Source organism: Aythya ferina (genome assembly GCF_964211825.1).
Source record: "Aythya ferina genome assembly, chromosome: 2".
Classification (NCBI taxonomy): domain Eukaryota; kingdom Metazoa; phylum Chordata; class Aves; order Anseriformes; family Anatidae; genus Aythya; species Aythya ferina.
Genome location: NC_140297.1, coordinates 61,560,369 through 62,638,038, shown reverse-complemented (window position 1 = coordinate 62,638,038; position 1,077,670 = coordinate 61,560,369). Strand labels below are relative to the sequence as shown.

The window sequence follows — 1,077,670 nt, the reverse complement described above, 5'->3', positions numbered from 1 at the left end:
CTTCCACACCATTAATATTCTTTCCTGGAAAAGCAGAGTTCTAGAAAAAGTTGTTTTGGGCACATTTGAAAGTTTGGTCCTGCTGTTTGGGGGATGTCACCCAAAAGAAACCCTGAGGCTGAATTCTGAGAGCAAAGGTGGCTATTGTAATTCTGTAAGATAGAATTTGGGATTGTTGAATTTTTTTGTGATTATAAATCTGTTTGTGCTGTGGGCTATCTACAGTGGATATATGGAGAAGTAATCTTTTAGAAGAGCTCTTAGCGGGAGGCCATGTTTTTGATATACTGCTGGCTAAAGCAGTATTTAGGGACTTTTAGAAGATCTGCTGTACATACATGTACATATACTTCCAATGAGTAAACAAGTCACTGTTTTTCATAATAGTATGTAATGGAATAAGATGGCTGAATATTTGCAGAGCTTTTTTTTTTTTTTTTTTTTCAAAGGAACAGTATTCAATTTTCTTTGGCTACAGCTGGCAAAGGAGCCTTTTTCAGAGTATTCACAATTACCACAGCTATGAAAAAAGTGTCCATTCAACTTAATGTCTTGGATGGACCCATTAGCTACTGATGTCTTTTTGCATAAATGCACAGAGTTGTAAAAGTGACACGGGTTTTTAATGCAGGACATCGTAATCCATTGTGATAGCTATGGGGCTTCTCCTTCAAAACACAGAGGGGAGACTGTGCAGTCAAGGGTATCTTAATTCCATGCCTAAAGTTCAGCAAATGGAAGAGCGAGCATTGAAAGACTTAAATAAACCACGATGTGATAAATCATAACAAAGTACAAAATGAAAACATTCAGTTTATTTAGGGAATGTTCACAAAGAAAGGAATACATCAGTCTTGGACCAAGGCATACATTTATCCAGACTGCTGTTAATTCAGTTTATTTATAAAATGATTCCATTTCTGATAACATCTGTGTATGGCAAGATGCCTAACCTCTGGGGCACAATGGGGAGAAGCTATTAAGCTAGCGTCCTCCTTTCTCTTTATCTACAGAGAAAGAAGTTGGAAGGAACCACAGTGTTAGGCTGCTGACTCAATTTCGGCAGTAACACCAGGTGGGTCCGACTGCTTTACACCCATCAGAGGAAAGAGAGAGCTCTTCTGAAATGGAGAGGGAAGGAAATTGGGATGGGAGATTCTCAGAACAGCCAGCCAAAGCAAGCTGGACGACCTATTCTGATACAAGTCAACACTTTAATTTCTCTCATGGAGGAAATCAAACAAAAGCAATTGCAATAAGAGACTAAATCCAATCAGAAACTACCTGGTATGTTTTTTGTCAGTTTGCAATGAAAACTCCAGCTGTCTCCAGGCGGTACAAAAATTTGTGATTATTACAATTCTGCTTTTCTGATTGCTGACTGGGAAAACACTAACGCCTAATTTCTATTTGTGCACATTTTTGAAAGAGCAGTGTGCGCTAGTGACTAATGCACCTCTCAGGCAAAGTACTGATCCGAAACAACGTTCTTGTAATGCATTTTTGTGTACAGAAATTCCTGTTGCTGCCTATCACCGCCAAATTTATTATGGCTAAAAAAAATAAATCGGATTGGCCACAAAATGTCTTTCTCTAATAGTAATGACCTAAAATATATTTTTAATAATGGAAAAAATAACATATTGGTCATTTCGTCTGACAGATTTTACCACTTCCTGCCTGATTATTGAGGAATTCAGAATGCCTTTTGGCCAACAATAAGTATGTCTACACTAGGGAATTTCTTGTTCTTTTTTTCAGGAAACACAGCTACATTAGGGCTATTAATGCAGGCTTTCTCACCACCATTTATCTAATGCTGTCTGGGCTCTGTCACTTTTCTAGATCCCTTTTATCTGCTCCACAGTGGGCCCCAATCCTGCAATTAATTCCTCTTGGTACAGAGGTTGGCAGCACTCGCCGCAGGGTCCCAGCCATTAGAGATATCTTGATGTAAACACGAAGGCAATAGCAGCACCTGAGCTGGCAAACACCAGGCCGGCAGCTTGCATGCAGAGCAAATTGGGCTCGTTGAGATATGTGGCCACAAAGCCACCATTTACCCTTCTGTGCACATCTTGCTGGGGCAGGAGCTGCGTGCTGTGGGGTCCATGCCCTCCGCGGGGCACTCAATGTCCAGTGCAATCAGCTAGAAAATGAGAATGGGACTGGGTCAATCTGCTTCCCCTTTTATCTCCTCCCAGTGTGAGCCGAGGAGCTATTTCGCTTTGGTGTTTCACTTTTCTGGAGTTTTCCTGCTCATCTCTTTCCTCCCCTCCTCTTTTTAAAATTATTTTAATTTTAATAAAACTTCAATTTGCTACAACAGATCACTTTTATTTAATAAGAACTAACATGTCAGCAAACGGAAGGGTGTCTTTCAGACTTCGGCGCACTAGCTTTCACTGAACACCACACATGTCCCTGGTAAATAAATTCAGAAATAAAGAGCACTAAACTGATAAAACAATGGCTGTGTTTTGCTGACGGCTGGCATCCCTGCACTACAGCTGCTTCTCCCAGCCCTTTGGGAGCTGAGAAGGGGACAACAACAGCGAGCTGTGCGATGTGGCTGGCATCTCTTCCACTCCACCAACCTAAAGGCACGCACCTACGTGTACCCGCCCTCACCATCACTCCAGAGGCATTTCTACAGATTTTGTAGCATCTTAACAGATTTTTAAGACACTGTGAAAGATTTTTAAGACACTACTTTTTGGGGGAGCTTCTCTAGAGCATCCATTTGTGAAAGTCCTGTAGGGGTGGTCACGCAGGAGGTCACACGGGATGACATTAATGAACTCTTTTAAGCATTCAGTCTGTCTCTGAGGAGACAACCTGACCGTGTCCCTCAGAGCAAGCCTTTTTATTTCATTAAGCATTTAGCCCAACAGGTGCAGCTATGCCTGCAAGCAGCCCAAAGCAGCCAGCTGTATTTCTAATGAAATATTAAAATCTGCAGTCATCAGGGGAGAGGACTCCTCACCAAAGACTGTAAATAAGAGAAGAATAGAAGATAAACCTTGACTTCTGTCTGCTTTCCTGAGAAGCCCTGAGTGCTGTTCCTGATTGGAGGGGAAAGAAGTCTTCTGCTGTGACCATCGGGACTGGAGGTGGCTGTTCCAGGCTGAAGCTGATGCTGTAGGCCAGCAGTGCCAGGGCTGAACCTGCAGTGTGGCTCCCCGCTGCAGGCAGTGCCCAGTGCTGCTGTCTAAATGCAGCCCCTGGTTGCTCCAGCCTAGTCCCACACATTTCCTCCTCCGCTGCTGATTTATGACGGCTTTTCCTCAGTCACACCCTGCTTGCCAGTGTCTGAGTCCTGTGAGGAGCCCTCTGTTTTAAAGTGGGTGTTGAAAAGGCGAGAGGGAACAGGAAGGTAGTAAGTAACTGGGTGATGGTTAATTAAGTTAGCCTTCCAGGAGCTAAAAGACAAGAAATCTCACACACTGTAAGAAGAAGTCACTCCTCAGGAAATCCTTGTTCCAATGGGGCAGGAAAACAAACCTCTCACAATAGAAAATATCTTCCCATCAGCAGCATTAGAAAATGATAAAGCAACCAAACTGTGGTAGAGTGAGTCACCACTCAACAATTTGTCTTCAGTGCTTTCCCAGCGATTGCTTGCAAAGGCCGTGGGTTGCTGAGCCAGACTTCGGAGGCTCTAAGATGGGGAAGGCCATTGGAAAGTCCTGATGTAGTAAAGGCGCTGACTTCTAAATTTCAGATGAGCTCAGAAGCAGAGCATCAGCAGGAAGATCCACCTTCCTTTTTCTAAATTAAAGCCGTGCATTTTAGCAAATCTGAGGGAAGTGTTGTGGTTGCTATGGATAAAATACATGCAGGGTCCAAAACTCTGAATTCACTCTCTTTGCAGACAGAGAGCAAAGAAGGCAGAAGAAGTTAAAGGAGCCTGGTGCTGTCACATCCTCTGCAGAGATGCAGAGTTGGCTCCAGCCTATGCCATGGAAAATAGCTTTGAGTGCAGAGTTCCACTGCCCACCATGGTACCTGGCCCCAGCAGCCGTCTAGTCCACTGGAGTGACTGAAGTACGGAAGGTCTTCAAGCCATCATTCAGCTCCCTCTTCGTTACCCGTTTGGATTGTCCAAGGAATTCATTTACCACTTGTAATTCTGTCACAGTAGGAGGACTTGAGCTTAAAAACGGAAAGCCACTGGATCCTGCTGCATTTGTTTTAAAACTGACATCCTACAGAGGTGTCACATTCTCTTCCCTGCAGATGTAGGCTTGTCTAAAATATCCACCCTCCTTTGCCATTCAGTTATCTCTGGTGTAGCACCGTTGCCTGTAGGAGCACCGAGAACAATTAAGATAAGACGTCAGTGTTTTATCACTGTGTGGTCTAACCTTACTACTTAGCGCAAGTCTGGCTGATGTAATAAAAAAAAAAAAAAAACTGATGCCTAACAGTACGTTTCCTGCCCTAAGGCTCATGTTATTGCTATCGACAATCCAGCCACAAGGGATGTCTCAGTGATGGAAAATGTAATGAAGGGGAGGCTGGTGGAGAGCAAGGTTTGGGGAGTTACACTGGGGCAGTAGGCATAAGGACAGGAAAAAAATGCAGCGAGGTTTCATGTCCATTGTGCTTTTGTAACGACAAGAGCAGTATTCTTGGGGAAAATGGTAGAAAAATGCTTAGGCAGTGTTAATCAACCTAATGGTTAGTGACCTCCTGAGCTCAAGGGAATTTACAGCTTCCACGGAGCTCCCTTCAGTTCTGTTTTTTTCAAGACTGCGGAGATATTGTTTCATTTCTGTGTTTTGTGTTGGTTTGATTTGCTGTGACTCCCCCCCCAAGAACGATAAGCTGTGCTGTGCTCCTGTCCTGAGAATGTCCAGACGTGCTCCATACCCTTAATGGGATTATTTTTACTCTGTCTTAAGGGTATTTTAGGTCTTCAGAGATACTGGGTTTTAGCTGCATACCTTGCAGGCATGTTAGATGTATAGAGACTGATGTCAGCTGCATACACTACTGAGTAAAGTATTTCAGAAATGTGTAATGTATGATAAACAGAAAGATGTGCTTGGGGTTTCCACCATCTTTCTTCGTAGCGAGGTATTTCAGGACTTCAACTAAATGCATGTCTTACATTAGAGAAGCTTAGCGGGCTCAGAATATGTATATCCCCATTTCCCTTCAGCCTGTGAAGCTGCCTTACTACCAAAGCTGAGTAAAGTATCTTTATTGAGTCACTGTAAACAGCTCCTATTCAGCTCTCACCCCTGCAATCACACTACTGAGTGTTGTTGTTTGTTTTTTTTTTTTCCCTTGCAGCTTTTTTTTCTTTTTCGGAAATAAGAACCTTCTCATGCCCATTGATTTCATCATTCAGGAATTTAATTCAGCAGTCACCTTAAAAGGCCATTCATTTCGAGTTTAGGGAGGAGTGCATTTGCTTCCTTTGCAAAATGTGATGTCAAGGTTTATAGATTTTTTTTTCCACCCTCAATTCATCTTGAAATAGGAAACACAGAAAGCGCAGGGCCTGTAGTAGAACACAGCACACATTTATACAGGGTCGGTTAAATGAGCAAAGCTGAAGGGCTTGCAGGGGACACCTTGAGCACACTGGGTACTCTTTCTGAGGGTTACAGATACAGAGAAAGACATGGCCTGTTTTGGCAAGGTGCTGATTCAGGCTTCGTAATTAGCCAGCTAATGAGATCAAAGAGAGAAAAAAAAAGTCAGATGAAAGCTAGGTGCTGGTGTGGCTGCAATTCCTCTCTGAAATATCTGGTTCCCAGATTACAGTGATGTCAGGCTGTGTCTGTCACAATTCCTGTGGGGAGGAGAAGGATAAAACAAAGGCCTGCAGGCTTCACCAAAGCACTTTTTGTATAGATTTCTCCACATTGGACCAGTGGCTGTAGATGAGCCTGGTGGCTCCACGGGTTATTAAAGTTGTCTGCACATCTCATTATAAAGCCCTGTGTCCAGCCTCTTGTCACTTTTTTGGAGTTCAGCTTCTGGAACTGGGCCGCTTTTGGCTGCTCTCACCACCTGAACATACACATGGGTATGTGACGGCACCGTTCAGATACAGGATAAAAAGCCAACAGATCTCACGCAGGTCAAAGGCTTCTGGAATGAATATTTGGCATTTGGTACTGGGAGGTGTGGAGGGGGGAAGTGGGCTTTCTGAAAGGGCTCTGTCTTTTACGGTCCTTGAGCAAATTGAGCCAGAGTTAGCTAAGACAGAAGCCTTTCAATGTCTGCAGCTCACACGTGTTCAACAGAAACCTTTAAAATTTTAGCAGCTAACCTCCCCAATGATTTTGCCTGCCTTGTGCACAGTCTGGTCCAAATTTAAGATTTTTTTTTTTCTTGGAGGGGTGGAGGGGGGTACATTTGTTACAAGGCTCTGTGGCAGGCCGTGCTTATGTTTAGATCTGAACTCAGTGCCAGGCACTGCCTGATTTCCAGCCAGCAACCCGGGGCTGGTAATCCTGGGCAATTCCCCTGGGCAAGCTGCTGGGGATAAGGAGCCTGAGAGCGGCACAAACTGGACCCAGAGGGGGCAGGAGGGAGGGCAGGAGGTTTAAAACAGGAGCAGAGATGGGGCACAATGCTGATGCAGACTGCAAGCCAGAAGCCAGAGGGAACTGGGAAGGGAGCAGTGTGTACACCAGAGCTGGGGGACCTGGGAAGTCCCCATGAGCAGAGCCTGGGGCTGAACCCCATGAAGTGGCACAGGAGGAAGGCAGCATTATCTTGGATTTGCCAGGGCCAAGGATTTGCTAGGGCCAAGGATTTGCTGAGCAAGAAGATTAGGAATGTGTGGGAAGTTTAAGGAGCAGAGGCCAGGACTGGCTAAATCTGAAGTCCAGGACTGAAAGCTGAAGGCAAGAAAATGGGGCAGTGGTGCAGATAAATCACCCCTGGTTGCTGCCTGGGATTTGGTCATGATGCTATAGAACTTGCACACGGGGCAAACTGTGGCTAATGTTACCCAGATGCTCCTCACTTCCTTTGTGATCAATATGATGCCTAACATGAAAAAGTGCTGAGTGCTCAGAGCTATAACTAAAGTCTATGAGGACTAGGTTTCTGCATATACAAAAACATATAATGTGAAGTGTTTGGAAAGGTCAGGTTTTAATATTCCTAATTGGATGCCAAAACTGAATGTATCTTTCATCTGCCCACCTTAGTTTTACAAAGAAATCATCAATATTTGTGCAGTACTCAAATTTTATAATACTGAGTGTCAGTAAAAAACCTACTTTGGGCAACAAATGATTCTTTCTTCAGAGTGAAGTAAAAGAATGCAGCCCAGTAAAGTCTTACGCCACAGTGAACAACCAGGAGAACACCAATCATGCAGTCATGCTCATTATATGGCCACCTCTCGTTCTGTGTGCTGGCTGAAGCAGGGCTACTCTGAAAAAAGTTATGTAGCATGTCAATAGGAGCTGAGTCACAGTACATCCATGGAAGTGCTAATTGGAAAAACACCATCCTTTTCCTTTCATGTAGTAGTAATTGTGTAAAAGCAGTGTTTTTCCAAACAGTCCCCACTTATATATCCCTATAAACTTTGCAGGAGGGATGCAGGCCATTGGATAAGGGCAAGATAATGGCTTCTTCCTTAGTTACCTCTTCTGCAGCCCTTGGAAGTCCTCCGTGGATCCCTAGAAATCTGTAGGCCACATGTTGTAAACCAGTGTCACTGACTGTATAGCTCACAAAGGAAAAAAAAAGTTAAGTCAAAAGTCATTTTCTTGGTCTTTCTAGTAACATATGCTGCGTAATAAGGAAGTGCATGAAACATCCAACGCCCTTGCTGCTAGCAGTAATCTTGCAAGGAGGAAATGAGTTTGTTCTGGACTCTTCCATATCAGACGGTCTGCCTAAAACTTTGTCCCCCCATTTACTTTATTTGTTTTCTCTCCCTCAATTACCACTGGCATACTGGCTCTGGTTGACCACCATTATTGCAGCCCCAGCCTGAGTTAGGGTTTCAGTGTGCTGCCTTACCTCTGCCCACTTAGTGTGCTCCTACCCTGCCCCAGCCTGTGCCACCATCTGGTTGAAGTGCTCACATACTTGAGTGTTTCCATTCCATTGCAAATTGGGAGATTTGTTTGATTCTGCAAAAACAAACATTATGGAGGTGTTTGGTGCTTGGGAACTTCTGACACGGATGCATAAGGACCTGTAATTACAGCAATGTTCCCCTCCATCCACCACAGCTGTCTCCAGCAATGTTCCCCCTCATTAGAAAGCTATCCTATAATTTCAGATTAGAACTGGAACATAAAGCAGTAATTGCCCCTTTCTGTTTGAGTCTTTGAGGAATTTACATTGTCAAGCTGAGACGTTTGCTGTGCTTAAACCTTTCCACCCCTCAGCAATAGGTCTTTACTTGAACTTCACTTCACTTTGCTTCATTTGCATTGTCAGTTCCCCTGGTTCAAATGCTGTGAGACCTGGTTGCTGACAGCATTTGCTTCAGGAAGTGCAAGCCTCTGATTCTCCCTATAATATTACAATCACCGATCTACTTATTTTTTTCTTACTGCTTGACATTCACATTTGTGTGTGTGTGTGTGTTGATGACCTGTGTCGCTTTCCCATTAAGTTATTCTGGCTGTGAAAATTATAGAATTGAAAGTGATGTGAAGCAATAGGCTCATTCAGTCCCCTGTTCTGAATACCTTCTCCTTTATGGGATATAGATCAAGAAATATATATTGTTATTTGTTACCCTTTAAATGACAAATCTGTAAAATGTTTGGTTGTTCCATGTGTCAGAGAGAAATATGAAAGACTTCCTCAAGCTCAGAATACGTCACTGCTGCCTCAACATTGCTGAGGCCGCACCTGGAGAACTGGGTCCAATTCTGGGACCCCCAGTACAAGAGAGACCTGGACATACTGGGGAGAGTTGTATGGAGGGTCGCTGAGATGCTCAATGGACTAGAGCATCTCTCCTAGGAACCTCAGCCCTTCTGTGATTCCGTATGAAAGATTCTGTATGAATTAGATGCTTGAGCTGGAGGCATCGGCTGGAGCTCCCTTCTTTCTTATTTCTGCTGCTTTGTTCTTCTAAGCCCTGAGTCTTGGCTGCTCCCCTCTGAAAAACTCTGTGCTTGCTAGCAGAACTATAACAGCACATAGATAATGTACATTTGCCAGTGAGTTCCTTTTTGCTATTTATTTATTTTGATTGCAATTTGAGAAATATAAAAAAAAAATATGTTTCTTTTCCCAGCCTCTGAGCACATCTAACAACAGATTAAAAAAGCAGACCAACCCCCTAAGAGCTTTAGCAAACCACTAGCTTTTTCCCATGTGCCAGGATGCATGGTCAGATTTTTCAAAAGTAGCAACATAGACAAAAAGGGCTTTGTGTGGGTGGGCTAAAAGAAGTCTAATGTGTGAACAGGGGGCTGGAGCACTTAGGATGCTTTCTTCTCCTGTCTTCCTGCCTCTTGCCTATGATTCTACATAGCAGAGGTATGCACATACATATGCATATATGTACATGTGTACGTGTTTGCTCCAGATACATCTATAACATCCATGTATCGGGATTTGTGCTTTGACTGGCTGCACACCACATTAGCTGTTCCTGACATTTCCTGTTCCAGCTTTCCCCTCTTGAACCACCAGCACTGAGTTTCTTCCGCTTTATTGCTGTCAGCACATAATACAATGCTAAAGATAAGTTTCTAAGTAAGTTCCACGGGTAATTTGTAACGCTTTCTTCCTTTCTAATTACCCACAGTTAGTGGGAATAAATTTTTCCTCAGAAGACACAGCACTAAACCAACACTCCAGTACTCGCCTTGACTTTCTGCAGAGGATGACTTTGAAAAAGTGATCTTCCTAGCGGGAAGCAGAAAATTGTCCTCAGAAGTGCTTCTGAAAATCAAGCCTTTCTTTCTGGAGAAAAGCACGCAGTTTGCATTTGCTGACTCTCTTCATGTGTTGCCAACGAGTGGGGATGGCCCTAGCCTGACTTTTCCTTCCTCATTATACTCGGTGTGTGTTTGCTTCCCTCGTGGGCTGTGTTTTGAATGTGTTTGTTTAGTTTCTCACTGTTTGCCATACTAACTTCTTTATTCTTTTCCTTGGGAGCTTGCTGCATATTTTAGTTCTGTCCTGAATCTGCACACTGCTTTGCTTTGGTTGGCTGGGTCTAGTATGCTGAGTGTATGAGGATGTCATTTTAACCTCTTGAGGGTTACTGCGCTGTTGAAGAGAGAGGAATTCCAAAAACTAAAACTTTAAAATAAAGCCCTACTGACAGCAAAAGGAAAATAAAGAGCCAAAAAAAAAAAAAAAAAAAAAAAAAAAGTATATGCAAAAGAAAAATTAATAAAACGGGCATGGGATAAAAAAAAACACAACTGCATAATTTCTTCACACAGACGTAATCCAGATGTTATTCAATAAATGAATCACATTTAAATATAAAAGAATCATATTTGTTGCATTGTATAATCACTTCTTTTTTTTGAGTAAGAAAAAAATATGAATAATCCAGTTTTAGTAATTCCCCCCCATTCACAAGAATCCAATTTTTTCTTAGCATGGTTGAAGGCCATTGTGGAATATGATCCTGTTATCTCTGGTAAAAGTCTGTGAGGTCTATCAGCAGCTTTTGACACAAATGAACTTAGGATATTGCTGCTTCTCCACAGAAGCTCTCAGGGATCAGTGGGGTCATTCTGAAGATGGAAACTATCTGCACTCCCTGCAGAAACATCGGAGAGGGCCATAGTGGTTATCCGCCTCGCTCCACGTCCCCTCATGGAAAGCCAGTTGTCAATACTGGTGTTGGTGGGATGTCACTTGGTGAGATACCTCAGACCTCAGAGGTGAACAGCTACATGCACCTGGTGATTTGTACTGAACAGCATACTCACCAGGCTATAGCCAAGCCTGGGAAGAGCGAGTGTCAGAAGGAGAGAAAAAGCTAACTCAAAATAAGTTTGAAGAAAGGATGAGTAGTGCTGACAGATGGTACAGCCCGTTTAGGAAATCACGACTTTCCCCTCCTTCCATCAGTTGCTAAGGAGAGATTATGGATGAGAGACAACCACGGGTATCAGCATTCAGGGCGTGCTTCATGCTGACTGCTGCTCGGACACCCTTAAAGCCGTCTGACACAACTCTCATCTTACCAACCTCCTTCCTGGGACCGTGGCATCCATCCCCGCAGCTCTTTATTTCCAGGTGGAAGATAGGGATGCTCTACGTTTTAAACTGGCCAGAAAGCTGCTCAGAAGTGTTACCCGTTCCCCCGTGCAGCTGTGCATCTCTGGAGCTGCAAAGGCAAATGGGACAGCGTCAGAATATTTCCCCGCAGCTTAGTGACTCCACATGCTGTAGCTGCTCTCAGCCAGAACAATGATCTTTCTCTGTGCAGCCTTTCACGGGACAGGCTGCAGCCCCATTAAGGACTGCATTTCCCTCCCTGCCACTCCAAGGGTACTTGCTGAGAGGAGATGATGTAATGGTCACGACTGAAATGAAACTCAGATGAGTGGAGGAGAATGCGTGTGAAGAACATGCATTTGCGACAGAAATTCATCTGGCAAAGAAATAAAAAGAAAAAAATAGCAGAAGATCACTGCTTGATTTAAAAAAAAAAAAAAAAAAAGTTGCAAAATGCATATTGTTTACTCGAGCCTTCCTTCAACAGAAGCAGTGACATATTGCCTGCTAAACTATCACCCTCATCCCCCACTTTAACTATATTATATCCGCTAATTCCTCTAAGGAGAAGAGCTGTGGTAGGTGCATGCCAGCCATCCAGTCCTCAGAACTGTTGAAAGCCATATTTTCAGCAGGCTCCTCTCAAATCACATACAACATACTGCAAAGGGGTGACAGGGTGGCCCCAGCCTTTCTCCTCTCCTGTCTGGGATATAACTGGCCCTTGTTTTAGTGAAGCAATGCAGAAAACTCTGTCTTTTATTTGTTGGCCATGCACAACAATGACATTTATGATAGGAAGGCGTATGAATTAGCGATGAGCTTACTAATGAAATCTCTACATAAGAACTGAGACCTGCCAGGTGCATAGGATGCAGCCCCTCACCATTGCAGTTACATGCTGCAAACCAGTATTTCATGAAAGGCCTTCAAGGAAGCTCAAAATGACCAGACTTCAAATTTTTTTTTGCAGCAAAAAGCACAAAAGAGAACCCGAGTCACCTTTAATGTTACTGGGAGAACCCCTTCGGCTGGGGTGGAGGTATGGTTTAGGTGACTGGCAGCAAAACATGCTGCAGATTAAATGCAGGAGGCTATAACACCCGAGATGGAAGGCACAGAAAAAACAGAAGGCTGGGAGAGCTGACAAGGAAGACAGGACCAGTGGTGGTAGCTAGGGAATATACATAGATGTTATGTCTGGAGAGGAAGATAATGCAAAGCAAAGCCTGTAAAAGTGACTGATACAGTTTTAAGGCCACTAGGGAGAGGGAGCAGAGCTGAATGAATGCAGCTGTCACGGTAGGCATGCTTTTGGGTTAGAGCACAGCAATGAGGCTGCGGACAAACATCACTCAGGTTTGTTTCCCAGGACTTCCTCAAGACACACTGCCTCCCCTACTCCCCATAACACAGACTTTCCTTCCTAACACTCCTTTCCTTTTTTTTTTTTTTTTTTTTTTTTTGTCTTGACTCTGACTTGACAGTAGTGATCTGACTTTCAGGCTGGCATTATTTGGCCTTGGTCTTTCTCTTGGGTTTTGCTGCATGGTCTGTAACTTTCGCAGCCAGGCTGCAAGCTCCATAGCGTGCTCGCTGCTCCACCTGAATTTTTATACCTAGCTCTCTGTACTGTGCTGTGCAGACCAACCATTATAGCATGAAGTATAAAGCCCAGAGTATTACAGCACCTACACAATATCGAAAGCACACCAAGGATGTTGCACATATAATAACCTACCCAGCTGTAAAAAAGAGTCGCATACATCTATTACAAAAGGGTGTAATATATAACTTGTATGTAAAGAACAACTCTTGCAACAGGGTTGAAATGCCAGCATAGCAGTCTTCTGGGAAAAAGTAATGATAAAAGAAAGTTTATTTTAATGTTCGGAGGATCTCCTGTGCAACAAGAACACTGTGTTGTGAGCATGCGGAGGAGAGCGGTGCCACCAAAAGAATACAACGACCCAGATGCACTCGAGCTCTGGTCAAATTCAGATGCAGTCAAGAATTTTAAACATCAAGCTACACTTTTTTTTTTTTTTTTTTTTTTTTTTTTCCCTAAAACATTTGTTAGCACACAGAAAGCCTCTTCACTTGGTGAGAAGCTGTGACATATTTCTAAAGCAAGAAATATCACAGGCAGAGCTGTCACCAGTGAAAAACAATTTGGACCCAAGTAAAAGAAATGGTAAAAAAGATGTAATAGGAAGCCATTATAGGGCACTGGGGGAGGATGAGAAAGCAGGACAGGAAATGTTTATGCAGATAAAGGAAGCCTGCAAAACAACTACAACAGGGATCATAGGAATTTCAATCTGCCTGTCACTGAGTGGAATCGTAATTAGGAAATATCAAGTAAGTGTGAAAAGCTGAAGACTTAACATAGCCCTGAATCACCTTTAGGATGAATGTACAGCTATAGCTAGAAAAGTAACTGCCCCATAAAGCTCACAGCCTGGAGGTCCCTTCTTTTACCTCTGACTCCAAAGCAGTGTGGGTCCGACAGCATCAGTTCACTGACCTTCTGGGTTACGCTACCGCCTCTGTTTTCTCAGGCCTTCTGCAGATGGCTGGGGGCCAGTATATTCACAGAGGATGTGGTTCGTTTAACTTGTGGGGATTGACTCTTGTCATGTTTGTGGGGTGAATGAACTATAAATTGTTGGGCAGATGACTCGGTGAGGAATGAGACAGTTGAATCTTCATCCTTCTGGATGCAGAAGTGGGTATGGCTTTTCTACCTCCTGAGTTATTCTTAAAGTTGGAATATATGATAGGTTATAACCATCACTCTGGAAACTACAGCATACACTAAAAAAAGTTTAGTTCTATTTGCAGTTAAGAAAAATTAGTGACAAACAAAAAATATTTTGCACCATGTTGGCTTTTCTGAAGTGGAAACTCTCCACTGCAAAAGTGCATTAAAGGACATGAGGCTTTGGCAAAATTTTTATGTGATTCAGTCATAAGCACGTATAGCTAAGTGAAAATTACTAGATGTTACTCATGTGATGTTAAAGCACTAGGTCTGGCACTATTGGTTTTCTGCCCATCCCTAGCTTTTGCTTCCCTTCTGCTCAGGCTGTGTGTATCCTCTGCAGGGCTACAGGCCTGCCTATTTCCACCTGGTCCAGCCCTTTGCCACTCACAAGTCCTTAATGCTTGCCTCATCAAAAAAAAAAGTGTTCTACCATTGGGCTGGCATAAATCAGGCAGAAGTCTCCTCTGATGCTGGACTTGAACAGACTCAAGGAACACCATCCCATACTTAAAGGTCTCCTGCCAGGAAATAAGAAGAGTTGCAAGAGTAACCACCAAATATTTATGGGCAGTAGTTCAAAGCATGCTCTTCTGAGAAGCTGAAGCTGTAAAATTCACTGTGCTAGACTTCATTTTTACAAAGATGCATCTGAACAAGCATCTGGTATGTTCCGATTCACAGCACACGTCTGCTAGCGCATCATTCTGCACAGCAGTAATGGCTTTAAGATTCGTCCTGACTTTGGTCAATATTCCTACTATCATGCAGAATTTTCCTTGGCATCTGCTAAAATGGATAACACGTTTTTATAGTCTTTTATCTTTCCTGGTCTCCATTTGTCCTGGGGAAAGATGATCTGGTCTGATATTTCTCAAGACATAATTGTTGTGTCTGAAATCACGCTTGTTTGTGTAACAGGGATTGTACTCGAGAGCCTTGCAGGGAATTACAATGAGCACTGATTTTACAAACAGGCTGGAATTCAATAAGGTTTTGATGAAACAGTGGGAGAAGAGTGCAGATAGTAAATCCGCTTCCCTCTGGTTGTGTGTATACACCGGTTTCCAAAAGCTCTGCAGAAAGGTTTTCAGGAACAAACTTTCTCCTAGGAAACTCTCATTAGCAGTCAGCAGAAATGCCCGCTTTATTTTAATGAGGCCTTTCAGCAGTATCCCACAACAGTTTTCATAATCTCAAAGCTCATCTTTAAATAGCTGTGACAATCAAGTCAATTATTCTCCCATGGACCAGTTTTTAGTTATCTTTGGTTGGCTTCCACTAAAAACATATTTGTGTCCCTTTGCTGTCAGCTGAAACATATATATTTTTTTAAATTCAGTATTATTTATCTCACTAATTACCCTTTAACTTGTTTTTGCTTATTTTTACAAATTTCCTTTTTTCCTCCTACTAGATTATTATTTTTTTTTTTTTAGGCTTACTACTTTTTGTTCTACTGACCTTTTGATCCCTGAGCCTATGAGGCTCTGGCATATTTTTCCTATTTAAAATACAAAAGGAGGCATTTCACTTTCCTTTTTTTTTTTTTTTTTTTTTCCCAAATATTTTCTGCCAGCAATTCTCTTTTGTACAATCGCTTAATTTGGTTTCCCCAACTCATAGAAATTTATGTAATGGGAGTAGAAGAGATTCTTTTGGCAGCCTGCCTGCTGAACTCTAGAAATGCCACTTCACATAGTCCATGCTTTGGATGGTTGAATGACTTCCAGGGGATATTGCTGGGAAGACAAACCTGATGACTGAAGCCTTTTAATCTGAGGAGAGGGGAAGCCATCACAAACTGCTTCATCCTAACCATCACGTCTGCTTTATTCAGAGTGCTTCATCTTGGCAAAGCAATTCATTCCCTTTGCCACTTAATTTGCTGATAACTGTGATAACTCAGCTAGAAGGTACTAACAGTGCCAGTGGATTTTGGGATTCTGACACGCAGACTACTAAACATAGTAAGCTATGCCATACAGACAACTAGACAGTTATTAGATAGTAATAACTTTAAACCTGTGCTTACCGGGAACTCCTTTAAGACGGGAATCTGGCAGCAAAAGGATGACCCTGCTGTCACTTCGTGATCATGTCCCAGACAAGATGATCCTAATTACGCATCTGAGAAGTCCTGAAAGCATTTAGTCTTTCCAAGGGGAAAATAAGCTGCAGGTTTACACTCAATCTTTGTATGGAAAATGTTAAAATTCACAGCAGATTTCCAGGCGTCTGCTTCCCAACTGTTTTTAAAATCTAGGTCATTATATATAGGTGGCATCAGATAAGTCTCCATGGAAGTTCCAGAATGTTTTAAACAGCAAAATGGGTCAGCATTCATTAAGGCCTGTAACTGTCTAACACATGTTTTTCATGTGTGTCCAGTCCAAGGAAGGTTAAATAACTCTCTTGACCTCCCATTTAATGTGAATTTTTAATTTCCCATGCTCTCACAGCTGTGTAAGGTGGCATTTTGTAGGTAAATTCCCTTGCTATTTCAATCTGTTTGCAGTCTGCTTACCATCCAGTGTGAAACCTACACTAAACTAAATCCACCTGTCTTGTTCCAGACCTTGGCCATTCACATGCAGTGCAGTCACTCCTTGATTGTCTGTGAGCTGAAACGTTAGATGTTCCTCACACAGTGTTGCTTCTTTGATTCTGTTACTATTATTCTCCTCTACGATGACCCAGCCTGGGGCTGAAAGAGCGCTTCCAAAACGCGCTCCGCTCCCTCTGAGCTCTCTTATGCAAAAAACTTCCTGCGCTCACATGCCTGCCTGCAAACAATTTTCAGATTAGCGAGCAGGACACATTAATCTAAGCCATGCAGGAGCAGGAGTGCAGGACAGTGCAATCCTGGAGAGGGTCCCGGCCAGGTGCTGAAGGGGACTGATGGAGAGGTGTGCTTGTTGAGCCTGCCAGAACCAACACCAGGGAATCAGAGAGCCCCCAGAGGCAAGTATGTAGGTGATTTCAGAGGTTGCTTCATGGGTAAGGCATTGCTGCATGGGGAGAGCAGTGGATGCTCTCAGTCTTGGACTTTCTACAAGTAAAAGTTATTTTACTGGTGGAGGAAAATGTTGGAGGTATGTTGGAAAATGCTGCTGTAACTGGCTGCAGACATCATCTTGGGAACCTTTATCCTGGTTCCTTTGGCCTGGATCGGGTCCACTGCTTCTGGGCATACTGCAGTTACAAGGAGGACTTGATTACCTGCCTCAGGGGCAGAGCCACAGGGGCCCCCAACAGCCCCAAGACAGCACTGCAAGCCAAAAGCCTGCCACATTTTCCCACCGCTGAGTGCCTGAGGATCCAGCTGAGAGCCAGGCCAGCATGAGAAGGTCCCTGCTAGCTTCAGTAAAATGCGTGACATTTGGCAGCTCCATCACTCCACAGCCTATTGAAACCCATAACAAAGTTCCCAGCGCCTTCAGAGGACTGCAGATCCATCCTGCGGCTGCTTTCCTTGTGCCATGACAGCACTCCAACAGCTCAGGTCATGTCACCACCTTCTGAATGTAAATCCACCTGCAACTGAAAATCTGAAACTTTTTTTTTTTTTTTTTTTTTGTCTTTTCCTGAGCTTTTTACATCTGAGGCTTTTTTTGCAAGTACTTGCCCACAATTGCCAAAGAATAAATGTGACTCTTTTTTCAGTTCTTTCCACTGTGGCCAATACAATCTCCTTGTGTCCGCCACAAATTCCTCTACCACTGAGCTCTTCTGGCATCATGCTGCCTTGTGTTTTTAGGGCAGAGGGGAGAGTTTTTTTTGTGTGGCCATTTAATGCATGAGAAAACTCATGAATAGACTTTCTTGGTTACTGAAATGCTGTTTTTTTATCCACAGAATAGAGAGAGCTTAACACTGCAAGCTTCCTCCTGCTGCCCAGGCAGTTGCCTACAATTCCAATTTGGCTTGGCTGCTTTTTTGGGAAGGAAAGAATAGTTACAACTCGTTGCTGGGGCTAATCAATGAAACAATTGTATTTTGGTGGTGTGAGCACCGGTGTGTGTTAAACTGTCAGGAAGCCACACACACGTATTATCGCTAGGCCAGCAGGTGAGAAGCGGAAGGAATGAGGACAGTGACTGTGAATATGGACCAGATCTAAGCTCACAGCATTGCTGAAAAAACTCACAGCTCATTTTGAAGCAGTGGTAATACCCAACTCTTCCACAATGGCATATCTGTGATTTTGCAACCTGTTGCTGTGAAATTAAGTTAGATGTCAAGAGCAGGTGGTAATTCCTTCAGCTAAGGCATACGAAACAGCAACAGGTAGACAGCTCAACCAGAGCATTAAAAAGATTTTGTGCAACTAACAAATAACTAGATAAAAATAAATAGAGGAATGATATTGTGTGCAAGTTGAACCACTTTAAAACAACCAAGTGCAAAGGTCTGCAGGCACTGTTAGTGGCTCCTTAAATCTCCGGGAAGCAGCTCTCTCTTTCCTGGCCGTGGAAGTGGAATTTTCTTCCCCGAAGATGGCTAGAAGCAATACAGCCATCTACTGACTGACAAGGTTAACCACAGCATGTTTATGTGCTTGTCATTTAACTCCGTCTCTTATTTCCATCCTAAAATTGTGGCCTGTGGAAAACTGGTTTTCGGCAGAAGCTAATTACTGCAGCACACAGTTATTAGCTGATTAGTAACTTGCTGGCTCTCCTTATTACTCACTGCTTTGACATCTGGTTAGGTAGCTGTGTGCATAAACACCTCTCTACAAGCTAAGATGGCTTCACATCATGCAGTTGACATGACACTCCCACTGCCTCTGCTGCTGTGTAGGGACAAGAGGCAATCCTAATCACAACACACATTTCCGTGGAAGAATGAGACAATACTCCCTGGTGTCTGTGGCTTTCCTGTTCCACTTTTGACACCGCAGCGTGGTGTTTGATGAACCGTGATCCCATTGTAGGTGTCAGGGTGTCACTCCGGACACTGGTGACTGAGAAAGGCCAACACAATGCTGATGGAGCAAGCTGGCAAAATAAGCGTTTGACTCAGGTATTATGCAGGATATTTAAACTGCGTTTATCTGAGAGCTGGTCATAGGTTGGGTGATTGATTCAGGTGCTTGAAAATGGAGGCTGACGTATGAAACCCTGTATGTTACTTGATGTGTAGCCTTGCAGATCCTAAGACCCTGCAATCTTGCAGAAAGTGCATGTCCTGCCACAGACTATTAAAACAAACAACTGATGAAGAACATTTTGAGTTCATACGACTATAACGAAAGACATGAAAATGGAAATTGAATGTAAGTGGATGAAATAACACTCTCAAAGACAGTTTATATTGCACATAGATCCTGGATGGATGTCAGGACATTCCCCTTTGCCAAAAGATTTTTCTAGTCCTTAAGGACTAGAACTAAAGTTTTGGTTTATAATCTTGTAAGGCTCAGCAGGAACAGTGTCTGTGTCAGCAATCTGACAAAAAATACCTGGCACACTTGGGGCACAAGTAGCTGGTTGAGCAGTCCAAAAGGCATTCAAAAAAAAAAAAAGGGTGAGACAGCACACTGTGTAAATATAAAAACAGTCTTACATTGCTATGAAATGACTGCAGGGATCAAGGCTGACCAGAGTCATCAGCTCTGCACAATGAGCCTCACAACAGCTTATAGAACGTGTTTTTTACAAAAGGTGAATGAAGTCCTATAATCCTCCCTACGTTTAGGAGGAGCCGAGCAACCTCCAGCATGTCTGAGAAAGCTCAAAGCGCTCTGCAGGCAGAAGTGGCAGGAGTTCACTGACCTACATAGGCACATATGGCTCCTACCCTTGCTGGAACTGGAGCATCCAGATTTATACAACTAACGCTTCTCTTTGATGTGTCACTCTGAGGAAATTTTAACTATGTTTAATCCCTATCACTTACACAACATATAAGCTGAAATCCCCTTTCACAATTTGTAGAACAACCAAAAGCCAAGGCGTCAGGAATTACAGCTAAAAGATCACTTCTAGATTATTTTATTCTGTCTTGCTATTGCATATGATGTGTTACTATAGAAATTCAGAACAAAGTGTGAAGCTCCATACATATAAGCAACAAGCATTTGAGACTTTAACAGACTTGAGACTCTCCTTATGATACTCGTGAACTTGTAAAACTTTAAATAAGGGCATGATACTTAATGGATGGAGATAAACATCGTGCTATTCTAAAATCTTCTATAACTACACGAATAGCATTTCAGGCTGAGAAGGCTGTATTTTCCAGGGGACAGATGTCAGGGTGACACCTAAAAAGACAAACAAGCATAGAGAAGCATTTGGAAACAAAATATTTGGAAGCATTTGGAAGCAAAACCTAAAACAGCTTGTTTCCACTCAGAAATAAATGAGAGTGTCATCACAACAGACGAGACAATGGCTCAGACAGAACAAATTATAAATATTCAAAATATATGGATTTCCGGAACAATTGGATCTTGACTCTGTAGATACTTAAACACAAGTGGATGCACTGAGTTTCCTGCAATTGTTCATGCATTAAGTTAATTGTTTGAGTCTGTAAGTCCCTAGTCATGTGCAGTGAGATTTGCAAACTTGTAGGACTGGAACTTCAAAAATCATGAATTCTTCTGAAGAGCCATGGTTCCTTTTCTATGGTCTGGATGGCACTTAGCATGCATTTGGTCATTTCTGCTATAAATAATGAGCCATATATGTAAAGCTATAATGCATAAGCTAAGACATTTCATAATCATGAGAAATGGCAGTTCTCAAAAGATTTTCCTCTTCACCCTCACTAAGGCACATTCTGCAATTTGTATTCTCTCTCAACAAGTAGTGTTGAGATAACAACACCATTATTTATGGGGTTATTTTCAACCCCATTATTTATGGGGTTATTTTCAACCTGTGGAACATTGACACATGGTGTACAGTAGCACGGGAGACAGAAATGTGAAGGGCGGAGCTAGGAGGGATACTGCCATGAAGCAATGACTACACCAGAGCTGTGAGCAGTTGCCTTGCTAATTCCAAGCATTTTCACTGCTCTGCTTCCCCTACCCCATCCCCACCTGGACACTTCTGTAATCCCACACCTAACTCCATCTCCTGTCCTTCATACGCTGCTGGAAGAAGGCTCTCATGCTGGGCCACACTGAGCATGGATCATGGCAAAGAAAGCTTGGTAGTAGCAATGCTGCTCTGCTCTGCCCTGGCCCTTTCCTTCACGCCATGTCCCAGGAGATGGGAAAGCTCCTGGGGACAAATGGTGCTCGGGCAGTTAGTGGAAGAGCTGTTCTGTAATAAAAAAGCTGGGTATTTACTTACATATTTTAATTCTTTCCATGCATGTCATTTCCTGCTCTCACCCCCTAAATTTTGTGCAAACTGAAAAACGGGAATTTGGCCTCATGTCTGGGATTTCTGGATAGCTAGCAACCTGACTGGATCTGCAATGGTGCAGATCAAATGATGCCTGTCCTGATAAATGGCAAGCACACAGCTACTGATCAACTACACTTTAAGTGAATATAAATCTAAGGCATCCGGAGCATGTCATGCTTACTGCACAGGTGCTAGTTATCTGGCTTTGTGCCACCACATGCCTGTATCTGTGTTTTGGCCCTGTTTTGGAGCTGAAATTAGAGATGCTGGCACAAACTTTATGCAAGATAAGATAAAACCATTTCAAAATATGTGACAGAGGCCTTGTAATGTACATCAGCAACCTATCAGGTTGCAGAACTTTTCCTTGGAGCATGGAAAACTCTGGCCACCATTAAGTTGCTCACTTTCCTTCCTAAGTTTTTAAGCCTGAACACAGTCAAAAGGGAGATGTCTCTCCAATGACAGTAACTGGTATGTTGCCACTGGTCCAGGCGAGTCCATCACTGCTTCCTGGAGGTGGAAGGGATGATACCCTCATAGGCAATGCTTCAGCTTGGTTTGTTGTATATCACGGAGAATAAAACTGGTATCTTTTCTGCTGTGCACTTCCTAGATGAGGGAGAAGTTGCTTCATTCCCCTGTAAGCTGTGCCCTTCCCTAACCAATTTCTTCCTTTTACTGCTCCCATGATAGGACTTGGCAGTATCTTGAGGTAACAAGTTTCATGGACTAACTAGAACCTATTGTAAAAAGAGCTAAGAAAAAGGGCCCCAATTTATGAGATATCCCTCGGGATTTTTTATTTCTGTAGTTATGGGACCCAGAACTCTGGGGCAGCACATGCTGTGCAAGGATGTTATGCACAAATGAACGCAGAGTCTGCAGGCTGTTCTGCACCTACCTCATTTCATACTTGTCTGTGGAGCACAACGGGCTAGTTACCTGGTCTACAGCTAGGCGCTGTGGAGCATGGTCTCTGCCCCAAAGGGCTTGTAACCTCAAAAGTAAGCCAAGCAAATAACAGAAAACAAGGAAATATTTAGAGAGTAGCATTTGGGAGTAGTATTTCAGGTCTCGGTGTCACTTTATCATAGATTACCCTATCAGTGGCTGTGTAGCATCTGACTGCAATTTCTTTAATGTGGGCAGCCTGCTGGGTCCCTTAACGTTACCTGGGCATCAGATGAATAAAGATGCTGTGGATGAAAGGAGCAGTTGGATCAGAGCACTGATCTCCTTAGCAGCCTCTGATGGGCAATAAGGTCAAAGGCTTTTTTAAAGTTAAAAATCAATTATGTTACTAGATTTTCTTTTATTCACTGCCCTGCAGAAGAGATCACCTTTTGTAGCAATGCTGACTTGCCTCCAAAGCAGGTTTAATTTGAGCCTGTGCAGTAGGAAGAAATAATAGCAAAAAAAAAAAAAAAATCCAAATAAAACTCCATACTAGATTTGTAAGTAAAAAGTTGTTCTACACAACAATACTCCACGTGTGAGATCAAATCAGAGATCTGATCTGAGACACTGATACACAATGGTCTAGCTCTTTCATTCTGCAATATTGAGGGTACAGAAGGGTCCATTCAAGCTCTGTCTCAGAAAGCTACTGCTCACTTCAATCTTCCCTATCCCTGCAGCTATTTAAGCAGCATATTTTCTCTTTGATTTTTCTTGAAACAATAAAATATCAAGACATTTTCTTACCTTGTGTCTTTTGAAGCACCTCACATGTAAGAGCGAGTGAAAATTTACAGATAGCTGCTGTTCCTCTTCGAATCTTGAAGCTATCAGCAGGACAAAAATATCCACAGATGAATCACATATTTGTTTAACCTTTTCAAGAAGTTATTCCTTATATGTTTGTCCCCAACTGGACCGCCTGTGTTAGTGACACTGCACCCAGTAAGACATGTTTTCAGAATTAGTCAGTGAAAACGTCTTCATGTCCCCGCTGGAAACCAGGCACCCGGTCCTGCAGCATTTTCTTCCCTAAGTTACCTGTTGAAACCGTACAGCCCAGCTGAACTCATTGGAAGTGAACATCCATGTTGCAGTCCATTACCAGCCACCTATTGCAGACTGGTGTCATTGTCTTTGCAGGTGATTTGCAAGTGAAAGTGAGAGTAGCTCCCTCAGCATGCTCCATTTGAATTCTCTGATGGCTAGAATGGAGAAAGCTCATTAGCTTTCTCATCAGCACAGAGCCTGTAAGGTCTCTCTCTCTCTCTCTCACTCACTACCCACTGAGTCCTTGAAGCCCTACTCCTTGAAGCCCTTGTCCTTCAAGTCCTAGTATTTTAATATCTACCACTGCTACCCCTTCTGAAATTTGACAGAAATTGGCCACTGTGCTCAAAGGTTGGTGGGAGGATTGACTGCTCCAAATAGAAAGCATTGCTGTGTAAGTCCTGACAAACAACTGAGAAGCCCATTATTATGTTTAAATACATATGTTTTTTGGCTTGTTTACTTACAGAAATATCAGGACTGACAAATTGTATACCACTTGGTGAAAGACTCAAGCATGTAGTCAAACCTGTCTGTCAGTGTTGCTAATATGGCAACAAATGACTTCCAGAGACACTTTTGCTCATGGAAATCCATTATGGAAATTCCTACTGTACTGCTGGGAATTAGCAAAATTTCTAGTTCAGAGGGGCTGAACACTTACACTTCCAGCGTAAGAAAACCCATGTGAATATGACCTTTCCCTTAGTTTTCTTAAGGAATAAACCTCTCTGGCTTCGTATATACACCTGAAAGGAGTAAACCAGCACAAACCCACTCTTTCCTCCTTGTACATCAGGTTTTCCAGATCATAAAGCAAAATGTAAATCCTGAGATTTAGAACAGAAAAACCTGGCAGGGTCTGAAATGCTGATTTCCTCAAAGCTGTTTGTTCTGCAGAAAGAATGTGGGAATCCTTGTCATCTTTTCATCGTAAGGCAGGTTTTTTAAAAAGTCTTATTGGAGGAAACTAATGTTTCTGAGCATACAGATTCTCAAGTTCCTTCTGGTTGTGATCCCACTTACAGGTCAGTAATTTCACATGACCCCAACTCTTAGTATAAATAGTATAAGAAGCTGAACTTGATAGTTACAATGCAGCTTGTAACTGCTATGGTTTTGCTTCATGTTACAGCTCCTAGGCTGAACCCTACTGGTTTGTTTAGGGTAGTGAAGGAAAAATGTGGTCCAAAGTTTTTAGACTGCACACTCATCACTCTAATAAAAAAAAAAAAAAGATATTTTACTGGCAGTAACCTGAGGTTTTGGTCTACTTCAACTTGATAAATGGATATCGACATAGATTAATGATAGTCTAAAGGCTGCATGAGAAACCTAAACTCTCAAATCAGGTACCTGTTCAAAGCACTTAAGTCAGAAGATGTTCCCTCAGTCTCTCATAACATTTTAATGTATGAATTAATTTATTAAAAAAAAATGTCTTGGCATTCACCTTCTGGAAGATGATTTGCTGTAATTTTTTTCTCTGAACTACAGAGATTGCAAAGATAACATAAATGCAAAAAGGTTTTTGTGGTTTTGTCATGGTGTGTCAAGTCAGACAAGTAGTAAGAATAATGACTTATCTTGTATGTTAAAATACAAAATGCTTTCTTGGTGTGATTCTTTATAATGCCACACAATGTATATTCAAAAAATGTTTTCTGGAATGTAAATTAATGTCAGACTCTTTTTACTAGCTTTGAAATTTTAGTCCTACAATGAGATCACCACAACTGTATTTCTGGCCCCGAGAGCCTGTGCAAGGTACAGGGACATACTCCTGGAACTAGCATATCGTGCAGTTTCTAAAATGCACCATGTAAGAGAGCTTATTGTTCTTAGGTTGTGGCTCAGGAGATTTCTTGGTCATCCCAAGACTCGTGTATTTCATAGTAGGCAATGTGCTACGGAAACACTCTCTGTATGTAGAGAAGTGAATTGTCAAGCAATACAAATACAACCATCCTAAACGTAAAACTTATAACTTGCCTTGATTTTTGTGTATTAATCCTTGCAAGTGCTCGCCTAGACAATCCATTTTGGTGCAACACCATATGTACAAATATTTGACTAGTGCTTGGAAATTCTATTCTATTCCTGGAAATTCTTGGGAATTCAAGTTGCATGCCCTGGTAATGACAGTATGTTCAGAATTTCAAATGCAAATAATTGTTCTTCTATAACAAGGGAGGGTACTGGGAAACTGATAAGAGCATGTTAAATAATGTATCTGAAGGTGTTGTCAAGTACCAGTTGTCCACATTTATGATTTGATAAGCCATCTCAGGAATAACAGCTGCTATAGAAACACAGAGGTCCCATGCTCCATCTCGAACATGAGGTTTGTGAAGGAGGGCTTGTAGGGACATTTAATTACAAGTCAATAAACACAAAGATTAAGACTTATTTTCTCTTCTTTCACGAATTCTCTCATTAGCTGTTGTCTGCATCCTGTTTTTATTTAAAAGAAAGAATTAGGTCCTGCGTGGTAATGATACTCCTTCAGGCTCTTTTCATCTTTCCCTCCAGACATCGGAGTTCCTTGGGGCTCCCTCTTTATCAGCAACCTTTTCTGTGCCTGTTGTTCATACTGCTGAGATTAAAAAACGCTTTGATTCCTTGGCATTAAAGGGACACGATCGACTTGGATTGTTCAGCCTGGAGAAGAGGAGACTGAGGGGAGACCTCATCATTGTCTACAGCTCCCTCACGAGGGGCACGGAGAGACAGGCACTGAGCTCTGCTCTCTGGGAACCAGAGAGAGGACCCGAGGGAACAGCTTGAAGCTGTGAAAGGGGAGGGTCAGGATGGGTATCTGGAAAAGATTTTTCACCAAAAGGGTGGTCAGGAACTGGAACTGGCTGCTCAGGGCAATGATAACAGTACCGAGCCTGACAGAGTTCAAGAAGCATTTGGACAATGCTCTCAGACATATCTTCCCTTCCCTTCCCTTCCCTTCCCTTCCCTTCCCTTCCCTTCCCTTCCCTTCCCTTCCCTTCCCTTCCCTTCCCTTCCCTTCCCTTCCCTTCCCTTCCCTTCCCTTCCCTTCCCTTCCCTTCCCTTCCCTTCCCTTCCCTTCCCTTCCCTTCCCTTCCCTTCCCTTCCCTTCCCTTCCCTTCTTTCTTGTTGGGTGGTCCTTTGGGGACCAAGGAGTGGGACTAGATGGTCCTTGTGGGTCCCTTCCAACTTGGATATTCTGTGATTATGTGATTCTTCTTGAAAAATTAAACCTGACAGAAAGTCTTGTGCTTTCTGTCATTACATCTGAAGATTGAAGGAAATAGAAGGAAAGCTTTGTTTCTTGGTTTAATGGATACTTCAAAGTATTTTTATAATCAAGTTATTGTTTAGATCTAGTTAACGAGAACAGCTTTTACTGCAGGGATCACCTGCAGAAACACCAACTTTCCCTTCCTCGTTGTCATTTTGTCTGTCAGATTTGAAGGTTACTCTTTAACAGATTTTCTTCTCAGAAGCTGAAAATCATGTGGGTGATGACAAGTTTTGCAGCGCTAAACCTCTACTCCAGAAACCCGCTTTATGATTGTACACAGGCCTCTTGTGTGACATCAGGCAGGCACCCCCCACCCCCGCCATCCAGGCTTGTGACACGGCTGGTTGGCGACCCCGCTAGGTCGCCATTTCCTACACACCCCGCCTCGACCCCCCCCACCCTCCCGGCCGCCATTTTGTGTCCCCCTCCCCGCCCGGCGCCTGCGCTCTGCGCCCCCCAGCGGCGTGCGGGGGCAGCGGCGGCAGGAGGAGGAGGAGAAGGAGGAAGGCCGCGCTTCCGGCCTCCATTTTGCGAGAGGAAGGGAGCGAGCTTGGCCATGGGCGTCCTCGGCTGCTTCAGGGAGCTGGGCCCCGGCTGCTGAGCCCGCCCCGAGCTCCCGCATCTTCCAGCGGCTTGGCGTGGCCCCGGGGGGTGGGGAGGGGGAGAGCTGAGGGGCAGGGTCGGCATGGAGCAGGGCGTCGTGGGCCCGCCGGTCACCCTGATCATCAAGGCCCCCAACCAGAAGTACACCGACCAGACCATCAGCTGCTTCCTGGACTGGACCGTGGGCAGGCTGAAGTCGCACCTCTCCAAGGTGTACCCCAGCAAGCCGGTGAGCTGTGGGGGCGGCTGTGGCGGGGGTGCCGCGGGGTCTGGACTGCGGGCCAGGGGTTAGGCTGGGCGATCCTCAACGAGCACCGGACCCGATTCCCCAGAACCCTGTCTGGGGGAGCAGCGGCTGGCTCTCTGCTTTAAACAAGAGCAGGCTAGCTGCCCTTCTGCACCATCAAAACAATATTCTGAAAGGTGGTAGCGCTGGAGATGTTTATTAACGCTCTGCTTCCATAGGAGCTGGGATGTAGCTATTTTGCACACACATTTCTGTAAATATAGCAGCTCTCTCTAAACTGATTCCAGTGGTATAGCTAAAATGACCCCCTCAGGTTCACTAGGTGGTGGCGGAACAGGTAGGTGATTATTGATGATGTTGTTTAAAACATGCAGTTGGGCAATCCTTCCAGAATTCTGCCCTTTTTCCTTTGGGGTGATGCTTTTCGAGTCAGGGCTGGAAACAGTTTCCTCAGTTGTTTACAAACTTGTACGGAGGTTGTGGCTGTTTTGAAACTGCGTAAAAATCTACAGCTCTTTAGTCCCCGAGGAAAACGCAGTTTATTTTGAAGTTCTGTAAGTTCTGAATCGAGCAGTTATGAAAAACTAGTGTTGCTAAACGGCAGTGCTACAGAACAGTGCATTTGATTTTATGAAGATTTGTTCCAGAAAACCATATAAAGGCAGCGCTGACTCTCCCTCTACCTTGCAGCAGCATGTAGGGGCTAGACCTTGCTGTGCAAAACATCAGGCAAAGCTTCCATTTATATGGTAAATGATTCTTTTGTTGAAATAGGTGAATACTAACTATTGGCATTGTTAGTTTCTTTTTTTGGGGGTGGGGAGGAGGGTAGAAGGGGAAGTAAACAATATCTTTGTGTCTGAAAAGGATTTCTTCCTTCTGGATAAAGCAGGAGAACAGCAGTTATCAATTTAGGCAGTATCGCTGATAGATTGAGTTCTGTGAAGTGATATTTAAGAACTTGTGGATTTAGTTGTTGTTGCTCTCGGTAATTCTCCTCTGAGAGCAGATCCACAGTAAACGAAACAAATAAGTGACTTCAGTTGGCTGCTGCTTCCTTGCCAGAATGCCCTCCTGTGATGTATTTGTGTTTAAACGCTATTTTTCTGACTCATCCAGTGATCTTGGTGAATTGGGCTTTAAGGAAGAATCCTTAATGAACAAGAGGTTTTTATGTTGCATTGCTTTAACCAGAGTTACAATATTAAATTTTGGTTGCTTGAAATGTCTTTTCTTCTGTTGATAGTGGATTCCTCAGCATGCCTCTCTGTATTAAAATTCACAAGAGTAGTTCATAATACTCCCCAAACTATTCTGGATTAAAGAACGGAAGAGTTTCTTTAACGAAAGCTATCTCTAATTCAATTTAATTTGGATTTATTGTACTTACTAGCTTTACTTGTAACTAAACACAGGATTATTATTTCATAGATCTGTTCCAATTGATCTAATATGGGAGGTGAAGAAAGTTGTCTTCTCCGTATGGTAAAATTGAAAAAATTATCTTTGTCTTGATAGGTTTTTTGACATAATCTTATTACTTTTTCAGATTTATTTAAGACTTTGTGCTTTTAAGAGCACTTCTTTTTTTTTGAGCAGTGTCAAAAGCATATCAGTCAGATTTCTACTTTCCATGAATGTGGCAGTTACTGGAAATAACTTATATTACTGCGCTATTTTAAAGTGCTAGAGTACATCAGAACGCAGATGCTTCGTACATGTATTGCAGTGTTCTTGAAATTAAGAACCCTTGAAAATAGGAATCAGCTGTTATTGCTGGTGTACAGTCTCATGTGTGACTTGTACCTTATTCTCCTGTACACATTGGTAAATTAGTGTTTTTTCTAATTGGTAAACCGATGGTAACTGTAAATACTTTTACTGAATTCAGTATCTATTAAGAGTGTATTATTATAAAATGAGATAGTTGACATAGGCAAGGGAGAAGTTAGGCTTTGAGGCAGTGTTGTTTGTGATTTTACTAGATTAATTTGTGTGGATGACTTAAGTATGTACAAATGCCAAGTATAGGCAGATTTAAATTGGGTTAATCATTGTTAAAGCTGGCATACTTAATTTAGTAAGTCACTGAATAGGCTAGATGGGTTTAAATCAGTGTTAAATTAGTCTGCAGGCCTATAATAAAGTTGATATTTGTAATTCCCACCCTCCCCCCACCATTTTTTTTGTAGAGTACTCCAGTTACAACTTCCCTAAAATAAATCTTTATTTAAGAAAAGAAAACTTAGAAAACAAACCTGTATGTCTCAGATCTGGCAGATCTTGCATTCAGCACATTGACTGTATTGATTATGCCAGAATCGTTGATTTAACGTTGTTTCTTGTCCCATGTACCTGTCAGCTAGCATGTGTTTTGCCCACAGATCTAACCAAATGCGGTTCTTTGGAGTTTTATTCCCTGTGGCAGAGGGGCTGAGTGACCAAAGTAGCAGATGTTTTGTAACTGAAAGTGGGGATAGATGAGAGACTGTATGCTAAAGCAAGCTGTTGCATCATCTTAGGCTTGGTTGTTTTGATAATGTTCTTGGTGTATTTAACTTGGACCAAACACTGCAGAAAGAATCCTGCTTGAAAAATGGAAGAAGGAAAAAAAAAAAGCTGATGAATTGTTGATTTTAAATTCATAATTTTGGGATTATGATCAGGAAACCATCTCTTTCTATCCATCTCAGGTATGAGCCTTGAACCTGTAGGTTCTAGAATCATTTCATCTGATGTTCTGAGTTTTCTTCTGAAAATGAGGCCACTACTATAATTATTTTTGAAATCTTTTTCTGTCATGGTTCAGAATTTGGTCTAGCAGTGAAAATGTTGTTCTTCGAAGCAGGAGCCGTGGTAGTGAATCTCTGGCAGAGGATGAGTTGAATGCCTATTCCATTTGCTTTGGCATATATGTGAATGTCTGTGTGTTCTTGTTTATCACAAGAATTATTTATTCTATTACTAAACAATTATTGTTTATTTTTCTTCCATTGGCATTAAAAACAAACCCATGCTTCAGAATTCCAGGATGGCTTTAACCCTGAGAATTGCAAGTGGTAATTCCTGCGATGCATGGTTAGCTATTTACGTTAGGTAAGGAGGAGCATAGGGTTTAAGACCTCATCTTCCTGCATTAGTGTCCCTGGCTTAATATTTATCAGTATTCAACATAAGTAAACTTTTCTTTTTCTTTTTTTTTCTTTTTTTTTTAAGGGACGTGAAATGCACTGCTCAGGATTATGTAGTAGATATGCAGGGCCATTTTAACCTGATTAGGAAGCTGCATTATTAGTGGGACAGGCAAAAATAGTGTGGCCATATCCTTACTGGATGATGATACAAAGTATTTGGGTTAGGGCTTCTTGTTTGTTTTGTTTCAACTGCTTCCTTGTTCTAATTAATTTCTCTCAGGATCCAGAAATGGGGTTTCTGAGGCTTTTCTTCTGGTTCTGCTGATCAAAGCAGCAAGCTTCTAACCTAGGAAATTAAAGTTTTGTGTTCTTGATACATGCAGCAAATTCTAGTTTATCTAAGAAGGCCTTTCCAAGATACAAAATGCAAGTAAACTTGTATCCTGTTACCAGCCTGTTCTTGCTTGAAAGGAGCAAGCAACAAAATGGCGTAGTTCAAAAGAACTTAGTTTGGTATGAGAGAGTGGCTTCTTTTGATTTTTTTTTTTTTTTATTATTTTATTTTTTTAAATAATATAAATAGTGCAGTGATGACTTTCAATTTGTTGCACTATTTATCCATTGGAGCTGCAAATTAACAATTCTGTGTTGTGAGACTTATAAAATGGTTTATTATGTCACTAATTAAAATAGAGAAAAATGCAGAATGAAGAAAATGATTCTTTGGTATAAAGGATGGCAGCTAACTTGCCACATATAGTATTGAACCTTTTCTCCCTATTTAAAGGTGTGTGTTCAGTCGTGAACATCTAATGTGAATTTGGATTTTTTAAAAGCAAAAACTTCTCATCCAATGTATGCTTACAGTTTTTGTTTAGAGCATTTTGTGATATGACCAGAGAATCTTGTGATATGACTAGAATATTTAAGGCAAAATCACATTCTATAACTCTCCTGTTTTCTGCTGGATTAGGTTACAGCAAGAAAAAATGTCAAGACTTCTGGGAAAGTTTTTTTTGTTGTTGTTTTTGTTTTTTTTTTTGATTTTATAGGTCTGATTTTCAGCAATTTGGGTCATAGTATTAGCATGCCTGTTACTGCAGAATCGGTAACAAAAGGATGCAAGAGAAAGGGGAGAGGTGCTGTAAGACTAGCTGGATGTATGGTGGGGAAATTCTTCAAATATTTCATGCTGATAATGCATATCCGTTCCACTGATGGTAGGCCAGATTTCTTCATCTAGCATTTGGTTAGGTTAGCACTTCGTCAAGTGATAAAAAGATGTTGGATTATTTTTTTTAATGCAAGAAAGTAGTTAAAATGAACTTGCATTGGTAATAATTGGATTTTCTTTAAAGTTCTTTCAATACATTTTTTTAAATAACTGTTCATTCACAAAGTTACAGCATGCTATTTAGATGCTTTGCTGTACTGGGCACCTTCCTGTAGATAGGAAAACTCCCAAATGCAGTTTCCATGTAACAAGAACTTTGTTATGATCTTCTCAGCTGAGAATAGTTAAACGTTACTGCTGTGCGAGTAGCATACCATTTTAAAAAAATAAACTTTTTCACTAAGCAATATTAAAGTGTAGAAGGGTAAGACCAGGCAAGAAAAAAGCTTTCCAAAGCTTGAAGACTCCCTTTTAAAAATAAGTCCTTTTGCTGCTTGTTTCTTCTCGTTTTTTCCTTTTTTTTTTTTTTTTTTTTTTGATGGGTGGGGTAGGTGTGGGAGAAAGGGTTTGGGAATGGTCAGAAATTCCTTACAGAAAGAGATTGAAACTTAGGCCCATCTCCTGTACGTTTTAATTATCATTCTACTAAATATTTGTTTTTATTTTCCTTGCCCCAGCAACATTTCCATCTACTTTCCCAAGAAGTGTGTGGGAATGAGAGCAGGGTGAAGAGCAAAAGAAAGGAATTTTCAAATATACGTAATAGTTTTCTTGAGGAGCATTTGCCAGTTAAATGATGTTAACTGTTAACGGCACTCTTGCTGAGTGCATAATAGGAGAGCATTTTTCAGATGTAATTTGTTAGTTGGAGTTGCAAGGCCTCTGAAGTGTTTTAAAGGCTGTCCATTGGTGGTTGGAATTATAAGGGATTTTACTCATCTGCAAATGTTATCTCCAGCTGTATATCTGTACAGCTGGAAAAAGCTAAATTCCTTTCTTTGTCCCATCTCCTAGTCTACAAAGGATCAGAGACTGGTGTATTCTGGCAGACTGCTTCCTGATCACCTGCAGCTGAAAGATGTTCTCAGAAAAGTAAGCTTTATATCAACACCATATGATTTTTTTTTTTTTTGAGCAAAAACACTTTTTGGGAAATAGGAGTTTAGATTTGTATTGTTTAACTTCAATTTTTTATTGATAAGGTAGAATGTGACCAACCATATAATGCTGATATATTCTGGAAAATGTGTTTTCAAGTATCCCTTGTTTGTAGGATTATACTTGTGGATTGAGGGATGTTTCCAACTGGTGAGAGTGATTAGCCTATCCAAGTACCAAACAGTTAATATGCAATGTACAATGACTTTTTTTGGACAGTTCCTGCTTTGACTCAAGTGGGATCATTTAACAGAATTCTGTTAGTTTGGGACATGGTTTTATTTCCTGTACTTACTTAAATCCAAGAACTTGCATTTAAAACACAAAAACCAAGCAGTGCTTGTGTAAGCAAAATCAGGGTAAAGTATCCATATGCAAGAAAAGACTTCTAAATTGAATGGTTTTGTTGGGAAATCTATTTACTGTCCTGGCTTTGTGATGTATTAGCTGTTCCTGCTAATGTTTACAAACTTGATCTTGCCTTTTTTCTTTTTGTAACTTCTTTTCCTTTATTTTGCTGGCTTATCATGGAAACCAATAGTTTTAGTAGTCTGACATAGCGTGTTACCTAAAGAATCCAAATGAAAACCAAGTCCTGAGTACACATGGAATCTTATGTAGGAAATGTTGAAATACATGCACTTGGTTCTCTGATGGGGTTAAATAGCTTGGTTGGATGCTACAAAATAATAGGGACTTGATTAAGTTAAAGTTTTTAATGTATAAAACAATGATACTTAAGTCGATATGATATTTAAGATTGTCAAGAAGTTTGTGTGTTTTGATTTTGGTGGTAACAGAAAACATAGTGCAATGTTGACTGTTCTTTAAATTTCCTGTAAACAGGCCAGGATCAATAGCTCTATTTAGAAAATATATTCATTAAACCGTTATTACAATTTTTAATATTAAACATATAAGCTTTGTAGTACAGTACATGAGTGTTGGTAATAATATTTCTTTTGGCAAACTTCTAAAGTTTAAAATCAGTGTGCAAACTGCAGAGTCAGTTACGTTTTTATGTTAATACAGAGGAAGGTCTCCAAAAGAGAATAATGCTTTAGTAAAAGCGTCTAACTGAATTTCTATGTGAAATGTAAAGAAAAAGATGCAGAGGAACATTGAGTGTTGCTTGAACAGGCTAATGCTGTTGTTTCTTCGCAGTCTAGATGGTGAAAGAAACTTTACAAAGTTTGATTTATCTGTTTACCCCCCAACATACTAAAACTTACTGTGTGTAGTTTATTACAGAACTGCACCTGAAATACTGCCATCCAGTCTATATCCTGTAATGCTTAAATGTCATGAAAATGTCTATCTAACATAGCTCACAGCATGGCTGTGCTAATGAAGGGCAAAATGCAGTCTGAATCCCTTAAATTCACTTGGCCTGTCTACAGCAGACTGATTTTAGGCAACAAACAACTTCAAGCCTTGTTTTACGTGCTAGAGGAGAGACTTCTGACTAATGTGTGCCTTTAATATTCAGGGGGTATGTTTGATTTTAAAGGCACTTGAATAGGTACAGGCCCTGGGTTTAGTTACAGAAACTTATTCATTAATCATAAGTACAAAGTTAAAAACTTTTGTTGGAAGAAAAGTTGTTCTTTGTGCTTGAGTTTTTGTACAAAAATGTGTGATTGCTCTGAATTTAAACATAATTCTCTGCTGTATTCTTCCGAATTGTCTAGCTCTAAGTTCCTGATATTATCAGAGGGTTTACGAAGTCTTTCAAATTAGTTTTGTTACTTGCTTTTTGATACTGAGTGGTGTCATTTTGCTGATTTAGAAAAAAAAAAAAAAAAAAAACAAACCAAAAAACAAAACAACAACAACAAAAAAAAACATATGGAGGCTGGATGTTGTGGGACTCTTTAAGCATAGCGATATCAGACATGTTGTATATGGAATAAAAACATGTTACATTAAATTGTCCTATTTAATAAAGCTGTACACTGTAAGCTTGTCAATATTTCTGCCTTCCTTTACTTCTCCAAGTGGCGTAAGGCCTTTTGGAGAAAGAAGGTAAGTAGTTAGGTGAAAGGCTTGGTCACAAAGCTGATGGCTGGTGTTCAGTGCTCTCTGATGACTGCGTGCTGTCACCGGCTGGTAGGAAGGGGCTGTGTGACAGCAAGGCTGTGCTTGCCACTAGGAGCTGCTATATATAGAGGGGCTGAAAAGTCTGGCTGTGGATAGGCTGTGCCAGCTGGGCTGCACTATGATGTACAAAAGCAGTTATCTAGTTTTTTGTTCCTAAAGATTAAACCTTTAAAAATGTGGAAAGCACACTTATTTTTTTAGTTGAAAACAAGCAGTATTTCTAAATGCCATCACGTTAAATACTGCAGCTTGACTGCACCACGCTGATTTCAGAAGGGGATGTTTTTTCTAGTATTTTTGTACATAAAATGTCGTTACTAGGAAGCTATAGCATGCAATTTAAATACAGTCATAACTGTTCTTGTTGCTATGGCCATATGAGCGTCAGGCATGCTGATATAATGGGCTGGTTTCATTTGACATAGTAGAATAGCTTTGGGTTGAAGTTGTTACAGCATCCATATTCGATGTGGGAGCATATTCATGAAGAATTGGTGTAGGCTGATTACTTGCATTGCTGATGTGGCTTGAAGTGGTGCCACTTGTTCCCTTCCTTGCTGTCAAGCATTTAGAAATACCGAAGCCCTGTTTAACACTTCGAATAGTGTTCCTTGGGCGTAGAATATCTGCAGGGACTTTTTGAATGGGTGGTGCCTGCAGGATAGGCTTGAGTTGAGCTTAGACTACAGTGAGGCACAGGCAGTAGCTGGTATTTTTTTCTTATCTTGGACTGCTCATAGAATTCCAGCTCCTACATTTCTCATTTACCATGAATTTTATTGAATAATGCTCCTTATTAAATCTCAACGCAAATGGAGGCATTCTTAACTTTGAGCACTGTAAACAGTGAGGTTTTCCCAAAATAAAAGTCAAAGCCTCATCTGTGCTTTCTCATGTTTCTCTGTGTGGTTTTCTGTTGGTTCTGCTATACTGCAATTTCAGAGGAAACTGGGGGTAAGTGAATGCTTAGTATGTGATTGTGGACAGCTACTAAGAAAACTTTAGTTGAGAAACAGGAAGCCTCTCTTGTTCTAGGCTCAACTTTTGCTTTGTGGTGTCCGTTTTGTTTAATGTATGTATACTGAATACAAGGGAAACTTTGAAGGTGGATATTAAAACACAGTTTTTGCTTGTAAATTTTGCAAATATTGTTACTTTAGCTCTTCAATCTCTTTGATTTTTAGCAAGATGAATATCATATGGTTCATCTGGTATGTACTTCCCGGACACCACCAAGTTCTCCAAAACCCAGCACCAGTAGAGGTGGTCACGGAGCTTCAACCTCCAGCAGTAGCTCAGTGAGTTTTTTTTCATACACAGGACATAAATTTCTTCTACAGCAAGGAAGCTTTCCAGCAAGTTCTTTTCTCATTCCTAAAATCTGACTGTAAAAATGTGTGGTGAAAGTAGAGTATGTCATATGAATTTGTAGAATTAGACTTGATTGTTTAAGGATGTAATTTTAAACAAATATGACCTTTCAAATAGTAACACCATCATGTTTATTAGATTATATAGCTTAGAAAAAGTAGTGCTTTTCTTTCTTTTCCACATTTTCTTTATGGAACAGGGATATGGAGAGAAAGAAAAATGGACTGTATCTTTGCCAGAAATTGACCAGTGTATTTAGACTTTAAACTGAGTTCTGATTAGTTGTGCAAATATCTCTTCTGCTGAAGAGAGACCAGTCAATTTAGTGCCCTTGTTTTAAGAGAGGTGGTATTTGGCCTGTGTTAATTCTGCTTGACAAGAATTGGACTGTACTTACTCAGTTTCAAGGTAGTCATAGTGTTGATAGTCTGTAAGGTGATGAGGTGTAGAAAGTTGTCATTTTCAATTTATTTTTTTAGTTAATTGTTCAAAGAACCCTTTTCTTGGTGTGTTTGCAGTTCTTCTGTTCACCCTTCCCTTATTTCTGTTTGGAATTGGGAAATGGTGGTGTTCTTTAGTTGTACTTGTTTTTAACAGAAGTGAAGGTAATATTTCAGTTGATGACTTGGTCATCATCATTGTAATTCTCCTGGCTTTTTCCAGAGCTGGTAGTATCAGTAAAAGATTTGTGAAGGTTAGTTAGAAAAGACAGCGTACACTGTCTTTGACAGTGGTGGGTTGATTAGCTTTTCAATAATAAGCTTGGTTCTTCTATAGATGGGGTACTGTTTCTGATTGCTGTGCAACAGACAGATAAAGTAGCACTTTAAACAGTTGAAGAGAGTGAATAGTACTTACGTTGTCCATGCTTGCAAACAGCAATGGAAATACAGAGAGGGCTTCCTTTATTTTGTTGCTACATTGTTGTAAATAATGAATTTAAATAACTTCTAGTGACTGCTCAAAGCAGCCAGTGTGCACGGCATCGAATTTGTAATACTTTGAAAGACACATTGATCCCAAAGCTTGAATGCCCTTTATTCTTGCATTTGTTTTTTTTCTCCCCCTGTCTAGTGGTAAATTTTTCTTGTTTTCCTTTGTAGGGCAAATGTGATATGGATGTCTTTACATAATTGCAGCTTCTCACTTCCTGGGTTGTCAAAGTTGAAGAGGATTTTTTACTGAGTAAACATTAAAATAATGCTTAGTAATAGGGTATGGGGAATTATAATAAAACTAAATTAATGATCTCCATGGCCAAATTGCAGTCTTGCTCTGGTGACATGTAACCTAGGAGAGCCAGCTGTTTGTTCTTTTTCTAGGATTAAGTATTTATCTTGGAAAGCATTGAAGTCCTGACACCCTATTTAGGTGGGTTTCTTGGAGCTGAAGTAGCTCCCAGCTACTCTTCTGTTATTCACTCTTCCAACCCAAGCAGTTGGCACAGTAATTTGGATTGTGCAGCTGACACAGTGAAGAGGTTGATAAGAAAAATAGAAGAGGAAACTGAAAACAAGGATAGAGGGAGGGGTATTTTATTATACAGCAGGAACTTGTCTGTGATATTCATAACCTGAGCTTGTAGTTACTTTTGTTAACGATAGCCTCTAAAATTTGTTGCTGCTAAGTACTCTTTTTCTGAATTAAGCTTTAGTTCAGTGCAGCTTTTTGAAACTTCACTTTTTTTATACGTGCACCTGAGTGCATTTTTTTTTTTTTTTTTTTTTTTTTTTTTTTTTTTACTAAAAGCTTGCCAGATTCAATAAAACCCCGGTAGGCTTGTCTGTTGTTTATATGCACAATAAAAGTTTTCTTAAGACATGGTTGTAAACTCTTGTTACTGTAGTGAAAATATCCCCAGCATCAATTTTATTTATTTTAAAGAATATGGACCGTTCTGGATCAACTGCTGCCTCATCCAACCAAGAAGCTTCATCTACATCTTCGAACACTAGTGCAGATGGAGTGAGGCATCGTAATCTTCCACAAGCACAAAGCAATCCCATACCAAGCCACCAGTTCCCTTATTTAATGCAAGGGTAAGTGAGATTAAAACAATCCTTATCTTTTCCGTACTCTTTTTAAATGTTCTGTTACAACTGATTCCTGCATACTCTGCAAAATGATTTGGCTAATTCATCTTGAAGCATAAGTCACAATTATAAATCTCTATGAATAGTAATGTTTTAAGACAGAAATCATTCAAAGAGTAAGTGTTCTTGGTGCTCCCCTTCAAACTGTTCTTTCACTTCATGCTTTCTGCTTTCAACTTTCTGTTGATGAGGGCAGTTTTAATGTTTATCTAGTGGATGTAGTTAGCAATGTAAGTGATCAAATGATTGTCTGGTTGCTTTTTCTAGTCCTCTATTGTAATAATCGAGACTAAAATGTTACCAGATGTGATGGTTCTTATTTTTTGACTTTTTAATGGGATGCAACTCTTCACTTGTCCATTTTGGATTCAGTTATTTTTAGAGGTATTTTGAGTACCTGCAAGTGCTTGTGAATGTACAAAGTTAAAATATTTTCATACATAACAAGTGTGTATACTTCTTGATTAGATCTGGTATTTAACTTCCAAAATTCCTTTTTTTTCCCCCACTTAAAAAGCATCTTTAAGATTCTTTTAGCCTGCATGACCTGTACAGCTTTACAAACCCCTTTAAAGATTTTTCTTCCTAGGGTGGATAGTGCGTTCTGATATGATAATTTTCATTTCCTCAGGGAACTCTTTTCAAGACTTTCTTCTCACAAGGCATTCTACTATAGTGCTGTTTATTTTCCAGGGATTTTGAAGAATGTGGCAGGGGACACCCACAAAGACGATCTATGAATCTACTAACAGTAGCAATTGTTTCTGTCACTGGGAAGAAAACATGTTAAGAACTGTTAATTTAACTGAAGTTAAATGCATTTTCAGTTACTCTCCTGTTAGAATTTGTGTAGATTTTGCTAGTCTTACTGCTAGTTTTCATGTATTCTGCTGGGAAGATAGTGCTTTTGCAATGGGTGGAGTACTCTGTTATTCTGACCACATTAATCTTTGCGGAAGTAGTTATGCTTACCTTTGTGACAAACCTGGGTGATGCTAAGTTAACTGCAGTTCAGTGTACTGTAAATTAATTCTGGAAGCAATTTTTGTGCATATTGCATTATTCATCTCTAAGGAGGTTTAATTTTTTTAATTAGCTTTTCACAAAAATGTACCCTGAGCATGAGTTCAAGTATTCATGACGAGCTGGATAGCCTTTGGACTTGAGAAAGACAACAGAACTGTTGTTCAGCCTTTTAGCTGGAGTAACTCAGTCAAATACACAGAGGAGGAATCAGTTCAGAAGACATGACTGTTTAAAAGGGCATATTTATTTATTAAGTTATTCTAAGGCTATGTCTCTGGCAAGTGATGTGGACTAAGAGGAGTGGCTCTGTAGATTGAAGGAGGTGCAGAGAACCTGACATCAGCACTGTGTGTATTTCAGGGCTTTCTGTCTTACTTGGACTAGGTCCAATTTGATCAGCTGACACAGTTGCATGCTTGCTGTTGAAGTGCATTAGTGGAATGTCTGAATCATATCTTTCAACGTAGTGTAATTTAAAAGGAATCCAGGTGGTGATCTGAGAGCGTTCTGTGGTGCAACCAAAAAAATTAGTGAGAGGAAATGACTGGGAGACTAGTTTCAAGAGCACAGACCTGATCTGAACAGAAATCAGAAATGCCAGAGGAGATGCACCCTAAATAATCTTAGTGTGTGTGGTTGTTTTTGTTTGTTTGTTTGTTTTTTTGTAAAAGCAATTTAGTTGAATAGTATCAGACCCTTAAGTATATCCTTGCTTTGGACTACCAGGCACTGGCTCTACCCTAAACACGTAAGTCTGGGCTAGAACCTGTTGTAGTCCACTGTCTTTTTGAAATGTCCTCCTTAGTGCTGTCGGTAGTCTTCTCAGATAGATGCATCTGTTCTTGCTTCAGCATGCTACTACCTGTATTCCAGCAACAAGAAATGCCTTCTGTTTTTTCAGCCACTCTTAAACGTGATTTGGGGCAATGAAATTCAGTATTAATGTAATTTATACACAGACCGAGGCTTGTTAAGAACGATGAAGATCTGTAGCTGAAACTTGCATTGCCTAACGGATTTTTTTTGGTTTCATGACTAAACACAGTTTTATTCTAGCTGTGTGATGAATTATAGACTCTTCTGATGGATGGGAAAGTGTCTCCAGACACTGGAAGATGTATGTGAGAGTCCAATTCCTTGGGTGTCTTGCAACACTTTCATTAGTAAAGTAGCTAATACAAATAAGAAATATAAACTTTGGGTAGCTAAGTGATGGTTTTGATGTGTCTTGGTTTCTGGTGCAAGACTTCAGTGTCCAAGTTGAATACCCTTTGAGAAAACAGCTAAATCAGATTTTTAAAATGTACTGTTTTAAAGTCTTTGTAAATGGTATTTTCTAAACATCTACATTTGAGATGGGACTGAACAAGTAGTCTATACCAAGTCAATTTTGTGCTGTGGAGAGTAAGCATGGTGTTGTTTGCTCCTATGGACTTAGTTCAAGGCCCTACTGTTCTGTGCAGGTACAATCTGAACAGATAGACTCAGTCCTGAAATGGCTTGCATTTCAGATTAGGGAGTACTTGGAAGCAATAAACAGATAAGAAACATGAAGACAGGGAAATTGTTTGTCAAGTTGAGTAGCCCACCTAATAAAATGTTTTCATATTGTTTACATAATAATGTTTGAAAGCAGACAACAAAATGATATACTGACAGCATACAAAATGTTCCAGCACACAAATGCCAGCTTTCAGTAGCACTTGCTCACTCTGTATTTTCTAAAAGTAGCAAATATACAATGGAAGATATTGAAATAGCACTTGAAGTTGATACTCAGCCTCATGTGAGGCTGATAGTAAATGAGGCATCTTTGTGGGTTAAAGGATGTTAAACAAATGCGGTTATTGTCAGTGGTGCAAGATGATAAAGACTGAGCTTCTAAGTTTGAAGTTACAACTTTCAGTTATATTTTTTTCCACTGGTGGTGAGCAATAGCTTCATGATGACACCACCTAAGTAACTGCAAAATGTTAATGTGTTCTGAAACATTACCTTTAAAATATATTCCAATTAGATCATTTTAGTTTTCTTCCAAATACCAAAAAGTGGTAATTCTGGGCTTTATAGTCACTTAAAGAGCAGTGTGCCTCTTCAGAATGTTCTGAAGCTACTTCTGCATTTGAATCTAAAACCTGTTTTTTTGACGTACCTAACTATTCTTCTGCAGTCTGCTGTGTTATATTTTTGAAACATCTGTGCCTATGCAATTTTGCTTCCCTGCTCTTGTGCTGTTGTTGCCAATCTCTTGAAATACTGCATTTTTCTCCTCCTTTCAGAAGAAGATGAGGAGAAAGCATGTGCTACTTCCCTTTTTCTTCTAAGAGCTAGCCAGCTTGCTTGGCTGGGAAGAGCATCTTCCTTTGGAGACGTTCTTCTCACTGGAATACTCTGCATTGTGTTTGGAGTTTTCCTTAATTTCTTAAATTAACTTGATAGTCTGCCAGTTGTAATAGCTAGGTCACTGACAAAATCTGCCTTTGTTTTTTTGATGCAGAAACCAGTTTTTGAGTATTGATGTTACTTCTCCACATTAATGTTATCAGAACTTGAAAAGTTGGCATGCTTCTCAGAAAGCCACATCTTCTAGAAAAGCAGTCTTAAAAAAACAAAACAACAAAAACAAACAAAAATCACCAAAATGCTAAAATACATTAATGAGGGAGGAAAGAACATTACTGGAGTCTTCTGTGGTTTGTCTTGCTTGGCTAGCTTCTTTTTTTTGCAACCTCTTCTTAAGCTTTAAGATACTGAGAAAGCAACTTGAGAAAGTTTGGAAGAAAATAGAGGCTCAAATTCTGTATTCCTAGAACACGTTTGTTTGGAGCTATTAATTTAAGACCTCACAATTTCTGTTGAGCTCCATTCAGTACATTTAAAGAGAACTCTTGGGGGCGGGGAGGGGAAGGTGAATTCCTGCAGAACTTACTGCTGCGTTCTGAGGTAGCACTGTTTTTTGGTGACTGAGCTAGGGAGATAAGTGTGGTCACACAGTGGTTCTTCTTGCTTTCATCCCCATACGGAATTCTTCCTGCTTGTAATGGAGATATTGCTCTGTGATTTGTCATGACGCAGAACTTAGGATACCCATGTAGAAGACTATCTTTACATTTTGAGAGTCGTTATTTCCTGAATTTTGGAGGAATCTTGATTATCAAAGTGCTTGTCAATTCAAGGGCTAGCAAAACATTCTTAAATTTTGCAACCATAAAGACAAAAGTATGATTGTTTTTTTTGTATAGGAGCTTGAAAGCTCTGCTGTTATATTACATGAATTTTTCAGAAACTCCTCATGGAGTTTCTTTAAACATGGAGGGCTACCAGTTCACCCTTTCAGTTGCTCAAAGAAGCAGAGTACTGTATATATCTCCGTGGTATCAGGAGCATAGCTTTTGCTTTATCACTACTTCTTTTTTTCCAAACTACTGTCAAAACAAGCAGTGACTGAATTCAAAAATAACGAACAGTTTTAGCAGAGATCATGCATGGAGTTGCATAGCAGGCTCTTGTCCAGAATTAGTGAAATATTCTTTCATGTATAAGATGGAAAAAGATTTTAATGTCTTCCCCCCACCTTTCTTTCTGGGCATGTCTTGTATATCTGAATGCCTGGTAGACTAATGAAATCTCTCGGTGATATCTTTGCAGGGAGTGCCTTACTTAGGGAACAGGTGCAGTCCGCAGTACAATTACAGCAGTCTCAGCTTTTGCTACCTGCAGTCTGAATAAACTTTTCATGCTTTGTACTCTCATGCTGTCCTGAAAGATGTCCTGGTATACTACAGTTTACTACATCAAAATCTTCGGGGAAAGAGTTGGAAATCTTGCCAAAACATGCTATATGGTCTAGGAGGTAAGAGAGGCTAAGAAGTTTAAAAGCAGACAAAACCAAACCTAAAATTGATGTATAGGAGCTTTGTATCTCTTGCCTGTAAAACAGAATTAAAAGCCTGTAGGAGAATCCCTTATAATTAAAGTATTAAGGGGTAAGAGTTATTTATGGTGTTCTCTTTGTTGTGGTCTTCAGATGCTGTATCTGGAAAATTAGTTCTGCTGTCTTTGCTTTTGTGTAGTTCTTTGTGTCTGTGATCAGTGATATTTAAGGTTTCATTTATAAAAGAAAGCTATAGGGATAGTAAGTTTTGTATTTACAGTTCCTGTAAGGCTGACCTGAACTTAAAAGGAATTAAATGAATACATTTCTGTTGTTAACGTGTTGTTTATCCCAGAGACGCAGCTAGTGACAAGACATCTAAGTACAAAATCATAAGTCTTCTTTCTATAGAAATAACTTCACTTACTAATTTATTCCATGCTCTTTTGGAATGGGTTGGATGATCTTGCTACATGTTTGTGTTATTTCAGTGTGTCATTTTAGGGGGAAAAATGAAGAATGCTACTTCTAGCATTAAGTGCATTTTAGAGTATATTGAACTGAATATGTGTCTTTTACTCCTTTTACAGCAATATAGGCAACCAGTTTCCAGGCCAAGGTGTACCTGCTGGAGGATTACCTATGTATCCTGCATTCAGTCCCTTACAGATGATATGGTGGCAACAAATGTATGCACGTCAGTACTACATGCAATAGTAAGTTTGCGTTATGTTGGGTAGTGTGAGTTACACTACGGAAAATATTAAATATTGTTTGCAGCATCAAAGTATTTGTGCTTGTCTGGATGTGCTGTTTTTATAGTGATAAATTTTGTGCAACAGAATACAAAATCCAGTTTTGAATTGGAATTAAATAGTTGTATGAAGTAAAGATTTAAGGAAAAAAAAGTGCTTTTTGTTTTGATTTGTATTGTCTGAAACTTTCTTTTCAGTAGTGTAGGAAAGAAGGCAAGAATAGGTTTAGACATTTTGGTGCATGTTTTTTGACAAAAGTTTTATTTGATTTTTTTTTAGCCAAGCTGCTGTTTCAGCCCAAGTGACTTCCAGAACCGAATCAGTGAGATCTTCAGTTGCTCAGGCTGTAAATTCACAACATGCTCCTGCAAATGAGCCTGCAGCAGTGCCAAATGTAGCTGTCCAAGAGAATAGGCCTGTGAACCCAAATGTTCAGATGAATGCACAGGGAGGCCCAGTAGTTAATGAGGAGGACTTCAACCGGGACTGGCTGGACTGGATGTACACATTCTCTAGAGCGGCTATTCTTCTGAGCATTGTATACTTCTATTCTTCCTTCAGTCGGTTTGTCATGGTAATGGGAGCCATGCTACTGGTTTATTTGTGAGTACAACAGTTAAGTACAGCTGCAGAGCAGATACACGGGTATATATACACAGCTAGCGTATAATCTCTTTTAAACTTTGAAAAATGTTTTAAATGTGAAAGTTTAGGCTCTGCTCCTCTTGTATGGTGTATACAAACCTGGATTTCAAATGAGCAGAGAAGCCTTTTTTTTTTTTTTTTATTAAAAAAAAAAATTCTTGGAACTTTCTACACTAACTTGGTTACCACCTAAAACACAGTGTGCTTAAATATTGGTGATATTTACAGGTCAATATTGTAGAAATGTAGAATTTAGGGATGAAAATTAAGGATGTTGGGATGAGGAGGGAATTTCATGTAATAACTGAAGTGTATGCTTGTGTAAACTTTAAAAAAAACAACACTTCACTGCTTGAATATGCAGGGAAAACTGCAGAGCTGTTACTCATTTATACATTAAATGTATAGAATTTTGCAGTAAATTGTGTTAAGCAGAGATAAGGTTACTTTAACAGTGGATGTCATATCTGGCAGAATTACAAGGACATCTTAAAAAAAAAAAAAAGTTAATGATGTATCATGAAGACCATTTTATTAAGATGTATCAGTACTGTAGTCATCAGTTCCTTTACAGAATCACAGAATTTTCTAGGTTGGAAGAGACCTCAAGATCATCGAGTCCAACCTCTGACCTAACACTAACAAGTCCTCCACTAAAACAGGTTTTGTTTCACTATTTAGTGAAACAAAATACTTTAATGATGTAAAAAGTGAAAACTGACAGTAATGTGATGTTTTGGACTATTGTCATTCATTGACAGTTTACTTATGTGTAGTCTGATCTTTGTGACTTTAAGAGCATACTTGCATGGATTGTTCTGTTTCTGATGCAGGAATGGTAGTTGAAACTCAAATACAGACATCTGAAGATGTAGGAGAGGCTTACTTAGTTTAAAATGGTAATGTGGTTCAAGCCTTAGCTCAAGTTTAAATTGAAAATCAGCTTTGAACTATGAAAATTAAAGCTACCTTTAAAAATATTAAAATGTAAATACTTCAAAATGGGAAAGAGAAGCCCCGAGTATTCTAAACATTTCATCAGCTAATTGTGGTAAACTATGCATCTCTGGCACAGGGTGCTACAAACAGTGCTGCTGAAACCTAGCAAAACTTTTCTTAACCCAGGTATCAAAGAACATCCGTTCTATCTAGAAGTTAAACATTTGGAAAAATGCAAGGAGCTTCATCCATTTACAAGCACTTGAAGAACTTACTGCAGTAGGTAGGAGAAAATAACTCTTCCTTTCAAAAGAAAGGTTTTTCAGCTGTTCTATTTTCTTATGTAGACACCAGGCTGGATGGTTCCCCTTTAGGCAAGAGGGAGGCCAGCAACAGGCAGCCAATAATGTGGAAGGGAACCGTGATGGGCAAAATGCAAATAATCCTGATCTTGAAGAGATGGTAAGAGCAGACGTATCTTTTTAAGACTTCTGTGTATTATATTGTAAAGTATATGTAACTACCTGTAGCACAAATCTCGAATTGGTAAATTAAGCTGGAAAATGTTATTTCATTTTTTTCCTCGTAATAGTTGAGTATTGATGTCTGGACAGAAATACTTTCTTTGTGAAATATAGCTGGTTCAACCAGAAAGCTTTCAGCATTATCCTCTGCTACGCAGGCTGCTTAAATTTGGTATCTTTCCAGTGTGAAATAGAGACGATCACTAACTGTCAATCACACATTCTCTGTGCTAGTTATTCTTCAGGAGACTATTTTGAAAAAAATTAATGTAGGGCAATTCTGCTCTTAACTCCTGTCAGAGCTCTGAAAAGAAGCAGTTGAATTGTTCAATTTCTGTTTTTAAAGGAACGACTTATGGATGATGGGATTGATGAAGACAGTGGAGAAGATGCAGGTGAAGATGCCAATATAGAGCAGCAGCCTGGATTCATGGCTTCTGCTTGGTCCTTTATTACAACTTTCTTCACGTCACTCATCCCTGAAGGGCCTCCGCAGGTTGGCAATTGAAACGGAAAAGGAACTGTCAGGCAGTCTCTGTAGCCATATGCAGACGTGGAGCAGATTGTAGACGGTTTTAAATACAGTGCAATTTCAGAAAATTTATATTGTTATCTTTTTGATCATGGTGTACAAAAATGTGTATTTTTTTCTTTCGGCTTTCTCATGCATCGCATATTTTAAGCACAAGTGGACTACTAAATGCTTTCCTGAAGATTCTTCTTTTTCTGAAGAATGAAATGTAAAAATATTGGTCTTCCATGTTTTGTTTTTTAATTTCAGATGTGTATTACGCTGAGGCAAAAACCTTGTACTTAGTCTGCACCATTACCTCTTTAAAGAGCTGTGAAAAATATGAATGTTGACAGACTTTTCCAAATGCTGTCTATTCATCTGAATAACTTCAGTGTATCTTGTGTTAGTTTTATGCAGGGTATGACTTATCATTTGGGATTTGGAGTTTATATCATTCCCAAAAGAATGCTGTAAACAGCAGGATTACTTGCTAATGGCATGTTGTCTTCATGCCACAAAATACTAAGCCTCTTCTCATATCTTTAGAAAGCTAAAAGCTTTGTCTTGAGGCTATACTGAAGTTTATTAAACTTTGAGATGGTTGACAGCTCTTCAAAGAGAATCAGCAGTGATGGGATAAACCTTAAATGTTTGATACATACAGTACTTTTTAAAAAAAACACATAGATGTACTGGGGGAAAACATGTAAATTAGTTTTTTTAATAAAAACTGTTATGGTAACTTTTGGATGTTTATATGCATATCTGAATGCAAACAAATAGTGCATTGTGAAGGATGAGGATATGATTGAGAGTGGAATAAAGTTAATCATGGTGGCATTACTAATATTGACTACAGTGTTATGTTTGTAGCAGTGCGTATGCAATTATGAGTAGGAAGAATCTCAACATCAGGATACCTGTTTTCTTATTTTTCTGTTCCTTATAAAATAAGACTTAAAAAAAAAAAGAAAATTGTACGTGAGAATAGTATAGTGCTTCTGTCAGTTTTCAATTGCTATTTTTAAATTGTAATCAGTCAAGAAGTTTCACTTATTTTTTTGTCCCTAGTTCTGAAGAGACTGTGTCCTACCGAACTTCAAAATACCTGTAAAGATACGGTTAAACTTACCAATAGAAAACCTGAGTAGTCTTTTAATTTTCAGGTACAAGGCGAGGCTCTTAAATAGGTCTGAACAGCTGACAAATAAGGTTTTGTTTTCTGCTTTCATGACGAACTGCTGAAGTTGTGCAATAAAGATTTAAACTTAAAGTAACCCTTTTAGTTTTATACTCTGAAACATTTGTCAGGATTTCCAGGCCTCATTGAGAACTGAATTTAAGCTGGAAAAAACAAACTTGAACAATGATTTTAGGCAGTTTAAAGAGAATATGTTGTACCTCAGAAAACAATTCTACTGAAATCTTTCAAAAGGAAAAATAGAGATGTTTTTAAAGCATTTTATTTGTTGAATAGGCAGAAATGATGAATAAATCATGTTTGATATGTTTTATTCCCTTGTGTCTGTGGGGAGCTGCTCTCAATTTAGGTTCTTTCATCCTTTTAACTTGGATGGTTCTAACTTGACCAGTATTTTAGAACTATTATAAGAACTTAAGTTTTTAAAGGGATGGCACATAGTGACACTCCAGGATGTCATAAGACCTGCTATTTCTGGAATGCATTGACAAGCTTTTGTCTATTTGGTATATGGATTCTTCCTACTACTTTTCCCAAAAGCTTGGTTTTTGTCTTGTCTTGCAGTTAGTGTCTGTATAACCTGTGCAGTTATGACCTACTGGTGTCCAGCTACTAACGGGTGTTAGCTGCTTCTTGCTGTCATTGTAATTGTTCAGGTATCTGTTCGCTTTCCATGCTCTGGCAGTAAGCTTCTATTATTAGCAGACTAGATTAAGAAAGTGGCTCTTAAACTGCCAACCCCAACTTGCTTAAAAAGAGCAAAATGGTTATTGTTTGGTTGTCTTGAGGCAAGGAGAGGGTTGATTATAGGTTACACAGAGTTGAGACAGTGAAATGGCAAATCCTGATAGTTGGTTAGGTATTGAGGGAGGTTGGTCTGAGTGATTTAACCAGATTGTGGTGCTGGAGTGATGACGTAAAGAAGCCTGATTTCAGTGAGAACATCTTAACGTCATTGCACTTATGCTTCCAGACTCTTACTGAGATCTAAGTGAGGAAAAGTGAGAAGATGGTTACTGAGAGAAATGAGTAAGAAATGAGGAAAAAGAGATGAAGCATTAGCAGAAAGTAGTGGAAGTTGAAAGCAGAGGAGGGAGGATGTGATTGTGAATAATTATTCACAAGCATTAAAGAGCAGGCTAAGGTAAGAGGTACTTTTTTCTTCTCAGTAAACAAAAGAGCTTGATGAAAATTGGTTGGCTCGGGGCTTTGTGTTTATGGGTTTTTGAGTGACTTAGGCGTAGAGTTGAACAGCATTGAATATGTAATAAATCATGGTAGAGAAGAAAACCCTAGGAAAACAGTTATATCTGTATAGCCTTGTAGAAAGTCCTATAGCGTAAAACAAAATAATTACATAGTGCATGGCACAGGCAAAGCGAGATGTTGAATGGTTGCGAATCTGTAGCATGGGATGAAACGAGGCAGGAGGATTTGGGCAGCACAGGATGTGCCTTAGTATTAATGGTTCCGTAACATGCCTGTGCACCACCCACCATCTTGGAATACAGAAAGTGACTGAAATTCATTCTTTCCTTCACTTTACAGAAAGACATGAAATGTCAGATACTCAACATTTAAAAGATATCTGTGCATCTAGCATGTCTATACCAGCATATTCAATATCTTCACAATTTGTTAAGGTAGAGAGAGAAGCACTAGATCAAAGCGTATTCCATCCATAACACTTGTTAATACTGTGAAGAGGCAGATAAGATCATTAGTACTAATGCAGGAGGTCTGCATGATTTCTTGGGATCTTGGAATTGTGCTTCCTCTAAAAATACTTTGCAACTGATGTGTGTCTACATTCTTGCAATAACTTCTTGATCACAATTTACGTGGTATTTAGCAATACCACTGTATAGCAAACGAATATAGCATAAACTAGGGTAATTTTGGGTGTAAAATAATGGCTAAAGATCCTTTTTCTCCTGTAACTTAATTATGAGCTTGTAAGCTCCTCTCATGCTACTCATACATTGTTTTGGAGACCCTTATGGGCAGGTATTCCAGTACTCCCTGTGGCTCTTCGGTTCATGTAACACACAGAGCAGCTCTTTAGGAAGAGGTGGCTCCTGTTTCAGATGTACTCCACTGCCTTCTTACCATTGCTGCAGAAGAGGGAAAACATATCATTGCACGTGAGGTTGGTAATGGTAGCAGGTGATGTGGAATCACTTAGTTCTCTCGTATGGTATGAATAATCATGTTTCTGTACAATCTAAAAGCTTTCTAGCACAAGCCTTTTCTTTATCAGCCTTTGATACTGCAGGGAACTTCAAAATTACCTCAGCATAATGATTGTGAACTCAGGGGACTTTTCTGGGTATGTTCGGATGGGCAATCAGAGGTACAATTGCAGCAAACTAGATGTGCCCTTGTTCATTAAGTTGCAGGACTGTATTTATTCTGGTGCAAGCTAGGTGCCAAAGTATCCAGGCTGGTGCTATATTACTTCTGTTGGGTAACTTTTGGTGCTTTATTTGAGAATTAACTGCAAATTAATGTCTGTGTAGCCCTACATATGGATAATTTCTTTCAGATTGCAGTGTAAGTATGGGCAGGATGATGCAAACTGGGACACAAGTTACTTTATCACAACCCTTGTTTGTTTCAAAGCTGCTGCTCATTTGAGTAACAAGATAACAGGTAATAAAAACATCTTATGTGTCCCATTCCAAACCCAGGATTCAGCTGTTCTGCATGGCAGTGGTCTTGCGTGAGTGTGGGCCTCTGAAGTGCCTGTTCAGCTGGTTGGGGAGGAGGGAAGCATATACTGAATCTGGAAGAACTGTACCAAAAAAAGGCTGGAACTGGTAAACTTTTTTCCCCCTTAAAATTTAAAGAGGCAAGTAGCATTCTGTGGGAGAACGTCCCAACTACATATTTTCACTTTGTTTACCAAGACACTAATTTGTACTTGTTTTGAAGCTTTATGGTTTGTTTAAACAACATAGAGAAGTGTTGCTGTATAACAGTTTGTTTTTTCTTTCTTTTTTTTTTTTTTTTGGTAAAGAAACTGTATCCATGATACTGATGTAATTTCTCTGCTAGGATTATTGTTAGGGTCTGGGATAGGGAAGCTGAAGACTGTGGTCATTCTGCTGATCTTTGTGTAACCTTTCACTTGATGTTTTGGTCTGCAGGCCCCCCTGTAATAAAACTTCTCAGAGCCGTGGCAGGGAAAGAGGGATTATAATCCGATGATTTTTTTTAAACTGTTTTTTCATAAATTACTGATGATTGTTTTTTTTGTCCTTTATATAGTTTAGCTGCCCTGGGGGAAAAAAATAATGCACAACTAGTAGTCATTTTTGGAGTAGGCAGCTTATACCAGGGCAGCTGCAATTTGTAGTTTAAATCTCACAGTGGCTAGGTATAAGTATGGGAGTAGCAGAAAATATCCAGAAAGACCAATGGTGATTTTTCTTAGCCTCATAGAAATCCTTTGAGGGAGAATATACATTGAGGGGTTAGGGACAGAAGTAAACAGAGTTGTGGGTATGTTCATTTATAAAAGCTGGGGTTTGTGTGTGTGTTTTCTTTTTCTTCAGAAAGACTGTACTGACCTTCACTGCTGGTTAGAAAGGAAAGCCAGAACCTGGTATTTGTGTTAAAGTTAGCATGTTTGTGTGGCTTTTGTGAAGTGTTTTGGTTAGTAACCTGATGCAAGGTTAAATTGTAGTGATAAAATAACCACAGTGATGTGAAAATACACTGCTGTAAAAATAAATGAGCAATTTGTCTAGCCTGTGAGAACTTGATACTCTAATTTGTTAACCAGAGATAATTAAGGAAATGAGTAATAGACAAAATAAGAAAACATGTTACATATGATAGGATAATTCTCAGGAGCCTTTCCTGAGGGAGGTGTTAAGGTCACCCCTTTCTTTAAGGGTATGCTGGATACAACCAGAACAGAAACCTGGCCGGGATGGTAAACTGCGCTCACCGATTGAGGACAGCCAGGCAGCAGCACTTCTCAAATACCCCACTAGATGGTGGCACAATACAGCCCCTGCTGCTGCAGCTGCCTGTCTTCAGACTGTGTGGTACCAAATAAGCATGCTCCTTAGAAAGCATTATTTTTTATCACGATTTCTTGACTCCTGGGAAAACAAAACAAAACAAAAAAATTTAGCCTGTGCAAGCACCCTTCCCGCCAGCAGGAAGGTATGGCATGGCAGCTGAATCTGGCCTTGGATGTCAGACAGCAAGAGTGGTTCTAATGTGTGTAGAGAGTGTGATGTTCTGGAGCAAACTGATACAGAGTTGTACTGGCCTAATGCATTGCAGAAGGTGGAACTTGCCCAGGGAGAAGTTTGTCTTTTGATATCAAAGGCTTTGGTAGTTTATGCTAGGAGCACACGTCCTTTGTACAAATCCATGTCCCAGGTTCAGTGTGACTACATCCTTTTATAGAAGGAAAGCCTGGTAAGGGCTTGTCCTCCTGCATCAGTGAGGCGCTGATGTTAGTAAACATACTGGGTGGACATTGTGTGTTTCAAAATACTTTTTGTCACTTCTACCAAGTATTCTAGCTAGCAGTGGGCATAGCACTCATCTTTGTGAGATAGCTCGTACGTAATGGAGGGCTGTGTGGCTTCCCTTTCCTCCAAAACAAAAACCAGCAGCAACAAAAAAGAACAACTGCCAACCAAACCCTTCTGGGGTTCTGTCAGCAGAAGTAAGTCCTGCTTGAAATAAGTGGATAAAGTATTGCAAGGGAACTGTGAAATTGCTCCCATTGTTGCATCTCTTTTCTGGCTTAAGGGCTTCGTATTCAAGGCTGTTTCTGAACAGTTTCTAGCTTGTCTGTTTCTGAGTAGCTGGGTTCTCACATTCAGATGCATGTTGTAATGCTCCTGCTTGGTGAAGTATTGCTGTAGCAAGTTAGACACCCTGCTGTCTTCATGTGGCTGAAGAAAACCATCCTCCTGATTGTGACATAGAGCTGTCTCTGGGAAATGTGGAATCACCAGTTTATTGGGCTGTATGCTATTCTTTTAATGCTGATTTTTATTTTTTTTTTATGTCACACAGAAGTAGGATGTTAGACACAAGTTATAGTAACAAGTTATAGAATTAATATTAATTAGCATGGTTGACTTGATCTTGATGTGCCTTAAGTTAGTCTTCCTACATCTTAATTATAATGCCAAAGATGGCACCAGTTTTCCTAGCACACTGCTCTTGAGAACAACTATTTTTAATTGCTGAAGCAAAGATTCATCTTAAGTCATCCAAGTAAAAGTGGTGGCTGATGGATGATAGCAGTTACCTTTTTAATGTTATTTTGCTAACTGCATTTCTTTGAGAGCTGGAATTCAAATTGAGTGCTTGAGGTCCATTGCAGAGTGAGGTGACAGTATCTCCAGAGATCTGGTGCTGTGCTATATAATACTGGTAACATTATTAAGTGCTACAACATGGCACCAGGCAGGGATGGAGATCTGTAGAGGCTGTCATTTTTATGGTGTTTACAAAGGCTGTGACAATTACTTGGTCTGATACACAGAATCATCTAGGTTGGAAGAGACCTCCAAGATCAGAGTCCAACCTCTGACCTAACACTAACAGACCTCCACTAAACCATATCCCTAAGCTCTACATCTAAATGTCTTTTAAAGACCTCCAGGGATGGTGACTCCACCACTTCCCTGGGCAGCCCATTCCAAAGCCTAACAACCCTCTCAGTAAAGAAGTTCTTCCTAACGTCCAATCTAAACTTCCCCTGGTGCAACTCTAGCCCATTCCCCCTCGTCCTGTCACCAGGCACGTGGGAGAATAGACCAACCCCCACCTCGCTACACCCTCCTTTAAGGTACCTGCAGAGGGCAATAAGGTCACCCCTGAGCCTCTTCTCCAGGCTGAACAAGCCCAGCTCCCTCAGCTGCTCCTCATAAGACTTGCTCTCCAGACCCCTCACCAGCTTCACTGCCCTTCTCTGGACTCGCTTGAGCACCTCAATGTCCTTCTTGTTGTGAGGGGTCCAAAACTGAACACAGCACTGGAGGTGTGGCCTCACCAGAGCCGAGTGCAGGGGGAATTCCCAGCTTGGGCACATGAGCAGATCTTCTGATCCAATGGAGGTGGGTAGCATGTCATGGCATCAGCACTGCTTAGCAGCAGAAACATCTTCAAAGGATGTTGCTGTCAAAGATGCTGTTTTATGAAACTAACCATTGTTCCAAAGTCCAATTTAGGAACAAGGAAAGTGCATTTTTAAGGCACTAAACTGGTGTAGACAACATCTTAGTTTTGCATTTCAAATGAAATATGTGTAAGTAAACTGTAGGCAGAATCCTGATACTGTTTGCCCTCTTCATCTGGTGGGTGTGCATTATATGATGCCAATTAATAAGCTATGTGGATTTGGGCTTGCTTGTACTGTGCAAATATCTGGCCCCCAAATGTTAAGCTTAGATGAACTAATACAGTCTAAGCATGAGACACGTACATAACTTTGTATATATAGGAAATATTATATCCTTTGGTTTCTCTCTGCCTTGGACTGCTTGTGTCTAGAGTTGGGCTTTATGTCCTCTTACAGGTGACTACAAGCACCCAAAAGATGGGAAACGGGAAATTTTCTTCTGCCACCCTCTACTGGCCTAGTTTCCCTTTTTGTGACTGCAGGTTAAGGACCTTCTGTGTGTAAAATGGGAGGCATAGATTGCAGTGATAACGATACAGTTGAGGTTTGTTTTTCTTGTCCTTTGATTTTTTTTTTTTTTAATTTTTGTTAGGCTGGTGCAGCTTGAACATCGGCAGCTGTGGAAAAACTGTTTCAGATGTCAATGCTTAGGGAATATTAGGGAATAGTGAGGAGGAACTGTTTCTTGGGAGGGTATTTTCCTTTTTGCTGTGTTTAGAGATCTTTGTTTTGAAGCAGAACTGCAGTATTTATTGAAGGAAAACAGCAAACTGAAGAACTTGTGGAAAAAAAAAAGTAGGCTTAACGGTAGTTATTTTTTTTTCTGTGTGATAAAGAGAAAATAATCAATAGCTGTCTTTGCATTTCCATTCCATTGCATGTATCCAGGGTGACTTCTCTTTGGCTAGCACAGTGTTTCATACTGCTGTTGGGGCCTCTGTTACTGTGGACAAAGATCCTGGCTTCTTTTGTGTGTTCAGAGCTGTTGTTGAAAAGTTGGGAGTTGGCTCTTGTGATGTATGAAAGCACTGAATGATCTCTTGGAAAAATCTGTGCTTTTCCCTCTGCTCTCCACTTCTCTCCCAGCAATTCTGTGTCAGTTCAAGAACTGGGCTTGCCAGTGATTCTAAATTGTATCAGGGCTATTGTGAAGGGTTTGGCAATATGAAATACCACTGATTGAGAGGGAGATTGTGAAAGCACCTCCCATAAGATATCAGGTTAAATTCCATTTCTATTCCATTTCTGTGTTTCTTGGTGAGGGTATTCCAGTTCATATGGTATAATTGCCCATCACTGAGTATCTGAAATGTGTCAACAGTACCAAGAATAACAAGGTCATAGATGCAATTAATTTTATTTTTAAATCAGGTGTCTGAGAGCAAGTAGTAGCATCATTGAAACAAGTTTGTAGGTCTTTATTGACTCCATAGAAGTACCATGGAATTTATTTTGTCCTTAATCTGAGAGCTTGCTTCTTTAGCGTACACATCACAGATCATGGAATGGTTTGGGTTGGGAGGGACCTTAGAGGTCCCCTAGTTCCAACCCCCTGCCATGGGCAGGGACACCTCCCACCAGACCAGGTTGCTCAAAGCCCCATCCAACCTGGCCTTGAGCACCTCCAGGGATGGGGCAGCCACAGCTTCTTTGGGCAACGTGTGCCAGTGCCTCACCACCTTTCTACAGTGAAGAATTTCTTCCTAACCTCTAATCTAAATCTCCTGTCTCTTAGTTTAAAATCATCCCCCCTTGCCCTGCCATTATCTGACTGAGGAAAAAGTTGCTCTCCATTTCTTTTATAAGCCCCCTTTAAGTACTGAAAAGCTGCAATGAGGTCACCCCGGAGTCTTTAGGCTGAACAGCCCCACCTCTCAGCCTTTCTTAATAGGCGATGCTGCAGCTTAATATTCTCTGGCTCTTGTGATGCTAAAAGACAAAGAAATTAGGTCAAGGAGCATTAATGGTGTTTTCTTGTTTTTAAGTTTAACAGAAAAATTCCAGTTTACTGCACTATGTTTCTGTCTGTATAGGATTTTCCATTTTTAAGAGGGAAAAATTGTAATTGCAAATATGGATAACGATCATCTCTAAAAATCAATTTGGTTTTGATTTTTAATGGCTACATTAATGTTTTTCTCCATTGTAATTTAATAGCTATGGTGACCTTCCTTGTAGGGATAAGAGACTGACTCACTCTGTACAGTCACATACGCTCACATTGAGTTGCACATACATCGAAGCAGCTACTGTTCAGTTCGGTACAGTCTGCTTGCATACATCAGCAGAATCTGCTGTGACTTTCTGTAGGGGTCTACACTGAGATTTTTTTTTTTTTTAACCTTTAATTGCAGTAAGTGAGCAGTCAGTTGCTTGGTTTCAATGAAGATATGAAGCTGACCTTGGCACAAAAAACATAAAGACAAGTTATTCCAGATTAGGGGGGGGGGGCAGCAACCAGAGTAATGAATTTTGTATGAGGGTGACTGGACACTAAACCTGTGGTGTCTTTATTATCCTTATGTTGTTTGTCTGTTAAATATTGCTTGACATTCTAGATACCTCATGGTATAGAGATGTAGTTCAGGCATGGATTGGATGAAGTGGTGGGCACTCAAAATTTGCAGGTTCCATTTCATGCCCATTCCCCAGCAGAATGGACCAAGGTGACTTCTGGAGTATGGAGTGTTATGGGTACTGAGCTCAAGGACTTGGCTGTAGAGGAGTACTGAAACTTGACATCAGAAGTGCGGAACCTCTCTTGACTTTGAACAAAAGAGCTTTATAGGGAAGTGTTACAGAGACAGCTGGAACATGAAATGTCATGTCTGGCAGAGTGGATTTTATGGTGCTTTGAGAGAATTTATTGGTTTAGATGGATAAGATAGGGATGAACACAACAGCTAGATAAAGAAGAGATAACAAGAAGTTTTGTTGACAGGGGGATCACAAGGCTGGAGACATGTTTTGAAACATAGCCTTGAGGAATAAAATCATATTGAATAGTTCAATTCATGATCTTGCATAAAAACTAGCAGCGTCTTTAAGGACAGATTAACATGGGCAGTCAGGGGATAATGGGGTAACGTCTCCTTCGCTTTTCCAGTGCTAGGTTGTATGCTGTGGTTAGGGTTGTCCTAGCCAGAACATGTCTGTGGCCAGGCTTGAGTGCCAATGAAACTTGCTCCTGACATGATGTTACGAGGCATCAGCAACATGAAAAAGCTGGTGATACTCTTCAGTGAGGACTGGGCTAGAGAACAGGGGATGAAAAGCAGCAATGCCAAGAGTTAAGTGAAGAATTGAGTGGATAATTTCAAGAATTGCTGTTACAAACAGAAAGTGTATCAGCTTGGAACCGTCAAAAAATGCTGGGCGTGTTAGGTGATCAGAGGCTTGCAAGGAATCATAGGTGTGAAGTAACCATGAAAAAAGTATCCGTGGTCCTGATATTTTAGATACCTGAGATGAAATACTGACAGAAGGGCAGGAATTATTAACCCCACTATTAATTTGATGTTAATTTGCAGTGCATACAGTTCCCATAACCCGCTTTCACCATAGGTGATCTCAAAACTGGAATGAGACTTAGGATGGGGCACTTGGATGACCAGGAGAATTTTGAGAACTAACCATGAGAGACTTAAGGAGTTTAAATCATCTAATATGAATGTTGAGAAATGACACAGTTGTTGCCTGTGAATACATCAACAGAATAAACTCCAGCAGGGAAAACAGCCTGTAGTGTAAAGGGCAAACCTGTCATGAAGAGAAATGGATATAAACTCAAAGATGAAAATTTGAGCCAGAAGATGATTCTTAACTATGAAAGTGGTGTCATCCTAAAAAGAGTGATGGGGATGAAGGTTACAGGTACATTTAGCATGATTCTTGAGAAATCCTGTGACAGAGCAGAAGTCCCTTTCAGTTCTCTGGTCTGGTGCCCTGTTACTGGTGTGTGCTTACAGAGTTTGCGACGAATCATACCAGTGATACCATATCCCACTGATATGTCACATATTTCATGTGAGAGGTGAAGTGTCAGACTTGGAATCTATCCTCAGTACTAAAAGTAAGTAAGACTTCTCTGAAAAATCCAATTAGAGTCCTGAAGAATCTCAATTTTCTCTATTTTATTTTATTTTTATGCATCTTCAAAAAGACTAATAATAGTTGCTTTGGGGACTTCAGGGAACTTTCATTCCTCAAACTATTGTCCCTATCAAAAGAATATTTTGGGCTGGCACTGGATTTTTCTGGACTGTTGAAGACTCGAGAAAAAAATTATTAGGTGCCAGCAGTTTAAGTTGGATTGTGTTTACATGGATATATATATATATATTTTTTTTTTTTTTTGCATGTAACAAAGTCTATTATTAATGATACTGTGAATGACTGCTCTTTAAAACAGTTTTTCATTTCTGGATAAATGAAGCTCTGAGTGTCTTTGAAATTTTGCCTGCTGAAATGATGTTAGACAAATCAGTTCCTGTGTGCAGTAGATTTGACCCTCTATCCTTAGCTCAGCTGTTAGCCTTTTTACTCTGAGGCTTAAAATGCTGGCTTAAAAAAAAAAAAAAAAAAAAAAAGATACATGGTTATTAATATCAATATGGCAATGCTCTTTAACCTCCTATCACTTAAAACATGGAAAATTCTTTTAACAAAGATTTTGCACAAAACTTGAAATGTGCTCCTTAAACTATTCAAGGCAAGAGCTATTAGCAGAGGGTAAAGCTTGAGTTCTTGAACTCTGGGAAGCGGAGTGCCCAGTGAACTGCCTACCTCACTAGGCTGCCTGTAAGCCACAGTCACAATTGCTGTCCCAGCCCTGCTGCTGTGTGCCTGTGGCTGTACAGGAGACCTCTCCCCTGGTCATTGGCACATCGGTTTGGAGGCTACCGAGGTGATGGAGTCTTGGGTCTCAGACACAAAAAAAGAAAAGGCACAGATAAAGAAAGACAAAGAAATGTTAGAGACAAGAAGGATGTAAAAATGGTATAATGAACTCGTGTGTCTTGAAAAAAACTCTAATCTAATGAGAATGGATTTTGTTTGAGAGATTGTACTAGAACAATTAATTATTCATGGCAGCGACATCATTAGGATTTCATTTTATTTAAAGGCCTCTAAGTGACTTGGAAAATTGGGTTAAGCTGAAGAGGAGTTTCAGGAGAGAGAGCAAAGCTTTTCATTTTATTGGCTTTGTCTAACATTTTCTAGAGAGCTATTAGAAATACAAACAAATTGTACTCTAGCTCTAAAATTCCTGCGTTAAATATGGGCATAAATTTGAACCACGTAAATACAAGATCTGGGCCAAATTGGAAACTAGATGGCTTTTCGTGGAACCAGCTAGACACCCTTTAAGTGGCCTACTGGTCACTAGGTGGGGAATTGCTATGTTTCAGCACTGCACATTAACATCAACCAGTGAGCAGTGGCTCTTTCTGTTTCTGAACTTCGATTTCTAATGTCTCCTGTTGTGGAATCCGGGACTGTAGAGCCTGCCTTCTTGTCTTGCAGTAGCTTAAGTCTGGGCACAAACAGAACCATGGGGCTGTTCCCCTAAAACCAGAAAGTCTTTAGGTTAGGCACGTCCAGAACCAAGTTCATTGCATCTTTGCCTTAGTAGAAAGGAAGGGCAGAACTGTTTCTAGAAACCAGTAGTGGATAGACCTCTCATTCACGTACAGTAGCGCAAGCTCTTTGTATTTGACTAAACCACCATGTCTACTGCCCCTACTGACAGACAAAAGCTCTTTCCTAGACATCTTCTCCCTTCCCTGGAGAGAACAAGCACTATGCCAGCCCCAGCAGGAGGGCTCATGTGCCCACAGGGAGCAGTGTCCTGTCACCTGATAACACAAAGCACAGGGGATGGGCATGTGGCAGGGTTTACCCTTCTCTTCTATCCTGGAAAATTTATACCTGATTCATAGACTAGACAGCTAGCTAACACTTCAGTGCTGCTGAGTTTTTTTTTTTTTTTTTTTTTTTTTTTAAACACATGGACGCTAGCCTGGGAACTGTCCAGGCCTCTGAGTGTTTAAAAAATCTGGTTTTCTTTTTCTTTTCATAATGTTTATTTGTTCCTTTCCTTGTAATTCTCCCTGTTAACTCATGGACATCATTCAGGGACAGATTTAAATCGAAGCAGACAGACTCCAGTTCTGCTCGGTCCTCTGAACAGTGGAGATTTGTTTAAAAGTGCTGTCGGGAGAGCAGTTGGTATGACTGGAATGCACATGGCTTTATTTTTCATTTCATATCATGTGCGAAGTAACCCAGCTATAACTTCAGATGGCTCTTCACATGGCTGTGGTGGTACCCTCTCTGCTGTGTTTGGCTGAGGGTTGTGTAAATTATTTACAACAGCTTACTGGAGACATTCACAAACAATGGACTGGCCGCTGAGAGGAACATGGGGGACGAAGCTCATGTGAACCTAGACTTGAGGCCTTGAGAAATTACATTGGGCAATGGCTCTTAAAAATGAAAGAATATGTGTCTAACTACTGGTCTGGATCCAGTTTCAGGCCTTGCCTTGCCTGAAACTGAGAAACAATCACTCTCGCTTTGATGTCTGGAAGGGTTTGTTTCACAATGTTTATATCTAGCTGACACTAGGAGGGAAAAATCCTATTGAAATTTTCTAATTAAGAAGATGTTTCTGTAAGACAATTGCCATTTGCCTTGTCTTACATGAAAATCTACGGCAGCCTGCAAGCTGCAAAGCTCATTCTCACCTGGATGATAAGCAGGGTCACTGCAAGGTTTGGCTGGTGTGATTGCTGTCACCTGGGTCAATCCTCAGTCAGAAGAAAAAGCAGCAGTTCTTGATGATTTGCTGAAGCTGGGACTTGCAAGTGGCATCTCCCAGGTGGTATCTTGGGCATCTTGCTGTAGCTGCAGTCCAGCCATGCTTTTAATGGTGTACATCACACAAGGGCAGGGGATGGATGTTCCTCTTCCTTCTGGTGGTGTACTTGACACTGCTTATTTTTCTCCAGCTCCAGCCAGGGAAGTTTGGGATTGTCTTCCCACAGCGTCCCATCTTAATCAGCCTGAAAAGGTGATTCTCTGGGGCCCTGAAATCTCTCCTGGGGCCCTGCTTCTGGTGCACACCAGAACAAAAACTTTGGTACTTTAAATATGTGGGCTTACAACCTCCCCTAGCTTCTAATAGATGGAATGTGGCTGCAGTCTGAGTGTTTATTTAGGTTTCAAGAAGAAAGAACCACAAAAAGAAAAAAAAATCTATCCAAATAATAAAACATTTTCTCCTGATGACTTTTTGATGACATTATTTTGGTGGCTAGACACTCGACTTTACAATATGTAAATACTCATTTGTTTTCCCATATGAGGAGAAAATTAAAGTCAAATAAATTTGAGTCCCAGTACTTCCATTTCTCACCTTTTCAAAATTCCCTATTATTTTTGCAGCTAAGTAATGTATTTGACTAAACATTCTTTTTTTCCCATGAATGACCTTGGGTAAACACAATAATTTAAGAAATATAGGTGAAAAGTAACTTCTCTGTATGGTGATCCTAGCACAGAACAATTCTTTTATCATTTGTGGTCTGTCATGGCAAATGTAAAGCTTAATCCTGTACATGAAAGTTGACTGGATGATTCTTAACTCACGAAAATGGTTTTCCTTTGGTACCGGCTCACACAGAACTGAATTACTCTTCCTGGGAATGTAATGGCACTATTTTAGCTGTTGAAGTGCTGTGTTGTTTTTCTAATCATCCACTATAAAATCTCAGTCATCCAGACCCTTTCAAAGCAACACTTCTGAGGATTTCCTTCAGCTCCGACCCAATTTTTATCCAAATTTTATCAAAACCCCTCTTCATGTTGTTAGAGCAGTGTTTTAGTAGCCGGACAGCAGCCTGGCTGAAACAGGGCTGTGCAAGTATGTAAACACAGGTTCAAATTCTGCCACTGGGTATGCAAAGGTTTGTGTTTGTGGGCTCAGTCTCCTCAATGCTCTGCTTCAGAGATACTTGCGCACTTTGATCCTATTGACTTCAGTGAGAACGAGTATCTCCTTTGTGTAAGATTAACAGTTTTCCTCAGTTGGGGTGGGTGTTGATACGTTCTGACCTTAGAGTATTTATTTAGCAAGTCAACCCATCCTTTTGGGAAGAGGAGAGATTTTGGAGTCTTTCTCTGTTCTTTGTAAGGAGGAGCAGTAGTTCCCCTCTCAGGGTAATACGGAGGACTGTGGTGTAGTCTTAGGACAGGAATTAGTGCTTGCTTTGGTTCCTTTAAGGGTCCCAATACAGGATAGTAAACCAGAGAAAATCCTAAAGAAGGATGACACCATATGTTTTCCCTCATAAGAAGAAACATATTAGTCAGAAGTGCTAATGGCATCTCCTAAGCTCTGTTATCTCAGGATGAGATGACTTGAAAAAAGCATCAGCTGGGAGAAAGCTGGTTCCCAGCTACAGCTGATATGAATTAGCACAGCCCTGGCAGGAGCCTATAGGAAGGCTAGGAGCCAGGGGGCTGTGGGTTTTGTGCAGCTGGCAGGAGAGGATTTAATGCTGCTGGGTCTGCAAGGGGTGGTGGGTGGTGGGGTTGGTTGGGTAAGCTTGGGTTGAGTTAGTGCTAGGAAACTTCTAGGCCTCAAGGGCTGTGCTGATAGGTACAACTTTTGGGGTGCTAGAGCTCCCTGGACTAGGGGCAAAATGCTGTATGTGGGTGTAAGCAGAAATGGCAGCTCTAGAAAGTTTGTAAAAGAAAAAAAATATATATATAGGTGAGGAGAGTTAGGTGTTATCTTCTGATGGATGCCATTCCTTTGTTAGGGCAGACTGGCATGACTGTGCGAAGCCATCTGGGGCTATGAGGTAAGTGGAAAACTGACTGGCTCTGGTGGAGACTGGTAAGAGAGGGGAGCAAACGCTTTCCTGAAAAGGAGGGGGGGTAAAAATATTGGGCAACTAACAATTTTGAGACAGAGCAGGGAAATACAAAGCACAAGGAAGTAAATCAGTAATATGAAGCCTGAAGTCACTTGCTAGGACTTCTCAAAGGCACCTGGATGTCTAGCTCCCATCCCACCATGATGCCTTCAGTAGCTAGGAAACGCTTCAGTAATTCAGACTTGAACAGAGCTGAAGTGAAAAGGGACAGCTGACAAAGCTGTGCTGGAGGCCATTCAGTTTAGTTCAGCAGAGCTGGCTGCTAAAAAAAAAAAAAAAATAAATGCCTCTAGTGAGCTCTGTCTTGGCTGTCTCCTCCCCTGGGAGTTGTGTTGCTTGTGCTGGACTTGTTGCATGGTTCCTCCCTTGCTCCTTCCCCTTGGTGTTTGCAGGCTTGGACTTTCCCCCAGAACTGGCTGGTGTTAGTTTGACATCACACCCCTGCAGTGATAAGCATGCGGCTGCTTTCTTTTTGAACTGGAGGTTGTTTAAATACATAGGTGAGACACCGTGTACTGGGAAGCAGGAATAATAAACTTTTGAGGACTCTAGGCTCCTGGCTGGTGCCAGGAGAATGAGTGATGAAGGCTTTTGCCTGCAAGTCCTAGTGTCAGCAGGGTCTTTCCTTTTGGTCCAGTGAGCCTCTGTATGTGGGTGCTGGATAAGGTGGCAGCCTTGTACATACATAAAATGACTTGTTCTGTTTGACCCATCACATGTTCCAGAACACTGGGAACAGAAATCTTCCCTATTTGAAGGTGAGGGGGGGAAAAAACATGTAGATTTAATGAAAGTGTGAGCTTTATTTTTTGTCCAGCCCTTTGTTTGCTTAGCTCAGTTAACACCAGGGAAAACTAAGAGCTATTCAGTTTGGTGCCTGATTCTCAAAAACTATAAATGTGAATTCCCCTTACTGGGAATAAATTCCCCTTATTGAAAATAAGTGTTCCTTATTGGTTCCTTATAGGAACTGGAAGTTGAGACCCATTTATAATGTTCTTATAATTGTTGCTGCATTTCAAGTACGCTATGGCCGTGCTTGAACTGTAAACTGCCTACCCAGGTACCTGCAGGAATAATTAGGTCGGAGCTCAGCAAAGACTGAATGCTGAAATCCTGTTACTGAGCTGAATTCTGAATTAGAGTACTGCTGCAATTATGGTAGTGACCGTAGTATAGGCATAACACAATTAGACATTCCCCAATATCCCATTAGGCACCTAATACTCTCCAAGTTCTGGTTTTAAGTTGTCTGGGTGCTCTTTGTGTTACAGCTGTGGCACTTTAAATTCCCCCCAAAATTTTAAAATCGTTGTAAGTCTTTAAATTCACTGTGTGTTCTCCTTCTAAAGTGAAAAGCCTGTGTATCGCAGAAAGGCTAAGGTAGGAAGGAGCGTCTGAAGGTCATGTGGTCCAACTCTTTTTCTGGAGGTCCCATAATAGGACCCATCATTCCAGGTGTGACCTCTCCAGCCCTGAGTAGAGGTGAAGGATCACTTCTCTTGACCTGCTGCTGATGCTTTGTCTAATGCAGCCAACACTATTGTTAGCCTTCTTAGCAGTGAGGGCATGTTGCTGAGTTGTGTTCAACTTGGTGTCTTCCAGGGCTGCTAGGTCCTCTCCTGCAGAGCTGCTTTCCTGCTAGGTGGTCCCCAAAGGTAGGAGAAATGGGTACTTTGAGGCTGTCTTCTGTGTTCTAGTGTTGTGTTTTTTTTTTTTTTTTTTTTTTTTTTTTTTTTTTTTGTTTGTTTTTTTTTTTGTTTTTTTTTTTGTTTTTTTCCCTGGTAACTGGGACATGTGCAAAAACATCCTGTATGTGAAGGAAGAACACTAAATGCTCTTCTAGCTGCTATGACTTTTGTCATGGTGGTCAGATGGGGTCGTGCAGCCATGGGTAGCCACAAGGTTACGTGAATGTGCTCTGTGTTGCAATGACGTGGAGGTGCCATATATTGCCTGTGGGCGATCTTATCTGAGCACTGAATGCTATCTTTGTTTTGTAGTAAGGGCATTAAACCAGACCTCTTTGAGTATGTCCCATATCTTTACAAAATCTGATGCCTGTTTTGTAATTCAGCACAGACTTGTGCATGTCTGTTCCACAGCAGAACTGCTATCCAGAAGTATGGCTACTTGGATAGATTTGAGTAGTGTACCAAGGCAAAAGTAAACAAATGTATATACACTTCATCAGATCTGAATTGCTCTGTTAAAATATGGGCCTTTTTTTTTTTTTTTTTTAAATGTTACTAAATTGCTACTCTTCTTTAACTTTGTTAAGAAAAGTAATTACAATATAATGAGGGAAATTGTGTTATTCCTCTAGTTAAATACATCGTTCTGGTTAAAGTCCTCTACACAGTTTATACCCTAAACAGCTAAATGTTTAGTCCTTAAAAATAGTCTTCCCTCTTGGAGCCAAATGCTTTCCTTTCAACACTGTTTCCTTCATACCAGGGTGAGGGTGGGATTCCCAGCCTTGGGCTGATCTGCAGCTCTAGGCTGAAACTAAATACAATGCCCTGGGACCAAGTCCCATCATCTGCAGAAGTTGGGCAAGAGGAAATGTTTCTTGTGTTAGCTCAGCTTGTGGCCACACTGGGAGAATTTGTTTTCACACCAAACAGTTGGCTGACTCTGCTGTTTAGGGAGAGAAGAATGAAGGACTGGTCTCAGAGAAAAGCCCTTACCTTAGCAACAGCCCTTTCCAGAGACACACTGTTATTTTTTGTTAGTAGTGTGTATGCAGCACAATTTGCTTCTGAATTGCATGCGTAAAAACTTCACCAATTTTGCACTTCTGTGTAACAACACTGGAGTTCAGGAAGCTTACTTATGTTTGCTTCTTGTTGCCTTTAAGCCATCAGACAAGTGGGGTAGGGCTCGTGCTGCATGACTCTCGCCTGGCTTTTATTCCCAGGGCTTTAATTTTGATGGATCAGTGACAGGGGTGGCTCGTGTTGTGAAGCCTGAGGCTATTTGCATAGTGTTGCTCAGCATGCACTTCTGTTTCAGGTTGACCTTCAAGTTCAAAGAACAGCATATTTAAAACGCTGGTTTGAAAATACCAAGAACCCTCTTGATATATAGAATTTTTAACCTATTTCTCCCATGTGGCTCAGTGGTATCTTGCTAGGGACATCTTTGGTTTGTTATTTGACCTCCCATTGTGCAGGGAACTGAGAGCCCTCTTGGGGTCCTGGAGCTGAGCCTGGCACAAGTCTAAATGCTGAGCCTGTCTCTGTGTGTGGTAAATAGGACGGTCGCTCTGGGCTTGTAAATCACCACTGGTCAGGAACAGAAGGTGAATGCTCTTGTCATCATTGAGGCAAAGATTGCGAGTGGACTTTTCACATCCCTCTCTTTAGTGATGAGAGAGGACATTACAGAGATGTTTGGTTTACTTTTTTTTTTTGTTTGCGCGCGTTCATGTTGGTAGACTGTGTGCCTATGAATGTGCTGAGCATATTCTTCAGCCTTTATGTCCTAAACATCTATGCCAGCCAGAAAGCAGTAGTTTGTGGGACTTTATACCCTTTATTCAGAGCAGCAACAATTCCTGATTACTTATGTTCCAGGCAAAACATTGGGGTGGGAAAGGTAGCATCTGCAGATGAATGGGTTACTTGCTAATACATGGCTCTTTGTGTGAGGATGGAGAAAAAGAAACAGGATGATTGGGAAAAAGTGACAATACTTTCATTACTATGCATAACACCTCCCTCAAACTCCTGCAGAGTGTTTTTTTTTTTTTTTTTTTTTTAACCTTTCACATAGAAAAAAGATTTATACTGCATTAGAAGAGAAGATGTATAGTGAGTAGAGACTTTTTTTTTCTTTTTTCTTTTTTTTTTCAGATTATCCCACCTTGTTAGAGATGATAGAGGAGCTGTTGGGTCTAATTCTAGCATGTAACTTCCAGTAGCTACTTTCCACTTAGTTGCTATGTTGGACTATCTTGTTGATGACTGATGGACAGCATAACTGCTCCCAAACTCTAGACAACATCCTTAAAGAAGAAAACAATCCTGCCTTGTAAAACCCACTCTGAGTTGATCATGGTTCTTGAGGTCTGGCATACTGAACCACAGTTCAATGCCAAGGTACTGGCCTTCAGCATAATGACTTAAAAGAAAAACCTACACAGTCAAGAGTAGCCAGGAGCCATACATATGAAAGCTGGCAAATAGTTACTGCTGTGCTTCTTCCAGGCAGGTAAAATGCCTCTGAATGGCAAAACATCTCTCTTGAGATGCTCTGAGTTGAATGCAGGTTCTGCAGACTTGTCTGTTTTTCCCTTTTAGGGTTGTATTATTTTTTTTCTAGTTGGTATGTGTTCAATTGCTTTTATTTCTCTTCTGAAGTCCCCTCAAGAAGACCACAAAATACTGTGTTGTAAGAAAAGGTAGGTTAAGTTGGTAGTTAACATTAAATGCCTGCTGTTTGATATAATTGAGCTTATTGCCTAATCTGCATGTATGCTGATTTTAGAGAAGAGGGTTTGTGAAGGCTGAGGGGAATAAAATGAAGGCCTCCCTGGAAATAAGGCTTAGCTTTGTTCTGGCTGAGGAGAAAAAAAAATGTGGAAAATATTTCTGCTCCTCAATCATTGTCTTAGCTTATCTTGTCCATCTTTTTTTTTTTTTTTTTTTTTTTTTTTTTTTTTTCTTCTTTCTCCTCATTGCAACGGTGTCACCTGAAGCAAGTATTTTCTGATTAAATCCATGTTTTGCCAGTGGCTGACAGAATAAGGCAGAGCCTGGAATGCCGGTGGCATGTGGCCAGTTCTTTGGTAGCACTGGTGGCTGAACATCTCCTGGCAGGCTTGGGTCTTGCTGCAGCACAGCAGAGTAGCTCCCTGAGAGAGCAGCGTGCTTTTGTAAAAACAATAGTCCTTTTGGGGATGTGTAGAAAGAGTCTATATTTAAGCCAGCATCTAACCTGGAATAACGTTAGGCTTTCTGAGCACCTATTTGCCTACTCTGTTCTGCAGGCTCAATAGCTTGGAAATCTAGCCTAGAGTATCCTGAACTCTGCCCTGGCTAAGAGAAGCCAAAGACAGCACTACAGTGTTCATTTTCTGTATATTTCTAAACTTAACCAAATAAAACTCAAGCTAGATAGATCATCGGTTCACTGGCTTACAGCAAAATGTAATAAAGTGAATAACTGTAGGCTTTAATATAATCTTACACAATTGTATTACTGCCCAATTACTTTTTTGACCTCTTTAGAGCCATGCTTTCCTTATAAAAAAAAAAAAAAAAAAAAAAAAGCACATGGTCTGCAGTTCTGACTGTCCTCTCAGCATCTTCTGTGTTGAGCAAATTGATAGATAAACTGGAGTACCGCTTCTCTTCAGTCTACTGTTTGTGGGAGCATGGCAATGCGCAAGGTGCTGTGTGTGTTGGAGCTCCTGTAATTGATGGCTGCTCATACTCCCTCATTTTCTCAGATCCTAGAGCACTCAGGACAACTATTTATTTTCTTGAAATTGTTAAACAAATAAGGCAATTATCCTGCTGTCAGTGTCTGAGCTTCTTGAAGTCAGTAGGCTTTTCCTCCTGATAATAAAACCTACTTATCTAATTGTATCACCTCCTTTAATAGTAAATCCAGCCAGCAGTGTTGCAGGTACCTTCACTGGTTGTAAACAAGTGTAGTGGGATGTTCTTTGGCTATGATTTAGGAAATGACTTCAGCATCTTCCTAGTTGTTTTCCTTCATAAAAATGTTTTGGGTGGATCAGTGCTTGTAAGGGAGAGACTTTGAGGCTGCAGCTGATGCTGGAGAGAGAGCCTGGAAAGGACACTGAAGAGTTTTAAACTCTAACTGGTAAGAAGTATGTTGTAGCATCTTAGACAGTCTTTCATCCTCTGCAGTCTAACAATCTTTTAAGTTCTTCTATTATGCTTGTAGGAATATGGTCTCATTTTGTGCAACTGAACAAGGGGCTATGAAGAGGAAATGCAGGTAGCTTATATGGCATCCTACTTTAACATCCCAAGAGTAAAATGCTCATACAACAACTTAAAGGTGTGTGGGATCAGACTTGCTGTGATGAATACCTACTAATCTTGCTGAAGTTATTGTACTGTGAAAGCAGAAAAGGTGTGAGGGGAAACAGCAGCTTGCTGAATCACACCTGGGAAAAAGCAAACAAAGGAAAAAAAAAAAAAAAAACCAAAAACAAACAGAAACCAACTGTATAAAGGTGAGTAGAAACCACAATGCAAAGTCCAGAAGTCTGAGAACTGCCATGTGGTGTGAGAGCTGTCATATCTCAAATACTGTTTTCTGATGAAAACTTGTCTCCTAAAGTCAAGTTCCAGAATGTTCTAGACAGTTTTAAAATTGTAATGGAGTGAGAACTTTTTAAACTAAGAGGAATATTTAAATATTCCTATGCTGTCTTGCATGGGATAATGCAAGATTTTTAGGGGTGGGAGGGAGGTCAGTGGGTATATAACAGCACTCTTTCATTTACAAAATGAGGGAACAACTACTACATCAGGTTTTAGTGGGGTTTCTCTACATGTATGTGAAAGGAGAGATTAGACAGGAGAACCAGACATGGATGTGGTCCTTCTAGACTAAAGTTGTTGTGAGATGCTGAAGATGAGAGCAAGGCATGAGGGCTGTGAATATCCCTTCTGGTTTTAGCACTTTCCCTAATGATTAATAATGGAAGGGGCAAAATTTGGGGTGTAAAAATACTTTGTATCTCTTAAAATGGCATGCCCCAAAACTTGCTCATTTTTCCCAGCTATGAGAGTTAGTCTCTTACAGTATAGTGGAGAAAAAAAGAGATTTAAAAAGAAATCAGTAGGGATGATTGCAGTGAAAGAGAAATATTGAATGTAGTTTGGAACTGGGAGGAACCTTTGTTTTGCAGATTATTTTCTGGCTTTCAGCCTGATCCAGGAAACCACTTCTATCAAGGGAATGAAAGATTAAAGCCAGAAATTTAATTGCTTAAGAAAAAAGATTTACTGCCCATGAGGTTCACTGGAATCCAAAATAAGGTCTATTCTGTAGTGTACGCTACATCTCAACCATGCTGAAAACTATTGCAGAGAAAAAGAAATCTTTGCATCTCCAAGAGCAGGCTTCTAGCTGCACCACAAGAAAGTAATTTCTCAATACCACTGGAATGTGGTTTCTAGTACAGAATTTCTGCTTACAATATTCTCCTGTCATCTGTTGAATTTAAATAATGAAATTAAAGGAGGAAATATTTTGTTATTATAGATCAAATAAATTAAGTACCAGTTAGATGAATAGCTTGTTGAGTTATCCATAAGACACTTTATTTTTCTTCGCATCTCATTCATACAAAGTAGTATAAATGTTGCTCTTCTGGCTATTAGCATGTGATGCAATGCATACTATGTCTCCGTAGGGCAGTGCCAAAAAGATAGCTGCTCTAGAGAAAAGCGGCACAGCCAAGAGGCTTTAGAAATGCCAATTCAGTATTTTCTGAGCTGTGCTCTTATTACTGTGACTCTTAGGAAAAAAGAAAGGGGGAGGAGGAGGGGAAACTGATGTGGATTTAGCCATTGCAGGAAAAAAGCCTATCCCAGTATGCAGTAACTACATGTGTTAATCTTTGTACTGCAAGTGAAGAAGTTACCTTGCTATGCAACATCAGCCTAACATAGTGAGGATTTTGTTTACCCAAAGGGCAGTATCAAAGGCAATGGAGTAAAACTCCTGACTTGTTCTGTGGTTTACTAATTGTTTTTTGCATCACCAAAACAACCAGAGCCTCTGGCAGAAACCATGTTTGCTTGAGGTTTTTGGTGTAATAGAGGGCACAGATGGAAACTAGAAAGGAAAACTGCGGCATAGAGCAACAATGTGGGTGCTTGTGTTGTTCAGTAGTCTGAAGATCAACTTAGCACTAAAAAGCGAGTGTCTGTACTCCCAGTTCAAAACTGTATGACCTCAGCTACATTGCATCCACCTGAAGAAAAAGGGGAAGGGTCTGTGCTCAGAGATGTTTTGGCTCCCGTGCCCATGGTTTGATCCTGTTGGGGAGTGAGGGGGGCAACAGTGCTGAGGAGGACCCCCATATACCTTTAATCAATGGAGAACATCATCCTAAGGATGGTGTCCTGCATTTTGGAGTGTAGTCCACTTCTCTTGCTGTAGTGCAATCGCAAACATCTGCTTGGTCACAGCCTTTACTGGAAGTGGGAAACTTGTGAAAAACCTGAAATTGGTACCAAGCCAAAGCATCTGTTTTGCTTCCACATGTCAAACACACATAATACCTTTAAAGCTATCTGTAGACGTGTAAAATACAAAAATATACTAAGTGATATAGCCGGAAAAGCGGTTGCCAAGAAATAATGACAGTAATTATTTTCACTTGCTCTTTCTTTTTTTTGGCATCCCCACATCTGTGAGCCTGGAGACAAGTCAGACCTAGAAAATGTGTTGGAATTTGAATTTCAGATTAACCACCTTCTCAGCAGCCCTCTAGCAACGGGTTGGCTCCAATAGCTGATATAAATTGTGGTTTTGCTATGGACCACACGAGTCAGGAGCTACAGCAGAAGTTACCTTCCTGAAATTAACTTTAGAGTAAGACTTCCCTGGATGGGAAGATGGAGGACTATGATCCAATTTTAAAATCTAGCATAAGAGAAAAATATTCTTGAAGTATGCCTACTTGCCAAATCTGTTTCAGTATTCATTAGCACAAGCGGTTGCTTCCTCCCTTCTCCCAACTCAGCCAGACAAGCTCATCTGCTTTGTAATTAAGTCTGGTGTCTGGTGGCTGAAAAAAAATCTACTCATCTCACCAGTTTAGTGTTTCATGCTTAAATCTGAAAAGAGCAAAAGCATCTGTGTTGCATTCTATGGGTATCCTCACATATCCTGAACAGAGAAGTAGTATGTTGGATAAGCTGGCATCTGAAGGCTTAAAGACTTCTGATTAGTGCTATGAAAGATATAGCATGGCATTTTTTGGCAATTCTCACAGAACATATTTACTTCTGGGCTGCATTTTCCTTCCTTTCTTCTTTTGAAGCTTTTTTTTTTTTTTTTTTTTTTTTACTTTTTATTTTTTGATATTGTTATGATGTAACTAGAGACTAGTCTAATTTTTTAATATGCATAGACTTTATGCCTACAAGTAGAGCTTGGGCATTTAAGTTAAAGAATCATATTCTTGAGAAGATGTTTTTCTGCAGCCTGTTAGTCCTTTCACCAAGAATAAGGTGGTATCTGAAGCATCCTTCTGAAGTTGTAATGAGGACCAGTATAACTGCAAGGTGGTCTTCTGTGCCTTCTAAATCACTTTGCTTTTTATGTAGCAGAGGAGTAGCAGGGTCCTGTGCTGTGTATGTCATGTGAAGATGCTGGTGTGATTTTTGTCAGGATCTGTGGTAAAATGTCATACCGCCCTCAGAAGCACTTGGTAAAAACAGGAGCAAAGAGCACCTCAAAATGCCTCCACATACAAGGTGCATACAAAGCTATCTGGGGTATGGTAGCAAGGTCTCAGTGCTGCAGCATGCTGCTCCTAGCTTCTCTGCAGTCTGTTCGTGCTGGGAGATGTGTAGTTTCTTGATGTATTCAAGAAAATCAGTTTCCTGGCCCCTCCTCCCTGCCTAAAAACATGTATTCCCCAGCACTTTTGTAAGTGTAACCTTGCCCTTTGTGTTGTCAAGTGAAAGCATTGCATCCTCCAACGAAGTCCCATTGGATTTATAGTCACTGTAAGGGTAGTACTTTAGTGGGTAACCTTGGTGGTAAGGGGATGTTTGGACCAGATGATTTTGGAGGCCTTTTCCAACCTTAATGATTCTATGATACTCTCAGTGTTGTAATAATACACCATTCCTGGTATAAAGAACAAGGTAATCAAATTAACAGGAGGAAAACATCAGCACAGAGTAGTCAAGAAGATCAAGCCAAGGCTACCAATGCTTACTCTGGTGGCATGGTCACTGTGACTGATGAGAGTTGCAAGGATACTTACCAGCAGGTATCAAAAATAAGTTTTAAAAAGAAGGCCTTTAAATGTGTCATGTGAAGGTCTGTTGAAAAGTCTCCTGATTTTCCATAGAATTAAAATAACATGCAGCTGACACCTTTATTTAAGACCCAATAGACTGGGTGTCTGCTAAGTCCCACCTTTGCTGAGATATCTTTAAAAAAGCCACCAAGGTTTCCCACTGTTTGATCTACTACTGAAATGAAAACTTACTACCTTGCTGGTAGCACCTATGGGGGTGCAAGCCTGGCCAAAAGCAGCCCTGAGAGAAAAATAATGAAAAATTAGCAGGATTTTCTTTTTGACATGCTATATCAAAGTGGTTAGTTTTTACACTGGAGGAAGTAAACACTACTGAAATGTCAGCCTTTGCAGGGAATGGAAATGCTGACTGATCTGTGGTAATGTTTTGGGAGACAGTGATACCACATAGGCCCTAAAACAGGCTTCAGCCAGATACATGCTCATGCTTCCCTTTGGAGGAGAGACCATTGCTTTCTTAAACCTTCACAGACAGAAGGTTTTAAGGCTTTCCCAAAGACCTTCCCTTTTTTGGGCTCTTACCAGAGAGGTTCCTTAAGGCTGGAGGATGCAAAGGGGACTATCATAGTTCTTGGTTGTCTTTAAATCACGGCTTGCAGTCATCAGCAGTCCTCTGTAGAAAATGTTAGGAGCAGTGCTGACCACTGCTGTGAGAAATGCCTGTGATGACTGTTCAGCTGTCATTATGCAGCACCTGCAAGATGCAAAGATAGGAGAGACTGGGGAGTTGTTTGGACAGTCTGAGGCATGAAGAAGAGATTTTCTAAGAGCAGATAAAATCGAAGGGCTTGACTTCCCAGCCACATATGTTTTTACTTATACCTGTGCAGTATATGTTTTTTTTTTTTTTTTATAAAATTTGTAATACCTTACTTTGACCACTGTTTAATCAACCCAATCTTTACAAAGCAAAAAGGAAACAGGCCTTGCGTAGGAACTAGAGCAAAGCTAAGGAAATTGCTTTTAGGTGGCTCACTTATGGAATCTAACTGTAGCACTGTGAGGTTCAATATATTGAATATCTTATTTGCTAACAGTGCTCTCTCACTATCTGCGGTATTGCTTCTAGCTTGTGTAGTTGATTAGACGCTTGTTGCTTCTGCTCTTTTAGTGAGGAACAAGGGTGGGGGGAGGACAGCTAAAACAAGAAGCCTTCCTGCTCTTTGAGTGTATGTCACCTGGCATCCTCTGATCAGCCCAAAATGGACATCAGAGGTGGGCAGGTGGAAAGCTGTCACAGATCTGAACACAGTAGGGGAAACTGGAGCAGCTTCTGCATTTCAGAAAGAACATTTTTTTTCATGAAAACCATCCCTGGCCTAAGTGTGAACTAAAAGGAGCTGCCCTCTGGACTGTGATGTATTAATCTCTTGCTGTCTGAAGTTCTGCTTGTAGAGTAGCTGATGTTACCAGCTAAGGCCCCGTTGAGCTCAAGTGGAACAAGATAGCACCCAAGAGACAGATGGAACATGAGAAACCTTTCCTATACAAAGCTCTGGATATCAATGCCTTGCAGATGCTGTGAAAGAATTATGCACAAGGCTGTAGATGGAAAAGCAGAAAGATCATGATGTAAATACTGCTGGACTGAAAAGCCTTACCTATAACAACAACAACAAAAAGGCACAGTCAATGTTGCCAACCTGAGCTAGACAGCTCTTGAGTAGAGGAGAGCTGTGAGATGAACACCTGGCTAGAAGAAAAAGCTTCCAACAAGATGACTGTTGGCTGAGCTCCAGCATGGAGATAAAGGCTATAAATCAGGAAACTTCCTTGCTAATATGAGCTACTGGTTAGGGCCTCAGTGGTGTTTGTCTTCCTGGATCATGCAAGGATAGTTGATCTCTGGGTAGGTGGTCTGAAACTATTATTGTTCCTCTGACTCCAGTTGCCTTCAACCTCCTGACAAGCAAATTGGGGATTTATGTTGGGAGAGTGGCTCAAAATCTCTGCTAAACCAGTGGGAAAGCTTTCCTAGGTGCATAATCTTCCAAGTAACAAAGTGTGGATATTTGGTGGTGAGGCGTCCTGACTGTAGCTTGGGATGCATCTGTGTTTCCCAGCCCCGTGGCACCAGGCCATGTCCATCATGTTACAGGACCTTGTTTGTCCTTCCTTGTCTCTGTAGGAACATCCATCAGAGCTGCTCTCCTGTGGCACCACTCAAAGGCCTCTTGGGCACTGAAGAAAAAGGGATGTGCTGCACCAGTGACGCCTCCGTTCCCCATCCCCTCTTAAGGGTTTCAACTACTATCTGCTGTGTTCCTGCTCTCATCTTACACTGATGCACTGAAGGGAAAGGGTGAAATCTAGATGTCCTGCTGTGGCTGCTTTCTCAGCAGGACCTGTTCTTTGGACTATTTTATTTTAAATGGCAAAGACATGTAGAAGACATGTAGAAATGTGTAGTTGAATCACAAATAGGCAAAGGGTGAGTAAACAGAGCTTGCACACAGGACTGGGGCTTTATAGGTCAACACCCTGGCTTGGAGACTCTGCTTAACTTTGGAAAAGTAAAATCTTTACAGTATATCCACATACACTTTGTAAACACAAGTATGCATTTACTAAAATGTGAAAGTATGCACCATCATCAAAACCAACCTTGTACAACTATACATCATACCAGTACTTAGATATTTGTTTTTTACCTATGCTGTTTGCAGAATGAATAGGCTTTTGCAAGACTGACTACATTTCCATTCTGGATGATTGGTGTGTTCTTTCTTAGGAAGGAAATAATTAATCTCCAATCAAGCAGTGGTGTCCATATGCTTCAGAGCCTGGTACCTGAAACTAGGGAGAAACAAAGTGCAAATCTTCAGCTCACATCCACTGATCGAAGACAATCAAATATCCAGAGGAAAAAGCTAAGCAAGCCCTTCCATTTCTACTGAATCTTATGAAATTTTTGCTTGATTCCATAGGACCATGACCAAAAAAATCATTTTTACAGTGGAAGACTTTTACCTTTAATGCTTCATTTAATATTTTTTTTAAATATCCTTATTTCTTAGGCTTTCCACATTCACTTCTTTTCTTCTAAGAAGTATTCTGAAAGATATGCATGGCTATGCTAAGATTTCCTGCCCTACAGGAGGAAAGACTGTGCGAGTTTGCAACTTCAGTTTTTATAGTCACTCTGACTGTTAACAAAAGTGGTTAAAATGGCTGCATGGAAATATTAAGTTTTCAAGTATGGTGAAGGCAGATGGGGATTTATTCTTCTTTCTCCTATGTGGAAATTGGGCACAAAGTTTATAGAGGTAACTGCAGTTCTGGGAAAATGATCGTTTTCTTTAATGGCACAGTTCCCACCTGCAGGCAAACAAAATAATGATTTATCTGCAAACAGGATGCAAGCAATCTGCATTGTTTCCATGAGTTAGTCAGCTAAAATACTCCTAGCAAATCCTATCCCTTTATCACCCTAATCCTCTGAGTCTGGAAGGAAAATGCAGAAGCAAGCTCCAAATGGAGAAGCATGCTCAGCCCCTCTCCTTGTTAATAACAGGCTTTTCAACATTGCATTGTCTCAGGGCATTATTTGACTTAACATTTGAGTTCTCATTAGTATATGCAGAACAGACAATTCAATTTACCAGCTCTAGGGTCTTGGCTGACAATTATGTCTTGACACAAAACATGCATTATGCCTTGACACAAAACATGGTTTGGCTTTGTGCATGTGTGTGCGGAGTCTTCCTACCACTGTACTCCCAGGGTGTCACTTGGTTCGTCTTTGTTCTGGAAATACTGATTTTTCTGAATCTGTGAAATTAAACCACCAGGGCAGTGTGTTGTCTCAAGTCACAGGCTGTATATCTGGAACACAAGCGCATTTTTATTTTTATTTATTTTTTTTTTTTTTTGTAGAGTGCAGCAGTGTAAACTGTATTCTTGCTCACTCATTTGCTTTACTAGTTGCATGTACATGTATCTGGTGCTCTTCTCACTGAAAAAAGGCACAAGAATCAAAATTATGGGATACTGTTTATCAGCAACTAACTTACTATATTTGCACCCTGGGACACAAAACTCTTGTGCATCTTCAGCAAAATGCGGCACTGCAGCTCAGTGCTTGGTATATTATCACACCTCAGGTCTGGTGGGCAGGCATGGGAAAGATTTTGAGAGGAACAAGCACCAAGGCAGAGGCTCCTTCATGCTAAACTTTGGCCTGGGATCCTGCAGGAGGATAAGCAAAAAGCAAGACTCGTGCACTGTGTGGGGGTTTTGCAGAGAGAGTTATCAGTCAACAGCTGTAAGCCCAGACTCCTTGCAGCTGATAACAGATCTGCTCATTCAGCCTAACCACTCATGCATGGAAAATCAAAGAAGATTAGGATCTGTTTAGAGACAGACAGGAGAAAAAAAAAAAAGCCTCAGTAAACTCCAGACTACCAGTAAACTCAAGACAGCCTGTGTAGGATAGGAAGATTCATGGTCTGCTATTGTTCTGTGACATAAAGTCCACTCACCTCTTGCAGCATGAAACTAGAAATATCTGTATTTGGGTGTCATGATTTGAATTCTAAGTCAGTAGCGGTTAATAGAAGTGTTGATGTTTCTTGACCTGTAGTTATTTGGGACTACAGATTCCCTTCAAACTGGGGAAGGATGCAATTCCAACATACCTTTCTTTGGTTAACAATGCTCTCAGTCACAATATTGCAAATACAAGGAAGCTCCCTAGTCTATAAACCTACAAGCAGCAATACAACTGTGCACATAAGACTTCATAGGATATATGTTTTTTAAAATGGATTTATGCATTTATTGTCTAAATTATTAAAGATGTATGATTCAACCTGGCTTTCTTTTGGCTACCAAGTTCACCTATGCTTAGAGGTATATTGATGCATAATCTGGCTGCAGCTGCTGAGCGGTGAGGGTGTTTCACAGGAGCCAAAAGCCTCAAAAAGCTCTTTCTGCGAGAAAGATTTTCTGCGATGTCATACCCACATCCTAAACACAACCCTTACAGAGCCTCCTCCAACTGATTAACTCCTTGTTTAGAGAAGTCTCTCAACAGCATCCTTATGCTGGAGTTTAGTATCTCCTGGCCTGGGAGTTTATAAAGTCCAGAGAGCACTTTCTGGCTGAAGGGCACTAACAATGCAAATGCAGCGTGAGTCATTATTGTTATGGTCCTTTCATGTTCTTACTGAAATCACTGATGCACCTTCTGTGTCCAGCTGACCCAGCAGTATTTCTTGCATTATAGGATTCTGATTCCACTTCCATTGTTAATGTTCATTACTTTCTTGGAGAGCTGCAATTTCATTATTAATACATCAGTGTAACAGAGCACAGACTATATAAATGCATTTCTGAGCATTAGTTAAATATCAGTTTTAAGAACAAAATAGGCTTCCTCTGCCAACAGTGTGCTCCTTGTACAAATGCTTTATGGCTACAATTGCAAAAGTACATGGGAAAGGCTTTTATTGTCTTCAGAAAATATAGCAAGGTAAATATTTGCTTGCTCTCTCCTATTGCTGAGGAAGATCAGCATTGCAAGTTTGAAAAGTGGTCATGATGGCTGCTTGAATCCATCCAATAATAATACTAGGAAATTTTGAACAATGCTTGATTGTAGCCTTTCTGTGAGAACAAAAGGGTGAGATCCAAATTTCTGATACCTTTCAGTTGTGTGACCTGTGGTTACAGTCTGGTCAACTCGGACTCCAGTGGTCTTAGTGGCACTGTCTGAGGAGCTGATGTTGGAGCAAGGAGAGCTCACCCATTCCCCTGTCACTGATGTCCACAGCCAAGCAGTGAGTGAGATGAGAGCAGGGTGATGGCCCACTGTAGGCCAAGTGGCCCCAGTTTTGGCGTCAAAGTTGGGCCAACAGCTGATGTGGTCACTAGGGCTCTGTTGCTATACGTGGATTCCTGGTGCCCTTTGTTTCACTCCATTTGGATCACGGACCACATCTTTAGCTGGTTACAGCATCTCACCTCTTGAAACACAGTGGAAGGACTGGACTGCTTCAGAGAAAAGCTCTGGTGCTATAGTGCTCCCACTTCACCCTGTGCTTTCATGGTTTTGCCTTATAATTAAACTCTGGGGTTATTCAGAGATACTCTGAGCAGGAGTCCTCTCAGTCCAGCCAGGAAAGCTTTGATGCCTGTACTGCAGTGCTCATTCATTTTAGCACATTGTTTCAGGACCTCTTTAAAATGCAAGCTAGTTATGCTATCTTCTTCGTAGATATTTGTGAGACTCAGTACTTTTGGATTGAATTATTTTATACACTAAACCTTAGGCTGGTGGAACTGAAGTGCTGAGGTCCTTTTTTAATCAGAGGCACCAGATTAACTCGCTTTTAGTCTTTCAGAAACTCACTTACTCTTAATGAGTTTACCGTGATATAGGTCCACAAATTTCCTGTCTAGCTTCTTTTGTCACTCTCAGATAAAAATGCCATCTGGGAAGGAGATTTATTGGTTTTGAGATGATGTCCCTGCCTTATCACCTTGTTTTGCTGGCCCTGAGCTCATCCCAAGATAGTGGTACTTACCTAGACAGCATCAGTTTCTGTCAGACACAAATTGTGGAAAAATTAGTTTAAAATACCTTGCCCTTTCTACCCCAGTAAGATAGGACTTTTTTTTTTTTTTTTTTTTTTTTTTTCCTATAGTGAAACCTCTTGCTAATGTAAAACACTCGTATACATACATATAAATATATATATATAATAGATAAAATATATACGAATACAAATAAAATCCTTTTTCTTGTAGCATTTTGTTGTGCCTCTACTGTAAATTACATCTCAGTTTTCTTGTGGAGGGATTTATATTTTATATCTGTGTTTGCTTCTGCAGAAATTAATTTGGAGCTTTGAACAGCATCTGTTGTGCACTAAAGTGCCAATGGCAGCCAGGGGGGAATCTGTGGAATGATGGTCTTTTATTTTAAGACTGTTCAGCTCAGCACACTTTTAACTATTAAGCTGTGTATGGCTGCCCCAGACAGGGGGATGGGTGCTGATGCTGGGCAAAGCACCACAGGTACTTCCCAGCGCATCAGGATGCATGGGGTGCAGCATTGACTAAGCACCTGGAAATACAAGGATCCAGACATTGCTGCCCAGTGGGGAGCAGTGTCCAACTCAAAGGGCTAACACTACATTTGCAGAAGTATCCCTGATCCTATTGATCAAGACTGACTGGGGCAGAAAAGCTGGTTTATTTCCAGCTCATTTATCTCATCCCAGTGAGGAGGGTGTTGGTACCTGCATGGCTGCCCGACCTCCAGTGCTCCTAAGGGGCAGCACCTGGGCTTTCCCTTGGAAGCTGAGCACTAGCTGTGGGGAAGGATGCAGGCCAAGCGGGTGTTGGTGTAGTCTGGAGAAATGGGGTTGCTCTGTCAAGATGGTATCACGGTGTGGTTTGGGGCCTCTGCTTTGCTTCTGGCAACCAACATACCTGAGCAACAGCTGGATCTGTGCCTGCCCTTCCCACTTCCCTCTGCGTGTCTCGTGGCTGCGGTCTCCTGGCATTTCACACCTTCTGCAGACCAGCAAGGAGCTCAGGTCTAAATGTGGGTGGAGAGACAGGACTGAAGGTTTATGGATGAGAGGAGCCTGGGCTCCTTGGAGGCAACACTGGGCTGTTCTGCTGTGCTGCCAACCCACCTGGACATGCTCAGGGTCTTGTGAAGGGAAACCTTAGAGTTTCCAGGGAAACAAGATGCTCCCAAAAGAGAAACAAAACTTGGTGAGGCTTAGATGGAGGTGAGTTCGGTCAGTTCACTTTGTAAGCAGTTAAGATCCTTGTCTGAGCAAGACAACGGAGCTGGGAGGGAGTTGAGGGAAGGACTGTGCAAGCCCGTTTGTCTTGGAGGACCTTCAGGCATCTCAGCCTGAGCCAAAGGTATTTCATTGTCCTAGGCTATCTTACAGGTCGTGGTTAGCTTTGTGCACTTGAGCTCTAGGAATAGCTCTTGAAATCTATTCAAGACCTTTACAAATCAAAATAATACTGTATGCTTTCTTTTTTTCCTTTATACAAACTTTCTACAGGAATGAGTCCAGCCAGTAATTGCATAGAAAAGTCAAAATAGCTTTCTTGCTCTCTCTCTCTCTCTCTGAGCTCTAGGAAGGTTATCCCTTTGTACTCAAACTTCTGTATTGAGGGGTGAGGTTTTCCTGGTTTAAATTACCTGAACTGCATTCCTGTTTGGATTGTGGCTGTGGCTGCAGAGGTGTTGTTCCTTCAGTGAGCAAAGAAACCCTACAAAAATTAAATGGGTCCACATTTTCTGAAACATGTGGAGAAATGGTTCTTCTGGAGTTGTTTCTTTAAAAAAACACATGACAAGACTTGCCTTTGTGTTTTCTTCCTCTCCTCAGGACACTTCCTTTTCTGGGAGATATTTCTGTATATACCCCACTGGAGCTGATGAGGTATGCAGGGCTGGGACAGAATGGTTCCTTGCCTCACCTGTGTGATACAGGTGGGCCTGGTCCCTTGTGTTCAGGAGATGACATTAGGATGACTTCTCTTTCCTCTGAGACCTCATAGCTGGAGGCAAGGAAGGTGGCATACAAACAAAGCTCATTTTTACTTTACCGCTCTGTAACGTTTGTGTGCTTAGTGATCTCGTCTTTTCCTTCCTGCTGTGTTTTTACCACCAATATCCTAATTCAATCACTGACCCTGCTTTCACTTAGTGTCTGAGCTCTGACGAGCTGTCAGTGCTTGATGCTGTCCCTGTCCACTCCGCAGCCTCCCTTTAAGAATATTAGACTCTATTGGCGGCTCTAGACATTGGCTAGTGAGAGAGAGTGATTTTTACAGGACTCTTTGATGAGTATTTTGTATTTGTTACCCTGCTAATGGAAGATGTGAGAGCCACATTGCCCCTGCCCCAGCCTTCACAAGGGGAATTATCATCATGTCAAATTACAGCTGCTGACTTCTGCCAGACGATCCCCTCTGCCTTATCTTATCTATCTACATTTTTTAATGCCATGCTCATCCTCATGGCATCTAAGTGCCTTAAAAGTTTTCCATTGCTCCCAAGAAAAGATACATTTATGGGTGTGTTAGTGGAAAACTTTCTCTGGTTCTGGTTATTCAATCTGAGCGAACATGGGTGATAAAGGTTAAAGTGAAATAGCACTGAAAATGCGCACCAACCTTTTACTTGACAAACATGATCCTTGTTGATAGTTTATCCAAAATGTGTGGCTTGGCTTTTCCTTCTGGTTATGTTTAGGGATTAGCTGGGTCCTGCAATGCTTCTGGCACCCACAGTGGAGCAAGTTAGCAAGGACTGACATAAAACCACATTCTGCCTCAGTTTGTGCTCTTGCGGTATTAAACTGTTGTCTTCAGCTGACAGTGATCTTGGGTCTGCTTTGAAGCATTTGAGGCTTTTTGGTTGCCAATGGATGACATGTTCATTGGAAACACGAGTTTGGCTTCTGCATTCAAGCTTCACTTTGCAGTATGCATCGTAAGAAATCTGGATGCAAAGGCTGGTGCATGTTAAGTAAGGCAATTTAAACTGGGAATTGCTGAGATGGCAAGAATCCCTCAAGGAATTTCTTCTTCCTTAATCACATTTCTGAGCAAGACCATCATTTATGTCTCATAAATGTTCTGGAATGTCACTTGTACCTGACTGCTGCCTATTTTTCAACCTGCACCAAAAACCATGAAAATTTAATATAAGAATAGATAGGTATGTGTGCATATAGGCGTGCATTTCTATTTGCGTTGAGTGCTGCCAGCGCACTTCACAAAGCAGATCTGAATTGCTAGATATTGTACCGTCCTCAGCTGATCCCCAGTCCTCAGTCTGAGTACAGCCACCCCACTGATGATGGATACCAGAGCATCATTTCCCAAGTGCTGCTGCCATACGTGTGACATCTCAGCTTTCAGGTCCCTTGTACAGCTTCTGGGAGATCAGGTCTTGCCTGTAAGCTGGCTGTAGCTGCTTCTCTGCCTTTCCTAGAGGTTTATCCCGTTGAGTTGTTCTATGCATATTTGCTGCTCAGCCCAGCAGTAGGTAGCAGGCTGTGGGCGCTTTGATCCTCTCCCCAAGTCACAGCTGATCCACTGAGATCCCAACATGATCTGACAGCTCTACATGTTTTCACCCTTGACCTGGAGCTGTGTTTGCAAAGCTAGCAGGCCAAAAGCAAGCTTTTATTATTTGCAGACATCTATGCCTAAGCCCATTTTCACGTGACTGTGACGCTGTTGTTCAAGCTTCTCTATTAGCTAGGAAGGGTGACACTTGCAGCTTCAGTGATAATTTGGATGGGGGCAGGTCAGAAGGGGAAGATATTTCAGAGGTGTTTTGTCCTTCAGTTTTCCCGGTGTAGAGATTTCAAAGCAAACAGTAGTACTAAAAGTAGACTCCCAAGTCAAAAAGAATCACCATCTGGCAGTTCGTTCTTCCATCTTGCTAAATCTCAGGGCGGGGGATCATAGGTGTCTTGGTGCCAATGAAAATATTATTCTAACTCACTTAACATCTCACTTAGCCCTATTTCAGATTGTAGTACTAAAATACTGAAATGACAGCAATTTGCAAACTATTCCAGCATTTCATCTGCAAATCTGCACTGTCAAAAGACAATTTGTTCTGCTGGCATACTCAAAAAAAAAAATCACAGGAGGGAGGGAGCTTAGTTTGGCTCTCAGACTAGACTTCAACCCACTCAAATGTAGTTAGTGTAAAGCAAATAAACTGCAGCCATGTGTATTTGGTGGTAGGAGCTAGCATGCTACCTTTGATCTTGAAGAAAGTATGAATTTTTGGATCTGACACAGCAAGGTTCTCACTTATACACCTAATAAAAAACATGTAAGCCATCCTGATGAAGACAGTAAGGTTACCTGTATGCCTGAATTGAATCATGTGCTTGAGTGTCCTGAACTGTTAATGAGGGAGGCTTCTACTTAGAGTTGCTTGGACTTCCACTGAGCTGTGCTGCAGCAGTAGCAGAAGTTGAGAGGAGAAGAGAGAGATTTTTAATCCAGGTGCTGCTGCAACAGCTAATTTTCTTGCTAAAGGCACAGTTGCTAAAGAGTGCATGATTGGTTTTGCTGTGTGCTGAAAGATTGCTTCCTCTGAGCTCGTGCTCTATTTTCCTGTCTTGTAATTAGCTCTTCCACATGGTTACCCCGATGTGCACAGCGTGCAGTCATATGATGAACTTATCCCACAGGGCATCCTTGCTGGGCAGAATCACAAGGCAGGATCTGTCGGACCGTAACGTGGGCTGACAACAGCAGGGGGGCTCACCTTGGAGAAACAGCTCCTGAGCCACACCATCATGCTGCTGGGGGTTTCTGCGGCAATTGGGGCCTCCAATCTTGGGGGAGACTGAGATGGGTCCCATGCTCAGGAGTGGAGTCTGAGCAACCTGGCTCCCTTGTGGCAGTTTGTTCTCTGCAGAAATGCAGAGATGATGCTGGTTCCTCATGGGCAGCTCCAGCCCTGGGCAGGGACCACCACCTCCAGGTGTCCCACCAGCTGCTCAGCCACTTGCATGGCCAGCCTACAGCTCCTAAAGGCCTAAAGGGTAGCACCTGCTTTTGTGTGCCTCTCAATTGTGCCTTTAGGGCCAGGTTTTCCTATGGTGCCAGCTGGCATCTCTGTTAGTTTGTATGGATAGTGTTGGAGCAGGAGAAATAATGAGGGATAGTCCATGAATTTGTCAGATCTGACTTGGGCTGGGTTACACAGATTTCTCTGCTCTGAGGGACACTGGATGAAACAGTCTGACTTCAACTCCAGCTTTCCCTAAACAAGACTTTTCCTTTGAGTAACTGATTTGTCCAACTAAAATCTTAACCTGAGGTATAATTTTGGTGAAATCTCTTCCTTCAGATCCCAAGGATTACTTTTGCACTATTTTCTATTTTGTAAGATTTTACTTCCAAGCTCCTTTTTTTTTTCCCCCCCTTTTTTTTTTTTCTTTTTTTTTTTTTTTTCTTCTTCCCAAAACAGCATTTGGTGTCTTGTTGCTTTTGTGTCAAAACAACTGGGAACGAAGTGACCTGAACTCTTTTCCAGAGCCATGGTAACAGCAGAGCTGATAAAATAGAAACAAGGTTAATTCCAAACTTGCAAATGTCGTCAGATCAGCCTCTTGATGAGAAAAAGGATGAGGTGAGAGAAGAGTCCACTTGAAGGCACTGACCTGGATATGGTAAAGCATCTCATACAATATTATAAAAATATTTAAAATTCTTCCAGTGTATTATACAGAATATTGTTTGAAGACTAAATATTTGTAGAAGGATGAAAGTTATTTATAAGGATTTTTCCATGGCAGGACATTTGCGCTGCAGCAAGTCTGCTCTACTGGCCGTTCAAAGGAGCCTGGAGTCTTTCTGTGTCACGATTATTCACAAGTTGTTGGAGATCTAAAGTAATGCATCCATTGATGGCAAACAGCTTTTTTTGAATGTTGATTACTGAGAAGGTGGGCTGTGAAACACAGCCCATGCCTTTCTCCTTTTCTTCCTGCGTTGTGCAGCTTCCAGGGCTGTCCGTGGGCCCCCAGCAGGTACGAGCACTGCGCCATGGGGTGAGGATAGGCGCTGGGGTTTTCAGCTCCCCCTGCCTTGCTCAGCTGGAGAACACCCTCCACGAGCTTTGTGGCTGGTGAGGAAGGGTCTGAGCAGGCATCCCATAGGGGTGCTGGTGGGGGATTTAGGCTGGACCTGGTCCTGCTTATTTCCCTGATCCCTGAATGGGGTGATGTTCACCTCTTCCTGAGGGTTGCCTGTGTTCATGGGTATCTGTTGGTTAGTGGGAATGAGTCCTGGAGGCACGCTGTCTTACAGGATGGGGGCAGCTCTTGGCTAGCAAGCAGCAGCAATCTTCCCCTTCCTCTGCTTTTCCCCATTCACAAGAGCTAAAACCAGGGTGTGAGGACTGCTCCTTCCCTGCCTGTCCTCCCAGTCCTTGTCACTTAGCTCTGTGCATGCCTTGGGTGAGTGCGGCACTTGTGATGACACCCCAGAGGTGACAGTGGCGAAAGGAGCCCCCCATCTGCTGCTCTTGGGTTGTCTGCACGGAGTATTTGTTTGCAGAGAGCTTGCATTAACACTCTGTACTGCCTTAGACTAAGCAGTCTAATAGACTCTTTCACCACCTCTGTAGCACTGCCTGCTGGGGTAATCATTCACCGGTCATGGCTCTCTGCAAACAGCAGCACTGAACTTGCCTTTCAATTACTGGTTTATGAGTCTAAGATGTCTGGGGAGCGGAGTGGTGATAGCCATATGCCAATATGGCTGTGGGCTGCTTGTGAAGCTCCTCGTGGGACACGGAAAGCAAAGCCCGGGGTCCAAGCAGTTCTGTCAGCCTGGTGACTGACAGCATCTGACATGGGCTTAAAATAACCCACCTCAGAAAAGAAAACACAGCCACCTCCACATGAAGGGTTCCTGGTAAGTGGCAGCTGAGCTTGGAGGACAGAGCTTGGGTACCCTCCTTGGCTGGGTTAGGAGTCAAGGTGTTAACCCACCAGGAAACCCTACTTTTGGTGGTGCTGGTTCAGCATCTGGGCTTGCAGACATGTCCATACGCTACTTTGGAACAGGTGACTTCAGGGTTCTGTTAAGCCACCATAAAACAACCAATTTTTTTGCTAAAATCCAGAACCGGTGTGAGAACCAACCCTCACCTGGGGCTAGTGAAAGCAGGTGATGACACGGCTGCATCTGGCCAGAGTGGCTCTCATGCTGCAGCTCTCATGCAGCACTTATTCTGGGCTAGTCCCCACAGTGGTTCTTGGAGGAAAGCTGGGCCACAGAGACTGAAATAACAAGAACCCATCATTACAAAAGCACATCTGCTGGGTTTGGAGTGTGTGACTGCTATTACAGGCTCTTAAAGAAAGCTCAAACCCTTCTACAGTGCTGGAAAACCAAGCTCCCTTGAAGTTTTCAGTTACACCAAGAAAAAAATAAAGTCATAGTGTATTTCTCTGTGTCTTCAGAAATTTGAGGAGCAGTCTCCAAAAACGTGATTCACTCCTACCAAAATGCTCATGCAAAAAAACTTAGCTGTGTACGACTGGATTTTCACACAAAAATTGCTTCTAAATGTTTTCCATTCACTAAGTAACTTTTCATAACTATGTTTTTTTTTTTTTTTTTTTTCCTCTTTGCTTCTAATCTCTGATTGATCTCTTCCTCCTTGGAGAAATTCAAAAGCCAACTGGATACGGTCCTGTGCTACCAGATCTAGGTTACCCTGCTTGAGCAGAGGGGTTGGACCAGAGGGCTTCCAGAGGTCTCTTCCAACATCAGCCATTCTGTGATCTCTTATCTTCAGCATTTTCTGAATGATTGCTTGTTAGGTTAGCTAGTGGCAGGTCATGTTGGAAATTGCCTTCTGAGCTGGTCAATTCCAAAGCAAAATGTTGTCACTGCTACTGGCCAAGATGCAGAATCATTTCTCCTGTTACCAGGAAGGCATCCAAGAGATAAGAAAGTTAAATCTGTGTGCATTTTTAGCATCTCCGAAATCTTGCTTATGCTATTATGCCTCATTCTTTGTCATTGCCAACTTGTCGAAAGGATAAATCGACAGATGGTAAAATCCCACTGGTAGCTTGCTTATTGCAAATTTCTCTCCTGTGCAGCATAAACATTAGAAGTAATTAGCACATAGGACAATTTGGCATCAGAATCTTTATTTTGTATAATGGAAGTCAGGACTGGTTCCTGGGTGTACCAAGCCAGTTGGTAACACATGTATGCTTTATCTGTTAAGGAATGCATTGCTAGGTTTGGGATAGTTAGAAAAACAAATGAACAAGAAACAAAAAAAAAGACAGCTTTGAGTTGCAGAATCAGTTGGAGGATTTGAATGCCTTTTGATCTTTTGATCTTCCAAAAATATGAATTTGATGATGCCAAGATTTTGTTTTGGGTAAGAATTGGCTTGGTACGGTAGAGGTGCAGTGCCAAACAGGGGCAAGGTGGAAGAGTGAGCGGTGGCAGGAGGAAGGGCAGGTGAGGAGTGACTCTGACAGGTGACAGAGGGCAGTGGAGGCTCTGCCAATGGCAGGAGTCTGCGGCCAACCAGCTGACTTGGAGGGACTGGGGGATGACAAAAAGGAGGTGAAAGAAAGGCCTATGGAAAGGACAGAGATTTATTTAGTGTTGTCTGAGCAAAAGGAAGAAAATGAGAGCATGGGGACAGATAAAGACGAGCAGAAAGCAGTATCTAAAGATCTTCAGGGTATGCAGAATCCAGGCTTTCTCAGTGCTTTTGGACCCTGTTCTGCCATGGGTGGTGCTGGGGGTACCTGGTAGCCCCTGGGATACCCCAGGTGGTGCAGCACAGGGCTTGTTCCTGACTAATTGTCTGATGTGGGCTGAGACAGGCTGCTTGGCCAACATCACCAGGCTGTCCTTGGTGCTGTCTGATGGTGGGAAGCCGTGTGGTGGATGGTGCCTCAAGACAAGGAGATTAGCTTGGAGACAGGGGCCATAGTACTGGTGTAATTCAGAGTACCCCAGATCCTCTTTACCAGAATAAAGGACCTTAATGCTAACTCCTGCTTGTTCTCCCTCAAGCCATTTGCCAATCGCTTATCCTTCCTTTGCTGGGGAAGCTGTTCAGCACTGCCTTACTCATTCAGATCATCTGAAGGACCAGGCTTGTGCACAAACTGCTTCCTTTCCTGGCGGTCTGTGGACACCAGTGCAAGAGATCTATGTCCACTGCAGCTCAAGACAAGTGCATGTCCCAGCGAAGTGGATGGGCTCCTCTCCTTTACCATCCTCCCCTGTCCCACACAGAGCTACAGTGGAAGTCACAAGGTCAGCTAATCTGAAGTGCTGACCTATTGTAATATATTCTGACACCTTGTCTTGTGGTTTCTAGTTGCATAAAATCCATCTTTTTTTTTTTTGCGGTAGAAACAGCCATGGGACAGTTGCTTTGAGTTTCTTCACCCAACTTCCTATCTTCACCTGGAGACTGAAATGAAACACATCATCAGAATTTACTTCTGACTATAAATTAATAAAACAATGCAACAAACAATTTTCCTTAGCTCTCAGCTGTAGGTTGTATAAGTGTTCTTTGGTTCTTGTTACAGATGTAGCAGCAGCTGCATGGTTCAAAGCAGTGACACCTGATGCAATTTCTGGTTGTGCAAATCTAGGTATAAACTAGGCAGCATGAATGGCAGTGAGAAAATTTTCCACTTAGGCTAAAGCATTTCTGCATTTGGAGGTTTTTGTGTCATATCTCCAAGAAAATACAAGTCTGATCTTCAGATCTCTTTATGTATGTGTTTTAGATATTTCCACAAAGAAAAAGCCCAAAAATATTACAGAAATAAAACACTACTTATTAATTCATGCTTGTTCTTAAAAAGCTACTGAAAAACACAATATTGTTAAGCATCCCATTCTTGTTTAGTTTCAGAAGAACTTGGCTTTGTGAATAGCTTTGGAGATGTCAGGAAGATGATGTGCTTGCGTGGCATTTCCTACATCAGAAAACAGAATGGATATCCATCCAGAATTAATGTTTTGTTTTGCAAATCTTGAAAAAAACAAATTTCCTTGTTACACAACAAGCCAGTAATAATGTGTCTGTAATGGAAAATGTCTGTTAATATTTTCATTAAATCTGCTAATGTGCACACATTTAGGCATTTATGTCATCTTATTAACACATTTAAAAGAGGGTACACAGAAGCATATGTAGAAGTGGCTTTAATGCAGAAACGTACTTCCCATGACTTCAGGAAGAGGGATGAAGCTGGGTGTGCTGAGTGAACTCTTTGGGAACTGCAGCAGCAGTGATACTTTCTGCTCTGCCAGCAGAGATGGAAACCAGCAGGAACTAATGCAGCTCGCTGGTTTGAACTGTGAATGTCACCAAGATACCCTGGCTCCATTTGTTCAGTGGTGCTGCCTAATAGCACGGTGTACATTAAGTAATGCGTCTTCCTTGTAGGGCTCTGGCAGGGGCTTGGTGCTTTGTGCACTGCATTTCTGACTCCCGTTTCCATTATTTTACGTGGAACAGCGCTGGAGTCCCAGATTGCTCCTGGCATGACAGGGAAGTAAAACGCAGAGGAAGAGGTTCGGTCTGTACTTGGGAGGTATAGGGCATAATCTGCAATTTTATCCCTTTTGTTTGTGTTTCACTCTGTGGTTTGGATGGCCGATATTGGGGAGGTACCTTCAAGAATTACAGTGTGACCATCCAAATTGCTTTTTCACCTTGCGCCATTTAGGAGACTGAAGCACAATTCCAGTGCCCAGCCTTCACCCTCTCTTTCTCCTCCCCATGCAGGCACTCCTATTTGTGCAAGAAGCAGCCAGTGCGGCGGCACTGTGTGCTCACCTCCCTCCTCTTTGGTGGAACTGCATCCGGGGATGAATTTGGCTCATTGCACTTGCTTCCAAGGACCCAAAGGGTAGCTCCTATTGCATCTTGCAGCTACTGCTTTCGGCCAATGCTAATAGCAACTCCTGCGTGGTCAGCGAATTCTTTGGGAGGATAGAAGCCGCCCTTAGTCCACATGCATATTACAAAAGATATTTTCAGCTGTGTGCAGCTGTAATCAACAGAGCTCAGCTTGGCAATTTTAATCCCCTGCCATCTAGTTTGGGGTTGCTTGTTATGCAGCCGGCATTCACTCAACATAATGGTTGCTACCTGCCAATGTGCTTTGAGGGATATTGTTAGCATTAAATTTGCCATTTACATTTTCATGTTTGACATAATTGAGGAATGAATGCTCTTATGAAAATTAAACTTGTGGTCCTCCTGGACTACTGTAACCCTGTTAAAATGTAATGCGATTCTTGATGCGTCTTCTTTAGGTTTTTATTAAATAGAATATCCGTATGACTAATTTCCCTGGCCTAAATGTAGGCTGGGAAGGAGCATTATTGATAGGGCTGAGCACAAATGGCCCTCTATACTCAGCCTCTAATGGCCTAATAATGCATTATACTTGAATCAGAAATACTTTGAGTTGTAGTGCTTATTGCCATTATTGAAAACACCTGGATGCTCCATTCATCAAGGTTACATCAAAATGGGCCCATTTGTTTATTAGTCTGTCAGTAAACATCTTTATTTAGTTTCATGTTCCTCTGCTCTCAGTAACATCGGGGAGGACGAGACCATGTAGTGTATCTTTCTGTGGTTTCCCGTTATTAGTTTTCCCTGGAAAAGAAAGATAATGAAAAGTTTGGATGGCTTCATAAAGAAAACGTTTTTCTTGGACTTTTTTTTTTTCTGTTTTCTTTCCCTTTTAGAAGGGGAGGTTAAAGTAAAGCTACTGGATATATAGTCAGGATGTTCTGTATAATCAGGTTGCTCAAACAGGCAGATTTGCCAGATTGAGATTTTAAAGCAGTAACTACAAAAAAGATTTGTAATGGCAGGTAGCCCCTGGAGCATTTTGCTCCCTCTGCTACAGCTCTTCTCTGGTGGGTGGGGTTTGCTATAGGGGGGAACAAGGGTGCTAAGGGACAGGACCAGCTGCCAGGCATCACTGGCATTCATGGCCAGGCCCCTTGCAGCAAAGGCACCTGTGCCCACATTCAGGCAGATCTCTTTTAGGAGTGAACACAGGGAGCATTGCTTAGCTCTGTTGACAGACCTCCTACTCCCTAATAAGTGTGTTGCTTTTTCCCATTTTCCTTCCCCCACTGGCAAAAGGGTGAATTAATGTGTTTTTGCCTGGTGCTTTCAGGCTCACTAGGGCTGAGGGAAGGTGGTTCCAGTTTCCGGCTGTAGAGGAAAGAGTTGTTGAAATATTTTGGCTATGCAAGGTCCCATCTCTTAGGCTAGCTGGAATATTTTTTCTTCGTCAGCAAATGTTAGCTTTGACTATTTATTCAGGTTTTCTTTTGAAAGGGGAGACTTCAAGTATGACAGTTTTGATTGTCATTTTGAAACAGTGGAAAAAACAACATTTGAAACTCAAATGTTTATTTTATTAATTGAAAAATATTGCAACACTTTGTTTTGATATTTCCTAATCAAAATCCTTCAGAATCTGTAATTCTGTGGAGATGATAGCTGGAAATCTGCTACAGAGCAGATGCTTTGGAAGTGAATTGAGCTCCAGCTGAACCAGGGCTTTCCTTATTTCAGGCTGGACACCAAGGTATTTTTCACTAGGATATAGTGTTACCCAATACCTGATGCCAGCCACAAACAGTTTGTAGCTTGGTTTTAAATACAGGCACCCCTATGTACTTTATTGGTGCTTAAGTCAATGTGTATTTTTCCTGTTCTGAAGAAGGAAATGGAGAACTGGCAGTACTGGAGGGAGAAATTGAGGATTTTTTCCTATCGTGCTCTGAGGAAGAAAGAAAGAAATACTGCAAGGGTTTCTCAAAAAATATTTCAGTTCTCAGGCACAGATGGATTTTAGTAGTGGTATCTCAGCTCTGTTATTTCAAGGTTATTTAATAGTGTGCTTAAAAGTAAATTTCCAGTTGTCACACAGTGGTAGAAAAGGATATGAGCCAACCCATACTGCCTCAACCTCGGTCACCACTGCCTAAATAGTACGTTGCTTATGGCAGATCTTGAGAAATCTAGTAATTTCCCCAGACCTATGGTTGCACTATGACTGGTGCAACATTGCTGTAACATCTGTGGTCATATCACCACAGGGGTAATTCTGGGGCAGGGGAATGGAGAAGGTGCCTCTTGTTATAGCGTATATGAGTCAGTAGATGACATGAAACATAAGAAGGTAGAGCTCCTGTGAGTTTATCTGGGTTTGTTTTCCAAGTAACTTGAAGAATATGGATGACCTAAATGGGGGGTCACACAGGGATTGGCTAGAAGATAACTGAGTTTGAATTTCTGAATTTGTCGTCCTTGCCATCCTAGATGACCCACAAGGAAAACAGCAAATATTTCAGTGGTCTGCTTTCACAGGGCTTGTTACTGACACAGCTCGGTGTGAGAACAACAGTTCTAAATCATATGCCTGATGCTGGTAGTAATTAATGACTGTAGTGGTGGTCTGGTGTATTTATTATGCGCAGGGCATTTCAGTTATTTCTGATGAAAATCAGAAGCAGAGAAAAGTCTCTTTTTCGGAGACTTTTTAAGAGAAAAGTCTCTGCAAAATCGCAGAATCATAGAATGGTTTGAGTTAGAAGAGACCTTAAATCCCATGGCATTCCAACCCATCCTACCACGGACAGGGACTGTGCTGCTTCCACCAGACCAGGTTGTCCAAAGCCCCATCCAACCTGGCCTTGAACGCTTCCAGGGATGGGGCATCCACAGCTTCTCCGGCAGCCTGTGCCAGTGCCTCACTACCTTCATAGTAAAGAATTTCTTCCTAATGTCTAATCTAAATCTACCCTCTTTTACCTTAAAACCATTACTCCTTGTCCTATCACTACCCTCCATGATAAAGAGGCCCTCTCTAGCTTTTCTGTAGGCTCTCTTTAGGTACTGGAAGACCACTATAAGGTCTCTCCAGACCTTTCTCTTCTTTAGGTTGAAGAACCCCAACTCTCTAAGCCTGTCTTCACAGGACAAGTGCTCCAGCCCTTTTATTATCTTTGTGACCCTCCTCTGGACAAGTTTCAACAGGTCTATGTCCTTCTTGTGCAGGGGAACCTCAGTAATGAACACAGCACTCCAGGTGGGGTCTCACGAGAGTGGATAGAGGGAGAGAATTGCCTCCTTTGACCTGTTGGTCACGCTTTGTTTGATGAAGCGCAGGATGCGGTTGGCTTTATGGGCTGCAAGCACACCTTGCTGACTCTTATTGAGCTTCTCATCAACCAATGCCTCCGGGTCCCTCTCCTCAGGCTGCTCTCAATCCATTTTTTACCCAGCTTGATTTTGGCTTGGCATTGCCTTGACCCAGGTGCAGGACCTTGTACTTACTCTTGTTGAACTTCATGAGGTTCACACAGGCCCACCTCTCAAGCCTATTCAGGTCCCTCTGGATGGCATTCCTTCCCTCCAGTGTGTTGACGGCACCACACAGCTTGGTGTTGTTGATAACTTCCCCTAAGGAACACCACTCGTCACTGATCTCCACCTGGCCATTGAGCTGTTGACAACAACTCTTTTAGTGCAATCATCCAGACAGCTCCTCTCCCACTGAGTGGTCCTTCTGTCACATCCACGTCTCTCCAATTTAGAAAAAAGGATGTCATGGGGGACAGTGACAAATGCTTTGCACAAATCCAGGTAGATGATGTCAGTTGCTCTTTCCCTATCCACAAGCGCTGTAACCCTGTTTTAGGAGGCCATCCAATTTGTCAGACACAATTTGCCCTTAGTAAAACCATGTTGGCTGTCACCAATCACCTTATTTTCCACATGTTATAGCATAGCTTCCAGAAGGATCTGCTCTATGATCTTGCTGGGCACAGAGCTGAGACTGACTGGCCTGTAGTTCCCCAGGTCTTTCCTTTTTAGAAATTACATTTCTGTAGGTTATATTTCCATTTTTCCAGTTAGTGGAAGCGTCACTGGACTGTTACAACTTCTCAAATATGATTAATAGTGACTTGCTAACTTCATCTTCCAGTTCCCTCAGGACCTGTGGATGCATCTCATTGGGTCCCATGGACTTGTGCACTTTCAGGTTCCTTAGATGGTCTAGAACCTAATCTTTTCCTACAGTGGCTGGTTCATCATTCTCCCAGTCCCTGCTTTTGCCTTCTGCAACTTGTGCAGTGTGTTTAGAACACTTTCTAGTAAAGGCTGAAGAAAAAAAGCTGTTGAGTACCTCAACTTTCTCCATATCTTTGTGCCCAGATTTCTTGTTTCCTTCTACAGAAGGCTTACAATTTCCTTAGTCTTCCTTTTATCCCTTATGTAGAACTTTTTGTTGTTGCCCTTGGTATCTCTGGACAGGTTTAATTCTATCAGGGCTTTAGCCTTCCTAACTTTATCCCTGGCTGCTCAGACAATTTATCTGTATTCTTCCCAGGCTATTTGTCTTTGCTTCCACCTTCAGTAAGCTTCCTTTTTCTGCTTAAAATTTTCTAGGAGCTCCTTGTTCATCCATTCAGGCCTCTTGGTGTTTTTTTCCTGACTTCTTTGTTGGGATGTATCACTCCTGTGTTTGGAGGAGGTGATCCTTGAATATTAACCATCTTTCTTGGGTCCCACTTCCCTCCAGGGCTTTATCCCATTGTACACTACCAAACAGATCCCTGAAGAGGCCAAAGTTTTCTCTTCTAAAGTCCAGGATGGTGAATTTGCTGGGTGCCCTCCTTGTTGCCCTAAGGGTCTTGAATGCCATAACTTTGTGGTCACTACAGCTAAAGCTGCTCTTGAACTTCACTTTCCCCACCAGCCCTTCCTTGTTAGTGAGAATGAGGTCCAGCATAGCACATCTCCTTGTTGTTTTCTCTATCAATTGGAGAAGGACTTTATCATCAATACTTTCCAGGAACCTTCTGGATTGCCTCTGCCCTGTTGTGCTGTCCCTACAACAGATATCAGGGTGGTTAAAGTCCCCCATGAGGACCAGGGCTTGTGAATATGAGACTGCTCCTTTCCATCTAAAGAGGGCCTCATATACTGGGTCTTCCTGATCAGATAGCCTGTAGCAGACCCCACCTGTAATGTTACCTGTCCCTCTCCTCTCTTTAATCCTGACCCATAAGATTCTGCACTGGACAGGGTTTGGAAACAAACCTGTTGTCCAAACAGATTTTAAACAGGTTCTGTCAGGTCTGCAGAGGGAAAGGTTTTTTCCTCCACCCATGTCTCTGTTACATTAACAATTGTGGAGTAGAGGTCAAGTCTGAGGAATCTCCACTCTGCCCAGCCTGACAAAAAACACCTTGCAACAAGCTTCTTCAGTGGCTGCTATAAAACCCAACATCTTCATGAACAGGTAGCAGAGGCTAAGAGCATTGCATACCCAATGCAATTAGTATAGGAAATATAGACTTTTGTGGCCTTTGGAGGAGATCATGAGCCATGTTACATGGGAGAGGCACATTGCACCCTCTACATCCTGCCAGCCTCCCTGGGAAGTGTTTTTCCCTCCCCCCACCATCTCACCTAAAATTTGGAGGTTGAATTAATCTGAAAACAAATTAAAAGGGTAGTGGGGTTGCTTACTGCTATGAGGATCTCATCTTTGGCACCTGACTCATATATTTCAGGAAAAGGGGAACAACAAAGAGATGGAGCAAACTGGAAAACAAATTTCATATCAGTGAATGTTTTTTTTTCTCTTCTCAGTCTATAAAGGCAAGCATCAAAAACCCTGAAGCATCAAATCTTTTTCTCAAAAGACTAAAATTGCTTTGATCAGTCTTATGCTGTCCCAGATGTAACAATAGTATCCAGATCTGGTCCTTTGCAGTATTTTTTTTTTACCAGAGTCATGTTTACTTTAAAATAAGATCCAAAGATCAACTCAGATGACTTTTAGTCTAAAATGCTACCAACTGGTGGAAATGTTTCCACTGCCACGGGATTCATCCTGAGAGAAACCTGGTTCCCTTGTGTGACTGTCGTGTCTCTGGATGATAACCGTGAAGAGAGCAACCCTTTAAAACAGCCTGGTATGTAGAGGCTTGTGGTATATTCACTGGTAAGAGACTGGGGACCAGCCTTGCAGCAGTCTGTGACTTACATGGAAATATTCCATGTTATGGTCCTCTGATGACTTGGGTTGTGGCTTTCTAAAGGAGGACATTGTCAGTTAGCATAATTATTTGGCAATTTTTACAAAATCTCTTTGTATTTTTCCCTTCCTGTTAAGATAAATTGTATTTCTCTTCATGGGGAAAGTATTCCTGTGTTTGTCGCTGCAAATAAGAGAGATGCTGAGCAGGGAAAGACCAACACATACAGGATTTGGAGTTGCACATGAGCTTGAACACAGTTCAGGGGACAAAAGAAAGATGGTGTTTGCATGCTCGGTGAAGAATAGGTATAGAGCTGTGTAACCCAGATTAGATTTTATGAATATGGAACAATTTCACTCTGAAGTAGGGCGTGCTTGTGACCTGGATGGTGTTGTCTGCAATAGTTTTAGAGGAACGTGTGGTGTACAGGAAGGAACCTTGCCCACCATGTGTCCTACCAGAATGCTGTAAATGCTTTTGGGCAAATTTGAAAGCAGCCCCCTGTAGGTGCTTGGATTGTTAACTAGCAGAAGGTCAAAATGAATAGGAATTACGTCTTACACCTTCTTGAACTTGCTGCACAGGGCTTCTGGAGGGAGACCTAATTCCTCTCCCCAGACTCCTCCTGCTTCATGTCCATCCAACTCAAATTCCTCCAGTTTCTGGCTTGACGCATTTCCTGGAGGTTCTCAGTCTTTTCTTGTTGTATGCTTTATTTTTCCCTAAGCATAGAGGGGTGCAGCACAGAGCCGGCTGAACAGCAAGACAGCTTATATATTATGGAATAATTTGGACAATCTACAACTGATTTTAGTACATTTGGGCTATTGTTTTATTTTGCAATATGCATGGTTTTGTTCAGAGCATGGGAAGAGAATTAGAAATTGAAACACTGTAATCCTTAGAATTTATTGAAAGGAAAGAAAAACCTTGCTCTGAACTCTAGCAGAAAAATTATATTAGTATTGGCTTCCTCAATGCTCACATCCATTGAGTCCTTCGATTATTAAGAGAAGCAGTGAATACTTGCAAACTAATCCATCTCTAAATCAATCTTCTTGTACAGCTGTTCAGGATCAGTGAATATAAGTTCATGATGTTGGAATAGAGAGTGATATGGCAAGATACGAGGCAAGCGGTGCCACAGAGCAGTAAACACGTCTCAAGCACCTGCTATCAGTTACTGCTATTTGTAGCCATCAGTTCAATGGAAAGGTTTTGGAGACAGGAACAAAGGAGATTAGGGATCTTCAACCACAAATGGGAGAACATAGCTTGTGGGTAAATTAGCATTCATATTTAGAAAGAGATTGGATGTTAATATAAAATGAGCCCAAAGATCTCAGATTTAGAACTGACCTTGCAACTCTATAGTATGAGCAGGAGAGCTAGCATTTGTGTCCTACCCCAGGTTTGACTTAGGCAGGCTCTGCTTAGACACTTAGGTATGAAAGAGGACTCCAGTACTTCCACATGCAGACTCCTGACTGCTTCTCCTCTAATTTGAAGGTACTGAAAATCTGTAAGAGCCACAGGTTTTAATGCAGAAGTTTGCAGATATTTGAAAATTGCTTCTGGACATGTGCAAGTGCACATCAGTCTGGTAGCTAGGAACAACCCCAGCCTTAACAGAACAGGAAAATTATTTTTTTCCCCCATGCATACACCTAATCAGGGAAGGCTACTTATAGTTTAATGTCTTTCAAAAGAATCTGGTCTTACTGAAGCTAGCAGTGAAGCATTCAGCTGAGTAGCAGGAGGTCAGAGATTTTTAACTCAGGGCTGCTTTCCACTCTGGCTTCCCAGCCTGGCACTGCTCCTTGAGAGTCAGTGCCTGTGTGATAGGTGTGAAAAAGCTTTTTTTCAGCTTTGCTTGCTGGCCTGTCTGGTAATAAGGCTCCAGCCTGCTGGCATGTTCCTCCTCCCCCCCATCCCACACCCCAGGCAGCAGGACCCTCACCAGCTTTTTCTGCTCAATTCAGATCCATGCGTAAGGAGAAGGTTATAACCTGCAGCTCGTAAGGTTTCTAGGGTCTGTTGTCCCCTGCTTTTGGAGTGCAGAAGAGCACCCCCACTGAACTGGAGGGAAAGCAGGGCCATGACCTAGTGGTCAGAGACTTAATCCTGCCCTGTGCTGACTGCTGAGGACTCCTTTTATTAAACAAGTGCTGGATGAAAACCAGACACCTTGCTGCCACCTCCCTGATGGTTGTGCTCTGAGAGAAGGCCATGACATGGGCTGCAAGTGGGCAGAGGGAAAAAGGCATCCACTGTTTCTCAGAGTTGGGGCGGAGGAAGCCAAGCTGCCCTTCCCCTGGGGGTTTCAGGCAGAAGAGTGAGTTACAGTATGTCTTGAGCCGTGCTGAAGTGCTAAGCCTAAGGGAAGCGTAGGACAAGCAGTCTGGCTTAAGTCTCACTGATGGAGGTTAAAGCTAATGGATGTCTGACCTGTCGCTTGGGATGGGCTCTGCAACCACCTTTGATCCATGACCTCAGCTCAAGTGGTGTGAGATAATCTGGGAAAGAGCCAGGATAGATGCTCCAGGAGGGTGAAGTTGCATTTCAGATGTGCTGTTTTGGCACCTGGCTTCTGCTATGTCTTTTCATAGACCGTCATGGTGTAACATCCCTGCTTTGATATCCCCCGTGCTCTTAAAACCACTTGCAACTTCCCCATCAGCAGCCAGCGCAGGGCCAGCACAACGCCTGATGCTCCAGGCGCTTCGGAGCTGCGGGTGGGAGCCTCTAAGGAGGGGCAAGCCAAACTGCAGGAGTGTGCTGGGAACGGCTCCAACTCACCAAGAAGCCGAAGGCATCTCTCTGTAGCAGCAGGATGGTGGCATTTCCCTGCCGGTTGCTGACATTTTGCTGCCAACAGCACTAGGTGGTGCTAACACACAGGCGGAGGTCCCGCCGCTGCCCGGGGACCTCTCCGAGCAAATCTGGGGGCCCGTCTGGGCCGGTGTTGGGGTGAGGGTGCAGGGGAAGGGGGCATCTGCCAGGTTTTCCCAGGGAAAACAGCTCTCGTGTTACGCAATGGGATCAAACTCGACTAAATGAGAGTTTTGAAAATTGCTTTCCCTTCACTTATCTCAGGACTAGAAGGCATCTGGTTTGGCACAGGCAATTGTAGTGAATACAATTAAAATTGATTGAGTGCAAATGTTTTAATTGTATAATGTTTTTCATTGATGATCTCAATAAACTAATTAAATTAGGGATAATGGGAATGTGTTTGGGGACATTTAGGACCCGTTCAGCTATAATGGGTTCAAAACATCTGAACAGAACCAAATTGCATGGGTTCATTGGCAATACTTCCCCAGCAGTAAAGCCTTAAAGGTTCTTTGCTTGCAGTCTCCCTGTTTCTTTCCCTTGGTTGCTAGAGCATAGGAAAGCCAGGCTGCCAGCAGAGGATTTGGGACAGCACTGCCATACAGGAGCTCAGAGACTTCTCCATTCATTTTGTTGTTGTGGTGCTGGGGATGTGGTAGGAGGACCTGAGAGTGGTAAGACTGAGACAGATGCAGTGGTCTGAGATTTGTGTGTTTGGGAAGCTCCTGGCCAGAAAAATGGCTTGAGTACCCTGACCCCAAGACAAAGGTGAAGAGGAAGTCGGGTGTAGCACCTCCTTTGCCTCCTCTCTGAACATAGGTCAAGCATGGGGCATACCTGCAAGGGGAAAAGAGCTGCAGGTGCATCCTACCCCAGTCCTGTGCGCAGGTGTGAACAAATAAATGCAGGTGTGTTACACCCAGAGGTGTCCTTGTGGCGCAGTAATGTGCCAAGAGGGAGACCGACCTGTGTCTGTAATTCAAGGGCAATGGTGACAGGCCATCTTCCAGTTCCTTGAAAACTTCACTGAGGTTCAGCTGTGTTTTTCTCCATACCATTTTATACCCCCTTTGCCTTCTCCCTTGCAGTCTGTGGCCCCAACAAGTCATGGGGACTTTCTGGCTGACCTCCATTTCTTCCTGCCCTGGGCCATCCACAGCACAGGGAGACAAGTGGGGGTGGGGGCTGGTCTGGTAACTAGGGGACCCATTTCCATCCTCTCATCTGGAAATGATTTTTAGTATGGAAAGACTGACACTTCTTCCAAATTCTGTCCCAGATTCCAACTATTACGACTTACTTTTTTTTTGTTTTGTTTTGTTTTGTTTAACAAAAAAAAAAGTTGGCTCATATTTCTGTGCATATCATAATCAGTGGTGATATTATTTTTTTTCGGTATATGTGAGGATGAAACTATTATAGCTTCATAATAATTTCCAGGAGAGGTTCTTTCCATAGTTCAAGGTGATAAATCTACCTTGGGTGCCATTCTCTATAAGAAGGACTGAGGCCAGACAGGGAAAAGCAAGGCATTAGAATATTGAGTCCTGTTGCTAAGGATTTTCTATAATCTTATTGGAAATCGTATACTGGATCCTTGTAGTAAAATTGTGTGGAACATTGCTCTCAGAGGACAAATCATTTTGCAGCCCTCATTTTCTTTTGGTAGCCCCCTTCCAGCCCAACTCAAACTGTAACTCTGGGATTTCTCTCTCTTAGCTTTGACGTTAACCTTAGCCATAAACTGACTCCTTGGCTAGTGTCTCCACCCCACCCACAGGTTCATCATACCTTGTGGCAACTTGCAGTATTTAGTTCTCTTTGGAGAATCCTTCCAAGTCTTCCTGGAGTAGTGCTCATGGGTCTTCTCTTTTAGTCTTTCAAACGCTCACCCAAAAGTTTGGTTTCATTTTGGACAGCCCAGTCTCTCTTGCTTTGGCTACCTTTGGCTTCCTGTGGTAGCACCTTCCAGCTCAGGTCCTGCAGACCTGGACTTTCTGTGAGCTCCAACCCTAATTCTGGGTTGTTTCACAAGCTAGGACCCTACTCCACTAAGTCAGAGGAGAATGCCAGTGTGAGCCCTTCATTTTATTTTGGAGATTCATCTACAGATGCTCCAATACTTTTGCTGATGGCTTTCTCACTATGAACCCTAACCCTAAATTGTCCCATAGGCCAGGGACTTCACTAACCTCAGCTCTTCCTTTCTTTTGTGCATCCCTTACACTCCCTCCACTCCCTCCCATCTTTTCCCCAGACCATGGATGCAGGTTTTATAATTCCCTTCACATTCACCTAACCCAAAGTTGGTTTATTTAGTGAGATTTCATGAGATCCCAATGAAATATACTGGTGCCTTTTTTTTTTTTTTTTTTTTTTTTTTTTTTTTTTTTTTTTTCCCCCAGGAAAGTATAATGAAAAAACAAAAAAGCAATCAGTGGTACCCAGTTTGGAGATACCTTGCTAAACAAGTGGGGTCTCGCTAATCTGTATCTTGGTGAAGACCCTAACTTTTCTAAAGCAGATTTTTTGTTTGGTTACATCGCATTTAATCTAACAACTAAGATGAAAATTGGTTAGAGTCAGAATTAACAGAACTAGCCAGCAAATAAATATGGCATGAATAAGTCAAGTTGTCCTCCATGAGGAGCAAAGTGTCCAGTAGAGTCTTGGATGGCCTGAGGCATTCAGGAGATGCATGTGACCCGGTGTTGGTCAGCAGCAGGTGGCTTCCAGCAGTGGCAATTCAGCAGCATGATTTCTGGTTTCAACTCCTCCAGGTCAGCCATAAATCTTAGTGACCTGTGAGGAGAAAACTAGAGAGAAGTGCACCACATTAGCAGCTGAGGACAGAAAATCAATATAAAGTCCTACTATACTGGCAATCGAGTAACTGGCTAGAAATGTAATATTTTTCCCTTCTGCTCTCTGGAAATGTTGAGGTTACAATAAAGTCTGAGAGCAGACCACGAAAACAATGGGGGAGATGAGCTTCAGCCTGAAGCCTCAGCAGACAAAGCGGTACTGTGATTTGGATTTTGGATTTATCTACTCTGATTTGAATGTATCTAGTTTTATTGTCTGCTGTCAATATGACTTACATGTCTGGCCAATAAATTGCATGGTTTTCTGTATTAATTAAGACTGTATTCACTGGAGATGAACACAGAAAACATGAATTGCCTCAGAAAACTCCTCAAACTTTTCCATTTTCATCAAAGAACAGTGTAGTTAATTCTATATAATCTATTGTTTAAGAGTTACATGTGTTTCTATATCCATAATTTATACTTGTTCTGGAAGTGCTTTTATTTTTCTCTTGTACCTGTGCAGAATCCTTAAGTCTTTGAACAAAAACAGGGCTCTTGATAGATCTACATGAAAGCTTTGATAGCTTTGACAGAATTGATATTTACTGATCACATTGAACAAAATTTCAGGAGGAATAGACCCTGATTTGGAAGAGAGACCAGTCCAAACAGATCAAGGACTAGTACTTGCATACATAGGCATTATTTGCTTCTACTCATAGGAATTATTTCAGCTTAGTCCTAGAGTCAATATTGAGGGCTCCCATGTAAACCGATTCTACATAAACAGGAGACAAATCCTCCCCTTTCACTTGAAGTGAGGGTTTTTGATTCGAGGCAGCTGGGGAACAGAGAAAAAAAATAAAAGAAAGCTTGTTCTGTAAATCTGCTATCAAAGTAATGTGAATCAACCCTAAAACAAAATAAGAAATTTCTGTCCTGTCTGGCAGGTGTATACTCAAGTGTGAAATAACCAAGTGCTTGATTACTGCAGCTTGCCCGGACATGGTGTGGGACAGGGCAGTGGGGTAGTGCATCTCTGTCCCAAAGCCTGAGCTGTGGTGTTAGCAAGTAAACTACCACAACCAGACCCACATATTTTGTTGAAGCCACGCTGATTTATCCCAGCTGAGTTTCTGTCCTTTTAAGTGTGTTTAGCTATAAGCATTTTTTCCTATGCTTCTTGACTCCACAGATGCCCACCCAGCACAGTAATAGGCGCGGTGAGGAAAGTGCCTTGTGGCCAAGTTTTATGCATGTGGCTTCTTACTGTCCTACTTTGCATTAACATACTTGGAAGAGGGGAATCCACTTGTGAGGACTCATGGAGAAATTCTCTCTTGAGAGTCTGTTAGGACTCATTTTCTTTTGCCTCACAAATTGCCAATGATCTGTTGCAATCCTGCTCATCTTGCATCAAATTTACATATGCTGCAATTCCTCTCCCTCACCTTTCTTTACTGGTGCTGAGGGGAATATTTGGGAGGTGGAGTCTCACAAACTCCATACACAAAGATGGTCAGCATGTGTGGAGTCAGCCATGAGCTCAGGCTGTGATACAGCAGCATCTTCTCAGAGTTTTGCAGTGCAATTAGCAATCATGGAATGGTTTGGCTTGGAACGGCCCCATAAGGATCACGTAGTTCTAACCCCCTGCCATGGACAGGGAGAGGGACTGCTTGTCAGGGAGTGTAGTGATAGGGGTGAAATGGCTTTAAACTAAAAGAGGGGAATTTTAGATTAGAAGTTAGGAGGAAAATCTTCATTCGGAAGGTGGTGAGGCACTGGCACAGGTTGCCCAGAGAAGCTGTGGCTGCCCCATCCCTGGAGGTGCTCAAGGCCAGGCTGGATGGGGCTTTGGGCAACCTGGTCTGGTGGGAGGTGTCCCTGCCCATGGCAGGGGGTTGGAATTAGGTGATCATTAAGGTCCCTTCCAATACCAGCCATTTTATGATTCTGTAAAGCCATCATGAGCTCATGTTTTCCCCCTACTTTTACATAAAGCAAAGCACGAATGGGGAGAACACTATGTGGGCTTGCTGAGGTCGGGGGAGGAAGCATGGTGGTTTAGAGTGGGAGAGGGACTGCCCTGCAGACCTCTTTCCCACAGATTTCCCCATCTACTCCTACTCTTCATATTGGAAGAGCCTGGGAGAACATTTTATATGAGGTAAATATCCATTTTTGCCCTGTCCATGGGCTCCACTATGTTTTCTTGGAGATGAGCTGTTAATAGGCATGGGAGTTCATCCAATCGCTTTTATCTGGTTCAGATAATCCCTTAGATTACTTCTTCCCTCTCTTCCTTTTACTGGAAAGTAAATATCTTTGAGAGAAAACCCTTGTCCTTCATTTATTGCAAATATACAAGTATGTTCTCATAAAAACAACATGTCTACCATGTGACTAACTTCCAGTTTTACGTTTTTCTTCTTTGTTTTCTAATTTAGCGGATTAACTAGATACTTTTTTAGAAAATGGTTCTATCACCCCATTACCTGAAGGAGTTGCTTGCTCTTTTTACAGAAAATCAGAGGCAAATATCAAGCCTATCTACTGTGAGTTTGTCCCTGAAGGAATATTTTACAGTGAGCTAAAAATCACACAGCATCCTATAAAAAATAGAAAGAAACATATCTTAGATTTATGATTATCCCTTAAGGAAAAAAAGTAACAGTCCAGGGAACTTGTATGTTTTAACCAAATTCAGGATGTTGAGTGAAACAAGCTGTTGATATTTAATATCGTTTTCTCTGCATCTTTCACACATTTGTGCCTTTGGAACTCAATTGACATTTTTTTCAGTGGAGACTTCTGGGAATGAAGCACTGTCGTGGTGGTTAAAATAGCTGCTGCCCACTTCTATCACAGAATGGGGACAAAAATGGCATAAATGCATGTGCAGAAATCTAAGCGATGATCCCATTTGTGAAACTTTAACTACCAAATGCCTTTTGTTTAGCCATGATTTTTTCTGTGGGCTTTCTGCATGATCTGATTTTGTCCTACATTTCAACAAAATGTTTGTTCTAGACTATTTTGACACACCTTGAAAAGGAAGACAGGAGAAGATCTAACCCTTTAGGTATGCAGCTAGTTGGAAACAGGATTATTTTCAGTGAGTAACTGCTGAGCTGGAAATTGGTATCAAAGGGCTCTCTTCTGTTTTGGGTGGTACTTGGTATTTTCATTAGTGATTTGTGTGTGACAGAGTAGAAAGTGCACTCAATTGGGGGCTGGGAATGGCTGTAGACATGCTGGCAGAAGGATTTGACAGAAATGAAAATCTGACCTGCCTGAAGACGAAGCTCTAGAGATGTCACCTTTCTTTCCAGGTCCAGCCTCCCTTTTTGAGCTGCTTGTTTGACTGCTACCATCTGCAACTCCCTTGCTTTGGATGACTTGTGCTTCTGCTTGGGGTTGGCCCCTGGAGATCAACGCTCCACCTCACCAGCTCAGCCTCTTTCTTGGGCATCCCAGTGGCTCTGTTCCCCCAGGTGGACTGATTTTAACCAAGCAGGGTGGTAGCAGGAATGTATAAATGCCATCCTGACAGAAGAGATTTTCCTTCTGCCTGCTGAGGTGATTAGTGACCAGGGACAGAGGGTGGGTGGATGGCAAGACAAGGAGACAGGGTTAAAACAGCTCTTTTGCTTGTATGAGGCCATGTATAAATATGAGTCAGTACAAAACTTTTCCATAGCCCTAAGATATACATCACCAAAGATAGATGGGGTGGATTTATTTGAAGGGCTTTCTGCAAGGATTTCAGCGGAAGCCTGGACAACTGCTTTGGACAAGACACAAGTCCTAGATAGTTGAAATTAACAGCAGCATATCTCACCCTGTATGTATACACAAAAAGAACAGCCCTTGTCTGGGAGAGCTTACAGTCCACATCTAATTGATTGCAATGTGTTTTTCATTAAAACTCATTGTTAAAACAGAAAAAAAGGAGCAGTCTAGCAGCAGAAAAAATCCTTTCAAAAAGAGTTCAAAATATCTTTCCCTAGTTTTTGTCTTCAGACCAAATTGGCCAGGGAGAGTGGTGAACCCAAGTTGTCCTGTGCTAGCAAGGCTCTAGACAAGCCATACACAGGACCCTCCTTCCTAACCCTCCCAAGCTCCCACCGAAGCCAATAGCCATATCATGAGGGTCATTGTTTGATATCTGTTTGCGCGATATCTGAACCAGATGGAAGCCATAAAGTATAAGGCACACCCATTGTTCTTTTTGACACAGAACTTGAGACTATCTAGGCCAGGGGAAATCTTTTCTACCCACAAAAGTCCTAGTTTCCTATATTATGACCTATATCAACAATATCAAAGCTCAAAGCTATACTGTTACACTGATGACTTTGTTCCATTGACTGTACAGCTAAGTCACTACATATAAAATTGCAGGATGCATTTAATGTAATTCAATTAGATTTAATCGAATTAAAACTATTATTAAATTCAACCAAAGGTAAGTCTATGGAATTTTTTTCTAATAACTCAAAAAGCTCAAGTCTGGATGAATTTAAAATTATAATCCTACAAGAGAATACGATATAATAAGTAAGAACATACAAACTGGCTGGATATGAAGCTGAACTTTATATATCACATAAATCAGTCATTACAGAAATGGAAATCAATTTGGGAGGGTTCTCTCAACCTAATTTTTGCTCTGCTTTTAAGTATTTAAAGAAAGATTGATTTCGTGCCATTTTAATTGGCTTAATTTAGCTAAGTATGGAGGCCCCTGTGTTAATGTAACAAAACATCCTTTATCATTTGGCCATGGGGAAACTCTTAGAGCTCTTTCCCTAAGTTGTAGCAGCCCCTGACACTGAAAACCTTACATCTGTTATTTCCTAACATGGCACTTTAAGCAGCAGCTAAAGTTTTAAACACAGCTTTTTAAGTTTTGAAGATATGCTGGATAAAACAGTCACCATTTCCAACTAACAGTTCTTTACCTTCCTTCCCCTGTTCTTCAATTTCTTCTCTGCTGAAGATGTGTATTGTAACACTCAAACAATACAAAAATGAATTAATGAGACTTTTCTGAGGAGGCAGAAGAACAATTAGAAATTATTCCATTTGCCATTGCTGAGACTGCATATATTCAGCCACTGGTTGATAGTCACCAGTGGGGAATTAAATATCCCCACGTCCTCCCCCAGAAAAGTGTCAGACATTGCCTTTAAATTTAAAGGAGTACTTCCATTGCATGGCAGGTAGGATGAGTTGTTTTATGTTTTTTAGCCAACTGTATTAGGTACAGCTTGCTCACCAGCTTGTGTGTCCCCAGTAACACATGGGCATGCCCATACAACCAGGGGGCAGAGGGTTTATGGTAGGAACCCAGGTACAAAGGGGTGGGATGGGACCGCAGCCTGGAATGGAGCACGTTTCCTGGGTACTGTATGAGGGGTGTACCAATGACTGGGTCTTCCAGCAGTTACTCATAGCTAATGTGGATATTTGATATTTGATAATGTGGTTGTGACTTTGGTTGAAAGGTAATGGAAAAAGTTTGTCAAACCTGACAGAAAAGAGCCTGCGAGAGGCTGAACCAGATTCACAGGACTTCAGTTATGCAGTATGTGCTTGTGCAACCCCCAGCACTGTGCAGGTAACACAGTGTTTGGCTGGTCCTTCCCTTGTGCTGGTGGGTGGCACAGAATCATGCATTGCTTCCTCCGATCCTTTTCCTTGCCAAGCCAAAATAGTTTCCCCTGTAGATGGCTCTGTTTTCCTACACAATTTCGGGAATGCTGTTGCTTTAGAAACACCGTATAAACAAGACATTCAGAAAGTGATCGTTGGAATTCAATGTTTTTTAACACACCAGCTCTGAAGATAGCTGCACTGCAACTTGTTGACTACTTTCTACAAAATCTGTTTTTTCAGTGTTTGGCTTTGGACAAAAAAAAATCAGAGAAAAAGATCAGCCTGAGTGGGTAAGAAAAGCCGACTGAGATGCCCTGCTGCAGCAAAGACATCAAGGTACTGACAAGAAAGATGAGGGTCTCCCGTAGCTTCTGCCTTGTCTCTCCCAACTGCTCTTTGTTTCTGTGCTGCCTATAGCATCTCCGGTGGTACAAAGGCAACTGGAACGAACCTGAAGTTTTGACTTTTTTTTTTTTTTTTTTTTTTTTTTATGTGTGTGTGTGTATCTGTAAAAAGGATGTGTTTCTGTTTAAGAAAAAGAAGAGAGGGGAAATTTTCTGGCTGCCAGTTTTCAGCTGAAACTTTTTAATTTGTGTATATCAGGTTCAAAACACTTAGAAACCTTTTCCCATTTTTAAGTGTTTCTTGCAACTCCCTCTCTGCTCTGTTGAATGAGATTTTTAACATACCTTGCAGCAGGGTCCCACCCAAAGTTACCCTACCTTGAGTTATTTTTGGGCATCTTTCCTTGTCCTTAGAACTGTACATCAGTTTTGACTGCAGTTGTTCAAAGCCAGGATGCAACCATTCACTCATAGCACCTGCAGTCCCAAAGCTGTTAGTGTGGAATGAACTGTCATCAGGATGGCTCACCTTTAGCAAAACTGAAATATCCAGTGGGATGCTGCATCCTTCTCTGGATCTATCAGCGTGGATGCCCTGGCAGGGCATAGCTCAAAGGTGGGTCCCTGTTGTTGAGCTTTAAGGAAGAAGATTGAGAGCAATCTCCTATGTAAACCCATCAGACAGAGGGATTATTATGTTTGAACTGTGTTCAGGAATAAAATCTGAACCCATGAATAAATGCAATGATGCAATAAATCCTTTCTTGGGTGCGGAACAGTGACTGTGTAAATGCAAATATCAGAACATCTTCATTTTGTGCTGTTGTGTGCTGGTGTTAGAAAGTATGATATGCTAAGGCGAGCAATCCACCTAAGTGTATCTAGTCTCCTCGCTTGCTAGAAAAAACACAAGACCTGTGAAGCCAAAAGTATCTGAGAGAGATGACAAAGCTCTGACATCTCTTAAAGTCATGGACCATGCGCTGTATTTTGGCACTGACACCACACCAAATTCAACCTATCCATTTGGTGCTTGCATAAATTTTTATCTGTACAGCAAACGTGTTAAATCAGAGATACTGATGCTGGATATTATCTCTTCTAGTTTCCATCGACAGCAGGAGAACCAGCTGGGAGCGCTGGTTGAGCGACGCGTGCTGACTACCAGGGCTCCCCTCAGTGAACTGTTGACTGAGATCCACCTCCATGAGGAGGAAATGAAATATATCACACAGATTACATACCCTGTGATTTTGCAATCACACAGATATTCTAATCTCTCCTTTTGTTTTTCATTTCTGCATGTTTAAAACATGGATACTCCTTTTGTTAAACAACATTCTGTCATGCTCATTTACCATACTAATATGAGGAAATGAGAACTTACCATGTGAATGTAGTGTTGTAGCCCCAAGTAGAAATAGAAATAAGTTTAACAAAGAAGTGTCTGGGATTTTCTATAGGCGCTGGAGGGACTTAGGCACTTAGCTCATTCTTACTCTTTGAAATTCCAGATAAAATGTTATTGGCACGTGAGTGATTAGCTAGATATTTTTAGTGACTCTATCGTATATTATATTTAGTAATTCTGGACTCAGCATAGGGAAGGTCTTTGCAGATCATGAGGTCCAGACTCCTGATATTTCAGGCAGTCACATCATATATTCCTCTTCATTTATCAGGCTCAGTTTTAAAACTAGTTAGGAATTTTGCTCCCTGCCCCGTCAGAGGAGTTGTGTCTGTTCCAGAATCTGGCTCTTCTGGTGGCTGGAAACTCTCCTGAAGCATGATGTAGAGGACAAACTGTGGTGTCAATTAGTGACTAACTGGATTACTTATGAATTGTTACTTATGTGACAGCCTGTAAAAATGAAAAACATAAAGGAAATATAGCTTAGGATCATATCAGGTGATTAATTTCCAGCAGAGGACAGAAAACCATGGGCCCTGTGCAAAGCAACAATGCAACCTCATAAGAAATATGGCCCTAGACACCCCTGTGCACAGAAGGACCAGACAGAGAGTATGCCCAGACCAATGAAACCCCCTTTGAGAAGATTGCAAGAGCAATATTTACCTGGTCTAGCAAAAAGGCAGTTGCAAATATGCTATAATAGCTATCAGTATACGTGAGGGCAACAATAGGCAAGGAAGAAAATGTGTTGTTTACCCTAAAACAAAGCATTGCCATGAGAACAATTGACCATAAAAGAGTTTGGCTAGAAACTGGAAGAAAGTGTTGAAAGTGAGGAGCTCTGGCATGGCTTTCCAATATGAGCAGGGACATCAGCAAACCTACCTGCTCTTGAGATTGTCCTTAGTCTCCAAAAAAACAAATTTGCAACATTTGATGATGACAGCCTCAGTGATCCAGAAGATCTCTACTGATGTAATTCCTAAAGTAAATGTACATAAATTCCACTGCAACTTCATACAAAGCTGGGTTTTGTATACTATACTGACACACTTCGGCATCCTCTCTTCTAGCCCATAGTGTTCTGCTGTAGTTACAGAGAGGAACAAGAACCTCCCCTATTCATCTTTCTCATTCTGTCCAGATTACAAGCAGCACTATTTACCAGATAAGCTTTCAATATCCAAACTGTCTGTTCTGTGAATTGGGCTAGTTTTAATGGTTATTTCATGGCCATTTGAGTAGCCAGAACAATTTTCTTTTGCCCATACTTGGAGCACAGTTTTTTGTTGTTTTGGTTTGTATCTACCCTCATTTCAGTCCTCTGAATGTAAGTAAGTTGAGGTCAAATTAAATTAAAAATATAATTAAGGAATGTGAGTTGATACATTGTGTGCTGAGGCTGGCTCTAACACAAGGGACAATTACAGCCTAATTCTAGCTTATCTTCAGTACTCGGGCTTGTAATGGAAATGACAGACCTCTGGCAGTGCTGATGGGTGCTCTAATAATATATATTTCACCAATTATCTCTTTAAGATAAGAAACTTTCACAATTAGGAGAGACTTGTCATATCTCTGAAATACTTGGGGGTTTAGGGAGGCAAAGCAATGTGTTTAGGATTTGAACACAGCCAGTGAAAAAAGAAATAACTCATTTCAATAGTCCTAAAAACCTGTCCCTCTCATAGACGGGTGGTGGCTTTCATGATCCACAGCATGCAGGTGACATGAACAAGCCAGCTGCTACTGTTCTAGAGAGCAGCTCTGGGAGAGGTGGGAAGGATGTGCTTTGTTAAGGACCATGCCCCAGCTTGCCTAGGTTTTACTGGTAGGGCACAATGCTGAGTCTCTGTGACCAATGCTGGGGATATGTATCTGCACCAGGAAAACAAACCCGAGGGACCCACATCCTGAGACAGAAGCCTTGTTGCTAAGAGGAAAGGGGCAGAATTTGAAGTTCTCTTTCACAAAGACTTGGGTTCTGCAAGGACATGCTATGGAAATAGATGTTTTCCTACAAATAAGAGCTATTCTGGTATTGTTTCTGTGGAAAATACATGGCTGGCCCACACAGTATTAAATCTGCCAAGGTCTGTCTCTCTTTGGTGTGGGATGAGTCGTGGTGTAGTTTGATAATTGATGTCAGTGCTGCTCTGACAATACACATGGGAAATGCATGAAGATTGGAAGTGGGTGATGTTGCACTGCGTGGTCATGGGCTCTCCATAAGCACCCACGTGGTTTTGACCTTCTGAGGTTGATAGGATTTGGGATTTAGGTCTACAGCTTGGACGTAAAGGCAGGGGAGAAGGCAAAGGGAAATCAAACAGAAGAATTCAGGATCTTTTATTTCTCATGAGTTTCCCAGCACACATGAGAGAGGATGGATGCTCATGCATTGTGACTGAGTACAAGATAAGGACCATACCTCTAGGAAATCCCATCCCCAAATCTTGCTGTATGCTTGCATGCCTGATAGAAACTTGAGGCAAAGCTCTTAGTGGAACACTATGCAGTTTAAGGTCACTGAGTATCATCAGAATTTCTTGTGATATGTTTGTAAAATATTTTAAGAAGGCTGTAGGCAGGTAGAAGGTATGTAAAGCCAGAAACAGTTATACCTGAGGTTCCTGATCTTCTGGAGAGAGGATGAAATGCTGCTGTTCCTTGCAGAGATTCCCCAAAACCTAATTAGAGAGCATGAGGGGTGTATCAAGAGAATGAGAGAGGAAAGAAGTGTTCAGTCCTTGGGCTAGGAAGGGAGCAGATTGTCCAAAATGATACATTAGGTTGTGTTTAACAGTAAGAGTGGGAACCCTGTATCCACAGATGTCCAGGAAAGGAGTGGAAGTTGTCAGCTCCCTCGCGAGGGAGCTGAGATGCTGGAATTACTAAGAAGAGTCCTTCCTGGTAAGTAAAGCCATAATAATCCAAACAGTGTTGTTTGGCCATCTCTGTAACTTTGTTTTATTTTGGGGAATCTATTTTAAGCTCCTGAGTAAATCTTGTCTAGTGATCAAGCTGGCTGAGTGCCTTGATGCACACCCAAGCACTGTGCTCCTTACAATCAGGATCTTGGATTTCCTTCTTTCCATGCCCCCATCCCTGCAACAGGTTTAGAGCATTTGCTGCCTCTCCATCGAGCTGCGTGAGCCTATGCAGGCTGTACTGACAGAGGGATGTGTGTGGAAGACACGTTTTTGGTGACCATCAGGAGGATCTCTGCAGGAGAATACTGCAATGAGGGCACAGCAAACCTACAGCTGCCTGCACGTGAAAGCACATACCTGCTCCTGACGTGGGTTACAGAAACCTTCTCTGATTTCCCAGCCCATGTAGAGCTTTTTCAGCCCATAAACATTCCCACTGACAGCCCTAAAGGTACTGCAGACCGACAGAGAGAAATTACAGTTCTGCGCTCTTTTGTCTTGGGATTTTTCTCTCTCCTTTTTCTTGCTGACTTGTTCTGATCGGGAAGACTTTTTTCCCCATCGTTCTGAAAGGTGATCTTTCTTTGTAAAGGATCATGAGAGCAAAGGGTCAAATCCTTGCCTTGTTTTTGTTTTCCCCTTTGTATGTTGGATGCGTTTGCTGGCTTCTGTTCAGGAGTTGTGATTGGCATCAAAGCTGGCAGTGACAATTGTCTCTACTGATCTCTAGACTTCATTAAATTAGATAGTTAACATTCAGAAAAAGGCTTTGCTATTTTCTGCCAAAGTGAATTTCCTTGATTTCCTCTCCAGTCTTTTTCCCCCCTGCCTAGCCTGTTGCAGTTTTCTGAGCTGACACAAAACAGTAATGGCTTTTTTTTTTTTTTTTTTTTTGAGTTTCCTGCAGGTCACCTTCCAGCTCTGGGCTGGTGCAAAAGAGTGAAGAGAGGCAGCAGGCAGGTGGGACTGCGGAGACAAATCCCAAGCCAACGAGTGCAGTGGTGCTCTGAGATGCCCCATCACCATGCTGAGGGGTCAGGATCCCTTTTCCATCTTGACTCCTACACCTGGAGAAGGAGAGGTTGTTTGCATCCTCTATTTTCCAGAGATTCTGCAGGTAGACACATAGCAACTAATGCCTACCATTGGTAGGGAGTGAGAAGTGAATCAGCTTTGCTCTGTACAGATAGGAACTTGCTGCTTTTGTGATAAATCTCTTCTTAAAAATCCATGTTGATTTTTTTTTTTTTTTCCTTAGCATCCCATTAAATTTCCACCAGTGTCCAGACAACCACAATCCAACATTGAGCTCCTGTCAGGCAGCAGGCTTTCTTTGATGCAGAGATGGGTAATATTTATTCTGTGAAATATTTGGGGTTGGTGATGATACGGAGGGTTTCATTCCTGTCACCTCAAAGCACATTTATGGACCTGACCCACAGGGAAAGGAATTTAACGCTTTAAAATTTTGTGTGTGTTTGAGAAATCATTGAGAAATAACTGTGTAACTTCTGTTATGAAAGCAAAGGGATTATGGTGCTTTTTCTGAAGCATGTGGAAAAGCCATCAAAATAAAACCACCCCTGACGTTGCACTTGAAACTTCCCCATGCACAGGAGAATACATGTATAAGCTAGACTTCTGTCCTGGGTCTCAGTTTAGCATTGCAAATCTGGGTAACAAGTAATAAAAACACTTCTTGAAAAATGTGCATAGATTGTGGCTTGCAGTATGGTAACTAAAAACATACTATTTTTGCTGTATACCATTTTGAATGGGTTTGGATATTGACTAGTAAAAGATAGAAATGCTGATAATGGGAAAATAGGAGATGTGGATCTTCCAAACAGGTCTCCACATTCTCCAACACCTGCTTCAATTTGCAAGGCTGCAGTCATTTGTGCTTATAATTGAAAGGTTTTGAAGATTATTGGTCAGTATTTCATGCTAATTAGTGTAATTTTTTTTTTTTTAAAAAAAGGTGTCCTTTTACAGAACAGAAACCCTCCCACCCAGCAAGGTGAGGTATTGTTTGAGGTACTGCTCATCCCTTATTCCCTCTGCAGATGCCGCATGAGCTCTGTGTTGTTTCTGCTCCACCTCTGTTTACAAACTGTAAGTGCACAGCAAAGATGTATGCACACATTGACTGGGTAACATAAAAGTGACCTCCAAATTGTAGCTGGCCTGCCTGTGTTGCCAAAGTGTAGTTTGATCTTTACATACGATTTGGCATCTTAGCTATGGTTGTGTTTTTTCTAGCATTGTGCTGGTAGCCTGGAACACATTAGACAAGGATTACATCTAGCACAGATGTGCCAGAGGGCCAAAATGTGTGTGAAACTGAGCTGGCAACTGAGCAACTGAAGTAGGTTTTACGATTATTTTTAGCCTAATTTCCTATGGAAATAAAGCATAAGTCATCCCACTTCCTTTGGGTGTACATATGTGTCTGCCTTCCTGCTCCTCAGCTGCTTTCTGAACCCACCAGCCCAGTCTGACAGTGAAGTGGCATTATCTCCAGCTTAATTAAGCCCTTTTGATATTACTGCGTTTGCACAGCAAGGACAGCGTTGGTTACTTTCCGAAGTGCGTTGACATCCATATGTCTGACATTTTTATCCTGAGGCAGGAGAAAGGCACTGCAAGCCCGACTTGACTTCGGGGAGGAATGGTTGGGGTTAGACTGGTGTTGAATGTGCTGACAGCTGCCATTCCAGCAAGGTTGTGGCAACCTTCTTCCTTCAAAAATGTCAAGTGTTGTGATCAGGCAGGAAAGCAAGGATGAGCGATGCTGTGGAGCAGCACAGTAACATGTCTGTTCCACCTGCTGAATGACCAGTGCCATGCTACCCAATGCAGAGTGCAGTTTTTAGTTATGAAGACTTATTCTGGTAGCTTTGATTTTGTTTGATATGAAACATGTCTTGCCTCTCCAATATTACGGTGATCTTTTTTTTTAATATTATTTTATTTTTTTTCTCAAAGAAATTGAAGGTGTCTCTTTACCTAAAAAGAAAAAGGAAAAAAAAAATAATCTTCCCATGAGAGTATCTGAGGATCAATTTTTCAGCATGGGATTATAGAGTTTGGCTGTATAGGCTTAAGGTTTTTAATTTGCTTACACATAGATAGACTTACTTGAGCTCTATACATCACCAGATCAATGTAAATCTATTTACTAGAAACTTGGGTCAATATTAAAAGAATTCCATTAACCAGCAATAAGGACCCTGGATTAATATGATTACTATAGGCTTCCAAGTGCACAGAAAGGATCAAGAAATTTTATTTCATCACAATCTTAAACAATACCATTGTGGAAATCCCTCATCTGCTCCCTGTCTCCTGGAATGCAAGAAGGGAAAAGGATAGAAGAGGCTGTGAAGACAGATTTATTTATTTCACTAATACTGTCTCTTTAGGTTAGCACCTCTGATACACGCTAACAGTGGATGCTTCTGCAGCTTCTGGTAGAAAAAAATGTGGGCAGAAAGGTTTTGTGCAATTACTCCAGGGGAGGAAGAAAGAAATCAATGGATTCTGAAGGACACAAAGCAAATGTGACATTTCCAGAAGATAAAGTAATTTTTTTTCTTTTAAACTGTGGTAACTATGGAAAATAAGTAATGTTTATGTTATTGTCTACAAGAAGTCCTGTATTGTGGTCCTACTGGATTAACTTTTGAAAGATAATTTTCATATGACTGCAGGTCACAAATATGAAATCTGCAGTGCAGAATATAATCCTGAGACCCATAGTTTGGTACTAGAAATTCAAGGAGATTTTGCCCTGGAGAAACTTCCACTGGTTTATTTGGCCTGATTGGTTTCTTCACTTGTAAAAGGCAAAGAGTCCATCAGCTGAATGTAATCTAATCCTTAGATTAGATATAAGGAAGAAATTCTTCATTCACAGGGTGGTGAGGTACTGGAACAGGCTGCCCAGAGGAGCTGTGGATGCCCCGTCCCTGGAGGTGTTCAAGGCCGGGCTGGATGAGGCTTTGGGCAACCTGGTCTGGTGGGAGGTGACCCTGCCCATGGCAGGGGTGTTGGAATTAGGTGATCTTTAAGGTCTATGATTCTGAAGTGACCCTTTTATGAATAGATGTCCTGGTTTCAGTTAGAACAGAATTAATTTTCTTCCTAGTAGCTGGTGGAATGCTGTGTTTTGGCTTAGGATGAGAAGAGTGCTGATAACACCCCGATGTTTTAATTGTTGCAGAGCAGTGCTTATACCAAGCCAAGGACATCTCACCCTTTTGCTCTGTCCTGCCAACAGGCAGGCTGGGGGTGCAGTAAGAGCTGGAAGGGGACAGACCCAGGACAGGTGACTCAAACTAGCCAAAGGGGTATTCCATACCATCTGACGTCATGCTAAACAATATATAGGGGTGGCTAAGCGGGGGGAGGGGGCCGGACTGCTCGGGGTTAGGCTGGGCATCGGTCAGCGGGTGGTGAGCAATTGCATTGTGCATCACTTGTTTGTACATATTATTAGTAGTACTATTATCATCATTGTATAATTATTATTATTATTATTATTGTTATTATTATTTTCCTGTCTTATTAAACTGTCTTTATCTCAACTCATGGGCTTCACTTTCCATTTCTCTCCCCCGTCCCAGAGAGGGAGGGGGGAGGGTGAGCGAACGGCTGCGTGGTGTTTAGCTGCCGGCCAGGTTAAACCATGACAATAGATTAAGACTTTAAATTTGCAAACAAATTGCAAACAGTGTGTATTAATAGACTAAAATGGGGACTTGGATGCCTAACTGACTTAGGCTATCTTCGACATTCTCAACGATGGAAACAGAAAATGAGAATTGGCAAAAATAGAGGATTGGAAATGGTGGCACAAATCTGGAAAATGTAAATTCATGAGGCTGAATTGCAGAAGTAGTCCCCTGTTGTCCCAAAGGTGCTGAGCTAACTGGGTGAAGGGAATTTGGAAGGGCTTTGGAGCCTCAAAGTTAGTATTTGAGACAGAGCACCTGTGAATTGGGGGGAGAAGCAGGAGGGGAAACAGGGTAATTTGCACCTGGGCCCTCTTCTGACAGGCTAGAGAGGGCTTCAAATCCTTCCATGCCAAGGGACAGAAGGCCAGTTTCTGCTTTCCCCCCAGTTTTCCAGGGATCTCTGCTTCCTTCTGGATATTTATTCTTTTACAGCTAACCAAGTTTCTTTCTCAACTTTGAGTTTAAAGGAGGGTGTGTAGGAATCCCAAATGCTGCCACCCATGACATCACATTGATTCAAGAAGTGTATGAAACTTACAACTGGGCTTGTGCGCAAAAATGCTGGGGGTAGTTTTAAATGCCAAGATTTTATGTTTTACCAGCAAAGCCAGCACTGTTCCCCATCAGGCACAGGTATATGGCTCAGCAGTGGCTGAACTCTCACCAGCTTGGCTTATTTGCCTGAGGGAATTGTGTTGGGCTATACCAGCCAAAAACTCATTTTTCCTAATATAAGGTTGGGCTTCCAGTAGGGCAGTTTACTGGTAGGTTTGTAGTTTTTGCTTTTCCAGCAAGCCCTTTCTAGTATAGGCAAGGCTGAGATAGATGGACTTCCCCAGGCTAATTTAAGCATTTTACTCTTCTTGCACTTTAATTTTCAGTCTATATTTTGCTACTTGGTCTGCATTTCTTTTAAGAGAAACCTACTACTTTAGCCTTGTCCCCAACTGCTGTTCACTCAGAGCATCTTGGATTTGACCATAGGAGATAAAATAACTTCCTTTGACTCAACCCTTTCTTTTTTGAAAGCAAGAATTTCTACCTTTCTCCTTCCACTGGGATACATGATCCCATTATTTTCATTACCCAGTACTTTTAAAAGGAAGGTCCACTGAACAAGAACATGCAGTAAACATGTCATCTTCTTCTTTGTTTTTCAAACCAGTGGCTGATATGTGCTGTTCCAGAGGAAGTTGAAAGAGCTAGATTTTATGTGGATTTAGGGAACAGGGTGTCTGAGAATAATGGTTCAAATAAAAAGTAATTTTATTAGGGGTTTAAAGGCTTATGCATATATTTATTCTGTGAGTAACTTCTCATTCCTTTGACTACTAAATTATAATATGGGGTAGTATGATGATAGGACTCTCTTTGGGTTTCATGGTGAGCTATCTGTCAGGCTGTGAGAAAAAAGAAAGCATATTCTGGAGGTTTTTCACACCCCTTTAGCCCCATTGGTGCTGGGAATCAGGGTCTCTTCATGTGAAGTGCTAATGCAAAATGCATTGGCACTTGTCAGTAAGAGAGTTGGGCCCACTGGTACGGGTCACTCAGTCTTTTTCAGCCTGTGGGACACAGATCAAGCCTCTCATTACACAGAGAGAGATGGGCAATTATCTACATGCTTGCATTCATGATGCTTCACAATAACAGTATTGTTTTAAGCTATTTCTCTTTTGCTTCCCCCATCTTTCGCTTGTCAGTGTGGATATCATTCCAGTCTCACATCAGAAATTGATCTCTATAAATAATAACTAGAGCTAATCTGTGCTGTACAATGGAGTTAAAATCTTAGTATTCAAAATTGATGTCTATTGATAACGTTAAGTACAAAGATTTTAACAGCATTTGCACAGCAGGAACCATCTCCTTAACGTGTTCAGGCCCTGATGTAGTTTGCTTGCAGTGACAATGAAGACTTTTACCTTGCCCTATAACATGTTGTGAATAGCTACGAGGATGACCTAGCTGTTCCATTTTCCTTTTTTTCCTTAGTGATATGCCTTAACTTGACTTTTAACTAGAACGGTCTTACTTTTATACATTTTAAAATCAAACTACTTTATTCAGGTTCCTCAACAAGGGTCTAGATAGATAGCTCAGTGGGTAGCCTCACATACCTGTCCTTATTCTCCTCATCCTGCAGTCACCTATAAACCATAGCCTTCCAGAATTTGTGGGCCTTATCTATCTGAGGAGGAGGGATAGCCTTCAATAGGCAAGTCAAAGAAAGTTATTAGTTAGCCTTCAAAAAGGCTAGCATTGGTTCAAAACGCGTAAGAGAGCAGTTGTCTGCTGAATAACACTGTTTTAACACAGTCTAACATCGTTCTTCGAGCAGCAACCTAAAAAAGACAGAGACTTAAAGGCATTTTTGAAACTTTGCAGCCTGGTGGAGACTCCGCCATTTTGCTCTGTAAAATAAATCACAATATTTGAAAACTTTTCTCTCAAAGCTGTAGCACAGCCTGCTTTATCTAATGTAACCTCTAATGGAGCTCCCACTGGTTCCTTAAGGACAGTGTTCCTCACGTCAAACTATGTGTCATTGCTTGGGAATGTGTCCTGATAAATAGTGCAAATGTTACTATGCTTAATTTCATTCCTTTATTTGTAATTTTGTCCCTTTGGACCACCTACACCCTTTCCATAAAGCCCCAAAAGGCTGTGGGAGATGAAGACTTTCACGAACGCATTATTCCAGATGTACTCTCTGGTTATTTCTGGTGCATGGTCAGAGCACTCCAGTACAGCTCTTTGGATGTTTACCTCCCAGTTTAGATTTTCAAGGGGCTCTGGAAGAGTAATTGCCATTTTGACATCACCTATCTGGGAATGCTGATTACTTAAACACTGTCATTGTTGACTTCACTCTTTTTAGCAGTTTACTATCTCAAAAAGCTTTGCTTTTTCTTTGTATATGTCTCAGAGAGAGGGCAGGCTTCTTTAAAAATACGTATTTTCTCATTTATTAAAACCTCATGATCTCCTGTGGCAAGAGACATGTCTAGCAGGAAAAAGAGAATATACAGTTTTCTGAAAAACAGGGTGACAATGTGTGGGAGTGACTCCTTATGGTGGTAGGCATTCTGGATTGATTTAAAAGCATTTTCTCACCTTAGGTAAAACTTTTTTTTATCATCCTAAAATAGAGTTTATATGTAACTTTTTTTTTTTTTTTAATAAAAAGAAACATTGCTCAGATCCCAAAGAAATGTATTGCCAAAATGGTGAAGTGTAGTAAAGTATAGCAAATGAAAAGCTGTGGTTTGAGAAGAAAATAGAGGATGGTCAGTGCCTGCCCCAGGTTTGTATGGGGACACCTCTGTAGTAGCTGAGAAGAAAAAGAATATTCCTGTTGCTATCAAAGCTGGTAATTCTTGCAATATTTACTTTGGCTGTTTTTTTTTTTTTTTTTTTTTTTTTTTTTTTTTTTTTAACCTCCTGCAAATAGATTATGTTTTGACTCAAGTACTTTGTTAACACTTGAATAATAAACAGCATGTCTTTTATGTGTCAGGGTACCTGTGGGGCTTAGCCACACCGAGAAGAAAATGGCTAAGATGTGCTCAGGCTGAATGTAAACACTGGGAAGGAAAATGTTCTTTGCTAAGTGCTTTGTGCTTCTGGCTAAGCAAAGTGCATGCCACTAACCACTTGCCACTGTTTGTAGTGCTGCCTGCAGAGATGTTGAAGGCCAACAGGTTTTCACGCACAGCTATGTTAAGCCTATAGATGTATCATGACTGAAAGCCATACTCACATTCATGAATGCAACTGGTGAAAGCCTATTAACAAATAACAGTATGTGTAGTTACAAACAGACTGAGAAATTCAGTCATTTCTGATCACTTTTCACTACATGAGCCCTTCGTTCATGCATGAAAGACTTTGTTTCCTTGCCTTCTGCTTATCTGGTGGGGAAACACTGGTCAATCTGGGTGCCCCAAATAGCTCCACTGCCGATGCCCCAGTGCAGACCCTTCCTTCCAGTCCTTTTCGCCTGATCACCAGCAGATGTAGCGGGGCTCTTGGTCTTCTGTGGGGCTACTACTGTCTGCCAGGAAGTTCAGGCACCCCTCCGCTACTCTTCTCTGTCCTTTACCAGCAGGCTTCAGTAGTGAGCTGCCTGCTAGTGGCAGGTAGACACACCGCAATGGGGAGTGCACCTTCCACCTCTAACAGTACCTTTGCAGATTGTATTCTTCTTGTCTGCTGTCAGTTTGTTTGTCACTCTATTAAATACTTTTTAGCATATATTTTTGTAGCAGAGTTCCATATGCTACGATTGGTCTTTGGTGATCAACTCTTACTTTACAAATCAGCCAAGACTAAAAGCCAAATGCTAGAAATAAAAGAAAAAAAATAAATTATCATTATTATTATTATTTGAGTGTAGACAGGGAAATACCAGTTTCCTTTTGTCACTGTGTGGTGACATCTGGTTTTACATTTGTTGGCTGTGCAGATGATGACATGATGTTGGTGCTTTGAAAAGCTTTTGATTTGAAATTTCAAGCAAACTTTTTGGTGTCTCATTTTTGGAGTGTGCTACTAAAAATATCTTCATGAGATCTGATGTCTCACTAAGTGCTGGGCACTCTCCCTTTCAACATTAGGCCTCGAGGGAGATGGTCATTCTTGTGTTCCTGGGTGGTAATCATCAGAGTGTGATCATCATAATGTCCTTTTTGGGTGCATGCCACTCATTACTTTTATTTTGCTGTTAATCTTTTCATGTGACTCACCAAATTAATCACAGTATTCAGTTTTCCCCCCACGTCCCAGTATTTTCCTAGCTTTTCTGCACAAAGTTTAGCACAAGCTGGAGAGACGCTGTAAGGGCAAAGCTTGCTCATGAGTCTCCTGTTGTAAATCCAGGCTAATTTAATTGAAGTTAGTGTTGTTCCAGACATGCCACAAGCAGAACTGAGGCTCTGTTTTACTGATTTTTAGAGTCTGGAGTAAAAGAGCAATAGACTTTCCTTGTATGTGCAAATAAATTAATACTGATAAAGCTTGTTAAAAGGGAAGACAAACATTTATGGTGGTTGCTTGAACTTCTCTTCATGATATCGGATACTGCAAGCTTATACTGGATGGGTAAACCACTACAAAGCCACATCAGCACTTGTGGATTTATGAAATGAAACAAGTGAAAGCTTCTCATACAGTAAAACCACAGCACTGACAGTATTTAAGCAAACAGCTGCTTAATTTTTTATCAACAGGCAGAGCAGGGTACAACCGATACCCAGCTGGAATAAACTGGTAGATCTCCATTTGCTTGAGAGGAACCAGTGCCGCTGCACTTGAGCTGGGGGTTCAGGTTTGGTCCCACTGAATGCAGCATGAGGGCAAATGTGTGTCCCTGGCTGTGGTGCAAACCAGGGTGCTGCTCGTGGGCACCCTCCTTCGGGAGCTTGCATCCGAAGCCTTTTCTTCTGCTCTGACCCAGAACACATCCATCCTCTGTAAGAGCTCTGTGCCCTGGGGAGGCTGCTGCTGATTTGTTTTACGGGATTCCAGGTCTCAATAGACCTGTGCTGTCCTGTTTTTACCACTCCGACACCAGTGCCAGCAGTTCTGTCACAGATAGGGCGCCTGATAAGAAGGAGTGAAGCCTTTCTCTCTGCCCTGCCAGCTTTTGCGATGAGGCAGTGGCTACTGCTGGTTACCATGTGCCTACATTTGTCTCCAGCTCCTGTGCTGAGGTGGAAGGAGAAAGAAAGACTGAGTTCCTCCATAAAATAACCTTTCTTTTCAGACTAATGTTAATCAGAGGGGGGTGTTTTTTTTTTTTTTTTTTTTTTTTTTTTTTTTTTTTTCCTTCTGCCTTTTCCCAATGCCAGCAATCTTTGTGCATAACCTCAGGCCTTCCTCTCTCTCCAAATTTTTGTCACTCAGCCAACTTTCCACTCCTACTTTTCTCTTCTTTTCTAAAATTTCTCCTAGCTTGACTTTGCCTTGCAAGTCCTCCTTATTCAGTCTCTGTAAATGGACACAGGCACCACATCTGGATAGAAGTCACTGTACCACAATGGGATCAAAGTTTGGTGCTGGGACCACCTTTGGTGACCACCTCTGACCTCCTGCCAGTGCAACCAGGGACCTTCAGCAGAGCTTGACAGGGACTAGATGAACCTGGGATGAGTTAATGCCAGGAGCACAGTGTGAATGATTTTGATGCCAGCTACAAGAAGTTTCAGAGGCATACCTCTGCTTTAGGGCTTCATCTGGTCAACCCTGGGGCAACCCATCCTGCAGTGGCTTTTGCTGGTTGTCCTCACTCCGTGGTACTGTCTTCTATGAACATTTGCTGTGCTCTGGCTAGCTCTCCATGACAAGCACAGTCATTGCAGTGCCTTCAGCACCACCCTAAATAACTTTCTAGGCAGGAAGTTCAGGGTGCAGAGTTAAAATCAGGTTGGAGGGAGACTAAGCTGGGCACAGACTGCCAAATACTCTGTATCTGCAGGTAAGCTGAAGGATGCTTTTCTACACCACTGCCAGTTCCACCACCGATCCTACTTCCCCCGGAGATAGTTAGTATGAAATATGTGGCAGATTTAAAAATGAGCTCTCTTGGGGGGAAAGGGGAAGCCTATGTTTTTTCATACCTACCTTCCCAACATTACAGTTTTCTGAGACAGCCTGAAAAGGACTGGCTAGCAGGTATGCCCTTGTGCCTCCTGTCCATCAGCGCACCCAGCAGGAGGGCAGGAGCTGCCAGGTAGGCATACAAGAGCCATCTCTCTTCCTCCTTCTCCTGCCCTCCTCCTCCCCTCCCTTTCTCCCTCCCCACACTTCTCTTGATCTGCTGTTGGCTCCTAAAAGGATTAATTAGAAAGATGTGAGCAGGGGTTGGAACGTCAAAAAACAATCGTCACTTTCATATCTGACCCCTATCACCAGCTGCAGAATTAACAAATTGAATGTCGTCAGCAAACAGGAGTTGCAGATGATATGAAGTTCATTACTAGCAGCACAGGGCTTGTGTTCAAAGCCCAGTTTAAACAACTCTTGCTGATTAAATTCCTTGCAGGGGCTCCTGCCAGACACGTTTAGAAAATACGGACATCTAACAACTCTCCCTCGCTTTTTCTCCTCGCCTTCTTTTCTTCCCCCTCCCCTCTATTTTTTTTCTTTTTTTTTTTCTTTTTTCTTTTTCTTTTTATTCTTTGTTGTTGTTGTTGTTAATTTTATTTTTTGTTTGTTTGTCTCTTAATGTGTGCCAATTATTTGTCTCCTATCTGCAGGTACTGGCAAGTATCAGTGCTCTGGCCCTGCTGTCTACAGCCTTATCCATTTGGCGCCTGCTCCAGCCCTCTCACATTACCAGCAGTGGGGTCTGTTTTCAGCTGTGAAAAGCTGTGAGCATAGCTCCTTCCTCCCCTCCTCCCACCACAGCCTCTCTCCCCCCTTTTCCTTTTTCCCTCTCACCCTTCTGCTCCCACAGCCCCCTCCAAGGGCCAGGAAGCAAGAAAAAAAACACAAACAAGAAAGCATGATAACCAAACACGATGACCTTCTACATGATGGCACTGGGGATTCCCAACCTGCCCCCCACACTGGTGGTTGTGGCCACTTTTGCTGCACAGCCCACGTGTACTGGCCCTGCTCCCGGGGAAGATCTCTGGCTTGTTGTGACTCTTAGCGTGCCCCATGCACAGGAGCATCCAGAAGTCCACCAAGGCAGGTTGCTGGGAGGGCTGGATGGGGAAGCAGGAGCTGTAAGCAAGTGCATAGGAGAGCTGTGGGGATAAAATTCAGTTGCTAGCCCAACTTCTGTCTAGTTAAGCCACCTTGAGTTCAGTCTGAGCTTCACATTCAAAACACTTTTCTTCCCTTTCCTAAAGAATTATTTTTTTCCTGCAGTATTTAGTCATTCCATGTTCCTCCCTCTCATGCCTTCGGGATCTTTCTCCACCATTTCCCTGGGATGTAAGGATGGAGTGACTGGCTGTTCCTGCCCACCCCCACAGTAACTCCTGGACACGACAGTTTGGGTGGAAACCCAGCTACAAGAAACAAAATCTCAGAGGTAGGCTGCTTCTGCAACTTTTGTGAAATGAGGCAGCTCTGGAGAGGGGAGAGGCATCTCTAGGGATATTCCTGGGAGAAGGAGCTGCTGGAGAGCAGAGCTATGAGGGTCCAGGTGAGGCTTTCCTGGGGTACACACCAAAGGAGGTACCTTGGCACCTGACTATGAGCCATGCATTTGCAGGTTGTGTTTGCTCTGCTGAGATTCTCTTTTAAGCTGAATATCACAGATTAAAATGTTGAGCCAGACCAGGAGAGCTTTCAAAGGTGCCCAGGAGACAGTGTGGAAAATAACTGTCCTTTGCAGGCCATGTTGTACTAGACCCCTGCTGGTCAGCTCTTTGGCAATCTTGCTCAGTAGGAAAATGTCAGGAATTATACAAGAAAAGTAGTCTCTGACTCTCACTTTGGAAGCAAAATGATGGTATCAGGAGCAGGAATGTGTCATAATCTTCAAGGAATTTTGTAACTTTTTGTTGGGCCATTGCTGTATTATTTGGTTTCTCATATGGGAAGTATTTTATTTTCCAGACATCCTTTACACAAGCCAGAGCAGTTTAGTCCCTGAAATGTTTGCTGAAGTCTTTCTGCACAGGTGAAACTTTCACAGGTATTTGCATGTACTGTTAGATGACATTTTGGATCATGGGGTATTTCATGCAAGAAATAGCCCAGCAACAAAGTTTTCCTTTCAAATTTTTTTTTTCTTCTTTTTTTTTTTTTTTTTTTGGTCCTTTACAGGCCATCTTTCTCTGTCACGGAACCATTGACAGTTAGTCACAAGACGTAGAGCCCCCCAACATCTCCCTTCCTCTGTATGACCATCTCTAATGAGAGAGTTACAGACAACAGCTAATCCATAGCAGCATGTCTAATTTTTATGCTCCTCATACCTATGCCTCTTGTGTTTCCTATGCTTGCTCTGGTATTTTTTGTTTTAAAAAAGAAAAACTAGCTTCCAAAATGAATTAGTGAGACAGGCCTCTTTTTGTTTTATTGAATTCACTGGATTATAATGAGAATGACACCTGGCCAACATTTTCTACTTCCAAAGTTCCTACTGATTTTTTATTATTATTTTTTTTTATTCTAACTATAAAAACAAAGGTTTTGCAAATATCTGTCATTGCCTAAATCTCATTGTTTCTTTAAGCATTACGTACCTGCAACATGTTCATCCAAAGCCTGTGTTTCAAGTTCAGTGATGTACACAGGCTGTAATCTTCCCTTACATGTGCTTGCACTGATTACTACTGATCAGCAATTGAATGAGCAAATGCAAAAAGTGTTTGTAGCAGAGAGAAATTATTTTTGGAAGAGTGTCCACCACAACATGAGTTTGTTGTACTGCTGAGCAACCAGCATGGGATGTCTACAGTGCAGGAGGCAAATCTACTAATAACATGGCATGCATGGATGTATGTATGAGTAATATGAGCCTATGGGAACACTTGCTTTTAAATCTAGCTAAGCCTAGAACAGCATGTATTTTCCAGATACTGGAAATTCCCAGATGGTTGGATTATACTGACTCAGTATTTTGTGCCCACATTCATTCAATTCCAGCAAAACGGGAGGGTGAGATTGGTGCAGAGTGCCTGGGAAGAGAGGGCCCCTGTGATGTCCAGTTGGTAGAAGAAGGGCTGTAATAAATTTCAGCAAGGATTACAGCTGAAGAGGCTGTTCCCTGCCCAGGCCAGCTGGATCTAGAGTATCTGCTGTCTGTTCTGTGCAGAATGGATATTTTTCATCCTCTCATCCATGCCATCACCATTTTGCAAAAACATTTTCATAAGGTTGGCATGCTGACCCCAGGCTGTGCCCTGGGGCACTGCACGAGACTGTTTATCTGCACATATCCTACTCATGGCTCTTGGGAGAGCTCAGTTCAGTTGCTGTCGAAAAGGGGTTCAGACAACTTGCAAGCTGTCACCCGCCTCAGGGACCAGCCTATATCTTTGGCTCGTTCTTGCTCTTCTAAAGCATCTTGTGAGCTCTTGCTGGCACCCAGCACCTCTAGGTGTTTATTGGTCTCAGACAAATCAGCTGTTGATCTTTTTTTTTTTTTTTTTTTCTCTGATTTTATAGCCTGTAGTGATGTAGCTGGAACTTCTGGACCAAGCTATTTACATCTCACTAGTAGCCCGTGTTAAAGGACCTTGCATTAAAAATAAGTTAATGAGAATCCTCCTCCTCCCTATGCTTCTAATCTGCTATAGGTTGTAAAGAAAAGTACTTGCAAGGAAATGCATTAGGCAGTCTTTATGAGCTGTGGCACAGAGTGCAGTAAAACCCATGGTTCGGCCCCTGGGCCTCCAGCAGGACATCTCTTTATTGGAAGGGACACCACAGAAGTACCATGTTCTGAGGCTACGCGAAATACAGTAATAAGGTTAGCTCACAGTAAAAGTGTAATTAATGTCATATAATATAAAGATTTACCATTTTCTCTAAGGACTTATCCCCCAGGCAGCTCTCTTGCATCACGTGGTAATCTAAATTAAAATGTCCCTGACAATTCCCCATCTTTTTACCCATTTTCTGCCTGTATGCTTGCTCCCAAAGATGTTTATCATGGGGTGCCACTTCAGCAGAGGGGGATTAGGAGATCATTGTGCAACAATAGTGGTGCTGCCTTCTTTGCCTGTTGGGTGAAAAATGAAACAATGCTCAGCTTGTCTGGGGTTTCTCTTTCTCTCCCTCTAAATCTTCTGCTGTGCATTTTCACACAAGACTGCTGTGTCTCCCACGTTCCTTATCACTGTGAGATTGTTGCAGCTTGCTCTTGGAGATTGCTGAGGCAACAAGTACCCATGCTTCCTTCATCTACTTCACAAACAGGACTTCTGCTTGAAGGAGGAATGGCAGGATGGTTTTCTTGACCAAAGGGTCACAAGTGTCCTCTAAAGGGTCCTCACCGGGGCTATGCCTAATTCTTGTTTGGACCATGGCACTGGGTGGTGTTTGCCTCCAATAACTGAAGTGGGGAAAAGCTGTGAGTGCTGAGTGACCACAGTGCTGAGTGACCACCTGGCATTTCCCCCTTTCTCCTTTCCTCTCTCTCACCTTGAGCGTGAGGTTATTTGTGCTGGATTATTTGAGCTCTGTTGATGAGAATTCTCTCTGAAGCTCCCTGCAGGCAGGGAGAGACTTTTATATGGTTTTCTGCTGGGACCGTTTCTGTAGTGACCTGAGATTTGTACTACTTAGCTGAAGTAGAGTAAGGGCTGCTCTTCACAGAGGTTACAGGAGCCACCCTTACTTTGTGCTGAAGGCTGGGCTGTCAGGAAGCCCAGCAAAATTCAGTTAAGTGAGTCCTGCTGTCTACAGACAAGTCCCCAGTGGAAATGTCCCAAATGAACAGCTAGAGACATTCGATGCCTGTGTGTTGAAATCCAAACTCCTGCAGATCCTAGATGGAGCCATGTCGGCCTTTTGTTTTGAAGCCTTAACCCAGGCAAAAGCTACCCACACCAGCACGCAGAGGAGCCGGGATGTGCTTTCCTCCACTCTCACCACCACTACCCTTGAAATCTGGTTTTGCGGTGGGTAGCTCCTCTTTATAGCTGCTTCCTCCCATTTCCTCACTTTCCCTGCCATATGCCAAGCAGGAAAAGTTCTTCCAGACCAAAATCATTCCTCATCCTTTGATTCCCTGTGTTGGCCAAGATGCATTGCTACAGAGAACACGCTTCGCTGCAGTGTAACCAGAGAAGGAGGAAAGGCTGGTTTGCACCATCAGCCTTGAAGGAGGTGTTCGAGTTCAGCTCATGACTGATTAAATCATGACAAGGCTTTTTTTTTTTTTTTAATCCTCTTTTGTCACTTCTGCCCTCTCCAGGAAACCAGGGTGCCCTGGGCAGTCACTTGCAGGTGTTTTAGTTCTGCCCCTTTGATTGCAGCCACATGAAGGGCAGTTTGTGCAGGTGACTGAAGGGAGGTAGCAGTCCTCCTGTTATCACATAACAGGAAACCCAGAAGTGGCAGATCAACCAAGCACATGGCAGGGCCTAGACATACAGCCTGGCAATGCTGTCGCGCTGTTGCAGGCTATCAAATTAATACGGAGTTTGATTTTTCCATCTTGCTGTATATTGCCTTGCACTGACCTGGCAAGAGGCAGCTGCAAATGGCCATTTGCATCAAAAGCTCCCCAGTCACTCTCGATTAGAGCGACCACATCTTTTCCCAGCTAATGAATTGCTCCCATCTGTGAAATTACAGCTACTCACTTTTGTTTTGCTTAAATAAGACCTGCAGGGCTCACGTGGCAGGCAGTCTGCTGCCTCCAGGTACCTGCTTGGGAGGCTCGATCGCCACGGCTGTCGTTCTGTCACGGGGCTGTTTGTCTGGCCTTTGACAAGGAGCAAACACAGAGCAGCCCTGGCCTTGCCTGAACTGCCCGGGCGCTGCAGAGACCTCCTGGAGACCTGGGGCTGCGCCGAGGCCGCCAAGATGCTCTGTGCATAATGCTGCTCCAGGAGCCCGACCTATTGATCGCCGGGAGTCTCAATAAATTTAGATGGCGGGTCTGTATCCACGCTCCATGCATGGGGTAGAGCGATGATGAGCTGCAAAGATCAATAGAGGGGAGTCTTTTAATCGAACATGTAAAACATGTTCTTCATCACTGATGGTGTGTTAATTGGGATTTAATTCTTGAGGGGGCATTCACCTGTCCCTTCCAGCTGTTTTCTCTCTGATCTTGTTGAGAAATCCAGAGTAGCTTGAAATATGAGTTAGAAAGATGAAGAAATATGAATCAGGGCTCTACTGTTCTTGTAGTATTATTTCCAGCATATCCTGCCAGTCCCCAGCTTGCTGAAACCCCCGTCTTTCAGTGGTGTTCACATCAGCAGTAAATCTGTCCCACTATACTCCTGCACTCCTCAGCCCAGGGCTGAGGAGCAGGGGGAGCCTTGGTGCCTGGCTCAACCCCCCACAGGCTGCCGGGTACCCAGAGAGATGGTGACCCGGGACACTGAGCTGTTCTGGCTCTTCCATGGCCCGTGTATCCCACAGAGACGCTTACAGCCATTCCCACCACTGATCTTCTGCCTCTTGCTGATGCTTTTGCTTCCTTTGCTTTCACCTGCTGCTCTGCATTTAGGCGAGGAAGTAGTGACAAGCTCTTATCCCACCTGCCAGGCTCAGCCTGGGAGAGGTTTTGGGGGTAAGTTGCCTTGATCAGAAGCACAGCCTTAAGGAGAAGCGTTTTCACTTTAGCCCATAAAGGCTGCAGGGCTACCATCAAAAAATGGATATCTGAAGGTAGGGAGCTAGCTTTTTATATAGTATGTAAGATGCAAGGATTGTTTGTATTTGTTATTCTATAAATTATTATTTTTTTTTTCTTTTTTTTTTTTTTTTTCTTTTTTTTTTTTTTTTTGTAAAGTACCATGGGAACAGGCCTCCTTGTCCTAGGAGGGACATAGTTTCTCCATGGGTGCCTCCCCCGGACTCCACCTTCTTTCCTTGTGCTGCAGCAAGCACCGAGGTCGGGCACTGGCCACCTTTGGAGGCTTGTCCTGGCAATCAAACAGCTCTTCCAGAGCAAATCTTACTGAGGCTGGATGATAGGAATGAAACTACATGTGTGAAGAGAAGGATATTTTGACATACAAAAAAAGACTGACCTTCACTTTACCCTAAATCCCACCGTGTTGTAATAGCAGGCAACTAAATTGTACTATGTCATCCCCTCCATTAAAGACCATCCCTGCATCTGTCTGTTCCTCATGAACAAATTTAGGATTGTTGTTTGCCCTTGCAGTCCCCCACCCTCATAAGGAAAAACCTTAAAATCTTTGGTTTCCTTTGGGACTTTTCAGTTCAAGCCTTAGCAAAACAAATTGTGTCACTGGCTGGAAAATGGAAGCAGCAGCATCCCAGCTAAGAGCTCAGACATTTTTTCTTATTGTAAATTCTTTAATCTCTTTTAACAGATGACCTCTCTAGGGCTATTGTATTACCTTCCTGCTAGTTTTCTGGCAGGTCTTCTATTTAACTAAACCAATAAATATGTATATTTGCAGCATGTATTTCAGTTATCCAGTATAACTGTACAGGGTATTCATTACTCAATAACCAGCTTATATTTAATATTGAAAGGTTATTGCAAACTATATGACTGTATGCATGAATACAATTTATGAATACAACATCCATGAAATTTCCTTGCTGTAATTTAACTGACTAATTGATAAATACTCAAGCATATCCCCAATTCCTTCATGCTGTAAAGTATTTTGATAGCAGTATTTCAGGGGGCAGACGAGTGAAACAAAGCAGTAAAAGGAATCTCTGCCAGCCCAAACACAGTTACATCTTCTGTGAGCTCAAGGAAGATTTTGTAGCATGAGGTGGTGACCTCACAGAATGTGGAACTAACTCTGTGGGTCCAGCAGAGATGGCAGGTGTAAGGCAAACAGAGGTGACTGCACCAGTGGCTCCATAAGTAGTGCCACATCTATGCAAGGGACCAGAAGCTCAGGGGGAGATGTCTGCTGGAGACACAGAAGTGTCTTCACATTTCTGGAGCTTGGAAGCTACATGTGGAGGGGCAGCAGATGAAGGGAGAAAAAGAAACTGAGGGGCATTGGACAATTGTGTGGGATGAAGGGAGCAGGTTGTCCTCATGTTTCTGGAGAAGGTGTTTCTCCTTGTCAGCCTCATGTGTAAGATGCTCGTCATCTTGATGCTGCTTTTGTGTCCTCTGATGTGAAGGGGAGTGGTTGGTGTGGTCCTTGGACAGGCTTGTTCACTGCACAGCTATTGCATGTTGTTCATCAAAGAGAAGTTTCTCTTGTCTACTGCTTTCTCTAAGCGTGGGGAAAGAGCTGGGGGTGGGGGGGAGCAGTTGAGTCCTCTAATGGTTTCTTCCATGATGGGATTAAGCAGGACCTGCTCCTTTAAAAAGTGTCCCCTTCCCCATCATCCTCCCTCCTTCCAATTACAGCACTAATTTCAGTAATGGAGCATTAATGGAGTAATGGACTGCTGAAGCTGGCCTGAAGGAACTGTAGTGCTCAGCACAAATTGAGTAAATAAACCATATATTAGATTTCTAAACAATACTTTTAGTCTAGTCCCCAGGGAAAGAGAGTTGTCAAGACTTACTTAAGTAAACCCAGCAAAAACGTATGCAAAAGATCCATCCATTCGTACCCTGGAAAATGGCACCAGTGGCCCGAAGTATCAGTGAATCTCTTACATAAATCTCTGTGGTCCTGACGGAGAGAGCTTTGTGTTGTTTCCTTCTTCCAGTTCCCCTCCTTTGATTTATTTACCAATAAGCAGCGTTGTGCCTGTTTCTATTTGTGTCTTGCTCAAAAGCTGTCTGTGTGGAGGGGAGCTGTATGCTGATGGAGAATGACTTGCAATTGCAAGGAATGAGTTATCACAGAGCTGAACGAAGTGATGGATGTCAGTAGTGCTCTAAACAGTTTTCAGTCTGGGAAAGTCCTGATTATTTTTTCTTCCAAAAGCAGCAGCCCTCTATCAACATTTTTATTACTGTAAATTAAAAATAGGCTTTGCAACTACCTCAGCCAAATAAATAGAAACGAGTAATGAAGTACTGACTATCCAGAGCTACTCTGCTGGCATCAGGGTGACTAATTGTAATTCAGTTGCCCTTGAATGCATGGGCTGCGGTCGAGGTTTTCCTAGGCAGCTTGAGAGCCAAATGCAGAAGATGGGGACAATGAAGCGAGGCAAAGGCACCCAGCAGCAAAATGACTTTTTCACGTCATTCTCCAGGTCAGGGGGAGGACCAGGGCAAAATCCAGGGCTCAGCCCACCACCATGTCTACGAGCAAACCTTTTGTGTCCTTAAGAGGCAATCATGAAAAGCCATAATTTCTAGAGGGCAGCAACTTGTGGGTGTTCAACATCCCACAAGATGATTATTTACTTTTTATGAGCTTCAGTGTGATCTGAGAGAAATCTTTTGAGCCTTTATGGCAGATATATATACATATATTTCCTCTTAGCACACACATTCAAGAAAGAGTGAAGAGTGTTCTAGCTCTTCTTGTTCATAAATTTCATTGAACTGTGCCATTACTAAGAATAAGTTAAACAACAGCAGTTTAACTTGAATCAAAAGAATGAAGATTGCTTTAGTCCTGTGATCAGGCTAAAGATGAGGTCTGCACCACAGTATTTTATCAGAGGGAGTTTTATGCAGACATCATTAATCTGCTTCAAATGTCTGACACCTAAAGTTTGGGTACACAAAATCACTCCCTCACTTGACCTCCGGATATAACACGTGAAAGAATCAAATACCGCTGATGTATACCAGACCTAGATGATGTAGTGTCTCTCAGGGTGTAATGCAGTCCTGGTTGTGATTCCTGTTTTTATTAGGGGTATTTTTGAAATATATACAGAGAGAAAGTGAGAAAGAATTCATACTGTGCTGGTTTTAATAATCTGGAGAATTTAGCAATTAGCTTCTGGAATCTGGTTTTACAGCTGACTGGGACAGGTAAATTGGGCATGCTCTGCCTCTGGGTATGTAGAGGAACTACAGTATTTTATCAGTGTGGGAAGATTAATGCATTACTCTATGAGTAATTTGTCAGGCATAAAAACAAGTAGGTCTCCAAGAGTGATGAGTTTATTACTGAATGCTTGCACCCAAGAGTATGGATCAGAAATCTGGGAAGAAGTCTGTGCACAATTTGAAACTGCATGTCAAAATCTCATTTTAAGAAATGTTTTTTAATAATACTTCCACTGAACTCATAAGTTTACTTCTTTCCCCACAGCTTTAATGCTCTTGAACCCAGTCTTCAGGCTGCTGAGCTCTTCCTTTGATACCATTCTCTTCCTGAAGGACCATCTCTGATTTATCCAGCTTGACCAGATCCTACACCTACAAATTTCAGATCCTCTCATCACCTGGCCTTTATTTCTCTCCTTCCTTGTCATGACTTCCTGGAGTGTGATGGTGGTGCATGGCTCTCCATCCCTCCTTGATGCATTTGTTCTTTCTGCAGTTCCCCCCCTCATTTTTCCCTGCCACAGAGCCCAAAGTTTCAAAACTCCATTTCCCTTCTCCATATCTCCCACTTCCACCACTGCATCCAGGTACTTCTCTGAGCTTCTTCACATCCCACCACTTTTCTCTTTAGCATATCACTCTCATCTGGCTGCTTATCCATTCGTCATCCCATGAAATTAAATGAAAACCTCACCCTGATGAGCCCCTGCCCTGGGTACCACTTGATCCTGACTTGTTTTCCCTGTTTTTGACTCTGACCTCACTAAATGCACAGTTTACAAACAGTTTCCTTCTCCCAGATTTCAATCTACTTCTTCAAAGGCTGCAGACCTTAAAGCTGCACCATACCTGAGTTAGTATAGCACATATATCTTTTCTGCTATGGCACATACAACATACATATTTTTGCAAAAGGAACAAGGACCATCTTGATGGGAATTTATAGCAAATACCACGTGTTTGGTCTCGGACAGCTGCCATGGGAACTTCATCCTGAAGCTTTGCAAAGCAGATGAAAATAAAATTTTGTAATGAAAAATGTCAGGGAACCTAAATAGCAGACTGTTGCTTGGTGGTTAGTCCCTTGGCAATGGGAAAGCACAGAGCTGCCAGCTCTTCAGCCTCATGCACAGAAATCAGAGTATATGAGACTAACGACCTGATTAAATGAACGTGATTTAGGTTTTAGAGTGAACAGGATTCCAGAAAAGCTATACAACGTACACCTTTAAATACAGAACTATTAAATGTCACCTCTGTTTTCCATACCTTTGTGATGCACTTACACACGCTGATGAAAGGGTGAAATGATGGCCCAGGAGCCTAGAGCTACCTGCATTCCCACCCTGCCATACTAGGGAAGGAAAGGCAGTGGGGCTGGGAAGAAGAGCCAGCTGTACTGCTGATGTACAGAGGATGCTCTTCTGACACAGCCGCTTGTTTGGTGGGCCTGATCTAGAGCCATCTGACATAATTATGATCCGAGAAAGCACACCGCTCTGTCCCTTCTCCATGAAACTGTGTTTGCATTCTAATATTGAGTTGGAATATGTCTTCTTGTCTTTTTTTTTTTTTTTTCTCCTCCTTTATGATATGAGCCATTTTACAATTTTCAGTATAAATAGAGACATATCTTAAGATTGTGCATGTGTGTGTGTTTGAAATCCTAGCCATTTTGTGCAACTCCCTGGGTGCTGGGGGAGTCTCTCCTTTCCACCGCTCCATTGCTCAATACTCTTACAGCTTTGTTCATTCCTTTTTGCATATCTACATTCTGTTTTGGATAATCTTTGTCTCTTATCCAAATCCATGTTGTCATTCTGTGCTGAAATCCTGCTGTCCTCCAAGACAACAACTGTATATCAGTCGCATTGTGCATTGGTATCGTTTTCCTTCTGCTGAGAGTTTCTCTCCAGTGGATAATGGCAAAAAGCAAATTATTTTTATGTATGATGAGTGCTTTTTAATGTCTCTCTAGGGTATCTGGGACAGGAGACCAAGAGTTAGATACCCAATATGCCTGATATGGTGCAAATGAACCATTCTTGATGCATGAAGGGCATAATTCTATACATACCTTGTGGGAGCTCTTTTGCCCAAACTCTTGGGGAATCTCTTACTCCTGTAGGAAAGCTTGAATGGAAAAAGAAATTGTTGATAGATATGCGCATGTAATTATCTTTACAATTTTTGTACGCCCAAAACCTGAAAATTTGTTCAGAAATAGATATTCCCCTAGAAGAAATCAACTGGAATTGCAAAGAAGCCACCACAAAATTTTTCAAGAAAACTTTGATGGGATCAAATCAAACTTAGATTTACTGGTGTGACTGGGAGAGTCCCTGGGGTTGTGTCTGCCTCTAAGATTTATTCTGAAATTATTTTTTTTTGCTGTTGTTGTTCTAGAAGGATATTTGTTTCTCGAAGACCACATGACCCAAGTGAAGTCCATAGTGGTGACCCCTGTCAGGAGGAGGCCTCCCAAAGAGATGCTTGGTGTCACTGCTGGCTGCCAACCGGAGAAACACCCTGGTCCTTGCCAGCTCCGCTGGCCACCTGCCCCCTCTCCCCCCGCCCCCACAACCTCTGGTCCCTGCCAAACAGGCGGTTAAGACCAGGAAAAAAAAACATGGGGTAGATGACGAGCCAAAGAATTCACTGAATGTGTCAGGCCTGATAGTGGCCGCCGCTGGTGGGTGGCATTCCTCTGCCACAGGGCGGATGCACAGAGTATGTTCCTCCTGGGGGGAGATAAGCCCTGGAGCCCTCCGCCGAGTGGGGCCATGGGCATCCTTTTCCCCCATGTGGTGTGAAATTGGCTCTTCTGCCTATGACTACATGCAGGTGATGTATTTTATTTTATTTTATTTTATTTTATTTTATTTTATTTTATTTTATTTTATTTTATTTTATTTTATTTTATTTTATTTTATTTTATTTTATTTTATTTTATTTTATTTTTACATTAAAGACTCTCCTATCAACTTGCACTTGGGCTTGGTTGTCCTGCAGGTAGCACAGACCTTCAGGGATGTAGCCCCTCGCCTGGCTCCACTGCTGAGGTATGGGGCAGAAAACGGGCTTGTGGCAAAGGAAAAGGAGGGCGTTAAGGCACACAGTCCCACAAAGAGTACCATGCAGCTCTCCCCATCCCAGATGGCTGCATGGCACGGGGCCAGGGTAGGTGCAAACCCCAGAGGAGAAAGGCGATGCTGAGGAATGTGCCGCTATGTATTTCCTCAGGTTTCCCCTTCTTGGCAGAGCTGCACTAGGGCCACAGACTTGGCAGGCGTGATGGAAAAGCTGTCTTTCCCCGCAGCTCCCTGGGGACCTTCCCTGGCACTTTGCCTGGCTCTGGGCACTGGGCGCTGTGGTGGGGAGAGGAGCTCACACAATGAAACATTGGATGAATGTTTGCAGTCCCATGGAGGGCAATGCAAACTCACCACGCTGAAAATGAAGGCAAGAAGCAGCTCTGCAGATAATGCAACCTCCTCTTATCACCACTAATTAGGCTGGGCACAGCACTGCACCCAGGGAAATATAATTGCTTCCAGGGCTGGAGTGAGGGCCCCTGTGCTCTGTAGAGCCCCCAGATATGTGTGACACCTCTGTGTTGTGCTGTGGAGATGCTCAGATTTCACACAAAATAGGCAGGTGTGAACCCTAAAGTAAAGGCATAGCAAGGTATTGCCATTGTGCTTGCAAATGGTGTTTCTGGAATCATGGTTTTGGAGTTTCACTGAGATTTTGAGCATCATTTCTAGTTTGTGTGAAAATAACCCTAAAAAATATGTACAGGGTGAGTTTCCAAAATATTGTGAACCAGAAGAAATATGAAATTATTTCTCAGCTGCTGTTATGTTTCCTTATGCAAGACATGGTGTAAGCCCAACTCCCAATGGAGTCCCATGGTGCAGTTTGTATGGCTCTGCCTCAAAATTAACTTTCAAAATCATTGGGCAACACCAACCAAACAATTCTAAGATGTTTAATCCTTACAGATTTCATGGAAGTAAATATCTGAGACAGAAAGTGCATGAATAGCTCCCACTGAAGGAAATGGTGAACTCAACCATCCATGGACACCAAAGAATCCAAAAATGCAACCCCCACCCCCACTCCCTCTGACTTTAGGAATAGTTTCAGTCAAAAATTTCAGTTTAGTAAAGTTCAGTTCGGTTTAGGTTTAGACACATACACAAAATCCAACTGCAAGACCATAGGAAACCCATTCTCATTGACCCCAGTACTTGCAGAGCTATGATTTCATAGGAGTATGGCTCCCAGAAACCCTTGCACAGTTTGATCCTTTGGTATCACCTATAAATTTGCATCTCCTTTTTGGATTCAGTCGTGAATGGGGCTGTGTCCATACTCTGAAGAAATTGTTGTGCAAGAGGATCCCTCTTAAAGGGGTTTTCTTGATGTATCACCCTTCTGCATTGAATAAGCATAGAGGTCTGTGATTTTTTTCTTTATGGAGGTCCATGTATTGTTCGCAAGTTGAATATAATTCAGATGTATGGATCATTGTGTCTTGGAAAAAAATAGGCCAAGATTTAGCTGGAAAAGATGGGTACTTGGAAAGCAGAAATAAAAAGGCTAATGGGGAGCTGAAAGGAGGCAATTGAGGCAGAAGGAGCCCTTGAACAAAGGAGGAGACCCCAAACCTTATTTGTCTTTGATGCTGGCTGAGTTATACAAGCTCTACAGGAAGCTCTGCACTGCTGGAGATCTGCTTTCAGTTGAGACACTGAACCCAGGTCCTGTTGTTTCTGGCTCTGGTGGCTGTCCAGGAGGAAGTGAGAGATCCTATGACACTTGTTGGAAGACAAGGACATGATCCCAGTGCTGTGGATAAAGTTTTCTGTCTGGCAATTAAATACATTCAGCTCTGTGGATGGTATTAACAGGTGCCAACATCAGGCTCTACAGACTGTTTGTTAAAGCTGCATAGTCCTCAGCTGGTGTAAGACTTAGGTGGTAGAGCTATAGACTTTTTTCCCTGTTCCTTTATTGGGGAACTATTTCTTTCCTCTTCATTTCTAATGTAAATTTGGATGAGAGTGGAAAATGGATTATATCACCCCAAATTGCTTTTTAATGGTAATGATTGGAATGGAATTCGGTACAAAAAACATTACGTGAAAGCAGTTGAACATGGGTTGTCTGGCAATATACATTTCTAGGAAGATAATGTAGACCACCTAAAGCTAAGAAAATCCCTGGTGCACCAACAAGTAAGTCCTCTAAACTGGCAGCAGTGAATACCTTGAGAACCAAGATACTCACAGTTGGCCTTGAAAGGCAGCGTGAAAGAGAGGGGAGGTCTGTGCCTAGGCAAGATGATTTGTTGATTATCATTTAGGGCATTTTGAAGTCTAAGGTGAAGGTCAGTCCTTTGTTGTGTTACTCCTTTTATGCAGTTGGCTACAGATGTTTGGTATAGAGTACAAAATATGAACAGCATCTCTTAAAATTAATACTGAGATGGGTGGAAAGGATGAGCAAGAGAAATAAGCAAAAACTTATTTAAGAGACTGGTTGCTGAATGGTAGCAATACAACTGGACTCAAAGCATTACTGCTCTTAGTGTGATTTATTGCTAATGCCCCTTCCTATGGCTGCCCTTCAGCCTCCGACGTCAATCAGCTCTGAATTCATTACTTTGTAATGCAAAGTGTAAGTGCAGCAGGTTTTTATTCCCTGCTCCTTCCTGAGACTGCTGTGTTAACTTGCCTCTTCAGCGATGGCTTGCCCTCCCCGCGAAACACCTTCTTGTCCGTGAAGTTACACAAGCTGGAGTTTGTGCGCGTGTGCACACGGTATTGTCTTGCAATAAATGGAGCCTTTTAGCCAGGGCAAGCGAGACTGATGTAGGAATGTAGGAGATCGTATCTGGGGGAAAAATCAATATTAAGATGTACAATTGCTCCCATGGTATTGAAAGAATTAGTTGATCTGCATGCCAAATGACAGCCCCCTTGATAGCAGGGATTATGTGTCCTGTCTTTCTAGGCTGTGTTCTGTTGGGGCTGTTCTCCGGCTCCCTGAGGCAGAGATAATCTAATTAGTACAACAAAGACCAGGGCAATTTAAAGAAAAAGGGAGGGGAGGTTGGCAAGAGGGGCTGCGGGGAGGTGGATGCCAGAGTGTAACGGCAGAAACATGCTCTGGAAAAAGTTGCAGAGGAGGAGGGAAAACCTGGGAGCACAATGTAATCATCGGTTTGGCTCCACAAACATTGGAAACGCAGAGCCACCAGGCTATTACCAGACAAGTCCCAAATTAGCAAGTGCTTACAGCCTTCATTCAAACACACCCTTGGAAAAGAGGAAGCTGAGGAAAAGGCACGGTGGTGTCAGTTGGAGTGGACAGGAGGTGGCTTGAACCTGGATCTGCATTTCCACTGCAAAGTTGCAGGCACCTGCTGCAACAGGTGCTTGCCAACTATTAAAATTAATTATTAAGTATCAGCATCGCTACTGGGCCTTATATATAGTACGTGTTAGCTGGAAAGAGAGCTGTATTTCCCTCCTGGGTACAACCACGACACTCTGAAAGGTTTTGCAGGTGTTGTGCCTGCTCTGTCAGTGCATGCTATCAGCCCCATCAGCACCAGGTTCCCTGAGAGCTGTGACCACTTTCAGTGAGACCCAGATGGATGGGGCTGGGGGAAACATCCTCAGTGGGTGCAAACTGACCCAAGGGCAGAATAAATGCCCTCTGAATAAATGATGATGTCATAGAATAGAGTCATTGAGGCCCAGCTCTGGGCTTGTGCATGATATTTTTTGTCTGACTTTCTGGCAATTTATATTAATACCTGAATATTTTCAGTCTTGCTTTCACTGTCAGTTTTCCCTATGCAAGATGTACACCGCAGCCCTAGGCGTTTGCAGTTCATTCCCAATCTTTTCTGAAGTGGAGATCCTGGATTTATCCTTTGCTTTATAAACATGTCCCTGAAGTTTAAATCTGAACTTAAATTCAACTTTATTTCAATACCAATTGCCTGAGGTGCTTTGGTGGTTGTGTCTAGGATTTTGGTCCAGTTCTCCCTCCAAGGCAAATATTGCAATTGCTCTACCATGCAAATGAATGCAGACAGTTTCAGGCTGTATAATCTGGTAGATTTAAGGGACTGAGTGGTGAAGGAAGGATCTTTCACATCTGGAAGTTGCCTTTTCTCTTCCAAAGGATCACGAGCACAAGGAGTTCAAGCATTTTTGCACAGCTCCCCACTGACCCTTAAGTTCATGTCATCAGACCCAATCTTGTTGTCTTGGCAAGTACTCACACAAATAAGAGCATGTAACAATGGGGTCTTTCTTCTAGCAGCTTTCCTCTCCCTCTCCCCTTGTCCCTTGCTGCTTCCCTCTCCTACACTGGAGATACAAAATTTGGAGACAGCAAGGATGAGATCACTGCTTTGCAAGAAGTGACAAGAAAACTGGCCGCACGGCTCGGGGCTCTGCGGAGCCTTTTCCCAGGGAGGAGATCTGATATTATTTCCCCATCTGCAACTGCATGGAGACATCAGCACTTTGGAGACGGTGCTTGCCAGCCACTCTAGTAAGAGTGCAGATAAGGTGTGGAGACGAGGAGCCATCAAAACATGAATGTCTAGCACAGACTTCGCATTCCTGGCTTTGCTGTATTTGCTTACTTCAATCACATGCGCTTATAAAGTGTAATTAGCAAGGCATGGTCTTGGCCCATTTTGGGGAAGAGAGCAGTCTGATTTGGGGATGCTGTGCGGGTCCGTATTGTCCTTCACTTCAGTTGTGAATACAGATATGAATTTATAAACAGGTTTTAGATTTGCGCAATGCTTTAGAAATAAATAAAACTAACTTATTCTGTGAGCAATGGAACTGAGGACTCCAGATTTTCTATGCATTTCTGTGCCAAGACGGCCTCAAAGCCGCAACTTCAGGTTATTATTCCCCATGTGCATTTGCTAGGGCTTTCTGCATCCCTGCACAGTGCTGTTGCATTCACCTGAGACACCAGGTAAAAACCCTCACCCCAGCTGGTGGCACAGACCCAAAATGGCCAAGCATCTCTTGGATTTGTGCTGTCACCTTTCCTTCAGCAGAGATGTTGAATATGTACTCCCCTCCTCCCTCCAGTCCCAGTTTTCACCAGAACTGTAGGAATTTCCTGCACTGACCGTCTGGACTGAGACGTATTTTTGCAAGTGTGTGTTCTTTGTTTTCACTGAAATAGAATAAAAACAAACCAGCAGAAGGAAATTCAATAAAAATTGCATTTGATAGACCCAGAAAAAAATTGATTTTTTTTAAAGAAAGACTACTGTTTAAAAGCCAAGATGCAGACATTCCTTACCATCCTGCTCCCATTGAAAGTTCAGATTGAAATTACTTAGAACTCAGCTCTTCATACCTGTGTGGTTCCTTTCACTTGATTAAAATCAGCAACAAGAAGACTGTCAGGGGTTTTCTCAAGCATCCTGCAAATGGGTAGTAACTTCTTCACAGTTTACTTTCTAGTACTGTGCTTTTATGTTCTGGTTCATTAAGGTTTGGAAAGCTTTTTTTTTTTTTTTTTTTTTTTTTTTTTGAACTTTTGTCCACCACATGCAATAGACTGCTGCTCTCTAGCTGGGGATTCAATGTACCATCACTAAAACCCAAGAAGTCACCCTGATGCAGGACTCTGTGGCATTTATGTCAGTTGGAGAACCATCATCCTTTGTGCAACCACTGCAGCAAAATGTGGGCTGCTGCTTATACTAGTAAGCTTTTGTATCAGTCAAGGGCAGAAAGCTGACATTCTTCTCCCTGTAAAACCTAGCAGTTTGTTATACTTTTCTAATGAGGAGTTTTGCATCGAGTGACAATTGCTGGAACAGCTCCGGCTCACTGTAAGCAGCATGTTCCAAGTGCAGCTCCTTGGTTTGGCAGATGGTGCAATTCTTGATAGAAACCATAGTTAAGTGCCTTGGGATATTGTGCATTCTGCCTAATTGCAGTTTAAACAAAAATGTATTGCAGTCATTATGCCATTATGTTCTGAGAGTATAAGGAATAAAACAGAGCAAATCAGATAAAGCTGGGCGAGACTTGAGCTGTCTGCATCGGAATGTTGGCAACTGGGTCTCTCACCCGTGCAGGCCACAAAGATAATTTCCTGACTACTAAGTAGTAGTTGGTTTAAAATAAAATCTATTAGCTTTTCCACACTCAGGGGAAATGTCTATCAGCAAAACTGATTAGAGATAAGGGTAAGCAGATGTCAAAACAGAAGACCACCAAAGAACTGAGGTCCTGAAGTGAATGAGGAGAGATCCAGCAGGTAGTAAAAGTGGGGTGGATTGTTATGGCCTGATCCAGGGCCAAGGGATGGTAAGATTGGACTCTGTATCTTGTATGTGAGGAAAAGTCTGCCTTCCACAACCCTTTTTTTTTTTTTTTTTTTCTGAGTGAATTCGTGTGTGCAAGAGTTTGTTTCACAAACTCTTTCTTTCACCTAATGATTGAATGGAAATTAAACTAATAGGGAGAACTAAGAGTCCTGGGAGGATGTTCCACACAATTTCTTGCTTTTCCTGTAATCACAGGGAAGCTGATTTCAAACAGTCTTCCTCTGCAGAAAGAGCTTCTCTGTAGGACTCCAATCTGTCACAGACTTCAGCTTAACTAAGTCCTTAGTTTATGGGACCACATAAGGTCTAAAATAGGAAATTATGTTTTGATGGAATTTCCATTGCAGGAGCTGATCCAGAAACTTCATTATGTTGTAAGAATATGTAGGCTTTATCAATGATTTACAGGTTAAATTATTTTTAACCTGATTTACAGGATAAATTATTTTGTGATGTCAAGTGATTTCTGTGGGGTTGGGATGACATTTTTCACCTTGTTTATCCTTAACTTCATATCAAAAGATGTAAAATCTCAGGTTTTGTGCTCAGCCCTCTTCTCTTGCTTTCCTTTGCGAGCTAGAAGACAGTCAAGCTGCCTTGGCACTGTTTTTGGAGAGATGCCATGGAAAGAGGCTTCATGGAACCTTCCCCAGCTTGCTGAATTTTGGCATCACTGTACAAGGCTTGTGTGAGAGGTATTAACTCATGCCTAACCACAGTTTTACTTCTCAGCTTTGCTTCTTGGCCAAAGATGAGATGCTGGTGGCCAGGAGGTGTGGAGACCAGGGCACAAATCTCCTGCCCTCCCTGTCAGCCTGTTGTCATGCCAGAGCACAGGGAGCTCAAAAGGGAGCTCAGTCTCTCCCTTGCATTTTTGCTCACCTTAATCCTGAAACTGTCACATGAGGATGCAAGAGAAAGCTTTTCCAGGTGTGGAGCACTTTTGGCACCAGCTTTGACACCACACATTGCAGGTTAAGCTCTGAATTTCACACAGTTTTCCCATTCCTACAGCTATTGAGGGTGCTCCTCTCTGAGGCTCCCAGCAAAAAACTGACATTGCTTAGGCTGGGTCCAGACTCATCTGTGCTTATTTGAAACCAAGGAAGTTTTTTTTTTTTTTTTTTTTTTTTTTTTTTTTTTTTTTTTTTTTTTTTCCTGACTCATAGAGCTCCTCTGTTTCTGTTTGGGTTTCCCTGATTATCTGTGGCAGCTCCACATCCATACCAGGAGGCATGGCCAGGGCCGGATCATAGCCCATTAGATGTGGGGCCACCCTTGATGCATGCAGGTCGTGCTGCGACCGCATAGGACCTGCAGACATAAGATCTGCTGGGGTGGGGGGAATAGGGAGAAGGATGTGGTCCAAGGAAAACCAGGGGCAGGGAAGCACTGGATTAAAAATATGTTATGTGATAAGATTGTTACAGGATGAATCCTTATCGAGGCAAAGGCCACTCACAGGGATCTGTTCCATTACCAATTTGCAAGTACCTTGTAATAGCATCATCAGAGAGAGCATTCTCCCTGGGCGGGGGAGTTAACATGGTTGGCTTCCATGCCTGGTTGTTTCCACTCCTCTTTGTGCCAGCCCTGATTTTGTTATCTGATGTGGGGGGTCAGGATAACAGTGGGGTCAGGACCCATTGTTCATTGCCCCCATTCTACTCCCACACCCTACCAGGACAACTGCTGCCCCCACAAGAGACAGTAACTGAATATGCAATGGCTTTTCTGCTCAGCCATTGCATGAAAGGAGCTGGAAAAGGCCAGACAAATCCCAGGAGGATGCTCTGCATGTTTTTACAGCAGCTTCCAGCCTCCAGCAGGAAAACCTGCCTTGTTTTGCTGAAGGCCAGTCTAGACCAAAGCAGCAGCAGCAGCAGATGATGATAATGATGATTATCATTATTATAATTCTGAAACGCATGTCTCCTCTCCATCATTGCAGCAGACAGGGACAAGGTGAACCACAGTGATAGCCCTTCTCAGCTCAGCTTGTCCCTAGGTTTTGCAGCAGTTGCGCCTGCACCCATTTGAAGATGTCAAACCCTTCAGACCCTTCAGCTGCCATCCAAGAGCTGGGCCTGGGTTTCAACATGCCCATACCAGCCAGACTCCTCCAGCCTTCCCACCTCAGAGCGGCCACACAACTGCAAGAGAAGATTTACCTGGTCTTCACAAACCATTGTAGAATACTGCTGTTCAGCACCCCTGTGCACATGATGTGAAGGCAGAGGGAAGCTGTACTGTTCCCAGGCACAACCTTCATCCTTGGCTATCACCATTCCTTTCAAGGAAAAATGTGAATGCCAACAAGGACATTAGGAAAAAAAAAAGGTACAAACTACTGTTTTCAAAATTTTCTTAACGTGTTTTCTTTAAAAAATGCAGAGCTTCATCCTTACTGCTGTTAGTATGAAGAAGAGAAACTGATGAAAGCCACAGTAGATTTGCTTCATTGGATAACATAATACATCATTCAAAAGGTAAGTTGCAAACAGTGGTCCTAATCTAATAACATTAACCATAACCTCTGCTCCTCCCCCCAAATCCCAGCCACTTTGAAAAAAATCTGTCTTCTTGTCCAGTGATAAGTGATTTTTTTATTGATGTGATATATCCAATAGTGAAATGGATTTTCCTTTTTACAAGGTATGACACTTTTTGCTACGGAGTATTTCCATTACAAGAGGCTTTGATTGATTCAAGAAGAGTCCTAGATAATAGCAGGCTGATCAAGAATAAATCAGCGTGAATGTTGATGTAGAGTTCCCACTGTTTCTAAGTGGGTTAAATACCATTCCTACTAAGAATGTGTAATATTTGGAAAGGTTGCTGCTTGTAAAAGAACTACAACCTTATATCATTTGCTTTCCCTCAGCTTGGCAAATACTCATATTTTTCACTTTTCCTTCAGGTAGAGATTGTCCATATGACCTGAAAAACTTTACTCTTTTGTAACGACTAAAGTTGAAGGCAAACAATAGTGGCCTATGCCAAATATTGATCTGATCCTCAAAAGGGATGGCCAGCTGCAAGCTACTTTAAATGGAAGCTGTATGTGGTTCAGGCTGCCTTTTGATCAGACTGCATCACTTTCTGTCTTATTTCTGTGTTGAAAAACAGATATCTGTCTTCCTCAGGGAAAGCTGAACCATGTCACCCTGCTCCTTTTTCCCCTCCCTCCCTTAATTCTTCCTTATTTACCTGCTCTCACACCAGTTGCTGGATAATGAATATATCACTTAGTCTACATTTTTTTTTTTTTTTTTTTTTTTTTTTTTGTGAAAGCAGAGAAAAACATGCATTTCTGGAGACAGAGCTTCTCTGACTCACATGATACAGGGTGCTTCACCAACAGATATCATCACTGTGCTGAACTGCAGCATGCCCCTTTTTTGGTGCAATGCCTGCTCAGGCGGAGCATGGGCATGGTGGGGAAGGGCTGCCAGAGCATGTTCACAAAGACACTTATTGGAGGGTTTTGGTCATTTATAAATAGCTAATGGATGTATTTTTCTGTCTCATGCTGTTGCTGGAAAGCCATTTGGCCTTTGTGAACTTTGTGAAGAAGAGTGGGCACTCTTCTCTCTGTGTTTCTGCCCAGAATGAGCAGCTATTTATCCTCCAGCACAAGTGTACTTGCCATAATATTTTTAACTTGCCTATTGTAGAGTCAAGTCACATGCAGACCTGTTACACCTCTTCATGTCCAGACATCTAAAAATATGGGATGGAAGTAGCACTTCTCAAGGCCTCTCGTGCCTCATGGACACCCCATGAGGAACATGGTTTATTCCCCATTATGCCAAGGGAGACAGACCCACCATGAGCTGGTACTGAATAGATGGACTCTGTTTCAGGCATGCTCATCACCTCTGTGTTTTGGTGGAACAGTCTTTGGTGTAAGCAGCTCATTGATGATTGAACTGGAATTAGTGCGTGCAGCACAGAGCCAAGCTCGGCTCTGCCTCCAGCTCTTCACTGTCAGCCAACCTTGCCGTGACCACAGGCTGGGACCAGTACCAGTCCAGAATTGCTTGTCTTAATCACAGCTATTTTAGTGGAGACTACAGCTTCCGTGGGAGTAAATTGTCAGGATTTGGGAAATGCCAAACAGAATCAACTGAAAAAGTAAAAATCTTTTTGTTGGCATTCCTACACCACAATTTTGATGTTTGAGAAGCCTTTTCCTCTCACTTACACCCAAAGACAGTCAATACATTAAAAGCACAGCTTTGCTCCAAAATGGTCCATTCTGGATTTGCATGGGACTTTATTATTTTTAAGAGAAACTGGCTTACTTCCAAATTAATACGCCAGAGGCTGAATGAGCTAAATTTAAATACCAAAGTATTTTGACTGGATATTTAACATTAACAGCAATCTCATTTATTTTAGTTAGCATTTTCACTTATTTTTTCAAAGTTAAGCTAGACCTACTGCGTAAGAATGAGTGTTTCATTAATTTTTATAAGAGTTATAAGAAGCATATGTTTTAAAGCTCTACTTTGTAACATAGCAAAGTATATTTTAGACATATTTATTTACATAATAGCCACATTAAAAGAAATTTTCATATGGAAAAATATAGCGATACCAAGCAACAGTTCCCACAAAGTTTAAAAAAATATATTAATGATATGGAGTGAAAAGAAACAGGAAAAATTTTAAAAATGAAATGAGAGGATGTGATTTTTTTGAAGTGTTCAAAGTGAGCACATTTCCACTCCTATCACAAAGCCAGTGGAAGCAGAGCAGTCTACAGCAAACTAAGAGAAATCATGAAAAAAAAAGCCCTTTGAAAGAATTGAAATATCTCACTTGGAAATGAGATTTTCATCTTGAAAAGGTGAGAAATGTTGGTTTTGGCATTGATGTTCTGACAGGTTTTGGATCAACTAACATTTTGTTAAGTGCAGTATGCAATATATATAAAATATGTAAAATAAATTATCTTATTATAGTATATCAATAACTGAAAAACATATCAAGTTTTGACAATATCAACAAAAGAGTTAACACAAAATGGCCAAACCTCTTCTGATGAACAATTTTGTGAGATATTTTAGATTTTGACAAAAAATCACACTTTTCTATGGGAAAAAAACAAAACAAAACAAAACAAAAACAACAACAACAAAAACAAACAAACAAACAAAAAAACAAACACAACAAACAAACAAACAAACAAACAAACCACAAACAAACCAAACCAACCAAACAAAAAAACTCACCGACCTCTCCAGCATTTTATCAGCTCAAAGGTACTATAAGTATCATTGAAAAGTGTTACGGCTAATAAACATACTACATCAGCACATCATTCTACAAGAGTTAAAGACCAGCTACTGTAACCTCCATTTGTCTAGGAAAATTTAGAACAAATCAACAAAACAATTTGTTTTTACAGGCTCTCAGAGCTTAGAAACTGTAAGTCTGGCCTTACCAAGAATTTGAATTATCTTCTAAAATAATTTGTACAAGATGCACTAAAGATAGCATACATATATAAAAGATGTATTTTTTGCACTGCTTTGACTGACATACTGTTGCTTCTGTAAGCATGCCTATTAAATATTTGAGGCTATTTTCATAATCTAAGATTTTTCATTGAGGATGTGGCTTTTTTTGCATCAGGTACATTTTTTGAGGTGAGCACAAGTGATTAATTTTTTCTATGAATGCTGGGAGAACATCACTAAGGTCAACAGGAATTTTGCTTTCAAAAAACCTACAAGACTGGACCGATTATGTCCAAGACCTAATGGACCTATTACAGAGCTTGAACCCATTAGGCTTGAAAACCACTAAGTGTGAGCCAAAACCCAAATAAATTGGCAAGTATATCAGGAAAGCAACAAAATCATCACTGCCCTGTTATTCCAGGGGTTTATTTCCTTGTGAAGTAACAGTGCTCGTAACATGTTCCTGCAGAAAGTTGTGTAACATCCTGCTGCATGAAGGCATGCATTCCTGGAAGATCGGAGGTCCTGAGAATGTCAAAAGCTCTTGAAAACAGGTCCAGCTTCTACTTTGCCAGACACTATGGCAAAGACTACTCTGGGAGCTAATTTTGGATAATGAGCAATCAGCAGGAGCAGAACATCCTGTAAGTATCTACAGCTGAACCCTCTTAAACAAGATTGGGATCACCCAAAGCTTTTCTCATGGGTGTTAATATAGGGATTAAAGTTCACAAGAAGCTCATGGTTTTATTTTTGTCTTGTCACGTGCAATGGCAACTAGGCAGGAAAGTTGTCTTAATGCATTGATGTTGAGGGTCATATGCACAGAATGCAAGATCTGCTTATGTTGCAATAACGGCTATATAAATTTAGTCATGGCTGTTGTATAAATGGACTTGGGCAAAGATATGGCAGCATACTGAGAAATATTGTTTGGATAAACTTACTTTCATTGGAACATCTGCTTTAGTTTGCCAGAATGCCTTGAAGTACTAGTTATATGTAAAACAGATATTTTCATGGATATTTGTAACCTGCAAATGTGCACTCTATCGCTGTGAGAGATGCCTCTTCTGAGTTGGCAATGGCTACTGATAGCATTGTATACTGGCAGATTCTGTCATCTTCAGTTTTGTATGCTTTTCCCCACAAAAGCCAGTCTGAGACTTCCTACACATATAAATATATATATATATATATATATATTTTGTGCAACTTTTTGTGGGGAAGAAGGGAGCGGCAGGAATCACCAATGTTTGGAAGGTTATCTACTCAATAAAATATGTAGGGGTGTTTCTTCCACTTTCTGTTCCTGTTCTTTCTCACCTTTGTATTTAAAAGACTGTCTCAAACAGATAGGATCCTAAGTGAATCTTATCAAGGTCAGAGCTTGCTGTTCTGGCACAGATTTGAATACGAGACTTTGTAGATATCTGATTCCCAAACATCTTTGGAAGCCATGTTTACCACCAGTAGTTTGCCTGTAATTGTGGTTAAATTTCTGCTTCGTTTCATTTCCATTTTTAGGAGATGCATCCAATTTAGTTTAATCTAATAAAAAGCTAATTTAATTTATTCTAATCTAAATTTAAAAGGGTTGTGTGAACAATTTTTTTGTTTTGGATTTTGTGTTCTTGGCTAGCAAGCCAAACGCTGAGAACAATTGAAGTTTTCAGGTGATTAATTTAAATATTTCAATTTTTCAATTTTTCTCTCTTAAAACCAAGTTACTTGCTTTACAAGTTACTTGCTTTAGAAGAAATTAATCTTTTTTTTTTTTTTTTTTTTTTTTTTTTTTTTTTTTTTGGCTGCCTACAATTTGGTGATTTGAACTTAAATCACTCAAATGTGCTCAAGTAACAGAATAGATACTAAAGAGTGTTTTCTTTAAAACCACTTGGTGAACTTACAGGAATTAGTTCTTTGCACACATTGCTAGCTACATGCAGCTTTGAGATTACAAGCTGTGATTTGGTAGCTCAGCAATAGACATGCTGTTTGATACACCTCCATACCTGGGTCTCCTATATATTTATATCATATCTACTAGCCTTGTCCTGATGTCCCATGTGCCCTGGGATGTGTGAGTTGGGTGCCTATGCAAGGGAAATTGATTTCAGCCACTTCTGTCCATTTAGTCTTGAAAACAACTATCTCCATGTTTGAATGCTGAGGAGCATTAGGGCCTGACAGCCTTGTTCTTTCTCATTGTTTTATCACGAGCAATACAACAACCAAATATTTGTCTAAAATATTTTTAATAGTTTTTGTATGTATGCAGAATATACGTAAAGGGTTGAGACTACATAATTTGAGGCAGGAATTCCTTAACAAATCTGCAAGAAAACGCAAACTAGAAAGAATTTGTTATGCAATTTGTCCCAAACTATTTTACAGTTGTAAATACGTAGATTTTATATACTAACTGCTGAAATTCTTTATGTAAATATAGGGTGATGTGACAAGGAAGAAAAGCAATAAAGAAACTCAGTTTTATAAATAGTTTCAGCAGATGTTCTTGAAGAATGTTCATGTGTTTTTGAGTCCTTGTATGATAGCTACACACAACAAAAGTTATAAATGGTCTAGAATGGCACATAGTAAAAGCATGAAAAGTGAACCCAGAGGGAAGTCAACCATTAACTTCAGAAGAAGAAAAGCTTTTGAAGTTGGAAATTTGCTAGCTATGGAAGCTTTATCAATGCCTTACCATTTATGGTTTGCTCTCCAAATGTGATGCTGGGTTAAGGGCAGAACAGCTGGAAAGAGAACAACTTTATTGTCAGCTTCATGGGCCTCTGATTACAAACACATGAGTGCATGGCACACTTAAGTGGCAGTCAGACCTGCAAGTAGGCTATGCTGAAGGTACGTCACCAGTCATGCAGTTCTGCAGGATGACAACACTTGCAAGTAACTAGGACTGCAGCAATGTTTGAAGAGCCAATCTTTGTAGTTTATTTTACATAGAAAGGAAACAGCATGTCACATTCTTCCCTCATAGTATTATGAATAAAAAGTTTTAATATTGCAAAATGAAATATATGATACACATGGGTTTGTGTGTATACACACAAAGTATGTGTATATACATACAAGTATATATAAATATACGCGTGTACACATACATACATCTGTATGCATTTATATGGTGCCAGTGCATTCAGAAGGCTATAGCCAAACTGCCTAAATAGTGTCCTGGACTTAGTCCAAATTGTCCTGCCTGTGTGAAGAAATCCTTTAGAATATATTAAATAACTAATGAGAAAAAGAAGCTAATTAATTGAAAGCCAAGGAAATGTGGCAAGATTCATACACTTTTTAGACTACATCCCTTTTTCAGAAAGTGCAGCATATGTGACTGTTAGCTATCTGATATTTTTTCCTAAATATAAACCCTATATAATTCAGACTATTGTTTTCATGTTTACCCTTTAAAAACCAATCAAATTGTAATAAGCAAATAATAATTTGCTGTGTGACACAGTAACAAATACTGTGTTACTGCTTTGTGTTGTGTCAAGGTGTGTGGTGAAGCATAGCCTGGTGTCCAGCTTCCACTCTGCCCCACAAACAAAATCCATGCAGAAGTTAGTGGGTACAATAGCTTCACTGCAACTGATCTGACGGACAAAAAGATACGTATTTTTTCTGTAATTTCACACATCTTAAATAATACCAGGCATAACAGACTTACATACTCCCCATTAACTATAAATTTCAGATTTTGAAGGCAGAAGAGTTTCTGCTTGATATTTATTCTGAATCTTTTATCATTGTTACTCTGCTTAAAACTAATATTATCTCTTTTTGACTCTTATGTTACAAAATCATTTTAATAACTTCAGCTATATATTGGTGTTCAATTTGTCTGAAACCAAATGGGAATGATCTATGCCCTCAATTGTCTCCAAAAATTCAGCCATAGCTAATAAAGATATTGTAATGAATTGGTGCTTAATTCAATAGCAATTTTAGCTACAGCACTAAATTCCTTTTTAGGTACTGTTTAACCAAAGAGCAAATGGCAGTAGCAGAGTTGCCTCTTTAGGTTATAAATACACATAGCAAAATTATTGACAAGCCAATGAGATAACAAGAAAGCCTATCAAGGATCTGTGGAATCAGATATGGAAGAATCCAACTTTTATCTCCCACTGCTCCTTGTTGATCATCACTGCTCTCCATTTCTGTACCTTTCCTGCATATTTAGCAAGTGCGAGGTCAATATTAGCCCAGGATTTTTCCACTAACATCTATTCTAGCTGACAGGGATGGCGACAGCCTGTTATCTTGGTTGCCACAACCCCTGAGGAGCCTCAGACAGGGATCCTGTAGCACTCAGGGTGATACAAAATATAGAGACTGTCTCTTGGTCTGCCTCAAAGCAACCGCAGCCTAAATACATGTCACAGATCCCACCCTGCAGATAGCTGTAACAAATGAATCACCCCGGCACTTGCATACTCAACACCCACCGCTGGCACAGGTAGTGCTCCAGGCAGTGGGATGCAATGCTGATGCAATGGGTTGCGTGCCTAAATGGACGTTGATTTCTCAGTCTTAAAGCAGCACTAGCGATACTTCGCCGCTGGCATTACCTTTCAGCTAGGATTTGAGTTAAACTATCAAACCTGATGCTTTCTGGTGATGCTTTCTGAGTTGCTCTCTTTTTATTTTATTTTATTTTATTTTATTTTATTTTATTTTATTTTATTTTATTTTATTTTATTTTATTTTTTATTTTTATTTTTTTTATTTTTATTTATTTTTAATTTTTATTTTTTTTTTTTTTTATTATTATTGGTTTATATTGCCACATCCTTTAAAAATGTATACAAGAGACAAAACACCCTCCCCATGGAAGTCATTTATTTTCCCTCCATATGCACATCCCCACACTTACTCACACATCTATTTAATGTAAATAGAGTAGGTAGGGAGATAGCTGTAAGGGAGAATGTTGTGTTTTAAAATCATTGGAGACAGCAAAGTTATGCTCCCTCTCTTTAATAATAACAAACCAGTGCTTATAACTCTTATCAAGCAGTCTGCGCAACGTCTGCATCCTTTCACTAATTTCAACAAACTGTCCTTGGGAGTCGGAAGATTAGCTGTGGGGTTGTTTATTCTCAATGGAATTATGTCCATGTTCTCCTCAAGTGAGAGAGATAGGAAAATAAAATCTTGTTTGTATCTCATCTTTCCTGTGTTCCTGCAGTGGGAGAGAATAACGCCAAGTGAGTTAAAATGCAAGCAGATGTGGGGCTCTTCCATCTTAGACGGCTTTGCAGCCTGCTCATGTACCCGAGTGGGCATGGCTGAGGCTGAGCGGGTCCTTCTTCAGAACAACCCACACTGCATCAACAGCCAAAACATTCCCCTCTTGCTAAAATAAGATAAATTTAATTGATTAGTAAAATAATTGTTGCTTGCATGCAGATTGCCTACAGCAGCTCAAGCCTGAGCTCTGGTTTCATTTCTCACTCTTGTAACAAGGCAAGAGAAATATGTTGGTAATGAAAAGATGGAGTCCGTGGTGCAAAGTGCTTCACTCCAAATCCAGAGAAATTGTAGGATAAAGAATGTCACAGTGACTGAGAATACCCCATAGTGTACTATGTTAGTAGGCATTGATTACATGATTGGCATTAACAGAAGAGAACCTTTTTTTTTTTTTTTTTTTTTTGGCTGAAAAATTTACTGTTTCCTCTGCTTCATAAATGCAGATTTAGATCTCAGAGTTTGAATGTTCATTGTGGTTTACTTCAGCAAGAGAGGAAGCAAAAGATATCGTGCGCAAGCATTACAAGTGAATAGCCGACATTTTTGTTGTTGTTGTTATTATTATTATTATTATTTGATGTCTAAGAAGCCAGAAAGAAAAGTCGTTTGGGGTTAGCTTTGACCTAAATAACAAGGAGCTAATTTTCTTTGCAGTTTCTCTCTCACTTTCTCTGTTTCTCCCTCTACATACTTAAGTTTATGTGTGTCCGTATATGCATGCAAATATACATATCTTTGGGTTATATTGTGTGATTTGTTTAGGCAATTCTTTTATAAATTAAAAAGTGTGCTTGATTTTGAAACAAAAATGGTTATTTGGATCAAACACCAACATTTTTGTTTTTAAATCCTTTTGAAAAAATAGAAAAGAAAACTGTTCAGATATTTGAATCTATTTTTTTTTTCTGACTTTCTTTTCTAAATTGCACAGGATTTTAGAGATAAATTCGTTCAGTGTATATTGCATGTTTCAGCAATTACACTTGTATGAAAACTTTGCTGAGCCCCGAAGCCCCAATGTGGGTCTGTAGCAATAATAAGGAATTCACAGTTATCTCTCTTTTATTTTTTATTTTTTTATTTTTTTGGTGTGTGTAGGGGGAACAGATCCATGGAGTAGGTAGTAAGGGATAACTTTGCACTCATCTTTCAAATCCCAGGGGAGGCTACACTCTATAGCGTATACTCTCTTAGAGTAAACTCTACGTCAAATGGGACTATGCTGGGAGGCAATAAATTAAAAAAAAAAACAAAACACAAAACTAACAATAAAATAAGAGCTTGGCTTTATTAATGTCAAGCTTATTTGCACACGTTTTTCTCTGTGTGCAACCTTGTCTTCCAGTTTTGCATTCAGTGAGGCACGCCGTAAGCCCCACTTCCAAACTTGCAGCCCTGCAAACCAAGCGACGCCAGATTTTTTCCTGCAGAAAGCTGTGCTATTATTTTTCTCCAGCATTGCTGAGGGAGTTCGCCTCCGCTGCGTTTATCTGGGGTGGAAGAGGAAGCCTGCAGGCAGCATGATGCATGGGCGGTAAGGGCCGGCATGATGTCATGGCAAGGGGGAACAGAGCCCGGCTGTGTCGCACACACTGGGCAGGGAGCAGCCACCTTATCAATTAGGTAACGTCTGGGGGAGATTGGGAGAGAATTTCGTGACAGTGCCCTGGGCCGTGTCGCTGATGGAACCTTGCAGTTTCTCGGTGAGTGCTGAGATCACACCGACATGACCGAACAGGGGGAAAGGATGGGGAAGGGGTGAGAGCGAAGTGATAACTTCCCTCCAAAAAAAACCTCCATGAGGGCTTTGCACTCATTGGGCTTCCCATTGAGATGTGGCAGCAATGCTGCTCTGTGTGCTGTGTGGCTGGGGTGGAGGGATGAAACGCTGTTTGCATTTGCCCAGCTACCCCAGGGCTGGCAGCAGAGCAGCAAAAGGCCATGAGTCCCGCTGGGGAAGCTTGTTGGGGTCCCTCACAGGGAAATTTTCCCTCTGCTCATCATTCTAAAGACCTAAAAGCAAAGATCTGTGAGACCTAAAAGACCTAAAAGCAAAGGTCTGTGTGAGCAACAGTACGGAAAGTTCCGGCCTCTCCTTTATCAAGAGAAGGTTGGGGAGAAAGAAAATGTATTTGTAAGGAACAGCACAGCAGTCTGGTCTCTCTCCTACAAGAAGCTCAAAGCCACCAGGGATGAGCAGCCTTGTCCTGTCAGTGCCCTGTCAGGAAGGTGTGCCAGCAGCACCAGGCATCCTGTACAAAATGGTGTGTCCCAGCGCTACCTCACCGCCACATACCGTGCCCAGTAGCTGTTTAAGGCCAGGACTGCTTCAAAATGGTGGATGTTGTCATGCCCTAACCTCAAGGCACACAGCACAGGGGCTGAGCTCACACCCGGTGATTACTGCTAGGCCTTGTGACTTATCCTCGCTCCCTGAGCTTCTTGCCATACTCATGGAGACCTGGCAGCGTTCAACGATGCTTTGCAAACACATAGGGAGAAATGTGCCCCGACCTGAGAGGCTGGGAAGCAGTTACAGCCATGAGTTTTGCTCCTGCCAGTGTGGGGAGACCATGGCCTTCCTCCCTGCGAGTGCTGTCCCTGTGCCAGGGGGGTTCCACGGGGGCTGCTCCCGCTCCTGCTCCCACCGAAACCCGGCATAAATCAGGATTAGTGCTGTGGCATCTGGGGAACTGCGCCAGCGGTGCGTCGACGCGAGAGGGAAATCAGGCCCTGCTGAGCAGGCTCCCCAATGACATGTTTATTCCTGCCGAACTCCCATTCTTTATCCCCGTGCAGAGCAGCCCAGTAAGCCCCTCTAAGTCCCTGGTATGTTAAACTGATACGGCAGCTCTGCTCTCACTGTGCTGGGAGGGAAGGCAACGAGAAGAAACTGGTGCTGCATCCTTCAGCCTTGATGACCTGGGCCCTGCTGTAGGACTGACCCTTTATTTGGGCCAGGGTACAGCCTGCAACCTGCTGACGGGGCAGGAGGGAGCAATAGGAAAATGCTGAACAGAGCAACAGCAGGCCTCCTGACCTCCCTCCTCCCTCCCTTGCCTGGCAGCAATTGATTTAGGAGCTTTTCTTAAGTAAAATTTTCATCATGAAAGAGCTTTCTAGAGCTTTCTCCCCAGAGCTGCTGAGAAATTGTCGTCCCTCTCCCCCTTATTAATGTGTATATCTATCTATATCTATATCTATATCTATATCTATATCTATATCTATATCTATATCTATATCTATATCTATATCTATATCTATATCTATATATGTGTGTGTGTGTTTGTATATAGGAGTATACAGCTTTCCTGACCTGAGTTGCAGGTACTTGAACTAATGGATTTATTTGCCCTCCTTGACTGGAAAGCCATATGCAGTAGTAGGGCTTAAGGTGGCACAAAAGATTGAAGCATCATTGCTAAATGTTTGAAAATTCCTCATGATGGATTACGAGGGATAATAACCTTGACCTTTCCTCTAAGGCTGGGAAGAGCGCTTAGGAGATGGCAAGTGGGTTTCCTAATGTATTTAACATTAGAATTTCAATAAAAATCAAGTACATCCACAGTCTAAGGGATACTCTTAAGAGCTGTGGTATTAGGGAGATAGGTTTTGGGTTGTTTCTGAGTCCTTATGAAGGATGCTTATCCTTCTAGAGGTTGGACACAGGACATAAGAGCTGTGTCCTGAGACTTGCTGTTACGTGCCAACGTCTGAGCAGGCCCTTCTGAAGCACCCAGGTGTGTCACCAAGGTATCAGGGATCTCTGCATCCCCTTCCGTGGTCTGTCATAGGGTGAAGGCCTCAATACTCTGTGTTCCACCATGATATTTAAAATATATATATTAAAAATCCCTTAGAAAGGAAAAGTGAATTGTATTTGATTAGAACATATCACACCCGTAAGTGTATTCAGGTCCACAAAATGTGAAAATGTCCAAAATTTCTTCAGTGAAAGAAAGTTCTTTCTTTCTCCTCTCTTCTTAGGGAGGTCTTGTCACATATAGAAAACTACCTGCTGGGACATGAGCGGAGGCACTCAGTATTCAAAATTGTAATAACAAGTGACAGGGACCCCACACTGGACTAGATCCAGTAACACTGAAAAAAAAAAAAACCCAACACAGGAATTTTCATTAGAAAAAAAAAGCATTTAGAATGTTTGAAAAAATGAGCATTTTTCTCACAGGAAAAGTAAGACAATTTAGACTATGGAAAATTCTGCTTTCCCTTACTTTCTTATTGTTTTCCAACACTCACCTATCAGAGTAAAGAAGAACAAAAATATTTTTCCCTATTTCATTTTATTATATTGTTCTTTTCCAGCTTGAAAAAAAAGTTTCAAGCTATTAATTCTTATTCGCCTTAGAAAAAATGCTTTAATTGTTTAAAGAAGCTGTTTAAACAAGAGATGTTAGTGTCTATGTTAAAACCTTACATTAGCAATTTATGCAATTACCTGCTTTCCTAGACAAAAGAAGGAAACAGAGCAAAAACATGAAGAAGAGGGAGCTTATTATCAATATTGTGGAACGTTCATCTTCCAAAATACCAAGTAATTTTAGAGCTTTTAGAAAACTAACTGTTTGACTGAACAAAGATTTTGTTTCCTGAACGAATCCATTGTCACTTCAGCAAGACATGCAGTGAAAGCATGCCATTGTAAATGGTTTACTTCCAAGGTCTTAGCACAAAATGTAGAAAATGCACTGCTTTGTAAGTAATTGCTAGTTTAAACAAAACAACGGCACCTAGTTTATCCAATCATTCTGCCTTTGCAGATGATCTTGTAAGCGTATGCTCTTTGGACTTCATGACCCTTGTGGGGCCCTTCCACCTTGGGATATTCTATGATTCTGTATTCTATGATTCTGCTTTTTAAGAGTGTTTTAAGGAAGATGTGATTTAAATCCACAGGTAACATGTGCAAGTACCTTGTAACCAGCAGCTCTACCAGAGAATGAACTATTAATAGCTCTTTAAAGATATTTGGATATTGATACCACAATGTAGCTGGGCCTAAAAAGGAGCATCCCTGAATAACAAGCAGAGATTTCCTGAGGCTTGGAGCCCTTCTTTCCTTCAGCCAGCACAGAAATAGAGGCAGCAATAGTGCAGCAGCTGCAGCCACCCCCCTGCATAGCTCTTTGCCTGCTGGGATGAACACTTGCAGGATTCGAGGGCACTTAGTGACTATTTACTTAGTGAACATTTATTTAAAATCAGCAGGTTTTGTAAACTTTCCTGGCAGTAAATTCATTATTTGAGTTAATTGAGAAGATTAAACATAAAAGGATTGTGATACAGAAATTCACTAATGAAGATTCGTGTTTGGGGAAGAGTCTGATCTTCTTTCATGGTAAAGTATCAACTCTGCAGGTTATCATCTCCTACCAAACAAACCAAAAGGGACTCACCCAGCCAGATGTTGACTGAGACTCTGGGGACCGTCAGCACCAGAAACAGGCACGTTAGAGGGCAAAAATAGTATATGGAAATGGCAGTTCATTATGTATCTCAGAAGAGAAGGATGATGGTCTGAGAGACTACCTAAAAACCATACAGGAGAAGATATATGTGACCTTGGCGTGTCTGCATGGGCAGAGAAAGGGACTGACCTGAGGAGAAAACTGTAATTTATTTTTTCCCCCCCAAAGAATTACCCTCTGTCCTATCAAATTCACAATCAGTATTGATAATTGGATTCAAATACTAGTTTCAAAACTTGAAATGCATGCAAATGTGGAATATTTTTAAAGCTGTAGAAAGAAAAAAAAAATATGAAGCAGAGAAATGGAGGATTTATACATTTTTCCAGTTGACAGAGCAAGAGTCTGTCTGGTTCTCAATAAAATTGGTTCTGTTTGATTCTTCCCTATCTAAAAAGCCCTGTCAGTAAACCAGAATCAGTAAGATTTTCCCTTTGTCTGCCCTCTTGGGACCTGGTTTTCCTAATGAATGTGTTCCACTTGAAGAGTTAAAAGTTGCAACTCCAAACTCTCATGTTCATGCTTTCCTCAAAGACCACAGGAGCTGCCTTGACTTCAGGAATGCTGCTCATAATAATAAAGCTGAGCCATAGAAGTGTTTCCAGAATCTGAATCACAATTAGCTGGGCTCTTGGTTTAAGAACAGTTATTATGGGCATCTCAGAATAAATATTTCTTAATCTTATTACACAACATTCAATATGTAAACAGCTTGCACACACATAAAGAAAGGAGCAGCTGATAAACAGTCCCTTCCTGTTCACAGTGAGGGAAGAGCTTGCAAAAACCCAAAGAACTTCCCAGCATGACTTTCTTGATATAATTGCCCTGTCCCAACACAGTACTGCTCATTAGGGAGCAGACTGAGATTCAGCTCTGGCTTGAACTATGAGCCATAAGGTGCTGAAACATAACACCAAATCCCTATCCCACCTGATGAAGGACAAAAAGTATCTGCTCCAGACGTGTGATCACATCAATGCACATCACCTGTAAGAAAACTCACACTCAAGGAGGAGGGGAGAGCCTTCTCCCCCACAGCTGACCAGGACCAAAGTGAGGCTGTAAGAAGGTTGTGGTGACCAGTATTTATTTTGGCCTTTACTCAGGAAATCTTTTGGGGGTGCTATGTGCTGAGGTGAGGGGTGTTGCCTACTGTGTGCAGGGTTGTGGTGTGGCGAGGTCGCTTGCTGCTCTCGGGTATTAGCATGGTGAGGGATGGCAGTGTGCTGGATCTTCCTCTTGCACAGACTACTTAAGGGTTGTTGCATGCATGCCTGGTGTGTATCTTTGTACTGTGCTCTTACCATAGCTGGACACAAATCGCAACAGCAAGCTATTGTTTTCTTTGGTGCTTGTACTAAAGCCAGGGCCAATGGCTACACAGAAGGTGTAGAGAAATGCTGACTGAACTGTGAAATGTTACTTGTCTGATGCTTTCAGGGTTGGGGATATGTCTTGACTATGTCTGTTTAATCAATGTACTATTGAGTACTTGGGTTATGCTGGTCCTTTGTCAGCCTTACATTATTTGGAGCTAGACTTTTTTCCTTTAAATTATATTTTATGCAATGTGGGCCTGCAGCTGTGACTGGCCACTTGTAACTTGTGTGCAGCTTATTAATGGTTAGGAGAACAGCTATAAGCTTATTTATTTTTCAGTTTTTTTTTTTTTAACCTTTAGAAAGCTAAACTTGGGAAAGAGGCTAAGAAAAATTTCCCTTATTTTCTTCCTCTTCCCGAATTTCCAGAAGTCCATTGCCTTCCTGGCCGTATCTGCTCCATGCCTTGAAATGCTTTTGCCTACTGGATTGTGTGTGCATGTGCACACATGCCTGCTGCAAATTTTTGTGTGTGCATATTTATATCTTGGTGGCTGTGTTGCCAAGGAGCTCTGAAAGAAAGCAGAACTGAGATAACTTCTAATCCACCTTTCTGTGATAATGTGGCGCAAGTGAAAAAAGCCAGGGGTCTTTCTCCACTCTAGCTATGCTGTAGGCTTGGTAGATTGGGGCCTTTAATAGGCATTTGGGACTTGCTCTCTCTCTGTCTCAGGCTAGCGTGTGGCAAGGGAGAAAACAAATACCTGGGTGATTGGAAACTGTAGGCTTGAGGAAGACTTAGAAATGAAGTGAATGCTTCTGGTTGGATGCATGCAGATAGCCACTGGGCCGAGCCATCCGTGTTTGCCATTGGTGCTCTGTGTAGTTTTCCTCTTGTGTCCTTGTGGAAAAGGGGCCATGGAACTGGGGTGTGGGAGCCTGGTCTGAGCTGCTTTCCTGGTTAGGAATATAGATGGACATGAAATGACTGTACCATCCAGCAGCAATTAAAGACGCGTGAAAGACCCTCTTGTTGGTTTCTGTCCCCTGGATGAGGGTCTCTGGACTGTTTACAGAGAGCAGGAATCTAAAACAGCCAATGGTCCCTCCTTTCAGTGCAGATTTGGTTGCTTTTATTCAAAGTAGAGCCTGTGCTTTCCCCAGCTGGGAAAGTGCCTGGGCTGCTGGGCTGCCTTGTAGCTCTGTGGTGACCCTTTCTGCCTCCCAGCAACTTCCCTCTGGAGTCAAGGTAGCCACATTCAAACAGCAACGTCTGATGCTTTTGCCATACCTTTCCCAAATAATTTTGGTTTTGGAGTAGATGTTTTCTGACAAGTGTTCTTCATCACACAGTTCCTGACCTGGCTCCTTCCGCATTCTTTACTTGTACATAATATATTTGCTGGTAGTGGGGACTTGCAAAGCTATTTTGCTGATGTTGCCCCTGTGTGGCAAATAGAAAGAGACAGTTTGACAGAGAATCTTTGGAGGATAATTAATTTTTCAGTTTGACAAGGCTTTCAATTAACTGTGTTACTCTTTTTCTTCTGGATATTATGAATAATGGGCCAAATGTTCCCATGGTGTAACTGCATTAACGTCTTCAAGCAAGATGTAAACATATGCAATATCTTTTGAAGTTTTGTCATACATAGGCTTCCCAGGATGCTCCATGATTTTTTCTTTTTTATCTGCATTCCGTATCCAGTGGAGCTGGCTTGGCTTATTAGTATTATAACTGCATTAGACTCCAGAGGTAGACTCCATCCATCTGCAATATTGATGGGCAACTTGGCATCGAACTTGTGATGTTACTGAAGGGCTTATATTCTGTAATTTTACTTCTATGAATATTTTTGAATGGATGGATGCCAATACAGAAGCAAATAACCTGTTACTGGTCAGTTTGTTCTCAGAAAAGTTGCAAAGGAATGGACAAGCAGAGGTGGTATTGTCATTGCAAGGGCTTTTAAGAGGCTTAGACCAAAAGATCTCACCAAGACATGGAAGGGATTCCCTATTTTGCTGTTATATAGTATTACGCTATATGGAAACAAAGGTTATCTCTTTCTGGAAAACAGGACTGCTTCAGATTGAGAGAGAATGGGGTTATTTGCCATAAAAGTGGGTGACTTCTTAATTCTGCGCCTTTCTAACATGAAATTTTTAATATTAAAGCTTGGCTTTACAGTCTTTTCTTTCTTCCAGTACGTCATACCTGTTCTTTCCTACTAATATAGCATTTAAACCATGGTTGAGAATGGTAAAATGTGATGATGTACGATTGTACTGGTTTCCCCACCTTTTCCCTACAGCAGCAGTGGGAGCTGTGAGCCTGTGCAGTGGTTCTTGCACTGGCTGAGCTCATGGTGTAAATTACAAGAGGTCAGAGCTCTGTTACTGCTCTTACATTGCTAAGGGCAGGAAGATGTTCACAGGCATCCTCTGGCAGGGGAGGAAAGGCAATATTTTGGGGGTACTGACTGGAGCAGGGCAGTGTGGCTGCTCTGTACCCCCTCCTGTTCCAACATTGTCCTTCTTAGATGCTGCCCTTCCTGCCTCTGAGTCCACATCTGTTCCTGTATTCCTCGTGTCTCCTTTCCTATGTACTTCCCTCATTCATCTGAGCTTCATCTTCCCCTCTCTTTCTGCCCCTCAGCCTGTTCACCCCTCTGCACCTTTGTCAGGCTGCTCTCATTCTTCTCTGCCAGAACATTAACAAGGGAAGCGGAGAGCACAGCAAAGGCGGTTTTCCTGCTGTCAGCTCTTCTGTCTGGCTCCACGGAGGCCCCAGATAGACAGGAGAAAAGACTGCAGGAAGAATGATTGCAAGAAACATTTTGTTTGGCCCTTTAGCCCTGGGATGTTCTGTGGAGACAGCATAATCTGGTTGAATGCAAGAACTGAGGGAGGTTAGAGCAAGGGACCATCAGGGATCTTTGCAGACAAACTAATAAGTTCCAGCTGAGCATTTGTGAACAATAATTTATTTTTGCAGAGGCTTCAAACTTGGCCAAAAGCAGCCAGCACAGCCCTGATGATGACGACAAGGTACTTCTGAAATGCTAGGCCTGTGCTCCCAGGAACAGGAGATGTCAGAGCTCTGCATGAGGCAGAGAGGTACCCCCTTATTGCCTCTCCCTGAACCAAACTACTAAGTTAAGGGAAATCTTACCTGAAGTGAGTGCCCAGAAACATTTCAGGGTGGCAAAAATGAGTCAAAACTGCCAGCAAAAGCAGCCCCCACTGGAAAGGTAGCTTATGCACACCTGTTATTTCCTATGGAAAAAATAGGAGAGTTATACTCCCTTTGTTTCAATTCTGTCTGTATGGTTCTAGCAGCAGTCCCTTCTCCATCATACATACTTCTTGAGTTTTTTACTTGTTTCATTTTGCAGCACATTTCGCTTTTAGACCTAGATGGGAAGAAAAGAGTTCTGATCTTCCCAGTCAATTCTCAGCTTCCTTAGGTTGTGTGGTTGCATTACCAGTTACAGAGCTCTTCCTTGTCTATGTACAGTCAGGGGTGCACATGCATCTATCTCAGAAGCAAAAAGCTCCTTAAAGAAAGGAGCTATCAAAGCTTGCTTAGTCTTGAATGTGTCCTGCCTCCATGCTGCCGTTTCCCCTGTAACTTCCATTCCTCAAAATACCTCAATTTCTCCAGTCCTCTACTCCAACCTTTGTTACAGTCGTGTGTTCTGTACTGCTGCCTTGGCTGTGGCCCGTTTGGGGCTCCTTGCACGATGATCTTGCTGTGCCAGTTGGCTGGTGCCAGGTCAGCGCTCTCCCAGTTCCCACCGTTGCCCGTTCTGTAAAGAAAAGTGTTTGTGTCCACCCCTTGTGGAGCAGACGTGACTCCCTTAGGAAACCAGATAAAAAGATTTCAACTTAGAGGTGTTCTGTTGACTGGATGGTGAGGTTTCAGTGATGTACAGAAACAAGAAAGGGCCTTTGAAAAATGTTTTGACCTAAAAAAATTACTGTCTTTCACATACTGGCTGTGTGGATTCAACATGTTCCAGTGATGATGTCCACAGAGCGTTAAAATGGATAGCTTAATCCTTGCCCCTAACCAACACACCCCCAAAGCAAGACACGTAGAATTCAGGAGAACTTGTGGATGTGCAAGGTGCAGAAAACTGGTGGAGCCTAGTTTTTAGAGTGGTTGCGTGCTGGAACAGGCTCCTCAGGGATGTTGTCATGGTTCCAAGCCTGTCGGAGTTTAAAAAGCATTTAGACTATGCTCACAGTCATGTGGTCTGAATTTTGGGATAGACCTGTGTGGTGCCAGGAGTCGGACTCGATGGTACTTGTGGGTCCCTTCCAACTCAGGATATTCTATTCTATGATTCTATTCTATATTTCTAAGACACCTGAATGAATATCCCCCATTTTCAGGCCTTCACACACACGGTCAGTAATACAACTGCTTTTCTGCCCCTTCACAAGACTGCAGTGCTGCTTGCCTGCAGGATGTTGGGCTTTCTTTCTCCTATGGCTGGCACGTAGCTCTTGGTACGTGACCACTCTCTGCTTGGTTGTTTTAGAGCCCTGCTCCCAGATAAAGCAGCTGTGTCAGTGGTGTCCAGTCCTACCCTGATGCTCCCCCAGGCTCTTGTGTCTCATGGTCAAGTCTGGTACCCAAACTGTCTGTGATGCTTATTGCTCTGTCAGTTGTGTTCACAGGAAGTGGTAGTAAGTAACTCTGGTGGATATTATGGGGTAAAGGGAAAAGTTCTCATGGATATCTGAAGTCATCACTGTCACGTGAATCATTTGTCATGGCTGTGAATTCACATGGGCTTCACTCAGATATCCAAGTAGATAAAGCTGTGACACTGGAGGGTCAGATCTAGAACCAGGGTTCTCCCCCAGCATCTTTCTCCAAATCTGTTCACTTTGCTTATGGTTTATGGAACTGTAGACCACAAAAACGTTCTGAATGGAAACACCAAATGTATGGTTCTTGATTGTTATGTTACGAAGCCTGAAAGTTGCGAATTACTGGATTCATGTCCAGGTGTACTCTGTGCCAGTTGGGGTGGATGGAGTTCAAAGGTTGAGTCAATTGTCTCCAAGATCTGTCTTCAGCAAATAGAAATAAACAAGTGTAGAGTTAACAGGGGAATCAATGTTGAATGTGGCATGCTGGTTATTGCTAGAGGAAGCATAGGGCCATATAGAATGCCATATTACTATGAAAAGTAAGATGTTCAAATATTAAAAATAAAAACAGTGGGGGAGTTGTATTAGACTTTTCTCTGCTTCACAATACAGTTAGGGTACATGAAACACTCATTGAGCATAAAAGCTTTAATGCACAGAGACTTTGCCTTTTGCTGAGTGATGCTCAAGTTCACTGGCGAGGCAAAACTCTCAGATGTGTGGGAATGAAAAAATTAGTGTGTGGCTATATAATAAATTTTCTTGCAATTGAGTAAGGGTATCATGGAACATTTTCTCAGTTTGCTACTTCATGTTTTAGACTAGGATGGGACAGCAGTGTAATATTTATTAGAAAGGTTGGACACTGGATCTATATAGGGGGAAAAAAAGAAAAAGGCTCTCACTGGAGTTTGACATCTGCCTGGTAGCTGGATCCTTTCCTGCTTTAACAGCCCACACAGAGTGACACTCTGCAAACACAACATTGTCACCTGAACAATTCACTCAACAGCTTGCTGTGCTGTCAATCAGAGCAGATTCATTTCTTTTCTAAAAAAAAAAATAATTATACCCCCTTATTTTTTCTTTTGTCTCCAAGCCTTTGTTGATGTTGACAGCTCATCCTTTGGCCATCATTCATCCTGGCTACTGCAAACTTTGGAGAAAATAAAAACCCTGCTCCCCTAATCAGATTAGAGGGCCTGCAAATTGAATTCAGCCCCTCTCAGTGTCCCCTCAGCTGGCTGTCATTAGGAGCAAAGGCTGGCCCTTGGCGGAGGTCCAAACCCCAGCTAACTGAATTTGAGATGCTGGAGTCCTGACAGGCCAGCGAAGGTAATTGAAGAGCCTTAGGGATCTTGTAAAATTGCAGCCATTGGGGATTACACTGGGGGGATCTTTGGGACTCATCTGTAGAAGGGACTGGGCACCAAAAAGCTACTCTGTGCTCTTGCTTCCCTTCAATGTGAAGACTGAATAGAGGAAAAATGGTGAAATGCAAACATAAAGTTTTCAGCAATCTGACTATTCTCTGCCTCTATCTTGACTGAATGCCCAAATCCAGCTATCGTCAGTTCTAGTCCAGAAGCATCCAGAGGCCTCAGGCATTATATAAACATGCTGAATTAGTAAGTGTTGTTTGAAGATTGCTAGTTAAAATATAAAGAACTGAAAAACAAGGCTACAAACTTGTGTTTGGATCTATTTTTTGGAGTATCTTATCTGCAAGTCTTTGCAACTCTTCCCTCCTTATAACTTAAGGTTTCTGTTCAAGTCTTGCTACAACTTTCTCAGTGAAATTCTGTATTGTTTTGGTTGATGTCTCCTACCATCACAATTTATTTACTAAATATATTAAGGCAGAGGGAAACGCTCTTTAGTAAGGCTTCCAGCACTTGTAAATACTTAGCTTGGTATATATACATACTTGGCATATATATATATATACACATATATACATTATATATATATATGTGTATATATATATGCACACACATATATTTTGGGTTTTATCCACATGCAAAGAGGTTCTTATAGGGAGAAATGTTCATATTGTGATCTGGCAGTACTTGTGGATTTGGGGTGCCCCAAATTGCCCCCTCAGAAGATAGATAACACATCTCTTGAAGATACGACCAAGAAATACGCACATTGAAATTGAGCTTGCGCTGAGGAAATAACGCACAGGAATGCAATTGTTGCAAGGGACAAATCTTCACAAAGGAGTCTGACACCTGATTCAAGCTTCAGGAAAGACAGGCTGATTTTGCAAGATCAAAGATGGACCTAACTGGGCTCCTGAGCCTTTTTTGTCTAGGTGCAGCATGCAGAGCGTGGCAGGGAGGAATCCCATTGTTAAAACCTCTGTCACAGCTCTTTTAAAAAAAAGACCTAAATTCCTGCTGAAATGATTGGTGGGCTTGCCCTTGGCATAGAGAAGTACCATGAAGTGGGGAAGCAGATGCCCTCCCCACTTGCCCAGCTTCCCCTGCCACAAAGGAGCAGGCTGATCTGATTGCAAGTACCTAATTCGTGTCACTTCAGTTATTTATATAATAATTTCATCCTTCGTTAAGTCATAACTTCTAGTTATCTTCTTTACTGAAAGGGTTGTGAGGCATTGGAACAGGCTGCCCAGGGAAGTGGTGGAGTCACCATCCCTGGAAGTCTTCAAAAGATGTTTAGATGTAGAGCTTAGGGATATGGTTTAGTGGGGACTGCTAGCGTTAGGTCAGAGGTTGGACTCGATGATCCTGAGGTCTCTTCCAACCTAGAAATTCTGTGATTCTGTGATAATGTTCATAGCTTTTAAAAAAGTCCTCCCTTCTCTCTCTACCCCTTCCCCATGGAAAATCTGTTTTACAAAAGGGAACTGTTTCTAGGACACTGGGGTTGACACACTCTTGGGACACTTCATCTATTTCTCAGCCCAAACCCATCTCTATGCCAGCTACATGATTTCAGCTGAGCTGCTGGTACATATTTGTTCTCTCACCATTTAGCATTGTTATCAGCTGCTTCAGCCTCCCATCTATCATTCAAAGTACAGTTTAGAAAACCAGAATAACACAACATACATTATAGGCAGTCTTCAGCTTCTGTAGACTTGCATAGCCCTAGGGAAGGGAAAGGAACTATGATGACTTCCTATATTTTTTTTCCTAAGATCTTGTTCTGTTCATGCAGCAACAGTATTGTAAGTAGGACCAGAAGTGTAACCTTTTCCTGAAGTTGTTGACCAAGGTCTGATTCCCAGTTGCCCATTGGTTTGTTAGATTATATCCCCTTCCAGTACTAAATGTTTCCTTTGGACTGACTTAATATGATAATGGGGATCTAAAACTTTTAGCCCTTCTGACCATCTGTGTAGAAGACTGCACGATGTCACCTGATAGCCCCGATGTGCCTTTTCTCAGTTCTTCCTGTGATTTGTAAAAAATAAAAATAAATTATTAGTGTTCTTCTATCAATGACTGCTGCATATACCCCTATAGCTGAGTGTGTACCCTAGGTACTGAACGGTATCTGTGCAATTGCATGGTTAAAGGCGACGTGATGTATCAACACCTATGGCCTGATCTAAGGGCTGCTGGGAAGCCATGGTTCTGGCACTTCCCAACTTGTGAATGCTTACCTCTGGTCCTCCTTGTATGCTTTTCTGCTTTTCATCTCCTTACTTTAAGATATGGGGTAATTCGTTGTAGTGAGGGGCTGAAGGGAAGAAATAAATGATTATCAGGATTGTTAAATACAAACAGTTGGAAGTGAAGTTATTCCCTTTCAATGAGGGAAAATTAATCTTTCTGCATCAACATCTTTTGTAGGATGACTGAATATTTTAGGTAAAATTGAGCTTTCTGGATAGATTTTTATTCTACTTAAATTCTGAATCTACTCTCTTAGCTTCCTCAGAGAACAGTAATGAAGGGAAATTAATTAAAAATAAGAAGCTCGGTTTTCTTTTTTCTTTTTTCTTTTTTTTTTCTTTCTTCTTTATTCCTTTCGTAGTAGTGCAGAAGATTCTGGCTCTTTTGCAGAGGTTTTGCTTTGGAAGCAACAGCTTTAACATTATATATACAGAAGCCTACGACCTTCATTGTTAGAAGAAAGCAAGGAGAATTTCAGGCATCTTTAATGATGTTAGAGTCTAAATATTTGCTTATATGGTACATATGGGTATGATTCATGTGGGTAAGTTGAATTCTGCTAAACACTTTCAGTGTGGATGGTCCCAGAAAATCATTGATGCCTCTTTGTTCTAATGGTTCTGAAATCACTTCAAGATAACCACAAAGGTCTCAAAATTAGGTCAGGCAATCCCTTCTGGTGAAGGACAGCAGTGTCCTTAAGTATGCTAGATCTGTAAGCTTAAGATATAGAGATGCGCTGAGTGCTTTCAATACTCAGACAGGACAGCTCTCTCCCAGATAGCAGCAGGCAACATCCCAAGTCTTATCCCTATGCTTGAACGTGCTGTATTCACAAAAAGCAATAAAATACAGCTTTAAAAACCTCTGGTGTTCACTGAGAGACTTCTGATAAATTAAACATAGTTACAGTACCCTTTTGAGCTGGTGACACCAGACTGTGACTTCACACTGTTAAACCATCTACCCCCATGTTCTCTGCAACTGTGCCTCCTGCAGATTGCAGTGTCTGGATGAGCACTGTGCATCTATTGCACCATGTAGTTTGTGCTTCCTTAAAAGAAATAAAAGAAATCTATCAGTCACTATTGATTTTTTTTTTTCTTATGTAGCAAGCTGCCATATACAAGTAAGATAGTATTTCAGAAGATCAGTACTCAGTGCATAGAGGAAAAGATTTTTTTTTTTTTTTGGTAAACCTCAATGTTTTTCTCCCTTCAACCTAAATTTTGGTCTACAGCCTGAAGAGCAACAGCCCTTTGTACAATATGGAGCTCTCTACTCACCTGCTCTATTACCACACACAAAAGAAAGAGCTTTCTAAGGTGAAACTTGGTCAGCGATGGCCAAACTTGAAACATGTGCATGGAGGATATAAACACGTAGAATCACAGAATATCCTGAGTTGGAAGGGACCCACAAGAATCGTTGAGTCCAGCTCCTGGCTCCACACAGGACCACCCCAAAATCAAACCCTACATCTGAGAGCGTTGTCCAAACACTTCTTGAACTCTGACAGGCTCTGTGCCATGGCCACTGCCCTGGGGAACCTGTCCCAGTGCCCGACCACCCTCTGGGTGCAGAACCTTTCCCTAACCCCCAGCCTGACCCTCCCCTGTCCCAGCTCCATGCTGTTCCCTCGGGTCCTGTTGCTGTCCCCAGAGAGAAGAGATCAGCATGTGTAGGGTGTAAATGAACTCTGTAAGGATGGTGGGTTGGGTGCAGTTGCAGTACCCCTGTAAAGCAAAGGGATTCTGTCAATCAGAATATAAATATAGTACCAGTCTGCCCACTGTTTGTCCAAGTCAACATATTGACATGTACTGATTGGTGCACATATATATATATATCTTTATATATCATATATATATATATATATCTTTATTTGGACTGGTTGTGATATATGAGGTCTCTAGATCAGATGAAGTCAGTGTATTGGGTGTGGGGATTTCTGTGCTTCTGACTGCTCATTGTCCTGATGTGCTCCAAAAAGACTTGTCAGGAAACTAATTTGTCGTTAAACTACCTTCACAAAAAAACTATTCCAAAGATGAAAACAAAAGCTGTTTATTTAAGGGTTGCCTGTGCTTTTCAATCCTTTTTTAAGCTCACAGCTTCTGTCTGCACCATTGCATTTTTCATCTTCTAAAATTTGGGAATACCTCATTTTATTATCCCACATTTGAGTAAGCAACCTCTCCAAAGTGGCCTTGTATGTTTGCTGTACAGCTGAGAGTGAGGCCTCACTTTGTGTAATGGTTTAATTATAATGTCAATGTGGATTCATTAGCATGACAGCTGTCACTGTAAATGGGTGAGTGGGGAGGCTCTTGGACCCCATGGGGTCAGGGTAATTGATGTAGTGAACAGAATACTGTATTCACTGAACAATGGAATGGGTCTCCATTCTGACCTGGGAAGGGCAATCAGAGTAAGCGGGGAATCGATAGCAGCTGAATTTTCATCCGTGATCAGATTGATTCAACCATGTTAACCTCCACGTGCAGATTATGTTCTGCTGGAGCCTGGATGACTCTAGCACACCCCGAAGGAGGACAGGCAAATGCTGATGCTTTCATTTCTAATATAAATCTTGAGCAGACACAGGAGCAGCTGCAGTTCTGCTCCACAACTGTTCGGAGAAAAAGAGGATCTGCCCAAACATCTGGAGGCAGTTCTTTATATTTGTTTTGCCATTGCTTCCCTGGCTCTTACTCTTCTTGACATCTACTCCACAGCTAGCCTTCCCTTGCCAAGCTTTCCTCTGGAAAATGAGCTAATAGCATGGTATTGCTTGTTTTCCTTAAAGGATTTTACCCCAATTTCTGCTGCTTTTATAGGAGTGCTGCTAAATGTTTGTGATTTTTTGTTATCTACTACAGGCTTGTTCCTCAGCAGGCCCCTCACAGATCTTCTGTTGATGTTTCTCCAAATGGAGTCCAAGTCATCAGGCTGATGATTGTTTCCTGTAATATTTGCTTATCTAATTTGTTCTTGTCTTTTTCAGTGTGCTTGTCTTTTCAGCCTATGTAAAATTTATAAGCAAAGACATTGTTGGAGGCCACATAGGTTCAGAAAAACAAGATGTAGCTATAGAATAAAATTGTGTTGTATCTGTAATATCTGGAAGATAATTTGAATAGCAAATTAACTCCTCTGTGGTGGTGGAAAACATTTGGGTTTGTAAAAAGTTAGTTGAAGGAATTATTTTATGTTAAAGGCTGCAGTGACATTATTGATTTGCTGTATCTTTTCTTTCGTCTGTGATGGGATAAGAAACATTCTCTACTATCCTTTCTTTTACTGAGAGCAGGTAGAGGTGTATGCACGAGAGGCATACAGACACTTTCTCTCTCTCTTTTTTTTTTTCTTTCTTTAAATAGAACAATAAATCCATGGTTTCCATGAAAATGAAATTCTTGTTTGAAGTCATGCTGAAAAATAACAAGAAAGGTTAGGAGAACCATGGCAAGACTCAAACATCTTAGCATCTCCTTTGCCCTCCAGCAGCCACGGCTCCTGTTGCAGTAGGGATGTCACATGCATTCAGGGCAAAAGCACACCTTGGTGTGTGCAATTCACTTCCATTACTGTATGCCAGCTCAGCTTGTAATTGAATGAGAGTTTTCCTCTTGTAAGGCTCAGTCTTTCACAACTAGCCAGAAGCCTGGTGTTGGCAGCCCTGCCCTTGCTGCCCCCAGCACCGCTCCCTGCCTCCGTGGGGCCTGGGAAACTCAGAGGTACTTAATGTAGCCCAGACTAAATGTCTGGAAATAGAGAACATGGTCACTGAGGAAAAAAGGAAGCCTGATGAAGCTTGGGGATACAAGTAGACAATGAATACCAGTAGTGGGGAGGGCTGGTTGGAGTAGAAATGCTGAGCCCAGCAAAGCAGAGCACAACAGGACGCAGCGGGGAGCAGCTGTTAGCACTTAATGGGCTCCAAAGTGCGTAATGGGAGGGGAAGGGGAGTATTGATGCTAGGGTGTGCTGAATGATGACTGTCAGTGGCTCCTCTCTTGCACTTAAGGTTACTGCAGCCATCAACTAGCCAAAGGCTCTTGGAAGAGCACTGCTCGATATCCTCAGAGGGGATCATGCTCTCCACTCAGTGCAGAGGCTGGCCACGAGCCCTGTCCCAGGGCTGCAAAGCAGAACAAAGGAGGGAGGAGAGATTTGTTATATTAGCCTCTGTAGAGTCCTTCCAGCACCTTGCTTCCAAGCACACCTGAAAGCAGGAATTGCATGAGGGATCAGTATAATTAAACGCATCATTTTCCGTTGTCCACTGAAAGTGACAAGAAACTTTAACATCCCCAATCTTAACTTTGTGTCGTTTGTGTTTTCAAGCTAGCTTTATTCCCTAGCCTGAAGAAGCTCAAGTATTATTGAATACTAAGATACACAGTACACAGCTCTTTGCCCTCTTTCAGTGGTGGCATCGGGTGCCAAGATGTTTCTTTTCTGCAGGGGAATAAGGCTTAAGATTAGGGGACTTTCTTAAGTGGAGAGAGGAGGAGGATAGCAGAGTTCTTCCTTTCCATAGCCCATCAGACACAGGTGGGATTGCTGAATGTGACAGTTTGCCTTTCTGCCTGTCAAGCTGTTCCTGCCAAGCCTGCACATTTAAGTACAGCTGTTTCTAATGTAGGAAAGGCTGCCTGGATATCTACAAATAATTTCCTTCCCAAAGCTGGGATCATTTGCTTGACAGAAGTCTCACCAAGAAGGGTCAAAAACCCCCAGAGCCTCTCTTACCCATGGGATGCTTAGCTCTTCAGGGGGCAGCAGAGAAAATGGACTCAGATATCAGATATGGACTTAGATAATCACGTGTGGCAGTAGGAGTGCTGTGTCTAGGATGACAGTCTCAGTCCAGTCTCTCTCTGGTAGATTGCCCTGGCTCAGTGACATGGAGGGGGTCACTTTGTTTCTGTCGTCATTGTCTCTGAGTGGGACACTATTATGCTGCCTTTCAGAGCAAATAGGGCATGGGTAGCTGTTTTTGTTAGTTGGAGGTTTGCTACTGGATTTTAGAAATAAGTCACTGATGAACAAGAAGATAAATAGCTCCAGAAGGAAGCGCTGGTATGCGAGGGGTGCTGAGTTTAAACCTGAGATACAGTGAGTTAAATTGGCCTTTAGTTGGGGGCAGTGAGGATCTCAGTCTCAACCTGACACTTCAAAAATCAACCAAAAATCACCAACCCAAATCAACAAACACTTTTTCCAAAAACTGGGAAGAAGTGACAGTACAGAATTAGTTCCTTACATGGTCGGGGAACCACTCAGATCCCTAAGCATGCACAGGGGAAGGGATGTGTAGGTTGAATCCAGCAGTCAGAGGAACAGATCTGTTAAAACGAAGTAACTTCTATGGTAAAGCCAGACTTATATCAAGTCATCATTCTCCATGCCCTGTCCACCTAAGGTAGAAACTCACATTTAAGATCTATACAGTGGATATAACCCCGTGCCTATTTAAAATGTAAAAGAAAGTGATTAATATTGATAAAGGATAGAGAGAGGAGAAAGTAGGGACAGGGCACAATCACTGATGCTTGGGGATGCTTGTGTATGCACACGCACACGGTGTCGGCTCTGTTGGTTGCATAAGTGCTTTTAAAATAATGAAATTACTTCCATCAGAAAGAGGAGAGAGATGCTTGCAAGATACGGGTTTTGGGGAAGAGGGAGGGGGAGTAGGAAGGGTTGCTTCTGTGATTTAAAAATGTCTATGGCTGTATTTATACCAGCCAGGGAAGTTGTGTTGCCAAGTCTTTTAAGGCTTACAGAGGAAATGCACCACAAAGCAAGAAAAATAACTGTGGGAACACTTTAGAATGAGCTCCAGAGACAAAAAATGAATAAATAAATAAATAAATAAAAATCCAAATGCTTCATACTGTGTGGTCTTCGGAGGACTGCTTTGAGGAAAGGAAGAAGAAAGCCTATATAAATTAAGAATGAACATACCTATGCCTCCTGGTAAACTGGCCTGAGTGTTGTGACCAAAAGTGAGAAGTTTTTGAACTTCTCATTTTATTCGCTTCTGGAAAGAAAGGAGAAGGTCTGCTGCAATGAGCCTTTTCCTATGTTTCTGTTGTGAATAGTGTCAGGTTTAAAGAGAGCATCACAGCAGGAGGAGATGTTTCACTTGAAAGAACGGGGAGGAAGGGAGAACCCTCCTGTGAGTAATTTCCAATGTAATTTGTCTTTGATGAGCAAGGTACTAAAAAGTCTGGGAACAGGTGCAGGGGGTTTGGTGACAATAGAGCTCTCATAAATACAGTTAACAGGAGCAGCCCAGAATTGGGTTAGGGATGTCTGCAGATTAACTGCTTACCTGGTGGCATGAGTCACAAGGAGAGAAAGCAGAAGGGTACTTATGAAGTGTAGCTACCTCCAGCTTCCAGCTATCAGTCTAGGAAATGTGGGGCCATGCATCCAGGTGGACAGGGACTCGTGGGCTCTGTGTGGCTTTGGCTGTGCCAACTGGGCAGGACTAATGGGGGAAAGTGCCTCCAACAGCCCTTCTGCCTTTGCTAGCCCCACTAAACCCCTTTTTGATACATAACCACTGTCTTCTGGTTTTGATACCACTCTAGTGAATGGTCTGGCTATGGATGAGCCGTACTGCACTTCAGGGTATGACAGAAGATTCATGTGTTCGAGAACAGCAACCCTCTACACAGACAAGAATTGTTCAAGTAAAACTTCTGTGATAGATGATCCTAACTTACCTAAAACTTTTTTTTTTTTTCTTTTTTCTCCACAACAGAATAAGGTTCCGCCTGTAATAACTAGGTGTGAGCATGCAGTATTTTTGTACCCACCTGAGAAACTGTAGTGGAATACTTTATTTCATTAATGACACATGCTTGCATATAAACGTGAGCTACAATAAAGAAGTAAGTGAGTCCTGCCTCAGCTTACATCTGTTCATGGACTAGCACCTCTCCTGTCACCTTCCATCCAGCTAGCTATTTAAAATAGAGCCAGCCACAGCTGACAGCTAAGGGAGTTGTGGTGTGACAGCATTTGGCTATCCAGGGCTCTGCTGTACCACTGGAGAGGTTAACGTGAGCAGTGTCAAAGCTCAGAAGCATTCCTAGCAAACTAGTCTTGTGGACCGGCCGCCCCCGTCCTATTGCTTTGGTATTTGAACACTTGAATGTACAGCTAACACTTACCCTGTTATCCGTTTTATTCTGACAAGCTGTGGATATAATGTACTACATGACTGGTTTGCTACACAAAGTGTCTGGGAATATGTCTCCATCAGTAAGATTGCCAGTGAGATTGTGCACAGTGCACAAGCAGGTTAGGAAAAAAAACTGATTAAAAGAAAAAAAAAAAAAGGTATTCCAGTAACTACTGTAGAGTACAAAAAATAAACTGACCTTCCTTTCTCTGCACGCTTCTTCCACTGCTGACCTTTACATAAGGGACTCTTGCAACAGCAAAATCTGTTGAAAATAAAGCGATGACCTTCTCTCCTAAAGGCCCTCATTCTTCCTTAAGAGTCATGTTTTCATTTTCCCCCTTCCTCCTGTGACTGCTAAGCAATCTCCCTGCAATCCTGGGGACTGTCAAGAGAAATGATGACATGTCTTCTCTTGCAAGTAGACCAGAAGTCTGCAGTGGCAGAGTCAGAGCTGATTGCCTATCTTATCTCAAGTTGCTAGTCTCTAATTCAGGCTTTTACAAACAACTACCAGTCCTGTGTTTTTCTGGAGCTACAGGTTAGTATTTTACTTTTCTGGGACTTTGCCTATCAAGTCTAAGAGAAAAAGCCTTTTGCCTTTTTGATTCTGGTTGGAAAGGAACTCAAATCTAAATTCAAGGTCCAGAGAGCCCTGAAGGGGAAAAGGTGAAGGACAGGGGATGTCTGTCACCCAGGACCTCTTTTTCTTGAAACCATCCCAGAAGCACAACAGGCTGAATACTAGGTACACTGCATATCAAACAGAAGTAAAGTAAACTAACTTAGGACATTCACTTTATTCTTGACGAGTAAGCTGGTGGTCATAATTTTAAAATATTCTTGGTTTTGGACATATAAAAGTTGAAGCAGTATCTAGTCTGTGGGGGCAGGTAGGTTGAGATAATACTAAAGAAAATGAAGCTGTTTTGAAATAAACTCCCCCATCACTGGGTTAGGAGAGAGGTTTCAGAGCAGTTTGGTGTGAAGGCTTATCCCTCCTCAGTGACCCACAGCCTACCCTCTATTTGCAGGTGCAAATAGAGTAGGTCTGCATGCCAGTACCGCCTTACAGACATTCAGATGGTTTAGCAGAGTATTAAATCTTCTCAGTGCCATGGGACTAGCAAATTGCTCTAAAACTTGTAAGAGAGCTGAGTGTAGCTTGCATGGTCTCATTTTCAGCAGTTCTGGGGTATGGGTTTAGACTTCTGGGTGTGCTAACAGTCTGGCTGCTTAGGGGAAATGGTGTGAAATGGTGCTGCCTTGTCTGGTAGCATCTACGTGAAATGTAGAAACTGGTATGAAATAACAGACTGCTACAATCCTATTAAAGAACCTGTAGGCTGCAAGTTGCAAAGTTTGGCCCAGTGCTTCTTTAAAACTACTTCTCACTCAAAAAGTGTCCCTCTTTAGGAAAAAAAAAAAAAAAAAAAAAAAAAAAAAAAGGTGTGTGAGGTGTGTGTGTGGGGGGGAGACGTGACTTCTAGTAGAGTGAAATAATTTTGCTTGCCATGAGGTGATCACAGATATTTCCTGTTACTGGTTTTGGATGATTTCCTTGTGTTTTATTTCAAAGATGCCATGAAAATGGCAAACCAGTGCAGGTGCTCTGGTTAGCATGATGGGCAAACCTCTGTGTGTGTGTTTGGTAGGAAGAATGCTCTGAGCTCTGGGTGGTAAATCTTGGGTGTGTGCATCCGTGCTGTGCGGCAGCTTGGTTTGTCCTGTCTGCCTGGGTTGTGCACCAGTCCAGCTCCCAGATGTGCTGAAATTGAGTGATTATGTCTTTTTTTCTGAAAGATGTAATGATAGAATCTGCTCTCTCCAGCTTGTTTGACTTGGGTATTGTTGTGAAGATTAACACCAAGGTGATTTTTTTGTAGTATCTATTGTAGAATACTGTGATCCATACAATCTTTAAGAGAAGATACATTGGAGAAAGAAAAATGTCATGTTATGAAATGTGAATAGAGAATTTCTCTAATGCAGGTATACTTCTAGACAAGCTAGGCTGCATCTACATTAGCACGTTAGTGTGGGGCAGAAGTGCTTTTGAAGTCCTTCTCCCATGTGTCCCCACTTAGCACACTTTGGTTTGTGTTGTGGGGCAATCCAGAAGGTCACAAAGCATTTCTTCTGGGTGGAAAGGAAGCTGAAGATGTGCCTGATGCCCTCCAGCTGATGGGTGTTGACCCTGGGAAAGCAGGTTGAAGCACCCCCTAAGCCACACGTGGTGTGGAAATTGGGCTCTCTCCACCCCTTGCTAGGCTCTGCAGATCCCTTTCTATTGCAGTGTTACCACCTGCTAATGCAGAGCTGTCCTTAATTTTCTGCAGGATTTTTACTTGTGGTCCATGTTCTTTTCACTTGCTTCCATTTCATTGCTTTGGTAATTTCACAGATCATTGAAACTCAGCTGTCTCCATCCAGCTGGTTGGGTTTGGTTGGTTGCTTAAGGCTGTCAATGGGTTCTGGCGGTTTGGCTGTTTTTTCTTTGCTGTACTTTTACCAGAAACTGGACATCTTCTAAAGCTTGTTTTGGAAGAACATCAATCTGCTGCTTCTACCGCGATGCAAACACTTTAATAGCTGCTTATATGTTGTAGTATATGTTAATCGGTCAAATCTGCTCTACATATCTAGCGTAACATTTTTGTCTGCAGGCCTGTCACGTGCCTGATTGTGCAGGAAACTTGCCCAAGGCAAAATCTCTGGTCAGGCAAAGCCACAAAGTAACTTAATGGCACATTTATCTGCCTTTTTTTTTTTTTTTAATTCATATAGAAAAAGCAAGGCCTCTTCCACACAGACTGGTTTTGTAATGCTAATAGTATCAGTTTTGTGGCTTCTGAGGAAAGCTCTGTTGCGATCTCAATTAAGTACATTTTCTGCTTAACGCCAGACTTAAAGCTCATAATGATGCATGATACAAGATTTATTGCTGTTTGTGTCATTATTTGATTTATTTTGATTTGACTGTCGCGGTCGCTAATTCACTATTAGTGTATGCATAATGGGTGGCATTTTCAATAGGGCCCTCTATTAACCTAACCCATTTTCTGTTGAAGCTTAAGTAGGCTTAAATTTTCTCCTAATACACTGGATAAGTGTTACTACTGATGATGAGGAAACAGTTTTACCAGTGGTCAAACTTTCTCAAAATCTTTCTTGTTATAAACAAACACAGACTTCTCCTGTTCTCAACCCCAAAGAAGGTATGTATACATCTGCACTCTTGGGACAATCTTCTACCCCTGTACTGGCCTACTTTCCAGCTAGTACCTGTGTGTGCTGCCCGGGAACACATACTTAACGCTTCACGTGCATGTAGTTCTAGCCATGTTATTTCAAGCAAACAAGCTAAAGCCTACAACTTTTGGCTGAAATGCTCTTTTGCCCATGCTGGCACATGTGCAATATTTTACAAGCAGGCTTCTAATCAGCTCCCCCTTTAATTTATGTTTCATTATCCAGTGAGCTGAAATGGTTTAGATAATTCATGAGTGAGATACTGATGCTTTCTGTTAGTAATATAAAAAAGTAAGATCTATCAGCATGTAATATGACCATAAAATTAAGCACATCCCAAAACAGAGTGACTGAATCATTGCAAAAATGCCTTCAAAATCATCCTTTCGCTTCCAATTCCTGTGGTACAGCAGGGAAACTTCCAGCTGCTCTCTGGTAACAGTAGCATCAGCTCCTGCTGAATGGGTGGGGAGAAGGAGAGGAGCTTTTGTGTTTTCGTGTTTGGATGAAAGAAATGTGACTTCCTATAACCAAAACTAGCTGCTGACCCTTGGGCTGTACCCAGGACAGCTTTTGCCTGGGCTCTCTTTCCATCATACCACACCGTCCTCACTGCACACTGCTGATTTGGGGCTTTGTGACTGCAACATTAAATTTTGTGTTTTATGACAGCACCTACTAAACTCAGAGAGGCACCCACCCATGCCTGAAATACAGGCAGCTAATACCTTGCCTCTGCAATAAGCCCAAGCCGCTCAGTGCATTGCAGGAGCCTTCCCCGGACCAGGAGATCAGCACTTTCCACCACTCTGCCTCGCTGCTGCTGACAGGCGCCTGTCACTCGGAGGGCAGATAATGGGCTGGGGATGACAGGTTGCTGTCCCCTTGCTCTGAGCATGCCAGCATCACCCTGGGGGCTGGGCGTACAGCATCTCCTGCCTGGCTCTATCCCTCGCTCTGGCACAGCGCTGCAGGGAGGCTGCCAAGGCTGACTGTGAGATCGGATGACTGGGGTGCTTCCAGGCAGAGGGAAGAATGTTGCCATGTTACTTGGGTAGTCCCACTCGGGTCTGGGCTAGCAAGATCCTTCAGGTGGCCTGGTTATCCTTAGAATGGGCTTATTAGTTGGCCTATAAGCTCATTGTGTCTGCTTGAGGACCTAAAGACCAGTTCTTGTTTCAGTCAGCTAGAACACAGGTCTTGATCCAACCCAAGCAGTCAAATTGTAACGGTGTTTGCAGGCTATGACCTTGAGATATCAGGGGTTTAAGAACCAGTGTGAAACAATCTTTCTGATTGCACTTCTCCCCTTAAAAATGAAATAAAAGAAAATTAAAAAAACTCTCTTGAATATAGCCTGTCTTGCTCTACCTGTGAAAATATTTGGAAGCTTCCTCATAAAAATGCATAACTTTCAACCATAATCTTACAGATGCTAATACAGTCGTTATCAAAGAATTTAGCTGGTTAATTTGTTAGACTTCAAGATTTCTGTTGGAGTGCAAGAGCCAAGGTTTAGATCTTGGATGACGAATGTAGATGACTGAAAATGGATAAACTTGTGTCTTGTTAAGCTATATTAAACCTTTCAGACTTTGATGAGCTTGGGTTTGAGAACATGGTAGAAGGACCATGCATGGAGTGAAGGCCCTTCTTGCAGCATCATGTCAAGGTGTCTGTGTGCCGTAGAAGACGATGTATTTAGTACACAGGGCCAGATTTCATGAATGCTCTTCAGAGTGAAAAATCTTGTAATGTAAGTCAAGAATAACTCCAAATATACGCTGATCTGAAGACAAATGATCCTTCAGATACTTATCCCTGTGTGGGATAAGTGAAAACCCACCAGCCACTATATGCCTACAACTCTGAGGATGATGCACAAATTCAAGCTACACAAATGAAGACATGGAAAGATACAGTCACTAGGAAAAAGGCAAATTGGAAATTTGCAGGAAAGTACAGGGTTGCACATGCTCACACTTAATGCACATTCCTGATGGAAAGAGGTAGGAATATTCTTTTGGCTGAGAAGCAATATATTCAAATGTAAAACTAAATTGTGACAACATGTTTTAGAAAATTCACCCTATATGTCCATCTGCCCATGTTTTCTTACTTTTTCTGAGGACTGTACAAACTCTACTAGTAGATGCTAGCAGATCAGGAGAAATCCAAGTGCCATTCAATTCAGACTATAGAAAATATTGTTTGTAAGCACACTTGTGAGGCAAATATTCTGGTCAGTGCCCAGCCAAGCAGTGCGTTTAGCTGCACTGTTACAGAGACTGGGGTGAACTGTAATGGTGTGGAGGCCACTGAAGGGTTTCTGCCCTTGCAAAATGGTGTGCTCTTGAAATGATGGTGCTGTGATGGGAGAGAGTTGTCAAGAAAACCCATCTTGTCTGCTTGGGTTTGGATGTGGGTTGCTGAGGTGAAGGCCTGAGAAGTATGTGAACTTGGACCTCAGTGTGGAGAAACACCTGGGGTGTAGACCTTTGATTTCTGTCTCAGCTGGAGGAGATAAACATAGGTTTTGAAGGTGTGTGTGTAACTGTGCTCTGAATGAGATGATGTAGTTTGCTCACTCAAAAGTTCAGTCTGCTATAGCAACACAGGTAGAAGTCAGTTCCAGTTATTGCACGTGTAACTGAGGTCTGCAGCTGTTGAGCCCAAATTGCTTAACTCCTTGCATCACTTGGTGCATTGTGATCCTTCTGACCTTACCAGTGCAAGCAGTCCCTTTGATGAGTACATCTGTGATTTTCTTCCCTTTTCTTCTAGCTAAAAACAACTGAAAATATTTTGGCACTTCCTCCACCGCAGTGAGAGTTTGGCCAGGGTCTCCTTGGGAATAACTATCAGTCATTTGCAAAAGAGTCCAACCTCTCTGAGCCTGCTTGTGAGCCAAAGCTTTTATCAGGGAAAGTTTAATTCTCTGTGGCTCTGCTGTGAATCCTTTTCCCTCTTATTGCCTGTGATGGGCTTGATGGTGTTATTTAGGCTGGGGAAGGTCAGGGTGAAGGCATCTTCCCTGGGGGAAATGGGCAGCCAGGGTATGCAGTAATTCTGTGTTATTGCCATAAATCTTTGAGTGCGAATCCCTCTCCATGGGCAGCCCCTGCTGTGGGGTCCGAACACAGCCGTGCATTTCAGGGTGCAATGGCTCGTGTGTGAGGCAAATCTGCCCCAAGCAGCCTTGAGCGGGATGACTGTGGCATCAAAGAAAGCTTGTCATGGCTATCGTGACAAGGGCTGGATTAGCACCCAAACTGAGGCTTGAAAAACAAGCCGACCTCGAACAATGACTTTCTTTTTCAGTGCAGAGAGGGAGCAGGAAATAGCAGCTTTCTATTTACATGCTGAAAGGATATTCTGGAGAATCATTTACTGGGAAACCAAGGCTGGCTGCTGGAGAAATACAGCCAGGAGCTTGGAAGAGCAGGGGTACCCTTACCTCTGCCCTCCCAGCTATTGAGGAGCCCAGCTCCTGCCCTGCCGGGGCTGCCCCTTCCCCAGACTTTGGCTCCCCCTCCCCAAAACTGGTCTCCAAAGTTCTTTGTGCAGTTGCACACAGAAAGCTGTAAATCTGTACCCTTGTTTAGTGTGGCATGTACTCTGCCTCTAATCCAATTTCCCTTCTGTTTGTTCTCTGTACAGCCTCATTTGGCCTGACAGCTATTTAATAAACCTATTTGCTTTTCTTTGACATGAGGCAGAAGTTGTGGGTGTTGAAGAGCCATAAGGCCCTAGTGGACAATGAAACCCTTTCCCACTCAACACTCTTCCAGCTCAGCACAGATAAATTGTGTAGAACTGGGAAATTAACCCATCCTATCTTTAAAAAAAAAAAAAAAAAAAAAAAAAGTCAGCATTTGCAGGCTGATCCACAATCAATTCGAGTTGGTTTCGTCCTTCTCCAAAGTGAGAAATTTCCTGTCTGTTTATGCAGATCAACGAGGTTATAAATTGACCAGAGATGATCATTTATGCACCTTTTTGCTATGTCACCTACAAGAAGGCAAGCCGTTCAGGAATACTTGCATTAAGAAATAATAATAATAATTAAAAAATCCCACCTAAGGTGTTACTGGCAACAAAATTACTCTGAAAAGCTCAGAGAAGTTTACCTCTTAATTTATCCACTATGAAAATATATTATGAAATGTTCAGAGTAGAAGCCTTTCCATTGGGTTTTCATGTGCACTGCTTGTGTGCTAATGTTTCTCTGCATGCTTCTCTCAGTAATGTTAGCATGTGGAGCACTGCAGCAGATGTCTTTCATGCAAACCCAATTGCATGTATGTCCTCATCTTGGGGAAGGAAGGAGAAAAAATAGTTGTATCTCCTATGGTACAACTGGAAGACATGACTCTGTAGTAGTGAAGGTGGCAAAAGTTTAGTATTTAGCTATATAGCTGCAGTTAGAAATGGGAAGGAGTTTTAGTTTGCTGAACATACTATATATATATATTTAAACAGCAAAAAAAAAAATATTTAGCTTACTAGCTGTTTGCATGTTAGCTGAGGCTTTTTGGTAGATCTTTATCTCTTTGAATGATCTGGCATATGTGTATGTATAAAGCTCAAATGCCAACTGCCTAAATTCCAGGGTAATGGAAAAAAGCAAATGTGGATTTTTGAGGCTGCTTTTCTTTTGAGTCTTGAACATTATGTAGACTTAGTGATGCTCAAATGACAGATGAAGCAAGTAGAATGTTGCCTGCAAATTATTGCAGCTATTTTAAGCTAGCTAGCTTTTCTTAAGTGGTCTTCCATACTGTTGCCTGCAGACTTTCATTTTGGATCAGGGTCTTACTGAATTAGGTGCTGTACAGAGACACAGTAAAAGGAGGTCTTTCCCAAAGAAACAAGACTGAATATCCATAAGGAGCCATTCTGCTGACAACCCAACATGAAACCAATATATGTTATAGTCACAAGCTTATTAGGAATCTGAGTAATGTATGGATTTAGTTGCCATTCTTCTTTTTTGTATTTAATCTATTTCATCAATTCTGATAAGCAATGAGAAAATTAAATATCCCTTTTCTGTGTCTCTTTAAACCTAGACAGCAGATGTTTTGATTCCTTTGACCTTTTCTTCAAAGCCATGTTTTCTAGCCCCTGCTGATACCTCTGTGCCCTCTTGTAGAGTCCTCAGTCCCCATCTCTTCTTGGAGCAGACTGCTAGCCTCCCCCTGAACTGCAGCAGGGGCAGCAGAGGAACACGTTGGTCCAGAAAGAAGAAGGTGCACTAGGAAAGGAAGGTATGCGGAAGTGTCTAAAGGCAGAAGAGTTTTAAGAGAATGACCTTCAGCATGCCTTTCCCCATCCTGGACCCCTTTTCTCCTTCATTCAAGCAGTTTTGTAACTGTAAATATATTTTGCCTGCAGAGCTGTGAAGTCTTGAGATAGTTGAGCCTTGTAGCGAGTACAAGCACTTGAGTAATGCTGTACTCCAAACAGGGATGTCTCAGCAGGAGCGTGCAGCACTGCTTTCTAAGTAGCCCATGGTCAGCTGTAAGCCCCAGCTCCTTCTCCTTCAGGCTGCCCTAGTGACTGCTTTCCATCTTGTATTTGCTTTGGTTTTGAGTGCAATGCAAGTGTCTCCTACTGAGGTATCCTAACACCACTATTGATTTCAAGAAAATAATAATTTTAAAAGCTAGAGTGTTGCAATTGTTCTTGACAATGAATGCCCATAGAGGTGGGTTCAATGAAACAGCGATATTTTTCAATGACATTGTCTCTGATGTTTCTTTTTTACAACTGCTCTCAGTCCCAAGGAGGATTTGAAGACACAGGAAAAGTATTCACTTCCAAATCCACATCTTCTATGGCTATTGCAGGATGCCATCGTTTTTGAAGTTGCTGTCTTGCTTCATTTTTATTGCCAAGGGGGAAGGTCAGCACCAGCTGAAAGAGGTAGCACTGCTCCCTGATGTCATGCAGAAGCTATATCAGCTGTGGCAGCACCTATCCACAGTGAAAGGCCAAGTGGCAAGCTGAAATATGTTAAAGACTTGCTGGCAGATTGATGGAGAACGCTGATATATTTCTGTAAACCACAATACGAAGGGAGTTAATCAAGATCAGGAGGAGTGTCCGTCTTCTTGAGAAGTCGTTTCCCACCTCAATTAGCTGGTAGTTTTGGCACACACACACAATGGTGAGGCCCCAGCAGTCCGAGTGATGCTTTCTTGAGCAACTCTTATGCTACCGACTTCGCTGTCTCTCTGTGATTGTGCTGCTGGCAATTGGTAGACTTTGTCAGCAAGCCAGTGAATCTTTGTTGACAGGCTGAGCTTAATGTTTTGCTCAATGTCCCTTCTTAAGGCAGAGAGGAAGAAGAGGAAATATCCAGGCATGGCATGTACAACATCTATCAGAGGGCTGGCAGGAATTTAATTTTTGTTATATTGATTGTCACATTTTATGAGGGAGCCTGTGCACGTCTCTGTTGCTGGAGTGGTCTCATTGGGACTTTTTTCCACTCACACTGTTTGCATATTCATTTGGAATTTTGTCTCCTGGAGTGACCAACATCTTCATTCTGCACTGAAGTCCACTTCAGCTCTTTGAAGAAAAACAACATCTTGTACCAAATGATGACAAAAAATCCCCCAAACTACTGATCAAGAGGAAAAAAAATGAGCCCTTAGGCTTTTAAGTCTAAACAAAGGCAAGCAATAAATATGTGGTAGGAAGGGATGATTTCTTTTAACCTTTTTTTTTTACTATAGTTTCTGATATTATCCAGTATAGGTTACAGTCCTTTTGTTTTTCACTCTGAAATTGGCAGACCTCTGCTACAAGGCTGCATTAATGTGTTTTTTTTCCACTGTCTGTTCTCCAGTTTTCTTTTTTTTTCTCTCTCTCTCTTTTTTTTTTTTTTTTTTTTTTGGTGTCCCTCAACATAATGAAACTCTGGATTTTCTTCCTGCCTGACAAATACCCTGTTATTGTTTTGGACCACACTGGAGGCTCTTTATAGTGAAAGCTCTCAGCAGTAGTATGCTGACAAATTAAAGTAGCATGTCTTGAGGCTTAGTTTCTTTACCTTGCAAAGCATGAATTGAACAGCTTTTTTTAAATTGTTTTATTATTTTTTTTTCTTCCCCTGGGCCACCCTTTGATGTTCCAGAGATTAAACCAGAACAGAATAATATATTTCTTCCTTTTTGATTAATAATGGGAATTAATCTAGCTGTGGTAGGTGAATATTCCATGTGAATATTGCACTTAGGCATATGGGCTGAACTGGGTGACAGCAGTAGGCACTGAGATCGCTCTGCTGGCCATGATGTAGAAGAGGTTTTCTGAATTGCTCCTACCACCTGTGAACTGAGATGCTTCAACTCTCCGAGGCCTAATTCAGGCAGCTATCCCAGGCACAATGCCTACATTTCTTATGCAGCTACCTTTTATAATTGCTAGGACAGTTGTCAGATTAAGATCTGTAGAAAGTGGCATGAATTTAGTCTAAGTCTTCCTCTTTCCTGCAGCCTATGTTTTGAGCTATTTCATTATCAGGTATAAGATAGGAATTAGGAAAATCTCTGGGGTAGAAAAAACTGGCTTGTAGGATAACGTGGTTTTGTGTTGGGGAAGGGGTTTGCAGGCCTGTTGTAAGAGAAGCTGGTGCCGATCTCTTATCTCTGTCACTGAAATGCTGCACAAGGACATCATCGAGGCACTGCAAGGAATAGCACCTGGTGGATTTCTATTTGCAGAGGGAAAACCTCAGGAATGCCATTTTCTGGCATCTGCAGGGAGCAGGAGATGCAGCAACTCAGCCGTATGGGTGCCTCATTTATTGCCTATACTAAGGAGGACTGGGAGCCTGTAGGCTTGTTTTCCCCTTCTTTGCAGCACAGGGGTCAGGAGCTACTTCACTGTGGCTACCAGGGGTACAAACATAAGTTACCCTGAGGGGATAACAGGCACCAAGTTTCGTCTTCTTTCATGTATTCCTGACTGCTAGATCAGGGAATATTGTCTGCCTCCAATGCTGGGGTGGCATGCAGCAGAGCAAGCGTGCCGCTCTGCTGATCCACCGGGAAAAGACACCAAAAACACCAAATTAATTCTGTTGTCCCCAAAGAGCAGCTCCCTACCAATGAGATTAAAATATCACTGGCACTAGAGGTTAGTCCCATGTATATTTCTTTTCTGTCAGCAAAATATTCCGCTCTTGCCCTCTCTTATCTCCCAGCTTCAACTCGTTCCAGCCCCAGCGCCTTGTTACTGCTGGGAGCACAGTGGCCGAGCCACCTCTGTTCCCCTCATCTCTCCTCTGCCCCCCGACAGCCCTTTTGGGAGGTCTCAGCGCTAATTAGAAGCATTATCACTTTGCCGAGGAGGAGCATGTCTCTGTGAAATGTCTCAAGCATCATGGGGTGAAGCTGCCTCAGCTACGGTTGGTGCCAGCCCGGGAGGATGCTGGCAGCATCCCGTGGTGCCTGCCTGAGCAGGAGAAGCCCGTTTTGGGGCTGTAAGGCTATGTGGAAAGCACTGGGCTCCTGCACGGGAGGAAAACAGAAATAATCCCATTTTCCCCTCCCTTTGTGGGCTGGAGGCCTGCAGAGGGCAGGCAAGCAAGCCGGAAGGAGGGAGTGATGCCAAAAAGCAGGGCCAAACCCAATTTACAAAACCCCAAGTGCTTGGTTTCATTTGGTCTTTGCTGCCAAAGCAGTGCTATTTTCTGGTATCCATCAAGGCTGCCTTGTGCCTGGCGCTGTGTGAGCCCCGTGCAAGCACATTTTCTGCCACACAGAAACACATCACTTCAGGGCGTACTGAAGGAGGCAGATGCTGAGAAGCTCAGAGATAACCAAAAAATCAATCCATTAATGATGAGTTCACCCCCCACACCTTGCTGGGCATGGGTGGCTCATACCTTTCCCAGGGCTGTGGTTTTGCCCCAACACTTGCCAGGATGCTGAGGGCAGCAGCAGGGAGCCACGCATCTGCGGCAGCGCTTTGGTGAGGGAGAGCATTTTGTAAGGAGGGTGAACAACGTGAACACCTTTGTCATGTTTGTCCTGACACGGGAAGGAAAACAGAGGGAAACAGGCAGTGGAGTGGGCAGCAGGTCTCCGTTCAGGCCTTGTGCTGGGGACTGGCAACAACTGTGCATCAGCAAGGCAAAATGGACACAGCAACTTGCAGGAAGAGGAGCTCTGCTTAAAGGTGTTTGATTCAGGCTTTCATGAATTGGAAGATATCAACACTTGCTTGCAACAGAGGTATGCAGGCAGCTTGAAAATGTAGGTCTTGGGCTCCAGGGATAGTTTGGATGGAGAATGAAACTTTTGAAATCCTTTTCCCCCCCTTCAGTCACTTCCTTATTAACATCATGCCCCCAAAATGCTGGCAGCACTCAAAAGGGTTGGCAGAGCAGCACTCAAATACGGGATTCTTTATTATTTCACATTTCTGCCTTAGAGCAGCAAAGATTTAGCTGAATCTTTGAAACATCACGTAGTCTTTTTCTCAAATCTTTCTTGTGTTTGGAGGCTCTTTGGAGGAAGGCAGTAATGAGGACATCTTGTTTAAATGCTGACAGGAGCTGACATGATGTTGCAGTTTGTGGAGTTTTTCTCTCAGAAACCTTCCTGCCTGCCTGATGCAAAATCACTGCAGTCAACTAGGATGTCAGATTTACAGTTATTGTGTATTGTTATGTGCTAATGACAATGTCCCAAGGGGAACACCCAACAGAAATATAAGCAAGTAACATGAGGTGACTCTGGTCACCGTCAGAAGTTGAGGGTAAAATGTGTTAACCTATCTGTACGTCTGCAGCCCTGGAAAGGTGTGACGGGGATAACGCTCTGCTGTGCCTCTAGCAATTGCAAGGAGGTCAAACATTCAGAGCAAGATTTGCAGATGAAGATACAGCAACCTCCGACATCAGCTCGAGCCCCCCCATGGAGTTTCCTCGCGTTATCTCCCCTGAACGCCAACCTCGGCCGCTGCCTATTTGCATTTCTCATGGTATCTAAAGAAACAGCCCGGGGAGCGAGGGATGGGGCTGCTCTGTCCTGGAGCTGGGCCTCGTGTGTCACTTCCCAGTGGTGTGAAGATATCGGCCGTGCCTCAGCACCCAGCCCTAAAAGAGTCGCTCGCAGTTTGGCAAAAGGTTAATTTGGCAAGAATGCCTTTTCCCTTGGGGAGGTGAGGGAGGTTGAAAAATTTTCACAGCCCTGTGTAGCTGAGGTGTTTGGTATCAACTGGCAGAGCTTGCAGCCTTTTCCTGCCTGGCAGTTGCAGGCAGCGAATTACTGATAGCCTGTCTGAAATCTGTCTCTTGCTCGGAGCTGACTCCATAGCTACCTTGTCTGGCGCAGCCGTAAGCTGGGGGAGATTTATATATTTAAATGGGGAAAAAAATATATGAAAGTCAGGCCTAACCTCAGATTCCTCCGGGACTGTGAGAGGAAGGTAACTGGAACCCATTTTCCTATTTCTTTCTCAACCTTATCCGAGAGCAGCTGGCCTATCTGTAAGTGGCAACTGTGGAAAATGTGCTCTGGCCACTTGGTGTGAAAGATAGGCAAGACTCCTAAAAAATCTTCTCCGCAGCTTATCACCTTTCTGCTGGCTCCACAGCTAACTAGTGCCCCAGCACAGAAGGAAACTGGCTGTCTGTAAGGCTGGACAGGGCCTCATCAACAACTGATAAGCTCCCCTGTGAACATTCAGGCTCTTCAGGGTTTACTGTCCTTTCAAATACCACAGAAGCTCCAGCTGGGCATGTTCATACACACACACATGTAGGGTAGGGCAGTGCAGTCAATATGCGGGGCTGTGCATCTGCTTCTCCCTCACCCTTTCTGCTATTTCAGGGATGCTGCTCCTGATTGCTGCAGATGTAAATGCGTCAGGCTTGTGTTTTATGTGTTTAAAGGTAATTGTCCCTCACCTTCCCTGGTCCTAGACTGCAAAAACTCATGGTGCCACTACAACAGGAGCAGGAATAGGAGAATTGGAGGAGTGCTCCCTGTGGAAAAGAAAGCAGCACCCACAGAATGATGCCTGGATGTGGTTCTGCCAGTGTAGGTGCAAAGGCTCTCGTTTATTTTCAGCGGGGCCAGGGAAAATGTGCCATCACCTTAGTGTCTTTTTCTGTTGTAGTTTCTGTAAAAGCAGAAAAGTAGCACTAGGAAGAGTTACTCTTCAGTGGAACATTCCCACCCAGTCTGGGGAGGGCAGTTTTACGGTGAGTAGGTAAAGAGCAGACTAAACCATGCTGTTATGCGAAAGGAGCAGAGAGGTGCAAGAAGATAGCCAAAAGGCAGCACACAGAACTTCTGATCTGTGTTTTGAAGAATAATGCTGTGAGGAAAGCCTGATTTAGTCATCCTGAAACTTTAAGTGAGAGAAGAAGCAGCCCTGTTGCTTTGGCAGTATTTTATTTTCCCAGTTTTTGGAGTCACCTCGTTCAAACCGCAGCTCTCTTTGTGCAAAAAGTTTTACACAGGCACACTGAGCTGGTAACTTCAAGTTATTGTTTGAGATGTGTACAACCACCACTCCCATGGTTCACTGAAGCAGGCTGGATTATAGTGAGCAAGAGGGTTGGGTGTGTTTGGGGGAGTTTGCTGGCTGCGCTTTGATCAAATGCTCTAAAACAGTTAATGCAAAACTGATCTAATCTCACCAAAGCCCAGCTCCTCAGGGTTTCTCTCTGCCATTTGGCTAGGGAATTATTTATATCAGTGTAACTTATAAATCTGAATAGCTAACAATTAAACTAATTCTGTTCAATAAACAAGTAAACAAAGCTACAGTAAAAGAAATAAGTTCCCCATGGGGCATTTTCAATGTTAGATTGCAACCACAAAGCATCAGACAGCAGAAATTTTATGCATTCAAATCCAGAAAAGACTAGCTGGGATAACCAGGTACATGACTTTGTGCCAAAATATGAATATTTCTGTGTTTGAGAGAGTGCAGATACTGGGTGTGATTACTTGTTAATGAGGAGAACAAAAAAAAAATGGAAAAAGGGAACAGAGCTAAAGATCATTATGTGAGATGGAAACCCTGTTGGGCAAAGTTTAATCCAGCAGTTAGCATGCACCAAGAATAACAACGTGCAGAAAAAAGGGTATGGCTGCTGGTAATTGCTGGTATTGCAACACCAGTTGTTTTTGTGTGGCTCAGGTAAGGAAAGTAAGTAGTGATCCTTTTCTGGTTTGAGGTTTTTGTTTTAAAACCTGTAGGAAAAGGGAATAAAATGTAAGTGACAGTGTATTTATCCAGCAGGACATGTATTAAAAAAGCTGGAAGAAACACAATATAATCACTGGATAGAATGGGTCTGAAATTATACCATTAGGTCACTTCCAGGTGGTTGTGCAAAGCTGCTGTTACTGTCCACTGGAAACTGCTGTTAGGAAGAAGATAAAATTTTAGTAAAAAGTGTTCATGCTCCCAGTATAACAGAAGCTAGCACAACTGTATATACTTTTCAGTGGAATACAATCATGTGAAATGGGGAGAGTGAAGAAGGAGCTGGCATGTTAAGCTGACATGAATGGCTGTATACCTGTTATGCGAAAAGTTGATTTAATGTTTTTGTATTGAAAAGTAAGATGGTCAGTTTTAACAGGTGATCTTTTTACTACTTTTAGAAACTTAGTTTGTGCTGTTTTGTGTTTATAGAGAAACAGGACCAGAATCGCAGCTGTAGCTGTATTTGCATTTTGGCTTGCTTTTTTTTTTTTTTTTTTTTAATCTGTGATTTTTGTTTTAAAAATGTCAAAATCCCTCTAGCCATCAAGGTATACAGGTGGTCCTGTCCTGCATAAATGTAAAATAATGTCATACTGAAGGTCTATATTCCATGTGTTTCTCTGCAGTTTTAATTCAGAATAAGGCTTGGCATCCTGGCATGCTTTCCTTCTGATGACAAGTTTAGTTTTATGCTAATATCTCAGTAACGGGCAAAATACCCATCAAATGAGGGCAATACAGGGAATACTCTGTAACCTCATGTTAAATAAGCACCTTCCATACATTTTCTAGCTGCCAGTGGGTCAATCGATGTTCCTTGTCTCCACCATTTCAGCAGTGCGTTAGTTTTCCTTGGTCACCACAAAAACTACCTGAGAGCCGCAGTCACCTGCTGGAATTAGCAATAGAGTGGAAGTTGGGGTTCAGCCCCATCACTAGGACATTTCTGAGCTTGGAGCCCCACCAGAAACCTCTGGGAAGGCACAGGGAGAAAGACCCCATCTGTGCTTGGGGTGTGGGGGAGCTGCTCACCCCACACACACACTTTGTGGGTGCATGGTGATGCTGTGATCCAGCTGCTTGTACATGCAGCTAAAATGGTTTGGATCCTGCCTGTCACAGATGTGCATCCATCTTTCCAGGATTTGATGTGCTAATCAGGGCACATGCATTTATTTCCAGCAAATGCCTGCTGGCTAAACGCTAGGGAAGGTGTTTTGTGGGTGCCTCACCACCACCAGTGACATTCAGAGCTGGCTACATGGCCCGTTCCTATGGACACAGCAGCATGAAGAGCATGCTTGAGACTCAAGAGGGAGGGAATAGCCAAAAAATTGGCAATGGCTGTCAGGTGGGTGAGGGGAAGACAAGTTATAATGTATCTGTAAATTAAAATAATAATGTATTGGATCTACAAACTGTCTGTGTGCTTCCGAATTAACAGAGGAATATTTTATATTCTGACCCAGAATTATCATCTGGCCTTGATCAAAGGTGGAAGAGAAAGTGGATACTGGAATTAAAATGTTTCAAATGGTTCAAGGTATGGTGGGAATTGAAAAAAAAAAAAAAATATATATATATATATAATGATTGGTAACTGTTATTTTGTCTCTTTTGTGTGATTTAAGTCACCTGATCATTCATCTCCATGCATTATTTTGCGTAAAGTCAAGAGAGGACAAACTTGTCTTGTCATATCAACCCCCAACTTAAATTGTGAATAAGAATAACTCATCATTTAGTAACTCTGGAATTAATTTTCCTTTCTTTTCTGAAGACTGAAATGATTTCAATCAATCAGAAATCCTTTTTAATAGAACCTCAACTTCTGCTTCACTCTGCAGAGAATAAACCTGTCTGCAGGCTGCAGGGCAGCAACAGAGCAAGCAGACAACCCTACTTCTTTTGATTCAACATTCCTTTAAAAATACACCCTGTGCTTGCTCTGCAGTTTCGTTTCCTCATCTGTGGGCTGGAGAGGATAGCACATGATGGTGCTCAGTTATCTGCTGTGTTACTGTGACACTTCAGCAGCACAAGCAGGACCAAACCACCATGCTGCACGGTGCCGCCAAATGAGTGCCCACACTCAAAGCCAGAGCCCTGGCTTTGCATCTCCGCTCTTTTTTTTTTTTTTCCTGTGCATCCCCAGCTTGGCCCCAACAGGCAGCTCCATGGTCTACTTTAAAGCAACAAGGTAGGGAAAAGGATTGGGTCTGCCAAGCAGCTCTGAGGTTACTCGTTAATGCGTCCACTGAGAGCTGCACTTCTTGCAGATGTTATTATGGAAGTGTATTGCCACTCCGTATAAACAAACATATCCAAGTCACTCTCAGAGATGGCTCCATCAAATCTATCCCCGTGAAGAGCCTGCCTGATCTCGTGGCAGCAAAATAAAACATAATTAAAAAGTGAATTAAGCCAAGAAGTCTTATAATACAGGTTGCAGCTTGCCAAGCTGGGGTCCTGGCAGGTTGTTAGGGGCAGTGAATTTTAAAGGCTGGAGCTTTGGCTGAGGGTGTTTTGCCATGAGTTTGGAAAGCAAGCTGAACTGATGTGTTCAGTCCAGCTGCTGGGAGGAAAGTTACCCTCCAGCAGTCCTCTGCTCAGCAGCAAGAGTGCTGCTCTCAAAAGGCAAGCAAGAAAAAGAAGTTCAGCAAATATCCCTCCGCTCTCATTTGTCCCCCAGTTGGGCAACAGCATATGGGGAAGCTGTGAATTTGTCCTCTGGCTACTAAACTACTCCACTTCTCCCTTTGGAGCAGTTACAGCATTTATGAAGGCTGAAGTTTTACAGAAGAAAATTGCCCTTCTTCCTTAATGAGGGTGATCGGTGTGTCTGCTGCTTTTTAAGAGGACAATAACTTATTATGTTGAGTCTGTGGGATGGGTATTTGGCTGGAGAGAGACGTTCAGTGCAGACATCTGATTGTTTGCTATGGTGTCCTGCCTGGTGTCAGGAATGATGGGGATCTGCTGTTTTGGGGAGAAAAGCACTGCTTAGGCTTCACTGATCTGTCAACATTGAAACCCTGTAAACCAGAGCTTTGTCCAGAATCCACTGAATAGTCCCGCTGGTTTTAATCATACTCAGAGGTCTGTATCTAACATCCTTTGAAGTAGATAACTCTTCCTACTTAACGCATGCATTGTTTTATTTGTAATAGACTAAAGTGTGCCTATGTGGTTGAAAGTGAAGCAAAGGGGCACGTGCATCTCTGTTACACCTCAAAAACAAATGTAGAAATAGGAATAAGCAATGTTAATGTCTAAATGGTACTTAGCTCATAAAAATGGCTGGGGCAGGGAACATTGCTTTCCTCTGCATCTGTACAGCCCCTGCACAATGAGTGCCAGCTCCAACAGGCAGGCCTACGTGTTCCTGTTCTTCTGAGGGCAGAAGGGGTGCTTTGGTCAGGAAGCAAGAAAAACAAGAAATCTGAATTCTGCATTTCTTCCATCGCCTCTCTGGTTTCCCATCAGCTAGGTTAGAAGAAAGTCACAGGCTTTGATTGCTGAGTATATTCCATTTATGTTGTTATGGGAGTGTGTTTACATGTGGGAGCATTCAAGATTTTTATTTTTATTTTCTTATTTCTCCAGATAAAACGTTAAGTTTTTGAAAGAACATTTTTTTTTTCTTTTTTAGGGGGGGAGGAGGGGAGGTGGTTGGGAAGGGGTGCAGAGAAGCCAACTGAGGCTCAGCTTGCTGTCTCTTAGCAGACCCTTTCTCTGGGATGCAACAACATGATGTTCTACAGCTGATTGGCTCTGTTTGCTAGTTTTTGCTAGTGAAAGACACTGGTCTATTCTTGGTGTGCTACATTAAGCAGAGAGCAGCTAAAAACATCCGGTGATGGAAGGAGTGAAGGTAGCTGGTCCAGCTGAATGGTGAACTCAAATTTTGGACATTGCTGCGTTCAAGAAGAGTGTAGATCTGGAGGCACAATATTAGGATTAGTGCAACCTCATTGTAGCTGAACACAGGCAGGTGACCTCCTCTGCCTGCCCCTGGCACGCTGAGGTGGTGATATTTATTCATTGCTGATGGGTTTGGCTAACCGTAGCTTATCTGCAAAGGGCAAGCTGAACTAGGGTGAACTGCACCTTGCCCTGGTACCTATGGCTCCTGGAAAATAAGTGCAGGTAGGACATCAGTGTAGTTGCAGAGCAAGCAAGTGACTGAATGCACAGGGTCCTGGACAGCAGTTTAGGGAAATCCAGCATTTTACTCCATCTGCTGCCAATCTTGTAATGATCCTGTAAGAAGTTCAGCTGTTTCCTCCCTCCTCCCACCTTTCCTCTCTTTTGCCTGTTCAAAGCATGAGGCAGGAACCAGAATAAGGAAGTCTTGACCCTGCCAGAGCTAATAATAATAGCAGTGATGATAGCCTAGCCCAGCTGACACTCTGTATGATTTAAGGTAAGTGCAAAGCCTTGGTACGTAGGAGTTGGACCAGGAGAGGCATCCTCCACAATGATACATCTTTTTTAAAATACCTGGTGCTGGAAGGAATATGATGTACTCTGAAGGCAACATGCTTTGGCTGCTCTGAAACATTTTTACGAGGCCTGGGATAAATCAGCTCTGGAAAGTATGAGTTAGCAGTAATCAGAGGAGGGAGGGAGTTTTATCCAGGATGTGGGAACCACTGCAGCTTGCTCGTATGGCAATAACGCACCAGAAGAGATTTTTGGGGACCCATAGCAGCGGTCCTTTGCCCCATTTGCAGAGCAGAGGAAGCTCATGGCCCTGGTGCTGTGGAGAGATGATGGAGGTCTGGATCTGCCCGTGCCTAGCTGGTAGCACAGCTGCCCCATTGAGGAGGAGAGCTCATTTGGGTTTGGCTGCAGGCTGTGTGGCTCCTGCACTGTGTGCACAGGGCTTGTCACCTCATGGTCATAGGGCCAGTATCAAAGGTCAGATGGAAGTGAGGGGAAGGAGAGGCAGCAGAAGGAGAGGAGCCATGGAAAGTGTCCAAATTCTGACTGTAAAATCAGCTGCGTTCACACAAACCACCAAAATGATATGTTCCTAGCACGCTGGGCAAATATTCAAAATATAATTGTGCTGTCTAGGCTCTGCTGGATGATTGAATGGCTGGGCTAAGTAGATGGGGCTCTGTGGGGTACCTTGATTTACATTTTTAAAGGTATTTGGGTGCTGCCCAGCTTGGCAAAACCTGCCCCCCTGGTTTGGGCACCTCATCTCTCTTGTGTCCCAAAATACAGGTGGTGCTCACTGCAGAGGGCAGCAACCTGTCTGGCAGGGTGTCCACACTAGCTGGGGGCACGGGGAGCAAGAGCCCCCTTTCTGGAGTAGCCCAGGACTTGATGCCAGGGACTACGGTCTAGCAGCTGATGGGAGAGACTACCCACCAGGAGGAAAAGGTTGCCCCCAGCAAGCCTCGCATCCCCCTAGGAAATGTAAAAGAGAGAAAATGCAGCCCTGATGCCTAAGTGACAGCCCCGATGGCACGTTTGCAACACACTGTGCTAAACTGCAGCCCAGGCCCCTGGGAAATAAGGTGTCCATCTACAAGGGGCGCTATCAGGGAAAGCGAGCCATGACAGTAATATTTGTAAGCCACTCAGGGATGAAAGACATGCTGCAGATTAAGTATCTAATCAATCTACATTTCCACACAGAGACCATCATCTCAGGCCCCAGTTTCTAGTCAAGTTAGAAGACCAGTGAACATTTCAGGTAATTCCCCAGCTTCTCTTCCTTGCCATAGCCCTGTAGACATTATTTTCATTTAGTTACTTTTTAGCAGCAAGCAAAGCCATATTAATTCTATCTACATGGTGCCGAACCAGATTCTCAGTGAGACAAATTTCTTTGGCTTCCCTGATTCAGGCCAGGTGAGGATTTGGTCTGTTGTTTAGCAACATATTCTATAAAAATATTATTTGGAAGTGCCCCTTGATATTTCCCCTGGTGCTGAGCATATTATATAGCAGGAGTTATCTGAAGATTAGAGTTGAAGTCAGGATCTCTGTGCAACTCATACAGCTGTGTTCTTTCTGGTATAGTAAAAAACACATCTGCATCATTTTAGTTTTGGAGCAAATATAGGCTTTATCAGACCATGTTGCGCATGCTGAAGGGGAAACTATCAGAGACAATGAGATTTCTGCTTACGTAACAATTTTGACATGTAAAAATTGCAGCTCTATCAGTTTTGGCATGTGTGACTCAGACCCGTGGTGACTGGAAGTGGAATGTGATAATTTTAAGGAAAAGGCCTGGAACCCAACAAGATACTGCGGGGCAATAGGCAGCCCTGCAGGATGGGGATGGGGATGGGGATGCAGTCCCTGCTGGCATGTGGGACTCTCAAGTGAGAGAAGTCCAGCGTGGATCCGCCACTTGGGGCTGCCAGCGTTAGAATGAATGACAAAATAAACATTTCAGCATGTGCATGTGTCTTTCTGGCCTGAAGATACCCCACAGTGCATTTAACTCACTTGGGGTAATGTCATTAGGGTTTCTCTAAACATACAAACTCCCATGCACAAAAAGCATCTTCAGGTATACGCGCGGTCACATTTGCTCAGTGGCCATTTCTCATGCAAAATGACTGAAGGATTTAAGTGTTCTCAAGTGAGGATAAGCTACACTTGTACTAATCTTGCAGCATCACCTTACTGCTTTCAAAGTCCTCTGGTTTTGGTTCGTGTGGCTTTTAATAAGTGTGCTTCAAGGCTTTTCTTGCTAAAGACCCATGAATTACTTAAGCAAGGCCACATGAATGTGGTTCTTTGCATGCTCAAGTGGTTGCAAAATATAAGCATTTTTAGACCATAAGTATGTGAGCTTAGGCTCATCTTGTCTGAATTTTTGACCACAGAAGACCTGGGACACTCTGTAAAACTACCAATATTTACATATTAAATAGACAATAGCCATAAAGAGTAAGTGGGATAACTTAAACCCAGTTAAAATCATGAATCAATTTCTACAAGGCTCTGTTATTCAAGTATTCAAGTACAGAAAAAGAATTAATATCAGTTCTTGGATCAAAGTTGATGACTTTCTCTGCTGGAATTGCAAAGTTTATTGCTAAAAGAAGTAAAACAGTTTTATAGGTCATCAGACATGCTACTTTGTGTGTGTTATTTTTCCTAAATAAGTTAGCATTACATATTGTTACAAAAGTATATGTTAGACTAAATCTTGAAAGAGTTGGAAGTAAATGCAGAATTTTAATTGAAGGTGGAGGTTTTTTGCTTGCCTGAGTGGCAATTCGTATTTGACCTGGCAGTTCAGCATCTTCATTTGTGATTTGAAGTAAAATAATAACCTGGAGATCAGGCAAGGACTGCATGAATGGTTAACGTCTTCAGGAAGACTAAACAGTGATATGAATGGGTCCGAATGACTTGGTAAGCATAACCCAGTGAAATGGGGTGATACAATTGAAATGCAAGTTTGTATACCTTAGAATAAAAAATACAAACCTCATCTACAAGGGGGGCTGCACCCTTGAAAACAAACTGGTTGTATTGGTTATATTGGACCAGAAAGCAAGCAGAGGATTGCAGTGTAATCATCTAGTTCTCTTTGCCGGTAACACTTGAATGAATAAAAGTACATGTATTTCTGACCACATCTGTAGCTGGGACATGTGATAACGATGCTGAAATGCTTCAGGTTCAGCAGGTTCTGCTTGTAAGTTGTATACCCAGAGAGCACAGAAAGAGCTGTAAAACAAAATCACGGGTTAGAGAGAATGACTTAGATGGAGCTTCTTATTCTTTTACTCTATAAAGGTACTCCAGAGAGGCATCTTTGCGGGAGGAGAAGGCTGAACAACAAAGGGCTTTAAAGTCCAGTGAAGTGAGGCATAACCAGAATCTGTGGCTGGAAGCTGGAGCTGGACAAATTAAGTTGAAAATAACACGTGTTTCTACTAGAGTGAGCCTAATCACTGGAACACACTAGGAAAGGGGTTGGGGGAGGGTGGATTCTCTGGCTCCTAAAGTCTTTACATCCAGACAGATGCCTTTCTGGAGATAGTCTTTAGCAAAACACAAGTTATTGGACTCGATGCAAAGGTAACTTGGTGAAATGTAATGACCTGTGATGTATAACAGGTCAGACTGGATGACAGAGTGGCCCCTCCTAGCCTGGAGCATTACAAATCTATGAACACTTAAACTTTAGGAAATTATGACAGCAAGCTGTAATATTTTTCTCTGCTGAGATTCTTCCAAAGCTTCCAAATAAATTAACTTACACTCAGCTCTGTGACCAGCATGGTATATAAGACTTTTTTCTTGAAGATATATATATATATATACACACACACACATATATATTATATATAATATATATATAATATCTATATAATATATATATATATAATATATATATATAATATATATATACACACACACACATATATATATATAAATCCTTTTTTGGATTTACAAAAAGGTTTGTATTTGTTTGTTTAAGCACAGTTAAGAGGCTCTAATTCTAAAGCTTTCCAAGAGCAGAGAGAATCCATATATTATGTACTAGGTCTCACCAGGCTATGTCATTTAAAAATGTTTCCCATACTAGTTTGCACTTTCCACGTGCCACCTGTATTGGCTGTACCTGTAACTTTACCGTGCTCTAGGCTGCCCATAGTCTATCTCAAATTTTATATAAAATATAATGTTTTAACAAAGCAGGCTGATAAGAGAACCACATTGGCATATTCAGAAAAGAGGGAGCTGTTTCATCTAAACACTTCTCACAACTGTGCCTGGGGTCGGGAATTGTCTACTGTGTACTTTCCCTCCTTGTTTGAAATGATTGATTTTGCTTTATCAGTAGAGCTGCTTTTCTGAGGCTCAGGAGGTGCTCTCCATGATAGATTTTCTTTGGAAGACTGTAGGGAAGAAGGGATGCTAGATATAACTAGAAAAGAAGGTATCTGAGGCTCTCATTGAGGAAGCAAGTGCTTAACTTTAAACAGGTGCTGAAGTCCACCAATATGACATAAATAATCTGAGAAACATTGCAGCATTTACTTAAACATGCCCCTGTGCTGCCAGCTCAAATGAGTTACGGCTTCAGCCTACTGGAGCACTTAAGCAATTGTGTAATTTGAAGTACAGGAGAAATCCCTTGACTTTAATGGGGTTGGTGTGCTCAAAACCATCTGCCTGCTTAAGTGCAGAACTGGAATAAAGCACTCTGAAAAGCAGAAGAAGGCAAACTGGGAGAGTGTGGTGAACATACTCCACTTGTTTTATTGTCTGATGTTTGCTGGCCACAGCAAATACATCTGCAGATCTTGGAAAGGATGGAGGAGTGCGAGGCCTTCAGATGGGCTTTTCTTTGGGAAGGGGCAGGGTGCTGTTAGAGGGGAAAAAAAAAAAAAATCATTAAAAAAAATTTACAGTGATTCCAGGGTAAATTAAACCCTGAATCTTAGGCTGGTAAACACAAGAGTTTTCCTGAGATACTCAATGATTTAGCAAAGAATGAACTCTTTCCGAACTCCTTAGGCAATAGATTGATGGATGTTTGGTTTGTTGCTGAAGAGGCAACAGCTGTTGATTCACTTCTTGTAATTCTTCCCTTGTTTCCCCTTTCTCCACCTTATAGATAATGTAATTAAAAAAAAAAAAAAAAAGTCAAAGAAAGTTTAGCTTTTTTTTTTTTTTTTTTTTTTTTTCCCAGAGATTATTACTCCTAACGCTGTGTTAACATAATCTCACAGCTGACAGAACACTACCCTCTGACCTTTCTTTCCTTGGGGACAAACTCAGGTTTAATTGACATTTGTGTCTGTGAGCTCTGTTGAGGAGAGATTAGCATTAGCTAATTAGTATTTAAATGTTCACTAATGTTCCAATAGATTTGTCAATTACAATCTTATTAAAAATTGATTCAAAGATTTCACGTTTAAGAAAAAAAGAAAAAAAGCAGAGATGTCAGAGCTGATTCAATTTCTCAAAAGGATTAAGGAAAAAATCAAATCTGCTATTACGATCTTTTTGGTCATACTCGAAGACAGGGAACATTGAATTGTAAATGGCCCATATGTTTCTTGAGGTGCAAATATATTTACTCCTCACTACTGCTTTGAAAAATTTAGGGATGCACAAGATATTAGTATAATTTGCAAATATTCACACTGCAGTTAATTGTGGCATTGTTCTACTATTCCAACAAAACCTTTACAGTTTGAAGTACTAGAAAAACCTTCCTGATAAATTTATCGGGTAACATTAAAATAATTATATTTTCTAACACAAGATATTGATTTATTTAGTGTTGCTTGTGTTGTAAATGGTAACACCTTCCATTCAGTGCACTGAGTGCTATCTATAACAGTTTTTAGCCAAAGGGTTTCAATTTCAAACTCAGTCCACAGTTTATACAGTAAGCAATGAAGGCAGCTTCTGGCTGTGGAAAATCTTGGCTAATCAAAACAGGTGCAGCTTGTTATAAGCTGAAAACACTTCTGACTTGGTTGATGAGGGAAGGTAATATAATAGGACGACTTAGTTTGAACTGACCCTCTTTCAACCAATTTCTACTAATGCATTTCAACACACAAAGCAAATAGGCAAATACACTGTAGAATAAAGTTCGGAATTTGGTGCCCTAAAGGCAGTATTTAAAGCCATCTCAGAAACCATCCATGTACCCTAAATTCCCCATGTTTATTATTTATTTTAATTTTTTCCCCAAAGATGCTGCAGTTTTACAATGACCCAGGAGGCTCAGTGGGAGTTTCAGCTACATAGGGGATAGACATGCCTTCTGAAAAAGAATTTAGTTTATTTGGAAACGTAGCTGTGGATTTAGGAACTCAGGAATTGTAAGGAAATATTGTCATGTGCATTCAGGAATGCTGGCATGACTGGAAAGCCCAAGTTCATTGACCTTCCATGAAGGCAATATTGCATCTAACTTGAGCAGCAAGAATGCATGGTTATTTGGTGCGGTTTTTTTTGGCTCATGATTTAAAAAGGAGCCAATCCATATCAGCACAGAATTACTTTGTTTACTGCCTGATGAACAACCAAGAAAAGATGCTTTGGATTAAACTAGTGAAGAGTGGTTTTAGTTTAATCTGAAACAAACTGACATTTCATTCTCAGATGCTTTGTTTAAACCTAAGCAAAGAAGATGTAGTCCAAAATGTCATGAAAAAAAAGACATAATTTTAGTATACTTTTATTTTCCTAAAGTACTTGGAAACTAATAGCAATTTCAGAATTGTTATAATTTTCCAGATATTTCTACTCCAGTACTTTTTTTCTTGCTGACCTCTGCTTCCAAGAACCTGAGCTGCTTTTGGAAAGGGGTGGTAAATTCAGAAGCATCTATGTGATCTCCAGTCCTCCCTGCTAACCCCAAAGTCTGGTGCAGACTCTCCAATTCTTTTGGGTCCTTCTCACACCTGAGCAATGGTTCTGTCTCCCTCTCCCTCTTCTCCCACCCACCACCCTTTGGGTGTCCTCTACACCCCTATTTCATGGCCTTCTTCAGAAAGAGCAGTATGCTTAGGCTCGTGGGACGTGTCAGTAGTGGTGCAAGCAGCACGTGAGGCACACAGACCCAAGGACATAAAATCCCAGATCACTAAAACTCTCTGTAGTCCCTGAACCAGTGAGATACTCTGCTGTAACCTTTCCAAAACATTCCCCTGGATCCGAAAAGCCATTAATTACAGTTATCAGGGAAAGAGTTTGGTGCTGAGTTCAAGATATTGAACCAGAGACATGGGGAGAGCGATTTTGGAGGGAAAATCACCTCTGCATCCTACAGCACTGTCTGGCATCAAAAGGCCCCTGCCCTCATGCTGGAAAATGGATGTCCAAGGTAGTCCTGGGACATAGCCCGGCCTCCCCCAAACCCTGATACTGTGGGTATTAGAAAAAAGCCTTGATAGGGGGAAATGTAAACAGAGAAAGACATCTGGGGACTGTAGCCAACAACTATGTTTTGGCACTGAGAGCCAAACCGCAGCCTCGGTGCTGCAAGATATCTGCTGGGGTCACTGCTCGCTGGGAGGAACCAAATGGGGACAGATACATCCCATCCCCAGGGGCTGACAAGGGATGGGAGCAAGGCAGTGGTATCGCAAAACAGCCCAGCTGGGTTTTGTGGAGGGAGAGGGCACCGACACCAGGCTATGGTTCTGATTGGAGTCACCAGAGAAATACGTGCCACCCCAAAATTCACATACCACCTCCTGCAACAGGGAACATCTGGGCAGGGAGCCCTACCTGCTGCTGCTGTGTGCCTGCAGGAGCAGTGGAGCTGGTGGAACATCACATCTCACTCGTGTGCCTTGCCCAGAACCTGCTCAGCTCATCAACAGGCCAGAGTCAGGTGGCAAATGTGGCGCCAGTGGGTGGGGAGCAGCTGTAACTAGCCAAAGTGGAAATAAAAATGAGATAGCTTTCTGTAGTAAATTGGCATGCCTTGTGGATAGGTAGGAAAGAAGGACCTAGACTGACTTTGTTTCGCTATTGCTTTTATAGAAAACATTTGCTGACAGTGGCAGAGCAACTGATAATAGAGAAATGTTTGTCTCTACTGTATTTTTGTGTGTTATTCTCCCCACCTTACAAAAATCATGCATACTTGTGATAAATTATCTTAACTCTTTTAATTGAGAGGCCAACGTGGCCTTGCTGAGAAGACAGATGTCCTATTTCGTTAGAAGTGTACGTTGAGAAAAATGAATTATGAAAGTAGGGTCTCACTTGTTAAAAGCTAGATAGTTTTTTGTATCATTTTGTCACTTTTGTTAGACCAAATACTTATAGTATAGCAAGAGCCAGTCCACTTTCTGGCTTCTTGCATGAAGTAATGTATTACTCCTAACGCTTCAGCTGATAAGAGATGATTAGTTGGAGTTCATAACACTCCTGCAAAAAATGGGTCAGCCTATCCCAAGACTGGGTGGGAGGGAGATGAGGCAGTTCATCTGCATGACCAGAGGAAATTCATAAGGCTGTATAGATAAATTTATTCCTAAGGAATAATAACAGTTGGTATCCATACAGTCTGAGTCAGAGCTAGTAAAGCACCAGATTTCAAAAAGGGAAATGCAGTAAGAATGTATTGAATTAAGTGCCAAATTGTGTGTAGTATTGGTTAGCTAATTTAACTGGCACGTCATCAAGCTTACTGCCTGCCCCATCTTATTTTTTTTACAACTGAAAGCTTTAATTTTCAGTTCCACCAGGTTATGGCACAGGGCCCTGCTGCCCAGGTCAATCTCTGCTTCCAGCAGCTAGCAAGCAATACGTGCAATGAAAAATTAATTCTGTGGAATTAAAGGGAAAATGTGAAAAACAAAATATCCCTTACTACACTTCAGTGAAGTGCTGTATATTTTTTTATTAATTGCTTTTAGATACAAAGGCTAGCGCACTTTATTTTGTGAAGGCAGCAGGAAGGGAGAAAACAGGAAGGCTAGAAAAGGTAACTAATGGACAGAAATCACCATCCTCTTCATTTTTGAATGAATAATAATTGTAAATGACATTGAAGTAAACCTGAGGTCACTTTTATTCACTGAAAGCCCAGCCTAAAGAACACTGAAGTTATAAACTCCCGTTGAATTAAATTGCCTCTCAATTGAAGCGGGCTTCCTACATGACTTTAAATGGAACTTAAAAAAAGTCATCCTGAACTTGAAATTTGACCTGGCATGTTTCAGCCCATTACAAGGGGTGAGTGCTCGAGCAGTGGTCTTCTGCACATGAGAACCAGGCAGCCTCACCTCCGTGTGCTCCTGCGCATCGCTGTACGTGCGTGTGTCGATCTGCTTGAGGGTAGGAAAGCTCTGCAGGAGGATCTGGATAGGCTGGACCGATGGGCTGAGATCAACTGCATGAAGTTTAACAAGGCCAAGTGCCGGGTCCTGCACCTGGGGCGCAATAACCCCAAGCAGAGCTACAGGCTGGGAGAGGAATGGTTGGAAAGCTGCCAGGCAGAGAAGGACCTGGGAGTGATGGTGGACAGTCGGCTGAATATGAGCCAGCAGTGTGCTCAGGTGGCCAAGAAGGCCAACGGCATCCTGGCTTGTATTAGGAACAGCGTGACCAGCAGGGCTAGGGAGGTGATCGTCCCCCTGTACTCAGCTCTGGTGAGGCCGCACCTCGAGTACTGTGTTCAGTTTTGGGCCCCTCGCTACAAGAAGGACATTGAGGTGCTTGAGCGGGTGCAGAGAAGGGCGACGAAGCTGGTGAGGGGCCTGGAGAACAAGTCCTACGAGGAGCGGCTGAGGGAGCTGGGCTTGTTCAGCCTGGAGAAGAGGAGGCTCAGGGGCGACCTTATCGCTCTTTTTAGGTACCTCAAGGGAGGCTGTAGTGAGGTGGGGGTTGGCCTGTTCTCCCACGTGCCTGGTGACAGGACGAGGGGGAATGGGTTTAAGTTGAGCCAGGGGAGTTTTAGGCTAGATGTTAGGAAGAACTTCTTCACTGAAAGGGTTGTGAGGCACTGGAACAGGCTGCCCAGGGAAGTGGTGGAGTCACCATCCTTGGAAGTCTTCAAAAGACGTTTAGATGTAGAGCTTAGGGATATGGTTTAGTGGAGGGCTGTTAGCGTTAGGTTGGAGGTTGGACTCGATGACCTTGAGGTCTCTTCCAACCTAGAAAATTCTGTGATTCTGTGATTCTGTGATTCTGTGTGCGCCGAGCGCAGGGCCCTACATGGAAACAGCGTCAGGCAGCTGAAGCCATATGGTGTGGGGATGAAAGCTCATAAAGGATGCCATTATTTTAGACAATTTCACAGCAATTTTCTGCTTGGCTGGAGGTACAAGGAAGCTCTCTTGCTCACTGTTTTGCACAGCCAAGTGTTAAATCACTTCATATCGGAGCTGAACCTCAACCTCATCACTGTTAATCTTCTTGATTGGCTAAGTCCTTGCTTTCTGTCAGAAGAGCTAAAATCTGATTGTCACCGATCAGCACATAAAGATTTTCCAGCAGAGAAGAATGCTTCCCCTTTTCCACCCCCTTTCCTCTGTTGCTGAGGGGAGGGAGCATCCTCTTGACCCCTTCTTCTCAATGTCTCTGTTATTTGCACTCCACTGTTTGCTGACTATACAGCAAGCATGGGCTGCAGGTACATGTATATCCTTCTAATGCTCACCCCATGACTCAAGGAGGCTTTTAATCATGTAGTTCTTGTCAATGACTTATGCTAATTAATACCAGGAAAACTTCAGACTTGGGTGCATGAAGGTGTCAGCCCAGGGATTTGGACATCCTTGTCAAATGAAAGTGGTGCTCTGAGGAAAAAATATGTTTTAATATCAAAAAACGATTTCTGCCCTTATATATATGTCATTGACAGAACTGACTTTACTCAACAAAGGCTAAATGCTGGTCTTTAATGAACAGGACCCAGTCTTGGTTCCTAGACTGGCCACCCCTGTGGGTAAGAGATCTCCTCCCCAGGCTGTGGAGCCAGTGCTACAGCTGTCCTAGGAGTCGCTCCATAGGTCTGCAAGCTGAAAGGCTCCTCCCTGCTGACCCTACAGTGGCCACCCATCCTTAAAGTAATCCTCACAGGGCACCCAGGTTGCCTCCAGATAGCATAACCACTGCAGACATCTCCCATTTGTGTGTCTTGCTTCCCAATGACAAGGGAGGTGATATTCAATGAAGCACAAAGGTGTTTCCTTTTTATGTCTAACTTCGTGCCTTGTCCATCAAATCTCTCAGCTAGCCACTTTGTCACTTTGGCATGCTGTCTGGCTGGCACCTTAGTCACAAGTTATTTTTCCTGTTTTCTAACTGAATGACTGAAAGGTATATAAAACGAATGAGGAATAAGGTACAGTGATGCATGAACAAGCTAATGAATATGGACATTAGGATGATTAATAGACATGTCTCAAATACTCAAAAAAACTTTGGTGGTGTAAACAGACCATTAGCAAATAAAAGCAAGATGCTAAAAAGGTTAAAGAGGACAACTGCTCGGGAACCAAATGAACGTTTGAAAGCAAGGTTTTGCAGTCTGGTCAAATAGACTACTGAGAAGAAAGGTCAACTCCAACACTCAGCAAGACTTTCTGGACCTCTTTTTGTGGTGCGCAGCCGTGAGAGAGTCACCGAATGGAGAAGTTCATCTCTGCAGTTACCATGCCTAGGGATGATCCTTCTTTCAGCCACAGTCACTCCACAGGATGCCTTGGTGAATAAGGCTGCCAAAAGCCTTGCTTACACAGTGTGTGGAGTTCCGTTTCCCTCTATGTGCTCTTTCTTGCTTCTTATCCTCACAGATGTAATGGAACCACAGCAGAGCTTTTGCAGAGCAGCTTCAGATGAATTTGGAAGGCATGCTTCTGGTTAAAGCTGGGATATTTCACACGGAGGATAATGTTTGCACCGAATGTCAATGCACGTTTTGGTTTGGTCAGGATAATGCCTAGCCAGTGACCTTATACAGCCCCAATTAGCTGATAATTGCCAGGGAGTCCCATTCCTTATTGTTAGGAGTGAACAAGGCAATCATGGGAGGTAGGTAGCAATAATAAGAACAGCTAATTAGACTGTGCATGGTGCACAAGGCAAAGAAAATAGAAAGATGTGACAGCCTCTTGATGATCTGGCTGCCAGCTGAAGATGAAGTTAGGATCTGGAGCCCAGGACATAAGCATGTGTCTCAAGTTAGAGTTCATTTCCCTCTACTTCTACAGTCTTCTCTTTGGGCACGTTTACACTTTGCGGCACAGCATCCTTGCAGCAGTGCTCAGACCCCACTGCTCCACTCCTGGAGAGGGCAGTGGTCCTTCTCTACTTGCAGCAGCCTGGTGCTCTCCCACAAAAAACAGAAGCACCCTTTTCCTTGTACACCAATGGCATGTGAGGATCAGTACCACAGGGAGAGCTGGACCTTGGGTGTTTGGGGGAAATACTAGGAAAATTACATGTTTTTGGGGAAGCCCATTTCAGCAACATCGAGAGGTGTGGAATTCCCTTGTGGACATTGTGTCCTGTGGCATATTAATATTGGCAGCACTGGTATTCCTCAGAACATCAGAAAAGAAAAAAAAAAAAAAAAAAGAAAAAAAAAATCTTTATGAAATATGCTTTTTAAAGTATTTTTCTGTGTTAAGTATATAGATCTGTAGGGCAAAGCATCATTTGGGGAATCTGAGGGAATTGTTGATACTGCCAAGATTTCTAGATGAGAGGAAATATTTTGGTCTAATCCTATTCCCACAGTCATACCTGATACTTCAATTTGCTGTACGTCACTCAAGAGAGAAATGTATACTTATTCAAGCCTAATTGTGCCTACAGAAATACCCAGTCACAGCAGTATAATTCCAATTGTGAGGTTACTGGAATGACCCTTCTACAACTGTAACACCTACTGTTTTTTTTGTTTGTTTGTTTGTTTCTTTTTTTTTTTTGTATGCTTGTACCAGCACAGCATTTTATTATTATTATTATTATTAAAATATTTGCTGTGGGCTATAGCCTCCTCTGACTAATCCTCATAAAATCCAGTAGTTTCCATTAATATTGCTAAAGCTGACCTGGAATTGCATCCAGGCTGGATAATGGAATTTGACTGCATATATCTGTAGGAAATGTAGTCTTCTGCATACCACTTCAGATGAACCATATTTCCTGAATTGCAGGGTGGCTGTAATTGGAGGGGCCCCTGATTTTAACTGAGGACTCCGGGCATTACCGTGAGACAGATACAATAAAGTGTAACTTGTTAGGCAACGAAGATAAAGCGCCACTTAAGAGAACCACTGACAGATGCGAGTGTGGCTCTGCAGCTCTGAGCAGAGAGAGGGCTGGGTGCTTGCCCCTTCTGCTGCTAAACCTCCTCACAATGCTTTGAGAATAAAAGCCTCATGGCATAATGGTGGCGGTGATGACAAGGGTAATAAGGCTCATGATAATAAGGACAAGCAGGGTTTCCATTTCCATTACCAGAGCAATCGATTGGGGTTTAAATTTTTTTTCCTGTGTCATCTAAAGCAAGTTCTATAAGGGCCATGAGATAAAATCCTGAAAAAGGGCTCTAAAAAGGTCTTTGGAAGCAGTGTGGAATTTTAAAATCTAATCTGTAATTTAAAAAATGAAAACTAATATAATTGGTGCACTGTCTATTTCCATTAGAAGTAGGGTACTGCTCAATTGATTCATCTCAGCATAGGCTAGATTAAGCATACAGGTGAATGCTTTCCTTTCTGTAATTCCCCTCTCTAGGGAATCTGTGTTTGCAGGGTAACAGATGTGGCTTTTGACCTGTTGCACACACGCATGCATATGTTTCGCTCTCCAGGGTGGAGAGAAAGAGTTATTCATTCAGTGGAGGTAAAAAGTCACTCTGGTCTTAAAGCTGCTGACCTGCTTCAGGAGGTGAGGCACCTCAGAGCTCCCCCAGGACGTGGGCACAAGCACCAAGCACAGCAGGCTGGCACAAATTAATGCAGTTCCCCTACAACCTAGTCCCACGTTGCTCTCTTTTGCCATCACCTGCAACTAGCAGTCCTCGCAGGGAGCTCAGTCTTCCTGGAGGAAGACCAGCTAGCAGCAGAGCTCTGTGCTGCAGCCGCCAGCATGATCTGTCCCCAGCTGGGTGCCATGTAAGCAAGGCAAGGGCAGAGAGGTGACGGGAGCGGGGCTCTTGTGGAGGGGCTGCTGGCAGGACAGTCAGTGTGAGCTGGGGGTCAGGGAATAACCTGTTTACCAGTCGAGGTAAAATCATGGTTTTCCTCTCCAGAAGCTTGGAGCCAAGGCTGAAACTGAAGTGCTGTAGAGATAATCCTTGCCCAGAGCAGTTGGCTTTGTTTCAGGGTTGCATCTGTGAGTCAAAGATGCTTTTATGTCAAGACTTGCTTGAAATCACTCACTGTGGTCCGTTTGTTTCAGCCTGTGGATGGGAGGAGCTCTGTTCAGATGGGTGATGATATTTGGGAGCTCCAGGATGAACTTTGCTTCCAGACTGAAAAGTCTTCTCTGTGCTTTGATACCCGTCGCTCGTGGCCGCGAGGTGTCCCCGGTGATGTCTGTGTATGTTGCAATGCTCTGACCTTGTGTCACGCAGAAAACAGTTGCAATACGTATCCTGTGTCACTTTGTTAACAGCACAGTTTACTGTTTGCTCAAAAAAGTGATATCCATGTGCATCAGTTAGATTTCCAGGTGGATAACATTGCATCTGCAGGAGGCAACTAGCAACTATTACTTATTTTTCCCCCCTCCACACTATTGACTGACCAGGTTGTAGCTGAAAGAGCAAAACTCAAGCAGGTGAAATGAAGGAGAGAGAGGAAATTATTTGCTAAGTAGACAACATGTTAAAATAACCATCTTTCTTCACTACAGTAAACAAAAGACAACCTTTGTTAAGGTCTGTAGTTCAAGCAGGACTGGACAGAATTAACAAAAATTGGCAGTGTGGGATTTTTCCAAGACACAGTGAGCTTTTATCAGCTGAGAGAGGAAAGCTGAAAGCAAAGGATATGGTGGGGATCTCACATGGAAAAATAAAAACTTGTCCCTTAAAAAAGGAGAGTTTACATGAAAAAAAGAAACAGCTCTGAAATAAACTTTGACTCTGAAGGTGTCAATAGGTATAAAACTTATGGCACCTTAATACTCACTGCAGAAAGGGAGGCTCAGAAACCAGGCACTTTTTTGGGGGAAGAGCTATACACTATACCTATAGACACAACCCCCCATTAAACATACATCCCTCCCCATGAGCCCTTTACACACATAGCAGACAGCCTTGCTGTCATCCAGAAGATTGGAAAGAAAACGTGCAACATCTTAAACAAAAAGTTTAGAGGCTGTGATTTCAAAAGAGCCCTGGGAAACTGGAAGCCTTGCTTCCATTAAATTTCAGTAGGATTGTTTTGCCTCCTTCAGCCAGACGCCTCTGGAAATCTCAGTCCACAGCATTTTACTGAAACCTCCTACACAAATCAACAATATGTTTTCTTGCAATGCTCATTAAGCCTGTGCTTTTACAACAGGTTATTTTTCCCCCTCTCTGAAACTGTGACTTAATGCATAGTAATGGCATGTCAAAGACAGTATTACTGCCCTGCTCTTGAATGCAATGCTGAGTCTCCTGTCATGCATGGAATGTAATTACCATTAAGGTTGAAAAATGAGGGAGATGAACAGTAGTGGCAGTTTTTCTCAAGTTTACATAAACACTGACTGCAAGAAGAGGGCAGGAACATTAAAATCAAAGAGTTCCTGTCACATCAGTGCTTTAAATCTCTAAGCGGCTCCTTGAAAATCATCTGGCCTCGGTGAACACAACCGATAAAAGCCTCAGTTAAGGTCTGCTCTTATCTGCTAATTTCAGGGCAGTCTTGCCCTTTACCCACTGTCCCTAGGAAAGTAGCGATTTTGGCACTTTCTGTTGGCTCAGTAAACTCTCTGCTGTAACAATGAAAACTGGCTGGAAAAGCAGTCAAAATGGGGATGGAGGTGTTTGAGCAGCAAGTCTCTGTATCGCTCACGGAGGAGTTGTGGGGAAACACTGCCAAGGCTTTGCCTCAGCATCCCAGTGGGTAAAGACTGGGCAATAGAAAGTGCTGCTCTGCCTGTCTGCAGTACTGGTGGACACCTCTTGGGCATGGTGTACCAAAGTCAAACCCCAAAGCTCTCAGAAATGCGGGCAGCACCCCTCTGCCACCAGCTCCTGGCGGCAGAGCTGGTCACCTGCTGGGAGCACTAGAAAACGAGTGTCTTAGGAAAGAAGACGTCACAGAGAAGATTTTTTTTCTTCTTTTTCCCTGTATGTTGAGTTGGTTTGGTTTGGTTTGTTTGTTTTCCTGAGTCATTGGTGTAGTGTTTTCCTTTTCTTGTGCCTAGTTAACAGCCAAAACCCAAAACCACAGGTTTCAGGTTTCATTATGGATGTGAAACTCTGATTGGATTTGCTACCAGACGATGTTTTAAAGGTAACTTTTCTGCATGAAGCTGAGCTGATTTATTATCTCTGAGCATTTTATTGAGCGTTTTTGGCTTCTGTTTTTTTTTTTTTTTTTTTTTTTTTTTTTTTTTTTTTTTCTTCCTCTCTCTTTTTTTTAAATGTGAAACCTGATGGCTTAAGCTGGGATTTGTTTTGTGGCTTTGATGAATTGAAGTCTCCTCGTCATGCCGCTTTTAATGGACCAGAGTTGTAAAGCACTTTAGGTTCAAACCTCCCACAAAATTCAGTGCCAGTAGAAAAGGCAGATTGCTCATGTCTTCTGGATTATCCACATTGCTTTCCATCTCCAAAATCCTATAAGGGCTTCATGGGAGAGGTAAAATGCTGATCTTCTACCTGACAGCCATTTCCCACTACCCATGCAGTCACTTGTTTCAGTGTTTGCCTGGCCTTTTATGAAAATTGTTCTTTTGGGTTAGAATGGGTTCTCATCTTCCAAATTGGATCAGTTTGGTTTAGTCTGTGTGGAAATTGTAGAGAGCTGCAAATGCTTTATCTGTCTGGTGACAGATGAAATAAGCAAAACAAAAAATAGAGAAATTTAATGCAATTTCACATGCAGGTCTTGAAAGCAGTACTTATTTGCCACAAAATAATCTTGTGTTTTTATCAGTTATAAAACCATTACTTTCTGTGGCACAAACATTTTTCTTGGGAAAAACAAACAAACAAACAAACAAAAACCTCTCTACTCAGCATACATTTCAGTAGAAATCTGTAAGGCTCAAATATTTTGGGGAGAAAAGATGATTTTTTTCCTTCTAGATTTTCCAGCTAGGTACTAGATGAAGTCAAAATGAAGATTTCTTATAATATAGCTAGGCCTTTAAATATTTCCATGCTCTTCTTTGTGTATCACAATTTGCATCTCCACATGGGCTAGAGATTCTTGTTTGCAGAAATCCTGTTTGCAAAGCATATAGACACGGGGGATTTCTTACTCTAAAAATGCTTCTAAGCCCTTAGTTAATAACCCTTTTGGGGTCTGTCCCATGGTACCAAGATGCAGCAGGCAGTGCCAGCCTGGGGATTGTCACCAGGCTGAGCCAAGAGCCCAGGTGAGTCCATGGTGCTGAAGGTCCTCAGCCAGGCGAGGACTCCAAGTCCAGGGTTAGGGGCAGGGATGTGCAAGACCCAACACGTGCGTGCCAGCAGTGTAGCTCTAGCAGAGACCAGAGCATTGGTCATGAGCTTGACCCTCAGGACAGCTCAGCAGCAAAGGAGAGGCTTGTGAAGTCTTCCCAGGGACAGATTCCTGGGATCTGTATCCCCAGGGCAATATATCCTGGGCCCTAGCATGGATACACTCGCCCTTTAACATTGCAGACTGGTAATTGCAGTCCTAAACCCCAGAGAGTAGTGCCAGTACTATAAACCATTCAGGTATTTGTGTTCTTCAGTGACAGCAATCAATATGAATAACAGCTTTCACTGCTGATGCTCAGGCAGGTCTTCATCTAACTTTAACCCCAGGCAGGTGGGGGAAAATGCCATACATTAAATATTAACTTAATGACATAGTTGGAATAAATGTATAAATGTAAAAACCACAGCACTCAAGTGGAGTAAAAAACACCCCAGTGGGCTAGTATTCTTCGGTACAAGTGAGACAAAAATTGGATACCTCAGAAATGGTGAGAATGTTCTTGAGTGTACAATCCTTTTTGCAGTGTCACACAACTAAGCTAGACTTTTATCAAACCAGTCTAGTGATAAAAGCCTGGAATTGAGAAAATCAAATGGAAAAACTAAAGGTGGGAGGAGGGTGTTAATAAAGTCTAATGTGCTGTATATTAGTTTTTAATCAAGTCCTATCTGTATGTGACTGCAGTAAAGAAATATGACGAGCTTCCTCTGTTAATACTTCACATTCTTTTTAGTGGTCTTATTTATTCATGCTGTGCTTCCTGGAAAAAGAAAAAAAAGTAAAAAAAAAAAGAAAAAAAAAAAAAAAAGAACTGGGGGTGGTGTGAAGAAGTGGGAAAAGCAGGAAGTAAAAAGCAGAGACCACACTGAAAACACAAATATTCCTCTGAGTATTCATTTTTATGGAGCTCATTCTGTTTTTCATTCCATGTGTGAAAATGAAATGCAGTCCTCCTGTTCCCAAAAGTATCAGTGGACAAAGTGGCCTTGACTCCTTTAAATATAATGGAACAGGATCATTCAGGTTTTTCCTCTTTTACCAACTTTTTTGCTTTACTTGTGCACAGGTTCATTTATACCTCTGTTTAGTTTGCAGACCATTTGATCATTCGGTTTTAATCATTATATAAACCTTTGATTGTTAAGTCTGATTGAGTATGTTTAAAGGGACATGGTTTATCACCTAGAGAAGGTGTTATTTTAATTAACACATATATATGTTAGGGAAGTTCAGAACATATACATATATGCATATATAAATAGAAATATAAATATATACATATATAAAGTTCTGAACTTTCCTAGAATAACAGTTGCAAGATTTGGACCACTGCTTCTCAGTTAGCTTGACCAGCTAACAGTGTAATGCAAACAGAAGGATTCATTTCGCTAGCTAGCTCAACCAGAAAGGGATAAACTCCAAACTAAGAGGAAATCATTATTCTGGCAATGATTTTTACAGTCTTAAGAACAACAAATGAGAAGAAGCTGCACTCAGTAGCTCGAAAAATAGGCTTTACAGCTTTGGTGAGAAAGAGACAGAAGAGAGTGCAAAAAAGAGAGATTATGGGCTTTTGTGTCTTTCTTTCTTTCTCTGAGTGAATTATCTCCTGCCACATTAGGTCCTTTCTGGATAGCTTCTTGCATATGTTTGAGTGATGGAGCTTTATTGGTATGCATACTCAAAAAAGCCAGTTTATGAATGACTTTGACATGACTAAAAGGAAAATCCCTTACATGTGAATTGTATGAAGTGCTTGCATATTCATTGTACCAATAAGTAGAACTGGTGCCATGTGGCCTGTCTGAACAAATTAACCCAAAAGCTTATCATTTCTTCCACTTTCATTGGTCTGATAAAAGATAATAGTCCCCATTATGAAGACTGCCAAATTAGTACAGTTCAGACACTGAATATAAAATGGTGGCTATGGACTTTGTGTTAACTGGGAGAGGTAACCTTCTGGAAATAAAGACAGCAACACAATTTTTTTTTATTTTATTTTATTTTATTTTTTTTAAGGAAGAGATATTTTGAAGGAAATTATAAATTTCAGGCAAAATTAAACTCTTTCTTCTCTATGTTTCATTTGGTTTTATTTCTCTGTTAATTTGTATGATGTTTTAAAGAAAGAACATTGAAGAATATAGTGGTCTATAATACCACCTATAGATAAAACCACAGAACAGCCCTTTTGCTGCTCTGTGACCTTGCTTCACTATTGTCTAGCATGTTAAATGCCATGTCACATGCATGAGATTGTTTGTGGCACAGGGCACTCAGCTGCAGCATTTTTTTTTTTCATACACTATCCAAAATTATCTTTTTTTTTTTTTTTTTTTTTTTTTGAATTTGACTATGATATTGCACAGGTAAGATACTTCATCATTCACAAGAGCTAAAAGTTGTTATTAAAAGGTTTTTACCCAAGTGTACGTTATTTGTCATTTTATCTAATGGTGACTGAAACATAAATTATACAGAAACTTAGAGAAGATTCTCTCTCTCCCTGAAAGCAATTTGCACAAGTGTGTATGTTCTCAGTTTCCTGGGAGGTCATCCCTATCTCACCATTTAGAGAGGTGAAATAAGTGCAGATCCCATAGAAGAAAGAAATAAAGCCAGATTTTTCAGTTCCACAGACAAGTGTCCTCAATTAACACTGGCAGCTATTTAATTTCATTTAAAGTAAGCTGATTTAAAATATGATTCTTATCTCCACCACAGGATGGACTAAGTCTCTCTTTTAAAGTCACCCAGCAATGGGTATTAGGGGAACTTGGTTACATTTCTTTCTATGGAAACCTGAGCTCCATTAGCAAAATATAGATTTAAGCAGATACGGACCCAGCATCTGGCCTTTTAGAAACAAGATAAAACTGTGAGGAGGGAATTAGAGAAGTTCCAAAGCCCACTTAAATCAATAGGGAGGCTCCATAACCTTCAGCAGGTTTTGGATCCTGCTCTGAGAGAATAGAAGAACTTGTTTACCATAAAGCAAAAAATCATTGTCAGTTCACCAAGGCCTTGATTTTGCATTTTTTTTTACTTCTTTCTGTAAAATCACTTATCTCTCTCTGACTGTAACTGTCTGTTTTAAAGAAAATGGACCACAAATGATGCCATGGTTGAGAGAAGTGGATATTGTCCCCCATGAGAGGGATGTGCCTAATGCTTAATGTAGTGGTCCCACTCCAAACGTTGCTTGACTTTTGATTACACAGTGTGCTGCAAAACATCTAGAGTTGGTAACATCATAAAGCTAACTACTGCAAAAAAGCATCTGTTTTGAACATGTCTTTTCAAAGTAGAGATTTTTACATGCAGCCTTTTTGTTAATCCAGCTTTGTGGGCTTTTCATTTCTCAAGCAAAAATGATGTATGTGTTCTCAAAAATACACTGATACTATTGGGGAGACTTTTTGTTAAAGCAAGAAAAAGATCTGGAGAAGTATGGTGTGGAAAGAATTAGAAACACCTTTCCCAGTTAGCTCCAGACACTTCTTTAAAAAGCTTTAATTTAATGAACTGAGAACAGCTGATGTTGAACTGGTTGCTAAGAAGGTGTCATGTAGCATATTGGCTTATATAAACTCTTTGTGGTGATTACAAAATAGCTTCTTATCTCTGTGGATGTGCAACTCCTGAAACATAAAGCTTGAGGGCACATGTACTAACTTAATGTTAGTTGAAGACTTCTTGTCAATTTTATTAAGCTATACTCAACCAAAAGAAGTACCTAGGTCACTGACCGTTCATGGTATGCTGATAGCTTCAAGACATGACTGGTCAGGGAGCTAGATATTCTCATCTAGGCACCCTTTTCCATGAAAGGTTGAACCAGATGATCTTTTCAGATCCATTCCAGCTGGGACTGTTCTGTGATTCATAGCAGCCCCCTAGGAAATGAGGAAAGCTATGAGAAACAGTATCGATTTCTACTGAGATGTGGGCATTAATAGTGAGGGTTCCAGCAAGGGAAATCTACTGAGCAGTTTACATCTAGACCACACTTTACCATTCAAGTAGCCAAATTCTAAATGACAAAAAGTTTCCTGTTGTTTTTTCTCTTACATTAATGAAGATACAGAAGAACAGCTGCAGTGCTGCTTCAGCTCTTCTGGCTAGGTGACTATGGTGAAGGTGTCTGTCCCCATTAAGGAACAGGGTTTACACACAGATTAAAATTTACTTAAAATCATGTCCCTCCACCAGGTGTGGAGCTACCACTCTTCTATACAAAGGCAGACATCACTACACAGGAGAGCTGCACAGAGAGTGTGTCTGGGAGTAAGCACCCTCCTCCTCAGGTACTCCTGATTTTCTTCTAAGCATTCTTGGGCAGTTGCTGACCTTGCTACAAAAATATCAGCAAGTGCTAACTCAGTTGAATGATCTTCTTTGCTTCCCTCTCTTAAAAAAAAAAAAAAAAAAAAAAAGTGTGTATTTCCTTTTGAGTGTGTGGGTTGTTTTGCTTCTCTTCATCTGAAGGTCATTAGGCTGAGAAGCATCTATGTTGTCAGTGGGTTAACAGTGCCAAAGAGGGAAGGAACTGCAACTTGTTTTTTGAAGCTTGTAGTAGTGGATGAAGTGAGGAGATTCCTGGAATAGCGGGAGGGGAAGAAGAATATAACACTAATAAATCAGTGAAATATCTAGCTTTTCTTTGAGTGCTTATCTGATACATTCATGCTTCTTGTATGCAACAGGCACCAGCATACAGATACTGCTGCAACACAGATGTCTGTGCAGAGCATCTCCAAGGACAGCTATGAGCAGGTAACCAATCTTTGCTATGGTGTTTTATTTTAAGACGGTGCGATGTTGTCCTTTTATCACACAAGGTGTCTGTAAACAGTGAGATTACAGTTTTTATAGTTGTGGTTAACAGGCCGTCCTGTGCTGCTGAGAAATGCTGGTTAAAACTCAATTTGATGCAGTAGGTTTTAACGTAGGCTCCTCTTAGTTATACTGAATTGTGTGCAGCAATCTTTCGATATTTCAGATTAATTGAGGTTTAAGAAGAGGTTGTTGTTAACTGATGAATAATTGCTTTTCCAGACCACGCAGTTAGAACTTTAATTTATTGGGGGTGATAAAATCATGTACCATTTGAGGTGTCTACTTTCTACTCAGGGTGTCGGTGTCACCAAATCTCTTCTTCCATATTCCTTTGTTGTAACTTTTTTTCAGGATATGTCTTTACCTGAAAGAAACACTAATGAAGATACTCCTAAAAATATGTTATTCCTGGGTTTTGGTCTCATTTTTATTTGTGAATTCTTAATTTAAAAACAAAACAAACAACAACAAAAACCAAAGCCTGAAACTACTAGTGGTATTAAACTATTTTCAAATGATAGTACTAGAAGAGAGGGTGACAAACAAACTCTAAAGGAGTGTGGCTGAATTAATATGCTATAGACTTATATGTTGTACCGAGTTTTGAAGATGGTGATGGCTTTCCTTGCAATCAGTTTTTATACTTTTTTTCGTGCATTCAGTAAACATGAATATAGACAGTGGGTCACTTTCAACAGACTTTAATATCATTAGATCTAAATAGTAAGGAGCAGGGTGAAAAAGTGGAAAAATATGTTGTGAATGAAGGATATAAAAGACTTCCTTGGCTCCCACCATGGTAAGCACTGCTGTGGTGGATCAGACCTGATGATCCACATAGACTCATAAGTAGCAGCTGTTCTGCTTCAGGCTGACTGGACAAAGAGAGAGGGATCAGTCTGCTGGTATGTTTTCCCAACTTATACACATCAATGATATAAAGGACCAATGATTCTCTAGTATATGTTGATGGATATATCCTCTGTGAACTTACGCAATTCTTCTCTGAATCTCTTTTCATACTCATGGATTTCACAGCCTTCTGTGGCAGTATCCCAGAACATATCTGTTTCTGTAGAAAAGTGATTCCCTTTCTTTGCTCGTAAGGTTATTGCTGGACAATTTAATTGGGAACCTCTTTTTATTTATTTATTTATTTATTTATTTTTAAATGTTATTACCACTTAGTTTTTGTTATACCAGCCAGAATTTTTAAGCACAGTTATTCTTGAATTTTATTTAAATTTCCTCTTCACTGAAGAAAATTAATTTAATACATCTCCAATGAGTATTTACAGAAAAATTACTTTTACCTGGTTTATATATGCTTAAAGTCCAACTGCAACTACACAGTTTTGCAACTACATTCAGTCTGGTTTGTCCCTACTAACGTTGCTATTTTTTTTCTTTTAACATGGAATTCTCCTGTTTTCTTCTACCTTTACTTGTTTTTGAAACTTATTTTTCTATAAACATTTTGCACCCATGAAGGACAAGACAATTGTGTGGTGTCATTTGCCTTAGCACACTTTGTAATCATGAGGTATCTAACTCAATGAGGTTGAAGGTAAAATTATGGTAGAACATACTGGCAAGTATGTTCTCAATGCTCTGTGGGGGAAAAACTATTTTAAACTAGTGAAATTTACTTCTTGCACTCATAAAAATGAAATATCCCAGCTACCTCTAGGTAAATTAATCTGCTTGTTTTTACTTGTGCCCCCAAATAAATAATATTTAATGAATGCACGTTCTCAGTTTATTCTGTGGGGCAGCAATGCATGCAGGGGGTATATAGAAAGTTGTATGTCAAACGAGTTTTTGTGAGAGCTCATTTGGACCAGTTGTCACTATCATGCAGAAGCTCACAGAACACTAGTACTGGGTTTAATGGTGAAGAGTGAACAAACCTCCACCTCTCTGAAACTACTTCACTAACTCAGTACTGCGGGAGAGACAGGGCCAGGAAACCTGCTACCCTCTCTATTCTCATGTAGCAACAAAACAGCAAGACACCGATGGGAGAAACCTTGTTGTCCTCTTCCACCATCCCCAGCATCATCCATTAAGCCAGTTAGTCTGTTTAAATATAAGAAAATTTTCATCCTAAAACTTTTCCAGATTGAGATAGAAAATGTTATGGTACTACTTCTTGATTTGCTGTATGCAACTTCATCATCTGAAAAGTTAAATATATGCTTTCTACTATTTTTTATGTAGCACATACATGAATTATTTATTGTTCAGCATGATCTACTGTGAAATCTAAAATGAAATTAAAATGACTTTTAATTACACGCACCTCAAAACTCTCTTGACCTCCTGGAAAATGGTGCTCCTTGGTTAGCAGCTAGTTCAGTGCTGTGATTTGCTTGGCAATGCAAGATCCCAGGTTAAACATCCAATGCTTTCTAGAAATATCTTTTTATTGCTACATCACACTTGTATTTGGGACCGCCTAGTCTTCTCCGAACAACCCAAAACATCTGAGTAGTAGCTGAGACAGTTTGAAGGGTGAGGGGTTAGAGTGAAAGAATTAGATGGGTAGAGTAGTTGCTTGCCTGGAATTTTTGCAAGCTGTCATATTGATATAACTGAAACACATGCATCATCTGAGTTAGACTCATTAATGATGAAATGATAGAAGTTATTGGATAATGGGAAGAAGTTCTTTTAAAAGATGGAGAGCATAATATGGAAGATACCTGAAATTTGCTTGGGAAATTCTGACGTGCCTATGACTGAGAGGGGTTGGAAAAGCTAGAATATTTCCAGCTTGTTAGAGAGAGGGAGAGGGAGTGCCCTGATTTAGTTCAAGAAAAAAATAGATGGAGTTTTGTGTCCTGGACTCCTAATGAGGGTCTGCTTATGTCTGGCTAAAGATAATCCCATCTCATACTGATTTAGTATGAGAGACTGGATGACGGGAACTCAGTATTCCACTTCTCAACCCTCCTGTCCTAGAGTTCAAGTACCCGCAATGCTTCGAAGTTCTCTGACACTTTTCCAACACATCACTCCCGTTCTTCAAGCTCCATTCCCAAATAGCTTCTGTTCAGAGCTTTCCGTTCCTTCCCCCAGAACTACAACCTGTCATCACCATCTACCCAAAGTCTTCTCAGTCTTCCCAAATCCCTTGCCTTGCCTTGCCCATTTTGTACTGCAGCAACCTTTGAATAAAATTGTAGTAGCAGTCTGCTTGGTGAATTCTCCTTGTCTCTTTCCTTCTCTCCCACAGTGATTATATCTGATGACTAGATTTTCAAGTATTCGCTCCCATCTGTCTACAATGGGAGCTGTTATATGTTGAAATGTTCCCATAAACCTCATCCAAATAGGACCATATTCTAATGAACAAAGGAAAATGGCATGAATTCTTTCCAGTAGACAAGAGATTGAGAGTTTGGGTGTGTGTGCTTGTGAACATCTGGTAAAAAGTGATTTGGTGATGAAAGTTTCCTTCATGTGGTCAAGTGTCAACAATATCACCTACTGTTTAGTCTAAACTTATTTCACCAAGTGGCATGCTTCTGCTTTCAGTGACCTTGTACCTCGGCCAGAGGCTACGCCTCACACTGCTTTTTCCTCTCTGAATAAGGAGGCTGAAATTCAAAATTGCATTTTGGAGATTTTACCACCCTGATACTCTGTCCCTGTTGTTGTGCCCAAGCTTATTACTGTCATATCGTGATCGTTAAGTTGACAGACCAAGCATTGAACATACAATCTATGGCATACCTGGAATGCTAGTTTCATGAGACTTTTTTTCAGTAGGCATTTACAAATGGCCTGTAACTGCAGCCAAGACATCCTCCTCTTCTGTTTTGGTTGGTCTGCTTCTCATGTATACTATGCTGAAAAGCATTTCTTTTGCAGTGATCTTCAGTAAGCCTTGTTTGATGCATGTGTTCTGATGCAGCCCTAATGATAGGACCTAAACAGTTCTTCTCAAATATGTGTCAGGATTGCACTTTATTCCCCCTCACCTCACCTTGTTTTGCTTGATGCGTGAGGAAGAGGAAGGAAAAAACACCATGCTACCTATCCTCTGCTGTTTTTGTTAGAGCTGTTAAGTTGAATGCTGATACATGGAAAGTTGTTAGTACAGATACAGGAACTCTGGGGTGGGAGGATACTAGCATCCAGTCTTTTTGCGTGTGTGTATGTGGATATGTGTGTGTTTCTGATTGCTTGATGCTTTTACAACTACACAATTATGGCTGTGCTACTCATTGCTGCTGTCTGAACATTATCCAAACATATGGGAACAGGATGCAGGCAACTGTTCTTTCACAGATGGGTAGAATATTAATTCTGACTCTTAAAACTGCCTCAGGAAACCGGAGGGGGGAAAAAAAAATAAAGAAAACAACAAAAATACTTCCTTTTATATTTAAAGGGAAAAGGTGAGGCACCCTGATTTAAGGCTACATAAGGTGCCCTACAACAGGTTTTGGAGTAATGTCTTTGACCTAAACACACATTTGTTGTAGGACAGTGCCTTCTGGCATTCTGCAAGTTCTTGCTTTTGTTAGCAAGCACTTCTTGAGGACACATATTGACAAATGTCACAGCTGAACAGTCTACTGCTTTGGTTTTGAAAGATTACATGCCCAGAGAGAACTGAGATGGCAGGCATGACTTTGTGACCTCTCTTACAAATCTCTTAGTTTTATTGAAGAGTTTTCTGAAACTGATGCTAAGACATCTATTGATAAGGCTCTGCAAGAAAGTCTCTTACCACTCTGTGCTGATGTGAGTGTGAAGAAAGGTGTTGATGAGCTAGTATTCATCTATTTAGACAAGGTTGAGATCACAGAAGGTTGAAAAAACATCATTTAAATGAAAGTAAGGTCTACTGCAGACAAATGAGATCTAACCTGTTCTGTTGCTACTGTGCTAAAATAGAAATCCTGTACTGTCAAATTAAGAAAGCTAGGATGTTTTGTTATTTGTAGTGTCATGCATGAAAGGTGCCTGAGGTGAGTCTTGTGCTTTTGCTACTCCTTTTGTTCCAGACCAGGCAATCACCTCCAACAGAGCTAGTGATGGCAGGATAAGACAGACTGCATGGTCTGTTAAATGTCAGCCCTTAATCTATACACTCATAGTAAGCTTGAAAGAGTCTGCGGTTACCTCGAACCTAAAAATGCTGAAAGACTGAGATGACATTTTCTCTTGTGATAGAATAAGAAAGCTGGACTGGAACAGATAATCACCATCTTCGCTTGGTAGGTGTGAATAGACCAGTAAAATTGCACAGCAATGCAAAATTCTTTTGACCTGTTCAGGAAAAGTATTAAGAGAATTTTTATTTTCCCCCAATATATATTAGCTTCTACCTCTGTCATGATTCTTAAATTGGATTGGACCAGTGACAGTATTTTGCTTGTCTGGACTCTCTTGCCTTTTTCTGATTTCTCCTGCCTGTCAGTGAATTGCACTTTCTCCCTTACCTGGACATGCGTGATGAAAAGTGAAGCATATAAAGAGGGCCGGTCCTCTTTAATATCTTCATCGATGATCTGGACGAGGGCATCGAGTGCACCCTCAGTAAGTTCGCAGATGACACCAAGTTAGGTGCGTGTGTCGATCTGCTTGAGGGTAGGAAAGCTCTGCAGGAGGATATGGATAGGCTGCACCGATGGGCTGAGGTCAACTGCATGAAGTTCAACAAGGCCAAGTGCCGGGTCCTGCACCTGGGGCGCAATAACCCCAAGCAGAGCTACAGACTGGGAGAGGAATGGTTGGAAAGCTGCCAGGCAGAGAAGGACCTGGGAGTGATGGTTGATAGTCGGCTGAATATGAGCCAGCAGTGTGCTCAGGTGGCCAAGAAGGCCAACGGCATCCTGGCTTGTATCAGAAACAGTGTGACCAGCAGGGCTAGGGAGGTGATCGTCCCCCTGTACTCAGCTCTGGTGAGGCCGCACCTCGAGTACTGTGTTCAGTTTTGGGCCCCTCGCTACAAGAAGGACATGGAGGTGCTTGAGCGGGTGCAGAGAAGGGCGACGAAGCTGGTGAGGGGCCTGGAGAACAAGTCCTACGAGGAGCGGCTGAGGGAGCTGGGCTTGTTCAGCCTGGAGAAGAGGAGGCTCAGGGGTGACCTTATCGCTCTTTTTAGGTACCTCAAGGGAGGCTGTAGCGAGGTGGGGGTTGGCCTGTTCTCCCACGTGCCTGGTGACAGGACGAGGGGGAATGGGTTTAAGTTGAGCCAGGGGAGTTTTAGGTTAGATGTTAGGAAGAACTTCTTCACTGAAAGGGTTGTGAGGCACTGGAACAGGCTGCCCAGGGAAGTGGTGGAGTCACCATCCCTGGAAGTCTTCAAAAGACGTTTAGATGTAGAGCTTAGGGATATGGTTTAGTGGAGGGCTGTTAGCGTTAGGTTGGAGGTTGGACTCGATGACCTTGAGGTCTCTTCCAACCTAGGAAATTCTGTGATTCTGTGATTCTGATATCCCAAGCAGGAAAACTTTAAAGAGACAAATTTCAAAAGAAAACTTGGAAATCACATTGAGTGCTGTTGCTGTATAAAACCCAATGCACTTGCAATTTAGTAGTGACTTTTATCAGAAAGCTGATGTTGAGCATGCACTCATTAGTACCTGTTCTCTGCATATCTCAAAGACACTTCAAAGGCTGGAATTTCACAGATCTTCAGTAATTGCTTAGTTCTTGTCCAGCCAGCTGAACTTCTGCAGAATTAATTTCTTCAGAGTTTGAAATATTTTATCTGTAGTCCTCCTACTTGCTTACATGCACTAAGGTGGACAGAAATATTATCTGTGCTGTCTTCAGAAATAAGCTTTTCAGTTGTCCAAAATCTGTGCTGCAAAATAAGAATGGAAAGATATATAGGCGTATGCATATGTACCTGTGTGGAACATATTCAACTGAAGGAAATTGGACAACAAATAAGACAGCTGGGCCGATGATGGAGATCTTCCCATGGAGATTATTGCTTAGGATTTCTTTTTTCTTGCTGTTAATATCACAGATTCAGGTCTTGTTTGCTCTTTCTTTACCTCCAAGATACATTGGATAGCTGAAGTCCTGCTGAGACCATACCTGAAATCAGACCAAGAGTCTTTGTTTAGCTGAAAACTCTTCTGTTTCCCTCAGAGGACTACACGCAGCATGCCAACTTTTTCAAGTAAAGTCCTGAGGATGTACTTATACACACAGTAATTTCCAATCTGTCTGGCATTGAAATTGGAAAGCTATGGCTTTGCACTCCTGAACTCTTTTACTAAAATTAAAAGCATCAGAAAGAAAAGAGGGGGAAAAGCACAACCAAAAAAATATAAACAGTTTCCCCCTCTTCTGTAGAGTTGTCATGCCTTGATTGTAAATTAAAATTTCAGGACTTTATATGGGAACGGAGCATTTGGCTGCCTCATTTCATGCTAAACCAGGAAGAGCATAGGAGAGCATTTACTTTGTAAGGACCAGAATGGGGACCACTGCCCAGAAATCTGCCAGTTTTGTTTTGCCTCTGCAGCTAGGCTCTTGACCCCCTTTCATCTCAGACCCTGCTTTAGTTGTAACACCTGCTCTGGAGCTACACTGAGAGTTGAGCCGATAAAGGTAGTGCTTTGCAGACCTGAGCATGCTGGAGTGCCTTTACTTTTTGGATGGCCCTGCTTTTGCTGGCCTGGATCCAACACACCACTTAGACATCTGCTTAACTTTAAGCATGTGAGTATCCCCTTTGAAGTCGTATGTATATTGTTTTGGTGGACTGAGGTCAATGAGCTCAGTACCCTGCAGGATTGAGCTCCTGAATGTCAGATTTGATTAAATGCTCCCCTTTTCCCCCCTCCTCTCCTACCATGAATGCCTGATCAGAGCTGAAAGAGCCTCAGCACCAAATAAATAAATAAATAAACGACAAAAAAATAAAGGCAGCTGGTGGGAAGTAGCTCAGCTGTGCTAGCTTGGTCTTAAATTGTGGCAGATCTAACCAGATAAAAAGCAGAGCAAAAAAATCCGATGAGAGATCTAATTAAAAACTAAAGCTATCTTCACTTTTCTAAGGGAGCTGTGATCTCAGACAGAAGAGGATACTTATCAATCAAGCTGCCTCATCGTCCTCAAATTCTTTTTGTTGCATCAGGGGTGCAACTGCCGATTTCATCTAAGTGGTGACTACTCCCTGTTAATTGTGCTCCTGTTTCTTCCTGTGACTTGGCTTCAAAATGTGCACTCTACAAGTGGAATGAACTGCGTGCTCTCCCAGTCTGTTCCTTGTCAATTCACATCAGTTTAAGGTCAGGAAAGCTAACAGGGAACAAGGCACTGCAGCATTTGAACTCAACCTTGTTTTCCCAAGGAACAAACTGACAATTAGTACAGGGATCAGCATCAAAAAAGAGCAACCCAGCATGAAGCCTGTCTAATTAGTCATATGAACGGAGGGCTTCCCATCCACTTCCTCAAGAACACATGCCTGTCAGATCTTATACAAAGAGACTTCTCTCCCTAACATAATACCAAAATTAGGTTGAGAACAGGTAGCCCTGTCTGAAGGGCTCATTTAAGCAATGTTTAGTTTCATGTGTGTATCCACAGTTGCAGACTCTTTATGAACACTTGCTTTGCACGTGATTGCAGGACATTTCTTCCCTTGCAAAACACATTCAAAAAATGGCATTGATCTTGTTGCTAATCTTCTCGATTTAATAACGCTACTTGTTTAGATGGAAAAATGAGCAAAGGGAAAAATTAGAGATGAAAGCTGAGTGGCAGTCTCCTAATCCTAGAGAATTGTGCTGGTTGAGAGACTCCATATGTCTGACTTTTTTTTTTTTTTTTCTTTTTTATGAACCAAAAAATGTATTTTTCTCCTGCAGTCTGCAAGAGAAAATACGTTACACGTCAACTACTGATAATTTTGCCATAGTATCTGGATATGGCTAACAGCTTCAGCTGAAGTTACTATCCTGGTGTATTCAGCCTGTGAATGTAACAGACCAAAGCTCTTGAAGTCTAACGGCTTATCCACACAGGGACAGAAAGAAAAAGCAAGACGAATGACAAGTGTATGTTTTACTAGTTAAACTCAATCTGAATTCTTGACTCAAACTCCTAATTCAGTTTATCTTTTAGTGTGTTTTTGCTGAAGTTTTGTTTGCTGGAGTAGTAAACTTTAAACAGGCACTGTAACTTTTCTGACATGAGCTGCAAAATGTGTGCCACGATTGGAATTTAATTTTTTTTTTTTTCTCAAACATGAAGTATGTTTTAGGCTGGTATGAGTTCTGTTTTGTTTTGTTTTGTTTTTGTATTTTGTGTGCTTGTGTTTGTTTTTACTTGTGAGTTAAAAAGGAATAAACTGCCCATCCAGAGGAAAAACACCATCTGCCTAGGGGCTGCATGCATATAGTAAGTAGAGGAATAAAAAGCAACAAACAAAAAACCACTTCCACGGCTGCAGTAGTGTGTCTGCTGGCTCTTCATGATGGTGACATGTTGCAGGAAGTCCTGCAGCACTGGTTTCATTACAGATCCTAGCCTGGATTTATTGTTGTTGTAGCCAAAATGCAGTGTGCCTTGGTTTCTCTGTCACAACTGTCCCATCAGACAAATTCTGTTCCTTCTGTAAGGGCTGCCAGTCATCAGAGGAGTTTTGCATCTGTGAGGTACCTCACGCTGTTTGTTTACAGGAGGAGACCCACAGCTGTCTCTCCAGATGTGGATTCTTGGCAGGGCAGGATAATGCTTCTGCCAGCCTAAGCATCTGTGTTCAGGTAGCTCCTGTGGTTGTACACTGAAAAGGAACATAAATGTTTTCTGAGTGATGCTGTGGTAAGAATTGTGCTCACCTCTCCCAAGGCTCAGCTTACCATGGCATTTGCCGTCTGGGGGACAATGCTGGAACTGGATTGTGTAGTTGTTCCTCTCCTATCTACCTATGAGAATAATTTTCCATATTTTCAAAGCATTTGAATTATACCACCAAAAAGTGGTACAAAAAGCTTTTTTTGTCATTATTTATTGTTATTACAATTAGTGCAGAAGAATTGGCAATGGCAGCTAGAGATAAGCCTGTGCCCACAAGCAGTGATGCTGCACCTAAGCAGAAATGCCCAGGAAATGACTGTGTGATTGAGCTCTTGTTTCTCACATACCAGGCAGGGAGAGGAAAAATGGTTTCTCCAATATTCTGAGTGATATGAATGCAATACCACAAGCTTGGCAGTTAAGCTGTGTCTCTGTAGTACTTAGATGAGAACTCTGCTTCATTTATGCAGATTCTCCGTGTATGAATTAACTGAAATAAGATGGTGCCTTTAGCAGCTTGCATTGTGATAGACACTTGGTGGCACACTTTCTCTGAAGAGTGCTGTGGGATAAAGTGTCTGTTTTGCTAGTCCCTTCTTGTTATCTTCCCTTGTCCTTGGCATGGTATGTTCTTACAGGCTACCAGCCTTGTCCTTTGGCTTTTGCAGCTTACCTGCAGAGCATGGGGCGATGCTTTTAACAAACAAACAAAACATTTCCCTGCAGGTCTTTCTCAAGGAATAGATTTGTTAGCTACTGGAGATTTCAATGGCTAGCTGTGTCGTCCAATCTCAGCTGAATTTCACTGTATTCTGGGGATGCTGGAAAATCCCAAGTCCTTCTCATGAACTCCTTGGGCCTCCCTTCCTATTCCTGCATGGCTTGCTTTCTAGCAGGCATAGTATTATTCAGAATTTGTGTATACTCAACCAAACAGCCATCACCTTTTGCATCAGCTAGTCCCAATGACATACTCAGACCCATGGAAGAATCTAGTTGTATTTAAAGGGGGGGAAGGGGGGGGATATTTCTCCAAGAGGTAGGAAGATACATGCTATATGATTTTTTCATCAGCCTCATTCATGGCTCATGAGTGGTATTTACCCTGCTGCCCTTGTTACATGAATACTTGCCTAATACTATTGCTCAACCATAAAGCTTACATTTGCTTCCAGCAGAGTTCAGTGGAGTGAGCTGGCTAATACCAGCATGATCTCTCTGAATCTGTATTAATGAGTCATTAAAAGAAGAACTGTGCAAACATTGCCCCCAAATTTTTACTATTGGCACAATTGCACTTTCTTGCCTTTGTGGGCTGGTTGAAGATGTCAGTTGAAATGTGGTCAGAGTATGTGCAGTACTAAATATCTATTCAACCTGAAGCTCTGATCATCTTTTTTGCATTTTCTATTATCTAGTGCTTTAGCAATGCAATGGACTGCACAGGATTGCGCGCAGGGCTACTACTGACACTAATGGACACCACCTGCTAAAATCTACTGCCGTTAGAGCACAAATGTAGAGAAATGGCTACAGAGTGGAATCTTTCAAATAGTTAGCCATGAACATGAACGGAAGCACAGGGGAAGAGAAGAGTGGGACAGTAGTATGTTACATGTCAAAGATGTGTGTCATCTGATGATGAACTCATAACTGGTTCCCTTGTGCTTTTCCTACAGTTCTCCCAGCCCTACAGGTAATACTTCAATTAACAGACTGGTTGTCCCAAGCCATATTTGCTTTTCTGCTTGCTCTCCCCCAGCCCTCCCTAGTGTATTACAGCATTTGCTGTTCCACAAAGCTCTGAGGACTTCCATGAGGAGAAAAGAAAACAGCAGATTTGGTTCCCAAATGCTCTAAAACCTCATGAAAACAGAAAGCAAGCAAAGCCTCCCCATCATTCATATGGGAAGTTTTCAGATGATACAATAGTGTATTTTCAGCCTTTGCAGCTCTGGTTCAGGTCTGTTAGCCATTTCGTCAGTGTCCCTCTGAGGGAGCACTAGTGATGCTGCTGCTGCTGACTCACAAAAGGCTCCACTTCCTTGACACATAGCAGTGACTGCAAAGAATGCCTTTCTCCATGTGAGCCATGCTGTAGCTCAGCCTGGTTCTCATTACGTTCCTCTCAGTACCATTATACTTCTGCATAGATGCAATACCCACCCAACTGGGGTCACGTCTGCTGCTAACAATTTGCCGACATATTAGATAAGTTATATGGGTTTCTTCATTGTTGCCAAGGGCAAAATATTCCCACATCTACAGTATTTCATTATCTTTATTTTTTTTATTTTTATTTTTTTTTTAACCAGATGCTGGTCAAGCTGCATAAAGCTGGGAAAGTTCTTAGAGTATTGTGCTCTTACCTTATTAATGTTGTTTCTTTTTCCTCCCCAGAAGCACAGAATGTGAAACAATGGGGAAATTACAGTCAGAATTTCTCCACTTGGCCTGCCCAAAGGGTCTTTTGCTTTTTGCTCCTTTCTACATTCACCTGACATGGATGCTGTAATTTGCTTTTGGGCTCTCTTTTATTTGGGGAGGTCTAGCCTGATGAGTCACCTGCAGGTTCATCATCTTCAGTATTGAACACATGGCCTGTTTGCAAGACATCTTAATGTCTCTCCCAGAGTTTTTGACCCTAAAACGCTATATTTGTTTATATAACACAAAACAGATATACTTGGTGGTTGTGATATTACCATGAGGGAAATATGTTTATTGCCTGTTTTTTAAAACTGATTTCCTAAGGAAACAAGGCTGAAACAATTCTGTCTGTCCCTCCTCCGGAGGGACTGGGGGGCGGGGGGGTGGGAGGCGGAATTCTGAACCACAAGGGTAATTCCAATTAAATTTGAAAATAAAGACAGGATGTTAACAAAACTAAATGTATACATATTTTGTGAATATAGACAGCCTAATATAGGAGGTAGAGACTCTTTATGCCTTCGTTGATGGAAGAATTAAAGCATGACCTTGTTCTCTTTTGCATTAGTTAATCATCAGTGTAGAGAACTCTCGTCACAACGTATGAACTGATAAGTGACCAGCCTTCATAGATTCTGCTACTTAGGCGACGTATCTCTTTTTGATGCCCCCTTCAGGACATGCTCTTGAGGAATTGTACCTAAATTTGAACATACTGCTTGTTTTGTTGTGTCATAGCGTAATGTCCTCGGTAAACCCAGCATGAGTTGGATGTGTTAGTGAGCTTGTTCCATGAGCCCCAGAAGTGAGGCTAATTTCTCAACACAGATAGTTTTGTGGGACCTCACATGGTCTTCTTTGCTTTGATTACAAGGCTTTATACAGTTGTTTCATCTGTTATAATCTCCTGTTCTTTCTTTTTCATTTTTTTTCTAGTAATAATAATAAAAAAGGTAATTCTACCCCCTCTGGTATAATCTGAATTTAACTTTAATTGTGTTGCATGTGCTATAATCTCATATAATAGTTCATATGCATTATATATATACATATCTATGTGATGGTTTAAACCTCTTCCAGTCCCTGGCTCTTGGGTGACTACACAGGCCTGCTAGGAGGTTCACTGTAACCCTTCAGACAGGACCACTCCTAGACATGTCCAAAGCTCTTTGGTATCCTTGTGGCACACTAATATAAAGTCTGTTGAACAGATAGTCAGTCTGTTTTCTGTCTTTATCCTTAAGAAGGGAACCCAGCTTTTGTAAAATCTGGGTTCCATATGCAGAGCCAGCTATGAAGTCTTTCCTTTCACAGGAAAAGCCTGCATCAGTGTCCTCAAGTTTTATCGGTTCTGTTATGTCTCTCATGTCTCCTCCTCCCCCCTGGGAGATTCAAAGTACCAGCGCTTTGTCATGGCTGCCTCCTCTTCCCCAGACAATAATACAAAAGCTCCATGTCCCCGCTACCTGTTAACAAACAGAGGCTCAGGGATAAAAATGATGGGTGAGTTGTGAGAACTGAGGTAAACAGACTAGGGAATGACCACAGCTTCTGGTGTCAGCCGTAGGAGTCAACGGAGAAAATGTAACTGAGTTATGGACAGCTTATTAGTAGAGCTCACTTTTGCTGCAAAAGCATTTGTTGCAATCCTTCCCGCTTGATTTATAGCTCTGAGGAGGGGTTATTTTAAGATACCAAGAACTCAGGCCAAGGAATATGGCTAACTGCTGAAATGACCCTGTCTTTGCTAGGTCATGTATGGCATGTTTCCTGCGGATGGCTGAACTAAGTTCACCAGTGACTCGGGGTGTTAGTGAAGCTCCAGCTAAACAGTTGCTTGAGAAACTAACGTGGTGACATGCCACAGGCACAACAGTGCAGGATGATCACTGCTCGTTAACTCCTCTGGATCTGGAACTGAAAACAGTGATGTTTCAGCCTTACCCCTAAGCTTGCGTGCTCTGAGAGGGACCCGGCGTTCCACAGCAGAAATTGCTTTGCTCTTATAAAATAAAAGAAAAATAAATTTAAACGGGAAAGTGAGAACTGAAGTGGGTTACAGATGTCAAGGACTGTAGGCTTCCAGTGATGGCTGTGAGATAGCACTCAGATGACTTAGCCAGTCATCTTGAATAAACTGAGGACTGTTTTGTTTAGAGAAAGGCAAGAAAAAGATGACTTTTAAAAGGGCTAACCCTTCCCTTCTTTTGCTTCATGTATGACCTCTCTTCACTATTCTTGTAGCCCAAGTAGTTCTCAGTTGTGCTTCAGATGGACTCACAGTTTGTGTCTTTCTGATTCTCAATTTGCTGTCAAAGCTCTCTCATTCCCATGACAATTGGTGTTCCAGCCTTCAGCATGGTGCAGCTTTAACAACACACAGTCCTGCCAACAGAATAAATAATAAAAATAAAAACAAAAGAAAGAGGCATACAGAAGAAATCTTGCCTGGCAGTGTCTGCTTCACCAGCCCCCATCACTGGCATCTACTTTGTTATCAGTGGGACAGGTAAATTCCACCTGTAACTCCACCATCATTGGTATCGAAAGCACCAACCCACAACAGACACAAATTTGCCAGCCAAAGAGCACAGTCTAGAGGCAAGAAAAACCAAGGCTACATGTTATTCAAAGCTGTGTAAATTCAGCTGTTAGTGCAGGAGAGCAACAAAATACTGGTGACCATTGTGCTGTGCTTGTGACTGCAGTCTGTACCCATTCAGTCTTCCAGTGCTGAGGTCGCACATTAGAGATGAATCAGTCACTGTAGATTAGCACATGTCATCCATTTTAGTGACAGGAGAACTAAGTAATACTCCCTTTCCTGCAGCAGTCAGTGGCTTCTCTAAAGACATTTCCAAATTCAATTGTTGTTTGGTTAATTCCTCTTCTCTTATATCATACTGCAAACTGGACAGCTGCCTCAGCTGGTGTCTGAATCTTCAATAGAGAAGAGGTCAGAAAAACTATTTTTCAACATTTAGCAGAAATCTACTGAAACTGTCAATTTTAGAAAGCTGATGGCAAGTTGTTTGACAGATGCCAAGTGGTAAGAGCCCAAATATACTATTGGGAATGTTTATTTGTGGGCATGATCTACCCTGTCAAATTGAAGAAAAGGATGCCATGCAGGTTGAAAATATTAAGTGACAGATTTCATATGGCCTTTCTTTTGCTGAGAACTTGAGTGCACGTTAAAAGTATAAGTGCACTTCCCAGTCCTTAGAAACATAGCAGTGCAAAAGGCTTGGTACCTTGTAAAATGAACTTAAGATAGGGTTCAAATATTGGCTGCTTTGATAACAAAAATATTTAAAAAGCTCTCTTAAATCTGACCTAATTGAATACGAAAGTGTCATCAGCTTTTAGGGAGCACCAACACCAGCTTTAAGAATAGACTCTATCTTCTTCTTTGTGAAAGCTCAGACAGCCTACAAATCAAGCTGTCTTCTGAATGCCCTGTTTTGTAAGCACCACTAATACCAGCTCTCTGTATGGAGCTTTTAATCAGCGGGCTCCACAGCCCCTTATACAGCAGGCTGGTGGCATCGCGTGCATTTTTGGCAACAGGCAAAGCAAGGGAGCCGTTGCAAGCCTGGGCTAGAGCTGAAGACTGCTAAATCCCACTCTTCTGTTCTGGTTACCATCTCACACTGATCGAGAGTGAGCACAGCACTGCCAAAGAAGGGTGGAAACATTACCTGAGGTATGAAACTGTTACGATGGCTGTAAAAGTTAACTGCGCTTAAACCACTTTGTTCTCCCAGCAAGTAGTTCCAGCCCTGGGACTTAGCGCCAAATCTCCTCGCTCTCAGTCTTTTGGTCTTAATTTTCTTTTTGTTATGAAGTGCCAGGTATGCTTTTTTTTTTTTTTTTTTTTTTTTTCCCTAGGATTAACCTTGTTTTTCCCTTTTTGATATGAAATACCTGTTTCAAAATACTCACTAAATTAAGCTCAGGCTTTCCCCCACTCTATCTTCCTTTCAGTGCCAGCCTCGGTTTTACTCTCTGCTTAGTAAATCCTCATAATTTATTCTGGTAGGCTAAAGGGAATTTTTTTCTAAAGTCTTGTTTATTCTGTGCCTTTCTAATCCATGCTAATCATGGTGAACAGTTTTTAGTATTTTGTGTACAATATAAACAGTGCTTTCCATAGGATCATTTACATCCAAGTGTTTCAAACCTGAGAGACCAGGTTTATTTTAGGAAGTATGTACACCTATAGCATTCCTGGTTCTAGAAAGAAAAAAACATTAATGCACTCTTCCTTGCACTGTGCTTTGGCAGATGCCTTTAAAATTGAAAGATGCAAGATGAAGTTCTGTTCTCTATACTTGCTAAAGGACTTCTTTAAAAGAAAGAGGAATGTGTATAAGAAGGGGTTATGCCATGGGCTTTTAAACAACACTCATTTCACAATCTGCTAGACCTTAACTTTTGGTCAAGTCCTTAACTTGCTGAAAAGTGACAACATAAAACACATTTTTTAATTGAAATATGTTATTCCAATTTATTAAAAAGAAAGAAAGAAAGAAAAAGATTTCAGCTACTGGAAAAGGTTTCAATTAATAAGAGATCTATTACTTGATCATTTTTTTATTTTTTTTTCTTATTTTGATTTCCACATGCAGCTGGCATAACAACGCATGACTTTGTGCTGGTTTTCATTGTTCTCTTCCTCAAAAAAATATCTCTTCAAGAGGAGAGGGAAAAAAAAAATCAAGTACCTAACCCTGAATTTAAGAGGATACTGTGGAGTCAAAGTAGGAATTCACTGGGCTAGGTTTAGTAGTGGGTAGGGGTGAAATTGTACTCTGCTCTCTTGTCTGACAGGCAGAGAAGCTAATCAACAGTCAGGGCTGCTCTGGCTACTACTGAGCATCAGCTATGTTGTGGTGGGATTTGACTGTGCAAAGAAACCATTATACAAGCACGGAAAGGCTTGAAGTCTGCTTGGAGGCAGGCATAGGTGAGCAGTGGGAGCTCAGTGACATGGTTCTCGTCCCCTGAGGGTTCCTTCTGCCTGCAGTTCTCAAAAAGCTTCCCGGGTATCCTCATAATGGTGGCCCAAAAGACCACATCGGGCTGGTAATATAGTGCAATCGCTGTGCAACACTGCCATCAAAATATGTCTACAGCTGTGATTTTACTAATACCTGTGGTTTATAATAAATTATAATAAATGTTTTCTCTTTTTTTTTTTTTTTTTTTTTTTCTTTCTTACTGGAAGGGGGCTGTTTTCATACCTTTTTACTTCCTAGTGCTTTTTATCCCCAAAATATCCAATTTGCATTCTCTTCTATAATCTATGGTTATATTTATTGGTTATTTACTTAGGATGTACAGCAAGCTATTATTCTATCCACTGAATTACATTTGCTTCATTCATGTTTCACATGAATGTAACACCAGTCAGAAACTTGTCAACTTTTGCAAATCTTTCTAGTTTCTCAGGCAAACAAAAACAAAACAAAAAAAAACACTCAACTTTGTAACTTTGTATTCTGTAAGAAGGCTTGAGGCTAACACCTCCTTATTTACTCTTGTTTAGACATATTTTAAACTAACAAATTCAGGCACTAGAAAGATATAAATATTATTCCTTAGTAAAAAAAACACACATTCATCTATATTAAATACGAACCATCATAATCTCACGTCTGTCATAGCAAAATGTTGTATTAGTTTCTGGGTCACCCAGAAGTCAGATTTTCATTGCCGTGATCGTTCTTGCTAAAAGGTTTGATGTAGACGACAAATACAGTACTACAGTCAACAAGTTAAGCCTTAAATACCTGCATAAAAATCCCTGGCAGGCTTGGTGAAGTTGAATTGGAGTAATGGTTCATACTCTTCTCTTACCCACAATAAAGGAATTGTTCACTTTAACAGGGGTGGATTTTCACCTCTGTCTGCAAGTTGATGGGGACCTACCTGGTTTTTAGAAATGTTTTATGGTACAAATTACAGGTTGATTGGTTTTCTTGCTTTGATATAAGTAATGGAACCAAGCTGGATTGTTCTCCAGACCTGTATGGATGGGGCAGGAAGTGCTCAGCTTGTACACTTGTCTTCACACTACTGAAATGAAAACAGTTTTGGTGCCAAGCTTCCAGCAAAGCTTACGCTGAGAATTACACAAACTTGTGAATTGCTTTCCCCCAACATTATTTACGACCAAGTTATTTCAAATAAGCCCAGTTTACCCCTACAAGCTTAGCCATTGCCAGATAAATCAGCAGTGTGTTATGGGTACTGAAATATGTTTTTCAAGCCCTAATCCTAAATACTTTCAAAATCGCAGGCCTTAGCACTGTAAGCTTAAAAAAAGTATATATCATTTTAGTGCCAGAACACCCCAATCCTGTTCCCATACTACTAAAATAAGCAAAAAACGATGCCTTTCACTGCACCGTGGTGTGGGAGTGCTTTTCGCTGTGTCCTTACAGCATGGAAAGAAGCCAGAAATATCTGGCCATCCTGCCTGCTGTGCCCTATCGGCCTGGCACTGCAGCCCTATCTCTGTGCATTGGGTTTTTGCAACCATTGCAGTGGTGCTTCAGACAGCAGAAGGCTGCTGGAGCCATTCCTTGGTGACAGAAGTGCTGCTCCCAGCCCGTGCAATGCTTCATTACAACATGCTTCGTGTGATCTGTAAGAGTTGGAAATCACGACGCTTCTTCTCACTTTCTGAGTTCATTAGGCCAAAAAATGAAATCCATGTATCCTGTATTATCCAGTCATCTCCTTGTTTTATCATTCTTTATTCTTCAGAAACCAATGTTTTCTTTTACCTTTACCAGCACAAAATGAGCATGCCTCACTGGGCAAAAATTGAAAAGCTTATGCTAGTGAGGTTTTTTTTTTTGGAAAATGGCTGATAGTCTTTTTTTTAATTCTTTCTACAGCCAGCCCTCAAAGCAAAACTTGTTGTCTTTGGGAGTATTCCTACTGCTGTATATTCAAAGAGGGGAAATATGCAGAAGTCAGCACTTTCAAAGGCACTCTCTAATTTTAGGTTCTTAGCTTTAGATATTTTGGGACAAAACTTTGGACACAACAAGTGTGTCAAGGAGCTATAAATCTAGATGAAGTAAGTAGCACCCAAGACATCTCAAGCTAGAGACCCAAAATCAGAGACACTTCTATTTAGAAGAAAAGAAGAAGAGAAAAGAAGTTTGCCTTAAGATTTGCCAGAAAATGTTTTTCTTAATCCTTGAGGTTTCTATCCTTCCCCATGCTTCCCGCTATTCCTATTTTCATATCGCCATTACAGGCAACTCTAAAATTCTTCTACCAGTCCAAGGCCCGCAATAGTCAAGGGAAAAAAAATTACCAGTTCTCTTAATGTGTATGTGATCATTTTAAAATCGATTGCTGTGCAGTCTGAATTTTTAAACAAACAAAAAAAATAGGCTCCTCAAAACTTTATTTAGCTGAATTTGCTCTAAAGAATTTGAATTGGCAATATATTATTAGCATCTTGTAAACGTGCAGTTTTCACAAGAAAAAAAAAAAGGTGTAAAAAAACCAAACCTTTATATTCCCATTATATAGTAAGGTTATAAATATGCTCATTTATTAAATAATTCTGAAATTGAAAATTAAATATGAAACGTGAAAAAAAGCAAGATAACGGGAAAGAAAATGGAATGCAAAGTTTTGCATAAATCTGTCACCATTACGAAGATATACATGTGTGTTTGTATATGTGTATATATACATTATTTTTTCCAAGAGCTGGAGTACAGTTTCTGAGCAGTCCCGGTGTGCAGTCACATTGCTCAGTAGCCAGAGGTTTGCTTCAAGCCGTGAAGGGTTGCAGGGCCGCTCTCCTGGCGCCTGCAGAAGCTCGGTTTCTGAGAGGCCCCAGGAGCTGGTCGGAGAGGGAACCCTCGCAGCTTTCCAGGCTGCCGGGAGCTGCTTTTCCATCTCCTAGCGGAGAGTCGGCAGCGAGCTCAGTCCTCTCTCCGGGACGGACAGATAGATGTACATACATCGGTCAGGATATGGCAGCTTCAGTGAAACTTCACAAACTAGGAGAGATTTTCAGAAGCCCCAGCAAACAGCTTCCACATCACTGATGTACAGTTTAACGTCTTTAAGATGCACACAACCCAAAAGTCCTGTTTTCCAGTAAGATTTTGGCTGGTTTCAGCTTACGGTGAACTCGGGCTGTGGCAGAAGGCGGGCTGCGTGCAGCGCTGGGTGGAAAGCAGCTGAGGAAAGCATCGGCAGGCAAGTTCAAGTCTGGGGGCTGCACGCCTGTGCCTCTAGCTGTGTCTACCTGTGCACACGCATTTTGTATCCTGAATAATACTCCCACCCGCTAAGTAAGCGTTTTGTGATTGTGAAGAGAGTCGTGAAACGCTTTTCGTATAGTCATTGAAAAAGATTTTCGTGCACAGAAATCATGCGAGCATCCTTTTGCAAACCACTGAAATCTGCTCCTCCGCTGTGAAGTAGCTGGGCTGGAAAGAGAAAACTTTGCACTCTGATTTCGTATTTTGTTATTTTCATGTTCAAGGCGCGTAAAGGAGCTTCTCCGAGCCTCTCCATCCCTCCACCGCCAGCCTCTGGGCTCAGCCCTGCGGCGGAGCTCAAGGCGGTGTCCAGCCGACGGGGTACCCCTGCCGGGGGGGGAGGAACAATTTCCTCGGGTTGTCTCAGGCCGGGAAAACGGGTTTCAATTCGATTTTCCCCGCTTTCCCGGCGGCTGCGAGGTCCCGCAGCACCCGAGTCGGCTTCTGGGGGCTGTTCCAACCCGGACCCAAATCTACCTTGCTTTCGTCTGCGTGGAAATGTCACGCTCACAGCAAGGGCCAGGCTTACAGGGGAAGCCCACAGCAGGTTTTCGGGGGATGTGGAGCGGCAGGGGAAGGTCGTGAAAGTGTCACGGAGCCCGGCTCCCACGCGTGTGCCTGCGGTGGCAGCGTCGGTAAGTTTGCAGGGGAATCGGGTTTGCCTTATGGCTACTCCTTGGGGTTTAGGGGTGTTTGGTGATCCCCCTGGCCGGGGGACTCCGTGTGTCGCTCCGCCCGGCCGGTCGCGCTCTCCGCGGACAAAGCCGTCTCCCCCTCCGGAGTGCAGCAGCCCGCAAAGTGTGAATAATTTTCAGCGAGGAGTTACACTAAATGGGAAAGCTTTTAGCACATTATCCGCTGGCAATTGGACTATAATCTAATTGTCAGCCCTCGGATCTTAATAGAGCCTTTCTCTTTCCGCCGGCGGATTTGCATCTGGGAGATACCTAATGGGCTTAAAATGTCTGGCATTTTGCTCCGGTAAACCTTCTCGGGGCGGGTGACATTGAGATGTTTTTGCCCTGAGATGGGATCGCGGTTACCTGGGCATCCGAGGCTCCTTTCGTTGGGGACACGGCGAGAAGCGGCGCTGGCAAAGGGCTTGCTGCGGGGCCAGGGGGCGAGGAGCCGGGGAGAGTCCTGCGGGGGGAGCCCCGCACGCATCAAACTCGGGGGGCGAAGGAGGAGGCAGGGGGTGAGCCGGGAGCTGCCGGTGCCGCTGAGCCGGGCGGTCCCGCAGAAACTGCGCTCTTGCGACGGTGTCCGAGGGAATAAACGGTGTTTTTTTTTTTTTTTTTTTTTTTTTTTTTTTTTTTTTTTACCCAGACCGAGCTGTTTGCATGGAAAGGAAATGGGAAAAAGAAAAAATGAAAGGAAAAAAAAAGAAAGGAAAAAGGAAACCCAAGCATCAATAAAAAGGAGCTGCCCGACGCGTTGCCGGGCGGGTGCATGCGGGTCTCTGCTCCCCATGTCTCCTTCTCGCCGGGATTTTGGGAAGGGAGAAGGGAAAGGGCCGGCAGGAAGTGGTGCTCATCGTACCGACGGGCTGAGGTTGCCGCTTTTGCTTTCCAGGGATGAGGGAGACCTTTCGGGGGGGGGCTCCCCAAAACCCGGCGGTGGAAGCGAGTTCTCGCCCTGGCGAAAACCCCTCGCTAGGCGGGCGCAAAGAGGTGTGCAGTGACCTCCCGCTGATTTGGCGTTGCTTTGGGACTTTTTTGGTTTTGCTTTGTTTTGTTTGTTAGTTTGTTTTGCCAGAGCAAACGCAAAAGAGGGGGAAAAAAATGAAAAAAAAGCGCGTCCAAGAGACGGGATGCAACAGAGGGCGAGGGGCAGCGAAATGGCTCTGCCGTGCCACGCTGCCAAACACCTGCGTTTGCTGCGGAGAAAAGCAGCTCCCGCAATTAGAGCCAAGAAGCACCTCAATGAATGGGGTCCGCAGAGGGCTTGTACCTCGTCCCCCCTCGCGACCCCGGGTCCCCGCGTGTCCCTGCTCGTCCCTGGCCGGGAGGGGGGTGCCGGGGCCGAGCCCCTTGGGCTGCCCACGGGAGGGGGTCGGGGGGATGATCTGCACGTACCGACCAGGCTCATTTCCCTACCGGAGGCGGAGTGAGGGCAAAAGCAAGAAAATTAAGGTTCTCGTGGGGCAGAGGGAAAGCTTGCCCGAGGAAAAACAGCCGCTTTCTCTCCCTCGTGGATGGCCCCCGTTTAAAATAAAACAAAACGAAGCCCCCCGCGGGTTTTACTTGTAGGGTCCGAGCGGGGACCCGCCAGCCCCCCGGCCGGCCCTGTCCCGGGAGGGGGGGAAAGGCAGACTTTTGGCGTTTCTTTGTCGGGTGCTTGGCTGCGGGTTAGTGGGACAACCCAAGGGCAATGGGGCATCGCCCCGGCGGGCTGATGCGCACCCCATCCTGCCTTCCTCGGCAGCCCCGAGGGACGGGACCCGCGCGACCCCCGCCCGGAAGACGCCGGACAGCTGGAGGGCGGCTTTCTTTTCTCTTTTTTGGGGGGTTATTTTTATGAAATGGGTACTGGCGCCCCGCTTGCTGCAGGATATCTCTACAGCCAGCTGATTTCTGCGGGAACCGAGCGGGCTCCTCACTCCTTTCGGAGCACTCAGCGGCTGCCATCCCGGCCTGAACCCGAGGAGCTGCTCCTCCGCGCTCCCAATTTAAAGACAGAATTTGGGGGAACCGGAGCCGCGGAGCCCCGCCGTGCCCCAGCACCCCAAAACCCCTCGGGTTCTGCCCCTTTTGGGGCTGGGGAGGCACTCTGGGGACAGATTCTCTCTTGCTCTTGGGTCGTTTTAGAGGGCAAACCTTTTCGAAGCACTTCAGTTAAATTCCCCGGTTGTTTGTTGTTGGTTTTTTTTTTTTTTTTTTGGTTGTTGGGCTTCTGTCGTTATTTGCGGGTGGGTGCTTACAGGACGCGTTTAAAGGAGCACCGGGCTGCGGTGCGGGAAAACCAAAGTCAAGTGCGGGGGCTGGCAGCGGGGAGCGGGGCCGGCCGCCCCCTGCCCACCCCGCGGCGAGGCGGGCAGAGCCTTCCCCTCCCCTCCCTGCTCTTCCTCCTCCTCCTCCTCCTCCTCCTCCTCCTCCGCCCCCTCCGCCCCCAGCTCCGCGGCCGCGGCCCTTGACGTGTCCCGGCGCCGATTGGCCGCTGCCCGATAGGATCTCGGCGGCCCCCGCGTTAAGGCGGGGGAGAGCGGGGCCGGGGGCGCACAGAGCCACCGCTGCTGCGACGAGAGGACACCAGGGGACCCGACGGGACCCGACCCGACGGAGCCACCCGGCCGACCGCGGGCCATGGAGTACACGGCGCCCCCCAAACCGCAGCTCTCCTCGCGGGCCAACGCCTTCTCCATCGCTGCCCTCATGGCGAGCGGCAGCCCCAAGGAGAAGGAGCCGGCCGAGAGCACCATCAAGCCGCTGGGTGAGCAAGCGAGGCCGGGAGCAGGTGGGGAGCAGGCTGCGGAGCCCCGCATCCTGCCTGGGGGACCCGCCTCCCCGCGGCCGGCAGCCCGGAACCCCCTTCCCAAAGCTTCAGCAGCCCCGGGACGTTGTCCCAGCACCCCCAGCCCTGCTGCCCCCCTGCAGAAGCCTCCCTCCGCCCGAAAAGCGACCCACCGGCTCCGCGGGTTGTTCCTCAGCCCCCGCAGCTCGTACCGTAACCCCCATGGTAGCCGCGGTCCTCCTCGCTGCTATGAAACAGGGCTCTCCCACGTCTCCTGCAAGTAACCCACGCTTTTAAAAAGCCAGGTAGGAGGGACTGCTCTGTGCCCTGCTGCACAAAAACTTGCTGCTCGGTGTAGGCTCGGGGAGGCACTTTTAGGCTGTAACACCCTGGAGGATTTTTACTATAACTCCTCGCGCTTTTCGGGTAAGCGATTCGGCTTCAATTCCGTTTTCCTATTTCTATTTTTTTTTTTCCCAATTTTCTCTTTAAAAAAACGTTAGCATCTCCTCCCTCCTCCAATTTCTGCGGCTTGTGGTCCTTGCACGCATCCAAGAATTCGCAGAAAACTACCAAAAAAAAAAAAAGCAGCAACTTTTCAGGGCGCCAATGCCCAAGCTCACTTTCGGGCTTGAAGGAAGTTACGAAAAGCAAATCTCTGCGTGCCCGCTCCCCCTCACCATCTCGCTCGATAGACTTCGCATATTCTGGGGATTCATTGCAAACTTTTTTCTTTCGTCTAGGCGACAGTGTAGGCCGAACGTATTATAGTCTGCCTTTTTGACATATTAGCACGGTCTCGCGTTAAACGTGGCTACTTTTGCTCTTTTCTTTTCTCTCTCTCTCTCTCTTTCTCTCTCTCTTTTTCTTTTTTTGTGTTTTTAAACACTCGTTCAGTTACTTTTGGAAATAAAAACCCAACTAACTTCCCCGCGCTATTCAATTAGAAACCCAAGCGAAACCAGTGCTCAGCTACTATAAACTGGAGATTTGGGCAAAAATATTAAACTTTTGTGCGGCCGTTCGCGGAGCCGGCTCCCCCCAGCTCCCTGCGGTACTGCCCGGCTTCCCGCGGCGGGCTCTTCCCAGATGGTTTCTGGGGGGTGGATGGATGGATGCGGGGCTGGGGGACATCTCCCCAAATCACCACCCCAGTTTTAATCAGGAGCGCGGCTGTGCGGGCTCGCAGGGGACCCAGCCGAGCCATAAACGGCTTCTCGGTGGGAAAGAGCTCCTTGTCGGCATCCCCCGCTGAACGCCCTCCCTCTCCATCTCTTCCCCCCCGACTCCCGCAGAGCAATTCGTTGAGAAATCCTCCTGCGCCCAGCCTCTGAGCGACCTGTCCAGCCTGGACCCCCACGGGGATTTCAGCAGCAGCCCTTCCTCCCTGTGCACCGAGCCCCTCATCCCCACCACCCCCATCATCCCCAGCGAGGAGATGGCCAAAATCTCCTGCAGCCTGGAGACCAAGGAGCTGTGGGACAAGTTCCACGAGCTGGGCACCGAGATGATCATCACCAAGTCGGGGAGGTAAGGCTGGGCGAGCCCCCGGGCGGCTTTCCCAAAGCGGCGTCGCGGGGGGGGAAAGCTGAGAAAAAGTAATTATTATTATTTTTTTTAATAGTAATAGTGCGGGGGCAGAGAGGGGCAGGAAAAAGAAAGAAGCACCCCAAAGCGCGGTTTTGGTGGTGGATCAGGGGGGTGAAAGCGGTCGGCTCGACCCTGCGCCCGGCGTTTTACGCGGTGCAATGCCGCGGACCCCTCGGCAGGGACGAGACCGGCTCCTGGGAGAGCTGAGAGCCTAGTGAGGGTTCCCGGCGCCCGGGCAGAGGTTTGGGTTTGCCCAGATTTTGCAGGAACGCAGCCCGGGGCGGGCAGCAGCAGCGCAGAGGAGAAAAAACTCCGCTGTGCGGACACGGGAAATGCGGGGTGGAGGGGAAAGTCCTTCGGGTCTTTCCCCCTTTTCTCGTTTGCAAGAGATGTGCGAAAGATCCCCAGCCGGATTTCTCGGCAGCTCAAACCGTCCGGTTTCTCCAGCAAGGCTTTTTGGGGCTGCGGCAGCCAAACGCCGTCTGGAGGAGCCGGGCGGCTTGTCGGGTTTTGCAAGCCCCGAAGTTCCTTGTTCCGAAAGTACTTTCCGAGGATTTTTCTAACTAGCCGGCTACGACGGTATTTTTTAAAAAAGAAAACGAATAAAATCGGCAGTTTGAAGCTCGATTTTTAAAGCTGTTTAAAGTTGTGTAGCCTTAGTTCTGGTCTACGGCAAAATATTACGCTTTAAGAAATCTGAATTTCGTCAAAATTTAAGTGCCGAAGGGAAAGCTTTGTTTTGAAAATGCCTCTCAGAAACACTGTGAGCTGGCTAAAAGAAGGTGCATCTAAAATTGGTGAGAATGTTAATTGAAAGATTTCTCTAGCCCTAGTATGTGTCTCATAAAAAAATTGAAATCAGCTTTTCTTTGGTGCAACTGTTTTCTGAAGTCTTTGTGTGCTGATAACTAACAGGCAAAAATACATTTATCCTTTCCTTTTCCACTTTTACCATTTTTCCTTTTGCTTCAAAGAAATCGTTTTGATTTCAAGCTGCTCTTTCTGTGAGGGACTGAGGATGTGATTTCTATCACGCTAAAGCAGAATCAATAGATATTTTCATTTTTTCCAGGTGGTTTAAATAGAGAACTCTTATTTGTAGCAGCTTTTCTGAAGCCCTCTTATTTCAGTTCTCCTTCCACGTATTTATTTTGTGATTTGCCTTTATTTCAGGAGAATGTTTCCCACGATCAGGGTTTCTTTCTCGGGAGTGGATCCTGAAGCCAAGTACATTGTGCTAATGGATATAGTTCCTGTGGACAATAAAAGATATAGATATGCCTACCACAGGTCTTCCTGGTTAGTGGCTGGAAAAGCTGACCCTCCGCTCCCTGCAAGGTTTGTAGATTTTAAAGCTGGTCTTTCTTTTCTTTTCTTTTCTTTCTTTTTTTTTTTTTTTGTCCTTTCAAGAAATACCTTTTATTATTCTTTCCATGCTGCTTTTAAACAGTGCTCTGAGAACTGGAGTCTGTGTCCAACAAATTTGATTGCAAAACTCTGGTTAATTTCTGTGCTGCAGAATCGGGCCTCATCTCTGCTTGAGGTTTGATTTATACTGAATATTCAAAGGCATACAGGATTTGGCTAAAGGCTCTCTTATGCACGTATGTATTTTTAAATGAAGTTTGTCTCAAAAAAAAAAAAAAAAGAAAAAAGAAAACCAAACAAACACACATTGATTTGTCTCTTGGTTCTGCCCTCCCTGCTGCATTTTGACCTCATATAATTTAAAGCAATCCAAATCCAAGCAGAAATACTATGCTACAGTGCAGCACTGTTTATGCTTAAAATTATATTATTTCTTGGAAAATGTATCCAATGTTTAGTAACCAATAATTTGATTCTTACTTTTAGTCATCTCTTACACAACAGGCAAAGTATGGATCAGTTCTACAGCACAGAGGGTTTTTTTGTTGAGGAACCATGAAATTTTCTGAGACTTTAGGGAGGGGAAAAGAAAAACCCCAACAAGTAAGCTCTTTTTCTAGACAGAAACACTGTTTCTACACAGGAAGAAAATGTTGTAGAAAACTCATTTCCCAAATCATTTCCTTGCTGTCATTAAAGACTGACTCCTTTTGGCGTGGGGAAGCGGAGGCTTGCAGCACCAGGCTGCACGGCAGGAGGGCACTTCAGTGCAGACCCCCACTTCATCACGCTCAGCACAGCACTTCAATACGTACTTAAGTCCCCTAGCCCAGTAAGACTGAAGCACATGTCTCACGGCTTTGCTGAGTCAGAGCTGGAGATATGGAAATGTGGATGCCTCTCTGGCTTCAAAGAAACTTTTCTGGAGTGTGGAGGGCTCAGTGCAGGCACACAGATCAGCTCCAGGTGGCTTAGCCCGGGGTTAAGATCTTGCTTATTACGGAGACAGAAATTAGAAGTAAGAGAAGGAATGGCAGCATGGTTTATTTTTATTTTTATGCATGAGTGCAGGAACCAAATCCTGCATGTTTCCTCAGAGAAACAGCTCTACTGAAATCTTGCTGACTGCTGATCTCTGGAAGGCGACTCAGGGAAGTAAACAGAAAGTGCACACATAGAAGCTGTTATTAAAGACAGCAACCTAGGAGTTATGTCGGCTTTGTTTTCATGGCCAAAAACTTCTTCTTGAGATGTGGTTGACGTCTAAGGGCTTCATTTGAAGCATTATAATGGATACTGATCAAACCCCAAAGAATATAGATGGATCCTGCTCTGGAGGAGTCAGCATCAAAAGAGAAAATAAGGGAAGGACAGAAATAGTTTCAGGGCAGGGTTGTCCCTTTAGTATTTGTCTGTTCAAGTGCTTTTTTGGGTTACGCTTAGTAAGGTCGCTAATCTGCATGCTGCCTGGCATAGATTAATTCGATGGAGAAATATTCACAAGAACATAAGACAAGAGATTGATCCTTTGAAATAATTAGCAACTGCCCTACTAGCTGCTGTGGAGCTGGGGTCAAACCTTATTGGAACTGAATATTAATTATCACTGTGCTGTGGGAGCTCTGTAAGGTCCCTTTTGGGTCAGTGCCCCTCTGAGCAAATGTGAATCTCTGCTGTATATCCCCTTTCATTTTCAGGATGCTTAGCCAAAAGGCTATTGATCATGACACAGGCAGGGGTTATTTTTTTCTCTGTATGAATTACACTTACATAGGTGTATATGCACTTTCTCCCTCTTCTATTATTCAGTAAGAAAAGGTTGTCAAGAGGTAGAGTGCACCAGTGTTTGTGATACTGGTGTTGCTTCTGGAGTGTTAATGCCTCTTTTGAGGTGGGAGGCCTTGATCCTCCTCAAGCATCTTGAAAGGGGTTTGGTCCTGCTCCAGTGTCAGGAGCCCTTCGTGCGTTTATTGCTCACACTCTCTTCTCCGTGTACTTAGCGCCTGGCTGGCGGGACCGAGGTGCTTCCTCCCCACGCACGTCGCTGCCAACATCCACGTAGGCACAGTGGTGTCTGTGGAATTATCCAGGAGTCATGTTTTGCATGGGTGTAAGACTTTGCAGGATCAAACCCGTTAGCTGCTTTGCTCTTTCTATTATACAAATAACTTTCAACGCCAAGACAACTTTTCTCGAAATTAAAAAGTATTCTGTGATTCTGTTTGAAAGATTAGCCCTTCAGGGAACTCACTGCAAAAAGCGGTTTTATCCCTGTCTTCCTGCTGTCAACATTTCAGACAAGTTTGTGTTGCAATGAACACTCGAATAAAAATACTTTTCAGAGAGTCTTTTGTAAATCTTCTAAAGTGCTATCTGGAAATAGATTTCCTATGTGATATTTTATGTTTGTTCTTCCAAATTGCTAAGACTGTAAGAAAGAAATGTCAGTTTAATAAGTTTCAGCATGTACCTTTACTCACTCTTCATCCTTTTTTACCTCCTTTCTTTCACTCAAAGTGTTTTTTATTTTTTATTCTCCCCACTTTATTTGGCCTGCTTGTAATCATTTATTTAATGAAATGGCAGTGTTTGGATGCTTATGGAGCACTATAAGGAGAAAAGTTTTAAAAGGTATTAAATTTTGAAAATTATCTCTTTGAGATATTAAGGTAGTTAAAAGCAATATACTAAGCAGCTTTAGGGCTTGTAGGACCAGACCAGCTGCTAAACTAAAAAGGAGGAGAGTGATGCAGCATTCCAAAACTTGCAAGAGGGAAGCTGTACCCAAATACCCAAACCTGGGCTATATCATGAAACACGAAATACCATGGACCGAATTCACATCCAAATATGGCTCCTAAAGCCTTTGTGGATTCGATTGGGCAACCCTTTACATCTGGCTGGCTGTAGGCAGCAGAACTGGTGTTTGCTTCTGGGGTTGTTTCATGTGTGGTGCTGGAATGTGCACGTTTATTCCTCTGCTCCAGTCTCATCTGCTTCTTCTGCTTGGGAGGGCAATAGATTCAGTTTTGCACCCTCTTCTCCAAGGTGCTCGAGATCAGGCTGTAGGAGAAGTGCACAGGGAGTTGTACTTAGCCAGGTAGCATCACCCCTCACAGTGGGCAGGCAGCACGTTGGTACAGAAAGGCAAGGTCTATTAACACATTTATGTAACCAATATCCAGGTGCCAGTCTTTCAGTGACTTTCCTGTTAGCTCGCTGCCAGCATCCAGGCAATTTGTAGTTTGAAAGCAGTGCCAAGCATTAACTGCATATGGTGTAAAACAATTGTGCTCAGTTTTAGACACACAAAGATCTATACTCGCTCCCCAAGCGCATATTTGAAATAGTTTGGCTTTTTGGTCCCAATTAGCCAAACCTTGCTGAGCCTGACACTCTGTGATCACAGTAAACAGTATTAGCTATCCAGACATTCAAAATTAGGAGTCAGGCTCCAAAAAAAAAATAAAAAAAAAAAATATCACAAGGCTGGCTGAAAAGCTTCAGAGGCTGGAAGCAATACAGCTAGGATTGTTTTTTCTTTGCCTTCAGTAATTTGAGGCTTTAAAAATTCAAGTTTTTACAGTTTTCAACAGGAAGGCAAGGTTGATTTTCACAAAAGCTCTTAGGTTTTTGGATGCATCGTAATTTTTCGTGAGCCTTACACTATAATCGAGAGAGTCAGCAGCAGTGAGGTTCCCTGTATGTTAGGATCCCTGGCACAGCATCCCTCCTGTGGATCCAAAGCTGCACTTTGTATCAATAGAAGGAAAACATCCTGCCCATCTGAAGCGAGCTGTGCTGGTAAAACTTCAGTTTCATTAGCAGGACTGTGCCTTGGGGATTCTGCTGGCAGAAAGGAAGAGCCCAAGATCAAATCTCTTCCCTCTTTGAGCAACAGAGCTGTGCTCCTGGGGGACTTTAGCTGGGCCGTGCCTCGATTAGGGACCTGTGTGGTCTATCAGACAGTTACGCCTCATCATCTAGCAGTTTTTCCATTCTCCTTTTGCCTAACCAAAAACATACTTCAATCAAAACAAAACAAATAAATTCTCTCTCTAACCCGGCGTCTCAGCACTGCCCCACTGCCTGATGGAAGAAATCTCTCGGTGTGGCCAAATACATCACCCGGAGAGAGGAAGCCAGGCTCTCAATGGATGGTAATGCACACCGACAGAAGCAGAATGAGTCTAGTTCGCTCTAAGCTGGAACTCTACTTCAGCACTTAATTCACTATCTTGAAAGCACGTTTGAGTTGTATAATTTTCAGCAATACGTTATTCCTATAAAAACATTGTTCTTAAATATCCCAGTACTTTGTAATTAGTCTAGTCATAATGTATATATCATTCTATCTACATGTCTTCCAAGCTTCCTTTTCTTCTGCTTAATTTCCCAGGTTGTGGGTTGCTAATTACGGAGCTGCAATTAATTTTTTCATGTCAGACCACTGTGCTGGACTGCAGCCTTCCACCTCTTATAAACACACGTCACCACAGCCAACGTGTGATCGAGTGCAGGTTAAAATCATTATCACGGCTTAATGTTACATATAAAGAAAAATGCATTTTTATCTGCATTCCCCCATTATCTCTCTAATGACACCATGTTTTTTCTCTTGGAGCTGTAGTCATTGTTATTTTAAGTGCTTGTTAGTACAGCTGTAGGGAAGGACATGATCAATTTTTCATTTGGGAAAAGACACAACAGTGAATGTTAGTTAATGTCTCCATTTTAGATAACTAGATAAAATAATAGCTATGGTTAGAGAGCAATCTAGCACTTGGACACAGAATTCTTCATTATGTTCCAGTGAATTAAACAAGTCAAGTCATCTGCTTTACTGTCTTTCATTAATGGCCATATTTCAGGCGTTCATTCATTAGGGGAGATGGCATGTTTCTTGTTTGACTAGCAGAACTATATTATCCAGAACTCTCAGGAAATCCACTGCTGTGAAACCATTGCACATCCTGAGAGCAAAATCATACGGGCTTTGCTGCTTCGTGCGGAGGTGGTGCCTGCCCTCCAACCATGGGGAGAGGTTTTGATGTGCCGGCCTTTTCCCTGTGTCCTTCAGGCTGTACGTGCACCCAGACTCCCCATTCACGGGCGAGCAATTGCTGAAGCAGATGGTGTCGTTTGAAAAAGTGAAGCTCACGAACAACGAGCTGGATCAGCACGGCCACGTGAGTAACACTTCTGGTGGGAAAGGGTCAAGAGAAGCTGCAATCTACTGTCACATCCAGCAGGGAAAGGCTGCGGGTGGAGTTGAGCATCAAAGGGAGAGAGCGGAGGGAGGGGGGTGAACTTTGTGCTGTGCTTCTGCCTTCACTTTGCTGTGACTTGGCAGCATGCTTTGCCACACATGCTGGCTAGCAGGCTCGCATGCTTTTCCCTGTGTGCTTGGAAGCTCCCTCTCATTGCAGGCCACCTATTAGGGCTGGGCTCTTTGACTTCCAGACTCAATGCAGTGTGGGCATGGAGTCAGCAGAAAAGACTAATGGGACACCACAACAAGGGCTATGGGACGATAAAAAATGTGCCTCAGCAGCCCGTGAAATGACAGAGGGATGTCAGAAAGTCAAAGTGCCACAGGGTGGGCTTCGGCCCCTGCAGGAAACTGGTCCTAGCTCTCACTGGTACCAAGCTGGTGTCACAAGCCCCGGGGCTGGAGGCTGGTAAATGGGCTTGCAGGCTGAGGACGGGAGAGTTAAAAAGAAAGAGCGTAACTGCAGGGTCGGTAAATGAGGTGTCATGAAGGGAAGGCTCATTTTGAGCTCTGAAGCGTGGCAGGGGGGTAACTAACCTGTAAAGCAGAGTAATTATGGCATATGCGGTGTCAGCAAGCCCTCCTGTAGCGGGCTGCTTATTGTTTTTTCTGGCTGTTTGAGGCAGTGGCTGTTTGCCTAAGCTGGGTTTGGTGCAAAGGCTTCTCATCTGAGAGAGAATTGCTCATTTCAAGACCTAAAAATTGAACCATAGCCGTTTTCATTTAAAATACCTTCTAGAAATAAACAGTTAGTAAAAAAGAGGGGAAGAAAGAGAGAGAAGAAGAAAAAGGAAGGAAAGAAAGAGGAAAAAAAGGAGAAAGAGAAAGCCAGCTCAAACTAGATGTCTATCTGCTGTTCTTTTGTAAAGGTCTGTCTATGGATACATTTTTCTTGAATCCAGTTCCCACAACTGCTCCCTTCCTGACTAGCAAAGGCTGTCTTTTTTTTTTTTTCCCCTCTCTCTTATTTCATAATATGTAGAAGGGCAAAGCTGAAGATTTGTGGGCTCTATCACCGAGTGATGATAGAGCAGTATATGTGCGCATTTAAAAAGGAGCATTTTTCATCATAACAGGGGCCATGTGTGCCTCTAATAAAGGGCTTGCAGCAGTATATTGCACACTAGTTAGGAGCAGTGCAGTTCCCAGAAGCCCAGATGAACATAAAAAAGAAGTTGGTCTGAGAAGCTGTCGGGAACAGGGACAAGAACAAGATGTGAGTGTTTCACATGCAGGCAGTGGGAGAACACGGACGAGATGCGGGCCCCTCGGTTAACTTTCCAAAGTGGCGGAGGTGGAACACATTCTTTACACGGAGGCTTTGGATGGCTGAAATCAACGGAAAGTTTTGCATGTTCAGTTAAGAGTAAGCCCCGAAGACTTGATGCTGTGTTGAGATTTGTGTGACAGATGTTACACCATCGCAGAACACTCCTTTTTTAGTGATTTGCGGTGTTTTGTGTTCTGAATGAGAGTGTCAGGTTTTATGTGCTGCCTTAGTGTAGCTGTGTGAATATCACCACTGGGTGCTGTATAGAATGAAGGAGCAAATTCCTTCTCTGAAGCCTTTAAAGAGAGCTTGCAGCGGTATTGTCACCAGGGCTTCTGAGCTCCAGAGAGAAGGGGGGAATGGAAATGTCTCCTGAAACCTCTCCCTTCTGTTTGAAAGAGCCCTTCTTTGCTGATGAGATCTTTCTAATGGACCTGCTAAAATGTTAATTATGTTTGATAAGGCGTGTTGCTTCCTGAGGAAGTTTTAATGACCTAAAAGCCATCTTTAAATACTAGTTATGGGTACGGAAGTTGGAACCAGACTCATTCCAGTTTGTTCTAGTGGCTTGTTTTCTCCATCCTCCAGTAGACGTTTTGGGTTGTTAAGGTAATTGTGGTGTTTTATTTGTAGAGTTCATTTCCTGAAAAGGAATCTGAAGAAAAGAAAGGCATTTGTTTGCCTTAGCATTTGTTTGTTTTCCATTATTCTGAGACTTTTGGCGTTGGCAAGCATCTCTGCTCGTGTATCTTCAGCAGCATGCATAACCCCATAGCTATGTACATTTTCTCCCCAGGCATTAGGCAGAAGTCTTATCTCTGTGCTCATGACATACAGCTTGCTCCATGGAAACACTTGCAGATATCCTTTCCAGAGAAAGGAAATGGCTTCTGCCTCTGGATTTTTGCAGATGAGCGAGTAATTCCTATTCTTCTGGTTGTGGTACACTTACGAGCTTGATATATTTCAGATTTCTGGTGAGGTTTTTCACACAGGCTGTTTTTTTCTAGGACTTTCGGTTGCACTCAGCTGTGGTGGCATTATTTCTGGTTTATGGCGAGGTGAATCATGAGTGTATACATTATCATAATTGCTCTTCTGGCATTTATGATAGCAAAACTCAAACAGATTGATGTCTGCAAAAGCAAACACAGAGGTGTGAACATGGCCAACTGTGAAAGCCAGGGTTTCAGAATAGCCACCGGCAGTTACACCCAGTTTTTTCTTAAAGTTAGCCTGGCAGAAGTTGGGAACCCACACGCTTTTAAAAGGCAAACTTTGCCCGGTAACTCTCTTCCTCAGTGAATGTGGAAGCTGCATTCCCAGCACAGTTCCTGAATTCAAAGCCACCTTGGGGATTTTGCAGCTGGCATCCAGATTGCCTCTGGTGACTGTCAGTGGGAGCCAGCTGCCTACAAAACCCGCCCGACCTTGCTGCGAGCCGGATCCTGTACCGACGGATCCCGGTCATCCTCCCCTGCCTGGGGTTGTCAGCACGGAGGCAGATGGGAGGGCTGGGGGCCTGCGATCACGCTGCATGTCCAGTAAGCACATGCTGGGGAGCTGCCCTAAGTCGGTGCACATCTGATGCTTCCCTATGGGAATGGCAGCGCAAGCATCCCTGAGACAGCATCTGAGACTTTCTGATAGCTACGCCTCGCTGGTGGGGAGCTGCTTGGATGATGAGACCACCCTTGGGGGCTACTCTGAGAGGTACACCTGAGGCATCCAACTCCTGCAGGCTGTTTTGGTGGCCCTGACACACAGAGATGCATTAAGGAGTATCTGTGCAGTATCCTGCTGAATTTAATGTCAGTGGGTGCTGCGGCATTGGCAGCGTGTGCAGGAGGCAGAAGGAGCACTGCACGCAGAGACCCCAGTGAGAAGGAAACAGGTCCCTTAACCTTGGCCGTCGGTCTCCTGTGACCTACGGGCTGTATTTGACTATTTGGTACCTGACTATCCCCACCTGCCGCTGGTGGGAACCTGTCGGGTAGAAGATAGTAGCAGAGGACGTCACCTGTGTCTGCTTTGGGTTTCAGAAACCTTTCATAAAGGATTACATGGTGTTGTCTGACAAATGAGGTTTCTTTATCACAGTTTGCGTTCACAGAGCAGTGAGAGGAAGGGGCACGTGTGGGAGCTGCTGTGTCACAGCCCGTTCCTCCTTCCGTTCAGCTGCTGCTCAGATGTCATGCCAGAGCGTGGATGTAGTGGCCACCAGAGGCCATGGGAAGCGCCAAGGTCTGTGGGCCAGCCCCTCAGTAATCTCACCACCTTTCTAATATCTTTTCCAGCTGCTTAGAGCTGTCCAATGGCCCAGCTGGTAAGGCAAAATTTTACAGAGAGACAGAAATGTGCCGGAGATATTAGCAGCAAGGTTGATGATCATTGTGTGTGCATACATACAATGGTGGAGTGACCTGAGAAAGGACTTGGGCTGGCAGAGGCTGACATACAACACTTTCAGGACAATGGATGCTGCAATGACTTTCCTCTCACTGTGTGCAACCCCCAGAGTCACAGTGCAAGTCATAGCAATATTTGGCCCTGAAGGAAAAGCAAAGGCATGCAACCTTCCCTGTTTACTGAGTTAGCATGAAATACTGCCCCACTTCTGCTGTGTTTCAGCTGAAGTTAACGCTTCCTGAGGAATGTGCATTAGTTATTCCAGATGTACAGAGCTGGCTGCAGTGTCGTTATGGCCCCTGTAAAATAGAACCACCCACACCATTGCCAATTTAGTCTTGTGACTGTGATTATATCCAAAACAAGGACTGGTGCAAGCCGAGCTCTGTATTTAATTCTTATATTGTAATGCTGTGGTTAGAGGCAGCCAAAAAGGCCTCCATCCAGTGGTAATTGAAGCAAGTGGGAATCGCTCTTTGACGCCAGTGATCATTGGAATTGGTTAGTTGGTACTTTAGGTTTAGAGTTATTTTTGGGGCTCGTGAACAATAATTAATGAGAAAAAATGGAAAAAACTTGGTCATTTGGGAATTCTGTACCATTTTTTTCTCTTTGCTTTCATTTTTGGTAGTTTGCGGTGAAGCGCATCTATCAAGTCAGTTGCTTTAAATGTTTGCCACAATAAAAAGATTTGGGAAGTTTCATTTTTGGTCAACCAGTTTGTGCTGGTGGTGATGATATAAGTTTATATTTTGTTGTTATTGTTCGGTTTTCTTTCTCTCTCTCTCTCTCTCTCTTTTTTTTTTTTTTCTTTTTTTTTTTTTTTTTTCATGTGCACAATTTGCAAATGTCAATTCCTGGTTGTGCATTTTCAAGAGTAAAATATTTACCCTTGCAGGTGACACCTGCAAACTGGTTTACATGCAGGCAGTAACATCAGGTAGGTAGCACCTAACCTGTAGGAATGGGTAGGTGCTCACCAGTAGCATAGGAGAGAAAGGAATCCAGCTCTTGGACTGGTTCTGGCTACAGCTTCATCCTCTGAAGTGAAGAGCTACCCAGAGTATGTGGAGAGCTTGCTCATCACCAAGATCAGCCCCTGACCAGTTAGATTACAGATGTCTCCCCTGCAGTGTTGTTTTTGATATTTTTTAACCTGTTGTTTTATAGTCTTCAAGGGTACTGTTAATCTTCCTCTCAGAACAGTGCCTTGTAACTTTTTCTTGCAGATCATTTTAAACTCCATGCACAAGTACCAGCCAAGGGTCCACATCATTAAGAAGAAAGATCACACGGCTTCTTTGCTAAATCTGAAATCTGAAGAGTTCAGGACATTTATTTTTCCAGAGACAGTTTTTACAGCTGTCACTGCCTACCAGAATCAATTGGTGAGTACAGTTGTTAATTTCCAAAGATTGAACTAAATCCCATGCTGCTAAAAATTCCCCTTTTCCCCAGTCTTAGGGGAAGTTTCTGATATAACTTACCTTTCCACTCTAATGTATGTAGTGGTTTTGTTCAACCTAATTCATCTTCAGGAGTAATTCTTATGTATATGAGTACTTCTGCTAACTTCAAAGGGACATAAGGATTATTCATGTGAGTAAAGACAACATGAAAGAGGCTTTCATTTGTCTTCCCTTCTTTCTGTACAAGGCAGTTTACATATTATCATTTAGCCCTTTTCTAATTATAGTTCATTAAGGAACTGTTCTTATTTGCAGTGATCTTTTACGCCATGAGCTATGAGCTAAGTGATATTCTGGTTTGCACATGATGATTTCATGGGTTTGAGAAGTTGACTGATTAAGCTGTAAGGCTCAAATGTAAGGGAAATCACTCAGAGATACGCTTTTCAGACGCTGCCCAGATTACATCCAGATGTTTGAATTTCAATTTGCATGCCAGTGAATAATATATACAAAATGGAGGAGATCAAAACAATGGATTGCTAATGAGTAATTTTAGGAAGTATATAAACAATCAGAAAGCAGAGGCTTTGCTCAACAGTGGATAGAGCTTTAATATTTAAGTCAGTAGAAATATGTTGTTGGCTTCAGGATGATTCGGAATGTGTTTAAAGGGATTAATGTCTATTGCACTTCAAAACAGACAACCCTTTCTAATTCCTCCAAGTTAAGAAAAATGTAAAAAGCACTGTCCAAAGGTGTGGGTGGACAGCATCACAGAGTTAAAGAACCTGCTGGTTTATTTAAAGAAGCCTGCATTTCTTAATATGAAGCAAAACCATTTAATTTCTAAATGTTACAAGCAAAATAAAACCATGGCATAAGGGGCCAGATAAGCTGGGAATATAGCAGTAATAGTGTTAAGCTGATTCTTGCAACAGACACCACATCTAGTTTTAAGGCTTCAGCATCAGGACTTCTAGATTGTAGGCACAGGTTTGTATCTGAATGTTGCAGAAAATGCATTCAGCACATGGCAATCACAAGAACAAAAACCTTGGACATATGGTTATTTTTTTTTTTCCATTTAATTTTCTGTAGAAACTAGAACAGTAAGAGACACAAACCCAGCTAAACCTGACATTTATTTCTGTAGGATGGATTTATGTTTACTGATGATATTTACATCAGAGATGTTTCCAAACTAAGCTTCCCAAAGCACATGCAATGAGTCCTGGAAAATTTCTCAATGGAACATCTCCGGAACCCCTAGAGGTTGATGCTGTCATTTTATTTATGACTAATGAAAATGGAGCCTTTTTTCATTTTTGCCATTTCTTTCAGAACTGTTTTAAGGAGGGGTTGATTACATTTCTGGAGGTTATTAGATAAAAGCTAAATACATTACACTTTCAACAAACTATCTCATAATTTAAGATTTAAAGGGCATGCATTTATTTAAACAGTCAAACCACTGCCACAGAGTTGAATTGTAGGTCAGATTTCGTTTTAAAATGCTTTCTAGCAGATGTTCTCTGATTGTTTGTGAGACAGTCTCTCAGGAAAAATATGGCCATAAATGATTGTGAGTCTCATCTGGCTTTGGTGGATACAAAATTTTCTGTTGTGATGTCATACCAAATCTTTAATATTAGGAAAATGTAAGTTTGATTGGTGAAAATACACTCAAGAGATGAATAGAAATCCTTATGATTCTGCGGTACACTTGGCTTTGTGTGTTGGTGATCTAAGTCAATGGAACTAGTTAGAGCTTGCAAGGTAGTTTTCAAGCGCTGCCACAAAAATATTCCCTGTACGTGAGGCACTAACCCGCTGCTCTTCACATCATCACCAGTCCAGGAAACAGGTGTCTCAGGAAGCAGAGGAGACCATACCTGACTCATGCTGTTACACTGTTTGGAAGCAATAATGTCTCACATGAGTGGGTTCCTCCTGTTCTGGGTAACAGAAGGCTGAGCCCACCTTGCCCTTCAGTCCGTCCATTGCCATGTGTATACCACACCCTGCTTTGCCTCCCCTGCTTTGCAGCATCTTAAGAACAGCTCACACACGCAAGGAGCATGGATACAATTAGCAGAGAAATCAGGAGAATGGATAGGTTAACGCTTTGTACGCTGCTGTACCTAAACACTATATTCATGTTGTGTTGCTCTTTTCTGGGTTTCCAGATAACCAAGTTGAAAATTGACAGCAACCCTTTTGCCAAAGGATTCCGGGACTCTTCCAGACTCACTGATATCGAGAGGTAATGGGGACTTTCTGTTTACTTTCCATTCAGATAAGATAGTTTGTAGGAAAAGCATGCTTTCAACTCCTGAGAAGCTGTACGTTTTAAAGTTATCTTGTTGCATGTAGTAAGCCTCCTCTACCTCCTTTAAAAATACTTATAAACTTTATGAAGAAAGAGCTGTTTTGAGTTTTGACATCTGTTCCAGTTGGGGCCAATATATTCATCTTCCTGATGGGGCTTCTTGAAGGGAGAGAGGGTCAGTTTTACAACTTCAGAATGAAAAGCTTTTTTCTTATCATGCCATGTAATCCTATTGAGGGCTGTGAATTGGGTCACCAGGAAACAAGGGCAGTGGTCCTGTGAAAAACATCTTTATAGCTCCCCACTGCTCCACACAGTGGAAAAGAGAGAGGAGAGCTTCCCAAAATACACTTCAGCAGTCCCAGACGCTGAAGTCAGCAATTATTGCCATCAGGACAAATCCCATAACTCCCACTCTGACGACAAAGATGCCATTTTTGTTTCTCTAAAATTGTACCGCAGGCTTCATCAGGGGAAAGCTTTATCTTGAAACTACAGAGTTTTGTGTGTACAGCTCATTATAAGCAACTGCTGCCACAGGGACAGAAGCATTAACCCACAGCTGAGTCGGAAATAAACTTCGATCTCTTGGTCGCCCTCCAGCATATCACATTTCTATGATATCGTGTCAAATGGTTTGGCAAATGAAGCAAATTAAGCAGCCTGTGTTCTTTACGCTGGAAGAGAACTTGATGGAGATGCATATAGCACATCTAATTTTTCCTATGAGTATATGATCATGAAAGAAAATTTGGAGAGGCCAAAACCCTCCAAGCTCCTATGCGGAGATATACAGATGTAGCTGTGATTCATCTTTCATGGGTGCATATAGGGGACAAATTGAATATGACTTCAGTGAGTGTATATCTAGAAAAAACTCCTTACAGCACTGCTGTATGTCAATACCAGCAGATCTATGGCTGGGAAATGGTGGTATATATTATACTCCACTAGTGACTGGATCATTAGTGATCTGTTAAGTAGCTGGGTGAAAGAGTGGTAATTTAGAGAAAGAAATCTTGTGGACTACAGTGCATTCTTGCAAAACTGTTAAAAACTGCTTCTTAGGTGAAGGTCTTAGTTGAAAATTGCGAAAACCAAAGTAGATTTAATTAAAATAGCTAGTTTGGTATCTGGATAGAACACTATGGTAGACAATGTCCAAAGCTCAGGTTTGTATGCAGTAAATAGTCAAGAAAGGACCTTTAGAAAGAGCACAGACCTCAATTTTCACATTTCAGTTTCCTTGTTTAACAGACAGGCAACATCTAATGACACAGCTTTGAGAGAGTCTGAATAGATAAGCTGAGAGAAAAACTGAGTTAGCTCTGTGCTGATGAACCGACTATCGTGGTGCTGGATACGAAGGGAATTTTTCCAGAGGACATCTTATTATAACAGCACATGGCACGAAGTCAGAAATACTGAGCAGAAACCACAGTGCCCTTTTGTTTATTGATAAGAATAGAGCCTGAGACAGGCAGCCAACCCAGGCTTGAATGTTGCCATGAAAGATAAGGTATCCAAATGTGACACCTACAATAAATACAAGAAACAGAATATGGGAAAGTATTGAAGTCCCATCAAAACTCTGGATTTGAGAGTCCACGTTTGGATGAGGTCTTATTTTGACTTAAATGGTGACATTTAGCTCTTATTATGGGACAATGGTGTTTAAGAAACACAAACTGCTGCACAGTACATTAAGTAGTAAGGCAGTAGAAATGTGACAAACAAAAGCGAGTGATTGAGAATCTCCTAAATTATCAGATATGGTCCAAGCGTACCAAAAGTTTTATTAATTTCCATCGTTAAAATATTCAGGCACATAAATCATTTTCCAAGTGCATGCTGTTTCCATAGCTTTCATCTTAGCATGAGCAAAATTGCTTAAATCTGATGCGAAGCAAAAGAAATAGTAAAGTGAGGTTTGACAACAGGAGGAGTTTCCAGTCTTAACTTCTGTGGAGGTGTGCATTACAAGATGTAGGGGCTACATTGACTAGGACAGTGTGACTTCACTTGGTCGAGCTGTAAGCTTAGTAAATTCAATAAGATGACTGGTTAAAAAACATATTTGATGGAGAAAAGACTATGCAGTGGAGTTGCGTGTTTGCCCAGCTCATGAAACATGAGTATTTATCTAGAAGCTGTGAATATATACACCATGCAGTGCTTCCTGAGCTGGCTTACAGTATGTGCATGCATAATCTGCAATGTTCTGTGGTGATCTTAATGGTCTCCTGTAAAGCATCCTGTGATGTTAGGGCCAAAAGAGCACTCATTTATCGCAAGTTCCAGCTTTTCAGAATGACCTAAGTAGTGTGAAAGTGTACTGAGCTTTGTATTTCATTTCCAGGTATTTAAGCCTGCTTTTTCCTAAACAGCCTTTGGGGAGGGAAACAAATCAGATCAATTGATCTTTAGAGACCTAAAGAAATTAAATTAGCCTGGAGTCAGTTACTGCACTAAACCATCCGGTAATTGGATTGCTCCTTGTAACTGATTGAAAACAGCCCCTATCTGTAACAATGTAGGGAGCTTTTCTTTATAGTAGATCTGAGAGAAAAACACATCTTTTTATGACATGATGACAGAAATTGCGCTTTTTTAACCTAATTGAATATGATTTTATAAATATGCGACTTTAACGATTTCAGGCTTCCCATTCTAGATTTATGATCCCTATGTAGGAAATTCAAGCTGCAAATGCCTTTAGGATTAAATTTGTTTGCATTATATGTGTTGGAGTTAAAATAATATGTGTAAAGTTAGTCAAGTTTGTGAAATAGTAGAGGAGCTAAGCAAATGCAAAGCTATCAAAGTCCCTACATTTTCCTTTGTTCCTATTTAAATAACTTACACCAGTTTGCTTGTTCTCACAGCTGTCTATGCAAAGCTTTTAACTGTTGCAAAAATCTAATGTGAGTCTGATATATATTGAATTTTCAGTAGGATGTGAAATTCCTTCCACAATCAACTCCTCCCATACATTACTTGTGGTAATCTATTTATGGTACAGGACAGGCTTTATCTATGGCTACTGTGATTTAGATAGGTGGCTGATTTTGATCTTTTTATGTGGTATTTACTTCTATGTTATATATATATATATATATATATATAAAGCTCTTGTAGTGGTTGCGATTGAAAAACTGAACGGTTAGCAGCAATTATCAGATGTGGAACCTGATGTACTGTGGTGTTGACTACAGGATGCCAAACACAGTAATGTGGATGTGAGGAATCTTTTTTTTTTAATTATAACTTTTTATTTATTTATTTATTTTTTAAACAAAAGACTAATGCCGGTTTTATAACAAGCAGTTCACTCTGGGGATAAGATTTAAGGGAATGTCTTTATGCTTCTGCTTAAGAAAAACTGCCAATGCTATAACAGATACAAAATCAGAACCTAATATTTTTTTTTTCTTTTTTAATCTGGAGCCAAAATTTATCTTCTGGGTTGCGGTAAAGAGTTAGCCTTTAAAAGCAAGAAGGTAAATAAATAAAACCATAGCAATTAAATATGCAAACAATCCACAGAAAAAGGTGATCGTTTAAGAGAGTGTGAGTCAATGAAACTACTGAATCATAACATAATGATCAAATGAGAATTGACGGAACATTATAATGGCCTGAAATCACTTGTCTATTTGCTCCAGCATGTGATAGGCAAGTTCAGGGTGTGGACTCATGACTATTAAATCAACTAAGGGAGTATACCCAGCTGCATAAGTCCAGTAATGCTTCTGGGAGATAGATACGTACTTTGAGGGGCAATATCTTAGCTATTGGAAAACTACGGCTGCACACCCAAGTGATTTTTAGGCAGAGAAAGGAAGGACTGAGGGTTGGGAGAAGTAAGAGAACTGCATCCCAGTTAGATTTGTGTGGTAATCAGATTCTGAATTTTCCCTTGAGAAGCTTCATGTCTGAAATGTGGAGATACATTGTACTAAGGCTGCAAATGAGATAGAGCTAATGCCTGGATATGGGTACTGCTCTGCTGGAGGAGAAGTCAAAGCCATGTGCTTAATGATGTGCTGTGAGCAGCAGCCCTTGCTCCCATCCCTTACCTGTTCACCCCACAGAGGCTGCCTTCCTCCCAACTCCCACTGCTTACTGCTGGTCCAGAACAACTTTTCTGGGTGTTGAAAGTCCCCTACCAATAGCCAGAAATGCATACTTTCTGTGACCTACTCCCGTGTCCATTGTCAAGGAGGGCTTTGTCATAGTTCTCCAACAAGTCCAACTTGCCAGCTGATCTTTTGTGTTTGGTTAGTTCTTGGTTTGTGAATGTCAGTGACCAGCCATGTGTGATCATATCAGACATTTAGGTAGCAAGAAGTTAAGCCCTGAGTTTAAGGAGAGACATCAGGTACTCCAGTCCCTAAACTCCTGGTGTCTCATGCTGTTCCAGATGTGCTGAGGTTACATAAGCAGTCGTTATTCCAGAGAGGTGGATGGATTGTCTGTAGCTTCAGTATCAACCCTTTCAGACCCTTGCAGGAGGCTTGGATGGCTTAGGACATCTAGAAAGAACTACCTGCCTACATGTAGGTGTCTGAAATACATGAAACCTGAAACATTGCCTTCAGATATGGTTCTTTTAAACGTGCTTCCTGTTAACCAGGCAGTTATTCCTCTTCCCCAGCAGAAAACCTTCTATGACAGCTGAAACCTCTTCAGTTCCCAAGATTTTAAGCGCTCATACCTCAGCTTATTTTTACACTTGGGTCTGTTTTATTATCTCTCTCTTCACCTGTGCAAAGCAGTATAAAATGTTTATTTTCTAGTGTTTTCCACTCACCTAACATGTGGGTGCGGTGCATGCTAAGGGGACAGGATGATGTCAGACCAGACCCATGGTTTCCACCACAGGGGAAATTTTCCAGGGACTTTACCCAGACTCCTGTGGCACAGTGCTCCTTGGTCCTCGTCTCTCATCCTCTGCCTGACATTTGCAAATAACTGGTGGCATTCACTGGGTGAAATGGATCTTTGTAGGACTGTATTTGGAGTTAAGTGTGCCTCTCTCTCTCTCTCTCTCTCTCGATATATATATATATATTTTTTTTTTGGGGGGGGGAAGATGCGGAGAAAAAGCTTTAATTACATATACATTTAATATACATTAAAGTTAGTTTCTCCCTCTTACCTTTTTGTCCTCATTCCCTGTATAAAGATACCTGTTCTCCTTATTGCTATTTACAGTTGAAAGAAGTGAGGTGGATATATTTAATATCATACTCCTCCTTCAGACATCACTTTTACCTTGTTGTGGCTTCAGTCAGGCTACGTCATCTCCATATTATAGCCCTTCCAAAATTGCCATTGGTAGCCAGATGTTTATTATGAGGGTACTAGCAAACACCACTTTGGAGATGTACTCATCCTTTCTCCCTCAGTCACCTAAAGCTAGGTGTTTCATAAATTAATTCTCATTTCACTTTTTTTCTTAAGATTGTACGTATTCTTGATCCAATACTTGTTCAATAGTTTTGCAAAAGATTTTGGTGGCTCTATTACATTTTGAGCCAAATTAACCTTCAGCTCATGTAAGCCAACGTAGTTTGATGGGCCCTGATTCTTATGTGGCTGGAATTGGTTCAGCTCTAACCAAAGCAGTGGAACGGTGCTACTTTGTTCTGGTGGAGGATTGGGTCTGTACCCTTTCAGAGCTCAATTAGGTATTAGGTTCCTAGGGTCAGTCAACAATATTAGTTTACCAGTAGAATAACTATATGCACCAAATTAATCTGCGTCTTTATGTTTGTGCATGTGTAAAATAATAGCTATAAGCTACAGAAACATGAAGGCTCAGCGATATCTGAAAGTGGTTCTGACAGTTTTTGTTGTTAGCTCTTCTTCTGGTGTTATAGAAATGTATTTGTTCATCTTGTTGTTTTCCTTTTTTCTCTTTTCTTTTTTTCTGTTTTGTTTATTTTTTTAGGACTTGTTTTTAGCACTTGCGTCTTGGACAAATTAGTCATCTTTTCCCTTAAAAAAAATCTACTACAGTGCGACTTCCGACAAGTTTATTTTTGTGCTTTCTCAGCCCATTTATTCCATCTGTCTTCACCTCACCTCACTTCTGATGTCTTCTGTTATCTGGGCTTTCTTCCAAACATACTAACTGGCAGCTACGAAAAAAAGGAAACCTTTGAAATGCGGAACTAAAGAAGTCATTCAGGCTGCAAACTGATAATTCATACACTTTATATCCTGTTCTGTATTTTTCTTTGTGTTGAACTGAATAGCCAAGCAAAACATGGTTGTCAGTTTCTTTTTATTTTGTTATTTTCCTTCTATTATTTTTTTAACATTGCTTTTCTTGTAAAGAGAAAGACAAAAACCATGACACCAAGAATAGGGAGCAGATTCTGAGGATATCCATAATTTTTTGCTTACCTATCACTTGTATAATTAGGGCAAATAGACAAAATGCTAATGGGTTGCTTGACTGTGCCCTGAAATTTGTTGTCATCCTTTACCCCCCTCCACCATAGCCATTCCTGAGACAGTGACTTCTGTAGAGAATGAGTTTGGAGTGCCTGGATCTTCTACCTGCTCTTTGTTACTTCTGCAAGTTGTCTTCAACGGTTGTTAAAACCTATCTCCTAGTGGAAGGGGTGCCTGAGCATTGCATCAACTCCATCCTCTCCGGATCCATGGTACAGATCTAAGATGGATGCTAACCAAGGCCTGGCTCCAACAAACTCATTCTGGGTTAGCTTTTCTAATGCTTTCTGCCAAAACCAAGTATATCGCCTTAAGCCTCCCCATCTCAGAAGGAGAAGGTAGGCTTCCTGTCTCCTGGGTGCTCTCAGTGCCACATTCAGGAAAATCCATAGCTTCAGGTGCACATAGGCATGTGTCAGCACCTTTGTTGATGGGGCATTGTGGGATGGTGATCCCTCTTTGATAACAGCAGGGCTTGAGATCACATGCCTCAACATCACGGTCATGGTGATCAGGGGGCAGCTGCGGATGCACGGCTGAAGCAGAGTAATAGCAAAAGCAGAAGAAAAGTCGTATAAAGAAGCATCAGAGAGATGCCTGCTTACACCTACTAAGAAGAAGTGTTCTTTCACCTTGATTAAAGATCTTGCTCAGTGTAATCTGGGATGGTACTGTCTCCTGAGAGAACTTCTGTAAGTTGACAGCAAGAGGAAGTGAGTGTCCTCACACAGGGCCTTCTCAGCTGTTTCCCAAGTCTGTTTCCAGCAGTCTCCCAGTGAAAATCCAATACCACAGTAAGACCTTGGGTTTAGTCTGTGAAGTGCTAGTGAATGATTTGTCAGCTATATTGGGATCTGCCTATCTACTTTTGATCCTCTGTACATACAGCACAGTGTTAACTGAACATGGCCAAAGACCCAGCGTGTAGCTGCAAGACATAAAGCATCTCCAGCTGGAGATTAGCTTTGCCAGAAGAGACAAGAGCAAAATATTCAGCCAAGACATTAAAACCTGTAGAATGGCAAGGGACTGTTTATGCACCTCAAAATCTTACCAGCTGATAAATTCTCTCAGTCCTTCACTCACGTTTCTGGTCCAAACCTTCATGGTTTATTTCTTGCACAAAGGAAAGAGACACTTTGTTCATAATAAGCTACTGCTTATTAAAGGGCTGGGCTCAAGGTGTGCTTCTGTCAAAATGCAGATTGTTGGGATCAGCCTAAGCTCCTTTTCCATATTACCTCTCCTCACATTTGTCTTGCCTCATCATCTTCTCAGAGGGTGTGCTAGCCAGTAAGAGCTTTCTTTTCCTCTCTGTTTGGCATGTGGTTTCTTCTTTTTCTTGAACATCTCTAGCCCCTAACTTGCTCTTCTCCAGCTTGTCATCTGCTACTGTTATCCAGTTGTATATGTAACACAGCTTAATCATACTAATATATTACATGGGGGTGGGGTTTTTCTCCCATCTGGGTATTCACAAGGTAACTGTGAGATGAAGAGAATTCTGAAAAATTGAAATTCATTGGTAGGCCACACAAAAGGATGAGACAGAAAGAAGACATCTTTCTAGTATAGAGCTATTTTCTTTTAGTCTCTTAAAAACGAAGTTCATTGAGAAGAGAAGAAACTATAGCATTCTAAGATACATTAAAAGATTAAAAATGTTAGGTTGCAAGTATTAGCTAATGAGTGATCACAAACTGAATAACAGAAGTAAAGAAATAGAACATTGAGCAAGTGAAAATCACTTTCTTCATCAGGCAGATTAGAGTGGGTCAGGTCTGAAAAACCTGAAGAGAAGCTCTTACAAAAACAAACAAACAAAAACCCTCCACTGAATCCCATTTTTGTTCATACTCTTCACATTTTTTTTTTGAGCAGTCAAAATGGCAAACATTGATTTATTGTTCAGTACCTTAAAAATTATATCCATAAATCCATTGAACTATGCTGTGATACCTCAAGATGTTGCATAAAGAACTATAAAACCACAGCTTTAAATAAATGAGTCTTTCCTTATTGCTATTAGTATAACAATAGTTTAGGATTTCTAAAAAAAATTAAAAAATAAAAAAATTGTATATTGGCCCATTCTACAGAGCACCATATTCTGGACATTCTGAGCAGTTCAAACTTTCATAAACAGGATTTCCAGGAAGATTTTGACATTTAAGTCTTTTTGTTCCAGGTAGACAAAAAAAATGTGTAAGCAGGAACCCTTGGTCCAGATTGCCAGGTTTGTTTGTGCATTTTGAACTAGATTTCATGGGCATTTAAATTGTCTTGTTGAAGTTTTGCTTTCTCCTACATGTCTACTTTGGAGCAAGTCCAAAAGCACCTCTGTCTTCAAAGGCTGGAAGAGGTTCAGTTCCTTTTTCAAAACTATGTGGGAAACTCTATATGTTTCCATAGATTAGATGAGTTGCAGCCACTTTCTTCTCTGGGTGGTGTTCTCTGAGCATGAAATATTTGAGCAGGGTGCAGATGCCACCATCCCTTTCCTTTGAAACACAAAGAGAAGCAAAGATTATCCCTTGATGTGGTAGCTAGATTACTTGTATGAGACGGGGAAGACCTGAGTCCAGATTTCAGCTCTTGTTTTGCTAGGTGGAAGAAAAAACACTTGGTGGGAGAGCTTGGATACCCTTCATGTGTGGAAAAAATGCACAATGTATTACTTTCCTTTGTTTCCTCTTGCATGCTTAGGTGGCTTCCCGTTCAGCCTTTTGTATTTCATGGGTCTGTTTGGAGGTATTTTTGCAGCAGGTGTTGTATGAAAAAGGAGAGTGTCTATCTGAAGGCAGTGGAGTCCAGCTACCTATATCCTTGTGTGAACCTCAGCACTTTGCACCCATGATATGAATCACAGCCTCAACTTCCAAAATGAAAAGCTAGTAGGTGTGTTGTGATTATAGCTTAAAATTACCAGCGTAGTTAGGCTTGATAAGCATATAAAATTTTGAGCTTTAAATCCCAGCTGTACAAAAGGAACTGCTTTTGTGAAATGAGTTGCTTTCCCTGATCCAAGTTTTCTTGTTCAAACCATTCCTTCTGCCGTAAAAAAAAAAAAAAAAAGAAGGCTTCTTGTGTCAACGAATGAGATTAATCTTCTAAAGCTTTTAGCATACTACCTGCAACATTACAACATTAAAAATAAATAAATAAACCTACCACATAGTTCCCTGTTTTCAGACTTTGCAGATTCAGGGTTCACTAAGAAGTCATCTCTTTTTGTCCTTTAAAAGAAGACAACCATATAGAATAATAGAGTTCTCTGCCTAGCATACAGACCCATCTGGAAAGAATTTAGTCTGCAATAATTGTGGGCATTTGATTTAGCTTTAAATCCCTGTAGGTAATTGAAATGTAAATTTATTGGGGTGAATTTATCCCCAAATGCCTTTGGATCCAATGAGGTTAAGAGATGAACTTGGCCCATTGCACTAAAACTAGAGCCTACACTTTTTCTGTTGCATCAAGATATTATTACATGCACTAATGTCTGTCATTATAAGCCGAACTTTACTAGAAATAAACTCAATACAGACCATACAATCTCACCTGAATTACAGTTATTTTTCAGTCCTTTAAGGATTAGTCTTCTTTGGTTTTGCATATGTTTATAGACTACTATCTAAATCACTTAGGCAATACTGGTGTCATTCATTATTCAGTTATTCTGTACTCATCTGAGAAAATCTTTTTGGTTAAGTAAAATTCTTTGCATTTCAGTCTGACATTCTGCTGCTGAAAAAGAAAGTTTCAAGAGGCATTCAGTGCATAATGTAAACAATGCCATCTGTCTTTTTCTTTGTAAAATCTTCTTCGAGATAACCCTGATATGCCTACTGTTTTCAATCACTTAAAAGGCAGTAATTCAATTATATCATCCTCTGTGTAGGAACTGCTATTGCTTTCAGTCCACTTCCAATCCTGACACAAGTAAATCACTTTGATAAGATCCCTTTTTTATTTTATTTTATTTTTTTTCTGAGGAGACTAGCATAAGTAATGATGCCAGTGATAGACCAAGGACAAAATGACTATAATGGGCTTTTTGCAGGAAAGGAAAACATATGCCATTGTGATTTATCCTGTTACTTAGAAAATGTTTTTCCTTGAAATTTCTGCAATAGCCACACTCTCATAGTGAAGGGCATTAATGAATGTGAACAACCAAAGGGTGAATTTGAACAAAACTTTCACCAAGCAGCAGTTTTAAACAGCTATCACTACCTAAATTTATTAAATGGGAACAGAAGGTCAGATCCCTTTTGGAAATGTGCCGAGGTCAGATTCATCTTTGGTATTATGCCACCAACTTACATGGAAACGCGACGGGAATGTGTAAGGCTGGATCTTCCTTACAAACTGCTATGGCTTATCGGGCAGCTATGCCTTCCTTCTGTTTAAAAATTATTTGGGTGACTTCAGTGCTTTGTGCCACTGGTGAGGCATGGACCTGGCAGGCACTTCTACCCTCCCAGAATAGATGCTGCACGAGATCTGTAGTATCTGTAGACTTCCTGCTGCAAATTGGCCTGGGCCGTGATACAGAGAGAGTATGTTCAGAGGTGGGCTGTGTCTGGACACATCTTTCTCTTGCCCATAGTTTCAGGAAAATGGGAGAGTGCCAGACCAGATGGTCAAGTGTGACATGAAAGCTTGCTTGGAAAGATCTGGACTAGTTCAAGAAGCATTTGGACAATGTTCTCAGACATATGGTCTGATTTTTGGGTGGTCCTTTGTGGAGCCAGGAGCTAGGCTTGATGATCCTTGTAAGTCCCTTCCAACTCAAGATATTTTATGGTTCTGTATGTGTCTCTGAACATGGACTGGTCACTGAGCACAAATACCCCCTGAGCACTGGTTTTATTGCTTGCATTTTCAAATCTGTAAGGAGTGCTGGTCTTGTATTTGCTGTCTGAGATCACATTCAGGAAATGCAGTGAGAAGTTTACTCTAATTCGTCTGCTGGAGAAGCAGCACTACACAGGTAAGAGGTGATCAGGGATATTAGAACAGGCCAAGTATGGCTTTTCCAGAAACAAGCTGTGTGGTAATCCTTTTGCAAAATTATTTTAGAGAGTCTGTGTGAGAAAGCTGTGATCTGGGCAGGAAAAACAACAACAACAACAACAAAACAAAACAACAACAACAACAACAAAAAAAAAAACAGCATCTTTGTATTTTTTAACCTAATAAATTATTTTTTCATTCTGAGGTCCAAATGTCCACTGCCAGTCACAGGGTAATGTGAAACAGATAAGAGGCTGTTTAAGGTGTTATTGGTATAACATGCTGTTTCCTTTCACAGAGAAAGCGTGGAGAGCCTTATCCAAAAGCATTCCTATGCCCGATCCCCCATTCGAACCTATGGAGGAGAAGACGATCTGGGAGATGAGAGTCAGGCAACACAAAGCAGAGGTAGGAAAAAGTTCTCATGAGGTAAACTGTGCTTGAGAAAAGGAGGATTACAGCCAATGTTGTTGCACTCTGGTGTCTGTCTCTGCCATAAAATCCACAAAGAGGAATACATGTTCCCTTGTGGCTCCTCTGGACACCTGATATGCCAGTGGCACCGGAGCTGGGGGCTTGTTCAGGAGACAGCTCTAGAAATACGTACACAGACTTGGTCAGCAGAAGAAAACTATTGCTGTTTCCTCTTCAGGATGGCTGAACAACATACAACTTAATTGCCAAAGTGCTGAGTACAAGCTAAGAGTCCCCATCCCTTGGTAGGACTTTAAAGCTGTGGCTCAGCACCAATGGTAATGTAGACATGCCCTTTGCTGCCCCTACAGCCTTCTGCCAAGAGGACTTGGCTCTGATCACCTCCAGCCAGCCTGTGGTTAACCTGTTTTGCCTCTACAGGAAGAGAAGTCCATAGCTGCCTGGAAAATTGACATTTGTTTGTCTCGTGATCTCTAAAATGTGCTTTTTCTGCTTGGGCACTTCACCTCAAATGCTTTAGGTTTGTCTACTTTAGCAGCTGCAGAAGTAGTAGCAACGCAGAGTTGTTCTTTGTGGGGTGACTTGCTGGACAAATTGCATCTGACATAATTTGCCACTGGAAATAGATCCATCTTGTGAGATTGCTGACTAGCATAAACTTGTGTTGCATTATACTTTGCATGGTGACTTTGTGACCTGCCTGATATGAGACAGCCACTTGAGGTAAAGCAGTTCTATCCGCCGCCCGGCTGGCAGTGCCCTTGTCTTGTCCTCTAACTTCATATAGTGTTGCTAAGATAAGAGCATTATTTCTGGTCATAAGCTCTTTGGACTTGTGCAGGGAAAACACACTTATTTTTAACTACAAGTTGCTCCTCAACAAAATGTGATTAGTTGGGCATGTTCACACACATCTATTCTAAGAGCAGTTCCTCAGATTATGGAGTTTCTGGAGCAACTCCTTAGCTGGTAGGATGCCATTCTTGTGAATACTTTTGGAGATTACCTTACTTTACATCAGCTTAGATCCTAGGCCAGTTATTGTTGAAAATGGCGTTAAATTTTCCCTTGCCAGAAGTGCTCAGAGCAAGGCACCTTCCCTACAGGAATTGTATTTCTTCCTGGTATGATGTCCCTCTTTGGGAGTGACAAAGCAAACAAAGGTGAGTATCAGTGTGAGAACTGCCAGTCAGATCCTTTCTCTTTCTGAAGAAAATTCTGAGGGAAGGCATCTCTGGAGGAAAGAATATTTAATTAAGATTAATTTTATGTATATCAAATACAGGGTACACTTCTGCATTTACTTGCAACATGGCAAATAAGTGAGGAAGACAATGAGTTGTGGCAACAAACTTTTTTTCTAATCTGGGAGCCATATGCTAGCATAGGGTATGACTGTCCTGGGCAACCAGAGGAATGCACAAAGTTGCACGTTCTGTTCTTGGAGATGAGTAACTTGTACTGCCTTCGCTCTGTTAGGCTCTGGTGTCCTTAAATAATGAAAAGTTCTCTGAGATATAAAGAGAGTTTATTATTGAAACTGCTCAGACATTTTTATTTTTTCTGATGCATTTGAAAACAATGTGGCATGCAAAACTGAGGGGTGTCCTTCCTGGTATATGAGAATTGATAGCTAAATAAATACACACTGCTCAGTGGTGTGTGTAAGAAGCTCTCTGAGGCTTTGACTGTCCCGGAATTATTAGAATGCATTTCTTCGGATCCAGCAATTGTGATATGTGAGACTTTTTGGAGTACTAGGTTGTAATTAGAGACCACTGCAGTTGGAGGAGGAAAGGGTCTTTCTGGATGTTCCTCATGAGAAGTAATGGCATACTTTGTTCTGTGTAGAAAGAAGAAACTCTCACTGCTATTTATTTCAAATTACTTCAACAGCTATACAGAGCATTCTCATCTCAACCAATTTCAGCCATCTAAAGATAGAAGTAGCTAGCCTTCAACAGTATATTTATCACAACAAGTCTGTTTCCAAAGGAATTAACAGATAAGAAATAAATCAAACTATTCAGTGCATAATGTCTGGGAGCCTATGTTCCAGCATCAACATACAAGATTCATGGTAGCCACCTGGAACAGAGCCAAATGTACAACTTCTAGTAAGATCTGGATTTGTAGCCAGCTTTCACGATAGTGCAGTAATGCTCAGATATTCCTTGCTTTGTAAAGGCTTTTGCTCTGGTCTGTTAGTATGGTGTTATCCTTGCAGTTTGGCTCTGGATCCTAATTTCCCAGCAGTTAGGATTTGGTTCAGTGGTAGGGTCAAGATTTCATTCAAGTCAGTTTCTACTGCTGAATTATCACAATTTCTGCTTCCTGCTACTGCACTGGTTGACTTGTTTTATTAACCAGAGGAGGAATTAATCAAGAGTAGCTCTCTTTCTGATTTGAGAATCTATTCCTGAATAGAGTCTATTTGTTAATCCCTCCCCTCTCCTCCCCTCCCCTCCCCAATTATTTGAAAATGATCATCTATAGTTATCAAAACAAGTTATCCTTTGGTTTCCCCAAAAGTTTACTGTCAAAAAAAAAAAAAAAAAAAAAAAGAAAAAGAAAAAAGTTATTACATATATTTTGTATATAATAAATTAATTATATTTTAAAAATACAATTTTTCCTTTTTTCAAATTCTGCTGTCTTCAGAGAAAAAATGTTTTAAATAAGGACAGTTTATGAAAAGAGATTTTCTTTTGAACTTTTCAGATGGAAAAAATGGCAATGAAACTACTTATATTGAATCAAAAGTAGTTATTTATCTTCAGAGTAAGTTTAGAATATTTTTGTGTATTTCACTTAAAACCCAGCATCTCTTAATCTGATTTAGTATTGCCCTTGTTTCTTGTGGCATTATACACAGTTGGAAAAATAATAAGAATGTTTTGACATATAAGAGCTTTTTGCAAAAAAAAAAAAAAAAAAAAAAAAAAGTCAATTTGAGTGAAAAGATGCAGTGTTAACACACTTTCCTGGGATTAAAGAGAAAAAAAATTAAAAAAAATAAAAAAATAAACCAAGCCAAAACCACCACCAGCAGAACAAAATCCAGAACCTTGTAGTGTAAATGACTTTTTTCTATACTTTTGCCAGAGTGAAATTTTAGAAAAATTTAATCTGTTCTACTGAGAATCTGATATGGAGAGCTACAGCCATGCCTTCACCACAGGGACGTAATGCAGTGTCATTCCACATAACAGTAGATGCTTCAGTGTTTAGTGCCAGCATTGCAAGGTTTTAAGTGTCTAATATGAAAAATGTCCGATGAAAACAAACAAATTGATTTTACTGTTCAAACTAACTACAACCAGCTTCTTACAATTTAATTTTTTCTAAGATGTAGGGTTGAGGGAGACCAATTGGCAAATAATAATATAAAGATAGATACAATAGAGAGAGAAGCATTTGGAAAGAATTTCCAGTGACAACTTGTCATTAAAATCAGCCTTGCTGTAAAAGATTCTTTTCCTCCCCTTTTGCTATTTTACCAGCTTTGTGTGTTGTAGTGCAAACATCAGGCATTCTTTCTCTTTGTTTGCAGGATCAGCTTTTACAACATCTGATAACCTGTCCCTCAGTTCCTGGGTATCCTCCTCAACCAGTTTTCCTGGATTTCAGCATCCACAGTCATTGAGTGCCCTGGGTACCAGCACTGCATCCATAGCTACACCCATTCCTCATCCAATCCAAGGATCTCTGCCTCCATACAGCCGCTTGGGAATGCCTCTCACACCCTCTGCAATAGCGAGTTCCATGCAAGGTAGTGGCCCCACTTTCCCTTCCTTCCACATGCCTAGGTACCACCATTATTTTCAGCAGGGTCCTTATGCAGCTATCCAGGGACTGCGTCACTCCTCCACAGTGATGACGCCATTTGTATGACTGATGTAAGACAAGAGAAACGCGAGATTTTAAATGTGCAAGCTTGGTATGAAAAAATACAAGGGACCTTCCTGAAAGGCCTGTGGCAGGAGAGTTCTGAACTCGTAACAAACCAGCTAAGAAAATGCATAATGGAGATTGATTCCTCCCTTGAGGGATCACAAGAAGAGATCGTGCAGCTTGGAGCTGCTCACAGACCTATGTGTAACACAGTTGAAATGGATCCCAAAGTTCCCAGGATTTCTGGTCACATGCAGGTTGTTCCAAAGGTGCATTGTGCCTCGTGGAAGTATACATTTATGCAGCAGCGTACAAATTAATTGTGTATAGGTCTTTTTCCATATGCTAGAAGGATTCTGAAAAAGGCAATACTCTCACTCATCTCCATCTCTCCTTGTGACTAATGAGCGTCTAAACAGAAAAATGTGTCACTGTAATTTTGAGCATGTTTTGGGCTATCTCAACATACTTTTGCTGGGAATAGGACAAAGTGTCCTAGGCCACTGTCCTTTTTGAAAGTCTGTCTTATATTCACCAAGAGCAGTATTTCATAGTTGCTATATAGCCTCAAAGAGAAAATTATTAACAAGTTTTTTTTTCCTTCTTTTTTCTTTCTCTGTTTCTTTCATAAAACAATTATCAATTCCAAAAAGAACTGTGTTACAGGACTGTAGCAGTAATGATGTATTCTGTCCTTTGGTCTAAAAATAAGCTTGTCCCATGTCCTAGGAGGAGCAATTTAGCTGTCTATTAAGGTATCATGAAGGAAAACATTGATTTTTGGAAAATCTATTACTTAAACTTAGAGACCCAACACATAAAATCTTTAAATCAAAGCTTCTGTTTGCTGTTGTGCTTGCCACTAAAGATCTGTGTCCAGCTGCAAATGTGTACCATTAACAGAATTTCAGGATGGATCAGTCTCTATATAGATTCTAGATCAACCTACAATCAGTAATCATCATATAAGACGAATGGCATTGGAGTATCCTTCTACTTATTCTAATTTTCTTGCATTTGGTCATGCCTGTTGTTAGACATGTTGTTTGGTCAGGTAAATGAGGATTGTATTATCTGTTTTCTCATGTCCCAGTAGAATGGTGTGTTCTTGGGAAAATTTCAATGTCAAACTTTGCCTATATATTTTTTATACATATTTGCCTTTTTTAGTTAGCAATTAGAGTTCTTATTCAAAGTACTGTCGACTTTTTCTAGCACATTGTGTCCAATACAACTGTAGAGTCATAGGAAAAATTGACCTCTCTGCAGAGAGCTAGCACGAGTCTTTTGCACTGTTGAAAAATGAACCAGTATGATGCTGGTTTTCTGCATGGCGGGAACTGGGATTTCACTGTAAATAAGAAGTCAACACAGAGTTTCTGTGTACAGTTGCATCCAAGTTATAGATGATAAGACATCTACTGGTTAAAAACAAACAAACAAAAAAGAACTAGCAATCCAATCCCATATATCAAAGTTCTGTGCAGAAGTGGAACACATTGGAAAACAGTGCCAAAAGGACTGTTTTCCTCTGCTCTTGACTAGTGGGTGATGGCATCATATAGTGGGAAGTGGAGAGCAGTACAACAAGCCACCTACCTCCCCTCTCAGCAAAGTGCAAGGCAAGTCATGCTTTTTTTGTTGTTGTTCCATTGCCTTATCTTATATGCCCAGTCACACCAAGCAATGACAATCTCCCAGACTATTCCCAGTTTCTATTGTAGGCTGGGGCATGCATCTCACAGATAAGGGCCATCTTTATATATTTCCCAGTAGCTGAATTTAAAATCCCACAAATTGGCCTTTACAATCACCTCAGTTATCTGCAGTATCATCCTAATTTCCCTCTACTCACTGATGGACATTCTGATAAAAAAAATTACCTGGGGCAATTTACAGCTTTCGTTCTCTGCATGTGAATGAAAACAAACTTCTATTTACAGTATCTGGGTTCAGAGCTACCAAAAGGAGTTCCATAAAAGCATATAATGAGCAAAGCTCTGGTTTAGAATCAGACGTGGACTAAATTTGTCTTGATATGTCAAATATTAAGTTTTGCTCCAGGCTATCAGGTTCATCTGAAAGGTGCACACTACAAGATTGTGCCTACTCATGACCTGGGTTAATATAAAAGTACTCTTTGTCAGAAAATTAGATGATACTAGAAAAATCTAGATGATGCTAGAAAAGACCCACAAGAAAATACCTCTTCGAGTACATATAAAATTACACAATTGTGAGAATTTCAGGGGAGATTTGGAAGGAAATTTTAATACATCTCCTTCAATTGCTTGACTTCTGTAAGAAATACGCATAGTTGTATGCAGGTCCTATGATGATGTTCACTAAAGCCTGTGGGGAAGTTCTATTTCTTGTATCTGTTTCCTTCTGCAGCTCCATCAACTTATCTGGGGTTTCACGGAACATGGTTAGGTTAACAAGTCAAGCCAGTACCTTTAATGCTGATATCAGAAAGTGGTCAAGTAAGAAAGCAGCTTTTGCATGGCTCTGGAAACAAGTTTGGAACATTGATTGTTCCAACAAGTTTGGAACAAGATTTAGGCAAGCTTTTCAAGTTACATAAAGGCTGCTCATATATTGACCTGCCCTTCCTTCATGAAGCAAAGGTGGAGAAAAAAATGTACAATCTTTAGCCCTTTCTAAGTCCCTGTTCTAAGAATACCAATATTAGGCATGCACAAATTCCCCTGATAATGTGTCATAGAAAATTCTCCAGGCTCTTCCTGAAGGAAGGAAACTGGATGTTGACAAAGCCATTTACCAAAATATGAAGTGAAAGACAAGAGCTTTCCACTACAAGTAAAATGCAATGCATATCTGAAAAATATGGCGGTAGACTCTCCCTATATAAAAACATAAGGCCAATGCCTCCTCAAGAGTCTCTGTGATGAGGTCCACTTTGAAGATGATCAAGAAAGGTTTCTCCAGAATCTGTCAAATCCACACCCTGATTTTTCCAGTCAGGTCAAGGCTCACACCTCTCTCTCCACCTAATTTCTTCTCCCTGTCCCTATTACCTTCCTGTGGACAAGGGACAGCATGAGAGTAATTCCGAGATAAAATTCCTGCTTCTCTGAGGTCAGTAGTAAATTTCTTTTCTGTAATGGAGACAGGATTTCATTCAACATTCTTACCTAAAAATAAAGTCAAACTGCCTGGACAGTAACTGTGACAGCAACAATATAGGTACTCTGTATAAAAAGCTAAAAACCAACTATGAATCTGCTTCAGCATTGATTTCACAATAAAAAAGAAATAAAAAGTAATTAATTGGTTAGAGAGTGAGATTTCTTTGCCTTAAAAAACAAAAACAAACAAAAAAAAAAAACAAAAAAACAACACAACTCTACTACTTCACAACTCTACTACTTTGACGATAACTCATTTATTTAAGGAGCTGCTGTACTGCTGTCACAATTATATCACTTTCAGGATAGAAATCTGTTGCTCGTAGATGGTCTAGGAATGCCAAATATAATCTAGAGTTTATTTTCCAATATAATTCACATTTTATATCCCCTGAGAAGTGCTCTTCACCTTTATGAGCTATCTTGGCTGAGCAAACTGGTGCTTTTTTTTTTTTTTTTTTTTTTTTTTTTTAAGAAGGGTGGAGAGAACATGCCTGAATATGCTTTTCAAAGAGAATGATAAGATTATGCTCCAAGTGTTAAGAATGCTTTTGTGTGTTTTCTGGATTACCCTTTTATCCACAGATAGTCAACAGCCTTGGGTATTTTATCCAACAAAAGCATCCCAAACACTAACAAAACTGATGTGGATGCATTTGTCTATTTTATTTATTTATTTTCTAATTCAAGTTATGGAGCCTTGAGAGAAGCTAGACATCAAAAACAGTTTAAATTTGGCTGTTTGGTTTGCAGCATTGCTTTATATGTCCTGTGGAACACTCAAAGATTCAGTCTTACTGGTATCAGTGGTACTCTTCCAGGTATAAGCTGACAAACACCAAGTGGATAAAGGCTCAGAGATTTGAATGGAAATGCTTCTTTGCAAGTTCCAACATAGTATGTTGTGTGATAGCTAACATCCTTATAGTGCAGTCTAAAAAATGCAACAACAAATTTTTCACTAGAAGGCTTTATCAATGTGGGCTGTGTCACTGCATGAGCATATACACATATTAGGTTGTTGCAGCTTCCAACATCCAGCAAACACTAACCAGCATTTGTAAATGAACCTCTTTTAAATTGAAACAATTTGGGCTGGCACTTGTTTATGCACTACATCCTCTTTATTTGTGTGTCTATTATAGAGAAACGGAAATGTCAATAAGAATTATTGCAAAAATATGGGGAGCTTTCCAAAACTGGAAGTTAACACAAATTGTGGTAATTTACTCCTAGATAAGGGGTAACGCAAAAGTGAGATCAGTGTAACTTTTAGGGCTCATTATCTGGGAGGAAGTTTTGGCCTCAGAGCTTATGCTCATCATCTGCAGAGGGGTGATACTCACTCACTGCAAGATTATCTTTTGTTTTGGTGAGATCTTATTCTCACTACTCCTTACAGAGTGTTTTCGGCTGCAGAGGATGTGGTTTCTTTACTAACCACTTATGTGCTGGCCAGAGGATTTATGTATTACTCTGTGATAGACTGTCCTTGAATATAGTCTCTACTTTATAAAATAACAACTTCTTTTTCTTTATTTTATCTTTTCAAAAGAAAACTAAGCAGTGATTTAAGTAAACTGAAGTAACATTTTATGATAGATTAAGGACAAAAAATACAGTTTGCTGTATTTTAACTTTAGCACATTTAAACAATTTTATTTTTTTTTGTACCTTCAGAAACATGAGGAAAGATTTGGTTTAAAAATGAGGAAGGTAAAAACTGGATGTAACCTCTTTAACAGAATGTACCACAATTCTGCTGTTTGCTGTGTTGACTTTGTTGTTTATAATGCATTGCGTGAGCACATTCACCATGTACTGAAGTGTGTGTTTGTGTGTATGGGGTGGGGGTAGGGGGAAATCTTTTTATGGAAAAAGAAGTTATGAACATAAACTATGAAGCAACATCTAATGAAAAGTTTCTTTTTAAGTGCAATATATTTATTTCTGCTAGAAATATAATATCAACATTATGTAATATTTGAAGCATTAAATGTTATTTGTAAACAGCTTAAAATTATATATATATATATATCACAAAAATTGTACAGAAGTGCAAATGTGTGGATACTCAGTTTCTTTCATTAAAATATTGGGTGTTTTGATATATCATTCTTATTTAGCCAAAGCTTGCTGCCTCTGTTGTTTTTCCTCTCACCAAATCCCTGAGCACACTGGAGCCAACAGTGGATTTTTCTGTGAGCACACAAAATTTGGAAGGGCTGATCATATGCAAAAGGCAGTCTAAATCTTGAATTCAAGATATGGAGTGATACTTCTACAGTAGTTAAATGTCAGTGTAGTTTGCACATCATTACAAAAATGATTTTTCAAAATTCTCCATTATCATATTCAGAAATATTGGTGGTTTTGGCCACTAGAGCAGAACCAATGTGGCTGAAATGTGGGGTTCCCAAGATCCCCAAGACAATAAAAAGAGATCTAGGAAACATAGTCTAAGAAGGAATTGGAAAGGAATCAGGTCTGTTTAGGCTGGAGATGTGGAGATTATGGGAAGATGCAATAAGGTTTTCAAATGTGAGAAGAATGTAACAAGGAAGCAAGGAACAAATTATTCTCCCTATCTACTGCAGGCTTTTAATATCCTTTTATTTAATAGGATGTTATTTCTATTTAAATAACATATATTAAAGCATGGGAGAGTAACCTGAGACATCTAAGGTATTCAAAGAAGAGGGATAGTGAAGCAGGGGACCGGATTGCCTAGAGAAGATAAGGAGCAATGTCTATCACTGGAAGTCTTTAAGAACTGGTTGAACATGTGCTACTTGAGAACGATGTGACTAGAGCCAGTCTTGCCTTGGGACAACCGAAGTCTCTTGAAGTGCTTTCAAGCGTTCTGTGAGAGCCATGTCTTAAAACATCTTCTGACAAAATCCTGGTGTTGCTCCAAAGATTTACCATTACCATTAGTTGATTTTTTTCTTCAAATTGAGATCAGCTGAAGGGTCTTTATGCAGCTAGTTCACAGGTGTTGCTGGCTTACAGGGAAACCTGATGTGATAGAAGAGCTGCAAAGTCCTAACGAACAGCTGTAACACTGCCTTAATTTGGTTTCTGTCTGAATGTAAGGAAGAAGAGAACAGCCTGAGGTAAGTCAGATACACTTTAAATGTGCTGAGTTGCAATCATTCATTAATGTATCTATTTTCCATTTGGAATATTTGCAAATGAGGACAGCTCATTGAGTTGGTAATTGTGTATGTTGTCTTTTGTACCTGTATTGTATTTTGAATGTCATCTTGGTAGCAAAAACATCTATTCTCTCATGGGTATTTAGTGCTGTAAAAGTCTTTTGCTTAACCTCAGGCTCAGGGGCTTTCCTGATTACATGTACAACTAAACACGTGTGCTGGCACTTTTCCTGAGTCAGAAATATTGGCTGTGTGCCGCTTCAAGATGCGGCTATGCCAAAAGTCTTGCTGAAATCAGTCGGCTTGCTTGTTTAAAGTTAAATCAATGCTTAAGTATTTCACTGGCTTTTCAGTTGAACACTCTGTGCTTTGTAGAATCAAGACTTTTGGGAGCAAGTTGTCTGTATGACAAACACCTTTATAGTTGGATCTTTTTTTTTTTTTTTTTTTTTTTTTTTTTTTTTTTACTATTGGCAAAAAGAAAACCAGGGGATTAAATAAAGTGAAGATCTGGAGCTTCCTCCTAGTAGGGTTACTCTGAAGAGACTGATGAGTAGTCATGATGGCTGTAGGCTGCCTTGTGTTTCATATTTAGAAAACAGATTTATGTCCAAATCATCTTACTTGGAGACAAGCAGCACAGGAAAAAAATATATATACTTGGATGGTGATATTTTCTAAACTTCCTGTTTAGAAGCACAATGAATGCACTGATTTAATGCTATGTTAGAATTGTGGAGCAATAAATGATATTTTGAATTATGAGTAAAAAGCATTTCAAATGTACATCAAATTATTTAGATTATGCCATGTCAGTTCAATATATAGGTAATTACTGATTATTGTTACTTATAATGATATACTTAACTATGTGTCTAACAATAGATATATATATATATCTAACAATAATCAATAATTCTAAGAATAAAGAGTTGTCAGCCATCTAATTCCTAAGATTCTTATTAAAGCTAGTTGCTAATATAAACGTTGGTTGGTGAGGCTCTAGGAACCTCTGGGGAAACTACAGAAACTGGTTCTTGTTCTCCATAATAATTACTAGAAGGACTAAGAATATGTGGGGATACTTGCCAGACAGATTTTTTGAAGAGTGAGATGACCTCACCCAATGCAGACTGTACTAGATAATTCACTGCTGCAACACTTTTAGTTCTATAAATATAAAATATAACCCTAAAAACAAACCTAGAAAAAGGTGATGGTTTTTATTGTTTAGGCCTTCTGAGTCAAAAAAAAAAACAGCCTTAATTGTAGAGACTAGAGGGAGTTATTTGGTCATTACCTGTTGTTGAATTAAAAATCAAAACTGTGCTGAATCATTTTGATCTACTAGTTGGTTTCCAATTGTTTTTATTCTCATTTCAAAGCCTACCAGGAATATGTGTAGCCATTTTTGAGAGGTTTCTGTGCTCTAAAGAATCCCCTTGTTTTGAGAGACCGTTTTTGGAAACTTGATGAGCATCTGCTTCAAAGTTCTGTGCTCTCCTGTGTTTGGAGAAGGGTGGTTAGCAGAAATGGTGATGAGATAAATGATTGCCCTTCAGATATGCAGGGGGCACTCAGCAAGCTCTTTGTCTGCTTTAATTCAGTCAGCTGTTATGGGCGATAGCTCAAGCAGCAAGATGACTTCGGCAAATGCCTGCAACTGAATCCATAATATATGGCATTTAGGGAAAATAACCCCCCAAATGGTGGAGGTAATATAGTTTCTTGAACAGCTGCAGCAGTTCTCTGTTTAGATACTTAGCTTCTGGCAGTTGTTCCTAGATATTCACAGCAGGGATGAAGTACGTAACATAAAATCTGTGTCAGGAGTCTTTTATCTACTCTTTCAGAGGCAATCTGTTCATATATCTTGTCAGTTCAAACCAGAATTACTATTGTGCTCTTCACCTGAGTCTCTGTGCTAAGGCACCCTAAAATGTCCTGAAAGCAATAATAAGAAATTGTGGGATTTCATGACTTCTTTACTTATAGCCTACACCATCTTCCAGTTGGGTTTTAGGGACAATACATCCCGTAATTTTAACCATAAAATCCTAAATCATTTGGTTGATATCAGCAGAATCCACTTTCTTTCTCTGAGTTATCACAGAACTGGAATGAGCTGTGATTCTTCAACTGATAGCCTGTCCTTAACAGGGGCTGCTGGAATTGGGCCACCTCCAGGCAGGGGTCCTGTTCTGTTGAAACCACTCCTCCTCCTGTTTCTCTTTTCTATTATGAGACATGAAGTCTGCTGGTCTGTGCTGGTGTTCTCTAGTGTGAAAGCTGAGTGTGGGAGACAACTGTTTTTTTTCTTTCTCTTACTCCTTGTCTTAAAGTTGTGGTTGATAGCTAGTCCCTTACAAATCTATTGTTATTCTTTCCTGTTTTTATTATTCCTCTCGTATAGACCCATCCCAGGGCAGCTAAAAGACAAATTAATCTTTATCTTGATGCAAATTGGTGCCTGTAAAATTTGCATTGATAATATCTGAGTGTGTACCCCGGGCTTTGGCATGGCAGGTTTCAAATTCCGTCCCTCTGAGTGTCATAGCTCTTAGACTTTAGGCATCAGTCACACTGCTCATCTTCAATGATATTACAAATAAGTTAGTAGTGCTCAGTAGATTTATCAGTGTGACTTTATTTAATCACTCCCATTTTCTGTTAACACACTCGCCCCAAACAGTGCCTTGCCAGAGGATGATTAGATTGCTTCAGATGGTTAAAGAATTTGGCCTTTGCTCTTGTGTTTTGCCACGCACTAGAAACATCCTACATTTTTGTATGCACAAAAATGCACAGTCTAACACTTGTGCCCCCAATTTCCTTTACAAGGCTTTAAATGTTTTCCAATTATTCTTAAATGAATTACTATGTGCCATATAGCCTTCCTAGCACTTAAGACAACTTGGCATGGTTTCTAGTAGTTCTGGACAGACAACTTCTTGTGTTTTCAGTCACAGAAAGTATCTCCCATCCTACATGCCTGATGATGGAAAAGACTGATAAGGAATATTATAGGCTGAGATTTCAAAGCACCTAGGGAATGTAGATGCACAGCTCCCACTAATTTTAGCAAGAATGATGCTCCTAAATCCCTATGTCCTGTTTTGAAAGCCTTAGCCATACAGTTTTGCTATTTTGAAAGGGTTTTTTAGAGACCAACCTCTTCTGTTCTTTCAACAAGCTTGGCCAAACTGTTAGAGAACACATGGATACTTTATTCTTATTTGCTACCTCAACAATAAGAGCACTTATCTGAGTTGGAGAGATTAATGTCTCTTCTCTGTGCAAATCGGGACATGTTTTCTTTTGTGGATCCTCTTTTTGGAGCTTAGTTCTCCTTATGCTTTGCATAAGAAGAGCCTATATACCTGCCTCAAAGGCAGAACTGCCATCTCAGTGGAATAGGGAAAACAGAAATTTGCTGTCCCAAGCAGAAGGGATGGGCTAGAACTGTCTTGCCGCAGAAGAAGCAGGGAGAAATCAGAACATCGAATTACACAGAGGAGAACGGGAGCAGGGGGTGCCTCCAGCCCTGCTCATAAGCAGCTTCTGCTGCCTGGCACATTCAAGTTCCTCCCACAGGAAAAACAACACATTTTTCTCTTCAGGGCTTTGGCATAGGCAGTAAAGCAGGCAGCAGGTTTGGGACTGGTCTGTCCCCTGGTCTGCAGACGCTTAAACATGCAGACTTGTTGGTGTTTGTGCCTGGAGACACTCTGTGCGTTCCTCTGGTGGCTTAGGAGCCTAGAGGCTGAGATCTGCAATGTTCAGGTCTCTCTCATAGGTCAGCCTCCAACCTGCATGCTTGGGCTGAACAGGGCAATAGTCCTACTTCTGTCTGAAATCCTAGTAGAAAGCTATGAGGAATGTAAATGATAATTATTCCAAAGTCCAAACTTTAGAAAAACTTTGTTAAAGCTATTTTTCACAAATAGTAACGTGTCTGTGAACCTGACATTCAATGTCTTATGACATAAAATATTTTTAACGCTTGTATGTGTGGAAATTCCTGGAAATGTGAATCCACAGTGCAGCTGTGGTAAGGTGGACATGTTCACCAGAATGAACACTCTGGGGAAAAATAGGAAGATGTAAATAGCAACTGTCCAGATGCTACAGCAGAAATAAATTGGAAGTTGATCATAAGATCTAAGTGGGTGTTTAGAGTTAGTGTAAATAGAAATACCAAATTAAGGAAATAACATGTAATTTCGAGATGAATTGCTCTATGTGCCAAATGTAAAAGTTCACGCTGAAGATGTACGGTATGCTAACAGGAGACTAGGGGAGACATTTTAAAACCTAAAATCACATGAAAAATTGCAAGCCATGTACAATAATATTTAACAAAGTCACACTTGCAATAAGGGCATAAACAAAACTACAATATAGTGAAAGAAGACAACTCTAGCTCAGGAAGAAGGTTCCCATTATCATGTAACTTGAAGGAAAAACAGATCAGATGTTCAGACTTCAGCCATACCAGATGCTGATTGAAGAAAACACTAAGAATCACCCATATAAGCCTGTCCAAGCAGAGACGAAATGAACGCTTATCGTAAATTTTGTGTTATAATGCTAATTGCTATTTACCTCTTCAGTTCTGGAGCAGGTCCACATGAAATAATTTGCATAGCTGGGCTAAACCAATGATTCAAACAGACAAAGACAACGAACTGGATTTTTCTGCTTTATCTGTGATTCATGACAAGGGCTGAGCATGCATCCAGATGGAGAAATTACTCAAAGAAGACAAAAAGGACCCCAGAAAAGGAAACAGAACTGCATATCATCTTCATTTAAATAATGAAAGCCATAAGAATTAATAAGTGTACCAAGCTGTTGGAATAAAATTGAGAAAAGAAACAGAACTCTGTAAAATTTCCCCCACCATTGAACATGACATACATAATCCAAAAATGAATAACGACTTAATTTTTTGTTTCACTTCACTGATGTTGAATTAACAAATGACTTAAAATAGATTTCTCCATGTGAAGTTGCTTTGAAAAGCGATGCTTAAAAGAACCATTTTAAGCTGGTGAGGAAACAACAAGTTTAATAAAAATGTAAGCATTTGCAAAAATGTTACATGTGGGTCCGTACTTCTGTTAGTAAAGAAAACAAGGATTCTTAAACATGATGAAGTTTAGGCACAAAACTAGTTCTGCCAGAGGTTTGTACTTCTGCAACAAAAAGGACTAGAGCAGGGAGCTTGTTCATGAAATGCAAATGTGGTTTCAGCTATTTTTATTGGATTTCCTTATTTATATCGAAAAGATGTTATAAACTAATCGTTTTACTTTGCTCCACCCAGCCTCATGTGTGAAATGCCCACATGCAGAGCTGTAGGTTCAGTATATTTTAAATTTCAGTATGGGATGGATACATTCTTCATAACCTAATAGTAAAACTAAAACATTTAATTTCAACATTATGGCACCTTTTCACATGTGATAAGGACTCTTTTTTTAATTTATTTCCACCTGAAAATCATTTGGTCTGAATTAGAATCTGGTTCCAAGAAAGTGCATTTCTTCTTTTAACAAGTTCACTCATCATTGAGCTTCTTGGCCATGTTGTTCCTTCATTTGAATACATACATGTAATCTTTATATTATTGCACACAGCCACTCTGTCATACTTTTTTATTGTTATACGCCAAAATACTAATAATTAAAATAAATAAACCCTGCTGGCTGCACAAGCTTGTGCAGCAGAGAGCTGACTGTGCTGAGGGGTGGGGCACCCTATGTTTTGGTGGCTATCCAAACCCAGGACAGCTTTACATTGTCCTGGGTCCACCTGAGATCCATACTAGAGCCCGCGTGTGCCGGCATGGGTATAATTCCTGGTGTGGGTGTCCCCTCACAGAACAACCTTGCCATCGAGCTTCCAAGCTCAGGGCATTGCTCCTGGTTCTGGTGCCATCACTGGGGAACTTTCACCAGGAATACCTTGCTGGCAAAGCCACTGCAGGGCAGGACCATGTGCTGTGCTAAGAGGGCAGCCAACTTCAATATTTCCTGATGGGCATCAATGTTTTCTTTTTCTCTCTTTTAAATTTATTTTTATTATTATTATTATTTTTATCCTAACACTCAGCCTACAATGAACAATTCCCATGTTCGTTTCTAATGAGAACCCAATGGTCTTTGGGGAGACACCTGACCCTTCCCCTCCCCTACTTGGATTCAGAAAGCCACCTGAGAGAAAACTGTTTTCCAGCCTCTTTTCCGCAGGCTCTCTGTGCCCTCTGCCGGCTGCAGGCGGCAGGTCCGTGGGGCGCTGCTGCCCAGCTTTGGGTGGCTTAGGCAGGGACAGCGCCTGATGACACCTCAGGGTGAAGAGTAGGTAGGAAAGGGGAGAAAGAAGAAGGAAGTACAGGAAAAAGAAAAGGAGTTGGGCTGTCTAAATTTTTCCGTGTGCCCCGACCCAAATTGCCCAAATTCCCTCGTTTTCTCATCCTCACACGCCAGCATGACAGTGTTGTTTCAGTTCTTTCCCCAGGATCCTATATCATCACGGCTGCAAAACGTTATTTTACTGCTATAAGCCGCTTCCAAGCAGAAAAATTCTTTTTGGTTGTTGTTTTGTTTTTATTCTGTTCCCTACACAATATGTAACCTACAGCTTGCCTTGAGTATATCCTCTCAGATCTTATAACTGGTCCTCAGGTGCAAAAGCCACAAGGTGAGGGAAAAGATGCTAACCTGTACCAGCAAGAGATTTCTGTTTCTTAAGTTGTTTTTTTTTTTTTTTTTTTTTTTTGGTTGGTTGGTTGGTTGTGGGTGGTATTTATTTTATTTTATTTTATTTATTTTATTTCTGTTCCACCCTCTCTCTGCTTACCGATAGGCTGGGATCCAGTCAGTTGAAAGCTGTAATGTCATTTTAGATCATGGATGGTAATATATTTATTATTTATTTTTATTCCTACATTTTTTTTCAGCAAATATTAGTGTTTTCTGTAATAAATTTTATCTGAATAAGAGGAAATAATTAGCTCATATCCACATGCACAATTTTTTAAGTTCTTCCCAGTAGACAAAATGAACATACCAGTCCATACCTTAACAAAGTTATCTTTGAATCCTTTTGGAACATGTACCTAATACCATAGCAAGCAGAAAATGCACAGTCTGATTTCTGTTTGTACAAAAGCCAATTTATAGTGCTCAGAAAGCCTTGCAAGGCTTAAAACAGGTGTCTGCACCCACATAAAGCTTGCTTTCTGCACCAGAGTTGTGCAACTGGATAGTCGTACAGGACTTGGTGTTGCTCAGCTGGGAAAGCATGTCACACCTAATGCCTTACTTGGGGCGAAAATATGCAGATTGCACATTTACGTAAAGATGCATGTCTTTTCTTTTGTGGGAATAATTTTCATACATCTGCAGACCTTCACTTTGAATCTCAGCAAGCATGACGATAGTGAGTTCTAAAGAGACTTTGTGGTTTATTCTCTTGAAATGGTCTTAAAATCTGTCCTCTTTTTCCTTCCACTTTTTGCATAGATCTAAATTGTTTTTAGTACAAGAGCCCTCTGAATGCAAAACCATACCCTGCTACCATGAAGTCTGACTGTTGAACTAAGTTGAAATTAGCTAAATAATAAAGAATCATTTGGTATAGTTTGGCAATCTCATATATGAGCTTACAGAGACTTCAACTGTATTTCTGGAGGTGAGTGAGTAAAAATCATGAGCATAAAGACTTATCTTCACATTTAATCTCCATGATTTTTGATTCTCTTTTTAAGTGGGCACAATGATAGAAATGGTACTATCAGACAAATGCAGACTCTGCTGAACTCCCTAGTTAAATGGGAATACATTTCTTCCTAAGTGGAAATGTTGAAGTCCCAAGCATGTGTCTGCCCTTAGCCTTGCTGTCTCTGAAGAGGAAAAACATGTATTTGATAGATAAGAGAGTTTGGATCCCTCCTTGTTCTTCCAAGCCTTAGTTGGGGCTTTTCAGAAAAAAGAGGACTATGCTCCATGAAAGAGTCTAATGCCATTAGTACTAAAATTAAAGGGACTGTAGGACAAGGACAGTGCATCTTTGAAGTGTACAGAAAAGACAGAAACCAGGCAGTTCTTCTTGAGGTAAAGTTTGCAACATGAGAAATGTAAGAAAAACCTGAAGATGCAGTTGCAGTCTTTCTCTTGGAAGGTGTCTGCTGATGTGAAGTCCTTTGTCTTTAGGTTTCCCTTCCTTCAAGAACAAGGGGTGTAGTTTTTCTTCTTCAAATCATTCTAATGACGGTGGGGAAGAAAGCCCAGAAACGTGTTGTCCCCGAGACCCATGGGATCTGTTTGTGGAAGCCTTCATGAGGAAGAGACCTCCAGAGTTAGTTCAAGAGGGGAAGGCAGGCAGCAAACCCCATTATATGTGAGAGAGAGAGACTCACTTTTGAATGTGGCAAATACAGCAGATGTCACTCCATGGGAAAGCAAACATGTATCCTGGGGTAGAGAGTATAAATAAAAAGATACTTTCTCAATCTCTTGAATGAAATGAAAATGTTAATTATGACCAAGATTTTATTCAGTGTTTTAGAAATTTGAGACCTCAGGGCCTCTGACGTGCTATCAGGGGATGCAGGTTTCCTTCTAGCATTTAGGTATTTCCTTTCCACCCACAGCACACCTTTAAAAATATATGAAACACTGAAAGTAGCAGGCCTCTGTTGAATTGGCACATTTAAAGTTATTTTCCAACATGACTCTTCTTCTCTTTCCTTCTTTGTCCTCTGACTTTCTATTTTCTTCCTCATTTACTGCCTAACCCTCTCTAGTCTTGTTCTGGTCCCTATTCTCAGTGCTACTAATCGACTAGTCCCACAACTCCATTCCCTGTTACCACCCTCACGTCAGATCATCCATTCTACTTTCAAAGTTGGCCTGTGACAGACCAGTTGGAAAAACCTCAGGTGTCTCTTGAAGACCCGAGCTAATTTTCACCTGCAGACTCAGTGTTTCCTCTTTCTTCTCCTGCTGCCCTACCTCAGAACAAAGACCCAAGCAAATGTTACGGGTTTGGTCCTGCTCTTTTGCTTATGGGGTTTTCTCTCTCTCCCTTTCTCTCTTTCTCTCCTTCTTTGGCAAAAATTGAAGGGATTTTCATTATTTTGTTGTAGAAGAGTGATATTTTCTGAGTTACATAGAGACATGACAAACCACTTCTGAATAGTAGTTCAGAGTAAAAGTAGCATTTTCCTTGCTGTATTAGGAGCTGGGTGGTCTCTAGCTCACAGCTGGGTCAGGGGATACTTGGGATGAATTTTTTTTTCATAAAGACTCATTGGGGGATTAGCTGGTATATAATAATAAAAAGTAGGACAAGAAGGGATCTTCAGAGATCATCTCCATGGCTCAAACTGAGATCAGTTTATAATTAAACCACCTCTGAAAGATGTTTATCTTATCTGCTCTTAAGAGCCTCCAACAATGGAGATTTCACAGGTCCTTTAAAAAGTCTGATATTTAGCTACTCTTTCACTAGAAATCAGCCCTAATGTCTAACCTGTCCCTGAGTCTAATTTTAGCCCTTCATTCCATATCCAGTGCTTCTTTCTTTTCCTGCAGCAACCTTTTGCCTTCTTGAAAAATGATATTGCATTGCCACTGATTACTCTTCTCTAGTCTTTTTCACATCCTTCTTGTGTGGACTTCAAGGGGTTTTATACTGTGTGTATGTGTTTGGAGGGGGAAAATCTACTCTGCAACTACTGTGGCTGATGTAAAACAAGAATGACAGTAAGGGATAAAGGAGATTATGAGGAAAAATCCCTGTCCTTCAGTGGATCTACATCTTTTCTGAAGTGCAGTGCTCACTACTAGACACATTCCTTTAACTGAGATCTTACCAGTGCTGACTGGAGGCGATAGATGATTTCATGAGTGAGATACGAAACTCCTTTTTTTTTGTATACCCTAATGTAATGTTTTGTTTTTCTTCAGTTGTTCAACAATGCTGACTGATATCACTAGAACATAGAAGATTTTAAAAATCAGTTTACTCTAACAGATTATTTTGTATTCTTTCTTCTGTAACCTTGCTAATACTGCTGGCAATAAATCAGTTGCAATTGTGGAGGTTCCACACCTCTTGCAAAATGCACTTCTGCATGTGGCCTGTGAACGTGAAGGTACTTTAAACTTGGCATGGGGAGTTTTGGAGTTAGTGGGCAATGGGGTTCTATGTGGTTGAAAAGCAAGTAGAATTTTTCCAGGCATTGCCTCAGCAGATGGGGAAAAAGAAAACTTCTGTCTGAAGCAAAAACATCTCTTAAAACTTCATCACCTTTTTCTACAGTCACTTTGCATTTCTCTTCTCCCTAGCATGGTCTGTTCTGTGTGTTCTTGTCCCAGGAAACAGCACTAAGTATTAGTTCCAGCCAGCATACTCTTCTGCTATATGACATCCTTTCCTCCATCCACCGAGAGGCAATTTTAAAAGCATCCTTCCCGTGAGGGATTTCATCAGAGAAACCCACGATTACAGGATGGTCCACAGTTTCTCTGCAGTAGAGCCTCAGCTCTTCTCAATACCAATGAAATTATCTGGGACTTCCTGACGTGGCAGTTGCATGAAAAAATGGCTAAATAAAGAAAGGTATGTCTGATACATTTGAAATATATGCTTTACATGCCCAGCAGTGCTGTTTGACTTCTAGTATTTTATAGATAATTATCTTAGATACAAGCATGTGCGTGTACATATTTATATGTATTCATACATATTCTTATGTATTCAGATGTATTCACACATTCTCATCTGTATGAATATGTGTACTCTTGAAAGTGAGTTGCTTAGTGAACTTCTCATTTTCCTGTCAAACTAATGTGAGAAAATGAGTGCTGTACCGTATTCAGGCTTTAGTCTGTCATCAATACATACATCCACATATATCAGCGATGTAATCCCTCATTAAGTAAAAGCCTCTTGTGAGGCTTTTGTGTGACTTGTGAGAGATGGGGTGGGGGAGGCAGCAATGGTGCCAGTTCACTTGCAGGATGGTGTGTGGTGCTCCAGGGGGCACGCACGGGGGAGCAAAACTATTCACAGTATCCCACATAGCTCATGGAGAGTGAGAGAGAAGGCAGACACGCAGAGGATAGCAGTTTGTAAAGGGTAAAAGTCTGTATGTAATAGATGATTCCTATCTGCAGAGTCAGGATGATCACCAGGAGCAATACAAATTTGTGGCTGAGATATTTACAATTTGTACTTGAAACACAGGCCCGATTCTTCTTATTTTGCATCAGACCATTTTCTTATACGGAATTACTCAACACAAGTCAGGTGTGACTCAAGCTCTGCAGATAGCATCGTCTGATTTAAATCAGCAGCGATTCTGACAAAGACTCTTTTTAGTGAGTATGTATAAACACGTGACATTTTTTTGTTTGTTTGTTTGTTTTCTTCCCCCAAGATGATGCAGAAATAAAGGTGATGTCTTTGACGATAGAGGGCACTGTGACCTCAAAAATAAGCTGGAAAAGGGTTCTCTAATTGCCAGCACAGCTGATGGGACACGAAGAAAAGTATTTTTCCAGCTAAAAGGGATCACCACCTCTTCCATGATAGTTCAAAATAAGAGGATGGTGATGTGGAAAAGCAAGGAGGGACAGACTTTTAGGGCGTGTAATGTCCTGATGCCCAGGAATGAACTATATTGTCACGTGGGAAACTGAAAGAAAGGGATGGACAGGATCAAGTTGTTCGAGACTGTGGCACACCTCAATATTTTGGGTACACAGTCTTTAAAGCCTGATTTTGGGGGTGTTTTTGGCAAGGCTTCAGAATGTATAAAGAAAGCACGCAAATATGATCATGATATAAAACAAATTATCAAGGAATTAAAAAGGTGAGGAAGGAGATGAGGAAGACATAAGAAACCACTGCTGTTAGTCACCAACAAGGACTTCATATGGAATTTTTGGAATTTGTGTGTGTAAATTTTGTAATTATGTAAGTTAAAGAGTTTGTAGAGTTTGTAGCCTCAACATTTTTTTTTTTTTTAATTTTTTTTCTTAGTAAATTCTTTGGCAAAAGGACCAGACTTACCAAGAAAGATGTCCTACAACCCTCAAAGTGACCATATTAGTCATTTCAGCTTGCTGAAAAGTGTTCTGCTTTGTTCCGCCATATGCAAGAAGCAAACAACATTCCCCAGTCATGGCTTTGTTTATTGTTTAAGGGGTGTTTGATATATAGGATAATCTTGCCTTTGGTCCAGTCTGCCTTTTTGCTTAACTTGTCAAAAGCACTATCACTGTGGATAATTAATCTACATCTTCTCTGCCTTTGCTAATCAGCTCAGGTAAATGATGTACTGAGATCCCCACTGATGTGAATATTGGTGTAAGCAAGAGGTGAAACAAAAAAAATGTGCTAGCATCTGAACAGGCAAAGTAGGGCTCTGCTAGTGTTCCTGGTAACAGCTGTCTGTACGCATTTCACAGCAGTCCACAAGCTTATCCTGCCAAAGTAGATTTGCCACTAAATCTCCAGCAGTGTAGGCTTACTGACTTCAATATGGCAACATATTTCAAGAGTCCTACTGTTTCTCACATCTGGCTGCCCTGCCAGTTGTTAACTGGGAAGCTGTTCAATGAGCACTGCCACACTCTTCTCACATTACTCTTCTAAGTCCATTGCTGACTTCCCATATTTCTACCACAAGTGTGCCCGTATTCTCAATTTTTGCATAGAGGGCGTCTGTTGTGAAATATGGTAATAGCTCAAGCCGTGTCCATATGATCCCATTCTGTTGTTGTCACTTAGCTCCTGCTTGTCACCACAAGCCGCTTCCTCTGTCTTCTCTGATGCATCTTTTGGCAGCAGCTATTTCAAGATGTGCCAAATAAACACCGACTCCGCAAAAGTTGAAACAAAAGCATGGTGGGTGGTATATCAGGTTAAGGTCAGCTGGATCTATCACTTGTGCTTTTAATAGTGAGTTCTGTGGTCCCCAGATAACTTGCTCTATAATTTGCTTCTGCAAATACAAGCATAATCAGGTGCAGTTGCTGGGGCTATGAATCATGGCATCTATGCCAAATTAGCATGACTACTTGCTGTGGCCAAATGCCACGCAGTAAGAACTTGGAGTGTACAGCAAAGGTTCTTCATTTTGAAAGCTATTAGGAGATTAAATCATGCAGAGGAGTTAAAAGTCCTCAGAACAGTGAAGAATTACAGAAACATTCCAGGTCCCAGTTGGGAGGAGATGATCACACTGTGTGTCATAAGAAGGGGAACTGGCAAACCTCCCAAATCGGCTGCTCAGCAGGGCAAGTGGAAGGCTGTGCTGCTGCAGTCGTTCTCTCTGCAGCAATGAAGGAAGGGTAACTGGAGATATGTCAGACCTAAAAGGTTCCTGGTGTAGCTTGCATCCTTTTCCTGATATTCATAGTATTTCTTGTTCTTTTTTTCTTTAATTACCCGTGGTTATTTGTTTGCTTCACAGCTACAGGCTCTCAAGCATTTAAAGGTAGCATGAAAATGGCACTGGAAACTGAAAACCAAGAAATCAGATGGTGGAGAATAATTGAGTGACTAATGTTCCTTGGTGCTATTTTGGCAGCAGGCAGTTTGAGGCTTGCAATCATCCCTATAGAAATGAAGGAGGTAAATTTAGGGTCAAACAAAGAAGGGTCTTCAGGACGTCTCATTTTAAAATGGGATTTCAGGCAAGCTGAGTAAATTGTTCTCACTTGTTCCTAGCAGAAATGAGCTTTCGCTTGTATATGAAATCTGCCATAAAGGCGTAGATGCTCCAGTTATACATTTAAAAATGAAACTGCAACTTTAAAGGTGAGAGAACAGAGATGAAGCGATGAGCAAGCAGAGATCAGGCTGCTCTGTTACTAACTCACCAGGAGACCATTTTTCCCTCTTTACATACAATGCATGTTTAAGGGAGTTAACGTAAGAGGGGATTTCTGTATCCTGCAGGAAGAGAATTGGCCCCACAGGGTCATTAAATAGACCAGGGTACAAGTTATGACTGGTCTGCCACCATGTTCTTCTTTTATCTTCCCTGGCAGATTCCTTCATGCATAAGCTCTGAGGGCAATCCTGCTCCTTTATTTCTGCCTTGAGAGACTCCTCGGGCATCCACACTTCTACCTGGCCCAGTCTTCACCAGAAGTGGTCCCAGCTACTTCCATTCCCATGAAGTCCTTTCCTTAGGTAGGAATTTGCCTGCTCTTTGTCTGAAGCTCAAGCAGGATTAATAGCTAGTTGTCAGACATAGCCATATGGTATGGAGCTCAAAATGCTCTAACTGCCTGGGTATTTATTTACCTGGGGCTCTGAGCTCTGCATTGCTATAGTTATGTCACTGTCAATTCTCAAAATAGCTAGTTTAATGCTAGGTCGAGTACATCTAACCAGGTAGTAGTCCTACATTTGTTGGTTGAGGAGACATACTTTACAGGTTATGCTGTCATTACGTGCTAACCTTGGATTAAATAAACCCAGTAAAGGGAGCCTAGAGTGCCCTAATTTGCTACATTGCAGTCCTTCTATTATTAAGTATGCTGCTGAATGTGTGAAAGTGTGGGGGCTTAACAAAAACTTGATAGAAGCAAAGCCCTGTGTTAGCTGGCAATGGCAGATTAACCTTTCCCTTGCTGTAGAATTTGCACAACATACTCTCAAGCAGTGCCACTGGAACAATGCAGAGCAGTACAAGAAACATTGTTATGGGTACATAAAAGGATTGTCAATGAGTACTGTCATTCAGATCACCTTGGGAGAGAGAAGGGCTTAGCACCAACAATAAACTGCAAAGTGAGGGTCTTGTTTGAGGCAAGAGGAAGAGCGAGATAACTGGTGGCAAGAAACAGTACAGAAGATGAACATGAGTGGAGGAAAAGAAGTTCTGGACTGTTTGATGACAAGGTGTTCCTCAGGACACTGGATATGCACAAATGCTGAGAGAGGATGTGCAGGAACTACCAAACCAATGTATTTTATTTGAGGACTGTGGGCTATCTCCGTGGAGAGTGTGTCAGAAACACCATCCACCTCAGCATCCTGAGGCTGCTGAAATCTGGCAGGGCGATTTTGAAATGTGAAGGGACAGTCCCTGTGATCACTCATGGAAAACGCATGGTCAGGGAGAAATGGACTATTTAACAGAAACACAAATGTTGTGGTCCAGGGTGTGCTTTGTTCTGGGACAGCAGAAACTGTGGAATACCATCTTACAGATTTTGCTACTCTTGGGCAAAAGAAGTTAGGATAATCTTATGTCGTGGTTTAACCCAGCTGGCAGCTAAAAAACATGCAGCCGTTCACTCACCCTCCCCCCTCCCTCTCTAGGACGGGGGAGAGAAATGGAAAGTGAAGCCTGTGAGTTGAGATAAAGACAGTTTAATAAGACAGGAAAATAATAATAATAATACAATAATGATAATAGTACTACTACTAATAATAATATGTACAAACAAGTGATGCACAATGCAATTGCTCACCACCCGCTAACCGATGCCCAGCCTAACCCCGAACCGTCTGGCCCCCTTCCCTGGCTAGCCACCCCTATATATTGTTTAGCATGACATCAGATAGTATGGAGTACCCCTTTGGCTAGTTTGGGTCACCTGTCCTGGGTCTGTCCCCTTCCAGCTCTTACTGCACCCCCAGCCTGCCTGTTGGCAGGACAGAGCAAGAAGCTGAGATGTCCTTGGTTTAGTATAAGCACTGCTCTGCAACAATTAAAACATCGGGGTGTTATCAGCACTCTTCTCATCCTAAGCCAAAACACAGCATTCCACCAGCTACTAGGAAGAAAATTAATTCTGTTCTAACTGAAACCAGGACATCTTATTAAGACGATGTCACTGTGATGACCTAGTATACCCTTCAGCACCACCAAGAGTTAAGAGAAATCAGATTTACTCTGAGTTATCACATTTCATTTTTTCCCCGCTTTTTGTTCTATATAGCAAGCTATGTGCTGGCTTACTGAGATCACTCCTTTGTCTGATCTGCAGGATTAGAGATGAGCTACCATGTATGAAACACAGTGTTTGAAATAAACAGAGCTTCTGGAAAAATATACAATTCTTCTGGTGATATAAACCTAGTTTGTTTTGTATTACTTGTTTCTTCTACAGATTGAAGAAAGTGTCATTTTATTTTTAGGTGTACTACTCTACTGCAGCTCTTTTGAAGCAGTGTTGAAGGTTTTCTTCTGCAATTCATAGTTGCTGAAAATGGATTCATCTACATTTAAGAAACTAATGCTCTGTCTTGCATTCTCACAATAACTTTGTAAATTGAGTTGTTTAGTTTACTAGTAAGTGCCTTTGTAATCATGTTCTGTGGGTGGTATCTTTTGCTATAAATTGCCTGAAGAGTTTTAATAGAAGAAAAGAGCCTGAAGGTAATCGATTTGCTGCAGGCTGGAGCAGGCCCAGTTAATCTTAATAGTCTAGCCATCCCACAGCAATCATTTGAACCTTAATAATCTCAGCCCTTCCAGTTACTAAGAGCTCCTTGACTGTATTGATTTTGGCAAAATGTAAAAATAGGTTTCTGGAGTTAAAAATCAGCAAAATATATCATAGAGGTCTTTTTCTATGCCAATTAAATGCAGAACTCCTTAACTATCTGGAGACTGTACATTTCAACCACTCAGCCAGCTCCTCTGGTTACTAAATTTATGGCAAAGCTGCATGACAAAAATCAGATATAAAGATGAATGGTTTGGGGAACTCTTTCTGTTAGTTACTTGGAAAGCAGTAGGGAAAAGAGTATGTAGTCTTCAAATGTTCAGAGAGTGTTCTTTTTACACTTTTATTTCTATTTAGTATATAATAAGCACAGATAAATGTTTCTTGTAGTATTAATCTGTTACAGGTAATTCATGTTTGAAGAAGGCCCTGTGTTATAATAGGCCCTGTGGGGGACTGTTTGTTTTATGTAACTGCATCAGGTGGCCAAATGAAAGATATTTCTTCCTGTGAGCCTTGCCTTGCTCATTTTTTTTCAAGATAAATGTAACACTTACTGTTTGAAATTACCTTCCAAAATACTTGTGGGTAAAACACTGATTTTTTGTCAACAGGGCAACAAATGTGGAGCTGAGTATTTGTGGACAGATAGGCCCTCTGTCAGTCCCACAGACTTTCACAACTTTTTTTTTTTTTTTTTTTTTTTTTAATCTTTACACTATTATTGTGGTAACAACATTCCTACTATTGCAAAGACAGCAAAGGCAATCCTTTTCTCATGTATCTTCTACCTTGATAGGTGAATCTGGACCAAAACTACCTTCCCGTGCTAACAGTCTGACTGTATAGTGATCAAACATAGTTTGAAATGTTTCAAACATGCCCAAAACTCATGAGTAGAAGACCTGTGAATACAGGGTGATGAAGAGAGAACAGGGACAAAAAAAAAAAAAAAAGTGTAAAGACAGAAATAAAGTGCACCAGGGAAGCAAGAAGTATGTATGGTTGAGAAAGGTGTTGCAGGGGAAAAAATAAAAGGGTGGCAGAGAGAAAAGTGTCAAATGGATCAGTCTGCTCTATTTAATCAACTTTGTCAAAGAGAGGTAATTAAATTTGTTTATCAGTGTTGGATGAGTCACTGACCACTGTTGTGTGCCATGCAGAAAAGCACAGGTAGGAAGAGGACAGGCAGTTTTGCTGTAGCTGGGTGCCGTCTGCCAGTCGTGCTGTGCGTTCATCACCCTTAACAGAACGGTAATTCTGGGTGTTAGTGTGGGAGTCGTAATTGCTGCCCTGATTTACTGGTAAAAACCACTTCAGAAAGTTGTACAGAAGTCTCCCCTCAGGGAAGAGGAGGGCCTGGGCTGGTACATAAGCCAGCCAGGCACCCCAGCACCCCAGCTGTAAAGCATAGCAGTGAAACCTTGACATCCGTGAGGTCCACCCGAGAGAAACACCAACCTCTTGCTATAAATGTAAGGAGACTACAGTCTTTGGGCCAACCTCAGCTAACGTAGGCTGCTGTAGGCCAGCAATGGAGTTTTTATTTCTGACTAAACATGTGATTGCATGCCTTAAATGAAATCCCAAGTGCGGATCGGTGCTTCATTCTCTAAATATTACTTCAGAGCGGTGGCTCTTGATGATTTTTAACCTCCAAACCCAGAGATGTGTCCTGGCAGGAGCTGGAGGCTGCCGGTGGACTTGCTTTGCCAGGGGCTGGAGGGGAGCTGTGTGGGGCTGTGGCAGAGGTCAAGTCCACAGCTAAGTGTGTTATTGTCACACCTCCACGCTTAAACTCCCTAAAGAAGGGAGAGAGGCAGGAGCAGGAGCAGGAAGAGTTGCTGGTGTTGTTTTATATGGCTGGGCTACCCCGAGCCAAACCACCTTCTGGCTGCCACCACGACGGGAATTAGGTGAGAGGACGGGGGACCCTCCAGACACATCTCCCTCATGAGGGCACAGGAATTAACCGAGGCGATGCTTGAGGAACTAGGAGCGGGAGAGGATAAAAAACACAAGCGTGGGGACAGGACGAGGCGGTGAAAGAACCGCGGCTGCCCCTGCGGGAGGCGGCAACAGGCGGAGCCGAGCCCTGCGGGCCGCGGCAGGGTTGCGCCCGGCCGTTGCGCTGCGGGGCGGCGCCTGCCTCAGCGGCGGGCGGGCGGTGGGGGTCGGAGGGCGGCCGTTAGCGGGGGAGCACCGCCCCCGGTCCTACGTGTCCGCGGCCGGGCGGAGCCCAGCCCCGCCGAGCCGAGTCCCGTTCCCTTCCCCTTGCCGCTCCGCCCCGAGGCCCTGCCCGGGGGTGGGGGAAGCGTCTCGGGGAGGGAGGAGCGCCCCGTTGCCGGCGCGGCCCGTCAGGGACTATGCGGAGATGGCAGTCCCGAGCCGAGGCGGGAACAAAGAGTCGCCGCCGCTCAAGCCCGGGCAGCGCTCGCCGGGCGGCAGCCCCCGCAGTGGCCGCGGCCGGCCGGCTCGCTCCCCCGGCAGGCAGGTCCCCGGCGGGGCCCGCGGCGTGCGGAAGGGAGGCGGCGGGCGGCGGGGCGGCCGGAGCGAGCCCCCGAGAGGCTGCAGGGAGGCGGCGGCGGCCGGCCGGCTGCGGGACGCGCTGGGCCGCGGCCCCCTGGGTCTGCTGCGCGTCTGCGGAGAACGGCTGCGAGGTGGGTGCGGGGGGCTCGGGGGACCGGAGGGGGACCCCGCGGGGAGCCCCCGTGGCCTCCGCAGCCCCCAGGGAAGGGGCTGCTGGCTGCCCTAGCAGCCTTGGGGGGCTCTGAGGGGGGCTCTGCTAAGAGCATTGGGCAGCGTTGGCATCGCCTGCTGGCTCGCTGTGCGGGCTGGCTGGTGCCTTGGAGTCTGACTTCTTCCTGCAGCGGGTTTATCTATAGCGCCTATATATGCGCTGCTCGCCCTCTCGCAAGTTACTTTGCAAAAGTTGTTTCCGGGAATTAAAACCCCGAGGATTCGTGCGTGCACTTTCACAGCCCGCCTGTGATGTTCAGAGCTTGCTGTGTGTGTGCAGCTACCAGCTCGCCGCGTGAAATTCTTGACCAGCCTTCCAGACTGTTGAAAGATTTTTGCAGCACTGTGATGCTGCTAAGTTTGAGCGGTTCGACAGAGGCTAGTCGTCACTGATGCCCAAAATATTCGGTTTCTTTTGACAGTGTTTGTTGATGACAGAAGGGCCTTCATTGTAAAAGCTGATAGCAAGATATGGCTCACTTTCATTCTGGGTAAGTAGAGGGAGTGAGCTGGGGAGAAATCTGCCCTTTTTGCCTTTGTCTCTGCAATTGTAAGCCATACCAAAATATATTTGGAAACATAACTTTAAAAAAAAAAAAAAAAAAAAGCCTGATTTATATTGAAGAGGTGTCAGGAAATAGCTTCCTACCTATGGAGGTGTTGTTTGTTTGTTTATTTATTTATTTATTTATTGAAGTTATAGCAGCTGATGTGGTATTATGACATTTATAGGAAAGTAATTGTTCACGAGAGATTTACAGATCTCCCCTATGCAGTCATTAATTTCTAGGAAAAAAAAATAGCAACTGTTAAGTAAAATTGTTGTTGTGGTCAAAACAGCTCCTTTTATAAGGATTATGGGTAGGAGAAATGTAACTGTAGGGGGGTGTAAATTCAAATGTTGTTATCTCTGGGTATATTTGGGAGTTAATGATAAAATGACTAGTGGCCAGAGTGTTGGAAAAAGCATCTAAAGTACCTGCAAAAATAAATAAATAAAATGCATTTGTAAAGTCAACAAAAGTTAAATAATCGCGTATTTAGCAAATGCACAGTTAGATATTCTCTTGAAGGCATTATGTTAAAAGACTGTCAAGGTATTCCAAAGATGCTGGTACTACTGATGACACCGCCAGTGGTCCTTGTTGCCAGAGGGAGTTTCTTCAGTCTGATGAATTACATTGCAATGTAGCAGCAGAGGAACAACGCTTAGCTTACAAGCTAATTTATGACTAAACTGTTGCGGAATTGCTTTGCTTACCTCTGTTTATTCAGCATTTCCTATACTAGCAGTGACTTGTGATGCAGAAACATTAAACAGATGGTCAAAAATTAAAGAATGCTTTCTTTAAAAGCATGCTTTCTTCTCAAAAGAAATTTGAGAGCAGATTAGGTAGAGAGCCTTATCATTTCTGGAGTTTTAATTTGACTGTGAAACTCAGATAGCCAACTGAATGCTTAGACTGTTAATAGTAAACCTATTGCAAGTAGTGAAGTATGTAATAGCACACGATATTTGCAGAAGCAAGGGATGTAAATGTGATAAATATGAAATAGTATTTTTTTCTAAAGTTTTGGTGGTGAAGGTCTAGATCTGATAAACAGAGGCTACTGCTGTTGGAGCTAGTGTTGTTACGGGGTGTTATTTTTTTGTTTTAAGACCAAACTCCAATTTAGGTGCCACAATAAAGTTGTCAGGTTTTCAAGAACATTCTTCTACAGCACCTGTGCACTAATTTTTTAATAACCCTTGAACTGAGGCCTAATTGTGATTGCACAGAGTCTGACGATGGAACATCTTCAGAAAACTGCAGGAGCAGTCCATGCTTATATGCTCCTCATTGTTACCTGTTGTGCTGTATTCCTACTTAGTCACTTTGGTAATTAGCGAAGTGTTAGTCAGTTTCTCGTATGTTCCATACCCTGGTGTATTACGGTGTCTCAGCATTTGTTGTTCACTTGGTAAATGGGTTCAGTATATTATGGCTTTTAACAATAGCTTATTTCTTCAGTATGTAGTTTCCCAGTGCTTGTCATAAGCCATTCACATTGCCTTTTTTGAACATGGGGAATATGAAGAATAAACAGCCTTAGTCTGCAAAAATCTGATCATATGCATTGCTTTTAATGATTGTTACACTGGGCAAGAAAATGGCATCTGCAGCTTCAAGTACGTGGCAGTTGTATAAGTTTTTGTAGCATTAGGACTCTAGTATCCATACACTTCCTTTGCTCCCCAGTAAGGACATTAGTGGGATCAAGGGTGGCAATTTAAGAGAGCTGATCTGCAAATTTTCCATCAGAACCTGGCTTAATGTACGTCTGGATGCAGTCAGTCAAAAACTGTAGATTTGAATTCATAATGCAAGTCTATGCATTATGCGTATCGTCTCTTCATGTAAGTAACTACATGAATTGCTGAGTGATTATAAAAGGTTTTGCTTCTATACTTATAATAGAGTAATATTATGAAGCTTCACAAAAGTGTATATGAGATTCTTAGAAAATAACCGTGATTGAATGTATTTACAGTTAATGGATTGATTTATAAATAAAACATTTACAGAAGGGAAGAATCAGCTTTAAATATATTGTTTCCTCTATGAAATAAGAGAATGTTTGCATCTGAAATATAATTTCCATGTTAATAGATAATTTATTTGCAACTTGAAAATACTATATTTTTGGCTTATTTGGAGGTCATGCATAGTACTTATAGCTAATACACATTTTTTGCCCTTGATGTATTTACTTAGTATGTAACCTGTCTTAAAAATAGATTTGTTTTATTGTTAGAGTGTGTGAGAGTTTATATGTAAATGTATTTCGGCATGTAATTTTACTGTGAGTCTTAAAAATGTTACTGAGAAATGAAATAATGCCTTGTGTTTCTGTCTGCAAATGTGAGGTTCAATATGTAATAAGAAAGAGAGGTATGGACTGTTCTGTTTCCTTCTGCCTAATTGTTGCAAAACATGCTTGTTGATTGAATATGGTTTGCTGTGTTGCTTATGTAGCTAATGTGCTTACCTGGAATTCCCTGTCATCTGCTTTTCTGAACAAAGAGTGTAAAGCTTCTCCATTAGAACTAATGTCCTTAGTATAAAAAATCTGCAGCGCTGAAACTTTTCTAAGACGCTGAATTCCACTTAATGAGAACTATACTGAGAAACTCTTCAGTGACTTTTTTTTTCCTTGAGAGTATATGTAAAAATGTGAAGTTCTAAATGAAAGCTTATGGAAATATATTAATTTTTTAACTGAAATCCAGGCCTCTATTTGAGAAAACCACTTCAGTGATTAAAGTGGAGCTGAAAGATCCTTTAAGGGAGTTTTACAGTGTTATTGTATAACCTCAACTAGTATGTAGAACATGTGACTTGAGGTAAACGTTTTCCTTTATAATTGCAGACAGGTAATTTAAAATCATTTTTCCCCCTTAGTTCTTTCTTTAATCTTACTTTTTTTTTTTTTTTTTCTGTCTTACCCATGTCCATTTCATTTATCTTTGTACACAAAACTTTAATATTCAAGTTCAAGTTCACGACTGTAACTTTGTCAAATGTGGTGACAGTGATAATAACTGCCACTGGTGGCAGCAACAACATTTCCAGGCTCTGTGCTAGAGGAACATGTGGTTTGGAAATATATATGGGGCATGAAATATACATTCAGTTGGTTTGGCATTTGCAAAGGATTTTTTCTTTTTGTTGTTCCTGCTTCTTGCCAGAAGCAGACCATCATACACATGTAACACGCAGTTGGAAGACACATTCCTTCAGTAACTCTTGGGCTATATTCTGTGTGAGTGTGCAGGTGTTTGGTGTAAGGTGCAAGCACCTGGAGCTGAGCTGTGCCATGCTGTGCCATCCTGCCTCCTGCTGCTGGAGGCATGTGGAGATCAGCACCCTGGAGAGGGGTGCGGTGCTCTGTCTCTTTCTGTCTCTGGCCAGATGCAGGCAGGAGGGCAGTTGTCCTCTTACCTCTCGACTCCAGATAGCCTAGGTGCACAGAAGGACCCTCCGCTAACCAGAAGGATTTCTTGTATTGAAGGCCACCAGTCTACCTGACCAAGTCCCTCTATCTTAATTCCTACCACTTATCCCTCACTTGCACTAGATTTGATTCCACAGTGAGCTCAGGATTCATTGTGGGTGCTACCCATGCAAAATGGAGTGGCTGCTTCTCTTTTTTTTGCACAAGAATTAAGAGACCTGTTGTGGTGGTTTTACCTTGCTGGGCAGCTGAACTCCACCACAACTGCTTTCTCACTCCCCCTCCTCAGAAAAAGAGGGACAGAAAAAAGTATCCTGGAAAGAGAAAAAAAAAAAAAAAGTTAATGGGTTGAGATAAGGATAACTTAATTAAAGGAAAAAGGAAGGGGAGGGAGGGGAGGGGGGGCTGGGGAATGGCAAAAGCTGTGTGGAACCACACAGTTAGAAAATAACATTCTCTACTTCCCATCAATGAGTGATGTTCAGACATGTACTGCAAAGCAGGGCCTCAATACATGTATCAGTTGTTTGGGAGGACAGATGTCTTCATAACAAGAGCCCCCCTCTGTTGGGTCTGTCTGGGATGGAGTCACCTTTCCCTGCAGCAGCCCATGCCCCCTCTCCTTCTCCTTTCCCACTCTTTATTGCTGAGTGTGACAGCACAAGGTATGGAATATCCCTTTGGTCCATTTAGGTCAGCTGCCCTGGTGATGTCCTCTCACCACCTCTCGCCCACCGCCAGCCTGCTGGCTCTTCAGGTGGTTTGGAGGGATGTGTGCCAACCCTGCTCAGCAACAGACACAACACTGGTGTGATACCATCGCTGTTCTAGCTGCAAGTGCAGAGCACAGCACTGTATGGGCTGCTACAGGGTAAGTTAACTCCATCCCAGCCAGACCCAGTGCACCTATACTGTTTGCTTACCACTTTATCATTTGTCATTTCTGTTGTTCCTTCACATTCCTCCCTTGTTCTGTACCTAGGTGACAACAGTGCAGCTAGCATTCCATTTGTCCATTTTGAGACTATTACAAGGCAGACTCTACTATTTTCAGCAATTACAGTCTCCATTAGGTTTATGTTGACATCTTAAAAATGTTTCAAATTTGCTATATGTAACGTACAAGTGCTTATAATTCAGTTGTGTGTCTTGATAGCTGAAATGGGAGTGTATTAGGTTCTGATGGATCACCTTGAGTGATGCAAGGTACAGGTGGGATCACCTATTGCTGAATGCCACCAGTGTCATTTCAGAGTTTCAGAGAGTTGCCCATAAAAGTTAATTCAGATACTCCTATTCTGCTGCTGCTCTGGAGGCTGAGTACCTTCTGTGCATCTCTGAAGTAGTACTATAATTACTTAAAAGAACACGATTTAGTGTTATGTGATTTAAATATTTAAGTAACTTGACACCTTTTGTTTCCTTTACAGCTGCTTTTGCAGGAGTCCTACACTGGTAAGATTGTATTTATTGCTTTAGAGTAATATGGTACTTGAAAATGTCATTTTGACTTATATTTAGACAAGCTATTGCGATAATTTATATTTAGATCTTGCCTTTCAAAACCAAATTGTCATCTCTAAGATGAATAATTCTGTTCTCGTGAAGCTGACTTAAAAGGTTTCTTAAGCCTGTTCAGCCAAGAGTGAAGCCTGTTTTGCAGCTGGAAAATCATTGGAATCGTAGAATATCCTGAGTTGGAGGGGATCCACGGGGATCATAGTTCAGCTATGTAAATTCATCTGCATTTCCTCTAGCAGTCCTTTTTTCCCCTGAGTGGGTTTTGAAGGTCCAGGTAAACCCTTTCAACTTCTTCCTTTGTTCTGCTTATTTACATAGTGCTTCAATTTCTTAGTTTTGCATCATATTCTCTTTGACCTCTTCAGAGAGGTCTGGCCAATGTTTTCTTTGTGTACAGAATGGCCTTTCAAGTAGTTTTTGTCAATGTAATCCCCACATTTCAGGGTCCATCCTAATCCTCACCTTTCGTGTTTTGTAGGGACCTGAAACAGAGTGGTTTCTACAGTGATTTTCACCCAGCTGCCTTTGCTGAGATAACAAGTTTCTTCCACTGTGTTTTTGTTTCCTACCTTAAAAAGAACTATTGATTTTAGTAGTCTGCTTCTTGCAAATTCCTGTTCAAAAGCAGGGCCGTGTACACTGCTCCGTTTCTTTTCCATCCTCTTTCAAGAGGAAGTTCCACTTGGACTTTACAGATTTTTGCCTCCAAAATTATTTGCATTTTTCCTGTCCTTTTTTTCTTAGTTGCACATTTATTTAAATAATGTTAATGGTCCTCATTTCTATGTATAATCACAGATGTCTGCATTAAAATACAACTCAGGGAAGTTTTTAGCAGAGAAAACCTACACTACGTACATTTACACCATAGTATTTCCACCAGTTTTTAATCTGTACTTCTTTTCATTTGTAGGATATTTGAAATTTATTTCCAAATATTTGCTAATTTTAACAGCATTACAGTTTTGTTTCTAAAAAGCATTAGGGTATTTTGAAGTGCAGACGTTTAAACTTATTCCATAATAACATTTGATAAATAGTCTATGGATCCCATTTTTCCATTCAAGGTTGTCTGAACAGAGGAGAATGTTGATACGGTGCCCGAGTAAAATAGCAGTTTATAAGTAGACTTTGGGTCTGTGGTGAATGTTTTGCCAGCTGTTCCTTGGTGTGTAGGACTTAATAAAGGTTCTAAAATGCCTGACTCAGAATTAATTATTGTTATTCTTTAACAGGTGTCACATAACAACTCTTTTTGAAAATGACCGTCACTTTTCTCATCTGTCAACGCTAGAAAGAGAAATGGCCTTTCGCACGGAAATGGTTAGATTATCTTTTAATAACAATTCAGTGATTGCAAAGCTTCTCTTCATAATATTGTGATTGTGGGCTTTCCAAAATTTCTTAATACTGTCTGGATAAGTAAAAATATTTTGATATCTTGCATCTAACATGCATTATGGTTTTACGTATAGAGCATTTGTGTGTCTTGAAGTTGATAACATTGTGAATGTATCTCTTCACAGTTCGCTTCAAATATGATTTAAAAATGTGATTCTAGAGGACCTAAAATACAGAACTGCAAAAGTCTGATAGCAAACTTCTGATTATAGTCTTGTTATGCAGCGGTTTTTAAAGTCATTTTTAATTAATGTTTGCATATGCATACACCTTTTGGCAGCTTTTATTAGTTTGAGAATTATGGAATATTATGCTAATGCATAGTTAGCTAACCAAATGAGAGATTCCAGACATTGTGTTATGACTCAGACGGTAAGGAAGCCCACACTGGTTGTTTCAGTGGCAGTAATAGGAAGAGATTTGAAAACAGGGAAGTCATCTTGAATAATTTTTTCCTATTTGTTCTAATACAAAAATAATTTTAAAATTGAAGCTTGCATGTGGTGGTTCATGAAGCAGAAGTGATCTCTTTAATGATAAATAATAATTCTGCTCTCCTGTAGGGTCTTTATTATTCCTACTTCAAGATAATTATTGAGGCACCATCATTTTGGAATGGACTGTGGGCAATTATGAATGACAAACTAACTGAATATCCTTTAGTGATTAACACCTTACAAAGGTTCAATCTTTACCCAGAGGTGAGTTATGTTTTGAAAATAAGATCCTTAAATATATGAGAAATCTCTGGTTTCTTTAGGCTTGATTATAAATTGTGAGAAATGTTACTCTGGAAAGTGTAAAGATACAGTGATTAATGAAGTGTTGCTTAAATACTATATTTTAGTTCCAGATTTAAAATGTGAAAGTTAACTTCATAAACTGTGGTCAATTGCCATTGTTATTAACTGTTCTTGGACTTCAAGTATGTTCAACCAAATGCAGATACTCTCTGCATCCTGGTATTTCATACCCTACAGTTTCAATCCAGTTCTATACTCCCTGTTTATTTTTGTTCTTTTTTTCTGGAAGTAATTAGCCGACATGGTGTACTTCAGGAAACACGATATACGAAGTATAAGTGATATGTGACTATGTCTGCAGCAGTGAAGATGCTGAGAGGTTATTTTGGCTTGCATTTTGTGTAGGATGATAAACTAATGAATCATCATAGTCTACTGTGGCCTTAAAATCCATGAATGGTAATAGTTTATTTTGCTAGTTGTGGAAGAAATTCCTCTTTAGAAGACTGTCTGCTGTTGTTTTGTATGTGCTTGTTACCTGATTGCATTAAGTTTTCTCTGCTTTTTTTTTGTCACTAAAGAGAAGATGTCATTAAGTACAGAAATGTTTGTTTTTCTCTCTTGCAGTGTTGCCTGTGTCTCTTAAATATTTTGCAGAAGGGAAACTCTTTTGGTTAATGTACATTTATGTAACTCCATGTGTCAGGAACAACTTGTTTCTTGGAGAACCAGGGACTCATAATGGCTGTAATTGCTGATTACTAGCATTTATACTCATTCTCCTGCTCTGTCAGAGCAGAGCTGCTTCCAGGAGCTGTATGTGTAAGAGCTCCCAGCATGCATGTATTTTTACAACTGGCATGTTGTGATTTCATTTGCTTTTTAATTTCTTGCTCTGGAAGTACTAAATGCTATAGGCTGTTGCTTTTCGTTATCCTCTTGTTGTCATGTGTGGTGATTGGTTGTTTTTCTTGTTCGTACTCCAAAGTGATTGCAGTTCAGTTCTAGAAATGCAACATTAGGAATGTGTGCTGTATTTGAGTAATATGGTTACTTTCTTTAGCTGAGAAAGATTTTCTGACTTCAGCTAGTGCCTGACTTGGAAAACAAAGGTAACTTCTCGAGTGAACTTCCTCTTAGAGAATCATCAATACCACCATGAAAGATGACTAAGTAAATTGCTCTTGTTTTGATTTCAACACCCAATAAGATACAGTAGCTTGACTTCCTGTAAAAACATTGAGTAGATTACTGTGCAAAAAATGTAGGCTTGTCTGTTCATTCTGAGTTTTCTAGGGTCTTACTGGCTTATTGAACTTGGTGATAAAGTATGAGTTCATTCATCTTTTCTGTGCCTGTGTGAACATGCAGAACAGACAAGTGGTCTCCTCTGCTCCTTTCAGTCAGTTGCTACTTGATGTCTAGCCTTCCTGTAAACAGCTTTTTTAAAAAGCATGTTTCTTGAGTGCTCTTGTTTCCACATAACTGTATCTATAAAGTAGTGAACAGGTGCAACTTGACTTCTAAAGCGTGTTCTCCAAATTTATCTAGTTTTACTTGTGATGGGTGGTAGGAAGATGCTTGTGGACTTATTAGTTGGCAGTGAATTTTTTTCTTCTGATACCCAGTACCCAGTCATGTTTCCTAAAAGTGTTTAATTTCCTGTTTAATATTGTAGAAGCTTTCCAGCTCTTTCTGCCCAATAGAAGCATTAAGGCTGAATTCCAGTAAAAATTTGTGTGTAGTGGATCTCAAAATCAATTGCATCAAAAATATCCTTGAAATCCAGTTATTAAACAGGATGTAAAAGCCATTAATAGAATAGCTTACCTGCACGTACAGCTGATATTAGCCATGAAAACTTAAAAACAAATAAAACCCCCCAAAACAGTCTGTAATGAACACTTCATCATCTTTGTAAATGATGAAGTAAACAAAACAAAACAAACAAACAAAAAAAAAACAAACGAAAACATTCTTTACAATTGCACAATGTTATAGTGCCAAATAAAGTTTTGGTTTTCTGGGTATTTGCTGCAGTTAGGCAGTTTCAGTAGCTGTGTAGGTGTTTTCATTATGTGGACCCTGATGTGAAGTGACAGAGAGATAATGTGTTAATTTCATGTTAATAACTGGTTTGCTCTCTGTCTGCTCACCTTTACAGAACAGTTGATATTTCTGTGTGTAGTAAGAATGATGAAAATTTGAGTTGGAGTGATAAGTGTTGCAAAGACCCATGTAGTTGGGGTTAAGTGCTTAATCAAAGGCAAGTAGTAAAAGTAATTGACTTTTCTACATGTTCTTTAACAGCAAAGGACTGGTCCACAGAGGATTCCCTGAGTGTGAGAGCCAATCTATTCTTTTCCAAGTTTCACATTTACTGACCCATCCAGTATGGGACAGATGAAATTCCAAAAATGTCATTGTGTTCTAATTGATCTAGCAATTTTGTGCTACTGGTTTGCTTCCATTTTTATGTGCGTGTTTACTGTTTCATGTGAAATAGCTTTTGGTAAAAATGTTTCTGTGCTTTGTAGGAAGTACCTAAAGCCCTTGGTAGCATTTTTAGGGAGTATTCATGTGTGGTAACATCTGCAGCTGACATAAGCAGTTGTGACATAAAAAGGTTAAGTTGGTAAATCAGATTTATTTATTTTTTTTCCAACATCGGTTCAGCAAGAATGCTTTATGTGCTTGGGGTAATGACAGCTTCAGGGCTGGTGGTGCAAGCATGCTAGACAGGTGTGTCTCTAAGCTTCCATTCACATTCTGTTGGCAGTGTACAAACCATGATCAGGTGATGAGAGGAAGGATTTGGAATTGGTTCCCAGCGTTGTTGTTGTCTACCTGAAGAGGGGGCAAGTGTCTGGTTCTTGTATGCACACATGCACAGCAAGAAGTGCCAGGGCACAGATGGTGAGGGAGTCCCCAGGACTTCAGAATAGTGTACTACACAGGACACAATATTGAGGCAAGGAGTCTGGGTCTAGACAGAAAGATGCAGTTATGTTTGGAATATATAAGGTTTATGTTGCGAGAGCATAAAGAGATGAAATGATTAATGGTGATTGGAGTCTTAGTTTGAAAAATTAATAAATCATAGGATTGAGAACAGCTGAAGTTGGAAGGGATGTCTGAACATCATCTAATCCCACTCAAAGCAAGATGAAGTAGAGCAGATTGCTCAGGGCCATCTTTTGTTCAGTTTTGAGTATCTTCATCTCTTTGGGCAGCCTGTTTTAGTGTTTGAACACCCTAATAGTGTCTAAAAAAAATAATTTAAAAAGAACTTTTATATGTAAGTGGAATGACCTACACATTTCAATTTGTGCTTATTGGCTCTTGTCCTGTCACTGGGTGTGACTGAAAGCAGTCTGTCTTAGTCTTCTTTACTCCATCTATGTCCTTATTATTTCGAGCAGCCCAGAACAGGACTCAGCGCTGGAGATGCATTTTTACCAGCCCTGAAGATAGGGGAAGGATCATCCTCTATGCCTCCTGACTCCCTAAATACAGTTGAGGATACTTTTTGCTTTCTTTGTGACCAGGGTTCATTTCTGGCTCACTTACAGCTTGTCCACCAGGACACCCAGGTCCTTTTCTGCAAAACTGCTTTCCAGCTTTTCTGCAAAACCGCTTTCCAGACTGCTCCCCAGTCTGTACTGGTGTGTGGGGTTCCTCCGCAGTGCTGCAATTTCACATTGTGAGATTCTTGTCAGTGCATTTCTCTCACCTGTTGAGGTCCCTCTGAAGGGCAGCACAAATGTCAGCTGCTCCTTCCAATTTTGTATCATCTACAGACCTGTGGAGGGTGCTCTCTTGTCCTGTCATCTAGTCATTAATAAAGCTGGGGACAGATTTTGCACCAGTATTGATCCCTAGCGTGCTCCCGTAGTGACCGGCCTCCAGCTGGCCTTCGTGCTGCTGATCAGTCTTCTGAACCAGTGCAGCTAGTTCACAGTCCTGTGTCCACTTACACTGTTTTTCATCAGTTTGTCCAGGAGGATATTACGGTGCAAGGTTGAGAGCTTTCCTAAATCAGGATAAAGAACATCCACAGCTCTCCCCTCATCTAACAAGCCAGTCATCTCAGAAAGCCGTGAAGTTAGTCAGGCGTGAATTCCCCTTTGTAAATCCATGCTGGCTGCTTCCAGTCGCTTTTTTTTTTTGGTCATTAGTATGTTTGGAAGTGGTTTCCAGGAAGATTTACTTCACAGCTGTGGAGGCTCAACACCGATGGGCAACTAAGGACCACCATGCATGCCACTCTTACATATTCCCTCCTCAGAAGGACAAGGGGTTAAAAATACGATGAGGGGAAAAAAAGCTCCTGGTTTGAGATAAGAACAGGGAGATCACTCACCGATTGCCATCACAGGCAGAGCAGACTCGGGATAAGGAAAATTAACATAATTTATTCCCAATAAATGCCAGAGTGGAGCATGGAGAAGTGAAAGCAAGCTAAAGACAACCATCTCCCACATCCGTCCAGCATTAGCTCACCTTTGAGCAGCAGCAGGTCCATTCTGGGGCAGCTGGCTCTGGTCTGACATGGGGCAGCTGCTGGTTTCTGCTCGCAGCCCCCCTGCCCTGCTACCAAAGCCTTGCCACATAAGCCCAATACTTACCTTATTAGGGATCAAGCTGTTATTCCCTGTATTTGCTTCTTGCCCTTCTTAATGATGGAAGTGACATAAACAGTTTTATTAATTGCATGGGGAGAGAAAAGAGGGAATCATATTTCCTGTACGTGTTTTCTGTGGCACAGGGTTGGGACAGATAACGCTGCAGTGGTGAAACATACTTTCAGTCTAGGGACCCCCAGGTTATAACTTTCAAAGCAGCTTAACTGGAATGGCCACATTATTCATTTATGAACTCCATATAGTCTATTACATCCGGACAGAATAGCTTGATAATCTTAACTCTAGTGACTTCGCTGTGAGATTAGTTGTAGCTTTTCTTTGCATAAAATACTGTTGTTTTCTGTGTCAGGTATTGAGATTTAATTTGGTTGTTGTCATAAGAATATTACGACTTTTCCATGGAAAATGGAAATGCTGTCCTATATTGCATCTAGAAGCGCTTTCTAATGCATGCTTAAGTTTAACCTACTAAAGTTTATCTGGGTGAAATAGAAAAACAAACAAATACAAAAATGGGGGGGGAAAATAAAGATTTGGTCCATTAATATTTTGTCCATGTGGAAAAAATAAGCAATTGTTTTTTAATTGATTTAAGGTCAAGATCTGGGATTTTAATATCTGATAAACAAAATAAGATAAATGGGGAACCTTGTGGAAAATAGTGAAATATGACTTTTTTCAAATATTTCAGTTTGATTGATTTAAATTATTTCTATTCTCAAGTTGGCATAATTTTAGTCTATTACTGAATGCTTGGTCTGTGCTGAATGCCTTCAGTGAATTACAGTCAACAACACTTAGTAATTTAGAGACATGCTGAGCTTGAAAAAAGTGCTTGGTGACGGCCGGTTGTTGTGAGAGGTTACCTTGGGCAGTGAGCTAATCTCCAAGTTCCTTTTCAGAAACTTCAAATCCTGTTTTCTGCCTAGGTGGTCCTCGCCAGCTGGTACCGCATATATACTGCCATTATGGATTTTCTTGGTGTACCAACAAAGACATGTTGGACTGTAAACAGAGGAAAAGGGCTTAGTCCTGTTGAAAGCTGTGAGGGTGAGTTGTGTTTTGTTCTAGTTTCTCCCTGGAATCATATAATTGTGGCTTTATGTATGTCAGAAAATAAATAAATAAATAAATAAAAATATTCCAGTGTCTTTATCACTTATGTGCTTTCATTTGGCTAAACCTGTGTTTTGGCAGATTCGCAACACTTGTGAAAAACATGAAAAAAGACACTTATAAGAACACCAAGGGTGAAAATGTGGGCTTTGCTCATTAGAGAGTTCCTCCTATCTAGGAGTACTACCTGCCTCCTGCACTTCAAATGTGCATAGCTGTAGTCTGAGCCTTCATTAAATCGTGCTTTTATAAGATGTCCTAAATATAATTGGAGGCTGCTTTGGATGCATTAAATTTTTGTAGGATCTGTAATTCATTCCAAGATACTACATTTCAAAAACTTACCTTCTGTATTTCCTCTCCTAACTAAAACTTGAGGAGTGGGAGGGAGGGGGAAAAAGATACCCACAAAACTCCCTTTTGGAGAATATTTTATGTAGTGATTTTGCTGGGAAAGTACCCTCGTGTGACCTAATATTCAGTGTAAGAATTTCAACCTTATGTCTTGAATTTGACATCATAGCTTCTTGCTGACACTTCTTAGCTTTTTTAATTTTATTTTGACATTCAAGTATAGGCTTTTAAAGTAAATTATACTATAGAAGTACATTGCCCAGAAAAAACTGTTGATGTTCTACAGTTGGTTAAAGCTAACTGATAAATGGTAGTTTGTGTAGTTGTTTCATTTTATCATTTGAAATGTGTTTGTGTAGTCACACATTAATATTTTTTCCTTTGCACAAAGCTATACAAACTCTCTTCAGAGCTCAAATGATTCAATTCCTCTAATGTTGTCAGAAGCAGTAAACAGTCAATAAATGTGTAAGTTACAATTCCTGGAGTTTTTAAACAAACAAAACAAAACAACCACCACAACAAAAAAACAACAAACATCCAAACAAGGAAACTCCACAGCTACTGAGGCTACCATTTTTGGAGGTCATATATTCATCTTATTTTGGAGAACTGTCATGCTATACTTTCAGCAATAGTGGATAAACATTTCTGTGTACTAAACGCTGACGTTTTGCTAGCTTCTGTGTAGTGAAGTAAAGCTTTTTAAGTTGTAGTGCAGAAATGATTAGAGCCAGGAGGATTTAAAGAAAGAACAACAAGCATGTGAACAAAGAAGTGTTTGTGAATGAATAAACTGAAAGACGTGCATTACTAGAACATCTGTTGGCATCTAATGAAAGAAGAAAAGCAAAGAGCATTATGTGTAATTTATGTTTAAAGATAGATTTACACCTGAAAGAGAATGGAAGTGAGAGTATGGGGAGCACAAACCTGTTCTAAAATCCTTTATGATTTCAAAATTTCTGTAGAGAATGTTGTTACAGTAATGCTTAGCCCTTCTATACATTTCTTTATATACATATATAATATATAGGTAAAGCATCCCTCTTGGTTTGTTCTGTTTCTGACTGCACAAATGCTGTGTGTACCCCTCCTCTTCTTTTAATAGTATTTTTATTTTTTTGGGGGGGGGGAGAGAGGGGAGGAGGGGAGTGTTGTCTTTTGATTTAATCTTCCCAGTAATATGCATGGCATTTTCTTTTTTTTGTCTCTTTGTGTAGATATATTAAGTTAATCTATGTAATGTGTTTTCTTATAGTGATTGTGTAGTGATTTATAAACTATATGATCTTTTATGTATATTTGACAATGTGTTAATTTTTTGTTAGGGTTGGGAGACCCTGCTTCCTTTTATGTTGCTGTGATTTTTCTTTTGAATGGATTAATGATGTCACTGTTCTTCCTATATGGCACATACCTCAGGTAAGGCAGCTGAGACTGTTTAATTAGTACTGGTAGTCTGCTTTTACAATAAAATTAAAAAATAAAAAAGGTAAATGCTAAAATATTTTGATGGTATATTATTTGTTTGTACAGTAGTAGTATTTTTACTGTAATATATACATTGTCACTGAAAAGTAGTGGGACAGAAGCTTGTTGATTAAAGTAAAATGCTGATGCTGCAAAAACATGGAAAATTTCAGTGAAGTGATACGTCATTGATACCTCTGTGTTGTGGATAAAACTAATTATTATGCAGTTTTAAAATAACTTTTTTGTCCTGATGGTATTCTTAAAATTACCAATGTTACTCATTTTTAAACAAAGTTTGAATGACACTGCACTTGTTGAATGACAAGACTGGGGTTTTTAGTGTGCTTTTCCTCCAGTAATATTGCATTTGTTTCAATTTTAATATAACTGACAAGGCAAAATGTTTTTTATGATAACACATTCTTTTACAGACATACATATACTTCCCTTTTTCAGTGAATTTCTGTTTTCAGTATTTGACCTTAAATGTCAGGAACCATAATATACTTTGATACAAAAGAGATTCCATGTTCTGCAGAAAATAAAAGCAGAAATATTTGTGCCTCTATTTTCATTTGCCTGTTGTGCAAAAAGCTGCTACTTTTTTTTTAAGAGATGTGTTTTTTTCCCCCCCATTGGATGTGAGGGCGATCTGGCTGCGACATCTGTCACCCCATTGATCGCCAGGGTTGATCCGGCTGATCTGACTGGCTAGGCGGGTGTCCCCTTCCTCCCTCACTGCTCCATGTGCGTCCCTCCCGAAGCTGCATGCTCAGTCGAAGAGGACGCCCTTCCCCGATAGAGGCGTACTGTTCATCGGTCAAGAGTATACGGTAGCTGCGCTCCCCTGCTAGAACCTCCAAACAAGCTCAAGGTCCATTTGTAGGAGAACGTAGGGTAGTCAAGCTTCCAAGACTGCAGACACATCCAAGTGAGGCACTGCATGGGGCAGTCTGCCATTGTTTTTCATCCCTGGAAGTCTTTAAAAGACGTTTAGATGTAGAGCTTAGGTTTAGTGGGGACTGTTAGTGTTAGGTCAGAGGTTGGACTCGATGATCTTGAGGTCTCTTCCAACCTAGAAATTCTGTGATTCTGTGATCATTTTGTGGCTTCACTGATGTTTTGTTCTCTCCCTGCTTTCTCTAAAGCATATGGTGATGGTTCAGATAAAGAATAGCACAGGGCAGGAGCTGAATGTGATACTGAAAAGAGGAAGTTGCGTAGTACAACTGTCAGAGATTTGGGAGTAAAGCATGTATGTCTTTCTTAACAAAGAAAGTAAATCCCTCTTTTTTTTTTTGAGGAAGTAGGTAATCTTTGAATATTTGTGTGACTCACTTGTCATGTTTCTCTTAAGTTAGGTATATGGAAAGCCACATTTCATGTATTAATGTCACTGAAAAGTCAGTAATGTCTTATCCAAGGAAAGTACTGAGAAATTAAATACTGAGTATTGGAAGTAATTCAGTTTTAAATACAAATGATCTGTAGCGTACATAGTCAAAATGACTAGAATGTAAATGCAGTTCTTTCAAGTTGTATGCCACTAGCTAGCTGGGGTTATGAAAAATAACAAGTGACTATGCAATTTTCTGGAGGTAGGATTTTGATCTTTTTTTATTTCTTCTAAAGAAGTTCATAGTTTGATACCAAATCTAGGTGGCTGCTTAGTCATTATATCTGTATGAAGGTTCCTCATAGTCAAGGAGAGCTGGAACACTTAGGCTTTTATTTAAGGTGTGAAAAATCAAAGAACTGAATCTGGAGTGATGCAGTTCTACTGTGCTGAAGTAGGAATCTTATGAGTTGGTGTAGGTCTCCCTCCTAAAGCTGATTTTTTTTTCTATGCCTTTTGGAAGACTTTTTCACAGCACCTGACTCATTTGATGGTGGGAAACCATCCTCTAATATTTTATTCAACTTTTCTTTTATGAATTTGTTAGCAATGATCATCTCAAGTTTACATAATATTTTTTTCTAGCCTTTTTTCCTCCCTAGGTGGTTATGAAACGTATAGTCTTTTTATTTCAGCCTTATTTGCTTTTGGTCTCCTTGTAACTTTGTCTAGTGATGGAAGGTGACAGTGTAGTGGAAGACCACTCTCTTACTTTCCAAACTAGCATGTGTTCCTATCTGTGCTTGCAGTCTGTACTCTGTTGTTCCAGGAGTTCAGATAGCAGAAATGTAGTTGCTTTCGTAGGACTATTTTTTGCTTTTTAACTCCTTAAACAATTTCCTCTTCAAGGTTAGAAGATAACCAGACAGCATCTCCCTGTCCTAGCACACGGTGTGTGGCCAAGGTTAAGAAAGGGAACAGAACCATTCTTTTCAAAAGTGAGCTGATGTTGTGTTTGGTTAGTTGTAGTGTGAATCTGCAACCTCTGGTTATGCAAAGGCACTTGGAAATCTTCTGGTATGATGCAAGTTAGCTTCAAGCTCTGGAGCATTCTCTATTAAGACAGTCAAAGGGATATGTTGAAAACTCATGCTTAGGTTTTGTTTTGTTTTATTTTTATGGGTAAAGGAATGGTGTTTAGATAAGTACTTTATATGCAATTGTCAGATTCCCCGTTCCCTCTATTCTTGCAGTTGAGGTACAAAACGCCTAAGTTGATTGTCAAATACTGGATCTTAAGGAGCTACCAGTAAATTTCCCAAATCTCCTTCTGACAGTGCTTTTTCAGTATTCTGATTCTTGCATGTTAATTAACAATGAATTAGTGCAAGTCCCTGGTGACTTTTTTTTAGGCTTCATCTTATTGTACCTGGGGATTCAAAAGACAAGTTATTTTATTATTCCAGACCTGACTCTATTAGACTGAGAATTAACTGTTCAGGTCATCTGCAGTTCTTTAAAACAGAATAATCTAAATTTAATAAAGAATTAGTAGGTTTTTAAACATGGGAGCTATAGTTTCCAACAGAAGGGACTTTTCAAAAGCTATTTTGTGTATGTACTCTACCAATCGTGTTATGTTATGAGAATTTAAGTGAGAAGAGAGATCATTTGTATTCTTATATTGGCAATAGAAAGGTTTAACTACTGTATCTCCTACATGATATCATTGCCCTATTAGAAAATAGCCCATCTTACTCTATACTAAATATATCCCTCTGTGAAATAGGCTGTTTTCATTTGTTTTTCTTGAAAAGCTAGTGAGAGACAAGGTGCATTTCCCTATTATGTGCTACAGATTTTCTGATGAGTTCTCATGTAGCAGAATAACAAGGCATGATAGATCTGAGCATTCATAATAGAATTAAGACCTTATATTCTAGACTTTAAGGTTTTATCACAATGTTAATACTTTGCATAAATTTTGATTTTTTTTAAAGCAAATTTTTAGTTTATTTTTTAAGACTTTTTTAACAGTAAACATATCCTCTTGGTCATTTTGGGCTTTTAGCATTAGATGCTTTTAGTATTTGCAGAATTAAAAGTTGCGTTTTATGTGCAAGAATGCATGTTTTCTGGAGATTGTTTTAGTACTCAGCTGGTATCTTTAATCCCCTGATATTGTACCCAGAACTCACTGATTCTGTTTGACCCATATATTAGTGATGGGTGAAGATCTGAGAGGTCTTTTTTTTTTTTTTTTTTTAAATCTTAACAGCAGGCTGCTATTGCAAAAATGGTATTTCCTGTCAAATTCACAGTAGAAATGCACTTTTTTTTTTGTACAAAAGAGTTGCTTGATTTATATCACAGAATATCAGTAATAGCAAATCTAGCCAAACAGGTAGGAACATCATCTATTGCTGTTTTGAGGTGAAAAAAGTACTAAATACTATCTTTGGTTTTAGCGTTGAATCCATGGTACTAATTTTTCAACAGGTAAGCTTGATTTATTTAGAAATCTATAAAAATCCTTAAGTCAAGGGCTTAAAAAGCTTCTACATGTCAATGTCACAGTACTTTGCATAAGAATTAAATTATAGCTTTCGTTGACTCTGTTGCATGAATTAATTTTTGTATATGTTTTTGAGCACATTTGATTTGGTTATTTAACAAAGTATTAGGTTCAGATCAGTATTTGCAAAGATGCCCTTTGGGTGACTGAGCATGCAAGTTCTCCTCCATTTGTATTGCTTGGAATTTTGTTGAAACAATCAATTGAACGAAAACAAATAATAAACAAAGTTCAAAAAACTTTCTGCACTTCTCACGACCAAAGTCTAGGTATGGTTGATTAAGTAGCTGCAATTGCAGGCAGTAACTGGTAGGATTCATTGTTACTGCTGATAAAATAATATAAACCAAAGCTTGTGACAAGCAGAATAACTATTTCACATGTTATTTACATTGAAATGGGTGTTCTACAGAAGAAAAAAAAAAAAGATGTAGAAAGAGTGGTCTGCTCTGGAGTAAACACTAGCTGACTGCCTAGCTGTATTTGAATGTTTTGTGTACTCTATAGATTGCTTTTTCTTGATGCCTGAGAGCATTTTTGTTTTCCCCAATAAAGTTAGCTGTAAGTTAGTGTTGCTTCATATTTTTGAAGCTGCATTGTCTGTTAAGAGTTTCTTCTGTTGTACCTGTCTTTCATGTTCTTTTCACAGTGGGAGCCGTCTAGGAGGCCTCATTACTGTGATGTGTTTCTTTTTCAACCATGGAGAGGTAGGTCTCCCACAATTTTTTTTTTTTTTTAAAGACTAAGATCTCATTTAGTTGAAGATAACGATGTTGCTTATCTAATTGAGGATGAACATAAAAGGTTAATACAAAAGGAATAAGACTTTACTGAAAGCAAAATACGCTACAACTTCTATGTATCACTGTCCAGTGTGTCACCTTAGATTAAAAACAAAACAAACAAAAAAGCCAACAAAGTAAATATATTGTAAAGTGGTTCTGAGATTGAAATCTCAGCAGGACAGTAAGTTCAAGTTTCAAAAACATCAAGATCTCTTTTTGTCTGTGTTCCAGACATAACTGGGCTAGATGTACCATGTGAATAAGCTACAGAAACAGAGGAGGTTTTATTTAGATTGCTGTGTATTTTACCAGAAATTCATGAATACCAAACCAGCAAAGAAATCCATAAATACTGCTGAACTATGTCCTGTAGCCAGGATGCATAGAATTTAGAAACTGTAAACACACAGAGACCCCATAGGAGAGCTTCCCTCTCTGTGGATGACAGGACCTGAGGGAGGGGCAGGGGAGAACAGATAAAATATATTCTTTAGGGAAAAGACACATTAGTATGTGTATTTATGAAATGTTTATTTTATTTGTAATTGGGGTGCAACCGTGCATTTAATTTATATGTTATAAGCATTTATTTTACACTATTAATTTAGTATTTGTAAAATAGTAAAGCAAGCAAAGAATCAAATGGTGCTGATTCTAGTGACTTCTCTGGTAAAACAGTATTTAAAAAAAAGTCTTTAAGATTCTAGGAAACGAAGTAGAAAGAACGTCATGGCGTAAACATGCTATAAGCTTCTATAAATTCATGATGGTCCATGTTAAAATAAACTATTTCTTTGTCCTGTAGTAGTAAAGAACCTGTGATGCTGAGTATTCAGTGCCTAACTTAGCCATTATACATGTATATGAGGCATGAAGGCTCTATTACCATATGCATGTAAATACAGTTTATGTTAAAACACATTTCGCTTTTAGACCTAGATGGGAAGAAAAGAGAGTTCTGATCTTCCCAGTCAATTCTCAGCTTCCTTAGGTTGTGTGGTTGCATTACCAGTTACAGAGCTCTTCCTTGTCTATGTACAGTCAGGGGTGCACATGCATCTATCTCAGAAGCAAAAAGCTCCTTAAAGAAAGGAGCTACCAAAGCTTGCTTAGTCTTGAATGTGTCCTGCCTCCATGCTGCCGTTTCCCCTGTAACTTCCATTCCTCAAAATACCTCAATTTCTCCAGTCCTCTCCTCTGTTACAGTCGTGTGTTCTGTACTGCTGCCTTGGCTGTGGCCCGTTTGGGGCTCCTTGCACGATGATCCTGCTGTACCAGTTGGCTGGTGCCAGGTCAGCGCTCTCCCAGTTCCCACTGTTGCCCGTTCTGCAAAGAAAAGTGTTTGTGTCCACCCCTTGTGGAGCAGACGTGACTCCCTTAGGAAACCAGATAAAAAGATTTCAACTTAGAGGTGTTCTGTTGACTGGATGGTGAGGTTTCAGTGAAGTACAGAAACAAGAAAGGGCCTTTGAAGAATGTTTTGACCTAAAAAAAATTACTGTCTTTCACATACTGGCTGTGTGGATTCAACATGTTCCAGTGATGATGTCTACAGAGCATTAAAATGGATAGCTTAATCCTTGCCCCTAACCAACACACCCCCAAAGTAAGACACGTAGAATTCAGGAGAACTTGTGGATGTACAAGGTGCAGAAAACTGGTGGAGCCTAGTTTTTAGAGTGGTTGCGTGCTGGAACAGGCTCCTCAGGGATGTTGTCATGGTTCCAAGCCTGTCGGAGTTTAAAAAGCATTTAGACTATGCTCACAGTCATGTGGTCTGAATTTTGGGATAGACCTGTGTGGTGCCAGGAGTTGGACTCGATGATACTTGTGGGTCCCTTCCAACTCAGAATATTCTATTCTATGATTCTATTGTAGTCTATTTCTAATTTTTATTGGGAATAGCCATTTTGATTCCTTTTGTTTGCATGCTAAAATCATCCACTCCTTAAAATATTTTCTTCTTCCATTGTGCTTATAGCAAAAAATATTTACTTGAAACAATTTTATTCCTTGTCAACCTTAACTGAAGGTGTCTGAATGGACCAACCCTCCGCATTTCTCCTCTTGAGTTAGAAAGTTCGTAGGTTTCCTCTGCACCTCTTTTAGTTGACTGTCTGTTCATTTTGTGAACAGAACTCTCTTTTCAGCAGTCTTTTCTGGAGCATATGTTAACATCCATCAATGTATTTTTCCTTCAGCTTTTCTTCACGATTATGTCTGTACTAATTCTCATTTGCCTTCATTAATTTTTGCCTTCTGTCACTTACACAGTCAATTTTGTCTTGTGTGCAACAGAAGAGATGTACAGGAACCCATGTGTTTTCCTCATTTAAATTGCTTTATTTGATTTGGATTACATGTTGTGCTAACTGATTGCAGCAATGGGAAATGCTATTTCAGACTGGGGGAGAAGCTCTTAATCTCCTGAGGTTTGTATTTGTATGTTTCCTGGCCACAGGTTCAATGCTACCTATCTTACAGAGGCTGGCTAATTAAAATGGAATTAGACAAAGGAGACGGGTAATACTGTTGTATAAGCTAGGTCTGTGTAAGAAAAGCTATATAAATATTTTGTAAAAGCATACTTAGCAATTTACAAAAAAAATCGAGTGCTAAATATGTGTAAGCATGATTTTCTCTGTTGCAACAGTACATAAATACTATTTCAGGATGTAGTTTGTTCAAACTATTTCTGCTAAATACGGGGTGAAAGCCTTCTAGGTGCTAGCTACATAGTGGTAATCAAAGCTTTCTTTTACTTTTGCTGGTAAACCTTGGATTTCAAAGTGATTGTATTTCCTTTGTTGAGACTTCCGGTGTTTTTTACAACAGATTCCATTTAAAGTATGATTAACTGCTTATGCATCTGAAACACCTCTCTATGTAAAACTGAATTAGTGTGACGAATATTATTTGATCATGTAGGAACATCAATTTAAATTGGAAAAAGAGTATGAAGTAATGTGCTTAACTGTGAAGTTAATATATATATATATAAATTTTTTTTTTGATGGTCATTGCCATCTGTAAGCATTTTCTAAAGAGCTGAATAGAAAGATACAGGATGGCAGTTAAGTAGTTGAGCTGTTTGCCACAAACCCCAAGAAATTCATGAAAAGGCTATTTGATTGATTTCATTGTTTTATCCTTTGCTTTAAAAGAGTTAAAGAGTGAAAGATGTAAGAACAGCTGTGTAAGAGCTTAATTTAATCGTTAGGTTTTACTGGCCTATTTTGAAGAGCCCATTCTATAAAATTTTCTGTGTTGATGCTGCTAGAAATGTAAAATGTTTGCAGCCTAAATAACTCTAGTGTAATGAAGAGTATGTTGGTTTTTCCTTCAGATCCTCACCTCATACACTTTCTCCATGTAAGTGTGGCAAGTCACTGCCTGAATTTGAGAATGATTTCAGTTACCTGAATGACTTTTTATGTTCATTAGAAGCAGAGCAAATCAGCTGCTTTCCTGTCTGTTTCTTGGGATGTTCTCTAGCTGTCATACTTAATTTTGGAAAAGCAGTAATTTATTTTAATTAAACAGTGTGCCATACACCTTAAGTCTGAAAGATGCATCCTTTTTCCTTCTCTTTTCTGCTTCTTGGCTTATGTTTTATTTGTTTGTGTTTTGTTTGTTTGTTGGTTTGTTTTTAAACTTGTGAATAAAAGCTTGTTGTTCTGCTTTACAGAAGTACCTGTGGTCATTCATTTTGAAATACAAATGCATTGCTTTATGAAAATACAGCAGCAAACATTATCAGCTAACCCAGTTCTTATTTTTAGTGCACTCGTGTCATGTGGACTCCGCCTCTTCGTGAAAGTTTCTCATACCCATTCCTTGTGCTTCAGATGTTGCTTTTGACCTATATTCTCAGGTACCTCTCAATTTATACTTAGCCTTTTACAGTGAGTTTAAAAGAGAATGTCACAGGGCATGTATTTAAATACATTTATTTAAGTATTTATTTATGTGCCTTGCTATGCTGTAGGAATTATATCATCGAAATGGAAACCTTCCTCTGGCTGTTACGTTGCAGACTCTGCACCAGTAAAACTGCAGTCATGTTACTAATTTATTAAAAGGAAAATTTTTGCAACTTGAAGACATGATTTAAAATAAATATCACAATCACTAGTTTGGCAAATACATGTCTAAACTAAAAAAAAAACAAAACAAAACAGACTTTTTGATTGATGTCACTTCCTTCCTTTGAGAAACAAGCTGATAATCCCATCAATTGGTTTTGGCCCTCTTGGAAAGCGGTATGTTGATTACACGTAGCATAAGCTTATGCTGTACAACAGAGGATTCTATAGCACCCATAAACTAAAATGTTCTTGCAGTTTTTGTCTTTATTAATTCAGTCTTTTAAATCAATCTAGTTATAATAATGCAAGGATGCCCCTGAATATGTTAGCCCTGCTTTTCAGTGGCTGTTTCTGGCTCGCAAGGTGATTGTGTTACTGTTTTGCTTTTGGTTTGAAAATAAGCATGACTAGTTGAAAAGCCCTCAAGTATTAACAAACTCCAGCACATCAAATTCGTAGTGTATTTGTGATTTAGCTGAATTTTGTTGTAGTTATGGATGATTAAACCAAAAATATATTTCTATCATATGTCACTAATGTGTGTTTGTGAGGTAAGGAAAAAATGCATGCTGTATAGCATATACAAATACTTTGAGGAATAGTTTGTAGAGTGATTGCTAGATTTTATATTATAATGACACCTCCTCTTTTAATGCTAAATTGTGAAGTCAAACAAAACCCAAGGAAATTACACTTCAAGTTAGGTTGATCCTAGTGTATATATTCTTTATCCATAACTGACTTTTAATTAGATACATGCACTTCTGTTCTTCAAATGCTGGTATTTAAAATGGTCTTTGATCTTGCTTACCAATTAAGAAACAAGGTATTTAGCCTAGGTATTTCAGAGCGAGGATCTTAATCACCTTTTGGTGATTAAAAAAAATAAAAACACAAAACATTTTAAGACTTAACTTTCAGCTTCTCAATTAGAGATCCTGCTTCAAGAGCAGCTCTGTTTTATGTATAGCAGTCTTCTAATGTAATACAGGAAGTATATTTGAAAAAGAATCTAGAACTTAAATTCTATGTTATTTCCATCACTTAAGTAATAGATTAAACTAATGCTTAGCAGGACTTCCGATAGTTAATCTTGACAGATTTTAGGAGAAACCGAAGAGTATTTTGCAGAATTTGTTCAGACTTCTGTGACCTGTGGGGTTTGGGTTCTTTTTGGAAGAATATTTATGATCTCCAGATTTTTGGAGGCCACTTAGGGAAATTTGAATCATGACATGTTTCTGATGTGATCTCAAAGCTAGGATTAAATAAATAAAACTTTTCTAGGACAACATGGAAAATAGAGTGTTTTCAGTCAAAGGTGAGTTTCATATACTTATGATTGCGCTGAAATCCTTTTACAGGATTGCTGGCAAAAAAAGTTGCAGAAAGTAAATATGAAAGTAGGGTGAGTTGGAATGCTAGAGAAGTAAAATCACTGTTGGGTGCAGACTGTTGTGAGAATAGTTGTGAATTCAGCTGAAAAGAAAATGGTTGTGACTTGACTGTACTTGTTACGTGAAGGTGGACTGCTGCACAGAATATAGTTTTGACTTGCTGTATTACGTACTGCCAGGAAAAGACAAACTTGGTAATGAGTGACTCATCATATCGTTAAGAAACACTAAGCATTGGAACTGTTGTTTTTGGAAACTAATGGAAAAATGATACTAAATTGACTTGAACATTGTTACTTTTAGTGGATCAGTATTGCTAGCTAAATTCCAAGGTAACTTTTTTATTTTTTTTATTCCATTCTCTGTTGTACTTTTTGATAATATGCAAATATCAATGTAATTTAACTTACTGATACCTGTTCTGTCTCTTTTTCCCAAGGATTCCGAATATTAATACAGGAAGCTTGATTGCACTGTGTGTTTCTAATATCTTTTTCATGCTTCCCTGGCAGTTTGCTCAGTTTGTTCTTCTAACTCAGGTAAGACTGTGTCCACCTCTGCATAGCCTCTTTGTCTTCTTTAGGCAAATTAACTACTTTCTATAGACTGTCATTGAGTTCACAACTATTCTGTTGCTTTCGTTTTAGCCAGGCTTACCCTTGCTCTTAGGAAAGATTCACCCCATTTATCACACCATTTTTTTTCCTATTATTAATTTGAAAATTGGACACCACGCAGTCTTCTTTTTCCAGGACTAAATAATTTACTTATTTCTTAAAAGCAGCCTCCATCCTAAGGTCACTGCACTTAAACAAGTGCAGAACATGGGAAAACTTTGTATATTGAAGTACAAAAATAAAAGGTGTTGATCTTGCATTGCTTTGGGCTATTCAGATTTTTACAGAGAGCAAAGTTTGCATGGCATGTGATATTTGGCATGATTTTTGCATGATTTCCTATTTAATTTTAATAAACCTGAGAGCAGTGGCAGAATTTCTGTCTGAGAGCTCAAGCAGTTAACTTGAACTAGTGCTGACATGTAGCATATGCTAATGTGAGCAATAGGATACTGGTCATACAGCACAATATCTTAATGTTTAAGTTGACTGAAATGTAACCTGTTGATTGAAGTCCATCCATGTCTTCATACTTTTTTCCCTTGTCTGTTGCACTCAACAGAGTTGTTGCTTGGTTTGAATTGATAGTATATATCAATTGTTCAAAACTGTGTATGCAAATGTCCTAAGTGGAGAAGAAGAAGCCATTAAACTCTGTAAGACATTAGAAGAAATCCATTGCTGTAACCATTATAAGATGTTGGGTCTGACACTTATAGGTTCGATTCATAATTTCATGAATTTCCCATGTGACTTTTAGTAAGCTACCTAATCAGTGAATCTCATTTTCCTAAGCAGTAAATTGTGATGTTCTAGTGCTTTGCAAAAATTTGGGGTTAGTTAACGTTAATGACTACTTTTTTTTGTTGTTCTGTTTTCTAAAAATTGAAAGATGTGTTTAGTGCTGTGTTGTGATGACTTCCATTTTTGGAAAACCAAGTTCCTACTTTTTAAATACTCAAATATGTTTGATAACTGTTATTCAGAGCAGCAAAATTAAAGTTTCTTGAAAGAAGCTGTTATAAAATGCCTAACTATGCACTTAGCAAAAAAGCAGCAGTAAAAGTTGGTTTATAATTGTTTGAGTAATTAGTTTTTTGTATGAATATGTATTTGCTAGAGCAAGCACACCACTGTAAATTGTTAACTATTTTTTTTGCTTTTCATTCTAGATAGCTTCGTTATTTGCTGTGTGTATTATGGGTTATATTGACTCCTGCAAATTACAGAAGATAGTCTCTGTTCATATGGTAACTTTTTTTTTTTCAAATTAAAACCTCTCAAACAGGTTAAAGCATCAAAACAGTGTGTCTGAAGTGTTTTCATTAGTTACAAGACGATTAGAAATGTGCAATAATAGAATAGAATAGTTCATTTGGAAGGGACCTTCAAAAATCATCAAGTCCAACTGCCTGACCACTTCAGGGCTAACCAAAAGTTAGAGCATATAATTAAGGGCATTATACAAATGCCCCTTAAACATTGACAGGCATGGAGCATCAACCACCTCTCTAGAAAGCCTGTTTCAGTGTTTGACCATACTCATGGTAAATAAATTATTCCTAATATCCATTCTGAACCTTCCCCAGCACAGCTTTGTGTCATTCCCTTCCATTTTATTGTTGATTACCAGGGAAAATAGGTGTCTCCCTCTCCACTTCTTCCTCAAGAAGTTGTAGAGAGCAGTGAAGTCACCTCTTAGCTTCCTCTTCTCCAAGCTAGCCAGCCCAATTGTCCTTAGCCTCTCCTCACAGGACATACTTTCCAGCCGTCTCACCAGTTTTGTTGCCCACCTCTGGACACTTTCAAGTACCTTAACATCCTTTTTATATTGTGAAGACCAGAACTGCACACAGTAGTCAAAGTGAGGCTTTATCATTACTAAATAGAGCAGGAGAATCATCTCTTTTGGCCAGCTGGCTATATTGTGTTTAATGCACAAAAACGCAGTTTGTTGTCTTGGCTGCCAGGGCACACTGCTGACTCGTGTTGAGCCTGCTGTCAACCAGCACCCCCAGATCCCTTTCTAGAGAACTGTTCTCTGGCCACACATCTCCTAGTCTGTACTGTAACAAACATTACTCCATCCCAGGTGCAGAACCTGGTATTTACCTTTGCTGTACTTCATACTGTTGCCCAATGCACCAGTCTATCTAGATCCCTTTGCATGGCCTGTCATCACTTGAGGGAGTCAACAGCATGGGTTGGAGGGGCCTGGATTTGAACATTTGATCTTAAATATTTTTATATCATAGTGTCAGAAACTAGGATCAGTCTGATGCATCATAATTGTTGAGACTAGACAGCAGACTAGAAATTATACTAAAAATAGAGCATGAACAATAAAAAGTTGAAAAGATAGCATTCATCTTATGCCATTAGTTAATGGTAACAATAAATGAGGTGTTTTCAAGTCAAAATTAGGAAACACCAGCTAGAACTGGGTTTTGAAGACTACTGACATCTGTACCACAGGAAGATGTTCTGCTCAAACTAGTTAGAGAAGTGTTCAGAATGAAGGGCAAAAAGAAATATTAAAATATTAGTCTGAAAAAAACTTATTTTGTCAAATTGGTGAGAAAGTCAAAGGCAGAAGATGATAAGTAAAAGGCAAATGGGTTTCAGCATAATATACCTGGTCTTTATTTTTGAAACTAAAATAATGATCAAGTTCTGAGTTCTGCTGCCAGGATTTTCTGCTGTTTGAAGAAAGACGACAATCTTAAATATATAGGAAGATGTAAACTTTTTTTTCTTTTTAAGAAATATGTCTATTTTTAAAAATATACTTTTGATAAAATTTTGCAATGCAAACTCAGTGGGCAGAAAGTGTTTTTGCCACACAAAAGAAGCTTTTATCTAAGTGATATTTCATACTTTTTTTCCAAACATTTTGAAATACTGCAAATGATAAATGAAAGGCAGTAGTAAGTTCTATTCAGCTCAATTTCTATATAAAACTATATATCAAGTGCTTGTTCCCAGTCACCCTTATAAGGAAAATTTGCAAATAAGCATCTTGGTTTAGTAATTTTTTGGCAGAAGCAGGATGAAATATTCGTGTCATTTGGCTTATGGCAATAAGTTAATAATATTGGTGCCAAAGTGCCATGAAAGCCTAATTTCAGTTAATTAAATAATTGTGTACCATTATAGAGAAAGCCTTCTGAGGCTGGGTAAACTGCCAGTCTGTCTTTGTGGTGTTTCTGATTCTGCCCCCAACCTCCAGTTTTTGTAGAAAATTACAGCCTAGCTATGGAAAAAAGAAAAAATAAAATCAAAAGGCTGAATATTTTACTACTTTTCCTTATTCCTGCGCATAGTAGAAGGCAGAGATTGATCATTGATATGGCTTTCCCAAGTTGAGAAATGTAATTCAGCTTGCTTTGTCTTAATAGGAAAGCACAGTAGAAGATCACGATGGTGCAAAAAAATTTTCTGTGTATTTCAGCCTTGACTTTCAACCTGATTCAGCTGTTCATATGACTGAACAGTCAGAATTCTGCTTCATTTAATTCAGTAATGATTGTTTTATAAATATATTATTCTCAATTTGGAAGAAAGAAAACAAGCATTTATTCAGTACTTTTAATGTTTGTCCAGGACTCTGAAAGATAACAGAATAGAAAAATACTTTTTTTTTTATTTTTTTTTTTTCCCCAAATTATTGCATTATGTTAGGAATAACTACAAAAATGTAACAGATATATTGGGCAAGATAAGTTAGTCTTAATCTATATGTACTTTGTAATATAAAATAATACTGTACACTTGGCTATCTGTAACAATTAAGTCATAATCACCGTTTTCAGAACAGTTCTCGAAGCCAAGTATCAAGCTTGCACTTGTTGTGAGGGTTGTGTCTTTAATTATAAAGCTGTTTATGTTACAACGTAATTTATATAGTTAAGCAATTCTTAACCTTTTCTATTGTAAATTTAATAATTTTAATTTTCTTTTTTCAGGTATCTCTTGTAGTGTGTTTTATTTTGATGTTCGGTAATTCGATGTTATTAACATCATATTATGCTGCATCTTTAGTAGTTATATGGGTAAGTTGTTTAAGAAAAAGAAAATTAATCATGTACTGTTCTGTATGTATTGATATAAAATGTGAAACTGCTGCATTACCAGACAGTTGACAAATCTTTTATGTCACAAACAGACCTTAAAGATATTTGGAGAATAATTAAATACTAAGATTTTTCGCACCAAGACCTCTTCTGAAGGGAAGCTGAGTTTAGGAGTCAGGCTGTCTTCTTTATTTAGGCTAGGTTAAATTTTACAGGATCCATACCCTTGTTAACACCACTGTAATATTTGAGTGAAATAATTATGAAATGAGAACATGAGCAAGAAGTCTTGTTTTAAATGCTTATTTCTTTGAAACTGCAAATACAGAAAAAATGGCTATAACTTACACAACAACAGTTTCATAGAATCATTAAGGTTGGAAAAGATCCCCAAGACCATCTGGTACAACCATTGCCCTACCACCAATGTCACCCACTAAACCATGTCCCTAAGCACCACGTCCAACCTTTCTTTGAACACCCCCAGGGATGGTGATGCCACCACCTCCCTGAGCAACCCGTTCTAATGCCTGACTGCTCTTTCTGAGAAGAAATGTCTTCTCGTTTCCAACCTGAACCTTCCCTGGTGCAACTTGAGGCCATTCCTTCTAGACTAGCTACCTGCGAGAAAAAGCCAACCCCCAGCTCCCCACACCTTCCCTTCAGGTAGTTGTAGAGAGCAATGAGGTCTCCCTGAGCCTCCTCTTTTCCAGACTGAACAACCCCAGTTCCCTCAGCTGCTCCCCATAGGACTTGTGTGCCAGGCTTTTCACCAGTGTCATAGCCCTATACTCTGGGCATGCTCCAGGGCCTTGATGTCCTCATGGTACTGAGGGGCCCAAAACTGAATGCAATACTCGAGGTGAGGCCTCACCCGAGCAGAGTAAGGGAAACTACAGTTCAGATAGTACAGAGTACTATTTGAACCTATATTTGAGCCGTATTCCCAAGTGTGAAATTATTCACTAAGACTCATCTTAATATTTGCTATCTTCATTTATACTTAAGAGGAAAAAACACCTCTAACCTCTTTTAGTTTCATATGGTTTCTGCTAAGGGAATTATATACATGAAATAGGAGATAAGATTGTATAAACAGATCTGCTTTAGCATGCTACAAATAATCTCAATTTCTGAATCTTTTTGCCAATGCTAGAAGCATGGGGTGACATCAGTGATTTTTGTTTGTTTGTTTTCTTTTTTGTTTATTTTTGTCCTTCAGGAGAAGAGTGGTAATTTCTTACCTGTGTTAAGAATTAGCTCCTTTCACTCCTGGTAGTTGTTGGAATAGTTTTTCTTATGAGCTTACTCTACTTGCTTGTAGCAGTTTCTGTAATTGTATACTAAATGTAGTGACATTGAGTTTCTTGCCTATTTTCTTCTTTAGAAAAAATATTTGTTGTTTCTCTGTTATTTGACTGTATATAGTGGCCTCAGTCCATGTCACGTACAGATGGGGCTCTAAAAGCTTTTAAGTTTATTCTCTGTTTTTCTTAATGTTGTTGTTTGTCAAGGCATCTTAGAATGGATTTTCTATGTGTCATAAATCAGCAACAGTGTGAAACAGAAAAATACTGGTTACTTTTTCCCCAGTTCTGTTCTTTTGCCTTGTATGAAAAATTTGTGTTATGCTGCCAGTAATTTATTAGTTGCTTCAGAAGGCTCTTGTTCATGAAAGCAGACATAATTCAGTTTCCTGTTGTCTTTGATTTAAAGAAACTTAGAACTGTATAATATAGAATTTTACTTGGTAAAGAGTAGAATAGTCTTTCATTAATCATATATAAAATGCAGCACTGCAGGAGTTTTTAATTTGGCATGTTTTGCCAGTGCAGGGTGATTCCGGAATCTGGTATGTGGTGGTGTGTGTGCTTATTTATTTAATTTTATGTAGCTGCATGCTAAAGGAGGTGCTTATTAAAATCAAACAAAAAGTCATCCAGGATACTGGAACATCTTCATGATATATCTTACCTGGAAATATATTTTCGTTTTATTATTAGGGAATTCTAGAACTGAGTCCAAGAATCTTTAAAAGGTGCAGAAGTCAAGTCTATCTGTGGGTAAGGAATTTCATACATCTTGAATTTCAGAAAAGAATTATGACTTTTGTTTTGTTTTAGTGAAACAGAACTAACTTTTGTTTTGTTTTCTAGCAGCAGAAAATCAAGAAATACAGATAAATTGCCCTTTTCAAGTAAATTGTCCCTATTCCTAGGGATTCATTTTAAAAGAAAAGGGGCATAAATAAGCATTTATTTCACAAAATTAAAACAGGACTCAAATGGCAGCACATTTAATTTAAACCTGTTTGCAAAACCTAAGATCTCTATGAAAATCTTTCTCTAAAACAGAAAGCAATTTAGAAGAGGCAGTTAAAAGAATAACAGTGCCTGGTGGGGCATTTGATGGGGATTAAGATACTACATTAGTGATTCATTAAAAATACGTCCTATATCACTATTTTAGAATATTTTTGATAACATCAAGCAACTTACATAACTAAGTACAAGAAGGGAGTCAGTCTAAAACAATGTAGGGACATATAGTTGGGTTTTGAGGGCAGTTGAAATAATGTCCAAATGTGGAGGAAACCCCCAAAACTCTGACAAATAAAATATGACACTGTAGAAAATGTGAGAAACAACTTGCTGCTTAAGACACAACAATAACTTGTAAAGATGTCTTTAATGGGAGACTACGAAGACTATCCAGGTGCTTAAGACCATTCTCATTAAAATGAATGGTAACCTCTTACCAAAACTAGATGAAATTCATACAGTTATTATACAGGCATTAGAATATAAAGGCATTAAAATGAAAAAAATAAAAGTAAAACAAACTGCATTGCGTGTGTAACTTGTCAATGTAACTAGTTACCTGTGGTACCAGGGAATTAGGAAAGTAGACAGATCTTGTGTCAGGTTTTTGAAAAATGAGATCCAAGGCATTTGTGGAACTACAGACCAGTAAGTCCAACTTTGTAGAAGAATAAACAGATGAATAAAGTTGTTAAAGATACTTGTACATGTGATATAACAAAAGATAGGTCCGATGCAGCCTCTCTAAAGGAAGTCATGCCTGGCAAATGTATTTGACTTCTTTGAAGGCTCTAGATAAGGGTGTATGGGTGAATGTAATGCACTTGAATTTCAGAAACCTTTTGGGGAAGATATCTAATGGGAACTGTAAAAGAAAATAAGCTCCATGTGATAAGGTGTGAATGTTAGAAGGTAAGAAACAAGTGGTGGGATTAAATGGTAAGATTTCAAAAGAAGACCACCACCACCCAAACTATATGTATAAAATATTTTAACCTAAAGAAGCAGAAAAAAATTGGTATTCCTTGGTATTCTCTGAATACATCAGTGCATTTCTGAGCAGGCATCCAAAAGGGAAGTAAATAATTATTAATAATTATAAGTAAGTAATTATTAATAAAGAGTTGCTAAATAGCACAAATTTTAAAATAGGTTAGAATTCTACATCTTGGAAGGTGGAGGTAAGCATAACAAGGCTAGTGAGTAGAAACAGGTTACAATGACAGTTTATTTGGTGCTCCTTCTGTTAGCAGCAGTAAATTTATAAGAGAATTATTATATTGTGGAAGCAAAAAATAAAGCGTCAGTAAAAGGATTAGGTAACTCTTGGGCATTTAGGTTAATTTTCAGTCATTAAACATGATGATTGAATACAACCCATAGTCACATAAATATCATGGTTACGTTAGGGTAAAGACCAGTTTGCATGTTTTTATTATATTCTCTCTGAATGTATGTGCTGCTGGTCCCTGTCATGTGCATGGTGCTGAGCCAGGCTTTCCTACTCAGCTGGGCTTGTTTTATAAGGAACTAAGTAAAGTGAGATTGCCTAGAATTTTCTCCTTTCTAGTAGTTTTAGTTACACTTCATAAACATAGTATGTAACCGTTTCTATCTCCTTGAAGTTCTATTTTGAGATTATCTTGAAAAGGTACTATAAATCAGCAAATTCCTTCAAAGGTTTGGATTAGTGGGGTAGTACAACCTGATAATTACAGAGAGGCTGTTGGTGGAAAATAATTGTGGTACACCACTGTATGCAAAACAGATGGAATTGACGGTTTGGCTGCCCCATTTAACGTTTACTTTGGTACATCCTCTGCTACAATGTCATGTGCAGTGATACAGCCAAAATAACAGTTAATCCAAAAATATTTCAGTTGAAGTAAGGGAGGGGGAAAAAAAAAAGAAAACAAAACATAAAACCATCCAATGTGTTCAAATTTCAGAAGTGTAATGGGTTAGAAATGATTGTATATCTTGGTGATAATGTAAAGTTTTGAGCTAGTCACTAAATTTAGTAATCTTTCTGAGAAAGTACAGTTTTATTTAAAAGTTTGCTGAGACATGCTTATTTAATTCCAAATGTATTTTTAAGGTCATCCAAGGATGTGCCTGGTTATTTGGGACAGTCACCTTGAAATACCTAACTTCTTTAGCATTTGGAATAGCTGATGATGTAAGTCTTCTTTCTCTTATGCAAGTATATGGTGTCTTTTAAAAATATTTTGCCTTAATACTTTGATTTCAGTCTCTTATTGATATATTTTCCCGAGATTCCAAGACTTCTTTTGCAGAAATGGGAATGGGCTTGTGTATTTGCTTTCTCATTCAATATGAAGACTTTGGGCTATTATGACCTAAGTTTGTGAAAAGACCAATGTGTGTACTGTTGAGTTAATAAATGCTCTGTGTTTGTTATGAAATTTGGCTTTATAGAGCTCTGTTTATTTTTGGTATCTTTTACCTACATCTTTGTTTTATTTACTCCGTTTCTTCAGTCAATTTCTTCTGAAACTCATTGTTAAGGCAACTCTGAAATGCTTGTTGTAACTAGGACTCCTAATTGCACTTCAGTGCTTTTGCTACTAAACTACATTCTTTAAACCCTGTCTATGTAGATGCTGCACACCTAAATGTAGGGGCAAGAGGTGGGAAGCTCATATCTTAAAATGTGCATATGCAAACTGTACTCTTGTTCAACCCAGTTGCAGTGATAACATCCCTTTTCTGCTGCTTTCTGCTTTTTCTTTTGTCTATTCTGTTATGATCAAGTATGTCATTTAATCTACTCAAATACATTTTTGGTGCATTTATAACATTATTATAAATTATATAATCTTCTGTTTTAATTTTTAAATATATATATATAAATATATATATTTAAACTACTTGTTTGCAGAAAACAGTTTTTTTCTTACTGCAGCTCTTTTTTTTTTTTGTATTTCCTACCAGGCTCATATAGGTAATATATTAAAATCTAAATTTATTGGCTACAAGGATTTTGATACATTAATGTATACCTGTGCTGCAGAGTTTGACTTCATGGAAAAAGAGGTAATCTGATCAAATTAGATGTTTATGGAAAAGGGAGCTTTTTGATTTATCTCCATTTATAACTTGAAACATATGTGAGCCATAACATACTACTGCCATCATAAGAATTCTTTCTCTTTTAAGTTCCAAGTGCTTACTGATGAAGTTAGAGATGTTAATGAACTTCAGCTAAATTTAAATGATTTTATTGCTTTTAAATTTGCTAAAACTAAAAGTATTATGATTTCATATATAAGAAGCATGCTTGCTTTATTAAAAGAAGTGCTTGTTCAGGGCTATATGAAAGATCAAAGTTCTGCAAAATTAACATTTTGTGTCTGTCAGTAACGGATGCTGAGTAGAGGGAAAATGTGGTGAGAGCCACGAAGATGAGGTGGGTTTAGTTTATGGAAAAGTTTTGAGGTTTCCATGTGTGTTCTTAGTAGACTTTTCTAGTTCATCAGTGTCTAAATATGTGTTCAGAATACTTATAGATTAGTCAACCCAGAACACTCAAATTCTTTTGAGATATCATCTACCTCAAGTCTCTGGGTAGTTTGCCAAAGAGAGGGGAATAATTATGTAATGACCCTAGTATGAAGACCTCTAGTGAGATTGCTGGGTGGAGTTTAAATTTCAGTTTCTTTTAGCTTGTTTTGTTCTTGTTGTATGTTTATATTTGTTTCACTTGAGGAAAAACTCCGTATATTATTTTCTTCAAAATGAACATTGATGTAACACTGGCTGACTGGAAAGCAATTAATGCATTTTGTTTTGATTGTAGACTCCAGTTAGATACACAAAGACTCTACTACTACCAGTTGTTCTGGTGGTTTTGGGAGTAATTATCAAAAAGGTACGTAATTTAGTGAGTCACCTTTACCTTGAATTTACTTTTTTCATTTTTTTAAGGGACCAGTATTTATTTTGAGACAGGAAAAAGTTAAAATACTTATATAATATAGTTTAAAATAAGTATAAAATACTTATATAATATAGTTTGTCAAAAATATTTGTATACAGTTCTGTATTTCCTTTACATAAATTTTTATGAAGCTCTGGTCCTGTGTCAGTGAGAAAACTTGCTTTGATCTTAAGCACCAAAAAAAATTCTGTCACTTAGCTGATGAGTACTATAACTAAAGTTTACAACTGTTTTTGTAAATTTGATTATGTATAGTTTGTGTGAAAACAACTTACAGTTTACACAAGAACAGATGGGATAACTGCTAACTGCCTGGCTAATTAAACATCCTCAGAAAGAATTTTTAGCTAAAGTACTGTGTGCCTTTATATTAGCATTATCTGAAAACGAGATACTCAGGTGTAATTTAATTTAATAAATGTTGGAAATGCTCTATAATGCTTTTGAAAACTTATTCATAATTTTGTTGGCTTCTGTGTTCTTCAGGCAATTAAATATCTTAGGTGGACTTTATCTCATACAGGCCAATATGAAAGGTAATTATTCTTTTTGAATGTCAAACTGATCTTCCTGCTGAAAGTTCATTTGATTTGACATACACTAAATAGCTACATTATGTTGATCCTTTTTGAAGGGTAAATTATGTAACTGAATGGCTTGGATGTACTATTTGTGGTATTTTTATAGACTGTCTAAGTTTATCTGCTGAACTTAGTTTTAGACACCCTAGTCCCCTCCCCCACAAATATTCTATTTCATCATTTATTTTTCTGCTTTATTCCTAAAGCACAGTATTTACTCATGTGTCTATTCACTTTTCTCCTGTAAACAGTGAACACAAACTGTTTCTTCCCCATTATTTTTTTCCAGGTTATAAAAATACTTGGATTTCATCTTTAGAAGAGGATCCTGGCTGTATTAGTTTTATTTTCTAAACGTCTGTAATACGTGCTCTGCCTGTTACAGGCATTTGGCATCACTTCTTAAAATGCTTAAGGGCAGTGAATTTGGCCAATTGCATGTCATTTCCCTAACCAGGGAAATCTTTTTGATTCCATTTTTTGGTCACTAGTCTGCAGTAATATCTGCTTTCCATAGTCTTAATGGCATATATCAAAATTTAAAAAAAATAAAAATTGGTGCATTTTTTTTTCAAATGTATACCTCATTTTCACTGTACTCGCATTTGTATTTCCTTCTGAGAAGCCAAAACCAACCTGAGTAAATGGCTGACTTCTTTGGTAACAGTTCTTTGCCTCTGTTATGTTAATGAAGTTTCATTCTCTAAATAAACTGTTCAACTGTTCTATATATGAAATAATTCATGAAAGTGATTAAAAAAACTGCTAAAAATAATTTTCATATATCCCAAGTAGACATAGGGATGGAGGATAGTTACTGATTTGCAGTATATTTAAAAGCTTGTTAGAGAGAAAAAAAAATCTATACAGGCGCTGACTCTTGCTTACTGTAAAGTAAAACTGCTGCATCTATATGATAGAAACAAATCATGATTTTTTCCTTTTTTTCTTTATTCAGAGAGGAACGTTTTAACCAGGGTGAGGTAAGATATTTTTTTCTGCATAATTTTATTCATATTCAATACTGATGCTGATAGATGGTTTATTTGCTAATTATTTGCATCTTTTATTCCATTGTGTTGCCAAAATAGCTCTGGAATGCTGAACAAAAAATAATGCTAATTAATGGTGGGGTGGCAGTGCAGGATAGGAGTCTTTTGGGCTTTTGCTGTACCAGTGCAGAAAGGCACTGATTGCAAAAATGCCTCTGTGATTTACCACAGCACTTCCACAGGTGATGTAGATTCATTGTTAGGAGGGCTGAACTACATCTCCGATGCTTTCTAACCGTTTTGTTTCTAACAGGTTGCCTGTGGTAGTGTGAGTAGCAGAGATTATAGAATCATTTAAATCATTTAGGTTGGAAAAGACTTCCACTAAGATCATCTGGTCCAACCTTTAACCTAGCGTTGACAAGTCCACCTTTAAACCATGTCACTAAGCTACGGTACACATCTTTTGAAGACCTCCAGGGGTGGTAACTCAACTACTTCTCTGGGCAGCCTGTTCCAATACTTTGGAACAGTGAAGATTTTTTTCCTAATATCCAATCTAAACTTCCCTTGGCACAGCTTAGAAGGTCATTTCCTCTTGTTTTATTGCTTGGTGCTTGGGAAAAGAGACTGATCCCCATCTCACTTACAGCCTCCTTTAAGGTTATTGTAGAGCACGATACAGAGTAGATACATGATACAGATGTAGAGTCTCCCCTTAGTCTCCTTTTCTCCAGGTTAGATGACTTTATCTGCTTCTTCCATCTCATATGTAAGTATTTAAGTATTAGACAAGGTATTAGCAAGGTCTCTTCACTTCTATAAAGAAATAATATGACAAATTTTGCCTGTTTCTGTCTGCGTTTCAGAATCTTTTGAAGAGCTAGCCATTTATCAAATTCCTTTCAAATTCCTATCAAATTATTGTTAATGTTTCTCCTGTTGTTCCATAATTTGACAGACCAGACACACTTTAGAAAAAAGATGACAAAGGTCTGTTCACTATCTGAAATGTGAAGGTCTTTACTTTCACTTTGACTCTTTTTCAGAGAAACTTGTTATTTAAGCTATACTGAAAATGAAGTTATAGTTTTGAGAGAAATTAAAAGTATGTAAATATAATTGCTTGTGGTTTTGTTTGTTTATTTTGCAGGTGGTATACCATGCATTGCAGCTGTTGGCATACAGTGTCCTAGCGATTTTAATCATGAGGCTAAAGTTGTTTTTGACACCACACCTGTGTGTTATGGCTTCCTTGGTGTGTTCAAAACAGGTAAGATTTAGTGCTGCAGCTATCTCACTATTACCTTTATATTTATTCTAAATCAAATTTGTGTCATTGCTGAATCTGAGTATCACAGTTAAAAATAAACTAAATTAAGTTGCCTGTCTAAAAATATAATTACATATTCCTTTTTCCCCTCACCCTAAATAAAATAAGCATCCTGTTTTATGCAACTTGTCCATCTGCATTACTATACAAATTAGTATTCTTTGTATTGAACTTGAGCATGAGGAGACATACAATAATTTTATTTTACTAGTACTGTTGCAAATTATCAGCTATTGATTTTATCCAGAACAGTGTTTGAATTAGTTTATGTTGTGTTTTGACAGCTCTTTTGAGCTTACAGCCTTGCACGTATTCTTCCCAAAAATGTGATTTTAAGTAGTCTTTCATCTTGAAAATATTGTAGCCTTAAAAATCAAAAGCCATGTGCCTAACTCAGTGTACTGGGTTTGGCTGGGATGTTAACTTTTCCTGCAGCAGCCCATACAGTGCTGTGCTCTGCAGTTGTAGCTAGAACAGCAGTGGTATCACACCAGTGCTGTGTCTGCTACTGAGCAGTGCTGGCACAGCATCAGGACTCTCTCTAACCCTCCTAGGGGGTGGGCAAAAAAGTGAAAAAAGAACATCACTGGGACAGCTGACCTAAACCAACCAAAAGGATATTCCATACCATGTGGTGTCACACAGCAATAAAAGGTGGAAAAAGGAAGATGAGGGGAGGGGTGGGCTCTCGTGAAAATGTCCGTCCTCCCAAACACCGGCTACAGGCATTGAGGCCCTGCTTCAAGGATGTGGTCAAGCATTGCTCATTTGTGGGAAGTAATTTCTTTCCTCTGCACTTCCACACAGACTTGACTTTTTTTTTCTTCCCTTTCCTCTTCCCTTTTCCCCTTTCACTTTTTTCCCTTTAGTTAAATTAATTATTTTCATATATATTTATTATATTTATTTAAATTATCTATTGCATATCTATGCATTATCTATTGATTATATAAATATATAATATTTAATTAATATATATTAATACACAATTATATAATTAATAATAATCTTTCCTTAATAATTATTTTTTCCCTTTAATTAAATTATCTTGATCTCAACCCATGAGTTGTTCTTTCCTTTACTACTTTCCCTCCTCTTCTAAGGAGGGGATGAGAGAGCGGTTGTGAGGGGAGTTCAGTTGCCTAGCACGGTAAAACCACCACACTCAGATGTATTTTTTCTAGGCTGAAATCAACCATAAAATAAAATGTTATTTTTTTTTTCTGGATTTTAAATGTCTTAGAATTGCCTTTGTGTATTGGTATCCATGTTTTTGAGAAGTGAGCTTGATTGAATCTGTATCCAGGTAGCTGCTTTAGAAGCTTTGCAATTGTGGCAAAAGGGAAGTGGATAGGAAGGTGGCTTGAAAACTGTGAGAGGCTGGGCCCAGAGAGTGGTGATTAAGAGAGATGAAGTGGGACTGGAGTTCAGTAACTGGTGCTGTACCCCAGGGTCAGTGTTTGGTCCAATACTGTTCAACACCTTCATTAATGGTCTGGATGATGAGGCAGAGTTTGCTGATGGTACAAAACTGGGAGGAGTGGCTGGTACATCAGTTGGGTGTGTTGCCATCCAGAGGGACCTCAGCAGGCTGGAGGAATGGGCTGGCGGGAACCTCATGCAGTTCTACAAGAGGAACTGCGAAGTCCTGCACGTGAAAAGGAACAACCCCAGGCATCAGTACGTGCTGGGAGCTAAACAGCTGGGAAGCAGCTTTGCAGAAAGGGACCTGGGGATTCTGGTGGACACCAAGCTGAACATGAGCCAGCAGTGTACCCTTGCTGAAACGGACACTAATAGTATCTTGGGCCACATTAGGAAGAGCATTGCTAGCAGGTCGAGACATGATCCTTCACCTCTACTCAGCACTGTTGAGGCCATGCCTGGAGTGCTGGGTCCAGTTCTGGGCTCCCCGGTACAAGAGGGACATAGAACTACTGGACAATATCCAACAAAGGTCCATTAAGATGATGAAAGGCCTGGAACATCTCTCTTCCAAGGAAAGGCTAAGAGAAGTGGGGCTATTCAGCCTGAAGAAGAAAAGGCTTAGGGGGAATCTTACCAATAAATACATACTTAAATATATATATATAATATTGCATGTGTATATGCTCACAGCTGAATGGAGATGTGCAGAGAGGATGGAGCTGCTGTTTTCAGTGGTGTTCTGTGATAGAACAAGAGGCAGTGGGCACACACAGAAAGACAGTAGGTTCTGTCTCAACATGAAAAAAAAAACACTTTTTCACTATAAGGGTGACTGAGCAGGGCACAGGTTGCTCAGAGAGGCTGTGGAGTTTCCATTCTTGGAGTTACTCAGAAGTAGCCTAGACATGGTACTTGGCAACATGCTTTAGATGGTCCTACTTGAGCAGCTGGTTTGGACTAGATAACCTTCAGAAATCCCTTCAAACCTCATCCATTCTGCACTTGTGTGGGAAGCGTCATTCACAAAGTATTCTACAGGAGAGAGTTAAAGGTCATGATTAATATTGAGCTGGACTTAAAAAGAAAACATGTTAAGGAGTTGAGCACTGTGAGTGCTAAGAACTGTTATGAACATAATGCAAATGAAAGGAAAGGAGAAGAATGTTTGACAGAGTGGGAAGAGCAGTGGTTGGGGAAGACAACCAGGATGTTAATTTAAAAAAAAAAAAAAAAAAAAGTTAGTTTTGAAAAGTAAGATAAACAAAAATAGTCTATTTTTTTTCTGTTGTGATTTCTAGATAGCATCTACAATATAAATAAATTCTGTCCAAAATTAATTTGTTCTTAATTATTATTGCTTTATTTTTGTGTTTTACTAGAAGAAAATCAATGGGCTTTTCTGCTGTGTTGTTATTGAAACCTCTTACAAAAGGGGATGAAGTTTAAAACTTGAAATATTTCATTATTTTGTGCCACAGGCCTCAAAGACCTCTTACTCTTAGAGAACTGAAAATCAATAAAATTTGAACTACTCTTTTTATTGCATGTAGAGAAATAATTTCTGAAAAGTAGGAAAAAAGTACCTTGCAACTGGTAATGACTGAAAGATGAGCTGCCAGGAGGCTGATAGGTAGCCAGTATGTGGCTTCCTTTGCCTTTTTTTTTTTTTTTTTTTTTAATCATAAGTTAATTGTTCTTGCAGTGAATATCTTCATTTGGTGCCTTTTCTTTCTTTTTAAACACCTGACTAATGACACCACAGTAATTCCTCCTGGATCATGGTGTTTTTTTGTTTAGTGTTGCAAATAATGTCATCATTCTAGTTAATGAAATCTGGTGCTTTTAGTAATCATTATGTTTTAGATCTTAGAGGATGCCTCACATTATCCCTGTGTACGTTTTGGAAGAAGGACACATTCAGAGTATTTTACCACAATTCTGTTTTCTTTTCAGGTTGTATAAATTTTCTAGGATTTAGTTTAGGTCACTGACTTTAGTCCAGTAGAAAGGATAGTGTTTAAAAAGAGAGATGGGAGAGAACAAAAAGAAGCAGAATACATTTTGCCTTGCACTCAACTGCAGCTTGGCTCTTTAGTTGTTCTGCTGTTGTTTCGTGTGGTTTTAAAGTGAGCCTAAGATTCTCAGGAACCTGCCAATCCAAATGATCACCTGCTCCAGGAGCTGTCCCTTTTGGACTGGACTAGCTCATGTCCAGTGACTTGATCTTCTTTGAAGCATCCTAAAGGCATAGTTGGTTTGAAAGAAATAGGCCTTGAATTATAAGAAAGTTAAGTCTTTAGACTGCTGTAGTTTATATGTTTTTTTGGTACAGAAGGAGGTAAATGACAGTCTGCCACATGTGACAAGGCCTGTAATTATCCTGGCCCTGTCTTGGGCCTTAGGAGAAGTCCATACCCATGTTCAAGAGTACCCCGCTTTAGGTGAACAAGGGATGTAAAAATAAAAATACTTTTCTACATATATTCTCTTATTAGCAATCAGTCAGCCTGAGATGGACATTTGTGAAAACAACAAAAACAAGCAGAAGACAAGACATAGTCTGTAAATGGGAGAGTATGTTGTATTCTTTCAGACGATTGCATGCATCTGTGTATTCTCTAGTACCTCAGTGATGCACCTTGTGGCACCTGATGGGCAATAAAAATGTTACTGTTTGCTTGCATTTCCTCTTTCTGTTAGGAGGAATTAATTATTCCACTCAGGGTGAAATTTTGAAAGCAAAGAAAAATACCTGGAGAGACTTCATAATGTGTTTATTTAGCAAAAATAAGCTTTAAAACACATTTGCATCAATGTAATAAATGACATGAGGAACAGCATCCTGTAAAAAGAAATGCTTTGTACTGTGTATATGTTCAATCTTTCTGGGCTCTGTATGTGAACAAAATGGTGGCAAATACAGATACTTAAAACATTACTGAGGTTTTTCCAGAGGGTGATTGGAATGTGGTTTGAAAAAACATGGATCTTGATAAGGAAAGTACAAAGTTCTAACATGTTCTTGAACTGAGACTTTTGCGGTTGTTGGTGAAAAGGGAAGTTTGTTCATGTAGAATGGCACACAAATGAATTCATTTTGCTTCATCTTTCCAGACCTACACAGCAGTCAGGCATATTTGGTACATGAAGTTTCCCTGGATAGTGCTGTTTTTTGATAGTGTTTAGCAAGTATTTGAGGATGAGAGTAGAGTACAGTGCATTTTTGGGGAGGTGGCTTGGGAGATCTAAATCTAAAATATTTCAGGGATAATTTGCAATAAAAATAACATACACTACTGCATTGGTGTAGTCAGTCTAGTAGGAAACTTACTGTGAAACTTTATTTCATACTTTAACATTAAAAAAGTACATTGACTGCATGTTTGATATTTTTGAAATCTAGTGTCTTCCAGTTAACAGTAGTTTAAATAGTTTATACATGTTTGTCTGATTGAAGGTTTAGTTCAAATATGGATGAGTTGAAGTGTTTTTGCTCAAACTAAACTTGAACATAGCAAATTTGGTACTACTTAACTACCCATTTTACCTATTTGAGTATTTGCTTAAAGCCTCCAGCATCCAATCTGCAGGGAAAAATGCAAGGGCTAGCTTTTCCAGCTCAAGAAAGAGAAGGATAGGATATAAAGTAACATTAGCCTTCTAACTCCAAATTCTGCTTTTCTGCTGTATTTTCAGAATTTTGCAGTACTGGGTGTACTTATTGATTTAAGTAGGAGAAAAAATACTGTATAAGTATAGTTAGCATTATTTAATTGTTTCTGCCTGCAGAATTTGACATTTGAACTAGAACTTTAAAAGCTGCATTAATGTCAATTCTCATATTTTGTTGTATTATGAATAAATGCACAACATTAGGTAAACATAAATACTTAATGATGGATGAGGTCTCACTGAAGTTTAGCGGAGAAGCAATAGCAGAGGTGTTTCATATTGTAATACAGGTTAACTTCCTTATAGAGAAGTAAAAGTTAGTTGTGCTACATAAAAAATTACAGAATTGTCATCTAGGAATTAATCAATTCTTGCATTTCAGTTATTTGGATGGCTCTTCTGTAAAATCCAGCCCAAAACATTGGTCTTTGCTATTTTAGCATTGATGGCAATAGAAGGATCAGCAAACCTTCAAACTCAGTGGAACATCATGGGAGAATTTAGCAATTTGCCACAGGAAGAACTTCTAGAGTGGATACAAGTCAGTACCAGACAAGGTATAGTATTTAATAGCATATGATGTTCCCCATTTACTGTGAGATATAACTATAGAACTTAATATGAGAAAATAACTGAAGAGGTATTGCTACTATCTGTGTCTTGGGACTATCCAAAAAACAACAACAACTTTTCCACATAGAAGCTGTCTCAAATGAAAAAATTATATATATACAAAAAGTTAGTTAGACTCCAGCCTACCAGCTTGGAGGTTCTGGCCACTGGAGTAGTGTATCTGCAGCAAAACTGCTTTTACAAAGTCCAATTAAAGCAGATTTTCACTTGCATAACTGGTTCTGTATGTGTGTCCATGCTTATCATTTGGCTAGAAGAGAATTCAAAGTGGCTGTGTTGTGCTTGCTCCTGCTCTTTTACGGAAGAGAACAGAAGTGTCAGAAAACTATTTGGGACCAGAATAGTTACCTGTTTAGCAAGAAAATATACATTCAGGCCAAAGAGGACTGACATTCTGTTGCTCATCTAACAGTGGTATTAGAAGTGACAAATGAAAAAAAAAAACCAAAAAACAAGACATTCTCATAATGAATACATTACACATTCCAGAAAAATAAGATGTATTAAAGATAAGATTAATAATAAGGTATTAAAACTCTGTTCTTAGATGTTCAGTTATATTAATGACATATATTGAGGTCAAGGTTTAAAAAAAAAAAAAAGTGATTTTGTGAATATCATGTGGGTGCCACATAAGGCTTTTTCAAAAGAAGTAAGTACCTTTTCCTCTTCACACTTTGTTTTTCTATTATAGGATTACTGTTTTAGGTATTTGAAGATTTGTTCTGTTTTTACTACTTGATTCTTAATTTCAAAAATACCTTTCATTCTGTTTTTCAGATGCTGTTTTTGCAGGAGCAATGCCTACAATGGCAAGTGTTAAATTGTCCACGCTTCGTCCTATTGTAAATCATCCTCACTATGAAGATGCAGGATTAAGGTAACTATCAAAGTTGAGTATTTAAACATTTTTTTCCCTTAATACTCTTAATGTTGATAATATAAAGTAAGAAAGGCATTATGTAATATAGAAAAGTTGGTTAAAATACCCATAAAATTTTAAGTCAGATTGAAAACATGCAGTAGTTCTTCAGGAACTTCTTCTTGTGTTCATCAGAGGGGATATATTGCAGGATAGATGTGACTTCAAACTTGCATACCAAAAAAGAAAACAACAAAGTAAAGAAAAATAAGAAGAGGAGTAAATATTCATTTTACATGGCTCATGTCCTTAATTCTGTATCTGACATTAAGTACAAACAGATAGGACAGGGCATGTTTGGGGAAAATATTCTGGAGATGATACAGTATCAGAAAATGAGCAGGAGTTAATAAATAACGCCATGCTCTCTGCAATGAAAGGAGAATATTACTGGATGTTACAAACGGGATCATGTCGAGCAAGTGATGATTTTGTTAGATTCAGTATGCAGACCTCAGAGTGAACATCTGGTCTTGCATTGTGCATTTTTAAAAGCCCAACCAAGGGCAAAGAGTATGACCTTTTGCAGAGGGACTGGGCAGATAATTTCTTCTGATCACCTCTAGTCCAGGCAAGTTCATTTTGATGTCTTTGCATCTACCATTGAGTATTACATTTGAAATGCATCATTGTGATGTTTTTACATTTTCTGTTCAAAGTAACCATGAATCTTGTGGCAAAGTTGTTTCCTGCTACAGAAAAATAAAAAGAGCTCTATATTTATTGTTCTGGGAACATTACATTTGTGAAGGAATCATCATATTAAAGCAAATGTCACTGAAATTAAACTACAGTAAAAGTAAAAAAACAAAACAAAAAAAAAACCACCTTACATTTCCATCCTGTGTTGTTTAGCTTACTTTTATCATATTTCTCTTTTTGAAGGGCCAGAACTAAAGTAGTATATTCCATGTACAGTCGAAAACCTGCAAAAGAAGTGAAAAGAGAATTAATAAAATTAGGAGTGAATTACTACATTCTAGAAGAGTCATTGTGCATAAGCAGAAAAAAGTGAGTAATCTCTTTCTCACAAGAATGATATACCAGTCAAATATGTAGTCCGAGATCAAACAGTAGCTTTGAAATATTGATCTATGCTTTATTAAAAGTGCCCATAATTCATTTTTCTCCAGCTTCTCCATCTATTAATAAGTATGATCAACTTTATTGATGTTAGTAACTTTTTGGTCTTTGTGTGCACCTGAAAAGCTGTGTTCTTTGTATTTTAAAATTTGACTGTGAATTACAGCAGTTTGCAAAGGAAAAAAAGAAATTATTCTGTGATGGTAAGAAGAGATGTGTGCTTGCACTAAAAGCCAAATATGATTAAAAGGTGCAGAGTAGAAGATAGTTTGAGTACCAGAGTATCATGGCCATTGGTTGTCACTGAAAAAATTGTCATATTTAGACTGTCCATAGGAAAAAAATGATGTCATTTTTCTTAATTTCTGTTTTGAGCCTTTAAGACATCATCTAAATGGAGTCATTTCATTTTTATTCTAAATACAAAGAAATTCAAGTTATTACATTTCTTTAGTATTATCTTCACCAAATTTAGGAAGTTTTTCAGTGATACCACCGCTGAAAGATAACTGTACAGGGAATTATTAGTGGTTGTGTGCCTTAATAAAAAAGCAAGGAGGTAATACTTTTTTAAAGGTGTCTTATTTTTCTTTAAAAATGTCAGGAGTGTGTCACCCTTCATTTTATAGAAAGTTTTAAGGGTCTGTGGTGATGTATGTTGTATAATGTGAATTGTTTTGCCATATATGCTGCCTCTTCTGAATTAATTGTTATTAATTACATAACTACAAAAACGACCAAATTTTATACATTATAAATACTTTTTTATTGAATTACTAACATATTTATTGATATTGTAATCTGATAATTTTTAGTATAAGTACAAACTTCAAATAGAAGGCACAGTCACTTATTCATAGAAAAGTTCATAAAATTGAGTTCAGCAAGCTAAATGCTTTTTTTTTTTTTTTTTTTTCTGGTGGAATTTCTTTATCTCTCTTTTCATTTTATTTTTTTTTTAGGCCTGGTTGCAGTATGCCAGAAATTTGGGATGTGGAAGATCCCGCTAATAGCGGCAGAATTCCTTTATGTACCCTGATGAGCAAGGATTCCAGGCCATATTTCATCACAGTATTTGAAAATAGCAATTACAGAGTCTTGAAGATTCCATATGAGTAACATTTCAATGCAAAGAACCATCAGTCTTTCAGCTTTTTAAACAAGTAACTGTAAGAATTCTAAATCAGAAATACCTTTTTTACTAGACTTAAAATGGAAAAATGTGTATCTTATTTTTTACCATTTTAAGTGAATTCTGATTATAGAAATATCTTAAACCTAACAGTTTGGATTTCTATTTCAGGGTCAGTCCCTTGAGATTTGCTATGCAAATGATTATATGTTTGCACATTTTATTGAACACTGATCCAAAAGGAGTTAAAATCTATGGAAAGTAACTCCATTCTCAAAACCAATGATATTGTGAAATGGGACTGTCAGAATGTCTTAGCAAAGCAAGTTTGTTTAAAGCTTTGGTGCTAGCAGCTTGGAACAAAGGAATGGTGCATCTGGCATCACATTTCTCATGTTGCTTTTATTACCCATTTTATTATTCTGGACAAGGTGTTACTAGAAATTCTCTTAAGTCGCATAGTTTCACTAGTCATGTCTGAGAGAAGTACATTTTTTGTGTGAGAATTAAGAACATTGGTCATTTTGGATCACTTAGCACATGCTTTTAAGCTTGCTTTTGAAATGGAAAACTTTGTAAGCGAACATGAAACTTTGTTATTTAGGTGCATGTTCTTGAAACCTTACTGATATTAAAAATGAAGACTAATAAGTGTAATATTTGGAGCGAGCAATAGTTTAGCTTTTCCGTGTCCAAGGGTTTTTAGCATTCTTATGCGTTCAGAATAAGCTGGCATAATACAAATGGAATTTTTAAGAGAAAATGCTTTATTCAGGAAAAATCTGTAATAGCCTTAGAAACATACTAAAATAAATCCTTCACTGCCTTAACTAGACCTTCAGCGCCTAACTTGATAAGAACTTATTTTCAAAATTTATGCCCCATTTTCTTTTCCCCTGTATTAGATCCTGCCTGGATTTTATCATCAGCATTAAAGAAAAATGAAATTTAACCCAGTTGCGATATGAGTATAGCCAAACAGTTGGGTGGGTGTAATTTCTCCAACAGTATTAGACTGGTTCTTCAGTTTTATGTCATCTTGGCATCACACTAACGTTATAGGTAATATAGGACTTAAAGAATTCATTTCCCAGGATACCTAGTACAAGGACATTCTTCAGTCGTTTAACTGATATAGAATTTTTGTGTATTTATTGTTATGGGAAAATATCACAGTAATGGTGATTCTACAGTTCAAGGTTTATAAAGTCTCGTGTTTCTCTATATCATTCATTCTTGGCTTGTTTATGTTTTGTTGTTGTTGTTGTTGTTCATGCATCAGTCTATTGACATGACTGGTCTTTTACAACTCTAAGAGCATCTAATAATATTAGATGCTATATGAATGGTATCTACCATATGTATAACAGGAGCAATTAAATGGGAACCTCTGATAAAGTAGTAGTGTAACAGCTGATCAGTATTCTGAGTCGTCTTATTTTTTTAAAATCCATTTTATTGAGAGGGTGAGGGAGAATGGCTGAAAATGCGTTAGCTTTTTAACTTTTACAGAATAAATTTTGGAAAAATTTATATAAGGAAAATATCAAAAACAAAAAAAAAAAAAAGGGCTTTTGGGAAGTCACTTTTTAAAATACTAATTGAATTCAAGGAAGCCGGAAAAAAAAATCTTTATATAAACATTGTGACTAGTGTTCCAGCACAAAAAGGTACTGTATTTTTATGCAATTTATGCCAACTGTTGATGTGTACTTATATGTGGTTAAATAAAAAAGAAAAAGATGGAAGTTGTTCTCATGTTTCTAATGGATAATACATTTCTACTCTTAAGTATTAAAATGAAGTTTAATACAGTTGCCACAGCAGATATAACTGAAGCTGAACCCTGAACTAAACAGTACAAGGAGATGTTTCAGATAATTAGAACAAACTCAACTCATCTCTTTCCAGCCTCCAGGTTATTTGGAATATTGCTACAGGTAAATATGAAAAGACAGCGAGAAAATGTCACATAATATTTTACACCCAAAGTGAACCTGGAAGGCAATTCAAAATGGTGCTTTTTCTAAATTTCTAAACTCAGGTAATCCAGAGTGAAACCCAACTACAGGTAGACTGAAGAAACATTTAAAAGTTAATGTTCAGAGATGTACTTCAGTAACAATGTGCCTTATTTGATGAGGAGGCTGTTAGTGAGTACATGGCCAGACTGTTCCAGTGACGTTTTTTTGTAAATTTTCATCTAATGTTGAGTGCCATTGTACTGACAGCCTCTGTGAACCAGTCTTAAAACTAAATAAATATTTCCATCTTATGTTAAGATGATAAAATCTAGTAAAGGAAATATATATATGTATATATATATATATATATTTATATTTATTTTTTTTTAAGTAAAAAAATAAAAAAAAAACAATATGTGATTGTGGGGAAGAAACATGAATTCATGAATTGGGTGCATCCTGTCATTATTTTCTGGTTATCTCAGTAATTTGTTCTCAATTCTAGGGAAAAGAATTTAAATAATTCTACAATTTACACATAGGAGCTCCATGTTAACATTATGCGTTGAACCAGAAAATGGAAGTCTGAAATATCTTAACTGTCACTGAAGTTGCTTTTCAGTTTGCAAGATCCTGATCAACAATAGTGTAACTGAAGCTCATTTTTAAATATGTGCTGTCCTTGACATAACTTAGGTATGTAATTGAAATGTTACAGTGCCTGAAAACAGTTTCAGTGGATTACATTCCAGTAATATTTAATCATATAGATTTATCTACTGGAGTCTGAAATACTGCTAGCTTTCAATGTAGTGAAATTCTTCAGTACAGTGGGCACAATTAAAATTTAGTATCAAACTGTTGATAATTGTGGAAACAGTAAGATTTAGCATAAGGATAAAACGAGAAACCTTAATGAAACAAAGATGCTAAGCCCTGTTTAGTACTGCCTTGCACTTCCTTGTTCTTGTCTACCATTTAAAAAAAAAAAAAAAAGGCTTGGCTTTTGCCTTTTTTTTTTTTTTTATTTCAGTGAAATATAGTGAAACCAAATCAGTCAGTATCTCTTGGACTCTTATATCATGGTTAAGATGTCAAGTTCTACAGCATAGCTCTCAGTACTGTTAAAGCAATCAAAAATGCTAAGTACAGCTTGAGACCTGTTTTTTTCTGATTACATTGTGCAGTTTCTGTAAGTGCTGTTATTGCATCTACGCTGCAAAATGTGAAGGACTGCAGTGAAACAATGTTATTTTTAAACCCAGAAGAGTAAAGTGGTCTTGAGTCATTTCAGCAACTGGACAACAGAACAAAATCCAAACTCACGCTAGTGCTTTTCTATGTCAGTTTTGTGATTATACTGTGAGTAGGATGGCAGATGTGGTGTGAAAGGAAGACTTAACTCTGTTAACAATTAAACAGTCTAAACATTAAGGAATAATTACTCTTTGAGTGACATTAAGATTGTGGATGTAAAATTACACTTCTGAGAACTGGTTAGCATTCTGTGCACATAACTGCATTAATTGCTTGGGCACTGAAACCTCTTCCAGTGCTGTGATAAAACATTCTTAGCTGTAGTTAAATGACACAAACACTTCAGAGCTGTTCCAGTATGAAGTCAAAGCATAATATTTGGATAAACTGTCTGCAGCATAGCTTTGAGCTGACCTGTTTGGAGCCAACCAGGAGGATTCACAGGATTGGGCATTGGCCTGTGTAACCAGGTGGTGCCTAGGAACAGCTTTTAGCCAGCTTGTCTGGAACAAAGTTTGTTTTGCTATGTGGAAACAGAAGGCTGTGATCAAACATCACAAGTTCATGCAGGGCAACGCAATGCAATTTTCTGCAACTTGCCAGAAACAATGTGAAACAGAGAAACAGTATGAGCATTGACATTAAGAAAAGTCAGGTAGCTGGTATGTTATCTCAAAAACATAGCTGGGTGTTTGCAAAGACTTAGCTTCTGCATTAAGCAGATGTTAATTTGCAGCCATGAAATTGAATGGACTAGGTCATGGACTCTTAAGTGCTAAAAACAAGCAAAGAAAGATGAGTGATCTTGAAGGGTTCTCTAAAAACTCTTTCACACTTAGCAGTAAAGGATTTTCCTTCTACTTCCAGAAATAAATGACTAGTCTTTGGGGTTTTATCAAATTTTGGATTCTTTTCCACCCCCTTCATGGGGGGTGGGGGAGGGAATATGGGCTATTGTATCAGTCCTTCAGTTTATTTTGCATCTTATGGTGACTGAAATGTGTTGTTATGCCTTTCTTATTAATATATACATATATTATATAATCTGACCTCTTAAGAAGACATGATATATCGCAGTTTTTAATATAGCTATTCAAATAGACCGCTTTTAGTAACTTCACAGGAGGAGCAATCACTTATTTACTTAAAACAAACAAACAGACAAAAACTTAATATTGTTTTTTTCAAAACCTGATCCACCCTGCTTATCTGCAGAATGGCAAAAAAAAAAAAAAAAATAAAGTCAAACAGTACTGATGTTACTTTGCAAGAAAAATGTATATTTTCCAAGTGATTTTAGAGATTCTGAAACTAGCAGATCGATTCTTTATCTTTCAGAAATTGGCTTCTGTTTCTTGATTTTGTGCTTTAATTCTCCATTATGGATAAAATTCTTATAATGTGTGAAATTGTCAGTTGTTAGAGTGGATTTGTCATGTAGTAGTTGAACAATTTTATTACTTCCTGTTACAGCATGTGTAGAACATTTATTGCCAATAGATCAAGAGAGAGAAGAGAGCTAGAAATCACACAGTGAATTAATAATATTGAGTTCATGTTGGATAAGGAGTCGAGCAGGATAGCCTGCATTTCAGTAGCGATAAGTAATATCAAAGAGATCATATTGATGCCAGCCAAGCCTTTGCATGAACATCAGGTCAAATGTCTGGACTTTGGATCAGGTGTGACAGCTGCTCAGTTTAAAGACTTCTCCAGACGTGGCAGAAATGCAAAATCATTTCTTGTAAAGTTTCTTCTCATTTTAGTGTTAGGTGAGAAGATGCTGATTGATTATTGTATAAAATTTCTGCAAATGGAAGATCCCTGTGACCCCTCAAGATACCAACGTATAAATCGATTCTTGAATGCAAGTAATACACATTTTTGCCTACTTCACAGGAAGGATGAGATTGAGCTCTTGGCTTAAAGCAGAACATGAAACTGCTTACTGGATCTCATTTAAAGATAACAATGAGCGCTAACAGGAAAACTTCAAAAAAGAGTATCTGTGCTTTTGTTGTTCATCTAAAAGGAAGCAGATTTGTTGTTTAGTCTGGGGACTTGACCAAGCCAGTGCCCCCAAACTCTTACTTTCATTGCTGGTTATTTGCTGTATTTAGACACCCGAGCAGTACCGTATTTATACTATTGAGCAGCTGATTGCTCAGCTTCTCTGACAGCAAGTCCCTAGAGTGCCTCATGGTGCAGATTAGCAAATATCATTTGCAAGGAGTTAGTTTCTCTGTAGGTATCTCAGCCTGAGTTATGGAAAAAATCTTGTGAAGTATTGGCTTTCAGCTTAACTTTTTCTGAAAGTTTGATTTTTTTTTTTCTTAGCAAAAGAAATGTCAGAAAGACTGAAAATATTCCAGAGTAGGATACCTATCTTTTTTTTTTTTTTTTTTTTTTTTTTCCAGAATTATTTCCTTCCTTACTTTTCTTTGATTTTGAGTGTGAAAACATAACGTGTCTAGTTTATTCTTATGAGCAGTGGGAGGTAATGTTATAAGCAAGCATTAGTAGTCCAGTCAGGTAGAAATTCTCATTCCTGAAGTATTTAGAAGACCACTCAACTCAAAACACAATTTGTATAAGATACTAGGAGCGGTTTTCCTTAACCTTTGTTTTCTTTGTTCGCAGTCCTTTAGCTGCGGTAATCATGCTACGTGCTGCTTCATACAGGGTCTTTGATTTGGTCATTTTTGAGTTATTACATAATTTAAATGGATGAAATTTCAAGATTTTTTAGACTAATGAGGTCTTAGCTAGTTGGAGGCTTTTTTTATCCACTAGTTTTTTGCCTGAAAAAGGGATTGTTAAGACATTGTTGAACCAGGAGCCTGTGACACAAGTTACATTCCTTTGAACTCTCAATGTGCAGCTGGATTGACAACTGAATTTAGAAATAAACTTGTCAGCACTGATGGTTTGTTCTGTATCCTAGCACACAAGGAAATGGTAAAACAATAAAGTTCCAATTGAAATAAATTGAAAAACATAAATATTTGCAATGACAAGGTGCAGCAGTACTGCTGAAAGAAAACATGGTTTCAATAAACTCAGACCTTGTTTGGAACATGTTTTTTTTTTGACTTTTGTTTGTGTTCTATTTTATCTGATTCTGTTTCACTTGAATACTTGGAAATGGGATAAAATTGAACAGAATAAAATGGAGCAAAACTGCATAGCTGAAAACTGGGAAGGTGTCTGTCTTCCAAATATAACCTGTTTTTCTAAACCTCATCAAAATGCTTGACTTAGGCAAATGATCTAGGTGATGTGAGCTGTCGATGTTAGCTGCTTTTCCTGCACCAGGGTAGTTTGTAATCACCACATTCTTCCTCACTCTGCAGTTCATTTGTTTGTGAGTTAAAAAGATCCTAGACTTGTTACAAGGTTAAACCTGGAGTGTGCATCAGCATCAGGACCTTACAAAAGGATGAGAAGCACACTTCAAAAACAAAACAAAGCAAAAAAAAAAAATAATTGTTTGTTTATATGGTCTGAAAATACCTTTCTTCCACATATAGCATGTCTCAACTCATGTCTGTGAAACATGCTCATCAGAGTGAATTATCAAGGGTGTGCTATGCTGCACTGTAACTAGGAGGACCAAAGTGAATGTATCACAGCTATGATCAGAACATGTTTTCTTTGTGGCGTATCGGTCTAACAGGAGCTGGATTTATTTTCGAGTAGGACTAAGTGTGTTGCCACTAACCTAGTCAGTAAGTCCAGCAGTGGATTTTACTGAAGAATTGATTCAAACTATTAAGAACCAGAATGACATCTGTGTTATTTTAGAGTGATGGTTAGATTAAGTTTCTAATGTTTTGGCTGCAACTGCATGTCATACTGTTACATAATAGTATATATAACAAAGTAAAAGAGCATAGAGAAGATAAACTGGAGAGAGAAAAGAACCTCCTGCCATGCCATAGCTATTGCATTCAAAATATTTCAACTTATTTGATATCAAAAAAAAAAAATGATAAAAAAAAATCATCTGATCTTCAGTGGGCACTTTTTTAAGTTTTTTGCTCATGTCTGCTTTCAATGTAGGAACTTTTTGTTTTGTGTTGTTTCCCCTGAGGATCCTTTTGATTGTTTTCTAAGGTTGATGTTAAAGCTAATTGAGACAAGTCACTGAAGGAGAAACAGGACAACATTGTTTTGCTATGCTAAGCAGCTCGGCTGATGAACTTCAATAAAGAGCTGTGCTTAATGTATGTGTAACATATGCGATCACTCCTTCTGGTCTCAGAGTGTCTGAAGCAGATGTCTGGGGGGATTCCAACCACAATATTTAAGTTACTTGTGGCTGGCAATGTTGTTTTATGTCATTGTCATTTGCCAGCTTAGCTGTGTCATTTATTTATTTATTTATTTATTTTACTAGAGTGCTTTCTGAATTGTTCCAAATAACTTCGACCCTCATATACAGTACACGGGTGCTGTCGTCTTTGTTATTGGTATGGTGAGGCATAGAACCTCAGTGTTACCTATTACACAGTGTTTCACCCCTTTTTTCATTACCTTAGTACCATCATGCATCATCCAAATCCTTTGAGCGATAGGTAACATGCTAGTCTGTGTGGTTAAAGAGATGTAAATGCCATCTAAGCAAAGCAACCAACTATGATGGAAGCTATCTGCTCTGTGCTCCCCTATTTACGTTTCACAAACAAATAACTACAGTGATGTACTTTTGGATGTTTCTGCTATTTTGTAAATGTATACTTGTCCTTTTGGAATTTGCTCCTGCAAGTTTGACAAGCAAATACAGAAAAGATGTATGCAGGCTTTACTGAAAGCTTCACAAGTCATGGTAATTTCCTATGATAACATACCCAAAAAGCCAAAAGATATTGTCTGATATTGTTGCAGAATTGCACTTTTGATGGGTTGGATTACACTTTGAAAGAACAAAGGATGAGGGATGCACACAATTTGGAAATGTAATTCATTTCTGACTAAATTTGTGGTGTATTCTAGTGTAGTCAAGTCACGGTGCTCCCATAGCCACCATGAGGAGTCTGTAGTCTGGATGAGCAAGACAGGTTCATGAAGCCAACCCACTCACAACTATGGGTGAACTGTGCAGTCACACTTCATCAGTTCCTGGTTCCCTGATACCCTTTTGTACTTTCTTCCTTCTGGCACGGTGAGACTGCAGGCCAGACTTCACCATTGCCCTTTGAGCTGCTAACAAGCAGTGAGCAGGAAATTTTAAGGTAAGGGATGAATGAGCCAAGCTCTCCCACAGGTTCATGCTTATTGAATTAACGGTATCTATTATTTCCTCTCTCTATGCACAGTCAGTAGCATATGTCCATTTCAGTAAATCCTGCTATTTGTGTTCTTTGAAGTAAGCCCTCTAAAACAACTTCATTGATTCCTGCATGACTACCCGATTACCTTGTCATTACAACTGTGAAGAAAAAAAAAAAAAAAAAAAAAGGTGACAGAAACTGACCATTAAGGTCCATCTAAAAGACATACAGAAAGCTAAGCATGTCTTGTACTGTTGGCAAATGACATGCTGGGGTCTGTCACCATGGAGCACAGTGACCTGCATGACATAAAGATGAGCTTGGCTATGCCCTGAACCCAGGTTTGTCCTCCTAGAGTAAAACAGATTTCATTTATAGCAGGTATCACTGCTGGGCAAACTCTTGTTCAAGTGCCACTCCAGTGAGTTCAGGGGGTTGAGGAGGTTTCCCTTGGTTATAGTCTACTCCAGCACCCAGGGGCCCAGGCTGTAGAAAGCAATCTCCAAATTTCTTCAGACTTTGCATTGTGAGTGGTTCAGTCTTATCACTGCATGAAACGTCATTGTGTACTAGCACATGTGTTTGATTCTGGAAGAATTTAGAGGAATGTAAACTAAGTGTTCCCTGAAGTAGAGATTTTCTACTTTCCTTAGGATTACTGAAGCCTCAACCCCGTAATTTGTACAAGCTGTAATAGCACCTCCCAGAAGTATTCTCTAACTGAAAAAGTTTGACGGCCATCACACTCATGTAGAGAACTACTTTAATAAGTTATTCCTTTTCATTGAGTTTATTTTAAGTTTCATTATTTTGTTATTTATTTGTTTATATGCTGAAGGTTTCAAGAAAAAATATTAATTTAACCCAGAGAGAATCACTAATGCAAAGTACCAGCATAAGAATGTTAAATACAATCCAATCTTCCTGTAAAGGCTTTCCCTGCTGTGTGATTTTAAAACTGTGCAAGGATTAAGTCTGGCTAAAGTTGCAGTTCCACATATGCAGCAGCCCAATGTAAACCACGATGCCACTGAAGATTTCATCCTCTCCAGCCAGCTTGCATGCTAGCATGACTTCCGTGGAGTCAATACAGTAAACCAGATCAGGAGTCACAGAATCACAGAGTCAGTCCAGATGAAACTCATCTGGCAAAATAAATTGCCTTTTACATCAGTTAAGTATGTAAACTCATTCATTACACAGCTACAGGAAAAAATGGAAAAAACAAGGAGAAAAGGCATCATGGAGAAAGATACAGACAGCCAACACCAGCTTTTTGCAGTAGCTGGGTCACCTTATGCTGGGCCTTCAGGTGGATTTGTGCCTGGTCCATACCAAATAACATTTGAGTTCCTTCCTAAATTAAATAAAATAAAATTTGATGGAGAGGTAGAGCTCTTAAGAAGAGCAGGCTTCACTGTTTGTGGGGCTACCATTTTTTTTTTCATTTGGTAAGTGCTTGCGTTTTAGAGCTATTTCCCACAGCTCTTTCTCCAAAGGCTTTCCCCAAAGCCTTTCTCCTGCCTAGTGTGGTGGGCCCTGCTCAGGTGTATGCACCTCCTTGCCCTTTTCAGAGCACCCACCATGCTTTGTGGGACAGGAGGCTATTAGTGCAGCTGCAGCCCTGGAGCACCACTAAGCCAGCACAGGTGGGAAGGGGTGGTGCAGGGATGGATGAGGGGGCAGGAGGCTCTGGGAGGGGGCTGCAGGCTTTGGAGCTGTGTGGCAAACTATAGGCCTTGGAGCTGCATCAAAAGGCAAGCTATGGAGCTGTGGGATTTCTGTGTGTCTCATGGGGTAGCATCATTTTTTTTTGGTGGTGGTGTTTTTGCAGGTTTTTTTTTTGTTTTGTTTTGTTTTTTCTTTTGAAGGTGAGATGTCACCTTCAGAGAGCTAAGCCCATGCTGATGTCCAGGTGCTGCCAGCTGCCTGGCTCTAGGGGCTTGCTCTGAGCATGTGTTTTGGCAGCACCAAAGTATGGTTGGGTGATGGCAACAACTTCCACAAAGTATTTAGGAATAAGGTTACCTCTCTCAGCAGGGTTTGGTGTTGCTTGTTGAGGATCGTTAAGGCTGATTTTGGTAGGTCAGCCCCAGCCCTGGAAGGAAAGGATGCTAGAATGAGTGCTGGAGCAGGTGCAGCCCTGGTGGGCTGCTCCTGGTCCCACAGAGGAGTCTCGATTCAAAACGGAGAGCCTCGCATTTCTCAGGGATACAGCAGTGTGTGCTTTTGTAATGTACTGCGTTATTTTCTAAGAGGTGGTGGAGCCACAATGTACTTCCTTTACTATCAGCTGATAGTTTAAGGGAGTCAACCAAACCAAGGGGTGAGCAAGGCTTTTCCAGCCTTGGGCCCCTCCACTGAGGCAAAAGGAATCTGCTTTAAAGAGTCTTGGGCACTCACAGCTGTCCATAAAGCCATTGAAAGATCTGATCCGAAAGCATTAAGTGAAAATGGATAGAGTAAGATGCTGCAGCCTCGTGAAGATGTCAGGGAGGTGATTTCTTTGCTGTGCCTAAAGCCAATTCATGGCACAACAATGCGAGCTAAATAATCACCTCTGTATGGCAACACATCAGAAAAGCGTGGAGTAAGGAAGGTCTGTGACGTACACTGAAAAGTTAGGAAAACATAAAACAATGAAACAGCATTCATCAAGGTAGTCTTTTCTGTATACTACATAAAATAAACATGCTTTATGGTAGCAATTCTGTTCTGTATCTCATTACATCCACATGCAGGGAGTAAAAAGTAAATTAACCGGTACATGCAACCTTAATTTCAGCTTGTGCTAGGTTTGGAGGGATTAACTTTTACAAATATGGGGCTTTTCCCATGCCTGGACGTACATACAACTGTGTTCCTATGCTGTATTGTGTGTGTATCTGAGTCGTGGGTCACTTCCAGACATTCTCCTGGCTCAAACTTTTCATTCACAGTACCCTCATGTGCTTTGTCCTCACCGTATTTTTTGCAAGAAAATTATTTTGGAACGCTTTGACACCTTGACAGGCTGCTGGCTTTCTGGGTAGAAAGCCAATGCCAGGGGTCCACAAGCAGCTCCATAAGTTGATTTTGTTGCCAGAAAGCTCAGTCTGCTGATTCTCCCCCTCCACCACCTTCTCCTTCGGTTAGGTGAGGTGTTTGCACAGTCACACTGGGAACTGGGTACAGGAACTGATCATGTTGCTGAAATTAAAGCTAACCTAACAGTATCTGTTGAACTCATTGTGCACTTGATGTGGCAAACAGAGGAGCGTGTGGCAGAGGGTGGGTGAGAACACGACTTTGCTTTTTGGTGGTAGCTCTTGGTTATGCTGCCTTAAAGTGCAACACAAGCATAGGAGTGGACAAGGATATGGGCAGCCAGTAGTTGAGAGCAGGAGGTGAGGGAAATACATATGATGGACACCCTCTTACCAAGCCCTATAAGCCTGCTGGACATTACAGAGTCACACCCTAGAGCCTGACCTGTGAGATGATGAACATTTAAAAAAAGATAATCATTTCATTACATTTGTTCAAGCTTATATTCAGAACTTTGGATGAGGAAAAGAAGGGAAAGTGCCTGATAAATATGGTACATGATAAATACAGGTCATCACCTGAGCAGTCATCAGCATTGCATATGCATGCAAAGGGGGAGGGAAATGTATGACAGGAGCTTGTTTTGTAGGATGAAGCTATATCTGTGTCTGAGATACCCTGTGTGCTGTGTCTTTTTAGTTTTATTTAGCCTTCTCCCACGCTTTTCCTCATATATTAAGATAATAGTATAAGTGAGTAGAAATCCTAGATTTTTTTATATGATACCTAAAGGAAAACCTCAGAATATATGAGCAGTTTAAAAGAGTGAGAACAAAGTTATTCTCTCTCACATACTGCTAACAGTTAATATTGAAATCACTCTGGAAATCTGGGAAGAAAAGCAAAGTGGTTGAATATGGCAAATACAAGAGGAGCTAAGCTCTCTTGAGTTTGCTAATCTTCAGCTTGAGCAATCAGAGATTGGGAAAGAATTCAGGATGAATTTTTAGGAATTCTGAAAACAAGTCTTTTGGCTCCAGTATCTCATTTTATTTGATAAGTGAGGCAAGCAGGCTTTTCACCACAGTGGGTAGGTGTTACTCTGTCCACACAGAAGGACAGATTTAGGACCCAGACTGCCAGGTGCCATCATCCCTGGCACTGGTCATTAGTGCCTGTCCTAGGGCAACAGGGTTTTAACTGAATCCCAGAGCTGTAGGCATTCAGCAGTTGTGCTGAAAAGATCAAGACTGATGCATGGAGCATTGGTACCCTGTATCAGCCCACAGTGAGTGGGCCAGATTCAGTACCCTCCTGTTTTGTTGGAGGGCCACACCAATGCCCAAAGGAGCTGTAGGAATTCTGTGCATCAGAGTCACCTGGCTCCTAGAAATCCTGGATTACAGTGGTCTGGTTGAGGGAGCATGTAGATGCTAAGTCAGTGCGCTGACAGCCCAGCACAGCATCTGCAAATCCATCAGGAGCAAAGCTCTGTGCAGTCAGAAATTCAGAAACACCGAGATGGCTGAGTGCATCTTTAGCTTCAAGGGCAGTCAGCCATGGCTCAAAGTGGCTCAGGCTTCAGGTAAGTGTTCGTTACGCAGTTATCAATGTAAATTGTTCCTGCTACAGCTCTTGAAAATTATGGTCAGCTTTCTGTGCCTTTTCATATTATCTATATAATATTTCCTCAGGTAACTTCAGAAACTTAGCTCTTTTCAGCATAAAAGTTCCTAGATCAAAATGCTGTCCTTTGTATGATGTATAATTAAAACGGAATATAACTATAAACCTGAAGTGAATTCTGACTGTAAATGGAAAGGCAAAGATAATGGAGTATTGTATTTCCAAAAATATTTTGTTTTATTTTGATTTAGATTGATCTTCATTCTTTCTTCTGCCTGATTTTCAAATGCTTAAGGTACATTAACTGAAAGGAACTTCCTTCAGCCTGTAGCTGTGACTAAGCAACTCTTCCTATACTCACTCTACTACACGTCTCATTGCGCTTGGGCACCAACAGTGAGTCATCACCTCAGCTGGAGGCTGGTAACTGATAAACAAGCAAGTCACCAAACAGGAGCTTTCTTGAGGAAAAACAAACAAACAAAGCTAATAATTTCCACCGTGTTTTGAATGGAAAGCTGAGATACCTGCATTTTAATTCATAGTCTATTTTAAAACAAAAAGCTCTGTTCCCAAGCTCAGCTGGAGACAAGGGGGTGTTCCATGGGTGATCCTGAAACCTGCAGCTCTGTGATGCCCCTGGCGTGATGCTGCTGCCTGGGTACAAATGAAGATGAGTTGGCTCAGGGTTGAGAGTGCACGGACTCTGCAGGTAGGGAGTTACAGGCTGTAGCTGAGATGAAGGCAGAGCAGCAAAGCTTTAATCCCAGTAGCTCTGATGCAAAAGCATTGTAGACAGATGGCTGGGTTGCATTGTGACCTCCTGCAGCCGGAGAGCAGCTGGGTATTTTGTGGGACCATGTCAAGAAGCAGTTTCAGAGCCCCGCAGGAAACTAAATGTAGTGTGACGTCTTGAAGTGGTGCAATTAAAGAGGAATTTGAAGTGTAGGCAAAGGTTACATGCTTAGCTTTCAGTAATATAGTAAAGTAGAATTAAATAGAAGCATATGAATAAAAAATGTGTTTGCCTGGATGAATGGAACGGCATTTTACAAAAGGACAAAGGATTGTTCTGAATAATATTTAAAGTTTAGTATTGCAAATTGCTTGAATTAATAACAACGACATTTTTAAAAGGTCAGAAATTAGGTCAAAAAGGTATCTAATATTTAAAGCTGAGTTTCCTGCAGCCGTGTTTTCCTGGTGTCACCTCGGACCTGTTGCCAGCTGAGATCAGGGACCAGCCCTCTTGCCCTGTGGGTTAGGGTGCACCAGCCTGGATGATGGCCTTTTTGAGAGATGGCCATTAGCAGAAGTGACCATGTGAGCTACTCAGCCAGGCTGAACAAGCCTCTGGGAAAATGCATCGCTGCCCCCAAGAAAAGGTGAGGAGGGACATCTGCACATCTCACATGAATCTCAGTCCAGGTGGTAAAGCAAAAGAGCCTGTCATGACTGCCAGAGGAGGTCCACAGGCTTCTCTGTAGTCACCTGGTTGTCATCCCTTTCCTTCAGTCCTGTGTGAAGCCTCTTAGTGAGGTGCCTGTAGCATCCCTCCCCTTGGGATAGACCACACTGCTGTCATCTGCATGACTGAGCAAGGGTTTTGGGATCTCAGTCCAGGGGTATGCATGAGTTTCCTGCCTTGGAGGGTGCAGCACCAGCAGCTGGGGGCACAGACCCATCTCCTCTGGGATCCCAGCCTCTCAGTGGGTGGAATTCTCCATCTCTCTTGGCCTGGTTTTGTCAGCCTCCTACATAGTGAGGGACTGTGTGTTGTGTGGAATCTCTATTGCAATGACCCTTTGCTTGGTCATGTCCTTTCATCAATTTTGTGAAATCCCAAGGTGCAGATACAGTGCGGGCTGAGTAATTATGTTGCTGCTTTTAATGTATATTAAGTAATTAGAGTTACAGAGAAAATATCAACCTCTGCTCCTCTAAAGCTGTTATACTGTTAAGGCTGTTTTATTGCTTCCATATTTTTGATAATATATTTGGTCTCCTTAAAGTAGTGCTGACTCTCAAAAAGATTATTTTCTGCGCTATCACAGAAGTGGAACAGACATCATCAGCGTGTTTACTCTTGGGTGGTGAGTCCCTGGGGATTGCAGGTGGATGGCACCAGTTGCAGTACTGCAGTGTGAGGTTAGAGCTGGACCAAGAGATTGAGAGAACAGGAAGGCTTCTCCTGGGCTCATCAGTGAATTAGATAAAATAGTCTGTGGGCTCACTGAAATGCTGGCTGTTGCAGTGTCAGTGAACTCTCTGTTCATGAGCTGATTGGAAGATTGCAGTTTTCCTTCTGTAACTTTGAATGCTTTCCCTTCCTCCTGCTATTGTTTCACTCTGGTATTTCAGAGCTTGCTCACTGTAGCTTGTATCTTGAAATAAACCAATATCAAGTTCAGCAGCAGGAAAAAAAATTTAGTTGGAAATTTGCTGTGGGAAGAGTTGGCAGAATCAAGTTTTTCCATTAAATGTGTGAATAAATGAAACTGGCTGACTGGTTGTCCTCATCTGTTTCAGGTGAGCTGACTCGGATATTCCTCTGGATTCTGGCCATGTGCTGGGGAGGTGACTGCTTCAGTTTTCTCCCCACCCCATGCTGAAGAGGAAGAAGTCAGTTCAAGTTCACCATGAAACCTGGTAAGATCAACTTTTCCTTGTAATGGTGATGTCCTGCTGCTCAACTACTGAAAGGCACGTAGCGGCAAGCATAGCTGAATTGCACAGCATAGGGGTTTCACAGATCTCTCCAAAGCTGGAGTTTGCCATCCTCAGTGGCAATTTGTCAGCAGTGAATTTGTTCTTCAGGATTTGTGGTGGGGAGTTCAGGTTAGGTCAGGATAGTAAACCCATCAGCTTATTTAGATGTCATGTACACTGGTCCAGTAACGGATGTGTGATGTTCAATGTGGTATGGCTTGCTTTGGGGAAAGCATGAAGGGACATCGAGGATGTGGCTATTTTTTGTGGAAAGAATGAAGCTGTTGAAACCAAAGAAACACAAAGAAGTTGTGTTTTGTTTTGTTTTCTAGCACAGCCAAGAGCACAATCATGCTTTCAGATGCCTTCAGTTTGTAGAAATTATGGTCCGAAAAGTTGCTAAGTGATGCTAACAGTTTGCTCTGACGGAGGATGAAAAATAAATTAGATAAAATTTATCATTCAAGTTAGGTGACATTTAGAAAATGCTGAATTAACCTTCAGAATGTCCCCAAACATCTTGTCTGGGGAGGAGGAAGGGGTGAGAAAGAAGGAAAGACAAAGACATTCAGTTTGGTTAAGACTAACAGTGAATGAATGCATGTAAACAAATTCCCTCAGGCATTCATGAATACATTTCCTCATGCTCCAGTATTTCATCAGGTAATTAATAATGTCCACATCTATCATACTGAACAAAACCCACCGTGGTCTGAGCTTGCAGGTGAGGAGGGAGCAATATGTTTAGATTTAATGTGGATGCAGCTGAATACAGAGGTTAGGGAAAAAACAAAAGCAAACAAACAAACAAAAAACAAACAAACCAACAAACCTTAAACTCTCCCGTTATTACTTTTTGCAATTAGGAGAAATGAAAACAAGCATAACTGTGTTTTTGTTGATAGCACAACTTTACCATTGCTTTGTGGGGTTTGTATTTCAGGCCTTAAAATAATGAAATGAGAACTGAATGAAAAGTCAGTATGGCTTAACTGTTGCAAAGACCCTTACAAGCATGCCTGGTGTTTGTAGGTGCCATGCTTGTGCTCCCATGCATGAGATGCATGTATTCACTCTTTCAGGGAGAGGCACTCTGTGATGCACGGCTCAAGCATGCTGAAGCCCTGATGTCTCTCTTTGGCTGAGCCCTGGAGGGAACAGACGTTTCCTTTCCTGCCCAAGGCACTCATGTCCCATGTGTTAAGGTCCTCCCAAGGGGCAGCCTGGCCCATCACTGCTTGGCTGCAGGTGTCCTGGCATTCAGACAAGGGCAGTTGTCAAGTTGTTTCCGAAGCAGAACATCTCAATAATCACAGTGGACCATGTTCCCTGTAGGAATCTGCTGAATATAGTGCCTTCAGGAAGGATTAGCTCCCACTAATCCCTCATTCAGGAGGAAAGTCTCAGGTGTTGGTCAAGCACCAATGGGCCTGTTTCGTACTCCTTTTGCTTTTTTTTCCTCTCTTGACAAATCCTTCTCAAAATTGCAAAAGCAGATCCAAGCAATCACACAGTGACTCAGCTGTAGAGCTAAAAGCAGTTCATGTTGCAGATTAAATTTGCAATTGGAAATATTGTTGTGCTGCACAGTAAAAAATGAAAAAATGATTCTTTTCCTATTTGCTATGTGTAAAGTGCCTTATGCAAAGATTTACATTAAGCCAGAGAGTCGGTAGAACCGGAAAGTGAGGAACAGACATCGTCTGACAGGCTGAGAGACCATCCCAACCAATGTCTTGCTTTACCAGTAGAGTGGTCTTTGCTGGGTGTATCAGCAGAAGAAAAAAGAGACATAGACAAAAGCATTAAGAACCCAGGCATTCATTCACAGCTAAATGTTGCAGGTAATGGAAGTTTATTTCTGATCCAACTTGTGGTATTTTTTGCCTGGAGACATAATGCTTATGATATTTTCAATCTGAAACTCCCCCAGAGCTACAGCAACTGCAGATGCTGCTGTTGTTCAGTTAAGCGTTGAAAAGTTCATAAAAATTTAAACTGATTAAATGTTAGCATGGAGTAATGATTCCAAGTACCGATGTGTTAATTATAATATTACATTTAGTGTGATTGCCTTTGTAATTGAATTTAATGCACTCTCTCCTTTGGTTATGGGACAGTGGATAGGAGTATGCATTCTGTTCTGTATCTCTATTTTATATACCTTATTCCTCTCCTTTAAGGTATCTGTCCCAGCTGTACATAAAATGTATAACAGTGTCAAGATTTTGACTTTTTTTCAGTGTATAGTAGGCAATGTCTGTGTGAATTTCTGGTTCATTTTGAAATCAAAGGCAGAATTTCCATTGACTGTGGGAAGGCCAGATCTTTCATAGCATCACAGTTTGTTCCCGTTACCCTGATGTTGCCTTTTAACATGTTCTGCTTTTACTGCCTCCTCCCAGTATGAGATTACGAATCTGCTTCACCTGAACTGGAAGTACCTCTCATGTGCCACCTTAATGTGGTCTAAAAGATACCTGGACATTTTGCTCCTTTTCATTAGATATAAACAATCAGAATTTTGAGTTTGTTCCCCTTCAAAAACAAGAATACAAATATCAGGCTGTGGGGCCTATTAAAAGCTAGCCTACTATTTTACATTTGGTTCTTACGCTACCCAGTGCAACTAATTATCGCTAGGAGAGGTGATGCAAAGCCATGCAGAATATAACTTTTCAAAGATTTTAAACTGTTGATTTCTGTTTCTAAAACATAAACACCTCAGCTTTGGTTAGAGAACATCAAAGATGAAGAATACAGTATTTCTCATGATGATTCCTTCTACTAGTTAAACATCTTCACTATTAAAATCTGATCCTGATGTATGGTTTGACTCTATACTACTGATGTGTTATGTCTTGCTCCACTAAACTTATTTTTTAGCACTTTTTCTTCCTGTGAAAGTTCTTAGGTGTTGTTATTGGCAATCTTTTTCTATGGAAAAGAGATTGATTCTGAAATTTATTACTGTAGGAGACTTTCTTCTATTCTCAGATTTGTTTATGGCTCTTTGGGGACAGCCTACCCAAGTTTTGTAAATGCTTTTTGAAAAAGATGTGATAGCAAATCCTGTCCTTCCCATTGTGTATGGAAGGGTATAGAAAAGCTCCTTTCTTCTATCTGATCTCCTCTCAGCCTCAGGTCACACTGGGAGCTCATGCTATGTTGCTGATTTGTCATTATTCTCTCTAGATCCTTTCTAGTCTTGGGATTTCCAGCTGCAGTGCTACTTTCCCTTGACAAAGAAAATGCCTCTATGCATACATTGGTGTTTGACTTTATTAAAACGCCTTTTGTCTGTGTAAGACTAACTTACTGTATGACCTTGCCATGATTTTGTGAAGACTCAGCCTTTGCCTGTACTTATTTGTATGACATTATCATTGTTTTGCAGAAGAGATCTCATTTTTATTTCCAAGTGGGTGATGAGCATACAAAATCAGATGACCACTATGAAACTGGGATGGACAGTGAAATATGTTATTTCTACATGCCCTTTTTGGCCTGCCTTCAGGCTTCAGACTGCATAACATCTGGTGGCAAAGTGACTGCTGGGGAAAAGACCTTCAGCAGAGAGCAATTGCCCAGAGCCAGCCCTGTGTGTCCCCTGCTAGTCTCCTTGTTTCCTTCTGAGATGTCTGCCCTTTGTCTGCATAGCAAGTGGGGCTGGAGGATTGGGTGGAGGCCACCAGGATAGTGTGCTCCAGGCGAGGCAATGGGAGGGTTCCTGATGTGCCCTAAGGGATTAAAGGGGCCACAATGGGGAGGGGGAAAGGGAAAAGCCTCAAATGTGAGAGGGGAAGAGGCTTAATATGCCAAAAAATGCTGCAGTCCTGTTGGTGCCTGGAGGGTGCTGTAAACAAACTTTCTTGGGAATCACTCTCTACTAGAAACATTTTTTTTTCATTTTCCCCCTCTCCTTTTCTGCAATGCATTAAAAGATTTAAAAGGCACTTTAGAACAGAAGTGACACTTCTGCCTCTGCTTGCAGGTATGCCACCTAAAATAGTACAAACCATAAATCACTTTAATAGAATAACTTTAACAGATAACAGCAGAAGCTTCACAAATCCTTGTGATTCAAACATCGGAGGAGGCTAATGTAGCAATTCAGAAGAGGAGAACTGCAGTCGTGCATTTCGTGATTGAAAAGATCATGAACTAAATTCAGCTGATCGCATAAGGGATGTCAGTCAATAGAGCAATGGTAATACGTTTGAAGGGATTAATGACTCCAGTGGTGAACATCCTGTAGCTTGATAACCATTTGTCCTTTAGTTAATTATCTGAGCCACATTAGCTTTGTGCAGCAGAGATGGAGTGGTGGGTGGCTTTCATACACCACAGAAATACTAAAATCAGATTGCTGTATCATGAATCTCAAAAAACAATGTCTTGGCAGGGAAAGCACTTTTATTTTGAAGCTTGGCTTTTGCTCGTGTCTCTTGAACCATCAGCAAAGCAACCAGGTGTGCTGACTCTTATCCGAAAGCTTTCACTTTATTAAAAAGACACTCATCTTACTTGGTTTGACTGTGGCCTCGATATGAAAGCGGCACATGAGCAGAGGCAGTGTCTGGGTGGCTGTGTGGTGTGGGAGCATGCAGAGGTGTCCAGACCAGCTCTGAATATGAAGCAGGATGGTCAGGGTCCTATTGCCCCCACCTTCTTGCCTGTTCTCATAACCCCACATGTGCACAAGGGTGCCAGAGAGCTACTCAAATGATGGACTTCAAAGTGGATTTTGACTTGTAAATCTTTCCTGGATTCTTTCCAGCCTGCTTCCCTCTCTCTCTCCAGTCTGGGGTTTAGGATGCAGCAATCCTACAGCAGCCAAGGTTTCCCCAGGGTGCAAGGAGAAGTTGCAGCATTGACTCCTCCAACTTCTTCATGAAGGCACTGGCAACTGTGAAATACTCCAGAATACTGACTTTTGAAAGTCAGTGGCTTTTATTCACAATCTGAGGCCAGGGCAGCAATTTTTTTTTTTTTTTTTTTTCCTTTCAGGACCTTTGCATTGTGTCCAATGGAGCTTGTGTTGCTTAATCCCAGTTAAGGGTGAGAAGGAGTGAAACTCAGCAGAGCTCTTATCTCAAGTAGAGAGAGGCCTATGCTGTTCCTCATATTGCTTTGGGTTGTTTTTCAGTTGGTAGTTAAGTTTTATGCTTAGGTGTGACTCTAAGTATACTCAATGAGCCAGAAATTACGTTATACCACTGCTGAGCCCACAGAAATACCAAGAGCGGGTAGGAAGTTGATGCAATAGTCTTGGTGTGCTCTGTGCCCTATACTGTCATTGAATATCTGGCTTCCAGACGGTTGGTATTCTATGAATTTCCTTTCTGTAGTGTAATTTGAATCTCTTAATATATATATATATATATATATATATATAGTTATAGTTATAGTTATAGTTATTGGGACAGTTTTTTGGGAAGTAGGAATGAGCTTCTAGGAAGTATGGATTATTTTTTTCCTTTCTGGCACCTTTTAATTGATGCCTGTTTCTTAGGTTTTCTTAAATGATTGCATGTCTATGTGCACTATTCTCTCTTAGCGTTTTGCTTGACTAACCTGAAAAAGTCTCTGCAACCTGTTTTTTAAATGTCAGTTTGTGTTGAGGTGCCAGTTAATTCAGTTCAGTGCTTCCTGAAACAGTAAATGTAAACATGTTAAAGAGGTCTTGTGCTCTCAAACAGAGACCCATCAAGGCCTACAAGAACCAGCAAGAAGAATCTTCTTGACCTGTGATAAGGCTGGATTGATCTACCAGTGATGTTTATTTGTCACCCAACATGCCTCCTCTGACAATGCAAACTGAAGTTCATACTGCTTTATATAAGAAAAGAAATTAAATTGATTAGATACTTTTAAAATTATAGCAGCTTAATTGCCTTCAGGCTTTTGCGAAGTCTCCAGCTGGGTAGAATACTAATCTTTTCCAATTATTCTCATAATTATAAAATTATAATTATGTCTGTTTTCTGATGATTGATCGTAGCTCATAATGGTTCACACTTATAGTCCTTAATGCATGAATGTAGTCCTGGTCTAAAAAGCAACATAGCTTCAACTGAAGGTGACAAAGCCATGCTGAGATGCAAGAATTGAGAGTCTGGCTCAGAATATTAAACAGGTTCAGACATGTAATGCTGGGTTCCTAACTGACCCTTTCTTATACCTTACTGAGCCATATTAACAGTGTGTCTCCATACAGTAAGTATGTATCTCGCTCGTGGCTGTGGGATTTGAAATGAACATTTACTGTAGACATCAAATATCATATGCTGCAATTCTTTCCTATCAACCTTTTTTTTTTTTTTTAGGGAACTGAGGCAGTACCCTGTTACCCCCTCTCAACCTCTGGATTGAACTAATTTGCTTTTTTTTTTTTTTTTTCTTAAGAATTCAGACATTTTTCTAGCATCCAACAATGAGAAGTCCTGAAGCACATGAAAATCTTGTTTTGGAAGTGAAGGAAAACTGAGAAAGAGGGGTGAGAAAGCAAAGGCAGCACCAGGGTGCTCCTCAGTGTGGGTCTTCCCACTTTTTGAATGGGGATTCATGAGCCCAAGGGGTTTTGTTGCCACAGAGCCAGGCCCTTCCTAAGATGTTTCCCTGAGTATGTTCCATCCAGAAGATGTTCTCTGTGTGCAAAAACCTTCAAAATTAAAGCTTTCTGAAAACTAGTGATTTCTTGCTCAAGTTAAATAAATATTCCCAGATAATTCTACACCCTGCTCCATGGGAATAACCATGTTAACTGCCCATTCTCTAGGAGAGATTCAGGTGAATTTCCAAGTATTTCTGAAAGAGTGACTGCATTTGCTTTTCCTCCATGAATTATTCTACATTTGTGTCATTTTATGAACAGTGCTAAGCAGTCACCTTTAAATTGTTATTTTGGTAGCATATCAACACTGAGCACACTTCCACCTACCTGATGTCTATTCAAATCAGTAATTCCCCTGTCTAGGTTTTTAAAAACTCTCTTGCAGTAATCTTTCTCTCCCAAATAAGGAGATTAAGCTATGGACTCCAAATGGGACTTACTTAGTGATATTTTCCTATTTGATCACTTTAAAGTCTTTTTGCTCTACAGTAGCTTCATAAAGTACCTTTTAGCTTTTAGCGTGATCAAGAGAGTCTGACTTCTCTTTAATTTTCTGTGTAATACACTTAAGGGACCCAAATCCTTTAAGTCAGGGATGCTTTGTTAATTTACAGCTACATGAATTTTTCGTTTGGCATTAGGCTGTACTGCCCAGGAGGTGCAGTCATGCATAAACATGTGCCACTTTGCAAGCTCTCAATCACTGCTTTGCGGAACCATGAGCATGTGTGAAGTCAGTACAGTGGCAACTCAGCTACCACCAGGTGTGGGGGGCCGGGTTGTATGCAAGCCTCTAGCATGGCATGAGCCATGGTATCTCAGGCAAAGAGGAAAGAGGATTATGCTTCAAAGAGTAATATTTGCATAAGTATGTTACCATCAGTATTGGGCTCAACCTGAAAGTCTGAGCATCAGCAAAAGGGTCAGCTGCTACCTTGTACTTTTCTAAAACCTGTGATGTGAGCTGGTACAGCAGAGATGGTGAGAGTGTGCACATCTGAAAGTTAGTTTGCTTTTCCAGCTTCATCAGTTTGACTACAGAAGATATGATGTCTGCAAATAAATGTCCCCTACTGATATTGTTCATATTAGATCTCCTTGCTGCACAGTTGCAAAGGTATGGCCATTAGCTTCATGCAAAATGAGAGGAACCAACACCTTCCTCTCCTTCCCTTCTATGTAAAGCACAAAGGTGTGTGCTTTGCCTTGTGTTTAAATCTCAATAAACAGCCATAACACAAAATGAAAAGTCTTATTCCCCAAAAGTTTGTTACTGACTCATACAATAAGATTCAAGCAAGCTGATAATTATGTCTGCCAAATTTATTCAAATTTATTCATGGTAAAATTATTCTAGGGGGTGGTGTTTGTGGCAAATGTATCACTTACTTAAGTAGTTCTCTTCTCTTGCTCCTTTTCTTTGGTCAGCATTCCAGATGTGTTACCAGTCAATATAAATATCCCTCTTCTGCTTTCCATTTTACTAGCCCCAACAAGCCACAACCACAGGCTGTTTTTTTTTTTCCACGTCCCTTCTTTTTCATGTTTCGTGCTGAGTAGTCTCAACAGGGGCTCACAATGGTGCTAATGCAGCCTTAGCTCTTCTGACTAGTACTTTACCAGATACATGTTGGGATTGTGTTAGCTCCTGCTGCTACTGGCTGCATTGCTGTCAATAACCAGGCACTATCTGAGCTATGGATCCACCCAACACTTTCTCCTCCACAGATGTTTCCAGCTGATGAGCTCCCAATCTGTAGTTGAATGTCTTGAAATTGATGCAAATGATTATTAGCATATATGATAGATGGTACATTTCATAAGATTTCTGCTAATCCAGTGGTAAAGATAATCCAGTTCTTTCTATGAGATGCCTCAGTCTGTTCATTTTTACTGAATTTATTAAAGCTGCTGAATTTTAGCCCCTTTTCATTTGCATCACTTGAGTCTAAATTAACAGTTGAGTTTCTAATTATGTACCACTATAAGTAAGTCAGTATGAGGTATAAGCAGTGTCTATTTGTAAATTCATGCCTGTGTTTGTATGCCTAACCCTCTACCCCCATAATTTATGCATGCTCAGAATAGGATGCCATCAAACATGACAGAAGATTATCTGATGAACCATTCAGCTATAATGCTTATCTAAATTGAATGCTATGTACAATAAATTACAGTTTGCTAAAGAAAATGAAACATATTTTACCTTACAGAAAAAATTGCATCTACTCCCCAGATCAATCATGTTTTTTCAAGGGTTGGTGAATAAACTAACATCTCTCTTCATGTAAGCACCAGGCTGTTGGGTGGAAGTTAGACAGCTTCTGCTGTGATTTATTTTCATCATGGAATGATTCCTCACTTGAAAAAAAAAAAAAAAAAAAAAAAAGGTATTTAAGACAACAATGTATATACACTTTTTTGTTGTGCTTTCTGCAATTTCTTTCTTTTGTAGTTCCTCTGTTTTCATCAAGTACTTCTGAAGAGTGCATGCAGTCCTTGTGATGAGTAAAGTGAAATGGCAGGTAGCGTTATGCCTTCTGGGTTCTTGTGTGAAATGAATCTGTACAAACAGCGTGGGTAGGACTTTCTGAAGGGACTCATAACTTGGGGCATCTTGCCAACAAGCATGTTCCTTATGAATGCCAAGAGACTATTCTCAGGTATCTCAGGCTGGTGGTGCCTGAAAGCACTCATCTCTTCAGAAATTCTTCACCAAAGCTGTGTTGAAAATATTCCTTTTTTATTGAGCCACTTGTTCCTAGGCTTTGAATAGAGGCTCTTGGTTTGAGAGAGGATTTTGCTGTGTCTTGAAGTGTCAAAAAATATGAAATCTTAACAACTGTAAAGCTTGCTTTTTTTTTTTTTTTTTTTTTTTTTTTTTTTAAGACACCAGGGCTTGAATTAAAATAAGGACTAGTCTCACTTCTTTTGCTTATGTGGCCTTCTTAGAGAATGCTACCAGTATGGGTGTGATATTTGCAATATCTAGTATTGTAAAGCCATATTGCATAAGCCTACTTCTATAATCATACTTGTGGACCCGATTACCCTAAAAACAATTCATGTATAAATGTTTATGTGACTTGTAGAATAGAGACCTTTATTCATTCATGCCTTTTGAATCTTAGAGACATTTAAGAAATCTTGGTGGAAGACAAATCAATCTGTATCATAGCAAAATATCTTTGTCAGTGACATGGACAGTGGGATCAAGTGCACCCTCAGCAAGTTTGCCAATGACACCAAGCTGTGCAGTGAAGCCAATGTACTGGAAGAAGGGGATGCTGTCCAGAGGGACCTTGACAGTCTTCAGAGTTGGGTGTGTGCTGAACCTCCTGAGGTTCAGCAAGGCCAAGTACAAGGTCCTGCATCTGGGGCAGGATGATCCCAAGCTAAACACAGGCTGGAGAGCAGCCCTGAGGAGAAGGACCTAGGTGCATTGATAAAAGAAGCTTGATATGAGCCAGCAATGTGTGTTTGCAGCCCAGACAGCCAACAATATCCTGGACTGCATTAAAAGAATTGTGGCCAGCAAGTGGAGGGAGATAATTGTCCTCCTCTGCTCTGCTCTCGTGAGGCTCTGCCTGGAATGCTGTGTTCAGCCCTGGGACCCCCAGCACAAGGACGTCGAAGTATTAGAACAAGTCCAGAGGAGGGTGGCAAAGATGAATAAGGGGCTGGAGCACCTCTCCAATGAAGACAGGCGGAGGGAGTTGGGGTTGTTCAGCCTGGAGAAGAGAAGGCTCCTATTAAGTCTATGAACTCTGCTAAATGTCCAAAATTAGGCAACCAGTGTATTTGTATCAAATGGAAAATTAAAAGAACAAAGAAAAGCTCATATCATTATGAAGCTTAAACAAACCAGTTCATTTTTGGGAATGTTATGAGAGGCGCACAAAAAAATATTGTCTAGTTCTTACATACAATCTATCCAAGGCAGCTGCAGTGAAGGGTGGTGTGGATTCATGGTTTTAATTAAGCTGGTATTAAAACTGAGATGTAACAGAATTTCTTCATAATAAAAAGAGAAACCTTACTTATTTTCTTGACAATGTAGAGTCCCATGATTTTATATATCTCTTACTTAGAAAAAAAGCTTTTTGTAATGTAGGTAATTAAATCAATTTTATTCAGTTCTTGTTTAGCAGTGAACAAACCCAGTGTAGAGTCACTTAAAAAAAAAAAAAAAAAAAAAAAGCTGTTTAAATAGATTCCACTTGAGTAAGATTGCTAATTTTGCACAGGGAGGAGTAAAAACATGCCATGCAGCTGGTTAGAGTGCATTATCATGCAAGCACTTTAACCTGCCTTATAGTAAAACGAGTGTTGAAATCAATAGCCTTCACCCACCTGCTAAACCCATTTGAGACCATTTGTCTTCAAACCCAGGGGCCTGGGGAAGGGTATGTCACTTCCAACCCCTACAATTCTGTGATGTCCCAACAGCTAGGGGTATTTTACAGCAAAGCTCTGCCTGGTAGCTGGTGCTCTGTGGACCTTACAAGAATAAACAAGACTGGACCATCAACATATAATTTCTCATGAACATCATTTGAGTTTTAAAATGTCACCCAGGCCTTTCTCCACCTCTGAAGTTCCCTAATAGCTTACATGATTCCCTCCATGACTTAAGTGGTATGAATATGTAGGGCATGAGACAGACAAATGCCGCTGTGTGGTGGCAAGATCGATCTGTACAGCTGGAGTGCCCTATATTGCAGCTCTCTTTAGGTAGTATAAGCGTAGTATCCCCAAAAGACTGCTTAAAAAGGGGAGGGGAACACGAGCTATGTGGATGGAAGGACCAGCTTGAGCTGAGAAGCACAGCCAGGAGAGGCAGGGGACAGCCACCCAGCCCTGCAGTCCCTTTCTTTCTGGAAATGAGATTGTAAGGTGTGGTTGCATGTGAAGCCAATATGTAATTATGCAAATTGACAGTGGTGTGTTATCATTGGAAAAGTGCCTGTGCCTTTATTTTAAGAATGGTCTCCTCCCATAATTATTTGTCAATACTCTTTACTAGATCTGTGAGTTACATGGTATAATAGATGGCTTTGAGATGCTCTTGAAGAATAAAGAGAAGACTCAGACTAGACACTGTTTACATTGTGTTTAATTTATTTATTTTTTTTCCATTTGGAGTGCGTATATGTTACAGCTTGCTTGAAAACAGATGGTCAAAATGAGCCATCATGAAAGTGGCATGCAAACCACATGCAGCGAGCTTGGTCCTGGTGGCATGCAATGGCTGAAGATGCAGTGCTGGTCCAAAACACTCATGCTGTTCAACAACAGCGAGGTACAGGCTCTGTCCGGTTGGTTTGTGCATGGTGTCCTTCTATTCTCAGGGAAAATCTCCACCCTCCTTGGTACAGGTCCTGGTGTGGCTATGTGGAGCATCGTTTACACTAGATGTATTCTGGTTTGGAGAGGACCTGCATCTCCTGCCCTCCATCACTTTGGTCACGAAAAGTTCCCTCCAGCCTTCGTGTTCTTCTTTCCCTAAGGAAAATAAGGAACGTTCAGGATTAAAACAGGAGAGAACAGGTGGTGAGTTTAGCAACTGTGTTTATGTGTTCCCTCCCTTCCTAAGGGATAGTGGGGGTGAGAGTTAAGGAGCAGTACTCGAAGGGCGGGCAGAGGCGGTTGCTGAACAGGCAGTAGATGAGGGGGTTGATGGCACTGTTCAAGGCCGGCAGGTTCTGAATAATCACGGAGGCAAAGAAGCGCTCTTTGGTCTCAGGGAGGATGTTGAAGTTGTCCAGGATATCAAACAGAAAATAAGGGCTCCAACAGAGAACAAATGCTGCAACAGAGGCAGAGGAAGAGCTTGACGTTAGAGAGTATAGCGATTTAGGGAGTTAATCACGGACACACATAGAGAGACTGTCATAACACATAAATATTTGTTCATGCAAGAAATATCTCTCCCTATTCAGGGTCTTATTTAAGAGAATAGTTATTAGATTGTGTTTCTATTTGTCTTTATCTTTATTTTAATGCCCATAAAAAAAGATTATGTGTGCTCCTTTAAGTGTTTAGAGTGCTCCCTCTAGACATATCGAGGCTCTCTGAACACTGCACAACACATAAAGGGTAAATAGGTAGCCAGTTAAAGCATCATCACTTATAGAGAAGCGTTCTTTTAATGGTCCCTTGAGTGAGCAGCAAGTCTAAAAGCACACAGCACCAAAGTGCCAGTTTGTGGCAGTGCTGCCTGTCACGGCCACCTGTTAAGAAAAGGCTCTTAAACACCCAGCAGCAAGGACTGGCACTTTCACACCAAATTATAGTAGGCCAACATGTCATTTTACATGCTGGTTGGAGGTGCTGTGTAGGTGGGGCGTGCAGGAAGATTTTCTTGATTCCTGTACTGCTATTTGAGAGGCATATCTGAGGAAGCGAAGAGAAGGCTGCATCATTCGTAGCTTTTGTTTGGAGGGGCTAGAAGTGAAGTGGCCATGGTTTTATCTTTATTTGCAGGCATAGGGAATGAATCTGTTTTTCATAAATTTCTGTCAAATCCTGTCACAAAGGTTATTGAAAATGATGGGACAGACAGGTCACTCATAAATTGTAGGCACCTGGGTTGCAAATGTTCAGTTTTCTGTGAGATCAGACATATGTGCTCCCCCTGATGCAAATGAGTCAGCAGAAGCAGCAGTCATGCTTGCTTTCTTGTTATATTAAGCAGCATCTCTAAGTTGGCGTATAGCAGGATGCTCAGTGAGTGTGTGAGGAAGAGGTAAGCTCTCCTCCTTTTTTTCTAGGGTAACCAAACTGATGGTGTCCATGCACAGGTACCAGCAAAACAAAAAAGCACAGTGTCAGCATGTGGATCACAGCACTGACTGTGCAGAATTTTAGGTGGCTTCAGAGAAAGTCCTGAATGTTAGGTGTCTTAATGTGCTTGCACATTGCGAAATGCTGTGTGCCTGATGTTATCAAGGTCCTTTGAAATATTGAGCACCCCGGTGAGCTCTTGACGTCTGATAGCATTGCAATAAGCAGCCAGTTCTGACAAAAACTCTCTCTGATTGTCACACAGAAAAGATGCTCTTGGTCTTCCGAAAGGCATGAATCACACCGGCATCTTTCATGTCTACAGACACTACTGCTAACTGGTGAACTAAGCACCTCCAGTAGTAGCTATTATCGTGGTATCAATCAATCTGAATTTTTCCTAGGGTTGGAAAGAGAAATGATCTCTCTTGCAGTGGTAGCTGAAGGTTGTCAGCCCTGGGGAGTAAATAGCTTCTGCTGCCTCCCAGCCCGTCTCTGGCAGCTAATCGCAAGCCCTGTGTGACGCTGCCTTTATTTATCGAGATAAAATGTCAGCCTCCTAATTCCATCAGGATAATGTCGTCTCCCTGGGAGACGGAGGACACCTGCACTGAGTCATACACGGCCTGGTTGGGCAAGGAGAGCTCATCTTCCCACCTTGGCAGGGAACATGCTTCTGACATAAAATTCAATTGCTCTGCATCTCTTGCCTCTCCTTCTTTTCCCTGCCCTGCCCCAGCAGCTTATATTCAGGCTATATTCTCTAAATCTAGAAGACAACTCAGACTCTCTTAGCAGACTGGATTAGAAGGAGGCGACATCTTCCTTTGCTCTTTTTAGGCAATGTCCCTCCTTTACTTTCGTTACATGCAGGAAGGGCTATGTGTATCATTGCACCTGAGGCATATGTCAAGTGCCTAAAATAGGATACTATCAGTCAGAGGAGAGCAGGGGACACGGTCAGAAAGCAAGTCAGGGCTTTAAGTAAAGCTCCTTCTTTGAACCACCTAATGCACTTTTTTTGCTGGTGATGGAGGGAGCTAAGGAAAACCAGCTTCCTAACTTCAGCATCGTCCTCCCTCCTTCCCAGCTGCCAGCTGTGAGGCTTTTATTCTTCTGTTTTTACTTACCAAGAATAATTACAATGCTGTACTTGATGGCTTTCACTTTTGCTCTGGATATGAACCCACGACTGGTGTAGCCAGCAGAGGAGGTTTTCCCATCTGGGGAGAGAATAAGTCAGTTAGTGAAAGAACAAGGCTGGTGCGTGGATGTGTCAGCATGCACTTTCACAGTCAGGACAGTGATATGCAGCACGTCCTTCCTCAGTGTAAGGAAGCAGGGCTCAGTATTTCCTGAAATTCAGATGCTTGCAAGACTGCTTAAGTTGGACACTCAAAACCTAAGCCTTTCAAAATCAAAAGTGGAAATGTAAGCAAAGGAGATCTTCCTGAAGTTTTGTGGCAGCTGCATATCCCTGGTCCTCAAGACTTGGGCGCATGGTCAGGAGAAACACTGATGACATGCCCAACAGTATCAGTCTAACAAAAAGCATTGGCCATCACAGCTGCAAAAATGCAGCTAAAGTGGTGTCATAAGAGAGGTTTTCTGAAAGAAACTGGCAACTGCAGTTAAGAAAACATGAGAGATAACCTGGCAAAACAGACTACCTGTTCACTTTTTAACTGCATTTCAGTTAGGTGGCTTTTGAAAGCTACTTACTCCATTCCCTTGACCTCTTAGTCTTTGTGATGCCTTAGATAATCAGTCATGCATTTTAGTCTTCATGTTTACTCAGTAATGAAACATGAAATACCGTTAGGCTAGCTTTTCAGAAATGAAATGTGCCTTGAATTGAGAAACAAATTCTATTCAGTCTTACACCAAGGCTGGTTGATCTAATTTCCTCCGAAGCCACACTAATGTCTATGAGAATCAAGTGCTGTATTTAAATAGCAGTACCAGCATGATTTTAATAATATGCTTGATTTCATTATTAATGTCAATTTGCTGCTCATGTTGCCGGATGAGAATAATGAGGTTCACCATAGTGAATACACAAGAAGGTTATTTTTTGTCAAAACATATCTCAGCTCCAGTAGTCCGAGCTAAGAACTGAAATTTTAATGAATGTCACTGGAAATAACTCTGTGTACATGACCTTTGGCACCTCTTACAAAAACAGCATATCCAGGCTTTGTAATTTGCAAGCAAAAAGTGTAAATAAAATTAATGTGGGTTTGTTATCAGTGAAACATGTTATCAGTGAAATATCCCATAGAGAACCTTGAAAATTGTCCATACTTAATACTTCTGGAAATTACTTGACTTCCAGAGCAAAATATACCTCTTAGGTGAGGAGAATAACATTTTTTTTCAAGGTTAGTTGATACTGATTGTGTCACAAAGGCAAAATAATTAGAAATGGGTCCTGTTCAAGCATTTCAATGGAGGAATAAATCTTTGCAAGATTATAGTTAACAGATGTCAGGTTATGATGAAAGGATATCCGAGTAGGCACAGCAATGCATTTGGACACTTCCTCCTAATACAGTCATGATCCTACTTCAGGCAAGTATTGGCAACTTGGTCACCATGGTCTGATGTGTCACCACTCCCCACTTAGCTGTACTAACTGGTTGTGTGCACTGCACTCTTTGAGTTGTGTTGTAAAAAGGATTAGTGTAAATGAACATACTTCTCTTCATAACTAACAGGAAAGTCTTCTGGCAAGTGAGGTTCTTGTAATGATTTGTGGTCAGACTCCTTGGTCTTGACCAAAATCCAAACTTGCAAAGGCGTGTGAAAACACTGCAAACGTTTTATCTAAGTGTCTGCTATAAAATAAGTAATTTTAAAAATGAGCAAAGTTCTCAGATTAAGGATTCTGAGTTCTAGAATAAAGATTTTTAACTTTTAATTCTCTCCTTGCAGATGTTTTCTATAATTTCTTGAAAGCAGATTTAGTGTCAAGGGAAAAAGTGTGGAGAAGAGATATGAGTCAGCAGCTATAGAAAACCAATTCCCACCACAGTGATGGGGTCCCAGCTCAACACTACATGTGTGGACATTCCCAGATTTGATAGGACTGGCCAGATTCAAATCATGTGTCTGGAGACATCTGTGTGCTGACACTCACCAGGGCAGCTGGATATAATGACAGCCTGAGCTTTGCTCTTCATCCAGATGGTTCGAATCACGATTGAGTATATGATGCTACAGAAGGAAAAGAGTCATTGATATTATGAAGCACAGTAAATTTAACTGACATCTCGGTCATTCATGCTCTGTCAACATACCTATTGATGTGTAAGGAACTCACGAAGATGACAGAACTTCATAGGAATTATAATAATAGTAATGACGACAACAATAGCAAATTAAATATGACTGTCCCAAAGTACTTCTCAGAAGCAGACCTGAAGAGTTTTCACAATGGAGATTGTTATCATTGTCCAGGCTTTGCAGGTGTCAAGTCTGAAGTTCAAAGGAATGACATGGCTTGGCCAAGGTCTCTCAGATGAGAGCTCTTTGGAGATTTTGAGCTGTCTGATACCAGACGTGTCTAGTTACTGGCACCAGGCAGGAGGCACCTTGTCCTGCACTGGGAAGTGTTCATGAGCGCTTTACATGGGAGTTGCAAGGAAGGAACTCACCCTGAAATGGTGGAAGCAAGAGGAGGGACCTGTTTTGGATGTGTACCCAGCTCTGTTCTGGTGTTATTTCGGGAATATGAAGATGATGAATAGTATGGTACCCCGGGGAAGGGAATGGGGCACAATCCATGAGAATATTAAGTACCACGGTGCAAACTCTCACCTCTTGAGGTTCTGGGACTGAAATTGAGGAGCACAGAAATGTCAGGTATATGGGAAGATTTAGGTGATTCAAAACCAGATCCACTACAGTTTGCATATATAGAAGGCAATATGCATATAATTTTGATGGGAAAGATGGACAGTGCTCCACTCCACAACAACTATGGATTGCTATGGTCTTTGCCTAGGTGATAACTGTGGGATTCTATTTCTTTAACATAGAATAGATAAAAATAGTTCCTCTCAGTTCATGGGCTGTTTGAACCCATGCCCTGGATGAGGATGTTACCTCTGAAAAAGAGAAATATTAAGATGCTACCTCTGAAGAAAGAAAGATTAGGCCTTGCTCTGTGTGCCTTTTTACCTGAAAGCTTGGATGATGTGCAGCTAAAATCACTGAGCAAGAACATGCCTTTGACTAGTGACTTCCTCTTTAGTCTGCTAAGGAAGATGAAAATAATTTTAAAATATTTCAGCTAATGCACTTGGCTTTGCATATTTTCCTGACATAAAAACCAAGCTTCACAACAGAAGTCATCGTGTGCCATTTGCCAGTATACCATAGTGTTTTGGGGTAAGCTTGGGCAACCTGACCATTAATTGCTACAGACCTTAGTACTGAGCCTGTGAAAAAGGTGCAGCTCTAGAAATTGTTGCAGGGTGTTTTATAGAGATGAAAAAAAAAAAGATGTCTTACTGTCATACGGCTTATTTTTGTTGTCAGAAGAGACATTATTGTTACTAGAGCTTTCAGACTGATATATGAGCCTTTCCTATAGCAACCTCAATTCCTAGCCACGCTTGCAAGGCAGTATTTGTGCATCTTGGGGGTTTCCTTTCTCTGCAGGTTTGAGACATCTGGTTCCCAGACTCAGAAGGGAGAGATGGAAATTCAGTGTGCAGACCAGGCTGTGCAGCAGAGCAGTGCTGTACTTACCCAGCAAGGATTTTTCATACATCTGCTGCAGACACCAGCTTGCCTCCCTTAATCCCTTCAAAGATCCAGCATGGCTCCCAGCTGACTTGAACATTTTCCTTTTATCTCCTGGCTTTTCAAGAGCCTGTTTGTTTATCAGCTCGCACACTTGAAAGTTTCTGTGTACTTTGCACTGACAATGGTTGAAAATTCATGTATAATTTCTCCTTTGATTGTTCCAGTGAATCAGAATCTATTATGATGATAATTGTCATTATCTTGAGAAAACTTCAGCCAGCTCCTGCAAGACCTGCTTCTATTTTATCTCCAGACTGCTGTCTCTAGCCTGACCTTTTTATTTGCAGTCAGAACAATATCCCCTCTGATAAAGATCTCTGTGTGTCCAGCAGGACACATTCAGAATTGCCCAAGTACCAGGACAAAGTAGCCCAGCTCTGTACTCAAAATATTCAGACTCTGTCCTGCCAGCCAGGTACCACGAGGATTGGATTACGAAGGCAGGCTCTTCACTTGCTTTCCCTCCTACGCTTGAAATTCTGCCCTCTTGGCTGCAGTCTGGTAAGAGCAGCCCTTTCACAAGACGCAGTTGTACCAACTTTATTTTTCACACACTGGTCAAGCAATGTAGTTCCCGGTCCTAGAATACACTTGATATTTCATATGTAAGATTACACACTGTTCCATTTGAATCCTTATTTTTTAGAAGTCTGGGGGAAACATTAATTCCTTGTTTAATCTGGTGACTCCTACAGTGCTGCCAACATAGTGAATTTGTATTAGTATTTTTGCCTCTGTTCATCTTTCTTTTCTCTATAGCTGGATCTATGGGAATCTGCTTTACTGCAAGGAGACCAGAGGTGGCATAGCAGTGCTCAGGGTGGGTGTCAGGGAAGAGGAGTCACTTGGTTTCCCAGTGACCACAGTTAGGCCTTCATGCCTTCATCTCTCTGGGATTCCAGATGGTATTACTGCCTAATCTCTATTTTCCAAACTTTCCAGAAATGTGTCACCCAAAATTTAGGGTCAAAAAGGCACCTGTGTGTGTGTGTTTCAAAGCCAAAAAAAATCAATAACAAAAAACCCACCCCCAAACTATAACAAAACAAAAGAGCGCTTACAGAACAGAAGTTGTATTTTTATTACAAGAGAAAAGCAGTTTTGTTTTCCCAGAATGGACTTGTAGCTTCTTTCTTTCTGCACAAGGTGGTTGCAGGAAGAAGAGGTGGTCTGTGACATCTTAAAGGGTGGGAACAAATTCCCACTTGATGGTAAATGAAGTGTCAGATGAACAAAGATGTACAGATAAGAGATGGTATTCAGATGAACAGGAGATCCAGATGTCAGGTAATTTTGTGTCTGTTAGTGCTTGGTATTCCAACTCTAAATGGGGATTTTTGGGTGCTATATAAATGTGTTGTAGTCATAATGCATACTGTAATACTGACATATACTGTTTATTGTTATATTATTGAGTTATTGTGGCCTATTATTTTCAAGTAAGGGACTAATGAAAAGGATGAAAGAGATCAGATGTAGTAGTCACATCTGGATGGAAAAAGAAACCAAACCTTTTTGAGAAGGAGTCGTTCAGGCTGTGAAGACCATAGGATAGAAGGGGCATGCTGTTCATATGAAAATGCAATAATTTTTCTATCCCTGATAAGAAGCATATGCATAGAGGTGGTAGAAAAATATAAGAATATGATGTAACTCAGCAAATTAAATGCATTGCACCTCCAAAAACAATTTAGATTGATCTAAATTCTGAAGGAATGAGATGCATGTTCACCTTTGCGTGTTATTAGTTACTGGTGTTAGTTAATTTGACCCCATTGGTAATTTTGGCAGTCTTTGTCCATATGAATAACTAACTTAAGGTATTTCCTAGATCACTTCTGTTTTGGAAAATAAAATGTCGTCTGGTAAAACTACATATTGATATTAACAATCATAAGAATTAAAGATCTACCCGCTCTTTAATTAATTATTTTTTTTTTTAAATATTTGATTACATTGTCATAGCATCCCATAGCATCCAGGCTCAGTATTTCCTAATAAAGTGAACCATTACAATGGCAAAAAGTACACTGAAGCTCCTTGTTAATTGCTTGTATTTATCATCCAGCATTGTCTATTGTTCATCATACTTTAATTGTTCAAAGGGAAGCAGCTGCATTGTGTTTTATGGTAGCTAATTTACAGCACTATTTATCCAAAGACAAAAAGTCTATGTAACTTCATCCAGACAAACCATTGTAGGCATGCGTAATGGGTAACTGAATAGACAGGCAGATATTAGAACATATGTGTAAGATCTAGACTTTTTTGTTTTGAAATGGAAATTGCAGGCAAAATGATTGTGCTCATTGAATCAAGCTCAAAATAAGACCTTTGATATTTTTATTAATATATTTTTTTTCATTTTATTTGATTTAATTCAGATAAATACTTTTCATTTCATCTACTCATCTTTTCATTGTGATGCCATAATTTTAGTTCCATATTTTTCCTTTCAGCTGATTTTTTTTCCTTTCTGACTATTTTTCTTCCACTCCAAAACAAATGTTCTCTTTGGAGTTTTGATTTTAAACAGCAGATGAACTTTTTTTTTCCCTCCATGCTTTAAGAGGAACTTCTGCTTGTTTTTTGTAACTTGAATTTGGGTTTATATTAGATGAATGTCTAGATATTGCATTTATCATGTTAAAATACAGAGAACATATTTGACTTTCATGAAAAAAAAAAAAAGCTAAAAAGAACAATCCCTTATAGACTCTGACTTTTTGAATATCCAAGTGACAAAACACGATTATGTTTTGGCACCGACCAAAGAGTAATGATGTAGAACAGAACCCCAGTAACTTTCCTGTCTCCCCATTGCAGAACCAGAGAGGCCAGGTGCAAACCCTTGCAGGAGGGAAATCTGTAATCTTAATCTGACCCATGTTTAGTGGTGCCCCAGAGGTATTTGAGTATCACAGGTATCATTCTGAGATATGATTCACATTTCATGGTGCAGGAGAAATGGCTTTGGTTGTTACTGATGACACTTGTCCCTGAATAGGTGAGAACAAATTAGGCAGGTGGCCTGATTTATTTTTCTGAGCAGTCTGTTTTTTTGGAAGCTTAACAGTATTAACTGCAGGAAAAAAAAAAAAAAAAAAAAAAAAAAAAAAGTGGTAGAGTAGCCCAAATAAGAGGCTTCCCTCTTATTTAGAGCCACATCTTTAAGCGCTATAAGGAAGAACATGATGCAAGATATTTGGCTCTCTCTGAACAAAACTAAAGAAGAGGAGTGGAACTTTAATATGAAAACAACAAATGCTCTCCCCGATTCTCAACTCTCAAAGATAACCATGTACTTGGGTTGAAAATCTCATTAGTGCTTTTCATTTCCTTTCCATTATTCAGATCTTGTTCATTTGTATTACAATTGGGTTAAAAATTCCTCACAAAACCACAAGCTGTTTGATCACTGATTGCTCTAGTTATGAAGAAGTGGTGGTGAGAACAGAAGTCTCTAGTATGGAAATTTTTCAGGACTGTTGTAGGACTGTATTTTGTTCACAGATTGCCTTTTTATATATATATTTAAAAAATAATAATAAAAGGGAGATTGTTGTTTTCTTGTGGTTCATGTTTTGGCCTGGATTCTATAGGGTTTGCTCACGTAGTGTCTGGGGAGTTTGCTCACCAGTGGAAGGGATGTCTGGGCTGAATATAAAGGTTGTCAGCTAAATATTGTATCCCTTGTGCCTCAGTGTTACAAACGATGCAGCTCTAGTGAGATACTGACTGTGCCAGGAGCATGTGAAATCAGCTCTGTGGAGAGCTGGAGGATGATGAGAGCAGTTTAAAAGATAATGGTACCTGGGTTATAGCAACAGAAAACTGTGCAGCCAGAGCATCAGATCAGTGTGGAATTAATTTCTGTAGCTGAAAAGTAAGGTTTTATCCTTTGTATGCACTTTGGATGGACCATGCCAGAAAATCTGCTGCTGTGGGTGAACTGTTTTGCTCTGGAGGTGAGGCTTTCTGCAGATACAGGTGGCAGAACTAATTAAGAATTAACTCTGCCAGACAGTGTCCCATATTGCATTGGGCAACCACTGTGCAGTTAGGTCAGAGTACTTCAGAAGAGAAAATAAAGGAGCTGTGTAAGCAAATTGAGTTATTGCAGAAAAGGTGTGCAGCCTGCACTGTAAAGCTTTGCTTCCTCACTAAGCACTTGACTGCTGCCTTATTCACAATAAATTAATATTTCATATATGAATTCATTTTATATATTAATTTAATATGAATAAACCTGCTTCTTAGAAACTGTTACTTGACTTTTCAGTTGCACATTTGTGGATCATCTCTCCATTGTCACATTACAGCTTTATTCTTTGTAACATCTTCACCTAAAGATCACTAAATTCAGAAACCACAAAATGCCTTCCTCTCTTGACTAAATAACACCTCTCATTTGTATAATTAATCTTTCAACAGAGTGATGCACATCCGCTACATCCAGACATTGTGTCTGTCCTCTCTCTCACTCACCCCTCTGAAACCATGTCTAGTTTGAGACCAGTCTGAAAGAGCATCTGGAGGTATGTGGTGGAACAGGGCTTTTGCAGAGAAATGGAGTCCCTGCAGACATTAATGTCAGTTCCTGCTGCTCTTTAGCTGCAAACTGCACATCAGAATATTTATATGCTGCAGTCATATTAGGTGGATCAGTTTTAAACCTCTGGACTGACAAATGATTTTAAAGAAATAGGTGGTGTCTCTTGAGGCTGCATTAGCAGCAGTCCTGAGATGTGTCAGATGGGATGTTGCAACCTTTACTTGTATGCTTGGATATCCAAAACTTGAAAACATGGTTTTAAAAATAGCCACTTCTTTCTGAACTGTGTGGTATTTGTTCACAATGCTTCTGCTGATGATCATCTGATGATCATCCTCTTTTTCTATGGCTGTAGAAATTCCTCTCTATTCTGAAGGACATAATATAATTGACAACAAATAAATGGCCATAAAGCATCCTTCCATGGCCCACCTGCTTCCGTTCTCCTAGTATCCAGCACCACTTAAGACCTGTCAAAAATTGTTCTTCTTGCTGGCAGGGAGGTGGGAGAGCCTGTGCTGATGTACCCTGAATCAGAGACGTGTTTGAACCAGGAGCAGGCTCTGCCCCATGACCCTGAGGCCAGTGTTTGAGGTTCCTGCCCTGCAATAACCTTCTCATGTGGAAGTCACTTAAGGTTAAAGCTGCAGAAATTTTAGGGTGTTTTATTTGTCTCTCAGCTGTCAGGGCAATCTTACGAAATGCTGGCTTCACTGTCTTTCCCTTTCCCCTCATGTCTTCATCACCTTCTTGCTTCTGGGGATTTACAGTAAGTCAAGTCACACATTTCTGGCAGGGAGGAGAGGGAGTGTAATGTCAGCAAATCAGAAAAAAAGAAAAAAATGTTGCTACGTAGCTTGCCTGTCACTGGCAAAAAGAAAAAAATAATAATAAAAAAAATGGCGCCTTTATACTCCATTTAAAGAAGGGTTGGCTGTCATAGAAAATGTATGGATCTGTAAGTCTGAGTATGAAAGAGATGTTTTACACACCTGTGGAATGATAGATAAGTTGTCAGGCTGCTGGCCTTTTCCCTGAAACACTTAAGATGCTGGGTATAATTTCCTGCTCGCTAACTGTTTAAAAATTTCAAAACAAATCTCCTCCAGAAATAATAGCCAGCCTCAAAGTTTTCTGGCATTATTGCTTTTACCATTAGATTAGAGTTTGGGTGTGTGTTTGTGTTTATTCTTTCTGCCCACAGTAACAGGCTGCAGATTCACACATATTTTTTCTTATTCCCAAGAACACTTTTTGGTTTATTTAGAACTAGTCAGGCTTTAAGATACAGGAAAAAAAAATACAGAGAAATGATCCTGTCTAAGAACAAAGAGCAGTTGGATAACCGAGAAGCTGTTTTTCTCTATTCTATGATGCCCATTCTTTAAGGAGAAATTTTAATGACCTTGTTCTTTGTGCATTCTGCACAAAAATGGAAAGTTTAGCAAACTGAGGTATTATCATCAGTATAAGCAAAATATAGAAGTCATCCCTTCTCTTTAGGGATCAACACTGGTCAATGTTGAAACCATACTAAAAAGTCAGGTAGATGAATTCAAGCACCATAATTTCCTTGTTCCCATTTTTTGGTTCTATCAGAGATAAATTTGTTTCTGTTAGAAGCTGCAGAACTTAATCTCTATGATTAAACTTCACAAAACTTAAAGGTATCACCCAACTGGAAAGGAACTAAAACTATGGAACAGTTTTTAATATTTACCTTATGTAGCTTGTCCTGTCATCACCTAGAAAAGACCAGCATCCCCCCTGCTCCCACCTGAAGTGTTAATGAGCAAGAATCTAATAGAGACTTGGTGATCTTGAAGGTCTTTTCTAACCTAGATGATTCCATGAGACTCATGCTGGGAGTCTCAGACCCACTGGAAAAGCAGAATTATCAAGAGAGATGTCTGACAAGCATGCAAACAGAGCTTCTCTCTCATAGCCCAAGTAGTTGTCACCAAAAAAAAGGTGTCACCAAAAAAGAAGGCAGAAAAAAAAGAGTCCCAGCAAGTCACCTTTACCACTAAGAAGAAGAGATTGACATAAAGAAATTCTATCGGAACCTTGCTACTGAAAGAGAACATAAGGGAAAGAGAGGTGCGGAATATGTCTTCAGTGGGAGCACAAATTACTGCCACCAGCAGTCTTTCAAGGCTGTTAGTTACAAAGCTGCACTCCCCTTCCACGAGAGTTTTTGACTGCTCGTTCCAACCGGTAGCTCCTCAGGGCTAGATCATTTTTGTTTAATGTTGGCTAATGGCAGCACCCGAGAGGAAGGCAATAAATTCATTGATCACCAAGCACAGTTTGGGATATTGGCTGAGCTCAGTTTAAAAGGAGATTCTGCTGCAGATCACCTTTGTTCAAATTCCCCATTACAGAATGTGAAGAATTTAATTTCTTTGTATTTTAGCAGTGTTTGACAGCTTCAGATGTTTAGGGATTTCTTTCTGACCCCAATGAAGAAACACTCTTTTAGTACTATGAAACTTGAGAGCACTTCAAGTTAATTTCAGTTTAATTAGTCTAAGTGTGGTTTCTGTTCTTTTATTAAAACGATGTTTTGTCATAATAGCTAGATATTCATACTGTATTTATAAAGATATATTTCAAGATATTTCAAGATAATTTCAAAAATGTATTTCAAGCCTGAAGCTGCAGAGATAAGTGGACATACTTAGAGATTCAATCCTTGTTCAGAAAGAATGTTCCCAACTATTAATACTGCATGGAGAGCACCCAGGGCAAGCACAGCGGCCCGTGCATTACATGATGCAAATCGAAGCCGCTATAAAGCAGGTGTTGAAATGAAACCATAATGAATGAGTGAAAATAAAGCATTAGGAAGATTGCATGCTTGACAGCTTTCACCATGCACTCCCACCAGCAGGCTTACCTGATAATGATCAGAGGAATGAAGTACACCAGGAAAGCAACCACCGTCATGTAGGGTATCCAGTAGGAGTCATCGGGCCAGAGAGCCCAGCACTGCACTTCCCCATTGGAGAGCTGCCGTTTCCCAAAAATAATCAGAGTCGGAATTGAAAACAGGAAAGAGAGGCTCCAGGCCACTCCAATAAGAACTTTCGCCTGTCTTTCTGTTCAACAGATTCAAACAGACAGTGTTATTGGGGTTGCCAATGAGGCTGTCCCTTTGAAGCAGAACTGAGAGAAAGGTGGGGAGGAGTAGAGACTGTGTGAAGAAAGGTGTTTTCAGTTAAGCCAGTTGGTGCTGAGAAGAGTGCAAGGGAGTGCGGGGGTTCATCTCTTTCTCATGGTAAAAAGTCATTTAGTTATGATCTTTTTTCAAGATTCTTTGGGCCCATTGAATCTGAAATGCTATGGGAAAGGCATGGGTGAGGGTCAGCAAGTCAGAAACCTGAGAAGTAAAATATTCCTCTTGGCCACCAAGGCAACTTTATGAATGAGTGCAGGGGAAGTCAAGCCTGCCCTGATGCACGTTTGTACCTGGGCACAGCAAAACAGAGGTCAGTATGGAGACAGATGGAAAAGAAGGAGCCTTTGTGCTACAGGTAACTGAAGAGGGTTGAGACCAGGAAGGGCTACTTAAAATATACCTGGGTTGGAGTGTACTGGATATACTGGAGGGGGGAAATGTCCTCCTTGGAATGGAAAATTAACATATTGATGTACCTTGCAGGGAGAAAACTCAAAAAATATTCCCTCCCAGGAAATAGAAAATGCATCTGTTTAGGGTGGAAACAAAACTGCACAGCCATCTGCTCTTGACCCCGGCTGAAACTCTACTGCCCCAAGGAGAAGTGATGCTGGAGAGCCCAGGCATGTCCTGCAGTTCCCCATGGCACAGTGGGGACCAAACCCAGCTCCAGCTGATGGACACAAGCCCAACCACACCAAGGGTGGGCAGCTAACTATGCAACAGAGAAACAGGATTGTGGGCTAGTGCTTGAGTGCTCAGCCGTGCTTTGTCTGCCGCAACAGCCATCCACTAAGAGATCCTGCTGGACTTCATGGTGAGGAATGGAAGTTCAGGGATGCCAAAATACCTGGTAGATTTGGGTTACTGTTTCCACCTTTCTTCTGTCCTCCTCTACTGCCAAATAGAGAAAACTGGTAGAAAACCAAATGATGCCCAGTGGCTCCTATGGAATTTTGTAAAAATCAACATATTGGAGCAAAGAGCCCCGAATATTTAATTTTGACAAATATGCATCTTTTGGTAAAATCCTTGTAGCTCTAACTGAAAAGTATGGAGAGGAGTGGCTGATCTATGGATCACCAGTGATTCTCATCAGCAGTTATTCACCCCTCCTTGAGTCATATTGCTAGAGAAACAGATGGGGACAAGTTTTTGATTTGGGAAGCTTTGGTGCTGAAATATTTTATTGTCCTTCTTGTCTAAAAAATACCTGGAGTTGTGTGTGAAATAGAAAATCATTTTAAATTATGCATATCAAGAAGAATGTCTTTTCTTCTTGAAGCTGAAAGAGCAATATGAAAGCATGTGGGAGAAGCATTCAAAAAGTAATTTTATGCTTTATAAAACATCACTTGCAAATATTCATTTATCCTGCTCATCTTAAGTGCTACCCACATTCAGCAAAATATGGTCTTGCTAATCCAGGGCTTAAGGGAACTTTGATGACATCCACATAAGGGAGAGGGTTAGATTAAGTTTATAAATATTGCACAAGCAGAGAACCATAAAGTTTCCCAAAGCATAACAGAATAAACTTAGCAAGAGGAATATTAAGAGCTTCACAGAATATCTCCTGGCAGAAAATGCTTTTAGGTGGTGAGGAAGCTACTTAAACAACATGCTACATGCCTCAATAGGGCCCAAGTGTCTATTTATAAGGGGGAAAGGTCATTCTTGGATAACATACCTTATTTTTTGCACTGTATAGCTACACCCTTAATTTGAAGTGAAGTGGGCAATTTGTGCTTGGCAAGAGCGTTATTTTATCTACATGTTTTGTAAAACTTTAGCTGCAATGTTCATTTATTCTTTTTTTTAAACATTATTTGTATTTGGTAGAAAATCACCTTGCTAGTCTAAAGGGCTTTACAGGCTACTGGTAGCATAAGGATAGATTTTTTTTTTTATTGGGCTAATGTTAATCATCTGCCTCATAAGCAGTTTTTTTTATTATTATTTTTATTTTATTTTTGCAAATGCTCTAGTATGTTCCAAATGCTAGCAAATTCTGTAACTAGGGTTATATAAGTTATAGATAGAATAAGTTATAGATGGAATCAAATAAATATCAGCTTTCTAATATTCTGTATAATATTCTACATAATATTCTGTATGATATTCTATTCACCCCTGTCAGTATTTTCCTCTAAACATAATATTGCTCTTTATATGGAGAGTTTTCATTGCTGGAATGGTCAAGATGAACATCCAGCATTAGCAGGAATCTGTCACAAGCTCTTGTACTCTCCTAATGGGCCTGTTCATGTCCCCTTCCCTTTTGCTTCTTCCATCTGTATATTGCAGCAGTGTTTTTTATGCACATCTGTCTGTTCTCAGCTCCATGTGGAGGAGAAGCACCTTCTGGGGGGAGTTTTGCTTCCTACTGCCACCCTGCTGCAATCCTTTCACCAAGAAAGTGCTATTTTAAAATTAGTTTTTAAGTCTGGAGAGAGTTGTTATGATCTCAATGATCTAGTGGACTGGAGCCTTCGCACCCCAAAGCCGTGCAAGGGACAGTTTCTACCTATTTGGGTTCTTTTATTTAAGCAGTTTTGTTGTCTCCTGCTTGTTAGCTTGCACACTACTTATGTATATCTTTTCAGTATATGAAATGTCTTCTGCCATAACTTCTCACTTTCTTTACTCTTCGATCTTGATTTATTTATTTATTTTAACGAGCTTCTTTATTGTTGAACAAGATGTTGAAAAGTGTTGGAATTAGAAACTGTAGTTCTTCCCTATCCTGTGCTTTCTGTGGTCATGTGTGTATTTGCAAAGTGAGTATAAAATATTTAACCATTTTATCTCCTTAGAAGCCAAGAAAAATATAATTTCATTGAAATGTTTTTTATAAAATAACTCATGGCTAGTAATTAAACACATGTATGTATTTAAAATTATTTGACATTTTCTAAACAAAACAATGGACTTTTTTTTTTTTTTTTCCTGAAATGATATTTCAAGGTTACATTATTTCTAAACAGAGTAAAGAGAAACAACTCTTTTGTTTCTTGACTGAAGGATTTTGGGGGATGAGCATTTGATTTTGGACAGAATATACAAGTGTCATTTTCCACTAGTTGACACAGAATGGTTTTTAGCATTTCTTTGCATCATTACCAATGACAAAGTCTTGTAACTCTCTTTGTTCTCCATTTGCAAGACAGCTGAGAGCTGCACACATGGCGCCTCTGCTAGGAACAGCCAGGTGCAAAAGGCTAGTGTATATACATATATATTTCAAGAAGTCTCTGTGGTACATATGCCTCCTTAGATCATTGTTTTGCATTTACCACTGCCTCCTTTTTCCCATTGAAGATATGCAGGTAGCTGCATGATCTTCGCTCCATGAAAGACATCTGTTGGTGGCACCAGCCCTGCTGGAGGCAGACAGTGCTCATCAAGTCCCCTCTTGCCTCCTGGCATGCCAGATCTTAGCAAATCACCCTGAACCACTTGGGCTCCAGTAAAGGTGATAAAGGGAAGAAGGCATGCTTGTTAATCCTCCTAGGCTTATTATCCCTTTGCTCAGCTCCTGTATGCCCCATGTTGACCAGGTATCTTTGGCTGGAGGAATAGTGCAAAGAGCATTTTTGCACACCATGGGGCACAGAAAGAGTGACCCGCACTGTAGTGGGGCAGGATGAGGTTTGCAATCTCTGAGGATTGCATCCCACCAAGTGTAGGAAGAGTCTGATGGAGAAGAAAACCCTCTTCCAGTACGGGAAAAAGAAAAAGAGCTATTGCATGCAATTTGTTCTTTAACCTTTACCAAATTTTCCATGGCAGCAACAACAACAAAAGTTCATGGATCAACATCAAAATGGTTGGCAAAATGTACTGAAAAAATTCTTTACTAAGCCCAGGAAGTAATTTAACAACGTTACTTTTCTCCTGTGGTGCCCGAAGAAGAAATAACAGTGGGTCTGTCTGGTAGCTAGCCCTGCTCTGCCAGCAGCCAGTGTTTCAGGTGGTTTATGAACCTTCCCCAGCCCAAGGCTGTGGGAGCTGCAGAGCAAATTGCATCCAAAAGCCCACTGATATAAAAACTTGGTATCAATCCTCCCCGCTTTGAAAAAGTCAGTCCACATGCTGGGGAATATTAGGTTGAACTTCACTCAAGTATTTGAAGTTTTCAGGCCTTAGAATCTGCCAGAGCTGCACCACTGCCTGGGCTGTGATGGATTCATAGATTTTTAAGGCCAAAGAGGACCATTATTCTGATCCCCTGAATAGAGCAGACTGTCAAAAGTCATCATTACTCAGAAACAAAAATAATATTTCTGTCTGATTGCAATGCATCTTCGAGCCACCATGGCTCTCGTAACTGTACCCCTTCCACCTCACCTGCTATTAATATTTTTCACTCAGTGCAGCATTCTTAAATTCAGACTTTAAGCTCTGTAGGAAAGAACTCACATTCTTTAAATTGTATTGCTAAGCAGACAAGGTGTATTTGAGTGCTGCAAAAATAACAGATGGAATTTTAAAACAGAATAAATATCCTAACTTATTTGCTATAATTTTTAAAGTTCTCTTATCGCAGTCATATCAATTCTCAATACTATATAACCTCTATCCATTTTTTTTTTTCACATGAATAAATAGGTAATATAGTTGTATCTCCTAGAGACAGTCTAGCTGTACAAGGGATACCTTTTTGCCCATAATACTTTCCTCAAAATGCTGGAAGATAACGAAACCCCTGTACTTTTTAAAATGTCATTTCATTCTTCACTAACACAAAGCTTATAAAAAACTGCTGAGGGCTAAGTGCAGCTTTATACATATTGAAGCCACAACTCTTTTGCCATTTGGAGAAATGTAGCGGAGTCCAAATATTGCTACAGCAGGAATAAATAATTCATGGCACAAGGTTAATAATTTTGAAAACTTTCCTAGAAAAATGAAACTAGCCAATACTATCCACAGCAACAGCAAAGCATGGAAATTCTCCTACCTCCTTGCATGAACTTCATTGGATAAACTATGGCATGATACCGGTCTATGCTTAGTGACACGAGGACATACGTTGAAGCATACAGGAGGACCACCTGGGGCAGAAGGTATAGAAGACAGGAATGAGACACATTTATTGCAGAAAATAACACTGATCTAGCGATATTGTAGGAATATATGAAAGCTTTTGTGGGAAAAAAATAAAAAGGAGAGGAGAGGAGAGGAGAGGAGAGGAGAGGAGAGGAGAGGAGAGGAGAGGAGAGGAGAGGAGAGGAGAGGAGAGGAGAGGAGAGGAGAGGAGAGGAGAGGAGAGGAGAGGAGAGGAGAGGAGAGGAGAGGAGAGGAGAGGAGAGGAGAGGAGAGGAGAGGAGAGGAGAGGAGAGATATTTTCACCTCGATCTTTTTCTGGTCTACAAAATTTAAAGGATTTAATATATTTTAATTAATAATGTTTAAAATTTAAATGAATACCTTTAGCATTCAGTGTTTCTGATGCTAGCAAAATGTCTGTACAGCATTTTGTTTGGGTTTATTGCTGTGGGGACACAAAGCCATGTGAGCTTGGGTGCGTAGCGGAGCATGTGGTTTCTGTACCTGTAAGTAGCGGACGACTCTGCAAACGATATCAGGAGCCATGAAATCTCCCGTGTAGCGCCAGATGATGTCAGTCATTATGTTTATGAGTCCCGTGAATGAATCTGTAAAGGAAAGCCACAGAAACTATGTGAAAAGAAATGCACACAAGGTGCAGTTTAGTCATGGAGGCAGGGAGGACCCTTGGGAAATAGCAGCTCCCCCAGCCTTGAGGGGGATGCTCAAGGATCTGGGAAAACCAGAGAAAGCACTGGAAGTTTGGTGCTTTTTTGGTCTCATTCTCTTAATTTGAAGCCTATCCATTTGGATAGACAAAGTGAGACTGGTGTAAGTGTCAGAGCCTGCAGCTGTGGTTGTGGTGCAGTCAGGGGAGGACTTGTCACTGCCACTGGGGTTGTGGCTCGGGATGGCTGGCATTTAAAGCAGGCCAGATGAGCTGCACCCCAAAAGTACTTTTTTCTTTCCATTGCTTATAAAAGAATGAAGTGACCGTCTGAGAGGGCTTCAACAGCACTAGGCTGGATGTGGATTCTGGTCTACACTGGCATGTCTACTGAAGATGCCTAAAATTAACTGAGATCAGTTCACCCTTAAATAGTGACTTGCTTTTTGTGAGTGGAACTACTTAACAAATCACCCATGGGCACTACTCCCCTGTATACCAACATGTTGCAGGTCTTTCCACAAAGATGTGGAGGGCTTGATCCTGCAGCATACCAGATATATGTTCTTCTAGCTCACCGCCTCCTGCTAAGACCCCTGAGCTTTTCCATGAGGAGTGGATAAAGTATGACATTGGGAAGCTGTAAGTTAGTGCTTAAGTGTATGGGCTTGTTCTCAGCTGTACCAAATATTGAACTACCTAATGTCTGTTTTCCTTCACTTTTTATTTCAATGCAAAAAGAAATATGTACCCTATGTGAAAGCACCCAGGGTGAAATCCAAATGCTGCTGAAATTAGCTGGAGTTTTGTAAGGATTTTATTTGCAAACTTAATTATTTAATAACTAAGCCCACCCTGTCAGCTTAAAGTTAACCTACTTATGTCTGTACTTCTCCTGCAGTCCTCATGCACCAAAATGAACACACCTCAGGCCACCTTTAATTGTTTAAGGAGATCAGAGGAGATATTCCAGTCTTTGTTCTGCTACTTATTGAACAAATGAGCACTTACAGCAATGCAAGTTGTACAAAGGGATTGCAAAAGCTGTTATTGCTCTTGTGCATATTGGTAATATTAAGTCTTGTACTTAAAAGCAGAATAATAAAATCTCTTTCCCTTTAGGACAGGATAAATGTTTTGAGTGCTATACATAGACACAATGGTGCATCAGTGTAATGTTGTGCTGCTTACAGTAACACAACACGTTGCTCTTCTTGGACAAGCTAACACAAAGGAAAGGCGCAGGCTGGGAAAATATTTTGTGCAATTTGTGAGGAAAACAAAACAAAACAAAATAGCTTCAATCCACATAAAAAAAAAAAAAAGAGCAGTGAGGTAAAATGTTTCATTCTGATACCACCATTTTGCACATTTGAGAACTGTCTGTAAAGTTTTATATAATTATATATTATAATTAATCCTCATATCAGAGCATTTTGGTTTGAAATGTATGGTTTTGGAAACCATACATTTCAAAAATTTCAAAACTTTTTTTTTCAATTTTTTTTTTCAAATAGTTAATTGTTTGAACCAGTATTTTCATGCAAACAGGTGTGGTTTTGCCAAAATGTGTCTATTTTAATCCCTTTGAAATTCCAGAAATTCACACGTATAACTGGAAATTGAGATCTCAACTTAATGCTTTAGAAGCAATGATCTGTTTTGCTTCATTGGAAAACTAAGATTTTATTTTTTCCTGTATCAGTAATCTTTCATCTCCTTTTTCATGCACTCTTAATTTAATATGAAATAAGAGCAGAAATATTATTGCTGATGCAAGTGAACACAATATTTCCCTACTCGTGGCTTTATCTTATGGCAATTATTTCAATATCTTTCAATTAATTGTTGTTTTTTCTTTCCTCTCCCAGTATTTCCTAATGCCATTTTCTCTCCCTTCTCTCTTCCCCTGCCTCCAGCAGGAGGCTGGGTCAAGGATGACCTCCAGAAGTTCCCTCCAACCATCATTTCCACGTTCTCAATTCTCACACCTGCTAAAGGCAGCAGAAAATCCTGTTTTGAAACCATACCTTAAATTTTGCTCATTGATTAGAGTCATGGAGGCAAGGGATGGTTGCTTCTCTAATGAGTATTACTGGCTTTAAGATTTTATTGGTGTCTGTAGATGTACGTGTCTGTAATTAAGGTGGTCTTTTGAAAAAACCACAGGGTTTTAAAGGGGAAGCATTTTAAAGTGAAATGTATTCTCTAGCAGTGGTTCAAACTCAGCTCTTTCCCTCTCCTTACTCCTGAATTATTGATTCATATTCTTTCTCTCCAGTAATGAAATATTCATCAATTCAAAGTAATACACATCAATAGAAGTTCACCTCAGGATATCCCCCAGTTTTTGACAGTCTGAGCATCTGCCAAGCAGGCAGTAAATGGGGGCTCAGCTCCCCGGGGGAGGAGGAGGATGAGCAGTCTGCTCTTCCACCTTCCCATCTCAGTGCTCTCTAGGGAACAGGGAGGCAGAAGAGAAGGCTGTCTTCTCACCTCTCTCTTCTCACCAGCGTTTTGTTGTCCCTTTCTGACGCACTTGGGAAGTGCCTTGGATATGCATGAAGGGCCGGCATCCTGGTGGTCTCTGGGAGGCTGGCTGTGATGCTGCCCAAAATCTCACTTCCAGCTAATGCCTATCTCAGCTGTTCAGTTTGCATCCTGAGTGTGTGTTTTAAACTGCAGGCGGTCCCTACTTCTCTGGCTCATTTCATGGAGCAAGTGAATGAGCTTTCACTTACAAATGATGCCTGAAGGTGCTCTCCACCTCACATGCCATGCAGCTGCCAGCCAGCACTGAGACTATGGGGGGAATTACCCTGCTGAAGTGAACCCCCTGCATGCTCAGTGTGGATGTCAGCTCCATCTCCTTCACTCTACAGATCTGATCCAGCTGCACTGCAGCAGCTGCCAGTGTAATAGCGATAGACTTAAGTACTTTAAAGACAACTCAAAACTCTCTTTCCCTTTAGAGCCCTTGAGTGGTGTTTTCAGGTGACTACAGAGGCTTTTTAAGCAAGGTTTAAACTTCCCAGCTGCCTTGTGCTGTCAGCTGAAGCTCCTCACATCCAGTGGTGTGATTTCAGAATACTTTGTGCTGGGTTTCCGAGTCTCTGGGAAGCGCTCGGTGGGCACTTGGCAGAGTACATGTCCCCGGGCACAGCACGCTTCTGTGTGCCAAAGCAGATGCAGCCATCTGTGCGCGCACACCAAATTAGTCTGAGTTCTCAATTCCCTTTAATTATGGAAACATGCTCCCACATAACATCCTCATGCCCTCTGCACTACCAAGTACTGGGCCACTTTTTCCCTACCATTTTTTCTAACACCTCTATTATTCACTCTCTACCCAGCTAACTGATTACCCCTATACCAAGCATACATGCGAGCTCCACTCATAACAGCACCATATTCGCTTCTGACCCTAAATGTGCCATTCGTCCTTTTCTTGCTTTCTGTGTCCTCCTCCCTGCAGTACTACAACTACCCGTTTTATTAGTGGTTTAGGCAATGAATGTACTGGACATTATTCTTATGGGTCATCACAGCCATGATAATTAGGCTTCATATTTTCCATACCTTCACAGCATTGCTTTAGCCTTCACATACAGCCTAAATCTGCCAGTGCTATACATCTGAGACACAGATCATGAATTGCCAGCAGAGCTTTAGTCACCGGTGGATGAGTCCTCCTCACCCACGTATCATCTCAGACGCAATTACAGTCATGATCATGATGTCTGGAAAATCCTTATCTGTCATGTTAAGTGCTTTTGCTACAGGTTAGTGTTTAGCTGACATCTAGTGTTTAGACGTCAGCTATTTCACTTATGTGGTCTCAGCAGATCACAAGTTCATCTCAAGGTATGTCACTGGAGTACATAACTGACATCCAAAATGGTAAAAGCTGGGTATCAGGAACCAATGTAGCCAATACTTCATCCTAAATCTCAGTGTCCCTGTTGCTGATAATTTTCTCACTGATCCCCACTGAGCTGGTAGCTTGCTCCTTAGGTACCTGTGTTCTCTTATTGATCTTTCATTTCCCAGGCCCAAGAACACCAACCTCTTTCCTAAAAACAGCAGTGGTCAGCCTTCATTCATAACTATGTGTGAGTTTGTCATTGCCACTGTTTTCTTAATACTTTTTTTTTTTTTTTAACCTAGAGTTGTTGTTTGTACTGTGGTTCTCTGCATGCAATTCTAGGCAAGAGTGTGACTACAGGTTCATTTAATTCCTCAGAAAAACAGGAGAAAAATCAATTAATGACATATATCCTCTTGATAGAAAATAAAAAATACCAGCAAGTGATAATTTTGGACTTTTAACATGATCCAAAAGTGTAGTCACAAAATTATGCAGACAGAATGTTTCCTTGCTAAAGAGAAGACAACAGCAGTAATGTGATGGGGACAGTAGCTGTTTGCTGTTGAGAGGAGGTGGAGTTTCCAAAAACATGATTTAAAAGAAAAATTCCATGAGACTTCAGTAATGAGAAAAAGTAGAGGGAGGCAAGCAGGGAGCAGAGATGGATTTGCCTGAGGTACAGAGGGAAGAAAAAGGGTCTGTGGGGTTTCGCACACACAGGGGCTGTGGGGTTTCTCACACACCAGGCAGGTCTGCAGCCCCTCAGCTCTCTCCTCCCCATCACCACCATGGCCACAGCCAGTCCTCCAAGGCACAACTTGTACCTGCTTTATGAATCTGCCAGTGTTTCTAAAAGCAGCTTTTAACCAGCAATTATTAAAAAGACCAAGAAGCAGTCTGTTGTTCCTCGAGGAGGCTGAACCACACTGAACATAGTGCTTCAGCATCTGAGAAATTTGGCAGGTGCTGAAACCAGCTGTGAAAATCCTAAAGACCTGTTCTTACCCAAGTCTCTCTTGTAGTCAGTAAAATCCATTTGGATTTTTCTGGGTATAACTGAATGTGAGACCTTGCCTCTTTGCATTTGAGTGTGGGAGCCACTTGATTTATGAGGTGATTGCACGTGCTTGTGTGTTGGGCACTGCCTCGTGTGCCTGAAGAGTATAAAAACGTGAAAATACAGCACTGCCCTTGGAGGGACAAATTTGAATGCAGGTTTGCTATCATTTTGAGTGAGACAAATTTTCATAGCAAAAAAACCTCCACTGAGATAGAAGTCCATTATGGAAAACAAATGGAGGTAATTAGCAATCTGGCATGGGAATACAGACATGTTACAACTGTCCCAGTTAATCTTTTTATAGAAATTCATTGAATTGATGGCATTGCCCAAGGGATATACCTTGTGCAGACTTCAGGATATTTCTTTCATTACAACCAAAGAGTTTAAAACAAAATTCTGTGCTAGCGAGGCTGCAAGAAAATCCCTCCATCATTTGATTATTACTGCTGACACCACTCTTCCCTTAAGTCATTTCCCTTAAAGATGCTGAATGTTTTTCCTGTCAGAAGTGGGGAGCAGATTGTTGGTAAGCTGCCATGGGTTAAAATGCTCCACATGTCATTTCAGCCACAAGTTGATCTTTCTTCCCCCTGATGAGAGCAGTCCTTTTAAGGTGGATGTGGAGATCCATGACTTTTTGGTGAAGCCAGTAGCTAGTGCCTCTTGCTGAAATTTCATTTCTCTTTTCATGTAATTTACTGAGTGTTCCTCATTGTAGCATGTAGGATGTTTTGTTGCTTTATTGACAGTACCAGACTGCAGAAGGCACAGCAGCAGTATGGCTTGTAACACAGGTTCCTCCTCAGGGCTGAGCACTGGCTCATTTTCTGGGGACATCACCATGTGTTCCCATCACCTTCCTATCCCCAAAGAGAATTGGAGGCAGCATTTTCCTAGCCCTTGCCTGCCACTCTATGGAGTGATAGGCCCTTAAAAACAAAAATGCTTTAGAAATGAACCCTAGTGCAGCAATAGGGACCTGTCTGTGATTTCTGAAGGGACGATGCAGCTATTGCCAGGCAGAGCCCTGTTTCACAGCAGCCATCACTGCTCTGCCATGCCCACTCTGTATCACATTGCCTGACATGCAGCCAGCAGTAAGACAGCATGCTGTGAACTTGCCTTGCAAGCCAGAAAAGCCTCTTTTTTTTTCTTTTTTCTTTTTTCTTTTTCTTTCTTTCTTTCTTTCTTTCTTTCTTTCTTTCTTTCTTTCTTTCTTTCTTTCTTTCTTTCTTTCTTTCTTTCTTTCTTTCTTTCTTTTCTTTCTTTCTTTCTTTCTTTCTTTCTTTCTTTCTTTCTTTCTTTCTTTCTTTCTTTCTTTCTTTCTTTTTTCTTTCTTTCTTTCTTTCTTTCTTTCTTTTTCCTTTCCTTTCCTTTCCTTTCCTTTCCTTTCCTTTCCTTTCCTTTCCTTTCCTTTCCTTTCCTTTCCTTTCCTTTCCTTTCCTTTCCTTTCCTTTCCTTTCCTTTCCTTTCCTTTCCTTTCCTTTCCTTTCCTTTCCTTTCCTTTCCTTTCCTTTCCTTTCCTTTCCTTTCCTTTCCTTTCTTTTCTTTTTCATGGCTAGGGGTGCAAACAATTTAAAATCAAGGTACTTAGGAGTCCTGAAACTGCAGGTTGGCCCCAGCATACCTGAAGGACAAAGCACAGGAGAGGCAGCAGGCTCTGGGCACCTTTAAGACAAGACACCTGTAAGATACCCAAAAGACACTTTTTAAAATGCCTTTGCCCAGTTTTGCAGGCCCCTCACCAGCACTGCAGAGCTTTTGGGCACAGGATGGTGCTTTTTGTGGGCAATCAGCAAGCTCTTTGCTCATCTGTGGTGCTTGCACTCCTACAGGCACGTGGCAGACACGGTGTGTGATGCACTGCTACAGCATGTTCTCTGCTTAAGGCCTGGAGCAGAACACAAAATATAACAGATGAAACATAACCCACTTGAAAACCTTTGAGAGGGAGTCTGTTCAGTTACAGTTTTGCAGATTTTTTTTTCAGTGACAGAAGTGATGTTTTGAGGTTTTCTTTCTTTTTCTCTTTTTGTCTCATAGGAAGTGACAGAAAGTTTTGCTGTAGTGGGTGAGCATTTTATTTATTTATTGCATTTCTTACATTTCTGCTCTGAGGTCCCCCACCCTCAAGATAAGGCAGGCAGGATGCTGTAAGGATGCACACAGTAAAGCTTCAGCCTTGCCCCTGGGCTCATCCAGGTTAAATGATAAAGGGCTGAGACAAGCTCTTAGGGCACAACATCAACCGTAAAGAAATGGCACTTACAAGAGCCAGAGAGCAGATCCCTGACAATTCAAATGCAGTGTGCTGCATATGTGAAGGGCATTAAGGTTTTGTGTAATTTGTCTTTTTTAATAAATCTCTTCCTAGCTTTCCTTCCAACCCCACTTCCCACAGCTGACAGAAGGCTGGATTGAACCAGCAGTGCTGCTAGGGGGATTTGTGTGGAGCATGGCACCTGGTAAGACTGTGTACAGTGAACAAGAAGGAGGACTTGGCTCATTGTACAAGGTCATTCATGTCTGCAGTGGTTTTAGGCACTCAGAAAACCTGGTTCCTCACACAAGGGTGAAGAACTGAATTGAGGACTGAATGGAGAAGGGAGTTGTGCAGAGCACATGAAGTTGAGAGCTTCAACCAAGTCCCCACTTCCTTCTTGTGTTACTTATGCATGTGTAGCCTATGAGGTCACACAATATTTTGTTCAGTGGGAAGTTCTGCACAAAGGGAGGAATTTATTCGAGTGGAACACACAGCGTCATCTGAATGTATTTCCACACTGGGATGTGAGCAGTGAACAAAATTGTGGCAGCCATTTATGCCGTAGGTAATGACAAACATTGCAAACACCTTCAAGTTTTGTGTTTTATTGGGTCCTTTCAGAATGTCTGTAGGTTTTGAAGTAGGAATCAAGCATCTGCCTAGATAAATGAACATAAGACTGACGCATGCCTGACTGTCGAAGTCACAGTTAAGCAAGAACAACTGTTTGATCACAAGTATTTAGCTGTTGGGAAAGTGTATTTCAAATTCAACCCATTCATTTAACTCCCCTTCTTTCCTTCAGGCAAGGCAGAACAGGTAGAAGGAGTAAAAGTAGCAGGAGGAAAAAAAATCATGAATATAGGATGTTGGTCTTGGTTAACGAAAATGCAGAAGATAACGTCCTACAGATCATCTTGTCTCACCTATGCACTGGAAAATGAAAAAATGAAAACTGGAAAAATGGAAAACTTCTAAAAGGACACAGAAACTACACAGTTTGTAATTAGTCGACTCTTCATTTATTTCAAGTGATTATTGTACCTCTAACATTTTCCGTGAGAAGTGTTCTTTCTAGGATAACACGTACCAAACAAGTCAATTTTAATTCTGTCCTTCCCCAGTGTCTTCTACATATATTCATTTGTTATTTCCTCTGTAGCCCCATTATTGGTAATTTTTGGCAATGTTTTACCTCAAGTATTTTAAGGACTGCTTATCCATATCTTGATCACAACAGCAGCTGTGTGATTTTTCTCATCTAAAAATTGTGGACTCTCCAGGTAAAGATTTCTGTTGATGTAATTCAGGCATTCTGGTCCCCATTACAATCACTGAACATGAGCACTTCCTTTCCTACTGTCTCAGATATTGTTGATGTAGCTGCTTTAGTCTAAGTTGGTATGGTAAAGGTAAAGCCTTCTTTTCTTCCTCACATCAAACTGTAAATCAGATTGCCATGATGTTGAGGCAGTGATGTTGCAAGCTGTAGCTCAATTTTTGTCTAACCGGAGGCTTGCAATTACAAAGCAGTGGGACAATATTCGTTCTCATTTTTGTACCTGCTTTGTCTCCCCTGGTGTCTGCTGATAACATGAACAAAAACATACGAGTAAGCTTCCCTGGAGGATTGCCTTGTAAAATCATCATGTGGAAAGGGCAGCACATGAAAAATGAATGCTGAACTGCTTTCCATTAAAAGTATTGCAATGCCAGAACACAATGAAGATTGTTTAACATGCAGTCTGGATCTCAGTCCTATAACTGGACTCAACGTGGCCGTAGTGGACTTATGAGCTTTAGGATTTATTACAACAAATAAGTCTCCATGATGCCATGTGATATCTTGGATGTGAATTCCATAAATCCTGTTAAACTTTATAATCATATGTTAACCAGCTATGCAATGAAGTTAGAGGAAGTAACAAAAGTCCCTTAATACATGCCAGCCTAAGTTGTACAAATTGTCAGACGGTGTTCTGTCCTACCATCCTCTAGAAAGATGGGGAAAAGTCAGTCTAAAGACAGCTTCAGAAAATTAAATAAATATCACTACTTTAAAATGCAAGAAGGGGATAGTAAAAAAAGCCTATATGTTTTCAGTGCTTTCTAGTGCATGTAATGTTTTTCTTTTTTCCTTCCCTTCCCTTCCCTTCCCTTCCCTTCCCTTCCCTTCCCTTCCCTTCCCTTCCCTTCCCTTCCCTTCCCTTCCCTTCCCTTCCCTTCCCTTCCCTTCCCTTCCCTTCCCTTCCCTTCCCTTCCCTTCCCTTCCCTTCCCTTCCCTTCCCTTCCCTTCCCTTCCCTTCCCTTCCCTTTTCTTTCTTTTCTTTTTTCTCTCCTCTCCTCTCCTCTCCTCTCCTCTCCTCTCCTCTCCTCTCCTCTCCTCTCCTCTCCTCTCCTCTCCTCTCCTCTCCTCTCCTCTCCTCTCCTCTCCTCTCCTCTCCTCTCCTCTCCTCTCCTCTCCTCTCCTCTCCTCTCCTCTCCTCTCCTCTCCTCTCCTCTCCTCTCCTCTCCTCTCCTCTCCTCTCCTCTCCTCTCCTCTCCTCTCCAGTATAATTTCTGTTAGAACTAGAAATGCTGCAGTACAGATGCTTGACTGAAAGATGTTAGTATTATATTTGTACATTTAATGTCAAAAATGAATATCATGTCTTTTAACTGAAGCTAATGAGATCCTAAATTATAATTTTGAGGAAAGCATCATTATTGCAGCCACACTGCTGGCAGCACTGCTGAAATACACATTGTGCAGTCCTCTCTCTCAACATCTGCCACCAGCATACGAAGACGCCAGGTAGAATACTCTACACACCTACCTTAATTTAGCAACAGATATCAAACCTTCATGTAGAGTAACTACAAAATTAACATCCCCTCTGTCAGATGACAATCCTTTTATACTTTCAGCAGGGAATCAAACAGCAATCCATAGGAATTACAGGCAACTGGGCAACTCAGAAATAAATAAATAAATAAACCCACTTTACTCCTTAACGCTAAAACATTGAACCCAAGGGATTACACACTTTGGCTGCAAGCAGCTTTTTTTGAAAACAAAAACAAATGCAGCACAACTGTCATTAGGATTTGAATGTCTAAAGCAGGCTGAAAGTAGGAAAACCGTAATCAGTCCATCAGGACCACAGAACAATTCTGTAGCTGTCAAAACAAGAATTAAGCCTTCCTATAAACCAGCATAAATTGACATAGCAAAAGCAGACTGCTGCCAATGTAAAAAAAAATATATACATAGTTCAGTCTGTTGGCAGCTGAATGTATCTACAAAGCATATTCAAGTCTACCACTGGGACATGTGAAAGGTTATCAAAACATCAGCCATCCTAATATCTGGTTTTGCTCTGGGGCCCCAAAGTAAACCCTGAGCCTACTTCTTGCCCTTCTTTTTTCCCTGTACCACACCATGTGCACCAAATGTGGCAGAAATATAAAAACAACTATTTTCATTGCACTCTGTCTTGTCCAAAAATTGTGTTGTTTTGAAGACTGTCATTTATGAAAAGGAGCACTGAAGACCAACTGATTGCTAGACAGACTTACCAGTGCTCCTAATTCCTTTTTCCCAAAGCACGTTACTTATTTAACACCCTTGAGACATGCTCAGAACTATGTTTAAACAGAACCAGTTTTCCACCAGTGTCAAGAGCCTTTGGATGAGATGTGGTTTGTGGTTTGAGGGCTAGGCCTACCAGGAATTTGATTGAGGTTGCAATCCCAGTCCAAAGTGATTCCCCAGCATGCTAAAAACATACAAGTAATCAGTCTTTTCAAAATGTCCACCTCCTCTTCCTGACCAAAAAGGTCAGGGTATGTTTGAGATGAATATCCAGAGGGTTAGGTTCTCCCTGCATATAATTCAGTGAGACAGTTGAGTGTAAAGAGTGCAAACAAACAGCTCATTTAAACTGCAAAAACAATTTACTTGTGCCTTTTGCTAATCTTCTTAGTCAGTGGCATCCTGGCAAAGTTCATCTGAAATTGGAATGTTTTCTGAAAGAGTAAATATATTTATTTACAATTCACACTGAAAACATAACTCTGGGAAAAGCTTGATGCGGTTCAACGTGACTTTCCCCAGTTCTGGGGCAAAGAATGGTCAGCCGGGGGGGGATGTGAATATTTTTTTGCCACCTTCTAAGGGAAAAAAAGCAACATAAACAACAGACTATAAATTCAGCAAGCCATTGAATGTATACAGTCACTGTCTTTTTGAGAATATTTTCTGCAAAGTATTGTGGAAAAATTGTATGTTGAAAACAATATTAACTTGCAACAGCACTTATTTGAAAATATATTGGTGTACTAATGAGTGGGAGTTTAAGGATATGGAAATAAGTCTGAAAACACACAATGCTATCTTGCAAGAGCAGGTAGGCCATTTGTTTGTGATATTTCAGGATGATCAAGTTAGTCCTGAGCAAGAGCAAAATAATTTGTTTGTGACATTATCTGTGCACAATGAGGTCCAATAAAAGAACTCATAAACATTTTCTTCTTCAGATCCCTTCAGATTTATATTGACATTATAAACTACAGAAGTGAAGCATAGAGTTATTTAAAAGCATACCTGTAAGAGATATAGTTTTAGAAGCACTGCTTCACTGCTTTTTATTTTTTATTTTTTTGGATGGATCCTGTTGAATTGATTTTTTTTCCCAGTCTATTCATATTAGCTGTGTAGATTGTTCACAAAATTGCAATTGTGTATTGTAATTTCACTTTGATCACAGTCATTTTCTTTCTTGTGTTATCCAAGCTGTCTTCTAAAAAATAGAGCAGTAATGGTATGCAGCAATGGATACTGAACTGCTCGCAAATCACTCAGGCAGCTCATAGAAACATTATTAAAAGGCAAATGCCCTTTGTGCTCCTAACTTCTAAACTACACAAGCTGAAGTGCTTTAATATGTCTAACGCATCGTAATACATTGAGATGTGCTCTGCTGGAGTTAGTACCATGGCTTTCCAGCTGACAGCTTTTCCTCTCCTGTCAGTCACTGGCTGGATTTGACTCTGACTTCAGTTCATGATGTCGGTTAGATGTCTCAGTGTGGTTTGCTGGGAAGCTTAGTGACAGGAATGTGGCACGTATAATTTTCCTGGAGTAATTTCTCACCTCCTGCAGAAAGATCCTGTTCAGAGTGTACTGAAGTGTCTCCCTGGTACCAGCGAGTGTCCTCCCAAGCCATGGGGACTAGAGATGCCCCATCCTGGGAAGATGCCCTGGCTCACTGTCTAATGTGAACTTTCTCCCAGAGCTGGGCATGCTGCTTTAGTTTGTGGATGCATTAAACAGCCTTTTTCCCCTCTCCTGATGTCATCCCCTGATCAGCGGTGTCCATGAATGTAACATTCAGACATCATGTGAGTTTAATCTTTTACCTAGAGAACTGGGAGCTCATCTGAAGATGTGCGTACTCCTAAAATCAGATCCTGTGCAGCTGCCCTACAGCTTTCCCTGTGTAGAGGAGATCAACAATGCTGGCCACAGCTTTTGAAAGCTGAATGTGCATTGCCAACCCTCACAGGGTGCTGAGAACTCTTTCCATCGTGGCAGCTGCCCTGGGTTTGGTATATTTGGTTCCTCATTGTTGCTTTTGTTTACTGGAAAGTTACCTTGTCAGGCCAAGGCAGGAACTCGTACACGGCCATTAGTGATCTGAAATGGCCACAGGTGTGCTTGTAGGGAGTGAAGAAGCTTATCCTTGTTGTCTGAAGGACTTCTTGTCTCTTTTCTATTCGCTGGGCATATGATACTTCATATTATAAAACTTGCATCATTCTTTAGGCTGGTTTTGATACCTAAGGTTAATGTCAGTGTTTGTGTGGCTGAGCTCAGTTCTCAATCCACGCAGCCTTTTGATGGATCGAGTCCTGCCTTGGTAGTTACCTCTGTCTGTTAGAAAACTGGGGCATTCTCTTCACCTTTTGTTTATCTTGCCTACTGCTGTTGTAAGCTAAGCATAAACTATACTGCCTATAAGGCACAGGTTTTGTAGCAGAAGAAGTCTTTCCAAAAATCACAGTTATAAAATATGATATCTTGTAAGACCTAAGACTTTCATACAGACAAAAAGGACCAGCCTAGCCAGTATCAAATTTCCAACAGCTGTATAAATATATTTTTTTCTCAGTTGGCATCAAGAGCTTTAAACCAAATAACAATTATTAACACATGATTTCCCCTTACTGGCAAATTATTTTTTTCCTACTGGCATATTAGTGGAATACACTTTCCATTTGGTAATGAGTAAATTGTGCATGCCTTTAGATACAGTACACACTCACAGTAAGCCATCTCTTGAGTGCAATATATGTTTTGAATGTCATCACTTACAGAAAATCCATACTTGAGCTAACATGCTCTTACATTGTCCCCTAGACACAGTGTAAAACATTTCCATGTTGCTTTCCGTCAATCACTCATCCTCCAAGGCCTAAGAAGATGGCCAAAGACACTGTCCCACCCACTCTACAACCAGATCCCTGTTACCTGAGGTGCAACATGTCCAAGCAACTCAAAACTTCTGTTCCAACAGATTTTTGCTACAGAAGAGACAAAAAGTGCTTTGAGAGACATCTAAGGAATGCAAAAGGTGCCACATTTTGAAAAAAAAAAAAAAAAACCAAACACATGTTTTGGCTAATTAATGCATGGTAGGATATGGTTATTTGGGATGTACTCAATGAAAGCCATGTATGTGGTGAGGCGATGCTATTTTAGTGAACTTATCAAGCTACAAGGGCTGGCATACCCATGTGGGGAGACCTAGCCACAGTCTTCACTTACAGCCAGGTTGCAAAGGTACAGGACTCACTATTGATTTGTTCATTTTAGAGGCTTGAGTGTTTGAGATGTATGTTTTTGGAATATAATATAATGAGAGGACCCTTCAGAGAAACTAGGTTGATGTGCACCTGATGTGTTTGACACTTACTTATTAATATTAGATTAGATACTTTGCTTTGTGAAGGTTTCACATGGGTAGTTTTCTTTGCTGTATTGTCTTTTGTGCATTAAAATTTCATGAGAGTTCCTGACACAGAATCACAGAATCACAGAATTTCTAGGTTGGAAGAGACCTCAAGCTCATCAAGCAATGAGATTCACCACTGATAATTCTTTGAGACTAGAAATGCATGCACTGCACGAGTGGATTAGTGTTGTAGTATAGATTTCATGGGTCCCATGCAGCCAGTGCTGTGAGGTTTACTTCATATGGGCCTTACCATTTTGCAAGCCCAGTATTTAAAATGTGTCAGGCTTGCCGTCTGTCCACATGTGCTTCTGTCAGGAAAATCCAGAAACCTAAACTTCAATTGATTTTATAAATGAAAGAGGGAAGAGGTGACATGGCATATTACTTTTAGAGATATGGACAAACCAAAACACTGAAGGAGTCTCATTCTTCAAGTGTTATATACAAAGCTGGCCTAAGAAGTGGTGTTACTGATTGTATTCTAGGCTAGGACCGAAAGAAAGAGTCTCTTTTGCTTTTCAGTCCTTTTAGGGGGGATTTGCTGCTGATTTCCATGAGCAAAGGCCCATGGTCTTGAAGGTCATTACATACTGAGTAAGGGCATTTATACAAGTACACCTCCTTGATTTTTAAATAGTTTCCAACTTTCATTAAAACAAACAAAAATGACTGAGAGAAGTGACATTTCTTGTATTATTTTGACTTACCAAATATGACTGGACAGAAATTTTCTTTAGGAGCAGTGTGAAATGACAATGTTTAATCCACTGTAACTATTTTTTTAGTCTTAGTAATAACATAGCAGTAACTCCAGCAATCCCATAACACTTCCAGAAAAGCATTGCTTATATTAGTTCTGTCTCTGTAGGAAAGCCATTTTCTAGGAAGAACCTCCATCCTTTCCATATGTGATACCAGTTCCTGTATTATTCCCTATCTGTGTGAGTTGGAAAGTGGAAATGGATAGAAATCAGTCCCTTATTCAAGACTGCAAAATGTCTATTTATAGAATAGCGCCATCATAACGTGTAGAGATGTGGTATTCATCTCTATAATTAAGGTTATATTAAAAACTCTATAGATAAATAGCTGCCCTGGCACATCCAGTAGATAGATTCTGATTTTTGCTATTATTTCTTCAGTTCATAAACGACTTCAAAAAAATACACACCTGTAATTTTATTTTTATTTTTTAATAAAATATTTGTACTTTTGTTTCTGTCATGTTCCTTCAGCTTCCTGGAGCTACGAAGCAGTCTCCTTGTGCTAAAAGCTCCTAGTCCCCAGTTCTGGTTTGCCAGCTTTTGTCATGTTTGGATAATATTTTGCCTATTGTTCTCTGCTGCTAGTTTACAAGTAAAGAATAATCACCTTGCAAGGAAAAAAAAAAAAAATATATATATATATATATATATATATATATATATGTTCATTATCAGTAAACTGCCAGTCTAAGAAATCAGTGTGATCTACCAACCATTTCTGCTTTTCAATGCTGTTAACATAGTTGCTTTAGAAACAGCAAAATTTTGACTTGGAAGTTAAATGCCTGGGGGGTTTTCCAGATGTAATTTCCATTCTATTCTTATCGTTCCTGTTCCTATTAAGCAGGTCTTCACCCTTTTCTCTTTCAAGGTACCAGCAGCTTATTTATGCCCTCATATTGAAAATGTCAAATAGGAGTGGAGAAATTAAGTCTACCTGCAAGGTTTTGGATTTCCAAGTTCTGTGAACCTCAATTTAACACTTTTGAAGTTTTATTTTTTTGTTTTTGGTGTGTATTAAATGTGTGCAGAAACAGAATGATGCTGCTCAAGTATGTCCATATTCACATTGCATCCTTTATTAATTTCATGCTAGTCTTTCTGCTAGTGCAGCAGGGTATGGTAGTTATCTACACTGCAAAGGTTCTAGTCCAAGTTTAGTCATGCAGCCATTGTGTTACCGCACAGGTTTGGAATAGCATTTACCACTTAAGCTACATTTTTTTCCAGACTTTACTTAAATAAATTGTCTTTTAGGCAGATGCTAGAAAAGTCTGGAGAAATTCCAGGTGGCTGTTTAGAAACATAGATGAGTGTAAAGGGAATATTCGTGTGTTTTCCATGAGGTAACATGTTGATATGCCTTGCTTTAAAAAAAATAATATATATATATATATAATATATATTATATATATATACTCATATATACTTAATATATATATACTTATATATATATATACACTTATACTTTTTATATATCTATCTATCTATATTTATATATATATATATACACTTATATACTGAGAAATACCTTCTCTGCAAAACTTTGTATTTGCTGATGTGAATGGAGTCAGAGCCTTTGGAGGTTTTATTCTAGCAGTGGAAGATAAGGTTCTTCATTGTCAAAGAGGAACAGTAATCTTGACACTTTTGGTGATATATGAATGTCAAAGGGATTTATATAGTCAACTTCAGGGGTCTAAATTAGGACTTGAATCCTTCTGTACAGTTAGTGAAACTTAAACACAGCTCAGAGAGCTTTTCTCTATTGGCTATGGCTGGATCACAGGGAAAGCAGCTTCCTATCTTACATACCTACAGTGAGGCACCTAAAATAGATGGCATGAATAATCCCTAAAATGAAAACCAGCATGAAGGAATGCAGTAATGAAACTTAATCCACTTATCTCTATGACAGTTATGGCCCATTGTGTTTCCCAGGACTGAAGTTGAGCCTTATGTTTTCCTTTGGTCCTATTCCTCTATATGTGGCAAGTAGCTAGCGGAGCATTTTTCCTCCCTTATCCCTTCTCATAATGATGCTATTTAATGCTAAAGATGTGATGCCCCCGCCAACAGTAACTCCCTCAGGTGAAAAAGGTCACACTTTGACTCTGAGTCAAAGACCTGAAAATGTATGTTATCGCCAAAATAATCAACTATCTGGCTATAAGAGAAAGAAGGTATATGGAAATATTTGCCAAATTCACATTTCACCATGCTAAATAGAAAAGTTGCTAAGATCATAAAATTGTTATTCTTGCTATTTCTTTAAAATATTGCATGGTTACTCTAGCATGCACACTCATCCCACATTGCATTTTTGCCTTACAGCCCTCAAAATTGCTGCAGTCATCCAGGCAAACCTTTATAATCTCCAGGCAGTCCTATTGGTATCAGCAGATCTGTGATGACACAGTAATTTAGCTGCACAGTGCAGGTCTCAGCACAGGATTAGCAAAATTACATTGATGGTGAAAGGGAAAAAAAGCTACTAGCAGAAGTTGGCTGAAAGGAAATGCTTTTATTTCAGCCACACAGAGGTGTAGTCAGGAACAGCATTTTTATGCAAAGTTCTGAAAAAAATGGCAGAGCCTTTCAAAATGATATAAATGGTAAATGTAGCTCTCCTATGTGGAAATCTGTAGGTGGGGTAGTGGAATGAGGTTTTGGCTGTGTGTCTGTTGAAATGAGAAGACGGTGTCTTTGTATAAAGAAAGGACATCTAAGGTTCATTCATCATTTTTTAATCCTTTCAGAAATGACTTATTACATAGGAAAAGCAAACAGAGTGGCCAAGTCTACCTTAGTTTAAATGTATGATCTGGGGTGAATTTTGAGAGAGAAGATTGTTGCCCGGTGTTCCAGTACTTTTGTTATTTCCACTGTGGGAGTATCCAAGGGCCCAGGCTTTTGGGGTGATACTTAAAGGCACTCCTGGCTGACTTAGGAACAGAGGTTTGGTGCCTGCTTGTAATTTTAAACATATACATCCACTGCAAAGGAATAATCACTTTGTCTGATATTGAATATGTATAGGCATACTGGCACTGGTTTTATTTTGTGCTTTAGAGGTAGAGGGTTTTGTAGACTAAAAACTGTTACATACATACAGTTTATATACAGAAAGGCTTACATTCTTTGAACAGGAAACCCCACCTTTACTGAAAATATGTTATGGCTCTACAAAATAAAAGTTTTTTTTTTTTTTTTTTTTTTTTTTTTTTTAAAAAAAAAAAAGATATTTCTGTCCTGAGAGTGTTATAGTGACTGATATGCAGATGAGAAAAAGACATTTCATCTTCATTGCTAAATTTTCAGGGTCCCAGGTGGTCATGTGCAACATGAAAAAAAACAACAGCACATTGCAATATCTTTTCCTGAAATTGGTACTGGAACTAGTGGCCACCTGGGAGAGTGCCTGCTGTCTTGCACTTTCAGAGTGGATACCATTTATATCAGTGGGCACTTTGAAAATACTGCTCTGAGCAACTACGGATGGTGAACATGCGAACAGTCCCCTCCTGGAGCATTTTAGTACAGGATATGCATGCTGTACATTAAGCAAATGGCTAACAAAAGGGTTAAGAGGGTTTGTTCATGAGCTACCCTTGCCTGTGAGGACATGAGAGCAATGTCTGAAGCTATGCTGCAGTGTGGCTTTTGCTACCTGTAACAGAGCTGAGGACTACTGCTCAGACACAACAGCCTGGAAAATGTTCGTTTAAGGATGTCTGCCTAGAGGTCTGTGATTGCATTAATTATAAGCCATGAATCATGGACATCTTGTTCCTGCATTTGTAAGATTAAAGTAGCCTATATAAATAACAGTCATTACAAGGTTTTTAAGTGGATGACCATTCTTGCTTCCAGTAGCAAATTTGGAGAGATCATTATCTTTATATTTCCACTAATGGGAGGGACATTTCATTCTGCTGTTAGAGATCAACACTTCAGCTTTTTTTGCATCTGTGCCAGCACTACTTTTTCCTACTGCAGTGGTCTGCAATTGACAGAGTCAGAGCAAATGGGCATATTGTTTCCAGCCCTGGACTCTCCAGTGAGCAATTAAGAAGGTATCTAAAAATACAGTCAGAGAGCAGGAGGCAAAATTTAGAGGCCACAGGCTTTGGTCAGGGCTGGTTAAAAACACTTTGACTTTGATTCAGAATTGGAAGGAAAAACAGAATTAGTTTTCAGCAAATTTACAGCATGTTTCTACACTCTCAGGGAGTGTTCCACCTCTACAAAAGCCACCCTGCAGGGTATTAACTAGCCTGCTTTTCAGAGTACCATATTCTAGAACAAAACTCTGGCTACTGAGTCAAGATCAGCTCCATCACTGTTTCTTTACCTTTCCTAGCATGCTTCCTTGACTCTGATTCTCTTACCTATCTACTTAGAAAGCAAATGCAATCCAGCTGCTTTGCACCTCAGTACTACTGCCAGTCATCTAAAGTCACCTTCTTCCACCTTTCTTGTGGGAGTACAAGATCTTTTCAGAGAAAGTTCATTCTGCGCCAAAGGCAGTTTCTTTTGCTTTAAAGGAAACTTGCAAGGAAGTTGTATAACTAGGCTGTTTGTTGCTATTATATATTTCATTGTTTTTCCGACACTAGTAGTCTGGATTAGAGCAGTATATTTTCAGGATGCCAAGTTTTGTCTGCCAGACCTCTAGCCTCATAATTTCACCTCTGAAACATGGGATCATCTTTGTTTTCTGTGACAATTTTCCTTTGTATGACCAAAAAAGGTGAAATGAAGGTCTATATTCTCCCTAAGAGACTGTATTCTCCTTCATACAAAGCTGCTTTCTGTCTCTCACTTTTGGTGCTAAAGCTCACTTTTGGTTTCCTTGCCTAACTTCTGAGGATATTCTGCTTTTTACCCCATCTAATTGAGGACTGGCTTTGGAGATATCAGAATAGATACACATACAGAAATATTCCTGGCTGTCCACAAAAGAAACCTAAGAGTATAGTAAAACTGGAATTGTGTAGCATCAATGCCCAAGATGACTTATTATGATCTAGGGTACTATGACTCGTCTTCAGATCTTATTTAGAAATCAAAGGAGAATATGAGTTTTTGCTAGGTGGCACTGAATTGCCAGGACTAACAATGGATATCCAATATGGTTTTCCATGTGCTACTATGAGGTGTTGCATGTGATGACGCCACCACATTTATCTTATCCTGCATTATGTCTCAGCTTGGGGGGGGGGGGGGGGGGAGGTAACTTCTTCCAAATCTTCTTTTCAACAGGTAGAATACTTTCTTAACATAAAAGACAACACCAACAAAAAACAACAGACACCTCTAATTTTTACTCAGTCTTCATGTTTTTCCAAAAATACAAGCAGAAAATAGAGGTGTGGAAAGAGGAGAAAGCCACAAAATTCTGGGGATTGCTGGAATAAACTGTCTTTCAGTTCATCATTCTGCATTTTGTTTCTGTATCTTGGTTAGGCAATCATATAAATCAGTGGCAAGGTGTAGCCAAGACCCAGTTGGCAAGGTGTAAGTTTTCCAGTATTACTGGGAACTGAATGGGCTCTTTGGCTGCCAAAAGTCCACCTCCAATAATGAGACTTGCTGAGTTAGAAACTAATTGGCTCTATGCAATTAACTTCCAATATTCATTATCATTGTGATACCTAAGGTACTTGTAAAACTGATGATTTTATACTCAAGATTTCTCTGAAGTGAGGAAATATTGCAAGTACCATTTTCCAGATGAAAAGCTGAAACAGTGAGAATTATCTGTTAATATGGTTCTATATGTTAATTTTTTTAATGGTGCTATTATATTAAGTTTTTGTACACATCAGGAAGTAACAAGTCATCTTCATTCTTTCAACTCACAATGACTAGGAAGGAATACTAAAGGAGGAAAGGTACAGCCCATTAAAGTTGCCAGTGCCACAGTAGATTTAGTGTAGTTTTATTACCCAAGGCCTCCTGAGGAGGTCATATTTGGAGATTAGGCAGATGGAGAAATTAGAAAAAAAAAAAAAGGAGGAGGAGGAGAAGGAGAAGGAGAAGGAGAAGGAGAAGGAGAAGGAGAAGGAGAAGGAGAAGGAGAAGGAGAAGGAGAAGGAGAAGGAGAAGGAGAAGGAGAAGGAGAAGGAGAAGGAGAAGGAGAAGGAGAAGGAGAAGGAGAAGGAGAAGGAGAAGGAGAAGCCAATGTGTTTCTTCATGTTTAGCCATTATAATAGTCTAACTTAGTGTAGGTAAGTTGGCAGACTCTGCCGTCAGTCGTCTTAACCAAAGCTATTACAGAATTCAGTGGCTAAGCAGCACAGAAATGAAATAATTCCTACTTCAGAAGGGTCCATATCCATGTAATCCTCCTGTAGCAGATTTTTGGTGTACTGCCTTTTTACTAAACACTAAACAAAATGAGTGCATTTTCTTAAGGACCAAGACCACCTTCTGTGGTCCAATTTCCTGGAAGCAAACAAAGAATGTAGAAGTGATGTAAGGAGACACTTTTAAAAATACTTTTTTTTTTTTTTTTTTTCCAGTCATTCTCAAGTCATCCTTTAGGATTTGGCATTTATACCACAACTTAGACTAGTTAAATATTTTTTCAGGTCTTTTATTTTTCTGCATATATGTATGTGACAATAAAAGTTAGCTGACATTCTTTTTACTTTCTTTCTTCATTACAACCATAACAATACCTAAATGAGCATGTATTCCCAGTTAAGTTTATTGGCTTAGGGCTTAAAGTTAAGCACATGGTGAAGTGCGTACTTGTATTTTTATCCCCAATAATGAACAGAATTCAATATCATTCCTAAGGTACTGACTTCTTAATTATGGGGCTGGAGAAATCTTATAGAATTAATGGTCATGACATTTCCAACTCCAATTTTCCTGATTTTAACTTGGGGGGGGAAATGAAAAAAAGAAAAAAAAAAAAAAAAAACAAACAATCCCCATCCCCAACAACAAACCCCAAAAAAACTATACATAGACATGTACACTTTTGGTCATTACAAAAAAATAATTAAATACATTCCTCTGTCACTAGTAGTTGGATGAAGGATATTGAACAATTAAATACTTTTTTTACCAGAGATTTTTGCATGCCTTGATGAGTTTTAGAATTGGTCAAATAATAACATTTTTTATTGAACGGACTGTTTAGCCAATATATTACTATCTCATGTTACTCAAATAACTGAGTTGTTAATAGAAAAATATATATTCTCTTGTCAGCTGCTTTTACATTTTGAGAGTAGGGATAAGGAGGCCTTCTTTTGGTAGATCTGGGGGAAGTGATCTAACTGGATAGAATACAATCCTATTTCACGTGAAAATTTCCAGCATGATTTCCAGCATGTCCACAGTGTCGCTTGTTGGTCTGTCAGACCCTACTCTTTGTTCTTGAACCACTTGGTGAATTCAGTCAGGGGCAAAAATCTTAAAGCCACCAAGGGTCTGTAAGGTACATGAAATGGCATCAGGTAGAGGGAGATAAGAGAGGTTTCCTGCCAGTAGAGATAGCTATGCCATGAGCATAAGTTGTGTTAAACTCATAAGAAATCTATTTGGGAAAAAGTGTTTAGAAATACCCTTCCAACAGGGTAATCTTCAAAGTTTACACTTTCTGAGAAACTAAATTGCCTTGGAGATAGAAATCTGCAGGAAACCTACCTTTAGTTTTAATCTTCACAGAAGAACTTGTTTCTAAGAAAAACATTTGGGGGAGGAGGGGATAGGAGACATATACCCAAAAGCAAGCTGAACACAAGACAAACATGGCAATATTCTTTTTTGTTAAATTAGCTGATGCTGAGTGATTAGTACTATTGTTCAACTCAGCTGTTAACTCTTAGCTGATTTCCTAGTGCTTAATTTCCAGATAATTTCAAAGAGATTTATGCATGATCTGAGAGTTAAACACAGATTTAAATGCAGTACTGACACAGGCATTGTATAAGCATATATTTAATATGAAATGTACTCTGAATCCAGGCTTCAGCAATATCTTTATGCTGAAGTGGAAGATATTACTCATATACCTATAGATCCCTGCATCCACCTGCACCATGTTGAATTGCAGTGTAGTGAGGGATTAAGTACGTGTCTTATCTGTGAATTTGCCAAGTGGGTGAGACCATTGACTTCTGGTGGTATTGAAAGAAGCCTCAATCAGTTAGTTGCTTCTCTTCTGCATCTGGCTTGGCGATGAGTCAAGAAGAACAACAGTGCACATTTCCTATTCATGTATTATGTATAATTTGCTTTGAATACCTTGTTTATTCTAACACAAAGGCTATATTTTAATTTTATATTAGTACTGTATTAGTAGGAAGACATGAGAATTAAGTATGTTATTCAAGTATCGAGCCACAGATTAATAGAAAAGAAATTTTTAAATGGCTTTGAAATGCCTGCATTGATAAAGCTATATCCATTATTCTTCTCTCTTGCTACTAGGGCAGAAATAATAAATATTTTAACAATCCAAAAATAGATGGAAGTAGTAAGATTGAGTAAGCAGAAACTGTTTGCCAGGAGATTAGGCTTTAGTTGGTAGGATTTAAATACGCCTGGCATATCAAAGCAATGTGACAAGCCAGTATTTTCATAATATTCTGTGTCTACCTCATAACTTGTTGTGAAAGGCTGATGACTGTTGCCAGCTTGCTTTGCTCTTATTAATATTTTTGAAGATAAGAAAGTGAAATAGCTCCATTTCAGGAATTAAGTCATTTCTTTGTGCCAAATTACTGACAGAAACTCTTGGTGAGGGAAGATAAATTAGAGGTCTGACTGCTGTGCCACAAAAAAAGAAGTCAACATTGCCTGAAAGGAATCTTGCTCTTCAAGGTGGTGTTAACTCTTTTCACATTGCAGATGTGAATGTCAAGTGGGTTTTCTGCTGTGAATTTGTATAATAAGAAATAGATCAGACCATTGAACTCAGGCACTGTTGTAGTCTGATTTTGAAAGCCAGGGATAAATTTAGGAAAGGGGAAGTCAGAAGAACCAGCAAGTTTAACATGCAGACCTTAGTCAATATGGTAACATAAGCTATAGAACATTATGTGCTACCCACCTCTAATGGGATATTTACCTTCTTGTCTTTGTCATTAGTTATTGCAGCTTCCTCAAAACAACACTTGCAATCCCCTCCCCTCCCATCACGCAGACTGTATTCAAATCCCCAGCAAATAGCTCTCCATCCACCTCCACTTAACTCAAAAAATTAGCCTTTCTTATGGGTCCAAAACTCCTGCTGAGGTCCTTACCCAGTACAGCAACAACAGTAGTCTCCTGGTACACCTCACATAGACCAACTTTCTCCTGATCAGTCCTGGCCAAGACGCTTCTGTCTGCTTCTTGCATTATTCCTTTGACCTACACACCTGTGTTGTAATGCTGGTTCTTCATCTGCTGCAGAAAATACATGTGTTTTCTTACTCAGACAAAGCCCTTTGTTGTTTATTTGAGCTCTTCCTATAAAGAACCATCTCCTATTACCACATTGACCTGTGCATTTGCTCTGGCAGCGAGACTGGCCCTTGTGCATTCTGTGTGATGGACACATGGGGCCATTTTCCACTCATCTCACTTACAAAACCTTTCTCAGGGCAGTTGTCCCCACTACTCTGTTCTCTGATGCCATCAGTTAGAAAGTGGACAGTGTCCATCTGAGGTTTCAGATACTCTTCTGCTCTTGTCCCATGTTACTGCTTGTCTGGTTACTTTTTACCATCTTCTGTATATTCACCTGGCATTGGGCTATTTAAACTCATATAGACACACATGATCTGTGACTGCAGCTTTCAAAGTGTGCTGTGAGACTGTGTCAACATATATCATCTGATGGCAAATACCACTGGCACATGAAGGAAGTGACATGGAAGTCACAACCAAGATAAGAAGCGAAACTTTTTATTACAGATGAACACAAAACCCATCAGCTCTTTTGAAAAGGAGTCACTGCAAACCTTCATCTCCTCATCTTGAACTAATTCTTACATTGCCTGTAGTTATGGGTCAGTCCTTCTGCATCACTTTGCACAACTTGTTGTAACTGTTTCAGGTGAAAGCTGTTCTTCAAATAAGACAAGGCCCTGGATAGGCATGGTTGAGACCACGGGCAGGAGTTCATTTACTTGTGAAGAACATGTTAAAAATTGGGGAGTGTAGTCCTTTTCTTTTCCAGTTTAAATAGATACAACAGACATCAAAAGAGGACTCAAAATTGCTGGGAACACATGTATTAAATAGCTGTTTACTGGATGTTGCTATAAGTCCTACCATATCTTACAAAAAAAAAAAAAAATCAACAGAAAAAATATAAATATATGCTATATACACAACCAAAGCAACACAGCTGTCTTGTAAGCAGGGATTAGTAGCAAGACACTGTTATAGAAACAGTACACATTTTCCCTCGGGAAACTGTTAAAACCCCATAAATTCAGCCCATTCAAGGCCACAGAGAAACAATGTTCTGCTTATGCTCGTTTCCATTTCTAGTTGCTGAGATCGATAGTTTACAAACCAGGTTTCTATACATTCTCCATTACATTTAAAAACTACAAAGGTATTGGATCAGAATCCTTATTCCCACTGCAAAAAAAAAAGAACTGACCCAAATGCATTCCTCTCCACATTTACATTTTTCTTTCTCCCTTACTTGGTTAAACCAGACTACAGGAAGTTTTTTTCACTCTTTAATGCAAGTGCATAATTGATGGAGCAACACTGTAATGAAGTACTTTAGAAAGGGTTTTAGCAGAAAAACACCAGAGATTCATCTTAAACTAGTTTAATCTAAACAGTTCCATGACAACAGCTGGGGGCATAACTTCTGGGACATGTGGATGCAAATTCATACTGGAAGATAAGATTCAGTGAAATAAATGAGTTGCAGCTGCTGTGTCTGACACAGACACTACTATATCTAGCAACATCTTTTTAGATCAGAGGCAGACTGAGCCCTAAGATAAGCAGCTATCCATCTGTCTCATGGCAAACTGCAGCTGGATGTTAGGTGGCAATTGAATTCTTCACCATTCAACTTGCATTTTCTTATTAATGCAAGACCTTTTTGTAATTTTTCATACCAATTCTGCACAGTTCAGATGCCCCATTCCCTCCCATACACTACCTGTGATTGCCAACTGTGTAACAAAGAATGTCATTCGAGATTTCCGCTTCCTCCTCCATGTAGAGAAGAGCACAATGGCATTTCCAGCAATTGTGACAATAAAGAGGATCCAAAGAGTTACCAGCTGCTCCGTCTGCATTAGAAAAAAAGAAAATAAAAAATCATACAAGTAGGTGAGTGGGTAGTGACTACAGTTAAGCCAGTCAGTTAACCTAGGACAAATGAGATAAGAAGAATTAATATATAAATGCATATATATATATAGTCTATTATTTTATTTGCAGTGCCTGCATATTACTTCTGTATTCACAAAGCCACTATCAGTATTTATGTTCTGCACTAGATGCTAAAATGAGAGGCAGACTTCAGTTTTCTCGTGTTGCTCCAACAAGCTGTGAAATAACCAACTGCCTTACTTTGTAAGGAATATTGATAGATGGGCTCCTTTGGAGAAATGGGGGAAATAAATACTTCTCTTCCTCACAGCTCCAGTGAGTAAGGGTCATGCACAAACCCTATAAAATTCAAACATCCACTCCATGATCTAGATGTGCACCAAGTTTGAAAAGCAAGCATGACCCACTGCAAGGAAAAGTAAAATTGCATAGCAAGCAATACGTGAGGACAAAACGTCCCCTAGTGGTAGTGTGCACAAAGAAAAGAAGTAAGAAAAACAGTTATGCGCACTCTCAAAGCATCAGGATCCTCTGGCTGCAAGAACAAAGGTGTACATATGCACGATTGCTTGTTTTGTGTGAGTGCATACACAGTTTTCTCCCCCCCTTTTGGCCTACCAAAAATGATTTTGTCTTCTCTAAATGCAGATTAGTTATTTTCCAGTGGCTATTCTGTAGGTTTCCTCTAGATGTGTGAGACTGCAAAGTTCGTTTTCTCCATATCAGCCAGCCAGCTTTGAGAAGCACTGAGTCTGGTGAGCATGGGGTCAGCTTGGAGAAAATACTCTGTATTTCTGCAAAATTGTCATTTACAAAACCTCTCTTGTGTAATGCATGTAGTGTCATGGAGGAAGATAGTTCTGCTGCTCTTCTGAAGGCACTTTTCACAGCAACAGTTTGGAGGGCACAGAACAGGGGAATGCAGTAAAAAAAATCCTGAAGTATCCAGCAGCAATAATATATACATTGTTATTATAGTCAGTGAGAGAAAAAATACACATATGGCTCAGTAGAACCAGTAGCCAGCATCCATAGTCCCTCATTTACTGGAAAGCAAGCTGTGGCCCATGCTCCTCAGCCACCTTTGTTCCAGGTAGGTGGTGATGGTATCCTGTGAGTTATGTGGGTGTGCGGGAAAGGCAAGATGCAGTGCATGAGCAATTCAAGGCTGCGCTCTCTAAACCCAGGGATTAGTCTAAGTGCACAGTGAAGGCTGTGTTTAGATGGTTTCACTTTTCCCAGCATGATAACTTTGTCAGTATAATCTGCCATTAGGGCCACCTCACAGAACTTTAAAGCTCTAAAGAGAGACAGCTACTCTAAATGGCTTTTGTAGTCTGAGTAATGGCCGTTTCTCAGGCATGAGTCATCATCCATCTCACCTACCCTGGGATGGCCTGTCTCCACTGATTATAGAATCATAGAATCACAGAATCATAGAATATCCTGAGTTGGAAGGGACCCTTAAGGATCATCAAGTCCAACTCTTGACACTGCACAGGTCTACCCAAAAGTTCAGACCATGTGACTAAGTGCACAGTCCAATCTCCTCTTAAATTCAGACAGGCTCGGTGCAGTGACCACTTCCCTGGGGAGTGTGTTCCAGTGTGCAACCACCCTCTCTGTGAAGAACCCCCTCCTGATGTCAAGCCTAAATTTCACCTGCCTCAGCTTAACCCCATTCCCGCGGGTCCTGTCACTGGTGTTAATGGAGAAAAGGTCTCCTGCCTCTCGACACCCCCTTACGAGGAAGTTGTAGAATGTGATGAGGTCTCCCCTCAGCCTCCTCTTCTCCAGGCTGAACAGGCCCAGTGACCTCAGTCGTTCTTCGTATGTCTTCTCCTCCAGGCCTTTCACCATCTTCGTAGCCCTCCTCTGGACACTCTCCAACAGTTTCATGTCCTTTTTATACTGTGGTGCCCAGAACTGCACACAGTACTCGAGGTGAAGCCGCACCAGTGCAGAGTAGAGTGGGACAATCACCTCCCTCGACCTACTAGCGATGCCGTGCTTGATGCACCCCAGGACACGGTTGGCCCTCCTGGCTGCCAGGGCACACTGCTGGCTCATATTCAACTTGCTGTCTACCACGACTCCCAGATCCCTCTCTTCTAGGCTGCTCTCCAGCGTCTCATCGCCCAGTCTGTACGTACAGCCAGGGTTTCCCCGTCCCAGGTGCAGGACCCGGCACTTGCTCTTATTGAACTTCATGCGGTTGGTGATCGCCCAGCTCTCCAACCTATCCAGATCCCTCTGCAAGGCCTTTCCACCCTCATTCGAGTCCACAACTCCTCCAAGTTTGGTGTCATCAGCAAACTTGCTCAAAATACCTTCTATTCCTACATCCAGATCGTTTATAAAAATATTGAAAAGTACCGGCCCTAAAATGGAGCCTTGAGGGACCCCACTGGTGACTGCCCGCCAGCCTGATGCAGCCCCATTTACCATAACCCTTTGGGCCCTGCCCGTTAGCCAATTGCTCACCCATCGTATGATGTTTTTATTTAGCTGTATGGTGGACATTTTGTCCAGCAGGATCCTATGGGAAACTGTGTCAAAAGCCTTGCTGAAGTCCAAAAAAATCACATCAGCTGGTTTCCCTTGGTCCACCATACGGGTGATCTTATCATAAAAGGAAATCAGGTTAGTTAGGCAGGACCTACCCCTCACAAACCCATGCTGGCTGGGACCAATGACTGCTTTGTCCCCCAGGTGCGCCTCAATAAGTTCGAGAACCATCTTCCCCATGATTTTACCAGGCACTGATGTGAGACTGACAGGCCTGTAATTGCTAGGGTCTTCTTTCTGACCCTTCTTGAAAATCGGCACAACATTTGCCAGCTTCCAGTCTACCGGGACCTCTCCAAATTCCCAGGATCGTTGAAAAATAATTGAGAGAGGTTCCGCGATGACGTCCGCCAGCTCTTTCAGCACCCGAGGATGAATCCCATCCGGACCCATGGACTTGTAGGGATCCAGGTGGAGTAGCAAATCCTGCACACGTTCAGGGTCGGTTGGGAGTTTGTCATCCCCACCGTCCCGGTCCTCCAGCTCAGGGCACCCTGGGTCCCGAAGCCCATCATCGGCATTGAAGACAGAGGCAAAGAAGGCGTTAAGTGTCTCTGCTCTGCCTATGTCATTGTCTGTGAGGAGACCTTCCCTATCAAGGAGTGGCCCTATGTATTCTTTAGTTCTCCTTTTTCCATTCACATATCTAAAAAAAACCTTTTTATTTTCTCTCACAGACACAGCCAGCTTCAACTCTAGGTGTGCTTTGGCCACACGAATTTTCTCCCTACAAACACGAACAGCATCCCTGTATTCTTTCCATGACACCTGGTCCTCCTTCCAGTAGCGAAACACTCTCTGTTTCCGCCTAATCTCCATTAGAATGTTCCTGGTCAGCCACACCGGCCTCCTGCCAGGCCTGCCTGACTTGCGATATTTAGGAATTGCCTGATCTTGTGCTTCTAGGAGGCATCGCTTAAAGAATGACCAGCACTGGTGGACATCGAGGCCTTCAAGAGCAGTTTCCCAGGGGACCTTGCTGACTAGTTCCCTGAGCAGCCTGAAGTCCGCTTTCCCCATATCTAGGGATGAGGTTTTGGTGGCACTTTTCCTTCTGTCACTGTAAATTTTGAACTCAACCACTTCATGGTCGCTATGACCAAGGCGGCCACCAGTCACCACATCACCCACCAGACCCTCTCTGTTTTCTAGCAACAGGTCTAGGAGGGCACGTTTCCTAGTTGGCTCCGTTAGCACCTGCACCAAGAAGTTATCATCTAGGTGCTTCATGAACCTCCTGGACTTGCTCGTGTCAGCCGTGTGGCACTCCCAGTTAACGTCTGGCAAGTTGAAGTCCCCCATAAGGACAAGGGGAGTTAATCTTGAGACCTCTCTTAGTTCTGTAAAGAATAATTTATCGGCGCTATCGTCCTGGCCAGGCGGTCTGTAATAGACTCCCACAACGACATCCCCTTTATTCGTTCATCCCTTGATCCTTACCCAGAGGCTCTCAACTTTGCCATTGCCGACCTGAAGTTCCACACAGTCCAGCCCCTGCTTCACATACATCGCCACCCCACCACCTCGCCTACCCTGCCTGTCCCTCCTAAAGAGCCTGTAACCATCTATCGCAACACCCCAGTCACAGGACTCATCTCACCAGGTTTCACTTATGCCGATGATATCGTAGTTGCGGGACTGGGCCAGGACTTCTAGCTCATCCATTTTATTCCTCATACGGCATGCGTTCGTGTAGAAGCACTTCATATGCGTCTCCTTACACTCAGCACCTTGTGGATCTGACCGAAGGATCTCACTGGCACACAGCCCCTCTGATTCTAGTGTACCATCCCTTAGGTCTTCACCGGCGTGCCTGGTTTTAGCCCCTTCCCCCTTCGACTCTAGTTTAAAGCCCTATCTATCAGCCCTGCCAACTCCTGACCAAAGATCCTTACCCCTCTCCGAGAGAGGCGCATCCCATTCGGTGCCATCAGGCCCGGTGTAGCATAGACCTTCCCGTGATCAAAGAACCCAAAGTTCTGCCGGTCACACCAGTCTCGAAGCCACGAGTTTATGTGAACAGCACGCCTTTCAGCTTCGATCCCCCCTATCGGAAGGACAGAGGCAAACACAACCTGCGCCCCTGATCCTCTAAGTAGTCGCCCCAAATCCCTAAAGTCTCTTTTGATCGCCTTTGGACTTCTCGTTGCTACTTCATCGCTACCAGCCTGAAAGACCAGTAGCGGGTAGTAGTCAGTGGGCCGTACCAGGCGCTTGGCTTTCTTGGCAAAGTCTCTCACCCGAGCCCCAGGGAGGCAACAGACTTCTCTGCGGGTTGGGTCCGGTCGGCATATCGGTCCCTCTGTCCCTTTCAGAAGGGAGCCCCCCATAACAATAACCCTTCTTTCTTTTTTGAAGGTTGATGTGGCAATGCGATGTGTAGGTCGCCTTGTCTTAGGCGCCCCCTCCAACTGGGACGGGTTTTTATCTACTTTGTCATTCAGATTGTCTTGTTCTAGTCCTTCATATCGATTATTTAAGGGTAGATGAGAAGGTGAGGTGGGCAGAGAGAGGGCTCGCCTACCACCCCGAATATATTATAGACTCACCTACATAAGACAACCAGTGTGGGCTGAATGCCTAACTTTTCGATGAAGAAACAAACAAAAAAAAGCACCCCTTTTTCATGTCTGCATGTCCCTTTCAAAACAATCGGGACAGCAATGGTGAAATTATGCTTATACACTTTGTGTTGTACGGAAATTGGAAGGGGGTATATATTTGGAAGGTAAATACAGAAACAAGCAATCAAACAAACAAAACCTAAGATTTTATATCACATTTGTCCTTGAAATCAACATGTTCTCCTCAGGGTTTGGTTTGTCTTTTCTATTTCAAAACAGATCTTTAACGTGTGAAGATCTATGGGACAAGACTTGCTCCCATTTTCTGTGATATAAAGTCAGGAGAACATTTTCTTGAAAGAAATTCAGTATTCTTATAGTATACTGATAAGGGTATGTATATATATATATATATAAATATAAATATATATTTATATATAAATATATATATTTTTATATATATATATATATATATATTTATACTGATAAACAACCACCACCACCAGGAGACCAACACAAGTGTCACTTTTTTCTGGTCTGACCCCTCCGCTGTACCCAGCTGCTGTACTATGTCCACTTCAGGGCACTGTGCTTCAAGAGAGGCATAGGGCGATGAGGTGACAGCATTCTAGAGGATATAGCCAGGCAAAAATACTGACTGAATTAAATTACTTAATCTAGGAAACAGCTGACTGCAGGAAAAGACAAGCATAGCCTTTAAGACACAAAAATACTGCTGTTAAAAAAAAGGGGGGGGGGTGGGAGGTGGGAAGGGAGATTATCTCTTCAGATTCACTGCTTATTGGCCAAAATCAGTGAACCAAAATTAATTTAAAATTTTTTGACTTACAAATATACTTGAATTGATTGAGTCAGTGAAACCTTCATCTATGAAAGCCTTAAAAGTAAGCCTTAGGTTTGAGTTATAGCTGATTGATCCCTAACTTCAGTGCAGCTGCATTTTCTATAATTCTGTTTTATTCATCACAATGAGGTTGCTTAAACATAGAGGTTTCATTTCATGCCATGTTTTTTCATCAAGCAAAAATTCTCTTTTTGTAACAACCTTCAGCAAGGTGATTAAAAAAATGCAAAAAACAAACAAACAAACAAACAACAAAACAAACAAACAAACAACAAAAAAAACCACATTATTTAATAATATCTCACACAGACACCAAAGGTATTTTGAATAAAAAGAAAGATAATAATATCTACCAGGTCCCTTGTGTAAGAGCTTTCAGTGAGGGCTGCTTTTGCAATGGGCATTATTAATTACATTACACAAGAATGCTGTGAGGGAGACTGGTGTCATCAAGTAGTACTTTTAGATTAGAAAAACTAAAAATGCTGGTGACCTGGTTAAGGTCACAGAACAAATCAAAGTCGAGAGAATTTCCTTGGCTTGATTATAAGAGTTGCATACTATTCCACAAAACTGTTGTTTGAAGCATAGAAGTGCTTGACGTCTGGAGCACATATTTGTGTTTTTCTAATTTGCTTTAAGATTAAAACCAGCTAAAGTCAATGAAGCAAGCCTCTTCATGGGAGAAATGTAAGCCAGAAAACCTGGTTGAAGAGTGTGTGCATTTTCCTTTGCTTGTAGAAGTGGTTTGTTATTTTGTCTCTGAGAAAATTTCTGAATTCATAGGCTGCAATAAGTCTAGCCTGAGGTGTATTGTGCTTTATATTTGCAACAAACTCCATCCCTAAGAGCCTTGTGTGTCATTCACTCATGGTTCATGTACCATCCCAAGGGCAGAAGGGATCCGTATGGGTTGTAGGCATTTATTTTATTATAATTTGATTTATATTTTTCTTGTACCAATGACAAAATTCACCTATGAAATCTGCCTGCAGGCTCTCAGTGTTGTATCTTTGACTTACTATAGTGTAGGCGATAGTAATGGAAAGTGTTTAACACCATTCCTAATGAGACTGGCTGGTCCCTTAATGTAAGGTGAGAATGCTTATAGCAAATTCAAGTCCCCCTGACCTGCTGCCTTCCTGCTCTGTGTTCTTGGTCAGTTTGGTGAAGAGGCACTGATCCCTCTTATCACAGGCGGGTAGTGACTTATGTGTCTGAGCACCTTTTTCTTGCTCGCTGGTTAAGATCTGTGAATACGCAAACAGCCTGACTGCTTACCTTTTGTTTATTTAAAAATAATATTACAGGTGTAACCTACTGCAGCAATCATGGAGCAAAGCAAGCAATTTCACAAGGAACATGCTCTTAACATGTAAAAAGAACACATAAATCTGCTTGTTAAATTGAGGATTGTGGAACTGGTATGCTCAAGATGGTGTTCACCACTAGTAGATTGCATTGCACTTTCCTAAAGGAAAAAAAGTAAAAGTCTTTTCTCGTCCTCTGAAAAAGTCACTTTAATTACAGACCAGGTAAGCAAATGGATGACTCTAGGTTTTGCATTACTTTGATCCTGTTATAGATCTGGAGTACTGAATTTTGAATACTGAAAATACATTGGACATATTTGTTATTTTGGCTGCCTTCACTTAGGGTGGAACAAAAAAATGGGGAAGGGAAGGGAAGGGAAGGGAAGGGAAGGGAAGGGAAGGGAAGGGAAGGGAAGGGAAGGGAAGGGAAGGGAAGGGAAGGGAAGGGAAGGGAAGGGAAGGGAAGGGAAGGGAAGGGAAGGGAAGGGAAGGGAAGGGAAGGGAAGGGAAGGGAAGGGAAGGGAAGGGAAGGGAAGGGAAGGGAAGGGAATTAGTTTTCCTGAGGCAGATGGGTGCAATGCATCTTGACTGATTCCACTTGGGGATTTACCATCTGTTTACCTCTAAGCTAAATTGTACTTTTGACTGTAACATTGAAAGAGATCAAAAAAAGACTGGCTCAAAAATTGGTTCAACTTCATTAAGGAGTCTAAAAGATATTGGTACAACCTCTGACACAATTCATAATTTGTAAAAAATATATATATTAAAAAAAAAAAAAAAAAAAAAAAAAAAAGAAAGAAAGAAAACCTCTGTTCCATACTGCCAGAATTCTCCACAGCAGAATCATAGAGGAGCTCTTGGCCTGGATGGGAAAGAGGTGAGGCTGTTTCACTGCTGCAGTCTTTTATCTAATAGGAGAAGATGGACCCAAGGGAATGGAATGAAGCTGCAGCAGGGAAGGTTCAGGCTGGATATTAGGAAAAGATTCTTCACCGAGAGAGTGGTCAGGTACTGGAACAGGCTACCCAGTGCAGTGGTCATGGCACAGAGCCTGTCAGAGTTCAAGAAATGTTTGGACAACACTCTCAAGCATAGGGATTGATTTTGGGGGGTTGCTGTGTGGAGCCAGAAGCTGGATTCTATGATCTTTGTGGGTGACAGACAACCAGGTATATTCTTTGTTTCTAAGATGGAATTCATAATGAGAAGCAACAGATGGGAGATTTGTTGAATGTGTTCCTGTTTGGACACAGGACATTTTGATTAGATATTAGGAAAAAAAAATTCAACATGGGAGTAGTGAAATACTGGAGTTGGAGAACAGGGAAGCTATGGGATTTCCATCTCTGAAGATAGTCAGAACATGAATGGACACCAGAGCAAGCTGGTATTGTTTGAATTATCTTTTGAGTGGTCAGCCTAGGAGACCTTCAGAAGTCCCTCCCAACTTGAATTATGCACACACAAATATGCATAAGGCCTATTTTCTTAAGGAATATACTTAAAACTGAAGTGTTTTAAGGCAGACGTATTCAGATGATAGTTTTGCACAAGTTCTATATTATTTATTGTATCATAGAAACATAACTCAAATCTTTGTGGAAATTTCTATGTAAATTAAAAGTCACCCTGCAAATCAGTTGTAAAGCTATTGGCACAGGAAGGACACAAATATCTTAGTCTTAGGGAAAGCAGTATTAGGTGGCATTTAGTTAAACCTTATGCAGAAGTCTGAGATGAAGAATTTCAGCTAGGATGTGACCATCCTAAACAATGAGCTGTCAAAAGTAAAGTGTGATGACATTAAAGTGCCTATAACTATTTTTGTGTTTACCTACACACAATATAAAGGTTCTTTAAGAGATAAAAAAAGAACAAACTTGGTTAAAGTGCCAACTGGAAATATCCATCTGTCTTCTTATGTTGAAACTTTCAACACAAGTTAGGTTGTGAAAAGAACAACAGAAATCTGTTTGAAAATAAGCCTTAAGTGTGTTACATATACTTTATCTGTAGATAGCAGTTCTCACTGGCAAGAGAGAACAAAATAAGAGTCAACAATAATTTACCAAAAGAGAGAGAACAGCAGGAATACTTAGGCTAGAAATAATCTTCATACACCAAACATTAAGCATATGAATGTGAAAGTTCAGATGATTAATTCAAACCACCTCCTAATTCTCAAGAAATATCAAAAAGAATAAAAATAAATAAAATATCAAAAAGAAGAAAAGGAAGAAGAAGAAAGGAACATCTGTGGAGAAGAAAAAGCCACAAAATAAGTGTCTGGATCACTTAATTCATTTGCAGATGGACTATGTCTCAAAAGAAAGAAACACACGAAACAACCTGGAAGATAACTGAAATCTTTTGGCCTAGTCGTCATAAGTAGCAGAAATTGTACTGGCCGTTCCTATAATATAAGTATGTTTTGAAAGAACATTTTCCATCTAGCAAGTCAAAAATGAGACAATGTCATTATAGAACACACACACAAGATGGCTCTTAAAAATTTGTGAAAGCAATTTGATTGATACAAATAAAAAGGTCTGAGAAAACTCGTGAAGATAGCAAAGTGAGAAAAGAGTCAGTTCAAAGCTGTGTTTTATATTTTTCTCTTTAAAGGTGCTTCCATTGTGACTGAATTTCAGAGGAAGACATTTGGGCAGGCAACAAACCCTCTAGGAGTTGAATTTTTTTTTTTTTTGGTAGCTTGGCTTGGAACTGAGCACGGTTCAAACTGCATAAATACTAGTTCAGCCTCAGGTTTGTCTCTTGGACCACTGCTTTCCCATTTAAGCCTTGGGGCAAAAAACACCCCTGACTCTGATGGACCTTGGCTATTAATTAAGAGGTTTCTCTTCAAATCCCAATGTCCCCAAGCAAGCTTAGCAAAGAAAACTCAATCTGCGTCTCACATTTCTCTGAGTCAAGCATGAGCTTTGAATTCCGCAGACGCAATGGTCATGCCTGATGGTTTTCACATCTTCTTCTGCACAGGGGCTGCTTTACTGCAATGATTTCTAACAGGATGTCTCTGTTAGCTTCCCAGCACATGGCTGTAGGTTATTCTGGCAATCCTGTGAAGTGTTGCCACATGAGGCCTTCACAGTATGTCAGAGATGCTGGCAACAGTCACTTCTCCATGTGACTTTATGCCTGGAAGAAGGGCAGAGCTAGAAAAGGACCCAAGATCATGTTTTCTGTTCTGCCAAAATCTGAGAAGCAGTTTTGCATGAGTTGGTATCAGTATGGTATTACGCTCAGTGTGTGGATGTCAATGTGGATGTCAAACCTAAAGGAAAATCTAAAATATTTTCTACATTTTAGGCTTGGGGAAACCAACTAGGTAAGGAAACCTATTCAGTAAATCAGAACATACAATCTCAAACAAAGGGGTAATTATGTGACTAAAATTACTTTCAATCCTTTTTGAAATCTGGTAATGTTATATATATATATATATATATATATATATATGTATGTATGTATGTATATTTGTGAATCTCCAGTTTTAAAAAATATATTTCTTATCTCTTACTTCACCATTGCAGGTAAGGCAGGGTCACTTCAGTGGGCAACATTTAATGCATATGAATTGCTGTGATCTTTATAAGCACCAATAACAACTAAACAAGCCATCCCTAGCCTGCCCTCAAATCCTCCATAGATGTGACTTGGGTAGAGGGGAAGATTATTAGTCATTAACATATAGCAATAATTCAATTTTCCTAGCAGATGGTTCATATTTACCATTCTGCTCTGTTTTGTTACATGGATAATAAACTGGGACAGTACTGTTCAGTTATTATAGGGTGTTTGTTTGTTTGTTTGTTTGTTTGTTTTTTACCAGTTGTACTCTAGGGAGTTTCCACAGAAGTTAAATGTTTTTTTGCAAATTTTGATCTCATCAGGAAATATACATTTATCATGACGTATCTATCTATCTATTTTTTCATATAATGTTTTGGACAAGAACACATAATATTAGGTCACTCAATAGCCCATCCATAATTGTATGATCTTGATAACCCTATTAAAAACTGTGAAACACTGTTCTTTCTTAATCACAAAAAGGGGTAAGATGATTAAGTGTGCCTAATTAAAACACCTCACAAACTAAGGAAATTATTTTCTAGGTCTGATTTTATAGGAGAGGCAGACACAAACCCTATGGGCTGTGCGAACCATGAAATCAGAAGTGTGAGGGATGGTAGTATAAAACTGCTTTAATTGTCTGTCTCAGAGCTACCCAAAGCTGGGCTGTCATATAGTCAGTTCACTTTTGTGCTGCCTTTAAGCTAGTAGATGAAGCCAGCCCACCCCAGAGCATTGCAGATTTGTTTCAGAAGGTGATCGACTATTTCATTCTCAGTGTGACAGTCCAGCATTAGCATCACTCATCACAGCATATTGCGTCGGCTGTGTTAAGGAGTTCCTGACACTGTATTTGTGTAGGCTTAGTTTTCCTCCTCTCCCTCCACTGAAAGATAGCAAAGTCACTTATGAATTATTTGGTTTGCCTATTTTCCTAAAATGTATGATTGCATTTGCAGAGATTACCCCAGAAATTCGACAGCACCCATTAATATTTTTCTCTTATGTATTCAAGGATGAGATGCTTTGTGCAGTCTGCTGTAAAATCAGAATGAGCAATAGTATAGGCAAATACTTTCCAGGAGATAAGAGACTCCAGCATTTGGATGAAATGATAAGGCCCCAGATTCTGGCTTAGGCTCTGAGGGCACCTGGAACTACATCCTTCTTACTTGATAGTTTTACAAAACTAGCCTATGTAAACCTTCTCTCTGCACACCGGTCTTCTCAGCTCTTTGCTGGAGGTGGTAGGTCCTGAACTTTGTAATGAACTTTATTCTCTGTGGATGATAAGTATGTGGTCTTATATTTGTGCTTACACCGGCATGGCTCTACAGTCCTGTTTAATAACTAAGCTACCTGTGCTACAACATGCAGATACTACTGCAATGCTACTGGGGTGGGAGTGGGGGTGGGGGAGGACGGTCACCGTCTGTCCTTCCTGAAAAAAAGGACGGGAATTTTAATTATTCATGAAAAATCCTTTGTAATCATTTGTAGTGGATTTAATGTGCATGCTGTTTCTCCTGAGAGCTCTGATCCTTTGGTGTCCCTGCTGGGGTGATGCTGCACAACACAGGGACCGGGGTCATGGCACCAACCTCTGGCCCAGTGGTTGGGGTTCTCACCTGGCAGCATGGGATTGGGATTCCCAGACAACTTTGTGTAAAAACAGCAAAACTCTTGTGCCTTGCTGCACAGGTGGAGACTCAGATCTACACATCAGGAAACAAAATAAGGAAAGGTACTAGATGTGGAAGGCAGGAGATGGTGGTGGGAACACAGTCCTGCCAAAGAAGAAATAATGACTAGGACTTTTCTGCATTTGAGCACCCTAACCTTTACTCAGTTGCATAAAAGTATGGCATCTCATTTACCAACAGAGTTTCTTTTAAAATAAATGAAACTACTCAGGACTGCCTAAGCTTCGGAGCTGCTGGGGGACTGGGGAGGTCCTTCCTCCAGCCTTGATGAAGACCCCTAGCCCTGTTGATCATAGGTACTCCTTTCTCAGCAGGATGCATTGAACCTATTTGGAGATTTTGGCTTCACCCCAGGCTCTCCAAGCAGGTTTCTAGTTTGCACCTTGTGTCTCAGGTCCCTGAGAGTTGGGTATGCAGAACCAAGGGACTCCAGAAGTGGAGGGAGGCCACAGGTGTTCACATAATCTCTGATCTTTTCATTTTACTGTATTTGGTAGAGGGCAGTTGACACTTGCTTAGTTCCTTTTTACACATAGATTAAATGCATATGGGGGAGATTGTAAAGGGATGTAATGAACTCTCCTTTGGCCTGGGAAGTTGGATTTGTAATTAATACCAATTTGCACATCTGTTCTGAATTTGGTGCTGGCACAGCCAACAGGACTTCTAGAGTTTGTGGATCAAGACAGTAAGCTACCTGCATGCCTCATGTAAAGGCACCCAGGCAGAGATAAGGTCTGGGCTTTCAGTGACTCTGCCATCATGCAGCACCAAGACCTGTCTGCAGGTGAGTAGGAGCTGCTGTCTTTGCTGTGGGAAGCCCCAGCTCATCTCTCACACCCCATGACACACCTTGGTCCTCCCCTAAAGGACCGCACCCCAGCTCCAAGGCTATCATGCATGGCAGCAGACTCACATGCAGCTTTTTGGGGCAAAGCCTCATCTAGCAGCTACAGTAATGACTACCAGAAGGGAAGTGCACATTCCTCCAAGCGGATGAAATGGTCCATTTCCCAGCAAATAAATAAAGAAAGGAAGAAAGAAGAAAGCTAATTGAACTGGCAAAATGTTTTTTAAATTGAAGCAGCACAGGATTTAGTTGTTAAATTCTGAAGTGGTGTGGAGAGAAATTAAAATGTTTCTGAAAGTGGTAGCAGGGAAGCATTCATGGTTCAGCTCTGAGTCACATTATTTTACTTCTGCAATGTTGCCACCATGGTGTAAACCAGACAGTACCAGTAGGTGGGTACAGGTAGTCCTTCTGAAACATGGGAGGAAAAAAAGAAAACAGTGCTCCCTTTTCATCTCATAGTTCGAGCTGTGTATGAGATACCCTACAGAGCTGATATTGGGTAAAATCCTTAAAAGAATCATTAATGTAGGAATTGCTGCAGGGACTGTGTGAACATCACTCCCTAGTCTCAATTTATTCATTTAAATCATGTTTTCCTGTTATACCTTTGGTAAGGTAGATTAAAACTCTGCGTTTCCCAAAGAGAAATAGGTGCACTTGCTTGCTTTGTGTTGGACATAGAGCCATGTGGCAAGTCCCCACATGCCACAGGCACAGACCATGTCCAACATATCCTGGAGGTTTCTGCTTCACAGCCACTCAGAGTGTCTGTTTAACCTGCACCTGTGTGGTGACTGTTTGTCCAGTCTCCTTTACTGTTAGCAACGGGCCACGACTTGTTTGAAAATCCCAATAAATGGCCAAAGCCTCATTTGTAGATACATTTTGAGCACCAAGTTCAAATTCTATGGGTTTTTAATCTATTCAGCCCTTTCCAAGGTGACCTTTTATTTCCTTAGCTGTTTAACCAGAGCCTTGTGAAGAGGAAGGATATGTCTCCCTTGCTGGATGGGATAAGGACATGACCACCACCCAGAGCGTGGGCAGTGCTGGTGGAGGACAGCCAACCTAGGCAGCAGGTATCAGCAGCACCTTCCACATGTGAGCATTTACTGAGAGCTGAAATTGCTGGCAGGGAGCCCTGCCTTCCTTGCACAGTAGTTGTCAGAGCAGGTGCTTTATTCCTGCTTTCCTGCAGCAGCAACACCAGCTGTCACTTGTCTCCAGAGTCAAAATATTTCCATGCCTATCAGCATCTGGTAATTGATGTGAAATCAGTGAACCTCCTTGCAAAGTTCATGCTATATTTGCCAGAGCTAGACATCAGGCAGCAGAGTGCAAGTATAATGAGAAGCTCTCAGCTAACTGAATCAAGTTTCTTTTAGCAGTGGACGAGCACACGTGACTATCCATGGTATCCTAATTATTGTAATTTACTTATTCTACCCTATTAAGAAGCATTTTTTTTTTCTGCCTGGGGACTTTCTAATCATGGAATTAATTTGTCACTTTTACCATTATAAAATATTGCTCCCATGACATTGTTCAGATTTACAGCCCTCAGTGTGAAGAGAAGAAAGGAGATAAAGAAAAAATAGTAAAAAAATGTTTTGCTCCTCACTTGTGTTGTTTTTTCAAGAGCCTTTTAGGAGTCTAACATGAAGAGAAAAATAAAATAAAAATAAAAAGGGAAAACAGAAAGTTGTCACCCTTGACATCCCACATAAGAAAGTACTGTCTTAGCAAGAAGGAAAAAAAAAAAAAAAGTAAAAAAGTATAATGTTAAATGAGACCCAAATTAATAAATTGTAGGAATAGAAATAAACTTTTTCCTTAGCAGAGGTGAAAAACAGTGGTAACTCCTTTGATTCCATGTGCATTGTACCAGAGTATTATCAATCTCCTAGAAATCAAAATTCTGAATGTATTCCTGATAACCAACTATATTCTCAAACAAGGTGAATGCCTATACTTGTCTGTCTGAAAGTGAAGCTTTCAGAGTGTCAGGGTACTTCTTGTCAGCCCTTTTAGTAACTTGAACATAACTGATACAACTACAGTAAAGTGACACATGACACACGGCATGAAATTAAGCAGTGACAACAGGCACAGAAAGCTGAAGCAAAGATGTAACTCAGTACCTCTTTCATCTTTTTCCACATTCACATATTGCAAGGGTGATGTTTATTTCGGGCGATGAATGAATACGCTTCTCGTGTCGTTCAACAACATTCACTACTGGATCATTCATCCTGTATGTTCTTAAAGAGATGCTGCATCCCCCTCTCAGGTTGAAAACAAATAAACAAGCTAACTAATTAAAACCTGTCCCTCTTGTTTTTAAAACAAAGAAGCCAACACACACACACAAAATCTGTCTCACTTGTGTGCAGATGTTTGTTACAGATGGAAAATTGAAAAGAAATCCCTTATGTCAAGACTATGGCTAGAAGAAATTATGTACAAGATGTGTTAAACTGATATGCACTTTTGATTAAAGATGCATGTATAATTACAATGCCACTTTAGAAAAGCAGTACCACCCTCTCTTCTAAGGGGAGACAATTGGCTAAGACCTGCAAGTCTGAACTCCAAATCCTGTAACTCTTTTGTTTTTCAGTAAGTGCCTCACATATGCTGTCACCTGTCTTGGGAGGGCAAAATCCACAAATACACAGGCAAAAAGTTCAATAATCCTAGCTGCCTCCCCGCAGAGGTGATGAAAATGCACCACAGCTTGTGAGAAAAGTAATGCACTGGCTGTACCTTGAAGGAATAGTAAAAGGATCCCCACTCCTCTTCTTCCACCACTTCAGTGAAAGCCACTGTCTCAGTGCAGGTGACAAGGGTGAAATCCAGCCAGCCGGTGCCAGCTGGGGACCTGCTGCTGGCTTCTGTGGAGCTGACCTCCATCACCGGCTTCTGCTTGAATTGTCTAGGTGCTTGTTTTCCTAAGAGTTCACGCAGACAAGTCTCTCCCGTAAAAGCAAAGCAGCAAAAACAGCTTCTCACTGCTCCACCACTGGCTACCAGAGGCATTAGGCTTCAGCGTAGCTGAGTGATAAAAAAATAAAAAAGCAAAGGAAGAAAAAAAAAAAAAAAAGCCAAGCTGGCACCAGCCCTTTGAGCTATCTTTCAGCATAACTCTATCAACAGCCGTCCACATGCTCTTTCCAGCAGCTGGACCAGCAGCTGGTAAGAAAGTCAGCACATGTGGACTCATCCATATGCCTTGTAGTCTCAGGACTCTCTGGCATCCACAGATGCCAGCTCTGGAGCCAGGCATGGCTGTAAAAACACGGACCAGGGGCACAAACTCACATTTAGTGCATCCAGGATTAGTTCAATTTAGTGGAGTTGCTCTGTCTCAAGACAGAGCAATCATAAGCAGTACTCAGTCTATTTTCACAGCCATGTCCCACCAACTCAATTTCTCCATCTCCTGCAGGACAGAAGCTTGGAGGAATTGGAGAAACTTCTGGGTGCCCAAGCAATATTCAGGCTTTGCCAAGATACACTGAAGTCATCCAGAGGAGGATTGGTCCTGGCCCATATAGATAATTAGAACCATTCATGAAGAGAAAGAACCAGCACTGATCTATATGCACCAGTGATCAATACTTACTTAAAACTTCCTGCACTGAATGTTGTCTTTTTGGGATTTTTTTGGCTCACTCATTCCGACACAGATGGTAGTCTCAAGCATATTAGAGGTGCTAAGGAGCTTTTCAGTACATACATGATCCTGCACAACTCTCAGGACTAAATCAAGAGTGACTTCTCTTGTGGCTTTGCCAGCTGGTTGCTGTAAGTAATGCTTATGGTGTTAAAAAGGTAATTCAGGTAAAAGAAGAGGTAATTCAGGTCTTCCATTACTCTTACCTTTTCTGTCTTCAATTATTGTCACTGTCACTGCCCCGCTTCGTTGATGGCTGTTTTTGCTGAAATGCTGTTTTGTTTGTTAGTTCATTTGTTTGTTTTGTGGTTGATCACAACATTTTAAGCCATGGGCTGTCTGTGGTACCATATCTATATTTAAACTAATTCTCTAGGGAAAAACAAAACAAAACAAAAACAAAAACAAACAAACAAAAAGCACTTATTTTCTTATTTTTTAAGCCTCTAAAAAAAAATCTGAAATTTGACGTATGGGTTTGCTCCCTCCACCCTTCACCATTCCCAAGATTAAGCAAACTGTTTGAATACCCCTGGAATGAATGGAGAAATAAAAGACTTTACTGATTGAATCTCAAAAGCCTATAGCAGGCAAGCTCAAATCCCAGCAGTTCCTCGGTGGATAATGAATAGCTGATTGATTCCTACAACTGACGTTGTTTTCCTCAGCCAGGAGTCAGCCAGGAGTTTCAAAAGTCTCTGAGAATTTCAGTGCTTGAAGAGATTTAGGTGGTTTTACATAGAGAGAAATTGAGTCTTCCCACCATTTTTACAAAAGATGCTCTCAAATTATTTTATTTTATTTTAAATTATTGAGAGCATTTTTTTTCTGATATATAATAAAATGTGATTTTTACTTTCTTAACCTAACCTATTTCTCTTTTTAAGTCTCACTATTTTACTACACCACAGCATAAGCATGCTTCCTATATAGGAAATATTAAACAATTTTGAAAATAATCTTTAAGCAAAGAGAATAGAATATTCAGAAGAAGAACAGAGAAGACTTGTTTTAGGCACCACTTCACTGGCCCTTCTTTTTACCTTGGTCTCAGAACCTACACAAAATTGTATTTCTCAAATATAGCTTTGAACCAAGGGGCTGGAAAACTAGAGCATAAATGGTTCCAGTGCAAGCTAAGTAGAACTCTTTGCAGCTGCTGTGTGTAACAAAGCTTTATGCTCATCTTCCATGTGCAGACACAGGGGGGAGACCTGCAACATGCAACATGTGTCTCCCCATAACAGGATGGTTTTCCTTACTGGGAAGAGAAGGAAACAAAAAGTGAAATCAGGAGACTAATACCGTGCATAATGTTGATCATTTCCCCAAATTTAGCTGATCTCAACCTTCAGATGCACCTAATAGTTTAAAAAATTAGGCACGTCTGAAATGCAGAGGCTCAAGGTTATATATATGTGTGTATATATATTGTACAGAATTTACAGTAGAGTTGGCTTTTCTGTATTTAGCCTGTATTGGAAGGAAACTGCAAAAATATTTGGATTCTTGCTGTTTATAGTTTCCTATAAACATATATAGTTTATAGGAAACTATAGTTTATATAGTTTCCTATATAGTTTATAGTTTATATAGTTTCCTATATAGTTTCCTGTACCCTGGAGTAGTTAGACATAATCATATTAAATGCAAAGAAGAAATAAGGCTATCGGGCTTCAGAAAGAAAGAGAATGAGATATTTCTTGCTTCTAACAGTATGACAAGTTAATTGCTTTTCATTAAAAACAAACAAGCAAACAAAAAACAACATGTTTATCCAAATCTGTATAGAGTGGCCTTGGAAGAGGAAGGTCAGCCTGCTGTTCCCCATCTCCTTCTCCCCCAAAGCTGACTGGGCAGTTCAGAGGGGCGCAGCTGCTGCTGATGGCAGTGAGGACCACAGGAGAGCTGCCTTCCTGCATCCCCACTGCACAGGAGCAACACAGAAATTGCACATTAGTGACACAATCCCTGTTGCCTGACATGGAAACCTGCATGAAACATCAGTTTTCCTTTAATTTTGAAGCTGCTTGGCATGCATGTTGTTTTCTGTTTGCACTGTGCCTTTGGTGGGGTGCAGTTCTGTTCAGCATGGGTTGGAGATAACCAGGTTGACAGTGATGGGACCAGCCAAGGCTGCAGGTGGCCCCAGTGCTGGGAAGGGATGCCCATATTTCAGGGCTCTTGGAGGCCAGCGCTGCAGGTGCAGCAGGGAAGACACCATGTGTGCCTTCCCTGTGATGGGGCTCACATCTACTGCTAGTCTCTGGCTTGCATGATCTGCACCTCGCTCCAGCTCCCCTGCGTGACTTGCAGCAACAGTCTGATGGTTCCACATAAGGCTCCCTTAGCTGGGCTGTGACTGTTCCCCCAGCATTTACAATCACAATTTTACATATTTTTTAGCCACACCAGGCAGAGACAACATCAAGCTTCTAAATCCTCTAAGACCTGAAATAGCAACAATCTTGTATTAGTTAATTTCTGAGTTCTGAAGTTAGAGGCTGGCAGATGGAACTGAAGAGCCTTTCCCTTATACAGAGAAATATGTGTTTGATTTTCTTTCGGAATCTGTAGAAACTCAAACTTGAAATATTCAAAGCCTTCACAGAATGAGATGACAAATCTCTGCCTAGGTCCAGCCTGATTTCTGGCCAGTCAGTATCTATCCAGCTCTGAATCAGATCCCCAGACTGCCAGAGGGTGGATTCTTTCTATAGATTGACGTTTTGGATTGGATCTTTTGCAAAAAATAAAAAAATCTGTATTTTACCATTAGTAAAGAAGGAGGGTCATAAAAATCACAGAGCATTTTTCTAATAGTAATGACAAAAGATGAGCACTTTATTCCTCTTCCATACAAAAATGACTTTTTCAAGGAGAACTTTTCCACATCTTCATTTCTGCTTGTGGTATTAATTCAGGGTGGTCCATTTGAAAGAAAGGATTAATGGGCATTTATCTGTATTTGCAAATAAACTCTTGGAGAAGAATAAGCAGTTCTTAAGGAATTGTCTTTGAGAAGAAGCATGTAGGTGAAGAAAGTATGTAGAAGAATGCTATTAAATATGAATGTCATGTCAGTGGAAGTGTCAGACACCCTGAAATTTAAAATCCTTTCCTCTCTTTGTAGCAGCACAACCATGAAGAAAATCATGTATTTCACAAGGGCCTGGTTCTCCCAGGATAGTTCCTGTTCAGGGACAGAATCACAGCTATCTTTAGCAAAAAAAAAAAAAAGAGCCAAGGCCCATGACCTGAAACAGAAGCCTGATAAATATGCATTCCTATACAATATCAAGGCAGTCAACATCATATTATTCATTATATAGCATGGGAGCACGCCTGCTTTAAAGGAGCTGAGCAGGTATCCAGGATATGGATATGGCACCCATCCCAGAAGGTCCTGGCAAGAGGTAATGCATGGCACACCACCCAGTAGACAGCATGAATTCACAGCTCCTAGTCACCAGAAAGATTTACTTCCAAAATCCACCCTTCTCGAAGCGCTGACATGCCCACAGTAGCTGGGATGGGAAAGCAGCTCCAAAACAAAGCTGAGCTGCCAAACAGGCAGTGCAGCTGCAGGTGAGCCCCAGCTGGCCCCCAGCAGGCCGGCAGGCACAGAGCCACCCCACAGAACACATGTCCGGCCACGGGATGACCATGGGGAGCACAACACCAGCAGTCTGAGTGCCCTATCCTACCCTCCTTCTGCTGCAGAGCCCTGGTAACAAAAACAAGCACAAAGGTCAGTTGAGAGTGGGCAGAGAGGGTGTGCAGTTGCAGCTCCCATTTTATCTAAAACTGGCTTCAGCAGTTTTTTGTGCATTTATACAGTCTCCTGAGCTAAATGCCAGAGTCTCAGCAGGGCGACAAACCTGTTTAGCACCGTACAGGAAGGCTGTTGGAGGAAAACCGAGGTCCAGGTTTCCACAAGCAGATATCTTGCAGTGCTTTAAACAACCACCACCGATGGTGGTGCCTTTCATTGCTTTTAATGCATATGTGATTTCAAACCAGGAATTATTTTCAGTATAGTTTTCATATTGTTGCTTTACAGCATTTTTCTTCCCTTCATCCACATTTAGTTGAAACACAACCAATTGTCAGTTCATCTTAGACTATGTCTTACAGATGTCACATCATGACTGCTTGGGGAGAGAAGTACTTCTTTCCTCCCACCCCTCAAGTTCTGCCCACAACCTACAGTGGTGGCACACAAGATGTTGAATCCATTGTTAAAGCCTGCCATAATTTAAGAGTTGCTCCCCCATTGGAGTTCAGAGGATGCCTGGAACTGATGAACCTCTCTGTTCCTCTGCAGGGGATGAAGAATAATCTAATGGCTAAGACATGGACTTGCAGTTGTGGGAAGATATAAAGCTCCTTGTTCCTCTACAAATTCCCATCTCAGATCAAATGGTACTATAGATGCTACAAAGAGGGGTATTGAGAGAAATCAGGCTAATCCGTCAACACTAAGAGCTTGGGAAAAGACCAGCACAAACTTCAATGGAGGTCAAAAAAATGGAGGACTTCTGTGCCCAAGGGGAGGTAGGAGAACAAAAGAAAGTGTGGTAGGAAAGAATTTAAAGTGCCTGTATCCCAGTCCTCATTTCTGTGGAAGAAGTTGTATCTGAAGTAATGAATACACTCTGTCTTCTGGCAATGAGCAGCAGTGTGGAAGTGCAGATTTACAAGGGAGGTGGAAAGCTGTTAGATGAATTGCAGGACTTTTTATTGCCAATTACAATTTCATGGCAGGGTTATTATTTATTAAATATAGAAGCAGCCAGTTGAATTCTAACTGCTCTTAGGCTTAATTCCACTTTAAAAAAAGGCCAAAGAAATTATTCAGAGCTAGAGGAAAAACCCTTTGCAGTAGCAGGCATACTTCTAACAGCCTTCACGTCTGCATGCATGCACACATATGGAAAGAAAGAAAACAAACCACTCTTCTGAATGGGAATGGGTTACACCCAATTTCCCTTTAATAAAGCCTAGGATGGAGTAAACTAAATGTACTGCACTGCCACCACTAACAGGCATGTGAAGGACAATTTGAACTGTGTAACTTCCTCAATTATTGAAGCTGAGGATTTGAGGCTCTCCAGAGAAAGATATACTTCATCCACTGCTTTGCCCTCCAAAAGCATCATGTGGACAGAAAAAAAAAACAACAACAACAAAAAACAAACAAACAAACAAACAACAACAACAAAAAATAAACAAACAAACAAAAAAAATGTTCACAGGTAGAATATGACCCATGTCAGAACCGGATTGGGAGTCAGAAATCAATATCAACCACAACATACAATTGAATCCCAGGTCATCTCTGTAGAGGAGGAGGATGTCTATTTTCAGGCAGCACAAGGGACGAGCTATCACCAGAATCAAAGAATCACAGAATTTCTAGGTTGGAAGAGACCTCAAGATCATCGAGTCCTACCTCTGACCTAACACTAATAGTCCTCCACTAAACCATATCCCTAAGCTCTACATCTAAATGTCTTTTGAAGACTTCCAGGGATGGTGACTCCACCACTTCCCTGGGCAGCCTGTTCCAATGCCTAACAACCCTTTCAGTAAAGAAGTTCTTCCTAACATCTAACCTAAAACTCCCCTGGCGCAACTTAAGCCCATTCCCCCTCGTCCTGTCACCAGGCACGTGGGAGAACAGACCAACCCCCACCTCGCTACAGCCTCCCTTGAGGTACCTATAGAGAGCGATAAGGTCGCCCCTGAGCCTCCTCTTCTCCAGGCTGAACAAGCCCAGCTCCCTCAGCCGCTCCTCGTAGGACTTGTTCTCCAGGCCCCTCACCAGCTTCGTCGCCCTTCTCTGGACCCGCTCAAGCACCTCGATGTCCTTCTTGTAGCGAGGGGCCCAAAACTGAACACAGTACTCGAGGTGCAGCCTCACCAGAGCCGAGTACAGGGGGACGATCACCTCCCTAGCCCTGCTGGTCACACTGTTTCTGATACAAGCCAGGATGCTGTTGGCCTTCTTGGCCACCTGAGCACACTGCTGGCTCATATTCAGCCGACTATCCACCATCACTCCCAGGTCCTTCTCTGCCTGGCAGCTCTCCAACCATTCCTCTCCCAGCCTGTAGCTCTGCCTGGGGTTATTGCGCCCCAGGTGCAGGACTCGGCACTTGGCCTTGTTGAACTTCATGCAGTTGACCTCGGCCCATTGGTGCAGCCTATCCAGATCCTCCTGCAGAGCCTTCCTACCCTCAAGCAGATCGACACACGCACCTAACTTGGTGTCATCTGCGAACTTACTGAGGGTGCACTCGATGCCCTCGTACAGATCATCGTTGAAGATATTAAAGAGGACTGGCCCCAGCACCGAGCCCTGGGGGACACCACTAGTGACTGGTCTCCAACTGGACTTGACTCCATTTACCACGACTCTTTGGGCCTGGCTATCCAGCCAGTTTCTAACCCAACGAAGTGTGTGCCAGCATTTATTTTGAATTCTCTTGATTGCAGAGCAGAGGAAAGGGCTAGGAAACAGAAAGAACTAAAGAAATATGCAATGAGGCTTCTTCAAAGACCTCACTTGGAAGCAGTCTTTATTCCTTTGTTTATGCATATAAGTGCCCCTGTACATTGCCATGAGTGGTGTGTTTAATAACATACGTTGGCAAAACAGTAATCCAGATCTGGTAGGCAGTACATCAACATAGGTTTTTGGTGTTAGACAAATGACACTGAAAATAGTCTTCTGCAAGCCAGTTCTTCACAGACTGGAATAGAGGTGTAAATTACTCAGTCCTCTGTGATTCAAAATTTTATTTCCAAAATCCTACAGTCTTTTGCTAATATAGTTTTCAAGAATGCCTCTTTGGATACTATTGTGAAGTGTTTAGAATATCAAGGCCATTTTATTCTTGTTCCTGATCACATTAAGAAATATATTTTCATTTACAAAATGAAGAAATATGCTGTGAACAAATATATATTTGTGAACAAATATATCCATCTGATTATGATTTGGATTCTGTGAAGAAAAAGGAGTGAAACAGGACTACTCCACACTCTGATTGGAAGCAGAAAAGTTGTTCAAAGAAACAATGTTGTCTAAAGAAAAATACACAATTTAGCAACTGTCATGAGGTTTTGGAAATACTTGATATAAGTACTCACATCACCTAGTGACTGGCCATACAGCAAGTTGTAACTGGTCACATCAACTCAGTCCAGTATTGTTGTGCCCCACATTTGAACAGACTTTCTGGCTGGAATTAACATCATTTCAATGAGATGCACAGAATAATTTGGATATCTTATGGCATTGATTCTTTGCTCACAACTGTACATGTATTATGACACAAATGTTCAGACAAATGTTAGAACGGGCATAATTACCCAACTGATCACACTACCCCTAGGAATGCTTTGCTAGGTACCCTTGCAACAACTGTTCTAACTGCAGTGAGTTATGGAGAGGTAGTGCCAGATTCTCATGGAAGTAAATGGGCTTCTATAGACAAAATAACGTCTCCATTTGTTAGGCAAGATATTTCCAGTCTGTGTATGAACATAACACTGATTCAGGTCATATTGTTCTTGTAATAAAGCTAGACAGAATAAAACAATAAGTACCAGTTAGGAAATGAGTTCAAAAAGTTTCCAGTGCTTAACAGTTGTGTGGGTGGAGTAAAATAACACACACAAAACACAATTTGTTAGTCATTAGAAACAAACCTGGAATCAACATGAGCTGTGGTGATCCTGCTGCCCAGTGTCAAGTTTTCAGAACTTCTAAAAAGACTAAAATTGTTGAAGAGTTCTTTAGTTTTTCTTTTCAGAGCAGAAAGGAACTCTGAAGGAAATAAATAAATAAATAAATATGTATCGTTATGCATTCACATATGTATCAAATTAGAGAGAGATTAAATGAAGGAGAAGAAAACCATCTCTGCATTTGAAGCATTCATCATTTTTGTAGCACAATTTGCTTTAGGAGAAAATAATGTTTTCTGTGGTTCTGAACATGCAAAATAATTCAAGACTTTATATGAACTGCTGCTTGGGGATTAGATGAGGATTTAATATCTTTCTCAGAGACAGAATTAATTAAACTCTCTCCTCTTCGGGAAGGTGATGAGCAAAACAAAACATAGAGCTTTGATTTATTTCTCTACAGAAATAAAATGTGTATAATAATTTTTCTTTTCATTTTCTTTTTTTAAAAAATGAATCATTTAAAAAATTATCATAGGAGTTGTTTAAGGGATTTTAATACACTTGCTTAAGGGATTTTAATACACTTCCAAAATGTCAGCTAAAATTGAACCATTGGGTCTCCTTTAGAAAATTTTGAAAATCTGTTGTCACAAGCTAAGGAAATACTGTCTAAGTATTACCAAAGATCTGTCCTTTTCTTTAATTTTTCATATGCTTAACACCAGAACTGATTGGGAAACCTATTGGTTAGTTGATAGGCCTCACTGTTTTTCATATTTTCTATGATCATCTCATAAAAAGTTTTGATACTCTTTTCATAAAAGACCTCATCAAAAAAGCTGAAGGCTGCGCACACACAAAAAATCATTTTCTGTTGGCAAAGATTTTCAATCCTCAAATTTTATGATGTAATGTTTCAAGGCACAGCTGTTATTACCAGATCAGAGTATTTGCTGAATCTGGTAAGAATGATGATATCAGAACAATGCAATGTTTTAGGATTGTGATTTCAATTCACCTGTAACTACATGTAGGATTAACAATGTCTTATATTCAATAAACTCTGGAACATGAGTAGTACCTATCTATATTGAACTCATTGATGTGCCTTGCACCTTCATAGTCCTATCGACAATAGAAACTTGTGATATCAGGACAGGAACATTTGCTGGGGTAAAAAACAAACAAACAAACAAATAAATATATATAGAGAGAGAGAAAGAAAGAAAGAAAATTAAGGAAAAGAAAGGGAGGAAGAAAGAGAGAAAGAGAGAGAGAGAGAGAAAGAGAGAAAGAGAGAAAGAGAGAAAGAAAGAGAGAAAGAAAGAGAGAAAGAAAGAAAGAGAGAAAGAAAGAAAGAGAGAAAGAAAGAGAGAAAGAGAGAAAGAGAGAAAGAGAGAAAGAGAGAAAGAGAGAAAGAGAGAAAGAAAGAAAGAAAGAAAGAAAGAAAGAAAGAAAGAAAGAAAGAAAGAAAGAAAGAAAGAAAGAAAGAAAGAAAGAAAGAAAGAAAGAAAGAAAGAAAGAAAGAGAGAAAGGAAGAAAGACACTTTCATTCAAATGTGGGTACGTTATTTTTGTCTGTTTTAAAGCACGTCTCATAGGTGAATTGATGTCTCCCTTCTTTGACAACTTAAGTTTTTTGCATTCACTTTTTAAGCACGCAGCCTGGAAGGACCATCCAAAGTCAGATATGGTAAATAGGTAGGGCTCATTTTCTGGTGTTTGGATTTGGTCTGTGCATTGATATTTAAGTATGAGGACAATGTATTTACCACCAGCCAAAGCCCTGAGCAATTACAGGAATCATACCCAACCTCTCAGTTTCACTGTAGGATTTGTCTTAGCACAGTACTGTTTACACACCCTCTGTAGCTGAATTATATCACTATTTGCAGGTTAATTGGAAACCCTTTATATGTGTTGCTAATCAGAAGAATTGCTGTGGCTGCACTGAATGCACAATTGAATGTGGTCCCACGTGTGTTTCAATCAGTTAACAAAAGGCAGGTGCAAAAGACACTTATTCTGAAATACTTAAAATTAAAGGGAATGAAAAAAGTAGTAAAAAACACTGATAAGCTGCTGAGAGGAGCAACACTCATAGGAAAAAAACTTAAGACTTTAATTTCTGTGCTGACTCATTGTCTCTCTGTGCAGTTTCAGCAGTCCACGTTGCTTCTTTTTAAATGATTGGATGACCAAAAGAATGAAAAAAATATCAGTCTTTTTACTACTAATAGAGAAATAATTAGAAAAAACTTATTTGTGTAATCTGAGTTTTTCATTTCAAAGGTCTTAATGCGGGGTTTTCTAAGATGCATTCCCCATTATCAGTCATCTTGCTACCAGCCATCTGTCACCACAGCCAGTAGCAGGCAGTACAGATAGGCTGTGAACTTCAGTAAAGTCTGTTCAGGTACAATGCCTTTCACCAACTTCTATTTAACTTACGTGAAAATGTAAATCTGAGAATCTATGCTAAGTCACGGGAAAGTATGAAATTATATTTGCAGACCTTATTGTTAGTGGTTTTAGGCAACTCAAATAAAAATCTAACTAATCTGGCTCAGTGTCAGGGTCTGTAAGTCTGAAATGGCTTTGACCACCTCGTGTCAGGAGTGACACAAATTAGAGCATCTCACAGAAAACCTGCTGGTACCTGGTCTTCTCTGTTCTCTCTCTCCACCAAGCAGCAATCCATAGCAGCTGCAGTGAAAAATAAATCAACAACAGCTGAAAATTATCCCTTATTATCATGACAAAAACCCTAGCAGCCATGTCTGAATTCCCTATAGCACTGACTTAAAAGTTTAAAAGAAACAGCTATTTTATTGCATTTTAAAGAAACTAAAAATACCCACCCTAAACCATCAAGACAAAAAATTCTTATTCCTAACTTTTTTTTTTGTCAAAACGATTTGACCTCAAACTAATTAATTTCACTCAACACAAACAAGCCTTTTTGTGAAAGATATTACACAAGAATAGTTTTTGATACCCTGTTTCGAGGAGTTCAACACTAGCAAACTTTAAAGTGTACCTGTACTTCTGATGATGTATCTGGCAATCTTTATACATAACATTATGTTAGGTATAGATATATATATATGTGTGTATAGATATGGTAGGCAGACATTTAAATGGCTTAGACCAAACTTCAGAGCCTCCTGAGTATTCATATAAAGCCCAAGAAATGGACATTGGAAAGCAGTCAATTTAAAACCAAAAAAAAGCCTGTGCAGCCAATGCATTTCCCATACCAGAATGGGAAAAGGTGACAAATGGCAAACTGGGGATAGGATCTAAACAAGTGTTTGAGAATGAAGTCTCTAGCAAATAACTTTCACATACAACTGCTCCTCCTGTAAAAACCTGTGGCCTCATTTGGATTTTCATGCCCTGCATCTGGTTCATTTTTCCAGTCTCCAAATGTAAGATGGTTGAGACAGAGGCTTGTATTCCTTGCTGCCTGTTTGAGGAGCACCAGAAAGGCACTGCTATCCCTTGCCCAGGTGTGTGCAATCCCTCCCCTGCAGCATGGCACTAGTAAGAAAAGCAAAGCAAGCATCGTTTGTGCTGTTAAATGCACCCAAAGAGTCACCATGTCATTAGCATACGAGCAACCAATGTCTCTCGGGATGGAGTGCAGCAGAGTATTGGAAGATTTGGACTACTGATTTAAACACTGCTCAACTGTGACTATTTGCCTAAACTTTATAAGGCAATCTTATCCCATAATTTTAGTATAGATCTTTCCCACAGTTCAAGAAAAGATTGATGGGTAGGAGTTTTACAGTCTTGGCCACGGTCCTGTAAGATAAATATGGATTAACTGTCCTGGATTCAATATTTAATGTAATAAAATGCTTTTTTTACAGGTATGGAAATGTAACTTTGTCATGCATTTTAATTATGCTGGGAAAAAAAAAGTCATGTCAGCATCTAATTTGTTCTGTTCAAATCTTCACATGCTCTGAAGATAAATCTCTTCTGTTTGAAGAAGGTTAAGATAGTCAAGGGAGAAGATCAAATAATTAGGAATAGGTGAATTTAAAATCACTGTTCCAGACTGTCAAATAGATAAGAGTACAAAGACTGAACAGTAAATTATACATATATATAATATACATGTACAACTTCTCATTCCATTTCTGTAATTGGGGAGAAAAAAAAAAAAAAAAAAAAAGTATGTTTTATTAGTTCATCCCAGACTCCCATGATACTCAGTCACAGGTCATCAACTACATCAAATAAGTTATAATGTACCTGTACAGAATTAATTCAAGATTGGGGGTTCTGGTTGACAGCGGGCTGAACATGAGCCAGCAGTGTGCTCAGGTGGCCAAGAAGGCCAACAGCATCCTGGCTAGTATCAGGAATAGTGTGACCGGTGTGGCTAGGGAAGAGATTGTCCCTCTGTAGTCAGCTCTGGTGAGGCCACACCCTGAGCACTGTGCTCACCACAGGAAAGATTTGGGTTTCTTGAGCATGTGCAGAGAAGAGCACCAAAACTGGTGAAGAGCAAACAAGAGCTGTGAGGAGCAGCTGGGGGCCCTGGGGCTACTTGGTCTGGAGAGGAGGAAGCTGAGGGCAGAGCTCCCCACTCTCCACAGCTGCCTGACAGGAGGCTGCAGCCAGGAGCAGCGTGTTGCTCTCCTTGCTCAGGTGACAAGTGACAGGATACAAGGTGACAGCCCCGAGCTGCACCAGGGGAAGGTTGAGCTGAGTGTCAGGAAGGATTTCCTCTCAGAGAGGGTAACGAGGCCTTGGAAGGGGCTGCTGAGGGATGTGGTGGGGTCTCCATCCCTGGAGGTATTTAAGAGACGTGTGGATGTGGCGCTTAGAGGTGTGGTTTAGTGGTGGACTGGTAGTGTTAGGTGGCTGATTGGATTCGTTGATCCTGAAGGTCTTTTCCAACCTAAATGATTATATGATTCTACATCATAGCATACCTGTAGCTCAGCCTAGCTGACACTATATATGCATATCACCTTCTATAATGCCAGTTGTTCTACACTACTTTTTGGAGCTATGCTAATAACCAATGAGGAGAGGGGGTGTCAGCTCACTGATACGGCAAAATGAAAATAGAAAATTTCAGCTTCCTTGCTTCAGGCCAGGTAATTTTTTTTTTAATTTAATTAAGCATAGATAAAGCTATTAATGTTTCAAGACTTCCAGAATATTAAAACAAACAAACAAAGAGAATATTCCACAGGAAAAAAAAAAAAAAAAAAAAAAAAAAAAATTCTAATTTCTCTGGCCTTTTATTTTAGCTGAAACTCTCTGAAAAAAAAACAAAAAAAAACAAACAAAAAAAAAAAACAGAATGCAGAATGCCTCCTGTGAAACCAGGAGGCTATAGGGCTCTACCAGACTGGTCTCTTACTGGTTCTTACTGGTTTACCTATGCTCAGACCCAGATCTTCAGAGTGGCATCATTTAGGAGCACAAACCTTCTGCTCAGGATAGAAACAGACTGTATTTCCTCTTTACTGTTGTTCCTGGCATCAGCTGAGCTGGCAGGTAAGAATTGGATAAGGACAGGGCAGCATCTGCTGTCCTCCCTTATCAGGGTTTGGCTCCTTTTCTAATGGTGTAAAGGGGCTCCCTGGTGCCACTGCATCACCTCCAGTCCAGGGTGTCCTCCAAGCGGTTCAATTTGTCTAGCTTAAAGAGCACAGTTACTTGGGGTTACACATTTAGTTCAAGTGGGTGGTGTCGCGTTAAGGGGTGTAGCTGATTAACCGTTACGGGCCCGGTCAGATTCAGGGGACTGAACCAGTCGGACATTCACCAAAAACACATTAACCGTCTGGGGGTCCGTTCGGACATTCACCAAAAATGCATTAACCGCCTGGGGGTCTGGTTAGATTCAGAACACTGAACTATCACGGATAACCACCCTCACCCTCGTTGCACTCAATGAGAGTTATCACAATGCAATCAAGTATGGTTTATTACAGCAACAGGTAATCAGGTTCTTTTGGATTGCCGGCGATAGTGACTGTCTGCAAAAGCAAGTTAGTATGCATAAAATACACAGGTGTTATAGGTGTTATAGGTGTTACAGATGTTATAGATGTTGTAGGTGTTTACAGGTGTTATAGATGTTACAGATGTTATAGATGTTATAGGTGTTATAGGTGTTTACAGATGTTACAGGTGCGCAGCCTAGAAATAAATGCATTAAAAGGATCAAAGACTCTATAGAGGTTTATAAGCAAGTATTCAGATCTCACCCAAAGGCGTCCCAATGGGGGGGGAAGAGAGGCTCAGCCCGTCGACTGATCCCAAGAGTCAGGAGGTCCTAAGGATGTTGTCCTCGGGATGGTATCTCCCCTGACGGTGGTATCTTCCCTAACATCCCCTTTCTCTTGGGCCAATTTATATTATTTTCTATCTTTTAGGTGGAGCTTGAGTGGCTCTAGTCAAGCATATCTTAGTTATGATTGGTGTAAAGTTTTCCCGTCTCCGTTTAAAGTAATAGGCTCCGAGGAATTCAGAGCGCATGCTCAGTGAGGGGTGGTCGCACCTTGGAGGCGGGTAGCTTTTGGGATGGAGGTGTGTTTTGGTATTATAATGATATTATAATGAGCAAAAAGTACACTAGGGTACAGCATTTGTCAAAACATGACAGGTCTTTGGCTTAGGGTGGTAAAAAGTGCAGCTTTGTGCACAAGAACAATCGAGGCCCCATCTGATTACAGAGCCTAGCCGTGGTGTCTCCACTCCACTCTACGCTCCGTGCTGTTCCTTAGAGCTAGCACACCAAGTTTCCCCAGCGCGATAGCATCTAAGGCTGGGAGCCTAGGGAACGCTCAGATAAAGCAGTTATGCCCTACCCTGAAAGCCTCTTCAATGCTGTACCTTTTCCTTAAAAATGTGAATGTTAGTTTTATTTTCCTAGTTACTTCAGGCATTTACACCACAGGTGGTACATTAAAGCTTGGACCAGCACCTGCGGTGAAAACAAACTGCCTGTGTTTTTATATCTTTTTATTTTATTTATTTATTTATTTTTAACAGCATAGAGCACTAGACCACACTGGAACCTCCCTCCTGAAGGCTGTAATGTGGATAAATAATGTGTTCAGCTATCTGTGGTTTCTGCACCTTTACTGCTGCCTTTCAAGTGAAAGAGTTAACCTGACAACACCAACAGTTAAAATGAAGGAAGTGAACAACACTTCATTTCACAGCATAGAGCACCCTTAAGGTAATGTGTGTTAGAGCAGTTGGCTTATGCAGTGATTACAGTACCCAAGTGAGCATGTCATGACGATGTGCTTGCCACCATAACAACACTTTATTAATGACCAAACTAATGATCAAACTTGTATTTGACTTGCCATTAATGGGATGCCTTTATTAGGACAGGGATCTTATGAGTAAGAGCAAAATCACCTTGCAGGGCTGAACTGCCATGCTCACCCTGATTTATTTTATTGGTACAGCAGGGAAAAGGCAGCATTACATTACTTTAAAATGACAGATTGCACCACATGTAATGCTTCTAGAAAAGATAATTTTCTAGCTGCTGTATCTGACCAAACTGCAGATACACTGATGGATGAAGCTGGTCTGCAACAGGACCTTGAAATATTTAAGAAACCCACAATATAGCAGCTTGCAAGTGTCTGATCAGATTCTAGCATTTTGCAGTAACATGACATTTATTTTTCCCAAATAGCTTTTCAAAGACCACCTTAACTCTGTGCACTCTCTGAAAATAAAGCAGGCACTACAGGGTCTGGATTTTAGAAGTCAGGAATCAGCTGCTGCCTACTGCTGTGTGTGAGGAATCCCATGTTGTTTTTTAAACTTAAGTTTGAGGACAAACCCAGCATTTAAAAAGTAGTGAAACTTCTATAGGCTGCCTTTCAGACTTAATAGGGGCTTGACAGAGCATCAGTGACAGCAGGAATGGTCTTGAGGAAGCCATGTTTCTCCGTGACTTTTATTGTATGAACCAGTGAAAAAGAAATGAAAACTAGCAACAGTGATGTTTAAAAATCAGCAACACCACCCATCTATCCAAACCTGTGGCCTCTGTGCCACTGTGGGTCATACTTCACATTTCAGGGAATTAGTCCATGTGAAAATCACTGGCTGTTTTTTTTTTTTCAGAACTGCCACTCAAAGAAAAATCACGAAGCACTCCTTGCCCCTCAGCCCTGCTGCTCCAGTCTCCACCCACGCTCCACCCTGTCTCTAAGATGCTGGTTTGTAGCAGTGCTCTCTGCACTTTTCTGAAGACCTTTCACCTTTGCGAACCGGTCCTGGTGTGTCCCAGACCTAAGGCAGGGAGGGATCTGCTGAACATCCACCTGGGATGTGGCTAACATGAAACAAAACAGAGATTTTTCTGTCATCATTTCTCTCCTTCCCTGTCTCTATTAACTGTGTTGCTCAGAAGACCTGTGATATTTCCCATGCACTAAGCTGAGCTCCTCTCCCTTCAGAGTTAGGCAAAAACACAGACCTCACTGTGCAATGTCTCTCTTCCATCATCACTACCCAGAGGTTTTTAGGGGGATATCTCACACCTACCTGCTTAGCACTAGCACCCTTCTGCACCCTGCTCCTTGTCAGGGGACCACAGCATCCCCTGCTGTCATTAATAGGTCCTCATGTATTCTCCACAGGCTCATAAAATCCTTGCTTATTAGCCAAATTTCATAATTCCACATGAAATATGGCCAGTAGCCCCAAGTTCAGGCTGGCTGCCAGTCATTTTGGCTCAGCCAAAACATGGTAACTGTCTTTTATGGTGAAATGCAACAGAATCTTTTTCTTGGTGTGCACACATGAGCTATCTCCTACATGATTTAATGTTATTCATATTTAAAAACCATCTTAAAAAAAAATATTTACAAGCATCTGTCATTGTTGCATTTTGATTCTTTTGCAAGTATATTCAGCTCGTGCTCTCTTTATAACCCACGTAAATAGCAAGCCTGGCTTCACTGGCATTTCTCATCTTGCTGGAGCCCTCTGGAGACAGGATCTCCACATTCTGTCCATAAGAATGAGCAAAGAATTCCCTACAGAGGTCAGAGGCAGCAGAATGGGTTTCTTGAGGTGATTATGGGTGACTGACACATCAGTTCTGCCCACACTGTTCCAGTAAAAAGTTGGAAGAAGGATACAACCGACAAATTACATAAAGCTCACCATGGTGTTAGTCATGCCACTGCACAGTTCATCCATATCATTGAATTTTCTGCTGTCTCATATCCATGAACATACCTACACCTTCAGGTATTCCCAGCTGCTACACAGACATATTTCAGTATTCTATCTTGAAGTGGAGGATGTTAAAAAGCAGGGTTTCTAGCTCATGTAAACTTTCTTCCCTTCGTTCCCACAATCCCTATTGTTCCAATGTGCTTTCACAACCTTTTGCACAAATTGACAATCTGAAGGCCTGAAAGGAGCAGCTGTCTGTTGAGAGCCAAAAATTCATGAGCTTTTGGCCTCTTAAGCTCAAATAGAGACTTTGCAAACTCTGGTGCAGTTCTGCAGGAACTGCTTGGGATTCAGAACACAATGAGCCTGAGGTGTGTTAGATCCAGTACTTCAAATAAATCACTGTCTTTTGATAAAAAAAAAAAAAAAAAAAAAAAAAAAAAGAATCCTGCCTTCCACTGCCATAACATGTCTAAGCCATAAACAGCATCATCTCCCAAATGAGGGGTTTACCAGTAACATCTGGTCATCAATATATTCTACTCAGTGCAGCAATAAACTAACCTTATTGGGACAATTATGAATTCACAAGACGACTTAGACTTCACATCTCTGTTCTCCTCCACCTGACATGATTCCCCACTAGTTAAGTGGATGTTATTGATTTAGGCAGGTAGGCTCCATATACTGCATGCTGGAAGAGTTACGAGATTAAAGCACAGACCCTGCAAGTCAACAAGCAGAATTAAGGAATACTTGAGCTAAGAGGAAATGTGGTGTTGCTTAAAACCCAGCCACATTTACAAATTTACTATTCTCAGCTGCCAGAAGCTTGAAATTCACAGCCCCTCCTATAGTTACAGTTAGGCATCACAGTGTTTCCACATATCAAGTTGAGTTCTCTGCCCAGAGAGGCTACGCAATAGACAGGAACAGAGAAAGCACATTGCCTCCATTCAGTAATAGTCCCAAGCCTTAAAAGTCTGAAGCCTTTGCAGCTCTAAAGAAACTGTCCTCTTCAGTGTTTTCAAATAGCTATTGCAGCTGCTCTTATTCAATAACATCTCTTCCCTTAGCAAAAGCAAGACAAAAAAATAATGCAAATGGATATAGGATATATGATATATAATGTGAACATTATTAAGTACCTCATTAAATCATTAATCTTTAACCTTCACAAATGTAGTGACAACATACAATGGTATTTGCTACAGGCAACTGTTCTTTCATACTCACACAACAGAATTATTTATAGCACCAGTACACATCTAAGCAACAAAGGAGCATGAAAGGTAGTGATGAAAGATGCATTGTACCATAAGCAATAAATCAGAGAGCACCAAATTGCTGAATACTAAAGAAAAGGAAGCCACCTGAAAATAATGTTGTGATTAGCAACAAAAACACTTTAATAAGTGCTTAATGCTAAACACATATTTGTTTCTTACCAAAGTCAGTTAAATTTAAGCTTTTATTCAGAATTAGGTATGCACTTAACTGCTTTGCTGAATTGGGAGCTAAAGGAGGATGACATGTGATGATTTCTATCCAAGACTTCAGGAAAAATAATGTTTTCAGGGCAATTCATGAAGCCAAACACATAGCTGCATCTCAGTCAATAACAACAAATATCACTATCAGAATAAATTCGATTAGTATTCAAGATTGAATTAGTGGTATTCTTGTAAGCATCTTTTTTTTCAATTTCTACTAAAAAGCTTTTGGTCATGAAAAACTGCTTCAGGACACTTAGATACCTCTTGGAGCTGTTACAGGTAAGCCTTTCTCCTTTACCCATCATTTTCATGCAGCACTAGGGCAACAACTCAAGAAAGTCAGGCATGAAACACTGAATTCATATCTTTGGTTTCTCTCTTTGTAGACTTCCCATGATTTGCATACATGTGGGATTCTTTACTATGTATATATGTGCATGTGTGTATTATCTTAAATGACGATTTAAAATATTTAGATAAAGAAATCTCTACGTGTATAATTTTCATTAAAGTAGTACTGTTCATAAGCCATACAGATTTGGTCTTTCCAGTATTTAGTGTAATTATTTTATTCAAATAATTAACTTTTAACTGATTTAAAAAGCAAAACAGTTGTGTAAGTAAAACGATCAAAAGATCAGGGTATATGGCCAATGCAAAGGCACCAAAGAACTCTTTAATCAGGAGAGGAAATGAATGAAGAAAGACATGGAAACAGTTATTAAATCCATCAACACTGGATTGGACAAGACATGATGGACTTAAATTGCCGCAAGAATTTTAAGGTGGACATTAGGAACAAAAACAACAACAAAATTCTAATTGTAAGGCAAAGGAAAGCTCAGAAATCAATTGCCTGGGGAGGCAATGGAAGCCTATTCTACGGGGTTTCTTGTTTGGTTAACTAATATCCATCAAGAAAAGTTTAATAAATTTTTGTTGCCACAGGGATAGGAGACAGATTTCTTGAGATGTTGTTCATCTGTATTTCTTGTGATTCTAGGTTAAAAGCTGAGTAGAAAGTATTAGAGAAAAGGGGAATGGAGGAGAAATCATTTTATTTTCTCTATTCCAGACTGAAGAGTCAGATGCTACATTGTTCTAGTACAGTTATGGCATCCCGTCACAATGGACACATTTCTATCACCTCGGTAGTAGTAATCAGCTACTTACATGCCTTAAAGTCTATAAAATACCATGGGTGAGGTAGTTTTCCCACTTATAGATTAATGGGAGCCTACAACCACCAGTCAATTTCTATTTATTAAGACGAATGCAAATACAAATACACCTATTTTCCTTTAGTGGAATATTGTACTTTGTTCAGAAGGGACCATAGGCTTAATTCGTATTTTCATATACATACATGCTCAGCTTACCAAAACTAGCTCCTCCTATTGGTCTTTGGTGATGTAAGTTAATATATCTGACTATGAGAAGAAATCTGTGATACAGAGAGCATCCTCATTCATTAAATTAACTGCAGCTTCCATCTATTGTAATATGACAATGTCTTTGTAATGAAAGCCATTTGACTCATAGTCTCTCTTTAAATAAAGAGAATCCAAGCAGCTGCAGAGGTCGGTATCAAAGTGATGAGTCATAAAATGAATTTCAAACTCAGTTATGTAATGAATGCAAGCATATATACTCCTTTACACAGAAATAAAGCAGAACCCTATGAAATGAATGTGAAATGGCCAGAAGGTGAAAACTGTTTTCTAGTCTTTGATGTAAGTTGCTGGTCTTTTTCAGTTTGAAGACCCCATAAAAGTTTTCCATTGAAGCTGTATATCCTCTACAGTAAATTTAAGCCTCTGCTGATAGCTTTCCTTTGCTTAGTACTCACACTGATCCGTTAGAAGATGAAAAACACAGACATATGTGAACTCCCTGAATCCAGTGAAATTTAAAAGGGAAGAAAAATTATGTGCTTTGCAAGCATGCCTGAAAATGTTCATAATTACCTAGCTGTTCTGGTTGCAATTAAGGAAAGTGCATCCTGCTTTGTGTAAATAACCTAACATGAACAATGTTCTCCTCTCCAACCCATGACACCAAGGGATGCATGAACATGTATTTCAGAGCAGTTTATCCAAGTAAGGTTTCTGTTGACTGCTTTCCACTGCCTTCATACTAAATCAATTTCAGAAGATTTTCAGACTACTGTTCCAATATCCATTAATACTATTGATATTGATGGGGAATAAAGACCACCTAGTTGCAGTTTCAGCATGTGTTCAGTTTTCTGTGAACAAATAGCTAAGAACCAACAAGTACTGGACAATTTTGCACATCTACTCTACACCAAGTACTTCCCTAGTTAAATAATTCCAGCTGCAATCAGAACCAGCCCAATTTTAAAATTATTTCACTCAAGTTTGCTTGATTCTGCATGGAAAAAAAATCTGTAGGATTTTGTTTGGACATTGATGCCTGGAACATTGTCTGCAACTTTGGAATTAATCTAATGCAGTGTCCAGAAGGCCTCTTGCAATGAACAGAAGAGCCCCCAGTTTGAGTATCAGACATTCCTTCCACCAGTTGGAGCTTTGATCAGACCATTACATCAATGGTACAGAAGTGATGTAAAACACAGCCAGGACCGCATGGTGACTACTTTTACATGCTTTGTACAGCTGCACAGAACAACACACTGCAAAGAGAAGACAATGAGATTTGTTGTACCCTCATCTGAAGCTTTTAACCACTCATTTATTAATTATGTCAAGCTGTAAAAATGAGCTGTGCTTGGCAGTTCTAATACCACTGAAATTATCTAGATGAAGTAACACTGTGCTCAGCAGTTAACCTTCCTGCAAGTGGGGCATACCTGATGCATCTTGATTTTCATTAAAAAAAAAATCCAGTAAGAAACATAATTCTCTGCCAGCTACATCTCTATATACATTGTACGTCATTCCGTTTTATTTAAATGTCTCAACCTATGTACATATTTAAGATTTTTCACCCGGAAGCAGCACAGAAATATTAGAGATCATTACAGAAACGCTTCATTTTTAGAGGGAATCTTGTTGAAAGCAACATGCTGGAATACTGATCCTTCTTTATCAAATTTCTGTCTTGCAGAAATAACGTGCTTTCCTAACCCGCCCATGCTGTTCCCTCTTTAGGGATTCACTTCAAATTTACTTAACTTAGAGCTTTTCCATTCATGTATTGGATCACATCTAAATGGAACAAACTTCCAGATTCATATCCAAGACATAAATTCTACTCTTAAACTCTCCATTCTCCATCTTTCAATCTGTTATCTATGCTACAGCAAATAACTTTAACAACCACTTCCTTCCCTCTATATAAAAAAAAAAAAAAAAAAAAAAAAAAAAAAAAAAAAAAAAGCCCAGCTAGGTCTTTAGGTCTTTTATTTTTAAGTGAACACCACAATCATCTTCTGGCTCTTTTCACAGCTAAGGTTTGGGGATGGTTTTGGCCTACTCTTCCTTATTGACAGTTCATGGATGATCTAGAATAAAAACAACAATTTGCAGTGCTCTTCATCAAAGAACTTTCATTTTTCATGAACCACAACAGTGCTGTCTCTTCACCAGTATATTGTGCAGTATTCTGTCTGTGTGCAATTGCCATCATAATAAGCAATCATCCATATATAAAGTATCACATAAAGGCACAACTTCTTTTCTTTTTTTTTTTTTTTTTTTTTTTTTTAAGTGTTTTTATAGTATTTCTTGAATTGTTTGATTTTGCACATTCCTGACAGTTGTTCTCTGCCTATCTCCATAGCCAGCGTACAAATTTCCACACTTACCTTTCTCAAAGAACAAGACATACTATTATTCATCTTCCATTTTCCTATTTTATTCTTCTTTCATTTTTGGAAAGTCAGAAAGAGAGTGAGGGAGCAGAATTAAAACAACATTGGTAGAAAGACACTGTATTTTTAAAATAGAATTCATTTCTGCCATTAACGTAAAAGCTATCCAGTCATAATTTTAATCTAAATCTAACCTCATGAAACACGGTCTTTTCAGTTGTCTTCCTGACCAGTTCCTTTCAATAAATTTCTTCAGTAGTTTAGAACTGGAAAGTAATTTAAAGATAAACACATACAGCAGCATCTTCCTGCAAAAAAGAAACAAACAAACAAACAAACAAAGTCTTCTATTCAAACACATTTTCAGTATTTTTTTGAAACAAAAACTTGCTTTACTAGCCATATTGTGTTAAGAACTTTTTCAGAAGCTGTCTGCTAGGATTTTATTGTTACATAGGTTTTTATTGTTACATACATTTCAGGCATTTTGCTTTCCAGTACTCCTCTCTTTTTCACAGTGCTCCTGATTTAAATAGTGGTAAAAGAGGAAAACAAAGAAATAAAAAGAAGACTTTTTTTTTTTTTTTTTTAAATCAGTGTTTCACAACTCTTGTTATTTTATTTATTAATTATCTTCATGAAGTCAAGTACTTAGAAATTAATTGCAAATATTTATTATTTGTAAACTAATAAATAAATAAATAAATCTTATGAATTTCTAAGTTAAACTGATATACAAAACTTATCTTGGGGGTAAATAAAGCCAAACTCAGGAGACTCTGAGAAGTGAATTCCTCAGATTGAGTCACCAGACTTCTTGTTTCTTAAGTGGTTTACCCAGTCCTATTTCTAATGATAGGAAAGTTTTTTTTTTGTTTTGTTTTCTTTTGTTTTGTTTTGTTTTTAATGACAGAGTAATGGTGATATTATTCAGAAAGCTTCAACTGAGTAGCCTTGGTGTCGTAACTATGGCTCAGAGTAACTCTAAGAGTTTTAGACCTCATCTGCTTCAAAGTCAATCTTTTCATGAAATGTTTAAGTTAAATGCAGAGCATTTTAACCACACGTTATTGTCAGGCAAATTTTGCTGAAGTTCATTATAACTAAAAATATGTTCTATTAAACTGTTACTTTTAAACCAAAAACAGAATAAGTGTTTTGTTACTATTGCGTTCTTTTCCATTTCCTCCAAATTCACAGATAAAAGCTAATCAATCAGTAGGTTTTAAACATGAACATTTAAATGTTCATGCAATGGCATGAGAGAGAGATGTTAATGCGCTGCACTCTTTGCCACATTTCAACACAGGAGTTTTCTTCCGTTCAGTTCACTAGTCTACCAAATAGAGCTTTCAAAAAATATAGTTTTCAAAGGTTTTCAGATGAGGACTGCTTGAGAGTCAGAGTAACCTTTCTTTTCCTCTAGTAGAAACTTTTGGGGGTATTTACTTCCTCTGTCTGCTCATTTTAAACTTCTAATGTGGACACCATGAAGTTCCTGAGTTTAATCACCTTTTTTTTTCAAGAAGACATATTTTTAATCTGGCTCTAAACACCACACTGAACCAATCTGAAGTGACAAATGTAATGCATTTGTCCTTTCAAACAGCACATTCCCACCAGCTTCAGAGTAACAGAAGTGCACATCTTTCCAACATCTTTCATGAGCTGTTTCTAAGTAATCTACTCAGAGGGAGAAGCAAGTGACCGTGATTAAGTGGATGTGTTCTCTGACACACTCAGCTCCTGCAGCAACACCCTCCCTCCTTCAAATTCCTGGAATGCAACAAAAGCACATCAAACCTCAACTCCATCCTGGCAGAGTGTGTGTAACACAGTACCTTGTGCCCTGCAGAGAGGCATAATAACACCAGATGTGCTACGCCTTTCATGGCTCTGAATGGTCCTCCCTGTGTTATGACAAGTATTGTCAAGTACAGTTAAAATAACCTTTAATTCTGTGAGAAGTAGATACACTTAAATTTTACAAAGAATTTGGCCAATGCCATGGGTGCATTGTGCATTGGTATGAGATGCCTCACTGAAAGGACTGGACCAGCTGGGTGATGTGTTGCTCACTTAGTTAAAGCATGTTACTCTTGCCAAGTAACAAATTCAGTCTGATAGTCAAATATTGCCCTTAGTCACCAACTCCCCTCCAAACAGTCAATCTTGAAGCAAGCTCTTGAGATGTAAACACAACTTTAGGAATACTGCTACCATCCCCTCAAATTTCTCCCGTTTTTTTTTCCTCCCATTTTTTTATGGATTAAAAAAAAAAAAAAAAAAAAAAAAAAGTGACAAAAACATCTGCTGGTCTGTGAACATTTCTTCAACATCCAGTATTAAGTCAACAGCTACTGCTCTTAGTCCAACATTTTGCTCCCTAGTCAGCTAGATTAACCCAGAGTCGACTTCCAAGAGTTTCATTCTGACTCCAACCACAGTCTAACAAAACAGTTGTGCTTACATTACCCACAGGCTGTGCAAGTCATTTGTCTTAGGTGTTCAGAAGGAAAAGTTGCAATGCTCCACAATGTACAATGAAATAGACAAGGAAGCAGACAAGATGTCCTCCTGGACTGCAGAGTTCTTTCCAAACTAACCATTGCTGCAAGTACATTGCAAGTACCATTTCATGAATTAACCAAAGGCAGAAAAATTTAATTAAGAATGGCAGTGAGTTTTTTTGAAAAGTAACAGTTAAGGCATCTGAGATGCTGCACAGTGGTCTTTGGGCACTAATGAGATTCTTCCATAAACAAAAAAAAACAAACCAACCAACCAAAGCACTACCACCACCACCACCAAAACCACACAGATGACCAGTTTCATTCTGGTTTGGATTTTTTTTTATATCTGCTATGGTTCAAATGAGAGCTGATGACTTCTAATGCTGTGACTCACTGAGCCTTGGGTAAAGGGCTGTTTTAATTTCAGCAGCCTTACCAAACTTATCTCAGGTGAGCAATGCCCTCCTGCCCAGGCCCATGGGAGCCCTGCAGGCAGCTTCCTCAGTGCCCCAACAAACTGTGGCACTATGAACTCACTGTTTGTGAAACCATGCAGCACTCTGCCTGCTCTGCTGGCACTGTTTCCAGATTTGCTACCTACACACACTTGATTTTCATCACCCTAGAAAGGAGAGCCTAGACACAGTTTCACAGCCTTCTTGCAGAGGTGTCTTTTGCTCTGTGGCACAGCATTTCCCCAAAAGGACCCAGGACTCTCTGAACAAAGAGAGGGATAACTCCATTTTTGCCCTGCTGAGGGCCCACCAACACACATCCCCATGCCTCCCCCTGTCTTTGGCAAGCCTGAAGAGCAGCAAAGCATCTCACAGGCCCTGTGTGGTTTGGGCAGCTTGCAGAAGCCTAACCCAACTGATGTACTTGGCAGTTCTGCTGCAATGTTCCTTCTGGACCAGAGGCTCTTGGCACAGCCCAGCCTTTTCATCAGCTGGATTATTTTACAGCTGCTCTCTCCACTCTCTGGCTGGCTCCTCCAGCAGTCTTCTGTCAACACACTTCCTCAGGGGACTTCTGGCCCCCTGTCCCAGGCAACATCCCCCAGACGGAAGACAACTGCAGTATAATACTAATATTGTCAAAGCCCAACAGCTGCACTGAGCCTACTGGGGCAGCATCATCAAATTCAAGCTTACATCTGTTGAGGTCCTGCACAATACTCATGTGAAAACAGTATTGGACAAAAGCTTTGTGACTGTTTTTTTGTTTGTTTGTTTGTTTTGTTTTGTTTTGTTTTTACAAGTCATGTTGCTTGTTAAAATTTCCTCATGGTTACATCTCTGAGTGATTTTAATCAGGAGTGTTTTCATTAACATGCTTATTGGATTAGTTTGTCTTGCACTTAAATTGCTCATCTTATCTGTGAGGAATATAATATGTTAAACTGTATTTCCTTTAGTGTCAGGGGTAAAAGTTATTATCCTGCTTTTAATAGTTATTTTTGAACTCTTTCCATGGTACTTTATGAAAGACCTCTTCAACATAGATTAATATTGTACAACTTACCCTGTATGGTACATCTGTTTTGAGTTACTCTTCCCTTGAGACACTAAGAGTTAATATAGGATTTTGAGGACATGTAACTGAAACAGAGTGCAAGAAGTATTTCACAGTGGTGACGAACACACAAGATGAATACAGGAAGTTATGCAGAATCCTAAGCCCCACTGTTTCCCACAGGTGCAAGGACCCCACATTCCTTTCTGATGCCAGGCTGTGTTGTTCTCTTTATTTGCTTGGTCAGCAGCAACATGGAGGTACAGATTTCAGTCCAAAGTGTAGCAGGTGGGTGAGCGGACAGTTATTGGGCTACCTTCTGATCCCAGCTGTTTGGAAACACCGGTTTAGAGTTTAAGTGCTGTTCAACTAGCTGTGCTGTTCTCAACCTGTGTCAGGTCAGTGGTCTATTTCTCTCTCTTCTCTGGAAGTATTTGTCAGTAGAGATAGCCACAGGTTACCACAAATTAAGATGCAAGCAAGGATCCTCTCAAAAATTATTAACATGACTTGCCATAGTGTGCTAACTCAATTGTATTAACCTGTCCTGTGACATCTCTAGCAAAATATTTCCAAAAGTTGGGTGAATATTGCACAATTTGATTTAGTTTAATTCCCCTCCACTGCAGGTTAATGCAAGACACTGCAGGCATTTCAAGGGCAGGGAAAGCTCTCTTTTATAGTAATCTACTCCTATTAAAATAATGATTATTATCAAGTTATTATCCTTTTTCTAAAATCAAATCCTTATTGTTAAATTATCTTTTTAAAATGTATATGTCTTTTCCACAATGTCTCTTGTGGCATTCTGGAGTCCTTGGAGCCGCAGAGGTTGTGTAAAGTTTATTTACAAGTATTTACACAGTAGCCACAATTATTAGTCTAATTATCTTCCTCTGTCACTGAAAAGGAATCCTATACTCTCAGTCTGCTTTAACCACAGTCTTCCCTCAAAACCACCTTCACTGCTCTGGTTCCTATATCCAGTCACTGTGGCAAATAGCTCTAAAGCCTTGTCTGGGCAACATCTAGCATGTTCAGTTGATCTAACTGCATCTATTTGGGTCCAGCTGTAGGTACCTAAGAGAAAAGAAGCCAGATCAGAGCTCCTATTTGAAAACATTTAATCAATCTTCAAGAACTGCATCCTGTACTTTCCCATTAGTTAGAAAGTTTAGTTTCTTTAAACATGCACTTAAGCCTCACTCATTACTAGCTGCATGTGTTCAACTTAAACCACGTGTCTTTGCAGATATTGATGTTTGGCCATTTCTAGTCTCCACATCCCTGGCTCACAATACATCAGATATCTTGTGTAGATCTCTTGGTTTTCTCATAGGCTACAAAATCGTGATTGTTATTATTTTATCTGCCTGTTCACCAACTGCACTCCTGACAGTGACTCTCTATTACATCTTCCATATTGCTATGATAGTTAGACCTGTTTACAATCATGGAGAGTATTGCTACAGCAGGTATGTACCTCAGGCAAAATTCCAGTTAAGTAAAAATAGATTCAATACATTTCAGTCTAATACTCAGCCAAAAACATAATCATTATTTGATCCCCATATTGGATAATGCATTTCTACCAGTAAAGAACACAACACTGCCTTTATGCTTTATGTTGAGTGTATTTTTACATTATCATCCTAAGGAATAAACCAAACTCATTCCTTTAAGAAAATATCTGCTTTTACAAGAGTTGGGATTTTCCTTTATGTTATTTTTAGGTGTGTTTCAACAGCTCTGCATCATAACATGGAATTTGAAAGGACATCTTGAAGAGTCATTAAATGCTGCCCCCTTCTCTTGCAGGAACATCATACTATTCCTTCCATGAAATATAATCCAGCTCTGTATTAGACGTGTGTTTTCTTGCCCCCACTGCCATCAGAAGGCTGGTCCAGAACCTCATGGCTCTGATAGGTAGGCATCCAATTTGCAGGTAAAGTTTACTTGTGGCTTTTTAACAGCCATGTGTTCATGTACCACTCTTGTCATTTCACTCAGATTTGTCCTTCTGACAGGGAAGCTAGCTTCCTCAAATATTTGTGGCCATCAAGTTCCATCAAGATTTTGTTTCGTTTGTCTAACCAAACCATGTTCTTTTAAAGTCCTTTACAAGATTAGGCTCCCTTTTCCCCTCATCACCTCTCTGTGACTGTTCCAGTCTGAGTTCATCTTTCAAGAGGGAAGAATGGAAGTTTGCACAGTTGTCCAGATAAGCCCTTACAGCATCTTATCCAATGACCCAAGCTACATTGCTGTTATTGTCAAAATGCCGCTCCTGAAACTAGGTTAATTATCTCAGTTGTATTTTTCCCAGCTAAGTTCACCTTTTTCAAGACATCGGAGGATGACAAAACAAGCCAAACCTTCTGCATGCTTTATGGACGAATTTACCAAAACCCTGCTGAACTTGCAATAGGGAACCAATTTAAAATTCTGAATTCTGGACTGTGTTTTCAGCTTATTTCCTTGGCCCAGGCCATGACACCCAACTTCTGTAATCATGCACAAAACTCCAGCAAGCTCCATACATAAACATTCATTCTCTCTTGCATCCCATTCATCTCCCCTTTCATGTTTGAAAGGCTGCACTTCACACTTACCTTCAGCTGAGAAAAAAAAATAGAAAAGAAAAAGAAAGAAGAAAAGTATATAACAGATGAGCACTTCCATCAAGAAATGCTGGCAGGTGCTTGAGTTTGTGCTTCTGTTTCACAGGAAAACACAATTAAATCTTATCCATTGGCTTCTGGATCACAGTACCATAGTCCCTTCACAATTTCACTGCAGAAATTGCACCATGGAAAACATAAGCCATAATTTTTGTCTCTGGAATACTATACTAAATGCAGATTCTCTTCTCCGTGTGTCTTAAGATATCCCCTCCATTATCACATGGCTGTAATGACACTCAGGTAAAAAAAGTATTTGCTTTCAAGCAATCTGTCTGTGTGGGCTGGTAGACTGCACTAAATCAGCTTTTTCAAAATGCCCAAACACACAGTAGTTTTTATCATCATTTAAATAAACTGTTTGAACCATAGAAGCACATTTAGACTGGGGAAAAAAGTCACCTTTGCCAGTGCTGTGATAAGAAATAAATGTGAGACCTCTGTAGAGCTTTCAGTTTTGTGGAGCAGCTCCCTAATCTACTTACCAGAAGTCCAGGATGGACTGGGAAAGATTATGGACAGATCTGTTACAATTTTAGTTCAGATCAAAAGTTCCAAACCTCCTGGTTGTCTCTGTGAGGAATGTTTTAACAATTCGTGTCCATAAAGAACAATTCTGTTTGAATCCTGTCTGCCTCTGGGCCCTGCACTGGCAATTTAATTCTTGAACCACAGATGCAGTGTGTCCCAGTCTCCCCCTCATTCTAGTCAATTTATCACTTCTTAAATTTATGAACCTGTTTGCTTTTGTTATTCCGGACTTCTATTTCTAACACTGCTATAGATGTGTCTGTGAATGGCTGGGGAAGAATGTTTTAATTACTCGTGTGTCTGGGAGTTTCAGAACAACTGATAACAACTAGTGACTGTTATGGGATACTATGTGGATCTTTGGTATCTGGTTAGGGGGGGCCGAGAGATAAAGAGGAAGGAGAAAGAAGCTGAAGGGCGGCTGGGAGACAAGATTTGAAGAAGATGTTCCGTAAACTTGGTATGGTGCCCAGTAAGTACAAAGGTGGAGAGGAAGACTACGAGCCTTCAGCATGAAAGACCCCTAGAGACCCCCAGAAGAGACCCCAGAGGAGACTGCGCATGCTCCAGTAGGAGGGACTGCACCCCGGAAGCTAATTTTAATAATCTATTTTTTTAGAAGTAGTAATGAATATGTATTAGTCTAGGAGCATAAAAATCAGCTGCTTGATGTAACTGGTGTGCGTCCTGGTGGAGTGGAGACTCCCGGTGCACCCAGCGCTGTTTGCTTACCTCTATTCCTTTATATTCTTTCAATAAATCCTATTTTTTTATTTAATCCTAATTTGAATCCTGAGCCATTTATAACATCTCCACTTACTATGCTTTGCTTCACATGTTTGAGCAGTCCAGGTGAACACGAGGTAGATGTCTTTCAAATGAAATTTACCTGGAAGAAGCTTTCCACAATTCCCTTTACAGGATGCCAGTTGCTGACAGAAAGAACCAGACTAAACTAATCCAAAGCAAATCCACCTGAAATGTGCAATCTTGGTCTTCAGCACCAACTGCTGTGCTCTACAGATCCACTCTCACTGACTGATACAGGCAAACAACCCAGGACAACCCAAATACCATCTTTCTCAGGCACCTCCTTCTATGACTTTGTTTCATTGCTGTGAAATTTCAGAAGTTTCAGAGTTGCAATTCAGTTATTCCTCAAAGCTACTGGAAATTTCTTCAAACACAACTGTGCTTCTTGAGGTAGACAAAACTGGGCTAAAAATACTGTATGTATTTAATTAGTTGCCAGAAACATGGTGTTTCTGCTGGAGGTACCATCACACAGATTCTTCTGCAGTTTGAGCAATTCTTCTTCCATGGATGGCTGGAAACTGGCAAGGAAAAAGAATAAACACAAAGCCAAACAAAACAAAACAAGCAAACAAAAAAATAACCAAGTAAATAAAACATGAATCTTTGGTAGGTATGAATCATAATATGCAATGAAGTTAGACAAGCATATGCCTGCTCTTGTTCTGGCTCCAGCTGAAAAATATATGGCCTTGAAGTGCTAAAGAGCACCTAAAGTCTCCAAATACTGAGACAGCTGTGTCCACTTGTACCAGCCAAATCACATATGATAGACTACTTTGAGTACCTTTTTGGGTTGTTCTGTGTCACATTTGGATGACAAGACTTAGGGAGATAAATGTACAAACTGGTGGGTGTAACACCATGGCAGGGGCACCTCTATCAGAGATGGATGTGCAGCAGTTTCTGGGATGAAGCAGTACAACACCTGACTAACGTACAGCAAAAAAAAATACTGGAAGCAAGCAGTATACAGCCTGATAATGCTTTGAAGAAAGATTCAGAGAGGTGGCATTAGAAGGCACTTTTAATATCACCAATGTACCAAATTCAAAGTAAAGTCTTTTTCATTTAGGCAAGAGAATAAAAATATAGCCACACATAAGCGGCTCACCACTATTATTTCATCCTGTCCCATCACACACATGCACAGGCTATGGCTACGTGTGTCTATCCCTGCCAAGAATGGTCTCCAAGGAGAGATAAATGTGTGCTATCAACCTGAAATGCATTAATTAGATCTGGGGAAGTTATTAATAGTAGCCAAATTCTTTAGCAAATTTCATCCTTGCTTACTGCCTGTATATTACCCACAAACATCCATAAATCCCAAACTATTGATTGTCCTGCAAGGGTTGCTTACATTAGAGGTGCTGCCAGAGCCCTGAAGGCATGAACAGCCCTTTCAGTCTCTGGTGGCCTCTCCCAAGAACAACCTCTACCCCTGCCTATGGTTCAAATGTTTTTTATGGATGGCTTCTGGTCCCTGGCACAGCTGTCAGGGTTCTCCACGAGTACTGCTGCTATAAATGCACTTGTTAGGATGTTTTTTCAAGATGACTTGCACAGCAGGGTCACGTGTTCCTCTGTGCAGCATGTGACAAACTTTCTGAAAATAGCTGGGTTAAAAATAAATGCATGGATTCATTTACAAAACACTGAAAATGCAAATACAAATAAAAGTCATATTCAAGGCACCAGGTCTAACCAAACATCGTCAAGATGAAAGTAAGTATACAAAGGACTGAAAAAAATAAAAATGACTCATCCTAGAAGTTCTTGTATAAGGAGAGAAGAAAGCTTCCCACAAACTGAATTTGGATGTCAGTCCAACAAATCTGTAGGAAAGTGAATACTTCTGTTTTCTCTGTTCAGCCTGAGCTACCTGGAAGCAGTCTAATTCTCCAAGAAGTGTTGCCAAATGTTCTCAGAGAATTGGGTCCTTTTAAAATGTCACCCTAAATACAATCCACATCATGCAAAAATGACAAGTCATTTCTGAAAATACCATTTTTTTTACCTTGGAGCTTAATGATAATAACTCACAGGGGATGCAAGCAAATTTACTTTCTGAATGGCAGAACCATTAATTTAGTGCAATTCTTATGAATTCCTAATCTTCCATCAGCTAATAATGTAACAGTGGTCACATCAGATTGTGAAAAAGGTCTACCTAGCCTCAGATTCTTCTGAGAATGATTCAGACTGGAAAAAGAAACAGGCAGAATAAGTGCAGAACAATATTTAATCAACTTGCTCTTCCAACAATTTGTAGTTCCGGTACTTGGTGAGACACAGGTAGAATCACTGAAAAACACTACTAGAAGAGTGGCCCAGTAGAGGCTGTCAATTTGTATATATTGTGAATAAAAACAAGGTTGCCTGCCAGAATGTTGTACACAAGATTTACCACAAAGCAAAGCTTTCTACAAAATCTGCAGTAGGATATACTCCAAAAAAGCATATAGACTTGGGATCAAATAATGAGGCTGGGTAAGTGGTGAAACAGATGAACATATTTTTGGGAAGCAAAGCCCAGATAGCCTATATTTAATTTCTTCATAAAATTTATATTTTTCCAGTACTTTTCGCAGTACTGCTATCAAAATTAGCTTTTCTAATCAGAATATATATATATATATATATAATAATCAGAATATATATAATATATATATATAATATATATAATATATATATATAATATATATATATTATATATATATATATATAATAAATAATATATATATATAATATATATATATATATTATAGGTAGGTCCTTATCAGAAGAAATTACTGAACTACTGTGTATCAAAGCAACTGTGGCTGGGTGGAAAAAAAAAAAAAAAAAAAAAAAAAAAAGGACTTTTCCCCACTCCAAGTCTGTAACCTCAACCTGGAACCAGCTGAATCCCCATGGGCAGCTAGGATCTGCTGCAGATGCTGTCTTTGACATATCACTTGGCTTTCTTCTCCCAAACACCCCCCAGCTTCCTGCTTTCTCCTCACAGAATCCCCAAAGGAAATATCTATCAGTCCATTTTGAAGGCAAGAAAATAAGCTGTTCTTTGAACTGCCAGTGCTTGACAGGACTATAGTAGCTGAAAAAGAGTCTTTAAACAGAAAAAAAGAGGAACATTTCATGAAAGAGATGTCTCCAAATTAATAATGTCTGTACTAAAAAGCACACAACAAAGAAAGTTAGCTTAAACCAGAACCGCATCTTGAGGAAAACGTGCCTGTCTCTGCTGTGCTCTCAGCCCTGTGCAGCTCCTCTGAAGCCATTCCCAACTCAATAAGTATCAGGCAGAAGGCAAATAGCTTTGCAGCAACTGGATAAAAATTTGTTGAGACTCTAAACAAATCCTAGGGAATGAAGAGTGGACTCTACAACATGCACTCCTGGTGCTGAGAAGGAAGCACAATGGCATCGGTGTCCTTTTCCCCTTGATGTCCCCTCAGCAATGAGCTCTGATGCTCTGCATTTTCAGGAGCTGTAGAAGGTGAGATCCTCCCAAAGGGCAATGCCAGCCAGCACTGCCCTTGCCATCACCAGTCCTCCTCCTCTGGTAGGAGTAAGAGGGCTGTGACCCAGCTTCTTCTTCCCACCCCTCCTCCCCAAGATAACACCAGAACTTCTGCCTGTAGGGCTGAGAATCTCTGTGGCACGTGAGAGCAGGCCAACCAGAAAGAAATGCAACAACCTGAGCATAGTCAATGTGAAGGAACATAACTCCTCTAGCAAACCTGCACCCAACAAGGCTGAAAAGTCAGGTCAGAATTTAAACCTCTCATTTTTTCCTCCAGTATGCACAGTACCACTGCCGTGTATGAAATCGAGTAGTAAAACATCAGACAAGGAGGAATACTGTCTGTATGGCATTCAGTGAGTTCACATTCATATCCAAGTTCACAAACATTTCAGGATTTACAGAAGGTGAAACCACTCGCTCAAGGCAGTTTCCATACCTAATCATCATATCAATTAGTGGAATGAAGCAGTTTCTCAGGGATTACCAATTAGACTCTCCCAATGTTTGATTCGTTATTTTTTAACCCACCTTGAGGAGAGCACTTAAAACATATAACTTTCTTTGGTACAAGCTCCACTATGAACATGACAAGACAGTGGGAGTATTTCATCTTCCTGTACAATGTGTCCTTAACAACAAAGTAAAATCTGCAAAGATTTAGTGTGCCAAATACGATATGCTCTGTCTGAGAACAGAGTTGTATAAGTCTAAAAATTAGCTATGATATTATTATTGCCCAAGATAACAACTAAGATACTTTTCAGGCAGCAATATGATTATCCAGTTTACATTCTCTTCATGCAAGGATGAATTACATTTGCAGGAGTTACATGAACAGGGGTATACAGGGAGGTGTTCAACTTGTTTATACTCTCCATAATCACTCATTCTCTTCTCATAGCCAAGTCTATAAACGTAATAAAAGGAAAGAAAGGATAATTGGTTTAGCAGTCAACTGACAATGTACTGCATTTCAGGTTCATTTTCATTGGAAGCAGTGGCCATTCAGTAATGAAGCTAGATTGTACAAAATATAAATTGTTGTTGCTTTAGGCTTGTCTTCACTGTTGTATTAACACTAGAAACAATCCTGTCATTACTGCTACAGTAACTCCAACTCCTACCCATGCACAGAGATCTCAAACCTGCCTTTAAACTCTGTCTCAGAAATGACAAGATGACAGAATGGCTGAGGTTGGAAGGGACTTATGGAGGTCCACAAGGAAGACCTCCTAGAACTGCTTGTCCAGGACCATGTCTAGATAGCTTCTGAAGATCTTCAAGGAGGGAGACTCCACCATCTTCTGGGCAATCTGTGTCAGTGCTCAGTCATCTACATAGTAAAGGAGTGTTCCCTCAACTAGAAGCATAGGACACAGCTTCCATTAAACTAATTCGGGAGCTACAAATACAGTTATTCTGTCTTTCAAATATTCCTTCAAAATGTAGCCCTTCTTTCAAGTCAGAGGGCCTCAAGTACAATGAATTTAAAGCAATAGCTTAAACCATCATCTTCATGTTGTCCAACTAAATCTCATAATCATGTGCTGAGTACCACCATCAGACTAGCCCTGTTCTACACATCTCAAAAATATAGGGACTGCAACCAAAGTTTACCTTGAATAAGATTTGCAACCATCAAAAAGGTTATTAATCCCTACTCCAAGATCTGGTAAATGTACCTTAGTAAAAGCAGATAACCATTTTGCACAGTATTCTTTCTGTTTTAAAAGGATATTTTGGGGGCTAATAAGCAAGATTTAAATGCGGAAATCTTTAGGCTTATAGCACTAAGGAAAGAAAACTCAATATATGGAAATGCAGGGTCATTTAAAATCAGTGGGTAACTAAGGGATAGCACCCATAGGAATCCATTTGAAAGAGGTAAATGTATTTTTGTCTCCTAATCTTGACTACTAGTGATGTGCTTCTGTGTGACCATATTCATACACAGCAGCTGCAGTCAGTCTGCTCTTCCCTGAGTAGCCATGTCTGTTTTCCTAAACATAGGATAAACACTCCATGTAAGATTAAAAGTGATACGTATGGATGCAAAGATAACCATAAAGACAGAGGAAAGATTTGCATCTGCAATAGCAAGCCATGTGAACCACTGGAGGCAGGCCTATAGGGTGGAACACTTGGTGCTGAGGATCTAATCTCCAGACTGTACTGTGTTTATTATTATTTTCAAACTAACTCTAGTCTGGCCTCCTAGTATAGATGGTCATTTGCAGCTGAAGTGCTACACTCCAGCACATCTTCCAGGTTAGTGTCCTCTTTAATCAACACAGTTCAAGAGCTCTGAGACCACACCACCACACACAAAAAAATCACATCAAGTGTGGGTAACCAGGAGGTTCAGTTCAAAACTGCACTCTGGTCCAAGCAAAACATTAATGTAAGCGCACCCTCAGTGATTAATTGATGCTACCAAACTGCAGTCTTACTCCATGATGCACACTGCAATGGGGGAGAGAGGGTAAGGGAAAGAGAGGATGGAAAGGAGGAAACCACTTCAAAGTCTGGCCAACTTTGAAATCTTTTTGCCAAGAACTGAAGAACTAATCAACTAGGTCATAATGGTACCATATATCTTTTCTTCCACTGAACTGTCCAACATTTTTTTTTCTTGTCATTTATTACACTGACTATTGGTTATGCTTTATATAGAAAATCACACCTGATTTTAAGCTTTTGAAGACTGTCGGGGCACAGCTGTGAGGGAATAAGATTACTTTCAGTAATCACACTGGAGGAAAGCGGTACATAATTCTCCACCAGAAGAGCTTTTAAACTAAAAGATGGTATTGGAATGAGAGCAAAAGGACACAAAATGGCAATTAGTAAACAGAATGTGGAAAAACAAGAGATTTATAACCATCAGTGTGTTTGAACTGTGTGACTAGTTTCCAGCAGAACCCAGGAGACAGATTTTTCAGATGAAATTTAGTCATTTTCTAGAGGAAATTACTAGATATAGCTGCCTACAATGCTGGAATATAGCCAGAAAGTTCCATAATGGCTTTATTCCATAAGGGCTACATCAAATCCCAGCACTGACAAAGGTTATGAGGATCATTCACCCCAGTGCAAAAGAAGTTAACTTTCTGCTCTCACAGGAGAAGGATGGTGGTATTGCTTCCTGTCTGAATGAGTGTTAGGGATAGTCAGAGCAGCAATATTATGCAAAATTAAGTATCCAGATTTCAAGAGTCATTGCCTTCCCCCTTCTTTGGCATATAGATAGATAATCATGGGGACAACTCTAGTTTTAGATAACATAGATCTCTTACCTATACAGTTTATTATTCCAACATACCAAGCAGAAGAAATTACTGTCTTTGGGAATTCTGCTATTGTTCTGTGAACCTGCAAATGTCTATCCTTATAAACTTGAAACTATCACACATGTAGGGCTATGTTTTGGACTAGCCTCTCAGTAATAAGAGCATACCAGATCAGTGACCTATGACACTACCTGCACTCACAGCATATTCAAGCAATATTGCCTGAAGATTACTTCATTTCTAATGCTTTACTTGCTTTCAAATGTTGAGATTCTAATTTTTTAACTATATGTAAAACTACTAATTATAGCATATGTGTGTGTATGTATAGATATAAATACTCTTTCTTTAATGATTTCTTGCAAAGTTGCTTTGGAAATGGAAAGAGATCTACCCTGTTGCTTGGAATTAAAAAGATACACTGGACTGTTGTTATGGAAATGTTTTGCCCTTCTTATAAATGCCAATTACATGAAAACAAAAAGCAAGCTGAAAAACTAGAAAATTATTTTCTGTATTATAATATTTCAAAAGGATATATTGGCAGTCCCTGTGAGATAACAGACAAAGAGAGCAAACCAGGAATAGCTAATTGCTAGATTTGGCCTACAGTAAATATCAAAAATGAATCAAAATACAAAAGGTGTCAGCTCTACCATCACAAGCTTCTATTCTTGCTATCTTCCTTTTCAAAACTGGTTCCCTTATTATTTCAGTTTAATTCAGCTATTGCATACACACATACAGGGCACATAAAACCCTGAATACCGTGCATTTGTCAAAACAAACAACGAAAAGTCAAAATGCATATTAATATTATTCATATTTCATTTTATACAAAAAAAAGTGTTTCAATAATGGGGGAGGTCTATCATCACTTTTAAAGTGCAAAATTAACTTTAAAGAGGAATATAATTATGAAACACAACATTGAAATTCTTTGATTTTAAAAGATCCACGCTTGTGCTTTATTTCCTCCTTATTAGATAATATTATTCATTAGCTTCTGCAAAAATTATTTCAAGTAGTCTGAAAGCACACTTTAAAAAAAATGAATAAGTTATTTGTCCCCAAAAAATCATATTCAATATAGACACATCCAGTGATTTTCACTAACTTTACTGTCACAGATTGTACCACCCCTTGGGGGGAACATCTTACATCCTTGGCAACCTATAGCAACTAAATAATTAGGTACGGTGATACAATATTTCAGTCCCTTCTCTCTGTTTTGAGGAAAAACAATTTTTAAAGTCAAAAACCTGGGAGGTGGTTTCAAAGTCACACCAGAACAACGTAATTCATTGAATAAATCATTACCATCATGATTAACATCTCATTCATTCCCTCTATCAACGTGCTGTCTGTAACTATTTGTGTTATTATTCAGCTGAATGTTGATAAGTTTGCTTCGGTTTAAGATTTCAGTGCTTTACCTTTCACCATCTCTTTCTTCTGAAAGAATTAAACCCAAACAAATGCAAATCATTTCCTATGCATGCTCACACTTTAATCTTCTTTCAGTACAGTTTGCTTTTAACTACTTTACCTCCCTGCTTCCATAACTGCTTATCACTTATGATTTCAAAAAACCACTTATGCTTTTAAGAACCATAGAGTTTACTGGCATAGTTATCAGCACAGCTTTCTGTCTAGCATTTGAATTTGTATTTACAGTCCAACATTTGTTCTATTCCTTGTGGTAGCAGAAATACCATATGCAAGACAGTTCCCCAAGGAGAGAAGAGGATGTGAGTACCTGTGTGTGTGTGCACACATTGAATGAACCACAAATAAAGTAAGCACAGGCAAACTTCTCACAGCCCCTTATCATGGGAACATCCAGACCTTCCTGCCTCCATTGACTACACATCCATGCTTATTACCCATGCATAGCTAGGAGCATACATTTTTTGTGCACAGCTAAGTTGACTCTGCTAGTTTATTGTACTGTAAGTTCTCAAAATATCTACCAGGAGAGGAGATGTTGGACTGCTGAAGAGAATTAGGGTACCTGTGGTCTTATGCCAGGTCAGATGCTAGGGCAGAACCCTGATTCTTTTGGTGTCAGGGCCCATGACCCATGTGTTGGGCCACATCACTTAATGTTAACTTCAGGCCATTGGGAGATTCTTCAAATGTGAGGTCCACCTCTCCTCTGACAGTAGCACTAAAGCAGGGGGACTCTCTGCAGTGTTCTCAAAGTGAACTCTGGTGTTTTCTTTTAAATGCTACAACATGCATTTTCTTTCCTCATCCCTCACAATTGCATTGTTGCATGATTCTAGCCCATAACTGTGACACATAATTAACCTTCAGATTAACTAGAAAACACTCTTTTTTTCCAGATTGGTTAGTCAACATGAAAGCTGTAAATCCAGTAAATGTTCAAAGACATTCATAAAATCTACAGATCATTTTAATGTCAAATCAGTTTTGTAATGCTTAAATAATGAGGTCTTGTGTTCAGTAGTGACATCATACCAAATTTGTAAAGACTCCTGCACTTAAAGCCTTGCATATGTTCTTATTAGGATTCTTTGAAATAAGGAGGCATGTAAGTCTCATTAAAGATAATTGGTGTTGAACATATAGCTACTTTGGAAGAATCTGCTAAGGACCTACCTGTATCTTTAAGTACCTAAATATCTTTAAAATTTGGGCTGTGGTGAACACAAGTCATTCACATCTCCTGCCAAGTATCATTTTTATTTTTAATTAAAGTGGCTGTGAAATAACATTACTGTTAATCCCACCGGTCCTTTCAGTGACCAAATGCCAAGAACTGCAAGTTCCGAATTAGCACTGTGAAGGTGGGATGGAGCAGCACCAAAAAAAACCTGCCTAATGACAGCTTGCCCTGGCCCAGTGCCCTTGGGGCATGCCATTATTGGGGGAGGAAGCAGAGAGATCAGGCCGTTCTCCTGCCTCTTTACCCTACCTGCTGCAGCCCTGCAATATGCTGGGGAGTCATCAGAACCATAACCCACAGCCCAGAGTTCTCTGTCCCGCACTGGTGGTCTCTTGCTGATGTCAGAAGTGGGAGAGATTAGCTGGACTCCATGGACAGTCTTATTAATCCACCCATGTATCTAATTATTGTCACTGATACATAAGTTCAGGTTTTTGCATCAAATTAATGAAGGATGATTTGAGAAAGGTAGTTTACTTCTAATCTGCTTATGCTTAATTATGCCAGGATACAGCCTTGACAAAGGAGGAGGAAAATCTTTTTCAGTGGGCAGAGTTGAATTTAATTCTAATGAACAACAGACATCTTGCTGCAAGAAGATTTCAATGGGGTTGTTTGTAGTGGCTAAGTGTTCATAACACACTTTGTCCCCAAGGCTACACTAATTTCTAGAGGCCAACCTTTCTAGGTTGACCCAGAAGCATGCAAATAGGACACAAGGCTTTCATTTTTTTAAAAGACCCTGAATACAAATTCATTAAGAGAAAGAGTAATTGCTTGCATTATGCTTATAGGATAAACCTATAGGAAGGTTTAGGAAGGAAAGAGAAGAAAGGTTTAATCTCTTTTTTAAAAGGAGGCCAAGAGCTCAATTTGCTGATGTCTGCATATGGGAGCTATTGCTCTCAGGGCATGTTATACACCCTTTGTATGGCACCTCCAGCTATGACATAATGATCTATAGACACTGTCATTTTTTAGGAAGCTGGTCTTAGAAAAAGCATTCTTACTATCCTGACCTGCTCTCAAAAATTTCTCCCTCTCCTCCCTGCCACTGACATCAAGAAAGCACTGCCTTTTCCATAACCAAAAAAGAATAGCACCAAACAATTCCATGTGGTTCAAAACCCTGCCAAATGTAAAAACAGTTCACACAGATGACCAAAATATTGTTATTTCAGAATAGTTACAAACTATATATTGATGTGGTGGTGTACATAACCAGGTAAAACCTTAGCTTTCTCACTGAAGAACTGATGAGGATAGTCTAGCTGGTAAAGGACCAGCTTAGTCAGCTTGGTCTAGAAGCATCTCCAATGTTTAAGCAGCTCTACTACCCAACAAAGATGATTTTCAAGAATCAAGACTAAAAACCCTATTTCAGCCGTTGGAAGTGGATTTACTAATAAATAGGTTATGATTTGTTCTCTGAATTTCCCAATTCATTTAATACACATGTAGTGAGACAGATAAATTTTAAACTAACCTGGTATCAATCCCTTCAATATCTTTTACTGGTTAGGTAATGAATTTTGCAGGATCTATTTTCGGTAATCAGGAAAGCATATGCCACAGTATAAACAGAAATGCGAAACAAAGCATTGATTCACCATATTCTGAAAAAGATACATACATAAAATGAGCATATGCTTCCTTTCATAGACTTAGCAGCTCACCTGACTACCTCTGCATATCCTTTGGATTAAAAAGAAAAAAAAAAAAAAAAAAAAAAAGGGGGAGACCAGCATATAGAGAGATATAGAGAAGTATTTTTCTGCCACACACAAGAAATCAGCAACATATCAGGGAACCAAATGCAGACCTTCAAAGCATCACACAACTACTTGTCATACCATGGCACACCTGATCTCCTGCTGATCTACACTTAAAAATCTCTAGTCTCTTATAGTATGCCATAACTCTCAAGATTTCTCCTCTTCCACTGCTAACACTCCTCCTGCCTCCTGCTTCAATAGTGCCAGGCATGTCTGTAGCTCTCCTACTGCTTAAGTAAATTATCCCCAAAGCAACATCTCCGATAATGGTTTAGCTTAAAAATTGTGGTTCCAAGAGTGGAACAAGGGCTTTTTTTTTTTTTCCACCTGTTCAACTACCAACCATAAAAGAAAAGCAAGTCTTTCTAAGGACCTTCACAACTGCCATACAACTACTAATATCTACAGTGTCCTCTACTAGGAGAAAAAGTTTGAGCTGAAACTAAATGTTGAGATCCAAAACGTGAGCTGCAGAAAGAAACTAGGTCCCTTCACCTCTGAGGTGGTCTGTACCCAAACCTCCATCATGAAAGCATGTGGTGAGAGTAGCATTCAGCTGCCAGAGAGATGAGGGCTGAATAAGCACTATACATGACATTTTTTTCATTATTATTTTAATTCCATCCCTGTTTTCCTCTCTCATAGCTTTGTATCATCATGTGAAAGTCCGTTCATTTGACTGAACTACTTATTTTTGTGTCTTCAGTGCTAAGGCCTATACACTTCAGAATTAAGTGCATAGAACTCCAGGGCTTTGTGAAGCAACCTATCAATCAGCTATTGTCACCACTTATTTATCAGTATTTTTCTCAGCCTCAAATTGCCTACTTTTCTGCAGGTATCCAACTCAGGAAATCCAGTCTTTGCACTGTATTAAAGTAGCATTTTAATGCACCAATAATGCCTGAAGTTGTTGTCATTGTAGAGTGGAAAAAAACTTCTGGAAAAGAATAAAATCTTGCCCTATGCATTTCTCATTTCTAATAGTCTGCTTTTGAAAGTACAAGCATTGTTGAGCAGTATAAGATGGAAAATACAGCTGTAATAATTGAACACTAAAAACTTTTTTTTTTTTTTTTTTTTTTTAACGTAAGGAGAGAGCAAGGCTAACGGCACTGAGCTGCCAGGATTTTTTGTGATGACATTGCTGATGAGTTTACATAAATTTCTGTTTTGATTGCACTCATGAAGATAGTGATGCAAGTCCAAGAGAAACCTGAACTGAAAATCATAAACATTTCCTTGTTCTATTATTCTTGATGTAATGTTTACTTTTTCACTAATGATATCAACTACTCCAGTTTCAGCTAGGACAGATCTCACCCAATAACCACAACCTCTGCACTTCACTGGAGGATCAAAGGAACCAAATAGGGTCACATCTCTAGTTCCAAAAGATTCTGGCCCCTGAGCAGACCAAATATTTACATTTGTCCTACCTAGTGCTAGCCTGATACAAAGTGAAACCACAGTGAAACCTCTAGACTAAGATAGTCATACAGTTTGTTTTCAGTAAAGAGAGAGAATTTTTTATAGCAAATCTTTCCATCTCTTCTATGATGCCTTGGATCACTTTTGAAACCACCTTTTTTGTTAGTCAAAGGAGAGAATTTTGATGACAACTGCAAATGGACATCTAGCTAAGCTAAGGAAATTTATTATTATTTATTTTTTTTCCTTGGGTTACAACAACTTATTCCTGCCGGGACAGCTAAGGAAAGGAATAAGTTACTGGGCACATCTTCTCAGCTGCAAGCCTGGAAAAAATGGTACTGAAGCTACTCATTGGAAGGAAGGGCATTCTACAGCTTGGTTACTTCCGGGTTTATTCCATGGCAATACTGACAGAAAAAATAAATAAACAAATAAATAAATACTGGGGTCTGCTAAGACAGAGAAGGAGAAGATACTTCACTGTTGTCAAAGAAGAGTGTTGAAATACAGAGAAGAATCTGATGTCAGGCCATATGCAAGCAGAATTAATTAAAGTTATGTACCTTTTTAAACTTTAAGTCTATCTAAGTAATAAGTAAATGCACGTTTCTGTTAACCTTTCCTTTGGCCAGCTGCAGCTGTTTTACCAAAGCAGATTATCTGCCAAAGGAAACGGACTGCAGAAACTCCCTCCTAAACGGTAGGTTTAAAATCATGGAGAAAAAAAAAAAAAAAAAAAAAAAAAAGGCTGATAAAAAGGCTGATGCTTAGATGAAGTCTCTCTTTACGGTCTGCTTCCTTAGACTGAAGGGGCTACAGAGATGCAAGTGCAAAACCCAGGTGCCCACAAAGGCTGTCAGTGCTCCTTGCCTGTTCTGATAGCATGGTCCCTTTCTACCCATGACTACTGCAAGGGTGTCAGAGAGGAGCTCTGCCAAAAAAAAAAAAAAAAAAGAGGTTGACTGGCTCTCTTATCTCCTCCTTTATCATTGAATTTAATCTCACATTTTGGAAAGTTAAGCATAATCCCCCTGATTTAAGCAGGATAGATGAACTCCATTCAAGAGAACAGTAGGTGAGTCTTAAACATCTCCTTTTCCCAAGTTAGCTTGGTAAAACATAAAAGAGTGTAAAGTCCATTTATTCAAGTAAGAAGTGTTTCCTTGGTTATAGATGTTGCAACTATCTTGAAACTACCTAGAAATTAACTGTTCAAAATTTGGATGACATTAATTAGCCCTTCAGAAAGGAAATGTGTAATCTAGTGCCACAACCATGAATGGCAAGCTTCATGAACAGTAATTTACACAGGGCTGCAGCTGCAAACATAAAAGCATGAGTGCATGTACAACACATACATTTTTCTACAACAAACAAACATTCAGGTTTCATATTTTAAGCCTTTGAACCTCATCAAGACACACAAGAAGCAGAGACATCAAAACACCTTAGATAGCTCAAAGTGTTGTAGCTACTTAAACTGATTTCAAGAGCCTGTTAAATGTCTTCTGAAATTACCTAATGATATATTGCATACTTAAAAATCACAGCTGAAGATGGGTCACCTTCTTGTCCTGGTATACATGGAGCCACTCAGGGACATTGTGTTATTTCTAAAGGCCTTCATGGGCTTTTAGAAGACCCTTGTAGCAAGCAAAGACAGGGAAGAGCAGGCCATGGGCAATGGACGAGCTTGTTCTACTGTTTTGTTTCCTTTTGGATGTTTGATGTTTCTGGATTTTTTGTCATTGGGACATTTCAGTGAAAATATCTTTGTGCCATGGTAATCTGTGAAGATGTAAGGGCTGGGGCAAGAATTCTGCCCACAGTGATTTGGGCAAGATAAAATCAGAAGTGCTGCTAAACTCTCTTAATTATTTTTCCAGAGTCATCAAGACTTTTTCTGGCATAAAGCTGCATAGAGTTCTGGAAAGTGGGAATATTTGGAAATGGTAAAATCAGTGAAAACTGCGGTCTTCTGGTTCAAGTAATGATTTTTATTTTAATTAAATAAAATTAAAAATTTAAAAGTAAAATTAGGATTTTACTTCATCTGCAATTATGATTTTCATATAACAATATGAATCCAGCTGCTAGAACTTGAAAACTAACATCAAGAAATACTACATCCAATACAAGAAGAATAAAGATTTAAAAAAGGGATCCAAGTCAGTTCACAACATGCTACTTTGGTTACGTTGCTATCATAGCACTGTACATTTCCAGGGGACCCCTCTGCCTCTCAGTCCCCAACCCTGGAGAATTTTCTTGGTAAGAATGTGCCAGACAAAAATTTTCCAAAGAAGAGATGTCTGCTGGATATTTGCAACTTTTTCATGACTGATTCACCAGGAAAATCTGTTTAATTAAGTTTCTGTGCAAAACTCTGAATTATTATCTAGTCCAGGAAGGACATTATGATTGTATTGTAATAAGCTGTCAAAAAGTAATTTTTCCTGAACTCAGAAATTCCAGGCAGTTCTAGATTTTAAGCCTAATTTTACAAAAATCTTCAGAATGTCCCTATTTGAGTTAGGTTGTTCAACACACAAAATCTCCAGCATTGGCATTTCAAATCAATTTAATGTAAAAATTAATTAAATGTGGCACCTTTATCTTGTCATATAGAAACCAAGTCAAGGAAGGTATATAAATCATTATGAATACAAATCAGATAAGGACCAATCCTTCCCATTGCATTATTTTTGCACCTATGCAAACTGTTGAAATTCAGCAGAGTTAAATTAGTCTATGACATAATACAATGAAGAATGAAATTGCCCTCCATAAGCTCTGAATATAAACAGTCTGGTGTCTGCTTTTCTATTCTTTACAGGTCTGGGTTGTGCCTTATCTGGTATTGTTGTCATGAATTGCTTTACTGCTAGGATTCAAGGTCCAAAGCAATAACATTGAACAGAAGCAGACATTCAAATCAGGTAAAATCCACCAGGGAGCTGAGCCTTCAGCTCCTGCAATTTCTTCTGCTTCCTTGAACATTCAGGGCTGCATTTCCTTCTTTTCAGAGTTCAAGGAAGAAATTAACTTGGTAAGAAGTCAAGGCATGACAAGACCTTCCTATGACAAGCTAGAAGACTCCCAAACTGTGTTGACCTGCTGAGAGCCCACCACAGCTGCACTGCTGCCCACGCGCATGATGACATGTCTCCATCATGCTCACCGGGCGGTTCTCAGGTGATTATGGCTCATGCAAATGCTAAACTGGCTAGTGCTATGTTTTCAAAGGTGACAAAGGAAGAGGGCCTCCTTCCTGCAGTATATTTCTTGAGAGGTAGCAAAGGTTGTTTGCTCTATCATGCCACCTGGAAAAGGCTTCTGGAGACTGAGCATGACCTTGTAGGTTAATGACGGTTTGTCAGAGCATTGAACTATGAACTGTAAAAACAAACAGACATGCATGCAAAACCATGCCTTGCACTTCCAGGCTTCAAAAAGACAGAGAGCATTTAATGATTAAAAGAGGAAACTTCGGAGATTAAACTGCATTTATTGAAAGAATTACCCAAAGAAGGAAATCACAGATAATAAGTAGTGAAATGTTTCCAACTATCCCCATCATCCTCTCTTTGCCTAACATATACAACTTGATATTTGCAAGCACTTCTAAGAACATGGAGCTGCACTTTTTAGGGCAGCAAACCTGGAAATATCAGCAAACACTTTTTACCTGCCCGCTTTCCCCTTAGTTCATTTTACTCAATTTCCTGATTGCCAAGCCCCGCTTTATTTGATGTTTGATGCATTTCACATGCACAGAAAGTCTCACTGGAGCTGGAAGGATATTCAATTAATTGAATCTGCCTGACAGATGTGACACAGTGAGATAATGAATACACAGTTGACAGATGTCTACGCTATGTATATACACATATTAGAAATGAGGGACACATATTCCCTGCTATGGAGAACAGAGAGTGAGCTGCTCATTGGAGCTGAGCACAGAGTGGTTGCAGAGTTGCTTTGTTTAAGATAATGGCACATTTTGAGCTTGTAGAAAATCTGGAGGAAGTTCCAGGCCACTGACTGAATGAATGAATGCTGTTAGATACCCACTGTTTTTGGAAAGTGTCTTCACTTCCCACTTTGGCCTTCATATTTCCCTGGCAGTGGCTCAGGCACTCACTGCACCCCTTCATGACATGGCTGCTGCCCAAAGGGGAAGATGGTGCATCCCCATCACTGCTTTGTGCCTGCCCTGTATCCTCCCTGTATCCTGTATCCTCCCCAGCCACAGCTCTACCTCTCCGCATGCCCTTCCATGAGCAAATTCAGGACTTCCCAGGAGTATGCTCAGCAACCTGATTCATCTCACTAGTCAAGAAGAAAACAACCAGAAGGAAACCAAATCAAAATAAAAAAATACATTGCCTCCACTCATATCCAATCCCACACAGTCACAAGCACTAAGAACTGGAAGATACATTGGAAAACAAAATTTATTGAACACGATATGGTCTGCAGGCAGACAGAGGTCATTTTGTCACTTATTCTGTGCCAGTGGGTCCTCATGGGGTGTTCTGCAATTAACTCTGGGGGCAACAGATAAGTATAAAGAGGGACTGGCAGGGATTATGATGGTGGCAAAGTGATTTTGACTGACAAGTAATGTAAACCCAGTATTTCAACACCATATTATTTTTGTGCAAATCCTAATGCTACAGGTACCAGGCTCAGGCAAGGACTGCAGATGAAGGTAGCATTTTAAAACATCACCAACAACATGGCAGGACCTCTACTAATTTCATCCAAATTTAAATGCTTAGATGCAAACCACCAGGGTGAGTATGATTATCCCAGCTCCTGGTAATGACTTCCCTGCTTTATTTCTAAACAGTTGTATTTTGACTCCTGCTGTGCAAAAATTACATCCACAGACTGGCAGTCCATACCTCCTTTGGCTGTGCACCAGACTGGAATTTCCTCCAGGACTCTTTGCAGGACTCGGAACCTAAGCCAGATTATTGTGCCAATGTCAAAGGAATAAGAAACTTGGAGCTTCTCCTGAAGTGCTGATTGTTCAATTTAAATTGAAAACTGGAAAGAAATTCAAAGTGAAAAAAGCCTCATTCAGGTCTTCATCTGCAGCAATCAAAGCTGTGGATTATGTGAACAGAGCCTGCGACGGGCTGGCCTCCTTTCCGTAGGCTTCATGAAGTGGATCTGACCTGATGCCATCCACGTCTCAGCACTCCCAAGTGCTCCCAGCATCTACCAGCCTCAAGAGAATCAAAAGCTGCTTAGCACCTTGCAGGACTACAACAGGGAACTGCCAACAAATGCACAACCCCCCTCCAAGAAGATATTGGAGGTAAGAGGTTGCATGTTTCCTTTCATCCCAGATCTTTTTTCCTTTCATCCCAAGGTTTGCCATGGACCTTGCAGAAGCCCTGTAGAAAGAGCAGAAGATTCTGGGGCCATTAGCCATGTGTTTGAAAGGTCCGTGGTGAAGGTGAAAGCAGTGAGATGTAATGCAGTCATGGAGCAGCAAAGTTCTGAACTGGGACTTCAGGGACTTCTGAGTCATACAACTCTACTCATTCAGGTAGGCAGCTGCATGTTCCACAAAAAAAAAAAAAAAAAAAAAAAAAAAAAAAAAAAGGCACATCATTTTGTAAGAATATATGAATCTCAGCCTCCTTCACAATCGAGTCCTTCCAAACACCTGCCTGCTTTGGAAGCTGTGAATCCCAAGGAAAACCAACACTAACCAAAGGAGAGAGCTGTCACTGGGTGAGCGAGAAGTTCAGCAGGAATCCATGGACTTTACTGTCTTCCCATCTGGGCTGCAAGTGGAAGTTGGGGTCCTTATGAGAGGTGGGTGAGAAAAGCAGCCTGCCCTTGATAACCCTGCCTCTACCTGGTGTAGATTTCTTTTTGTTTCCTCCTTTTGCATCTGTGAGTTAGTGGGAGACATTGCTTTGTGGGTTTACTGTCTTAGAAGAGACCTCTCTATGGAACATTCCTGTGGGGCGTCATGTTAGCGGGAGTTAAATTGATGGTGGACCCACACTAACTAGGCATAGAGAAGCATACAAGTATTTCACATTGTCATAGTAGGAACACAAGACTTAACATCAAGACAAAGTACTGAGGCACCTGTATCTGTATCCACACTTAGAGTCATATGCACATAGACATATATACATATGCACAGATAGACATATTTCTCTTCCAAAATGGATTAAACCCTTCATGTTTGAAAATTAAATCCCAACCTAGACATAATCTGAATTATGGATTATCAGTTATTAATGTCTTCAGCTGCCAACTTTACATAATGTACTAGGCCAATATGATAATTAAAAAGATACAGCTATATAAAATGAAATAGAAGCACAAGCAAACTGGCACACTCAGTTCAAATAACAGAAATGCTGAATAACCCCAGCCTGGATCTGCTTATTGAATCCCTGCATAACATCACTTTGTGTTGAAATAGCATCATAGAGTTACTCCATGAAAGTCAAGGAGTTTCCTCATCCAACCCCAGAAGTCCAAGAGTCATATCAGGCACTTTAACACAGCAAATACAAGCAAGGTAATAATGATAGTAAAATGCACAGACACTGACTGCAGAGTCTAAAATGTTTTTGGATATGTTTTGAGGTAAGTAGAATGTAAAAAATCTAAGCTTGCACTTCATATAACTGCTTTCAAAGCTTGGCAGCATCCAGAATTAACATTCTACAAAACTGAATTTTACTATCCTTTTCTCAAGTTAAAATTTGATGGTAAAATAATATTATATGTTAAAATTTATATACATGTACTATAATAAAACCTACATGGACCTTTTCTGTTGCATTTCTACAAGGGACTTCAGTCACGTTGCCATATGTAATAGTTTTTGTTTGGTTTTCTGTTTAATTGGCTAAAGTTCATTAGGATTCATTTATGAACAAAGGATTTGCACATAACAGTTCTGATTAAATGTTTGGTGAACATGTACACTGTTAGAATACTCACCGAGTATTAAAAGCCCTGTAATTAGGATTTTGCAGGTGATAAGCAGAGATGCCCTGGGGCTTTCTGGAAAAGTCAAATGATAGCAAAATATAGATGGATGACATTTTCTCTCTCAGAAGTGTCCCATTCTGTCAAGAACCTGAGTCTTAAAAAGGGCGAGTCTCACTCATCTCCTGATTAAATTTGACAGGCAATAGGTAATCAAGACACCAACGCCGAGAAGAAAAGAGTGAAATTGGCAGCAGACTGACTTCCAAAAAATGGGATACCACCCAGAAACTACCTGTAGTGGCTAGCTGTATACAATGATTGGGCTTGGAGACACTCACTTCCAAAAAGCACACGTCCCCATCTGGTTTTGCACTTGTGGCACTGTAACTGCAGGTACCTTCCAGCTGTATTTCTTGGCAACCATTCAACTTGTCAACTGGAGGCTGTGCACCTGGTGCTTGGATCAATTAAAAATGCCAGCATGCTGTCAACTGCCAAATTTCTGTTGTCAGTTGTGAAAAATCCATCCAACCCCAACAGATTTTTTTTCCTATATTTATTTATTTATTTTCTTAATGTGCTACTGTAGCAGTGGGTAGGATGGAAGGAAGGGATATAGTTGAACAGCTACCACATCCTTCTTCCTCTCACAGTGCCTGCCTCTCAAGTAGGCACAGACTTTCTACAGTTTAGGGCTTCTTATATTTCAGATGAAATAACCAATTACAGAAATCATAGATCTATGAAAACAATAATTATCATTACAGTTTTGCTACTCAGAGTACACGTTTATATGCACTGATCACTCACTTCATGTATAATAACATAAAACACTCAAGTAGTTGATTGAAGGACACTAGTCCTAGATGAGCCAGATGCTGCTGGGCTTGCTGCTCTCACTGACTGGGAGATGCCTGGAGCTGCTTACTTGGTCTATGCCGAATGGACTAAGGTATTTGTGGAAACACGATGAAATGACTTGGCTAATCGTCTTTGGCATGGAAACCTTTCAGCAGTCTGAGCTAGACCTTCGGCATGGTATGACAGAGATTTCCTTTCTATGTTCCAGAACCAACAGCAGGAGGCATAAGATTTAGCAGAGATTATGGATGAGAAGGAAAGACAAAAAAAGGAATTTCATACAGTGTTCTGAAAATAAAGTGAGCAGTATGTAGAAATGGTCTTGCTATAAAAAATGTTAACAGCTCTGCTAAGCAGTATTCTCTTACCTAAAAAGATCATAGTATCTGTTAATTCAGTGCATATGTCCTTCTTGCTTGGATATTATTATTGTTCCTTTCTGCTTCTCAGCTAACTTCCAAATTGTGCAAACAAAAAGACATGGAAAATATGTAGACAAGCTTTCACATCATACATTATGTCAAATAACATCAGTCAGGTATACAAGACTAGCCAGGCATACTAGAAGTTATCACCACCTTAACTGGCAATTAATAACCATCTGCACGACACTTTCATTGTGAAGGCACTCTACAATATATTTAATCCTCACAAATCATAGAATCAATAGGATTAGAAAAGACCTTCCAGATCACCAAGTCCAACCACTAACCTGACCTATTGAGTCTCAGTACCAAACCATGCACCTTAGTGCTGTGTTCACTCATTTCTTAAATACCTCCAGGAGTTGGAACCCCACCACTTCTCTGGGCAGCCCCTTCCAAGGCCTGACCACCCTCCTGGTGAAGAAATTCTTCCTAAATACAAGGTATCTTGTGTTACATAATAAGGTGGCTTCAAAGCAGAAATAAGGTGCCAGAGAAGAAGGAAAAAAAAAAAAAAAAAAAAAAAAAGAGTATGGAAATTGCATGAAGAACAAAGAATTCACTCAAAAGTCAGAAAGAAATCCATGCAGCATTGAAGTTAAAACCCAGAGTTTCCTATAGATAGCCTCCATTACATTGATTTCCAAATACAAAATGCTGGTATATTACAGACAGTTGGGCTATTGAAAGTTCAGCAAAATATACATAAACTTTTACCACTACAGAAGTGAAAGATGCTTAAAATGACCAGAACTTCTTAACATTTAAAATTCTTCTTTCAACAAATCTTTCCTCCTGTTTTTCATTCAGCAGCTAAAAGAAAGAGAGTATATGGTACAGTGACAAGGATACTAGAATCACAGAATCATCTAGGTTGGAAGAGACTTCCAAGATCATCTAGTCCAACCTCTGACCTAACACTAACAAGTCCTCCACTAAACCGTATCTCTAAGCTCTAAATCTAAACATCTTTCAAAGACCTCCAGGGGTGGTGACTCAACCACTTCCCTGAAGGGCACATGATTTACATCTCTCATCTGCAGAACCACCAAATGGCAAAAGCAGCTAAAGACTTCACTTTCCTTCAGAATTTTTGTGTGTCAAATCACATGCATAATCTCTATAAAAGGAAATTAAAGCATAAAAATAATAAAAAAATCAACATTGTTCATGCAGAAAAATGCTAATGCTTCACCCTGTCAAACCAGCTGTCAGTGAATGGGACAACAAATCCCTGAAAATCTCTGGTAGAAAAACTATTCTCTGATAAGTTGCAATTTACCCAATTACTGAAATATTTTTGAAGACAAAATACAGTATTTTAATTATAAATTTCTCAATGGGATGAATCAATTCCCTACAGACTGCAGTAAAGTGCAAAGAAATAAGCAATGGACATTTTTCTGGTTAGAAATAGCATTTCTTGAAGCATTTCTTATGTTTAAGAAAAAAACCTTAAGGAATAATAATTTGATGAGAATATACATTATGGCTTATTTGTGTTGCTTAATGACATCAATAATTTAAATACTCTGAGATGAATGTGAATACACTTTTCATTGCTCCAGCATCTTTTCATAGGAGACACTTGTCTCTTCCAAGTCAGCAAACCAATGAACACTGTGGTGTTGTGCAAGGAAAACTGGAAGAACATCAGCTCTCTTTCTGAATATTATGACATCAGATGTGCACAGGAGCACCTACTGGCAATAAAGTCAACTAACACACAGCAGTCTGCATTTGCACTCCTGCCCTCTCCTAACCTCCAAAGCAACATAGCCCATATCAGACTGCCTACAGAGAGTGGCCCCTGGCCCAAGATGATTTCTGGGCCCTGCTCAGTAATTTTGGGAGACCATTACTTGCCATAAATAAGTGTCATAGACCTTCCTAAGTATTTAACAGTACCACAAGCCATTTACAGTACCCATGAATAATCGCTGGCACCATGTACTGGTAACCATTCTCTTTCCTGCATAATCAGTATCTGAACTACTCACTCAGATCCTGAAATGTGATATTTATTCTAGAAGACATGACCATCAGTTTCAGATTGTTGTGGTTTAACCCGGTCGGCAGCTAAACACCACACAGCCATTCGCTCACCCTCCCCCCTCCCTCTCTGGGATGGGGGAGAGAAACGGGAAAGTGAAGCCTGTGAGTTGAGATAAAGACAGTTTATTAAGACAGGAAAATAATAATAACAATAATGATGATAATAGTACTACTACTAATAATGTGTATGAAACAAGTGATGCACAATGCAATTGGTCACCACCCGCTGACCAATGCCCAGCCTAACCCCGAGCAGTCCGGCCCTCCTCTCCCCAGCTAGCCACCCCTATATATTGCTCAGCATGACCCCAGATAGTATGGAATACCCCTTTGGCCAGTTTGGGTCAGCTGTCCTGGGTCTGTCTCCTCCCAGCTCCTGCTGCACCCCCAGCCTGCCCGCTGGCAGTACAGAGTGAGAAGCTGAAATGTCCTTGGCTTGGCGTAAGCACTGCTCTGCAACAATTAAAACATCATCATGTTATCAGCACTCTTCTAATCCTAAACCAAAACATAGCACCCTACCAGCTACTAGGAAGAAAATTAACTCTGTCCTAACTGAACCCAGGACACAGATGTATTAGTATAGACTCTGCCACAGCTTTAATTAAAAGGCTCTTTCAGTTAACTAATGTCTCCAAAAAGCATGTTCATTGTGTTGTTGAATACAGGGTAAAAAGTCATCTGCATGAATTTTATCAATATTTTATAAAATAGACTTTACCTTATTTCTTTCAGTAAGACTTGATAATATGGAGGAAGTTTTAGCCCCCCCTTCTTAGAGAAAGTTTTTCCTGATCTGCTCTGTTAATGAGGAATTGGCTAAGCTGACAGCAGGTTTATGCTTTGCTCTGGAGAGGGCTTCTCCCACAGCTTGATGTCCAAGTTGAGCTAAGTGTTCAGGTGGGGCTGGGTGCTATTCAATCCGTCAAAACCTTCGAAAGCCCCCGTCACAGTACTGTTTACTCCCTCCTAATATTAATCTCAGATGTCAGCAGCTACAGAGCCTTGAGATAGTTGATGGCTCTCACACTAGGAAGTCTACTTCCATGGCCAGCAGGTCTCATCCTTCTCTGATCCCCATCCAATCTTCTCCTGAGGGACCAAACTGCTGTGATTCCATGCAGCAGGAGACAGCAGCTCTTCACTATGGCATTTAACAGATATGTAATGGGGACCCCAACTTCAGCTCAGAGGGGAGAGAGCAGTAAATCTGTGGCATGTCTTCACCTTCGCTGAAAGGAGATATATCACTCCTTCAGTTGCCAAAGGTCCATATTTATATATACCATCCACTGATCTACTTAACTGTTAACATCTTTCCCTCCTCCTCAAATGAGCATAACAGATGAGATGTAGCATTGTAATCTTTTTCCTTTCCTTTTATTTTTTCCCCACTTTTAATAGAAAATTCTCTTATTCATGACACTATTCAGGTAAGATGACAACAATGGACAAATTCAGTGAATACAGAGAAGATTTTTGTGTTTCAGTGAGTATATGGCAATACCCCAGTTTTACTGTAGGTAGATTATTCAGTCTCTGGTAAGCCATTTTGTCTTCTGGTCAGACTCCAGAATTCCTCTTCACTTAGCATCTAAAACTACAGAAACCCAGAAATCTTCACTTCCATCCTTTCTCAGTCCAACCTCATTAACAACCTTGCAGGATTAAGCTATCTCCACTCCAGCGATGAACCAGCGCAGTCCTAACAGAATGATAAACTATGAACCCTCCACATTTGGAATATGCTGATCCAGCCACAAGTACAGCCAAAAAACTCCTCCTAGATAACTGAACTTATTTTTGCAGCCAAGTTATCAATCATAAACTAAACGTATGAGCCGGGGGGCAGTGCTGTGCGGCAAAATTCAATTCTGCTTATGCTGTCAGTCCTAATTCTATCCCAAGTATTCAGAAGCAGTAAGCCTGAGCCAGACACACTGGTGCTATGGACAAACCCCTTTCCAAATGCAATGCTAAAAGCCAGACAGTCTGTTTCTGCTTGCTCCTCTCTATTTGCATGCAAATATTTATACTATTAGCACACAGAAACCCCTGAGCAAAAACAATTATATTAACCATCCCCTGATTAACACCCATGTGTATCAAGAGTAACCACCAAAACCATTTAAGTTGCACATGCATAAACTTTGTGTTAGGGAAAAGATAATTGTTTGTGTTTTGGCTTTTGAAATTACATGGAGACATCCAGTCTTGGAGCACAAAACTGTACACATGGACTGCAACATCACATATTAAAATTCTCTTTGTACACATAAAAACCTAGCATTTTTTCCCATTTAAGCATGGCTATATATACAGTTTTTCAGGTGATTTTCCAACCTATTACTCTCCATAGAAGGAAAAAAATAATAATAAAAAAAAAAAAGGCAAACACCGTCACTGACAAAAAAAAAAAAAAAAAAAAAAAAAAAACAATAATAAACATCTAGACCTGGTCATATATACATCCATTTTGTAAAGCATTTCTTTTACTCCAGTAAATCTTTTTCTACTAAGCAGCAGGGAATTGATCTATTGCCAGTAAATTAGGAAGAAGAAAGCTGCATTCTTTCCCTGTGTTATATATTGTTACTCAGTGCAAGAACATCAGCTGGTAAAGAGTAACTGTAGTACCCCTAATACTCATTGGTTTTAAATCTAATTGAGCTTTTTCTTTACTCATAGAAATAACACCATAATTACTTAACTTCTTGAGATTAGGAAATTGACAATATAAATGCATGATCACTGAAGTCTTTCTGGTAGAAAATCCATTCGTCTGTGTGAACTTTGTATTAGGGTTGAGAGATTAAAGATTACTTTTTTTATCTCCTTGTGCAACATTACCTTTCCCAGTGTTGCTCAGGGCACGACAGTCACCAGCCTCTTCTGAAAGCTGCAGTTCTGTATAAGACTTATAGCACAGACCATCACCCTTGTCCTCCACCAGAAACAAGAGAAATCAACCTGAAACCACTTGAAAAGCAGCATGAATAAGCGCTTGAGAAATGTGCTCCTTCAGCATACCTTTTCTTATCCTTATCATTATCTTCTTAGAGCCAAAAAGTCAGACAAGAAATGTTATTCAAAAGCAACATAAATCTGGAGTTTTATGCCTGAGATTTGGGCTTGGCAGCTGATCAGAAAGTTACTGAATATTGTCTGAGCTGATCTATACAACTGTATATCCACTGGCTCATCCAACCATTCACCAAATCAGTTCAGCCTGTTTAGGCAGAGGAAGGTCATCCAAAAACAGTTTGAAAAGTCCTCCAGAAGTTAAATCAGCTTCGGGAATGGTCCAGAGTGCTCCAGAGGCTGTGATATTTCTTTTTTCTTCCCACATGGGAACTGATTGAGAATGTGATTCTCTGACTGAAGAGGCTGTCCAGAATTGAGCATATTCTCGCTGAATGACTGTCAAAGCTCAACTTCTGCTGATTAACATTGGGGTTTCTTCTTCCAGTATGAGGCAACAGTAATCTAACAATTCTAGATTTTGTCAATTTGACGATTTAGATTTTTTTTAGTGCCTCTCTGGGAAATTTCATTTTTGCACTTTGTTAGCATTATTTAAAGTAGTGTTGGAGGCACAAGGAAATAAAGGCCTAGCATGTGTTGGAGGATAGGTGCCTGTACACAGTACATGCTTCAGTCCATATCCACTACTGTCTTAGAGACTTTCTTTTTGCATAATCAAGACTTAGCTGCACAGATACTTTGCTCATGAAGGACTGTGCTACTAGCAACCCCTGCATCATTACCACACACAGTGCAGTTTATGGATTTCACTACTGTCTGTGAGACATTTTGCTATGTTTTTAAAAAATGGTTTATTCTTGAATTAAGACAGATTATAAATGTCAGTAAGTATTTAGCAGAATACTGTTGTATTCTATACACTCAAAACTGCAGTCCCGTGGCATAACAGATAAATATCAGTGTCCTTAAAAGATTTATTTCAAATATATTATCTTGCATGAGATAAGAAGCAGGCCTCTGAGGTCCTTCTAGAAAGAAATTGCAGTGTTAGGGATGCTGCATTTTTATGGGAAAGACAAACATGTACACGTCCCCAAGCAGAGATGCCACAGTGACTCTCTGCTGCACAGGTCTCCTGCTCAGGCAGGATTCTGCTCAGGAAGAAAGGTTTTGAAAAGTCTTCGCGAAGATCCAGTCAATGCAAAGAAGAATTAGGAAGAGCTGGAGAAAAATCTGGGGGAGGATAAAAGAGCATTCACTTTTGTGCCTGTGAGGATGAATGAATAAAATTTTGCAAGCTGCTGGACTATTTGAACATTCGCTAATACATTCAGTAATTCAGACTGCATTTTTTCCTCACCAAAATTCTTATGTTTAGCAAGAGTTTTTCATCTTATACCAGCTTCAACTCTATTCTTATTCAAAAGCATTTTGAACTTCAAGGAGACCATGACTAATAAACTATATTGTTATAACTGCAAGCCTCTTAGAGAAACCAAAATCTTTTTAACCCTTCTTCCAGAAGGAGAAGTGGAAAGCAGCAAATAAATCTGCTGGGAAAGAAGAAAGCAGCAACAACAACAGGAATTTTTAGCTTAAGCACAAAGCATCAGTGTTAAGCATTTGATAAGTCTCATGGTTTTGTTCTGAAAATAGATGACAGAGTGTTTTTGTGCTTGACTAGTTCCACAGCAAATAAATTCATTTAAAAAAAAATATATATAGCTTTTGCACAGATGGCTGCAGAACAATTACTACATATTAGTGATTTTCATTCAGTATGAAAATTCTGACCTACTAGGAACTCCCTCTTCTCCCACACCAAAGACTTGACAGACAGATCTCAGAGAGATTTTACTGCACCATTAGTTCAATAATTATGGCATGGTTGTACTATATTTAATCTTGATTTAGTTCTCCAAATACAAAATAACTCGTTCTGTTTCTTTCATCTAACAAAGTTACAGTCTTCTACTGATAACAAACCAGGGAGTCAGATGCCATCTGGCCATACCACAGCCTGCTTGCTGCCTACACACATCAGCTGGACTAAAAGAAATTTGAGAATAGCCAGGCTATCTAGCTGCTATTTAAATGGTAGATATTTCAAGATGCCACACTTTAACAGCACCCTATATTTTTGGTACATGTACCATTCATTGAGCTTCACAAGGCATGCTCAGCCTGTAACGAGGACACACCAAATTTACTACCCCCACAAAAAACAGATACAGTAATTCTGACAAAATACAGAGCTGACACACAGATTACAGGCCCTTCAACCCAGACTGTATTTACAGTAAGGGAACAGTTACTGACAAAAGCAGGACAGTGATATAAATTCAATTTCTCTTGTTCCCCTTTAAGAGCTGTGCCAAAAGTAACACTTCCATTTTAACACGATTATGCCATTTAATTCTAGAATACTTCACTTTTTGTGTCAAAATTTAGATTTAGTTGCAAAAGCATATGTTCAGTTATGAGATCCTTTTTTTAAATTCAGTTTTCACTTATCAGGACTGTTCTGGGCACATAATCAATTCCTGGCAGTGATTTCCGCCCCCCCCCCCCCCCCCCCCCCAATGTCTTCAAATTATAACTATGCCTAAATGCTGGCAAGTGCTCACAAGAGCAGAGCCAGCAGAGCAGGGGCTGTGATCATGCCAGTCATTTAGCATGCATTAGGCCACATCTGTAATACTGGGTCTACCTCTGGTCTCCACAGTTTGAGGGAGACACTGAAAAAACTGGAGAGGATCCACTCGGGGGCAAGCAAGATGAGAGGTTTGGAGAACTTCACAGATGAAGAAAGATGAAAAGAACTGGATTTATTTATTTATTTATTTTTAGACTAAAGAAGTCAAAGCTAAAGAGGATCTCACCAGAGTTTTGCAGTATCTAAAATATAATTACAGTGGAGATGCGGGAACTCCCTTCAAAAGGATGCAAGGTGACAGAAAAGGAGCAATGGGTGCAAATGGCTTCAGAAGAAAGTCAACACAGACAAAGAAAAATATTGTACCATTAGAAAAAAAAATACATTTTTTTTTAAATAGGTTATCCTATGGGATATCCATTGATAGAAGTATCAAGAATTTATAGGACCTTGGATAATGCGATTTAAGGCCCTGCTTTCAACAAAAGCTTGGACTATACAACTTGCAGAGGTCCGTGCCAATATGGGCTTTTATATGACACTGCAATGCTGCACAGGCCCTCTGACTAGTCCATATTTATCCCTTACAAAATTGTAGGGAAAAAAAAAAAAAAAAAAAAAAAAAGGAAGGGAGTGTTTCGGCTTTTGAACAGGTTACAAAATAGGATTCTCTGCAAAGCACTAAATTAGAAGATGGCAATGAAGAATGGGACAGATGAAATAGGAGAAAGGACAAGAAGAACTGAGGTAACTATTCAAACTTTTAGCAGCTCGTTTAAGTTTGAACTGAAGGCTTTTGAAGATTTGATCATTTCCTGTGTTAGAAAATCAACCAGCTACTAAAACAAAAAAACATTTCTACCTTAAAAAAAAAAAAAAAAATCAGCTATGTGTTTATACATAATATTCTCATGTATGCTTTGAAATGACCAGCCTCTTTGAAGTGCCTATCTCCTTTTGAAGGCTATCAGAAGACAAGATGCTAAAGTAATGATTTAAACAGGTTAAAGAGATTGTTCCACATTAGTAAATCACTACTTACTGTTCCCCCTGTCTGCTAGCTGTAAAAGAACAGCCAAAAAAGTATAAACGTCTGTCCTGCAAAATCATTTATCGCTATTACTCAAGCTCAGCAATATACAAATAAAATCATATTTCAGAGGGGAGGAATTATAAAAAAGAGAAAAACAGAGCAGAAAATACTCCAATTGATGTGGGTACATAATGTTCACACTTCACACAACTACCAAAAGATGGAGGGAGTGGAAGGAAGTGGAGGAGTGAAGTAAAATTTGGTATGTAAAAACAACTCTTCTCAAAAGACTAATGAGGCTTTTGACAAAAAAAAAAAAAAAAAAAAAAAAAAAAAAAAAAAAAAAGACGGAGAGAGAAAGAGAGAGAGAAGCATTGTGAAAAGCTACTTACATGCTGTCCCATCAGCACTGCCTCTGCTAAGTGCTTCCTATTCAGTGCCCTAGTTTTTACAGCTCCTGTTTGGTCATTTCTAACCGAGTGTATGTACCCCACAATGGACCATCAGTTTTAGCACAGGGCTGGATGCACATGTAACCATCATAAATACTCGAGCATTGTAACACCTATGTCCCTTCATCAGTCTACAAAATCTTTGTAAGCTTCCTAGCTTTTATTTTATCTACAACATAGTAACATCTAGCTGTATGACAGAAAATTCAGTTCAAAAGAGAATAAATATTTTTCCTGAAATATATTTTATTCCTCCTAACTACAAACTCTTTTAATCCTGGAGAAAATAAATAAATTAATTAAAAAGCCAACATAATTTTAAATGCAAAGTTCAGCTTAAAATACTGCTTCTGATGATCAGAAGGACAATACGATTGCATATCCATTTTATCAAAAAAAAAAAAAAAAAAAAAAAAAAGCTGCTAAGGTTCATTTTATCATTTAAAATGGTCCTCCCCTCCTCCCCCATGTAGTAGTCTTTCAACAATGCTGTTATGCAAGTTAGAAAGGAAGCATTAGCCATTCTTCAAAACTATTTATCCAGAATGTTTCCAGAGCACTGCGAAGGCGTCTTGTGGAACACTTGGCTCATCACTTAGCAGGGAATAGGGCATTCAGGAGAGGCAGGAACCCAGGCCCAGTGCCCCAGATCCACCCAAATATTACGAGCACTATTTGTTCAGCTTCTTCAGCTTTAAAACATTATCACTACTCCCTCTAGTGGGTATCCTAATTGAAGCAAATGATGACAAAAGTGACACAAAACTAAAACTCCTAACAGTGCTGATTTGTATGGTCATTTTACACACCTTCTAATTGCAATGGCATTTAAACTATTCTCCCCTCTCCAAATGGCAAAAGAATTAGAAAAGCATGCCATGAACAGAGACTTGTGCATGTAAATCACTACCAGATGAAGCAATGGAAAACAGTTATTAATGAATATTTTGCATTCTTCATGTGTTTTGTAAAACTATGGCTTAGACCAAAGTTCTGCTGAAAACACTTCAAGCTGATTGAACAGTTTATAATGACATCTCTAAAAGATGCTCAGTTTAACAGGGTTCAGGATATGCTTTTAGAACAGGAAGAATTACAGGCTATTTTTTAAGAAAATAGCCATGTTAAGAACATACCTGTGATTGTCTATGTTTCAGTGTTAGCACAGCATTATCTCACTCAAAACTGAAGCAATTCACTGAAGAAGTTTGTTTGTGTGACCCTAATATCTTTAGATAGATCTCTTGAAATTTTGAGAACAAAAAAATGTCTCTGAAATAGCTGATCAAGAAACAATCTCATTTTCTCTGGGCTGCTGCTGCTGCTACAGTCTTTGCTTACCTAGCACCCACCTGCTTACCTTTAAGGACTTTTAATAGTGTATGAGTCATAGGCCCATTATAAATAAACCTCTAAGAGGACATTGGCACTCAAAGCTCCATTACACTTCCTTTTTTTAAAAACAAACAAACAAACAAAAACAAACAAACAAAAAAAAAAACAACAAGATGACAAAACTCCAAATAGAGGTATTATCTTCATTCCAAGTCAGCTGATAATGTGTCTGTCTCAGCCACAATTTCAAACACAATCTCTTTTTTTTTCCAGCCACCCCTAGAGAAAAGACCATCCAGTTTATCTGATAATGAAAAATGGGAAGATACCAAAATTAGTATGTAAAAACATACAATTTCTGTTTTTGAAAGCTGATGAGCCTACACAGCAAACAGTCAAGCATACAAGAGGAAGAGACAACTTACCATAAACCGTTGAAGAAAATTGCTGCACATGTTTACGTTATATAAAAACTATAGGTAAAATGGCAAAACAGAGATTAAAATGAACCATTAAAAGATAAATTGAGTAAGCAAACAGAAGGAAAAAAATCACAGGAGTGAATGATGTTTCTAAAATCTAACCCAGAGCCTTTCAGTCTTTAATTATCGAGGCATTTGTCCTTCATTAGTCATCAGACAATTACCATAACACCCAGCTCTGAGTTTTGATTACTTTTCAAGAGCTACAATTCATTGCTGAAAGACATGAAAACTGTTGCCCTTTTGTACTAGTGCTTTTCAAATCCTGTTACTTTGAGCCAGGAATGAGAGAAATCACTGGTTTGGGACCTTTCAGCTCTGGAATTGCAGCATGGTTCTGTCTTTGCAGGGTCACTCTCACCTGTATGAGCAAGGCACTGCTGTGCTCACCTGGGATACTGGGGTGAAGAATCAGCCTGGTTGCTGCCATGGAGTGCCAGCAACAACAATGCCAAAAGAGCAATATATTTAAACTTCCAATCAAACTGACTGAAAAAAAAGCCCCGGTACCCTAATAATAACAAAGAAAACCTGAAAGGCGATTAAGATATTTTTTTTTTCTCCCTAAACAGCATTCATCCAAGCTAGGGAAGTGTACATGCTATTTAGCCTGAATGGTCAAGATGCTGTTAGTAAAATGGCGTAAAAAATATACGTCAGCATGTTAGCAAGTTTGAATGTCAAGAGCCAAGTAAAAATAGAGCAGTTTCATGAGCAAAGTGGTTACAATTATAGCATCTCATTAATTACAGGCCATGGGGTTCTTTTATGAAGCAAAGTGTGGGAAATGCTATGATAAACCTGAGGCCTTGAGTCACAGAAATCAAAGTATCTGAACAATCAGAAAGATGTAAAGAAAAGTGATACAGGCTCAAATATACTTTTTGTCTTTCCAAATGGCCATTCTACGGACTATTTAAAGATACCTATACAATAAAGACACATTCAAGACAGGAAAAAAAAAATAAATCCCAAAGAGACAAAATGGAAGTGAGGCACAGTTTCCACCAGATCTTTGATTTATTACTTTCTAATTCCCCATGATTTGGGAATTTGCAGCAAGGTACAATCTGAGTGTATGCTGACATCTAAAATCAGGTGACCTGGAAGGGTTTCCAAACAACCAGGATGCATGATGAAAAGATTTCTGGATATCAACAACAGTGAGACAGAACATGGACTTCCAGGACCCTGATGTCTGTAAGAAACGAATCGGTCACCTAGAATTAACTCAGAAACAAAAGGTGAAGATTTCATCAATTTTATATTCAGACTGTAACGAAGCAAAGCTCTTAGTTACAAGAGATGAGGAAAAGGCGGAGGTGCTCAATGCCTTCTTTGCCTCAGTCTTTAGCGGCAATACCGGATGTTCTCTGGATACCCAGTACCCTGAGCTGGTGGAAGGGGATGGGGAGCAGGATGTGGCCCTCATTATCCATGAAGAACTGGTTGGTGACCTACTACGGCACTTAGATGTGCACAAGTCGATGGGGCCAGATGGGATCCACCCAAGGGTACTGAGGGAACTGGCAGAGGAGCTGGCCAAGCCGCTGTCCATCATTTATCAACAGTCCTGGCTATCGGGGGAGGTCCCAATCGACTGGCGGCTAGCAAACGTGACGCCCATCTACAAGAAGGGCCGGAGGGCAGACCCAGGAAACTACAGGCCTGTCAGTTTGACCTCAGTGCCAGGAAAGCTCATGGAGCAGATCCTCCTGAGAGTCATCATGCAGCACTTGAAGGGGAAGCAGGCGATCAGGCCCAGTCAGCATGGCTTTATGAAAGGCAGGTCATGCCTGACGAACCTGATCTCCTTCTATGACAGAGTGACGCGCTGGGTGGATGAGGGAAAGGCTGTGGATGTGGTCTACCTTGACTTCAGCAAGGCTTTTGACACCGTCTCCCACAGCATTCTCCTCAAGAAACTGGCTGCTCTTGGCTTGGACTAGCGCACGCTTCGTTGGGTTAGAAACTGGCTGGATAGCCGGGCCCAAAGAGTCGTGGTGAATGGAGCCAAGTCCAGTTGGAGGCCAGTCACTAGTGGCGTCCCCCAGGGCTCGGTGCTGGGGCCGGTCCTCTTTAATATCTTCATCGATGATCTGGACGAGGGCATCGAGTGCACCCTCAGTAAGTTCGCAGATGACACCAAGTTAGGTGCGTGTGTCGATCTGCTTGAGGGTAGGAAAGCTCTGCAGGAGGATCTGGATAGGCTGGACCGATGGGCTGAGGTCAACTGCATGAAGTTTAACAAGGCCAAGTGCCGGGTCCTGCACCTGGGGCGCAATAACCTCAAGCAGAGCTACAGGCTGGGAGAGGAATGGTTGGAAAGCTGCCAGGCAGAGAAGGACCTGGGAGTGATGGTGGACAGTCGGCTGAATATGAGCCAGCAGTGTGCTCAGGTGGCCAAGAAGGCCAACGGCATCCTGGCTTGTATCAGAAACAGTGTGACCAGCAGGGCTAGGGAGGTGATCGTCCCCCTGTACTCAGCTCTGGTGAGGCCGCACCTCGAGTACTGTGTTCAGTTTTGGGCCCCTCGCTACAAGAAGGACATCGAGGTGCTTGAGCGGGTGCAGAGAAGGGCGACGAAGCTGGTGAGGGGCCTGGAGAACAAGTCCTACGAGGAGCGGCTGAGGGAGCTGGGCTTGTTCAGCCTGGAGAAGAGGAGGCTCAGGGGTGACCTTATTGCTCTTTACAGATACCTTAAAGGAGGCTGTAGAGAGGTGGGGGTTGGCCTGTTCTCCCACGTGCCTGGTGACAGGGCGAGGGGGAATGGGCTTAAGTTGAGCCAGGGGAGTTTTAGGTTAGATGTTAGGAAGAACTTCTTTACAGAAAGGGTTGTGAGGCATTGGAACAGGCTGCCCAGGGAAGTGGTGGAGTCACCATCCCTGGAAGTCTTCAAAAGACGCTTAGATGTAGAGCTTAGGGATATGGTTTAGTGGAGGGCTGTTAGCGTTAGGTTGGAGGTTGGACTCGATGACCTTGAGGTCTTTTCCAACCTAGAAAATTCTGTGATTCTGTGATTCTGTGAAGTAGAAAATTGTGCTAAATAAAAGGCCTGAGTAGTAAACTCAGGATTGAAAATCTGATTCATTAAAGGAAATAATATCACAATCTGCCTCTTACACAGAGTAGGTAGAAAACATGTATGTGTATATATGTACGTATGTGTGTGTATATATATGGCATGCACATATATACACACACTCATGGGTGTGCTTTTAGTATCGGATGGAGACACTCCAGTGTAACCAGCATACATGCGTATATTGCGAAGGAATTTAGCAGTTTAATAATAGGCAAAATTAAACCCTTTAAATCGTTATGCCTAAATGCTTTGTGCATTTTGCTGTGAAAACTAGAGCACTATGCCCTCAGTATGTGAGTTAAAAAAAAAAAAAAAAAAAAAAAAAAAAAAAAAAGTTTCATGTTTAGGGATTTTTTTAAACAAAAGATAATTCCCTTTAGAAAAACGGAGCATTTAATTTTGAAGAGATTTGATTTTGGAAGGAGTATGGCTGTTACAATGCTTTGCATATATTAATGCAAATCACAGATGCTAGAGTGAATTAAAAAAACTATTCCCAGAGAAATTAATCCAAAAGGAAAATTTATGCTGCACTAAGTTAAATGGGCCATGCTGGATCCTTTTTTGCCGATCACAAATAAAACAAACTGCAATTCCAGATTGTGAATTTCTTGTGTTCTTGTAACTGTGATGTCTGTTTTGATATGTATTTTCTTTGGTATTTCTAAGGAACACTTGTTACATTTTCCACTGTACTTCATATGTATGCCTTCCAACAGCTTTGTATCAAATTGGAACCATTTATAGGGAACATTTTGTTTACAATGATAGGCAAGTCAGCCACGACTCAAAACATTAAGCTAACTACAGCAAAGTTCAGCAATTTACCACTGAGAAGTTTCTTTAGTTATTCTTTGTGAGTTTATTTGCCACTCAAGGCAAGCTTTTTCTTTTATTTCAGCCACCTTGCTGTTCATAGCATGCTTCAGCCCTCCTTGCTGGAGGCTTTTGACTGAAAATAAAATTGGTCCTATTGAAATGCTGTAACATTCCTCCGTCTGTACAGAAGCACTTAGGCAAAATTTGTCCATCTGTAAAACTCAACCTTTTCCCCCTCGAGGAGAAGCACATCCTGCAACTTGCATCGCGATATATCTTTGCGGTGACCCCAAGCTGAAGGAAAATGAAAACGTGCCGTAGCAGGCAGATTTACAACTGCTGGTGAAAGCACTCCAAAACTAAAATTGCAAATAAAATTGTTTGTCTAGAAAGAAGCTCAGTCTTCTCCCCTGTGCAGCTCCTGCTTAAACTGAGAATTTCAAATCCTGATGACAGCAAAGACAGATGGAAAATCAGGCTGTCAGGGCAGTAAATACATGGGAAATGCGCTCCTATTGATTGAGGAGGAGGCTGAGTTATTTGTTGTACTCTGAATTTTTGAGACATTCACCACGACTGAAAATTTGGGTACGGAAGGCTTTGCTATTTTCTCAAAAGCACCTTCAAATAAAGGTGTTTAAACTTAACACGGTGGAGGGATTTTAAGCAAGCAGTGAGGACGCATTATCAGATCCGCAGGTGGAGGTGGGCCTGGTTAGTCATGTTTGACAGAGACAGCACAACAGCCAGAGACAAGGACTGTGGGGACATGGTCGTGTGAGGGGGAGCACACCGAGCCCTGCCCGGGGACAGCACAGCCCCATGGGGGCAGGACACCGCCGGGCGCCCCCAGCCAACGGCCGCGGCCCGGCGGGCGGCGCATGGCGGGCGGTTACCAGCTGTGGGCGCCCCACTCGCCCCTGGAGGAGGCGCTGCGCTGGCTGCGGGGCGCCCCGCCGCCCTCCCCGCCGCCCGCCGCCATTTCGGCGCACCCCTTCCGCGGGGGCGGGCTGCCGCCGGGGGGGGCGGTGGCGGTGGCGGGCGGGCTGTGGGGTCGCGGGGCGGCGATGCGGCGGCCGCAGGCTGTGAGGCTGCGGGGCCTCGACGCCGTCTTCGGGCGGCCGGTGACGGCGCAGCCGCCGCGCTGGAGGGGTTCGCTGCGGGTGTCGGAGCGCTCGGCCTTCTGCCGGGTGGTGGCCCCGCGGCAGCTGGGGCCCTGCGGGCTGCGGGAGGCCGAGGCGCGGCTGGCTGCCGCCATGTGCCGCAGGATGCTGCGCGCCATCCTGCTGCTCTACGCCGCCTACAAGAAGTGTGCCTTCGCCCTGCAGCACTCGCGATGAGAGCCCCCGGCAAGCTTGGTGTTCTCTGGAGGGTGACCTGGGTCCGGCTCGGCGGGATGCTTCAGGGCATTGGGTGCCTTGGAACCGTGCTGAAGCCTCACTGCGCAGAGCACACCGTGAAAGCTTGCCTGGTGCCTCACCTGCATGCCGGGGTGGCACCTCAAGGAAAGATGGCCAAAGCACAGGGCTCAGAGTGCAACAGTGTGCAGCTCGTGGACATGGGCACCAGCTATGTCAAGGAGATGAGAAACTGCACACCCCGTCGGAGGTTATAGGGACGTGACTGCGCCGTCTGCCTGTGTTTGTAGTCACAGCCTGAGGAGCGCCAAGGAGGAGTGTGGTTCTGGCTTGCTATGTTGCACGTAGCATTTGCCATTCTGCTGGGAGCAAAGCCTGAAGTGAAATGCCTGCCAAACTGAGAAGCGCTACTGCTTGAGTTGTGGCCGTGTTTGCCGGACAGGCCTCAAAGAAAAGAGGTTTACCCTCCTTTTTTAGCTACGGGTACAAACTCCAAAATAGATCCCAACCTTACTACCTTCTAAGCAAAATCCGTTCTTCACTCATTTCTCGTGGACAAAGACCTCCACAAAACAAAAGTTACACTTTAATCTGTTAGGTTTTACAGTTCCGCCCCCCCCCCCCCCCTCCAACCGTCACTACTTTGTGAGAACTAGCTGGTTTACAAAGAATTCAAATCGCCTTTTATCATTCAGAGCAAAGTCTGTAGTTATTTGCAGCTAGTGAAGGCAGTTCACATAAATACAGTCTTCAAAGTTACCCATCTGAATCTTTTTTCCTTTTCCTTTTTTTTTAGCTAATGGTATAAGTATCCTTAAAACAAAATTCATGCCATACCAGTTTTCTCAATATGCACTTTTGATCTACTCTATTCAAACTTTCTTTACAATTAAATGTACAGGTGTGAAAATCTATGTAGATTACTTACAGCTAATGAAAACAATTTGCAAAGAATGACTGCAGAGTTGCTACTTACCTTCAAAATAACCAAAACAATATTTTTACTTGTTTTAAATGCCATAAACAGTGTATATAGCTTTTTAGAAATGTATTATTGGCTTCTTAACAGTCCAAATAAAAATTATTCTGATTTATTTATTGCTAGTATAGGTAATTTATTACAACTTCCATAAAGTATAGTTACAAACTATCACAAAATTATAGCTGCATATAGAGTTTCAGTTAATCTTGTCCATGCAATTACAGAGGGGAAAGCATTTATAATGCATTTATAGTCAGTATTTCACATCACCCTGATAACATTGTTATTCACTGGAGATGAACATTCAGAGTTGTCATAGCATTCAGTCATTGCTTGTAACATACTTCAGAAATGTCACGGATTCACCCCTAATTGTGAAAAGTCTGTTGTCCCATCTTTCAGTTGAGGCTGATTTGCTTTCTAGACTATCAGCTAACAAGTTAGAATAATTGAGTGTGGCTGCTGGGAAGTATCACAACACAAGAACTTGCAGAATCTATTTATTTAGAACTGAAAAGTTAATAAAGAGATCAGCCTTAAGAAGAATCTGGGGTCTGTGCTTTGTTTGTCTGTGGTAATAGCAGCCAGGCATTAAAAAGAAGCGCAAGCTTTGGAGCTGGATCTACAGTTCCTGTTTCTGATCCAGAGCCGCCTATTAAGACTGCAGTCAATCCTGCCACAGTCTAAGCTAGATTTTCCCATTGAGTTCTCATCAGAGCAGTGTTCAGATGTGGCTCTGCTTTTTGGGCTAGTTTAAAGAGATTCATATCTGCTTACCTCTGAATGAATGCTTCTCCTAATCTAGGATATGTCAAAAGGAGTTGATACAGATCTACGGAAGTAATGCTGATTTGAGCAAACATTTGGCTAACAACTTTTTTCTTAAAAAATGAGGGGAAGGTCTTTTCTATGTAAAAATAAAGGTTTTAGTGAGCACCCTGTTCATTGCCATACTGATGGCAATCATGAAGGAGAGGGTCTGGAAAAATTTCTTCATAGTCTTTTCATAAACCACTGGTGTAAAGCTGTCATCTCTACCTACAGCAGACACAGTTCTGTAGCATTGACGTGAGCTGTGAGCTCATAGAACTGTGAGCTCATAGAACTGAGCTGTGAGAACATAGAACTGTGAGCTACCTAGAAGTTTTCCATGCTCATCCTCTCAAGATGGGGCCATTAAACCCCAAATAGAAGGCCACAGCAGTGGGAGGTGATGAGAGACCATACAAAAGAAGGTGAGCATTAGGGCCTGTGAAAGGAAACCCTGTGCTTTCAAGGACTACCGAGCTAGGTGGGACCAGAGCTCTGTAAATGTTGTTCTTCTAATGAATCCTGACCAGTGTGCTCCTGCAGGGAGAAGACTATCATTTCAACAGGTCAGGTGTATTTACAAGGTGTAGGCGGTGCCCTAAATGGTTTGCTGGTTTATAATGAAAGGAACTGAACAACTGTCATGTTATGCCAGCTGGTATGGCTTCTAGTATTGCTCTGGAGCTATACCACAAATAAATTCCATAAGCTGGAACTGAGCATCCAATACCAGACAATACCTGTCTTTTTTCCTTAAGTGTTAGTCCTTAAGCTATTAGGCACAACATGAAGCTTTGTTTCTTAGAAATTGATTATGTGGGTCATGTTTGTTTGTCTGCAATAAGGACTTATTGTTTTTGATAAGGTAATCTAGTTTATGTACAAAGACAGGGAAAAGTATGGCTTTTATAAACAGAGTTCTGCATGGATAAAGTCTTCCTTCCAAGAAGCCCCAGGCACCACAAGCTTTTCTTATCCCCTTCCAGTCTCACTTTCACAATACCATGTCCTGCTGTTTGCCTGCTTTCTGATTCCTTTCACACACAACTTCAATAAAATCAATGCTCCCTCTCCATCCTTGCTGCCATTTCACTGGAGAGTTCCTGCTCAGACTTTAATCATCCTGCTCCATGCCTTGGGAAGGTGCTTTCTGCTGATCCAATTGACAGTAAAAAAAAGATGTGTAATTGCCTTTCTGTTCTCTCTGAATGTGTGGCATACCTGTCCATTTCAGTGAGAGCAGAGCTTGGATGCAGACTGAATAGCAGCCACCCACAGCCTTGAAGGACACCTCAAGAGCCAGTTCAACGGTCAAAGTGGTTGATGTAATATAAAAAACTCTTATGTCTCCAAGCCAGCAGGCACTTACACTTGCTTAACTTCACTGATGTAAGTCACTTTCATTCAGCTTTGTTGTTGCAGTTCACAGTGGTAGAGATAAACCCAAAGGTAAAGAGCAACTCATACATCTTTAAATGATGTATCCCAATATCATCTGCTCCCAGGAACACCCTATTATCTGAAGCCAGGCAGGTTCCCATCTCAGTGTCTTTATCATGCTTTCTCAGGCATGACAAGGAGACCTATTTTAGACAACAAATATTGCTGCAAGCTAACTTAGTTTAGTTTTCAACTCCTCATTATTTTTTCCCCTCCATTGGAAACTGACACCGAATAAGCATCCCTTGATGGCAGCTTTCAGATCTCCCAGATCTGAAATTTTCAAAACACAGGTTCTAACCAGCTACTGGTACACACAGCAGTAAGGCTTGCTCCTTTCAGATTAATCAGGGCTTCACTCGGTGATCCTTCTAATGCTACTTCAGTCTCACCATCCCTTGAAGCAGGTCCTCAGAGAGCCAGGTCTGTGCTTCTGTTCAGCTTGCTGTAGGTTGTGGTAGGGACAGAAGTAGGCAGGAGGAATTTGGCTCGAGGTGAGAGTTATTACCTTGGGAAGAGTCAAGGTAAAGAAACACTATCATTCTCCACACCAGAAAGGGATATGCTGATTTTAGGGGGAAAGGAGAAATAACCTTCACCATTAAAATGGTGAATGAATCTTTTTCTTACTGCTTTATGATCATAATGGATCTGCAACTCAAGCCAGTCTGTTGCCCCGGATTGTTTCAACAAGTTCAAGATCAAACTCTGCTTTCTCAGTGTCAAGTGCGTTGAAATTAGAGGAGTATTGATTATTGCCTCAGCAGCGCCGTGGTCTGCTTGCAGCAGCCTGTGGAGAATAGGAAGTTAAACAAAGGGAGAAAGTGGGCCAGCAGCTGCAGATGGTGGTTAAACTAACACTCGCTCACACACAGGCTCCAAACAACCTTGGCTGTAACTGCTTACTCCTAAAACCGTCCTTAGGATCATTGAACAGAGGCTCCTTTAATTGTCTGTTTTTACAGTGGTTTCAGAGAGAATTTTGCCATTTCTGTTTGGCTACATCTCAGATAAATCCACATCATTTCCCCACTGCCTGTGAACAATCATGCCGTCATATGCCACAGAGATGCTAGCAGCAGAAATCCCTCTTCAGCTCCAGAGCAAGAAACAAGGGCCCCTTTGCACAGCTTGCACTTGTATAGTCCTAGTGGATCCTCAGCCTCTTTGCTGAATTGGTGGCAGGCTTTCCACTTGCATCTCAGGGGCTCTGAATCATTAATGGTCCAGTCACCTTTGCTCTCAAACCTGAACTCTGGCTTTGCTTAATCAGCAAAGCTGATGTTTTTTTCCCCTATCTGGGATAGTAGATATGATTCATAACATCTCATGGCACCGTGTGTTTTCAAAGTTAATCTGATCAGGCCCGTATTTCAAATCACTCAGTTTTTGAATCCTACTAAATCTACTGCAGATGTGAGACTCCTGCATCCAAGTCCAACTGGCAGGTCATCATGTGCATCCCCATGCAGATGTGGTGGAAAAGCATCCAATTCATATGTTCAGTTCCTTAAAGGAGTATTAGCACCAGCACTAGGCCTGCAGCTGCATCGGGCTGGCTTGCCTTTAAAACTGCCACAGGCAAGGATGAGGACAGATGACCTTAAGATGTATGGGTACCCCATCCTCTCTGCTCCTGGGGCTTCCAGAAAAAGCCAGTTGATTCACTATTAGCACTGAGACAAGTTTTGACCCTGAATTTGTGGCAGCTCTATAGTATGACCAGCTATTTTGCAGCCAAGTAGAGCATCTAAAGACATTCCACTCTTTCACATCAGTGCAAATCCAGAGATTTTAGGCCAATAATGCGGGCTTAAAAGGTCTTCTTAATGAGTTTTATATGGCCATTCTGCAGTTCACGGTCTGCTGTAAGCTGACTAAGTGCCCTTCAGGTTAAAAAAGAGATCAGACAATGTTGGGATTGATACACAACTAACTAGTAATGACTGATGTAAATGTTTGTATTTCTACTCTTTGTACATTATCAGCATTTGTGCATAGCCATTTTCCATCTCCATTTTGAGCCTTTTCATCACAAACAGAAAAATGCATTTTTTTGTAAGAAGAAATAGAACTTTTCAAAAAAAAAAAAAAAAAAAAGAAGGCTTCGAAGAGTAAACCTTAGTTAAAACTTCCTAAGCATGTCAGTAAATTCTCTTTAGCACCCTAACTCATTGCAAGCTGTCATATTATTCTCTTGGCTCAAGGTAGCTTATGCTTAAATGTAATGACAGCTGCCTTATTAGAGATACATCTTGAGGGTTTGACACTGCAGAACATAAATAGCACCTTGGAGTTGCAGTACCTTGCTTATCTTGCTAATGAGATACCAAGAGGAGAAACAATGACACAAGTTCTGGGTTAGTCATGAGACAGGTGCCACCCACACTTGGAAAGGATTGCCCAGCCCACAGCCACAGCACAGGCTAATCTGCTGGTGCCAGCAGAGACAAAAAAAAAAAAAAAAAAAAAAAAAAAAAAAAAAAACACTTATTTCACTGGCAGGTGTATGAATAAATACTCCTCCAGCTCCTCCAGTAAGAATTCAGGAGCATCAGGCTGGGTCCCATCACAGGATTTTCTTCACTTTTTCTTTTGTCCATGTGGCAAGTAGTACTTGGGAGTTTGGATCTTTCCCATTAGTTAAGTAAGCCTTGATGAGCCTGGAGGGAAAGGGCAACAATCAAGAGAAAAACAATCCTGCCATTGCCTAAGTCCTTTCCAAATGTATAGTTCCTTGTAGCACACTAGAGGCTCTTTTGGAAGAACTGTTGTTTTATCCCCATCCTTCAAACATTGTGCACGTTGTGTATATTGTAGTAAGTCAATCCTGTTGGGGGCTTTCCGTTCAAATTGCTGCTTTTTCAATTAAAAAGACCAGGAAGCATGACTAAAATTCAGATTGCTGGTCTCGGCTGTTTTCATACACTGGCTTTAAAACATATTTGTTAAGCACCATCTGCTGTACATTCAGAAAATAGCAACTAAAAATGCTAATCTTTTTCCAGCTTCTTAATCAAATTAAAATTATTGAAATGCTGTCTACTATAAAAAAATTATGGCAGCTCCATCATGTTTAAACTGTATTTATATAGTTCTCCAATTGTATTATCTATCTACAGTTACAGATAGAACACAAGTTTCTCTTGGGAGAGGAACTGTATTACAGTTAGCAATCATATTTTGTAATAAACACCATATCCTAAAACAGGACAGTGGAAGGAGTCAGGAAAATATCTATGTTGAGCCTGAAATCCAGATGTACTAAATAACAGAGGATGAATGCAGCCAAAGACAAAGCATTGTCTTTCAAGGGCAAATTTAGTGTACAGTGACTGCAGGACTCAATGACAAAAACAAAAAGCTACACATCAGTTCAAAATCCTAAATGGGCAATATTAGCTTTTCAATATTGTTTAATTATCAGATCAGTTATCACTAATACTCCCGGCCATCACAACTCTTTCGACAGTGAACTGTAGGCAATGGAGAAAAGTACCCAAATTATTAGACTGAACTGAGTGAAAAGCCTGAAAGGAGTAAATAAACCTGGGGAACATTTAAATGAAAAACAGCCACTACATATTTTTTTCCCCTCAGCTTCTGTGTTTGGCTTTTTAGCAGATGTTCTCTTTGAGCAGGAAGGAAGGAGTGTTAGAAGCCATTGCATTCAGAATGATTTGCACAAGAGCAGGAAAGGGAAGATTGCAACCATGATGTGCAAGGCAAAGGCTGACCAAACAAAGCAGAGTTGGAGAAGCCTAACTCTCAGAAGTGCCCTGCTAGAGCAAATTCTGCTTCTTTCCTGTCCTTTACATCAATATACTTAGTACAAACTAAGCAGAGAGTCCAGCAACTATGAAACGCACAACACCAGTAGTCCTATAATTTAAAATCAAGCAAGCTCCTAAATCTCTTACCTTCTATGCTCTCCCCATCTCAATCCAGGAGAGAGAAGAGAGAAATCCAAAGAAGGTCATCTTTTCACTCAGCCCTCAGCCAGGCCTGCTCTCAGCCCTGACCTATTGGGTTCACAAGTTACTTACCCATTTTAAAGTAGGGCAGGCTCCTCTTTGCAAGAAATAAAGTACTTCACTACTGTGAGGACTGATCTGTAGACCAATGAACATCAACAGAAGCCTTGCTCAAGTATGGATCAATGTATTTCTAACAAATTCATTGCTCCTAAAGTCACAGTGATTTTGTAAGCCATTATTGTTTCTGTTCCACCAGAGGGAAAACTGAGGCAAGTAGCAGTAAAGGAACTTGGCTGAGTGATATCACATAAGCCAGTCATCACCAGAGCAAATGGTCCCAAATTACTAATTCCCAAATCACAGGAGGAATTGCAGACAAACTCTCTACATAACTCTGCACTCTTCCCTCCCCTCTCAGGAAATTACAGTACTTAAGATCAGGTCTTGGAGAACGCAGTATCAGTCATATGGATGCTGTTGTTTTTCTGAGTAAGACCATGCAAATCAGGACAGCTGTTTTCACTGATGGCTATGAAATTATCAGGCATCAGTTTTTATCTGCATAAAGATAATAAATATTAAGTTTATAATGAAATAAAGTCTTTGCAAACATATTCATCACAATCCTACTCTTACAAAATTATATTAGTACAATATGCTAGCAAGGAGCGTATAGACACTCAAAAAAAGCCATCTCAAAGTTGCTGTTTTACAGTTCTGGAAGATACATTAAACTACCTAATAATTTTAATTTCAAGAGGTATAAACTGAGATGTACCAAACTCAGAAATTTAGTAAAATCTTAAATAGATTTTTTAGTTCCATGTGAAACCTTTAAAAAATTTAGCATGAGTAAGCAAAGCAATTCTAAATATTAGAATATAAATATTCTTCAGTGATGCTCTTGACATCACAGAACATTCTCCACAAATTACATATAAAGTATTTCAAGTAACCCATCCAAACATTAATGGCTTCAAGCATCTAATATAATGTGAAACACACTAGTTTTCCCTGCAGCTTCTTCTCCCTTGATCATTTGCAGGGTAACAGTTAATTATGATGAACAAGAAGTCAAAAACAAAACAAAAAATAAATAATTAAAAATAAACAAATAAATCCTACCCCAATGAACAACACCACCCACCCCCAATAAAAATAAACAAACAAAAAACCCTTCTCTTTTGACAGAAGTATTATTCTATGGGTTCCTCAAGAGTCATTGTTGATACATATCAGTATGAAGAAACTCAGGACTGTACAACAAAGATATCTAAGATGGGAGAAGAAATTTGTTCCAAACGCTACTCATTTATTTCTCAAGTTCAAGGCATTATGAAATCTTAGCTGTAAAACTGCAGTAGTACATACCTGCTTCTGAGTTTTGATTCATATCCTGTAGAAAACAGGCAATTGTTTTCTATAGGTTTTGGAAGCCACTTGACACTCGTCAAGGAAGACAAATACTTGAATTAAATTAAAAAAAATAATAATAAATCCCAAATCCTCTTTTTTTTTTTTTTTTCAACAGTTTCTATATTCACTCTTCCTTTATCATTTTTTTAGTACTATTTATCATAATCTACAAAAGTAAGAGCTCTTGCAGCAAAATATTTATATTGATTTGGGACATGGATGATTTTGCTCTAACACAGTACTATCTGAGATTGATAATGAACTAGAAGAAATTAGAAGCAATTAGAAATGTAATAATTGAAAGCAGCCACACCAGGATTGTGGATTACTTCCATAATAACAAAACTAGGGTGGTGATAGTATGATCTCAGCCAGTTTAAAACTAGTATAGCTAGCAACAGTTAACTCACTGAAATTGTTCCCTCCTTTCAGCTGTGCAAAATGAAAACGAAATAAATTCTGGTATCTCTCTTTCTTTAACAAAAGTAAGAAATAAATGGGATAGGAAATTAGAACATAAGAAATTATGCATTGACATCAGAAATCAGTAGGAAAAAAAATGGAAAAAAAAAAAAAGAAAAAAAAAACTTCAATTTTCTGAAGTCTCAATAAAAAAGTCTCCAAAAAGCACCAACTTCTATGATGTTCTAAGAGTAGATATCAGCATGAACATAAAACAGATCTATATATAGAAACGATGAAGAAATATGAAATATCATGCTACAAGGTTTAAGATTTTATCCTGCCAGATGCTGAACTCTCTGGCCCTGACCCAACAAACCATTTAAGCATGTGGTTAGAAGTCAGTGTGCATGTTGCCCTGTTGAAACAAGTGTGGTTATTCAAAGTTTGAGCACATAGTTAAGTGCTTTGAAAGATTGGGTCATTAGAGTACCAACCACTTACTGCCAGAGTATAAGGCTAAATTACTGCTACGTACAGTACAGGTGGTTACTTAGCTGTCCATTATGAGGTTCACATACCACTCTCTGAAGCACACTTTGAAGCAGTTCTTCACCAGTGGATAAGAAAAAAATGTGGGTCTGTGTGGGAAAGAAATTACTCCATTCCCATCATTTCACATTCATGTGCAAAACCAAATTAGACTGATGCCCAGGTACAAGTATCACATGGGGAAATGCATGACTATCAAAGACAATGGTAATTAGACAGTGCTACCCACTGCATCCCATGTGCGCAAACTCCATTAAATCCAACTTCTTCCTATATGCAGGTCTAATATAACTCATAATTTGCAGTGAAAAGGGTAAAGTCATGCAGATAGCAAATGCCACATTTTGTTTTTAACATTGGTTAGATTTTCTAAAATACTGCTTGATGCTGGGCAGCATTGCTGCCTAGCAAAAACATTATTGTTAAAAAGAAAAGTTGTGCCCTCTTAATATTGAATAGAACTTGCAATTCTATCTTAAAGCCAGGAGTAAGACTAGTTATAAAAGTGCATTTGTATCCTTTGTTCTGACTGTTGTAGACGGGGAATAGCTGTGTGCTCACTAAAGTACATGTCAAAGAGGAAACCAAAACACATTTGTTACGCTCATGGAAGCAAGAGAACCATATTCTGCAGATGTTTGCCTGCTCTCAGCCCAGGAAATAAAATCCCTTTCCTTAACTGAGGTGACTTTTTCTACTGTGATTTAGGGGTTGTGAGTAAAATTTAGAATAGAAGCTCATAATTTTATTTTAATTATGGTTTTATATACCTGCAAAAATGTATCTGTTCTGTTCAGAGCTCAACATGTGATTCCACCATGGTTGGTTTGGCTTTTTAGTTTTGTTTTTGCTCGGGGAGCATGGACATATTTTGCCTTTGTCAGGGAACACATTCACAGTTTGGTTCTTTCCATGTAGAGAGAAAATATCCACATTAAAAAATAAAAATATAAATAAATAAATAAATAAATAAATAAAAATCCTATTACTGCTTTTTCCTTTATATATGCCTTTAACCTTATTCTGCCATCCTGCCTGTTTATGTCCTCAGATTATTGAACCATATTCATACCATCTTCATTCATACCATCTTCATTCAAGCAAAGCACAGCACCTGACCATTTCAGGAATCGAGTTACCTTGCCTTCATAGGAGAACTTTGTTCTGTTGTTACAGTCTCTGCTTGGTGCTCAGGTATCATAGTGATGATTGAACTAGAAATAGTAATATGTGTGACAACCTCTACATAGGGAGAGAAATAATTCTGTAGTTCTTTCTTCTGTAAAGAATTCACGGCAGTGCAGTTAGGCTTTTGTTCTTAAACTCAGCAGTGGTTCTGCAAAGGTTTCTGTAACAAGGTGGAAATGTCTCTCTCACCAGAGGGGTTACTAAAATGGTAAACATCAGGGATAGCAGCGCAAGTATTTGATGAGCACATATAGCATAAAGTTCTTGTTTAATAAATAATTAACAAATAAATAATAAATAAATAATGAATAAAGTTATTGTTTAATAAAGTTCTTGTACTGAAATCTAAGCATTATGCCCCCTTAGTTGGGACTGTTCCTGAAATTCCTGAAACATCTCATTACTTCAGTGCTGAATTGTCTGCATCTTCTTCTCCACCCTGTCCATCTGCAAATACATGGACTATTATTCTTATATCCCTTATCTCTGGTGTTACCTTGTCCACTGTTAATGAAGGGGAAAAAAAATGTAACTCTTGGCTGTTGATCAGAATCAGCCCATACTTTGAAAATGTCAGCTTCTGTCAGTAAGAAGCTAAGCAGTGTCACAGTGTATTTGAATCCTATGTTCAAACAAAGCAGAGAAGCTCCCAAAGAGAACTTATTTCTTTAGATCATCTACCAGAATCTATTTATTTGATTTAAGGATAGGTTCACATTTGGGTAGGATATAGGAATCTTCTTTGTTTGCTACAAGTGCATAACTAACTCCATGGAAGAAAGGTGTTCTTGGAAGATGTAGGAGTATCTACAGGGTCTTGGGCTACACCTTAAATTGCTCTGCTTGGCTGTGGTTTGACTTCATGGTTTATAAACTTCAACATATATGATAAAAATAGACTCAGTTGAAAGTAAATGAGGGGGGAAGTAAATGTATTCTACCTCCATATATGCCAACTGAAAGCTGACTTCGAAGTGACAGTGATATGGGAGATACGGACAACCTGATCCAAAGCAGACCTGGGTAGATTGGTAAAATACCAGCTGACATTCCTCCCAGTGAGGTTTAGCATTTCAGAACAGTTTCAATCTACAAATGTAAAAAAAGATGCATAAACGTAAATGCTTCATTTCCCCACTGAAGTACAGAGTATTAAATGACTTGTCAGGGTTATGCAACCCTGCTTATGCACAGCAGGTTAACAGCAAAGCTATTGATCCAAGTCTTTCCTTGAGTCCATCCGCTGGATTGCAACACTGCGACTCAGACTTTCCTTTTGATCCCTCTTTGGTTGGAACATCTGCTCCTTCAAATATATTTCACCTTAATGAATTGGCAAAAAGTTATGTGCACAGATTGACATAAGTACAAGCAAGACAAAAACAATCGGTTTTGTATGGTAAATACACCACATCATATTACTAAAAAACACATTTAATCACATATTTACCACATTATTGCCATAGCATACTAAAATTGGATTATCAGTGAATTTTGTCAGAAATAAATCTCCAGTTGTACACAGGAAGTTTCCAGCTCTAGCATCCTGGGGTAATATTTCATGAGCCAAGACAGCAGAATTAGAAAGAATGCTGCACTAAGAAGGAAGATGTGCTGCAAACCAAACTCTCTGAGGCTGATGGTAATGTTGTTATTGATGTTATTGGGCTAGACTTTCGACTTTTGAATAGTCTGGAAAAAGGTCAAACAGGAGAGTGGAGTGAGACAACCCTAACTGAAACTGATCTGGTCTGAATAGCTTAGTTGTAACCATACAATGAATAGCACAGAGTAGCCACAGATATAAAGCCCATGCAAAGTTGAAATGTAGGGGTAGTCTCTAGAAAAGCAGACCTCCTTTACTTTAGATTATACACAAGAACTGGGCAGATGATAGCTCCACCATGGCCTCAATAACTGCGGCATTTGGAGGAAAAATCTCTACAGCACAGCTCTAGGGCGCAATCAGACAGCTTAGAGGTAAAACCACTTTATTCCTCAGTCCACGTCACTAAAGCAGGGGGCTGCCCTTAATTAGGCAGATGTAGAAAAGCTATACTGAGGAATGAGTCATTTTGCAGTGACCTGTAGGTCAGGTTTCAAACTGAACCATTTTAGGACTTAAAAAATAAAGAATTCATCCTACAGAGAGTCTGTGTCACCTCTTCACCTGGCAGCAATTAAGCATTGCTTGAATGCAATCAGTGGCCTGAGAGAGCTGGAGGGTTCTCCCTTCACCTTTCACTCACCTTCATCTAACAGGAGAAGAAAAGGGAAGGACACCTCTATACACTGTTCATCTATGCAATTTATTTATTTATTTAGTTAGTTAGTTATTTAGTTATTTAGTTATTTATTTAATTTTATTTTGGAAACACGGTAAGTAATGAAAATCAATCAGTAGTGAAAATCTATCCTAACCTAGAGCTGGGCAAACAACCTTTTTAATAGTTTAAATGCCATATCTGTGGTATAACTGATGTTTAAATGCCGTATGCTGTGGTATAACTGATGCTTTAGATTATTTTAATGACTGCTATTTCATGTTTTAACTCCATGGACCAATTGCAATTGTTTTCAACTTCAGCTTCGCTATTCAATTATCACATGAGCTGCATAAAACCCTCTCAGTTTCCTGCTCTGACAGAATCTGCACATTTGCAATTCTGCTTCCCAGCGCACTTGTGTATGTGGCTTTGAAACCCACTCTGCCAGTAAAACTGAATTATTTGATTGTTCCGAGAAAACGAACACAAAAGGGACATAAAAAGAGCAAGCTGAGTTTATTCAAGATTTGGACAAACATCTGTAGAATGTTCCTGGCATTATTTGCCCAGCTCTTTTTAACACTGTGGTGGTACAGCATTTTAAACAGTGTGGTGCCTATGGTACCCATGCTCACTCAGCATCTTCCTCCAAGACAGGATCGCAGACAGGCTGTATAACCCAAAATGTGTTGTACCCACACACTCACTGCAAACTCAGACCCTGCAAAGCTTCCTGGAGGGCGAAGAATTAAAGGGGAAAATTGTTCAAAGCATCACAATGTGCAATTTCAATGTAAGGCATAATCAAAGTAGCTGTGTGGGAGGATATTACTTCATTATAAACCTCAATCAGATGTCCTCAGATTTCTATCATCTCAAGAGAACATTCCATCAGGCTCTACAAGAGGTTTTCTAGTAGAAGAAAAATTGCTCTCCCCCCCCACACCCCCCTGATCCCCCCCCTCTTCAGGCTTGAGAAAGTTGTATGGCTTTTTTAACAGTTTATAATGAAATCCCATATTACTGCTTCTCCCCTGGGAGACTTCAAAAGTCATGCAAACTTCACAGAGCCCGTATGTTTGTAAACCTCAAGCAAAAGACCAGTAAGGAAATAAATTGCAGTTCTCCAATTAGCATCTGACATTCTCTAATGTTTTTTTTTGAAAGGGTGAATTTGTCTTTTTTCTTAACCATGCTGATAGAATAAATGAGTTACTAAACCCAGCATTATTTCATGTATTAAGGCACACTGAAATCAAAAACTCCAATTCACGGTGGAATAAGAAACAAACACAGCAATTTAGAACATGCTAAAGGGGATAAAACATGCATGAATATTTTCTTCAAGCTCCTTATTGTGTATTCACAGCTACTGCCAAGCACAACACCATAGACGGGGTATTAGGATATGAAATGGGAAGTGGTCAAATTTTCAAAGCAGGCTGCTGGGTGTTGAACACTTTTGAAAATCTGGCCCTTGACTCTTGGTGGTGTTCCAGAAAGAAATCTCTCTCTGCTGGCACTTGGCCAATCAGTTTTGGAAATCCTTTTGCACAGTTATTTCAGTAAAGCATAAGAGCCGATCCTTAGCTTTCTCTGTGTGATTAAGCACTGTCACCAATCACTATGCAGCTCTAAGGTACGTATGAAATATTCCTAGATAAATCCTCCATTCCCAAAGAAATGTGTTTTCTGTACAACTGTAAATCCAGGTTCTGTGTTGAAACTAATCCAGTCTGGCAATGCTGTGGCCCTAGAAAAGTTTCCTTGGAAACAACAAACTCATGCAATGGTAAAGTCAACCAATCTTTTCATGCCACTATATTATATTAAAAACACCTGGTTTATTTATACAATGACTTACAGATTAGGGTTTTAGAAATAATAATACATAAACTTTATAGCAAAAAATATACATATAATATTTCATCCTTCTATGATATATAGAAATGATGTATATTTGTGTGTGTACATATATATAAATATATGGGTTGTAATTATGTTTAGGGCACTTGTGTATAGATATGTGTATCTACATACACACAGTATACATTTATTTATCTTTGTTGGTGCCATGTGTGTATACATAAGCACACATAAATACACACACAGGACCATATTTACACTCTGTGAGTAGATGTGTACATTGCAGAATCTGCACACAAACAGCTGTAGTCCTTCACTGGCTGTGAGCATCAGGGGGGTCAGTGACGCCCACATTAGTGTCCGCTGAGAGAGAACAAATGTCATCGCTGCGGGCATAGGACTGGCTTGATGCATCTTCCTTTGTGAAGAACTAGATTTGCTGGACAGTGGCACCCTGCAACGCAGGGCTTGTTGCATGGTCCAATCTCATTCCAGTTGTCACATGTTTTGACACATCCTGGACCACAGGTATCATAAACTGCACCGTGTTTACACTGGGTTGCTGAAAGACAATCAAAAGGAACAGAAGATGAGTGTTACACAAAGCCAGGTAAGGACACACAAGGAAATTTACATATCTTGTTGCCTGCTTTTTACTGCAAATATCAAAAGGTACCGTTTGGTATTATGATCATCTAGAAGAAAAAGCTAATTGTAAAGAGATTCCACTGCATGAAATGCAACATGACTTTACATGACAAATGTAAAGGAAGCAACATTCCTAATCAAAAAGGTATCGAGTTCCTAGCAGTCTTGAACATCTTGAGAATTTTACAAAACTGACAGTCTATAAACCTTTGGCAAAGTTTCTGTCTAGAAGCAGATCTGTGTCTTGTATTTAATGACTAGCATTTTTTACTTACTTGTTATAATGTCTTTTATCAAAAATTCCCGAAACATTTACATGGACAGTTATTACCAATTCCACTATTACAGAAAGAAAAGACAGTCATTCACCACAACAGGCTTTCTATTTCTAAGATTATACTTTCAATATTGCATATTGTAGCAAACCAAAACTATGTTGTTAATTCAGCAGCACCATTTCTTTTATAAAAAATAAAATAAAAAAATCAATGATTTCTATCCTTTGTGCTATTTTATCAAGGGATCACTGAGAATGAGGATTCTCGTACCTAATGATTCCAGTATCTATTCAATGATTTATGTAGTTGGCAGTTCAATGGGTTTCCAACATAAAGACTACTGCGGGCTCAGCTAAAAGCACTATAAGGCCACCAGATCAATATTTAAACTCTTAACATTTTATATCCTGCCTTTTTAGTATGGAGAATAATCCATGGTTCAATAGCAAATAAGAGCCTGTTACTCTTTCTAACAGCTGTGCTGATGGCAAAAACAACTGATAAAATAGTTTATAGATGGTAACAGACTCTCAAGCATCCAGAAACATCTCTTGCTATTTACAGAGAGGTGGCTGAATTATAAAAGGTTTCTTCCATTTTGAGAGAGATTGAAAGTGCAGATTTTGTTAAAGAAGAGTACTGTTATGGACAGAAAGTACTGTTTTGTTGTGTGGACTAGCCTCAGAGTGTCACTACATTGTTGCTATTATTTATAAAGAGAATATGTGCAGAAATAAACTGATTAAAGCACTAAAGTCTCTAAGAGAGTTACAGGAAAGATGGAAGTCTTAGTGCTAAGGCATCATAAATTTAAGGGGTTCTTCTGCAGTAACAAAGTGATCTTCAAAACAGCATCAGCTTCTTGCCAGTTTTACTTCTTACACATTTTATAGCATCTATGCAAATGCAAAAACAGCACTGAAGAAGGAAGGAATTCTGGAAAGTTCTCAGGACACAGGTACTAAATGTGCAAACAAAAAGATGGCTAGTACAGCAGAAAACAACCCTGGAGTTACAGAGAATCAACATATAAATATTAGAAAGATATTAGATATAAGGTAGATATTAGAAAATAAAGTTTTCTAGCTCTAAGCAGGAAAAAGCACTAGAAAAAGCTACTTAAAAGCTCTGTGAGACATCTTTTATTGAACGTCATTTTAGAATAAGTTGGGAAAATTATCTTTCAGGAATGTTTGAGATGATAGGCTTATTCTGCCTTTGGGGACTTTTTTTCAAGCTTTACATTTCTATCTTCCTCTGCATAACTTCTGTGCACATTGAAGAAGGGAATAAACAAAAGGAAGAATTTAAATGAAATTTAAAAGGGAAATAGGAATTTCAGAAGGTGGAAAAAACATGCAAGCAATATTAAGCATACAGTAATACACTAGATTCACTACAAATTGCACTTACACAATGTGTTAAGAATAGAGATCAAATCCCTAGAGTGGAAAGAAAAATGTGCAGAGTTTCCAGGAGCTTCCAAACATATTAATATATTTTGCAAATATATTAATTGTCTATAAAAGTAGACTGAGATGCTCAAAGCACAACATGAGTTGTCTTAAAGAGGCCGTGACCTTAAGATTTTAGCCTGTATAGGCTTAATTCCACAAAGCTTTATGGCAGTAATAGCCAGCCTATTTATTCCACCTGAGCTCTGTTTGGTGCCTTAGCTGTTGGTTTTGAGGAAAGTTGGCTCAAGGTTTCCTTTCCACTTCCTCATGTCTGCCCCAGAGTAAAAGAGAATATATTACAGGCTGCCTTCAACAGCTGTGGTACCCATAAGTTCTCCCCAGCTCTACTCTACCACATAAGGATAGATGCCCTCTTGCATGTCCAGATACTTCCTTCTCCTTGAGATGATCCCATGGAGAAGACATGACGGCTCTAATTTCTGCTGTAGTCAGTCCATAATGGGATTATTAACTTACTGCCAAGAGAAAAATCAGAAAAGTACAACAGTTGCTGTTAAAGTTCCCCGGATGGTTTTTATTGTTGAGTGCTTCAGTTGTTAACATGTGGTGTGATTGATCCAGAACATTCCACGTCATCAACAGTTTAAAAAATAAAAATAAAGGCATTCTGCAGTAGGCTTCTCAGGGACTGATGAAATGAATCAGTACCTTGTAAACATGGAAAACAGAAGTGATGCCTTTGCACCCATCTTTTGAGGCAAATTCCTCTCTTATAGAACTAAGTTCTGTTAGTAATAACTTCCTCAGTCCACTAGCAAAAAAAAAAAAAAAAAAAAAAAAGCACAAAAGTTACTAATAATACTGCATTTTGCAATGTTACCAGTCCCAACAGGATTTTTCCACTCTTCTTCTAGAACATGTGTCTGGCATGACAGATGTGAGCTTCCTCAGACCGCTTTCTGAGCTGGCAGGACGATAGCCAGCTCCAGTCCAGAAGCCATATAGTCACATAAATACAGCACTGTGCCTGAGCTAATAAACCCTGCCTAATAAGGCTATACAGTTTTCAGACCAGAGCTGGCTTATTCCAGCCAGTTTGGCACTTTCACAGAGAAGGCTTGTATCTGTCAGCACCCGTCTTTGTAGACATAGCTGTAATTTTTTAGGAGGAATTTTTGCTCCCCAATATAAAAGTCAAAGTACCTAACATGGAACTGCTGAAGACTCCCCTTGTAGTATGATATCTGGTAAATCTGCTTCCACAGAAATTTCTGAGCTAGTATTTGTGCATAAGTGCATCATGCAGCTTCTTGTTGCATAGTTTGGGCTTTCAAGGTGTTTTGAAGGACTTTCAAATTAGATGTCACTCGTGGAGCTTGAAATTCACAAAATGTCCTTTAAACACAGAGAAATAGAAGGCAATAAACCTGAGCACTGCTCTTATCATGATACAGTTCTGTTGATCTTTCAAACTTTCAGTTTTTAATAAGTTTCCACTGAGAAGTCAGAGTAGCCTTCCCCCTTCTGATGCATATTCACAGAGAATTAGAAAGATTAAAGAAAACTGAGATGTAGCAGGTAAAAAGAGTGACGTTGGCTAGAGAATTCCACAGCAGAGAAGAGAGGACCCAGCAGAGAAGAGTGAAAATCAGATACAGGCTCATCTTTTGATTGACAATGATCAGTCAAACCTCTAGTTTGACTGATCGTTGTCTAGCCTGACTGATCATAAAGGGATGAAAGGAGAAAATTGTTCAGCTTTTATGAAGTTGTTGGAGCATGCCAGCACATCAATGCTACCATGTGCACTTTGCACTCTATTATATTCCCTATCTGCTTTTTCTGTGTGGGTATGTCCATGGCAGGGAGTTACTGACATCAGCCATCCTAGAGTCATCTTTCCCTCAGTGCCCTTAGAAATTCAGCGTTAAATTGCTATGGCCCAAGGCCTGTCACCATCCTCAGTTTACTTAATCACACTTTTAAAATTGCTTCCTTATGATTTTTTGGGGCTTTAAATGTATATATATATATTTTATATCTCCTTTTCAAAACCTCTTCCTTCCATTTCTATCCCTTCTATTCCCTCTCCATCATATTCTCTTACTTCTTCATTCCTTCTCCCTGACACTCCTGTTTTTGTTTGTTTGCTTTGTTAATACATCATATTTTTCCTATGTCTGTCCTAACAAGTCTCACTCCTCATGCAAACTTGAATTCCTTTCCAAACCCTATCAGTTCCCATTCAGATCTCACCAATCATCCCTAGCCCTTTTCCATACTCATTAGCTTCTTCTCTTCACCCCTCCTGTTAAATGATACTCCCTTTACTGAGACAGCCTCAAAGGACAGCAAGCCTTGCGCTGTAGTATTTCACAGAGGACTTAGAGGAGGATATGTTGCTGCACTGAGGAGGGAGGAAGAGCATGTAGGGAACAGGACATATAATTCAGCTTTCTGAACATCCTGTTTGGCTGGCTGTCCAGACAACACAAACTTTCTAAAGATTATAAAAATGAGTTAAGTGTACAGCAGTCAGGGTAGAAGAGCTGGCAACCACACAAGATCTGGTTTTAGAACACACAAAAGAATAATTAAAACCTGACTATACTAATAAGTATACTCCATTTCCATCAGAACACAGCTCTTCCAAATATCCCACCAGCTATGAAATGTCAAACAGGAAATGAAAGTCACAGAACGCTAAAGTTTTATTACAGATATATTGTTTCATACCCAGAAACTTTTATCCATAATTAGGACACAATAATTGTAACTATGAGTTTGGGGAAGAAAAAAGTAAGTTAAAGAATAAAATCTTGGTGCAGGCCACTGGTAACATATGGACGCATTTTACAGATGCAGTGGATGCACTTTAATGCTTACCGTACAACTCACTATAGAAGATCGTGCTACTTATTTAACACTGTATGCTAAAGTAAGTGTTTTGAGGGTACTTGACCACATAGAGTTTATCTATATTTTCTGCTTAACAAGATTTCCCCTTCCCCTCTAGAAGTCTGAACTGAGGTTAAAAAACTCAGGTGGATTTAAGAACTTCTTTCATTAGCTTTAATGGAATACGTGTGTTTAAATTCCTTCATAATGTTCACTCAAAGACTTTTTTTGCCTTAGAAAATGTTCTTGCCCTTGGTAAAATGACAGAAAAAATGTGAATAGAAGCCTCAATTAGTGAACTCGTGATATGCCAACAGTTGTATAAACTCCTTAAGGCAAGTACTGGAGTTTTTATTCATTTTACGGCATCTTGTATAGTGGGGTCTTGGTCTGCAGAGCTTTGGTCAAAAAAAAAAAAAAAAAAAAAAGTCAGGTTGCTTATTTCAGTTTCCACATGGATCTGCTACTGGATCGATAGATTAAAATTGTATATGTTATTAGTGCTGAGACCACATCCTTGAACAGTGCTTTTCACTTACTGACACCCTGTTTGGATTGTTCTGTTCCTTCATAAGAAAAAATAAGCCTTCTGGGAACAGTCAATCAAATGTAATTTGCTCTGTCACTCACCCATTCCTGCTATTGTGCCTACAACAGAAAAGGAAATTGAAGTTGAGAGAGTAGACCCTGAGCCACACACAATCACCAAAATAGACCACAGAGCAATAGCTCTTTGACCAGCACCGAGTATCTTTGTCTCGTTTCTTTCCAACTGCTGTCAATGGCTTTACATAAATCTGAATACATTTCCAGGCAAACCGAGGCCATTACAGAGTGTCCTAAATTAATGAGACCATCATCAGGGGAAATATTAATCTGTAATATTGCATTTTACTTCAAGTGACTATGACCACAGGCCACCGCTTCTCATGGAAGCAATTACTCACAATTACTTGCAATTAATGCAGTCCTAATCACATGCAGAATTTGGTCCAAGTGCCAGACTTAATGCATGTCTGCATTTTGATATTACCATTAAAGACATTCTTTCTTCTTCCCTTGTTGAACCTTCTGCAATCATATATATATTTTGTCTCAGGAAATACAGCTGTGCTTTAACAGGAGGTCAAAGGAGTTTAAACATTATCTGCAATCATATGTGGACATATTCTGAAAGAAAAAAGCATGCACTTCTTCCAGAAAGTACATAAAATTATGCTAGCTAACATTAGAAGTGGCAAGTTTTGTAACTAAATAAACGTCTGCAGTATTTGATGATTCAGAATTGTTCCTGGTAAGGTCCCTCTCCATACCTCAGCACATAACTTCACTGATGATGTAACTCCAGTTCTAGCCAGGTCATTTCTGATCATCCTCCACCAGTAAAAGGATAAGAGCCTATTAACCTAAGCACTGGGTTACAAAGATGCCATCCCAAAATTCTTACCTGCACAGTGCTGCTCAGGTACCCACTGGACTTTCAACCCTTCTCGCTGACAGGCTCGAGCATAGGCCAGGAATGACTCGCAATAGCAGTTTTTATGAACTGGACACTCGCACATGTCTGTCACACAGGACCTGCAGAACAAAGCCCCGGAACAAATAAGCAATGAAAGATTTAGCAATTATCTCACCAAGGTTTGGAATCATTTATTCTCCAGTCACACAGAGTCTGATGTCACAGAAAACTAAGCAACAAGAAACTTAAAGATTTGCTTTTCTGCTGCCAAATGTAACTTCATGTCTCTTTTTTGATGTGCTGTTCTAATGCAGAGAAGGCTTAAGAGCAACAAGGAGAGAACCACATGGGAACAGGGATGTGAGAATAAGAACCAAGAAATGCCAGGCAGAGAGGACCAAGACCACAGTGGTAGGAAGCAAACTCCAAAATGATTTGCACCAACACAAGATAAAGGCTTCTTTCCCATTACTGGAAAGTTATAATGTAATAATACTATTAATAACAAAGCAGCAGTGTTAAATGGGTGACTTCTGCAGGAAATGAGCACATGTCCTTCAATGCAAGGAATGAGAACTTCTCTCCAGGTCACCTCCAGCTTCCCCCCACTTTGAAGGCCCCAAAGCAGCTATATGTCTGTTTTCTCAGCAGCAACACTGCTAAATGCACAACTAAATGGAGACAGGCTGATGCAGCATAGCTGAGCAGTTCTTATGCTAGGAAACCCCCCAGGCACTTGTTAATAGCACCATCTTCCATTGCATAAGATGGAATCACCACAAAACATGTCAGGGAGCAAAGCTACTAACATGGCCCTAAGAAAAACTGCTACTGCATTTGTCACCACTATATTTCAAGTTAGCTAATCCAAAATATGTGCCCATTTGGCACAGATCTAAAATACAACTGGCAAGAGACAGTAGATTTGCAGTTGACAGTTTCTGCATATGCAAAATGCTTAAACGCTTCTGCAAACACAGAAATGCAAATTAAGAATTGCCAAGTATCTGCTGCTCCAAGTGGAGGGAGGGACAAGGTGTGAGGAAGACACACAGCCCGTGTGAGGAAGACACAGTCAGGGCCTCCATTCTTCTGCTTTCCAGGGACTGTTCCATGCATGGACTGTGGGGGTCAATGGGCAAGAGCACCTTGCACCCTAGGGTCCTCTAGGGTGCCTGAGAGATCAAGGCAACACTTGTGAGAGGCACAAGTTCTCCAGAAGGACTAAAGTCACAGATGAACTCTCCATATTAACTGCTCTTGCTGTGGATCAAAAATTCAACTGTCTTTAGGAAAAAGATGGATATGGGCCTCCTTTTCCAGAAACCTTCCCCATAGCTAGTGTCTGGAAAAGGAGCAAGCATCTCAGCAAATTAATCTGGAGCCCTAATGCCTGTAGGATGCTTTGGAGTCACTGGGAGATCTATTTAAAACTAGGTGAGAGGATTAATGGACCATCAAACATGGACAAACTTGTTTCTGCCTTCTGCCAACAACACACCTTTAAGAGGAATATTTTCCCTTGTCAGAGTTACTGGCTGATTCAGTGACCTTTTATATGGTTGTGCCTGACAGTTCTGCTTAACATTTCCATCAGTGTTTATTTATTTTTACTGTTGGTGAATCCTCATCGTGAAATTACCTAAAAAGTCAATGTGACAAATAAGCAACATAAGTGCTAATGTAAAAAGGTTACCTGTCCTGCATTTATCAATATATACATAATATGCATAAACAGAATTGCTTTGGATCAAATATATATAAAATGTTCACATTTACAGACCAGTGGTTTTCATCTGAAATAACTTTAGTTTCCAGGGGCAGTGTAGCTTCACTTTAGTTCTGTGGTGGGGTCCCTTTACATCCTTTCCAGTAACAGATGTTGCTGCTTGGGTATAACAGCTGATAGGCTGTAAGGAACATATCAGCACTATATCTTTGGCCTTGTTTGACATTGTTAGCTGATAAAAGACCTTGTGTAAGCACAAAGGGTAATCTTTTTACATGACACACTAAATAAGTTCACACTGTTTCCTTTGGCCTAAATGTGCCTGTGATCTCCTGCTAGCATTCTGTTCTGCCCATAGCAGGAACCACTTCATATCCACAATGCCATTTGGAATATGTATTTCTCTTTTTACAGGGAAATAGGTGCTTGTTTGCTACTGCAGCAGATTATTATCACAAAGAAGGTCTGTAACTATCTCCACAGATAAAGTCAGTAATCAAAATACCATTCCATCATCTCATCATTTCTGTGCTAGCTAGTAGTGTTTTACTGCTCCCCACTAAGATTTACTTTCAATGCCAAAGGTGCTTAGGGATGCTTGCCAGTGCCAGGTTGGTTATGTGTTCACTGACTTCCTGCCTTAGAAATTATAAAACCCTAAGCCTGAGGTACTTCTGCTTTTGAAGCATAACTGCACTTCTTAGCATTACTCAGAGGGGGATGCCACCGTCTGCAGTGACAGCTAACTCAGGTGCTTGCATCAGGTCAGGAAATCTCAAGGCTCTCCATCAATCACTCAGTCTTTCTAATTAATACCACATTTATGGTACTCTTCATGACCAAGCCCGGGCATGGTTTTGTGGATTAGGGAGGCGAGGGCAGTGTTCCCAGCCTGCAGGATGGCAGCAGGGCAAGCACACTGTTTGAGTTTAGCTGCTATACGCATGTGCTAGATGATGCTACACCATTAGCCCTTGGCATTGGAATGGCTGTAGGCATCCAGGCAGGCTCCAGAATGAAATGTGCAGTTTGGCTGGGATCAGCATTATTTGCTACGGTGTTCAGCATGTGTGTTCACTAAGGAAGGTAGCATGCCACATTCAAAACAAACAATACTCTGATTCATTACACACCTAATTGCTTGTGTAATTTTTATTTTCCTGAAGTGTTTTATCCTGGTGAAAGCTGCTGGCTCACTCCCTAGGCTTGGCTGAGGACCAGTCATCAGACTGCAGATGTTCTATTAATGAATTACAATTTCTAATTATTTTTAAGCTTAAATAATTATGAAAGAAGATAGTAAAGGAAACTATATGCACAACTGCCAAGCCCAGTCAATCGAAATAAAACCTTTTTATTCCTTGTGAAATTTCTTAGTGGCAAGTTTAAGGCATTAATAGTAATATTAATATTATTTGTAGTTAGATGGATTGGTAGTTGGGTAGGAAGGAAGGGGTCTTTTTATATCACTTCTCAAATTAGCAGGGAGCAAGTATGTGGTCTGTTTGATAGCCAACAGAGTCATTGCTTCCCTTCAGTGCACCCTGCGGGAAACTGTGCCAAGTCACCATGACAGTCAAAGGGCAGTTCTGGGAAAGGACCCCCCTTTTGCTACGGGGTGGCTACTGAGGGAGTGTTGGCACTGTCCCATGGGCAAACTTTGGCACTGGTTCTGTAATTCTTTTTCCAACTATGAATCCTTTTTGTATTTAATTATATTTCTCAGAGTTATTGTTACAGTTATATTAGAGAGTCATTAGGGGATGCTTCATTATATAAATTTACAATCCTATTCTTTTGTACGGTCCTCACCAATTCCCCTTTCAAAAATCTTCAGTATACCTATGGCTTTTTTTCACCTTCCCCAGTGACTGACACAATTCAAGCTTCTTTTTTAGATTCTGCAACTCTAACTGCATGTATGCAGAGGCTTTGGGCTTATCTGTACTCTAAACTGACCGGTCAAACAACATAAAAATACTCGTTTACTAAATTGTTGGAGTTACGTCAACAATGAAGCCATACTGTCAAGTTACCATACTGCCCACTGAAGGAGACTTTAGGCCTTCTGGGGTATTGTGATTTTTCCAAGAACAAAACATTTGCTTTAAGTGAACTAAAAGTGAGAATACATTCCAGAAACTTAAGCATCAAACCATTAGAGTCATATAGAAAGAATCCCACAGGAAGACCACAGTGGAAGTCACTGATAAAATTAAGCTGTTTTACCTGCTATGGAAATACATCCAGAATACTTGAATCAGCCTTAATTCTGCCCATAGTGGAATCATATCAAAATGCAATGATGTTGTGGTCCAAAATAAATTTATTTTAAGGACATATTTAGATTTCTAAAAAAATATTTGTCTGTGCTGGTGTCCTATTGTTTCCTCATCTTAAATAGTAGAGAAAATCTTATCACCACCAAATGTAAGGAAATGGCTCCCAGAATCATATTTTCGGAACAGGACAGCATGATGCTTAAAAAAGACAGGAATTTTGATCTTAGGCAAACTGACATAATTATTTATGCATATACATAATTTTTAAGTCCTCTTACTCAAATCACACACACTTGTCTAACAGTGAAATAACCCCAGAGTCCATCCGAGGAAGGTCCAAGGGGACAGTGAGAAATGTTGTTTCTCTCTATTACTCATCCTTTAAACTCAGTCACAGCTTCCCAGATCCCTACTCTCTTGCTGACATGCTCTTTTAATAAGACACCTTACCAATGACCAGTGTAATATGTACATATACATACCTACATGTGGAACAAAGCAGACTTTTGCTATTCAGCCATTTTCTCTGCATAGTATTTGAGATAAATAATGCAGCTCACATGCTGTTCTCCCAGAGAAAGATGTACAGTGCAGAGAGACATGTGGACACTTAAGAACACAATGAATAAGAGGCTTTGAACCTGTTCCTATTCAGCTAGGGAAGAAGTACTGTTCTTCCTGTGAGCCCCCCTTCTCAAAAACACTTTATTTGGAGCCCAAGCTCCAATGTTGGCCTAATTTAGCACCAGTTGTGAACCCCAGCTCCAAATAAGTACCCGAGCACAGCCGAACCTCTCAATCCTCCACTGGCACTAAGTGCCTCGCTGTGATTCCTTTTGATGCTGCCTGTGCTGCCTGCAGGGTATGTGTTAGAGATGGTGTTAATTGGGTGTGTATAATCACAAACTGTTGCAGAGGGAAATCCATGAAAGTGAAGGCATCCGGCAGCTGGGGGACACACCCTTGAAGGAGACACACATACGCACACTGCTTCCACAACTTCAAAGTGAACTGGATGAGTATGCTCCTTCAGCAACAGCCCTTTTTCACATTAAACCATGGAAAGTCTCCAAGTCTCACAAAGGGCAAAGAATTGAGTCCTGTGCTACATGTTCTGTGAAAAAAGGAGGAAAGATCAGCAGTGAATCCCACAGCTTCAGTCTGTGCCACGTGGAACTGAAATTGCAGATGTTCAGTGTCACTTCCTAAACATCATCAGTCCCTCCTTTCACTTTGCAGTGCACACAAATCCAAACAGTCATATCAGGAAGGACTGTGCCTTTTTGCATTATATACATATGAAACCTAATTTCTCAACAGGAATGGGGGCACTTTTCAGACCTTTTGGTACTTCCAGGAAGTGGCTTTCTGCAGACAGAAAACACTAACATCCTCCCCTTCACCATTACACCACTAGGTCTCAGAAGACTTTACAGAAGCTCTTGGAGTTGGTGCATCACCATCCCCATTTTACATACGTGAAAATTCAGACATCAGTCCATGTAAGGGCTTGTCCTCCATACTGGGCATAAGCTGTATGCTTACAAATTCCATTGACTGAAGGGTCATTGGCCTAGGGAGAAGCATTAATCTCCAGTCCCACCAACTTGTGAGACACACTCATCATGAGAACTTACCAGTATGCCACATCGGAGTTTTGGTACAATGTTGGCCTATTTTAGCACCGGTTATGAAAATAGCCAAAATCTACACAACTGTGAGGCTGGGTTCCTATAACCACACTGAAGTACTCACAATTGAGCAGCAAAACTCAGGATTCATTTTTCCTGATCCAAAATTAGACCTCCATTTTCCTCTTTCATAGGAAAAATAAAAACCAATGGCTTCCATCAGTAGCTCCATTATTAGAATAAAGTTCTTATGGGCTGTTTTTCCTATAAAGTTTCAAGGAGTTGCCATTATTTATGGCCCCCACCAGAGAACTTATTTTACAAGGTAAGAAAATGAGAAGATGAGCCATGCTCCAATATATAATGCAAAGGCTCATGCTGTTCCTGTTGTAAACTGTATTTTCTCTGTATGTGCATGTCTAATCTTACTGAAGTATTGAAGCTTGTTATTTACAGCTGGAGTCTTTTTATGGCCGAGAGGCTTGAGATCAGAGCCTTGAGATCATTCTCGCTTTCTCCAGAATTTACTAATTTTAATACAGAAGCAGCAAATAACTCATGAGGGAGGTAATTTTGGAGGCTGCAGAAATACAAAAGTCTTTACATCAATTGAGCATTCATTCAAAGTATTTGCCTGGGGGACAGACTGTTTCATGCAGCAAAGGCAGTCATTTTCATAAAGCATTTCTTCCAAGACCAGATAAGTATACCTGCACCCTCCATGCATTTCCTACACATTAGAACAACGGTAACATTTCCTTAAATTGAGGATCTATTAAAGGCATCCATAACAATGTTAACAACACTCCATCACATTGTTTCTGGTAAGATCTGGATCAAAAAATTCTAAAAACCTGGGAGCAGAGAAAGAACTCACAGCACATCTTCTGTGAGCAGTGCAGAGCAAATCTACCGCAGGTATATACTTTCCATAGGGAAATCTAATTCCTATAAATAGATTATTGGCTTGAGAATGCTTGAGAGTATCACAGTTATTTTCGGTTGGTTTCTGAGGAGGAGTTTGCAACATTTGAATCATGTGTTCGAATTTCATCCCAGTTCCTGATTTTTGTGCAAATTCGAGTCAACCATGGATGGTATTGCCATGAGGAGGCCAGCAGAAAAAAAATAAAATGGTAAAACACACATCTCCACAAAAGGGATAGAGCTATATGTGGTTTAAGGTTTCTTGGGCACAGCAGTCACTTTACACTCACACCGAAGAGTCCTAATTTAACTGCCATTGTTCCTGCTCCAGAGATAGACTTGGCACTCAGAGTCAATTAAACAGAATTACACAAGATATTCACATCCACCCCTGCCATGCCAAGGCACCCTTCCAAAAGATATTTAGAGGAGTTCAGTCAACTTGGGAAAAGGATGTTTTAAATGAAAGTGATAATTATTGTTGGTAATTTCCAACATAGCACAGACAGACAGTAATTCTCCTCAAGAAACTGGCTGCTCTTGGCTTGGACTGGCGCACGCTTCGTTGGGTTAGAAACTGGCTGGATAGCCGGGCCCAAAGAGTCGTGGTGAATGGAGCCAAGTCCAGTTGGAGGCCAGTCACTAATGGCGTCCCCCAGGGCTCGGTGCTGGGGCCGGTCCTCTTTAATATCTTCATCGATGATCTGGACGAGGGCATCGAGTGCACCCTCAGTAAGTTCGCAGATGACACCAAGTTAGGTGCGTGTGTCGATCTGCTTGAGGGTAGGAAAGCTCTGCAGGAGGATCTGGATAGGCTGCACCGATGGGCTGAGGTCAACTGCATGAAGTTTAACAAGGCCAAGTGCCGGGTCCTGCATCTGGGGCGCAATAACCCCTAGCAGAGCTACAGGCTGGGAGAGGAATGGTTGGAAAGCTGCCAGGCAGAGAAGGACCTGGGAGTGATGGTGGATAGTCGGCTGAATATGAGCCAGCAGTGTGCTCAGGTGGCCAAGAAGGCCAACAGCATCCTGGCTTGTATCAGGAACAGCGTGACCAGCAGGGCTAGGGAGGTGATCGTCCCCCTGTACTCAGCTCTGGTGAGGCCGCACCTCAAGTACTGTGTTCAGTTTTGGGCCCCTCGCTACAAGAAGGACATCGAGGTGCTTGAGCGGGTGCAGAGAAGGGCGACGAAGCTGGTGAGGGGCCTGGAGAACAAGTCCTACGAGGAGCGGCTGAGGGAGCTGGGCTTGTTCAGCCTGGAGAAGAGGAGGCTCAGGGGTGACCTTATCGCTCTTTTTAGGTACCTCAAGGGAGGCTGTAGCGAGGTGGGGGTTGGCCTGTTCTCCCACGTGCCTGGTGACAGGACGAGGGGGAATGGGCTTAAGTTGAGCCAGGGGAGTTTTAGGTTAGATGTTAGGAAGAACTTCTTCACTGAAAGGGTTGTGAGGCACTGGAACAGGCTGCCCAGGGAAGTGGTGGAGTCACCATCCCTGGAAGCCTTCAAAAGACATTTAGATGTAGAGCTTAGGGATATGGTTTAGTTGAGGGCTGTTAGCGTTAGGTTGGAGGTTGGACTCGATGACCTTGAGGTCTCTTCCAACCTAGAAAATTCTGTGATTCTGTGAATTCAAATTTGATTTCTTTGCATATCCAGCTCCTATAAAAGTAGTCAGAACCCATGCTTTCTTCAAAAAGTGTAAGCAAAAATGATATTTTCCAGTGACACTGAATAAGTGAAGGTACATGCAGACTTCTGAAAAAGCATACTGTGCTGCACAATATCACCATAAGCCTGTACCACATGCTGCTAAAAGTATTATCCAAAAGCCTTTGGAAAATGCCAAAAAGAGTGTTCTATGTGTATTTTTAACCTTTATAAAAAAAAGAGTATACTGTGCCAGATTTGCATTTTATTGCCTTAACCAACATTACCCACAAGAATATGGTAAAATGAACAATGAAAACATTCTGGAACATTTTCTAAAACTGTATCAAATTAAAGTTCTCAAGACAGCACTACTCTGACATCATATTTATAATCTTCCCTGACTATGTAGTAGCAGTGGTAAAGCCATTTAAAAGGAGAGAAGGGGGAAGAACCAAATAAAGAGCAAAACAGAAGAGCAACCTTCCCTACTTCTTTCTTCGTATTTCCCCCAATGTCTCAAATAGGCTTTTTCTATCTTGTGCTTGGACCTTACAGGCATCTGTGGGTTTAAATGTTCTTTCTGGTCCTAAGAATGGAAAGGATGGCTAAAATCCCTCCATGGGGAAATAGCTGAGCCATGACTGAGGAAGACAATGAAGTCCCATGCTAGGCTCCAAGAAGCATCTGGTATGACTCAGAATATTTCCTAGAGCTGAAGGTTACAATGCAGTTGAGCAGCTGACTTGCCACCTTTACTGGGAGTGGATTTTTGCTAAAAATCTCTGGCAGAATAGAGAAATGCCATCCGCACAGAGCCCTGGAAGAGCTGACCCCTTGTACTCTCACTCTTTCAGAAAGTGGGAAAAGGTTTTCCCCTGCTATTCTGTTTCAGTTTTGCTGGGGCATGCAAAGTGTAACTTTTAAAGTCATGACATTCGAAAGAAATAGTTGTATGTATGAGAACTCAACCACTTTGGTTTGAGTCTGAGTTCACACATAGCACATACCTCAAAGTGAAACTGTTAAAAACAACTTCCCTGTGCACACAGGATTAGCATTTTGCATCCAGAATTACTGGAACAAAGAAGACACACAGCATTTCAAGTATGTGCCCAATACCACACTGAAACATGCCTGTCAATAATTGCCTTCTTTTACTTGCTTACTCAAGCAGTATGCATGCAAGTTGTTCCACTTTTTTTTCTTTTTTTTTTGGTGGGATTACTGAAAAAAAAAAAAAAGCAAAGCAAACAAACATACAAACAAAAACATTTGGCTGCCTGTATGTTGTATGCTCTATAGCTTATATATCTGGTTGGAAAAAACAAGGACCATAATAACTGCTGTAGAACAGACAGTTTCCAAAATAATTATTAAGAGGCAAAATGCAATAAAAAAGTTTGGACCAACAAAAAGATACAGATGCATAGTTAGAAGTATCACCTGGAACATGACACTGGAGGTTCAAAAACTGGAACCTGGTTTCTGAGGACACGTATTTCTTCAGTTTATATCCACAGTCATACACTTGCAAATGTGCATCACATAACTAGTAAAAAATATGCTACCCAATACAGCAGATCATGCATTTGTTGAAAGCTGTCTGGCAACCAGTCTTGGTGCCCTGAGGGCTTAATATTCAGAAAGAAAGTCACCTCCTAGGGGATTTTCTAACAAAAATCCCATCTTTCACAGTCCCAGTGACCTAAGGACTGCAGCCTATTTGCTCGTCACTGATTCCCTATGGCTGTGGCTGTAAACACTGCTGCAGTGTTTGGGCCACACTGACCTACTTTCTGCACCCAGAACCCCATCGTCTCTCCTCAGAACCCACAACCTAGACAAATCCCCAAATTTCACAATCTTCTATTTTGGATTTCTTAAACCAATGAGATTCCTTATTATTTATCGTGTTCTGAAATAACACATCAGTATTCAAGCTACTTCAACTGACCACTGGCATTTCAGATGTGTAATCAAGTCTTTCTTATGAGAGGAAAAGATAGGGACAATGTCTTAGTGGACCTTCTGAATATCCATACTAATACTTTTACACTTTTGTTTTTCTCACTCTGTGAGAAACCTGCCTAGCCTAGCACTTACACTGCTAATGTGAATTTGCCTTGCAACTGAGTTAATCCATGAGGGAATTTGCAGTGTCCTTTGGCATAGCTACCACAGAAAATGCACCTTATTTTGCACCTTTTGCATTATATAATTGACATAAAATTTTATCTTTTTCTCTGTGCCTAGACTCTATTTTTAAAGAAGATTCCACCTAGTTTCTAGTTCTTCAAGCAGAGAGTGAACTGTCATATCTTACCTACAGAGAGAAAACAACAGTCATTGCAACCCAGGAAAAAAAAAAAAAAAAAAAAAAAAAAAGCTTTAATATTTAAATTCATAGCATTCAAGTGGTTCTTTCAATCAGCAGTTTAATTTTGTTTTTTATATTTACAGTGCAAATGAACATGGCAAATTAATCTAATATGACTGCATAAACTTTCACTGTAGTAGACAGAGAGCCCATTAGTGTATTCTGTGTGACAGTCCTCATCCAAGAAAAGCCAGAGTTGTCAGGAGTTTATAAACATCCTAGATAGAACCTCAAAAATTATTGAAAGATTTTAAAGTCATTACCTTAGAGAAACACAAACCATCTACATATTGCCATAGTCATGAAATAGCCATATAAAATACCACAAGATTTAAATCTTCTAAAATAAAAAGCAAGGCATCTCCTACTCTCGAACAACTAAATATATTGCGGTTCTGCTACGCTATCTATCATAAAAATATGCCATATCCAATAACAAGCACAATGAGAACATGACACAGGAAATATTTCCAAAGTGTAAATGTAAACTGAAGTTATCTTCAGCTTTTGATGATGATTCCCTGTATATATATCCAAGGAGGCCTTGTGATATAATAACAAACAGGCTGGCTAGTTTTGAAACTCTCATTCTTAAACTCTGCAGAGCCCACTCTGTGGCTTCACCCGTATGAAATTAACTTTGATCAAGCATATTTTTCCTCTAGGTGGCTGCAGAGCATTTAAAAAGTTGCTGGCTCCAGATGGAATATGAGAGAGAGTAAGGGAAAGAGTAGACAGGAGATCGTTACTTAGAAAACAGCCTCCCTCCTCATCTTGCTTCCTTTACAAAGCAGAAGCCAAAATCCTATTTCAGCAAAGTTAGATTTACCATGAGCATGTCACACTACCACCATGTCACGCACACTCATTGCATTTAATCTCAGAAGTTTCACTCTTTGCTCATCATCAAAGATAATGGGCTAGAAAGAGGACTTGCAAAAAGTGGCACAAGGGCCAACTTACCTGAATTGAAACATTCAAAAAACACTCTCTTCCCAGTTTTATGACTTCCTGTGTGGTCTTGGCCCAGACCCATAGGAAGATGTAGGCACATTAAAGTATGATTTAGGCAGAGTTCATACACCTGAATCTAAAGCTGTGGTCCTGGCTTGGTTGCCCTGACCCTGTCAATGCATCCTGGCAATGCTGGAGACTTAGTACCTCCTTTTACATTTCTTCAGACACATCTGCTTTTACTCCACATGTTTCCAAGGCTGCATGGTCATTGGCAGGGATAAGCTCAACCGGCATCTCGACCATGAGGGCCTCTCATCCACAGAGCCAGGCTGTCTTGAAAGAGTGGCAGTGCTGTCATGGTTTTGTTCCAGTTTCAACAGAGCAGAGAGTGAGCGTAACAGCTTGACAGTGGCCCAGCACTCAGCCAGGAGTAAGGGAGCTGGCTTCTAGTCTCTGATCTATGGTCAGTTTTGGCTTAGTCTGCACTTCACATAAAGAAAGCTTTAGATAAGCGATGCTCTGTGTGCTACAGCAGTTCTTTAACCTTAGTGCAAGATCTCAACTGTAAAACACCATACAGAGCCTGAAAATACTGTGCTTGAAATGCTGGCTCCGGTGAAATCAATGGTAATTTTCCTACTGACAACACAGAAGCCAAGAATCAGAACCATCATCAGCTTTTCTTGCTGTACTTCAAGGCTTTGAAGGATCCAGACGCTTTCAGGGCATGGTTATACATTAAATTCAATCTTCCTGAATTAAAATGCTATGAATTAAAGTTTCCTGTACTAGACATAGTGACTCCACAACATATTGGCCTTGCCCAGGAGCCACAGGAACCCACAAGGATATTATAAAGTCAGAATGACCTAATTCTGGGTGAGGTGGAATGAGATGATGCAAGGACACAGAGCCAAGGTTTGTTCTCCTTCATGACAAACTTACCTTTCAGTGTGTTGGCTCAGGCACAGTACTTTACTCGGCTAAATACAAAGAGAGCTCTGATGCGAATCATCAGTCTTTAAAGTGAAATGTTGGCCATGACCATGAGCAAATCCTCCCTATCACAAAACGATCACAACCTCATTAGGTCCACACTTCTGAGTTATTTTTCTGCTACTCTCTTGGTGATGCCCAGTGGTGAAGGTAACACGCTAAGATTACTTCTGGGGTTTGTCTTGTATAAAAAGTCCTAAGCATCTGAATTTGACTTTGCTTCTTTTTGTTGGCTAAGTGGAGTCTCTACCAAGCAGATTTGTGCCTGGTGTTAGCCACTGTGAGGATGTTGCCTGATGGAGCCATAAAGCAATTCATTCTCTCTCTATCACTTTTAACTCCATAAAATCTTCCCTGGCCTCCCCATAGAAACAGCAGAAAGATCTCAGAGCAGTACCAGTTTGTTATGAAGCTTGCTGTCAAACTTGGCAGTGGTTGCAAGCTACTCTCAACCTTTCTCACCAGTGAGGTTTGTGGGTAGAAATTGTCAGCACAGGCTACTCCTGTCAGAAACAGGCTACTTCCCTGTTTCTGACTTTCCACCGTCAGAAACAGGGAAGCAGCTCAGCTTGGCAAAGCAGCCAGTGCAGCATCTCTCCTAAAGAAGCCCAGCTGACAGCAGAGGGAAATCCGAGAAGGTAATAAGGAAGAAAAAGCTGTTGCTGGAGGTTACACAGGCTTCATAGTTATGTTCTCCATGGGTCCTTAGGAACCGCAAGGTTTAGAGTCCATACTTCTGGGAGGCCACAGATTTCTTCCCTTTGAGGTGAGCATGTGGCACCCACTTGGTAGATTTTCTGCTCCCATGGATCTTTCCACAGGTGGGGAGCCTGAGGGCCCGTATGAAAGCATGAGCGGATTAGCTCTGTCAAAACAAAGATCCTGTTTTTGTGCCAGTAAGGAAAAAAGGAGGGAGCAGGGAAAGCATAAAATAGAGTGTATGATATATAGAAGGAAAATTGGTTTTTAATAGAATCTTTTCAAAGTTTTCCATTAAGCTTTGGTCGCTTGCAGTACAAGTTTTGGAATGCAACTCCCTCATCCCCTCAGGATGGTCTGCATTTTATTATGTTAGTAAGGAAGCCCAGCTTATTCCTAGCAGAGCTACTGTATGAAACATTTCAATCTCAAGCCAAAGTGGCAGGAGTAAAAAACCCTCCTGCCTGATTGATTTTCAGCCACTATTCTGGTGCCAGTAATTTAACGCAATTTTTATCATGTGTAGAAGAAACTTTTATTACCAAGCAATGAGTAAATCAAACAGAATCACATCGTAATGAACAAGATGATATGCACCCAAATGTTACCCATATGATCACTAGATTTCAGCTGAGATACTTAACCAGAATGAGCAAAGGAATATATCAGAGGAAGGGAGGAGGCACTGGTTATGAATCAGGGGAGATGAACTGAGCAATGAGAAGACACTAGAAACTCATCCTTCCCTCCCACCTTCCTTCCTTTCCTTCTTCCATCTCCCATTTCAGTAATGCAGGCCATATGACTATTAGGAATAGCTGCATTGAAAGAAGAGGAATAACAGCAATACCAGTAGTCCAGGAGAAAACAAAAAAGATGGGGCAGTACCGTAAGTCTGTCCCCTGGGAGCATGCAAAGATGTGGAAGATGCTATTACACATATCAATAGCAACTCTTACAGTTCAGAGACATTAGAGAGACAGAATGAAAGCTGTACCTACCAAAATGAAACCATAAAAAGGACGAGGCACTTTGGTAGGATCATAGGAGTCTACAGAAATGTATATATTTATACCTATGTCATATCAGTCTGTGTATAAAAAGTAGCTGTGGTCTCCAGAGATGTCATTTAGGAGATTTAATCAGCATTGGCAAATTGTTACACACTTAAAAATCAGGGAAAATGACCGTCTTTAAGACACAATTAGCCTTACAATGTAGCAAGTCTTGTCTTCACCAGGTGTCTCATCTTCCGACTTACCTTTCCTGGGTAAAGACTGCACCTACTGCTTTGATTCATGGTAAATTCTGTAGGAAGTGCTACTCTCTGAAGTTATTTGTCTGGATGCAAACTTTGAGCCTCTGCTTTCCCAGAGTCTCTCCCAGAGATATGTGGCCAGGGCTCATTCCTCTGAGATGCAACATGGTGGTTCTTGAACATGTTGCCCAGAGAGAACTATTTTTCAAATAATTCAGAAAAAACTCTCCAGAGTGTATATACAGATTTGATCCTGTTTTAGTCCTAGGTCAGTAATGCAACAGGCTGTCTATTGGACTTCAGGTTAAACAAGGTCTTGTTTACTCAGTCACCCTTGTGTTGCATTTAATATCTTGCCATTTGCTAAAATTATAACACAACAAGATGATCATAAATTTTAACACTGTCTTTCTTGCCAAATGGATTAATGAAATCATATAGCATCTCCATGGAGATTTGTGCATCTTCAGCACACTCCACGTGGATATCAACTGTTGTCGGACTATACGTCTCTCCACTTACAAGTAAAGAATAGCACTATTTATGCATTAAGAATTTCTTCATATCTTAAGATCTACTTACAGAGATTATCCTGTTGTGAATGTCAAGCCCAGTGGTTCTTAGCGATCCCTTTATGCAACAGTAGCAGCAGCCACGGAAAGAAAGAATCAGGAGGCAACAAAGTCCTTGATCCCATCTGGGCAAAGAGTACAAAGGGAATCATCATGTCTGCATGAAGAGAGTGATGGTGATGGAATATTAACAGAAGAGGCAGAATCCCTGGAGTCAAACACTGTGGGAATGAGTAAAAGCCACAGAAGGAAATGGAGGCTAAAGAGAAAGGCACACAGTAAATATCTGCAGATGCTGTCATTTGCAACAAGGGCTGAACCAACAAGGACATAGTCACGCTCACATAGCACCTACTAGCTTTGGGGGGAAAAAAAAGGGGAAAAAAAAAAAAAAAAAGCCTCACCAGTGAGGGAATATTCTTTTTAAGATCAAAAGTCAAGCAGCAATAAAATCCGTGTCAAAAAACACAGACAGAGGAGGTTGTGCATACTCACTTTTGAACATCTGCACAGAGAAGCCACTTAAGTAACCATGCAACAGCATGGAAGAAACATCTGCAGTGTGTAGACCTCCAGCTGTGCAGTAATAATACTTTGAATATCCAGAGTGCCTTTCATCTGAATACTGCAAAGCATTTTCCAAACAAATTAAGCTTCACAACACCACTGTGAGCTTCTTATTTAATGGTAGGATTATTTCATCCTGCACCAAAATGCCATTGCCGCCAGAATGAAAACTAACACCTGTTTATCATCTCACAGAAATGTTGTACAATTTGCATGACGGGATGTGACAAAAAGGCTGTAGTTAACTTAAAGTGCAGGAAGACTTGAGGTGGTCAAAATTAAATGTTAGGAAAATGAAAACAGAGTATCACCCCCTTTTACTTTTTATGCAAAATGTCACATTAAGTTTTATGCCCACATGCTGTTACTTTTTGGTCTTTATTTCACATTAGGAAAAGAATACTTCCTTGGGTATATACTTGTAGGGGTGTCTACAGATGTGCTCAGAAGTACAGAACATACCTTTCCTGGTTGTGTACACTCAATAAAATGTATTGCAGTGCATTGCAAATAGCTTTCCTTTGTACTCCTTCAGATCTGTTTTTATAAGGCATCCTGATGATTATACTAGAGCACTGCCTCCTAGGCAACATGCCATCTAGTAAGTCCTAAAACAATTTCTTGCTGTGTGTACTATCAGCTCCACAGGGTACTCCATGTAAGCAGTTCTGTCCTGATTCTGCTAGGTTTGTGCAATCTGACTGTACATTCCTCAAGAACAAGGAGAAAGGCTGGAGAACATGATACTTGCAGATAGGAAATATTACAGACAACCCATTATCATTTCCTCTCTTTTCTTAATATGATCACTTTTCAATCCAATGGAAATGTTAGTGGAAGAAGTAGTTTGATGGGTAAGTTATAGCAGCAAAGAAGACTACTTTATTATCCAATGAAGTTTTCTACTGACAGAACAATGTATAATTGTTCTATATGGGAGAAACCATTCCAAAATTCTTTAAAAATAAAGGAATATACATCTTTAAAATGAAAACTTTTTTGAGGGTATCAATGAGATTCTTACCATGTTTGACACTAACACCCTAAGATGTTAACATGTGAGGAAGGCTTTTTGATGCCACTGTTAAATAAAAATTGTAGCTTGGACTTGCAGATGGCTAACTGAATTTTTAAGACATTGATAATGATATTTGGATATTAAGCAAAAAGCTCTAGCTTCAGCTAAGGGGGTATATTGTAAACATTTCCACATTGATCATCTCTGAGTTGGTCCCAGCTGGGCATGTGGTGGTTAACCTCAGACCAACTTTTCCCTTCTTCTAAGAAGTTTGTTATAAGAGGACACTGCCTGGCTTGAGAAAAGAAGGTTCTTTCATGATTAAAATTTTCCAGAAACACTTTGTGTTGGTACAACTCTGTCCCAGGGTAAAACTTTTTGTCTATAATGCCAGGTAAGGTTGGCCAGCACCAGCTGCTTTTGACGTCTCATCCCACACGACCAGCTCTGAAAAAGTTCTCTCATACTCACATACTGACTTGTCTCCAAAAAGAGCTGTTTCTTTTCTCCATGGATGTAACTGAACACCTGTGCCAAATTACTCACTATCCCGCCAGGACTGACTACTTCATTTTAAATAAACCATAAAATGGCATGAATTACTTGGGGAGAATAAAATGTTCCCTTTCAGTCTATAAGTTCGTTATTTTTTCTCTTGTATGCTGCTTTTATGTTTGTTTCAGATATGATTTTCCTTAGCCAAATTTCAAAATAGCGAATAGGAAGAGTAAGTCTTACAAAAATAAACTATATCCTTTTCAGTTCTATCATACATAGGATAAGCAGTTATCTACTTTTTGATACATGATCTCAACCTGTTCACAGCCTCACCAACTCAGAACAGCACTGAAGAACGAGAGACTTTGAAAGGTTTCTGTCCCTTGGAATATTAACATTTCTTACCAACATTCACTTCCATTTTGTTTGTTTTTTTTTTTTTTTCTGAGACCATAACATTCAAATTATATTTTGTGTTTCAGTTTAGATAAACCTCAGAAAAAAGCTGAAACCTAAGTCTCACACCAGCTCTAACTCACCAGCTGAAATGATAGCATAGCATTGTTTCCACAAGACAAGGAGAACCAAAATCTTCAATACCAGACCCTACATCTGTTCCAATTTAGTAACAAACTAAACTCATTCTCCATCCCCCATAAGCACATCCGCACATACACACAATGGAACACTCAATTTTAAGGACATTTGCCTCTGGATCTGGATCCATGTTGGGCCACTGCTAGTTTCCAGACACAATCATAAATCAGTCCAGTTTCACTAGAAAGAAAGGAGATTCACAGAGAGCTCCAGGCAAAGATCTCTACCCAACTTTCCTAGCCCAAAATCTGGCTCTGCAGCAATACATTATATTTGTTTTCAGCAGTGAAATAATGCTGCATACATCCATAGTCTCACCAGGGACAATTTACGAGATCGTACCCCCTAACCCTCCTCCATCTGGTCCTTCACTGAGCTATATATCTTCAGAAACAGCTTTAAAACCATGTATTTTCCTAACTCTGCTTTGAACCCCTTGGTTTAGAAATACAGTAGCAAGAACATGAATTGCTGGGAAGGGCAGCAAGGCTGAGTCTCTGCTCCAGGGACACTGGAGACCATGAGTCTGATGGACCTCATTACCAGACTCAGTCCTTTGACCCCCAGGCTCCGAAAGTGCTCTTCTCCCTTCTCTTTCCATTCAAATAGAGTCTGAAATTTAAGGAAAATAGAAATACATTGCTAACACACTCCAAAGACTGAAAATCATGAAGTGGGGAGGTGGCTGGTCACCCATTTACACATCTGTTTTGCACTGTGAACTATGTGAGGGTAATAGCCAACCCACTTATTGTTTTTAATGCAAATCAGAAGCTGCAGTGTTATCAAATACTCCTGTATGCATGAGATAAGCACATGAGCTCCAGAAGCATTTTATTTTGCCATGGTCCATTTTCAGACTTCATTTCACACTCAAGTACATGGGCAATTTACAGAATCACAGAATTTCTAGGTTGGAAGAGACCTCAAGGTCATCGAGTCCTACCTAACACTAACAATCCCCACTAAACCATATCCCTAAGCTCTACATCTAAATGTCTTTTAAAGACTTTCAGGGATGGTGACTCCACCACTTCCCTGGGCAGCCTGTTCCAATGTCTAACAACCCTTTCAGTAAAGAAGTTCTTCCTAACATCCAACCTAAAACTCTCCTGGTGCAACTTAAGCCCATTCCCCTTCGTCCTGTCACCAGGCACGTGGGAGAACAGACCAACCCCCACCTCGCTACAGCCTCCTTTAAGGTACCTGTAGAGAGCAATAAGGTCGCCCCTGAGCCTCCTTTTCTCCAGGCTGAACAAGCCCAGCTCCCTCAGCCGCTCCTCATAGGACTTGTTCTCCAGGCCCCTCACCAGCTTCGTCGCCCTTCTCTGGACCCGCTCAAGCACCTCCATGTCCTTCTTGTAGCGAGGGGCCCAAAACTGAACACAGTACTCAAGGTGCGGCCTCACCAGAGCCGAGTACAGAGGCAACAATCACTTCCCTAGCCCTGCTGGTCACGCTGTTTCTTATGCAAGCCAGGATGCCGTTGGCCTTTTTGGCCACCTGAGCACACTGCTGGCTCATATTCAGCCGACTATCCACCATCACTCCCAGGTCCTTCTCTGCCTGGCAGCTCTCCAACCACTCATCTCCCAGCCTGTAGCTCTGCTAGGGGTTGTTGCGCCCCAGGTGCAGGACCCGGCACTTGGCCTTGTTGAACTTCATGCAGTTGACCTCAGCCCATCGGTGCAGCCTATCCAGATCCTCCTACAGAGCCTTCCTACCCTCAAGCAGAGGGTGACAGCTTGGTGTCATCTGCAAATTTACTGAGGGTGCACTCAATGCCCTCGTCCAGATCATCGATGAAGATGTTAAAGAGGACCAGCCCCAGCACCGAGCCCTGGGGGACGCCACTAGTGACTGGCCTCCAACTGGACTTGGCTCCATTCACCACGACTCTTTGGGCCCAGCTATCCAGCCAGTTTCTAACCCAACGAAGCGTGCGCCAGTCCAAGCCAAGAGCAGCCAGTTTCTTGAGGAGAATGCTGTGGGAGACGGTGTCAAAAGCCTTGCTGAAGTCAAGGTAGACCACATCCACAGCCTTTCCCTCGTCCACCCAGCGCGTCACTTTGTCATAGAAGGAGATCAGGTTCGTCAAGCAGGACCTGCCTTTCATAAAGCCATGCTGACTGGGCCTGATCGCCTGCTTGCCCTGCAAGTGCTGCATGATGACTCTCAATAGAATCTGCTCCATGAGCTTCCCTGGCACTGAGGTCAAACTGACAGGCCTGTAGTTTCCCGGGTCTGCCCTCTGGCCCTTCTTGTAGATGGGCGTCACATTTGCTAGCCGCCAGTCAACTGGGACCTCCCCCAATAGCCAGGAATGCTGATAAATGATGGTAAGTGGCTTGGCCAGCTCCTCTGCCAGTTCTCTCAGTACCCTTGGGTGGATCCCACCCGGCCCCATCGACTTGTGCACATCCAAGTGCCGTACCAGGTCACCAACCAGTTCTTCGTGGATAGTGAGGGCCACATCCTGCTCCCTATCCCCTTCCACCAGCTCAGGGTACTGGGTATCCAGAGAACAACCGGTATTGCTGCTAAAGACTGAGGCGAAGAAGGCATTAAGCACCTCCGCCTTTTCCTCATCTCTTGTAACTAAGTTTCCCCCCGCATCCAGTAAAGGATGGAGATTCTCCTTAGTCCTCCTTTTTGTGTTGATGTATTTATAAAAACATTTTTTGTTATCTTTAACGGCAGTAGACAGATTGAGCTCCAGATGAGCTTTGGCCTTTCTAATTTTGTCCCTGCACAGCCTCGCAACATCCTTATAGTCCTCCCTAGTGGCCTGTCCACTTTTCCAAAGATTATAAACCCTCTTTTTTCTCCTAAGCTCAAGCCACAATTCTCTGTTGAGCCAGGCTGGTCTTCTTCCCCACCAGCTTGTCTTTGGGCATGTGGGGACAGACCGTTCCTGCGCCATTAAGATTTCCCTCTTGAAGAGCGCCCAGCCTTCCTGGACCCCTCTGCCCGTAAGAACCGCCTCCCAAGGGACTCTACCAACCAGTCCAGTCCTTCTCTGTTTGTGAAGAGAAGGTCTAGCGGGGCGCCACCCCTGGTAGGCTCACTAACCAGCTTTTAGAGTCCCAAAAGTCAATGCACAGTATAAGTCAATGCAGTGTAAAATTTTTTTATAGACCCAAGAGTAACTACATTCACATGCTAATACATGAATGCTGTTTAAAGTCAAAGTAGCTTGAAATCCCATTTTCCCTTGTATGTTTCCTTCTAAGCCTGTCCAGTTTGTATACTTTTAACCTTGTGAAATATCCTAAATATCATATTTATGAGGCACTGGCAAGTTGAGATCCTTGGCATTAAAATCTCTTATTTAACAAGAAGTAATGTATTTACCACAGAGTATTGACAATCATCCCACTGGACAGGTGGGGAAAGATTCCCAGAATCTTTATGTATCTTCTGCTGAGGATGCTGCTTGGTTAGCTGCAAATTGCTTATGTAAATGTTGAATAACGGAGGGAAGTCACCATCTCACTTAAATACAACTTGTATACTGCTCACTGAATGGAAACAGCTTTCCAACCCAGGCTCAGCTCAAACCAGAGGCAGTTGTAAAATTATTTGCATTGGTGATCACACCTCACATCTGTGGAGATGGAAGAGAGAAATGGCACCAAGCCTTCATTTTGTTCTTCACAAGCTGAAGGCAATGGGGCAGATCAAACCTAGGAAGCCCTACCTTCCACTCAGGAACTGGGTATGGGAAGGCACAGGAATGGTGACAATGTGGGGAAATGATTTCTCCCACATTACATGCAAGTCATTTCTTCAGCAGGGGGAGGATCGGCTCTGTCCCCATCTTCCTTCCTTCCCATCATTTTGCCTTGCAAGGCACTTCATTACACTACAGAGCATACACATTGGACTGTCTCTGTGTGATAGGCAGAGCCTCCCTTTATTTTTTGTTTTTACTTGCAGTGCATTCCTGGGGATGAACAAAATGTACAGATCACACCCTGTGACCACAGAGTGATATCTAAATCATTTTTCTGGGATGCACGTGCTTCCTAGGGTTTCCTCTGATGCTGCCTGAAGCACCGCAGACATGTGCTATCCGTCCTCTCCAAATCCCAGCCCTCTGCAAGTGCATGCCTAACACACAGCCTTATGCATCTGACTTCCAAGAGCAGCGGGGAACATACGTAGCAGTGGAAGATGTCCCTGACTCGTCACTATCATCACATTGCTTGTCCAGTATTTTCCAGATTTTCTAGACATGGACTGTCCTGGCCCAAGGTCTTGGCTACATTATTTCAGATTAATCAGGGCTTAGCTATCCAGGTCAAAAGTGGGGTCATGAGGGGTAACATTCAAAATGGAGAGTTTGTCTTGACAACAGAAGAAACAAGTGCTGCCCCACGTTTTAATCTGAAATAACACAGCACCAGATTTTTACAAATTTATTGGAAAACTGTTAAACTGACTAGACACCATCAGTCGTGATGACAATCCCAGCATGTATTTTCTTTTTCCTGTTTTCTGTGCAATAAAGAGACCCAGAGAGGTTTTTCCATTTGTAAAACAAATGAAGAAATGTGAGGTTAAAGGCTGAAAAGAAGAGCTTGGCTAGGAGCAATTCTTCTTTACTGTTATAATTGTCTAAGATTATTGTTATTATTATTGTATCATCAAAAGAAATAGCTCTATTGTTTTATGCAGCAGAAGTTGCAGGCCCTGTGATTCATTTCATGCAGTTGTACTGTACTCTACGCTAGGCTTAAAACACACTTCTCTCTTAATCCTGAAAAGATGTGTGAACCTGCACATACAACTTCCTGGGGTGGCCTCAAGCGAATCATCTCACCTGGAGTGACACAGACGAAAATTTTACCATTAAAGTCTGACCCTGAGCTGATGTAAAGGGCAGGAGAGCTGTATAGAAATTGCCAGACCACAGGCTTGTACTGAGAGCATGAAGATAGAGCCCTTCTTTCATTCCCTGAAGCCAGTAACAACTGGCATTATGTGGTCCTTGCTCTCTTCTCATGTACTGCAACACAAAGGAACAATCCATATTAAGACATCCATTTAAAAGCAAAAGTAAAAATAAATTTCTCCATCGAGATATCCCATTGCATTGTCAGTCACACTTGCTGTCTTATCTCCAGGGAATTTCCAAACACTTTTTATTCTGGTTAGAGTGCAAATTCCTACCACATTAAGCAAACACCCCTGGCCCCTGGAGCAGCCCGTTTCCCAGAAACCTACGTAGGAAAACCCATGGCACTCTAAAAGACCACATGATAGAACTGAACCTTTCATTCTAAATCCACATTTATTGCTGTTTCCAGCCACCACAGGAGTCACACAGCATGTAAGTCAGAAAACACAGACACTAGAGATCAGCTAAAAGGCAAATATATTTCACTTGTCAGGTGCAGATCAAGCACCCTGCTGTTGTCCTCAGCACTGGACCATCTCCCCATCTCAGAGAGACTCTGAAATCTGGTCTGACCTCAATGCTGCAGTCACCAAACAAAAAAAAACAAAAAAAAAAAAAGAAAAAAAAAAGCCAATTCTTTCTACAGTCTGCATTTCCAACCTCCCTTCCTTAAAACTTGCTCCCCAGCAATGCTGTCATGAGCTCAATAGAGAACACAGATGTTAGTAAAGCTGTTGGGTTCATAGAAGACATAAACCCAGCATAGCAAGCCCCTCCACAACCACATTTCTGCTCTCTGCCCACTAACTGGGCAACGAAGACAAAGTAAAAACCCCAGTGCTGAGCCAATGGATAAGCCGCCAGGAAATTTCAAACTGCTCTAAGCATGACAGCCAATGGAAACCATGATGTAAAGTTCAAAAGAAGGTCACTGCTTCAGAATCTCTTTCTAAAGAGAGATTTTGTTATGGTTTTCCTTTTGCATGCATGCATCAATAGAGCTAGAGTACCAGAGACAGACAGAAAAGAAGGGTGGATGTATAAAGAAGATCCAAAATAAATTTGAAAGTACTTTTTGCCTGGGTGGTTCAGGCACATATTTTCAGCCATTCTGTGCATCTGTAAAACTCTACGCTGACAGGCACGAAAGTAGTTTAAGAGGCTGCCCATGTTCTGCACAGCTGATAATGCACTAGCAACATAAGGCTGGGGGAGCTGGACAGACAACTTGGAGCTGCCTGACAACCATCCAGAGGGTTCAGTCTGAATTCGGAGGCTTCATCTTGCATATTCACATTGTAAGGCTTTGATTGAGGTATCACATGGCTGGCTTACAAGTAATACGTGGCAGAGCTGGGACCAAGCCTCAGACCCACCCATGCATCCATCTCCAAAAGACCAGCCACCTCATGAAGGCCTTGTCAAAAAAATTTACATTTCATCTAAAGCTTTCAAGATTCAAAAGGAAAGCTTTGGCAACCTGGAAACAAGGGCTTGCTTCCTTGCAATGGGACTTTTCTCCTTTCCTGTCTCCAACTGGGCTACAGTTGGGTATATGACCACACTACTTGCAGGTTTTCTATTTATTATTGTAACAACAAAGAGAAGTATTACATTTAAGTGGGTGCTTCCTCTTTCATTAGGATTGGATCACCTTTGTATTAAGCAAGGAAAATAAAAAAAAACACCTTGGGTTTTATGCCAGAAAATGTCTGTTCTGCTTGGACTAAGGTCCTCTAGGAACTCTACACAAGCTAAAACAGCAGATCTAAGGTATTTTGTCTTGTGCAATTTGGATGTAGACTTAGGTTTTTCAGAAGTAAAACAGAAATACGACACCAGTTTAGCCCCAGGTGTTTTCCTCTCTCATGTTGTGCTCCATGGCAGTTTTCCATATTTGAAGGCTATCCCAGATGGAAACTCATCTCTTAAAACAACCCACAATCATTTATGTGGCTATCCAGATCAAGCCTACAGAAGAACTCTGTGGAATCACAATGACAGAAAGCAGTTTCAGAGATGATGCAAGCAAGCATCATGGCTACACTGCTGAGAAAGCTGTCAGTCTGAAATGCATAATCTGCTAACTGGCTGCTAAAAAGTTCTTGGTGGGCTGTCAAAGAATTTGCCTATAAGCTGTTGTGGACCCTACTGGGATCTATTCTTCTCATGAGGTGATCACTTGAAACTTCTCTAAGTCACAGAACAAAAGCACGAGACTGAATGTTTTGAGAAAAATCAACTCACAGTGGAAATTCAGGAGGAGAGACCAGCACATCTTCTCTCCTACATGGCCACCATGACTGCATCTCGAGTGCAGAATCCTCCGATAAAGAATTAAATGGCTTGTGGGTAGGAAATGACAAAGGGCAATTAAAATTATATTAAACTTTCTCATTGCTTTTCTCTGGTGTTTCCTGCAATACAAATGTCAGAAGATTAATTTGTTTACTGTGCACAGATGTAATGATAACCACAATTGCTTCCCAAAGAACATTCAGTACAGCAACACTGCAGGTCCCCTTCTACCACCACAGCATTTTTCCACTGCATCTCCTGGGGACTGCCATAGCTGGGAAGACCAGCGTGTGGTCCTGAAACCACAAGGCACCCTTCCTGGGCCCCAAGATCCAGGCCTGCTAAGAGTATGAGAGAAAAAAACACATGCTATCTAACAGAAAGACCAAGAGACACCATGCAACCATGGGCTACAATGCAGCCTGTGCCACTAAGGGCAAAACTCATGTTCCTCTGTTTATATGAGTATTAAATTCATGACACTATTCCTAATCTAAAAATATTATAAGTGAAAGGAGAAGCAGGTTAACAGATTAGTATTAGAAATGTTTCCATACAGACCCTAAACATGACTGTGACTGTATAGGCATGCACAAAAACTCATGCAAGGGTTTTTGCTGAAGCCAATCAGCAACTATTCAGCCAAGTGCCTGCCAGTTGCTGCAGATAAAATGCTTATCACACTGCAGTCTGGCCACTGTCTGTTAAGCACATTTAAGTGAGAAGGCGAGTGATTTGTTTAGGCTATTTTCATTTTTAGGACATGACTTTGACCTCAGTCATTTGTCTGAGCTGATCTCATTATGTTTCCCTTTTCTGAGTGACTATCAAAGTTCTCACAATGGCAGGAGGAAGATCTCCTCCTAGGCATTGCAGGAGCTTAGGATGTGTCAGGTAAATGCATCAAAGAAGAGATTATTCCTGAATGCTAAAAGCCCAGTGGAAATATATATGACAGCCCCAAGGCAGCCTGACACTAGCATCCCTCAGCTGGGTCTGTTAGATAAACAGCTCATATTTTACTTAGAGTGAAAAAATCACACACACTATGGTTCTCTGACACTCTTTAATCTTAACACAGCTGCAAACTTCTTTCAGCCGAGAAACCTTCTGGGTGAACGTGACCTTTGGATAAATCCTCGCATGCTCTCTGTGGTGGTATTTATTGTTGCAGTCAGGCTAATGATTCACTTTGTGAACAGCCCTGGGAAGGATTGCTTTTTCCAGCAGCCCCATAGACCTGTATATATGTTCCTCCATCACTGTCACACCTGTACTGCAAAAGGGAAAAACAAAGGGTCAACGGAAAAAAAGATATTATTTCACACACCTTCATTTGGGTTACTGCATAGCCTGATAATCTGGAGCAAAAAGAGAACATTCATTTTTACAAGATATATTGGGAAACACTAAACAATTTTAAAGTTGAGGCAACAGGCTTCTGGTAGACTCTGTAAGAAGTTATTACTCTCTTCTGGAACCACTAGCTACCAGGACATAATGTGTTTTCCTGAGCCAAAAGGAAAAGTAAGGTATCACTGCTCTTGAAGAACATTCCTCTTCAGAGCAGGCAATGTATACTACAAGAGACAAAGATAAAACCAACAAAAGTCTTGAAAACTACACTATGAATCTCTTTGTCGGCTTTCAGCAATACCATTACTCTTCAGCTAAAGCTGGTGTTGTTGCAGTTGACACAATATCAAAAATATATATATGTTTCTGTTCCTATTGCACATAAGCAAAATAATCCTCTCTTGGTTGTTCCACAGTCAGTTCACAACACAGTCCTTTTGCTGAACCACCAAGAAGCTTGAATCCAGTCTGACTGTGTAATTTAACAGGCTCCAGGCTGCCAGGAAAGGGACATGTCAAAAGCTCCTGGGAAAACTACTGCTCCTGCTCTAATTATAAGCTTCATGCTACTTCATGAAATACAATTCTGTCTAGAGCCCCAAGAGCTGACCTAGCCTCACTCTCACCACTTGACAAAAGATGGATCAAAGATCTGGTTTGTGTCAAACTGGAGGGTTTTCTCACATCTGAATGGAAAGCGGACTTCAGAATTTTATTAGTACCTTAAGCTTAAAAATGAAGGATGCTGCCAGCCATGAGCCAGCATCTGCAGGAGATTAATTTCATGGAGACTGTTAAAAAAGAGCAGTGTTCAGATGTTTAGCAATGTATATAATTTGGGCAATAGTCAGAAGCAGGCAAAAGTACATATTCTGTATGTGTACAAGTGATAGTCATGTAATATGTTGGATTATGAGATCAGGCTCTGATCTCTGATTTTCCTGGCTCAAACTCTCTTGTATTCAGACACCTGATGTTTTTAAATGATAAAACTTCTAACACAAAAGCAAGAGCAGTTGAGACCTGGAATGAGTTCAGCTGCATTTTCTTGCTTCCCAGCATGGAGAAGTTCGTGTCACAAAAGTCACCAAACTGTCTGCAGTAATGGAGACATAGTCAAGGACAGGATAGATAAGAGGATCGTACCAACTGTGGACTTCAGCAACCTGTGCTATCACAGCTTGAGATAGAAACGTAACAGTAGGATACTGTAAAATGCTCAAATTACTGCTGTTCATATTGAAGACACTCCCCCCTTGGGCTACCAAACCAGCATTTTTCACGTACTCCGTATAACCCCACCAATTCTGTCTCAAAGGGGCATATCCAAAATTATAGGGCTCTTTAAAGAAACACTGTAATGATATTTTATATAAAGCATTATAACACATATAATAACAAATTTTGTTATAAATTTTGTTTGAAAGTCAGAGAAACAAATTCCTATCCTTGTAAAAGCTTGTTATTGGATGTCTATACCATGAAAACTTCTGTTTTCAGTCAGCATCCAGACTTAGTAGGCCATAGGGGAAAAATCAAGCTTCGTTTCCCCTCAGTCAATATTGGTTCTCAAGTCAGTAAATCATAATATTGACCACAACAGAAAACAGTGACTGTTTAATATCTTCTGGGTTTTAATTATAAACACTGAGGAAATTTGTCAAATCCTGACTTCCTAACCATATGGAAAAGCTTTTAAAAATTTTGCATATGCCACTGTCTATCAGGCCCATCACAGTTATGGAACCAAAACATACTCCAACAACAATGCTTTGAGCATGTACACAGGATCTTCAACTTTGGGTACGACTTTGAAGACAGTATCTGCATCTGCTCCAAGTGTCGTGAGGACAGTTACAATAATAAATAGCATCATTTTATGTCACAAGAGTTATTGATTCCTGTCCCATAGTTAAATTTTTTTCTGTCTATATAAAACTGCAAGATTCAAATATGGGGAATGTTGAGAAAAAAAACTTTATACTATTCCATAACTAGAAAACACTCCTGGCCAAGTACTTTATCATTTGGAAAGACAGTATATGAATAGCAACAAGATACAAAGAAATAAAAGAGACAAGTGAGGGAAAATCTCAGGACTACTAGACAGCACAGTTTGTATTCAGCTGATAAGAGAAACACGTAAAGTGAATTCCTAGCCTCAAAAACCAGATGGGAATTCTGGCCAGAGACAATGTCTGGCTACCCTGTAACACAGGCTGCAACTATGGAATAGATTATGTCAATTCAGACAGCAGTCTAGAGATCTTATGAGAGAGTATGGTCTTACGAGACAATACCTGCTGGAGAGGGTTGCTCTCTCATTGTCTCCATGCCTCCGTATTTTGTGTGACCTAGCCAAGTCATGCAGAGCACACATTTCACAGGTAGCTGCTAACCACATTCCTCATGTGCAGGGGACAGGTAGACATCAGTTTGAAAAGACTTTCTAGAGATCAAAGTAACCAGAGAGAAACTATCCAGATCACTGCAGGTGAGTAAAAGGAGAGCTGGAAGATGAACCAAATGTCACACCACTAATGGGCTGAAATGTCTCTGTACTGTACCTCAATTTTGTGCTCTCATAGTGAGTTTTGTGTTTGATTGGTTGGTAGGTTTTGTTTGTCTGTTTGAAATCAGATTTTCTGCTAATGGCTGCAGTGAAGATCTGGACCTTCTATAAACTGAAGAATTGTGATACAAATGGTAGCAACTGCATATTTTAGATGTTGACCAAACACAGACTAATTACTATATAGGATTGGAGGGCATTTACAACCCCAATGGCAGATAAAATAGTCACCTGTCTGTGGGATCTTTTCTCTGATTACAATAGACTTTCAACCCCTTCAGCTGATATTTTGGTGACCCTTCCCCATACTGTGAGCAAGTGTCCATTGCCTTTGGAAAAAAGGGCAAGACTTGCATTGCTCAAGCCATATAATCTATAATCCCTTTTTGAAAAGGTTTTGTGTACCCACAGCAAATCCTGAAACCATTGAAAGTTTCTGTCACCCTCTGAGGACATCTTTGATCTAAGTCATCATCTTGCCGTGATGGAAAATATTCCTCCTGAGAGTCTGCAATCTTTTTTATATTTTTTTTTATGAAGAAAAAAAAATTCATGAAGAAAAATGACAAATCAGTACAGCAGAGAAAAAGCATGTATACACACAGGTGAGCAAAATAAAATGGGCTTTCAAACTTCAGCCTAGTCCTTGATATCTGAGAACAGATTTTTATTTTTTTTCCTGTGTATTGACTCTTCCTGCTCCAAAAGCAAGCCATCTATAGTTCATGCCTCAATCCATTACTAAGTTTTGATTTTGCATTAGGTTTTCACTTACCAAAGACACATTATTACACAGAGTATTACCAGGCTGTCATTTAACTGAGCCTTAAAAGAGCAGAGAAGATTTAGCTCCTTGAAGAGCAGTAACGCTTTCTTCTGAAAGTTTTAGAAGAATGTGCACTTTGACCAGAATAAGACAATACACTTCTTGTGCATGTGGAAACCTCTTAAATACCATCAGAAGGACTCAAGCTTCAGGCAAGGAACCAGGCACTTTCACATTTTAATCTCAAATCTACACTTGGCTTCCTGCACAGCAAAGGACTCTTTCTTCATTTCAACAACTTTAAACCAAGGTGCAGTGAGAATTAAATGTTTACACTGCAATTTGAAAATGTAAAGTGCTAAGAAGGAACACTTAGGAAATGAACTTTGTAAACTTTTTCCTTGCTGCCATGGTATCCACCATCCTCAACAGCCTCTTACTTCATGTACTCATAGAGTACATAAGCTTAAGCACTCACTCTCTGTAAACTACATACCTCACTCGAGAGCTGATGTACAAAAATCAGCTGTCTGAATACCTTAACACTTACGACAGCTTCCTGTGGACTGATCATAAGAGAAATGACTTGTTATTAATTTTCACATGCTGAATTTATTTTAGCTTTTATGTTTCAGGAATATTATATAAACAGAATGTTAGCTGTAGGAGTACCCAGGAATGCAAGAAAACATATGGCTCCAACTCCCTTCAGTATTTCCAGCACATTCCCCACCAATTTTAATTTCAACTGGCTTAAATGGGGGAGTCAGGGAGAGACTTAAAAGCTCTCACCATCTTTATACCTTGATGAAGATGTGAAATAACAGCACCTGCTCTCACATATGCAAAGCCCTCCATTTGGGTGAAAAGAGATTCCTCTTGCTCCCTTTGTGTGAAGAAGGTACTGATTATAGTGTATTTTGGATCCGGTATCATTTTAGTTCCTCCGCTGCTCCGGGATAGCACAGTCAAGCTCTAGTCCTGAAACCTCTCGTATTATCATAATTCTACGCCTGCTCTGGTGAGTCCACCAGCGGCACAGTTAATTATGAGAGCAGAGCCATGCATGCACACTTCTAAATGGTGTCTCAGTAGTTTAAAAGGTGATTGAACCTGAAAAAAACACACGTGCATGCAGTTTGTTCCCCACACCTTACCAGAACCTTAGGCATTCTAATGGTAAATAGTTGACATGGATAAATACATATTCCTGTACTAACAAAAGTACCTTCACCTATCTCGCCTTATTGCCTACAAGCCTGCCCTTTACTCTGCTGCTGTGATGCCCTATAGAGTACAATAACACTCTGGTGCCAAGCTCTGGAGGTCCCAAGCCCTTATCAGCACTGGTTCTGCTGGGCACATGTGCTTGGGGTTAAATGGGGGCTGCATCTGCCTCTCATCAAGCTCCCGGTGTCCGGCACTCAATCTGCATTTGCTCTCAGTATTCCACTGTCAAAGCAGCCAACATTTTGCAGGTGGAATGACAGCAGCAGAGGCCTCCCAAAACAGCTTGTACTGTGCTTTTTTGTGAGGCTGTAAACATCACCAGAAGTGTGAGATAGTGGTTCCTTCATTTGCTGCAAAGGCTGAAGGACAAATGAAGCTTGAGCAATTAACAGAGGTTAATTACTTTACATACTAGCACTATGTATACATGACAGAGCAAATATAGAACCTTCACATACCTATCAATACAGCGAGGCAATTCAAGAGGCAATAGGCACAAACTGGAGGTTCCCTCTGAACACCAGGAAGTTCTTCTGTTCCGATGGAGCATTGGCACAGGTTGCCCAGAGAGGTTGTGGAGTTTCCTCATTGGAGATCTTCAAAAGCCACCTGCTGGATGTGTTCCTGGGCAACCCCCTCAAGGTGGCCCTGCTTGAATACGGGGGTTGGACCAGGTGACCTCCAGAGATCCCTTCCCATCTGAGCCACTCTGTGATTCTGACCTCTTATAGGGATGGACAGTGAGATCTTCACTACGGATTATTACTTCAGACCATAGAGGGCTACCGAAATGCTCACATAACACAAAGGTCCCCAGAGATCTCTAAGACTGGGAACAGATTTCTTGGATGCCCTGCAGGATTTAGGAAACAACAGTAAAACTGAAGGAAAAACCTTCAGCTACTACTGAAAAACAACCACCAGAAAGCTTTCAGTTAAGTTTCAGTTAACCTGTATAAAGTCTCCAGAACAGCCCCCTCACAAATGGCAAGTCAGCTCTCCACCACAGCAAAAACAGACACAATAAGCTGCTCTGGGTTGTCAAAACCTTCCTAAGGCAAACTTTCTACAGAAAAGTTTTTTTGTGTTGGTCACGGCTCACGTCCTGCTTTGTCTGGTTATCCTGCCAGAAGCATAAATGAACTCATAAGAATAACAGAAGGATTAGGTTAAGCTTATTTTTAAAACATTTCCCACAAATTCATCTCATTTGCCTGCTTATAAACACCCTCGTTCATCTTTGCTGTGTGTCTAATTAGGCAGGATATACTGCAGGTGGCTTAAAATAGGAGCTGAAATATAGTAGCTTCACAGTTATGCATGTTAAAGGAAAGGTAATTAAGATTTCATGCTATGAGATGTAAACCGATCATCTCAGGGGCCTGAACGGGATTTCTCCACCATATACGACATAGCACAGTTGGCTAGCTACAGTATGGGTGGGTTTCCTCTCCCTCAAAACAAATTATTAGCTTCTGCCTGAGGCAGAATATGAGATGTGATGGGTTAGTTTCCTGAATTATTTATTCACGGAAATAGCATCTTTATATTTTATTTAAAATCAATACTGCAATAAACTTAAAACATAAAAAGCTAAAATTAAATAAAAACCAACTAGCAAAGGAAGCTCTGCTGTGAACATGTCTCAGAAGCTAATTAAAATGAGATCGAACAGAGGTCTTCTACTTCGTAGCAGCTGTAGTTAAAATTCTGTGGTATCTAAGAGAGAGACAGAGTGATTTCCTCTGATGATGCTGACAACTGTTCTGCATAACATCCCTCCAAATATGAGATTTATTATCACAGTTAAAAAGAATATTTCAGAGTAGCAAGTATTTTTGTTTTGGGAATGGATCAAATTGCACTAACTGGCAGGTGGAGTCTTTTAAAACATTTTCACAAGGGAGGATATCACACTGATTTTCTACCAGTTCCTCCCCACACCTGGTCTCCTTTTCTTTTTAAAAATCATGCATTTTATTACATTACTGAGACATGAAGCATATTTTCCAGAAAGTAAAAGGACTCTTTTCAAAAATATTTATGCAATAGGGATATGCTTGTATTTTGCCAAAAAAAAAAACAACAACAAACAACCAAACAAACAAAAAAAGTAATAGTCCTAGGGCACACTCATGCTTACTGTGATATAGTGGCACTTTAAAACTGCAGCTGTAATAAGGACATTGGGGATGGGGAACTCTGTATTAAAGAATTTTTGCCTGGGATGTGTTTAAAAGCCTATCAGATAAGCTTTGAAAAATGTGAAGGATGCAGGCCAAAGAGATGCAGAGTTTTTTTATGAACATCTGACAGCCAAGAAGAAAGAACCTCAAATTAAGAGAGATCACTCAGTTGCCTGGGGTCAGTCAAATTATGTTGTCTGCTTTGCAAAGCCATCCCTTAGACTTCATTCTGAAAAAAAGTGGCAGGCAGACAGAATCTGCGTACCCCAATATGAATGTATTTCATTTCATTTACTCCAGTTAAAAAAAAAAAAAAAAAAAAAAAAAAAGGACCCTCTGTCTCCAAACCATCTGAATCTAAAATTGTCTGTAGAACAGCAGATGGTGGAAAGACTAACCCAGGACTATTAATGCATAGATCAGCATTATATACCTGCATGGGACAAGGACAGTCACAATGATGACATCTTGTCCCTCAAATATAGCAAAATTCCCAAGGGTTTCAATGAACCAGAATTTTATCCCACAACTCCAAGACACTGTGGGCCAAAGAGTAACAACAAAACAACAAATAAAATAATAACTAAAAAAATATACAAATGCTACAAAATGGCCAAAACTCTATTAAAAGTAACCCAGGAAAATGCAATCTATTTTGACAAATGAGAAGTGCATTTATGGCACCTTGCTTGTTCTATTAGATGTATCTCCCTCTCCTTCCTACCATCCTTCAGGATCTCTTCTGTCGTAGTCAAACTGACCTTACATTTTCACATATAGAGTCTCACATCTGTCAGACAGAGGGCAATGTAGAAGACAGCAGTTTGTTGTGAAACACCTGACTTGAATTCAATTGGGCCAGGTAATAAACCAAAAACAAATGAAGTTTTACTAGGCAGAAGCAGGTTTTTGTAATAAGTGTCTATATATCTGCATGCACAATAATCACAAATTGAGCTCTTTCCTGGCAAAGAGCGGAAAGAAGCCTCACATTGCACTTGGAACCAGCAGAAAGTAACATCTCATTCAGTGTTAAAGGACAACATAAGGTAGGGTTGTGATCATGTAATTAGGTAAGCAAAACAAACACATTTTAGACATGCCATTTTTGAAGCAAAGGAAACTTCTCTGAGTTTTAATCACAGAATAGTATGTTGCTTCATCTGGTTTTCCTATAATAATCTTTCCTTGTTAAAAAAAAAATCATTAACTTTCCATATAGGGAAGCACAAAGTGGGTCATCGGGGAAGCATGTATTTCTCGGTTGGAAGCAAGCCATAGATGGTCCCAGGTGAACGGTGTCTGTCCAACACCACAATCTTGTTACATTTTGGAGCCCTCTCCACCCTCGTCCTCCCCCCCTGCCCTCTCCCAATACCTCAACAGGAAAGGAGACATCTGTGAATCCTCTGGCACTGCTTCAACATATTACAGCTGTAATAACCACTGATACAAAGAGAAGAATGTTTTCTAGCCCCAAATTCCTGAGGTACTTTTCTAAACAGACACAAGTGAATGGGGCTTGGTTACGTGAAAAATACCCCACCAGGGGCAGGGGCATGGAGGAAAGATGAAGAGGAATCATGATCCGCAGATAAGTGAGCTCAGCTCGAGTTCAGATTTATCTTTCTTGACCACTCAACCTATTTGTCCAAATCCAAGCTTCTAATCCTTAAAACTAAGCAGTATTTTTTTGGCGGCTTGCACTCACTTTTGGCTACTTCAAATGAAAAATACTTCAAGGAGGAGGCTTAGAACAGTGGTGATCTATACAGTTATGTATATTTATACATACTGTGGTATTTTTGCAGCACCCCTTACTGTCAGCATAGGGGTAGCAAAGTTTGATACTTGCTGCTACATATCCCCAAGTGCATCAGACACCACAAAAACTGTTTTCTCCCACTTGTTAGCACTGCCAGTCACTACCACTGTAGGTCATGATGCCTTTTACCTGCATGTCAGTGAGCTCAGCACAGTGCTACACAAGATGCTCAGGTGTGACTCGATGGCTGACATTTAGAAGAGGTTTCAGGAGTAATGTCAGTTCTTATAAGGGTACAAAGTAAAGGCAGCCCATCCAAGTTTGTGTGGAGAATGCATTCCCAAGCACAAGTACTCTAATAAGGCCTGGGAACACCAGCGCTCCCATGGACTATGCCTTCAGGCTTAGTCCTCTGCACTCTACTCCACTGCTGATCTGCAAAGGATCACCTTGTGTAAGTAGAGTGACATAAAGCAGAGTATTTCTGTACAGAAAGCCTGAATTATTAAGCACTTACTAATGCAAGCAGCTAAAGCTCTAGAGGGTAACTTCAAATGGATGAAAGACTTAAAGATGCTGAACAGAGCAGACTGAGAAAGGGAGCATCTAGCTCATGGGAAACTCAACTCCTGGTGAAGATTTGCTTAAAAAAAATACAATTATAATTTCAAATATTTTTAAATTCCATCCAAACCAGAAGCTCCCTGGGCTGCACAGCTGCTTGGTGACAATTTGCCCAAGAAGCTGAGTAAATTGTTTCATCCTGAACTCCCCCTTTGCTGTGGTTACACTGCTGTTAGTACCCAGACTCAGGACTGGCTTCAGAAAGGTGGTTAGACAGGAGCAGGAACATCGTTACCTTAGCACAAGAGTGAGTGGGAGCAAGAAAACTTGCACTGCACTGGAACTGCACAGGGGCTGTCTACAGCTTCATGCCATCGATCCTTCATTTGAGCCAACACCACTAGCCTGTCTTGAAGGGGGGGACAGGGCAACTCCGCCACTGTGGGTGGAGATACAGATGTGGAGGCTGGTGCAGGTGCAGGGGCAGGAACAGGGGCAGAAGAAGCCCTGGTGAGAAGCCAGAGCTACGGCCACCCTTCGGTTACACCACAGACAAGCCCCAGAGCAGCCTAGCCCCAGCTGGAGCAGCACAGGCAACTGCTGTGCCCACATGCACAGCCAGAACCAGAAAATCTCACAGGGAGAATTTTGCAATATGCACCCTTGGCAGAAAGCAGAGGGCTACAGAGCTCCTAGTTCCACCCACTTCTCGAACACTTGAAGCAGGCCTGTCTGAAGTCATTCTTCAGACGACATTTCTTTTGCACCGTCCCGCTGAGTGAACATAGGGGCATAACCGCATGAATTTTACAGCTGTAGGACATCATTGTTAACAGGAGAAAAAAAAAAAAAAAAAAAAAAAACTTAAAACCTTCTGCTTCAAAGCCACAAACCCTTAGTCCCCATATTTTAAATAGAGCTCGTAATTAACTTTGTGATGCTGCAGCTTGCATGTTCTCTGCAACTATTCACGACATATCTGTCAAACTGAGTAACAGGGAGCTGATGGATTAAATAGAATTGCAACTTATGTACTGATGCTAAACAATAACATTTTCTCTAGTTAAATGGAAATTTTGAGAAAAACTGCAAGACTGAAAAGTTAACTGTGCAAAGTTAATTGGTTAACTGGAAAAAAAATCTAATTAACTGAATAACCAAGAGCTAAACTGGACTAAGGTCAGCCACAATCACAAGGAATATCTAAGACAAGAATTGCAATAGAGTAGATTTGCAATTCCTGAATGCATTTGATTAAGTGATTCAAGCAAATGATGCTATTATTATGAAGCTCATCATAAAATAATTACTATGATTAAATTTATGTGTTTGAGGGAAAAAAAAAACAACACACACACCTCTTACAACAATTACAAAAGAGAAAAAGTAACTACCTTTTTGGTGTGCTACTGACTGTTAAAAATATGATGATAATAACAAAAATATAACAGTAACAGGATGAGTAATAATGATAATAAAAAGACTTGTCTCTAGCACAATTTTTACAACCTCAGATAGGGAAATCTACTGCATGACAAAAACAAGACATTAAATATTTTTCCAAAGTTATGGCTGTAGAGGGAGTCTTAAGCAATGCCTGGCTAGTCATTTATGAACTCAGCTGCTGTGTATGCATATTAGAGATGAGTGATCCACTGATATTGTGTTGATATCACTTTCCAAGTCTACCAGTGATATCAAACTGTTAAAAAAATCTACTAGAAATCATAGATGCTAATGAGGGCAGATATTACAAGGGGCATTATCTCCCATTATGCTGCTTCCTGCAGCCCAACCTGCTCCAAGCAGTGCTGCTGTGCCTCTGTCACTCCCAACCCTGCACCCTCTGTTGGGTGCTGCCTGCTCCCAAGACACATCAGCCATGGTTGGGGCATGCCAGGCAGCTGCTCCCAATGCCATGGTATTCCTCAGCCTCACCAGGACTAGAATCATCTTCCTGTCCCTGCTGCAGCACAGCTCAAAGACGCAGAACAAGATTAGACATGGGATAGGTAGGGATCAGTGAGCGCAGACAGAAAGACCTCTTCTCCTTCCTCAAATTCCCCAAGCCCTAGGTCCTCATCCAAGAGCTTAAAGAGTACCATAATAATTCTTAATAATGTGATAAGAGTATTTTCTGGTAACAGCAGCATGAAAAGTTCAGATGGTGTCACCTATTATTAGTGCTGCTTATACTAAATAGCAGCTTCAATGTCTGAGTGCAAATGTATTGCATACATGAATAAAATATTCCCCTCTAAAAAACCTTATATTGAGTAACCTTGGTAACATTCCCCACCCTGGCAAGGAGTAATCCAGGATGTTTAGCCATATTTATCAAAATAGACAAGAGTCAATGGTGATGACTGTCACTGATTAATCTCTTAATATCTTTAATGAGACTTTACCAAAATCTGGAAATTCAAAAATTTTTTGCCTGTTTAAATGAACTTGCCTCCATAAAGTTCGGCCCTAAGGGTTATTTTTAGAGTATTGCTCATAAGTACTGAACAACTAGCAATGCATTAAAAATAAACAAAAAAATACCAACCCCAAACTAAACAAAACAAACCGCAATTAAAAGCCCATAAAACGTGTCTAGTTACAAAACAAAGAATTAAAAGAGTGGTGTAAAATTAGATGTTAAAAATGTTAGTTTGCAGTCCAGACTATTTCAAAACCCTTTCTTTTATGCTTACATTTTGCTTTATTCTTCCACATGCTTTGCAGAGACAGAAGTCACCAAAGCTACAATACCAAAAAAAGGTGAAGGGCAATGTGCACAACTATTTCTTGTAAGGTGTCAAAGATCTATCAAGGTGAAATTCAGGACTTAGCTGTTCTTCACCCCATAATCAAGCAACTCGATCTTTACCCTTTTAAACATTAACAATGTCCTTTTCACCTAGCAATCATGGCAATCTTGCTGTATATGGTTTTTGGGTGTCCAACAAAAGGAGAAACAACAGCTGTAAGAAGAATGAGACTTAAAATGAATTTGAGATGTCTTCACAGAAATCTCATCACTAACACAATGTCAGACAAACGTTTGCAATATATTGTTCATTGCCTTTTTTGGTATTTGCAGAAAACACACCCTAATTCATAATGTTCTGAGTTTATTTCTATTTCTGAGAATTCTTATTAGCAGCAGGTCACTAACAGAGCAGCATAGTGAAAATGAGGCAACGTTGATAATATAGGCTAGAATCATCAAGAAAGATTAACACTTGAGAATGCAGTATTTCAACATAATATGCAATGTAGGAGAATAAAAACTGAGAAGCTATTCAATTCAGAGAGAAGAAAAATAAAAATTAATAATTTTTAAAAAGACCCTAATTTTATGCCTTTTTCACTGCCTTTATTGTTAGAAGCTTGTTCACAGTCAGAAAAGAAGAACTGGCAAAATTGTTGCTAAACCTAACCTGAAATTAAAGTATATTGATTATGTATGCATTTCTAAAAAAAAATTGTATGTGTTAATTTAAATGTCTTTCAAATGTAATTAAAATTTTCTGCAGAAATATATCACCAACATTGGTCTCCTTGAAAAACATTTATAAAAAAATCAGATCTCATCAGTAGTCATATTTTATAAATATATACACACACATATATATGTATATGTAAGTAAAGATTTATATTAGAAAGATTTCCTGAGCTTTCTTGAATGTGTTTACCATAATTCTTACCTGCTTGCATGAATTTCCTGCTATGAAAAATGGCCATGATCATTGAATAAATACTTTGCTACAACTCCGTCCATTTCTAAAAAGCAGCATCATCATACTAAATCTCATTATTTATTTAACACTTATATTTTATCTATGGATCCCCTATTTTTATCTGAGCATTCTAACTGGTGATATCTAAACAAGCAAAGGAACAGCTACGTCTGACAGTATATGATGGTCATTTCAAAGTAGTTTCCTTAGGGAAAAATAAACTTTTCTCTAAAAGTATTTATTTTATCTAATTAAATACTTGCTTGATGTCATTGTCTTTCCAGGACAAATAGGAGACAAGATTGTAAAGAAACAGAAATGCTCTATGGTAATTCTTCTGTGCAAGCATGTAGAGATTTTTTTTTTTTTTTCTGGCTGCTCTAGCCAAAATATAAATCATTTTCCGCTGTGGTGTCAGGAAGTGTATTGCAGTAAATTAATCACAAACTACTTTTAAGAAGAGACAAAAAAAATCAACTGCAAAATGAAACAAATCTCTCTGAGCCTGTTCTCCATTTGTATTGTCATCACTTACCTTCAGAGGACGATGGAAGTGAGATGGGAATGCTGCTGAAATGCATCCAACAGACCCTGTGTGCATGTGTTAGTATCTCTAGCAGACTTTGCTGTGCCCCCAGCAATTGGAAAAGATAAAGTATTATAACCTGCCCACAGTATAATTTTCACTCTTTGCCAGGCTCCTAGCCCAGGATACACTATGGGAAACTAAATGCAGAAGCACAGAGACTACAAGCCAAACCATGAGGCTTCTTTTAGCATTTCCCAGTACCCAGCCATATTCTGGTGGGGTAGATAAAAGTCTTTATGCCTCATTATGAAACAAGAGGAAAGACAATTCATAAGGGAAATGGAATCATTTTAGAAAGCTTTTCCTAATAAGCCCAATAGTTCAGCAAATGTGCGTGAGTGGAGAAAGCTGGAAGCGCAGAGAGCAGGCAGCTCCATCCACCATCACACGACTGTGACTCGCCTCGCTTTTATCTTTTATGTCAGGCAATCAAATGAAAAGCCAATTTTATTTACTAAGTGAGGGTCAAATAAACTCATGCCAATTAAAGAACAGAAATGATGTCTCTGTGGTTTAGACTGGAAGGTTTTTAAAGACAAAAAAATCTTAAATAATTCACTCAGAAAAGGCTTCTAGAATCCTCTCCTGCCTTCCTTTGTTCCCAGGGCAAGATGAGAAAGCACTGAACATTTGTTTAACTCTACCCTTTCAAACTCTCACACTGACAAACTACACCATCCAAGAGGCAGAAGGAGCACTTGAAATCCCTGCTTTAATAAAGTAATTTTCAAAAACTTTTCAGGAAGACAACAAGCAACAGCAATTAAAGTCAGCCAGAGCTTTACAGATTACTTTGAAATTACAAAGAGCTTACCAAAATGTTTTGAAACCTTTTGTTATCTTCCCACTCCTTTCTCAGTCTCCAAAACCACTTTTTTTTTTTTTTTTTCTTTTCTCTGATCATAACCCTGCCTTTCTCCCTGTTAACTGCTCAGGTCTGCATTAATTAGCTTATCCCCAACTCAAGAAAGTACTTTATAACTTATTAAGCCTAATACTAAGCCTGTATATTAATTCTTAGCAAAAATAGCTCAAAGCATGCACTCAAATGCTGCTGAAATTGGGCCAATTCTGTGTGTTTTTTCTCCTTGAACAGTAACTTTTTTTTCTCCTTTCTCAGCAAGCCACACTTACCGGTAAAAAGTTGTATAATCCACCGTTGAATGACAGCCCTGAAACTCCCAGGCTTTGAGCTTCTGGCATTCCCGGTGAGCCCGGAGTTTCACTCTGACTGTCCCATGGCAGAGCTCAGGCACAGGTTTCCTCTGCGGACGATTGCAGAACTCGTTGGACTCCACACGCCAGGATTCAGCAAAGTCATCCACATCAAACTTGAAATTCCCATCCCCTCCAATTAGGTCATCTCGCTTGTGCCCGTTGTAGTTGCCACACAGACCACAGAGTTTGCCCTTCAGATGTGGTGCGGCCATGACTTCCACAAAACTGTCTCCATCCCATGAGATTTCCAAGCCTAAAAAGAAAGAGATGAGACAAAAATACATATTAAAAAGAGAGAAGAAATCGAGTATCACAAATTGTGACTTACATTCGTGAAACAGCGTTTCATGGGAAACTAAACAAAGCTACAGTTTTCCTCCTGATAATGCTGTTAGATTTCTATATACTTCCCAGTAAGTACCTCTGGCAAGTATAGTTTCTTAAACCACACTTGATTACAACATATGCAAGCCTGTCTCTGTATACTTTTGTTCCTCCTTGCTATTGAATATGGTTATCCTAAAAAAATCTTGTCCAGTCTGTATCCACAGCAGAACTACTCTCAACACTGAAAGAGGGCTTTTGTGAAATTCTGCAAATTGAATTAGCTACAGCAAATTTCTAGCAGATTTCAGAAGGGCCAGAATTTCAGCTTCTGCCACCCACTGTACAAGTCATGGACATACAAAGGTGTCCATGCCCCATGGGACTTTGCCAGTGACTACTGCCTAGAAAACATCCTTCTTTTTCCTGCCTAAAGAGGTGTTAACTTATTTGGGAAAATACAGCTGTTCCAAAAACAGTACTCTGTGTGGATAAAAAGAGAGAAAAAGATGAGAGCAAGGAGATGTCAGATGGGTAAAACAGCTGTAAGAAGGCATTCTGAAAAGGATTCAAATGGTTCATTCAAAAGGTGTGAATTGACAACAAAGTTGTCATCACAAGTCAGCAGCACTGAGGAATGATGGTAGACATGGAACATTTATCTAGAGGCCAGGATGTAAGTGCTCTGCTACAATCTTTTACAGTAAGGTTTTATAATTCCAGTGCATCAAAATCAAAATTGCTTTCTGTCAGTGAAATCTATTTTGTGTCTTTATTCATGTAAAAGCTAGATGTCTAGCTTAAGTCAGCTGCCTGGTCCCTCTCTTTGACGGACAGAAATAGACAGCTCAGGGATCACAACATTGGTGCCTAATGCAGAGGACAAACTACCTTATGAATGCCTTTCTGTTTCCAGTGATACTATAGAGGACACGGAGATCAGGCAGAGACTAAAATAGTTTTTATACCTGGGTGAATTTACATTAAATGAATTCCATCTTCTGCGGAGTAAATATGCATCTCATAAAGGAATGCCATTTTTGAATCATAGGGATAAAAACAATACCAAGAATCACTGCTGCTTAACTTCCATCCAAAAATGGCCTTTCTTTTAATTTTTTCCCATGTCTCATGAATGCTAATACTTCACATCTTTGCAGTGCCCTCCATCACAACCCACTTTGCTGATGTTAATTTATTCCTGTAAAATGACTAATAAACCATCATGTGTGGTGGTTAGTTAAGGATAAACACAGCAACTTGCTTTTAAACAGGATAGTCCAGATTTTACCCTTTTCTCCCTGCCTGGCCAAGAACACCAAACAACACCACTTCATGGTGCAGGACCAAGGCTTTGCTTCAGCCTTCTACATTTGCTGTGTGAGCTGGCTTAGCACCACCCTTTCCTCTTTTAAATCAGTGCTTGTCATGCTGCGATCCAAATTCTGCCCTGTGCTCATGCAAGTAATTAACATACCAGTGACTCAGTTCAAAGCTGGAACCAGAACCCTTCCTTTAGTAGCACATCCCATTGTCTCCTGTGACAATTCCTACCCACACCGCAGAGGAACAGGGTGAGGCCTAAATGGCAGTGGAGGACATAGAAGGGGAGCTTTGCCATCTGTATGCACCGTGCTGCCCTTGAGTGATTTACACCCTGTCACCAAGTGTTTGGGGGAAGATTTATCCCACAAGCTTTTGCCGATTGTTCTGTGTCAGACAGTCACCACAGTCTATTTCATCGTGTTTTCTTATCATTATAGTTATGCAATGATAATACTAATACGTACTGCAGCTGTGCCTGAAAGCAGTTTCAGATTGTCGCATAAACCCAGCATGGAAAGGGCTACTGTTGCCTACTCCAAAGGCATTTTACACCCAGACAACTGAGAAATTGTGCAAGACTGCAACTGTTAATGAGGCCAGCACAGTGGCAAGGAGGAAAGCTGTCTTTTAATCTGCTTCATACATTATCACTGCTGGACAAATTCAAATTCTGGCTGTCTTTGCTTCTGACAACATTGAACAAAACAAAACAGCTTGATTTGCAGACACCAGACTAATACTGCTGTGCTGGCATTTAGAAAAAAAGCTTGCCATTAACTTATAAACTAAGATTATTTCAGACTTGAGAATCATATAAACTTTCTCAAAGTTTGAAGTATCCAGATCCAAGTCCTCAGACATTTCTCTTCAGAAAATTACTCAATTTTTTAAGGAAGTGTTCAACTTGTTCCCCAAATGAGCTCCCTCAGAAACTGCTGACTTTAAGCAGAGTCACAACAGGTTAGTGATTTAATCCTAATTTTCCTTTATTTTTTCTTTTTCAAGTCTTGACTTACTGACTTTTAGTGAAGCCACTCATGCTTATTACAGGCTAACTCTAAAATTATCCTGAATACTTGCCTGTCCTTGGTGACAGGTAAACTAATCTTCTTGTTACGCATTGCTCTGTGAACTATAGATATGCAGACAAGAATAACGTACAATTCTGATTTCTTGCCTCAGCATATAAAAATGCACCATTAAATCTACAGATTCCTGCTTTGATTACTCAATTTGATTCAAGAGAGTTACAGTTTAGCTACAACAATTGGACATACTTGCCTCTAGCTAGAATTCATTTAATTACTCTTTGTCCTGCTGTAATTGCTCAGATGCAAGTACAGCTTTGTAACTTCATAGTGCCATGTTGTCCTTAGCTTTACTAACAAGATTTCTAGCTTTGATGAACAGCCTAGAGGTTTCTGTCCATAGCAAAGCTTCTTCCATTTCATAGAATCATAAAGGTTGGAAAAGATCACAGAATCACAGAACTGTAGGGGTTGGAAGGGACCTACAGAGATCATCGGGTCCAACTCCCCTGCCAAAGCAGATTCCCGAGAGCAGGCTGCCCAGGTAGGCATCCAGATGGGCCTTGAATATCTCCAGAGAAAGAGACTCCACAGCCTCCCTGGGCAGCCTGTTCCAGTGCTCCGTCACCCTCACCATGAAGAAGTTCTCTCATGTTGGTGTGGAACTTCCTGTGCTCCATCTTGTGGCCATTACCCCTTGTCCTATCCCCACAAACCACTGGAAAGAGGTTGGCCAAATCCCTCTGTCTCCCACACCTCAGGAGTTTATAGACATTGATGAGATCCCCTCTCAGTCTTCTTTTCTCCAGGCTGAACAGACCCAGGTCTCTCAGCCTTTCCTCATAAGGAAGATGCTCCAGGCCCCGTATCATCTTTGTGGCCCTCCGCTGGACACTTTTTCAGGAGATCCCTGTCTTTCTTGTACTGGGGAGCCCAGAACTGGACACAGTACTCCAGGTGAGGCCTGACCAGGGCAGAGTAGAGGGGGAGGATCACCTCCCTTGACCTGCTGGCCATGCTCCTTTTAATGCACGCCAGGATCCCGCGGGCCTTCTCAGCCACCAGGGCACACTGCTGGCTCATGGTCAACCTGTCGTCCACCAGGACCCCCAGGTCCTTCTCCGCAGAGCTCCTCTCCAGCAGGTCATCCCCCAGCCTGTACTGATACTTCGGGTTGTTCCTTCCCAGGTGCAGGACTCTACACTTGCTCTTGTTAAACTTCATTTGGTTTCTTCCTGCCCAACTCTCCAGCTGTCCAGGTCTCGCTGAATGGCAGCACAGCCTTCTGGCATGTCAGCCACTCTTCCCAGATTTGTATCATTGGCTTACTTGCTGAGGGTGTACACTATTCCCTCGTCAAGGTTGTCAATGAAGGTGTTGAACAGGACTAGACCCAGCACCAACCCCTGGGGAACACTGCTAGTCACAGGACCATGTGATCACAAGATCATCTGGCCCAAGCATTTTGGAGTAAAAAGGAAGGGTATTTAATCTAAGATAATATAAGGTGCATAATTTTGTAAGTGCCTGATTGCACCGTGCAGTGTGTGCCATTTTGTTTGCTCACATGCAGAAAATTCTGTTGGTTTCTGTAAACCAACTAGAGCAGTGACAGATGGGATTATGCTATGGAGCGATGTTTGAAATGGTCTCTTTGGCAGACAAATTGTTTGGAAGAGTTTCTTAGTGCCTGTAACCCCCTCTTCTCTCTTTTCCTCCCCATTTCTCCCCTAATGGATGCATTTCCCATTCACTTGGACAAGAATCAGAATCCAAGTAATTGGTGAGACTTGAAGCCAGAAGATGCAGCATCTGTCCCATCTGGGGATGTGCAGAAAAAAAAAGAAAAAAAAAAAAAAAAAGAAAGGAAAAAAAAACATTCTAGGAGTTACTTTTTAGGGTTTTCCAATTTTCCTCTTTTTTTGAAGGATGCTTAATCAACTTGTTACTCGATTTCTTAACTTGGCACGCTATGTGCTCTACTGCATTTAAAACAAATCCTTCTGGATTTATGCACATCACACACTGAGTTTCACATGCTGGGAAGTCCCATCAATTGTTCTGCATGATTTTTCACAGTAAAGGCATCCTCGAGAACTGGCAGAGCACTCTTTCCTAAAGATTTAGGGCCACCGTGGTATAGAAAACCTCAGCAAAACAGGTACGTGCAAAAGATCAGGACAGAAAATAAACAAAAAGCCCTCTTGCACTAGATGGACGGATGAAACAACACCAGCTCTGTGACCCTTAGCTCTCTTGTCTTCTTAACATGCAAATTTTAAACAAGGACTCAACACCATCCTAGCCAGTACCAGAAGTACCTGCCAGTGCAGGGTGCCAGAATTGCTGCTGCATAGCATCCGGGGCTACAGCTGGCGAGGAGTTTAGCCACAAAACAGGTTTTCACTGGAAAATGCCAATTCATCAGAACTGAAATGCTTCAGGGAGGCATATCAGATTCAATGAACTTGCAGCAAAACCCAGGCAGGGCTCCAAGCTGGTTTCCTGCCAGCTCGCCTGGTGGGCTGTCTGTAAGCCTGGACTCTCAGGATATGCAACTCCAGGGCAGCTCTGCCATGCAGATTGCCTTGTAGTGAGGGGCCACAACACTTCCTGAAGCTTTGGGCTCCCCTAATTCATCCAAGATTTAGCTCCCAGTTTTGCAAAGGAAAAACCAAAAATCAATGGGAATGCTAGCTGAGCTTTCAGCACCAGACTCTGCTCTTCCCAGCCCAATTTTACTATGATCTTTGCTTCTACTTCAGTGACTTTCCTTATTTTTCATTATCTCCTTCCTTCACCTCTTTCCCCCCCACACACTGGGAAAGTATGCATTTAAAACAAAATCCACATTATCTTCTGAAACATAAAATTCTCCTTTTTTTTTTTTTTTTTTTCCCTTAGCATTCAGAATTTCCTGTGGAAAAGAAATTTTGTCTTTAAACCAGTTCTACTCTGCACATTCTTCCTCTCTATAGCTTCTCTGCTGCTTATCCTGTCCCAGCAAAATGGAGTCATGTTGTTCTCTGCTGCTTTCCAGGCCTTCCGTGCTGAGGAATGGAGGACTTGGCCTATCATGCTGCCTTCAGCAACAGAAACCTAATCCTTCTCTGTTAAGGGGAGGAATTATTTAGACTATAATTTGCAGTGATTACACACTGTTTGGTATGTTGTCATATGCCATGTTTGCACTCCCTCTGCCAACACATGGACGAGGATGTGTGTAGTCATTTATTAGGCTTGCACCAGAGACAAATGGAATAGCAGCAGGATTAGCTGTCATTCATCTTCAACTGAAAACCTTTCCTTGGCCTGTGGTTGGCTAATGAAATCCACATCGCCAGAATTCATAGCATTCAGCTGGCTGCAAAGAGAAACCCTCAAGATGCTTTTAATTAGAAGTTGTGAATAATGGTCAACTTGTGTGCATTTTACAGACAGCCACAAAAATCTACATTGCCACTTTTAGGAATGAGCCCAGAGCTGGGATCCACATTATACAAACTTACATTTCCAGAGGATATATGAACAGGTGTCTAAATTCTCAGTTCAACAGTGGATGCTAGCATCCCCCTTAGAAACAAAAAACAACAACAACAACAAAAGATACTAGATAATGAGTATGACTATTCTTAACACCTGTGATCATATCACTTTATAAGAAAGATTGGTTTCACTGCAACTTGGCATTTAATTGAATTAACAGTAAAGACTATTCTTACTGAAACAGCGCTTCACTGTGCAAGTGAAATCTCCCTGGACTACAGTGGTACCTAACACATGCTAATGAGAAAATTCTTAGCTTACACTCAATATTTATCTATGCAAGCATACTATAGTCTTAAAACAGTTTTTTTCAAAATAAATGTAAATCCTCCAGTTTAGCATTTTGACAATTAATGAATATTCTAGGACTCTGACTATCTGAGAATCTGCTACCTCCCCTCTCTTTTTCTACAAGAAAAGGTGCCAGATTCTCTGAAGTTTCTGATTTCCTTTTGGTTTTGGTGCTGTGGACTCTGTTCTACACAGACAAACTCTTACTCGAACATAAAGCAAACAAAAAAAGATGATGCTAAACAGCAAATTAAGCCTTAGTTTTTAAATCATGACATCCATTTTGCTGGATAGCCTCAGTGAAATGTTTCCATAATTTGACAACCTAAACCCACTACAGCCATCAATAACTATGATCTTACACATATTGCCCACTTAGACTGTAAGTTATGTTGCTGCAACTGGAGAAAAAAAATGAATGTTTAAGAACTCATTTCATCTCTGTTCTTATCCATAAGTATCAAATGATTACCCTGAACAAACCACTCTAGTTACTGGAAGTGAAAATCATGGCACAATTGTCTGTGCAGAAAGTTATTGTTGGCTGCAGAATGAAACAGTCTAGGAAATGTTCCACAAAGATTTCAAACTCACAGCTGGATCTCTGTTTGCTGCAGAGGTTTTTAAAGAGTTATCAAGTACTTGGGTTCCTCAGATCTCTAAAGAATTATGAAATATATTTATTGTCACTGTCATGCTTTTATACTGAACACTGTTCACATTGCACTTGAGAACTTCTTCAGGGAGAAGGCACACACATGAACACTTGCCCTACCTGCTTTGGTTGTCACTTTCAGCAAATAACCATCCAAATCAATTTGAAATTGAGGTGTTTCGCAAGGTAGTGAGATACGGGTCCCATTCCACTTCACTGTGAGGTGCTGCTGGAGGCTGATAGTACTTCTGCCCAACACAAGGTCCACTGACTTTGTCCAGGAGAAAGAACGGGTCCGACGGGCATCGTTTTTTACCAGCACCTGGAAGGGCGAGGCAGAGGAGGAGCAGTCTTTTGCCAAAACGTACTGACATGTTCCCTGAAAGTTAAATGTCCGTCCATCAAAAGTGTTGTAGTGAGGGTCTCCAAACACAGTGCAAACTCCAGGCTCTGCAGGTGAGTGAGAAACAAAAGCACCATATCGGGATCAATCAAAGTCTGAAAAAAGCAGTTGATAAGAACTTAGTGGATGCTGCTCTCACCTAATCTATCTGCCCTATAGGGCAGATTTTGCTGAGTACCCATAGGAATATATTTTTTCTGAAGAACAGAAGCTTCTTGGTTTTTGTAGAAGCCTTTCCCACAACAGGTGGGAACTAAATGCCAATCAATCCTTAAATCAGCATGGGAAGGCTAACCTGTAGGTAGGTACCAAAGACAAATCTTCCAACCTCTGTGTCCATCCCTTAAACACAACATGCCACCCAAACAGCTTAAGTTGTTAAAATGCCTGTGAGATTGTTCAAATTATTTAATTTCTAGAAAATGCAAGCCTGACTCATGATGTCAGAGTAGGCAAAGCCCTGGACCTTGCTGAGTCCACATATCTCTGGACATGTGTGATGGGAACCTTCCAAGCTCGCTCCAGCTTTCCAAGCATGAAGCATCTTCTCTGAGCAATTCATCCAACCTCCTCTCACTGACAGAGAGAAGCAGACACAACTGGAATGTCTTTCACCTCGCCAGTTTTAGACATCTCTTTTAATATCTGGGGAGTTGCTCTCTGGAGGAGCCTGTCTCTTTCTGCTGCCTGCTCTGGGAGCTCAGACAAATAGCTCAGACTAAAGGCATTTCTCTCAGATGGTTAAATTCACCTGGAATGAACTCCCAACCTTAAGTTTTGTTGTGGGAGCAAAGCCTTCGTTCACAAAAGCAGAATTCAAAACATCATATGTGTATTTTTCATGTTTAGTTTGAACGTCCCCAGATAGGCAAGGGTGATTCCCCCAAATTAAGATTAATCAAACCATTTCAGCAGGACCTTACTCTGTCCGTATTTTACATAGGCACACATATAAATAGTGTATATATATTACATGTTAACATATTACATATAACTTTGTACATACATACAGAATTTTTCCAAATTCTTTGTAGTACCAGCATTAAGCAGCTGAAAGCCCTATCACCAATGAAATGTGATCATTTACTACACTACCTTTTAAAATATTACAGGCTATCACGTATGCTGTTCATACACAGCTGACTTTCAGTAGTTACTGTTCTCATATTACCAACTAAAAGCCAGTCATACATGAATAGCATGATGCTATGACTATCTAAGGGCATGGTATCTCTACCAGTCATTTGCATTGTTACAAACAGAGGGAGATGTCTTAGTGATGTTTGCAGCTGTATACTGGTCAGAGATGCCACAGTTCCTAAAGGCAGAACTTGTCCACACTCATGTCAAAGATGCTGAGTTACCCTGCATTTACCCAGCAATTGACTGAATTGCTTAGCAATCAAGAAGAGCAGCAAATTTATTTGCATTTCAGCCTTTGGGTATAACAATGGGTCCTAACCACACCTCGTTGCTGCTGTTCCTGGAAGAAGTCATCTCATGACAAACTGTACACTGCTGCTGCCAGCTGAATACCCATGGGCTTAGGCTGCTTCTGAAAGATGATGCATGTTTTAAGGGGAGAGCTTGATGCAATAAAAAAAAAATTGACTCAGTAATCAGACAGCCGAGAACAGCACCAATCAAAATAAAAATAAAAATAAACTAAAAAAAAAAAACTAACAACCTAAAGGAGTGGAGAGTAACAGAGGATACTATTTGTTAGCTGGAAAAAAAAAAAATCATGTCTACAAAAAAAAAAAAAAAAAAAAAAAAAGAAGAGGCATGGATGTTATGGAGAAGAGAGAATTTCTATGATGGAGTGTGACATGGCTCTGACTAAGCAATACACCTTTCTCAGCAGGTCTGTTTAGTCTAGTCAAAGTGCTATGCTAAAGCAGCTGCCATCCAGGGATACCTATAGAAGATGGGGCTGAAGGGGCCCTCAGGAAATAGCACCTCTCCCTTTTCCAGCTGTAATACAGAATCAACTATACCTATGTTGTTCCTGATAGATGTTTATCTAATCTGATCTTATAGAGCAGTCGTAACAGAAACTCCACAGCCACCTCCTGCAACTCTTAGTTGCTTTTACTGTAAGGTCTTAAAGTCTAACCCCAGTCTTCCTCACTGCACAGTACAGTACCATCACAGAGCTGGTACCTGAGATTTGTACTTGCCACACCCCTGCTTTCTCATTAAGTCTTCAGTTAAGCCAAAAACTATTCTTGGCATCATTACTATGTTTGGCTACCAGGGAAAAAGAGTTGCAATTTTTCAAAGACGTCATGCTGACAGCTCCAACTCAAAATGAACCCCATTTGACCAACACCCCTGGAAACCACAGCCAGAAAATCAAAATGCTTAGATAAGAGAGTTCTTCTAAAAACATGCCCTTTTGTGAGTCTCCTTTTCCCATTGTTACTAATAAGAATATTAATAACTACTTTCCAAAGTCCATAAAACAATTGATTGATATTTCTCCATAAATTTGAAGCTTCAAATGAAAGAAACCATAGAGTTTTTAATCACCAGTGTAATTTCTACCAACAGGAAAATGAAATCTAGATTTTATATACAGACCATAAGACTTCACTGCAACTAAATCATGCTAATATGTTTCTGATTTCCTTATATAATCATGTAATTATCTGCACAATGAATATTAAGATACACTTTATTACCTTCTCAGCTCCTATTTCATTTTTTTTAAGGTTTTAGTTTTGCCTTAAGCATAACAAAAACTTTTATGAAAACAAGAAAACCATCTTTCTGAAAACAGGGAAACTATCACCACAAAACCAGCCCAAATGCCAGTGAAAATTTCAGAGACAAGAACTGCTTTTTATCTGCATTTCTACAGGACAAGAATGTGGAGATGTTATATGCGTTATTACCCAACATGCTGGGAGAGGGAGGGCAGTTCTTCACCTAGAAGTGGCTAAGAGGCAAGACATGAGAGGAACAAACAAAATTTAGAGATGTGCAAGTAAAATTGATAGTACCAATGGGATCCAAAGGAAATATTTATTTTTAATTTCCAACGTGTTATGCAGAGTAATGTTGTTTTATGTTATGTTACATCATGTCACATCATATGTCAACTTGATGCAGTGCAGTTAAAATAAAAAAGAATGTATTTTGGATTGGATAGCTAAATGTCTGATCCAAGCATTGCTGTTTTCTTCAATAGACAAGAAAGCGGAGGAGGGAAAATTTACCAAAACAGCCCAAGTAATTGATTCTCTGATATCTCTGTGTAAAACATTCTTGAAAAGTTTACTAAAATTGTGAGTTTCTTAAAAAAAAATCCACATCCTGCAAGAGTGCGTGTGATAACTCAGGGACTGTCAGTAAGAAAAACTGTCTGGCCTCGAAAGAAACCTTAAATACAGGGTGTAAAAAGACTGCAAAAGTCAGACAACGTGAAAAGCATTCCAGTCATTTTTAGGTTTTGGGTTGTTGTTTATTTCCTTCTGAGAGGGTTTCAATCACATCATGTTTTATGGTTTGCCTCCGCATCCCCCCCCCCCACCCCCCTTTTATTTTTTTTTTCTTTTGAAACAAGCCAGCCTTTCTGCTTGGCTGTTTTTGAAATCTATTGGAAGCACCAGGTCTGTAGTTAGTATTATGTGTAACTGTGTAACTTGCTTCTCTGTTGAGATGTAATGGAGGGAGAGGTATCACTGCACCTCCAAAGCTAAGCTCCGCAAGACAGGAGAGTGTGTTTTGCTAGCTTGTGCTAATGAGGCAGAGGATTGTGGGTGGTTTGGAAAAGAGGATCCTCCCCTCTTTTCCTACAGTAAATTCTTGCCAACTTATTGCAGATACTCATGTCTCTATCAGCTGTTGAGGGCAGAGTTAGAAGAGGGCAATTATATCTGATGCTTCCCCCTAAGACTCTTCCAGCCTCCAACTATTTTCAGCTTAGGGACTTTCTGAGCTAGTTGTGGTTTGTCTTTATTTAGTAACATTTGATAGACTTTTTCTCCATGAATTTATCCAGTCTCCCCTTGAACCCAGAAATATTTTTAGCATCCACAACATCCTTGAGCAAAATGCATGAAAAGCCACTGCCTCTTGATTGTTTTGAACCTGGCATTTATTGTTTTTGATGCCTTCTTTTGCTCATCTACACATTACACTTTTGTATGAAGGCAAATATACCCATGTTTCCTCTCTGTCCCTGAAAGACAGAGATTTTTAAAAGGAGAGTCCCAGAGCTATGTTTAGAAGGCTGTGATTTCCAAAGCACCTTAGGCAGTTAAGTCACTCAACTGTGATTGAACATTATTGGTAGCTGCCTGCAAACACCTCTCAACTGCTTTTAGAGATCCCATATTTAGGCTCCCAAACCAGTTTTCAAAGCTTCTGGCTTTTGTAAAAACTTCTAGGAACAAGGCAGTTTTCACATTTGTTTTTTAAACAACTAAATATGGACTTCATACTTTTCCTTTTGACAGTCTTCATGTGTGAGTCATGCAGCTTGCTTAGTTCCCACCTAAGGATCTTGCAAACTCATAATAATGTTATTTAGGTGCTAAAGTGAATACTGTGGAACTCTTGGCCAGCTCTTGGATACTACAGATCATGTGACCTATTCAATGAAATACTGACTTTCATTAGAAAATGTAACTGGGAAGGTAACTGTAGACAAGGAGCACAGGGTTTGAAAACAGGTTTTTTCCTGTACAAAACAGGAAGCTGACAAAGCAACAGCAAAGAAAAGCTCATTTTAGCACTCCTCAAGTTTTAACATGCTCTCTTAAGGAGAAAAAAAAGTGCAAAAAATCACAACCTGTTTTGGCCAGTTTGAACCAAATCTGCCAGAGGGATAAAGACAATGAAGTTCAAGTAAGTAGTATGCTAAGTAAAGGCAAGAATCACTTATTGAAATAAGTGGTTGCCAGAAAGTACCTTTATGCCTTCCAGTCAAAACCCCCACCCCCAAGACAGTATTTAGCCTTTATAGAAAGGCTAAATATATGCACTGTTTGGTGGAGGCCAGACAGTCAGCACACACATCCTGACCAGCCAAAGAGCATGAGCATATTGGCTGGCCAATTAGCACACTTGCAGCTCCAGAGCAGCCACAGGATATATTGTTTCTAGCTGGGTTTATTATTTGTTGGGATATAAAGGAAATGGGACACAAATCCATAGGAAACCAGGCTCTGTTAGCTCTGGTGCTCGTGGAATAGCTTGCTTTATTTTTTCAGGACATCAGAGCAGTCAATTGAAGTCCAAGATGTCCAGATGTCTGGTCACACTCTTCTGGGCTTGTAGCTAGTTAAGAGTGGCCAAGAAAAATACACTTTAAATTATAACTAAAATTGTTTTGGACACTTTCTAAGTAAGGAGAGGGAGGAAAAAATAGAAGTTTACCAGTTATGGGTGTTCTGGTTGCACATCTATAATTCAAAAAGAACCCAGCTTTTAAAAAATAAAATGAAACTTTGAATGCAATTAGCCCATATGTTGAATTAAGCCCTAAATCAAACAGAACTCATTATTAACTTTTGAAAACTAGCTACAGAACATGCATAATAGAATTTCATTAGCTTTTCTTTAAAAAAAAAAAAAAAAAAAAAAAAAAAAAAAAAAAAAAGCCATGGAGTACTTTCCTCATAACTGCTGCATAGTACAGCTTGATATAATACACATTACAAGGTGTGGTGTCAAAAACTCCACAGGAGCCTTTATGGTCTATTTAATAAATAAAATAGCTATTCCAATTTGTCCAAATACATATTTATACAGTAGACTGTCACGGCTGAAATGGCTGAGGAGGTAAATTATGAATTTCATTCCAATATGAATAAACAATTACAGTCTTTTTGTTGATGTATTTATCCATGGCAAGGAATTAACACAAGAAACAGGCCCTACAAAAATCTGCGTGTCTAGTAGTCCTGATCCCTACTTTCATAGGTACCTACAAAGCATAACCTTGTCTTTTTTTAACCTTTTTAAATTGTTGTTTAGAGAAGTCATCAAATTTTCAGTATTTCTCAAATAAAAAAATAAATAAAATATAAAATTAAAACAAAACAAAACAAAATATTGATATGTATGCAGGAAAAGGTGAAACAACCAACTTTTTAGTCCTAAGGCTGGTTGGCTGGGTCCAAATCCTCTTGAGTTTGGCTTAGTTCCATACAACATTTCATCAATTAAAAAAGCTGCTGAATGATTACTAATGCACAAAAGTTTCTGCCCCAAAAAAAGGTGTTTACTGCAAAATCAAACATATGTACTGCTAGACCTGGATGACTGCAGTACACTTTGAAAAACTTTTCTTTAAACTTCACAATGACTTAGGTATGACTGCGTCAGGATTACTGATCATAATTAAAATATACCTATGTGATCACAATAGAAAGCTTTCATACTGCATGCCATAATTTCAGCAAAGGCTATCAATTCTTCATTGTCAAGAACAAAGATTTAGTCTTTGCTGTAAATTCCCATCTTTGTCTAGAGTTGAGAGCCATCTGCTAATATTATTTGAACTCAGGTTTAATGTTTTCTTTTTTTAATATGAAAATGACCTTGGTCTAGCACAGGATTACTAATTTATGGAATTGACGTCAGTGGTGATTTTTCTAGATCAAGCCCAAAAGAGTACATTTCATTACATTTTTACAGCAGGATAAACTAAACTGTTGAATTTTCCACTGGTATGACCACTGTGTTTAATTAGTGATAACTACACCAGCCATGGAGCTTAAACAGCAACATGCCAAAACTAACCATAGTTAACTTCAGCAACAGTAGACAAAAGGGACTCTCTAGCCTTTGTGGAGACGAGGTACTTTTTCTCTCTGCAACAAACTGCTTTGAAAAATAATCTTTTGATTTACTTTCTTTCTTTTTTTTTTTTTTTTTTTTTTTTTTCAGTTTAAAGTGTATCCTTTAACAACGTGACTGTTTTTGACCCACTTCATAGAAATTGGCTGCATTTAAACTGTACTCAAAGCTCTCCTGTGTACAGTATGTTCTTGTACCTCCTATGTTGTTTTTACTTTGGAAAATTAATATCTGCTGGACCGCCAAAAACGTCTGGTGTGTTAATATATGGAGAGAGAATCAGCTGAGTGGGTGGGTGAGGAAAAGGACTATGCAAGTGCATCTTATCAGAAATGGACTCAATTGGCAAAGGTTCTAATGAGTGGACTGAGATGGTGATCATCACTGAAATACTTATGATTTTACCTTTTGCCTGTCAAAATGTTGTGATGAGATTTACAGCACTTCTGGCACAAAGATGGAATGAGTTCTTTGCAAATGGCAACTGTAATAACACTGTCGACTACCACTGCTCTATTACACTGGATATTTAAGTTTTTTGGTTACATTACCTAATAAAAGTTGGGAATGACCTTATAATGATAAAATCTTAGAATCAGTTCAGCATTAGTCTTCCTCCAAATACTAATGAGTCCATAGTGAGACTCCTCTCCAAAAAAAAAGAAAAAAATCATGCACAACAGAGCAGCATGCCACTGCAGGACAGTGCAATGTGTCTCCCAGTTTTACACAGAGCCAGTGCAACATAGACAAGTCCCATAAGGAGAGCCTAAGGGAACAGGTTTTTTTAGTAGCCTGAAAGCTTTGGGAGACCTAAGAGTAGTCTGTCAGTACCTACAAGGAAGTTACTGAGAAGACAAAGCCAGACTCCTTGTGGAGATGCATGGCAGACAGACAAGCAACAATGGTTGTAATTTGGAAAAAAAGGAACTTGACATAAAGAATAAAATTTTACCATGAGATGGTCAAACTTTAGAACAGTATGCCCAGAGAGGTTGTGGCATCTCCATTCTTGGAAATTCTAAAAACCTGGCTGAGCATCCTGGTCTGCGTCCAGTGCTGACACCATTTTGAGCAGGAGGTTGGCCTGCAGACCTCCAACTGTCAAGACTCCTTGAAACTACAGCCATGTCCATTTCTCTGTACTTAGATTCCCAAATATCAGGAAGGATTACTGTTTCCTCACACAGCTTGGATCCAGGCAGGTGAATGGGAGAGGTGTGTTTATGGCTGCTGAAGCAGAGTCCAAATTCCTATGCTTTCCCTAAGATTTCTCTCTCTTTACACACTTTTCCATGGCAAAAACAACTGCTCTTTAAGTAACATCAAACACCTGCCATTTCATTCACAGCAGGTATGCAAATTTCACATATTCTGCTGGCAGTTGACACTCTGCCCTTAATTTCAAATGCCTTACAATCATGGCCATTCTCTTCTTATATCATTAAGAATTTCTGACTCTAAGGTTACCTGGTTCCTAGATTAGTTGTTTTTACTTCGAACAAATGTATTTTATGCCCAGTTTCCTCTTAAAAAAAATTATCACAAGTTATCATTCTCTAGCAGCATTTCTGAAGGAATCATCTTACTCTCTTCTTTTTAACCCCTTACAGTAGAGGAGCTTTGAGGGAAGAACCATCCTCACTGTTTACCTCACTCTCACAGTAAACTACTCATGTTACAAAAGAACACACGAGAAAGGCTAAATGGGACTGAAACATAAGAACAGAGGCAAGACAGTGATCAATAAATTTGTGACACTAATGACATGTCATGTTTGAGCAGAGGTCTATGACTATTGCATCACCCTTGAAACTAAGCATATATAAATGCTGCTACTCAGTTGAATCCTCTTTCATTTCTCCCTCTGCTTGGTATTCTTTATTTCAAGCATTTCTGATAAATTTGGATTTCATTTCATTTTGATACTAATGTCTTGCATGCCGGATTTATTTTATTACAAATTATAAGTTCAGAAATAATTGAGGAGCAGAATGGAAAAAGAAGTATTTAGTATATAAAATTTGTGCAATCCAATTGAGCTGATGAGCAAAAACAATTTGACTTTAGACAAAAGAATAGGAAACATTCTCCTTAAAATCCTATTTCTTTTTTCAGAGGCTTTCCTATAAATCATAAAGCCCCATTTTAGCAGTCTGTCCCTACTTGGTAAAATACTTAAATGTGTCCTGAAGGAAATACATAAAGGTATCCTGATAACTTCAGTGAAGACAGGTCTCCCTGTTGACTTAAATAGGACAAGCTTAAAGATAACTGCTTGCATAAGTGCTTTGCTGATTGTAAAATGTTCATGCCTGAAGTGAAGAGTAAAGGAACAAAAAGGTGATAGTGGAGCTAAACATTACACAGACAGAAGGCCAGCTTCCTACTGTTCTTTCCATTGCTGCCCCAGACTGCCTTTTTTTAAAAACGAACAACAACAAACCACTACAACAAAAAACTCTTACAAATCACCCACAAAAGTTTTGTATTTTATGTACTCTTGGATTATACTTCCTCTTTCTCCTCTCTTGCATAGCTAGGATGTAATTTACAGGTATAAAAGTCATTTGGTCCTAAAAAGTATGTCTCTATACACACTGCTTTTTACCTACAAATTTTACAGGCTAACTGTGTCCTTCAAAGAGTAACACTTCAGATTTAGTACAAATAGTGTCATTTGGGAGAAAAATGAAATTAAGTCCTTTTTTGGGGCATTTTATTTAAAATTCACAGATTTATAGGAGACAAACTCTGTAGCCAGCAATAGCCACCTGCCCTTTAGCCACATCTAAAAGAAGGCAGAAAAGCAAACTTATTTCTAAGATATTAATTTTCTCTGAAAGAATAAAAAAAGAATTTAAAAAATGTGAAGAAAGAACTTACTTTCAGTGCAAATAGGACAGCATCCTTTTCTGTTCAGGATTTTACCCTAATTGGGAGAAAGACAGGCTCATTTAATGAAAGAGTTTTTGGAGCAATGACTGTGTTATGTTGTAAGGCTTGATAAGCCTTTGAAAATAGTTCAAGTTGTGTTTGAACTCAATGTCCTGGTTACAGCTTCAAATATCAGGTGCTAAAAACAGACATAACTATTCAAAGAGCTTCCTGGCAGTCTTACAAGAAATGAAATACTAAAAGGGTTCTCTGTTACCACTTTTCTCTTTAGAGAGAGTGAGAGAACTTTGGACTTGTGTTCACAGATATCTAAAAGGAGACTAGTCATTTGCTTACCAAGATCACTACCTTTTCCCCCACTTCCCAAAATACAAACATTTCCTATGCACATCCTCCACACTTAGGCAATCTGCACCCCACACACATCCACACTCTCCCATGCCTTGAGATCATTCATCTTCCTACAGGAACAAAGGAAGGAAGGAGGCAATGGTAGAGATCTAGTTTGGCCAGATTTCTTTCATGGCTAAATCTTGTGGTACCTCTTACCAGATCATATTACCAATCATGGACCGAGTTCCCTGATGAAACAAATGGGCATAAATCCAAGGGCATGCAACATCTAAAAGCAAACAATTTAGTCTAATCATAGTAACATGGAAAAAAATCTCGAGTCTTTATTTACCACTGTACCCAGGCCAATTTTATTTATAGTTGTGTCTTACACAAAGCTGGCTATAAGTAGGAATCACGACTCTGTGTACATGCATTCATGCTCCTTTTCAGTCTTCCTTGAATTAAAAGATGTTCTCTCTGATTTTACTTACACTCCCAAAAGCTAACCATCAAGTCAGAGGATAGGCCTGGAAAATTTCAGACTGAACGATGTGTTTTTCCAAGCAAAAACTGGCAGGGGTTATAACAGAATTTATGGTGATATTGGAGCTCACCCACATTCCCGTACGGGGAAGGAAGAAGCATATGGAGCTGCAGTGCTCCCCAGCACCAACTCTTCAGTCCAATAGCAGTTGAACACAGAGGAAGTCCCTTTTGTGTGACCACTGCTTCTGGTCCCCACCAAGCAGGCGAACAAGGAGTGGCCAGAAAGTGTGAGCAAATGGAGCTGTGATATTCTTTGCTCCAAACACACTCAGTTGTGAAGAAAAGTTCATGAAGACAGGCAAGGAATGGGTGGCTGGTCTGTGTGGAGAGCGAGAAGTGGGCATAGACAACATGCGTTACTGCGTTGCTTCCTGCTAACACTGCTCCCAAGCTTTGATTTTATACATGGGGAGAAATTATGTCCCACTGATTAGTGTGCTTGAGGCATCGTTGTGAGGGCACAGGAGTCAGTGTAAGCTTGGCCTTGAATGTACAACTGCACATGAAGAGAATAAATTTGAGGCATCTCTGGACTTGAGAAGAGAGTTGGATTTGAGTTTCAATGGCATACAGGCAATGCTTACATTCACGTGACCACCAGGCCTCAGAGAAAAGAGCACTGAGGACCAGGCTGCAACAAAAAGACCTTTCAAGCACCTGCTAGGACAAACCCCCTCTAAGGAAGAACTGTTAAAACTGCAGAGAACTATGGAGCTGGGCAGCACTAGTATGCACTAATGGAAGACATGCAGATGAATGCCACACACCGCACACCATAGTCTTACCTCTCTGTTCCAATAAAGGAGTTGAAATCATCAGCTAAGCTGGAAGTGGCAAGAATTCAAGTGAAATTGGAATCTCCAAGGCAGCCTGCTGAGGCTGGTTACTTGAGCCACCATGTTGGCCCAAGATCCTGTTTTTGTCTTGTAGAATAAGGAAACCCATTATTGCTAACATGTGCTGCAAGAGTTCATTAGCATTGAGGGTTCCCTTAGGAGTGGGCTAAGTGATGTGATCCCATTTTTCCCTATGAATATTTATAAGCAGACCACATTTGAGTCTATTTCTTTTCTGGGATTTTTCTTCTTTTTTTTCATGAGGTTTTCAATTTTATGTCTGAGGCTTTGTGTTTTTTTTGTTTTGTTTTGTTTTGTTTGTTTTTGTTTTTTGTTGCCTTTTTTATTTTTATTTTTTTAAGGCAAGACTAATTGAGGGGGTTATTTGGTTGTGCAATAGCAACAGCTGTTGTTTTTTTGTGCCTCATTTGGCACAAGAGTAAAAACAGCAACTTTTTGTTTGTAATAATAACAGATGTGTATAACATTAAATGCTGTCTGTGCTAGAGATGGGAGAACGTGTTCTGAATAAATTTTCAACTCACTTTAAGTTCACGGGTTCAAAATTTACCCACAAAATCTAACTCTGCAAATGTCTTCACATGCCATGAATTTAATTCTATTAACTTTTGCACAGCCTTGGAGCTCAGAAAAGTCTATATGGTGCAAAATTCATCAGGCTTTCCTTTGGAAGTACAAAAAGAGATGTCCGTGACCAGTGACCATTACCACAGGCTGGCATTATTAGTGGAGAATGCAAATGCATAAGGAGAAGAGGAAAGAAGGAAAATGATAATGATGGATAATTGTAAGGGAGAAGGCACAAGGAAAAAGGGAGGCTGGAGCAGGGGTAGGACAAGTGAATAGAAAATTAGGTAAGACTAAAGAAGATCTGAAATTCAGTCTTGCTAAGTGTTGAGATTACTCCCTTTCTACAAAGTATTCAAGCATGTGTTCAAAGCAGATACAGAGGGTCTTCAGCAGGACTGGACACATGCTTAATAGTATTGCTGGATGGGAGCCATCATGTACTGCACCTTGAAGGCTGACGCTCCAGGTAACAGAGAGGGAATACCAATGTGGAGCCAATTGTCGAAGAGCCAAAAACAGGAACCATAAGCCACAGGGCTCACTAGAAGCTCAAGAAGGACTGATTTTACTATAAATATGACAGGAGGGATTGAATTTGCCAGAGATATATTGCCTTCACTGCAGATGAAAGGAAGCTAATAAAGACACTTCCTGTAATTACTGATACAGAATTAAACTCCAAAAAAGAAGCTCCAAAAGAGAAGAATAAAAGGAATGGAAAATGTGCCTAGCCCTACAAAGAAAATGAAAGAAATGGCAGAAACAGTCTCTGAAAGTATGGCAGCCTGCCACCAATAGATTGAATAATAAGACTGGTTGCACAGTATTGGAAACTTTTGCACAACTGCCACTTTGAAACTTATCCTTTCTAGAAATAATTGGCTAAAATCTATATTGATAAATTAAATAATACTCCATCACAGAAAAAAAAATAATCATGTAAAGTGTATTAAGACTGCATAGTAAAGCACTTAAGGAACGATATTGTAAGTTATTATTGGATCTTCAATACTTTCACTTTCAATTGTGTATCATAACACAATTCTAATGAGATAACTTTATGTGGCCTGGCACCCTAAGGGACAGTATTTTATTCCACAGCAGACTTCAATGGACGATAGAGAGTGCATACTGCCAGAAATCTCAGGAAGAGAGAAAAAAAAATGGACTTCACACCCCTACAGTTTTCAGAGTTAGCAGTATGATATAGAGAATCAGAATCACTAGTATATCTTTATCTTGAATGATGTGGTGTGTTTAATTAATGTTTATAGATTTGTGACAGAATATCTCATCAAAGAGAGCGTAGCACAGATGAAAAGTGAAAGATTTAAATCCATTAGCATATATTATTTGCTTTAAAATTAGTGAAGGTGGTACCCACTTGGAATAGGAAAATAAATCTCACTCTAGAGTTTACATTCCTTCTCCTACTTGTCTTTCCAATGTGGCTTGAAAGAGCAGAAACATTGCTTGTACCTGTGGACGAGGGTGGGCTCTCATGCAGCTAGCTATGGACTCCATTTTAAGACAGAAAGCAGGCTGACTGGTTAGATGCTAGAGGGAAGGGTGCTGCAGGATAACAAAGCTGGTATTTTCAGCCATGAGGAACTGGACCTCGTCTGAAGACTCAACTCTGAGGTTTAGGACAGTTCAGAAATTAACCTTGGAGCAGATCACGTAACGGCCAGTCAGTTGGTACATCAGTCAGCTACAGTCCCACAGGACTGCAGATGGTGAATTTTTATCCACGACTGTTTTCACTGGCTGGCCATGAACAGTAAGGCGGTTCATTTATTTACAGAAGCCACTTCAGCTGATCACCTCAATGCTTAAATTTATATATGTGGGTAAGGCTGAAGTGGTGTATTTCACTTAAGAATTAAATTAAGCCAAATTAGTTATTTCATCTCAGAAGCATCTTAATTGTTTGAAATGCATCAGTATGGGGAAAATATAAATGAGATGCAGTGTGGGCCAGGTTCAACTACAAAGAATTTGAGAAGACCTGAAGGGTCCAAGCTCTCACCTCCTGCTTATCCTGTGAATGGCTCAAAGCAAGCAAGCCTGATTACCATGGGCTTCAACAGGTTCCCAGAAGAAAAGCCCCTTATTTCACACTTCCGAGGATCTGTACAATATCTTATATGAGGCCTATTAACAGAACTGCCCTCTGCAGTGAATGCCAGAATGACAGGAAAAGGCTGTCCCGTCTTCTGAGGATGCAAACATAATTCCTACAGCCCACTGGCACAGCAGAAACAGGAGCACCAAGGTACAGGCTCTCTATTCTATCACAGCTTCTGGCTGTCAAAAGTTCACACATATAAAATTTTACAAACTAGAGTTTGTCATTTAAAATTTTATACCTAGATGTCTGTGACTCATATTTTCCCTGCTGGCTTCCAGGATGGAGAAGGAAACACTGAGAAGGTGTAATGCTAATGACTTGGCTCTCTCTTCTGCAGAGCTGTTCAAAGATCTGCCCCTACATGAGGTGCTATTTAGAGCTCCCTCTTCTGAAAGCTTGGTCCATTAAAACAAAGTAATTTGTCAGTGATGGAAATCCAAGAAACAAAAGCTGACTTTAGCTCAAGGTTTCAAGTAATGCTAATTTTTGAAGCAATTAAGTTATAATTACACCACACTCTGGGTTCACTCCAGACTTTCAAATGAAAAATATTTAGGCTGCAATCTCAGAGGAAACTACATAGTTTGATTGAAATCATTTGCTTTGCTTTGCCTTGCCTAATTTACATGTCTAACCAAGTATCATGCCTCACATGCACTGAGAAAAGCAAGTGCAACAACCTCTTGTGACTTCCCTTAAGAATCTGCATGCTCTTCATATATTAACACAGTCATCTCACCACTCTACAAAACTATTAAATATATCTGAAAGAGATGTTCCAGTGCGGGTAACTTGGGACAGAGAAAGAGAAAGGAGGAGAAAAAGAGCATAGAGTTTGCAGAGCAAGGACAGAGGTAAAAAGCCCTTATTCATCCTAGCAATAGCACACTTGGAAAACACCAGCCTAAATTAACATGCCAGAGGATCCCTCCTTTCCAATCTGCATGCTCCACTGCAATGCACACCCTTCTAAGAAACACTGGAAAAGATAATGGTGGTGGGAAAAAAAAAAAAAAAAAAAGAGAGAGAGAGAAGAAAGCCATTTTTTAAAAAACTCACTTGAGGACAGCTGCTGACTGGAATGCACTGCTTCTTGCGACACTCTGTCTTGCCTTTCACACAAGCACAGATGGTGCAGTTCACAGAGGACCACATCTCTCCATCCTGCAAGAGGCAACATGATATAGTATCAGCTGGGGTGGCAACAGGAAGCTATTTCAGTAATGTATCATTGCACAAGAAAGGATAGCTTTCCCTGTTGGCATTGTGTCATTGTTTAGTCTAAACTATTTTGAGGTGTGTAGCCACACCCAGTTATATTAAAGACAAAGATCAAATTCAGTGGGGTTTCGTTCACTTCAGCCTTCCAGGTCAAAAAATTCATTTTTCCAAAGCTAACCAAATCATATTTGCATTTTCCATCAGTGTTCTGATCATTTCCATTGTTTTCTCTCCAGTATGTGCCTGAGATGTGATCACACCTATCACAAATTTTCATTTAAGCTGACATAATTAGAAAAACCTGATTCATTCGGTTGAGTGACATCTTTAAGATGTTGCACGTGAAAGCATTTGATTAAGATTCAAGCCACTATCCATCATTTATCAGCAGTCCTGGCTATCGGGGGAGGTCCCAGTTGACCAGCGGCTAGCAAATGTGACGCCCATCTACAAGAAGGGCCAGAGGGCAGACCCAGGAAACTACAGGCCTGTCAGTTTGACATCAGTGCCAGGGAAGCTCATGGAGCAGATCATCCTGAGAGTCATCACGCAGCACTTGCAGGGCAAGCAGGCCATCAGGCCCAGTCAGCATGGGTTTATGAAAGGCAGATCCTGCTTGACGAACCTGATCTCCTTCTATGACAAAGTGACACGCTGGGTGGATGAGGGAAAGGCTGTGGATGTGGTCTACCTTGACTTCAGCAAGGCTTTTGACACCGTCTCCCACAGCATTCTCCTCAAGAAACTGGCTGCTCTTGGCTTGGACTGGCGCATGCTTCGTTGGGTTAGAAACTGGCTGGATAGCCAGGCCCAAAGAGTCATGGTAAATGGAGTCAAGTCCAGTTGGAGGCCAGTCACTAGTGGCGTTCCCCAGGGCTCGGTGCTGGGGCCGGTCCTCTTTAATATCTTCATCAATGATCTGGATGAGGGCATTGAGTGCACCCTCAGTAAGTTTGCAGATGACACCAAGCTAGGTGCGTGTGTTGATCTGCTCGAGGGTAGGAAGGCTCTGCAGGAGGATCTGGATAGGCTGGACCGACGGGCTGAGGCCAACTGCATGAAGTTCAACAAGGCCAAGTGCCGGGTCCTGCACCTGGGGCGCAACAACCCCTAGCAGAGCTACAGGCTGGGAGATGAGTGGTTGGAGAGCTGCCAGGCAGAGAAGGACCTGGGAGTGGTGGTGGATAGTCGGCTGAATACGAGCCAGCAGTGTGCTCAGGTGGCCAAGAAGGCCAACGGCATCCTGGCTTGTATCAGAAACAGTGTGACCAGCAGGGCTAGGGAGGTGATCGTCCCCCTGTACTCGGCTCTGGTGAGGCCACACCTCGAGTACTGTGTTCAGTTTTGGGCCCCTCGCTACAAGAAGGACATGGAGGTGCTTGAGCGGGTCCAGAGAAGGGCGACGAAGCTGGTGAGGGGCCTGGAGAACAAGTCCTACGAGGAGCGGCTGAGGGAGCTGGGCTTGTTCAGCCTGGAGAAGAGGAGGCTCAGGGGCGACCTTATTGCTCTCTACAGGTACCTTAAAGGAGGCTGTAGTGAGGTGGGGGTTGGTCTGTTCTCCCACGTGCCTGGTGACAGGACAAGGGGGAATGGGATAAAGTTGCGCCAGGAGAGTTTTAGGTTGGATGTTAGGAAGAACTTCTTTACCGAAAGGGTTGATAGACACTGGAACAGGCTGCCCAGGGAAGTGGTGGAGTCACCATCCCTGGAAGTCTTTAAAAGATGTTTAGATGTAGAGCTTAGGGATATGGTTTAGTGGGGATTGTTAGCGTTAGGTCAGAGGTTGGACTCGATGATCTTGAGGTCTCTTCCAACCTAGAAATTCTGTGATTCTGTGAAGATGTCAGCATACAGTGAATTTATTCCCAGATGCAGCATCATTTTGGCTTAGGGCAGGAATGGTTGAATAATGAATTCTAATTTCGATTACTTACAGCACTTTCACAGACACTTGATCTGCTAAACATCTGAAAATGTTTAGAAGAGATACAGTGCTGAACTCCTCAAAAGCATAGCAGGTAAGACAGTCTATGGCTCTTAAAGTATTAAGTGCAGAGCAAAATATGGTCTTATTCCCACTTGCTTGGGAAAGACTGCTTGTGGAATTGCCCTGGCTTGTTTCTACACAGTGTTGCATTTGCCAAGTGTGGTTCCTAAAACATTCTGTCTCACCCACTTACAGTCTTATGCTAGCCTGCGTAGAGCCAAAATGTGCATGTTTTCTGTTTACCGGCCTGCTGTGAAGGAAGGGTGAGGATAGACCTGACAAGAACAGAGAACAGGCAATCCAACCAGACAGCTGTGAACAATTATGTGCCCACCTCAACACCACATTCTGACCAGAGAGAAAAACAGACTATAACTGAAATGCCACAGAACCTAACTTATTCAGTTCATCACGCACAGGTAAAGGCTGTCTTTCCCCTATCCTTTGTGTCCCCACCATGCTAAGACTGCCTGGTGTTTCAGAGACAGCACGCATTCTTGTGAACCTCTAATGACCACTTTACAAGCATCTGCTATGGTAACAGAATATATCACTACTAACTGCATGTAGCTGCCCTGATTTTTGTTTCACAGACATTTTTGGACTGGAAAGGACATAGCTGTAATCTAAAAGGAAAACTGCCCAGATTCTCAATGAACCTGTGCCCATTCTATCAGTATTAGACCATTAACTTCAAGAGAGTTACACTGGATTTACCTTTTTGTACATGAGGCCAGAAATGGATGTACTCACTCTATTTTTTCTTACTCTATATAGTGCTTAGTAATATAATAAAATCTTCACAAGAAGCAGAATATTTTATTTGGGTGCCTAAGAAGCTGGCATTTGTTCCTGAAGCACAATAGCACCAGTGTGAAGGTTCCAATCAGATTCAGTATATTCTCAGCATACAGTAAGTTCGCATGCAATTTCCAGAATAAACACTTCAGCTATGTACACAAAAGATGGAATAAATGGGAAGCAATTCTGGCTGAGCAAACCAAGTATTCACATGGGATTTAACATTTGATCTGATTCAAGGGTCTCTTAACTCACAGATGGCCCATAAGGTGACAGAATCTTTTTCTGACACAGCGTTAAAAAAAATCTGCACCACTTGAAAAAACATACAGGGTCTCAGCAATGTGAGAAGTGTTTTGCAGGAAATCCCTTGTGATTTGGAAACATTGGGTGAGAGTGCAGTAGGTAACAGTTATTACATGGCTATCCCAATATGAGATGTCAGGGGTGCTGTCCTTAGCAGAGCTGTGAAATGTAGTAAATCTAGATGAGTAACTTTCAGCCAAGATGAACTTTGCATAGCTCCTGTTGCTCAGCTGTGGAAGAGAGAGACTCTTTGGCTCAGCAGATAGAGCCCATATACCACTCAAAAATACCTTAAAATATCTACACTCAAAAATATCAGCATTTGCTTGAGAAAGCAGAGCATAACTCTCGTACTAAAAATGCATTACTTGTTGGTAATGCATTTTCAGTAAGAGATGTAAACAGCAGCTTGAATCTCCATGTTCAGAGAGAGAGACACCACATCACATCAAGGAGGAACTAATCTTAACTGCTGTGTATCCACAAAATTTACAGAGACTCAGAAAAAAAAAAAAGAAAAAAAAAGAAAAAAGAAAAAAAAAAAAAAAAGCAAATGGCTTTTTTTGCTGTGCTTTGCTTCTGAGTTGTATCATCAACCAGGCTGGTAAGGATTCTGCTACGAAGCAAGCCACAACACTAATTTACAGTAAACATGTTGTAGAGATGTTACAATGCCATCTATTCTTGAGCCACACCTGAAACTTTACCTGGAATATTTTATTACCAAACTTGCACACTTTCTCTTCGTCAGGAAAGATATAGGAGATACATTCCTTGCAGCAATGGTCTTTGCTTTTATTGCATTCTCCAGGAAGTAAGCACCTCTTCTTACATATCACTGTTGAGTCCTGGGTAAGGACAAAAGTAAATCATGAAGTCACCACCAAGGTGTTTCTGTCCCTATGTATCCTTACTATAACATTTCTGCTTGCTCAGTCATTGCATCCAACCAAGTTTGACCCAAAATGCCTTTGAACTGAACAGGTCACTTCAGAGAAAATACAAATAATTTAATGGATTAAGGGAATCATCCACAGTCTGTTAAACTAAAGTCCAGCTTGCGCTCTGCTTGCATGCAAAATCTGAACTTTGTGACACTTCACATTTTCTGTGCGTAGGCGCAAAAGTGCATATGATCACAGTCATGCTAGAGAAATTAAAATAATCACTGCCACTCAGCAGTGATGTGTTAACTCACCATGTACTGAGTTAACTCCTCTTTCAGCATAATGCAAATTCAAAGAGGGGCACATAATCTGAGTAACTTCATTTTGCATCACACAGACAGATATTATGTCTCAGCTGAGGTAGTCCGTAGCTTTCTGTACTTTCCTAGCAAAACTACAAGTGCTCTTCGGACCTAACTCTCAAGGACCACACAAGATACCAAAGCAGAACAGTATCTAGGTTTACAGTTTCTCAACCCTACAAATTACTGCCAAGCCAGACAACCAGCAGCACACAATACTAACGCACTGTGGACCTACCTTGCATGTACACATTGTGCAGTTGTCATAAATAAATGAGGACCCATTATCATACACGTTGCTGTGAAAGAGGCAGCTTCCAAATGGGAGGTCAAACACTTTCCTCTGTCCTGAATATAAATAAACAATAATAGAAACAGAATGTGGTTGAAAAGATGCCATATTGTCAACAAGCTTATTGTCACCAGACCAAATTCATCTGCAATGTGTCATCTGCTATGTGTTTCCATTTTGGTGTGAAAAAATATGTACTTTTAACAGTTCACTGTTCTTATAGCACACATTCATCTGTACATATTTTACTGTGAGGGAATATAAATATGATTTATGGCATGTTTATATTGGAAAAATCTTTCTTCTTCTCATCATAAAGCACACAGTGCAGCTACATGAATAAAAAGTAAGCACTGCGAACTCTTAAGGTACACTTAAACTCATTTAAACAGTCTTTAACTTAATGTAATAACTTATCAAATAATGCAGCCTAAGCTGGTTTTAACATATCTACCTCAAGGGTTCACAGCAGCCAAACTAAACCAATTCACTGGTGCAAAAAATCATGTATTGCCCAGTCTCATTACAAAAGCTTGGTGTACCATGTTGGGACATAGTTGCAAGAAATACAGACATTTGCACAGTTTACAAGCAGAATGGGGCAGCACAAAATATTTATATTCCATAATCTATTAAAAAATTGGGCTACATGAGAGTGAAGCAAGGTTTGGAGCACTAAGGTTTGGAGGGAAGGTAGCATCAGTATCAAATCCTTCCCAAAGTCCTGAAATCATAGAATTATAGAATGGTTTGGGTTGGAAAGGACCTTAAAACTCACCTAGTTCCAACTTCCCTGCCATGGGCAGGGATGCCACCTACTAAATCAGGTTGCCCAAAGTCCCATACAACCTGGCCTTGAACACTTCCAGAGAGGGCGCATCCACAGCTTCTGTGGGCAACCTCTGCCAGAGCTTTACCATCCCCATAGTAAAGAATTTCCTCCTTATATCTAATCTAAATTTACCCTCTTTTAGTTTAAAGCCATTACCCCTTGTCCTATCACCATACTCTCTGACAGAGTCTCTCCCCATCTTTCCAGTACCTTTGAGTACCCTGCCCCTTTAGGTACTTGAAGACTGCTGTAAGTTCTCCCTGGAGCCTTCTCCTCTCCAGGCTGAACAACCCCAACTCTCTCAGCCTGTCTTCATAGAAAAGGTTCTCCAGCCTCTTGATCATCTTCATGGCCCTCCCCTGGACTTGTTCTAATACTTCCACATCCTTCTTGCGCTGTGGGCCCCAGAGATGAATGTTGTACTCCAAGTGGGATTTCATAAAAGCAGAGAAGAGGAGGACAATCACCTCCCTCCACCTGCTGGCCACTCTTCTTTTGATACAGCCCAGGATATGGTTGGCTTTCTGGGCTGCAAGTGCACGTTTCCAACTCATGTCAAGCTTCTCATCATCCAATACCTGCAAGTCCTTCTCCCTAGGGCTGTTTTTAATCCATTCTCTGCCCAACCTCTGTATGTGCTTGGGATTGCCTCAACCCAGATGCAGGACCTTGCACTTGGCTTCAATTCTGCAAGCACTTTGAAATCAAAGTTGCAGAACATTCGGTGGTTCTACAAGTTTCTCCTGTTCCTCAGCTTCTTTCCAAATAAGTTACTTTAAATAAGTGACCATTATGATACATAAACATGAGCTTTTTACAAAAACTGTACAAAATCACTTTACTTATCTTTCTGTGTTTGAATACCTTCCTCTGTTTAGTTCTGGTGCAAGCTAACTAGTAAGTTCTTTTACAAGTGGCTGCCAGTCTCACAGCTTATCATTTCTGAGGTCTGATGTTAAATAGGCATCAGTTTCAAGGTAGTGAATGGTCACTGTAAGTACATACAAGTCACTAAGTACTATACTAGGCCAATAGTTTAGCTCTCAAACCGCCAAGTCTTGGCAGCTGGGATCACTAAAATTTGTCCCTGTGTTCCAATTTGTAATCCCTTCCTTTTTCAATGTCTTGATAAAAGTAGAACAGCTTAAAATAACAGGCTTCCAGTTCCCTCCAAGAAATAAGTGAACAGAAGAATAAGCACACAGCAAAATCCATTGGATTACCCTTGAGATTTTACAAATCTTAATGTGAAAATGACTATTAAAGAAAAAGTCAAGAAATAATTGCTGTTGTTCAATTAGACACAATATAAACATATCTTGGTTGTAAATTCTTTACCATGGACTAATCTGCGCTTGTACAACCAACCTTCCTTTTAGTGATCGTGCGTTCTTTTGCAAAGGCTTAATTTTTCTTTTAGGACTAACACATGAAATCAGTTGAGAATGCTTAGTAGCCCTAAAAGGAACTGTTCCACATCCATGCTCCACTTATAGGCAAATCTGAGCCATACCCCCATCTGTAACAACAATTCTGGTGCCTTATGTGGGATGAAGACTTCCATCAAATAACTTCGATCACCAAGAGAACAAAAGTCCATCTCTCTCTCACACTGCGTTGCCATGCCTTACAAACCACCCAAAGCAATTCTGGGTGGCCAACCAAGTTCAAATAGTTGGTTAAAAAAAACAATGACAAAGGACCTACCCCTTAAAAAGATGTGGTGGTGCAGATATTGGCTTAATGGTCAGCTTTGCTGGCTCATAACCACTAGCTAAACTAGTAATTCAAGTCCCAGTGGAGTCAACAACATTCTTCTAAGCTATATATGCTAAGTATCAGGAATTCAATTGCAGGGAGGTTCTCCACATGATATTTTAAAAACCATGCCTCAGCATCCATGAAAACGTTTCTCCTTCCCTACTGCTGTGACATTTGCTATGCATCCTTCGGCTCTACCTTGGCTCCAGAACTTTCAACACTTCACTGTGAATAGACATTATCTATTCACAGGTATCTGACATGCTTCAGAGTGATGACTGCATAAAATGGAAAGAATTATTATTAGTGAATTCATTTATAGATATTTCTAAGTGAGGGAAAAAAATCTGTAGAAAAATTCCCATGAAGCAGTCAAAAATCAAAGCTGGTTTATGAATGCTCAGATCAGAAAGGTTTGTTTCAAGCAGTCGAAAATGTTAGGTATTCTGAGAAACTGGAACTCTCTGTGGCTCACTGCCTTCAAAGCCAGAGCTCCCTGTACCCTTAATCCAGACCCAGAAACAGACTTCAGATGGTAGCGAGTATATAGCCAAAATGACAAAAAGTATCTGTTGAAGAACAGGGAATTATCAATTCTAAAAATCTACAAAAATAAAAAACACTTATAACCTCAAATGCCAAATTAAACCTAATTTATGTGGTAAAATGTAAGTGATCCTTGTTTATGAACTAGAGGGTCACATGCTGAGGAACGTTAACCTGTGGATCGGTGGAAATGATGCAAGCAAAACAAGGACTCTCAGAAGTCGCTGCACTTACTGGCATGACTTGGAAGAACTAGCCCTGCTCAGAGATCTCTGACTTACTCTTTTGAAATGTGTTGGAAAGATGTAATTGAAAATACTCTGGCTGAAACTGTGATTCCACCTTAAGAAGGCAACAGTGAGGTAGACTTAGGTCCCTGGCCCCTCTGACAACAACCTCTAAGAATGCAACTCCAACATAGAAGTTCCCTTTGACCTGCATTTCCTCAAAACCAAGAATGCAAATGTACATTCAAATAAAAATCTGACAGGGTGAGGCCTTTTCTTTTGTGGCAAATTCCAATGAAACATTTCCTCCCGCTTCAACCTCCTTCAAAAGCATGTGTAATGAAGGTGGGAAATATCTCTATGTTGTCTCTATAAGTAAGCCAACAGGCCTGTGCTCAAATGGTCTTCTAGAGCTGCTTGCTACCATCCATCACAACCCTACACACGGACCCTGAGTACCTCTTTAAAACTGTAAATTAGACACTCCACTGAGCAAAACTGTTTATTTCACCTCTCAGGATTTACCAGTATTGTGAAATATAAGATATGCTGTGCAGAAATAAATTACAGTAGTTACAAAATTCCCAAGAAGGCAAACACTCACCTAAGCATTTGGGGCAACACTGTCCGGCAGGAATGTGACTGAGGTGCTGGGGACATGAGAGAATGGGGCAGACTTCCTGGATGCACTGTGTCCTGCCACCCTGAAAGAAAACAGGCTCAGTTAGGGAAAAAAAATAAATTATATGAAGTAGACATGCACACACCCACACAGACTGGTAACAAGGTAACAAAAGCCTTAGTCAAAGCAGTTTTGCCAACAGAAATTTCTTCGTGCATCAGGCATATGCAAGACTTGTATAACTGTCCTTCAACACTTTTTATATTGTGTGCAGAGCCCTTGGATTATTCATATTTTTTCATTCTCTCAAGCAAGCAAAGCAATAGTTGAAAAGAGGTATCTATCTTATTTCTTGGTGTGGATATGAAAAAAAAAAAATAAATAGGGAGAATAAAATCAATATCTGTGAACCTTTCCTGATGCTCAAAGAAGTTATTGATCAATTTTTTACAGTGCTCTTCACCTCCCATGCCATGCCCTTCTAGGCTAGTCTGGGACAGGGATTAAGTGCTGAAGCAAGATGAGAGCAGGTGTTCTTCCACTGTGTCTATGACCTCAGAAGCCAAATAAGCCAAAATCATTTAAGAATGCACATTTTTGTTAGCCTCCCAATCCAACTTTGCAAACCCAAAAGGTCTGCTTTCTTCAGAGGACTGAAAATCAAGAGTGTATATTAAATTTTCAGAATCAATGTGAAAAAACAAACAAACAAACAACAACAACAAAAACAGGACTGGATATGTCTTCATGAAGCAATAAATATCAAGGAAAAGAGAAAGGCAAAAAGGACAGCAAAGACAAAAGCACAGAGTGTATGCATAGGATTAACTGCAGTTAGGGAAAAGAGATCTTTGTTCTCATTCTGCCCTGTTGCATGAATATTTCACCATCCTTACAGAATACTGCATTTAACTCTGGACCTTTTACCAAAATGTGCTCCATATGCTCTTGTGAGATGTCCAGGTTGTTATACTTTAAAAATCAGCCCACTTTTGCCTTAGCAAGGGAAGGCAGTCCTTTTCATCTAACTACCTTGCCTCATTTACCACTCAGAGCTGCACTCATCCAAACAATAAGCTTTGTGTTAGTGGATGCTGCAATGGAAGGCTTATGAACAGTCTCCTCCCACGTACATGCTGGATGCCTCCTGAGGCTCCCTGGGGAAAGATGGAAAAAACTGTTCATTTTGAAGCACTCTGTGCCTGAAATCATGATATGCCATTCCACTCCTAATAGCCTCACTGAATCATGTAAAAGCTTTTACATATGGGCAGACCCACATATACACTATTATACAGAAAATAACATACTGACTGTACCCCCATTCTGTAACACATTTTCAGGCACTGGAATCTACCTGTCCCGTGGGGCTACCAAAGCATCCTGAATGCACATGGCTAAGCACTGCTCGTAATTCTCACACTGCAGCATGCAGGAACACAGAGGTTATTGTAGACTGAAATGACTGCTCTAAATTAAGGGTCAGACCAGAAACTTGACAAAATGAAATGAATTCCTCACTGATGTTCCTTATGATGCTCTGGGAATAGCTGTGTGACAAGAGACACAGGTGCAGAATGAGAGAATAAATATCAAAGAAGGTCTCTCCTGTCATTCTGCCCAGGGAAAAAAGCCAAGAGAAGATAAAGTTCAAACTTTTTGATAATTCAGTGAATGGCAAAGGAGGGCACAGAGGCCTCAGCCAGCCTGGTGACAGGCTCAAGGATACAACCACAGAAGACAAAGCAATGCTCCGACACATGGTGATCGCAGATCCTCTCTTGCAACCTTGCTGCTGTATTTGACAGTCACATATCCTATGCCTCTACATAACTGTTCTGGACTCTTGCTTCTCTGAAGGACTGAATCAAAGTTCAGCCTTAGCACAAATCGAGACATTGCCTTCACAGCCTGCTGCACAGATTATTTTTATTATATACTTATATACAAAATGCCCTAGATAACCAGTGAATTAAAAATATGAACTTTTTTTTTCATTTCTGACTTTTATTTACAGCTCCTTTATGCTACCCTTTGCACAAGTGCCTTCTATGCACTTTTGCCTAAGTCTAGTTGCATCTCTATTTTTACTCCACTGTTACACCTGAATCCAGTTGTAATGCTGTTAGAATTTTAATAGCAAAACTGCTTTCTAGCTCTCTGCTATCCTAAATAGGCTCTTCCAAGTTCAAAAATCATCACAGGGTACATGTTCAAAAAGAGTCTGAAATAAAACAGCCTGTTTCACTTAAAGAAAGAATAATTCTACTTGCCCTACAAAGGTTAGAGAGATAGTTCACTGACACACAACACTATGAGGAAATGTCAAAACTGACACAATATTTCTATCAAACTATTTTCTTAGAAGCATATAACTTCAGTTATCACAATTCAAAACCCACAAAGTATTCAGAATGCTAGCTTTCAAAGCAGGATTACATAATGTAATAAGTGCCTGTGCACTACATTGCACAAAGTAGAGCCACATAGAAAACATAGTATAACAGAAGTTCAAGAAAAATGCAAGGGAAAAAAAATAACTCCTGAGAGGTAAAAGATTGACCCTGGATGACCTAAACCAGATTGGGAACTCCGTAGTAAACACCTTGCATCCTCCAACTCTCAGTTATGTCTACAGCTTTTAGCTCACATTTCCCTGCTAAGTGTAACATCTCCCAGGCAGCCAGAATATTTCAGGCCTGAAGCAACACCTTCCAGTAAAACCAAACCTGAAATGGAAGCCATTGCAGACCAATAAATTACAGGTGACACCTGCTTTTTGTGAGATGTGCTTTTCAAGAGCTGGGCAAATAAATTCTTGAGTGGTAGTTGGATGAAGCCTCAATCAAGGGATGATGCTGCAGCCCACAGTCCTCTGGAGACAACAGATTTCCTAAGAAATCTGCAGTCTTCAGTGAAAAGGTTCACTCTCCAAGGTGGAACCACTATAACCCCTGCTGCCATCTCATATCTGCGAAACAAAGAAAGATGATCCCTGGAATCAGCTTGGAGGGCAGCATGGGCTGAAGTATTGTCTTGCCTCAGCAGCTTTCTCACAGACATTGGATAGAGGGAAAAATGGACCAGCACTTTGTAATTCTCCCAGCAGAGACCCCTTTGAGAGAGACAACTGCCTTAGTCTTTCCTAAAAAAAAAAAAAAAGTGACCACCACTTTGGACAACAATCTTAATTTTAGGTAGTCCTGTGTAGAGCCAGGAATTGACATGAATGATCCTTGTGCCTTCCACTTCAGTGGGTGCCTTCCACTTCAAATATTCTGTTCTGTTAGCAGAGCTGCCCTTCAGATTTTGAAAGCACTCAAAATATCAGGAGGACAGAGGCATTCTCATGACAGAGGTCATGACAACTACCGATTTGTTTGCTACTGATAATAAGCATGTCTAAACTTAATAATATTTTATATAAATGTTATTTGATATTAAATGTTTACTTTAGTATTATCAAGAGCCATGTTTCTTGTGAGTATATAATTTTCCATTTCATTTTCAGGCTTTATATCTGTGTAGCAGTGAAGCTATAAATCATCTGAAAAAGTTTCCTCCCTAGTTTTGCCCTGTCTTTACCTTGTGCTTGAAAGACTCTGCAAATATGCCAACAGAAGGAAAATTTCCATTGATTTTGCAGAAGACTGTGTCTATGTCCTGGCACTAGGATTCAACCCAAAGTGGATTGTAAGACATTTATACTTCACTGTCATTTTAGAACTGTAAATGGTTTCACCTGCCACCAGTGAGGCTATCCTTAAAAAATAAAAGAAATAATTTATAAAGAAATACCAAAATTACATTTATTTCAAATTCAAGACACATATACCAGATATTTAAAGCAAGGTCAGATGCCTCAACAAGGGCTGGCATAAGAACTAAGGCAGATATTCAAGGTATTCAAGATATTCAGCTTTGAATAAAGATTTTACTCCACCACATGAAAAATAACTTTGGAAGTTCAGTAGAGTCAGCACTGAGCACATCTGCCCCATGCCATTGGAAAAAGAAGCCAAATAAACACACAATTCGATGACTGCCTTCAACCATTCCACCATTGTGTGTGTGTGACTATAGTCACCATGAACAGCCACCTTAAGAGACACTATCATTTTTGTGACATCTGTGGCATTAAAGCAATGAATAGAAATCTGCTGATAAAGAGATAGATATATGGTTTGAGATCTAGATAATGATTAGCATTACCATTCTGGTAAAAAAAAAACAAACAAACAAACAAACAAACAAACAAAAAAAAACAAACAAACAAACAAAAAAAAACCAGTACTCCTATTTCACCAGGTCCTGGTTGCTGATGCATATAAACCCTCCTACTTGAATACAGTCCATACATATACTACAGACAGGACCTCTGTCTGACATATTAACTACTGTGTGATAACAAAGACTTCCACTACCTCTCAAATGTGCACTAAATACATGAAGCAGGTCAGCAACATGTATAATGCAAATGTCTTCAAAATGCCCCTGGAACTACACACTTGTGAACCCCTGCTTTGGGTTTACAATCAGGTCTACAGCCCCTGATGTGTCACGTCGGTAGCCTTCAGGCACAGAAGTGAGAGAAGTGTAGCTTTTATTTGGAAATGAAATAAGAGTTGTCACCCAAACCAAATAATACTGCTGTTCTTATAAGAGCGCTGGTGCAGTGAGTGGTGGACAGCCTCTGGGAGCACCCACATCCTTACACAGTGCTTGAGGGTCCCTGCAACAGCTATATTGTGCACAGCGGCAATTTCCTGGAAAGGTCACTGGAGGGGGAAACTATTTTGGAAATGCACAAAGTAGCAAAACAGTTCTTAGCACAGCACAAAAGCAAATGACACATCAATCAGTTCAACAAACAGACAGACAGACAAGCCAGAGCTTCCCACATCCCTGCAGCTTGATATGTTGTCTAGACAAGGATTTTAAAAATACCTTTTTAGAAAGTGTTGGATAAAATTCAGGATAGGGAGATCTTGACCTTCATTTCAGAACAAAAGGTATTTATACTGCCTTGTGTGTGTTAGATTTTAAAACTGGATCTAGATGTTAAAACCCTATTTTCTGTGGCATCATTGCTATAGGAAGGCTTTAGAAAATGGTTCTAGTGACAGTCTAAAGCAGTGTTCTAAGAACGGCATGTGCAGCAAGTGCTCTAAAGAGCTCTTTCCTTTTAGTACCAGAGATCATGCACCAAAGTGTTGAAATATTAAATATTTCCTTAAATTACATAATTAGCTAAAATCCATACAGATTAGAAATGGCAATTTGAAAGATTCCTATGAATAAATTGTTAGGACAAATTATTGTACAAAGTAAAAGCACAATTCCTAAACTATTATCACTGCCTGGTTTCTCTGAATCTGATGCAAGAACATTCCTCAACTTAGCCAAGAGAAGCCTAGAGTACTCCATGGATTTCTACCACCTCTCCCTTTATGTGCAGCCTTATGATACAAGCAGTTAGATGTATTGCCTGTGGCATCATAAGCTGTATTAATTATAAAGTTCAATTAGTTGTCTCCAACTAATTTAAACTCAGGTCCCCAAACTCCAAATGAATTACAAGTGCCACAAAGTTGCACTTTGTATGCGAAGTGTCACATAGTTGCAACATCTTGACCTAAAACCTGGAACTGAAAAGCTTTCCTCTTTTGGAAATGAATGTGCATGTGGTTGTATCCAGCTGCTAAGGAATTATCTAAATTATCCATTAGTAAGTAATTTAGGGCAGGATGAAGCCTCTAAAATACTGTCATGCTTTCCACCAACCAAATACCATATGTACAAAGTGACTTGTGTAAGTGCCAAGCCAATCCAGTCTTGCTATCTACTTCAGAGACATTTCCTGGGATTGCTTAGACAAATAAAATCTTTAAAAATCTTTTTCAGAGGGAAGCGGTGTGCTGTGTTTGTTTGCAAACACAAATTTGATATATCATAGCATCCTCTTACAGGGTGAAGTATGCTGTCCTGGAGTACAGCTCTTCACTTTGAAATCTGGCTTACAAGTTTCAAAGCACAATTTGCACTGACCCTTCCTGTCTAAGGAAGTGGAGGACCAGGGTGTCTACTGCCTTGGGTGAAATGGGAACATTCTGGAGAATGCTATCTTGTTTTGCACAGTAGCTTTCTTTAAGCATACACAGGCAGAGACATGGCTAGTAAGATTTCACAGTTCCTGGAACTGCTCAAGGGCTCCTTGGGGAGAGTCCCTCAGCACCCTGCTCTTGGCCTGGGGACTCAGCACAACCAGCACTCGGTCTTATTTCTCCAGTCTAATAGTGCTGTGAAGAAGTGTTTCTGGGATTAAATTGCATCTGGCTTCACAATCTGGCTGAAATCAAATCGCTCACTGACCCAACAACATCGCTGCAGAGCCTAGCAGCTGAGCATCCAGCAGCCCTCTCCCCTCTGGGGTTTAAACATTGAGGGGTTTTGGCTCTGTTTAAAATAATGTTGGAAATAGCCCCTCTTCACTTGGAAGCCTTGAAAGGTTTAATCATGGTTTGTACTTTTCCCCTTGCAGCCTGATTTCCAAAGGAAAGAAAGTTTATGCAGGCACAAACCGGGCACACCTGTAGCTTGTGAACCCTGATCAGCTCCAACCACAAACTCCTCTGGAAAATGTACATAGAAATAAAGCAGCAAAAATCTGAAAGACATTAAAATCTCAAAGACATTAAACTCCTAAAAGCTTTGTTATAAACAGATAGCTGCAGAGAGTACAGAACACCCAGTTTATTTCCAGAAAGGACACAAAAAAGCACTCCATATTGCTAGGTGGCAGCTGTCCGTCCAGACAGCATCTCCCAGACCCGATGCCTTTTGCTTGGTCCTCATGTCATGAAGATCAGAGAAATCACAGAATCACTGAACGGCTTGGGATGGAAGGGACCTTAAAGACCATTTAATTCCAACCCCCCTGCCATGGGCAGGGGCACCTCCCAGTAGACCAGGTTGCCCAAAGCCCCATCCAGCCTGGACTTGAACACCTCCAGCATGGGGCATCCACAGCTTCTCTGGGCAGCCTGTTCCTGTGCTTCACCGCCCTCTGAGTGAAGACATACTGGAGGAGACTTCAGGTTATTGCAATTGGGGCAGACAGAGGAGAAAGGGCTACACATCAACAGACAGAGCTTTGTTATTTCTGCTCCTAGAAAAACATCTCAATTTCTAGGTTAATAGGGGCAATGGGACATAAGGCAGGTCTGTGTCCCACACATCTTGCACCGTTCCCATGAGGTGAGACATTTTTCTTCCTTACTTTCCTCTTTTTTCTCCAGTACCTCCTTAGATTCATTATACCTGTGTTCCAGGCTGGCCTGCAACTACCCCAAGCTCTGGACTCTTCCAGCTGGAACCTATACACTCACTCTGCTTAGGGATCTGTTTTTCTATTGATCCTTCTCCTCAACAGTTCAGCAGTCTTTTTCCAGGGGTAGGTCTGTTTTTCTCAGTGAATCTGTCTTGCAAGCTGAAATGCTGTGTCCCACAAATTATTCTGTCTTTTATTAGGTACTCTTTAATGTCTCTACAGTTACATGCAGAAGCCAGAGCTTTCAACTCTGTAATATAAATGCCCATTCCTTCTTTTGCTAGTTGATAGTGAGTTAATAAAAAATCAACTCACTATCTCTCTACAGCTCAGAGATATCTGGACTGACAGTGCACCTCAAATACTTTTGTGGGATATTTAGTTATCCCAGGCATTACTCCAAGCAACAGTTATAACTTACTTCTCAGAACTTTTTTCCCAGTGAGCACCTAAAAAGTTATCAAACCTTTTCTCAACTCTTCCCACAATGCTTAGTGCAGGTCAGTGTTTGCTTCCAGCACTGAAATGATCTGCCTTTGCTGTAGGTCTCATTAAACTGATAGCTGTCACTGCATCTTATATATCCCATGCTGGGTAGTAGTATCAAAAGGCTTCAGACCTGTGAAATTGAAACCAGCTTTTCATTTATAGAGTGACTTAATATAAATGCCACAACCACAGGTACCACTTCACACACTCTCCTAGCATGTCTTGGTGTTTCTTGTGGACCATACATCTTTCCACATGCTGTGCTTCATCCTTTAAACTCCCTCCCAGCTGCTGCATAGGACACATTCAAACAGTGCAGTTATCTCTCTGAATGCTGCTAGAGAAAATGGGGGTTAGGGATGCTGTACCACGCAACACTCCCTACAGCAGCATGCCTTTCTATAGTGCAGGAAGTTAAATGAGCACACACTTGCTGCAGGAGGTGGATTTTAAGGTGCAATGTAGGCAAGGACTGAACCAAAGACAATAAAAATCAGTGGGAGTCTTCCACTGTTTTTCAGTCCTTTTCAGATGACAACGTTTGGCATGGGGAAACGCTGAAAAATGAGTCAAGATAACAACTTCAGCAGAAATAGGCCAGGGGTGCAGGGCCTTGAAGGGGCAGAGCTGTGCAGCACCTTGGGGGCAGAGAGCAGCAGCTTCGTGGGGACAGCAGAGGGGAACCAAAGAAACAATTCTGGCATGCCACTGCAGGAGAGAGTTCAGCTATTTGTGATTAATTTAGCTGTTACACCAGAGGTCTCCAGTGAATACGGAAGCTTTGCTGTGAGACACATGATTATTTATTTTCCGAAAATAACTGTTTCTATGAAAAATTGCAATAAAACATTATACTGGAAACTGTGGCCAGAAAACCTATTAAAACCCACTAACAAGCTTCTTCAGCTTCTTCACCTCCCATCGCAGATAATAAGAAAGTTAAGGTTAAATCCAAGGGACTTTCCTAACTTCAGTTATTAGAAGCAGAGCAGTAGCGCTGTAAACCAGGTCCTGGCTTCTTGCAGCCATGACTTTTCCCCTGAATCAGCTGGAGGCTGCTTTGTTTTCATTGGCACCAAGAACACATGAAGCACAGTCCAGTGGGCGTGCAGTTGTGTATACACCATTTCTGTATTTGCATAATGTTTCAAAGTCCTAACCCGATGCTTGCAAAATGACATTCACTGCCACAGTGTATTTAAATAAATAGCACTTGCTGTTCCTAAGATGAATTTGCACAAAGGTTTTCCTTTGTTTTGTGTGTGCGTGCAGCATAAGCTTCATGATACTGCCTTATGAACTGTTCTTGCTATGTCCTACAGAAAATGGTGCCACTGTAAGCCCCACACTTTGGCAGCTATCACTACTACTGTCAGCCCCCACTTCCAGTTCCCATATTTCAGCACAGCACTGGCCTCGACTCTGAGAACAGCTTTTCCTTCAACACAATCTGTTTGCAGAGATACTTGGTTATTAAGTCCCTCCAGCGTCCTGTGCGTGTTCCTTGCACACACTGAATACTAGTACCATTGTGGTCCTGAGAAAGGTGACAATTCTGACTCTCACTTCATCATCATTCTTTAAAATACTTGGTCACTAAAAGAAACTCTACAGATGTATCCACACAGCTTTTCCTTAGAGCATTAGTTTTAAATAATTCACCTTCAGTTATCTGCAGAACCAAGTTGCAAGTTTAGAATGAATTACATCTCAAAATGTCCAAGTTTTGACATCTGACATTTTGACACAAATGAAAGCTTTATTTTTAGCAGTGTGGATACTTCCTTGTAGACAATATGAAGTTCATTTTGCTACATGGCTTGAAGATTCATTTTTGGAGGTTCAAAAAGTCTAAATAAGGTCATGAATAAAACCAACCAGGGTTGTTCTTGAAAGAGGAAAAAAGTGCACAATTCAGAAGAAGGTGCCTACACTCCTGAATTTGGTAATGTTGTTACTAGGTCAAAAACTACCAGAATAACCCACAGCAAGTCCCTGCTCCATTCACAAGCAAAGAGAACAAACGTCCTTCAGTGATTCAGGGCAACGAGTTACTGAAGAGGCTGAAATTTAATCCTTTGCTTGCTGTTTCTACAATTTATGGATGCCCTTGCCTGAAGGTTTGATGATAAAGGACACTGATATCTGTAGGACATCCATAGTAAAATAAATCACACGATTGTAGTAATAGTAAGGACACTACTTCTGGCATTTTAGAAGACCTTTATACATGCACGTACACTCCTTAAATGTTGTGCTCCATGTGTATTGCTGAGGTAACTTCAGGAAATATAGAATTACATATGCACTGCTTCCTTAATGCATCCATCAAAGCTTTTTATTACCACGAGATCCTGTTTGTCCCAAGCACTTAGCAAAGAGAGTTGAAAATTATACTTTAAAGTGTTACACAGACCAGAAGGAGAAAGTGCTAAACCGCAGCTCATTCAGAGGATTTCTTGGAAATTAATTTCAGGAAAACTATGCCACTTTTATGTAACCTGTGGGTTATGAAACAGTGAAGCAGTCACAGGAACAGCTTCAGTCTACCTGAGGTGGTGTGGGATTAGACTTATCATAGGTCAGTGAGACTCATCTATTTTAACATTAATATCACAGTGCACCAATTTCCACCAATGGTGTACATGTACTAAACTAGAGATGTTCCTCTACAGAGGCATGGCTTGGCTTTACTCCAGCATGATTAAGGCAAAAGAAAACATTTTAGTCTTAAACCCAAGCCTGAGCAAGGTGTGCTGAGGAATCTGCAGGTCTCCAGGAACAGCCTTGGGAAGCACTTTAATTAGGAACTATTTACAAGTCACATCTCTTCTACCCCTTCCTCCAGGGGTAATGATTTACAGAAACATCTGCAGCAAATCCTGACATTTACCAGTCCTGTCTAGCAAAACTGGTAGGGAAATCACAGTTCTTGCCTCCTTCCTAGCTTGCAAACCATATGCACATGCACAGGGAGTGTGGATGAAACCCTACGTCTCCTCTTCTTTTACATCTCTGCATGGACCATGACATAAACTCAGGTCTCCCCTGTCTTTTCCAATTTTTTTCCCAATAAAGTTCATATCCTGCTACTGTTAGTTTATGGGTGGGATCCTGTTGCTAATTACTGACTTCTCATTGGCAGCAATGCATCTGTAAAAGGCTGATGCCCAGATCTATAAAGAACATAGCTTCCTCAGGGACAGCTTAGGCATGATGTAGAACCTACATAAATATGGGTTTAACCAATTAGGCATCTAGCACTCCAGGGCTGGCTGTATTTTGGCCAGGCCATTTCTCGCACCTGCCTAAAGGTCTGCTGCTCTTCTTGCTCTGGATCAGCACCAGTACAACAAGCCAAGCAGCTTGGCACTTTTCTCTGAGCTAAGCTCATGTGACATTCACAGGCTGGATAGTCTCATATCTAACCACTTTGCAAGGCTGTGCAGAGTATGTTCAGGGCACAGCACAATAACCATGGCCAACCTCATTGCAAAATGCTGTCAGAGGAGTTGGAAATATACTTATGTACCTTTCCAGTAACATCAACTAACTACATCACTTCAGGATAGAGACTCAACTTGAGGCACTCCATGATCATCTTGATAAAGCAATACCACCAAGCAGTCAAAAATGAAAAGATTTGTCCCAAACCATTAGGTTTTACAGAAAGAAGGATTATGTTTCTGGAGCCTAATGAAAAGGATGCGCACCCAAAAGGAAGAGCTTTTTTTTTTTTTTTTTTTTTTTTTTTTTTTAATATTGTGGGACTTCTCACACAGGAAGGTCTTTCTGCATTTTGCATTTCAGAAAGCACATTGCATTAAGACTAAGAATGGGGAGTCACACCATGTGCAATTGCAAATACAAATTACAACACTTATACTTGGCTTACTGCCCCATCATCAAAGGTCATCAGTAATCCTAGCAGATAATAAGCAAGTAAATAAAATTTGGTTGAGTTTGCAAGTGCAGGTCTCTCTTTAGCCATGTTATGTCTCCTTTTTACTTGTCTGATGATGCAAAATGATCTTACAATCAAAGTAAAGTGGTTCACTGAAGATTCCCATAGGAAACAGAATCCTACATTTTTATGCATAGGATTTGTTGAACTACTGTAAAGAAGTAAATTAACAGACAAAGACATTTCAAAAAAATGTCTATTATTTACACAGTAATTCTTATCCACAGGCTGAGAACTTTGACAATTTAGTTCTCCAAACATTCTTCCTTCAATTTCCTTGGCTCTCCTCTTTTTAACATGCTCCTGAGATTACAAACCACAACTCTCCTCAGCAAGTTTTCAGCATTTGCAATGTTCTCAGCTGCATACAATTCCAGTTACTAACTTTCATTCTATTCATGCTGGCCTTTCTGGGAGTTTTTTTGATAATATGAAATATTTTTAAAACAGAGAATAGCTAAGGGCTCCAACCTCCTATTATAAGTTAACACTAATGGAAGCTATACTTTTCAAAATGATACAGTATTTTTTATTATTTAAAAAGCAGACCCATCATATAAAACAGCTGCCATGTTTATTTAGATAAGTACTCCTCTGCTCTTATAAGTGGAGGCTGGTGACAGATGTGTTTTTAAGGCAAAAATATTAACTCTAGAAATGTCAGCATCTGCTTCTTTTCAGCCCAGCCTTACGGATTCACACATCATTTTTCATCCACAAGGAAAATTTCTTTTTTTCTTACAGAGAATCTAAAAACAAGGGTGTAAATTACTGATCCTGGGACCTGACAGTTTTATTAGCATGTCACTGGTGCTACACGTGTTAGGTCTGATTAGACATACAAAGCCGCTGGTTTCCATGGCCTGTTCCTCATGGGATGAGAAAGGCTTTCACTTCCCCTCCAGGAACTTCCCACCTGACTGCTGCACCTCTGTGAATAGGTGTTTACTTAAATTAAGAGATTCTACACTGGATGTAGCTCCTGGGGTTCTTGTAGAGAAAGAGAAAAATAAACACAAAGCAAAATTCTCTACAGAATTCAAGAAAACAAAACAAAACAAAAAACAGCCTTCTAGATCACAGAGCTAGCTTGTTATTCTTCCTTTTCAGGTATTCAATCCAGCAATTGTTGTGCTTTTAATCACATCCATAGTACTGTTAGTATAGGCAGTAGATGGCTCTATGGCTCACTCACCACACACACACACACAGAGAAAACCTCCTAGGCTTTACCCTACATGACAGATGAGCTCTGTGGTGTTCAGATTGCTTGTCAGAGAACTGCAAGCCAAAAGAAAATGTTGCTCAAAGGTAATTATTTTATCTTTGATAAACCAGACCAGGAACAAATGTATGCACGGCAACTAGATGTCAGCTGCTAACCATCAGCAATTCAAGACAAACTACCTTCCAAATGACCATTTAGAGCAAATTAGAGCTGGAAGAATGGACCACAATAGCTAAGAAGACCCTCTGAGTAAAATTCACATACATGGCACTAGCCCTTGCCACCTGAAACACTGTACATGTCCAGGACGCTTCCATCATTATATTCAAGATATTCCTGACATGATAAAAAAAATTTCCATCAGATATTCACACCTTTCCGGCACACCTACTAGCAGCGAGGTGGGCTACCCACCAGCATAGCAAATGCCCATGCTGAGTAACCAGTGTCCTACCCAAAATGGCAGCTGTTCTCCGTTGGCTGCTGATGGTGCTTCAGAATGTTCTCAGACTGTTAGCCCAGGCATTTCAGTGATGGTAAGACTTCTCCAGCATGGTTGCACAAGAAGGTGCTGACAATTCTCCTCATTTCACATTTTAAGTGGGTTAGAGAGGAGAGATCACCCATGGCTGGCCACGCTGGTCTCAGCATAGTACTGTGCCCAAGGTGATGTGTCCCAGAAAGGGCAGACCATGAGCTGAGAACTTCAAACTGCCAACATCTAGTGCGGGTGCATGTACAAAGCACTGTTGCTAAAGGACACGACAAAAGCTTCCCCATTTTCCTTGAAGTGGGGAAGCACAGATCTGCTGCTGAAACAATAATATACATACAGGTGTATAAACTGTGTGCTATGGGACTTAAGCATACACAAAAAAGCCAAAAGACCAAGTTCTTGCCCAAACAGCTTTATAATCTAGAAAGATAACACAGAGACAAAGGCAGGAGAATGAAGGGGAAGCAGTTTGACAAAACCACACATGTGACTGTCCTGTAAGCTTTGTGATTTCTTTGTTTGCTTACATACTTTCCACAAGTTACCCTGCCTTTGCTCTTTGGCAAAAACATATTTTTGCATATGGGTCTAAAAATAGCAATGGATGATAGAAACAGAGGACTAAAGAAGGCAAGAGGAGCCAACTGAGAGCCTGCATGAGGTCTCTGCAATTCTGTCTCCAAGTTAAATTGATATTAGGATAACCATTGCTATTAGGATAACCATTGCTATACACTTCCTTTCTTTTTTTTTTTTTTTTTTTTCTTTTCTGTTGGCAACAAGTACTTCTGTTACTGGCTATGTTTAATATTCCTGATCAATCATGCATTAATTAAAAAAAAAGTTACTTTGACTAAAATTATGCTGCTATTTTAAAAATAATATCAAGGGAGTCCGACTGGCAACTCCATTTTCTTTGGTTCAAAGACTCTATAGGGATGTTATTTTCAAAATAAGTTTATTATTTCATTAGGAGAAAATGCTTTTTCTCTCACGAATATTCAGATTGCAGCAAAAGATAGGCTTGATTTTTTTGCAAGTGTCAGCATAACTCTGTCAAATCCTGCTCCTTTAAATCCTGGTCAGAATTTGCAAGATAATATATTTTGAGAAGATTAGATAAAAAGGTTATTCTCAGTTTGGGGACTTCCATTTCTGCCAAGGCCCCTAAATCATGCAATAAGGTTGTCCAGATGGTAATCTGCAAGTGCAAACTGTCTTCCCCTGCACTAATTAGGGCTTATGCAAAGTGGAAAATAAGCCAGATCTACTCAGAAGTCTACTCTGCTTTTCAGGGAAGGAAATTCTACTAGAGATTTTCAGAGGTTGAGGATGGTCACCATCTTCCAAGTGCCAGATATTCTGTAGGTGGCATTAGCAAGAGAGGTATCCTAGGAGAGGCAGTGTAAGGCTCTTGTTTTGGCATAAGCATGATGTAGTTTCTTCTTTAGACATAAATGAAACAGAAGAAGCAAAATGAGGATGAAGAGCAATTCATCTCGGAGCATCCCTCAACATGCTGCCTACTCTTCACAGGATATTTAAGGAGGTGAAAGAGGATTGTCTTTTAAGTGAAGAAAATCCATCATTCTCTCTAGATAACACTATGATCTGCGTTTGTTAGACCTTCCCCCACAATTCACTTATGTTTTAAACAATCTAGAGCAACCAAAATAAATGTAAAGAAAAAGGGATTATTTTGCAATTCTGTCCTCCCCCAGCCCTCCTCACAAATGTGAAACACTTGCTTAGGAAGGACTCTTCTTCAAAGCTAAAAGAAATCCTCTCTGTATTATCCCTTCCATCCATAGCCCTCTCAAACATTCTTAATTAATTTTACTGCTGGTTTCAAAGAGCTCTCCAAGTTGGCTCAAATCCCTTTAGGTCGCATATCAGTATTAGCAACAGAAGATATATTACCACTCTCTCTTTTCCCTCCCTTTCCAAGAGGAAGCAAGGAAGGATGATCAGTCACATTACCACTGTAGAGTATGAGGCAACTACTGTATCTGAGGCAGGCTCTGGACTCCTCATGTATAATTTTTAAACATACTCCTAACTTGATAGAAACTACATTTTTTTTCTATTTTTTCCTATTTGCTTTTTTTTTCTTTCTTTCTTTTTTATTTTTTTTTTTTCAGGAAGAGTCAGTCTATTTCATAATAATCTCATTCAGTCAAGATAGGTCTGAGTTACATTTCTTTTTATTTCCTTCTTTCCAGGTTTACTGTAAAGCTGACAAAATTTAACTCATATTTTTCAAAAGCACCAGAACTCTTACATAGATACAAAGGGCTCTGTGTAAGCAAGGCCTTGGACAGGATATTTCCTAAAGCAGGGATTTCTCAAGAAGAGTCCAGGAGCTTTCCAGAGCAGTCAATTAAGGTATTATGGCCAAAATCACACACAACATAAGGAAATGCCATTCTAACAAAGGCTATTTGACCACAGTGAAATGGCAGGTGCTTATAACAAGGCTGAATTTGACACAAGTGATTTTAATGAATTCTTTTTCTGAGTTAATTATTCACTCTTTGTTTTTAAAAGAGTGAAAGAGAGGGAGAGGAAAAGAAACCCTGTACAGATGTCAGACACTCATAAAGAGGGATTCTTCTATTTCAGTGTAAATTCTTTGCAGCTTGCACCATGCATTTGTCCCATTTGAAAATTTATGACAAGAAAGAGGGAAAAAAACATTTTTTTCCCCTGAGTGAAACTTTTTAAATTGCAAACAGGGTTTCAGAGAGCTATTGGAGTGACACACAATGAAACAGAAATCCAGTATTTGTAGCTATTTTTAAATTCAGCAAAACAAGAAAAAAAATGCCTGCAGTATATATTGAAGAGAATTACTAAAGCCCTTCTCCACCAAAAATCAGAAGAAACGAGAACACTATAAAATTAACAGTTAACATATTATTAAAGCAATGTTTCAGTTGTGAAATTTCAGAGGAAAAAGACAGTCCTTCCCTGTTCTTGCTCATACCAGTAATGCTAAAATGAAATCTGCAGCCTCCACTTCTCTATGTTTCTAATCAACCAAGGTCGGTTAAAAATAGTTCTTATATGGAACAGTTCATCAAATGGAAGTGAAGTAAATGGAATGAGAAGGATGGAAAACCAGCAGTTTATTTGGACTTGAAATTTAAAAATGTAAAGAGTTGAGCTGAGACATGCTGTTGGGACTTTTTTGCTGAACAGTCAGCCTGTGTGGCAATTCCTTGTTAGGAATCTCCATCATGGGCAAAAATTCCTGTTTCATCCTTGCTGCCTTTCTTTCAGTTAAAAAGAGAATTTTTAATTAACTCTTTCATTTCTGTAATCCCTCCTGGAAAGCCAAAGCCCTCCTGCATGGCAAACCTGGAAGGAGACATTTTGCTTCTCATATATAGCCTCAAGAATGTGGCTCAGAGAGATGCATCTGAACAAGGCCTCTAGCAATTCGAAAACATAAGGACCATAAAGGTGATTTAAAACAACAATTACCTCATTCCTGACCAACAGAAGGGAAGGGGTAGGTGTGAATAAGGGCAGCAGCTTTGGCCCTGAGACCACCAGCTGATGGTTGCCTTTCAGACCTAATTGTTGCTAACTGAAGGTTACCCCACACTCCAAGTTTTGCTAAGGAAAAGGGTTGCATGAGCTTGAGGCAAAGGCAGTCAGGTTATCTAAAGCCATCTATATCAGCTGCTTGAGTTTACACAGCGGCCTTTGCCTGAAACCCATTTAGTGAGCACTTACTGGATCCCTTCCACTGGTGGAGCTCAGGAGACAGTAATGTATGCAAGATGGGAATATCAAACATCTGGGGATGGTAACATCTTAACCAGCACAGCTGTCAGTGAACTGAACATCTGTCTATTGCCCAGGTCTCCATTCACAAAGGAAAGGAAAACACTCTCAGGCTCATTTGCAGACAATACAAGTAACTGCTCACTCACTTAGAAAATACCTTGTCCATGGCTAAGTTTTTCTCCAGTGTAAATTAGCCCATGCAATGGTCTGTGTTGCCATGGCTAGACTGACTTGGATACCAAAGCTAACTGGAATATACTGCAGCATCAAAAATACCTTGTTTTTTTTTTTTTTTTTTAATCGCAAGTTTTAGTGTAAATGAGCCACTGTAAACTAGGACAGGAAACCACACAGAGGAGAATATTCTCTATAACATTTTCACGTTACCAGTACTATGTATATTTTGGATAGTAATGATGCAATTCCCTCAGACAACTTTCTTCCCTTAAGAACACAACACATGGTTCTTAAACTTTTTTTTTTCCCATCTAGTAATTAAATAAGTTGTCAAACAGCTCTCCCATATGCAGGTAAAGCCATTGTTTATTAACTGTCTGGGGCCCTCTCTGAAGCACCGTCAAGGACTTGGCAAGCCTCTTAGATCCAGCTAACAGTGTCATGTACACCCCATCTGTGCTGACCCATGCATCATGCCGAAGGAAATGCTACTACAGGCAAAGGATATTTGTTAAGACACAGGGAATTCCAGATTTAGCAAAATCAGAACCCAAAAGCAGATCTTAGTCTCGGGCCAAACCTGCCCAAGAATGCAAACTGTGCTACAGCATTTCTACAGTGAGAGCAGTGTCAGGTGGGAACACTTACCACCCAGCGTTTATCAGGAATCTTTCTGGTCTGGAAATATCCTGTTCTCATGCCTCCCAGGCACTGCTGGGCTTCACCCAGCATGAAATCACTGCTAACACTGCTTGTCTCTCACAGTAGTTTATTTCACTCCAAGGTGCAATCAATTCTTATTTTATTCCAACTCGCACATTCCTACTGGTGATGTCTTTAGGCTCTCTTATTCTCATGACATCAATGAGAGGCTGTCTTGCTCTTACTAGCCAACAAAGTTTTCAAAGAACTGTGTTTAGAGAGGGAATTCCTGCCTCTCACAAGAAGCCATTTCTGTTTCTGGCTGCTTCACTTCTTTCTTCTATCAAGTTCTGTTCAGCTTCCTAGGCAAACACACTTCTGTCTGCTCACCTCCTGCCCATCCTGCCTCCCCTCCAAGTCAGTACACCGTAGCTCATGGCACCTCTCAATTTCCCTTCTGCTATTGCAAATCACACAGAAATTATGTACTTTCTACCAACAGAGAAAGCTAAACACATCCATACACTGCTTTTTCCATGCTTGGCTACATACATCTCTGTTATTGCTCCTGACAGTCTGTATTGCAGAAGGAGCAGTTGGGGAGGGAAAAAACAACAACAACAACAACAAAAAAGTAACCTTTCTTTTACTAAATTCCTTAGTATAATGATTTGTTCTAATACATTTCCTGTGTTTTGAGAATTTTCCATGTTTTAGGGTAAGGTAAATAAATCCTGTAACTCACATGAGTGTTCTATTTTTGACAGTTCTCAAGGATATCAGATTAACGGACAATGTTCAGCATCATGAAAATATCATGCAAGAAAAGGGAAAAGCCATGCTCCCTGGGAAAACGTGTAGATATTAAGTGTTTCAGCATGAAATGTATTTAGCTGCTCTCCTTCTGGCTCCTTGCCTACCTTCATGTGGGGAGAAAGGATAAGGTGTGAAGCCAGATCAAGCTTCCTCTTCTGTCTCCAACAGAACAAGCCACAACCAAGGAGAGAGTGCTGTGAATAAGCCCTGCGTGCAGATGCTTTTCAGGAAAGCAGGACGGGCAGTCCCAGTGGAAGGTGAGCTCATACTTAAGCTTGGTTGGCCACATGCCCATTTTTTCCAGAGAAGGTGTTACCAGTCCAGGGATATAGCTGTAGTTGAAGTCATATGGACCTTTCCCTACTTCCTAAAATTCTTCTTCATTAGGCCTATCGCTAAAGTAACACAAAAACATTTATCTCATTTTCAACAGCTACAAATAGTGTGCTTTACCATCCACAGTTAGACTCAAGAAAATTCAGATGCAACTTTTAATCCTGTTCCTCCTGCAACCAGAGTACCTGCTAGAGTATTTCCTTCAACATGAGGCAACACTCTGCTCACAGGATGCAATTTCACAAAACTTGTCATGTTTGTCCAATTTCCATTTGTAGCTATTTAACACTAGCCCAACATCTTTTTTTTCACATTCTCTCTTCACACTTAGTGCTTTAGTGCCACATGCCAGAGTTTTCTCAGTTATTACTGGTCACTGGGAGACATTTCTTCCTCTCTACTTTCTGGAACATCACCTCCATAAGTGACCTCAAAAGCCGCTGCAGACAGACACTCACATGTTTTGGCTACTATGCAGTCACGTACTGAAGAGCTGTGAGCGACCCATTACCCCAGTTAAAGCTTCCACCACTGTACAGCAAATGCATGCCACATCACTGAGAACCAGCCCTATCAGCTAGAGTAAACAAAGGTTAGAAAAGTGAGTTTACTTAAAAACACAGACTTGAAGTAGTGGTGTAAAGATACAAACAGGGAATCCAATTGCATGATTAAGATTTTTTTCTAAATCAAAGATGATCTCCTTCTGCTGTCCCAGAATCTCAGGCACCTTCCACTTCTCTCAAGTTAAACCAGTCTCCCTCTGTCCTGAAGACAGACTCCATAGCTTCTGCTATCTGAGATAGCACTGGCCTTCCTCTATCCCTGTCTTCCACTGCACACTCTGAGAGGAGCAGAAAGGCCTAGAACAAAGCCTGTGACACTTCTTCTAACTACAGACAAAGCTAAAATGCCTCAGTCTTGTTCACCTGTTTCTGAAAGGCCCTCCGGCATCTTGTAACTAGGTGATAGGGCTCTATGTAATGCTGCAGGGATGAAGTCTATCTGTCCTCCCTAAAATTTTATCACTGATATTTCTACTATACCTTTTTATTAGCACATTCCTGAGGTAAGCATCTCATAATCTTCTGATGAAATAGTGGTAATGCTTTATACATTGTATTACAAAGAACATTAAATGAACATCTCCTTAAAGCCACTGCTGGAGAGAATTGCTAGGATGAACCTTTCTTCTGCCTCAGTTTGTGAGCAAGCAAACTGAGAATTTATATATACAAAGCACTGGACCAGGTTAGTACAGCAACACATACGACAGAAAGGCAGCTGTAAGAGTTCTCCTGAACAATCAGATAGGATCCAGAACACCATGATGCTGGCTAAGTAGGCTGAGATATAAATGTATATGTACACACACACACACACACATATTTAATCTGGTTAATTTTAAGTGAAACAGTGATGTAAATATTTCTCCTGTGGGAAGGCAAAAAAAACCTCCCTATAAGAAATCAAGTATGTCAGTCAGGACTGTCCCCCCAGAAACTCAGGTGGCTACCTTCTTCTGAGGGATTTGGTATATCTTTCTACTAGGAAGAAAATTAACTCTGTCCTAACTGAAACCAGGACATAGGGGGACAGGAAAAGAAAGGAGAGGGAAAGAAAACAAAGGAAAAAGGGAATAAAAATTCTCCATTTGCAAATTCATGAAACATTTTTATAGCTATGCAGTTACGTTTATTGTGAAATAATGAATTTTCCTGTATTTTTTACTTTAAATATATCTATGCTTTTATCTATTTTCTGATATAATTATTATATTCTCTCCCTTTTCATGACAGACAGTAAAAATGCATTTTTATTATCACCCACAATTTGTGTTATTGACAATGCAGCCAGTTAGAGACACACTGAGAGTTACTCTTGAAAAGTTGGAGTGGCTTCTGGGATATAATATTATAGCATTTCTTTTTTGTCAAGTGAACAGTGGTATATTTGAAAATATCTGAAGCATCTGCTGGAACAGAACTAGAAAACCAAGGGATGTCTTAAAAGTAGGAAAATTTTATTACCAAAAAATGATACACAAAAATGCAGACTTTGGAATGGGACAACCTTTCATGATTCATACAAACCTCACACCAAGACATTTTGGATGACCCCTTTTTCCATCCTAGTTGCCTTAACAAACAGCTGAGGCTCCTCTTTACCTATTGCACCATATAGCCAAGCACGTGCCTGCTTGAATGTGGAAACTGTGAATGTCCTATCAAGGGCATCCACGATAAAAAAAAAAAATAATAATAATAAAAAAAAAAAAAGTTGGGAATTAAACTGGGCAGTTTAAATAGGTGTAATTGAATAATTGAAAAGGTTACTTAAAGAAACTAAGAGATAGATGCACGAGTGATCATATTATACTATCAAATTAATCAGAACTACAGAATAATTCAGGTGGAAAAGAGCCATGGGGAGTCTTGTCTGGCCTCCTGCTCATAGCTTGGACAGATGTGCTCAGGGCTATATCCAGACTGGTCTGAAAAACCTTCAAGGTTGGAGTCTGAACAACATCCTGGGCACCTGCACCCATGCAGGACTATTTGCAGGGGGAAAAGGTTTTTCACTAAATCCAGTCCAAATCTCCAGTGTTTCAAATTACGTTCATTGTCTCTCACCCTCCCACCAGGCACTGCTATGAAGAGCTTAGCCCTGCCTTTTCAGTAACCTCCTTACAGACGTTGGGAGGGACACTGCCAGGCCCCTCCTGAAGCCACATCTTCCGCTGGGTGAGCCATCCCTGTCCCTCAGCCTCTACTTATGAGACAGGATCTCCAGTCCCGGCCACCTTGGGGCCTCCCTTGAACTCCCTCCAGATATCCTTCACATATCGGAGGACCCAAACTGAATGCAATAGGCACATACGGGGTAAAGAGTGATGAGTAGAGAGGGATGCTCCTTTCCACTGACCTACAGGCCATGTTTGTACCCATAGGGGCTGGATGTCACTGGCCTCCATCACTGCCAGGACACGCTGGCTGGGGGCTCATGCTCAGCTCCTTGCCCACCACACCCCCAGGCCTTTTCCTTCAGACATGTGGGAAATAAAATGGAAATTTTGGATAGACATAGATTCTGTCTCCTTCTAAAGTGTCTTAGCACTTTGCACAGGACTTCTTAAGTATTTAATTCAGGGGGTGGAACTTTCTGTTAGTTAAATTAAAAGAATATGGGGATTGTTTGTCTGTGGGCCCTGCTCCTCCTTAGATCTAAAAGAGGAAGGCCTAATGCTGGCCTACTACCTAAGAACCCATGGTCTGTTCACAAGGGTGGCAAGAAGCAAAAGGCTCTAGTCCTTTTCTCCCTTCCTTCTTCTTTTCCTAGCCTCACGAAAGAACAACTGTTACAAAATTTAACACTCATTATAGCTTGAATTTGTCCCCACCAGCTGCGTTCAGTGGCCATTTGAAAGCTGACCAGCTCACGTACACAGAACTGTGGCTACCTACCAACCACCACCTCTAAATTTAGGAACTCTGCGCAGTACCCCAGTCATCCTGTGCGGTGACAAGTTCACTTCACTGTGCAGGTAATCTTGCAAGCCAAGCTAGCCAAAAAGATGGTCAGACAAGGATGAGCTACTCTTCAGGAGAGAGGCCACACCCCATTAGCTGTTCCAGGCTAGGTTCAGCTAGCTGCTGCAGCTGCTTGGGAATTTGCAGGGAGATTTCAGAGCTCTTTCCATATTGTAAGCTAATGACTGGTGATTTAATTTATCTTCATTTTGATAATAAATAACAACTTGAACTTGCAACTGACTGGAATTCAACTCAATACTGCATTTTCAAACTCCCCAGTGGAGCACAACTGTTTAGATTTCCTTCCTTTGCATTCTCCTTTCATTTTAATTAAGCTGAAGCCCAAAAGTCATATACATGTATTAACGCCTGTCATCCCAGTACTGTATTTTTTTTTAAATCTATTTATATATGAAAGTTTATTTCAAAAACTGCACCATCACCAAAAATCAAATCCAACAGTTTTACCCTGCTAACCTCTGAGTTTCATTACAAGAGAAATGATTTCTGGGAGAGGCGAAAGCAAAGAATAGGAGAACTATTAAAAAACGTTACTCAAACATCTGGGTACAAATGCATACACAGTAACATCATCAGCTAGGAAGTTAGCTCGAACACAAAAACACCAAGTACTTTCAAGTTCCAGGGAATATATTTAAATTGGATTTTCACCCTAAGCAGAAATTGAGTTGATGAAATCTCCAAATATGGTTCTCATTAAAAGTTTGTTATCATGATTAATTGTTCAGTTAGTCATAACAGGCTATTTCTCCACTTAGCAGTTTCTACTTGGGGACAGTCAAGCTTCTTAATAGTCCTTCACAGTGCCTGTCTGCTGGTATAGTCAACTGCATGTGGGGTAACTGCTCCTTTTGTATTGCCCAGAATTACATTTCACTTCTTGCAGCTCTGTTTTCTGTTGGAAACAGGAAAGAAAATACTATTTCTGACAGACTTGATAAAATATAAGAATAAAAACCTCCACTACGCAGTATCTTAGGTCTGCTACACGTGGACCTTTTTTGGGGGGGAGTGAGGGTGGAGGGGAGGGGGGTATTTTCATTACTCTTGCTTAACTAAGTATTTGTATTTGGAAGTGTAATTTTGAAAGGTTCCACCAAAGTCAGTGGGGTTATTTAATGGCTGCTTTCCTTCCTGATACTCTGCCTAATTTTTGGTCTTGGATTGCACATGCACCTTGATGTGACAGATTTCCTTTTACACCTGCCTAGTACTGAGCGCACCGAGACACCGCTGACACAACCTTGCTAAACCTAGAGATCAAGAAAGTCAGTTATTTTAACAATGCACAATGCAGTCTTCATTGGAGAGAGAGAGGAAAAAAAAAAAAAAAAAAAAAAAAAAAAAAAAAAAAGCTCTGACTGCATTTTCAATTTATGGGCCCTTCTGGCCTTTTTTAAACAAGAATATGCAATGACAACTGCATTCTCACAGCATTTTTAAGCTGACCATTCAAAAAAAAAGGCTGTGACGCCAGACCCAGACCAGAGCATCATCCCGGCAAACTGCTACAACTTCCAGCTCCTTTTTCCTCCGTTTTGCACCCGGGGGGCTCAGCTCCATCCCTGCAGCCCCCGGGCGCGCTCCCGGCTGCCGCCGCCAGGTGGCGATGGGCAACAGCGCGCAGTGCCCGCGCCCGACCGCGCCACCCCGCGGCGGGGAGGGGGCGCGCACCCATCCGCGTGGATGAGGACACAATGGGGACGGGGACACAATGGGGACACGCGCGGGCACGGCAGCACCCCAGCGGACGCGGATATAGCACACAAAACAGATGCGCTCGTAAATGGAAGTACACACGCCACTTTTTATGTGTCACTGGGGGGTGTTCCATTATATAAAACAAAAAGAAAAGACAACACCTCTTCCTCTCCTGCAAAATTATATTACTTCAATCCATCTAGGCTAAATTTTCCATTCAGCCTCTAAGCTGTTATGCGCCATGTTTCTGTAAAGTTTGCCAGTATTTGCTCTCGAGCAACAAAAACAATAAGTTATGAATGCAAGACAGTCTATCCCTGAATTAACACCACTGAAGTGAACCTAATTAAACCAGGAAATCACATGATCTGAGGGATTACATGGAAAATGGCTTTCTTTTTCAAAGTTTAGAGATTTTTTCAAAATTCAGAGATAGCACAGAGAAAACTCCGAAGGCTCCTGTTTTGACAGTGGGCTGCTGTTTTGACAGTGTTCTAGCAATAGGTGATAAAATTTTGCAGTGGACACTATTAGTTTCTCATTTTTATACCATCCAACCCACACCCAGATTCCAGTTTTATGAACAACATTATCTCAATTTTATCACAGAAAACCACACTGATTTTAACCTTTTAAGTTCAGCTTATTTAATTCAAATAAGGGAGGAGACACTGAGTCTAAGTGAAGTTACGTTTAAAAGGGATAGAACAAACTTCTTCCCCAGGGCTAGGGATTCAAGGCCAATGTTGGGAAGACTTCCTAAGTCCAGTAAAAGTGGTGTTATCCAGCACGGTTTTATCTGAGGCCATTTATGCTTTGGATCTGAAAGCTAAAACTAAGAGCACGATGATAAACTACAGGATTTCCATCCTGTTTTTTTCTTAACTGAAGTTTTGAAGCCCTGAATCCTCAAACATTTTTATTTCTGTCAACAGACTAGAAAGAAATACTGCTTGCTAATATTTCATAGGGCTGACATCCTCGTCCTGCAGCTCTGGCTGTTGAAGACACATTGTCACACTCCTACACATTTTCAACATTTTGCTTCTGATTTATTGAACTAGTAATTTTGCAAGCATTTATAGAAGGCTAAATTTTATCCAAATTACTGCTCAACATTTGGGCAAGCACAGTTTAACACATTCAAATTTATGCACTACCCAGAGATTGTGTGCTTAAATCGTATTTAATAAATGTTAAATTCATATTTATTTCATAGTTGAACCACAGATATGCTTTTTGGAATTCTAGATATGAATATTTCAGGCTATTCTGACTGAGCATGTGTGGTACGTTACATTTTGTTTTAGCTTTCCTTCTGTGAGCAAGTGTCATCCTTAGGAGAAAGTGTTCCATCTGATAAAAGTTACTATGAATTTCAAATGAGCTTCTAAAATTATTTTTGTGATACTGAGTTAAAGCTGCTAATTTCAGTATTACTGGTTTACTTCACTGGCAAAAGCACAAATGCCATGTAAATCCTGTACACCAGAAATTACGATTTCACTTGTTGCCTTTGTTTTCATCTGCTCACTTCCAGGACACATGCTTACTTTCCCACTTTAATAAGCACGAGCATTTGGAAAAAGAGCTCAAAATTGCAGGAGAGATGAAGGAATGTGTGGGGAGCTGGAAATGGCAGGCTTATCTCAGTACTATCTGGATACCCCTTGGTTTTCGTGGGCAAGCTGGCATCTTGCCTTGTTACAGGCAGCTTCAGTGTCCTGCTGAGTTTGAGCCATACTTCAAGCACCGTGTGCTTTATGCATTGTTTTACAAGTACTTCATTATTATGGAAAAAAATAAATTAATATATGCTTGTTAAGCATGACTTGGCTCCCCTCTGCTAAACCTTGTCACTTCCTGAGAAGGGAACATCTTCCCTGTTTGAAACCCTTTGCCCTACATGAAAGATCATGCAGGAATCAAAAAAATAATCAGCATATACAGGGCTTCTGTCTAAAGTCTTAGCAGCTCTAGCAGGTAACAAGAAAGAAATGTCCAAGTCTAGCATGAAACGTTTGCCATCTTCTCTTTCAAAAAGTTTGAAGAAAGACTGATATAAAGGGTTTCCCAGAGCATGACAGCAATGAGAGGCAGCCTGATAAGATACTTAGAAACGCAGGCACACATTACAAAAAATACAGAATGTGCTTTTGGTCACTATACATGTTAATTGTATCCTTATACTAGCCTCTTGCTAGATTCAGAGAAATACTGGGGGGGGCTGAGGAGAAAGTCTGGTGAATAACAGCAAACATGCTACTCAGGTCTATGATATTTTTGTTGTTGTGGGTGTACAAACATGTTTGTCCTCCATCCCTTCCCTTTGCCCACAAGTTATCCAGTAACTTACTCTTCATTTTATATAATTGCTTGCTATTATCTCTGCTGCACTGAATACTCATGAAGTGAGAATGTGTGCTCTGAACAGTATAAACACTTGAGCTTCAAGAGATGCCCATTTGAACACGGCATAAAAACCTGCAACCGGTACTTCAGGAGGTAGAGCTATTACTGCTGACCACAAGGAATGTAACAACACCAAGGGGAAAGAAAATGCCTGCCTGGCTTGGTTTCCCCCAGGTCTCAACTTTTATGGTTCCTATTCCCATTTAGCTACTTTACAAAGTGCTTGCTGTGTAAGAATCATGTTCACAGTCAAAAAGACAAAGTCACAGTGGCAGACACTCTGCAATTATTAATGATAAGAGATTTTACACGTGCATGTCAACTACAAAGCACAGTGTACAAAAAAAAAAAAAAAAAAAAAAAGAGGTAGTAGACCCAGGATTTTCCCTCCCTGCATGGACCCAGACATGTACATACCCATGCTTCTTTGAGCATAGTGCTAAAAAAACTAGATGGGGGAGGAATGGTAATTGCAGCAACCTTGGGGAATTAAAAAACTGACCTCAAAAGACAGAGAGCAGCAGGGCAGTTCAGCTAGCTGCTGAGAGCAAATAGTGCATTGGGAACTGAGATTGCTGGGAAGAATTGTTGTTCAGATTCATCCAAAAGAAGAAAAGTTATGCTGCAGCTAGGAGAGGAGGCAGAGAACAGACTGAGCACTGAAAAGCACAAAGTCCTTAGGCTTCTTGGTATTAGGCTAAGGCCAGCTCTACCTTCCCTCCCACCCCCCACCCCCCCGCCCCATAAAGATATTATCGGCAAGGGCACATTAGCTTCTGACCTACTCACAAAAACTCCTGGTGCTGTGTTCTGGAGAAAAGAAGGGGAAAGAAACCACACAAAGCACGCAAGCTACTCAGTTCTTTTGGGCTCAGATACCTCAAACATCAGATCTGAATTTTCTGGAAATCCAGATTTTGCACTTTCAATTGCGTTGGCTCTGACAACCAAGTAGGGACAATAAAGAAATCTTCATTTTAATGATTTTAACACAAAATATTGAATAATGGCACTAAATACCCATATAAAGAAGAAAAAAAAAAGACTGCTTTCTGTGGAAAATGTCACTGCTTCATTGCAAAGCTTCTGGCAGCGAGCTGAATTTTATTTTTTTTTCCACTGAAGCTTGGGACTCTCAAATTTATGATGTTCTAGTCACATTTGGGACTGAAGTTTATGTATCATGGGAGTGGGGCTTCCTGGAAAAAAGTTAGACATCCAGGCAACTTCTATCACCAGCATTAGAAAACATTTTTAACATCCCACTTTTAGTATTTAAGCACCTACAATGGAAGCTGAGGGCTCAAGTCCTGCTGTGACTCCAACGCTAAATTGCCCGCAAGGATTTCTGCATCTTTCCTTCAGATTGAGCGCCAAAGATGTTATGGTAGTTTGGCTCCTAGTCAAATTTTATTTGTGACAGGTTAAAGGCAGAATAAGTAAATCACTGTCATATCTCAAAACATTTTTTTCTTTTTTGTTTCCTATACCTATTTTGATACTCACTGAATTATTCTGCCTATCCTGCTTCTCAGCATAAGAGGGTAGGCTGTATAAAAAAATGTTTCAGACTGTCACAATCTTGAAAATCAAATTTGTTAGGTACCATTTTTCTCCCTTCTACTATCCAATGCATTTGGATCTTGTCATCAAATGGGAAAATAAAATTGCATGTTTATTAATACTTTAAAAGTTGATGTAGTCCAAGGAACTTTGACTAGTGTTTCTATATGACTAGTTCATTGTAAGAAATGGTAAATCATAGTATATCCAAGCTGGAGAACAGTTGTATCAGACAGGATTGGAAACTTGCTCCCCTAGCAACATTCAATGCTTCCAGGGCAGAAAACAAAAAACCTGTTGCAGGACTTAGTGGAGAGAGCAAGGAGAATGTAGGCAGACTGATAACAAGGCAAGACGGAGTTTGGCAATCTTGTTAGAGCTCAATAGCAAATCAAACTTAATGATCCGAAGCTTCATTTTATGTCTTCTACAACAGGCATTAAATATGAGCATAATCAATGGCTACAGCACAATTAAGTAAATAAATATGGTACCCAAAGTCATGCAGATGTCATATTTATGGGGGGTAGGGAGGGATATGAAGCCCCACATATATCAATGTATTGTCTCAGATCTTAATTGATTTTTTTCCCTCTTAAAAACTTGCAAAAGAAAACAAGAAGGTGTTACATAGTTAAAGTCTCTTGTGCAAATTCATTTAGCAGTATTGCACATATCTTGCCTCAGGACACAGAGGGATGCGTGCAAGTTTAAAAGCATTAGCTATTGTTAGCCAATAGCAACCTCCAAACCTCTCAATCCAAGGATGACAAACATGCAAGCCAGAACCTCTTGCTCTTCTCAGCCTTTCCTTCATTGTAACACCAGCCAGAAGGGTCCTGGACTCTTCATAAAGTGTTTGGCAAACAAAGGCCCTGCTAATTGACGAGCTATTGCTTTTACTGCTTCCTACCACAACTTGTGGGAATCTTTTAGACATAAATCAATTTTGCACACAAGCATTCCCATGAGATGCCACACGCATACTCCATTTGAAGCCACTTACAGAAAGTACCACAGTGGGCTCACATAAAACCTTTGTGAAACCTTCTGAAACCACATGCAACCCTTTCATCCCCTGCTGGCCAGAAGTTTTTTTTATTTGTTTGTTTGCTTACTTTAACCAGGTTCTTTGTTTTCTGCCATCTTACTGCTGTTTTCCCTAAATGATAGTTTCTTGCCTTTGCAAGGAGTGAGTTATAGCAGAGATGTTTGCAGACTTCATTGCAGCTCAATGCCCATAAAAAATAGTCCCCTCATCAGAGGCGGCCTGTTAACAGCTCTCCATTATTGTTAAAGCTCTGTGTACTTAATTCTTCTTTGTCAATAGGAACAATCAATCTCAGCCTGTTAATTAGGAAAAGTTTAACAAGACAGGGAACAGACACCTGACAGCATAAGCTCTGTTCCTCTGCTCTGAAGAACTACAGCAACCTGCACTCAAACCATAAGCTTTTATTATTAGAAGTGGTCAACTTACTTTTTTTTTCTTTATATGCTTTAGGAATGCAATGTGCACCCTACTCTATGTGTTCAGTTCATTTAAATAAGAAATTCTGTACCCTTTTCTCTGTACTACAAGAGTGATCGTTTATGCAATGCACAGTCATGAGGGGATGTTAACCAGCACTTACTTAGGCCTTTCAGGTACCCAGGAAGTTTTAAATCTTTCTTGTCTTGTAGTATCACTAAATTCATTAGTCATCACAATACCATCTTGGATCATCAAAATGCAAAGACAGTATCTGTCTAAACAAGACAAGCCTGACAAAGGTAGAGCTGCTTCTTCCAATTCCTCAGCCTTTCCACCCGCCAACAGGAAAAATTCCCCTTGGAAATCTGCCAAATAACCCTTTTATCTTTCTTTACATTGCAAGTCCAAACTCTTCTCTTGGGGACACGAATCACGTCCTTAGGACATAAAACATAATGGACACTGATCTTTTACTGGTGTCCATAGATATCATCTCAGAAATAATAACCAGGTAGTGCTACCTATGTCAAACAATGGAGAAAAAGGGAGAACAGCTAGAAGCAAAGCCAGAGGACCCTGAAGCTTTCTGAAATATGAGAGGTACTTTTGAACTGATTTCTGAAGGGCAGGAAGGATAAGCAGAGGGTTTTGAAGAAGAAAGGGATATGAGAAAGATGCCATATGTTCTGGGCCCATGATCCATAAAATGTCACCTGGATCTTTAGGAAGCTGCACAGTACTCTTGCTCTCCTAGAAATGTGCCTGGACTGGGCACAGACTCTCACAGTTCAGAAAGACTGCTTCAATCCACACCAAATTAAAAAGGTTTCTGTACAGGAATAGACTGAGCTGGGAACACACATGGACCAGGTAAGCTAGAAAGCTCTGCGGGTGGGAGACATGTAGGATGACATTCAAGTGTCTGCAGAGGAAGGAAATTAGACCTTGCCACAAGGATACAAAGTGCTTATGAATGCAACTCATTTACACTGAATAATTACACTGAACTATGCACACTTGCTTTGTGTACTTGTAGTTCAGAAAAAAAAATGATTAATTTTATTTTTATCTTTACTTCATTACTGTTACTTGAGAGAAAAATGATTGGGAGAAATCAAAAGAAGATATAAACTGGCTATGAAGATAACTGGGAAAAAATATTCATAGCATTTTCCAACCGCTATTTAAAGAAAATGTCCAAACCATGTTTTGGACTTTGATCTTTCCAAAATTAATTGTATTTAATATTTCAGACATGGCATGCATAGTGTGCAGTCCCCAGTGAAGAAGGTACACTTTTCTAAGTCTGAAGAAAATCGGATAAAGAAAAAATAGGACACTGTCTTTGTTTCTGTGCCATGTTATTTTTCTTGATGAAGTTCAACATGTAACCAAGTCTCTAATGTTCTACACCTACCTGCACAGCCATACATCCTCACCTACCTGGAAGACTGTGTTTTTATTTGGCTAGAAAACCAAACCAAATCTTCCGGACTTGCAAAAAAAAATCTGGAGAAAAACGTACAGCGGTAGAGAGAATGAAGTCTCAGAGAAACAGTGAGGACCTCTCTATATCCCATTTCTGAATGCTTACTGCTCTCCGCTTTCATCCACCTGTAAGCCAACCACTTCTTTTTACATCATTAACTTTGAGCAAGCGAGCCCTACTCCTACCAAAAGACTCTTTGCTTTTCCATTCCAACTAAGACTGTCTCCGTTTCTTAGCCCTCAAAGTGGGGGCAGACAGTACCTGCGGTAATTTGGAGCTCCATCAAAGCACATCAAGTACATGGAAATTTAAGATGACGGGCGTTTGGCACTGCAGCAAGGATGGAAGTTAGGATCTAATTTTTACCAGCCTTTGCAGAGGGTACATGTAATTACGCACTCCCCATGTTTAATGATGAGTTTCCCAATAGACCGGAGTACCCACAGCTATCGAACATCCCCTGCAATCTGTTGTTGTGAGAACATACTTCAGCAGCTCCCAGTGTCTGGTAGAGTCAAGCTTATAACACAGTATCAGGATGTTCCATCACCCAGCTGACTGCAGGGGTGGAATCCATCCCTGTTATCTTCAGCCATCTCAGCAACCATGTGAGCTGTGCAGGCTCCCCCTATAGTTAGTGGAGAAAGATACGATCTGCAAGGGTAACCTATCCTACCCCTCTCTCTCTCTCTCCCCCCATTAACTGAAGAGGAGCTCAGATAAGTAGCTCAGATTAGACATATTACTTCTAAATAGCTGGAGCTAGACAAGATGAATTCCACCCTCAGCGTCCAAAATACTAGCATATGTAGTTTCTCATTACTTATTGCCATTGCAACGTCTGTTACTCATTGATTTAGGAACAGATTTTCTCAGTGTGATTTCCTTTTCTTTGTGCAAAACTTTCATTATGCAGTTTTTGCACCCTAACACTCAGGAACATAAATGACAAGACATTTCCTGCACAGACCCACACATACACCTGCAAACCAGGAGTGGTGTGCGCATTGAGTCCCTCTGTGCAGGAGTGGAAAGGCCCCCAGTGTATGAATGAACAGGGAGCTGAGACTGCTTTTAAATTCCATTATTCAAATCCCTGTGCTCTGCTTTCATCCCTTTAGGTTTCACTTAGTTTGCACCATTTTGGAAAAGCAGTTATGAGGACAGCCCCACAACATGCCTCCCCACTGGACAGATGGATAGCACAACCCACCCCATTTCCAAGCCTGTTGGTAACACTTGCATCCCTCGGCCATCCAAGCAATGCCATAATCTAGCTCCCAATTGTTCCCCAAATGGGACGGCCTGCTGCTCACAGCTGGGAGTTTTGGGGAAGACCAGTCCTCAGTGGAGGCACCTCTAAAGCACAGCATGCTCTCAGCGTGGTGGTCCTTCATACCCCTGCATGCCTTGCATGCCAAAACATGCAGCACCCATGGTCTGGGTAACAGTGGTGTGAGAATGCACCCACAGTCAAAGAGGGCTAGTTATGAGCTTGGATACTACCATTTAAAGATAAGCTTCTCCATGGTTACCACTCTCATGCAAAGTCACTTTCCTGCCAAGCCTCCTCTCCTCCCTCCCTCTCTGGCTCTCTCTCCTGCCCTCCTGTTATTTTTATTTTATTTTTTTCCTTTTTCAAACATGCTACATCAAAAGAGAAAATGAAAACATTTAAGATAATCACAGTCTGACTATTTTAATGCAGGCTGTAGGAAAGGCAACATGTAAGCCAAGCACTCTCACTGTGCAAGCAGAAACACACTCTCGAGCTCATAAAAGTAGTATCTGAGAAATAACACTTGATTAAAGCAGCCAGTCCTTTGCTTAAGTAGGTGCTTATGGTAGGGAAAATATCCAAGCTCTCTCTAGACCACTCCACTGGCCTATCAAGAAAAGCAGGACCAGGCTAGACAGGTGAATTATTGTGAGGCAGCTGGGTTTCAGCAGACGTGAGAGGAGATCCCTATTATCCTGTCCACCTTTCCTACACAAATGCGTCTCCCCAGAGAAACTGAGTCATTAAAGGCTGGCTCATTCACTCCTGACAGGCATAATGCATCGAGTGAGAGGTGATACATTTTCATTTTTGGCAAGAAATCTCAGTCACCCTAAGGAGTAGGTCGTTCAGGAAAGTGGTAATGGAATACGAAGCCTTTCATCCCCATGTCGCCCCTGCGAGGGCAGCCTGACTTGGTAGCAACCCAAAAGTTATTAGCTAATGGATTGTTTCAGTGACCTATGTGAAATGAGCCTGGTAGGTTTGGTCTGGCTTTCAGTAGACAATAACTAGGATCACAAGTGGTGGTAAGAAGAAACCACACTAACAAGTTGATGGCATGGTGGGCGAGGATTGAACAAACTGCCCGTCAGCCTGCCATCACTTCCTTTATGGCCACGGGCCTCCGTGCACACAGGGCACCTCAAGGCTTAACATCCCTGCTTTGTCCTGATTTGCACTAACAATACACATTAAAAACAACAAAGACATCTTAATGGCATTTCGAATTCCCTGGGAGCTCAGTAGCATCAAGTAGGCACCACTTTGAGCTGAAAATACCACAGACTTGAACAACCAAAGAGCTTTCTGAAGCTGGGCCCTACAGTCCTGTCTTTCTGGCACATGCAGAGTGTTGAGTGCATCATTTTGTAACTGTAAAATTCCTTTTTGTAACTAATTACTCATTGTAATGAATTTAGTAAGTGTGGGACAGCCCTACATCTCTCTGGGAAAACAAACCACAGCTTTCCCTCTTTCCTTTCTTCCTGTCCAATGCTGCCTGCAGTCCACAAGGACAGTGATGGCCTATGGGGTCCAGAAACTTTTTTTTCCCCACTTCTTGTTTTCAGAAGAAAAATCCAGAATTCACAATAAAGTGGGAGTATTTTGCACCACCACCACCCCTGAAATACCTTGGCAATGATTTGTGTCACTACCTCCCTTACATTTCCACAAGATACTAAATAGTTACAACCTCAAATCCCAGAAATCTAACCTGGGGTGAGAAACTGCCTTTAATCTATTAAAGCCAGCATAAGTTACTGCATATCACAAACAAGCCTGTTCCCATCATATAACAGGACTACATTGGTATCTGCATATCCACCAACTGCTTAGATAAGAGAGTGACTGGAAAACCATCCCCAAAATGCAAAAGCAGGCAGCAAACAGCTATCACAACCCTAAGAATGCCCGCTACTTGCTTCCAATTTAAATTGTGTAGGAATTAACATAGGCCCAAATTCTGAATGAAATGGTCAAGAGGTAGTAGAAAAAGGAATTGCAGAGAAAGGGGAGCCAGGTATGGCATACACACAGAAGACACTGTTTCTTTTGCTCTATGTAAGATTCAGCCTTAAAGGTAAATGTTTTATCTGGATGTTAATGACATCTATAACTGTCACACCACCTTTCTCAGAAGGGATCATTAAGACTCTTGCTTGAGGCTTTAAACCTCTTACTATCAGTAGCTGATGCGTTTCCTTCTCTGATGTCCATGGGACTGGTTACTGTCAAGGAAGGGCCCTCAGGTCTGACCCTATATGTCTACATTTATTTATCTTTTCTCCCCCCAGATATACCACACTCCCACTGTGCTCTTCCAGGCACAGCTGCTTTTGCTATTTAGGGAACAAAGGAAAGTTGATCAAGAAGATACTAGCATGCCAACAACTGGGCAATAGACACTATCTGTCTAGTATTCAGGAAAGAGCAATGCGCAGCCTCACAAGACCCCAGCATGCCTCCACAGACTTCTTAACCATTCAGACCTGTCTTCCCCTCAGGAGCATCACCAGGGAGAGCTTCAGTGTAAAGGTGCTGCTTTGCCGCTACAGCTGAAAGGTGAGGGAGACCCAGCTAGCATGCAGACAGACATGCTCCTCTGCTTAGGACAGCAGGCATTTGGCAGAGCAGGAGCCAGGGGCATATATCACCGTGACAAGTGTGACAGCATGCTTTCATTAATACAGGATTAAACTTTAAAATAAAATAAAATAATAAAATAAAATAAAATAAAACAAAACAAAACAAAACACACAATCTGAGTTGCCTAATTCTCCACAGAAGCAGTGATGATTTCGTGTAAATTAATTTTTCAGATTTGCAGGACATTTTTTCCCTTAAAACAGTTCAAGTTCTCTGCAGCAGCTTCATTAAATAAGTGTGTAAGTACATATTCATTTTTGAATTCTATCCTTATCAGCCTTTTTATTATTATTATTTTTTAATATATATATATTTTATTGTAATGATACAAGAGAGCTGTGCCTGGTACTGATAAAACTCTGTGGCATTCCACTGGAATGTAAAGTTCCCAGTCCTGCATTTTCTGCTGATAGCCAGCCCATCGATTGCAACAAAAACAGTGATTTGAGCTTTGCATTTATTGGTCTCAGTGATCACACCAGTGAAGTCAAAGTTACCTGCCCCAGCTCATACAGCATTATCTTTTAACTTAATGGAAGTGAAAGAGAAGCCTGTGCTCATTACCCAAAGGATGTGATTATTACGTCCTCTCTATATTGTTGTTAGTCAAGGATGAAATCCAGGATATGACCTTTTCATTAAGCATCAAGCCAAAATCCACGTGGGACAGCCTAGAGAGGCTATCCTCATCTTTTCACTCAGTAATTCAGAGCAAAGACTCTTGCTGTGGAAATAAATCCTTTCAAAAGAACAGTTTAAGGAAACATCTAGTAAACGTTGATCAATAGATGGAAACCAAAAAGCGTTTTGTTCCCTGCATGATCCTGTCACAAAAAAAGCATCACTAATTTACCACATCAACTTGCTCTCAAATACCATGCCCTGTCTGCACACAGTGTGTGGTCACAAAAAAAAAAAAAAAAAAAAAGAAGATAAATACAAATATGAAAATATGAGATACACAATATATTAGTGCAGAAATCTTCAATAGAAAGCTTAAATGCAAGAGGAAAGAAGAACACATAGTAGTGTTGAATTCCTTATATATTTTGTTTTGTTATGACAATAATAATGTGCTTTTTGAAGTTCATACAGGGAGATAAAATGCCAAAAGGCAAATACTTACAATACAAGAGCATTTGGTACATTTATTTCCTTCAGGCCTAAATTCTTCTCCTTCATTGTAGTGTCTCCCTTCAAATATACAACCTGGAAAACAAAAAAAAGCATTTGAGTAAGTTTAGCTCAGGATAGCACACTGCCTTTTTACTGTTGCACACCCTTCCACAAGACAATATATGAAAAGTAAAGCATACATCCTCTCTGACACAAATCACTTCAGAAGCCTTTACAAAGGCCTTGAGAACCCTAAAATACCTTTTTGGGAAAGACAGCATCCTTCCAAAACAAACGAATTTGTACCAATGAAGCCAAGACTTCATTCAGGTCTTCCATTGAAAGCAGCTTTGGAATGCTTTTCTAAGGTATCTGCTTTTTTCTTTCTTACTTCTTTTTACTCCCTGAGTTTATATTAGATGTTGGCAGAACTGATAACAAATCAAAATGCAGTAAATCCATTTTACCACAACAGGAGCAGTGACTGCCTAAGAAAAAACTGTTAAAACCAAGTTAGTAATAAAACCAGGTTAATTTGCCACTGTGCTTTGCAAAGGCAACCCACTCACACTTTCCTTCAAAAAAAAACTATCTTCTCTTTTAGGGTTACTCTTATACTTCCCCTACTAACAAAACCCCAGTTATCAGCCAGGGAAAACCAGCTGACTGACCCTCTGAAAAAATGATGTAAAGACATGTGGCCATTGTCACAGGCAGTTGATTTCACAGGCTGCATATCCTCTACTAAAAATATTAAGCATGTTCTTGTGTCATTTACCACATTGTGTTCAAGCAGGCTGCATTTTGGTAACTGGTCAAATATAACAGAGGAGTTCGATAAATATCCCAGGTAATAAAGGTTATCATTACAAATACAGTTGCACACGTGAAACAGCATCTCCTAATGAAGTCTCACCTGGACACATAGGACAACACATCCCCGCCACTTTGGATGGGTTTTTACAATGAACAATGCACTGTACCTCTGACTCTATTATCACTCCCTCCTGCAAAAGAGCAGATTGGACATGTTTATTGTTATTGTTGTGGATGCTTTAAGAAGCAAAACTCCACAATTATTAGTTCTATAATTACAACATGGCAGATGCCATGGAGAGCTGGATTTCAAAGCCTCTTTTCTTTGTGTACCTGCTGCCTGGTATCAGGATTCAGGTTAATTCACAGCCAGAAGACCCACTTGAGTCTCCCCGACTCCAGATGCAGGATTTACCTTAAATTGAATCAGGTAAGAAAACAAGCACCTTCTTAGGAGAAGGAATCCTGCTTTATCAGACATCCTCAGCAATCTGCCATGCAGCTTTGGTGGAAACAGACCAGACACAAGGCATCCTCCACCTCTCCCCTTGGAGGAAAAAAGAACTAAAAAACAGATAAAAGCATCTTGTTCTGTAGAGGGGAGACGCTTATCTTTGATGCTTCTCCTGATAAGTATTAGTAAATTAACATTTCCTGTACTTTTTGTTTAAGGAGTCAAAGTCCTCCTGAACAAACCTAGGTGTGAGGATCTGTGCACAAAAGGTTGCTCTGTTTTTTTGCTGCTTGCAGCTTTGCAACTGGAGGCAAGGGAAACCTGCTTTTTTAAGTGTATGGGTCTAGGGTAAACAGGATTACCCAGACGTGCATTTAGACACAGAAACAAGCAATAAGGAATTGCTAATTTCATGTAGCTAGTAGCAGTCAGTACCTAAATTCAAACTTTGAGTACCTTCTCATTAAGTGCAAGGTGACAGAATGCTTCTTCTCAGTGTATCCACTTTTAAAAGCATGCCTGGTTTCGTAGAGTAAAAGTATCACAAAAAGAAAAATCTTGAAACTTTTTATCCTATTTGTGAAAGCTCTTCAAACTCATTTATCTCTCCTGTTTCTAATGGTTGTAATTCTTAGTAGCTGCCTGAGTGCTATTACTAAAATTGGATCAAGTTATCAGCAGAAATCGCAGCTTTACTCACAGACAGAAATTAAAATTACTTAATTACTTGTTTTGTGCCTGGAAAAGGGCAATCTTGCAAACGTTACGGTTACAGATAGACAAGCTACCAAAAATATCACTGTGTTAGCAGTGCAGAAGCCCAAGAAAAAAGATTTAGCTATGGGTTTCTCTTAAAGAACATTCCAGCTAAAATCCATGGACACATACACACAAAAACATCCAATTATTAAAATAATAATAATCTGTATCTCAGAAAAGGTTTACCATGCTGAAAAGGGAGGAATTATTTCAAGATCGAAACAGCAGGGAATGTCACTGCTTTGTAGCACTCTTTCAGCATTGTTTGGCTATCACAGTGCTCAGGTCATGTACGACCTACCTTCCTGAATGTCTGCTTGCAGCAGGCCACATACACATATGAATGGATTTAAGCTGCTTTAAATGCAAAGCCCCTATTGTGCTCTGGTTATAAAATAGTTCTGGTTATTTGGATTGGATGAAAAAGGCTCAGAGTTCTGTTTTCCCATAGGCTAACAACTCAATTACTGTGGTGCTCACAACATCCTTACCTGGCACTGGTATGTAATACAGGGATTGTTAGGGAGGTGCCATTTCATAGAGCTGTTGTATGTCTTCCCTCCAAAACTGCAATCTAGAGGAAGAGACAAAAGCACATTAACCCAGCTGAATGCAGTGATCCCCTGGATGGCTGTTGATAAGGATCACAGAGCAGCGTCTGAAATGTGTCCTATTCTCTCCCTGGGGTTACCAGAAGAGGCAGAGCAGAGAGCCGGTCTGACAAGCACAATCGTGCCCTGAAAGAGTTGGCAGCAGCCCTCTGAACATCTGCTCCAGGTGCACAACTGGCCAGGCTGCTTACAAATTATGACCATTCAAAACAAACCAAAACCAGCAACAATTTGCATAAAAATGTGTCAGTGGCAATTCAACAGTCTGTTCAGGGACTATTCAGCTACCCCTGAATAATAGGGTGAGAGAAGATCCAGGAGTGCCCATCAAAAAAAAAAAAAAAAAAAAAAAAGGCAAAAACAGTAAAGGTTTATTAAGTGAATCACAGAATCACAGAATTTCTAGGTTGGAAGAGACCTCAAGATCATCGAGTCCAACCTCTGACCTAACACTAATAGTCCTCCACTAAACCATATCCCTAAGCTCTACATCTAAACGTCTTTTGAAGACTTCCAGGGATGGTGACTCCACCACTTCCCTGGGCAGCCTGTTCCAATGTCTAACAACCCTTTCAGTAAAGAAGTTCTTCCTAACATCCAACCTAAAACTCCCCTGGCGCAACTTTATCCCATTCCCCCTCATCCTGTCACCAGGCACGTGGGAGAATAGACCAACCCCCACCTCGCTACAGCCTCCTTTAAGGTACCTGTAGAGAGCAATAAGGTCGCCCCTGAGCCTCCTCTTCTCCAGGCTGAACAAGCCCAGCTCCCTCAGCTGCTCCTCGTAGGACTTGTTCTCCAGGCCCCTCACCAACTTCGTCGCCCTTCTCTGGACTTGCTTGAGCACCTCGATGTCCTTCTTGTAGCGAGGGGCCCAAAACTGAACACAGTACTCGAGGTGCGGCCTCACCAGAGCTGAGTACAGGGGGACGATCACCTCCCTAGCCCTGCTGGTCACACTGTTCCTGATACAAGCCAGGATGCCGTTGGCCTTCTTGGCCACCTGAGCACACTGTTGGCTCATATTCAGCCGACTATCCACCATCACTCCCAGGTCCTTCTCTGCCTGGCAGCTCTCCAACCACTCATCTCCCAGCCTGTAGCTCTGCTTGGGGTTATTGCATCCCAGGTGGAGGACCCGGCACTTGGCCTTGTTGAACTTCATGCAGTTGACCTCAGCCCATCGGTGCAGCCTATCCAGATCCTCCTGCAGAGCTTTCCTACCCTCAAGCAGATCGACACACGCACCTAACTTGGTGTCATCTGCAAACTTACTGAGGGTGCACTCAATGCCCTCATCCAGATCACTGATGAAGACATTAAAGAGGACTGGCCCCAGCACCGAGCCCTGGGGAACGCCACTAGTGACTGGCCTCCAACTGGACTTGACTCCATTCACCACGACTCTTTGGGCCCAGCAATCCAGCCAGTTTCTAACTCAACGAAGCGTGCGCCAGTCCAAGTCAAGAGCAGCCAGTTTCTTGAGGAGAATGCTGTGGGAGACGGTGTCAAAAGCCTTGCTGAAGTCAAGGTAGACCACATCCACAGCCTTTCCCTCATCCACCCAGCGCGTCACTTTGTCATAGAAGGAGATCAGGTTCGTCAAGCAGGACCTGCCTTTCATAAACCCATGCTGACTGGGCCTGATCGCCTGCTTGCCTTGCAAGTGCTGCATGATGACTCTCAGTAGAATCTGCTCCATGAGCTTCCCTGGCACTGAGGTCAAAAATAAAGTATTCATTAAGAAAGTTTGTTTAATAATGCAAAATTGTTCCAATTAAAACTTAATTTCTTGGAAAGACAAAGTGTTTCTGAACAAAAATTTTAAAAGCAATATATACCCCTCTTTCTGCAGGAAATATGCCTGTTTTTCTTTTAACGCTACAAGTTGTGTTGTTTTTTTTTTTTTTTCCTAGTTTATTTTATTTAAAATGGGCCTGTTCAAAAAGCCCATTAAATCAACAGGAGTTTTGCCAGATACTTTGAAACACAGACTTATACATAGAGTCTTCAAACACAAAAATAAGATCAGTCAAATGATGACATGGAGACATAAACCTACCTATAACTTAGCAGCTCCTCTAACAGCTATTGTCTGATGCGCAGGGTGCCCTGTCCTGAACTGCTTTGGACTATATTTTGCACCCCTCTGAAAATAAAGACAAGTTATCAGTCCTACAACACTGAATCCTCAAACCCAGCGTGCAAGGAAGCTTCAGGGTCACAGCCTCAAACTGCTGAGGAACTTCAAATACAAACAAAATCATTTTTTATTTAAACCAAAATTTAAAGAGAACCTGGTATATGAAGATTATTTACAAGTTTGTTTACAGTTAAGCCTACAGATAAGACCTTAAACAAAAGGAGGCTTGTACTTCAGTATTTGCAGCATTCAGAAGTTTTTCTGTGCTAAGGACACTAGAGTTTTGCAGGTGCTTTAGCAATTTCACTTACCTAAGCTGATTTAAAAGAGTTGATCAGGAGCTGCAGGAGCTGATTGTGGCAACTGAATCTTTGATAAATATTGAAATATAGATCTGAATCTCACTTTTTTTTTCTTTTTTAAAGTATAAAATCCTCCATGAAGTAATTTTGAATAATAAAGAGTGTTTAGATTCTCAGTATATTAATTACGCTCTTAGTCAGCTCTTACACATGCAAGTCAAAATGCCAAAAGAGGAATTGGAAGCCCTATGCTCTTCCTAAGCATTTTAAAATCCCATTATGAAAAATATTGATTCTGTACTGATTTTGTCATAGTCTCACTTCCTTCCCATTGCAAAACCTGACAAAAAACAATATCCGTTCAAAGCATTTTAGCAACCTCAATTTGCAAAAAAAAAAAAAAAAAAAAGTGATATAGAGGTTCGGGTCCCAGTCCGAGACAGAATTTACACACATGCTTGTCCTCCAAGTACTCAAAATGGAACAAGCTGTGTTATTGAACATCCATGAGCATGTTTTACCATGTAGGTCTGGAGTCTTCAACACAATGCAGGGCCACAGTCCAGGTTGGAAACTATTTTTGACTGCAAAATACCTTTCATATTTGCTCACCACTTACGTTCTTTCACGTAAAGTGTTTTCTCTGTAAGGAAGTTAATGACCCTGGGCTAATATGTATGTACAGATGTGCATATTAAACTGAAATCCTCAGTTCAAGGATTAGTCTGGCTGAGAAAGTATGAAGGTGGTGTGTCCATGCAGTCTCACAGCTTTCACTTGAAGTGCATGCCTGAGCTATGCTACAAAATCCTCTGCCCTGCAGCACCAGCCGATGTCTCTGAGGAAAGCAACAAGGGGAGCCCAAGTTCCACCTGCTCACCAGCCTTTGATGATAAAATGTGTTCCCAGCACTGGTGGATGGCACAACAGATGCAGGGAGATCTTGCAGGCAGGGAGAGCTTGCAGGCAGCAAAAATGAAATTTGGAAAAGGAAACCAGGATCAAAAAGTCTTCATAGAGCTAGGGATACTAAGACTGCTCCTGAGCTTTGGCACAGGCACATAGGTTGAGTAAGGGAGTCAGAGCAGCCCGATGCAAACACCAAAGCTATATCCACCACCCATTCTTCAAAATGGAAAGGAAACAAAAGCCACATACCAGTTAGTTCTTGTGATCCTCACTTTCAATGTACAAAACTCTCAGCAGATACTTGCAAACATCTACGTGGTCTTTTCTAACCCACCTAATTATAGCATGGAAGTCTATGAGCCTCACCCAAATTCAGCTGAGTGAAACCCTCCTGCCACAACGTGCCAGCTTAGTTAAGCCATCCTAGCTCACCCATGGTTAAAGGTCCACCACCATGCTTGGCTTGTAAAGTAGCACTCATTACGTGATTCACATCCAAAGACCTAAGCAAAGGCCCTGATGCCTGTTTCTACAAGAGTATGTCTGAACACACTTAAAGTTCCTAAAAGCCATTTTAATTCCCTTTGGAAATATTATTACATTAACTTACTGTCTCCATCTACCATTTGAAAGGGAGAGCAGGGGAAAATAATAAATCAAGAAAGAACAGAGTCTGGCACAATAACTTAAATGCCTAGCACTTAGTTCAGTCTGAACACTTACATAAAAACATTTAAGTGAAAGGCTAGATGGAAGGTGTTCAAGAAGGGAACTCCAAAAGCCAACATGAATAGGTAATTTTGATCTCATGACATATACACAGTCAGGAAAACCTTTAGGATTCTACACATGGAACAAAGTTAAATATTGCTGGTCCATAGCAATATTAATGGAGTTAATGTGATTCATATCAGTCAAAGAGCATGTCCTTAATTTTTAGTCTTTCAAACTTCTTTATTTTAGAACAAATGGTGTTTTATTAATGTAAAATATTAACTTTCAGTTAGTTGTAGGTTTTGTTCCTATTACCAACTTCAACCCAAATAGTTCAGATAAGTCCTGGATAAACATGCAACCTGAAAGTTGCTTATCTGAATCAAACCAAACCACCAAATACTTTGAAGTTGGTCAATTGTTGGATATGCAAGTGCAAATTGCTAATTACCTTCTAGTCACCCCATAAAGGCAAAATGACCCTCTAGACTTGAGTCATTCCTGCAAAATAAATTACCATAAAATCGTTCTAATTCTAAAGTTTAATCTCGTCTAATTTACTAATTTAACCACTTTGGTTCAATGTTGTGTATACCTTCTTTTTACACCCTAGTTTCAAACATTATTAACAAACATTTGGCTAATTTAATTTGAAAGAGAGCAATTTAATTCCAAATTAAGCATCCTCACATGGATTTGGACTGAAGTTAAAAAAAAAAAAAAAAAAAAAAGATGCAAATTACAGCAGATTTCATTATTGTCATGTGGGCAAGTTGACAATCAGGAAGTAATTTATCATTCCAGATCCTGTAATGTTTTTAAATGATCCTCTTTCTTCCCCAGACACCCAAGCACAGAGCAGTATCATGAAAAAGAGGGAAAGTGACTGGAAAAAGACAGTTTAGTAGTGCTAAAACTCAAACAGTGTCCTCAGGAGTTCATTAAAAACAAGCTTTTATTACTCAATTTGACGTTGCCTAATAAGATTCCAGAAGAGATTTTTGCTTATTTTAGGCTAATGAGAATTTTATAGACATTTCCGTATTCTCCCAAGACAAAATAATAGATCGGTGCACAATAGACTTGCTCCCCATCCCTCATTTTTTCAGCATCTTTCTTCTCCTATTAGTTTTTTTTTTTTTTCTTGCTTTCCCTCCGCTTTCTATTTAAAAAGTAACCTTTCTATTGGCATCAAAAATAAACACCAGGAAAAAGAAAACAGTCAGAAGACATGTTTTATTTAGTTTTTGATAAATTAATCCTCAGGAAGGATCCAGGCATGCTAGCACTAAATACCAGTTCTAGCCAAGCAAAAAAAAAAAAAAAAAAAAAAAAAAAAAAAAAAAAAAGCAAATATGAACAAAACAAAAACAAACAATAACTTGCACATTATGCAGTATTAGATCTGTTGGGCAAAATAACAGAACTGTGAATCACATATACACGATATTTTTTTTCACATCTCTTAATGATGGTAAAGCCATTGACAAGCTTCTAGTAAAGCTACTAGAAAATTAAACTTCATATTGGGTAATCCTGGTCTTCCTTTGTCAACACTGAGGCATGAAAATATATACAAAATCTCATGCTATTTAAGTCTCACTCTAAACAGATAAAATCAAACTCTTTCCTCTGTAACTGCAAACAATCAAATCTATTTGTAGCTGACACATTGCAATTATCATGCCCAATAGTTGTGAGGCACAGGCGCCGTATAAAGGGCATTCAACACAGCAGTGTAAAAAGGCCATTGGAATGAGCGATGCCCATTCCAATGGGGGGGGGGGGGGGGAGGAAGAGGGGAGAATTCATTCTGTAGGATCCATAAGTGGATCTGAGTGGGCTCACCACACACAAATCCATGGGTCCCAATGGGATGCATCCACATGTGCTAAGGGAGCTGGCAGAGGTGATCGCTGAACTGCTCTCTATCATCTTTGAAAGGTCCTGGAGAATGGGTGAGGTGCCTGAAGACTGGAGGATAGCCAATGTCACTCTGGTTTTCAAGAAGGGCAGGAAGGAGGATCTGGGAAACTACAGGCCAGTCAGTCTCACCTCTGTCCCTGGAAAGGTATTGGAGCAGCTTGTTCTGGATGCCATCTCCAAGTAATTGGAAGAGAAGAAGGTTATGAGGAGTAGTCAGCATGGATTCACCAAGGGGAAGTCATGCTCAACCAACCTCGTTGCCTTCTATGATGGCATCACCAGCTGGGTAGATGGGGGGAGAGCGGTGGATGTCATCTACCTTGATTTTAGGAAGGCTTTTGATACTGTCTCCCATGACATCCTACTAGCAAAGCTGAGGAAGTGTGGGATAGACGAGTGGACAGTAAGGTGGGTTGAGAACTGGCTGACTGGCCGAGCTCAGAGGGTGGTGATTGGCAGAGCAGAGTCTGGCTGGAGGCCTGTGACTAGTGGTGTTCCCCAGGGGTTGGTGCTGGGTCTGGTCTTGTTCAAGATCTTCATCAACGACCTTGATGAGGGAATAGCGTCTGCCCTCAGCAAGTACGCCGATGACACAAAGCTGGGAGGAGCGGCTGACACGCCAGAAGGTTGTGCTACCATTCAGCAAGACCTGGACCAACTGGAGAGATGGGCAGGAAGAAACCAAATGAGATTTAACAAGAGCAAGTGTAGAGTCCTGCACCTGGGAAGAAACAACCCGAAGTATCAGTACAGGCTGGGGGATGACCTGCTGGAGAGGAGCTCTGCGGAGAAGGACCTGGGGGTCCTGGTGGATGACAGGTTGACCATGAGCCAGCAGTGTGCCCTGGTGGCCAAGAGGGCTAATGGGATCCTGGCGTGCATTAAAAGGAGCGTGGCCAGCAGGTCAAGGGAGGTGATCCTCCCCCTCTACTCTGCCCTGGTCAGGCCTCACCTGGAGTACTGTGTCCACTTCTGGGCTCCCCAGTACAAGAAAGACAGGAATCTCCTGCAAAGAGTCCAGCGGAGGGCCACAAAGATGATACGGGGCCTGAAGCATCTTCCTTATGAGGAAAGGCTGAGAGACCTGGGTCTGTTCAGCCAGGAGAAGAGTAGACTGAGAGGGGATCTCATCAATGTGTATATAAATATCTGAGGGGTGGGGGACAGAAGGATGTAGCCAACCTCTTTCCAGTGGTTTGTGGGGATAGGACAAGGGGCAATGGCTACAAGTTAGAGCACAGGAAGTTCCGCACTGACATGCAAAAGAACTTCTTCACAGTGAAGGTGACAGAGCATTGGAACAGGCTGCCTAGGGAGGTTGTGGAGTCTCTTTCTCTGGAGATATTTAAGGCCCATCTGGACACCTACCTGGGCAGCCTTCTCTGAGGAACCTGCTTTGGCAGGGGGGTTGGACCCGATGATCCTTCGAGGTCCCTTCCAACCCCTACAGTTCTGTGATAAGAACTTTGCAATCCAAAATACCATATAACTAGAGCTGCTGTTCACTTCTGATCCAGTACCTAATGTAATTGGCAAGCCCGGCAACTGGAAAACCGTGACTTCTTATGGCTGTGAATGGTGTCATGAATTATAAATAAATAAAAATAAATAAATAATACAAATATCTGATTTCCTCACACCAGCAAAACTGTTTACAATCAGTACACCTTACAATTTCAAAGTTAAACAGTAAAATAAATTCTTACTCCAGTCATAGTCTACTAAAGTATTTATTGTGTTGTTCCAGACCAAAGTCATACAAAAGGACAATTGCCTGCAAAGCCTCCCTCCTGGTCTTTTATTTCCTTCTACTTTGCTGCACTGGGCACAATGGCCATACACAAGGTATCAATGCATCCATATATTACCACAGAAATCTCATACTACTTTCTAATACAATTGTCCTGAACAACTTCTTTATGATAGTAGAAGTTTGGGCAACTGATGCTTGACTGCAAAAGTAATTATGACAACATGACAATACAGTTCATAAAAAAAATCTTACATAAATGGAGAATTATAGTAATCAAGGTAACAAAAAGTATAAAATTTGAAGCATCACTGAACACTAAAGTGTATATGAGATGTCAAAGGGATATGAAACACATGTGCTAAGACCTTTTTAAGAAGAGTTTAATCACCACTTCCTGTGATTTAATAGAGACCTTTTCTTAGGCATAACCAGAAGTAACCAATGCTGACACTACAAACAGAGGTCCTCAGAAGCCATCTGTCACTGCTACAAAATCCCTGTCTTTTCTTGAAATGCAGAGTTAGAAACAGTCAGTGCTGAGGTGAATGTATAACCCTAGCCTCAAGAAACTAGCCTCCTGGCTCAGAGCCAGATCACATTAGCAAAAGACTGAAAAGTAACGTGAAAGGCCACGAGAACAGCTAGACTTGATTAGGTCCCTAAACCATCACTTTCCATAATGAGTTTCTGCCGGTACTAGGTTATTCAGATAAAAGTGACAAAGATTTTAGTAAGACAATATATGACTATCTTCCCAGCCTATACCCTTCCATCCATGGATTAGGTTGCATCCTTATCTCTAAGAGGCTGTCTTAGCACATAGAATGATTTGCTGTAAGTTATAGTGTCCCACACAAAGCTTCTCTGGTGATGCTTTCAACAGGGCACCAAACTGATATCACCTCTCTCATACTGAAAATGTCCACAGGTGAACTAAATGTCAAACATATGGCACCTTCAGGGCACTAGTAGAGTAGCCAGAAAAGTGATAAACTCATAACCTTTCTCTAACTTCCCTTGCAAGCCAGCCCTGATAGTTGAAATTGGCTGCAATCCTCAAGCATAATATTTGATATCCTTTCCAAGAAATGCACAATTAAACATGATAGCTTTGGATATTTGATAGCCCAGAGAACTAGCCCTGTTGTTGCCTGGGCTGTGACTCCATTCTCTGGTAGACACCAGATCAATGGAGGATAGCTTGTGAACCTCTAACTTCATTAACTTACAAAACAAAAATAAAAAGCCAATTTCTATACAAGAACTGAAAGAAACTTCAGAACAACAAATCATACTTATTGTAACAAATACCCGCTGGTTTTGTCTTTGCACATCCATGGAAGATTCACATTCTTAGGATAAGAGTAAACAATGGTACACAGTTTTAAAAATGCAAGCTTTATCCAGCCCTGAGCTGGTAATGCCACTTCTTCAGAGAAGAAAACAACTTATTGGAGGTACAGAGAGCTCTATATCCAAGTGACAGGTCTCCATCCAACTAAGTAACTAAACGTTGCCAAATCTATCTCTATAATCTGAATGACCTCATATGTTTTCATTAAACATATTTAATAAAATTAAAGATGAAAAGTGGCCTATTTATCGTATGCTAAAGTAATAAGAGGGCCTAATATTTTAATACTTTTAAAGTGAGTGGTATACCAGAGGTATATAGTATGTTTTATAAACTACAGTAAGTATCTGTCAGAAGAATAATTTCACTGAAAGCTTTCACTATTTTGCTGAGTTGTTTGCATTCTCCTTGCAACAGGGAGCCGTACTCATGGGCCCACATTTTTCTGTTCTAGACTTTGCACAAACACACAGTGAAAGAGTGCCCTGCTCCACAGACTTCACTATCTAAGGTACTCTGTGCTGAATGTCAGGAATAGTGTCAAAACACATTGCTGGTCTGGAGGATTAAAACATTAAGAAAGCCAAATCTCTTAATATGTTAGGGATAACATGTTTTTCCATCACAGTGAATGTCATTCTGTTTTTTGTTCTGATTGCAAAAGCCATACTTGCTGCTGTTTTCTTTCCTTTTGATTTCTTCACAGAAAGGAACAAAGTGCTAGAAGTTATCTAACTCACATAAAAATACCCAAAAGGGAGCAAAGGATTTATGCTCAGCATGCAATAATTTGCAGAAATTCTCTAGCAACAATTCAAGCTCTCCTGCGTGCAAAGCTGTAAACACAAGCTCAGCTGGATGCACCGCTGCAGGAATATGGTATTTCTTAATTCCAGAATGCTCTATACTATCAGAAACACTGGTCCTACATACTCAGTCTTCATGCCTTCCCCATAATAGAATAAAATATCCTGGCAGCAGTGTCACAAATGACTCATGCATGGTGGTTTCCTTCCTACACTAACCAATTCTGGAAACATACCCTTTGGTCTTGATGTTATCCTCCTAATGTTGTACTCAAATGACAGCAGCCACTCATTCATTCACTCATTCATTCATTTCTTCACAAGGTAGGAAGACCTGAAGCTATCAAAGGGAACTGGCAATAACCCGTAAGGCCTGATCAAGCCTTTCTGGGTTTTGGGAACTAAGCCAAGAAAAAAAAAGAAAAAAGAAAAAAAAAAAAAAATCAGGTTCTGGTGTCTTTTCTTTGCAATGTTTTGTTCGGGTTTAGATGAAATGCAACCAGTAAAAATCACTGTTTCCTTTTTCCTGCCTGTATTCCCTATGGGCATTTTGGCAGCCTGACAAAATAGTAACTGAGAACAAATGCTGCAGGGCCAAGTCTCAGCTGCAGCTGAACTCCACACCGGGAGTGCCAGAGAGCTGTTGGGACACCAAAAGGAGCTGAAGCACTATGCAGCCAGGCTGGTGTTCACACCCTTCATTCCCCAGATACTTCCCAGAGGACACTTGTTTCAGATTTTTGCACAGAACAGAAACTTCAGCAGTGTTCAGAAGAGCAGGAGAGCAAGAAACTTCCTCAGAGTGAAGGTGGTTCCATCAGTCTTTTCCTAGGGTACCAGGCAATCCAATGACAGTGTGTGGTGTTGGGACTGATGTAGTCATATAAGTGCATATTTAGCTTTACTTCTCAGAAAGGATATAAAAAAAAAAAAGTTTCTCTACAAACTTTAGATTGCTTAGTTTCTTTAGGAGCTTTTGGTGAGGAACATTGTTGGATACCTATTAGAAACCTAGGAAGACATCAGCTGTCTGTATCCTTAACTGACCCCTTCAAAGGGCTCTAACAGTTCTATAAGACATAGCACTTCCCACTTACATCACAATTACCCGTTCACCTCCTAACTATCTTTTGTATCAATTTTATTATTTTTCCTGTTAGAGATGTCAGACATACCAATCTGCAGATACCAGGCTCAAGCCTATTAGAAATGTTCTGTAGGTGCTCACCCCAATTCAGTATAAACTGAAAATCTTACAAGGAATCTGAATTATGTCTATCTAATGGTAATAGCCCATACAAACTAAAACCCGTATCCTCAACTTTGGAACACTGACATTTGTTTAATGCAGAATCATTTTGTATTCATAAATGCACACATGCATATGCACATATACAAAGCTTTCAGGCAATTTACAAACTACACATTCCTTTATTAAAATGAAGAATAAATCTCCAGCACAATCAAACAATATTTAGGCATAATTTGCTATAAACCTGATACTAAATACAACTTATTTTATTAAGTTATATTTATATGAAAAATAACTAAAAATTCTGTGAAACAAAATGCTTTTTTTTTTTCTCCTTTTTTCCATTTAATTTCAGTTTCTTTCAAGTGTCAGAATTTTAGACAAATCTTTGGACTGAGACTTGCTGATAATATTCGAAAGCTGCAGCACAGAAGCAAAGCAAAGCCCAGTTAGCACACCTCTGCAGCCATCCAGGAAAAACACATATCCATCATGTCTCTTCCACGTGAATTTAAGCATAATCTGTTTTCCTGCATTTGTATTTCTCCAGGGAAGACAATAAACGCTTGCATTTCCCAACAATTTATCCAACCCCATCTGCCTCCCAAAACCACTCTATCACCACTGCAGAATTACACAACAGAGAAAAATAAAGAAAAGTAAAGCTGACTGACTCCAGCATTTTCAACCTCATGGACAGTGTAAGCAGTCTTTCAGCAAAATTAGTGTTTTATAGAATATTACTTACTGATTACTTACTTAATCAGTATTAAAAAAAAAAAAAAAAATGATTTTTCAGTATACAGAGACTGTTTCACAGCTTAATCTACTTGCACATTTTTTCATGTGAATTAATATAGTAATTGCATACCATACATGTTCAAATAATTAAGTTGTTTATTAAATGATATCCGATAATTAGCTCATTCTAAAGAGCTTTCAAGATACAGTGTTTGTCAAGAAATAGATACATAATGCTTGGATTGCAGCCCACTTTGGCTTTAACAAAAATATCCACAATATTATTATTTGAATCAGGAAATATTTACTAGAAGTATTAGAATTTGGTTTGCTTGTATCTAGAAAAATAGAAATAATCTGGATAAATATTATGATTTTTGTTAATAGCAAGCATGATTCCTCTTACATACCACATGAGGAATTCTTCCGTACTTGTAATTATAATCAGTTTGATTTTGAACTAAAATATTTCCAATAGATAAAGTTAGAGCAGGAGATATCACTCAAAAGACTGACAACATACCAGCAAAGTACAGTCAATATGGATTTCTAAAGGATTGCCATTGCACAAGAACTAATAATCATGAGGTGAATATGTGAATTTATGAATCTCCATCAGCTTTTTAAATATATGGATTATAACTGTGGTTATTGTCTTTCTGAAGTTTTTGGTGTCCAGCTGAGAAGCTTCCAAATTTGTCCTGTCTCTGGCAACATAAATTTGAACTGATAACATTTTTTAAAAGAGAGAAATAATAAGAAGAGAACCACACCTTTGCAGCGTTCACAGCAAGCTCCTCTCTGCTTAATGACAAGAGCACACTCCTTGGAAAGCATGGGACACTTCTCTCTTTTGCATGTCACTTCCTTATTCTGGAGGAATAAAAAAAAAAAAAAAAAAGAAAAGAGAAAAAAAGATATATATAAACCAAATCCACTGTTCAGTTTCTTGCAACTCAGAAAATAATATGTGAGCCTAACAATCTGTTCTCTTGCTTCAGGAGAAGTCTGTGATTGAAAACACCTTTCTGCCCTTGAAGGAATGCAGTAGAAGACAGCTTCTGAATTATTCAGGAGCACAAGTGAATGAAGTTTAAAACCTGCTAAAACAGCAATTCATAATCACTACACATCATAGTACAGAAAACGTGTCCTATTGAAGAAGTCCACTTTACTTAAACAGACAGCTAGCTACGTGATGTGCTTGTTAAAACATACTCGAGGTGTTACCCCATGAACTACAGAGTTCAGGAGTCATTTTTCATGCTGACATAAGGACAGACAGATGAAGAAAAGAAACCTCAGAGAAAACAAAACTCTCTAGCAGCACTGAAAATCATTTTTAGCTAGTAGTATTACCTGACTATCCAGAGGCCCTTCAAAAGAGGTGGCTATTACTGTACTATAAAACACTGTAATTCATCTCTTCCTCCCCAAAATGCTTAGAATCAATGAAACAATACAAGCAGGTAGAATCACTGTACATTATAGTATCATTTTTTCTATGGCAAAAAGCCAGTAATTATGAAGGCCAAAGAGCACATTGATCATATTAAGAAACATCAATATAGTTTGTATGACAACAAGCACAAGAAACATTACATTTATAGCTTGGCTTTATCCCATAGCATCAACCATTCTGGATAACCCTACCATTTAAAAAAAAAAAAAAAAAAAAGGCAGAAAACAAATACTTTGTTTTGTTGTTGTTATTTTTAAAGTCAAATTTTGCTTCCTGAAATTCCTGACTGAAAGTAACCCTCTGAAGTGACCTCCACCTATAATTAGTAGCTCAGTTCATTAAGTGACACAGGTGGCCATTACTAGATGCAAGCACCCACCTTACCCCATCTTGTGACTTAATTAGAGACCAAAAAATTAAAGGGATAGAAAAATGTAAATCATAAAACTAAACCATGCTTTCCAGTCCTTTTCTTCTGCTCCCTGTGGCCTCATTCAAGGTGCCTGTGAAGGATAATACACAGCTTTTATTACACTCCAGCCCTTTGTCTAAAATCAGAGGTTTTATTTTCTTCAAAGTCACTGCCTGATCTGACGGGAGCTATAAAGGCTCTTCAATCTTATCAGTGTAAATGAGGAATAACTCTAGCCAAGCTGGTGTGAAATCAGTAAATGAGAATCTAGCCTTAAATTGCTGCTTGGCTGAAGAGCAGCTGCAGCAACATGAACAACTACTGTAAAGAGACAGGTCACTGTTAGTCACCAACACATGCTGGTTGCTTTGCATCACTCCAGCATTGCAGAGCAACCATAAATGCAATTTAACAGGCTAGTTAAGCTGAATTTATGACAGTGCTCTAGTTTTGGGTTGGCACAAGGCAGCCACATCAGCAAGACTGGCTCAGCAACTTCTTTCTAGAGCACAGGGTGAAATTCTGGTTTTCTTATATGAACGTAGTGCCCCTGATTTTGCCTTATGTCAGCCTGCTGAAGGACAGCAGAAACAACTTTACTTAATCTACTACACACAGTCTGTATTTTGAAGGGTGTTGCTAAGATCTGACTCTCTTTAACAAGAATTTGTTCAATAAGAGATTTAATAAGCCTAGTGACCCTACTACCTTTACCTGCAGGACAGTCTTCTGCATAGTGAAAGTGGTCTGAAGGAAAAGCAAAATCATGTTTGTAGTATACTCCTTTGGAAAACATGATTTACCTAGCTGGGACATGTCATGGACACGTGGGATATGTAATACACAGTGTCCCTCTGGGCCAAACGAGCTGGGTAGAACCCACGTTGTGGGGCTTGTCAGGCAACTGCCCTTCAGCCTTCCTCAGGATGAAATCTCCATTGAGGATGGCAAAAAGAGGAATAAGGAGTAAAACAGCTCCGTATTGCTTTTTGTTCCCTGACTCACAGGGACCTCCTAAAATTGTAGAATATTCCAAGCTTGCAGGGACCTACAAGGATTGTCAGGTCCAATTCCTGGCTCCATGCAGAACTACCTAAAAATTAAACCATATGTCTGAGAACATTGTCCAAATGCTTCTCAACTCTGGCAGGCTTGCTGCTGGACTTCTGGGAAAAACATCTCCTGCAGCCTGAATTCTGAGCTAGCTTCTCCCCTTTTCTCCTAAGCATGGCCTCCCTCTGCCCTCAGGTACATCCTGACATGATCATTTCTTGACAGGAAATCTTCCTAAGGATGGCCCTAACACATACATGTATATTTAAACAGGTGGTATTTGCTAGACAGCATTCTGAACTAGAAGTCTCCTATTTGGCCTAGATTACTTCAATAAGAAATTATCTCTGCCAAGTTTGGTACCATTGAGCCAACCAAAGGTGGGCAGCCAAATTTGGATCTCGCTCTTTTTCCCTTATCATCAGCAGCACCAGTGGCTAAACCCCAAACTCAGAACAGATGATTTTGTAGTTCATGACCTGGTGCTGAGGACGGTTTTATATCAAACAGCTGTTCCACAAAAAGCACATTAGTTGCCCAAGGGTCAGCACTGGGAACTGAAGGGTCCTCACCCCTCAGAGTGTGCCTTTAGCAGTAGGCTACACATTTATATCCCAGTAGACCTAGAATTACTTGCTGCTCAGTGGCCCAGCTTCAGCAGAAGAGGGTCTTGTCCCTCACACTCTCAAAGGCCATGGGTCCTGACAGCAAAGATACTTGTGGGAAAAGTGGGAGACGAGTCTTTGAATTGCCTCCAGAGGTGGCAGGCACTGAACCTGGATCACCATTTCAACAGTGAGTCGCTGCAGCATAGTGCTGAAAGGTGTAGACAAGACAAGGTTCTACACTTACCCCAGGTTTCTTTTAAGAAAGAAAGGAAACAAAAAAAAAAAAAAAAAGGGAAAAAAAAAAAAAAAAAAGGAAAAAAAAAAAGCAGGATCAGCTCTGTCCTTTGGAGAAGAAGCTGCAGCATCCTGCCTGTAAGAACAGCTCTGTGTATCCCAGGTAAAACAGAGCCAATCCTTTGCCACCATAAGAAGGACAGCTAAGCCCTGAAGCAGGGTGGTAATCACAAAGCTGATGTTCCTCCTCCTATCTAAGCTGTTGTTGCAGGGGAGCCCCAGACAGCTCAGAAACTGTCTGTGTCAGATGCCAGCCTAAGGTGTCTAACACACTATGCAAGAAAAACATGAAAAAATATGCCAGAAGATGTGGAGAAAAGGGTTAATACCATGCTGATCCATCATAGGACAGCAGCAGCAGATAAAACAGGGCTGGTAAATCATTGTTTAGTCTATTGCAGTAAGGCATTATCCACCGCAGATCTCACAGGCCCATGGGGTGTAAAAGTACAAGGCTTAAACAAAGAGCAATTGTCACCAGGAGCTTTTTTTTTTTTTTTTTTTTTTTTCACCCTGTCATCCAAAACACTGCTCTTAATGCGTACTGTCCATCTGCTTATTTCAATTTTGCTGCCTCCTTCCCTCCCATTTCACAAGGGCAGAGGGGAGTGTGAAAGCAAATGGACTTTAGCAACAAATCCTTTCCTTCCAAATGCATCCCCTACTACTCCCAGTATTCATAACATTTCAATACTTGTCCCAGCCATACATTAGATAGTTGCTAAGTAGCTGCACGAAGGAGAGCTGTATTACCAAACCTCCCTCTGCGTTGTCAACAGTGTCTACGGAGTTGTTGAAAGCTCTCAGATACTTTGATTTTTGCTGTTCTTAAGAGAAAACTTCTTAGACGGCAACATTCAGAAGCCAACAGTTATGGGAGGGTAGGGGATTTTTTCCTTTTGTTTAAAGGGCATGCACTCTGGCACTGAGAAGTGCGGAAGAGACACATGGCTCATAAATACATAAACCATTTGCTAAATCAGAAACCTGGGAGTCAGTCAAAATCCATAATAGGATCCCAAGATTCATAATAAATAACTTTTAATTATAGTCCTGCACAATTTTAAACAGATGGTTTATAGATTCACATCTGGGATTTTTATTATTTTTTTTTAATTTAGTGCTCAGGCACACACATACACAGAAAGGGAGAGAACATCGCAAAACCTCGGCTAAGGCTTTTATTAGTGTTGGAAAAATATGTATTTTTTAAAAGTGGTCAGGCTAATCCAGAACAATGCTGCCACAGCTGACGCAACTCACCAGTGAGCACTCGGTAAAGGCTTTGCGCTGAAATCTCAGGCTCCCTAGGAAAGGAAAACTTAGGGAAGTGCTGGAGCATCACCCTGGACTCATCACCTGCCCTCACAGAGCCTGACAGTGAAGAACTCACTTTTCAATGTGCCTGGGGGTAGATCAGAAAGTTTTGTTGGTTGCCCATGTTTCTCCCCTCTCCCACATTTTGCCAGTGGGATCCAAAGGTCTCTTCTTGAACTTTGCTTGCAAAGGTGATGTCAAATTCCTGTACAGGACAGATACAGTAACCAGAGCTTATACTGGTGTTGCTGCCCCATGTTGCCTTTACTGCAACCCACTCTCAACACAATTTGTTCACCTTCCACACACACCTCGTATTTTTACCTTCCATCAAAGACCCCTGCACAAAATAACCCAGTCTGGTGACAAAATATATCAAACTAACGGCCTTAAACTCATGTGGTACAGTTAAATAAAATGCCAACATGAAAAGAAAAAGAAAAAGAAAAAAACACTAAAAATAAATCTGAATATTTGGCAGGGATCTTAGAGAGGACGAGTGCCAAACCACAGCTTGGAAGCTGCAGCCAACTTTCTAAAGGGTTCCCCACTGGGCTCCAGCCGGCTCACAGCAGCCACCAGGAGGATGGCTCTTTTCAACCTGGATTTGGCTTGGAGGAAAAAAATCAGGAATCCACTTCATTTCTTCAGGGCTACACCCATCAACAGTATTGCGAGCCCACAACTTGCCTGTCAGCTGTGGAAGACCTCGCAGATGTAGATTCTCAGGGGGCTTGATTTCCGATGCAAAATCCCCCCCCCCCAAACACACACACACTTTTTTATGTAAATGCATTTCTGATATCCTGAGAATATTGAGTATTTATGCTGGATAGCAAAAATGATGCTTAAATTGTCATTTAACCAAAAAAGCTTATACGGAGAGAGATTGTAAAAGCCACAAGGACAGATTTGGTAGAAGTATGAACTATCATTAATGGATAATCCTGAAAACATTCATTTTTGACCATTATTCATCACAGTACCTCTATGATGCTCATTAGTAACTCTCACTGAGTCCTCCTCCCTGAGTAGCTCAGAGTCTCCTGAAGTTCCTGCAAGAAGTCTGTGGGATCGTCCTCCAAAATAATAAAAATTTTCAGACAATGGCAAAAGCTACCCCCAGGGAATTTGGGATGCAGCTTTCAGATGTGCACATATGACCTTGGGAGAAAAAAAAAAAGAGCCATTTAAAATGAATGAGGCCGGTGCACTCAAGCCCCTTAGGCAACATCCCCACTGAGAGGTGCAGGACAGGCTGAAGCACAAGTTGAAGCACTCTGCGCACCACCACCCACACTGCTGGCTCTCTTCCAGATATTGCACACAGCCAGGGCATCCTCACAAGCATCCACAAAGCCATGCTCACTCCATATGAGCCACAGGAGCAAGGGTTTGGACCAGCTCTGGCCAATGGCTCTTTCCCTCAGCAAAACTGGGGAGCACAGGCTCCCAGCTGCATGTCTGCACCCATGCTTACAGGCAGACAGCCCCCATGTTGGGCCAGCCCGAACTCGAGAACAGGCTCAGACACGTGCATAACTCATGGTCTAGACAAATCCTGAGGCACTTTCTGAAAACGCTACCCCTTCTCCTTTGGCACTCTTGACAGGAACTTCATGTCTCACGGCCGATTTGCAAACTTCCCTATAACTGGTGGAGCTGATGCAAGCAGGCAATCCCTGCTAAGTGCTGCGGGCCTGCTGTCTGCAGTGACTGTTTCTCTTCCTGAGTAGGAACTGTATACTTAGGCCTCAAGGAGGAGACACCACTTCCCAAGGAGAGAGGTTTGCAGACATTTCAGACCACTGTCAAGGGAGGGCAGAAAATGGATTCATTTCCCTTGTTCTCGTCTGATTATCTGTTTTCCTTGAAAAAACAAATGTTATGGGTACAATAACAAAAATGGTTCAGCACACTAAATGTTCCTTTAAATTCAAGGTGGAAAAGATATTCCCCTATGCAGCCATTTTCTGCAAAATAATACAGGTCTCTTTGTTTACTCACATAAACCCACAAACACCAAGGCACATACCTTTCACTGTAGAGAGACAGAAATCCTATTAATTTTAAGCATATCTTTAATTTTAATGGTACAATTCACAACAGTGCAGCCAAACATATGTTTTAGTACTTCCAGCATCAAGGCCTTGCCCTTGGTACAACACAACCAAGACTTCAGCACGAATTGCATTAGACAGATGCAAATGACAGTATTTCGTCAGGAACAAAATACATGAGTTCAACCCAAAAAGTCCCTTTTTCCTTTACTGTGCAGTGCACGTGGTAGCCTCCAATGCACTCCTTCATCCCTGTAATCTCTAATTTTTGTCCTCCCTGCTTGGGAGGAGGCAGCAGCTCTCAGTGGTGGTACCAGCCACCACCTCCTGAATTCAAGCTCTCCCCACTCCCTAGGAAACGGGATTAAAGCGAAGGCCCTGCTGAAAGATGACACCAAATTTCACCGCAAATGGGTATTCCCCACCACTGTGAGGAGCACATTAGTATGTGCAAGTCATTCAGGACACATCACTCACAACCCCTTACAGACTGAACAGATACTTTTTTCAGTGTGTTTAATGATGTTTACCAGCATGAGGAAAGTGACCTCTGTGGCCTGCTTCAGTCCTAATCTCCCCTGACAGCAGCCTGCTGCACTGTTATGTGGTGAAAGGAAGACGCTCTTCTCCTACACTCGTTTGTGTTAGCACAACTGCAGAGACTGCAGCTGGGATCAGGGTCCTGTAACATCATACATCACCTCAGCACATGATAGGAGCAGATCTCTGCTCCAGAGCTTATCAACAAAGTAAGCACAGCCGAACAAAATGACCATAACTGCACATTAAGTCAGAAAGCCAGAACAGGATCCAGACATCTTAGCTCTCCACCTCCCCATCTCCACCTCCACTTTAAGTGTCACCAGCATTACATTTCTTTAACTACACAGCTAAAGGCAAAACTTCATGAGACAACAGAATAGTGTATGAGTGTCTTCCAGCAATAAAAGACAAGGTCTTCAGAAATTCCCAGCAGTTTGTATTGCAGTCCAAAAAACTACCCATCCAGGGTCACACTCTGAGGTTCTTGTTGGGGACCACACCTTTGCAATTCATGAGATTTGTGCATTTAGAATTCACGTCTTTTCCCCTTTCCTGCATTTTCAACAACTGAAAAAAAAAAGTGGTTTTGTTCTGTCCTGTCTGAAAAATTAATATTAACTTAGTCCCATCAATAGAGCCTCCCATCAAGGTGCTTCTTTTTTTATTTTTTTAACTATTTCCATCCCAGTTGTACAGACAATTCTCATTTAATTTTCCAACAAATTTGTTGCCAATGAGATAAATGCAAAATGATGGAAATTGGGAAAAAAAAAAAAAAAAAAAGGCATCAAAATATGAATCCATCAGTTCAGAATTACTGTTTTTGGATGAGTTCACAACATCTATTATAGGTCAAATACTGATTGATGGTAATTTCTCTTCTATTGATGTAAATTAAACCTTAATTTGGCCTTCATTTAAAATTTAACTTAAATAAATTTAATTTAAAATAAATAACTTTAAATTTAATTTAAATAAATTTTAAATTAAAAAAATATTTTATTTATGCATAGTAGAAATTACTTCGTCACATTTTGATGGGTTAAACCTACAAATATATGCTGTCCAAACAATAGTTACCTGTCATTGTGTCTTTATTGCCTTCTGTGTCTGACGTCTACTTACTCAGACTTTACACTGGAGACTGAGATAGAGGAAAATACACTGGTTTTGAGTTTGAACCTGCTCTGAAAACTTTGAACAAAGCAGCCCTTGAGGCCATGTACTTCTTAAAGAGTTTAAAAAGCCCTATGGGCCTCCTAACTTACTCTGCAACAAGTCATATCCCATGAAGAAACTCACTTCTGTACAACACAAAAACAGGCTAGATTAAAGAAAAGGGAAGGAAAAAAAGCAAGGTCCCCTGCTGCTCTGTCTGGCCAGAATCATGTCTTTTATTGCCCATATCCTCTAAAGGAACGATGCTCTCATGATATATTACCCTAATATATCACTAAGTGACAGTTTTCTCATGATACTGTATCCTCAAAGATGTGATGCATGCCAGAAGCAGCAACACAAGATCTCAGGTGGAGGGGGTGGGGTGGGGGGGTAGGAGTGGAGGAGCAGGATTTTTTATTTTCTTCCATATTTTCAATCTACAATTTATTTCTTAATTTTATTTTGCTGGAAAATAATAATAAAAATAAATAAATAAATAAATCCCTGCCAATCCCAGCTTCATAATCCAAAGGACTGTTAGAAGCCTCACAGTAATAGCAGAGCTTTTAAACTGGAAAGCACAAAAAAAAAAAAAAAAAAAAAAAAAAAAAAAAAAAAAAAAAGAGGTTATTCAGGGAGCAAGAGCATTTTGGACTGTCTGAAGGGGCAAGAGCTTTCAGGGTCTTTTCATGCTGCCTCCAGATCACAGGGGCTCACTCCTCTTTGCTGCAACTGCTCTGTACTACTGATATGTGGGAGCATCTTCATCCAGTTGGTGCCAGTGCAAGAAGGCTGAGGCCATGGGAAAACTTGGTCAGAAAAAGATATGCCACAATGATGTTTTACGTGACACATCTCATTTCTACAAGTCTTCCTTAGATTCACTCAGATTCCTGATGGATGCAAAGCTTTACTGCTATAAGAAAGAGTGTGGAATACACTGTTGGTCAAAATACTTCCCTTTGTTTTGACCAACCACCTTGCCAAATCAGGTTTATATTTTGACTTTCAAAGATTCAGCCAACACTGTAGCTACTAGGAGAAAAAGCACGTTTGGACTTGTGAACTGAGCAAAAGTGATATGGAAGTCATTGGGAGGAAACGAAAAGCCAAAGCTGTCAAAGTCACTTTCGCAGTCCTTTAGTTGACCTTGACCATATTTTGTGGCCTGGCCTTTGCTGCTTTTGGCGAGATGTAGCAGCCCTTATTCACAGCACTGCTCACTCAGCCACATGACAATACCATTGCAGTCACTGAAACCACCCACGTGAGTTCAGAGGTTTGAGCTGAGCTCTTCAGCACAGACACATGCACAGTGCCCTATGTACTGGGTAGGCCCAGTTAATTATGCAGTTATTTTTAAATGTGGCTATGGAAAGAAGTTTGCTGTCCAAAATAAGAAACTAATATTGCACAACCACTTTCTGCTTGAAAAATCCAGTGGTTAAAACATGTTTTTGCATAATCTTTGCCTTGCAGGGACAATTCTCACTTCTGAAATTTGAATTCCCTTCTTTCTGTTTTGCACATGTACAAACAAACAGATTCGGGAATGTTCAAAGCTGGTGAATCTTGACTATAACAATACATTGAATAGGAGCAATGCACACAGATTTTTCTCAGCCTGTGTCCCCTTCACTCCTTCCTCTACCCTTGCACTGCTGGAAGTAAAAAAAAATAAAAATAAAACCAACAACAAATAAAAAACTGTTTCTGACAAGTAAATGGAGCTGACATTAGAGCGAAACTATAAGGTGAATGGGATATGCGCAAGCCATTTGTCATCTTGACAAAGTGATTTTCAGTCACCAGTGGGACACTTTAAAGACATCTGAACAGTTGGCCTTGACCACCAGCATTTCTTACGGTTTATAAGGGGCCCTGTGGGACCCAGAACATAACCTGCTTTTGGAAGCAACTCCTGCAGTGGTACCTCTTGATGTAAAGGCAGTGTGATATATCAGATGCCATTAAGATCTTTGCTAGCTGATTATATTTACATAAGTATGGAGTGCAGATAGCATCTTGTTAACCCAATTAATGAGACTCAAATGTCAGGGAAGGGATTATGCCTAGCTGGAAGTCCAGAGTGCTAGAAAGGCAGCCACAGATGATTTAATTGTGTGGAACAGCCCTGTTCCCTTTGAAAAGCAAGAGCTCAGGCAGGAGCACTACTACCCAGGCAGCCAGGAGGAAAACCACAGGGGAAGAGGAAAGATGGTACAAAATCCAAAGGTTTCACACCTTTAGCATAAGCAGGACTCTTTATGATGAGAGACTTAAGTGCCATGTAAAAATAATAACCCAGGGCTAAACTGAAGAAAACTGAAAAGTATCCTCCTGAGGTCTTAGAAACTTTTTTATTAACTGAACTGTGCCTTACTCTGCAATAAGAGAAGGTCTTCATCACCAAGTCACAGCCTGATCTGCAATGGAACAGGAATAACATTTCATTACTTCACTACAAGTTGTTTTTCTCCCACGGTCTCAAACTACTCAACTGTACAACATAAGAGGAGATGCTCCTGTTTTCCATGAGTGACTGCAGAGCAATGAAACCTGAATGACAAAGAATGAGGTACTTGGCCCCAAAATGGAGAAAAGCTCAGGGTACAGCCTTACACTCAGTACTTCCCATTAGTTCTCTGCTCAGCATGATGGCTGTAAGAAACCCCTCTTCTGAGTTGTCTTATCAGTGGAGGAGACAAGATAGTTAGCATGGGCTGCTTGGGCCAATAGCCCAGTCTAAGCAGCAGCCAGTGAGTTAACTGAAATCTAATGATAACACTGTTTCATGGGCATGGCCACAAGCTGTCCACAAAAACACAATAGTAATATTAAGTTTCCAGAAGATGCTTAAAATCCATTTACACCTCTGGTTCCAGAGTCATACATAGCTTTCTTGGAGTCATGTCACATCCATGGACTCAACTAAAGCTCTGTCTCACCAGTAGTCTTTGTGCTGTCTTTGTGCTGTATGAAAGAGGCAATGCCCAACAAACAGGCTGGAGATACTTAATAATCTCTCCATCTCGCTGCTTTCCAGTGAGCCTCCCTTTTGTTGTAGATGATTTGCTTTCTTTTTCCCTTTTTGGCTCCTACCTTTTTATGTTTCCATATGTGGACTGGTTTAATTATGCCAAGAAACCTGATAATATCAAAGATAGTAATTCTATACTAAAATAATTATATACAGTTCTAGGCACAGAAAACACACCCTTCTTGTAACAACATGTACATAAAACCACTCTAATTTCTTACTACCATGTCCTACAACTCTATTCATTTATTTAAAAAAAATAAAAATCCACTACAGATTGATTTTGGGGTCGAAGAGTTTTTGTTTGCGGATTAAGAAAGTTGCCAAGTTAAATTTGACATACACAGATATTTTTCCAGAAGCTATACAAATTCTATACTTCTTCTATTTCCTCATCACTTTCATGTCAGACAAGCTCTGGTTCAGTATCAGTGCATTATGCTACATCTTAAATATCCACATCAGCAAGTTTCTCCAGAAACGCTTAATGCTTTTAGACCGTAGGCCTTTGCCATACTTGTGTTAAAGAGGTTTCTTGCACTGCTGCACTGACAACATTTTAATGCATAATTTTAATTGTCCAGCCTTCTTTTACTCACAGCTTTTGCAAACAATCCATCCATCGACCCTTGGTTTACAGACTAAAAAGCTTCCATGCTTTACATTCTGCCTGCCAACATCATTTTATTCACAGAATCACAGAATTTTCTAGGTTGGAAGAGACCTCAAGGTCATCGAGTCCAACCTCCAACCTAACGCTAACAGCCCTCCACTAAACCATATCCCTAAGCTCTACATCTAAACGTCTTTTGAAGACTTCCAAGGATGGTGACTCCACCACTTCCCTGGGCAGCCTGTTCCAGTGCCTCACAACCCTTTCAGTGAAGAAGTTCTTCCTAACATCTAACCTAAAACTCCCCTGGCTCAACTTAAACCCATTCCCCCTCGTCCTGTCACCAGGCACGTGGGAGAACAGGCCAACCCCCACCTCGCTACAGCCTCCCTTGAGGTACCTATAGAGAGCGATAAGGTCGCCCCTGAGCCTCCTCTTCTCCAGGCTGAACAAGCCCAGCTCCCTCAGCCGCTCCTCGTAGGACTTGTTCTCCAGGCCCCTCACCAGCTTCGTCGCCCTTCTCTGGACCCGCTCAAGCACCTCGATGTCCTTCTTGTAGCGAGGGGCCCAAAACTGAACACAGTACTCGAGGTCCGGCCTCACCAGAGCTGAGTACAGGGGGACGATCACCTCCCTAGCCCTGCTGGTCACGCTGTTCCTAATACAAGCCAGGATGCCGTTGGCCTTCTTGGCCACCTGAGCACACTGCTGGCTCATATTCAGCCGACTGTCCACCATCACTCCCAGGTCCTTCTCTGCCTGGCAGCTTTCCAACCATTCCTCTCCCAGCCTGTAGCTCTGCCTGGGGTTATTGCGCCCCAGATGCAGGACCCGGCACTTGGCCTTGTTAAACTTCATGCAGTTGACCTCAGCCCATCGGTGCAGCCTATCCAGATCCTCCTGCAGAGCTTTCCTACCCTCAAGCAGATCGACACATGCACCTAACTTGGTGTCATCTGCAAACTTACTGAGGGTGCACTCAATGCCCTCGTCCAGATCATCGATGAAGATATTAAAGAGGACCGGCCCCAGCACCGAGCCCTGGGGGACGCCACTAGTGACTGGCCTCCAACTGGACTTGGCTCCATTCACCACGACTCTTTGGGCCCGGCTATCCAGCCAGTTTCTAACCCAACGAAGCGTGCGCCAGTCCAAGCCAAGAGCAGCCAGTTTCTTGAGGAGAATGCTGTGGGAGACGGTGTCAAAAGCCTTGCTGAAGTCAAGGTAGACCACATCCACAGCCTTTCCCTCATCCACCCAGCGCGTCACTCTGTCATAGAAGGAGATCAGGTTCGTCAGGCATGACCTGCCTTTCATAAAGCCATGCTGACTGGGCCTGATCGCCTGCTTCCCCTTCAAGTGCTGCATGATGACTCTCAGGAGGATCTGCTCCATGAGCTTTCCTGGCACTGAGGTCAAACTGACAGGCCTGTAGTTTCCTGGGTCTGCCCTCCGGCCCTTCTTGTAGATGGGCGTCACGTTTGCTAGCCGCCAGTCGATTGGGACCTCCCCCGATAGCCAGGACTGTTGATAAATGATGGACAGTGGCTTGGCCAGCTCCTCTGCCAGTTCCCTCAGTACCCTTGGGTATTCATTTGTTTTAATCAAAAGCATTTGCCAGATTGAATCACCAACCCACCTAACCCAATCAACTGCTCCAGCTCTCCCTAGAGCTGAGTATTTGGGGGGTAAAATGCCAAATGTGAAAATGATCAGCTGTGCACTGCCATATGCAGAAGAAAATATTATCTGTGAAAAGCAAATGATCAGCAGTCTCCCTGTACTAGTACAGCCAGTTGCCCTTACCAGCATTCTGGGTCCCATATTCAACTAACAGCCCTACCTAATGCCTAGCCACATTGCCCAGTTCCTTCCTGCCCCAATGATTCCCAAGCAGCACAATCTGGTAATGCTTCACTAAATGGCACCACCAAACCATAATCATCATGGGGCCTTCAGTGCTGTGGTTTATCAGCTCCTCTCTCCCACACTATCCTTCAACCACACACAACCACTCAGACAGAAAAGGAGTAGACAACCTCAGGACGTTCAAGGTCTGTTATTCTTCAGCCACTGAGAACTCTTAAGACAAACCAGAAAAACAGATGTCAATGTCTCATTCTTGCTGGCCACCAGAATAAATTCTGGTGGTTCCAAATTCTTGGACAGATCCAATTCCCATTGAAGCCACTTAACATAATTTAATATGAAGTTGCCAGGAACTGTTAAAAAAAAACACACAACTTTTAACCAATATGCTGTCAGAAGTTTCATCTTCCTGGATGGGGCTCTAGGACACATCAGTTTGCATCCTCCTGGACCTACATGTAAATGTCCAATGAACAGGAAACTTCAACATTGCAGGCTGGGTTTGATGCATACACAAGGCAGTGCCACCACCATGCAACTGGCTGTAAACACTTCATGGGAAGTAGACCTGCTCTACAGTGAAATAGAGTATAACTGTGTCTATGCAGCTCTAAAACAGAGTTAAAACCTGATGCAATCTTTAACACTGAAACTTTGCAAATAGGTTTATTTTAAACAGAGACTCTGAAAAATTGGGGTCTCAGTTGGTCCATGAAAATACCAGATTGTTTTCATCCTTTTTCTAAGTGGCATTCTATCACACATCCCTCCTTTTTGCTAACAAGAACAAATAGACTTCCAACTCCAATGCTATTTAACATTAATGCCTTTTTCTGTAGCACTTTATGGCACAAATATATAATGCCTCCCTCTCTGAAAACTCAAAGAAACAATACAAAAATTAAAACCACAGACAGGAGGTTGATGCATGGAACAAATGAGGAAATGAATATAGTAACACCTGAAGAGGATGAAAATCATAGCACATGAAGGCATATTATCTTTTTTTTTTTTTTTTTTTTTTTTTAGGGGGATAGCAGTATGCAGTCCTAGTTTAACAACCTATTTCCCATTTTGGAGCACTATGTAAAGTAAGTGGATTCCAGAAACTGGGGAAAACTGGGGGAAAGATGGAGGGAAAAAGAAGGCAAAAACTGGAAAAAGAAGTCTAACAAATAAATGGGAAGAACAGACAAAAAAATCCAGGTCTCAGAAAGCACACAAGGTCAGCTCCTGAGGATGGCAAGAAGGGATGGGGTCCATGCTATACTCAGAGACAGGGCTCAGCTCTTGATACAGCTGGATGCAAAATGATGCACAAAGCTAGATCTGACAAATGGTTAGACTAGGAACTTTTCAGCTGCAGCTTAATGCATGTGATGAAGAGGCCAAGAGGCCTCAGAGGAAGTAATTACAGCAGTTATTAGGTACAAAATGAACAAGTACCAGTATGATAGTCATTTTAATAGTAGTATTACAGGTAAAAGCTTTTATACAATATTGGTTTTTTCTTCACAATGGCCTTTTATTTGACCATAAGCTCAATATAAAAAGGTTGCATTTTCATTTGATTTTTTGGTTGTTGCTTAATATTTTTCTTCCCTCAAAAATTTCCATTAAAACATGATGGGGAAATAAAACCAGATATTTTGTGGGGAAAAAAATATCTATTTTTATATAGCAGCACAAAGCAGAACACCAGAAATACTGACTTTGTGAACCATTCACTTACAGGACTATAATTCTTAAAAAGACTGTTAACAACTCAATGGAAGAAACTTGAAAGCTAATAAAAACTATATACAGGTAACTGTATGCTTTTAAAATGCCATTTTGATATTGGACAAGCTCTTTAATAATGTTTTTCTTATTGGCAATAAAAAAGTGCTTTAACTTAGGCTGATCCATTTTGCACTTATTGTAGACACATTCCAAAGACATTTGCAACTTATATTACATTTTTCCATTTAGTTTATGGCATTTTTGTGCCCTTCATACTTTTCCCCGTATTATTTATACATTTTAAATATGTTATTTTGTGTTTGAGCTCTCTGATCCATTAATTACACCAAAGAGAATCTCATTTCCATACTTGATGTATTGGATCTTCATCATCACTGCAGTGACATATCACCAGCGCTCTTCCAGGAGTGTTTTGCCAAGACCTATAATCAGTTCAGCACTATGTGCATATATATGTTTGCTCAATGCAGCTGACTCTATGTCAGAAATTTGCAAGTAGTGAACTCCTTGCTAGACCATGTGGTCTGAAAACAACATGAAATAACTTCAAGCCTGCAGATTTCCAGAAAGACTTAATCACAAGCTGTCACATATGACTGTGTCTCCAAAATAAATGTCACGAGAAAGCATAACAAGCTGAGGGCATACATACCTATGTAGGGATATGCAAATTTCACCCACAACGACAAGTGTTTTGAGAGGTTTTACTTTGGAGTAGCTCTGGCCTGTTCCGTTGGCTGGGTATCCAGTAGCAGTTGGAGCCCCTGTTGCAGCTCAGTTTCATAGAAATCACAGAAATGCTGGATGGATGGGACCACTGAGCCAGGCAGGAGAAGTGGGGCTGAGGGCAGCACAGCGCTTTGATCTGAAAGAAATCCTGCCTGCACACTCTGAGACCACTCTGGGATGTGAAGTGATGTGCAGCAAGTGGACTTCAAAAGGGACGCAGATGGCACAGACACATTACACAGCTATAAAATCCATATTCATTCATTTCTCAGAAGTGAAAATTACATGGAGATGTTTCACATGGTACTACTTGGTCAGGGTGGCTGTATCTGTATATAGGACTACCCTGACTTGAACATTGCCTCAACACCACTCATGTAAACCTAGAGGACCAAGCCAGAGTCACCATTTTCTACTATCAGTAGTTTATGTCTCATTCTCAGACCAAAGCGTCATCTTACACACAGGCATCACATTAATTTAGAACTGAATCTACATGAGTCATCCTTTAGGAGACCCTACCAAAACTGTCATCTCCAGAACAGATAATTATCCTGCTCAGGCTCTTGATTCAATTCACTTTGCACTTGCAAAACAAGCTTCATATACACATATTGTTCCTTGACCTCTCTGAGAAAGTACATATGGGACAGCCAGTTGCACCAGACATAGAGTTTTACCTGTTGTGTTTTTTTTTTGTTGTTGTTGTTTGTTTGTTTGTTTGTTTTCTGAGCTTATTTTGTGGTTGTTCTGTTTGTTTGTTTTTGTTGTTGTTTTTCCCCTTCTCCTTTAAGAGATGGCATATTCATCTGTATCTTTTTTTTTTTTTTTAATTGGATAAAAACTAATAAAGCTTTCATCATGCTGGGGCATGTTTGGTGTTCCAGGAACCCTTTAAACACCAATCAAAACAAAACTCTCTTTTGCAGTAGTATGGGGTTGAAAACTACCAGCACACTACTGTATCCTAGGCTTTTTTGTCTCTTTGTTTGTTATTTTTGTGGGTGAAGAGAAAGCTGATTATATTATGCAGTAATAAAGACCAAGAATATTTAAATTGAAAGAAGATGCAGTCTTGGTAGATTCTGTAGTTATGTATGTAAACTATTGAAATTATATTAAATAAAATAGGTATGAAAGAATTGTTTGATGATTATTTATTTTTTTTTAATATGCACTACTCCACTAAAAGTCATCTGGGCTGCATTATACCTTGATGCAACAACAATTGAATCCTGATGTACGAAAACACCACCATCTTCACTGAACATGTGTCAAACACTTGCTCTCAGGCTAGTTATGCATTTTCAGCTTGTGTATTGTGCCACAGAAATCAGCTGTGTTATAGGTAAAGAATCCCAGCAAATTTAGTAGTTTTCTTGTTTTAGCCTGTAATGAGGAGTTGAGTCTTTTAGGGGGTACAAGGAGGACTAGGACAGAGGTTCTTTCTTCTATTTTTCGTTTTGTTGCACTTGGTTTCACTACCCAGTTGGTTCAAGCTAGGTAGAACACTACATCTTATAATGACAAATTTAACATATTTTTTTTTATGAGCAAAGGTCAAATTCTGCATTGCACATTTGGATTTAAAAGCGGAAATTTAAACTACAGAATGATGTTTCTAGCTGAATAAAACTTATGCCAAGCAAAACACTGATTTCTTGTTTTCTGAGCTCCTGTCTCCAAACTTTTCTCAGGTTTCCAACACTTGGTTACACTTTCTGGCTCACATTTATTTCCTTCTGTTCTAGATTTCTGTGATAAAAGGTTGAGACATATGATTACCACTCCTCAGGTGCAGTTGGCAAGTTTGAGGTGCAGGCATGAGGGAAAGGGGAAAGGGAAAACGGGGGGGGGGAATGGCACTATTTTAGATGTGGTTTGTCAAGATCACCACTGGCTTTTATCAGCTGTTTCTTTACACAACTCACTTTGTTCTAAAGTATTTAGGAAGAAAGAGGAAAAAAAAAAAAAAAAAAAAAAAAAAAAAGACTTTCTCTCCACAGAAAGAATACACTGAAGATAAAACTGGTCATTCTCTTGACAAAATAAGAATGATTTTCTGCCAAATTGAGATAAGCTCTTGCAATGTGCAGGACACCATTACCTAAGGTGTACTTATCTATTTCCTTGCAGTTCCTGGCTTCTCACCTATCACTTTCAGCTGGCATTTTTGATCCATTCATTTTAAAACTACATCCACCACTGGCCAGTGAACAGGTTATTCTTGGATCACTGCTTGCTTCTGGCAAAATATTCAGGGTTCATGCAGATGATGATACATGAGCACGAAATGGCACAGCTCTCTCCTCACCACCACCTATCATCATTGTCATTGCTGAGCTCATCTCACCTTCAAAACACTCTGCACTCAGAAGCTTAATTCAGGCTAAGTCAATTCTGTGGGGTTTTTACATTTTCATCCTGTAATTATATACAGGTTCTCATTTCACCTATTTCCGATGGACTGTAGCATTTTTATGTCTTTTCCAAGTGTATGTTGAAGTATATATTTCTTGAAAGAAAATGCTATAATATCAGCTGTGAGACTACTTCTATTTTGGGTTTTAGATACCTCCCAGCCAAAAAGCTGTACCAACAAAAACTCTACTGCATGTGGTTATTTACTGTGCTGTACCAAAGTTGAACTTAAAATATTTCATGCCTATTTTATATGCTCACACACATATAAAAGAAATGTAATCAAATGTTCCCCCGATTCTCCATTAACAGCATTTTCCCCCTGACATTTCAAAATCCTCAGTATTTATCTGCACTACAAAAAGTCCAAAACTTACAAAAATGTGGTAAATTTTCACATTTATAAAGTTCATTTTCTATTAGCACAAATTCACTCAGGCCTCTGCTACCCTCAGCATAATACTTTCACATCAGAAATATAAAGATCTGCATCTGCACGAAGAGTTTGGTTTCCCCAAACTGTGGAAGGTGTATAAAAAGCTCCTATGGATTGATATAAACACATTTTTCCACAGATGTGTGAGAATATTTTAGATGAGAATTTTTGCATTAGGTAGTCTAGTTATAATCCCTTGCAGTCTTAAAGCATTTAATGGCAGGAATAAAATAATCTATTACTGAAACTCAATCAATGTAATTCTATTTTGAATACTATCAATATTATATGTTTTTACCTATAATCCTCATGCCAAGTCAGACAGATTCTTTAAAACCCAGACCTTTTCATTCAACTTCATAACCCACAGTTTCACTACTTTGATTTTCTAAAACCAGCAGGACATGAGATTTTCTAACTACTGACCACTAAGCATAAAATAACTTCACAATCACATGTTCTCTAACATTCATTTTTTCCTACTGTCAAGGACCACATAATTATATGAAATCATAGTTCCCATCTTTTTTTTTTCTCTTTGGCAAAAATATTTTTTTCTTCAGAGAGTTGGTTTGCATAGTCCTTGTCACTGCTTGTTACATCCAGCATTTCATTTCCATTGTCCACCTTCCCTTGATACAGATCTTGCTGCAGCTTACAGGAATCTATTCCATCCCTGCATCTGAGAAGTCCTGAGAGTAGTTGCAATGGGCCAGTCTACCATGGTATACTACAGTGGCACTTCACAAGCAGGACTGCCTGAACTCTTTATATGGCATAACATCAAAACAACAATTTTCCAACAAAACTTCCATGTGTCCATTATAACCCTTAGCTCTAAGTATCAAGGACGCAAGCACTTTCTTCAGCTTCTGTGTGTAAGAGTGTATAACATGAACACACAAGAAAACAGGTACTTCCAGTTGCCTTCATCCTGCTTTGTGCTATTCCAGTATCTCAAACCCTATGGAAAGCCAGGTGATGCGATAGCTTTCCAGAGATAATGTATCTCCTCAGAGATGCAGAACCACAGACATTCAAAGTGGAAGTGGGCACAAGACCAAAGGCACACTAGCTCTAGTAAAGACATAAATCACAGTACTCAAAACCTCTGGATCAAAAAGCCAACTTTAATTTGCTTTTGCTCATCCACGTCTTAGAACAAGTTCAGGAGAGCAGATGCCAAAAACCTGGTACAAAAAAAATGGGCACAGCCTGCCCATTGTCAGACAGACAAAAAGAAAATTAATGTGTTAATACTGTGATCATACCACCCACACCCACTCATAAAGTGCAAGTGCATGAAGTGAAAGGGGATGGTTTTATACCCAAGCCATTAGAACAGGAGTTAGGAGACCTGAGCCTTCATCACAGTCCTATAAGAAATTCCTTGTGGATAAACCACAATCTCTGAGTTTGATGTTTTTCTACACACACACACACACACACACACACACACACACACACAGAAAAAAGCCACTTCTTGCAGACAGGTGTAATTAATGATCATTTCTTTAGAGACCAAATTCATCCATGTTTATTAAGTGCTTAGAGATGATTAGTTGGACAGCAATATAACAGCAGTAAAGTGTAATTGTAAAAGCTCATATTGGAACTTTTGCTTTATGGATGTTTAAAATGACCATTTTTATGGACATTATGACCATAAAAGCAAAGACATATAATTTATAACATAGGGATCTCCAGATTTTGATCTTGTCAAAACTTACCATAACAAGTAATCACACTCAATAGGCAAAAGCTGAAAGAACTTTATCAGCCTTAACTAAGAGGTAAAAGCTTGCAATGATCTTATTAGTTCTCATCTTTCCTACAAGAACATATTTCTATGTCCTGCAGCTTCATAACAGTTTGAGGGATCACCGGATATTTGTCTGATTTCTTCTATATCACTAACTACAGATTCTCATCCAATTACTTCTGTGCAAAATTGCATAGTCGTAACCAAAACATACTTCTGATCTTATCATCACTTGCAAGCATCACAAAATGAAAAGTTTAGTATTAAACATAGTGGCTTGTTCTGCTGATCTTTCTCACATACAGAGCTACAGTGTATATACACACACACTCTTAATCTTACCTCTCTTTCTTTATATTAAGGGCAAGCACCAGTGTTGTTCTGCACAATCCACATTTCAGTTTGAGAAGTGAGGATGTCCAAAACTGAGTTATTGCATGGTGGTTTCAGTGCTTTTTTTTGTTAGAAAAGCATTACCTCTACTTTAGAAGTGAATTATTTACTATGTGCTGCACACAAAATCTCCAGCACATTCTCCACTCCGAAATCCCGTACCACCACAACTTCTCTTTCCACACATTACAGCAGATGCTCATGAGTGAACTTATCTCATTTGGTAACTAGACGGCTGCCTGTAGAAGATCCCCACCAGTGTCCTTTTTGTATTCAAGGTTCAGGGTTTTTTGCTACCAATAGCTCTCTAACAGGACCTACAAGTTTTTGTAAAGCAGCACCCTCAGAAGCCAGCATCTGTTCTACCTGTTATGTTCTTGTTCATGTTCCCACCATGAAAATCAGTCCACTTGGTCTCCACTAATCAATGAGAATAGGCAACTTTTCATTTTGGTCTTTCTACCAAGGCTTCTCAATGGTATATAAGGAATTACATTTGTAATTGCACTTTACAGACGTTGTTGAGTTATGGCAACTTATTCATAACCTAAAAGCTTCCAGTTTTTACCACATTTGCTCTTAGAGTCTTACACCTTCCTTTGCCCTCCCAACTAATTTAGCCTATTAAGAGAAACTGAGCTGAAGACTGCTTTGCTCATGCTGGTTCTCTCTTTCTCCCTTGCTAGGATGCATCCCTGTGCTTTACAGACCACAACCTGCAGAGTCAGTTCTGCAAAACTCTTGATGATTAGGTTCCAGCATTTCAGTTCAGTCTTCTCTCATTTCTGAGATGGCAAAGAACTGAAAGGATGATATTTAGATACTCCTTCTCTTCTCAGAGCCATTCAGATTTCCATAACTAGTGTAGTTCTTTAAAACAGCTTGCAGTTATGGAAAGGTATCACCACAAGAGGAGACCTGTCATCATCCAATCCAGTTTTTCAGTTATTTTCTTTATTGTTGTGTATAAGACAAGTGCCCTTTGTAGAATTTTCTGTCCCTTCTTGGGCAGCAACAGCTTTCTTCCCAGAACAGCTGATTAAGTTCTCTTTTTAGTTGCTTGCTTCTTACAATATGGATATCCATCAGGTTTGCCCTTGTAGAGGATGATCAGTCTTCCAGAGAAAGTTCCTCACTGAATGACTGTTAAACAATCAATATTTCTAGTTGGGTGGAAGGAAACCTGGTTCTCTTTTCCCTCCTGCTCACAAATCACCAGATTAATTCTTTTCTTTCTGCTCTCCCCAGTCCTATAAAATCAATCTTTTCCCTTGTGGCAGGCCTGAAAAAAGGTTTCAGCAACCAGCTGTCCAATAAACAATTGCTTCGGATGCTGCACAGTGTTAAAGTCAGTATCCCCACACCAGTTTCCTTCTCCTCTGCCAGGTCTCCCTGCTTCTAACTCAAGAAAGAGAGATCACATTCATCCTTTGGCAGAAATAAAATAGAGTGTATCCAATGCAGGTAACTGCAGTAACTCATTATGCATCCATATTCCTAAGAGAATGTGGTATCTTTCTCGTGTTGAAGGGAACCAAATACCCTCACTTGCCATTTCCCTAAAGCATCCCCTACAAACCACAAAGATTTAGAGTTCTTACATCCAATGTTTTTTGCACTTCTTCATATTTGTGCACTAAAAGGGTGCTCATTGATTTAATAAGCCAAGGTCTAGAGAGATCTATAAATATAAGAATTTTACCCTAATGTATTATTGCCCTGATGCCCAAGACTGAACTTCTGCTCCTTCACAGATAAATTGTTTCCTCACTGGTTAACACCAGCTTCCATTAGCAAGAGTGGTGGCAGACATATTTGGGAAGGTGATCCATGATAAAACACAGCTTCATGTCTTTTGTTTTCCCTTTGATTTCTCTACTCACCACATCCCACGCTCCTCCTTTCCCCACCCGGCTCTACTCAGAAGGATCAATAACTTATTCTTTATCACTGTTAGCTAAGAAGTTATCATTGGGCCTCACTTAAAATCTACAGAAGTCAGTGCGGTGACATGCATCAAACGCAGCAGGCTTAAGATTACAATTGCCAAAATTGCCTTCTAAAATGAAGTCTGAAACAATTTGTTAAGTCTCTTACAGGCTTATAATTACATTGGCTAATGATAATTTTACTTATAGCAGTAATAGAAGTGGGGGATTCTTGATGTTTCAGTCCTAAAATACAAAAGATTCTGTACATTGAGTTACTCTGTAACTTCCCAAATGTAAAATGTAGTGCTTGCTGGTCTATACTTCTCTTTGCATCCAACAGCAAGTGAATCCTTATGGCTTTCTCTTAACTATGTTGTGCAAAGTTTTATTTAGAACAACTATTTTTCAATAACTCCTAAGTGTTGACTTGTCCAGCTGAATTGCTCCCAAAAAGCTTAACTGTGATGCAAAGTTAAAAGGAAAGGGAATGTTTCTCCCCAAAACATGTGCAGCATTATTAACCACTGCATTCCCAGCACAATAGCCAGTGCCATCCTGAGAATAAAAAATCCTGAGATGCTTTTTGATAAAAGCATCACCTGTTCTTTCACTGTCTGCATTACAGCACGTATAGCCATGTTGTATCCTTCACCTTGCGTGCCTGTGCCAGCTCCTCAGCTGTTGGCATGCAAAACCAAGCACGTGGCAGCTGCAGGCAGCAGCATTTCCTAACCCTACCTTTCACCCTCTTTTCTGAGCTATACCCGAAGGTTTCTGTGCCTGCCTCTGACTTTGTGAGAACAGTTCTCACTCCGAATTCACACAATATATGCAACTTCACAATGTCATATTAAAGTCACATATAACTTTGTGCCTGAGAGTTTTAACATCAAAGAAACGATTGCCAGATCATGGATTGGATTACTTTCCATTAGCTCAGTGATGAGATAACCTCGTGTTACGTAAAGGCCACAAACGTACCTGAGATTTGATTATGTAAAATATTCCCCTCTTTGTGCAGTTACTTTTAGTACAGGCCTGAATGTTCTTATTATCTGAAATCCAAACTTACCAGGCAAACACACATTATACAAGGGTTGTCTGTGATAAATGGTATCTGTAGAATTTCCCCTTCATTTTCACATTTTGCAACAGATCCTGAAAGAGAAATAAAAATTATAAAATATTGATGTATCTCAATTCCCCCATCTGGTTTTGGATGCTGTTCTTGTTGCTCTCATTTAACCCCTGCTCCATTCCTGGCCTTCAACTTTAAATTCTGCCTCAATTTGCCCACTTGAAATAATCAAGGGTGCTAAGCATTTCCCTAAGATTCCAAAGGGAACCGGGAAATGACTGGCCTTTTACTGGCGCACAAACCCAGACTCTCTTTGTGTCCCAGTTACAGCAAAGAAGGACGCTTTTTCTCTTCTCAGATGACGTGTGGAGAATAACGAGTACTCCATGCAAAGCAGGCTACTTCTATAATGATAGATCCAGAGCTCATTGAAATCAGTAGAAAGCTGTCCATTACACTCCAAGGACTTGGATCCAGAGCTCATTGCAAGCACTAAACCAAGCATCCTCCTAATGCATGACAGCCAATTGGCGAGTGAGTCAAAATTAGCAGGCTGACTGTCAAATGGAATCAAATTAGAAATCCCTTTATGGCCCTAGAGCTGATTAGCCGGTATTGTGTCATGTTGGAATCGTTTCTCGAAATCTAAGAGCTAGCACTAGGAATTGATTTAGCGTTTCCCTGCATGCCCCAGATATCGATAAAATATAACCCGGGGGTGGAGAGGGGGATACAAAGCGGGGGAGAGGGAGGGGAAGCACAGCTCCTCCGTTCATTCACCTGCCCCGAACCACGCGGTGACACCCGCAGCCCCCCGGTCCCCCCCGTCCCCCCGGGGACCCGAAGGCGCGTGGCTGAAGCAGGTGGGCTCCGCGCCCCCTGCGTCCCCTTACCTGTGAGCAGGGAGGAGGCCGGCGCCCCGGGGAGGCAGAGGGCTCCCAGGAGGACGGCGGCGGCGGCCGGGACGAGGCTGGGTGCCGTCGCCACCCGGTCCCCGCCGAGCCTGGGCATCATCATCCCGGGCTGGGGTGCCGCCGCCTCCGGGACGCGCCGTCGGGTGGCGGAGCCCGGCCGCCCCCGGAGCGGCCGCCCCAGCACCGACCGGGAAAAGGGGGCGAAAGGGGGTCGCGGGGGGGCGTCGGGGGTAGGAAGGGAGACGCCGGCCCGCCGGGGAGTCCCACCCCGCGGCAGCACCGGGGGAGGGGACTACGGGTGCGGGGAAAGCAGCTGTCAGCGCCTGCCCCTCGGCCCCGCACCCCCTCTTTCCATCACCCCCCTCCTCTGCCCGCATCCCTTCTTATACCTTCCTCTCCCCATAGTCCCTCCTCCGGCACCCCCCGGCCCCCATGCCGCCCTCCCCCCCGGCGCACACCCGCATGGACAGGCTGCCAGCCCCAGACCCCGCTCCCCTGCCGGCAGATGCCCGGCCACTCCCTCCCCGGCCCCGCCGAGCACCGCCCGGGCCGGCCGCGCCGTCGGGGCGAGCAGAGGAGGAGGAGGAGGAGGAGGAGGAGGAAGGAGGAGGAGGAGAAGGAAAGGTAACGGGGGACCAAGAGGGGAGGAAGCTCGGATCCTCCGGCGGGTCCGGTGCTAAGCGCAAAGCCAGGTACCTCCGGCGGGCTTGTGGCGATGCCATTTGGGCAGGGGAGAGGAGGAGGAGGAGGAAGAGAAGGAGGAGGAGGGACGGGCAGCGCCGCGGCGGGGCTCTGCTCCCCGGCTATCCGCGCCGCCGGCCCGGCCGCGGAGCTCCCTTCTCCCCTCCCTCCCTCCTTCCTTCCCTCCTTCCTTCTCTCCCTCCCCACCGCCTGTGCTGCCCCCTCTCCCTGCGCAGCACACCCTCGGGACTGCCCCCCAGGGAGCTCCCCCCGCCCGGCCCCGCTCCCTCCCCACCGCCGCCTCCTCCCAGCCGAACCTGCCCGCCGAGCCCAGCCGTCCCCAGCTCCATGGAGCCTTCAGGGTCCCTCCAGTGATATTTCCCACCCGCACGGCCGCTTTCCGCTGCTTCAGGGTCGTTTTGGCACGCAGCTTCTCCGCGCGCATCCCAGCGCCGGGCCGGTGCGGCACGGCTGGCCCCGCTGCTGTCACACACCAGCCCGCCTCGCCGCTCCTCTTCCTTCCACGGCGATGGTTCGCGGGGGGAAAGGAGTGTTCCCAGAAATAAACCAGGCTGATGACAAGCTGAAAAATGTTCTCAGAGTCGTACGCGTTCTTGTGTGCTTGCTTTGGGCTGGGGATGTGAACTGCTGTTTCAAAAGAGCTTGCAGTAGTGGCAAATCAGGTGCAGGTGGGACAGGACTACTTTTGCTTTAAATACGTTTTGCATCCCAGTCAGATGCAAGGCAATTAGGTTCGCCTGTTCGTTTTAAGAATTAAGCCCAAAAGAACTCTGGAAGCCTGCATCGTTGTTCTGAAATGCGAGATATGCACACCTCATTTCCAAGACCTACCATCACCCACCTTTATGGTAGGAAGCCAAAGTCCTTAAATAGCTACAACTGCCTATAATAGGGACTACAGAAAAAGTGATATTGGTAAAGTTGTAGAAATCACTAGCAAAATCCTCTCTATCAAAAAAGACTAATTTTTTATTTTTTTTTCCCAGCCTTAATCTGTACAGGTAGCTGCATAGGCAGATAGGATAATTTAGTGGCAATTAAAGGAAACACACGCACAAAAAAAGGGGGTGGTGGGGAAGAGAGCATCTGTATTCTACAAAAATATAATTGGGATCACTGCATGAATATAATGCATATGACCTGAATATATGTATATGTATACATATTATGTTATTTCTGGTAAATGATTCATGATTCTCTTTCATTTACACAAAGATGAGCCTGTGGAGGTACATATTACACTCTGCTGCAGACGGGATTTTCACTTGTTCACATGTTTTTTGTTTGTTTTTTTCACTATTGGAAAAGATGTACTGAATCTATTGGCAAACTGGCCTTTTCTTGCTTCTCTGTCTGTAATCAGTGGTTACATTTCCCTTTTGTAATTCCAGTGCACCCACAGACCTCCTAGAGCAACAGCCTTTGCTACCCTAATAATTTCTGAAGTGACAACTACCACAGGAAAGTACTTATATCATTGTGTGCATCGAGTCTTCTCTTTGTGATGGTCTAAAATTCATTAAATATTAATGTCACCCGGCGTGAGAAACATATAAATCATGAGGGCATCAAATAGCAATTCAGGCTTCCAAATAACAGCAGGGAACTTGCTAAAATACTCTGCAAACACAAGAAGTTTAATCTCTTTTAGCAAATAAAGATAAGAGGTGACAGCAACTGAACTGCACACTCAAATCATGCTATAACTCACCAGTTAACAAGAGCATGTAATGAAACAATACCAAAGGCAGGGCAGTTACAAAGCAATGCACACAGATCTGCTACAGCATCTCCAATGCACTGATTCAGCCTAAAACTTACCTCTGAAACAACAACTGTGAGATGAAAGTATGGTGAGTGCTCCATGGGGTGAACTCACTGCCATTCTTTGGGCTTGCATCAGTATCTGGGGGAGGAATTTGCCCTTTTCTTCATTGCTTGGAACACCTGCTGAAATGGCAGCCTAAGCTGTGACATACCATGTCTATACGACACTTCACATGCTGTTGGGTGCCCAGCAGAAGAGCCTGCTGAGGACTCATGCTGCCTCTGAGTCTCTTGGAGCCTTGGTTCCCCATCTCCCCCTTTAACTAGAGGAGAGGGGAAATGCTCACAGTTAGGAACAACCTCTGGTTCTCCCTGGTGTTGAGAACGGTGACACACCTCTGGGAAAAATCACTCTCTAGTTGAAATCTCTCATAAGGTGAACCCCAGCAGGGAAGGGAAACATGGCCTTGCAATCCTCCCACCTTAGCGTCACCCATTCAGGGCTACAGGTACAGGCTTTGTCTCAGCTCTTTACCTCTCCCTTAACCTTTCTGAAAAGTCTGTCTTACCAGAGGTTTGAATCCTTTTTGTTCATAATGCTGCATTAAGTAAAGTTTCAAGGGTTTGTTTTTTATTTCCTTTTGCATCCCTGTTTGAATGAGTACTTATATACATATATATATATATGTATATTCAGACTTGTGGTAACTTTTAGCAAAACCAGAGGGTCACACTGAAAGCTGTGTCCTGCTATTGGATATGCACAGAGACTTCTGTTATAACTGTGAGCATAAAATAAAATTGTGTCATTGAAAATCTTACCTCCTTTGCGTAAGCATCACATAGTATCGCTTCTTATTGAGGGGGTATGTTCATTCCTTTGTTTACTGGCTAGCCTGGCTTCATTCAGCTTGATGGGGTGTTTGATGTCCATAAATATCTAGTTCATATGTCATTTGGCTCTTTCTCCAGTGACACTTTCCATGGTTAATAATGTTAGCCATTAGCTGATGATAATAAAAGTTCAACTTAGCACCCACCTAAAATGAAGAAAGAAAAAAAAAAAATAAAGAAAAAAAATATCTACAGTTAATAACAGTGAAGAAGACAGCAATCTCATTCATGTCTTTCTTCATGATCATCTGTTTTACTGGCAAATCAAAATAGCTAGAAGACCCATTATTTATTAACTAGAGAACTCTTCCAGAACTGAGGGGATGCACTGAATCATTAGAATTCACAAATATTTTCTTATGCTCAGGAAATTCACTGTTCTAGGTCTTGAGCTTAGGTGGTCCTAAGGGTCCCTTCCCATGCAAGAAAGTATGCAATAAACATGCTACTTAGAAATGTGTATATTTTGGTACAGGTAATGTCCCTTTTTATTATTTTTATGTTGTTATGCATTATTTTGTTGCAATTTCTTAGTATCTATGAGACTTCTCAAAATATAGTATTTTTCACCTCTGAAAAATGCTATATTGAAGTCTACACTGAATATCTGTGTTTGTAAGGCAATGCATACACAGTGAAGGTGGTTTGCACATCATATTGAGTTTACCCCTTTCTGTTGTTACTATACTCTTACTAAACATAAGTATTCTCGATCCAATAACTTACACTATCAAAAAGAAGGGCACACACATTTGCTGTAAATGGAGCTGTGGAAGTGATAAGGTTCAACCCTACCAATTCTTGCTGAGAGACCTTTAATTTGGGGAAGTATTTTATTACCATGGTGCATCAACACACAGCAACTGGGAATCTTGGTAGTAACTCAAAGAATCACAATGTGGATGTTACCCTTTCATGTGGGAGAATGGAGGGGAGTTACTCTACTGTTCACCATCCAGTTGTCTTCACTACTGCCTTTCAAATGCTCATGCTATTGGTCATTCATTTCTGTGCTTAATCATTTTTAAAGTTAAGAGTATCTACCAGTGTGAACAAACATTATTTCTTGCATAGCCACTTCTCCTCCACAAGATAATAAAACTTGAGACTGGCCTAAGTATACTAAAGAGGTGTTCCTGACAAGCCCCCTTACTGCAAAATAATCAGAAACCAAAATGGATGTAAATGAGGGCTGGAGACCACACTAAGAGATTTTAAAACTGTGACCGGATTAAAAATGACATATGGCCAAAGTCCTTAAATAAAAGAAAACTACAAGAAAGTATCTAAAAGTTACAGTGAGACTTACTTGAATAAATGTTTATAAATTTTATCAAACAACCCATCATTTTGACAGTTTTCCATAAACTCCTGGAACATGCAAAGCATTTAATTTATTTGTGGCAAGATAAAGATAATGACTAACATTTTAAAAGTTTATTAACATAGAATGTCCTGGCATGGTCAAACTTGCATACTTCTATTGTTTAACTTATGTTTTCTAAGAACAGAAAAAGTTAGCCTTACAAAAAGGAGTTTCTAATTACAAAAGTCTTCAAAATCATCCTCATCATCTGCACTTGTAGGAATGCAAACCGAATGAACAGAGCACAAATTAAACTGGATATAAATGCCACCAGTACATCAAACCATAAACAACAACAACAAAACTTAAAGAAAAAAAAATCCTTGATTGCTACACAGAGAAGAAAATATCACTCTAATATGGAGAAAATAGGTCATTGTAGTCTTTTATCAAGTATGCTAAAAACAAACCCAAAAAGTACATGATGACAGAAATGGTGATGTAGTCTTAACTATGGAAGACCCAGCAGAAGCTATTAAATAGGCTATAGGCCAAGCAAACAGAATAAACTGGCACATGCTTTCATGCCTTTTTGTTACTTCACTGATGTAAATACAGTTTGTCTTCCAGAGATAATAAAAAAATATTTTGTGTGAGTTATGTGTTTTCCTGTTAGGTTACCCTTGAACATCTGCTGTGCCTGATAAAGGATAAGAGCTAATGAAATCACATAGAGTGATATGCATGTGGTATTCTTTTGCTTTGAATGTGAGAGAAATGAAAACCTGTGTTTTGCCCAGCTACTTTCCTAGCTCATGACTGCAAGAAATGAGCACTCATGAAACACGTACAATGGCAGAGTGGTGACTGCAGATGAAGATGGAGCTTCCGTACACTACAGACAGCCACCCTGCATGCTCCAAAACCCTTGGTCCCACCCCCCAACACATAAAAAAAGGCTTGCTTATTCTTACATAAGGTTTTTCCCTCCAGCCAGAATCCAGTTCAAAAACAGCGGCCTCTACCAAACACAGAAAGGCAAAGGTTTGTATTTTTGCCAAAAGCCAAGTTTCCAACTGCATGTATCCTGTAAGTTCATCACTTCTCCCAACAAAACCCTCCCAAGGGAGCTTTCATGTTGCTCAGCTCTTCCTGCTGCTGTTCTTGTTTTGTGGCAGAATTTCTCCCTGGGCTTTTCTAAATGACAAAAGAATGACAAAACCCGGAGGTGACACTTGAGGAGTGAACGTAAGATGTCAAGTCAGAGCCTCCTCTTGTTCACGGGGGTGTCCTGATTCACACTCATATGAGTGAGAGAAGACTAAGAGCCATTAATTTTAAGTCATCTATAATAAAAAGGTTATAGCTTGTCGACAATGGCAGGCAAAAGGCAAGCTGTTGTGTGGGGGGATTGCTGGCAGATGGCAGTGTTGGGAGAGCAGATCTCCGCAGCGTGCAGACGCAGAGCAGGGACGAGATGGAGCAGCTTCCACAACTAACCTGAACCACAGATCTGTTTACAGCGATCTAATCCATATGTGCTAATATCTTGCTCCTACACGAGTGAAACGCTCTCTTGGGTTGTTCTCAGAATGTACATCCATCTGGCGTTGGATGCACAGGGCATTCGCTTTTACTGTCCCTGCAACTAGTACAACATACCTTATTCCATCTGGAAGCAAAACAAAAGAGCATTACAAAGAACCCTTCATCACAGTTATTTTCCAGATACAATGCTTAAGCAATTTAAGAATTACTTTTTCTTTTCTTTTAAGAAAACTGTCTGTGCAACGTCACAGCTGCTGTAAGTAAGAAATTCTCCCTTTTTTTTCTTCTTGGTTTCTGATTTAAGTACATGCATTTACCAAAATACATGATCTGTCCTACTAATTGTACCACACTTATAGAGCAATAAACTGACAATCTCAAGCAGCCTTTTTCATCAGTATATGTGAACAAATCAGGGTAATACTGCACCAGTCTGTTGCAAATTGTGCTAGTTATGGAGTTTCATAATAAGTTATAGAGCCATTATTAAAGAAGCAATGTTACAAAATTTTACAGTCATGCTGAACTGCTCACTAATCTAATTGGATAATTCAACCCTGGATATTCTGCATGTGCTTGAGATCAAAAGTAGCCTCCTGTCTACTCTCTAGGAATAAAAGAGTACACAAACAAATAAAAATAAAAAGAAAATGTAGAAATGAACAAACACACTAGCAGCAACAAGAAGAAATTTATTAAAAACCCATCTAATTTTACTACTGATTCACATGGGTCAGATTACTGTTGGAGATTAGTCTTCACCAAAAAGAAAACAGACAGCCACTTGAGCCAGAGAAAAATGTACTTCCAGGAGGGAGTGCAATTCATCTGCCTGCCTCTCAGCTGTCTGTGGCTCTGTCAGGAGGAGAGGAAAGGATCATTAAGTGTGCCAGAGGTGGGCTTTTGGTGTCATTACACAGATCTGCAGGGGTTTTCAGCCAAAGCCTCTACTTCTCTGACAGCAGCATATCATTAAATAGGTTGTTGAGAAGCACAAGGTGAACAGAGAGAGGGAAAAGTATTTACTTTGGTAAAGTATTAGTCACATGTCTCGTATATATTAGCAGATTAAACAAGAGTCTGAATTACTCGTGACCAAAGAAAACAGTTAATCAACAGTTTAAAGGCTTCATGGAATTTTAAATTTATATTTACATGGTGTACACCATTAATTTCAGCTATCTTTAAATGCAGACTGAAGTCTCAAGGTAAAGGCTGGCAGGTATTCTGACACAAAATGATTTCTGTTTAGAGGCTGGTTGGTGATGAACTATTTTCAGAACAGAACTTGTGGCTTTGGGGGCTTGTTTTGCTTTCAGTTTTAACTAAACTAGTTTGAAGAACACAGAACTAACTTTTTTCAAGTTACTTAAAGCTCTAACTGGCGTTCATATTTTTACATTTCAATTAATTTGATGTCAGTCTGCATGGCTGTAGCCTAGTTTGTATAAGTATGGAAGCTAGGTAATAAATAAAATTGCTATTATTAAACAGAAAGGATATTAGCTTTCTGGAAATACTTTGGAAACTGCTCACCCTGCTAGTAGATCATGTAATTTAGAGCCTTCCCCAGGAAATGTTCACACATTGGATTAGCCCAGATGAGTTCAATAAGAATAATCACACAGTGGGCAGAAAGGCACTTCTGCAAACATTTGTGGAAGCAGGTTCCTTAAGCAAACGAGGATAACTCCATACAAGAGAGGTGTGGCCATAGCATCAGGGTGGCCATATGTTCAGCTTCACTGAGTGCTGGGTCACCCAAGGAACAGGCTCTGCTCCAATGGGGATGCGTCCCTGTGGCTGGGAGGTGGGCTTCAGGTCCCTGACCCTCCAGGAGCAATGCAGCACTGAGCTCTGTGCACAGAAACCTCTGCACCTTCAGGCCCAGGGATATGACTGCAGTCACAGGGCAAGCCAAGGGCAGCCCACCCAGTTGCAACCCATTTAGTTAGCTGTCACGATCAAATTGGCACTGGACCTACATCAATCCACCAACTCAGCTAAGCAGCTGTCAGTGTCTAGGTTCTCCTAGGCTGTGCTTAGGAAGCGGTGGCATCATGGAAACTAGAAAGATAGAAACCCAAAAGTAAAGCCAGAATCCTTCAGAGAAAAGGTGAGGGGCTGCCCTGGTGGCATGAGACCCAGCTACGTGCCTTTGCTGCCTTCCAGCAAGATTTGGATGTGGGGGGTGGCACACATGGTGTGAAGCACCTGCAGGATGGAGACCCAAACCTTTACATACCAGATCATCCAGGATGGTGTTTATTCACTTTCACAATTACTTTCTTAGATAGACTTGCTCTGAGGCATCTGTTTATCTTTCTAAATTTTCATATTCCAAAAGAAAAACATCAAATAATAAATCACAGAACTGAGGGCTTCACCACCTCACGATGGAGCTGCTTTCAGCTCTGTTGTGCCAGAAGTAATGAAAGTAATTGTACTTAAAGATTATTCCTGTACATCTCTATTAAAAAAAATAAAAATAAAAATAAAATAAAAATCTTCCCCACTGCCCTAATGATGATTAATTGACTTTTGAGCATTCCGCAAAATGACAATGCAAGCCATCTATTACAGAAAGTAACATTCAGTGACTAGTTAGTGCTAGCAACAGTTCCATGCTTTGCTTTTGGATCCATTCCATCTGGATAAATAGACAGTGAAATTCCCAAAATGCAGGAATTTTGCTGTTATGAAACATTCAGAGAACAACAATCAACTCTCAGCTTTGTAATTATAGGATTTCAAAAAATGGCCATTTATTTTAAAATAGTCTCTGTGGTTTGTAAAGCTGTTCCTACAGAATGCACAGAGGATAAAATGCACATATTCTTGCAGGCTTTCAGCTGCTGGCCCAAATACAGAAAAGGATTAAGAAAAGACAGATTTAATTTACATGATACAAACTAGAAGAAGCAAGCAAGAAAAGATGGTTCTGAAAGCTATATTTTATTTTCTCCTAAAAGAGGTGTAGTGCAAAGTATATTTTTTTTTCACAGCTAACAGAATCCAGTCAGATTGCAAAGGTATGAGTATGGGAGCAGCCAAACAATAGCTCTATTCACCCGCAACCAAATTCTCAAAATCTGGAGTCTCATTTTCTGGATTCCCAGACTGAGCCTCAGGCCTTGAGCTTAATTGGGGTAACTAAAAAAATGAGGGCAATCAAAATTATCACTTGGCTTTGATAATGTGGGCCTTTGCAAGGGAGGGACAGGGACGGAGCCAAACTTAACAGAGCCGACGTGCGGCACGTCAACACAAAGCCATCCCCGTGGGCACACGGTGAGGATGAAGAGCAACATGGGAGCCTGTAGGGAGAGGCAATCCTCCGCAACTAAAAACTCTTACACCAGTTTACAAGTGTGTTCAAAGCACTGCCTGGTGTTACAGTTTACAAAGGGTGGAAAATTACATAAAGAGGGGCCAGATGATACCTCTGACATGAGCCAGGCAGAGGCACAGAGCCGGGGGAACCCGCAGAGAGTCTTGAGGGATTCTGGCACGGCCAGACTGCAGGATGCGGCCACTGCTGAAGCTGCTTGCTGCGACAGCTTTACCCTTTGGAAGTAAAACGAAGCATTCCTTGCTTCTGCTTGGCCCTGCTCAGGAGCACAGAGGAGCCTGTGCATGTGAGGGGAGAGGGGAAAGGGCCAGCACTTTGCTCCTGGACTGCCTGGGCACACTAGCCCCAGGTTTGCTGTACCCTTGCTGAGAAACAAACCCATGATCTGCCCACCGCAGCAGCCCCATGACTAACAGACTAGCCCCAGGTAACTGTGAAGTAGACATAAGAAATTAAGAAGGGGAAGGGTGCTTCTTTCACTTATACCCCCTGGCTATCTTTTTCTTAACAAAAATGTCCTCTGGCTGCTCTGGTGAGTAAGTTCACCGATTTGGAAACTGCTCTGCCACACCCCTTTGGAGGTGAATCAGTAAGAGTTACACAACTTCACTGCTTACAGGCGGTCTGATCTTTTCACCTTCACCTGCGGTAGCACGTGTCTGGCTTTGAAGAAGATGTAGCTACTGAAAGGGTAAATGAGATATGGAGAAGGAATATGGAGAAGGTCTTTAACTTTTGTGACTGGGAACACCTAAAAATTTACAGTGGTGAGGACAATGACCAGAGAGAAATAGAAGAAGGAGTTTCAATCAGAAGTCAACACAGAAGTAATTTGGTAACAATCTCCTATACAAAAAGTCTTAGTGTGTGCAGTTTTTCATAAATGTTATCACAAAGCTGTACTATAGCAACCTAAATAAACATACATGTATAGACAAATGCCAGAATTCACTTCCTCTCTTAGCCACAGAGAGATGGATGTGCCCACTGGTTTGAGACCTAAAGCCTAGCTCAACTAGGTGTTTGGGGTCCAGATTTGTATGCTGGATATCTGCAATGACAGAGCGGTGGATGAGCATTTGTGGGAATTGTTTTTCTGGTCAGTGTGAAAATCCTCAACCAGTAGGACCAGACTATATTTTGTGCCTACTAGATATTGTGTGATCAGGTACTACACTGATATGTTGAAGGTAAGAAACTCACCAGGCTTAGCAATCAGGTCCTCTCTCAACATGCTGTAAAACTGGAAGCCAAAAATCAGTGGCCAGGTTTGGAAAAGTTCATCTAATGAGAGGCAAGGAAAGTTAAAATGTACCAACTCTGTTACTCATTGGGATTTATTTGCTCAGTTCTAATTTTAGCTTTGGTTAGCCCAATAAAAGGTATCACATCACCGTCTGGGTAGCTGTCTTACAAACAATGCAGCTACCAACTTTCCTCCATTGGATGACATACTTGGGCAGTAGCCCTTAAAAAAAAAAAAAAAAAAAAAAAAAAAAAAAAAAAAGCTTAAACTTCTTTAGAGCACATTTGGTTTTCCATTCATTATTTTTCTGATGCTGAAAGGAATGGTATTCGTCCCAGAGAAGAACAGCTACATTGTATTTTTCAAAGGTTTAACCAAAACACTCATTTTGCTCCAAGTTGTCCTTCTTTCTTTAAGGATTTTAAAACACATGTACAAAGTGGCTGCTAGTGCTGGGAGAAATCATCAATTTATGGTCAGTGGGACTGGGTATAAAAAGAAGAGAAAAAGAAGCAAGAAGATAAAGAAATGAATTACACAATTGCAAAAGTGACTGCTATCTACAAAAATGTGGATGACGAGAAGGACTCCTCTCCCCATGAGATGAGCTAATGAATACTGAATGTAGAATGATCTGGTTTAAAAAAAAAAAAAAAAAAAAAAAAAAAAAAAAGAGAGAGAGAGAGAGAGAAATAGAAAAATAAAATCAGTTCTTAATATACTGTGTACCATCCACAACTTCCTTCTTCCACCTTGTTTTTGCTAACCTTACCTGTAGTAATTTCATGGAAGATTATGCTTGACCTTCTCCAATCCTGCAGTAAGAAATTAGAATCCACCTCTGCTAGGACTTGTTTTCCTATGACTCTTGATTTACAGTGGTGTGGGACTAAATAGGTACAACCAGTACAGCAATGATAAATCATTAGTTGATCTGAAAGGTCAGTCCTTTTTTTGCCCATGTTTTTCTTTGGTTGTTTGGCACACAAACACCTTCATTTTCAGTCTTCTCTTACCGATACCAAGCTGGTTGGTATCACTGCATCCATTTCCTGCTGCTTGGCCGCCAAGTGCTTGAATGTACCAGTCCTTGGGGACAGTCTTACCTCTATGAGCCAGTATCCCTCTCCTCTTCACTTAGGGAGGATACATTTCTCTGTGGCAGCTGGCATTGAAGCTTTAGGACATGATCCTCTTGGGTATGCAGGAGCTAGGTGCACTCTGAAGCTCCTTGGTGGTTCTTCTGTCCTCCCAGGCTCTCCAATCACTGCCATAAGGGGCAAATCCTTACAGTGGGAATACAGTTGCCTGGAGCAATAAGCAAAACATTCCCAACGCAAGTAACAGACCTCAGGTACCTCTCTGGATGCAGCTGATCTTGGGACTTAAACCCTGAAGTCTACAAAGCAACTGTTGAGTTTTGTGATGAAAGATACATGTCATGCCACCATGAGATACTTAGCTAACGCTGTATGCTGCCAAGACAAACTCTTTTTGTTTCTACTGGATCAGATGAAATCACACCATGTTATCCAAGTTGTATTCTCACTGGTTCCCAATTACAATCATGGCTCATACAGAGGGAAGACACTACGGTCAGGCAGCTGGAAAAGGCAGTTCATTTTATATATATATAAATATGTAACATACATATATTACAACTTGACTGTTCAATATTTATGGATCCCAACTGCCTCCACTTCATTATGTCATCAGGGGAAGAAAAAGTACAATTATCTCTTTTATGTCTCCTGTAATTGAATCCAACCATGATTATAATATATTGTGGGCACTTGAAGTAATTATTAATTATTGAATGCTTGCTTCATAATGAATTATTATCTGTGAAAGACCAATTTCTTCATATATTCTCTGACACTTCAGAAATTCTGCAGAATTTCTCTATCCTTTAAAATGAATAAAGTAATAAAATCAACATAGTAAAAATCTTATTCCCCCAAACACATTGTAGACTTTGGGATACAGTCTTATGAGATTTATGAGATCCAATCTGTCCTTGGATCAAAAACCTTGGTGTTGTTTCCTGAAGTTTTTAAGAATGGCACCTATGCTACATTCATTAACAATGATAAAATGTCTCAGTATAATCAGAGGAGACCAGAGGTGCCAATTTTTGAATAGTACATGAAATTGAGGAAATAGTAACAATAACACCAGTTTAGAAAAAAAAAAAAAAAAAAAAAAAAAAAAAAAAAAAAGGCAACTTTTTAACAGATAGAGGGCCAAGATTTCTGTTGATTAGATGCCAAATTAAGTAAGTGCATTCTTCCTAACAGAACACGTCCTGGAAATACTTCCCTCCCATACTCTCTTGGCCAGGGAGCAGAAGAGGGGCATGCTGCTCGTTGCTTGGTTTCCTAAACTATTTAACATTGCTGCTTGTGTTGTCAAAAAGATGCTATACATCATCCTGAGAGTGACTTCATCTCAGAAGTGGCTGAAGTAACCTGCATAAAGTGCTTTGAGATTCTATTCAGTTTGAAAGGGCCTATTTAACATGTAGCATCACTGTCTACAGAGAAGCAATCACTTCTAGGGTGGAATGCAGAAGTTGTTTAATAAATACTGACTAGCTAACCCTCACAGATATTGTATTTGGGGAATAATACCTTTCTGAGCAATCTTCATAATTTATTACATCATCTAGCTAAAAGTAAATTGTGCTTATATGTCATCTTATAGAGTCATGTGGCCTCCAGTAGAGGAGTATGGATGTTCTCCCATTCAAATCTATGGCAAAATACTCAGTAGAATTAAATGAAGGTAGATCTGGGCATCTAATCAGTTTACGGTAATGACTCAGGACGACTGACCTTCCTTCAAGATTACTGATCAGGCAACAGCTTACATAATCAGACAGAGCTTTTATCTTGTTTCTGCAGCTGAAAGTGCTGTCAGTCTGCACCCAGCTGGAGCTGTGGTGGAGGGTGAGCTGTGATGTGCAATGATCATTCCCACTTACAAAGCACTCCAAATCTCTATTCTGCTCATAAAGATGAATCAAAATACCTTATCAAACATTGTTATCATTTTCCTCTGGAGTCTTAACTGCTTTTGCCAAAAATAATTTCCAACATGAAATATTTTTTATGATGAGTGTAGTGTTGAAGTGGTAAAGTAGCAAACAAGTGAATAATGCAATGTGCTCATGCTATATCAAGTGGAAAACACTCTCACTAGAGTTAACATCAATTACATCCTGTAGCCTGAGGGTGTGGATCTATTTCAGGGCTCCTGGTTAGTTTTGTAGTTTTTTTTTCTGTTATTAAAAACATAATTTTGCTCAATGTTTTCAATTTAAGAATGAGGATGAATAATGAAATCTTCAACACAGCAGATTAATCTGCAAACATGCATACCCCATACACACATAGTAAATCTAAGCAGGTGACAGTTCATGTGAATGAAGTATCAACCTACAATGAGTACCTAAGAATAAATAGTTTTACTCCCTTTCCTGCTTTTGACAACATGAAATTCTTGGAAAATACCACAGTAATTTAAAATAACAAATATATTTATTTAAAACTGCTTACATGTTGCATTTTCTTTGTACTCCTTGCTACAGCAGATATGAAGTTATGGCAACCAGGACATGTTGTCAGAAAATACATGAACAAAACAATTAACTGTCTTAGGCTTTCATCCTCAAATTAATCAAATCACTTGCTATACATTTAATGCTAATAAAACTGCAAAGTGTCTCTGCTGTGATCTGCTGATCTCCTGTATATTCCCCCAAAACTAGCAGCTTCTGTGCAGAAAAAAGCTAGTCATCTTGCAAAGGAGGACAGAAATAATCATTCCTGATACTATTGACCACTGGAAGAATTGAACAAGTAGAGAAGAGTTTCAGACTCTAAACCAAACAATATTTTCTAATCTTTATATGAATATAATCCTTGTATTGAATTTGGTCCACTGAGGTAATAGAATAAATTCTCATAGAAACAATGCATTCAATAGCACTTCTAATTTGGGTCACTTTTGTTAATTTTAAGCCCAGCCCTGTAGAACACCACATGCCTTGACCTCCTGCTTGTTTCATCAGGACCTGAGGGCATTCACTTACCTCAAGAGGATTATGGCTCACATACAAATGAGAAGCTATGTGAACTTAAACATTCGAGTATCTAAACTTAAACATCCTTTGAGTTGTGGAGGAAGAACCGTCAGCTGCAAAGAGCATATGAAGATACATAAATACTGGAGGAATCCTATGCTACAAGGCAGTGCATGAACTAAGCAGCATGATGTCAAAGGGTGACTAGAAAGCTATGGAAAACTAAGTGTTAATTTCAAGGAAGTAATACAGAAGCTTGCTTTCAGAAGTATGTTATATATTTTGCAGTACTGTCAGAACAGTATTTTGAAAAGAGTATTTATAAACAGGATATTCTGATAAGAAATAAAAATGCTTAATCAGTATAATATATAACTTGTAGTTTTTACGCTGAATGCACTTGACATAGAAATAAAATCTCTGCTCAGCAAATTTTGTTTTACGGCAGTAAATTACTATTTATAAGCAACAGAAGAATATTGAAACTTATCTCTAAAACTCTGTGCATAGTAAATCCTGAAGAAGAGAAAAGAAGACATTATAAAGCAAAATTCAACCCCTGGAAAATAAAGAAATGCTGTTTTTCTGTCATAGTTTAATAACAGTTGGACAGAAGAATCAATCTGAAGCTGGAAAGAAAAGCCCTGGTTTGAACTCAGCATTGTGTTCAAAGCCCAAAAGATCCTCAGAGACCAAATCTCCAGATTTTTGTCATCAGAGTAGTAACTGTTTTAATCTGTTTTTCTACAGCACAAAAAAAAAAAAAAAAAAAAAAAAAAAAAAAAAAAGCCCTTGGACAATAACAATCAGAAAATAATACAATAATACAAAAAAAAAAATAAAAATACCTGTGTAACAGAAATAAAATGCATATATTTTATGTTATGACTTACTTTAGAAAATGCATTTCAAAATGCTACAGCACAAGTACAATAAAAAAGCTGCCATGACCCTCAGTATGTTTTTCAAAATGTTACAAAATTCACTTTAGATATAAGTATCCAAAATTGATTTTTATAAAATGATCGTTTAAAATTTTTTATCCGTGAGCCAACTAAAAATATAAATTCTACTCAAATAATTATTTATTCTAGCAGACTGCATATTTAAGCTCAGAAAGATACAGTTCTTATATGAGTAAACTTTTTGCAGAATAAATCACTAAGTTTCGAGATATAACATTTATATTAATGACTCCACCTCATTTGAAAACATTGTAGTCTTATAATTAACAGAACATCTGATCAGGCATATGCTAAAATCCTGTTCAGAATCATTTGGCTACTCAGCAATGTCTTTCTTGGCCGCAGAAATGTTGTCAATGAGAACCCAACATTTTGTCCTCCTCACCTAAGCAATGTTTCCTGACACCTTTCGGTTGGTCAATTCTCTAACTCCAAAACTTCCTGTAACTGGCCTGATTTTTTTTTTTTTTCCAGCCAAAAAGAACTTTCTTTAAAATTCAAACTACATTTGAGATCTGCTATGAATTACTTTACAATATTTTCTCTTAGCCTGCTGTGTAAATGACTACATTTCAACGGTTTCCTTCCTCTGAATTAGCTGGACTATTTGGCATGTGGGGAAACCAAGTAATTTTTATTCAAAGCAACTGTATTGCTCTCTTAAATCCTGATGATACTATCAAATATCACAATTTAGTACAATATACAAAGAGGTCACATTACTATTATAGACAGTTCTAGCTTTTCTTTTCTTTATTACCACCATGTTTTCCCTTTTCTGTGGAAGGAGTCTCATGAGACCTCCTTTTACAAAGCATGGAGCAGAAAAGACAAATAAGAGTGTTTCTGGGCCTTACATATTAAAATGGTAAAAAATAAATAAAAGCATATCAAATAATTGACCTGAGTGCCTATTTGTTTACCCTAAGCTCCCAATGAAGCCAGGCAACTCTAAGCATTGGGATCACATTCAATAATAATAATTATGACAGAGTAATATATTTCACAAAAGTCTCACAGTAGTGTGTTCTCCAGCTAATATTATACACATATAGCTTAGGATTCTTTGGTCCAGGATTCTACAACATAATGGCACTTCTATGGCATGGGAAAAAAAAAAAAAAAAAGTAGCAGTGGATTTTTCTAGATTACCTAGTAGCCACTGACAAGAGAACAAAAGAAGATTTGAGATCTATAGTTAAAGTTTAAGCCTAATAGCTACAGTAATTGATTAATTCTCCATGGATTTTCCTTGGTCATTGAGGTGTGTACAGAAACTACAGGAGATTATTTTATTGTGTAATTTTCACAACACAGCAGGATACATTTACAATGGGTTGGTTACTGCCCTCCTGACAAAAACCATGGGGGAGGGATCAGAGTGAAGAAAACTCAGCCAGCAGAATCCCTCCATAACAAGCAGGGGGTAGGATTTTTCCTTCCTGGGAAAGAGACAAGATTTTGTGCACCACAGTTTACAGATATCTGAGGTCTCCTGGGGGACAGAGTCATTTTTATCGGCAACCCCTGCTCACTTCAGACCTAGAGGTATCAGAAGCCATACCCAGTTCCCTGGCCACTTGGCTCCATTTAATGTTGAAAAGGGCTCCGTGAAACATGATTATATCAAGTTTACTGAACCAGAGCAGGATCAAAGGGCTAAGAAGCAGATGCACAATTGGTGCAAACCGGTTTAGTTTTTGGGGGTGGATACAAAGTTTGAAAGTAAACATGGAGCTGATGAAAGTTGTTGGCTTAAGAGATCCTGAAAAATGTCTCCTTTTTATCTACAGATCAAGTCTGGCACAGACCACAGAAACTGTCAACAACCCTGCCAAAAGAGCACAAATGTGAGTTGGAGGGACCTTTACTATGGCTAGAACAGAAGTTGGTGAAACCAAGATGAAATTGGGATGTGCAGATACATGTAGTTCATCCAATTGCATCCCCGAGAAATTATGCTGGGGTGCACTATATTTTCTGTATTTGAACCAAAAAAAAGAAAAAAAATGCTCCTAATTTTTTATGAAACAACAACAACCAAGAGAGACCTTGTTCAGCTGTCTTTACTCTTGACCCATGTATCAGTTATCTTCAGTTTCAAATATATTTTACTGATACTACACTCAGCTCACTCTTACAAACTCAGACATAATCTTGACACTTCCAAACCCTAGGCCATGGTTTGCCAAGGTGTTTGGGTTGTCTCAGTTGTTGTCTCATCACAGGCACCTTGGGTGGACCTGACTTTCAGACTGTAAATATTCAGCACTTCCTAAAAACTGAACCATCTAAGCCCCTCCAACTGGATTTGTAAAAAGTAAGGCACTCAAAAATTGCTAGTTACTTTTGAAAATCTTACCCATAACCAGAACAGGCTGACTGACAGGAAAAACAGAAATCACAGGTAATCATAAAAAGATCCATCTGTTGCTGTGCTCAGGGTACTTACAGTGTAAACTTTATTCATGTTCATAGTGACATAGTTAATGGCAAAAGGGTTTGCCCTTTATGTCCAGTAACCATATTTTACTCTGTATCTCTTGAGAGCAGGAGTCTGTATAAGCAATGAGAGACAGGGCACAGGGTGGGGAGGGTGGGTAGTTGATGGATTACCAGTTTTTCTACTTGTGGTGAATTCAGCTGTCTGGAATTGTGAATGTTAGTACAGGAGGAAAGGAGATAGTTATCTTTTGTCAAAGCTGTGATATAACAAATGTATAGTTCAGAATATCTTAAAAAACAGATAAAACATATCCCGAAACAAATGTTGCTTTTAACTATCTGTAAACAGTCTTTGATCAATCAACAGAAGCCTTAGAAGGACTGATGTATCACAAAACATAACACAACATCCCTACCACAGTTGAGTAAGTGCATAAGCTTTGCTCACAGAAAAGGATGCTAGCAGTTGGCAGGAAGACCCAACCAAAATGACTAGAATGGAACTTTTTCATATAAATTAGCACAGTCCTCTCTTTCTGGAGGCTGCAATCAGGTCAGAATAAAAAGGATTGGTACTGCTGTCTTATAAATGCATTTGATATCAGATAGAAATTCCTCCTGAGGGTTATCTTCATGTTTCATGGCTTTTCTGCTTCCTCTGCTGCATCCTCAGACAAACCTATAAAGGAGAAAAAGATGCTTAAAAATTCAGTGTACTTAGCAACTGCATGCACTATATTGTTGATTTTACTTGTTTGTAAAAGCTTTGGTTATAGCTGGAAGAAACAATTTATTACATGCAACACAGAACAAGAATGCGTAAGTTGCAAATTCAAGCACTCACAAGTTTAGGAAATACACAAATTAAGACAATAAAGACAATTTCATATCAGCTCCTTTATGTATATGACAGATGATGCAATCTTTAAGTTTTAAATTCTGGACTACTCTTAAATGTGAAGAAAAATGGTAGAGAATAATCGGACATATGATCTGACACATCATTCTCCACTTGATTTTACCTTCACCTTTTTCCAGGTAGAACTGGCAATACAAATTGCAAAACAATAAAAAATTAGGCTCCATAAGCTAATTAATAAGGATTTATTTTATTTTATTTTATTTTGTTTTAATATTAGACTAACACTATGGGCAAGGGGAAAATAGCAAAACCCCTGTACAGAAGGTAACTTCTACTTTAAACCAGAAACATATGAGTTTCCCATCTTCAAATATCTGTGCAAAGGTTAATCCATCTTTGACTGGATATTAATCTTGGCAATAATGAACCTGATAAAATCAAAAATTTAGGTAGAAAGTCATAAAAAAAGTTGCTTGAAATATTTATGGAGAAAAGGAGCAGTGGGTAATCACATAAATTTTTATATGCACATACTTGCATAGGTTAATTAAAAGTGATTATTTAACCCAGTGGTTTCTTATATGTTTGCTATTGTTTTATGCTGAAGATGATTTAACTTAAATCCTTTTCAAATGAACATAAAGCAATCCAAAATAAATTGGCAGTATAACAAAATAACATGTATGAGTAACACACAATTTTATGTAGTATTTTTTCTAATGAGACATCTCGGAAGAAGGCTGAAATCTCTACACACACAGTGAAGTGAAATCACCCATCAGGTCAGCAGGAGAATTAAATCTGACTGTCCAGGTCTTCTAAACCCAGGATAGTTCACTGACTGAAGGCCCAATTGCCTTCGTAATCATGTTCACACAGAATTTAGCACCAACAATTTACATCATTAAAAGGGGGGGAGTGGGGAAGGGAAGTGTTAATTTAGATCCATGCAATTTCACATGAATAAAAACATTTATGTTACTTTTTTTTTGTTTGCTTGTTTGTTTTATTTGTCAGGGGTTTTTTGCACCATCATTGTCTTCTGGTGCTTGTGGATATCAGTATGTGCATGAATGGTTTTCATGACTGCTGGTAATAAGTTAAACAAATTTTACCTCAAGTCTTGAAATTGAAATAAAGAGAGGCTAACAGAGAGGCCAACAGAGAGCAGATCAAGGATAAAATTGCCAAGATACAAAAGACTAAAGCAATAAAATTTCAGTAACAGCTGGAAGCCTAAGGCCCCCAAAGGACAATTAAAAATACCATGTTAAGAGCTGACATGGGTTTACAAAGGTCAGCCCTGAAATGGTAGTTCCTTTGTTCAAAAATCTTACTGCATAGCACATGCTGGGATGCCAAAGGGACCAGCAGCAGGTCCCATCTTGTTTCATTAATGATCTAGAGGAAAGAGGTAGGTAGCACGATAATGAAATGTGTGGATTATAAGAAACCCAGATGAGCTACAAATGCTGGAGAGGAGAAATAATTATTGCTCCAGGACCTAAGAGATTAACAATGCTGAGAGAAGATGCATAAGATACCATATGAAATACATCATGAGAATAATCTTAAACAGATGGTTGCTGAGAAAAGCCCTACAGAAGTAGCACAGTGGAAAGAGCTGCAGAAGACAGGCATTTGCCGTGAAATAGGCCACGTAGCTCAACGTACTGTAGAACCACAGAAGCCACTGCAGAGCCCACAGTGAATACTGCTCCTGACTATACAGCTTTATTGAAATCATATCTGCAGCTGTTTACAGTTCTCTGTACTCCTTAAAAAAGACATTGGAGAATGCCTTACTTTCCCACCACAATCAGGGAAGAGAGTTTGCAAGAGTTTGGAAACAGCTTTCTGCACACACTTCCTAAAAGCTGGACAGACACATAAATAAGAAACAGAAAAGGGCAGCATGCTTACATCAGCAGTTTGCCTCTGAAGAGGATAGGCAGAGATTTACCAGACGAAGAGACACTTACCTGTGCATTAGCATTGGCCACTGAGTTGCACACTTCAAGATGTGCAACACTGCTACTGCACAGTGTCCTCAATATCAATGCAACTACATTTGAGGACTTGCAAGAGGACATCTGAGAATCTTAACAGCTGGAAATTAAGGAAGGAAAGGTTTAGAAAAAAAAAATAGGGGAGGGGGCGAGGGGTGGGACATGGACCTTTTCCTTTAGTAGGCTGAAGCCGTAACATATTAAAAAATAAAATTTAGCTATAAAATTGTAAAGCAAAAATAGTTATTGGAGATGTAAAATAGTGCCCAAGATACTCTTTTCAAAAACTGGCATTTCCATGAGATGGACTTCTTAAAAATACATGTAATTCCTGTGTCTATTTCTGTAAATTGCTATGCCAAAATGGTCAATGTGAATGGCTGTTTGCAAGCTCATGAAACACAGTGGATCAACTAAACCTAATGTGTTAGTTGTAATTATGGGCTGGCAGAACTGAAACTTAGGGCAGGATTTACCTCAATTTCACACAGCTTTTTTTTATAGTATCTGACAGCACTATACAAAACTTCAGGTAACCTGGTAATACTTCTGCATGGATCAAAGAACTACCACATGAGTAAACTGTGGGAGCGGTGAGCTGACACAAGGTATAGACTGCAGCTATTTTTATTGTGTAACTCTAAAATGGGAGGCAATATGAAAACATAGCTTGCAATAATGAGCCTCCCCACCTCTACCCTGTATTTTTCAACATGCCATATTTATTAGTCAACTAAGAGAACAACATAAATTTTGCACTGATCTAACAGGCATATGCTAAATTATAGAAGGTCACATGACTAAGAGAGGTTTATTATCAGTATATTCCGACAAGCTTAGGCAGATCCTAAGAAATACTTGGTATAAAATTAAGAATTTTGTAGATTAAGGCCTCTGTACCTCATTTCAAAAGAAACAAAAAAACAAACAAACAAACAAAAAAAACACTTTCTTATGTTCTTATGCCCCCATAATTTCCATTAGGAAATTCTCAGTGTTTCATTTTATAGACCATGCAAAAATTCTACCAGAATAATACTAGTATGAACATACACACACACTTTGACAAATGTTTATTAAAGGGATAATATCTCTATCAACACAGTTATAAATTGGGAAACTGTGCTTTTGGCAATAACCATGATAAACTAACCGTTCTGCAGTAGGAAACCCCAAGAGTTTTTGGAGAAAAGTTTTCAAAATTAAGTTAAAGTACATGATTGAATTAATATCCTGATTAGCAACATGAGATTACACGTATCTGAAACTAAAAATACATTACACTTTCATCCACTTAAATCCCTCATATTATTATTTTTTTTCTGTATTTATCAATCAGAGCACATTAGCACCCTTATGAAAGCAACTTCTATAAACAAAGCCATGGAATATTTCAGTTGTGCCAATTCACCTTTAGAAAAGCATGATTAATGCACACATATTGCTGAGTCACAGAAAGTTCATTTGTAGAACAAAATGTATTTTTGAGCCTTGAAAACTGAGAGAAAGATCTTAGAAAAACAGTTACAGTGACACAAACACCAAAGACTGCTGAAGAAAAAGCAAAACAAAACATTTAACTGGAGTTATTATTCATGCAGCTAGAGGGGTAAAATAAAGAACATTTAGAGGGAAGGATGATATTTGAGCATGATGGCAGAAGGGAGGAGAAAGGATTGTTTTCTGTAGTCATAAATTGTCCATACTAAGCATTATGGTGTAAGGTTTAAAGATGTTCAGGTCACATTGTTAGGCAATGGAAGAAACTACCAGGGAGGTGGCTGAGTCAAGGATATGAGAGGTTTGTCAAGACAGGGTAGAAGAAATCCTAGAGGGGATTAGTGAAGAGGAAGATACAAAGGCTTTCAACTGGATGACCTAAGGGATCTTCTCCAGTCATATCATTTATGCTGCTATGACTCATCCTAAGGAGAACATTTTGGACTCTCATGAATTACTGGCTGAGTTTCTTGGATACTATTGTACATTAGTCTACTCTGAAGCATGCATAAAACTAAGTCAAAGTTGGCTTTGAAGTGTTTAATCTGCAATATTCAACACTTCCCAGTCTCTGTTTCATACTGTGACTCAGAAAAAGGGCTGTTATAACAAGTGAACTAGAAGTTATTTTGAGTTCAGATTAAGCTAGAGAAGGGAGGCACCACTTTCTTCAGCTCTTCCCACCTAAAAGAAAAGAGGAAAAAAACACCCCGTCTCATGGCCTGCTGGTTATAATTGCTATTTCTAGATCAGACATAAAACAACCTTAGAACAAACTACAGATTTAAAGAAAGTTCTTAATAAAATTTTGGATGCAAAACTAAATGTTACAAATGATCAAAGTTAATAGCTCTTTTTGCTTTTTTGTTAACAAAAGAAGACAGATTTTTCCCATCACCTTCAAGTCATATTTCTGGAAATCATGATAATGTTCTTTTTAAGGACTCCATCTTTTCACTGCTAATAATTTTGATTATCATTATAAACTTCTTGAGGAAGTATATATAGCTTCCCTTTTCTTAGCATATAATCATTATTCCATGGACACTATCCAAAGTGTTTTTCAAAAGGTTTAAGAAAGTAACAATATCTTGCTTATCCCAGTTTAGCTTGGAATGCAAAGGGATTAGTGTGAAATCATTGACTCTAATGTGGTGGTGAAGATTGATCATCGTGATTGACAAGCTACAAACTTTCCTACAGTGGGCTTTAACAGGAGAAACTGGATTTGATCAGTATTCAGTACCACTTTCTGTGGAATAATAAACTGAGAGTGAGCTTTACCATTCCCTCCCAAGCCACCAGTGAGTCACTGATCACAGCATACTTAATTTAAAAATTATCGGACTTCTGTATCTGAAGGGGGAGTGATGGTAGACAAATGAGTGGGAAGCATGAACTGAATCATTCATTAAAGAATTGTGCAAGTAAAAGAAACTTGCTTTTCATTTAGGAAGTGTGACTGAGAGCAAAGAGTTCATTCAGTGAACTCCTCTTTGTCCTAAGGGGCTATATACATCACAGAATGGATAATGTGAAACAACAGTTTCCATCACTCATTTTTAAATATGTCCTCTACTAACTGCAATACAAGTCCAAGCTACATGAAGCTAGCAACAGCTCAGTTTCTAAACTGATGAAAAATAGCAGGGCAGCCCTTACCCTGAGTTTATCAGGGGCCTACTCACACAAAATTTTATAAACCTTGCTAAAAGCTTTCCTTTGTCATTCTGACTTAATATTAACATGTAATAGCAGTATAACACACAGGAGATAACAAGTAATGAGGAGGTAGCATGTAAGAACAACAGAAACATTTGACAGCTGTCCACAGATTATTTTTTTTAAACCAAATTTTAAATGCTTTACAAAGTTCTCGTGTATTCATGCCACTTGGCAGTAGCCATCAATGGAGAATCTATACTATAGATATGGGCATATAGCAACTCAGGTTGAATGTGAAAAGGGACATGTTAGGAAAAGTGACAAAGTTCCTTCCCAGGTAATATCTTTATGTTCCTTTGTTTTGCAAAGCATAGCAAATAAATATTCCTTTCAATTATTTTATTCTGATAACAAACTGTGGTGTGCTTGTATTGTATAATACTGTTGTCTTTAATTTTCATTACATCAGATTTTGTACATACACATATACCCATAACAAATGCCTAATACAGAATTTTTTATTGAAAACTGCACCACCTAAAAAAGAATTAGAGCTACCAACAATGGAACCAAGGAACGAACAAGTAGACTGAATTACTGCTCATCTGTTTTGGGAAAGGTAAGGAGGTATGCACCAGTTCACAGATCTTAGGACTATTCAAGTACTCAACCTGTAAATGGTAAGAGATCAGACTCCTACACTTATAATGTTGCAAAGTTACTATTTATTTATTTATTTATTTATTTATTTACGTCCTTCTGCTTTATATTTGAAGAAAGCCTAAGACAAACTTATTTTATCCAATGCAAAATTAAAAAAAAATTGAACATCAGGAAAAACAAACAGAGATATGACCAAAAATTCCCAAGGAGCAAAGTTGCTTCTTCTAATGATCATAGTGATTTTATTTATTTATACATAATATATAATAATATAATATATATATAAAATTGTGAATAAGTACTTTTTAGAATAAATGAAGAATTATAAAATAAATAAATAAATAAATAAATCTAGCTTACATTCTTAGATACCAATATGGAGAGAAAAACAAAAGGAATGGGATCATGGCTAGTTTGAAAAAATGCAGAGAAACAAACAAAAAAAAAATCAAAAAAATCCAAAGATGATTACAAAGGAAACCGAATATGCTTGCACGAAGACAAACTGCATAAAAAGCAGTTACCTAACATGAAATAAAGAAATTAGTCATTACACTTGGCTTACCACAAACAGCTATCAAGTGCTAGACAGTCTTCTAGGAAAACTTGCAAATTTTTTATTTTTTGAGAAATATTTGTTTTCATTTGGAGATGATCACAAGGAAAAGTTACAAATGACATTTACATTTCAGCTTGAACAGGTACTTCCTACCAGGAAGTGAATCCCTAAAACTGAGTTTGCTCCTCAGTGGCCAGTTTCTTATTAGCTCCTGTAGTTTCTTACTAGCTCCTTTTGTAGAGCAGTAAACTAATTCAGCAAATTCTAAAGCAAATAAGCACAATACAAATCTAATACTTAACTATGGCCACACAAATGTCAATGGTTCAAGTTATTTTTCATCAAGCCTACATCTCATTCAGTGCAACTGAAAATCCTACTATGCATTTCAGAAATGGCTCTTTAATAACTTACTCCTAGAAAAAAAATATTTGAGCCATGGACATTCAGATTAGACAGATACTCTGCTACTGTATTAAAAAGAGAGTCTTGGCATAGATGCAATTCTTTGCTTTTTCCTGGAGAGAACTAATGCCACAGTAGTTGGTCTTCCACCTACTTGCTTCACTGTGACGTGCTTTTGACTTCTCAGACAGAAAGATTTGCCAGTTGACCATTAAGAAAACCTTTTTCTTCCCAGACAAGTGTTCATCATGACAGATAGGAAAAACTCCAGGGGTAGGCTAGCTTTAGGGCAAGATTTTCCACCATTTTCATATGAATGGTAGGGGATCCTGCTCCTGGAGACAGCCACCCAGTGTCTGCCTGCAGGATGATCTAAGATCCTTCAAAGATATGAAATATATAAATAATATGTATATATACACACATACATATGCTACACTTTCTACTCCTATATGCTGGCTGCTGTTAATATTTTCAAACATTCATCAACTACCTTTGTAATTTCAGCTAATACTGAGCAAACTTTTCAGCTGAGATAATTTTTCTTTGAAAAATGCAGATGCAGGTCAAACAAACCATTTGTCAAATTCCTGCTGAATATTTCAGATCAATGTGACTGTAAAAATAAAAGTTCTTAAAGCTTTTTGATACTTTCAAAATCTTCTGGATTATCACTTCACACTGAAGTATCATAAATATACTGCCTCAAATTTATTTATTAAAAATAATAATAATAATAATAATAACAGATCCCATACCTAGGTAGAATACTTCACTCCTTGAAAAAAAGAGAAACTTAAAAGAATCATTGTTGGTTGTCATATAATATTCATAATCTTTTTCAAAATTAAAAACAAAAACACAAAAAACACAGTTATTCACAGAGCTCTACCCTTGTTAGTGTACTTGTGTCTTAAATAAGTCAAACTAGTGCAATTATCTCTTTTGCATGATATAAATGTCAGAATGAAGCTTTCAACAAATTTAACTACAATATATACACGCCAAGTACATTATGTAACATCAGCCTCAGCAAAACATGGAATTAGTAGTATTTTAGATTTACAATGAATTTTTTATTTTTTTTTTAATGCATAAGTCTGATATAGACATGTATTTAGAACCTATGCTGTGCTTCTTTTACAAATATAACATCAGTGGCCACAGAAATTACATAGTCTCCTCTTTCTCCAGTAGAGACTTACTATACTTTCTTTATAACCTCTAGAAAGTTAGCCCTTGACTCCTGAGTACCAGAAAGATACAACAAAACAGAAGAAAAGCCAAAAGAACTGTGCAAATAATATTGTGATTTTGTGGAAAACATAAAAGAGGGAGGGGAGAGAAAATAGCTAAAAGCAAAGTGACATTAACAATTGTTTAGTGCAATGAAGAGATAAAAAAAGAGGATCAAGAAGATGAATTCAAGGAAAGGAATATTCATCCTGCTTTAATGCCATGTATTCTCCCAAGGGAAATGGTGGAAGCCACATGGCTTATGACATTTGCAAATTAGACCAAGTACTGCAATGAAGACAACTATCTGGCAGTGTTGGAGAGATGGTCAAGCTGATATAACAGCAGGTTTCCATTTCTAATTCCTATTATCATACAACAAATCTGAGGTGCTACAGATTCCTAAGTGTTTTGTAATATTCACAGAAACATCAGATTTTGCTTACCATCAAACATTCAGCAACTGAATACTCTTCAGTATGTTGTTCCTTTTAACAATGGAACATTACAGTGCAAATGATAAAATCATATTCAAGATTTCCACGGATTCCTCTGGAAATAACATACTGCAGGACTTTACCATTTGATGTCATTTTTCCTTTGGAGTCTTGTGGGAAAAAGGGCTTGGTAGGGAGGAAGGTTTGAGGGAAAATATGTTTGGAAAAGAAAGGAAGGAAGGAAGGAAGGAAGGAAGGAAGGAAGGAAGGAAGGAAGGAAGGAAGGAAGGGAGGGAGGGAGGGAGGGAGGGAGGGAGGGAGGGAGGGAGGGAGGGAGGGAGGGAGGGAGGGAGGGAGGAAAACAAAGGAAAAGGAATACTTTTGTGTAATACTTTCCAATCTTGAATTTCACACATTCCTTTTAAGCTACACTATATGAGAAAAATGCTCTAAGAGTTTTTTTCCACATGCAATCTTTTGATAAGTCTTTGTGTTGGCTGAAAAGCAAAGGAAAGAAATTAAAAAAAAAAAAAGTCTATATTAAAGTAACAGATGATGTTTTGTTTAACTGGACACTTATTAAGCTTCTCTTTCATCAAAAATCTGTATCTGCTTGTTTCATATATTTAGCCAAAATCATACCTTTACAAATGCAAAGAATGATTAGGAGGTAGAGGTGTCATGTAATATAGTTTGTAATTTTCTTCTGATAACTATTCTTAACAGTCTTAACAGCTACTATTATATCAAAGAACTGTGTTCTAATTCCCCTTATTTCTATTACCTTTCCACTGATAATGGTCTTGTCTCTTACAGATGGAAGTAGTTCCATCCCCTGTTATGTTCCTGGCTGTTTCCAGGCATATCTTGGTAGTAGTAGCTAGAATCGCAATTTCATCACTTGCAATGAAAATTGTAAAGCTACTCAGATTTGATGACCCATTTAAGGATTCCCTAAGGCCAAAATCTCTGCATTTCTGAGCAATGACTAGAAATTTCTCGGCCCTCCATCCTAACACCAAAATCAGCAGAGCCAGACGGAGGGCAGCACTTTGTAGGCCTGAGCCTTTTAGCACTTCAAGAAAGACTGGTGGAAGCCAACACGCCTGCATCTAAGGCTTGGAATGATGAAAATAACAGTTTTAAATGTTGTATGGATTTTCTCATAGTCTCAGGAAGCAATAAAAACTAAGTATAGTCAGACTGTAGGAGAGCAATATAGCTTTCACCATTCTCAGTGACTTTAGGGAAAACAAGCTCAACTTTTATAGACAGGCAATTCAGTATTACAAATTTTAAGAAAACTGCTATGGGAATTCCACAATAGACTCAGTTTATATCTGAATTACTGTTTTCTGCAAAGACACTGTTCAAAATAAGAAATGTGGCCTCATGTAAATGACTTGGTTTGTTTATGGTGCAACGCAACTACCTGCCTTAGATCACAGGCTTCTTCTTGAACTGGACATTAGTGATGCAAGGAAGAGCAAACAATTTCATTCTGGTGGTTATGTAATGTTAAGATTATTTACTCATTGATTAATAAGGTGGAGTGTTTGAACAAAGCTAAGAACTCAAACAAATGTATTTTAAGGTAAAAGGGGAAAGGAAAGATATAATGTAGTAAACAATTGCCACAAAACACACTCAAATATAGTGAGGAGGAGATCTTTTGTTGTGCAATGTTTTAATTCATCAATCACATTGCAGTTCTCTCCAACTTGAAGTTTAGAATCATAGAATGTCCTAAATTGGAACGGATCCACAAGGATCACCAAGTCCAACTCCAGTTTAAATAACAGAAGCTTAGAACATTTAGAAATAAATTGCCAAATCCCAACATAGTCAAAGCATCATGCTGCAAATAGTCATTTAAAAGCAAACAAATAATTAATTTAAGATCAGGTACTGCAAACACTTGCTGTAGTTATACACAAATAATTCCACTGAATTTAAGGCATCCTATGGGAATTCTCAACCATGTAAATGCCTGCAGAAGTACAGTCTAATTTTCACACAAAGTTTTTAAGATGGTAGCTGATTTTCTATATATCCTGATACGAGCAGTATAACGTTATCAATTACAGAATCACAGAATCACAGAATTTCTAGGTTGGAAGAGACCTCAAGATCATCGAGTCCAACCTCTGGCCTAACACTAACAGTCCCCACTAAACCGTATCCCTAAGCTCTACATCTAAACGTCTTTTAAAGACTTCCAGGGATGGTGACTCCACCACTTCCCTGGGCAGCCTGTTCCAATGTCTAACAACCCTTTCAGTGAAGAAGTCCTTCCTAACATCCAACCTAAAACTCCCCTGGTGCAACTTAAGCCCATTCCCCCTCGTCCTGTCACCAGACAAGTGGGAGAACAGACCAACCCCCACCTCACTACAGCCTCCTTTAAGGTACCTATAGAGAGCAATAAGGTCACCCCTGAGCCTCCTTTCTCCAGGCTGAACAAGCCCAGCTCCCTCAGCCGCTCCTCGCAGGACTTGTTCTCCAGGCCCCTCACCAGCTTCATCGCCCTTCTCTGCACCCGCTCAAGCACCTCCATGTCCTTCTTGTAGCGAGGGGCCCAAAACTGAACACAGTACTCGAGGTGTGGCCTCACCAGAGTCGAGTACAGGGGGATGATCACCTCCCTAGCCCTGCTGGTCACACTGTTTCTGATACAAGCCAGGATGCCGGCTATCCAGCCAGTTTCTAACCCAACGAAGCATGCGCCAGTCCAAGCCAAGAGCAGCCAGTTTCTTGAGGAGAATGCTGTGGGAGACGGTGTCAAAAGCCTTGCTGAAGTCAAGGTAGACCACATCCACAGCCTTTCCCTCATCCACCCAGCGCGTCACTTTGTCATAGAAGGAGATCAGGTTCGTCAAGCAGGACCTGCCTTTCATAAATCCATGCTGACTGGGCCTGATCGCCTGCTTGCCCTGCAAGTGCTGCGTGATGACTCTCAGGAGGATCTGCTCCATGAGCTTCCCTGGCACTGAGGTCAAACTGACAGGCCTGTAGTTTCCCGGGTCTGCCCTCCGGCCCTTCTTGTAGATGGGCGTCACATTTGCTAGCCGCCAGTCAACTGGGACCTCCCCCGATAGCCAGGACTGCTGATAAATGATGGTAAGCGGCTTGGCCAGCTCCTCTGCCAGTTCTCTCAGTACCCTTGGGTGGATCCCATCCGGCCCCATTGACTTGTGCACATCCAAGTGCCGTAGCAGGTCACCAACCAGTTCTTCGTGGATTGTGAGGGCCACATCCTGCTCCCCATCCCCTTCCACCAGCTCAGGGTACTGGGTATCCAGAGAACAACCGGTATTGCTGCTAAAGACTGAGGCTAAGAAGGCATTAAGCACCTCCACCTTATCCTCATCTCTTGTAACTAAGTTTCCCCCCGCATCCAGTAAAGGATGGGGATTCTCCTTAGTCCTCCTTTTTGTGTTGATGTATTTATAAAAACGTTTTTTGTTATCTTTAACGGCAGTAGCCAGATTGAGCTCCAGATGAGCTTTGGCCTTTCTAATTTTGTCCCTGCACAGCCTCACTACATCCTTATAGTCCTCCCTAGTGGCCTGTCCACTTTTCCAAAGATTATAAACCCTCTTTTTTCTCCTAAGCTCAAGCCACAATTCTCTGTTGAGCCAGGCTGGTCTTCTTCCCCGCCAGCTCGTCTTTGGGCACGTGGGGACAGACCGTTCCTGCGCCATTAAGATTTCCCTCTTGAAGAGCGCCCAGCCTTCCTGGACCCCTCTGCCCTTCAGAACCGCCTCCCAAGGGACTCTACCAACCAGTGTCCTGAGCAGCTCAAAGTCAGCCCTCCGAAAGTCCAATACAGCGGTTTTACTGGTCCCCTTCCTGGCCTTGCCAAGAATAGTGAACTCCACCATTTCGTGGTCACTCTGCCCAAGACAGCTCCCAACAATCACATCCTCCACCAGTCCTTCTCTGTGAAGAGAAGGTCTAGCGGGGCACCACCCCTGGTAGGTTCACTAACCAGCTGCATCAGGAAGCTATCTTCCACGCTCATTTGAGTACTATCAATTAATGACACAGAAAGATGTCTCGAATTTCCCAGATTCAGCAGTTGTATCTACATAACAGAGAAGGAGCTGCCTTTAGAGCTGCTTTACCTCTGTTTAGCTGCTCATCTACCCAAGACAGCCTAAAGATGGTTCAGTCAAACTTGAAGTTATCCTACCTGGCAAGGAAACTCACAGATCTCTGCATATTCAACACTTCTTTCATACCAAAGCTGGTAAGACACACAAACCTATGCATGAAGACAGCATCTAGGCCACTGTTCTCTATTCTTATTTATGTAAGCAATAATGTATGCCTCCCCAAGAAGGAGGAGATCCAGGTTTTCAATATCCACTTTGAAGTCAGAGGAAGTCTTCCTCAACACAAATCTGTTCCTACTTAACACCTGATAGGACAGAAGCTTAAGGTTTACTTGTTGGGAGAAGAGTGGACTACTAATGCACGATACATAATCATCTGCAATTCCAGTTCAGAAAGGTTCCTCCAAACACTTAAGAGTATGATCAAGTGAGATCAGCAGAACTAAACAAACCAGGTACGTGTTCAAGTTGTTGGTATGATTTGGGTGTATGCCCAAGCACTTTCCTAAAAGAATCCAAGTTCAGCTTTAAATGCTTTCCTAAATCATTGACGAAACTTCTCTGATACTATAACACAATATTTCAACATATATTCTATCAGTGGTGATATCAATATCCTTATGTGTGCATTTCAATATTATTTCACAAATTTAAACTTGCTAGTATACTGACTTTGGAAAAATCTTTGAAATGTGACAATGGGTTTGTGTATCATTCTTTCATTGTTTTTCCTCTCCCTTCCTCCTAGATTTTGCAGATGATCTCTGAAACCCTAGTATAAAAGAACTGCAGTGAAGCAGACAGAACAAAAAAAAATTAAAAAATAAATTTTTGTTCTGAATAAAATATAAATGTTAATGAATAATGCACATACAGTAACAACAACAAAAGAAGATATTTTTGAATCCTTTTCATTTAACTGTGAATGTGTGACTTACAAGTAATGTAGTTATGGCTTTTTATTGTTATTTTTTAAATCTAGAAACCTGGTTACATCACCCAAGGAAATACCTAAATCATATATTACTTTTAACTCAATACAATTTTGCTTAAAGCTTTCTTTCTTAGGAAATGGATGCTTTTCTGTTTCCAAAATAATCTCAGATTAGTCCCTACTTCTACACACGTCATTTCTGATCTCTCACTGTGGGAGAGCTTTACAAAGGTCACACAGAGCTCCAAAACCTCCATTGGAGACTCTCAAGGTGATAGCTTGTGGGGAAAATAAATAAATAAATAAATAAATAAATAAATAAATAAATAAATAAATAAATAAAGTAGAGAAGTAGAGAGAAATGTTACTGAGACAGATTCTGTTGCAGCAAAACTGAAAACTAAATGCAGTAGATAAAGATTTTATCAAAATGTAGACAGAGGTAGTCCCACATTGCTTGCTGCTGGGATCTTGCAACATATTTCATGCTATTGCTTCTCTCCCAGTGTGTTTGCGGTGTCTGGTCTTGTTTCTGTAATCAGGGCTTTTGTTGCAAGAAAGGCAATATATATCACATGTAAAATGTTTTGAGAGGAGCTGTGAGTTAAGTTATAGATTATTTCTGCCTTTTAACCCTTACTTGGAATGCTTTGTAACTGTTTTGCAATCTGTCATCTGTGAAGTCACAGTCTGCAGCCCATGAAACTACATCAGACAGGAAAATAAACATAACCCTTGCAGCATCTTCAGCTAGAGGTGCAAAGATATGTTCATCTGCAAGAAATGGGCCAGCAGAAATCCATGACTGTGAAAGTGAAAACTAGTAGTTCAATGGTGCATGAAGATGAAAAGAAAAGGATCAAATTGTTGTTTTAGCAGTATTAAATTGCAGATGATGAACAAGAAAACACTAAAACATGCGAACAACAACAACAAAAAGTGGACCAAAGTTTCAAATATGCTATTTTAAGGTAGTATCTACTCTCCTCTCATGCCTTTAGGAATGTAAGTAAGACGGCAGCACTTTTGAAATAGGTCCAGGTATTAGCAACTCACTTAATGTGTTGCTGTGAAACTACCAAGTAGCTTAGGAAAGACAGTTCCTTTAAACATGGTGGAATAGCCCGCTGGCTCACATATAACATGGACAGATCTTCTCCACCAAAAAGAAGAAATCAAGTTCTGCTGTTAAAAATGCTGTTTGCCTGAAGGATTCCATATGTGCTACCAGACTGAATCCCTGTGCAGTAGCTTGGAAAAGGATGATGTCTACTCATTTTTAAATTACAGATTTAAAAAAAAGAATGAGATACTCTCATATCTATCACACATCATGCATGGGATGAAAAATTAAATGACTTAATGCTTGTAAATCTAAGCTGGATCCTACTGAGGTACCTATCTTCTGAGATGCTGCAACACCACTTCCTATTCAAGCCAATGCTGTTTCAAAGAACTTCCTAGAAATGCTTCTAACACTTCTTTACCTTCCAAATTCTAGAATCAAAATGTTCTCTGCCTTTATTCTTTCTTTTAAAACTGATTTACAAATCTCTTTATCCGGCATGTGATGCCACCTTCATGTGCCTGTACCCAAATCCAGCACATTTCAAGCCTCGTATGTTGCGCTGTGCTCTTTCACAAGAGACGGAGATACAAGAAGGAGAATGATAAAGTCTAAATAAAGCTTTAAATAAATCATTTATCTTTGTGAGGTCTTTCTGTGCCCTTTTGGCATACTGAGCTGTAGATAGTGCAATCTGTCTAAAACTTTGGATAGCAATTTCTATAAATGTGAATAAATAATTTTAAGTATTTTGATTAGCTAATGGAAATAATACAAGGCTCTACCATATCTTCCTCAAATGCATGTGCTCATTTGTCCACAAAGCACATTTTCTACTTTCTTAATCAATGGGTGTTCAAATCATTACAGGTACTGGCAGTGGCTTCAGGGTGGGAGCAGAAAGTGACCCACAAAGCTCAATGGGATTATGAGTCAACTGAAGTCATAAATCAACAGCAGCCTGTAGCTGGTTGATTCTCCAGTAGGTGTTTTACTTCAGCCATTATTACAGATTGCCGTATGACAATACTGCAGGTTTGTGTATGCCTGCCAAAGTATATAAAAAATATCCAAACCAAACTAAAATCTGCCAGATTCTGAAAATATCATGTAACACCCTGCTCTGTATGTGTAACAGCATCCAAAGTAATGTTTGGGAGAGCTGACCACAACCACACCCATCCCTGTGTCTGCAATAGAGCCTGAAGTTTTTCATGGACAGCCATCGTACTTAATTGTTTAAAGTGATCCTTGGCTATTCGATTGCTGTGATTTAACACAGTAATAGCAATAATCCAGACTATGCTCAAACCAGCCACAGCACATCCAAAACTGTTTATTAGCATCAGCTTCTGCTTTACGAGCTATTTTCACTGCCCTTAATACTGAAGTTCCTTCTTTGGCACATCTGAATAGGCCAAGAACATATGAAAAAGAAGGCCTTGTTTTTTGTTTGACTGAGTATTTGATAACAGCACTTAACTGCACAATTTCTTCTTTAACTTCAGATCAGGCTGAAGCCATTTAAAATGCCCAGTGCATTGCAATTTTTAGTTCAAGACAGAACTGCATGCAGAACATGAGACGAAATCTGGCAGGTCTTCAAACTCTCTGTCAACTTCAAAGCCATCAAAATCAGCTTCCCATGTTCACCATCTTTAAGCAGACTGTCAGACATATCAGACTCAGGATTTATGGTTATATCTTCACTAAATCTAGTCTTTGAGCTACTACTTTCCAACTGGTAACCAAGCCCCTTTCTGTATACCTTCAGAATAGAAAGCTCATCATTGGCAGTATATCTGCTCATATTATTCAATGAAAATAATACTTTCCATGGACTGGAATGACCTCTTAACATATGAATTTAATTCTTCATAACATTCTAATTCACAGTAACCGAATGCATAACTTAATACTTCCAATATCCCAAAAGTCAACATTTTATCATGCAATCATTAAGGTTAGAAAAAGGAAAGGATACTTCCCTTTAAAAGTAGATTTTGGTTTTGTTCAATAGAGAAGGCACATGAGTAATATACAACATAACAAATTATTTTAGAATCATAGAATCACAGAATATTGAGTTGGAAGGGACCCACAATGATCACTGAGTACAACTCCTGACTCCACACAGGAGTTTCACCATGTATCTAAGAACATTGTCCAAACTCTTCTTGAATACCAGCATGCCTGGGGGCACAATGACTTTATCTACTGAAGAGAAAACATCTCACATTTATTTTCTTAATGAGTTATCTTTAAGATACTAAGAGAATATTTAATGAAAGCATTAATATTTTTATCAATGTTTCTATAAAACATACCCAACTTTTGTCTACTCAATTATAGCAGGTGAAAGACAGAAATAGCCCTTCATCTATGCACAATATGAATTATCATTGCATAGCATGATATGAATATCATTTGTCTAGGAGATGTTTCTACTGTAAATCCAATGCTTATAAAGGCAGTGCAATTGAAAGCAGGTGGGACACAGAACAGAGGTTTCTCATCATTCTAAGCATATAGTTCAGCTCACTCACAAATAATAAAGCTTCTATGCTTATTCAGTCTTGTCCTTTTTGTAAAGCAAGGCCAGTCAATTGTGCCAAATAATATGTTGTCCAACTTGGACTAAACTGAGAACACTAAGCTCATTTTCCTAGTGAACTGTGCTGTACTTGTATGATTTCTACATTACAAGCAGAATATAAGGAAAGAGAATTAAAAACTTTCTAAAGTCAGCACTGTTTCTAATTTCTTATATTCTTGGTGAAATCTTAAAGGTTACTATACTCGAGATTAAAACTTAAAACGAACGTTATCACCATGATATAAAAACACCCACATGATAGTATATAATTAGTTAATCATGTGCATACTTATGTATAGTCACTCTGCCAAATTCTGCACTGTCACTATTGTTCATATTTGATCTGATAGCTGGAAGACATTCCTTAGACCACTTTCTTTAAAACTGTAAACAGTAGATAGTATCATCCTTTATACACATTAAAGATTAACAAGTTGCTAATAAAACCTTTACCACATTCATTTTTTGCTAACTTAAAAGTAAGAAGAAGATAAAAGGGTAACTTGCATCTCATTATGTTGAATTGTAACAGTGAGAAAGTAAAACAAAGATAAAGTGGGAGTTTACATGGTAAATCTACTGATAGCTGAACTTGTTCAGATAAAATAAAAACTATAAATCAGTTTGAAATAGTTTGAAGTATTAAAAAGATCAGTTAACTTTCTGGAATCTTTCATTCCTTCCTTCTTACATTATCTACTTTCATAAACTTTTTTTTTTTTTTAATTTGGATCCTGGCTGGTATTAAGGACTAAGGAGTGAGAGTACGAATAGCTGTTTTCTTTGAAATCTGGCTTGCCAAGGAGTTAAACTGTCACCCAAGCCTGCAGAAGCAGCCCTTCTGAAATCCTTATATAACTTTGAAGGACCAAGAGGCTGCAATAATGAAATTGGGTGTGTTTTTTCTTTTGTTTGTTTGTTTTAAGTCTGGTTGTCTTGCACTGGAGAAATATATGCTCTGAACTGTGCTGAGGTCTGTGATTGCAACTCAGTTTTGAAAGTGGAAATTTTGCTTTATAGGAAATGTTGGTCTTTGCCATACATTTTCATTCTTAGCTATATCAAAATACAGAAGCAACCCCCCCCCCCAAAAAAAAAAAAAATAATAAAATAAAATAAAATAAAAAAAGTTTTAAAAGTTTTAAATTGGCAATGTCATTATAAAATGAATTCTGGTTACGAAGAACAGAAACAACAAAGTCTGGTTTCCTACGTATTTCTGTCAGATATTTACATACTCCCTCTTCCACAGTTTCCCCAGCTAAACCCACCTATGTCCCCTCTACTCTCACCTCACAATACCCTCAGCTGCCCTTCATGTCTAGTAATTTTCTCCAAAGCAGGACCTACAAATTAGGCTGGTTTTGAGGTAAGGTTGTGCTTACTTAAGATCACATCAAACACAACAGATAAGTGTTAAAATCATGTTTGAGCTTTCCCCCTAGTAATATGAACCTTTCCTTTACAACCCCCTGACAACTTCTGTGAAATTTTTTATGAAATTATTCAAGATGTCTATCTCTCTTTTAAATGCATCAAAAATTGGCCATGGGGGTTAAACAAAGGTGGAGTGAGAACAGGCAAATGTTATGATTACACAGAGTTTCAAAGTAGGTTAAAAAATGAAAGGCATTTTTCTTAAATATGAAATAATTGGACATTTTAAAGTTATAATTTTGGGAGATTCTAGTTCAGAAAATCCAAATGTCCTATTTCAGTTTGTCCAGTTGCTTTATGTCGAGTAGAAAATACATGTATTTTCAGCTTGGCTTCCTGCATGCTATCCCTCTCTCTCTCAGAGACTTTGACTGAGGTTTCTGATGAACAGAGCAAGCTCTGTCTCAACCAGATGTAGTGAACAGACTGGCAAGATCCCAGCGGATCCTTTGCACACTCCCACAACCTCAGTACCATCAAAGGGGTCTCCACCACAAGTCCCCAGCACAGCTCTACCCTCCTAGGTAACTAGAAGAGCTATAGCCCCACTCGGGCCTTCTGGGCCTGGGCCTCTCTGAGGGCCTAGGATTTCTGCGGAACTTGTGGAAGATGATTTCTGTCGGCTGCTCCAGCTGCAATTACTTTAGTTCTTGTGCTAGATTATCTCCTCTTTTCCAAACATCAGACCTTGAAGCAAGGCTTGAACGATTTTTCTGCCACACCTGCACTTAAGGAAATATTCCTTAGTTGCAACCTGGAGTTACTACTTCAAGACTTATAGGCTGGAACAACAAGAATAATCTTGCCCAGTGGAAGAAACTTTTGCTGGCAGCAGGGAATGAGCAAAGAGCCAACACTTCCCTACAACAAGAAGGGACTGAATAATGGAAAGAACAGGAGCCCATAGATTGAGCACTTTGCAGTAAAGGCTTGCAAAAACAGGTGTTCATTTTCAAGAGGAAGTAATCAGGTTTATTTTATTTTATTTTATTTTATTTTATTTTATTTTATTTTATTTTATTTTATTTTATTTTATTTTATTTTATTTTATTTTATTTTTAATGTATAGTTCTGGATGAAACACTGAACGAGAAGCCTCATCTTCACAAACATGAGAGTAGGATTCTTTACACTGCTACCACACATCCCTAGATTGCACCAAGCAAAGCAAGGCTTTGGCGGTGCAGTGGGGAAAGGAAGATGTGGTTATGCATTTTATATTTTATATTTTTTATATTTCATTTTGTATATTTATGTTTATATTTATGTTATATATTTATAATTATATAAAATTTATATTTACATATTTTATATGTTATATTTATATTTATATTTATATTTTATATTTTATAAATACAATATGCATTATGTATATATAAATATATAAATATTTTATATTTTTGAAAACTAATTCTTCTCTGGCCATGACTATGGAATAGGAACTCAGTTATGTGCTATGCGTCAGTCACTGGAAGAAGAGAGTAAAGATACTGAGGGTCTCAGCAAAGTGATTCTGGGTTTTATAAACTGGAAACCTGTGCTCTGCACATTGGAACTTTATAATGGAAAGGTCACTAGTTATTAAAGATCGGTGTTTTCTTCACTGGAAGGCACTGGCAGATAAAGCCCTCAGTGTTAGTGTCATAACATACTAACAAGAGTGGAACAATCTTCTTGTTATGAAAGATTAATTCTCTCTCAATAAAGAAATGGTGTAGCTCAGAAAGCCAGTACGTAGAGAGATGAGGAAAAACTGGGCATTTCTTCAGTATCCTAAAAATGCCCTTTCAGCTCACGAGGTAGGAAAACATGCAGTATGGGAACCTAGTTGCACAAAGTTGCAATGGTGTAAGATGGAAAGGGAAGAGCACAGTTTTATGCTGTTTCTGAACAACAGGAGGGTCTCTGTCACCTCTGATGGAGGATGTTGACCAAAGATCATGTCTGGTTGTGAAAACCTCAACCAGGTTTGAGAGCTGAAATGGCATACAGGAGCAGAGCAATGCAAGACGAAACAGAGCTCTCTGTGCTCTGGCTAAACTGAGGTAGCTGAATTCATAGTGTAAATGTAAAATTTCAGAAAAATATAATTAATCAACAAACTAAGAACAACACCAGGAACACAGTTATTCGACACCCATGTCACCTTTTACTAAAGCCTCAAGCCCTAAAACCATTCCTGGCAGCTGCTCTGCAGAAGTTAATATTAATAAAGACAGCAGCTTCATAATTGAGAAATGCATAGACACTGGAACCAGGTCCCCCGATCAGGTCATCTGTCTGAAAATCAACAGGCTACTGTTGCTTTGTTTCTAACCACTTCCTGACTATCATTTAGTGAAAACCACCTGGTTTGTATTTGATTTACAAAAATAAAAATAAACAATCTCCCCCAAGTCACAGCAAGAATATTGCACAGTATGCAGTTTGTGACCAAAGAGGCTAGGAGCTGAGGCAATACATTCTCTGGTACCTAAGCCACAGGTCAGGTTGGTCGCCAGCTAAGCCAGTATTTCTGGTTTGAAGCATTTGCCGAAGTCTCTCAAGCAATAAGAAAGATTTTTTCCATCACTGAAATAGAAAACCAAATTTAAGGACGGCTGTGTAAATAAAGAGGAAGTTCATTCAAAACCAGTTACCCAGAGGCCAGTTATTTCTGGAATATAAAGAAAATTGACCTGGGAAGTGGTCCTAAAGTTTGAAGCTATAATTGTACTGTTTTCCTTCAACATGAAAGTATACACAGGAATCAAAATGGCCCCAAAATATAAAAATTAAAGAACGAACTGATTTTTTTATGAGGTTTTGCTGTAGATGTAACTTATTTTTTATTTCGTTGTTAACTCTAAAAGGCAATTGATGAATTAAAAAGCTGAGGTACCTATTTTCTTCCTAGTAAATAATACGGTAATATTTTACTGCTTATAATTGTATATAATAATGTAAAATTGTAAATATTTTGTAAATAAGACAGTCCCATCCTTTGTAACATTTTATGGATAACATAGACATTATAATTTTAATTTATCCACTTTGAATTAACTCTGGGATTAGTTCTTCTGACACAATTAAGCTTCAGGCTTTAAATAGAATCTGTATTCCAAATGCCTGCTTAAAGTTGCTCACATAGCATGTTTGCATAAAAATACAAGTTTTCTAACAAGCACTGAATGACAACACCAATAAGTTCAGGGACACACACATTTTACTGAATTTCGATAATCAAGTTCCTTAGTACTTTTTCAGCATGGTGATGAAAGCCTGAAAAAAAACAAATAGACACTTACTATCTCCAAAAAGCATATAGCAAGTATATTTAATTTACCTTGCAAACTGTGCAATTATTGCTCACTGATAGCAGTAGGATGGGGTGAGAAGAGGAAGAAACATTTCTGTTGACCACCTTCATATTTTCTTATGTCCCATACCTGCTGCACATCTGGTTCCCCGTCTATTGATTTCAATTCCCATTTTGCCAATACACATAGAAAATCTATTCTGTGACAAGGACTACACTTATTTTCCTGTTGAATAGTATGAAAATTAAACAACCAAACAAAACCAAATTGGTTAAGTTGCAGTTGTACATATTTGTATGTTGCCAGATACCATGGCACTAAACCAGGGAAGAACTTTCATTGAAACTTATGCTTTAGCATACATTTATTCTCATGTATTTCTGTGGCAATACTCACAAGTTTAAAGTTACCTTTAAGGAAAAATCTTTCAAAAAATACTTACATTAAAGGACAGGAATGGCATATATTGGACCAAACTTATAGCCCAATAGCCACCTTTGCACAGTGACCTGAAGTAGATGTTTGGGTAGTACATAAAACAGAAGGCAAATACAAAGCAACTCCATGTTCTAGCATGCTGCAGCCAGAATGTTTCCTGAACTATAGATCAGTTTTATAACTCACTAGTAGTTTTCAGATGACTTTTATTTCATAAATTCTTCTAATCATTGAACCCATTTGTACTTGGGGTTTCTACAACACTCTGTTGGACGACATTCTACAGTTTACAGTCACATCGAAGGGTACGCTGTTATTTTATTTTTTTTTTTAATCTGATTTCCTGATATTTCATCCAGTGGCTTTAATTTTAGTATGTTGAAAACCACTGAACAATCCTTCCTGACATCCTCCATGACGTCTAAGATTTTCTGTCTCTATCATATCGCATTATGCCTCATTCATCTCTTCTGTTGTAGAAGAGGCTACCGTGAAGATCTGGTCTTTAGTTTAAACTTTACCCTTGGATCTGCTTCCTCCCCTTTCTTTGTCACTATTATTCACATGGACCACAACCTGCATCTCTGCACACCATTTTTTTAACAGGTCTTGTGTCTTCACAAGTCTACTGCCTCTGCACACCATTCTCCTACTAAGAATAGGAATGTATACCTCTTTGGTTAAGTGGCCACATCTGGAGAAAACTAGTTTTTATTTCCAGTTGGACTCTCAAAAAGACTTCCAGTCATGTACTCCTCCCTCCCCCAGAAGGAGGAGAGAGCATATGTATGGATAACACTTTTGTTTGCAAAAGGCCCCATTGTTCAAGCAGGTGAGGGACATTTGAAACCAAGATCATGAGATTGCTTTCTTGTACCCTTCCAGACACCATGCCTTCACCATCACTCCTCAGGTGTCAAATTCTTGCCAACAGAATGTCCTCATTCATGACTGTCACAAGTACAAACAGGAATAACAGAATTAATTGTATTCATAACTGAACCTAATCCCTAAACTGTGACAAAAAACATTTGAATTATCCCTTGTCTGTCAGGGCTGTGTTCCACTTCCTTTGCACATTCCCCACCAAAGAGGGCAGAGATGAGTAGAGTAATTTAGTTGTGGGAAGCTGCTGGCACTGGAGGAAGCTCCAGCTGAGCTTGTAATGGAAACCACCTGCCCCTTGGTTATGACAGAACAGAATTTTTCATTATATTCCCTTTATACTTCTTGAGAGAGAGAGAGAGATTTTCAATGCCATGTTAAAAAAGGAGAAGGTGGTTTGAAAGAATATGTGTGTATGAAGCATGTTTAAAAAAAAAAAAAAAAAAAAGAATACTTTTTAAATGGTACACCCATTTGGTGTACCATTGGTTTACTAACCCACCAACCATTTGGTGTTGATGGGTTATTAAAACAAAATATATACAAAGGGGATGCAAAATGTGATGGAAAAGGCAAAAACAGAAAGGAAGAGTTATGCAGCATTTTTTTTTTCATCTCAAGATAATGTCATCCTTGTAGACAGTATGAAAGAAACTCCTTCTGCTTTCAGTAACTGGTGTAATCCTAATCTATGAATGTCCCAGCTCAGGTTCCCAGAGCAGCCACTGGCTTGAATCCTTTTCCCTCTCTCCACCTCAGTTATGTTTTCTCATCCGGATAAAAGTCATGCTGGGTATGTCCAAAGGTAAAACTCCATGAACTGCTAGTCTTCAAAGCAAAATAGTTGCAAGCAGATATGTTTGTATTCTACATTAATTAAAAAGTAACTATTCAAAAATGATTTGTTATCTAAGATTTTAGTGGAAGTTGATACAAACACTAAAAGCATTAGCTCAAGTGTGAATGGAAAAGCTGAATAAGCTATCAGAAAAGACGTTCTATCTTTTTTGGGAACATTACATAATTGGTAAGAGTAGTAGTACCTTGTGCTATGGTCTTATAAACTCATCTGGGATGGGTCACTGTGGTACCTGAACAGTAAACATCCAAGGAAGAAAAGCTGCTGACAGTCCACAATTGATAACAAAGAAGATGGCATACTCTTTAAAAAATCAGTATCCAATCATCAAGACATGAAAAGTACCAGAGGCTGTGTTTATTAGAGGAGATAACTCATAGAATTGAGCATCATGGCGCTGTGAGTTATGTTATGGTTAGGCAAAGATCATTTATGAGGACCTAAAACTGAGGGCCTAAACCCATGTTCCTAGCCCCTTTTCACTCATCAGAAAGGCGGTGGAATTTAATCTACAGTTAAGGAAAAGTAACAAACAAATTGGCATGCCATCTAACAAGATTCACCCTGCAGTCTCAGTGGGATATGGTATTTTCTTCATGCTCTCTCCTGAACTGTTGCATAGTGTTGCTATGTACTATTAAATACTTACTGCATTCCACCCCAGGGGTGGTTCCGTTTCAGTGCTGGGTGAAGTGATCCTTATTCAAACATTAAGAGTATTGTGAAACTTAATTAAATTAATGCCTGTAAAGTACTTTGAGGTTCTCAAATGAAAGGTGCTGTAGAAATCCAAAGTACTATTAGTGTTTCTAAGGATAGGTAAAGCAATTTGGATAAACTAAACATACATAAATCTTTCCTCAAAGCAAAACTTTTTGCAACTTCAATTAACTTCTTTGTTGTTGTTGTTTTTGTTTTGATTTTAATATCTTTACAATTCCTGACTTCACTTTCACTTGGAATAACCATTTTACACAAGACAAAGCATACTACTGTCTCATTCATTTTCACCCTCTTAACTTAACCTCTGCTCATAATGGCTCTCTCAATATTTCAAATCACACTGCTTTCAAAAGATCATTGCCATCTTTGTATCTGTGATCCATTACATGCACAACTTTATTAGAAAAAAAATAATCAGGTCTTGGACCTTCAGTCAATCTACAGTTACAGAATTAGCAGAGCAATCAGCAGGTATGGAGAGTTAGCTCCAGTCTCTAAATACATTGAAAAGTAAACAAACAAACAAAAGCTAAAATGAAACTGTAAGCGCCGTCATCTTGATTCTACAGACAGAAAAAACAAGAGCTGTTGGACCAGAAGAAATATTAGCTTTGAGAAACAGGATTTTCTCCTTAGTCTCAGTGACTGGCTTTGGAATAGTATAACTTTTTGTATATCACAACTGGGACGTTTTAGAGAATTTTTTTTTAAAAAAAAGGAATTTCAAAAGATTATAATCAAAGTACTTTGTCAGCATGCAAACAGAGGGCAGTCTTTTGCATGACATGTAACTGAAGACTATATAAAAAATGCATTTCTTTGTAAACACAGAGCATTATTAAAATCATGTTACAACATGTAAAACATATCAAACAGAAGGTAATTAAATCCCAGAAATCCCATGAAAATGCTTGTTCTCATGAAATTCCCAGCTTAGCTTCCAAATTAAAACAATATGAATGAATATCCTTAAACACAAAAAATGCAGGAATGGCACTTTCAAGTCTTTTGAGATTTGTCCTTTGCTATTTATTTCCTTTACAGTTTGGAGCTGAGGAAAGGAAATCTGCAACTTGGTCACCTGCAGGAGAGCACCAAGGGATGAGGGTACATTAAATGGTATAGACACTTCTCTTCAGTATCACTCTATTCAGTGCAGACCAAAAGGAAATTTTATTGATTGGTATACTTTGGGGACTTGGCATTTAGTTAGTGGTTGTATAATACTACTGTGAGAAACTATTTTTATTCTCAAGTATAAATGATTGCTTATGACTACTTCTGTGCTATGAGCTAACTACACAGGAACAGCAAAGACTTTCCTGGTTGAAAAAAAGAAAATCCCAGTCTCTGCCCTATATATGTTCACTGTAATTGCCATCTGTGTATAAAAATATTTGCTTGGTTTAACTGAATGTATGTGTGTTCTTCTGACAGAACACAGTAACATCAACCAAAATAATACCCTGCATGAAGCCAGAGAGTATAATGCATCAAATGTTGCCCAAATATAAAACTGCAGTTCAGCAAGCAAATAAACACACACCAGCCTAGTGACTTATCAAAAATAAAATACATTCTCCTTAAATGCAACCACAAAGGTGTAATCTGGTCATTGTATTAGAACAAATACATGTACATCAAAAAAGGACATGCCATAGCTTCCACAGTAAACTGGCTCTGTGAGAGTTCGGCGCATGTTTTCCTTTCCTGTGTTGCCTACCGCCAAGGACTGAGAACTATTTGTACAGAGATTTCCATTTGATCATACAAGCTAAACACTCATTTAGGACATTCCCCTCATTTAACTCCACTCATGTTCATTATGTATTTTCTTTCAAATATCTATCCAAACACTATTTATAACACTTACTTCTCTGTTGTCTTCGCTCTGGAAACTGTTTCATATTAAGAACCAATTGCAAAGAAGCAATTCCTCCTCAATTCTTTTCATACATGCCACTTCTCATATCTTGCTCACAACTCCTTGTTTTCTGCCCTAGACAGGTTCAAAAAGCCTTTAAAGACCCATTCTTTCAATTCTCTTAAAAATTACACACATATTGAGTGGAATCCCTCTTACCTCAGCAGGATCCTCTTCTTTCCTAAAGAACACAGACCTAGTTATTTTGTGTAACTGAAACCCTTGAATTACTGCATTATTCTAACTGTCCTTAGTTCTGCTGTAACTTTTCTTCCTGCATTTTCCCACTTTTAAAATAACATGCATTCCTTACACAGACCTAAAATTATTTCCCACAGCTATTCCTGAAATTTTAAACAGAGTTTTTTTGCAGTTTAATACAAACAGTATTTATACAACGCCTTTCATCCAAAAAAAAAAAACCTTAAAGAACTCAACACTTTAAGTTAAATTTTACCGTATCTCCATGAAACCCCTCTTTATTTACAACTTTCTTCCCGCTGGGCAAGATTATACCCATGTTACAAAAGCAGAATCTGAGACAGTGGTGATCACAAAGATGATGGGCATGGCTTCACCCTTGGCTGAATCTGATCTGTGTATGGGCTGCTCAGAAGGAAGGCGCACCCTGCTTTCTCCTCCCTCATTGTGTGTCCCTACAAACAGGGCTCCCATAGCCATGCCACTTGCCAAATCAGGGGATGGATCCAGATGAAAATAAACATCTTCTCTTTTGCTTTTCAGCTGGAACTATCCCTTAGTTCAGCGGATCATGCCACCACACAGGCACTTACTGGTGGTGTCATCACAAGGCAGGGAAACAGCATAGTTCCCACTCCTTCCAACACTACCTTTAACTTAAACATGGTTTGGATCATTGTAAAACTGCAGCCATAAATTAGAGATAGGTAAAACATTTGCTCTAAGGAGTCACTAATACACAACGGTCTCAAGTTTTGCTCACCTGCTTTACTTCTGTCTTATCTCTTGTCTCTTATTCCAGCTTCTTGTCCCTTGTGCTGATGCTAAGGCACATCCAACTGCACAACTGAATCAACACGTTACCCCTCAGAAAGCTAAACCAGCAAAAAATGTATCTTCATCGATGATCTGGACGAGGGCATTGAGTGCACCCTCAGTAAGTTTGCAGATGACACCAAGTTAGGTGCGTGTGTCGATCTGCTTGAGGGTAGGAAAGCTCTGCAGGAGGATCTGGATAGGCTGCACTGATGGGCTGAGGTCAACTGCATGAAATTCAACAAGGCCAAGTGCCGGGTCCTCCACCTGGGGCGCGATAACCCCAAGCAGAGCTACAGGCTGGGAGAGGAATGGTTGGAGAACTGCCAGGCAGAGAAGGACCTGGGAGTGATGGTGGATAGTCAGCTGAATATGAGCCAGCAGTGTGCTCAGGTGGCCAAGAAGGCCAACGGCATCCTGGCTTGTATCAGGAACAGTGTGACCAGCAGGGCTAGGGAGGTGATCGTCCCCCTGTACTCCGCTCTGGTGAGGCCGCACCTTGAGTACTGTGTTCAGTTTTGGGCCCCTCGCTACAAGAAGGACATCGAGGTGCTTGAGCGGGTCCAGAGAAGGGCGACGAAGCTGGTGAGGGGCCTGGAGAACAAGTCCTACAAGGAGCGGCTGAGGGAGCTGGGCTTGTTCAGCCTGGAGAAGAGGAGGCTCAGGGGCGACCTTATCGCTCTCTATAGGTACCTCAAGGGAGGCTGTAGCGAGGTGGGGGTTGGTCTGTTCTCCCACATGCCTGGTGACAGGATGAGGGGGAATGGGCTTAAGTTGAGCCAGGGGAGTTTTAGGTTAGATGTTAGGAAGAACTTCTGAAAGGGTTGTGAGGCATTGGAACAGGCTGCCCAGGGAAGTGGTGGAGTCACCATCCCTGGAAGTCTTTAAGAGACGTTTAGATGTAGAGCTTAGGGATATGGTTTAGTGGGGACTGCTAGCGTTAGGTCAGAGGTTGGACTCGATGATCTTGAGGTCTCTTCCAACCTAGAAATTCTGTGATTCTGTGATTCTGTGATTCTGTATACTTTTTTTTTCTTTCCCTGGTGGTTTAATTAATTGAGTCAGCTTAACAAAGTGCTGATTCATACGCAAGACAAGGGCTCCATAGCTGGGAAGCTGGAGCAGGAAAGGAGAAATATCTCCTCGTTCCAGCAAGGAGTGACCCGCAAAGTTAGACCAGCAAAGTTATCTCATATAACTCTCCACTATATGAATTCTGTAAGAGTCACAGTTACTGAGTTGTGAGAATTAACCCACAAATACTTACTACTCATGTAGTGCTGTGCTTGCAAACACTTTGGACCTTTATCTCAACAGCCTTAAAGACCTTAAATCTTAAAGTCTTGCTCATTGTTTGCCCGTATTTGCTGACTTCCTATTTTCTTTCTCAATCTCTTATCTCTTAATATCTTTCAACTCACCTATAAAGCTCCACTGAGTGTTTAGTGACTCCCATATTCCCCCGTTACCTGAACTCTGAATCACACTGTTCTCTGTGCACTAATCCCCTTCATCTTCCTAAACTGTTTTACCTTTCACCCAAATTCTTCAAAACTTTTCTTACATTACAAATGTTGTCCTCCTTTTAACCTTTTCTTCACTAAACTTTCCACTTATGACCATGTCTTTCATTAACATAACCCTGAATTGCCAGCCTTCCCCCGTTAACTCTCAACAGATTCAGTTTGTTTTCTCCACCAGGAAAGAAGGGCCACCTCTCTCCAAATCCAATAATGGGCAGTAACTGTACCACTGGCCTTAACTTGCAGGAAACAGAATCCTATCCCCACAGCTTGAAACATACAAATCAACAGAGACAATACAGCTACTGACTGTTAAATTCAGTGTCACAGAGAACTGTCATAATCTAGCATTTACCTCCATAATCAAGCATTTTACAAAAAATCACAACATAAGTTTTGATCTGGATTTCACCTTCTGTCTATTGGCACTCCATCTTATATTCTTATCTAACTAGACTGTCTTAATAGATAATGTTGGATGCAAAACCATATAAAAAGGCAGAGAACAGGAGCTCATCAATATTCTCAGGAGAAAAATCTGATCCAGCATGGTTCTGAGTGTCCAAAAGTCCAATGCTATTATTGTGAGCAAGAGTGCCAGCTAAGCAGTAAACAGATGTCCTGTCTCAACAGCAGTATGCCCCGCTGATTTGAACAAAGTTTAAGCATCATGCTATAGCTCTGCTTTCGTGAATCAGACTCAATTTACAGCAATGCTTCTCTAGGAAACAGTACATTATCTATTGCCTATATGGCAAAAACATACACACAAAAGTATTAATGAAAGACCCTCAGCTTTGCTTCAGCCTAAAGAATTAAAGAGAACTATACGATTGCATAGACATATTTGCAGGCCTGATCAGAGAACAAATTGTATATTTCTTTAAAATAAGAAAAGCAGTCATCCTTATTTTCAGTGCAAGGATAGAATATATTTCACAATTTTAGGACTTCTTTTCATTACTGGGACACATTTGGTTTACCACAGTTTCTTACACTCAAAGAAAGAAAGAAAGTCCCAAGGAGAATGTAGTCCCTATCTTTGGGACCTTTCATTCCTTTTGACAGTTGGTTAAGAAGCTTCCAAAAGCCAATTTTAAGACATTACTACTACGAGAACAAATTGGCCATCCTGTCAACAAAAAACACCAAGAAGACAACCAGTCTTGTTACAAGATGGTCAAAGATGAAATGTGATGAATATGCAGCTGATGAAGGAAATGCATAGTGAAAACTTTTCAGGATGGTACTCAGTCTGCTAGCAGAAGGCTCTGCATTGCCAGCTGCCAGAGCTCAAACAAAGCCTTTGATGAAATCACAACTACCCTTGTCTCAGTTTCACAAAAAAAAAAAAAAAAAAAAAAAAGACTGTGGACAGTTTAATTATCTCAGAACCATTACCATCAGCAGCAGTTTCATAATCTTGAAATGCTGCCATTCTCAAAAGCCATTTGCCTGAAAAAAAATAATCCTTAAAACACAAGAGACTGTCATACTGTCCAAACAATAGAGCAATTCTTATACAATCAGACGCCATAACTAATTATTCAAAACAAAAACAAACCACCACCACCCCATCCATTATTTTTAAACAAGGGAACAAAGGATGTAAATTTTATCCAGAAATATTAGATTTTAAAGGGAGTAAAAATATCCAAAAATCAAAACAGATGAACACTGCAGACTTTCTTTTTTTTTGTGTGTGTGTGTGTGTGTGTGTGCGCCTGTATGTGCATAAAACTGATTCTGTGTTGAAGGAATGAGTATACACACTGTTCGTGTTCCTAACAAATGTAATAAAAATAATAAGAAATAAAAGCAAACTCTTGGGAGCTTTTTTTTTTTTTTTCACTTTCACTTACATTTCAAAGGAACTGCCTGCTTCATTCACACTCTATCTTATTTAGGTTAACCAAATTGTATTTTATTTTTTCTTTGGCACCTACAAAGATTGTACTGATATAGTGCCTATTAAGATAAGTGTTTCAATGTTCTTTCTTCTTACCATTAGTCACGATTTCCTAATGCTGATATTTTGCCAGGAAGACAGAGGAAGCAGTTACAAATGCAAGTGATTAGTATGTGTGTGAATGCCTTGACACACAGTTTTGGTCACTTACTAATACAAATACTGAGCTGGCCTAAGGGCATCTTTGTGTCATTTTCCATTAATAGAAAAATATGAACTCTTTGTAACAAGTTGCTACTAAGCATTATTTCTTTGACTTCTATTGAGTTAACTTTTCAGACATCTGATGTTTGTTATTCATTTTGTACAGCGTTTGGACATTCTAAAAACCTCAGTAATCAAAGCAATATGCACATTGGAGAATGTTCTTTTTGTTAGTCTATACTGGTCATATATCAATTATCTGACTACACAGAGACTGGAGCAACTGCAGCTTATTTTTCTTTAATGAGACAGATTCAAATGCAACTTTTATATATGCAAATAGTGCCCAAAGGCATGGGGAAAAAAAAAAAAAAAGTGTAAAAAGATAGAGGGAAAAGTCTTCAGCCAGTTGACTTGAGTAGAGCCAGAATTACATTCCAAAAATTTTGGCTTAAGACATCCTTTTTGAAAAGGTAAAAGGAGTCCAAAATGATGGAGTTTATGAAGAGAAGGGTCAGAGGTTGGAATAAAAACATGCTGCCAAAATAGGAAGATGAGAGAGAGAGAGAACTTAGAGAGGAAATGCTGCAGAAAAGGCACATTTAGAGCTGAAAGTCTAAAAGGACAGTATGAAAGCAATGAAGTAAGAGGACAAATGTAGGTGATTCAGGCAGGAGATGGTCATTAATGAAGGCAAATAAAACCAGTGTTAGTCAATAAAGGAAGTGATAGAAGGGATATATTTAGCTTGCAGTGATTTCATTAGATGTAAGAAAGTGGGAGGAATACAGTTTTTAGTTGTCATAAGGGGTCCTTGACTAGCAGGGAGTTCTAGAAAGATCCTGTATAAGCAGGTGGGTTGTGTGTTTGATCAGAATCTGAAGAGAGCATATGGCCCAGACTCCTCATTTCTGATATCCTGACACTTTAAGGGATTTTTGAGGTCTGCATAGCACACACAGGGAACAGATGCAGTAAAGGTAGGAGGAACCAGCCCTTAGTGCCGGTCATTGCTTGAAAAATCAAGCAGCAGATTACTGAAGAAGGCTTGTACCTTGAGGCTGTGAACACCATAACTAGCAACTCCTGCATCTGTCATGGCTGATTCACAGACGGATTCGATTGCTACCAAATTTGGGGTTTCCTAGGATCCAGGGGAATGCTTCTCTGGCTGATCTGGAATGAGAACATGGCAGAAAGCTTTCTTTGTTTCATTCTACTGAGCTGGCTGCTGCTTCTTGGAGTCTCTTAACAGAAGAAAAAATGTGTAAGTTCAATACTGCAAGGATTCATCACTGGGAATCGACAGAAACAGGTTATCACGACCAGGATTTTGACGACCTCCCTTGATTTTAGCTAGATATTTTTGAGCTGCATTAGAAAAGGAAGAATGCTTCTTACTCTTGAGTCCCTGTGTCCTGGTTTCAGTTAGAACAGAGTTAATTTTCTTCCTAGTAGCTAGTAGAATGCTATGTTTTGGCTTAGAATGAGAAGAGTGCTGATAACACCCCGATGTTTTAATTGTTGCAGAGCAGTGCTTATACCAAACCAAGGACATCTCAGCTTCTTGCTCTGTCTTGCCAACAGGCAGGCTGGGGGTGCAGTAAGAGCTGGGAAGGGACAGACCCAGGACAGCTGACCCAAACTAGCCAAAGGGGTATTCCATACCATCTGACGTCATGCTAAACAATATATAGGGGTGGCTAGCCGGGGGAGGGGGCCAGACTGCTCAGGGTTAGGCTGGGCATCGGTCAGCGGGTGGTGAGCAATTGCATTGTGCATCACTTGTTTGTACACATTATTAGTAGTAGTACTACTATCATCATTGTATTATTATTATTATTATTATTATTATTATCCTGTCTTATTAAACTGTCTTTATCTCAACTCACGGGCTTCACTTTCCATTTCTCTCCCCCGTCCCAGAGAGGGAGGGGGGAGGGTAAGCAAACAGCTGCATGGTGTTTAGCTGCCAGCTGGGTTAAACCACGACACTCTGCTTTCCTCTACCCTCCTCTTCTCTTTCATTTTTATATATATATTTTTTTTCATCTAACAAACAGTAAACTAGAATATAATCAGGTAGTTTCATTTTGGTAAGGTGCACCACACTATGCATGTTCTCTCTCTCTCTGACATATAACAGCCCATGACAAATAGCCTCCAAGGTAGCTTTATCTTACAACCAAATCCATGTAAGTTCTGCACAGCTGTTAATATGGGGAACTCAAAAGCCCCTTGAATGATAACTGCTTCCATTTTTAGTTCAGTTTTCAACTCTGGCCCTAGCAAAATAACCACGTCTAGAGAAAAATGTTTGAAATTCTGTATAGATGCAAAGCCAGGGAAAAATGCCTTCACTTCCACTGGATCAGTCAGGAAAGGGATAAATTACAAAACAAATTCTAGATGTAACCGGAGTTGAAGTGAGGTGAAGTAGTAAACTAAAGAGGTATAGCTGGCATCCTGCAAGACATTTCTATGAAGTCTACTGGTTTTTATTTGTTTGTTCGTTTTTCTTCAGAAGGCACACAGAAAGGCTATTTAATCAGCAAACCAGCATACAGAACTCTAACTAACAACCTTCTTCTGAACATGGTCAAACATAGAAGTCCTCGCCCAGTCCCGCAACTACGACATCATCGGCATAAGTGAAACCTGGTGGGATGAGTCCTGTGACTGGGGTGTTGCGATAGATGGTTACAGGCTCTTCAGGAGGGACAGGCAGGGTAGGCGAGGTGGTGGGGTGGCGATGTATGTGAAGCAGGGGCTGGACTGTGTGGAACTTCAGGTCGGCAATGGCAAAGTTGAGAGCCTCTGGGTAAGGATCAAGGGACGAACGAATAAAGGGGATGTCGTTGTGGGAGTCTATTACAGACCGCCTGGCCAGGACGATAGCGCCGATAAATTATTCTTTACAGAACTAAGAGAGGCCTCGAGATTAACTCCCCTTGTCCTTATGGGGGACTTCAACTTGCCAGACGTTAACTGGGAGTGCCACACAGCTGACACGAGCAAGTCCAGGAGGTTCATGAAGCACCTAGATGATAACTTCTTGGTGCAGGTGCTAACGGAGCCAACTAGGAAAGGTGCCCTCCTAGACCTGTTGCTAGAAAACAGAGAGGGTCTGGTGGGAGATGTGGTGATTGGTGGCCGCCTTGGTCATAGCGACCATGAAGTGGTTGAGTTCAAAATTTACGGTGACAGAAGGAAAAGTGCCACCAAAACCTCATCCCTAGATATGGGGAAAGCGGACTTCAGGCTGCTCAGGGAACTAGTCAGCAAGGTCCCCTGAGAAACTGCTCTTGAAGGCCTCGATGTCCACCAGTGCTGGTCATTCTTTAAGCGATGCCTCCTAGAAGCACAAGATCAGGCAATTCCTAAATATCGCAAGTCAGGCAGGCGGGGCAGGAGGCCGGCGTGGCTGACCAGGAACATTCTAATGGAGATTAGGCGGAAACAGAGAATGTTTTGCTACTGGAAGGAGGGCCAGGTGTCATGGAAAGAATACAGGGATGCTGTTCGTGTTTGTAGGGAGAAAATTCGTGTGGCCAAAGCACACCTAGAGTTGAAGCTAGCCGTACGAAGAACGGCTGAGGTCACTGGGCCTGTTCAGCCTGGAGAAGAGGAGGCTGAGGGGAGACCTCATCACAGTCTACAACTTCCTCGTAAAGGGGTGTCGAGAGGCAGGAGACCTTTTCTCCATTAACACCAGTGACAGGACCCGCGGGAACGGGGTTAAGCTGAGGCAGGGGAAATTTAGGCTTGACATCAGGAGGGGGTTCTTCACAGAGAGGGTGGTTGCACACTGGAACACGCTCCCCAGGGAAGTGGTCACTGCACCGAGCCTGTCTGAATTTAAGAAGAGATTGGACTGTGCACTTAGTCACATGGTCTGAACTTTTGGGTAGACCTGTGCGGTGTCAAGAGTTGGACTTGATGATCCTTAAGGGTCCCTTCCAACTCAGGATATTCTATGATTCTAAGATTTGGCTTCTTACAGGCTGCCCTTACAAAAACAGGAAGAAAAGACAAAGCAGTTAGATCTAGCAGCCACTACATCTGTTTCTCCTGCAAGATATTTGGGATACTCTGCTTGGCAATTTGATTAGTCCTCCAGGGCTCGGTACTGGGGCCAGTTCTCTTTAATATCTTTATCGATGATCTGGATGAGGGGATCAAGTGCACACAGTAAGTTCGCAGATGACACCAAGTTAGGTGCATGTGTTGATCTGCTGGAGTGTAGGAAGGCTCTGCAGGAGGATCTGGATAGGCTGCACCGATGGGCTGAGGTCAACTGCATGAAGTTCAACAAGGCCAAGTGCCGGGTCCTGCACCTGGGGCACAACAACCCCAAGCAGAGCTACAGGCTGGGAGATGAGTGGTTGGAAAGCTGCCTGGCAGAGAAGGACCTGGGAGTATTGGTTGATAGTCGGCTGAATACGAGCCAGCAGTGTGCTCAGGTGGCCAAGAAGGCCAACAGCATCCTGGCTTGCATAAGAAACAGTGTGGCCAGAAGGTCTAGGGAAGTGATTGTCCCCCTGCTCTCAGCTCTGGTGAGGCCGCACCTTGAGTACTGTGTTCAGTTTTGGGCCCCTCGCTACAAGAAGGGCAGCAAGGTGCTCGAGTGAGTCCAGAGAAGGGCAACGAAGCTGGTGAGGGGCCTGGAGAACAAGTCCTACGAGGAGCATATTAGGAAAAACTTCTTTACTGAAGGGGTTGCTAGGCATTGGAATGGGCTGCCCAGGGAAGTGGTTGAGTCACCACCCCTGGAGGTCTTTAAAAGATGTTTAGATGTAGAGCTTAATGACATGGTTTAGTGGAGGACTTGTTAGTGTTAGGTCAGAGGTTGGACTAGGTGATCTTGGAGGTCTCTTCCAACCTAGATGATTCTGTGATTAGTTCTACACTGTATCAGAAGGCAATCAAATGTCTTTGTGTCTGTGTGTCTATCTATGAGTACACACGAGTTAGGGATAGGTAGCAAAACTTTTCTTAACCCTTCACTGAAAGTGTAAACATTTAAACATTTTGCAAGAGCTACATAGCCTAATATATTGGTGAAAAATAATTTGTACAATCAGTCTTAACAGAATTCAGATACATATTAGCTGAAATTACAAATAGGAAGAAAAAAGAGAGTATTCAAAAATATACCACATCAAGCAACAGAAAAATGCATAAGAAAATATGCATCTTCTATTTGGGACTTCACATAAAACTGAAAGAAGGGAAAAACAACACCACATATTGTCGACAGAACAGAAATGTATTTAACACTTCTTCAATCTTGTATAAATAGTAAGCTTATTCTATGAAGATTTATGACACTAATTCCACTAGATTATTTATTTTAAATGAGGTATTTAAATCAATTCACAAATGGATTGTTCCATGCCAACTTGGATAGTTCACAGGCACTGTACGAGGATTTTAACATAGTAGCCCTTTTGGCAGGGGAGGGGAAATAATCGTGTTTTCCCTTCCCCACCAAAAAAGGCTTTTCTATTAAAAATATAAACTTGAATCCAGGGTGACAGCTCATCTCTCCCTAAATCTAGGCATGTTTTTTTAAAAAGCCTATGAAATTATAAAGAACTAGGAATTATATACAAAATAAAAATATGACAGAAAGGGAAGCTTTCATCTCTCATGGAAGCAAAGACTGTTTTTGTTGATACATATGGAAAAAATTAGGCCCAATTATATGTTGTGCTTTGGCACTAGGGTTCCAACTTCACCACAGGCTTATTTTTTTCACAGATATACCATTACAGCCAATTCTACCCTTGAACATTTGAACTCAAACCTAGTAACACAGGAATTTTTGTTGCTAGATTACTTGTACCCTGGATAAAATGCTCTGTGTTACCGTTGTATTATATTTAGAGGTTAAAAAAGGGTTATCCACATAGACTCAAGAGAACATATATTCATAAAAAACATAGTAAGCTTAAAACTTCATATGAACAAAGCACTGTTTATTGCAGCACAATTTCTCATTTTCTAAATTGGATTGTGAATTACAGTCCTTGATATCACGAGCTAGACATCCACTTCAATGAAGTTTTTAATACAGCATAACCTTTTTATGATTGTGATAAATGTTTGAATGAAGACAGTTGGTTTTGCATGTTAAAAGCTGACATGCTAACTGAAAGAAACTAGTCTAGCTAATACTTTAGGCCAGAAATCTTGCCTATCAAAGGGGAAATTTTCAAAAGTTTCAGAACTATTTTGATACAACAGCCAGAGATGCTAACTTACTAGGGCCCATAGGCTGCATAAGTATGTCTTGTCACATACTGACCAGGATAACTCTGTACCTGGCACAGACAGTCTGGATGGTCTCACTCCTCTGAGATTTTTCAGAGAAATAAAATATCCTTAGCAAGTGTGGGGTTGCAAAGCATTTTCTCTGATTCCATAGATAAAGGATGGAGGATCCACCCCCTCCTTTATATTATAAATGAGACAATCCAGTCAAAATCTATAGCCAGAACTTGCAATCCCTGTATAAAAAGTAATGCAAATACCAGCATTTTTCTTCTACACTCCCTTATTCCTCCCCATCAGAAAGTGACAGCAGCCTTAAAGACAGAAACAAATCAATTGAACTCTTGACAGCCAAGGACCAAAAAGATGAATGTGATGTGGTGGTAGACAGGAGAATAAAAATGGTCAGAGTCATGGAAGAAAAAAATATCTTAGAAAAAGATATGGGTATAATTTGTAATCAGGAGAGATGATGGAAAGGAAACCATGGTGAAGTGATTATAACAGTCAAGGTAGTGAATGACCAGGCTGAATAACAGTTTAATTGATGTAGATGATGCCATAAAGAACAGATTTTATAAATACCAGATTGAAATGGCAGAATATAAATATCAGAAAGGATGAGGGGGAGAGGGGGGGAGGGAACAAACCCACACATTAGAAGTGTGAGATTTGCACATGAAGAGTGTAATGGCAATTCTATTAATGGTCACTTTAGAAAGGACAATTAATAACACTTGAAAATAAGTGTCTTAAACTTGTAAACAGAAGTCTACTTCCAAAGGCCTAGAAAAAAGAAAATCAAATTTTTGTTACAGTTCTGCAGCTCTTCTGGGGAAAAAATAAATAAATAATAGATATATTAGTTTGCAAATCAAAGCAGTTTAAAAAGCACTTGTACTAATGAAGCCATAAACGTCTCTGGCTTAGTCCTTATATAAGTGAGAAAACTATTATTCTATTATTTGAACAGAGAACATAAAGGCAAAGGTATCTGAAAAATCTGCATCAAACAGATCTTCTTTGTCCTGTCTGAAATATCTTTGAAAAACATAGCCATATCTGGACTAAAGATACAAGCTTTCCCAAAGTCCCAAAGATCACAGGAATAAGTAAAGGTGGCCAGGTTGTCTATGGTCTGGAAGAATGAAATGCCAGAGGAGGCAAGCCGTCAAACATCTACCTGTGGCATTTCCTAAATGCTTAATATATCTTGATATAGCATTTCACCTAACTGAAATACTATAACAATAATTGCTTCTTCCTGTACTTAGACAAGAATGAACATTATATGCAGAAAGTGGAGAGGGACACTAAAACCTAATGTAAAGGACAAGGAAGAAATATTTAACATAATGCATGTAGTGAATACTAATAACTTGAGCTATTGCGGCGTACAGGATAGGGTACTGGCATTCTCCCTTTGTGTAGCAAAGATTGCCTCAGAACAAGGAAAGTATTATTTTCAAATGGATTAATCTTTGATAACAACTATATTAGTATAATAGAAAAAACTTCTGCAGATTCAGATTAGTTTATAGTAGACCTTAAAATGACAAGTTCTTCAAGAATCTGCAAACTATGTATATCCTAAATAATTTTTACAATATATCTTCACTTTTGAAGGAAAGGAAAAAAATCAATGTGACTTGATGTACCCATCTGTATGTAATCTTTGGTGATGACAACACTAGAAACACCTTTTCCGATGTCTGTGCAGTCACGCAATCAATTTTCTTTCTTGAGAATTAACCTTGTTTGAAAATGGCAACAATAGAAATCATTGTTATTAAGCAGAATGTGAATTAAATGGTTTATTTGAAACGTATACCATTCATTTTGAAAATGAATACACAAGATGCTTTTATGAACAAAGTATCCCTTCTAGTTTTTCACAGGAAAATACAGCTACTATCCACAATCTTGACAGTAGGGAATCACAGGCTGATAAGATCATGTTGTCTGGACAGTGTAAAATTACATAGTTTTGTAGTCTGTTACTCAGTTTTCGTTACATACATAAAGACAGAGTAAGCTGCAAATTTTGAAGCAACATAGTGCTCGCTTTTAGAGCAATAACCCTGTCATCCTGATGCTGTGTTTCCTCCGGCTTAACCAAATCAAATTTGTAAGTAAAAGCAGGATTTGATAAAATGACTTGGATATGAACTTTATGATAAGATTTTAAAGATGGCATTTAAAAAACAGAAGAATGCTCATGAGATGAACAGAAAAAAAAACACACAGTCTTCTAATATCTATTGTTTATTTTCAGTTTTCCTATTAATGAGGTTGTAATCCCATAGAATTTAGACTACCCTAAATTAGGAGTAAGAAAGTTATCACAAATTAAGAAACAACTGCCTCAAGACCAAATCATTAGAAACTGTTATTACATTTTAGCCACAGTACACCAATTTTTTAAAATCAGCAACTACTATTTCTAGGTTTTCTCTCCAGCTTTACCAATTGTTTCAGAATATAAAGCAGAAAACCATCCATATTTTTGTGGAGTTATTTTTTCAGTAACTCAAAATGGGATAGTACAGTAAAAAAAAAAAAAAAAATATCTATAAAAAATCCTTTAAAGGTGGACACACACTGAGATTACTTAAACACAGCTTATTTAAAAAAAAAAAAAAAAGGAAGGGAGGGAGGTAGGAAGGGAGGAAATGAGGGAGGAAGGAAGGGAGGAAGATCCATTTTACATTTTATGTTTCCTGGAATGTTTCCTAGGATAGTTTCTCACGAATGACATTTCATTTAGTAAGAGACCAGACTTTCTCACAGTATTTTTACAAATGCACTATGAGAATAATGCTGAGATTGCAGAACCCTAAACAAGCAAATCTAAGTGCTACAGAGTACCACATATATTTAACAGAGTGACTATGGAAGTAGCATAACTGTATTCATATGCCACTTTAAGTTTTTGAGTAAAAGGTTGCTGTTGTTGTTTTCCATTCAAATAAAATAATAATAATAAAAAAAAACTCTGACTATTCTGTCCGCATTATGAAATTAAGCCTCAAGTAAATCTCACACAACTGGCAGAGAAGCAGAGCAGTGATCCACCGATTGGATTAGCTGTATGCAGCTGGGTTTATTCAGGGAACTTAGAGTGATTCAGGGAAAAAAAAAAGGGGGGGGGGGGGGGGAGGGGAAGATAAATACATGAATAACATTTCCTACATTTTGTGAGGGGAGTATTTTTAGAACCCTGGTGGCACATGCTATGACTATCTTAATTCCAGAAAGAGACCCTCTGCAATGACATCCATCCAATTTTGCCTTACATATTTTGGATTTCAACATTAAATAAATTCACTTTCATGTTCTTAAGTATCCCTATGTTCACAGGCACTCTGGAAACAATTCACTGCAATCCTTTTCCTCTCCCGTGTCTCCACAGAGAATTACACAGACCACAGTTTTAAGGAAAACACAGTTTATGAGTCAAAAAGACTGTTTGGGGAAATACAAAGTGGATGACAGATTTGTAATACAATATGGGACTTGCATATGTATGTGCAGGGACATATAGGTTAAATTATTGCCTGATGGATTTCCCATGGCAGTCAAACATAGGCAATCATTCTGACCTTTTAAAAAGTTGCTCTTTGGTACTCTGGTGTTGAAAAACAATCATTAAAAATTATTTTCTGTAGTAAACAGATGGCTCACCTTTGTAAAGGAGCTCTCAAGTGTTCAAGGGCATGGATAATGATTTCTATATTTTCTTACATCCCATCTGCTGGTCATGAGGTAAGGAAAAAGGAGAAATAACTGGAGTAGCCCTTACTCTGAATAGACTCTTGTTGCTAGACAGTCCTTTGGGCACTGAACATGCAATTTATGACAGCTATTAGAAGAATGATTTTGAACTCTACAGACAAGCAAACAGAACTATACTGCTCATGTATTTTAGGTCATCTAAATCTGTTAAGTCAGTGAAAAGCAATCCAAGAAATTAATAAATTTTTATTGGACGCATCTTTTGGGAGTCTTGCCTAAGTAGCATTACTACTTTTTGGCCAGAGTGAGAAGCAAAATTTTCATCTTTAGGGTATTTCTACTGGAAAGAGAAAATGATGAGAAAGTTACTTATTTCTTTGAAGCAGCTTTTCATTAACAAGGTTATTTGCCTTTCACTCATGATTGAGCCCCATCTTAGCTCTTGCTTTGCTTTCTTCTGAAGGCACATTTTCAGAATTTTGTGTCCCACCATTGTCCACAGGCTCAGTTTGTTACATCTTTCTGCCTTTTTACATACAGAGACGAGGAAGGGTTACCATGAAACGTGAAGGTAGCTGAATGGCAGTAATAACGACAATGTGGAAATAAGGAAAGGCTACAGGCCTGACAAGGTTTCTCAGTACACATGGGGACCGCTAGTTTGTGCCACCCCATTGCCACTGCTGGGGCTACCAATACTAGAGTAAAGCTTCCTGTGTTACATTAGCATTCACTTACTTGCTTGGACCTTTCAGCCCACACATGCTTTGCTGTGACTCAAATCAAAGTAGTAAAATACAACTGTATTTCACCTAGAAACAGCATTTTCTGCTTTCCCAGTTGATTATAGTGAAGTTTTGCCACTTCTTACTCTAAACAGAATCTTACAGTGCAACATAATCACGGTGTCAGAATGAAAAATTAAGTGATAGTTTCAGAAATATATATTCTGGAATATATATTATATATTATATGTTATTATATATATAATTTTAAATGAAGACTATTTAGTTTTGATTTCTAATACAGTACAGTATTTTTTTCAGATTTCACAGAAGTAACATATCCATACGCATGCATAAAATCAATATTTTGATCACTGATTTACTAACTCTTTCAAGTAGAAAAAATCCCTTTTTCAGCTAACACTACCCCTGCAGTTCAGCTCTGCTACAATGCTACTTAACTAATCATTTCATTTTAATGATGCTATGAAAACACTATGAGGCTATACTTACAGTCCTAATTATTCCTACAGGGATCTAAGGGGTACTTTCGAATATGTTCATCTTTTACTCAATATACTATAAATTCAATTAGCAAGCTATATGGTTCATACTTAGATTAATATACTTTACAGAAATTCTTCATTAGTGACAGGTGTACTAAATACTTCATTCCTGTTTGTAACAGCTGCTACCCTAATTATGATTTATTCCTGAGATTAATGTTAAGACTTTTATGTAATGTAAGATAACTGTTGAGTAGCAAATAGAAGAGAGATTTAACAGTTTATATATCATTCTCAAGAAGTTAATATCAACAACTGTAACTATCTTAAATTAAAAAATCTTACACTTTTCCAGACAGTGATTGCCCAAGTGACATCCAGCAGCAGAATTTTAATGATGGTACTTTTTGGATCTTTTAGTTCATCGTCCCAGCTTTTTTTTTTTTTTTTTTTTTTTTTTTTGTATAATGAATACCCCATCTGTCCCTGTTTTTTAGATTTAAATTTATTTAATTTTGAATGGCTCAACACAGAAGGACAAGTCTAAACATTCTGAATAGTGAAATTAGATGCTTAAGAATTTCTAAGGCAATTAAAAAGTGATTTTTTGTTGTTGTTGCTTTGCTTTGTTTTTCTGAATTATGGCATAAATATGGAGTTTTATAGGCTTGGTCTAATTTACATGTATTCTTTGAAAAGTTAAAAAATTTCTTCCTTCCAAATTTCCTCTATCCAAGCAGGAACTTGAATATGCTGATTTATTAACTATAACATTCAAGATTGATATTAACAACTACAATGTTCAAGACTGACATTCTTAAAGTAGTTTTGCCTTTTCTGAGTCTTCTTTTAACCTGTCAAAGAAAGAAACCAAGTGTTCTGGTTGATTTCAATGCAAGTGCACAGAAGCCGCATTATATCACTGTCCACCAGTATAGATTTCTTCTTCTCTTACGTTCTATTTATAAATGAAAACAGATGAATTCAATAAAATGTAAGTCTACAGAATTATGGCTTCCTTTATTCTAGTGGTAAAGAAGTTTATACATAATTGGCCCATAATTTTATCCAGTGGTTTAAACTTTTTCTTGAACTCAAAAAAGGAACCATTCAGTTTAAGAGCCTGATGGTTTCGTTTCAGTGCAATCCATCATATTTTCTAATGCTAGCAAATATGGATCAACTGAACAGCACTGACCTACTATGCTATCTGATTCTTGAGAAAGCTTCCCTTCTTCATGCTCAAGCCTGAAGTCTGGACCAGTACAATGGACCAAGAAAACCAGTAGCTTTATCAATAACAGAGACAGGGTGGCTTAAGAAGATGGAGGCCAAATTCACCTTTCACATTAATGATGTCAGGAAATTGAATCTCCTTTATTGGAGAGCAGAACTTTGCCCTCTGTTATGCTAGTACAGTGTTAGTAAAACATACTTCTCTATACATTTCATAGTTACATGTCAAGTTTTATTTGAGATATATATTAGAGCTAAGTGTTTTAGTTTCCTGCCAATTACTCTGTTGGCAAGAACTACTTTGTGTTTATTTTGTTATTTTTGGGTCAAACAATAACTAATTATCAAACCCTTTATGTGCTTCCTGGGCAACTCTAATGAAAACCAATTCTAAATAGTGACTGACATGCAAATATATGTAAGTACCATGTATTTTTGAGACACAAATATATGGTAGTGATACGTATATTTAAGACGCTAATAAAGTAAAAGGTAAATAGGAAAAGCCCTCCCCACTATCTGGCCACAAAGGCCAGATCTTCATTTCACATAAATTGGCACAAGTTCATTCACTTCAGTAAAATGACACAGATTTTACATTCAATGAGCTTTTGGCTTTTCAGTACAAGCAATATTTCTTTCAAAGCTATAATAGAAAACACAATAATAAGAATTTAATTTGTTATCAGTTTTGCTTTTACCCATCAGTTGTCTTTGACACGTCAGCAGGGGGGAAACAAACAAACAAAACAGTAGATCTATTTCACCTATGGCAACAGTGCAAAAATAAGGTATCAACTTTAAGACACTAAAATAAACTCCTCTGACAGATCACAGAGAAAGGAATTCACAACTAGAGAGTAATCCACTGCCTTATACAAGATACCCATCACAGAGTGGGATGATATTTCAATAAGTAGCATTATTAGAATATACTGAAAATGTTTAATAAAGCAGACATACCTTGATTTTGTGTGGGTGAGCTATCCCTGTCCCTGAATCTCTGCTTAAGGGGCAGGAGTCCAGCCCCAGCCACGCTGGGGCTTCTCCAGAAGTCACTCCAGTTCTCCAATATCCTGTATGTAATGGAGAGCCCAAACTGGATGCAGTATGCACATGTGGCCTAACAGTGCTGACTAGGGGGACATAGCCCCTTCTGGATATTCCCAGCCTCTATCACTGCACACTCAGAGATTGTGCTCAGCTTCCTGCACACCAGTCCCCAGACCTTTCCAGAAGAGCTTCTCCCCAGTATTGCTTTAACAGGTCAATCTTTCCCAGCTACAGGACTTTGTATTTTTCCTTGCTGTATTTAATAATGTGCCCATTGATCCTTTCCTCAAGGCTCTCTGCCCACCCCTGAATGGCAGCCCTTCTCTTGAGGATATCGAATGCTTGAGGATATAGAATCCCCGATTTCATGTTGTGCATGCATGATGAGTGCACTCCATCATCTCTTCCAGCTCAATGATAGATATGTTCAACAGCACGGGTCCCAGACAGACAACTTTTGTGGCTGACCTCTAGGTAGGATATGACCCACACTAACTACTACCCCCTAAGCCCAACCACCAAAGCAGTCATTTTCTCAGCTACCTGTCCCCCACCCCAGACCACAAGGCCCCTACTTTGATTTACCATTCTTTTTGTTGTTACAAAGTAGAGCTGTGTTTTCATGTAAAATCTTTTATTTTATTCTTTATAGCTCACAAACTGTGAATGGAGTAAAGGAGACTTAAGATAAGGAAGCCAAAACTTCTTTACAGAATTTATTCTGTTAGTGGACTTACTGATACACATCAGAATTTATATGCTGAAATATGATACCTCATTTGGATAATAAATTTATGCTTTTAGGGTATTTCTTCGATTTCCTTTATTCTTTTTCATTTTTATAGTTTAGGTCATATTATCCTCTTGTGCCATGCCAAATTTAAAAGATGACCATTACAATTAAGTACATGTAGCTCATACTTTCTTCCCACCTCAGTTTGGTTACAAAGTCTGCCACTCTAGCAGCAGCATAACTTGGTTCCTCAAATTTAGGCTATATATTTTTGATACTTTGACAACTGTCTGGATTGATAGGTAGAATTTTAACAAGTTATGCATCTCTTTTTTTTTTTTTTTTTTTTGAGATTTTGTCCAAAAAAATGTTTGTAATTTTTAGGCCATGATTTCCTTTCAGTTTACACGACTTGCAAATTTGCTTTGTTTCTTTTTCAGCAAAACTGTAGTATTAGTATCATGCAAACAAACAAATTTTCAATAAATGTCTTATTTAAGGGGAAACTTCCAGCTTGTAAAGAACCCCAAAGTGCAACATAATGTATTCTACTTTATATTGTCAACAAGAGACTTCAATTTTCCTTTTTTTTTTCCCAGTTTAAATTATTAAAGGTGACATTTCTTTCAGACTTTGGAAGGTTATCAATGACTTAATGGCTATATCTGGAATCTTAAAGCCTTGTGATTGTATCTTAGACATTCTTTTGATTACATAATCCAAATTGCTTTGAAAGCTCTATCTACTTTCTTAGTTTCCATGAAAACCTTTATAAGACTAGAAAGTGTGTTCTCATTAATGAAATAAAAATGTAGTTGGTGAAATCATCAAACTAGGATGCAAAAAAATAATAATAATATTCCTGTTTCTATGTACAGGCAAGGAAAAACCGTGGTTGATGAGATGTCTTGGAAAAGTTAACATTATCAAACAATGGACATTTGGATCCTGTTGCAAACTTTGGCAGAGACAGTTAGCACTACAAACAGTAGTTGTTCCACTTGTTGAGAGTGTAGCTTCAACCTTTTTAATCAGCCATACTAAACATATTATAATTTTATCATCATGAAAATATGACCTTTATTTTTGTACTTGACTCAGTCACTATGCTATTCACAATGGTGTAAGGCTCCAAGTACAATAATAATAATAACAATAATAATCAGATTTGTTTGGCAAATTTAAACATTTGACTGCCTTCTTGGTTTCAGAGAGTGACTACCTTCTTTCTGTCGTAACTTGAAATATGGTTAAATGATTAAATAGATATTTATACTTTATATCTGATTGAAAAAAAAATTCATTTTCTTTGTTATACAAGTATTTGGGTGGTACTTTCACTCAGACTCTGACAAGAAAATCAAATTTAAAAAAAAAAAAAAAAAAAAAAAAAAAAGGAGAGAATGATGTTAGGAGGGTTAGGAGGTTCTTGGATCCCACCAGTGACTAAACCGAATTCAGAAACATTATCCAGAAAATTATTAGCTTTCTGGTGGTTCTGCAAAAAGAGCATATTACAAGGGGGACACAGGAGAAAAGTCAGGAGGCTACATAGGTCACTCTGAGATAAATGAGAGTTGGCTGGAACTAGAAGTAGGGTCACAAGAAAACAAATTCCCGGGGAAAGAAATAGCATCCCTGATTATCCCTTGTGAGAGAGAAGGGCCACCTTTGTAAAACAATTAGTTTTAGTCAACATAAGGTCTGTAAAACGCAGAAGCCACGGTTTCTTATCCAGGCACAAAGAAAACCTTTTCAGAAGAGAAAACGCAAACTCCTCTCCTTAACTGATTCTTCAGTACAGAAATAAAAGTAAAGATGTTTAGAGGACAGATTTTAAATGCAGCTCTGTCTGTCAGGACCAACTGAAGTCCCAGCAAAAATAAAGGACATTAAAGCACTCAAAACCTTTCAAGACTATCAGAGATCTACCCCAGATACAACTGTTACCTGAGATGGAAACAAGATTCAATTGATATTATTATTCTTTCTTTCCCAGCCACAGAGTTAAGAAAAATCTACCTAATGCTCTACAGCACTTGGACAGTATTCAGCCAACAAACCAAGAAATTGTTACTCTTAACTACAAACATCAATATGGGTTTCAAATCATTTTATTAATATAACTTGCCTATTGAATTCACTGTCACAAGTGTAAGTTTAACAGATTTTCCAGAATTTTCTGGTCTGCCTGTAATCTAAATGTTGAAAATCATATGAAGATTAGGATTCATTGTTTGGATTAATCATGTGAATAGCTACTGAAAAGGTAAAGTCTCCTTTGATCAAACACTAGGTTAGTCTTTTTTTGTATTCTGCTGCTAGCATGAATCCTCCATGACTGCTTCAGTCTAATCTTTTGTCATTCTACTCATCTTTAGAACTCAGGTATGATTTGGCCATACTTTATGGTAGATGATAAATCAGAACTTCTTCTCTCTTACAACATTGTATTCAGGTTGCTAGGAAAAAAGATTAGTCAGAAATGCAAGTCACAGCATTAGGAGTCTTGTATATATATATATATGTGTATATATATATATATATATATACACACACACTGTTGTGGTTTTTTTTTGGCAGGTCACAATAGGAAAACAAGCTTTTTTGAGAATGTATAAATACTGATTCTAAGTCAAAGGGGTTTGAATGTAGTATAACAATCATTGTAAACCTCAGCTGGAATCCTACATACAAATAAAGTCTGTAAGCCATCACAGTTATTCAAATTGAAACATTTGAAAAATCCTGCATAGATACACTTACATACACTAAAGCAACAACAGCATAAAAACAGCAATACGATCAATAAAAGAAGATGAGAGTTTCTATGGCTTGTGTCCACACACCCAGACAGAAAACAGAGGAGTTATAATTTGAACTCTGCAACAGAGATGGATAAGTCATTTACCCCCTTCCCCCATTTCATAAAGAGGTGATAATTCTAACACTCAACAATGCTCCACAAAGGAAGTTCCAAAAATACCATCATGGACTCATACATCACTGCCTAACACAGGATGTGCTTAATGCTAGTCAATGTACCACTATTCCATTAACACCTTCCTTTAACTGCTCAGTTCACTAGCACATGATTCGTTAATGTCAGAAAGAATATCTTGTAACATTATAAGACTTCAAATTATTATTATTGTAATTGGCATCAGCTTAAACTACATTTACTTTTCCCACAGCTACCGGTGAGCATCAGATGTGACTTAAATGTCACACATTTCTGGGTAGAAGTATGAAAAAAAAAAATTACACTTTTCTGTGACTTTCTTTAATTGACTTTCTGGTTTGTGCTCTGGCTAAGACTAATTACAGCACTTTCGTTTGCCAGGATCCTATAACATACTCAGCACTTTCAATTCCTACTGAGTTGAGTTGACAGCGCTTTGACCTTCATCTTCATGTCACCCCAGCAAAACATTTAGGAGGTTTGGGAGTAGTTGCTGTTTATCTCCTTTCTCTCTCATGAAAGTGATAATGTCAAGTCATCAACTATATTTCACAGCACTGGATGTTACCAAAAACTTTTCCTTATTTGAAGAATACAAACAGAAATTCTGTCTTGAAGGTGAAAACTGCTGTGAAATCTCTGATCCCTTCCAGCAATTTCTGTAAAAAGTTACACATTCACATTTGCTTTTCTAAAGTCACTCACTAGCCTTTCCACAAGGAAAAATAAATCATCTTCACTAATGACCACTAATCATCATATTGGGTTAAAAAAAATAATAATAAAAAAAAAAATCTCAAGTCTGTTTTTCCTTTGATTTTGTCTTTGGGGAATAGGTTCCAGTTAATACATAGCATACTCCTCTTTGGCTAACCAGCACTGGCTGGAGCTGATTTATCCTACTGCCATTACCTAGGTAATTTGCCATGTATCATTACACTGTTGACCAGTGATTTGGGAGTCCCAACAGTATCACTGGGATATGAAACTAGTGAGAAACTACTATATGAAAGCTGAAGTTATTATACTGCTCCTCTCTTAGCTATTTAAGCCACTTTTAGGAGCCCCTGGAGCTTGCTCCTTAAAGTACAGTATTTATTTTCCATGACAGTTACAGACATAAAAGCCCAGGGCCTGATCCAAAGACTCTTGTAGTCAATGGCAAACTTTCTGCTGACTTCCTTTGCATCATGGTTTTACAAACCATTCACAGCAGTTACAGCCACAATAAGACCTTATTTTAAAGACACAAATAATAGTTCATAAGGGATGAGACCTAATATCTATCCCTACTGCTGTTAACAGCTGAGGAGAAGAAGAATATTCCACAGAACCATTATATTGCCAACTCACAAACAGGTGGAAGTAAGAACCACCTTGACTTCAAGTCCTCAGTTTTGTAATTTGAAAACAGTTTTGTCTCTTGCTTTTTTCTCTCTCACAAACACTGCATATTCGAGAGCTAAAAAAAAAATTAATAATTCTATAGATTTGCGATTTGCACAGCAAAGAGAAGTCTTTGAGTTTCAATGGCAGATGAAAAATTACTCTTCCTTCCAACTGGTCAGGATTTTGTAGATAGAGTCATTTCTACATAAAGTTTGCAAGTTTCAGCTCTGACTTCCTAGTTATAATTCTGTTAAAACTAAAAAAAAAAAAAAAAAAAGTAAACATAAAGAGGAAAAACACATGTAGTCAGGCTGCTCACTGAAAAAGTGTATGGCTTTTGCAGATTATCCTGATCTGCAAACAAATGATTTCAAAACAGATACAACCTACATATGAATATTTTCCTTTGTGATGGAGGAAATTTTAACATACCACTAGACTTTTTTTTTTTTTTTTTTTTTATATACCACAGTGATTATGAATATTACTTCTTTAGGACGGAGGCAGTTTACAGAGCCCCAGATCAGTGATTTAGCCATTATGTTTGCTCATATTTAAACTCTAGTGTTGTACATGTACATTTGAAACATCTTTTGTACTGAAAGTTCTTAGCTACAAGAAGGGCATAGAATCCAAAGAACAGCAAGGTTACAATACGGCTAAATCACTCTTCAGCTTTATTTTTATACTAAAGCTGCTTAGGGGTTTATGAGGCAAAGAAGTTTTGTCCCATTTCCAGAAGGGAATGAGCATACACCTTGAAGTGACTAAGAACATTTAGAGCACCAACTGTCATCAGGCTGAGAGGTGGTGTTTTCAGTAGCCAGAACTAAGCAATGACATATAACAAAGGCTAGTAAAATAATACAACATGACAAATATTCTCAAACATTTTGAACCACTAAATATAACAGAATTACTATTAATAAATAAATAAATAAAAATTCTTCTCTGTCTCAGATATGACACAAATGTTTCCTTTTGAGATGAAACGTAAAGTTGTATTTTTTTTCTCTAATATAGGTGTATCATGCAACATGAAAAACTATGAAATGCTTTTATTACTGATGAAAACCAAGAATAATAAAAATGTATCCAAAGGTAACTTCTCTCTCATCCACTAAAACCCACCCACCAATACTCCAGAATGAAAAAAAAATAATAATAATAGATTAATAATACTAGATAATTAAATAAAAATGAAGGGGGGATGAGATGGAAGAAAAAAGACCAAGAAAAAAAAAAAAAAAAAGGAAAAAAGAGAGGAAAGAAAGAGTGAGAGGGATTGAATAAGTATGAATTGTAGATTTTAATTTTTGCACATAATAGAATGAAAGCAACCTCTGAAAACATTTTTGTTTGTTCCCAAAGCATGCATCCTCCTGTGTTTCCTCTTGACTCTATAGCTAACTCTATGATCTTTCAACTTGAATATCCTTGTTTCACACCTACCTTATAAGTGACATATGTTTAAGTTATTACATTATGCACGTGTTCATATGACATGCCAGAACATCATGTTTCTGATCTCTAAAGAAAACAATGGCTTCCTATTACCAGTTAACCAATATATTGTGCATGTGAGCACACCACAGCACAACTGTGGGAAAATTATATGCATCACTAATACACTTCTTTGACCAGTGCCAATATTTCCCTTGTGTCTAGCTTTTACAGTGCACTTGTAAAAACTCTTCTGAGGATGCTTCTACCATATTCATTCCACAAACCAGATCTAAGCACACCTTGGGCAGCAGCTGCATACAACCCTTTTTAGAGAATTCCCCAAAAAGGTCAGCTATGCTTGTTAAGATATTTAAGGTGTCTGTTCCATTTAAATCAAGTTTTAAAGAAATGAACAGAGTCTAGTAAGAGAGAACAATTCCACATAAATGAAAAACATGTGGAAATGTTCAATAGGTCAACTATGTAAAAACGTGTTATATACTGTGTTTATAGGTATTTTATTCACAGACAAGGCTGGCATTAGGGTTTTATTGATGTCCTAGTGAAAAACATATTAATCTAACTAAGAGTTGCAAACCCCTTTTCTCTGTATTTTAATATAGACCACATAATAGCATAGTAACAACATTATCTTTGAAACATTAACTCACACATAATTTACATTATATTGTGACCATAAATCACTTCTGCTTTTGTATCCAGATTTGTTTGTAGGTGACCTCTGAACATTTCTGAACTTAAAAGTTGTGATTATAAATCCAAAATCAGAATTCTATAGTGCAGGCTCATCTTCAGTCAAAAGCGCTGGACATTTTACTGCAACTAATTAGACAATCTGATCCAAATAATGTAGTGCCAAATTTCTTTGTGCCTGAGGACATTCAAATTTTGGCTGATAGCAACTAAGCAAAGTGTAAACATTGAGGTCCAAAGGAAAAAGCCTTCATATAACAAAGACCTCGAGAGTACAAAAAGAACTATACCCAAAAGAAAGAATTCTTATGAGAAGGGAAAAATTGTGCCTGTAAGTATTTGCTTTCAGTGAAAGTACATATTATGATTGTGAATAAAATCAGATTTGGGTGCAGTGGTGCATTGAAGCTTCTATTTCCTGCTCCACTGTGAGGTGGGTTTAACTGCACTGTGCTCAACAGAATTGGCTAGGAACTTCAGACACCTCCTGAAATCCTAGAGAACCTCTTTTTAGATCTTGTTAGACTTGGAGCATTTTTAATCATGTATCTGAAAGCAAACTACATTTGCATAGTACTGGAAATATATTAATGCAGCACATCATATTTATGTTTGTCCCTATGACACATGCCCATTCCCAGCAAAGATGAGCAACCAGTTAGGTACTGCTATGTACCAATTTGGTACTATGCACCACTTCACAACGTCAGTACAATACTTAAGATTCATTTTAAACTATCACCTAAGTAGCTGTCCTTGTCTTGCTTTACCACAAGTATACATGAAGAAGTGGAAGTCCTATACTTGAATGCATGAGCAGCTATGCCAGGAAGCTGTTAGCTGTGGGGCTCATAACTTAGAAATCTGCTTTCTATTTACACCTGCTCTAGCCAGAGTCTGTACACCAGTTCTCTTCTCGAAACAAACATTTGATTGAGATTGGAAGGTGTTATGGAAGGTGTGAAGTCTGAGTCTGAGTCTCTCAGCAGCTGTTTCTTTCAGAAGCAATCACTGATACTTAATTTTACTAGTAGTATTTTTTCTAATCAACAGGCATGAATGGTACAAAGAGTCACATTTAATGAGATGTACCTGTAGTATAATCAATGTTATAGACTGATATATTTGTCATCTATACCTCTATCTATAATAAATATACTTGATATGCTTTATACCTAAACCTAGGACATAAACCTACAATATAAACCTTGAAGATAAAGACTTAGGACAAAAAAAAAAAAAAAAAAAAAAAAAATCAATCTAAATACTAAAAAAAAAAAAAAAAAAAAAAACTAACACTCAATGAAGATAATTTTTTTTTTAGTAAGTGCCATTTATTTAGAATACCACACAGAAATACCACACAGAAATTTTATTGAAATGGTATACATGAACAACAAATCTCTGACAGTTCTGGCAACTGTCTTTTCTGATGAGATAGATCTATTTTAAGACCACTGAATGCCTACCATTAAGCAATCAGAGGTGCTTACTTCCATTTTGCATGTGGATACCTGAAATGTTACATAAAAACAGATACACATTTCAAATATTATAAAATTCCTTCTAACGAAACCCAGTTTGGGCACATATGATGCCCAAGATGAACGACCAGTCTTGTGATTCACACATGGTGATCGTGGTGCTGTAAGTTTCTATGCAGAAATCAAAAAAGAATTTGGGATCCAACTTACACACATACAAAACTTCAAAGACAAGAGATTTCAAAGGAGGAACAAAGATGAAGGCATTAAACACTGCCAGTGAGGAGAAGATGATATATATGAGAGAAACATATGCAAACTGAGGTTGGTGAGACAAAGAGAACAATGTTAGTACTGGGTACAGAAAGTGAGAAAAGTCACACAGCTCTGTCACAAGGCCTAGATTTTGTTACAGGGCATATGATTTGCAACGGTGCGCTTAAGATAGAAACTCTGCAGGGTTTACTTTTGGAGTAAGTCATATCTGACTATGACCTTAGTAGTACTTAAAAGCAACTCTGCTCTTGCTGAACAACAAAAAGTCTCAAAAACAATTTCCTGAAGTAAACATTTTAACTACATACATACTACATTTTATTTCTCTATGATTACCATTTAACCCATGTATGTGGGGAATGGATGAACTGCAAGGGGCTTTAGTAGCCTTACCAGAATATATTTTAAAAAAATACAAATACTGACAGAAGGAAGAGGAAATCATATAATGAAAAGCATGATACACAGCTCAAAACCCTGAAACCAAACTGTTTTCTCTAAACATCTGGCTTTCTTTTGAGGGATTTTATGTCCATAATAATAAATAAGTGAGGTTTAGGAGTGCCAGTTTATTAAGTATTTAAAAATGGCTAAGCCACCGCAGCTGCCTGGATCTCACAGCACGTCCCAAACAGACCAAATGTTCCCTGTTGGTAACACTATATTCAAATACAAGTATTACTATTATGGATTGATACTAATAAACACAAGGTTTAATTTTAAATGGGGCTTAAAAATCCATTTCCTTCCCTTACCATTTGCTATTTATTTTTTAGCTACTGAATATTCCTGGACAGTTAGCAAAAATCTTAAACATTTCATCACTTTGCAGTGCTGGTGAAGGCTTCAGCTCTAACAGTACAATATTTCAGAATTAAAGTTTCTTTTCCGGAATCAAATAAGTAAATACATACCATGTCTGTATATTTTTCTTTTCAAACTTTCATTTTAGTTCAGGCCTTACAGTTTTAACTCACCAATTCCTATCATCTGCACTGAGTCTGAGGAACAGTGAAAGAATAAGTTTTTAATGTCAGCACCTCTAGCTCCTATACTCTTGAATAGACCTTTCACTCTTATAAGCCTGTAATTGTTTTAATCATTTTGATTTAATTTTAAAAAATTTTAGACTCCATTTCTGACACTAGACAATGTTCACATCCTACCAGTTATGACTTTGGACCCTTTGTGTACTCATTTGGATGAGTCAACCAGAAATTTTATTGCTTTGAAGGAAATCTCTGGATTGGAGGACAGATGAATTGTTAATAAAACTTGCTTTAGAGAATCACTGCAGATCAAGTGCAGTCTAGAGAAGGAAAAGAAGTTAACTGCAGAGCTGTGAGTGCTCTTGGTTAAATCAACAGTTTATTTATAAGGTTAGTTAGATCCTATACTTATCCAGAGTCCATTTTAGTGACTGGATTGTTTAAAAAAAAAAACAAAAAAAAAAAAAAAAACTTTGTTTCCAGTTGCTTGGACATGAAATATGAAAATCACAGAAAAGAAGGTTCTTCAAGAGTAGCTGTGTATGACCACCATAAAGACAAAGAGGATGGGGTCTGTTGTAAACATGACAGATATATAAAAACATAAGCTTCTCCCCAGAAATATGCAAATCTCAAATTATTCCAGTGTCATTGACTGTCTCAAGATTAGAAGCAAGATCAAACAAGAGAGGGGCTAATTTTGGAGACCCAAAAACCCTAATGAGAAGGTGACTTTTCCCTTCTGCTCATGATAATAAATCCAACATAATGACTTTGAACAGTATGCTACAGCATGCATTCTAGTATTTGGCACGTGAATGGAATTTTTTTGCTCAACATTTTTGCTGTGATATAAAGATGACAATTAAAATAATTCAAGCCAAAAAGTAGTTTTCCTTCAAGAAAAAAAAAAAAAAATCAGTCATCTGGAATTTTTGGAAGAGAGTTTTATAATCTCAAAACAGCCTGCATCAGAACTGAGCAAGTTAGCTAGATGAATTATTTTCTTCCACAAGATAGCACAAAAAATGCTTTTTTGATTTTGAGCTAATTTTGTTGTGACAAACTACTAGAAAATCAAAGTTCGGAGCATACTAAATACACACTAAACTACTTGTAATTAACAATGGTTTCAAATGTTAATTTAAATTATTTATTTCACAGCATCACAAAAGAGGTTGAATTGAACTAGTTTAATGTGTTTATATTTTAATGAATTATATAAAACTGAAAATTGCTATTCTGCAAGTTTCAGTTTCTTTTCTAATGAATTTCAAAAAGTCAATAAAATTTCCTAGAGCATTTGATGTATCATTTTAAAATGCATGAGAAATAGGGTGCTTGTCATTCAAAACTATTAATTCTAGCATATTAGTCAGAATTAGATTGCATTAGAATCACCTAAATAACTATAAAAAATTAACTGAGTTAAGAGGTTATTTTCAACTTCTGTGCTAAATGGGTGGTATATTTCATACATGCTCTTCTAGTTACTATTTCAGCAAAGGAAGTTTTTGCCCCCTGAAGTACTTGTAGCTACTCATTTCAAACCTCCTCACCAGAAATACCCACCTCTCCAGACTTGCCTATGATCCACTTCCTTAACCTATTCCAGACAAAACAAGTGAGGTTAACTTAAGAAAGAATTTTAAATGGTAGGTAGGTGCTTGTTAAGATCATTTTGACTGAAGCAGTTTAGGCAGCATTCAACAAGTAGTTCCACTCATGAGCCTAAACTGTTGTTAATCTCTGATGGGAAAAAATGAGAAGCAGGAGAGAAAAATGACATGCACCTTTGAAAGGGTTACAGATTGTTATTTCTTCTCCTAACATAGCAGAACGTAAAAGATTGTGGATGTCTGTGACCTACAAGTATTAGACAATCGTACTTGTGAATTAGAATGCATACATCAGGGAATAGAAATCTTTGGAAATGAAAACTTGTCTGATTGGTTAAGTCTTCAGATACAAGCTGTTAGAATTGCTGATCTTGTTTTCCTGTTTAATCTCTTTATGAGGAAGTCCCCAAGGCTCTCTTTAATTGTATTTGCACAGCAAAGCAATGATACATCACATGTGGCAGCCCAGAAATATTTTCATGCTAATTAGATGGGTTTGTGTAACTCTGATTAGGATACTTCTCCTGTCTTAACTTTACAAGTGGACCTTCAAATTTACATGTCAATGTAACACTTGCAGAATTTGCACTCACAGCTAAGAAATTAAATTAGCAAAAATTTACTTCTGAGTTGTTTTAATTTCCTTTGCATAATTGCATGAAAACACATTTTCATGTAACAATCTACTGTGGATTTATTCACAAATAAAAGCATGTCTGTTCCCCTGGTGATCGCCCATTATAGTAGTAAAGTACCTAAGATTAAATCCAAACCTGTGCAGAGGCCTAATCCTAAATATCTTTTAAGAAAAGCTGATTGCATTTATTTTAAATTTTACTCATTTGTTGTTACCATGCTGCACAGTTTGCAAGCACAGGCAAGCAATATGAATAGTACATTTTATTCTTTAATCATTCTTAGCATAAGAGAATAAATTCTCAGAGTAGGTACAGTTCTGCATGAAAACTACCACTCAAAGAAACTCAATTTCTTTTGTGAAGCCTTACAGATGTCTATGGGCTTGGGTTTTTGCTTTTAATGTTTATATGATTGACTCTGAGGAGTCCTGGGTGTGGCCATAAAAAAAACTTCTAATGGTTTCCGCTGCAAACGAAAGGCAAATGTTTCAGATTGCAATCTAACAAAGTCACTTTATTTTATAAATATTTTTGGAAGGAAACACAATTAAGATTTGTTTTGTAATTCTAGATTAGGATGAGCTGCATTTGAATCTGCAAACTCAGATGGAGAAAAAAAAAAAAAAAGTAAAATAAAAAATACATGAGTTTCCCACATAACACGAGTTATTATTTATCTTGCAGCACTGCCACATGAAAATGACAGAAAACCAAACTGCAGCCCCCCAGTAGCCCTAATCTGAGGAAAGGAAATTCACAGGTAGTATAGAAGCACATTGAGTTTAATTCCTATAAATAGACTCCATACACAGGCAATGCAAAATGTTGATTTTTACAAGCAAGAAAAGTCACTTCATGCCTCAAAAGTAGAAACGAAGATTGGTTCCTCAAAAACCTCAGGTCTGGTTTGTGAGGTTGCACCTAACAAAGCCCTGTAAATTCTTGTTTATATCTATCTTACATACAAATATATCCACTTTTATGTACTAACAGTAGTATAAATGTTCATAGGTATCCTAATACTATACTCTTGATCTATTCTGTATTTGGGTAATGATCATAATCACACTAGATTCTTTGTATCATGCATAACAGCTTTGCTGAATATAGGTATTTTCTTAAGATACAGTTGTATAGAAGAAAAAATACGTAAACAAGTAAAAGTTACCTAGGCATGTTCATATATACTTGGCTGATTTAGGGATTGCATACCTGGCAGGAGTCTGACCTCCAAAAACAATACATTTTTTTTTCCATTTTCATAATATATTATTTTAAGTAATTATGTACACCAAGTAACAAGCCAACATGGAACATTTCTGTTCAAATTAGCCCATACATCCTGTGCAGAAACATCCAAAATATGTTATCAGTATTATGCACCACAACAGTTAGACACAGATGCAGAAAGTCATCAAAAGTTCATCTTATAATTGGTTTGCACTGGTTTCTGCCATTGCCAACATGTGTTTCAAGTCAGATGTGCTGGTTTGCATGTATACCCCGTGCCTTTCATACTGTGGTAGAATATATCAAAACTTTTACACTACTTTCAAAAGCCAGTTTAATAAAAACAAATGAGCCAGTGACATTTGTAAAAGAAACAGCACTAGGCGCCCAAATTCCATTACATTTCAAAGGAATTTAAGAGCTCAACTCCCTTAAGGTCTCTAATGTAGGTTAGCTACATACCATTTATCAAAACAGTAACTATTTGATACCCACTTGTGTAAAGAAAGATGGGTGCCAAGAGGCAGCTTGAGCATCTTAAAGTCAGTGATTTACATATATCAATTTAACTTTATACACAGTGCCTCCACAGTCATTACCTAATAACTACTTTATTGCTTCCTGTCAGTGGCCTCCTCCACTGTACCACAGCCATTAAATAATGCACTCAGGCTCCTACACCTCTTCCGCATCACAGGCCTAGCACTGGATCACTAACCAAGCAATTGTAATCCTAGGATAAGAGTTCAGAAAAAAAAAACTGAAAACCAGGAGAGGTATCCTTTCAAAAGGATTTGGGAGAATTTTCAAATTAAATCAATTGGGTACACCCAAAATATTATTTTTTTTTATTATTTTTAATATACTGACTTTGTAACAGTAAAAATAGTCTGAGACTCTACATTTTCTCTGAAAGAGGGAGATATTTGAAAAGTGGAGGCTCACATGTTTTCCAGGATATCTTTCTGCTGTCCCTAGGCATGGTTCTTTAATCCCATCTAAGCAGTTTTTCCATTCTTGAAGCGTGTGATTCTTCTTACACTTTGTAGGAAAAGCAATTGCCATTCTTATCACCCATACAGTGACAGCATGCAGCATTTAACACAAAAGTGAAGAAAACAAATCTATACTCCCTCGTTTAGATCAGCAAGAAAGAAACTGACAGCAAAACCTAGAGGCTGACCTCATGTTGTTTTGTAACATAAGCACTTTCCACCCAAAGGGCAAAAGTCAAGGAGAGTTTGATTGTGGAGTCAAAATAGTCCTACCACTCTGTTATTTTAGCCTCCCTTTCCTCCTCCTGATTATTCCACTCAACATAATCTACAATGTTTAGTGATAAACCCGCTGGCACACAATTTATAGAGAAACAACACTTGACTCTCTCTCAGCCACTTATCTTTTTAAGCAATCAAATTAAAAATAATAATAATAACTACAATATATAGTGTCTCCTTGGTGTCTAGACTTTTTTTTTTTTTTCCTTTTTTCCCCTTCCTGGTATGTGCATGGGACTTTAAGGATTTAAGCAGAGCAATAGCAAACAGTTTTCCTTCCCAAAAGGACATAAGAGATGCTTTTACACGGATCTGAAGGCAACTTGTAATGCATGGTTAACAGTGAAAAGTAATTGCAAAAAAAACAGTAAGATCAAGTATCTTTGCCTGTTTTGAAGAAACCAAAACCATTAACTTTATACCATTAATTAAGAATTTGTATCACCTTGAACAGAGTTCAAACAAAACAGAGATAATTCCCTTAAAAGAATAATTTAAAGCAATAACAACATCCTTATTTTATAATTAGACAACTGTTAGGAAAGCAAAGGGGAAGTAAAAAAAAAAAAAAAAAAAAAAAAAAAAAAAAAGGAAAAAAACTACTAAGGAAATGACTTTCTTATTCTTTTTCTTATTCTTATGAATCTGGGAAAGACCAGTGAATGATGTGTGGATGTGTGATAAAAACAATGAAGAATGTGAAAGGTGTTTTTTAACTACTTCAGAAAAATAAATTCCATCACTGATTGACAAAGCAACATCTTCAGCACTTCTACGTTATTATATCATGCATCGTACTATGAAACAGCATAACTAATCTGATTTTATAATTGGAAATATATGGATATGAACTTATGGAAAATATGATTTTTTATTATTATTAATTGTAACCAGTACCCCAGCACTACATTATGACTTGGACCTTTTAAAAGTCAACTTGCTATTCCATCATTAATATAACCAGTGATTAAAAAGACAATTTCCACTCAAATTTAATTTCTAGAACAATGCTGACCACCTTCACAGTTAGACTGGTGATACAGCTTCTTACGGAGATCATAATACAGTGCTGTATTTGGGTTTCTCATTTTGTGTCCATTAACATGACCAAAAAAGAGCTGAAGTGCTTCTATGAAGGTGTCAAAGAAACACTGAACACTGGATTGCAAAAATATTAATAACTATTGCAACCTGCATTCTAGAAAAATAGAGGCCACAGAAATTGTTATCATATTTGTGAATTAAACATAGTTGTTGGTGTGTTTTTTTGTTGCTGTTGTTGTTTGTTTTTGTTTTTTGCTAAATGACTTTCACAGGAAAACAAAACTTGTTAATGCATAGGGAGCTTTAACTCATACTAGACAAAGTAGGGAAATAGTGTTTTGGCATAATGAAACAAACCCAGAAAAGTTATTTTAAATTTCATCAATAATTTTAGAATTTTCAGATTTTTCAATTCTCTGTAGCTTGGGCAGAAAAAGATCCAGATTTGCACATCTAAAAAATGTCAAAGAGAGAATAATAGCAGCTAATTCCAACCACAGATTCTACATGCGTATACATGGATGGCACATAAGATGGTAAGAAACTTATCTGATATTTTCTTATGACAGCCTGAGTTTGCTGAGCCAAAATTTACAAAATCAGTGATTCACTTCCTTTTTTATAGTTAAAAAAAAAAAAATCATGTCTGATTTACAATTTTTCATTCTAAAAGTCCTAAAACCTACCGATGATATTACTGTTATATTCTAAAGTACAAAAAAAAAAAAAAAAAGTCTTTAAGGAAACTCTTTTTCTATTATTTTAAATTTAAACTAGCTTTTCATCAATAAGTCCCACGGGGTTTTGAAATTCAACTTATTCAGCATCTATAGTCAACATATGGTGTCCATTGAAGCTGACTGTTAAAAAAAATATATTCAAATTGAGTACACTTGACAAAGATCTCGGCTTTCTGAGAGAACAAAGCTGAGCACTTTCTACTACATTTCTTCAACATGTATCTTATCTGTTTTTCATAGCTTTCTAACACATATTAAAGGACAATATGAAATAAGAATAACACTATCCTAAAACCTAGAGAAAGTACACTTTTACAAACAGTGGCAATAACTTGACTTTGCACATACAACAATAGGAATGAATATTCTTGTGTGCTGGCCATATGCAAGCTGTGTACAGCATTGGAACTATGGAGAAATAGCCAGGGGATTAATTTATATCTGTTTTTCGCAGACGAGACAATTTATTAATATGAAAATTCATGGGGTGCATGGCTGTAAATCTTTGACAGAAAATTATATATGGAGACTGAAAAAGCCACATAATTATTGTAATACTTTGAGCCTAACGATTAACATCTCAGAGCTGCTACACCATCAGTACGGGGTGCCAAAGACGTAAATCTCCTCATTGAATGAAAATTAAAATATTTACGTAAAAACATGAGAAAAGATTATTTAATTAGAGAACAAAACCCTTGCATTGCAACCAATTGATTTATGATATTTTTTTTTCAATCTGTGAGACAACAGCATTTTTCATCATATTTCTCTGGAATAAATATCTTTCCCATCACAGTGAACACACTACTAATACATCAAAGGGCTTCAGAAAGGTAAATTTGATGATATTCCTTAAATACCCCATCAATTAAACCAACACTTGACTAATTCCAAGCATCCTGCCTCCCTAAGCACTCAGAAAGAAACAGGCTCACCTCAGCAGAGTTTTACCAGTAAGAGACTGCTTCCTGCTAAGACAAAATATTTTATGATATTATGTAGGGCAATGTACAGAATTCACAGTACTAATTAATAAACTAATGCATTTGTACAAGAAGATCATCCCTTTACAGAACAGAATCTTAAACACATTTAATTCATTCCTGCCCATAAGCCTCCTCAGTGATTTGGACAAGCCTTTAAAATTCTTTTTGCCTGTAGTTTGTGTTCTCTTGAGGTGGGAGGTTCTGCAGTATCCTGAAGCAATGGCTGTCTTCAAGACCCACCATTTGGTATTCCTATTTCACTGTTTGATTTCAGGCTACCCACACACCTTGCCTGTCCAGCAGCAATGAGGTCAAGCTCCTGCCAGCCCTCCTTCCTAATCACCAGTCTAATGACAACATTTTAAGGGCAGGCAAGATTAACAAGCCCCTGGGCCAGGCAGCATGCCTAGCTTTCCATGTGGCAGATTAGTGAGTATAGGATGTCCTCAAAGTTTCCTTTACAGGGATCTCACTGAGCTGCCCTGGGTTCAACACTGAAGATAATCAACACCTAAGTTCAACAGATGTCAAACCTGATCCTTGTGCTTTTTGTGCACAGCAGGAGCAGACAGAACTTCAGTATTCATATTTTCCAATGGAGAAAACAGAAATTCTCAGTTCTCCAATTTGTAAGGCTTAAAAGGTCAAATAGCTATCTTAGGAGGTATACCACTTAAAAATTATGGCCTCAGTCCAGACAGCCTAAATTCTACTTATGTTCCTATGCCACAACCTGTGTCATAAACCTTCAGAAACACCTGGACAACATAAAGCACAAGGTAGAGATGTGTTAGGTAGAATTTAGGTTACCTATATTTGTTGTTGGTCCCCAAGAAGAGACTTAAGTAATTAAGCATCTATTGAGGCGACAGAGTCAAATTTCTTCAAAGTGTAACTAGAAGAGTTTACATAAAGAACAGAAGCTTGTATTAACAGCTAGCGCAACCAACTACTAGGATTTTGCAGCATATATAAAGGAGCAAGGCACATGTGTGCCTTCTCCAGTCCCAGACTAGAGGTTACATCACTTTTATGGAAGTAGGAGACAGGAATGAGTTCCTTTTTTAGCTGGAATCAAAAACATGCTGTGCTCCTCTCAGAATATTCCACTGCCAGGCTGCTAACAATTTTCATCTGAGAACCTTCCCCTCTCGAGCATGTTGGGCAATTTGCATTAGATAGTCACTATTTATAAAATAAAAATCTTCCCAGAAGTACTATCAGTTTGTAGCTTTTGCCCTCCCACTGAGAGAAGTAGAGATTCGGCTGCAGAATAGCAAGACTTCAAGCATGCTAAAATTACTACATTGCATGCACACTAACACTGTCGTCTTGTACTGCATTCTCGAGTACTGTGTTCAGTTTTGGGCCCCTCGCTACAAGAAGGACATCGAGGTGCTTGAGCGGGTGCAGAGAAGGGCGACGAAGCTGGTGAGGGGCCTGGAGAACAAGTCCTACGAGGAGCGGCTGAGGGAGCTGGGCTTGTTCAGCCTGGAGAAGAGGAGGCTCAGGGGTGACCTTATTGCTCTTTACAGATACCTTAAAGGAGGCTGTAGAGAGGTGGGGGTTGGCCTGTTCTCCCACGTGCCTGGTGACAGGACGAGGGGGAATGGGCTTAAGTTGAGCCAGGGGAGTTTTAGGTTAGATGTTAGGAAGAACTTCTTTACAGAAAGGGTTGTGAGGCATTGGAACAGGCTGCCCAGGGAAGTGGTGGAGTCACCATCCCTGGAAGTCTTCAAAAGACGTTTAGATGTAGAGCTTAGGGATATGGTTTAGTGGAGGGCTGTTAGCGTTAGGTTGGAGGTTGGACTCGATGACCTTGAGGTCTCTTCCAACCTAGAAAAATTCTGTGATTCTGTGATTCTGTGATCTTCCTTCCACTTCCTCCTGTTTCATACTCTGATTGAAAGCTCAGGCACAGTATCCCTTCCTGCTCTCAATATGTACAGCGCATACTATCACAGGGTCATGGCCTGTGAAATGAATCCCAATGCACTACAACATTGTAAACCACCATCAGGCCTGTCAGAGCAAATTAACTGAGTATATTTTGGTGATGCATAGTTCCCAATTGCATCTTAAGCAGTTTTTCTTACTGATTTATTAAAGTCAGTTTTCCACAGTGAATTAGATGGCTATTAGTGCAAATTATTGAAATTCCGCTTTACTTATGCAAAACACTTCACAAGTAGATGCGCTGCTGCTGCAAAATTGCTTCAACAGAACAATTTATAATACTGTCTGCCCCTTTATCCACACCAACCTCACCCTCCTCATAAACACTCCAGTTGTGAGTGTCTGACTTGATGCATATGTTTACCTGAAGTCTCCATTCTGTGGAAGAAAGTATCTATCAGCTGGATGCCAGAACACTTAGTGAAGTTTCTCCCTTGTACCTTGACATTGTACATACCTTAGATAGGCAGGTGGAGATGATAAGAGAAGGTTACAGCCTATTCATCTTTGCTTTTTTATTATTGTCAAAATTATACCATATATTTCAGCCATGAGACAGGAATGGATGGAGTCTGCCGGACCTCACTGGCATATACAAGATTTTCTCAACAGTAGATGGTTGCTACAGCTTAGTCAGGACATTAATGATTTAAGGTTCCTTGTAACCTCCATGGGAAATGGAGAACTGAGAGAAGTGATGGAATTTCCTGATAACCATGCCATCCTACCCTGTATTTTAGCATAAACACTGTTGACAGCAACAGTGAACCAGAAGTAGACTTTACCACTTTGCAGCAGCAACAGGGAACGTCAACCTACTTTCCCCTTTTCCTCATTATAACAACTGATATGCAACTTAGAGTCCTACAGTTATACAGCTGAGTACAAATATAAAAGCAGAGAATACAGAGCAAAGCAGGATTATTTCAAAAGTTTATAACCATTCTTAACAGTTCTTTTATTACACATACATATGACAAATACTATAATTAACAATATCTTTATCTTCCTCCTATTTTTATAGAGTAGTTACATCAAAATTTCACATACTGTATAAAATTATGTACATTATGTATATTATGTATAAACCATGTATCTCTTTTAGCCCACCTTTACTACAAACTACAGGTAGTCATAACAATAACATTATGACTTAAAAATAAAAACAAACAAACAAAAATCCTCTTGATTGTACTGGCAAATAGACGGAGAGACATGATAACCTCAAATACACACCCCTCAAATGTGTACAATTTTTACAACAACAATCTACTTTTTTTTTTTTTTTTTAATCTGAATTGAGAAATGTATGCTACATTACTTTTAGCTATGTCCCCACCACCACTTTTACTTAAGTTTGCAAGCATGCAAGCACAGCTTTAAATACCTGGTGAAAATGATTTTTATGTAAGGAATAGGATGTCAGGTCATGGACTCAAAATAAATAAATAAATAAAATCCATGCCACCTACCCAACAATACGCTTCCACTTTTTAATGAGCAGACCTCACAGACTTTCAGGGAGGTTTGATTTTCCATGTGATTCCAGAGATTGTGGGAATCTGAAAGTGGGAATCTGAAAGGAAGAAGTGATCTGCACAAGTAGCTGCACATCAAGGTATCATCTGATTGAACATGACGTAATGAGTATGATGCCATTATGTTTTTTGTCTATTTTTCCTGTCTTTGATGTATTCAGAATTTGTCAAAAACATACTTCAGGACTGAAGAAAAGGGACTAGTGCTGTTTAATATCTTTGTCAATGGTATAGACAGTGGGATCAAGTACACCCTCAGCAAATTTGCAGGTGACATCAAGCTGAGTGGTGCAGCAAATACAACAGAAGGAAGGGATGCATTCAGAGGGACCTGGACAAGCTTGAGAAGTGGTCCCACATGGACTTAAAGAGGTTCAACAAGTCCAAGTGCAAGGTGTTGCACCTGGGTTGGGGCAATCCCAGGCATGAGTATGGACTGGGAGAAGAACTCATTGGGAGCAGCCTTGCAGAGAGACCTGGGGGTTCTGGCAGAGGAAAAGCTCAACGTGAGCTAGCAGTGCACGCTTGCAGCCCAGAAGGCCAACTGTGTCCTGGGCTGCATCAACAGAGGGGTGGCCATCAGGGCAAGAGAGGTGATTGTGCCTCTTGTGAGGGGAATAGTGCCCTTGTGAGGCCCCACTTGGAGTACTGCTTCCTGGTCTGGAGCCCCCATAGAGGGCCAGAGAGCCCCAGAGAGCCCCCAGAGGGGGTTCAGAGGAGGGCCACGAAGATGATCAGAGGGCTGCAGCGCCTCTACTGTGAAGAAAGACTGAGAGAGTTGGGGCTGTTCAGCCTGGTGAAGAAAAGTCTCCAAGGAGACCTCACTGTGTCCTTTCAGTACCTAAAGGGGGTTTAGAAAAACAATGGAGAGTGACTTTTTACACAACCAGATAGTGACAGGACAAAGGGGGATGGTTTTGAACTAGACAACCTGATCTAGTGGGCGATCTCATGGCAGAAGGGTTGGAACTAGATGGTCTTTAACATCCCTTCCAGCCCAAGCCATTCTGTGATTCTATTCAAACCAGGACCACTGCAGATAGCTTTTAGTTGGACCAAGCCAGGCAGCTGATCTTGACTTACATTACACTACAGTTGTGCTTCTGTGAAGTCTGAATATAGACCCTGATGTCTTAGTAACAGTGCCAGACACACTGAGTTGCTTGTGCCTTCTGTCAGGCCATTAAAACATGCTACAGGCCTCAAATCAGGTCCGCAAGGAGCCATTTTATGTGACCGCCCAAGCCAGCGAAGGTGGCAGGCAGCAAGTGCATGCTGATGTGCCTGCCTCAGGGAGAAGTTTAGTCACTGCTAGCCACGCCAGCTGGACTCAGAAGTGAGCTTAATAAAGTGGTTCACTGCAGTGATCATGCCTGGTTCTTGCTGGCATGGAATACTTTCATCTCTAAATGTCGCTGCTAGCAGGTTAGTAAGGCCTTTCCACTCTTTCCCCCCACCCCAGTGGGTGTACAGAAATGTGGAAATTCCACCTACAAACACACACACACAAAAAAAAAAAAAAAAAAGAGAGAGAGAGAAGAAGGAGAAAAGGAAAAAATATCCTTTTTGACATTGTTTGCTGTTGGCATAAACTGGTAGTCCAATTCTAGCTCCACAAGGAAACAACAAAAATAAGCCTGTCTTCTGTGGTCAGTTATAATTGCTCAAATATTGGAATTATTTTCAATGCAAGTTCATCCTGCAAAGGTTTTCTTGGAATGTGTTAGGGAAATAGCAGGCAAGGAAATAACTTCTTGTTAGACAACCCGAAGAAACATGTCCAGACAAGAGAGACGTAACCAACTTGTTGCTTGCCAGTAAAGCTGCATGTAAATGCCACAGAAAGTCCTGAAGAAAGGTATAATCTTCACGGCCTTGTAGGTTACTAAATTCCTTCTCTGGCTGTGGCTTGTCACTTTTGAACACTCTATTGTACTTCAGGAAAAGAACCGATCTCTAGACAGGTATCAATGCTATTTAGACCTTGTTCAGAGCTTTTGACCAAGCAATACCAGCATGATTTACAATACTGGTAAACATTCATATTCTTATATCAGAAATAGAAACAACCAAGGTTAGCAGCAAGATTTTAAGAAAGCATCTTTGAATCTTAATGCCACAGTTGACTAAAATACTCCTAGCTCTCACTGCTCCCAGTGAATAAATAAGAATAAATGATGTTTAGCAGTTCCAAAAATCAACTTAATATTGTACCAAAAAGTTTGTTACTTCCCGATTTTGGCACCTAGTATCAGAGTGGCTTTTAGAAAATTTTTATCTGTTTCACTGCAATATGCACATCAAAAAAGCCAATGATAAAGAAAAATGAAATGTAGAACTATTTTTCATTCCTCAGCCATCTATTTGCACATGTCTGCTGACCACGGAACTTGTTTTATTTGCAAGGGCAGAAGGGAACAATAACAGTTCACCAACAAAAAGGAAAATAGAAGAAATACAGAATCACACATAACACTCACCAGCTTCCTTTTGACAATCAAAGAAAAAAATAAAAAAAAAATAAGCATATTTCCATTGTGGATAATTAAATTTGAAGCTCAGGTCATCTTCCTGTCTTCTTGTTGGCAGAATTAAGTTAAGAAGCAAGTCCTAGTTTCCCACTTCAAACATTTATGCCATATTCAAATGTAGAATAGTTTCCTTATTTGCATCCATCAAAGAAACAATAAAGATACAAAATGGGCTTTTAGAAATGTGAAGATCATAAATTCAACCACATTTTAAAGGAAAAAATTTTCACACTTGTTTATGTGTTTACAGTATCTAAATAGGAAATGGGACTTATTTTGCTTCTATTCTTTCTGGATACAGGTCATATGTGTCTCAGCTAATTTGCCTCAACCGTGGCCTCAGTAAAGATTGCCAAGACTTCACAAAGCTGTTTCTAAGTTTTTAATATGGACAGGAAAACTGTTTTAATATATGCCAGGGAAACACTGAGGAGCTTCTGTATTATAATATTTGAGTTCTACCTGTAGCTGAGATTCAATAAGGTCTTGTTTCTTTGCAAAACAAGCAACTTCCTTCGAAATATAACACAGGTATTTCTTTAACACAAATAAACCAATAAGTGTTATAGGATAGAGCCATTCACAGTATCATTTCGAGACTACAGTCATGCAAAATATTTTGCTCCATCTCACAAGAAGCAACATAATTATATAACCATACAGAAAACAATGCAGGACTGAGTCAGCATTTTCTGCCAGGAAAAATACTGTACAACTTACCAGCTACTGAGAACTGGAGATAGTGAATTTAAAGAAAAAGCAAATATATGATTTGGGATCTCAGTGTGTCCTTAAGGTAGAGTGGTGATAGCATCAGGTGGTTCCAGCCAGGATTACTGGAGACAACTCGTGCCAGTTCTACACCTCAGAGCAGGAAATGCAATCATGTTTAAATGTCTGCCTCACTGCATCCCTGGACCTTTTGCTGACTTTTAGTGACTCAATAATTTCTAAATCAGACCTTTTAGTGACTCAATAATTTCCATTTCCTAAACCCATTTGCACATCAAAACTTTGGACTGAGATCTCTTTTGTTAATATTATGATAATAGTGGTAAACTGATGCTGTCATTTTACACAAATGGTACTTACAGCAGTAAAATTTTACCTCATAGATGGTGCGGGGATTTGGGTGCTGCATTTTAACCAAACAGGCCAACTGTATCACAGCACTGAGACAGAGTCAAATTTTGGCTCGAACCAAATGTGATTAACAGAAGCATGATGAAAAAGCTCAAGTCCCACATTCTTTTTAATTATTTGCATCCACATGAAAACACTAACAATTTATCTTTCAGGTGCAATGAATTTTTCCCTACCCTACAGAGCAGACCTGTTAGGTGTGACCTTCATATTGGATCTACAATAGCCATCTCTCTAAATAAATTCCTTGTGAGTTCCCTAATAAGAAAGAATTGGTCCAGAGACTGAACTGAAAATGTTTTGACTAGATACTGAACTCACTTTTCTAGAAACCCTGAAAAGTAGCGTACCATGTAGCTGGAAATAGAACAGCTTGAGGTAGAATACTGGACTGAATCTCTTAAAAACAAACAGAACAAAACAAACAAAAAAACATTTATTCCAATACAGAAGCTGACTTACACTGATAGCAGATTCTCAAAAGTAGAGAATTTCTGTAATAGTAAAGCAAGCTCTTAAAATAAAAACTGGTCGATGAACCAAAAAAAAAAAAAAAAAAAAAAAAAAAAAAGTCAAGTGATTCATAGGGTGGCATCAAATGATTTTATTCAGAATTATTATCAATCGCTTAGCTTCTTTCTCTTCCTTTGAGCTTAATTTGAAGAGAAATTAGAGCCATCAGCCACCTTCAATGTTTGAAAAACCACGGCTTTAGACAGTCAGGAAAGTGATTCATATTACATGTAATTCTCCAGTATGTCCTTGTAACTAGTGACTTTGACTGCTGTAAAATGTAACACTTAAAATAATAATACTATGGTCTAACAAACTAAAAATGGGATTCAAGACAAGGAAATTCTATATTTTAGTCCTTAATGCTTCCTCAAACTTTTTCAGTTCGTGTAATGTGTCTGCTTTAATTTCTCTTTGTGTATGGAGATCTAATAATCATTACCAGTGTCACAGTGCTGTTGTGCTAATGAATCTATGAAATGATTATGCACAGTTCTGCAAAATGATTGTGCAAGAGCCTTTCATGGATGGGTGGAACTACTCCTCTCTAGCCCCCTGAAATCCTGATTAATTTACACAGCTACCTCTTGCAAAATACTGTCAAACCTTGGTTTGACATTATGCATCAAGGAGTTAGTATCATTCCTGGGACAGGACGTAAGGCAGAGAAATTACAGATGCATTACAGAAAATTAATCAGAATTTGCTAACTTCTTTACTGCATAAATCTGACAACAGTTGGGGGGGTGGGGGGGGGGGAGGGGGAGGGGCAGGGGAAGATTCACTGACACTTCCATAAAGCCTAATAGCAATACAATATAACCAGGTCTGATTGCCTGTACAAAGCAGAGATATCAAAATGGACTGGCCATCTGCATTTGGCAGACACCCTTAAACAAGAACAGCCAAACTGCTATTGCCAGTTCAGTGACTTCTGCAGCTATCACTATATTGAAAGCAATTTGGGGAGGTTTAACTTTAGACTTTCTTCTACATTATCAATAAGCTTTCCTTTGTTGTGCCTCTCAACCGTTTTTCCTATCAGGAGATTAAGAGCATTCAAACAATACCACCTAAATGGATGAAAGTACTAAAAAAAAATAAAAGACAGCAAAAAGGGAGAAAACATGAATGTGATCTAGATGCTTTGGGTAGTTTTCAAGATCACAGCCACACAGTGAAACTCTTTCTCCCAAAGAAAATGCAACTTTCAACAATTTTTCAATACTTTAGATGTAGTGTTTTCAATCTATGACAGTAACAATTTCCTACCCTGGTGAAGAACTAAGTTTAAATACAAAACCTTTGTGATAGTTAAAGGTTTAATTTAAGAGTATGGAATCTTTATGCTTCACCAATTATAATATATTTATACAACATATTTTATAGAGGGCAAATCAAAGAAGAAAATGCCAACATAAAATAATACATTAGCACCAAAGTAACTTTTTTTTTCCTGCTGCTGCTAATTCTGACAAAGTTAGTACCATTTGCCTTAGTGTGGGACTAATATTTTCATAGTATTAAACTGAATGAGGAGGTGTAGAATTTGTCAGCCTATTAGAAAAAACTAGCCTATGGATCTCATTATGAAAGAGGAAGGTCACGAGAAATTATCAAGATTTCACTAAGCCTTCTTGATAAAAGTGTACCCCTCTGACCTTTCCTTTTCCTGTACTTGCAAGAAAGTTATTCCATACAAACTTTTTTTTTTTTTTTTATCTTTGAAATGCTTAAAGCTCCTAAAGAGTACTGGACTGTTTATTTTTCCAACTGTAAAAATAGCAAGCAGTGCTAACAATATACCTACTTGACATTTGCATGTAATTATATTGTTTACAAATGCTAAAATGATAGTAAATTACTCCTCTTCTACCCAGCAGCAACAGCAAAGTTTTCTGCACATCATTACATATTTAGACATATAATCGTGTAAATTATGTTGTAAATTACCTTTTTTCCAGTATCCCCATGCTACCAGATGAATGAATGTGAAGAGAAGATGTTGTCATTCTCTTAAGTGACATGATATTCCACAGGATTAATTTCCACTATACCTTCACTTTTTGTAGTGATGTTACTGTTAGCAATTACTGTTAACATTATATTAAATATATTTAGCACAAATTTTTGCCACATCACCAAGTCAATTAGAAAATACTAAGGAAAGAAAAGAATGAATAGCTAGAAAATGAAAACAAACCAAACCATGGTCCAGTGAACTCTGACTTTGCTTTAAACACATTAGCAAATATGTACCTCACTGCCTCATTTCTCCCACATTTCATAAAGCGCTCTATTAACCTCTTCCCTTTGGTTGTGGGTGGGAGCTCAGTGCGCTGATAAGGTTTCAAAAAAACAGACAGCCTTTAATGAGTTAACTTTTCTTGCACAAAGGTGAAGAGTTTTGCTGACCCAGTGAGAGTTGAGTTGAATAAAATTCAATTCTGCTGCAGTCAACAGGAAAGTAGGAAGGAAAATAGGATTTACCAAACAAAGCATAAAAAGTCCACAGCAGGAAATCATTATTTGAGCAATTGTTCACTTTGTTAAGAGACTGGACTGTATTAATATCTCTCAGGGCATACTGCTGTGTTTGTGGTTTGTCTTTAGTGCCACGTCTGGTCTAATTAGCTACAAAGTGGTTGTATAGGCAAGAGAAATCTGCAATTGTGTGAGGTTTCCAAAGAATACAGAATACATATGTCATTGATGCATAATCTGGCACCAGCTCATTCTGGTTAAAGTTTGAGTGGTTGACTAAAATTAAATCAATACTAAAGGAAGCTCAGAAAGCCAATAGAAGTGGTTTACAAAAATAGTTTCACTGACCATTACAGCTGCTATGGATTAGGCATGTTAAACGGTTCAGTTTGAGCTAACATTTTTGGTATAAATACACACAAATAACTGCAGCCACAGTATTCTGCCTGCATGTTTGCAGTTAAAAGCATTCTAGGAACACACACAACATTGTTCCAAGTTACCACTTTACAATTATCAATTTCAGTTGTTTCTCACAAGAAGGTTAAATTAATATATATATAAGACACTGCAGTTAAGAAATAGGTTTTTTGTCAAAAATCATGTGAACTGCTGGGGATAGACTGACTTTCTGTAACATTTTGCAGATCTAAGATCCTTACTCATACAATGGCTATCATCATTATATTATTCAACATCAAAAAGCTGTCAATAATAACCAGTGAACAAGATAACACCAATAATGTTTTCACTGGAACAGTTCCTTAATTTTAACTATGAAAACTGTCATAACCCATAAATATATTCTGAAGCATCTAAATGTATAGCAGCACCATAGGCAGAGCACTCACCTTATTATGTAGCTTCATGAAACCCCCCTTTTTCTAAGCAGAAAGAAACGTTTATCTGTCTGCCTTCCTTACTCAAGCTTCTATGAATCAGCTAGAATTAGACTCTGAGAAATTAACTTTTGTTCAGAAAATACAGGTGGTGAAATAATAATAATAATAAACAACAACAAAAAAGCCTTGCAATATAACATAGCCCAATTTTTTATTAGACTCAGATAATTTAGATCAATATGAAGCCAAAAGAGTTCTGCCAATTTACATTGGTTGTGAATACAATTCAATGATTTGCACTGAAGAAGTATTTTGACTTCCTTCCTTCTGGATGGGAGAATGACCCTGCCAAGCATTATTTCCCAACACTGCTGAGACTTAAATGTGACAAATGATGGATATATCACTCTGATTCGCCAATACCACTCATTTATCATCTTTTATGGAATTTGAGGGACTTCCTAGGGCCATCTTAACTATTAACATTTTATTAATTTTACAGGGCATAAGCTACTCATAGAAGAAAACTGTAAAAGGTCAATATGCACAGCCAGCTATTGCAAAAGGCATCACGTGCATTGCATTTCACTCTTGACTCGATAACTCCCTTTTCCCAACATTGATTTTTTTTAGAAGGCATGGGTATTTCATCTATCTAACACTTGGTAGGGTTATTACTTGCCAGTATGAATCATGCAGCTTGCCTTTCTTCACAGTAATATGTTCTGACCACTTTTCACGATGTGGGAACAAAATCAGTATTTGGCAACATTTCTAATCATGTTTAAATTAATCTTGTGCTGCAATGTTGTTGGAAATAACCTGGATTTACAGAGCAGATTTTGTTCTGCTTATTGTGAAAGGATGACCAAAGGTGATCCTTTATATCATACTTTCACTAATTGTCTTTTTTGTAGACAATGAAACCACTGTAAAACCAACAACCAATACTCATCCTTAAACAAGATGGCAATTTGCTGAGGGTAGCCTTAGGAGCATTTACAAAGCATTTAATGTTTGGCTGCTATAAATCGTTAACAAGAATGAATATCATGATTTATTTCAACTTCTGGTATTTTAAGGTTAAGGTGTTCTACTACAGCTAGTGGTAAAAGAATACTATTTAACTGCTAACTATTAATGCACTGAATTTTGATGATGGAAGTCATGGTATTATTCAGAAAAGAGTTTTAAAGGACAAAAGAATTCACAAGATTACATTCCAAATATGTCAATCATGGATCATATGTTAAATTCATCACTAGTGTAAATGTTTTGGAATTATGTGTTTGATCCCAAATATTGAATACATAAAACTCTAACTCTAATTTTTATAGTGGAGAATACCTAGATCAAGCATGAGAACAAAGTTCTCCTGTGGTTTTGACACTAGGCTTGCACTCAGGGCATATGAACTCAGTTCAATTAAAATTATAAATATGCTTTTGGGTATATCATTTGAAGGACATATTTAAGATGTGCTTCTGAGAATTAGGAATAGTAATAATTTTTTATTCAAGATAAGATTACTACTTCTACTAAGATCTTAATTGCAGTTACACAATAATAAAATAAACTGGATAAAAACCTATTATAAAACTTGAGATTACAATCTGTAGAGATCTGAATTCAGCAAGAAAAGGGCATAAACAGAAATTGATGACTCTGGAACAAACATAGTTGTAGAAAGTGTGCACCAATTGCCTATGAAGTGAAATCTACGTGTAGGCACATTAAATACAAAAACTAACAGAAACATGCAAGGTAGTATCTCCAGCTATTTTACACTCTCTAATTATGTTACAGTCATTTAATACCTTTTACACCTCTTTCATATAGTGGCAAATTAATCATATTTAAATTACAAACCCAGTAAATAGCAACACAGTGCGATACTTTCTTATTGTTTAGATTGATAGAACAATTCTGGATACAATTACCAGTCTATTGCCTATTGGCCCTGCTCAAGACAGCATCAACGCTGAATTTAGACTGTGCTGCTCAGTGTTTTCTCTAGTCTATCTGATCTTGAGACCTCCAAGGAAGGAGATGCCACGCCCTCTCTGGGCAGCCTGTTTTAAATCTTTACTGTCTTCATGAAATGTATTTTGTTTCTCTCTCTCTCTCTCTCTCAAACACACACACAACCACTTACAACAGTTTTGAACCTCAAATTTGTTTCAATTTATGACCATTGTCTTCCTCTCTCCTCCTGCCTTGCAGCCCAGTGAAAAGCCTGGTTCTCCCACCTCAAAATCTCCTCCTTAGTACTGTCAGGCTGCTCTCAGCATCCTCTTCTCCAGGCTAAACAAGTCCCATTCCCTCAGCTTCTCCTCAAGGGAGATGTGCTCCAGATCTCAACTTCATGGCCATCCACTTAACTCACCCAAGTCAATATTTTTCTTGTACTGGAGAAGACCGAAACTGGACACAACATTGCCTATGTGCAGGTGTTTTTTGTTTGGTGTTTTTGTTTGTTTGTTTGTTTAATGTAACTGAAAATTTTTGCCCAACTTATAATAATAATCTAAATCCTGCTATTGACCAAAAACATTAATATAAAGGACATCAGAAAGGCTTACTATGAGTTACATAACACCTGATAACCTGCATCCTTTTACTGTTGTGAATAATTAGGAAAGAATATTGGTTTTGTAAGAGAAAAAAATATTGTTTTCTTATTTACAATTGTTCAGAAATCAGATACGGTTTAGAAATACTAGGTATTCTGCATATACAGAACAAGAATGTTTTCTTTGTACTTTAGCTGTAAAAGAAAAAAAAACCTCTGAAGTAGGTATCAAATTCCTTTCATAGTTTATCATTCTCATCTAGTTTGTCATGTTCATAGACTAATTATTCCATCACCTATATTATTCTGTTCAAACATGAAGTACCAAAACTGTTCTTGTAGGCCCATGCACACTAGGTGTGTTTTCCCTTTTGTCAACATGATATTTTTCCATCTACCAAGCTCATGCTATACTTAGTGCCTTCTTATATTCACATAAAACTCTCTTCCTGCACTAATACCATATGAAATCCAATCCCTCTCCATTGCCTTGTTTTAGAAAGCAAGAGTGATCATATCTCTTCATATCTCTCTCAGACACCATTTTCTCATATTACATTTTTCATTGGAAGTCTTATGAATATAAATTTTTTTTTATCAAACATCAAAAAAGCATAAAGCCCCAGTTGCCCTGCAGTAAGAAAGCTTGCCTTTTTCGGTGTTATCTTGAACTTATATTTATTACTATCCTCAATCTTCTCCATCAATTTACAAATAAGACATTTGAATTATAAAAATTGCCTTAAATCTTTTTGTAAGGAAAATTACTGCAATTTTCCCTACAGGAAGGAAAAATTTCCTACAGAAGGAAAATTACATTGTTCCTTCAAGAACAATGCAATAAATTGAATAATTCTTTCATTTGTTAGGAATAGGTAACACCACCCTGTGGGATTACTTATAGAGCTCCAGCAGTTATAGAATGTCTTCATGTAATGTATCAACATTCCTGATTTTTTGTGGAGCTAGAAAAAAAAATAAAATTCAATATTAAAATTCAGGGAACTGGAGCCTTTATATGAAATAGAGTTTTGTTCCTACCACAGAGCTAAGTCGTTTTGATCTTTCTGAACTTCTCAATCATGTGTGACCAAAGAATTCTTCTCAATGAATTATGTTTGCCTTCTATGTTAATGAAAAGCCAGTATGCATAATTTATGGAAGCTAGGAACCAAACATTTTTTAAAAAGTCATAAAAAAAGCCATAGGAGTCTTTAATGGGAGAGTCCTCACCATCTAAATGGAACTGTTATGCAATATTTTTCTGTCAGATTTATTAGGTTTTATTTGAATATGTTTGTACAAAAATTCCAAGAAACAAAAACATTAAGAACCAATAAAATTCAAACAAATGAATGGCCACAAGAAAAACAAAGAGCCTGTAGAAGACTCAATATCTTTTAGAGACAGCATTAGGCTTAATACTTGATCATAAATATCTTATATACAATGCCTCTTTCATGAAGATGAATCCTGATATTTTACTTTTCTGTTAGCTTTTATGCCACTACTCCGCAGTACAATGACTTACTGTAAGTAATGGTGTTACACCAAAGTAACTGTCATCCTCTTTCTATAGTGGCAGAGAAACACTTCTTTAAGAGGCAAGAACTGAAGAAGAAGTGGAAAAATAACATAAGGTCTGAATCTTGAGCCACAAACATCAACAGGATCACTTCCACTAGCTCATGCAACTTCAAAGTATATGCAGCTATAGACTTTTTGTATTTTGTATTTTTTCATAAAGGAGACTGTATAACAAACACTCTTCTGGAAAACAAAGCTAGCAACAGAAAATGTTTCTTCACCCTGTTCCTTCTTTTTAGAGGTACTATTTGTTAATTTTATAGAACAAACAGCTTCTCCACATAATGAGTAGGAATCATCTCTCATCCTTTTAAAAACCAATATACTTGGTTTGAGGTTGACTACTTCACCTTGCAAACCTTGGATTGCCTTATATAGATTATTGCTAAATTATCACACTAAATGCTAAGCTACCACTGTAAATACCACAGCATATATAGGTTTATCTTACATGCTAAATTAATCTGATGATTAATTTAACTTGTGTCCAAATGACTTTCAATATGATGAAAAAAATTATATTGATAAAATATAAATCTTAAATGTCAAGTTAGATTGATATTTGTTATAAGTTTGAAGATACATGCTGTGAAAATATTAATGAGCTATCAATAGCACCTCAACCTTATTCTTTGTTAATATAAATTACTCACAATTTAGAACAATTATGAGTGAGGTTAAATAAAATTAAAATAAAATTAAACTGTTTATATGCTACTCATGTAAGCAGAGGAATGCGTAGTTTCTACTTGGAAAACAATTTAAGAGCTGGATCTTGTTCCCAAGGAAAACCATTTATTGATTTCAGTAGGAATCAGATCAGCCTAAAATGATTGACAGATGAGGTTGTTAGACAGCACAAAACAATTTGCCTACAATAAATAACCCATCATCAGTGCAGGTGGGGAAAAGATGATATTTAAGGACTCTTAGCTCTTTCAAACAATCCAATCCCCACTTCTTAAAATCACTAATTGAGAAATTTCTCCTAATTGTTACTGCAATTTATACATATTAATATAAACAAATTTATATATATATGTGTGATTCATGAACAAAAATAGGTATTGTTTTGGACAGGAGCTGTTAATGAACTCCATTGGTAAATTTATTAACGCAGTTTACTGGATTCCACATTGCTTGTAACAATATTTGTGCATTACAAATCCAGAAACAAACTTATGTCCACCTTTTTTTCCAGCTAACTTATTACATTTTGGCATTTCCTCTTTGCCTGTGGTAGGTCTGTCCAGAAGTTACAGAGAAAACAAGCTAGGAAAAGAAATGTCTACTCCTCACTGTGGTAGCAGTCTTTTTCCCTGAGCATAGTTCCCATGGTAAGTCATTCTTTTCCTTGAAAAAAATTCAACATAAAAACCCACTTCTTGAGGTCAACCATAACAAATTTATCATTTTAGCTCCAAGAAGACATATGTGCGAAGACCTATTCCATAGTTTTCAAAAGTAATTGACTAAGTTTCTTAAACAATGAAAGGAAGTACTGACCAAGATATTACAATACTATATATAGTCTTTATATATCTATATATCTATATCTATCTATCTATCTATCTATAAATTGCACTTCTACATAAAAGCTCCACTGGGAAAGTGACTTGGATACAAAAAATCATGAAATGTCAGGCATTTGCTTCCTTGTTAGCATCTAAGAGCCAAAAATATTAACTCAACTGCTTCAGAATGTTAGTTATGCTATTACTACTACAGAAATGAAAATGTCAGACACATCTGATAGTCTTACTAGATTCACGGAAAAAATGTAAGAACATTTACATATAGCTTCCTATACTTCAAGATGTCATTAACCTTAAGTAAATTAAGAATAAAATTGTAATAATTCAAGATCTATTTCACATGTGATAATATTCAATACCACTAGCATAAGGATCCTCAGTGTATCACTGGACAAGAATTCAACACCATTAAAAGGTACAGAATTCACCGAGCTTTTTAACATTTTATCATATTTAATTAGATATTTAATTGTACTTCTCACAGATTTCTATAGGAAGATTCAAATTAGATGCTGATACCTATGAATGTCTTCAAAGAAGTTTACAACACAGAAACTTACTTAAATCTCTGGAAATTTTAGGCCATAATTGTTATTAAGTTTTATAGAAGTTTGCATTAGGAACCTGAATAACAGTAAACATACTGACAATCTCAGATGTGAAAAATTAAAATATCTTTACTTGTTCTGATTTAATTTAAGGACAGACAAGCCATGATGACATGGCATGATACATCTATAACACTGCTGTGTCTGACTTTCCTTTTCTTTAGAATAAATACACAAGTAAAAGATGATGAAGTAATAATGAGGGTTCTAAAGCAACTACTCTAGCAACTCACTGAATTCTCAGAAAATAAAATAGTAAATATTTGGAATGAGGCTATAAATTCCATAGCAAATACAGGATTTTTCTTTACAGAGAGAAGACTTCTATAGGACAGTTCATGAGCATTATACAAATGTAACCTCCAATACAAGTAAAGCACATTCAACTTATGAGCCCATCCAGTGTGACTCATCAATCATAGTTCATCTCACCCTAAGGAAAAAAAAATCCACTGGATATAGGATCTCATACTATTTATTATGTCTTCTCAGAAATGAAAATTCCATAACTATTTATTATTTAATAGACTGCCATATTGAGGAACTAATTTATTATATTTATTGATGCTAAACAATGTGAATTAATATCAAATGCAGTAGTTAATACTGATCCCTCATGTGGATTTTGGAAAAGTATCTACTGCAGTTAAAGTTAGAATTGCTACGGCAACACATCAGACCTGTACCCAAGAGCCATTCAGCTGAATTACAAACAGGAATCTACTGTGTTGTTCAAATTCAAAACTTCATGATTACAAAATTAAAACCGTTTCTCTGAATGTAATTTTATTTTTTTTAATGTGAAAAGGCAGTAACATATTTCTAGTAGCATATAAAAATCTCACTGCTCTTTCTTTGCCAGTTGTCATAGTAAAAAATAAAAATAAAATAAAATAAAAATAGCAAGAATGCTCTTTGTCTGTCATTAACCTCAAAGTAGAATGAATATGAACATCAAATAACACCACTTAAATATCAGGTATATCACCCATTTTTTATAGAGGGGAAAAACAAAATGAATGCGTTCATGTACTTTAATAGGAAAGTAGCTCTATATGGTTAACATAACCGAAGAACTTAAATCTTTTCTAGTTTGGTCAAACTGTCAGTCAGGGTTCTTCCTCATAATAGGTGATCAAGAGAATAAAACTACAGTTCCATTGTCTTATGCAAATGCTCTAGATGGCTATACATCTTTTACAGCTGATGTCCTTCTCATCAAAAAAGTCTGGTTTGATTGTGTGCCTTTGATAGAAAGATTTAGAGATTCAGCAATTGAAATCATCAAAATTAATAGAAAGAGAACTAGCAAACGTGAGGTGCACTTTTCATTTTAATGCATTTTTGTCTTTTTTTTTTTTTTTTTATTGAACTGTCTCAGACTTATCAAGCAGAAAATATAATATTTTTGCTAGGACAGAATTCTATGAACAAACCTGATATATATGTAGTTCAATTTTTTCTTTCCTACATAGTCAGAACAGGTAAAGTAGGCATGATAAACAAGATGACATAAAGGCAAACTTGAAAATCTCATTTCTGATGACCACAGTTACCCTATGTTTAACCTACAAATGCAGATAAACATCTTTCCAAGTAGATTTTTCAAAATCTATGTTATCCTAAGCATAGTCATATTTAAATAAAATACAATTTTATCCTAACAAGTGTTTTTTGTTTGTTTTTTTTTGTTTGTTTGTTTTAGTGGTGGTGGTTTTTTTTGTGTTTTTGTTGTTCTGAAGACATTATACAATCATTCACTAAAGCATAAGGCAGCTGACAGGTTTTCAGAGATCAAGTGAGTAGTTCTTTTACTGTCTCTGATTCATTTTTCAAGCTGAAGTTACGTAAAACACTGAATTTCTTAAAAACACAGTAGTAGTATTGGTGGATACTCATGTTCTTGACCTATTTAAGTTATTTGTGCTTTTTAACATTGCTATCATAAATATTATGCAAGTGTACATCATTTGTTCTTATCAAGCAGCTTGCAAACAAAACCTTATCAATAAAAAAGGGAAAAAAAAACAGCAAAGTAAACTGATGCAAAATGCTTTATATCAACTTCCTTCACATTTTGCAATCTTAACTGTGCAGCAAAGCAGCATTTCAGCATAAAAACAAGTAATGTTAACAAGTCTGTTTCTACTTAACCACTTTCCTCATTTCAACTTTTTAACAGTACAAAGAGAAACACAAGCCATACAAAGAATACAAGTCTTCCTATAAAAGTTGTTTTGCAGTTTGACTGTTAATGCACAAGATGCACATGGCATTTTCTGCAAAACGTCAATTTTAATTGGTATCTTTTGCTTAATAATGACTCAAAATATTACATCTCTTGTTAAACTGACATCTTTCTATTTATTGGGAAAATCTACAGGAAAGACTGATTTTGGATAAAAATATTTAGAGATTGAATGTAAACATGACACAAGGACAATCACTTTTCAATATATTATCAAAAAGTCTTGCCTTCTACATCTCCTATATGATCCATATACACAGCTTAATTGTAGCTAATTAAGCTGTCACTATGCACACACTGTGTCCATCAGAGGTCTAAGTAGTTGAAAATCACTGAAGGCTAAACTATTTACAACCACCATCCCCCCCACCCCCTTTTTTTTTTTTTTTTCCTCCCTGAAGGAAAACACTACAGCATTACATAATTGCTTTACAATGTCTATTGTGGAAGATTTCATGAGGAACATAAAAGTTTGTGTGGAGGGCTGTTGTCTGTAAAGGGAGTAAGGTTACAGATCAACAAGCAAATTTTACAAGGATTTTCATTATCACCAAGAGGGCACTTTGGTTAACCCTTTATCAATAAAACTTTGCCACAGGAATACAGCAATTTTCCAGTTTCAGAGTTTCCCTTTGCTTGTCCCAATAGCTTCACTCTTCCCCAGAAGTTTGGCCAGTCCTGCTGACTTTAATTTTAGATCTCTGCTAATTTACTTGTTTGTTGTTTTTTTTTTTTTTTCATAATCCTGTTCATTTTGAAACATTGCCCACTCTGTATCACTTAGAGAAATATATGTGAAAAAACGTAATCATAAATATTCACTGCTTTCATTCACAGAACATGACTAGAAACTTAATACTGTGTCAGCAGACTGTTTCAGAACTGCATCCACACACTATCTGATTATATGTAAATTTGCTGCCTTAAATTTGCACCCTTAAACATTTTCTTCTTCAAAGCAGATACCAAAGAAAAGAGTTTGTTCCCAGTTTCTTAACATCAAAGACAGTAGGTCAAATTAATCCCTAGTGTAACTCAGTGAGATCGGTCCCCGGTCTTATTCCCTGAGGAAAGTGTTATTCCAAAACATACATTTAATTAATATAATCTCTCATCTACAGGTTCCTACAGGGCTTTTAAACCCTTGCTTGTGGCATACTCTTTGCAAATAATGTAAAAGATCCGATCTATTCTGGCACTTTATTAATGTTAGAAAATAATTTTTAGAAGTATGTTAAAAGTATTTCTACAAATACAGGAATAACATGGAGTGACTGCACAACAGTGAAATGATGCAACTAATCTAAGGAAAAAACATAGAAGTAGCTTTAGAGTCTATGGCATAGTATGGAAAAATGGTGAGAAAGAAGGAAAACCAATACCTCAGGCTTGCTTAGGACTCTGGAACTGTATAGGCAAATACATACATATGACCATTGATCCTATCCCATACATGTTAATAATTTAAAGCAAAGCTCCTATTAGATAAAATGTCACAGAATCACAGAATTTCTAGGTTGGAAGAGACCTCAAGATCATCGAGTCCAACCTCTGACCTAACACTAACAGTCCCCACTAAACCGTATCCCTAAGCTCTACATCTAAACGTCTTTTAAAGACCTCCAGGGATGGTGACTCCACCACTTCCCTGGGCAGCCTGTTCCAATGTCTAACAACCCTTTCAGTAAAGAAGTTCTTCCTAACATCCATCCTAAAACTCCCCTGGTGCAACTTAAGCCCATTCCCCCTCGTCCTGTCACCAGGCACGTGGGAGAATAGACCAACCCCCACCTCACTACAGCCTCCTTTGAGGTACCTATAGAGAGCAATAAGGTTACCCCTGAGCCTCCTTTTCTCCAGGCTGAACAAGCCCAGCTCCCTCAGCCGCTCCTCGTAGGACTTGTTCTCCAGGCCCCTCACCAGCTTCATCGCCCTTCTCTGCACCCGCTCAAGCACCTCCATGTCCTTCTTGTAGCGAGGGGCCCAAAACTGAACACAGTACTCGAGGTGTGGCCTCATCAGAGCCCAGTACAGGGGGACGATCACCTCCCTAGCCCTGCTGGTCACACTGTTTCTTATGCAAGCCAGGATGCTGTTGGCCTTCTTGGCCACCTGAGCACACTGCTGGCTCATATTCAGCCGACTATCAACCATCACTCCCAGGTCCTTCTCCACCTGGCAGCTCTCCAACCATTTCTCTCCCAGCCTGTAGCTCTGCTTGGGGTTATTGCGCCCCAGGTGCAGGACCCGGCACTTGACCTTGTTTAACTTCATACAGTTGACCTCAGCCCATCGGTGCAGCCTATCCAGATCCTCCTGCAGAGCTTTCCTACCCTCAAGCAGATTGACACACGCGCATAGCTTGGTGTCATCTGCAAACTTACTGAGGGTGCACTCGATGCCCTCGTCCAGATAATCGATGAAGATATTAAAGAAAATCCGAGCCCTGGGGAACACCACTAGTGACTGGCCTCCAACTGGACTTGACTCCATTTACCACAACTCTTTGGGGCCGGCTATCCAGCCAGTTTCTAACCCAACGAAGCATGCGCCAGTCCAAGCCAAGAGCAGCCAGTTTCTTGAGGAAAATGCTGTGGGAGACGGTGTCAAAAGCCTTGCTGAAGTCAAGGTAGACCACATCCACAGCCTTTCCCTTGTCCACCCAGCACGTCACTTTGTCATAGAAGGAGATCAGGTTCGTCAAGCAGGACCTGCCTTTCATAAACCCATGCTGACTGGGCCTGATCGCCTGCTTGCCCTGCAAGTGCTGCGTGATGACTCTCAGGAGGATCTGCTCCATGAGCTTCCCTGGCACTGAGGTCAAACTGACAGGCCTGTAGTTTCCCGGGTCTGCCCTCCGGCCCTTCTTGTAGATGGGCGTCACATTTGCTAGCCACCAGTCAACTGGGACCTCCCCCGATAGCCAGGACTGCTGATGAATGACAGATAGTGGCTTGGCCAGCTCCTCTGCCAGTTCTCTCAGTACCCTTGGGTGGATCCCATCCGGCCCCATTGACTTGTGCACATCCAAGTGCCGTAGCAGGTCACCAACCAGTTCTTCGTGGATAGTGAGGGCCACATCCTGCTCCCCATCCCCTTCCACCAGCTCAGGGTACTGGGTATCCAGAGAACATCCGGTATTGCTGCTAAAGACTGAGGCTAAGAAGGCATTAAGCACCTCCGCCTTTTTCTCATCTCTTGTAACTAAGTTTCCCCCCGCATCCAGTAAAGGATGGAGATTCTCCTTGTGTTGATGTATTTATAAAAACATTTTTTGTTATCTTTAACGGCAGTAGCCAGATTGAGCTCCAGATGAGCTTTGGCCTTCCTAATTTTGTCCCTGCATAGCCTCACAACATCCTTATTAGTCCTCCCTAGTGGCCTACCCACTTTTCCAAAGATTATAAACCCTCTTTTTTCTCCTAAGCTCAAGCCACAATTCTCTGTTCAGCCAGGCTGGTCTTCTTCCCCGCCAGCTCGTCTTTGGGCACGTGGGGACAGACCGTTCCTGCGCCATTAAGATTTCCCTCTTGAAGAGCGCCCAGCCTTCCTGGACCCCTCTGCCCTTCAGAACCGCCTCCCAAGGGACTCCACCAACTAGTGTCCTGAGCAGCTCAAAGTCAGCCCTCCGAAAGTCCAATACAGCGGTTTTACTGGTCCCCTTCCTGGCCTTGCCAAGAATAGTGAACTCCACCATTTCGTGGTCACTCTGCCTAAGACAGCTCCCAACAATCACATCCTCCACCAGTCCTTCTCTGTTTGTGAAGAGAAGGTCTAGCAGGTTCACTAACCAGCTGCGTCAGGAAGCTATCTTCCACACTCTCCAGAAACCTCCTAGACTGCTTTCTCAGGGCTGTGTTGTGCTTCCAGGATATGTCAGGGAAGTTGAAGTCACCCACAAGTACAAGTGCTGAAGCTTTCACAACTTTCGCTCTTTTTAGGTACCTCAAGGGAGGCTGTAGCGAGGTGGGGGTTGGCCTGTTCTCCCACGTGCCTGGTGACAGGACGAGGGGGAATGGGTTTAAGTTGAGCCAGGGGAGTTTTAGGCTAGATGTTAGGAAGAACTTCTTCACTGAAAGGGTTGTGAGGCACTGGAACAGGCTGCCCAGGGAAGTGGTGGAGTCACCATCCTTGGAAGTCTTCAAAAGACGTTTAGATGTAGAGCTTAGGGATATGGTTTAGTGGAGGGCTGTTAGCGTTAGGTTGGAGGTTGGACTCGATGACCTTGAGGTCTCTTCCAACCTAGAAAATTCTGTGATTCTGTGATTCTGTGATTCTGTCAGTTGCCTGTAGAACTCCTCATCCGTCTCCTCATCCTGGTTCGGCGGTCTATAGCAGACCCCGACCAGGACACTAGCCTTGTTGTCCCTGCCAATCCTAACCCAAAGGGACTCGACCTTGTCATTCCCAGCCTCGAGTTCTACAACATCGAAAGACTCTCTAATATAGAGAGCCACACCACCACCCCTTCTGTGCTGCCTGTCCCTTCTGAAGAGCTTATAGCCAGGCATTGGCTATAAGCTCTTCAGAGCTTATGTCAGTCAAGGTTTTCACGAAAATAGATAAAAGTTCTCTCAGGGCTCTCACTCAGAGATTAGTATTGGATGCATTTAAGCATATGTTTATAAATCCTCCTTAAAACACCATCTTGGGTGTAATGCATAAACAAAGGAAAGATGCACAGAAGTTTTTATTGAGTCAGACCTCACATAAGGAAAATAGCAGCCAGAGAGAAAGAAATGAATGGAATAGTAATGGAGAAGAGTAATATAATCTCCTAACTGGGTTTAGCTTCTTTAAATTAGAATTAGAAATCAGCTTCAGTGAATGCCTGTTTAAAATCCTTTTAGATCCTCTGCATCCATTTACCCTTTCTAGCTCTGAAGTACAGAGATGCTGGACAGCAGAGACATTAATATTGTAGACTATAATTTGCAAATGTGTGTTTTCATGGAAATTTCCTCAACAAATAAACCCAAATATGCCCATGCTCCATGGTTAGAATTAAGCCAAAAATATGAAGAATTGAAAAAAAAAAAAAAAGCAAAACAAGAACACCAATAATGAACAAATAAGTCACAACAGAACATATTTCTGAATGGGACTCCTCTGAAAGATATGATGAAATAAATGAAAAATGAACATATTTTCAATGATTCTAAAAGAAACCAGCATCGGTATACAGCCTCCAAATATTGTTAAAGAAAAGAAAAAAAAAAAAAAAAAAAAAAAGAAAAAAAAAAAAAAGAGAGAAAAAGGAGGGAGAGAGCACTACTACTCAGAAACTTTAGAAGATTATATCTAGGCAAGTTTGTTAAAGCTTAGAATTTTCACCTTGAGCAGAAAAAAAAAAAAAAAAAAAAAAAAAAAAAAAAAAGAGGTGAGAACAAAAAAACAAAAAAGAAAGAAAAAAAAAAGAAAGAAATGTGAACTCAGTACACATAAAAAAAGAATAAATAATAATAATCCAAAAGCAACTGCAATTCTCAGAACTCCAGCTACCTATATTTCATCAAATGTCTACTTTTAGGACCAGAAACTTTTTCTCAAAAGAATAAAGTAGTAGAACACCCTGTAGCCACAGCCAATGTTCTTAGCGTGGTGTTTATCAATTGACACTAATTCCAAATGAAGAACTTTGTTGAAACTTGGACTTTATCCTCTGTTTTGTACTTGCTCTGTAGATAGCCAGCTGAACTGAATGACTAGCCATGCTAATGCAAATGCCTTTGATTACAAAAGCATCCATCAGGTCAGAAGAAAACCTCAAAAATCAGGAATTCATCGTCTGGAACCATTTTAAATGACTTTTCTTTTTCCGCAAATGATAATAAAATGACTTAATAGAACATGCGCTTTATGGTGTGATGTGATCTTTTAGCAAGAAGATCATGCCAAACATCCCATAGTTCATTATTTTTGGTGTGTGCAGACTTTTTGCATTAGAAAAACTCAATCCCTATTGTACTATATTTTCAGCTGCTTAGGTTCCTAAAGCACAATGCCTTTTTTTTTTTTTTTTTTTTGGGGGGGGGGGGGGGGGGGGAGGGAGGATCAAAAGTAATAAGAACTTGAAAGCAAAATTATGCTGATGCCTTTAGAATTTCTCTCCAAAAATTTAAGTGATCTTGCAACATATAGCCAGTTCTTAGCACAATCTGCTTTAAAATACAATTCATCATTTGCAAAACCATTCTAAGATACAGCATTTATGCGCTTTTGCAATATAAATGGAGGTAATTTAAATTTATTGTAGAAACAGTAAATTTGTATTTTCTTTAATGTTTTGTTTTTCTAATTGAGAAACAAAATCCACCAGAATGGCAAATCACAATCACTGTTCATGCACTGTGCAGAGAAAGTTTCATCGGCATCATGGAAAATAAATGGTTATCATGGTCCTGGAAACAATTTTTCTCTTTTCAAGGGATAAGCTTTATAATCTTATCTTCAGCTTAAAAAACTGAGCAGCAGCTTCCAAAGACCACAGAGCAGATAGCTTATTCTAACCATGTTCTCATTTGGGTGAGATCCTAGATAGATTGCAGTCAAGGGGGAACTATTCCAAAATACTTCAAGGAAGGAAGCTTTGAGCCCTGGTGTGAAGGATTACTCCACAAGTAGTTCCACTGGTCAGCAATTATGCAACAGCAGCAAGACTGGTAGAAACTAGTCAAAAAGCTCTTCTTGATTCCCAAGGAAAAATAACTGTGTTTGTTTGGCATGAAGTAAAATTTTACAAAAATTATTTGGACTCTAAAACTTAATTCTGATTCTGACTTTCTGGATGACCTTGGGTGAATTTCAGACTCAATATATCTCAGCTCCTCCTGTACTAAAATGAACATAGCATAACTTACCCATCTCTGTAAATCTTCATGCTGCTTAGATGAAAGGCATTTTGCAACGTAAGTGCAAACTCTTGTTATTTATTAAAGCAGATATGTACCACAGGCTCTCACTTAATGTTGTTAGGGCCACCCTTTACCTTTAAATCCAGCAAGAGAATTATTGATTAATGACCACATCACCTCTGTCAGAAGTATAAAGTCAATAGAAGCATGCTGTGCCTTACAAATCAGCCATGTTAAATTATGAGTTGCATAATTTTATCTATTTACCTTAATGCACCCCTGATTTAGTAGTTTCTCACAGTCTTACATAGGTATGCTTACATTAGACAATCTGAATTCCTGTGGGTGGTATGCTGACACTAGTGCTGAGGTGCTCTCAGCTTTAGTTTATAAGCTACTCAGAGGTTACTACAAAATCAGTTCTTCCTTCCTTACATTGGGGCTTTTCAACTCATTGCAAACACAGGTTCAGATTTCCAATCCAACAGGCAGGACTAAAAAGTAAAATATTGTTTTAAGCTGTAAATACCTATAGTAGCCACCCTGTTAAACTTCATAGAAATCTACAGCATCCAGGGTGCTATTTGCAAATTCGTTTCTGAAAAAAAAAAAAAAAAAAAAAAAAAAGATTTACACTGACTTCAATGACACCACATCAAGAATGATGTGCTGTTGAGATTACTGTACTTATTGACTGCAACTGACGCACACAATTATTATCCACTTGCAAATAGAAAAGACTGAAAAGATACAACAATAGTTACTAGAAAGGAAAAGTAGCCAGTTTAGAATCTTTTCCTTACAGCATAAATGAAAGAAATTTTCCTGTTATTAATCTGATCTGTTCTTTGGTGTTGAAAGTGACAATTTCGTAAGTTACCAAGATTCATCTCAAAAGTAACAAATGCCTAATGAACTCTATTTGCAAGTTGTTTAAAAATATCACTGAGTTTGGAAGACAGCAAGGCAGTGACTGACTTAAAAATTAATATATCTTGGGAAGAAGTGATAAAAAGAATGATACTGAGCTAGAAAGTAACAATCTATCTGCATCGGGTTATATCAATTCATATGTTGATGTATTTAATAATCAAATGTAGATGTGCTATGAAGGAAATACACTATTTCCTGCTAAAATCAGTAGATTGGGAGACCAAAAATGAGAATTTTAAGTGTTTGTTGACTGAAGTGCTGCATTAGCAGTAAATAAACTGAATGACTAATTAGACTTGTCACAACAGGACAGGAGCAAATTGTCATGCACCCAGTATCAAGACAGGTATTTTTTCTGTTGTTGTTTTGGTTTGGTTAGTTTGGTGGGGTTTGTTTTGTTGTTTAACATGGCAATGAATTGCAACTAAGGATGTATATAAATGCCTTTTTAATCAAAATATTGTTACAAAAAGTAACCAGCAACCCCTTAAAGGTAAAGTACTGCCAAAAAAAAAAATTTGACCAAAAAAAAAAAAAAAAAGGCAAAAGCAGCTTTTAAGATGTTGGAATTGAAAATAATGAACTCAAAATATAGCTCCTCTAAATTTACAAGTTAATAACTCCATCTATAGATTATTGTGAGTTCTAAGAAGAAGAAAAAAAAAAAGCCAATTGCAACTTCCTGTGACACATTTTGTGTGTTACACAAAAGGAGAAAACAAAAAAAAAAACCAAACAAACAAACAAACAAACAAAAAAACACAGCATTTTTTACAAAAGTTGTATCTCACTTTAAAACAAGCAAAATGTATGAGGCATACCCTAATCGTGAATGTAGATCTAAAAATAACATCCAAACCCTATGAAGTCCAAAGGAAAACTAAAGCTTCATTATATAGTGGAGCTGTTGGATAAAATGGTAGGTTTGTTTCAGGCATCTCTTTTACTGTACATTATACTTTGAAACCACTAGTATCTACTTTATTTAGAGACTGCCACTATCAAATGCAGTATCTGGTCACACAAAGAGAGTACCAAAAAGAAAGTGCAATAGAAGTAAGAATTACTGCCTTAAAACTCTAGCATGATCTGAAATCAGGGACATAGATACTAGAATACAAAAGTATATTTGATTAAAAACTATCATTCTATGTTTTGCTGAAAGCATTTTTATCTAAACTATATTTCAGGCAGTGCTCCCAGGCCATTGCCAGGGTAAGCCAAAGGTGTGTTTGTAAGAAACAGAAGCAGACCTATCTTAAGTCAGACACCCAGGTCTCCCAAGAAGTTCACAGAGGTACCATCACTGGACCCAAATGCTTTTAACATTCCTTTATTCTCTGTTTTTTCTTTGTTGTCCTCTGGTATATTTCTAGAGCTGACATATTTGTTACCCCTTAAAGAATTAAAGCCTTTTAATTCAGATCCACAGATCTGCAAAACAATTTTTCTGCCTTCAATAATACAGTAGCTGCCTAAGTACACTCTTCAAACTGTTACAGCATTTAAATAAAAATAAAATATTTTTTTAAAAACAAAAGGACTTAGAAAAACATTATTTAGTAGAAATTTACATATCCAAGTAATCAATAAATTACCTTTTCCAGCCTCTATCTCCTGCAATTTCTGAGAATTCAGTGGATACAAATGAGATCTCTATAGTGTATCCATGTTCTCCTTTCTTTTCCTATAAACCATGTTGATCTGGGTTCTTCCTGCTCTCTAAGCTACCTGGTAAAAAGCTATCTTTCTAAAGTTATTGTCCTTCTAGCAGATGACCCTTGATCATCTTCATCAGATGATCTTCAATGTATGATCTGTTCAGTATTGATGAAAATTGTCATCAACTGAAGTAATTCGGAAAAAGAGCCCTGGGTTGTTTATAATTAAATACTAGAAAAAGTAAAGAATGAACTTTTAGCCATTTTGTCAAAAAATGTCTTTGTTGAAACAACAGTCATAAGTTTCACAATGTAATTTGATGGACTAGTTCTCTAGACCTTTCCTTTCAAAATGAGCTTCAGAATGCAAAAATTTTTCATTGCTAGTACTGTGCCATGGGGCTGCAATTCTACATTAAGACTCAGAGGGGTGAGAAAAAAAAAAAAAAAAAGAATTCAAGTAGCCTTACATTAGAAATGAAATTTGCAGTGTGATTAAAGTATGCAGAGAAGGTTCGCAGTCTGACTTGTAAGCATAAACTGTACGTATCGAGTCCTTACAGCAAGCTTTTAAAGTTCTGCAGGAGCTGCAAATAGCAGTGAGGCCCAAAACAAAGCCAAAGAACATTTGGAACTTCTGAGAAACTGAATGTCAACACAGTATCATTTATGAAAGTATGCAGTGAATTCTGAGAAGCTGCCTTGCATGTTCCAGTCCAAGCAATGACTTTAACAGGTGGCTTAACTGCTTTTCCTGCCACCCTTCTTGAACTAGTTCTATTTTGACCATTGAGTGAAAAGCAACAGCCAGTGTAAATCTCCTAATCCCTCACTCATGACATTTAAGCAGACAGTGTTGTCATGATTCACGTTAAGTTTCCATTAAAGGACTTCCCTGCTTTAAGTATTTTTCTATGAAAGTTTACAATGCTAACACAGGAAAATCATAAACAGGCAAATGGGCTGGAACTCCGACAGGAAGCTGTCACCAAGCCTTTGTGAGAAACTGAGTGTTGGATGATATCAGGTTACCGATCAACAGAAGAAAAACCAGCTCCACATAAATTCTCATCTTTTCGGTCTGCATGAATTCCTGCTGTTTTCTGACATGTTTATTGTTTCAAATATTTAATATTAGAGATCAGAGGAACTGAGGAAACCAGGACACTCTGGACAACAGAAAAACAATCTAACACAAAGCTTATTGTCAAATAACTTTACCTTTTTTTGTTGTTGTTGTTTTCCTGTTCTGAAGCCAATAATTCCAGGTATCGATATAATCAATAGTGCGACTATGTAAGAACATATTTAGCATTCATATTACAATGGCAAAAAAGATACAGACGGCCTGCACATCCAAAAAAGACTGTTCCAGCCTTAAATTCCAACTGGGTGCATGAAATAGTCACATGCATATATGCATATATCCATTCCTACCCAGTACAGCAGTCTACTGATACTAAAACACATTCTGGAACCTCATTGACTTCAGCAGCCTGAATATCACAATCAAAATGGATTACTGATGAATTGGATCCTCATGCCACTCCATCATAAAATGTATCCCAACAGATTCAGAGGTTTAAATGACATTATGAAGATGGATATGACAAATGAAGATGGATTGCTGAAAAATCTGTTCCCCATTCATGTACATAATAAACATTAGACTACAAAATGGGATTTTCTCATCATTGATAGCTCTTAAAAGGTACTTATACTCTCTTTTATTGGCTGCTGCTGTTTGCAACATCTGAAGTAATAGTTGAAAGTAAATAAATAAATAAATTCCAACTGCAGAAGGAAATACTAGATCACTATCATAATTTTAGGAATATGTGTCAATGAGGCTTACACAATCATACAAATGTCAAAAAATCAGTCAATTCAGGAGTATCTCCTTTGATTCTACTCAGGAATATCTGATTTATTGGCATCTGGCTATTGTTATAATTTGGTAAAACAAATTATTAACCTGACCAAAACCTGTGCTTAATTTATGAAGCATGATGAGTTAACAATCAGATAAGATTAGAAGTAAGCTTCTTCTACTGTATTCTACTTTATCAAAAAACACTAAAGTTGTGAGACAAGGGGTTGAAAGCCTTAGTATTTTTCTTGCATACAGAGAATTCTTTTTGTTTCAAGTTCATGCATACTTCAAACTGTCATAATCAAATATGAAGGAAAGCATAAACAGTTTTAGTAAATCTGTAGATGTCTCTAATATCCATAGCTATTGGAGAATGGACACATCTCTATGAGTAAAGTGGTCATCTGCTTCTTCCCATACCGTTCAAAATAAATAAATAAATAAATAAATAAATAAATAAATAAATAAATAAATCTCTTTTTTTGTTGTTGTTGCATCTCAGGATCTATTCAAGTAACTCAAGGACTTGATTCACCTCTCTATTTGCTTCAGTTTCTTCTAACTAACAATCCAATACTATCTTTTTAATCTTTTGCTTAAACATGGAATTTCACATGGTTTACCATTTAAGCTCCTTAGACGCACAGGAAGTGCAGGATGGCTGGTTGAATAAATGTCTTTAAAATCAGAAAAGAGATCATTCCCATCATTGATGGGAAGCTAAAATTATATCAGCCCAATTTATGTTTGCTCAGTCAGAAAGATATAATCAGTTCCTCAAATTTAAAGTCAGGACAATACAATACAAATCTAGCACCAACGTTTTTTTGTTTGTTTGTTTTTTAAAGTAATTTATCTTAGTAGTTTTTAGTTATTTATGCAGAGCAAATTTAAAGAAAAATTATGATTTTTTCATTTTTATCATAAAGGCTGTTATAGTAATATAATTGTCAAGAAACATATGGATGTTACATTCAAACCTCAACCACGTGGCTTCTTGCAAAAGGCTACAGTGGTGAGGAATGTTTTGACTATATAGCATTTCTTGAATATACAGGAACAAAAGACCTTTTCCTGATATAAGACTATAAATCCAGAAATGTTGATGATGATATAGCTTAGCAACAGATGAAAGAGGATTAATTAGAAATTTATATCTTTATATACATATATATTCTACTTAGAGCATCCATTCAGTAGTGTATCACATGCATCTAGGATAATGAGAACAAGTCAAAGTAATACTGTCTAGAACTAGAGCAAAGTTTTTATTGTGTGCTCAATGCACCAAAAAGTATAGAGCTTTAGCAGAGACAAAAGAAAAAAAAAAAAAAAAAAAAAAAAAAACCTTTCAATTGGCTTGCACAAGCAGGAAAATTGTCTTCAAGCTAGTTTATGCTGCTTCAAGAGTGGTTATGAAAAAATAACTGTTTTTCCAATTGATTTTTTGTTTATCCTCCGCAATAGTTATTGTTTCCCCATAGGACAATATTGTATATAACCACAGATACTCTTCGTGCTTTGTGTCTAAGTCCATAGGCCTACACAGAGAAGATTAGTCAGCCTAAATCTGAGTCTAAAATATGATCAAAACAAAATGTACACACACAAAAAATCAAGTTCAAAACCACAAGAATTATTAGTTCTGCTTGTCAACTACATTTTAATAGTATTTACGAGTCTAATTCTGAAATTGTTGTGAAAACTATCTGGCAAAAAAAAATAGCTATAACTTATCAGGGAAAAACACACAAAAATGTAAGCAATCTTGAGTGATTCTCAACAGCTGCATTTTAAAAACAGGATCACAATTGCAAGTGCATAAACTCTGCTGAAAACACTGATTTATTTTTAAGTATGTTGTACTTGGAAAATCATTATGAACTAAAACAAGGCAGAGCTGAGCAATGGAAAAGAAACTAAAAGAAGTCCATATGGGTTTCCATCTTTTCACATTTTTCCCAGACAGATCCTGCTGCCCTCACTGTTCCTTTCTGTGCCCCAAAGAGACTTTCCCTCCCTCTCTTGTATTCACGACACCTTCAGTATAGAACTCAAAGATGTGACTCCCTCCCTTTCTCTCCCTTAGGGCTGATTACCCATTTGCTTCTCATTCAGATCCTTCCCAAAGATAAATAAATAATAAATAAAATAAATAATAAATAATAAATAAAATAAATAAATAATAAATAGTTTTTAAAAAGCTGTGTGGAAAGCACCTGGTAAAAGTCAGTAGGAAATATGTTATTTTTCATCTGTTGGAACTTCATCTCCTTCTCTGTCAAAAGCGTGACTCCCTACTGAATGTCTGCATCCAGTTGGATGGGATTGAAGACAGAAGTCTCTGCTGAAGATGGGCCCATTAATAAACAGGGTTCTCTCTTAGTAAAACAAGGTGTCCCTTCTCCTCCCTGTGTTTTTGAATATGCATAGCTGTCATGCCCAAGGTTTCCTCTGAAGTGCAAGTGTATTTTAGTAATATTGTAGGAATGCCCAAAGTACCAGGGTCTGCAAGGGATTCAGTTAGTTTTCAAGCACATCCCCCTTGACTCAGTGAAGCCAAGGAGAACTTTTAGTCCAACAGACATCACTTAGTGTATTTAAGGCATCTGTACAGCTAAAGCAGAGGAACAACTCTCAATTGTTTTCTTATGATATCTGTCTGTTCCTTCTAAGACCCATTTTAAACACAAAAACTGGTGTCTCAAATCCTGCCTTTAGAAAAGAGACACTGTGAAAGTAATCTCATATCCAGTACAGTACAGCATCACAAAATATGTATGATCCAATAAACAGATAAATTGCTGTATATCTTAATTTAAAAATAAATACCTAGCTTTCTCCTGGAAAATAATTAGTCTAATGTGTAATTTTATGTTGTCAGCAATGAGAAAAACCATTTATAAATTAAAGACATGAAAATACCAAATTGTGTAAGGAAAAGAGATCATAAAACTGGGTTTCTTGTTAAAAAAAAAAAAAAATGCTGGCTTCATCAGAGAGTATCAAATGTACAACAACAAAAAAATCAGACTCAGAGAGAAAGAGAAAGAAAGAAGGAGAAAATGGAAGAAGGAAAAAGAGAAACAACAGCTTGCCTCAGTAAGAAATTCTCTGTGGTATCTCAACTAACATTTATCTGTAACTGCAGTCCCCCCTCTTTACTGTTCATGGTATTGCCAACGTGAAACAAGTCAGCAATTGGCAATAATGCAGCCTGATGAATAATAATCTGCTGTACAGTTTCAGAAAGGAAGAATACTGAGAAAGACAATAGGGAAAAAGTAAATCCAACAGAAAGCTGAGGATACAGGGTTTGTTGTTGGCAACCCACTTCTGTACCTCAGGAGAAAACTGCTTTCTCGCTTGCTTCACTAACAGCAACAGACATGCACAAACAACAGTAAGAACAAGAAACACTTGAAATTTTGGCTCAACACCATAGTTCTGGGTGGTGGGAAAGTGCCATGATATGAAATGGGAAGCCAGAAGGTGCTTTACATTGTGCAGCCCCAAACACTGTGTGTGAAATACTAAAAGACCTCAGCTTCTGCCGAAATAATTTTCAAGCACTCAGGATCAGGCCTCTGGCTGTCCAGTGCCAGATGTTACACAACACATTCCTGGAACAAGATCAGCATAGATGAGAAATGCTATGTTTAGGACAGGACATAATGGGTTATGAATCAGGAGCACTGAAGACAAGAAGCTATTCTCTGTTCAAAAAGACGTATTTCCAACATGTATTAAACACGCCAGTAAAATAGTGACTGCAGCTTTGAAAATATCACTGCAACCATTTATTCCACTTAACGTACCACCTGTATGACAGAAAACAAAAATATGTGAATACAAATGGAAAGTAAAATTTTACCACAGTTAAGTATACCACACACAGAGACCTTTTCATACAACATTATCAGCCAAAATAAGAAATGTCAAAAATTATAATGTCAGTAAAATCTACTAATAAAGTTATATTTCATCAAGGCTAAATCCAGTGGAGACAGCAATAAAACCCTGGTAAACAACCTTAAACTAAGCTTCAAAAAAACAAGTACTATTTTTATTTCATTCTTTTTGCAGTTAATTGGAGGACCAAATTAAGGTAGTTTAAGTCATCTAACTACCTACAAGGCAGGTGCAATCAAGAGGCTAAATCCTAAAGTACAGCTGTGCAATTAAATAGCAGACATAAATTTGTACCTACAAAATTAGAAATCATCTTTCAAAAGCAGGACCTTGTCTTGCAAAATAAGAGATCCTTATATTTCATGGCCAGGAGGCTTTTCTGTTCAAAAGAAATTTGAAACAAACAAATAAAATAATTAAAAATGAAAACAACTTGTGGGAGATACATTAGTAACAGGTATGATTTTTTCAATTCCCTTTAATCTGCTGTGTAGCTTTATAATTAGATAGATCTGATCCAAGTGAGGCTGATTAATCCATAAACTTGATTAAAGGAAAACTTTAATTGAGGTTTCTACTCTCTGCTCTTTGGATCAAATTATTAAATTAATTTCTCCTATACCAGCTCAGATGTAATATGCTTGCCTTTTAAGACAGCGGATTTATAAAACTATGAATGTTTCTAGAAGTCTCTGGGCAAGTTCAAACATGTGCTGCCATCCAACCTGAAGTTGAGCAGGAGCCCCACCCACAAAAAGAAAAAAAAAAAAAAAAAAAAAAAAAAACAGCCATCCCCAAATCTCAGTTAGATCAGAACTCTGAAGTTATATAAGTTATATGGGGAGGCTAACTATGGAGTCTATTTGGCTATTCTTCCTTCCTAGATCTTTTCTTGATATAGGTCTTTGAACTTCTGCCCACGCTAAGCCTGTGAATCAGTGTCATTTACAGCACTCATTAAGATAACTGAATGTGGTAAAGAGGAAACATATACAAGAGATTTTATGTAGAGAGGAGATTTATATATATATATAATATATATAATTATATATTTATATATTGATACATATATTATTATATTATATATATTATTTTATATTTATAATATAATATATATAATAATATATATATATAATATATAAAACGTAACACAACTGACCACCTCAAGCTTAAAATGAAGTTTTTCATTATTTTTGTGAAAAGGAAAATTAAACTACACAAATATTTCTTTGTCTTACTCTCATTTTGTCTTTATGTTTAATTTAAAAAATAGTTTTATGTACTTCACCAAAACATAAGAAAAAACCACAAATTTATAGCATGTTGTATAAGAGCATATATGAGGATTGCAGATCAGAATGGTTAAAACAACATTGCTTAAAAACAGCTCTCCAGTGATAGTCAAGGGTTTTGGCTTAAAACACTTCCATGTTTAAACCAAAAGAAAAGAATAAATATTTACTGAAAAACTAAAAGAACAGCACTAGCTCAGGCCTCGTTTCTGCAAACCACCTGTCTGTGAATAGTACCATTGCTTATACACTAAGTTATTGTCATAATTGTATGATCGGGGGCCAAAATAAGTATAATTATGCTACACTGTTTAAAAATCCTGGTTTTGATATGAAAAACATGCATATAAATGGTTAAACTAGAAGTGGCTACATATAAATAATTGATCCAGAAAGATAGAATTTTGAGTCTTCAAAGGTTTTGTTTTGGTTTGGTTTGGTTTTTAGTATACATATACATTTTAGCTTACTTTTTTTTTATTATTATTGTGCAGAACAAGATGAGAGAATAAAAAAATTCAGATAAGAGAAAAAATAGTTAAAGAATATTCAGCCTTTGTGGTGACAAGACATCATTCTTTTGAGAAAAGGCTTTGATTATCAGATGAATGTCTAATGGAGAGTGCCCTTAAAGAAGCATTTTTTCCCAAGATAATTTCTGTTTAGAGAAAATAAAACTTGTTTGAATGAGTGGCTTTTACATAAACCTAATAAGACACAGCTGTACTTTTTCCTTCTCCAAATAAATAAGTTTAAATCAGACTGAGAAAACAATAGTTAAAAGTCTAAAAGACAGAAAGGAGAATAAAAGGAGTTATGATGAATGCATTTTAGACCAACTTTCTCTACTAATTACCATATCACAAAACAGGTAGATGTTACTCAGGAAACAGATGACTAACCTCTTAAGTGGTTACTCGCCTTGCTAGAACACCAGAAGCATGAAGGGCCCACAGAAAAAAATCAGGCAAAAAGTGGGATTAAAAAACAAAGAAATTTGATGCAACGTTGCAGCCACAGATATCAAGAAGTACGGTCCTTCCCTACCTGAACTGATGATGATTGCTTTGTGTATAGATGTCGTATCTATACCTGTACAGCTACACGGAGACTTGACAAATCTCACTCCTCAACCTTTGAGGAAAGGAGAAGAGGCTCTGAAAAGCCAATGAATGAAACACAGGCAAGGGAAGCTTTTATATAAATGATACATGGGTTCCAGTCTGATCTAAATTAGGGCTGCTAAGAAAAACAACATCCCTAAAAAACTTTCTGACAGGAATTAAATTATTTTTTTTTCCTAATGAGATCCCTTGAAAAATCCAAATCGGATAGAAAAGTTTTGCAATACCAGATCAGCATTCTAGGCATTTGGCAACTATTGAGTAATCCACTCTTTAAGAACAGTACATGGCTCCTGAAGTACATAGAGCATTTAAATAAAGTTAATTTCTTCGACAGAAAAGTGTAAAATGATTTTTCACCTGAGCAACAAAATAAGAACCTAAATTTAAAATTATATATAAGTGAGGCTTTCAAGATTTGTCCTTGTATTTGACTAAACTTCCAGACAACAACAATTCCTAAATTTAATCATTTCCTGAATTTTGTTATCTATAGATATATACACAGGTCTATGCTTTGACAAGATGATGCAATATATGTCCTCATTGTTTTTTGCTGTGTTTGTATCAAAGATTCTTCCACTAAACAACAAATGTAAACATAACTGTTGCACAAAAGCCAACTCAATCTGAATGTCAAAATGCAGCTAGGTATCCACAAAATAAAAAGTTGATCAGTATTTGCTAAATCTGTTGTTTTGTTTATAGACCAATAATCTATTTATTTATAGCCATATATGAGAGAAGTCATAGAGAGTAGTAAAAGGTAAATTAATACAGTACCAAGGACAGGCAGAAATAACTTTTATCAAGATGACACATCTCTGGTTTTGCAAAAGCTGATCATGGCTCATACTGCAGATACATCTTACAAATTCATCTTACATTTCATTTCACTGATGAAGACTATTTTTGCCAGCCACTCACACAGTAACATAGCATTTATCATAGAAGAATTAAATCTTTTTAAACTCAAATTGATCCAAATCTCTAAAAAATAAAAAATACACCTATGATAAAGCAATGTAAAGTACTGATAAACATACAAAAAACATTTCCCTTAAGCATCATAATGTAGCAACATTTCCTATTCCAAAAGGGGGAAAAAAAAGAAAAAAGAAAAAAGAAACTATTATGTAGGTGTGTGGGTAAGATCAATAATGAGGTTTGAGATGAAAATATACTTTTTGAGTTTTACTTGAGTGTGGGAGCATACAAATACATTTTGTACTTTAATGATCTGTAATGATCTCATTTAACTGGAAATATCCAACAGAACTGTAAGATGAAATATTCTAGATGAAAACAATTGCATCTGCAAGGCTTTTTACTATAAGACTACATTCAATTTAAAGCAAAACAGCATTGGCAGAATTTTAATATTTGAATAAGCAGAAATCAATTACAGAAATGCTAAATGCTTTACTCAGAACCATGAGTTAAAATTAAACAGCATGTTTTGTTAACTCTGTTACCACTATCTTATACATATACTGGGTGCACCTACATTACAATTTTAATTTGAGGTTATCCCTATTTTCTGTACTTTGATTCATATCACAGAACATTCTCAAACAATAAAGATGAGACTCCTTTTAGATGAAGCAACACTAGAAAATATACTTCAACCACTAATGGAGTCCATTGGAGCAGATTAGAGAGAGTCGGATATAAAACATCCTGAAATATAGATAGTGTGAGTATCAAGCTCTCCACAAAGTCTCCTTCCACAGATTTTTTTTTCTGCTCTGCACTGTGTGGATATACATTACAATTGCTATTTAGACCACGTAAGTTATGCCTACTGTCATATGCACTTCCATGGAGCTATTGCTGAATAAAATGTATAAATAGCACAGAGAACTTCCTGTTACTTCGCCCTGCTCTTTGGCTTCTAAGCTTAACACAGTGTTTTGTCTCCTGAGTACAAAGAGGAAAGAGATAATCTGCTGATTCCACATTTCCAAAAACACAGAAAACTGCATAAGCAATATTGATCCTCAGACAGTCAACTGCACTTTTCCAGCCCTTGTCTTTTACCTTTCCAGGACTGGCTCAAACATTTTTGCAGCTGTGTGAGGGGCTCAGAGAACAGCTTGATGTTAAACTAGCTGATTATGCGAGCATGGTATGGTAAGTCCCAAAGCAAAGGCACATTCAGTCATGAATGCCTGAGCCTAGAGTCCTCTCCCAGCTACATGTGGCTCCCTGCACAAAATGCAGAGGCACTGAACTGTCATATGCAGGCATCAGGGTGAGCTGCAAAACAATATGTAGAAACATACAGGTATCTTAATCAGCCTTTCAGTTAATTCTTCAGAGGAATTCGCTTTTTTCACTAACCATCCAGAAGCTTAGGATTCTAATTTAAGTTGAAGCTTGAAACAAACGTTCACTTTTTTTTTTTAAATACCGGAATACTTCGTTAGGTGCCTAAAGTATGCAGTCAAAATACAGCTCATCATGCTTGACCCAAATTGCATTTAATTCAAAAAGAAAGCCTATCAGTGGTACTAATGGCCTTGAATATATTGTATATATCCATATACTACTATGTTAAGATAGAGTAGCCAAAAGTAATCAAATTAGTTTGAGGAAAGATGTCATCTACTTTCTCTGTACTGAATTGTGAGGTCAGGGGAATAGAAGTCTGACATTTGGAATCACTGGAGCCAGTAGAAAATTGTCTTCCCTTCTTCTCTTTTTTATACATGCTAGGAATCTGGTAGTGTTGACATTTGGAAAAGGCAAAAGTCTGCTTCTTTCTAATTCTAATAGACTGGGTCAATAACCTGACTATCTTGATAAGCATTCCAATTATGGATCAGTAGTTCTAAATAAATCTCATAAGGATCTAGATAGGGAATTCAAAGCTATACAGGGCACAAACTTCCAAATAATAAATTATGTCTAAAATAACTCAGAAGATCATTCCAGACGAGATTTAAAATGTTCATAACTTAATAAGACATTTTTGTTTAAAGGTTTAATGAATCAAATGTAAGATACTGGCAGCTTTGCCTCATTCCACTGCTGTGAGATCAGTGGAATTAAATGGACAGAGGTGGGGGGACATGTATTTCAACTCACGTAACCATGAGAATTATAAGTACCTTATGAATATGGTTAGCACAGTTTTCATTACACTGTATATATTTGGCTAAACACATATTCAAGTTCCAAATATACCACTTAACCATACTACAGATCTCTGCAGATCCTCCAAGGTCAGTATAACTCAAACTTTCCTATTCACACAACTATCCTCTTGAATCAGACTGATCAGTTACACTCATTAACAAAACTGCACTTCTTGTGTTTGGTATTGTGTTGCCAGTGTCGGCAATTTCCACTCCTATCAAGCCTGTCTGTCACCATTTTTCCTATCTCTGTTAAATACACAGTTTCTAATACACTGTTCTAAAAGCAGGGCAATGATTTGAGACAGCATGGTAAAAATTTTATAATCTTCCTTAACACACACTGAAATGCATTGAAAATCCATTCAGAGTCTGTTAATATTTAGCCTCTACAGAAATGAACTTCGTAAGTGTTCAATACAGTTTACCTCTGTACAAACTGATCATAAGATTTTTCAAATTTAATTTTAAAGCACTGCTTATCAGCAGGATGACATATATCAAGGGCTCCTCTAACCAAACACAAGAGACTGATTCTAACCTCACTTAGACTGATACTAACTTTAAAAAAATGAATAAGGTTTTGTCATCACAATCTAGGCAAAAGAAAAGATGGGCAGAGCCTATACCACTACCTTGCCAGTGCCAGTGTTTCTATGACACTGATCATCAAAAGACCTGATAAATGAGATTATTTATCAGTTGCAGTATCAGTTTTCTTCTGTTCCTTTAGTAAATGTGAATCAATTACCAAGATGTTTTCTACCAGTCATAAACCTATATTGGAAAACAATGTAAAATTTTTACAAATTTCTCAAGTTCAGCCCAATATGTGACAAATTTCTTTGTACTGGAAGAACTCTAAAAATACTGACTCCAGTTTCTACTGGGATGGCAAGTAGAAAGAGGTGTCAAATATCACTGGACAAATGGAACAGTTAGGAATGACAGACAGATTTTATTTTTTTTATTTATTTTTTTTTGGTGAGAAAGAAGAACCACAAAACAAGGGAGTGCATCTTGTCTATCAAGATAATCCTGTGGAAAGTTCTGTGGGTTATTTTATATATCTGCACAAAGACAGCAAGCCTCTTGGGATGTCTCTCATCATAAGCCTGCTAATTCTACTTCAATAGTGCTTGTCAAGAACAGTCTCCCCTGAAACTTTTACTTATGACAAAATCAGGCAATACACATTACTTAATGTACACTGCAGATTTTAAAACCCGTCCTGTTTGCTGTAAAAACAAAGGTTTTCTTTGTATTTTAGAACAAAGCACATCACCATGATTCTACACTGAGGGCAACATATATCTAGCAAAATTAGCCCACAGATCTCAAATGACTCTAAAAGCACATCTCAAGAATTCAAACAACCTCTATTTTTCTGTGGTAACAGATAATGATGAGCAAGCACACTTGAAACATCCACTTTCAGAGAGCAAGCTGAATATTTTGCAATTTAAGAATGCAGAAGGAAAGCTCCCTCCATCCTCTTTTCTGAGACAGAAACTTAGTACTTCTAAGAGCTGGCAGAGAAGAAATTACAAACATTTGCACTCACGATGCTTTTTTAAAATAATTTAAAATAATTTTAAAATAATTTAAAAAAGGGGGGAGGGGGGGTGAAGGGCTAAGGGTGGTCTTCTCACCCAGAACTACAGGGCCCTCAACAGGGAAAATGTGAAGGAAGAAAAACTTTAGGAGTGAAACCACAGATAATTCAGAGGTCAAATAATTGTAGGCAAAATATACATATATTTGTATATATAAAATCTGTGTTTGAAATACAGCAATTTAAGTGGAAGACTGAGAATTAGAACATGTTTATCCTATATGAATTTTAATAAACTTTTGTCTGCTTTTCCACAAATATATTCCCACTCTTCTTTAGAAACAAGTCTGAGCACACTTTGAAATTCTCTACACTGTGAGCAACATGCATACTTAAAATTTCAGCTTGCTACATTTTGGTTATTTCTTTACAATTGCATTAGCTAATGTTATTGCTTCTCTTCTGTGATTCTACGAATGATCCCTGAACTGTGACACCTGACTGTAAGAGAATAAGCAAGCAAAATCACCTTCATGCACAAACCTGAGGTGTGCTTCTACAACACCTTCAACAGATTTAGCTGATGCCTAACACGTGGATGCCCATGTGAGACCTCCTGCTTCTATCAACACTTTTGGCATACCACTCTTTCTGGTAACTGAGAGGCAATGCTAGGCTCTGGAGGGAATGGTAACCTTGATAGATGTTGATCTCAACTCTTGTAGAAGTTATCCTGAATTTCCAAGAAGAAACAAAGGGATGGTAAATATGAATAAGGCAAGTTTCATTTGGGGGAAAATACACACTAATCATTAACTGAATTAATGTAATAATGCATTTAATTCAATGACCCTTCTCTATGTGTAATATAGTAAATTAAATGTGATATATTTGTATAAATTCAGGAACATCCTATACTTTGAGAAATGGTTACCGAATGAAATTCAGACTGCAAAATCTCAGAACTGAATATGCAAGGCAACCCTGATATCTGGGCAGGACGTACGGCAGTCTCCAATCACCTTTGCCTTCATAAGTGTAAAGTGTAAATAACCATTAATACCTTCTGCACTACTACCAAGTAGCACAAGGAGAGCACTGAAAGAAATTCGTTATTCTACAGAAAGAATGTAGAGTTTGAGTCAAGGTTTGAGAATAAAAGGAGAAACTGGGAACAGAAGGGGAATCAATTCAAAACAAAGATGATCAACAGGAAAAATAAATCTGAAATACAGATCTGATGGGTTACCACAGGACAGCTGGATGCAGTTACTGGAAAAAGAAATCATATTTGGCTAAATAGCATATGTTTTCTAGTTTGCCTATGCATTCAAATACACAACACAGGTCATGATGTATTACATTACTATAAATATCAAATATTGAGGATTCAGAAAATAAATTTTGATATACTGGATGTGACACATTACTTTAATTCAGTCTATAATTGTCAGAACAGTACATCAGAAATCAAACAAAATTTAACAGGGGTTCATGTTGTGTGATTATTTTTTTTAATCTAGTTACATTAATGTATTACACTTTGAGTTTCTGACAACTCCTCTGAAAAATCCTTTTAACAAAGGGAAAAGAAAGAAAAGAATGAATTGTAATTTAATTTTAGAGCACTCCAGCTTGATTTCTAGTCCATGCTCAGATGTCTGGAATTCAGCCAGAATAAAAACTGTATTTTAGGGAAAATGAACTAATACAGCCCATGAACAGTTTATTACCCTAAACTTTAGCTGTTGGCTATAAATATCCTAAAATGTTAAAACTGCTGCTCAAGGATATTCATGTGTTGGCTTAGCTTCATGTTCATGATGGAGCCTTGACCTATTCTCCATTTGATGAAACCAACAAAATGCTAACGAGGATTGGAGAAGCAGCTGTCCTAATGTGACATTTCTTTCATGCTTACAACCAATTCTACTCTAAGAAAGACCAAATATAGTTGATAAAGACTGGAGCGTGTTTTCACTTTGTCTACTATGCTTCTTCGTGAATCCAGTGAGACTACATATACTTAACAGTGTATGTGCTTAAGAACATTTTTGGATTAGGTTCTATGTCCACAGTTTTAGAGCTGTGAGAAAATTGCCAGGAAAGAACATAAATGAGTTCTGGCACAATGGACTGAACACAAGAATAAACAGGCTCACCATCATACGCAAACCACTGTCCGTGGTGGCATAAAAATAAACTAGTATTTCCAGCAGTGGCTCATTATGCAACACAACTGAGAATAACTTTACACTTCCACTTAATTAGGCATAGCACACAATTTTAAAAATTTGAATAACATGCTGACTTCTTCTCTCAGTGCTCCCATTAAGGGTTGTGAATATGCTTCAGCTATTCTGGTTGCAAGTCACATAGTGGCATAAGCTAATGTAAGCTTTCCCTATTCCCCTCTCTAACCTTGAAGCAGCATTCATGCTACTGCATTCGTGTAGTGAAAGATCCAGGGAGCTGATCAAGTCAAAAGCTAAGATGTAATTTCATATTACACTTATCTTGATATACCTATGGCCTACTGCCAAAATGGATAATTGTGTTCTTCTCCATGCACCATGATGCACATACCACCCTCTGCTATAGCAGAGCTATCAGCTTTGCATCTGTAGACCAAGACACATCTCACCATCCCCATGAAACAATAATCTTTCCTATTGGTGGTCTAACTATAACGGATGAAGAGTAAGGTAAAAAACGCAGCTTGAATGGCATTTGGGGCAAGGTTTCAACCAGTTCAGCTCCCTGAGGCTGCTTTGTCATATTAACAGCAGCACTGGCACCAGCAAAGTGAGAAGGGAAGCTGTCACTGCTTTATCTTCTCTTCCTCTCACCACCACTTGGTTGCTGGAAGGAAGAAAAGGTAAAGTAGCAGCAGCCCTGATTTTGGCATAGCTCTTTCAGATATAACCAACATGGTTTAATGTTAGGTAACCTAGGTACTGCGAGAAGCCTAGCTATGCAAAAGTTATCTTTTCAGATACATTTTGCAGCAAGCACTGAAGAATAGTTGTAGTGACTGCTTAACGTTGCTAGCAATGCAGGCTAGGTGCTAGATGCTTCTAGCAGAGCAGGCCTTCTCCCTGATGAGAAGGACCTGGGGGTGTTGGTTGATGGGAAGCTCAGCATGAGCCAGCAATGTGCGCTTGCAGCCCAGAAAGTCAATAGTATCCAGGGCTGAATCAACAGAAGCATGGCCAGAAGGTCAAGAGAAGTGATTGTCCTCCTCTGCACTGTTCTCATGAGACCCCACCTGGAGTGCTGTGTTCAGCCATGGGGCCCCCAGCAGAAGAAGGATGTGGCTGTGTTAGAGCAAGTCCAGAGGATGACCATGAGGATGACCAGAGGGATGGAGCACCTCTACTATGAAGAGAGGTGGAGGGAGTTGGGGTCATTTGGTCTGGAGAAGAGAAGGCTCTGGGGAGACCTTACATTGGCCTTGCAATATCAAAAGGGAACCTACAGAAAAGCTGGAGGGGCACTCTTCATCAAGGATTATACTGATAGGACAAGGGATAATGGCTTTAAACTAAAAGAGGGGAGATTTAGAAAATAGTTTATTCCTTATATCTATTCAGTGAGAGTGGTGAGGCACTGGCACAGATTGCCTAGAGAAGCTGTGGATGTCCCATCCCTGGAAGGGTTCACAGTCAGTTTTGAATGGGGCTTTGAGCAATCTAGTCTAAAGTGTCCCTGCCATAGCACAGTGTTGGAACTAGATCATCATTAAGGGTCCCTTCCAACCCAAACCACTCTATGATTCTATGATAGCATCCACAAGCTTTTAATCTTACTTTTCACAACTAAAAACTTTGCTGCATTGTGGCCATAGAGAAGAGAATTAATACCTGTTTGATGTGGAACATTTGGTGTGTTTTCTGTTTTTCTCATTTTCTACTGTGCTATGTTTTCCTGTCCTTTCTTACCTTTCTTCTCTTTCACTTTCCAGCCTACAGTGGGAACTCTCAAATAGTTGTGGTATTAAATTTCTAGTGGTTGCCAATCTCAAAGCAACAAGTTGTTAGTACTCACGCACATGAAAAAAAAATGTGACCACATATTCTGGAATATTAAAGAATAAAGCTAAACAAGAACAATATTTTCATGATAAACAGAGCCACAGGAAGGCTCTAACTTTAACTGCATAAAAGCTCAGCTTCTCATTTTTACATATTCTCCAGGATGCTAATACATAGCTATGGTACTGCACTGTGTTACACAGTCCATCACTCTGTCCATTATACTAAGGGTACTAGACTTAGTGAAGAAATCTATATGACAATTATCTGTGACTCAAAAAAACAGAAAAATCACACATTCAATTCATTATTAATGTGAAGGTAAGGTTAAACTTTACAGAGGTATTTTAAAGAAAATTAAATTAAGCGTTCAGTTTTGATTAAATAGTATTTTATTTGCTGTTTTACTAAATAGGAGCTATAAACTGAGCTTAAAAAAAACAAGTCTGGCCTGACTGGTGTCACAACAATTTGACTCTACTTATTCAGGAAATGTAGCAAGCTAAGAAATATGAGGTTTCTGTTGTGTTTCACCTTGGTCTGTCAGGCAGCATAGTCTGTAAATAGTATGTAACTAACTAAAGCAAATATATCTTCATTATGTAGTATAGTACAGTTGTTCTGAGGATGGCAGGAAAAGAAACAGGCCTTGTTGTAACATCACTCCAGATAGGACATCCTCTGTGTTCCCAAATATTTTGGAACATGTTTTTATCCCAATCCAACCCCTTCCCCCCCCTCCCCCACTGTAACTGAAGATCTAAACTCGATTAGCCTTATACATTGGCATACTACTCAAAAGCACTAAAGCATGGGCATAGATTTACTCCATGCAATCAAGGGATGGTAGGGTGCACTAGCATTGCTCAGCTCAGAGTTTTGCTAGTCATATGCTCCAGTAGCTATTACAAAATACAACACTTAAACTGTTTTTCATTCCCTTTACTTCAGCCTCATAGTCTACTTTTGGAAACACAACAGTATGCTTAACACTAAATTGGCAAGGGGGGGACACAGCAACCTCAGGAAGGGAAGTACTGGAACAGGTGAAAAAGTAAATGTGAGGATACTCTGTGGACAATACAGAGTAATGCAGAATTAGAATGTGTTTAGTAGAGATAGCTGTTATTTGATAAGACTGACTAAAACCAGACTACCACAGGGAAAGTAATAAAACTTCATTGTTGGAACTGGTGATTTTAATAAAGGCTACTATTATACTGCTGCCTGTGCCTTTTGTGAAAATCTTCCTAAAATGTGATATTGTTTGGTCCCAAGGTACACTGCTATCCTTTAGGAATAGCATCCAATAGTCCTCCAATCACCCTCTCCCAACCTTTCTGTGATTGCAGTGAACTCACATCAGTTCTTAGAGCCTAATATTTTGAATTCAGTTATTGTAGTTGATGTGTCCCTTGACCAGAATGGGTCAGACAACCTTAACCTTAAGCATTAACTATAGTCAAACTTACAGCATCATAAACTACTACATTTGAATTTCCCAGTGAAGTTTCAAATACAGGACACATTTAAGCACTGGGAGCAACATGGTCACATGCATTGCATCTCACAGTCACAGATAATTAGAACCAAACAGAGAATCAAGGAGTTTGTGAAAAGCCATCAGCCACGATAGTTGTGACAGCACATCAAGATGGAGGTGAGGCCCCAAAAGACATTACTATTAAAAATAAAATGTGATCTTCTGTGAACTAGGCATACATTCACAACATGTAACTGTGCCACCAAGCTTTCAAAGAACTATGGAAGAACTAACACTATAGCATACAAATTGAAAATAAGAATTTTATCATACATTTTCAGTAAAATGACTGGTTTTAAAAGCTACGGCCAGAATGACTGAAATGTGTACCGCTCCAACATATCAAAATAAGAACTGTCTCTGTCTTAAAAGTTACTGTGCAACTTTGAGCCACAATAGACTATCAGGATTGGGGGTATAAGCCTCTTTTGAGACATGTTAACACCAGTATACACCAGTATCACAGCATCACCTACCTGTATGAACATGATAATTGTATTACCTTTACAGACAGCTTCGTACTGTAGAACCTCATTGGTACAGCAACTTTGAGAATATTTCACTCTTATAATCAAGAGAAAAAAATCCAGACTTACCAACTCTGGAAATGTTCCTGTACTATTTTTAATATTGTATAACTAAGATATGCTCTGGCATCATACATCAACTGTATTACCGCTAGTGTCCATTCCTTGATGATGCATCACAAAGCTCTACCAATGCTCCAAGTGGCTTATAATGGCACTGATAATTTCCGCAAAATGACATGAAAACCTATTTGCAATTCCAGTAACTATCTCCAGCAAAAAGTACGTGGGATTGTGCTCCATCATTTCAGACATATCACCAGTTCTTTAAAAGAGTCAATGTTTCTATTCAAATCCTTTATTTTTCAAGAGGTTGCAGAGTCAGCACTCCAAAGAGAACTGATGCTAGCAGTTCCAGGTACTTTTGTGCAATCCTGTACCTCAAAAGTCTTTTTTCTTTTTCAAAAGAAAGTTTAATCCTTTAGCTCATAATGTGGATGGCTGCCTTTTGGAATTTGGGGGGAGGGGAGCGGGGATGAGGCTGAAACACTAACATTACTTCTATAAGAACGTATTTTGGAAAATAACCTCTAACACCTCCACAATGTCGTTTGTTGTTGTTGTTTGTTTGTTTGTTTTTCCAGCAATAGTTCCTGCAGACCTAGACCTAATCTCCCTTTGGCGGCCAATGTTGACAAGCTGCAAAGCGAGTCTTGGCATTTTGTATAACCTGGAAAAAGACACCTGGAAAACCGTTTTACAGCCTCATTCTGCATTTATCTAATACTCATATGATACGTCAAACATTACATTAGTACTAACTTTAAAATTCTGAGAAGGGTAGTGAAACTCAAAGTTTGAGGACAGAAGTAACTTTTGTTCTGTAGTCTGACATATATAACATGAACCATACAACTATAACTTGAAGTTTATGCATCAGATAAAAAAAATCCTTGGAGGTCCCAATGATATTTCAGAATTTACTAAAAACTTTGGTACAGTTTTTCAGAAGCACAAAGGGTCAAAATGGATTGCTTGTCTTTGTTTTGTGCTATTGAACATGTTCCTTTCAATTACTTTTTGTAAATGAAGATGGATGGTGGAAGCAAGAAGTGTCTGTAGTCTCTTCTGCCTGCCAACCTTGTTGTCCAGGGCCATGAAAAGCTGAAATGAATTTAATAAAAATACCTCACAGTCACTAAATCTTTCTTGGCTGGGAATGTTGAGTGGGCATTTGAATAATGTTTCTCTGTCCTTTTATTCTTTTTTTTTTTTTTTATATAATACCTTGTTAGAAACCAGAACAGCTTGGATTTTTTATATTTCTCAAAGAGTAATACCATTAACATCAAATACAAATGTAAATAATCATTAGCAAACTAATTTTTATAGACACCTCTACAATGTAAAGAAAGTGGCATAGATACCTACGTACAATCTTGCAAGCCAATAACGATCTGATAAAAGAACTAAAGTGTGGAATAATAGACTAAACTAAACAACATACACAATGCAAAGTTATGCCTGTTCTGAGCAAAATGATGATTTTTCAGTTTAAAAAAAAATAGATCCAAAAAATTGTTTATAAGAGTCATTAAAGCATTATGTGAGAAAATAGATGCCTTGAGAAACAAATTTTACTGAGTATTCGGTGAAAAGATCTCACCATACTGGTAGATTAGAGAAAACAACAGCCAGCAGTTCATACCTACCAGAAACAAAGTGCTGGACGTATTTGCACTGTGCACTTGATATGATGGAGAAAATAACTGGCATGGAGAAACAAAAACATTACAAGAAATCTTGTAAATATCAGCAAGGAAAACAGACCATTAACTTTCACCACTACTGAGGAAAAGTAAGCAGTAACAAACAGAAAAGAGTGATTAGACTGCTTTCTGTCCTGCCCATCTTCAATGGCAGAGGAAGGCAGAGTGAATGAATCCTGGTGACAGACAAGCACCTACTTCTCTTAAGCTTAGTCATTTAGGATAACTGCCAAGAAGTATAAAGAACACCATTTAGTCATATAAAAAGCTTTTAAAGTTCTCTTGTTTTAATTTCTTCCACTGTGCTATGATTCATTTTTCTTAGATATAAGATCCATTCAGAACTCTTAACAATGTATTTGGTTATAGTTTTCATTTTCCATATTTAGCCCACCCTTTCTTATCAACCTATGTTTTGTTACATGTTCCTTACCTTCTACTGTCCATCAGTAATTCTCATGTTCAGAACCTGATAAAAATAAGGAAAGTCTTTTCATAGACTCCCAAAAAGCTGAGGATACAGTACTGTATCACTCCCGCTCCCTTAACTGCAGCAATAGCAACTGTTTGCTAGTAATTCTAAGAATGTCTTGGAGTTCTCAAATCATAAAAGTGTACTGTGATCTCAACAATTTCTGGGACATCCCACGAAACAAAGTATAAGGTACCCCTTGGTTCTTTGTTTCACTGACAGTCATGAAACAAACTGGAATTAGTCAGTCTTTTTTGTAAACCTTTGAAAGGAAATGTTTTGTAAAACACTACCACAACCTTAGAGATGATCTTTTTACCCACTGCAGAAATATGGATAATACCTGATACAGTGTATTTGAATCTGCAAATATTAGAACATAAAGACTTGTTACTTTCCCATGCATTATATCACATTTCACAAAAGATGTATATACAATCTACTACTAAAGGGGAAACGGCACTTCATTTGGTATTGACTTAATGAAGGAATTCTCACATTAATCTCTTGAACTGTAGTGCTCTTTAGAAAAACAGACTCTGTGGAAAAGAAAACTTCCATAAATCTCTTCAACTCTTTCCAGGAAAATAGGCTTTTTGTAGCCCAGTCATTTTCTTTGCACCTTTTCTTGTGGAAACAATTAGCTTAGCAGTTTTAAAGTATTAGATGGGCCCAGCTGCAGGCTACTAGTATCTTTTATTTCAGATGATAATGTCATAAAGAAAGAAACAAAGGATCTAGTCTCACAGTACCACAGTATATCAGTGGGAAATACATAAGTGGACTTCTAATAAGGTTAGGTCTTGAAGAAGCTTTCACTTAACCTGCAGCCATCATAAGGTTCAGTATTTTATGCCAGATTTGTTTCTGACTCGAGACTTTTTATTAGCTCAAGGACAAAATATTGTGTTGCAACTCAACTGCCAAAAGGCTTGAAACCAAACTCAAACTGTCAAAGGCACAGTTACTCCTTCTAACTTCAGATAAATCCCACTAGTTGGTCCTTCAACAATTTAAAAAAAAAAAAAAAACTTCTGAAATCAAACCTGTTCTTACTAATTTTGTCATAAGTCCAGAGTAGCCAAGCTTCAGAAAATGTTGATTCAAAACCGTAGCCATGGAGAGCTGAGAAATCTGCATTGAGAATAATTCTGATTCATACACTCAGTTTTGAAAGTTCGTTATAGGTATGACATTCTATTCCAGACAGCATGTACATTTTCCCAAAATAATCTTTAGCTTAATTTAAACATTTCTCTTCTGATGCATGTTACCATTAAAAATACGATTGATTTCTGTCCTATTATACTGTGTAACCTGAAAAAGTTAATTGCTTGGCTACATTACATTGAAAACACTTTTGCGGTAGTTGGCAGGAATATCAGTATCCAAACAACTACCAGTGTAGCAAACTTGATGATAATTGCAATAACAGTAGTAAGGCCACCTGGATCTTACTTGTGTACTTTGAAAATTTACTGTAGTTATTAGTTCTATGTATCAATGTCTGATCTAGAGCAAATAGAAATTTTAATAAACCTCTTCTTATAGATTTTTTTACAACACTTCAACACCTTCCAAAACAAATTCAAGGATGTCTCTCTGCTTGTTTGTGTAGGTAAACGACAATAATAAGAAAGGTACAATATAAAAATAGATAGACTCAGTAGAAGTTGGCAACAAATTTTATCCAAAAGCTTTTTAGTTGTTTGTGCTAAGCCAAATGTTTAAGAATATTCCTTTCTAAAATCAAACAAAGGAAACCCTATCGTAACACTTTATCTTATAATTACATTATTTTGTGACGAGTTACTCTGTATATTGCAGTTTCACACACTTGTGTATTCATATAAATCATGATTTATAAGAAAAAATTAAGCATATACCTAAATTTTAAATGTGCCACTGTACCCTTTAAAGAAAAATGTTTCCAATCTTCTTTATTAAAAAGATTTTTTTTTTTTATACAAGGTTGTAGTAACTATCTATCTTCGTGGGCTGGAATCATCTAACGGTTCCTGAAATTGTCTAGGCACAATAATGTCAGCAATCTTTGATTAGAAAGCTAACATTGAAAGATCCTCTTAAACTGCACTCAAAGCATCTACATAAACATTGTCATACAGCTATCTAGATAAAGTAACATATAAAATAACAAATAAAATACAATAAATAAAACTTGTAGGAAAAGATGTGCAGCTGTGCAATGTCTGGGTGAAACTTTGGAGGATGTTTTGAAAATTTGGCTCAGTATGTGGTTTTACTGGAGTTTATAGCTCAACCTCACAATCATTTCTGTATAGCTGTCTGTGTATTTAATCTAAAGCAATAAGCCAGATGCTTTAAATTAAAGACAGTTAAAATCTATTACAATATATAACTAAAAATGCTGAGGCATTTTGGGTCTTAGATGCAATGAGTATTAAAATATGAAAGTATATTTACTTTACTAAATATAATCATACAAGAAGAGTACTTTGAAATTTAATCTTTAAGTCATCTAAATATTTGCATGACACCAAAATACAAAGAATTTAACTGAAAACAGTGGTAGCACAGTAGCGAGTGCAAATGCCAAAGCTTTGGTCTCATGAATAGCTTCTCTGAAATATTTGTATTTAAACAATAAATATAAATACCAGCCCATGGTCTTTGTTGCTTTCTCAGAAAGCCAATCATTATTGTGAATTATCATGGCAAAGTTAGGCAAATATTTCCCATAAATATTTAAAACTTTCTTAGTTTAGATAGATCATTGGCAGGATAGATTTACAGGATCATGGTGAAAAATTCTGCCAGGAAAATCAAGTCTTACATGTTGTGAAAATTCCAACAGCTGCATGACATGAAACTTGACAAATCTGACTCCCAGTGTTGTAAAATCCTGAACAACTAAGTAAACTGCAAAGCAATCTGAGCTATTGGTCCGCAAAAAAAAAAAAAAAAAAAAAAAGTAAATAAATAAAAATAAAAATCACCCCAGTCTCTGATTCATACTAATTGTTCATCTCATTTTCCTACAACTTAGTGGAGGTAGAGGTACTCATGATTTACCAGCATGAAACTCCTTACTCATAAAAGTGCAACTGGATCCATTATGCCTAAAATATTGACTAGTAATATAGGTTAAAAAAATATGGTAATTCTTACATACTAAGTAGCGGGCACAAGTAGCATACGAGGAATACAGAACACTTAATTTAATGGATACATCCTGATAAATACAATTGCACTTATTTCATCCAAAAGATCTCCATCTAACAGTTTAATTTCTCAGGGATAAAAAAAATATATATATTTTTTAGCATATTCACCACATGCACTAGAGAGCCTCTAAAAAGCTGTCACATACAAGAACTTCCTTATTTCCTACAAGCTACGTTTCCATCTCTCTCAGAAATATTTAAGAACCTGAGAAAGAGATTTTCTGAATTCTGCTTAACTGTTACATTCTAAAGCATATGAAAACTTCTCATTGAAACAAAACTACTCACTCTATCAAGATAACTGCAACTTCAGTATGAACCTGTAACTTGTAAAGAAGAAAATGGAAGACAGCAGGAATGGCATAACAAACAGAAAGGAAACCCACAGGACCTGCACGAAAGATAGTCTACAATCACTGTATTTGTACTTCTGATTGCAGTAGAGGTCATCATATCTGTATCGGTATTGTAGCTGTAAACTCATGGAAGAAAGTAATGATGAAACAACAGAGACTTCAAAGTGGACTCAGAACTTAAAATTATACTCAAGCTCTCTACCAGCCTGATGAAATCTGTGCTGCTCTGTCCTCACACTAACCAAAACACCCAGATTAAAGTTAGCAGGAGTAGATTTATCATGCTAAAGTTACTCCTCCAAATGTAATTCACACAGACACAGTGCCTTGAGGGGATATGAGGGAAGAAGAGTTATGTTCCATTCATTGGGATGGAGAGCGTTCAAGGGAGTATTTTTGTACACACTCAAAGCAAAAGCTATTTAAAAGAATCTGCTCTTACAACTGTAATAATAGTACTCATTCCCAAATATTATAAACCTGATCCCATTCTTTAGTATGGAGTCACAACACACGTGGATTAGGAAAAAAAACAAAATAGAAATCAGCATGAACTATGTCAGCAGTAAAAATGAAACACCATACTGCCATTAATTTCCTCTCCAAAGAGATTCCATGATTGGCCAGAATCATTCATTCTATCCTTGCAAAGACTTGCATCATGACTGCTAGATTTCATCTTTGGCTGTCCTAGGTATCCATTCCAACTCATTGACATGTATAGCAGTTGCATGGAAAGTCTCAATGTAATATTTTGTACTAGATGACATGCAAATCTGTGACCAAATGCTACCCTACGGCATACTCATAACACAGCATGGTCTTCGAGGTCTTAGTCCCTAAAGATCTTTAAATAGCTCTCACAACACATTTAAGGCTGTGACCTCTTTGCTAGGTCTACATTGTTTCATAAAATTAAAAATGTTTTTAAAAATTCTCAGCATGTCCAAAGAGCATACTAGCATTCAATGCAGTGACTGGCACCCATCTCTGTACACCATACACAATCTCTTTAGCAACAGATTGGCAAGCTCAAGTATTTATTAGCAGCAAGAGTTCAATGCAAACTAAATGGTGTATTATATAAGGGTATTTATTTAGAGTTTTGTTAAGTTCTACGGCCAGGGTTCAATGCCATACTATCATGGGCAGTTTGCTAGCAACAATGGAGTTAGCTAGCTCAAGACTAGACAAACATTGTCCAGGCAAGCAGACATCACAGCAGTAATAATGTAAATATACTGATAGGGAGCCCACAGTCTGGCCTATAATTCAGGACTCCTCTTGCTCTTGATGCTTTCTCTTTAGCACATTTTTCCTGTGTTCCAACCTCCTTAATAGCACTTCTCTTCAGCAGATTTAAACTCACAAGCAATTTAACTATAACCAAGAAGTCCTAGTACAGCACGCACCTCAGGGAGAATTCTTGTTTCTCCTTTTCTCTATGAAGCACTCCCAGAGCTTCCTGCTGAGATATTTGCAAGTCAAATGTTATGGTTCTTTTCAGTAGATAATATGCTTTGTTCTGTTTTCTTCTACTGCTACAGAGAACTGTTTCCATTTGCCATAATCTAGAATTCTATATCAGTGGGAAAAACAGAGTTTATCCCTTTTTCTGATGTAGAAGTGATCCTATTATAGCAACTACACTACTGCTTTTTTTGCACTACATTGTATATAACTATAAATGGACTTTAACCTGTACAAAACACTGTTGCTACGATTTGGTCTGGCAGCACATGGCGCAAGTACATAACTACACTTTTCACTGTTTTGATAGATGGAAGTCCACTATTAGAATATTCTTTGGAATATTCTAATAATTAGCTCATTTTATTCCTTTGATTTCCATCTTCCTCTGTGAATGCAAGCCCGTTACTTAGATATGTTTCTTTTCATGTTCCCTACTCAGGGGTATCAACCATTGTGCCCACATCCACACATAGCATATCAGTTGACCTGACATGGCCCTATGGAAAACATCAGCTAAATGCAGAAATCTGTCTGAAGCCAGTATTAATTCTTCACTGCAGTTAAACTACCTCTATAGCGAGAGGTATGAGTATCAAATACCATCTACAAAAAGAAAACAAAACCTCTCATTTTATAACAAATAATAAATAATTTTATAAATATTTAATAAATAACACATAATTTTATAAAATCTGAACTCCCTCAGGAAATGAAGGAAGATCTATGAAGAAAAAAAAAAAAAAAAAAGAATTTTAAGTCTACTTTCTCCCTTTTGCTTTTCTCTTGTGGATTTGTCATAGCTAAATTAAATGCAAAGTCAAAAATAAAAATAAAAATAAAAACAAAAATACAGAAGATAACAAATATCCTTTGAGGGCTCAGCATACTCACCATGCTCTTGCTGCAGTTGCTAGTGTTCTCTGAACAAGAACTCAGGCCAAAAATATCATGTACAGAAAACACTGAAATGCTGTGATTTCATGCCTGGTGTTACCTTATGGTTTAAGTAGCTCCCTTGGCTCTTAAACTTGTAGCAATTAGAATTTCCAGACAGCTCAGTGGCAGATATTCTAGGCTCTCTCTGTATTGCAGCACTAACTGGCAGATGGCAGTCAATTTTTACTGTGAATGAATTAAATTCATTGGTATAACACGTCTATAAACCTAAAGACTTATTTAAAGTTTTCAGAATTTTTCATTCTGCCATTTATAGAAAGCTACAAAGCAACAACAGCCAGTTATGTGATGCAAGTCTCAATTTTCTGAGACTAAGACTTACATGGGCTAAAATTAATAGTAGGATATGCAATCCCTCCCAATGCCTCTGTTTCTGGAATTCATTCATATATCTTTGCACTTTTCCTCTCATTATAGATTTTTCAGCCATCAGGTTATTTACACGCAGAGTATTATCTCCTGAAGAACACTGAAATGCATTCTCTAAATTACCAACCACATGCTTGATCAGAAGAATGGAGCATCAAACAAGGGGATTGCCTGCTACATGCTCCTGATTTATCGGTACAGTTGCCAGAAGCTGGAATTTTATCAGTATTGTATCCTACATAAGGGAGACGATATACTTACTAGGAGGGCACTTAATATATCTATATGACAAAAGTTAAACAATACTTATGTCAACTTTGACAGATTCCCTTCTTATTCTGACCTAAAGTCCCTGAGGAGTGCAAGTAATAAGCACTTGGGAAAAGTCCAAGCTGTAGGGCTTCAGTGGATTTTTCACATTGTTTTAGTGAGCAGATGCTCACTTTGGAGTTTCAAGTTAAATTGTGACAATTGTTACACATTGCTCTAATATGTGTCTTTCTTCCCTGGCCACTATTAAAATTCACTTTAAAATTCACAAAGACAAATTCTGCTATTGCAATTAACTATACGTTCGCACTCTATGACTGTCTGTGTAAGAGTTGGCCAGGCAAACAAGAAGTTGGATGGCTTACAAACAAATAATTAACGGCTTTCTGCAGATGTGTCAGGACTTTTTAACCTTCTATTTCTGAATATTGATGGTTACAACCTCTATATTTCTTCTATTCTTCTTAGCCTGACTTCAAAACCCATCTATAGTGAACATATCTGATATATGAACATTGAAATATGTTTAAAATTAAATATTTGATAAAGACATAATAAACAATGTGGGGGGGGGGGGAAGTTAAGGTACAACTTAGTAAACAGAATGGGACATTGTCTCAAGTCTGAGAGCTTACCAGGCACTTTATTAAATTGTAATGCACTACTTCACAGTATTGCTTTTAAAATATGTTAACACTATATCACAGTTCCCGGCAGCATGAAGTCTTTCCAGAAAATGTGTCGTCACCATATGCAGCATATTTTACAGCCAGTATAATTTTATTTTATTATATCCAATAATATTTTCCTGAAATTCTAGGAGGTCTTCCCACAAAAGATAAGTAATGACTATATTTTAATCAGTTGGCACAAAGTCTAACCTGCCATACTGCAGAAAAAAAAATCCTTTTATTGCAGAAAACATTCCTCAATTTCATTCTGCTCATGTGGAAGAGGTTGTGAATAAAATTTTCAAGAGTGTCATTCATTACATAACACAAAACCTTTCAACTGTATAGCGTTTTAATTCTAAGACTGATTTCTACAATTTACCTCTTGACAGAAGTAGCCGAATAAAATCAGATCCTATATATTTTAGTATTAAGATGAGAAAATTTGAAAGTGATACTAAGAAAGCCTGAAATGTATGCTGTTTGTTTCACAGGTCCACAAGCATTCTGAAAAGAGCTATGCATCATCCAAGTAAAACAAAGTAATTTTCCTTTTCTTACCAGGCTTGGATTTCTGCTTTGCAGCATGCTTGTGATTGGTAAATGTTGCTGTGGAGCCCGGTACAACTACTCTTTCCTCCAAGTCAGACTCTGGAATTGTAGAACAGCCACCTAGCAGAAAAGGGAAGAGCCATAATGTGGTGTTTATGTAACAAAACGAATTCACTAACGCACAATTAAGGAAAAGAGGTGATAGACTAACTGACATGAAATCCCAAGAACATATAAAACCCAAATAACCTCAAATTAAAAATAATATTAAAAATAAAAAATAAAAAATCAGTGAAGTGAAAGAAAACTGTTACCATTGTTCAGAACTCTGACTATGCCTTAATGACTTCTTTCTACTACTTACTTTGGTTTAAAAAAAGTTTCAGTGTATCTAGCCCATAGAATATTTAAAACTGGTTACACATAAAAACTGGAAATAGCATGGTTTGTGTTAAAGATCAGATTACAGGGAACTAGATTTGTAATAAAAGTAGCTACATGTGAATGAAATAACTGTACAAAGTCAACAAACCTTATGAAGACCGTTAGCTTGACACAGAGAATGACATATGATGATATTTTTTGGATGGATAATTAAATACAGTATTTTTAATTAGTGCTAGAGATAGGCAAACATGGACACTTTCACTGTACTGGCAATGCCTTACCATCATGTGATCTTAGGATACATGGTATAATGGATTCTTTGTATTTTCTATATTGCTTTTTTTACTTCACTAGAGAACACAATGACTAGGAGCATTCTCTTCAAGCATGTTTAAACATTTATGTTTAAAATATGGAAAGGGGGACAATCTAGCAGTAGCACCACTCTAAGACAGCTGCAGTAGTGTGCAATGGAGTAGATTAATAAATAATATTTCAAAAGGGCTGTGACCAGGACTTGGGAGAAAGTGCCCCTGTTCCACAGCAAAAGCCATTGCCTTACAATGACTGTATTGCTAACAATATAATGTATTACACAGTTTGAATGCTAAGCTTGTCACATTTGTAAGCTTTTCAGTGGCTAACAATTAGTAGCTTTTGTCAGATCTAAGATTTCAAAGCAGGGAGGAACATTTTAAAACACTAGCTTTTTAGTCCTGCTTGTATGTTACCTTTTTCACCCAATATGTTTACCAAATAATTCATGTTTCTAGATCTTTTCTTTTACTATTCTGGGCAGTTCTTGCTAAAGCCTGAAATGCTGCCCAGTTATTTTAAATTAACACTTGATCAGAAACTCAATAGAGTGCACTAGACGCTAGGTTCTTGACTACAGGGAAAGGTTCACCTGCTTTCAAATTTAGCTCTTATTTAAATATTTATTTGGTCCAGGACCTAAGCTGGCATATCTTTTTCACAGTCCTCCCCGGATCACCACTCTCAAGCAAACAAGCACATGTACTTATCTACCGTATTCCGAAAGCATGTTTACAAACAGCATAAAGTCCCAATGGAGAACACAGACTTTTCTCCTTCGTGTCACAGTTTTTGAAAAGAAATGTTGAAAATATTGAAATTTTGAAAAGAAGTGTTATACTCCAAGCCCCATAACCAGTGTATCCAATTTGCAGCAGCATAGGCTGTTCTCTCCTTAAAAAGTACATTATAAAACATTTGGAAAAAAATGATATTGCTTCCTCAAGTAGGAGAGCTGCAGCATATATATATATCATATATACACTAATATATATGTTGTGTGTGTGTATATATATATAATATATATATATATATATAACTATATTCCAGATACACTCTGACAGAAAGTATAATATATATTAAGGGTTTGTGTTTGATTTAGAGAAAGCAAACCTTTTCTGTTAGAAAGGAATGTTAGGAGTGAATGTGTCAACAATGTGCAGACTCATACGACCCACGACAACTTCAGATATTTAGGGTTCCTGCTATTGAAACTGAAGGAGAAAATGGGAAATGAGGAAAATGTCTTCATATTAAAATACTTCAACGTCGGAGCAATGTCTGACATTGCATTAAATATAAACAAACCTACACCCTAAATGAAAATAAATATTAGCAAACTAATACTTCTGCTCCAATTTGCAAATTGTGAGTAAAATGTAAACTGAGATCTGATGAAATGGAAACCACTGCTTTAAAAGTCTTTTTTCATTCTTATTCCTCAGATAAAATCTACCCTATTAAACAGAAATATCTAAAGACAGGATACAGAATTAAGGTTTCTTGCACAAAAGAACTATTAAGAATGGTACCATAGATTTTAAAAGGTCTTATAACATTTTCTAACACTATGAGTGAAAACTCACCCAGTTAGTCAGCATCTACCAAATTGATATTGTGGAAATAAAATTTTTTACAAGGTTCATTCTAAAGCCTGAAATTCTGTAACATATACAGCCTTGAGAATTGATGGCTTTTGATGCCAAAATATTTCATTAGTCATCAATGCTGATAGTAACTGAGTAAGAGTCGGAAAAGGTCTGTTTGCCCTTAGTTACAACACACTGCTTGCTGAAAGGAAGCAAAACTTCCTGCTCTTAATTTTGATGTGAGAGATTTGTTACAAGTAAATCATGTCAACAGATACTATCAGAATGTACTAAGGTTAAAAGCAAAATTCATTTTTTCCATAACTTTAATTTCTTGACAGAGAATAGTCAGGAGTGAAACATTACCAGTGATAAACTATTTCACATAAAAAGAAAGTCCACACAGAATACACAGAGCAGAACTATCATCATTTCAATATTATGAGTAGCAATTATTTCTTATTTATGCAAGGATACGTATAACTGTTACATGTTAATTGTTTTTAAAATGCTGATGTTTCAGAGCTTTAGTCAATATGCTGAGCGCGATGTTCTCAGTGGATCTGGATTTTACACAGAACTCTCACTCCAAAAATTATTTACATGAATGACCAAACAAGAAAGCAATACAATAGTTATGTTTTTACTGTTTCGAGGCAATGTTGTTTACATGATCGAGACTGCCATGCCACTCCTTTTGTTGTCTTTATCTTCCAATACCAGCATTACTTTCTTACTGAAGAAAGAACTGAATCTGCTGAACTACATCCCTTAGATTGCTCCCATACCTAAGGTGAGGTAGAATGTCTGGACTCTCATCCACATCAACCTGTAGAAAAAATTGTAAGTGGTATCTGCTTCTTCCAATGTAACCAATGGTGAATTCCATTGTCTTGTTCCAGTCAACACAGGTAACCCACCCACATGATAAAAATGGACACCCTTCACAACATGCTATGATTTCCCAAAGGAAAGGAGGGGTGGGAACCATAATAGGACAATCGCAACGCTGTAAGAGCCAAAACTTTCACTAAAGAAAGTGGTAAACTTTCACTAGGCTAGAAAGGAAACTGAATAAGGAACAAATATGCTCCAGCAAATATAAGATTTACATCACAGTAGTCCAGGATTTTGTAATTCAAAAATACTTTATAATTCAGATTGATACATAACAATAGCCTGAAAAGAAACTCTTTTCTTCAGACTCTAAGCTTTTTCTAACATCATACTGCAGGGGTTCTACTGTGGGTATCTCTTCTACCTTCTCTGGTTAGAGTTTAACAGAATTCTTAATTTAAATCAGAAAAAAAAAAATAAAAAATCTTTGCATTTATATCTTTGTATAAATTTCAGAAGGTATCCACCAAATGTCTATTTTAGAAAGCATTTAAAATTTTTACCCATCTAGAGTCCTAGAAGAAGTCACAACAACAGAATCATTCATATTCATTGATAAGTAAGTGAATGGTACAAAGCAGAAAAGTAAAATATTTAAGGAAAAAAGAGGCAGGAATAAATCTACAGACTGGAAAAGATCCAAGTTGAGAAGTTCTCCAGATGTCAGTCTGTAAACAGTGCTTCATAAAATGAATTTCCCCATTAATTGTTGGCAGGAATAACATGTAGAATATGTTATTACATTTGACCCACTCTTTCCCTCCTTTCTGTGTAGCTAAATTATTCTCAGACATCACAGATATTTTATCAGTTGTGATAAATCCAAGAAGCAAGCTGTGGTCAGCAGAACTGTTTGATAGGGTACAACATGCATAAAATTACACTCAAGCTAATTGTGAACTTTGTTCACCAAAGGAAATGAGACTTCTCTTGTTTATTTTCACTACATCTGTTTTTGTAACACATTTGGTTCTTAAGTTGGAAAAAGACACCCACACCCAAAGGAAATATAAACATAATACACACCGAAAAAAAATTAAGTACTGACAGTTTTCCTACAGGTTCCTATCACCGTGTTTTTACACATTTTAATATGGCTCGAAAAGTTTAAAAACAGGAAACAAAAGTAGTATACATCTAAAGAATGAAAAGGCACTTTGAGGGAAAGACCATTTGGGTTTCCTCTTTCTCTTCCAGTCTGTCACAATCTAAACTATTCATAAAGTTTCCATTTTCCTCTGAAATTAACTCTCTTACAAGAGGCTACAGAAAGAAGAAAAAAATGCTTCCTGAGTAGTCTTTGGCAGCAAGAGATTCAAAATGTGAGCAGAAAACACAGAAGTTCTGTAAATAAGTTTTTTCATTCATGTAACATGTAATGTTTTCATCCATGTAATTCCTCCGTAACAATGGAAATAACCTAAACAGCAAAATTGTTTCATAGTGACTCCAAAACTATACACAAAACCATACTCAGTTGTGTTTCTCTGTCCAAGACATTAGAGATTGTTAGTTGTAAAACAGTTGTTCTATTACTTCTATCAATTCTACTACTTATTCTCAGAAGGAGTGTAAAACTATATCTATAGAAGAAAACACTACAACATATTTGGGAGTATGATGAGGTTCAGGGAACACCCATTCACGGACTGGGTCTGTTAGAATCCTTCATTTGAATAGTGAAATGCAAGCATATTTCCCCTGCAGCATGCAAGGAGATAGGATTTTTTTTTAAATGGTTCTCACTGAAAATGAAGACACAACAACACTTCACAGAACATCCCAGTTTTAGTTCAAGAATTTCCTGGTAAAACATAGTCACTAATTCACTAGTTCAGCTACAGATTTCAGAAGATAGCATTCAAGCCCAATAGCATGGACAACAAAACTTTGTTGTTCTTTGTGCCTGATTTGACTTAGCAAGAATCAACAAAATGATGAAACATTTCTGTATTACATTCCAGTAAAACAATAATTTAATTAAAATTTTTCGTTACTGAGGATGTACCCAAGATCACTGTAGGTCACAAAAATATATTTTCAATGGGAGTACAAAGAAGGATACCAGTCTGATGTTCTGCTCCACCCTTGTGTTACTGAAATGTTTCTTAATGAGACTTTGAGATTATAAATTCAATAGTTTATCCTATGATATGTTGCATTGCTATTGTAATTGCTACTATTTGCATTGAGAACAATGCAGAAATACTACATTAATAATTTACACCGATCATGTGTGGCTTCTACTTGAGCTCATAGCGTGTTCAAATATTTTGAACACACCTGAATTCGTAAAATCTTTACTTAGTAACTTCAGGATACTTTGGCAGTACAACCCTTTTATGGGAACAACTACGCTGTTTAAATGGCCAAATTGTCTTGGCCATAATTCCAGAATGAGGTTCAGGGCATGCGGTATGCAAGTCATATGAACAGCATTGGGAAACACGTTGCTAAAAACAGATCTAACAGCCTTTTTCATTAAAGAAACGTTACTGGACATTCAGCCAGGAACACATTCAAAATTAATATTCAGTAGTACCTTTTCTTACACAGGACGGAGAATGCAATAACACTAAACTATGTAAGGCCAATCAACATCTACCAGAAGTCATCTGTTTCTCAATACGAACAAAGGATGAATGGTAGCAGTTGTAGTTCAATCACACAAATCTGCTGTTCCTTCCAACTACCTATTCATCTGATGAGCATGGACCAGCTGAAAAATATGCTCTATGTTCCGGTGTGTGCTGGAAGAGGTAATTATTACTGAGTAGTGTGGTGCTTGAAGAATTTCCGTCTGCCTTTATATAACAGCATAAAAAATCAGCTTGTAACAAGAATTATTCAAGGGGAAGACTCACTCCTGACAAACACCATAACAATAAAAATCATTGTATTTTTTAGGAGTGTACTGCCTGACATAACACCTGGTATTTTGTTTCTGACTTGTGCTCATGTCCTTTTCCACATATTTAGTGTGCTGTTAACTGCAGCTTCCATTCAGCACAACAATACAGTTCTGTTTGTTTTTTCAAAATGCTTAAATACTGTAGTAGCAGGAGTTACATAATGTACTGTCTCCAAGGTATTTTCAGGGCACAACATTCTTCATTCAGTAATAAACAATATTTCACACTACCTTTTCTGGGAGCAAGAGAAGGAATATGCAAGGGTTTTGTTATTACTGTTTGGTTTTTTGTTTGTTTGTTCTTAATACATATATAAATTCATTTGGGGCATATAAATACATAATTATATATACATACAAGAAGGTATATATATGTGCGAAATAAATATTTTGTTCTCAATAAGACATTTTTCTAGCTCTGAAGAGCTTTTATTCATGTTTCAGTAATGCACAGTGGTAAGGTTGTTGCTAGGCATTTAGTCTTTTTGTTTTTAAACTAACTTACCTCAAAAAAAATGAATAGGTAATGTTCCCTTTCATAAACACCTTACTTATTTTCTTTTTTCTTAAAGTGTATTTTAATTAATTTCTACTTTCAATTCTGGTTTCTACATCCCAAGAGAACTCCTGAAAGTCAATGTTTGCACAGTTGCTGAAATCAGCAACTGGGAACTCCAGAGCACATTTGTTGTAAAAATGTCCACAATATTGTCTTTATAGAGTCTCTGTCCTTTCTTCAGTGTATGTAAACAGGCAGGCTAGATTTGACTGTTGTAATCTTGATATCAAACCCTACCAGTACTCAGAATTCTAAACAGTTTAGACTTTTTAATCCTATTAACAGTTGAAACACTTCTGTTTTTCCTGAAATACATATAGGAAACATTCTCTACGGTGAAGATGCATGCAGATGCATACATAAACGTTATATATTTGCACGCATAAGTATAAGCACATACAAAATTTGGTCTTATTAGTGAGGGAAGAGCATATCCTCATTCCCCACAGGCAGAAGTTGAAGAGAGTAAATCACAGAATCATTTAGGTTGGAAAAGACTTCTATGGTCATCAAGTCCAACCATTAACCTAGCACTGCCAAGTCTACCACTAAACCATGACCCTAAACACATCTACATATCTTTTGAACTCTTCCAGGGCTGGTGACTCAACCACTTCCCCGGGCAGCCTTTTCCAATGCTTCACAACCTTTTCAGTGAACAATTTTTTCCTACTATCCAATGTTAACCTCCCCTGGCATAAGTGGAGGCCATTTCCTCTTGTCCTATCACTTGGTGCTTGGGAGAGGAAACCTATCCCCACCCAACTACAACCTCCTTTGAAATACTTATAGAGAGCAATAAGGTCTCCTCAAGCCTCCTTTTCTCTAGGCTAAATAACTCCAGCTCCCTCAGCTGCTCCTCATAAGACTTTTTCTCTAGACCCTTCACCAGCTTCATGGCCTTCTCTGGATACGCTCCAGGGCTTTGATGTCCCTCCTGTAGTGAGGGGCCTAAAACTGAACACAGTACTCAAGGTGCAGCCTCACCAGAGCTGAGTACAGAGGGACAAACACCTCCCTGATCCTTCTGGCCACACTGTTTCTGATACAAGACAGGAAACTGTTGGCCTTCTTAGGCTGTCTTATATTCAGCTGGCTATTGATGAATACCCCCAGGTCCTTTTCAGTTGGACAGCTTTGTGTCTTTATGGTTTGTTTGCAGTTTTGTAAGTTCAGAGTGTTTCCAAGCATTCTGTGATACAACCATACTACAAGACCTTCAAGGTTTCTGAGACAGGTTTGGAGCAACAGACAACCATGTCCTTTCAAGTAAGCACACAGACATATTGACCTAAGAAAAGCACTGTTTACACATTTATAATGGGGAAGATGCAGGTTAGTGAGAATGGGATTTTTGCCCCAACTATGAGTATGAAATTATTAGCAGTTTCCTGACTACACAGTATTTTGGACATTTTTGACAGCCTTGATTGAACAGTAATCATTTTGAAACAGTTAATGAGGGTCTTATTCCTAATCCAGATTAGGATTTCACTGAGTGAAATCAAAGAAACAGTATTTGAGATGTATATCAATACATGGATTTCAGCAAAAATACAGGAACAAAATTTACTGATAAGAGATATACATACTGCGAATAACAGAAGACAATGGAATAATAATTGCGACTCAAATGTGGGTGCTGAAGGATATATGTTACTCAGAAAGGAACAATTAAAGTGGCAGAGTAATACTTCACAGCAGTAATGTGATGGAATACTGAAAGAGTAGTTTGTAGAATTGGTCAATTTGGAAAAGGATTGTAAAGTAGTTTAAGAGACAAACCTTCAAAATAATTACAGACCAGCAGGATCAGATCTCAACACCAACTGCAGTTGTTTTAATATTATGAGAAGAATTGATATTATCAGAAATGGTGATGCCATGGAAATGAAAGAAGCTATGATAGCCACCAGAGTAATCACAGGATTATAAGAGAAAGAAAAAGAGGCTCTAGTGTGATAACCTTGAAAAAGATGAATGCAATGCTGAGATCCACCTGAGAGAGAATGTTCTAAAGAAAGATTGAGAAAGTAGTAGTGCTACTTTCTGGGCTCAATTCTCGTTACCATATTCATGAAAGCTTTAATAAACCTGCAAAAAGTCAGTTGAAAGTTACTAAGATCATATAGGAATAAATTACCTTTTAGACATGAAGAGCACAGGATCAGTCTTGCTTAGCTAAGAGGACTGAAAATGGAACGGACTGATCTTTACCATTAATACAATTGGACAGAAATCCTTAGTGTCTGGTGAAATAAAAGACACTCTTGAAACAAGAGGGAAATGATCATAAATTAATTTTGACTTCAAATTAGAAAGTTTCTGACTACCAAGAGAGCAAGAGTTTTGAACAGCCTCTAAACAGAAACAGTGGGGGAAAATTACTGCATTTATGAATGAACTTTAATTACTTTATCGTAACGCAGAAATGGAGCTTGTGAACTGGGAATTTCTTTTCTGTCCTTCCCCCAACTCCCTCCAAATAGAAGCTACAGGGAATACTGGACAAAATAGGTTTAGAATACTAATAGATAAACCTGAAAATATCCTACTATCTGTAACTACTTAATTAAGAACACAGCAGCGATATTGCAAGACACTTAAAAACTCTAGTTCTGACAATTTGGTTCCCAAAAGTATTTGGCAAGCAAACTTACTAAATTTACATTTGGAGAGACATCTGACCATAAAATACAAAAATGCCAACTACAGAAATTAAATACAAGTGATCAAATGCATTTTTAAGAGACTAATGAGATAGCCTCTTTTTCTGCATCGCCAATATTACTTGGAAATAAGCAACTCAATGAAATAAACATCAATACAAGCATCATCCTTCAGTACTATTTGAAATGAACCCAGTAAACATCTCTTTAGCCAAGCTAAACAGCATATGAATCCTTTGATTTCCTAGACTTCTTCATAAGTGCTCAAAGCATTAAAAAAGAGAAAAATAGAGTTCTTTTTATAATGAAAAGGTTTCCTTCCATACTTGAAATGCAAACTTTGCTGTAAATGCTTATATTTCTTTCAGATATATCAAAGACAGCACATTGGTTTTGTAAATTTCTACTTTCTCATCTACAGTACCGAAATACCGGATTTGTCAATGACATGCAAGATCTGAGTTACATTCTATTTGTTTAGTCTAGCAGAAGTTTCATTTTTACTTACTGATCAACTCTATGATTTTTAATTGTACTATGAGCTAAGAATGAATCAAATCCTGGAAGCACAACACAGCCCTGAGAAAGCAGTCTAGGAGGTTTCTGGAGAGCGTGGAAGATAGCTTCCTGATGCAGCTGGTTAGTGAACCTACTAGGGGTGGTGCCCCGCTAGACCTTCTCTTCACAAACAGAGAAGGACTGGTGGAGGATGTGATTGTCGGGAGCTGTCTTGGGCAGAGTGACCACGAAATGGTGGAGTTCACTATTCTTGGCAAGGCCAGGAAGGGGACCAGTAAAACCGCTGTATTGGACTTTCGGAGGGCTGACTTTGAGCTGCTCAGGACACTAGTTGGTGGAGTCCCTTGGGAGGCGGTTCTGAAGGGCAGAGGGGTCCAGGAAGGCTGGGCGCTCTTCAAGAGGGAAATCTTAATGGCGCAGGAACGGTCTGTCCCCACGTGCCCAAAGACGAGCTGGCGGGGAAGAAGACCAGCCTGGCTGAACAGAGAATTGTGGCTTGAGCTTAGGAGAAAAAAGAGGGTTTATAAGCTTTGGAAAAGTGGGCAGGCCACTAGGGAGGACTTTAAGGATGTAGCGAGGCTGTGCAGGGACAAAATTAGGAAGGCCAAAGCTCATCTGGAGCTCAATCTGGCTTCTGCCGTTAAAGATAACAAAAAACGTTTCTATAAATACATCAACACAAAAAGGAGGACTAAGGAGAATCTCCATCCTTTACTGGATGCAGGGGGAAACTTAGTTACAAGAGATGAGAAAAAGGCGGAGGTGCTCAATGCCTTCTTAGCCTCAGTCTTTAGCGGCAATACCGGATGTTCTCTGGATACTCAGTACCCTGAGCTGGTGGAAGGGGATGGGGAGCAGGATGTGGCCCTCACTATCCACGAAGAACTGGTTGGTGACCTACTACGGCACTTGGATGTGCACAAGTCAATGGGGCCAGATGGGATCCACCCAAGGGTACTGAGAGAACTGGCAGAGGAGCTGACCAAGCCACTATCCATCATTTATCAGCAGTCCTGGCTATCGGGGGAGGTCCCAGTTGACTGGTGGCTAGCAAATGTGACGCCCATCTACAAGAAGGGCCAGAGGGCAGACCCGGAAAATTACAGGCCTGTCAGTTTGACCTCAGTGCCAGGGAAGCTCATGGAGCAGATCCTCCTGAGAGTCATCACGCAGCACTTGCAGGGCAAGCAGGCCATCAGGCCCAGTCAGCATGGGTTTATGAAAGGCAGGTCCTGCTTGATGAACCTGATCTCCTTCTATGACAAAGTGACGCGCTGGGTGGACGAGGGAAAGGCTGTGGATGTGGTCTACCTTGACTTCAGCAAGGCTTTTGACACCGTCTCCCACAGCATTCTCCTCAAGAAACTGGCTGCTCTTGGCTTGGACTGGCGCACGCTTCGTTGGGTTAGAAACTGGCTGGATAGCCGGGCCCAAAGAGTCGTGGTGAATGGAGTCAAGTCCAGTTGGAGGCTAGTCACTAGTGGCATCCCCCAGGGCTGGGTGCTGGGGCCGGTCCTCTTTAATATCTTCACTGATGATCTGGACGAGGGCATCGAGTGCACCCTCAGTAAGTTTGCAGATGACACCAAGTTAGGTGCATGTGTCGATCTGCTTGAGGGTAGGAACGCTCTGCAGGAGGATCTGGATAGGCTGCACCGATGGGCTGAGGTCAACTGCATTAAGTTCAACAAGGCCAAGTGCCGGGTCCTCCACCTGGGGCGCAATAACCCCAAGCAGAGCTACAGGCTGGGAGAGGAATGGTTGGAGAGCTGCCAGGCAGAGAAGGACCTGGGAGTGATGGTGGATAGTCGGCTGAATATGAGCCAGCAGTGTGCTCAGGTGGCCAAGAAGGCCAACAGCATCCTGGATTGTATCAGAAACAGTGTGACCAGCAGGGCTAGGGAGGTGATCGTCCTTCTGTACTCAGCTCTGGTGAGGCCGCACCTCGAGTACTGTGTTCAGTTTTGGGCCCCTCGCTACAAGAAGGACGTCGAGGTGCTCGAGCGGGTGCAGAGAAGGGCGACGAAGCTGGTGAGGGGCCTGGAGAACAAGTCCTACGAGGAGCGGCTGAGGGAGCTGGGCTTGTTCAGCCTGGAGAAGAGGAGGCTCAGGGGCGACCTTATCGCTCTCTATAGGTACCTCAAGGGAGGCTGTAGCAAGGTGGGGGTTGGCCTGTTCTCCCACGTGCCTGGTGACAGGACGAGGGGGAATGGGCTTAAGTTGAGCCAGGGGAGTTTTAGGTTAGATGTTAGGAAGAACTTCTTCACTGAAAGGGTTGTGAGGCATTGGAACAGGCTGCCCAGGGAAGTGGTGGAGTCACCATCCCTGGAAGTCTTCAAAAGACGTTTAGATGTAGAGCTTAGGGAAATGGTTTAGTGGGGACTGCTAGCGTTAGGTCAGAGGTTGGACTCAGTGATCTTGAGGTCTCTTCCAACCTAGAAATTCTGTGGTTCTGTGAAATCACAGAATCACAGAATAAACTATCTTTGGTCCAATATTGGAATAAGAAATATCCATGACATATTATTTACCATATACTCCACTGACCAAATCAGTGTTATCTTATGCTAGTTCAACCATTTATAATGTTAAAAACTCTGAGATTGATTTTTAAAATGAATTTATTCCTAGTATCACCATATTGAGACACAATCTGAGTACTTCACTGCTGTGCAACAGCCTGAAGCAATCATTATTGGCACATCTAAGACTGACACATAGGAAATAAAAATGGGACACACAGGAAATAAAAATGGGAATGACCATCATCACACAAGTTTCATATTTCTGAAACAAAAAGGCAACTTTGTCTCCTTTTGTGAAGCACCCCAAAGAGAACTGACTTTACAAAACTGCTAAGTACCTTTCTAACAAATACATGGTATTTAAAGATATGAGAAACCATGCTCCTAAAAGTCTCAAATAACTCAGGAGAATCTTGGCACTGAACTTTTCAGAGAGGAAGGAAAGACTCCACTTGGTTAATGTCATCAAATGAATTACATTCACTATAATATAATAAATATTTAGGAAGAACTATGTTCAAATCCAACCTCCTCTTTTTAGTGAAAGCAAGGTCTGTTTTTAAAACAAAAGGCTGTGTCTGAAATAAAGTGGATTTTTATATGTGAAGGCACAGGATAACATCTGTTTCATCTTCTAAAAAGGTTGACATTTGTGCTACTGTCCAACATGATAAATAGAGTGACAGAGCAAGTGGAATACAGAGATGTTCTCAATCAGCTATTTTAATGTCTTATGCTTACTTAGTTCTCTAAATCGACTCTCCGGGTTTTAAGGATCATGTTTTAGCCTGACAGGGACAAGGGATTTTAAAAATCATTTCTGTAACTGTGATAGGATACCCTGAATTCTGTGAATTCTGTTAAAGTACAAAGTGACAGTTCTATGATAAGTGTAACCCCAACCCCTTTCCTCTCTCTCTCAAAAAAAAAAAAAAAAAAAAAAAAAAAAAAGTTTTTGTTTTATTTGTACAACATTAGTACATGCTAAACAAAGTCTATGGCAAACTAAACATAAATCTTGTAATGCATAAATTAAATGAAACAATTTAGAAATCTGTACCTTGCCTTCAAGGTAGCCATAAGAAACTGTGGCTAACTGTGAATAAAAATATTAGACAAAACCTGAAACTGAAGAGAAGCATGAATTGAAGTGACTGAATTTTACAGATTACATTGCATAATCACAGCACTCAAGAAAAAAAGGACAGAAGAAGCAAGTCTAGAGTCATCCAAGTCTTCAATAAAGCAGGAAGCTCAGTTTACCATTCCATTTTTTGATCCTCATTACCCTCCCCTATGCAGGCACAAAGGTATACTTGAAGCTGTGTGATGTGTCAGATCTGGGAACTCACCTAGCTCAAAATTAACCCAACAGTAAAATGCACAAATAATTTGTTGCAAGGGAGCTCTGGAGGCCACTTAGTCCAAATCTTTGATCACATCAGGTCCAGCTAGACCAGGTTGCTCAGAGACTTACCAAATTTACTTTGTCTCCAAAATGAAAATTCAGGAACCTGTCTGGACATTCCAGTATTTGACATAACAAAGAATATTTTACCATCTTATAACTAACATGAATTCCTAGTGTTCTTACTTCCATCCACTGCCTTTCCTACTAAGATCATGCTCCTTACCTTCAAGAAAATTCAAGCCCCATCTAAGACTTCCTTTAACAAGACCTCTGTTCTTAAACATACCACAAGTTCAAAAATAACTGCAGTAACGCAACCTACATGTAAGCTTAAGATGTGTATAGTGAGGAGGACACACTCCATTCCATATAAGTGTGTGACTTGAATGCTTCTGCAATAACTACAACCAAGTGTATATTATATGGCATATGTAAAGAGACACAGATAAGAGACACAGATTTCACATACTTTGCTTTTGTGCTGGTGAGAAAGCTGTTGATGCAGGATTTTGTGAAAGAATGTCTTCCGGTGAATATGGTAGCCAGAAAAAGTTCTTGGGCATACAGCCAGGGAAGGGTGGGCTTTACCAAAGGGTCTTTAAGAGCATTTCATAACTTCAAAATGAAGTAATGCTGGGAAGGAATGGAAGTGTCAAAAAGTGTTGGGATTTTTTCCTCATTTATCTGACACAGCACAGTTTTATTCACAGGCTTGCATTGTTGCATTGTACCTTCTCTAAGTGGAGTCACAACTACATTCTTGTCAATAATCTTATCACTTAATATACACATGCTTCATAATGCATCAGTTTATGTACATGGAAAAACAACCACTGGATCTCGGTTTCAATGTTCCCTATATGATTGCAATGCAAATAATTTATGAGATTTATGTATAAGAACCTGTCACTTAAAAACTAATGTTGTCACTATCATAGTTTGAATTTAGCATTTATACACAACAGCACTTCTGAAGACAAGTCTTTCTATATTTGATTAACAACATACCTGATCTTCAATTTATCTCGAATATGCTATTATTTTCTAATGTGTAATACAGAAAAATAAACCTTTCCTTATTTGTAACGCTGAACATTTATTTTATTCCTAGGTACTGCAACCATTTTCATTTATAAATTATATTAATACCTTACCCATGACTTAAAATTGACTTTTACTTTCTAAATCCATTCTCAAACCAAGCTATTTATTTGTAAGTGTGGATATGCTTTAAGCTATTCAGTGAACTTTTCCCTATGAAGTTCCTGATTAAAATAGTGCTATTAGTGTTCCTCCCCATACTCTTCTTTCTTTAATCTTTAGCCACAGCACTAACTTATTGCGTATACTTCTCTACTTGTACATTATTTCAAGGAAACTAATTAAGTCCAAATAAAAAAACAGAAAGATAAGCCAAAGGTCATTCAACTGTATCTTGCCACCATCAAACCTCTGACTTTTTATACTGACTTCTTTTGACAGGATGTTTTAAGAAAACAGTTTAATAACATCATGAACAATTTCTTATTCCCTACAAGGTGCACAATATTTAAAGATATTCTAAACATTTTAGAATCAAATTGACTAAAAACACTAGTAAATATTATCTTCTTTATATCTTTAGATATCAGAAATATTTCATTTGAAAATTCAGTGGCACGTTTTTGGCTGATATTTTACTTTTGTCTCACTCAAGATCAACTTTTACTCTCAGAGACAGCACCAAAATTCATCCGGAACTCAGTAAGACCTGAGTTCCTTCGTTGCAAGGAATAGTTTGATGGGAGACAACTTCCAAAATAGAAAAATCTAAACATCATGCTGCCTAATTTCTTTGCATTAAAAAATGTAACAAAGCTTACTGAAGGTCTGTTGCATTCTAATTCTTCTGCTTACTCAAAATGACTGAAACAAACACACTGGAAATTTTCTTGGCTTTTTTTATTATTATTATTTTATTTTTTAACTTCCATATATAGCTCGGCTTATTAAACTTCTCACATTGAGTGACCGAAGGCCAAGAATACATATCACTGTCAAAAAAGTGTTCTCTGTTGCTTTGCTTTAATTTGGTCATGCCTACAATCTAAAGTAAAGCAGAGCAGTAGCAACCTATGTTGAGACTGAAAAAGTTTACATTAAGGATTCAGTGCTCATGTTTCAAAGGTTACTATTCTGGCCTGATCTGAAACTTCGAAAATTTTGTTCATGATTTCATATTCAACAAACAGTTCCCTACAGGGCAATGCATTCTTTCCTCCTTCTGTAATATTTATGCAAGCAGACCAGCATCTAAAATGCAAAAGATCCTTCAACACTCTACAAGTCCATGACAATATGTTACAGGATTAGAGAGCCTTGAGAAAGTTTATTTTAACTAAACAGTTATTTCAACATATGCTTATGAAGCACACGCACCCAAAGCAAAACTAAAACAATGCATGACTCAACTGAAATATTTTTTTGCTACCGGTGGACTTCCTTTAAACCCAGTTTCAGAAAAGCACATATGGGATCCTGGAAGTGTTCAGTTTTATCCTGTTTTGCAACAGAAGATTGCAAAAAAATTTACATGGGCGTAAAGGGTGAGAAGACATTATTTCCGTTCTGGCTTCTCATCTGCTATGTTCTTATGTCACCGTTAATGTAAAGCATAAAGAGAACTAATAAAGAATACCAGCACCTGAAATGCCCCAGTTGTGCCCCACCCTTCTTTAGTGAACAGAACAGTTATAGCATGGCAAACTTCTAAACTCTGTTAATGAAATTATCCCAGAAAGGCCAATACAGTGTTATCTTGCCAATTACTTGGGAATACTCCCATGCACTGACACAATATTTTATGTATACCAACCATCATTTCACAGAAGTACCTCAGGTGGTAGTAATCTTAAATAAAAAAAAAAATAAAATGATTAAATTATTGTTATTATGGAGCTCTACAGCATTTACATTAACACGCTATACTTCCTTTGTAAACAGGAAAAAAAAGTTAAAAATACTAAACAAGAAAATCCATTGACTGAGTATAGGTTTTCCCATTCCAAATGATCCAGAACTAAACGAGGAATTGGAAAAGACATTGTCTAGATAATGATTTGTCTAAATGGAGGTACTGAAATCCAGATTTAGTTTCCGTTGTGTAGTCAAATAGCCTGTAGGTGTAATATCTTTAGCTGGCACCAAGCTTAATGTTTTTTTATTGATCTGCCCATAGCTTAAGTGCACACATAAGGATATGGATTGTTAAACAATTCTTGTTATCTATCACTGATTATGGAAATATAATATGTCTTGCAGCAGCATCTGCACTTTCTCAAACATGAAATGGTACTTACAGCAGACCATTCATTTTATCCAGTGAACTCTCTAACACTTGTGGCTTATTTTGTGCACCAGCTAAATGGCAGAATTTGTTAAGCACTGATTACACGACAAACCCCTCTCTGTAGCAGCTTATGTTGTAGCAATAAAGTTATCATTAGATTATTTGTATTTGAGTTGCATTAAATGCAGCTGTAATGTACAATTACAACTGTAATTAAATTATGTTCAAATTCTTCGAATTTTTCCTCTTCTCCATGATTCTTAGCTTCTTCTCATTTGAAGAATTCAAACAAAAATAACTAGTAGGGGAAATATATTTCAATTTCACATTTTGTGGCAGCTGCTAAAGTCAGCTTTTGCAAAAGGTTTGGTAGAGCTATTAATACTACATGTCACATATTTCCTACTTAGTGCTCAGTGGGAATAAACATGAATGAATTAATGTAATTTCAATATTTTCTTTACACCTTTATCTCTGTACTTGTCATGAAGACAAGACAATAGCATTCCCATCATTGTGCCAAAGTTGTAGGGGAAAAAAAAGAGGCTTTTTATAGTACCCTAAATTTGTATTTCTTTATTCTCCCAGAATTTAATTCAGTATTTGTATTACCATGTTTACTAACACCAAATCTCTAATGAGCTACAAACAACTCCTGTATCTTCCTTTTTATCCAAACACTGAAGGAAGTCCTACCTGAAGAAGTGAATTCCAACTCTGAATGTACTTTTTAAAGTTTATTTCAGTTTTCCCATGCATTCTGATAAGTGAGTAGGTTACCACGCACTAAATGAAAATAGTTAAAACAATAACATACACTACCATCAAATAAATGAGAGAAATCTTGGCTAAAGTAAGTCAATGGAAAAACTCCCAGTGATTTCAATGGGGCCAAGATTTCACCCTTATCTTGTTGATCAAAGCAATTAGTTCACTGTTCAGAAGGATAAGACTGCTGAGCCAGATGAGAATTTCTTAATACAACCTATTATGTAGAGTCTCGATTGTATATAACTTTATAACTATTCCTTTTTCATTCTACCAAGGTAAACCATTGACTTGCCAAAAATATTACAACACAAGCAAACAGCACACACAACCAAGATCTTTCTTTCATCTTAGCAGTGAGTCAGATGGACCAAAGCTCTCCTGTATGTAACCTTACTTCTAATGTGCAAATGAATAATTACTGCTCCCTTACCATTCTTAACCAATCACTGATGTTCATACCTGCTGAAGTGGCCAGCCTGCATTAAGAAATTAAAAGTTTGATCCAAGAACTGCAGTGTTATTGTTATGGCATAGTGATGTTGCAGAAAGCTTCCTACTTTTCAGTGAACCGCAAAGCACATACCTGAAGGAATATCTTCTACATAGCATGAACGTGCATTAAAAATAGCCTAACCATGAACAGTATAACTAAACACCTCCTAATTTCTACACAGATCTTGTAATACATACTGTAACTACACTAAACAAAATGATCTCGTGGATATGCAATTCAATAGCCAAAGAGAATCAAGTTAGCCACATGAGAATCAATTTTACACTACACTAGAATACAACTCTGCTTTTAATGTGCTACAAGGACGATCTAAAATTAAGGTTCTTTTTGGCAGAAAGATACCTGTATTTTTTATTCTAAAATATAAGGGAAATTTGTTTTAAGAAGATTGTAAAACAAGCACTTTTCCCTCAATAACTAATTATATGAAATAATCAATCTGAACTCATTAATTTGCACTCCTCAGACATGGATTGTATTGCAAAGTATTTAATTTGGTCAATATAGTGCCTTTGTAGGAAAATGTCAGTTGGTTATTGCCACATGCACCATAAGAACCTGTCTTGCTTTTAGAAGGACTTTTAGATCAAAGTCCACTGGATTTTTTTTTTTATGTTCCTGTGATCCTTCTATCTATAACATATAACGTGGCCTTTGCTAGGTTTGAACATCTAATTACTTTATTATAAGATTGTGGTTTGACTCCACCTTATATTACTCCATAGAATTTCCTTCTTCTCAGCTGTTTACAGTAGAAAGTAATCAGACCCAGGATATCTAACAATTTACTCCATTGACATTAATTTCCTGCTCAACTCCTAACTGTCACATTATTGCCTGCTTTATCAATCACTTGATTCATATGATAATCTCGTAATTCCATTTAAGTATCCTTGAACAGCCACCTAATACCCCTAATGGCTATTTTGGTTATGAAAAATCCTCTGCATTTTAGAGAAGATAAAAACCAAAGAGACTAATTCATACGTATTTAAATAGATATTAAGATCAGAAGGAACACCCCGATCATTTAGCCAGACTTTACTCTGAAACGTCCTCCACAAATTCCTATATGTAATTCAAGAATCCATTTATTTCTAAGCTGTTTTTAAGAATGTCACCAGCATTTTTTTTTTTTACTAGGAAAAAAAAAAATCCTTTTTGACTGAAAAGTTTATTTTTAAAGCGCTAGAAGAGACACATGTTTATCAGTACTCTGATGCAGTTTTAAGATAGTAATGAAATATTTCTCAGTACAGCTATAAAATTTAATATAGTTCAGCACCAGATAACTTGCATTAAAGAAAGGTTGTTCACAATATTTATTACCCTCTAGTTCCACTATTTCTGTTCAGCCATCCATTTGAATTGAGGCATCCTTCATCATCCATATACATAAGATCCTCTCTTTGATCTTTAATGGTAAATTTAAGGGCTGAGTAAATGTTCTTTGAAATGCACAGTGTGACACAGCTGCTTATTGTTACATAGAAGACAGTATGTCATTAAAATGGAAAGTCAGTTAATACAGTGGAACATCCCCCTAATCATATCCCAACTTTGAGGTAATACCACTTTCAGTGATATCTCTAATTTACAGTTAACTAGTTTTCTTCAAGTGGAAAAATAGACAGACTTTGGTGAAAGTCAAAATTAATAAAGTACATTTTTCATCAAAAGACAGAGACACTGGAAATGCACTCTGCTGTGGTATTTGTACTTAAAATACATGGTAGACATGCAACAGAGATGCATCTTACTACATTATTCACATGAAACTCATCGAGCCTGCATTTTTTTTGTTGTTGTTGTTTAAATTTTTTTTGACCATTTTTTTTGGAGGTTTATATAGCTCTACAAGAAACTAACTGTGCATTATTTACTTAACTAAGCATTATTTTTATTAGTTTTTTTTTATCATCATTCTAAAGAGCTGAGGGTGAGCTAAATCTTTGTTTGAAAGTATAACTGAATCAAAATAATCTTTGCAATTTAAGTTTAAGCAGTTTTTCATTTTTGCTTACTCCCTTACCACTGCTGTTTGTGGTTCACCCAGTGATACAATTTGAGAAAGAGAATTATTTAAAGAATTTTCACATTTGCCAGCATTATGAAGCACCTTATGTTTGATTTTATTACATTTTCCAGCTGAAATACAAGATGAAAGTGTTAGAGCTACGTGAATCTGAATAAACACAGGGGCAAGGGAAACATGAATTTATGAACCTTGGTTTACCCCACAAACACTGGCTGAACCATCCATACCAATCTCATGAGCAGACTACCAGTTGACTGCTCACAAAGCAAAGTGATACAGTCACAAACTTAACTGGTCTTCAAAGACACTTCTTTAAAAATTAAGAAAAAGAAATCCAAGTTCAATACTAATGATGCACAACTTTGTAACACCGTTGTGCATTTGGATTCAGGAAGAGGTCACCTCTTTTCTCTTTGAGAAAAAGCCATCAAGGCCTTGGAGTGCAATTCACAATGTCTGAAGAGCTTTACAGCAGCCAGGTCTGCACCCTATCTGTGCTGGAGGTGATCACTCAAAAATTAAAAGGGAAATTGAGAGAGATTCTATACTTCACTGAGTGTCATCCACAACACAAGACTCTAACTTAACATGCCACTCTTTTCATCTTAGCTTGATTTTCATTTTAGGTTGATATGAAAGGGTATGAGCTATGCTTGCAGAGGCACAGGCTGTGCCCCGTGCTCTCTAAAACCCAGCCTGTCCAACCACATCTACTGCCAAGTACACTGATCCAACCACCCAGAGGCAGTGAAAACCACCCTGCATCACCAGATGGATCTGGCTGCATTCTATGTTCCCTCAAGTTCAAGAGTTCTCTCTCAAATTGGTGTAGTTAACCCCAGGGAATTTTTCTTTAATTGCAATGTAGTTTTCTGCTGTAACAGAAAAATACCATTTACTAAGACAGACAGTCCTGGCTCTCTGAAACTCACAACACAAGAAAGCTGTAGCTGAACTTACAATAAGATCATCATCTTAAGCTTTGTTATCCTGTATTTATACATTTTGAAAATAATCCTTCCAGTATGGAAATTGTCAACCTTTCACTAAGACTCAAGGCAATTTCTGCTTTAAATGTTAAGGCCAATCTTCTACCTACTAAAGTTGTAAGACCTTAAAACTGTTTTTTATGTTTCAGAAAAGCATTGGGAACTTTTCTGTATGCAACTCAAAACCAGCTGTACTTTGCAAGTGAAAACTTTCCAAGTGCCTGGCTCTCTGCAGATTTTTGGCAAATCTATTTGAAAAATATGAAAACTGGGGGTCTGAGCCAAAGCTTACTGAAGTCTATGGAAAAACTCCCATAGATTTAATCAGGATTTGGATTAGGACCTAAAAAAGTCTGAAGTAATTGAAAAATCAGTTCTGCATGTACAAAATATGTAATTTTCACTAGGTTTACATTTGTTAGACTCCTTCATAGTATTGTAGAATTGCAAATACATTATAATGGATGTTAGGGATATATAATTTTGCACTACTAATTCACCACAGACTTCCACAGCCTTGTGCATGGTACACTCCCTGCATGATAAAAATCGATGAAATCAATCATACACACAAACAAATGAAGATAAAACTTCATTTTAAAAACACCTGAATACTGATGAAAAACATTAATACCATCATAGCTCAAGTGATTTGTTAAATTCAGGACCAAGCAAAATACGGAGTAAGAGTTTCCTTTCAAAAACTGTAGGCCAAGTTCAGTGATAACACACAAAAAACACATGCAAATAACAAATTATCTCATTCTGGGCACAGTTGCTCTGAACAGCTTAGACTTATGTAATACCACCAATTTCAGTTAATATTTATCTAATTCATGACAGCATAGGAGAAGAATCAGGTTTACTCAACCTAAATGTGTCAGAAAACAAGTAGCAAATGCAAAATGAATGAGTTGTGGTGCCTCAGATAACAGCTACAGCATCACCTGACATGTAAATACTTGCATCTTTGCTAACTAAAGAATGTCACTTCCAATCAGAAGAAAATTAAGCAATTAACCTTGACATATTGTGGCTTGAGTTATATACAATGCAAAATGAAATATTTAGTCAACTTAAGAGAATTGTTGCACACACAAAACAACCAAGCAAAATACCACTACAGGTTCCTGAAGAACCTTTTTTCAACATTTTAAGAGAGGAGGGGTGACCTGAGAGATATTTGCTCTGCCTCATCCCCCTGTTATATCTCCTCCCCAGTACCTTTTTGTGGAAGAATCTGCTTTGTCACACCTGTACTTGCCAAAAACTTACAAGTACTATAATTTTATGGTGGTCTATATAGAAACTGAAGAGAAGTAATATCATTTAAACAGCAGAGATGATCATGCTCTTCAAATACCCACAGCTCCTGTGCAAATAATAAGGCAGTCCGTCATACAGATTCTCAAAACATCACAGGAAACCAAAACCTAAATGAACCAATGGAAACCTGTTAGGTGGAAATCCATAGTATGACTGGATGTACAAGACAGACTCCTCCTCATTAGTACTACACATTAAATGAAAGGATTATGTTATATTATTAAAGTTTGGCTTTATTTAATAGTAGATTACATCATGTTATGGCCTTTTCAAATAACTGTCTAGTTGTGTTTTGTTTGTGTTTTTTTTTTTTTTTTTGTTTTGTTTGTGTATTTGTTTTGCTTTCTACTTTTGAATCATCTGAAATGGAAGTCCAGAGGCTGTACTCTTCCTACTTTAGCCACACACCACTTTTCTGTAGCTTTGAGCAATTAACTATTTAGTGCAGATTTTAGAAGTTTATTTCTGCTTATGGTCTTTAAGGGACAAAGAATACAGAATATAGAGCACAATGACAAACACAATCATGAGGGAAAATTCTTTCAACTCACAATTATTTTCACCAAAAGCTTACCTCAAAATTATGAATCTTCTGTGACCAGTTAGAGTTAAGTAGAATGAATTAAAATTTAATGGATTTCAAGGCAAAGAGTCAGCAATAGGACTATATGCACCAAGGCACTAATGCGTTGATCCGAACTGTACTTAGATGAGGCAAGCTGTAATTGCAACATTGCCAACTAAATTTCATAGTATAACAAATGAATGAATCCCAAATCTCAAGCGGGATTTCTTTTTATTCATTATGCATGACATTTTCCTCTTTAAATTATTCATTTTTTTTTTAATGTTATTGCTTTAGCCTTCTTAACCTTTGCACTCCACTCTGTGGTTTTTGCCAGCTGTAATATCAATTGAGGAGGGGAGATTTTCTCAACTACATAATAAAAACCTTTTCATAACCCTGCATGCAAAAACATGTCTTTATACCCTTCTACCTTGTTTTGCTTTTCACATTCTAAGATAAATAATTTTTTAAAAAATGATTCCAACGATTTACCATTTTTTTGAAATTCTTGAAAATTAACAACTTTAAGAAAGCTACAATCCTAGTCTAGCAGCATGATTAAATTTGACTAAACTAATGAACATTAAAGACCACTTAAGACATTCTTCCTCATTCTCTTCCCTTGTCTGATGTTCAGTTTTCTATTTTCAAAATGTGTTCACCTGAATCATACAGAATGATATAAGAATAAGCTGTAAAGCAAGCTGGTTCATCAGTATCTAGTAATCTGTAACCTGTCTTAAAAATAGAACACCTAAAACCTACGGTAGGTGGGAACTACAGCACGAGACTGTAAGGCATTATACTTAAATTCTATTCATACAGGTGTTATTGGCTCGTGGTGGGATCTTGGGTACATCACTTCTGTATAGTTCAATTTTCCATTTCACAGAATTAAAATACCAAAACTACTAAAACAATGGAAATAAAAGTTTTAAAGACTAATGTTACAATGGAAATAAGTTACAGGGAGTAATGATCCACATCAGAGAGCCAAACAATCAGTGTTTCTGGCTCCACCAAGCTGCTCTTAAGCTTTTCTTGAGCAACCGGAAAATCTTGTTGGTGTAAGCACTCCCAAAATTCTCCTTAATGATTTGCTACTCCCTTTCCTTTTCACTAAATTAGCTTTATGGGGCAATAGACATATTTAAGTTTCAAAAATAGATCCCAAAAATATTTGTTTATAATGTCTGATACATTACTACTTGCTTATTTTTAGGCTTTTAAATTAAGATAGAACTGTTCATCATGAACAGCTGATAAATTTCTGTGAGAATATTTTAAATATGAAGAACTAGAAGTCACACTTAAGTTGCACCACTCTATTAGGTTGTATGTTATACCACATCATGTCTCATTATTAACTGGCATGAGAAAACACAGCAGAAATGCACAGCAATTCTAGGTGCTGTAAGACTTATGGCAACCTTGTTCTTTTTATCATTCTTATGTGATTATTATCTGCAATTAGATGGCAAGCAGAAAGTTATAGGCTCAACAGTTCAACTGTGGTTGAACTGCACAAATTGCACAGAGCTGCACAAATTGAATACAGAAGCACACAATGGCCATGCTGTTTATTAATTTAGTCTCAGTTACATCTTTGTCAAACCTTCCCAGAATCTCATTGCTTGATAGATCCACTTCAGTACGTCAGGGTTTTCTCTACAGTAACTGCTTTAGGACACCCAGATTGACAGCTGACCAGGAAAATGGTCTTCCTATCATTTTATTGCTACCTCTCACAGTCAGAGACATTTATTACAAGCCACCTGAGTAAGTAAAGTTACTTGCCTTAACTGACACAGTGAAAGAACTGTGCATATCAATGGGCAAAGTAAAGAGAAGGAAACAACCATAACACAGAGAGAATAAATGGAAATAATAGGAAAAATGGAGAAGCCTGAACAAAACAGAGCTATACTGCTAAAAAGGAACCTTACTAGAAGGAAAAACAATAGAGAACAGATAAAAAGTACACTTTAATTAAATGTTTATGATAGCTTTTTGGGGGTAATGAAAGTAAGGGAAGAGAAGTTTGAAAAACTAATATGGTGATGACTGTTCTGGGTTGGTTTCAACACAAGTAGATGATCTTTGGCAAGGAGAGAAGCAAACACTTGTAGAACTGTTCCAATACAGAGTTTCTTCCCACAGAGAAAACTTTGCCTGGGTATGGGAACCCCAGGTTCTATGGGCAAAATAGCAAAAGTATCTAATTGTTAAAATGCAGGCGTACATTAATTGTTATTGTTATAATTAAAATGCAGGCATACATTTATTTTTGGATCAGGTAAGCATGCCTATGAGAGGTTTGAGAACTTCAGAGAATGAAGACTAATGAATGTGATATTTTAGTGATTTACCACTATAGTTCAGATATTTATTTAAATCAAAAAAAAAAAAAGTTAATATACCCAGGAAACGTAAGAAATGTACTTCCACTGTTAAAAAAAAAAATATGAATTTTTCATTTAAAGATAATCTCATCTGTAATCTTTTATTTTTATTTTTCACTCTTAATAAATCACCCACTTCCTGGGGTAATCAGCCTTCAAAGTTATTTAATTGAGCAACCTATATGATTTTAAGGAAGGTAGAAAAGATGAGTCAGAGTTTTCATTGCAACGGTTAAAATGAGTTAATGTCAATTTCACAATTAAGGGCTTGATCAAACAAATAATAGGAATGGATAGGCATGTAGTGATTTATAAGTGTGCCTGTAAAATCTCTGGGTACATTTAAGGGAAAGAAGTCCTCAAAATGAATTTCAATGAAAAACAGGCACTTCTATTAGAGGTTAGACTCCCAAGATCTCAGATAGATAAAAATATTTCCTAGATCACTCCCAAGGCACTTTGGTTACACTGTCTCATGAAATAGTGGAAACAGGCAGAGAGTACTATCAAAATTATGAGTAAAGTGCTGGATCTAATCTGTTCAATGACAAAGTTTCCACTGACCTCAGTGGACTACTAGTTCCATCAATCATCACTGACCAATCTTCAGGTGTATAAAACCCTTGCAGTATTTGCAGCACAGAACAAACACTCTGAATAAAACTTTACTTTCACTTTTCTTTACACAGATTTAATGAGTATTGTTAAAAAAAAAATAGGATACATTTAAACTAATTTAGGACAAATCACGAAAAAAGCATTATTTTGAAGGGTTACAAAAAAATGTAGTTTTGTATGGTATTGCTACAGAAAACATGGAAAACATTTTAAGAATCACATTTCATAATGGACTGTGGTCTTCTGTAGAGATAAACAGCACTGGATTTGTGTCACGTCCATGAGGATTAATAACTTGGCACTTTTTATACACTACTCTGCACCCAACACAGAGTGCTATACAAAGCTGTCAATGCACTATGATCTCAGGCTCACAATAATTAAGTTACAGGAAAAGTTTTCCAACTGTGATCGGCCTCTGTTGATTTAGTGTATATCTACTGGTAGTTCAAAAGAATGGACTAGTCCTCTGGGCCAACTTTTCCCTGTCCTCTTCAGGCTGCTAAATTACTTTTCAATATTTTTTAAACTTACTGATTATAACTTCCCTGGGATGATGATGATAACGATAACAATAATAATAATAATAATAATAATAATGCAGTTGCTACTGAGGTAACAATGTTACAGCCAGGAGCTGGGAACCTCTGAGTAGAAACAACACGCACTACATTTCACAAGGCATTCTCTGTTAGTCCACACCATAAAGTTTGAGAATACCCAAGTAATACTGCTTTTTCCTTTCTCCTGATGACACCAATGAAGGAATTTCTAATTAACACAGTAAGAGACAAGTTTTCAACAACAAAATCCTATTTTCTTTTAGAATTGACAAAAATGCTAGTCTTTCTTTATAGTACAACTCTGTGTACTAAGAATTTAACATCAATATTCATGTTTTCAATATATATAAAAAAATTAACATTGCTCTTCTGTTCCCTTGAAATACATTCTGGGTGCATATGTACACATACAATGATTAAAAAAGTGTATTTAATGTTTGCATTTACCCATTCATAATCTGAATGATAAATTCATGATTACACAAAGCAGGTAGCACCAAACAGAAGACTTACAAGCTCTTTGCAGAATAAAATTATAATCTGATCAATAAATCAAAAAAAAAAATGTTATGAAGATGAAAAGTGAAGTCAAGTATCTATCATCACACTTGGGAAAGCAACATCATATATATAAATACAGAAAAATACTGGAAAACTATCATATCCCTTCTCAACGTTCTCCTTCTTACTACCCTCAGAAGAAATAAAAATCATATTGTTTCAATTAATTATATTTTATGCTCTTCTCTGAATTCTATTAATCTAAGCTTTTCTTAAACTGTGTTACCAAATCATTTCAATTGAATCATCCTCATGAAGAACAGAAATAAATAATTAACTCTCTTCATTAAAGTTATATCACTACATTCCGAAGTTGGAATTTGATTTAATAGGATCATGTTACTGACTTCCATGCAGCATCTGGTCCACTATAACCCCCTGATTCTCTCTTATTCCAGCAGTGCATAAGGAATTGTTTCTCAATTTTGAATTCATTTGTCTGACTTTTATTTGCTAGAGTCTTTGCACTTGTGTCCACTGAATTTCATCTTACCGATTTCAGATCTTTCGTATAATTAATCGAGATCATTCTGAATTATTGCTCTTTTAACGTGCTTGAAACTACTTTTAGCTTGTCACAAAACCACAAATTTAACATATGAATTATGCTCACTGTTCCATCACTGAAGTCATTAATGAAAATGATGAAGAAAACCAGATACATCAGGGACCATATCATACATCTAGCATATATTTCTGAACTGACTACAAATATTGGTAACTACTTTCTGAATGCATCTTTCAGCTAGTTGCACACTTAAAGGTAGGTATCAGTTTTTTAACATGGCTTTCACACATTTCCCCTAGATTTCAGGGCACATCATCTTGAACATACTATGTATAACCTTTAAAAATCCAGTTTACTGGTAGAGTGTTGCAATGTTTGAAGGGTCCTAGGCATTTTTAAAACACTAAAAGAAAAAAAAAAAAAAAAGTTGCAATAGAAAAAGGAGTTTCCAACGTTAAGAAAAAGAATGAGCTTAAGAAAAAGTGGCATTGAACAACATCCTTAAGCCAATGACTGCTACATTACTGAGCGATTATGGGACTATCTTTTGGTCTAGCCTGGTCTGAAGCTTGGGTACACAAACTCACTTATTTTAGGTGAATCTAAAAGATGAATGCCAGGAATGCACCCAAACCACTTTGTTACTGGAGGAGGATCGGTACATTCAACAGGAACAGAGCTAGTTCAGAGAAATCCCCTCTGAAATGCATACAAGTCCTGTTGCCAGCTTCAGTTACTGCCCTCTGTAAATCTGCTTGGACCACACTAGTTGCTAATATAGAGAAAGCCACAGAAAACTACAACAGGTGACACAAGACAAAAAGCATGTTTTAAAAGCCTCAGAAACATCTTATCCTCTCCCCTCCCCCAAACAAAAATTTAAAAAAAAAAAAAAAAAGTTTTCTTCAGTCGCTGTCCAAAGGCAATCAAGCATTCACACTGCTTCAGAGCATACAACACATTCTGTTAGAAATTAGTTACTTAAATACTCTGCTACTATAAGCACATGGCAGAATAATTTCTCCCTAATGAGACTGTCTTAAAAATTAAGGTGAAATTCTCTATTTTGAAGTATAACATAACTTCGACATAAGCTCTTCCAAGGTTTTCCAAAACCCATATAGTCTCCATAGTTAAAAATTAAATCCATAAATATATAGAACCTCTTCTCTGGGCTCCATGCTGAACTCTCAGTGAAAAAGTTAAATTTGGTTTTATAATAATTTCTCTAATTGATACCTTCTTTTGACCTTCTCAAGTGTTAGCCTAATTAGGTCATAATTTTGATTCGTTATTAGGTAATTTGATATTCAAAATCACTACATACTAGAGTCAGCAATTTTGGAATCTATATTTGGATTACAGATTTTAATTCCTTTTAACATAAATCATGACCAAAGGGCATTTCATGTATAGGTTATAGTTTATGTTGGGTGAGACATTGCTATATGAGGTCTCAACCAGCCACTTACAGGTACTTAGTTTTTCACTATTAATCATGTGAAACATTAATCCTGATCCATATATCCTGATCCAATCCTGATATCATCAGTACATGGTTAACAACCCACAGTCAAATTTCTTGTATTTTGCTTGGAAGGTGCTTCTTCCTTATACTATTTTTATTTGAGAGGTAGTATAACTGTCTACCTGTACCACAATAGGAAAAATTATTCTAGTACTTTTCACTTATGATTTCTTGTTTTTCGGCCTCCTGCAATAGAAAAGAATAAGTTCAGCATTTTTTAATTTTAATTGTTGTGCATGCAATGGGGAGGGCATGATCAGACTGCTTTCTCAAGGTCCTTCATGAAGACTAAAGTTTCTGCTAATTTGTATACAGTCTCTAGAAAATTTACTCTTTTCCTAAAAGAGTAATGAGTCATGACCATGAGAACAGTCCCCTGATCTCAGTAAGACTGGTAAATTGAACAGGCAGAAGTCAATTTCCTCATTAAATCATTTCATCCTTAGTTTAGCCAGAAAAAGATGAGTGGCAGCTATTTAAGCCTTTTCAAAATTCTTAGAAGGAGAAACAATGGAACAATACTTACATAATATTATATAAAGTTCAACAAATGAAATCCACTTAATGTATACTTCAACCTTTCGAAGAATTACTGAAAAAATATGTAAAACTAATTTGATATTTATCCTGGATCGCTTCTTCACTTCATGTGATTATCAGTCCACTTCTAGACATGGGCACAGCATAACACTAAGGAGAAATTAATTAGAATAGTTTCTGGCATTGCACAGTCTCTGGTCGTTTTACCAAAGCATCTGGATTACCACATGCAAAAAAGGATTGCACATAATAATTACAAGGACATCTAAATTAATTGCCAGAACATTGCACAAGCCATTCAGATTGCATTAAAGAGGAATTAAATTATACTTTGTGAGGTAATAAAACAAAAGATAGGAAATCAAGATACTGCCCTAACAATTCCAATATTGATCGAAAACAACACCCATGAAGACAAAATACTAAATTCAATTTTAAGCATGAAGTATACATACAATATATACTTTTCCCTACATTTGTGAAGACTGCTCTAGGTAAAGAAGGTCATATGGGCCTAAGACCGTACAGAGATGATGTTGGTTAGAACACTATGAAGCTGAATGAGCTTCCTACCTAAACAGCTGGTAGCTGTAAAAACACAGTGTACCAAGTCAGCAGGAATTTGTGATGTTTATTAAGATCCCTTCTACCAACTAGAGAAAAAAAGCAGGAAGAAAATGTCTTGCAGCAGAACAAAGATGCTAACCTTCAGAATCTTCTAGAGAGGTGTAGTTTTGCTCCCACTGTCAAGTATGAATACAGAAAAAAGCATGAATAACATTTCTTTAAAAAGTTTTGATTCCATGATTTTCAATTCAATCACTGTGCAGCACTGAATTGTGCAGCATCTTCTCTAAGTTCCTTTTCTAAATGAGAAATGTCCTTCAAGACCTGTATAAATTAGTTTGATCATTAATTTCATGCATCACCTACCCAACTTGAACTTTCTAAGGTTGCAGATTTTTGTATTCAGTGTTATCACTGCATTACGATTAGTCATATGCATATCATAGAGCTGATAATAAAACTACAGTAATTTCTCAATCAATAAATTAGGATTTATCAAGAAAGTGGAAATTCCCACCCCTCACTTTTCTATCAAGTATGTTAGAAATGCACAACATAAATATAATTGGAAAGTGCAAAAAATCAGTGAGCTTTCAGAGTATTAGAATTGCTTAATAATTAAGTTGTTAGAGTATTTGGATGACCATACAGGGTACATTTGCTCCATAACTATTCGTATGCTCTAGGGTGAGTAGTAAATGATCAAACTGAGCTACAACTTTGATTTAACATTATATTAACTAACACGTCCTATTAGTTAACAGCACAAGTAGCATCTGGCTTCCACAACCAGTGAAAAAACAAGCTCCAAGCACATCATTTTTAATTTTTATATGCAACTATATGCTTTGAATTATGAACATAAAGTTCATGTCTTACCTGGCACAGCAGCAACTTGCTGAGTGGCTGATTCTGTACTTAAGGAAAGGCGACCACCTTTGGCCAGTCTATCGCAGAACAGGCTGATATTCTTCTTAAGTCTGCTGGTATCTTTGGGCATGCTCAACTGGCCACCAAGAGTCAGTGCCTGTTCCTTAGAGCTCTTGGACAAGCAAGTTCTTAGTAAGGAAGAAATGGCAGAATCCACAGTTTCTTCCCAACCCTGTATTAAAGAAAATAGACAAAAAATAAAATAAGGTGAACTGTAATATCATATAGCATATAATATACAAAGTAACAAACAAAGGACTAAAAATTTTCAAGCAATACTGATACATAAAATATAATTAAGGAATTAATAAAAGGCATAAGCATACAGCCCTTAAATTTCTAGCAAATCAAAGAGGGGAGGGAGAAGGGAGTGGATAACTATTTCTAACATTATTCAGAGAGAAATAAAATTTAAATAATAATACATGGACAGTATGAGACAAATAATGGTTAAATTCAGCAGTTGTATTAATACAATGGAAAAACAGAAATTCCTGCATGCAACATCTGGAATTCAGAACATAATTAAAATATAAATACAAGCATTATAACATGTTGTATGTAACATCATACTGAAGACATGTCAAAGCAAGAAAAAAAAAGGTATCTAATGATATGTTCTTTGGAATCCCCATCTAGAATTCTGACAACACATTAGTATCACAGAACATCATGCAATCTGAAATTATTACATTCAGTATATATTTATCAGGCCAATTAACTTTAATTAAGGTATGATACCCACAGCAATAGCATGGGTGTATTAGTGCTCTCGTGAACTGGGACCTAGATTTCTAACATAACGTGAAGCTGCAAACACTTAGGAGAAGAGCAGCTTAGTCACCAGTGTAATTAAAACAAGCAGTTACCTTTGGAAAAGCTATTTATATTTGATATAAATACTTCCACAAAATAAAGTGTTTACTCCTGCAAATAACACCCAGTAAAAAAGTAAGTTTCTTTCCCAAAAATGCCGTGAAAAGCACCTTTAAAAGTTAGGTTCAAGTTTTTACTCTGGTTTTCAGAGACACAAACAAATAAAAGATACCCCTTCCAGTAAGAATCCTGGATGGCAGAAGTCTTTAACCTTGCAACATAACCTTGCAACAAGGTTATTAAATATCACATAGATTTTACACATTATCTCATTTATGCAGTGTGCAATATAGAATCAACTCTTGTAACAGCCCTGATTGGCTAAGGCTTATTTTAGCAAGAATTTTTATAGACTTCAGAAGCCTTGAGGCTACAGGTTGGAACAACCCAGCTGAATCTGCTGCTAACCTAATTGAACACAACACAGAGGTAGTTTATTGCATGGTGATTACTCAGAACAAAAAGAGAGCTCTCTGAAGATCCAGCTGTGGATAATTTAACCAGAGAGTCTTCTAGTTTAAGCTCTTTCTCATGATGCATTAGTCTTGAGTGAAAATGACCAGCTGAACAACAAAAATCACCAGCCTATCCAAAATTCCCTGATTCAGCAAGTATAACATCACTGGTCTAAATATTAAATAGCAATGGTGTGAACCCTGTCAGAGTCCAGCGTTAAATAAATAAGGTCTGTGAATTTTTTCTCTTAGATATACATGACTTTTGTGGAAGGTAGGGTACTAATTTTGATGCTGAGAGATGCAAAGGCCATCTTTCCTGAATTTGTTGCTTCTTAAGAATAGGTCCAAGACAAATACTTATTTGTTGCCAGGTACATTGGTGAGACTACATAGTCATACATACTTCATCTTTGTCCAAACATACACTAGTCTTCATAAACAGGGTCCTGAAAATGTGCTATATTTGTATAAAACATTTACATTTTGCAGAGGAACTGGATCAACTAGTGAAGTTTTCTTAGTCCACAACTGCCTTTCCTAACTTCAGAACAATGCCAGCATTAACCTATTGTCTAATCTGGATACTTCCACCCCCCCAAAAAAATGCAAATTAGCAGAATCATGCCAGTCAGTCAATGCAGTGTTAGTTTAACATTTTTCAAATATTCTAGAAAGAGTCCACTGGAGTGTAATCCATCCACTGACCTGTGATTGTGACAGGAAATAATCCATTCTGCAGTCAATTTAAGGAGGTTAATGAGCTGGTAAATACTGTCTACATTCCCACATACTGGGCAATGAAACTTAATATGTACAAAGCATAAAAAACAGTCAGGCTAGGCTCTCCTAATTATAATACAAGCCACAAAAAGTAAGTCAACATAAACATAAGAATCTTGAGTTTCACTAGAAGACAAAGAAACACATGGTTAACTGGTGTCGGCAAACAGTAGCTTAGAAGCAGGCCAATATACATGTATTTCTCCAAATGAATTACAAAAATGCATGAGAAAGAAGCATTTAAATAAAAAGAATGAAATACAAACTAATGAAAGTCATGAAATCCAAAGTGGCTAGTATCCTGTCCTTGGCTCAGGACACACAGGTGTGTTTTACTTTGTACGATAGCCTTACCATTTTGAACCTTCATTTTTGTATTTAATTTCCATGTTAAACTTTTTTCAGCAGACCATAAAATTCACCAATTCAAGGACTGTTGACCTAGTAAGTCCAGGCAAATCCAAAGCAGTCTTTATAATTAGTAAAAGAGTACACAAAAGTTACTTCTGTATGAAAAAAAAAAAAAAAAAGATGACGACGATGGAAATCTTGTTGAAAGGATTTTATACAACTACTAATTAATGGCCTCAAATAAGACTGCCAAAAAAAAATAAAACCAACTTCTTCACTCCATATACTTTAAAAAGCTAAAAAACATTTGAAGGTGTGCAAGTGGTCTACTCTAAAACCCACACTGAAGAGTGTTTCTACAGTCATGGTTGTAAAATTCACTAATGGCTTTTTGTTTATCATTCTGTGTATTTAGGGGCTAAAGGAACACCATCAATACAGGTGTGACACCAGAAATCCATCATCAAAAGCAGCAAGCTTTTTCACAGCTGCCACAACAGAACTGAGTCAATGTTCACAGGAAGAAATATTAGTAAACCATGCAAATTCATCATATTGATTGTATCATCTGAAATAGATATGAAAATTACTTAATTCATTAAATTAACTTTTTAATTGGGAAAAACCTCAGCTTCATATTTTGCATAGGTACCTTATTTTTCTCTTATAAGTAATAGTTAAGTAGAGTCTTTGCACCGTCTTTTAACCAAATCACATACACTGCTAGAATCTGAAGACCAAATCAGTGCAGTGTTTTTGCCTCATTTTCCCTCATAACATGGATGAGCCACTTCCAGCACAGACAAGATTTAGTAAATATTTGAAGGACCTGAGTAGATAATAATATTGTACAGCCTGACATGTCACTTTGAAACAAGCAAACAAATAAACAAAAAATATTATTTACCTACAAGTTTCACCATGTACACTTCCTGTGAAAAATAAAAGCATTTGTTGCTTTTAACCAAAATCATTCAAAAAGTTTTACCAAATTTTAAGCAGTTCTTAGGTAAACTCTTAGTTTATCTACTTTTCTCAACACTGAATGACATTAGACATTATTAAAATATTTTTTGATACACACTGAAGGTTTTAACACAAAAAGACTGTTTTAGCGAGTTGTGAACAAGCATCTAAGCAGCCAAGCTAGGCCTCCTCTAGCTGATGATCTCTCTAGTAATAGAAATTGATTTGACTAAACATTGTGAAATAGGGGGCAGTCAAATCAATGAGTTGCAAAGATAGCTTACAGGACTGTCTTAAATATGTTTTGAGTGGATAAAACCACATTTTCTTTAGATTACCAAGCCTTTTGAAATTACAACTAGTTTTGCAAATGAAGTTTTATCTGGACCAGATTATAGCAACTACTCATACAGATATGTAGCTTTGCACAAGCAGCCCAATAAGTACTTTTAGTTAAATCCCTGTTCTGAAAAGTTAAAAATCATCATTACATTGACAATGTAGTTGTACAGAAGACTTTTGCTCCAGCAATCTCTTGCCCTGTAATGAAAACCCATAATAGATGTAAATACCTAGATTTATTTTTAATTCAACACTAATTCTCAAGCTCTAAAGAGAACACACACACATAAGCAAAGAAAAAATTCAACTAGAGGATGAGAAGGAGCCCTGGGGTGTGTTGCGAACGAATGCTCAGATTTTATATGAAACAGCTTTTACTCTTCTTTACTATTCTGAAATTGTTGTAAATAAATTCAGTTAACATACCAAAGCTTAAATCCCCAAAGGCTCTGAACACAAATTACTCAAGACTGGTGTGTAGACCAAAACACAGAAACTTGAACAGATGGGGGGTTTGTGCTGTGAAGTTGGAAACTAACTAGTTTGTTACATTGCATCATTACACAACTAACAAGGATAATTGATATTCATAATTAACTCCAATGCAATGTCCACAGTAACTTTTCCTCTATTTTAACACAGATAACCATGGAATTCAGTTTTGCCCAGTTATTAGTCTTCAAGTGTTTTTCTTCTCTAGACGTAAGAGACAAGCAAGTGGTTCTCTTTGCAAATGCTAGTTCATTTTGTGATGCTTGATATAGGAAATGTAAATAATAGGTCAACATAATCAACTATTTTACCACTCAAAATTAGACTGATGGAAACATCCTTCTTATATGAAAGCAAAACAAAAGGCAACATAAAGTAAATATGTAAATACCACCCCCTATAAAAGTATTTAGATTGGAGATGATACGTACAAGGTTTGAAAGGATATGAGGTTAATGAGTTAATGATTTAGCCTGCAAAAGAAAGAAACATTGTTCTAATTGCCACAAGATTTTTGGTAGGGGAATGTTTAGAAAACAGTACAAACCAAAGATAGGTTTTGCTGTGGTTGTGAGGTGAATGTTTTGTCCTAGAAGTCTGCTTATTTCAACAAATACATAGATAGGATGGGAAGTTACTGGAATCTTTGTTGTGCCTTTTACTCTGAAATTTACAAACAACTTCAAGCAGAATTGTTTGCCCAGAAGTCTAACAACAAAGACTTTCAGAGCCAGTTCCATTCTTATGCTAGGTAATACAGAAGAGCAGCAGCACCTCAAAGAATGCTTGCAGATACTGAAAGCCCACTATGACTAAAAATAGTCATATTTTTCTAAAAGGTTAGATATAGTCATTTTCATAGCTACTTGTCCTATATACAGAAACTTTTTTTTTCAGCAGAGCTTGCTGCTAAATCCCTTCATAAGTCTAAAGTCAAATAAAACTCACTCAAAACTCTCAACAGAAAACATTTTAGACAGGAAAGTGCAGCATCATTGTAGGAAGAACAGATCAAAATAAATAATAATACTGGTTAGAGCACAGTTTCTCCAACCTGAAAATAACCTGGACAGGGTTTCTGGATGGGGAAGCAGAGTGCACTACATGGAGCAGAGCTTGAGATGTAAGCGGAAGGAAGTGGCTGCTGTAAGAGTTCAGAAATAGTGTAGGGCTGAGGACATTCCAGGGAAAGGATCTAGAGGACAATGTGCTCAGGAGGGGAAAAAAATAAAAATAAAAATAAAAAAGTGTCTGTTGGGAGATTAATTCAAGAAGAGCAACTGCTTTATGGAATTAACAGAACTCGGGGACTGGGAAAATTGAGACACTTATAAATTAATACTAGCTGCCTTAAGTGTAAATAAATCATTCTAATGGCACATCAGCCAACCATGAGTAAGCCTGCTCATAGGTGTCCTCAGTAGCCAGACTTTACCTTGAAAGTCTTTATCACTATTAATGTTATTATTATTTCTAAGGTAAGAGCCATTTTCAGATTATCTATTAATTTATCCTAGAGTGATAGCCAAGACAGTACTGAAAAGAATGCAAATGCAAGGTAAAATACCACAAAAACTATGCAAAACTGTTGCAAGTCAAATTATAGGAATTCTTACAGCTGTTAACTCAGAAATTTGTCTGGCTACATCTTACTTTTTGATTTTAGTCACAATAATGATTTCATCAGCTTTCAAAAACGTTAGAATACTTGGAAACTCACCTTAATAAATGAAAGAAAACCTTGGCATTTATGCATATCTAAATAGTAAAAGTCAGTCTTGTAAACCTGGAAGTCTTAATATATCAGTCCTTTATTCTAATTCACAAGAAACACTAGCCATATCTCTCTCAACATTTTGATTTCACAGTGATTTAGAAAGTTACCTTAGCGTTACACACACAAACTTGACAAATCACTAATCCAGGGCTACTGAACTGGAACTCTCTGACATAGGCCATCAGCAGCTTTTGCCAGGAATTTTCCATGTCATCCTATCTCACACCCTTTAAGCATATCCTACCATTTCAAATGTGCCTATTTGTTTCTTTAACAGCAGATAACACCTACAGCATTCAGAAAGATGGCATGTAACATGTGCCTGTTCTGCCAGAACAAGAGCTAACAAGATGTTTCCTTGTGCATGTAACTGGAAAAGACTATACCTATGTCACTTCTGGAAAAAAAAATGCATGAATAATATTACTGAAATCTTAACATATTAACTTTGAAGGCACAGTCTCATGGGACAATGCATTTTTTAAGATCCATATAAATTGGTTAAAGAATTATCCATGTAATATAAAAGCAGTTTTCTTCTTCAACATTGTGCATTTAAAATGACATTCAAAGTTTATACTAGAATTGGCTAGAATTTACTTTTGTTAAAAAATAACATATGGACAAAAAAATTATACTTCTTATACTTATTATACTATACAACAACAAACACCACTAGAATATGTAAAAGCAAGGAAATAGTAAAATCCTACAGACTATTGGGATTTTTCAAATCTAATGAAAATCCAGACAAATGACTCAAGCTTAAATACATTCCAAACCTATTAAACACATAAGAGGAACATTTGTGGTTAACACGCAGTAGAAAAAGAAGCAGCCAAAGTTCTTGTATTTATTCTGCTCTCTTTAGTCATACCCTCCTTTGATCAAATATTATACTTAATATCCATAAGGTTATTTACTAATTTGATTTTTATCGGCATAAAAAATAATTACATTCTAATAGGAATTTCCAGAATTCTGAAAGTAATATCAAGGTGAGGATATAGCTGAACATCCAAAACAGAAAAAAATGAATAAACTTTAAAAGACACTTAAATTCTAGAAGAAGTTACAAACAGCAGGTGACTTTCATTTTAATTCAAGGGAAGATAATTTTAAGCAGAAAAGCATCCTTATTTGTCATATAGTTATTCTGGCATTTTAACTTACTGTGAAGAGATGCATTATAAATGCATAAACCTTACTAAGGATTTGGACACATCATACAAAGAAATAATCCCTACTTTAATATATATATATATATATTACTAAAAACACAATGAATAAGAGACATGCAAAAACTGGGAATATACAAGGTTAACATCTGAATACCTCTGACCACAAGATATCATCTCCTGAATAATCAATCTCTGTAGGGATCATGATGCATTGGATATTTAAGGTATAAAAAATTAAAGAACCTATGAAGAATGACAGATAGAAAAGTTTGGAAAGAAATCAAATAATACATGAAACTGTATGAGAGACCTCTTAAAATTTATTAAACTAGTCTAAGTTTTTTATTATAGCACAACAGGTCTGTGCAGAGCTATTAAATGCCATATTAACGACTATTTGTGATAGCCACTATCGGCTCCTAATTCAAATAGTAATACCAAACTGAATTAGACTGCAGTTACAATTGACTTTTTTTTAAATTCTTTGTGAATAAATAGGTTTGGAGTATTTTTTATTGTTGTTTGGCTTGGGTTTTTTGTTTGTTTTTGCAGTCTATCATATATACCTTCATCATTTCTTCACTACTGTGCTGTAATAGCAAGTGATAGCAGGAACAGCGCCTTTACCTGTTCAGTGTCAGAGTATTTACTTTATAGAAATTCCTGCAGCATGAACAACTCTCTACAAGAACTGCTCATTTTGAGTTCTGCTTGGTAAATGCATATTGATATCCTATGGCAACTTCACCTGAAAATACAGAGTACATAATCTGTATGATAGATTCTTTCCTGAAAAGTACACTTTCTGTTTAAAAGTTCATTACTCCTCTGGTATTTTTGGCCTCTGTAGCACAATCCAAAAACTACTGAACTCTTCTGCACAAAACTAAAGACTAAGAGTTTGGGGAAAATTCTATTGTATGGGTTTTTTATTATTATTATTTTCATCTTAAATCTGGATTTATTAAAATCTCTTTCCATAATATCTTCTTCAGGTATGGAAGGAAAGCTGAAACACTTTTTTCCAAGCTGAAGCCTTGGAAATTTAAACAGTATTTCTGAAGCTATCTTAGAGCATATGCAGTATTTGGCTCATGCAGAAAGACTTCCAAAATAACCTCAGAATTAGGTCAGAGTAAGAATGGGATTAGGTCAGTATTTATCTCCCAGCTTTTTATCTCCCCTCCCCAACTTTCCTTTAGGTACTGGAAGGCTGCTATAAGGTCTCCCCAGAGACTCTCCAAGCTGAACCCCAACTCCCTCAGCCTGTCTTTGTTGGAGAGATGATTCACCTCCAAGACCATCCTCATTGCCTGAAACTGTCCCACATCTCATAAAAACAGAACAATACAGAGTGTATACTAAAATCTTCTTACTATTATTTTATCTTTAGACAACAGTGAAAATTATGAAGATCTTTAAGGCAGAGCAGGTGTTTGTAAAAGCAAAGAGGGTATGTTTTCCAACGTATAAATTCTTACCATCTAGTTACACAGTTATTTCTCTAGTAATGGTAATTTGTCATAACACAAATACATCACATTTGGAATCATGAATGTTCACACACATCATGGGTTTCTGTAGAAGCCATTCCTAAATCCCAAAAATCATGATTTTTTTTAGGGTTTTCTGCGTGTGTATATGTGTGTGTTCACAATCTTCTGTTTTCAAACTTTAACTATTAATATATTATTTTATAAACTAATAGTTTATAACTATTGGTCCTTTTCTGGCAACTGATGAAAGAAACTGTTATATGTAAAATGCATGAATGGAGTGGTTTGGCTTCCTTGTACCCAGCTTCAGAAGTATGTTGTTTTGCTTTTTAGCACTGAAATCATCTAACACTTCATCTTTCCTTTCCTTAAAAACTTTTCACCAGTTACCTAGATAAACCAAAGTGCTGTTCTGGTTTTTGCAGATGCTGCCAAAGCTGTCTGTAGGCATGCAAACACACAAGAAGTCATGCATCTTCCAGAAATATTCTATACACCCAACAATAAGTCTGCCATATATGAAGTCTACAACCTCAGTGAGATTCTGCAAGATAATTTTTGATACAGGGAAGAGAAATTGAATTTTGTTATTCTTGCTCCAGATAAAAAAAAAAAAAAAAGTTACAGAAAGACGCTAAAGTGTTATTGTATCTCACCAAGCCTTTTATTTTTGTATTAGTGATATCCCTGGGGAGGAGATTCTTTTTCTTCTCATACTATAGTATCTTTTAATGGGTTGTCACTGTAATATGCTTTAGAAGCCTGACTAATGAGTCCTGAAAGATATGAAATACAAAAGCACAGCCTCTCATATATTTTAGTTCTGAAAGAAATCTGTTAATCTAGGAAACTGAGACATAGAACCTTATCATTAACTGAAGAAAAATACTTCCATCTGCTAATTTGTAAATCATAGTAAAACAACAACAAAAAAAAAAGGCACAGATTTTTTTCTGGGATGTTTTAACATATGTAAGATTTGCATGACATATCTTCTCACACTACCTAGTAATATCTTTGCTAATTCAAGAAGACAGATTACACAACATGAAAATGTGGAAAAAAAATATATATATAAAGGTTATCTAATAATGCTCACAAAATATTGGGGGGGGGGGGGGATACATAGTTAGATATTACTGCTTTTGGTTCTGAAGTTGTTGATGGGTGTTCTTGGTTTTAATTCACAATCACAGTGCATTAAAGATAGGATGGTTCAATGATTAGGTCTTGATATACCTTCTTATTAACATTTGTGACTGTCAGATATCCGAGGAAAATAATGTATTCAGCTGCATATCGTTATGGCATATGTTCAATATAAATCTAGAGCTTTATAAGATTATTGGGAGTATCTCCATCTTATTTTCTCAGAAAGTGATATGATACACTGCTAGCTTTTTTTTTTTTTTTTTAATTCAGGTATTATAATATGTCGTGGTTTAATCCAGCCGGCAGCTAAACACCACACAGCCGTTCACTCACCCTCCCCCCTCCCTCTCTGGGATGGGGGAGAGAAATGGAAAGTGAAGCCCCTGAGTTGAGATAAAGACAGTTTAATAAGACAGGAAAATAATAATAACAATAATAATAACAACAATAATAATAATAGTACAATGATGATAATAGTACTACTACTAATAATGTGTACAAACAAGTGATGCACAATGCAATTGCTCACCACCTGCTGACCGATGCCCAGCCTAATCCTGAGCAGTCCGGCCCCCTCCCCCCAGCTAGCCACCCCTATATATTGTTTAGCATGACGTCAGATGGTATGGAATACCCCTTTGGCTAGTTTGGGTCACCTTTCCCGGGTCTGTCCCCTCCCAGCTCCTGCTGCACCCCCAGCCTGCCCGTTGGCAGGACAGAGCAAGAAGCTGAGACGTCCTTGGCTTAGTATAAGATAAGCCCACTGAAGTTTAACTTCAATATCTCTGAAATACAGCAGAACAAAAACAGTGATAGATCAAGTTTGGTAAATTAATTCTAAAAGCGAACTTTATTTTTCATAATACATCTAACAGATATGTCAGATTCTCCATTAATGTAAGGTTTATACCTAGCAAAAATGCTTGTTCTGAGGTTTGATACAAGGGAATATAATTAAACAAGACAAGAATACAGTGATCCTTTCTGTCCTTAAAAAGTTTACAATTCATAACGCACATGAAATCCTGTATCTGAACAATCCTTTAATTTTGTGCCATCTAGGTTGTTGGTTTTTTTGGTGTTTAGAAACTATGCTCTTTAGAAGAAAGCTTTTTTTAAAAAAAAATCAAGAATAAAAAGCTTACGTCCCCTTCTTGCAAAATCTAGAAGTGACAAAATAAGATTTGGAAATACAATTGAACATAGCTGCTAGTCCTTTGAGGTGTAAAGCAAGGATGCGTTGATTTTTTTAACACATAAATAGACTTAACTGATCACACTAAACCTTTCTTTCCAAAACCAACAAAACCTTTGCACTTTTTCTATTCTACCCACAGAATTCACTGTGAAAAATAAACTCAGCTACAGACAAGAGTCCATTGCATGCCTTGCCTCCAATGAAGAGCGATTTGCTGTTTGCCGTAACGCAATTTTCTTACTAAATAAAATTAACTGCAGGAACCAAATAATACACAAACATCTAGAGGAATTGTGATAGTGCTTAAAAAAAATGTTGAGACTACCACCTCACTCTTCAAATTATCTCTTTCCCTTAAATTACTTATCACAAATATTTGATCTTTTGTTTCTAGACCTTATAAATTTCACAAGTAATCAATCCATTTGAAACCCTGCTTTTAAGGGACCACAAATAAAAGCAAAGTAAAAATGGTTACCCAACAAATTGCACTACTTTAGTGGCTTTACAACGCCATGACCTTCCCTCCACCTACTCTAACTGTCTCTGATGTAGCCTGGTCCCCCTGAAAGCAGTGGTCTGCTCAGTGCTCTAACTCCCAAGTGAAAACACAAAAACAAAGAGGGCTGGAAGAGGATCCATTCCCTTACTTCTTTTATTCTCTAAATTGAGCCACACATAAATACCTGAGCAAAAGACATTGACAGGATCCAGGCACTATGACTCCATTTTTAACCCCTGTACTGTACCTTTCCTGCCCATGGAGGAGTGAGAAATCTCATTCCTTCATCTTTCCCTCACTTGAGACTCTTATGTTGCCCTCAACCAAAATTAAGCTTCAGACAGTTTGACTTTCTTTTTATCTACTGAAAATTATGATTTTTAGCAAGAAAACCTTGAAGTTCCTTCCATTTATTTTGGTGATTACAGGTTGAAAAGCCACTAGCATTTTGTTTCCACTTATACTGGACTTAGATGCTTGACCATATTTGAACAGTCTTTTTGAATAATACTGTTAAGTGGCTTTATTTCAGTAAGTAAAAGACTTATTTATTAATTTTGATTTTTTTTTTTAAATGATAGATAGACATCATTTAATGCATTTTTCCAATTTGGAAAGAAAGGAAATAAATTTCACTTGCTTATCCCCCTGAAACTACTTATTTTCAGATGCATTAACCATTTAGTTTCTGTACAGAAGAAGGGGAGAAAAGGGCATCTGCTATAAATTTGTCTGTTCAAAAAAATTGATACAACTATACAGGAATCTAGTTCCAAATTACCACTTGTCACTGCCTAACACCTTGTGTTTTGTTTCTGCTGTTTTTTGTTTTGTTGGTTGTTTTTGGTTTGGTTTGATTGTGTCTTTTTTGGGTGGGAGGAAGGGTTGTTTTTTTGTTTAAGAGAAGCAGAAAAAGTATTGACAAAGTATTTACAAATGATAAGGCATGCTAGCACATTGTAAACAATATAATTAAAAATATTTCAGCCTACTTTAAGATATTTTTGTTACATAGCTGAAGATTTGAATTCCAAATATGGCTAAAAAGAACAAGGAGAGTACAGAAAATATGAGTTACATAAAAAAAAATATATATTCCAGGTGTATTCTACCATGATTAAGACCCAGTTTGGTTTATACTTTAATTACAAAAATTATTGAAAAGAAACACTTTAATAGAAATTCTAAAAATTAGATCTCATGAAAACCACTCTCCCCAACAAAGTAATTATCAGCTCAAAGCTTCAACAGTTCTAACCATTAATTAACAATTTCAAGAAAAAAAGTTGGATACCATTAGTTTTGACAGAATTAAACCTCTTAGAACTACAGAATTAATTTTTTATTTAATCTTGAAAACTTTCAATCAATAAAGGATTATTTCCCCAAATTGAAATTTTCTTGAGAACTCTACAATAAAACCTATCTACTACCATGCATAAAACCTAGCAGACTACCTAGCTTTTCCACATTACCAATCTTTTCTTTTTCTAGTGGTTTAAGCTCATATCATCTTCATACAGAAAGCACAGAGGCTTTTAATACTAACTCTGATGACTCTTCCAAGGTGCTCTGTGATTTTCTTATGACACCTTCTCTTTATCATCATTGCCTGTAAGTGTACTTTTCTACTTTATCTATCAACACTGTAAAAAAGTAAATGTGGACTCATTAACTTAAGATTATTATACTTAGATCACAGAGTCACTTAAATACACACATTTTACCCACAGGCATGTTTTTTCCTGCCCAATTTACAACTTCAGTAGGAAATTAAGATAGAATACAGACGTTTACTTGGTTGCTCTCAAGCCAAGCCTAAATAAAAGCAGATGAAAGTGTACTTCGATGATAGTTTATAGTTATTATTAACTATAGCATCACAAATGTAAGTATAACAAGAAAGGGATGACTCTGAGCAATGAAAAGCATTTATGATATTACTTGGTAATACCACGAGAACTATGAAAATATTTATTCTTGAGTGAAGTTGATAGCTATATTGATGATTATACTGCTGAAGACCCTCCATCAGTCCTAAAATTAGAATGTTAATATTGACAGACATTTTCTCTCCTTGTAACATGTTAAACAAAGAAAGTATTAATAGTTTAATAATCAGACATCTGAGCCAGTCAATCCAAACACCATGCAACTATTATATCAAAACTATCATGTAGCATGAACTCCTTGAACCCTTTAAGTTAGTCTGGATAAATTCCTTCCCTTCCAAAAATGATTATTGATTGTAAACATATACTCTATCACAAACTAATTTTTGAAAACTCCCTCAATATAACAGAGCTTGGTAAAAGGGTAATGACTGAAAAACATCCAATATTAGTAATCCAATAGTTGCCAATGCCTAATTTAAGTTAATGGCAAATATGCTAGTCTTGGAAAACAGTCAGCAACTTTCCTAAGAAAAATGAATTGTACAATAAAATCTCTGATAAATCATTAATATTATTAGAGTGATCATGGCTTCTTTCGTCTCCAAAACAATTTTGTCAGACATTTCAATAGATAATAAAAACAACATATAGACTCTAAATTAGTATACTTTTTAAAATGTAGTTTGCACGGAATTGTAACGCTATGCTCTGAAACTGACAATATACATTTCTATTTTGAATGTGTCAAAATTAGTCCTGCAATAGTAACAAAGTAGATCAGAACAAAACTACAGCTAAATTCCTTGACAGATTAGCTCCTTATTTATCTCATTGGAGAACAGCAAAAACCCAAGAAACCTCATGCAATTTCTGATGTTATGCTTCTCAGACTCCATAAAATTCATGGAAGAATCACTGGAAACAGGGAATGTCCTCATATTTCCCGTACAAAACAAATGCAATACTTTTAGTCAGTTTAAACAAAGAAATACTATTTAGATGTTAATTAGAAATTTATTGCTGGAAATAAAATCTATGATGCTAAATATCTGTTACTTACAGAATTTACATTTAAGCTATTAGAAAATGCAAGAAAAAGGGAAAAAGAAAGGCATTTTCAGAACCCTAAGGACCTTATCATCAAAATACAAGAGAAAAGACCAAGATTTCATTTTAAACAACTATTTTGAAAGCTTGTAGTATTTGCTTTACCTTTGTAGACAAGAAAATGAGATTTCACATGTTCTTAAAAGTTTATAGCAACAGAAAATTTATTTTAAAATAGTGACAATGAGAACTCAAAATACCTCTTTTTATTTGCTAAGTATCTAACTGGAGTGGCCAAAAGGTCTAGAAAACAAGATGCAATCTTTTCTAAAAGGAACAGCATGTATGAGAATAATGTTGATGTTATGGTCAGAGAAGCATTTCTTTTTACAGTAAAAGTATATTCTAAACCTTTCCCTTTGGTTAAAAAAAAAAAAAAATACAACATTCTCATAGCTTACTGTTAACGAAGCAGAAAATATTCTGGAGAGGTACACTGCATCCAAACTGTCTTCTAACACATTCCATCCAAATAAAAATACAGCAAGCTATTGTGCAGAATTGTTTGAGTAAACAAAAAATCCTTCAGGGTACTTTCTTTCACTACAGTTCCACTCAACTGCTTGCAAGGAAACATGAACACTAGCTAGGAGCTTCTGTCCATAAATACTGTTATGTCAGATTCCCCTCTTCCCTCCCCTGCTTAATTCTACTTCTCCTTAATTACATTCAGATTTCTGTCGTTCCATAACAACTTCAATATGGCATGTATTTCAATATTTTGTAAAGGTTTCATTACCCATTTCCACCTCCAGTCATTGCTGGTTTACATTTTTCATCCTGGCTGCTCTGCAGGATGCACATCTTAACAATATTTATGTGGGGTCTTACAGCTTTAACATGGAATATTGTGAACTACTATACTGAAACCACATTGAGTTATATATTAAAGTGATATCTCGTATTATATGATACACTACAGATTTCCCCATGATTTATCAAAACATGTGTCAAAGGCAATGTGATGTCTGATGGCAAAATAAAAGGGAGTCATGCAAATAATGGCTGTTTGGGCTTTTATGAAATTGATGTGAATCTTCCTACAATTCTATTCATAAGAATACATACACCTCAGTTGTGCAGCTTGATTTACAGGTCTAAATGAGCCAAAAGTCCAAAGTAAATCTGATCAAAACTGTTTTGCTTTGCCTGCTATGGGTCAACATCGTGTAAAGTACCAAAACATACTTTTTTTCACAGTTGAAACTGTAGATGATGTGAAGTTCACTTAGAGCTTTGCACAGACTTTCCAAATGGCAGTAAACCACTTTAAGTTTTCAAGATTTAAATCTTAAATCACTGTACATTGCAAAAACCCTACACAGAGCTGTAAAGATAGTCTACTATGGAGGGACAGGCACAGAGCTCTCCTGTCTGGGAACAGCAAACAGGGTATGGCCTGGAGCTGTGACAGGGGAGGCTCAGGCTCGTTATTAGGGAAAGGTTCTGCACTGAGAGGGTGGTTGGGCACTAGGACAGGCTCCCCAGGGAAGCAGTAATGGCTCTGAGTCTGTCAAAGTTCTAGAAGTGTTTGGAGAATACTTTCAGACATAGGGTTTGAATTTTAGGAGGCCCTGTGTGGAGCCAGGAAGCTGAAATCAATGATACTTGTGTGTCCATTCTAACTCAGGATACTGTAAGATTCCAGGACTTTGTGATGTGAAGATGGAAACTAAGCAACCACAGATACTACCTATACTACCATCTATGTAGATATAGATACTACCAGAAAGAAAATTCATCACTGTAGTATATGCTAAGAGTATAGCAATAACTGACAGTAGTAGTGATTACAAGTAGTGGAAATATACATCATGATAGTAAAAATCAGTTAATGTGACATTGGAGCAAAGTTCCAACCCCTTTTAGGAGGAAAAAATAACTAAATAACAGTAAAAGACAACGCGAACACTAGGAAAAGAGAATCACACGCAGTACAGGAAGCATCTCAAAGGAAAGAAGCTACATTTAGTGTAAAAATCAGGCTCTTTTTATACCGATGAGACATAAGAGTAACTTCAGGTAACCAAGAGAGGACAGAGGTGGTAGGCACATGCAGGATACTCAAGGATGGGAAGTCATTTGAGGGTCAAGAAATCATCATGGGCATGGAAAAGCCTGGGTAATGGGAGAAGCCATAAAGGTAACTATGCCTTAATGGGAAAAAGGCTGACAGAAGGTCTCCTGAACCTGGGGCAGAAGAAAATGCCTGCCAGCCTGAGAGCTGCCAGCCCACAGGGTACAGTCCTTCAGGAGCGGACTGCTCCAGCATTGGCTCCCCTCTCCACGGAGCAGCACAGGAAGTTTCTTAGACATAAGGAGCTCTGTTTTAGGTAAAAATCAGGGCTGTTTTATACCATTTTTAACTGTTATGCCTAAGAAAGCATAGGACACCATGACTTCAGGTAACCAACAGATGCTGTTCATTTCTACCACCCTCCTGGTGCAGTCAAGAGCTAACGATGTTCCTGATATTCTTCAAACAACTCTTGAGTTCTCATGCACGTTCCCACTTTACTGGGCCCATTTCCTCTTGACAATCAGCTCCTTCGACATCAGAGCAGTGTCCCGGGAACAACAAGCATCTCCACGCTAGAGTGGCCACGGGGACAATGAGCCAGCCACACCAGGAGCTGCAATCAGAGGCCCCAGTAGAAGAGAGCTGCACCATCTGCCTGGGCCCGCTGGCTGACGCAGCACGACTGGACCCCTGCAGGCACTGTTTCTGCAGGGAGCGCATCCAGCCCTGGGCCGCCCACAGAGCCACCAGCCCACTCTGCCGCCAGCCCATCATCACCATCGTGAGGCTGGTGCCACACCCCGTGCAGGACGCCTCGGCCCACCAGCCCTGGGGAAGGTTCCAGCGCAACGCGGGGCTGGGGTGGCGGCGGCAGCAGCAGCGATGGCGGAGCCCCTCCAGCTACCGGTCCCACAGTGTCTCGCCCAGGCACAGGGATCGCAGCCCCGCCACGCCACGCCAGCTCGTCCGCAGCTTCTCCTGGCACTGGGAGCAGGACGGGCGCAGGTGGCCCCAGTCCCCACTGAACATCAACCCTGAGGATCCGTTGTGGCTGTGCAGGGCCCGGCAGGAGGAGCCAGGGGCTGGTGAACATGCAGGCTGCCAGGCTGGGCCTGGCATTTAAGAAAGAATAAATAAATCCTAAAAAGCAACTGAGTTGGAAGTCATTTGGGGGATGGGAAATTATCATGGCATTGGGTAACTGGATGAGGGCAGCAGCCATAAAGGTGACCATGCCCTAGCAGGAAAAAAGCTGACAGAAGAATTCTCCTGAACCTGGGGCAGAAACGAATTCCTGGCGGCCTGAGAAGTGCTAGCCCAGGAGCTGTACCACAGGGCGCAGTCCTTCAGGAGCAGACTGCTCCAGCATGGACTGGTCTTCATGGACTGCACTTCCAGCTGTAATTCAGATCCTGCATGTGCTCCCCACATGCTGCAGCCTCCTTCAGGCCACATCCTCTTGCTCTTGCGTTGGTCCTCAACAGGCTGCAACTTGGAGATCCGCTCCAACATATAACACAAGCTACAAGTGGACAGCCTACTTCACCATGTTCCTCTCCATAGCCAGTAGTGGAACTTCTGCTCTGGCACCTGGAGCGTCTCCTGCCTCCTCCTTCACTGAACTTGGTGTCTGCAAGGCTGTCTCTCTCACATTTCCTCAGTCCTGTCATCCATATGCTGTGTGCAGCGTTTTGGAGTCTTTCTTAAATATGTTAGCACAGAAGTGCCACCATTGTGGCACTTTATGGAAGTACCAGCCTCAGCCAGCAGAGGTTCCCTTTTGGAGCTACCTGGAACTGGATCTTCTCTGAAATGGGGCAGCTCTTGGTCTCTTACCACAGAAGTCACCCACACGGCTCCCAGACTACCAAAATGTTGCCACACAAACCCAAAACAGATGCTGGGATATGATGTTGGTACTTGAGGCTGTGAGATGAGGCAGCAACAATGAGGCTGCAACATGACAGTGATATGTGAGGCTAGGACATGAGGTTGCAAGCTGAATGAGCGTGTTCAGAAAGCAACAGATGTTTTATGGCTGGCCAGGGACATCAGCAAGCGCAAGCATCTGTGGCGTGGCTGTGACTGCATCATTAAGCAAGATGTTCTATGATTCTAAACTATCTTCTCATGAACCGTTCTGTTACTTAGTCCTACTTTTCTAATTCACTGTGAAACCATACAGGTTGCATTACACACCTACTTGATCGCTTCAAAGAATCATCTCCAACAAAGAGCACAGACAAAACATGTAAATTTAAGTTCTTAAACTCTTCTAAATAGCATTTTTCAAGTAATTCTTAAAGATCCTTACCAGCTCTTGTGTATCTTCTGCTAATGGCAAAAATGCAGCTTCCATAATAGCAATTTGGTCAGCGTTGAGTTTCTGCCACAGACTGATCAGCATAATCACCAAATGGGTGGCACTTTTCAACTTTGTGAATGCCTGGAACATGTTGGCTTGGTTTTCTTCTGCTGCATCTGCTAGAGCTATTACCTGCAGAAATTACAAACTTCTGTTAAGTATAATTTTTACCATCCATGAACACTCAACACTGAAATTACATTTGGCACACTCTTGTTTTTTTCTGTAGAATATCCTGAGGAATTCTGTCTTCCACAAACAAAAACCACAGAGTATTAAGTGAGTTATCATTTATCTAGATTTTTCCTTTGCATACCCAAGATAATTTCAAGTACAGATGGCAATATAATTAATCTATCTAGTACTGCAAGCAATGTAGGAATTATTCTGTTTAGTGTGTATTCTTAAGGCATTCCTGAAATTGATCCTCATCATGACACATAATACAGGATAACCAACTAACTTTCAGGTTTATACCACACAACGCTAATCCCTGTATGACCAGCAAGCCTACTGTATTAATCAAAAGCAATACATTGATTTTATTCCACTAAAAATGCAATATATTATTATTTCCACATGATAGCCATCTGTAACTTTATTAATTCCCAGATCTCTCTCTGTTTTGCACTAGTTGTTACAGCATTTATGCCAAAAAGTAAACATTATGGATCATGTTTCTGACAGCAATATTGCTTTAACATAACTGTCATAGATATTGAAAGAATTTTTAAAATAAAGTAAAATGGCAGATTCATCTCTTGTAAGATGGTAGGATAGTTTGACTGAGTACTTCAAGGTGGTGGGAAAAGCAGAAAAGCTATTATAATACATTTTACTCATTTCAGAAATAACATGTCATTGTAGATAATATTGTCCACTCACAGCACTATGAATCACAGAATTTTAGGGGTTGGAAGGGACCTTGAGAGATCATTGGGTCCAACCCTTGTGCCAAAGCAGGTTCCTTAGAGCAGGCTGCCCAGGTAGGCGTCCAGACAGGCCTTGAATATCTCCAGTGAAGGAGACTCCACAACCTCCCTAGGCAGCCTGTTCCAGTGCTTCGTCACCCTCACCGTGAAGAAGTTCTTTCACATGTTGGTACGGAACTTCCTGTGCTCTATTTTGTGGCCACTGTCCCCACAAACCACTGAAAAGAGATTGGCCAAATCCCTCTGTCTCCCACACCTCAGGTATTTATAAACATTGATAAGATCCCCTCTCAGTCTTCTTTTCTCCAGGCTGAACAGACCCAGGTCTCTCAGCCTTTCCTCATAAGGAAGATGCTCCAGGCCCTGTATCATCTTTGTGGCCCTCCACTGGACTCTTTGCAGGAGATCCCTGTCTTTCTTGTACCGGGGAGCCCAGAAGTGGACACAGTACTCCAGGTGAGGCCAGAGTAGAGGGGGAGGATCACCTCCCTTGGCCTGCCGGCCACACTCCTTTTAATGCATGCCAGGATCCCATTGGCCCTCTTGGCCACAAGGGCACACTGCTGGCTCATGGTTAACCTGTCATCCACCAGGACCCCCAGGTCCTTCCCCGCAGAGCTCCTCTCCAGCAGGTCGTCCCCCAGCCTGTACTGATACATCCAATTGTTTCTTCCCAGGTGCAGGACTCTACACTTGCTCTTGTTTAACCTCATTTGGTTTCCTACCCATCTCTCCAGCCAGTCCAGGTCTCGCTGAATGGCAGCACAGCCTTCTGGTGTGTCAGCCACTCCTCCCAGCTTTGTGTCATCGGCGTACTTGCTGAAGGCAGACACTATTCCCTCGTCAAGGTTGTTGAAGATGTTGAACGGCATCAGACCCAGCACTGACCCCTGGGGAACACCACTAGTCACACGTCTCCAGCCAGACTCTGCGCCGCTGATCACCACCCTCTGAGCTCAGCCAGTCAGCCAGTTCTCAACCTACCTCACTGTCTATTCATCTATCCCACACTTTCACAGCTTTGCTAGTAGGATGTCATGGGAGACAGTATCAAAAGCCTTGCTAAAGTCAAGGTAGATGACATCCACCGCTCTCCCCTCATCTACCTAGCTGGTGATGCCATCATAGAAGGCAACGAGGTTGGTTGAGCATGACTTCCCCTTGATGAATCCATGCTGACTACTCCTCATAACCTTCTTCTCTTCCAATTGCTTGGAGATGGCATCCAGAACAAGCTGTTCCATCACCTTTCCAGGGACAGAGATGAGACTGACTGGCCTGTAGTTTCCCAGATCCTCTTTCTTGCCCTTCTTGAAGACCGGAGTGATATTGGCTATCCTCCAGTTTTCAGGCACCTCTCCTGTTCTCCAGGACCTTTCAAAGATGATAGAGAGTGGTTCGGCGATCACCTCTGCCAACTCCCTTAGCACACGTGGATGGATCCCATTGGGACCCATGGATTTGTGTGCGTTGATCCCACTCAGATGCTCCCAAACCACTCCCTCATCAACCAGGGGGGAGCTTTCCATTTCCCAGACCCTTTCTCCTCCCTCCAGGGTCCCAGAGTCCTAGGGCGGAGGCCTTGAAGCAAACACTGAAGCAAAGAAAGCATTCAGTATCTCCACCTTCTCGGTGTCTCCCATTACCAGGACACCCCACTCATTCAGCAAGGGACCCACATTATCCCTAGTCTTCCTTTTACTGTTTACATACTTTAAAAAAAACCTTCTTATTATCCTTTATCTCTTTTGCAAGCCTCATCTCTAGGTGGGCTTTAGCCCTTCCTCATCGCATCCCTGCAGGCCCTGACAACACTTCCATATTCTCCCAAGAGGACAGGCCCTTTTTCCACATTTCATAGACCTTCCTCTTCCTTTTGATCTTGTTGATGTGCTCCTTGCTCATCCACACAGGTTTCCTGCCCCCCTTCTCTAATTTCCTACTCTTAGGGGTGAAAAAGGACGTTTTGGAAACATATTGCTAAGAATCCCTTCTTTCTTGAAGCACAGTGGCTAGACATTTTTGTCACTAGTGAAAAGCAAAGACGAAAGTGATTTCAATATTCAATTGCTATAATTTCAATATATCAGCAATGGATTTTCTGGGGTACTTGCACTGAATTACTTCAACTAAAGGAAAGGAACAAAGGTTAGTGGCTTGTCCTAGAGTTGGAGCACAACTTAAAAGACCTGTTCTCTTGAATGACACCAGATCTTAGCATTGCCCAAATAATGGCTAGCAGCAATACACATCATCTTCACTGTCATTTAAATCAACACAAAACACTTCCCCTGAACCACTTTCCCCTTTTTATTTGTCTGCAAAATGAAGTAGTATGTGCTTGACTGGAGTTGTGAAAGGCCTCATAAATGCAGTTAAATTTTAATTAGTATTACAACAGAATTTACATAGTAAAATTTGCAGAGCTGGATCCATTAACATTTGGCAACAATAGGAAAATGAAAATACTATACAATGCAATTTCAGCCTGGAAACGAAGCCAACCAGCTGTTAGCATTTGGTGGAGGAAAACTATTTTTAAATCTGCAACACTGGCATTAGAGATGTGTGTGTTCCCTCAAAGTTCCCATGTGACTGGGAAGATAAAGGCAACAGAGAATTTCAGGGAACTATAAATATGAAGCATTTCAAACAAAATGTGTTGATAGCTTTTGTTTTGGATTGTAAAACATAGCATTTCCAAATAAAATGGAGAACCCACAGGACACTTATGAATCCAAACACTACATAAATCAGAGCTGAGTAACAAGAAGGCAAAACAAAATACCACCTAACCATACTAAGAAGTGTTAAATTAATCCCTAACAGTAAAAAAACATGTAACATACATCGCTTGGAGGAAAGCAATAGTATCACAGCCATGAATCACCTGATGCAAACATGACTGCATTACACTTGCTCAGATGAAAAACCTGGTGCTCTGTCTACCTCATGTTCTACATGAGGTGCAGTGCAGTTCCACAGTATGCTTGCTTTTCAGCAGTTAAGGGTGACAAAGCCATGTGCCAAATGCACCACTGCACAGTACCTTACATCAAGTTGTAACTGATCACTGTAACCATTAATTGTGTGCAATAATCAGCTCCATCTTTCACAGAAGACAAACAGCAAGAACAGACAAGTTCTCTGTACAATATATTCAGAATTCCTGGAATTTGGAATAAAGGCAAGTTAAATGTATCCTCCTTTTGGATAAAACTCAGCTAATATCAATAAGGCTGAAGAAGCAGGCAAATACCATTGTGTTTGTGTGACAACTACCTGAACACTGCTAACACAAGAGGAAAAGGACACCTAGACTGAGTCACTCATGAATTCCCAGATCATCTCTCACTCTGTCCTACACTTAAAACTTATATTGTACTGTATACCTCAGAACATAAAAAAAAAGTTACTACACGGTGCTTCATTTCAAGAAGTCTTCAGAATATGCTTTCTTTCTATTTTAGTAATTATAAGCAAAGGAGATGCTCACCTTTTGATAGGCTATAAAACAAATATGTCCCAGTACTTCCAAACAACACCTAATACCAAAAAAAACCTTTAGGTTGTTTTCAAAGCAACTTCATAAACAAACAAACAAACAAACAAACAAACAAAACATACACACCAGAAAGAACAACTGTCAAAAAATATCTTTGGCATTAATTTTTACAGTTCAATCTGTTTAGGTAACATTTATTTTATTATCTTTGTAAACAGATCTATTAAGAAGAAAAAGAGAAAAGAAAGAAAGGGAAAGGGGAAAGGAAATCTCTCCCCATGTCTCTCACTTCTTCAAGGGTTAGGTAGAAAAATATATTGCAATTGGTGGTCCTAAGCGTAGTTTAACAGCAAAGATTTTAGTCCAACTAAAAATTATCAAGTAGCAAGTCTGTCTATATTGCATAAGCCCTATCATTGCTTAATAGACTTTTTCCTTTTCCTTTTTTCTTAAAAACACAAAGTTGTCAAACAAAAAGAAAGCTAAAAATGAAAGGTGGCTAAAAAAAAAAAAAAAATAAGATGTATAGAAATGTCTTGAAAGTACAGTATTTAATATATATCTTTACAACTGATCAAAAGTTGGTTTTCATTTGCAGCTTTTTTTGCTTAAATTTTTCTTACCAAATTCTCACTGTTTCAATACAACCATCAGCAAAGGACAGTTAAAAAGTTATTAATGGAAGTATGCTGTGAAATGGAAAGAGAGAACTAGAGAAGAACTAGACCCTACATTAACATCATACTTTTAAAATATTTTTATTAAATTTCATATTCACAGTTGGCAAAAGGTAAGCCTGAAATCCAGAAGCCTTTCTATGAGTTCTTGAGAACTTCACCCATCAACGCTATTAGCAAGATTCGATTACAGTTGCTTCCAAGTACAGAGCATTTCTCATGTTTTCAGCATAAAGTGCTCAAGCAGAAGGACTTTTTTCCATTCTTATTTCATTGCTAAGACAATCTTTTAAGACAACAAAGCATTCGCAAAGTTTAACTTAAAGTGAATGGTGATTCAAGTTTTTAAAATAAATAAATTAATCCAATATTAGTGCAGTGTTTAACATCCAGCAGTAACTCTTCAAAATTAGTAATCCCATTTGAAAAAGTCTTGCAACATACCCACTCGTTTATATACAGACAAGTTTGTTAAAGCAATAATGAACATAACTCTCCCACAAGCATTCCAATAATATGAAAAAAATAGAAATATAAAAATACAAAAATACAAAAGGCCTTATTAGCTGGCTATGAAATTTAAGAAAACTTAAAAAAAAAAAGTAAAGGGCAAGAAATGAGCATGACATTTCACACAATTTTCTTTTGAGTGGGTAGGTGGGTAGTATATTTTCTTGGAGACCTGAACACCATAGGGACTGAAGACTCTCACAGGTTTTATGCCGGATTTCAAAATGGAGAACAGGAAATATGACTGACAATTTGTTTTTCTTTTTGAAAACTGCCAAGAAAAACATAACTGTTCACCACTGGTGAAGCTTTAGCCAACTGTTCTTATTCTCATTTATTTCTATCTCACAGCTTCTAGCAAATTTGAAGCATCTTCATTTTCAGCAGAAATCAGGTTTGAAGACAGCAGAGATTTGGCATTTAAGGAAAAAGGGATATCTTTACATTTCATACATCATATTGAGGAGGGTCTTCTCTACCAAATTTGGTAAAATAGGAAAAATAGCACCAGAAGTGTAATTATTTTGAAACTGACACAGGGGTGATGAATTATCAACACATTTATTACGTAGTAAACTAATTCATAACTATATTAAAGCTTCTATTAGAAGAAGGTTATTTTGTAGTAAGGAAGAGTTATTCAAGCAAAAACAGTGATCACAAGCTCACAGGTTTCTTCTGACAATTGTTTTAAATTTAATATGAATTTATTTATTATAAGATACATAATTGATCCAACCCCTTCCGACTATTTTTTAAATAAAAGAAAGTAGATCCTCATAAAATAAGACTTTAATGCACATAAAGCATAAAAACCAAAGCTTATTTCCCAAGATGACTACTTGGGTATTCACATTGTAACTGGACACTTAGTACTATTCTACTACACTGTTTTCTATGTACATTTATTAAAAAAAAAAAAAAAAAAAAAAAAAAAAATCCATCAGCTAAAACTAAAACAAGTCCTAACAGAATATTTGTCCTGTGGTTTTAAGGTCTCCATCACATACCTTAGTTCAGATGGAACAAGCCAGCATTAAAGTCCATTTTTTTTTTCCCTCCTCTTACAAGCCCTTTTGTTACCAGATGTTATGCAGTCATACACTAAAGCTACGGCACCAGCAAAGCAAACCTTTAGAATGGATATGACAACGTGATAGCAATCACATCATTTTAATTAATAAAATCCTGAATATCCCTTATTCTGGGAGAAAACTATTTTCTTGCAGGCAATTCTCAAAGCAGTTTACAAAGTAACCAAATGCTGATTAGCAGACCATCTCACTCAATGAGCATTGTGCACACAGCTTTTGACAAGTGACCAAAGCTTTATGGAATGCAGACAAAGATATCCATGTCAGAAAGTGATCTTTATCAAGCACTCTGTCACCAGAAGGAATAATCGTGTCACTCCCACAAGGGAGCACTTTACTACTGCAGCATTCCCACAGCACCACAGTTTGTATGTCAGAGTGTGCATTGGGATTGAGTACCTCAGACCACAATTATCCCACACAGATATGAATGTCCCTGCTATCACTAACCATGACCAAGTTTTTTTAAACTGTGGTTTAGCCCCAACATGACGACAACAAAGCATCAATTCACATAGGCACCAAATATTGGACTTCCAAGTGAAGCCCAACAACCCTGATCTGCAAAGAGAGCAGAGAGATGAAAGAGGTACATTATGAGCCATGGCTAGTTTTCTGGATGCACTCAGCTACCCTGCAAAATGAGCATGAAATTACTGATCATCACAAATAGTTACTACAGTGATCTGGAAACTATAATTCACATTAATTAAATACTCAAGGCTGCAGGGGAAGTTGTGTTGTTGTTGTTTGTGTGTGTTTGTTGTTTCCGTCTATGTTAAATCCCCAACAAAGTTATTACTAACAACTCTACTGAACCCTTTTCTTAGCTGGAACCTGCCAAGTAGCAGTATCATCTACAAGCACAACACAGGTTACAGATTACGACAGCAGACAACTCAAACATTCTTTGAAAGCCAGATGCATGTACTGTTTATATTCAGGGTCCTCTTTTCAGTCTTCACATATAATAAAGCTGAGATATAATACCTCATTTTAGAAATTGGTGACAATGATGTTAATAGCGACTTCTTTCCAGATAAAAGTAGCTATCTTTTCAACTATGCAAAGACATAATTGTATGACTATGGACAATTCAAAATAGGAAAAAAACTTCAACATTCTCTTTTTCCTCTTCAGAAAACTCAGAAAGACAGGCTATAATTTTGTCTTCACAAGTTTATATTTCCCCAGTTTTTATCTGTACCTGTATACTCCATTTTTACCAGGAAGTTTTTTGAAGTTTATTGCAAAATATTCGGTGGATTCACAACCCCAGCTACCTGAATACAGTAAAAAAAAAAGATACTTGATTGTTAATATGTTTAAAAACAAATTAAAACCCTAATGAATCAATAACACCTTACTCCACAAGAAATCTCTGTTTTTACTGAATAAAGTATCTAGCCAAGCATTGCTAGCAAAATCCAAGCATGAAGAAAGACTTGGTTACCTCTACATTAGAGAAGGTTACAACCTAATTAAATTGAGCATATTCATATTCCCCTGGGTCTAAACATGTTGCTCCTCATATAAAAAATAATGTTGAAAAAAATTCTATATTAACAATACATCACTTTGTTGCATCACTTTTGAGAGTTTACTGGTTTTATTTAAACACTTCTTAGCATTTTATACCGCTGCCCATCATTATCTAAGCTTCCTTTGTTAAATCCACAGGAACAGAAAAGAAGAATTCCAATATTTCTTCTGTCTAAATTAAGTTTAATTACTAAAGTATTTAAACTTGATTACTTGATTTTTGTCTCTTTGCTTTTTTTTTAAAGGGGTTTAGTGCTTTAAAAGCCAGATAAAGTAGTATGGTTTATAAGAACACACAGAAAAAAAACTATTAAAATACCTAACACCTCACCTGTTCCTGATAGTCTATCTACAGGTAAATATTGCAGCCCATTTTTTCAGATGGAGAAAAAAAAATCTTTCATGAAGGAATGCTATAAACATAGCATATTCCAAAATATATATGATACTTTCCAACACATTTAGAAGCCAATTCTACACTCTAAATCCAAATTTAGAAGGGGAGTTATAAAAATAGTAGCTTATCTGAGCAAAATAGCATCTGGTACAAATTACTCAAAAACCCAAGAAGCCAATGAGTTACAATGCATCTTTCACTTACCCCTTCAAAACAAAAGTTCCATTTAAGCATAGCAATGTGCCAAATAACACACAGATATGTCAAAGAATCACTGATAGTCAATGAACATTGAAGAGAGTTTCACTGAGAAGCTGTGGTTGAACTGGCAGCAGTGTATAAAAAAAAAAAAAAAATACAGCTAAGCATTAGCTAAATGGAGACAGAGAGATGAAGAGCTTGGTTTGTATCACCAAATATATGATATTAAGGAAAGATAAAAAATATATATATTTTACAATAAAGAAACAAACAAGCAAAACCTCATATTTAGTATATTAAAAATAAGCTGTGAACCAAAGCAAATGGTTTAAAAAACTAACAAGGGCTTCTTCCTGCAAGTTTTTCATTTTATTTCAGCCCAACGGGACCTGCGGATGGCCAGGAAATCAAGAGAGACCCATTAGGTGCTAGTTCTGCAAAAATTCACATACACTGAAGCTCAGTGGACAAAAATCAAAGCTTAATAAGACTAGTGGGAATGCTGCATTGATCTAGTAAGGGCAGGATTTCATCCTTTTAAAGGGGACTGCTTCTCAACATGATTAGCCACATACACCCAGAGGAAAAAAAGTATGCAGAATGTTAGATATCAATGTAGTTTTAGAAACCTAGATAATATAATAATTTTGAATAAATCCAAAGCTTTTGTCATTGCTTCCCAGAAGCTACACAGTAAATCAAGTATCTCTTTCCTAAATCAGGCTTGCCTCACGTTCATGTTTTATTGTAAAAATTAAAAACAATAAACCTGCTGTTGACAAATCTTAGAAAGATTAATAAAAACAAATCCAATTAACACATAATACAGATATTCTTCTATTTGTATAAATAAACACAAAGCAATTCCAGAAAATTATGTTCCCAACAGCTTTTAAGATAAAAGCATTAATGGCAAACAAATCATCAAGCCTGTCAAGACAGTGAAATACTAAGCTAAATTCCAATACATGATATTTTCCCTACCCACTCCTACTTCTGATTTTGGCACTTCTGCTTTATACTGAAGAACCTGAGGAAGTTTCCAAAATTCCCCATCCAGGTAGGCTCACATATAATTTTAAGTGATCAGAAAATATTGCAATTGCTATCACAGTGTCTAGAAGTAACAGTAAGACTCAGAATGATTAAAATATAAGACTACACTGGAAATCAACTCTAAACATTCAAACATTAAATATTCTAAACAATAAAAGGAAAAGGATGGTGGGCTAATTAGAAGCTCAAACTCTTAACTACAACACTAATTTCATGACATTGTTCAATAACACAAGTTATTTTCTATTTTGAGACACTTCATAGGATTTCTCTTTTAGCACAATCTTGACAACATGTGCCACATAGAACGTTTGGAGATAAAACAAGCTTCTCAAGTCAAAGCGCATTCACATGTCCCAAAACATGTGAATTGCTTGTCTGAATACCTTGTCTTTGAATTAGAAATTTTCTGTAATTTATTATATTTTTTGTTGTTGTTCTGAAAGAAGCACAACCATTTCAAAACACGGGAATGTTACAATGAAATTCGTGCTTTTTAAAACTCAGGCCAAAGAACAATCTGTATTAAACAGAATTCAATAGGACTGGAATCATTTACTAGAAATAAATAAAAATTAAAATTAAAAAATATAATTTCAAAACAGACTTTTAGTGAAAGCAAAAATTTATTGTATGCAACGTGCCGAAATAGTAAGCTTCAGACACACCAGATTCTTACATTCCTCCACAGATGAAGCATAGCACAGACCACAATAATGCTTGCTCCACAATACCCAGAAAATAACTTCTATGATCTTCTGAGAGGCATCCCATTTTATACAACATATGAGTCCTATGCCAGTAGTTATTTCCATAAACGTGCAATAATTTTTAGTGATACAGATTTCATTTTCAGGTATCAAGACTGGGAACGAGCATCAGTGGACCAAATGTACCTTACTGTCAGGCCAAACAGATAGTAGTTACTTGGATGAGTAACAAAGAAACAAAGTGGTTATCATATCCCTAGAATCCTCCATCTACATAAGAAAAGAAATAAAAGAGAAAAAAAAAGAACCTTGTGAAGTAACATTACGGTCCATTCAATATCACCTGTCCAGGTGTTTGTCAAAATAGTTTTAGGTCACCGAATTCATTGTGCTGCGGATAATGGCCAATCAAATGGTGCCCATTCTTCTGCACACCTGGAACTGCACATTCTCTTCTCAAACTGAGAAATTAAGAACATTCCCACCTGAAATACCCTGCTAATTCTGAGGAAAAAGCCTACAGGAAGAGAATCATTTTTCTTTATATGCACACCTGCCTCTAGCCACACATTAAACAGTGCCACTGAAATCTAGGAGTTACAAAATAAATAAATAAATAAATAAAACAAGCAAAAGCTCATCCCCCGAATTGGCTTATCTCGCATTCAAATTAAGACAAGCTGAAAAGCTAGTAATTATTTTAATATGTAAAGTGACTTTACAACAGTATTATTCTAATGGAATGTCTCACCACAGGCTATAGATTGGTGTCCAACAAAAAAAGTGTCAGCATTATATATGCATATACATATTTACAGGACTAGAGCTTTATAATTCATCATACCATTTCGACATCGTTCCCCCATTGCACCTCTAAATATATTTAAGGTATATGGAATCCTAATATTCAGTTCCCAATACAGTATTTAATGACATTTATAATCTCGTAATCTTTGAGAAATGTTATTAACTGTTCCAAGTTGATAGTACAAGCAAACATCTTTCACCCAGGTTTTTGGAAATATGACTACATGTATTTTCAGCAGAACATCATCTAACTCTACTCATATCCTATGTTCTTCCTCTTTTCCTTAAAATAGGTCAAAAATAGAAGAGCTTACAAACAGATAAAGGAAATTCATTCCAATATCAGTTTAGGGCCAATTCTCCACTGAAAGAACACCTGTTTGACAAACTTGCCACTTTTGGAGATAAAAACATTGTTTACCTAGCCTCACTATCTACGTACCCTGGTATGCTACAGAAAAGCAAGACAGTTCAGGTCACCTAGGTCTTAAAAGGGGGAACAATCTCTCTCACCTTCAAAAGAGCTTTCGAGGTACCTCAGAAAGGTTTAAAGTTTAATTCAGCACTACTTCCTAGAAAAGAGCGATTTCTTTGGAGGAAGAAGAAAAAAAAAAAAAAAGCATAAAACAGCCTACCATCAAATGCACTGAAATTAACACATTTAATATTGCAACCTTCCAGATGCAAATTTCTCAGTCCTTGACTTCTCCTTTACTCTAACAGGCAACTAAGTCTATCAGGGAACAAAAGGTGGAATAAAAGATGCATAAGGGCATTTTAAAATCCTACAGACCTAGACTAAGATTCCCACTGGGGTTGATAGAAGTAAGAGAGCAAAGGAAAGAGCGAGTGTCAGGTGGGTGTGCTTCAGTGTCTGAAATGTGATGATTGACCTTGCATTCTTCTCTGTTTTAAATCTAGGCAAAAAAACAGTCTCCTCACTGTACAAGAAAAAGTTCTAATGCATAATATTTGGATTAACCAATAGTACCCTCAATTATGTAGAAGAGGAAAGAGATCATTTTTCAAGGCTAATATATAACCACACGCAAATACACCCCACTAAATTAGCAACAAATGGTCTTACTGATTTTGGCCAAGATAGGCTTCCTGATAAGATTTTCCTTTCAAAAAAAAAAAAAAAAAAGCTCAATTTAAACACTTATCTTTTCCCCCTGATGTAATACAGCTGAAGTTCATGCTCTGGTTCGGTCAAATCTAATAGTTTTAACTTAGTTTCATCCATTACTGGTCATAACAAGATGTATTCAAAAGGATATTTATGTTTGCTTTATTCTATTGCATAAAGTTAGGAAAACACATCTGGGTAGCATATATTCTAGCCACACTGCAGACCAAAAATCTAGATAAACGTTTTGTCTGGAGGGATGACTACATAAATTGGCCAAATTTCAGAACAAATTCACTCTGATGTTTCAAGTTAGTGGAGCTCAGAAACATGACCTAAAAGATACAGTTACATCCTCTGAAAGAGTAGCAACACTCTCTTCCTTTAGTGTCTGCTGAGAAAAAAAAGAGAAGCATTCCTTGGGAGTGACTGCAGAATTTAAAGTGAATGAAATGGTAGGTACCTGAGGAAAAACATTTCCCTATTTCAGCTCCTATTCATAACTTTTTCAGGATAATCTCCAGTGCTTGCCTCCACCTTTACCAAAACTGCATTGGAGTCTAATTAGGGGACTGTAGAGAAGGATGGTATTCAAGACTCACACTGTGGATGTCCACAGCAGAAGTCAAATTGCACGGATGGGTTCTCCATAACCAATGCCCTCATAGCAATGCTGATCAACGTGTCAAAAATTAATAAATGATGAAATATATAAGTAGATAAATCTTTGTATCAGGTGCAGAAAAAAAAAAAAAAAAAAAAAAAAAAAAAACGTAATGAGCTCAATATACCACGTAAGAAAGCAGACAGCTGGTACTTTGTTAAATGATAGGACTGGAGAGAATTACTAAGCACCATTCCTGTGGGAAGAAGTACTAAAGAAAACCCAATGTGTAATGAGAATATGAACCAAACATTACACTCTTCTTTAAATGGAAAAACCTAAGGGTAAATATAAAAGAAAAACAATTTCCCAAAGGAAATTACTCCATTGCAAAGCTTGCCCTTAAAGGAACTAAAGGAAGAAATGCTTGCTACTCTCATGAGACAAAGAAACTATGAAGAACCAGAAAAAATATGAAGCCTTGCTTTCTTTTGGAACAAATATGGAAACAAAGCTATTCAAAAACAGAGTGAGAGATCCACAAAGACCTTAGGATCCTGTAAGATGAGGGGTTAGCCTCCTTTATTTTTCTCTGTAATCTCTGGAGAGACCACAGCTTTTTCCCGCCCCACCCCCCCTCCCCCCCCCACCCCCCCCTCCTCTGGGCAAGATACATAACTTTCACTGCCTTTTCCTCATGAAGATCCTCTGTAGTTATTGGAGAGAAAAGGAACTCTAACAGCTATAGAAGAAAATCGCGTTTGCAGTTAGCTTATGCTTTGCTCATCCACAGCACAACAAATCAAAAACCACCTATTCAATAGACATATTTAGATGATTTTTAACAGTAAATATTGTAATAAAACATATTGTATGAGAAACAGCGTCAAAGGATCTTTTCATCACATTACAGTCAATCTCCATTAACAAGAAATAAAGGCTTTCACCTTAATTTTATTGACATAAGCTGTTGAACAACAAAATTCAAGCAAGATGTTGCCATATGCTGGAGTACTCCAAGTTAGATGTATTCTTGCATCTCTCCATACGGTATATCAGGACTCAAAATTTCTCCCTCCTCTACAATGTTTACCCTTTCTCTTCCTTAAAAGCAGCTATAACAATTGGAGGGCATTACAAGTTTTTTGTTTGTTTGTTTGTTTGTTTGTTTGTTTTTGGTCATATCAGCTATCCTTAGTCAGTACAGCATTTGTGTGCATGTGTTCTTTAAATACTAATGAGACAGGCCAAGAGCAAAATTTTTGCAATACATTGGCTTATGAATGGCTTTTTTTCCAGTGTTCACAATACCTCAAGACAAAAGCCAAGCGTAAAGAACATCCAATTCCATGTAATTAGAATGATTTTTCAGATTTCCATTAAAACAGAAGTACTGAATTCAATGGAGATTTTTGAAAAATAGTAACTTAACACTTCAGTAATTATTAGAGGATCTTGTTTCAACTTTTTATATTTACAAATCAACTACGCATAGTAATTTACATATTGGTAATTTCCTACATACACACACACACTGTTAATCCCGTGCAAGGAGCACTTCCTCCAGCTTTCTTTTTTTATTTGGAATTATCTCCATTACTTCTTGCATGGAAGTGCTTCAGTTAGAGGCACAGGTTCTTTCTCATATCATAGACTTTACTGTAACAAGAATAGCTATAAGCACACTGAGGTTTCTCAACTAGCAGTTTGCCCTTTTCAGTATACAGCCAGTTGGCAAAGCTTTAACCAGCACTTTACAGCAATAGAGAAAACTGTTTGTTACAATCAGCATGTTATTTGCTGGATTAGCATTCCTCATTTAAGTAGAATCACTGAAATGTCAACAAAGTCACATGCTAGGTGAAGGGGTTTAAAAAATAAAAAATAACAATCACACATTGCTAATTTGCATTCTTAAGTCACATGCATCAAAAATCTCCCTTTCCTTCAAAAGTATGCATCCAGAATGCAGCTTTATTCTGCAGTAGAAGATAAAACTAACCCCAAGGATGTCAAGCTACTTAGCACTAATTTGTGACTAAGCCACATAAAACAACAGAATACAGCACCAGAATAACCACACCATGCTAATCACCCTTCCCCAAATTTGTTCTGTGTGTTGCATGCATATATCATATAATTCCTTAAGATCAAATACAAAGCTATCCACAATACAGTTAGTTCCATCTTCCACAACTCCAGCAGAATCTCTATCCTTGTAATGTCTCCTTGTAAATGACTACAGACCCTTCCTCCCTTTAACCACTTCTCTTGAAAGACAATAGCTGCCTTTTGAGGTGCGTAAACATCGAGGCCTGAGTTCTCAGGGTCAAGATTTTGCAAGCAAAAGCATGACATCCAGAGTAAGATGGAAAATGAGTAATAGGAATAAAATAACAGTTAAAAGTTTGTTACATACTGGCATGCACCACAACTTTATTTCTTCCACATAGTAGCACATTATTAAAGACAAAATCTGCAGCACTTTCCCTTTCTGTGAACAGCAAGATATTTAAATTTGCAAAAGCGGCCAAGAAACTGGTCCAATCTAAATTAACTATAGCCATTTTAATTCCCTTAAGAACAAAATTTTAGTATATTTAGTTTTGGATTTGTGATCTATACTGCTTAAAAGTTAAATAATTCTGGCTATAAATGAAAGCTTTACCTAGGAATTTCCAAGAAAATTTCTCTTCCCATTGAAACAAGCAAACTGTAGTCTTTATACGCTTTTATGTAAAATACAAATTTATATATATAAAAAAAAAAAAGGTAAATAAATACCCTTTATTTAGGGGAGCTGGTGGTTACTTCAAATGACTTGTGAAAACAGACAATATACAAACACCATACTATCCTGTTGTTTTATTTTCCTTGCCTCATACAAGACATATATTCCTAGTATTAAAAAGCTACAGTTAAACAGTATTTTGTGACAAGTGATTTTAGAATGTTGTAAAAATTATTATTCTGCTTAAACTAGAAGTTTTATCACAGGCAACAGTACACTGGGTTCAAATAGCAATCAACATTTGAAAGAGTACACCATACATGGTAGACAACTAAGACATGCATCTGTACGTCTTACAGAAGTATTATCAAGAAAGACTTAAAAACTTCTGCTTAGGACATGTCTTACAGCTTCTAGCAACTAAAACTCACAGCACTTATGTACTGTGTTACACATAAAAAGGCTTACATGTTAATTACAGTTATTGCTTCAAAAAGTCTTACTGATGTGGTTACCATTAGAGTAGAATAGAAAACAAGTTTGGGGAAAAAAATATCACTGTATCCTGCAGTCATATTTTCTGGTATGTCGTGAGCACTGTAAAATTAATTAACTTTAAATAAGTTTCTTAAATGCAATATACATAGATTAAACTTCATATTCACTTTTTTTTTTTTTTTTTCAGAAATTTAAAACACCGGGGTTTAGTCCACAGTTTTTCTATAATAAATCATCCGTGAAAAATTAATATTGGCCAACTATTAAAGAAAATGGCTGTGCATAAGGAAAAATTCTGATTTTATTAAAGTCAAAGAAAGCTTTGTCATTGACTTCACAAGATCTGAGATTTTACACAAGGAAAAATGAAGTGAAAAATGTAAACTAGTAAGATATGTTTCCACCAGTGTATAATTCTAGTTATTCTTAAATTGCTGTTTTCTGTGTGTGATTAAAATATACTCATAAAAAATGACACAGAGGAAAACTAAAACAAACCTGAACTTTAGCAGAGTCACCCTGATGTGATGCTTCACTTGATAAAAAATAGCTGCCTATTAACACACACACGCACACCAAGTTAATATTCAGCTTTTTCAACATTTGAACATCACTACCATTATCAGGAGTTATTGTCAGAGTACTGATAGACAAAATCCCTTTCAAAATGGCAAGGAGGTACTTCTGTCAGTAATTATCCCTACTAATTGGAAACTGCCCTCTTTCATTTAGTCTTTTCTAAGTGAGTGCTCCTCTTATCTGTTTTTCTTTATGTGCTATCAGCCAGTGCCTCTCTCAGTTCACCTGCTACTTCATTTCAAAGTCTTACCGCTCCATAATCACTTGTTTTCTTTTCAAATCTCTTTCAATTTTCAACGTGTTTCAACTGCCTACTTCTTAATTTCTTTGTTTCCAATCTTGAAAAATTTGCAAATGTTTTTCTTTTTCTTTGGTCATTTGATACATCTGCTAACGGTAAAGGGGTTAGGAGTACACATGATGTATAGCAGGATGTCAAGATATTCTTCTCCTTATTATTATTTATGTTCATGTTTCACGTATAACAAATTAACAGATTTTATGTAAAGGGATTACTCGAATCTGTAATCCATTCATAGCTCTTTGCAAAACAGTGTAGCTTTAGCTGTCTCATTTATCTTCAAGTAACCTGTATCTTTCCTCTCATTTAGTGGTGATTTTGCAAAATACTATCTATAGCTAAAAGGGTAGAAACGGGAGGCAAACTATGCAGAATTGACAACTGGGGTAGTTATAAAAGAGAATTCTGAACATACAGCTTTTTTTTTTTTTTCCTTAATCACTGCATAATAAAAATTCAATAGCATACAATAATTAAACAAAATATTTTTGAGTAAACATAGAATGAAAGGAATATAAACTGAGATCTTGTATCTTTCCATCAATTCATATTGATTGCTATTAATTATGTTATACTCCTACATAACTTTCAACACAATTCTATTTCAGCCATTCCATTATCTTACCCAGAATTAACATCAGGGCAACATTCTTACACTTACCTCAGTCTTCCTTTAATTCATCTGAACATCAGCTTTATCCAGTTCTCTGGAACCCCTTTCCTTTGACACACCTTATTAACCTTCCTTGTATAGGAAATTGTTTGCCCAAATGTTTAAAATTTCTATATATAACCTAAACTGAGGAGTTTTAGAGGTTTTTCACAATGTTTAATGCTCTCCTTAATGACTACTGGAAACCTATTACATCATTTGATAGAAACACAACTTTTCCTTTTAGAACCATGAAGAACACATATTCAATATTTCTGCTTCTTGAAGTTACTACATTATGTCACAGTTAGAAAAAAAAAAAAAAAGGATATTAAAGCAACACTTCTAATGGAAAGAAGTGTCCAAAATGAATACAGTCATCTCAGGTGATTGGAAATGGGTCCTCATTTTGACTCTTAAAAATGCATTTCAAAACCCATCAAATAAAGCTAGAGGAAAAATATGCTATTGACTAATTAGCTTAAATTAGTCAGGAGATCAAGCAGGTTTCTGCTCTATTGTGCTGTGATCTTTTATCCCTATCTTCTGCTCTCAGTCTGACTGATGCTGCTTCAAGACACATAAAGACCTCTGCAGGAAAGAAAACTCACACCTGCACTAATCTTATGCTTAGAGCTTTTCCTTCAACCTGCGTCACAAAATTAATTATGACAACAGAAATAACTTGTAAATATTATAGTTTCCATTTCCTTCCATTCCTCTCTGCTTCAAAAACATCTGATGCTGCAAGTTCAATAAGCAAAATATCAGCCCATTTTTAATTTCTTTACGGCGTATTAGTTGAATGGTCTTGAATCTGAATAATTAACCCAAACTAACAGTAATTTACAACTCATTTTTTAAAAAGTTCGGTTTACATACACAGAAAACAGATTTTACTAGCAGTGTGTTTCTAGATGTCATGTAGTGAGAAAACTATCTTAGTACTTATTTTAGCATGTAAACACACTGTGAGATGCATTTAAAAGCATCATTGGATTTTTTATGACTATAATGGTGATGCTTGTAAATTTGCTTCAAGATTGTTGTACTATCAAACAAGGTCTTGTGTGGCTGCAATTAAACCTTCCACTATATTTTACACTCTTCAAGCTCCTGATTATATTTTGAAAGTTTCATGTAAACTGGAAGCACACAGGCATGTTTGATGTTCCACAGCAATACAGCATCACTCAATAGCTGTTTGCGTCTCAGTAAGGATCAGATTTGTTTATAATGTGTGGCTCTCTAAATTGGCAGGACTTGTCATGAAAGTTAAGATTTTCTGGATTCAACCACTAAGGATTCCTGGATTCTATTATCCACATCTAGGGACAATACTGGATAGGGTATTTAGAGAATAGAATATTTATAGAATTGGATAATTCTATAGACAGAAAATATGTATATTCTATATAGAATACATAGAATATAGAATAAGATATTTTTAGGGATTTTTTGTTGTTGTTGCCTTTTTTTTTTTTTAGGGACATTTCTGCTGAAAACTGCTCTCTTGAGAAAGAAATTAGCATTTAATTTGAGCAATTGTCAGGCAAAACATGGGACTTTTCTGTCTGGTCCTATTCCTAGTCATTTTTAGGAGTCAAACAAGAAAGGAGCTTTTTTCTACATCCCATTACAACTACTTCTGTTCACATTCAAGTACTTGGTGATCTGACAATAGGCACCAATATACTTGTCAAAACAAATACTTCCCACATATGACTTGAATTAGATCCCTGTATTTGAAAAGCCAATACATTAATACACAGTACCATGTATTATATGGGTAGCAAGAAAAGCATATGCTTTTGTAATGTCTTCACCACTGTCTATTCAACCTTAATCTGATTGTTTGGCAACCCATGAAGTCATTTTAATGTAGAAATGCCCTATTTTCAAAACAAACTGAATTCTTTAATCTTTTTCCATAATATAGATTAAGGAATTTTGTATTGTTTTAGTTGAAGAACTAACAGAAAACTAAGAGGGAGGTGACTGTCCCGCTCTACTCTGTGCTGGTGTGGCCTCACCTCGAATACTGTGTGCAGCTCTGGGCACCACAGTACAAAAAGGATATAAAACTGTTGAAGAGTGTCCAGAGGAGGGCTATGAAGATGGTGAAGGGCCTAGAGGGGAAGACGTACGAGGAGCAGCTGAGGTCACTGGGCCTGTTCAGCCTGGAAAAGAGGAGGCTGAGGGGAAACCTCATTGCAGTCTACAGCTTCCTCGCAAGGGGGAGTGGAGGGGCAGGCGCCAACTTAATCACCAGTGATAGGACCCGCGGGAATGGTGTCAAGCTGTGGCAGGGGAGGTTTAGGCTGGACATCAGGAAGATGTTCTTCACCAAAAGGGTGGTCGCACACTGGAACAAGCTCCCCAGTGAAGTAGTCACTGCACCAAGCCTGTCGGAATTTAAGAAGCGATTGGACTGTGCACTTAGTCACATGGTCTAAACTTTTGGGTAGACCTGTGCAGTGCCAGGAGTTGGACTTGATGATCCTTATGGGTCCCTTTTTTCATATGGGTCACTTTTTTCATTTGTTAGCCTAACATTGTAGCCTGAACTTGGTCTCATTCTAATTCAATTTGTAATTGCTTTACAGTGTATGAGTTGAATGGTCTTGAATCTGAATAATTAATGCAGCTAATTTTTATTCTGGTTTATTATATTTTGTAAATAGTAAATAAAGTTCTTCATTTAATAAAGGTAAGATACCCAGTTTTCCTTAGGCTCACTTAACTATCATACAATGTAGCACCAAGACTTAAGAGAAGTTTTATGACTTCATTTTCATGATAAGTGCTATCAGTTCCTTATAAAAAATTTGGCATACAAGTTTAACTAAATCAATTGCAAAGAAAGGATGGCTTGATTTAAAATGAAAATACAAAATGTATAGAAAGCATAAAACATATAACCTACATCATATATGACTAAAGGCTGTACTAAAGTACGACTATCAGATTTTTTTTCCGTATGTGCAACGCAAGTAATATTTATGAAAAGAAGTCAGAAAACATACAACTCCTTAGAAAAACTATTGTCTAAAGATCATAAAGGACAATTTCATAACCAATCATCAGAATAAAATGACCTTTATTCTTTCTAATATGGTTTCCATGTCTCCAAGCCAGTGAAAATTCTAACTCAAACTCTAACTTTTTACTGCCACTTTGTTCTGATGATTGTGAACACAGCCATATGGGAACTGTCAGTGAACTTCAAATGGTACATTGTGCAATTCAACCTCTTAAACTGAATGTGCATGCTAATAAAAAACCTTGAAGTAATTCAAGAAAGCAATTTTCATTGGTGCATATTAAAATGTGAATTGCATGAGATTAGTCTAACAACTCACACCTAGTGACCTTAAAATAATTTGTGTCTAATCCCCACTTAATTTAAAACCAAGTACTTTAATATTCAGACTCTTTATCAACCGTTTTCCCCTATCAACAAATTTTCTCATAACACCCATGCTGTCCTTCTGTAGTGTTGATTTTGTAATATTTTCCCTTCAATAAAAATTTTGGTAGTACGGGGGCAACCCTCAAAAACATAATAATTTTTGACTGAATTCTTTTTTTATTTAGGTGCATTCGTGCCTTCAGCATAACTTTTACTGTATCTCTAAACCTTAACTTAGGTAAAGAATTTGATTTAGCAGAAACATTATGAGCTCTTCATATCTCAAGTGGAAAAAAATAACGTCACTGGGACATTTTCTTCTTTGTTCTGGTTAGTAGTATTAAGATAGTTTTAGTAAGTATTTTAACAAGTATATTCTTGAATCCACACTTTTATCTTAGCATGTCAACAAACCCTGCTCCCCATGGAAGCAAAAAATAAAAGACTAACTTAACATCTTTAACAAAGGTTCCATCCTTCAAAGACACTTGGGTGAAGGAGCAATTTAATTAAGATAGGAAAAGAAGCTGCCAATCAAATTTTAAAACACCATTCATTAAATAGCTAATAGATAAAAAGAGTGCCACAATTTCTGGAATCCAATCTCTTTCAGTGCTGCAAGCAATACCTCGCTGAACACAAATTGCTAAAAGGATTGACATAATATATTTTGGGGGAGGGGTAGGGTTAGAAATGTTCACATATTCCAGTGATTCACTCTTCCATAATGCCTGCAAAGTAACTCTGGTGTGTTCCCCTTGGGCAAACACCTGTTTACGAATTGGGACATATCATTAAAAGTGACTTCACCTTCTTTTAATGCTCTATGCCAAATTCAGTGCAACTCATTTGGGTTATGCCAGACCAGCATTCCATTCCCATGTTCTGGACAATTAATTGCAACCTTCCTCTGGACTCTTTATCTATGGTGCTTAAAACAGTGCCTGAAAACAAGGAAAGAGACAAACAGCTTTCAGATTTCCCACCAAAAGAAATGGTGCAACCAACCTAGTTAACACACATACACACCTTCAAAAACCTACAAATGAATGAAGCAAGTTATGAACTCATGAAGTATACAGCACTTCTTATTTACATTGATGATGTCATGCAAATTTATAGAGAAACTAAAACCTTTCTAAAATACTGAATGATAAACTTGTCAGCACAGAGTAGAGAAAACATTCCACACTGAAACATTACTAGAAGGACTGAAAAAAGCCTCGAGTCATCAACAGCATTTTTGCCAGATTCAGGTATGCACATTTCTTGGAACAGAAATCTACATTCTCTAGGTTTTGCTGGAAATCATACTTAACCAACTCCAAGAAATACTTAAAAAGTAAAACTTAAAAGTGGCAACACATCTATTTCTTTGAACACGACCTTTAAAAAACGTGCAAAATCAGAAACTTATGTCATTAATATCTAGGCTTATTAAGTACCATAGACTGATATTCAAATGTACCAAGTATTTTCCAATAATTTCAACTAGAGGATATGAACACTCTAAGCAGCCAAAAGTTTATTGTTATTTTGAGTATTTAAGTGACTTATAGGAACCTACAGTAGAACATGTAAATTAGAAAGCACCCAGACTGGTACTTTAAGTATAAAAAAAAAAATAATCACATTTATTACCATACGTTCTCATTTCTATTATTCCTATCAGTCATCTCTTCTTTCAATTGTTCTGTATAACTGTAGATAACAGTGGTTAGCACTAACACTGTAAAAAATGATAGGACATTATAAACACATACCATGTTTTAGCTGTAGTGACCACATCCTGGTTTCTAGGCAGATGTTTGCCTTCTGATAACATAAACTGCATACCATCTAAGCCAAAATGGGGTTACTTCCTACATTACTTGCTCCAGAATCTGTGACTTCAAAGCACAGAAGCCAGCTCTGTGCCTGTAAACTTCCCTACCACTCTACCCAATTGGTCTCTACTGTCCTGGCAAGCACAGCATGCTCTGCTAGTGCCCCATAGAGCCTGCGAGCTGCTTCACAGCATGCAATGCCTGCAGATAGTCCCAGCTGCCAGCAGCTCAATGTGCTGTTGAGGACAGTGGGGAGCCCATGCTGTCATGTCATCACCAGAAACTATTTTTGAGGGAGCTCTGGAGCATCTGTAAAGGCAATATGTAAACAGGGTATGTGACATGCCTTCATGCTCCACCTCAAGCATAGCAGTTCTCGAGTAATTTAAGTGAAACAAAACTCTCTTCAAAGCCCATGAAAGCCATACAGAAAGCACAGTCTTCCCCAAACATCTCTAAACAGGCTAGACAGGCTAGACTGCTCCTTTTTATGGTTCTAGACTTTAAGAGATGATATATGTCCTAGCTAATGCTGTCTGTGTTGTGAAATGCCCTCTGGACAAGGGCATTGAGTGCACCCTCAGTAAGTTTGCAGATGACACCAACCTATGCGCGTGTGTTGATCTGCTCAAGGGTAGGAAAGCTCTGCAGGAGGATCTGGATAGGCTGCACCGATGGGCTGAGGTCAACTGCATGAAGTTCAACAAGGCCAAGTGCCGGGTCCTCCACCTGGGGCGCAATAACCCCAAGCAGAGCTACAGGCTGGGAGATGAGTGGTTGGAGAGCTGCCAGGCAGGGAAGGACCTGGGAGTGATGGTGGACAGTCGGCTGAATATGAGCCAGCAGTGTGCTCAGGTGGCCAAGAAGGCCAACGGCATCCTGGATTGTATCAGAAACAGTGTGACCAGCAGGGCTAGGGAGGTGATCGTCCCCCTGTACTCAGCTCTGGTGAGGCCGCACCTCGAGTACTGTGTTCAGTTTTGGGCCCCTCGCTACAAGAAGGACGTCGAGGTGCTGGAGCGGGTGCAGAGAAGGGCGACGAAGCTGGTGAGGGGCTGGGAGAACAAGTCCTACGAGGAGCGGCTGAGGGAGCTGGGCTTGTTCAGCCTGGAGAAGAGGAGGCTCAGGGGTGACCTTATTGCTCTTTACAGATACCTTAAAGGAGGCTGTAGTGAGGTGGGGGTTGGTCTATTCTCCCACGTGCCTGGTGACAGGACGAGGGGGAATGGGCTTAAGTTGAGCCAGGGGAGTTTTAGGTTGGATGTTAGGAAGAACTTCTTTACCGAAAGGGTTGTTAGACATTGGAACAGGCTGCCCAGGGAAGTGGTGGAGTCACCATCCCTGGAAGTCTTTAAAAGACGTTTAGATGTAGAGCTTAGGGATACGGTTTAGTGGGGACTGTTAGCGTTAGGTCAGAGGTTGGACTCGATGATCTTGAGGTCTCTTCCAACCTAGAAATTCTGTGATTCTGTGATTCTGTGATTCTGTCCTTTTTTCCCTCACGCTTTATGCAAGTCCAAAAAGAGACAAAGATTGCACACTCAATAATTTGACTATTAAGACATTATATTGATCTATTAATTTATGCCTACCTAAATTAATAATAAAACTAATTAGTAATTTTAAATTACTAATGGAAATATAAAAACACTTTTTAAAACTGAGAAAAGTAGTGCAAGGCCATTTTTTAAATGCACCCAATAAAACAAGCCATCAAAAGCGTGAAGGTGAATTCATTTTAAAATGTATTCTCAATAATATATACATAAGAGTTCTGTATGATTCAAGAATATTTTAGAATAATAGTCAAATTAGGGAAATATTTACTTTATATTACCCCTATAATGAAAAATTATTGCTTGAGTTATGAGACTATCAAAGAAAGGATACTTCTGTTAACATAATTCATATAATTCCATAAATGTTTATTTCAAAAGATTGCCATTCTGTAACTTCAGATCCCCTCTCCACCGTAGCCATACTAGACAATTTATGATTTGTATTTCAGAAGAAAATAAGGGTGACTTGAAAGTTTGGCCATGTTACCTCCAAATTATCTCCTATTACCAATAGGAAGCACATTTATGAAAACTACAGTAAAGTATTATATTAATGAGGTCTTTTCTTGCTCGTTATTTCAGATATTCCTCTTATTTGATGATAATGGCCAATTACCAGTTTCCCTGAAATACTGACATAACCAATTCATCAGTCATGCAGGCAGCTTGGATTATCTCATCACTCTAGAAGCCTTGACACAGAAGCCTGATTGCTGCTGAAGCCTGCTTAAAGTCAGATAATTAATCTCAACTCACAACTTAAGAGGGGTAAATTTCAAAAGATGTCTACCTGAATCAAATTAACAACTAGACATTCACTTTCTTATTTAAAGATCATTGAGGCTGACCCACCTGTCCTAAAGCTGAGCTTTAGAAATGAGCTAAACTACGTCAAGGCCAGGAGAGTTTTTGGGGACAGTATTATTAAGTTTGCTTATTCCCCTTGCTCTAAAGCACATAAGAAAAGCCTCCCTTACTCTGAGAAGAAACAGCATATATACCTGAAGTGACTATATCCTCTTAACCTAGTTATAGTCCATTGGCAGAAAGTCACCACTGTTTTGAAAAGAGAGGCTATAGCTGATTACGCAAGAGTACCTAGTACATTACAATGTAAAATATAACTCTTCATTCCAAAATTGTGTGTATTAAAATAACTTTTCTTTGTAGATTAGGACTGAACGTATTGAAAACCAGAAGTAATACATGTAAAGAGCAGCCTGAGAATAGTAACTTTTCGTGTAAGTATAGCTACCACTGCAGCATAGATCCATACATTAATTCCTCTTAGACTACCTCTGCATACAAAATTGAAAGCTGTGGAAAAGGGAGGGAGTGATCTTTCACTATTTCATTTCAGAAAATATGTTTATTTAAAAACTACAGACTGAAGGTTCTTTGCTGAATTCTTAGAATTATTTTACATTATTAGACAAGTCTTATAAATTTATTAAACACAGATGTCTATCACTACTGTCCTTTGAAATGAAGGTTGAGTACTATAGCAAGGACATGGATTCTTCACACAAGACCTATTCAAGCTGTTGAAATCATTGAACTTCACTCCAGTACTGGCCATCTGAACCATACCATTTCCCTCCTGCACTTCTAACCTGAGTATCTTAGGTATATCTTAGGGAAAAAATGCCAGCTTGTTTTTTGTTTCTTTAACTACTCAATAATATAAAAATGAAGGGGAAAGCCACTTGCAACTGATTTTGTCTTGGTAGTTCTAATTAATTAAACGATAACCCCACTTTCAGAATCTGTGGAAATTAATGAACCTCAAGGAGTGTACCACTGGGGACATAAAATTGCAGTAGGAAATGTAAGAAATGCTGTTTGGAAGTGTGTTCTGAGAGTTTAGCAGTGAATCATTGTGTAAATGTAAGATTGGATACAGTGGGAAACTACAAGGTTCTGTCCTGAATATTACATTTCACATTTTCATTTGTCACCTAGAGCATGAAATATAAAATATAACCAGAGAGCAATGCAGTATACCACATCATAAGGCGTCAAAGAACAAGATTAAACTCTGAAATAATTTTGAAGAATTGAAGGAATAGCTTAAAGTTTGCTATTCAACAGAAGCAAAGAAAATCAAGTATTGCATTTAGGTAGAAATAATTAACTGTGTAATATAGGGGTGATAAGTCTAGGGCTTGTAGCAAACCCGAAGGCAATTCAACAGTATTTTGCTGTTGTAGGAGAAAATTAAAAAAAAAAAAAAAGTGCAACATATAAACACTGATTGTGCGCATATATCCACACATGAAATAAATCCTTTAGTTTAAAAAAAATGAAAGCATTGTTCTGCTCTGCTGGAAATATGTTACCATGAAAGGACTAAATATTAAAATGAAAGACTTGGTTCACTGACACTAATCATTTACATGCAATGCCAAGCTTTTCCCTCTAGATTTTTCTTGACATCTATGTCTAATTTGCTGTGCTGTAGATTAGGCAAAGTTACCTGCAAAAATGAGATAGGTAGAATACATGTTAGAGTTTTAGATTAATAATGGTGTGTGGGTGTGTGTGTTAAATTCTTTGCTTGCACAATTTAACTGTGAAGTATTACAATAGCCAGACAGAAAAATAATTTTGCTATCTGTAACCAAGAGTTACACCAAGTACTTCTGAAATGGATGTTGTGCAAAAAAAAACAGTTTAAAACAAAATATTTTGTCTTACTATTTGCCAGTAAGTAGCACAAATATTTAAACCACTTTTTAAAACAAAATACTTATACCTTGGAATAAAGCAAAAGAAATAAGTAGTTGTGCTCTCCAATGTGCCTGAGCCCTGTGAACTTGGTGCTCATGCTGTCTTCCAGCAGCACAGCTCTTGGGGTAGTCCCAGATTTCAACAGAATTGAACTTAGCTACAAAGACTACATCTGTAGTCACAGGAACCACATAGCTAGCCCTGATTTACCTAGTTCCACAGATACTCCGAGCATCACCCTTTATAAGGTTCTCATGCGTAACTGGTATCTCTATATCCTTAGAGGAGGATCTTAGAAAAACAAAACCAAAAATATAAGTACAGATGGCACAAGAGTCACTATCCACTACATAAACAGGACGGTCAGACACAAAACAGCCCTTGCCCAGAAATTTTACCTAGATGCTTTTGGCATTGTGCTTACCCACACTCTCACTGGGACCTGGTAGCTTGGGCACTGAGCTTCTCACCACAACTTCAGGATCGCAGCACAGCCAGAATGAACTTACATCTGTCTGTAATACAACCTACCTAAAGCAGAATTCTCAGAAGACCATTTCTTAAGCTGAGACAGTATCGTTGCCAAGCCAAGAATCTTGCCCAACAGCTGCAATGTTGAAATGTAAGATATATGATTGTAATCTTAATTTTAACTCACATCTCATCATTATTACTGGGGGAAGAAAGTACCTCAGTGTTGAAAAACACACAACTCTCTGCCATTAATTCTTCATGAGCTAAAAAACTAGAATAAAATCTCACACCTCAGTCTCAAATGACAGATTAAAATGGCAATGCAAATTATCAAAAGAACTCCACTGCATACTATTTCTTCCAAATTACCTAATATATTTGGTCTGAACAAAAGAAGGTACAATATCCAACTCATCTATGGAGACATGGCTGTCCCACCTGTTTTACTATGAACACCTTATTCATTCATATGTGAAACATCTGAAATATTCTAGAAATCAGACAATTTATGCTGCTAGAGGTACGCTACAGTTGTCTTTAAACCCTCTGGATTCTTATATACATATGGGTATATACACTAATAAGGATGTTCTTGCACACACTAAATATGTAACATACTACACACATTAGATGTACCTCCACATTTCTGCTACACAAAGTAAGTACCTTTAATAGGTATGAGAAAACTATGCATTTCCTACACACTTTCAAAAAAAAATTGTCATGAAATTTATACTAATCAAAATTTACATTAGTTTTCCTGAGATTTTCTCCTGATTTTCCTATTTAGCAGGGCATACCACCTATACTAAACAGAAGTGGCTCTTTTCCGTGAGGACCAAAGTTGTGTTACGATACAGATTTTTCAGAACGAACTGTTGCATAATGAAACTAATATGCATAGAGTACTCTCTCTTAGGGCTAGTATTCTGCTGCCAGAACAAGGGAGGCCCACTTATTTAGCTGACCTCCCATCCTGAGAGGTATTAGGACTCCTCCTCAAACTACTGAGTCTCAATCTTGGCATAACTCCAGTGCTGTACTCGTTTCATAAACGTGCTTTCAGAGCCAAGACATCTGCATACTTCAGTGACATACAAGTTATAAAAGGAGTGTTTATATCCAACTTCAGTATAATGTGAAAGTTTAGCAGCCACAAGACAGCTTTATACAGCAACTAGACCTTACTTAAAGGCTTCATTGTACTTCCAGTGACAGTACTCAGCAAAATAACTAGAACTCTATAAATTAATTACGCTTTCTTCTAATAATTACTAAACTCTTTTGGGTTTACATATAAGATAGCCCAAACATCAGAAAACATGGCAGGATGCCCGAAGGCTGATTTAATAGTCATCCCTGCTGACCAGTATTTCCCATTATCATCATTCACTGCACAGGAACTAGAAAGCAAGTTTCAAATCACACAAAATGTAGCACTGCAGCTGCTGAGCAGCACAGGTTTCTGGGACTGCATTGTCCCAGAGGCCAGCTCTCTGATGTGGTACCTGATGAGACTGAAATTCTTTCATGCCCGTGAATCTTATTCCTAATGTGCCTCCACAAGCCTTACAGCTATATGGAAGCTTACCCCATGTGATTGTGATATTCCCATATTTGCAGATCCTAGGTCCTCAGACTCCAGAGATTTCAATTAAATTGACAACCTTAGTCAAAGAAGTGTAATTTACCTTATGACACTCAATGTCATAAAAGCATGAAAGAATGACTACAAAAATTCATGTAAAGAATTAAATGAAGTCAGCTCTTCAGTTCTAATCCCTTATTGTTCAGTTTTCCTACATGTATCATTTATTTACTCTGGTAAAACCAGAAACTAGTATGTAGCGTACAAACACCATGTGCACTAATTCAACTATTTTCCCATTGTCTTGAAAGGAATAAAAGACTAATATTTTCAAATCTCTGTTTAGCTCTTTTAGATACAATAATGGAATACATGTATATTGCTTGCCTGCAAGAATGAATTACTAATCTTCTGAATAAAGTCAGACATACAGAGAGCAACTCATACTTACAAAATCCATTGTTACAGTGTTTTAAAGAAGTCACTACCATGAGCTGAGAGTGCAAGGATATTTTATCATTCATTAGTATCCAAATCTGGGTGGAAAACCCTCAAATGTTAATAGATACACCTAGATACGTACCATATTGGGAAAGGAATGCATGAGTAAGGAAGGAAGAAAATACCTGGAGAGAAAAAACAAAAAGCAGCACTGGTACCTACTCTTCCATGGAACTGAGACTACCTGCTTATTCTAGCACTCCCATACAAGTCATGTCCACACGTCATTACTTTCATCTAATGTTCTTGCTCTCATTTGCTAACATTTCTCATTTTAGATTCTTAAATACATAATCTATCAAAATAAGTAGTGAAATGTATAGGAGTACATCTTTAAATGAGTTAAAATGGAGTGGTGTCAGGACTTTACTGATTTGATAGAACAATCTACATAATCTTTGCTGACTATGAACAAATCATTTTATATTCTAGTACTATCTATCAAACTTCTTTACTTTTACTTTTCTTTTAAAGCTTTTAAGACCAGATTCTCCGGGACTTTGACTAATTTTCAGTAATAAGATGAAAAGCAGAAGCATACCATACCAGTTTGGAAAGGCTGGCAGACACTTTATTTCTTCAGAATAGCTAGCAAGTACATTCTTCTTTCTTTCACCTTACAAATTCCCACTGCTGCTTGTGTTTTCCTATAACTTTCTGAACACATACCCCAAATTCCCTGCCTCTTGACTTTCATACTTTCCTGCACGAACTTCTCTTCACTGCACGCATTCCCTTGTGCAGATTCCAGAATAAAAGGTATGTGCAATACAGCAATGTCTACCCACTTACCCATTTATACTCATGGACAAATATCTTAAGAGATAAAGCAGGCCTAATCTAAACATTTTACATGAACTATGATATCACTTTTAATAGGTAGCATATGTTTAAAATTTAAGATTTTGATCATAGCACTTCTTTGCAAAGTTTGTCAGCAAACATTGCCAAATAAATTGTCTTTTTCAGATGGTTCACAACTTAATGAAGATTTTCCAGCTCCTTTTTTTTTCCTCCCTGCTTCACTGAATGTCAGCAAGACGGTAAGCTCTCCTGGCTTTTCCACAATGAAATAAAATCTATCTTAAATGTGAAATTCAGCTCAATATTAACTGCAAAGTTGTAACTGTCTCCTTTAAAAGTTTTATCCCCTTTTTAGATATATCCAGTGTTAGGACAAGTGCAAATAAATTCAGAATTCTTCAAGAATACAATATACAGTACACAAAGCTTCTTCTGTGGGACTGTGGTCAATAGTCAATACATTACATTTTCTGAGACAGCTCTACAGCCTCCTTTCCATAATGCCTTACTTGTAAAGAAGAAAAAAATCCATGTTCCTGTCAAAGAGCTCATCTGCTAGCACTGCAATGAATACTGCATTTTTTAACTACAAGATGAATGCAGTGTGAAATGAACACAGGTATCTATGATCCTCCCAGCTCCAACTGTAGTTGTGTTATGAATATTTAAATAAACATCTGGATTCCCTTTAGAATTTATCTGGGAAAGGAGTGTTATGTTGAGAATAGTGGATTGGGAACAAGGATTCAAAGATATTTCTAATGCAAGAAATAACTTCTTACATATTTTTTATATCTCTGTAATGAATATAAAAATGTTTCTAATGCAACAGCCTGAAAAATATAATTAACTGAAAAGTGCAGATTAACATCCATTTTGCAGAACATCTGGCAGCTTAAAATCTTAGTGCAGACACAGAGTACTGAAGTTTTCCAGTAGAATTTTCAAAGTTATTCAATTTTCCAGCCATTAAATGTTGTGGGTTTGGGTTTTGAAATTGTCATATGCTAAATAAGGACAAAATATGAAATAACTTAAAGAACAAGAATATAAAGAATGGAAAATAATTCAAATGAAATATCCGTTTATCTTAATTTTAAAACCTTTCCATTTTTTTTTTTTAGTCTTATGGAAATACAAATTGAATTTTCAAAACAAAAATGAAATCTATGCTTATGAAAGGTAAGTGCTCTATATATAAAATATATGAATAGAACATTATGACAAGTAAAAATAACTTTGAAAACCTGGAAACTAACAAGTAAACAATCTAATTTTAGTGAGTAAGCATTTTCCTATAAAAATATATTTTGTCCATATAAATTCTAAATAGCTACATATATAGATAAATAAAGATAAATAATGAACTCCAGAATAATTGATAATGCTATATGTTTAGAGAAAATGAAAAAGCAAGAGACAATTAAGTGCAGTGAAATAAAAGAAAGCAGAAAAGCAAAAGCAAGATAACAGGCAGTCATATCTACAGAAGACACTTAGGATGCCAGGAAAAAAGTGGCTTCTAGATAGCTGATATATTAAGAAAAAGACTGGATTGAAATAAAGTTGTAAAACAAAATATAATTAAAGTAATAGGATAGCTTCCAGTTCAGACTCCAGATATTTTAATAACTATTTTCCTCAGATGACAACCTGTGCTATGAAATCACTGAACGGTATCACTATGTTTTCAATATATCGATAATAATGAGCTGGAGGGAAAAGAAAAAAAAATCCAATATGGCAGTAGCAACAGTTTTAAAACTTTTTCAAGTATAGCTTGAAAAACTTTTTCAAGTATAGCTTCCTATTTCATCCACAGGAATGAGACTCTATACAAGTCTCTGTATACCTACATTTCAGACACTAAGAAAAAAAAAAAAAAAAAAAGGAACAAATTGTAAGAAATCTCCATCAAAACACAGATACTCCTAAATCTCCTCATGAGGCAACTTGATTCAATTCTTCTAGCACCACTTCTGCATAATTTATTAACAATCCTGTAGTGAAAGACTGTAACCTGACAAGCTTGTTAATTGTAAGATGAGACTTGTGACATGACAAGCTTGTAACATGACATCTGTGAAGATACTGGAAATTCCACTGTAGCATGATTACACGCTTATGACTTCACCACTACAGTCAAGCAGTGGATTAACTGGATGATGAAACAGTAGGAGCCTCGTGCTAAACTTAAGCTATGCTTGAAGCAATGCTCAATGCTGCTGGAAAAGAGCATCCCATAAAACTTTATGTTAAATATATATATAAAAATATAAAACCAAAACATCTTATGTTTTTATATTTAGGGGGTGAATTTCACAAATAAATCCATTGATCTGTTATTTTTCTTAGTAAAGATGTAAGCCTCCAATTTTGACTTACAATGCTTAAGTAGCCAAATTTAGCAAGCCAACCTGGTAGAAACATGACAGTTGAAACACACCAAATTATACAGCAAAATTTTGATGCCAAAACAATATCTGTCCCTCTCACTGGTTTGGTTTTGTGTTTTGTTGTTGTTTGTTTTTTGTTGTGTTGTTGTGTGTGTGGTTTTTTTTTTTCCACTATTTTTATTATTCTTATTATTGTTGTTGAGATTATTCGAGTTTTCAAGATGAATATAGCTCAGGATAATTGCAAAATCATGAAGACTATCTGGACAAAGACCTCAAACAGAATGATCAAGTCCAACAAATTTATCAGAGCAATAAAAGACACTTAAAAAATATTTCACAAACACGGATATGGATCACAGTTCACAAAACTTACATAATTATGTTTTAATAGGAACAGATGGTTGAAAAATTGAAAAGGGAATGAAATGTAGATGTGGAGAAAGAAAATCAAAGAAAAAAATCTACATCTTAGTATGAATAAAGATTGAGAATGTCATGTCTTTAAAAATGTCTTCTCATCACACCTTATTTGCAAAAGGCATTTATCCCTCATGTTGCACTTTTTGTACACACACAGTGCCATTTACACATTAAAATGTAGCAAGTTACTCAAGATTGTATAAACTGTCATAGAAAAACTGAAAAGACATCCAGATCTTCCAGTACCAGATCTCAAACTATATTCACTGGATCACATTTTCCCTGGTGCAAGTAGTTACATTTGCAACATATAAATCCCAAACATCTATGCAACAGAGACAGCTTGCTGAAGCTAATTGTTTTCAATGACTCCATTAAGTTATCAGTCTGAAGTAAGCAAAGAAAATAAGACCTTTAGCTGTATTAACACTTTAAAAAAAAAAAAAAGAAAGTTTTATAGAATTAACCCAAAATTATACACTTGCTGGAAACATCCCTTCCTGTTATTCAGTATCTGCAAAAAACATATTGATACAATTTATCTTCATCTAGTTCGTGTTTCTCAAATTAATACATCTGCACATTCCTGGAGCTGGGAATAATTGATATTTCTTGCCACCTGCCCTAGTTTTAATAATTTGTACATGACATAACACCACAGTGATATATATAATGATCATACGTTTAAAACTAAACAATAACTTTCATTCTGAGTTGAAGAGTATCTGAAAGTAATCTCATTTACTGTACTCCTCTACATTGGAATTTCACATTTGCGGTAATCCCGGTTGCAAAATCACTGCACACCGAGGAGTCCACACCATCAGCTGGCCACACCGTCAGTTAGCCTGCACCACATCTGCACAGGCCAGTGCTGCACCACATGTTCAGTCTGTCTTTCAGGCTGTTTTCCTGCACAAATCCCTTGGCCACAGGACAAACACCCAGACCCTGTAAAAGAAGAGTCTGAAGGTAGCTCCCACCCAGTAACAGCAGTTACAATTACATGGCCTTGCTTTACCTAAAAGTGCAGCAAGAAGTTTTCATAAAAACACAATTTCTGTTTGACTGTAGAAATGATAAATATAATGCACTACAATAGCTCAAATGAGGGAGAATCTCTTCTTCAGACAGGGTCTGCCTAGCTTGCTGGATGTGGATCAGAGACCCATTCAATACTACTCCACCTGTCGTTCCTAGCATCTAAAGGGACATAAGATTATCTACACTGTTCTCTTCTTATAGTGTCAGTGTTTAATATGTAGTGTTGTGAATGATACCTAGCAGAGTCTGAGTGCCTTTCTTACTGAAAGCCTAAGAGACCAGATTCTCCTGGTGCAAAACATCTCATGCCCATGTGCACTTATTCTACTGCTGACTTCTCAACACTGCAGCTGCTAAGTCTGTAGTAGTAGCCTGGGGCTCCCTACAGTAGTTCCTGGTATCCACTAGAGATGTGCCTCCTCCAGTCAAAGCTGGGCCCAAACTGAGAATTCAAAATTCATAAGGTTAGGAGGAAGACGGGGAAAAAAAAAAATCAAGCCATTGAGAAGAAATCTTTCATATAATCTTCTGTGTTATTTGGCTATGCCATATCCTACCCTGGCCAGAGTAAATTCTTTCCCCCTAACTCTTTCTTAGAACATATCTGGAATATATCAATATATCCTTGCTGGTGGAAGGGAATGGGGAGCAGGATGTGGCCCTCACTATCCACGAAGAACTGGTTGGTGACCTGCTACGGCACTTAGATGTGCACAAGTCGATGGGGCCGGATGGGATCCACCCAAGGGTACTGAGAGAACTGGCAGAGGAGCTGGCCAAGCCACTATCCATCATTTATCAGCAGTCCTGGCTATCGGGGGAGGTCCCAGTTGACTGGTGGCTAGCAAATGTGACGCCCATCTACAAGAAGGGCCGGAGGGCAGACCCGGGAAACTACAGGCCTGTCAGTTTGACCTCAGTGCCAGGGAAGCTCATGGAGCAGATCATCCTGAGAGTCATCACGCAGCACTTGCAGGGCAAGCAGGCCATCAGGCCCAGTCAGCATGGGTTTATGAAAGGCAGATCCTGCTTGACGAACCTGATCTCCTTCTATGACAAAGTGACGCGCTGGGTGGACGAGGGAAAGGCTGTGGATGTGGTCTACCTTGACTTCAGCAAGGCTTTTGACACCGTCTCCCACAGCATTCTCCTCAAGAAACTGGCTGCTCTTGACTTGGACGGGCACATTGGGTTAGAAACTGGCTGGATAGCCGGGCCCAAAGAGTCATGGTAAATGGAGTCAAGTCCAGTTGGAGGCCAGTCACTAGTGGTGTTCCCCAGGGCTCGGTGCTGGGGCCGGTCCTCTTTAATGTCTTCATCAGTGATCTGGATGAGGGCATTGAGTGCACCCTCAGTAAGTTTGCAGATGACACCAACCTATGCGCGTGTGTTGATCTGCTCAAGGGTAGGAAAGCTCTGCAGGAGGATCTGGATAGGCTGCACCGATGGGCTGAGGTCAACTGTATGAGGTTCAACAAGGCCAAGTGCCGGGTCCTCCACCTGGGGCGCAATAACCCCAAGCAGAGCTACAGGCTGGGAGATGAGTGGTTGGAGAGCTGCCAGGCAGAGAAAGACCTGGGAGTGATGGTGGATAATTGGCTGAATATGACCCAGCAGTGTGCTCAGGTGGCCAAGAAGGCCAACGGCATCCTGGATTGTGTCAGAAACAGTGTGACCAGCAGGGCTAGGGAGGTGATCGTCCCCCTGTACTCAGCTCTGGTGAGGCCGCACCTCGAGTACTGTGTTCAGTTTTGGGCCCCTCGCTACAAGAAGGACGTCGAGGTGCTGGAGCGGGTGCAGAGAAGGGCGATGAAGCTGGTGAGGGGCTGGGAGAACAAGTCCTATGAGGAGCGGCTGAGGGAGCTGGGCTTGTTCAGCCTGGAGAAAAGGAGGCTCAGAGGTGACCTTATTGCTCTTTACAGATACCTTAAAGGAGGCTGTAGTGAGGTGGGGGTTGGTCTGTTCTCCCACGTGCCTGGTGACAGGACGAGGGGGAATGGGCTAAAGTTGAGCCAGGGGAGTTTTAGGTTGGATGTTAGGAAGCACTTCTTTACTGAAAGGGTTGTTAGACATTGGAACAGGCTGCCCAGGGAAGTGGTGGAGTCACCATCCCTGGAAGTCTTCAAAAGACGTTTAGATGTAGAGCTTAGGGATATGGTTTAGTGGGGACTGTTAGCGTTAGGTCAGAGGTTGGACTCGATGATCTTGAGGTCTCTTCCAACCTAGAAATTCTGTGATTCTGTGATTCTGTGAAGATACAACTACTCCTATGAAGGGCAAAAATCACACAAGACACTGTAAAAACTTTTTTTATTATTTTTTTTTTTTTAATTTTTTCCCTCATGCTGGAAATCACTAGGTGAAGGAGAAGGTAGGAAATCCATGGGGTTTTATGCATTTTGGGACCATTTGGGTGGAGCATCTTTACTGTTTTTGCAAGCAAAGAGGTTAATCTTGTACTGTTTTAATTAGAATTTTGATTATTACAAAATAGTTTGTTATAATTATCTCACATTACTTATATGCATGCTGTAATTCATGAAGATGAACTATTATAAATAATCTACAGCACTCAAAGCTGTTTCTGGAAAACATACAAAAACATTAGTCAACATACCAAAATATTAATTAAAACTAATGTAAAAGCAAAGAAAACCTGAAAACATAATGTTTACTGAAAATAGTAACTTACCCATATTTTCTATAGTGAATTCTACTCACAACATTACAGATAAAATTTCATTACAATGAAGATATAACATTGCTATAAATAAATGTTTTTTATTCACCTCATTTTAGCTCTGAAATAGTGTTTTATTGACATAAGTTGCTGCATGTAAGTTTCCTTGTCAGAGAAAGAAAAAATTCTGTATATATACAACTAAGTAACTCTTAAAACATCCAGAGCCTACTAAAGACTGCCATGCTCCTTATTCTCCAAAAGGCTGAGCAAATCTTTACCCCAATCTTAACAGATACCAAAGTACAACTATATTTCTTGGACTAAGCTTACACTTAAAAACAAAAATACTCACCCTCGCTCACCATCATTTTGCTTTCAAACCTTTGTTTTCTAATTGCTTTGGTATATTCTTCCTTGACTATCAAATCTACTCCTTTCATACCTCAAGCTGTCCATCCCCTCAGTTCTCTTATTGATCCCCTTAAAGTCTCTAGAGTGTTTGACACCCCTCATCTCATTTTTTCAGAGCCTTTTGAATCTTTTTTTCAATTTCTAAGCTTCCCATTTCTCACATCCTTCCTGACTTTGCTTAGGCTCTCCCTGTCTCCAAAGATAAAATTTAAAAAATGTTTGAGATATCAGACATTTTTCTTTCATAACACATCCACCTTAAAAAAAAAAAAAGGGGGGGTTGTGGTGTTTTGTTGTGGTGTTTTTTGTTGTTGTTGTTCAAGTGTCCATGCCAGGAAGAGATTATTTCATTGTTAACACAGCTGTTAAAAAAATTAGAGTATCTGCAAAACAAAAACAACAACAACAACAAAAACAAAAACTTCAAACTTTCATTTTTATTTCCTTGTAATTCCATAAACTAAGTATTCAGAAATTCCATTGTGGGGTGTTTTGTTTTGTTAATTATGATTTTAATATTCATTTACTTGTTTAGAGATTTTGCATTTTTTGTGGACTGAGAGAATTGGGAAGAAAAACATTTTTTTTGGGGGGGGGGGGGGGGAATGGAACTAAGCATTCAGGCAACAAGGCCACACCCTAACCAATCAGTCAATGAACTGATTATCACTGAATTTGATGGATATCACATCACAGTAGGCTGGGCCTACGGCATGTGCAAAAAGTTCCCACGCACAATGCAGCATAAAGAAGCCTGCTGCCATCAAACCTAAGTTGTTATTCAAATGAAGATGTTCTTTTTTGTTGTTGTACTAGCATTAGGCAGACCTTCAGTAATCTTAACCATACTGTGCAGTTGGCTTTAGTATGTACTTAAATCAATTCTAGGCATGGCTTAATTTACATGATCAAAAAGTATACCCAAAGGATCATATATGTGGACCAAAATGTCAGACTATTTTATTTGAAGGCTGCTTTTAATTCTTTTCTTGCTATTTTTGTCAACTGATGGTTTTAGTTATTTGTCTGTTCTGATGACTCTAGCCATTGGGAAGACAAAGATATAATACAGGAACTAAAAATAAACTAGTTCTGATACACACATTCTGCCTTTTGCAATTTGGTTTATAGCTCTACAGTACATTTACGACGCTCATTGCATTTGGGGGGAGGAAGGGGGAACAAAGTCTGAGTACTATCAATAAGGTGTTGTTGTTCACTCTGTCTTGTCACTAAATGTGAAATAGGATCTGAACCACGGTGCAAGTTGCTGTACAAAGACTCTTCACACAACATTACCACTGCAGAACTCCACATAATGTTGGCATTGCTAATGGAATGAAATTAGAACAGTATGAATAATACATTACATGCACCGATCAATGTTACACTGTAATGGACTGATGGAAAATAAATACTCTTCATGAAAACCAAAGAAGAACTTTCAAACACAAATATTTTATGATTATTTATTTATTACTTTTACTAGATGAAAAGAATCAAATGTGACAAAAGAGTGTAAAAGCAGCATAAATGTTCCTTTATCTTTACAAAATATTTACTATTGCTTTGAAGCATGACTAGCTTCTGTACTTTCTGGGTTTTCTTCCCCTCTATCCTTCCCTATCCCATCTCTCTTCTCCCAGTCAGGACATGCAAAATCTAAATTCCCACTCCCTTTTTAAATCCTTTCTAGGCCTCTATAAATTGATTATTTGGATTAAAAAAAAAAAAAAAAAAAAAAAAAAAAAAAAAAAAAGTAGTATGTATAAAAATATGTATTTTATTTTTATCTGAAAATTCCAAATTCTCCTCCATTCTTCACTTTCTCATCTTACTTATTTTTTCATCTGAGTACAACCTCTACCATTTTTCTGTAGCCCTCAGTCTTCCTAAACTCTCCTCCTTTTATCCAAAATCAATAACTGCTCAAACACTTTTATCTCCCTTCAGCTAAAATACGACTCACTATTGCTGAATGCTATCCTCTGCAATATCTTACCTAAAAATAGCCTGCACCCACCTCTCTTCTAGGCTTAACAAATGCACCCAAGACTCAGATCTCCCCTCCTTTCCTATTGCCTCACAACCACCACAAACAGTCACACTGTGCAGACCATAAATAACCCCTACTAGTTGCAGTGCCTGCAAAAGTAAAAATGAAGACTGCAACGGGTCTGGTACTACAATAACAAAGACAGCTCTGTATTCCAGTGCCCCAAATCTGTCCTCTTTCTCTGTACATAGTTCATGTGCTATAGTCAATCCAGGAGCATATAAGTTTGTGCCATCATTAAATAATATATATATGTATATATATATAATATATATATATAAATAAAATTAGTACAACATATTCTTTTCAAGTTATCACTCCATCTTCTCTTTTTCCTGATCTCAGAAAACAGTGAACGTACTCTTTGTAGCCACTGTCTTCACATTCTTTCCCCTTGCTGAATTTTTAAACCTTCATTGTACTACTTACACAAAGTGCTTCTCAGGCTAATGACTTCTTCATATAAAAATTGCAGGACCAAGCTATGGACTCTCAGCAAGATAATAATCAAGGCTTAATCATCAACTCAAAGTCTCCTCAACCCAAAGAGCTTTTATGATTCTACCTTGACGTTCAGTGTTTTTTTTGCTGTTGTTGTTGTTGTTTTTTATTTTATTATTACTATTAAATATCTGCAATCTCACCTCCTTTCCTCTCAGCCATAAGTATACTCTGCGAGACTTTCAAGCTCTTTTCAGAGCTAGCGTGGTCTTGCTAGCAGCAAACATGAAGCAATTGGCCGGTAAAAAAATATGGATAAAAACCACATACACAGCAATCCCACTCAGCTGGCAGATATATGTCTGGGCCTGCCAGAAGGCAAAGTTGGGCTGTGCCTGCACAGAAAGGTTCCAACTTGAGAGTGGCCACACTGTGCTACCACAAAGGAATGTTTAGATAATTAATACTGCAGCCCTAAAATTAGTCACTGTCACATGTTCAACAATAATTGGAGAGAGTTTTAAACTCTTCTTCATGATCATTATAGCCTATATTCGTTGATCTCTTTAGTTCATCAACACTAATAATGTGCTCTGTAAAACTAAGCATCACTTTCACAAGAATAATGACTACTCCAATAATCACATTTTCTCATTAGTGAGTGATTAGTGAGTATTCCCCTTTGTATTCTTGCAAATAAAGTCTTTACAAAACCGAGGCAAGGAGGAAAACAACAAAACTATTAGATGAGCTTAACACAGCTCTGGCTCTGTTAAGATTTTCTGATATGGTAAATGTAACTAATTCCCTGCAGACTACAGACTGAGACAGATCCAATAATTTAAACAAAATAAACAATATCAGAAAAGTCAAGAGATGAACCCAGAATCATCATATTGTGTAACCGCATCTCTAAAGATTCCTATGTCCTCATCACTCTGACCTTCATTCTTAGGTCAGACAAGTTAAATTGAAATCTTGGTTCAGATTTGGTGTACTGAAATGGCAAGAACTTCAGGTGGAAAAAAAAAATTGGGGGGGGCGGGGGGGGGGGGGGAGGGAAGAAGGAGGGAGAAGAAAAGGCTTATTTTCAATTGACATAGCATCCAATACACAGGGTGCCTAGATCCTAACTGGAGTCTAAAGGTACTCCAGAAATTTCGAGCTACTTCACTGTGTATTATAGATTCTGATCAGAACCAAACAGTGGTATTTTCAACCTAAAAAAAGGAGCTTTATTTATTGCCATCTGAGAGAGTTCAGGTCACAGTAGAAGAAAATCCTCATTCAACATATACCAGAGGCTATTACCAACAGCTTCTAGAACCAAGAGCATGTGGAAAATTGGAGAGCTGTTGGTTTTATCAGACTAAAATGCTAAAATAGCCTCCTACAAGGCCTAGGGTGATTACTCTCCAAACCAGCATCCCTTTCCCTTCAGCATGGCAATGTTAGTGCCCTAGAGAACTGTTCATATCTGACCAGCAGGGAGGAGGAGGAATGGGCTAGAGCAGCAAGCAGTGGCACCAGGGAAAGGACTCATCTTGGCCAGAGGGGAAGGGGACCTGCTGAAGGATGGGAGGACATGTTGTGGGGATACAACAGTGCATACAAGCGACTGGATGGGAATCCCAGTGTTGCACACCCTCAGTCTCACATTTGACCTGTTCATGTTGATTAATGAGCTGAGAACGAACTCGCCTGGGAACACTTCCCTTCAACTTTGGCAGTGCAAGGCATTTTGAAACCCAGGATCAGGCTGCAATGCAAAGAGTGAAAACATAAGCATACTTAGGGCTTTAAATCCAGATTATGACATGTAAATAACATTAGAAACTATCAGTAAAAATGTATGGCTTGATTCAAATTATATTAATTTTAACAGATGTATTAAGGAAAATTTCATTCTTTTGAGATTTCTTAAGAAAAATTTTACATAAACAATTTTTAATCTGAATTTTTATATGTACTTCTATTAACCTTTTCTTTGCTAAGTATCTCATACATTAACACATGCTTTAAAGACTAGGTATTCTCTTTTCAGCTTCTGAAAATTACTATGGGCTTTAGCATTATAATAAAAATAACTATACTTCTCAGTGGTCTCTTCAGTATTCTTTAATTGCTAATATCTAACAGAGCTATGCCTACATAAAGAAAAAATAGCTTAAAGTGACTTTAGACGTGCAGATGTTTAAGGAACATGCAAGAATCCTTTTGTATCACTGGAAATTTTTCCCAACAATAAACTAGAAGGCTGATTCAAATTGTGTATATTATCCAGAACCAAATATTCTCACACTTACTCTTATTTACATTTCTGGGGGAGAAGGTAACTATATAATCTTTTCTTAACTGTGTAATTTAAAGTAAGGCTTCAAAACTCTAAAGGAATTTTTTGCATGTTATGGTGAAACAAAGGCCAAAAATAAGACTCACTAAATTCCAAGCAGTTAAGTAGGGGAAAAAAATACAGTAGCTAAAATCATGAAAGGCAGAGCAGTCTAATTGCCCAAGTATGGGGAAGAAAGGAAAAACGCCTGAATTGTAATCTCAATTCTTCCACGTGCTTGCAGTCCAGCCTCAGAAAAATTACTAACCAACAACATTTAGCTATCTACAATTCAAAGTTCTGCTTCTATTTATCACTGTTTGAAAAATGTTTATAGACATTATATATAATTCACTATATATTAACACTTCTTTAACTATTTTCCTAGCAAACTCTACCGAAGAGTTGCAGAAGGAAAAACCTGCAGAAATAACTTACTTAAGTGCAATCTGCTTATGCAGATTCTCCACATTTTATTTGGTATTTTATAAATTATGAGCTCCTTTTATCTAAGTTCTACACACACACACACACTTTTTGGCATACCAACTCTTGACAGGAGTAAATATATTTACAATATTTGTCTTTTGCTGCACTCTGCTGGAACAATCCATTTTTAAACTGAAAGAAACATTGTCCCATATGTAATACAAATGTTAACAAAAAAGCCTAAAAAGAAATATTATTTCTTGTAAAAATACACTGTTTTGGAGCACACACTGCCACTTCAGATTTTTAAAAACAGTGTTTACATATTTAAACCCATATTTTGTTGTTCCGATAAGTGTCCCAGTTTAAAAGAGCACCTGCAACAGTCCTACATCAAACAGGATTACAGAGTGCTCACTACTGCTCATAATAAAACTACAACAAATTAAGATCTCAGTAAGGCACTGAGGAGGCTTCTAGAACACAGACTGGAAAATCTTTCTCCTTCATTTTAAAAATTCTACACCTGATAAGGACATTATTTTTTAAAAAGCAACATATGCCTAGAAACTTTATTCCCTCCATTTGATCACTCTGTTCAAAATAATAGTAGAAAGTCAAAAGACAATGTAAATTGTTATAACACCTGCCTAAAGTAAGACGAGACTGGGTCCCTTCAGAAAAAAAAAAAAATCCTGACAATTTGCTGCACGTATGAAATTGAAAAATTTGCAGCCTCATTTCTTTCACTAGAAGAACCTGAAGAAACTTACCCAGGCTAAAGAACAGACCCCAGAGTCAAAACTATTAACTCCTGTGATAATTTATTCTGGCTCAGGATCTGCTGCAGAATCACCCAAACATCCCACATGTCAAATTAAACGCACCTTCCTACTAGAAAAATGCACCTGTGATCAAAACAAAGGGTTGTGACATTTTTCCCCACTCTTTGGATTGACCATAAACTTCTAAAGAAAATAATTTAAAGGGGAAGTAAATAACACAGATGCAATGGAACAGAAATGTCACAGGCTTGTTTCTAGAAGTCTTCTGAGGGCAATGAGGAAAAGCTTTCACTCTTAGACCTGTCTTGGGAATTGCAAATACAGATGTTGGCACCAGTCCCAGAACACAAAACATACTTCTCAATTTTTACTAATACCTGCTAAAATTGTGTCTTGGCATTTTAGCTTGGAAAGAAAATTAAGGAATGGCCCTTCTTAATACTCTGTAATCCACATAAATCTCAAGAACTCCTCTCAGGAAAAGGTTTCCATAGATTATTTTTTTTCCCGAAGAACAACGGAGCCTCTTGGATAATCATTACCTTTACAGATTGCCTTGTTGAATTTGAAAATAAGAATAAATACAGTCAATACCCTCACATGAATAGTAAATTAATGGCTTCAAAGCTTCCAGCAATATAGAATCTATACAGTGACAAAGGAAACAGGAAACATGAAAAAAGTTTTTAGAGAAACTAACTACTTCAAAGGTTAATGTACTTAGCCCAAAACTGGTCAGGCCAACCTGTTTCTCTGGAATTGCACTGTTGGCATTCCCTGCCACTACATCCTTCTTCCCCCCTACACTTCCAATGGGAGAAATAAAAACGAAGAAGAAAAAAAAAAAAAAAAAAGATTTCAAAATGACATTATTTTTCATAGTAACCAAGTTAATACACTAGAGATCAAATGTTTCTCTGTTCTTCCGACAGAAGAAAAATACATGAGCAAGTTGAAAACTTGTATTAACACATTTTTCTCCATTTGTCTCCAATGTTTTTTTAAAAATAAAAGGTCGGTGATGTTACAACAATAAACACAAATGGAGAGTTGTACTTCAGTTTGCAACCATGCCACTCTTTTTTAATCTGAAGTGCAACAAAATATATATATGAAGAATAGGTGAACAAACTAATTGGAGACACTAGGCTTCCAAAAGCAAATGGAGAGTGTGAGGCAACAGATTGAGAACTATACAAGGGGAACAGTAGTTACGTACTGATGTGAATGACTGGCTAGGAGTCGAGTCAGACAGAAAAACTATTGTAGACAAGTTTCCACTACTGTGGATCTCAGAAGAAAAGAAAGGCAGGAAATGATGCAAGATATCTTTTGCAAATTAGAGGTAATTTCACATCACAGAATTCTTACTAGTTGCAATTATGAACCACAATCCATTCACATGCTTTTATACAACGGAGAAAATGAAAAAAGTAAAATAAAATGCAAAAATAATACAAGCCAGTACATTTGGATAAAACATTGAAGATTAAGTCAAGCTATAAACTGTTCATAACTTCTGTAGCATAGAATGTCCATATAAAATTAAAAAAAAAAAAAAAGAGAGAGAGAGAGAGAAAGACAATCCTTACATTTATCAGAAAACACGGTTTAGCAGATGTTTTAATGAATCATATTCCTTATGAATTTGCTCAAACATCACAGACTTGTTTCTGGGAAGAGGTATAAAAAAAGTCTGAAAGACAGCTATTAGTAGCCAGCAACTAATCTGCTTCATATTTGTTTCTACAATAAAAAGAAAAGAAATTGAGTGTATCCGATACTCATAAAAGCTGAAAGGAATAAATGTACCTAGAAGACATACAATAATATACTGAGACAGAACAACCTTTTCTAAAATATATATCTTAAGACAGACTGGCAATTGTCTACTGAAATGTAATAGACAGATAATGGATGGTTACATGCTCGTTAAAAAGAAATGGGGAAAGAAAAAAAGAAAGAAAAAAAAAAAAAAAAAAAAAGGAAAATGCAAAAAGTTCATTTTTCCTCCAGAAAAGTATGGAAGAAAGTTTTCTCAAAACTCTGAAGCCCCATTCAAATTAGGACAGAGGCAAAGGCTACTGTTTTCTTTAACATGACAAATCTAATTAGCTAGCAAATATTTAACCAATAGCTAGAGGTTGCTCTTTAAGTACTAAATAATGAGATGTAATTAAGGTAGCAAAGGCAAAAGGTTACTAATTTAGGACATTTCTATGGTGCAGTGTTTAAATTATAGGTTTTATACAAAACGCATGGGCCAATGCACAAGAAAAAAAATCCAATTTTAACGGAATGCAGAACAAATTAACATTTTAACATTATAATACTACTCAATTGTATAATGGGATTTTGCTAAGTGTCACAGAACAGAAAATAAAAGTAACACTCCAAGGTATGCTTGTTAACCTCTTCAAGCTAAATATATTACGAGCCTACTGACAGCAGTAAATAGACGCATTGTAACATGAAAGACTACAAATTCAGAGGCCTTTAATAGGTGTTCCTTTTTCTAAGTCGATTGGCATAAAGAGTATAAACAACGAACAAGATAAAAATGTTATCCATACCAAATGCTTTCAAATTTCCCAAAGGGAAAAGGAACAATCTTTTTAAAAATACACTTTAAGACATCCAGTTTCTTTGAAACATAATGTCTTTTTTTCCACCTTTCCGTCCCATGTCATAGGAATTTGAACTGGCAAGCACAGTCTTCAGTACTCATGCATAATATTCTCTAGGTTGACCAGAAGGCTTTTTGGGAAGAAGGAAAAAAAAAAAAGATATAGAAGAATTTGCAGTCAAAGCCTACTACCTCAAGATCTGAACGCACTCACCCTCCATCCAACAATGGGCTCAAGCAGATATTTAACTTTACATCTAAGTAACTCCAACGCTGTATCCACTCTACATTACCAATACTATACCGAGAAACTGGCAACCACAAAACTTCAAAGAACTCAAGGTAAGCAGAAGGGATGGAGCATTTCATTTCACAAAAACCTTAAAATAGTAACTACAAAGTAATGATACTTATCATTGCTATCCTCTTGCTTCCTGACTTCTGACCTTCTCAGCTCATTACACCAACTTTTCTTGCATTAACCACCTTTTCCATACTGGTTTAAATTATCCACAATAGAATAATTAAAGGCCTCACAATGTATAAATACTAACTAAATACTAACTGGAAGGTAGTAGCTAAGCACAACTGAAACATAAAACAGATCTGAGATGCCAACTGGCAAGAATATATAGAGAAAAGAGTTCTATTCCCCTTTGTTTTTGTCAATTTACAGATTTAACCAGCACTTCAGCTCCAATATAAACTTTACCTTTTACTAAAAAGATCTAAATTGGGAAAATGACCACACAAGTTACATTTTTCCTCACAGAGGTGGTAACTAGAGCAGCAGCTGAGCTGAGATTGTGCTGACTGAAAGGAATATCCAAGACAAAGAAACAGAACATTTTTGTTTTAATAAAGTGTTTATACAAATTAGATTTTTAATTATTTATATATATATATTTACAATTAGAATTATTATTTTTTTCTCCAATAACCCAAAGCCCACTACTATACTTCCTCTGGTAAGTGACACCAGTCAGAATGCTAACTCAACTGATCAGGAGAGTGCAATGAACACATAAGCAGCATTAGATGCACCAGACAGAGCCAAGAACTGTGATGAGCAAGTTGTCATGACACAGTGTCATGTGTCTACTCCAAGCTCAGACATCAGCCCATCAGGTGACTCATATAAGTCATTTTGGGCCAGCTATCATCAGTGGCTAAGTTAAATGTTACACCTTTAAGAGTGCCCAAGATCAACAGAACTGTGATTTAGATGCTCAGTTTCTTCGTGTTAATAGGAATAAGTGGTTGTAGGGCTTGATGTAAAGTGATTTCAGAATCAGTTCACAGACAAAACAACTTAGTCTTCCTGGGTTTGCACTAAAATATAGGACAGCAACCAACTCCAGTTCAATACTTAACCCACACCAAGATCTTCAAGCATTAGATGAGTATATACAGTAGTCAGATCAGCTACCAACCAGTTAACTCCCAGCTTTCTTTAGGAGGTTTTGCTGTTTGTTTTTCCTGTTATTGGTAGTGTGCATGTGTGTGTTTAAGTCAGAATTTGGAGTAAAATGCTATTAAATTACACAGTACTTCCGTATCCCTCCCTCTTTTGAGTAGTCAATCATTAGTAATAACAAACATATAAATTGATATGATGAAGCATAAAGAACTCTGATATTTCACTACATCAGAGTATTAAAGTTTCTGAAATATTTACTTGGCATGAATTTTAAAGCAACATATACTTGTCATCCAACCACAATGCACAATTATCATATTCCATAATTCAAAGAAATCAGTATCAGTATAGAATAAGAATAACTTATTATAACAGAATAAGTATAACTCATTGCGAGCTACACCAGAAGATGATCTAGTTTGATATGTTATTTCAGCTACCTGAAGGCACAGCACCTGTGCACATGCTGGTAAACACAAGTATAATAGTCATTCAAAATAAAACTGTAAAAAATATATCAGAAGCTGCCAAAAGCATTCTTAGTACTGTGCGCAGAAATTAACCAAAACTGATAATAGTTTGGTATTTGCCTAACAGTTAATCACATCTGGGTCACCAAACTGTAATGGGCTATTTCACAAAGATCATGTATGCAAACTGCAAAGCCATCATATCTTTCATCACCTACACTCCCTAGTTGTTCTCAACTATATTGCTGTTATACTGCATAATTACAGGGCTGACCCAGAAAAACTTTCTAAGGAGCATGAAATAGTAGGGTTTTCCATCCTTCTATGAACACTGTATGTGTGGTTTGTTTTTTTTTTTATTATTCTAGTTTTGTTTCCGCTACTGCTTATCATTTTCTCTCTTGTCTATGGAGAATATTTTTCCCTATGAGAGCCTAGCAATAATTTAAGCTTCAGTACAGGTATCTGATACACTGTATTTCAGAAGAAAAGATGAGAAAGATTTCTTTCAAATTAATAAGACGTATCACTATTCCTTTCTCTGGGAATTGCAGCCAAACTGTTCCATTTTCACTCAAAGACCCACAAGTTATTTTAGTCCCTACAGAGATCCCTCATGCATTATGCATTGCTAAAGATACGAGCATCAGTTTTACCTGTTTGTCCCACAAATTGGTTGATCTTAAGAGAAGACTATCCCTCGCTGGAGCAAGTAGACTCATACAGAAGAGTTGTGCCAGCAATCTCAATATATGCTTCCCAAGCTAACTACGTTCAGACAGTTTTGGAATACATCTTCAAATAAAAAGGGGCTTTGATGACCTTGTAAGTATTCCAATATTAAAGATAAATAAGTAAAATAGAGAATTTGTATTATAAGTAATAGCCAATAAGTTACTTTTAGTGGCTGTGGAGAGGAGAGGAGAGGAGAGGAGAGGAGAGGAGAGGAGAGGAGAGGAGAGGAGAGGAGAGGAGAGGAGAGGAGAGGAGAGGAGAGGAGAGGAGAGGAGAGGAGAGGAGAGGAGAGGAGAGGAGAGGAGAGGAGAGGAGAGGAGAGGAGAGGAGAGGAGAGGAGAGGAGAGGAGAGGAGAGGAGAGGAGAGGAGAGGAGAGGAGAGGAGAGGAGAGGAGAGGAGAGCCAACTACAACCACCTACATTTAGCAGAAACAGCAATAAAACGAGAAGTTAAATATAACTCCTCCAAAGAACAGCATATTTATTTAAGCCAAAAAGAACTAATTTATACTATGGGTGTAGTTCTCACTGACATTATCTGGGGAAAATGACTATTACAGGAGCGGGTGTGATATATAGCCTTTGAGTCATGCATGATAAACCCTAATGGTTTTGCTTTGAGGTAAAAGTCCTTACTAATCAAGCAATGAATCATTTCCAAAATGTCGAGTTCCTGAGGCCATGTGTGTCAGAAGTGCAACTCTTGAGTGAATACTCAATCACTAATGATCAGTTTTGAGATTTTTATCAACTGATTAATAAGCAAGGAAAGGAGCTAAGAGGCTTGAACAAAGAGTTAATGGACCTTTAATGACACTCTAAGTGTGTTTTAGTGAATAGAGCATAATGAGTTTTAGTTGCTACTAACCACAAATCACCAACAACTGAAGTGCTCTATGCACTGCAAGTGTTAAAATACTGCAATGAACAGCACTCATGGTTTTAAAAAAATAGGAAATTGTGTTTACTCAAATATATGTATGTATTTATGTATGTATGTTTACTCAAATATATGTACAAATATATATTTGAGTAAACACAAATTCCTATTTTTTGTCCATAAAAATGCCCAAAATAATGCCCATACTTAATTGGTATTACACCTCTGTAGCAGATCAGAGAACAGAAATTAAGAGCACAGCTTCCTAAATCAGTAGATGGATGTAAGGTAAAGAGAAAAATGGGAAGATGTTTGTTTATTTTTTTAGTATATTAAGTGCTAGAACTGTTGGTTCACCTATCATGGAAGCAAAATGTTAGCTTTTATTTATGATATGCAATGCTGAAAATACATTCAGGAACAATTCTGAAGACTAAAGGTTTGACAAATTATGCATATGTACACATATATATGTATGTACAGACACGTACACAAACGTATCATTTTTGTATTACTGCCTATAAATTTTCTACTGCCCTCCTAGATGTAGGTATTTGCCTTCGATATACTCCACATCTTTGTGCCGAAATCACTGTGGAAATATCTAAAGAAATTACTGCATCTAACAGGCAGCTAACAGCCTGAAACCATCAAGGATCACTAACCTGGAGGACCTCCAGTTCCCTAAAACAAAACAAAACAAAACAAAATAATTAAAAAAAAAAAAAAAGACTGATTATAGGGAGTCAGTTCAATAAGGTGAGTCTGGAATCAAGTCCCAAGAATAACAGACCTAAAGTCAAAAGGAGGAGTCCTTTGGTAGCTGAGGGAAATCTTATTTCCAAGAGTGGAAAAAGAAAAGGAAAGAAGCTAATAGAATGAAGACAAAGAGGGGAGATTGATGTTTCCTTTCAAAAAGCAGTGACAAGATCAAAACCTCTCACTGAAGAGATGAAAATAAGTCAGAAACTTCCATTTAGGATTGCACTGTTTTTCACATATTTGTATGTTTCATGTTACCATACAACAAAATGCATGTGTGTACACATGCACATTTAAAAACTCATCCACGGAATTTAATTTTGATTTCCTTAAGTATCAAATATACATACCTTCAACAGTGGGGAAACTAAGTACGTGCACCTGGGCAAAGCTGGAAATGCTGACACAAGTTTGAGGTAAGTCAATTCTGGAAACCTCTGAGCATGAGTTTCTGGGATTGAACCTAAAGCATGTGCCTAGAGACATGTGCCTAAAGAAAGAGAGAGCATCGACAATTCTGTTAGAACACCCAACAGCTCAGAAAAAGAGCACAGAATCACAGAATCGTCTAGGTTGGAAGAGACCTCCAAGATCACCTAGCCCAGCCTCTAACGTAAAACTAACAAGTCCTTCACTAAACCATATCACTAAGCTCAATGTCTAAGCATGTCTGCAGAAAAGGGTGTGGAGAGTTCAAAAGCTGTTCCACTCCTGTTCTAAAATGGGAAATCATGAATCATCTCCAATCTGGGAGCCACATAACTATATTAGTGTTGTGCTGTAGGTGTATTAGTACAATTTTTGCTCAACTTTGCCATCTGGGAGCTTTGTACCCGTGTCATTTCATTCATATGTAGCTCACGTGGAATTCCGGTGAATCAAATACATATCACTTGGTCCCCACTCACAAAGGCAAGCCCTTAAATATTGAGGCAAAATCCCATGTCTTATAAATCAGGCTCGCTGTAATAATACTGGTTTAAATCGGCTGTCTTTTCTGAAAACTGATTATATGTGTTGGACAAGAAGGACATAACATGCTTACATGTGGATATTCGTCAACTATTAACTGGAATACTCGTTTTCACTTGAAGTACCAAAATTTCAAGGAGAAAATCATACAATTCAGAAGATACAATTCAGATTCAACTGGTTATTTCTGATGTCATAATGATTTACACCCAAAACTAATTTTCACCTGATAGTTATCAAAAAATATTATAAAATGGACAAGAACTGGCACATAGTATTTTAATAGTTTAGATACTGTTTTACAAGATTTCAACATTCCTGTTGGATCACAACCAGAATGAAGAGAATCCAACATGCATGATCAGCAGCAGCAGGACGAAAACTCCTCACAACTGTAAAATAAGATAATTCTTCTTTTTCCCTGTAAACACAAACATACAACCACCTCTCCAAAAATGGAAGGACACTGAATACTTTGTTCCCTTATTTCAAGCAAGAATTTTTAAACGAAAAATTCCTATATGCATTAATTTCTTCAAGCTGCAATTCATATGCAGACTTAAGATACAAGACCAAGACCAGCCAAGACAGACACAGGCTATATACCAAAGAAAGCAGAATGAACTGGACAACTAATTGTTTATGGAGCAGTATCTGAGAACTGCGTTGAAAGCCATATTATTGCTGCTTGCAGCCAGGTATTTCTGTGAGACAAGCTTTTCAGTAATAATATAAATAACATGATCACGACACAATAGATGAATTACAAGAAAAAAGGGAAGAAAATTGTAGCTTCAATTAGTACTAGCAGATCTGTATTGAAAAGCATGTTAGGCCCTCTTTATTAATGGCAAGACATACTCAAATGATGAAGTGCCTTAAAGAAAAGCTGAAATGTGTCACCAATCAAAAAATAAGGAACCAGCTAGTTATAAAGCCTTATTTTCTAAGGTTATGTAACTGTGCTGACCGCTTATGTCAAACTTGTTCTGTCTGCCCACTCCTAGCAACTGTTTTTTGCAATGTCCACTAATAAATTTTACAATGAAACAAAGACCCAGAAATCATTAAGTTCCTATATATATTTATTTATTTATTTATTTAGCAGACTGGGAGTGCAAACACTATTAATAGTTCCACCGAGACAAGGTCAAGAATCTTCACATTATCTATCTTCTCTGTATGGCTACTGCCAGTCAACAATAGTGCATTGGCTTGACAACTTGCACACAAATAGCAGCTGGTGGTGCTGGGCTGCTGGGGCCATGGATAATAGTTGAGATTTCAGTATTAGAAAACACAAAAGGGTTAGCAGTTTTAAGGGGGTGTGACAAAGAAGCCTTAGAACATGGGAAGACCTAAGGTATTGTGCAACAGTTGCATCAAAGAACAGGAAGGGACCTAGGTTTACTACAAGTTTGGGAATATAGGACAAACCTATTTGCTTCGTCATTTGTCTTAATCTTCCTACATTTTATTGTAGTATAACACAATATATAGGAGCTTGCTCAGTCATTACATATTTTTTAAAAAACTTAAAACATGAATCTGAGACAAGATTGAACAGTTCAAGAACTTAAAATTGGCTAAGCAACAGTGCCCTAGGAGAACTCCGCCCCACATTTCAAATCCATCCCTTCTCTTTTTTCTCTAAGAGGAATATAACTGCACTTATCTTCTAAACATAGTAACTGGTTTAAATGCTTTACAACTAAACATGCCTGGTACTGCTTCGATTCACTAGGTTATAATCTACATGGGTTGAAATAGAGTGATTCTTATGACCCCTATTGTAAATTCCAAATTGTACCTGGAAACCCCAATAATGTATGTCAAGAGTCAATGCATGAAAATTATAATTTCAAGGCAAGCACCTGCAGCAGCTGCCAAACTATGATTCTATAATATGACAGAAAACACACTGTAGAGATTAAAGACCATTAACTTACACTTTCAAGCAATAACATGTCTCTACTAAGAGAACATTGTATAAAGTACATACTGTTTACAGCAGCTACCATGCAATTTGCTGCAATCTTATTTTATATTCCAAGTCCTTTAAACTGAAAAAGCCTATGTAACCTCAACTACTGTTCATTTGTAAATTCATCTCATTTTTAGAACAAGAGCTAGCAGCACATCCAGTTGCCTTGTTTTTTGTTGTTGTTGTTTTTTAAACCAAAGCTCAAGAAATTGTAGTACATAGTCACACAAATAGCATCTATCGAAAACTTATTTTCCGCTATGTTGATAGGTTCTTCCTACAAATCACTCAAACATCACAATAATGACATTTCCTTTTACCAATATACACAGTTACTATATATAAAATAGCTTTTCTTTTCCTTCCAAAACAGAACACCATATGTCACTATTTGTTAACTGCTGTAAAACTCAAATCTATATTGACATATACGGTTAATTCATAAAGATGAGTTCTAGAATAAAATACTGAAAAGGAGTATAAAAACAAAAGAAGTCTTTCATCACTGCACACATCAATGCCTGTTTCACCTTTACTGTGAAGATTAAAAGTAAGGCTACAGTTTCCTTACAATACATTTGCAACTTTATTGTAGCACTGAATACATCCTGCCTTCTTGGTCATGTACAAGAAGATATATAAAAAAAAATAGTTTGTAAATAGAAATTATTTTTACAAGAGAAATAAATGCAGCTTGATTTATTTTCTTGGCCTCGGCATCAATGGCTTTGACTTGTATCTCTACTCACATACCACACAAACAATTTATACTTGATTGAGTTGAAGATCTGAAAACTAACATTTACAGTCAACTACAGCTATAAAATTCAAATGAGTTCAGCAATTCATTATAAAAATTTGTAGTTTGGCAAAGAAAGAACTACACAGAATACATTTTAAATAGGTATCAAACAGGCAGTGAAGCTACATGAGTTGAACATTTGTGATTGTTAGATTTGTGTTAAAAAGCCTGTTCACACAAAGGTTATAACTTCAGTATAACTGTTCTGATGAAAGGAAATAAGGGAAGCAGTATGAGACATCTTTACATCAGGTTGAATTAGGAGAGGTTATATCATTACAGCTTCATTTAAAAGAAATATATATAAATTATAGTAATTATTTGATCAAGAATGCAACTCATAGAACCCAAGTCCTGGAGACTGAGTGAAACAAACAGATATTCATGTTAACTGGAAATTCTTTCCTGCTCGAGACGACAAGGTTTGGAGTACGCTATAAAAGCAAAACATGCACATTTTCTTTCTGACCGCAAAACCCAATGTAGAAAATACCTTTCTTTTGTACAAAACAATTACTTCAGTGAAAAAATATGAAAAATATGCTTTTTTTTTTTTCTCCTCATTATAAAAGTTTTTGGCATAAGGCATGATGTTCTCAGACAGTGGTGTTAGATGGAAAAGGAACCAAGTTTTATTCCAACACTGAAAGTATTTAATTGTAGGACTTATCATACCAATTTTATTACAATGCCCCTAAAACTTTGACACCACTTACATTCAGAGTTCAATCCAAATTCCTCTGAAGCAAACAGGAGCCATGCTACTTACTTCCGTGGGGTATGGATCATTTCTTCACTGAATACATTCTCCATCGAAAAAAATAAAGAACAGAACTATGGTCCTCGTATCAGACAACTTTCCCAAAAGAAAAACAGATGATTTTTTTTTCTAACAATTCCTATGAAAAGCAGTAGCCTCAAAAATACAACAATAGTAATTTCTATGTCAAAAAGACTACAACTTAAATAATTTTTGGAGTGAGACTTTATACTGTTTATATTTATCCAGCCTCATTACACCTTCTTTAGTGAAAAAAGATGTTCCATATTTTGAATACTTCAAATATTTGCATTAGAAATACTTGTTCAAGCAAAGACAGAAGATGCTAAAGACTTTTAAAAAAGAAAACAAGGTCTTTTCTAACACAGGAAATTACCAAGCAATTTCATTTCGCCCAAGCAGCAAAGAGACAATATTAAGTCCTACCACAGTGCTCACTTCCAAAGCAATGTATACAATGTTGGGATCCCTATGGTAATTACTATTTTACTACACTTTTGTTTGTAATAACATTTCTTTGTTACAAGGGAATTCAAGAACAAAACAAAATAACAAAAGGAATCTACCAAGAAAAATCTGAGCTTGCCTAAAATCAAATTTTAACTAATATTGAAAAATATAAACATTTATCCTCTAGAAATAAATCTTTTCCCTCTTTCTCATTCAACTACAAAAAAAAAAAAAAAAATAATGGTAATTTTTAAAAAGATGACCCATCTAATTTTGGTTTGAAGGACCTTTCAGATATACTCCCAAAATATGCATTTTAACTACCTGATTTTTGTCATATTCCTAGAACCAATCTTTAATTCAAGAAATTGTCAAGAACATCTTGGTTGATTTAAGTTTAAAGGTAACAGTTCTGCATAGCAAAAGCAGGCTCAAGAGACCCACTTTTGTTGATCTTTAGGGATTACTTAGTTGTGCCATTTTAAAGTGTTAACCATCTATGTGTTAACAACACCTAGTATTTTTTAAAGTAAAAAAATAAAAATTAAAAAACACTCTCAAACTTACACCATCTCATAGTTGACTCATTAAAGACAGAATCATAGAAGGGTTTGGGTTTGAAATAACCTTAAAGATCATCTTATTCCAACCCACTAGACCAGGTTGCTCAAAGCTCCATCTAACCTGGCCTTGAATATATAAAAGAAGGCATATTTCTCTTATGTCTAACCATAAATGGAAATGAAGTTTTCTGTAATTTACAGAGAGGTTTTCATAAACCAAACAGTAAAAATATTTTTCCTGTCTTAATTTTTGAATTGTCCTGATACACCACAGTGCGTAAATCTCATTTCTAGCTAGCAATCTAATTGTGTCTCAGCTCCTCTAACAAGGCATGTTAAAAAGTAAAAATTGGACTGTCTAACAGAAAAGTAAAAAATGCACAAAGTAACATCTAAGAAAGGACTTAGCCTCAGACAATTTTGTTGTGAATATTACACCAGCCAAACCGTTCCACCAGTTTACAGTGTACCATAAAATATTTACATAAGCTATGAACTATAAAATATTTTCACATGAACTATAAAATATTTACACTATCAACATCAGTTAGGAAAGAATGATGTGCTGTCAAGCTGGTGTGACCTAGGAGTAAAAATTCTGTGGTCACAGATTAAATAAAACTATTTCATATCATCTGGAAACTTACAGGGAATATCAGGTTAAACAAATTACTGCTTCCTGGTCTTTGGAAGATAAATGTAACCAGGAAAGCATAGCTTATATGCTTGAAGCTAAGTTTTACCAACATCATAAAGAAAGGTTAGGTTCATAATCAAACTGTACTGACCTCTCTGAATGTTCCTTCTAGCAAGGTGTCCAGATGTTGAAGAGGAGCAGGAGTTTTGTCTTTGAATCGTGTCAGCAATCGTCTCTCGATAGCTCTAAATTGTACAGCCCTCTCAGATAACAGCTCACGGAATTTTTCTGCATTCAAGCGCAGCTGCAATTTAATGGTTTTCAAGAATTCAGATTACAGGTCATATACATCGTATCTGCCCATTCCATATGAAATGAGAGAATGAGAGTAAAATTCTTGAGTGTGTGTATTTTCTCAGATATGAATATGAATGATAGTAAAATTCTTGATAGTGTGTATATTTATTCAAGTATTAATATGTTGTTTATACCAATTTCATATTGATGTGGTTAATTTCATATTCATCATAAAACTTTTTAACATTTTCAGGAATCATCATTTGCCACTGAAGTCAAAAATAATTGCCAAAAGAAATAACAAGGTGTGTTAATGCCTAAGTATCTCATCAAAAAGACTACCAAAAAAGAATGAAATTTCAACACCAGTATCTCAGGTTTTCTCCTCAATTTCATGCACTGTGGCTCATACACATGGCATATTAGACTTGTTACTCATTGCTGTAGAATGTAAATGGTTATTCCCTTAAGCATGAATAAAAGCACTAAATTCTTCACTGACTGAATGACTTCTATATCTAAAGTGAAATTCTTATTAATTTTATATATATATATTGATCAGGTACAGCAACTAACTTTATTAAAATGTTCACAAAACTTTGAGCAATATCATATATCAAGTGCCCAGATAATAAAATTCCTATTTTATCTTTATAACCATCTATTTTCTGCTATATACCTTTAAGACAAAAATCACTAATAAAAGTCGGTTTCTTTCAGAAAGCTGAGTCCTCAAGGTAATATCCTCTGTACATGCTGTAACTGGCAAAAATTATCAGAAAAAAACATTTCAAGACATGCAGCTTTCAAGATACATTGTGACGTATTTATTTTATAGTGTCTCCAAATTAGAAATCTCCTAAATTTAGAAAACAGATTTTTTTTAAAAATAAGCAAATATACTATTCCATCAGTACATGATTACAAAGGACTTCCAGGCAAGTTAAAAGAACTGCAGCTCTTCTAGAAGGAGAAGGAAAAAGGGGACATCTCAGGTAATACTGTTCCAAGCTTGCCAAAAAAGGGATGGAACATCAGGATCCCCTTAACAGACCATTTTTCTTGGAGTATAAAATTTTCAGAATATAATTATTTTAAAATTTCAGAAACTTCAAAATAGCCAGTTGCAAACTAATTAGATCCTAACTTACCACTACAGTGATCACACCAATATTCCAACCCACAATATATCTATGCATGTGACACAATCTAATGAAGCCTATGTTCTGATTATATATAGTTAAGGTATTACTACAATACCAGCCATTAGAAAAAGTAAACAATAAAAAAATGCATAAAATAAAGCCAACTCTATTCTTTCATAGAATTTGAAACTCAGAACATGAGAACTACTCATAAGCCTGAGAGACAAGCCTGGGCCTAGATTGTTTCATTAAAAATCTCTACATCTATCCAAAACAACCATGTCTGTATAATGATGGCTCCACCTCACAGAAGTGGCAGCATGAAAGAACACTGAACAGTGTTTCTCACTCTTACATACATATATTTATACTTTTGCCCATTACATGAGTTTAAACTAATAGAAATTTTCAAATAACTGTTTCCTTTTGTTACTGGAAAGAAGGCAGAACAGAAGGGAAAGAGCGCATATACATTATCAACTATTTCTACAAGTTAACTATTAGAATGTTTTCGCTGTCATCTGCATGACCAAACAGACAGGAGAAAATAATTATGTATATGTTGTATCTGGTCTGGTAAACCTCTTAAAGCCTTCTACTTCCACAAGGGCAGTCAGGGTTTTTTGTTTCTTGTATGTTTTGTTCTTGTTTTTCTAGTTGCTGTTGTTTTATTTTTGTTTTGGTGTGTGTGTGTGTGTGTGTGTGTGTGTGTGTGTGTGTGTGCAGGGACTTTCTGCATAATTACCGGGATGATTCAGCCAAAATAGATGCTCATGGGTTCATTATCATAGAATAGCCTAAAACTAAGGACAAGTTTCAAAAATAGCTTTACAATTAACAGGATGTTAGTCAATAAAGAACCCATGGCTCCTGTACAGCTAGTGAACAGAAGGGCAAATACTAGTTCCATAATTTGTATAATTTGCAGACTATACAGTAGCTACGTATACTCTCCCAATCACAAGGGCTGCTTCAGAGGCAAGGTGTATGCCCATATATCCATATGTTAAAAAATGTACAACAACACTTTTTCCAGCACTATGCTTAAATGCATTATATTTTCTGAAAGACAAATGGCTGTGCACCTGTGATCATTATACAGTTTTAAACTGATTATTCTTAGTACCAGCACACAAATAATTTTGAACTAGTAGAATCACACACTATGTAACATACCTCAAAATGTCGATCAATTAGTTCAAAGTATTCTTGTAGGGGAATTGAACCTGAAAAGGTATACGCAAAGTCTTTGCAATTTTGCTTTTTGAAATGTTCTTCCAGTCGAAGAGTGAGCTCTTTTGTTATTAGCCAAAGGTCTTCTAACTGATCACTCTGGATCCTATATCGTTCTTTGAAAACAAGAACAAATACAAGACTAATAATGAACACATTTAAGCTGTATACATCCACTACACAACATCGAAAATACATGGGAATTTAACTAACATTATCAATACATTCAAAGTTTGTATTAGAGATTTTAGTAGGAGATACATGCTCATTAGCATTAAATAAATACTTTTATTTTATTGGTGTCAGTCCTAAATACCCTCTACTTTATGCTAACTTTAACAGGCAATTTTGTAGCACAGAATGAGTACATAGCTTCAGGACTACTTACTCCAGAGTGTTGGTGCACTCTGTTTATAAAGTGCAAATAACTATGAAGAATTACCACAATAGGGAAACAAGAATTACTGGATGATATTAAGCTATAACAACAGGTTGTCTTCATTCTCTTCCATAGCACAGTCTGAACAAGTTTTGCTGTGGGCTTAAGGCAAAGTCAGGTTCAATTCACTTTGGACCATAGGAGAAGCACAGCATCCTGAGCAGCAGATAATAGTTGTAACAAACCAAATTTACTTCAAATAAAAGCTTGAATGCCTTTTGAAAACACAGTTATTGTCTTCTCAGACAATACAGTCACTAATATAATTTTTATTATATCTCTACCTCTTAGGATATCTTTCAATAGGAAATCATTACTCATTCAGTAGTCATAGACAACAATATTCAGTTTTGTTATTTCTATACTTAACTCCAATGCAGTAGTAGAGAGATGAAAACGTTAATATAAATTGAAGTGAAAACAAAAAGTTCAGTTAGCCTCTGTTCTCTGTCCCAACAAGTTGACTCAACTTATCACATTTTAGCGAATTTCAAATTATCAAGCTAATTGGATGAGATCTTTTTTCTGTTCTGTTTCTAGTCCATATTTGTATATTTCTCTCTTCAGTTTCCAGGAAATGAGAATTTACTAAATGTTGAAGGGAAAACATTGTGGACAATTGTATCAGCACTTATTTTGTTCTGATACTGTTTCAAACAACAATGCCCTACTTCTTGGCATTATTCATCTATCAATACTTTATCCAAAGGGAAAGACAGAAATGCAGCTATGATGCAAAAAGAGTTGTTGGGTTTTTTTGATGCAAAATATTTCTTTTTTATTTTTTTCCATCCTTGTTAATAAGCTTCACAGTAAATCAAATAAAGCCAAATTCTTTAGAACTTGAATGTACTATTTAAAATTTCCTTAACGTTATTAATTCAAGACTGTTTGACATTACCACTGGCATCATTCCCAGGATACACATTTCACTGAATAGAGAATGACAAATTCTGTTTACAGTGTAAGAGGAAAGAAGCAAGTTTTATTTAAAAACATGTCTGTTAAAGAAAAGAACACCATCTGCTAAAGATAACATTCAACCTAATACCCATTTTTTAAATACTCACAGTGTAATGGCTGGACTTAGTTGGATGTATCATCATACTTTGCTTTAAGTGATTTTTCCTTAAGGGAAATTAGCTCAGATGTTTTCAGGCCAAATCAACAGTCATTCCATTTATAATTGACATGTCTAATACATTAATGGTTTAAAATGGATAAAACTAATTTCCTCCAAAATGCATATTTAGTTTCCATACATTGTTTGTTGGTCAATACAAACACAATCTAATTTTACCATGGCTTGAGTAGAGAGCATTGCACTCATTTGCTTTATATGATCTTTCAGCTCTCAAAAACAAAGATAAATTAGATTTACAAACTGTAGGAAAGTGAGAATCCTTAGTTATAATAAATACATGCTTTACACGAAAAAAAAAAAGTGGAAAAAATATGGATCTGGGATTCTGTTCTTGTGCTTTTATAATAGCTAATCAATTTACATTAGCTTTTTGTTAAAATAAGCTCTCTTACAGAAAAATTACAATTATTTTCAGAAACATTCTCAAACAGAAAATCAGGAGACCCAGAGGAGCTCTAGCAGGTTACAAGGCTTAAACAATCTGCAATAAGAATGATTCGTTGCCCTGACTGTAGCTTATCTGAAGGAAGTCTGGGAGATTCAGTTCACTTCTTAGCTAAAAAGCCCTTATCACAAGAAAAAACAACCACAACTAGTAGTCAAGCCTTCCTTAAACTTTGATTAAAGATAGTTTAAAAAAAAGAAATAGAAAAAGTTCAAAAACAGTTACAACTTTAATCTACATTAAGCAAGCTTTGTTTTAATGTATACTAACTGTGAAAATGAACTTCAGGCTGGGCTTCTTTGCAGCAGTCTTCTTGACAGGCTGAAGTAACATCTTCAATTACTATACTGTTTAAAATGGATTAGCTAATGTAATTAAAAACAAATGTGAAAACAGATGTCATTTTTGTCTGCAGCTTCAGAGTGAAACCCAACTGAACTTGGAGATTTTCACTCATATATACAATCCTTCCTATTAAGAACTTAAAGTCCATTCAAAAAGGAATTTGGGAAAAATGTGTCCATTGTCCAAGACCAACTTTTCATGGGAAACAAGGAACAAGGATTGATCGGTCACAATGATTATTTTTTTCATTACTATTTGTCTACATATACAATTTTCTTTATGAAGAAACTTTCTGCAGTGATCATGCTTTGTAAGTATTTATACAAAGTAAAAGCTCAGTGTTTAAAAAAATGGTAGCAAAATAACAGAACCTCCCAAATAATACAAAACTTTATCTGCGTTAATTATGTCCATATAAGACGTCCACTCAAGCAAAATAATTCTAACACCATGAAATTGTACCAAACAATGCTTTTGTATTATGGACAATCTCTGTTCATAAAAAAATCCTCTTAATTATCCTTGTGTATCACAACTTCTACAAATAATTTTCTAAAACTGTGCGTTTACTTAGTGACCCCCACACACACACAACCCCGAGAAATTCTACAGCCACCCCAATCCAACACATGTGATAGATGCTGGAAACAGGCCACTACAAGGAAGAAGGCATCAAACAACTCCTTTGTTTCCTAAAGTAAGGATTCCCAGACAAGAGAAATGAATAGTCACACTAAGAAAAAAAAATAGTTATTAGAATCTCCTTTGTTAAGTGAACTTCACAAATAAAGCAGTGTGGGAAAGTTTACAGTAAGACTGCAAGCGTCATTCCTAGCTAGTGAATAAACAAACCTGATAGGAAGAACTTGATGGTTTGGGTAGGGGAACTAAAAGTTATAGCTTTACTAAAAGTTAAAATATATTCATTGTGTCTAATTCACAGACATAAATTTGTCCCTTACAAAGCATCATCAGGTTTAGCAACTATTCAAATAAAAGATTTAAACTGTAATCCATAAAAGTTATTTATAAATCCTTTAAATTCTTTAGTTTCTAGAAACTATAATTGCACGTCTAGCTAGTTCAAGCTGTTTAAAATCTACTGTCTATTTAAACAAATATTAAAAACAAACTCATAATAAAACAGCATGCAAATAGTGCATACAAACTAATACTAATGGATTTGAACCTTAGAAATGTAAAGTGATTCTTGGTACAACGGATGTTCTTCAATAATTACACTCCAGATGGTTTCTGTTTTTAACACATTTGATTATATTAGAAAAAATATTAAATATTATCTCATAGCTTACAGCTGACGCCATTGGTATTTATATTAACCATCACAAATACTTTATTTTGAAAACACAGTGAGGCAGATTATTTTTGTTTTGAAAGAATTTCACATTAAACTAGATTCTGATTTCTCACTTACTCAAAATAGTTTTCATAGAGCATTCATAAAGTGTTCCCTTTGAATTCTTAAGCAAGTTCCCTTTGAACTCTTAGCAATGAGCAACAGGTATTTTAGCTTTTCAGTTTCTTGGTGTGCTGTATTAAATGAAGACTTTGTGCTTTGCTGGCTAAACACAATTGAATAAATTCAGTTCCACTGCATGTGCCAAGGAAGTTTAATTAGTTGAATAGCCTAGCAAGACCCTAAACTCCCAAACTCTCCAAAATTAAGAGAGTTGATTTATTTTATGTTTCTAAGAGCACAAACACACAGGTGTTTGAAACATGACTGCTTAATTCACAAGCTGCCCTGGCCAAGAGATGCTGGACCAGGTAACAGCACATCTACATGTATGTTCATACACGTTAGCGTGTTCATGGCATGAATACTATACAATAAGTATAGTATTCAACATGATAGAATTCATAGTCCTATAATCAGAGATATACAGGAATCCAAAGATACGGGAATTTACTTAGATGCAAAGAAGCACCTACATAGGGTCAGATACTAATCAGAGTCAAACATTACTGAAAGACTGTGAAGAGTTACAAACTTGCTTTTTAGTCCTTTTCACAAATTATAATAAACATAACAGATTACTTCCAAACACAGGTCAGTTGAAATACTTTTGAGAAAAAGAAGTGGGATTTTTTTGGTCTTTTTTTTTTTCTTCATGTGATTACAGTGATAGTATTAACACCTAATTAAAAACATTGCCAAAATAAAAATTCTAAGAAAAAGCAATTTCATCCCTGGAAATCTTTAAAAGACGTTTAGATGTAGAGCTTAGGGATATGGTTTAGTGGGGACTGTTAGTGTTAGGTCAGAGGTTGGACTCGATGATCTTGAGGTCTCTTCCAACCTAGAAATTCTGTGATTCTGTGTGTGATTCTCTAGACAATTGTCACTGTAGTGTAGCATAGTTTGAGTATCTTTCTTGCTCCATTTTAAAATTTTGCAACTTCCCTAGAAGTATTATTAGATACTTGAGAGGGGCAGTTTAAACATGATCAGTTAATGCTTTGAAACTCCTATATAAACTCTCACCCTACAAATTTGTATACCTACCTTATTTGTAGAACCCACATTCTCATTTTCTACACCTACTAACTGATGATCCTACATTTTCAGGCCTATTATCTTTTACGTTTTAATACCACTTACGTGATGTTTTTGAAGCAAGAAGAGTGATTTTTGAACCCGTTAGGAACTGAAAACCCAGAACATTAGCTTGGTCATCCTCAGATGGATCAGCAAAGTCTGAAAAAGAGAAGTAAATAGTTTTCTAAAATTCAGTTTTCACATACAACAAATTTGAAGCTGTATCCAGGACTACATCAACTTTGCTTTGCTTATATTTATGCAATCTCAATAAGATTGCTCCCCCTTTTTTGAGGCATAGAGGATATTAGGAGTAGCTTGGTATTCAGTCCCTCTGTTCACAGGTGGAAGCTGAGCCACATTCAGTTGTTATATGAAATTGCCTAAGCTTGGTAGACAAAAGGTAGCTTTCTCGGATGTTCAGTCTGTATCATCTAAAAAGAACTGTGAATGCTGTATAGCCCAAAAAGACTGTCACCTATACTGGGAACAGCACTGCATGTCTCCATTAATTCAGACATCTATGCAAAAATTATTATGATCATGTTTGAGCACCCTCTGTTTTAGCTTTCAGCACACAGCACAACAAACATCTTAGTGGAATTATCTACTTAGAAAATAAAAGCATGACAAGCTTTCTTTCATGTTTAGACCGTACCAACTTGAAAGGCTTATTTTTAGATGACTGTATTTTAAAAACTATTCCGATACACCTCTCCTCCCAAATTTTGCCTAAAAATAAGGTAAAGCAGGAAGTAGACCAGATACAATTGTTATTAAGGAGTACACCAAAAATCCAAAGTTTCTTCACAGATGATATCATAAACAGCATGCTTTATTTCTTTTCCATCACTGAAAACAGGATGAACAGAAATCAAAACATTTTAATACCTTCTTCTGAATCACATTACATATACTCCTTGTTATGATTTCAACACATCCCTGGGTTTAAAATAAAATTTATTTATTCACTATTTTGAAAATCTATTTTGATTTATGTTTCAGGTAACAGTGTTATACAGCACACAAATTTGAAGTATATTTATCATCAAAGTTATGAAATTCATGCTACTAAAAAACAAACAAAAAACTACCCACATGCCTCCTCCAATGCTGTCTAAGACAAATGTACTATATCTTTCCAAAAACAGATGTAGTAGCTCCACCTTAAAAATACTGCTCTCAAGTTGTCAGCCCATACCACTCTCATCAGAAAACTATTGCAGAACCTTAGTCCTCTGAAGTTCAGAACTTTAATCATTGCCAGATCAAACTTACTCAAAAGCCCTTTATAATCCCTGTTTATTCATCACCCTCCCCCTTTTTTTTTTTTTTGCCTGTGTTATACTAAGTTAAATCAATACTTTTCTTTTAATTCTGTTTTTCAAATCCCTAGGTAATTTTCACAGCCTTTTTTTACAGTACAATTCTAAAATTGAGTTTTAATTCACCTTTAGTATCAGCAACCAGCAGTCAGTACTGTATGACAGTACACAGTACCTTACTAGTTTCTGGCTTCAAAGCATTTTGTCTAATACAGCCTAGGTTCTTATCTGTTTGGTTTTTTTATGATTGTGCCACATTGTACCACAGAGTATTCCTGTGGTAATTTCCACCTTCTCTATCACTGCCAAATTATGAGCACATAAGTACAGCAGATTTTTTTTTCATAATGTTATAATTTACAATATTTAATTTCATTCATGTTTTTCTAGATCTATATGACACCTAATTCCTTCTTTCTGCTACTTTAATACTCTTTTGAATATGAAACATAATTCAGTTTTGCTTATCAGAAAATATTGAAATATTGCTAAAGCACCTGTCTTTTTGGTCCAAAATACTAATGAAATTATTTAATAGGATCAGCTCAAGACTGATACATCAAGGACCTCACAAATCTTCCTCCAAAGAAATCACACCCCTTTCATAGAACATTTACCACTTTTACTCTACCCTGCTTCCTGTATTCACATTTCATACCCACTGAACACCACCCTCCCCACTCCATAAAATGAATGCCCATGTCTCTCCCCATTACAACACTGATATTGTAATACCCGCTGCGTTAAAAAAAAAAAAAAAAAAAATCTAAAGTTTTACCAGAGACAGATATATTAGCCCAGGTGAATTATCTAACTTGAAATGTTTTCCATCATTTCTCTCAAGCCATACTTTTTAAACATCCTCATATTGTTAATTATGTTAATAATTATTGTTAATATTGTTAATAATGCTTTGTTAATTATTTATTTATTCCTCCTGTCTGAGTTCCTAACAAATCTCCTATTATAGAATTTTTTTTAAACTTACCTGGAAAAATGGTGAGAAAACTGATGGGAGGTTTATTGGTATCAATAGTTATCTTGTGATTTGCTGATTTTGAAGGTTGAGCTGGAAAGCAGATTAATCGCAAAGGCAGCTTGAATTTACACTGGGCAACTTTTGGTATTCCTAAAATGAAAGAACACAAAGAATCATCTTTCCTATCTGTCTTCTGAATACAAGATGATTTACACTGCTGTCCTGAAAGAGGTATAACATGGTATCTATAATGCAGTTAAAGAATAGCCTAAAACCCAAGCCATGTAATCTTTTGTTAACTTTCCATCTCAAATACCTTTACATTTGAATATTTTCAATTACCTCTTCCAGTAAACATTTTCAAGTAAATGTAAAAGGCAAACATTATTAGCCAAATCCACTGCATACCTGTGTTCACACCAATTAACATGCAATAAAGATTGGCAACATTTTTTTAACCTGCTAGACAAATAATTCTATTTTAACATAGAAGAAAGCTCCATGATTGCTCCTGATACTTTGAACACAAAGTATCAAATGTATTGAAATACATTTTTCATCAGGAACACTACCAAAACTACCTTAAAAACACACACATTATTTTTTGTTATTTTTATATGAAAACTGCACCTGTTCTTCATAGACAGGTATCAAAAGCTATTTTTATATGACACCTTCTTTCTGACAAAAAGACAAAGGTGCACATTCACACCTTAAAAATCCCTAACGAAACTATGAGTCTGAAGAATATTACAAGGATGGAATAAATTAATGAACCTGATCTGCAGAATGAATTGCAGTAATTAGAAATTGTTATTGCATATCCTGCATGGGTACATTTTCTAATTTTAATAACATCTCATCCTATTCCTTTGGAAAAAAATATTTTTTGTTTTTTTGTTTATTTAATCAGGATACTCACTTGTGATCAATTTGATAATAATACATTTAAAACTGACATTGCACAAACATTGCTAAATAGTGGTATCCACTCATATAACTGAATCCCAACAGCATGTTAAGGGGAATCACAACTCCAGTTAACAGCCTTCATGGAAAAAATGTGAAATCCAAAAATTGCCGAACAGTACCTTTCTTTCAAATGAGGCTCAGCTACAGAAGAATAGATCTGGTTATCCGGTTTTAATGAATAATGCTCCTAAAGAATTGGGTAAGTTCTATTTGCTAAAATACTCAGTTATAATCCAGAGGTATATTAAATTTTATCTTTCTATTCACCATACAATAACATAATGCATGTAATTTATCAGAATAGTGCAAGAGAAAAGAGGAAGTTTTAACACTAACAAAAACACATTCATCAGAATATTTCTAATTTGCAAAAATATAAGCGTTATTTAAAGTGGTTGGCTTGTAAGAAATTGCACAGTAGGTTCTATGTGAAAGATGAAAATGCTAGGGACTATGAAATATGGAATGCTTGCTCTTCTGAGCAGCCAGTTTATATGGTTTTTGTGTTTGTGTTTTTTTTTTCTTTCTTTCCTTTTGTGAGGGGGATTTTTTGATAAAGCAGCTAACAAACATTGTTTTCTTCAGGAACAGACATCATTAGAGGTACTAATACTCACTTTACTGAGAATAGCATTAAGGTCATAGCAGCAATCAGTCATTCTTTCCCCCAGAAAACATGAAATTCAAACACTAACCCCAACACTCACTCCAACAGAATTTAAAATACGTTTTCAGAGTGAATAAAGTAAGATCATACAGATCACACAAAGGCAGAAAAGTCATAAAACTGACAGCTATGCAAATGTCAGTCATGTAAGCTGAGAAGTTTAGTATAAAAACAATGCTCAACCATTTATAGTCATCTAAAACCTTTTTGCTAACATTCTTTATTGGCTTGCTGCTTCACAGATCTCTTGCAAAAAAAAAAAAAAAAATTCCAAAGACTTGTCTTGGGTTGGAGAGGGGTTGTTACTAGAAATCTCAGATTCATCTTTGTAGTTGTCAATTCATTAATTCTTTTGGCTGTCTAATAATACTTCCAAGTAGCTATTCTGCACCAGCTTAAAACAATTTAAAAAAAAAAAAAAAAATCAGTGTAAAGCCAGCAGAAAACTCAAAACAGGCCCCCAGATTAGAATATCTATGGGTTCCAAGGAAAATTCCTTAAAAAATACTTGACAGTAAATCCATGACCTTTCAGAATGATTCATTCAAACATATCTTCACAGTCTGATGGAAAAATTAATTAAAATATTTTACTGATGACAATATAATACAAACATCTTAGAGACTGTCAACAGGAAAATTGTTGTCAACAGGAAAATATTAGTAACAAAACTAGCCCAAAAGATTTTGAAATATTTTTATTTTTAAAACAAGATGAAGTTCTTCTCATTTCAAAGCAACTTTTCCTAGACAACCTGTTCTAAATCTGCCACATCATAAACAAAGTTTTTCATTATTTCAGAGAAAATTGGAATCAAAATTAAATCAAATAATATCTGGCTATGGAGATTTTTAGTTGATGAGTCCAAAAAAACTGTATACCTAAGAAAGCCAAACCAAAAAGCTCCAGCAATATTTACCACTGCAGTGAAAATATTGGGATTCCCAATATTCTTATTGGGAAATACTTTTAGAATGTTTTGTTAGGTCTGCTAGAGTAATTTTAAATGGTAGTATGGAAGCCCAAAAGAGTAACAAAGTGTGGGAGTCGGAACTTCCTCAATCCTTTCGTGTTATAGATCTTATTTCATCTAGAGCCGTGATGCGCTTGATACAGTTTCAAGATACAGTTTCAGCACTGTAGTAATGAAAAAAATGTGAAAAAACTCTTCAGATTCTCTTTGCCATATATAGAAATAAAAATTCTAATATGAAATTCAACACAAATTTTGTAACAGGTTACCTCATAATAACAGTATTATTTGAAGACAGACATACTATGTACTTACCTTACAAAAGTAACAAAATACACACACTGTTGTTACAATTTTATTTCTAAATTACTTAGGTGATCAGCCCCAGGGCAGAGGCTTTCTGCAGCGGAGCAGGGTATCAAGGTGGTCAGAGCTTTATTTCCAGCATCGAGGCCACTCAAGGCAGATGAGGGAGCCGCCAGCACCTGTCAGCCCTCACGACGTAGGCTGACCAGGCCAGGAGGAGCCAGCAGTGTTTGCTCCCCAGCTGTACAGAGGCAGCCCCTAGGGAGTGCAACAACCAGGATGGGGGAACAGGGCATGGGGCTGCAGTTTGCACTGGCAGTATGGGCTCAGACAGAGCAGAGCATCCCTCCCCACTCAGGAGAACAGCTCATCTACTGGCTGTCTACCTATAGCTAAACTGCCATGGTCTGCAGTAGGCAGAAAGTTCTCTCTACAAAGTCTGTGGTGACCCAGACAGAGTGCCCACTCAACCATGCGGTAGTTCAGGTCTCTGGATGCACGGAGTGCCTAAGGCTGTTGCTGCTATCTGAGGGCAGCAGTGGCACCGTGTATCTGAGGTGTGAGCAGGTGGATGGCCTGCTCAGCCTGGTGGCAGAGCTCAAGGAGGAGGTGGAGAGGTTGAGGGCCATCAGGGAGTGTGAGCGGGAGACAGACTGGTGGAGCAACTCCCTGCACGGTCTGAAAGAATGGCACCGGAATAAGACACCCCAAACCGGAGTGGACCCCCTGCCCTGTCAAGCAGAGGGAGGGGACCTAGGAGATGAGGAGGAATGGAAACAAGTCCCTGCTTGGCATCACAGACAACCCCCCTCCCTACTGGCCTCGCTTCCCCAGGTGCCCATACACAACAGGTTTGAGGCCTTGGAGCTTGAGAGACCCGTGGGTGAGGATGTGGTCGAAAGCCCACCCAGGAGGTTGCCTAGGGCGAGGAAGTCGACTCCACACCTCAAGACTGCCTCCACCAAGAAAGAAAGAAGGGTGATGGTTGTAGGTGACTCCCTTCTCAGGAGAACAGAGGGCCCTATATGTTGGCCTGACCCTACCTGTAGAGAAGTCTGCTGCCTCCCTCAGGCCTGGGTCAGGGACACTGCCAGAAAGTTTCCTAACCTGGTTCGCCCCTCTGACTATTATCCTCTATTGACAGTCCAGGCTGGCAGCGATGAAATCGCAGAGAGAAGCCTGAAGGCTATCAAACAGGACTTCAGGGGACAGGAACCCATGGTGCAGCAGGCAAGCTATGATGTGGTTGCCATCACTGAAATGTGGTGGGATCAATCCCATGACTGGAGTACTGCAATGAATGGCTGTAGGCTCTTCAGAAGGGAGCACAGATGGGGTGGCTCTCCATATTAGAGAGTGTTTTGATGTTGTGGAACTTGAGGCTGGGAATGATAAGGTTGAGTCCCTATGGGTTAGGATCAGTGGGAAGGCCAACAAGGCAGGCATCCTGGTGGGAGTCAGTTATAGACCGCCAAACCAGGATGAGGAGACGGATGAGGTGTTCTACAAGCAGCTGGCAGAAGTTGCACAATATCCAGCATTTGTCCTCATGGGGGACTTCAACTTCCTAGATATTTGCTGGAAATACAACACAGCTCAGAGGAAGCAGTCTAGGAGGTTCCTGGAGATCGTGGAAGATAGCTTCCTGATGCAGCTGGTTAGTGAGCCTACCAGGGGAGGTGTCCTGCTAGACCTTTTGTTCACAAACAGAGAAGGACTGGTGGGAGATGTGGTGGTCAGGAGCTGTCTTGGGAAGAGTGACCACAAAATGGTAGAGTTCTCTATTCTTGGCGAAGTCAGAAGGAGGATCAGTAGAACTGCTGTCTGGGACTTAAGGAGGGCAGACTTTGAGCTGTTCAGGACACTGGTTGGAAGAGTCCCTTGGGAGACAGTTCTGAAGGGCAGAGGAGTCTGGGAAGGTTGGGCACTCCTCAAGAAGGAAACGTTAATGGCTCAGGAGCGGTCTGTCCCCACATGCCCAAAGACAAACCAATGTGGAAGAAGACCAGCCTGGCTGAACAGATAACTGTGGCTAGAGTGTAGAAAGAAAAAGAGGGTTTATGACCTTTAGAAAAAAGGGCAGGCCACTCAAGAGTGTTAGGAATGTTTTAACAATTCATGTCCATAAAGAACAGTCCTGTCTGCCTCTGGGCCCTGCAATGGCAATTTAATTCTTGAACCACAGATGCAGTGTGTCCCAGTCTCCCCCTCATTCTAGTCAATTTATCAAGTCTTCAGAAAATACTCCTCAAATTTATGAACCTGTTTGCTTTTGTTATTCCGGACTTCTATTTCTAACAGTTACAGCCTTTTTTCTGTCTTCTTCAAGATTAACTTAACACTGTTATAGGTGTGACTGTCCCTGTGAATGGCTGGTGAAGAATGTTTTAATTACTCATGAAGTGTCAATAAGAAAGCTATTTGTGTTTGTATGAAGTCTTTGATGTCTGGGGGTTTCAGAACAACTGATAACAACTAGTGACTGTTATGGGATACTATGCAGGCCTCTGATATCTGGCCAGGTGGCCAAGAGATTAAGAAGAAGAAAAAAAGAAGCTGAAGGACGGCTGGGAGACAAGACCTGCAGGGGATGTTCTATAAACTTGATACGGTGCCAAGGGAGTACAAAGGGGAAGGACGAGAAAAAAACTTGGAGAGGAAGACTACGAGCCTTCAGCATGAAAGACACCTAGAGACCCCCAGAGGGACCACCGGAGACTGATGCGCATGCTCCAGTAGGAGGGACTGGACCCTGGAAGCTAATTATAATAACCTGGTTTTTTTAGAAGTAGTAATGAATATGTATTAGTCTAGGAGCATAAAAATCAGCTACTTGATGTAACTGGGGTGCGTCCTGGTGGAGCAGAGACTCCCAGTGCACCCAGCGCTGTTTGCTTACCTCTATTCTTTTAATAAATCCTATTTTTTATTTAATCCTATTTTGAAAACTGAGCCATTTCTAACAAGAGGACTATAAGGATGTAAGGATGTGCAGGGACAAAATTAGAAAGGCCAAAGCTCATCTGGAGCTCAATCTGGCTACTGCTGTTAAAGATTGTTGTTTTTATAAATACATTAACACGAAAAGGAGGACTAAGGAGAATCTCCATCCTTTACTGGATGCAGGGGGAAACTTAGTGATGAGAGGTGAGGAAAAGGCTGAGGTGATTAATGCCTTCTTTGCCTCAGTCTTTAGCAGCAAAATCAGTTGTTCTCTGGGTACCCTGAAGTGGTGGAAGGGGATGGGAAGCAGAATGTGGCCCTCACAATCCACGAGGAAATGTTTGGCGACGTGCTACAGCACTTGGATGTACGCAAGTCGATGGGGCCAGATGGGATCCACCTGAGGGTACTGAGAGAACTGGTGGAAGAACTGGCCAAGCCGCTTTCCATCATTTAACAACAGTCCTGGCTATCGGGGGAGGTCCCAATCGACTGGCAGCTAACAAATGCAACATCCATCCTCAAGAGAGGCCAGAGGGTGGACCTGGGAAACTATAGGCCTGTTAGTTTGACCTCAGTACCAGGGAAGCTCATGGACCAGATCCTCTTGAGTGTCATTATGTGGCACTTGCAGGGCAAGCAGGCGATCAGGCCCAGTCAGCATGGGTTTATGAAAGGCAGGTCCTGCTTGACAAACCTGATCTCCTTCTATGACAAAGTGACACGCTGGGTGGATGAGGGAAAGGCTGTGGATGTGGTCTACCTTGACTTCAGTAAGGCTTTTGACACCATTTCCCACAGCATTCTCCTCAAGAAACTGAATGCTCATGGCTCGGACTGGCACATGCTTCATTGGGTTAAAAACTGGCTGGATAGCCGGGCCCAAAGAGTCGTGGTGAATGGAGTTAAATCCAGTTGGAGGCCAGTCACTAGTGGGGTCCTCCAGGGCTCAGTACTAGGGCCAGTTCTCTTTACTATCTTTATCGATGATCTGGATGAGGGGATTAAGTGCACCCTCAGTAAGTTTGCAGATGACACCAAGTTAGGTGCGTTTGTCGATCTGCTCAAGGGTAGGAAGGTTCTGCAGGAGGATCTGGATAGGCTGCACCGATGGGCTGAGGTCAACTGCATGAGGTTCAACAAGGCCAAGTGCCGGGTCCTGCACATGGGGCAGAACAACCCCAAGCAGAGCTCCAGACTGGGAGAGGAATGGTTGGAAAGCTGCCTGGCAGAGAAGGACCTGGGAGTGATGGTTGATAGTCGGCTGAATATGAGCCAGCAGTGTGCTCAGGTGGCCAAGAAGGCCAACAGCATCCTAGCTTGCATAAGAAACAGCGTGGCCAGCAGGGCTAGGGAAGTGATTGTACCCCCTGTACTCAGCTCTGGTGAGGCCGCACCTCGAGTACTATGTTCAGTTTTGGGCCCCTCACTACAAGAAAGACATGGAGGTGCTCAAGCGTGTCCAGAGAATGACAATGAAGCTGGTGAGGAGTCGAGAGAACAAGTCCCACTTGTCCTGAGGGAGCTGGGTTTGTTCAGCCTGGAGAAGAGGAGGCTCAGGGGCGACCTTATTGCTCTCTACAGGTACCTTAAAGGAAGCTGTAGCGAGGTGGGGATTGGTCTATTCTCCCACATGCCCAGTGACAGGATGAGAGGGAATGGCCTAAAGTTGCGCCAGGGGAGGTTTAGGTCATATATTAGGAAAAACTTCTTTACCGAAAGGGTTGTTAGGCATTGGAACAGGCTGCCCAGGGAAGTGGTGGAGTCACCATCCCTGGAGGTCTTTAAAAGACGTTTAGATGTAGAGCTCAGTGATATGGTTTAGTGGAGGACTTGTTAGTGTTAGGTCAGAGGTTGGACTAGGTGATCTTGGAGGTGTCTTCCAACCTAGATGATTCCGTGATTCATTCATCTTAATCATGTCAATTACAACATCTGATGCACATAAAAAAAGAATTCAATTAGGATCTTTAATTTAGGATAGGAAAATTTTAGAGAATTCAAACCTTCTCTGGTATTGATGGTATGAATATATCTAGTTTAGTGCATCTTAGAGTAACCCAAAACAAATTTTGCCAGGGAGAATTCACTGTGTGCCACAGTACTCTCTTAAGCATCAACAGGTTTTTATTGAGTACAAACTTCTTAAAACAGAAAATCCAAATCCTCAGTTTTAGAATGTCACGCTTTTCAATTATATACACTTATTTTACATATTTAAATTATTATAGTTATAGTATTTTTTAAACTTTGTGGACGTTAAAAACCTGCCACAGGGAAATAAATATTCTTGCCAAGAGCAGTATTTTGCTGAGACGGTTCAAGCACCTATTTCCTGTACAGCATCTCAAGAACCCCTGAAATATGCAGAAACCAGAAGAAGGAAGGGAACCATTAACAGAGTTATCTACTTTTTCACTTCTCTTAATATGCTCATAAGAGCATAAATATTGAAAAACAAGACTCAAGTATACTTGCATCCAAAATGTAGTTCTGTTTAGATGGAAACTGCACACTTAAGAAATCCTTGCAGTTGATCTCTAAATCCAGTACAAGCAATTTTATTTCCCCCCAGATGTTGACGAATTTGTATTTAAAATATATTTCTTTAAGTTAGCTAAATATCTCTTACAGATACTGTATCTTTCCAACACACGTACACAACTACATTGCAAAACAATCTTTCCCTCTTTTTAGCTTATTTAGCTACTTTTCTAGGCCTGTTCTGTCTTTTAATTGTACCTTTTGTAAATATCACATCTACCACTGGCAAAGTTTGGCACAGGTATTATTCTCAGTTGTAAAGATGCCTTCTAGCCTTGAATAAGATGTTTCCAACAGAAATTGGAATGAATAGATGTTAGTGACATCCTTCTTAGTGCTACGTTGTCCAAACAGCATAACGTTAGCTACAAATCCTTAGTAGTTGTTTCAGTTGCCATTAGTTAAGTAGTTGCATGTCAGTTAATTTAACCACCTGATGAGTTCTTACTGAAACTTGGGAGAATTGACAAAAATATGGTAGTGAAAGAGCATAAAATTGTGTTTTCCATTTCTAATCTCAATATTCAAGGCACTTACTAAATTATAAGAATTCTATGGTACATATGTTGAAGTGTGGCATACTTCAGCAAATGTCTTTACTACTTTTCTATTCTCCCCATGGACTTTATTTTTCTTATTTCTAAGCCTCATTCACTTTCAAATTCCTCAAATACTCATGTCTTCATAGCACCATCTAACCTAGAAAAGTAACAAAGTGTATAGAAATAATAGGTAAAGTAACAGCTCACTTCCAAATATGCTTTTATTCGGTATATACTCTTGTTCATGAGATCATTAAAATCTGCATTTTTTTGCATTCACTTACCTTCAGGATTGAGCTCTATGGTATAACCAGCAATGGCACAAAAGGGAAAAAAGAATAAAACATAAGATGCTACTTAAATAAGAGAAAAAGGAAAATGTGGTAACAGGTTTTAAAAAACTTAAGCCATGTTTGTTAAGTAGACAATACATAAAAACCTAATACTAGCCAAAAAACAGACATAAGACCACATTCATCAATAGCACAATCCTATCCAACTGAGTGACTCATTAACCTTCCACAGTATGAATCCCACAGAGATACACTGAAGACTGATTTGGCCACAAACACAGCATCTTAAAAACAAAAGAGGAAAAGGTCTCTATTTATCTAAAGTGAAGTCAGAAAGGCAGTTAATTTTTGTGTGCTAGGACATTACTTAAGGATTTAATTGCCTTGTACAAGCAGCATATGCACTGGTATCAGTATGTAATTGAACAGAATTATCCCAGCTTAATAATTTTAATTAATATCCAAAATTTAGTAAGATATTCAAATTTATATTCTTTTACTGAGAAGTCTTGCAAATTAAAAAAAAAAAAAAACTTAAATGATAGAAAGTTCTGCTACACTTTACAGATTTTATTAGATGTCATCTTCTGGGGATTTTTTTTTAGTGTATATAAGCAAACATATTCAAGATACAAGATACTTTGCTTTCCTAACCTTGCAAAACTCAACCTAATAATTAAAAATACAAGTTTAGCTAATATCACCTGAATGAAATAATAATAAATTCATTTGAATATGAGAAATATAATTTAAATTTGATATTTTAATCTTTCAAAGCAAAATTACAGAAGCAAAGCCAGCAAAAGATAAAGCATGCTTTCAGAATCAGAGGATCCAAGGCACTCAAAAGTATACTACCTATAGTCACATTACACAAGCTGTCTAAATCCACATCACTTTAAACTGGATGCTTAGGAAGTTACAGAAATTCATTCACAAGGAATAAATAGTTTGAGGGTCACCATACAGGAGGACTGAAGTTGTACCAGATGTTTGTGCAGGCTTTCAAAAAAAAAAAAAAAGTGATGAATATCCTTTTCCTTCCCTTCCTCTGTACATATCTTCAAGCCTAGTCTAACAAGGGTAAGATTAAGTTCTTCAAAAAACATGAGTTTCACTTTTGTCTAGAAGTAGATAAATATTTTAACAATCAACACACAACCTAGACTATCATCATAAATACTCTGTTTCAAGTGAGATGTGATGTGAATTAAATGCTTAAATAAAAGTGCATACATGCACTTTTAGAGGATAATGTACTCAAGATCACCACCCCTCAGAAGCTCTAGCTCCACATGCATTTCTTTGATGCTAGCCCACTTCGTATCACCCTTCCTTTTGTGCTGGCACAGCTCTCTGTGTTTGCACAATGAACCAAATCAGCAAATCTGGTTAAGAAATAACTGCCGATTGTGTGAGCACAACAGGGGAGGAGGTGCAGAAGTAAAGCCAAGCAGTGAGAAGTGAAGAATGAACAGATTGCTTAAACTGGTTTATGCTGCATTTAACTTAACATGGAAGCCCTGTCTAAGTACAGTTTCTCATGTAGCTTGATGCGTATTCCCAAGGCTGTGTGTAGAAAACTAAGTGAATTAGCCCTCAGTTATGGATAGCAGGGTAAATTTGCATACTCTATTAATAGCGTCATTAGGGGTCTATAAAATAGAACTACTTAATTTCTATTCTTTTGGGTCAATTTATTTGTTTAGAATGAATACATTCAGCTGTTAAGGGGAAGTGAGGAATAATCACTCCCAAAGCTTATTCAAGTCCTCTTCCTCTGTATGGAGGCAGTTATTGTCACATTTGTTGGCAGACCCAGAAGGCTGAATAGTCATAAAGATGTGATTAACTTCTCGCTCCAAGAGGTGGTTCCTTAAAGAGCAGAACAGAAGCAAATTGATTGGGCAGGGTGGGAAAGCTGGTATAGCTGCTTCCCAAGCCACAAGCATGTGATTTTACCTCTTTAAAACTGATTATATAATTCGATGATGTTACATAAAATAATTAACTAAAACAAGTAAAGACTAGATTCTAATATACATTATTACTTCTTCAATTACTAACTGCCTTTTTTTTTTTTTTTCAAAAGAAAGATGACAAAGAAACATGTAAAGAAATACCTTAAAAATGTAAATTTGAAATTTTCAGTGTAATTTGAAATCTTCAGTGGCTCACCTGTTGGTGCACTACATGAAACCACACAATTTCCTTCTAGTTCTGATGGAGGAAAATTCCCCTTCAAAAAGACAGACAGGACCACGGTTTCAGATGAATCTGGTTCTAAAAATAATACAAAATTAAATCCAGTAATAAGAACATCCAAATGGAAAAAAAAAAAATCCTGTACTTCAGGAAATATTCTATGAAATTAGGATAGTCATTTCTATTCATTCACCTTTATCAAATCCCTGAACATGCTTATTTGGGGGGAGGTGGAAGTTTTTTTTCTTGAAATATGTAATTAGAAAATGACAAATTACTCTTTCTGAGTAGAAACTAGCATAAGGCATATCCAGTGAAGCAATTCAGCACACCTAACACAGAAAACCTCAAAAACAAATGTAATTTTACATGACAATTTTAATATTCCACAAAGCCATCAGCCCTTTGTTCCTTTCACCTGTTGAGGAAACACAAGAACTGTCCTTTAAGATCAGAGCAGCAGTCAGGTAAAGCTCTGTTTCAACAGGGTCCAGTACTGAGCATTTCAGAGCATAAGTAGTCTACAGTTCCAGCTGAGGCAGCAGGACACACTTCTCTACTTCTCGGAAAACATTTACAACTTTCAAGGCGATCCTACCTGTGACCTTATTGGAAGAAGGCTATGATCATTCCACAGTTAATACTAAGTTGGGAACATCACTAGACTGGCCACAGGTCAAGTTTCCTGTCCCTCCTTTTAGAACACCAGTGCCATTCTACATAAACAGAACTGCCAGCAAAACAAAACACCCCAGTGAAAGCACCAAACAATAACTGATTTTCTTTCTCCATCATGAAACTCTCACCCTGTCTCTTCTCACCTGCCATGTGTCACACTGTAACCAAGGAAGCAACTCCATTCCTATATAATTATTTTTGTCTTCTTCAACAAACAGAAAATAAAAGCTGCAGAGTGTACATAGGGCACATTTGTAACTACTTGCACTGCAGTACCTCCAACTATGCACTTGATAGAGGCTGTATGATATCTCTCAAACATCTTCAGAAAAAGTAATATGATAAAATATCTGTAACGGTGCTATAAAAATTTACCTAAATCATTGAAGATGAACTGGTCACAGGTCACTGCTAATGGAGCTTGTACACATACTGACAGGTTTGGTTTCTGTGCAGTCACCCTGCTTTGTACTGTTACCTAAAGAAATTGACACACAGAAGTACTTAAATAAAGGAATAATTTAATTTATGTATAGCAAATGATTAGAAAATAAAAAGCAAAAACAAAAATCTGCAAAGAGCATTCAGTGACTGTGTTTAAGAACTTCAAATTTCAACTGCAAAAATAATATTTTCCTTTTACAATTTTTATTTACCTACAATGGTATGAAGTAACAATTTAAAATGCAACAAAAAAAAAAAAAGACGTGACTTCTCACATTCTTTGTAACCTTAAGCAAAGGCAACCTAATGCTAAACTGCTAGTTAACATATTAAAATATTTTCCAAATGTCATGTGCATTTCTTTCAATGTGATAAAAATAAAAATATTGCCTTTTTTAGATAACTAAAGCAAAATAAATAAATAAATAAATGAGAACAAAGCTAACCTAAGTTATTTCCTCTAACTGCAAAGAACAATTCACGGTCTTCTGAATAACTTTAGAATTAAGTTCTATTAAATTTTTTTACAGAAACAAATTCTAAAACTCCATATACAGGATACCCAGCACAACTAAATCTCTAGATTACAAGAGCTGACCTAACTATAAAGCTGGAACAGCTGCTTCTATTGCAGAAAGAACAGGCTACAAAAACAATGGTTATCAAAATAATGTCCTTAAGTCAGGTCTAAAAAGAAAGTACTGTGGTGACCTACATCTGAACATGGTCCTGCACTTGGTGCACAGCAACCCCATGCAACACTACAGTCTGGGGGAAGAGTGTCTGGAAAGCTGCCCAGTGGAATGGGACTTGGGGCATTGGTTGAATATGAGCCAGCAGTACGGCCAGGAAGGCCAAGAGCATCCTGGCTTTTATCAGAAATAGTGTGGCCAGCAGGACCAGGGAAGTGATTGTACCTCTGTACTCAGTTCTGGTGAGGCCGCACCTCAAGAGTTGTGCTCAGTTTTGGGCCCCTCAGTACAAGAAGGAAGTCGAGGTGCTTGAGAGTGTCCAGAGAAAGGCAACAAAGCTGGTAAAGGGTCTAGGGAAAAGCCTTATGGGGAGCAGCTGAGGGAGCTGGGGTTGTTTAGCCTAGAGAAAAGGAGTCTCAGGGGAGACCTCATTTCTCTCTACAACTACCTCAAAGGAGGTTGTAGTGATAGGGATAGGGATAGGTCTCTTCTCCCAAGCACCAAGTGATAGGACAAGAGGAAATGGCCTCCACTTGTGCCAGGGGAGGTTAACATTGGATATTAGGAAAAAATTGTTCACTGAAAGGGTTGTGAAGCATTGGAATAGAAAGCTCAGGGAAGCGCTTGAGTCACCACCCCTAGAAGCGTTCAAAAAATAAGTAGATACGGTGCTTATGGACATAGTTTAATGGTAGACTTGGCAGTGCTAGGTTAATGGTTGGACTTGGTGACCATAGAGGTCTTTCCCAACGTAAATGATTCTATGGTCTGTATACACACGGACACTATCTGCCAATATCATCTGTTTTGTATTGCTGGTCTACCAAGTAGCTCACTATGGACAGGTAAAATCATTTTAGGAAAATACTACATGTTATAGAATGATTGAAGTGTTAGGAAGCCAGACTACTTTAAATGAATTAAGAGCAACGTTTACTTTGGTTTAACAACAATACATCTGAGCTACAAACAGGCGTCACGTCATCCATCCACAGGAAGGATCATATCCAGCTATGTACATACATCAGGTAAAGAGCCTCATTCTCTGAAGCCAGAATTTCCATAAAAGAAACAGTGAAGAAGAAATCAATGCACTTACATTTATTAAGCTAATTAAGTCAGGTAAAAACATACAGATATGAGAATACACACCTCAGAAAATTTATAGTCAAGACAGAGACATTTGAAGTCACTGCTAAACTTTATTCAGAGCATTTCTTCAAAAGCAAAACAATGTTTTTCACAAATTACTTTTGGAGACAATCTGTTCCATGCCCCAGCCCCAAAAGAAGGGCACACAATTCTAAAAAGTCATTTTTGCCCTCAGCCTTGAACTGTTTCAGGTCCAATGTAATTCAATGAATGGAGCTATGTAAACCCACTTGCATTATCTTTAAGCCAACCAGCTGGGCACTGACAGATCTGCTGACTACAACCACAAAAAAGTTTGGTGCAAACCAATTATCTATTTATCATCTTTCTAAAACAGCTACTATACCCAAATAGGTCACTTCAGATCTAATTTAGGCAACATCTACACATTTTCCAGTGGAAGCACCAACTGCGTAATTTATCAGGTTACTTTACAAACTCAAATCTTCAACAGTCTCTAAGGTATGAAAGGGCTGTAAACCACTTAGAGCTGCCAACATCCTGCATGCATGCATTCCAGCCTGAAGCCCAGCCCTCCAAACCAGGTGAGTCAAGGATGTTTTTAAGCATCTTCTGCACTCAACTGCAGTTGTAGAGAACTTGCTCGGTTATGTTGGGCTTTCTGCTGTATGTAAGCCTGAGCTTACATATGGAATGAGAGGGATCCTCTTATACTGTAACTTTTGTCAAGAGTCTAGTTTTATTAAAACTTTTTCTGACAGGCCTCTGGTTTGTATAAAATTTAAAAAAGTATTAAAAAAAAAAAAGATTTTATATTAAGTGTCACAAGTGTTGGAAATTTTTTAATGCATAATGTATTGCCTGAAGATTTTTGTGGGTACAATGGCCTCTATTACAATGACCAAAGAACATTAATTAGTAGCAATACCTACTTTGCAGAAAAGTTACAAGTTTATATGTATGTATATAACTGTTTGTAGTTCTATCACTCAAGAAAATATTTAATTTTGATTTGGATTTTTATAAAATGTTAAGTTGTCATTAACTTGTCCTAATTCAGCGTTCCAGTTCAAATTAGCCTGACAAGCATCATACCATGCAAACCTTACATGCAATTATTTCTTACTTGAATAAAAAAAACAGTTATAACTTTTCAAATACTAAATAAATGAATCCATTAACTATAATGAGTTTTCCATCAAGTGCTATTATTTTGAATGGAGACATATATGAAGATCAGTTAAATTAACATCACAGGAATTAAAAAGGTGGAAATAATTGCATGAATGAAAACTAGGTTTACTACTTTTTGATTCATTAAAACACGTAAAATGCGTAAACAAGTAAACAGGAGGGGAAAGCAAAGTCTTCCCATTAAAAAGCTTATCAAGTGTTTAAATACATACATACATATTTTAAACGTTTCTAATTTGCCTTACAGTAATAAGCAGATGAGAGAGAATGATGGGAGTTATTCATGTTCCTGATATTGAAATCATTGCTTCTCTACAAAAATGGAATTTGGTAGTTGTATATATAATACTTTCCCTTGTAATAGGTCACTTCATTTTAAAGTGTGGAGAAAAATGCTGAGCTAAATACAACTAACTTACAGTAATATAAGGGAATTCATTTCAATTAATAGTCCAGTCAGGCTCTGTCACTCAAGACAGAGGCAGAATTTGCAAGGCTCTCAGAAACAAGGCCCTAATTTTGCTCCACCTGAACTTCTACATAAGCCTCTCAAATTCAAAAAAAAAAAATATATATATATATATATATTACGCAATATTGAGGAGAAACTACACTTGCACACATGTACACACACATGCACATTTATACTTTCTTTAGAATCAGAGGTAACAGTCTTCACGGAGGGCTGCAATTGTATGAGTTTTCAAATTAAAATTTCCTGACTTTTTTGTACTAACAAAAACTGTGAGATTGTTTTTACACGAGAAAGTCTATTTTTACTTATTGACAACTGAAAAGGCAGCTAGAGATCACCTTCAAATTTTGAGTAAATATTTATTCCCTTTGAAAAGTGTTGGAAAAATATTCTTAAACTTCAAGAACAACTTCCCTCCACCCTATTTTGTTTGTTTGTTTGTTTCTTGATAAACATCACAGAAATAAGATTCTAACCACTTAAACAGAAGGCATGCAAGATAAACACCTGTTATATGAAGGAAAAAAAAAGTATATAACAGCATTTCAAATTCTATTCATTTTCATAATCCAAGTGAAATACACAGAAAATATTACAGGTTTTCTAAAATTTGTCATCACTGTTTGCTATGGTTTGAGTAAGGCACAGTACCTTTACTGTTACTGATGGTACTACCTCTGCTTTTACCTCACTGTCAATGGCTTTCTGTGAAGAAAAAGATGAAAACAGAGTAAATTCAATATTACACATGAATGAATGAACACAATGAATGTAATATTACTCTCCTAACATCAGTTTGGTAAATAGGGAATTAACTGTAAAGGACTTATCATTCTGATGACAGATTAAAATACACAAAATACATTTCTGAGCTCCTGAAAATGTAAATCCTCTGTTTGAAATTGCCTGCAAAAAGGATAGCAAAAGGTCATGAATGTTGTGTATATAAGGAACTAATACACTTTGATGTATATATGAATATTTGAAACTGTTTTGCTTGGCATGCTTCTTCCTACTGTATATTTATTTCAATTTTGGAAACTCCTCCTGTTACTCAGTAGGGAAAGGTGACCTCCAATCTGCCAATGTATTATATACACATCTTAGCATGTACTACAAACTCATTGCACACAATCTTCTAATCAGAAATATATTTTGAACTTCAAAAGAATATTATGGCAGGCATTTTTTTATTCCCGCTTACATCTATTTCAAGATGCAATTCCATCTAATGAAAAATTCATCTTGGCACTACAGCCTGTTTTAATATCTTGTTATATGCTCAGATTTCATTTTGCATCAAGGTTGTCTCAACAGTTTAAGAAGTGTTCCAATATGTTTGAACCAGTTTATTTTAAAGGAATACTTCACTACTGCCGTAATACTAAATTCCTCACATGAATGTGTACCTTCTCATTATAAGAGTAAATTTAAAACAATCCGCTGTGCTCTATCCCCACTCTTTTTCATCCCAGCATGCCACCATGAAGTTCACATATGCAAAGCTCCTAAGAAGTCAGGAAGTTGGTAGGCTCTCTCTAGAAGTAGGACTTTCATTCAACTACTGTATACCTTTTCACAGTATAAAAACATAGGGTCTTTCATACTGGATTAGATGATTGGCTTGTCAAGTACACTGACTCTGACAGTGACTAGTGGATGATCCTGAAGAAATAACATGGGTGCAAAGAGACTGATTCTTGCCCTGGTCTACTATATTCAGCTTTCAGAAATCAGCTGAGAGTTCCTGAATCAGAGGCTGTACTTAGGAGGTGGTGTCAAATAACCATAATGGTCCTCCATTTGATTATCTAATCCATTCTAATATATCTTTATACTCTGCTCCTACCACACATCACAATTTAAATCTCTTCAAATGAGCAGAAGTAGTATTCACAAACCTGTAGAAGCCCTAAAATTATTCTCACATCTGCTTTATTGATCCTAATTCATTAAGTGTCTTACTATACATTTCCTTCCTAGATAGATACTGAAGGAACATCTAGGAAATTCTATGTCTCAGGAAACTAAAATATATGGATGGCGTTGGGCAATAAAGATTCAAGGCCATGATTCATTTGGTATATTGAGTTACTTATATCCAAAGCAGACCATCTACAAGTGGAAGACTGAGCAAATGAGTACAAGATTACAGCATTCTACAGGTCTAACAATTTAATTGATGTGAGCAGATTATTACAATTAGCCAAGATCATGTCACTGTCCTTTTTTTTTTTTTTTTTTTTTACCATCAACTAGTCTTTTCTGTAGGCAAGTGCTAGGCCATATTATAAAAAGGTCTCTTCATCAACTAGTATCAGCAGCAGCAGTAATAAAAATAGACTCAAATAAAGTTATCAAATAGACGTATAAAAGTATTTAAAAGCAGTTTTGTGCATTTTTAAAACATTAGTCATGAAAAATTAGGTTTGTAGAAATCAATGGCTAGATACGACTAATTACAGATGTTATGTTACAACGACCGTGTTTCTGAAAGTCTCACATGAAAAACCTTTAAGCAACAATATAAGGTCACCTAAACGTTAATTTGAACTGTTTTTCATAAGTTACATATGCAAATAAGAGCAAAAAACTCCATCTAGGCCGCTATGCCAGATAATATTGAATGATACCTTGCCGAAGATTACTCATTACAATGCATCATTGAGTGATTAGTACATTCTATCTTTAAAAGATCCACAGGACTACACTTCTGTTTCCCCCCACATTAGTAACTGCTTTAACAATTCTCATTATTACAAAGTTATCCCAGATCCTAAGAAAGTTTCTTCACTTACTTTTGCTTAGCCAAGAATTGAAAAGGTCCCCAGAAAAAAAAAAAAAAAAAAAAAAAAAAAGATACTAAGCAATTTTATTTACTCAAGTTAAAATGATTAACAAAAACGTGTTTTAATTGATGGACAAGTGGGTGCTATGCAGAAACTCAGTCCCACAAATATAAACAAATAGAAGTCACTATTTCAGATGTTTCAACTATCATTATGAGAATAAGGCTTATTACAAACTGAGCAATAGGCCAGAAAAGTGCACAAGACAACATTACCTCAAACAGTAAATATGACTGCAAGCAGCCTTAAATATTGCTCATAAAAAAAAAAAAATAGCATATGCTTACTTATGCATTGCAAGTTGTTAATTTTATAATCATTAGAGCTATGGTATGTACATTTCTCTTACAAAAATACCTCATATTTCATTGCTGTTTTCAAATCTAAAAAGCTCAAGTACACAACTTACATCCACTTACCCAACAGGCAGCAGTGAACTTTAATAACTCAGTATTGTGCAGTATTTTATATAACTAAATTGCTAAAGGTATAGTTATTGACTAATTTTCAATTTATTTCTAATTCCCTCTCCCAGTGATCTGAACTGTTAAAGACAGACGAAAGCCTGTCAAAACTCTAAAGCATTAGAATGTAGTCTCTAAACATATGCTATAATGATAATAGCAAGTTAGTGGTTATTAACAGCACAATTGCATGATGGAGAGCAACATGTCAGGTAGCAGTAGATATGAGACAGTCTGTTCGCTTATTTGTCTGAAAGTCCCTGAAGTCCCAGGACCATATGAAAAGCCATGGAGGCAAATAGCACTAAGTAAGAGCAGGACCAAGAAGTGGTCACAGTACAAAGTTGTAAATTATGCACATGGGGACAGCAGATATCTGAAATACAATGAATTTGGACTGTTAGCTGCTTTGCATAAAACCTGGCACCCACGCTGAACATGGCTTGGTCCACCCGAGGCAGATCTGAACACTGCACCTAAGATTTGGCACTGCTTGCAAAAAGGGGCTACTACGACTTTCAAAAAGGTTTGCTATTTCGTTTTATACATGTACATACAGATTCTGCATCCAAATCTGGTGAAACTTCTGCAGTGACAATTAGATCTCTCCGTTTTTCAGACTGGGGTAAAATATCTGAAAGAAAACAAGAAAAATCATTCATCTCTCCTTCAATTGTGCATCTACATTCCTAAATACAATTCCAAGAGCATCAATTTCCAGACTTTTACATAATTACACCTATTACTCTAATGAAAAAAAAAAATGCATATGCTCTTTGAACAAAGGAAGTTCTGAGTTTTGTACAATTTCTATAGACAGCCTAAACCTGATTTGTGCATGAAAAAAAAAAAAAAAAAAAGTTTTAGATGCATTCTACAACATGATTTTACATATACTACTCATGATCCAGTCCCAGGAAAAATATGAGAAAGTTTTTGTTTTGTTTAAACTTATTTCCACATGTGAATATAATAGTACACCTATAGTAAACAACCATCTCCAAAATACACAGCACAGGTCTCATTTGGTGCACTTTCATCTAAATAATTTGATAATAAGCCTGACAGAAATGTTCTGCCTAACATAGAACATAACATCCGTAGCGTAACTAAAACAGATTTTTAAAGGTTTAAGAGTGTTTTATGTTATATAGGGCTTGGTTACAATATGTTACCTGATTATTTCCAGGAATGTTAACACACAAGGTAAAGAATGCCATGAACTCACTTATATGCATGATATGAAACCTTATATAGATTCACATATGCAAAAAATATCACAAGGATTAAAAGCAAGGCATTTAAATACCATAACAAATTATATAATCATTTTGAAGGCAGAGAAAGAAGAGGAAAGAGAAAGAAAAAGGTCTAGCTCTGTGGTATTTGTGTCTTTCTGCAATGCACTTCTATCTCTCAAAACCAAATGTGTCAGGGAAAAACAAACAAACAAACAAAAAAGGCAGGAAATTCATAGTTCCTAAAGTAACAAACAGTAAAAAACTTAATGAAAGATGAAATTAACATTTTCATTGGAAAAATGACTGCATGAGCACATTCAGAAAGCTGCAAGAATTGTATTGTATAATAGGGTCCTGAAAACAACCCACAACTAGTAAGAAGCACATTATGTCTCTTTCTAATAAGAGAGTCACTGGAAAAAAACTATTAAGATAAACAGAGAAATTAAGATTTCATTTTCTTGTGCTCAAAGAAAATTTTTACTTCCTCCAAGATCACCTACTGAAGAAGCCTAAGTCTGTTTCATAGTGCCATTACCACACAACTGGTTCTGACAATTGCATAAGACTCAACACAACCCATTGCACATGTATGGATAAGAAAATATCTTCCTTTTCTAGCCCTATTTAACCATTTCTCCTTCAGGATGTTTTTTCAAGCAAAGTATGATGCAACTTCTGTTGTGCTATCATCTCTCTGTTAGAAATAGGACACAGACCAATGTTTACGTAGATCCTAGAATGGTTTGGGTTGGAAGGGACCTTAAAGACCATCTAATTCCAACCCCTCTGCCATGGGCAGGGGCACTTTCTATTAGACCAGGCTGCCCAAGGCCCCATCCAACCTTGCCTTGAACACTTCCAGGGATGGGGCATCCACAGCTTCTCTGGCAAACTGTGCGTGTGCCTTACCACACGTAAGCTTCCATTTTTTTCTTGATATTAAACTGAGTCAAATACCTATGGTTAATTGCTTATGTCATCCAGACTGATGCAAGTAACATTAGAGTTATGTTACCTTAGCAGTTAGGTATTTTAAAATATTTCATCAGTTTGTAATATAAAAACTTCTTCTCAAAAATGTATAAAACAACTACAGTTCAACAGTTTAATGGTCAGCACTGAACAGAAATACATGAGTTATTTATGGAAATAACTGCTCTAAGTTTTTTATATGATGACCTAATTCTAAATGCTTTCCATTTTTGGAAGTCAAAGTGAAACAAAGAAAAATTATTTCCATGTAAGGGTATATGTTTTCAAAATAACACCAGCTCTTACTGCATACATGTGAAATCACAAGACAGAAAAATCAATGGTTCATTTTAAAGATCATGTTTAGAGTAACTGAATGGTGACCAGCACTCAAAGGTATTTTGTATTCAACCAGCCATGATTAACAGTTATTTTAAGACTTAGTTAAAAGATCTAAAAAAAGCCAAAATGAAACACAGCCAAAACATCCTAAACTGAAAGGCATTCTTTATAACTAAGTGAAAAGTTTTCCGACAAGCTTTACATCCAGTTAAACCAGTAAAAAAATTTCATTAGAGCATATCTCCACAATAAAGAGAACATTCATAAAAACACATCTGAAACCACCACTGCAATACCTTAAATCAGATTAGAAAGATCTTGAGGAAGAAAAAAACAAACAAGCAAGCAAGCAAACAACAACAAATTAAAAACAAATGAGTAAAGTTAAAAGGTCATCAATACTCACAGAAAATATGTCAGTCTTATACTATCACATTTTTACTAGAAAAGTTACGAAGGACGTCTTCTTACTCTAAATATCTTCCATACAATGTGTTAAGATAAATACACAAACATTTATTCACTTCATGAAGGGATTTATTCCTTCTATCATGCTATTCTTTCCTTTGGTTATGATAGCCAGACAAAGCATTCAAATACTTATAAGAAGGGCTGTGGTAAAAGCAACAAAATTTTACACCCATGCATATATGTTTAAATAACCAATTACTGGGTTTGTTAAATTAAACAAACAACCTAAATTAGTCTATTATAACAATAATTGACAAAGTTATATTTAATTACAAAAAAAAAAAATCTTTGCACTGTAGAATCAAGCTTACGAATGTAGTTTACAAATCTCTTCTCATTTTCTAGGAATTTTCAGCAAAGAAAACCACAACTATTTCTTTAATGCATTTTAAGAACATGCTAACTATCAGCAAGAAGAGATTTTAATTGGTTCTTTCTATTTGTCTAAGACAGTTTTCTGTAGAATCATATGCTTCCAATTCCCTGCGAGAGTTAGATCCACTGTTTAAAAACTCAGTTATGAAAATACAAGTTTTGCATGATTTTTGTAGAAATCATGTGCTGATACTTAACTAACTCAATGCAAATTATGAGAATCAAAGAATATCCTGAGTTGGAAGGGACCCACGAGGATCATTGAGTCCAACTCCTGGCTCCACACAAGACTACCTAAAAAACAAACCATGTATCTGAGAGCGTTGTCCAAACACTTTTTGAACTCTGACAGGCTTGGTACTGTCACCACTTCCCTGAGAAGCCTGTTCCAGAGCATGAAGCCTGTTCCAGTGCCCAGTGTGTGCACTGTGGGTAAATTCCAGTTTACCATGTTAATTTAATTGGCTTTTTGTATCTCTTAGTATGTTTTTCAAATACAATTGCATTTGAAAGAAGCAACAGAAAAGTTGTTTTTAACACAAGTCATTCTTTATTAACTGCATGATGTTTAAGAAAATTTGTAATAACAATGCAGAGAATTTGACAATATTTCTGCTCTCTCTGAAGCCTGAGAGGTATAGCAGGCTGTTGCTGTGAAATTACTGAAATTTTCTTGCTGTTGGATAGTATATGCAATGTCATTTTTATCGTCAAAGTCCTTGCATTAATGAGAATTATCTGCAATCAAGCATAAATATCTTGAAAGTTCCAATAGGCATTATGAAAAAATAAATATAAACTGTACATACAAACAAATGAAACCCAGTTGGTTAAACATGAGTACTTTTATATAAATAAGAGTAATATACCTTGTGTTTTCATAGCTTCCCTGATAATTTTCTGTAGCTCTTTCATTTCAGCATTGAATTCTTCATAGTTTACTTCTTTAGACTCAATTCTAGGAGCCTGGAAGAATGAAGGATCAGTTCCAAGGTAGGAACACTGCAGATGTCCATTTTCACTCAGAGTTACTATAACACCTTTCAGATTCCTGCATATTAAAAAAAAAAAAAAAAAAAAAAAGTTTTAGAAATTGTAAATAGTCATGGGAGTGATTATAACATTGAATTTATGTTTCTACTGGTCCACCTACAAATCTAATAGAACTTCCTGTTTTTAAGAGATTATTTGACCAAGAGAAAACTACAATATTCTTCAATTCAGATGCATTTATTTATATTACACCTGTTTATTCCAATTGCACCTACGGACCACTTTGTGCTAGAAGATTACTTAAATATCATCCAAATATTTCAGAATCTGTTTAAATAAGACAAGCAAATGAAAGGACCAGAACAAACAAGCCAAAACAAGCTAAGTAGACAGTACTGTTGATGTAGCCATTTTTTCCACAAATTGTTACTTGTATGGATAATCACTTGTATGGATAAGTATGGATATTCAGGTTGGTATGCAGGAAGAGGAAGTAGCTAAACAGAAAACCAAGTAAGGGAAGGGAAAGGATGCATTAGAACACATCACTAATCAATAGAAAAGGTTCATAATCAATGGAAAAGGTTCACAGTGAAGACAGTACTAAGGGCTTTGACGGTATCAGTAGCCCCTACTTATTTTTTGTCTGCTGCTACAACTGTGCTGGCTTCAAGCCCTGGCTGGCTCTTCCCTGCAGTGCCTGTCTGTAAAGAGTCCACATGGATCCAGAAGATTCCCTTACATTACTCTGGATCAATACAAATGAGTGTTTTACTAGCTATGCTCCAGTCTATTTTCTCTGCAGGGAACAGTATTTTGATAAACCTAAACCTCCAAAAATCCCAATCATACTTTGTTTATATGATCATGTACCATGCATATAAAATACCTAGGAAGGTATTTAATAAATTATGGGACTGATGAGACTACTGCCATATTTTGCTTAACTTGAAGGCTATTCAAAAATAGAAGAGGAACTAAACAGTAAAGACGAGCATGGATGGTAACAGCAAAAACTAGGAGAAACCTAACTCACACTTTATTTTTAAAGCAGTCTTAATTAAATAAGTTTATATTTATTTTCATAATCACAAAAAAATCATATTCATGCCAATAATTTGCTCTTATTTCATACTTAGAATGTCTTAGAACAGACAGCCTCTGTGTCAAATACAAATGTCCTTGTATTAATTAAATATATGTTGAATTGTATGTTTAATTCCTAGATGCATAGAACTTAATTTTGATAAGAAAGTATAATGCATTATCCCACTAATCAGATGCACATAAAATGTTTCTTATATAAATGTTCAGCTACAGTTTGTAAAGAAATAAAAAATATTTTACCCTTTATACATTGATGCCATTGAAGAAGCCCAACTAGTTCAATCTTTGTTGAAAAAACAGGTAGATATTTTAAAAAAGTATTCAGTCTGGTTTCCTACAATGTCCTGTACCATGGGGCTCTAGTACACACATTGGAAAATTCATTCCAAAATTTTCCAGGGTGAGGGAATTATGAAGTCAACAGGTGTCACTGATTAATTTTGTCAAGTGATGGTTTAATTGTACGTTCAGAATATATATTTTTTTAAACACAGAATGCTAAGGCCAGTATCCAAGTGTTGGTTTCTGTATTCTAATCAAGCATTCTGGAAAAAAGGTCTGTTGTAGTTGAAATCATGTGAACTCTGTACAGTTTGAATCTCATACAGAAATGATGACCCCATTGGGCTAAGCACTATACAGACAAGCAATTGCCACAGGTGAGCTGGAGCTTTCTCTTTCCACAGACAGTATTTTTTACTCAGTGAATGAAATAGTTCAACCAGAAGATGTATGTATCTCTGGAAATCTTGAGGGGGGGCGAGGGGAGGTGGGGGTTGTTTGTTTTGACAATAAGTACCTTTGTCTTTTTCTGCAGATGGAACACACAAAACTAAAGTGCCTTCTGGAACATAGTAAAGACTGTAAACACACCATTCCTCTTCTCTATCAGATATGTTCCTCTTAAACAGTCTTGTCTTTCAAAAGTACTGTTCCTACTGCCACAGAAATACTTCCAGCAACTTCCTCAATTTTTAGTTTTTAAATATTAACATTCACTACAAAAAAATAAGCAAACTGTAAGAAGAGCTTGTCTTTGTGAGCAGCATAACACTGAGGATGTAAGGTCAACTCCAACAAATACTTTAAGAAAACAAAGGAGACTTAACTGACTTTCAATTTACCTATCCGGTACCTATGTTAGCAGCCATCCTGCAAATGTGATGGCCTATTTGTGACGTGCAAGCTTTGGGGCTTGCATAAATTTTTTCTGACAAGTTAGAAGTTCTCTGTCCCAGAGTGAGATGAAGATGAACTGAGTACAAGCGTTGGTCTCTCTGGCCATTTGAATTTTCGTTGCACTCCATATAGTTGGTTGTTTTGCTCAGGACTGGGTCTATTGCTGGGTATACATGCGGGACTGACCAGGTAGGGCTCTGTTCATCCAAGTTTTCTTATGTCCAAAAAGCTCTCTACAACACATACCTGGGATACATTTTCAGAATCTTGAGATAGCACATGTAACAAACACATTGGGCTAACTTGGAGACCTGCACGGGAACAATGCAAGGAGAGAGACTTGCCAACACTTGGGCCATAACTCAGTCTTTATAAGGTATGCAAGTAACATTTAATGCACGGGATTTCGCCTAATGACTGCCAAGCTTTTGCAAAGAACTGTGCCATATTGGCCATAGGTGAAGAAAAGTCCATAAGAAGGGATATTGTTGAGGCAGATAAAGGGAAGTTGAAACTTCCATGCTTCCAAATACACTCTCACTATTTGCTATTTAGTTACAATAAATAATGTCTAAATTATTATAATAACTACTAAAAAGTTCCATATGACCTTGTTCCATAAGTAAAGAAAAAAATGACTCCTGAACACAACACAATTTTAAAATTTCTTTCCTGAGGCTATGAATCCATTAAGCTAAAAAGGAAAGCTCCATGAAGACGTCTGAATGTGAATCAAAGGAGATGAAAAAAATCTAGCTACAATGTTAGTAATAAATCTTTGATGATATACTACTAAAGTATAAGATTCAAAAATGGTTTGTAAATATAGTCCTTCCCTACATATCTTTAAAATTGACAGTCATCTGCAGATAAATTACTCTATCAAATGAAATCAAATCAAATCAATGAGGTGATTTCCCTGTAAAAATGATGGTTTTCTTAATGACTTGAAGTTTGTCAGCAAAAAGTTTATATTACAGAATGAACATTCAAAAACTCCACCATAAAATAAACTCACTTTGACCAACTTTCCTTTCAGCCATGACATTCTTTAATTTTTCACTAATTCAGAGACAAAAGCATTGGTTTAAGAAAGCAGCATAAGAAATGACACTTTTCCTTTGTTTCAGTTAGCATTCTGTTACATCCTAAAAAAGACTTTTCAATATGAAACATATACAAATGTTTTTTAAAAAATGTTTTTGTTTTTTTTTTGTTTTGTTTTAGTGATCATCCCTTATTAATGCTGTCTGTGAATTTGTATATTAACAGAAACAATAAGAGAAATATGGCTATCAAGTTGTAACATATGATTTATAACACATTAATTTCTCTGTTGAAGCATTTGTCAGCCAGTCAAGACTGCCTTATTTCTCAAGCTTTTCTAACAGTGGTTAAAGACAGCAAGGGGGAGGGGGAGTGTATTTAACATTTTTATAGTAGTTTCCCCACAGCTACTGCATTCATGCAATATCCCTGCAAATGCCATTACTTCATTTGGCACATTCTACGCACAATCTGGAATTTCAATTACTTGTTAAATTTCTTTTATTGTAAACTCCCCCCCCCCTTTTTTTTTTTAAATATATATCACACAATAGTCAAAGTAATAGCAAATCCAAGGGGACACTTTAATAGTAAGGAACTTGAAGTATGAAATAAATTACTCTGGTATCTAAAATAACTTTACAGTACAAAGCAACTCCTACTCACATATGGTAATAATTTGAAAAAAAATCTTTTATTGGATTCTGGGTAATAATAGTGGCATATGCTTTCTGTAGGTCTTCTCTTACTAAACAAATTGCTCACAACATTTCTTAAAGAAATTAAAATGCTTTGCATGTTTCCAGTTATATAACACCACATTGATCAGTCAAACAACTGACTTAGAATTACATATTGAACTTCTGAGTTCTACTTGAAGAGAAAGCTAAGCCTTGGACAAGGTCTGATTATTGACAATATTTACAGTTTTAATTATTTATGTTTATAGTACCAAATAAAACTTCTACCTCAATTTCAGAAGCAGTCTTTGCAATTGGTATTACTCACATCCATAATTTTATCAAACAAAATCTCTGCAGCGCTACTTTTAGTCACTTATTGATAATGAATTATTTATAAACAACTGAATTCAGAAAATAAATCCTGAATTGTGCTCCAATATTGTAAACCTCATTCTCTTCTCATTTTATCACCCTCTGAAATAATTACATGCAACAGCAAAACTACAATTTTACCTTTTTGCTTAGTGCTTTTGGAAAAACAGTTATTTTACATCTCTCTACCATTTTGACATCATTTTAGTCATAACTGCATGAAGTATTTGATAAAATGCTGAGGGAAGACCAGACTACTTTTAATAAACTAAGAACTTTCTAACATGAACTAATGCAAGTAAAGGTCAAAAGCCCATCTTACTCTGTTATTTAACATATACTCTGAAATCGAACCCTCGAGGAGCTGAATGTTCAAAGTATCACTGAGGCAATTACTCACAGCTACAACCAATCTTTAACTGTAACTGGGTATCTCTGGATCTCCCTTACACTCCTCTGAAAATCCTCACTAAAAACCTATTCAATTTTACATAGAAAAGGTAATATTTGAATGTGTATGACTTTACCATATTGCTAAGAATCTGTTTGCTCTCAGAAGTTAGAATTCTTTCAAGGCTATTTATATTACATATTTAACATGATTTACACACTCTAAAGAGGGTATTTAAAGATAATGTAAGTATGTATTGAATTGTAATTATTTACTAATATGTATCATAATGAGCATAATTAAGTGCTCTACCTGTAAAGAAAATTATTCTTTGTCCTTCCTATTTATGACCTAATTTTGGATTGGTGATTTTATCAGAATGTCAGACAAATCCAGTTTAAAAATATATATATAGAAATGCATGCAAGAGGAAAGGTGAAATGAAACATGATTTCATCATGATAACCTGTGGAAAAGCAGTTTAAAAAAATGTTACGACTAAGCCACCAGATCAAAACATATCCTTTATTACAAGCACGGATAGTTAGTGAAAAAACTTGAATTTGGGCAGAATGTTGCCATTCTAAATGTTTGCAGGATTCTCAGGTCCTAGCACTTATGCAGTACTCTCACTCTCTAGGAGTGGAGATATTTTCACTAGCCACATAACTTCAGCACCTTTACACAGTAACATCATGCAGCATACATGCAAACCAGCAACTTACTGGAAGACAAGTTCAGACAGTTGTTGAGCTGGTTTAGTTTTCCATTTGCAAGAGACTCTTTGCCTAAACTGATATGCTGTCTGATGACAAAATATAAAATAAAATAAAATAAAATAAAATAAAATAAAATAAAATAAAATAAAATAAAATAAAATAAAATAAAATAAAATAAAATAAAATAAAATAAAATAAAATAAAATAAAATAAAATAAAATAAAATAAAATAAACACCATTACTCATAAGACACATAAGTTTGGGTCTCATTACACGTAAGTTTGGGTCAGGGGTCTTTTCAGCCAGACCGCTGCTGCCACCTGCGGGCCAGCACAACGTGCTTCCACAAGGCTTGCACGGACAAACCAGGTGGCATTGCCTTCTCATGCAAGAGCCCTGAAAGCTAGCTATCGTGCCGCATTAAATGAAACACGGAGTTATTTATTTGTTTAACAGGGATAGTGTACTAGCCTGACAGTTTAAATGTAAGGGGTCACTGTATGAAACAACAGCTTAATGAACGCAGTCACAGATTTCCATGCTAATCATCTTTACCTGGTTCCTTAAGGTGCTGGTGCTGCCCAGTTAGACACACAATTTAAGCTCATGCTACAAATTACATATATGAAATTTATCTTTTCTAATGGACTAAGAAATGTAACATCATTTTGTTTAAAACAAATCAAAACAGTATTTCAAAAGCAGTCAAGGTATTTAATAAAAACTCAAGTAGCCTGCTATGGAACAATACAGATTTAAAATTATCATTCATCACAGAAAAGAATAAAAGTAGAATATTCAAAGTGATGCCACAGGCCTCTAAAAATACATGATCTTACTTTAGGCAAAAACATAAAGAGTTCTGAAGTATAAGATCCAAAGAAAAGTTCCTAACTTCTATATTTCATTTCAAACTATCACTCACTGTTCAATATCTAAGACATTGAGTGACAGTATCTGAATTAAAATTAAAAATAAAGACTGGTAAGAAAATCTGATGCCTTTAAATAAGAATGCAGCCTCTAAGTCAGACCTCTAAGAGAAATTAAATTGTGATTTCATTTATGGCAGTACCAATGCTAGGAGTGATAGAGAAATTACAAACAACTGACAGCTAACAAGCATTCCTACACTTGATTCCCTCTTAGATCTAAAACAAAAACTGTTGTTTTGTTGTTGTTGTTGTTGTTTTCCATTTGTACTCTTTCTCCTGAAGTTTAAAATATGTCTCAAGGCCAAGCTCCCTCATAGAATGATAGAATATCCCAAGTTGGAAGGGACCTACAAGGATCATTGAGTCCAACTGGCACCACACAAATCAGCGGCAAACAGGTACACTGCAGCTTCCAAAAGCTCATTAAAGACTATACCAAAAGGTGGCAGCTACAACACTGTGAATATAGTACTTGGGGTCCTCAAAAGTTTACCCTTCATCTAACCCATATAACTTCATCTTTTCCTAGTTCCAGGTAGTGGTTAAGTCCATTACACTCCAGGCAAGCTGGAGCTGTCCCTAGCATCTGTTTCTAAGGACAGGTAAGAAATGTAAAGGGTTGTACTGACAAAATCTACACTCTGAAGAGTTTATTGTTTCAGTAAAAACTTATTCTTAACCATGGCCTTCATATAAGCTCTTTAATATTAGACTATATGTGGGGAAAATTAGACAGCTACCTACAGAGTACAAAGAGGATAGATAATAAGACTAACCATAATGACAGGTATCACAAGTTTTGGAAGATGTCCACGGCTATGGACATGTATTTTTAAGCATCATAAAACTGCATTTCAAGAAACCATTTGTGAGGTTTGTTTTAGTCATATTCCATAAGACGCATGAGCTTAATACAAACAAAGCTACACATCTTACAATCAAAACCACTGTTTAGTGATTATTACGTTACATTAGCATTCTAACTAGTATTCTAACCCATCATGTTTCAACAGTGTGGTGGTTTTTTTTGTTTGTTTGTTTTTGTACTGCATACTGCCTCCTAACCAGCATCATTGCATACAATCATTTCTAAAAATGCCAGTCTATTGCAGAGACCCTTGGAATCACAGAATCACAGAATCACAGAATTTCTAGGATGGAAGAGACCTCAAGATCATCGAGTCCAACCTCTGACCTAACGCTAGCAGTCCCCACTAAACCATATCCCTAAGCTCTACATCTAAACGTCTTTTGAAGACTTCTAGGGATGGTGACTCCACCACTTCCCTGGGCAGCCTGTTCCAATGCCTCACAACCCTTTCAGTAAAGAAGTTCTTCCTAACATCTAACCTAAAACTCCCCTGGCTCAACTTAAGCCCATTCCCCCTCGTCCTGTCACCAGGCACGTGGGAGAACAGACCAACCCCCACCTCGCTTGGACTTCCAAGTTAATCAAATCTGAAGGGGGGGGGGGGGGGGTTGCACCTTTTTCCACTTTTGGTAGCCCCTTAAATTCTGTGCACTCAGGCAGATTCAGCTCTCTTTCTAATGCTCTTCCCTCAGGGCAACAGCAAATCACTCCCTGTGGAGCAAAGAAAATCACTAGCATCTGAACTTCTGCCACTGGTTTCATATATGCCCCACAGATTCAAGTAAGTTTTGTGAGTTTTAGGGTGTTTAAGGAATGTAAGTATAGCAAACGAATATCTTTACAGCAGAAAATTTACTCTAAAAAGATTGAATAGTTACATAACTTTAGAAACACTGAACTCCAGAAATTAATTTCTACATTTTCCTCTTCAGCTCTTCACGCTTTTATATGGATGTGCCTGCAAACTTAAAAATACACCAGCATTTCAGGCTGGAAAAAATCCATATGCGATTATTTTTAACAACACTTATCATTGTCCCCTTACCCTGCCTTATAAAGGGCAATACTGCTCTTTAAAAGGAAATCTGTCACTCTGCACTGCTAGATGGCTCTTGCCTTCATAGCTTAACATGTATATCCCAGCTGCTAGTCCTCACATGGAAAAAAAAAAAAGAAAATCATTCATGTTAATAGCATAATACTCAAGACTCTCAAAATCAGCAGCCCTAGACTGTTCATAATGACTGTTTCTCAAACAAGCCCTGCACCTTCCTTGGCAGAGCAAATGTCACAATATATCCGTAACTCCAGCCCACTGCTAAATACTGAACTCTAACATCAAGTTCAAAATCTGATAGTTATGTTCCACTCTATGGTAACATGAAGAAGCAGAGAAATTGCAGGCTAACAAAAAAAAAAGCCCATCCCACACAGTATTTTTGTTAAAGCAAATATTAAAGTTTTTAATGTTGTATTTTATATTAAATATATTGATATTTATTACATATTAATACTTATATAATATTAATAATGACTATATATTAAAGAATAAGAGGGGAGAATTATTTACCTTCTTGTTCTTGAGCAGTTCGAATTTCCACTTTTAAGGCTTTCTCTAGAACTATGAGGGTAGGAATATTTTACCTGTTATTATAAAGAAAGCCAAAACCCTTACAAAACCACATGACTATAAAAACTAGGCTTTTTTAAAAAGCAAATAGGTGACATGCAGTAAAATTAGGAGAACTGGCAACACGGGTATGTGATTAATATTATACCACATATATACAATTTGAAACTTTAACTTGCTAGAAAACCTCAGTCATGAATCGGGATACACTGGACATAGTACTTGGCATATCTATGCTTTTTTGCAGGATCAGAATCCTGCTAAGGTAAAAACAAAACAATCAAATCCACATTTTGTGGCTGTGTAAACTACACACATTAAAATTATCTCCTTGAAAGACTTAAAAATTGCAATATTTTGTACTGCTGTCTCTTGACAAAGGCAGTGGTAATTCAGAGATGAAAAACAGATGCAATCATTTTCTTTTTTCCTAAAAACATATCTTTAAAATGCAATTATGCTTAAGTAAAAAGACTGTAGAAGTTTCTGCATTTAACTTCTCAAATCAGGCAACATATTTTTATAGAACACTCAAATAAAAATTTATATATATATACACATATAACTGAACAGTTCATACTGTGCGTCATAACTGGCACTGCTTCTATTACAGTACTACTATACAGAAAAAGGAAAAATCTTTCAGCAAACTATAAAGTTTGATTCCTGCAGTTTTCTTTCCATAAAACCATGTAATAAGTGCTAAGTTTTGTTGTTTTTATATGTAAGTTTTGCCATTTTTATATGCTGATTCTTTAACAGTTGTGGTAGCTGTGGTGATGTCAGTTATAATAAGGAATAACAGATGGGCTGGAATGAAGAACAAAGTATTTTCTACCATGTGGATAGCTAAGAAAATTCAATCAGACAGGTTTTATTTTGACTCCACCCACTATTACCCTATACATGATTGCACTTTTACACCTTATATACTTTATGTAACTACAATATTTCTTCGTATTTTACCCAGTTAAATTCAGTTCCTGTTGCCTTTCCACTGTTCGGAGAGCCCAGCTACACAAAGTGCATTCACCTAACCACCCAATATACTATGACTCTGTGCCAGAGAATGAGTTTTAATTTCAAGTTCACATTTGGACCAGACTGATAGTTTCTCACTTGCAAATTGATTTCAGATTTTAATTTTCTTTAAAAAATAATATTGGAAGCTAAAACTTCATAAAATAATGCATATTTTCAAGCAGTGGTTATATACCAGGCTCCTGAATGCCTGTCTTTTGATTGATGTATTTCAAACTGTTCAGTCTGTTAGGCTACATGTGATTCCAGATCTGGGAAATAAACAAAACATTGAAGAATTTAAGCACTACTGCATGCTCTCTTCTTTGTGGAGACAGGTTATTGAAGCAGAGACTTGCATATAAACTTTTTTCAGATAACATACCATAAAGTTACAAGTATGTTAGCCATGTCAGGCGCAAGTTATTACTCATATATGGAAGATAAGTCCTCCAGTCTACCAGTGAACAACAGTCACTAGGGAACTGTGAATTTATGCTTCATTAGACAAATAGGTAGACAAACTATGTATCTCCTCCCAAGTCATTTTAATATTATGAAATACTATCAAATCAGAAAATCCAAAACGTGTATTGGATTAAATGTTTTTCTAGAAAGAAAAAAAAAAAAAAAAGTAATTCTCTTCATGGACACACACTCAAATAACTCTAAAATTATTTTTTATTTTCTTTTGGGCTAAAGATGAGATTGTTTTTAAATGCAATAAATATATTGTTCAGTTTTGCATTCCTCTTCAAAATGCAAACCCTAGTATCCCTAATGCAGTCTGAAGTGCAGCAGCACTTATCAGTTGGATATGTTTAAAGTCTACTGGAGGCAATATAGCGGCAATCTCTACCAGTCATCAGAGTCACCAGAGCAGTATTTCTCAGCCTCACATGTCAAGCTGCAGACTCACGGGGAGAGACCAAATAGAAACAAACTAGTGGAATACACAGTAAACTGCTAAGCCAGAAAATAATGATCATCATCATCATCGCCCAACCCCTCCTTACACATTCTTTTGAAGCCAGGGTGCAAGCATCAAAAATTTTTTTGCAGGCACTCCTTGCTGTTCTTAAGATCCTAAAAGAGCCAAGGCCAAGAAAAATAACATTGATGGTTCAAAGGAAAGAGGCAGCTAGAAGTAAAATTATAACTTAGCCCATAGCTAGAGACTATTGCTTCAGTAAAGTAACAGTTATTGTTTCCAAAAGACTTTTAAATATTTCAAAATATTGTAAAAATATTCTTTTGTACTGCACCTGCATAACTGTAACACAAGTTGGGATTTACCAAGAGATAAAAAAGCACAGTAACCTACCATCACCACATGGAACAATACATGCACAGTATTCAGACATGCACAAACTAATGTTAGGAGTTCAGATGTGACCGGTACATAGTCAAGCCTACAGCAATCATACATGGAGAAGTAGTAAGAACAACTAAAAAAAGACAAAATTTCAAATTTTCATTTTCAAATGTCAGTTGTAGATATAGCACTTAGCAGAAAACAGCTTTCTGATTGCAAACTGAGCAAAATACAGAAACAGTGATGAAAACATGGAACCCTGTGATATTTTTACATGGTCATTCCTCAGTATAAACATTGGTAAATTTCAAGTTCATAAAGAACTGAAGTGTGGATAAAGCTTACTAAGTAACCTTGCTTGCCATTCGGAACATTTGAAGTCTACTTTTATTTCCTGACTTTTCAATAGTTACTTTTGTTTAAAAAAAAATATGACTATATATGTGTCTGTGTGTATATATATATATATATATATTAATTTCTACCCTCCACCCCAAATAATGGAAGTATATTTACAAGTTTAACTCAAGCTAAAATGTTGGTTTCTGGAACTTTTAATATTTTTAAGAAGCTCTGAAATTTTTATTCTTTAAAGGTGATAAATTATTCCTGAACTACAACAATAAAAAATAAAAATAAAAACACCAGCACCACACTTTTCCAGACTACCTTATATTTGTTCCTCAGAGAACATACTGCTCCATAACCAAGTAAAATGATATTTACCTTACAAGTAAATGAAAGTAAAAGCAGTATTCTAGTAACTTTCACCAACCTGTTCATACCTGTCAACCCTTCATAATAAAAGGAACCCCAAGTTTTACAAGGTATATATCATATGTATCATTTTGCAGGTTATTTGCTTCAGCAATCTTTCTTCTATAAATTATAGTCTTTTTGCTCACAGACACAATAAATATAGAAGCTTACAAAAGATAATGTTGGTTTCCATGTTTTCATTTCCAGGTGCAGATCCTAAAAACGAGGCACCACATATGCAAATCATCTTTAAATCAATAAAGTTTTTTCTTTGGGGCATTTCTAATTAAATTCCAGTGAAGCTGAAGGTGAAAATATCCCTCATTTAAATATAACGTTCACTGATAAACTGGTTCCTAAAGGAGTCCACAGTAGATTAGACATAGAAGGAAAAAAATATTTTTCCTAAAACACATCCCCTGAACCCTGAGAGAGGGCTGGTTTACTGTTAGAATCATGTGTCTGTAGATAATTTTCCCCTTTTCCCCTATACATGTACTAGCAGACTTCATTTCTTGATGGATAGCCCAGAGCACAATGAATGAAAACTAGGGCAACATTCAATACCACCTGGGGGAGCTGGGGAGAAGGTGTATTTGAGAAAATCTATGCCAGTTTACAAGTAAAAAAAAATAGGCTACCTTTTTAGTATTCGGAAGGTTTTCAGATCAAACACGAAGGACATGTACAATCAAAACCAAGTAGTAAAATTAAGACTAGCCAGCTTAAAAAAATAATAATAATTAAAAAACAAAAAAAAAAAAGTTCAGAAAAACAAAGTCCTAGACTTAGAGTGTTCATGCTTTCCTGTTGCAAAAACAGATTTCTAACTTGGAAGCGATCAAAACAGAAATCCCTTTCCTCAGACTACATCCAAGCTATAATGTTGTATCTATGTGGTTTTAACTCAACACACAGTGGCATTTCAGATGTTTGTGATGGAAACATCCCTGAGGCTAACAACATGAGCTATTTTGCTTCAGACTGAATGCACCTTAACATAATGTTCTAGTTTCAGGCCAGCCAGGTCAGAGTAATACTTAGTGCAATCAATCCGCCATTAAAACATGGTACTCTTAGGAACAGCTTTGCCAAGTGAATTAGTGTCAAATAAATAGAAAAGTGGATGGTCTAGGCATTTTAATCCACTCCAAGGGCCTTTTATGGTCAAGCGTACAGAGACAGGATAATTCAGGCACAGAAAAACAAATATGACCTCTAATAGGCCCTTAAAAAGTGGCTTTTGCTACTTTCTCAAAAAGTTATTTCAGATGATTCAGACAAACATAACCCACCTTTGTGATGGGGAAAGGATTAAGTCACTTGACTTTACAGGCTCAAATCCCTGGCAATAGGTAAAGAATGCCTTTCATATAAGGCATTTGAGCCAACAGGAACTTTAAACAACCTTGTCAGAAGCACATTCTTATAGGCCTAGTCCTCACACAATTACCTGAATAATGGGAGAGGGTGAGAGGAAAATCTAATACATCTAATACGAAGCACCAAAAAGTGACTGCATCAAATCTTTGAACATAAAAATATATTGCTCATGAAATTTCCTTTGCAAAAGAGATGCTGAGGTGCAGTGAAGGTCTTGGCAAAGAGGTCTCTCCAGTGAAAGAGAGAAATCTAAATTAAAGGATAAGACAAAAGGGAATAGCAGTTGAAGTCAATGCAGAGAAGATGTATGTAACTATGTGGGGCAGCAAGCACATACTGGTGCTCACAGTTACTGTTACAACATTGAAAAATGAGGTGGAATAGGTATTCTTCCAACTGCTTTGTGTAACTTCCCAAATTCCAGCGGTTTTAACTGCATCATATGGACAGCTTCTCTTCAAAGCACTCTAGAAGGGTGTGGGGTTTTTGTTTGTTGATTTTTGTTTTGTTTTGTTTTTAATGTGGGTTTGTTTGTTTGTTGGGGGGGGGGGGTGGAGGGAGGTCTTTCGTTTGTTTTAAATGAACTCAGGCAGAACACCTAGACCATCTTGAAGAATTTCAGCCTCAGAGAGAATGCTTTTGTACAGTTAGAGCTTTAAGGATAACGACCCAGGACTTTTCAGTTAGAAGCTGAATGTGTGCTATGACCTAGCAGTTTAAATTAATCCAAATTTTCAAGGCGAGTGGTTACGCCATTGAAACAATCCAGGCAGCATTAAGCATTTAGGACTCCCCCTGACATTAAAACAATGTCATCAACATTGTTATTAAGTATTACACATTAATAGAACCAGAATATAAACCTCTAACAAAATAAGGGACAAACTTTTAAAACAGTGATTAGAACTGAACTTTCAGTTCAGTGACAATAGTTATAGAGATCTTCAGGTAAAACCCAGAGTAACATAAAATCTCAAATTTTTGCTTGTAGTTCAAGTTTCTGATCAAAAGTTATTATAGGAAAACTTGCTTTTCAACTCCCTGACAGACAACATTAATGTTTTTACAACAGAAGAAAAGCAAAATGTCTAGTTCAACAGCTTAAAAATACATCATTTTTACATTACAGACACACCGTACTAAAAATGTTACTGGTTATTTTTGATTCTACCTTTTCCTTGTATGATTCTGAAAGTGGTGTCATGGAAACCAAGCAATTTATCTTTGAGTTTAATCCCAAAGGTTGTAATGTGTTATTATCATTATTTACAAACTGGTATTGCAATAGGGAAATACTGCATTTCACATTATTGTGAGAGGAAAAATAAAATCATAACAAGTAAGGAAGAGCACACTAAAAACACAAGTTACTTAGTCAGTTGAAATTCTCTGAAGCACTTGAAGGGCTGATCTTAGAAGCAGACTATCAAGATAACAGGATAAAGTATATGACTGAGCGGGTGCAGAGAAGGGCGACGAAGCTGGTGAGGGGCCTGGAGAACAAGTCCTACGAGGAGCGGCTGAGGGAGCTGGGCTTGTTCAGCCTGGAGAAGAGGAGGCTCAGGGGCGACCTTATCGCTCTCTATAGGTACCTCAAGGGAGGCTGTAGCGAGGTGGGGGTTGGCCTGTTCTCCCACGTGCCTGGTGACAGGACGAGGGGGAATGGGCTTAAGTTGAGCCAGGGGAGTTTTAGGTTAGATGTTAGGAAGAACTTCTTTACTGAAAGGGTTGTGAGGCATTGGAACAGGCTGCCCAGGGAAGTGGTGGAGTCACCATCCCTAGAAGTCTTCAAAAGACGTTTAGATGTAGAGCTTAGGGATATGGTTTAGTGGGGACTGCTAGCGTTAGGTCAGAGGTTGGACTCAGTGATCTTGAGGTCTCTTCCAACCTAGAAATTCTGTGATTCTGTGATTCTGTGACTGCCATTATGAAGGCAATCATTACCCCTTCCCCAAGGGAATTTACATAAAATAGCTTCTAATAATGTTTTTCTTACCCAGAAACCCAGAGCCACACCTTAGAGCTGTAATAGATGTTATATGCCAAAAAAAAAAAAAAAATACAGATGAACATACATGATCTGTAAAGATAACTGCTTTCAGAATGCTCCATTTACTTTTCAAGTATTGCAATAAAAATGGAAAGCATGTGAAAATAATTCTTTGACATATGTCATATTTAAGGCACTTCCATCTCTCAGCAGTATAGGATTAACAACTCTATGGTTATTAAAGTAGTTAATATTATTTATGTTACAGTAGTGCTCAGAGGCTCCAACTGAGACTGAGGCCTGTCTTGAGTGGAGTAAGTATAAGAAAGTCATTATCACATTTACTCACATAAAATGAGAATTCCCTTTCAAGTTTTTTTTGTTTTTTTGTTTTTTTTTTTTAACATATCTTTTGTTTAAACCAAATTATTACCTCTGTAAGCTCTACTGCAGTTTTTGCTGTTTAGCACATCTTTATTTTGAACATCAGAAAGAAGTACAAGCATAGCACATATGTTTAAACACAAAGCCAGCAGCATAGCACTGAAATACATATGCCCAATACTTCTCCCTGTCTTTCACGCCATTGGGTCTACACAGACAGACACACAATCCTTCATTTGCCAGAACCTATATAAAAAGAGGTTTGCATAACTAGACCGATGTCTCTAACCTCACAGAGAGAAGAAAAGAAAAAAAAAAAAAAAAACTAGCATCAGTAGGTCTGTGGAAATTTTGCATCTAGCTAGCAAAATGATCTAGGACAAATCAGCAGGCTCTCAAAATTCTCATTAAGATCAAACAACAGAGTGTTAAAGGTTACACATAATGGGCAAAATCCATAAACTTCTTAATGGTTTAATTAGAACAAGTATTTGATGGTATGCATTACTAAATAATGCAATATACAAATGTCTGTACAATATGCTGTTGAAAAAAAAAATAATACTTTTTCAAATTTTTCTAATGACACTGACTATTTTTTTCAAACTACAAAAGGTATACTGTCTTATTCTGCATAATTAAATTAGCTTTTTTTCTTTACTAACTGGATCACTGAGATGATTTGTTACATTTTACATGTAAGACCTGTTGGATGAACGCCAGCAGAACTCTCTTCAGAGAATCTCCAAAATAATTAGAATTTTAAACTATAAATTACTTAAAAATCATTTGGTAATCATTAGCACCAAACAGAAAACACAAACATCCCTCACAGATTTCTACTCTACATAAATCAATAAAGCTAGTTAGTCAGATGTTGCATTTTCATTTATTATGAGACTTTGGGATAAAACAGACAACTAATGACCGAGTAAGTATTCAACAATACAGAGTACGTTGGCACACCATTCATAAGCCTGCTGGGATCAGAGGTAATCTGTCCTAAGAGGACACTCCTACTGCATGTCCTTGTGGTCTCAGGAAACAGGCAGCCAGCACAAACATGGCTCTGATATGTTCACATAGTACAGGCATAAGCTGGACTCTAAAAGTACTAGCTGAACTTTTCTGTAGATTGCTTCTCATTTCAATGACAGACTCAGCACAAATAATTAACGCTGTCATATTTTTTCTGCATTGCATCCTGCACCAGACAGGTTTTTCCCTGACCTGTCCACCTTACACGTATTTTACACAAAGTCTGGTGCAGTGCAATCCTAACCACTTTAAACAGCCCCTTAAATTAATTTCCATAGTTTAACATGGGAGCTCAATAATCTGTTCCAACAAATCATGTCTGGAATTCAAATGCTCTTAAATGTTTAATGAAGAACAGGTTTGCAGTGAGAATCCTTATTTTCCTGTCTTAGGGAAGGATCTTAACGGACACCAACGCTTCATTTCTCATTCGTTTAAAGAAGAAACTGCTTCCTTAGAGGTACAAGAGACCAATTTCTATCTTCACTCATGAAAAACAAAGTCTAAAGCACAGGACAGAACTTCAATATTATTCTGGAATTAACAGAAAGGCAATTAAGGAAAGTATTATTTTCTACAACAGACAAAAAACATTTTGAATTTACCTTTTCCAAGGTACATTATTTGTTACATACCTCAGAACCACTTGTTAGGATCTACAAGTAAATTTTCACTACTGGAAATTAATCTGAAGAAGTAAATAAGTTACTTACTGTATGTTTGCTACTTTTACTGATACAGGGACATGGGGAAGTTGAGCAGCCCATTTCAGTGTAACATCCTGATAAATATTCAACACATTACTATGGTTTCCAACTAGAGTGTTTATTGTTCCTTCTTTCACTGTTAAAGATATAAAAATTATTTTAGCATGAAAGATATTTTCATAACCCAGTCTTTTTTTTTTAGGCTTTTATTATTACACTATTTATTCATTTTCTTTTAAGCCATTACTTGTTATAAATATTTTTATAGAATTTTAAAGTGTCAAAAATTATTAAAGTTACATTTACAATAACCAAGGATATATGTGATTAATTATATCAGTACCAATTATAAAATATGCAACACACATGCCAAAACTTTCCAAGGTTCTAGCTAGAACCTTGCTATCCTGTTTGCTAACATAAAATATGGCTAAGAAAGACTCATCATAATTAAAAGGATGGCATGCCAGAATAGATATAATAAAATACACATTAGTTAAATAAAATCAGCTACTTATACTCTAATATTTCACTGACCTCTGAAAACCAATTAAAGAAGTATAAACTTATGTTTTATTTATAACTTTTATCAGAAAGTATGAAAAATACTTGAAGAATATTAAGATCATATTTACAAAGTCTAAAATGAGATTCTAAGTCTAAAATAAGGCCTGGTTGCAAAAATTTATCAGATAGCTTCATCTCCCAATGATGAACTTTTTAATATTTGACTTTTTAAAATTTAAAACTTACTACGCTGAGTTGAAGCAACTTGAATGTGGAACCACTATAGTACTTATAGATATTAAGAACCTATTAACATACTCTATTCCATACTAATGTTTCCAAAACCCTACCAGTAAGTGACAGAAGATCCTCAAATGCTAATTTACTTTTCCAAAATCTTTCTTGTTTTTTGCCTTGGTAGGCTGAGCAAATTTACTCAAACACTACTGAAGTACCTCATATTTGGTGATGAGAAAATACATATTTATTTTCCACAAGTCATGACACTTTGCTCTAAACAATATTGGAAAATAAATTTGCTTTGTTTAAAAAAAAAAAAAAAAAAAGAAAAAAAAAAAAGATCTGATTGTTTAGATATTCACAAATCAACAGCATATTCAGAAGAATGTATTTATTCAGTGGAGGAAAAAACCATCACTGGAGAAGTAACCAAGTTAAAGGTCGCAGGTTGAATTTTACTTTTACAAACCTGAACAATAAGGAAGGAAGCAACTTGGACTGTAATCAAGCTTTTTCATGAAACGAAGTTGTCCGTTATCCTTAAGGCAGAAGAGGTTTCTCTCACCAAGCACAAAAACAGAGGAAACTGCCTGATTAAAGGAGACAATGCATATATCCAGTGCTTGCTCTCCAATGTTTAGAACCCAATCCACCTTTAATAAAAAAATAAATAAATAAATAAATAACATGTTTCAGAGATCAGTTGACAACTGTGTATTTAAAAACAAACAGAAACACTTATAAAGAAGTGTTCATCAAGATACTTTACAGATACAACTAAATTTTAAAATACTTGTGCCATTTTAGATGGCATTGCCTTACACTCTATTAAACCCTCCAAGAACAAAGTAATAGAATTGTTTAAAACTGCCCCATCCTTATATTTTAAAGGCAACATCACAGAGCAAAGGTGGTAACTTATTCCAACACTGTATGCAATTGGAAAAACAAAATTTAAGGTTCTTAGGCCAACATTCATGCTTGCAGTCACTCATGTACACCCTTCAATTTGAAGAATGATTGTGTATATGAAAGCTTGTCTACTTTTCCAACTATGTACACTAATACAATAAATGACTTCTTAGAAATCCTGTCTTGCCTATATCCTTACATCTTTAAGCAATACATCTTTAAGCTTATTGATACATTTCATCAGTTTATTTCAGCTCGTCTCAGAAACTTCAACTAATTCACACATGCTAAGAGTGCTCTTGACTACTGCCGAATTGGTTAAACAAATGAAGAATTTATGAAGTCAAAAAAATATTCAGCTGTCATGACTTCCTACATGATCAATCCTTTTGCTTAAAAAACAGAATACGTTAGTAAACATATCTGACATAAAAAAGTGGAAATGCCATCTTAAAAGTCAGAGGAGAATAAGGCAAGCTTATTTTGCCTCCATGTATGCTTCTCAACTTACATTTAAAAATGTTTTTTTTTTTTTTGCAGCTTGTCTGAAGAAACTTTCAAATTTCTTATGATGTCTTCTAATTCAAAGTGTAGGATTCTGACTAACATAGTGTGTGAAAAAAATATACATTATTAATGAGAGTAAGGAAAGTGTTCTCCCCGTATTTTACTCTCATACCTGAAATATGCTGAATCCATCATTTTAGACAGTGTGGTTAGTGGACAAGCAATTCTAACGTAAGACCAGAGACAAGTTCCCCACCTTTTAATAAGAGGCAGCTCAAATATTAAACAATTTATTATCCAGAGGGCACTCCTGAAGACCATTGATTTCACTGGTTTTTTTCTGAGAACAAGAGTTCAGGATACTGACTATTTATGGAAACAATTTTCAGTGCCAAGTTTTCTGTTAAAGTACAAAGGACTAATCAGGTACAATGAGGTTGATTTTGTAAGTTGAATACAAATTCAGAAAAAAAAAAAAAGACTTAAATTAGTGATACTTCAGGTATCTTTGTTTTATTACAGTTTAGATTTTGCATTACAAAGATTGTCTTGGAAGTAGCTATGTTCATTATACAATTCTTTTTTCTGTTTGTTTTTCTTAGAACAGCAGCAAGTTTTAAGGCCCAACCTATGGCACAACGAAATCCTAACAGAAATCTAGTGGAGTCTTTCCATTGCCTTCCACAGTAATTGGATAAGGTCCTCTGTCAGCAGATAACGTTTCCACTTGTTACTTAGCATTGGTCTTTCTAAAATATATGCAATGCACCATACAGGATATATGTAATTAACAGATTTTACCGCAAGTCTTTTTCCAGAACTAAGTTTTTTCTGTACTGTTTCTTGTCTTGCCTCAGCATCTGTTGCAAATACCAGCACTTGATATCTGTTATAGGAAGATTAAAAAAAAAAAAAAAAAAAAAAGTTTTAAAAAAAATCTTTGTTGTTAATACCTTTAGGTAAAAAAGAAAAATAAATATATATATAATTATCATGTTATGAGTATACATACACAGTAGAAGCAGAACCTAAAAAGGATTGTCAGATGCAATGCACCTATCAGCAAAGATGTTAAATAACATTGCAGAATAAAAGCTAAGTGTAAGGCAGATTTCAAAAAAGTATTCTACTCAGATTTCCTTGTGTTAATATAATTGAACAGCTAACTAAATTAAAGGATAGAAATACAGATTACAAGTGAGATAGAGGCAAGAAATCAAGATATTTTCAATTTGTGAAATTAGGATTGCAATAAACATTCTTTCCACTTAATAAGGTTTAAAATTCTTAAACTACCATGAAATACATAGTACAATCTGTTATATATAATAGTTACACTTTCAAGCTCATAGTTAAGCATTCATTGAATGAATTAAATCATTCCAATCTAAGAAATAACAGTAAATTAGTACACTCCACAGATTCTGACCTAAGAAACATTTCTATTTTAAACATATTTTAGCAATAAACTGGGCTAGAATATTACCATTTTGTTAACTAATTGTGGGTTAATTCATAGTTCTCAAACCAAATTCCCACTGAGCAGTAATATGCATTAATGTTTATGGACCGGTGTTTAAGTACCACCTAAACAAACACAAGTTCCTCGTCACAAAAAAAATCAAATCACAGGTGACCAACAGAAAAACTTCCCATTCAGCTATCACATCAAATATACAATCATTTAACTATAAAACTCATTTTGCTTTTAGACCTTGAAAAAAATTCTGAATCAACACAGGAAATAAAAAATTGTATATTTTTTCATTACTGAAATATAAAAATATATATTTGATTAATACAACCATAAATACAACAACTTCTCTCCTTACTATGTCTATTTCCTTCACTGTAGAAGTATTAACTAACTTTAATCTAATGTCCTAATAGTTCAGAGGCATGCTAAAGATTAGTACCACAGTGTCTTAAGATTGGACAATAACAGAGAGCACTACTCAGAATCCGAGGCAAATTCCTTTAAAAAAACACCTTCCTACAATAGAAACAGCACATTTGTGAATTAATGACAAAGAATGATTTAACCCACATTTGTTGGAGCAGTGAGCCAAGACTCTAAACGCGATGAAAAAGTGTTTTATTTTTAAGAAAAAAAAATTTATTCATTATAAATTTTAATACACTCTAGTTTCTTTTTAATATTAATATTCTATTACTTGCAGTATATATATTGTCTCCCATATTAATAACACAATGTCTATAAACTTCTTGGGCAATATCTAGAATCTAGGAATGTTTCACCAAGTTTAAGCACCATAATTAAAAGAGTATTGCTTGAGAAAATCGAGTGATAAAGCAGGATAACATACAGTATCACAATAAAGCACTGTGTTAGATTTACATTTTCCAGATTAGATTCTTGAAACATGATTTATAAAAAAAAAAAATCTTAAGTTGTATTTTTATTTTCTTTGATATTTCAGCACACCTTTACCCTCTCTCACCCAAAGTACATCAATACCAAGAAACTTTCAGATAAAAGAAAATCAGGAAAATGGCATTTTTATTTCAGTGAGAAAATAAAGTTTAAAGATATGATGTTTCCATGTATTTTCAGGAAGCCACACTTCACATATATTAAAACCCTTCTAAACAAGGTACTATAATGATTTTTTAAATGCTTTACATTATGTCTGTAATCAAGGCCAAGTCCCACCACAGAAACCACATTCTGATCTGTATAAGTGAACTAATGACTTGTAGGTATATAATTAGTAATAATAGTTGTGATCAGTGTTAAAATAAAAACTGAAAGAAATAAAAGAACCATCGTGGGTAACAAAGATTGAGCATTACACTTCACGCTCTCATTACTAGGAGCAAAGTAATGTATGTCCAGGAGGAAAATATCAGTGACAACTATAATCAAACTTATTCACAAAACAAAGAAGAAATTCTTTTTCCACATTCATTTAATCATTCTTTCACAGAGACACCTAAGGTGGTTGCATGACAACATTTTTGATCCCTCCCTAAAATTTTTTGGTAGCATCTGTTGTGCAGTGGAGTGTTTGAGTATATCTAAAACCAGAAATCATAAGAGCCTGTGTAGGTGAGATTTCTGCAGCTTCAGGGAAAAAGCTGTGGAGGTCAAGCAAAGTAGCCTGTAGGTATGACTTGGGGAAAAGACATTGAAAGACTCATTTTAAGATGAAGAAAACCTCAGTTCAGCACTATTGGTGCTTCCCAAGTTCTCTACTGCTTAACTGCAGAGAGGAGCTACCAGCGTTAGCAGTAGTTTTTAACTGAAGATATCTCCCAGAGAAAAGTGATCTCAAAATATTTACCATACCCAGAAGACTACAGAAGTCCAAAGAATAAATACAATTCCAAGCTAATGTTGACAGTACAATTCATTTCAGATGCACTTTTGATTCTGTATTTTGTAACATCCTCATACATAAGCTGATGATGTACAAGCTACATAAGTCAATGATGTAGACTGAAGACTGGTTGAACTGGCAGGTTCAGAAGGTTGTGGTCAGTGTCACCAAGTCCAGAGGGAGACTTAGGTACACAAGTATTATACCCCAGGGGTCAGTACTGGAGCCTAGCTTCTTGTTTATTCAAGCAACATAATAGTGTTGCAACATTTAGTGAGGATACAAATCAAATTTGATCAAATCAAAGAACAGCATCATCCATTGCTTTCTTCATGAATAAAAAATAAGAATGAGATGGCATTTGACATAATTTTCCAAACAAGTATTGTAGTGAAATTTTTAAAAAGACAGAACTGTTATTTCCACAGTTATGACCAGGAATGCAGATAGTTTCTTATTTTAAATGGAATGCTCTTCAAAAGCTACAGTAGGCAAAAAGTGACATTTCAGCATAGAAATATGCAATATATTCATGTGAAAAGGCTGGTTGTTGAAAAGTGACAGCAACAACTTATCTACATTGTTAATTAAAATAATGGTGCTAAAATATTTCTATTGCAAAAGCATTATTTGCAAACTCCCAAACTTCACAGTATCTCTTGACTTGTTTGCAGTCCTAAAATATGCAGAACCAATCCATCTTTCAAAAACACATTTAAATATATACTAACAGTAGTATTGTTGATGGTCAGTCATCTGCACTAAACAGAGTTAGTTCTGAATTTGACAAACAACATAGCTTCTGCTGAGATCACTTTTTTTTATAAGTTTGAAAGGTTTCTGCCTACTTGATTCTTTGGTAGCCGCCCATACTAACAGTTCAGAAAGACGTTGCATGATAGCTGTATGGCAAAGGAAATCATACTCAGTGGTATATATACAAAAAAAAAAAACAATAATAATAAAAAAATAAAGTAAATCCTGAACTGAAATACAAGAACTCTTGGGATAATACAATATTGCTTCTCACACTTCTAAGAATATCTATTTCAATCTTAAACAGACCACAAGATCAAGACATCAGAGGGAAGCAGGAGGGACAGCATATTTCCTTCTAAATATGGTTTGATTGCTTGAAGACTAAAATTCAAAAAATAAATAAACAACCAATGAAATTATTATATTTATTTTTTACATTCCTTCTTATGGTTGTAAATAAGCTTTTTTGCAAATCCATATTGTACTTGTCAGCCCATTCCTCCAGCTTGACAAGATGGCAGCCCTAACTTCTTTGTATTTGTCACTTCCTACAGTTTGGCATCATCCTTGATTTTCAGGATATTTATTCTCTCTTATGGTCCAGCTCTTTGATGACAGTGTTAAAGAAATATTGGTTCCAATATCAGCTCCTGAGGAATATCACTTATTTATGTCTGCCAGTTTGAATCACCATCAACCACTACTCTAAAAGCCTGACAGCTCTGCCACTTTACCACTTCTTCCATCCATCTTGTAATTCTTAATTTTTTATTTTTTTTTTTAAATCATGGGTAATGCCTCCATACCCACAGATTTATTGTTAGGCACAAAGATCCAGAAGGCCTAAAAGCAGACCTTATCATTTTTAATAGAGAAAAGATGAGGCAAAGCATGTGTTGATCTCCTTCATCTTCTTATGCTTTGGCACATAATTTTGGTCAGTAGTTGGCATATGATTTTCCTTTTATGTCTGATGTATTTGTGAGGGTCTTTCTTGTCCTTCAGATTCTCTGCTAGTAGAAGTTTTAACCAAGCTTATATCATCCTGGTTACATCCCCTGCATGCCCACTTGATATTTCTGTATCTTTCCTTGGTAGTCTGTCTTAACTTCCATCTCCCATATATTTTCTTTTTCCATTTGAACTTCATTAGTATCTACTTGTTCAGTCAAGCCGCTTACTGCTGCTTCTTGAACACCAATGTGAATTGTCCTTGGTCTTGGAGGTTATCCACAAAGATTCAATAGCTCTCCAGAGCACTGTTGCCCTTTAGGACTGTCTTTCAGAGGATCCCGCCTAACAGTTCATTGAACAGGGCCATCTGTTCTCCTGAAATGTAGTCTTCATTTCCACTGAATATCTTCCTCATATCTATCAGGATCTTAATCCATATCATCTCATGGTCACTGCAGCCAATGTCTGCCATTGTCTATTACTTCTCCAAGCATTTATTTCTTATTTCTGAGCTATGAATTCAGCAAAGCTTCTTACCTACCCAGCATGTCTAGCACCTGTATCAAAAAAGTTTTCCCTGATGAACCCCAGCAACACTCCAAGATGCTGAAGTCCATTGTGTTGCCCTCCCAGCAGTCCTCCATTAGGAGGCAATAGGAAACTTCTATTTGTTTAAAAAAAGGCTCTATAGCAGATGTTTTCCACAACATCCCTGGCATTTAGCATTCATCTGAATTTGAACAATAAACTCAGCATGCTGGTTTCATGAGAGAGCCATGTGTATTCAAGCTGTTCCCCTGTGGTGAACACAAATCCTTCTCTGTCTGTCTTTTCTTAAGAGCCTGGAGTCATCAAATGTGACAAGGTAGCTTTGCAGGACCGAGGTACCACATCTCTAACTGCAGTGACATCTTAGCTCTGCAACTGCACATCTGACTTCCAGTTCCTCCCCTGCTGTCCAGGCTGCAGGTGCTTGTGGATACACACTTCAGATGGGCCTCCACTCATTGAACTTCCTTTAAGAGATTATTAAGTCATCCTCCTTTGTGCACTTGACAATTAATCCGTGTTCCATCATTCAGTTGCAAGACTTAGCACCTATCCCCCAATCTAGGGCTCAATGAGGTTAACAAGATTCTACTGCCACTTCGGCAGGTGGACTCCATCTCTCCACATCAGCCCTCATTCCTTTAGGAGGATCCCATGAACAAACCCATGTTCCAAATATCTTCAGAAAATGGAGCAGGTTCTTCAGACTAACACCTATTTGCATCAAAATAAACATCACATTGAAACTACTGGAGGGAATATTATCTTGCTCTAGCAGTACAGTACAGACAAAACCGAAAGAACAGATTAGACTGAACCAAAGCAGGGAAGAGCCTGATACTTTCAGGACAGCACAATCTACCCTTGAAAAGCTAGCAAACTTATTTTAATTGTGTAAATATGTAATGTGACCATAAACTCCACAGGACACAGTTTGCTTTTTACAGTAAAGGCAATAAAAATCAAACATGACTACTTTTATTTGTTTACATACTAAATGACAGCACCAAAATATGCAATAATTACTGAATACGAACACGTACTTGTAACTCTCAACCTGTCGACAGGAAGACACCGTAATGAAAGAATCTGTCCGAGAGCTGTAAGTCAATGGACCAGGCAGAAGAAAACCAGGTAAAAAACGCCCAAAAGCGTAGCTTTCCTGTTCAAATAACATTAGCATCCCATCCATGGACTGTATGCATATCAAATCTCGACCTAAGAAAGGAAAGAAGAGCAAAGGAAAGAAAACATCATTAATGATATAGCTTTAATTCTGAAATTGTTTAAAAAACAATATATTTATCAGTGCAATTTTAACAAGACAAATTTTAATTTACACAGTATTAACTTTAAAAGATTATTTAATTTCAAATCACAATTTCTGGTGTTATATTTTCAGTTTAAAGAAATGTTTCAATACTCCTACAAAAACTCTATATCTTACAAACTGTGGTAGCAACTGTGGGTCGAAAATAAATAACCAATTCTATTCTTTCAAAAGTAGTTAGAACAACACAAGTTCTACAGATATGTACAAACAGTATGATAGTAATGTTTTCCACACTTTTTTTTTCTCCTTCTCTTCAAGGAAAGTAGAAACAAACAGATCCACTCCATTTGGTGCAAACAACACTAAAATTGAAGTGAAAAAATTGGCTTGGAGCAAACAAGTCCAAGCCTTTAACCAAGCCTTTAGCCAACAACCCCAAGACATGACTTACCATATCTCAAGTACACCAAGCTAAATTCAAAAGTTTCATTTTTAAGCCTTCTGAGATCAGAGGCTGATTATGGGTTTTATGTTTCATAACTAACTGCAGTAATTCAAGCAAATAATATTTTCCATGTGTTTAAAGAGAAAGCCATACCAGTAAGACTAACACCTTGGAACAGCTGAATGAAGCGTCTCTCCTGAATTCAAAGACAAGTCCCTATCTTGCAAACAGAACATGAAATATTGTAATTCAACATGAATCTATTAATCCACATTAAAATACTCCACTGTGTCTTAGGAGCTTTAGTATATGCACGCAGGACTTAAACAAATTCTATGTTCACTCAAGCTCCATCTCCAATCCCCTTAGGATTGTTTCCGAATAGAAGATGGGCCAAAACAAAAAATAGGCTAAAAGCTTCACTTCGTTATACTTAAATAATAAAGTTAACATCGAGGTCAAGAAGATGCTATTCAATACCTGAAAAAGCAACAAATGTAAAATACAGTGGAAATATTGTTCATTTTGACTGCAATTCTTCCTTCGTAGAATCTTTAACTACTTGAAAATAAATAATAGTGTAATAAGTCAGAGATACATCATGTTACTCATCCTTGTGATTTAAAAAAAAATAAATAAAAATAAAAAATAAAAAATAAAAAATAAATAAAAAATAAAAAATAAAGGAAGGTAAAGCACCTGGATCCTTTTCACTTGCCCCTTCTATCCTCCCCCTGCCACCATTTCACATTTTTGCTATATCCTAAAAATCAAATTCTCCCATCCTTCTTTCCAGATTCTGCATGTAATTCACTCATGTTCTGTCAAACCTGTTGTGAGTATCAGCTGTTTGGTAGGAAGGACATTCAACAATGTAGTTCATGTTGTTCACGTGGTGGAAGCTGTTCAATCTCTCAGTTGCTAGTGAAAATACTTTGACTTTTCTCAACACTTTATAGATAGAGTAAAACAGTTTCAAGAATTTGATTTCACAAGTGCTTGTACATGGTTGAAATGCTAAACATAACACCTGTTTCTTGCCTAATGTTCTACACAGACCTCTTCTGAAAACCTTAGAGGTCATTCCCATTTAACTGAGTTTTGTTGGTTTGTCTGCTTGAAAACTCCTTAAGTGAATACACTTGGAAGGATAACATCAGCTGCCAACTTCAAACGCTTAAATCATACTTTAGCAAGGTAGAAATAGCATTTTCATTTGATGAATTCATAAATCAAAGAAGAGAAGAGAATTTTATTCAACATTTTATTCAAAAATCCAATATTCCATGTTAAGCATGAGAGTGAAGTACTCCATTAATCAACAATCTTTGGTGCCTTAGAAAAAAAAAATTACCTGAGAAAACAGTGAAAGCTTGCTTTCCTACATTGAATCACGTCTGGATCTGTACTAATGAACAAACATGTCAACAAAAGCAATTCAACGTGGAAACCATTGAGGTACTGATCAAAAGTACTTATACCGAGATTTTGCCTACTATTGATGTCAGCCAGTTAGTACATCTGTTTGTTGACTTTTTTTCTACTAGTGCAAGTGAGAAAATGTAAATATATCATCTTTATAGCAGCTCTTTAAACCATTGGCCACTTGTCACTAGCAACTTCAATACGATGATTAAGTCTCAAAGTTTGATCTATAACATTTTGAAGTTTGTTTCAAGTTTCCAAATAAAAGAGAAAACATTTAAAGTGTACCGCTATGTGCAGATTAAAGTCATACATCCTTCTAGGAAATGCAAACTCTTTACCTCTGTTAACAGCATAAAGTCAATGAAGAAATGTTTCCTGTGACTAAATGCAATCATTTTAAGAGAATTATGGGTTTGACATACAGATCCCCTAAAAGCATTTTCTAAACAGACCGATTGTTTTAGAGCTATGATTTTCCTAGGGTTTTCTACACAGACTTTTTAAATTATAAAGCACAGTCTATGGCTTCTGTTCAGTCTTAGAATTTATTGTTTATTAAATTAGAAACATATTCTACATTATACATACACATTAGCTATGCATACATACACACACCTCTTAAATGTGACTAGCTAGTATGCTTCCTCTGAAATTTGTAAAAGCAGCCTTATTAAAAGTCTTTAAAAATCATTTCCCCTCCTAAGTATTATTCACAGGACAGATTCCAGAATTACTTGATTTATTCACAACTTGTAGCCAACATTCTGCAGCTGAAATATGTGGTACTCAAGAGGTTAAAACAACTACTGATCATAGTCAGAACAAACATTTGGTTTGCTCCTTATACTGTCTCTGAAGTACTAGCCAAGAGCACTGCAATCATTTTACTAACGCAATTCAGAAATTAGTCAGTGAAAAGGATTTAAGTAAGTACCTTATATATGTTTCAATTAAAATAAAGCAAAATGCATACACAAAGATGAAGATTATTTAGTATTAGGGTTCAAAAAATTCTTAACATCCTTTTTGTCACATTAACAGATGACAATATTAAATATTATTAGCATAAATAAAAAAATGTATTTATAAGAGAACTGTAGTAACTATACATGCTTAGAGTATCACTTGAGTTTCAGTAAGGCTCAGTAAGGCTGTGAAGAGGCAAATGGGCAAAGCCAATCTAATGCTCTGCTAATACTACAAGGAACAGTCCTACTCACCTCCATCCCTCCAAGTTTCCAATTCCCCTTTCTCAAGTTATGTAATTCCTCCTCATTCCCAGACCAGGCCTGGTTACTTACCTGACTGCTCTAAAATAAGAATAGAACACCTTCCAGAATTTATAGTAAAATTTATATTAAATCATCACTCTGCATAAATAAATCTATCTAAGCTTAGCAACTGCCAGGCATGACCTGGAAAGCTCCGTGATGTAACTCTGAGAACTGCAGTTCAGGGCACACTCCTTTATCCTGTGAGGAAGGGTAAGGGCATGAGGAAGACTGAGTAGATCCTGTGGGCCAACAATCAGTTGCACTGCAGGTGTTGGGACCTGTTTTGAGTTTGGTTTCTAGTACTATGGGACTCTCTTTGAGGACTGACAGCTGTTTTGAAGAGATGGGATGCACCTGACTAAATATGTAAAAAGTATATTTGCCAACCTCATAAGAGCAGCCTTAAACTAGAATAACAGGGGGTAGAGATTCCACAACACTTGAATGAGGAAGTGGTGGATGCAGTAGGCCATCAAGGGGCTCTGAGGTGATGTGAATAGAAGGGACATAACAAATCAGCAGAACAGGGCTGAAAAGGAAAACAGTGAAAGTTTCCATGCTCTTTTCAGGTATCTCTCTGAGATGTTTCTGAATTACTACACACATCATAAAGAACAAACAGAAGGAATTGGAAATCTGAATGCAGTTACAAGGCTAAGATCAAGGAGACAGAGTGATAGCTCATGTGACTGGAGTGCTAAGATAGATGCATCCAGGCTGCTCAGGAAACAGAGGTGTTGTAGCTTAACACACCTAGCTGCCAGGCCAAGCTGGTCTCTCACTCCCCCACTTCAGCAAAATGGGGAAAACGTAAAATGAAAAAGCTCATGGGTTGAGATAAGGTCAGGGAGATCACTCACCAATTACCATCATAGGCACAACAGACTCAATTTGGGGAAGACTAATTTTATTACCAACTCAAAATGAGCTAGGACAATAAGAAACAAATGTAAAAATACATTTCCCCATACACACCCCTTCTTCCCAGGCTCAACTTCACTCCCAACTCTTCTACTTTCTCTGATCCTGATCAGTGCAAAAGCTATGGGGAACAGGGGATGCAGTTGGTTTGTAAACACTCTAAATGCCACTTCTTCCTCATACTCTTCCTCTCTTCCAGTGTGGGATCCCTCACACAGAATGCAGTCCTTCACAGACTGCTGCGATGTTGAGTCCTTCCTCTGGGCTGCAGTTCTTCAAAAATTGCTCCAGCAATTGGTTGTTTGAATGTAGGCCTTCAAGAACAGACTGCTCCAGCATTGATCCACCACAAGTCACAGGTCCTACCAGAAAATTTGCCAATGCATGAGCTCCTCTTCAGTGGGCCACATCTCCTGCCAGGAGTCTGTTCCTGTGTGGAGTCTCCCTGAGTGGTAGCTAGCTCCAGTCAAGGCATATCCACGTGCATGGGGTCCTCCATGGGCTTCAGGTGGACAGTCCGTGGTCTTCTTTGTGGGCTTGTAGTACCTTCTCTCCCTCCTTCTTCACTAACCTTTGTGGCTGCATGGTTGTTTCTTACTCTTTTCTCTCACAGCTGTTTGTCCTGGTTTCAGCTAGGATAGAGTTAATTTTCCTCCTAGCAGCTAGAGATGCAGGCACTGACAAAGCAATTGGATATGGAGTACCACCTTACAGCCTTTGAAGGCATCTCCTGTCAGCTGTGAAGGAAAGGTATCTCTTCAAGGAAGAATTTGTATGTCTACCAGGCAAGTGGACAACTATGGAGAAGGGAATCCTGTACCTGAGGGAATTAGCTGTACGGGATGTGATTTATAGGGACCTAGACAACAAACAAATACCCACAGATCCAGATGAAGTCAAGTGTACATGACCCATGTGGCGTAAGTGCGTACGGACTGCACCATCATCATATTCAAGCTCATTGGCAGTAATGGCCGGGAAAGAACATGAGGAACCCACAGTGGATGAATTGACTACACAACTCCAGCAGTACGAGGAAAGTATCTCCTCTTCTGTACAGGCCTGCGTCTTGGCTGGAGAGAAACTTTCTGAAAATGTCCATCAACTAAAAGAGAAAACTTTGGAGAAACTTTCTGAAAAGGTCTACCAACTCGAAGAGAGATTATTTTCCTTCCCACCTGTACAAACCAGTGTCTCAGCTATCAGGGTAAGCATCCATCTGTGCAAGAAAGACGATATGGTCGGTACACACCCTGTGCCAACCTGTGGTTTTATCTATGTGACCATGGAGAGGACATGAGAAAATGGGATGGAAAATCTACGTCAACCCTAAAAGCACAGGTACATGAGTTGCAAAGAAAAACAATCAGGAAAAAGGGGTTCTCTGAGAAGCTTGCTGCTCCAACTTCCATCAGGCAGTCCTTCAGACACAGAAATTAGGATTCTGACCAGGATTAGAGGGGCCCTGCCTCCACCCAGGGGAAAGAAAGGGACAATTGAGTTTATTGGACTGTGTAGATTCAATGGCTTGGCACGTCAGATGCACAGAATTATAAGGCTTTGGTAGACACCGGTGCACAGTGTACTGTAATGCCATCAAGCTATAAAGGGCCAGCTACGTGAACTCAGTGAACGTTGTGTAGACCATAGACAAAAATGGAGATTATGTCATGCTCCAAAAATGGAGCATGACATAAATTGTACGCAATAAGGGATGGATATATGTCCTGGTTTCAGCTAGGACAGAGTTAATTTTCCTCCTAGTAGCTGGTAGGGTGCTATGCTTTGGCTTAGGATGAGAAGAGTGCTGATAACATGCTGATGTTTTAATTGTTGTAGAGCAGTGCTTACACCAAGCCAAGGACATTTCAGCTTCTCACAAGACAAGCCTTCCAGTTCTACCAGTTTCATTGCCCTCCTCTGCAGGCATTCAAGGACCATCCTTTTTAGTATTATGGATCCCCGAACTGCACACAATATTCAAGGTGAGGCTGCACCAGTGCTAAATACATCAGGAGAATCACCTCTTTGGACTGGTTGGGTATGCCGTGTTTAACACACCCCACCATGCAGTTTGCCCTCCTGGCTGCCAGGGCATGCTGCTGGCTCACACTGAGCCTGCTGTCACCAGCACCCCAAGGTCAATTTCTGCAGGGCCGCTCTTGAGCCACTGCTCTCCCAGTCTGTACCTGTATATGGTATTACTCTGTCCCACATGCACAATCCAGATCGCCTTTGTTGAAGTTCACATCATTGATGATTACCCAGTGCTCCAGTCTATCTAGATGCCTGTGGAAGGACTCTCAGCCCTCCAAGAGAGTCAACAGCACCTCCCAGTTTAGTATCATCAGTGAACTTGCCAAGGATGCATTCCACTCCTGCATCCAGATTACTGGGGAAGGTTCAACAAAACTGAACTGGCCCTAGAATTGAGCCTCATGAAATTAAAAATGTATAAGCATGAAATTAAGATGTTTAATTGTGAGATTAGAAATGTAAAAGATACTCAATTCTGAAGCAAATGCCCTTACTAGTACAAAAGTCTTGTATTATACCTTTCTTAGTAGTTAGCATTCGTTTTCTGGTGCTTCTGTTTATACTAATGGTAGCAAGAAAATCTTTAGACTGGTTTGCAACCAGGCTTAAGAAGCTTCAGGTTTTGAGAAGCTTGGCTTGAGAAGCTTGGTTTTGAGAAGTTTAGTTGTTAGCATCTGTTCTTCTGATGACATTTAAGATCCAAATATATTAGAGCAGATATTATAATACATGTGCAGCAGTGATAATCTAGCAGACATATTACAATTCCAATAACAGATAAAAAATAAAGGTCAATAGAGGTGTCACTGCTTATGAAATGAGTAGTAATAGCTTCTGCTCTCATGTATATTAAGAGATATCTAAATTACTCTTACTAATTTTGTTGCATCAGTAGAACAGTAGAAATAAAAGTATAGCATCTTCTTGTAATATATATGAAGCTATACATCATACATGGAAATATTCATCTTTAGCATTCATAATGAATCCCTAATCACACATATTGTTAAAATACCTTATTTTAACAGTAGTGATATGACTGAATGATATGACATAGCAGTACAAGTTTTTTAGAGCATTCCAATGATCTACAAGCATACTGTAGTACTGAACCATACTGTCTGAAGAAACAAATACATGGCAGGCACTGAAAACATACTTTTAGCTAACTAAAAAGAAAAAACCTCCCATTGCCTTTAAGAGTACAGCATTATTTTTTAATATACCTACCATTTTGTTGTTCATATTTATGTTGTTTCTACTCACTAATTTTTATACTTGGATTTTAACTAAAATCAAACTCCAATTACCTGAACATTACACGTAAACTATAATTAAAGAAAAATAAATTGTGTATGAACCTTTAATTTTCCAACTTTTTATAGGTCATCTTATTTCCTTTGGCCATTTGTTTTTAATGTGTAGCTAGTGAATAAGGTTTTTATGTTTTACTTCAAGAAATGCAGTCTTCCAAAAACTCAGCCAGAAATGTCCATTTCAAAAAAGCTTATTGCAGCCAGTTGGCTTTGCCAGTGACATATTTATAAAGTGAAAATATAACCCATAGTGTTTTCTGCAGATCAGATGGAATCACTTAGTGTACTCTACATAGTTTCAGCAGCTTGTCCTTGAAGGAATGTCCTTCAGCCAGCAAGCGTTACTTTTAAGCACAAGTCCAGCTACTGTTGTTTTGTACTTTCGTTATTCTAGCGTGATATGAATACATTTACGTCACACTTTTTTTTTTGAAACCAGTGTATTTTTAGAGCTATTGCAAAGCCAAAATGAGAGGCAGGTGGCAGCTCTTTGAAATAAGCTTCTAATTAAAGCGATTTTGGAGCTAAGATTTTGCATGTTAATGATTTCCTCTGCTATGAGCCTCCCCTCTGGCACCAAGTCAATTTCATAAAATGTACATTATGTAATCACTAAGTCTGAGCACCATGTGAAATCATGCAATGAAAACTACAGCATCAAACGGGATAAATTAGAAGTCAGAACAAGCTTCATAAAGCTACAACTTTTAAAGAGACGTCAGCAGAGATAATTTTACTGCCTTCAATGGTAATCATAAACTTCAGTCAAAACCCTAGCATGGAAGGAAGTGTCAATAAAAATAAAATGAAAAGAAATTGGCATTTATAAGGCACCCATAAGCCAAAAGCTTGTCCTTTAATGATACATGGGAAATGCTTTTTTAATTGAAGAAAAGATAAATACACAGCACGTTGACCAGTGAAGAGATGCACACAAACTATACTCACACACACTGGAATAGAAATCACTGCTCTGACCTGACACAAGCAAATACTTTTTGATTTTCCTTCATTGTTGAAATTTACCCCCCAACATTTCTCCCAGCATAGAGAACAAAGTCTACTCCAGTTCAAATCCATTTGGAGAACTCAGCTTGTTGCTGAACATAGCTCCTGAAACAAAACAGATTTGGGTCAACTGTGAGAAAAGCACTTCAGGAATAGCTTCTGACTAATGGAAAAACCATTTGAAAATATGTTGGGCAGTTCTTAAAACAACGTATGCCTAGTAAAAGGCAAGTCTTAGGTTACTTCCCTAACCCAAAGCAGGAAGCACATGTCAACATACATTCAGAAAGAACCCTGAATTGACTAGCTTGGTGGTCTGGTGGCTGCTCACTGCATTACTACAGAAAGGATCAAAGTTCAGGACTTCAGCTGCAACTGTTCATTCTAGACCAGAGCTTCTGACAGCACTGCCAAGGCAGTGCAATACCCTGCGTAGACATAAAGAGGAAAAGGAAAACTGCCTTGCATCACTCAGTGATGATACATCTTTTGGGATGGATACATGCAAGAAGGGTACCTGTGTCCCAGCTGAGATTGACTAAGTGCTTTTCTGCTGGAATTTAAAATTGCTTAAACAGGAAGAAAGTAAAAACAGAGAAGTTGACAGGAATTTAAGAGAAATTGTATAGAAAATACTAAATCCTTATTCTACTGATGCTAGCTTTAATTACTTTCTAATCCCTTCCAGATATTAAGGTATCGCAGTAAAATGCATTCAGAAGTCCTAACATAAGAGATGTTCTCTGCAACAGCCCACCCTGCATGAAGTCTCCCTGGTTAAAGCACAGTAAAATATGTAGTCCAAGCTGCTGTAAGGAATTGAATTTTTACTTCTCTCAATCATTACGTTGTATTCTCTTTACCTGACCCCTTCGGATTTCTGACTGCCATACAGTGAATTCTAGATGCAAAGTGAATCTTGAACTATTACAATTTCTCCAAAGGCCAAATCAGGTAACTCAAACCTCACTCACATAATCACATTCTAGAGACCTGTAATACACTCCTTTATTCTATCTGACTTTTACCATAGAAGATGACAGAGACAAGTTGTACAGAAAATGCAGCATGGGACTGATCCCTTTAAAGCTCATACTGACCTGAGGTGGTGTAAGGACCTTTAGGAAAAACACTAGTATGGTTCATAGGAGCACAAAAGACTGGCATGCAATATAGACATCCAGAAACATCATAGATGCAACATCCAGCATGTTCATTGCTACTGAAAGAAACCTGGTATTTGGCACTGTTTAGACATGAGAGATGGTGTCCTCCCCTAAACAGATTCTAGTGCTAAGATTTATTACAAGCCTCATATTAAGAGAAAAAAGTGCGTTCAAGAATGAACATTTCTAACCCTAGTGCAAGTAGTCTTAAAAAAAAAAAAATGTTCAGACAGTTGTGAAAGCAGCATCACAGAAAGTTGCTTCTTTTTCAGTACAACAGATCAATTATAACTACATAACCAATTCAAGCCCGTTAACTACAAACAGTATAGAGTGGGTCTTGAAGAGAACATTAGCTGTGTATGGGAGAATGGGTGTATGCACGGATCATTGTTACTCAGGCTGCATCTATGAAGGGATGGTAAAGATCTTTCTTTAAATTCAGTTTCTTGCCTTAACTTGTTGAATAAAACTACTTTTCAAGGCCAGACAACTACAGATGTTTACTTTGAAGTGCCTCCATTCATAAAGATGTTGCAATATGTTATTAGGTTATAGGCTTTTATCGCGTTATAGGCTTTTTTCTTAAGAAAAAAAAAGGGGGGGGAGGGAAACAAATTTTCAGCTGTGAAACTCTCCAATGTGAGAAGCTGCCATCCTCTGAAGTTATACACATATTATACATCATATTTATACTATGCAACATCTTCCTGAATTAGTAAGTCCACCACAAAGAAAAAAATGGAATAAAGACAAATACTGTCAGCAGTTAGCCCTTCCATATCAATAGGCTTTAACTGAATGCGTTTAATGTACATGGATTTTTTTTTAAATGAATCACAAATCAATAGCAGACCTTTCATTGAGCTCAATAAAGTTGAATACAGGCCTTATTTTGCAACATTTGATGCAAAATTATCAGTAGGATCAAAAAATATCAGTAGGATCTTAACGTGACACAAATTCATCTTCAAAAATTTTATCTAAGACACAGACATGTAGAATTAGAACCAAGTAATACAGCAGAACTCCACCAATGAAACCCAGGAAAGTTCCTTATCCTTTCTATTTCTCCATTTCTATTCTCCCCTTAAGTAAGCAACTTGAATATTCCTAAGCACTTCACAAAGCACTGATTCCCTACTACTTTTTTAAGATAAAGATTTAATGAAAATACTTCCCAGAGAATGGGAATGTCCCCAGTAAGGGAAGTCACATTCACAGAACTCATTGAAGATAATTATGATAATTTATAACGAAGTTAATATCCTGAAGCTTAAAATGCAAACCTAGGAATTTATTTTTACATAAGTTTAGGTGGAACTTCTATACCTCTTCAAGAAGTTTCGAATAGCCATTTGTTTCTAATTTTAACTGGATCAAATAAATATCTTCAAAAACTTCCAATAAAATATAGCCACTTTTCATATTCAGATCATTTGTCTATACATATCCTAGACCAGTAATAACCGACACACAGAAAGGACTAATCTTATTTTGTGGTCTTCTGTGTATTATATTTCTAAAAGGAAAAAAAAATCACCATTTGTTTCATTTTTCTTGTATTTTAAAACTGCTAGAAGTATACTACAAATAGCTACATGATTTTATTATCTTACCACTAGCCTTGCAATGTATTACTTTCATAAGTTTGATGTTTTGTTTGCTGGTGGTGGTTTTGTTTTTTGTTTTTGTTGGTGGTGTTTTGTGTTTTCTTTAAAAAAACAGATGATGTTTTCAAGTGTTTTCACGTGAATCACACAGTGAAATATTTGAAAACCAGTCGTCATACTAATGTGCAGAATACATTTTATTTCTGACATAATCTTCCTTGTCCTTTTTATTCTCTGTAGTCACCAAATAAATTTCTGTGGGTTATTCATATTTACCCCTATTTGTTTAGCCAGGCTCATTAATAAACTCAGATGTGTTAAAGAAACGTGAAAATCGAGCAAGGCTGCATCATTATTTCTTTCAGTTATGAATGCTTTCATCTGATGTGACTTTATACAATGGATAACTGAACAGGCAGAAAGCACAGCACTTCATATTGAAGTTACAGAACTTTAATTTTTAATAAAAGAAAATCCAATAGCTTAGAAAAAATTCTTTTTGGTCTACTAATCTATATTTTCTGTTGGACTGCTTCTTCAAACTCCTCAGGAATCTCCAATTTTACCTAAGATTTAAAATTTTTGGAACTCGACAGCATTGCATGGCACCTCAGCATTGTGTAGCTACTCAGCAAGAACTCTGATTAACTCAACCACGATTTGCATTTCCAGCCAGGGGAAAACATGGCAGCCCCCTAAAAAAAAAGTATAGAAATTAAGTCTACCAAAATTTCAGTTCTTCAGCTTCTTGAATTTCTGGTCACTTTGGACATGTTTTAAAAGTCTTGTTATTCTCCGCACAAACAGTTTTCTACAATTCCCATCACCTATCAACAAGGACCAGAACAGCTAGTCACCATGAGGGGGAACACCCCATGATCAGAACCAATCGGATACTGAAAAATTAGAATTTTCCTTATGAATCTGAAATAAAATCACCTTGTCATATTTTTCATTGTTTACCTCCTCTTGCTAGCCTGATCCCTCTCACTTTTGATACAGGTCAACAATGTTTTTGTTTTGCATGTTCTTTTCTACCTGGAAGATAGACCTAACTCACCACCACCCAAAATCTCCAAGTAAAGAAACTCTCTCTTGAATGACCAAGTAGAGTGATTTCTAATAGGTTTATTGGTACAAATAATTCTGAACAACTCCCAAACAACTTTCAAAGTGCAATTAGCAGAAAGCATCATAGCCTGTACAAGATACGTTTCACCTCTTCTATAGATAAATAAAAAAAAAATCAACTAACAAGGGTTTGGTGACCTTCCAAATAAAGTTCTATAAGTTACAAAGATTTTTCTTTTTGTTATGTGAACAGTCACAAATGAACACTAGAAAAAATAAACAAAAGCTGTGTATACACATTCCTGAAAGATCCTTTGAGAAGATGAAAGACTGAGTACTTAGAAAATAAAATTGCATTCTTTTGGATGAAAAAACACAGGGCAACAAATGAATCTGATATAGACGAATGTATCTACACGAAATGTTGGAACATTTAATAAGAAAGTACATATGTAAATAATAAAGCTGTACATAAAATATTTGAAGTAACAGAAAATTCATCATGCCAAACTATTTATTAGACAGGGTAATAATATATCCTATATTTTTAAACTTTAGAGACAGCATCTCTAAGCTTAAGTAAAACATCTGATATGATCTCAGACAATTGTCTCACAGGAAACCAGAGAATGGCAGGCAATAGCACTAAAAAGAAGAATCTGGGGATTAGAGTAGGATGATGAATTAAATATGAGTCAACAATATGTCACCAAAAAGACAAATGCAAGATTGGGTCATTATTAATATACATGCGCTATTAAAAACATATGAGGTAATTATTGTTCTGCTTGGCACTGGATGATTCTTGGCAGTACTGCAGAAGCCATAACCCCACATGCAACATACAAAACATTTTATACTACCAATGTACAATGACTGCACACATTTGGGTACCACATTTTAACAAAAGAAATTAGAAAAAGCATAGTATAAAAATCTATAAAACTTTTGAGAAAACAAGAAGGATGTGGTCTTTCACTTACACACACAACTGCTCCCCAGGTTAGGTATTTCTACAGTTGGTTTTACTCCATTTTAATTATAGTGCTCTGCTTAAAGGAAATACAGATTAAGTGATATATTCAGCAATTTGTAATTGAAGCAAAGTTCTGGCGTACTGCAGCGTACTGAAGCAATGGGATTTTTTTACTTCAGTTAGATTATGATCTTACTTAGTACTGTTGAGGAAGGTGAGAGGAACCGTAGGGTAAAAGATTCCAGGGAATTTTCCTTGATTATTTTTCCATTCACACATTTAATTTAGAGAAGAGGCTCTAACTCCATTATTTGGAGAAAAAAAAAAAAAGGCACTAACAGGGTTCAAAAGTTATGTGAGGAAGCATTTAGAATTACTGATCAGTAGATTTATTTCATGAACAAAACTCCTGAAGAACAAGCCTTTCAAATAATCTCTTTATCCAGAAGCAATTTAACAGAAAGTTAATAGTTAAGCACTCTGCTCCTTAAGAGAACTAGCCAGTAAATCAAAGTCCAAATTTATACTGCTGCTGTATTTAAACATAGTCATAAGAATCATTTAACCTTACAGAATAAAACTCAGCTGATAATTTTATTTTTTTTTTTTGACTAACACCTCATAAAATTCATTCTTGCAGAATTGTGGAAAAGTTAAGCACAGTCTACCCTTCTTATAAAGTTTCTTGTTACAAGGTTGCATGGTTTACACATATATTGTATTTTATTATTAAAAAAATTCCTCCGTATAGCACCCTCTTTGTTGCAACACTCAAACATACTTTGCCCCTAGGCCAGTGCTGCAATAAAAGTAAAATGAATTCAAGACCATTTGCTGAGAAAAAGATAGGTTCAAGGTATTTTCACACTTTTTTTTTCCTTGTAACTTATTCATGTCAGAGTTCTATTTCCCTTTTTCCCCCTGTTCCCTTTGCTATTGTTTTATTATTTCTTTTTATTGGTACAGTATCCACTAAATAGCTTTAAGTAAATCTGAACAATTCTAAACCAACTTAAGGTATTGAGGTTTCAGATTAAAAAAAAATCCAAGACCTGTGTATTATTAGGATATCCAATTCTAAATCATTTATCAACTCATTTGAAGAGACAATATAAGAACAGGACAAATTCACTGATTATTTAAGTGTATTAGATGATGCCATCATATTTTGTGGAATCATACAAAATGGTAATACTGTTTTTGCAATGGAAGTTACTATTTATAAATGAACACCATTCAAAAATAATTCAGCAACTAAGAACGCAAGGTTATTAAACTATGCTCTCTCTCTGCCACCAGATAAAATTAGCATTCTGTTCTGTTAAAGACTAATCCAATAGCTCACCAGTGGGACACACAAGCTATCAGTATACTCTTTCTTTAGTTCTTATGTGGAAGGTAACATCTGTCTCCACAGCATAAACAAAAAAAATAGAAGGGTTGAAAGTGTTCATACTCCCACCTGAACATATAACTTATGTCCCAAAGAATAATCATAGAACTTAGATTTCACCTGGGAAAGGTCATCTTCTGATTACAGCTGATTACTTCTGATCATTCACACTTCTTAAGTGCTTTAGCTCAGGAATCCTACACTTCATGCATCAGTCTTCAGAGTGCAGAATTTGGTATTTGCTCTTTATGCACTACTGTTGCTTCATACCTTAATTACTATCTGGTCCCCCCATTCACTAATGCATACCTGAGCACATGAAATTTATGAGATAATCCACAGAGCTACCTAAGCTTCAACTAGTTCTTTCTCTTGTAAAATGCTTTTTTGACCCTTATACAACTTCAAAAAAAAATCTCTTACTTAAACTCTCCTCAAGTGTAAGTCACATAGCTGACTCAAGACATACAAGGCAAAGAATAAAATTGTGGAGTGGTCTGCACACTTATTCAAAGCACTAGTAAGGCCACTTCTTCTCCTGCACAAGAGAATACAATTTCTTATAAGTAGGAAGAAGCAGGCTATACATTGGTAAGTCTCACTTTTTATCAAGAGTGTATGAGTAGCATATTGACTCTTTCTCAAGTTGTAGAAAGACTAAGGTTAATGGCTATAAACTAGATGAACTATAATCCATCCAACAGAAACTAGAAACATAGGAATAAGGGTGATTTTCCAAGTCACAGTGTCTTTCTCAGATTTCTCTAAGGGCAAGACTACATATTACATCTAAATACCCTCAATGAGAAGAGAGTCAAGACACAGCACAGAGAATTTCTGTATATTGTAGGTACATTATTAAGATGCCTGCAGCACTAATTATGCAAACAACACATTAGAAAGAGGTTATAAAAACTGATAATACAGTAACATAACATTTCTTTGCTGAGTTAAAATTTGGTTTTAATGCTGATATCCTGCAAATTCTCTACTGTACCAGTATGCAAATTCATCAAATTTATAAGTAAGCAGTTTATAATTCTTGTTAACTGATTACCCATCTATACAAAGTTTTATTATTACCACATGAGGGTAGTTCATGGCTTCAATTACATAAAAAATAAAAGCAAACACCAGTAAATTGATTAACCAAAATTTTTGCATTATTTTAATTAAAAGAACTAGAAATAAGATATGAAAGTTCCAACACAAAAAATTTTGCTGAAATTGCAAACAAAAAAAGAATCTAAGAATGGAAAAAAAAAACATGATCAAATTATATCAATTACAAAATGTAACAACTGGCTTATAATCTAATCACTCTGTACTTATGTAGAGAAAAAAATCTACTCTCACTACTTTGATAAACATGGTTTTAATTTCAACTAAGATTAAACAATATTTAGAATATTGCTTAACAAGACTTGACTATTCCTAGATAATACCAGATTTATGCCTTCCTTAAGAACTGAATGGGAGGTACACTACTGCATAAAGAATAATGAAGAAAAGGAATTCTCAACTAAAGCAATATTGTATCCAATTCACTTGCTTCTTTCATTCCATTCTTTTAATAATCTCAAATTCGCAACTCATTCATCAGAACGTTCTGCCACAAAGAATGAAGCTTTTCCCATTTTTTTTTAGTATGAATATTCAGATACTTTCAGGTGAAGCGATGACTTTCAGTTCAGCCATATAGAGTTTGAACATTCAGCATTACCAGCCCAGTAAAACATTTTAAGCTACTGTATTTACTTGTCTTTAAAAATCTTAGTATATTACTGAAGACATTTCATAGGTACTCTCCAATATAAAAGTTCTAAACCAGCAATCCTCGTGCTGCATCCAAGTGTGTGCACTGTTTTAAAACTCACATGAGTGTCTCCACACCACAGAGCAACCACAGAAGTGTAAGCACATCCTTCCTCACAGTAGATAAACTCTTCAACTCAGATCTTTGATGGACAGGGTAATAGGGACAGAGCTTTGCATTTGGGTGACCAAAGATTGTTCACGTGCCTAAAAACTCTAAAATTTTCTCACTTCTCTCCCAAATATGCAAGACAGAACTTACATAAGACAGACCTATGCAAAATAACCTCATGCTATTACAAACAATGATCAGGTTCTTCAATATAATCTTACCTGATAATGTTATAAGATGCTTGATTCAAATGTAAAGACACGGAATGGCACACTAGACATAAAAACAGCTTACATCATCTTGGAAAGTGCTTTCTATCAGCAAACATCACTTCGTCTAACGAAAGTTGAATTGTTAACACAGCAATCTGGGGAACATAATTCCATGACGCCATAATAATTTTACATAAGATGAGGCTATGTTGTGTGATTAAATAGATTATATAAAGTACAATTTTTGTAGACTCCAGTCTACAAAATTAGGAGTCCTCTACTAATCACAGAAACGTACGCCACTTTTTCAGTATCTTCAGGAAAGAGCTTACAGTAGAGTGTCGTGGTTTAACCCGGCCAGCAGCTAAACACCACGCAGCCATTCGCTCACCCTCCCCCTCCCTCTCTGGGATGGGGGAGAGAAATGGAAAGTGAAGCCCGTGAGTTGAGATAAAGACAGTTTAATAAGACAGGAAAATAATAACAACAATAATAATAATAACAATAACAATAATAATAATATGGTGATAATAGTACTACTACTAATAATATGTACAAACAAGTGATGCACAATGCAATTGCTCACCACCCGCTGACCAATGCCCAGCCTAACCCCGAGCTAGCCACCCCTATATATTGTTTAGCATGACGTCAGATGGTATGGAATACCCCTTTGGCTAGTTTGGGTCACCTGTCCTGGCTCTGTCCCCTCCCAGCTCTTACTGCACCCCCAGCCTGCCTGTTGGCAGGACAGAGCAAAAGGCTGAGATGTCCTTGGCTTGGTATAAGCACTGCTCTGCAACAATTAAAACATCGGGGTGTTATCAGCACTCTTCTCATCCTAAGCCAAAACACAGCATTCCACCAGCTACTAGGAAGAAAATTAATTCTGTTCTAACTGAAACCAGGACATAGAGTCACCTTAAGTTCTTGAAATTTTACATTTGAAATAAAACACAGACTGTGTACAATCTGTTCATTACTTAAGGGCTGTGACATTTTGTAGCTAGGTTAAGAGTTCACTTGGTTGAAAAAAAAAAAAAAAGTGTTCAGCACTACTAGCTTACATGATTTTACCATGAATCATCCTTTCTAAAAGGATCCATATGCTAGAATAATGGTCTTGCAAAAGAAACTCAATTTACAGCTCTAAGATGACAACAAAAAATTTAGAATTATGAAATCCTGATATATGCAGACATTCTACATAATAAATATAATGAATTAAAAATTAAGTTCAATTTTTGAAAACCTGTGCTCAAGATCAAGAATTCTAAGTATGTAATTATATACTTCTGACATCACTTCCTGATAGCTTTCATGTTTTTATTTTAGTTTCAGTGTACAGAGAAATCAGGAAACAAAAGTAAAGTTAAAGCACCAAAGAAGTTCTATAATAGTCATTCTCTTTGCCAGAGGTTTTTCCACATTCTAAGTAACTGACAACTAATTATGCCTACAATGAGCCTGATTTATACTTCAGGCCTTGCAGGTTGTTTCATACCCCCGTTCACTTTTTTAAAGCTTTCCATTAGCTTTGTTTGGAAGTCTAGTTAAACATGCAAGAGATTTCCTGTTTCCATTTCCCACATCTCTGGCCCTTTGACTTTTACTTTCAGCAAAACGGTTAAGTTCATTTTGCCTTTTTGCTAAAAGGCTACAGCCAGCAAAATACATTTTATTTTAATCAATAAAACACTTTTTATCAGGTTTTCAGAAAGTGCTATTGTATTTTCATCAAGTCTTGCAGTAAATACACCTGTAGAATCAGTTCAAGTATCAAAGCAGTTGGAGAGGCAGTGCACTAATGAAAATATGTAGTGAGGGGACCATCTAGTGGTGACTTAACTACATCCCATGCACTTTTAGAAGGAAAGCACGCATTCTCTTCAAGTAAATGGGCATATTTGTTCAGTTTTGGTCTGTCTTTAGTTTATAACTTCAATAATGTATTATATTTAGATTTCAGCTTTCTGTGCTCAGAATACGTGAATGGATTTGTTGATTTTCATCAACACGTTCCTGTTATAAAAATAACAATGCCAGTTCTGTATATATGGAAGCTGCTCACAGCATCAAGTTTTCGATTTGAAAATGCTGCCATGAATGAAGTTGCTAGGAGGTGGCCTAGTAAGTAGGTTTCTATTTAGCTCACAGATCTCTCTTCAGCAAGGAGATCTCCAATACCATCTTCCCTAATAAATACAGGAGACCAAAATAATCAGTCAAGAAATAACAGTTTACTTTGTATGTTTTACATCTCCATCACATCTCACCTAAACAGACTAGCAGGTTAACAGACCAAATCATAACATAACAAGGGCATAAGTACATTGATGCAAACTAGCAGGGACAGGAGAGCAAAGCTTACATTGGAGAAAGCTGACTGAAAATCATGCAATACATAACTAGTGACTGGACTCTAAGTCTTTACTGAACATTTCAAACAACCGCAGACACACCCTTCCCCAGCTACCACATTAATAGAAGCTGTGAGAAACCCTCCTCCCTAATGAAGCTGCCAAGGGTAGAGTAGGCACAGGGAGAGGTTTATGTAATTGCACATTTAAATACAGATGAAGAAAAGCTGGTGAACCTTCATAACCCAGTTGAACCATAAAGCAGTAGCAGAGCATTTGTTCCTAAAAGCTCTATTCTGTTTAGATTCTGAAAACCTCTGATAGGTCTCCAGGTCAGCCAACATTCAGGAGAGACCTCAGGCAGTTTCTCCAGAAGATAAGCTGCTTTTTAAGCTAGAAAAACAGGCTTCACTCCAATATAATCTGAAAAAAAAATATAATGAAAATTGCAAGTTTGGTCTGAACAAACCTCTTCCTCTTCAGCTTTTTTTTTAGGGTCTTATGGGATTTTCAGCAGTTCAGAAAGTCAAAAAAAACATTGAATTGAAACTGAGTTCTTCTCCATACCTTGATGCAGGGTTACCTATCTGTTGCCTCATTTTCATACCAGTCACATATTCTGACTTGTGTACAAGCTTGTTTTATGACATCTTTACAGTGCAGGATGGAGTAGGTGGAACTGAGAAGGTTCTTGAGGACTATGGAGTATGCTCAAGCTCTTTCCCCTCCAGGTTCTTTATAAAGTGGGGAAGAGAAGTCAGGAATAGGTAAATCTCATCCACCTTCACTGTTTACTTTCTCAAAAGGAATTTCCAAAGGAATAAGCAGCTGAAAACAAACCACTCACCAAGGTCCATGTGGATGTGCTAACTCTGGAACAGTAGATGGGAGTTGTGTGCTGGCTTTACATCCAGATTTTCAAAACTGACTATACAACCTTATAGCATCAAGAGACTAACAAAGCACTTTGCATCCCAGTTAAGGCCACAGCTACAGTGGCCTGCTTGACAGCAGACTCCAACTGCATGTGGGTAGAAATCATATTACAAGTGACTACAGAATAAGTCTGAATGCCAAGATGTATTTTATTTGAGGTAAGGGCAAGCAGTGTAGTGGTCATTTTCTTCAGTTTCCATTAAACTGACAGGCAGCTGTTTGGAAGCAGTTCAATAAGAAAGAACAAATGAAATACAGAGTAGTAACTAGAACCCAAAGAACTCCTAGTCCCAAGAAAGGACAGAAAACCCTCAAAAATGTCATTGGACACCAGTATAAGCAAGTGTACAAAAATTCAAATTCTATTTTTTCTTTTACTGGTATCAACTGGTATGCCTGTGGAGAATGAGTTCCTTTACCACTAAAGGTATAGGATTAGGAGCTCCATATAAAGAAACAAAAAAATCCAGCATTATCTTCAACAAGAGAAGTCTAAGACTGAGCAATTTCATAGATCAAGTGCCCTGTGGACTCCTGCAGCATTCTTCTTTGCTTCCTCAGATGAAAGATTATATTCCTGGGGGATTTACATTCCCTTTCCTTCCCTGACACTCACACAGCATGCTTTCCTTGTACTCCTGTTCAACTGCCATTCTCCTGTGTCTGCTCCAGTAGCTCTGTAAACATGACCTCTGAAGTGCCTCTTTCACCTTCTCATTATTTCAAGGATGCTTGAATACAGCAATAAGAAAGAGACACATATTAGTCACAGCAGTAACGGAGAAGGCTATAAATATAAAAACCCTCCCTGCATTTTGTTAGTCCACTTCTAGATTATGGTGTAGAGGTCAGACTGCTAGCAAAGCAAGCTTACTCCTGCACACTTACACCGTTATAAATTAACCTCCACTGAGGTGAGAGACTTTGCAGATGCCTGGCCAGGATTCTAGAAGTCAGGAAGTCACATAGTCAAATGAAATATTTATTTACAGACTGTTAGCTGTCAATTGCAGCACAGAAGATCTGCCAAAGAAACACACAGATAGCACAACAGACCAGACTAGGACAGGCATCTGTTTTACTGAAGTTAACAGCCTTTAGACCTTCTTTCCAGATCACTGACTGGTCTTGCAAGATGGAAAATATCCACATTATCATTTATAACCCTCAAGAAGAAGATGAGATGGTACTTAAAAATCATGGCAAAAGACTAGGGACAAGACTAAAAGTATAGCCTTGACAAGCGATCTAGTTAGACACTCCAGAAAAGACACAAAGATGGATATTCAATTCAGAAAAGCCGTAAGAAAACCACACAAAATTCAGATGATTTTCTCGTGTCCACTTTGCCTATTTCTCTGATGCTTCAATGCTTGCCTTAGTGAATGATCAAGCTGCTGATAGCAGGCTACATAATTTTCCCATATTTAGGTCTTAAATAAAAAGCTTTTTTTTATCTTATGATAGGAATGGGGATTATTTATAAATCTTTCGTCATTGTTTATTAACATTCTCGCAATCTCAAAACAAGATTTGAGGCCACTCTTTTCCCACAGCAATCAACAAACTATTGCAAACTGGAACACGAGGAAGAAAGGAAAAGGAGAGCAGTCTGACATGCTGGGACAGAAGCACTACTAGGAATCAGGAGAAACAGAACTTGCCAGAGTTCCCTTTGCTGTTTCTGCTGCTTTGTCTGTCAGGACTGGCTCATGATTTGACTGTCCTAGGTGTCGAGAAGCGTTTGGCTAGCCAAATAGGTTCTGAAGTAAATATTACCCTTTCTTCTAGCCTGCAAAGAGGTTCTCTTCATTTTGTGACTTGCATTCCACACAGGTTTTGATAAGATATCTGTAGATACATCTAGTATCAAGACTGAGCTGGTGGTTAGATCTCTACCCAGAATCTCCATGGAAATCCAGAGTTTATTCTGCACATGCAATGGTGGTAAAAAGGCATTTTGTCTTATCCATCCACCACTCCAGACACACTAATAATTCTTAGTTTATGATCCTTTGATATATCCATTACTGCAATCCCATTGCAGCATGGCAGGAATCACACTATTACCTCTTCTCATTTTTTGAGAAACTCTGTATCTTCTTTTTAAAGTTAGCACAAATAAGCCCATGAACTATACACTCACCCCCTCAAGCTATTCATGGCATTTCTCATTTTCTCATCCACATGACTTAAGAGTCAATTTCTCTAAGGTGCTCGTACAAAATTAGTAGATGAAAGCCACTTTAATCAGTATGAATTGTGGATAGCTTAATTCAAGCCCAGAGACAAGCCTGAGTTTAGGGTTAATCTTCTAGTAATAATCTTACAGTGCATTATCACAGCTCCAGAACTGTGGGGTCATACGCATATATTTATCATATACTCAGAAGACTTTTTGCCTCAGTAAAGTAATATTATTTTGTGAAAAGCTTGGTCACATTACTTGTGCAGATCCCCCATTATTGCCAGTGAAGCTTGTCTTCTGAAGAGAAATTGCTGTTATGTAGAACAAATCTAAATGATTCCAGATCAGAATATAAAATAGCATTCATAATTGTGTCACAAGTTCAAAGACTGAAATCTATTAAACATTCAAAACTACAAATACACCATAAGCATTACTTTCCACCATTATGTTTTTCCAATCATAGTTTTATTTATTTTTTTCAGTCCGTATTACGCATCTCTAAAGAGACTCAGTTTAGGTTCAGAGAATGGAAGTGTTGACTTATTCCTTCACCTGGGATAAGAAAGCTACAGAAAAGCAAAATGGAATTAAAGCATGGAAGAAAATAATTACTTTGGATGTTAAAATATTATTTAAAAAAAAAAAATCAGTATTATCCTTATAAGTTCATATCTTGTTCAATATGGAAGAAAACAACTATTTTGTGTTTAATATTCTTTGCCTCATTTTAACTCCTCCCATCCCCCTACATCAGATAAAAGACATTATCATTGAGAAAGATGGTCTCCCCTCTAGATAACAGTAGCCTTCAGCCTTTCAAGATTTAAGTTAACCCTCAACTATTCACAGGTAAACAAATAAAGAGTATGCAGCAAGGAGCTTACCTTTTACACCACCAAATGGTCCATAAGTCATATTGGAAGCAGTTCTCTGAAGATTATGTTCATACATCAGTTTAATCTGATACTGGTTCCCATGTTCAACATTCCCCTGAGTTCCTACCCAAAAAAAAAAGTATATATTTCACATCATTTATCCATGCAATTTGGAAGAAGGAGTATGAGTTTAAAGAGCAACCTGAAAAGCTGTAACTTATTCCTAATGACTTAGATACGAGGGCTGAAGTTGCTGTTTTCTTAAAAGAAAAAAGAATTCTCAAAGGCCAGAACCACAACTAAGGTCCCAATATACTAACTACTGTATAAAGATTTAGCAAGGTGCTGAAGTTTTATTGTTCAATAGTTTTCTTCATGTTAGACACACCTTTAAGATCAGAAAAAGTCTACTCAAAAAGGCAGAATTCTTAAAATTCTCGCTTTTATTCAGTGGATATACTATATCCAACAACACAGGCTGAGTTGTAAACGTCTTTGCCTCAAATTGAGCTGTAGCCAGTTAAGTTGTTGTGTTTTTTGTTTTTTGTTTTTTGTTTTTTTTTTTTTAAAAAAAAAGCTATGTTTAGGGTACATTTATCACTTGCCTTTACCCAGTCTGAAATTCAATGCAGTGATTTAAGAGTGCAAAGAGAGACACACACATACAGTGACAGCAATAATTTTATCATACATATCACATTCTCAAAAGCATCTGCATAAACTAGTTTCCTGAACCCTTCACAGAACTAGCAGAAATTCAAGAAGCCTTTCTAAAGAAACTGAAGGTACAGCTCCCCTTTTAATAATCAAGAATATTTTCTGCCTGCCCACAAAGAAAAATACTCAGTTCTTCATTGTATAGAGTAACACTTTAGGAATCATATCAGAAAACAAGAAAAAAAACAACAAAAAAGAACTTGAGAATAGTTACATCAGCATAGGAAGAAAAAAAAAAAATCTCTTGAGCAAATGAGATCTAAACTAAGCCTATCACAACTTGAGATATGCAAAGATTACTTCAACACTCATCTTAACAACATGCCATGAAAGACTTGTAACTCACGCTAACCTTTTAGGGAACTGCTCCAACTAAAATCCACTACAGCTCTTAAGCTGTTACCATGAAGGTAGGCCCACATTCAAGAGAAGATCGGAACAGACATAGAAGAAAGCCCTGGCTGGATGAGTATCTACCTACAGAGCAATATCAGAGGAAAAACAATCAAGAAGGTAATCAGTCTGTGCACACTAATGGTAATACAAGATCCAGGCCATTCTTTAGTTAGCCTTGAAGGATGCTTTCATTCATACAGGAGAAACAGCATAGATTTGCCTTATTATGAATAACAAACACCTTGTGATGTGTATAAAACATGTAAAATTCCACTTTATGACACCGAAATTTGCTGTGGAAGCATAAAGAAATAGTGATTTGGTTTTTGAAGGAGCTGGTTCAAGAGTTTGAAGAGTTCTGATAAAGTTACTATCACAGCATGAATGCTTACCAATTAGCATGAAGTATCTATTGAAGGACTGTAAAACAGTATTACTTTGGTGTTTAAGCCACATAGACAGCAAGTTATAATTAGAAAGAGTTCTAAACTGACCTGTTTGTTGTATGCTGTTAATGGAAGTATTAAATTGTTTTAATAAGTTATACTGGCAGGCAACAACTGTAAAACTTAAGTACCTTTACAGAGAAGCACAAGTATGGAAGTGGCATTATATCTCAAAGTATTACCCCTCAAAGACCAACTTTACAGGTGTCTCCATGCAAGATAACTAGTAGACAGTTTGGTTATGAAGACATGCTGTCCTTTCAGATTCTATCTGCCCACTGAGCTATGAACAGGAAGCAAGCTGCTCCTAGAAGTAAACTATGCTTTCACAGTGGGAGCAACCCCAGCTGTCACTGCACAGAGGTGAACAATATGTGGTTGTCTACTGAATTTTGAAGACAAGGATAGTCAGTAGAACTCTTACATATGTGCTTTGCACATGTACTAGAAAGAATTCAATGCAGAGTCTTTTGTGACTTGTCTCTTTATATACTGCATGAACAGAACACTTAGATTTCCAGACAAAGGAAATAGGAAAAAGAAAGGATTTAAAGAAAAACCATAGTAATTTCACCTTTTTACCAATGTTAACCTCTTATCTTCACCTGGGCTGCATTACCAATCTTCTGGCTTTCTAGGAAGTTCAGATTTTTGAGTTAAGAAGTAACTATAATTTTTTCGTACTTAAAAAAAAATAGGTAAACTGTCATTAAACAACCATTTGACCATTAGCATGCTAAATAGTAAGTTACTTTTAGAACTGTAACAAGCACTAGTTATTCAAAAGCAGAAGTTTTACCATACGCCTATGTACATTCAGACAAATCCTTCATAACATGCAGACACTGCACCAGCTAAGACTCATAGCTAATCTTTGTAAGCAATGCCATGACTTCTGTAAGAAGTCGTTGTTATCAGATCAACTCCATCTTCCTGTGGGAGAGCAAGTAGAACAACACAAGAAAAAAAAAAAAGTAGGACTCCAGCACTGCCAATTGCAGACACACATCACAGTATCTCAAGCACCAAGCAGATCACCAGGTCATTAGCCACTGGGAGATATTTGAATATAATTACTAACATTTCTTCTTCTTACATGAGTGAGTGCTAGAACATTATGACTGCAGCTCTACAGGGATGATGAGCAAACACTCTGTATATTCCAAGTTAAGCATTTAACCTGATCCAACTTTAGTATGATCCTAAAACCACAAGATAGTTTGCATCTGTAAACTAACCTGAAACAGCATATACACAGAGTTTTCGGCAATGCAACACAGCCAGATGAAGTCCTTCAGTACCTCTGTAAAAAAAGGGAGTAGGAAAAAACAGTTAAGATAAATTTCAAGTAAAATGCATGAGAAAAAATTCAAAATCACTGTCAAAATGTCAACATTACTTTCAGGTGTTGGCCAGGTTTAAGAATATTAGATGTGAACATAAAACAACCAAGAACTAATCTTCCGAAATTTAAAGCTACTTTCAAAATTAAAATGAATCCTTACAGAACATTTTTTCAGATTTAAGTATGAAAGGCAGGTCAACTATTTCCCCAGTTTAGCTTGCAAATCATTCCAAACAAGATGCTGTTTTCTCTCAACTTCTCAACTCTTCAAAAAACTAAATGGATGGGAAGATCATTATTTGAGACAAGTACTATTCAGCAGCCACATACATTGTTTTTAAAATTCGGTTTTGTACTACTTGCAAAACTAAATCAATTAAACTATTCACCTTCCTCTTGCCCAAAAATTATGTAGCACTTTCAATTGAGCAGGCTCTTGCGCTAAAATTAAAGAATAAGTTTTAGATCTCTTCACAAGCCAAAGCATTATCATTTCTGCACGAGGCCAGTCCATGAGTACTTAAAGAACAAAATCCAACAGACATAGGCCTTTTGTCTTGAAAAAAATTTAAGGAAATCTTCCCATGGTAAGTACAGGCTTGACTCATAGTTTAGAATGATATTTCTTCCGATGTAGATTCTCTTATATCTAATTAAATATAGAGTCTTTTCCTTAGGGCCATAGTATTTCTCCTCTATCTGGAGGCTTATTTCCATTAAATTCCTTAGTATCTACGATCTTCAATCTTCTATCAAACATCCCAAAACTGACCAATGTTACATCTTAAAACACCGTAAGTTACTGAAATTTTCTGTTAACACCTAAAAAATGTATTTTTTTTCCTGTTCTATATATTTCAAAAAAAAAAAAAAATACAAGTACCTGAAAGATTTTCCTTCAGTTAGACATTAAGCAAAAAATCTCTCCTATGAAGACGGTTCAACAAGCAGACCAAATGCGTACTATGGTATTCACAGATGCAATCAATCAGCATCAATAAGGAAACTGAAGCCACTCCCCACCACCCAAAACAATGAAAGTAAAATATCTAAGCCTTAAATAATGATCAGCAACACGCGCTGTTGTTCACTTACGAAACAAATTTTCCCACTTCCACCTGCAGTATTGGTTCTTGTAACTGCACTTCCAAGAGCAAGTCTTCAGCTTGCATGTCATCCCCAGGTTTCACAGGATGTGGATGAAAGATTCGGAGATATCCCATATAACTGCCCACAATAATTTTATCTATAAAAAAAATAACCAAATGAGATTACAAAATACAGTAAAACGTGTAGAACTAGATTTAGTGCAGAAATGCTCCAAAGAATACCCTAAAATGAAAGAACATTTCCATGATTCAACTAACACTGATTATGTTCTGTCTTCTAGACAGAGCAATTAGTAATTAGGTTAACAGAAATGAGTTTTTTTCCTCACCAATGTAAGCCTGTCAGCAAAGGGTTCAAAATAGCAGTCATAATGGTGGTAGCACTGACCTTTGTTACCACTATAATTCTAAACTGACGTTCACACTTGTTAGGAAAAACATCACTTTCTGTTTTTTGATAGTAATTCAAACTTTTAGCTTCAACAACTAGGATTTGTGTTTATATGTATCGTACCAGCAGAACTGCTAAAATTTAAGATTGGATTTGTGCAAGTGTCAGCAGTTCCAAACTAGATACAGGTAATTACTACATCCGGTCAACAGATTAAAACAAGAAAGCAAGGCCTTGAGACCACCTGATCTTGATACAGTTTGCTTACCCCAAATTGAAGTACAATAGTCACACTAGGTTTATTCTGGGATCAGTATTTTAAACAAGCATGCATTTGCTAACAACCAAGAGACTAACAACAAAATTAATTTAAAAAAAAAAAAAAAAAAACTGCCTCCCATGATAACTGCTAACAACCTAACGGTGTAGCTGGGACTTATTTCCTTCAGTTATATATAGGGCAACTTTATCAACAAAGATCAAATCCAATAGAATTTGTCTGTAAGTAAGGACAATTGACTAATGCTCCCAAACCAAGTTCACCAGTCTCTAAAGGTTTGGCATAGTTCCACAGGACCTCAAGTCAATAGTTCAGAACAGCTACCCGTGTCCTCTCTTCTCTAACCACAAAAAAAAAAAAAACTTGCACCCACGAGTCCCTTATTCATAGAATATTGTCCACTTCCTCCACTCATCTTTTCCTCAGCTCCGTAACAAGTATTCCAACAGCAGTAAATTAAGAATGGTATAACCTGTATGATTAAACCTATTTTAGAATTTATTAAAAATACTTATCTACGTAAGGATATTTTGCCCTATTGCTTGGCTACTGCAACTAGCTGCATTCACTTTTGGTTCTGAACTCCAGACAAAAAGAAGCCTAGTTTTAAAAGATAAAGTGTTACAATGTTACAACATAAAACATAAAGTGTTACAACTGCATGAAGTTCAACAAGGTCAAGTGCCTGGTCCTGCACCTGGGGCGCAATAACCCCAAGCAGAGCTACAGGCTCTGAATGAGAAGAATGAGAGAGGAATGGTTGGAGAGCTGCCAGGCAGAGAAGGACCTGGGAGTGATGGTGGATAGTCGGCTGAATATGAGCCAGCAGTGTGTTCAGGTGGCCAAGAAGGCCAACGGCATCCTGGCTTGTATCAGAAACAGTGTGACCAGCAGGGCTAGGGAGGTGATCGTCCCCCTGTACTCAGCTCTGGTGAGGCCGCACCTCGAGTACTGTGTTCAGTTTTGGGCCCCTCGCTACAAGAAGGACATCGAGGTGCTCAAGCAAGTCCAGAGAAGGGCGACGAAGCTGGTGAGGGGCCTGGAGAACAAGTCCTACGAGGAGCGGCTGAGGGAGCTGGGCTTGTTCAGCCTGGAGAAGAGGAGGCTCAGGGGCGACCTTATCGCTCTCTATAGGTACCTCAAGGGAGGCTGTAGCAAGGTGGGGGTTGGCCTGTTCTCCCACGTGCCTGGTGACAGGACAAGGGGGAATGGGCTTAAGTTGAGCCAGGGGAGTTTTAGGTTGGATCTTAGGAAGAACTTCTTTACTGAAAGGGTTGTGAGGCATTGGAACAGGCTGCCCAGGGAAGTGGTGGAGTCACCATCCCTGGAAGTCTTCAAAAGACGTTTAGATGTAGAGCTTAGGGAAATGGTTTAGTGGGGACTGTTAGTGTTAGGTCAGAGGTTGGACTCGATGATCTTGAGGTCTCTTCCAACCTAGAAATTCTGTGATTCTGTTTATTACAAAGGAATTTGTTACAAGTGTTTATTTATTAGTTTACTAGAAGTGTAAATAAACATTTTATTGTTACTAATTAAAAGACTGCTACTCCTACAATGCTATTTAAGCTCTGCTTTTATATCAGTTACATTTTTCCATTAAGAAAGGATTCTACCTCTAACACCCTCAGTTCAATTCCATTTGAAAAAGTTAAACAGAAACATAACTCAACTTTGTTGAAATTCTCCTGAAAAGAAGTCTAGCAATGGTGAAATCAAACTCAAGAATCTCTACTAAGCAAGAACAAAGATGTGAGATAGGCACAACAGTCTAATATAGAATGCCTCAAGTATTTAAATATATACACAAGAACTCTCCCTGACAGGAAAGATCATGACTGGTGTAAATATTCCCCCAAAGAGGCATCGTTTCAGTTCCAGACTTCGCTTTCATATTATTAATGACTTTGTAAAAAGGCAGGGTTTATGGAGAGTTACTTATTTCAATGTCCTCATATTTTCCACACACAAATGGCTGTTTTCTGATTGTAAATATCTTCTTAGCTTGTTAATTCTCACCCTCCTTTTTAAACTCTTTCACCTGTAAGTTATTTTAAGAACTGATATAGTTGCATCCATGACAAACTAAAAAAGTTTTGTTTTAAAGATACCTACCACTGAGAGAATAAAACATGAGAGAAACTACTACTGAACACAAGAAAGAATTTAGATGGTTAGAAACCCAGGTACATACCAGACAAATGGTACTGTATGTGTCTTATTAATTCTATACGGACACATTAAAAAAAGCAGACAAACTAATTAGTCTGGCTAACAAGTTTTCAGTATATGTTGATTTGATAAAAGTAAACCTGTACCTGCATAGTTTAGGAGTAACCAGTCAGCTAATTGTAATTTTACCTTGGCCACTGTTATCAACATCAGCAACACACAGACAGCCTTGATCAAATTCTTCCTTTTCTCCAAGCTTTGTGGACCACCAGTCTCGAGCTTTAAACAAGGACATTCTTTTTCACTGGAAAGGAAACAAACTGTTGTTATAATCTATTCTAACATATACATCAGTCCAAACAAACATCCTTTTTCATTGGTAACAACTAAGTATATTCCATCTGTTAGTTTCACATTGCTCTAGTGGAAGCCAAATACATGTCAATTTCAGACGTTTCTGGTCATGTACTTTAAAAAAAATCTTGCCATGAATTCACAGACTAATTGTGATGGATTAACATTAAAAGATAAAAAAGCAAGAGAGTTGCAATTTTTTAAAGCTATTAAGTCTTTTGTAAGAAGCACTAAAACCAGTCGTTTAAAAGTTTTTAAAGTCACAGAGCCAAGGTTCTCTTGCTCACCAAGGAAAACCAGCAAAAATATGGTTTCTGATGTTGGTCCTCCATAAAATAGTTCATTTTAGAGAAGCGAACGAAGATATAAATAGCGTCCAAACCTCTACTGATTAATCGCCTTGAAGGTGCCCTAGTGACGCAACCAAAGAACTTGACCAGACAGGGCACAAATCAGCTTTCCTGCTCCTTACCTGCTGCTATTTTAAGAACCAGCAAACACGACTAATCCTTCTGCCCGCGGCTCGCTAATAACACTATCCCAGTTCAAAACTCACAGCTCCTGGCCCGTGTTTTGTGCCAGCTGCACCTCCAGAAAATCACAGAATGGTTTGGGTTGGAAGGAACCTTAAAGCCCACACAGTTCCACCCCCCTGCCATGGGCAGGGACACCTCCCACCAGCCCAGGCTGCCCAAAGCCCCATCCAGCCTCCCCATCCAGCCTCCCCATCCAGCCTCCCCATCCAGCCTCCCCATCCAGCCTCCCCATCCAGCCTCCCCATCCAGCCTCCCCATCCAGCCTCCCCATCCAGCCTCCCCATCCAGCCTCCCCATCCAGCCTCCCCATCCAGCCTCCCCATCCAGCCTCCCCATCCCTCCAGAAGCCCACAGTCCGCCTGCCCCCTCCGGAGGCGGCCCTTACCGGGGGACCGGCAGCGCGGCCCCCACCCGAGGCCGGGAGCTGGAGGCCGGCGCCGTTACGGTCCCTTCCCCGCCGCCATTTTAGGCGCTGTTGCCAGGGCGCCTTGGCAACCGCCGCCGCGGGCGGCGCTGGGAAATGTAGTTCGGTGCCGGCGGAAGCGGCGCTTGGCAAAGTGGAGGGGGAGACGGTTGGGTCCTCCCACTTCTGCCCAGGGAGGGGGGTGAGCGGGGAAACAGAACATCACTCGCACTCCAGAGGACCATCCAGCTCCCGGTGGGTATTTTCCCTTTCCACACCCTCTCTCACCAACCTTCTTTCCTTTTTCAACGGCTGCGTTTCCCCCTTTTTTCCCCCCTCTCCCTCCCCCTTTCCCTGAGACTTGGTACGGCCGGGCCTGAGGCGGTGCGGCCGTTGCCGGGCGGCGGGGACGGGCGCTTGGCGGCGGCCGCCATGGACCGTGCCGCCGTGGCCAAGATGGGGGCGGTGGCCAGTGCCAGCCTCTGCGCCCTGGTGGGCGGCGTGGTGCTGGCCCAGTACATCTTCACCATCAAGAAGAGGACGGGCAGGAAGACGAAGATCATCGAGATGGTGCGTGGTTAGGGGCGCCGCGGGGGCAAGGACGGGCGAGAGGGGCACAGGACGGGAGCAAGGACGGGCGAGAGGGGCTCAGCCGGGGCACGGCGGTGGCGCTGAAACCCTTCCAAAACAAACCCGAGTTTGTCACCTGGGCAGCGCTGCGCCGGGGAGCTGGGCAGAAACCGGCCCGTCCCGGCCCTTGGTATCCGTCAGTGCCTCCCCTACAAAGCCTTGCAAAAAGCCCGGATTCTTTATTTATTGGCTTATCTATACCTGAAAACCCAGACTATCCTAAAAACAACTACATCTGCGTATGCAGACTCAGAGAGACTTTCCCAAGAACAACTAAGCGTGTGTGTGCAGACTCAGAAATGTCCCACTTGCCTATCGACCCCAGCACTTAGCAGTGTCAGTCACATGGGGCACTTTTTGTGGCTCCCGCGCGTTATTCCGGTGAGCATCCTTCACCTGGTGCAGCCCTCTTACTTGCTGCTGGAAGAAGGACTTACATGGTATTTGTAGTTACCAGTCGCATGGTTCATTCAGTGGTTTCCTTTCTGCTTTCCAGGAGCTCTCTTACAACATGTGGGAGAGCAGGAACTTCGGGTTGCCCCCATTTGGATAGCTTTTAGACCTATTTCTTTAAAAAAAAAAAAATGGATTCTAAAGTAGGATTTTTTAAAACATACTGTAGAACAATACTGATTAACTGTAGAATCATAGTCATAGAATGGCCTCAGTTGAAAAGTTTGCAACTAGTTTGCAACTATAAGTTACTCTTTTTTATTGCTAATACTGATAATGCTAGAATCTACGTTTATTGTGGACACTAAAATGACAAAAGCTAAAAGCCTGATCATATATCAAAAGGCAGATGAAATAGTTTTCACCAACTCCAATTCTCAATATCACAGTTGAGTTGTAGGTCAAAAAATGCATAATAATTGCTATGGTTGTGTCTGCGTTAACTTTCTCTGCAGTGTTTAAATGATGCATGATGCTGGGAGGACTTCAACTCTTTACCTTTGTTGTAAAGATTTTGCCTTTGCTAGGAAAAAAGTATTGTGTCAATAACAAATCAATTTCTGGTAAATGAATCTCTTTGGTAAGCATTTCAGATAGGTTTTTCAGAACTATATTCTTGGACACTGACCTGTGATCCTAAATAGATACTTCTGAAAATTCTTCTTTTAGGATTAGAGCTTTTTTCAACTGTAAATTACAAGGGAAAAGTAAAGCTTGTTCAGAGCATGTCAGCGTTCTCACACGGAAATATTTTACCAATTAGATTCAACACATTAATACAGCGTGCTCACTTGCAGAGCTGTCATTTCATCTGATGTTTGAGTTGGCATCTTCCTCAGCTTACACCTTTAGTTCATCAGCTGCAAGTCTTCTTCCTTCCTCAAGGAGTGAACACATAATCAGGCTGTGAAATTTCTCTTACTTCAAAATAAGGAAATAGCTATGTAAACATCATACCATGGATTTTAATGTCTCAAATAAGGGTGAAAATGCATATAAGTGTTTCTTTTACTTGAATATTTTGCATTCTGGAGAACTTCCTGAAATAATTTTATCTACCAGTGCAGATTTGAGTCAACATTTGTCATTTACAAGACACTGTATCTGTAGTATTTTATCAGGGGATATACCTTCCTTTGAGCTTTGGGGAAAAGGTGCCTGGATGCACCTGCGGGCCTCATCACTCTCTGGGCATGATGCTGTCCAGTGCACTGTGATCTGTAGCTAGTTTGATCTCCTGAGCTGGGAGTTTATACATAAACTGTAGAGTTTATATATATATATACATATGTATATAAAAAAAATGTACTTATATGGCAGAATGCATTCGTACATAGAGATTTTAAGTCTGTAACTTGGTGTAAGTTAGGATGCTGGGGAGGAACAATACTGCTTCGTTGAAATATATATTTTTCTAACATGTGAGTTACTATGTCAGGCTGGTCTTCTACATTAGATTATCCGATCTAAAATTTCATGAATGTTGATACCTTTTTGGTAGATTTCTTCCATTCAATTTTTCTTTAAGGAAGATTACACTTTTTTTTTTAGACTCAGAGGTACCTTGATTTATAGCTGTTACCAAAATCAGTGGGGATCAGGCCTATTTGCACCTTAGTTATGTGACTTTCATTCTCAGCAATGTATTAGTCTTTAATTATAATTAACTACAGCAATATTTTTTTCCTGGTTAAAATCAGATAAATATAAGATCGAAATCCAAGTAAAAAGCTGAGTTATAGCAGTATGTAAATGCTAAAAAGACAGTGACCTTTACAAATCAAATAGAATATAGATTGGACAAGCTATTGTCAGGGGTTATAATGGCAAGAATTTTTAATGGGAAAAAAGTAGAAGGGATTCTCAAGCATAGATCTAAATATAAGGGTAGCCACGTTTCCTTTTTGAATAATATCAGTAATGAAATTCTTAAATATCTATCTCCCATTTCAGTAGGTTAATTCTTTAGCACAGGAATTAGCCTCATACACAAATTTAAGCTTGATAAACACAGTGTAAAATTACCGTATTTTATTCAGAAGCTAAAGTTTGAGTTTGGAATTAAAGTATTAATGCAACATCTCTATTGACTGCCTAAAATTTGCAAGTATATATTTTATCTTAAGCACTGATAAATGTAAACAGAGTTACTTTAGCTCCATTTTTGAAGTAAGAGGCATTAATAGTAAATATATAGCCAGTCATGAAGTTAAGAAACAAGTGTTAAGAAAACAACTATTTCTGAAAGACTGGGGAGGTATTACTTTGCACAGCCACAATGCCATCTCTGTGAAACTATAAAAGTATTCCTGTGGTCAGGTGTATGTAAATATTAGCTGCAAGGTTGCTAACTTTAATTTAAAGAGAAGGTTAATAATTAGTTGGACTCTTAAAGCAACTTTAATAATGTTTGATAGCTACTGTAAAAATAAGTTAAACTTTACAGTATTACAGTAACACTCAAATCTTTGGAGTTTTTCAGGTCCCAGGCAGGTTTGCAATGAGTTTGTGTATCCTGATATAGCAAATAAATTGAACTTACAGTACGCTGTTTTTTTTACTAAGTCTTTGCGAAGTCTGTGTAAACTTGCCAGAAAACATGTTCACAAGCTAGAGTGAAAAGCATTTCTTAAGTCTTACGAAAAAGTTCCTCTTTAAGGGGTAGCCCATGCTAACTAGAATATGGAGTAAACGTAAGAAATATTGCTTAATGAAGTAACAGGGTTTTTTGTTGTTTGACTACTTCATAAACGGTTAGGTTAGAACTGTGGTCTTTTTTCAGCAACTGCTTTTTTTTTTTTTTTTTCTTCCCCCCTTCCTCTTAAAGCTCTGGAGGGTTGGTTGGTTCTTTGGTTGGGTTGGGTTGGTTTGTTGTTTGTTTGTTTGTTTTTGTTGGTTTGGTTTGTTTTCAGGAAACTGGGCAAACTTTTATTTACATTTACTATTTCTCCATTCTGTTCCTGAAGTTAGGTCTAGTTACCTGTAAAGCAGAATTTGTATTGAATTTCAACAATGATAAATTAAAAATCAACTTTTAAAAATTTCTTCTTTTTAAGGAAACATTTTAACCAGCCGTTGTTAAATGTTTCTAGCCAGTTTCCTTTCTAGTAAATTGCAAGAGAGAAGTGGATGACTCTGTTGCTTTAGAATTTACCTGGAGAGAAATAAGCAAACAAATAAGTAAGGTAGCTGTTATTTATCTCCTTTCTGAAGAAATAAAGGAATGTATTCCGTGAGCATAACTGTCATAGGGGTTGTGTGGGGAGATTTTCTTATTACTATTTTCTTTCACTTGTCAGTCTCTGGCAAGACTGGCCTCTTGTTTCACAGGGGGTCAGAGCATTTGTACCACAGACAAAGGATACAAACCTTTACAGTTGGCAGAGATAAGGTACCACTCCACTTTCCTCTTTGCTGCTAGTAACTAGTTGTTACGGTCAGTGACTGAAGTCACACAGCTTCCAGACACCCATGCCCTCCAAATGGCGAATAAAATCAAGGAGTGTATAATATGTAACATATATGTGACACTATCCTTCAAGTATCTAAATAGTCAAGTAAATATGTACTTTTTCCTCTACAAAAATTAAGAGTTTGAGCCTACGCAAATTGGAATCAAAAAGGAGAATGGAAGGAACATGGATTCACTCTAGGTATCATATAGGACCTTGTCACTTTACATGTATTGCGGTGACAATATTTAAAATCTCGTGGCTTTGAAAGCTATCCAGTAACATGATCCATGTGGCAATAATGCTGTTCCAGAAGAATGTGCTGTGATACCAACTTAAGTAATGAAAAGTAAAAGAACTTATGAGAAATAATGCTGCCCCTACCTAGTCACATTTGGCTAGGAGTCCTTAAATCACTAGGGACTAGAGTAGTAGAATAATTTTTAAAGCGTTGTTAAACTTTTTAAACTATAGTAAAATTGATATGACATATAATTTTTTCTGTAGAACTTTTGTTGTTGTTTAGACTATGTTCCCAATAGAAAAATCACATTGGCAGAGTGATAAACACCAGCATTTCTAAAAGAGGCTTGCATTGCCTGTAGGCTTTTTGTACAGATAATCATAATGTAAAATAACTTAGAATGTCATTTGTAAAGCAACTTTATACAGGCCAGGAAAAACACTTTAAACATAAGTCACGTTGATAAAACTTAAGATACTAGTAATAGCTTTTTGTTCTTGCTATAAATTAATTTGGTTGGAAATCTTAACAATTTGGATCAAAGAAGAGAAATTGACTCAAAATGTCAATGTTTTCTTCTAAAATAGGTTACAAATTTAAAAAAATCTCTGCAGATTTTGTGCTTACTAGTAATATTTGACTTTATTTAGCACAATATACTGATGCTAAAACTTAACCATCTATTTCAGAAGTAGGTCTTAATTTTCTGAAATAGCCACTGCCTTTTTTTTCCCCCCCAATCTGTAGGTATTGAAACATATTTTTACAACGAATGGTTATGGCAATATCAATGAAATCTTCACTACTGACATAGCTTTTCATTTTCATTCTAGTCATAACAGTTATCAAAATATGATGATAAACTACACCTGAAAACTGACCTGCAAGTAGTAAATTTAAATAAATGTCAGAATACGCTAATACATTGCAGGTATAATCTTGTTTGCTGTTTTATTTTGTCTGTTGTATAAAGTGTTTCTCCAAGACTGCAAAACAATCTTTAATTATTTTACTCTGTTAAGATGTAAAAAAAAAAACCATGTTTGCCCTTTCCTAAGTTCCCGGTATGTGTTAAGTTATGTTGTCAAGTGATTTTTCTCCTATTTGCAGTAACAGTCAATTATTGGTTGAGCTCCAACAGTATCTGTTCCATTAAACCCCTTTTACAGATTAAGGCCAGTAACAAATATTGCAAGTATTAAACATGTTACTCTAAACTGTCAAATAACATGAGCAGATTTTTAAATGTCTGAATACATGCATCAGTGCAAATTTGTTCAGATCATGAATTAAAGTTTAATAGCAGTCCAACAATCAATTTCAAGTTATCAAAAGCTTCCAACTTTTATATTTAATAAAAGCACTAGATTGATCAATAAAAGTAGTGAAGAAAGACAAGGTATGGATCCATGCATTTATGGGCAGGAGAATATTAGCTGGAAATTCAATAGCAATTTTTAATATACCTGTAGATGTAAACAAGTCACGATTTGTATAGGTCTGGTAAATGTTTCCAAATACCTTAACTTTTGAAGTGTCTTGCTTCAATAAACTAGAAGAGCTGTCTCTTAATTATTAGTATCATTTGAATGAGTTGCATAATGCAAAATATGCTTTTGTTTTTCTGTGTAGTCTAGTCTACTTCATGTTAATAGCCTTCAACCTCAACTCCTCTTTCCTCCCTCCATGCGTACATAAGCGTATTTTGTGTAAGTGACAGCCTGTGAAGGGTAAGTCTTGGAGAGAGTTTAAGGAAAAATATCCTGCGAGAAGCAGCCTGTCAAGATTTTATTGCTGTAATTTGGTGCATTTGTCAGACGGTGCTTAATTTTCAAGCTGGAAATTTTAGCAAGTTTATCTGCAGTAGACAGCACAGAACAGCAGGTGGCACTGGTGTGAATCGCCTGTCAGTTTTCATGGGGCTCGCTGTAGATGGATGGACGCAGTTTTGTAAGTACCATGTCATTTAAGAAATCCTGTCCAGCAGCGACTGGCATTCCTTGGCCGCTATCTGACTCCAGGTCTGCCACATCCAACTGAACCGTTCCTGCATGTGGGGAGCCTGGAGCAGCAGCTGTGTCCCTACTGCCTCTCAGATGCTCAGCACTAAAACTTGGCTGATCCCATCATGTGCTAATTGCAGCCAAGTGGCAGAAATAGCTCTCAACTGCTTTCCCAGGCCTTCTTTTGTAACCAGCATGCATATAAGATATAAGGCCAGATAAGAATGGGCAAAAGCATTTGCTAAGTGTGCTGTAGTTGAGGGTGTGAAGAACAAAAGTTAGGACATCCTACCTTTTCTTCTGTCTGCCTTCCAGTCAAGTCACTGCAGCAGTTTTCTGTAGTGAGATCCTGGGAGAGAGGTCTTCATAGAGTAGTTACACAAGTTGCTGGACATCAATCAGTTGGTTTCTCTCACCCAAAAGCAACCACTGCTTTAAAACATCAGAGAACTTACAGTGGCTTTTATAGGCAGTTTTTAGTCCCATGTCAATCATGAAGCAGTTTGACTGGCACTGCCATTAACTTGGTATCTACAGCTTCTGCAGCTGTTGTGGTGATCACCTCTATCATTGGTGGGGTTTCTGGCTGTTTAAATATATATATATTTATCGCTTATTAAAAGTCCACCGGATTTTCCTAATTTGATTACCCCATTCATTTATCAAGACTGTTTTACTTGAATGTTAAAAAGAATGAGGCATTTTTCTATACAAGTGGTTGTATGCTTAAGCTTGCAGTACACAGGTCAAACAAGATACCACCTGTGTTTAAATACTAATGTAACTGTATTCTTTCTGTTCAGTACTGCCACAAAAGAAGACAGAATTGCACCAAGTAAATTCAGATAGTAAATACAAAAAGTTTTTTAGTAACATTTATGTAAACTGTGTAAATTATGCACAGTGGTAGAAGGAAATGTGGCTTCTGCTTTTATCTATGGTAACTTAAAGAAACAAAGTTAATGCACTTAATTTGTAATTATTCTGATTTTCATTATTGTTTTTTTAAAAGGTAGCAGGGCAAGGGCCAGACTTGGACACTGAGAAGTCATGAAGTGTCTGAATACACAGTTTCAGATTTCTTGAGATGGTTTTCCCACCAAGAAAGATTCCTGGTCTAACTTACTTGTTCTAACTTGCTTCTTCACTTGTTACCTATAGCTTCCTTCATGCTCTCTTATATCAAGAACTGTTTGCCTGCTTTGTAAGTTGGATCACTGAAATAATCCAAATTTATTGGAGCTTTTGTTTCTACGTAAGATTTTATGGTTTTTGACTCTATTGCTCAGACAGAATGAGTACCACTGAAATGTACTACTTACCCTGCTACTTCAAAGCTCTCCCTCTTTAGTGGAAACTTATTAGTTACCAGCCTAGTTATCAGTCTGATATCAGATATCTTAGTTATCAGAAAACTATAGTTTTTACACTTGGCAGTTATCAATCAACTTAAGAGTTATTTTCCTGGATTGCACTTGTCTTTGCAACATAAATCCGTTAATGGGAAAGCTTTATTCTGGTCTGCATTTCTTACCACGGAAACAATGTACTTGAAACTGAAGGGCAGGGTTTAGTACAAAGTAGTAATAATATTGGTACATTAGCAGTAGTAGTACAGTACAAAGCATAGATGCGGTACAGTAGTGGTAGTGTTAGTACAAAGTGTTTTGAACATGTCCTGTAGCACTTCCAGAGAGCAAATGCATAGAGGTAAAAGAAATAAAGAACATCTGGTTGTACCTTTGAATGGATCCAATAGCCAGAAACACCCATGGAACGCCAAGACACAGAGGCAAAACCATCCGTTAAACTTCAAGACATTATGCTGTCTGTTAGCAGATGAGTGGTAACGTAATGAGTGTATAGTAGCTGAATTTCATCTTTAGAATTAACAGATTATTTTTTAAGAAGTTTAAATAAGAGTCTGTACTTTGAGAGACTATAGCTGTTGAAAACAAATTAATTGGTCCCGCTGTGTAACTTTAACTGCAGTATTGTGTTAACACTTACATTCTTTCATCAGAATCTTAGTGTCAGGCAATGCATTCTGGATTAAACTTTGTCCTGCTGACTTTGCTTTCAAACTGGGTCCTGCAACTCCACCATTCAAGGGTCAGAGTTTATTTGATCTAGATACAGCATTCTTAGACTTAGTGAATCTAAGCAGTGGTTTGTAGTTTGCATTTTTATTTTTTTCTTCTTCTTACAAGGAGATAAGGGGAGAATCAGCAGCAACTACTTCGTTCCAGGCCTTGGGCTTAATGCAAATTCCATTCTAGGTAATGTTACATGGGACACTTCTAAGGAGCCAAGCACTTGTTTTTAAGCTCTTTCAATGTACGTGCACACAAACAAATACAAAATATTTCATTTTTTAAAAATATGCATGCAAACAGTTTGAAAAATAAAAGTACAATTCGTCAAAATGATATTATTGTGCAAGGTGAGCTTTTGCACATCTGGTAGCTAATTAAGAATTTATAAATATACCACAATATCTACGTACTGTTGGTGCTTAGAATTGGATACTGTTTGACGGTATCTTGTAAAAGAATTAGTTGTACCAACAGCCTCATCTTCCATAAAGCATTAGATGCTGTGTAGCAGGAGAGGGAATTGGATCTTTCAAGCAGCCAGGCTTCAGCATCCGTTCTGTTATCATAGCAATGTTAAAGAACATATAAGTACCACTCAAATTCCGAAATTTGAGTTTTGCCAGAAGTGACTTTTTTGTATCTGTGCTCTCCGAAGGAGAATCAATAGGGAGAAGGAAGGATGGAAAGACAAATAATATCTTATTTCTCATGAAAAGTCTCACCTGATACAGATCGGTAGCTGTGGTCTAAAGCAGAGGCCCAGGGAAAGCTTAAGAAGGGGCAAATCATCAAGATTTTTTTTTCCCCAGAATGATTGTCCAGCCTCTGGCTGCTTATGTTTGAGCGAGTGTCTGTAATTTAAGATGAGCTTTTTTCATGACTTCATCCAGTGCCTTTTTAAGGCTGTGTAAACTTACAGTATCACTAGAAAGGAATTCCACATCTTACTGCTTTATGTAATTGTGTGACCTATATAGTGAACAGTCTTTCCTTATTAACCTTTTCTCTGCCATCCTGTCATTTCTTTTCCAGGCTGAAGAATTTTAGTGTATCATTGTATGGAAGCTCTTCATATCATCACTCATCCCTACTGCCCTTCACAGCACTCTTTTCAGTTCTGCTGTATTTCCTGTAAGAGGGAGACTGGAACTGCTTTTGTTATTTCAGTTGCAAGTGCATTATAGATTTATAAGGAGGCTATCCAAAAAGCACTGGTAAGAGTAGGCACCAGTGAAATGTAAATATGATGGCTAAGAAAAAAGGCTCTGTTCTCTTCTTCCCTAAATTGAGTGTCAGAACATTGATTTTCTCTTTCAGTTGTACTGCTTTAGAAGCTATTTGTAAAATTTAAGCATTATATGACTTCTTAATATTGACCTGAGAATGCTTACATTTAGAACAATGTTTTTGTAGTTCCAGGTCTCTGTTTTTGGACTGGGTAAGGGAAGAACTGTTAGAAAAGAACATCGGATGAAATTCTGGCTTGGGTAGGATGCCATTTGTAGAACAATATTTCCAATATATGTAGTTTCTGATTAAAGATCACTTTGTGATTAGTAAATAATGCATTACTTACGTTTTTCTACAAGAAAAATACCTATTTCAAAGGCTAATTCTAAAAATAAGTAAAAGCAAAGCACGGAGATGAAATATTTCCCCCAATAGACACAAAAGGTTCCTTCCTTGAGCTGTATTCATGGAATTCCAGAATCTTCAGACCTGGTTCTGTATGGTTTGAACCCCATAGATTGTCTCAGAGTGAGACTACATTTTTGCCTGGAGTGCATTAGGAGACAGGATGAGATCACGTCAAATACTGAAAATTCTCGGCTTGTTTACAGAATCACAGAATCACAGAATTTCTAGGTTGGAAGAGACCTCAAGATCATCGAGTCCAACCTCTGACCTAACACTAACAGTCCCCACTAAACCATATCCTTAAGCTCTATATCTAAACGTCTTTTGAAGACTTCCAGGGATGGTGACTCCACCACTTCCCTGGGCAGCCTGTTCCAATGCCTCACAACCCTTTCAGTGAAGAAGTTCTTCCTAACATCTAACCTAAAACTCCCCTGGCTCAACTTAAGCCCATTCCCCCTTGTCCTGTCACCAGGCACGTGGGAGAACAGACCAACCCCCACCTCGCTACAGCCTCCCTTGAGGTACCTATAAAGAGCGATAAGGTCGCCCCTGAGCCTCCTCTTCTCCAGGCTGAACAAGCCCAGCTCCCTCAGCCGCTCCTCACAGGACTTGTTCTCCAGGCCCCTCACCAGCTTCGTCGCCCTTCTCTGGACTTGCTTGAGCACCTCGATGTCCTTCTTGTAGCGAGGGGCCCAAAACTGAACACAGTACTCGAGGTGCGGCCTCACCAGAGCTGAGTACAGGGGGACGATCACCTCCCTAGCCCTGCTGGTCACACTGTTTCTGATACAAGCCAGGATGCCGTTGGCCTTCTTGGCCACCTGAGCACACACTGCTGGCTCATATTCAGCCGACTATCCACCATCACTCCCAGGTCCTTCTCTGCCTGGCAGCTCTCCAACCACTCATCTCCCAGCCTGTTTAGTATTAGTTCTACTTAGATTTCTGTAGAGGATTCAAATACTGTATAAAGTGTCAACTTTTATTGTCACAGTTGCTGCAGTTCCTTCTGAGTTTTAGAAATTGTAACACCTCCATGTTCAAGACGTGTGTCTTTATTGATGTGCACATCCATCACAACCTCTTGCCCCTATGTTCTGTTATCAAGGCTTCAAGATACCAGGTTAGCAGCGTGTTTGTTGTGTTGATTCCTACTTGAAAGATTTAAAGTGTCTCTTGATTTATCACCAGCAGAAATCTCTGCTTTTAGTGATTTTGTAAACAAAAGAGGAAGGTGCCTTATGGACACTGATGCTGCAGTATCTTTTATTCTCTCATCTCAACAATCAATTCGATATAGAATTGCAAGTCATGGCATCCAATAGGTTTTAAATAGATGCCAAGCCTCTATTCATTTTAGACTTCCAGAACTGCAGAAATTAGTAAAACAAACACCTTATGTAGTGAGACAATGAGGTTAGAATAACTCTAATGTAAGCTTATCATTGTTCATGTTCACTGCTTAAAAGCTGTACTAAGTCCTAATGAAACTCATGCTTCAATATGAATAAATTCTTTTTTTTTTTTTTTGCTGAATTAAAGTGTCTTTATATAGCCTTACTTTTTTAATGAATGACAGTGATTTTATTGAAGTAAAACTTTTTGTGGCATGCAACATCATAATGAGTAAATGACATTAAACATAATGAGAATAAAGAGTTCAGAAGTTTAGCTGTCCCTTGCACCTTGGATTGCATGTGTGAGTGGAGTAGAACAGCACTAATAACTTTCTGTAGTTCAATAGTCATAAATAGTTGGTCTGTAAAAGATCATATTTTCTCTTGTGTCATAAATAAGGGTTGATATTTGAGGTCTAGAAAAATCTGTTGAATATGTAATCTCTATCAAATATGTAATGTGATATACAGTGTTTACCTTCTCAAATCTGTTCTGTGCATGTGTTATTTTTGCCTTTTTAAAAATATAATAGTTGAAAAGCCAAAACACGTTCTCACGTCAAATGGTACCTCTGAATCTTAAAACTGTTCAGGTTAAGATTTTGCTGACCCTCGCCTTCTCAGCATGTGTCTCCTCTGAATTTACTACCATTTAATGAATTCAGACTTTGATATGTTCAAGTATTTGTTATTCTGAAGGCAACACTCTTGCTGTCATTTTATATATTCTGTAGGAGTCCAGAACAAAATCCCTTTTAGAGCACTTTTTCCTAGCAACTGTTATTTGTGCTCTTCCTGTTTCAACAATCCCTTACACATCTGTATTTCTTGTGAGTTAACTCTACAATATACACACACTATCATATACATACATTGTTTTTGTATTGTGTTATACCAGCTCTGAGTATGGCTAGCATTTTTTACACCAAACCTCTGCCAGAAAAATAAGTTTTATCTAAGATTCCTGCATGGCATCGTTCTAAAGCTTCATTTACCCCAGCTTCATTAAACTGAACATTTTCCTCATAAGGAGGAACAGAGAGGAAAGTGCTGATCTCTTCTCTGCAGTGACCAGCAAGGGGATCGAAGGGATCAACATGAAGCTCTGACAGGGGAGGTTCAGGTGGGAAATCAGGAAAAGGTTCTTCACCAAGAGGGTGGTCGGGTACTGGGACAGGCTCTCCAGGTAATTGGTCACAGTATCAAGCCTGCGCTGGAGTTCAAGAAGCATTTGGATGATATTCTCATACATAGGGTTTGATTTTGGGGTGGTGCTATGTGGGGCCAGGAGTGGGACTTAATGACCCTTGTGGGTCCCTTCCAACTCAGGAGATTCTGTGATTCTATTATTTATTTACCTTACAGTTGTCATTTACAAATATAAAAGGCTACTGCTGGAACCAGGATGTTGCTCTTCAGCTCAGCTTAATAGGACATGACTAAAAATCCCATTTGAATTCAGTTCCTTTCTCTTTGTTCCTTTCTTCTGCTTGGTTTTGGTACTTGAGTGCTAAGGTTCAGTTAGTTTACCTTGTCTTGTGGAAATTTTATCAAGTAGTTTAATTTGAAAAATACATACCAGGTAAACTTACTAAAAGAGCAAAAATTAGAAAACAGATTCTTAATGTTTAAAAGTGATTCTGCAATAGAACAAGGTTTTGCTGAAGTTGGGCAATATGCTAAATATCCACAGGTGTATTTCAAGTTGTTCAGTTGTACTAGACTCACTAGACAAGATTAAAAGGTAGTAAGCTCATGAAAAGCTCAAGTTTGTACTGTAGATGGCATTCAGTCACCTCTAGTTTCTATAGCAAATACTCCAGTGAACAGAAATTACTCTTAAATCCAACTTTTCTTGATCTCTCAAAACTAATGTTATTTGAAGTATTGAACTCTTAAAGTTTGGCTGATTGCTTATAACCTTATCTGTGCTGCATTCATTTCTTTCCCCAAGGAAACTGGTGAAACTCAGGGCAGAGGAAGTACAGGTAAAAACAGTTTTACTTTGCATTAGACTAAAAACTTCCAGTACCTCACACTCTTTGAGAACATCCTGACTCTGTACAAACCAAGTTCACCTAACACCACCATATAAAGTAGAACTTTTTCACAGTCTTATTTGGGTGACAAATTGTCCAATGTTAAGTGTTGCTCTTTTTGTTTTTAATCTCTTTTTCTGCTTACAATATTCTGCAATTTGTATTCATTTGGCCCATAGCCAAAGGGAGAAGGTTAAAATAGAAGCTATCTGTTGAAATAGCAATACCTCCTCTTTCATCTGTGGCTCTTAAAATATATTTAAATGACCTTCAGTATTGAGGGAGTAGAAATGTCATGCTGAAAGTTGTTTTCCTCTCTTTGAAAAAGAAGTGCTAACTCTAATTCATCTCTTACCATAAGTTAAACACGGTAAATCAAATGCTGAACTGACTCAACTCAGTGGTAGCAGAACATGGTCAATTGTAGCCACTTGTCCTCTCTCAGTAAGTTAAGTAAAGCAGTCAACACAAAGGTTTCTTACAGGTACAGGGACAGTCCTTGTTTGGTCTATGAGAAGTTTCAGATGCTGCATTTTCATTAAAGTGAAAGTATATTGTTATTAGAGATAGTGTAGATGTTTTTCTGAGAATTAGGTGTTGGCTATATTAATGTTTACAGAAATTTTGTTTACGTCATTTTCTAGCTCTTTCAGTGATATCCCATTACTACATTTAAAATGCTGTCTAATTAGTCTGGTTTACTGAAAATTAGTCCATAGAAGTTGGATATAATTTCTGCAACTCTTTCCTTCAGTCTTAAATCTCATGCAAATTTAGAAACAAAAGACAAATAAAGGAACAGAATACAGCAGACCTTAACACAAATGTTTGGGGCGATCTTTTTCAACTTAAAGAAGAAAGTTGTGTGTATCAGCTGAAGTATTCATTAGCTGCCTCATTGGGCCAAAATGAAGCACATGACTGAAAAAACTTAAGTACTTTGTGTCAGTCAGTCTGAGGAAACCCAACAGTACATACCAGCCTACAGCTGGAATGTGGACACACAACATAAATGGATCCCACTGTACCATTGAGAAAAAAGCCCTTTTTGTTGTTTTGCTTTCTTTTTTTGTGCTTTTTTTGTTTTGTTTGGATTTTTTAAATGTAGAAAAACAGCATATCTTGCTTAAAAGGAAATTTCCATAACTAACGTATTTCTAGGATCCTGATAATGTGTTTTGTTTGACAGGGTGTTGGCTTTTTTCATAGCTTAAGGGATTTTGTATTTGCTACACTACTAAGCTGGCCCTGCCTCAGTACCAGCAGTTGCACTGGTCACATTCATGACCACATATAAACTGGCCTGATGTTTGTGGTTTGTTCTAACGGCCTGAAATAGTGATCATAAATCATAAGGTTGAACATGAGTTGTGATATAACATAGGGAAGCTTGTGCTGTTGCTACAGCAGTAGAGTTAACATCGCCCAACACTTCCAAGCATATTCACACGACTTTAAAGCATAAATGATACTAGAAAATACCTCCTTCATCTCTTAAAAAAAATAAAAAAGATTCATTTTAAATGCATACTCTGTATCACCTAGTTACTGTCTTTGATCTGGCAATATGCCTTATGACAAATTTCTGAAAGCATGCTGAGTTGCCTTGTCACCCAAAAATCCTGACAAACAAGCCTCCTTGATTTCCTGTTCCAGTATTGCATGGATAATTGAAGTCAAAGCAAAGATTAAGTAATCAATTTGATGTTTCTACATAAATAAATGCATGCTGTCTTGTAAATAGTAGTGAGACCATATCAAGAAGCCGAAAGCAATTTCTGGTACTCTGCAACAGGAAATTCTAAAATATTTGGGAATATTCTGTAAAACGGTTAAGTAACAAAGTAAACTAATTAGTAAACTAATGCTTTGAAAAAACAAATGCCTTCCTTTGTTGGAGCAGTCCAAATTTGCCTGCTGCATCCATGAAAGTTGCTCATTCAGTGAAGGTCAAAGGTTTTGTTGTTGGTGTACCAGCTGATCGGCTGTGCCCATCAGGCTGCACTGCTGAGCATAACAAACTGCTGTGCATTGCTGATGTGCGTCACAGCACCCTGGGGTTTTGCATGGGGATTAGTCAGGCTGTATTTGGAAACGCCCTCAACTGCACCTTGTGCTGCTATATTAGTGTTTCTCAAGCAAGAGGAATTTTCTTTTGCTTCTGCAGCTGCTCCCGCTAAACCCTCTGGTAAGTGTGCACAGCTTCTGTCAACAGGAGGGACTCTGTTCTGTATTTTAGCCAGCATTATGAGATGAGGCATTACATATGGTTGTTTATTGTGACAAACTGTATTTTTAAAATATAAATTTGATAGCATAGAGTTGACAACAAGATCTAAGTAGTGAATATATTTACCATTTTTTATTGAATAGGTTAATTTGACTTGCACATTCCTCTACTTTTAAATATGTATTAGAGTAGTCTTAAGTGTGAGTGTTTTCGGAGCAATGTACCATGCATGTCTGCTTTTATTTCTATACAGCAGGAATAGCAAACATATAGCAGACCAATTCTTAAAAGGATTTGGTTGATTTTTGTTGGCAGCCTGTATGCAAGCCCTGCGTCTCTGGACTCTGCTTGCCACCTATGCTGTTGCAGTAGGACAAAATCAAGCACAGAAGAATCAGGAGTGCCCTAAGCTCAACGCACAGGTACTCTCCTTTAAAAGCACAAGAGAAAACACTGTTGTCATGTTTACTGTGAACGCTCTCCTCAGATTTTTATGTTTTGTGTTTTTTTTTTTTTTTTCCAAACTAAATATCAGAATCCACTGTACTAAGTGGAGGAAAAAAAAAAAAAAAAAAAGAAGATGCAAATAATTAAATAAAACAAAAATTACTTTTAGTATGCATCCTACTTCACTTCTTAAAATAGCTTAGGTAGTGAAGGCATTTCCAGTTATTTCACATAGCCAGTGCTGGATCTCTAGTTTTGCAGGATATTTTTAAGCAACTGTGAAGATATGCAATGTTCTGTTGTTTCAATTCCATAATAAAATTTACTTGATTACTTTTTAGGTAAGTTGTCCTAAGGCTATTTCTTGGCAAAACTACCAATAATGTAACTTCATAATTACTACTTGCTGGAGATTTCTTACCATATTTGAGTTTACATCATATGATCATAAACTGTAGTATGTTCTTGGTTTTGGTAAACAGAAAGCCAAAAACGCCTGTCCTGAGTTCACGTTGTGCTAGCAGACTGCATGATCACTAGTGCAGTTGTGACTAGCTGTGCGTAATGGAGTGATGGATGTGACTGTGCTCTCTTGCAGTAGCTTTTAATGTATCTGCCTAAACGATAGGTGGGGTTGCTGAGAGAAAACTTGCACTCAAGGATCAAAATTCAAGTTGTCTGAATAAAGACATTGATTGATGCATATATGAGCACATGAAGCTCTATTTGAACACATACAGATGGAAGAAAAGATACATACACACTCCTTTACTGTGGCTTTTGCTACGGTCCCAGCCTGGCTTCTTGCATTTCATATCTTGCAAACAGCAGAAGTTACGTTTTGGTAGCTTGTGCCATTTCAAAGGTTTTTAATAAACTTTGTTTTTTAGAGTAAGCAAATGAAAAGAATCTTCAGTAATAATGTCAAAGGGAAAAGGGGATTGGAAAATAAGTCATATATGTAAATTAAGGAACGTTCCCTTTTTCCTAATAATTTCACCAAACTCTTGCTGTCACCAAGAACAGAGATCCAATTTTCTGCACCTTGCCACAGTATCAAATTTCACAGCTATCACTGCTGCCATACCCTGCCTTTTTTTGGTACATGTCCATAAGTAAGTATATATGATAGCTAGTCTCAGACCTTGGAATTGGGCATTTGGGTTCCCAAAATAAACATAATTTATTCTTGGTTTATAGTATTTTACAGCGAAGTTGTCACCATAGGCTAGAATTAAAATTAAAAAATAATTGAGTCCTATCATTTTATCACTTTGATTAGTATTTTTCTTGTTCAGAAATAACATTAATAGTTCCCCCTCCTTGCCAGCTCACCCTTATGTGTCCTCTGTATCATAAGTGAATAGATTTGGAACATACTGTCTAAGTCTAGTCTGAGGCAGGTTTACCAACAAAGTTTAAAAACAAATTGTGTAATAATTGAAAATTTTATTTTTAATATCTTAAATAGGATATTTTTAATACATTTTTGAATGTGAGAACATTCCTTTTTATTATGATTAAGAATCTAGACATGGTACTGAAAACTAGCAAAGTCCTCTATTAATCATTGAGATTTGTAGAGAAGCTCCCTTAATTTTTTATCCAGTTGTGATCCAGGGTGTTTTCGTAGCAGTGCTTTTTGGGAGGCATCTATACTAGATTATTCTTTGTAAAGTAAGAAAAAACTTTGTATATGCCAAGTATCATAGGCATAGGATACAGGGATATCAGTATAAAAATACTTTGCCCCCTTTTATATGTCCTTGTTCAAAGCATTACTTAGAAGACTTTTTTGTATTTGTAGTTAGTACAAGTAATATTTCAGGCTGTGTATCTAGATTTTGTTGTGAAATAGGCCATATCTCCGTGTGGTTAAGCTAGCAAGTCATTCATCATCTTGTCCTTCCCTACTTAAAATTACAGGTAGTACAAACTACACAAGGTCCCACAGTTGTCCTTCATATGAAGTTTCTTTTTATCAGTTACTGTTTTAAAGACTGTTATTTCTTTAATTTCTTTTAATCACAGGGACTTATTTTTGTTCTTACTGGGTAGAGGGAGGGAAGTAACTCCTACCTTCAGTGCTCAGTAGGTTCAAAAATGCAACACAGTCTCAACTCACAGAATATGAAGTTATACCTTTTGCACAGAATGAGTTAGTAATTACCTAAGATACTTAAACACCTACTAGGGCAGCTGTAAACTCTGAATTCATTGAGATAGCTGGATTTCATTTTAGGGATGATCAACAACTCTTGTTTAGCAGTCTGACTGATGTTGTATACATTTCACTGTCTCAAATACTAATAAAATTATGTATATAAGCAGCACCCAAATACAACATAAAAGCAGCTCTGTTAACAGGCTTGCTACCCAATTGTATATAAGAAACTTGTTTCCAAAACAAAAATTAAAAATGGTCTTACAGTAAATACCTTTCCTCTTTATTTAACCCAGCTACATAGGTTTATGTTTCATGTACTAAATGTTATACTCATAACTGGCATTGTTGTAAATGACCATTCTGTGGTTTATAGGACTGGGGGATTTCCACACCAGCGTGAATCCATTACTGTTCATTCGTCAAGGTATGACTATAACATTGTTAACTACAAAAAGAATTTCCTACGTCCTTAGTGCAGTTACCTGCTGTCACAAACAGTCCCATCTTTTTTTATCCTTTTCATAAATCAAACTAAGCTCAACCTTTAAAATAATCTTCAGTTTTATCTTCCTTGCTTCTCTTTGAAAACTCCTTAAAAACCTCAGAGACTAGAAACTTAAATGTTTTTGTAGCCATTGTTATACCAGCCACAAATTATCTTTGGGATTTGTCATCTTCTAACGTGCATTTCAGAAAGATACCTGTCTCTGTGAGCTATTTCAGTAATATATAGATGTCCTTAGTATGAAATCAAAACTCTTCTCGCACCTTTATAAATAGGGTCACTTTAAGTGCTTCCATGTGGTATACTTTCAGATGTCACAGTGAAGTATGAATTCCTTTTCCTGTGCTTATATAGTTTTAGTCCTGTATGTAGAAGCTCTTTCTTCCTAAAAGCTTTCTTGCCTTTGCTAAGTGATGTGGAATTTCTTCATTTGGTTGTTCTCCATATATGTTCTTCACAGTCAACTGATTCATCAGAACTGTTGGCATTCTGTATATATTGAGTTGACTCCTAGAGCTTTATTGAGCAACTAATAGAAACACAAATTTGATTACATTACCTGTAGATCTCTTATTAGCTTTATTTCACTCATTGTTCTTTTATCTGTTTTATCAGTTCTTTCCAATATGAATCTGCTTGTCTATTTCAACTTTGAAGAATGGCAAATATGGAACAAAAAACAACAGCTAGATTGGGCAGAAGTATAAGACATTGGATAAGACAGTTTGTTAGAAAATTGGTGATTGCTTATTAGGTAGTTTCATTTATTTTTAATATGATAAAGCCCAAGTAAAATAATTGCTCCTAATGTTTTGTTGCAGATGTGAATACAAGCAAGTAGGGACCAGGACAGCAGCTGTTTCATCTAACTATATTTGTCTGGGTGTTTATCAGATGCCAAGTGAAAACTTGTGAAAGTGCCTCTGGAACTGACATTTCATGGGTTATACTCATTGCAGAAGACTTTTTTTTTTTTGGAGAGCAAGTTAAAATAACATGCTCTCCAACTGACTTAAGTTCTTGTGTAGAAATGAAAAAAAGTGTTAGCAAATAAATACACTACAAAAACTGATTTTGAGTAGGATTATCGGTTTACAACATCAAAGCAGGAAACTTTCTTAATATTCAAAATCTTAAGCAATATCTTGTTGAACATCATCTACTGAATTCTTTACGAAGGGTGGTTTTTGTAACGTTACTACAAAAACTTACAAAAGGTCTCAGTCTGAAGCAAAACACTAGCAAGCAATCCAGCTTTCCTCATACAGGCTCTCCCTCTGATCTCTTCATCACCACCAACATCTGTTCAGTTTAAATCAGTTACATTATGAAGTCTGTTGCTTAGTTTCTAAGTAAAACAAGTAATGTTTGAACTACTTCTTACAAAAGGACACATTTAGATTTCACTTTGTTTGATTTTTGCATTCCAAGTCTAAAAACATATATACAATTTGCCTCCCAAAAGTCAAAGGAATTAGATTAGTCAATTCACATTAGTCAAGAATTACAAAACAGTCAAATTACTTTATCTTTCATTACAGAAAACAAGCACTGTATACCCACCAAATAACTAGCATGGTTTGTTTTGTTTACCAGCACTATACAAAATACAAAAGAAATACTGTAACATACCTTTAAAGAGTTGCAGGTTGTTAATGCTTTCTCTAATGTGACTAGATCCATTGACATACTTCTGCTGATAACTGTGAGTTAACATCTATAAATGCTTTGCAGACATGTATCTTAACGGATGAGGGCATTCTTTAATAGGTGTCTATCAGGAAGATATTTTATGGTTATTAGCTTTCTCAGTGATTCCCAATCTGGGATGTAGCTGACAGCTGGAGGCTAACCAAGGTGTACCTTTTTTGAATTTGCTGTGCCAATAATGAAAGTAACAAGGCACGGCAGACACACAGAAGAAAACAATTATCTTGGATTAGAAGGCACCACTACTACAGAAAGGGTCTTTGCCTTAGGATATTTCTCACATCTATGGAAAACAAGGACAAACTTAAATCTTCCAAACTAAATAAAAGAAATGTGGTTTCTTTCTTTATGAGGCTTATAAGACAGAAGAGGTAGTAAATACCCTGCCATGACTGTAGAATTTTTGTCAAGTACTCTGGTATGAGGAAAACTTCTTGGATGGGTAGTAGAAAACCTTGAAAAATTATCAGAGACTCATTATTAGGATTTTAGAAGGATCTCTGTTTTCGTTAATGTCTCTGTGGTTATCAGACAGAAAGTGACCATAAGCATACAAGGAATTAGAAATATTTGTTATATTTTACAAATAGGAGCATTGATGTGGAAGAAAATGTACAATTCAGCAAAATTAAATGTAAAATTCAACACTTTGTGCAACTATCTGTTTCTACCTCGGTGTAATTTTGAGAAGGATATTTGGTGATAGTGATTCAAATTCAGTTGGTGATTACCATGCTATGTCTGGCAAAGGAATTATCTGAAAGACACAGGCCAATGTAGCCCTTCAGCTGAGGCCATTTCAGAGCAGAATGGTACCAGTTAGGGATGCTATTCAAGAACAGTATGGTTCAAATGGATGGGCCAGGACAACGTCAAGAATTGCCTGAGTTGTGGAAAAATGTGCTCTGTAAAAGAAGACTGAAGCAACTGAGGTTCTTTAGGTCAGGAAGGAGAGAAAAATATCCAAGTGAGAGCCTGTGAAAAAGAGTACTTTTCTCCAAGTTGAATGAGCTAAAATTACAGGAAGAATGGTTAGACATAGATTAAGCAAACTTTACTGAATGTAAAGATAGTTGAGCACAAAAATATGTTGTTGGGGGAAATAAGAAATATGTGAGCGGAGGTTTTGAGAAATGCATTAGAAAAATATCTGCTGAGAATGATATGGCTGGAATAGTTTGCTCCTCACTGAGGGCAGAGCGGAGTGAGACAATATTTAACAATACCACCAGCTCCTTTTCCCGACACATAAGGATGTTTGCCATTACAAAGGCATGTGTTTACAAGACTTTTAAGAGACTAAAATGTCATCTTTTTCCTAGAGGACAACCTAACTGCAGTTTGAATGTGAGTTGGTTACTTGTGAACAATAGGCTTAGTAGCATCAAGAGCAGGAAGAAATAGTGTTGTGTGACGTAAAAATAATTGGTCATATTCTCATATGAACTCTGGTAGTTCCAGAAATATGTCAGGAGATTATAGCTTAAGAAAGACTACATACTTTTATTAAAAAAAAAAAAAAAAAAAAAAAAAAAGGAGGAAGAAAGAAAAAGAAAATTCGAATGACCAGAACGTGAAAAATGTAATTCATCTATGTCATTATCTCTGAAGTTCTACAGACAGAAAATAAAATTTACTACTCATAAATGCCTGCATACAGAGCTTGCAAGTGTCTGAAGCCTTTGCTGTAGAAACAGTCCATAAGATTATAAAGGAAGGAAATACATACTAAATTTGGAAATTTCTGTTAGTAAGTTGTCTATTACCATTTCTGCAAGGTTGAAGACAAACTTCTAAAGCAAAAAGCAGGTTTTGTTTTGGGGGAGGAGGGTTGTTTGTTTGTTTGTTTGTTTAAGCCAAATTTACCATTTATTAGAGTATTCAGGCAAAGTTCAAAAGGCATATGTAGTGTGATACTATGTTCAGAACTATGCATTAAAATAGGTAACGGAAAACAGTTGATAGACTGGCTAGTGACCAAGAATTACTATGTGACCTTGTTGCACTGGAGTACGTGGTTGAAACCTTACGCAGCATTCTTAACAATAGAATGAGTCTCTAAAATCAGCCTGTCTCCTTTTCTGTATTGGAAGCTTAAGGGTATATTAATCGCACAAAGAGGTAGTTTTAATATGTGCCATCTCTCAGTGATCTAATTCAACCACAAGTTGATTCCATGCATCCCATTTCTATCCATGTCTGTTACATCCTACAAATACAATCATCTGTTCCGTGAGTGTCAGTTTATTGCGTAATCTGATATTAGGAAAAGGAACAAAAACACATGTTGAAAACAAACAAAAACTATATGCAGTAATCAATTCCAGAGAATTTTCTATTTCTTCTCATTCTAACTTGCCTTCCTATCCTGAGTATGTCATAGTGTCACATGAAACGGTTTATAAATGCAGATCTTCCAGTCTGATGGCTAGCAGGTATTGCCTATTAAGTTTTCTTCTGTAGGTATATTTCTGTCTTTGTTCTTACTCTTCACAGATGCCAGAATTTCAGAAGAAGACTGTCCACATTAAGGACCCAGGGAGAGTAGAAGAGATTATCTGTGGCCTCATCAAAGGTGGAGCTGCAAAACTTCAGGTAAAAATAATAAGAGCTGTAATGTGTTCAGAATGAAAGTAATCATATGACTTTTGCTGTGCACCAAAAATTCTAATATATATATATTTGCATATAAAACAAGTAATCTTTCAAGTTATCTTCAAAACTTAGACATCTGTTAACTCTGTTAATAGACCTTGCTGATTCAACTGTAATTCATCCAGATGATAGTTAAGTAAATGGTATAAACATATAAGATTAGTAATTTCAGGAAATACTCTGACCAAAGAAATTAGAAAAACAACTTTCTTGGAAAAAATTATGGGATATTCTAGCTTACCTTACAGTAAAACAGAGATTTCTGTGACAGATATGCTACTCAGCTGCATCTGTTGTTGATCATTCAGAATTTCTATCCATTCTTTATTTTGTCCCTCCGTGTTGTAAGACAGTTTTGCTTTTTCTTTCCTTAAATAGATTATTACAGATTTTGATATGACTTTAAGTAGATTTTCCTACAATGGAAAAAGATGTCCAACTTGTCATAGTGAGTACTTTTTTTTTTTTTTTAATATGGATTGGTTGTTACTCCTTTCAGTTTTCCCTAGAATTTAATTTTCTATACAACTTATTCCCTAATATATGAGATCTTATATTGACCTGTTACAAAGGCTGTACATCCTAATAAAGTATTACAGTGCCTGTGTGGCTTTATGCATATATATATATTTTAATCACAGTCAGTGTGAACTAAAATCAGATAAGCTGTCATTCACAATTATAAACTAAGTTCTAAACTATGAGTTATTAATGGCTAGATATGGTAGGGTTGACTTATATTGTTCAAGAGCCAGTAACAGCCCCAACACCTCTGAGAATCAGTTAGTAGACTACTTGGAATGCTTGATGTTTTTATCCTGTACCCTTTTAGAATACTTGTAAATTATATATTTACTAATAAATAGGGGATCCTAAAATATATAGGATGTCTGATAATGATTTCAGTAACAATTACTTCTCAATAAATAATAGGCTTGTAATTTACTTTCTAATATGAGGGAAGGATTGTGATATCATCATGCTTGTGAAGAAAAATGTTCCTTTTACTGGTTATTGGTAAGAAAAGTTCTGAGGAAACAGTAGTATGCTGTCAAACACCATATTCTATGTATTATTGCAGTCATTTACAGTGTATTGCAGTACTAAAGGAAAAGAAATACAATGTTTTGTTTACCACTTTTTTTTCCACCCCTCCAGACATCATTGATAACTCTAAACTCATCACAGAGGAATGTCGGAAAAAGGTAAATAGAAAACATACAAGCTGCTTGTTTGTTGTACAGAGAACTGGTTTTATTCCCTGGCTGTACCGCATGTTGATTTACACAGTACTACAGGACGAGTCATCCTTTCAAATCCTTGAAGCTCTGAGAGCTTTCTTGCTGACTGTAAGGTATCCAATCACTAACAGAAGTGAACAGAAATACTTCTGTTCTTGATAGTAGCATATAGTTTAGTTTAACAGAATCAGTTTTTTCTCCTTACATATATTAACAATTTAACCTTTTGTCTGTACAAAGAGTATTTCAGATTTCATTTTATCTAAATAATGTAACTGGAATAAAATTAAGTTATTTTGATTGGTTAGACCAAATATGAAGTGTTATGTTATAAAGATACATTAAACATCTGTGTTGGTTTTTTTCTCTTCAGTTACTGCAGCTGAAAGAAACATATTATGCTATTGAAATTGACCCAGCCCTCACTATTGAAGAAAAATACCCATATATGGTAGAATGGTAAGAGACATTTCCCATCTTCAAGTTGTACTAAAATTATATTTAATACCTTTTTAAAAACAGATTAATGGCAGTATGTAGCTTTAGCTAATGCATTAACTGAATTAATCTCTGAGTGTTACACAATAGCTGTTGTTTTTTTGTTGTTGTTGTTTTGTTTTTTTTTGCTGTTAACTTGAATGAGCAAGAATTAAACACAGGATGCTTTTTAATCACAAGATTTAATGACCGGTGAATTTTCATAAGTTGTCCAACATATTTTTTGTTTATGTTCTAGGTACAATAAATCTCATGCATTACTCATTGAACAAGGCTTAGAAAAGGATAAGTTTGCAGAAATTGTGAGGGAATCTGATGTTATGCTGAAGTAAGTTCCTATTGATTTGAACAATACTGTTTAGAAACATTTTACGTAGATTTTTACTGTGTGTTTGGACAGTGAAAAAAAATGAGAATGCAATACATTATTCTTGGACATAGTGAGTGCTTCATGCTCCCCCTTATTTATATTTTGTAGATAAATGCCTGTGATGATGACAGCATATATTTCATCCTCTTGAAATTGCACTGGTGTCTTTTTATTTTTTTCTTAAAGGGGAATGTAGAATTCAACTTTATTGCTTTAAAAAAAAATATTACCTGTAGTAATTTTATATGAGATAAAAATGCAGGGACTTGAGGAACATTTTTCTTGATGTTATTAAATAATGTACTTCCTCGATGGTTAAAGGCAATTTTAAATGCCAGCAAAATACTTGCTTGAAACGTGCTCTGTGCTGTGGCTTCTATCTCTTTTAAAGTTCTCTAATCTGTGAATTTTTGAATAGTGGAATGGGATGTTAAAACTTAGCTTGTGAAATTGTTCACCATGCTGACTGAATTTTTCTCCTTTGCAAAACTAGTAAGCAAGCACACAGTCTGCAGCTACGTGAAAGTCTTAAGTCCATGTGGATTGAATCTTCATTCACAAGCTAAAATTTCCTCAAGAACCTTCATAATAATAATAAAAAAATTCTACCATTCAGTGTCTGCAGAGAAGTGTACAGAGATACTATCTTATTCTTGGAATACTGTACATAGTTTTGATTTGGGTAATGAAAACTAAAAAGTTTTCAGGAAAGAGTTGACAAGAATGTTTTCAGGATTTTAAACCAACAAACTCCAAAATCCTAGCTTTATATTTATTATTATTTTTTTTTTTTGTTAATGACTCCGCTAGCAAGTCAAACATTTAAGCAGTAAAGATGAAAAGGAGATGTGCAGCCTGATGATAGCTAGAAAGAGTTCCACTACAGGCTTGATTAAGATGGTTGAGGGTGTGAGGGGGCAGATTATGCTGACCAAAACCAAACATTTTGAAACAGCAATTTTTTCCTAAAACTACATGCTTTGTGTTAGGTTGATGGTTCTTGCTAACCTAAAGAGGTGAGGCAAAGGAAACGAAGACAAATTCTCCGTGAAAACTATACTGTTTTCTAAATATGATGTAATGTTTTCTGCAAACTGGGACCTTTCTTGGTTTTTTTTTCTTGGAGATTTGACTTATATTTACATCCTTTTTTGCAGAGAAGGATATGAGAACTTCTTTGATAAACTCAGTGAACATAATATCCCCGTGTTCATATTTTCTGCCGGGATTGGGGACATTCTTGAGGAAGTTATCCACCAGGCTGGAGTCTACCATTCTAATGTCAAAGTGGTTTCCAATTTTATGGATTTTGATGAAAATGTATGTATGCATGACTATCTGCAGGATTTAAGGGCTATTTTTATATACTACAAGATGAACATTTTAATACAACAGTTGTGGCCATCTGCCCTGCTTTATATGAAATGAGAATTGCTTACTCAGCACACTCCCAAGTGAACAGTCAAACAGAGGATAATAGTTCAAACACTGTTAGTGTGGTGTGACTCAGATACCATTCATTGCCTTTAATGACAGCCTCACACTCAGCCCAGTACACCTTTACTGCTCCTCCAAGCAGGGAGGATCACTGACTTTTTAGTCTTAAAAGTGCTATTACAGTCATTCCATTGTTTAACAGTAATTTATCTTTTTCATAATTAAAGATTAAACATATTTCAAAAGTAATACCTATTTAATTCTAGATGCTATTTTGTCTGCATAATACTAGAAATAACTTCAGTGTTTGTTTATTTGTTTTATAGGGAATATTAAGAGGATTTAAAGGAGAATTGATTCATGTTTACAACAAGCATGATGGTGCCTTGAAGAATACAGAGTATTTCAAACAGCTAAAAGACAACAGTAATATAATACTGCTGGGTGATTCCCAAGGAGACTTGAGCATGGCAGATGGAGTAGCAAATGTTGAGCACATTCTTAAAATCGGATATCTCAATGATAAAGTAAGTAACCTGACATACTTGTAAGCTTTGAGTGAAATATTGTGAACTAGCAACAGGTTCATTGTAATAAGCATCAAATATCAAAACAAGTGTTTGACCCATACTTGTTTTGGAATCTCAACGTTTTTCGTGGATTTCATATTTATGGTTCCCCGCCACTCCTGCCTTTCAATACTGGATTGATAATTGAGCAAAACTGTAGTCTTCCAAATAACAAATTCAGTCCATGACATTTATTTTATTTTCTTTGGAGACAGAGAAATGGGTGTTTGGCAAGTGATAATGCACGTACATTCGCATTCAGGAGAGAAAACTCGTTTTCTTTTTCTTCTCTGCCTTTTGGGAAAATGAGAAAGCACTGGGCAGAGGGGTGGGTTGTTAGTTTGTTTGTTTTTCCTGGTATCTGTACATGTGAGAACCTAGAATAAATGTGAGGTTAATCCTGAAACGTGAACACAGTTAATGTCACATTACTCCTACTCTCTGTCATCCTTATATGAATGATACCTATTTACATGGCTCATTTCCTGAACTTGGTGGAAAGATTGGCAGTATTTTAAGACAAAAATATCTTTTAATATTCTACAACTAAGTGCATCTTTCTCTTTATCCCTTCTGCCATTAGGTAGATGAACTTTTGGAAAAATATATGGATTCTTATGATATTGTCTTGGTGAAAGATGAATCCCTGGAAGTTGCCAACTCTATCCTACAGAAAATCCTGTAAATTGCAGTCTCAGGACACTCCATTCCTTCCAGAAGGCAACTGGACAGAAGAGCACACATGCTATCTTAAGTGTCTATTACTCATTGACAGAACTGTTTAATTTAAAACTTTTATCTTCATTTTGGTATTTTGACGTATATATGGTGCCCATTGTCAACTAGAAGCTCCTTTTACTGCTGTTATGCTGTTCTTTGTCTCACACTCCTGTTACGACTGATTTAAATTGGATTTATAGATGTGATAAACTGCTCCTGATGGGATACTGTGGCTCACTGTCTTTTTAATCAGGCATTTCAGAAGAGCATTTTAGCAAATGTGACTATTTTGTAAAACTGAAGATGTAAACATTCTGTGAATAAGCAGTGTACACAGGTTTGTTTTGCCTTTTCTTCTTTCAAAGAAAATATCTTGGTATCAGCTATACTCATATGCTACAGACTGTCACAGAATTTTTTCATACATGTTTTCTTCAGTACAAATGCGTCATTCACCCAGTTCAGACAAAGTGTTCCCTATTAACAGATTTGTGTATCATTACAAAATATTTTGTATCCTTACTGTTTCTTTAATCTCTGTGGAATGGGAGAATAATACTGTTATAAGTCAGTATACCTGAAAGTTTCTCATCCTTGTAGGTAGCTTTTACATACCAGCTCTTACATCTTTTCAGATCTTATTCTCTCTACTGCTCCAATTCCAGCCTGCTGTTTCACGTCAAAGCTAGCATGACTTGTCTAAAGTAATCTCTCTTGCAGTTCTCAGTGAGCTGCTCCAAACAGAAAATCAAGGCAAAGCTAGATCTTAATCTTGGATTTTAAAAGCTGATTTAGCCGTCTTAAAAAATCAGGTTTTCTTACAACCAGCTCTATGCCTCAGGAGCAGTTAAGGACCACCTTTCCAAACCTTAGGCTGGCTTTAAGTTACAGTTCCACTCTTCACAAACTGTAAGCAGGGGCATCAGTACGGCATCTAGCTGCTCTAGCTTTATTATCCAAATCCTCTTTTTAAACATCTACTGAATCTTCAGAAAGTATTTCCTTGGTATTGAACATGTTACAGTACCTCTCAGCATCATCTACAGAATGATGCAGCTTGATGTAACCACAGCTTGTAAAGCTTACTCTGGTAGATACATTGCGGAGAAGGTAAGGATGGCGTTGAGACCTTGGTCCTAAGGGGTCTCAGCTGTATTAGCTCTACTCTTTAGTAAAACAGTGGCAATCAGACAACTTTCCCTAACATGCAGTATAGGGATTCTTCCCCCTTTGCTTTCTTCTACACCCAGCAGGAATGGTGCCACCTTCCATTCCCTGAGGAATTGAAGTGAAAACACAGGAGAGCCTAGATCTGCTTTCTCTCCCACTAGCAAGTCATACACATCTCGAAAAATGTACTCATTCCTGTTCAGCCTAAGTGCTAAGTAGCACCAGTTGTTTGTGTTGGTTTTTCTTTTCCCCAAAGCCAGAAAATTTCTGTCAGTACACCTGCTAGAACTTTTCCAAGAAGGCTAGATAGTGTTGTTTGCTTACCCCAACTCTGCATCCACTGCAGTAATTGAAATTAAATCATCCACACATTTTGAATGGATGGCAGAGTCTTGATACACAATCCGAAGTAGCGTGAGCGTTCTTTCATAATCACATCTCACATGATGTCCTCAATTACACAGGACTCCTTGTATACAATCTACAGTCATGTTGTTCCCTCCTCCTGACGCTAGGGGCAGCTGCATCCCCAAAAGCAGGAGCCTTAGAAGCCATCTATTTGGGCAGAAAAACATTTAAACCAGAAGATGCCTGAAGAGAGGATAGGGTCTTGGCTGCCTTCCACTTGAGTCACGACTAAGGCAGCAGCAGACTGGGAGAGCTGAAAGCGCCCTGGCGGTGCCAGTGACACCCGGAGACAGGAGCAGCTGCCTCAGCCTTGGCCTGCCAGAAGCCCATCAGCCAGAGCCAGGCAACAGGGAGGGCTTGAAAGCAGCAGCAACAGCTGCAGCATCAGCAGAGCCACTGCTCTCTCCCATACACACAAGGCCGAGAGCCCAGCAGCAACAGGTGCTGCAGCTGATGGTACTGACAGGAGCAAAGACTGCCCAGGTGGGAGATACAGTACAGGGAGAGCTGAAGGTGAGAATGACTTGCAGAAGTGAGGCTGAGCAGGGGAGCTGCTGCAGCTGCATGGGGTGGAGGAAGGCACAGGCCAGGGCGGCAGTTTGGGGTGTAGCAGAGTGCCTTGGAGCAGCCTGGCACAGAGCAGCTTTGTGCAAGTAGTTACAGAAGAACAGGAGGAAGTCTACTGTAAGACATCAACAATATTGGGACAGGACAGGCCTGCAGGCACCCCTAACACACAGCAGGGATCGAAGGACATTCCTCACTGCACAATGGTTTGCATTTTCTCCCTTTCCTCTCCTGCTTGGATGTGCCATCAAACCAAGCTTCACACACAGTCCATGTGGCCTCTCCCTCCCCAGCCCATTCACCCAGGCCAGAGAGAAAGGCAGGATGGTCTCATGCCAAACTTGAAGGAAGAAAGCATCCTTCTGTGCTGTCATCTTCTGCCAGCGCTACAACTTCAGCACTCCGGGCAAGAAGAGCAGGGTGATGCTATGTATGAATCCCCCAGGACCTCAGCCTGAGGTGCCTGCTCAGCAGTGCTATCTGCAGTACCCTGGGCATCGCCGGACTTTTAGGGAATGCCACAGCATCTACAGGAAAGGTCAGCAGACAATTTCTGCAACGGTCCATGTATTGGGTTCGGGTTTAGGCACCCATATTTATATTATTTAGGCACTCGATTTATATATTAGCTGAGCTAACATCAGAGGGGGGGGGCAGGTTTTTGGTATTTCTTTGTTTGGGTGTTGTTTTTAAAAACAAGTTATCATGCTGGATGGGTTTTTTGTCATAGCTGCCAAGTAGAAGTCCAAAAGGCAAAGGCCTCCTGAAAAACGCCGAGGTGTTTGGATGCACTGCTTACTCAACCAGTCTCCAGGTGCAAGGGGCTAATTACCAGGCATTACTCCAATAGTTTACACTGGGACAAGTTTTTCCATTTACAGGCAAGTTACCTTTGGAACACAGATAACAGTTAAAAATGTGGAGTATGTAAAAGGAGCCGATAGATAGCCACAGCTCCACGGCATTAGATGAGTCAGCAACATGCACTGGCACAGGATCACTCTGGTAATCCAGCTATCAGTGAAGTTTCTTTGTGTCATGTTTCTGAGAGGCAGGACTGTCCTACATTCATGTCCAACTTGTCTCAAGATTTCATATGAACTCATTCATCCCTCACCTCAACCTCACCCAACCCCAGGGGAAGCAAACCATCACTCCTTCAGCCTGATGAGAATCCTGTCATCCAATCCAGCCACAATAAAAATAAGAGCATTAGGCTTTAAAACCAATTACCACAGCGGATCTCCAACTACATCTTAGTTCAAGTTACTCACATTAGTATAAGCCTGCTAGAGCCTAGGCAGTATTAGAAGCACCAGATGGTTTTGGCAAAGCACTTGATTGTTTTCAGTATCCATGCAGGTAACTGAAAGCTCTGCCTCAGGAAAGGATTTTGGATCCGGCAACCATCTCTCAAGCATGACGTCAAGCAAGACTCACCACTCTCACCTCCAAGCAGACGGACAATGAGCTGTCTGTCATTCACCAAGCACTCAGTCCACAATGACAGTCACTTAAGAGAAAAGGATTTTCACCACCCTTCCGTAAGTAGGCAGGTAAGTTAGTATTTTCAGCACACTTTCTTTTCCTATCACAAGGTGATACCAGTCTCTGATTCTGTGTTAAGGGTCTGCCAGAGGAGCACTGAGCCTGCCCAGCTTCTTGCTGGGACGTAAGAGCATCTGAGGCTTGTTGATGCAACAGAGCTCTCTGGCAGAGCCCATCTCCCAGGGAAAGGGTGTCTGCAAGCCAAATAATCTACTTGAAATGCCACGTGTACAGCTTTCTAGGGGAGGGAAGAAAAAAAAAAAAGTTGTTTACATTCTCATCCTGAACCAGGAGGTCTCATTTTAAGAACCTACATACTGCTGGACAGACTACCAATATCCTTTCTTCATCTTATGTTCTGCTGCTAGCTACATGGTAATTAAGAGAAAGCATAAGATGCATTTTTAGGTACACCCTTCACATTTTCAAAATCCCAACTTTTTGTCCCTGGTATGTTGGCAAAAAGCAAGAATTGATACTATCAGCCACCTCTCCAAAAACATGAGCAAACAGCGCATTGCATTTACTGCAAATAAAATTAACACAGCACCTACAAGTTAAACAATCCTTCTCCAGCAGGCCTACTGTTCACAGCATGTCTTTCTAAATCAATTTTCTAACCAAAGATGTTTTACAGCCCTAATCATACACTTCATTTATGATTCAATTTGTAAAGGAAGATATCATGCATTTCCGAAACCATTTTCCCATAACCAAAAGCACATTTCTAAAGCTTAAAGCAAGAACCACCAACAGTGTTGAGTGAATTTACAACTTAATTTTTCCTTCCATACCTCAATATCTGTTCTGTCTGTAGCAGATGTCCAAGGTCAAGTGTCTGGGATCTTTACCTAGCTAAAAACGTTTCTCAGTGGTGTTGCAGCCAGCTCAAATGTCCTCTTACTGTCAAACACACACTAATAGTCCTGAACTGAGCCAAAAACCTTACACTAACTTATGTAACAATGATGACCTTACAACTAAAGATGCATTTTTTCAACTTAAAGAAAAACTGAATGCTTATTCACACAGAAAAGTACAACATTTGAGTTCAATAAATGCAAAATTCTGATTTAATTTGTGAATATACTTAAAACATGTAGTTATAATGCAGAAAATCTCTCTGTCAAATGACAGCAGGAAAAAAATATTTATGAAAACCTAGATTTTTCTGGGTACACACTTGTATTTCTTTCCTCTTCCTGCTACAATCCAGTAGGTAATTATCAGCCTTGATTGCAGACAGCTTCTCATCCACAAGCTGCCTAATAGGAGCCAGCTGCCAGGCTGTGAGAATAGCACCTGGCTGTTCTAAGAGGGGAACAGCAGCAGCCTATCTTCTGGAGAGTCTCACTTTAGCTAAACAAGACCATTTTCATCCAGTTACTAATGATGTTTAAAGCGTTATCTATTTTTCCAAGATCAGTTATCTTTGTTAGGTACATTATGAAGTATCTAGTTACTTACCATTTAAAAATAATTATATATTTTTGAGGTAGAAAATATTTCCTTTCTTAGTTTTTCTTTATCTACCACAGGTCACCCCCTCTACCAAGATGGTAATGTAGAGGGATTTATTTATTGATGGAGCTAGGGGCTGTTTTAAATTCTCCAAGTCAACACCAGCACAATTTAACTTCCCAGCCATCCCTCCTTACCTCCAGGATCTGTTGGTGGCAACTTGCTGGTTGTACTCCACCAGCTGCATGATGAGTGCTTCTATCCCTCTCTTGGTATCTTCAAGTTCCCACGGGTCTCTCAAGATCTGAAAATGTTTTTTTTTCTCTGCAGAAAAGAATAGGACTCCCATTTGGGACTCCAGCCCAAGCTGCAGCACATCAAGGGCAGGAGGCAACAAAACCCAAAGGCCAGTGCTGCAGGGCGAGGGACCAGGAAAGGTCCATGCTGATGTACCTGTGCTTTTGAAGGGCCACCACACACTGAGAGCCAGGGGTAGAGGCATTTAGCTTAAGTAAAACTATTTCCTGACAAGGAAAATGGTTCTAAGCTTGCCCTTAAGGTGGGCGCCAACAGCTGCTAACAGAAAGGCTTCAGAGGGTTTATGGAAATAATCATAATTTCTGGATTTTATGCAGTTTAGCCTAATGCAACCAGGTGGTCCTACCTTATGTTGGCTTTATTTAGGCAAGTAAATATGTGGTATAATTATTTTGCAGTAAGTTTGTCCATTTATCCTCATTTCTCCCCAAAGCTGTATTCTAATTTCTGAAATGGCAGCCTCCAGCCTTGGTGGGATTGTTGTGTGGAGAGGGATGTTAACAAAAAAAACTCCTCTTGACAAAAAAAACATTATTGAGGCAGATCACAAACCATGTTTATGAAAGCCTAAGAAACAATGGAATGAGAATTTCTCTCCTCAGATTTGCCCTACCCAGAGGCAGTGAAGTCAGACCTGTTACACCATCACTGCTGAGTGTTTCTGAAGAAAACCAGTGCAGCAACTTTAGGGATTACCAGCTGACTACTTCTGTGTAGTGCTGCTCTTTATACTCTGTCTGCCCTGCTGGACGGATCTGCTGTCCTGGTTCATTAGGAACACTTCAGATCACCTCCAAGGAAGCATCTGCAATGATCCTCTAATGCAGAAAGACCCAGTCACTAAGATTTTCTGCAGTAAAACAATTTTTCACACTCAGAACAGATGCTTGTCTGTTTAGGGTATGTATGAGAACAGAATGAGAGGTTATTTCCACATTGTTGGGAACTGCTTCTAGCAGCAATCAGAACTTGCTTCCAGCCCCATCAGCTCCATAAATGTGCAGAAGCAATACATCTGAGCTACAGCAACAAGTGAGCAGCCTACTTCAGATTTAAATGAAGGGGAGCATTTTATTCAAGTCTTCCAGGAAATCTGCTTTCACAAGATGTCAACATTTCTAAGGAGGTAATAAATACTTGGATTTCCATTGCCATCCGCTGATTTCCACAGTGTTTTCATGTTGTATTAAGGGCTGATGCTAGTTCCAACGCAGATCAGGCTTCCAGCATTTTACGTGCAATACATGTGGTTCTGGAGCTATAGAAGTGAAAACATCAAACCTTGGATACAAAGTGCAGTGAATTTGCTTTCACAAGCCTGAGGAATGAAGCGTTGTTGTTCCTCATGTATGTAAGCCAACTTCATTAGATGAGAAACTCAAGAGTCCCCAGCCTAGAGAAAGATCACCTGCCCAGCTCTCAAAAGTGATGCTGGCAGTACGGGATGGTTAATTTAGGGAAGTCCCTGTAAGGATGAAGAACTGATTTAACTTCACTTGTGTGAAGCACAAAACCAAACTCTTCTTGTGATTTATTATTTTCAATTGTTTTGAATCAAATAATTTTAATTTAAAATGTTTTATTTTTTTCTCAAAGGTTAATAGTGATTTGAACATAAAAGGACTTGTGTGCACAAGAAAAATGCTGCATGAAGGGTATACGCTTCTACTCTGTTTCCCACCCATCAAAATGCCAAGAAGAAAATGTAATTGATCAACATTTTATTTAACAAAAAGATCAGTTATCCAACACTTAATGGTATCAAACCCAAAAAATAGTTTTCTGCATTTTCTATAACAACTGTATTAAAAACCAGTACAAAATGTTTTCACTCAGCTGAAGTATCAGTTTTTAAAGAGCATCTCAGGGAGTTTACAACCCACATGTACAGATGAAGGAAAGCAAGAAACTAGACACAAAGCGTATAAGGAAACACAACTCCCTTTCTACTTGTCTTTGACAGTGTTGCTCTATGCGCATTTGTGCTCTTTACATGTAGTGTACTGAGGGGGGAACATACAGCTTTACAGAAACATGTCTATTTAGCATATTTTTCTATTAAACAGCTTGCTACATTTATAGATTTAATGGGTGATTTTATCAAGAGTTCACGTAATCGAAACAGCACTCCCAGGACTCATTTTGTATTGAGGGATATGCCAGAACATTCGCAGGTGTAAACAGCTGGGTCTGCTTCTTGATTTTATCACTGTCTTTTTGTTTGTTCACCATGCCAGACTGCTTTGCTGCATAAACTCCAAGTAGCTCCTTAGTCTAACAATTCCCAAAATAGGAGACAGAAGCCCAATGTAAAATCAATTGTATCCAGTATTTATGACAGTATTTGGACCCTGTAATATTAATATGTAAAGTCTAAGAAAACTATAAATAAGGTAGCAACTATAAAGGTTTGGGAATCACTGATCTAAAAAAACACTGTTTTAACAAGCCAGCAAGAGTCAAGGTTACTAATTGAATATATACAGATGGTAGCAAACTCATTTCATAAAGTAAAAATCCAACGCATACATGGTTACAATTCCAGGCCTGTTTAATTCACAGCTTATGGTAATTTTGCAATGGCATGGCTATCATTTACACATTCTGCTATTTGTAAATCAAGGGTTCCTGCTGGCAAATATTCCTCAAAAATTTCCATTACTGGAAAGAGTGCTCATGCCTTCTGAAAGGAACTGGGATCAACTGCTGACAATTTTGACAGGTTATTTTCATGGGGGATATTTTCTGATTTGTTCTGCTGCAGAAATACTTCAGATACAGAAGGTTTCTTAAAACTCTTTTAAAAGCACTCTGTAGTTTTCTCCCTGCCACCCATCCAAGTGACTGCGTAGTGTTCAATGATGACTTCTGATCTTTAGTACAAAAACAGACCACATGCTTCATGATGCCGTGTCTGGCAGTACACTCTCTACCAGTTCATGCATCCTGTCTTAAGGCACTTACCACTGCTTTTTATTTTTAAATACACCTGACAATTCCAACTGAAAATCTCTTCCTGTTTTAACAGTCTACCCAGCATATGTGCATGGGCACACACAGGCTGAGTGCTAACCTTTCAGAAACATGCTTGCTTAAACCCTTTCCAGTACACGCATCCTAGGAGTAGGTCAGCTCAGTGCTCTTTGCTCTTCATAGCTTTACAGTTCATCATGTTCCTCTTTGGCCTCCTGGTCTTTCAACTTGAATTCTTCAGCAGTAACTTTACCATTTCCATCTCGGTCCTGATTGGTGAACATATTTTTAACAATTTTTTCAAAATCAAAACCAGGAGCTAGTTTTCCTTTGCCGGAATCAACTTGAGCTTGAATGTATTCTGAAAACTGCAAGGGAAAGAAGGAGAAATCAGCTCACAACGCAACAGACATTTAGAACTGAAGAGAGAATTATTACAACTTAATTTAGGCTAATTAGCACAGACACATGAGGTTAAATCACACTATGTGGAGCTCGACAGGACGTTCCTCATTTATTCCAGTGGGTTCTGGACCCATAATAAGAAAATTGATTTCTCGTAATTTAGGGTGATATTTTTTTCATAATTTAGGGTAGATAAGTTGAGTGACTTAGGATCAGATGTATATGGAAAGAGGGAGGGTAATTCTGCATGCTGATACAAGAAATTCACATCATAATACAGGCCGCTACCTGCGTCTTAGAAGAAGTAACACACAACAAAAAAAAATGAAACACAGGAATGCAACTGGAAGCATCAGCATACCATCAGACTTGCTGAAGTAGCTTCAGGCATTATGCCTTTCATTCAATTCCCATAACTTTGATGGGGGGACGAGGGATGAAAAGGTTGCCAGATTGCAAAGTTAGTTTTCCCTAAAAATCCTTTTCCTGATACGTATGATGATGTTACTCAAGGTGATTAGACTACGTCTGACAGAAGTCATGCTGATGGCTTACCAGAAACAGAAAGCCCACAATCAAACACAGTTCTTCCAACTGCTGTAATCTACGGTGCTACTTCTTAAATAAGCTTCAGCAATGAGAGATATTTTTCACATTCATTTACACTTTTTAGGCCAAGCGCCCTCTCCCATCGCCCTGGCTCCTCCTTCCCCTCCTCACTAGCTATACGGATATCAACATCCCACCTCATTTGTTCTCTGGACTGATAAACTATTTTCTCCGCTGCAAAGGCAGAAATGGAAATAAATACAAGGGAGAGAAGATGGAGAAAGAAGGAAAATAAAAAGGTGGAAGAGAATGCGAGGAAGAGGAGAAATAAGTTTTGATTTAACCCCAACGGTTTGTTAAAATACTGAAAAGTCATCTCATGCTATTTCACAGGTCACAGCCTGCGCCACGAGTGCTGCATGCAGCACTGCTCCAACAGGGAAGGACACAAAACATAAAGACAGAAATGCGACAAAGAAGACTGAAGAGAATAATAAAAAATAAAATTAAATATATATAGAGAGAGACTTCCTCAGTTAAGAGAAAACACAGAGGAAAACCTCACAGAGATTTATATAATGCAAGGTGGTGTGGCAAAGGGAAGTGAGTTTCCATTAGGGCACCCAGTGGCATTCTTACACCAGAGACTCGTGGCACAAGCAAGGAGGGGGAAGGACTCGTTCACACAGCACACAATCCACCTGTGGAGGTTCCAGAAGGGAACAGAAAGCTCCTGGATACACCATAAACCTCCCACCAGCAGACCCTGTGAAGGCTGATGCAGTGAAGGATCACTGAACAATAACTTTGCCTCTTACGCCTGTTCCCTGCAGATCTGCTGTTGACCACAGCAGGAGACCACAACAGTAAACATACTCTTAAGTAGTATGGCCATTCTTGCATTTTTTTCTTTCCACTTCTCTCTCTAATGCTAATTAAATGTATTTTAACAGACTCTGGCTTCCTGTTACCTTGACAACCACCAACATGTGAAAAAAGACAAGTGAAGCAAAGCAAAGACAGACTGAATTCTTCAATACCTGACTACCTTGGTGATGGCAATAAGGAGAAAACCACTGGAAGTGTTTTCACTTAGCTTACCTCCTCTAAAAGAACCTCTCCATCGTGATTCTGGTCTATTTCTTCAAACAGATTGGGAGACACTTCACCGTTCCATACAAACATGTATCCTTCAGGCAAGCCAGACACCAGCTCCAGCAGTTCAATATCAAAAACTAACACGGCACTACCAGGCACTTCTCCTTCTGTCACAAAAAACGGCAAAGAGAAATTCTATGATTCTATTGTATTTATCCTTTCTTACATTGAAGAGTACATTTTCTTTAAGTCCAAAATAATATTTCTCTTCCAGCTCCAATGGCTGTTTCTCTACTATGATCCCCAGGCCCTGGGATTCCAAGCCCACCAAACCTTTCTGTTCCCTTCAGCAGAGGTGAACATAACATAAAGGAAGAGTTCATAATAAAACTGCATCTTTTTTTTTTTTTTTTAACTTGTAAAGCAAAAACTGTGTGAATTAATTAATTTTCCTTTATCTTGACAATACACTGTATATCCACGTGGTACTGACAGACTCAGCGGTATTGTAACTGCTGGGTATATTACTTCAATGAAACCACAGAAGGAGTTTAATTTATACTTGAAAAAGTTGAATAGAGGTCACCTCTAACTTCTGTCCAGCAGCAAAGAAACAATCAAAGTCTTCAGATTTGTGTGTATATACCAAACCAATAACAATCATGTAATGTTTCACACCATGGATATCAACTGCAAGTTGTATGATCCCAAATACCTATCACTGGTATATTCATAATGTTTTTTTTTGACATAACGTTTTTTCCCATTTTATGATGATTTTCAATTTATTATTTATAATCATGTGTTTTTGTACAACGGTGTAAAATGCTGCATATTCCTAATGCTCATAATTTTTCTTCATAATTATTTTGGAAACCAGGTACAAGTGAAATTGCTTTTTATCTCTTTTCACAAATTAATTCTCCATTACATTTGATGTGTGATGTCTGACAGTCTTTGTCAAATACAAACTGCTCTGGGGGTATTGAAGCTTACAACTTATGCAACCATTTCCATATTAAACCTGAGCTTATTGATTTTGGTGATCTCACGATAGACTCCTTCCCCTCCAGTCTTTAACTCAGAAGGCCAACAACAACTATATATACTGGGATATGAAAGTTCTTGTCACTTTTATATTGTTCTTTTTAATTACTGTTACCCTTGTCATTAAAAATTGATAAGCTTCAACACTCTGAAACAGGGATTCCCAAGCTGTCTTGAATGTACTATTGCTGGGGTTTCAACTGCACTGGTAAACAGAAAAATGTAGTTTATAAATTTTGAGTGTTCCCTGAATTTTCCAACACATTAGTGCTGAACCGTTCCATTCAGTTTTGTTTCCTGCATAACATACTGTGTGTCCACGAGTGAGCACCCCATTCCCTACTATCAAGAACAGTGTTTACATCCCTCTGCAACACCAGAGTGCCTGGAGCTTTCCGCTTTGACAACATGGCATCACTGGGGCATGTGTTCCCTTTTGTACTGGGTAAGTCTTTACACTGGCCACAGCAGTAATATGACTTAAAATGCAACACAGACAGTATGTTCATTGCACTGGGGAATGGGAGGACTGTCTAAAATAATGAAATGAACAAGCTCTAAAAATAATATTCAATCAGATAAGAGATCCTCGCCTTATATTCTAATGCACAGCAAATAACACAACCTGCATACATGCACGTCAGCTGCTCCAGAGATGCTAAGTGGATGTGCAGCAAGTTCCTGAACTTACTTACCCACTCCATCTTCCCCATACCCAAGGTGAGGTGGAATAACGACGGTGCGTCGTTCTCCGACACACATATCTTGAAGGCCCATGTCCATCCCCACCACCACCTGTCCAGATCCCAGGACTATATTGTAGGTCTTGCCTAGACTGTGTCTGAAAGAGTAAAAAAAAAACAAACTCAACATACTACAGAGAGTTTCTGTTGCTCAAAATTACCACATAAGTAGCAGTTCTAGTTAGCGTTCTGTCATTGCCCAGAATCAACCAGAATCAACTTCATGCCCAATGTTCTACCAAGCAGTTACCTGAAGTTGTTCTCAAGGTAGCAGGATACAGACAACACCAAACAGAAGTGTCCCTACTGTTGACAAGTCATCTTGTATTAATTATATGTTACTTGGATGAAATCCACTTAGAATCATTAATCATGCCAATTAAATCCCCAAAGCAGTTTATGTCTAAACAAGAGCTTTTGCATTTCAAGTATTTTCAACTCAACCAAGTTGGGATTTTTAGCAGATCTAAAAACTCCAGATGTCCCAGAACTACAAACCTATGAGGATTTGGATGCATTCACATGGATCAGCCATTCCTTTAATGTTAATCATTCACTATGATGAGTGAATTATCACGACAGCTGGGAAGAATATCACTGCTACTTAACCATGTTATTTTTTGAATGATACCTTGCTGCTGGTAGCTCATTTCTAAAATTATAAATTATCAAAAGTTAAAAATCCAGAAGTTAAGCATATTTGTGACTCTAAAAGAACAGTGCTATGTTAAGACTCAGTATGTGGTATGCACCACAACAGCAGGACCTTTTCTTCTGTCAGCCTCCTGTCATTGGTTATTTGGCTTGGCTGTACCACTGCAGGACGTGCCTGTACAACAGAGTATTATTTGCAAAGAAAACAATTCAGTGGATAGGAAACCAGCCTGAAAATTAGACGTACAGGATTCATTATCTTTGGTGCTCTCTAAACTGCTTTCGATAAGACAGCCTCAGTATCCCTTGGTTCCTTCTACAAAATTGAGCATTTCTGCCATATAAAAGGTGTTTTGAAGCTGAACGCATTACTTGTATACATACCTGACTACAGCATAACATCATGTGCTTCAACGTAAGCCAGCTTTTCAGTTCTGCAAGCTATTGTGTGCGCTGTGAAAATCTAGCTGCTTCCTATATTAATTATAACCTGTTTAAAAATAGCTTTCTCCAACTGCCATTCCATAAATAAAATATTATTTAGATGACTAATGCTATGCAAAATATGAAAGCAGAAAAACAAGCTAGCAAAAGTATTCTTGTAGCTGCAGCAATCAGTGCTGTGGATTTGCTTTAGTTGGATATGAGACAGACCAGAGCAGTCTCTGACTTCCTCATAAACCTACTGTCAACAGAAAGGAGGAAGAAGAACATTATCATCACAGGCATAACCAACCTGATTATTTCTCCATGCTGCCACTTATTGCAACAGGACAGGACAGGGAAATCAGCGCCCATGTGTGGGTTGCCTGATGGCGACCACTTACTGTACAACGCACTCAAGCTGGCTTTAGCAAGACCACACTGAGTGCTTCTCAGACCTCTCTCAGGAGCACTGCATCAGCAGGCTGCAAATCCTACCCATGAAACTGAACATAATTAGTTCATTCACAGGGCCCTGTGTGTCAGTCTGTTATGACTGCCCAGATTCCTGAATTAGCCCATTTGAACAAAATGCCACGCAGACAACCTGTTTCATCACTCTGCTTGTACTGTTTATGTTCTTTTCCAACACATTCCTACAACCTCTTTGTTTCTGGTTCTCTCTCTAAGAGAAGCGGTCTTTCTTTTCCTCTTCCTACTACACATCTTAGACAGACAGACAGACATAAAAAGAAAATCACATTCTAAATAAATGCTGTTTTTTTTTTTTGTTTTTTTTTTTTTGTCTTCCAGCCTGCTTTGCATGCTATTCATTCTGCCTTCACAGCTGCAGGGGACATTTTCTTTAACACATAACAGACTTACGTTGAGTCTAGCAAAGTACCATCCAGGAGTGAAGCGTTGTAGTGATACTTCAGGTAATCTCCTTTCTTACTCAACACAGTGCAGTTGGAAGGTTTGTAGTTGACAGTAATGCTGACCGAGTCTGAGGGGTTGTGGAAGTCAACCACGTGTATGTCAAAGACCAGCACTGCAGATCCTGGAATCTTTCCTAAACAGGAAGCAAATTAGGACAAGTAGAAAAAGAAATGGTACCCAAAAGGGCTTACGATGACCACATACTGTACCCAGTAGGAATATAAATTCCCACTATGTCCTCTACTGAATCATCTTGCTCTTCTTTTTCAGAACTAAAGGACTACATCTCTGCTATATGGAACTGCTGCAAGCTGCATCCAGTGTAGGACAGAGAACTAGTGGAAAAGCATTGAACATGCACTCCGTTCCATAGTGGAGGAAAAAATTCCATTATTCTGAATTGGAGAATTAGGCAGAAATGAAGCAATAAGCATGTATTTCCTGTGACCACCCTAAATGACTGGCTTTTGTTTCACGTACCAATTCATTATCGATTGTCAGAATTCTTTAGCTCTTCTCGTGCTTCAACGAATGCCATTGTGTATTAAAAGTTACATGTTCCTAATATGTCCTGATAGCAAGCAACTTCTTCCCCCCACTTCCCAGGATAATGTGCAATTGCATTACCAGCAATGCCAGACACATCCAAATACAGCAATGGGTTTTGTTGGTAGAGAAGTCTTAATTCCCAAATCAACAGCACAGAATTTGCATCCACAGAAGACAGGCTTCTCTTCTAAGTCACTTTTTCCAAATAACAACCCCGGAGGTACCTTTGGAAACACCAGCCACAAAACTGTGATTGGCTAGAAGTGTTACCGTATTTCAACCACTCATTGCAATCTTTTTAGGTATTAATGAGTCTTCCCAAAGGAATTTTAATTGTATGTTATACATACACAGACACTTTGCTGTTACATGCATCCACTGTTTACAGAGGCGGCTTAGGAGTCCACAAAACCTGTGGCTGTGGAAGGAACGGGGAAGAAAACTTAACACAATAAATTCCTTTAGCATACAGCACTTGTTAAGACACACAGGAAGGAATGCCACACCGCAGAGTTCCTGGCATCCAAGTACCAGTCCGTCTGCAACACTGATTGTCCAAATGATTTCAGGTCATCAAGTACCAGTCTGCCTGAAATACTAATTATCCAAATGATTTCAGGTCACCAATTACATGAGAAACTGTCCTGCAGTCCTATTGTCTTGCCTATTAGCTAATTAAAATAATTTTGCACATTCTGGGTATAATCCTGTTAGTTGTGTGCCCACAAAATAATGAACTAATTCATAGGCCTTTCAAATGCCAAAAAAGTGGAGCAAATACATTATGTATTTTAACTACATACAACTGCACTGAACAGCAAAGGAAACATCATTAATTGCTGGAGTCTTGAATGAAAAGTCAACCTCACCTCTTCCTTCTTCTCCATACCCAAGATGAGGAGGAATTATTATTCTTCTCTTCTCACCAGTGCACACACCTAGCAAACCTTCATCCATCCCAGCGATCACGTAACCCTTCCCGACATAGGTGTCATATGTACGATTTCGTGAGTAGCTGTGGAAAAATATTTTCTTTTTAGCAGTGGTGCTCCAGAAAGTACAGAAGTTTGCAATCTTGCAACACAATTCCTAAACCAGTTAAGGTCAAGCACATGATCATTAACTGTCACCAGAGAGACACAATGCAATCACTATGTTCGATGAATCTAGGCCACCACGTTTCATCAGTCCGTGATGCATATGCATCATTTACCAACCAATTCTGGACCCTTGCTAGGGAACAGCTTATTTGCAAATGCATTTCTACTTCATACTGACAAAACAATCTCACCTATTTCTGCACTTTATTACAGCATGATTTCTGTTGAGTTTAAGCAGCTGACAAAATCAGTTTTCTCCTTTAAATTTTCCCCTGCCCTAGCTCTATTTTAGTAAGTGCTTATCACCTAGATATAGTTTAGGTTAATTTTTGTGAGACGCCTATCTCATTTTGCAACCACAGCTATGTAGCTGAACTGCTACAAGCTGGAGGTGGGATAAATAAGCTCTACTGGGATGCAGATCATTAAAATGAGTCATGACTACAAACCAGTATCAACACTATCCCTCCCTTCTTAACCATGTCAATCACTTAAAACGTTGGTTGAAGGATCTGCTTCAACACCTATGGTAAGAATAAAACAAGCCTACAACAACAGATGACGTTTATTAGAAGGATGTGTCTGCCTTCTGCCTTTCTTCAAGGCATGTTACATGAAGGTACAGCACAAAGAAAGGAAGGCAGAAAGGTTTTAATTCATCTTTACAAGGTAAGGTTTTAATTCATCTTTACAAGGTAGCTCTTGGAATGAATGACACCAGCACTGAACCTTAGTTAATTCAGAGGCTTGCTGAACTGGTCTAAGTCCAGACAGCCCTGGCTGAGCTTCCCAGGATCTGTTCTGCAGCTGAATATTGCAGAGAAAGAAATGAAAGAAAAGATTATTAGAGCTCTTGACCCCAGCCATTAGCTGTGCTTTTGGCATGCTCCCTGTAGTAGTGACATTTTTTTTTCTTGGTCAGCTCCAAGGCTTTCAATAACTATTGTTAGCTGCTCTATTTCTTCACAGGCTTGTTAGACACGGGCCTTTCTTGGAAATTCTGCAGGAAGCCGGGACATGACACTCTAAGGAATAAACCTCATAACAACCGTCAGCTCTTTAGGATGATGAAGAGGCTACTGTCCACAAAGCATTTATTACTGTTTACTGACAACAACCCTAATATAAATACAACCGTGTCACTTTCAAGAATTTTTTAATCACAACAGAAAAGACAACATCCATTTGCTTCTCAAAAACAGAAACATTCTGTCCAGGTGCACTGTGGATAAGCCAGAAGTGCTTCACTTACATTTTTTATAAGCTGTAAGTTAAGATCTGCACTGATGGCTGGCCTCCTGCTTTCTACCCTCCCACGAAGCTGGGCAACTGAATGGGGAGATCAAGGTTGACCATGAACCTTCCTGCACCTCAGTTCAATTATTTGAGATACAATTCCCTGACTCCTCCTCACAGAAAGTTTTACACATGGCATACTATTCAGCTGATGTTTGCAAACTGATCCTGACCTTCAAGCAGCTGTAGAAGTATGAAACAATCTGCTTTGAGTTTAGTTTGCAAAACATTTTACAGTGTCTCATTTCCAATTCTTGTTAGCTACTCATAACAGCTTTTCTGAAAGCAGGTGTAGTAAAGTATTTCTCACTGAAAAGCAAAAAAAAAAATGTCAGAAAGCTACAATGGCATTATTCCTCATATAATTCTGCACATGGCGCTAATGTACCAGAGCACTTTGAATATGAAGTGACAGTGAACCTTCTTCCTTTATCACAGAAACCCTGTTGCTGAATTGTGACCCACAATTCTCAGGATGTAAAATGGGAATCGTATTTATGTTCTGTCCCTTCAGTAGTTTCACCTATTTGGCAGATAAACAACGGGGCAAAGACTATTCAAGCACACATCTAAAGCATAGACAGCTTCATCGGGTGGATCATGACCCCTAGATGGCGACTCTGACACTGTCAAAAAACAAAATAGGCCTTTACCTTCCTTCCCGTATTGAAAAGATTTGTAAATTTTTTATTAAGAGAAGACGCCAGCTCCACTCACAAAAAAGGAGTAGCAAAGAATTATATTTAGGTATATTATGAACCAGACAGACAAGACAAACTAGAAATGGCATCTGCAGTACTGAACAGTTTGGTTACCTGGAATCAAACAACGTGCCATCCAAAAGTGTGCCATTGTAATGGTATCGGAGGAAGTCTCCTGTTTGGCTTCTCCGCTCACAAGATTCAGGTACCTGCTGGTTCTCAATAGTAATACCGTCCTTGGGGTTATGGAGATCTAGCAAAACCACATCGAAGACTAGTGAAGCTTGGCCAGGGATCTCCTTACCTACAAGAGTGTCAGAGCAGAAGCTGGTTACAACAGACCATGTTCTAAAAAAAGCTTAAACATTTTTGCTGAACAAACTAAAAGAAAAACAAATTAGTGTAATCTCTTTCTAGTCAGTTATTTTACGTGTGGGTTTGTCATTTAATTCTCCCATTCAATTATTTCATTCTGTGCCTATTGTGATGCCATTACCTCATCAAAAACAAGCCTCTTCAGTAACGCCCACCTTAGTCAATGTACACCAGGTCCACCTGAGCTGCAAGGTTTAGTTTACCAACACATTCATTAAAGTACATAAAACATCCATCAATATACAAATGTTGTATATCTGCTCTTCCTATCCTGTCCAAAACCAGAGACCACATGATAGAAGCTGAAGAAGGGTAAATTAAGTACCTTAGTGAAGAAATACTTCTCCATTGACACACAAATTATCATATGGATTGCTTTGTCTGAGAACCAATGAGCTCAAGAACTTGTCAAATTTTTAAAACAACCACCTCTGTAGGTAACAAAGCTTTGTGGATTTATCACAATAAATGGTAATGAAGGGATGTGAAACTTCGTACATAATCAAGACATCCTTAAACATTAGAGCAGAGCAAGAATTTAAGCAAGGAAGAATTCCAAACTATACGTAACTACCCCCTCATTTAACATGGGAACCTCTATATGAGACCTGAAGGCAGTCTCATATGACTACTAACCCATCTTGTAGCCATTACTGGGGCATTCTTTGCAAAAAAAGGAACAAAAGTAGAACTAAATTTTATATATAAGTTTTCAGGTCTCCATGGCAGTCACTGGAAGAATTATACAGTCACGTGACTTCCACTTTTTGGAGACATTATTAACCACAGGTGATACTCTCTGAATGAAACTACATTTTTTTTTTTTCAACAATATGTCAACTAAGCAACTTAGTGCTCATATTATTTTTAAAAAGGTATTTTATGATCAGTCACATCCCATCCATAATACATTTTTAACCTCTCTTTCCAGTAGTTGTAACATCTCTTTCCTCTCTTGGTCCATTTGTCTGAAATTGGCAGTAATGTTGCCCAAGAATTTAAAATACACAAGGGTCAGGTTTGTTTTAGAATTTGGATGTACTGGATAAAAAAGGAGTAATTTTTACCATCTCCTTCTTCTCCATATGCCAGGAAAGGTGGTATTGTGATGATGCGCTTCTCTCCCACACACATTCCCAAGAGACCCTGGTCCATACCAGGAATCAGCCATCCAATTCCCACATAGGTATCGTAAGTTCTCATCCGATTATGGCTAAAAACAAGCAAAAAAAGCAATGTAAAGCCATAGGCAGGAACAACAATAATCCTCAAAAGTCACATACTATGCACAAGATATGTCACAACTTGCTGCTCCCAACATATGGGTTCATTGATTTGCCAAGGTCTTGCTGAGTAGCATTTTCCAGAGTGCTTAGCTATTTCAGAAACCTTACATGGGTTTTAATAACATCACTCACAAACATAATGGCAGCTGTTATTAAAGCATTATTTTCCACAGAACTTCAATGAAATACACAGGCTATAAACTTAATATCTCAATATTAAAGTGTTAATAGCTCAATGTCTCTAAGAACTCTGCCTGCTTAATTTATAAAGCTTGTATCTGAATTGAATAGCTGCGCTGCAGTGGTTACAAAAACTATTAGCTGACTAATTATAGACAGTAATACAAATACAGGGAATGAAATACTACTAAAAAAATAGACCTGGGCTGCTAATACCCACCTAGAAATAACTTATTGGTTTGAGTCAGTACTGCTGTCTCATAATGTCTGAATAAATTACTGATTTTTATATGATGCTAGCTTTAATTTCCTCCGAAAATTGTCTGTTTCTGGTCAATTAGCACTAATTGCCATAACTGTAGAGGGGAGAGGAAAAGACAGTTTCAGGTGAATCAGACACCTGCTAAAATAGACAAGCACACACACAGCTCAGCTGCGCACCTCGAATCAAAGAGGGTCCCATCTAAGAATGTCCCATTGTAATGGTATCGCACGAAGTCAGACACCTGCACTGTCCGAGTGCACTTCTCGGGTTTGAAGTAAGTCTGAACCTGCACTTCGTCCTCCGAATTCCACAGATCGATCAGAAGCACATCAAAATGGAGCACGGCATTGGGGGGTATCACACCAGCTGAAAAGCAAAACAACACAAGGGAGTTTGCTTCCTTTGCTCTATCGGACATCAGCAATAAGTGAACCAATCTGTGTATTCCCTAAAGCAATTCACGGGATACGACTCCATCCTTTTTGTGTTTATAACCCTCTGTATGTCCATCAGTCACCCGCACAAGGAGCTATTCAGGTGCCTGGTGCTGTACTTACACACGCCTTCGTTCCCATAGGCGAGCTTGGGGGGAATTTTCACGAACCGCCGCTCGTTCACGCACATGCCAACCAGGGCTTTGTCCATCCCAGCAATGAGCTGGCCTTTCCCCACAAACACGTTGAACGTGGATCCCCTGTCATAGCTAAGGAGGGAGAAGCAAGCAGAAAGGTTAGTGGCTCATTTATTGATTTATGGCTTCTGCTATTGAGAGCTTAACTGTACTCCATCTCCTCCCTGCCCTGTTAGCATAACTCTATCCAAAGGCAGCTGCCAGGGGAATGGTTGAATCCAAGTGTTTCTGAAACTCCAAGCCAGCCCTCCTCCGGTCCACTGCCCACCATATACCCAAAATGTGATGTAGTGGTGCGCAACAGGGATCCATCCTGCAGACATCCACAGCCCTTAACTACACGTGGTTAATTTACGCTTAATTTATGCAAGAAGAGGAAAGGGAAAAGGTGCCTTTGTGAGTCACAGCTATGAGATTTGCCAACTGGTTAACTACTTTCTCCTCTACATTTCCAGCTCTCATTTCACTAAGACTTAGCTAAACACCAAAAAATAGAGGCGTGCTTTAAACAGCAGGTTTGCCAGATCAAAAACCAGCATATCCAATCAAACAATCTTCTACTTCGATAACCCATTTGAAAGGTAAAATAAACCATTCGTAAATGCTAATGAAAGTTTTCTACAGAGCACTGAAAGCAGCAGTGCTAACACAACATAACACCAGCGTTGGCATAAGCGGTTCCTCTGACTGCCTCAAGCCACACAATGACCCCGCTCTGCTGTACCTGAGTTACTGCTGCTACTCATTGCCCAGAAAAATGTATAAACATAAGTCAGGATGCATTTCAGAAGCTGCCTATTTCTAAGCTTTCACTGCTTCCACTTTCTCAAATTCTTGTTACAATGTAAAGGACTTTTTTCTGATAAAAGGCAACACTGAAGAAAAAAAAAAGAAAAGGCTTCTGCCTCTGCCTGCTGAAACACTCTGGAAAGCAGCCAGTGGCTAGATATCACTAGGGAAATGATGTCAAACTTTACTTCCAAGACTGTGCACATCATTTCCACAACACACTGAGCCTCCTAACAGTCCCAGAGCCTCCAAATCCCTCAAATATTTCACTGAGGGATCTCTCTGTTTACTCTATGATTTTCTTCTGGAAAACATTTTCCTTAAAATAGACAACCCTCTATACACAGCAGTCACTTTCTGTTGCACCAGTATTCCCGCCCCCAGGCAAGGATGGAAAATATTTAAATAAGCTGCTGAAAAATTCTGCTGTGCATATAAAAACATAATCAAGATGTTAAGATTAATAACATTCTACAAAACCCTCAAAAGTGGAATTTTGTAGCAATTGACAAAGCTTGGCACTACGTCTGGGATGATCATAAAACAAAAAAGTACTCTTTTTTTTCTCTAAAAATAAACCTAAATTTTAAAAAATTGTTGATGCTAAGCATAGAACTGAACAAAGCAGTGAATGGACCCTGAGGCTTTGACCAACTGACTTTGCAGATTCCTTAAAGCTGAGCACAGTTCGTTCCTATTAGCAGAATTTACCACATTAACAGCAGATGCATAGGCAATAAGATTCAGACTTCGAAATTCAAATGATTTTGTGGCTATGGAAATAAAAAAATACACACTGATAAAAAGAAATTAATGAAGAAGGACGTTAGTTAATTACGTGAAACAGCTGTGATCAGTAAGACTTTGTAAGCAGCCCGTTAACAAGAAGAGCAGCATTACTACTTTCTGCTTGGAACTACCTGTAGAGAAAGGAAAGTTTAAGCCTCAAGAACACTTTCAGCAGTCGAAGAAGAAACAGAGTAAACCTGCCCTCACTTCAATGCCTGAAGTATTTTCAAGGCCAGTTTCACAGCAGTGTTCAACTACACTGATGCTGGGAAGCACCTTCATAAACTTAAAAAGCAAGTAACAAATACAACTGGTAAAAAATGGGTTTTCTAATAGGCTGATTTCAGGTATAAATTGAACATCTTTAACTTGTATGCTGTAAGTGATAAAGAATTTAAGACAAATATTCCAAAAGATTCCTTCAGTTGACCTCCAGAACACAAGAACTCCAAATTTTCCAGTAGCTCCTAAAACAACAGACCACTGTCATCAGTCCAAAAAGAGTCCCGTAGGTACAGAATAACAAAAACGTCTGTCAACATGAGCTGCCATCTAGGAAAAAAGTTACAAGCTGGCCACAGCTGATTTTTACAGCCTTTTGAAACGAAGATGGCCATGCAAGTACTCAGGTTAGATTGGACTGCCATCGTTATCATCTAGTTGGCAGCACTGACATTTAGAGGACCCGAAGTGACAAACGTACAGCTCTGCACAGCCCATTCCCTACCCAAATAATTCACAGCCTAATTACCAGGGGTGCAGAATTAAACCCAAGCCCCGTCAGGTGTCCTGCCCCAGTGCAGAACTTTGCTGGCACAACTCAGCACACCAGTGAGGGTGGCTCAGTGCACGCTTGTACAAATCAGAAACACATTTCTGCACACGGGGCCGGTTTCCAGACTGTCACATATTTTTTAAATGAGCAGTGAGCACGCTGCCTTTCTGCCTCCTCCGTTCTGCACCCAAGGCTCATTTTCCAAGACTGTGGGCTGCCAAGGAGTGCTCTGTCCTTACCGGGCTTCTTCCCTGGGACAGCACCAATGCCAGCGGAGCCACCAGCCACGGTGCCCTGCTCTTGGTGTGGAGCTGCGCTGCTGAAGTGGTGCTACCGGCACGCCGCAGCTGGGCCAGCCCAAAGGGAAGCGCTGGCTTTACTCTGTGGACAGCTATTTCCCTAAGACTGGAGATTTCCCTTGCAGTGCATGAAAGATTATCAGGATTACGGAAAATCTAGTTTGCTTTCCCTTCGCAAGCAACACTTTGATCAGCGGCAGTGAACGAGAAAACAAACAAGCAGTGAGCAGTGCCAGCATCCCTCACAATCTCCCGATCCCACTGTTTGGGCTTCCTGACCCCAAAATAACAGGAGGAAGGCAGCAGGACATTCCACTGCAGACGGGTCACGCTCATTTACAGGCAACATAGACAACTACTCCTTAGTAAGAACTGCTGAAGGACTCTTTCATTTCGGGTAAAGACTCCTCGTTTGTTGCAGTGTGGTAGGTTTGAGCCTCGAAAGGCCACAGGGGAGGCGTGGAAGGAAGCGGGCAGCTCCATTACAGGACGTAGCAGCAGGAAAGGGGCAGGATGGCGCTGCACGAAGGCGTTCGGTGACGGGACGTGGCAGTAGGAAGCGGGCAGGTATCGCTGCATGCAGTGGCTCCGTGACGGGTCGCAGCAAAAGGCACGAGGCAGGACAGCGCTGGGCTCGGTATCTCGGTGTCAGGATGCAGTCTCCTGTTCTCCATCCTGCCCGGACCCCCCGGCGGTCTCCTTCCCTCCAGCAGCAACAAGCCTCGACACCACCACGGTGGCGACCTCCGGGGCTCCCCGCCCCGCTGCCTGGTGGCTCGGGCCCGTCTCTCCGGCCCCAGCCGCCCCTCGGACACCTGCCTCGCTTGTTCCCGTCCCCGTCCCCGGCTCCGTCCCGTCCCCGGCGCCCCTCGCACCTGGAGTCGAAGCGGGTGCCGTCGGGGAAGGCGCCCAGGTAGTGGTAGCGCACGAAGTCCCCCCGCCGCACCGCCCGCGGGCAGCGCTCGGGCACGAAGCGCCGCTCAACGCTGACATCGGCCCCGTCCCAGGGCGGCTCGGCGGCGGCGCCGGGCACCGGCGGAGCCTGGCAGGCCGCCCAGCTCACCAGCAGCGCCGGCAGCAGCAGCAGCAGCGAGCCGCAGCCCGGGCCCCGCCGCGCCGCCGGCCCCGCCATGGAGGGCGGCGAGGGGTGGGGGGGAAGCGGGGCACAGCGCGCACACGGCCGCCAGGGGAAGGCTCCGCTCCTCCTCCTCCTCCTCCTCCTCCTCCTCCTCCTCCTCCTCCTCTTTCTCCTCCTCGCAGACGTGGATGCCGCCGGCCCCTTTCCCCCACAATGCTCGCACCCGCGGCGGGGGAGGAGCAGCCGAGGGGCGGCCACGCTGTGGGGACGGTGGCCCCGGTGCGACGTGGCGGCGTGGGGAATGGCGGAGGGAGCCCCTCGCCTCACGGCGTGTCGGAGTGGGAAGGGTGGGAAGGACCGCCAGGACCGTCTGGTCCAACCGCACCTCTACCACCAGTGTCACCCGCTAAACCATGTCCCCAAGCACCACGTCCAACCTTTCCTTGAACACCCCCAGGGATGGTGACGCCACCACCTCCCTGGGCAACCCGTCCCAGTGCCCAACTGCTCTTTCTGACAGAAATGTCTCTTCATTCCCAACCTGAACCTCTCCTGGTGCCACTTGAGGCCATTCCCTCTTGTCCTATCACTAGTTATCTGTGAGAAGAGGCCGATCCCCAGCTCCCCACAGCTTCCTTTCAGGTGGTTGTAGAGCGCAATAAGGTTTCCCCTTGAGCCTTCTCTTCTCCAGCCTAAACAACCTCCATTCCCTCAGCTGCTCTTCACAGGACTTGTGCTCCAGGCCCTTCACCAGCTTCGTAGCCCTTCACTAGACATACTCCAAGGCCTCAATGTCCTTCTGGTAGAGCAGGGCCCAAAACTGAACACAGCACTCGAGGTGTGGCCTCACCAGAGCAGAATACAGGGGGATAATCACCTCCCTGCTCCTGCTGGCTACGCTATTCCTGGTACAAGCCAGGAGCAATCAATGCTGGTGGCAGGCAACTGCACATTTTTCGTATCTTCTTGCTCTTGCAAGCCATGGTAATGACAAACAAGCACTGCTCACATTTGGATGGACTGATGGAGAACGGAAACCACTAAAGTCAGGCACGCCACTGTGGCGACAAATGCTTGAGTGCCTCAGTCGGCAGGACGAGAGTTCATGGGCCCAACTCTCCAATCCAGTGCATCTGACACACAGCTGTTTCACCCCAGCACCAGAAGGGATGCAGCCAAATCAAATGTTTTTAGAGTGCTTTCAAAAACTCTTGTATAATATTGACATATTGCCAGGAAATGGCTGCCGTTAGGTGATGTAACCCGTGAAAAAAGCTAACACCTCATGCAGCTCTTTAAAGATAACCAGATTTGTGGTTACAAATCACATCCTCCTTCCAACAATAATCAGGCTGCAAGTTCCAAATCAGCCTTGTAAAATATCCTTTAAACAAGCTGTTTCAATTGTCTGGCAGTTGCCTTGATTTAAATTGCCCTTTTTGATGTTGTTTTGTATAGGCACGCATTATTTTCTCAAGGACAACTCATAGCTCACCACTGGAGCATGTTGACACAACCAACGTGAAGATAAAGCTTCCACTGCATTTGGCCATTCTTTTTGCCAGCTGGCAACGCTTCCTTTCTCTGTTCCCATTTATTTAAGTTCAATGATTTTAAAGCAATTCCCCTTGGACTCAATTTATATGGCGTTTGTACTCATTACTCATCATATGTGTCAATAACTGTTCCCCACTTCTGTTGTAATTACCACTGCCTCAAACTGCTGTAGGTTACACTGGTGTATACTGACCCCAAAAAGAGCCACGTGTCAGTTCTGTGTTACAGAAACAGCAGGTTTCGTGCCTCAGCTCCGTTCTCTCTGTAGCCAATGCACCTTATAGCACATGGAGAGACCAAGATAGTGTTCAGACAGGTTGATGTGAATGCTTTCTGTCCTCCTTATTTTATTCAGGCAGCACAGAGGAAGCTGAATGCCAAAGATGCCCTGTGTTTCTCCTGGAAATGGCATTCCCAACAATTCACTCTTTTTCAAAGCATACACACACACAAAAGGAAGTCTTATTTGTATGCCAGTTTGTTTGAACACGAACCCAGCTTCCCTGCAGGCATTCTGGGGGATGCCGATCCCTATCAGATTGCCTGTCCTTCAGTCAGCCTGACACACAGCCCTGACTAATCCAGGGTGAGCAGGGGGGATAAGCACAAGCATGCCTGAAGCTCCTGCTCTGACAGGGAGGATTATGCTTCCCAGACTTAAAAACACAGTACAGTTAATGTCCATTCTCTCTCTGAAAACTCAGCTTTCAGGAATGTCACAGGTTAGACATAAAATGAGGATTAAAGAGCTGGGATTTATGCCTTTGCACTCCATCGCCTTTTGTGGGATGTGGTGTGCCTCATGTAATGTTCAAGGGGCTGCAGTTCTAGCTTTGGGCTTCACTACGTCAAATTAAAATGTAACTCAAGGATTCAGTGCTGTTTCCAAGTTGTTTGAAGGGCAAGGAAGTAAAATGTCAATGCTGATTCTCTGCCTGTGTATCACAGCAGCACTACTATTAGAGCTTGTCACATGGAGGAGGAGAAATCCAAGAGCTCAAGTGGCAAGAAGGTAGATAAGAAAATTCCTTCACACACTGCTAGGATGAATCATGTCTCAGGACCACTGAAGAGAGCTGAGGAGCATGCTGATAAGTCATTTCACATAAAGAATAATTTATGGTAACATGGGAAAAGGAAATAAAGTCTTAGCTTGAATCTGAGGTAGGCAAGAAGCTGCCTGTGTGTAACTCGAGATCCTTCTCTGTTACTTGGAATGTGCTTGCAGCCAAGTGCACGGCGGTTATGAGATGGTGGGCCTAATGTAAATTAAAAGGTTTGGAATACATGCACTCACATAAATATAGGAGAGGTAGTGACTAGAGAAGTATTCTGCTGCGTAGCCTTTGGATCTAACCAGTACCTAACCACTTAATTACCTAGCATAGAGCTAAGATTACAGGCCTGAAGATTCGGTCCCTGGATGCCTGAAGTATGTACAGTGTTTTGATATGGAGGTTTTCTAAAAAGGTAACGTACAGAGATAGAAAAATATAGAGTGGATTTACAATGTTTTCTAAATACTCGATCAAATATAGAACAAGAATAACAAAGGTAGTCCCTTTTTTCTTAGAAAGATTATGTCACACATTGGAGATTGCAGATATCTTTAAATGATGGTATGCAAATTTAGAGAGAACTCAGATACTGGAAGTACAAAAGTGAGAGCAATGGGAAACAGCTTGAACTGATTTCAAATCCAGCTTAAAAAATGTCTCTGCTTTTAATCAATAAGTAATATTCAGAGAGCTCACAGTGTAATATTGTTTGGGGCTGTACAAACTACACAGGGACTGTGTGAAGGGACTCTGAATTATTCTGTTCTGCAGTTTTCCACAACTGTTCTTCTGAGTATATATGCTCTATAAAACTCTGAAGAAGCTGTTTAGAGAATAGCTTTGGGTTACAACTGGTGTGAAAGAACCACAGCGCTCTCCCTGCTGAGCTGACTTTCAAGAAAACAAACAACAACAACAAATATATATATATGTATATATATTTTAGGGACCTTGCTGGTCCCTAAGAAATGCTGTGACACAGGGCTCTTTCCTCGTCAGAGTCAGGCTGGATTGATCAGCCACCTCCACAGGCTATTTAACACACAGATTTTCTACCAATTGTTTTCTACTACTGAACTGGCAGCAGTAATAAATGCAGCAGTGCTCAGAGCATGGGAGAAATGGGTACACTTCAAATAGCTGATACTGCAGATAAATATCACTTAGTCTGATTTATCTTCAGTTTATCTGCTTACACTCTTCAGTTCACTCTCTATAGATATTATAAGGAAAGTCAAACAAGTAGCAGGTAACGCAGCAAACCACTGTCCTCTTCCAGAACCTTTACAGTGCCAAAGAAAGTCTGACTTGCCCTCAGGTACTCAGTAACTCCCGTGTTGGAGGTCACAGCATAACGAGATAGACAGACGGAGCTGTTTTAATTAGTGTGTATCAGCCAGGTGTTGAAAATCTGCCACACCAAATTATTATCCAAATGATTTAGCAAATCTGTATCATTGTTACTGACACAGGGTAGACAGCACTTGCAAATCTCCACTGAGGCAGTGGCTTCCAGCAGACCAACACAAGGATAGCCAACTGTTGTCTTCCACCAAGTCTCGCTGCTGTTTGTAAGGTAAAAGACTGCCGAAAGCATAAGCCTAGACTGCACACTTTTGAGGCATCAGTCATGCCTTCCTTTGCATTTGGATCACAACTATTACAGTTTATCTACTACTAGAAGCAAACATATAATTATAGCACACCAACCCTGGGCCAAAGTAATTTCTAATTACACTGGAGCAATTGTGTTTGCCTCAGTGTAGATGTGCCAGTGCAAAACTGTGGAAAAACTACTCTATGCATCCACAGCCAAGAGAGTTTTTCTACTGTTTCTTGCAGCTAGGTATTTAAATGCTATCAATTTCCATTCAGTGTTCATGCATTTATCAAGCGCAGTATATATAATATGTGTGTGTGTGTGTTAAAAATGAAAATGCCACTATTTGTGTTTCACAAAAAGGAAACTGACTCAATGAAACACAAACCTAAATATCATTGGAAATAGAGACCAGAGGTTTAAAACTCGCTTTTTCAGGAAAGCTAAAGTTTCATCAGAAGTACTAAAATGAGTTACCAGATATTCAGAAAAGTTCATCTCCGTAGGGGCAAAATTTCTGACAATCCGCTCATAAGTTACCTAACTTGACACAGAAAGCTGGAGACAAAATGGGAAACATGCCAGATAACAAACCATTAAAACTCATATAAACAAAAGCCTATTCTAAATACATTGCAGGTATCCACAAAGTCAGAGCATGGTTTTGAAACTATGTAGTGGTTATATTAAGCTGCAGAAAGACTTGGCTATTCATAACAAAGGATGTGTGTGCTTAAGCTGCAGGTTTTCAGCAGTCCTGGCTATCGGGGGAGGTCCCAGTTGACTGGCGGCTAGCAAATGTGACGCCTATCTACAAGAAGGGCCGGAGGGCAGACCCGGGAAACTACAGGCCTGTCAGTTTGACCTCAGTGCCAGGGAAGCTCATGGAGCAGATCCTCCTGAGAGTCATCACGCAGCACTTGCAGGGCAAGCAGGCGATCAGGCCCAGTCAGCATGGGTTTATGAAAGGCAGATCCTGCTTGACGAACCTGATCTCCTTCTATGACAAAGTGACACGCTGGGTGGATGAGGGAAAGGCTGTGGATGTGGTCTACCTTGACTTCAGCAAGGCTTTTGACACCGTCTCCCACAGCATTCTCCTCAAGAAACTGGCTGCTCTTGGCTTGGACTGGCGCACGCTTCGTTGGGTTAGAAACTGGCTGGATAGCCGGGCCCAAAGAGTCGTGGTAAATGGAGTCAAGTCCAGTTGGAGGCCAGTCACTAGTGGCGTCCCCCAGGGCTCGGTGCTGGGGCCGGTTCTCTTTAATATCTTCACTGATGATCTGGACGAGGGCATTGAGTGCACCCTCAGTAAATTCGCAGATGACACCAAGTTAGGTGCGTGTGTCGATCTGCTTGAGGGTAGGAAAGCTCTGTCGGAGGATCTGGATAGGCTGCACCGATGGGCTGAGGTCAACTGCATGAAGTTCAACAAGGTCAAGTGCCGGGTCCTCCACCTGGGGCGCAATAACCCCAAGCAGAGCTACAGGCTGGGAGAGGAATGGTTGGAGAGCTGCCAGGCAGAGAAGGACCTGGGAGTGATGGTGGATAGTCGGCTAAATATGAGCCAGCAGTGTGCTCAGGTGGCCAAGAAGGCCAACGGCATCCTGGCTTGTATCAGAAACAGTGTGACCAGCAGGGCTAGGGAGGTGATCGTCCCCCTGTACTCAGCTCTGGTGAGGCCGCACCTCGAGTACTGTGTTCAGTTTTGGGCCCCTCGCTACAAGAAGGACATCGAGGTGCTTGAGCGGGTGCAGAGAAGGGCGACGAAGCTGGTGAGGGGCCTGGAGAACAAGTCCTACGAGGAGCGGCTGAGGGAGCTGGGCTTGTTCAGCCTGGAGAAAAGGAGGCTCAGGGGCGACCTTATCGTTCTCTATGGGTACCTCAAGGGAGGCTGTAGCAAGGTGGGGGTTGGTTTGTTCTCCCACGTGCCTGGTGACAGGACGAGGGGGAATGGGCTTAAGTTGAGCCAGGGGAGTTTTAGGTTAGATGTTAGGAAGAACTTCTTTACTGAAAGGGTTGTGAGGCATTGGAACAGGCTGCCCAGGGAAGTGGTGGAGTCACCATCCCTGGAAGTCTTCAAAAGATGTTTAGATGTAGAGCTTAAGGATATGGTTTAGTGGGGACTGCTAGCGTTAGGTCAGAGGTTGGACTCGATGATCTTGAGGTCTCTTCCAACCTAGAAATTCTGTGATTCTGTGATTTTCATCCTATGGTCTGTGGATTTTATAGGCTCCTCCTGCTCCTCCTGCGCAAGAAGTAAGGAAGCCTGCTGTATGCTGGCCTAAATTCCCCTAGATGAGTGGGTTGCATCTAAAGAAAAAAGAAAAAAAAAAAAAAGCAGAAAATCAATGAGCTAAACATCAGCCTTATGCCATACAAAATTTGGAAAACAGTGAACCTTTCATAAGCAGCACGCACAATCTCACAACTGTTTTGCTCAAGCTGTGGGAATGAGTGGTTCCTGCAACCAAGGATCCCACTGTTTTTCTTAAATGTATTAAAGACAAACATAGTCAAAAAATAACTGGATAGTCTGCCTATTGTTTTCAACAAATCAAAAGGGAGGGCAGAAACATTATGCATTTGTGTGAAGACTAAACAGCTTCCCAAGCAGCAGAGGCACTAAGGTCTGGAAAACAACTGGTCCCAGTTGGGTAACTAACATGCCAAAGTTTTATCACACCCTATCTGTACTCCGTCTGCTAGAACTGTTATGCCTCTGCAATTAAAAATAGTCATGTTTTGTTCCAGCATTCTTCTCAACAAAGCTGCCTTAATAAAGTTGGTTTGTAAATTAGATGTGGACTACGACTCCCAGCCTGAAAGACAGAACCCTTGCGCAGGAAATTTTCAGTCACCATCCCACCCTCATCCCCTTCCCATAGCATTTTGTGTAAAAAAAAAAAGCCTTTTGGAAGCTGCATGTCTTGGGAGGAGAAGAGGGAGCAGTTCCTGTGCAAACAGCTTGGCAGAAGGTGAATTATGCAAACTTTCCTGAAATGTAAGGGTATCTGTTCTCCCAGCCTGCATTTTGAAATGGGTGCATTACAAGCTTGTTTTGCCTGTCATGGATGAAAGGATTATTTGCAGGGGTGATGCAAAAGAGGCAGGTCAGGTCAATCACTTCTCTGCATCACAGCTGCAAGTGGCCACTGCCTAAGCAAACTGGAAACAAGACACCTTGTTATTCTTCCCCTCCTACATTGAGACTCATTTGTGAATTCCCTGGGATTCACAACAGCCTGAGTTACAGAGGTATAACTGATGTGTTACAGAATGGTGCTCACTGGTTCTTATCAGTGTGTGTAGGCCTAAAACCAGGTGCTTGTTGGAGTTCCAGTGCAGGATCACTGCAATCATCTCTGCTAGTTAGTAAGCATTTCTTGACTCTTGCATGGCTTTGTATTTACTTTTTGCATCTTAAGAGAGAAAAGTCACGTATTTAGATGTCAAGTCTTAACATTTCACTTCCACTAAATATTTCAACATTATTTCAGAAATAGATTCACAGGATATTAAATGCATTTCTGCACTTGTTTCTGACAGAAAAGAGCCCATGTCTTGGACAATAGTAGTGTGATATTCCAGTAACCTCTTTCAGGCATCTCATCTATGTATTAAAGATGATGGTTTTAGGCCCAGACTTACAAAATTGTGTGCTTTCAGCTCACAACCAAACCTCAGTGTTTGCATACAGCTGGTAAGATCATACTGAGTGCTGAGTGCTCTCTGATCCCGTTCGTGTTCTGCAGGGCTGTTGCTCCACAAGTCACAGTCTTTCTTGCCTGCATTCTCCACCAATTGTTGCAGCGAAGTTTTATTGGCCTGTCTTTATGAGCAGGGTCCAGACAAGCCTTCCCTGTCACATAGAGAAACATTCCATAAATATAAAACCAAGAATTAAAAGACTTGGCAAATGAAAGTGTTAATATTAGTTCAGTTACAATCATAGATTGGTTTGGGTTGGAAGGGACCTTAAAGCCTCCCACCAGCCCAGGCTGCCCAAAGCCCCATCCAGCCTGGCCTTGAGCACCTCCAGGGATGGGGCATCCACAGCTTCTCTGGGCTGCCTGTGCCAGGGCCTCACCATCCTATGAGGCACACTACAATTACTGTATGCAACCTTCCCACTACCTATGCCTTTCCCTGGTATCATGCTCATCTCTCCACTGTCCCTGTGGGTTCAAAAGTCAATAACACCAGTTGGCTACAGTAAGTTTTCAGCATCTGAAATTCTTTGCCGTGATTACAGTGTTAATATTTATGATTTCTTCCTCCTTGCCAGAAGGAGGATGTTGATGTTGTGCATTTCCTCCTCCTAACTTTAGGTCTGCTTGGGGTCATTTT

The 1,077,670-nt window shown here is 39.3% G+C and overlaps 9 protein-coding genes and 5 long non-coding RNA genes across 46 annotated transcripts; 8 read left to right on the top strand and 6 right to left on the bottom strand.

The window, feature by feature from the left end:
* Positions 1-27,097: 27,097 nt before the first annotated feature.
* On the top strand, positions 27,098-47,618 carry HERPUD2 (HERPUD family member 2). Of its 4 annotated transcripts, XM_084510100.1 has the most exons (8): positions 27,099-27,446; positions 32,787-32,864; positions 36,215-36,328; positions 38,286-38,440; positions 43,985-44,110; positions 44,429-44,752; positions 46,081-46,195; positions 46,604-47,618. In XM_084510100.1, exons 1-8 carry the CDS (start codon positions 27,300-27,302, stop codon positions 46,763-46,765), a joined length of 1,221 nt encoding a protein of 406 aa, XP_084366226.1. In that variant the 5' UTR covers positions 27,099-27,299; the 3' UTR covers positions 46,766-47,618. The 4 variants fall into 4 exon arrangements, with proteins under 4 accessions (XP_084366228.1, XP_084366226.1, XP_084366227.1 ...); XM_084510102.1 differs by lacking the exon at positions 36,215-36,328 and having other exon boundaries at positions 27,098-27,446; XM_084510101.1 differs by lacking the exon at positions 32,787-32,864.
* A 15,044-nt stretch (positions 47,619-62,662) lies between these two features.
* On the top strand, positions 62,663-115,169 carry LOC311432724. Of its 3 annotated transcripts, none has more exons than XR_014690261.1 (8): positions 62,663-62,703; positions 62,961-63,002; positions 105,722-105,968; positions 108,291-108,386; positions 112,641-112,721; positions 113,639-113,858; positions 114,000-114,089; positions 114,723-115,169. It is a non-coding gene; the product is annotated as an uncharacterized lncRNA (long non-coding RNA). The 3 variants fall into 3 exon arrangements; XR_014690262.1 differs by lacking the exon at positions 62,663-62,703 and adding an exon at positions 64,683-64,735 and having other exon boundaries at positions 62,732-63,002; XR_014690263.1 differs by lacking the exons at positions 62,663-62,703; positions 105,722-105,968; positions 108,291-108,386; ... (2 more) ...; positions 114,000-114,089; positions 114,723-115,169 and adding an exon at positions 75,257-77,938 and having other exon boundaries at positions 62,732-63,002.
* A 45,559-nt stretch (positions 115,170-160,728) lies between these two features.
* On the top strand, positions 160,729-186,410 carry LOC311432215. Its single transcript, XR_014689901.1, has 3 exons — positions 160,729-160,816; positions 184,927-185,041; positions 185,554-186,410. It is a non-coding gene; the product is annotated as an uncharacterized lncRNA (long non-coding RNA).
* Positions 186,411-242,412: 56,002 nt separating this feature from the next.
* Positions 242,413-277,765, top strand: TBX20 (T-box transcription factor 20). 3 transcript variants are annotated; one of them, XM_084510097.1, is made up of 8 exons: positions 242,417-242,940; positions 244,233-244,467; positions 245,701-245,865; positions 250,976-251,084; positions 256,076-256,234; positions 258,445-258,521; positions 270,370-270,479; positions 274,060-277,765. In XM_084510097.1, the coding sequence occupies exons 1-8, from the start codon at positions 242,790-242,792 to the stop codon at positions 274,398-274,400; spliced, it is 1,347 nt and encodes a 448-aa protein (XP_084366223.1). In that variant the 5' UTR covers positions 242,417-242,789; the 3' UTR covers positions 274,401-277,765. The 3 variants fall into 3 exon arrangements, with proteins under 3 accessions (XP_084366225.1, XP_084366223.1, XP_084366224.1); XM_084510098.1 differs by having other exon boundaries at positions 242,424-242,916; XM_084510099.1 differs by lacking the exon at positions 256,076-256,234 and having other exon boundaries at positions 242,413-242,940.
* A 2,850-nt stretch (positions 277,766-280,615) lies between these two features.
* Positions 280,616-293,598, top strand: LOC311432063. Its single transcript, XR_014689804.1, has 3 exons — positions 280,616-280,665; positions 291,096-291,339; positions 292,765-293,598. It is a non-coding gene; the product is annotated as an uncharacterized lncRNA (long non-coding RNA).
* A 5,920-nt stretch (positions 293,599-299,518) lies between these two features.
* Positions 299,519-349,863, top strand: DPY19L1 (dpy-19 like C-mannosyltransferase 1). Its single transcript, XM_084510096.1, has 23 exons — positions 299,519-299,854; positions 300,356-300,424; positions 305,360-305,384; positions 306,686-306,773; positions 307,415-307,552; positions 313,170-313,290; positions 315,042-315,135; positions 319,747-319,804; positions 323,665-323,756; positions 325,807-325,906; positions 327,157-327,234; positions 329,950-330,036; positions 332,061-332,120; positions 334,477-334,557; positions 335,334-335,435; positions 336,199-336,270; positions 336,826-336,875; positions 337,879-337,903; positions 339,066-339,185; positions 344,728-344,902; positions 345,759-345,858; positions 346,786-346,911; positions 347,946-349,863. The coding sequence occupies exons 1-23, from the start codon at positions 299,569-299,571 to the stop codon at positions 348,100-348,102; spliced, it is 2,304 nt and encodes a 767-aa protein (XP_084366222.1). The 5' UTR covers positions 299,519-299,568; the 3' UTR covers positions 348,103-349,863.
* Positions 349,864-375,686: 25,823 nt separating this feature from the next.
* Positions 375,687-438,414, bottom strand: NPSR1 (neuropeptide S receptor 1). 3 transcript variants are annotated; one of them, XM_084510425.1, is made up of 9 exons: positions 438,145-438,414; positions 421,737-421,869; positions 395,478-395,581; positions 394,885-394,978; positions 389,640-389,841; positions 380,513-380,589; positions 378,504-378,596; positions 376,216-376,396; positions 375,687-376,092 (listed from the first exon to the last, which is right to left on the bottom strand). In XM_084510425.1, exons 1-9 carry the CDS (start codon positions 438,289-438,291, stop codon positions 375,999-376,001), a joined length of 1,125 nt encoding a protein of 374 aa, XP_084366551.1. In that variant the 5' UTR covers positions 438,292-438,414; the 3' UTR covers positions 375,687-375,998. The 3 variants fall into 3 exon arrangements, with proteins under 3 accessions (XP_084366551.1, XP_084366552.1, XP_084366553.1); XM_084510426.1 differs by having other exon boundaries at positions 421,737-421,860; positions 438,136-438,407; XM_084510427.1 differs by lacking the exon at positions 376,216-376,396 and having other exon boundaries at positions 438,145-438,344.
* Positions 438,415-486,454: 48,040 nt separating this feature from the next.
* On the bottom strand, positions 486,455-489,065 carry LOC311431808. Its single transcript, XR_014689652.1, has 3 exons — positions 489,003-489,065; positions 487,745-487,819; positions 486,455-487,586 (listed from the first exon to the last, which is right to left on the bottom strand). It is a non-coding gene; the product is annotated as an uncharacterized lncRNA (long non-coding RNA).
* Positions 489,066-506,062: 16,997 nt separating this feature from the next.
* FANCD2OS (FANCD2 opposite strand) lies at positions 506,063-508,067 on the top strand (the record flags this gene model as incomplete). The annotated part of the gene is made up of 1 exon (XM_084511251.1): positions 506,063-508,067. The coding sequence occupies one exon, from the start codon at positions 506,063-506,065 to the stop codon at positions 506,519-506,521; it is 459 nt and encodes a 152-aa protein (XP_084367377.1). The 3' UTR covers positions 506,522-508,067.
* A 13,312-nt stretch (positions 508,068-521,379) lies between these two features.
* On the bottom strand, positions 521,380-678,832 carry BMPER (BMP binding endothelial regulator). 11 transcript variants are annotated; one of them, XM_084510371.1, is made up of 17 exons: positions 678,524-678,831; positions 676,606-676,691; positions 657,819-657,996; positions 656,909-657,037; positions 652,460-652,559; positions 639,667-639,749; positions 638,063-638,153; positions 637,157-637,239; positions 600,619-600,718; positions 596,595-596,704; positions 595,815-595,955; positions 591,852-591,956; positions 586,341-586,386; positions 576,362-576,691; positions 568,988-569,324; positions 528,129-528,259; positions 521,380-522,001 (listed from the first exon to the last, which is right to left on the bottom strand). In XM_084510371.1, the coding sequence occupies exons 5-17, from the start codon at positions 652,521-652,523 to the stop codon at positions 521,820-521,822; spliced, it is 1,803 nt and encodes a 600-aa protein (XP_084366497.1). In that variant the 5' UTR covers positions 652,524-652,559; positions 656,909-657,037; positions 657,819-657,996; positions 676,606-676,691; positions 678,524-678,831; the 3' UTR covers positions 521,380-521,819. The 11 variants fall into 11 exon arrangements, 10 of the variants coding, with proteins under 10 accessions (XP_084366497.1, XP_084366495.1, XP_084366494.1 ...); XM_084510369.1 differs by lacking the exon at positions 656,909-657,037 and having other exon boundaries at positions 678,524-678,832; XM_084510368.1 differs by lacking the exons at positions 656,909-657,037; positions 678,524-678,831 and adding an exon at positions 678,222-678,274.
* Positions 678,833-695,828: 16,996 nt separating this feature from the next.
* Positions 695,829-1,016,301, bottom strand: BBS9 (Bardet-Biedl syndrome 9). 8 transcript variants are annotated; one of them, XR_014689911.1, is made up of 25 exons: positions 1,016,168-1,016,301; positions 1,015,082-1,015,196; positions 1,012,039-1,012,189; positions 1,010,837-1,010,901; positions 1,008,049-1,008,162; positions 984,661-984,835; positions 978,816-978,900; positions 977,065-977,248; positions 975,855-975,984; positions 958,195-958,376; positions 954,479-954,555; positions 951,260-951,313; positions 947,066-947,168; positions 945,986-946,090; positions 943,799-943,813; positions 934,577-934,717; positions 932,327-932,422; positions 927,274-927,446; positions 924,807-924,959; positions 922,994-923,031; positions 918,817-918,956; positions 867,704-867,886; positions 848,746-848,968; positions 817,273-817,383; positions 695,829-696,513 (listed from the first exon to the last, which is right to left on the bottom strand). XR_014689911.1 is itself a non-coding variant. In XM_084510492.1 (24 exons), the coding sequence occupies exons 2-24, from the start codon at positions 1,015,185-1,015,187 to the stop codon at positions 696,466-696,468; spliced, it is 2,787 nt and encodes a 928-aa protein (XP_084366618.1). In that variant the 5' UTR covers positions 1,015,188-1,015,196; positions 1,016,168-1,016,301; the 3' UTR covers positions 695,829-696,465. The 8 variants fall into 8 exon arrangements, 6 of the variants coding, with proteins under 6 accessions (XP_084366618.1, XP_084366620.1, XP_084366619.1 ...); XR_014689912.1 differs by lacking the exons at positions 918,817-918,956; positions 922,994-923,031 and adding an exon at positions 698,679-698,805; XM_084510492.1 differs by lacking the exons at positions 918,817-918,956; positions 922,994-923,031 and adding an exon at positions 741,544-741,656.
* Positions 1,016,302-1,016,334: 33 nt separating this feature from the next.
* On the top strand, positions 1,016,335-1,044,914 carry NT5C3A (5'-nucleotidase, cytosolic IIIA). Of its 7 annotated transcripts, none has more exons than XM_084510502.1 (10): positions 1,016,335-1,016,440; positions 1,032,686-1,032,792; positions 1,039,696-1,039,794; positions 1,040,233-1,040,302; positions 1,041,013-1,041,059; positions 1,041,469-1,041,554; positions 1,041,832-1,041,921; positions 1,043,121-1,043,283; positions 1,043,727-1,043,927; positions 1,044,553-1,044,914. In XM_084510502.1, the coding sequence occupies exons 2-10, from the start codon at positions 1,032,691-1,032,693 to the stop codon at positions 1,044,652-1,044,654; spliced, it is 960 nt and encodes a 319-aa protein (XP_084366628.1). In that variant the 5' UTR covers positions 1,016,335-1,016,440; positions 1,032,686-1,032,690; the 3' UTR covers positions 1,044,655-1,044,914. The 7 variants fall into 7 exon arrangements, with proteins under 7 accessions (XP_084366628.1, XP_084366626.1, XP_084366627.1 ...); XM_084510501.1 differs by lacking the exon at positions 1,016,335-1,016,440 and adding an exon at positions 1,016,581-1,016,755; XM_084510505.1 differs by lacking the exon at positions 1,016,335-1,016,440 and adding an exon at positions 1,016,603-1,016,729.
* Positions 1,016,804-1,027,111, bottom strand: LOC311432247. Its single transcript, XR_014689913.1, has 3 exons — positions 1,024,708-1,027,111; positions 1,023,260-1,023,396; positions 1,016,804-1,017,383 (listed from the first exon to the last, which is right to left on the bottom strand). It is a non-coding gene; the product is annotated as an uncharacterized lncRNA (long non-coding RNA).
* Positions 1,044,915-1,051,865: 6,951 nt separating the features above from the next.
* Positions 1,051,866-1,069,219, bottom strand: FKBP9 (FKBP prolyl isomerase 9). Its single transcript, XM_084510498.1, has 10 exons — positions 1,068,903-1,069,219; positions 1,065,302-1,065,447; positions 1,064,921-1,065,110; positions 1,064,081-1,064,226; positions 1,062,753-1,062,942; positions 1,060,411-1,060,556; positions 1,058,939-1,059,125; positions 1,056,929-1,057,074; positions 1,055,190-1,055,353; positions 1,051,866-1,053,502 (listed from the first exon to the last, which is right to left on the bottom strand). Exons 1-10 carry the CDS (start codon positions 1,069,157-1,069,159, stop codon positions 1,053,320-1,053,322), a joined length of 1,755 nt encoding a protein of 584 aa, XP_084366624.1. The 5' UTR covers positions 1,069,160-1,069,219; the 3' UTR covers positions 1,051,866-1,053,319.
* Positions 1,069,220-1,077,670: the final 8,451 nt, after the last annotated feature.

Coding starts and splice junctions, on each gene's coding strand:
- HERPUD2 (XM_084510100.1), top strand. CDS start 27,300: ATGGAGCAGGGCGTCGTGGGCCCGCCGGTCACCCTGATCATCAAGGCC. Junction 27,447..32,786: donor AGGTGTACCCCAGCAAGCCG/GTGAGCTGTGGG, acceptor CCCATCTCCTAG/TCTACAAAGGATCAGAGACT. Junction 38,441..43,984: donor TTCCCTTATTTAATGCAAGG/GTAAGTGAGATT, acceptor CTCCTTTTACAG/CAATATAGGCAACCAGTTTC.
- TBX20 (XM_084510097.1), top strand. CDS start 242,790: ATGGAGTACACGGCGCCCCCCAAACCGCAGCTCTCCTCGCGGGCCAAC. Junction 251,085..256,075: donor AGCTGGATCAGCACGGCCAC/GTGAGTAACACT, acceptor TTTTTCTTGCAG/ATCATTTTAAACTCCATGCA. Junction 270,480..274,059: donor TCAGGCAACACAAAGCAGAG/GTAGGAAAAAGT, acceptor CTTTGTTTGCAG/GATCAGCTTTTACAACATCT.
- DPY19L1 (XM_084510096.1), top strand. CDS start 299,569: ATGGCAGTCCCGAGCCGAGGCGGGAACAAAGAGTCGCCGCCGCTCAAG. Junction 334,558..335,333: donor CATTTGGAATAGCTGATGAT/GTAAGTCTTCTT, acceptor ATTTCCTACCAG/GCTCATATAGGTAATATATT. Junction 346,912..347,945: donor TTGTGCATAAGCAGAAAAAA/GTGAGTAATCTC, acceptor TTTTTTTTTTAG/GCCTGGTTGCAGTATGCCAG.
- NPSR1 (XM_084510425.1), bottom strand. CDS start 438,291: ATGGAGGTCAGCTCCACAGAAGCCAGCAGCAGGTCCCCAGCTGGCACC. Junction 394,979..395,477: donor GAGTCGTCCGCTACTTACAG/GTACAGAAACCA, acceptor CTTCTGCCCCAG/GTGGTCCTCCTGTATGCTTC. Junction 378,597..380,512: donor CATTATATCCAGCTGCCCTG/GTGAGTGTCAGC, acceptor TTCTCTCCCCAG/ATGGGAAAACCTCCTCTGCT.
- BMPER (XM_084510363.1), bottom strand. CDS start 677,628: ATGATGATGCCCAGGCTCGGCGGGGACCGGGTGGCGACGGCACCCAGC. Junction 591,957..595,814: donor TTGGTAATAAAATATTCCAG/GTAAAGTTTCAG, acceptor TGCCTCTTGCAG/GATGGAGAGATGTGGTCCTC. Junction 522,002..528,128: donor ACCTGAGCAGCACTGTGCAG/GTAAGAATTTTG, acceptor ATTGTCTTTCAG/CAACCCAGTGTAAACACGGT.
- BBS9 (XM_084510492.1), bottom strand. CDS start 1,015,187: ATGTCCTTGTTTAAAGCTCGAGACTGGTGGTCCACAAAGCTTGGAGAA. Junction 1,008,163..1,010,836: donor CTGTGTATATGCTGTTTCAG/GTTAGTTTACAG, acceptor TTTTTTGGGTAG/GAACTCAGGGGAATGTTGAA. Junction 696,514..741,543: donor CTCACCCACACAAAATCAAG/GTATGTCTGCTT, acceptor TCTCCTTTATAG/GTTTGTCTGAGGATGCAGCA.
- NT5C3A (XM_084510499.1), top strand. CDS start 1,032,178: ATGTGCGTCACAGCACCCTGGGGTTTTGCATGGGGATTAGTCAGGCTG. Junction 1,032,793..1,039,695: donor GCCCTAAGCTCAACGCACAG/GTACTCTCCTTT, acceptor TACTCTTCACAG/ATGCCAGAATTTCAGAAGAA. Junction 1,043,928..1,044,552: donor TCGGATATCTCAATGATAAA/GTAAGTAACCTG, acceptor TTCTGCCATTAG/GTAGATGAACTTTTGGAAAA.
- FKBP9 (XM_084510498.1), bottom strand. CDS start 1,069,159: ATGGCGGGGCCGGCGGCGCGGCGGGGCCCGGGCTGCGGCTCGCTGCTG. Junction 1,065,448..1,068,902: donor GGCACCCGCTTCGACTCCAG/GTGCGAGGGGCG, acceptor CTCCCTCCTTAG/CTATGACAGGGGATCCACGT. Junction 1,064,227..1,064,920: donor GGGACCCTCTTTGATTCGAG/GTGCGCAGCTGA, acceptor GCTTGTTTTTAG/CCATAATCGGATGAGAACTT.